The 1,153,433-nt window shown below is 35.7% G+C and overlaps 8 protein-coding genes and 2 non-coding genes across 21 annotated transcripts; 3 read left to right on the top strand and 7 right to left on the bottom strand.

The window, feature by feature from the left end:
* The first annotated feature begins 8,712 nt into the window (after nucleotides 1–8,712).
* LOC138695318 (uncharacterized) lies at nucleotides 8,713–24,471 on the top strand. The gene is made up of 3 exons (XM_069819743.1): nucleotides 8,713–8,950; nucleotides 18,146–18,794; nucleotides 24,245–24,471. The coding sequence occupies exons 2-3, from the start codon at nucleotides 18,151–18,153 to the stop codon at nucleotides 24,438–24,440; spliced, it is 840 nt and encodes a 279-aa protein (XP_069675844.1). The 5' UTR covers nucleotides 8,713–8,950; nucleotides 18,146–18,150; the 3' UTR covers nucleotides 24,441–24,471.
* An 11,760-nt stretch (nucleotides 24,472–36,231) lies between these two features.
* Nucleotides 36,232–153,511, bottom strand: LOC138694794 (tubulin alpha-1C chain-like). 2 transcript variants are annotated; one of them, XM_069818867.1, is made up of 10 exons: nucleotides 153,139–153,511; nucleotides 63,438–63,660; nucleotides 59,937–60,041; nucleotides 58,326–58,522; nucleotides 46,674–46,855; nucleotides 45,178–45,274; nucleotides 44,992–45,090; nucleotides 42,438–42,587; nucleotides 39,426–39,615; nucleotides 36,232–37,558 (listed from the first exon to the last, which is right to left on the bottom strand). In XM_069818867.1, the coding sequence occupies exons 1-10, from the start codon at nucleotides 153,139–153,141 to the stop codon at nucleotides 37,458–37,460; spliced, it is 1,347 nt and encodes a 448-aa protein (XP_069674968.1). In that variant the 5' UTR covers nucleotides 153,142–153,511; the 3' UTR covers nucleotides 36,232–37,457. The 2 variants fall into 2 exon arrangements, with proteins under 2 accessions (XP_069674968.1, XP_069674967.1); XM_069818866.1 differs by lacking the exon at nucleotides 153,139–153,511 and adding an exon at nucleotides 122,623–122,773.
* Nucleotides 68,027–77,307, bottom strand: LOC138694793 (3-oxoacyl-[acyl-carrier-protein] reductase FabG-like). The gene is made up of 6 exons (XM_069818865.1): nucleotides 77,130–77,307; nucleotides 76,816–76,955; nucleotides 76,593–76,685; nucleotides 76,075–76,254; nucleotides 72,767–72,937; nucleotides 68,027–68,399 (listed from the first exon to the last, which is right to left on the bottom strand). The coding sequence occupies exons 1-6, from the start codon at nucleotides 77,164–77,166 to the stop codon at nucleotides 68,241–68,243; spliced, it is 780 nt and encodes a 259-aa protein (XP_069674966.1). The 5' UTR covers nucleotides 77,167–77,307; the 3' UTR covers nucleotides 68,027–68,240.
* Nucleotides 153,512–183,411: 29,900 nt separating the features above from the next.
* On the bottom strand, nucleotides 183,412–196,787 carry LOC138694791 (FAST kinase domain-containing protein 4). The gene is made up of 8 exons (XM_069818863.1): nucleotides 196,001–196,787; nucleotides 193,117–193,381; nucleotides 191,586–191,716; nucleotides 188,670–188,823; nucleotides 188,321–188,407; nucleotides 188,028–188,189; nucleotides 185,367–185,544; nucleotides 183,412–183,888 (listed from the first exon to the last, which is right to left on the bottom strand). The coding sequence occupies exons 1-8, from the start codon at nucleotides 196,634–196,636 to the stop codon at nucleotides 183,681–183,683; spliced, it is 1,821 nt and encodes a 606-aa protein (XP_069674964.1). The 5' UTR covers nucleotides 196,637–196,787; the 3' UTR covers nucleotides 183,412–183,680.
* Nucleotides 196,788–211,500: 14,713 nt separating this feature from the next.
* LOC138694792 (xylulose kinase) lies at nucleotides 211,501–248,573 on the bottom strand. Its single transcript, XM_069818864.1, has 13 exons — nucleotides 248,421–248,573; nucleotides 247,466–247,548; nucleotides 246,229–246,379; nucleotides 241,405–241,584; nucleotides 239,315–239,416; nucleotides 238,977–239,108; nucleotides 235,997–236,150; nucleotides 232,898–233,042; nucleotides 226,273–226,388; nucleotides 217,224–217,397; nucleotides 216,831–216,928; nucleotides 213,997–214,137; nucleotides 211,501–212,617 (listed from the first exon to the last, which is right to left on the bottom strand). The coding sequence occupies exons 1-13, from the start codon at nucleotides 248,481–248,483 to the stop codon at nucleotides 212,555–212,557; spliced, it is 1,602 nt and encodes a 533-aa protein (XP_069674965.1). The 5' UTR covers nucleotides 248,484–248,573; the 3' UTR covers nucleotides 211,501–212,554.
* Nucleotides 248,574–250,775: 2,202 nt separating this feature from the next.
* LOC138694789 (adenomatous polyposis coli protein-like) lies at nucleotides 250,776–782,316 on the bottom strand. Of its 10 annotated transcripts, none has more exons than XM_069818853.1 (23): nucleotides 713,119–713,266; nucleotides 663,895–664,117; nucleotides 619,294–619,433; nucleotides 537,262–537,445; nucleotides 486,519–486,612; nucleotides 313,527–313,727; nucleotides 312,517–312,750; nucleotides 309,748–309,982; nucleotides 307,109–307,354; nucleotides 301,055–301,278; nucleotides 299,853–300,041; nucleotides 298,720–298,902; nucleotides 297,122–297,270; nucleotides 293,185–295,604; nucleotides 287,644–287,788; nucleotides 284,529–284,695; nucleotides 281,648–281,805; nucleotides 277,485–277,738; nucleotides 274,736–274,976; nucleotides 270,548–270,844; nucleotides 267,698–268,236; nucleotides 265,185–265,330; nucleotides 250,776–263,684 (listed from the first exon to the last, which is right to left on the bottom strand). In XM_069818853.1, exons 2-23 carry the CDS (start codon nucleotides 663,945–663,947, stop codon nucleotides 258,145–258,147), a joined length of 12,039 nt encoding a protein of 4,012 aa, XP_069674954.1. In that variant the 5' UTR covers nucleotides 663,948–664,117; nucleotides 713,119–713,266; the 3' UTR covers nucleotides 250,776–258,144. The 10 variants fall into 10 exon arrangements, with proteins under 10 accessions (XP_069674954.1, XP_069674953.1, XP_069674959.1 ...); XM_069818852.1 differs by having other exon boundaries at nucleotides 713,022–713,257; XM_069818858.1 differs by having other exon boundaries at nucleotides 281,648–281,799; nucleotides 713,022–713,257.
* On the bottom strand, nucleotides 477,920–477,991 carry TRNAN-GUU (transfer RNA asparagine (anticodon GUU)). The gene has a single exon. It is a non-coding gene; the product is annotated as a tRNA-Asn (tRNA).
* A 12,804-nt stretch (nucleotides 782,317–795,120) lies between the features above and the next one.
* Nucleotides 795,121–800,597, top strand: p24-1 (transmembrane emp24 domain-containing protein). The gene is made up of 3 exons (XM_069818851.1): nucleotides 795,121–795,752; nucleotides 795,864–796,109; nucleotides 799,837–800,597. Exons 1-3 carry the CDS (start codon nucleotides 795,597–795,599, stop codon nucleotides 800,068–800,070), a joined length of 636 nt encoding a protein of 211 aa, XP_069674952.1. The 5' UTR covers nucleotides 795,121–795,596; the 3' UTR covers nucleotides 800,071–800,597.
* A 176,325-nt stretch (nucleotides 800,598–976,922) lies between these two features.
* On the top strand, nucleotides 976,923–1,151,385 carry CCHa1 (CCHamide-1). Of its 2 annotated transcripts, XM_069818850.1 has the most exons (6): nucleotides 976,923–977,000; nucleotides 977,196–977,308; nucleotides 1,109,207–1,109,242; nucleotides 1,143,081–1,143,321; nucleotides 1,147,716–1,147,884; nucleotides 1,150,895–1,151,066. In XM_069818850.1, exons 2-6 carry the CDS (start codon nucleotides 977,209–977,211, stop codon nucleotides 1,150,922–1,150,924), a joined length of 576 nt encoding a protein of 191 aa, XP_069674951.1. In that variant the 5' UTR covers nucleotides 976,923–977,000; nucleotides 977,196–977,208; the 3' UTR covers nucleotides 1,150,925–1,151,066. The 2 variants fall into 2 exon arrangements, with proteins under 2 accessions (XP_069674951.1, XP_069674950.1); XM_069818849.1 differs by lacking the exon at nucleotides 976,923–977,000 and having other exon boundaries at nucleotides 977,075–977,308; nucleotides 1,150,895–1,151,385.
* Nucleotides 1,130,899–1,130,971, bottom strand: TRNAT-CGU (transfer RNA threonine (anticodon CGU)). Its single transcript has one exon. It is a non-coding gene; the product is annotated as a tRNA-Thr (tRNA).
* Nucleotides 1,151,386–1,153,433: the final 2,048 nt, after the last annotated feature.

The raw sequence follows: 1,153,433 nt of genomic DNA, 5'->3' as shown, positions 1-1,153,433 counted from the left end.
ATCCAAAAACTTGTGTTTGTTCCGTATTGTCGCGACGCCATTTTGACTATAATCCCTTATCACACACATATACAGAGTCCTTAATATATACGGCTGCCGTAGCACGAGATCTCGCTCGCGGGCGACAGTCGAGCATCAGCCGGTAAAATGCTGCCTACAACAGCGGAAGAAAAATGGATTATGAAACCTATCTTAGAGAAAATGTTGAGAGTGCATTCTTCCGCTTGTATACACGCTTCAAATCGCGAGAATATGTTGTCAGTCACTCGTCTAAGCTCATCAACTGAAATTCTTATTCCATGCTCAATATTAGCCTGAAGTTCCTCTAAAGTGTGTGGATTTGTGCGAAAAACTTTGTCTTTCAAACTACCCATAAATAAAAATAACATTTCTTGCGATATCAAGCTTGTATACATGCGAAAGACGACACTTTCAACAGCTGTAAGGTAGGTTTCATAATCCATTTCTGCTTTCGCCGTTGAAGGCAGCATTTTACCAGCTGATCCTCGACCTGTTACCCGGGAGCCAGATCCCATGCTACGGCAGCCATATTTATTAAGAATTCTGTATTTTGTGTGTGTGTGTGTGTGTGTGTGTGTGTGTGTGTATGTGAGCAGGAACATAATCTTACTAGTAAGTTTCGCAGTTATGATTAGAGCTCTGAAGTTCATGCATTTATGTATTTATTTTCAGTGTCGACGAATTAATACGAACTATGTTGAATTTATTACACATTACCTTATGCTGCATACACCTGTTGGTTTTCGCGTTTCTTACGAGTGCATCATAATATCAGTATGTTAAAGCCTGTATGGCTACAGCATATTCAGATGTACATTTCTTTACTTTCTTTACTTTCACATTATACGAAGTAGGGTATAAAGAAGTATCATGATGCCTCAAGAAATCTATTCCAAGATTTTCGTGTAAATATGTATATATTCAGCAACATTGACAACGAAAAAACTGGTTTCTAACATGCCGTCTTTATTTGTCTGTGTACAGCTAGTCTGACTCTTATAATAATAATAATAATAATAATAATAATAATAATAATAATAATAATAATAATAATAATAATGATTTATTTTAGCTGGCAGAGTTAAGGCCGTAAGGCCTTCTCTTCCACTCAACCAGCAAAACTCTTCACTGGGTATGGGGGATAACTTGGGAACTGACGGGCACGAAAACATGCAACCCAATCTTGCAAACAAGGAGTAGACAAACAGAACAAGGGGAATACAAGGCGAGCAAGGGAAATGATGAACAAGGGGAAGACAAGGAGAACAAGGGGAAGACAAGGTCAAAACAAAGATAACAAGGGGAAGACAATGAGAACAGGGGCAAAACAAGGAGAACAAGGGGAAGACAAGGTCAAAACAAGGATAACAAGGGGAAGACAATGAGAACAGGGGCAAAACAAGGAGAACAAGAGGAAGACAAGGAGAACAAGTGGAAGACAAGGAGAACAAGGGGAATACAAGGAGAAAAAGAGAAATATAAGAACGAGGAGAAGACAAGGAGAACGAGAGAAACGTAGGAAGGCAAGAAGAAGAGGAAGGCAAGGAGAACGAGGGGAAGGAGAGAAAGATGAAGAGAACTAATAAAAGATGAGAACGAGGATAGGACGAGAAAAAGAGAAGGAGAACAAGGAGAGGACGATGAGAGCGAAGAGAGAGCGAGGAGAACGGAAAAAGACAAGAACATAGAAAAGTCGAAGTGAACAAAAAACAGATGAGGAGAACTAGGGAGAAACGAAAACAAGGAAAAAACAAGGAGAACTAGGGAAAGACGACGAGAACAAGGGAAAGATGAGGAGAACTCGGCAAAGACAAGAACTAGGGAAAGACGAGCAGAACTAGGGACACACGACAACTAGGGAAAGACGAGAACTAGGGAAATACGAAGAAAACTAGGCAAAGACAAAGGGAACTATGGAAACACGAGGAAAACTAGGGAAAACGAGAACTAGGAAAAACTAGGAGAATTAGGGAAAGACGTCAAGGATTAGGAAAATACGTCGAGAACTATGGAAAAACGAGAAGAACTAGGTAAAAACGAGAATTAGAGGAAAACGAGGAGAACTAGGGAAAAACGAGAACTAGCGAAAAACGAGAACTAGGGAAAACGAAGAGAACTAGGGAAACGAGGAGAACTAGGAAAAGATGAGAACTAGTGAAAGAAGAGGAAAACAAGGGAAAGACAAGGAAATAATGGAAAGACGACGATAACTAGGGCAAGACGAGGAGAACTATGGAGAGACAGGGAGAGCACGTGACAGACGAGAACAAGTGAAGGGAAAGGCGAGAAGAACAAGGGAAAGACAAGGAGATAATGAGAAGAAGAGGCGAACAAGAGGAATAGGACAGCCGTTCATGTAGATTTATGGGTTGTGACTGGAGACTGGCACTTATGTATCCACACGTAGTTCTACGTAAAGATATGCAGCATAGTAAAGCTATACGCCTGTCAATTTTTTTTTCGAACTATTGAACGAATTTTGTTCATATTCAGTAGGCTTACCTAAGAGACAATTTTCCCGGAAAAGATGCACATGAAATAAAATAAAGTTTAGTAAAATACTAATCAAAATACACAATGGCAATACAATATAAGGCAAAGCTACTGTTTTTTTTTTTTCATACCGTTCCAGGTTCAAGCAAGCCACATTTGTTTGGCACAAGAACTTTCTTACTTTGGGCACGATGCTGTAACCAGGGTTCTTTTATAGCAGCATGCTTTTTTTAACTTGGTTATTTAACGACGCTGTATCAACTACGAGATTATTTAGCATCGATGGAATTGGTGATAGCGAGATATTTGGCTAGATGAGCCCTAGGATTCGCCATAGATTACCTGACATTTGCCTTATGGTTGGGGAAAACCCCGGAAAAAACCCAACCAGGTAATCAGCTCAAGCGGGAATCGAACCTACGCCCAAGCGCAACTTCGGATCGGCAGGCAAGCGCCATAGCCGACTGAACTACGCCGGTGGGTATCGTGCCTAGTTTTATCTTGACAGCCTCATCAGTGGGTCCTTGCGCGTGGGAAATGTGTTCTGTTAGAGATCCCGCTACTTTCAATAATTTTGCAGGATGCATCACGAACGAACGCACTCGTACAAAACACACAAAATACAACAAAATCACGCACTTGACACCCAAACTGCTGACATGCTAATTAAGAATAAGTGAAACGGAAAAAAGTGGGTAGGAGGTGTTAGGGCCAGGAAAGTAGGGATAATTGGCAATACTTGTGCAGTAGTTCAATGGAAAAAAAAAAGCAGGGAGTGGAAGTTTTGGTTTCTCCATAGCTACTCCTTATGAATATGCAATGTCGTCTCGCTTCACTTACCTTTCTTCTCACCATAATCTGAACACACGCTCTCGTCATGAAACAATACTAACAATACCATCCCATCGCACCTCCTCATACTCATCTTCTTTCACAATAGCCCTGCCAAGACTCTGGAATTCGCTACCTGCTAGCATCAGGGACTGTCGAAATAAAATTGAATTCAAACGCAAACTTACTAGGCACTTGGTCAGTAATTGATTTCTTGTAAATAGTTTCTTTAATCTATCACAAAATATTTCAATATTTAGTAATTTCATCACTATACAATTTTGTTATTCTAGATTTAATTTGTAATCCAGTAAATATAAAATATTCTTTGTTTCTCTATGATAAATGATCTAGCTTTAATTATTCAGGTAATCTTTTCGTACTTTCATTTTATTGTAATTGTAATTGTAAATTTAATACTAATTGTAATGTTATTTGTAATTGTAATTATAAATTTAATACTAACTAATTTTATTGTTCATATTGTAGTTGGAATTCTTGGTAGAGGGGCAGAGAAGGCCTGACGGCCTTATCTCTACTAGGTTAAATAAATAAATACTAAATACTAATTTTCAATCATCAAATATAATATATGCTGCTGATATAACCATAAAATATATGTTGACAAATAAAGAATCTAGAATCTTATTTTCATTTACAAAATATGCATATTTGAGTGTTTCTACAAAATCCTGAAAATACGCTACAATATATACTGTACGTACGATAGTTTATTATATGAAGAAACGCCTGAAATATGCAAAAATTTGCACGGTTAACTTTGCACGTTCAAAACATGTAAAAAAAAACATTTTCTTGTAACTTCCAACTGGCCACTAAAAATATGCATTTGCATACGAAACCTAGCCCTACGACCAACTTAGTTATCAGGTCACAAACCTAGTGTTTTGGAGACAGGACGAATAGGAAATTACATCAATGACTCAATAATCTACCACCATTTTCGTACGAATTCATTTACGAGTACCTTACGGGTCAAATTAAACTGTCACTGAATAAACGTTACTCTGTATATGTTAGACGTTAACAGAGACTTTTCTTAGTCAACTATAGTAATGAAAGTAAGACAAAGTAACTGAAGTCTGTATGATAACGTAATATATATTAAAACTTACTGATTCAAGTCATGTCATACTATTGTACCAATTGAAGGGTTCAGAGCCATAGTGGGCCAAGCGCCATATATTAAAAACGAAGAAAACAAGGGCTAAAATTAAGTGATTACCATAATGTAATGAAAACATATAGCAAGTAATATAAAGTATGAACATTAAAAGTAAATGGCATGTCAATCTTCATTAAACTATGGTATTCAGATAACTTTAAACCTTGCTTTCTCCGTTTTTAATAAATGGCGCTTGGCCCACTATGACTCTGAACCCTTCAATTATAAAGCAGTCAATAATATTAACACATTTAACTGATCATCTTTAGCTACATTTATTTTACTAGTTCTTGAAATGACTTTACTTTTTTACACAGCTTTATGAAGGGTTCCATCACGCACATAATGAACGCTGAGACAACTATGGACAAAATCATCAAAAGCATCATTTTCATACTGCAACTTGGTGGAATTCTTTTCCTGCTTATATTTTTTGGTGAAACATTACTGCCCATCTATCCCGTACTGAAGGTTCTTTATTACATATTACGCAAGATTCTGCCGTTCTAAATTTGTACAAGCAAATATCTATAATAAAAATTCAGTTCAATACCAATAGAGTTGTTTTCTTCAAATACAGTTAGTCCTCACTTTGGTGATATTAGTATAATTATAATATCCACTGAAAGAATAAAGATTTTTCACTCCTGATTAATACTTGCTCTAAGATTTAATAAATATAGGTCTAGTCCCTATTCACATGTAACAGATTGATCATCCTTATGGGTTTTAAAGACAACTTTTATATAAAGAAGTCATGTTATAACTCTCATTTGAACTGTATGGAGCAACTGTACTTCCATCTAGCGGTCGTTACCAATCGACAGTAGCGATCCTGGTGGTTGTTCTCTTTTATATTTTTCCATTTCATAATGGCCAATCTGATAATATACTATGTGATCAGAGATCTAGCTTAGAGCTAGCAAATACCTTTTAGGTCTAGTTCTAAGTAAAGTTATTTCCTGCGTTACATGGGCCGAAAGTGAGGTTTTAAGTATGAGTTGATATATTTAAGGCCAAGCTTCAGGTGAGACCGGAATTTTGAAACGAATATTTGAAAAACTTTCGCCCTCGTAACGTACAATATTTTCGTTCATACTATGTTCAACACCTCTGATTCAGGTTCTGCTCCAAACAGCGTCACTCCTCAAACTAAAGGAAAACATCTCAGAGAAGTTCTCAGAAAACAATCATTCCAGTCATGGTACCAGATCCCACAAAGGCAAAGGTGTTTGAACATTTCAAGAATGCCCCAAAACCAACTCCTAGATCTCCTCTAAAAAGTGTCTTTCGTCCCCGGAATACATCAATGCCATCAAGATGTCTTCCAACGTCACAGCAGTGAGATCTGTCCCTGGCAGAACCTTCAGTACTACCCGTTGTCGCCATCCCGGCTGCAGCGAGACTGAAACACTTGGCCACATACTGGGGTTCTGTAAGAAGGGAGAGCTACTGCGTAACAACAGACACCATCGTGTCCGTACAGCAATTGCCAACCTGCTAAGAAACAGAGGATGAGAAGTACATGAGGAGATTCATTGTGTGTCTGAAGATGATTCTCATAGAAGGGTCGATATAATTGCCATCAATAGAAGAACCCAGAAAGCGATGGTCTTAGACCTTACCGATTTGCTTTGAACGAGACACGAATCAAGCATTGCAGATAAATGATGACAAGCGAGCTAAATATGTACCTTGTCTTCCATACCTCAGTGAAAAATATGGCATTTTACTTTACAACTGAGATGTTACAGGCTTACTATTTGGAGCGAGGGGTTGTTTACCAAAATTTACATGTAATATCCTTAAATCCTTTAAAATTCTCTTTTATGAGGTTCAGAGGATTGTAATGGAAATTCTGAAGGCCTCTCTTCAAATTCTCACTATAATCTATATGTTAACACGTAAATTTTTTACGTACAAATCGAATTATTATTTTCCCTTTATCTTTTATGTTTGTTAATTCCGGATCCCAGTGGTCAACCTCACTTGAGGACGGATGATTTGAAATAAATCTTAGTAGTATTATCAGGCAGTACATCTCACTTGACGACATGTGTCAGGGGAAAAACAATTGATTGTGGGCTATTCAACTGAAGTCTGATTAGTGGAATATGTAGTTAATCGGCGATGTATGCATTGGAGGGGAAAGGAACTGCCCATTCTACCCTATTATTTCCTGGACTAGTTGCCTCGTAAGTGATGCCTTATTGGTTTTACTTATGAGGTTCAAATTTGTCTTCGGACAGTTGACTAAACAACAACAACTATATTCAAGTTCCTTATTTTTTATCTAAATAATATTAAGATTGACACCATTAATGAAATAATCGATATCATTCAACAATCAGTCGATATATGTAATAATCATGGAGGGAAATTCAGATGCAAAAATTGATTTTCCACAAAATATTTTAGGTAAGTCCTAGGAAGCAATGGAACAGATGCATTATAGGGGCCACCATCATACGCAAAAAAGGTCAGCGGAAGTAATGGTTCGATTACCATTTTTAGTATGTATTCGATAAGTATTAAAAGCTACCAAATTTTTAAAAATTGTGTAACATCCGTGCTCCATCAAACACGTAATAATTTAGTAAATGACAGGTGATAATAAATTTAGTAAATAAACAGGAGATATTTTGCAGTTGTCAACAACGAAATAGAAAATCGACATTACTTACGAGACTACCTAATACAATAAAACTCAAGGAGTACGCAATATAACGGACATTCCCAAGTAAGTACGTAAAATTAAAGGAATACACGAGACACATTTGCAGTTGTTCATAGTAAAAACATAAAGAAACGCACAAGACAAGTCCCATTTTTCGTTATTATTATTATTATTATTATTATTATTATTATTATTATTATTATTATTACGGAAAAATTGAAGGAGTACGAGTACAAAAATATACAAGAGAAGGCACAATTTCAGTCAATATGTAAACTCAGAGAATCGCATAAGGTACTAATGAACTCTAGAAAGCAAAGTTAAAGGGGTACCCTACAGAAGACAAGGCAAATTTTCAGTTGTTACTTCAATCAATATTTGAAATAATTTGAATACATTTTGTTATGATACCTTCTCCAGCGCTTCTGATTTTCTTTTCCTAAACATGTAGCTTGCAAGATCATTAAAAAAAAATCCTCTTGTCTATTGTATTCAGGTAAGGAAGTTTTAACGTGCCCCTAAGTACTTCCTATTGTATTTGTATGAGCGCCTGTAGCCTTTGAGCCTGTAGCCTTTGACAAATTCATATTTGTGAATCACCAAGAGATGTTGAAAACCATGTTTTGATAAATTTTGATACCCTTTCCAGCAATCTAACATAATTTGTGTTCTTGGCGCAATCCATTCTTCGATAAGACCAATAAGAGTATCTTCACATCTGTCGTGCACAGCTACTAAAAAACAATTTCCATTTCTCCTTTCGACTCAACCAAAAACCACTGTCCTCCCACAAAATAATCTCGATTGTATTTCCTTCTACTAAATTTTGATTAGTCGATTTTAACAATTTTACCAATTCCTCCAATTTTGTCGCTATGTAACTCAATGTAATCAACTACTATTACTTCTTCAATAAATTGTTTTCAGTCACTGACTATAATATTGCTAGCCAATAATATTCATTCATAATTTGTATATTTGTAGAAGCATGCAAGTTAAAAACATAATTTCTGCAGTGTTAATTTGCTCAACGCGAACCAACTTTATTGACTTTTTACGGCCACAAACATTACAACACCAAATGAAACCATATCTTTCATCACTGTATTTCTTTAAAGTCATCTGAACATTACATTATCCGCATATCATTTCATTTTTGCTGACACATTGAAGCGACAATCACACAGAATTGCTTTGAACAAATTTTGACTCATAATTAAACACATTAGAAATGTTCTATTTATGATGCAGTACTCACAGCGCATAGGTTGCATTTCATACCTACAGGCATTTTTTATTTTATAAAATTCTGATATTCTACAATTACTGCCGTTATTTCCATTTTGAAATACAAGCCAGCAATATAAAACTGACTGTTCATTTAGAAGTTGGCAACATTTTATATCGATTGTAACAATAATAGATATCGATAGTAACATTCATACCATTCAACCAATACGGAGATTGGCCCCTATAATGTACCTATTCCGAAACGTCTGTTGAAGAGAGACGAAGACACTTTACAACGAAGAAAAATGATATTACGAGATTGCGAACATACTTGCTAGCTATCTCATGTAAAATAATGAGAACAGATAAATGCACTGCGTATTGTAACATAATAAAGAAAAAGTATTAGGTAAAGTGTGCAATTTATGTGAACAATAATACTGCTATGTGGAAAACGTACACGCAAAATTAAAATACAGAGAACTAAGGTTTTCTACGGAAAAAAGTTCTGGGTACGTATATTTATTGTGATGTACTACAATGCTTTTCTTGTTTCTAGACGACAAACTGAAATAATTTTTCTTAAATATTTTCGTTGTGTAATTGAAATTTCCTCTTCTCAGCTTAAAATTGTCTAACTTATATTAAAAAAAAATTCTAAACTGTCTTTTAATGACAGAACTTACGTTTCAGTAGGAAAGATAATTTAGAAAATTGAATTGCGTGGGTAATTCTATTGAAGAGATTTCTGCAATCCACCAATAAATCCTACGACTTTTTAAGATTACCTAACACGAAATGAATTTATACAGGTTAAATAATTAAATTATTATATAGATTTGTTTGGTGTCAAGCCTATAAAATGCCTTGTCATTTTCTTCGACTTGAACGGTATAGGATATATAGGTAAATTCACTAATAATCAAATGTAATATTTTAGGTCATTTTGTTATCTGGAAGAAAGAAATGTTGTTGTTTTCTAATGCCAGGCGTTTGACAATAAAGTCATTTGACCTTTTGCACTCCAATATTTTTCAAAGATATGGAAGAAAGAAATTGCTTTTTTCGCAACTTCTAAGCTGCTAATAACTGGTTAATTGAATTTATTAGCCTATTTTAACTATGACATTTACAAGCCTGACAGTATAAAAAATGTTCAATTTTCGAGGTTTGTTCCCTTCAAGGACAAAATTTAATACTTGTACTTTCGATTAAAAGATATTTTTACATACCGGTACCAGTTTGCGTTTGTTTAAAGTGGTTCACTATTAATTTAGCTATAAACATTCCAAACATGGTTGCACTTAAATATATAAATGTCTGGAAATGTGTGTGTGTTTTATTTAAATATTTATTTATTTATTTATTTATTTATTTATTTATTTATTTATTTATTTATTTATTTATTTATTTATTTATTTATTTATTTATACAGAATAAATAAATATTACTGGTACAGTACATAATTAAATTATATATTTTTCTACAGTTTTGCTTATTGCATCCGTTTTTATCGATAGATACGCTTCGATTAAATGAAGATATTTCATTTAGATAAAGTACCATATAGTTTCAATATTTAACACAGTGAAGATATTTAAGTTGTTATTTTAACAAGTTTAACAATATCATTAGGGATAATGCATCTTATGCTAATCAGTACTAATATAATATATTTAACATAAAAAGTTTGTCTTGACGGAAATAATATCCTTTCATTAAAAATTTAAATGGTGTGAGGTATAAAAAAAGACGATTCTCCCCGTTTTTAATCCAGGTCTGTCCAATTAATTCCTTATAAATGAAAAATGTTCCGCTGTTGTACAACTCCATTAACCCCTTATGGACGCAGTATTTTAAATATGCACACGATTTCTCTCCATTTTCTGTAAGAAATATAAATAAAATGAAGAAAATAACGAGAAGCAATTAATATCTAAAATCGGAATAACATATTCATTACTGCTCTTACAGCTGGGAGTGTAAGTTTATTAATTAAACAATCTTCCTTCCACATTACGGTTCCGGTGGATGATCAGCGAACTAACGTTTTTCGTATTCATAAACCAGTGTTAGCGATATAATATGATATGAATACTGTACAAGTAATCAGTCGATAGCCGGGGCTAGTTTAGCACGCTCGTAGCGCAGGCTAGAAAAATGTCTATGCATAGCACCCCTGGTGACTAATCCAGTTCGATGAACACTAGACAAAAAAAAAAAAATAAATAAAAAAGTATCTGTAACTTGTATGTTATATACCAAATATTGGAGTATTATTTTCTTTTTCTCTTACATATGTGTCATCCTTCTAAAAGTTAGTACAGGTACAGTAATTACAACTATATTGTAAAATAATTTCAAGTAAAATGGGTCAAAACTGGACATTAAGTAAAACGGATGGAATGGTTGGGATAACACTATAAAACGGACTTACGGTCACCTTACAGTATCAGCCACCATTCTATTGTTTGTTCTTAAGTCGCTATTATAATTGTCATCTATCACAAGAATTAAAATGAACGGAATTGTAGCGTCAATGCGATGTGCCAACGAAATTGGAGATCATAAAAAAAGTACGAAATAAATCATAATTCTTGATTCATTCACTTCAACACTTGTATGAGTATACCACTAATGATAATGTTAAAACTTGTTAAATTAAAAACTTTTGATACTGACCTGTGTTTTTGTTGGTTATTTTACGACGCTTTTTCAACTGCTATGGTTACATAGCTTCTGAATGAGATGAAGATGATAATGTGAGCGAAATGAGTCCAGGGTCCAGCATCAAAAGTTATCCAGCATTTGCTCTTAATGGGTTAAGGAAAAACTTCGGGAAACCTCAAGCAGGTAACTTGTTCCAACCAGGATTTGAACCTAAGCCCGCTCGTTTCATGATCGGGAATGCTGACCTGTGTTAACTAATGGAAACTTAATAAGGTATTTTACCTTTGTGGCTAGATTCGGCGTTGCTTTTCGCCATTACCAAACAGTCGAGTGAGGTTTTCCGCGTTCTTCTCGTTTATTATATTTATTAATGGTTTATTTTACGATGTTTTAACCAACTGCTATTGTTATATACAGGGTGTTTAAAAAATACGGGGCACAATTTCAGGTATGTATTTCCCACATGTAGACAATCAAAATAGTTCATTACAACACGTGTCCGGAAATGCTTCATTTCCGAGCTATGGCCTTCACAACATTGAAATTCACCGGAACGTTTTTCTTTCCGCAGGTCGTTGTTCAAAATGTCCACCTCCTGCTTGAATACAGACTTCACATCGATGTCTCACTGACCTGCCAACACGATTCCAAACTCCAGGAGTATTGCGTATGTCCTCAAAACATGCCACAATTCGATTCCGAAGGGATTCCAAATCAGGCACCGGAGACGAATAAACCAATGATTTTAAATGGCCCCACAAGTAGAAATCGAGAGGGTTCAGATCAGGTGAGCGTGGAGGCCAAGCAATTGGGCCACCTCTACCTAACCATCGATCAGGAGAGTTAAATTTTCCATACTCGCACAGACGATAATGGAGACGTACAAATGTCTTCCAATCTGGACATTGTCGCTGTGGGTACCTCTCCTGGTACAAACGACGAGCCAGCGCAGCATTGCCGTCTGCCTTACCGCACATGAAGTATATCTCTGCCAGCTCTTGATTTGAATACATGTCGCACAGTCTAACGCCTACACAACACTGAATGTAACCTTCGCCTCGGAATGAACTGTCAGAGTGCCCTCTTAATGTCTCCTTTGACGGCAACGACCTGCGGAAAGAAAAAACGTTCCGGTGAATTTCAATGTTGTGAAGGCCATAACTCGGAAATAAAGCATTTCCGGACACATGTTGTAATGAACTATTTTGATTGTCTACATGTGGGAAATACATACCTGAAATTATGCCCCGTATTTTTTAAACAACCTGTATAGCATCTGAGTGAAATGAAGGTGATAATGCCAGCGAAATGAGTCCAGGGTCCAACGCCGAAAGCTAAGCAGCATTTGCTCTTAATGAATTGAGCAAAAAAACTCAGAAAAAATCTCAACCATGTAACTTGTTCCAACCAGGATTTGAACTCGGACTCTCTCGTTTCACGGTCAGATATGTTAACCGATACTCCACAGCGGTAGACTGGTTTCTTTTTGCTGGGTGTTAATATGGGGAGGAAGAGATGTGGGTAGAAGTGAGGATGTGTTTGCGATTAATAGTGTTGTGTCGAAAAGAATGATGATGATGGTGATGATGATGATGATGATGATGACAATAATAATAATAATAATAATAATAATAATAATAATAATAATAATAATAATAATAATAATAATTACAAATGGCTTTTAGATAACGCGAAGGTTCATTGCCGCCCTCACATAAACCGCCATCGGTTCCTATCCTGAACAAAATGAATACAGTCCCCACCATCATATCCCACCTCTCTCAAATCCATTTTAATGTTTTCCTCCAATCTACGTCTCGGCCTCCCCAAAAGTCTTTTTCCTCTCAGGTCTTCCAACTGACACTCTATACGCAGTTCTAGATTCACCCATACGTGCTACATGCCCTGCCCATCTCAAACGTTTTGATGCAGTTTTGCGTTATGTAACTTTCTCCATTCTCCTGTAACTTCATCCCTCTTAGCCCCAAATATTTTCCTAAGCTCCTTATTCTCGAACATCCTTAAATTCTGTTCCTCTCTCAAAGTCAGAGTCCAAGTTTCACAACCATACAGAACAACCGGTAAGCTAATACAACACTGTTTCATAAATTTTCTAACTTTCAATTTTTTTTTTAAGTAGACTAGATGACAAAATCTTCTCAACCGAATAATAGCAGACATTTCCCATATTTATTCTGCGTTTAATTTCTTTTCGAGTGTCATTTATATTTCTTACTGTTGCTCCAAGATATTTGAATTTTTCCACCTCTTCAAAGGATAAATTTCCAATTTTTTTTAAAATTTCTATTTCGTATTATGTTCTGGTCACGAGACATAATAATATACTTCGTTGTTTCGGGATTTACTTCCAAACCTATCTTCTTACTTGCTTCAAATAAAATTTCCGTGTTTTCCTTAATAGTTTGTGGACTTTCTCCTAACATATTCATGTCATCCGCATAGACAAGCAGCTGATTCCAAACCATCTCTGTTTTCCAGGACTTTCCTAATTGCATATTCTAGAGCAAAGTTAAAAAGTATCTCCTTGCTTTAGCCCAGAGTGAAATGGAAAAGCATCAGATAGAAATTGGCCTCTACGGACTCTGCTGTATGTTACACTGAGACACATTTTAATTATTCCTATCTTTAATAAGGGGTAAAAGACTAACTAGTATCTTTCGAGGAATATCACTTTTATTGACATGGTACAAAATTTTGTCCAATATTCTTTGGAGAAGATTAACTGCGTATGTAGATGAAATTATTGGAGATCATGAATGTAGTTTTAGATGTAATAGACAGAGTTGCCAGACGTCCTGGAATTCCCGGGATTCTGGATTTTAATGGTGTGTCCTTTGTCATGGATTGAATTATATTTGTACCGAAATATCAAAAAGATTGAAAAAAAAAAAACAATTATTTGCTGATTTCAGTAACATTATTTTTAAAATGCCTTAATAATTTTTATGCTCGACCATGCCGAAATGTAGTAATTATACACCTGGTAGCAGACCTTTAATGCATGTCATTAAAGTACACCTACTCATTAATGGTCAGGTCTTTCAGCCAATGACGACTCAGGTTACAACTGTTCAGCCAATGACAGGTCAGCTTTGTACCGTTATAAAACCGCAAGTATCGATTATTCTCGGATATGCAATCGAAAGAGAATTAGCGAAAAGTCACGGAGGCTGGAAATCCAATACTGTCGCAGAAGGTTATGTTCTGTTACTATAATAATTAGCGTTAATTGTAAATAATATTCAAATAAATTCCATTTGTCATTTCGTTTTTCAATGTCGAATTCAATAATCAAGGTTATAATATTATAATATTATCAAGTTTAACGGGACTACGTCAAGGTCAATGACATTATTGTTCCTCGGAAAAAATCAATATTTTCGCGCCTGCGCACATCTCACAATTCACGACCTAGAACAAGGTCACTTCCGATCTTGTCAGTTACAAATAAAATGTATACATCTGAATACCGGTAATTTCAAGTTAGAAATATGGTCGAGCATAAAAAGTCGTATGAAACTCGCCTATAATGGTAATTAAGAAGCTCGTATGAAAATTATGAAACTCGCTTGCGCTCGTTTCATAAATATCCATACTCGATTCTTAATTACTATCATTATAGGCTCGTTGCATAATGTACTATTAAGACACTGTCCAACCTATGTTCAATGTTGTCAATGCCACCTGTGGTTGTAATGAAATAAAAACGGTAATACTATAGTACAGTATGTATTAGGTACTATACGGTATCTTTATTCTTTACTCTTTTTGGAAATTGATTTATTATTGATAGGATTTAAACACTGTATCATGTATTTTTTCTGTATAGGTAAGGCTGTCATATGACATTATTTTTCAGACTCTATCAATACTTCAAAGGAAATTTCATGATCTAGCAAAAAATGTAACAAAATTAAACGTTTAGGCCGTATGTAATTAGTTTAAATACAAAAAACGAATAAAATCAGTTGTAAGCTTATTACAATTGATATTTCAGATGTGTAGTCACGTTGAGATATGCAGTAAGTTATCATGACTTGTACTGGATTCCTGAGAGAATCTGGCAACCCTGGTAACAGATCGACTATTGATAAGATTTTTTGTATTCGACGATATAGGAGAATAATAATAGTAATAATAATGTATTTATTCTGGCAAAGTTAATGACACCTAGCAAAAAGAAACTGGAAGAACGCGCAACATCTCACTAGAATGTTTGATACCGGTAATGGCGAAAAGCCACGCCGAACCAGTCACAACAGTGAAGCAGGCTACCTTATTAATTAACACAATGCAATATCAAAAATTGTTATTTTAGCATCATCATTAGGGAAAATGGATTTTTTTGCACTTGCGTTACGAAGAAAGATAGGATTATTTACGTAACCTACTTGGCTTCTAGTCAAGTCATACAAAAGAAATTGAGCGGCGACGCCAATTTCGTACGGGAATAAGGGTGGAAAGTTGCTGTGAAAGTGGTGGCTGGGTGAGAGGCAGGATTACACGCCTTTCATGTAGGCCTAAGCGTTTTGGTAGGTATCTACTCATTACACAGGTAGAAAGCGAGTTTTCTTAAGGTCGAGGATCAGCGACAGGTTAGGTTTAGTTAATTCAGGTTAGTTCAGGTATGCCTTGATATACGCATTTTGGTCAGTAGGTGTGTATGGATTAGAGATGGGTAAATAAAGCAGGAACAGTTTTTTTTAACTGTTACATAATTGAAACTGTTTCGATACGAAATAGTTTCGTGATATAATCTGTTCCAACTGTCCCAAAGAGTATTACACTGCTCCAGTGATCACTTCAATGTTCCACATGGTTCCAAGAGATAAACAGTTCAATTTCTAAACAGTTTTCCTCTTCTTTGCTGTCTGCAAAGGCCACGTGTAGCGCTATCATTGACCTTCAATCGAAAGTAGATATAGGCCTAATATTATCCATGTTCCACATGGCCTTCGTGCAACAGTAGTCTACATAGGCGCGCAATTTAATTGTATGAATCAAATTCCCTAATAAATCTGATATTATTAGCTATCCATTGATGGAGAATATGTCTATGGTGCCCTAATATAATGTTAATTATTAATATTCCGTGAAAAATATCATCGGTTAATGTCATCGTTATTAGAGTTATATGCATTATTTTTACTAAAATCGATTCATTTTGAATTGTAGTTATTTACTGTATCCTTAACAGTAACCTACGAAAAATGACTTTCGTTGTAATAATACACTGAACAGTTGATTTAAAGACGATTCAAACAGCGTATACCGAATCTCACCGGTCCGGTGGCATCAATGACGTCACGTTGCAGCGAAATAAGGAACAAAACTGCTGGAAGGATCGATGCTATCATGGCGACTGTACAAGTTGTTGTCTGTGCTATGCTAGCAAAATTTTGCGAAATTTTCGTACTCCCATCTCGTTCAAAGAAAAAGAGCATAACCAATTTATTTCTTGAACCAATAGTAATAACTGGTCCGTTGACATGTTCGCTCATAAGCCATGAGCATATTGTTTTTACGTTGTGCTCATTACAAACAATACAGCAGAACTAAAGCAGAACACACCGCCATGACACAACAGTGCACGATGTTATTCGTCCGCTAATTCCCGCCCTATACAAGAACCAATCAGATTCACTGATGGCGGCTGATGGAGTCTGCCACCACCTCTGCAAGTTGATGGCACCGGTGCGACACCAGTGGAGCATCAAAGACGTCATCGGTGGAATTCGGAACACCGTGATGCCATCGGATTGCTCACCGGTGAGATTCGGAATACGCTCAAAGGCTTTGAAACATGTTCCCGAAGCAGATGAGAGGTTCAAACAGTTCGAACACTTGGAACAGTTGGCACTGATGTTGTAAACATATCCTTTTGAAACTGTTACTTTTGAACAGCTTCGTTCATGAAACAGTTACAGTCGAAACTGTTTCTTAAAAAGAACAGTTTATCCCATCTCTCTAGTATGGATTGCTAGCGCAATTGTAAAGGAAATAAATAAGACAGCAGAACTATACTGGTAACTTCACCCCACAAGAGAACTCTTAATGAACTCCTTGCTTAGTACGAAGATCTTCAGAACAAATACACAAAAGAAGTTAGTTGCTCATACTATGAATGTTACATTAAGAAGAAATGGAGCGTAGTTGTGTGAGAGTTGCGGAGGTCTCGTGACTTGCGAGATACGCTCGAGCACTCAAAGCACTTTGCGAGCTGAGTGAGGAGAAAGCGACTCAATTTTTCGATAATATTTTATTCAAACTTCAATTTTGAAATTCTGTAGTTAGCATGACCAGTTAATTTCTCGTACTTTTTGTATGCTTTGGCAATGTGCGTAATTTGAGGAGGATCTCGACAAGCGCTCATTAATAGTTCCCTTCCAGTTTAAGTAGCAAGTGAGGACAGAATTTGAAATGACAAGCATTTTAAAGAGATCAAACAATTTTAACTCCACTTTAAGTTTCAGAACTTGGTGGCAGAAACAATTAATATTCTGTTGATCTTTTATACAATTTCTCTCTCTTAAGTAAAAGAAAAGTATTCTGTAATTACAAATCTATTTTTATAACCAATTCCTTCACTAACGCTGTATACAAATTGTATATTTGAGCATATCAATAAATAGATGGAGAAAAATGGTAATATTACAAACAATGAATTTATTTACAGTGTTCAATCCATTAACTTGAATAATAAAGTCACAAAAAATAATAAGAAAAATATTCCAGGAACTCCTGAGGTACGATTAATAGCAACAGCAAACAGTTGGTCATTTACTATTAGCATTAAACCAGAAATTAGAATGCAGTGAAACAAAATAGAAGAAAAAATTAAACTACAAGGGATGCAATGAGACTCAAAAACACACACACATATGCAAGCGAATTTACTGATGAGGAAAGACATGATACACCAATGTAATTTTAACTCTATAAGTGATGTCTATTAGATAGTTATTATCTTATGTTATGCATAAGTGCACGAATAATTTCATAAATCTTTTCTACAGCCAATATGTCTAGAAAAAGTAGTGAGGACTCATTGGAAACTGAAGAAGTTCAGTCTGTAACAACAGAGTCAAAAAATCAACCTGCAGATTCTGAAAATAAGGCTACAACGACAGACTCAGAAAATCGGCCAGCAACAACAGAACCTTCAATAGCACAACCAGAAAGTCATCCCCCAAAAGCAGAAAGTCAGCTTCTCGCAACAGAACCTGAATGCCAACCTCTATTAACAGAATCTGGAAGTCAAAGTCTGTTAACAGAATCTGAAAGTCAACTTGTACAAACAGAACTAGAAAGTCAACCTGTAGGAACAGAAATAGAAAGTCAACCTCTAGTAACAGAACTAGAAAGTCAAGTTCTAACAAGAGAATCAGGAAGTCAATTTTCGGGGTTAGATTCATATGGTCAACTTGTAAGAATATCTTCATTCCCTCCTCCACACGGTCCACTAGACATCAAGACTCAAGCAAAGGAAATGTTAATGAAATTACGAGCACAGATTTCAGGATTTGTAGACAGGGATGAACAAGTATTCACCTTCTTGAACCTGTGCGGTGTACTTCTTCAGCAAATTACGAATGCTGTATTTGCCTTGTTTGAGATATTCTTAGCCCTTCTACCAACAACTCTGGTTATAATTTATGTCATGAGGTAAGATGTTTTATCAAAGTCCATTTCCATTAGAGATAAACATTTTTCTGAAATTAAAGATTAAAAATGCCTTCTAACCACACGATTCACTACCGGTAATTATTTTCTAAGGTTCATGTTGAAGAATTACAATACAATAAACTGTATTGAATTTTATTTAATAATTATGAAAACAGACACAAACCATCGTCAGAAGTTAATAAGTACTAACAACTCAACACTTCTAAGATCGCAAAGAGAGAACATTTTCATAACCTTCCATGCAATTATAATAATCTTTCGACTATGGACGCTAGAAAATCCAAACCCTTGTAATGGCGAAAAAAATGCTTTCAGGACATTTGGTCCCGCCAGAAATGTCATTTCCAAATTGTCCTTTCCAGAATGTCCACTCAGAAAAAATGTCCAATCTCAAAATGTTCTCGTCTCTTACTTTTAAATTGTAATTGTGCACTCATTGTCTTTTATTGTTGTTAATGTTGCTTAGTGAATTCAATATTGTAATAATGCAATCTTTCTAAAATGTGGCCTTAAATTTAGGTGAATAATGATAGAAATTATTTACTTAAAATAAAAATAAATGAATTCTGAGTTATGGTTACTATTCATTCAATAAGAACAAAACTAGACGATCCTGACGCTGCGAAGACTGAAAGTATGTAACGCACGGTGCATTACTAATTCTAACTTAGGAAATATACGGATTATTCAAGATAGAATAGGTATCACCAAGACAATCCCAGTGTAAGTGGACAAGTACGTAAAGCAGTGCATGGATTGAAAAGAAGCGCTGAAGATAAACTTACAGCAACACAGGCACAAGTATTAAGAATAGTCCTTGGGAACATTAATGACGAAAAAGTTTTGCATATGTTACCTCAGAGGAACACTCTGAAGAGACAGATAAATAATTATGTAGTACAGAACAAAAGTCAGCCTCCAAATCCAAATTCTATGCGAGATTTTGAAATTCCTCCAGAATACCAGGAAACCAAATGCGGTAAACGATTTCTAACGTACTAATCTGGGCCGATGATGAAGAAAGAATACTTATCTACACAATATTTGAGAACTTAAGGCATCTAAGTGCAAGTTCTACAATATTCTCCGATGGCACTTTCAAGACTGGGCCAACGCAATTCATGCAGACAGGTATTTACTTTACAGGGAAATGTTAATGAAATTACGAGCACAGATTTCAGGATTTGTAGACAGGGATGAACAATATTCTCCGATGGCACTTTCAAGACTGGGCCAACGCAATTCATGCAGACAGGTATTTACTTTACAGGGAAATGTTAATGAAATTACGAGCACAGATTTCAGGATTTGTAGACAGGGATGAACAAGTATTCACCTTCTTGAACCTGTGCGGTGTACTTCTTCAGCAAATTACGAATGCTGTATTTGCCACTCAAGAGCAAAAGATGTATGGAAACATACAGATGTCTACAGTAAAGTGCGGAAAATTGCGCGAGTAAGGCTTCTGACCATCGACCTTTCGGTGTATGTTATGAACTTTGAAATAGCCAACATCAATGCAGTTCGAGAGATATTTCCGAATGCTCGTGTACGTGGTTGCTTGTTTCACTTTTCACAATTCCTGCGGAGGAAAGTAGCTTTGAAGGTCTCGATACATAGTACGTAACATTGGTAGTGCAACTCGCAAAAGTGCATCAATGATATTTGGTTTGCCGTTTGTGCCAGTCGATGACGTTCCTCAGACGTTTGATTCTATCGCGAACTATACAAAGGGAATTTGGATGACCTTATTGAGTACGTTGAATGAACATACGTTAGGGGCAGGCGTGGGAGAGATAGAAGACGAGAGCCCGCGAGATTCTCACCCTCAACTTGAAATGACTATTATGCTGTCATATTTATGACAGTAGAATGCAGGACCAATAATATTGTGGAAGCATTGCACAGTAAATTCTAGAAGTTGTTTCTTTATGTAACGATAAACATTACAAATTACACTATGCCTGTCTGCGATTGTTTGTTCAGTGTTCCAACCAATAGTTAAGAAGTATAAATATTGCAACAAAGTAGCTACTGTACTCCTAATGGAGTCGCTTACAATTTTACTCGAGAAACTTCTTGAACCTGATTTGTTGGGGCTAAAATACTATTGGTGCGAATGCTTAAAAGAATGTAGAGTCATTCTTAAGAAGTGAGCTCATTCTAATACAGCTAGCTTTTGATAGTATCACAAAACAAGCCGCATGTTAACATAATGATCAGGGCGGTAGTAGTACTTTGTGGCTTGTCCTCTTGCCTTAACCCTTTCTAACCCAAATTAAATTTACAAGCAATCCATGTTGAAACAAATAGCTGTATTAGGACCAATTCAGTGACCAAGTTACGGGAGTGGCAACATTTGAAAATGTATTGAAATAGAAGTTATCCAGCAAAATTTACCTTCATATGTAACACACAAGTATATAAATGCTATAAAGTTAATTATTGCCATATGGTATCTATAGGTAAAAAAGGGTTAATAACATCTTCAAATCGTATTTTCATTTAATTTATTGTAGTCCATAGATCTTACATCAGCACTGTATCTTTGAGATGTGGAATAATAAACAAAAAGTGACTTAGCTTGTTGTTTCCATGGGGCCTTCATATACGAGTAATACATAGTAAGCAGATTAATTCAATTTACAAGCATTAACACCATGTATTGTGGGTCCCTATCACCACGACATGGCGTGTCCTCAGGTTGCGGATAGAGGAGACGGCCTCCAGATATGGAGGGTAGCTGTGAATATATTGAATAAGCAGTCGTGGACAGCCGATAAGGGGTGGGCCTCCAGCTTGGGGGTTGGGCGAAGGGCTAACAACCCATCACAGTAAAAAAACAGCTTGTTACGAATCCATACAATAAGCCTCGGAATAGGACTGATTCTCTGGCACGACCACAGCAAAGGAATAAGGTTTTGAGATTTGGCACTTGGAATGTAACTAGTCTTTATAGAACAGGAGGGGTAACATTAGTAGCAAAAGAACTAGCTAGATATAGAATAGACTTCGTGGGAGTACAAGAGGTTAGGTTAGATGGGAATGGCATATCACAAATAGGAGATTACTTGTTGTAATATGGGGAAGGAAACAATAATCACCAATTAAGAACAGGATTCTTTGTTCATAAAAGAATGGAAATATAAAAATTGGAGATTTATCCTTCGAAGGGGTGGAAAAATTCAAATATCTTGGACACTCAGGAGGAAATTAAACGCAGAATAAATATGGGAAATGCGTGTTATTATTCGGTTGAGAAGCTTTCATCATCTAGTCTGCTGTCAAAAAATCTGAAAGTTAGAATTTATAAAACAGTTATATTACCGGTTGTTCTGTATGGTTGTGAAACTTGGACTCTCACTCTGAGAGAGGAACATAGGTTAAGGGTGTTTGAGAATAAGGTGCTCAGGAAAATATTTGGGGCTAAGAGGGATGAAGTTACAGGAAAATGGAGAAAGTTACACAACGCAGAACTGCACGCATTGTATTCTTCACCTGACATAATTAGGAACATTAAATCCAGACGTTTGCGATGGGCAGGGCATGTAGCTCGTATGGGCGAATCCAGAAATGCATATAGAGTGTTAGTTGGGAGACCGGAGGGAAAAAGACCTTTTGGGAGGCCGAGACGTAGATGGGAGGATAATATTAAAAATGGATTTGAGGGAGGTGGGATATGATGATAGAGACTGGATTAATCTTGCACAGGATAGGGACCGATGGTGGGCTTATGTGAGGGCGACAATAAACCTTCGGGTTCCTTAAAAGCCATTTGTAAGTAAGTAAGTAAGTAACAAGCATTAACAATTCATCAGTTGAGTAGACGTTACAAATATGGAGAAATTTTGTTAATATCTAATTCTATCCTAAACTTTTTCTCTTAATCCCTTAAAGCTTGAGGAAAATTAGGCAGTGCATTGAAGACTGTAATACATGAATTTGTGAACATTTTTTTTATAACAATTGAAACAGTGTATAAATGGAGATCTTATTTGTGTCCTGTATTAAAATTGGAAATGTTCTGATTAGCACTGAAGGTACCTTGATTAACATTTAACATAATAATCAGGGAAAGAATGTACTCCCAGGGTAAAGTCAACATTTCAAAATTATGGAAAATCTTTTTACAGGATGTTCTTTTATACACACCTGTTCTCATTCTTAGGACTTCCTTTTGTAAAATATGTTTAGCTTTAGTTCAGTTAGTCAAGAATGTTAATCCACATTTCATTATAGAGTGAAAGTCTATGCCATTTTAAAGGTGTTTGTAATGCTAAAAGATCTTAATGCATAACAGGCAGAGTTCAATTTAGGAATGTTTTATTTTTTCCAGTTCAAGTGTTTATCCAATTCGAGATCAATTTAAATTTTATGTAAAATTTATTACAGTGTTTTTATCAACATTAAGTACCAGTACCGGTACTAATTTATTTACACTAAACCAGTTGTTCCCAAACATCTGAAGGCGCGACATATCCTTGGACGAGACTTCTATTTGCAGTCCCCCCCCACTACTGAAACGATTCTGACTCCTTTCGAAAAATGCAAATCCACGTAAAATTGCAAACAACTGTAATTTTACCAAAAACCAGTGGATACCACCCAAAGTACGGTTTTATACAACATATATACTGTATGTGAGGGGAAAACTCACTGAAACATGCATCTACCGATGAAATGATAAAACTATGTCCTTTTTTTCGCAGAACATAGATAAGTTTTGTATCAAAAAAATAACTCAAGCTTGTCAAAGAAGCTCTTAAATTTTTGATAACATTTGTAACTTCGTATTTATGAAAAATAAGTTTCTGGTCTATGACTGTCATAAAAAGAAAGCAAAAAATATCCTTGAAGTTGTAAATGATATCACCGTGTATGTATCGAATACTTGTCCAGATTTGAGAAGCTGCCTGTCCATATGTCGGCATACAACCGCTCACCGCCTGACAACAGATTATGTTAGGTAGATGTCTGCATAGAAACTCTCTGTACTTACAAAGTTGTTGGTTAAGTACAGATTTATGGAAATATAAAGTAAATGTGATTGAGTATCCTGTTCTATTCTTTATTGCAAGACATAATACTAATTCAAGTGATGACAGCAAATCCAGATGACTTCCATAGGTTATTTTCTGCTCTGGAACTAAAGGCTGTTTTATTCTTCAAAGATAATGCAGTAAAACAGTAACATAGCCATGAATTATGGAAATATAGTAGAAAGATAGTACCAGTAAGACATAACGAAAAATATTGCCACAATACTTAAGCTTAATGGTAGGTCTATGCAGTACCAATCTGGTTAATGAAAAAACTCTAATATGGTCAGGGCATTCTTTTATTAAATTTATCTGTAGTTGGATTACTGGCATTATATTACAAGAAAGACTATGATAAAATTAAAGATTTAATGTAATTTTGTGTTACAGATTCTTCATTGATGCTTGCATCGAAATACTTGAGGAAACGAGCATTGCAAATATAATTATGAAGATTGTTATATTATTTATGGAAATGTTCTTCATTATTACTGTCCTTTCTTTCATGATGACTGTAGTGTTTGCTCCACTGATGACACTAGTTGGAATTATACTTCCACAGTTATTACGTTTATATTATTGGTGAGGTCATTATGTAAAGAACAATACTGTATTAAACAAAATTGTGACGTTAAAATGAAACAGTTAACTTCTTTACAATATTATTTTATTTTATTCTGATTCGATATCTTACAAATAATAGTCTCTGAACAATTTAGAACTTAGGTTATGATTGTCCCTATACCAGTACAACAAGTCAATGAGATAATTTCCTCTCTGACTTAAAAAGTAAGCTTATACATCGCTAGCAAAGGTTATCATATACTAAGCTCTGAAAGTTATTGCATACAAAGTTTATCAACTCCACTATATCTGAACATAATACTGCTGTACGAAACAAAACGGATTACATGAATTAAAAAAATCGTTATGTTTTATGTATTTTTTATTTATAAGTCTATTCCTATGTTCAGTTATTTGTTATTTGATTTATGTTTTGTGTCAAAAGTAACATATATCTGCTAAATAATCAACTTCCAATAAGACGAAGCATATCTCTCGTTTATCTCCAAAATTTGACAGTTTCCAAGACTTCAAGGTAGTATTTATAGTCTATTATGTTCTTGTTCAAAATATATTAGTGAGTGAACTAAAGTACTGTACTGAAAATATTGGTAGAGACTGAGACAAATAGGCTATGCTTCCTTTGCAAATCACAAAGAAATTATTGAGTATAAGGAAATAGGGCTGTTGATACTAGAATAAAATGAGTGATCAAAATAAATTATGCTATTGAGAGTACCAATATGAAGTAAAAATGGATTCTATTTTACTCTTGATATGCAAATACAGAAATATAAAATGTTATGTAAGGTGAAAGAAAGTTTCAATTTATAACAATTTTTTTTGCAGACATCATCCAACATCCAAATTACAGATTTCTCTGTACCGGTATTAGAAGTTCAAGGTAATTTCTAACATAGACCATTAGCCACCGATATGGTTTGTTTATTTTCAATAGCCCAAAGCCAAATTCAGACACTTCTTTTATTACCGTACCTTCAATTATGGAACTAAGTGCTGACTAGAGAATTCAGCAAATATTTAAGATAGTTTGTCAGCGAGATGATTGTCACACAGGCACCATTTGGGGAGGAGACAAGGGGGCAATTCCCCCCATCCCTCGAGTTTAAGATTTAAAAAAACAATAATTGAGTAGTAGGTACTAGTAAAAAATGCAAAAAATGTGAGAACTGTACTTTTAATATTAAAATACTCCACTTTTATAAGGGCTTAAGAAATAAACTATGGGCTTGTTAATGACTTTGCTCAAATGAAAGTAGAGCTTTTATGTTATTAGACATTAAAATATGGAACGGGACACACCCAATATCCTTGATGAGGGATAAGAAGACATTAAAGACAGTGCATCAGTTATTCATAGATTTCAAAAAGGCATATGACTCGGTTAAGAGAGAAGTTTTATATGATATTCTTATTGAATTTGGTATTCCCAAGAAACTAGTTCGATTAATTAAAATGTGTCTCAGTGAAACGTACAGCAGAGTTCGTATAGGTCAGTTTCTGTTAGATGCGTTTCCAATTCACTGTGGGCTAAAGCAAGGAGATGCACTATCACCTTTACTTTTTAACTTTGCTCTAGAGTATGCCATTAGGAAAGTCCAGGATAACAGAGAGGGCTTGGAATTGAACGGGTTACATCAGCTGCTTGTCTATGCGGATGACGTGAATATGTTAGGAGAAAATCCACAAATGATTAGGGAAAACACGGGAATTTTACTGGAAGCAAGTAAAGAGATAGGTTCGGAAGTAAATCCCGAAAAGACAAAGTATATGATAATGTCTCGTGACCAGAATATTGTACGAAATACAAATATAAAAATTGGAAATTTATCTTTTGAAGAGGTGGAGAAATTCAAATATCTTGGAACAATAGCAACAAATATAAATGATATTTGGGAGGAAATTAAACACAGAATAAATATGGGAAATGCTTGTTATTATTCGGTTGAGAAGCTTTTATCATCCAGTCTGCTGTCAAAAAATGTGAAAGTTAGAATTTATAAAACAGTTATATTACCGGTTGTTCTTTATGGTTGTGAAACTTGGACTCTCACTTTGAGAGAGGGACATAGGTTAAGGGTGTTTGAGAATAAGGTGCTTAGGAAAATATTTGGGGCTAAGAGGGATGAAGTTACAGGAGAATGGAGAAAGTTACACAACACAGAACTGCACGCATTGTATTCTTCACCTGACATAATTAGGAACATTAAATCCAGACGTTTGAGATGGGCAGGGCATGTAGCACGTATGGGCGAATCCAGAAATGCATATAGAGTGTTAGTTGGGAGGCCGGAGGGAAAGAGACCTTTGGGAAGGCTGAGACGTAGATGGGAAGATAATATTAAAATGGATTTGAGGGAGGTGGGATATTATGATAGAAAATGGATTAATCTTGCTCAGGATAGGGACCAATGGCGGGCTTATGTGAGGGCGGCAATGAACCTTCGGGTTCCTTAAAAGCCAGTAAGTAAGTAAGTATCATTTGTTCTTACTTACGTCATGTTAACAGCAAGTTCATGTAAATTACCACAGTTTACAGTAGGTACTGGTATGGTGAATGGATCATTTTCGAGGAAAGAGGGAGTGAGTACTGTATGCCGCACAATATATTCTATATGTAATTTCCTGCAATGCCAATAGAGGGCCAAGGCACATTTCCTACATTATCAAATAGGCCTATATACATATATTTTAATTAAATTTTCAACATTTTCTTATGATTGACATATTGCCAGCCTTTTTACACACTAATGGGGAAGTATATATCCTGGACCCCTGGACCTCTAATGCGGGAAGATGGCAGCCTGGCCGATGCTTATTACATAATTACAAAAAACTGAAATGACGCCCTTGAAAAGCAGCAATAATTTAAATTTAGCTGCTTGAAAACAAAATCACCTTCCGATTATGGTAAACTATTATTACCTAAAAATTCAAACTGGTTACTATATTATGGCTACTGCAAATCGACAGAGATGGTTACTATGAAAATGAAATTTTATCTGAAATTAATAATTATCGCGGTAGGCAACATTACAAAACCAATTTAGTGGTGTAACCTATATAAGAATTAATGTGAAATGATGAATCAAAAACCCGAATAAAACGAAAAAGAATTAATGTGAAATGACGGCCCCCCCCCGCCAAAAAAAACGTTGTTCTTCGTTTTCTTACACCATACAGCATTGAAAGCTGCGACGCAAGAAAAGTCGTCTGTTTGTGGATCCAATGGGAAGCGAGCAGTGCAGTGCTGGTAATATTCACTATATACATTTATTTCCATCCAATCTACAGTAAATAAAGACGAGTATTTTCCCTTGACCAAAAGAGCAGGAGCCAAGGACTGTGACAAGATTAGATTAGTTGAGGGGATAGTTAAGTGACAGCTCTGATCACATAAGAGATTGCTCAGCCTTATAGGCTTTGACGGCAACAACTTTTTATCAATTTCACTATGCTCCCAATCTAGCTACTTCATAAGAAGTCACATTATAATTCTCATTTGAATTGCATGGAGCAACTGTACTTCCATCTAGTGGTTGTTCCCAATCGATGGTGGCGATCCTGGTGGTTGTTCTCTTCCGCATGTTACCGTTTTTAACAAAGGGGTGGTAAATCTGTTATATATGTGATCAGGGGTGGCAGGAGACGAGATTTGCCTTCATTAATAATGCTACAACTTTTCAAACGTTGGCAACATTACTTCTACGATTTTCTCTTGAGGTAGAGACAGCTCTAATAGACAGCCTTATGCAGCCAAATGCATGCTCGTCTGAGTTTGCTTATATTTCTTCTATAAAAGAAACTGCGGTATCTGGGAGGGCACGTGGATCACACACGTTGCTAGAGAAAGGATCTCTCACAAGATAATCCAGATAGCATAACCTCTTACATGCATTCTATGCTCGTATATTGGCTTCCTTATTTAGGATGTAAAGAAACGAAGTGTAAAAAAAAAAAAAAAAAAAAAAAACTAGAGTAAAATGAATTGTATACGAATCCCTTTAAACGACTTTGTAAAAATAAACAGAACAGACGAAGCAAAGGCATACCGTTCCAAGTAAATGCAGTAACTTTAACGTCATGTTTTTTTATTGATGGCACAAGGGTAGATAAATAAGTACCTACATAAAAAAGCAACGACATATGTACTTACGCGGTATTCTGAAGTCGGTCCGAACCATTTAAATACTGAAAACATCTAAGCACAAATATTAGGAAATCTAATGTACCGGTAACTTGTATAATTCGAAGTAAGTTACTGTTTTGAATGGATAGTATGGAAACCAACTACTTCTCAAGAGTGATCTACCGCGAGTTCATAAAGTTAAGAAATTCGAAGTGAACTTAGGTTACAATTCCTCTACAAATAACAATTCTTAACAGAAGATTTTGATGTATTGAAGCATAAACATTGTTTAATGAATACTTACCCATCAGATGTTCAAATACTCGTAAAAACACAGCTGGTGAAAACCGTTGTTTTGCAGTTCTTAAAAACTTGGTACTGGTACTCTTCACATACCACCACACTCCCATCCAAAGCGGTATATCACTGAACCTCAGATCTCAAATATTGAAACCACATTTACGTTCACAAATCATAATACTATTACCGGTACTATTTTCTCGCTCAGTTTCATTTGCATTATATTTTACGTAATTCCCGTGACGATCGTACAGTACAGTGTGACTTACAGCAAGTTTGTTGACATGACAATGACGCCATCAAAAGTCATTTCCACAATAAAGTGAAGTTTGAAACGACATCTTCCAATCAACACATAATTTGTTCTTGAATGAACCTTGGCTTTTGACAAATCCATGCTTTTTGTAATCATAATACTTATTCATAATTTTTAATACTGCGAATCCTTATTTTCTATGGAGTCGTTTCATAACATTAAGATACAAAAAACATTTCTCCGGCTCAACCATCATATATTTGGACAGTGTCTGTGGTATATTTAATCTGAATTGAGCAGTAATTAGTTTCCTATAGAAATTCCGCTATAATATTTGCTTAGCCTAACTATTAAAGAACTATATAAAGTTGGCGGATGTGACCATTTTTCAGCGGCCTTGAATGGAACGAAATTTTCGGGAGCGGGCATTATGACCCAGCACTCCAACCTTTTACGAAATATTACGCTATCAACCTAGTCCACCGCTGTGGAGTAATGGTTAGCATGTCTGGCTACGAAACGAGCAGGTCCAGTTCAAATCCTGGTTGGGGTTTCCCTCAACCAATTGAAGCAGAATTGCTAGGTAACTTTCGGCTGTTGAACCTCGGACTCATTTGGCCATCATTAATTCACATATTATTATTATTATTATTATTATTATTATTATTATTATTATTATCATCATCATCATCCATACAATAGCCCGGGTTAAGTTTACGGTGCAACATGCTGTAATTGTACAAGAGCGCGGCCGTTCAGATACCCAATCATTCACAAGAGAGTGGTAATAAGCACAATAAGTCTCAGGCTGCAGTGTAAGCCTTCGGGTCCCTTCTACCTACAAGAGAGAAAGAAAAACCTCAACCTAGGCGCATTCTCAAACCCACACAGGCTGATTACACAAGGTTCACTGCGTACCCAGGTTTCGAGCAGGCAATCCTCTCCCCTCGTTCCTAGGCCAGCCCTCTCCGTGCGTCGCCAGCCAGCGATAGGGGAATGCTATGGAATGACGACGAAATGCTGTGCCTAATATGGGAAAAAACCCCAATTGTGATCTTGTCCGCCACTTCACGGGTACTCGAACAGGTGACAGGCTGGAGGTCTGACCACTCAGCCACCGCAGGAGTTTCCAGCAGCTTTGCTAGTTAACCACTTATACTACTTCCTTTATGTGTGCTTCTTACAGGCCTACATTTAAAAAATCGAGGCTACAGGGAATGATTTATATGGGTTAAAACATTTTTTTCGTATAGGCCTATTAATTTTAAAATATTCTATGTTCTACAGTTAAAATACCAGTACATTAAGATAGCCAACCTGTATCATGAAAAAGAAAATTTATAGCACTTCGATTTGAAGACCAGGAAATACTGATAATTTTCACTTATTATTACGTTCTTTTAGTTTACAAGTTTTCTTCTGATATATATGAAGAGTTCGCGGGAGAAACGATGAATGTCACATTTCTGTTAAGGATTACATAATGATCTAATTGAGTCTATAACTGCAAGATGTAGTGCTGTTTCTATAGAAAATAAAGGAAAGAATTACTGTATTCGTGGTGATAATACTCCTTTTTACCATTTTTCATAAGAACAATATTAAATTTCGCAGCGATCCATTGAATTAGATAATGACATCAACCTTAAGAAAACTGTGACATTCATCGTTTTTCCCGCGAACTCTTCATATATATATATATACCTCAACCAGGTAACTTGTCCCGACCATGATTCGAACCTGGGCTACCTGGTTTCGTGGCCAGACGCGCTAACCGTTACTCCACAGGTGTGGACTCTTTATATCGATGGCCCAGAACCAGACTGTTCCAAGTCCATTTTACTATTTTTTTTCAGAAGAGCTATTTTAAGCTCCTGACATTCAAAGCTTCATGAAACAATTTGGAATAGCTTCATAGCAACCTTATGGAGAGGAATATTTACAATTTTGTGCGATTCATATATGCAGACAAGAACTGGAACACAATGAAACACAGATTTCTTTCTTATAAAAAGTTGGACTTAGAACAGTCTGGTTCTCAGCCATCGATATATTGAACCCCTTCGATTTTGTTACATTTCTACAGAGCATCAGCATTTAATCTAAGAATGTGGTTTCATTAAATTTTTTAATTCACTCTCGCAGATTTTCATCAGAGACATAATAAAACATCAAGACAAACAAATAAATAAATATATATTAGTCCCCATATGAAGCAGTTGAACAGAGAAATTTACCAACACAGTCATTGCCCAGGGTTCGCCATAGGAGGCTGTGTATGCTACATCCACAATGTGATAAGATAGAGAATTGTTGGGATGCCACAGGGGAACCAGAGCTTCCAGAGAAAACCCCTGTTACTAACACAAGTCATAAATCGGGGGTATGCCAGGGATCAAACCTGCTGTGACAGCTACAACTAAAATATTCTAACTTGCTCTGTTACCTACATTGATCACTTCATAATATTTCTCATTTTATACAGTGAAACCTCTGTAAGACTCTCTTCAAGAGACTGCATAAAAATAGCATATTAAATGAGACCTCGTATTAGCAAGAGTGGGTCATTTTTGGATTTTTTACATTTTAACACAAAGGTATGAATCAGTATAAACATTTGTTGAAGAAATTTAAGGATTAAATTATGTAATTATACGGATAAAAGATTATTTTATTTTCTTTCCTTTCAGAAAATGTCAGAACAAATACACTGTCTTATCAATTAAAGTGCCCCTTTATTAAAAAAATAAAAAAAATTGTTTTCTGTCTTGCATTTAATCCAGTACTATGAATAACTGCAGATTTAAATAAATTAAAAGAAAAAAATACGTGGCGAAGTCTACTTCACATTGTTGTATTATCACAAATCTCCAGTGTAGAATATGCGAGAAGTTATCAGCTGACAGAGCTATAACTTAAATCGCATAGTATTGGTGTTTGATGATGATGATATGTGGTAGCTTATTTTTACACAGAAGAGATTGATGTTTGCGATTTGTGGAAAAGCATTAGAACAGATATGTAACAAGAGACCCTCAAGAATTACTTCCCCAAAAGCCAAAATTTGTAAAGGTACCAATCCATCAACAATTCTGAACAGAAAATGTCGAATCTGAATTCTGATTTCTGACAAGGAAAGATTATTTTCGGAAATTCTAGGACATGTCTGTTTAGTTATGATATTATCATATGATTCAGTCACTGCTAAATGTTTTCATATGCGACTAGAAAGAGGATGACTGTATCTTTTCATTACATAAAGCTCTCCTATCAAACTGCTCAGCAAATCTATACGCAACTATCAGTTTGATGAATTTTCTCTGTAGTTGAAAATAAATTACAACTTCATTAGTTTCTCCATCATATATTTTACTACAGAAATCTTGAAATTGTTAAAGAAAACTGGTAAATTTAATGTATTTTTAACTGAAATATCTTTATGAATTATTTCAATGATTGTTTGCAGTCAAGTTTGTAAAAAATCCAAAAATGAAAATATAATATGGATAACTGAAGGAATTATTTTTTTTATTTTACAAAAAAGGACTTTATATGCAACATATGAGGATATAGTAATGAATAATCACGTTCTGAACTATAAAAACTACTTAAATTTTTTTTTTCCAGGAAGTCATGAGAGGCAAAAAGGATTTATCTGAATAGAAAAATACAAAGTTTAGATAATAATGTAAAACTATTTGGAATATTATTAAAATATAAAAATTAATCTAGTTGATATCCAAAGAATGGAATTATTTTTCATTGAAATCAATAATAATGAAGTAGGACAACAAAATTCAATTGCAAACTTCTTTAACATGTAAATATTGTTTGTCCACACTTGTGGAGTAATAGTTAGCACGTCTGGCCACGAAACCAGGTGGCCCGGGTTCGATTCCCAGTTGGGGCAAGTTGCCTGGTTAAGATCTTTTCCGGGGTTTTCCCTCAACCCAATATGAACAAATGCTGGATAACTTTCGGTCCTGGACCCCGGACTCATTTCACCGGCATTATCACCTTCATCTCATTCAGACGCTAAATAACCTAAGATGTTGATAAAGTGTCGTAAAATAATCTACTAAAAAAATATATCTATTGTTGAAAACGCAAGTATTCAAGATTATATAGATGCTGTAATTGGTTATGTAACATATACCGTAAATTGAATACTGGTACTGAGTTTTCAGATCTCATATTAATTCCCATTACAGAAGCAGAAATTGTGACAAAACATCTTTAAACAATCCTCTGAATATGATGAAATATCAAGTAAAGTTTTGAAAGCCTGTTCTGAAATAGTTTCACCTTCTTCAAACTATTTATGTAATTTGTCAATCCAATATGGTATTTTCCCAGAAAGATTAAAAGACACAATACTAAGACTGAGTATTTACTATCGAGTAACGTGCTCCAGTGGCAAAGAGAACATACACAGCCTGTATTTTGGAGCTTTATTAGACCCTGTTGGATATAGTTTCATTAGGCCTGTTTGCAATCCCAAACCAGAATTATTTCATAGTGAACTTCATAAGAACTGCCTTACAAGTTTTCACACAATGTTAAAACGTATAGGCATACAGGGTTTAAGGACAATGAGTGCCTTTAGTTTAAGGGATGGAACAAGTACTGTTAATATACTTGGTGTCTACTTTTACATTTAATTTCAGGCAACAAAAATTCATTGTTTTGACATGTTCTTTATCTGGTCTAGAAGACTGTAATAATTATTAAGCTTACAGAAGTCAGCGATGTTTAAATAGTAGCAGAGATGCCACTCTAATGTAGTATACTATATAGCAGAGAATCTAGGTGACAGCAGGTACATCTGAAAAAAATGTGTGAGTCTAATGCTCAGGATTTAATTATCTTCCTTCTTGCTTCCCAATATTTGGACGTAAGATCCACAAAAGTCTCAAGAGATCCGCAATTTGTCAGATATTCCGTGTCTATTTCCTCTTCCCTTATGGATAATAAGCATTTAGGAGAAGTCAATAAGCCGATTCAATGAAGATGCTTACTGAAGCAATCATGCCCAGTAACCAATCTCAACACGGCTACAGCGGATTTTCGAGGTAGATCAGGAATTAAGTTTAAGTTTTTCAATGAATATTTCTATCTTGAATTTTGGTATTCCACTACTGAATTGTTGTGCTAATTGGAGTTAACTCTCCTCTTTATTATCCTTTTAATAGATTCATATGAACATTTTTAGTTTGTTTTTATGTTGATTTTAGTTATTTTCTTGGAGTGGAGTCCAAGTGGAGTGGAACTTACACCCATGTAAAGCTTTGGATGAGCAGGCAAACCGCCTATAGCCTGAACTATGCCTATGGCCTATGAGTAGCCTATATTTCTTGAAATGGTAAAAGTTAAAAAAAAAACGTCAATTTTTAAGCAAAACTATTCGATACATTTAAAAAATGCATTAAGGCTTTTTTGTTCAAGAAAGCGCCCACTACTAGCCTTCATCGAAAAGGCACTCAATGACCTTACATCCTGTGTATCTGTTGAAGTCGAGAACTTCGTTTTTTCGTGATTACTATACTCATTGAATGGCATTACTAGAAGTCTGTAAATATATCACGTTTTCTTATAAAGTGTACTACACTCATTGAACGGTATTACTAGAAGTCTGTAAATATATCACGTTTTCTTATAAAGTGTACTACACTCATTGAACGGTATTACTAGAAGTCTGTAAATATATCACGTTTTCTTATAAAGTGTACTACACTCATTGAACGGTATTACTAGAAGTCTGTAAATATATCACATTTTCTTATAAAGTGTACTACACTCATTGAATGGTATTACTAGAAGTCTGTAAATATATCACGTTTTCTTATAAAGTGTACTACACTCATTGAATGGTATTACTAGAAGTCTGTAAATATATCACATTTTCTTATAAAGTGTACTACACTCATTGAATGGTATTACTAGAAGTCTGTAAATATATCACGTTTTCTTATAAAGTGTACTACACTCATTGAATGGTATTACTAGAAGTCTGTAAATATATCACGTTTTCTTATAAAGTGTACTACACTCATTGAATGGTATTACTAGAAGTCTGTAAATATATCACGTTTTCTTATAAAGTGTACTACACTCATTGAATGGTATTACTAGAAGTCTGTAAATATATCACGTTTTCTTATAAAGTGTACTACACTCATTGAATGGTATTACTAGAAGTCTGTAAATATATCACGTTTTCTTATAAAGTGTACTACACTCATTGAATGGTATTACTAGAAGTCTGTAAATATATCACGTTTTCTTATAAAGTGTACTACACTCATTGAATGGTATTACTAGAAGTCTGTAAATATATCACGTTTTCTTATAAAGTGTACTACACTCATTGAATGGTATTACTAGAAGTCTGTAAATATATCACGTTTTCTTATAAAGTGTACTACACTCATTGAATGGTATTACTAGAAGTCTGTAAATATATCACATTTTCTTATAAAGTGTACTACACTCATTGAATGGTATTACTAGAAGTCTGTAAATATATCACGTTTTCTTATAAAGTGTACTACACTCATTGAATGGTATTACTAGAAGTCTGTAAATATATCAAGTTTTCTTATAAAGTGTATTACACTCATTGAATGGTATTACTAGAAGTCTGTAAATATATCACGTTTTCTTATAAAGTGTACTACACTCATTGAATGGTATTACTAGAAGTTTGTAAATATATCACATTTTCTTATAAAGTGTACCATATGTTCATAGGCAGTGCCAAGAAGCATACAGATAATAGGAAGGGAGGATTCCTACATTCTCATAAAATTACTACTGCTTTTCAGTCATGTTTCCTAAAAAAAGAAAATTCACGTATCCCAACTTGACGCTTAGAAGATAGTTCTTACTGTCGCCGCAACTCTAAAGACAGAGGAGAAAATAACTTACCTCTCTTTGATATCGAACCCTCATCCATCGTAGCCATATTATATTGACTATTTTACACAAGTGCTCTTCTTTCGGAAGTGAGTTTCATATTCCTTTTAATTCCTTCAATCTATATCTTAAAGTTAGTAAAATTGCTGAAAAGATAAATATATTTGGAAGAAACCGAAGAAGGTACAAAAATCAATTTGAATGAAAGACAGTTTTAATAAAGATTACAGTTATAGTGTCACAAAGTGCAAAAAATAACAATATGCATTGTCTGCAATTCAACAACACACACGCACGCATGTAGAAAAGTTTGTACAAATTAACTGATAATACTTGGTGACATTGGACGGAATGTGTAGGAGGGAAAGTGTTGTGCAACAACCAGCCATAAGATCCACACATGCTGTGTGTGTCATTGCGTTACATCATATTTTCTCAGCAGTGCTCAGTCTCCGGTCAAAATTACTCTAACATATAAACTGCAATGGTATACTCTGAATTCTAGCGTAAAAAGTTACAGAAAAGTATAGAATTTATTTTATATCTGTCCCTTGTTAGAACTCCGAATATGCTCTCTTCTTCAGGTACTTTCCTCGTCTTGCTTAGAGTAGAGAGAACTTTGCTGTTCAGACGACTCCATTTGTGAGACTAGGTTAACATCTTGTCCCAGTTTAAATTAGCGTTAAATTGCAACTGATAAAAAATGAGAAGTATGGCAAAGAATAGGAGGTTAAAATAATCAATTTTACAACTTTACGAAATTTGAAGAAACTGATTATTAAAAATATTTATGAATACTGATCATATGTAGCAAGTTTCTAGGAGATATTTATTATTGTGCTCTCTACGAATGTCAATCAATCAATCAATCAATCAATCAATCAATCAATCAATCAATCAATCAATCAATCAATCAATCAATCAATCAATCAATCAATCAATCAATCAATCAATCAATCAATCAATCAATCAATCAACCAATCGATCGATCGATCGATCGATGGATCAAAATCTTACTATCTTGTGACTGAATTGCACATTTGATTAGTATATGGTACATAGAAATAATGGTCTCATCTGCTGAATCCCTCACTTTCTGAAAATTTGCACTTTTCTTTCTGCACCTAATGCATCTGATAAAGATAATTCTTATGGATCAGAGAAAACAGTAGCTACATCTTTAAGAGACGGTTCCAAAATTAGGTTCTTGTAACCTAATTCTGCTAGTAACTTATAAAACAAGACGCATTACAACAGCTGAGAACAAGTAGGCCTATCTATACAATTACTGTGATTTTTAGTAAAATATATCAAATATCACTGGGACAAGAATACCTGAGTGACATGTACGTCATATGATTTGATACATGTACTTCGAATGTACATTCATCACATACCACACCTACATAATATGACACTCAATATTCTTCATTTTCTTCGTCTGAGGCTGCATCTTCCTGAACCTCTTGATAGTCCAGTTCAAGAGCTGCAAGATCTTCACGGGCTTCTGAAAATTCGCCTGTTAAAACAAAAATGAGTGGTAATTTTCTTTCATTTACATTCTGAATTCAAATTTTTACAAAATATTTATCTTGTTTATCATTTGAAGAGTACCAGGGAAAAATATGATAAGTCCAAAATTATCAGCTTTCTGTTTTATGTCATGTAGTAGGTCAGGTACTGTAGATTTGTGTAGTTTAACTGTACAGAATTTGAAGAATGATAACTCAAAAACAATAGACTGTAATGGGTCTTGAAACTTTTAACTTGCTCTCCTGTAAAAATAGTAAAACGTGAGTTATCAGGTTTCTCCCCTGTACTCTTCATTTCGTACCATTAATTGCATACAATACGTAATAATATGCGTATTTGTAAGAGTTGTGGCCCAAGAGAACATTTAAGGCCCTCATTCAATGAATTTGGAATTCTAATTATTTCTTCATTATATGTTTTTGCTAACATACAGGTAATGCTCGTATATGAACATTTACATGAATATGTTTCTTGGTAATATGGCACATTCTCATGAGACTAGAAATAACCATTACCTAAATGTTCCTAAATGTAGATTAGCCAAGGTTTGTTACAGTCATTTTGTTGTGGATGTAACATTTTAAGTAAAATTTCTTTTAACATTAGACATTTTAATAATATTAAAGCTTTTAAAACTAATTTAAAAGATATGATGTTTAGCAAAATCTTTTACACAGTCCAGGAATATCTTGTATGTAAATTTAATTAATTTTTATGTAAATAGATTTAATTCTCACTGAGCCTATATTGTAATTTTATATTATTTAATGGTTTTTTAAAATGAACTAAACTAAACCGATTATATTTTATCATTATAGTACATTACACCCAGTACATATTAAAATCAAGCCTTCACTTCCACACCACCAGAAATACAAATACAATAATATAAATAAAAAGAAAAATCACACTATAATAGTACATTATGCAACGAGCCTATAATAGTAATAATTAAGACGCGAGTATGTTTGTTTATGAAATGAGCGCAAGCGAGTTTCATAATTTTCATACGAGCATCTTAATTACCATTATAGGCAAGTTTCATACAACTTTTTATGCTCGACCATATTTCTAACTTGAAATTATTCGTAAGTATTCATGTTATGGTTATCGAAGTGAGGAGCGGAACTAACCTTCTAAATTGTGAGATGTGCGCAGACACGAAAGTATTGATTTTTTCCGAGGAACGAATGTCATTGACCTTGATATAATCTAGAGAATAACATAAACATTAATCTTGATATAACCTGGAAATTGATTTAGAATTGAAAAACGAGATGACAAATTGAATTTATTTGAATATTATTTACAATTAACGCTAATTATTATAGTAACAGAACATAACCTTCTGCGACAGTATTGGATTTCCAGCCTCCGTGACGTCTTGCTAGTTGTCTTTCGATTGCATATCCGAGGATAATCGATACTTGCACTTTTATAATGCTACAATGGTGATTTCTCATTGGCCGAACAACTGAACTATAATGAATAGGTGTACTTTAATGAGGTGCATTAAAGGGCTACTACCAGGTGTATAATTACTACATTTCGGCATGGTCGAGCATAAACAAAATAAAGCCACACAAAAATATACATAGGTTGCAGTCACACAAACTTTAAGTGAGTGATTATGGAAAGTATAGAAAAAAAAAAATACAGAAGAAGATAAAAACATACAGATTTTAAAAAGTGTTAAGAGAAAGATCCCAGAGGTGACTGAGATATTGCACACCTTCTGATCAGATAAGATTAAATTTCCTTAATGTTGAAAACAGGCCGACTTACCAAGTGAATAGTGATGGTGGTGGTAATGGTGACAACAAATAAAATATTTTACATTGGTTGTTACTTACCTTCTTCCATGCCTTCTCCCACATACCAATGAACAAAAGCTCTCTTAGCAAACATCAAGTCAAACTTGTGGTCTATTCTCATCCAGGCCTCCATAATGGCTGTAGTATTACACAAGCAACACACTGCTCGCTCCACCTTTGCTAAATCACCACCGGGAACTACTGTTGGCGGTTGGTAATTGATACCAACCTGAAATTATATAAAATATATCAAAACAAGAAATTATGGATTAATTAATTTTATTTAATTACACTGATTATTTAACAGCATGAGATGACCAGAGCAGTGTATATTAGAGAGTACCGCATTCTCGACGGCGGCAGCCATATTTACTCCTTGCTGGGCACAGAAGTGTAAGCAGTAATGCTAGAATGATGGTGATTAAAGGCGATATCATACATGTTGTAGTTTATTGAACACAGGAGACAAGAGTTAATAAACATTATTGTCATAGTGAAATAACTCATAAGAGATAACACTTTATTATTTATGTTCTGTCCATTTCAATAGGGATAACATAGCAATTTTCTAGTGCAATTCTCACACCAACAATTTAGCAAATTGTTGTCGTGCATTTGCTATAACAGACAAGTTTCTTAACAATAAATATATTCTAATCCTAAAATAGTGATAAGACTTTTTCAGATATATTATAACGAATTGGGAATGTATGAGTTGAAGTGTTAATGAATAAAGACTTCAAATCCTTTAGTGTCAATACATTTTATACCAACGTTTCACATTTTTCTACATTTAGAATTATATCAAACACGAATTTACAAGGGTATACGTGACATTTCCATGTACGACTTGAGAGTCACTAATATGCTAATAAAATGTATAGATTCATCCCTGTTATCAGTTATTAGATATGAAATACAGTTCTCACAAATATTATATAACTTATTTTGTTTTATTTTGAACAAAACTGATCGCAACAAATAGTAAAGAGCTTGTTGTTCACTCAAGTCAATATTTCCATTTTCAGTTAAATTAAAATTTAGCTTATATCAATTTCTTTTGCTCACATTCATCTTCACTAGACCTTTCTGTTTCGGGTTTACTTACATCTGTACCTAGAAACTAAAATAATTGTTCAGAATTGCAAACTGCGTCATTTTCATGCTTAGTTTTTTTTTTTTTTAACAAACAACTGATGAATCGTAATGCAGTTTTTGAATTCTGTTGCATCCGGGATTGGGTTTAAGAAACGGACAGTAGAAAATAAATTTTCTAACGCATCCTGAGTGCATCTATCTAGCATAAGATATTTCAAGTTCCCTTTATTAAGATAATTTCTTGAAAATCAAGAACTGTTTTTATTACCAGCATTATACCAGTTTGGAATAGTTTCCAATGTCCGCTTTTCTCCATCTTGATATTTTCAATTATAAATATTATGCCATTATACTTACTTATGGCTTTTAAGAAACCCGGAGGTTCATTGCCACCCTCACATCAGCTCGTCATCGGTCCCTATCTTGAGCAAGATTAATACAGTCTCTACCATCATATCCCACCTACCTCAAATCCATTTTAATATTATCCTCCCATCTACGTCTCGACCTCCCCAAAGGTCTTTTTCCCTCCGGCTTACCAACAATACTCTATATAGATTTCTGGATTCGCCCATACGTGCTACATGCCCTGCTTATCTCAAACATCTGAATTTAATGTTCCTAATTATGTCAGGTGAAGAATACAATGTGTACAGTACTGCGTTGTGTAACTTTCTCCATTCTCCTGTAATTTCATCCCTCTTAGCCTCAAATATTTTCCTAAGAACCTTATTCTCAAACACTCTTAACCTCTGTTCATCTCTCGAAGTGAGAGTTCAAGTTTCACAACCATACAGAACAACCGGTAATACAACTGTTTTATCAATTATAATTTTCAGATTTTTTATAGCAGACCAGATACAAAATCTTCTTAGCCGAATAATAACAAGCATTTCCCATATTCATTGTGCGTTTAATTTCCTCCCGAGTGTCATTTATATTTGTTACTGTTGCTCCAAGATATATTAATTTTTCTACCTCTTTGAAGGATAAATTTCTAATTTTTATATTTCCATTTCATATAATATTCTGGTCACGAGACATAATCATATACTTTGCCTCTTCGGGATTTACTTCCAAACCTATCGCTTTGCTTGGTTCAGTAAAGTTCCTGTGTTTTCCCTAATAGTTTGTGTATTTTCTCCTAATATATTCATGTCACCCGCATAGACAATAAGCAATTGATTACACATTGATTAACTGCACAACAATACGGCATTCTTCATGATAACGATGGAATATCACACTAGAAACCTGTGTTCCTATGCAAGTCTTGCGGTGTAGTGAGTCTCCGCAGGAGTAAATATGGCCGCCGCGTCAGCATTTGTCGGATCAAAAGAATGCGGTACTCTCCAATATACACTGCTCTGGAGATGACTATACACATGTTGACTATCATGATTAAGATGCTGCTACCAGTAATGCTGTTGCTGTTGATGGCAATGACGAGAGGGGAAGAAAGAGCAACAGAACGAGCAGGAGTAAAAGATGGACATGAGGAGGAGTTCAATATTTTAAGACGGACAAATAAATTTTGTTTAGACCCTTGTTTTTAGGATAATGATATTTTACGTGTTGTAAATAAAAGAAACTTGAACCCAAATTACTTTCATTTGGAAGCAGTACTGAGGATTTTTATTATCCTTGGCCAGGTTTCAACAAACAAACCAAATGCCAAGCATAATAAACATCAACTACGTGGGACTGCAATATTAATGGAAGTCAAGTTTTCATTTTTTTTTTTGTTCGAATAAACTTCACTGTCCAAGATTTTATCAATATTTCATGCTGTTTAATTCACTCGTTTTTCTTTCATAATGTTTCATGGTCTTATTTCTTTTATATCGTTTCACGCTCTTATTTTTGTTAATAAAACATGTCAAAAAGTTTTTTAAAATATAAAGCAAAATAATGAGGTTTTTGTTTACTGTATGCACATACCAAAATACTTACCTTAAAACCAGTAGGACACCATTCAACAAATTGAATTGTTTTCTCCTTCTTGATCATGGAAATGGCTGAATTAACGTCTTTGGGAACCACATCACCACGATACAGCATGCATACTGCCATGTATTTGCCTTTACGTGGATCGCAATTTACCTGTTAATATACACAGTTCAAAGTTGACATATATTACCAGATCTGTTAGTCTTACTATATTTTCAATATAAATATAATGCATTTGGAATAATATTTGACAACGTTGTTGCTATTTTTTTTACAAAACTTATATTATAAATTGTGATTATTTAGTTGATGGCCAGCTAAAAACAAGTTTTTGCAGCAGGCAAGCAAGCAGTGCCATAACCCCAGAATGCCGCTAACAGAGGCGTGGCTATTAACGAACGTTGAGTGTTGAAGTGTAATTTGTAACTTATCTTGAGTAGTCACTGAACTGTACTTTCGTTGAAGTGTTTTTGTTTCTTGCATTGAGACGTCACCATATTGTACAGTCTGATCAGTTTGGGAAGACATAAAATAAAATTACTATAAAATTTATAATAGGGGTGCTGTAGAATTCATTTCAGTTCTAATGTGATACTGAAGCACAGGAGTTTTGTATCATCATTGTTACTGCATAAGAAACAAAAGAAGTTAATAGGCTATAGTGGACCTTTCAGACACAGATCATATCTTCGATAACCAAAAACAGAGTCTGCTAAAGATATAAGAAGACAATGTTTTAGATCTGGTGTATGAATAATGTAATCTCATAAAAAAAAATCTAATAAAAAATTCACTATACTGACGAGGAAGTTAAAATATGGTACTACAGTAGCGGCTCGCCGTAAAACAATAGGTGAAGTGCTGTTCACATACATAAATGCATGAACAGTTTTACCAATATAATGAGTAGGCCTACTATCCGTAAACTACGTACAATTTTACTAGTTCTAGAACACATGCAAACAGGAAAATTAATTTATTTCAGGACTCACTCAATTTCTTGCATACCAAGTCAATCCTCCTACATTTTAAAGCAGCAAACCTGTCTATGATGTCTTCATAAAATGTCTGAGTTTAACTGAGGGTGGACAGTATATCTCTATGCAAAGCTATGGGCTAATAATGAAAGTCTCTCCTGTGATGTAGCATTGCGAGTGAAATTTTCAGTCTTTTCAAACAGAAAAGCTTCTTTCATCGGAAGAATTTTTTAAAGTTATTTTATACAACTTCAGTATTTTCTTAGTACTTTTTAAAACAAATAACAAATGGAACTGTAGGTCGTCCAGAATTTAAAACATCATTTTTATCCTCATATTTAAGTCTACAAAATGACATTTCTAATAAATTACAAACCATGTCATTTTCGGGATACATATTTCGCACTCATTAATCAACATTTTCTATGTACTGGTATCTAAGTATTTGTATAATAGCACTTTAGTGATTAAACATGTAATATACTCTATGATGTAGGATTAATATACTATGTACACTTATCACTAATATATTCTAAATACATTAAATAATAAGTTAATATATACGTACACAATATTAAACTACATGTGTACATTTATGCGCATGTTACACTTTCAAATACAAGCGTTGGAACAAAACTGGCAAGATCATGAGCTCATGAGAAAAAATAATACACGCGGCGGAAAACAACTTTTAAACTTTGCGAATGTATGTGGGGTATATTCCTGATAAAATAACATAGAGCCAGCTAATTTACCACTGCAGGGGTGGATGCTTGGAAACAAGAAATGAGGATACTATTCTCGAGCCAGGTAGTACATACTGTAAAATTTCACAGCCCTTAAACAATAGCCTTGGAGACCGGCTTCACCCCTTCTCTGTTATTAGTACCGTTAGATCTCCAAACTGGTTACTCCACCTACAAGAAGTCTGACAGTTCTCCGTAACTGAAATTCTCAGAAACGCATTTCACTCATACAATCTTTCTTTAGTGCGTGACGTCACGTTACCATGGAAACCAAGTGCTGTATGAGAATGGGAGCCCAAATAATTTCACCTTTACAGTATTGTAAGTTCCAATAGTCACTGCCCGGCGCTCGTAACAGTTGACATTATTCTATTCAGCAGATGGCTACAGGTAGTATTTATACAACTAAACACTGGTTATAATGACTGAAAAGAAAACTTTTTTTTATTTCAGAAATACGGTATCGGTAATAACTGGAATTAATTCTTAATATGAGACAAAATTGTGTTTTACACGTAAATACGTGAAGTGACACTTCAACCTACTTCACCTGAATAACCGCCCCTGTGGTACTGTACCAAATGGGTTCGCAACAGCACTTTCATGTTAAGTTTTACGAATACATCACTTTACGAAATGTTGTAGGAGGGACACATAGACCTCAAACGACTCCTTTTCTTGTGCACATTATATTTGCAATGTAAAAAATTATATTATGTCTTAATGTGTAAATGAAGCTTGAGCTGATTTACACAAGAAGATAACATGTTTTATAAAATTAAAGAATATTACTGCGTGCATTGTGAATGACATGTGAGCAGTTACATCATTTACCATCTGATTTTGTGGTTCAAAACACGCCTTTGTAATCTCAGCAACAGTCACTTGTTCATGGCCAACTTTCTCTGCTGACAATACAGGAGCATATGTCGCCTGTAAGATATTAAAACGAATAATTTAACAAACAATTATAAAAAAAGACAATGATATAAAATATCATCTATTGAATATTAAACATACCAATGGAAAATGTATACGAGGATATGGCACCAGGTTTGTTTGAAATTCTGTCAGATCAACATTCAGAGCTCCATCAAACCTCAGTGATGCTGTAATACTGCAAAAATAAACATACGCAAGATCGTGTTAAAACACGTAATATTACAATGAAGGACATGAGTTGAATATTCTCATATTATGGAAATCCCAGATGTTGAAGTCCTGATGATTGGTTAAATTATTTTTCTTATTATTTTATTTACAGAAGTATTATTCTTCTTTTCATCTTTCTGAGAATTTTCGATAAGATTTCCAAGAAGTACTAATATGTTAAAAAGAGTATATCTTTTGTACAAAAACTATAATGAAGCACGCCAGGTAATGAATTATGAAATTAGTTGGTGTATTAAAGCTTTATATTTTGCATAATACAATAGAATCCCTCTTAACCGGCTCTAAAGAGACCAGGCTAGTTTCGAATACGAGATTTTGCCAGGTAAATTGAATAAATACTGGTATATACAAAAAAAAAAGTTCGCACTTCATGGTGCCAAATGTTGAAATTGCAGCCATGTGAAGTTTATTTCTCTATCATTTGCTCATAACTGAATAAACATAAAATTTGTGTGGATTTTCTTTATTACAACACATCACACAACACAATAACACACTAATTCTAGGTTCGAATATTCACTGAAAATGAAAGTTCGTGTGAACTTCCTAATGTAGCAACACTGACGACCTGAACATAATAGACCTGTGTGAATTTTCTTCATTAAAACATACACAACACAAATGCAGTAATACACTAATTTTAGGTTCGAATATTCACTGAAAATTAAAGTTCATGCAATCTTCCTGATTTGGTAAAACTGATAATCCAGACTGTGGCAATGTGCCAGATTTAAACTTTTTTTTTGCCTAGCTGAAAGTGCCGTTGTTTTGATATTGCCGGTTACGAGAGATTTTACTGTATATGGAAAATACTCGAGGAATGGTATAATGTTTTGTGGAAATAGCAAAGACAATCATCTGGTTTTAAAATTACAAAAAGATAATTAGATGTATAATGCATGCTGAAAGATATGATTACTCTCGACTACTTTTTAAAAAACTAAAAATACTGACCTTTCCAAGTCTATATGTTTATGTTTAATATACTATGTCATGTTAAGCAAAATTATAACAGTTTCAGTCTAATGGTCAGATTCATAACTACAACAGAAGACATAAATCTGATACCGGTAATATTAATTACAGTATAATATTTAATTCTGTTTGTATGATTATTGCATCTTAACTTTAAGTAAATTAATGGTAAGCTTCACTGAAAATTTTGTTATATGATTATTGTAAATTCTTGACATTCCAATATCGTTGTACTGACTTCAACAGATCAATACGCTCATAAACTATGAACTATGACAGTACACAAAGACAGATTGAAGCCGAACTTTAAGAACTATGACTAAACTGAAGTAGGAACTTTTAAATGGTGATACTATGAAGTCTCATACCTTGAAACAATTTGTCCAATTAACCTGTTGAGGTTTGTGTATGTTGGCCGGTCAATAGTTAAGTTTCTTCTGCAGATTTCATAGATGGCTTGATTGTCCACTATAAAGGCAACTTCACAATGCTCCAGCGTTGGATGTGTGTATAATATAGCATTATAAGGTTCAACAACTGCTGTGGACACCTATAGCCATGTTCAAAGTCAAGCTTAATTAATGAGAGACAACACATAATTTAAAACCTTTATGATATGGGTTAAATAAAAAACACCATAGACAATGGAGAATATAATGACATCTGTATGTCACACTATCTTCTGGATTTTATGAAGTGTATTTTATTTAAGACAAAGAGGATGTTCAAACTATGTAAATATACAAGTTTTAAGTCACTTTCACATTCATCTAGAGAAAACAACTAGACTGACTGAAAAGAAACATGCACAAAAGAAAGCACGATTTCAGCCATATTGTGACTTAAGCTTCTTATAGAAAATGTGTTGTCTACCACAAAGATCTTATAAATGTGTAAATTTAACAACAAACGGCCTTTCATCTGAAGCTGTAAATACAACTTCTACTAGTGCTCTGCCCAGATCTAACTACAGCAGCAGCTATCAGCTAGCAGAAGGCATGTCCAAAGCAAGATAACTGAACTCTCAACATACTACATATTTATATCTGCAAGGTGATATGTAGTTATTTCATTAACAATGATCTTATTCTTGTCATACTGTTTAAATTAAATATAAAAATGCTGAGGATACACAGTTTTAAATTCAATGCATCTTCCTTGTATATACCAATAAATGAGATTCTGAGTAAAAGTATTAATTAATGTAATAAGTCAAAGGAAAATATGCTTCGTTCAGTTCCGTTAATGTTATATCGCATTATTTCAACATTAAGAAAGATGTGTTACTGTATTTTGTCCCTAATAACTAACTGCTAGTGTGACATGTGTTTGGTCGGGCACTTTGCTTGCTGAGGTTCAACTTCAGTTAGCTCTGGAAGTTTAAACTGCGACCCTTGCATTACATACAATGTTAGATAAGAGTATAAAAATTGTACAGTTTACTCCTGTTACAGAAACCTTCCTCCACTAAATATCACAATTATTTCATTTTCTTGCCCATCGAAGTGGCAACTACAGCATCAAAGTAGCTTAAAAATTTAGTCCAGAATGGTGAAATCACATAAATAGAAACAATTTAACTTAATATTATTATGCATTAAAACTTTGCATGAAAACTTAAAAATGATAAATCAACAACAGAAATTGTATTCACACTGTATATTATATCATATCCTCTTGGAAATATTTACTATTTTTTTTTTAGAAAGATAAGATTTTTTAAAAATAGCTCAACTTAACAATATTAAGTATTTTTATGCAAGAATGAGGTACTAGTCTATAACTGATGATAAAAAAAAAGAGATAAATTTGGCTACTGAAGATTCTTTACTATTTTAACCAGTATTGAGGAAAGTAAACTTGTGAATTTCAGCCATGGAGTTCAGTCTTATATTTATGAACCATGTATTACCACAAAACAAATAATAAGTGTACAGAAGCAAAAATATGGCACTTTATATATAACCAAGACTAACATTATAAGAAAAATTAATATAGGCTAAATACGAGGCACGTCCATAAAGTAACTTTCTCACTCGCCCCAGAGCTAGCAAACCATATGAAGCGACTGCGTGTAAGTGATTGAGTAATATTCTGGCATGGCGCATGCACTAGCGGAACTTCCCGAGTGCTCTCAGTAGCTTCGTTGCATTGGTTGAAGATGGACGCTCCTATTCCAGCTCCTGCAGTGTGTGAAGTGCAATCAGTGATAAAGTTTTTGAATGCATAGGGCATAGCGCCGATTGAAATTGATCGTCAGCTGTGCCAGGTCTATAGGCCTAACGTCATGAGCAAGTAGATGGTGCGTTCTGTAGACAATTTTCAGCAGGACGCCAAAATGTGCATGACAAGGAGCGCAGTGGGAGGCTAACCATCATCACAGACGACCTTGTGGAGCAACGCACCATCTGCTTGCTCATGCCGTTAGGCTCATAGACCTGGCACAGCTGACGATAAATTTCAATCAGCGCTATGCCCTGTGCATTCAAAAACTTTATCACTGATCGCAGTGGCGGCCGCTCTTGCAGCACACAGTTAATTTTCTGTCCCTAGCATAATCTTATTTATATTTTCTTTCATTCGTGTTACGCGTTCCAATGCACGCAGAAACGGGAACTGCTATTGTCTATAGCTTGTGTGTCGGTAATGTGTGTTGACTTATCGCAGTGAACTGGAATGAAATGCAGCGAACCTTGCACATGCGCAGAGAGCTTACATTCGCTTGTTGTATGACGTAATCTATGGTTTCCCATTATACGAGTGCAAACAGTGTGAGCTACAAGCAAACACAGCGAATTGAAATGACTCGTTCGCATTGGCGTTTTATAAAATCTACAACCAATCAGGAGTGAGTGACTTTGTATAGATGGTTTGCAGTCTACAAAGAACGCGGACGTCACGACACCTCTGAGAAGCAGTCGTGTACTATTTGTGAGTTTGTGTCTATTTTACAAGTCTTGATCACAGAATATAAAGACGACTCTTTTATTCTTATGCTAATTATTAAACTTTCCTGTAAAACTGAAACGTGTTGTTTATAACATTTATTATTAGCTTATTTATATGTACTATATTTAATACAATTTAATTAAAAGATGCTGGACTCCTATTCTACTCCTTCAACCTTCCGACAGATGGCTTGAATGCACCGGAATCCTATTCGAATTTAAAATTTTGATTGCTGGTTGCCGACATGGAGGGGTTGAACTCCAAAGTAACTGGCAGCAGTGTTTCCAACTGGACGGAAATTCCGTCAGTTCCGTAAAAACTGACGGAATTTCAATATAGCGGACGGGAAAAGAATGGCTTTGATGGGTGACGGATTTTCTGGCGGAAATTACTATTTACATCGTCTTTTGACTTTTTTAACTGCTGCCATTTTTAATTGTATAATTCTGAGGGAACGTAGACCAACCCAGCACATAAACTGCAGAACTAGAGGCATATGATGTGTATGAATTATTATTATTTTAATCAAGATTGGTAAGAAAGTGGCGTTAATATTTGTTTTCATTTTTATATAGATATATTAAGTGGGTCTTATTTCTTTTTAATTTTAACGGATTCTGACAGATTTAGAGGCGTTAGACTGACAGGAATACAATTTGGGAACACTGATTGACAGATTCTGCAGCGTGAACTTCACACTGCTCCACTAGTGAGTAGACCAACCAAATTTTAACGACTTTTTGAAAGTAAATTTCCCATATTGTAGCACACTCTCATTTTCAGCCATGAGCCGCCACTGACTGATCGCACTTCACATGCGGCGGGAGCTGGAATAGGAGCGTCCATCTTCAACCAACGCAACGAAGCTACTGAGAGAATTCGGAAAGTTCCACTAGTGCATGAGCCATGTCAGGACATTACTCTATCACGTACACACAGTCGCTTCGCGCAACATATGGTTTGCTAGCTGTGGGAAGAGTAGGAAAATTACTTTATGGACGCGCCTCGTATGATAAACTAAGCCATATTACCTCATACAGCTCAACTGAACCGAATCCTATCTATAGAAAAATATGTAAGATTAAAAGAAAAAAAAACGAGGTAAAGGTAAAATATCTGTAACATGCCAATGAGGTGTAAGAAAGTACAGCTCCCAGGTTTTCTGTGCCTCGGTACTACGGACAATACACTCGGGAGGAGCCTGGTATTCAATTTCATAGGGGCCTGAGTGAACTCTGGAGCTATGCTGAAGTTCTGGCAACATGAGTAATACAGCAACTATCTGAGACTGAAAACAAATTCTTCCAATCTACATACTGTCGTTCTATCAATAGGACCAACTGTCTACTCTTTAAGTGTTAATTTATCCTCTTCTCTCGTTGAAATGTGACACACATTTATTATTTGAAATTATTTTCTGGCAGACAACTGATAAATTTGCCATCATGTGAATAAATGATTATGAATTACTTCCTGATAGTAGAAAGTTAAATTGTTACTGTTTTGAAATTAAAAGCTAACAAATGCTGAAAAAATAACAAGAGTAGGATAAATGCTGACGCCACAGTGCATTAAGCCGTGGCTAACGAGAAAGACAGGTTACGGCACGAATCGGAGTCACATGATTATCGTGGTCTAGTCATGGCCATCTTGACAATTGCCTAATATAAATACATGTTCAAAGTTCTAAAAAACAAAGGAATTGCTATATTAAACTCATGTTAAACCTGCATTTATATATAAAGTTGTTCAATGTTGGTCATGTTATGACTAAGAATGTGACATTGCACCTTAGCCTGTCTTTCTCATTAGTCACGACATTAAGATACAGTGTAACTTACAATTCAGACATACAATGACAAACAAGAACCCACCACAGCTACCTGCCACCAAGTCCCACATGTAGGAACCATAAATCCTTCTATTGATAGTAATAGGCACAGTCACCCGTAACTGATTAACTGGAGAATGTATAATAATAATTATAATATTTCTTGTGATGAAGAAACACAATTTTACAGCTTCTAGTTCAGATTGGTGTTACACAGTCTTCATCATAATATTACTTATTAAATTTCTTATTTGATTACATTTTTTTTTTTTTTTTTCATTTTCGGAGTTTTCAATGTTGATATGAAATCTGAAGAAATCTTTAATAAGAAAACTTTGGAATGTAATTTCTTAGAATTAACTAACATTAAGTAGGTAAAGGTAAAGGTATACCCTTTACACGCCATAAAGGCACATAAGGGCATAGAGGTTGAGCTCCATGAATCATCCTTCGACCACCTGTTACCACCGAGAAAGGTTCGGTAGGTACTCAATTTGACAGGATGCTGAGTGGACTTCGTGGTCATTCTGGATATTTTGGCAAAGAGAAATATCTCGCTACTGCCCAGGATTGAACCCAGGACCATCCAGTCAAGAAACTGTTACAGAACTATCAAGACCAATAAAAACTTCCAAAATTTAGTTAACTTAGTTAAAAGAACATTTGAATGATCTACATTTTTTCGAAATTGAACTCAAACTGCAACAAAATTGCATTTATATTCAAAATATTACCGGTACCTATCAAACAGTCAATGCATTCTGAAAATTACTACACGTATATTTCTAATACATTTTACCGGAGACAACCACAAATATTAACATTGGTACTCAATTACCTAAAAAAATCACTTTCATTCACAACACTGAAAGACCACTAGCATTAGAAAAATTAAATATTTTTCGTAGCATTAAAAAACAGAACTTTGTATATGATTAATTACAGTAATGTTGTTACGGAATAACAATGTACGATTTTTAGAGTAAGATCTGAAGATTGAATCATAGATATTACCAAAAAAAGTATTTTAAAGACATTTTGTAACACGAAAAGAAGCAAAGCAGTATAGAAAGCATCATTCTAAAGTTTGTATATCTTGAACTTTTGAAAGAAAATAGCATAATTTTTATACAATATTAATATTAAATACTACTACAGATAAGAGAAAATGATCTGAATTAAGAAAAGAGAGTATTACCAGAATAAGAGTTGTGAGTTGTTAGGAGAGAGAGAGATCGAAGCTGATATCTTAGAATGAAAATTAATAGACATGTTATTCAACGAAACCAATACAAAATGTTTATTTTTCTTTCTTGGCATTTAAATTATGTTTGTTTTGAACTACAAAAAAGTTTGAAATTTAAATGTATTCTACACTTTCTGCACTTTAATCAACTGATATGAGTTTGTAAAAAATTTCGAGATATATGAGAATTCGGTACTTACATTAACTGAAATACCACTTTGCGTTAAAAAAATAATATAATGTAGCAATAAATTGTATATCCTATTAGAAAGATATGAAAAAAAAATTGTAACGAATGACGATATAGTGTCATTTTCAAGCTATTCAACAGCTTGCAAGCACGCCACAAAGCAATGAACATCCTCTTCCCAGGAAACATGCTGCATATCTTCTTGCAATGAAACACGTATGGATCACACTTCTAGGGAAAATCAGCATAAAGTTAAATCATGTGTGCTTCTAGTTCAGATGAATAATGTTTGGTATTAGTCACTTTGAAGCCAAAAACGAAACGAGTTTGTGAGTTGTTGACAAGCAGTTGTTGAATATGATCATGTCAAGAGTACCTACATGGTATGCTACAATAATGATTATTTAAAATATGATAAAAGTTTAAAACTTCATACTGTTAAAATATATTAGATAAGGTAATGTGCCTTAAATATGCCATATAGCTGTTTCAAAGTGTTTTGTTTCGTCATCAGCGATTTTACTGTAAAACCATAAATAACACTGCTGACAAAGTAAAACCGAAATGCCCATACGGCATATTTAATGTACTGTATATTACGTTTTTTAAATATATTTTAACAACATGAAGTTTTAAAGTTTTCAACTTTTATCTTATTTTAAATATGTTGATGTTGGTCCACTGCCTGGGTACTTGACAATGAAGTCATTCGCAGTCTTGCACTCCAGTATTTTTGTATAATGTCATCTTTTTTTTTTTTTTGCAATGCTATGCATCTTTTGAGGTGTTCCATGTTCATCTCTTCATTTGCATCACAGAATACACAGACAAATGTATGGGAAATTCCTATTACTTTTGATTAGTTGTTTTACAGAATAAAATGGAAGTCTATTATTAGACGATTGTATAATTCCAGTCCCCATTTTAGCCAAAAAGTTTGTTTTCATTTCTCTTTATATCACAATGGGAAGCAATCTTCTGTAAACTAATTTTTTCTTTAGTTTAATTAGGTAATAAATCATTTTCTTAAAATTTTTAAGTTTACCCTTTCTTATAGACTGTTGTGAAATTATAGCTTATATGGCTGCCCTTGAATCTGATAATGATAGCATTTTGAAATTGAATTAATCTAAATAAGAGGTTTTGCAAAGATATAACCTGGTACAGGAGAAGAGAAGGCCTAATGGCCTTATCTCTACCAGGTTAAATAAATATATATACTGTACTATATAAAATAGCAGTAACCTCTCCTTCAAAATTTGTTGTACATTCTCCTATAGAATGGTAAAATGAAAAGAGAGGACATGTTCCTCCAACTCCTGTTCCACTTGAATGTGATATAAGGAATCTATCTCTCTACCACTCCTTATGTGGTCATCTTGTCTCAATTGTTTCTATCTATAACGAGAGATTTCAGTCAATGTTATAACATGAATCGAAATCAAGAAAAAATAACATTTTTGTATGATCCTTACATGAAAACTACGTCACTTAGGATAAGATTATTAAAAAAAAAAGTCCTCGTTATTATAGTTCCTAACAGGGGTGTGAGTGAAACAAAAGTTGTTGTTGTTTTCTAATGTCAGGCGTTTGACAATAAAGTCATTTGACCTCTTGCACTCCAATATTTTTCAAAGATATTATCATGGTCAGCCACTGAAGCACAGATTTTGAGGTGTTCCGAATCCATTTCTTGGTTTGAGTTGCACAATGGGCAGTTAGGGGACTGATATATTCCAATTCTATGCAGGTGTCTGGCCAAACAATCATGGCCTGTTGCCAATCTAAATGCAGCTACAGACGATTTTCGTGGTAAATCGGGAATTAACTGTGGATTATGATGCAGAGAGTTCCATTTTTTCCCTTGTGATTGTGTTATTAAATTTTGTTTGTTGAAGTCTAAATATGTAGATTTAATAAATCTTTTCACAGAGTAATATGTAGATTTAGTAACAGGTCTGTAAGTAGCAGTGCTGCCCTTCTTTGCTAATGCATCCGCATTCTCTTTTCTGACCTATTTTAGACAATAAAACAGAAACGCTTTTATTGTGTGTTAACAGATGAGAAATTATGTAAAACTGAAAAACCCTCTCCCAATCTCATATCGTGTGATTTGTATTTGTGTACTTCAAATTTCTCCATAAGTTCCCAATAACTCATTCGTGTAAATTCGATCTTTTTAAAGAGGTGCTAAGTCTATCTAGTCGCAGCTAGCGAACATTTTCAGCACCTGCTATGAAATGAGCGAGTAGTATTATTGTATAAAAAAAAATTCAACCTTATCTGCTTTTTTCTATCGGGTTATGCCATCATGTTTCGTAGTCGGATCAATGGTCATTGCCAGTAAGTGACCTGCTTTCAAGCTGTTGTTTAGTCAACTGTCAGAAGACAGGTCTGAACCTCACAAGTGATACCAAGAAGGCACCACTTATGAGGCAACTAGGCCAGAAGATAATAGGATAGGGTGGCCAGTTCCTTTTCCCCTTTCAAGCTGTTGTAGAGTTTAAATAAAGTACTGTAATTTAAATAAGTATACTAGCTATTTATCGAGTTTAGATTAGTTTATTACATGCACAAGAAGTTATTTCAATTAAACTACACTAAAGAAAGTTACGATATATTTATTTTTATTTTCAATACTAATAAGCTACATTTCCAAGACATCTACCCATTGTAATTATCACTGATTAACTTATAATCACTAATGTAGATTTAAAAATTGTCACAAACTTCTACTCATTGCATTAACTCTAATTTTCGTAATTTCATGCTTCATTAACACAAAACTAATACGATGTCATGCTATTAGCAAAGAGAAGAGGAAAGAAATAATGAATTTTACACTAATGTGCAAAGAGTTGGTATATTCTACAGAGACTCACAATCTTAATCTGGTTCTATTAACTAAACTCTCTTCTTACCTACTGCAATTCTAACTTACGACACTACAGACAAAAGCTCTCCAGTTGTAATCGTAGTCCATGTCCTGGCTGGGTTTCCCATGCTCAAGATGGTGTTAACTACACTACAAGCTGCTTCATAGACATGCAAACCTAACACTGATTTCCATGTATGCTTCGAGGATAGAATGAGTGGAGTACGAACGTAAGCAAGAGATTTCTAAATGAAATATTAGAATTTATTTTTTTGAAATAGCTGTGTGTGTATAATCTTGTAAATATTTTTCTACAACTGAAAATAAGAGGTCCATAGTTAGTGTACTGGCCTCTTGCGCCAGAGACCTGGATTTGAATCCCTGCCAGCTGGATGGTAAAGACTGTAGTTTTCTTGGGATACATCCATTTTTCCCGCTGTTATTCTACTAATTCTCATTCCATTATCACCACTGCTTATCCGCCTTGCTAATCAGCATAAGAGTTTCATATTTGAGCAGCTACTTGGATTGAACATAGATATAAAGTGTTAAGAGTGTGTAATCGAGATGCATAATAATTTATAATATCAGATACTTATGAGGATATGATAATATTGTACATCTCTCTCTATGTGTTAAAAGAGTATCCAATGAAAGAATTTATGCAACTATTATATGTTATTGTAATATTACATTAAATGAATTTTAATTAGCTGTAGGTTTGACCAAAAAGTGAAAAAGGGTACTGTATTTATGCGAGTAATACATTCACTTAACAAGATGTAGGCAGAATGAATTCACCAGTACCTACTGAAGTCAGACAGTCTTTTATTCAGATAGTCTTATCTTGTTTTTTATAATGGTTAAAAAAGTTCATACTAACATTTTATAAAACAGTTTAACCTTAGCAATACCAAGATATTTTAAATAACATGAAGTACTAACAGAAAGGGGGAGGGGGGTACTTTGTGACCACTACAATCAATCTTCTTAATGTATCCAGCAGTTTGCTGACAACATAAAGTCCACTATAGTCCACTGTAGTCTATTCAGTTGTTTTTCACGAGAAATGAGGGGTATTTTGATCGGTGTTCATTATAGATGCCTGTTGCTAGTAGCCAGAGTTGGGGTGTAGTCAATATATACTGCAGGACTATGTCTTTGTGACCACTACAAAACTGTTTAATTTTGAACAATTTTTTTAAATTTGTAATTAGCAAATAGTATATATTAAAATATAAGAGAAAAATTGAAATGTCACAGTAAATTTTCGAACAATTACTTCAACATAACAGTCTGGAAAATGTACGAATCACTTTCTTCACATCCACTCTCACATACTGAATAGATCACAGTTTTAGTAGAAAAATACTTAATTTTTAACAATTTTCTAAAATTTGTAATCAGTAAATTAGTATGTACTATAATAAAAGAGGAAAATTGAAATGTCATTGTAAATTTTCGAACAATTACTTCAACAAGGGGGGATATTTTTTGGCCACTTACACATATTTTCATATTTTAATAAAACTATCAGTGAAAACGATTAAACAATAACACAATAAGATAGAAGGATTTACAACTGACAATAAATAATATTTTAATATATCAATTACATTATATTTAAAATATAAATTTTGGAGAAGGTGGGCACAAAGTACCTCACCCAACCTCTTGGTATTGCTAGGGTTAATAATCTTGTATCTCTAATAATGCATTGCAGTTCCATATAATTAATGGCCCAGCTTTATTTTCTTTCTATAGGAACTGAGTTATGTCCGTTTATGTGATGATTTTGCATCACACTGGTAGCATAAGTAAGGAGTCTCATATTTCTGTATGTCTATTATAGATTTTTAAATCTCACAAAACGAGGATGTAACAGGCAAAAGAATCTGAACCTTAAAGCAGATGGTGATGGAATTATTTTACTGGGATTTATAAAAGTCTGTATTTCTATCAATTTCAACACTCAATAGTATACGAATTGGTAAAGTCTGGGGGGAGAAAAAAAAAAAAAAAGAATACTAGTTCATTCGATAATGTCCATAAACTGCAGTGGGTATTCTTCTCTTTAAAGGGTAGCAGATTATTTATGAAAATCTTCTCCAAACATAGTTCTCGTTATATGTTCTCATTTTTCTTGCCAACTTGAATCTACTAGTGCTCTAAAATTAAGGGTGTTAGCTTGGAAAGCAAAGCAGTAGTCTGGATTTTATGTCTATGAAAGCAACATGTAGAGATTCGAAGAGTTGTGTCTGTGCCCACTACCAAATACTACCACAGCAGTTGGAAATCAAGAAACTTTACACGCATCAATTCAAACACCAGAAAACTAAGACAGTTGTTAGAATCCATATTTTAACTACCAGTATGTAATACAGCTGACTACTTACAAATTAACACTTGCTATTATCATTCAATAATGCTCCATTATTTCCTGTTCTGTAAATGGTTTTGCAATTTAAAAAGGTCATTGTTGTTTTCCAACGCTTCCTAATGTTCTCAACATACGACCTCCTAGAATTCTACTAGCCGCACAAGGTTAGAAGATAATTTTTTCAGGGACAGAATATGTTTACTTGCCATGAATCTACGACATAGGACACCTCGGCAGTCAGCTACGAATTTGGGTCAGGTTTAAACTATGAACCTGAGAACTAATACAGATAATGGTAACCTTTCGGCCATTCATTAAGACGACAAAAAAATCCTAAAATACTGTCACATTCTGTTGGCCTACCTGATAATTTATTTTAAATAATTTAATTTCGCTCTTTAATACTATTTTTGATGGCCTGAGATCTATGTAAATAAGTAACACCAAATCCCTCCCTTCTTAAAAAAAAAGGAGGAATTACATGTAAGTTCAATATGGTTCCCAACTGCTGTATCATTCAGCGGAGATTGATTACTGTTAGGCTTCTACCTGTGGGGCTGGGTAGATAGAAAAGGTGAGTTTGCTTTTCTTTGGAAAATCCACTGAAAGTCTTTCCATTAGAAGCGATGCAAACCCAGAACCAGTGCCACCACCAAATGAATGGAAGATGAGGAAACCTTGAAGTCCATTGCACTGGTCTGCCATCTTGCGAATACGGTCTAGTGTAAGATCTATACACTCCTTTCCTGTAACACACAGCAATGACAAAAGGAACAGTGGTTACAGCATTTAAAACAAAAACAGTGTCAACAAGACGACACATGATTTTTCATTATATAATTTGTATATTCCGAAACAATTCAAATCAAACTTGTTGCGAATGATACAATATTTTGTGCATTCCGAAATAATTGGGTTTGTAATGTTATCAGTATCATTCCTATATTTCGAAAATAAATATTATTTAATGCGTCAAAATTTTTCTCTTCTTTCTGTCTCGTATTCTTAATTAGTTAAAAAAAAAAACAGAATTTCTTCCATTCTTCTGTAGCTACACAATAGTCTTTCCCATTCTTAGCAAGTTCCTCCACTTTTTGTTTCATGAGGGGTCTATCAACATGAGCATCTTTTTCACGAACATTGGTAAGCCATAGTTTTAAAGGTGACTCCACCTGACTGTCTTCCCCATTACGATTTCTCTTACAGTTTAAGTTTCTGTTTTCCTTCGTCACTCTCATCATATTGACTCGGTTTTTAACAGTTTGCACAATAGTGGCTGTAAAGTTTGCAAATTGCACTGTCGCATTTTGTTGACTCATTTTCGGTTATTTGCCATAGCGTTCAAAATTGAAAGTTTATTTTTAATATTAAAATTTTTACTTTTATTTTGCACACTTGTCAGTTTCACTGCAACAATATGACCGTAACAAATCAAAAGCTGAAGCTGAGCTGTTGGTATGTTTGGTTTCACTGTTAGTTCTCAATTCTGGAAAGAGAAAACTACCACAGGGCAAGTTTTTTAAGGTGTTGTAAGAAGGGGGTGAATGCTACTGCTACCTCAATCTCCATCCTTTTCTTGAAAGTTTGTTTACTCCAGTGCTTGAGAGGGAAACTCGCCCTTCTCAACTAGTGTTCGTCCTTGACAGATTGTAACATTAACCAGAGACACGTGTTACAGTCACGAAACCAGGTGGCCCGGGTTCGATTCCCGGTCAGGGCAAGTTACCTGGTTGAGGTTTTTTCTGGGGTTTTCGCTCAACCCAATATGAGTAAATGCTGGGTAACTTTCGGTGCTGGAGCTCAGACTCATTTCACCGGCATTATCACCTTCATCTCATTCAGACGCTAAATAACCTAAGATGTTGATAAAGCAGCGTAAAATAAACTACTGCTGCTGCTGCTACGACACGTGTTTCAATACCGTATTTCCAGTTAGTATCAGTACTCAGTGACGAAATTCGTGGGTAAATGGGAAAAAAGTGATAACATAAACAGAATCTCTGACCACAATAAAACAATTTTTTGCAATGTTTTAGTATCTTTCTGTATGTGTTTTCATAAAACTGATAACATTAGCCGACTGATAACATTATCCATGATTATAATAACTGAAGAAATAGATTATAACAAAAAAATAAATGATGTGTACCGTATATTTACCAATAGTATAGTGACCACGGGCATAATTATTTGCAGCATCTTCCTTTCCTGTGATGAGTTGTTCTGGATGAAATAAATGCCTATATGTACCTGTCCGCACTTCATCTGAAACAAAATATGGTGCAGTATTTAAAGATATATCAAAATATGTGACTACATGAGCATTTATTTTGTAATATGTTTTGTTCTCATGCATTCAAGTTTGTAGGACCGATTTTCAGTAACCATCAAAACACTGGGGATGACTTTGACTTACTGTCTTGAATATTTACAATCCACTACCACTCAAAATATTTCACAGTTAATGTTTTCTCCATCTATCATGTTCTTTTTCTTCCATTCCAGAAAAATGGGTAAATATATGTACCGGTATATGAATTACTTTCAGAAATGTCTTTGTAAACTCACTTTCCTAAGACGAATTTGAATTGGATCATATCCTGGTAAAATATAGAAGTAAAAATGTTTCGAAGCTTAGATCTTTCTTAGTTTTCACATACAAAATGGCAGAGAAAGAAGTATCTTACTCATAGTCGGGACCATTATAACCCACTCAAATGGATTTAGTTATTTGTAACAGCACAAACAAGTAAGATACCGATACTCCTTTGTTCCACTTTTCTTTTACTGAAAGTAGGCTAAACATTCGAAATATCGTTCTCTCTATTACCTCCTGAACAAAGGAAAAAATTCAATCCTAAAGACCTGCTCCCACTTAGCGAAATCGAATCGAACAGAATTTCTCTTCATAATGTATTTAAATGGAAGATAGCAGAAAGTGGCACGTTGAATCGAATTGAATCAAACAGAACCGAATTCATGAGCTAGAATATTTATTCCACTGCTGGAATAGAATTTCTTGTTTTGGGTATGATCATAAGTTCTCGTGAAGCCTTCGTGAAAAAACAAATGACCACATCCATTCTTGGTGGCTTAATTTGTTTACTATTGAAATTTATTGCTGAAATAGTATGTATACAAAAATCACAATGTAATATGAACGAAGAAAAATTAATAAATCTTGTGTAGAATTCTCTTTTGTATGACAAAACACGAAAATACTGTTCGGCTCGATTCCACTAGATGTGAGTGGCAGCAGACTTTTCGTTTCGACTCTGCTAAGTGGGAGCGGCCTTAACTTCTCTTGAGTAATTCATTGTTGCTCTCTCATTTAAAACAATCTCTTGTACAGAGCTTTCAAACAGATGTTCATCTGTGAGTGTGTGGCCATGTGTTGCGGCTGGAAGCACACTATTTGCTGGCAGAGTCGGATATTCATAGCCCCTTAAGTCAAGTAAATAAATTGCTCATGCAAATTACAGTTACAATAACAACCTAGAAGACGATGGAAATGATGTTCTTGTGCTGCCACACATCTCTCACACCTTTCAAGAAAATTTTCATTAACACGCACAAGTTCTTCTGAAATTGCTCCAATTTCCCTTTTTATATTGTCTTTTATTTCCTCTAATTCTAATGTATGTAGGTTATTCTGACACACTTTATTTTTAAGTTCCCCCATAAATAGAAATCGTATACGGTTAAGATCTGGGAATTGCGCTGGCTATACTGTATTCCCTTACTGAAGACAATATCTTCAAAAATTTCCGAAATTAATGCTAACGAGAGATCAACTATACAGTATGTGTTGTAGCAGAATCTTGTTAAAAATGCCTATATAAATTCAATGCCAGACATTTCTTCTATGACTGGTGTGATTATGTTACCCCTGTACATCGGTGCATTTTTTTAATATCTTTATTTTTATTAAGCTCTATACAGGCAATAGGCAATGTCAAATATACAAACTTACATACTACATAATAAGATACATGTTTTTAATTTTCATATTTAAAAATTCGTCAGGAAAGAGTGCATTTATAACTAACCATTTAAACAATCTTATTTAAAATATTTGAAATTCAAGTTTTCAACATCATAGAAACATATTATACTATATTAAAAACTCGTAATTATATATTAAAAACTCAACAATTGAATATAAAGGTATTTAAAAATATATATGCCCTATAATTCTGTAAGCATTCAATACACCAATTTTTTAGTCCTGCAATGGCATTTCGTGTACAAGATTGGGTTTTCCTGCACTCCAGTATCTGTTGTTGTGTATTGCTACATGACCATGTAAATAAAACCATGCTGCATCAGTGAAAAAATTATCATACTTAATCCGAAAAAGTTAAATGTAGATCAATAGAGCCATTATTAACATTGTTCAACACCCAACCACAGAAATTTTGTCTGCTCACAATCACGTGACTGCAATTCCTGAACAAATAAAGTGGTACATGGCTATATTTTATTAGACAGATTAATTCTGATATATTACAGTAAACATTCTTGTAATATCATAGGCAATTTCTATTTATAGGGAAACTAGGTGTGAGAGATGTGTGGTGGTACAAGAACATAATTTCTAACATCTTCTATGACAAAGGTAAGAGGTTGTTACAGTAATTGTAATATTTTATTTTTTTTTTATTTTGCTAATACGTGTAACATAAAATAAAATTTAGCACATCCCTGAAAGAGTAGAACTCGTGCTCAGGGACAGATTCCTGATTTTAAATTAAGAAGTATATAATACAATTTGTTTTATGTCTACTACACAATAAGAATACATAAATTTATTTTGAATCTTCCGTACACTACTTTTAACACTTGAATATAAATAAATTAATTGATTAACTAGTGGACTTACTCGTGTTAACTATGTAAGATATGTGCGGCTTACAGCTGTTTCAGTGCTTCACGCACTATCCTCAGAGCCTACTAGATCACGGCGTCATCTAGAACTTCTCTGCCTGTTATGTGGGTGTGTTTGATTGTTGAAAGAACAATACGAACTATACAAACACACTAAAACACACCCCGATCAAATTCTCAACACAGAGATCAATTTCAGTACACACACACTATTTGACTCCACTGTTCAACACCTTTCAACAATCAAACATACACACATAACAGGCAGAGAAGTTCGAGATGACGCCATGATCTAGTAGGCTCTGAGGATGGTGCGTGAAGCACTGAAACAGCTGTAAGCCGCACAAATCTTACATAATTAACACGAGTAAGTCCACTAGTTAATCAATTAATTATATAAATTTAATTTTAAAATTTTTCATCATTTATAAAATCCATTCATAATTTGCATGAGCGGGCTATGTGCTTAACTTAAGGGGTTATGAATATCTGACTCTGTCGGCAAACAGCATGATTCCAACCATCACGCACAGCTGCAAACTCACAGATGAACGTTTATTCGAAGGCTCTGCATACAGATGATCCATAATAAATGCAACATGTTATGCAAATTCATTAATATGGACAGTTCCAGAGTTTTACAGCCTCAAATTTATTTATTTATTTTTATCAGTTCTTGCTTTATGAACACTACCAGATGGATGCCATTTAAAAAAAAAATACAAAATATAAAATAAATTTACAGATAACATAGTAACACGAAATCCAACTTACCAACTACAGTTGGCTCCAAATCCACGAATACAGCTCTAGGCACATGTTTTCCTGTGCCAGTTTCACTAAAGAATGTGTTGAAGCTATCATCTCCATAACCTATCGTCTTGTCTGAAGGCATCTGGCCATCTGGGTGAATTCCATGTTCTAGGCAATACAGCTCCCAACACGCATTGCCCATTTGCACCCCCGCCTGCCCAATATGAATTGATATACATTCTCTCTGAAATAAATAAAAATTATGAGAAACATACTACATACATATGTCCATATGCTGCAATGCAACACTGTTGCTACTGGCTATTGCCAAATTGGTAAACATGCCCCAAATGTCAGGAGATCTGAACTATACTGTAGTCGCTAATCGAAATAAGTGCACTGCTCCTTGGGAAATCTGGGATGTAGTTCTTATCTTTTAGCAGTATCTCCAGGATGTAAGGTAACTCAGTTTTGCCGAACATAATTTCACATCTCTCTCATGTCTGTGGTATGCATTACACTATGTCCGAGTAAACAGACAACTTACTAATTGTGCATTTTCAATTACGGCTATATCATTTAATATTTGTGACAGTTATTTCAGGAACTGATCATTTTTCTCACCTTGACTTTTTAAAGGCAATATATATGCATACCATTAGATTAATTTATGAACGTTCACTCTATACTTATTGTTTCTTGAGTTAATTATTGTTATTGTAAGTATTGCCAAATTCTGAAGTACATGGCCAAATAATAGAGACAAATATTGAAGTAATATCTACGGAAAACAATATATCAACGTGATTTTTTTTATTTTCATTTAAAAAATTTAAATTAAATGCCATCGCTAAAGGATTTACATACTTGAAAGTTTATAAGAAAATTTTTTTTTCTTAATTCATGGATACACTCTTTTAAACTTATATAATCACTGATGAATGTTATTGAATACCGGTATTATAAATTTTATTAATTGATTAACTAGTGGACTTACTCGTGTTAATTATGTAAGATTTCTCTGGCTTACAGCTGTTTCAGTGCTTCACGCACCATCTTCAGAGCCTATTAGATCACGGCGTCATCTCGAACTTCTCTGCCTGTTATGTGGGTGTGTTTGATTGTTGAAAGGTGTTGAAGAGTGGAGTCAAATAGTGTGTGTGTACTGAAATTGATCTGTGTTGAGAATTTGATCGGGGTGTGTTTTAGTGTGTTTGTATATTTCGTATTGTTCTAGTTCAAATTCTCAACACACAGATCAATTTCAGTACACACACACTATTTGACTCCACCCTTCAACACCTTTCAACAATCAAACACACCCACATAACAGGCAGAGAAGTTCGAGATGACGCCGTGATCTAGTAGGTTCTGAAGATGGTGCGTGAAGCACTGAAACAGCTGTAAGCCGGACAAATCTTACATAATTAACACGAGTAAGTCCACTAGTTAATCAATTAATTACATTCAAGTGTTAAAAGTAGTGTATGCAAGATTCAAAATGGATTATAAATTTTAGTGGTAAATTATAATATCAACACAGTGAAGTAGTTATTACTTGTTCTACAATGTTCATCAGTGAAATAAAACTTATTGAAGACATATTTCTTCATTCAACAACTCAATCAGTATTACTTTAACCTCTGAATTTCAAAAGCATATTAAGCCAATAATAACTTCATCTGTGTGGATCATATACGAATATATAATGAAACCATAGAATGATCACAAACAAGATACTATGAGAATATGCGGAGGAGGAAACAATAACGACAGGATAAGGGATACAGTATTCAGGAGTGAAGTTGAACAATAATTCTCACTATAAATCAGAATCGAGAAATTACTGCATGTTCAAAATATATTTTCTCTCTAAAACGTAACCAGAAATTACAAAACTTGTATAACAATACTATTAGAAATCTTAATAGTACTATCTGTTAGAAGAAAAATTCATTGGATTTCACTTATGTTGTTTAAACTTCTCAAAAATGTCTTAAAAGACATGTATATTTTAAAAATAAAAATCTTCTTCAAACTTAAAAATAAGTCACAAAATTATAAATCATATCCCCATGTAGGTATTGCTGGTAAGACAAAAAAATACATAATTTCAAATAAAACTTCCTTCTGATGTAACTTATTGTTCTAGAGAATTACCTTGGGCTTATGTGGTACTTCATAGTCATTTACACTAGTACACAGTTTATTATTATAACATTAATAACACCAAATTGTAACTACCCGAATTATACCCACTGAGAATAAAACGTAGAGATACTGCGAACTGTCATTAATACAGAGACAAAGAACTTAAATGACAATAATTTTCCAAATTTAAGCTCATTTTGGAACAACTATTTAATGCAGTAAAATACCCAAAATTGAAGTACAAAAAGTTAACACAATTTATTCCCTTCCACTTCTCCACGTGTTACTTCTGTATGTAAAATATGAAGGCTTCCAAAACTCTCATTGTAAACTTCATAACATGATCAAAGATAAACCACACATGGCTAGCTTCATAACATGATCTTAATTACCGAAAAAGTTATTTTAATCTGAAGTAAATGTATTCCATAAACGTGTAGGTAGCTCAGTTGGCATAGCACTGGCTTCCGATGATTGTAGACCTGGGTTCGAATCTCAGTAAGGAAGAGTCATATTTGTGGTGGACAAAGCCAAGTATGTTGAGGGCTTTTCTCGGGATTCTTCTATTTCCTTCCGTCATTCCGTCACTTTCCATTTTATTCATTACCATCACCATCACCATCATTATTTCAATAGCATTTATCTAAAATGGTGTGAAGTAATGTAGTACTGTGACTGGAAAACAGATGGCAGCTGTCTGAGGAGAGCAAAAAGGCACTCTAGCACGACTTCATTAAACCCTTAGCCTATCTGGCTGAATCGAAGTCGATTCGGACTCTGCTGAGTCCTACATAAAGAAGTGATAAGGCACAATAAGCCCATTTGAGGTTACAGTGCTAGCCATCAAGCCCCTCACCTGTACAAAGGCGGAAAAAAGTATTTCATAACAATTCTCAATCAATCATCTAAATGTATCCAGAAGGACGCTGATGAATGACAGAGTTTCTTCTAACAAATACAGGATACTTTGAGCCGTGTTCATTACAGATGTCTGCCACAAGTAGCCAGAGTTTAGGTGTGGTCAACGTATGTTCAGTTGCAGTATGTCTTGTGCGACTTTACTTTATTTTTAGCATCTAAAATATTCAGCATAAAAGAATGTGTTCCATATCTTCTTCACGATTATTATGCTACAGACAAACATGATTTAACAGAAAGGTGAAATCGGCATAGATGTAAATGTATGACTATGCAATCTGTTCTGACTTCCATTACAAATGTTTGAATATGTATTTGCAAGTTTTTGTACATTTTAAGGTAATTTAGTTTCTTCTGTATGGTCTACAAAAATGTTGCCTTTATCAGAAGAGAATCAATTGTTGATCCACAGGTTTGTAAAATTAAAGAAATAAAGAAAGGACACTGGATAAAAATATCATTTGCAAAGGTACAGGTTGCTAATACCGTTGTTTGTTTCACCATGTTATGAACTTTCTCTGATCAGGTATACAACTGTGGCTAGATAAGCACTGAAATATTATTGTCTTTTGGAGATTCTTGAATTTACTCACAATAAATAGTTCTTACACACGAATATTTCTATGCGCACATTAAGTTGAAACACATTTTTAAGTTTTTTAACCATTTGTCAGGATTTAATTTCTCAGACTTTGGAACTATGTATTGATCCGTCTTCAGGTTTATAGTGCTGAAACCTAGGCTCTGTTATACTTGTCTAACAAGGTGTAGGCTAACTGAACATAAATGGATACATAACATCAGGTACTTTAGTTCTCGAGTTATACAATCCTAAAGGTATATACACACTGGCCATGCCTAGGCTATTTGATGCTGTCAAGTGGGAGTATTATCGTGTCATTAAAGCATCATCATCATTTTCATCATCTTAGGTGATTTTTTGCTACCTGTATCAATGGCATACTATTACTTCTTACATATTTCAATGATTTGAATACAATCGTGTGGCATACTATTACTTCTTACATATTTCAACCATTTGTATACAATCGTGCAACTCCTAGCAGTAGGCAATGCTGAATACATAGAAATCTAGTAGCAGTTTTCCAAAGGAAAATATTGTAGGATTTGAGCGACTACTTGGACAAGAATGCAGGTATGCTGAGAAGGCATTCGAGGATTGTGTAATATACTGTGTAAGATGTCTGTAAAATAATGTTACCGGTACAAACTTAAACAGCAATAACTTTACAACAAATGAACGAATGTTTATTTTGTTCGCTAAATAATATATATCAAAACAATAAAAATTGTTGGCCATGGCCATTATTGTTAAATCTCAGTTACAGTTAAAATGGCGTGTTGCAAGGTACTTTGTGTCGACTCCTTTATAGAGACAAAAAGTAGGCAAGTTCGATAACTTCAGATTTTTTTTTCGGTATTCTGTATATGGAAGCTAATAAAAGATAAATGTAGGTAGAAGAGTTGAGAGAAGTGGAAAGGAATTACTTGACAATTTTCAACTTCATAACTGTTAAGTCTGAGTGACTGTACACACCCAGAAACAAAATTTGGGCCACCTGAATTTACTGAATTTTCCAAGCATGTGCAGTGTGTTACAACTGGAACTTGGAAAATTAAGATGGGCCAAATTTTGTTTCTGGGTCTGTACATTAAAAACTAAAAACAGTTTCATGTAGAAAATACTTTGCGGCCATTATGTCGTCATAGCAATGTAACAGTTTCCAACTGCTACTAACGAGGGCACATAACTCCACGCCCTCCATCAACAGGCAGAGTAACTCCAGTAGAGAAAGAGGCGTCATCTGATGCTAAGAATGCAATGCTCTTCGCCACTTCATCCACAGTCCCAGGACGACCCAAAGCGTGAGTAGTTTTAGATTTTTCCAAGAACTGGAAAAAAAAAAAAAAAAAAAAAAAATCTATCAGTTTTCCATAAAGCACTAAAGATTTTATAATAATCTACGACTTAATTTATGTTGATGAGATTCTTGAAGGTTCATGTCCTTCTTTTGTTAACAATGGTATAATAACACATTAAAAAATAAATTACAGCTTATTCTAATACATCAAATGTGTAGTACAATTTTTAAGTATTTACAGCATGCTACAGAGAGAAGCATGACTTTTTGCAACTACAAGTAATTTCCATTTTCGTCTCAAGTGTATCATATAACTTAAGGTACGGTCACACGTCGCTACTTTTGCAGCGTTGCAGTACAAAAAACTGCGCAACTTTTGTACTGCAATGTGTGAACAATGGTGCAACTCGAAAAGTAGCGGCTGCCGAACCTGCTGCCCACTAATTTTTCATACTGCACACAGCTTAGAAGTAGCGACGTGTGAACAGGGTTCTCAGGGTTGCAGCCGCAGCATTTTTGATATCGGTTTTGTTGAAACTTTTGCTTCGGTTGCAACCAGTGCTGCCACCCAAATGTGCCAATGATACTTTTATTGTTTGGATATATTTTAATGTTAGATGTGATGAAAATAAATTATTTGTAACAGTTATTAAATACACAACACAGTCTGAGCATAATTATTGACGATATAATTCATTTTTTTCATTTTCCGTAGCGTAGTTTCAAACAGGAGTGTTGCCAACATTGATTACGTGAATATGCTGTTGGTTCTCATTTAAGTATATAGGCGATTTTAAAAGCTTTATGGTAAAAATAATGTCAATTTCTAAATATTAGGACAGAAAAGCAAATAATAGATAGGAAGCTTCCGCATGAGATTCTTAATAATGCGAACATAACCACAAAATGTATATTGAGAAGTCAACATGGAGATGGAAACCTGCAGCATGACTGCGGCTGCAAAAGTAGCGCCTTGTGTGTGAACAGACTCGCAACCTCCAGTTGCAACTTTTGCAGCACTCTGGTTGCGCAGCACGAAAAGTAGCATGCAGTGCGCTACTTTTGGCTTACGTGTGAACACGACACGCAACTTTTGCAGCTGCAGTACAAAAGTTGCGCAGCAAAAGTAGCGACATGTGACTGTACCTTTACACAGCAACTATTACTGAATAGAGAATTAATAGCCTGCTCAGTTGTGTCTAGTTGAGTCAATGAAATAGCTTAAGGGCAGTGATGGCACCAGCATTTTTAATTCGGGATAAGGCACTTACGTGGGCAGAATTTATTATTCTTTGTGTTTCTGTCCTTGAAATCATTATAAAAGCACATCATTATTAATCAAGACAAACGTTTATATTATTACATACTAGCTGTACCCATGCGCTCCGCTGCACCTGTTAGAAATAAATATAAAGTAATTACGTAATTAAAATAGGACGTTTGATCCAGGGAACATTCGTGTTTGTTAGAAGGATAAATCGTTTAATATGTTACTTAATTGAAATTGTATTTAAATAATTAAATTGCGATCATTTTGGTTCAGAGACCACTCATTTGGTGCAATGACAATTCCTTTAACATGTTTCTTATTTGTTATTACATGCAACCATAGTTCAATGAAGATTGACATATCATTTAGTTTTAATGTGTAAACTTTATATTACTTGCTATATGTTTCCATTGAATTATGGTAATAACTTAATTTTAACCATTGTTTTCTACGTCTTCAGTAAATGGCGCTTGGCCCACTATGGTTCTGAAACCTTCAAATAACTTAAATAGTGATACAGCATAAACAGTGATATGTAATTATATTTCTTTCTTTCGAAAATGCAAGAATTCACGATCTCCTATGTACCATTGCAATGGAATGAATAAATGTGTTTTTTCTTCCTACTCAAAAATTTTATATTTTGCACATGGGAATTACTGCAGGGACAACAATGCTACAATCTGAGGCGGCGGTGAAAACGTATTGTATTATTATTTTAAAACTCTATCAGACCTACCAAATTTTGCATAGAATAAAACTAATTGGAAATCATTTTTAAAGAAACTTTTGTTATGTAACATTTTTCACAAAAAAACAATAATAAGCGAGATATTTCGATTTAATTCAAGCCCCGTTAAATGAAGTATTTTGAATGCCATATAGCCTAAAATCTAAATTACAACGAACTTAATATTTTATATTTCAATTTTCATTGAAATCCGTTCAGCCATTATCGCGTGAAAAGGTAACAAACAGACAGACAGACATACAAACAAAAATTTCAAAAAAGCGATTTTCGGTCTCAGGATGAATAATTATACATGTTAACACCAATTATTTTTGGAAAAGGGAAAATTACCAGAACATTTTCGGCTACATATTTATTATTATATTATATTATATAAAAAGTGTGTTGATAATGGATGTACTCCGATAAGAAAGTTTTTAATTTGTTGTGGGGGCTCTTGAATCTCAGAAGCAACAACCTTTACAACAGCGCAACATAATCTGCTTGGCTCATTACCCAATTTTTTTTTTTGCATTGCATTTATTGCATATATAGTCTATTTTATGTATTTTAACACGATTCAATTGAGCATAGTTAAAATTTGAATTATAAAATAACGGATTGCTAAGCTAACGTACTATTACTGCATACTAAATCAATACACTCTCGTTGTTCATTAATTCTCTGAAATTAAAATGAGTGTGTACATAAATATTATTTTAAGAAATACAGAAAACGAATGTATAAAAAAGCCTATCAATTTTCTGTGCATAGGAATAGTTTAATAGCTTTCGATTGTTGCTGTCCAAGGCCTCTTTTTCGATTGTTGTTGCCCAAGGCCCCTTATAGACGAAGTCATTTGTTATTTCATTGCACCGTCTTAGATGGCGTTATTTTAATTTTAAAACTCATTTATCTCATTAAATATCAGTCCTATCAAAATTTTGTAAAGAATAAAACTTATCGGAAATCATTTTTAAAGAAACTTTTGTTATGTAACATTTTTCACAAAAATCAATAATAAGCGAGATATTTCGATTTATTCAATTCAGGCCCCCTTATAACCGCCCTTTTAAATAAAGTATTTTGAATGCCATATAGCCTAAAATCTAAGTTACAATGAACTTAATTCATATTCCAATTTTCATATAAATCGGTTCAGCCATTATCGCGTGAAAAGGTAACAAACATACAGACAGACATACAAACAAAAATTTCAAAAATGCGATTTTCGGTTTCAGGGTGGTTAATTATATATGTTAGGACCAATTATTTTTGGAAAATCGAAAATTACCAGAAAAATTTCGGCTACAGATTTATTATTAGTATAGATTGTGATCGGTATAAAATTTGTTTTTCATTTGAGCACAACACAGAACGAAATAAAAACCACTTAAATCAAAATGTAAAGAAAATTTAACAAATTCAAACATGAACATTGTTTACGCACAGCGGTATAAGAACTAGTGGAATATTTGCTATGGAAAAAAAATTTAATAGCCACTGAAAATAACTCTAAATCGAATTAATAAAAAAACCTGTAGTGGTATTGCACATGTTGGAGCATTGTTGGTTTAGCAATTTTTTATTAAATTAAATTGTTTGAGTAAAATAGCTGATAGCGTTCTGGTGGAAATTTTAACTGTTCTTTGCACTTTCAACATGTATGAAGGGTGGTAGGATAAGTGAGGGGTAACACCAATTAACTCATGGTGACACCGCCCTTGCTTATGAACCTCCCTTTACATCTTTTTATACTGAAATAATGATTGTCTTGAGACAGCACATAGAGTTCTGTAGTCTATTTTGACATGAAAACGTACTGTTTTTCAAAGGAAAACTAGAAGTAGCGAAAAGAGAAAGGCCAAACGATTACTAAGACATATCTTCATATCTGTAAACTTACAGGTGAATCAAACAACTGTTTTAAAAATTATTTTTTCTCAAAATAAACGAACTTTTTATATATGTTTCTGCTTTGCAAGATCTTCTACTAGTGGGCAAAATATCAGTTAACTGTCCAAGTTTGTGAACATAATAATAATAATAATAATAATAATAATAATAATAATAATAATAATAATAATAAATAATAATAATAATAAATAATAATAATAATAATAATAATAATAATAATAATAATAATAATAATAATAATGTAGTTAATCGATATAATAGTGTAGTTGAATTCAATGATCATTTTTGCAGATACGAGGTATCACTTCTTAGCCATCGCAAGACTCCTCTTGACCCATATATATTATAATGCCAGGAAAGGATGCACTACCAATATCTCCTATTGCTACAGTCCAACACAAATTCTGTTAATTTCGCAAGACAAAAGGCAAAGATGTGAATATATTTTTTTTCACAATGTTGTTATGAATTTGAAACTCACCTCCTGATACTGCTCCTCACTCATGCCTCCTCGTTTATGGATCTCAGTAATGATGACACCAGGATTTACAGCATTGACCCGCACACCCCTGTCTGCCAGTTCCAAAGCCATGCACTGCGTCATCTGATCAACGGCAGATTTACTGATGCAGTATGCGAGCACACCAGGGAACTGAAGTGAACGAGAGAAATCCAACAATGATCATACACAATCAGCAATAAAATTATACACTGCTTCAATATGTATATTCAATATGATATTTTTACAATTATGTAAATCGTGCATAGCAATGTCTTACAAAAAAGCAAAACAACATAAGACAGTTAATAAGGAAGAGGTTCAAACACTCAAACAATCCATATAAAAAAACCAACAGGAGTCGCCAGTATGAAAGGATAATTCCAAGCCTTTGGCGTGAGACGAACTCGATAGCTCAGTGGTAGAGCGCCTGACCAGAGAACAGGAAGTCGCTGGTTCGATTCACGCTCGAGATTGTGTAATTTTTCTTTCATACCATGGCATGATTGTGACTATAATAGTATATAAATTCATTAATATGTCACATCAACGGACGTATATACGTCACCAAACATTGTAAGATGAAGATTACATTTGTAAAAACAGATGTTGGAAGACCTCGCGCAAAAGAGGATTCTATTAATTCATGCAAAAATTGGAGGAAAAGGAGAGAAAAAAAGAAGAAACGGAAAAGGAATTTAAAAAATGAGGAGAAAAATACAACTGAAAAAGAAACTGGAAACAAAACAAGAAAAAGGGGTACTAACGAGATGAAAACAAGGACAAGAAACAAAAGAAGCAGAAAACCAAAAAAGCGAAAGAAAAAAGGGAAGAAGAAAAGAAAAAAGGGAGGAACTAAAAACAGAAGAAGAAACTAAAACACGATAAAGAAAAAGGGAGAAGAAAATGAAAAGGGAAAGAAGAAAATGAAAAATAAATGCAAAGATTTAAGAAAATAAAAAGCAAACACGAAAATGAACAGGGAGGAAGGAAAAAGATAAGAAGAAAATAAAAAAGGAATAAGAGAACAAAATGGAAAAATGAAAATGAAAAGGGAAGAAGGAAAAATGTAAGAATAAAATAAAAAATAAAATAAAATAAGAAAATAAAATGAAAAGATGAAAATGAAAAGGGGAGAAGAAAATAAAAATGAAATAAGAAAATAAAATGGAAAGATGAAAATGAAAAGGGAAGAAGGAAAAAAGGAAGAATAAAATAAAAATAAAACAAGAAAATAAAATGAAAAGATGGAAATGAAAAGGGGAGAAGAAAATAAAAATGGAATAAGAAAATAAAATGGAAAGATGAAAATGAAAAGGGAAGAAGGATAAAAGTAAGAAGAAAATAAAAAGGAAATAAGAAAATAAAATGAAAAGATGGAAATAAAAAGAGGAGAAGAAAATAAAGAGAGAAAAAGAAAATACAATGGAAAGATAAAATTAAAAGGGAAGAAGGAAAAAGATGAGAAGAAAATAAAAAGGAAATAAGAAAATAAAATGAAAAGATGGAAATAAAAAGAGGAGAAGAAAATAAAGAGAGAAAAAGAAAATACAATGGAAAGATAAAATTAAAAGGGAAGAAGGAAAAAGATGAGAAGAAAATGAAAAAGACAGAAGAAAATAAAAGGAAAAATGAATATGAAAAGGGAAGAAGAGAAAAGGTGAGAAGAAAATAAAATGAAAACATAAAATGAAAAGAGAAGGAAGAAATAAGAAGATAAAAAGGAAAGATGAAAACGAAAAGGGAGGAAAAAGATAAGAAAATAAAAGAAGAAGAAACTGAAATGGAAAGATGAAAATGGAAATGGAAGAAGAAAATAAAAAGGAAAGAAGAATATAAAAGGGAACTCTTCTGGAATTTGCCTGTTGATAGAGGGAATCACATTCAGCCAGTGACATATTTTTATGATCGACCAGTTGCAGAAGGTGAGAAGATAATGAAACTTAATGTTATGAAGAATTGTAGGATTGGAAAGAAAGCAGGTCGTGGCCCTTATAATTGGTACTATCCCAGCATTCGCATGAAGACACTGGGAAACCACGAAAAACCAAGTCAGAATAGTCGGCTCGGCCCCTAGGATCGAACCTAGAACCTTCAGAGTACAAGGCGAAAGTGTTAATCACTACATCACCATGCTCAGTATTTCGGTTCTCTACTATGACTAAAATGGTAATTCCTGGCATGGATGTGGAAATTTTCCCCATTTAGTAGACTCTAGGTGTGTGTTTCTTGTTTTGTATTTCTCTTGAAATGTCTTACATGATGACCCTGTTCCATGCTAACCATGTAAGAGTTCCTCCATTTGTGAATATAAGATGCATGGACAGTACCAAAAAGCTTCAATAGCTTCTAAAAGCTTGGAAGAAGAGGTAGTGGTGGTGATGGTGGTGGTGGTGGAGGTGGTGGTGGTGGTGGTGGTGGTGGTGGTGATAGGGGTAGCATATTTACTTTATTATTTTTTTTTTTGGCGGTTATCAACTACTAGGTTATTTAGCATCGATTAAATTAATGATAGCAAGATGATATGTAGTGAAATGAAGCCAAGGATTCGCCATGGGATTACCTAACATGTGTTAGGAAAACCTCCGAAAAAACCAACCCAAGAGGGAATCGACCCAACAGCTGTGTGCAGCAAGAGATCAGCAGGCAAACGCACACAGCCTGAGCTATTCCAGTGGCCAGATGGCACGTGGTAATGTTGGTTTCAGTAGTGGCAGTAGTGGTGATGGTAATGGTGATAGTAGTAATAGCAGCAGAATTGGTAACTGGATGGTGTTAGTAGTAATGCAGCAGATTTGGTAGCTGGATAATGGTAGTAAGAGGATGTGATGGTGGAGGTGCTAGCTAGTGGTAGTCAGAGATAGCAGCAGCAGCAGCAGCAGCAGCAGCAGCAGCAGCAGCAGCAGCAGCAGTAGCAATAGCAGAAGGAATAAAAGAGTTGGTAGGGACATTGGTGATGGTGGAGAATATAGTAGTAGTGCTGATGGAAATAGTGATTATAATAGTGGTTGTCTGGAGGTAGTGATACTAGTAATGATGATGATTTTTATTTTTGGTCTTCATAGGTTTCTGTCATAAATGAAGTAGTATAAATTATACTGATTATAGTGGCGGCAATAATGGTGATGATGTTGCATTTGATGATGATTGGTTGTCATACTAATATAGTTTTCTCTAGTGCATTTTATTCAACTATTTTCTAAAGGAACATACAAAGAAGTTCCTTTAATTTTCCATTCATAGTGAGATCTTATTCTTGAATAAAAATAACTATAAAATGATCTACTTACTGATCGCAGACCAGCAACGCTCGACACATTCACAATGTTCCCTTTTGTTTTGATAAGGTGAGGAACAGCAAGTTGGTTCAACACAAATAGAGACCTTACATTCGTGTTCATAATCTTATCATAGTCATCAAGTTTAGTAGTTTCAATACTTCCAGATATCAGAATGCCTGCTGAATTGATCTGAAAAATATTACCATTCACATGTCAAAAGTTCAGTCAACAAATTAACATTTTGGAAAGAAAACAAAATTAATGAAGAAACAAAATCAAGAAGGAATTGGAAAAATAATGAAGTGTGGTTTTTCTAAATTAATTGCTTCTTATTTGAAATAGAAATAACAAACAATACTTTCTAACGCAAACCAAATGTTACAGTTAACTAGGCCTATCATATTTTCACCCATATTTTATATCAAGATATTAAGATTTTTTTCGTCATTTATAAGCAACAAACATAGACAAAGCAAATAAAATTACATCAATAGAAAATAGACTGAGCAATGTATGATTTCACTTACCAAAACATCAAGCTGTCCATAATGATCAATAATTTCTTTTATGATACGTTCACAATCTGTGACAATACATACATCTCCAATTATGGAAATAATCTATGAAAAAAAAAATTGATTAAACACCTATTCAACATGAGCAATAAAGTAACTATTTCGTTAATATATGTTGAACTACAAGGCAAAAAATTGTTCACAAACTACAATGACTTAACAAAGGAATAATTACCTTATCTTTAGGCAATCCAGTTTCATTGCACTGCTTCACTACCTTCTGCAAGTTTTCTTCATTTCGGCCACACAAGGCAAGTCGACATCCGAAAGATGCAAAATGCACAGCTGTACCAGCCCCTATTCCTGAGCTTGCACCTATATTCAATAATGAACAAGGTACTTTTGTTCTCTCTCAATACAGTTAATAAAATATACCTCAATTATCAGAAAGCAACGCTACTTCTACACTACCGGTGTGTAACAACATCTTAAAAAATTTTACAAGAACCCAAAACTGCATAGGACTATCCTAATTTTTTTCTATCTTACCTGTAATTAATACTACTTTATTGGCTAAACTTGACATGTTATACCACTTGCAAAAATTATACGCAATACTCTTTCACTTCATACAGTAACAGTTATGAAACTATTTGATTTCATATAGTGCAATGGCCATAAAATATACCCATCAGAATGATTACGGTATGTAATATACTATCGTTCAACAGCTGACTGATAAGCCGCAATTCTAAACAACCTCAGAATTATGAAATCCTGGTTTGAAAAATGCGCAACATTCTCAGTCATTTGTTGATTCAAGTTCGGCAACATTCCATAGAAATATCCTTCTGCCTCACATATTTTTCTTGAACAGATGATTGTGTTTCACACAGTAGAAACACTAACACTGGAGGTTATTGATGCTTAAAGTTTTGAGAACAATTCGTTTGTCTATTCTTTCTTCTCAAGAACGGTTACTTTTGTATACGCTTGTGTCTGCAGCAGTGAAGTACATTTTTTGTATGCAATACATAAGGCGCGCAATTTGAACGTCATATTGTGGAAGTCACTCTATCTTCTTATTTTTTTTGTTGTACATTAGCATTATAAACAGTCTTTAACATTAGTAAAAAAGTGCATAATATACCACATTATCGCATTAGTGACGTAAAAATATTACCATGACAACTAAAACGTCATTACTTTTATTACAAAGTTAACATTATGAAACGATTTGCCAATGCTATAATATCATTGTTGTCATAGCAACCTCTTTTTTCATAGACCATGAAATCAAACTTTTCATCATTAAAAAGCTCATGTTATTTTTATTAATTATTTTATCCATAACTGGTATCTAAACTGGTCTTTATTTAATCTCCTTAGCAACCCAAACAATGGCTTTATTCACTGCACTGAATTAAAAGTTTTTAATTCACTGCTGTAAATTAAAAACTTTTTCTATGACAACCAACACTTTAGCAGCCATAAAATCCATACATTCATTCGTTTATAACTTCTTCACAAACAACGCGTTACAAAGAAAAGGCGTACAATTTAAAATTGAATTTAGATACCAATAATGAAATATAGATACCAGTAATGGATAAAATATTGTATAGTACACGAGAGTAAACAGATTTTATGTGTTCGTGGAAATTAAATACATCCTATTCGCGCATAAAATCCAATTTTACTCTTTTATACTATAAATTATTATAATGCTGTTGTACAAAAAAAAAAAAAAAAAAAAAAAAAAAGCGAATGAAACACATTTATAATGTTATACAATTATTACATTATAAACTTATTTCATAATATATTTTTTGGGGGAGAAGAGATATTTTGGTAGGAAGAAAATCTCTCCTTGTATCTCACACCATACTAAAATTATTTTGGGGAATATTATTACTCGTATTTTCCAAGCCTAATATTAAACGTCGGTATTGATTAGCGTGAGATTTTTCTACATTGCGCACCATCTAAAAAAAAGTTAGAACTGAGAGTTTAATGGATATTAACCAATTAAAAAATGAACATTGTCCATCTGTGCACAGGTACAAATGAAAGGCCAATCTTCGACATCGCCCCACACCACGAACGAGACAGATGTCTGATTTAAGTTTCTTTATGAATTAAATGGGTTAAATGAGGGGATAGCTAAGTGATATTAAGCCGAGGTACATATATGACAAGGTTAGTGGGTTAGTTGAGGGGATTATTTAAGTGATATGAGGCTGAGGAATTGTATAGTGTGGGGAGATACCGGAGTTTCACCCAAGTGAAATTCTGAAGTAATTGTTAAGGAAAAATTGGGCTAAATACTAAGATAATTAAATATTAAATTGAGTAGGAAGTATTCTGAAACAAGTTTGAGCCCAATATTCATGGGGAGGGGAGTAAGTAAGTGGGAACAAGTAAGTGGAGGGAATCGGATGCGTTTCTATACGTTAATTTAATCGGAGAACACGACTGAAACGTTTTGTCCGTGTTTCTCCGATAGCACCGACGCTGGCATGCACTTTGACGAAGGGGATAGGAGAACCACTAACTTGCAGAAATGTCTTGAAACAGCTGATATAAAGTAACATGCTTATTATAATTACCATAGATATTAAACACTTTTGGTCAATATGGAGATAGATCAAGATATGAACATGGACCGTCCTCAACAATACCCTTACTTACTTACGGCTTTTAAGGAACCCGGAGGTTCATTGCCGCCCTCACATAAGCCCGCCATCGGTCCCTATCCTAAGCAAGATTAATCCAGTCTCTACCATCATATCCCACCTTCCTCAAATCCATTTTAATATTATCTTCCCATCTACGTCTCAGTCTCCCCAAAGGTCTTTTTCCCTCCGGCCTCCCAACTAACACTCTATATGCATTTCTGGATTCGCCCATACGTGCAACATGCCCTGCCCATCTCAAAAGTTTGGATTTAATGTTCCTAATTATTATGTCAGGTGAAGAATACAATGTGTGCAGTTCTGTGTTGTGTAACTTTCTCCATTCTCCTGTAACTTCATCCCTCTTAGCCCCAAATATTTTCCTAAGCACCTTATTCTCAAACACTCTTAACCTATATTCCTCTCTCAAAGTGAGAGTAAAAGTTTCACAACCATACAGAAGAACCGGTAATATAACCGTTTTATAAATTCAGATTTTTTGACAGCAGACTGGATGATAAAAGCTTCTCAACTGAATAATAACAGGCATTTCCCATATTTATTCTGTGTTTAATTTCCTCCCTAGTATCATTTATAGCCTATTTGTTACTGTTGCTCCCAGGTATTTGAATTTTTCCACCTCTTGAAAGGATAAATTTGCAAGTTTTATATTTGCATTTCGTACAATACTCTCGTCACGAGACATAATCATATACCCCAACAATATCCTTACTTTTTAAAATTACATACTGTAAGCATAAACATTTTAAATTAAAGAAACGTAAGTCAGAAATAACTACTCTGTTTGAAAAGAACTGAACAGGCAATAAGCAATATAATGTAGGTGATGCGATATACAGTAGCTAATTAGAACTGCAGTGACTACCAGGGGCGGCTTTTGGGATAGTGCCAGTGTGCCATGGCACCACCAATAAAAGAAACAATACTGATTAACAATACTGTGAAAGTTTTGATTATCTGTATCTGTAAATTTCGTTATTAGTTTCGGAAATGTTATTATAACTGTTACTAGATGCATTATTAACTGTACACCTGGTAAAATAGCTGGTTTAATTAATGTGTTTTATTTGTATGTATTTATTTACACTGCAAGTGGGCAAGCACCCGGTGGCAGTGGTATATACAATATTAACAATACACAGTTAAAATGATAAGCAATACACAATAAAATTTACAATACATAATAAAATTTACAACACATATACAATTTTATACACAATACAATAAGAATACACAATACAATTTAACACAATAATAATAAAACATAAAATAAAACACCTAATTTTACAACACAACCTACATAATTATGTATAGGTCCTACATAATTTTCAATAGTCTTTCACTTTACTCTCATCTCATTCCCTGTAGTGGCACTATGACGCATTTCACTGACACTTTAGCACACATTTCACTGACACTCTGTAACACATTTCATTGACGCTATAAATTATCACTGATCGGAACTGTTCACTGCACTGTAAAACCATAACTTCACTGACTCACCTCGCTTCACTGATACAACAGTTCAAATAAGTCAAATAATTGCATTCTTATGCATACTTATAAACAGAACTACATTTAAACTAAACATTTCTAGTCTAAGGCCCTCTTACACGCTATTTTTAAATAATTTACAATTCAAACCAAGGAAGTAAACTCGTCAGCCTAGATAAATACATGCCACCTTAAAAAATTAAATGTTGAATGTCACCTTAATTTTAATTTTCACTTTATACACAACTCTTTAAATTATTCTTGAATCTCCTTAAGGAAGGACAGCCCTCAAAGACCGCTGCAGTTAGGTCATTCCAATCATTTATAGTTCTATTTAAAAATGAGAATTTACCTACATCCGTTTTCTGTTTCCTACATTTGATTTTAAAATCATGATCGTTCCTACCATAGTACGTTGGCTTTTCTAACCGAGCCGTTATGTCTACCCATGCTTTCTGACCTAGATGTGCTCTATACAATGATGTTATTAATATAATGCAAACGTAAACTGCGAAATTATCAATTTCACTAGGGTAATTTGCGTACAACCTTTTTTCGTTTTTGGCACCACCACCAGAATTCCTCACCTGCCGCCACTGGTGACTACTGTTACGATTCAGCACATGTGTGTCGCATAGAATAGGAGAAAGGAATTTCCCCACAGTTTAAATCAAAATACTGATTCGGCTCAGATGATATTCCCGACAATGAAAACTAAAAGTGAAGTAAGAAAGTTCCTTCGTTGTAGGGATGCAGTGTAAGAAAAGTTAAGGCTATCCTGTTACATCATACGGCGTCTGAGAGTTTGGAGGTAGAATCCACATGTTTTCTTGATTTCAGCACGAGGAAAAGGTGATCATCATGCAATGATGCCGCCTGCAGCAATAGAATATATTTATTCTATAATGACATAATATTATATTAGTTGTTTCTCTGAAATAGATGCAAACATCTCATTGAAATAATGTCGTTCGAGTACATCTTCTCCTTTCTGATTAAATAACGTTTATCAAGACTGAAATGCAATACGGACACACGTACATTCACATCAGGTATATTCGCCAAAATGTCATTACAACTTTCCCATTTTATCGTCTTTTGTAGGAACTTTTTCTTCGTTTTATTCTAATATTCCACAGAACCTATAGGTTTAATTCATACAATTAAATTAACTTGCAAAAACCTTTTCTCGACTAGGAGGCTATGTTTTTGTGGCTCTTGAAATGGAATGGAATGCAATGAAATGGAATTTACGAGAGAGGGGCACTATGGCCCAGCACTGCGACCTGTTACGATCTATTGCGCTATCATTCAACCTAGGTGGATTTTCAAATCCACACCGGCTGACTATACTAAAGTTCGCTGCATACTTAGGCAAACTCCTCGATCCTAGGCCAGCCCCCTCCGTGCGTCGCCAGCCGGCGATCGGGGAATACTGTAGAATGATGGCGGAATGGAGAAATGGTGACGGAATGATGTAGGCGCCTAATTTTGTGGCTCTTAAAGACGTAACATTTTTTAATTCGATTGGTCAATTTCTTCAAAGAATTGTCAAGTCTTTGATCAATTAGTTCTTATTTACTTTAAACTTTAAAGTTTAAAGACAATCAAAGACTTCTAAAGTGTTGTAAGTGATTTTACAAGAAAACTTGTAAAGTATTGGCAAGATTTAAAAATGATGAAGGGTGGGTGAAGCGGAGAAAAATTCTCTCCGGCACCGGGACTCGAACCAGTAAAAAGCTTAATTGCATATCTAAAAGGCTGTAAAATACCAATAAAACCAACCTTATTAGGACCATTGCGAATATGAATATATCCAGGTTTTCAGCTCTACGTGCTGATGCTCTCTCCACTAAGCCACACCGGATTCCAGTTTCGATGCCGGATTGAATCCTCTCAGTTTAAGCTCCACCTCTTAGTTTTCCTTTAGTGTCCAACCCTCATGCACTGTGTCACAGATGTGTGACAGTGGCACAATGTCCAACACAGTAATGTGCAGAGGTGCAATCATTACGAGTGACTAAGTGGCCGGGATCCGACGGAATGAGCGCCGTCTTAAATCACTAAGTAATTATTTACGCATATCATATTATCATATCCCGCACAGAAATATCATACGTACTTAGGTACATCACAATAAAGGCCCATTCACAAAGAAAATTAAACATAACCGTAACATAAACACAGAAGTTTGCGCCCAGGCTACCAAATGGGATCATTCGCAATGATTCACATAAGCGAACTCCAAACTTTCATGCTTATGATTACGTGATTTGCAAACAGAACACAATCGTGGAGTGCTGAAGTATATGACAGAATATGAGGAAATGGCGTCGTTGTTATGTTTCCACGGTTACCAAGTATGTTTGCGGATATGTTTATGTTCCCATCGTAAATGATGATATGACTTCTTGATTTTACCGTAACGTTTATATTCTTAAGTTAATTAAAATGTGTCTTAGTGAAACTTACAGCAGAGTCCGTATAGGCCATTTTCTACCTGATGCTTTTCCAATTCACTGCGGGCTAAAGCAGGGAGATGCACTATCACCTTTACTTTTTAACTTCGCTCTAGAATATGCCATTAGGAAAGTTCAGGATAACAGAGAGGGTTTGGAATTGAACGGGCTACATCAGCTTCTTGTCTATTCGGAAGTTGTGAATATGTTAGGAGAAAATCCACAAACGATTAGGGAAAACGCGGAAATTCTAGTTGAAGAAAGTAAAGCGATAGGGTTGGAAGTAAATCCCGAAAAGACTAAGTATATGATTATGTCTCGTGACCAGAATATTGTGCGAAATGGAACTATAAAAATTGGAGATTTATCTTTCGAAGAGGTGGAAAAATTCAAATATCTTGGAGCAACCGTAACAAATATAAATGACACTTGGGAGGAAATTAAACGCAGAATAAATATGGGAAATGCCTGTTATTATTCGGTTGAGGAGCTTTTGTCATCTAGTCTTCTGTCAAAAAATCTGAAAGTTAGAATTTATAAAACAGTTATATTACCGGTTGTTCTGTATGGTTGTGAAACTTGGAATCTCACTTTGAGAGAGGAAAAGAGATTAAGGGTGTTTTTAGAACAAGGTTCTTAGGAAAATATTTGGGGCTAAGAGGGATGAAGTTACAGGAGAATGGAGAAAGTTACACAACGCAGAGCTGCACGCATTGTATGCTTCAGCTGACATAATTAGGAACATAAAATCCAGACGTTTGAGATGGGCAGGACATGTAGCACGTATGGGTGAATCCAGAAATGCATATAGACTGTTAGTTGGGAGGCCGGAGGGAAAAACTCCTTTGGGGAGGCCGAGACGTAGGTGGGAAGATAATATTAAAATGGATTTGAGGGAGGTAGGATATGATGGTAGAGACTGAATTAATCTTGCTCAGGATAGGGACCAATGGCGGGCTTATGTGAGGGCGGCAATGAACCTACGGGTTCCTTTAAAAGCCAGTAAGTAAGTAAGTAAGTAAGTAAGTAAGTAAGTAAGTAAGTAAGTAAGTAAGTAAGTAAGTAAGTAAGTAAGTAAGTAAGTAAGTAAGTAAGTAAGTAAGTAAGTAAGTAAGTAAGTAACGCTTACGTTATGTTTAATTTTCATTGTGAATGAGCCTTAAGACTTCTTGTGAAGTGTTGAATTTGACGAACATTTGCTTGTGTACAAGCAGCATAAGAACGGACTGTATCTCATATTGATAAAATTCAAGACTTCATAGTTATGTGTGTCAGGAATTTATTCTGCGAAAATACTTTACTGTCATGGCAACGGGACACGAAAACACTCGCGACCTCGGTCGTCGGGACGGTGACCTACATTTCCGGTGGAGTGACGTGTATCGATGACTACGTCTCAGCAACGGTTACTTCACTTGTCCCAAGTGGAAGTCAATAAACCCTTTTGAATGGCAGACCGTACCACATACGGTGAGAATTCCTATTTAAAGTATTTTAACAACGATTATAACGAAAGTCGTGTCAAAGATGTCAGTGCATTCTTGAATGTAAACTTGATTAATTGTCGTGTAATGTAGATTTTACTCATAGCAGGACGAGTACTTCTGCTGAATTGTCATGTTTTGCGACTCTAACAATTCAGAAATGCTTGCAGATGACCGGATTATTCTGCAGAAAGCGTTAAATTAACTCAATAATAGGGTTACTTAATTAAAAATGGCTTTTAAGGAACCCGAAGGTTCAATGCCGCCCTCATATAAGCCCGTCACCGGTCCCTATCCTGTGCAACATTAATCCAATCTCTATCATCATATCCCACCTCCCTCAAATCCATTTCAATATTATCCTCCCATCTACGTCTCGGCCTCCCCAAAGGTCTCCCAAGTAAGACTCTATATGCATTCTGGATTCGCCCATACGTGCTACATGCCCATCTCGAACGTCTGGATTTAATTTCCTGATTATGTCAGGTGAAGAATACAATGCGTGCAGTTCTGCGTTGTGTAACGTTCTCCATTCTCCTCTAACTTCATCCCTCTTAGCCCCAAATTTTTCCTAAGAATCTTATTCTCAAACACCCTTAATCTCTGTTCCTCTCTCAAAGTGAGAATCCAAGTTTCACAACCATACAGAACAACCGGTAATATAACTGTTTTATAAATTCTAACTTTCAGATTTTTTGACAACAGACTGGATGACAAAAGCTTCTCAACCGAATAATGACAGGCATTTCCCATATTTATTCTGGGTTTAATTTCCTCCCGAGTGTCACTTATATTTGTTACTCTTGACCCAAGATATTTGAGTTTTTCCACCTCATTGAAGGATAAATCTCCAATGTTTATATTTCCATTTCGTACAATATTCTGGTCACGAGACATAATCATATACTTCTTTTCGGGATTTACTTCCAAACCTATTGCTTTACTTGCTTTAAGTAAAATTGCCGTGTTTTCCCTAATTGTTTGTGGATTTTCTCCTAACATATTCACATCATCCGCATAGACAAACAGCTGATGTAACCGGTTCAATTCCAAACCCTCTCTGTTATTCTGAACTTTCCTAATGACATATTCTAGAGCAAAGTTAAAAAGTAAAGGTGGTACAGTAAAAAAAATAGTTCGGAACTTTAAAATTTCACAAGCCAAAAGCAAGAGTTGAAGATATCTAAAAGGTTTCAGAAGACCAGAATAGAATAAGTATCTTCTATCAAACAGATATTAGCCACAAAATAAGCGGAACTTTATAAAGGACTTGAAGAAATAAAACAAGAATAGACATAATGATTAAATTCTACAAAGTAATGGCAATAAAACCAATGGTACGTATGGTAACAAGAACTGGAAGAGGAATGAAAGTAGAATCTAAATTTCTGAAAAAGAGATTCCTCAGATCCATTATGGGATTAATTATATTAGATCGAATCCCAAATGTTGGAATAGTTAGAATACTTACGCCTATAATTTATAGTCTAAGATCTAAGTAATATAATTCATCTACAGAGAGAAAACTAGAATAAATATCTGCTTTGAATACCAGGAGAAAGGATAGCGCGCAACATTCTGGACTTTAGACCAGACAGGATAGGAGATCACATATTCTCACTGAAAAGATGGCGTCAACAATTGAACTTAAAATAATCCTCATCGAGCACAAGTGCAATGCTTGTTGAAGATATAATGAACATTTAAAAAAGTAACAAGCTGAAGAAACGAAATTTACACCCTTAAAAATGCTACATATGTCACATTTCCTACGTGAACAGTGTGCCTATATCTCTCAGTTCGTTACCGGAAGAAATTTATCTTTCATTAATGTGACACGACAGGAAAATCGAATATGAGATCAAATTGGACCGATTTTACTACTCTGCTCGAGGGTTAAATTACAGCTGAAAAAGTTCCGGTAACTTACTGAGTGATTTGAAATTTTCGTTTCAATTAATTTCTTTCACAGTATGAAGTAACATTAGAGAGAATATTGTACATGCAACTTCGAAACGTGTAGGCCTATATCTGTAAGGAAACCCTCAAATTACTAACACTTCTTGATTTAAAAACTCGAACGCACAATCGTGTAAATTCTCATTTAATCTAGGCTTATGACTTTCTGTGGTTTGTAGCGGCTGTAGACGTGTATGTACTACACACAACGTGCACGCACAAACGCATATGTACACTCTCACGCATGTTAAAATGATAAATCTGTGAAAGGAATTAGCTATGGAATATACGGAACAGAAAACTGAAATTTATTTCATAATTAGATTTTGCAGACTCACAACATGAGACAAAACAAAAGAATATGAAAACAATGGATTAAAACTAAATGAGGCGTCAGGTTTCAGTATCCTTAGACTATCTAGTTTCTGCTGGTTTCCATAAACCACACACACAAAAAAAACATTGTTGTAAGATATTTTTGATAATCTAGTTAAACACATGTGTCAAAAAGTCAAGAAAAAAGAAGAAAATCAGTCTGAAGAGTTTGATCCCTCAAACTTTAAGGATAATAACAAAATTAGGCATCATAATTTGGATAAGAGTTTGATTGGAATCGTACACTGAACAATGGAGTTTCTGGAATTGAAACCCAGGAATTTTAGGGTATTTGGAACTAAAACAAATAACCGACCTTTTCTCTTCAAAAGAAGCTATTTTATGTCTCTTTTTTTCTGAGTCTTATGAAATATTAAGCTGAAAAATATTACTTACATTACTGGAAAAGTAATGACATTTTATCATTTTGAAATCATAACCTAAATAACATATTATGATAAGTAAGGTTCGGATGAAGTAGATGTATCAGGATAGGCTGAATAGCTGTATAGGATAGGGCATGGATGGGCAACTCATGCTCCCAAAGTGCTAAAAAACCTTGAAAGAGAGAAAGACAGACGGAGTCAGCCGCAGCAGTTACAAGTTGTTTGTATTATGCAAATCTAGTCTTTCAGGTGAAGCTTCTTTGGCGTTTCGTCAGCCCACGCGAGTTGTGTGGATATAAAGAGAAAAGTTGAGACGGTGTCGGGTGGAGTTCTCGGGTAGCTCAGTTGGGAGAGCGCTGGTACGTTCAACTAGAGGTCCCGGGATCGATACCCGGACCCGGAACAATTTTTCCCTTGAAATTATTCAAATCTGCTTTACAGGAAGCTTCACCTGAAAGACTAGATTTGCATAATATATACGTCACTGTGTACGTTAACAGAAAACCACAATTCCACGTCACACAGAGTTTGTGTGCACTCGATGTGGGTCTCTGGCGTTTCGTCAGCCCACGCGAGTTGTGTGGATATAAAGGGAAAAGTTGAGACGGTGTCGGGTGGAGTTCCCGGGTAGCTCAGTTGGGAGAGCGCTGGTACGTTCAACCAGAGGTCCCGGGATCGATAACCGGCCCCAGAACAATTTTTCCCTTGAAATTATTCAAGTTGTTTGTAGTTTCGCTGCAAAAGCAGTTCATTGCCGCGGTGCGCTCTGGCAGCTCATGCAGGTGGTCGTGATATCTACTCCATGATTTGAATTTCAGAATGAAGCATGGTACAATAATTATAGTAATTTTAGACAGACTGTACTTACACACACGTAACAAAATTATATTGTTTCCTAGCTTTGTAAATTACTTTAGTACTGGAAACACAACCTGAATACACCTTTTCAAGACACAACAAACATAGCTGCAACACTTATTTATTATTACACTATTTGTTATTATTTATTATTATATGTCTTATTTGAAACAAAGAACGCGAGAATTTACAAGTCTTCATACATTAAACAGTATACCTCTGTTCTCAGAAATGTAATAGTCTGTATTCGCAAACAAACACAAATTCAAGGAAGTATTTTTTAAATATCAAAGCAGATGAAATAAACTTACTTCTAAGCTCTTTCTGTATATTGAGACCTTTTACACTTTTTTTCTTGTATTAAAATCTGACTCAAGCAGATACAGTAGGCCTATGTATGGAAGCAAAGAGTATATTTGAAAATTGTGACTTAGGCAGCATTGCGAACTGTTCGATTCGTGATTTCGCTGGAATCTGAGTGGCGTGTTGTTCTGTAGATTTATCAATTCAAGCTATAAACTTTCAGGATCTTCTTTCGGCTGTAAGCCAGAAGAATTTCAGAGAAATCTCGATTCCTTGTCAATTGTCACTATTTCCCCAAACTTACCAGTGAATTCTGCTGTAGGTCTTGAAATAGGGCCCTGTATTTGATAAGAAGATTTTCTTATCACTCTTCAAGATAATTTATAGTCAAAGAAACTGAAGTTGTCTATGTTCTACATGATACAGCCACATTTCAAATTTATCCATAAATGCACTTAGCTAGTCGATCATATGTTGTGCAATTCTGAAACTCGCACGCACAACGTGCTAACGATATTTTATATCAGTCTCACCTTGTTAAGATCCCATTTTTACCTTTAACTATTCTAAAGCAGATCTAGACAGTATTTCTTTACTAAAACCTTCACTGTGTTTATTTGTAACATAAAATGTCATGCGTAAGAAAGTTAATAGAACATAATACAAGCTTTACCTCCCTTCTTAATAAAAAATCTTCCTCTTTCGACTCATCACTAAAGGGAAATGATCTGGGGATTATACTGTTTTTCACTTAAAACGAGCCGCCACTTACTGCAGACGCGAACAAACTTGTTTACAGACACTACAATAGAGTCCGTTCTACCTGCACTGAGGTTTTGTTCACACTTCGAGAGTACGAGTTGCCCACCCATGGGATACGGTCTCGACTTGCTTCAGACTAAGTAAACACTATCCCATTCCACTAGCTAAAACTCTACCTGCTAGGAAGAGCTCTCCCTACCACCTAGCTAAAACATCAATGAATGGACAGTATAGCTGATAGGAACCGAATATAGTACATCGTCACTACTGCCGGCTGGGGGACACGCGACAACTAGTTAATGTTTGTAAACGAAACGCACGGACCAAGGATGCCTATCCTGATACAGCTACTTTATCCGAACCTTAATGATAAGTCATGAACCTGATGATGAAAACAGAACAAAATAATTAAATGAAATGTGTGTTGAGCTGAATATACTGTGCAAAATGTAAAATATGAATAGAAAAAAATATGGAAATTGATATAGCTAGTCTTTAAGGGCCGTATTCATAGACATTTTTAGCGCGGACTTCCGGTGGATGATCAGCGTTTTTCGTATTCATAAACCAGTGTTAGCGATATGATATGATATGAATTCTGTACAAGTAACCAGTGGATAGCCGGGGCTAGTTTAGCATGCTCGTAGCGCTGGCTGCGAAATGTCTATGAATAGCACCCTAAAAGTTTAATTATAATACCACAATGAAACACGAAGAAAACTTACTGTTAATACGACAGGCAGACATAACCTTGCATAATAAGCAACCAAAGCTCTATGTTCTAACTGTTACAATGCTGCATAGCATCTTCCATAATTTTCTTCAGTCATAATATTTGAGTTAAGAACACAAAAAATATACGAAAACATAAGCCGTCCTGCAATGCTCAGGTCACCAGATGGCTACTCGGATCTTTGGGTCAGTGAACTGGGGATACCTCTGATCAAAATGGACATGTCAAATTTATAATCTCACTGGTCCAGAGCCATCTAAATGTGGCGAATAGCCGATGTACGAGGTACACAAATCAAAAGCGTGTATCGATTAAGCAGAGATGCCGGTAAGCTGAGAAAAGCAAGTAATTTGGCTATCAAAAGCTCAGCATTGGAAGCTAACCAACAATTATACCGAAACATGAAGCTGAGGCAGCAAATTACGCATGAGAATGTGACGTGCCGTATGTGAAAGATAGCATGATGGTAAAAGTTTGGGGCTCTGGTTAAAAAATACTGCCATTGGTAACGTAATGCACGAGTGAATTCACATTCAAATCCATCAAAATAAAGGTGAAAGGTAAAACGATTAAATGCTTCGCTGTGGTGAAACAAGGCCAGGAAATATGATATCGATTCCAGCTTGCGTGTCGGATGGGTTCTTTCCTGTACCGGCTGCGTGACATTGCATTCGTTGTAGACGAGGTTTGCAGGTCCTTCTTTCTTATTTATAAGGTATCGGAATTACCTTGAGGAACCAATTCCGATGTAATTGGGAGTTCAGGTTCTTAAATGAAAAATTCGGTTCGTCGCTCAATCAGCTTAAGGTGTCCACAATGGGAAGCGGTATATAGGTCGTTTTTAATATAGGATACTGTGCGGTGACTTTACGGTCTACGGGACTATTTGGGGACTGTCGTGTTTCGTCGGTTTTCACATGAGGATGTGTGGCGACTGTATGCGGATAGTTTTTTTCTCATATTTCGAAATTTACATATTACGCTGCTTCTTCTTCTTCTTCTTCTTCTTCTTCTTCTTCTTCTTCTTCTTCTTCTTCTTGGCTAGTTGTAATTTTGGGGACAGTCGAGAATTACGTTTTCACAGCTTGTGCGTCCTACTCTGTTTTACAAAAGCGAGAGAAGAGGAAAATGAAGAGGAAAAATGTATGGATTTATGATTTGTGGAGGGCACATGATGAGGAGGAGGAGGAGGAATTTCGTGCGTGTACAACGAACATTCTATGCATACCTAACCTTGTAGTCTCTGTGGTAAATTCCTATCTTTAATATTGATACACAGTATTAGGTTACTGATACGCATTACTTTTCAACAAAGTCACCATGCTGGTCCAAACACCTTTTTCCAACGGTAGACCAAGGCATCGATGAATGCATAGAAGTAATCTGCGTCAAGTCCCTGAAGCCACGTCATGACGCTCGCTGAACGGCCGTATTGAATCGCTTACTACCAAGGTACTTCTTCAACGGTCCGAAGAAATGGAAGTCCCTGGGTCCAGGTCGGGGCTGTAGGAAGAATGGTCCAATACATCCCACCGAAATTGTCGTTTCGCACCGTATACCTCAACAAGGTGACGATGAATTTCTGCTCGTGAGATGTCCTTCGGACGCAAAAACTACGCACACTACGCACTTACACGTTTGCCCATATTTCCGTGCGCGCAGCTGTCTTACATCTGATATTGCGAGAGTCTGGCGCAACATAAGCGCCATTTAATGTAGCTGTGGTCTGCTGCTGCGGCTCTGGCGGAAAATTCGAACGAGGAAGAATACGTCACCCGTGAGAGCTCTTGTTACCTTAATTTTTCAATCACCCTCGTATTATCTTATTTGCACCCTCGTATTATCGTATTATCTTAGTTAACAATGATTTCCTTCTGCACGCACGCACTCAATGTGTTCAGCAGATAGCAAAATCCAGCGACAAAAATTTAACCTATTATTTTATCTCTAGGAATAAGCGGGCGTGCTGAAGTTGTTTTATATGACAATTTTGTAGCATTTCATGCTGACAATTTAGACACTCCAGTCTCTTGGAATAGATGTTCAACTGATTTGTTGGTGTGTGTTCTAACAGTTCACCTATTTCGTCTAGTTTCTGCTCTTAAAACTCGTTTCACTGAACTTCAGCTGTTGACGAGGAGGGAGGAGCAAGCAAGTCCTAGTGTGTACACATTTTTTTTTATAATTGCGATTAGAGATAATCACGATAATGATAACTTAATAGCAATTAGAGACTGTAGTCTGTCACTGGTATTACATCCTGTAGTGACTAAAACAGATTTAGTTCCTTTTTTTTTTTTGTTTTCTCTATTACTCTTAATTTTAGTGCTAAAATTTATTATGTATTTGTATTTTTTGAATAGAGCGAAGTTACATGTTTAATCACAGTACCTCAGTACTGAAAATGATGTACGAGTATTTTTGGCCTTTACTTGGGGCATATTAATGTGATTGTAATGTTAAATACTGCAAAATAGCGCTTACAACCGGTTTAGATTTGACCGGTTACAGAACATCTGTCACGGTCGGGCAACCGATCGAATATTCGATTTTTAACCGGTTACCCCTTGTGTTTTGCAGATAGACAGAACACCAGGCGCTTTTCATCATACATGAAACCGACAGTTTCTGAGTTCACAAACAGAATAACAATTGAAGGAAATTTACTTCGTCTTATTAAAAAAATGTGTTTGCTTGATATAGGTCTACAAATTATTCACTGGACACTTTAATACACTTATCTTCATAATTAATACATTAATGAACAAATGGACACTGGTAACAACACAGGAAATAAGTGTAATGCAGAATATGAAATCTGGTGCGTAAAAAAATGCAAGAATAAAATAAATTACAATTATTGTATTTATTAAAGAGAAGAGCAAATAAGTACATAGGCCTACATTCTAGTGTAATATTTATATTTTAAAGTACATAGGCCTACATTCTAGTGTAATATTTATATTTTAAACTAAAAATTCATACCTCTAAAACAGTAGTTGCTAATATATAATGCCTTTTAATTACTGTAAAGAGCTGCATTATTATTTCATTAATAAATCATTTTTAAGACGATAGAGTGTTATTAACAAAAAGAAAAGTACTCTGAAGCTCAAATGCTTGTACTTTCATGAAGCATGTTGTTACTCTTAAAGGTACCCAACTGTAATACCTGGACTGGATGAATAAATGAATGAATCAACTATGAATCAATGACTTAATCAGTGACTCAATGTATGAATCAATCTATACATGAACGAAACAATGAATCGATGTATGAATGAATCAATGAGTCGATGGATAGATGAATGGATGATGGATGAATCGATGGATGATTGATTGAATGTACTGACAGAGGAAGAATTATCAATTAAATGGTAGGCCTACACGATGATAAACGCGTCCTTGCAAAGGGCCCTTGTAACTTCTGCAAGGCTCAATGTGGTCTGCCTTTGCCGTCCACCTACAAAGAATGAGAAACAACTCGAATATTCGATAAACCAAACCTGACGTACTCTGCGAGATGGGAGAACTTTGCATATTGACTATAGCGCCAGGCGTTCAATAGCAATATATAATTTCTATTTTTCGTAACCGGTTGTGCACGACTCTAGTTAGAGCACACATTCTGCTTAATGCTCGATATGGAATGACTATTCAAATTCCTTAATCAACTCCACATTTTTAAAATGAGTCTAACGCAGACGAGAGAATAACAAGGTGATGATATTCCGTTGTGTTTGATATTCGTAGAGACTGTCAGTTATATTACAAATGTAATAACTCTTTGAATTCAGAAACTATTCAGAGACGTTGAGACGATGATGGCAAACATTCACAAATCTTAGTTACCGTCAAAAGAAGAAAATTTCTCACAGTATACACAGATAGTCTATTTGAAGACTTAAATGTTTAGATTTATATATCAAAATGCAAATAAAGTGTGATAATAATTGTAAAAAAAAAATTACTTGGCTCAATAATGTATTTTCGCTGAAGTGACGTCACAGAGTAAGTAGGAATGGAATGGAATTTCTGGAGGAGAGCGACCTCTCAAGATCTATTGCACTAACCCTCAACCTAGGGGCATTCCCAGACTCACACTGGCTGACTATACTAAGGTTCTCTGCGTACCCAGGTTTCAAGCAGGCAACCCACTTGTCCCTAGGCCAGTCCTCTCCGTGCGTCGCCAGTCGGCGTTTGGGGAATGCTATAGAATGATGACGAAATGGAGAAATATTGACGGAAAGATGTAGATGCTTAATATGAGAAAACAAGAGAACCGCGAGAAAACCCCAACTGCGACCTTTTCCGCCACAAGTATCACTATGGATTTTTCAACACTAATCAAAGTCGAGTGGAATTTAATCGCCTATTACACGATTAGAAGAAAGTAGACAAAGAATAGAAGAAATAAAGTACTCTAATACAATAAAATATTAATTGACTTATTAAAATTCTATTTCACTAATGTTAGCTTCACCAAAACATTTGAACGAAGCCGCCATTTTCAGTTGACTACGCGGTAAATGAATGACGATCGCAAAGCATGTTTTATAGTACGTAAAGAATTTTCAGTTGGAGATGTTGGCAAACAAAGAAACAAATGGTAGGGAGGTGATAAAGACAGAAGAAAGTATGTAGAGATTAGAAGAAATAAAGTACTATAACACAATAAAATGGATATTAATTTGCTAATTGACTTACTAAAATTCTATTTCATTAATGTTACCTTCACCAAAACGTTTGAACGGAGCCGCTATTTTCAGTCGACTATCTGTATCTGTACGGGAAACAAATGACGATCGCAAAGCATGTTTTATAGTACGTAAAGAATTTTCAGTTGGAGATGTTGGCAAACAAAGAAACAAATGGCAGGGAGGTGATAAAGACAGAAGAAAATATGTACAGATTAGAAGAAATAAAGTACTCTAACACAATAAAATGGATATTAATTTACTAATTGACTTACTAAAATTCTATTTCACTAATGTCATCTTCACCAAAACGTTTGAACGGAGCCGCTATTTTCAGTCGACTCTCTGTATCTGTACGGGAAACAAATGACGATCGCAAAGCATGTTTTATAGTACGTAAAGAATTTTCAGTTGGAGATGTTGGCAAACAAAGAAACAAATGGCAGGGAGGTGATAAAGACAGAAGAAAATATGTACAGATTAGAAGAAATAAAGTACTCTAACACAATAAAATGGATATTAATTTACTAATTGACTTACTAAAATTCTATTTCACTAATGTTACCTTCACCAAAACGTTTGAACGGAGCCGCTATTTTCAGTCGACTATCTATGCGGGAAACAAATGATGATCGCAAAGCATGTTTTATAGTACGTAAAGAATTTTCAGTTGGAGATGTTGGCAAACAAAGAAACAAATGGCAGGGAGGTGATAAAGATAGAAGAAAATATGTACAGATTAGAAGAAATAAAGTACTCTAACACAATAAAATGGATATTAATTTACTAATTGACTTACTAAAATTCTATTTCACTGATGTTACCTTCACCAAAACGTTTGAACGGAGCCGCAATTTTCAGTCGACTATCTATGCGGGAAACAAATGATGATCGCAAAGCATGTTTTATAGTACGTAAAGAATTTTCAGTTGGAGATGTTGGCAAACAAAGAAACAAATGGCAGGGAGGTGATAAAGACAGAAGAAAATATGTACAGATTAGAAGAAATAAAGTACTCTAACACAATAAAATGGATATTAATTTACTAATTGACTTACTAAAATTCTATTTCACTGATGTTACCTTCACCAAAACGTTTGAACGGAGCCGCTATTTTCAGTCGACTATCTATGTGGGAAACAAATGACGATCGCAAAGCATGTTTTATAGTACGTAAAGAATTTGCAGTTTGAAATGTTGACAAACAAATAAACAAATGCTAGGGAAGTGACAAAAACAAGCAAATGCTAGGAAAGTGATAAAATTGTAGCGATAAACAGCCATGATTGGTTGAAACACATCCTTTCGCACCGTTTTATTGGTCAAAAGTATATAACGTAGTAAAAGTGTAACAGTCAATGAAAAATCCCAGGCCTGACCGGGACTCGAATCCGGACAGGCTGAAGGTCTGACCACTCAGCCACTGCAGGGGTTACAGAATACGTTACTTCAGCATCATTTATTCGATTCAGACACGTCCAGTTCTTCTGCGCTTCGTATACAGAATCTAATTGGTACCCAAACTCGAGTTCCAAAATACTTGTATACGTAATTGTAACGAATGTGAAGAAAAATTTCAATGGAGGACCTGGAAGGCTGCTGCCCTTATAATAAGAATATCAAATTTCATCATGTTTCTTCTTTATTCCCTCACTATCCCTCGTTTTAAAACAAACATTTAATTACAGTTGTCTCGTTAATCTATGAGAGGTATTCATAACTCAGTCCTGGTTCACGTTTACGTCTACGACTCCAAGGCATTACATCAGAAAAACGTTGACTATGGTCTAACATCAAGAGCATAGGTGGGCTTCGAAGCCACGATCCATATTATTTATGAGCAGCGTCTCTTCTGCTGTGTGTGTTACGGGCGGCCATCTAAATTACCTTTTAAATACATTCGTTGAGTTCGATTACTCGCAGTCTTCTCCTCATTTATAAATCATTTAATCAATATCCCATATTTACAGCCTTCATCGATCAGACATGGCCTCAATTCCTTGCTTCTGATGTCCAGATATGAAGTAAATGGATGGTTATAATAATGGGCTTCAAAGAAATTAAGAAAAATAAATTCGAATGGCGTGGCTCTCCATGAAGAATGGTCGAATTTATTTCCTGTTCTTTACATAGAGTCCACACTTGTGGAGTAACGGTTAGCGCGTCTGGCCGCAAAACCAGGTGGCCCGGGTTCGATTCTCGGTTGGGGCAAGTTATCTGGTTGAGGTTTTTTCAGGGGTTTTCCCTCAATCCAATATGAGCAGATGCTGGGTAACTTTCGGTGCTGTACCCCGGACTCATTTCACCGGCATTATCACCTTCATTTCATTCAGACGCTAAATAACCTAAGATGTTGATAAAGCGTCGTAAAATAACCTAATAAAAAAAACTTTCCATAGAGATTGTGTTTACACGTTGTTTTGCTCATTCATATGCCTTTTAAGGAGCGGCACTTACCGGGAGATAAAAATAATCTGTTTTGGGTAAATTATAGTATTAGTGTGTTTTATATTATTCTTTTGGGTGTGTATTTTATGAAGAAGAACACTTCATCACTGGAACAAAGAGGCAGTGCCGTGTTTGTGTGTGTGTGTGTGTGTGTGTGTGTGTGTACGTACACATACGGAAATACAATTTTGGAGCTCCCTTATTGTATAAGTTTCGCTTACAACACATTGCCCATGTGCAGTCAACAAGAGCACCTGTATATACAGGGTCCGGCGTGCATGAAAGTGTTTGTGTTGTACTATTTATTACAAAGACTCACAAGATAACACAAAACATATTTCGGAATATGTATTATATGAATTTCTCGTATTAAATTCTACCGTACCTGGTTCACTGGTATCATACATATAATACATATTCCAAAGTGATATAGTGTTAAAAGTTGTGTAATCAAGATGTACAAAACATAGTCATATTTAAGAAACAGGGAGATTCAGTTCAATTCAATTTACACATCACTTTTTTAATATTATTCATAGCAAATGGCCTCCCTCATTTTCGATACACTCCTCCAGACGTCGGGTGAAATCGCCCATTACTTTACGTAGCAGTTCTTCGTTAATGCCTGCGATTTTATCTTCAATACGCCTCTTCAGCTCCTAAATGATACGGGGCAAAGTATAGTATACAAGACTTTTCAAGTAGCCCCATAAAAATAAATCTGGCACCGACAAATCCGGGGAACGGATTGGCCGCTGTACATCTCCAAACCTAGAGATAAGACTCCTGGAAACATTTCACGGAGAAGGGCCATACTCATCCTTGCGGTGTGGGCTGTTGCTCAATCCTGTTGAAACCATATTTTATTCCTATTCTCCAGACGATCGATTTCAAGACGCAAATTCTCGATCATTCTCACATAGAGGGCGTAGAAGGCAGAAGAAGTTGATGGGGTGCTTGACCAGAGTATCATACAAGAGGACCTGATTGAAGAACTCGAGGAAAGACGTTCACCATCTCTTGATGATGAAATATCAGCATTGAAAAAAGGCTCCAACGCAACAACTGTCAGCAACAACCATCTATGATGAATTTTCTATTGGACAATATGCTATCATCTGTAATGAAGATGAGCTGTTTCCTGCCAAAGTCAATCACATCAATAATAATGAAGGATGTGTGACTGTGAGTTGCATGCACAAGAACAAGCAACATTGGAGGTGGCCCAATGACAGAGTTACTGATTACGACACTGATAATATTTTGATGAATATCCAACTCCTCTCTGAGTTTTCGCATGAAATAGTTGGCATACCTATGAGGATCTGCTTAAAAGTGACTGAATTAATATAGATATGATATTTTCAATGAATCTGTGATCTGTATCCATTATGTTTTCAGCGCTGATTATGATTGTGATAAATATTTACATTTGAAGTTCTCTAATAATTTTTTTCCCATGGCGCTACAGCCCGTGAAGGGCCAAGACCGACCAGCCGGCTGCTGGCCTCACGTCCACATGCCGAAACAGAGGTGGACGATCATCCAACCAGAATGGAGGTATCGTGTGGTTAGCTCGATGATCCTCCCAGCCGTTATAGCTGGTTTGCGAAACCGGATTTTCGCTGCCTATCGTAGCTCCCCAAGTGCATCACGATGCTGGGTGGGCACCGGTCCCATACACTGGCCGAAATTTCATGAGAAAATTTCTTCCTCCATGAGGACTCGAACCAGCGCGCATTCCGTAACACGAGTCCTAGGCAGGATGCCTTAGACCACGACGTCACGGCGCGGGACTCTGTAATAAATAATTTATTGACTAGATAATGTCTTAAACTTTGTGTCCCTGTATTCCCTTCAGTTGTATACTATTGTAAGATAATGTTGCACAATGCAAACTCCTAACAATCTATCTTTGTTCCACATACAAAAATCATATGTGGTACAAAGTTAGCCTTTTCAGGAGTAATTTTAGGCCACCCATTAATGATTGCATAATTAATGATTACATTACATGACATGCAATTCAGACTGAAGGTCTTACATTAGAAGGTCCAAAATAAATGCTGATGGGCAAGTTTTGTCATTAAGCACAATTTTTGGTTGTATGGCAGCAAGGTAAAGTTAGAAAAGCTCATAAAGTGGCACAAAGTATCTCCATCTGACGGCATCTAAAGTTCACCGGGCAATCTTGTGCTCCTATAAAACGCCCACACACAATAATATCGAACAAAGAGGTGGCAAACGAACAGATAGCTTTAAAAGCAGAAAATGCAGCATTTTCATGACACGTAAAATATACTACACGCTAGAAACTGAGAATAATAAATCTATGAATTTTTAGACATCAAGATAATAAACGTAGATTACAGTAACACTCATACATAACTCCTCTAATCACCCAACATAACAGAAACATGCAGCATTTCGAACCATGGTACACAGATTAATCAACATACCAATGAACCAATAACACTATAATGAAGAAGCACACAATACCAGATACATAGCAGAACGTAACAGACATTGCAAGAAACACAAGTACATCATGCTTGCCTGCTTACTTACTTACTTACTTTACTACTGTCCTTGTAAATTTTATGTTATATTATTGACTAAGACCACACCGTACACGAGCCTGGCTCTTACGGTAGTGGCTAGAAACATTTTTGTTTTATAAATGTAATTTGTACTCACTATCTAGCTAGTTAAATAGATAGATAGATAGATAGATAGATAGATAGATAGATAGATAGATAGATAGATAGATAGATAGATAGATAGATAGATAGATAGATAGATAGATAGATAGATAGATAGATAGATAGATAGATAGATAGATAGACAGACAGACAGACAGACAGACAGACAGACAGACAGACAGACAGACAGACAGACAGATAGATAGATAGATAGATAGATAGATAGATAGATAGATAGATACATAAATAATTAAGTAAGTAAGTAATTAATTAAGTAAATAAATAAATAAATGAATGAATAAATAAATAAATAAATAAATAAATAAATAAATAAATAAATAAATAAATAAATAAATAAATAAATAAATAAATGGCTTCATTGCCACCCTCATGGGTCCCTATCCTGAGCAAGATTAATTCAGTCTAGCCTCCCTCAAATCCATTTTAATATTATTCTCCCATCTACGTCTCAGCCTCCCCAAGGGTCTTTTTCTCTCAGATCTTCCAACCAACACTCTACCCATATATGCATTTCTGGATACGCCCATACGTAATAACATGCCCTGCCCATCTCAAACGTCTGGATTTGATGTACATAATACTAACATGATGTATGCAATGGAGAGAAAAAGAAACTGGCTACACTACCCCATTATCTCCTGGCCTAGTTGCCTCATGTTGATATTACTCGTGAGCTTCAGACCTACCTTCGGACAGTTGACTAAACAACAAACATACTAACGTATGAAAATAAAAACGTAAGACTACATCTTCTTTCAGAAAACTAAAATACATTGCATACAGATTACAGAACACAGTAAAAAACTAACTCAACACAAACAAGAAGAACTTCACAGGTGTTTACAAATTAACATTTAATAGTTGGAACGACTTCTACATCAGATAAACAGGGATATACTATCAAATACAACGAACACAACACAGCCATAACAAAGTCATACAATATATCCACCTACTCTGAACACATCACCAAATCCAAACAAACTATAACAATATAGAAACACACAATATAAAAAATTACACATTGAAGCGAAAAGAAAAAACTAAACATAATAGAATAATACGACGTATATAAACACACAAAAACACAAAATATACCTCAACATTCAACTGTAGGTATTTCAAAATATACACCCTTTTCGACACAACACTACCAATCACAAACACACCCCAACCAGTATCTACGCACTCCCCCCCAATAAGCTTCAATAATTAACACAACATAGTGTAATTATGTATAGTCGCCGATGTATGCAATGGAGAGGGAAAGGAACTGGCCACTCTACCCCATTATCTCCTGGCTTAGTTGCATCATGAGTAAAGATAGGAATTTACCCACAGAGACTACAATGTTAGGTGTGCAGAGAGTTCGTTGTACACGCATGAGAAACATATCTCCATTCAATTGCTGCGATACACAACACATTTCAATTGTAACCTGGCCATACCTCAGGCTTCACGTCATTCATGACGTAACGACAGTCTAAGCATAACTAACCTAATATTCTCATGTTGTGGTGTAATTTCTACCTTTGCTCATGAGTGATGTTGTGGGGTCCAGACCTGTCTTCGGACAGTTGACTAAACAACCAGTACATTATTAAAAGTTGTTAATTTGACACGTTTTATGTTATAGTACTACTGGGTGTTCAGTTCAAAATGTGTCATGGCTCGCTGTAAGTCGTCATGTGGCTATCCGATGAGCCTAAAGAATTCAATCTTCCTACAATTCCGCAGAGGCGTATTACCTAAATGCGAGAGAAGTTGCCTAGCAAGTACGGCGTTCATTCTGAAGATTACTTACCGATACGTATGGTAATGCCAGTAGTGGCAAGAATGTGAACTGTTTGGAAACATGTACTGAAGTGAGTTTTTTTTCTTACTGTCGGGATATGGGGAGAGGGTTAAGACGATTACTTACGTATTTGTTGACATTAACTTCGACGGTCAACATGGCACGGAGCATTTGATTTGTTTGTGGAATGTTGCCGTACGCAATCGATGATAACAAATACCCTGCGTACGACTTGCACGCGCAAAACACAGTTCGAAAGAGGTTAGTAGTAGTATTAGTAGTATTTATTTATTTAACCTGGTAGAGATAAGGCCGTCAGGCCTTCTCTGCCCCTCTACCAGGAGATTCCAACTACAATATGAACAATAAAATTACAATTAGTATTAAATTTATAATTACAATTACAAATAACATTACAATTAGTATTAAATTTACAATTACAATCACAATAAAAACAAAGTACGAAAAGATTACCTGAATTACGAAAAGATTACCTGAATAATTAAAGCTAGATAATTTATCATAGAGAAACAAAGAATATTTTATATTTACTGAATTACAAATTAAATCTAGAATAACAAAATTGTATAGTGATGAAATTACTGACTATTGAAATATTTTGTGATAGATTAAAGAAACTATTTACAAGAAATCAATTACTGACCAAGTGCCTAGTAAGTTTTCGTTTGAATTCAATTTTATTTCGACAGTCCCTGATGCTAGCAGGTAGCAAATTCCAGAGTCTTGGCAGGGCTATTGTGAAAGAGGATGAGTATGAGGAGGTGCGATGGGATGGTATTGTTAGTATTGTTTCATGACGAGAGCGTGTGTTCAGATTGTGATGGGAAGAATGGTAAGTGAAGCGAGACGACAGGTACGAAGGAATAGAAGAGTTCAAGATTTCGAAGAGAAAGAGAAGTGAATGTAAATTTCTTTTCTTATCTAGTTTAAGCCAACCTATTGCTTCCAGGGATGGGGTAATATGATCATATTTACGAACATTGCTTACAAAACGTACACACAAATTATGAGCACGTTATTATGAGGTTATGGTAGCACACAGACTTTACAGACCGCCATCTGTTGCTACGACATTCAAGTTATACCGTACACGTTCTCAAGTTCAGATTGAACGCCTTGAATAATAGGCAACTTCTCTGACATAAAAGCTGAAACTCGCTTCAAATCGCTGACTAACAACAGTGACGTCATGACACACTTTGAAATGAATACCCAGTATAATTAGTAAAAATACAGCCTGGCTCTAGCTTAGAGAGCGAGCGATTTATGAAAGGAACAGAAATTCAATTCCCGGAGATAATTCTGTCAATTGTCATGGATAGATTTTCACAGAATACTCTGGACATGTCGCTATTTTTATTGCACCAAAGCACCATAATCACCACAGCCGTCTCTTTGTAATCGCCACTATTTTAACACAGTTTTGCATAAAATTGAACTATGATACAATTTTCATAGATGTCTGTTGCAGACAAGAGCTTAAACGATGTTTGCAAGTATCTGTGTGACTGTGACTGTGACAATTGAATATCTGTAACTTTTATTGGTGATTTTGTCACACCGATATTTTATATTGATAAGTAAACACAATATGCATGAATTACACCGATATTTTGTCACACCGATAAAAATTAACAGGAAATACTGAAGAACAGTGAAATGTGAATACGATTTCTTTATACACACCACACATCAGTGATTTATATGGGAAAATCCAACAAATAAATTATGTACATGTACCATTAACAAATAAACACTTACCTAACGGAACAATAACATGTAAAAAGTTAACCTCATGTACCAAGAGGTTATATTGTAGATATTGAATTAGTTGATAATTTTAAAATGTAGTTGGGTATGGAGAAATTGAGGTTATGTGATTATCCTAATCGTTTTAAAAATTGATCCTTTTTATTGTATATAATATAATAGATAAATTATTTTAAGTCGTGCATTAACATTATAATATTGAGTCATAGGATAAAAATTAACGAAACATAAGTATTCGGAAAAACATTGGAAAATAATTACAAAACGAAATAGTTGTTCAGACAGGATTTTACACAAGATAAAGTACTGGTAACCAATGGTGTTATTATTTAAGTCCTGTAATCACTACATCATTTATAATAAGATGGTGAAACTAGCGTTCGGCGATTTCGGTCGTGAAAATCGTTGCATTTATAAGGAGTTTTTTTTTTTTTTGTGGAGATGCAGTTGATCGGGTTAAACTAGCGCTGAGGCAGTTTAGGTGATTTCGGAAGTGAAAATCGTTGAATTTGATTTTTTGTGGAGATGCGGTTGATCGTATGTGCAAGGTATAACAAAGCCTAAACTAACCAAACCTAACCTGTCACAGATTCGTATATGCAACGTGTATACGCGGAGTACGAAGGAATCTACCTCAACGCTAGTTTAGTCTTTAATCGTATATATCTAGGCATAATAAAAGCTTAAACCCTAGATCATATATGTAACAGATAGGTCGGCCTTATAGGCTTTGACGTTAACAACTTCTGTCAGGTTTACTACGCTGCAATCTAGTTGTTACATAAGGAGTCACGTCATAATTCCCATTTGAATTGCATTAGCGATTATACTGCCATCTCGTGTTCGTTTACGGCGGACGTGTGGCGATCCTGGCGGTTGTTCTCTTCAAAGTGCAAACGATTTTAACATAGCGATGAGTTATCTGTTACATATATGATCTAGGCTTAAACTAACCAAATCTGATCTGTCACTGATTCGTATATGCAAGGTGTATAAGGGAAATACGAAGGAAACTACCTCAAGGTTAGTAATTTAGCCAAATAAGTTACCCACCATATTAGCCAGTTTTGTCTCGTTCGGTTTTAATACTATAGGTACTGTTGTCGGCTTGTGAGAAATGCTTCGAAAGTTCGGAAGAGCATAACGTTCAGTGATACAGAGTGAATTAACACGATTTACGTTTGATACCGGTACCCCTTATTTTCAAATGTAATTAATTATCCCGTTTATGTGTAAGTGTAGGCCTATTTTAAAAGTGTGCAAGGGCAATGAGAACGATATGATGGAGCAGTGTCTGCTAGATGTCAGATCTTTTTGGAATTTATGAAATTTCCAATTTTTACTAACTACCCCTTATTATTATATTTAAAAGTAGAAAATTACTCGCAAGTTGATGATTTTAACAATATCTAGGCAAATATCACTAAATATCAAGTTTAGAACATTGATTAGGCCTATTAATTGGGGTGGAATAACACCCCACACGAGCATCAATGTAGGAAGCACTGCGCGATTTCTTAAGAGTAAATAACCATAAACAACATAATGAACTTATTACAAATAATTTTATTTTAAGTTTAATTACTTTAATTAATAGTAGCATGCACTGTTCGTATTAGAGCTATAGGCTACATTAAAACTGGATCATACATAAATGAGAGAAGTACAGGTAAAATTAATAAAATGATGTTGTGGGCTCCTTTAACTATTCTGTCTGTAATTAAAACTATAACTGAAAAAATGTCACTGCGTAAAAATTGAGTGGAAAATACATATAAGTTAATACAAATTCACAGTTATATGAAAATGTAAAGATCTCGGGAAATACATAAAATATTTATAAAACATACGTATATACAGACTAACTATGAAAACAAAATGTCAGACTCTTGATTATATTATTATACATAATGCCGCTAATAACTTTGCAACAAATCATCACTTTGTAAAAAATATATTGAACAATATATCACGAAAAAATAATCAAATATCACAGCCAGATTGCTATTATTGTATCAGGCGCATGCGCAAACCCACGACGTGGAGGAGAAAGTTGTGAGAACGTCACAGACTCATTGTCCTAAGAGATAAGAGTACTCAATCGATCACTAGTGATAGAAATATCACTCACAGAGTAACTACTGAATACGGAGCAGATTTCGATAACGATATTTTGTCACAGATATTTCGCGTCATCAGTCACAGGTCTAACTGTGACAAAAAAAATACCTATGACAAAATATCGGTTTGTGAAATATCGGCCATCTCTAGTCTGGTGTAATGCCATAAGTACAGAAACTCAGTCAATGTTTGCCTTACGATCTTTTCTTTATTGAATTGAAATAGATTCCTTGAGAAACAGTGCATATTGTACAACACTATATGAACTTCTAAAACATACCGTACATTGTAATTACCTACATCATTTCTTGTTAATTCTAACGGTGTAGTGAACCAGACAGTTTTCGTCTTTTGATCATTCAGAATCTCTTTCATTACAATTCTCTTTTCATAATTGAGAATACTAAAAAAAAAAAAATGGAAACATGGGAGATTTAGGATATAGGAAGGGTGTCTTAAAGTCATTTCCCTCGATATTGATGAACTTTTTCTAACTGCTATCATAATGTAGTCTTCCGTTATTAGAAAGCAGAAATCCATTTTGTAGAAAAAAAAAAAAAAAGGACGTATTACTCGTATTTCCCACTGCGATTTTTTCTAAAGACAGCGTAAGTTTTATTATTTTTCATGAATATAATTTACGTGAGGTACCCAGTGAAGAAGAGAATCTGCATGAGTTTAGTAGTTTAGTAAGTTGGAGTTCAAATACAGAACCATAGAATAGGATATCCAAGAATTCCATATTCGAATAAACGGTTAATAAAATATTGGAGCAAGATAAGTCTTTTTTTTTTCCAAAATGTACTGGATGAGCAATTTATCTCCCTTCCAGTAAGTCGCAACTTTGACTATCGGCGGGCGTGCTCCCCCGGACGCTGGTTACGGATAGGTTGATGCGGAGCTGAATTATGAGAATTTTTATAACATTATTTTAATATATCTACAACGTAAACTTTACAGTTTACAGTTAGAGAGAGATATCTAACTTTTGCGGTTTACAAATACAGAAAATGAAAGTTAGGTCTATATCTTTTTACTAGGATACATAGTAACTGATTTCATTTCCATTACGTCCTGTAAATGATCATTAAAAATTTTTCCTGTAAACAGGAACAACTCTCGTAACAGACGAACCTAAAGGTACGGTCACACGTCGCTACTTTTGCAGCGCTGCAGCACAAAAAAACTGCGCAACTCTCATACTGCGACGTGTGAAAAACGGTGCAACCCGAAAAGTAGCGGCTGCCAAACCTGCTGCCCGCTACTTTTTCATGCTGCGCGCAGCTTAAAAGTAGCGACGTGTGAACAGGGTTCTCAGGGTTGCAGCCGCAGCATTTTTGATATAGGTTTTGTTGAAACTTTTTCTGCGGTTGCGACCAGTGTTGCCACCCAAATGTGCCAAAGATACTTTTATTGTTTGGATGTATTTTAATGTTAGATGTGATGAAATAGTAATATACGTTACTAGAGCGGTATGTTGACGTTTTCATGTTCGAGGAAAAGATTGAAAAAGCGAAACGTAGTTGAGCTTTTTTAATTTCCGAGAACATGAAAACAAACATACCGCTCGTGTATCGTACATTATTTTGTGCGAAGATCGTTTATTACATACCTGAAAGACGAATTTCTAATTAGTTGCAATGAAATCTCCATGTTGGTTTCTGTTTAATGACGGCAACTTCGGAAAACCAAAATATCTATATTCAACTTTGTTGCTATAAAATGTTTTCTGTGTTCTCTATACTCCAGCAGGCCGTGATATACTACGTCTGTCTTTTTTCCCCCAGTCTATAAATGCGAACTTAAAACAAACGGCAAGGTCATGTAATGATTTATTTTTCATTTTAATATCTTAACAATATTATTTATATAACATATTGCAGTAATAACATCGGCATCTGGAATCTTGTTGATTTTTTCACGGCTTCCTTAATGTTACTTGTATCAGGAATGCAATAAGTTTCGTGGAGTAGTAGAATTTACTTAATTTTTGCAAATATTTAAAAACAATAATTAACATTGCAATTTAGGTGAAATTGCAGTGGTAAGTTTCCAATTTATAATTATTACTATGTTAAACGTCTCTAAAAATAATATGTTAAAAGCCTAAAGCAGTAAAATGAATGTCGCGCTTAAGCGGTAAGAAGAGGGAAATTGTTGTGTGTGTTACGTTGGGAATACTGAATGTGGTATTTCACACTTACCGCGTATTGGTTCTGTGCGGAAAACAAGCAAATACGCACGATCTCGCACAAATAAATTATTTGTAACAGTTATTAAATACACAACACAGTCTGAGTATATTTTCAGACGATATAATTTATTTTTTTAATTTTCCGTAGCGTAGTTTCAAACAGGAGGGTTGCCAACATTGATTACGTGAATATGCTGTTGGTTATCATTTGAGTATATAGACGTTTATAAAAGCTTTATAGTAAAAATAATGGCAATTTCTGAATACTAGTTAGAACAGAAAAGGAAATAATAGATAAGTAAGCTTTCGTATGAGTTTCTTAATAATGCGAACATAAGCACAAAATGTATATTGAGAAGTCAACACGTACATAGATGGAAACCTGCAGCATGACTGCGGCTGCAAAAGTAGCGCCTTGTGTGTAAACAGACTCGCAACCTCCAGTGGCAACTTTTGCTGCACTCGGGTTGCGCAGCACGAAAAGTAGCGTGCAGCGCGCTACTTTTGGCTTACGTGTGAACACGACACGCAACTTTTGCAGCTGCAGTACAAAAGTTGCGCAGCAAAAGTAGCGACGTGTGACCGTACCTTAACTGTTGTGGAAAGCATAAAGATGATGAGAAAATGTATTTTGTGCGAGATCGTGCGTATTTGCTTGGTTTCCGCACAAAACCAACCCGCGGTAAGTCTAAAATTCCACATTCAGTATTCCCAACCGAACACACATAACAATTTCCCTCTTGTTACCGCTTAAGTGACATATTCATTTTACTGCTTTAGGCTTTTAACATATTATTTTTAGAGACGTTCAATATAGTAATAATTATAAATTGGAAACTTACCATTGCAATTTCACCTAAATTGCACTGTTAATTATTGTTTTTAAATATTTGCAAAAATTAAGTAAACTCTACAACTCCACTAAAGTTACTGCATTCGTGATGCATGTAACATTAAGGAAGCCGTTTGTTTTAAGTTCGCATTTATAGACTAGGGGAAAAAAAAGACAGACGTATATCACGGCTTGCTGGGGTATAGTAAACACAGAAAACATTTTAAAGCAACAATGTTGAAGATAGATATTTTTGTTTTCCAAAATTGCCGTCATTGAACAGAAACCAAGATGGAGATTTCATTGCAACTAATTAGAAATTCCTCTTTCAGGTATGTAATAAACGATCTTCGCACAAAATAATGTACGATACACGAGCGGTATGTTTTCTTTCAGTTCTCGGAAATTAAAAAAGCTCAACTACGTTTCGCTTTTTCAAACTTTTCCTCGAACATGAAAACATCAACATACCGCTTTTGTAACGCCTATTACTATTCTTACTGACATGATTTGTTTAATTGCCATTAAGTTTTATTTTAATTTGACAAGATACTAGTTAAACTTAATTACTGTTTTAAAAGTAATTTCGTAGCTTGAAAACAAAAGACTACAATTAACATTACAAATGTAACAAATTCTTCAGTTGTAACAGTAAACAGTTATTAACATAGTTGTACCAAGGCAATGCAGGTAATGAGCACTAATTTGTTGCTTCCCATTCTTTAGTAGGTCTTCAAAGGCAACCATGCAGCTGACAGAGTCTTAAAGAGTTGGCCTATTTCCATAGTAGTGTCTAGGAAGAGCTTGAAGAAAGAAATGCTTACAATATACCACTTTCCGTGCTACTTAATACATTCTGGCATATCTGTGATTAACATTTATACAATATAAAGAGGCTATTAACACTGAGAGAAGAGGACAAAAGACAATTATAGGTCATGTACCGCCCACATCAAAGCTAGAACTTCATTAAAGTTTTCAGCTATGGTCAGCTATCACTCAACAGCTAAAAGAAAGACCCATAAGTCCTAACTAGGAGCTGTAACATGGTAGTATTAAGTGCTTAAACACTTTTCGCGAAGATTTCTCAAATATAAGGCGAATGACAGGTAATCCCACGGAGAATTCTCGACATATTCTCGCCAGGTACCTTACTTACTTACTTACAAATGACTATTAAGGAACCCGCAGGTTCATTGCCGCCCTCACATAAGCTCGCCATCGGTCCCTATCCTGTGCAAGATTAATCCACTCTCTATCATTATATCCCACCTCCCTCAAATCCATTTTAATATTATCCTTCTATCTAGATCTCGGTCTCCCCAAAGGTCTTTTTCCCCTACGGTCTCCCAACTAACACTCTATATGCATTTCTGGATTCGACCATACGTGCTACATGCCCTGCCCTTCTCAAACGTCTGGATTCTTATTGTAGGAATTCGTAACAAGCTGTTTTTTTTACGGTGATGGGTTGTTAGCCCTTCGTCCAACCCCCAAGCTGGAGGACAACCCCTTATCTGCTGTCCATGACTGCTTATACAATATATTCGCAGCTACCCTCCATATCCAGAGGCCGTCTCCTCTCTCCGCAACCTGAGGACGCGCCAAGCCGTGGTGATTGGGTCCCACAATACATGGTTCGCCGGGTACCATCTCCACTAATTCCATCGACACTAAATAACCTCGCATTTATTACAGCGTCGTGAAATAACCAATATGAAAGTACGCATGTATTCTGTCCGCTAAATTCTCGCTTCAAAAATAAAGCAATATTGAATCTTGTAAAAGTCATCAATTTCAACCTTGACATAGATATACGTAATGAATTCTTATATATTATATAGGGCTTTCATTTCAAAACGTCCCAGTGTAAATAACTAATTATTTAAATGGAATTCAATTTAAACAAGAAATACGTCAATTTAGATATTGAGGAGGAAGTCTAAAACCAGGCTTAATTTAGTTTTAAATTTCACCCTCCACCCCCAGCCTCTTCCACTTTGAAATTTCAAATGGCACCCCTATATTTTATACTTAAATATAAAAGAGCATTCAATTGTTCATACACCTCATTCATTTCTTTTCGCATATTTTGTTTTCTAACGTCGCCTGGCAACCTGGATTATTGTTATTGTTGATTAGAACTAAAGAGAATAAAACTAAAGAGCAGTTCATGTAACAGTTGTGTTTGTGTAGGCTATTAAATAATTTAAAATGGTGTATACCCTTCAAGGGGGAACATAAATCATCCTTATTGATCAAATTTAGGAAATTATACAAAATAAGCTGTGTTTTCATCCTACAATCAACTGATAATAACTGTGATCTTGTGCGCTGAAAGTGGTACTATGGATTTTTCCATGAAAAATGTCAAACTTAATAAACCCGGACCGCCTACATGGGAGGCTGAAGGGCTACGCGAGTATACTAGAGTAAAATCCCTGTGAGATTAACTCATTTTTTCCCAAAGTCATGTATGTCTGCTTTGAGATTCTCTAAAAGTTCATTTGCATAAAATGAGTACTTTCCTAAAGATCCTATTTCATGATGATAATGATGACGGTGGTGTGTGACGACGACTTTAGAACACTTCGTGACTGTCGTGTAAGAGAACTTTCTAGCTTCATTTGCTCTCTTTTGTTTAACGAGCAGCAAGTAACAAGTGTGCGATTAGTCACATGCGTATTTCTCCTTGCGTGACAATCCAAATCCTCAGCGGTTCAAGATTGCTTCAGTTGGAATCTTGAATAAAACGACTTAATAAGGGGTTTCCTCAGCACTAACTTGAAATACGAGTATATATAGACTACACTACGATATTGCTATCTGAGGCCAAGGTTAAGTGCACTTTACAGCGCATTTGAGATCCGACCAGGAACAGGGCGGGAGTGCATGCGGCGGTAGTGATTTTTACGTCGACGTTACTGCAGTGCTGCTGAAACAACCAAAAACCATTCATGTATTGATTATAAGGCCTATTCGTGAATTACAATACACTGAGACAATTATATTTACACATCATCTTACTTGTGTTCAATTCAAATACCTGGTTATACAAGAACAGTTTAAAAAATTCGCGAACAGGCCGTGGTGTAAGCATGGAGAACTAAAATCCAAAACATTGATGTTCCGTGAAATAGGGCAGCATATGCACTTTTAGTAATTTGACACACGAGTGCACTTTTGTGATGAGGGCGATAACAGTGTGTTTCTATGACAACGTAATGTCGTAATGGAGTGCGGTTAGTTCCGGAAACGTCCATCGACACAGGTACGAGATTTACTTACTTAGGTACTTACAAATGGCTTTTAAGGAATCCGGAGGTTCATTGTCGCCCTCACATAAGCCCGCCATCGGTCCCTATCCTCAGCAAGAATAATCCAGTCTCTACTATCATATCCCACCTCCCTCAAATCTATTTCAATATTATCCTCCCACTACGTCTCGGCCTCCCAACTAACACTCTATATGCATTAATAGATTCGCCCATACGTGCTACATGCTCTGCCCGTCTCAAACGTCTGGATTTAATGTTCCTAATTATTTTCAAACACTCTTAATCTTTGCTCTTCTCTCAATGTGAGACTCCAAGTTTCACAATCATACAGAAGAAACCGGTAATATAACTGTTTTATAAATTCTAACTTTCAGCTTTTTTGAGAGAAGACTAGATGACAAAAGGCTTCAACCGAATAATAACACGCATTTCTCATATTTTCTCTGCGTTTAATTTCCTCCCGAGTGTCATTTATATTTGTTACTGTTGCTCCAAGATATTTGAATTTTTCAATCTCTTCAAAGGATAAATTTCGAATTTTTATATTTCCATTTCGTACAATATTCTGATCACGAGACATAATCATACACTCTTTCTTTTCGGGATTTACTTTCAAACCTATCTCTTTACTTGCTTCAAGTAACATTTCCGTGTTTTCCCTAATCGTTTGTGGATTTTCTCCTATCATATTCACGTCATTCGAATAGACAAGAAGCTGATATAACCCATTCAATTTCAAATCCCCTCTGGTATCCTGAACTTTCCTAGTAGCATGATCTAGAGCGAAGTTAAAAAGTAAAGGTGATAGTGCATCTCCTTGCTTTAGCCCGCAGTGAATTGGAAGAGCATCAGATAAGAACTGGCCTATACGGACTCTGCTGTAAGTTTCACTAAGACACATTTTAATTAATCGAACTAGTTTCTTGGGAATACCAAACTCAATAAGAATATTATATAAAACTTCTCTCTTAACCGAGTCATATGCCTTTTTGAAATCTATGAATAACTGATGTACTGTACTCTTATACTCCCTTTTTTTCTCCAATATCTGTCGAATATAAAAAAGGTGATCAATTGTCGATCTACTGTATTACGCCTAAAACCACACTGATAATCCCCAATAATTTCATCTACTTACGGAGTTAATCTTCTGAAAAGAATATTGGACAAAATTTTGTAGGACGTCAACAAAAGTGATATTCCTCGAAAGTTACTATAGTTAGTCTTGTTTCCCTTTTCAAAGATAGGTACAATTATGGACTCCTTCCATTATTCTGGCACAATTTCCTTTTCCCAAATACCAAGTATAAGTTTATAAATTTCGCTTCCACCTTATTTTATTAATTCTGTTTGAATTTGATCGATACCTGGAGACTTGTACTTTTTCAGATTTTCCATCGAAATTTCGACTTCGGAGAGTGTAGGTTTGGGTATAAACGGCTCAGCAGTTTGTATTTGAATTTTGTCCGGATCATTTCTATTTGGCCTATGTAGGCTACATTTAGTAGTTGTTCAAAATAGTTTTTCCATCTATTCAGGAGCACACACTAGGACTCGAGACTGAATCGAGACTGGCTCACATTCGGACTCGAGACTACCTTACACTCGGACTGGAGACTGGCTACACTCGGACTCGAAACTGAATCGAGATTGGCTCGCACTCGGACTCGAGACTGGCTCACATTCGGACTCGAGACTACCTTACACTCGGACTGGAGACTGCTCACACTCGGACTCGAAACTGAATCGAGATTGGCTCGCACTCGGACTCGAGACTGGCTCACATTCGGACTCGAGACTACCTTACACTCGGACTGGAGACTGGCTCACACTCGGACTCGAAACTGAATCGAGACTGGCTCGCACTCGGATTCGAGACTGGCTCACATTCGGACTGGAGACTACCTCACACTCGGACTCGAAACTGAGTCGAGACTGGCTCGCACTAGGACTGAGACTGGCTCACATTCGGACTCGAGACTACCTCACACTCGGACTCGACACTGAATCGAGACTGGTTCACATTCGGACTCGAGACTGGCTCAAATTCGGACTGGAGACTGGCTCACACTCCGACTAGAGACTGGCTCACACTAGGACTGGAGATTGTCTCAGACTCAAGACTCAAGAATAACTCTGACTGAAACTTAAACTCGAGACTGGCTTACGTTCGGATTTATATTCGGTAATGGCTCACTCTCAGAATGAAACTCGGAACTGGATCTCAAACTTAGACTGAAACTAGCTCAAACTAAGGTTGAGACTCGAGATTGGCTCAGACTCATGCGGAGACTCAAGACTGACTCAAACTCAGACTAGGTAATGGCTGAGTCTCAAACTGACAAATGACACTCGAGACTAGCTCAGACTGAGACTCCAGACTGACTCTGACTCAGGCTGAACCTGAGACTGGCTCAGACTCAGACTGAGACTCAAGACAGGCTTAGACAGACAGACTCGAGACTGACTCAGACTCAGAATGAGACTCAAGGTTGGCTCAGACTCGGACTGAGACTCGAGACTGGGTCAGACAGGATGAGATTCAAGACTAGCACAAACTTATAATAAAACTCAAGACTGCTTCAGACTCAGAATGAGACTTGAGACTGGCTCAGGCAGACTCCTGATTGACTGAGGTTAAGACTGATACTCGTGACTGGTTCAAACGAAGACTGACACGAATGACTCAAACTCAAATTCAATTTGAGTATGACTGAATTACTGAATGTAGTTGGCCGACTTTGTCTTCGATTCTGATACACAGTATTTTATAACATTTGTTTCTTTTTCGAAAGTGAAATTAATAAAACAATAAATGTTTCAAGGTTAGTGGTGCTCTTCCAGAAAAATAGGATGCACTCATTAAAAAATAAGTAGGCCTACCTATGGTCAACATATTTAATCGATCCTTCGGACAATCAATTCAAGGTTTCCCATTTAGATCGAGTGACGCAACCAGACATACTACGTAATGATTCTCGTTTATATTTCATGCCATCAGCAGTGAGGTTCATAACGACGATTCAGCTCAAAGTCAAACTACCCTTCCCCCACTCTCGTTAAAACTCATTTAGGTAACTTTTAACTTATTTAAAATAGGGTCAATGTGAATGTAAAATTGTCGTGATGCGCTTGCGTGTGATGTTACTGAAAAAACTGCAGGACAACTCATCTGACCGAACGAGGTGCTTTAAGTTCCTGTCTTCAATCTCAACGTGTTAAATGTTAAAACTTTTAATTGCACGTAACACAGAGTTTGAACATTTTGAGCTTCTCTCTCTATCTGTTGGTGCAATAATGGCAGAATAAGCGGGACAGCACCGAAAATAGCTCTCCTTCTTCCACTACAGGTTCTACTTGATTTGCAGGAGTTTTAACTCGTGTCTCTGACATAAAATATGTGTATATTCTCTTCTTCATCCTCTTGGATGTCTAACACCAGTGCGCGTTCTGGGACTACAAAATGTGACGATTTTATCGCTATAAATTTTGTTAAATTTCTTGTTTCTTGCGGTTTATAATTTAATAATTTCCGACGTAAACGCTAATCTGCCTTCCTCAGATTACGTTCACTTCATTTTTATTGGTACTTCCGAGCTTCTTTTACATTTTTTCTACGTTACATTATTTTATCTCTGACAAGCATAAGCGTAGCGCGTTTGCCTGGTGATCCGGGGTTGCGTTCGTGCGTGGGTTCGATTCCCATTTGGGCTGATTACCTGATTCTGTTTTGTTTTTTAGGTTTTCCCTAACCATAAGACGGATGTCAGGTAATCTATGGCGATCCTCGACCTCATCTCGCCATAAATTCCATCGACGCTAAATAACACAGTAGTTGATTCAGCGTCGTTAAATAATCAAGTAAAAAATTCTGACATATAATAATAATAATAATAATAATAATAATAATAATAATAATAATAATAATAATAATAATAATAATAATGATTTATTTAACCTGGCAGAGTTAAGGCTATACGGCCCTCTCTAACACTCAACCAGGAGTAAAACTGCGTTACAAAAACACTACAAATTTACAAAGTACACTACAATTTTACACACAAAACTGAATAAGATAATAATAATAATAATAATAATAATAATAATAATAATAATAATAATAAAATGTAAATAACAAGTAAGTAGAAATCAGACATGATATATAACATAATAAAAAGGAGAAAGCATAATAAAATGTGAACAGCAGGTCAAAATACATGAGAAATACAAAGTATAAAAAAATAAGAAAATTATTGATGATAATAATAATGATAATGATAAAAATGAGAATAGTAATAATAAAAATACTAATAGTCGTAATAAAATAGTGCAGTACAAAGCATACAATGAATACAATATTTTTAAGTACACACAGTAAGGAAAATTATGATTATGTATAGCTCAACTTATCACATTACAGATATACCATTATCGGAAAATATGAAAACAAAAATATAAAATAAGTTAAATATCACTAGAACAAAAAAACGTGAATACGTGGTAACATGCAATACAACACTTGTCATAATAGTAAGTTAGTTTGGCAACTCATCCTAAGATAATTTTCTAATTTGGATTTGAAAGATTTCAATGTTCGGCAGCCCTTGACTTCAGGCGGCAGAGAGTTCCAGTGACAAGAGGTAGCAACAGTGAAAGATGAGGAATACAGAGATGATGTATGAAGTGGAATTTCTAGCGTGTTATCGCGTTGTGATTGAGTATTAATATTATGATAGCGAGAGAGAGTATGAAAACGAGCGAATAAATAATAGGGGGATGAAGTGTGCATATAGTACTTATCTACATTTTTGCTCTAAATCAAATGTAGTGTAATGTTACAACTACCTTCTAATACGATAGATCAGTGTAAAACAAACACTCACTCAGGTGTAGCCCTGCTCGTGGATGATGTGCCATTCATTTACACGGGAAAATGCTGCTATAGATTTGGCGCCTTGCAATCTTACACATTCATTCATTTTGGAGAGCTTCGAATAGTACAAAATGGAGTGAACAGTTGCCTCTATTCCCATCCTCTTGCAAAAGAAGTTCATTCAGTCACGAGACTATACCCATTAACTCTCTTGGCTAATGGTTGTGTTAATAGGATAGACAATAAAATTGTAGCTGTAGCTGCACTAGTAGCGTGCAAAATCATGGAACACTAAGTGCAAACGTAAACAAGTCGAATGCGGCAGAATTGACTTCCTTCATTGTACAATCACAATCGTATTTGTTTTTGTGTAATGAAAACAGAATAAAAGTTTATCTCTCGGAATTAAACAGGTGATGATTGTAATTAAATTTTATGTTCTTTTATTAATATTATTTATTACTTTTCATAGCTGATATTCCAAGTTCCCTGTGAATCTCACTTCTCTTTCGAAAACATTTACTAAATTTGATAAGAGTTTAATAAGTGAAACACGAATACATTTTCATTGTGTAAGTAAAATGAAGCTATACGGACAAAAATGTTTCATAATATTTCAATAATTAAAGAAACGAATTTTGTTTGAGTTCCCTATACTCATTCAGGTTTCAGGTTAAACTTGATTATCCAACTCACCTCTATATAAAGAATTTAATGTTTTGAATATCAAGCAAATTTATATGTATACTAATTTGAATTAGTACCATAAATATCAAACTAAATTTATATCATCCGATCATGGCCACAACACAAGAAGATACAATATTTCGCTCCCCCTCATTGAACCAAAATGTAAGACTGAAGCAAGCCTAAGGCACAGTTCTAATTATGGTCCAAGATTATATAATGATTTTATAAAGAGGAATCCTAAACTAAAATTATTAAACAATACATTATTAAAAAAACAAGTGCTTGAACTGTTTTTAAAATTATAATCTTGTAAATTCTTATCCTTTATTTTTTGTCACTTTTAACAAAGTTGTATTCTTAACTTCGTATGTTAATATACATGTAACGTTTGTTCGTTTGTTTTTTTTTTTTTTTTGTTTTTTCTTTCTTATTCTTTTTAAATTTTATGTGTGATTACATTTAACATTTTAATTACAGTTATGATGATGATGATTTTTTATTGGGTTATTTTACGACGCTGTATCAACATCTAGGTTATTTAGCGTCAGAATGATATGAAGGTGATAATGCCGGTGAAATGAGTCCGGGGTCCAGCACCGAAAGTTACCCAGCATTTGCTCTTATTGGGTTGAGGAAAAACCCCGGAAAAAACCTCAACCAGGTAACTTGCCCCGACCGGGATTCGAACCCGGGCCACCTGGTTTCGCAGCCAGACGCGCTGACCGTTACTCCACAGGTGTGGACTGATGATGATGATGATGATGATGATGATTATTATTATTATTATTATTATTATTATTATTATTATTATTATTATTATTATTATTATCTTCTATCCAGTTTTCAGTATTGGTCACACCCGACATCAAACATTTTGCTTTTTCGAGTGTGACCCAGTTATAATTGTATTTATACAATAATTTGTAATGCATTTGAATATGAGATTGTTAATTAATTTCGAACTTTCAAGAATATTCTAGTATTGTAAAATCTTTGTTAATGTATGTAAGTTTTTCTTGTAATAATAAACTTAAAACTTAAGAATACTTATCAATTAATTTCAAACACTTCATTTTTTATTTTTACAGATTACAAACCCTATTTTACATAACTATGTTAGGGTTAAAGTTTACAACTAAGTACAGATAATAATAAACAGTACTGGAATTTACAATTTTCTGCTGATGTTGGAAATGAGATTGAAGTAGGTATACTTTTTACAGCAGTGCCTAGTAGGAATATTGTACAATGGATTATTTAACTCATATTACATTTTTAGTTATGTCAATACAATAAATTTTAAATATTATACATGTTTTACGTGGGGATGTTAGGGTTTGAGTTTAGGCTTTATTTTGAGGCGGTTAGAAGAAAAGGGGTGTAAGTGACATTTCTAAAAAAAATGATTTAAGTGCATCCAGGGTAAACTAAAGCATTTAAAATTTCAATGGTAAGGGATATATCTTTTAGCCACATCACACATTAACATTTAAAATTAAAACTTCACGGAATTTACGAATGCTTAGTAATTTTTAATCAAATTTTATGGATAATAACGTAAGTGCACTTACACGCCTTTGATTCTAACCGGCTCAATTATAAAATCAGTGCATTCATTTAGTATACATGGTTTTAACGTTTGTAACATTTTTAAATATAGATATTTGTAAAAAGAAAAATATTCGAAATCACTGGATTATCAGAATGGCTACTTTATGTAAGTTTACAATGGACACTATTTGGAATGAAGGCCGTATGGGTGTCAATGATGACCAGTGGTCGACCTTCAGAAAAAACTTTATTCCAAGCACAGACATGCGTTTTTTTTCATTGCGGCTTCATCACAAGCTTCTTCAAGCATTCTTGATGTCTCTGAAGGAGATTTGTGCAAAAAAAAAACACATCAAATGTGATATTTGCACGCTGCTCTGTATCCCACATTCTAAAATACTACGAACGAATATCACACAAACAACAGCCAGTTACCACACAACAACGACTATGAACATGAAACTTCTGCGGAAGTGACGTCATGAATGATGGAAATACCAAATACAGTAATATATCACATAATATTATCCATTTCAGCGAAAAAAATATATATTCCGGAAACTTTTTGAACTGAGTAGGACAATGTATTTTGCTGTTTAACATTGTACATCATTATTACGTATTTCATTTTCATCCTCTGGTTGAGTGAAAGAGAAGGCCTTATGGCTTTAAATTTTCCAGTATAAATAAAAAAAGTTATTCTATTATTATTATTATTATTATTATTATTATTATTATTATTATTATTATTATTATTATTGAACTTACTTAAGTCATACAATTCGTAAAACAAACAAACGTCTTAGGCTACTTTTGAAATTCTGAATAATTTCTTCTATATGAAATCAATAAAAGAAAAATTATGAACCTCTCTTTTTTACATTTGGGCACAATAAATTATGGATATAGTTTGAATAACTGCTGAAGAAAATAGACTGTAAACTAGAATACCATTCGCAACAAAACAAAGGCACTGAATTTTTATCAAACGCGTAAAGGTCATGAAAAAGTTCATCTCATTATTTGGACGATTTTAGTAAATTTAAGGATTTTTTTTTTGTGTACAATTCAGAAAAAGAAGAAATCATCTTCTTCTTGTGAATGCATATCAAATTATTTTGGTTTTCTTGTAAAAACTGAATCAGCAATCTCTTATTTAAATGTTGAGCAAGTTTCAATGCTCTGCGGTGCTCGAAAGCATAAAAATTACGCAATATATAAATGACTGCACCTTTGAACTTCAATTTCACGCAAGATTTACAAGCTGTTTTCTCACACTTTTTTTTGCACATTTCGTGAGGTTCGAAATGTAAAGGCTCCTACAATTTTCATACTGGGAACTTGAAATTTTTACTGCATGTTGTATACACTGTAGTTAACAAAATAACGCATAGAATTTATTATTAAATGAATATTTTTTTAAAAATAAAACATGAAATATTTTTAGTGGCAATGGAAAATTTCAATTTTTAGGTATGCAGTGGTTATAAAAATGTTTCCCCCTTGTGTAGTAAAGATATAGGAAGACTAATGCGTGATATTTTTATAAATATGCTCGGGTCTTACAAAAAAAAAAATTAAACATTTTACTGAAAATTTGAGCGAACATATTTTCATTTTGGAATAGGCCTACGCAAATTTTGAAAAATATTTTTGTTAATATATCAGAAACTAATTGACTCACAGAAATGAAACTTCACCACATCACTGTCTATTGCATCGTAATTATTTGCACAAAAAAATTCAAGAACGTAGCTTGAAAAATATAGAAAACAAAAATTTCGCCCTCACCACCCTTAATTAATTTGTATCATTTGGGTAATACAAAATAAACTACAAACGATATTACCAGTCACTGAAGTATCATGAAACGTGTAAAGCGTCTAATGAGAAAGTATGCGTTACCTACGTGACACTCATTCTTCATTCATACTGAACATCCGCCCCCCCCGTCTCTCGTAATATCGCAATCTCTCTTTCGATCAAGGAAAGAAAACACTGCGGAAATTGATAGGCCTACAGCTGACATTTCGACATTTTCGTCAAAATTAGTAATTTTTCACTTTTATGCTAAAAATAGGCCTACGCCAATTTTTTTTCTTTAATAAAATATAATGACTTTTGTCCTGCGGCCATTTTTAAAGCCCGTGAGGGATAACATACAGCGCAGGGCTATTATAAGGTTACGTTTGCGTGCAATTTTCTCACTTTTCATTTTGTTTGTTTGTTTTTTTTTTTATATTTCCGTATGTATAAAATGCTTCTTGCGTCACAAATTTTGTCATATCACCTTGAAATGTTCGAGATACACTCATAAATGTGTGAACAATTGAATTTGTTGTGAGTTTTAGTGGTAATTATATCGAAGGCCCAGTTCACACGGGGAAACAACATAAAATTTAAAGTTTCGAGAAACATGAATTTCAAAGCTTCTTGTTGCTGTGAAAAATCTAATTAGCACACACTAATTTTAAACTTAAAAACAGAATGTGCAGTAATTTCAACAATACTTCGATTTTTCACAGCAATATAAAGATTTAAAATGCAGGTTTATCAAAACTTTAAATTTTGAGTTGTTTTCCTTTTGAACTGGGCCGTCGATATTCTGGTGAATATTTAATACGTTCAGATTGAAAAAAGATAGAAAGATTTAAGAATTGTATGTTAATTTTGCTACAAATAAATCACATAAGAAAATCCAGAGCAATTCTTAAGTGCTTAAGTTTGTAGTAACTACTGACAAAATTTCACTTCATGAAAGTAAAAGTTGTAAAGCAAGAAGCATTATATATTATGTGACGATACAAAAGAACAATAACATTTAGATTTATTTAATAATAATATATCTATACATAAAAAAACGCTACATGAAAGTATCCCGAAAGAACAAAGCTCGTGTTCGGGGACAATTCCGTTTTCATAGAAAGGCTTGAAAATGACATACAATTTTACATTGTTCACCAAACATACAGTACCTATTTTTTCTGAATTAAAATTTAAGATTCTGATTACACAGATTATACATACCGGTAATTCACAAAAATATAAATCTCTACCGAACAGAATAAACATGACAGAATAAATAAAAACCCGTGTGACATATTAAGTTAAAATTTGTTATGATAGCACATGTTAACTTTGTGAGTAGGCGTATACAGGGGGAAAAAAAAACATCGCTTAAAAATATGGAAATTGAAAATTTCAGTTCTAACTATTCTTAACTGTGAATATAAAATTAAAGACCAGAAACAACACTAATTATTGAGCTATGACGAAATGGATACTGAACGTAAAAAGAAAGGAAAGGTGACATTTGCCGAAAATATCTTAAAAAGATTTAAAACATAATAAAACGAAAGGCTTATAAAATGTTAAAGTAACAAGCTGCAAGTCTAAAAAGCGAAGCAGAGACTAAGAAGAAGATTTCGCTATTCGTGTCAGTATTCAAATCAAGGAGGAAGTGAGATCAGCTGCAGAAACGCCAGAGGATTCAGACTCCTGCGGTAATAAATGAAATGGGTAAGTCAGGCACTCACTCACCGATCGGCCCGCGATTTTCGTGCCGTTCTCCATGACAACTTGCAACTGCTGTGGGGGCGGAGCGCGAATTACCGCACAGTTGCTATAACAACATGCGCTCGCGGAGCAGATCCCGGGTCGACTGACGCGCTCGGCGTCCGCTTTGCATGTCCCGCACGGCCGTCTTACAAGACCGGTAACATGCACATCTCCTCGCCAGCCCCTACGTAGATCCCACCCTCAGAATATTTAACTCAACTTTTTGGAACAATGTGGGAACATCGATTTTTCGTTCTTGTAGCAGGTCGTAATTTGAGTATGAATATTAGATAACCATCCACTGGCCTTAAGCCTAATTAATATGTACAAGTACGTACTTGAAATTAACTGACCATCTCAAACTTTTTTTAACCCAGTTTGACATAGTCTTGACATACTACTTTGTCTATATTTCGTATAATGAGCAACAGAAACTGCTAGTACAGTAGAACTTGGTTATAACGACATCCAAGGGACCTTGAAAATTATGTTGTTATAAACGAGTGTCGTAGTAATCGAGATTCATATTATCAGTCTAGTGAGGTGGAAAATGAAATATAATAAACATAATTAGGCTTATTTTAGATTTATGTATTCACTTTTAAGCATACCATGAACACAATAAAATACATGTACAATTATAAATACAGTATTCTGTATTAAAACAGTTTGTTAATAATAATAATTTATTTATTTAATCTGGCAGAGCTAAGGCCAGTAGGCCTTCTCTTCCGCCCAGCCAGACTCTAATTCTAATTAAATACATTTGCTTACATAGTTATTACATTAATATCTAGATCATAAAACAACATGAAAGAACATTGGTAAGAAATAGTAGTAGTAATAATAATAATAATAATAATAATAATAATAATAATAGTTTGTTCATTACTCACCAAACTTATTTACTGAGGAGTGAAGTAATCAGTCACTTTACTCTGTTGTCTCCTACTTGCCCAATATACACTTTCTAAATTACATTCTATGTTCATTATTTCAGTTGCAATTTCACTGCTCCCTCCTCTAGCTTCATAGAAATGTTCACAATTCTAATGGCTTCTAAAGTGTCACTCACTTCTTTTAGTGGCCATACTGCGTTAAAATGCGTGCACTTAGTGAAAACTTCCTGTCGAAACTGACCGCATGCAGGTACCATTAATACCGCATGAATTCGGGCAGGTTACAATGGGATGGGGCATCTGCCTGCATTCCAGAGGTCTGTGATAGAAGGGAACAGTAGAGGATTTGCCAGATTTCAGCAAAATACTTTGGTTCGTAGAAAATTGTATTCCAAACTGAGGTTGAAAACGACGTTATATGCGAGGTAGATGCATATGCGTTTGTCGTATTAAGCAAGGTAGGAAAGCATATGTCTTATGGGGAATTAGTTGGAACCACAGAATATTTGACGTTATAGGCGAGGTGTCGCACAAAACGAGGTCGCTATAACCAAGTTCTACTGTACATTCACAGATCGGTATCGTAGTAGCTACTACTCGTAAGTAAAGGCTGGTTCACAATAAACCGGAAACGGAAACAACAACGAAAACGAGAACGGAAATATTGTTAAAATAAATGTATTTAAATGTGAGCATTCACAACTAACTATTGTGAATGCTCGTATTTAAATGCATTTATTTTAACATTATTTCCGTTCCCGTTCTCGTTTCCATTCTCGGTTTATTGTGAACCAGCCTTTAGTAGGGCTCGTGATTCCAAGCTGAGCCTGGACGTGGATTCGAATCCCGATGAAGGTGATGATTACCTGGTTGGATCATTTTCATATTTTTTAATGTAACGCGAATATCAGAATGGTTGTGAAACTTGGACTCTCAATTTGAGAGAGAAACAGAGATTAAGGGTCTTTGAAAATAAGGTTCTTAGGAAAATATTTGGGGCTAAGAGGGATGAAGTTACAGGAGAATGGAGAAAGTTACACAACGCAGAACTGCACGCATTGTATTCTTCACCTGACATAGTTAGGAACATTAAATCCAGACGTTTGAGATGAGCAGGGCATATAGCACGTATGGGCGAATCCAGAAATGCATATAGATTGTTAGTTGGGAGACCGGAGGATAAAAGACCTTTCGGGAGGCCGAGACGTAGATAGGAAGATAATATTAAAATGGATTTGAGGAAGGTGGGATATGATGATAGAGACTGGATTAATCTTGCACAGGATAGGGACCGATGGCGGGCTTATGTGAGGGCGGCAATGAACCTGCGGGTTCCTTACAAGCCATTTGTAAGTAAATAAGTAAGTAACGCGAATATCAGATAACCCCATAGCCAAGAGCGGAGAGATCGTCGCTCTTTGAAGCGATACTTTATGATCCGCTTCAATTCTATCCACCATACTTTAGAGCAGCGGTCGGCACTTCACGCGGCGAGTGGCAGATTACGTCCTAGTTATGCAGGGTCAGTTCACTACTGCACTCACTGCACATATTGCGGATGAGATATATTTAAATGTCTCCACAATTGAAAATATCCACTCCTTAGGTCATTTTGTGCTAGGTTAATTTCAATGTTCGGCTCGACATAGATATGTGAGCATTTTTTTAAAGGAAACACGTTAAATCTAAAGCGCGCTTCCGATTGACGGACCAACATTCATTTGAGTAATTACAAATTGCAACTTATGATGGAGAACCAGATTTCACTTCACTAATGAAAACATCGGTATAGGCTGATGAGTAATTTCAAATACATTAGAAGGATAGGAAGACATATAGTTCGGTTAATTATTTTCAGACTATATGGGCGAGGTTCAGTCTTCTCCTCCCCCCCAGACTACTGCTTTCTACCACCCCTCGTCTTGCGTTTCATATGACGTCGCCTACGTTGATGTTCTGCCGACGACCGCTTCTCATTAGCAATTCTTCAACGAATGGGAAGATGGATATGTTTTTGTGTATGTATATGCACGTCTAATATCGATATAAACAAAATATAATTGAACAACTTCAAGAGGTCTTAAATTAGAGAGTTGTTAAACCTTGGAGGAACGACTATTCCATTTTTAGGATCCTCTGTAATTCAATATGGTTGAAGTTCCAGTCTACAGATAGAACTAATAATTCTTTCTTTCTTCCTTTCTTTTTAATTGGTTAACGCTTTATCAACTTCTATGGTTATCTAGCGTCTGAGTGAAATGAAGGTGATAATGACAGTGAAATGAGTCCAGGGTCCGGCGCAGAAAATTACCAGCATTTGCTCTTAATGGGTTGAGGGAATATCCCGGGAAAAACCTCAATCAGAGAACTTGCCTCAACCAAGATTTGAAACCGAGTATACTCTTTTCACGGTCAGGCAGATTAATCGTTACTCCACAGCGATGATCTTTCTTTCTTTCTTTCTTTCTTTCTTTCTTTCTTTCTTTCTTTCTTTCTATCTTTCTTTCTTTGTTTCTTTCTTTCTTTCTTTCTTTCTTTTTCCTTCCTTTCTTTCTTTCTTTTAAAACATTCTTTCTCTCTTTTTCTTCCTTTCTTTCTCTCTTTTAAAACATTCTTTCTTTTTTTCTTCATTTCTTTCTCTCTTTTAAAATATTCTTTCTTTCTTTTTGTTTCTTTCTTTCTCTCTTTTAAAACATTCTTTCTTTCTTTTTCCTTCCTTTCTTTTTTTTTTTTAAATTTTCTTTCTTTCTTTCTTTCTTTCTTCCTTTCTTTCTTTCTTCCTCTCTTTTAAAACACTCTTTCTTTCTCTTTTCTTCCTTTCTTTTTCTCTTTTAAAATTTTCTTTCTTTCTTTCTTTCTTTTTTCTTCCTTTCTTTCTCTCTTTTAAAACATTCTTTCTCTCTTTTTCTTCCTTTCTTTCTCTCTTTTAAAACATTCTTTCTTTTTTCCTTCATTTCTTTCTCTCTTTTAAAACATTCTTTTTTCTTCCTTTCTTTCTCTCTTTTAAAACATTCTTTCTTTATTTTTCCTTCCTTTCTTTTTCTCTTTTAACATTTTCTTTCTTTCTTTCTTTCTTCCTCTCTTTTAAAATACTCTTTCTTTCTCTTTTCTTCCTTTCTTTTTCTCTTTTAAAACTTTCTTTCTTTCTTTCCTTCTTTCTTTCTTTCTTCCTCTCTTTTAAAACATTCTTTCTTTCTTTTTCTTCCTTTCTTTTTCTATTTTAAAACATTCTTTCTTTTTTCTTCCCTTCTTTCTCTCTTTTAAAACATTCTTTCCTTCTTTTTTCTTCTTTTTCTCTTTTAAAACTTTCTTTCTTTCTTTCTTTCTTTCTTTCTTCCTCTCTTTTAAAACATTCTTTCTTTCTTTTTTCTTCCCTTCTTTCTCTCTTTCAAAAACATTCTTTCTTCCTTTCTTTCTTTTTTCTTCCTTTCTTTTTCTCTTTTAAAACTTTCTTTCTTTCTTTCTTTCTTCCTCTTTTCTAAAACATTCTTTATTTCTTTCTTTTTTCTTCCTTTCTTTCTCTCTTTTAAAACATTCTTTCTTTCTTTCTTTCTTTCTTCCTCTCTTTTAAAACCTTTTTTCTTCCCTTCTTTCTCTCTTTTAAAACATTCTTTCTTCCTTTCTTTTTTTTCTTCCTTTCTTTTTCTCTTTTAAAACTTTATTTCTTTCTTTCTTCTTCTCTTTTAAAACATTCTTTCTTTCTTTTTTCTTCCTTTCTTTCTCTCTTTTTTTCTTCCTTTCTTTCTCTCTTTTAAAACATTCTTTCTTTCCTTCTTTTTTCTTCCTTTCATTCTTTCTTTTAAAATATTCTTTCTTTCTTTCTGTATTTCTTTTCCTTTTTATCCGACTTAGGCACCACTGTGGGTATTAGAGGGGGTAATAGGCATTTCGCAAATGCGGGCCTCCCTCCTCATGGGATGGAACGATGCAGGGTCACCGCCGAAACGTCACAGGACAATCACAAAACAAAGGACGAACATAACAAAAATTCCTTCCATTGCCCATGCCGAAAATCGAACCTCGGACCGTTTGATTGTGAAGTGCAAGCCCTATCCACATAGCGGACGGTTAGAAATAATATAAGTTATCTACAGATCAATGCATTACTTAGGTGTCGCGGTGAAGTTATTTGATTTATACAGATCATTATCAGACGAGGCTTTCCCAGAACTGCGTTCACTTACGAGAAGTTTACTTTGTATGTTTGGCTGAACGCAGAGGCGTCATTTCAGTTTTTGCTTGGTGGGGGGGGGGGGGGAGATCGTGATTGTGATGTTTAATAGGGAGCGTCAGCAACTACGGATATTTGTGTCCTTACTTAAAATTATTTAAAAACAAAGCACAAACAATAGCATAAGTAAAATGCTAACACGATCTAAAAACGTTGTCACATTAAAATGGAGTATAAAAATTCATTCATAGGAAGATAATTCGTACGTAGTACTTACTTACTGGCGTTTAAGGAACCCGGAGGTTCATTGCCGTCCTCACATAAGCCCGCCATCGGTCCCTATCCTGAGCAAGATTAATCCATTCTCTATCATCATATCCCACCTCCCTTAAATCCATTTTAATATTATCTTCCCATCTACGTCTCGGCCTCCCCAAAGGTCTTTTTTCCTCCGGCCTCCAAACTAACACTCTATATGCATTTCTGGATTCGCCCATACGTGCTACATGCCCTGCCCATCTCAAACGTCTGGATTTAATGTTCCTAATTATGTCAGGTGAAGAATACAATGCGTGCAGTGTAACTTTCTCCATTCTCCTGTAACTCCATCCCTCTTAGCCCCAAATATTTTCCTGAGAACGTTATTCTCAAACACCTTTAACCTATGTTCCTCTCTCAAAGTGAGAGTCCAAGTTTCACAACCATAAAGAGCAACCGGTAATATAACTGTTAGTAATAATTCGTAGTATTATTATAAAAAGGACTATTTTTAGACCATAAGCAAGATTTAAAACGAAAACATAAAATAATGAAATAAAACCAACAGGAGCAAAGATATAACAACATTCTATATAAACTAGGCTACGGAGTGAATTGGCTCAGACTATAATGTTTGAGACTTGCATTCGGGAGGTCCCGGGTTCAAATACTGCGGCCGACAAATTTAACTGGGGTTTTAATGGGTTCCCTTAACCACAAAGGCAAATGTTAAATTGGAAATTTACATACCACGATTCATCACCTTCGCAGTCTCCAATATCATAAACATTAATCAAGATCTCAAGTAAGTTACATGAACACGAACCATCTATAACACACGACAATAGAAACAGGGACTCAGCAATAGTAGAAAGCCTAATTATAAGCCCAATAATCCTAAACACGCTATATGACCACAAAAGTTACAGCGTGTGACAAAAAAGAAACATTTTGGAAAATTTTCGGATGTAAAAAGTTCAGAAATGTAAAGTTTAAGTAAACCAAACAAAAAGCAACAAAAAATACCTATTCTCCAGATGTAAAGGGTCTGAAGGGTAAGCAAGAATGGCTAATAACATTTAAATCACCCTGTCAAGTTCTGTACTTGATAGAAACCTCAGAACTGCATTTACACAATTAAAATCAAGAGCGTCATGTATTGTCGGCCGAACTGCATATAGACGCCGAACACGGTCATATTTTCTACAATGTAATAAAATATGTTCCACCATAAGTGACACATGGCACACATCACACTCCGGTTGAGGTTCGACACGTAAGAGATGATCGTGTGTCAGACTGCAATATTTATTTAGGGAAGACCTTATGGGGTATATCGTGTGGCGTAATTCCTCCCTATTTCCTCTGAAATAAACTATTTTACACAGTGTGAACTAGGGTAAATTTGACAATTAAAAGAACTTTAAATCGTGTCAAATACACTGAACATATTTTTTAAGGCTCATTACTTTTCTCCATTACTTAAGTATTTTTTATTATTTTAAGTCTCAAATAGAGTTAATATAAAGGTTTAATTTTTCTGTTTTGTGGTCAAGTTTATCCCAATTCCAGTTTCCACACGTAGGCCCAGTTTGTTTTAAATTTCTTATAGGCCTATTATATTTAATTTACTTACACTTGCTGTTATTATGACGTAAGTACGAACAAATGATTAACAATTTTAATTATAAAGAAATGTTAATTTCGATTAACAAAAAAAATACTTCTTTTAAAAACAGATAAGAACTACTATAATGTAGCAAAGAGTAACGCCTTGGTTTCGTTTGAGCAAAGTCATTAACTAGCTCTTTCATTTCTTAAGCGTTTATAAAAGTGGAATATTTTAATATTAAGAGTACTAGCCATTCATTTCTTCAGTAGTATTACTTAATTATTCATTTCTTTATCTTAAAGTCGGGGTGGTGGAAAATTACACTAGTATATTGAGGTATACCAAGCAGGGCACGTATAAGTGGTTAATAACAATCTTATTGATCATTCATATATATATATATATATATATATATATATATATATATATCCATTTGTAGAAAGGATTGAAACTGACAACCATGACTTTTACACAGTGTTAAGTTGTGAGTGTCAATCACAGTCTATTTGTTACTAGAATAACGATTATATTTACAATAATAACGATAATAATATACAGGGTGATATTAGTATTACTCGACCGAAACAGTGGTGTCCTGTAGCCCAGAGCGCCACTTGTACTGCTCCTGCGTTCGAAATACATAATCGAAAACTGGGCACATGCTTATATGAACTATTTTATTTAGAATAGTCCGTACTATCACCCCCTAAAGTATTTACTGTTCCTTCTTAATCACTCTGTATAATACTGTAATGTTTATACCTAGCAGTGTTTAAGTCCATAATTATACTATTTTAACTTAACTATGCATAAGATTTGCTTATGATATGGCGTTGTTAGCAGAAGAGGATACGATACTAAAGGATATACTACAGGAACTGAATGACAGCTGTGAGCAGTATGGAATGAAGATAAATGCAAACAAGACGAAGACCGTGGTTGTCGCAAGAAAAATGAAGACAGTAAACTTTCGAATTCTGAGACAGTAGAACAAGTGAACAGCTTCAAATACTTGGGGTGTACTATAAGCAGTAACATGAGCTGCAGCCAGGAAGTCAAAAGGAGGATAGCAATGACAATGGAAACTTTTAATAGAAAGAGGATCATCTTCTGCGGACCTCTGGAAAAAGAACTAAGGAAGAGACTAGTGAAGTGCTTTGTGTGGATTGTGACATTGTATGGAGCAGAAACATGGACATTACGACGAAATGGAGAGAAACGAACAGAAGCATTTGAAATGTGAATATGGAGAAGGATGGAGCTTGTGAAGTGGACAGACAGAATAAGAAATGAAGCTGTGTTGGAAGGAGTGGATGAAGAAGGAATGATGCTGAGACTGATCAGAAAGAGAAAAAAGATTTGGTTGGGTCACTGGCTGAGAAGAAACTGCCTGCTGAAGGATGCACTGGAAGAGATGATGAACGGGAGAAGAATTCGGGGCAGAAGAAGATATCAGATGATAGACGACATTAAAATATGCGGATCATAAGCGTAAACTAAGAGGAAGGTAGAAAATAGTAAGGATAGGAGAATGCTGGTTTTGCAGTGAAAGACCTGCTCATGGGCAGGTATATAGATATACAGTACGTGTCACGTAACGCGGATCAACACGACGTCGGCTTTCACCTATGGACATCACGTTGACAACGGATGAACATGCATCCTAGGTGAGATTCGAACACATGACCTTGAATATCGCGCAGTTTCTAAGCAGCATTTTAACCGTTGCGACTAGGAAGGTCTAATACTATAATTATAATTAATTAATTAAAATACGAGTATTATGTTAATAACAACAATAATAATATTGTTATTATTTATAAATTGGTACAATAAGAAAGAAAAAGAAATTTCATAGTTCGCCGTGGAACTGTTAAGTGGACACCTCAACTGTGTAATTATTGTGGACTACTTCAAGAACTTTTTACACTAAAACCCCTCATTGTCTAGCAGACTGTGCTAGTTCATTGTAGAACAGTTATTCAAATTAAGACGACAGTGGGAACAAAGTAACGAACACAGCTGAAACAAACGGCTCGCAGTCCTTGGCATAAATACTCTCAAGAAACAAGAACACATTTATGTAAGCCAGGAATATTCCACGTCCTCAAATAGTACTAATAAAACTATACAGAAAACTTTTGACATTTATCATATCTTGCGATCTTTGACAGTTTAATAGCAGAAGTAGAGTTGCAAATTGCATGCACTGCACTGCGTAAATTTAAACATATTTATGTTTCTTATATCAATAGTCATCATAACTTATAACATGATTTTTGGCTAGGCCTAGGCTGACCCATTTTAAATTTCATAAACGGAATATTATATACAGTACTTGTGTGAGTGTTCCGACGCGTCTGTAGCTACAGAGCGCCGGCCTTCCATCCGGCGCACTGTGTGCAATAACGCAAATCGAACTGGACAAAATTAATAACTTCTCTGCATTCCAATGGATTGTTATGAAACTTTGTACAGACGTTATAAATAGCACATATTTTTTGTGTACAAACTCTGACTACAGTTGTGTACGAGGAACTACCCGTTTATAGGGGTGGTTTTAGACTAAAATCTACCCCTTTATAGGGGGTTATTTTAGACTAAAATAATAACTTCTCTCCTATCTAACAGATTTTTATGAAACAGTATACGGAAGTTATAGGTAGAATATATGTTTTGTTTACAAACTATATTTATGGTTTCATAAGAGGGAGTACCCTTTTACAAGGAGTGCATTTGCGCAAAATTAACTTCTCTTCTACATAACGGATTTTTATGAAACTTTGTACAGGAGTTTCAGGTAGCATATATTTTTATGTACAAATTCTGATTACACCTGTATGCTACCTGTAGGCCTAACTGTTGTACAAAGTTTCATAAAAATATACCATATAGGAGAGAAGTTATTAATTTTTTCTAAATGCACCATTATAAAGGGGCAGTTCCTCTTATGAAACATAATCAAACTTTTGTAGACAAAAAATAAAATATTCCACCTGTAACTTCTGTATAAAGTTTCAAAAAATCTGTTAGATAGGAGAGAAATTATTAATTTTGTTTAAATGCACCCGCTATAAAAGGGTAATTTTTCTTGTCCAAACGTAATCAGAGTTTGTACACAAAATGTGTGTGTCACCTGTAAGGCATGTACAAAGTTTCATAACAATCCGTTGGAATGCAGAGAAGTTATTAATTTTGTCTAAATGCACCATTATAAAGGAGCAGTTCCTCTTATGAAACATAATCACACCTTTATAGACAAAAAATAAAATATTCCACCTGTAACTTCTGTATAAAGTTTCAAAAAATCTGTTAGATAGGAGAGAAATTATTAATTTTGTTTAAATGCACCCGCTATAAAAGGATAATTTTTCTCGTGCAAACGTAATCAGAGTTTGTACACAAAATGTGTGTGTCACCTGTAAGGCATGTACAAAGTTTCATAACAATCCGTTGGAATGCAGAGAAGTTATTAATTTTGTCTAAATGCACCATTATAAAGGAGCAGTTCCTCTTATGAAACATAATCACACCTTTGTAGACAAAAAATAAAATATTCCACCTGTAACTTCTGTATAAAGTTTCAAAAAATCTGTTAGATAGGAGAGAAGTTATTAATTTTGTTTAAATGCACCCGCTATAAAAGGGTAATTTTTCTTGTCCAAACGTAATCAGAGTTTGTACACAAACTGTGTGTGTCACCTGTAAGGCATGTACAAAGTTTCATAACAATCCGTTGGAATGCAGAGAAGTTATTAGTTTTGTCTAAATGCACCATTATAAAGGAGCAGTTCCTCTTATGAAACATAATCACACCTTTGTAGACAAAAAATAAAATATTCCACCTGTAACTTCTGTATAAAGCTTCAAAAAATCTGTTAGATAGGAGAGAAGTTATTAATTTTGTTTAAATGCACCCGCTATAAAAGGGTAATTTTTCTTGTCCAAACGTAATCAGAGTTTGTACACAAAATGTGTGTGTCACCTGTAAGGCATGTACAAAGTTTCATAACAATCCGTTGGAATGCAGAGAAGTTATTAATTTTGTCCAGCTAGTGATTTGCGTTCTGATTCACTATGCGTTTGTTAAGGTTAGATAAAAATGTATCCAATGTATTTTTAACCTGATGTTCGATGTCATGTGAATAATTCTGCAGGCCTAAAACATTCACAAATGATTAAAACTTCCTTATTCCGTGATTATTTTCTGCTGTTAAGCCAAAATTGGAACAGTTACCGTATGTTCCACCACTGGAAAAATTAATCACTGATAAATGCGCAAGAACTCGCAACCTTTAAAACAATGATTCAACACTCTAAATGATGCTGTATTAAATGGTAAAAGAATTGTTGTAACCGGACGTGACCGCTATATTACAACTCACATTATATTTGGAGAACTTTAAAAATATTTAAACCCTTCTGTAAGAAGAATAATACTTTACAAACTTATAATTGAAGTTACATTAGTAAGAACATACCTATCTGAGCAGATTCCATGTCTCACAACACAAATCACTAACAATTGGCTCTTTTTCACCCACATAGTAAGCCTCTCTGTCTACGGCTGAACAGGAGCGAGAAGTGTTAGGAAGAACTCATTGTTCATACCCTTCTAAATATAGCTTGCCGCTGATAAAACAGTAAAAGCTATTCCTCATAAAATTCTCCAAATGTTAAAGAACATGAATTCATATTCACCTATGCCTAACTAAACAAGTCGAAATTTGATTTCTGTCACCTAGACTGGGAAAATTGCACACTGTGCGGCGGCCCGGGTTCGATCCCCAATCAGGTCTGGGTGAAAAAAACAGATGTTGCAGAGGATTCTTCTCGAGGTACTACCGTTTCCCTCTTTCATTCTACCAACACTCTCCACTTCCCCTCACTTCTTCAATCATCTGTATTACTGCAATAAAAATAGGCTGGGGTGATATCTGGAGTAGTAGGCTACGAGTTTCCGATATTGATAAAGGTTCTAAGGGATTGGGGCTCTGGGTTCAGGCTCGTCAGTAAATGATGGGACCCTATATGCAGGGGGCTAGTAAGGATGGCCTTCCTGTCAACGTCGGATTCACGAATGCCACCCGGGCTATCCGTCGGACTTACACAATCTTCCCATACAGGGCGAATAATGAGCTTAAACGACCTAAATGCAAGGATCCATCCAACATCCAGTCCTTGTGAAATCAATCAATTAATCAACCAATCAATCAATCGATCATGTGTTCATTTTCGTCCGTTTTCTTTCTATCCTAATGATGCAGCCGGTACCTATGCAGCAGATTTTTTAAAAAACTTGACAATCATCAGTTTCACGAAGCTAAATAAACTAAACGAAAATTAATAAGAAGTGAACGTTACTTTACTTCGCTTTGTCTCACAAGTTGCTCTTTGGATAGTAACATTCAATTAACTGGAGATTACGATAACAAGCAATATGATATTTTGAGTTGTAAAATAACAATAGAAGGATGTTTTATGTAAGTTTGTGTTTCATTTTATTGGACTATTTCATCCTGATTTACATGCAGTTCTTATACAATGTAAATACTAAAACTACTACAGTATATTATAATTGACAACTTTTATGTTCCCAAAAGACTGTAAGCAATATCCATCTTATATAGAAATTGGATCATATAAATTTGAGACTGTACACAGTTTTAGTTACCTGGGATCTGAAATAAATTGCAAAAAATGACACCAATATTGAGGTTAAACAAAGGACACTCTCTGCAAATAAATGTTCCTGTCGACTCAGGAAACAATTGAAATCACGTTTAATTTCAAGAAATATTAAATTATTAATTTAAAAAATACTTATAAGACCTGTGCTATGGTAGCATATGTCTCTGTATATTTCAGAGAAGAATTCTTAGATGCATTTTTGGGGCTGTGAAAGAAGAAGGTCCATAGAGATTTTGAATTATATCAATTGTACAAAGGGCCAGATATAGTTAAGTTCATTAAACTTAATAGACTCAAATGGGCAGGGCGTATAATACGAATGAATAATGACAGAATTAGAAGAAGAATTTTTAAAACAAAAGCAGAGGGCAAGAGAGGAGTTGAAAGGCCTAAATTCAGATGAGAGGGCGGTATCTGCCAAGACGTTAAACTGACTGGAGGAAGGAACTGGGAGGACAAGGCTCTTAATAGGGAGGAATGGAAGAAGCTTCTGGGGAAGGCCAGGATCCACACTGGGCTATCGAGCCATTGATGATGTTGATATTTTATGTCTCAAAAACTCTTGGAAGAAAATATAAACCTGAATGACAGTAACTTCGTTAAAATTCTGAATTCTATGTGCAGCACAGACATGTAAATACTACAATCTGAACAATTTGCGCTAGAAAGAGTGGGCGAAGAAAGAATAATGCTCAAACTGATAAGGAAAAGACTGAGTCATTGGTTGAGAAGAAACTGCCTACTGAAAGATGCACTGGGAGGAATGGTGAACGGGAGAAAATTTCGAGGCAGAGGAAGATATCAGAAAATAAACAGCATTAGGCCATATTGATCATATGTCTAGACCAGACCTGCAGAACTCGCAAAGTAGGGGAACTATGACGTCAGCCTCACTCCACTTCTATTGGGGATAATCGACTTCCGCCCCGAGAATGAATGTTGATGCAGCCGAGCATAAATAGAACTCCGTGACCGCACAGGTAGAAAAGGTGGGTGGGGTAAGAAAGGGGAGGAAAGCAGTCGCTCTTAAGAGCTACAGTTCTGCAGGCCTGGTCTAGACTAAAAGGAATGCGGAAAATAGGGAAGATTGGAGAATGTTGGGTTTGCAGTGAATGACCTACCCTTGGACAGAAAACTATAAATGAATGAAAATGAAAATTAAGAAATAAATATTAAACAACTACTTAGAGAGTTATAGTTTGATCCACAATTATTCGTTAACGTTACGTAACGTATAAATAACTCAAACCTTAACTATTTTTTAATAATCCCCAAACATATCCATATACTGCATTTCTGCCAGCGACCAGAGAGCTTTTTTATACCTTCTCGAAGAGCATCTTTGGTTGTTTTGCTGTTATTTCCGAAATTCTTTCATCCCCAGGTCATTCGTTGCAAGTATTTTTCTTCACAGAGTTTTCTCAGCGATCCAAACAGATTATAGTATTTCGGTGATAAATCCAGGCTGTATGGAGAATGTGGCAGCACTTCCCAGGATGTTAACGATATCTTGTGTGATTTTTGCTTAGTGAAAACGGGTGCTGTCATGAAGGAAGATGATTTCTTTAGACAATTTCTCACAGGTTCTTAACTTCATGGTTTATTTCAAAATGCGTTTCAATATTTATTTATGCAACTAGTAGGATAGTTGCATTATTATCGCTCGAATATGTTTTGAAGAAAGAACCTGAGCTCCAATAACAAAAACGGAGACTACTAGATTAGCGAGAACATTCTTCACGAGGATCCAGACGCTGCACTGATGATTGTAGGCCTATAGTACGGAAAGAGGAAAATAAGACGTTGCAGTAATCGAAGAGGGGGGGAGAAAACAGAAACTCCAAGAATCATATTTAAGAAATTATCCCGAAATACTGTATTCGGTGTATTTTCTGATCTTATAATAGTTTTCTTGTAATTACCGCCTTTCATTACTTTAAATATCGCAGTTGCGATTTCATTCTGTCACAGACTACCCTCTAAGTTCTCAATCATAGCTAGGATTCGATCCGTGGTCTATCGGACGCAGTAACCTTGGCGTTTCTGGGACATCTAAAAGCATGCATAATAGACGTGGTCATTATTTATTTCGCGTTGTGACAGCCCACACATTCTGATGTATAATTCAGTACTGCGAACAGGTATTTCGTTAGACAACATGTCACCGTGCTTCTTGTTTTTCTCACCTGTGAAGTACAGGAAAGCACCAAAAACAAAGCACGGAGAAAATCCACGGCGGATATTTGTGATGGAAAGATAAGGCGGTTGATGGCGAGTGGAAATGTGAATTGGAAGATGGATTGGTGATTGGGTAAATTGGTCTAATGGTATTTCTTCACTTGACCACCTTTTCTAGTAGACAGGCTATTCATAAGTGATGATATGTCGATATAGCGGCGATGAATGAGAATGGTATAGCACTTTGTGTGACAGTCTTTTTGCAAATGATCCGTTCGGAATAGAACGAACCCCACTCCCTTTTGGTATGAAACTGCTAGCTAAATTATAATAGAGGCTCAACATGTAGGTACATAGTTGGTATGTGGCTGGATGGTTGAATATGTGAATGAATGAATAGGTGGATGAAGGATAAATAGGTAGATAGACGAATAAATAAGTGGATGCATAAAGTGACAGATGAATTGCACGTATAGATGGATAGACAAATGGTTAGATGAATACATAAAGGTAGACGGATGGGTGAATGGATATGTAGAGATATTCTATGGAAATAACATTTGGAGCTTCCTCATTGTATAGGTTTCGCTTACAACATACTGCGTTTGTGCAGTAAACACGAACGCTTGCTTATATGCTACTTGTGAACTCTCGTGTGAAATAATTGCCTATATGCAAGTGAACTCCCATCAAGACTCACTCCAAATTTTAATTTATCTCTACCTGCATACATAGGTTAATGAATGGATGAATAGGTTGAATAGGTAGATGGATCGATATGTACAGTAGTGGCAAAAAAAACCGGACCGACCCTTGTAGCTGATTTCAGAGCCTTGTTCACTCCAGAGCACGATAGACTGGTAACTAAGACTTTCGTGGTTCGAATCCTGCCTAGGAAGGAAACTTTTTTTTTTGTTCCTTATTAAAATTTATACCCAGTACTTTTCGATTGCTGGTAAAATTCATGTTCTGGGAATAATAAGTTAATTAAGTAGTAAAATATCGCTGCAATCGAAAAGTATTGGGAATAAATTTGAATAAGGAACAAAAAAAAGTTTCCTTCTCAGGCAGGATTCGAACCACGAAAGTCCTAGTTACCAGTCTATCGTGCCCTGGAGTGAACAAGGTTCTGAAATGAGCTACAAGGGTAGGTCCGGTTTTTTTGCCACTACTGTACATGACGAAACTGCAAGACGCGCCAGTATTTCTATCTTAATTTCTCTCCAAGCGTTAGACTTCGGACGTAGGCATATCAGGTTAAATCGATTTTGGTTAACACAAACTACATCATCTTGAAGTATTTTACATTCCTTCTGAGACAATCTATATACGCATATATGGATGGATAAATAGATAGATAGGTTAACAAATAGAAGTGTGGCTGAATTTGTACACAGATGTATAAATAGGTGGATGGATTAATATGTACATGGATGAATAAGTAGGTAGATGAATATATGTATATGGATAAGTAGTTGTATGGATTAACAAATATATGTATATATGAAAATGTACATTGTACATGGTTGGATATATAGGTGAATAAATTAATATATTACGTACATGGGCGTATGAATAGGTGGATGAATATGTGAATGGATGATTAAAATGGACGAATATACAAATTGTCTAAAAAAATAGACCAACAAATTAATTGTAGTAGTCCACAAAGTATAGAAATATGCCAGTGAAGACGCCTTAGTCCCATTTTAAATAATTTTCAAATTATCATTTTGTGAATTTATTATAGGTCAGTATAAATAATGAAAACTATTCAATGTCTGAAAGGTCTAAAAGAAGGCAAAGGGTATGTGTTAAATGTAGAGAAGATATTCCCGATGTTTTGTTTCTTTTCGCTCAAATGATTCCCACTTTTTAATTGGTAAAATTATACAAACTCAACCTAACTCAGAGCTTAGGGAGTGTATGGACAATTGTTCTCCGATTCCGCGGCAAGCTACAAGTTGAATAGTTCGATGCCAGGTAGTAAACAAATGTCAAAATATTTACAATGTATACCAACACAATGCCTAATCACAAATCATGTTTATTTGATATCTCACGAATTATTATTTGTTAGAAGAGTGAAAACATTTGCTTTTGAGCTTTTTGATTGAAGAATATTCCAGAAAATTTGTCGGTTTATTTCTTTATACACTTTGTATACTCACGGATGGATGGATAAATAGATGATGGATTAGCAAATAGATGTATGAATGAATATCGTACATAGATGTATGATTAAGTGGATGGATGAATATGTATACATGGACCAATAAATAGGTTGATAAGTAAATTTATGGACGGACACAGATTTATGAATAAATAGGTGCACGGTATATTTATGAAATAGATAAATAAATTGTAGATTGATAGATTGAATAGGAATGGGTGAGGGTTGAATGCAGGTATGTAGATTTATTGATGAGTGGGTTGATGGATAGATTTAAGCTCCAGTAGGTGAATGGGTAACTAGGTAAATGGATGTGTTTGATGGATAAAATTGGATGAAAATGAGCGTGTTAGTGGAATATTTGGTTGCATTGATGAATGAATGAATGAATGAATGAATGAATGAATGAATGAATGAATGAGTGAATGAATGAATGACAAGGTAGAGGGGTGGGCGAATACTTCTCACGGGATGAATGATTTGATGTTAGGATGGATGGATGGATCTATGGATGGACTAGTGAGTGAGTGAGTGAGTGAGTGAGTAAATGAGTGGGTGAGTGAATGAATGAATGAATGATTGACAGAATGAATGAATGAATGAATGAATGGATGGATGAATGAATGACAAGGTAGAGGGGTGGGCGAATACTTCTCACGGGATGAATGATTTGATGTTAGGATGGATGGATGGATGGATGGATGGATCTATGGATGGACTAGTGAGTGAGTGAGTGAGTGAGTAAATGAGTGGGTGAGTGAATGAATGAATGATTGACAGAATGAATGAATGAATGAATGAATGAATGAATGAATGAATGAATGAATGAATGAATGAATGAATGAATGAATGACAAGGTTGAGGGGTGGGCAAATACTTCTCACGGGATGAATGATTTGATGTTTGGATGGATGGATGGATGGATGGATGGATGGATGGATGGATGGATGGATGGATGGATGGGTGGGTGGATGGATCTATGGATGGACTAGTGAGTGAGTGAGTGAATGAGTGGGTGAGTGAATGAATGAATGATTTGACTGAATGAATGAATGAATGAATGAATGAATGAATGAATGAATGAATTAATTAATTAATTAATGACAAGGTTGAGGTATGGGCGAATACTTCTCACGGGATGAATGATTTGATGTTTGGATGGATGGATGGATGGATCTATGGATGGACTAGTGAGTGAGTGAGTGAATAAGTGGGTGAGTGAATGAATGAATGATTGACAGGATGAATGAATGAACAAATGCATGAATGTTTAGATTAATAAATTAATAATTGGGTGACTGTCTAAGTGAATGTAAGGGAAAATGAGTTTGTAAATGGATGGATGAATAAATGAATAAAAGGTACTTGTGTGTTTAGTTGGGTAGATGGATTATTAATGATTACATCAAAGACTGGTGAGTGGATAAATAGCGATTAGCGGATAAGTTGCCGTAAAGTCTATGTTAGAAGTTATGAGCTGACAAGCAAACATTCTCATGGGGGCAGATAAAAAAGTTAATATTTTTCTTCCACCATGTTAGTAACTTCAAAACAAGAGCTTACACAAATTTTGGCCACTCGAGCGCAATTACGAGGGCCTCCCAGAAAATAAGTTTCCTAACGCCGTTTACAGAAAGAAAACACAATTCCATGGAAAGATTTATTGGAACAGATACAGATATTGTTGAACTATTTTTCAACATATTCACTACCGGAAATGAGACATTTGTCATACCGTTGGATCAATTTTTGTATCTCTGTGTCATAGAAGCCTCCCGCCTGAGATCGGGACCAGTGTGTGACAACCGTCTGCACCTCACTGTTGATTCCACGGTATAGTAAGAAATGTCTCAGTTCCGGTGGGAAATACGTTGAAAAATAGTTGAACAATTGCTGTATCTGTTCCAATAAGTATTTTCATGAAATTCTGTTTTCTTTCTGTAAACGACCTCAAGGAAACTTACTTTCTGGGGGCCCTCGTAATTGCGCTCGAATGGCCAAAATTTGTATAAGCACTTGTTTTGACATTATTAACATGGTGGAAGAAAAAAAATAACTCTGTCTGCCCCCATGAGAATGTTTGCTTGTGAGTCTCAGAGCGGGGATGATATTATGAAATAAATACAGATACAGAATTTACAAGTCGAAAAGAAACAGAAGATGGCAAAGTACAATACTAGAAGTAGGAAGTGTCAGAGGAACGGGAATTTGGGTAGATGAGAAGAGGAGTACAAGAATAACGATGACGTGTACTGAACCTAATTGCACTGTAACGCCTTGACGATTCGATGACTACAACACGGAAGTGACGTACGTTTTGCCTATCGTGCTCGGCGTGCAAGGCGACGAAAAACAATCTCACGAAACAACAAATACCAGCAGTTACAAAAACAAGTTCAGGCTTCAGGACTGTTCCCATATTTGGATTAATAAGATATATATATATATATATATATATATATATATATATATATATATACACACACTCGAGTATATAAAGATGACGCTACTGCATTTAATTTTATTTAGCTTTCAGAAATGTAATTATGGATCTAAATGGTATATATTTTCCTAGAATCAGAATACACTATGATTAGTGATTAGTATGCATTAAAAATGTTATGCGCAATACTAACTACATTAACTTATGAAGTGTTTGAATATCTTAGTTACGGTTTTACTATAAGCCCAATTTTTGTCATAACAATACAAGGTGGCTATGGAGTCTGGACACATGAGAGGAGGAGAAAATGAAGCGATGGGTAGTAGAAACAGAAGATGAGAATGAAGAGGAGAAGAAGAGATGAGCAGGAAGAGGAAAAGAAAGGAAACGAGAACCAACATGATTACAAAGAAGAGCTAAACACAATCAAATACATAGCACAAGGAAACGGATACAACCCAAAATAATAGACAACATAATACGAAAGACAAAACATAATCACAAAAACATAAGAATACAACACAAACACAAGAACACAAAAAATACATCACACTAACATACGAAAACAAAAACACACACAAGATTGCAACCTCATTCAAGAAATTAAATTACAACATCGCATACAGAACAAATAGTACTCTACAAAACATCTCAATACACAAACAACACAAACAAGCAAATACAACCACATAGGCGCATACAAACTCAAGTGTAACACCTGCAACAACTTCTACATAGGATAGACAGGCAGATCATTTCAAACACATTACAAAGAACATATCACAGCCATAAAAAAATTACAAAACACTTCCATATATGCAAAACACATCACAAATGCTAACCATACCTACAGAGACATCAACACAGACATAGAAATTCTACACATCCAACCAAAAAGCCAGAAACTAAACACACTAGTACAATACGAAATATACAGACACACAATAACATACCCAAATAAAATTCTCAACACACAACTCAATTTCAGAACACACACACTCTTTGACTCCACATTACACTACACAAACACACCCCCATAGGAAACAAAATGAAAGGTGCCAAGACCAGCAACAACCAGTTCTGAAGAAGGTCAATAACAGGCCGAAACATGTAAACCGGGTACGATAAAATTTAACACGAGAAAGACATATAATACATATTACGAAAAGAGAAGAGATGAAGAAAAGTGAAAAAGAAGATGGGAAAGGAGAGAAAACTAGAGAGATGAAAATGAAGAAATATAGGGGGAAAGGATATGAAGAAGATGAAGGCAAAAGGGAAAAATGAAAGAGGAAAGGTTGAAGAAAGGGGAACAAAAGATGGGGAGAAAAGAAGGGAAAGCGGAAGAGAAGAATATGAAGGAAAAGTGAAGCTAAATCTAAGGGGAAAAGAACATGGGAAAAATAGGAAAGAAAACTGAAGAGAAGAAAATGAAGAAGGAAAGGAATGTGGATGTGAAGAAGATGAGGAGAAAAAGGAAATTGGAAATGAAGAGAGAAGAAAGAAGAATATGAGGGAAATGAAGTTAGGAGAAAGAGAAAGGGGAAGAGAAGAAGAAGAGAGGAAAGCGGAAGAGGAAAGATAAAGGGGAATAAGAGAAGAAAGAAGAGAAGAAAAGAAAGAAGGATAAGAAGAGACGAACACATTAAAGAAAAAGTAAAAGAATAGAAGAATAGGAAAAAGAGAAACGGCAAGAAAAGGTTGAAGAAGAGAAGAGAGAAATGAGAAATAAGATGAGGAGAAATTTTTGTATATATTTCTTTATCATCACAATATTTTATTCTTATGCGTTATCTAATCAGAAGTAAATAAAACCGGCGATCCAAGAAGATTATTCTTCACTGTAGTATCTGCATTAAGTAGATGCGAATTTGCTAGAGTATAACTTTATTAATTTAACTTTATTGTGTTATTTATACTTATTTTGCTATCTCATAGCAACAAAATTGAGAAGCAACTTAATACAATGTCCCATAGAATCTGACACTACGATTTATATCTGGTACATTTTTTTCAGGTTTAATTCTCATAAAAGCTTGAGACAGCACAGCATGGTTATGTAAATGTGATACCTATATAGCAAAAGCAAAACTAGGAATGAAAAGGCGGTGTGAAACATTTCTTGTCACGAACTGCGGGTCAACTGTTAACAATAGTCCGCTGCTGCGGTCAGTGGCGTGTATTGCAACCTGTTTCTGTATTGATCTCTCTGCAGCCGGGTAAAACCCAAGGATTTTAAGATGATTTATAAACCACAATACATTAATAAAGGGGGCTACACGACAGACACAGAACAATATAGATAACTACTGTATATACTTCTTTATCATAATATAGTACAAGGAGTGGTCAGGAAATGAGTTTCTATACGCACCACCTTTTACCTCGTACATATTATTTTTTTACTTTGTTATTTAACGACGCTGTATCAACTACTAGGCTATTTAGCGTCGATGGGATTGGTGATAGAGAGATGGCATTTAGCGATATGCATATGAGGCATATAAATTGTTACACCGTTTGTGTACTCAGAAAATGTGTATGATGTAGTGCGCTTGGTGTTCTGACTAGCCTGCAAAAGATCAGGGGTAACCGGTTGAAATTCGAACATTCGGTCGGATGCTCTACCTTGTCGGATGTTCTCTCACTGGTTGAATTTAACCGGTTGTAACTCCTATTCTACAGCTCTCTGATATGGATGTTTCAAACATTTAGAATTAAAAAGAAGAAGCTCAATTTACTAGTAATATAATTCAGAATTTATATTACTTAGCTTCATAAATAGAAAATAACATTAGAAATTATTACAATATTATAATATACTAGAGGCTTGTGCAGCAAATGCTGCAAACTAACTTCATTAGACGTTCAAATAAACATTTTTAGATGTATTTTCAATGAAGAATACCAGACATTTTGAAAGTTATTTGCTTCCGTAATAATGAAACATACTCCCTCCGAATGATTTTTATGTCAAATACTTTTTCTTGAACCTATCCACCTTCAGTTTTTGAGTTTCAACGAGAAAACGCAAGTAACAATGTCAGGACGATCAGTGGATTTTTCATGTGGGAGTAAAGCAATAGCTATTTCAGGTCATTGTGGATTGTAGGCGAAAGTTAAAAAAGTCAGGTTAATTATCCTTACTAGTTGCTGATATGCAAGCATTTTTTGTCTGCATCACTAGAACTTTCATAATTAACATCACATCCCAAAAAAAATTAAAATGTTTTACTTGTTCTTTAAGACTACACCTACGCAAATATTGTTCTTGAATATTATACTCACTTACATACTTACTTATGCCTTATACCTTATGCCGCCCTCACATAAGCCCTCCATGCATCGGCACCTATTATGATGATGATTATTATTATTATTATTATTATTATTATTATTATTATTATTATTATTATTATTATTATTATTATAGTACATGTTTAAATTCGGTTTCATTATCGACGAGTGCAATTTGAAAGACACGTCTCTATCCACGTGAGCGTTGCAGAAAGTTTCGTGCATGAACTCGCCCTTGTAAAATCAATAAAGAAAACCTGGAAATGACTATTTCTGACACTACAAGTACGTACTGTTTCAAGAGCCCCAGTTCAAGGGAATGTGAGCTGGGTATTGAGGATTATATAATTTTAGGTACTTAATCTAAATTAGAACTGAGCTGCAATCAGATTTGTTGAAAAGTTCGCGTGGGCTAGGATCGTTGACCGTCTGCTCAACGTTGCGGCTCCAATTCTGCCCCAGTTACGAGCTCCGACCTATGAATTATGTAAGACTCGGCAAACGTCCATCTGCAGTACAGACTTCTGTGAACAAATTGTACACTCGTCCTCAAAATTGCTTGCATAAGGATTATATTGATAAAATGGAAGCGTTGCAATCGATGAGGCGGCGCGATGGTACTGCGATAGGCATGCGGGAAAAACTTCACTTATTTTCATTGATCCTGAGTTAGGCTTGCGGTGAGATGCACGTTGACGCTAAATATTAGTGTTCAATAAAATTCCTTACTCAAGAATAATATGCTGCAAATAATTAAATTCTGAAATTTAATAAAGTTACTGTTATTATAGAAACATACAGTGTCCGCAAAAAGTTTAAGGACACCCATCTAAAACAGGTAATAGGCTGTAGCCTAGTCCTTAAACTTTGTGCCAATATACACATGTTACTGTTTGACCTGAAAGTACAGTATAAATGCTACATTTTAGTAAGAACTAGGGGTCTCTAGCTCTGTTCATTCAAAATTTATAATTTAATGCACCCTCAAAAAACGTCATTTATACTGTATATAACAAAAGAATTGTAACTTGAAAATGGCTTGATGAATTTTCTCGCAGACGGGCGATTGCGGCCCGCGGTCAGTTTTATATGTGAATTGCGTCCCTATATTTTTAGGTCATATGTCAGTTGAGTCCCTATATTTTTTAGTCATGTCAGTTGCGTCCTTATATTTTTGGGTCATATGTCAGTTGAGTCCCTATATTTTTGAGTCATATGTCAGTTGCGTCCCTATATTTTTTGGGTCATACGTCAGTTGCGTCCCTGACACAAACAACACTTCCCTTCCCATTTTACAGACTTAGGACTGTCTGTAACATCACCAATTTAAACGTTACAGGTAGGTTAAGATTGTTGTTTGTGGCATCTTCTACCATACAATGTTGGTAGTGTCATTTTTCACCATAAAATGTATTAAAATTCATGAGTTGCATTTTCACCATGAAACTACAATCGTATTGGTTGAAACCTAAATGAAAGATTCCGGATGAAATCCAATCTTGTTATAATATGACCTTGCTGCATATCAATCATGTTTTTACGAATAAAAGTTTCTTTCTCCCTCCTTGCCTGTTTAAATGGCAGAGGTCTATCAGTACGTAGTTTTAAGTATATTTCGCTTTGTATTTCTTTCAAAACGTCTATAAAATGGTAAATGGCAGTATAAAATAGACTATTAAGTTTTGAATGAAATGACTCGCAGCCATTAGTCGTTCTCATTGTTGCTGCTGCAAATTCTGTCCATACTGTTGGGGGAAAAGTGAGATCCGGAGCAACATACGTTTCAAAGATGTAATCCGTATACTGTTTAAGTCGGAAGTATTGTGGCTGAGAAGGCATTATGTGTCTGTGAATGCTTCGTCGATGGCGGTAGGGTCCAAAAAGGGCAAACCAAAAATATTACATCATGTAACGAGCCTATAATGATAGTAATTAAGACGCAAGTATGGATGTTTATGAAACGAGCGCAAGAAAGTTTCATAATATTCATACTAGCGTCTTAATTACCATTATAGGCAAGTTTCATACGACTTTTTATGCTCGATCATATTTCTAACTTGAAATTATTCAGATGTATACATTTTATTTGTATCTGACAAGATCGGAAGTGATCTTGTTCTAGGTCGTGAATTGTGGGATGTGCGCAGACGCGAAAGTATTGATTTTTTCCGAGGAATAATAATGTCATTGACCTTGATGTAATCCCGTTAAACTTGATATAACCTTGATTATTGAATTCGACATTGAAAAACTAGATGACAAATTGAATTTATTTGAATATTATTTACAATTAACGCTAATTATTATAGTAACAGAACATAACCTTCTGCGACAGTATTGGATTTCCAGCCTCCGTGACTTTTCGCTAATTCTCTTTCGATTGCATATCCGAGAATAATCGCTACTTGAGGTTTTATAACGGTACAAAGCTGACTTTTCATTGGCTGAACACCTGTAAGCTGAGTTGTCATTGGCTGAACACCTGTACTTTAATGAGTAGGTGTATTTTAATGACATGAATTAAAGGACTGCTACCAGGTGTATAATTAGTACATTTCGGCATGGTCGAGCATAAACAATCTTAAATACTGTCCAACTTTGGAATGGTTAGAGCGGTATTCTTTCACAAGTCCGAGATTTCTGTGTCTTAAGTCACCAACACTGTCCGAGATGAAAACGACACCCTTTTATTTCTGTCTTTGGAAGAATTATTTTTATTGCAAGATGAATAGGTAATTCAAAATCTATGTACACATAAGTTAACATGACCTCTTAATCCGGCAGGTAGCTGTGGACGCAACTAAAGTATATATTTGAAAAACCCCCAGATGCATAGTAGGCATAAGACAAATTGTATTGTACACTTATTAATTTCAATTCAGGAATCCGCCCCTGAGCACGAGTTCTCTTTCAGGGGCGAGCTAAAGTTTTTCTGTATATATTATATTTTATGTTATAATTATTAGCAAAATAAAAATAAACAAATAAATAATAAATAAACTGACATATTAATAATTTTCAGTCAACATGTTTACGGGGACGCAATTGACACCTTCCCAATTTTTTTTTATACAAGTTGGTCTACCAGGTAGCAGTCAGACCGGTATTGCTAAAGTTCATAAAATATGTGTGTAAAATATTTTGGGAGGGATTGAACATTTGCTAAATTTAGTGAAAACTGGATAAAATGTAGCAAGAAGAAACATTGTTTTTATTTCCCTCTCGTGTTGCCTAGATCTTCATAATATCTCTCCTTGTGTCAGAGCAGTGTACTAGGAGGCTTTGGTCACATGGCTGTTCATAGTGACAGAATGTTTCTTCTTGCTACATTTTATCCCGTTTCCATTAAATTTAGCAAATATTCAACCTCTCCCAAAATTTTAAGACACTTTTTTTATAAGATTATTTAGGGCCAAATTAAAGAAGTACCTAATTTCTCACGCCTTCTATTCTGTAGGTGAATTCATGACATTCAATAACACTTCATGAAATTTATACTAAAACTTTGAGTTGTACTAGTAGACTATATTGTAAACTTCTTCTGTATATATTATTTGAACTAGACTGACTATAAATTAAGACTTTATAATAGGCCTAATATTACATTTTTTTACTTGTTCCATATTTTAGCTGTGAAGTAATGTCCGAATATCGTGAAATGTTAATAAATACAATACAATAACTTTTAGCAATAACGTTCTCATTGCTACCTGGTAGACCTGCTTGTATTAAAAATTCAGAAACCTAGCTCAAGCCGTTTTCAAGTTATAATATTTTGTTATAAATAAATTTCGTTTTTTAAGAATGTCTTAAATTATAAACACTATCGTAAAGTTTGAATCAATAGAAGTATAGACTCCTGGTTTTTACTGAAAAGTAGCATTCCTACTGTACTTTCAGGCCAAACAGAGGCCTAACATATGTATGTTAGCACAAAATTTAAGGCCTGTAGCACATTGCTTGTTTTGAATTGGTGTCCTTAAACCTTTTGCCGACACTGTATTTATATTTTAAATCAGCTTACCAGAATGTTTGATTGTACCTAGCCAAAGTTTATATGTGGCAACTCAAAATAAAAAGTCCACTGCAAGAATGATGGATGTCATTTGGAATATATTTTGCAGGAGAAGCAATTGAAAGTTTGAAATGCTTAGCGCTCAAAGCTTAACTGTGATTTTCCGATCATTACTGGACAATGACTATCAGTGTTAATGCCATATAACTCTCTATGTACATTCTATATGTTTTAAGCTATGCATTGACAGTCTTGGTTCATTTTCGACAAGAAAGTGACATCCATCATTCTTGCAGTGGACTCTTCAAATGTAATTGACACTTGTGAAATGTAACGTAAACAACTGAAACTAATTTTATTATTAGAAGGATGCCGCTCATCACCCACATTATTTAATACAGGGTGTAAACGATATAACTACAGGAATGTTGACAGATGGCAATTATCGTGACTCTAAATAAAAAAAGTCTTAATAAAGTTTGTTCGAATCTCAGTACTTTTCCCGCAACTAACAATAATTTCTGAGACTAATACTTTCAGAAATGATAGCTGTTTAAATTAGAATATGACAAAAGACAACTGAACTTATGTTGAAAAAACCAAAGGAATAATCTGATGATATTGTTGTCTCTAGTCCCACAATTAATTAAGTAGTCTGTTAACCAAATTGGCAAAACTTCATTTCTCACACTAATTTATTAAACCGTGTCGGACTGTAAAGAAAACAACTATCGCAATATCCATATTTTATATGTTATACAATATTATAGTATGGTGAAATTTTAATTTTACTACCATTTTTTTCTATTGTTCTATTAAAATTATAGCATATAGCCTATTAACCTGTTGTATCCTGCAGGATACTTTGCGAATTTAAGGATTAACTATTTAATAGCCTATTGTATTTATTTATGAATTGACAACCGATTTAATGATTTATTTATTAATGAATTAAAACAGCATTCAATTATTAAAGTTATTGATTTAAATTTGCAGTTACAGGTATCAGTTGTGCCAGCACGAATAGAATTTTGCCTTGGTTGTGCTAGACTCTTTTTTAAAATACTTGGAGTGTTATATCTGCAATAGTGTGTGGTTAAAAAAGAAAGATTCATAACAAGCAACACTATGTTTCTGAATTATTAGACGGTGCTCGGGGCAAGAGGGTTGTCATATTTTTATGCAAATGGAGTTTTGTTCCCCAGGTATTCACATTCACATAAGCTAAATTCTACAAATGGGTATGCAAAAAACGAAATAATACTTCTATTTAATGTGTTTTATTTGTGTAGAAAATTATTTGTAATAAGGATCCGTAATTTAATTTTCATTTATATTAAAACTAATTTTTATGACTTATGTCCCTTTACCGAGACACCATCGAATTCTACATTTTATTACCAGTTGAAAACTTGTAATACTTCATATAATTTTAAACTTGAGAATTAAAAGTATTGTTATTAGATTTTTATGTTCAGAAACACAACCATATCACCAGTACAAATGTCGGTTTCTATACCGTTTACATCCTGTATATATTACGTATATGCTCTGTATACGATGTTATTTAAAATGGCTAAAATAGCACTATTATATTGTACATACGAAATACTCAAACAAAGACAATGCTTTTCGTTTATGACCAGGTTGGTCTGGTAACAAAGGACGATAATATTATAAATAAGGATACACAAATTTCTACCTAACAGCCAGGAATTATAACATGAGTATTTCATACGGGAAACTGAAGTTCTGGTATTTGAAAGGCATGAACCAATAAGAGTTAAAATAGTAATAGAAGACCAGATAATAGAACAAGTGAAAGATCTTAATGTTATTGGTTTTCAAATAAGTAGGAGTAAAAGTAGAAATCTAGATGACAAATTGAACTAGTCCCAACTCCTTTGTGACACAACAAAACAAATATTACAATAAAAGTAAGAACAGAAACTATTTTAAATTTTATAATGTTTGAGCAGTTCTTTCACTGCCGTAGATCTCGGAATGTTCAACACTAACAAAAAGAAACAAAATAAGAATTGAAGCAGCTGTAATGCAATTTTAAAGACAAATAGCATGGCATAAAAGAACTGATGAAATACAAGGTTATGTAAGAAGGGATCAATTGCAATTATTACCACACATCAGAACAATAACGGAATAACAAAATAAATGGGAAGAACATACTACTAAGATTTATTTCAAATCATCCGTCCTCAAGTGAGGTTGACCACTGGGATCCGGAATTAACGAACATAAAAGATAAAGGGAAATGAAACGAGCAAAATAATGATTCGATTAGTATATTAAAATAAAAATTTACGTGTTGACATATAAATGATAGTGTAGAATTTGAAGAGAGGCCTTCAGAATTTCCATTATAATCTTCTGAACCTCATAAAAGGGAATTTGAAAGGATTTAAGGATATTACATGTAAATTTTGGTAAACAACCCCTCGCTCCAAATAGTAAGCCTGTAACATCCCAGTTGTAAAGCGAAATGCCATATTTTTCACTGAGGTATGGAAGACAAGGTACATATTTAGCTCGCTTGTCATCATTTATCTGCAGTGCTTGATTAGTGTCTCGTTCAAAGCAAATCGTAGGGTCTAAGACCATCGCTTTCTGGGTTCTTCTATTGATGGCAATTATATCGACTCTTCTATGAGAATCATCTTCAGACACACAATGAATCTCCTCATGTACTTCCCATCATGAAGAACAATTTGATACCATAGCAAGTTTTTATTTACATTTCATATGAAAAAAAAATATTATATATGAAGACCTGCTATGAAATAAAGGCAGCGGTTTCAAGATTAGGCCGGAACGGCACAATATGTCCGAGACGCAAAGACGATAATGATGATGATGATGATGATGATTTAGACTTGAGAGTCTTGTATACTTTTATTGTTTTATGGAGTTAGTAGTAAATTGAGATTGAAGAATTCGCTATTACAAATGAAAAAAGTATTATTAGGATCTAATCAAATATACATGTATGTCACAGAAAGACAATGAATACATACGTCATTACTAACAGGCTAAGTCAGAAAGCGCTTCAATATTTCAAGAGAAAGGCATTAGTGACAGTGGCACACTTATCTTTTTCTCCAATATTAAAAAAGACCTTCTCTTGAACAAATAATCTACTTTAAAAATATCACCATCGCACTCCCAGTAAAATACTGTTATATGTCGAAAATCACATATTACTTTCGTAAATTATTTAGAACTCTGTTTTACTAGTTTGAGGTATGAAATTATAATAATAAAATAGTAAATTATGTAAGGTTTTGGTATCTATTTATTAAAATATTTTACAGCAGTATTTTACCAGGAAATATAATATCTTTACAAATCACAATTTTCGAGTTACGGCACTATTTTACTGGGAGTGCGACATCTCTGTTAAAATTGCTAGGTGTCGAAATATAAAATAAGTGTGAATTAAATGGCATTAAGAATCACAATATTATGTTTATTTTTAGACTTTCCATCAAATAAATCCTAACGATAAACATCAAAAGTGTACGAACTAAAATAACCGATTTTTTTTTTTAGTTCGAGTAATGTTGATCAAAACGAACGTTAAATTTGTTAGAAGCTAATGCTAATTAGAAAACACTTTTTAATCCCTCTTTCACGTAAAACATAATACAACAATACACTACATAAACACAAAAATATTTGTAGACTGTGATTATAGAGCAGAACATGTGCTTGACGGAACAGACGTGATAAAAATATTTACTCACCATTTTAGGAATTTTGGCGGTTGTAGTTTAACGTTGGGGTTAGAAACCTTCTCCCACCTCGCTCCTACCGTACGTACTTATATACACCTCGTAAACAATGCAAGTTGTCGATGAATGCCCAAGCTCGCGAGAAAGCTAGAAAAATCTATTGACACCTCGGGGAGGCTATTGGCAGCGGTGGGAAAACTGTGTTAGTAGAAAGAACGCCGAACCCCTCGAGTGAAGAGGCCGGAAAAGGATGGAAGAAGTGTTCTCTAAGGACAACAATCGTAAATCTTGGATGAAATATGACTAATTCAAGTCACGCGACAATAGGAGCTTCGGCGAATGAAAACGTAACCATGAATCGTGGGTGTAATAAACTGTCTTCGCGGCGAGGGAGGCAATTTCGAATGAAGGCTTGTAGCTCAAAACATCAAAGAGCACATGCGCCAACCGACACGACGCTGTCGATAACGCTATTTTTTAGCCTTAATTTTGTGTTGATTCTTGAAAGGTTGTAGCGGGTCGGGAACACGTCACCTGGCACGTGGTGCCCTTATTGTTTGAGAGTAAAAAGGGCTCCACAACGTGACAACTTCCTCCTGCTGGAAACTTCTCCGTAGCCTTTGCTTCGGGTAGCTAGTGGTTTTGCATACGCAGTTTATTATTTAATAATTTATTTAATGTTTGATAATAAAATTGTTGTGTGTATAAACATCAGGACACAATTTTGATACTATGTGAAATTACGCCATTTTTTCTAATCCCATACAGCTGCATTGCCAGCGGAGATATCCCGGTGAGCTAATGCCAACCCTTTTCATGCACTTACTTACAAATGGCTTTTAAGGAACCCGAAGGTTCATTGCCGCCTCACATAAGCCCGCCATCGGTCCCTATCCTGTGCAAGATTAATCCAGTCTCTATCATCACACCCCACCTCCCTCAAATCCATTTTAATATTATCCTCCCATCTACGTCTCGGCCTCCCTAAAGGTCTTATTCCCTCCGGCCTCCCAACTAACACTCTATATGCATTTCTGGATTCGCCCATACGTGCTACATGCCCTGCCCATCTCAAACGTCTGGATTTTAAGTTCCTAATTATGTTAGGTGAATAATACAATGCGTGCAGTTCTGTGTTGTGTAACTTACTCCATTCTCCTGTAACTTCATCCCTCTTAGCCCCAAATATTTTCCTAAGCACCTTATTCTCAAACACCCTTAACCTATGTTCCTCTCTCAGAGTGAGAGTCCAAGTTTCACAACCATAAAGAACAACCGGTAATATAATTGTTTTGTAAATTCTAACTTTCAGATTTTTGGACAGCAGACTGGATGATAAGAGCTTCTCAACCGAATAATAACAGGCATTTCCCATATTTATTCTGCGTTTAATTTCCTCCCGAGTGTCATTTATATTTGTTACTGTTGCTCCAAGATATTTGAATTTTTCCACCTCTTCGAAGAATAAATCTCCAATTTTTATATTTCCATTTCGTACAATATTCTGATCACGAGACATAATCATATACTTTGTCTTTTCGGGATTTACTTCCAAACCGATCGTTTTACTTACTTCAAGTAAAATTTCCGTGTTTTCCCTAATCGTTTGTGTATTTTCTCCTAACATATTCACGTCATCTCATAGACAAGAAGCTGATGTAACCCGTTCAATTCCAAACCCTGCCTGTTATCCTGAACTTTCCTAATGGCATATTCTAGAGCGAAGTTAAAAAGTAAAGGTGATAGTGCATCTCCCTGCTTTAGCCCGCACTGAATTGGAAAAGCATCAGATAGAAACTGACCTATACGGACTCTGCTGTAAGTTTCACTGAGACACATAAATATTGAAAGTTCAACTAAACCTGTTATCATTTACCAGAACACTTCCAACAAAATTTTACTCATTACTTTAATTATTGAGTCCAATATCGAAAATTAAAATAAATAATGTAGGCCTATACATTAAAGCAGGGTCCAAATCGTACAATGATGCTTGCTAAGAGTATTTTTCTGAAGGAATGTTGGACAAATGTAAGTTACGAATCTTTGAACTTTCCTTACCTACTGTTAGTAATTATTGAACGCATATAGCATAGGACAGAAATGGAATTCACCACTAATAATATTTATCATGAGAATTTAAATGAAAGAATCTCTGGTCATCCTCGGATGCTGGCAGTTGGATTTGATTTCGTGAATTCATACCCTAGATGGAAGAGCAGTTTGGCTTCAGGAAGGGAAACGGTACGAGAGATGCAATTGGACTACTACTAACAATCTGCGAAGGATACCTAGAGAAGAATAAAGAAGTGTATATGGTATTTGTGGACTTAAAAAAAGGTGTTTGACAGAGTGGATTGGAGTAAACTGATTGGGATCCTAAAGAAAATCGATGTGGATTGGAAAGAGAGGAATTGAATTGAATTGAATTGAAAGAGGTGAATTGGGAGGACAAATTAAAAAGATACGCAAAACGCGTCCTTGCAAGGGGTTCGGGGCTGCGAGAAACTAAATATGTGAGCTCCAAGCCTGTTGCCCACTAGTCTCACTCCGGGTTACGCTGCTCCACTGAAGGAGCTCTAGAGCATAATTTTAAACTTGAGAATTTGAAGTAATGTTATTGGACTTTTATGTTCAGGAACACCAACCATATCACCAGTAAAAATGTCGGTATCTATACCGTTTACATCCTGTATATATTACGTATACGCCCTGTATACGATGTTATTTAAAATGGCTAAAGTAGCACTATTATACTATTGTACATACGAAATACTCGAACAAAGACAATGCTTTTCGTTTATGACCAGGTTGGCCTGGTAACAAAAGACGATAATATTATAAATAACCATACACAAATTTCTACCTAAGAGCCAGAAATTATAATATGAGTATTTCATACGGGAAACTGAAGTTCTGGCATTTGAAAGGCATGAACGAGAGGAGGCTGTTCAGTAACCTTTATAAGAAACAAAGAGTCAAAGCCAGGATAAGAGAAGAAATGTCAGAAGGAAGTGAAATAGGGAGAGGAATACAAGGATGCCCTTTATCACTTACTCTGTTCAACATCTACTTGGAGGATTTAGTGAAGAACTGTTTTCAGGAGTAAGAGGAAGAAGATTAAAGCGGATAAGATTTGCTGATGATATGGTGGTTTTAGCAGAAGAGGAGATGATACTATGCTACTGGAGCTGTGAGCAGTATAGGATGAAGATAAATGCAAACAAGACGAAGACCATGGTAATAGGAAGAAAAATACAGAAGATAAACTTGAGAATTCTAAATGAGGCAGTAGAGCAAGTGGACAGCTTGAAATACGTGGAGTGCACTATAAGCAGTAACATGAGCTGCTGCTAGGAAGTCAAAAGAAGGATAGCAATGGCAAAGGAAGCTTTTAGTAGAACAAAGGAACATCTTCTGCGGGCCTCTAGAAAAAGAACTAAGGAAGAGACTAGTGAAGTGCTTTGTATAGAATGTGGCATTGTATTGGCCAGAAACATGGACATTACGACGACGTGAAGAGAAGTGAATAGAAGCATTTGAAATGTGGATATGGAGAAGAATGGAGCGTGTGAACTGGACAGACAGAATAAGAAACGAAGCTGTATTGAAAAGAGTGGGTGAAGAAAGAATGATGCTGAAACTGATCAGGAAGAAGAAAAGGAATTGGATGGGTAACAGGCTGAAAAAAGAACTTCCTATTGAAGGATGCAGTGGAAGGAATGGTGAACGGGAGAAGAGTTCGGAGCAGAAAAAGATATCAGAAGATAGACGATATTAAGATACAGTATATGGATCATATTTGGATACAAAGAGGAAGGCAGAAAATAGGAAAGACTGGATAATACTGGGTTTGCAGTGAAAGACTTTCCTTGGACAGAACACTATGAATGAATGAATGGATGAATATTCTACTAAGGACAATGAATTTTAAAGGTCATGGCTTCCTCCGGGAGAAAATTAAAACTGGGAGGCCCATGTCGTGCGTAGATTTACAAACGCCATCCCTGATAGAGAACCCAAGACAGAATTCTTTATTATTTCTCGCCTACGGTGAATTTAGATGCTTAATATCTACAGTTGAAATTACCGTTAAATAAAACACCGTTTACTTAAATAACCGCTGTAGTTAATATGCATCATTATGATACGTACTGTACTCATTATGTTCGTAATGACACCCTAGGCGAGGTCGTTAGTGATGTGGGAACCGAGGGTATTCTTTCCAAGTTCTATAAAAAATTAAGAACTGTTCATCAGGTGAAACCGCCTTGTTTTACTGCGATATCATACTCTAAAACTAGAACACTTGATAGAATTGTTGTCGTCATTGCCTACTGATATTACTTCAAGTTCGTTTTATAAACATTTCAGCAGATCTTTTAAGAATTTCTTTCCCCGAGGGACGACAAAGAGACTGTCAATGCGTAGTAATTTGGAAGGCTTCCGCTAGAATACAACAAGTCTCAGGTCGTATGTCACACTATTTCATATTTGTACCCCTATTTCATATTTGTGACACTTCTCTATACTAGCCCCTCCCACCTCAGAGAAGCGAAAAATTAACATGAATATAATTTTAGCATAATTATATGTGATATACTATTTTAAAGAGGAATAATGAAAGAATAAATTGGGGGAAAAAATCCTGCCCAAAACCCGTAAATTCATGCAGAATGAGGGTTAAAATTAAGGCATGTATACCACTTATCAGAGAATCGAAAAATTAAAATTGATACTATTTTAGTATAGTCATATGTGATATACTATTTTCAAGAGGAAAAATCAAAGAGTAAATTGAAAAAAAAAAAAAAAAATCCCGCCCAAAATCCGTAAAATTTATGAAGAATGAGGGTTAAATTAAGACATATATACCATTTATCAGACAATCGAAAAATTAAAATTGATACTATTTTAGTATATTCATATGTAATATATCATTTTCATGAGACAAAATCAAAGAGTAAATTGAAAAAAAATCCCGCCCAAAATCCGTAAATTTATGAAGAATGAGGGTTAAAATTAAGACATGTATACCACTTATCAGAGAATCGAAAAATTAAAAATTGATATCATTTTAGTATAGTCATATGTAATATACTATTTTCAAGAGGTAAAATCAAAGAGTAAATTGAAAAAAAATTCCCGCCCAAAATCCGTAAATTTATTAAGAATGAGGGTTAAAATTAAGATATGTATACCATTTATCAGACAATCGAAAAATTAAAATTGATACTATTTTAGTATATTCATATGTAATATATCATTTTCATGAGAAAAAATCAAAGAGTAAATTGAAAAAAAAAAAACCCGCCCAAAATCCGTAAATTTATGAAGAATGAGGGTTAAAATTAAGGCATGTATACCACTTATCAGAGAATCGAAAAATTAAAATTGGTACTATTTTAGTATATTCATATGTAATATATCATTTTCATGAGAAAAAATCAAAGAGTAAATTGAAAAAAAAAAATCCCGCCCAAAATCCGTAAATTTATGCAGAATGAGCGTTAAAATTAAGGCATGTATACCACTTATCAGAAAATCGAAAAATTAAAATTGATACTATTTTAGTATAGTCATATGTAATATACTATTTTCAAGAGAAAAAATCAAAGAGTAAATTGAAAAAAAAAAAAAAAAAAAAAAAACCGCCCAAAATCCGTAAATTTATGAAGAATGAGGGTTAAAATTAAGGCATGTATACCACTTATCAGAGAATCGAAAAATTAAAATTGGTACTATTTTAGTATATTCATATGTAATATATCATTTTCATGAGAAAAAATCAAAGAGTAAATTGAAAAAAAAAAAATCCCGCCCAAAATCCGTAAATTTATGCAGAATGAGCGTTAAAATTAAGGCATGTATACCACTTATCAGAAAATCGAAAAATTAAAATTGATACTATTTTAGTATAGTCATATGTAATATACTATTTTCAAGAGAAAAAAATCAAAGAGTAAATTGAAAAAAGAATCCCGCCCAAAATCCGTAAATTTATGAAGAATGAGGGTTAAAATTAAGACCTATTGTATACCCATTCTCAGAAAATCGAAAACTTAAAATTGATACAATTTCAGTAGGTCTATATACTGTACAGATTATGTGCTATATCATTTTAAAGAGGAAAAATAAAAAAGTAAATCGAAAAACAAAATCCCGCTCAAAAACTGTAAACTTATTAAGAATGAAGGTTAAAATTGAGACTTGTAATTATAGCCTACTTCTTCTCAGAAAATAGAAAAATTAAAATTGATACAATTTTAGTATATTCATATTATGTCATATACTATTTTAAAGAGGAAAAAGCAAAGAGTAAATTGGAAAAAAAAAAAATCCGCCCAAAATCCGTAAATTTATGAAGAATGAGTGTTAAAATTAAGACATGTACGGTATACCCCTTCTCAGAAAATCGAAAAATTAAAATGTATACAATTTTAGTAGGATGTGATAGGCTATACCATTTTAATGAGAGAAAACCAATACATTGGGAAAATAAATAAATCAATCAAAATTTTCATTCAATATCTAATCCCGTTTCCCCTTAAAAAGTAATTGAAAGTTTAAAAAAATCAAGTTTCACTATTATATAATCAGAGTGTCTACCGAAAATGTGAAATAAAAATTAGCTACTTTTAGTTACAACTTAATAATTATTTATAAGCCGATAAGAAGTAACTTTCGTTATCGGAAGACACTCTCGTAATTCTTTACATAATAGTTATTTATGCAACAATTGAATAATATTGGTGATTATGGCATGGGTGAATGTTTGTCGCACAAACGATAGTGCGACAATTTTCACAAGTGTCATAATAAGATTATATCAACGAGTTGGATACAACACTTTATGGTATCTTAGCATTATAAACTGTAGGAAAGAAATTATGAAAGAAATTTTATTCGGGATAAATTGTCTTCATATGTTCGTATCGATTAGTTGCATCTGGCCTTAGCATTGAGTAAATAGTAAAGGATGACCTTGCAGGTTATGTTACAACTGCCTTTTTATTTTGTTAATATAGTTTCTCCGAACCACAAAAGTGTTTTATGTGATATTACAAAAGTGACACAAAATTGTTAAAGATTGGAAATAAATGATACGTTGACTTACGTCATAGTAAAGCAAATACGTCATTGCTTTTATGGCAAGCGTGCCATAATAAGGCGAATATGAACGATATTCGATGTAGTAACAATCTGTTTATAATGCTAGGATGGCATAAATTATATTATAATTAATGTACTTATATATGCTAATTTACTTGTTTAAAAACAGTTCCTTGCAATTTATTTCCACTCCTAGTCATACTTATTACATTATAGCTAGAAAATAAAAACAGTGTAAAATTTACGATGTCAAATATTTAATGTTTCTTTAATGTGTCATCTTTTCTTCTAACCATGTTTAATTATGATTCTAAAATCAACTATCCTTTCCCGAGTTTGAACCTGCATTACTCGAGACCAAACGCAAATAGAGTGGCTATTATACCACTAGGATTGACTAACAAACGAGCTATAACACGTGAATTTACTTCAAGTCTCTTTTATGGGACAGAGAATGTTTAGAACTTCCAGTCCCGGATTCATGATCTTACTAATGTACGTATAAAATTCTTAAATATATTTTTGAATACGATTTTAGAGTTCGGCTACCTGCATTTTTGTTGTGTTGTTATAATTAACACATAATTATATGGAAATAAGAATCGATCGTGGACTGCGCGGGCCACTGTAGGCCTATGCATACACAGAGGTGCGCTGCGTGCAGACGAGAGGGCACTGACCAAACCACGGAAGTTCATCCAGGTAATGGATGGTCTGCATTTCAATTTTGGACGATGTCACTAACCTTACAACGAAAACCTAGTATTTATCGTTAGATTATACTGTGTGAAGGATTTCGATGTCAGGGATAATTCACACCAATGCAGATGAAAATACATTTCGTTTAACTATTATCTAGTAGATATTATCATCGTCCAATTAGTGCTTTGGGAGACTTTTAATAGACTACACTTCACATTATAAGAATTACTATTATCTTTACAAATCAAGATTTCAGGTAAAGTTGATTTGAATAATTTCGAGGGAAAAATTGTTCCGGGGCCGGGCATCGAACCCGGGACCTTTGGTTTAACGTACCAACGCTCTACCAACTGAGCTACCCGGGAACTCTATCCGACACCGATCCAATTTTTCCCTCTATATCCACAGACCTCAAAGTGGCTGACAACCGTCAAGCAACCAACTTCGAGTGCACACTAACTCCGTGTGACTTAAATTGTGGTTTTCTATTAACGAACAGTGACGTGTATTATACAAATCAAGATTTCAGGTATAACTCCCTGTAAAATTGATTTGAATAATTTCGAGGGAAAAATTGTTCCGGGGACAGGCATTGAACCCGGGACCTTTGGTTTAACGTACCAACGCTCTACCGAGCTACCCGGGAACTCTACCCGACACCGATCCAAATAAATTGCAAGGAACTGTTGGATCGGTGTCGGGTAGAGTTCCCGGGTAGCTCAGTTGGTAGAGCGTTGGTACGTTAAACCAAAGGTCCCGGGTTCGATGCCCGGCGCCGGAACAATTTTCCCCTCGAAATTATTACTATTATCTTTGTACACAGATATATCGTAAATAATTTTGTTTGGGAAAAATATTGCAACACTAATGAAGAAAATATAAAGAATTTTATTCCAAAATATTTCTGCAATATTGATGAAGAAAATTTAGAGAATTTCATTTGAAAATGCTGCTACAGACTAATGAAGAAAATATAAACAACTTCATTTTAAAATATTGCTGCAGTACTTATGAAGAATTTCGTTTGAAAGTATTGCTGCAATACTAATGAAGAAAAGGAGATACAAACGATTTCTTTTAAAAATATTTATGCAATACTAATGAAAAAAAAAAGTTTGAAAATATTGCTTCAGTACTGTTTGTTGTTTAGTCAACTGTCCGAAGACTAGTTTAAACCTCATAAATGACAGCAATAAGGAGTCACGCATGAGGCAACTAAGGCAGGAGATAATGGGATAAGATGAACATTTCCTCTTCCTCTCCATTGCATACATCGCTGACTAGTTACATATTACAATAATCAGGTTTCAGATGTAGGTACACAAACAAAATTGTTCTTCCTCTGACACAAAGCCAAGTGAGATGTAGCCTACTGTCTGATAATATATGTATTATTTCAGTAACATCCTAGCCGAACTAAAAGACCTAAAGAAACAAAACACGGACTTTAAGGCTGAAACAAGGAAAGACATAGCAGACTTGAGAGAGGAAATAAAAGGTTTTGACAAGAGAATAGAAGAAAAGTGCAACAACCTGGAAACCAGAGTACGCAACTTAGATAACACCATGGATGAGAGAACCACACATATAGAGAAAAAATTAAGGTCACTAGAGGAAGCGGAAGAGAGGAGGCAGAGGAGAGAAAGAAGACAAAACATAATCATCAAAAACAAAGAGATACGACCAGACAACCATGAAGAAATGACCAATAAAGTAAATGAAATACTGGCAAAAGTAGAATTCAACAAACCATACAGCAAAGTTATGTACATCTGCAAAGACTACTCCGACAGAGGACTAGCCAGGGTTGAACTCGCCAGCATGGAAGACAAAATGACTATAATGAAGAACAAACACAAATTAGCGGGGGAGGAATGCTTCATCGATGATGACATGACACTCCAGGAAAGGAGTATACAAACCCAACTACGTAATCTAGTTACCGAAGAGAGAAACAAAGGCAACAACGTCAAGGTGGGATATCAGAAAATACTGATAAATGATAGATGGATACGTTGGAACGAGCTGCCCCAGGCAAAAAACCCGCCGCAACCACGGAACCTGCCCCAACCAAAAAACGCGCAGCGGCCACAACAACAAATCAGCATCCCAGGAACAAGCACTATGCAACAAACAACAACTTAGAACCACCAAGAGCGCCAACGGAATCTCACAACACACCAGTACAGACACCACACCAACGTACCACCAGACAAGAATTCAGAATAGCCACACTAAACGTGAACACACTCAGGACAGAAGAAAGAGAAGAGGAGCTAAACTATGCTCTAAAAAACATTAACTGCGATATCCTGGGCCTCTGCGAGATCAGAAGAATGGGGGAAACTATAATCGAAAAGAATAACGGCGACCTCTTCTGCTACATCGGGCAGACCAAAGGACAGAAAGGAGTGGGATTCCTGATAAAGAAACACATCAAACCCATGGTGAAGGAAATCATAGGGGTTTCAGAGAGAATAATAGTTCTAAAGATAAAGACAGCGACATGCGATGTAACTATGATACAAATATATGCACCCACAGAGAACCATAGTGACGAAGACAGCGAAGACTTCTACAGACTGCTAGAAGACACAATTGAGAGACACAGATCACACAGGAACTTCATATTAGGCGACTTCAACAGCAAAGTAGGGAACAAACTCCACGCACAAGAGGACCCAGTTGGGCCGTACGGCTACGGGACAAGGAACGCAAGAGGAGAACGACTGGTACAATTCGCCACAGAACAGAGAATGGTGATACTAAACACGTTCTTCAGAAAGCGTAGCGAAGCAAGGTGGACCTGGAGACACCCCAACGGCACGACAAAAAACGAACTGGACTACATACTAACCGACAGCCTAGCAGGTGCGAGGGACATACAAGTCGTACCAAACCTGAAATTCTCGACGGATCACAGAATGGTACGTGCCACAGTGAATATAAAGAGAAACAGAAGACATTTTGGGAATACAATAGCGAGCACAATTGACAGCTTAGATAGGCACACTTTCGGCCTTGCACTACAGGAACGACTACAAGAAATGGACCTATCCTCCCAGCGCGACCCACAGGATCTATACAACTCCATCGAAGAGGCCCTTACCCAAGCATCAATCACAGCCAGGAGAACAAATGGAACTAGAGAAAACAGTTCCAAGCTCAGCCCGTTAACAATTGCATTAATTGAACAAAGGAAGAGATTATATCCAAGCAGGGATGAAAACGAGGACAATAAAAACCAGTACGCAGAGATTGATAAGCAAACAAAAAGGGCGATCAGAAGGGACGTACGTGAACACAACACAGAGGCAGTAAGAACAATACTGGAATCATCCAAATCAACAAGACAAGCAAGAAAACAGAGAGGAAGTGGGAAGCAATGGCTCTTGGGAGCACGGGGACCCAGAGGCAACCGTCTAACAGAAAGAGAAGACATTGTGACGGCAGCCACAAACTACTACAGATCACTATACACCAGCTCCAAACAGGAAGCGAATCCAAGCGACAGTATTCAGATGAACAACGTAGACGACATCGAGGTCCCACCAATACTTCAAAGCGAGGTCAGGACAGCGATAGGGGAACTCAAACCCGGAAAAGCGCCCGGAGAAGACAACATCCACAACGAACACCTGAAACTCGGTCACGACTCCTTGCTAACACCGCTCACCGCAGTCTTCAACGAAATACTCAAATCGGAGACAGTACCCCACCAATGGAAGACAAGCAAAATTATTCTACTCCACAAAAAAGGTGCCAAGGACGACCTGAACAACTACCGTCCAATCAGCCTGATGTCAAATGTCTACAAGCTGTTCTCTAAGATAATCACAAGGAGACTCACTAAAGTACTGGATGACAACCAAGCTCCAGACCAGGCAGGATTTCGCTCAGGTTACAGCACGGTGGACCATCTACAGACAATCAACCAGGTCATAGAAAAAACGGACGAATTCAATATTCCCCTCTATCTTGCATTTATAGATTTCAAGAAAGCATTTGACTCGGTAGAACACTCCTGTGTATTACAGGCGCTGAGCAACCAGGGAGTCGAGCACAAATATATCAACATCCTAACTAAGCTCTACGGAGACTCGCACGCCATCGTGATGACAGAACGAGAAGGACAAATATTCAGAATAGGAAGAGGAGTCCGACAAGGGGATCCGATCTCACCAAAGCTGTTTACTAGCCTCCTGGAAGACATATTCCGTAAGCTAAAGTGGAAGAAAAGACATGGAATCAATATAAACGGATATCGGCTGACGAACCTAAGATTCGCGGACGACATCGTACTCTTCGCTAAAAACGCCACCGACCTACAAGAGACGATACAGGAACTAAGCGATTGCAGCGCACACGCAGGCCTAAGCATGAACATGGAAAAAACCCAAGTCATGACGAACAGCCAACCACAACCCATCCAAGTCAACGCAACCAGTTTACAGTACGTGGAAGATTACATCTATCTGGGCCAATTGATCGGATTCAAAAGCTGCATGACGAGAGAACTAAAAAGAAGAATTGCATCAGCATGGAGAGCTTTCTGGTCACTGCAATTCATACTCCTTGACAAGAAACTGAACCGCAAACTAAAGCTGGAGGTGCTGCAATCCTGTATCTTCCCAACCTTACTTTACGGCTGTCAGACCTGGAAACTGACCGTGAACCAGAAGACGCAGATTCAGATCTGCCAGCGCAAAATGGAGAGGAAAATCCTAGGACTCTCCCTCAGAGACAAGATTTCCAACACCAGACTAAAGCAGATGACAAACACCAGAGACATGGCACACCAAGGGGAACGCCTGAAATGGAAATGGGGAGGCCACGTGTCGAGACTCCAAGGCTGCAGATGGGCGCATATTTCCACCACGTGGGATCCACGCATCGGGAGGCGAAACCGAGGAAGACCTGGGACCAGATGGGCGGACTTCTTCAAGAGCCTAGCTGGACCCCTGTGGTCCAGAACAGCCAAGAACCGAGAAGAATGGAGATCGCTACAGTTTGCCAGTATCGAGTGAGAGTGCAAGTGTACACACACAAACGACGAACAAAACTTATATAGAACAGAATCTACCGTCATGCGGATTAGCTCACCGCATGATCTCTAAAGAGCTCCCCTTTTAGGAGGCCATAGCCCTTCACGGGAAATCCAAAGGCTATTTCATTCATTCATTCATATCAGCCAGAACCTCAATCTGAGGTAGCTTCAATACTAAAACAAAATATAAATAATTTCATTTGGGAATATTTCTGCAATACTAATGAAAATTCATTTGAAAATACAGGGTGTTAATGAACTCACGTTACAACTTTTCAGGGTAGGGAATAGGTGCTATAAAGAACATATTTTGCTCATAAATCTATGATCGGAAATCCCTCCTTTCTCCGTTAGGCCAATCGTCACTTCATTTTGGAATAATAATAATAATAATAATAATAATAATAATAATAATAATAATAATGATTTATTTTAACTGGCAGAGTTAAGGCCGCCTAAACCAAATTAGATTTCTAATTAATCGACCTGGAGTATTATATGGTCAATGCTCCGAGATCTGTGGGGCAAACCATAGATTTATACCAATCGTAATTGAAAGTATCTCAACAAACGGTTTTATTAAGTGAATTCTAAAAATAATGAATCATCAGATGACTGAAAGCAAGTAATGGTCTCTTAAACCAAATTATAGTAATTTAGCAGTTACTTCTGATGAGAAAATTTAGTTAAATAATAACATTATCTTGTCAAGATAAAATTATTCATATGAATAATTTTCTATTCCACAAATAATACCACTAAGATGATTAATACTACTCAACCAGCAAAAAGTATATATACATATGCATGAACTTACGAAGAATTCAACAATTTGATCTAGATGAGAGTTACATGTATACAAGAGTTATTTACGAATTAAACAACAAAATACTATGAACTATTAATTAAACACTGAAATAAATCGTGTATCAGAATTAAGCTAAAATACATAGAATGTTAATATATTTCAAATGATATTAGATAATAGAAAGAGATTATTATGAGACAATTTTGAAAATACAGCACTATCAGGATGATGTCTAAAGAAAGAAGTAACAGTGTAGTCAGTAATAGTTTAAATCAGTATGATTGGAGTGAAATGCTAATAAGGTTATCTTTTAAGCTGTTTTTAATGGTGTTTATTGTCTTGCAGCCCCTAATACTTTGTGACAAGGAATTCCATTGACGCGAGGTGGATACTGTAAAAGATGATGAATAACAAGATGTTCTATGAAGAGGTATACTTAGCGTGCCACAGATAAGTGATCTGGTATTTATGTCGTGGTTAGAGTATAGATAAGAGGAACGAGACGAAAGATAATTTGGTGTTGAGGTGTGCAGAATTCGAAAGAGTAAAGACAAAGAGTGTAAAGTTCTGCGTTCTTTAAGTCGGAGCCACGAAAGACTTGCGAAGGACGGTGATATATGATCAAATCGTCGGATGTTGCACACGTATCTGACGCACATATTCTGAGCTCGCTGTAACTTGACTGACAGTTCAGAACTTAGGTCACTTAACAAAACGTCACAATAATCGAAGTGCGGCATTACTAGGGTAAGTTTTAGTTGCTGGGGCAAGAAGTTTCCCAAGCGACTCAAACAGTGAATGGAGGAACAGATTTTTTTATCATTTCTTTAACTTGAAAATTCCAACTTAAATTATTATCAAAAAAGAAGCCAAGATTTTTTACGACAGATGAATAAGGGATTAGCGTGGAAATTGGTGAGTGAAGTTGTGGAGGGAGTGCAAGTGGATTCGTCAGCGACTGACTCATTTACATGTCGAGTTGATAGCGCATCAATCTGTAGTAAAGCGCGACCGTAATTTCTCAATGAAATCAGAAATGAAATGGAGTACACGTTCCCTGAATACACGGACATGCTTCTGATTTACAGGAAAGTTGGAAGAAATGCGAGAGTTACTTGTCGGTTGTATGAAGTGAGGTACCCTGGTGTATTCCAATGTATTCCAGACATTTGAGGGTCGCTGGATTCATAGAAGGGGGCTCGTACTGTGGCCACCACGTTCACCTGACTTCAGAACTCTAGATGTATTCCTATGAAGTACGTGAAGTCTCTTACGTGTGAAAATACAGTGGAGTCTTAGGATCTTGTCAGCAAGATTCACACCACGATCTTAGCGATTAAAGGACTTCAGGGAGTTTTCACAAGGGTGCAACAAAACATATTACGTCAATGTCGACTCTGTAACGAAGTCGGCGGCCGCCACTTTGAACAGATAATGTAGAAAATGTAATACCTAAATGTAAAATCGGATGTAAAAAAACTGTCGTGTAAGACCTGTAAAATAAATGAAGGCTTAATAGCAGAATAATCATAACCTAACCAAAATTAAACAAACACCTAATAAAACATGAAAACAGTCGAGAGACAAGCAAACATCATGTTGCTTTAAGTCCCGTGCACGACGCGTTGCCTATCTATCAGGAGCAATCTTCCGCGTGTTCTAATGGCGAAAGGTGGAATTTCTGACCACCAGTTTATTACAAAAATGCAAAATATATGCACTACTGCTGCAATATTAATGCACAGAACATAAATAATTAATTGAAAATACTGCTACGATAATAATGAAGAAAATGTAAAGAATTTTGTTTGAAAATATTGCTGCGAAAAACTATATATATATATATATATATATATATATATATATATATATATATATATATACTACTTATTTTATGTACACAGATAATGGTGAAAGATAGCTCTACAGTCTTTTAAAGATAAAGTTTAACGAATTTATAAATTCTCTGTAGCAACACGGTTTCTTAATCACTTCACATAGTGCAATTCTGTGCTTGGTGTTACAGTCCAGGAGATGTGTCTTTAGTTCAAATCTCTTTACTTCAATAATGGGGCTGTCAAGCAGAAGGTGTTTCACACTGTGAAGGTCTTCGCGGCAGGAACAAGTAGAGTCGATGTCAGTTCATATTCTTAATATTATTAATACTTACTTACAAATGAATAAGCAGTCGTGGACAGCCGATAAGGGATGGTCCTTCAGCTTGGGGTTTGGGCAAAGGGCTAACAGCCCATCTCCGTAAAAAACAGGTTGTTACGAACCCATACAATAAGCCTTGGAATGGGACCGATTCTCTGGCACGTCCCCAGCAAAGGAATAATAATAATAATAATAATAATAATAATAATAATAATAATAATAATAATAATAATAATAATAATAATAATACACAAAATTTAACATAGCAATAATGTAAAATGTAAACAATTTTAATAACGACCCCTCCCCCCTTGACAAAATTCTTGTGTATGCCACCGATGTGGTTGCAAATTTTTCGGAAACATAGTCGTCAACGCAAGTAAAAGTAGTAAAATGAAAAGGTTTTCGCACGATGCAATTCCTGATAGGACATAACTCTGAAGATTATTCCACTAAAGACAACCTCCTATGATCATCCTCTGGATGTGTAATTTTCCCGTTAGCATAAAGTTTATTCCAGAAGACTAATAGATTTTGTGAGACTTCGACTAGATCAGAAACAAGCAAAAGCTTTATGACAGACACTTCAACATATACCTGCATTCCATTATTTACAATAACTTATGTGTACCAGTAAACCAACCTAGGATTGATTCTATATGAATTGCAAGCAGCTCACTATGAAATTGAAAAGGTCTCATTCAGAAATGTAATAGAGGTTGCGTATCAATGTTGATGCTCGAATTCCAATAGAAAGACATTGATGACAGTGAATATGCTAACTTTGCAATAATTGTAACTAGTTCCCATTGTTATGTTTTAATTATTTTCTTAACATTCCACACCTGCACAATTACATGATATGTACTTTTCTCATTATTCATTCATTTCTTTGCTCATTAAAAACATTTTCGCAATTGCGCTTCCCTTCAAAACAAACAAAGAGTGTCATTGAATTTTTTAACTTTAGATGACTCCGCAGGCTAAACGGTTAACTTGACATGAAAAAGATTATCACTGCGATACTTAGCGCCCTCAAATTAGTAAGGTGAGCTATGTTTCATCTGTATTCGAATGTTCAAATGCGGAGGTATCCCTTGTAAGTTTGTTCCGATTCTCCATATTCCTTGATCGTAAGTAGGTCCAAAAATTTTCCGCAATATTTTTCTCTCCCAGAAATTTAGTACTGTAATTGCATGTTCCGGTAATCACTTGTGACTGCCGATACATTCAGCCTATTGAAGACTATTTGATGTGCTATAAAATACAATGAATAAACTGCAAAGAAAGCAGATATGAGTGGATTTTTTTTAAACAAACAAGGCTAAGTTGCTAACTTCGTTAATGCATTTTCCCCATTCAATAAAGGTACACTGATGAGTAACTTTCCACATCAAGCGGGAATTTTTTCATTTACAAAACTTCTAGAACTGTCCCACATTCCTTCAGCCTCCTGTCAAATTGAGTACCGGATCTTCTTCGGGGGTAAAAGGCAATCAGAGTGTGGTGCCAAGCATACCACGTTAAACATTTTTGCAACAATCCGATGGCATATGGCAATGTAAAGTTTAATGACCTTGTACATAGTAAATTTATTAGGAAGAGAGTAGAAATGAGTTTTTTTTTAACTTCTAAGCTCCAACCATTCTATTCTTACTTCTATTGGTTCCGCCTGCCACTTCTCCAATTCCCTCCATCTCTTCCAGTAGCTGTGTCATTATCTGATTCTGTAGTGGTCAGCATGATGTTACTAGCATACCACACTTGCAAGCAATCTAGTGATTGTTAATGTTAGTGAGTTATTTTAAAATGTTTTCAGTCCCAACTTCTCAACATTCAGTTACTGGTACTATCTTCACAAAAATGAATGATAAAAATATTCATTTTTATCTGTTATCAAAAGTTGTACAAGTTTTTTTTTTTTAATTAGGCATTTCAGCAGCTGCTGGAAAACTATTTTCCATGATGATAATTAGAAAAGAACATTTTAATCACAAACGTCATGAATTGCATGAGCACTAAAGAAAAACAAACAAGCACTAAAATATTGGCAGTTCTGAAAAGCAAAACTAAAAAATGAGTACAGACTTATCTGTATAATTTCTCAAGTTTGGTGGAGTTGTTAATATCATACCAGGCTAATTCCTTTTGTTGAGTAAAATAAATAAAAATAATACAAATGAAGACGGCAGAAAAGTGACTTTTAAATGTTGAAATATGTTGTAATTCATAACTGATTTTTAATTTTTAGTACTTTGTATTTGAGATTTCAATATTAAAAAATAAAAATTAATGCTTTAAGCTGTTTTTTTATTGCACCGCGTTAATAAATAAATGTTTGCAAACAGATGTCCCATTTTGGACCTTCAGAAATATGGTCACCCTGATTCAAGGCAGTCCTCGACACATAAACGAAATAACTTCAGCCTAAACCTGCACCAAATGAACTGTAATAGGACCAGGCAAATTAAAATCGATGCCAGTCACAACCCCTCCTGCCACATCGAAACCATTAGTTCAAAAAAAAAAAAGAAGAAGAAAGTTGCTGCCAATGCCAACATTACCACCACCACTGTCACTTGATACCACCACCGAGGACGAGGAGGAGGAGGAGGAGGAGGATTAAAACAATGACAAGAGAATGAAAAAGGTACAACTGCCCTTGATCAATCTGTGTACTGTCATCTCAATATTGTTATTGTTTTGATGTTGTTCTATGTTCTATTAGTATGCATTGTTAATTTGAGACTTTCTCCTCTGACTTTCCAATGTAATCCAACAATTTATTTACAGTACAGTCCCGATTATCCGGACTGCTTTTTCTTTTAATTACAGTAGTATATGTATATACAGTACTGAACAATAACAAAGTTGTTTAAAGTCAATTACATACTGTACTGTATTAGGAATAGAAACTCGTTCATTATGTACAGATATGGAATTAAAATTTGGAGCGAATCTTGATGGGAGACCACCTTATGTAGGTAACAATTTCGCATGACTGTCCACAAGTAACATATACAGGATCAACCATAAGTAATGTGATTAATTTCAAAAGGTTATTCTTTGAGATATTTTAAAATTTGTTTGTAGAACGAAAAGATATATTTGTTCAGATGAAATTTCTGCACATTTAAAGAACAAAACTAAAATTCTTTCAATCATTCACTTTCATAATGTACTGCTCTCTTAAACAGACTGAGCATGTTGGGGATTAAATCAATGGCTTTCCAAAAAATATACACAATGAAATGTTTAATATAAACATTTTTTGTTTGAAATATCTCAAGGAATAACCCCCTGAAATTAATGCGATTACTTACGGTTCACCCTGTGTACAGGGGCTCTTGTTTACTGCACATGCACAGTGTGTTGTAAGCGAAACTTATACAATAAAAGAGCTCCAAATTTTATTTCTGTACCTGTACATTACTGAGTCCGGCCTTTGTCCCTTTGAATTACAGGATCAAAACTACATAGCGCTCTCACCCTCTGTATTATCCGGATTTTTTCTTATCCGAATTGCCCTCGGCCTGTACAGTTTGGATAATCGGGATTCTACTGTAGTTACTGTAAAGGCTGGTTCACAATAAACCGGGAAATGACAATGAGAATGAGAATGGAAATATTGTTAAAATAAATGTATTTAAATGTGAACATTCACAATTAACTGGAGAGAATGGAAATATTGTTAAAATAAATGTATTTAAATGTGAACATTCACAATTAACTATTGTGAATGGTCACATTTAAATACATTTATTTTAACATTATTTCCGTTCTCGTTCTCTTTGTCGTTTCCGTTCCCAGTTTATTGTGAATCAGCCTTAACACTTTTTATGGAAATGGAAGAGCTAGTGATGCTGCGCATCAGAAACCAACCAACCGTACACTCTAAGAAAATAGACTGCATAAGAAGAAGTTATAAAAAAAAAGATAACTTTCATTGTGTGCTAGTATGTGCGTATTATTAATTGCAAGTGGAAGTAAGCATTGTGTATATGTGCACTAGTACAGAGAGAACTGAGTTAAATATGTTAGTTCCTTATGATGTTCATCTTAAGTTGTGTAATAATTTCAGTTAATTCTATCGCATTACAACGCAGTAAGAACAGAAGAATAAAAACTACTTGGATTGGAAAGCTAAACTTTTTATTTTTAAGTAACAATAATTATATTAAAAGTAAACCAGACTCTTGTATCGGTCTTCATACACAGAGTGACTCACGAAGTATGACCCACGGAATCAGTTTTATAGGTCATTTTGAGCAACAAATATCATACGAATAAATACAAACAGTGGGGCCTGCACTAAGGGAAGTGGGATTCCGATATGACATAGAATATAGAGATAGGTCAAGTCTGGTGACATCAGATGTCCATTACAGACCAGGTAACATATATATTATGTAATATCAAAATGATGATTCCTCCCCTTCCCTCATTTTGTAATAGCAGCTCACCTTGTGAACCAGACGAAAGTACAAACAAGAGAACAATTACTTTCCCATACTGTGAATTCTGTTCTACTCATTAGCTGTGCAGAGTTACGAAATGCTAATTGCGTGATTTACATCTGTGCGGCCAAATGTATTGAAGTGAAAAAGGAATATTTAAAAATCTGCTTTCAAACTGAGGTAAGCTTATTTTCCGTTTAATATACAGTAGAACCTCGATTATCCGTTACCCTATTAACCGATTGGTGGATTATCCGACTGTCTCTCTCTTGCGCTATTTTTTTTTTTTGCTGCAAAAAATACTAAGTACTGTACAATATGTTAACACGCATTTTTTCTACGGAAGGTTATTACCAGTCTTTACTGTTACACAGTATGTAGTAGGAATGCTACCATTACCAGCAGTAGAAACACTTTTGGGAGGAGGTTTTTTCACAACTTGTAAAATAGTCACTATCAGCTTTGAAAGAAATGACCCCCAAGAACTTTCACACAACTGCAAACCTATGCATCATTTAGTCATTCTGTGCAAAATGTCCACAGAAAACGCGTTGAGCTGTTGGGGAAAGGAAAAACTGTGGCTCATAGCGCATCAGAATACAAGACTGGCATTAGAAATATGAGCAATTTAATAGAATAAAACAAAGTAGTATGTATTATTGTATTTCACTGTTTCATTATTTATAACCAGCATAACATTGTATACTGTGTAGTATGAAGACACCAATAGTTGCAGTATGGTAGAAATTTCAAATTATGAAACCAAATATTATAAGCTTAATTTACGAAAATATTTCATGATACGGATTATCAGATTTTTTCGATTAACCGTTCAGTCCATCCCCTTCATTACCACGGATAATAGAGATTCTACTGTAGTATTGTTTAATAATCTTTCTGTGTATTTTTAATTGATTCCCCGTAATTCTGCTCACAACCGCCTCTTAGGGTTCAAATAGCTATATGTCATTATTTTTTTTTTTCCAATGCCACCAGGTTTTCATTCCACACTTCTGGTCTCTCCTGGCAATGGCTCTGAGATTGGAATACCTGGAAGGCGAAGTTACACTGCTCCGATGATAGTATGATAGAATATGACTACGAATATGTGGTGCCAGAAGAAGACTTAAACCTAAACTTAACCTAATTTTCAGACAATGGACAAACATAGGAACAATTTCCTTCAAGGAAAAATTTCTGTGCTCTAATTGAGAATTGAACCCAGGACCTCATGCACGTAACCAGAACCTCTGACCACTAGACCGTGAGGCTGGTCACTCCTTAAATATTGATGATCGGATCCAATTTCATATGAAATTTTTTTACTCAAAATGACATACATAACTGATTCTAAAGTGCACATCATATTTCATTAATCAACCTGTAGACTATACAAAAATACTAGCAAAAAATTATCCAACAATTTTTAAATGTTTGCTTTTATATAGGAATTTATTAACATCATAGTTTTTTGCTGTTTAATCAATGATCCTAGCCTATTTTTCAGTACTGTAAATACAGTATGTATTTCAGCAGTAAATATTGGTAGTTGGGACAAATTGCAATTTATATATCACATCTTGCATTCTATTTTGTTACTTGGAATATACCATGAAGGAGAGTCAAAAAGTAACCTTAATAATTGTTTTATTAATTGAATATGTGCAATAAGACTACAAACACTTCATCACTTTTCAACATAGCCCCCACTACGTTCAATGCAAGTGTTCCTGTTATACTCTGTTGAAAAGTGATGAAGTGTTTGTAGTCTTATTGTACATATTCAACTAATAAAACAATTATTAAGGTTACTTTTTGACTCTCCCTTGTACATACGTCTATAGTTTGACAACTTCAAGTGAAACCCCGTAAAACACGCCAACTTCTGGAATATCTCTCTTTCTTTCTTCTCTCTCCCTCGCTCCTCGTCATTCAGTCACCAATCATCACGTAAATATCTGAGAGGGTGTGTGTGGGCATCGCGACCAATAGAAGAACCACTCTCCAGTATTACCACAATAACGGATTCTTCGACTGTCGGCTAGGAAGGTTCCATTATGCTAGCATTGCAGGCAACTAGTCAACCTTTTAATGCTTTTGTTAGCAGGTTTGACAAAATGTGAGTGGACCTGCAAGTACATAGTGCATAGTGCTCTCTCCCTTCCCCCCGTGCTTTCTCACTTGCTCCTCCCCAAGACAGCCAGTGCTCACGTAGTAACTCGGTCAGGGTTTCAGTTCGATTTGTCAATCTATACACATTGCATGAAAGAATTAAATGAACAATAAAATTAACACGACTAATCATGTTAATTTTGAAATATGGAACATACACTCACTACACTAGTTCCAAACATCAAGGATTGGGTTATATTAGCTAAACAATAATCAAAGTCCCTCCTGCTACTTTATTTATATCTACAACATACAGAAAATACAAAATGTAGTTCTGTACTATACAATAAAATTTATGTTATGACAACATTAGACCAACACACAACATGTAATCAAGTACATACCTGTGAACTTCCTACAGCAATATCAGCCAGCTAAAATAAAGGTAATTAAGTACAAGACCTCATTTACATGATAGGGTTTGATTTAATTATTGTATTTTGTGTGTCTATAAATGACGTTTAACTGTTTCCTCCCCAGAGTGAAAATTTTCTCGAATATTTTCTTCTATATTCATTTGCGTTATTCGTGTTCCGCATATTGCGGATAGATGGCAGGAATGTGACCCATTTTCAAGTTACACACTACTTCAGCAGGCCATGCTGTGCAAGATATCTATCTTGTGGAGAGTTATGTCCTATATTAAGGTGAATCTATGTGTACAGTAAGTGGTCGTGTAAGTGTAGTGTAGGGAATGGGTGATGATGATGATGATGATGATGATGATGAGGAAGGGAGAAGGGGAAACTCATGCCAGCACATAGCCTACTCCTGTCAAATAGCACCAAGGGGGCCACCAAGCTAAACATCTCTGTCCGACAGACAAATCACTATCAACAGTTACATATGACTTCTCTTCATATGCACTGTGGAAAGATTTGGGATTTAACCCAGGCATATTGGTGCACAATCTAGTGATTAGAAGTTGTGCACCACCATCTCTCCTAGTCCTGAGGTAGAAATTTTACACGAAAATCTCTGACCCCACTGGCAATTGAACCCAGGCCAACTAGTCTGGAGGCAGATGCACTACCACAAAGTTAACTCAGCGGACAATTTCTCAAATGTCAAATGCATAAATATTTCATGTTAGAAGTAAAAGAAAATTTGAATCATACACAACCTATGATAAAGTATGTCCAAGGATTATATCACTTTTCAAGTAATTTTCAAACTTCCTGAATAAATTAACATTGCGGAATATTGTAACCAGAATACATAACAGTTTTAACCAAGTCTACTGTAGTTATCATTCCTTGTGTTATACAGGATTTTTTAGAGAGGTTAAACTCTTATATAAAGCTAAAAAAGTTTTAGAGAGGTCAAACTCTTATAAGAAGCTAAGCAACTAAGATAGGAACTGAAAATGAATTCTAACCTCCCTAGCCCCTAAAAACTCTTCACAGTCGACTCTCTGCATTATAATCCACAGTTATTTCCCGACTTAGCGCGCAAATCATTTGTAGCTGTATTTAGATTGGCAACAGGCCATGACTGTTTGGCCATAGAATTGGAATATATCAGTCCCCTAACTGTCCATTGTGCAATTCAAATCAAGAAATGGATTCGGAACACCTCAAAAACTGTAGTTCAGTGCCTAACCATGACAATATCTTTGAAAAATATTGGAATGCAAGACGTCAAATGACTTTATTGTCAAATACCTGGCATTATAAAACAACAACAACTCTTCACAGTCGAATTGTAATAACATGCTGTAGAATTGTTAATAAGATGAAAAAATAAAACAGTACACAAACAGCTATGCAAAAAACATACAGCAAATTAGAGTTTGCCAATAACTCGAACTACTTTGTTCAGGACAAAACACAGTGACTTCCATTTGGTAAGCATATAATACACAGTTAAGAACTTACGCAAGAAGGGTAAGCAAATTGAGTTAGCCAGGAACTCAAATTGCTATGCTGATAAATTCTTATTCCTTGAATGAAAATATATAGTCAGGCAATGCACCTATGTTAAAAAACAGTAACCTAAATACCCGATAATGTATACAATTTTTTGAAATCATATCACTTTGAAGATACACATTATTCAAATATGATATATGACTTAACTCATCTAGCTGTCAAAGCGAAAGAGTGAAAGCAGAAAAAAATTTAAAAGGTACATATTAAGAAATGGAAGAATAATGCAAATACAAACATGGACAGTACGTTATCTTAATTGAGTTTGACTAAAATTGGAACAAATAATCTCCAACTACAATTTTATTGGTTATGACGTTGTAAGTTGTACATAGTAAATAAAATTCATTCCTTCTTTTTTGAAATCAAGAGTATTAGTGAATCAAGACTGGTTATAAATTTGGTCTTAAGAGGACACTCAACTATAAATGACAACTTTTTTAATAATCATTTCTTTTCAATAAAATTTTGAGAACATGTAAAGGACTAACAAAATCCAAATTTTGAACTCCCAAATGTTTTTGGCTTTTGATTTTTTTTTCTATTTTTTTTCAGAAATATATTCAAACCCAAGTTTTTAGTAGAAGTTCTCAATTTTTAAACTTCCTTTTTTTTTTTTTTTTGGTTACATTCACAAGACATAGAGAACCATTTCTATGCACTCATTTTATGAAATCTTTCATTTATTCACCTTCAAATTTTTTTTTTTTTAATTTTGAAAATATTTTTTCTATAATTTATGCAAAAAAATTAATAAAATAAAGTAGCAGCCTTTCTAACAAAATAAATGCATAGAAACATGCAGCTACCTCATAAATACTTGCAGTAAAAATTTAATCTAAGTTTATTAATATTTGGCATAAAAAGTTAGTGTTGAATCAAGAAAAATAAACTTATGGAAAAATGGATTTGAAAGTAAAATCAATATTTATGTAACACATACCTGTTAAAATTCTCCTTCGCTACATTCATCTAGTAACTTCAGGGAGCCAACTTTAGAACAAAAATTACTACATTTGTAATCAGAAATTTGCAATTTTTTATGAAAAAAAAAAAAAAAACAATTTTGACAGCTCTTTAAATGCCATGCTCCCTTACAGCCTTAATTAAAACAATATTTTACCTTACAGCCTTAATTAAAACAATATTTTAATCATATTTACAATCAGAATTGAACTAAATCCATTTGGTGTATGAAAATATACATTCTAAAGAAGTGAAATAGCCAATAAAAATTTTTTGGAAAATATTCACGATTTTTAATGGAGTTTCTGCTTAATAAATTCTACTAGACTTACAGTGAAGGTGCAAAAATATCAATGACTAACACTTAACTTGAAATGTGTGGAAGTTCTAGAAAAATATTTTGGGTGAGCCACTCTCAAACATGGAGAAGTCTGAACTTACAACTATGTATTCTGTAACAGAGTATATTGAAATTATATGTAAAATCCAAAGTTCAAGACACTTTCTCCATACTTGAAGTTTCATATTGTTTGGTTACCAAATTTAATGGTTAAAATATAATTATGGGACAATACAACAATACAGTGAATATAAAATAATTGTTGATCACCAGGGAACGGATTTATATGGACTAAAAATATATGAAATATGTAAATATATATGTAGTTATTTTTACCAAAATATGGAATTAAATATGGATTTTTACCAAAATATGGAATTAAATATGGACTTAAAATTATAAAAAAAAATGACTATGTACGTTAAATATTGGTACATTTTAATCAAACTAAACAAAAAATATAATGGACGTACCTTATCTTCCAATGTAGTTTCAACAAAACACAATTTTTATTGTCTGTTACCATAACAATAGGTTACAAACATTTCTTTCAAGTGCTGAAAAGTGAATCTTCTTCTATTGTCTCTGAGGATAGATTTATACTGACTAAAAGAGTGTTCGACGTCACAAGAAGTAACTGGTACATAATTCAATTTCACAATGTCTGCTGGGGATAAGTCCAAGTTAATCTTCACTGTTGATTCACCACTCATCACAGCAACAACCTTTTGTAGTTCTTCATATCCAGGGTTTTTTGAAAGTACAGTGTCCACCTTAGCTCTTACTGCATCTGCAACTTTACCTCTACCACGATTCAGTTGTTCCACAGTACTATTTATAATTTCAAAACTTTCAGATAGTGAAAGGTGCCTATTTTGGAGACTTTTGAGCGTTTTTATGATGCATGAAAATGTATGCTGAATGTGAGCTAAGTCATTCTTCACACTTATGTCACAGGTAACTGTTTTCGCAGTATCAATTGAGACTGCATCTTCAGAGTCCAATGCAAGGAGAACATTGTTAATAGAGTCTATATGTTCGGCATAATATTCAACTGCTTCTAGCCATGTACCCCATCTAGTTAAAATTGGCTTTGGTGGCAATGGAATTTCAGGGTACATTTCTTTCAACACGTTAACTCTACTGGGAGCTTTGAGAAATACTTTTTTCACTGATGAAATCAACAAATCTACTTTAGGGAAATTGTCTCTGACCACTTCTGCCACACGATGAAATGCATGCGCCACACAAGTAAAATGAGTCAATTTAGGATATACAACAGATAATGCTTGTCCAGCTTTGACCATATAAGGGGCAGCATCGCTAATAAAGAATAACACATTATCGTACATAATACCCTTTGGCCACAGGATACCCATAGCTTCGTTGAACAGTTTAACTATAGTTTTGTTATTGCACTTTTCTAGAACATCACAATGTAAAAGAATTCGTTCAGAATATTGTTCACTTAACAAACCGATAACTACATTACCAACAAGTCTACCTTCTTTGTCGGGAGTCTCATCAATGGAAACCCAAATTGAACTATCTTTAATTTCATCTCTTATCTTCTGTATTGTCTCATCGTAGATGGATGGAGCATACGTCTTCCTAAGTGTTGACTCATCCGGGATTGTATGTTGAGTATATTTTTCAAGGAATTCCCTGAAGACCTTATTCTTTAGTTTGTAGAGAGGAATATCAGCAGAGATGAGAGAACAGCACAGGTCGATGTTAAACTCAGATCTTACATTCGATGTTGTTGGTTGTGTTAAAAACAATTGTCTCTGCTTGGAATTTAGTTGTTTGTTGGCCTGATGTTTACTAGTTGTAATGTGTTGTTGCACCAGGAACTTTTGTGTAGATGATACTGCACACTGACACAAATTACAAAATAATATTTTATTGTCAGTTGATAAACCATCTTCTTTAAATTCTGAAATGTAACTTGTTAGTTTTGATTTTAAATTGACTGAATGACGTACTTTTGGCATATTTACCGTCTTTATAGTATGATTTACAAAACTGAACCTATGTGTACTCTGACTGGCATTTAACTGTTGAGCTGCACAACTGAAGTCTGTTAAAAATTTTAAATTAAATTAATACAGTTTTGTAACTTACTTTCCCATTGTTGATAGGACTGCTAATTTTCAAATAACTCTGATGTTAAAGGGATTACTGAACATGTGTTTAAATCTCTATTGTTGAAATGTATTTTTAAAAGTTAATGGAATTTTGTTTTGTTTTATTGTTAAACCTAATATAATATGGACTGTTTTATATGAAATATGGAAAATATATGGAAATTAACGAAAATATGTACTAAACTCTAAAATATGGAAAAATATGGAAAATAAAAGTAGGATTTTTCAACCCTACACATTGTGAAACATAAAGATAATGCAAAATATAAATTATATTAGCTTTATAAGTAAATATGTATTTACATATAAATCCTTTCCCTGTTGATCACCGTGACTGCATAACAAACGATATTCACATGAACTTGTGAGTTCTTCCTTGTTGATTGTAAGTTTTTCATTCCATTTATTGTATTCCATAGACCTTATATCAGCATTGCAGTACTGTATAAGGAAAGGTTCAATTAACAAAACTTTTAAATAATATTACTTACTTACAAATGGCGTTTAAGGAACCCACAGGTTCATTGCCGCCCTCACATAAGCCCACCATCGGTCCGTATCCTGTGCAAGATTAATTCAGTCTCTATCATCATATCCCACCTCCCTCAAATCCATTTTAATATTATCCTCCCATCTATGTCTCGGCCTCCCCAAAGGACTTCTTCCCTCCGGTCTCCCAACACTCTTTATGCATTTCAAATAATATTACTGTACATTATTTAAAACAACTTAATTTATCTAAAAATATTATTTATGCTCGACCATGCCGAAATGTAGTAATTATACACCTGGTAGCAGTCCTTTAATGCTTGTCATTAAAGTACACCTATTCATTAAAGTTCAGGTGTTCAGCCAATGACAAGTCAGTTTTGTACCGTTATAAAACCGCAAGTATCGATTATTCTTGGATATGCAATCGAAAGACAATTAGCGAAAAGTCACAGAGGCTGGAAATCCAATACTGTCGCAGAAGGTTATGTTCTGTTACTATAATAATTAGCGTTAATTGTAAATAATATTCAAATAAATTCAATTTGTCATCTCGTTTTTCAATTCTAAATCAATTTCCAGGTTATATCAGACTAATGTTCATCTTATTCTCTGTCAAGGTCAATGACATTCGGCCTCAGAAAAAATCAATACTTTTGCGTCTGCGCACATCTCACAATTCAGGTCAGTTCGCACATAACCATAAGAAGACCTAATTTTGAATAATTTCAAGTTAGAAATAAGTCGAGCATAAAAAGTCGTATGAAACTTGCCTATAATGGTAATTAAGACGCTTGTATGAAAATTATGAAACTCGCTTGCGCTCGATTCATAAACAAACATACTTGCGTCTTAATTACTACCATTTTAGGCTCGTTGCATAATGTACTATTATAGCAATGCTGTAGTATTGCAACTTTTTATGTATTTGCTTCTTATGCCTGTCACTTTGACTCAGAAGAGTACTGCAAGTATTCTTTGAGATTTGGTTTCGAATGTTTACTCATTTCTAGGAGCCCAACTATTAAAACCACTATTATTTGTAACAAGTTATCTTTCAATATAAAAACTTTCAATCAATGTGAGTCTCATATAAGCTGGGGAAGAGGAATTCACATCAATGGATCACGTATATTATGTTGTTTTCAATAAAAATACATCATTGCCTTACTTTTAAAACCTCATAACTGTGTTTGAATTTGTTACTCAAAATACAAAAGCTTTTGTAGACTTAAGGTAAGCGTTCACTACATTGTATCACCCTCCTCGTACGAATCGCACGCAACGGATATTTAAGTGCAGTGCGTTCACTGTAACGGCGTCACCTCAACGGATTCTCCTATCAGCTGTTTAAAACATGACGTCGTACGATATTGACATTACTGAAAGAAGAGGAGTTGAGGTTATGTCTATTAATTACGTCTGTTAGTGAATAAGAATTTGTAATTGCTTCATGCGTCTTAATTGAAGAGGAAGAAACGAAAAAAATATTGGTTACATAATATGTTTGCAAGAAACGACTTGATTACTGTAATGGGGTCTCAAATTATATAATTCTTCGCAATTTTCTACACGCGAAATAAGTTTTCCGTCTGCCATTTTGGCGCGACACTGAACATGGCACAACATAATAGTAACAGTTGACCAATTAAAATTGATTTATTAAAGAAGGCCATGATCGCATGCATCGGAAAAGTTGCTCATCCGAGAAATGTAGACTGATTTGCAGACAGGCGATGCATCTGATACGATGTAGTGAACGCAGTTACATATCAATTACAGCAAAGATAGTCTTTTTCCGATCCGTGTGATACGATGTAGTGAATGCTTACCTCTATGAGATGTTATCAGCAGGCGCATTTTGAAAACACATACAGATTTTTTCAACATTCGGGGGGGGGGGGGGGAGAAAAAAGACTAACGAGGTTTTAGAAGTAAGCCGACAACATACAATAGATGTAACATCTCTCAAAGTTTCTTTATTTAGAACTTCAGTTCGACTTTCTGACAGATATGACAATGTAGACATGTACACAGATCTATTATGTCATGTGAGAGGCATCTTTTCACTACAGTACCATGTTTGTTTCACAAAGCTACACCGTGTATCACATTAACTTACTAAAATCAAATTTAGTAATATTATGATGGTTGCTTGTTGGTCTAATGTTATAAAATTAATTCTTATCTATGTAACACTGTAACTTAAATTAGAATGTTACGAGAGACTATGACTTTTTGACTAAAGACTTCAAGTTATGATCTAAATACTGGACCCTTCTCACTAGCTTCTCTCTAGGATTGTACTCTGTATGAGGTATGGACAATACTTTATAACCAGCAGCTTCTACGAGTTTCATACTAAGTACTGCCACACCATTAGGTTCAGAACTACCTCTACACATATCCCGGTAATCCCATGCAAGGATTCCAATCCTGCAACAAGAAACAAAACTAAACATGAATCCGAATTAAATATGGTTAGTAAAACCCCTTTAACTCAAAATCCAATATAAAATACATTCACTACAAAATATGATATTGCAATAAGTAGATACATTATTTATAGTACGAAAATAAATCCAAGTTAATACCATTAGTAACACTTCTATGATTACATATGATAGAAATGTTCACTCCAAGTATTTCTTTATATCTAATGCAGCTTAGAACTTGACTAATGACCATACTCTTAAAACATACAATATGTACACGAACAAACGTTTGAAATAATAATAGTAATAAATAATAAAAAAGAAAGTGTATTAGGAAGACAATTTTGCACTTGCTTCCCACTATAGGTCATAGCAAAATTTTTAAACTATGGTTTATTTAACGACGCTCGCAACTGCAGAGGTTATATCAGCGTCACGTCTGCTGGAATTTTGTCTGCAGGAGTTCTTTTACATGCGAGTAAATCTACTGACATGAGCCTGTCGCATTTAAACACACTTAAATGCCATCGACCTCAGTCGGGATCAAACCCAGAACCTCGAGCATAGAAGGCCAGCGCTATACCAACTACACTACCGAGGGTGTCTAGGTCTTAGATGTCACTCCAAAGTACGAAGAATACAATAAATATCCACCCCCACATAGACAAATACACAGAAATTTATCATTATCAATGAGATATAAAATTAATAATATTCACACTCTTCATTTTTCTCTCCATTATTGAACATTCATGTATTTATACTGTGTTTTCTCTATAGGCTACTCATTTTTAACAATACAGTAGAACCCTATTAACCAATTGGGGGATTATCCAACTGTCCTTTTTTTTTTCTTTTGCTACATAAATATATGAAATACTGTAGGTACATTATATGAGCACGTTATTTTTTTGAAGGTTATTACAAGATTTTACCCTTACACAGTATAGTCTACTGTTGGGGTTGTCATACTCTATACAATAAATTCTATATAAAATGTCTTCCATGGGTATTAAAAGAAATAGTGTTGTGTCGAGTATAAAAAAGTGCAACTAACTGGTTTGGGAAACGAGAAACTGTGGCTCATTTCAGAATACGAGATTGGAATCACAACTGAATGCGATTTAATACAAGTCAAGGATAAAGTGTATAAAGTACGTAAATCTACGTAAATCTAGAGATGGTGATGTCACCATATTAACAGAAAATGTGACCAGATTTCTTGAAAGTCAAGTACATAAATGAATCACTTTAAAAACTTATTTTTGGACCACTACAGTTCAATATCTTACATAACTGCAATTATTTTTCTTCATACCACCTTAGAGACTTATAAAACTGAGATGCTATGAAATACTATGAGCACACACCTACTACATTGCAACATACTAAATAAAATCAGTTTCAATTAATGTGTACTTACATTCTGGATGTGTGTAATCTGACCTGAAATTCAAGCATATATCAATAAACACTCACCTTGTACCCTTCGCAGTAGTACCAACTGTGCTATGACTTCCTGCTACATTTGTAGCACTTCCAGTTTTCCTTTCAGCAGTGGCAATTAGTTTTTTCTCACTTTCGATGCTTTTAGACTTCGTTACTTCATTTGCAACAGGCAGGGGATTGCACTTGGAATCCAACATACATTCACCATCTATTAGAGAAGATTAGGGAAGTCAGTCCATAGTGAAAAAGAATACTGCACTCACACACAACCAACCAAGCACGTTTACATACACATGATATGATAATGATACAATAAAACATACCAGTAGGTATTACGTGAACAACTGGCAGCTCTATGACTGGACATGAATCACTGGAAATGTATTTCAAGTAAGAAAACGACTGAATTGTTCCGGTTACTAAAACAACCCAACTAAAATCTACATCTATATTTATGCAGAGACAATTAATATTAGGTACCCTCCACAAAACTGGCTTCATTTATACACCGACGGATCCTTGATCTCCAGAGAACAAGGTGCCGGTGCAGGTGTTACATGCTGTCTCTTCTCACTTTATAGATCTCTTGGATACGGAACAACAAGTTTTGATGGTGAAATCATTGCAATAAGTGAAAGTCTCAGGAATCTTCTATGCCACATCAATAAATTTAGGAATGCAGTTATATTGTCAGACTCCAAAGTAGCTATTCTATCAATCGTCTCTAAACACACACCTTCATCTCAAACAGCAGAAATAACTAAAATGCTCTCTCAATTAATAAAAGAATTGTATTCCAATGGATACCATCCCATTGTGGAATCCTGGGAAACGAGAATGCGGATGCTTTAGCAAAGAAGAGCAGCACTGCTACTCACAGACATGTTACTAAATCTACATATTACTCTGTGAAGAAATTTATTAAATCTACATACTTAGACTTCAACAAACAAAATTTGATAACTCAATCTCAAGGGAAAAAATGGAACTCTCTGCATCAAAATCCACAGTTAGTTCCCGATTTACCACGAAAATCGTCTGTAGCTGCATTTAGATTGGCAACAGGCCATGATTGTTTGGCCAAATACCTGCATAGAATTGGAATATATCAGTCCCCTAACTGCCCATTGTGCAACTCAAACCAAGAAATGGATTCGGAACACCTCAAAATCTGTGCTTCAGTGGCTGGTCATGATAATATCTTTGAAAAATATTGGAGTGCAAGAGGTCAAATGACTTTATTGTCAAACGCCTGGCATTAGAAAACAACAACAACATATTTATGCAGACGACATGGCACTCGCTTCACATGACAAAGTGCAGCTGCAAATAGCAGTAAACAATCTTGACAGATGGGTCAAACTCAACGAACTCACTATCAACTTGGAGAAAACAGAATTTGTAATCTTTCGGAAAGGAGGAAGAATAGGAAAAGACGACATAATAACACTCAATGGGGAAAAGCTACGACTGTCAAACTCGTTCAGATAACTTGGAATTACACTTCAGACCACCGGGAAGACCTTTACCTCCCACATAGCAGAAAGAACGGCAGCAGCAATAAGATTTATGCACGACATAAAAAAGACCCACCTAATGTCACTCGACACGGCCATGAAACTGTTTAAGGCTAAAGTACTCCCCGTAATAACATACGGGCTAGAACTGATAGCGGAATACCTAACAAAGAAGCAATGAGCAGACATAGAGAACATCGAAGGGAGGTACTTGAAAAGAGTACTTGGGCTCTCAAAATACACCGCCTCGAGATTAGTATACGTCATGACAAAGGAAACCTTTCTACTTGAGGAAATCAGGCTACAACTAGCGATACAAATGACAGCCCAGCTGAAGGCAGACATCGACGAGAGGAAAGAAAAAGAGAAGCAGATATGGGAAGAATTCTTCACCACAGATGCAGTAACCAACGATGACTGGAAGGGATCAAACTTCGAGTTTCGCCATCTAGTGACGAGACTAGCGGTAACGGCTTCCACAACAAGATCTGCAGCAACAATCGATACCACGACCCCAGCGACAACTGTGTGTGTTCGTTATGTGCAAAAATGTGTGAACGATACCATATCCTTCGATGTGAGAAAAGAAAGAAGACTTTGACACAATATAGCAAAGACTAAATAACTAAATACCCATTTGGTGCTCTTTCTCTTTATTATTATTGAAATCTACATGTAACATCACAAGTACTGCTAAAAACGTCTACAACCCTGTCGAATGTCGTTGAACATTTGCAACCATTTTGTCGAATGTTCTACGACCACCACCATGCTTCTTCAACACCGATCCCGTAGCTAAAAATGTTCGTGCCACTTCTTAATGCTTTAGCAGTTGGAGCATCATGGTTAAACACTCTCCGATACTCCCTTTGAACTCTAACAATTGATTTAAAATCCGCATACCACAACACAGTTTGCGCTTTCATCTGTGGTGTCGCCATTTTGACAATCAATACAATCTACGAAAAGAAACCATGTCTGCGCATCATCTACCAACAGGATTCGAAACTTGTTGGGTTTTCCTTTCATATAAACGTTACCGTAAGGATCTATATTCAACCGTTCACCAGTCACATACAATTGAAATTAGGTACATTCGAGTGGTCCACCCTGTATAATATTCTAATAAAGATTAGCATTTAGGTATTAATGGTATGATAAACAAATTCCTTACCTAAAAGGAAACCCATTCCAGTATCAATATTGCTGCGTAGGAAAGTTGCTGAGGGAAGGAGATTCGAGAATGAATCCAAGATAGAGGCGACCAGGAGTTGTTTTTCCCTTGACCGAATCAGAGGGACATTGCGTACATCTGAATCAGGAGCTAGAAGGGGACCTGCAAACCAAAATTCATATTCAGACCTTGTTCATATGTTAATTATTATGATCCCTTTCTGCTCTTTCTTTGAAATACAAGTTACAACATAGTTTAACAAAATATAATATTCTTTGTTGCTGTACACTAACCTTTATAGCCAGCAACTTTTAACTGTGCAGCTGCATTTATATTCAGAAGTTTCAGTTTCGAAGAAACACTTATCCTCTGTTTCTCGTCTGTAAATAAAATGAGAGAAATATAAAAAAATATCCATTTAATATTACAGGTATTCTTAACATCATGCACTGTTTAAATCATTTAATGAGGCTGTCTTCATTAAAGGTAGTTTCTAATACTGGCATACTAGAGTACTGTAAAAGTTTAGCCGAACAAAATATGGAGCTTCTAATTAGTAAACTAGCATAATCTTTAAACGGGCTAAATGGAGGAGAAAAGTGATATGTACAATTGAGTCCCAGCAAACATTTCCGGAGTTACCTGTGTTCACAACCAGTTTACTGCAGAACCCGGGGTCGAGCACGGAGGCAACATGCTGTGGTGTGGCTCTGTCAAGCACCACCAAAGACCACACAATGTCCAGCCAAGATGAAGGATTTGGTACATCCTGCATTGTTACATGTGGTAATATAGTCTGAAAAATTAACATATCATATACTTTGTAAAGCATAATCTAACTTACATATCTTCAAAATTTTAAAAGATAAAAAGTAACACGAATTTATGAAATTCTTTAGAATGCATGAAATGTCTTTATTCTTGGTATTTTATTTAAGTTCACATGTTTTAGGTCTTGTTCGTACCACAGCCTGATAAAATTTGTAACTGCATTTATATATTTAATGTAACTAAACTTGCTGTTAATAAAACGTTTAAATCAAAATAAATAAAAGGTTCTTTATAACACTTGTCTTCCTTTAACAATCAACACATTTACAATTTGAGCATTTACAATTGACGTTGATGCATTATTATTTATAGCTACTCCATCTTGTAAAACTGTTCGTCATTCCTTTATGCACTGTCTACAAGTTTGGTTTCACAGGCTCACCATTTTACTTTCATTATTATCTTGCTCTTGAAGAAATTCCCTACTGAAGTATGCACTGGAAGGAATGGTGAACGGGAGAAAAGTTCGGGCAGAAGAAGATATCAGATGACAGCCTACATTAAGATATATGGATCGTAAGCAAGACTAAAAGGAAGTCAGAAAATAGGAAAGATTGGAAAATGCTGAGTTTGCAGTGAAATATCTGCTCTTGGACAGAAAACTATGAATGAATGAATGAATGAATGAATAAATGAATGAATGAATGAATGAATGATCTTGCTTTTTTGTTTTCAATAAGCATGCATGCAGTCCGCTTGCGACTTTTTTGCTTCCATAACAAAACAATACTGACTCTTGTAAAAGTTATCAATTTCAACCTTTGCATATAGCTATAATAGCAGGGACTAAGAATTTATATTCCATGCTCTATTTAATGAATGAGAATTGACCCAAGCTATAAATCAACTGAAGACAATTGTGTTGATACAGCTTAAATTCTTCTGTAAGACCGTCAACAGTACCTCAGTGCTAATGCATTAGGCTTTTAAGCCAGGGAGTTCAAATCCTGGTTGATACACACTAAATAAAATTTATAACTTGTGTTAGGGAAGTCCTTGTCTTCAAGGAGTTTTTCTAGTACAGTATTCTGGTTCCCCTGTGACATCCCAACAATTCTCCAATATTATTATCATTTATCAAGTGCAATGTGGATCCATCACCTGTAGTGCACTCTGGATAGTCTCTGACAAACAAAATGGTCTACACTTCTTGATACTAGCAACGTCTATGAACATGCTCATAAAGTCAAGATGAAAAAAAAAAATTCTAGAATGTTTGTGGTGTTCAATTATTTCTCCCAGATGTAAGTATTCCATTTCTTATATAATCATGTACAACCAAGGAGTATCATAACTCATGGTGCGAATTAACAGGGGGGAAATGGCGGGATTTCCCTCCCTGTTGGAAAGTTATCCCCCCCCCCCTCTCATAAATTCATATTAACCCCTTACCGCACTCTGGGACAGATATGGCACATACCGGTTTTATATTCATATAATTTATAATATAAAAAAAAAGGTAAAGGTATCCCTGTCACATGCCATGAAGGCACTTGGGAGGCATGGAGGTAGAGCCCCATGCTTTCTGTGACCTCAGCACTAGAATGAGGTAGTGTGGTCAGCACCACGCTCTGACCACCTTTTACCCCTGGGAAAGACCCGGTAATTTATAATATAAGCATATAATATTTCAAACTGCATACTGGGATAGATATGACACACTGTCAAGAATTGGATTTGACCATATATGACATCAGTTGAGAAAGAAAGAATTACTTAAGTTATTTGAATATTAAACCAGTGTGTGCAAGACTGTCCCATGTGGTAAGGAGTTAACACCCCTGCCAGGGATAACTTCTATCCCTCCCCTCACAAAATATAATTGTTTTAATAGAGTATACTTCATAACGTATAAAGTAAGCAAATAAAATAATATTACTGCATTATCATCACCGGCAAGCTGACAACAATCAATAACTTAGGACTTACTCATCTTATCTTAAGCCTGCTCATGGATATAATTATTATTATTATTATGATCAAGATGTAAGGCAAGCAACTCAGAGTGGCCAAGCCGTATCTAATGAGGATAATAATAATTTTATGTACTGTATTCCCTATCTAGGATTCTATCCCCCCTCATCAGTAATCTTATTTCGCACCTTGTCGTAACTTAATATCCGTAGTGTTAACACAAACATAACTATCATACCAGCAATTGATGAATCCTTATTCAATTAATTAATATTAAAACAATAGCTTGAAAACTTCAAATTTGTTGAAGTATTAAATCAGTCCCTACGAATTAACGTGAAGAAACAACTACTCTCAAACTATCACATTATGACAATAATTCAATTATAAGATGTTTAACCACTGATATACAAACTTAAAGAAATATTACTGAACGAACAAAAAGGGGTATCTTGGAATAATAATGAACGTAAGATCTTATTGAGAACAGACACTGCAATATCACATTAAACTATGTTGCAAAAATTAACATCAACAATCAAACTAAACAGGCTAGTACAAAAGGAATCCATGTTTCGGTTTTTTTACATTTTGAAAAGAGAAAAACTATTGTCTAATATCAAAATGTTCCTGTAATCTAACTTATATTGCACCATTTGGTTTGCAGATATTAACAGATGTGGTATTTCAACAATTAATTTTAATTAGAAGGGCATAAGCCGTGAATCTTGTAATTCAATTATTATGCTTAATAGACAATTTCTGAAAGGAAAAGAATCCATTACACAAAATAAAGAGATATTTGAAACTTACACTAAAGACATCATCTGCGTTGTCTGGTACGTGATATACTGTAGCCAATGTAAGGAACAGAGATGTCATGTCTTGTGGCCTGCACACATCTAGATGCTTGACTACCCAATCTGCCAGTTCATTCAGCACCTCTGATAATACAAGAATCAACAGTTACATAATGAGTCATAAATTCCTCTCGCCAATTCACTGAAAATAAAAATGTTACAGACAAAATTAGATCATGTTCTCTTCATAGAGAATTTATTACAATTTACAGCAGTATATTACTATCATCAAACGAATACAGTAAAACTCTGTTTTAACATTCAAGTTATTAATGAATTCCCATTTTTTAAAGAATAATCTGTTAAGTCCCAACCAAATTACCATAAGAATAGTGTAATTAATTCCCACTTTCAAGGAACCCCAATTTAAGGAAAATCCCACGTTTAAAGAATATTTTTCAAGTTGATTTTATGATAATGAAGTCCAAAATATCGACATGACTAGCTATTTATTATTAAACATTGATTTGAATAGTACACGAATTATTTGATGTTATTTATCACCAGATTATTTTCCATATTCTCTAGTCCTTGCGTAATTTCCCTCTTCTAGATTTTTGCCTCTTAGTTTTTATAAAAAGGGGAAAATTAGGCAAATATGAGAGCTCTTCCTTGCTAGTTTGGAGATGTCATTCATCCTCTTTCGTAACACAAAGCATAATACAGTAAAATGTCGTTATAACGAACGCCAATACAACGAAATATTCAGTATTACGAAATTATTTTCTGTCCCTGCCTCTTTCCCATATAATTTATTATTAAAAATACTTCAATTTAACGAATTTCGTTTTTACGAAAAATTAGTAAAAAGATATAAAAATTTACCTGTTTAACAAAAAGTATTTAAAAAATACAGAGTACAATTCATTAGCAAATAGAGACATATTTTATATTACAATACCACTGCAACTGCATAGTGGTCACACAGTCGTTAAATGTCTAGCTAATGTAGTGCGTCTACTACTATGATGGATATGTCTATAAATTTCATATTCGTTTTTTCATAGAGTTGTTTCCTTGCTCTCCCCATTTAGTTTCCTTCTACTAATCACAGCTAACTAATCTCGCAACGTGGCTTTTCAAACATGACACATCTTGTCTCACAAAGTGTTTCATAAAACTTAAATTTTGTACTTCTCCTATGCCTTTCTTGAAACTTTTTCTTTTGAAATGCAATGCAAATTCGGCTATTATTTTACTTAAGGATATTTCCAGACCTACACGCAAAACATTCGAAATTTACGACAGTAGTGGTAAATCAATAAACGTGTTATTTTTTTGTTTAGAAAAATAACGTATAAATAAATAATTTCAGAGATACTTAAAATTTCGTTATAATGGCATTTTACAGTATAATGACAACTAACTACGTTTTGAGCAATTGGCTATGGAATGGAAGGTCCCAGAGTGCAACTCTAGGCAGGATTTCTCTCCTTACTGAAACTTACAGAAACAACTTATCTCATGTAAATAATCTTTCTTACCTGTATTCTTATATCTCAGAAGGCCGAGACTAGTTAGGATAGACCCTACAACAGCTGGTTTCTCGTTAGATGTAATACATTCACATAAATCTGCACACGTCTTTTCCAGCAGTAATTCGTCTGGGAAGTTCAATGTTGCCATTGCATACAACAAGTCTGCACAGTCCTTTATATTCAGCTTATCGGTCTGTCTTGCTATGTTGAATGCCAACGAACGCAACAGTGGTGTTGAGCGACGTTGTTTCTGAGCCAAAGAAGTCATTATCTAAAAAGAAATCATAAATATACAATATAATATGCATTTCAACTAGCCTCTACCTGAAATAGCTAGGAAAAACTTAATCTTTATACACCCTCTCACAAGACAAATGTTGTTACAATGTTGAATTAGATACTTTTCTCCAGATAGACAATGACCATGACTTATGCCATTTCTTGCACTCATATGCAGTCACTCGCATACAGTCCTTATATAGTCTACAAAGGTATCATCATATTCTGGTTGCATTATGTTACAGTATGTCGGGTGAAGAAATAAAAACGATCTTTCCTTGGAAATGACCAAATAAAGCAATAAAAAAATAGATATTTTTCAAGTGTGTACTTACAACATGCTATTTTTAAACCAGAAATAAATTAACTATAAAGGATACATTTTTACAACCTAGATTACAGTTATTCATACTAAAATTTCTTTACACTCAGTTAATGTATTTATTCTCTCATTTTGTTACACACTGGTAAGTAAATAGGACATTTAAAAATATTAGTAAATAACAATAATAATAATAATAATAATAATAATAATAATAATAATAATAATAATGCTAATGAACTTTATGGGTACTGGAATACTATTAAATAATATTTTATCGTAGTTAGTTATCTCTAGAAAGAGGTAAATAAATATATCAATGTCTGAATACCTTATGTGATAAAAACAACTACAAAAGGGATAAAAGCAGAACTGAATATATTGTTGAACAAGTAAATGGCTTTCACAATGCGAAATAAGCTCGAAATAGTGAAAAATAAAAATAAAACAAACAAAAATAAAAGCAGGAAAAAGTAACAACCTAAAATACAGTCTAGGCCTATATTTAAATCAAAGGCATGGGCAATAAAAAAGTATTGTATTATGACAAGATAGAAGGAAATCAAAATTAAAATTCTACAAGTTATAAAAGACAAAAGTTCTTTCTGAATAAGAAATAACTATCTCAACTACAAATAAAATAGCAGAATAGAATAGAATAAATCTGATATTAACACTCATGGACAAAGAGAGAGAAATAAAATAAAAACCCGAAAGTAAATGAAATGTGAAAAACCAAATAGTTGACATATCATATTTAAATGTTAAACTCCAGCTATAAAAGTAAGTTATACAACAGGTTCTTGTTAACCTATTTAAGTTTAATAAGGATATGCTTCAAATATAAGTTTATTCATTCTGTAAAGGGAATAGTGTGTTTATGGATGAACTCTAAAGCGTAACAGTAAAGTAGGCCTATCTGAATTACTGATGCACATTCCAAAATAGGCACTGTAGGTAAAGATGTGGACTACAATATAAATAAATAAATTTACAGAATAAGTATTGAGGGTACCGTAACCGGGCACTTCGCATTCTTTTATCTTTAAACAGATCAAATGTAACCTAATCTCATTACCATATTATTATGGAGAGTAGTAAAGAAATTACTAAAATATAACCTTCAACTATGACTAATATGACAAACACATTAATTTTATGGTACCATATATCGTATGTTGGGAGAACAGATTGTACAGAAACTGTAATGCAGCCAGCCAGCTTTTGACCAACTCGCTTGTACATTCACATTACACAGAGAAATTGCTATTGGTAATATGCCACACCACAAACTATTCATATGAAATATTTTTAAATAGGATCTATGAGCAGTTAAAAAACAATTTACTCATCGAAATTAAGGAAGAAGAGGCTGAAACTGTGTACCTTCTTGTTCCAACCATTTTTGGCACCTGCTTAAGAAAATGACACTTCACTCGCTACAGCTCCCTTTGAGAAAAGATGTTATATTTTATTTCAGTTTTACAAGACAGTCTATGTGGATTACTTTTGTAAGTCAAGAGCATCCTTTTTTTAACCGAATTCTGCAACAGCACACACAGCCAATTAGGCCTATATTATGACAAATTTCATAGACTATTTCAGGATATAACTTAATTACAGTATTATCAGCGGGAATAAGTGGGCTCCTCGATCTCCCGACCTAATCCCATGTAACTTTTATCTCTGGAGAACTCTTAAAAGATTAGATTTTACGAATTTCTTTTTTTAATTTTATTAGGTTATTTTCCGATGCTGTATGAACATCTAGGTTATTAGCGTCTGAATGATATGAAGGTGATAATGCCGGTGAAACGAGTCAGGGGTCCAGCACCGAAAGTTACCCAGAATATTTTACAAATACAATTCGCATAAACTGGAAGACCTGAAAAATAGCATCCGGAAAATTATCGTCTCCATTTGTTAAAGAGAATTGTAGCGAATGATTTTCTACCCCTTAAACAGGGGTGGACAAATTTTTTTGAACAATAAGGCAGACAGTTTCAGAATCTCATCACTTAATTTGGATCAGTAAAGTAACTTATATGTTCGCTTCTCATATTTAATAATATTTTACATTAACAATTTGTAGTGTGTCGAATTACCGATACTACACTGAATATCACCTCAGAGATTCTTCATAACAGGTGTCTGCTAGTGGATAGGCTGAAAGCCAGATGCTCGCCATGCAATTTATCCACAATCTATTTATCCGGTATCGGGCTCAACAGATACGTTAGTTACCATAATAATGTACTGGAAACGAGAGCTATGATAGTTCTTGCTCACCCTGATCATCTGACTAAAAGAAATCCCAGCCACAAGTTTGGCAGCTTCGTCATCTCCAGTGACTCCAAGAACAACAGCCAAATCCCCAAAGCCTGATGTTTCTTTCTCCACGCCAGAAGAACCACGGGGCAATCCACGACCCAGCATGCGACATAATTTAATAAATCGAGTATCAGCTTCGAAGTCCGCTAGTTTGACACGCCCACTAGTTGTCCAATCTGCGAGTTGAGATACTATCCTTAAGGCATGACGGCGGGATATTTGCGGTCCCTCTGCTATCGACAGTAAGGATTCTACTGAATCTGCAGCAGCTATATGATCGTCTAGAGATGGGGATCGTTTCGTCGATTCCACATTCAGAGATGCAAATGCTGCTGCTACCATACTGGTTCTCTTTTCTTTATGTGCTCGTGCTGGTTTTTGTTGTGATGAATCAGTGACATTGGGCTTAAGTTTGGATGAGGAATCCGCTACAGGTGCAGAATCAATCTGTGTCTCTCCTTTATTTGGAGATTCCGAACATGTTGTGGACTGCAGGCCTGCTGCAGTAGCTGGAGCAGAAGAACTTGACGCTTGCACTTGAATATTAATTCTAACTAAAGCTCGCCAACCATTCCAAGTTGAATATCGAATCATGTTTATATAGAACAAATTACAACATTAAAAACATGAAATCATTAAACATGTGTGCACTTAATTTCAAACTGTTCCCCGAATCGGGAAACAACCAACTCTATAACTTAACCTACACCATGCACATCCATTCAGTACAGACATCTAAAACTAAAGTTACATTTCTATTCTAGCCTATGATCGAGGAGGCTGTGGTCCCAAGCGAAATGCCATCTGTGTACATCGTCTACAAGTCACAACGTTCCCTTCGCTGATATGTGGCAACGTATACTGTATATTACAGAAAATCTATGAATAGTTCAATCAATGTGTAAAATGTCAAGAAGTACTGTGGTGTGTTGGGGAGAAACACGTAAACAGCTGACTGTTGCATCATAATAAACATGGCAGCTCGTATAATTTCTTCTGCTACAGTGAAAGCAGTGGCGTCAAAACGACCAATACAGTCCAGAGCTGCCTTAGTTTTGACACCAGCTGCAGTTAATAAGATAAAGACAATTCTGTCCCAAAAAGCTGGTTGTACAGGACTTAAGATTGGCGTCCGACAAAGAGGTTGCAATGGACTGAGTTACACACTGGAGTACGCAACAGAAAAGGGAAAATTAGATGAAGAAGTGGTTCAGGATGGTGTTCGGGTTATTATCGATAGGAAAGCTCAGTTAACACTACTTGGGACAGAGATGGATTTTGTGGAAACAAAACTGTCGTCGGAATTCGTTTTTAATAATCCAAACATTAAAGGAACCTGTGGTTGTGGTGAAAGTTTTTCAATTTGATATGCAGATATTAGTACAATAGTAGGTGTTTGGTGATGAACAGTTCAAAATTATTGTAGGAATGTTCAAACAATTCATTGGTAATATCACTTAATCCTATTTCCTTTTCCAGGGTAACAGCCATCTGTAATAGATGACGACTAGGTGCGAATTATTACCTTGTAGAAGTGGAGGATTCTTGCAGTCCTTCGGAGGTTTACATCTTCACATCCCACCAAAATAACATGGATTGTTCGTCGTTTGGGGAGGATGACAACACAGTTATATACACTGCGTAGTCTGACACTCATCTCTCTCCAACAGGACTCTAATAAACGCTTATTTACATATTACGATCATAAGATTATAAACGCTTTACAGCAAGCATGGTAATTTTTATCATATGTACTGGATAATGTTGGTAAAGAGCAAGTAATGAAGTGCACTGTTTTCAAGAATATACATATTTTTGTTAGGTGAAAAAAAGTTTAAAAATTGCGCTTTGTTATTTCCTCTGATGCTCCTTTTCTACACAGCCCTTATAGTAAAAGAAGAAGAATGAAATTCACATTTCAAACCTGAGATTACTATCAGAGGTTTTATATATCTGTAGTTTTACCCTGCAAATGCAAAAAAGAGCTATACCTAGTGTAGATGCCACTGTCTTCGAAGTCCTCTTACATTTGCTACAGTGGTGTCCCATAAGACTAAATAAATATGCACTATTAATAGCATTATATCCTAAGTAAGTTAAGTGAGCTGTTACTTGAGTAAGCCAACTAGCTATATTTGAATAATTTTCCACCTCATTCTCAATTTCCTTCATTCGGTAACATACCCATGTAACGTCATGTCCTTAAATGTTTAGCTAGCATATTCGTGACATTATCTCATTATTATTATTATTATTATTATTTATTATTTTTTTTAGAACTTTAACATGCATAATATCTCTGAGAAATATTATTGCTTAATATTCTTTATTTTGTTGTGCAACTTCCCAGGAGTCAAATGACTGTGAAACTATAGTTGAATATAACTGATAGAATTCTATCCTTATTCAGTGATGGCTTATGGAATCTGGCATGGCTGCACCTGTATTCTTAATTCAGGATGTGAGGTATTCATATGAACATCCCATATCCTTGAAATTTATTATGAGAATAGATTATTTATTACCGTATTGGTAAAAGTAAGTGTTCGTAATTTATTAAATACGTATTAGTACTAATTAGGCCTACATAATTTATTATCCACCTGCATACAGTCAAGGTGCAAAACTAAAATAAGTTGAAACTAAAATTTAAGAAAGATTTAAAATGTTATGTACAGTGTTAAAAAAAAAAAGTGAAGCAATTGAAGGGTACAGGGGAAAACCGATGTCACATATCTGTTAAGGGTGAGATAATGATCTAATTCAGTACCTATATTACTGAAAAATTTATTGCTGTTCCTATTGAAAACGAAGGAAAGGATAATTATACCAATGGTGATAATTCTCTTTTTCTATCAGTTTTAATAAGAATAACAATGAAGTTTGTAGAAATCTAATTATATAATGGCATCACCTTGCGACATTCACAGTTTTACCGTATGATCTTCAATTGTTAAGAAGTCATGAGCTACAACAAGCCAATTAACTTTAGATGGACACTAGCTTGTGGAAGCCCCTGTTCTGTAGTAGAACTCTGTCACAAAAAGCCACAGTCATTAGAAATATAGAAAGACATGCATAGTGAAAGTATGTGCTTACCATACCTTCTTATTTAAAATGACACTTTATTCGAAAAGCATCTTATATTATTTGCACACGAACATCCATCATCCTCCAGTATCTGCTACTCTCCTTATCCTGAAGACTAAAGCCAAACTTGTTTCAGAGCTCTGTTTCAGTAGAAAAACGTGGACAGACAACCTGTCTATATTCTTATGGCATCTTGGGTAACTTCATTGTTATCACATTGCTAATTATAAACTCAAAGAGAAGTCTTCGAGAAATGTATCTATACGCTGACTTGAGAGAAAGTTCCCATCTATTCTTCTTCAGCTGCTTCGAGAATAAGCGAGCAGTAGGCCTATGAGTTTGTACAGTCTCGTTTTGCAATCTTTTCTTTCCCTGAATTTCCATCACGTGGTATAAGATCACGCTACTGGAATGTCCGCATGTAAGAAGTAGTACTGATAACTTTCCCTGTGTAACAAATATTCTACCAGTACTGATATGCAGCTCACAGCATCACATAATATTATGTTCATTATTCTGATAGTTGAAATAAATATTTTTATCATTATTTGTATTTCTGACACCCTGTGTAGTGATATTAAAATATTAATTGATTTCCCTTCCATTTGTAGTTGAGATAAAACCTCTTTTTATTCATTCTTGTGCTTCTTCCTAAGAAAACTTAATCTTTTTACGATTTTCCAGACATAAGAACAGGCCCTTCCAAGAAAATGGGGATTTCTGTCACTGTTTATTTTCTTAGACACCGTTTTATTTCCCTTGCTGTTCTGAATTGCAGCAGACCACAATCACTAAAAGTCGTCAATGTTGGTACTTTTGCCTTTAAAAAGTGTTACTCATTTCTTACTTCTGATGAAATTTTCTCCTTTGCACAGAGCTGGGGGAGGAAAAAAAAAAAAAAAAAAAAAACATGCCACTTTAGTTATTTGAGTACATGACGCAATTTTCATTGTTTTATTCTCTTACATAAAAAAAATCGTAGGTAATATATATTCAGACTATGTTTCTAAATTTTAATACAAGTAGCTTATAAACTTTTGGTCAGGATTCATATTATTTTTTTTTTTTAAATATGAACAGTTAGCATCAAATTGGATGGGTCTGCCATCATTATGTATCACTCACCAAATCTCTTCCATATCTAGCACAGTGTAGATCACTGGCACAGAGACTAAAATGGACATTCGTGACTTCAAAGGGGCTGCAGTTCAATTCTTTTGTTTGGAAGACAGAGCGCACAATAATAACTCAGCTGAGAGCTTCATTTCCTATTATATTTCTCTTTTTCCTTTTGACATCACATACTATAGAGAAATTTTTTTCAGATTCCTCATTTGAATGGGGTAATGTCAGTAATCATTTTGCGAGTTGTCTTATATTGGGAAATTTTAGTTCGTCATTGAAGTCTTTAGCTTAAATGACTAAAAAATCGCCTTAACATTTAAAAGATGACCCTCAAAATAAAAAAAAAAAAACTTATAAGATTAACCAGCGAAAAATGACGTAAAAACTCTACATTTCTGTAACCAGCAGCTCATATCCAGGATTTATATATTTATGGGCGTTGCAAAGGTTGTAAAGGAAAAACATGACACATTATCAAAATCCACGCCCTGGTCATGTCAAAATTTCAGTTAACACAATTACAGAATCATTTAGGCACCTCTGACACATAAGACTACAACTGTCTGCAGCTTAGATCCAATAAAATAACTGATCGCACAAAGCAAGCTCTTCTGATGGTATTCTCAACCAGATGAAATGAACACACACATTAGTACTTCTCATTCATTTACTTTATCCTTTGTCAGTAGCTTTTAGTCTAGAAAGTTTGCAATTGACTGATCAAGTAGTATTTAATACTGAGTATTTTAGATAAATTATATTATAAATAAACTCTTTGTTAGCTTCTGCATATGACTCGTGGATGGGGTTGTGGAACAAGCCTTTGTATCAGGTTTGGTCTAGTCTCTTTGTACTTAATCCTTATAGTGTCAGAATCGATTAAATGGATGCAATAGAATCTTCAAAAAAATATTCACTCATATAAATCATTTCTAAATGTAAATTTTTTGAAATCGTATATTTACTGCATCAGGGATAGACAGGCCACAGTTGGAAAAGAAAGCTTCATTCCTAGTGCCATGTAATCGATTATGTCACAAAAAGGGTTTGAAGAAATGATGCTGTGCATTAATGAACAAGGATGTATATATTATATAAGAAAATCTGCACTATTCTTTCTGTGTTGTTATTGTTAAGATAATAAAATGTAAATAATTGAAAGCAGACAAAATGTATTTATTAAATGCTTATTTAAACTTCAAACAATGTGTAAAAAGTGTAATTATTTTATGTTAAGTTGTGTTTTAAAATAAACATGGACTGAACTCATCCTAATAAAAGATACTTACAAAAATTCGTAGATAATGAAGTTAATAACAAAAGAGAAAAAAATCACAAATTCAGTGATCGTGTCTTAAACTAGGTAGCAGTGAAATATGGAGGATTCACAGCACAAGTTACATACATTTATGAGTAACTTCTCTTACTGTAATTTGCTACAGCCATGTGTCTGTAGTAACAAAGATTACACACAATTGTCTGAAAAGATTGACCCTATTATGAAAACTGGTTTGTATTTAGAAAATTCTGATTTATCTTTCTCTGTATAGAATTCTTGTGCAGTATTTTAAGTTGAATGGGTTAAATTGACAGGGGATTGAAGAAAATCCCAATGATTCTGTGAAACGTCTATACTCGAACTGAAGTACAGTAGAACCCCGAATATCCGTCACTCTATTGACTGATCAGTAGATCATCTGTCTTTCTCTCGGTCTTTTTTTTCTTTCTTTTTATTTATTATTTTTTATTTCTTTTTTTTGCTGCAGAAAATAATATGAATTACTCTACATTATGTTAGTGCGTATTTTTTCTAGAGAGGCTTATTACAAGCTTTTACCATTACACAGTATGTAGTGGGAATTCTACCACTACCGGCAACAGAAACAGTTACTTGTGGGAGGGGGTTTTTTTTTTTTTTTTTTTTTTCCCAACTTGCAAAATAGTCACTACCTGCTTTTAAAGAAATGACTCCAAGAACTTCCACACAATTGTAAACCCATGTACCATTCATTGTCCTAACTATTCGAGTGGCTGTACTTCTAAGCATAATGCCTCCAATGGATATAAAAAAACGTGCCAAGTATCGAACAAAAGTGCAAATAATTTTAGTTTGGGAAAGGAGAAACTGTGGCTTATCTCGCATCAGAATATGAGATTGGCATTAATGCTATGAGCGATTTAATAAAAAGAAAAAGGATAAAGTGTATATGTAAATCTCTACTATTCCTATCTTTCTGTAGATAGCCATCACAAGGAGTTTCCTTGGCTCTTAGAAATCTGTCGTTGACAACAATTCTCTACCTAGCATATTAAACATAAGGCCACGGAGTAAATTGCGAAAATCTATTATTATTATTTTTTTTGTTTAGTCAACTGTCCAAAGACAAGTCTGAACCTCACAAGTGATACAAACAAGGCACCAATTAAGAGGCAACTAAGGCAAGAGATAATGGGGTAGGGTGGCTAGTTCCTTTCCCCTTCATGCACTTAAAATTTATTAAATATTTTATGGCACAGATTACTCAATTTTTTTCGATTACTGTTCAGTCCATCCCTTCATTACCATGGATAACAGAGGTTCTACTGTAATAAAATACAATGAGTGTTCTTTAACACTGTGTTATATTTTGATATTCACGTATATAGCCCATATACCCAATATTCCCATGACTATTGTGTGGAAAACCTCGAAGTGCATTAAATACAGAATGGAGTAAGGTTGACTGCCTAGAAAGACACAAGGCTCAAGATTCATCTGACACTTCCGTTTCCATGGTATTATTAGCGACGTCAAAGTAAACCTTTCATGTCAAAACTATACAATTTCTCTCTCTTGTATCAAGAACATATTAGTTTTATGTCAAAAAATATTTTTCTCGGGATCCTGGAATGTTTCACACCCACTAGTAACGCCACTAAATAAAAATGCCCCAGTTTGAAGGGGGTAGGGTGGAAAATATACGTAAGCTTAATATTAAATGTACGGTTTGAAGTGAGAAGTCTCCAAATTCCAGGTCTTTAGGCAGGTATCACATTCTTCTTACATTACGTGTACCGGTACTTACCACTGGAAAATAGTATAGGTACATAATATGTGAATAGTATACACGTACTTACAAAACGTAGTTATGCAGCTTGTGCTGTAAACCCTTTACATCAGAATATGCTCTTCCCTTCCTGTAGAACAACAATGTTTTCAGATAAACTGTTTTAATTCTTTTCAAAACACTTTTATACAGAAGTCACTTTACACATCCCTAATTCACGTAGTAAATCTTATACTTCATTTTGCAGTTTGTGATTATTTTAGAACTTTTCACCACAACATCAAGTTTTTGAGAGGGCAGTATTAAGAAACCAAAAGCTCTCCTGTTGCTACAGATAATGATAACTACTCAGGTCTGAGACCTTGGATGCTGTGATACAGGAAAATTGAGCAGAAAGGCGATTCTTACTAACAGAAGATGTAATGTATTGATAAGGGCTCAGTTTATACATGAAACATTACTGATTTCACTCAACACATGTGTACTGCTAATGACTGACTACTATCCACATGGCTTGCACAGAGACTTTCTATGTCAGAGATCTAAATTCAAATTCAAACTGCAAATGGAAATTGAGATGAGCAATTATGGCGCAGAAGCAGATTTCTTAAGTACTTTCGCTTTCCTTGGCATTATTCCACTATTTCGCCAGAACTTCCAAATATCACTACTGCAAAATGTGATGTGCGTTTTATTTATTCTCACATCATCAGCTGCATGGGATTCTAAAGCAAACGTTTCATGGAGAAAGTAAGCATAGCAGGGGAACAGAGAATAGAAAAATGATAGCCATCAATTTCTTCAGTCATTGGTGGTAAATGTTATTTAAACCTATTCCTAGCACATGTAGTCACTGAATGACTAATTGGTTGGGTGGAAGGAGCGATATTTACCTGAAATTTCCTACTATAACAGTGAAATATGGAGAGGTACTTAATTTTGTCGAAGATCTTTTTGTGTTCATTCACACGGAGATTGGCCAGGTGGTTGAAGAACACAGAAACCTGGATAATAATAATTATGGTTTATTTAATGACGCTTGCAACTGCAGAGGTTATATCAGCATTGCTGGTGTGCCGGAAATTTTGTCCTGCAGGAGTTCTTTTACATGTCAGTAAATCTACTGACATGAGCCTGTCGCATTTAAACACACTTAAATGCCATCGACCTCGGCTGGGATCGAGCCTGCAACCTCGAGCATAGAAAGCCAGCGCTATACCAACTACGCTACTGAGGGTGACCAGAAACCTGGATCCGAAAGATCAAAGCAGACTCATATTCATAGTGTGTCACTTCTCCATTGTATTTCAGAAATAGGCATTGACATCTGGATCTTTAGATATCGTCGCTGTTATTCCATAACCTCGTAAATCCAATGAATGCTGAAATCAACGTTTTGAGCTTAACGATTGCAAATTATCGATTCTCAATGGTTTATGAACTCTCATAGAAGAATGAACAATACATTTTCCGCAAATGATAAAATATAAAATCACATAGGAATGATAGCATACCTGTTAATAAAAAACCTCGTATAGTTAATGTTTGAATATAGGAATTTTTCGTGTTTTATTCTGTTAATACAAAATCTGATAAATAGTCATTTCGAGGTTTTAGTAGTTATATGTTCTGAAAGCACTTGCTTATGTTCCATTAATATTAAAAATGTTTTCTGGAGTTACAGGGTTTTGGAATAACAGTGATGATATAATAAATAACAAACCATGTCACTCATTTCTGCCAGGATTTCAGAGCTGAGTACGAGATAAACATCACACCAAACACGATTCAATGCACTCACAGCACACACAGTTACTTTCTCCACACTGGAAATGCGTACATTTATTACATAACGTTTTTTTAAACTAAAGCTAACATCACTAATAAAACGGAATGATGGCAGAATAGTAAAAATGAAAACCGAAATATGCACAAAAAAAAGCTGCCCTACAACCACTACGTCTGCTATGAATACCACAGTCTGCCTAAGAATGAATTCTGACCTCTTTCAACAGATAATTTGATTTAGTAACAGACCAGTTAGGAAGGTGTATAATGACTTCTCGACCATTCTATTTGGAAAAAGTCTCTTGAGATCTTGATCCTGAATGAATCCGTGAATTTGAAAGAATTGGCAATATTTGAAAGGCTCATTCTTTCATCGTCAGTATATAAAAATGGTTTTCAAATTGTGCAGCATAGTGTGCCATGTCTGTGACAAATGTCGTCAAAACCGTTTGAAAAGATTACAATGACGTATCAAGATAAAGAGCAGCATGCTACTAAACCTCTAATTAATGTCTTCATAATTTCAGTTTGTTTTTTCTCCCGACTGAATGTCTTTATGCATTTTTACATATAAAGACAGCGATTTTCATATTTTTCTGTGCCAAATGATTGCAAAAATGTTCATTAAAAAGACGTACACGCAAATGCGAAAAATTTCGTTTCACTGTATTATTTACATAAAGATCAAGGAAGCTGCGTATCCAAACAATTTGAAAACCATTGACACAAAATACTTTATAACATGACTGAAATATTACCCGAGATACATTCACAAATACAATGCAAGGAACTTGTTACGACAGAATATCTCATTTATTGTATCCCCGAGCTATAAAATGCATACTTACATCAGGCCAAATCAGTGTGACTAATCACTGAAATTTAGTGTTAATTCTTCTAGGATGCTACAAGATCAATATACATATTAATGGAAAAATCATGTTCCTTTGTACACAAAAGATGTGAAAATGTGATATTTCAACTGAAAATAATGTGCACTGTACTGATTTTCAACTGAGAACAGATTATATATATATATTATATACAATCATATTAATGTCTGAAGATTCTTTTCAAGATTAGCTAAACTGTAAAAACAAAACTATACAAAATTAGAGCCTGTATAATAGCTATTCTCTAAATTTATACAAGTTTTAAAACCTGAAGATCTGTCAATCAGGAAATATTTTCAGTACATACAACAAGGTGTGTCTATAAGCAGGGTATTCAAATTTGGATAAACCTTCACTGAACAAGGTAAGTAAAATCAGAAGCATACTCATGTGATGAATAGGAAAAACACTATAAAAGCTGCACTGCTCAGTGACATGATAAATGAGATGTCCTTTACAAACTCAAGACTTCAATTAACAGGCCTGCAATATACCTGTGAACTCAGCTGCCGAAAATAGAATATATTACAAGAAATTGTCAGTCAGATAACCTGGAATGTAATTGTAAGAGAACTCTAACAAACCCTGTAAGAATATATTTACTTTCTTTCCCTCTGCATCTGTTTTCAGCTCAGCAGGCTGTCAGATATGAAGCTCCAAAGGATATGTTACAAGGATAGATTGAGGTGACGATAAAGAATTTGGTTGAATGACAGGAAACGGGAGTACACTGAAAGAACATTACCCTGACACCCAGTGGTGTTACAACACTCTCCACAAAGTGGAAGGGGGGAGAATTATTAGAAGAGTCCCTAAATTTCGGACATTCCTTAATTTAATTGTACTTTTCTTCAAATATTCACTCTTGTTTACATTCTAAAACTGATAATAATATGCATGATAAAAAGAAAAAGAGACTTGGACATATCACCTTAATCATTAGAGTCAAGACCCCCACAAAATAGAACTCGAATTTTCTAATATGCTACTGCCAACCCTGTCTTTGTCCATAAAAAATTACAGTTGGGATCACCAGAATTTGAGCCTTTGTCTTGGGCATAATGGCGAGAATTTGCTCCAAAAGATAAAAGAGCTCGCTAAAGAATAATACAGATGAAAAATTTAAAATTATTTTTCAGTCAGGGTTGTGATATCCAAACCTTGTACCAACCTGGCCAAATTCTCGTACTTCGATCAAAATTATCGTAAAAACATTCAAACTCATTAGACAGAGAAGTATAAAGTAGAATATTATTCTTGAGTGGAATAATTCCCTTCACTTCTCCCCTTCTGTAGGCAACATATTTCATTTGCCTTAATGACACAACTGTTTCCACTATTTGCTATTCAAGATATAAACTATTACTCACGGAAAAATTCTTGTAATCACATATCGCAACTCTGTTTTCATTAAAGTTGAAAAGTGGATAAACAGCATTCATTTCAATTTCAGAGGGAAAGAAAGAAATTTACTGGAAGTGCTCCGATAAATACAATTTCTGTTCAATATTCGAAATTCGGTGACAAAAGAATGTGAAATATTCAGTATTTTATAAAAATGAGACCTATAAAAACGATATGAAGTACATAAAATAATCTAATACTACATCATTTTAACATTCTATTTGTTTAACCCTAGCAATACCAATGGGATGAGGAGGAGGTACTTTTGTCCACCTCCAAAATTAATATTTTAAATATATAATTGATATATTAAAAATATTGAAATATCATTTATTGTCAGTTATATGGATCCTTCTATCTTATTGTGTTATTGTTTAATCGTTTTCACTAATAGTTTTACCAAAATACAAAAATATGTCTAGGTGGACAAAAAACATTCCCCCTTGTTGAATTGTTCAAAAATATACAATGATATTTCATTTTCTTTTATTACAGTAGGCTACATACTATTTGCTGATTACAAATTTTAAAACATATTCAAAATCAAGCATTTTTGTAGTAAAACTGTAGTCTGTTCAGTATGTGAGGACGGGTGTGAATAAAGTAATGTGTAACATTTTCCAGACTATTATGTTGAAGTAAATGTTCGAAAATTTACAACGACATTTCAGTTCTTCTCTTTTATTATAGTGCATAGGCCTACTATTTTCTGATAACAAAAGTAAAAAAAAAAAAAAAAAAAAAAAAATTCTTCAAAATTAAACATTATTGTAGTGGTCACAAAGTACCCTCCCTTGGTACTGCACGTTATTTAAAATACCTTGGTATTGCTAGGGTTAAGTCTAGTTGAAATTATATAATTTGTTTAAGGAATAGTTTACAAGTTCTCTGAAACGTATTTACTTATTCATTATGATTTTATCATAAGTAATATACCTGTATATTGAATAATGTTGCATCGTCTATTTCCCCTTTCTACACAAAATCTTTCACCTAATTCTGAGTTATACTATAAGCGTAACATTAGTAAGTTATACATTAACATTTGCAGACAAAAAAACAGTAAGCCCAAATATTGAACTCCCACATTAAATGAAACAAAATATGTAAGCTGCATAATGAAAAATGTTTGTTTATTTCATATTACGTATTTGAATGGATGAAACCAAATTGTGACTATTATTACTGGGGATAGCTGGGGGTAAAACCTTTGGTAAACAAATAGGACTTAATGTAGTTTGGAAAACTACGCTTATGTTTTTTAAATTACAAATTTTAAGTGACCTCCATAACATCTTATACGTTATTGTAATCTTGTCCTTAAGCCGTCCTTAAGGCTTCTCAATCAATACATCATTATCAGTTGCTCGAAATTCTCTAGTGCTATCCAAAATAATAATATAAAAAGTCACAGTCCAGTGTCACATACTATATTTTCTTCAGTAGCTCCTTTCATATTACAAGTATATGACTATATCCAGACATTTCTTAACAAGAGATTTAACTTCTAGAAGTTTAAGGCCAGAGAGGTGTATCTATGATATGGCTATGGACATACAAATTCAAATGAAATTGTATATCCAATTATAAACTCTTAAAACATGGTTTTCATACTCCTACAACTAAGATAGTTAAATATATTTCAGTTATAAATTTCAAATTACATTTGAAATTCCAACATCGTCTGAAATTAATTCTATTAACACTGATTTTCAGCATCGTCAACTGTTAATTAAAGAATTGTAGCTGATTTTCAACATTGTCACCTGTTATATTAATAAAATAAATATTAAGTTTCAAAAAATTAATTAACAAAAAAAAAAATCTAAAAAGTTAAATACAGTATATTAATAGCAAAACAATTTCATTACTTTGGTAACCCTAGCATTATTTGAAATAACAACCATTAAAATAGTGAAGGAGTGCGCCCACGAACACTAATTCCGGTATCTGTTATATGGTAAGCTCTTCATTGCTTGTATATACAGTAGATTAACCAATCTACTGCTTAACTCAATATGTGAACCCTTATCCTTTCTTTTACGAAACGTCTGTACAGTACATTACAGTGAAATCTGTCTGTAATGGAAACTACAAATAAAGAGCACTCTGTCAATACAGGAATTTTTCTACTGTTCCGCGATTGTACTAGTGTAATTCTATATCAAATGATCTGAATTTGCGAAAAATATCTAACATGATAAGTAAAAGGAATACCAAAATCATAGCCGAAAATACGTATATATTAGTTTCACAGGGCGTTAAATAGTAAACTTTAAGAAAATGTAAACGAATTGGGATATTTATCTTTTATTCTATGATTGAGAAATTTTAATTCAATGTCAATGATAGCTAATTTTCCAGTCTTTCATTATTATAAAAAGTTATAATTATTCATGGAAACATTGGTAGACCTACCGATAATTTAAGTATTAATACAGAGCTATGTCAAAATCTGTAAACACATAGAGAGAAAAGCAGTTTCAAACTCGTTGTAACAGTTTCAGTAACATCCCAATAGAACAGGAATAATAACAATAAATTATGTTGTATTCACAATGACAACATAGTTCTGAATAGAAACTATCTATAATGCAGACAACTTGATTAACAAAACAATAACAACAAGATTTAGCACCGATAACAACAATAATTAAATATTGAAGATCTTCAAGTACAAAGGCAGTTTTATAAAAATGAAGTAAAGCTGGTATACTCATAGCGGTATATCAAGGAATGAAGTTAATTAGCATCATTGGAGTTTTCAATGAAAGATACAAAATATGGTATCCTCCCTTGAATAATATTGCTCAGGCAATGTATTAATATAATGGAAGTGAAGCCTAAAGATATTGGAATAACATAAATCACAGAAATTAAACTTTAAGAGTGCTCTAAGTATGTACAGAGTCACACAGAATTGGAATATTAAAAGCTAGCTTACAATATTTAACTTACCAAACAAACATTACATATTCATTATATATGAGGTCTCGCCCACCTCATTGAATATTACACGACTACTATGAAGTAGCCAATGTGTATTATCACCATTTAATTCGAGAAAAATTCGTTCCGGCACTGGGAGTGCTCTTTCCAACTGAGCTATGCCGGGACACGATCCACGGTGCCGGCCGAACTCCTCTCGTAATGCTTTACGGCCTTACTACCTGCACTTAGCATTACAGAGGAGTTCGACCGGCACCGTGGATTGTGTCCCAGCATAGCTCAGTTGGAAAGAGCACTCAGCGCGTAGAGCTAAGAGGTCCCGGGTTCGATTCCCGGTGTCAGAACGAATTTTTCTCGAATTAAATGGTGATAATACACATTGGCTACTTCATAGTAGTCGTGTAATATTCAATGAGGTGGGCGAGATCTCATATATAATGAATGTGTGATGTATTAACTGTTAGCAGTTGTCACAAACTGATGTTGAATATGGCCATAAAGTCATTTAAATATGCGCTTCTGCATGTATGACTTACATTGTCTAAAGTGCAGGTAGTAAGGCCGTAAAGCATTACGAGAGGAGTTCGGCCGGCACCGTGGATCGTGTCCCGGCATAGCTCAGTTGGAAAGAGCACTCAGCGCATAGAGCTGAGAGGTCCCGGAACGAATTTTTCTCGAATTAAATGGTGATTACCACACAAAGATAACAGAAGACTCTGATATTCCAAAATGTACTTTTGTATGTAAACAAGGAGGAAGAACACAATTGGAAGATTTAAATTGAGATGGATGAAACCTCGAGAACACAACTATTCGAGTAGAACTGGGAATATAGGTTTATTAAGTGATACAAAAATTAAAAGACTAAAATGGTTTGGTCACATCAAAAGAAGAAAACAATTACAGAACTACATGATTAGTTCTGAAACTGAAAGTAAATGGAATGAGACCAAGGGGAAGACCAAGATAAAGATAGACAAATCAAATAAAGGAAGACATGGAAAGAAAGGGAGAAAGAACGGAGGATGAGATCTGGAAGAGGGAGAAATGGAGGCTCTCCATACAATGATCCAAAGAACTCTAGAAACGATGTTACATGGTGATGATGACGAAAATCTCAAAGAGCCCTAAAAAATGCACATAGCTAATCTTGCCATCAGATTCCTTTTCCAAGCATGGAAATGGTTTCACAATATCACCTATATATTTCTGCTCCCATTATCCACAGTTATTGAGTTGATTAATATTTTAATGAAGACAGTTTCTTCAATGGAGTTAATCTTTCTCTTTAGTTGGTGTCTAAATATACCTAAACCTTTGACTGGAATGAAGAAGAAAAAAATAACACAGAATGTCTACCCTGTTTTCATTTATGCACATAAGGATCAGGCTGGAAGACTTGGTAAAAGTATGAGGCCATAATTGTAATGATACCTAAAAATGAAGATGAAACAAGCCTGGCAATGTGATGAATTCCATCTCTGAATGTGAGCACACTATATGAGAAATTCGTTACTCACTAATGATTAGGCATAGATGATGACTAGCAGAAAAGAACATTGATATCGGCAAGAAAAGACTACAAATTATTTGCTTACTGCCATCTCGTTTAGGGATATATAGTAAATCTTATGTAAAATATAGTAAAAATAAGCACTTGATCCTATCAAAAACGACTTGGAAACACGATATTGTATACATCAGTGAAAGTAATAAAATACTTTTAACTATTTTCTTGATGTGCTCATATTGGCAGTTCGTTGTATATTCCACTTGTTCTCATAACAAGGTACACAGTATCTATAATGTAAATGTTACATAGGCCTATTCCTAACAGCTCAGTGCATTTTGACAACATGTAAATGACTAAAATATGGGTCAGTCTTGATGGTGTAGATACCTGAGAAGAAACATCAGGATAGTCCTAGCTTGGATTGTTAATTATAACAATCAATATGGAATTTAAATAAGAATATCACATATACAACTGATGTTCAAGAGATATTTGAATCCTGGGGCACTCCCAACAATGTTTCAGCTGCCACTATACTATAAGCTATTTCATATTCCTTTTGGTATCCCTACAGGTTAAAAAAATTCTTCAAGCTTAATATATTAATTATTAAATATGCTTTAATTAATATTAATTGCTAATGGAATGCAGCAACAACCACTACTAGAAATAACGCAGATGTAAGTACCTTTGAGATCCATACTTATCTTTGATTGGTAATAGACTTGATGAGTGCTCTGTATCTTTTAACCATTGGAGTATAAATCTATGAAGAGAAAATGATATAAAATACAATTAGGGAGAGAAAAAAAAATGCACAATTCACATCTGTATTGTTGCTACTTAATAAACCTAATTAAGTGTTATTCCCTGAGTTACTCTTTTGTTTTAACTGTATGATTAAGCCTATTTCATACTTACCAATATCACACACATCAATTGGAAATATGGGAGGAAAAAAATGAAATGCAGAAACAAAGGAAGAATGAATGGCTGAATAAATTAATGAAAGACAGGAAAAAGAAGTCAAATTAAGGATATAAAACAAGATAAAAAAGAAAAGTCGGTGCTACATAAAGGGAACAAATTTTGTCATACATTTCTCAGACATAACTCTTTCATCATCATATAACTAATAAAACTGACATTTTACCTAACCTTATGTCAAAAGAACTGTTCACAATCATTGTCCAACATGATTTTCTCTTCGCAAATTCACAAACCTTCCAAACCATCATTTTAAAATGTATAAAAAAAATTAAATAAAAAATAAAACTACAATTCATAATGAGAAGCTAGGCAAAAAATGGAATGCTTTAAATTAGAATTAAAATATTACAATGACCTTCATTGGGACCTAGCAAAATAGACAAAAAATGGTTATAGATTAAAAAATTACCGACTAAGTGAATAATTTTAAATATGTGAGATGTAAAATATCTAATCAGAAATGTACGAATGGAAGAAAAACTATATAAGTACAGGGACATTTAAAAGCAATTGTGTATTCAAGGTCTACTGAAAACATTAAAATTTTTCACCAACATATTGAAGAAGGATGTCAGTAGATATGACAGGTACCTGGAATATGGGAGAGAGTAAGACAGTCCATGATGTGGAGCTTAGAAGCCCATGTCAGAAATCATGGTGACCACTTTGAGTACTGTTTGCAGAATTATGCATGGACTTTGTAAACAAAGATGTAAAAATAAAGTTGTAATAAGCAGATATTTATGAACTAAAAAGTACTTGTAATTAAAAAATAAAGCGAAACTGGCTATATGAAGGGGTGAGAATGATATAGTCTTAAGCCACACAGACAAAATTTTACAGGAGAGTGTATTGAAAGTTTAGAGTCCAATGCTGTTAGGTGTTGTATTACAATTTCTCCAGCATATACTTACATCATTTGTTGATTAAATTTTATAATATTCTACTAGTAGATGCTCCATATGCATAAGAAATGAATTCATACAAAAACTGTTTTTGTTAAAAGTGTGGCTTTGGACTATCTCATTCTCATCCCTTCATATATTTACACGAACTTTTTTGCTTAGGTCCTCTATCCATTTCCCAAAGTTTTCCCACATATTAGTTAAAATTCTGTATAATAACATTTGAAACTATAAAAATCAACAAAATTACCTCATCTGCATCCTTGCTAGGCTCACAGGCAAGTATGGGTGGTGAAAGATGTTCTGTCATTGCTGCGAAACTTGTATCACCATGTATCATGCCATGCTTAGCCTGATACGCAGAACCCAGCATAGCAGAATTGGCTGCTTCCTGAAATAAGGAAGTAAAATGATCACATAATATACCTGCTTATCATCACATAATATATACTGGTACTTATCAATGTAAGACTTAACTGGTCTTTTGTCTTGGCTATATAAACACACACGTGTACTATCATCTAAAGTACAAAATGGTCGAGCTAATAAATGTTCAGCTTCCAGTAAGCAAATAAATCATCAAATGCTACAGCCAGTTCTCAGAACATTCTAATATCTGTGCATGAAGTTCCTCTTAGACTGCTTATCCCTACAGTTGTTCGAAATCTTCTCTCTCCTCTATTATCTGGCTATAGTTCATGAGGTCCCAGGTTCGATTCCCGGTTAGAGCACAAGAATTTTTCCTTAAAGGGGATTATTCCTGTGTTCGTCCATGGTCTGGAATTTAGGTTAAGTTTAGATTTAAGACCTCTCCTGGCACCACATTATCATAATCATCCTATCACATCATCGGGGTAATGTAACTCCGCCTTCCAGGCGCCCCAACCTCAGAAGTGGGTTACAACTAAGCCATGGCCAGGAGAGAAGACCAGAAATGTCGAAAAGACAACCTGGTGGCATTGGATAAAAGAAAAAAAATTATCAAATATTTTTTTTTTTTTACAATATGGAAACTTATTCTTAGCTGGAAGAGCACATTGCGCAATTGTTTAATAGAGAGTCTATGGTTCTACATTATGATCATTCAGAGATAACTAAATATTTACAAAAGCTAACTCTGTCACATTGCTTTGTTATAGAGTCCCTTCCATGGCAAATGATCAAAGACAGGAGCCACAAAAGTCTGGTGCTACTGTAATTAGGTAGATGTATGCAAGTGTCGAAACATGCTGGCATCAGATGGTAAACTTGACGTAATATATATATTTCTGTTACTTTAATAACTGGAGCAGCGAAGAGAACTCAAACTATCGCTATATAAGTACTTACAAACAACGAAAATATTTGTAAGGATTTAGAAAAACAAGCTTCTATACAGTATGAAAAATTGATTAGAATTTCTAACAGTCACTGGAACAAAAGGATACCAGCAAACAGACTCAAAACACAAAGAGCTATTTATGTATCAAGTACGCAAAATAAAGCTTTAACAGACGAATTCAGTGTTTTTGGATGAGGCGCAAGTCGAGTCCGCTAAAGGTTTTGCGTATGTGGCCACTAAAGTTCAATTTTTCGGACTGATAACAGTCTGAAAAGCAACTATTTTAGGGAGCATGTACTAAGAAGAACTTTTTGACTATTGTGAAAGATATAAAACAAGAGTTAGAAATCCCACAGCTGGCAGAAAACCTCATATTAGTAGAAGCCCACTTAAAAAAAAATCTCCCCCTGGCATAGTTCAGTCGGCTAAGGCATTTGCCTACCGATCTGGAGTTGTGCTTGGGCACAGCTTCGATCCCCGCTTGGTCTGATTAGGATAGTGTCTGACCCTGCAGTATCACTCAATCACTCATAGTAAGCAATATAAACATGAGGAACACCTCCAAAATAAGTTACAGTGACAATTGAAAATGTGGAATAAGTTATTAAAAAAGTGCCAATAATAATAAAACTAAACAGGTCTCAAACTCGGAACTCTCCATTAACAGTCTAATGCTTTGCTTATGCACTGAGCTGTCTCTGCAATCTGACGTAAGTAGATGGAAGTTGAGTATATCAATTAATAAAATGGCAGACTGCAACTTTTGCTGCCAATGACACTACAACTTGTTGAGAGTGGTACATTTTGACTTATCGCTCATTTTCATCAGAAACAGTATCATCAAACTTGTGATTCCAAAAGTATTGGCCTACTCTCTCCTTGTGAATGTATGATATACATCAGGGGCGAATGCTAGTCACGAAAGTTAGGCTTGCTCTTTTGTTCATAGGGGAAGATGGGAGGATATAATAATTCATAACTAATAAAAATAATCAGACCCACATAAATAATTTATTTTATAATTATGAAATCATTATGAGTCATGGATCAGATGTAGAAGTTCGATATAATATAACAAACATGGCCAACAAAACAGTTTATTTAGTTTTTTTCGACCCTGCCAACCAATGCACATTGTTGTATTGAGCTGCACTGAACAAGCGCACATATTCTCTATAATGTCTGTCTTCTCTTGAATAGTCCTTCGGGAAAATGGATTTAATAATAAGGTTTCAATAACACACAATTCCGAACTCATTGCAATATTTCAAATTAATGTTTAAGAATTAATAATACATGCAGCAGCTAACACATGCTTTCCGCTCATACAATTACATTGCACTTGCAAATCACAGCACATTCCCGCTGTCAGAACTGGTCTGTGTAATGTTAAATAGTCGTTGGTATAGCTCTCGGACCAAAGCTTCAAACAACACATAACAGAAGCATGTGCGCCTAGGACGGACTAAGGAGGAAGGCACTTGCGCGCGCATCATATTCTTGCTATTTCTACGTCTTTCCTGTAGCTCCGAGAAACGAGCAAGTGTTGCGATACTTGCGGTGTGCAACCTGCGGATGGTATTACACCTATACAGTATTCCAAAAATCAAAATAAATTTTAATGTACGTAACACCATTTTGAGAAATACACATTCTACGAAAATAGTGGGCTTGCGCAGCAAGCATAGCATGCCCTGAGAACTCGCCCCTGATATACATTAATGTACATCTCAACATGTGAGAAGGATGAATATAATACTCACTAAAGTGTAAACGGGAGAGTTGAACACATCAGCAAGTACTTGAAGAATGGCAGGATTATTTGATGCCCCTCCAGTGGCTAAGATTCGTGTGTCCTTATCTAACATAAAGGAAGAAATGCATGTAATAAAATTCTGTTACATTACAGTCCAATTCGAACAAGCTATATTACACTTATAGTCTTGAAGAAACAAAACGAAAGCTCTCTCTTATTTTTCTGAAGGCCTGAAATGAATATGAGTATTTTCAAGTGAAAATTTATATATATCATGTGCACAGTTTTGTTTATTAAAATATTTAGTAACTTTTCAGTCACTCTTGATAGTTAAATAACCACAAATTTCAAAGCTTTGTGTCACAATCAGATCAAGAAAAATATAAATTCAATCACTTACTTGAACTGAAGCCTAGGTCTTCTGCATGTGCTCGTTTGCCAATGAACTGCCCTTCTATCACAGCTCGAACTTCAATTTCTTTGCCATTGAACTTGGAGATTTGAACATTGGCTTTATTGAACCGGTAGTCTCCTTTCACAAATGGTATAATTTCTTGTGCATCATAGTACAATCCTGCAGAAGATTTTCATAGACAAATTTGTATTCTATGTCTCTTATTCTATGTCTCTCTGAAATCTACCAATTGAATTCTCAGGGAAATTTGTGTGTATATATGTGTGTGTATGAGTGCGTGTGTGTGTGGACTGTTATGATATAAAGTGAAGCACAGGTCTAATAAAACTAACAATGGAGTAATAAAATATTCAGTAAAAATACTGAAATTTAACATGCCGACTTTTCAAACATAGGTTATAATTAGCCTTTACATGATAGGACATAAACATTTGTTGGTTATAGAATTGCAATTTAATACATTACACTGCTAGGCATAGCTAGTAGAGTATTTATTATTGAAAGTGCACTCCTTGGAGTTTTATTTTACCAAACTCAGCTACACAGGGGGAGTTTCGAAAACATTTTCACATACATAAACGTATCTTGTAGTAACATTTCATTACTGTGGGTTAAGAATTGGACTGAAGAAGGTTCAGTGCAAGATACAAAGTGTTCTGATTGCCATCATGTGAAGCCCATCAAGGTTAAGTTCATGCATTCCAGGGCACCCAACAAACTCTTTAGAGCATACATAGGATAATTCCTTACAAAATTCAGCTTGTTCATGATTCAAATGATCATACAAGACATCCCACAGAATATCTTACAGCAGGAAATGCATTCTTAACAGTGTTTGCAAAATCAAGGTGAGCATCTCATGGATACTATTTTCAAACAATAATTTACAAACTAACTGAACTTTATAAAATATTGTATGTTTCTGCATCAATACTCTCTCTTGCTCTCTCTCTCTCTCTCTCTCTCTCTCTCTCTCTCTATATATATATATATATATATATATATATATATTGTGACAGCGACGTGAGAATCGAACTCACGACCAGCGTCCCGCATGAAAGCAGATCGCACAGGCTCCACGGAACATTGAGTGACGTCGCGCGGTGGAGAGAAGAGAGAGGGTGTATTACGTAACGCGACGAGTTTGCGCGCGCATCTGGTGCTGGTAGAGAGGAGAGGGCCCTGGATTTCTCTGGAATGCCATCTCTAGAGACGGGTGGAACCTTCGATGTTACGTCGCTGTGGTTATAAATTACGGTCGCGAAGGAACGACGGCAGTTTCAGAGTTTTCAGTTATTCAGTCAGTGAGAAAGCCAGAGCAAGCAAGCCAGCAGGAGTTCGACTCGAGTGTGCGTCCGCATCTGCGTCAGCATCCGAAGGCCTGAGTTCGAGTGCAGTGGACCGCAGTAGGAGGGACCTGAGTTCGAGTGCAGTGGACCGCAGTAGGAGGGACCCGAGTTCGAGTACAGTGAACTGTCTCTGAAGGTCTGTGGTTCGAGATACTGTGAACTCGAGTGACTGAGATAGAAGAACTGTGAACTGAGAACTGATAGTTCTGATTTGTAAATAGTGCTTTGTAAATATTAGTTAAGATTAACAGTTCATTGTTGTTCGTACTAGTCCAAGTAAATTGTCATTGTCGTCGGTGGAGTGCTATAACGAATACTGTGTTAAGTGAAAATCCAATTGTTGACGAGAGCGTTTAAGGCGAATTGTAGAAAGGAATTATTGTTGTGGCGAATAAATTACATTGTTGTTACTAATAAAGTTCACATTGGTGTCAGGAGTGGGATATTATCGACAATGGAGAACCTACAGCAGATCCTGCAAGCCATCACGGAAATGAAAGCAGAAATGAACAAGCACATCAGTGAGGTGAAAAGTGACATAAGCGGAGTGAAAGATGACGTCACTTCGCAAATTGAAAGCGTTTCGGCCCACGTAGATGGAATTGTCGCCATCGTGAAAGACGAACTCAAAGCCGATCTTGACAACCTAAACAAGAATTTTACAACTATAAACGAGACAGTAACCGAATTGAGACAGGAGGTAGACCATTTCGATGGCAAAATCCGTGATCTCGAGCGTCGTCAAGAGCAGACGACCGAGTTGCTGGACAAGACGAGTGAGATGATGGATAAACACGCTGAGGAAAACAAGCACATTCTCGCGTTGGTGGATCGCCAGGCTAGAGAACATAAACAGATAGTTGCTGAGGAGGTTCGACGTGCCATGCAAGAAGCGGCCACAGAGTTGAGGACTCCATATAGTGGCCCTGCGGAATCATCGCCTTCAGCCAGACATCACAACGTCAAGACGCCGAAGTTCGACGGTACGACGTCTTGGGCGATATTCCGTCGCCAGTTCGAGGCCACCGCAGCACATAATGGGTGGACCCCAGCGGAGAAGACTACTCAGCTGCTGACCGCGCTTCAGGGACAGGCGTCGGAGATTCTTCACAGCGTTCCAGAAGATGGGACAGCCGCTGAGATAATGGCGGCCTTGGAGGGACGTTATGGTGACCATCAACTTGCGGCAGCGTTCAGGACCCAACTGAAAACGAGGGTCCAACAGTCAGGCGAGTCCCTACAAGAATTCGCGATGGCGGTAGAACAACTGGCCCATAAGGCGCTCAGGGGCCTACCTAATGACTTCATCGCTGGAGAGGCGGCCTACACCTTCGGCAGCGGAGTTCGAGACCCGGAAATAAAGCAACAGCTACTCTTGGCAGAGCATCGCACCATCAATGCAGCTCTGGCGGCGGCCCTCAGGATGGAGGCAGCCAAGTTGACGGCGAACGTCTCGGCATCGCACCGGATTAGGAGCGTCGCGGCGGCCGACGTCGAGGAACGTCAACCGAAATCACCCGAGCGACGAAGACGAGGAGTGCCCACCTGCTGGTCCTGCGGCGAGCCTGGACACCTGAGGAGGGACTGTGACCGATCTGGTCACAAACAGGAAAACTAAAAGGGGCCGATGCGATGAGGGGCACGTCGGCGCCGTCATCACCATCCCCTCGGCTGATCTTGAAGACGGTTAACAGAAGATGCGACGATGGGCTGATTGCTGACGGATGGATAAGAGGCCGCCCATGCAGAGTACTGGTAGACACCGGGGCGTCGCTCACTATTGCCAGACCGGAAGTCGTGCGTGGACTACCTGGGAGGACACCGCTGCGCCGGTATGAACTACGTACTGCCTCAGGCGAGAACCTGCCCATCCAAAAAGAGGTTTTCCTGGATCTGACATTGGGAAAGAGGAAACTGGAGATGTGGGTGTTCGTCGCCAACATCACTGAAGACGTCATCCTGGGACTCGACGCCATGCGGATCTTCGATGCAACGGTGGATGTCAGGCGCCGTATCCTGCGTTTTGGTCAGGATGAAGTGTTTCTGAGGGACGTCGAAGACCAACCCATGGCCAGCAGACTCACCCTGGAGAATCAAGTGACAATCCCAGCAGGCTGAGAGATGGTGGTGACGGCAAGACTGGACGGACAACCTAAGAGAAACCTGCTCCTTGACTCGCAAACAACTCCGATAGATGGGGTTTATGTGGCCAGATCCCTACTCCCGAATCAGAAGGTGGTACCGGTGAGGGTCCTGAATGTCACCAATCGGGACAAGGAGGTGCCTAGTGGAACTGTACTAGGTAACGTCGAGCCGGTGGTATCTGTGACGTCGCTGGCAGAAAACGAGGAGTGTCACCGACCACATCCAGATCTAGACCCATCACTGAAAGAGCTGGCTCGAGAATTGCCAGCGAATTTAAGCAAAAGAGAAAGAAGACAAGTCCACGATCTACTGACAGAATTTCAGGACGTGTTCAGTCTGTCTGAAAATGACTACGGGAGAACGGAGAAAGTTCAGCACCGCATTGACACCGGAAATGCTCGCCCAATCAGACAACCTCCTCGACGCGTCCCTCTAGCTAAACAGAGGGAGATTGACAGCCAACTGGAGGGCATGAAAGCAAGAGGGGTCATCGAGGAATCCGACAGCCCTTGGTCATCACCTGTAGTGCTGGTGAAGAAGAAGAATGGGGACCTGCGTTTCTGCGTGGACTACAGAAGACTGAATGACGTCACCAGGAAAGACTGCTTTCCCCTCCCACGAATTGACGACACCTTGGACACCCTGGCCGGAGCAGAGTGGTTCTCGACGTTGGATCTTAAGTCAGGATACTGGCAGGTGGCGCTACATCCTGAGGACAAGGAGAAAACGGCATTCTCTACAGGCCAGGGACTATGGCAGTTCACCGTTATGCCGTTCGGCCTCTGCAACGCCCCGGCTACATTCCAGAGACTAATGGAGTCTGTAATGAGAGGCCTGACATACGACACCTGTTTGCTGTACCTTGATGACGTCATCGTGGTGGGCAAGACTTTCGGCGAACAGCTGTTGAACCTGAGGAAAGTGTTCGAGAGACTGCGACAAGCCAGACTGAAGTTGAACCCGAAGAAATGTCATCTATTCCAGAAGAAGGTCAACTACTTGGGACACGTAGTAGGGACCAACGGAGTGGCCACGGACCCGGAGAAGCTACAAGCCGTCAGAGGATGGCCGAGACCGAGGGACAAGCAGGAGCTGCGCCGCTTTCTCGGCCTCTGCACTTATTACAGAAGGTTCGTAGCTGGGTACGCCAACATCGCTAAGCCTCTAACCCAGCTGACCGAGGAGAAACGACAATTCCAGTGGACAGACGAGGCGGAGTCATCCTTCCAGTCGCTGAAAGAGGCGCTCTGCACTGCTCCTGTACTGGGATATCCCATCCCTGGAAGGAAGTTCACGCTCGACACAGACGCTAGCAACGTAGGCATCGGCGGAGTACTCTCTCAGGAACAGGACGGGCAAGAGAGGGTGATTGCCTACTTCAGCCGAACATTGTCCAAGGCTGAGAGAAACTACTGCGTGACCCGTAGAGAACTTCTTGCCATTGTCGAAGCCCTGAAGCATTTCCACAAATATTTGTATGGCCAGGAGTTCCATCTGAGGACAGACCATTCTGCACTCACCTGGCTATTGGGCTTCAAGAATCTGGAGGGGCAGACCGCCCGTTGGGTTCAACGACTGCAGGAGTACAACTTCACCTCCGAACACCGCCAAGGGAAGAAACATTCCAACGCTGATGCCTTATCACGACGTCCGTGCCCGGATGGCTGCAAACACTGCCTGAAAGTGGAAGAGCGGGATGGCGCCCACAAAGTCCGAGCAATTGCCGCCCATCCGAGCCCAGGATGGGATAACGCCGCCATAAGGAGGGAGCAGCTGGAGGACCCAAACATTGGACAGCTACTGCGTGATGTGGAGTCCGGCCAGAGACCAGTATGGGCCGTTATCGCCAACCATAGCACCACTTACAAGAGCTACTGGGCCCAGTGGGAATCCTTCACTGTCAAGGACGGTATCCTGAAGAGGATTTGGGAGTCGGCCGATGGAAGGACCCGCATAGAACAACTTGTCCTGCCCAGGAGCAAGGTGAAGGAAGTGCTGGAGGAGACTCATGCTGGAGTGACTGGAGGCCACCTGGGAGCCAACAGGACGCTGGACAAGTTAAGGCAGAGGTTCTATTGGTTGCATCAGAGAACCGACACGGAACAATGGTGCCGAAGATGCGACACCTGTGCAGCCAGTCGCGGACCAAGGACCCGCAGCAGGGGAGCCATGCAGCAGTACAACGTGGGAGCTCCTTTTGAGAGGATCGCCATCGACGTTGCTGGACCGTTCCCGGTCACGGATCGCGGGAACCGCTACCTGCTAGTCGCCATGGATTACTTCACAAAATGGCCAGAGGTGTACGCGATTCCCAACCAAGAGGCTTCGACGGTGGCCGACGCGCTCCTTGACAACTTCATCTGCCGATTCGGGGTGCCCCGAGAATTGCATAGCGATCAGGGGCGCAACTTCGAATCCAACCTGATGGGAGAATTGTTCGAGCGTCTGGGGGTGCATAAAACCAGGACCACTCCCCTCCACCCACAGTCCGACGGCATGGTGGAACGATACATCAAAACCGTGGAGGAGCACCTGCGGAAGGTGGTGTCCAACCATCAGCGAGACTGGGATGCCAGAGTTCCACTGTTCCTCTTGGCCTACAGAGCTTCGGTCCACGATACAACAGGGATGACACCGGCAAACATGGTCTTCGGGAGAGAGCTGCGCCTGCCCTGTGATCTGCTGTTTGGCACGCCACCCAGCGCCGACCAACCAGCGACTGACTATGTGGCAGAACTCACCGAGAAGTTGAATGGAGTTCACCAACTGGCCAGAGAGCACCTCAAGATGGCCAGCGACAGGATGAAGGTGCGCTACGACAGATTAGCCAACTCTGCAGGATTCCAGGAGGGCGACCTGGTGTGGCTGTATCGACCTACCAGGACCAAAGGGAAATCACCAAAGCTGCAGCGTGCCTGGGATGGACCATACCGCGTGGTGACCCGGATCAACGACGTGGTGTACCGCATCCAGGGACAACCTCGAGGGAAGATGATGGTGGTGCATCTGGACCGATTAGCATCCTACCAAGGGACTGCCCGGGACGAGCAGACCTAAGGAGGGGGCAATGTGACAGCGACGTGAGAATCGAACTCACGACCAGCGTCCCGCATGAAAGCAGATCGCACAGGCTCCACGGAACATTGAGTGACGTCGCGCGGTGGAGAGAAGAGAGAGGGTGTATTACGTAACGCGACGAGTTTGCGCGCGCATCTGGTGCTGGTAGAGAGGAGAGGGCCCTGGATTTCTCTGGAATGCCATCTCTAGAGACGGGTGGAACCTTCGATGTTACGTCGCTGTGGTTATAAATTACGGTCGCGAAGGAACGACGGCAGTTTCAGAGTTTTCAGTTATTCAGTCAGTGAGAAAGCCAGAGCAAGCAAGCCAGCAGGAGTTCGACTCGAGTGTGCGTCCGCATCTGCGTCAGCATCCGAAGGCCTGAGTTCGAGTGCAGTGGACCGCAGTAGGAGGGACCTGAGTTCGAGTGCAGTGGACCGCAGTAGGAGGGACCCGAGTTCGAGTACAGTGAACTGTCTCTGAAGGTCTGTGGTTCGAGATACTGTGAACTCGAGTGACTGAGATAGAAGAACTGTGAACTGAGAACTGATAGTTCTGATTTGTAAATAGTGCTTTGTAAATATTAGTTAAGATTAACAGTTCATTGTTGTTCGTACTAGTCCAAGTAAATTGTCATTGTCGTCGGTGGAGTGCTATAACGAATACTGTGTTAAGTGAAAATCCAATTGTTGACGAGAGCGTTTAAGGCGAATTGTAGAAAGGAATTATTGTTGTGGCGAATAAATTACATTGTTGTTACTAATAAAATTCACAATATATATATATATATATATATATATATATACACACACACATACAGTAATTTTAAAATTATGTTTTAAACCATCAAGTTTTTATGACCCATCCCATGTAAAAAAAAAAAGACATAAATTAAAGAAGCAGATTATATACAAATAACCTGCAATGGAGGAAGGTAAATAATTATGTGTGTGTGTGTGTGAGTGTGTATATATATATATATATATATATATATATATATATATATATATATATAATTATAAAACATTTCTATTTTACGTTTGAGTTACATAATATAATAATAATAATAATATATATTTTACATTTTACTTATACAGTAGGGACTCGATCATCTGGACACTCGGTAAACCGAAGGATGCAACAATTCGAATGGGCTTCAGATACCCCTCCTCTTGCCCCCTCACCTATGGCCTCACATAAACATAAAAGTCTCAGCTTGAGAGACAAGGCACAAATTACAGACATGACTGAAAAAGGAACCAGCTACTCTGTGATTGCTATGCAATTCGAGATCGGCAAGTCAACACAATTAGTAACATTAAGAGGAACAAAGCAAACATAAGAAAGTTCATAAACACAGTGGAACACGGCCCTGGTAAACATAATACCCTGAAAAAAACTGTTAATTCCAAGGTAGGCAATACTGTTTTTATGTGGTTCATTCAGCAGGGAGACAACTACACATTCCTGTGAGTGGTGAAATGCTTTGTGAAAAGCTCGAATTCACCATCATCAAATGACGAAGAATAACGTAGGTTTAAGTGCGAGTAAAAGTTGGTAAGGCAACTTCAAAAAACGTCATGGCATCAGATGTCTCAAAATTGCAAGTGAAGACTCTCGAGCAAAGAGGAGTCAATCGAACCGTTCCAAAGAGAGTTTGAAGAACTCGTGAGAGAGAAAAACTTGAGTGCAAGGCAAAACCAGCTCTTCAATGGACTGAAGAAAACAGCAAAGACAGTGGTGAAATTATGATGCTGCGGCATATGCGAGATTATTCATTCGATCAAAAGCTGAATAGCAATGTTAAAAACAAAAAATTACTGACATTTTTGGTAAATAGGTACAGTATGTAGTAAGGAAGGTTTTGGCATGTTTTGTCATACATATACATATTGTACTATTGTACTATTGTAGTATATAAGTACACAGTCCCTCGCTGTGGCGTCGTGGTCTAAGGCATCCTGCCTAGGATTCATGTTACAGAATGTGCGCTCGTTTGGGTCCTCATGAGAGAAGAAATTTTCTCATGAAATTTCGGCCAGTGTATGGGACCAGTGCCCACCCAGCATCGTGATGCACTTGGGGAACTACGATAGGTAGCGAAATCCGGTTGCGAATGCCAGCTATAATGGCTGGGGGGATCATTGTGCTAACCACACGATACCTCCATTCTGGTTGGATGATCGTCTACCTCTGCTTCGGCATGTGGGCGTGAGGCCAGCAGCCAGCTGGTCAGTCTAGGCCCTTCAAGGGTTGTAGCGCCATGGATTATATAAGTACACATAAAATAAAAATGTTTCTTTTTCAACATAAAAGTTTTCTTTTTCATTCAAAAAAGATGCTGGTAATGCAAACGATTTGCTAATACAAATGATCCCTTTCCCCAATCTGTTCGAATTATCAAATCTCTACTGCATGTGCAAAATTCCAAGATTAATGAGGCTTAGAAGTATGAGGAATGTATTATGACTATCTGAGTTTACCCATGTTGCCAAAGTTTCCTCGAGGTGTACTGTTAAGAAGTTCGTTGAATAATTTCCAGGAGTCCTCTGCACAACTGTTCCGAATCCTCTCCCGAGTTAGAGATCCATTTTTGAAGCTAAATATGGAACAGAAAATAAACATTGCATATTAGTCACACAATTTAAATATATATATCTCTAATACACTCTACCTATCCAAACATATCTTCACAGTATCCATGGTCTTGAGAAAGTCAAATTACCTGGTGGTATTATTCATTTTACTGAACGAAAATCAAAGCAAAAATACTTGTTTCACTGCAATGGTGCACATCATACATGGTGGAAAATACTAATACTTTTTCAGATGATGAAATTTTATTATATTGACTTCAGAATTCCTGTTGCTTATAGTAACAAGTATTTTAAGTATTTAAGAAATATTTACACCTATGAAGATTAAGGAAGTTGTAAATGGTGAACTGTGAACTCATTTTCTATAAACAGAAGTTATAAAACTCTACTCTTGCATGCCAGTGAACTAAGAAAAATTTCTTCACAATAGGGCAAGGATTCTCTATATCTGTAGCCCACATTTTATCCTCTTCCACTGCGATGTCATCTGCAATTCCTTGACTTGAGCGATCAGAATTATTAGTACAGTAGTTTCTTTTTTATTTCTGATCGTCCTCTAGTCATAGATGGCCATGATGTTTGATATTTTACAAAGAGACGAAGTCATTATTGCCATTGTCATGGAAATGTGATACAAGTTGCTAGTCATACATGGAACGAAATTCACACAATGAAAGTTTTTACTTACGTGTGAAACAGGAAAAATTAAAGCATTTTAAATCTACAGGAACTGTGGAACAACAGGACGAAACTTCAAATTAAAATTCATACAACAATAATGAATGAATAATATTAACAGAATTCAAAGTTACATAATTACACAGTGTAAGGTGAGACCATTTCATGATTTCAATAATAAAATTATATGTTCTGTATATGAGAGGTTCACAACCAGAGTGGACCAAGTCCTTCTGGAATAATTTTGAGAAATTGAGTCTTAAAGTTCCTGGCTCATGCTTAGTAACCTTCACCTTCCATAGGAAATGCTGCCCTCTGTGGAGTAACAAATGAGTTATGGACTAAGTTTGTTACGGCAATGAATAAATCAAAGTTTTCTTCATCCGAAATTGTATTAATCCACAAACTGACCACTGGTGGACTTGGTCCACTCTGGTTGTGAGCCCCTCATATATCAACTGACACAGTTAATTAAAACTGACATCAGTAAATTATTTGTAAATTATAAAATATTTAACAATATATATATATATATAGTTAAATGTATCTGTGTATGGAAATTCTAATGAATGTAGAATGTCTTCTAGTCATAGATGGTCATGCGACACAAGTTGCCAGTCATACAAGGAACCTAATTCACACAAGTGCAAGCTTTTACTTCCGAGTGAAACATAAAAAAATTCAAGCATTTTAAATCTACAGGAACTGTGGAACAACAGGACAAAATTTAAAATTAAAATTCATACAACGATAATGAATGAACAGTATTAACAGAACTTCGAAGTTACATAATGACACAGTATAAGGTGAGACTATTATTGATTTCAATAATAAAATTATATGTTCTGTATATATCAACTGACACAGTTAATTAAAATTGACATCAGTCAATTATTTGTAAATTATACAATATTTAACAATATATAGTTAAATGTATCTGTGTATGGAAATTCCAATGAATGTAGAAAATAATCATGCTTTTTTTAGTTATTATTTAATGACACTGTATAAATTACTAGCTTATTTAGCACTGTTGAAATTGGTGATAACGAGATGGTATTAAGTGACAAGAGGCCAAGGATTCGACATTTGATTACCTGATATTCGCCTTACAGTTGAGAAAAAAGGGGGGGAACCACCTGAACTATTATAGTCGCCCAGAATCATGTTTATAGTTAACTTATTTATCATATTACGATGAAGTGAAGAGAAACGACTAGAAGCATTTGAAATGTGGATATGGAGAAAGGTGGAGTGTGTGAAATGGCCAGACAGAATAAGAAACGAAGCTGTGTTGGAAAAAGTGGGTAAAGAAAGAATGAAGCTGAAACTGATCAGGAAGAGGAAAAGGAATTGGTTGAGTCACTGGCTGAGAAGGCACTGCCTTCTGAAGGATGCACTCGAAGGAATGGTGAATGGGAGAAGAGTTAAACTGATGAATTGATCACTTCTTTAGCAACTCAAAAGCATAAACCTCAGATATTATGTATAACTGAACATCACATGAAGCAACAGGAAATACTACAACTGTCTTTACATGGATATGTATTAGGTTCCCATTTCTGTAGACATGTCTTCCAAAAAGGGGGTGCCTGTATTTTTATCAGAGAGGATCTATTATTTAGTAAAATTGATATATCTGATTTTTGCCTTGAACAAGATATTGAAATCTGTGGAATACAAATTGGTTATGAGATATCAAATTTAATTATCTTATGTGTTTATAGGGCGCCAATGGGAGATTATAAGAAATTTACAACTAACTTAGATTCATTATTGAAAAGACTTTATAAACCACATACCGAATTTGTAATCTGTGGTGACATAAACATAGATTATCTATCAGAAAGCTCACGTAAAAGAAAATTAAACTCACTTCTTGAAACTTATAATCTTAGTCACACAGTAAGTTTTCCAACCAGAACACAAGCTGGAAGTAGTACTGCCATTGATAATATATTTATAGATAAAAGTAGATTGAATTCCTATTCAACAGTACCATTAGTCAATGGCCTGTCTGATCACGATGCACAAATTCTAAGTGTTTTCAATATGAGTGAAAAATTCCAAAGTGTTAATCTAAAAATAAAAAAAAGGATTATAAATGCTGAATCTCTTCATCATTTAAATACATGTCTACAAAATGAATCTTGGGAAAATGTATATAGTACCGATACCATTGATATTAATACTAAATTTAATGCATTTTTCACTACATTTACGAATTATTTCAATGAATGTTTTCCAGTCAAGGTGGTGAAAAAATGTAAAAGTAAAAACACGTGGATAACTCAGGGAATTAAAATATCATGTGCTAGAAAAAGGAATCTATATTTAATGAGTAGGAATAGTGATGATCCTCATGTTCTTAATTACTACAAGAATTACTGTAAAACTTTGACAAAAGTTATAAAAGATGCAAAGAAAATGTATCTGAATGAAAAAATACAAAATTCAGATAATAAGATTAAAACTATTTGGGATATTATTAAAAATGAAACTAATCGATATTCAAAGAGTGAAAATATTACTTGCATTAAAATCAATGATAGTAAAATAGATAACCCAAAATCAATTGCAAATCATTTTAACGACTTCTATATAAATATTATTCAGAACTTAAACATTCAAGATTGTGCAGAAGATGCTGCACTTGGTTACCTAACTGATGCATTTAACACTGAGTTTTTAGGTCTCAAATTTATTCCCACTACCGCAGCAGAAATCATGCATGTGATAAAACAACTAAAAACAAAATATTCCTCTGGATATGATGAAATTCCAAGTAAAGTTCTGAAAGCTTGTTCTGAAATATTATCCCCTCCGTTAAGCTATCTATGCAATTTGTCAATGCAATGTGGTATTTTTCCAGAAAGACTCAAATATTCAATAGTAAAACCAATATACAAAAAGGGAGATAAATGTACTATTGCTAATTACAGACCCATATCATTATTAACAACATTTTCAAAAGTGTTTGAGAAAGTTATGTATAATAGATTATATCATTACCTGGAGTCCAACAATATATTAGTTTTAGAACAGTTTGGATTTAGAAAACAAAAATCGACAGAGAATGCTGCTTTTAGTTTGGTGGATGAAATACTAAATTCATTAAATTCGAAACTACATGTAGGTGGGATTTTTTGTGACTTGGCTAAAGCATTTGATTGTGTAGACCATAGTATATTAGTAAAAAAATTGAAGTTTTATGGCATTAAAGATGAGATGTTGGGTTGGTTTACATCGTACTTATCAAACAGAAAACAAAAAGTAGAAATAAATGTACCAAATAGTCATAAAGTTACTTATTCAGAATTTAGAAATATTAAACATGGTGTTCCGCAGGGGTCAATTTTAGGTCCATTGTTGTTTCTAGTTTATATTAATGATTTAGCCTTGACCATAAACAATTCATCCCATGTAATTTTATTTGCAGATGATACAAGTGTAATTATTTCAAGCAAACAATACGATCATTTTATAAACACTTCTAATACAGTGCTGAATCTAATGAATGAATGGTTCCATGCAAATAAACTAGCACTTAATGTTGATAAAACCAGTGCAGTCAAATTTAGTACACACAATAGTGCTCAGGTTTCCTACAGTATTCGATTAAATGGAACTCATCTCAAAGAATCTATAAGCACAAAGTTTCTTGGTTTAGAATTGGATAATCACTTGAACTGGAAAACGCATATAGAATGTATTACTCGTAAATTGAGCTCTGCCTGTTATGCATTAAGATCCTTATCTACTATTGGTGATATAAACTTACTCAAAATGTCATACTTTGCATATTTTCACTCTGTAATGAAATATGGCTTAATATTCTGGGGTAACTCGTCTGAAGCTAAACACGTTTTTGTTTTACAAAAGAAAGCTATAAGAATAATGGCCGGTGTGCATAAAAGGACCTCATGTAAAAATATTTTCCGAAACTTAGAAATCTTGACTTTACCTTGTGAATACATTCTTTCCGTAATGATGCTGTATATTAAGAACCAAGATAAATTCAGTACTAATCAAGACATTCATCATTTTAATACAAGACATAAATCAGATCTTCATCTACCCTCTGTTAGTCTAAGCTGTTTTAAAAAAGGAGTTCGCTATTCATGTATAACAGTCTTCAATGCACTGCCTAATTATCTTAAAGATTTGAAGAACAACGAGAAAAGGTTCAGAAAAGAATTAACCAAATTTCTACATACTCATACCTTCTACACAATTGATGAATTGTTTATGCTTGTGAATTGAATTATTCTACTTAAATGACATGTACAATTTTATATAGCTCAACTAAAATATGTTTTTATATTGACTTAATCTGTTTACTATGTATTGTATTTTTTGTTTAGCATAACTGATGAATTGTATGTACTGTAAATTGAATAGTATACTGTATAGGTCAACTGATGAATTGTTTAAGCTTATAAATTGAATTAATCTACTTCATATGAATTGTATAGCTTAACGAAAATAAGTTTGTAAATTGAACTAATTTGATTGTATATGTTTGTATAGTTTGGCTGATGAATTGTATATGTTCTTAAATGATTACTAGTCAGTGTAGCTCTACTGATGAATTGTATACAGACCTACTGTAAATTGAATGGTAATATGTATAGCTCAACTGATGAATTGTTTATGATTATAAATTGAATTAATCTACTTGATATTAATTGCACAAATTTGTATAGCTTAATGAAAGTATGCTACTTTGTATTGTATATATTTGTATAGATTTGGCCGATGAATTGTATATGCTTTAAATTGAATAGTAATCTATATAGCTCTACTGATAAATTGTTTGTTTGTAATTTGAAGTAGTTTGCATGATATGTATTATCAATTTCTGTATATCACAACTGGTTGAATTGTTTATGCCTTAAATTTAATTAAATTGTTTTGTATTATAATATAGCTCAACTTATGAATGATCGTTTGCGTTTGTAAATTTAATAATCTGATTGGCTATGTATTGTATACTTTTAGTAGAGCCATCGATGTTGGTCAGTCGACAGACTCGCTGGGCTGCTGATCCGGAGCTGCGTTCGGGCTTGGGTTGGACCCCCCTTTGGACTTTGGTTTCTTCGAAGGTTTTCCCCAGCCGTGGGACTGAAGCCGGATGGTCTATGGCGAGTCCTTGACATCAACCCCTTTGATTTGATTACCCCCTTTGATTTGATTACCTGGTTGGGTTTTTCCGAGGTTTCCCCCACCGAAAAGGCAAATGCCGGGTAATATTTTGGCGAATCCTCGGACCTCATCTCATCTCACTACATCTCGCCAAAATGTAAAAAAATGTAAAAAAATGTAAAAAAATGTAAAAAAATTGTACAAAATTGTAAAAATTGTAGAAAATTACTGAATTGTAAAACTATAAAAATTTGTAAAAATTGTAATTGTAATATTGTAAAATGTTGACATGTTCCACATCTTAAAGCTTCATTGCTCATGTAAGATCTATGGAATAAAATAAATGAATGAAAATGAATGAATGAATGAGAAGAAGATATCAGATGACAGACAACATTAAGGTAATTATATGGGTCATATGTGGACTAAGAGGAAGGCAAAAAATAGGAAAGACTGGAAAATACTAGGTTTGCAGAGAAAGACCTGCCCTTGGGCAGAACACTGTGAATAAATGAACTATCCTAATTAACACTGTTTATAGCTTCAATAAGGCTAAATCAACAGTGAAGCATGTGGTGTTAGACATAGAATCTGCGTCATTCCTCAAACCCTAAGAAAGCTACAAATTTTAAACAAAGTATTATTTTCCAAAGAACCTCTAGATGATAAAAAGGTATCTTTTACTTACCATAAAAGAGCCATGTAAGCATCTTTTTCAACTGGATTGCAAAGAATATGTCCTTCAAGAAGTACCTTAGGCTTAGTGAGGGAAAGGAATAATGTATCACTAGTACCCAAGCTCACTGCAATGTCATCTTTCTTCAAACGCATGCCTGTAAAACAAACATTTAAATATGACAGACATTTCAATTCTGTAAAGTTATTATGTGGAAAAAATTCTAATTACAGTGACTGACTGTTGAAATAGGCCTACATACTCGTAAACTTCATGTACAGTCTTAGAAAAAAGTTTTGTTGCACAGATACTTTATAAGTTCCAGAAAGGAGCAGTGTGCATGATCAGAGAACGAGCAACCTGGTTCACAAGAGAAGAAGTAGTTGAGGTAATGAAATTAGTTTCGTTTCGTTGTATGTCTGATCATGCGCACTGCCTCATTTCTGGGACTTATAAGTATCTGTGTGACAAAACTTTCTTCTAAGAGTGTAAGGTAATATTTAGATTTAGATTTATTTATACTGTCATCAACATTTAATTAGTTATGGTGTATCACTACAATAAGGTAATATTACAAGATTATAAAAATAACAAATTTACGCATAAAGGGTGCAGAAACAATGAGAGTCTTTACTTTAAGGGTTAGTATTTAGAACAATTACTGCTGTTGTATTTTAGTGATGGGACTTGAGGAAATCAATGCATCAGTCTTCTGGCATCTCCATATAATATTTGGAACAAAAAACTTCAATTTATGTGGTGTCTATTTCCACATTTAATTTCGTAACCAAAAGATCATTGTTTTCATATTCTTTGCCTGATTTATAAGATGGTACCGGGTAATAATAATTATTAATGTAGAAGTCGCCAGTGTTTCAACAGTAGCAAAGATGTCACTCGAATACAGCAACAGAGATTCTAGGAATTTAACAGCAGACATATGTATTATCTCGGCTAATTCACACATCACGGAATTAGAAAATTAATATAGAACAGAAAATTAGTACAGAACAGAAAATAAGAGTAGCAGTGTTCGGTCTGATTCCAAGATTTGCTAGAGTAGATATGTTAAATCCCACTAGCAATCATGATTTAAAAATGAAATTGAAATATTGTTTTTAAATTCATGGCTATTACTAAGACGTAAGTCTTAACCATCAGAATTAGTATAGTCTCTTTTTTAATTCTGATCGTCCTCCTGTCTTAGGTGGCCATGATGTCACAATGATGAAGTCATTATTGCCATTTCCATGGAAATGCAATACAAGTTGCCAGTAATATGGAATGAAATTCATAGAAGTGCAAGCTTTTACTTCCATGTGAAACAGGAAAGTAATTCAAGCTTTTTAAATCCGCAGGAACTGTGGAACAACAGGACAAAACTTCAAATTAAAATTCAGATGAAGAATCTAGTAACAAATATATACAAAGAAAATGAATGAACAGTATTAACAGAATTTCAAAGTTACATAATTACACAGTGTAAGGTAAGACCATTCCATGATTTCAATAATAAAATAATATATTCAAATTTTTGTCAAATAAAACAATGTGCATGAGGTTAATAAAAACTCATTAAATCTATCACATCCAACATAATGCAGAGCTTTCAAATAGAAGTTCATCTGTGAGTATGTGGCCGTGTGTGGTACTTGGAAGCACGCTATTTGCTGGTGTTGTGATGATCTAACCCAGGCCTGCAGAACTGTAGTTCTTGAGAGTGATTGCTTTCCTCCGCTCTTTTACCCCACCCACCTTTTCTACCTGTGCAGTCATGGCGTTCTAGTTACGCTCGGCTGCGTCAACATTCATTCTCGGGGAGGAAGTCGATCATCCCCAATAGAAGTGGAGTGAGGCTGACGTCATAGTTCCCCTACTTTGCGAGTTCTGCAGGCCTGATCTAACCAATTAATAAACAGAACTGTTAGATATTTTTCTTGGCCTAAGGGAACAGAGAAAAAAATTGCTAAATCACTTACGGCATCATTAAGTTTCTGAATCTCTCCATTACTGGTATGATAAAATGAGAGAATGACAATTAGAAGAACTTTTCTTCCTCCTTATACAGAGAAAGGCCCCAATAGCTAGCACTGTAGCCTAAGCTTACTGTACTTTTATCACTCTGTTCAGTAAATGATATTGTAGGCCATGGCGGTCCATATAGTAATAGGAGGTTAAGGCTCCCACATCTTTCAGCCTCTGTAAAATCTCTATGTTGCTTTTCTACTTCTAACACATTATATCTTCAAACATTTAATTTTTGTCTGTGTAAAATATACAAAATACCTAATAAATACTAATAAAATATTTCAGATTATTAATGAAATGTTTTCCTCTGATTGAGGTTCTGGCTGATATTTACATCTATTATTATCAGGCAGTACTTCTCATTTGACCATATGTGTCAAAGGAAGAACAATTGTTTGTATGCATCTGAAGTCTGATTAGTGTAATATGTAACTAGTCAGCGATGTACGCAATGAAGGGAGAAAGGAACTGGCCACCCTACCCCATTATCTCCTGACATAGTTGCCTCATAAGTGGTGCCTTCTTGGTATCATTTGTGAGGTTCAGATCTGTCTTCGGACAATTGACTAAACAAACAATGAAACGTTTGTTAAATCTGGAATGCATTCAAATTTTATAGGACTGTATGTTATTTGCATTCATAACCTAATATAAATACAAAATATAAAAAAGATAAGAATTAAACTGAAAAAAATATGAAGTCAAAAATAAAATCTTTATACTGTCGAAGAAGAAGAAGAAGAAGAAGAAGAAGAAGAAGAAGAAATGAAAGAAGTTTAAGAAACAAAGTTGAAGATATGAATTCTATTGACTTACATAATAAAACTATATTGAAGAAGGTGAAGAAGATTATGTTCCATATAAGCAGCAACATTTCAAACTGTTACATCCTACTCATCAGAATTTCTATGTAATTTAAAGTTTCTACATTACTTAAAGTAAAAGAAGTTTACGAAAGTACCTATGAAAAGTATGTTTCAAGCTAAAGATGAGTTTTACAAACTACAGCCAATAATGTTACATTACTACTCCACCTTCATATATTTCTTTTTTGTCTGTAAATTGTCTTTTAAAAATTGTTACCTATAAGTGAGGCTGGGTTATCACCCGTAAATGCAATCACACTACACTCAGGGTTGAATCCAAATCTGTCAACGTAATACTTCGAAATAGGACCTAGATTAGTGTACGAAGGAACAGGGGAACCAAGTTTAGCTTCTAGATCGGGTGCAACTGCCTGAAAACACACAATGCACAGCATACAACATTCACTAATCTATATTCAACAGGCATGTAGCACAGAAACACAATGCTGTAAGTCAGGTCATTAGTTTAAAACATAAGAGCTTACTATGCACAGGGCACAGGACACAGTGAAATGTTAATATAATGAAAACGTGCACATGCCACGCACGCACAAACACACACACACACACACGCACGCACGCACGCACAAACACACACAAACACACACACACACACACACACACACACACACACACACACACACACACACACACAAACAGAGAAAAATGGTGGGAGATAGAATACATTCCTACTTGACTCCTGAATGAACTTTAATCGGATCACTTAACACGCCATTATGACTAACTCGGCATGTATAGTCCTAATAAAACTCTTGATTAGAATTATGTTACTCGGTATACCATATTTTTCCAAAGACCTCCACATGGACTCCCTTCTCAAAGAGGTCCACACCTGTGGAGTAACGGTCAGCGCATCTGGCCGTGAAACCAGGTGGCCCGGGTTCGAATCCCGGTCGGGGCAAGTTACCTGGTTGAGGTTTTTTCCGGGGTTTTCCCTCAACTCAATACGAACAAATGCTGGGTAACTTTCGGTGCTGAATCCCGGACTCATTTCACCGGCATTATCACCTTCATTTCATTCAGACGCTAAATAACCTAGATGTTGATACAGCGTCATAAAATAACCCAATAAAATAAAAAAAAATTCTCAAAGAGTCAAACGCCTCTAGGAAGTCTATAAAAACCAAATACAACGGAACTCCTAATTCCACACATTGTTCTACTATAATGCATAATGTATTTATTTGGTCGATACAAGACTTATTTTTGCAGAAACCAGCCTGTTCTCTTCTAAGTCTCTCATCTATACCGTCCTTTATTCGGTCTAGCAGTATCTTTGTGAACACCTTACTAAGAATAGACAATAGTGTGATCCCACGCCAATTATCATATTTCCTTTTTTTTTTTTTTTTTTTTTTGACAACTTCACAAGAATACCTTTTTTTCCAATCAATTGGGACTTCGTATTCTTTCCAAATTTTTTCAAATAGGCAAAATAAGTTACTGTGCTCCAACCACGAGAAAGTCTTCGCCGGATGAGACGAAGGGGCGTAATGCTGTGAATGAATGTTGATGTCATAAGGTCACACACGTGGGTACTCTTACCTCTATTGGCTAGCTCTCACAGCACAAACCATAACATTGATACAGACATATTGATACTACCCTAGTTACAAAATTAGATCTCAGTTAATCTCCTGGTCTTTTAATCTCTTCATACAGGAAATAACATATGCAGGAGAGCGCATGGTTTTTAAACTGGTGTTATAACGGTAATATTATTTATCTACTTCGTTCCAATCGATGAGGCAATAGTAAGCACATTCCTTTTACGGTTGATCTCCTGGTTGGAGAACAGTAATAAGGTGTTTTTGTTTTATTTTGTAAATCATCTTGCGACCCTCCTCAGATCTTAACACGAACTCCACTTTGGGAACCACTGATCTAATCCAAAGAAATGAATGCTTTATATACTAATAAATGTTACTATCACTGTCAATAACAATACCATGACCTGTACTACAAACAACCCCACAACAGCTTCATTTCAAGCTTGTTTTGAACATGCTAAATTATCTTTTTAGTCATGTTATAAAATTGATATAATTAGTAGGCTTTTTAGTCATGTTATAAAATTGATATAATTAGTAGGCTTTTTAGTCATGTTATAAAATTGATATAATTAGTAGGCTTTTTGAGAGACAAGCAGACTACACTTAACAGCTTACATCATATTAATATTTTAAAATGGTTAATGAAAGAAATTCAATGCATCAGATGAAGTTAACACATCAAAATTTAAATACTAAATTACGGAACTGAGTAAGGAGAAATAACGATTTTTCTACTTGCTTTTTAACACAATGAACTCGTATTTAAATTATTTAGATTCCCTGCACTGGAATTTAATGTCCAGTTTGCTGATAAATTTGCAGTGTTCTGTAAAAAAAAAAATTATAAACATATAACTACACAAGATTTTTGACGCAGAATTTATCACAAACTATGCTGAAAGTATGTACTTATTTATTAAGACGTCTAACTAAGATATTTTGGTGTGGTAAATCTCATGCGACCACAGCTCGTCAAACAATGTGATTGGGTTAATGTTGCTCATAAAAGCTTATGAACATAAATAAAAAAATACATCATGTAACAAAAATATTACTATCTCTACATTTTTTTACTATTAGTATACAAACGAGAAAAATTATTCACATATGCATATATTATTGACACCTTAGACATTCTGTAGAATAATTTTTACAGCAATTCCATTTTACATGAGATTCACTTCCCACATGCTCAACTACACAACATTTATAGTAATCAAATCACTTCTTTCTATTATCTAGATGAAATTACCATGATCACTGTATACGCACATGCACATACCTAAAATATTAAATGTAAAACATACATAGTGAGAATCCATGCAATCCCAGAAAGCATGCAAAAAAGACAAACATTCTTTATTTTAAAACTTACAATCTGAAAGAAACAGAGAAAAACAAGTGACATGGCATTTAATGGAAGATTTTGTAAGAAAATACTTTTGTATGTCATCATCATCCTTCACGAATTAGGCCTCTGTAGACCTGTTTCGGCCCCATCTAGCAGTCTTCTCAAAGGTCTTCCTGGTCGACGATGTCCTCTAGGTTTATTACTTTCAAGCCTCAAACTTTTGTATGTAATATATAAAATTCAGATACCACACAATGCATACAGTAGCATACCTTGATGATCTCTGGCGACCAGTTTTTTGTATGAAGATCCATTAAATTCATTCCAGAACCATCTGCAAAATCTATAGGGGCATAGTCGCCAAGAAATAAGGAACAAGCAAAACTGCTGATCAATGAAATTCGCTGAAACAGAACAAATTATGATGAATTAACCTCAGTGCAATGCAAATGAAAATAGTTTCTCATCAGTTTCAAACAGATGATCAGAACACTGCTGCATTAATTATCTGTTTCACCTTCTTGTATGATCAACTGATTAGTAAGGAATATAAATTATGGAACGTCAATAAATGATTACTGTAATTACAATGAAAATTTCTGTGACTTACCTCAGTATTTTTATACACAGCTTCTTTTGTTTGGTACACTTTCGCAATTTGTGATCCAGTGAACCTTTCATATGCTCGTGAACCTGTGATCTCAGCTAATTTCTGTAAAACAAAATAAAAAAATAGCAACATTAATTAAATAATCATCATATCTTGTCATTCTCCTTCATTTGATCTATTTGACTTTTATACAAATACCTGCTATGCTTTCACATTCCAAAGCATTTTTATTTTGTTCTTTATTAACTCTTTCCAGTCATGTTGATACATGAGGCACAAGTAATGTCTCTCCATGGTCAATTGTGGACATCAACTTATGACAGTTTTGGTATCTATGTAACAGCTCAGACCTGACTGTAGAAATATTTTGCAAACTGTAAGTACTATATTTTCAATAAACAGTTTTATTTTCTAATTTAGCATATGGATTGTTAGAGAAACATCAACATTAAAGGTATATTGGAGTAAAATTGGCAAGTTGTAGCCGATTTAAGTGAACACCATATTTTAACGTTTTGGTGGCTACTTCATTCACACACAATAAACGAAATAGAATATGTTCAAAACCAAGCTCTCAGACTCATTACTGGTGGAATCAAAACAACTCCAATAGATTCTATGAGATTCCTCACTAATATTAACAGCATCAAAATGACAATAGAAGAAAAAGCACTGATTCAATATGAAAAACTTATCAGATTACCAGGAAACAATTGGCATTCATACAGTCCTCTCTGTAGATTGAAAACTCAAAAAAGTTTCATATCCATTGTTCAAGAATTAAAACAGAAAATCACTATCCCGAATTTAAAAGAAAACTTACAAATTAAACCAAACCCTTTAACTCTATTAAATATAGAATATAATCTAAATTTAACAGAAGAAATACTAAAATCAGAAGTAAACATTGAAATACTAAAACAATTGCCTTTAAGAAACAATTAATATTAGGTACTCTCCACAAAACTGGCTTCATTTATACACTGACGGATCCTTGATCTCCAGAGAACAAGGTGCCGGTGCAGGTGTTACGTGCTGTCTCTTCTCACTTTATAGATCTCTTGGGTATGGAACAACAAGTTTTGATGGAGAAATCATTGCAATAAGTGAAAGTCTCAGGAATCTTCTATGCCACATCAATAAATTTAAGAATGCAGTTATATTGTCAGACTCCAAAGCAGTTATTCTATCAATAGTCTCTAAACACACACCTTCATCTCAAACAGCAGAAATAACTAAAATGCTCTCTCAATACCACTCAATAAAAGAACTGTATTCCAATGGATACCATCCCACTGTGGAATCCTGGGAAACGAGAATGCGGATGCTTTAGCAAAGAAGGGCAGCACTGCTCCTTACAGACTTGTTACTAAATGTACGTATTACTCTGTGAAAAGATTTATTAAATCTACATACTTAGACTTCAACAAACAAAATTTGATAACACAATCTCAAGGGAAAAAATGGAACTCTCTGCATCATAATCCACAGTTAATTCCCGATTTACCACGAAAATCGTCTGTAGCTGCATTTAGATTGGCAACAGGCCATGATTGTTTGGCCAAACACCTGCATAGAATTGGAATATATCAGTCCCCTAACTGCCCATTGTGCAACTCAAGCCAAGAAATGGATTCGGAACACCTCAAAATCTGTGCTTCAGTGGCTGGCCATGATAATATCTTTGAAAAATATTGGAGTGCAAGAGGTCAAATGACTTTACTGTCAAACGCCTGGCATTAGAAAACAACAACATTAAAAGTATACAGTGAAATAAATTTTAAAATATCAACGTAATTGTAAAGATAATTTACAGCACAAAAAAGACAAAGAATTTCAAAATTAGCATTATTGGTACTGTTAGTTATTAACCAAGAGAATACTGAGATGAGGAATAACTGAAGCACCAATGGAAAGGTCAAAAACTATTTTGAGATTCATGGAAATAAATAGAATCTGTCCTATAGTCAAAAGAGTATAACAATGAATATAGTCATGAACTCAGTTCGAGTGTACAAAGTATAAAAAAAGTGATGTTGCATTATCATGTTTTACATTTATCACAATTGCTAAGACTGTTTCATACAAACCTGTGGGCCTCCAACTGCATTCTCCAGCTCTCGACATTGTTTTGTTGTACTTGAATCTCGCCAGATTGGGGCATCACTCATTGAGAACGCACCTCTCAACTGATCATGCAGGAACATACTTGACTGTAATGATTTAAGTTTCTGTTGTGCCCCTTTCTGCCAGTAGACTGATCCATGTTGCTGTAAAAATCACACATTCACATCTACGTCAATTTAAAAATACCTTGTACTTTAGATCTGAATGATGGGGAGAGCAATGGTGGATTAATATTTGTTGATAGAGTGGAGTGAACTTTTTCCATTGCTAGTTGTAAAATATAGTTTTACGACATTTCGAAGATTGGTTCTGTCTTCGTCATCAGGTGAGAGGAAGCCTACTCACTGGAATCGTTACATACAGCTGTCTGTATGACTGATCAACGATTGTCAGGAAGAAGAAGACTATAAAGCAGAAGACAACTTATATTACTTGCGGTAGAGAATTGTTAAGGACCTTCAAATTTCTTGAAAAAAAAAAAAATCACCTAAATTTTTTGAGTGACAAAGGTAAAAATTCTTGAGTAAAATAATTAAATTCTTGGGTGAAAAAGGAAAATTCTTGGGTTCTGTGATCATCTATACCTGAACTGCCTGAATTAAAACAGCTCATTATGACAACACGTACTGTTTACAGTTTTATTAGCATGCGAGGGGAGAAAGAAATAGTTTTTTAATGACTAGAATGACAAACTCTATATAATTTTAATTCAAGTAGAGAATAACAATAAAAAACCAAATGTATGTTTAACCTACTCACTAATTATTACAAACAAAAATTATAAGCATTCATTAACAAACTCTGCTTACTTTCATAGTTATAAGATGACAAGTGTTCCAAGTTTGTTCATGCTGTTCGTTCTCCGGTCAGTTAAAACACAAGTAAATATGGAGAAGAACCTTTCACAATTCACATTACATCGCTACATCACCAAGGGAACAGTCAGCACTAATTTGCTTGAGTCAGTGTGACATTTTATCCATAATGGCATGATAATTTGTTTATAGAGCAAATATATTTGTTTTGGTAACATATTTATTTCAACATATTTGTTTTGGTACCTAGGTAATAAATTGCTGAATGTGGGGGGGGGGGGGGAAGAAAAAAGTGTGGAGGAATAACAGCTTTAATTTACGATTTTTCGCTAGTTGCTATTAAATTTCTTGAGTAAAAGTAGAAATTCGATGATAGAGGAGAATATAAAAAAATTCGTGATACTTGATGTGCCGAAATACACGTAAATATGTTACAAATTACCTAAAAACATGTTTGCTATCATTTTGCAGTGTTTTTAAATTTTCGCGATTTTCGCGAAATTTGAGTACGGTATCTCTAAGAATTGTATATCAGAACAAAGAACCTACTTGCTGCTGTTGTTGTTGTCGTTCAGACAACAGTCCGAAGACAGGTCTAAACCTCAAAACTGTTAAAATAATTATATAAAAAATTAATCAATCTTCTTAATGTATCCAGCTGTTTGCTGACAACATAAAGTCCACTATAGTCCACTGTAGTCTATTTAGTTGTTGTTTTTCACGAGAAATGAGGGGTATTTTGATCGGTGTTCATTATAGATGCCTGTTGCTATAGTCCAGTCGCTCTAATTTCCGGCAGCCAATCGTGTTGTAGGTCGGCTACATTTAAACGTGTGCGTCTTGTGATTTGCTGAGGAAGACATTATTCATTTCTTAAGGCTCGATAAATATTTAATATAACCGCCCGCCATTTTGGCTCTTTCGTTGGCGTTCACAGAAAGCACACGAAGATGTTATTTGTCGCTCAATTATTTGCTGAATTACAGTGCGTTTGATTTATTATCATAGGAGCTACGACATGATAATGTTTAACGGTGTGGCGAATAGATTCCTCGTATGGTAGCTCGCCAATGAAAGAACAAAAATGGCGAACGATACTACCTACCTAGACTTTATAGAGCCTTCACTTCCTAAGACGTAAGCAAAGAGGAGGAGTCACACCGGGAATAACAGTGTCGCGACTATAGTAGAGGTGGGGTTTATAGTCAATATATACTGCAGGGCTGTGTCTTCTGCAACTGGTACTGATGATTTTAATTTACTTCTTTTGTGGTTTATGGATGGACAGTATAGAAGAATGTGTTCCAGATCTTCATCATGATTATTACACCACAGACAAGTAGGATTATCAGAAATGTGAAATCGGTGTAGGTACAATTGAGTGACAATGTGACCTGTTCTGGCTCTTGTTAACCCATTACTGCATAGCGTCCTAAAAATGGGACATGCGTAAAATACTGATTTCTATGGAACTTTTTCTTGTTTAGTACAGTTGGAGGCATTGTTTAGAAGGTAAATTGTTACATTGTATTATGGTGTTGCAGTATTTGAATTCCGCGCGAACATTTGTTCACACCAGCTAATTTTTTACAAGATGGCAGGATAACAGTATTTTGTGACGCACTGCGGGTAAGTTCATTCTTAGTTACTCTGTAATGGTGATACAGAAATCTGATTTTTATTTTCACATAATGAGTTGAATACTACAGTTTTCATGTGGTATATAACAACAATAAAATTTTCTTATATGTTGCTAGGTACAAGGTGAAATAAAGTGCCGTCCTAAAAATAGGACGCCATTCAGTGTGAACTCCTGTAGTATCCTATAATATGTATATGGTTTCTATTACATTGTTTTATTTCCAGTCTAACCATGAGTGAAATTCTGGGGTTAATGGAAAATCAAAATAATAATAATAATGAGAGTCTAATATATGGACCCCTCCAGAAGATTTCCATTATACAAATAAATACAGTGATAAATCGGACGACGAGCATGAGGCTTATTTGAATAATCTTGGCGGTAAAATGCTACTTAGTAAAGCGGAATTACAAAAAAAAATATGTAATGATGATAATGAACATGACATTGTTGATGAAAGTATGCCAGAGTCTTCTAACATAAAAGCTGCAACAAATGATTTTGAAAGTACATTAGACAAAAAATGGAGCTGAGATTTCTCACACAAGTTATTACCGTCCGAAAAGAAGGAAGCTAATATATGAACATTTCCAAGACAGGGAAGGTAATTCCAGGTAGAAGGCCATTATACTACTACAACTACAAGTACTATTATTACTACTATAACCACCAACATACCGCGCCGTGGCATCATGGTCTAAGGCATCCTGCCTCGGACTCAAGTTACGGAATGCGCGCTGGTTCGAGTCCTCATGGGTGAAGAAATTTTCTAATGAAATTTCCGCCAGTGTATGGGACCGGTGCCCACCCAGCATCATCATGCATTTGTGGAGCTACGATAGGTAGCAAACATCTGGTTTCGGAAACCAGCTATAACGGCTAGGGGGGAATCATCGTGCTAACCACATGATACCTCCATTCTGGTTGGAGGATAGTCCACCTCTGTTTCGGCATGTGGACGTGAGACCGGCAGCAGGCTGGTCGGTCTTGGCCCTTCATGGGCTGTAGAGCTACGAATTTTTTTACAATCACCACCATCAACACCAGCGCTAGCAGCAGCAATATCACTAGCAGCAACAGCAGTACCAGCGCTAGCACAGAAACAGCAGCACCAGTGTTGGCAGTACCGATGTTAGCAACAGCGGCAACAACAGAGTGGTGGTCCATCTTCGCTTATTTTCTTGATGTTGCCGTAGTAAATTCTTTGTTTCTGTACAGAAAAATGAAGCCTCAAAACTCTTCAGAACCGCTCCTCAACTTTTGCCGTCTCCTGGCTTTTACAGTACTGAAAAGACATGGGGTGAGTTCCCACTAAGGAAAAATTGTTCCCATTCCATCAGGAGACATAAGATTTGATGGTCAACACCACTGGCCAGTTGAAAATGAAACTCAGTGAAGGTGTGCTAATTGTACAGGGAAAGCAAAGTTCATCTGCAGCAAGTGTCAAATTGGACTCCACCCTAAATGTTCTACCCTTACCACACAAGATAGTGTTGTGCAATGCGCAGGCTTGTGTGAGAAGGACAGTTGAACCACTGATTCTAATATGTGTATATGTATTTGCTACTTAATAAATACATAAATACTATTTGAACTAAAAGAGGGGTTATTCTATTCAGCTACTGTATCACTGACCACTATGCATAGCGTCCTATTTATGGGACGGTCCTTAATTTTTATCCCAGACAGTAAATAAAGATAAAAATGGTAAGAAAGCATTCTTAAGTCACCAACCAGCAAACTTAAACTCAGAAACGCATTTTTCAAGTCATTAATAACTTTATGCAGTAATGGGTTAAAAATGTTTGAACATGTCTGGGCAAGTTTTTGTACATTTCCAGGTCATTTGGTTTCTTTTGTACAGACTGTAAAATTTTTCCTTTGTCAGAAGAGAGCCAATTGTTGATCCATAGGTTTGTAAAATGAGACTTTACTGAAGCAAAAGCATTGGATAGAGATATCACTTGAAGAGGTCTTGGTTGCAAATATGTTGCCTGTTTGGCGATATTATCGACTTTCTCGTTTCCAGGTATACCACAATGACTAGGTATCCATATATATATATATATATATATATATACACACATAAAAATTAACCATAACATTAAAAAAACTGCCTGTAAAAACTATATTTTATCACTAGCAATGGAAAAACTCCACTCTACTCTATCAACAAATACCTTGTACTTTATTTCTCGGGTCTATGGATTATAACATAATCTCTGCACGATATGAGATTTTGTCCATTTGAATTTAAGAAGTAGTTTGTTAGGTAATTATAACTTCAAATTAATGGTTCTTGCATAACATTATAAAGATGATCTTCTTACCTGTGCAGTTCCTGATAATGCTGCAACAGTGCTGAAATCAACACCTGCTATTTTAAGCCGATCTAATAAAATATCCACTGCCTTCACCCACATAAGAACGGGAGCTGTAACAGTGTGGCCATCTTTGTGCACTGTTGCACCAGAAGTTGTCCTTCAAGACACAAAAGACTGAGTAACCAACTACAATAAAACCCTGTTTTAATGTTCCAGTTTTTAAGGAATTCCCTTTTTTAAGGAATAATCTGTTAAATCCTACCTAAATTATTATATAAATAATGTAATTAGTTCCCACTTTTAAGGAAACCCAGCTTAAGGAAAATTCCAGTTTTAAGGAATACTTTCAAGTGGATTTTGTGATAATGAAACCCGAAATATTGACTTGACTTTCAATAATCAATAGTACCAGCATAATTATTTGACAGTCCATCTCAATTGATAATAATATGGTACCATGTGGCTGCGTTACTCTTTACAGTTCTTTATGGTCTTGCTTTGCGTTGCTTTCACAGAGTAATTGCTTTGCTTGCTTTGTTTTCGCGAGTTGTTGGATCCTATTTTTTTGTTAATTTATACTGTTTCAAACCGTTGGAAACTGCTGCAAAAACAAAGCTATAATGTTACATAAATTTACACAATATGCCTACAGTAATATAAAGAGGAACTGGAAGGGTAGGTCCTACAAAATAATTAGGTTTTATTTAAGTTGTGTTTCTTTCCAAATGGAGGGGAAGGATCAAACATCGAAATCCCATGTACATGGCCTTGCTTTCTACAGTGTTCTCACTTTACGAGGAAAATATATTAGTGGAACTTCGACGTACACTTTCCAATCAATTACTTAATGCACAAGCAACAGTCTCAGAAGCTGGAATGTTTTGTAAAATTGGCTTCCCACGCTGCGGTCAGGAGAGTAGGTAGTCGACTAATGGCAGAATGATGTGAAGTTTCCTCGTAAAATGAGAGTACTATTTAATGAGAAACATGTTACTGAAATATAATACAATGTAAGGTTCAAGAGCAGAATCCGAGGCATTACATACATGCCATTTTTGTTCTAAAGTACCGGTAACTATAAAAATAAGACATAAAAATAAATAGATCGGCGAATAAATACAAATTTTTCCTTGGATAAAAAAAATTGTACTTTCTCTTGCATAAAAAAGTCGGGGAATGAAAGAGAAGTATTTTCCCTGTGTGTTGTCTTCGATTCTGTACTTTGTCCTAAAGTAACACTTACCGAAATTCAGGTAAATCAGAATCAAATTGAACAACAGTTTCTTGGAGAATCTGTAGACTGTTGTTTAAAACCGCAGCTTTCAACTGGAAAAAAAGGAACGATTCAGCATCATTAATAATGAATATTTGATACAAAGCAGACAATTTAAGCCTTCCTGTCTGGTTCCAAGATTAGAGTTTTCAACAGTACTAAGTAAAATCTATAAAATTCTTAACAAAATTTTCAATTGAAATATCTCAATACTGCAGCCTGTGCAAGTTTATTTTTGTATAGTAAGAGTACGCCAATTTTTTTTCCTATTTTTAAACAGCAATAAACCAAAATCAAGATGCGATTATTTTTTTCTTCTTCACCAATTGTTTTAACCGTTACTTACGGTTTTAACATGTAGTAAGATTACCAGTACTCCTTTGTAGCACACTAAATGAGTGCAGACATAGAGAATTTAAGTAGGCCTAAAAGAAAATAGCACGTTAATTTGCAATGAATCCCGACAACGTCCTTAATGGCATGCGAATTGAATTTATCTGCAAAGTTCAAATTTCGATCTCCGACACCGCCACTAAAGAATCATGTTTCATGATTTACCTGGTCCCAAAATATATTACTAATTAACGACACCGCCTGTCATATTTCATAAGAAATAACCTCGTCTGGGGTCAGGTTACAGCATATAACGATTTAAGCGGCTTCATAAAATCAAGTACTCGTATTTACACTCCCCATCTGCATATTGACATTTCATACGCACGTGTTACCATACACGAGACGTTGACACGTTACGCGTACATTATCCATCTTCTCAATGACCATTGAGAAACGCCTAGGAAGTTAATAAATTACTGAAACTGAATTACCGACAATCATATTATGTTAATGTAATCACCCATTTCCATATAATTTTAATATCATGTTTCAGAAATGTACTGATTATTAAGAATTTTATTACCCGTACCTGCTGAGTACTGAAATCAAATCCCAAATAAGTAGTTTCATTAGTTTCATCCTTTGAATCCATTTTTACGTTTACTATACTATAAATATTCAGTACGTGCGTAATAAATACAGATAAGATAAGGTACAATATCTAATGGTTTAGATCAGGTTATAAAAACAGCTGATGTAAACATGTAATCACGACTAGCAACATCTATGAAAGAACATCCCTAGTATTGTAACATTCGTTTTGTGAGTGTTAACAGAATCTATAAAGTAATTAAGAACTATGAAAATAATTTAAATTTACATGAATGAAAGTTTCTTGTGACGTTGAATAGATAGCATTAACAGGTCAATTATTCCTGTATTTAGTTAGAATTCTATTCTCACATATGCAATGGTTGCTCTCCTGAGTTTTAATTCCACAATTTTCTCCTCAGATGTCACCATAATACACTCATCTGTCTTTCCATTTCCATTTGTTCTATCAATTACATTCAAATTTCAAATATAAAATGAGTCAATGTAAAGGTATCTCCTTATATTCTTTAGACGCCTTAAGGCGCTTGGAGTGTATGAAGGTAAAGTTCCATGTTTTCATGACCTTCGCAAAAGCCAGGCTCTGTAAGAGTACCGTCCACACCCCAGCACTACAATGAGTTAGTGTGGTCTGCACCACTTTCAGACTCCATTCACTTCAGAAAAAAATGTTTTAAAAATGTCACAATAACCTGCAGTATAAATGAATCTGCTGATACCTTAAGATTTAAATTAGAATATGCTTAAACAAAACACTTACTTATATGAGTTTGGACTTAAGTCTCTGCCGGCAACCTGGACTCAAAGAATTTTTCATTTCCCCATCCCATTGCACTGCAGAATCTATCTTTCTTTTTCTTTTTTTTTTTTTTTTTTTTTTTTGTAAGGAAAAGTATACTTTATTACTTACCGTTCTTGGAGATCTTGCTTCTAATTTATCTCTGCACATTCACTACTTAGACCTACTTGATCTCACTGTAGAAAAAGTGAGATATAGGCATATGTCAGTTTCTAATAAAGTTGGCTTAGTAATTTGTAACTCCCTGTTTCTGCAAAAAAATTGTGAGCATGTCATTCCTTGGACTACAAAAATCATTCAGAGATTACGAAATGAGATGATGCTAATAATTGTGAATAACAATGACAGAGGGAACCAAAATACTAAGAAAATATCTGCTCCACAACGAGTATCTATTAGCTACAAAATCTCACAAGATCTAAGATCCAATTTTTTGTCATTTTGTGAGAAACTCAAGTTGACTGTCATTTCTGTTTGTAGGCTACCTGTCTCAAAGAATTGAAATTAATTTTAACAAATGTTATTACAAGTACAAATAATTATAGCCTACTAGAATAAACAATTAACAGCAGCAAGTAATTCTGATAGTAGACCTATGGGTTCATTATGACAAATGAAAGAAGAAAAAACTATTTAATTATTCAATATGTTAATGATATGGTTTTCAGGTTATAAAAAGTATAGTTTTACCTCTCAACTATTCTCAATTCTAAATTTTCAAATGTACGAAAATATACCAAGATCAAGGAAGATCTGGGAAGCAAAGAATATTTTCAGAACAGAAGAGTGAAATAAAAAAAAAAGAAAAGGAAAGACAGAATGAAGTACAAGCAGAGTTCTAATTGATCCTTTAATAAGAAGGTACAATATGAGGAAGAGGACGATGATGAAAATATGTCAGGATTGCAAGAATGATCCACATTATGACTACCACCATCCCAATTTGTCTACATGTATTGTATATAGATTCTGTAACTATGAAAAAACTATTCCTTGTCTAGAGAGAAGGTGACAAAAAATTATATACACAAAATCAATCCTTTCAATAGTCACTTATCACTCGCATCACATCTATGACATATCACAACTATTGCTTCAGTCTTAAGAGCACATACCATACTAGAAAGAGATTAAATCTATTTTGCTGACATATTGTAATATGTCATAAAGGCATAGCCTATACATAAATTATAACTTTATATTTTATTGACCATGGCATTACAGTCTAGAAAATTTCTTTTTAAGAGCAAAAAAAAAATCCAGTTGCTCATTATGTGAGGCTGGGTGAACCCCAGTGTTTTTTTTATGTTATGACGAAAAAACGTCATCCAGAAAATTAATCTACTTCCTTTCTACTCAAAGTTACTCTATTCAGTGAACTAACCTTTGTCTCAGATGTCACATAATGAAAAAGTACAAATAATCATTATAAGCTTAATCAAGATAACTTCTATTCTATACAGGATATGAAGAAAGGACTAGGGAAAATGCCACAAAAGATTAACAAACACGATATTAATTCTTGATCCAACATTGTAATGTCACAATATATTTATTGGAACCCAAGTTCCGTTCATGGATAATATTCCAGCACAAACAGCATTATAATATCCAACTGACATGAATAGAAGAACCAAATGGCTTTATCATGTTATGCTGATACTAGTCTGCAACTTAAACAATACTGCTACAAAACCAAACTGCATACCAACTCAAGAATGAAACATATTATAAAATGAAAACTTCCCAGAATCCAAGAACTCAGCTTAAATTGCAAGACTTAAGCTATTCTGGAAGGAAGAAAATCTTACTTTAATTCTATGAAGCAAGATCTTACTCACTGAGTAAATGTGGTTGCTAGTCTTTTTATATTTAAGTGCTAGCTTTCATTACGTGTACAGAAATGCAAATAGTGTGGCAAAATAGACCTGTATATTAGATTTATCTTTCTATAAAATGGGTCACTTTCAGAATTACAAGTGTTATGTAATACATCTATGAATAAGGAAGTTACTTATAACTTTTTACGTTACAAGTGCGATCTTGACAATTTGAAAGATTCATAAAAAAGACTAAAGCAGAAATTATACTAGAAAAGACTTAAGATTATATAAAAGCTTTAGATTAGAATAACAATGAAATTGTGAAAACAGAAATTTTTTTTTGAATATACACTTGAAAATAACTGCATTACCTATACCAAAACTGAAAAGTTGTGGAATGGAGTTTGGTTTTGATATGATTTTCATTACCCTTGCCCATCAAAATAGGACACAAGTTTGCAAAATTGAACATGATCGGCATAACACGTAGACTAGAAGGTAGCGGTTCGTTGATTGCAACCACATGCATTAATTTCATGGATTATAATTCTTCAAAAATAAGTGGCAAGCACATTATGTTTCTCCTACTGCAATCATTTATCATCAGTCTCAAAAAACATACTAATACTAACAAGGATGACAGACTTCACAATACGAATATGCCTCAGATTTTAAAAGAGAGTCACAGAAATGTCAGCTATTTTTCTTATAAAACAATTACCGCAATAATGGAACTAAATAATTTAATATTTCGTTTATCACACAAAAATTCACAAATATCAAATGAATCAGGACTTAATAATCCTTAAAAATGTGAATTATTCAATCACATGGGTCAGCTTATAGAATTGGAACAAAAATATTCAAAATTAAGACCAAATTTTTAAAAATACCATGGTCCCAACTTAATGTGATGAGTGATCACGGATTATTACGGGTGACTATGGATACAAATTTTTAATACGAGTTTTAACTTGCTGCCGTTTGTTATTAGAGGAGAAAAATTCGCTCCGGTGCCAGGAATCGAACCCGGTTCTTAGTTCTAAGTACCAAGTTCAATTCACAGCACTGGATCGAATCCCTCTCCTCTAGTGTTTTTTCCTTTGTGCCCTCTAATAACAATTGTCACCATAACAGATAAATTCTATAGGACCAAAAATTAATCTTTACGTAGTTACTGCTGTTTGCCAATATTGAAAGTCTTGGCTGGGCTCTTCTTTAATGGTCCGAAGCAAGCATAATAAGAGATGTAAATGATACTACAATAAAATAACACTTTGAAAACTTCAACTACCGAAGTATACAATCTAATATGCCATTAATATACATCCACTGTGCAAACGTGAATTACATGATGAAATTAAACTGGTAAGAATCTTGAGGGTAGAATCTTGAGAACATATCTAGAAAATTTAATCAGAAATTTGTGTGAAATGTGTTGCGAATTTTAAAGAAATATGAAAATTATGTGCTGAATATGAAGGCAACAAATGCAGTATTCATTACACTCCTTTTTTGAGATGAATCGTACAAGTTAATGTAATGTCTATATAATTTACCTTCCAATAATTCTAATTACATCAAATAGTGCTTTCGTGAAATGTCTTCAAAGAATATATGTGCAGCAAATACACTGGGACTGTCATCATTTCGTACACCTACAATTAATATAATAGAATATTAAGTAGACACAATAAAGTAATTGTTTGTCTTCCAATATCGTCAGACTTATGGTTTTTAGAATATTACGCTTCTCATATCTCAATAAAAAGCTATTAGATATATCCAAACTCATGTTAAACTTTCACATGTTGACGGATGGTTATATTCAGTGTTGTTGGCTTTCTTAGAGACTGTATATATAATTGAATAAAAAATTCTTATTTTGTTACGTTTGGCAAGGCAATCATGTTTACTTATAATCTGAATGTTGCTGCGGCTTCTTTTCTTGGTTATACAGTACGATCAGTTATGCTTTCCGCCACAACGTGGGGTTTTTCCTATGGATGAACTCCCACTTGTTTGCCACGCACTAGAGGGAGTAGCAAGCCTGACCTTGCTGACTGTCGCAGCGCAGCTGTTCCCAAGTGTGTTGCATTGTTCGTTTCTTAATTCGAGAGTATACATAAAGTGTATTATGCATTGTGAGTTGACAACGGTACAGCGCGTCTTTATTTACGAAGTGAAGTTCGAAGACGGTTTCAATAAAGATTCCCGTGTGTAGACGCTCCAGATCGTAAAACAGTCCATAATCTTTATCATACTAAATTTAAGGAAACTGGAAGTGTCCAGCCTAAGAAACCTTTTGCCAAGATAAACTAACTTAAAAAATGCCATGTACAAGACACACCATACAAGAACTCAAACATAATATTCGTCAGGAAATTGTCTGGATTTCTCAAAATCAACTACAGCGAGTGATGAATAATTTCCTAAAGAGATGCCAAAAATGTGTGGAGAATGAAGGCGGGCAGTTTCAACACCTCAGCTGATAATTTGGTAAGTAATGAGCCCCTTAAATTTGTTTGTGTATTGTTATATGGTAAGGTTTGTTTTACCCTCCTGCTAATCACCGAGACCCAGCTAACTGGCAACGAGTGGCGTGCTTGCCAGAGGCACAATACTCTGGCAGAAAGCAAAACTGACAGCACTGTATAAGACTTCCATAATTTTTCACTGTGAACCATTCAGATTTATATAATTGTAGTTATTTACATTTTATATCTGATACAGTATGGTTCTTATGAGATCTTTGGTAAATGTTGGTAGTCATTTCAAAATTTTCACGAAAGTTGGCGTCTACTGGTATTTTGTGTCTTCCAAATACCAATAAATATCACTCAGTGGCAGAGCGTGATTTTTTAAACAATATTAGTTGGAAAGGGACAATGTTTTCTCAGAAAACAAAGCTACAGAAAATCAGCCATGACTTGAAGTTGAAGTTTATTATGATGGAGGTGACAAACTACAAGATAATGAAAGGAGTTTGAGAAGTAGTAAAAAGATAAGAATTTATAAGTTGCGTTTCAGTTATATGGACAATTTTTTCCTGCAAAGATGTCAATACAGTATCATGGAATGTGAATCTCTTCTTTAAGTTAATATTCTCTTTCATAACATGATAAGTGATAAATGAGTCTCCATTGAGTTTGAGTGGTGCGTAAATAAAATATGAGGCTTTTTCAAAGCTGAGATAGTCTGTTCAACAGAAGCACTGCTTGTAGGAATGGTTAACGAAGGCAAATACCGTAATTTAATAATTTTATCACTTCCAGTACTGCTGACTCAGATTTGTAGTTGTTGTACAAATCGAAAATACTAAATTTAATATATTCTGATGAAGTATAAATAAATGAAAGCTCTGTTTACACAAGAACGGGATTAAAATATTTGCCATATAACTACAGTAAGGATTCATTGGCATCTGTTGGAAACTGCTGAGAATACGATTTAAAAGTTAAATTATTATAGAACTTAAAGAAGTTCTGGTTTATGATTTTTGGAGAACTTAGTCAAATGTACTTTCATGGAATCCACTATTCCATTGTATAAAGATTTCGCGTCAGTATTACCATTATCTTATTATTTCGTTCCCTCTTTAATGCCACTTGCATGTTTATTTCCTTTTCACATTCTGACTGAACAGTTTCAAGCTGACCCCACTTTTCTAAAGGGTGTTCCAACAAGAACGCCGAATTTAATAATGTGAATAAATTCAACAAAAACAGATAGCGCCATCAACCCAACATTAACAGGATTGTTGATTTGGTGGCACTGTTATCCATTCAGTTATCTGCTGCATTTATTCACTTTGTTAAATCTGGCATTCTTGATGGGACAACCTTTATTAAAAAATAAAGTCTGCGATCTTTTTGGAATAATAACTAATATTATTAATTTTGGTTTTCAAAATATCGAAATTTGTTTTTTGTTTCTGGAAGTACTACTGGCAAAACTTTTAATAGAACTTTAAATCAAAATCTTGAAGAGTGACATGATATCCTCGGGTTGACATACGCAATTCACCATCGAATTTCTCATTGATATACATTGAAGATTAGACATGAAAGTTTCTAATTTATATAGTTTAATATAATTAAAACACTATATTTTCACTGTAGAAATAAAGAAAACTTTTATAAATTAGATATATATATATATACTTAAAGATTTTTATAATCGATTAACATCGTCAGTGAGCTCTTAGTTCTGAGACAACTTAAACCAATCTTTCCGTGTGGAGTAATCTGCTGGCGAACACTGTTTGTACACGTCTGGTTACAAGCTGTGAAACATAGTCTTTTATTCTCAAGATTTTGGGAGGTGGGGAGCTGAAAAGAATTGTCTCTAATTTCTGCAGACCATTATGCTCTCCGGCCATAACTGTTGAAGATATTACCGGACAAACAGGCAGTGGAGAGGTCTGCACTGACGTCAGTAAATCTGATAAATAGTTTTTGTGTGCTACCATCAGGTATCACATAACAAAGAACTGATAAAACAGTTTAGATTTGGTAGACAGACCTATGGCTTCATCTCCTATTATAAGAGACAAAGTAAGTTGTTTCACCTCCTCACTGATCTGATTTATCATTAAGTTGAAATAGAATTCACGAGATTGTTTTTAATGTTGGAAGAAGTGTCAATAAATATTGTACAACATTCTAATTGAGTAAGCAGTTTCTTACCATAATTTGTTCTGTGTAAAGCAATTCTGAATTACTTCCTCTGTTTTTTTATTCTGAGCTTACAAGATATTTTCTAAAAGAAGGCTCTTGTACAGTTAGGAAGCATGCGGTGTCTATCAAACAGCTAACATCATCTCAATTAGCTTCGACTTTTCCATTATGCCTTCACAATTTATTTTGAAAGTCAGGTTGAAGATTTTTCAGTTCGTGAATTTCCGAATTTTATTAATGTGATACCGGTAATAGAATTAACACAAGTTACCGATAGGGTTGAAGTTTCTTTTTATACATAGAAATATTAACATTATTGATTCTTTCATAGTCATAAACATCGTTTATGATTGAAAGCAGAAGACAGTCAGTAATAAAATTACGAAGATTTTTTACACCAGCACAACCATGAAACAGTTGTATACAATGTGTGACTAAAACAGCGTACTTTTTTTTTTAATTTGCTGGAAATATTTCTCAGGAAAAGAGTTGGTCGTCCATTTTCGATTCCCTCCTTTGGAAGCAAAATCTCTACTCGAAAACATACTTGTTCAATATAGGCGAGAAATGTTTAAAGAAATTTTCGTGAAGCTATCAATCAGAGGCTTAATTCTTTTATGTGCCATAATATAAACACAGAACCCAAGCTTTACTTCCCTCCCAGAGGGACTCACACTAAGAACTACATCGCTCTTGGAGTTTTGAACTCAAAATCTTTGAATCCAATAGCAAGCATGATAATTGAAAGGCCACCAAAGATCAGTTATCTTTCATAAAGCACAAAAGAAGTCTGTGTACATATGAAACAACCAGTTAAGTTTACTTACAGCTCATTTTCATAGCGGATTAGGCAGACAGTGCAGATGATTACCCATAAGGCAATAGGACAACAGAATCATGTTAACTAACGAAGCACAGCTAACACAGTAGAGCCATGGAGTCATAATTTCATAAAACTCGAGGAACTTCGCAGTTTATATATTGAGGTTTGATAGGAAGAAGATTTTTACTTTTAGTTTTTACAGTATTAGCCTGACTAACACAGTTAACTCTCACTCCGTCACTGATGTCACTGTGAAACTTGAATTTAATTTAAAATTTTCAGGTATGTTTAGTTATATTTCTGGTCGAATGAAGCCTGATAACCTTAGTCATCATCAATTACATTAGGTTACTGTTATCACTCAAGTGATAAGTATTGACTGAACAGTAACCTGATCTAATTGATTCATTGGTAACTTATCTGAAAACAACAATGTCTGTCAAATTACTTAGTCATCATATTCAAAATAACTCAAACAATTTGTAATTCTTAACAAGCAACAGTATTAATAATACCATTATGAGAGTAGAAACAAACATTTACGTGGTAAAAAGGTGAAAACTAATGACAAATTCAAGGTTTTATTCACAGAATCTGTTTGCATATACTGTATTTATCATCTGTCATCTTTGTTAGTTATTCATTCACATTACACTACATTACAATCCTTTGTGGTGTCCATGTTCACATTAAATGTAAGATAAAATTCTTACAGCACAGTTTATAATAGGAAAAATTTACAAAAAAAAAACCTAAAGAAAAAAATCAATAAAAAATCCAAAGGCATCCTTTCACTTGATTTACAATGAAACCTCATCATCACAAAATTCTATAGTACAAAGAGTAAAAAAGATTTTCATAGGCCTTTTATAAACCCATGCACTACAAAGTCATATTCCTTATCTGGTCCTTAACAGAAAACATTCACTATTTGAATCAATTACCAATGGAGTTTTGTAATAATCAGATTTCACTGTAAACAGTTTATAATAAATTAATCAATGGTTACCTAGATACAGAACATAACATGCATTCACTACGAAACATTATTTACATTTGCAAGGTACAAAGTATACCAACTGATTTACAACTCAACTGAGCAACCGACTTTTGCGAGACAAAATGTAAGAGCTCTAATTGGGAGAATAAATCAGCCAGAACACAACGAGAAAACAGCAACGTGTACATGTGAAGAAGATGCATTCTAATTATGTGTGGATGATTTTAAGATTAATACAATGGTCTTATGTTGCATATATACAAAATACGATGAACTATTATTTTCAGACTTCCATCTTTGATTAGACAGTGGCATGGAATACATTTCCAACACTGACCAAAAAATGAGGGACAAAAATGTACTTTTCAAAACTCTCAAAAATTGCACACCACACGAATCCTTCTGCGGCAGTGACACATTACCACGAAACTCATATTTTCTATAGACTGATCAACTTTTGGCATAGGAATGACAACAACAAAATATTCTGCAATCTGCTTCAAACTGTACCAATAAAATTAGTTCGTGGGCAACGTATTTTACTTGAAGCGTCCTACACTGTGTCCCTCTGCACTTTTCAAACTGTTGTTACTCTCATGGACGCAGTGTTAAACTCCTGAACATGTTCATCTAACACTTCGGCCTGATCCTCTGCGTTACCAATTCCACTCAGGTACGATTCACTCCTCTTGGCAACGGAAGTGACGGGTGTTGGAATGTGGGAGCCAACAGTGGTTGTGGGCGGGTTATAATTGAATGGCTGTACAATTGCAGAAGCTGGAGGTTTCGACAGGGTTTTACCTTCACCAGTGCTGACTACTCCTTCTTCAGAGGGGTCAATTCTAATAAAAGAACCAAGCCTAGACAATCTCTTTGGGTTTTCTGAATCTGGGTCTTGATTTTCAGACTTCGTTTCAGTACGTTTTTTCCTGAGTACAACTTCCTGGGTAGTAGGTGCTTCGTCCTTGTTTGTGGGAAGAGTTTCTGACGTATCCAGTACTCTGCTTGTAGGCTGAACCACGACTACTCCCGTTACCTCTGCTACTTGCCTCTGTGCATTTGGAAGCCTTGATGCGGTTTCTGGGTTTGCTACGAATCCAGTGAAATCTCCTGAGCTGCGACTACTTTTCTCTTCAGACTTTGCAGATATTTTAGAAAATCTCATTCTTATTTTGGTCTTGGTTACTTTAGTAACATCTGTCGACACTTTTGTATCGGCCTCCTCACTACTGGCAGACTTCGATGGAAGCCCTTCAAATGTTGAGCTACGGACAAGTCTAGAGGTGGGCATGGCATCAGCAGAGTTTGTATTACCATCATTTTCGTCTGCTGCATCAACTGGTTCAACTTGAGATGGAGTGATCCACACTCTAGTATCTTTTTTTGCTTTTTGTTTATTTTTACTCTCTTCAACCTTCTTCCACAAGCTGGCAATTTTGCTTGTTACCTCCTTTTTAGTAACTGACTTTTTGGTTGGCCCTCCTCCTGAAGTAACTGAATTTAAACTACAGTTACTACTGGACCTCTGAGGATGTGTTGCTGCTGATTTTGGAGTTGTCTTGCCACTGTCGTTGCTTTGTAGACTCTGGTTACTGAGTGATGTCTTCATACCTTCTTGTGCTCCAATGCTACCTCTCTTGAATCCTACTCTAGACAATGGAGGAGATCGAGTGGTACCATTTCTTCCTGGAATTGTTGCAGCCTTCACCAGTGACTTTGGGCTTCCTGAGGCATTAATTTCTTGACTGTGAGCCTTTATAAATCTGCTCTGGGCTGAAGACTTTGTAAGAGGAGTTGGAGCGGAGGTTTCTTTACGAAGTCTGGTTTTGGAAGTGGTAGTGTTTGTAAAGTTGGGTTTAGCAATACCGGTTTTCTTTAACTTCGTCTCTCCCTTTGTATTGGCAGCAGTAACAGATGCTGGAATTGGAATTCTTGTTTTTGTAGGTGACTGTGGTGGTACTGTCTTGGCTGCAACAGAGGAGTTTGCATCTTCCTTTGTGAAGGTTCCTTGTCGTTCGGGTGGCTTGAATCTCGGATCCTTCACCTCATTCTCGCCATTTTCCACAGCTTCTGTTTTCCCAGATGTATGTGTAACAGCACTGTTACTTCTTGCCAGCGTCTTTGCAGGTGGAGATGCATTTGCTGGGCTCTTCTGCTGTGTTCTTGTTGTTCTGCTGGTCTTGGGACTCACGTTACGAGGACTTCTGCTCTCTGCAGACGACGGTGGGGTTCTGGAGACTGATCGCTGTGTGGCACCAGTACTAGAAGCTCTTCCAGTCTGTCTCAAGGCAGAGGCTCTGGTGGGTCTCACACTGTTTGATGTGGTTTTCCCTGGCCCAGACACAACAGGTATGCTACTACGAGCCTTTCCACCTGCGGGCAATCCTGGAGGAGGGGCAGACACTTTCTTTACAGTAGGTGATGAATACAAAGCTTTTCGCCTGCCACGAATAGATTTCGGGCTGTTACTTTGAGGAGGTGTACCATCGTCTGTGCAGTTTGAATCAGCACTGGTATCTCGTTTAAGTCTCGCTTCAGGTTTCACTATTCGCGGACCTCTTGCCTTTGGAACATCGTCCTCATCAGGACTATCATCACTATCGTCCACACTCTCTCTGTCCTCCATTTCAACCTCAACCTCCTCCTTCACTTTCTCTTCAACATTACTTCCTGAAAACACTTCTTCTGTATTTGGCACGACATGCTGTTCACAGACGGAACTTTCTTTTCCAACATGGTCTGAACCTCTCCTCTTTCCCATCCTACAAAAGTTTGAGTTTTGATCTGACTCAGATTCAATAGAAATCAGACTCAATGTTTCACATTCCAATAGCATTTCATCACTGCTAGGCAGTTCAGACGATTCACTGTTCCGCCGTCTCGAATCATTGAGTGTGGTAATGACAATATTGGCATCATGTTCGAGCAGAGATTCTATTTCCTCAGGTGTAACATTGAGCAGTGCCTCCACAAATCCGACATCTGAGCAGTTGAGAGCCAGTGGTTCAGTCCCATGGTTTGTTTGGTTGCACCGTGCTGACTCAAGGCTAGTGTTGATGAATTCACTAGCATTTGTTTCACAGGGCTGTTGAGGTTTGTTTTCCTCGCTTAAAGTTCTCGTTCGAAACCTTTCTTTAGCCTCAGCTCTCTTTTGTTTTAGAGTTTTAACTCTTGAAACCTTTTGTTTTGATGTATCAGTGTTTTGTGGTTCCTGTTGTTCGAGAAGTCCAGACTCGTCACTCTGAACTCCAGTGTTAGTGTTAGTATCAATCTGCCCTGTAGTTACATCCTCAACGGCTGGTGATTTATCAAGGACTCTGGTCTGGAATCTCTGTCTGTCTTCTAGACGTCGTTGTTTTGGCGTTACTTTAGCGGCACTTTTCTCTTTCACTTCTTTGTTATCTTCTTCCTGCATTTGAGGTTCTAAATCTTCATTATTTTCAACAGGACTAGATGTTACACACTGAAGAGCTTGTGACGGTTCTGATGGTTCGCAATGTTCCAGACCACTTCCACTCCTGTTATTTTCCTTGAGGTTCATTTCTCTCTCCTGTTCTGCAGTTATGGTGTAGGTTTTGTAACGTTCTTTAACCAATTGTCGTTTCTGTTTTGGTGTAAGCTGCTTGTGTTTCTTCGGAGTAGATTCTGCCGAGCTAGTAGCGTAATGGTCTGAAGGAATTGGAGTTGCCTTCCTGCTGGTGTCTGAGGGCAAATCTGGCGCACCAACTTCGTCTAATTTCTCCATGGAATGTGCGTAACCTGGTTCTTCTGTATACATTTCTGTGTCACTGCAGATAGTTTCCGTACCAGGCTCCATAGTTGATTCAGGATCAGCCAAGTCTGCAATCTCATTGAAAGCAGATGGAGGGTTGATGTTATCCAAATTGTCACTGGCACTGCTGGTGCGCACGCTTGCAGACATGGCAGCTGCAGGGTACTGTGCCGCATACACCTCAGCCATAATAGCGGCCGCTGGTTTCAAGAGCTCAAACATGGCATCACTGTTTCCTGGTGACTGCTCAGAGTTGGACTGCTCCTTGGTTGATGAGTCTGCTACCTCCGACGTGATGCTAGCGACACTAACCATGCTGTTTTCCATGTCAACAATATCGATCAATTCTTCCATTGCAGACGGTGGTTTTATGTTGTCGAGATGTGAATTACAACTACTGGACACACTGTTATTGTCCTGGAGATTCTCGATACTCCCATTATGGTTGCTGTTTCCCAATGCTCTTCGCACCATCATGCCAGCAGGAAGTGATTTCTTCCTTGAGTGCCTACATTCCAGCCGAGTTCCATTACTACGGGGCTGTTGAGGGGGAAGTGATGACGAATTGCAGCGTTCTCTTGTTTCCCCACTGTCCACATTATCTAACTGACCGGAAAGACTCGTTGTTAGAGACACAAGGCTTCCCATCATCGATGGTGGCTTGATGGCATCCAAGTCAACGGAATTCAGGCTTGTAAGGCTGTGTTCCATTTCTTCAGCTGATGTGTATGGAAGATTCTGTGCTTCTGCCTGTACTGCGACAGCCAATTTACTGGCTTCCACTTCAATAATATGAGAATCTGTTAGAGAACTAACCTGCTGTTCTTCACTAGTCTTACTGATGAGATCTTCCTCTGCTAGATCTGGCAGTGTGCTAGCAGCATCTTCATGATTGTCACTTCTGAAGGAAGCCACTAACGGGGCACTTATGCTCATACTTGGGAAGGACACGTCATTCGGCGATGTATCTTCATTCCAAGTGTCACTTCCAACAAGACTTTGTTTCATCGTGCCAGCTTCTTTATTCTTTTCTTTTTGAGCATGCATGTCTTGGGCTTGCTGAACCAGTTCTTCTGTTAAACGGTCTAATGAGGCTATCATTGCATCCGGATCCTTCTTCTTATCACAATCGTCCATTCTTCCATCACTGCCGAAGTCTGTGGAAGGACTCTCTCCAGACGAAAATGGAGATTTGTTATCATCACTAGTGCTTCCATGGGGACTGTCAGTTTTGTTATTTGGGGAGCAAATTTCTGAAGGACTTCTGTAGTTATCTAATGTGATATTGAGGTTCCTGTGATCTTCATTAAGATTCAAATGTTTGTCACGTGCATCATCTTTCTTCTGAACAAAGAGCAAATTCTTTGCCTCTTGAAGATCTTGTTTTGTGTTATCTTCTGCTGTATCCAAATTGTCAGTGGTGACTGCTTCGTTTAACGAGATGGTGGCAGGTACACGATTGCATTCTGTCTCTATCATCTCTCCATTCTCTAGTGGAGCGTTGCTGCTCTCGAGATGGTCTGGGAGATTTTGCACGCTTTCGATGACTTCGATGTTTTCGTTTACGTCTGCTGCAGTTTCCTTCATGTGTGATGCAGCAGACGGGTCCACCCCGTTTTTTGGAATTTGCCTTACATCATATGAACATGTATTAATGTTATCGTTTAAGTTCAAGGACGCCAAATCACTTTCTAATGACGCTACTGCACCCAGAGATAAATCACTACTACTTTCCCGGTACATCCCACAATGGGTTCTTGCCACTGGCTTCAATTCCAGCTTCTGGAGTGGCACACTCGGTATCACTAGGCCATCGTCTCCCTGTCTTCGATGATCTGTAGCAAGTGGAATTTTACATACCCCTCCTCCTATCTTCTTCTTTGTTGTGACTGGTACAGCAATCCTGGCCTTGCCACTTGGACACTCTGATTTACTCTTGGGCATCCCTGAGCTGATGCACTGCTCAAGTAAAGCTTGTTCTGATGGTGTTGGCTCTGTTGAACCGAACGAGTCAACACTTAGAGAGCTGAGAGATCCATTACGGGATAATACAGTAACTATGTCTTCGGATATGGAGCTTGTCTTATTGTGTAGTCTTGACGATGCTGTAGAGTCTTCATGCCTGTCACTGTGGTCTCCCCAGCTGCCATCAGACGCTATCATAAGCTGTGCTGCAGCTTCAGAACTCACGTTATCCACAGCTTTGTTGAGCGGAGACATACACGTTCGCGCAACAGGCTCTGATGAATAGGAAACTGGAACAGGAATGCCACTGGTCTGGCCTGCGCCCTGGTTGTGATGTGCTGAAGAGCCAGCTGGAGTTGAAGTGTGCACCGTTTTCATTACTACAAAGAACAGAATGGAAGAATTAATTGGAGTAAATTTCATGCAACAAAATATCATCTAAAAATTACACTTTAAAGACCTTTACATGAAACGAGTCAGTTAGGATAGAAGAAATGTCAGAAGGAAGCGAAATAGGGAGAGGAGTACGTCAAGGATGCCCTTTTATCACCTACTCTGCTCAACATCTATTTGGAGAATTTAATGAAGAACTGTTTTCAGAACATGAGAGGGGTGATAGTAGGAGGAAGAATAAAGTACATAAGATTTGCTGATGATAAGGCGTTGTTAGCAGAAGAGATGTTACTAAGGGATATGCTACTGGAGCTAAATGGCAGCTTTGAGCAGTATGGGATGAAGATAAATGCAAATAAAACGAAGACCATGGTCATAGGAAGAAAAATAAAGACGGTAACTTGCGAATTCTAAATGAGGCAGTAGAACAAGTAGACAGCGTCAAATACTTGGGGTGTACTATAAGTAGTAAAATGTGCTACTGCCAGGAAATCAAAAGGAGGATAGCAATGACAAAGGAAGCTTTTAATAGGAAAAGGAGCATCTTCTGCGGACTTCTGGAAAAAGAACTAAGGAAGAGACTAGTGAAGTGCTCTATGTACAGTGTAGCATTGTATCGTGCAGAAACATGGACATTACGACGAAGTAAAGAGAAGTGACTAGAAACATTTGAAATGTGGATATGGAGAAGGATGGAGCGTGTGAAATGAACAGACAGAATAAGAAATGAATCTGTGTTGGAAAGAGTGGGTGAAGAAATAATAATGTTGAAACTGATCAGGAAAAGAAAAAGGAATTGGCTGGGTCACTAGTTGAGAAGAAACTGCCTAATAAAGGATGCAGTGGAAGGAATGGGAGAAGAGTTAGGGGCAGAAGAAGATATCAGATAATAGACGGCATTAAGATATATGGATCATATGCAGAGACTAAAAGGAAGGCAGAAAATAGAAAAGACTGAAGAATGCTGGGTTTGCAGTGCAAGATGTGTCCTTGGGAAGAACACTATGAATGAATGAATGAATGAATGAATGAATGAATGAATGAAGGACCACTACTACATCATAGTACTTTGATGGTTTCTTTCACATGAATGAATGAATGAAGGACCACTACTTCCCATAGTACTATGATGGTTTCTTTCACAGCACAATTAAGCAATGAACCCCCAATATAAATCGTCAGTATTGGTTAAAATAAGTTACATTATTGTAATGCCATTTTTATTGCTATCTTTTACATAAGGATCATTACATTTAATCTGAACATGTCTTACGATGTTTTTCATTCTTTGACAACAGTTAAATATATGCGAAAAATGCTGGGAACAAAACTTTCAAATGAATGCCCAGAAACATACTATGCTGGACAGGAAGATGAAGTAGTATAGCAACTTGGGAGGACTATGTATAAGTGTACAGAAGCTCTGTTTCAGTGTACAGAACTAATTTTTCACTGCATTCAACTTTCAGAAATAAGAACATAATTACCTGCATTAAATTCGTCATCATCCTCTCCGACACTGAGAGAACTGAGAGAAGCAGCATGAGAAATCTCCAATGGTGTATCTTCTGTGTTGAAACGTAATGGAATGTCACAGGAAGCAACTTCGGATGCTGGACGACCTGATGGCAGCCTGCACATTGAAGTTGCATTTCAAGTAAGATTAACATATTAACAATTTCATTTGGTTCATATTCATTCATTCATTCATTCATAGTTTTATGCTCAAAGGCATGTCTTTCACTGCAAACCAAGCATTCTCCAATCTTTCCTATTTTCTGCCTTCCTCTTAGTCTCCGCATATGATCCGTATTACTAGACAAAAATTCAATGAGTAATTTAATACTGTACAATAAATTTCTAGATTAAATTTACTTTTCAAAGATTACAATATGAAGACCAATAATAAAATAAAAATAACAAGTCAAAACTTTTGCAAGCACGTAAGAAAGGACGACAGCCCTAGCATATACAATTTAAATAGAGCTCCAATTGGAGAAATAATAATGATGATAATGATGATGGTGATGATGATGATGATGATGATAATAATAATAATAATAATAATAATAATAATAATAATAATAATAATAAAAAAGAATGTGCTTACGGTTTTGTGAAAGAAATTAATAGGTGATATTGGAATAAAATTATTCTTGGCCGTAAATTTTGAAAAAAATTATATATAATCTAAAATCTCGGAGAAACAATATTTATCTTATCCAAAATATTTTCGAACTCGCGACAAATTGCGAATTTGGGATTTATCGCAAAAATTTAGCGAGTTGGACCAAATTTACAAAAAACTTGCGCGAAATTGAGTGTTTTCAGATTCTTTTTTAAATTTATTTTGAAGTTCTACAGCCTGAGGGGGACGTATTTAATTGATGTTCCTTAATAATAATAATAATAATAATAATAATAATAATAATAATAATAATAATAATAATAATAATAATAATAATAATAATAATAACAACAACAACACTTTATTTTATATATTACAGTTAAGATGTGCCTTCTCTTCCACTCAATCATGACATCAAGATGTCAGCTCTGAATCTACCAATGAAGACAATAGATTATTGAAAAACGTTAGCAAATTGAGTTTTCTGGATCTTTTCTTTTTACAATTTATTTTGAAGTTTCTCAGCATGAGGAGAACGTATTTATCGATGTTCATTAGCACTCTATCAATCATCGAATGAAAACAATAGAGTGAGATATAATGTTAATAAATTACATTTCCCCTTGATTTTAATTTTAATTGTAAGTTGTGTTGATAATATTTTCCGACATGTCCCTCATCTTTGAAGTCACTGATTTTCGCATTTGAAGATAACCAATTTTCACACTTCAAGATACCGGTAAGCTTTCCATACTTTCAAGTCACCAAAATATTCCAATCACTATTACGAGGTATACACTATATACTAGAATACGCATGACATGACAAATTTCATGAAAATAAATTAATAAATAATAGTAGTTATAAATTAGCGTCATGCAAATAACAGAGCATCAGATTAATATGATACATAATTGTAAACAATACCTGTCACACAGATTCTGATGGCACATAAGGACATCTTTCTTTTGATGTTTATTATTTAAAATTAGAACCATATTTTCCAAAATTATTTACACAGAATTTTAAGAGCCACCTGATTCAGCAACTTTCATTCACTTGAGAGTCTATCATAATGTTAAGTTTCACGGTGAAAGATACGATGCTTCCCATGAGCTGAACACTTCTATTATGTTCTAATTTTGACGTGGTCGAGATGTGGCTGATATATTTGCGTGTTGCTTCTTTTCTGGGTCAGGGTTTTATTTTCATTCCAAAGGAGGCCATACTACGTGTCTAGTAAGCCGTAAATCCGAGAAGCTACTCTGACATCTATAAAACAAACTATTTCACTGCAGAACCTCCAGAATAATGTTTCTCTATAATGAATTCCTTCCCAGTGAATCATGAAAGGTAACAAAGAATCTGACTGTTTGGAAAAGAAAAAAAAAAGTTACCCCTACGGAAAAAACTACAATTTTCTTGTTATTAATAAACCAAATATTATCCCATAACAGTCTTTTCTTTCTTTATCATAACATCACATCACTACCCTAAAGTTTCGGTCCTCCTGTTCACCATCACATTTCCCGTCTCTCCACATAATGTCAGAAGGTGCAAGTCAACCTCATTGGCTGAATTATCTTGGTTCACTTGTATATATTATTTTAATGTACCGAAGTACATATGATATTTCCATGCAGATATTCTGTGTCATCATACGATGAAAGAGTAATGGAACGGAGAAAAATTCTCTCCGGCACCGGGATTTGAACCCGGGTTTTCAGCTCTACATGGATAAAGCATCAGCACGTAGAGCTGAAAACCCGGGTTCAAATCCCGGTGCCGGAGAGAATTTTTCTCTGTTCCATTACTCTTTCATTGTTGGGTCACTTGTTCGCAGGTACCAGTAATTAATTATATTTTACTAACCTTTGCAAGAGGGCTGCACATCCATCAGCTGAATTAATGGTAAGGTCACTAAGTGATGAGCGAGAAGAGAAGGTGTTGGGACTTCCTTCAGTAGCATATGTCTCCAACTCATCTTTTGCTGCTAGACATTGTGGCAACATATTTGGTCCATGTAGCATCCTATTTAATTTTGTTTTTGGTGAACTCATGTTCTGTGATGCCCCAGCTTCCTCTTGTGAAGATGACTTGAGCTGCCTGGCTGGATGCTGATCTGGTGCCTTTGGCCGAGGAGAGCACGGTGGTGCTGAAGGCTTCTTGTTCGCGGGGCGAGGAGGTGAGTGAGAATGAGAGTGCGAGGTGCCGTGGTCCAGGCTGCACAGGTGGTGGGTGGGGGGCCTGTAAGATGATGCAGCAGGCCGACGTGGAGGGAGAACAGATACAGTCACTCCAGGAACAACTGTAGGTATCTTCTTCTGCTGCTGGGAAGGATGATCTGGGGCTGAAGCCATAGCAATGCTTCCAGGCTGGGGAAGGATGCGTCTTGAAGTCTGATTACGAGCCTGGAATCACAGATCCATCACACTGTTATTTACACTTTCATATTATTTGCAATTGCAGAACTTATTCCGTGATTTCATAAGCTCATCTGATATAATCTTGTTTTTCCTCTGAGTCTTTCGGTTTCATAGCATTACCATAAGAAGGCAAGCAAAGAGAATTTAATAGAGTGAGACATGAACTGTAACAGATAAGATGCAAAAATTGTTTATGACTTGGGGAAGAAAAATTTTAATGAAAATTTATGAACCTACTACACTAGAGGTGGGGAGTGACAGCATTTTGCCGTCACAGCTCTGAACTGTGACAGCTCCAGAAAAATTGCTGCAATAGATAACAGCGATTTTGTCACAGTGTGATTTTTGTGTTCGGATAATTCTTGGCCATTGCAAATGTTGTAATGCTTTGGCATTCACAGAGTCATTCATTTAAAATGATGGCAGGCAATACATGCAACATTCCAAGGGTGATGTCGTCATCAGTCATAATGTAAAAGTTTCTTGTTGCTGCAAGTCTCAGCTTGCCTGGGTTCTTCAATAATCTTCAATTCGTGATCATTTTACAAAATTAAAGAATATTACAGTTCTTTGCAAGAGGTATTTAAATTGAACAAAGCCGGAATGAATCCGAAAATTACGATCAAAAGGCATAGTACAGCCCATAATGTACTGAACACGAATCTTCGTTTTGAGACCCAAACCATTACTTCTAACTGGTGACCAGTGATGTTTTCAGCGTTTTCTTTCACATATTCCATAACATTCGATTATTGAGATTTTACAGTAATCAGTAATGAGGGTTAAATTGTTAAATTCATCTAAATTAATCGCTTTTAGCAATATGGACTATAAATTAGTACTATATTTAATCAAAACATTTCAATATTCCTCATCATGGGCCAAGATATGTTTATGTTTATCGCTCTTCTGCCAATTGAATTGGTATACTGCTGCCATGTCTTAATATCAACAACAGTGATTAGTACAGGAGTATAGGCCTACTAAAAACAAAATACTTTCTAATTTGCGTTACCACGATGCATTCCAAGAATGTTTACGAAGGTGAGTCATTATAGCTACAGTATCAAATAGTTGCCCTTGTTAACCTCTAGAATGGGACGATAGTTAATTAGATCCCAGATATGAGAAACTGTCGTTCCCCTTCCCCAGTACGAACATTTGTCAGGGTCCTCCTTCTTCGCCAATATTCTAATGAATGTTGAAATTCTGTAACTGAAATACTAAGACACCAAGCTAAGGAAATTTTATTACAATATCAGGCAACCTTGTTTGTTACTGAAATTGAAATATTACTTGGGCAAGACAAATAAAAAGCTCTCAGTTTATAAACATGTTTAATAATTAATCAGTCTTACAAGCAGTAAAAAAAGTAAGATTTATTTTAAAATTAAATATAGGCATACTTTAATGAAAACATTAAAAATATATTTAAGAAAAATGAATATACAGATATTACTAAGTCTTTAGTCTTAACCTTTCAATAGTAGCCTACTTTTTAAAACTTATTGAAAACATAATTACTGTTTCAGTATGTGATTTAACATAATTCTTTATTTTATGAGTATTCCTCTACTAAAAATCGGGCCGGCCCCCACTCGAGTGGTGTCTGTCACCCACTATGGGCAGCCCTGTCCTGCGGGCAGAATGACAGATGCCAGTAGCACAGCTGTGGACAGTGAAAGTGGCGCTCAACACTTGCTTCAACATTTTAGTAAAAGTGGTTATGTGTCATGTTCATCATTCCAGTTGAATTGACTTGTATATACAGAGTATGAACAAAATCCATCCGGTAGTTCAGGACCAATCACTGTACACAGACAGCATATGAGGTATACTGAACACGTGTATTTCAGTGGGGGGGGGGGGAGAGAAAATTGCAACATCACAAATATTTTATATTTATACTTAGTCTAAAAAGGGGGGGAAGAAAGGAGGAGAATTATGACAAGATAAAAGAAAATTGGTGTCAAAATCAGTATCCTGTATTTTGAAGTCCATGAAATATCTATCCTCTGATTGAGGGTCTGGCTAATATGTACATCTATTATCAGGCAGTATATCTCACTTGACAATATGTGTCAGAGGAAGAACAACTTGTTTGCATGCATCTGAAGTCTGACTAGTGTAATATGTAGCTAGTCGGCAATGTATGCAATTGAGGAGGAAAGGAACTGGCCACTCTACCCCATTATCTACTGGTCTACTTGCTTCATAAGTGGTGCCTTCTTGGTATCACTTGTGACGTTCAGACCTGTCTTCGGACAGCTGACTAAACAACAACAATGTTACGTACCTTAGGCATTCCAGACTGTATACATTCAGCAAGTATGTTGTCATTATCCCCAGAGAAGTTGGAACTGTCGTCAGAGAGTTCTGGCCTCTCGACTTCCCTGTCCCCACTCGAAGCATGCTCCTCTCCTTCCTCCACCCCTTCCAGGCGGGTCTCTTCTCTGCGAACCTCAGTCTCATCTCCATCACCAGGCAGTGACAGGACAGAGAGGTCGGAGTGTGACCCAGCATGGGATATGTTTGCAGGAGTGCCTTCGGTGCAGTAAGTTCGAACTGCATCTTCACAGGCACCCCCGGGGACCTGCAGCATAGAACATTAAGATATGATATCTATCTAAAAGAATACCCCTACACTTCTACGGATACTGAGTAGTCAGACCTTTAGCCTGTCACGCAGACGGACTGGGTTCGATTCCCAGTCAGGCCTGAGAATTTTCATTGAAAAATTCATAGTGACACTTTCAAATTCAAATTCAAATTCAAATTTATTTACAATTTACATTTGAAATGAATACATATGTATGGATACCCGAAATGAGCATATGCTCGTGCTCGGGTACAGTCCAGTAGTCTACATAAATTTTACAGGGATCAAATAATAATGCTGATGATAGAAATAATAGTAACAATAACAATAACAATAACAACAATAATAATAATAATAATAATAATAATAATAATAATAATAATAATAATAGTGATAAAACAAAAATATTTACAATAATAAAATAAATACTAAGACGGATAAAATAAAATATAAAACCACTAGCGAGAGTTAACACAACTTAAATAAGCATATAATAATCGGAAAAAATGACGAACTCGAAAATCAACAGAAAAGTTTGTTGTATCGCAGATGACAGCAACCGCCGTATTGACATTGTGTTGTGCATTAATGGTAGTAGGGGGGAACTGAAAGTCTATGTAACGGCCGTTCTCTTCGAATCTTCTCGTACAATCATGGGAAGTTAAAGCTGCAAAAACAAAATGTCTACGAGTCAAACTGTTCATTATTACCAGGATAAATACAAATAATACTGAAATATATTAATCTAGTTTCAGTTGTAGATCTCCCCTTTTGTGAAAGAGGTGGACAAGGTTGCAGTTGGAGTTTTTTCGGGGTTCTCTATTTCCTGATATTAGGCATCTACCCCATTCCGTTATTTCTCCATTCCATCAACATTCCATAACATTCCTCAAATGCCAAATGGCGACACACGTAGGGGGCTGGCCTAAGTACATTGTGGTTGCCTGCCAGGAACCTGGGTGTGCAGTGAACATTAGTGTAGTCAGATGGTGTGGTTTGGAAATGCACCTAGCTTGATCAACGCAATAGATCCAGTACCTCCCTCCCTAAATTCAATCCAATTCAAGATCTAGAAGGAAATTAATATCTACATTAAACATTATTTCCCCACACAGGTCTTTAGAAGCACTAAATCATCTCTAACAATGCGCATTTCCTGGTTTTGTTATTCACGAGTCTGTAGGATTTATAACATTATCAATATAGACAGAACACAATAATATGAAATCCATTTACACAACTGTGATTCACTGTTTCACGTCTTGAATTACAATCTTTCTTATTATGCAATACGACACTATTTCTATGATAGGATGTTATTTAAAATATATATATATATATATATATATATATATATACACATATAGTCTACAGTATAATCAAATCTACACATATCTTGACATCTCACAAAATTACAAAATCAATCACATTCAGTTGAACATTTTTCTCAAATTAAGTATTTCAAAAGTACATTTGAATTCAAAGACTAGAGAATGATGAAACGAATGTATGATGTGAATTCCAGAGAACTGTATATCAAGGATTACAAATAAATACAGATCGAGAGGTAAAAACTGTGGTAGGGTTGAGTAAACTGATTGATCATCTCAGATTTATGGAAGCCAAACGAACCAGAAAGATTTTAAAACTTGACACTGACTTTGACAATGATAAACAAGATGGGATGATGAATGGGTGGCTTGAGTCTGTGAGCAAGTGAATGAGAATGAATCAATAGATGGATGGATGGATAGATGGATGAATGAATGAACAGATGAATGATAAATGCATATGGATGCATATAAATAAATAAATAAATAAATAAATAAATAAACAGATAGAATATAATTAAATAAAACGATGGTTAAATAAATGGAGAAAGGCAAGTGAATAAATAAATACATTTATGAAAAAATAAAAATGAACAGACAAATGAATGAATAAATGGACAAAGACGAGTGAATAAATAAATAGATTTATGAATAAATAAATGGACAAAGACAAGTGAATAAATAAATAAATAGATTTATGAATAAATAAAACATGGACAGATGAATGAATGAATGAATGAATATACAAATCTATTGATGAATAATTGAATAGATGAATTAATAAATGAATGGCTAAATAGCTAAAATGAATGAATACTTAAATGACAAACAGATGAATTAATAGAAAAATGAAATAAATAACATAAAATAAATATTTATTTATAAAATAAATAAATGGAAAAAGACGAGTGAATAAATAAATATATTTATAAAAATAAAAAATGGACAGATGAATGAATAGATGGATGAATTAATAAATAAACAAATCTATTGATGAATAACTGGATAGATAAATGAATGAATGGCTGAATGCACTGGATACTTAAATGACACTGAATGAATAAATGTATGAATGAATAAATAAAGAGACAAAGATGAGAGAATAAATAAATAGGTTTATAACTAAATAAAAAATGGGTAGACAAATGAATAAATGGATGGATGGCGGATTAGATGCATGAATGAATTAATGAATAAACAAATCTATAGATGAATAAATGGATAAATTAATGAATGAATAAGTGGCTAAAATGAATGGATACTTAAATGAAAAACAGATGAATTAATAAACAAACAAACAAACAAATAAATTAAGTAATGGAGAGATGAGGAAATAGGAAGGTGGATAAATGAATGTATGAATAAAGTAATAATATAAACACATAAAATATAAATGTATAAATGAATGAATAAATACAAAATGAACAGATGGATGAACTAATAAATAAATCAAGTAAATAAATAAATAGACAAACAGACTGCCAGAGACTGACAGACAGGCAGGCAGACAGGCAGTCAGTCAGTGAGACAGAAGGATAAATAAATAAATAAATAAATAAATAAACAAACAAGTAATACGAGAATTAATAAAATAATAATGGATGGTTGAATGAATTAATGAATAAACAAATCTATAGATGAATAACTGGATAAATTAATGAACAAACAAACCAACAAATAAATTAAGTAATGGAGAGATGAGGAAATAGGAAGGTGGATAAATGAATGTATGAACAAAGTAATAATATAAATATATAAAATATAAATGTATAAATGAATAAATAAATACAAAATGAACAGATGGATGAACTAATAAATAAATCAAATAAATAAATAAATAGACAAACAGACTGCCAGAGACTGACAGGCAGGCAGACAGGCAGTCAGTCAGTGAGACAGAAGGATAAATAAATAAATAAATAAACAAGTAATACGAAAATTAATAAAATAATAATGGATGGTTGAATGAATTAATGAATAAACAAATCTATAGATGAATAACTGGATAAATTAATGAATGAATAAGTGGCTAAAATGAATGGATACTTAAATGACAAACAGATGAATTAATAAACAAACAAACAAACAAATTAAGTAATGGAGAGATGAGGAAATTTGAAGGTGGATAAATGAATGTATGAATAAAGTAATAATATAAATATATAAAATATAAATGTATAAATGAATGAATAAATACAAAATGAACAGATGGCTGAACTAATAAATAAATCAAGTAAATAAATAAATAGACAAACAGACTGCCAGAGACGACAGGCAGGCAGACAGGCAGGCAGTCAGTGAGACAGAAGGATAAATAAATAAATAAACAAACAAGTAATACGAGAATTAATAAAATAATAATGGATGAATGAATGGACGAAGAAATGAAAAAAAAAAATAAATAAAACGACAGATGGAAAAATGAAAGGATAAATAGATGAATAAGGGAACAAATGCATGATTGATTAAATAAACAAATGTTCAATAACCAATATGGGACGAATGAATGACACTTCTGTATGCGAATCTAAAATCTTAGATCAATGTCACTTACTTCCATGTAGTTCATGGATTTGGTGGTGCTTCCTCTACTTCCTTCTTGTTGTTTCGGTTGATTTGGTTTCCCCTGTTTCAAGTTGTTATTGGGGGTAGTTTTAACAGGGATGCCACTGGGACGTCCACTGCGTGAAGGCTGAGACGATGATGCTTGAAATCTGCTACTGGCAGCAGGCTGATTGGATCGCACTTGAGCATTCTTGTTGGCACTTCCAATGTTGTACTGACATTGTCTTTGCCTAATAAATCAATACACAATTTCTACATTAATACTTCATGATATGTGATCAGTATCAATGTCTTCACAGAGATAAGATAACATCTGACAAAGTGAATCTGACATATAGTGACGATGACTTCTAGATATCGATTATTAAATCCAATATATGAAGAAATTAGGCCTGCATTTGTATGACATCACCAGTGTTAGGTGCTATATATATTATATTCCTCTCTCTTTCATGCAATAATCAATCATATTGACACCAGTACTGATAAACAGATAAATTATATAAGAGTTCCGTATCATATCATGTTATCATGGCAATCTGTATCATTTTAATATGATTAGTAGGGAGGTAGAACTAAAACATTACGAAGGAGGAAATATTTTGACCACGGTATTATTAAATTATATTATTTGCTAGCGTAATTTGCGCATTTTTTTTACGTGGATGGCTTGATCTATGTTTTAATCTAGAATCTAGTATGATTCAGAATACGGTTGTGCCAATATTTTATTCCAATTTAGTAGCAATAAAAAGTTTTCTTAATCTTGATCTAGCAATAACTAAATTTATTGTAATCATAATAAAATGTATTGTATGTATCATAAACTATTCAATAGTCTATAATTAATAAGATCATTGTTGGTAATCAATTTGTAATTGATTGACGCGTCTTTGATATTGGCGCGTAAAATATGTGGAGAAAAACAAAATTCGAAATAATCGTTAAAAAATTAGAGAGTGCAAAATATGCCGGGCGCAAATTACATCAGCAAATTACAGTACATACCGGTAATGAAGTTTAAGTTTCATTTTTGTAACCTTTTATGCATGTATTGTAATTAGAACAATAACAAATTACGACTTAGGTATAATGGATCACTTTTAAATTTAAAAAGTTGAAGTTTAAATTTACGTGTAATATTTTAGATGTGTATCAGTAGTTTAAACACAACAAAGTACGATTAGTCGATTACATTGGGTCATAAAATGTGGTTGAAACACAAATGAATGTACGAGTTACAATATTAGTCACTTTTAAATTAAGAAAGTTTAAGTTACATTTCTAGTTTAAGACTCTGAAAGAATACTTCGTTGTGTTTCAATTTCATTATATAAAATAGTACAGAAATTATTTTCTATGGTTATTCTAACACACAAAACATAAGATAAACATTCTCACTTTTCGTAAGATATTTAAACAAACTGAACCTAAATTGTAGAAAGTCAGAGAAATGAGATGATTACAAGGTGATAATTCGGTGTAATGAAAATATACAGTGAATTACTTTTCGTTAATCCTGAAATTTCTTGATAATATTTGGAAAGAAAGAATGACGATAATTTTATTGTTAAATCCGGGCAATACATGTGCACACACAGCGACACAATTTCGCAATGTATCAAACATTTATTATAATTAATATAACATTTCATGATTTACGCAAGTTTCTTAAAACGAATTAATTCTATCACGAACAGTTTCATTATAGGTACATCAGGATTTTTTCACAGCGAATTAATCCTGTCAATAGCACGATTTTATTACTATCTGAAGTTTCTTATAACAAATAAAGTACTTATCATACATATTCCGAAATAAATTTCGTGACTGACACAATTTCATGACTTAACAAGAGTTTCTTAAATTCTGTAACTGGCACAATTTATTTTATTATGATGTATAACAGAGTTCCTTATAACAAGTTAATTTCGTTAATGGCACAACATAATATATCAGAACGAATTAATTGCATAACCCGAAAAATATTGCATAATTTAACGAAGTTTCTTAAATGTTTCTATTTTGTCACTAGCACATTTTCGTCAATGACAGAATTGCATTATACTACAGAAGTTTCTTATAACGAATAAAATTATGATGTTCATTATAGCAAATGAATTTCGACACTGGCACAATTCCTTTATACAATAGAAGTTTCTTATAACGAATTAATTTTGTCATTGACACAATTTCGTTATCACTAAAATTCCTTATAATAAATTAAGTTCGACATTGGCATAATTTCATTATGCAACACAAGTTCTTTATAAGGAATTAAGTTGATTAATGTCGATACTGACACAATTAAATTATACAACAGAAATTCCTTAAAACGAATTTTCGACACTGGCACAATTCCATTACACAAGAGAAGTTCCTTAAAACGAATTAATTTCGACGCTGCCACAATTTCATTATACAGTAGAAGTTCTTTATATTGAATTATAGAGGTTCTTATAACGAACTGATTTCGACACTGCCACAATTCTTCAAAAATAAAAGTATGTAATAAATTAATTTTGTCACCAACACAATTTTGTTACCATTAAAAATTCTTATAACGAATTAATTTCGACATTGGCACAATTTCATTATACAACAGAAGTTCTTTTTAACGAATAAATTTAGTTTCTTATCTAACTTCGTTATACTATCTTTCCACTGTATACTGAACACCATTTAAAACGGTATTTGATACAAAACCTACCAGCAGTAAGATGTGTAACTGTCCGTACCTGCTATTCTGCATGCCAATGTTGATACAGGCTGCCAACATATCTTCATCATTCTCTTCCTCGCCCTCGCTAACTGGAGCCAGTTCACAGCAATCTGCCAACTCCCCACGCTTTTCTTTCTCCACGTCCTGCTTCTCCATGCCTTCCTCCCTCTCCCTGCCCTCTCTCCCAACCAAGTCCATGCGAGCTGTGTGGTGAATACCTGTTGGAATGTTGCTTGGACGGGGATGAGGAGATGGTTTTCCCACCACTTCCTGCATTGCAACATAAAATATAGATTATGCCCTTCCTTAGTTTTTATTTATTTACAATGGCGGAGTTAAGGCCATAGGGCCTTCTCTTATACTCTACCAGGTCACAAATATACAATGTAAGATATTCAAGCAGTGAAATTAAACACGAAGTGAAAAGAACAAAAATACTAAGATATTATAAAATGATAAACTTGACACAATACAAAACGAAAGTAATACCACAATACAAGAAAGTAAGATACTGATCTATAGATTGGAATACTACATACATAAGTAACTCAATCAGTATAAATAGTTACGAGGGAAAACAGAAAGAAGAATATAACAAATACAATGTAATAAAGTGATAAAAAAAACGAAATATGTTGTTGTTGACCAATGCTAAGGATCTTGAATTTCTTCCATTCTCCTGCAGGCATCCCAATAGTATTTGGTGAGCTGCGATGGTAAATCAGCATCTATTTTCTTTATTGTTGGGCATTGTAGCAAATGTTCTTTATCTATGGTGGAGTTCTGATTTCTACAGAGGGTGTACTGTGGATGCTGGTAGATATTAATTCAATGTAGATGAGAGGCGAGACAATCATGTCTGGTTGTTAAGCGAAATATAGCAACAGCCTTTTTTCGTAGTAAATCTGAGATGTTATTAATGTCTAGCAGAATGTTCCAAGGTTTGCTTTTGCTTTTCTTCAGGAATTCCTGTTTACAAAAGGACTGAACTATGTGTTTGATCCTGACTTTTGAGGCATGAAAAGAGACTGTATTAGTTTGAGTTTGATGTTTGTTCCTTTTTTGGCCAGGAAGTCAGCTTTCTCATTACCTACTATTCCACAGTGAGGATATCCATTGAAAAACTACCTCTTTACGAAATATAAATAAAACCAAAATAGCTATGATGATAAATTAATCTGGTGATCAAAGAAATGGGCTTATAATTGAAGGGAATCCAAATTGAAGAAGTGTGGTTTTAATTTATTTCTAAAACTAGATAATGTCTGACAGTCTCTGACATGCTGTTGTAGAGAGTTCCAAAGATCGGCTACAGAAATAGTGAAAGAGAAGGATATTCTATGTTTAAGAATGGAAAGTGTGATATGGTGATGTGAACGAGTATCTGTAACATTATATGAGGACAAATTTTGAAATTAAGAAGCTAAATAGCTAGGATTAGAATTCTGAAGAATATTGAAGAATAAGGTAGGAGAATGGATGGTTCTTCAATCTTTGAGAAGGACCCAGGACAATATATTAAGTGAACGTGAGATACAGTCAGATCTATGGATGTTGCAAATAAATCGAACACATGCATCATGAACATGCTGTAGTCTTTCTGTCAATCTCACTTTAAGATCAGCGGAGAGAGATCATAGTAATCAAAATGAGGCATCAAAAGCAACTGTACTACATTCTTTTTAAGTTGAATAATCAAGACAAATTAGAACTAATAAAAATTGAAGTATGGAAAAATCAACAACATTTCAAAATCTACAGTGCCTATAACCTACCTAATAATCTCCTTGATCTAACTTTGTTTGATATACAACCTAAAACTATCATAATTGGTGACTTTAACGCCCACTCCCAACTTTGGGGCTATGATAATGTAAACCAACCTGGAAAAATGATCATGGACCTCCTAAATACTACAACCGCAGAACTTGTCTACAGAAAAGAAGATCCCCCTACTTTCATTCATTATTCTGGTTCTGGTACAAATCCAGACTTATTACTAGTAACATCAGATATCCATCACGAAACCAAGAAAAAAATAATTGAAGACCCTGGATCTGGCCATAGAGTCATCATTGCTTCTATCCATCTCCACCAAAACCGAAGACAGGAACCCTACAATAACAAAACAAAGATTCTCCCTTCTAAAAACACTAGCAGGAAAGAAATGGGGATGCTCTAGGAATACTTTGAACACTACATACAAAATGTTTATACAGCCAGTGCTGACATACTGCGGAGAAATTTTAATTACTTCACCTTTCATAAACGACATAGAATATGTTCAAAACCAAGCTCTCAGACTCATTACTGGTGGAATCAAAACAACTCCAATAGATTCTATGAGATTCCTCACTAATATTAACAGCATCAAAATGACAATAGAAGAAAAAGCACTGATTCAATATGAAAAACTTATCAGATTACCAGGAAACAATTGGCATTCATACAGTCCTCTCTGTAGATTGAAAACTCAAAAAAGTTTCATATCCATTGTTCAAGAATTAAAACAGAAAATCAATATCCCGAATTTAAAAGAAAACTTACAAATTAAACCAAACCCTTTAACTCTATTAAATATAGAATATAATTTAAATTTAACAGAAGAAATACTGAAATCAGAAGTAAACATTGAAATACTAAAACAATTGCCTTTAAGAAACAATTAATATTAGGTACTCTCCACAAAACTGGCTTCATTTATACACTGACGGATCCTTGATCTCCAGGGAACAAGGTGCCGGTGCAGGTGTTACGTGCTGTCTCTTCTCACTTTATAGATCTCTTGGGTATGGAACAACAAGTTTTGATGGAGAAATCATTGCAATAAGTGAAAGTCTCAGGAATCTTCTATGCCACATCAATAAATTTAGAAATGCAGTTATATTGTCAGACTCCAAAGCAGCTATTCTATCAATCGTCTCTAAACACACACCTTCATCTCAAACAGCAGAAATAACTAAAATGCTCTCTCAATTAATATCACTCAATAAAAGAATTGTATTCCAATGGATACCATCCCATTGTGGAATCCTGGGAAACGAGAATGTGGATGCTTTAGCAAAGAAGGGCAGCACTGCTACTTACAGACTTGTTACTAAATCTACGTATTACTCTGTGAAGAGATTTATTAAATCTACATACTTAGACTTCAACAAACAAAATTTGATAACACAATCCCAAGGGAAAAAATGGAACTCTCTGCATCAAAATCCACAGTTAATTCCCGATTTACCACGAAAATCGTCTGTGGCTGCATTTAGATTGGCAACAGGCCATGATTGTTTGGCCAAACACCTGCATAGAATTGGAATATATCAGTCCCCTAACTGCCCATTGTGCAACTCAAACCAAGAAATGGATTCGGAACACCTCAAAATCTGTGCTTCAGTGGCTGGTCATGATAATATCTTTGAAAAATATTGGAGTGCAAGAGGTCAAATGACTTTATTGTCAAACGCCTGGCATTAGAAAACAACAACAACATTCTTTTTTAAGTGTTATGGAAGAAAATTTCTTTTTAGTGTGTGAATTTTCATTTAAAATATTTCACATATGTGTGTGATTTGCGTATTCCAATTTAATTTTATACAGAAAACATAATTATCATGCAGCCGCATTTTCTATTACATGTCAGGATTTGCTGAGAGTCAAAACGTGGTCTACTTTCGTAGAAACTTAAAGTTTCAGCTAACTGACTGGGCTATAGCTGGGCCTTACTTAAAAAATAAACTCTTCTGTTTCAAATTCATGTACACTTAGCAAATTGTGAACATGCCTACAAAATGTTATTTAATTTTTATACTGTATATAGCATAATGAGCAATTTTCAATTTTTATTGATTTTATCTATCATTTATCTAAAGTATTTGCATTTATTTTCTAACACTCCGTATATCAGATGGAACTAATTTATGCAACGATTCCACAATGTTAGTAAACAGAATATCTTCTTGTCACTGCTTCACAGTAAGATTACGATGGATGTAACGTTTGTTGATGAAGTAAATCAATCGAGGTTAAACAGTCTTCTCATTTATTTCAAACATTATGCAAGTTCTCATTAATGCTTTTCAGATGATTTTACTTTTTAATTATTAACCTGAAAGTACTGTACTGAATACCGAATTAATAGGTATTGGAACAGAATGTTTATTTGTAACAAAGGGATACACTTACTTTCAGCATAGCATCATTAGAAATCTTTGGTTCATCATCAATGGTGAGTGAGCTCAGACTTGTTGCCCTAGAAAATTCTACAGGTGTGTCCTCTTCTTTGAAAGCTACTACGTCGTCTTCAAATACACTGCCTTTCACAGCATTTGAACGCCCTGCAACTAAGAAAGCACCTAGCAAGTAACAAAAAAATTGAACAAAAATAAATCAAATCCTATTTATTATTACAAAAACTGCCCCCAATTAAGGGTGGCCCTTATGGACTCAGTATATCCTCAAAAAAATTAATATAACATATGTAAACATAGATATTAAATTTAAAAAAAGAAATAAAGAAAAGGGCATGAAAAATTACAACTGACAATTTTGATACATTTAACTTTATAACCCTGTTATGTTTAAGTAATTCTTGGTAAAAGGTTCACTGATTATTATTTCCATCATGTTTCCTAAGTTTTTTGAGAGGGAAGATAGTCACATCTAGATGCAATGCACAAATTTTATTTTCTTTCTTAATCTGCACTTTCACTGTCTCCAGCTGTATTACCGGCTTCCGTCATGCGACCTGCAAGATAGTTGCAAAAGAATCGTTGGTCAAAACATATTACTGCCACCTAAGCTTTTTGTCCTGTACACTTTTACTCTCTTCAAAACTTGGAAAATCCTCTGCAAACCGTGTTTGCTGTTGTTGGATAGAGTTATTGAGTACATGTGAAACATACCAGTAAATAAGCACATCGTGCAACACCTAATCCAATCACTTGATCACTACAAAAGAAATCCTCTCTTTTAGTGACAACAGTCCCAGAAGAAAACTTAACTCCCTTCCATAGCAATTGGACAATGTCCAATTGTCTTATGTTTCTTCTGTGTTATCTTATTGTTATCTCAGGCCTTAATCTTAGCCTGTGTACATAGCCTGAGGAGTGTGAGGGAAACTCGTAACACAGCTGCGAGAGTAATGGCCGAGTGCACCAATCTCGATCAAAAACGTAATGATCAAGGGTCAGGGGAACACGGTAAAAAGAAAACCCATGGTCAAAATACGATTGCAGTGCACCCCAACAATGATCCTTGGTCACAGAAACCCATTCTTCTGACTGTCCTCTTTATCCGAATTAACTCCGAGATCGTATGTCATTTTTACAAAGGAAAGCATCCATAGGAGAGCAAAGATAAAAACAGATACTACCCAATTGTTACATGCTTCAATTTTGTTAGAGTGCTCTGTTTGATTTGTTTGTTTATAATGTTACAGATAGATAAATTAATGGTTTGGCAGTTGATAGAAAAATACGATTCTCTCTTGCGGTAGTGCTCTATTGTTTCCTCCAGGAGACTGATTTCTGATGTGAGTACAGCCTACCATTCCCACAACACCCGGAAATCCATCTATTTGATGGAATTCAATATCACACCAGATAGGTTATGTTTCTTATATGAGCCGTTCAGAGCAGAAGTGGTGTAAGTCAAAAATGGGTAATGTGGGTTAAAGTAAATTTTCTGTAAAATACAGAGCAAAGTAGCAATTAATATTCAGTTTATTTAAACTATTAGTAGTTAGTGGATAGCAAGGAGGCCATATTAATTGCTACTTTGTGTTGTATTTTACAGAATTTTTAATTTAAACCTCACTTCCCAATTTTGACTTACACCACTTTTGCTCTGAACGGCTCATATATGAAAATTGAAGGAAATGAAATACATCGTGGGCAGAAAGAGGCAATTATGTGAAAACTGAAGGAAATGAAATACAGCGTGGGCAGAAAGACGCAATTATGTTCGACACATATTTAATAATCGCAAAATCATGGTATGATGAATGTTAGAATATCACTAATCACAATATTAAATGTCTCTGTAACATACGATCGTAACATTGTTGAAACTATTCATGGGTGATATGGGATTATTTCGATTAGTGGTAAATTCCAAACTTTCATTCATTTTATTCGCTAACCACCACACAGTTTCTTTGGACAGACGAAATCTCGAATTTCCTCTCCCTGTATTCTCCAAAAGGATCCCCTCTTTCCACAATAACGTCAATTTGACATTGGTTTCTGTTTAAATAATTCAAGTCTCTTCTATTCCATTGAATCACACTGCCATTTTGTTGGAACTTGACTCTGATAAATTCTACAAATTCACTCCATTACGAGCAGTTAAATTTTATCCCAGTAAACAATCACGTTTAACTTTGATCATGACTGATGCACCAGATACTGAAGTTGAACAGGGTGAAATGCGAACTTTACAGTGGTAAAATTTTGATAAAAAATGGTGCACTCGCCCATGAGCGTAGCTTAGTGATGGGCATACTGTTTTTAGTAACATGTAACGATATGCAACTGGTGCAACGTAGCTGTTAACGGTGCCTCTCATTCTGGATAGGTTGTGAGGGAAATAAGAAGGGAAAAGGAAGTCATCCTTTATGTTTGAGAGTAGGCATCAAGTTATCTATTCATTTCACTAAAAGAATAATTGCCATTACAAAAACTCGAATGGGTGGATTTCTTGGTAATGGATTCACAGAAAAGATCAATAAACAAGCAACAGTTGGCAACAAAGCTTAATTATAAAATGTTAAGTTCCTCAAATAAACACTTTTGTTTATGCAATAAAAGTAAACCTTTAGAGTCACAGTCATGTCATCCGCAGATTAGATTAATCTAAGGTTTTCGGCGAAAAAATTGTGAAATACAGTGTCCATTAGAAAATAAAAACTAATACAGCACTAAAAAAATACTACATAGGTGAGGATATTGTTGTATTTGTGGATACTTGGAAATCTGATTCAAGAACTAACAATGATTTTGACAATTTTGCCGAAATTTTTAACTCTGTTGCCGACAGCATTGTTCTAATTTTAATGTACACTCACCATGTTGCCTATTTGCTGGAACAGGCTGTGCTCTGACAGTACCACCATCTTCCATCAGCCTACTAGTGAACTCCACAGGTGGTTTTGTATGATGAGGGCTTGTTGGAACAGTTTGGGTTGGAGAATCAGGAAGTTCACTTGGGGACACAATACCACTTGTTCTTCGGCTGTAAAAATACATGAAAGTATAAGAAAAATAGTATATTGAAATTAACACTGTGCAGACAGTCTCCGACTACGACCATGTGCATTTCTGGGCTGATGCTACAAGAAAAAGCCAGGAATTGCACCAGAAAATAAAACTGCAAGGTGAGTGTGGATTTTCCATTGGGTGACTTAACAGATTCAAAGAAAGACATGGAATCCGAAAACTAGATGTGTCCAGTGAACAAGTGATGAAGTGTCCGCGGATCAGTTTATTAATCGGTTTCAGAAAATTGTGTCTGAGAGTACTGTTAGTGTGGAAAAAATACATAACGCCGACAAGACTGGTTTATTATGGAGGTGTCTTCCTATAACAACACTAGCATGTACGACAGAAACCTTGCCTAAGGGCTTCAAACAAAACAAAGATCGTTCAGTGAATATTCAAACCGAAAATTAGTGTATTTTTGTGTTAAGTGATGTGTTTTAATAAAGAAAATCCACACAGTTTTATATTATTTAGTTACGATCAAGTGATTGAGAAATAAGCTTTATATGGCTGCAGTTTCAACATGTTGGCATCATAAAATACGAACAGATAATTTGTTAAAATACTTATTCAATTATCCGACAAAATCTTGTATCCGGAACTTGCCTGGTCCCATTGGTGCCAGTTAAGAGGAATTCTACTGTACCTCACTCTAGATACAGCTGTTGCTTTGGATAATCCTTTATTACTCTTTTCACCTTCTTTTCTGTTTCTTACATCATAGCAAGATCGAGAGACTGGTTCTAGATGAGTACTCATTTTGTTCTTCGTCCAAGATCTGTCTTAGCATAGCTAGCTAGAGTTAAAAATGGTAAGCAACTGTTGAAATATTTTGCTATTTAATTAGAATTCCATTTATAATTTATAAAATATAGTTGTATCACTTATCCCTTTATACTAGTCAGCTCTTGATAATTATGCCACTCTATACGTAATGTATATAGGCTATTTTCTTCGTTACAATTATTTATTTGTATTCATTCACTGGAAAAGAAAAGCACCATTTGTTCCTGGTATAGGGAGACTGCTGCTTAGACTTCCTTATTCTACCAATACAATCCAGTTTTTTTATTGCTTATAGAATACAACGTTGGTCAGTATTCTGATGTAGTTTACAAGAGTGAGCACGATTTCTTCTCCTTTCATATGCATTACAAAAATTGCTGGTACTTTACACATTCTGTATAATGACTTTTGGACTTATGACAAACTTGACTTGACTGAAACATAAACCTATCATTAGTCTAGGACTATTGGATGAGAGGCTAATATGAAAATGGTCAACATAGTTACTTACATCTGTTTCACATGGCATTGGAAAAGTATATTCACCATTCAGTATCCCAACGTAAATCTTACCACCCCCAGCCAAAGCATCATATTGGACTATGTGATCCTTTTTCACAATTGAAAAGTGTGATCCCAAAATGCGTTCAGTTCATTTTTATGAAAAAACTGGACTATTTTTTTTATTCACTAATCTACGGTTTGAGGGAGTGTTCAAGTCACATGCACAATAACACAAACCTAAACAAGGATTGGCATTGTTTTGGAAGAAAACAAGCTTAAAATATAATGATAGAGCTCTCAAACATAATCACATATATGTATAAATCATAAAAATGGCCAAATGAACTGAGTGAGTTTTGGGATCACACTTTTCAATTGTATTTGTTTTATTGCATGAAATCCAATTATTATTAGAAGCAGGGCACGAAATGGGTGTTCTCACGAACTGGAATACTCTCTTATTTTCGTGGACATGGTGTTATTGATGACGATCACGATGGAATTAATGACCAGTGAGATAATGCTGAGCATTATCATGAAATGTTAATACACACATCACTGTAAATATAACAACTTCGGACACATGTCTTCGGAAATTTTCATCCCTTTTTCATATTTACACGGACAAAAACCACAAAGAGTACTCACTTCATTCAGCCGAAAAAATATCTTGAATAAAATGCACATATCTTTAATAATTTACTTCTAAGTGTATTATTACTAGTGAAAGAGAATGATTTCCTGCCCTATGTTCATGACTGGAATCTTTGTTTCACAAAGTCTCTGAAATGAACACTCAGGTCGCAGTTTAAACAATAAGAAATTCGACTTGCTGTCCAGCAGTGGCCTATGATATCTGATCATTAGCTCGATATGGAGTGATAAAGTTTGCTCAGGCTCAGTCTTTATAATTTCATAAATGCCATGCTATTATTCAGAATCTCAACAATATACAATGCAGAATCAAGCATATCAAGAGTATTATAAATTAATGAGAGCTTATATGAATGCTAAAACATAATAAAGCAGTACTGACAATGCTGATGGTGTCATCGTCAGTATTTAATATAGCAATTTAATTCACACTTAATTGAAAAAGTACTGCAATATCATATAATTATATCACAAATAATTACCAAATTAAAATGATCCAGAACGGACAATACCCATTTCTTATGAGAAGTAACAGGTTCCTAAAATTTACAAACTGGAATATCATTCACTCCAGTCCATTTCGAGTCCTGATTATAACTAATATAAAGTAATAGCTTGTGAAATATTCTGCTAAGGAAACTTGTCCTGTGTTTACTTTAAAGTCATGATTGCCAGTTTGTAGGTTTGTAACTATTTTCTGTTCATAAATTCTGTATTTCTAATAATTTTCTTCCTTGTTACTCTTTGAGTAATTAGTTTGCAATACTTTATATCAACTGTCTGATGGATAACAGCTTTAGCTACACTTCAGCAGAGTAGAACCTGACTGTTACAGGCATGGTTGCTTATGCCAGTATAAGCACAGAGTAATTCTTATTAATAAGTCTTTCACAGCACCATAAGGATTCAGAACATTAGGCCAACCATGTTGGATAGCATAAAAATAGCATACACATAACAAGATTCTGCTCTCTTTACCTAAAATCACTGATAACCGAGCTACGGTCATCATGAATGGAATGCTGTTCAAAACTGCTCAGAGAACCCAGGGAACTGCAGCGAGAAAACATGAGTGGTGTTTCCTCAGCGTAGTGATCAGCTCCACCAAACGTAACCACTTTGCCTGAAACAGAACCAACCACTTCAATAGTCCGTACCTATCTAACATGTATTGTGATTCAAGCTGATTCAGGTTCGATTCTCAATGAAATGTGCATGTATCAATGGAGGATTTACAGGATAGGCAAGGGAGGCCATGCCTCCCCGGCCTTCCTAAATATTTTACTAGACTATAATATGACAGTATTAATTCCAGCTGAAGTAAGATCATAGACAAGTTACAGCAAACGATGGACATTTTTCCTTTTATATTGATTTTACTATTCAGTACAACTAAGATGTAAGTTACGTCAAGCTGACCACATCCAGCAGGTGATGCCTGCTCGCTATAGATAGTACAAATAATTTGTACCAAAAAAAAATAAATAAAGTGCTGCAACCTGTACAATCGACATTGAGCAGCCTGCAGTGTCTATGCAAGAGTGGGACAGAGACAACTATATGACTCTTCTCCCAGGTAACGATGACAACAGCAGTTCAAGCAATAAGATAGCTGGTTAGCAGAGTGTTTAAACCTGACGAGAACCCGTGAGAAGAGGCAAATTTGGAGAAGTCCTACTCATCGCTAAGAAGTGTATCGCTAATCTCTGCTATGTTCAGCTGTATTGACAAGCTCTCTCTCTCTCTCTCTTTCTTTCTTGTTGGCTTTAGAAAATCGCGTCATGTATTGTTAGTTTTCTCTCCCTGCTTGAAAGTTTTGTTTTACATTGGCAGATTTTTTTCCTTGTTTGCAGATGTTCCTGTTATTTTTTTATTTTATGTTACGAGATATATTCATTTATATGTTGTTGTTTTCTAATGCCAGGCGTTTGACAATAAAGTCATTTGACCTCTTGCACTCCAATATTTTTCAAAGATATTATCATGACCAGCCACTGAAGCACAGATTTTGAGGTGTTCCGAATCCATTTCTTGATTTGAGTTGCACAATGGACAGTTAGGGGACTGATATATTCCAATTCTATGCAGGTGTTTGGCCAAACAATCATGGCCTGTTGCCAATCTAAATGCAGCTACAGACGATTTTCGTGGTAAATCGGGAATTAACTGTGGATTTTGATGCAGAGAGTTCCATTTTTTCCCTTGGGATTGTGTTATCAAATTTTGTTTGTTGAAGTCTAAGTATGTAGATTTAATAAATCTTTTCACAGAGTAATACGTAGATTTAGTAACAGGTCTGTAAGTAGCAGTGCTGCCCTTCTTTGCTAAAGCATCCGCATTCTCGTTTCCCAGGATTCCACAATGGGATGGTATCCATTGGAATACATATATATATATATATATATATATATATATATATATATATATATATATATATATATATATTCATTTATATAGGATATTAAATATTGATAGTTTAGAAATAAATGTAAACTTGTCCCTAGTTTAGAAATAAATGCAGATTTGTCTCTAGTTTCTTCTAGTAGTAGATGTTCAGTATGTTGTGACCTAATTGATTGGCTTGTGAACAAAGAGGATCATCAGGTGAATTTGCTGTATAAGTCTGTAATAATAATGAGATAATGACAGGTCCTATATTTTTAATACATAATATGCAACCTCTCATCAGTCACGTTTTGGCCTCCTCAACTTCAAACCCACCGTACGCCACTGATATGTATGCACTAGGGTTGCCAACTCTCCCGGGATGTTTTGTATTTGCTCCTAATTTTTAGCAGTCTCCCGGCTCTTGTATTATTCTTCTCTTCGAGCATTTTTCTCCCTTATTTCTTGCATAATGTACAAATTTTTATTCTAAACAATTAATTTTTCCGTGAATGATGATTGTTTATATGATGAATTTTGTTGTTCAAGAGGTATTAAAATGTGCAGAAAGTAATGTTTGGCAGAAATGGGTTTTAGTGCTCACTCACTCAAAATCAAACTGTGTTAATGTTATAAATTTGAAAAAACTGGCTAATTTATTCTAAGCATACCAAGCAGTAATGCTCATATAAAAAGGGTGTTTCATCTCATGAACAATAATTGGACAGATGTTCGAAACATGAGCACGACACATTTAATCAAAACAGAACTGAAAATTGCAGTTGACTTCAAATTTTACGAAAGACAAAATCTGTCTCAAAATACTTTTAATTAAGCCTAGCTGCCGAAGTGTAGAATAAAGTTGTTTTTTAGTAACTGAGCCAAATAATTTCTCTATTTCCAATGTGAAATTTTGTCAATTCCTTAGTCTCCTGTATTTTCTTAAAAAAAAAAGTTGACAACCCTAGTATGCACACCTACTTTAGGTAATGGATGTGCATTCTCTGTCTTATGTTTGTCCTATGTTGTCTCAAGCAGTAGCCTTGCGAAATATGTACTTAGCCATAAAACAAAAAATCGCACCTTTTTTTAATGTCCAAAGTTGATGTGTCGCCCCCAGTGGTCTAGGGGTAAAGCACTTTCCTCTAGGCCCAAGGGTTGCAGGTTCAAACTCGACTGGGTCGATGGATTTTTCAGGATGCAAAAATCCGGAGTGCAAGTTCTCCAGGAGAGACTTTAAGCCATGAGTCCTATGTCAGAGTTTTCTGGCATGTTAAAGAACTCCAAGTCTAAATTAGAGCCTCTGGACCAAATTTATCCTCTCTTGCATCTTAGTAATACCTTAGTTGCATTGTAGGTGCTGTTTGAGGCGATGAACTTATCACTTGTCCCTATAACCCTATTGGCAAATATGTGTAACTAAATTCCTTGTTGGTACTGCAACATCTGTCAGAGGCATCTATGTTCCAACATCGGAATGACAGATTAAATACATACATTCAAAATTGATATACTACCTTCAATGAAGAATAAAAAATAAAGAGAGTGTAGAGAAGGTGAAGAAGGCGGAAAAAGAAGAAAACATGAAAAGTTAGGAAGAGTAAAAAGTGAAGAGCAGAAGGTAAAACGAAAAAAATACTGAAAACATGAGGAAGAGGTAAAAATAGATATCCAAATAAAGATGAGAAACTGGTGAAAAATAATGAGAACAAGAAAGAAGAGGTAAAGGAAAAAATATGAAGAAAGATGTGCACCAGGGAAAGAAAAATACTGAAAACAAGAGGACGAGGTGAAGGAGAATTTTCAGTAAGCTGCCTGTAACAATTTATTCACTATTTCATAGTTATCAACAGGATATTTAATCTGAATTCAGATATCACAACTTTAAATACATTTTAGATTTTATTCTCGAAAATTACATGTCAAAGGGATAAGCATACTTATATACAATACTAGAATATCCTCCCTTCCCAATGGCGAGTACTTGACTATTTGTCATTCTCCCATAAAAAGCAAGTTGTATACACCAATTGACCTACAGAATCGTTCTGGAGAGTGCATCATAGGAAGCTGGTCTATTCTACACCTGTGATGAGATGATGATGGAGATTCGTTGGGATGTCACAGGATAACTATAGCTCCCGGAAAAAAAAAAAAAAAAACTTGTATTACCTGACTACAGGCTTGCCCAACACAAGTTATAAATTGGAGGTAAGCCAGCGATCGAACCCAGGTTCATAGGATTATAAGGCCAGCACTCTAGCCACTAAACTACCATGGTGGCATAATATCACTGTATAAGAAGACGCAAATGACTTAACCAGTGGCGTATACTGGTTAAAGGGTTTGGGCTACCGCTGACCCTATTATTACACAAAATATATCTAACAATTACTTTAATTTTAATTACTATGGTAAAACTAATAATACAAAATTATTACATTATAAACTTTTTCTTTTGTAATTTCCTTGGGCTACCGCCGGTAGCCCCGGTAGCCCGCAAAATACGCCCCTGGACTTAACTGATACTACTGAAAGTCAATTTATAGCCAATTACTTTTTTTTTATAAGTGCTCAGCATTTGTAACCAGCCAATCAACAACTAAACTATGGAAAGATGAAGACTTAGTAGGACGCGAAAATAATTTGCTCGTGTCAAAGCACAGCAGTCAACAAGCATAATGACAATGATTAAGGTTTCAATTCCCTTACACCATTATTTTAAATGGTGATGGCGTTGGCATATTGCGAGTTAGCAGTAGTAGGCAGCTGGTCATGTGCCAGCAATCTGCCCTTGAGATCAATATGGTACAAGACCTTTACTTAAAACAACATGGAATGAGTTGAGACAAAAGATACGTACAGTTTGTTATTATGCACCGATGACCCAGTACTGCAAACAATTTTATTAAAATAGCTCTTGTTAAAGTTCCTTTGTTACGCAGAATATGGAACACCATATATATATATATATATATATATATATATATATACATGCTACAAATGTTCATGTATGTCACCCAGATATTTTCTAAAAAAATTGAGGCATATTTTCAAAATCTATTTCCTCATAAAACTTTTAAGTATCATATTTACCCACGTAATAGATGCATTTTTTTTTTTTTTTATCTTTTCGAATTTTATAACAAAATACTAAGGGAGAAAAATTTGTGAGAATAAATTTTAGTGGGGGGAGGGGGGGGAAGGGAAACACGTATTAAAGGTGTGTCAGCTAAAATGCTGAAATAATCGATGGAATGCGTAACAATATATGGGCTGCTACTAATTTATATATCAATTGCATCGCACTTAAGATGATCGATAGAGTTAGCAGCAGTTGTATAAACAGATGATAACTTATAACAATGAATACAGCAACAATAAGACAAGACATTTTATTGTTATTATTAACACTAGCCTTACCTCACTGACCATCAGATCCAGCATCACTGCTATTATCTGTCACAGACTCACATTCCTCTTTGCATGTATTGTGCGGGGAATTTTTTTTTTTAATTTTAACGCGAAAAATTGGGGTGCGTGCATTATGCGGGGGAATCCATTATGCTGGTAAATACGGTATATAATCTAGAAGAAAAAATTACAGTATCTTTGATGTACCTAGAAAAGCACTAAGCATCCATATTTTAGAAATATATCCTTATAATAAAGAAAAAAAATATATTATTTTGTCAAAAGTTATTTTTTTTAATTTTCTAATACCTATTGTTAAAATTTTTCTTTTTATTTAAAAAGTAATTAACATATCAAAAATCTGATATTCTAATTTGTTAACCACAGTGTACAGACCATGCAGTAAAAATTTCATGTTCTTAGCATTAAAATTGTAAGAGCCTTTACCCTTCGAACCTGATGAAATGTGCTGAAAAAAAAGTGTGCATGTAATTGAAGTTCAAGGGTGCAGCCATTTATATACTGCGTAATTTTTATGCTTTCGTGCGCCGCAGAGCATTGAAACTTGCTCAACATATAAATAAGAGATTCCCGATTCAATTTTTACAAGAAAACAAAAATGCGATTTTTGACTAAAAATGACCAAAATTTCACCCATCACCTTCCTTAAAATTATAGTTCCACCCACAAAAGAGTTCGTATTTACTTATGTTATCTCACCTTCTTTATCTCCCCGTTGTTGTTCTTCCTTCATGTCTTCTGTCCGGGACGCAGCTTCATCCCCTGCATTATTAGCACTGTCAGGTTCCCTCTTCACTACTAAGTTGTGAGTCTCCGGAGGAGAACATGCATCTTCTGTAGCTGGGAACTCACTATCCGACTTTTTCTTCTGGTCTGATGCAACATTGTCATCGTCAGCTGCTTGATTTGATGGCAGGGGAGTTTGATGCACACTTTCCACATTCGTTGGAACACTATTCAAAGAGCTAAGCGAACTAACCCGGGAGAAGCAGCCCGGAGTTCCTTCCTCACAATACTGAACAGGTTTCTCTGGAGACATGAGGCCCGAACTCAGACCTGACTGTAGCCTTTTCAAAGGTTGCCTGGGAGCCGGAGGCAAAGCTTTCATCTGAGGTCCTTTTTCTGTAAAGTCTTTATCAAAATTAGAGGCAACTTCTGAATTAGACACATCAGTTTCGTCTAAATTTTTAGCAGCATTTTCTTCCACTGATTCATCTTTGGTGAAATTTTCTGGTTGTTTCTTTCCCCCATTGTCTTCTGAGTGAGGTGTAGGCGGTTCACAATGTAGGTCAGACATAGAAGTGGCGGTGGAGAAGTTGTATGGTGTCTCATATGGCGTCCCTTCTGTGCAGTATGTCTTCAGTGTATCTTCATGAATAGGATCACTTCCATCATAATAATTTCTCTCTGATCTCTCCTGCTCCCTGCCACTCATTTCATGATTCTTTTCAAATTCCGTTTCCTCATCCTCTTCTGCATATTTTAAACTGTAGTCGGTAGGCTGATCCAAGTCAGTTTCTGCGTAGTCTCCATACACGACGTTCATCTTCATGTTTTTACTTACGTGAATATTGCCTTGATGTCTATACGGATATCCACGTCCTAAGTCATTCTGATTTTGCTTCCCTCTTATGCCACTGGAGCTCCCAGAATTCTGGTACTCTGCTGGGCTGCTCCTTTCTCTATCTCCTTCAGATTTGATTTCATTACTTTCAGTTGTGTTAACTTCAGGATCTCTGGACTGAGTATTGTCTTCGACATACTTAAGACTATAATCTACAGGCTGTTCTTGAGCCTCTGCATCATCATCATATGCGAAATCTGAGTATTTGGTTCTGACTGTGGTAAAGGAAGGAGAAGAAGAAGAAGAAATGCAAGTCTGTTGTGGAGATGCATGCTGATACTGAGGTCTGTTAGAAGTGTTCCCGTAAGATCCAGAAACAAGAGGACTGAAGGCGGATCTCTGACTGGACGATCTAGAACCATCATAAAGGAGATTCTTTGGTTGTTTAGGCGATGCAGAAGCTTTCATCATCATTTGGTCTAAAGGGACAGGGGTGCTTAGTCTATCATCACTGCTCTCTCTTTCGTCAGGAGGCTTTGCATCATGTGGGCTTTCAATGGAAGACTGACGAGAGCTTATATGCCTCTCTCTTGACAGGCTGGTAGTAGTGGTATGACTCTCTGGAGGATCGGGGAAGTTTGTTTCACTAATCTGACCCAGCCTGGTATGCTGATAATCATGACTATGCTGCTGCTGAGACAGAGATTGTTGAGTGTTGTCTTCGTTGCTGACGTCCAGAGATGACACCTTCCTGTTCTCCTCCCTTTCTCTCATGGAATTGCAGTACCTACGAAGAAATCTTCGATCTGAGTTCTCGCCTCCTGCCATCTGGGAATTAATACGACCAGAATCACTTAGGCTCCCTGTCAAGCCTTGTGCATTTTCGTTCGTAGGCGATGTCTGTCCAAATGTGAATGGGTTAATGACCGTCCTGCTCACACGCTCGTACACCGTGTCAGAGAGAGTACTCGTCACAGAATCCCTGCTGTCAGACCTTGCCACAGCTCCTCTCGAGTGGTATTTTGAAGTCTGATGATGCTGATATTGATGGCCTTGAGAATGGAACATTCTGCTGTGACGTCTCTCCGTGGAACCAAAGCAGCGTTCTGTTGTAGAGAATACAAATTTCTCGTCACGCAAACCCACTGTGGAAGATGAAGGAGATGTACTCGGCTCAATATTGTCACAGGTTTCTGACAGAGTTTGATCGAGTTCTTGTTCAAGGGCGCGCTGCTTGCGGACGTAGAGACTTGGAAGTGCAGGGAGTCCTAGACCTTTTGCTGTAGAATCAAGAGGAGGGAAGTTATTGTTCGGTTTTGCACTCAGTAAATTCTTTAGAGCTGCACTAGATCCCATGGAAATCATCTTGTGTTTGGAATGGACAAGGCTTCGAAGCATGCTGACAGCACCCATGTCCCATAATGCACGCTGGTCCTCAGCACAACGGGCTGAGAGGTTCCAAAGAGTTCCACATGCATTGCTGACAATGGTCAGGCTTGGGGACTTCAGTTGTTGTAGAAGCACTTGTAAACAGTTGTGTTCACGAAGTATTGCCCTGTTGAAGAGGAAGAAAGTGTTCAAAAATATTATTAGTTTCTGAATTAAAACTATTTTATATATATATATGTAAAGTCTTAGACAAAAAAAAAAAAAAAAAAAAAAAAAAAATGACCAGCTGCCATACGCTAAGTTGCCTTCGGAAAAGTTCGGATGATTCCGTGAAAGCTTAGGTTTACACATGAAGAAATTTTTTATGCACAACTCCACTCTGTTTTTCCTTTGTTTTGTTTATTTGTTGCTTTTTCTGTCTGATTATAGGTCAAGTGTTATGAACAATCTATAACGAAGATATATTCAAGGAGTAAATTAAGTGCAAAATAAACATCCTTTCCCTAGTCGTGTGACCCAGGCACTGCCTGAAGTGGACTTAGACAAATTCACACTACATTTTTTGTGTCTAAGGCTATACATACAGTTTCTACACATTTAATTACTGACAATTTCTGTTTCACTAGTACAGAGAGGACAAATGCCATCGTGGTTCAAGAAAACCAGTCGACTGCAAGCCCCTACATGTCTCAGATTTACCTCTGTAATATTCAATTCAATTCAATTTATTTGGCCATTAGACATAGTTTTAGGCTTCGTCAGAATACATTGAAAAAAAGACATATAAATACATTTACAAAAACACTAATAACAGAAACAGTAAAATTTAAGTAATACAATGAAAACATGAAATAATCTGAAGCTTTTAAATTGAAGAAAACTAACCAAATTGCAATTAAACTTATTTATTAAAATACAATTTCGTACAAATTTGTGTTGAAAAACTCAGCAACAGAATAAAAAGGATTATTTAATAACCAATTGTAAAATGTAGTTTTGAAACTATTGATTGGTAATTTATAATATTGACTTGGGAGCTTATTATATAATTTCATCCCCATAATTAAAAAGTTTGTGTTGCTCTTATGTAATCTACAATATGGAATATTAATTTGGTCACTATTTCTAATTTCATGATCATGTATATTGGCCACTAATGAGTAATTGTCGATATTTTGTCGAATGTAAAGTACTAGATCATATATATACAAATTTATGATTGTTAAAATCCGTGATTGTCTGAAAAGTGGCCGACAATGTTCCAGATAGTTTGATTTACATAGAATTCTAATGGCCTTCTCTTGTAAAATCAAGACACATCCAATTTTGGTTCCATTTCCCCAGATCCTGTATCCCACTTCTGCTCCTTGGCTGCAGAACAATGCATTTTTACTTGCAATGCTTCTATGAAAAAAATCTTCGTGGAAAAAGTGTCAGTTTCTTGATTTTTTTGTGGAGAATAAGGCAACAATATAACAGATTCGTAAAAAAATTTAATGAGACAGGCTCAGTTCAAAATAAGAATTTTCAAATGAATGAACATGTCCTTAGAGAGGAAAATTTAGATGAAATAGGTTTTCGATTAGAACAAAGCCCTTGAAAATCTTTGTGTCAATTATCGATTAGATAATCAGATAGGAATGTCTAAGACCTCAACTCAGATTGAATTCCTACACAACATACCTGTAATCTTCTCTAACAGCAATATGACTAGATATATTGCGCAGAATGCCTCCAGCATTCTCTACTATTGCTAGAGTCTTGGATGGAGCTTTGTAGCTTAACATGTCAACAAGGAAGCCCAATGCACCTTCAACAGCACAGATGTCAACCTTAAAAGAAAAGCCAACAAATCTTGTTATCATAAGAATAAATCTAATACATTATTATTATTATTATTATTATTATTATTATTATTATTATTATTATTATTATTACTTGCAAAAAGGATGATGATGATGATGATGATTTTGTTTACAAGAGAATGAATCCAATTAAGTTTTTCATATTACACAACTTCGTTAAATACCTCATCTTGATCCTGTAATCATCCTATATAGTAAATGTTCATCTGTATGTCTATATTAGTATACAGAACCTCGTAACACATACACTATACGAAGCAGATACGATAATTTTGTAACTGTAACTAATTTCTAAACTGCCTGAAAAATATCCTCTATCTATGATGCAATGTTTTCACATTTTACTTGTATTCTTATACAGGGAATTGCTTGACCGAAAAAATGATGCAACTTGGCTACTAACGAAAGCTTTATTTCTTTCTGATAAAAGAAAATCCTCATGATCAAATGTCCTATCAGGCGTCTGACAACTGAAAAACTATGTGCTAAGTGAATCAACATAGACTTAGTCTGATCGATTTTCTAGGTCATAGAGCCGTCTATATTACACAATTCCGTAAGATATATGTCCTATAATGTGACTGAGGAAATACATATTCTTTAACTACACTTTCATATTGAATAACTTTATCTTTAACTGTATTATACTATTGTTCCTCCACTTGTCAGTTTAGATTTAGATTCTAATCTGAATTTTTTACTTATCCTACTTCATATGTAAATTTGGATTCCTCATTTATAGTTTCTTGATATACATCGAGCTCTGGTCTTAAAATCTTGTTCAAGTTTCGACAAATTTTGCGGAACTTTTCTGATGGACACTAATTTTCTGATTTGTTTAAAACAAAATATTTCTAGAGTCCAACAGAATTCTATGACATAAGTATCAGGGACTTTTTTTTATTACTCATTTTACTTCCTTTTCAGGGCAATGTCATCACTCTTCCTGAATCATTCCTCCTTACGGCTTCATGGACTTCCACGAAAAAATAACATTTTATTCACATAAATGTTGATTATCTAGTTACAAATATTCTTATAATCTGATTCTGTTAATTTTCTACTTAGAACATTAAACTTTCGAACATTACTTTTCTCCAATATTTGTTCTCGTAATTTTCCGTTAATTTGTGTATTGATATTTTGTAAACTTTTTCTTAATGTAAATCTGTAGAAATGTATCATATGTTCACTTTATGAGGAACTAAATATAAAAGAAATAGCTAGCAACCAAAGAATTCGTGTTGCTTTAACCTAAAACAAGTATTTTTGGTCGGAGATATAATATTCTATGCTCGAGGATACAATAAATGTGATGTGTGTATGAATATGGTTTATAAAAATGTCGTTTTCCGAAGTGCTGAAATTACAATGTTCTAATACAACTGCACTATTTAATTTTTCATTTGTATCTACCTTGTTTATACTGCAGTGTGCTGAGAGATTCCAGAGAGCAGACAGAATAGACTTCAATGTTGATTCTTTCTTTCCTTCCATGGCAGCCTGCATCAGACCCGACACTGCACCAACCTCTCGTAGTGTCTGCTTGCTGGCACCATCGGCACGCCATGAGAGGTTTCTCAAAACACTTGCTGTCACCTGTAATGGCCCACATTGTTACATCATTCTACCCCAATACTAATATTGTTTTCTGCGACTTTTTTTTTTAAATAAATTATTCTCAGAAGCACTAACACTACAATTTCAAGGCAATATGCAAATTTAATATTATGTTGAGATATTTAACAGCTAAAAAAAAAAAGAAAGTTATCTGTAAAGTAAATTACCGTTTAAACAGAAAGAGTTGGATAAAAAATAATGGCAACACTGCTACTACATCAGCCACACAAGTCTGAAGCCTTAGGGTGTTGTGGAGCTGAGGAAGGAAGGTCAGACGAGCTAGTTCAGCAAGTGGTATCGGTTATACAATATTCAGTCAAATATGGCGACACAAAGTACAGGAGGACAGTACAAGCACCCTAACGACATATTTACGAAGCTGGAACAACGTTCGTGGATCAAAATTGAAGTTGCACCAGTTGTAGTGCACAAGACTGTTATCAAGGACTGCGTGAACCAATGCTGACCAGGCGACTATAATCTATACCATTAGCTTACGACCCAATTAACGACTACACCATATTTTAAAACTCTGTACTCAACAGAAGAACGAGGTACAATACAGTCATACATTTACAGTACATATAGCCTATTTCTTGTGGCATACATGCAATTACTCTTCACTCATCAAAGAGAGAAACACACTTCAAGACATACTGCAGTTCACGAAAAAGAAGATAAGGAAAAAAAAAAAAAAAGAGTAACAGTGATAATTTTATTATTGTGAGAGAAGAGAACATTTTAAACGGCAGTAATTGAAGAAGAAGAAGAAGAAGAAGAAGAAGAAGAAGAAGAAGAAGAAGAAGAAGAAGAAGAAGAAAAAGTGAAGAATAGTTTTATAACACCACATTCAAATCATAATATGTTTTCAATACCATATTCAAATCATAGTATGTTTTTTAATAACACATAGTCTGCAGCCTCTGTACCTGTCGAAGATCTTCACTTGGAGACTTCAACTGAGCTACCAATGCCTTCATAAACTGACGGAAGGAACAAAGTAAGGCTTTGTTAGCTCCATCACCAAATGTAAGGTTTGTCAATGCCATCCCTGCATATCGCCGCAGTGTGACACAATACTGATCACCGGTTGTACTTCCATGGGCTTCATGGTCAACCTGAAAAATACGAGATAAATACAACACCACCGAATAAATTACATTTCTGCACAGCAACTTACTGCTGTGGAGAATATAATTTCGTCTGTAATATGTATCGGTAATCCATACACTAATGTGATTTCCATTTTCATAAATGTTTAATATTGCTTGTCTCATATTAACACAGTTCACACTCAGATCTTGGATATGTAGAATTAAAAAAAATAATGACAATGGAACATCTTAAGCTTGCGTAATTTTATATACTGTAATAAAAAGTTACAGACTTAGTTCAAGAAAACAAAACAAATACGAAATAACTTTAAATTTACACTGTTCTACAGCTATTGGTTTCAGCTGTTATAAAAAAGTTCACTATTCATGTATTACAGTCTTCAATGTACTGTCTAATTATCTTAAAGCTTTGAAGGGCCAAGAGAAAAATCTTAGAACAGAATTACAAAATGTCTCCATATGCGAAGTGCAAGTCCAATGATAATCCAAAGGGGATAAAAGTGTTTATTTGATCTTGACAGAGAACCGAACGGAAGTTATGTATCCAATGAAGTTATGTTGTCCTAAAGACTCAATTAAAAAAATCGCACTTTTTTTACGACATATAACCTGCAGAATGGTTAGTCGAGGAACAGAAAATCTATGTTCTGCTGTAATAAAATCTGCATTAAATCTTTTCTTTCTGGCATCCAAAAAGTAATAGAAGAGCAGCTGGCTATGGACTGGAAGGTCCGGGGTTCGATTCCAAGTGGTGACGGGATTTTTTCTTGTTACCAAACTTCCAGAACGGCCCCTAGTTTCACTCAGCCTCCTAGAAAATTGAGTACTGGGTCTTTCCCGGGGGTAAAAGCGGTCGGAGCATGGTGCCAGCCACACCACCTCATTCTAGTGCCGAAGTCATGGAAAGCATGCAGCTCTACCTCCATGCCTCCCAAGTGCCTTCATGGTGTGTGACGGGGATACCTTTACCTTTATTATAATTATTATTATTAATTGGCTCTTTACGATTCACTTACTTGAATGAGTTCTGCTACAGCATGTAGGCCGCCAAGTTGACACATGGCATGACGATGCTCTTCGTCAAAGGACAGCTTCATCAGGGCAGCGATGGTAGGCCCAGGATGCCGCTCCATGTCATCTAATACCAGAGAACAAGAAGAATCTTGTCCAGCTAAACCTAGTTCCTTCTCATTTCCCCTCAATATCATTAACAACACTTCCTGATCAATTCTTGTAGCTGCTGGAAAAGATTTCATATGCGGCACGTAAGGATAAGCACAAGCAAAGCACACTACTAGCTGTGTGAAGCCAAGGATGAGGAATTGCCAATGCACACTACATTCCATGTACAATACAGAACAAACATCTAGCCATAGGTTCACAACAGTTACATTGCTTTAATCAATGCATTGAATCCCTGTCCGAAACTTGATTACTGAACTTTCAAAATTAAACAATCTTTCATACCTTCTCATTTCTTTTTTTCTTTCAATCAGTTATTAAACTACTATGTATCAAATGCAAGATTATCAGTGGAAAAGATGGTAAAGGTAGAATTTTGGTGAGATGAGACCGAAGATTCACAGTGATTATCTAACATTTGCCTTATAGTTGGGAAAAACTCTGAAAAAACCCAATCAGATATTCAGTCTAAGTGTGATTTGAACCTACGCCTCAGATCAATTCCTTACCCCTGAGTTATAATCGGTGGTCTTTCTTTTCTTAATTCATACAAAAGTAAAATATCACGTAAAGTTAACATTTTCCTCTTATTGATTCCTAAGAATTTTAAAGTTATTGTGAATGATGTACTCAAGAAAAAATGGTTATCACATTTATATAATGATACCATTAGTATTCTGTATTATTTGAATTCTCTCTATATTATTACGGGGAATTAATATTAAGATCTTTACATTCTGTCATCATGGTCACTTCTGACAGTTCTTGACAAATTAAACTTATTTTATGGCTCATGACTGAATGTTTAAGCAGTCTTTCAGTAGTATACTAGGCAAGAAAAGACGTGTTTGTTATGTGAACATCATATGTTTGACAATGATAATTTAGTAATTTTATACAATTTCAGAAATACAATAATCATAGGCCTATGAGAAGTTTCTATTAAATTATACTTTTTGTCTCACACTGAAATAATCATTATGAATCACAAGTTTGGATAAAGAACTAATTAAATTTTACAGAACTAAACGCAAGGATAATTCGAAGAATATTTTACTGTTTACTATTAAGCAATTAATTTACTTACTTCTTATAAATTACTTTTAGAGAACCCAGAGGTTCATTGCCACCCTCACATAAGTCCACCATTGTCCCTATTCTGTGCAAGATTAATCCAGTCCATCATATCTCACCTCCTTCAAATCCAATTTAATATTACTCTCCCATCTACGTCTCGGCCTTCCCAAAGGTCTTTTACCTTCAGGTCTTCCAACTAATACTTTATATGCATTTCTGGATTCACCCACACGTGCTACATGCCCTGCCCATCACAAACGCAATTAATTATGCCTGGAAATAGTAAATAAATACACATTACTGGATATAACTTTAATATTCTTAACTTCGAATTGAAGAAATGTGTACATCATCCACAATGACAGGAAAATGATAACAACTTTAAGCTTTCGGTCTCATTTAAAAATAAGGGCACTTAAATAATAGGAAGAACATAGGTGACTATATAGGTGTAATATGAAGCAACTAGACATATCAAGATAGAAGGTAATTGTAGCATATACATTGAAGGTTACCGTATAACTTAAAAGGATTGTCTTTTTCGTACAATATAGCAGAAGTTTTCTTCGAATACATAATAATAAAAGACATTGTAACTAAAAAAATTCTCTTTTAAAATCAGACATACTGAAATGTCATTATAAAGAAACTATGTGGACAGCCAAATTAAATAATTGTAATGCACTTAATTACACAAAAAATATAAAAACATATAATTAAAAGAGCAGCCTTAAAATAAAATTGGTTTCATTTAATAATTTATGATGTTCGCTAAATGCCATTCACTGTAAAATTATAGCTGTGAGTTGGTTGATAACAGAGGGAATTAGTAGTTACACAAATTACGTAGGGTGATCCACCTTAATCAGTGATAAATGTTAAATTCAATTCCAACTACTCACATAGGAAACACAGCCTACATAAATTAAATGCGTAACATTGCAAATTATCCCAAATTTAGCAGCGCAAAGCAAGGGTGTGGTAAGCATAAAACTTCTAATGCTATCAAATTGAAAGAAATATAAATACTGTATATTCATTTGTTTCAATGTGCTTCCATAACACACGTGCTCATGAGAATACGTATTTTTACAGCAACATTTCTCCACTAAAATACACACAAACTATAGACCACCTTCCGAGCTGCATGCTGTATCATATAACTTAGATCTCATAAAAATAATATTTTCTCTCATTTGCATGTAGTTTTTAGGCTACTAACTAACATGACTGATATTTTATGTTTTGTTTTCTACTGTAAGAAACTCTTTTTTATTATTTATACTATATCTGGGTATGTATTAATGAATTTTTAACATCTTACTTTCTTGGCAACATATGATTCTGTTGCATATTGTTACGTCTGAAATATTTTCCTTTTACTTTAACAGTGAATATTTTTAACTGTGTTAAAACTACGCTTACATTCTTCCAAATTAAGATGTTTAGCAATGCTCCAGGTAATTTCATAACGCTACTGAACAGCTTACTTGATATAATTCTTTCTTTTTCTTTTTTTTTAAAGACCATATATGATTATCTGATAAAACTGTGACAAAATTACATAAATGCTATTTTTACATTTTTACTAATGAACGTTTTCAGCTCAAATGAGCTATCTTTAGATCAACTGAATACATTTATAAATAGGTTGACAAACAAGTATGCATACAAGACATCAGAAGGATAAACCAGGTACTATGTAGAAATAATTTACATGTGCTTACATTCATTAATAAAATGTTAAAACATATTAAAAGTTCTAAATTAAAACCTGTGTAAACCATATACATTATTGTGATTAATATCGTGACTAACAAACCACTGAAATGACGAAGTGATGCTTAGTCACAATATTAATCACAATAATTTACATGGTTTACACAGGTTTTAACTTAGAATGTTTTAATATGTTTCAATTTGTTTTATTAATGGACGTATGCACATGTAAACTGTTTCTACATAATATCTGGTTTATACTTAGATATCTTGTATGTACACTTGTTTGTCAACCTATTTATAAATGTATTTAATAGGATTATTATACAAATTGATCTGAGATGGCTCATTTGAGCTGTAAACATTCATCTGTGAAAATGTAAAAATATCATTTGTGTAATTTTGTCACAATTGTATCAGATAAGCATACATGGTCTTTTTTAAAAATAAAAAAAATTATATCACTGTTACGGCTTATCCGGAATAAAGAATGGTTTTAAAATAAAAAAGGGTTACTTTATATTGTACTTATTTCTGGATGAAAAATGTTACTGTAACCCTGGAACTTCATTTATGCTGTAATACATCATTCAGAATAAGTACATTAATCATAGGCACAGTCAGTAACTGGTATTTTATTGAATTGTACTTAGTTAAGATTACTCTTTCAGGACATCTTCAAGCACATTTACTTCTTAACATCAAGAATTAATTACGTTTTTAAAGGAACAAAACAAAAACATGCATAAGCAGACAATTTCTCTCCACACAGACATAAAAGCAAACATTTCTGACATTCAAATGGGTGAGAAAATTTAAACTGTCACACTGTGAAGAAGTGCTTATCAATTACATTCATTATTAAGGTCAATATTAAAAGTAAATAAACTATTTATTATTCTATTAATTGTTAACACTCTTATGCTAATTTTTAAATTTCCACGTGAAGTAATTTTACAATAAAACGAAACAAAAATATGTTACACTACCTACTTGTAACTTCTCGTAGATAACAAATTGTCTTGTTATAATTTTATACAGAAACATGTGCCATCATGCAAGTGACCCATTTTATCTGAGAAACAAAAGGGGTCGTAGAAGTACTACGGATTTTCACAAAAAAACACACACACACACACACACACACACGCACACACGCACGCACGCACACACACACACACACACACGAGGAAGAGTCAAAAAGTAACCTTAATAATTGCTTTATTAATTGAATATGTACAATAAGACTACAAACACTTCATCACTTTTCAACATGTATAACAGGAACACTTGCATCGAACGTAGTTGGGACTATGTTGAAAAGTGATAAAGTGTTTGTAGTTTTATTGTACACATTCAATTAATAAAACAATTATTAAGGTTACTTTTTGACTCTCCCTCATATATCAATACTAATTGCCCACCACTTTATACAATTTTTGAAAGTGAATAATAATTTTCTACATTATAATGTTTTCATTTTGACATCATAAAGTTACAAAATGAAACTGACTCCATTCTTCTGTAATATTGCCTGAATAATGAAGGCAAGACTACTACTTCACTGTCATTGTTTCTCATAATTTACATTAATAACCAAAGCCAATTTTTAGTTTTCCATATCTGTGGCTAAGTAAGTGTAATAAATGGTGATTATGATGATGACAGATGACGATGACAGTTATTGTTGTGGTGGTGGTGACTGATGATGGTGAAAAAGAATGGGAAGAAGAAGAAGAAGAAGAAGAAGAAGAAGAAGAAGAAGAAGAAGAAGAAGAAATGTGATACGGTATTGATAGTTTCATACATAATCCCATATTCAGTCATTAAATGAAACATCGAAGTACTTGCTACCTTATTCTTTTTTAACATTTTTTAACACAAAGAGGGTCTTAGTGAATTCTGATACGAACCAAAAAATGATACAATTTTTGTGAGTGCTGGTGAAACAACACATTTTTAACAAGAAAGAGATTTCTGCTTTATTATATCTCATGTTGTGATTAAAAATTCTCGACAAAATTTGTCAGATCTTAAAATCTATAAATTCTTCAGAACATGTTTCATAAATCTAAAATTCTCGTCTAACACTTTTTAGCCTTTTCTCAAATATACAGCGAATATAACTGACACATACATTTTGTATTCAAGTTACAATACACGGAAGTAACGCAATTAAGATTATAATAATTTTTAATAATACAATTTAAGAAAAATTTTACTTCATAGATGAAGTCATGTATTTTTAAAATCATTTGACTTCATGTGAACTCTGTAAGGAAAACTTAATATTCTTGTTCATAAAGAAATCAGAATTAATACGTATTTGATATCCTTTCTATAGTTTATATATTGAAATATTGTAATGTAAAAAACAAAACACGTTTTATTACAAGTCTAGGCAGTGGATTATAAAACAGGAAATAATTTCAACAATTACAATAAAAATCCAATATAGAAATATTCTACCTAGAAAATCTGATGTATTTATGTTCAAAATGCTTTTCTGGTCATGACTGCCTAAGCATCTTTACAGAACTGGTTCATCGATTTCTCCAAACTGTTTGTTATGCACAAAAGAACAAGATAATATGGATATGGAATACTAGATAAGCTGTACATCTCTTAAAACTTTGTTTTTAAATCTTACCTACAAATATTAGAAAAGTGAGAAGGAAGGTAATTTTGCTATTAAATTCTAAGCATTAGATACACACGTTGAAAAATACGAAAGGTACCTAATTATCATTTTTACATAATACAGTACACACTATTTTTTTTAATCACTCGGTGAAAATAATCAAACACATTAGTCAGTAATGTAACAAAATGTTTTTTGTTTCTTCTCCACAAAAACGAGTGAAGACACCCTTTCAGAAACTCACAAAACATTTTAGCAAACCTTTCGCTGGCAGCCTGAAAGCCTGTGCCTGTCGATATTGTGGGCCTTATGAACTGACAATTTATATCACATGTCTGAGTCCTTTCAATAATTAGATACCTTCGTGTTACTTCATTGGTTAACTGCAAGTAACATTATTTCTCACAGGGGTCATTACAGTATTATTTCCAACACTTTCAAGTTGCCTTACCTTGAATCAGAGGTGGCTGTGATTCTTGACTATCCTCGGCTGGAGTAGCAGCATCAATCATCTCGCGCAGGGAATCACAGTATTCTCGCACCTGCTCCAGCAGCCGAAGTACTCTGGCCTCCCGCCGCCCTCGCTTGTCATCTGGATGGGAGTGAACCATGTTATGCAGAGCCTGAGCTGCTCGTTGCCTAATCTCTGTATCGGAGTCGGGACCGTGCAAGAGCTGCACCAGCAGGGGTAGGCAACCTGGTGCAGAAATATCACTTCTGTCAAGTATGAGTCCTTGTTCTCAAACCATTTAAAAGGGATCGATACATTAAATGATTAAAAATAGTTTTCATATTCATAAGCATTTCATACTAAGCACTCAATTCCGAATTGATTGAATATTGACTGCAAACATTCCACCAAATTTTTAAGGTACTTTTTTTTTTACGTAAGATAATACAGTTTGATATGTTTTTTGAAAGACTGCCTATAGATTACTGGTACAAAAAATTGTAAATTATGTTTTATTTAACAATGCTCGCAACTGCCGAGGTTATATCAGTGTCGCTGGTATGCTGAAATTTTGTTCCAGTATTCTTTGATATGCCAGTAAATCTATTGACATGAGCCTGTCGCATTTAAGCACACTTAAATGCCATCAACCTGGGCCGGGATCGAACCCGCAACCTCGGGCACAAAAGGCCAGCACTATACCGACTGTGACACCCAGGCAGACTTACCGGTACATATTACAAACTTTAAGTATTGGTAAATTTTTCTCAGAAAGTATCACAGATATAAATTAATCTGTATCATAAATTCGGAGTGAAGCATATAAGCAGAAGGGATTATATGTAAAAGCTGTTTAATTATATTCACCTTTTAAAGTGCGACAGTCACAGTGGGCTTACTGGAACTGACATTTCCAAGACTATCTGAGCCATTTGTCCACCACTGTGAAGTAACAGTTAATCTGCCTGACCATGAAACAGGCCCGGATTCAAACCATGGATGGGACAAATTACCTGGTTCGGTTTTTTCAGAGTTTTCCCTCAACCATCTAAAGCAGAATTGCTGGGTAACATTCGGCGTTGGATCTCGGACACACTTCGCCTTCATAAGTATCATTTAATGTACCATTTCAATAGTTACAGGTTGACCAGAGGATCGTGGTAGACATAGTTCTGGGATTCGCCTATAGATATCATGTCTAGGGGCGCTGCACAAATCCTAGGGAGCCGTACGGGTTTCAAGAGTAGGCTATGACAAACTGGGGAGTGTAGTTGGTGAGTCACGGAATCTACAGTGGCACATGCGGCCTTCTGGTCAAAGGATGCAGCAGAATGGATGCAAGTGTGAACAGATGCCATCAATCTGAGGAGGTGGCATATCAACAAAGTGACGGAAGAGTGTTCCTGTTCACACAGACTCCATCAGAACTGGATGCCATAGCCAAATCGATATGGTGGCACCAAGCAATGAATCACGTGCTTGAAGAGCAGTCCTAAGGACTGGTGTGGAACAAGACTTGAAACAACTAGGAGTGAAAAGATGGAAGAATAAGGCTGGACCAAGGAGAATGGGCATCTGTCGAAAAGCTGAGGCTAGACTCAAAGGGCTATAGAACTACAGGATAATGTATCAGTTCTATAAATCACAAAGTTGCAAGATTACGATGGCAGTACATAAGCAAAAGATGGACGATAATGCAATGCTCAAAAGAATAATGAATTTCAAGCCAGATGAGAGAAGTAAAGTTGGGCGGCCCAGATTGGGTGGGTAGTGTAGAGGAAAATTTAAACAAGCTGGGAGTTAGGAGCTGGTGGATGGTCACTAAGGATAGACAGTAATATAGGAGAATTATGAAGGAAGCTGAGACACTCATCAGGCTGAAGCGCTAATAATAATGATGAAGTAACACTCATATAAAAGAAACTTGCAAAATGCAAGCAGTCAAGAAATGGGTGTAAATATGATTTCAAAATTGAAGAGCACAGGGGAAAAATTTTACAAGTCCAAATTATCGATTTTCTGTTTTAGATGTAACGTAATAGCTCAATTAGTGTAGATTAGGCAGGTAGTGTACAGAATTATTATTCTTCATTAGTCCAAAGAAATTTGAAAAATGATAACCCAAAGACAATAGAATATAAGGGTCTTGAAACTTTGAACTTGCTCTCCTATATTTATTTTTATTTGATTGGGTTATTTTACGATGCTATATCAACATCTTAGGTTATTTAGCGTCTGAATGAAATGAATGTGATAATGCCGGTGAAATGAGTCCAAGGTCCAGCAACGAAAGTTACCTAGCATTTGCTCGTACTGGGTTGAGGGAAAACCCCGGAAAAAACCTCAATCAGGTAACTTGCCCCGACCGGGATTCGAACCCGGGTCACCTGGTTTCGCAGCCAGATGCGCTGACCATTACTCCACAAGTGTGGACGCTCTCCTATAAAAACAGTGAAACGTGACATCAGGTTTTTCCCCTGTACTCTTCAATTGGAATACGGTGCTTTAAAAAATCACCAAACAAAAATACTGGAAAGACTGACTAAATGCTGTCGTTATAGTGACATTTCACCTCTGGAAACCAACAGGTCAATGACCTAACTAAAAAAAAAGAAAGAATCTTCATCAGCTGAACTTACCTGACTGTCTCATAGCAACACAACTGTCAGGGGAACTGCTCATCGCCAGGAGTGTTTTGCTCATGTCCTGTCGGTCGTGGGTGCCAAGCATGGACAGAAGACTGTACACCATCTCCACTTTGGCTCCCAACTGCTGCTGGCTGTAGGTGCGTCGTGCTACCGATACTTCGTCAGGCATTATGCAGCCACTTCCTGAGCCCACACTCGAAGTGAAGCTCATCACGCTCGACACATCCTATCACAAATACACGACATACATTATTTACTCACACATTCACTTTACTGTGTGCTTAGGTAGTGAAGTGACACTGACATAACATATCATCAAATCTCTATACTACACACACCCAACTTTTGTAGTTGTATGACCTCAGGATCATGATATGATGTGTTGTAGTCACGACCATGATCTACGATTTATTGTAGACACAACAATAGAAAGGCGAAGGCGAAATCAGAGTGGAGGAAGTATGTTAAATCTTGAGTTGTGAGTTTCCGGGCTTCTGCCGCATTGTCTCAGTTGCTAGAGCTAACGTTTAGATCATCCTGCTGTGGTCATCCTCACAGCTGTGGATAACGTTAGCTCTAACAACTGAGACAACGTGGCACAGGCCCAGAAACTCATAACCCAATAACCTATGAACAGCAGCCGCGGAAACCTACACCACATGTTAAATCTTGGTTGCTAAAAGACCATCATGCTGCAACAGACGTCATAAGGAAAGACTGTAACAGGTAAGGCCAAAATACTGAAGAAATGGCTAAGCTGTGGAAAATCCTTTAATACTCTGGGTACCAATAAATAGTTTAGTACAAGCCTTTGTTACAAACTAATCTATTATTCTGTTAACCCAAATTGAGTCAGTTTATAGTTAACATGGATTTAAACTGCATTTATTCTAAAAGGTGCATTAAGATTGAAAATAAATAAAGTTCATTATGTTTTTGACATGATTTTTATGAACTCTATTTAGATCTTGAATTCCTGCTAAACTGGACAGTAAGCCTAATCATCTTCCTGTCCACTCCAGTAAATTTTTACACAGAGTTCCACCACCTTTTTCTTTATGGGAAAAAAGAAACAATGAAAGTGTATTATTTTCAAAATATTCATAAATATTGTTGTACTGTATTTCAGCATTATAAAACATCAAACTAAAAATAACAGTGAATCTATTCAACACACAGATCCTGGATGAGGGGACCAAGTATGCTGCAAGCCCTAGATGCATTTCCTCAGCATCCTGCAGTTTCCCCTTCGGTTCCTCTCTCCCCACTAATCGTGCTCCCCAAAAGTACACAGTCGGTCCCTATGTAACAGTTGGGTGCAGTCTCAAGAGATATACTCTCCCTGTACATAAAGATCTTCCCACTATCTATTTTGTTCCTTAGTAACAGGTAGAAAATTTGCTAAAAGTGCCAACAAGCTTTGTAGAATTCAAAACATTTGTCTTGTCTTATTTTCGTTAGATGAAAAGAACATTGATTTATTCAAAATATAATAATTCGTATATTTACTTAGTGCATTAATTTTATTTACAGTATATAGCAATTCCACCAACTTTACCATTAATTCAGTGTATACGACTTTTTTCGAATGTATACAGAGTGTTAGGGGTATAGTGCAAGTATTTTAATATTTGTTTAAGAAAAATGCATTTTAAACAACGTCCGATTTACTTTTTTTTTTTTTTGCTCTAATAAGTTTTTTCATAAATGTGTCACGTATTTACGGTCTGATGATTTGAATAATCATACTGTGAAACACCTGTCAGTTTAGACTAATATGTACTATCGTGTATCGTGAACCGCAAGATGACATTGTTTCCTTTTGTAATGTGACACAATTTTTCTACAAAAAATGCCTACACAAGTTAAAAAATATTAACTTCCGTTAACAATTGAGAGATATTATTTTATTTCGTATATTTCTTTTATTTGAATAACAACTATTTTCAAATGTCAATTTCTTTTTTCTTTCGTGATAGTTTAGAAGTAAATGCCACATCGCTTATAAAGCCATTTTTATTTTAGGTAACATTACTTTCAATGCTTTTGTTCTACTGCGGTCTACCATCTTTATGAGAATAAAAATGTTGGTTGTATTCGAAATTCGAACGTATTACAGTACAAAATAAACAATGAATTTTACCCCATGTGTTATCTAAAAGGTATCACAAAACGTGTTTGTATTTGGATGCACGTTAAATTATTTGGTTACCTGTTAAAGTACAAAGACCTTCTGCATGATAGTCAACCCCCACAAGCCTGAACCTCCGCGTAACTAGCCAGGCGTTCATAGGAAAAGCAAATCATCTGAAAGAATTAGTGAACCTAAAATCTTGGCATTTTTTCATGTCTAAAAATAACTTCGAAGATTGACAAATTCTTTACATAATGTAGTACAATATACTACACTCGATTACTACTAAAATATTTACACGTAAATTCCTAACACTCTATATAAGACAAATAACTTTCTAATGAGAAGCAAGATCATATTTTGATCTGTTAAGTAAATTAACTAAGCATGAACTAAGGAAAGAACTATACTTATGGCACTCGCAGCTTTTTTTAATTTTTTGAAATAGCTCACTTCCTCTCTGCAGCACTATGTTGAATTTCATGTGAGAGAGTACCAATAAAATTAATTCTTGCAGAGATTACATCATTCGTTTTGTCATGCTACTGAAGAACAGCAAATTATGGAAGGTTTCTAATGAAATGTAAAAGGAAACTTCGTAAATATTATCTTAATGTTGAGATTACCTGACTGATGCTCTTGCTTCCACTAGTTCCCCCTATGCTGCTGGGGCCGCTGTGCCACAAAGTCCTCTCCACAGGCCACGTCCCGTGATACAGGGCAGAAAGGTTGTGTGCTTCTGTAGACTCTATCCCCTGATGAGTCTGAGTCCCGCTGTTTGTCATCTTTGAATCTCCACCTCCTCCATTCTCCCCGTCTTCTTCTGAAGAGTTGTCCTCGTCGTTTTTGGCCCTTGATTGCTGTTAAAATTTCAAAATGCTTTCATTAATTTCTAAACTGAAGAAAATAACTTTTTTTCTCTCGTGATACAATACTGGTAACATAGCATCAGTGGCTGTTTTAGAAAGTGGTCCGGGACGCACTCAAAATAATGGTTGTGTTTGCCACTAGATGCGTTAATGTAAGATCTACAGATTTCACTAACGAATATACGAAGGTACACATAAAGGACACTAGCATTTCATGTGCCAGTGAACTGAAGTACAATGTCTAAAAGCAACATTGAAATAAGGAGCAACATTTAAATTTTAAATAAAGAAGAAAGTCGACAAATGGAAAGAACTTAAAAATGTGCCGTGTAAAATCGCTTGTAGGGTTCACGCGTTCAGTTCATCAAAGAAATATAAGTATCTGAGCAGCAAGATTTAAATTTAAACACATCAGGAGAAATATACAAAAATATCATTGCAATGGCTTCAACATACTGATAAACAGACCTAACAAATGGTAAAACTGTGGGAAATCCAAATGGCGATGGAAAGAAGAAATAACATCTTTATAAATTGTGAAAACTATATAAGATGGACGATACGACAGACATCCCAGATATTCCGTCCTGCCAGTGAATGGTAGTGTTTGTACATATAACTCCTATATCATAAAATGTAAATCAGCTCCCAGTGAAAACAGATGACTGGAAAATCGTTACTGTGATTTATGTTGCTCCACTTCCATGTCCCATTTCATCAACACTAAAGCTTCCTCCGAGAAAAGACAAGTAATCTAGCTGATGTACCTCTGCCGTTTTCTTTTCATCCTCTTCTTTGGGTTCCTCCATGACATTCTCCTTGTTGTTAAGGACGAGTCCACCACTCAGCAGGGAAGACGGCCTCTCTCTTACTAGACTTCCATGAGCATCAATTGTCACACCAAGTCTAGCAAGAACTGAGGCTGCAGAGAATTCTTCGTTACCGACACTTCCATTCTGAAAATGGAGCTGTAAGCAAGAAGAAGATAGATTAGTCTCGAAAATGCGTATGAATTAAGGAAAATAAGAAACAAAACTAAAGTACAGAAACAGGAGAAAAATAAAGTTAAGAAAAAAATAATGAAGCAAAACGGAAAAGATGTTCTCTTGCATAAAAGTATTAATCCAGCTATGCAGAACTGAGCGCCAATTGTGACATACGTCACAAGCCGAACTACGTCATTCATCCCTTCCCTCAAGGCCACACGTCATCCACATGACAGTGTACAGATTTATATTCACTGTCGAGAGGTGGAATTCGAAGCAATTTCGGTCGAAAAGTACCAGTTTAAAGCGGAATGGGGAAAATGAATACTTCTGTATTCAAAATTATCACAAAGCACGTTGTCTAATATGTTAACAGTTTATTATTATAATTATTGTTGCCGGAAATACATTCGTCATTTTTTTTCGTGAGCACGAGTTTGTTGTAATCCGCCACATGAATGTCGACGAGTCACAGAGACGTCATTCAACTCCGGTGGACTGTGGAAGGGGAACCAATGCTTTCCCCATGCTTCCACCTCTCTCTCTGTGAGTTCTGTATCCCTGCATTAATCTAAATATCTGTACAACCTTGGATGTAATATAAACATGTCGTTTGCTTTCATGAAAAGAACTAATGAGTGTGTTTTTGTAGTAGAACATATTTTATCACACACAATTGTAAAATATCCTGGACGAACTAGTGCTATCTACGGTGTACTGAAAAAAATATTAAAAGAGCCCACATAATTCTTGAGATGTTCTTCGTTTTTATTAATGATAATTTCTATTCACTTATTAATGCAACATTACGACGAAGTGAAGAGAAGCGACTAAAGGATTTGAAATGTGGATATGGAGAAGAATGGAGCATATGACAGAGCAAGAAATGAAGCTGTGTTGGAAAGAGTGGGTGAAGAAAGAATGTTGCTGAAACTGATCATGAAGAGAAAAAGTAATTGGATGGATCACTGGCTGAAAAGAAACTGCTTAATGAAGGATGTACTGGAAGAAATAGTGAATGGAAGAAAAGTTCGGGGCAGAAGAAGATATCAGATGATAGACGACATTAAGATATGTGGATCATATGCAGAGACTAAGAGGAAGGCAGGAATAGGAAAGAGTGCAGAATGCTGGGTTTGCAGTAAATGACCTGCCCTTGGCAGAAAACTATGAATGGATGAATTATTAATGCAAATCGTATGTCTAAAAAAAGCTTTCGGTATGAAACATCTCAGCATTTAAAACACACAGGATGACATCTGGGAATATGCGGTCCAAATTGCTTAGGATTGATCTTATGTAAAAAAGAAACCGCAAACGAAATATTCTAACCTTATTCAGAGAAAATCGCTGTTTCGTACCATTTATCGTAAAGAATTTAAATACGTTATCGTTATGTTTCGAGTAAAGAAAATTAATTTATATTGTCCTTATTTTCCATTTAAATTCAGTCGTAAATATTAAATGCAAATATGTCCACATAATTCAGTGTAAAAACAGGTTACTTTACGAAATTAATTTTTTTATCATCGTTACAATAAAACGTATTTTTAAACCACAAATATCGAAAATGAACGTATTATCGTGACATTTTCATATTATTTTTGTAATTTAAAAAACCCGAAGGCTTGAAGGTTGAATGTTCCTACGTTATCAAGCGAGGGTGAAAAAGCTGCGCATTTTGCAATAAAACATTATTATTATTATTATTATTATTATTATTATTATTATCATCCATAAAAACCATTAGGTAAGAGCCTCTTGCACCGAAGCAATGTAACTTAAAAAGACATATTTTCTGATATTTACCTCTGAAATGTTTCACTTTATATTACATTCTTCTCGATTTCTAGGAATTTTTTTAGCAATTTTTAGCACTTGCTGCCAAAGCTCTTCGTCAGCACATCGTGATTTTTCTCCCCTCGTTCCTCCTCTCTCCCCTTTTCAGTTGCACATTCTCAGTTCTCATAACATAGTTAATCTGTATCATTTATGATTCAATTCAACTGAACAATTACATAACATGTCCATTATTATATTAAGTTATTCGAATTCAATCTATCAGTTTACGCTCAACCTTCGAAATGACGTGTTCTTGAAACAGTCCACGTTATCAATTCCTATTTCGACACGAATGTGCGACAATAAACGGTGGTTCGAGAATGATCAATTCAATAGAGTATAAGGAAGACCAAGTATAGACTATAAAACTAGATCCATTAACCACCACACCATCTTTGATGTTACGAAAAGAGCAAAGGCGTATGAAGAGGAACATGAACAAAGTTGTACAACACAATAATTTACCTTAACGTTGCAATGCTCATCACGTACACGTAATTTAATTTGTGTTGTTGGCGAGATGGAGTTTGATGATCCACTTAATCTTTCAAGCCCTTACAAAATCTAGTTTTGAGTGTTTCACCTGCAAGGCTATCGCACAACAGTGGAAATGTTGGTATAAACATGTATGCTGTAAATCAGCAAATGTTCTGAATACATGAAGTTACAACTGACGTTCGCAAAAGATTCTATCGACAGAATATATTCTATGTTTGTCTTCAATCGAATTGATTATTACATCTTTGAAATATGTTTTACTGTTCAGTAATTTATATGTCTGCTTAATATAATAAATATAGGCCTATTCCTACAAATTAATTACATAATATTCGAACGCAGTCAGAAAAATGAACAATTGCTAATAAAGCAGGCAAGGGGCTACAATATTAGCTCCAAAAGAAATATTGAGACCAAATTCTATTATAGAATGAATTACGGCTTGGATAAAAGGCTGAGTTAAACAAATAATTTTATTGCACTGTCTTATTCACATCAAGTATTACCTTCACAGAATAGATCCGTACGAATTAGCCCATAATTAAACTTCTTTGTGCGCTATTAGTTTCAGTACGATATAATAATAATAATAATAATAATAATAATAATAATAATAATAATAATAATAATAATAATAAATTGTTTAATGTACAGTATGCCTATTAGTTCCCCAACTAATATTTATTTATTTATTTTTGTAGGTTATTTTACGACGCTTTATCAATATCTTAGGTTATTTAGCGTCTGAATGAGATGAAAGTGATAATGCCGGTGAAATGAGTCCGGGGTCCAGCAGCGAAAGTTACCCGGCATTTGTTCATATTGGGTTGAGGGAAAACCGCGGAGAAAACCTCAACCAGGTAACTTGCCCCAACCGGGAATCGAACCCGGGCCACCTGGGTTCGCGGCCAAACGCGCTAGCCGTTCTCCACAGGTGTGGACCCCAACTAATAGTAGTAATAATACTAATAATAATAATAATAATAATAATAATAATAATAACTATACCACTGATTCATTGATTGACCCATATATTGTAGACTTATTTTTCATTAGACGTAATTGCTGATTAGGCATTATCTACTTTAGATTTCGTACATTTAGACGTACTGACTTGAAAGCTCAAAAACACATCAAAATATTATGACTAGGATAAAGGTTGATGGGAAAATGTCTCACGCCATAATTGCTTGCCTTCAATACTTTGTGCATCTAAACAATATTTTATTTTAATGCTATCGTGATTAATTCTGTTATAATATAAATTTTGTAATATAGATAAAAATACAGTTGTTAACAGAAGTTAGTAAAATGCTTTTCCAAACGTTCACTTAACATACCTAACTCTGATCTTATGCTATTAACGAAATCTCAACAGATCCATTCTGTTCTCCACGAAACAAACAGTCGTTAATTTTAGTTCTCTAACAGACGAGGTAAATAGGAAGTTAAAATAAATTCTCCGTATAATATACGTAGGCTAAATTGTTCCAGAGACAGAAATTTTCGTTACAAGGCATACGGGAATGTGAAGTTTTGTCGGTATATAAACAGACCAGTAACTTCACGCGTCAACATGTCGCCAGACTCGCATCTTTATGGAACTAGGAGGGAATTGTTCATGTTTCTCCCACCTCCGCCGTCTACGAGGGGCAAGCAACGACTCACAGCTGTTTCTCCCACTAAGATTTCTACAATTTCCAGCCTGGAAGTTCTAAATGCAACATGTCACGTAAGCGCCATCATGGTGCTAATTTTCTGTCTATTAATGTCACATTAATATCAACCAACTCTACACTGCACATGCAATGGGGATAATGCACGAAGCAGTCCTAGAACAAGGTATTTGTAACCAACCTATTCGTACCGATAGAGCAACATTGTTAGCCCTGAGTAAACACGAAATTATTTCAGGAATTGTATGACAGTGTTATAAACTCTTGAAGGGGTTGTTAAGAGTGATGTCGCTCTCATATGAGATAAATGACACGAGGACAACAAGGGCAATGAAAAGGCAGAAGAGACTGCTGAACTGGCATCAGAAAACTTTATGTGGCCCAGAACCTGCAACCTGTTATCTTCCGAACAATAAACAACACAATATGGGGATCCTGAAAAAAAAAAAAAAAAAAAAAACTGGCGTGGATGGAAAGAGCACGCTATTCAGTAACCTTCAAATGCAATAACAAGTCATAAAGATAGGAGAAGAAACGTCAAAAGGAAGTGGAATAGGGAGAGGGTACGACAAGAACAATCTTTATCACGTGCCCTGTTCAATATCTACTTGGAAGATTTAGCGAAGAACTGTTTTCAGAACATCCCAGAGATGATACTAGGAGGAATAAGAATAAAATGCAGAACATTTGCTGATATGGTGTTGCTAGCAGAAGAGGAGATGATAATAAAGGATATGCTACTGCAGCTAAATGACAGCTGTGAGCAGTATGGGATGAAGATAAATGCAAACAAGATAAAAACCATGGTTATCGAAAGAAAAATAAAGAAGGTAAACTAGCGAATTCGAAATGAGGCAGTAGAGTAAGTAGACAACTTCAAATACTTGGGGTGTAGGCCTACTATAAGCAGCAAGATGAGCTGCTGCCAGGAAGTCAAAAGGAACGCAATGAAAAAGAAACCTTTCAATAGAAAAAGCAGCATATTCTGCGGATCTCTGGGAACAGAACTAAGGAACAAACTAGTGAAATGCTTTGTGTGGAGTATGACATTGTATGGGGCAGAAACATAGACATTATGACGAAGTGAGGGAAATGACTGGAAGGCATTTGAATTATAGATGTGGAGAAGAATGGGGAGTGTGAAATGGACAGATAGGAAAAGAAATGAAGTGCTAGAAAGAGCGAGTGAAGAAAAAATGAAGCTGAAATTGACCAGGAGGAGGAACAGGAATTGGCTAGGTCACTGGCTAAGAACAAACTGCTTACAGAAGAATGCACTGGAAGAAATAATGAATGGGAGAAAAGTTCGGAGCAGAAGAAGATATCAGATGATGCAACATTAAGAAACTATGTGAATCGTATGCGAAGACTAAGAGGAAGGATGAAAATAGGGGAGATTAGAAAATGCAGTGAAAGATCTTGGGCAGAACACTATATTAATGAATTAGTAACAATTTTTGTCTAATGTCACCAGGTTGTCTTTCAACATTTCTGTTTTCTCTCCTGAGGTTGGAGAGCCTGGAAGGCAGAATTACATTACTCCGATGATATGATAGGCTGACCATGTATGATTATGTGGCGCAAGGAGAGGTCTTAAATATAAACTTAACCTAAGTTCCGTACCACGAACGAACACAAGAACAATTTCTTTTAAAGAAAAATTCCTGAGTCCTTACCGGGAATCGAACCCGGAAACTTCATGAACTGCTGCTGCTGATAATAATAATAATAATAATAATAATAATAATAATAATAATAATAATAATAATAATAATAATTACTGTACAACAAGCAAACGCGCCAGTGTCTTTAAAATAACCTGCAGTCCACCTATGCAACAGAAAATCAATAGACACACAGAATTATTATAGAGAAGCAGAGAAGATCAAACAAAAGTGGAAAATTGATTGCGTCACTATTAAGCCACTAGTAATCTCAACAACATCACAGAACTTAACTCTTTAAACATGAAACACTTGACATCTGCAATCCGTCATCTGCCATTTTACACAACGAGTTCTTAATGTAAATTAATTCCATAGTATTCGATTACAATAAACGCAGAGTATAGTGCACCAGTTTGTTGAAAATGAGATAAAAATAGTAAGAGAAGTAAACTTCAATGGAAAAATAAAATAACGGTCCCGGAAAAAATGTAAAGGATATTTAGGAAGGTAAATTCGAACCAATACAATAACAATAGATGCGCGAATCTGGCTTTTAGAAATATATTGTGTTTAAAAGGGGCAAAGGCTATTTGGGATTTCCCGGCCTTTGAGCGGGTCAAAAATCGTAATAGAACTGATATTTAACCCTTGCGGTGAATTTCGGTGAAGTCCGGAGAGCCTAATTAGTTAAATCCACTCTCCTCACCTCCAGGCTGGGGCCATCTGGGATCTTTTAAGATGCGAAAGAGCGGTGTGCGGAAGGCAACGGGAAGCTACCGCAATTGCCTTTCCCAAGAAAAACTGCAAATTGTGTGGAGTGTAGCATTGTATGGGGCAGAAACATGGACATTACGACGAAGTGAGGAGAAACGAATAGAAGCATTTGAAATGTGAATATGGAGAAGGATGGAGCGTGTGAAATGGACAGAGTAAGAAACGAAGCTGTGTTGGAAAGAGTGGATGAAGAAAGAATGATGCTGAAACTGATCAGAAAGAGGAAAAGGAATTGGCTGGGTCACTGGTTAAGAAGAAATTGCCTACTGAAGGATGCACTGGAAGAAATGATGAACGGGAAAAGAGTTCGTGGCAGAAGAAGATATCAGATGATAGACGACATTAAGATATATGGATCATTTGCGGAGACAAAGAGGAAGGCAGAAAATAGGAAAGACTGGAGAATGCTGGGTTTGCAGTGAAAGACCTGCCCTTGGGTAGAACACTATGAATGAATGTGTTTTATTTTTGTGGCCTCCTTAAGTTATTTAAAGTTCTTAATATTATACGGTAGTAATAAAAAATTTGCAACTTGTAAATTATTTCATGGTAATGATAATAACAGTAACAATAACAATAAGAATGCTACCATTGACGAAACAGATCTGTAGATGGGAATATATATGTTTTCCTCATTATGACGTTGATATAATTTATTACCAAGATAAATGTCCATTATGGCTTTACATGGAGACAGATTTCTTAGAATGTCCAAGAATACTATGTAACACACTCATTTTATTGTATATCATCATCTTTGGTGGTCTTATGATTATCATACTGGCCTTAGGCCGTGAAGTTCAAGAGTTCAAAGCTGGTGGAGAACGGCGGATTTAATTTTTTTAAATTTGTTTATTTTAAGACGCTTTATCAAATGCCATGGTTATCTAATGTCTGATTGAGATGAAGGCGGTAACGCCAGCGAAATGAGTCCAGGGTTCAGCGCCGAAAGTTACCCAGTATTTGATCTCAAAGGGTTGAGAAAAAACCATGGAAAATATCTAAACCAGGTAACTTGTCCCAACAAGGATCTGAACCCCAAGTCAGGTCGTTTCACAGTCAGACATGCTAACCGTTACTCCATAGCGGTGGACAACGTTGGATTTTAAAGGGTGATTAAATCATTAGCATGGCTTCCTTAGGGCGGAAAATAAAGCTGAAAGGCTCGTGTCACAGATTTACCCTGTTACGTGATAGACAAAATTCATCGGGCACTTCCCGTCGAAGTTGAATTTCGATGAACGTATGCAGTAGAAAGCGTCGTAAAATAAAAGAGTAGGTTTACTACCACTACCACTACCACTACCACTATTAGATGCAATAATATTCAAGTAGTACGTATGCGTTAACTTTTGGAATTTACTTGTGTTTTATTAATGGACAAAATGTTACTTGAGTGTTATAACTATTTTGATATAATAATAATAATAATAATAATAATAATAATAATAATAATAATAATAATAATAATAATGTCATTAATATAAAAGTAATAAAGATGTATGAAGTAATAATTATTATTATTAATGTCGTTGCCTCGAGGAGAACTGTGAGCGACAGAAGAGTCTTGACATATTAACTAACGACATTCATGGCTCGCGTTTTCATTCCCATAATCATATCATTACAAGTGATGAAAACTTTGACACGCGCACTCTAACAAGAGATAACTCCACCTTGCATGTAGTTAAAAGTAGGCCTAATGAAAAGATGCAGCATTACGTTTTATGTATTACTCGCAGGTAGTTGACATTTAGGTTACATCCCATTCTTTTTTTTTTATTACGTTACATACGTAGTGTGATTCTGTAAGTTCACAATCGTAATATTCATTTTAATGATTACGATATAAAAAAAGGATTATTATTATCACGAGAATGAAAGGGCAAGCCTAAGTTCTCTTATAAGGCCTGTCCACAGTCACAGATTTTGTCTGGGTGTGCAGCTAGTGAATTATGCTATAGGGGAACAACTTACAAAACTCCGTTGGTCTCCGCATGCGTCAATCTTAAACAGTAACACAATATACTATTCACCTCCTTCCTAATTGTCAGACAAATGGAGGGAAACTCTAGACTCCGCCTCCAACGGTAAGGTTTAGTAACCTCCTACAACGGAGTTTTGCCAGTTGTAGGCCTATATATTTTTGTACGTCAAATATTATACACACATGTTGCTACAATCCCAGCGGATCTTTTCGATGACCTCAGAGGGACGCAGAAATTCATCTGGTCGCAGGAACGAATTTATTCTCTAGTCAGTGACTAGTAAATTAGGTTGGGTAGTTCGGCAGCAGTGGTTGTAACAATACTACCCAGTCTTGTTAAATGTGGGTGCTAATGAACTCAAATTACCTATAAAACAGAAAATAACAGAATTGTTAGGATTTCGGAAATATCTGTAAGTTACAATAACCAATCTTCACATAGGCCTACATTACAAAGTTTGCTTAAGTTTTTTTTAAGCTTATTCGATCTATACTAAACGGACACATGGTGACTTCACCTGAGCGAACATAAGATATCGTATTGACGACGATAAATGACAAAGACCTACTTTGAACTAAAAATCCATGACAGAGGCTTCCAAGCAACGTTAAAGTTGCGCGCTTTACAAAATGTAAGAGTAAAATTTAATGTGATAGACTCTAAAAACTAGAACCAAATCTGGATAACAAATTGTCGGGATCTGAAGCGATAACATAACATATGGAGCCGATGTATGGATTACCGTCGTGCATTATTGGCGCTATGTTCGGTTCAAGTTTGTCGAGTATGGCGAAGATCGCGATATTCGCCGATGTTCGCTCTGCAGAATGAGGCCTGTCGTATTTGTTTCACCTTGCTATACAAATATTCGCTCTCCTTCACTCATCTTTTAACCCCTTAAGGATTTTAGTATAGATCTTGCTATTAGTTTTTCATATGAAATAAGACGAAATTTTTAATATCTTGGTTGCATCCCTCATGTTCAAACATCACAGGACACTAGTATGGATAATGAGTGAAAAAAAATACTGTAAAAAATGAATGCAATATAAATTTGTTTTTGCACCTTTACAGTGTCATATGAAGAACATAAGAACTATAGAAATACTGTAGTTAAGATGCTATTGAATAGAGGAATTGAAGCAATTTGAATGGACGAGGGTCAACGGAAGAGGCTGTGCAAAAAAAATGCGCATTTCAAAACCGAAAGAAAGAAAAAAGAAAGAAAGGAAAAGAGAAGAAAATGTGACGACCAATAATTTTATTAAACTGCAATGGTGAAGAGAGAGCTGGAAGGGGAGAGTAAATGTTAATACATATACAAGAGAAAAGTTATTGTCGTATATAACATTTATTGCAATAGTATTAAATCTGAGGTAAGATAAGGGCTCTTAAGAAAAACGGAAATGAGCAAGAGTACGAAGGAATATTTCGGGATACATATCTTATATCAGAAGAAAGAAAAACCTAAATCCACTTGGAAGCAGTTAACTTACTTGCTATGTAGGTATTACATTTTATAGCTCAACTGATGAATAACTGTTTAGGGTTGTACGAGTAAATTTAATAATCTGATTGCTATGTGCTGTCTACAGTAATTTTTGTAGAGTCACCAACGTAGCTCAGTCGGGAGACTCGCTAGCCTGCTGATCCGGAGCTGCGCTCGAGCTTGGGTTAGATCCCCGTTTGGTCTGATTACCTGGTTGGAGTTTTCCGAGGTTTTCCCTAACCATAAGACAAATGTCAGGTAATCTATGGCGAATCCTCGGTCTCACCTGACTTAATCTCGCCAAAAAATTTTGACTTGTTCCACATCTTAAAGCTTCAATGCTAATGTAAGATCTATGGAACACAATACAGTGAAACCTCTCATTTACGGACATCGAAGGGACGTAACAATCTGTCCGCATCTGGAAGGTGTCCTTTATTGAGAGGGAGGCTCCCCAATCTAACAGTAAATTTATAATATGCATTATGTATCCCTTTAAATGAAATGTATTACTGTAGTTTAATTCTAAATATACAGTATACAATACTACAGTAAATTCTTTCCAACTTTGAACTACAGTAGATAAGACCGAAAAAGGAAACTACAGTACTGTGCCATGCAATTTTATTCTAGGTCTGCAGTTATGCAATACTGTAATTTAACCTTTACGTTCAGGTACCATGTCTCTCGAAACAGTACAACTGATTGAAGTGAAGAGAATAATCCTACTAATCCCATCATGTACTGAATACAATTTCACATTTCGCGGAAACCTTGGACCCATCAGACATGTTAAATTTAATGACTTTCTTTATCCACCCGCTTCCAGCTAACAAGAGGTAGCCGGCTGGGCTAGTGGTAGCCTACGAGAACCTTGTTGTCGTCTTTCATGTTAAGGAATTTCTGTACAGTTCTCAAAACTAAATTTTCCATTTTTGTAACACATTAGGTCTTGAAATCCAAGTTCTGTCCGCAGTCAGCAGGTAAAGCAAGCTTTAGGACTGTGAAACAGCTGTCCGTGTCCGCGTCTGAGAGTGTCCGTAAACGAGAGTTAAATTTATCATTATTTCTATATTATTTCAGTTGGGACATAAAAATCTGTCCGTATATGAGGAGTGTCCGTATCTTGGGGGTGTCCGTAAGGAGAGGTTTCACTGTAAATGAAATGAAAAGAACATGAAAAAAATTGTAGGCATTTCTGGCATAGTTCTAAAAATAGTCTAAAATGTTTTAATATACCTACTATTTTTTATATTGGCGGTCGGGTAACTCAGTTGGTAGAGCAGCTGGCTGCGGACTGGAAGGTCCGGGGTTCGATCCCAGGTGGTGACAGGATTTTTTCTCGTTGCCCCGAGGTTCACTCAGCCTTCTATAAAATTGAGTACCGGGTCTTTCCCGGGGGTAAAAGGCGGTCAGAGCGTGGTGCCGACCACACCACCTCATTCTAGGGCCGAGGTCATGGAAAGCATGGGGCTCTACCTCCATGCCCCCCAAGTGCCTTCATGGCCTGTTACGGGAATACCTTAGCTTTTTTTTTTTACTATTTTTATATTAAGGGATAACGTTTATTTCTAATATTGAAATTCAGGTGGTATTTGCAAACTACATTCAGAATTAGCTCACTATATATATATATATATATATATATATATATATATATATATATATATTCATTCTAGAGGAGAAGTTGTTTTAACCGCCGAACAGAAAATAAAAGTAAGTTTTCGGAAATGCAATTTCATGACAAATATCGCTATTCATGACGATGTGGTAGGCCTAATAATAATAATAATAACAATAATAATAATAATAGTAGTAGTAATAATAATAACAATAATAATAAACATATATTCAGAGGTATGGAATTTTCTTTCCCCGGTTGAGAATGAACAGAGTAATTCAGAAGTTGGGAAAAAAATGAGAAGGGGGAATTCCCCAACTCCCCCCCCCTTAAAACCAAGCACTCATGATATTATTATTATTATTATTATTAATAAACATTTCTTATAAAATTAATATTTTCACTCTCTCTTGCAGTCCGTTTCAGTCGGCCAATCTGACCTCTCAAAACACTAATTAAGATACGGTGATTACGTACAGGCTAACACAAACTATTACATTTTGACTTTTTTTATAATTTAATGGAAACATGAACTTCACTTACAAATACGAATAACTAGATGTGTTACTGTATTTCATAATGTCGAATATCCATTGCGCAATCACTGTCAAACTCAAGTCATTATTGTGAGATTCCCGAAGGTCAATGAATTACTTATTTTCCCTTCAATTATATTAAAGCTAAATTTATCATTTTTACAATTTTATTAACTAATCTGCTACATTTATTCATGACCGGAGTTTAAATGGCGTGTTGTGTTGTTCATTTAAAACTACTACTTCTCCTAGCAGAACATTTCACAAGTTGGTACTGTCACTTCATTAAACACCTCCTAACACTCTCACCATACGCCTCACAGCAAATGACAATGAACTTGAGAGTATGATGTGCTTAATCATAACAAAAAAGTATAAATGTTTTGTGGTTGCAACATGAGGTGAAGCGAGAATGCGTACCTTTCCGGAAAGCGAGAGAGCCGACACTGTTATTAACACTCATTACGAAGAGAGGGTCGGTGTACATTTAAATCTTACTGCATTAAAATGTCACTTAACTGAGACGAAGAAAAAAACAGCTGCCAGCTGCCGCCTCACCGTCGCTGAATGCAGACGGTGACGGATCAATGCCTTGGTGCCAGCGCAGTCGCTCCGACTCCACGCTGGACAAGGTGGTCGGGCGGGCGGCCTACCGTACGCTCTTCCTATGATTGATTTTATTTGCGCTGGCTGGCTTTTTCTTACATGTCCTCCTGATAAACTTCGGCTTCGCTTCGTGATATTAATGAGGTGCTCTTGACGCATCTGAACCAACAGGACTCCAATTCTACTTACAAAATATAGCCTATGAATAATGCTTAGCCAATCTGCTACAAATTCAGATGAGCTTGTTTCATTCCCGACGTTTCAATTAGGGTTGCCAGACGATTTTAGTGGGATTTCCCGTTATTTGAATGTTTTATTGTAGACTTTCCCGCTTCTTGATTTGAATTTCAACGTTCCCTATTTCTGTACTCAATTTATATTTTCATTTTAATTTACTTGTGAACTGCAAGTAAAGCGATAGGTTTGCAAGTAAACCCCGAAAAGACGAAGTATAGGTATGAATATGTTTCGTGAGCAGAATATTCTACGATGTTCGGCTTCTATAAGCCAAATCAAGCGTATTCAAACATTCCAAAATCGTGCACTAAGGATAATCACTGGAGAACCATGGTACATCAGAAATAAACACTTCATTCAGATCTAGATCTAGCCAAAATAGAGACTACTTCATTCTTCCTATACACGATTATATACAACATTGTCAACACATTCTAACAGCTTAATCAACCAGATTCCTCGGAACCTGCCCCCTGCACAGCCTGGTCGTCGCCTCAAGAGGAAAAGACACACTGATTTGTTGATGCTTTGAGGAACGTTAATAGACGTCACCCTCTCCACAAGTCTCATATTGTTTAAATGTTAATTATTTAAGCACAATTGATAGTACCAATGTACAAAAATTAATATATATATATATATATATATATATATATATATTCTACGAAATGGAAATATAAAAATTGGAGATTTATCTTTCGAAGAGGTGGAAAAATTCAAATATCTTGGAGCAACATTAACAAATCTAAATGACACTCGGGAGGAAATTAAATGCAGAATAAATACGGGAAATGCGTGTTATTATTCGGCTGAGAAGCTTCTGTCATCTAGTCTGCTGTCAAAAAATCTGAAAGTTAGAATTTATAAAATAGTATACTACCGGTCGTTGTATATGGTTGTGAAACTTGGACTCTCACTTTGAGAGAGGAACAGAGAGATTAAGGGTGTTTGAGAATAAGGTTCTTAGGAAAATATTTGGGACTAAAAGGGATGAAGTTACAGGAGAATGGAGAGTTACACAACGCAGAGCTGCATGCATTGTATTCTTCACCTGACAAATTAGGAACATTAAATTCAGACGTTTGAGATGGGCAGGGCATGTAGCAGGTATGGGGGAATTCCAGAAATGCATATAGTGTGTTAGTTGGGAGGCCGGAGGGAAAAAGACCTTTGGAGAGGTCGAGACGTAGATGGGAGGATAATATTAAAATGGATTTGAGGGAGGTGGGATATGATGATAGAAACTGGATTAATCTTGCACAGGATAGGGACCGACGCAGGGTTTATGTGAGGGCGGCAATGAACCTGCGGGTTCCTTAAAAGCCATTTGTAAGTAACTGTTTTGTATTCAAGTTTTTCACTTCCATTTCATGAAATAAATTAAACTCTTTGACTGAGATTATCCTAGGAGTAGGCCTACATATCGCTACATATCATCAATGATTCGGATAACAATGCAGGCAAGAATGAGTGATGGCAACGGTTCTAATCTTCGCACTTCCACATTTTTAGCTTTGTAATTCTCTACTCTTTAATTTTTAACTACCATTATGCCGAGACTAACGAGTTTCGCATATATTTAAGCACATTTCTCGCCAATACCTATGAGGTTCTTAGCTCGGTACACAAGATAAATGAAGGATTCAGAGCCATAGTGGGCCAAGCGCCATTTATTAAAAATGGAGAAAACAAGGGTTAAAATTAAATGATTACCGTAATTTAATGAAACATATAGTAATTAATATAAAGTATGAACATTAAAACTAAATTCTATATCAATCTTCATTAAACTATGCTATTCATTTAATTTTAATCCTTACTTTCTCCATTTTTACTAAATGGCGCTTGGCCCACTATGGCTCTGAACCCTTCAAATGTGCTTTAACATAAATTAATGTAAAATTTAGCAAAATCGTTATCAATATCATAATCCAAAGAAAATAATGAAACAAAACAAAGGAAGAAGTGGAACCGGGATCATCGTACATATTGGTGTACATTTTAATCCGTTCAGCTACGCAAGAAATGAGCTGCAACTAATGGATAGTTCTGAAACTTGACATATCGATGGCTGAGAACCAGACTGTTCTAAGTCCAACTTTTTATAAGAAAGAAATCTGTGTTTCATTCTGTTCCAGTTCTTGTCTGCATATAGGAATCAAATATTCCTCTCCATAAGGTTGCTATGAAGCTATTCCAAACTGTTTCATGAAGCTTTGAATGTCAGGAGCTTAAAATAGCTCTTCTGAAAAAAATAGTAAAATGGACTTGGAACAGTCTGGTTCTGAGCCATCGATATGTAGTCGATCATGGCACAATAATTCACTCCAAAAGTAGCCATTTTGAGGCATATTTAAGAATTTAATTGGAACACAATTTACATTAAAGTAAAGTACTATCAGCTTCAACAATATATTGATTGACAGAAGTTTATATAACAGAGGAACATCGAATTCAGCCTTAGAAAATGGAAATAATGAAACGGGGACACCAAAAGTAGTAATATTTGAAAAAGGAGAGTGGTTAACCGTCCAGGTGAATTTATTTATGGGGATCCCGATTGTGAACCTCCTCTTGTGAGTTCTTGCTGTTTAATATTGTGCAAAATGTATTTAGCATTTATTGCCACATACAATCAGTGGCGTAGCGTCAATGTAAGCTAAAAAGCTCAGCTTTCCCAGTTAATAATAATTTCATAATAAACCTGCAGTTTATGAGCAAAATTATTTATTAATTTTAATAGAATTTATATTTATGCGTTAAATATTGTGATGCGGCAGCTCAAGATGATACGTGATGCAGCAGTAAACAAGAAGCCTGCACACACCAGCTTCCATGCAGACTGGTTTCTTTCATTCATTCTTCTGTGTAACCCACCCCGCAGATTTTCCATCCCTTTCTAACTAAACTACCCTGGTCGCAAGAAGCTAGCTTCGACATTGCAAATAATTTAGTTTCCGAATTATCCCTTTCGTGAGATGTGTTCAGTTGAAGTGTTAGTGTGCATTGTGGCTGATATAATAAATAATGAATAAAATAACAGTTCCTGACACCAATTTACTTGAATTTTTAGAACAATTCTATTATCAAGACTGACTTACGAACAAAAGTGCGATTTAAAAAACAAATGACCGTGCCTATTTGTTAGAGATATGTGTAAACCATGAAATCATATTTTACTACGTACCATTTGAGGTCATGCCTTATTGGTGTTACTTACGAGGTTCCAACCAATCTTCGGACTGCTGGCTTGACATTGACTACTATTTATTTTAGGACTATATTTTTGTAATACGTTTTCTCATATGTACATGAAAGACAACTTCAGTTAGCTTTCCCTGCTCAAAATTTCATGCTACGCCACTGCATACAATACCAAATAAATACATTATTATGGAAGTAGCACACATTCATTTAAGCAAGTTCATGTTCGGAGGCGGTTCCTATAAATGGCTATTTTGTACTGAATGGAACATAACAAATATTCAATAAAATTACCAAACCAATACAACAATTATTATAAAACAGGGATAATTACGAAGATAAAAGTAGAGAATCAAGACAAGAACAGAATATAAGTTGGAATGAGTAAGTATATTGAAATTAAGAAAGAGAAAAAAGGAAAAGGGGACATGAATACTAAATAATTTGCTTATTTTTTTTTCTTACATTTATTAAAATCAAAATAACCTAGGTCACGATTTATTATCAAAATAGAGTGTATAACCTTGGCCCGTAACTCTGGCTACGATTTATTCCAGTGGTTGTGTAACATTTATGTGTAACGTGTGCTTATAGTCTTACAAATAATGAAATTTAATTTATTATCTTTACTACAAAATAACTGTGATAAAACATAGATTAGCTTTCAATCTTTACTCCTGCTCTTCGCTGGTTTACTAATAACAATAATAAGTACATATGCGTGAGTAGAGCCAGTGATATTGGTCGCATGGTCTCAGAAACGAGTGCGACCACAAAAATACACGCGATCACAAGCTTGCCAGCTGAAACTCTTACTTTACCCATGGATCGGAAAGTTAAAGCGTTGAATATAACACCACCAACCAATCGATGTAACAAGATATACAAACACAGTTGAATAAAAAAAATATATAGTGAAATAAAGAAAACGAGCAATAATCAATGATAATTTTGAATAATTTCGAGGGAAACATTGTTCCGGGGCCGGACATCGAACCCGGGACCTTCGGTTAAACGTACCAACGCTTTACCAACTGAGCTACCCGGGAACTCTACCAGACACCGATCCAATTTTTTCCTGTATATCCACAGACCTCAAAGTGGGCTGACAGCCTTCAAGCAACCAACATTGAGTGCACACTAACTCTGTGTGACTTAAATTGTGGTTTTCTGTTAACGAACAGTGAAAGTTGGTACGTTTAACCATAGGTCCCGAGTTCGATGCCCGGTCCCGGAATAATTTTTTCCTCGAAATTATTCAAATCAACTTTACAGGGAGTTATACCTGAAAGCTTGATTTGCATAATATACGTCACTGCTCGTTAACAGAAAACCACAATTTAAGTCACTCAGAGTTAGTGTGCACTCAATGTTGGTTGCTTGACGGCTGTCAGCCCACTTTGAGGTCTGTGGATATAGAGGGAAAAATTGGATCGATATCTGGTATAGAGTTCCCGGGTAGCTCAGTTAGTAGAGCGTTGATACGTTTAACCAAAGGTCCCGGGTTCGATGCCCGGCCCCGGAACAATCTTTTCCTCGAAATTATTCAAATCAACTTTACAGGGAGTTAACTTATACCTGAAAGCTTGATTTGCTGAATGATAATTTTATCAACATCCAAATAAATAAATCATTATTATTATTATTATTATTATTATTATTATTATTATTATAAAGTTACACAACATAAACAGTTGCCCCCTCATTAGCCTCCGAAAATAAAAAGTGAACTATATAGATATCTTAATACAAATTAAAAATTATAGACAAATAAAACGCATTAATATAAAAATTTCAACTTATACCACATTATAAGAAACCACGAGCATGCCTTTCGTTCAATATACTTTTCTCTATTTATAAAGGAATCATTAATGAACTTACGTACAAGACTCCCTTCAAACTGCGTGAATCCTTAGATCTCCAAAGCTAATACACAAATAGGGAAAATGAGCTGCCCACATTAATATAAGATTGCGAATTTATAGTTTGAATAAAAGAATCGAAAATATACTCCCGGCCTTGAATAGATGGTGCTCATAGCTCACCCCCTCCCTCCCAGCTAGGCACATTCTCAATCCACACCACCTGACTACGCTAAAATTCGCTATCTAGGCTTCGAAGTAGGTAATTCTGCTCTTCCCTAATCACCCCCCCCCACCGCGCGTCGCCAGAGACGATATTACAAGTAGATTTACACACACTTACAGTTAGTATGAACAGCTATTTTTGTTTTATATTTGTCTATCTGATGTGAAGCTCTGTGTGCAAAGTTTAAGGGGAGGTTTCGACTTGTCTCATTAACATTTCCCTTTTTGATACGTTGCGATAGCAGGAGTGCCGCGAAAGAGAGAAAAGGAACAGTTTCTACCTCACTCTGCACTAGGAAGTTAGTAATACACGATTCGTTTACACACAGTAAATCTACGACACGGAGACCACAGCTTCATTTCCCTCCGAAGAAAGCCATGCTTAGGACTTTATCTCCCTTTAAAATCCATGGCTCTCGGGTGGGCTTGAACCCACGAACCTAGGATCTGAGTGTTCGAAGTTTAGAGAATACTACTGGGTATATAGACGTATTCCTAGAAGACGTATTTTCTAAAGTATATAAAATAACAGAAGTAAATCTAAACACTGTAACTAAGCATTTCTTTAAATATAAACACGTTATATTGCTTATAAATAGACAAATATTAGTTTATTTGTATTTCCAGTAACCGAATAAATGAAGTAGATTTATACTTTTGTTATTTTATATACCTTAGAAAATACGTAAATAAATTATTTAAGTTATATTACAAAGAAGGCGGATGTCCGCTAAAAAAGACGCCTGTATACCCAATGGTAACTCCAAACGTTCTATACTCTATAGAATGGTAACCACTGGACAACCGGGCACAAGTGAAATGGTGTCGGCGATGGTAGTAGTGGTGGTGGGAATAGAGGATGAAGCAAGGATGAAAGTTGTAGGGTGGGGGAGACAGCAGTGAGAATGGTGGTGGTTAACATTTGTAACTACCAATTCAGCCAATACGAATTGGATTAACGTCAAGGAAGTGGAGATTTACTACCCTCCTCTAGGACTGGATGTGCTTTTCTCGTGAAATGTCCTGCGTGTCTCTTCTGGTAGCGTGAACAGGGAATTGCGCTATTCTGGGTATTGCTGATGCTTTCTTAGCACTTAGAAAGCGATTTTTCAAACACTGATCGAGAGCTTTCATTCTTCTACACCTAAGAGCAACGTATAATCGAAACAGATCGCAAATGTGATGTCACATGGTTTTTTGCAGTGTTTCTATCAAGTTGAGGAGGCATATTTAAAATTTTTGACCTGTAATACACAACGTAACTCAGCGGATAGCTAATGAGCTTTCCAACCAAGCAGTCTGTGTTCGATTCTACATCAGAGCCGAGATTTATTTCAATTCCACGAGAGACTGGGAGTTTTCTCCTCTTGCCTTGTATGTGTTCTGTGACGTCTTCGCGGGGCTCTGCATCGTGCTGACCACACGGTCAGAGAGACCAGTATTTTAAGTCAATCTATAAGTGTGTTTCACGAATATAGAGGGTTGACCTAATTGCCTTAAGAGGCTACTTGACCATTTCCCTGGAAAATTTGCACGTTACTATTTGTGATGCAGGCATAGGAAGGATTGAAATAAAGTCGCTGATGTTTCTGTAGTTCCTACTGCATACAGATGCTACAGCCATAACCAGTTTGCTATTTAAAGTAGTTTGATGTGAATCGTGGTCTTGTGAACAATGGCAATCTTAGGTGTAAGTTTTATGTTGTGCTTATTGTAGTGTCTTATTTAATTGGGAGAAGAGAGAACTATATTCGTTCCGAAAATAAAGAGCTTACATACCGGGTTCACGAGTATTTTCAGAAAGAATACAACGATGCGAGGTGCGGTAAACCTATGATATCAATAACTAAGTGTATGAAAGAACTGTTAAAGCGACTGGAATTAGTGAAAGGTAGAATTCTTGGAGAAACAAACAGGCGAATTGAAAAGTCCAACGAAAAAACGGCAGCGGGATTTCTCTGAAAATAATATAGCTAATTTCGACAGTTAAACATTAAGGGCCGATTATATAAACAATTTAATCTTAGATCAGAGGTTAAATTGATCCTCGTTCTAGCTGAACTTTGAATTTTGTGTTGTATAAAGTCTAATCTGAGATTAATTTGTCTTAAACTAAAGTCAACTTTACACTGAAGAAATTTCTCCGATTAAGTTAGATGATCGAAGTTCAGTTATTTCTTTTCTGTTTTAAGTATACGAGTGGCAGATCGCGCAAAAATAATAACCATTATTATTAATATATATGGTATATATTTCAATTTCTGCCTTAATATACAAAGATTCTTATATTTTATAAGGCTTTATCGTGTTCAGCAGTATCAAATAACATAACATATAATTATATTATGTTTATAACAATCATTAATTATTCATAGATATGATAGGTACATTCATAAATTTTCAATTAACTTTATTATTAAACGAAAATTGTCGTTTTATAAAGCTTTATTATGTTTAGCAGTATCAAACACCATAACATAACAATTTGGAGAACGGTCAATCTTCTTCTTATTGTCCGCCATTATTTACAATGCACAAAACAAACCAGTGTCTCCAACAGAGTGTGCGGAAAGTCGCCAAAAAGAAGTTAGAAAGTCGCTAGATTTCTTATTATCAACAAAGAAAGATTAAATTTTGTCACTATGAGGTGCTAAAAAGGTCGCTAAATCCCTATTTAAGCAATATAAAAGTTAAAAAAATTGTGGTCGAAAGAGTTAAGTCGCTAAATTGGCTATACTGAACAAACCTGTACAACATGGCCCGCGCATCACATACTTCACCTGTTTATGCGATGTTGCCAAGTCCTTTTCACGTGAACTTAGATTGCATTTGAACCTAGGTAATTTGATCGCAGGAAAGTTTTATACAATAGAAGAAGTGTCTGAACTCGGTTCACTTTCCGATCTTCGATCAAAATTGATCTTTAGTCAGGGAGTTTTATACAATTGGGCCTAAGAAGGATTATTTTAAGTTTGTGTGGAGAAGGTTGCATTCCAAGTTTGAATGGCGTATTTAAAAAAAGCCAAAGAGAAGCTGTGTTTCCCTGCGTCTCGATCATCTCTCTGGCGGATAATGAGACATGTGGTCACCATTACTCCTGCTCTCCACCTCAAAGACAACGGAGCATCACATCAACAGTCGTCCATTCTGTACACGGAATTCGAAACTCAAAACTGCGGTCTATAAGCAGCGTCGAAGATACACTTATAACAGTTGCGTATATAAGGGTCGGCTTCTTCGTGTATTTGTTAATTTAGAACAATTTTTAAGACTTACGCTGTTATGAAATTAAAAAAAAATGAAGGCCATTTGGTGTAGATTGAAACATTGCGTGAACTAGATGACGCATCGTGACGACGACAAAGTGAAGCGACGACACAAAAAACTGATGTTTATAGGATGAACGCATCAGCAACTTCTATTTCACATGTGGACACTCATGTGTTACAAATATTAACGTTGAAGACATAGCTCACATTGCAATTGCAGGTCTTATTCAAATAATTCTCTCAAGATTTTCGAAGAGCTTTCTGATAGCAGTAAGGTATGTAGGTATAGCACAGGTTGGGCACAAAGTCCCGTGACATCCTATAAATACCTCAAATATACACACTATTTACGTAATTCCGGTAATAATGCAGACATACACCCACTTTTCACTAACTGTGTGTCCTAAGTGTGCATTCTCCTCTCAAAAATAATGCATCGTCAGGTTCGGTGTGACATTCGCCACAGCATTGCTGGTGTAATCTGTTGGAAAGAACGACGGACGGAGACCTTCAATTGGTCTCGTACCGTTCCTATGCAACAATGCTCTTGATGAAACCTCTCAGCGCATTATCACAGATTGTGAAGTCAGGGCTGCGAGGTGGCCAATCGAGAGGAGCTGGTAAAAAGGGTGACCCACGGCCAATCCAGAGTTGTGGAAACAACTCATTGAGTACTTATGCACGAAAATGGCATAATGAACCTCACAACCTGTGTCAATGCGCTGTGAAGTTTCATCAGGAGCATTGTTGCACAGGAACGATACGATACCATTAATGAATTGAAGGACGCCGTGCGAAGCTACATCAGCAATGCTGAGGTGACGCATTATTTTGTGTGAGGAAAATGATGGGGGACATACTGGCCCGTTGGGCACTTAGGACACACAGTTAGTGTAAAGAGGATGTATGTCTGCATTACTTACTTACTTACAAATGGCTTTTAAGGAACCCGAAGGTTCATTGCCGCCCTCACATAAGCCCGCCAGTGGTTCCTATCCTGTGCAAGATTAATCCAGTCTCTATCATCATACCCCACCTCCCTCAAATCCATTTTAATATTATCCTCCCATCTACGTCTCGGCCTCCCTAAAGGTCTTTTTCCCTCCGGTCTCCCAACTAACACTCTATATGCATTTCTGGATTCGCCCATACGTGCTACATGCCCTGCCCATCTCAAACGTCTGGATTTAATGTTCCTAATTATGTCAGGTGAAGAATACAATGCGTGCAGTTCTGTGTTGTGTAACTTTCTCCATTCTCCTGTAACTTCATCCCGCTTAGCCCCAAATATTTTCCTAAGCACCTTATTCTCAAACACCCTGAACCTATGTTCCTCTCTCAGAGTGAGAGTCCAAGTTTCACAACCATACAGAAGAACCGGTAATATAACTGTTTTATAAATTCTAACTTTCAGATTTTTGGACAGCAGACTGGATGATAAGAGCTTCTCAACCGAATAATAACACGCATTTCCCATATTTATTCTGCGTTTAATTTCCTCCCGAGTGTCATTTATATTTGTTACTGTTGCTCCAAGATATTTGAATTTTTCCACCTCTTCGAAGGATAAATCTCCAATTTTTATAATTCCATTTCGTACAATATTCTGGTCACGAGACATAATCATATACTTTGTCTTTTCGGGATTTACTTCCAAACCGATCGCTTTACTTGCTTCAAGTAAAATTTCCGTGTTTTCCCTAATCGTTTGTGGATTTTCTCCTAACATATTCACGTCATCCGCATAGACAAGAAGCTGATGTAACCCGTTCAATTCCAAACCCTGCCTGTTATCCTGAACTTTCCTAATGGCATATTCTAGAGCGAAGTCAAAAAGTAAAGGTGATAGTGCATCTCCCTGCTTTAGTCCGCAGTGAATTGGAAAAGCATCAGATAGAAACTGACCTATACGGATTCTGCTGTATGTTTCACTGAGACACATTTTAATTAATCGAACTAGTTTCTTGGGAATACCAAATTCAATAAGAATATCATATAATACTTCCCTCTTAACCGAGTCATAAGCCTTTTTGAAATCTATGAATAACTGATGTACTGTACCCTTATACTCCCATTTTTTCTCCATTATCTGTCGAATACAAAAAATCCGATCAATAGTCGATCTATTAAGCCGAAAACCGCACTGATGATCCCCAATAATTTCATCTACGTACGGAGTTAATCTTCTCAAAAGAATATTGGACAACATTTTGTACGACATCAACAAAAGTGATGTTCCTCGAAAGTTACCACAGTTGGTTTTGTCCCCCTTTTTAAAAATAGGTACAATTATGGACTCCTTCCATTGTTCTGGTACAATTTCCTTTTCCCAAATAGCAAGTACAAGTTTATAAATTTCGCTATATAATGCACTCCCACCCTCTTGTATTAATTCTGCTGGAATTTGATCGATACCTGGAGATTTGTACTTTTTCAGATTTTCTATCGCAATTTCGACTTCTGAAAGTGTGGGTTCGGGTATAAATGGCTCAGCAGTTTGTATTTCAATTTCGTCCCGATCATTTCTATTTGGCCTATGTACATTTAGTAGTTGCGCAAAATAGTTTTTCCATCTGTTTAGGATTGATGAAGAGTCTGCAAGCAAGTCACCATTCTCATCCTTGATCACGTTTACCCTTGGCTGATATCCGTTCTTAAATTCCTTTATACCCTTATATAAATCTCGAATGTTTTTATTCTTACTATTTGTTTCTACCTCATTCAGTTTTTCCTTCAAGTAACCTCTCTTTTTATTCCTAAGTGTACGACTTGCTTCCCGTCTTTCATTGAAATAATTATCTCTCTTCTCCTCAACTGGATCCTGTAAGAATTTCAATTTTGCCTGTTTCCTTCTTATAACCGAAATTATATAGTGTGTATATTTGAGGTATTTACATAAGGTAACGGGACTTTGTGCCACTCTGTACATTTCCGAGGTAATTAAACATAGAAGCTCCTACTGTCGTTCTTGCGAAATCAGAAGTTTGAAAGTGAACCCTTTTAAATTACATTTTTATTGTTCAAAAACAGAAGTGAAGAATTTAACTGGAAAAAGTGTCGATATTTTCGTTTTATTTGACTTCCTGATACTATGGAATTTACTGACCTACTTTTCTTTTTAATTTCCCCTTTGGAGTGTCGAGCGACCTTCAGAGATCTGTCCATTAAACAAAAATGAGGCTCGTTTCACACTGTTTACTATCGGTAATTAGAAATAACAATTTACAAATTACAAGTAAAAGATTACAAATGCTTGTAATTTCTATTTCACAATGTAATTTTGTTAATTGCTAACGAAATTTGGGCATGAGGAAAGAGAAGATTAATATGTCTATTTCACGTCGCTGGTTGTATGCTAGAGCCCAGTTCGGTTGTGGCTAGAGGTTAAATCAATACTGTGAAAATATAATTTGCAAGCGACAAAACCGTGTCCTATCGCAACAATCGACCCTTTACTCCGGACGGTTATAAACCAGCCTCCATGTCTGGGAAGGGAACCTAATTTTCACAGAGGGTCGGGGTTTGAGGGAATCGAAGTCTGGCCCGGTGCCAGTCACCACGTTTGAGTACAACAAAACTGTTACAAGTCGCACATCGGCATTGAAGAGCGACGCGACCTCACAGATTTGACAGATTTACTGACAATGAACAAATACTTACCTACACGTTTGCTCATTACTGACCATCTCTACGAATAAACCTTCAATGATATTAAACATATTAATTTCTTGTTAAGTTTATTTATACACGCTTTTTTAACATCTAGGTCATATCGCTGTGTACGATCTTTCGGTGTATCAGGGGGTCGTGGACTGTTGTTGTGACTTTGTTTCTATTGTCATTTATGTTATATTTATATGGTTTGTATTTATTATAACTTATTTAAATTTTAATAATTATGATGATGATAATGGTGATTAAGGCGGTGATGATTCATGGTATGTAAATTCCCAATCCGGCATTTGCCTTTGTGACAGAGGGAAACAATGAAAACCCTCAATCAGACTGGCCAATAATGGAATTTGAACTACGACCTTCCGAATGCAAGTCTAGTGTGTTGCCACTGAGACACTTCGCTTGATCTCTTTTTTTTTCATTTCGAAAGAAGAGAGACACTGCAGGAGAGAGGACTATGAGAAAGACAGACACCGTAACTACGGATAGGAGTAGGGGAGAGTCGGGTAATATCGGACATCGGGTAATATCAGACAGTGAGCTTCTTTCATCTACCACAAGATGATAGTACCTGATTGACATGGTTACGTTTCTGTGATGTCGCATAGAGAAACGTAACCATGTCATTCAGGTACTACCATATGGTGGTAGATGAAAGAAATGCACTGCCCGATATTACCCAATGTCCGATACTACCCGACTCTCCCCCTACCATATATTGAGGGCTCTCGTAATCTCGACATCGAAAGATACCAGAGGAGCGAATTAAGAAGAAGAAGAAGAAGAAGAAGAAGAAGAAGAAGAAGAAGAAAAGAAAAGACATATTTTGTCAAGAACAAAATTTTCAAGAAATAATTAAGAACTGAGAAATGTGGCATACGAATATTTCGAAAACAAATAATCATATCCAAAGAAAGATTTCTTGAAATGAGCCATTCAGAGCAAAAGTGGTGTAAGTCAAAATTGGGTAACGAGATTTAAAGTAAAAATTCTGTAAAATACAGCGCAAAGTAGCAATTAATATTCAATTTATTTAAACTATTAGTAGTCAGTGGATAGCACAAAGGACATATTAATTGCTACTTTGCGCTGTATTTTACAGAATTTTACTTTAAACCTCATTACCCAATTTTGACTTACACCACTTCTGCTCCGAACGGCTCAAATAATAAATGAATACTTATTTTAAAATGTAGAATCTAAATCAACGGTCATTTTAATAATATCAACAGTAGGACTAGGAACTTTAGTTATTTCGAAATTTTAAGATTATTTTTTTATTATACAGGCACATTTGTTGCACGGAATTCAATTCTCGCAATTACTGCTAACGGCAAAAAAAAAAGTGTAAACCTATCAAATCCCGAGCATGGAAGATAAAAAACATGGAAGTCACAAAGTCTCTGCCCTGTAATTTCTCCCTTCCAACTAGAATAATAAATAAGATTCCTGGAGACTGGGGACGCAGACAGCCCTAGTTTCAAGGAGGGACTGAAAACCGAAAAGGTAGCGTACAGATAGATTTGGAATAAAGAAAAATGAGTCCTTTGAGAATGTCCGTGGTGGGGCCCTCAAAATATTACTTCCATCTCTATCCACAACACATGCATAATAAACTTACGCATCAACATATTACTTAGATAGATTTCAAAGTTGTTTTTTTCCTCTCTATGGTGAATTAAAATCACATTTGGATTGTCAGTGATTCGTGTTTGATATTTCATTACAGATACAACATTAATATTATATAAGAGTCGTTTCGACAGATAGACTCAAACAGAAAATAAATCTTCGGTAACATTGGGGATGACTGACAACGGGTAAAAAACTCTCTCTCAATAAAGTTAATGGTGAATTGACAATATAAGGGCGCCGTAAGACCAGAGCTACGTTAACAACAAAATCAGCACATTTGCACTGTTCACCAAGGGTCTAGCTGGAACTTAATCAATTTCCCTCAAAGGCTCCTGGCGTGCGGTTCTTCCGCCATTTTTGAAAGAGGGTTGAAAAAATCATTTGCTGACCACCTACCAGAACAAAACGAGGAGGAGTGGGTCAGAGAGATGCTTGGAGATATCTGGTCAAATTAATAAAGGGAAAAGGAAAGGAAAAACGTTCACCCATGTCCTTTTCGCTTACACCGCTTTAAAAAAAAGTACAGTAAGACACCGTGAATCAGTGTTAGATTTTAGGAGACCAGCGAAAGCCGAAAGTTCGCAAAAGTTATGATGCCTGCCTTAAACAATCCGTCACTGAGCAATGTTTACTTTGCCGTCTACTCGTATCGGTCCGAAACACAACTGTCTCAGCAGGGAAAAGTGGAGCGAGGAGTTAAGGAGTAATCTGTAGTGACTCGATTGAGGTATTAGAGCCCAAGTCTATGCTAACAACTTATAAAAGAGAAAAATATCTAGTTTATTTTCAACGTATCCAGCCCACTGTGCTAATATGTTTCCGGAGTATTTCTCGAATTTCGATTTCACGGCATAAACACCAGGCAAGGGTTAAAATGTTCTTATATATATGCTATAAACTCTTGCCTATACCATTTAAATTGTTATAACTGTAATTTATACAGTACGCCGTGTACCATTACAACTCCTTAGGGAGCAGTTTCACTTTGGAATGAAGTTCTTTCTCTGCCCGTACACAAAGTGTGGCAATTTCTCGAAACAGGCATTTATTCGAGTCGATTTCGCCCAGACAGAAGTGTATACACTGGAGGTGAACAACAATCGAGAAAGCAAGAGTAACAGCGCCCGCAAAGCCGAAAACCCGCACGACAGTACTGCCTACGTCGTTGACTGCTTGTGAGTGAATCAAGCGGACTTGAAGACATCGGGAGTGGTCAACTGTCGAACATCAAGCAGCCTTAAATCGCCACAGTTATTTATACCAGACTGAACTTTTATCTATTACATATGTATAAACAATCAAGTAGCCTATCTGAAACGTCATCATCTCTACCTTTCAGTGTATAATAATCCGTTCCCCAATCGTTATTTAATTACTAGTCCCTTATTAAAGGGCTAGGATTTTTTTCGTATGTTTGAGATCAAGTGTACAATCTCAAGTAAAATAATATTAACGCTTTATTTAAAGTTATAATTTATGTTTCTTAGAAACGCAAAAAATTATTTGAGAATTTTTTTCTATTTATACCATCATAGGCAATATCTGGTAACAGAATCAGAACATTTTGATAACTATGGTACTGTTTTGTTTTGTCTTTTTGTATCAATTAAACATCTCTAATGTTATTTATTTCAATGATTTATGTTATTCAAAGTTACGAAATCTTTCCACGCCGACTAAATATTATTTCGAAAATGATGAGCAAGACTCGAAGCGCACGAGAGTTACGAGACGAGACTCGAAAGACAAGTGCAACAAACACAGTGAGCGAGAGCGGTAGTTAGACTTGTTAAAGTCATTTTTTCCCGTACAACTTAAATTTCATTAAGCACGGGAAAAAGTCGAACCGTGTGTACACTGCTGTCCGCAAGAAATAGATTCGAATAAATGGCCGTTCCGAGAAATTCCCGTACCGCGTGAACGGGCCCTTACACACTTCCAATTTTTACAGCTTAAAGAAAATGAATAAGGGTGTGAACCGTGACATTTAGAAATGCTGGAAACTTTCGGTATTCCATAAATAAATCTTGCAGACTATCGGTACTGAGTACCGTAGAGTACCGTTCCGACTAAAACAATGCTGCTAATGTTAACGCTGCCAGAATACCAGCCATTATTAGGAAGTTGAAAGTTCAAGTCTACGAATAAAAGTGTGATTCATCTTTGCTCTATGTCGTTGGGTCAGTAACCGCTTGTTTCCTACGTTTAACCGTCCATGTTCTTTTCTGCATGATTTTCAAGTCTGTATAGCACATTTTTGCTAAAGAATTACACAGTATCAAATGTGTTATATGTTTTTTATATTATTATTATTATTATTATTATTAATTATTATTATTATATTATTATTATTATTATTATTGTAGTAATAGTAGTAGTAGTAGTAGTAGTAGTAGTAGTAGTAGTAGTAGTAGTAGTAGTAGCAGACCATTAGACCATAATATAATATACCAGATTCAAATAAAAGAGAATAAGTATATATGACTAGCATTTGTTTCATGATCTTTTAAGGCTGTCAGCGCGAAAAAAAAAAAAAAAAAAAAACTAATATACAGCGTATTCCGAATCTCACCGGGCCGGTGGCATCAATGACGTCACGTTGCAGCGAAATAAGGAACAAACCTGCTGGAAGGATCGATGGCTGTCATGGCGACTGTACAAGTTGTTGTCTGTGCTACGCTAGCAAAATTTTGCGAAATTTTCGTACTCCAATCTCGTTCAAAGAAAAGAGAGCATAAGCAATTTATTTCTTGAATCGGTAGTAATAACGGGTCCGTTGACATGTTCGCTCATAAGCCATTAATATATTGTTTTTACGTTGTGCTCATTACAAGCAATACAGCAGAACTGAAGCAGAACACACCGCCATGACACAACAGTGCACGATGTTATTCGTCCGCTAATTCCCGCCCTATACAAGAACCAATCAGATTCACTGATGGCGGCTGATGGAGACTGCCACCATCTCTGCAAGTTGATGGCACCGGTGCGACACCGGTGGAGCATCAATGACGTCATCGGTGGAATTCGGAACACCGTGATGCCATCGGATTGCTCACCGGTGAGATTCGGAATACGCTCATAGAGTGGCGCCCGAAATGCATCGTGTATTATTAAATATTTGTCATGTGACAAAACTGGAACACAACCACCCCTTCCATCTACGATACCTCCAAGATACATATCTTAATGAAGTAATGTATGCCACTCCTATACATGCCAAAACTGACTCAAGGGCGGTGGAAGATTAAGGCTCCAATTTTACAGCAAGTGGTATTAATGGCAATAGGCATGTACGTGCACGTCGCCTTTATCCCTAAGGAAATGCCCCTGGTACTCATTTATGTTAGAGGCTGAGTAGACTCCAGGGCCATAGTATGGCTGGATCAATGGAGAAAATTCATTACCACATCGGGAATCGAACCCGCGATCTTCCAGCTTTGCAGAATTACACTTTAACCGCAACGTTACCGCGCTCTCCAACAAAGTACTGTACTGTGCAAATGTATAATTTCGACTTCGCTTTCGAATACGGTGTCTTATCTCCTTTGCTAACGTAAATTTCTGTTCCAGGAAACCTTACTGTGTGATTGATAGACTGGTTTCCAAGAGTTGGGAGGATGTAGTCGAGGGGTAAAAGCGGGAATCATGCTCCGAAACTGTGCTCAGGAGTGATAACCAGGGGCCTGTTTTTGAAAACGACTACTTCGTCTAGTGACATGTGCCAACATGCTAGATTTTATAATATTAGTATGTTTCCTAAATACAGAGACAAGTAACTTGTGATAAGCAAATAAGGTGTGAATTTTACTAGTCTGATTAGTGTTGCTTCTTGTCACACTTGATTATAATTTTTAAATAATTTTCACAAATCGAAGACCAATAATCGAATAATAATAGTCATTCTATAGGTTTACGTCTATACCAGCGTTTTTCAAGCTTTTTCAACATGTGGTACACTAAAGATGTAATTTAAAATCCCGCAGGCACACTCACATAAAATCTAAAGCAGTGGTTTCCAAACAGAGGAGAAAGTTGAGAGTTTTAGTAGGGAACGTTTACTGAATGCTACTTGTGCCGCGTTTGCTGAATTTTGATTCTTGTGGACTCACTTTTTTACCATTCTTTTCACTTTTATTTTTCAAACTTTGCTACGACAACCTTTACTATTTTCATTTTCTCGCTACACACTGAACACCGGTTAAAAATGGTTGGTCTATACATTTGGAGCAGTGAACAAAAATAATAGTCGAGAAAAGTATTCAGTGATTCAGAAATTGAATTTGTAAAACAAAACTCTAACAGAAAATAATCTCATTTTCTTCTCTCATTCTATGAACAAATGCTATATTGTGATCTGCCATCTTGCTTGTCAAACTCGCCACCAAGTGAGCCAACCGATACGTTGGACCCTGGACTCATCTCGCTAGCATTATCACCTTCATCTCACTCAGATGCTAGATAACCATAGCAGTTGATAAACATCGCAAAAAAAAAACAATTGAAAAAACCAAAATCCTGCAGACGGTCCGCATGTTATCTGAAGATTTTTGTTTTCAGTGGGCAGAAGTGCAAAAATAAACTCTCAAGAAGTTGTCTTAGAAAGCTATTATCATGCCAACATCCATTAGCGACATTTTTTTTTTCGAAATTCTGTGATTCATTCTATGGTTGTTTGTACAAGTTCGATAAATAATAAATAAGTTACATAAATAGCAAATAGCAACACACATCGTGCGCCTCTCTGCAGAATATCCGATGAATGCAAGAACAAAAACAAAACACTCTTTAACACACTACAGGGGTAAATGAACTCGGAACGAGAGAAACAGGCCAATCAATGACCGAAGTTCCTGAGGTTGATACCACTATCTCGGAAGCTTTAGGGACTGAAGGCGTGAATTAGCTGTTCCGCCCTTTGTCGAGAAAGTACGTACAGTACTATTCACATAACAGCTATTTATGCACCGAAAAGCGGCACATGACATATAGGCATTTTGTAATAACGTCACAGTCAGTATGTGTATACTGCACATCTACATAGCATATAACAGAAATCTGTGGAGTCAACACAGGTTCCTGCCCTTCCTAAAAAATGGCGGCTTCCGGCCTCACGTCCAGAAGCGAAGTAGGTGATCTCGACGGTAGGTTTGAAATCTATGGTTTGTATACCCAATAGCGGCACATGACATCGACATTGTGTGATAATGTCACACTCGGTATGTATTCGGCACATACATGTAGCTTACTCACTTACATATAAATGGCTTTTAGAGAACTCGGACGTTCATTGCCGTCCTCACATAAGCCCGCCATCGGTCCCTATCCTGAGCAAGATTAATCCAGTCCCTACCATCATATTCCACCTCCCTCAAATCCATGTTAATATTATCCTTCCATCTACGTCTCGGCCTTCCCAAAGATCTTTTTCTCTCCGGCCTCCCAACTAACACTCTACATACATTTCTGGATTCGCCCATACATGCTAATGTCCTGCCCATCTCAAACATCTGGATTTAATGTTCCTATCAGGCGAAGAATACAATGGGATGTGTAGCTTTTTCCATTCTCCTGTAACTTCATCCCTCTTAGCACCAAATATTTTTCCGAGCACTTTATTCTCAAACACACTTAACTTCTGCTCCTCTCTCAAAGTGACAGTCCAAGTTTCACAACCATACAAAAGAACAGGTAATAAAACTGTTTTATAAATTCTAACTTTCAGCTTTTCGAGAGAAGACTGGATGACAAAAGCTTCTCAACCGAATAATAACACGCATTTTCCATATTTATTCTGCGTTTAATTTTCTCCCGAGTGTCATTTATATTTGTTACTGTTGTTCCCAGATATTTTAATTTTCCACCGTTTCAAAGGATAAATTTCCAATTTTCAAATTTCTAATTCGTACCATATTCTGGTCACGAGACATAATCATATAACACATATGTAGCATATTACAAAAAATCTGCGTAGCCAACACAGGTTCTTGCCCGCTTTAAAAATGGCGACTTCCAGCCTCACTTTCAGATGCCAAGTTAGCGATTTAAGCATGTTTGAAATCTATGGTTTATGTTATATTCTGGAGATGAGGACGATAATAATAATAATAATAATAATAATAATAATAATAATAATAATAATACAGTAATAATCCCTTTGACTAGCATAAGGAGAAGACAAAGATAAGGAAATAGGAGATACAAACAAAGAATAGAAAGGAAAATGAGATGAGAGCACACGAAAGGAAAGGATAGAAAGGAGAAAACAGAGAAAGACGAGGAAGAGTAAGATGGGGAATGTAAACACGGGTCATTTAACACGGAGCTTATTTAGCTTCATCACTTTGTGTAAACTGATCATGTTGGTTGATTCTCCAACGAATGTAGGTAATAGCTGCCCGAGTTTCGTACAGTAATAGAACTGATTACTGATTTGACAGTGACAAATGAAAATAAATGCTACTGGATCTGCAGTCGCCATGTGCTGCAAGTTTAAATAAGCATTCTGTCGCATTCTAACGTCCCTAGCGCGTTAAGAATTAATTAATCTGCTGTACTCGTATCTTCTGCTGCACATCTTGTTGTGTAGTGACAAAAACATAAGCAATTTATTTATTGCTTTGTATAAAATTTCCATCCGCCGCTCCGCACTATCATTAAAATGTTGAAGCGAGAACAACGTGGGTAAAGCCGTAGAGGCTTTCTTCTGTGCAGTAATAATCGGTACATACGAGTATTGTTATAAATAATAATATGTTGTAGTAAATAACAAGCCGGCCGTGGTGTAAGTTACAAAAAATCCGAGACAACTTTAATTAAGTTCAGAAGCCATGGTGGATTCCAATACCGTACAGAGTATTAATGTTTATCCATTGTCAAAGAGACTTAATGCGTTTTCTTGGATGGAAGCACGATGTCGTGCAGATTACATGTCGTTGGAATCCCAAATGTGTCCATCTAATCAATTTAATAACAGAAAAAAGCGCAAATACGCCACGGAACGGCAGCAGCAACGGCGGCGGCGGTAGAGGCAGCAGCAGTAGTGCAGTAAAATTTCAGTATAACGAAATGCTAGGCACCTCTCAAATTACTTCGTTATAGTGAAATTTCGTTATATCGAAATATGTTATTTTTCTAAAGAAAAAAATCACATTTGTTCATTTACCACTTCTTACGCCGTAAATTCCCGATATTTTGCATGTAGGTTTATAAAATATCCTTTAATAAAATAAAAGCTGAACTTGTATTGCATTTCAAAAGAAAAAGTAAAATGAAAAAAGGGCATAGAAAAAGTACAGTATTCAAGTTTTTAAGCATTTTGTAGGACAAAAGGTGCGATCTTATTTTGGAAGTCATGTTATGAAATTATTGAGCTGTGATTGGAGGCACCATTTTGTGAGATTAGTGAGCTGTGATTGGTAGAAGGAAACTAAATGGGGAGAACAAGGGAACAACTGCATGAAAAAAATAACACAAAATTGAGAGACATCTGCATCATAGTAAACATACATTACCTAGATGTTTAATGACAACGTGACCACTATGCAATTGCAATATTATTGTAATATCAAACATATAGGCCTACCTGCTACCTAACGAATTGTACCGCATATTTAAAATATTTTTTTCGCTAAAAAAAAGTAGAATTTTTCAAAAGAGCGAAGTTTTATTTCGATATACCGATTTTTCTTTTGGTAAAAACAAAATTCGTTAAATTGAAATATTTTAACATTAAATTATATTGGAAAAAGACAGAGGTAGAAAATAATTTCGTTATACTGAATATTTCCTTATAATGACGTTCGTTGTAACGACATTTTACAGTAGCAGGATCTGAGGTATCCAGCTTACAGCCCCGATTTATCGCCATGTGACTAATTTTTTCGGACCCTTAAAAGAAAGCTCTGAAGGGGCATAGATTCCGCAAAGATGAAATGAAAATCGCAGTTCTGAAATGGTTCAAGGGCAGCCAAGGTCTGTTTAGAATGTATGTGAAGAGAAGAGGGACTGGTAGCGTTTTATTAGCTATAGCGGCAGGGGAAAGCATGCTGCTATAAAAACCCTCGATACCCTCAAATATCCTAAGTCGGTTGTAATTTCACTATAATTTAACACCCTATATATGTTATTACTGAAGCATATTTAAACCTTACTTCCCGCATTTACTGAATCACAGTAGCTTATTACTCATAAATATGTGATATTATTCAGAAACTATACACGTAAAAAGGTAAATGTATTACTAAAGCATATTTAAACCTTACTTCCCGCATTTACTGAATTACAGTGGCTATTACTCATAAAGATGTGCGATTATAGAGAAAATACACACATAAAAAGGTAAAGGTATTCCCTTGACACCTTAAAGGCGCATCTTTACTGCATCGTGACCTCGGTAGTAGAATGAGGTATTCTAGTCGGCACTATGCTACGGCCGCCTTTTAACCCGAGCAATGAGCCGAGCCAATATTAAATTTGTCAAGCTGTAGACACGGGGCCGTACTGAAAGTTCTGGCAATGGGAAAATTACAGCCACCACTCGGAATTGAACCCGGGGCTTTCCAGTCCGTAGTCAGTTGCTCTATTAACTGTTCTAACATACCGCCTATAAATATAAAAGTAATATACAATTACTTAACTAAACAACTGAAGAAAGGAGAAAAGTAGAAGGGTAAGTAGAATCTCATACACTACACACTATACTTCGTTCCATAATGTCTGACAGGCGACGTAAATATTGCCGGTAGAGGAGAAGAAAAGTATAATTATTGCTATTGAACAATGGGAGAGGTCTCATTCCACGCTTGTCTTGAAGTTGGAAGGTCTGAAGCGTTCTACCCTCGCCCTACTTGAAGACAAGCGTGGAAAGAGACTTCTGCCATTGGTTGAATAGCAATTATACTTCCCTCTTCTGCCGGCAATGCTTACATCTCCTGTCAGACATTATGGAACGAAGTATAGTCAGTGATGCAAGCCACTCGGGTAAACAGTATTGGGGTACAAGCTTCATCTTAATGCTTAGTCAAGAAATACAAAGGCATCACCGTTTAAATAACTATTTTTCTTTACTGGGGAGAGGAAAAAAAAAAAAAAAAAAAAACAGATGATCGTCTACATCTATGACCTATCTAAAAATAACAGCGTTTCTTGCAAATATAGCTTTCAGGTATAGCTAGCTCCCTGTGAAGCTGATTTGAATAATTTCAAGGGAAAAACTGTTCCGGGGCCGGATTCGATACCCGGCCCCGAAACAATTGTTCCTTTGAAATTATTCAACAGTGTTTCTTGTTTACGGCACGTAAAAGATCCCAGTTCCTGATAAGAGGCCAAATTTACAGGTCGTCTCGCCCACGTCAAAATTTGTAAATTGCACACTGGGCAATGTCAATGGCCTAGGTACGCGTGGACTTTCCTACCCCAGTAGTACATGCATGCCTTGTAACTGGTATCACTAAACTCACCTACAGGTTCCGAGATTAAAAGAAAATGGATCCTACTCACAATGTAGGTATTAAATACTAACAAAATGAATTAAATATTACTAATATCTACTTCACCAATCCGTGTGAAGCATAATGAATGCAGCTTAGAGTACAATTCGCCACATCCTGCCTCCTTACGACTCATACGACTCCATGGCATTTAAGAGTTATCCTCCCACCTAAAAGAATTGCATGACTCTCAGTGTTTTATTGTGCAGCGATTTAGATCGAAAGGCGGTGGGGTGACCTTAGAATCATAACTACAACTACATTTCATGGTAATAATATTGTAGTGGTAAGAGAGTTATACCAGACTTCCTGTAAAATCGAGCATATAAAGTCACAAAGTTAGACTTAGCACGCACTTCAAATATATTTTCTCTTTCACTCATCTGTTTCAGCCTCTGTTACTACATACAAGTACTTGCGTTATTTCATTATAACACTGTCCATGACTCAAAGAAATTACATATTTTATGCTTCCTGGCCAAGTTAAGGAACATAAATACAACTCATTCCAGTAGGCAGTCTTCAATAACGATGCTACGCTTGAACCCCAATTTTTACTAGAAAGCTTAACTTTGGAAGCCCAGAGTCGACTTCATATTATCCATCTTAGGCACGAGCGATCATATTGAATGAAAACAATTATGATGAAGATCGTTTCATTTAAGAACAACTTTGTATTGGGTATGATTTGTATGTCGTTTTGGAACTGATCGCATTGCCCACGATTCTGAAAGGGTCATTATGTATTTTTTATGTTTAGATAATCTAAACCAATGAACAAAGGGAAGTCTCGCAAAAATATCCAGTTACGTGTGTACTCGACATGGTTGTTACAACCGAACGTTGAACATCTGGTGTAATATTCAGTAATGATAGTGCTCAAAGGGTGTAATCGAAAATGCAATATGTATTACATATACGTGCATACACATACACATATAAAGTCGTTTTAATTGGTTATTTTACGAAGCTTTTTCAACTGCTATGATTATCTAGCGTCTGAATGATATGAAGGTGATAATGCCAGCGAAATGAGCCTAGGGTCCAGCGCCGAAAGTTATCCAGCATTTGCTTTTAATGGAGTGAGGAAAAACCCCGGAAAAAAAAAAAAAAAACATCAAAAGGTAACTTGTTGCAACCAGGATTTGATCCCGTGCCCGCTCGTTTCACGATCAGGCATGCTAACCGTTACTGCTCTGCGGTGGACACAGTCGTCTTCTGTGGTGTACGGTTCATGAGTTCAAACCCTGACGAGGGCAATGGATTTTATAAGACGATAAAATCCTTGACATGTCTTTCTCCGGGAGGAAGTAAAGTTGGGAGATCCATCCGTGTCGCAGATTTACGTTCAACTGAAGGAATCCTGTCCTTGACTGAGGGCTCCAGTGAAATCTATCCTCCATTCTCGCCCACTTTGATTTAGACGCTGAAAAACCTCTGCAGTTGAAAGCGTCGTCAAAAGTACACGAAGATCTAAAAAAAAATAATGTTCCATATTTTCTAATTCATTCCTCAAACTTACGTTATGTCTTCGTTTTAATACAGACTCACAATTTTGCCTTGGTAACCAATCCGGAACCATTCTTTTCGTTATTGCAATAATTTATTCTGACTAGTACACTTTTGCTATGTCATATTACTTTTGACCATTAAAACGATACTAAAGGACGTGTTTCAACCAATCATGGCTACAATTTTATCACTTTCCTAGCATTTGTTTTTATCACTTCCCTAGCATTTTCCTTTGTTTGCCAACATTTCAAACTTCAAATTCTTTACGTTACTATAAAACATGCTTTGCGATCATAATTTATTTACCGCATAGATAGTCAACTGAAAATGGAGGCATTGTTCAAACATTTTGGTGAAGATAACATTAGTGAAATAGAATTTTAGGAAGTCGATTGATATCTGTTTTATTGTATTAGAGTACTTAATTTCTTCTAATCTTTATATACTTTCTTCTGTTTTTATCACTACCCTACCATTTGTTTCTTTGTTTGCCAATATTTCAAACTGCAAATTCTTTACGGTACTATAAAACATACTTTGCGATCGTCATTTGTTTACAGTATTGATAGTCAAATGAAAATGGCGCCTCCGTTCAAAAGTTTTGGCGAAGCTAACATTAGTGAAACAGAATTTCAGTAAGTCAATATTTTATTGTATTAGAGTACTTTATTCTTCTAATCTTTATATACGTTCTTCTAATCGTGCAATAGTCAATTAAATCCCACTCAAGTTTTGATTTATCTAGAGATTTCTGTTATAATATTCGGTTTAATCTAGGATTATTATTGGTTATATAAGAGCTCCAGCACGTCAGCACATTTCATTCTACTTTTTAAGGCAAACTTATTGACTCGAGGAACCTCAACTAAAACGTCTCTATTATGTTTTTGCTCTACCTCCTTAGTATCAATATAATTAACCGAGCTGGAAGTGCCTACCTCCCTCACCTGCAGAAAGGGCGAGGGGTGTTTGGTTGGGGCTCAATCCCTACGCACTCGATGAGCCTGCGCGGGTTGGCTGAGCTTCGAAGGGTAACTAATTATTTATTGCACCGGACCCTTAGCTTCTAACGAGATAAGGACTAAAGCTTGTTCCGATCCAAAGGGAGCTGGCATCCTTCTTCTCCAGTTATAACGGGAGGATGCGTCGCTGCTTGCCCGAGGGCGTGCGATCAACCAAAACGTAATCACAAGAATGCTACGAGTATCAGTATCAGTATCAGTATTCCTACCGTCTGGCGAAAACATATTATTAAATTCATTCAAATGTACTGCTACGTCCACTATTATCATCGTCACATTTTTTTATCATCACCAACTTATTCTTCTTACTCTTCGACATTTAATCTTTCATCACCACCATATTTGCATTCATTATTATCATTATATCCATAATCATCATCTCACATAAATAAAAGCTCCAGGCCTTCGAATGTCCGTACCCTGATCAGATTAGCAGATGTTCAAATTATCCGAAATTCTCATCCCCGATATATTTCTTCATGTTTATATTTCCTCAATATATTGCGTAGTTTTTTCTTTTTATTCCATTTTAACATCCTGTACTAATTATTAAGGGGAGAGGATGATATTTTTTAAAACGTTTTTCCTATTTGGTGTAAATGATTAATTTTTTGTATGCAGAGAGCTCATAGCTGTGGCAACACAACCAAATAAGAATATTTTGAAAAAAAAAAAATATTTGGGGGCCCAAATTTGAAAGAAAATATACCCAATGCAGGATTGTACTAAAACTGATATATCTAAACCGTTTTTAAAGATAGATTCAAACAGTTTTTGCAATGTATTTGCAAAAGTATGTTCTACAAACTGTCTGTAACAGAATTTTGATATTAGTCCCGACGTTTGTAAAATAAACAATTAAAATTTAAAACAATTTTCTGATTTCATTTCTTGCAAACAAACGGACATATTTTTAAAATGAAATCAATTAACAAAATTCTGTTACAGAGAAAAGTTTCCTAATAGTCTAATGAATGTGTGGTCTAAATTTTTTGCATGTATCTTTAATAGTTCAGAAATTATATCCATTTTGTCTGGCAATGTAGCAAAAAAAATGAAGTTACTGGAAATCGATAAAAGCGGGCGTGTGATTTAAAAATCCATAGCGCAGGAAGTTTAAAAATGACGTCTCAACATCCGATAAGGGCACAAATACCCACAAAATGTTATGCAATGCATTCCACACATATCAAAGGGTATTTTAAAGAAAAACAATTTTTTTGAAAATTTAATTTACCGGAAACAACAATAAAAGTGGGCGAATGATTTAAAAATCTATAATGCAGGAAGTTTAAAAATGGCGAACCACACATATCACAGTGTATTTTAAAGAATTTTTTTTTTTAATTTAGTAAATTTTCATCAAAAATACATCCTCTCCCCTTAAGCAGTATTGTAGTATTAGTAGTATTTATTTATTTAACCTGGTAGAGATAAGGCCGTCAGGCCTTCTCTGCCCCTCTACCAGGATATTCAAACTATAATATGAAGAATAAAATTATAATTAGCATTAAATTTACAATTACAATTACAAATAAAATTACAAATATTATTATTATTATTAATATTATTATTATTAATATTATTATTATTATTATTATTATTATTATTATTATTATTATTATTATTATTATTTTCCCAAAACCATTTTGAAAAATTTATATAATTTATATTCTAACCTCATGAAAAGTTTAAACCTATGAATATTTTTTTAACGTTCCAAACAGTGACTGGAGTCTGGGGAGGTTGGTTAAAATCTAATGTTTCTCTTTTTCTCCTATTCAGATAACCGAAATTTCAGGCTACTGGGGTTCGGATTGGCGCGGTTCTAATCTAATCACCATCATCACCACCGTCAAGATTCCTTCATCCCATCCACATCCTCATCATCGCCCCTGGACCTAAGAGGGCAAATGAAAAGTACGGAGAAACCCACGCCCAGGTCATTTTCGCTTACATCGCCTTATAAACAAACGCGCAGTAAGGCTCTGCATCAGTAGTGAATTTTAGGCGACCAGCATTACATCCCTGTTTAACTAATGCGCAAATTTCAGACACGTACTCATTATTTTCCATATTTAACTAAACAAATTAATCTTTTTCTTTGATCATACACAATTCACCCACACCTACGTAATTTGACAGGAAGTATCTGTGTTCACTGGGATCTTCAATTACTTCGGAAGAACTGTTTTCCAAAATTGCATCTAACAAAGTGAAAATGCTTATTTTAAAGGAAATCTTATGCATGGGACAATGGTCACATGTTTAAAAACATATAATAATGGCTAATGTTGGGACTTTAGGGACCGATTATAATATTGTGTGGTATTGGTAATCCAGATTCAATTCATATTATTTTATTAATAGTTCAGTAGGTCTATATGTTTAGAACCTTTATTTATTTTCCAAAGTTATTAATTATAATTGACACGCATCATTCATTCACAGATAAATTCACTCGTATGTGATGAGAATAGATCAATAGTTTAAGAGATATTGTTATAGGCTACGCATACGACATAACCGAAACAACTACTTTCTTCGGCGTCAGAAATGCCGGAAACTTATACTTTCGCAAATATGATGTTGTTTAAAAGCGATTTCGACGTAATAGTGACAGCTGTGAGCAATATGAGCTGAAGATAAAATTACTTCCTGTAACAAGAGAGTTAGTAAAATATTCTTTATATGTCGTCGGTACGTTAACGTACTGAAAATGTGCGACATTTATAAGATGCAGTTAACATGAATTAATATAGGGGAGAGTCGGGTAGTATCGTACATCGGGTAATATCGGACAGTGAGTTTCTTTCATCTACCACACGATCATAGTACCTGATTGACATGGTTACTTTCTGTGATGTCGCATAGAGAAACGTAACCATGTCATTCAGGTACTACCATATGGTGGTAGATGAAAGAAACGCACTGTCCGATATTACCCGATGTCCGATACTACCCGACTCTCCCCTAACACCAAGTATAATGAACTTAAAAATTGCTAATTCATATAAATAATTTATCAGCACGTAGTAAGAAACATGCAAATACAGGAAGTTCCGGGCTCTGCTGCTGATACAGACTGTAACTCTATCTTCAGGCGACTGCAGCTCGTAAAGCTTTGGGGTTCTTTATTCACAACACATTATAAGGCTATGATCTTAAATAGAACCTCCCTATTACTAAGGCAACATCCGGAATGTCTGTAAATTAAATTAGACTCTGACTTCCTGCAACGACCCAGGAAACTAATAGCATGCTCTTACCTTGATGAAAAAGAAAATAAAACCAGTCACAGTTCCCTGGAAAACCGATAAATGCGCAACTGAAGCAAACCAACAAGATAAGAAAATGTCTACGTCACGTTCTTTATTAGGGTTTCCGAAGAAATTTAAGCCAGTGACCCAAACCGAGGATGAGATTCGTAAGTAGAGCACGAGTTCGACCACTTTTAGAGTCTATCTTAAAACAGGATAAATCCACCTGATTCATAAGGCACTCTCAGCCGACTGGTTAGTGCAGTGGCTTTTCAATTCGGAGACCCATGTTCGTATCACAAAATGGTAAATGAAATTTGTGCTTATCAGACGATGTAAGCCTCGTAAGTTACCGGTATACGCAACGGGCACACACAAAGTATCGGTATACAGGGTGATTCACGAGGATCTACAGTCACTTACGGAGCTTATTTCCGAAGACATTCTGAGCAAAAAGTGTCATATAAACATTTGTCCTAATCTCAAAATTTTCAAAGTTACACTAATCTGAAGTTGTTAGTAAAATACCTTATTTTTTAGTTTTAAGGGTAAAATACCATTACAAATAGAGAATGAACTATTCAGAAGTAGGCTATCATTTCTTTAATTGGCTTGTGCTCTGAAGCTAAAAATTTGTTAATTACTTTGTGCAGGTTTTGTTTTTCAATTTTTAACTAAAAATTACATTATTCTTACGTTCTTATTACAAAAATTGTTACAAATCATACGACCTACATACGACTTTGGGAACTTGATTCTTTAAATTATGGATATACTAATGTACAGTCTTGAAGAATTTACAAGAGTGGCGTGATTTGTAACAATTGTTGTGTTAAATGCGTAAGACAAATGTAATTTTGTTGTTAAAAATTGAAAAAAAAAAAACTGTACAAAGCAACTATGGAATTCACAACATTCAGAATACTAGCCAATTAAAGAAATGATACTCCTGAATGGTTTAATCTTTATCTGTAATATTCTTTTACCCTTAAAACTAAAGGATAATGGTATTTTACAAACAATTTCAAATTAGTGTAACTCTGTAAGATTAGGACACATGTTTATATGACTTTTTTTGCTTAGAATGTCTTCGGAAATAAGCTCCTTAAGTGACGGTAAATCTTCGTGGATCACCCTGTATAATAAGTTAAGCTGAAGCCACTCTCGTGAATACGGGATACGTGCAAAGAAGGGGTTCTCAAACTGCGGAAAAGAGACTACCTGCGGTACGCGAAAGACTGGTTTTAAGATTTAAATTTGTAAAAATAACCAATTGCTTAATATTTGAAAGTGCCTCCAAGGCTTATGAGGCTACTCGTGCGGATGAGACCTGGCTCTATTAGGGCTGAGGCAGGATAATTCAACTGTCAGCGTCGACTGATCAGGACGGCTTGGGGCTCCGGGCCCCTGGGGCTTATCCCCCGCGAAATGGGACCTAATTTATCAGAGGCTGAGGCAGGATAGCCCACATGTCATCGTCGGATTCGCCAGAGCCCTTAACTTTCCGTTATTTGCCCCGACCTATGATCGAACTCAAAGATGTCGCTAGTATCAAGAAGCACAGACCACTTAGTTCGTAAGAGACTAGCCAGAGTGCACCACAGGCGGAGGTCTACGTTGCATTCGTAATGATCTTGATGAAGGGAGAATTGTCGGGATGTCACAGGGGAACTGGAATACTCGGAGAAAAACCCTGTGTTGCCTGTATCACGGGCTTGCTCAACACGCGTTAAATATAATATGGATCCACCGGGATTTGAACCCGAATACCTTGACTTATACGCCCAACAGATTAGCATTGACTCATCGCGGCAATCACACAGATGAAGTGCGTGGAATATATTTCCTTTCCTAAAGGTACACGTTGGGGCGACGATAAGCGATAAAAGAAGCAGTGATGCTATATCAGAGAGAATTGAAGCATGCATTGTCACTGAGGTGTGCATATTGGAGTAACGATAAAAGCGAAGATACACGATAAAAGCGACGAAAAAGAAAAATTCCATTTCCTTTGCTCCTGTCGTTCATATAATCTCTGATTAAGGTAATATTAATCTGTATAATGACCGGTGGTTATCAATATATTCGAATATTTATCGACTTATTATTATTTCGGTATATTAAATTAATTATCATGGATATTGACAAATTGTTCAGTTGTGTATTTATTCGTGATACGTTATGTGATCACAAGAACCAATCACAACACGGTGAATTTATACTAGCTTTGGGATGAGAAACGGATTCAAATTTGTACGTATTTAAGTTATATTAACCTTAAACCTAGCAGCTGATATTTCCTATGTATCTTCTTTCATTAAGTGGATGTATAAAATATCTTCTACTGATAAATCAAAATGTTCGCTTCCTGCGTCCTCGTTGCTCCGATATGAACACTTGATTCTCTGATAATACCAAAGCGTCGCTAGGTCGTTTCTTTTATGGTTTATCATTGCTCCAACGTGTACGTACCCTTAGACAGCAATGCTAACGATCTTATCGCTCTTCAAAATCCATCGACCTCGACCGGATTTGAACCCACGAACCTCGGATCCAACGCTACCATGGTAAACACTAGACCATCGAAGACAATATCTGAGAGAGTTGTCCGGTATTTGAGGATGAATAGTAAGCAATGAAGAAAGATATATTGTTATCGAAAGACGATCAGTCGTTGGCCATCACACTTATTTACGATATCCAAGGCAGAACATGAAGTGAATCATTATTTCCCTATTCTTATCTTACCATGCAGTATATTTTTTTACTGCTCATTCCTAAACACTGATCTTAGGAAAAGCAACAAGTTACAATAAAAACGTACAGTAGGAAGAGAGAAAAAGACAAATATACTATCTCCTCACTACAAATCCCTCTTCAAAACTCAATTTTCTTGGACAACAGCCCGTTGTTCAGAAATAAAACTTCTTGCCACAATACAACCGTGTCCGAACAGCAGACACAAGTCAATGCCTTTTCACTCTTAGTCGACTAATTTGGTCACGAGGATAGGGTGAGGAATTGAATCAACTTCAAAATTACACTCCAAATCCTTCAAGTCACTAAGATGACCTAGTTTTAAATCATGGCACGTCCAATGAGATACTCCACAACGACAATAGAATTCATCTGTGTTCCATCGATTAAGGAATAGAAACAGTCATGATCAACCTCTAACGTACAGTTTTAACTCTGAGTCGTGAGACTACAAGGGAAGAAAATGGACTTAGTACTAGTGCAAATTTATATGCCATATAGTGGATTAGCAGACGAGGAAGTGGAAGAAAACTATGACAAAACAGAAGAGATAGTTGATAAGGGGAAGAAGGGAGCATGCGTAATCCTAATGGGCGACTGGAACGCAGTTGTAGGAGGACAAGATGGAAGAATAGTTGAAAAATATGGACTGGGGAAAAAGAAATAATAGAGGAGAATATTTGTCAAATTTCTGTAAAAGAAATGCAATGATTGTTGGAAATACATTGTTCCAACAACATAAATGAAGAAGATACATATGGGCATGCTCAAGAGACGAAAGCAAGATTATATACTGGTACAGGAAAAATTCCGAAATTGCTTAAAAAATGTAAAGACTCTATCAAAAGCGGATATTAACTCAGATCATATCCTGCTGATAGGCGAAGTAGATATTCGTCTGAAGAAGATAAGAAAAAGACAGGTCACGAAGAAATTTAACATGGAAAAACTGAAGAACGAAGAGGAAAGAAGAAAATTTGAAGCAAATTTTCAAAAGAAATCCTCAAAATTAGAATCCATACCTCAAAATAGTAATGAGTGCTGGACTTATTTAAAAAGCTATATACAGACAACAGCAGAAGAAACAATAGGATACAGAGAAGGTATGGGAATTAAGAAACCTTGGGTCACAGGGAAAATGTATGAGGCAGTAGAGCAAGTGGACAGCTTCAAATACTTGGGGTGTACTATAAGCAGTAACATGAGCTGCTGCCAGGAAGTCAAAAGAAGGATAGCAATGGCCAAGGAAGCTTTTAATAGAAAAAGGAGTATCTTCTGCGGACCTCTAGAAAAATAACTAAGGACGAAACTAGTGGAGTGCTTTGTATGGAGTGTAGAATTGTATGGGGTCAAAAACATGGACATTACGACGTTGTGAAGAGAAGCGAATATAAACATTTGAAATGTAGATATGGACAAGAATGGAACGTGTGAAATGGACAGACAGAATAAGAAATGAAGCTGTGTTGGAAAGAGTGGGGAAGAAAGAACCATGCTGAAATTAATCAGGAAAAAGAAAAGGAATTGGTTGGGTCACAGCTGAGAAGAAACTGCCTACTGAAAGATGCAATGGAAGGAATGGTGAACGGGAGAAGAGTTCGGGGCAGAAGAAGATAACAGATGATATACGACATTAAGATATGTGATCATATGAGGAGACAAAGAGGAAGGCAGAAAATAGGAAAGATTGGAGAAAGTTGGGTTTGCAGTGAAAGTCCTGCCCTTGGGCAGAACATTGAATGAATGAAATTTCTGTATAGACACTGCACGAAATCAAGGAGATTTCCTCAACCCCCTCGTCATTTTTGTCGGTTATATAACGACGCTGTATCACGTACTAGGGTATTATTTGAGCATCGATGGCACTGGTGATAGTGAAATGGTATTTGGGAGACGAGACCGAGGATTCGCTATGAATTACCTGACATTCACCTTACAGTTAGGGAAAACCTCCGAAAAAACCTAACCAGATAGTCAGCCTAAGCGAGAATTGCACTCACACACCAGCAGACAAGTGCACTAGCGCCTGATTTAAACCAACGGCTAATAGGTTATTGATCGACTTTTCTTCGACTAGACGTCGTCACCTATTGTTGCTGCCAATTTTTTGGATCACGAGGCTGGATGGATCCCGTTTCAAACCTTATACATCTGACTCTGTTCTTGGGTATATCCGGAAATCAAATCCGGGACCTTCTGGTTCTATTCAGACAAGCTAACTAATACGGCAATGAAACGGACTTTCTGGGGTGCTAGTAAAACTTATCATTTCAACTTAAACTTATTTTTCGTGTCTTGAAGTCTGAAATGGTAATGAGGTTTTTGTAGCTCTTTTTTTTCCTTTGCAGTGTTTACCTACGTGCCAGGTGTTTCTACCTGATGTTGTGGAAGGTTCCTTTGTCAGACTGAGGCCTGCTATCGGGCTGTAGTGTAACGGGAGAATGATTTTTATTCCAGCCAGATCTCGTGGCCTTGTGGTGCTCTTTTATACAGGTGAAATGTTACAATGAAAGAATCGAACATTACGATTCAACAGGAGAGAAATAAGAAAGGAAGTGGACGGAACGAGAGAGTGAAGAGGAATGATGGAAGTAAAGGGAGAAAGAAAAACGAACATCTCGCGCATTAACTAAAGTAACCAATGCTTGAGAGAACTGGATAGTTCTGAACTGCTTTGATTGATTATAACTTGTAAAATATTATAAGCCTTTGAATTACTAAACACAATTACGTTAAAATTTGCCACAGTATGAAGCAATACAATTTAACAATCCTTTCATGCACTTAGCAGGCAATAATTATTTCCACAGGTTTATTTATGAAAAATATTTCTTTTAAGAGCTGAATTGTATCTCAGGAACTATTTGACATACCTTAATGAAACTTTTCTGTACATTTTAAAGCTCAAATTCTGCAATTTCTAGTTAAAATTATAAATAAATAGGCCTATGTTTTAGCTTTTTACTTTAAATTACTATTTTTATTACAATGTGTTAACTATTTATAAATAAGACATTATTGTTGAATAATTTCGAGGGAAAAATTGTTCCGGGGCCGAGCATCGAACACGGGACCTTTGGTTTAACGTACCAACGCTCTACCAACTGAGCTATCCGGGAACTCTACCCGATACCGGTCCAATTTTTCCCTCTATATCCACAGATCTCAAAGTGGGCTGACAACCGTCAAGCAACCACCTTCGAGTGCACACTAACTCCGTGTGACTTAAATTGTGGTTTTCTGTTAATGAACAGTGACGTGTATTATGCAAATCAAGATTTCAGGTATAACTCCCTGTAAAGTTGATTTGAATAATTTCGAGAGAAAAATTGTTCCGGGGCCGGGCATCGAACCCGGGACCTTTGGTTTAACGTACCAACGTTGCCCGGCGTTGATTCGATGCCCGGCCCCAAACGATTTTTCTCTCGAAATTGTTCAAATCAACTTTACAGGGAGTTATACCTGAAATCTTGATTTGGACATTATTTTTATTATTTCAACTAACACGTGCCTATTTGATCAAATGTTAGGTATGAATAGTCAGAAATCAGGCGAAATGGCTGCTATAGAGGACAGAAAAGTTTTTTGTGTGCTTGATTTTAATGTAAACCAATCGGTTATTAATGTGCAACGGCATTACCGAACAAAGTTTGGTGCAGATCCACCCAGTGGGCCTACAATCCGTAAATAGTACACTGATTTTAGGGCAAGATTCTTCGCAAGCGGTTGCGATTTCATCCGTACCAACTACAGTTGCTGCAAGCCCTAAAACCAGAGGACAAAGTGCTACGAAGAAATTTCTGCATAAGTATGCAGACTTTAATTGAAAACGATGATGAATTTAATTGTTCCGCGGTGTTTTCTGACGAAGCCACTTTTCATCTTTCTGGTAGGGTGAACAGACATAATCTCAGAATCTGGAGGTCGGAAAATCCGCGTACCTACGTGGAACAGACTATAGACTTGATGTGTGCCGTGTTACCAAGGGGAGACATATTGGACATCTTTAAGGTAAGGAACTAAACTTCTTGAGTTTCTCTTTTCATTGGTACTATTTTTATGCAACTCAGATTTGTAGAACGTAAATTATATGTGTTCGAAACCGGAAAGGTCTTTTGTACGAGCCCTGTATAGTGACTACATTTCGTGCGTAAACACCGAAATCAAATTTCTTATAAATCACAATACTTTTTCCTTACATTTCGATAATCTGAAAGTAAATAAGGTAGTCTCATATGCATTTTATACTTCAAAGGATGAAAGCAGAGAAACTTTAAAACCTAACAAGGCTATAAATCTTTGTTAAAATTCTTCGCATGAGATAGGGTTTTCATTTTATGTCGCAGTTTTTGTTACAAGTGAATTGAGTTATCTGTAACCTATTTAAGAAAATAAAGAGAACACAAGAAAGAACTTAAGGATTCCTCCATGAAAGGAAAGAACCTAGAGCATCTGACTGAAGAGAAAGACGGGCAGGTTGCTTGGCAACAGCCTCTTTGCGTACAAAAGGAGGTCGTTTTCTATCAACGACTCAGTGGGTGGAATCTGTGTATCCCATTTCGGAGTCTGTGGAATAGAATTCCGGTCGGCTAACTGAATATACTGACAGTTTAAACATGCTTTTATTAGAAATAAACTCGATTCAATGCAGAGATCTGCGCAACACCGAGTGCTTCTAATAGTGTACAACACAGTTCACTACTTAAAAGGATCACAAAGGGGTAGAGGTGTACATGTTACAGACACTGTAAGCCTGTCTGCAATAAAGGAGTAAAATAGGGAATTGAACTCTTCATACCAACAAATTAGATGTGACGAAAATGACGCATTACTTTCCCCTTCTATAGATTACGCGAATCGCAACAGTTAGCATAAGTTTCATTCTATTTCCTCGGCCTCTTATTAAAAAAAAATATTTAATAAAAATTGATGGACACTGTGGCTCAGTGTTTTGCACGTTGGATTCATAAGTCGGTAGGTCCAGGTTCTAATCCTGATCTATACAGTCTGTATATTCTGTACACTAAAGAAAAAAAAGAGATAATTAGACTATTTTAGCACTATTTATTTGTTTTATTACTCTGTATTACTAAAAACGATCTATCTCATATAAACGACATGGGCTTAAATGTAAGTTATGTGTACAGTAGTGGCAAAAAAAAAAACCGGACCGACCCTTGTAGCTGATTTCAGAGCCTTGTTCACTCCAAAGCACGATAGACTGGTAACTAAGACTTTCGTGGTTCGAATCCTGTCTGGGAAGGAAACTTTTTTTTTGTTCCTTATTCAAATTTATTCCCAATATTTTTCTATTGCAGCGATACTTTACTAATTAATTAACTTATTATTCCCAAAACATGAATTTTACCAGCAATCGAAAAGTATTGGGAATAAATTTGAATAAGGAACAAAAAAAAAAAGTTTCCTTCCCAGGCAGGATTCGAACCACGAAAGTCTTAGTTACCAGTATCGTGCTCTGGAGTGAACAAGGCTCTGAAATCAGCTACAAGGGTCGGTCCGGTTTTTTTTGCCACTACTGTACATATTTTTCTCTATAACATGCATTCCTATTATATTTTCATGTTCTTTCGGATGACTCAATTCACCACAATAGTTGTATGGCGGATAATAAACAGTTTACGACCTCATGCCCGGCTGTTTCAATTAGCCAGGCAAAGTCAGCTAAGAAATTAGATGCAGTTCAAGTCGTATTCAATAGAGAGATAAAGTAAAAATAATAATTAATATAAAGCGTAAACTATATTAAATGTATTTCATTCTAAATTATATATACAATCCTTATAAATAATTATCAATTCTTTAAAAATATAAATAATGACGATAATACCCAACCAATTCACAGACAATAAGATGATGTTTGAGGACTTAAGCAATGATGAACAGTAACGTAAATCGAAGTTCACCGCTGTGGAGTAAGGATTAGCATGCCTGATCGTGAAACGAGAACGCCCGATTCAAATCATGGTTGAGAGAATTTGCCTGGTTCAGATTTTTCCTCAATCAATTGAAGTAGAATTGCTGGGTAACTTTCGTTGAACTTCGGAGTCATTTCGCCATCATAATTACACTTTTCCATAATCATTAATAATAATAATAATAATAATAATAATAATAATAATAATAATCACATCCGTTTATTTGCCATATTTCGGGCTTACTTCGAAGTAGAATCGACTGCGGCCCGCCACCGAACTTGGATCCCGTGAAATGTGATCATTAGTTGCTGGTGGTAGTGGTATGTACCGTGCTCTCCCTTAGGCTCATGGTAGCTCGTGGGACCGGGGTTGAGGACCGAGGTGGTACCTACGCTGAAAGGTAGAGGGATGGGGGTTCAGTTAAGCTGTAGGAGAGGTCGTAAGCGGCGGACAGGTGAATCTGTAGCGCGAAGGGTCTTACGGATACACACCAGTCCATTCCATTCCGGGTAGTACAATAGGCCCACCCAAGCGACCTACGTGAGAGGACAGTTCTCATCCGTGTTCTCTCTCTTCAAGACGTGCTAATAGGCTATATAGAATAGAACGTAAACCGAAGGACTCTAGAAAATCTGCTGTATTTTTATTCTAAGAGTCATACATTGTGTATAATAGTGTACCAAATCTCGATCCTGTTCCTAAAAACTAAAAACTAAATAGAGCTATGGTTAGTGTCGTAGAATAGAAGACAAGCAAACGAACGCCAGTAAATGCGGAGAGAGACGTCTGCATGGCTGCGAATATAGCCAACGACCAGGTTGAACGTCCCTCGGCTTTAGAAGCTATCTCTATTACATCAAGCTCCAGGCGACAGCGCGACAATGAATTGCAGAAACCTATGAAGTCATGACACGATATTCCTGTCACCCTCAGCAAATACCTTTAAATAGAACACAACAGCTCCCTCACATCACACCACGCACCATCGTCTCTGCAAGAAACAGAACATCTGCTATTTTTAAAAGTGTGATACCTACTCATATATCCTACATTAGCGTTTTAACATACAAATCAGCCTATATTTTAAGCGAGAGACAGAACTACAGACATAAATGCAGCTTCTTAAACCTACTTTTATCTTACTGAAAGACTTTTAGACTAAATTAGACCAGCAGCCGAATGCTAGTGTATCTGCTTTCCTCGCCTAAGGTCTGGGTTCAAATCCAGGTGAGTGCAAGTGATACTTGTAATGGACAAGACAGAGGCTGTTGTCGGATCTCCCATAATCCAGTTCTCTCTGACGTTTCACGTCTTCTATAATTCACAGTATCGTCTTATCAGCGGATTAGAAAGGAATGGAAAACTCCATCACATCAATTCCCGTGAAATTATTATGGAGAACGTTAGAGTTGCCTGAATCCTTTAGTTAAGCTCTCATTCTGACATAGCAAATACAGGGTGGAAGTAATATAACTGCAGTTTTTATCAGCTTATTCCTTGGTTAGAGTACAACAAAAATTCTAGTATCATTTTTGCCCCAAATCAATACTATTCTCAGAAAAATATAATTTCCCCTAAATGTTAACACTTTTCTCAATAAGTACTACCCGTACGATTCTAATTTTTACTCATCATTAGAGAAACTAATAAGAAAATGATTTATCCCTTTACACTTTTTCAATAAAATTGACGGTTCTTACAAATTACGTAAAAAGATTAACACGTAGGTATGGTTATTTCCTGCCATTAGGGAGTCTGGCAACCCTACTGGAGTGACTAAGTCACGGAAATCGGCCGCCGTTTCTACGGTAGTAACTGTAGCTTCTAAATCCTGTTTAGAGAGGAAATACTGATAAACAACTAAAAAATGAATAGGCCTACAAGTATGTATAGTAGTGGTAAAAAAAACCGGACCGACCCTTGTAGCTGATTTCAGAGCCTTGTTCACTCCAGAGCACGATAGACTGGTAACTAAGACTTTCGTGGTTCGAATCCTGCCTGGGAAGGAAACTTTTTTTTTTGTTCCCTATTCAAATTTATTATCGATACTTTTCGATTGCTGGTAAAATTCATGTTCTGGGAATAATAAGTTAATTAAGTAGTAAAATATCGCTGCAGTCGAAAAGTATTGAGAATAAATTTGAATAAGGAACAAAAGAAGCTTCTTTCCCAGGCAGGACTCGAACCACGAAAGTCTTGGTTACCAGTCTATCGTGCTCTGGAGTGAACAAGGCTCTGAAATCAGCTACAAGGGTCGGTCCGGTTTTTTTTTGCCACTACTGTATATATTATGTACCTGTGTCACAACAGATATTCAAAGTGTCCTTCTGTTTCAATACTTCATGATACGTGAGAAGATTGTTGTGAAATCCTCGACTAATCTCTTCTTGCAGATTGTTCGAAATGGCATACGGATATTTTCTTCCACTTATTCCGTAACTAGCAACTTCAAAAACACATTTCTGTATGCTACACAACATTCTCGAACAGTTAGAAAAAACACGATAGATTGTATTACACTACCTACGAATTAGCAATTTATTCAGAGTTCTCAAACCACTAGAAAAACACAATAGCTTGCAGCACGCTATGCACGAATGAGTAATCCCTTCAGTGTTTTCAATTACTGACAATATTAACTGCGAAGTTCTTTGGAGTCTGTGAAATTAATGATAGCGAGATAGTAACGGGAGAGATGACTCTAAGGATGTAGCTTTACAATGGGGGAAAACCTCGAAAAAACCAAACCCAAGTGGAATTCGAACCCATGCCCCAGCACAGTTTCGGATTACAAATATAACTCATTATCATCTGCGCTACGACGATGGTCTAGTGCCGTGGAAGTAATATAAGACGTAGTAATAAGGAATACCAACAGCAAGTCATAAAACAAGCTGAGCACACACACACATTCGGCAGTGATGTTGAGAAGTAGTAGAATGTGTGGCTGCAAGTTACATAGCATACGGTTTGTGTCACGTCGAAGACTTACGCCTTCCTATTGCCCTCTCTCCCATGTGACGAGTATAATTATAAACGCAGGGGTTAGAGCAACCCTCCAGCACAATCTAATTCTCAGAATTAATTAAAGAGTACAAGAATTTATCACTTGAGAACAACGTCAATACAACTACAAGGACTTGCTTTGCTTCCTCGGGTAAGTGCAGAGTTGGAACAACAATTATTCTTGTAAGACGCTGGGCCGGGGGCACAGCGAGCTACAAACGCTGTTAAGAAGCTCCCTCCAACCAGTCATCAGTCATCGTTCTTCACACTCTATCGACATTCGTTTCAATTCCACCCTCATCTCATCCTTGTAAATCTAATTCGTCTGACTTCCTGTCTTGCTTCTTTTCAAAGATCCCTTTTCGTTCCATGACAGAGCGCGGATCTGCCCCTCTCGAGGACTTTTAATTTGTTATTGGAAGACGATGACGGCGGAGAGGCTGGAGAAGGGGGACAGGTTGGTAGATTAGGACAGGGACCCTGGGGCGCATCCCTCCTGAGCGCACTGAGGCGGCTTGATTACACCGGCTCTGTGGTGGCAGGCATTCCGACATTCAATAATCGAATCGGCAACTGCACATGGGACTCACTCGAGGATATTGCTGCTTCAAAGAAATTCCACGTCAGCGGAGAACACAACCGATTTTTGATGACTGCGAAAGGGGTGGAGAAAAGAATGTCATCTAGCGTCATGGCAAGATGGTAACTCGTATAGGATAGTTCGTAAAAAATTTATCAACCAATAAAAGAACAAAGCACGTGAAATAGGCCCACAATTTCGGGTTTGTTCTCATGTCACATATTCATTGATCGATGATAAAAAAAATTGTGAAAAAATGACAACAAATATATAAAGAGAGAACAGGAATCTCACAAAGAATAGGGAAAGGGAAAAGAAACGAAAATTAAGAATCAAAGATAGAAGCAAGAAATGAAAACAGCGAGAAAGGCAATCAGTAAAATACATTAAGAATAAGAGGTACTGTATTTTCTTAATTTTCTACATATCATCATCATCATGATCATCATCATCATGAACTCCGTTTTAGACCATGTGATCTGTAACGATAATCCAAGAAAGATGGCCTTGATCCCTCCATCGATGTCTTGGTCTTCCTTGATCTCTGTATCCTCTTGATCTATATTCTAAGGCTAATCTTGGAAGTCTCGCCCTCTCCATTCTTTGTACATGGTTCTTCCACTGTTGTCGATATTGTTGAATTTCTTCACAATATTAGAAATTTCGGCTCTGGCATATTACACAAGATATGGAATTTGTTGCATCACCACTCATTGCCATAACTTCATCGTAGATGTAAGTGTCCACCATTTTGTTCTTGTAGAAGTAACGTCTCTCTTCAATGGTGTACACAGAGCTATGAGTTCATGTCCTGGAATATATGGCAGTGTGTGAGATGAAGTCCTACAACTAATCAATTGTCGTAGATTTGCTGAAGAACTCTTTCCTTCAGATAACCCCACAACCAATGATCTGCTGGGTTAGTATCTGGTGACCTTGCGGGCCAAGTTACAGAAAAGTGTCTACTGCTAACACAACCACCAGAACAAGCAGAAACAAACAAAGTCGTTGTCATGGTAATGCAAAAAGTCCAATTACTTGTATACTAAGTAAGTGTATGAATTTTTAAGAATGTGTAGAAAATGTGAGCAATTAAAATTACCTCTTACTTTAGAAAAACCCTTATGTATCCCAAGAATGGACACAACAAAAAGACTTTAAAAGCATACTACGCTGTAAATCAGAAGGAAAGACGACCTATACGAAGATCGGAAGTGTCATTATTCTGTAACTGCAACCGGCCGCCGGCCGTAAAGCCTGAACCTGTAACTTGATAACAGAAACAAGATAAAGAAAATAATAAGAGAAAAAAATGAAAGAAAAATAAAGAACAATCACATATAAATTAATATCGTAGTTAAATGAGCCGTTCAGAGCAGAAGTGGTGTAAGTCAAAAATGGGTAATGAGGGTTAAAGTAAACATTCTGTAAAATACAGCGCAAGTAGCAATTAATATTCCATTTATTTAAACTATTAGCAGTCAGTGGATAGCACGAAGGATATAATTATTAATTGCTACTATGCGCTGTATTTTACAGAATTTTTACTTTAAACCTCACTACCCAATTTTGACTTACACCACTTCTGCTCTGAACGGCTCAAATAATTGCAGATCATGCCTTTCATATGTCAGATTTCAGAACATCAAAAGCAGTCATCAATATAGACCCAGACGGTATCGAAGTATAACAATGAAAAACAAAGGATTAAAAACTAAGAAGAAATGACGCAGACCAAACAACTAGTTCTTGATGTCGATGACTGTAGGCCTAGATCATATATGTAACAGATATGTCGGGCTTATAGGCTTTGAGGTTAACAACTTTTGTCAGGTTTACTACGCTGCCATCTAGTTGTTACATAAGAAGTCACGTCATAATTCCCATTTGAATTGCATTAGCGACTGTGCTGCCATCTCGTGTTCGTTTACGGCGGACGGGTAGCGATCCTGGCGGTTGTTTTCTTCAAAGTGCTGCCGATTTTAACGTAGCGAGGAGTTATCTGTTACATATATGATCTAGGCTGTAGGGATCGAGGAAGGGAAAATAATAATGAAGTAGAAAGAACACAAAATAGAATACAGAAAGCAGAGAAATAAAGAAATAAACAATTAAAGACATAAACAATCAGAAACGAGGCATGTGCAACAAGTTAATGTTATTGTACATGTTGACAGGCGGATAGCTCAGTTGGTGAAGGAACTGGCTACGAACTGGAAGGCTCCGGGTTCAATCCCGGGTGGCTGCGGGATTATTTTCGTTGCAGAAACTTCCAGGTCCCGAAGTTCTTTCACATTCCTATTAAATTGGGTACCCGGTCTTCTCCGAGGGTAAAAGGCGGTGGAAGTGTGGTGTCGAGCACACTATCTTATCCTAGTGACGAGATCATGAAACATAAATCTCTACCTCTATGCATACCACGCGCCTTCATGCGACACTATCTTATTGTAAGTGTTGACAGTATTATTATACATGATTTAAGAAGTTCAGAATGAAAATGATAATTCAAAGAATACCGGTACATTTTCATTATCGAGTACCAACCGAACTTTTTTTTTTTCTTTTCTACTATGACATCAGTCGCGTCTTCGCTGGTTACAAAATTAAAATCGTTGACTGTGATCAAGAACTTCTCCACAATCGACGGTAAAGTTTTAATTTGTAAAAATTTCAACAACAAAATTAGGACAATTGGAACAAGATTTACGAAGCGTACTTTATAAGAAAAAATATACATCTGAGTTCTTCGAAGATGCAAGTGCCTGTATCGCTGAACGCAGGATCCTACTAGTTCAGGAAAGGAATTCTGTAAGAACTTGTGTAGTGCGATGATCGCTGCGAAACCCAGCATGTTCAACGTCTCTCAGTGTGAGCCTGTACTCGAAGGAAATTCCTCTTTTTTTTTTTCTTAGTAGGTCATTTTACGACGCTTTATCAACATCTTCGGTTATTTAGCGTCTGAATGAGATGAAGGTGATAATGCCGGTGAAATGAATCCGGGGTCCAACACCGAAAGTTACACAGCATTTGCTCATTTGGGTTGAGGGAAAACCCCGGAAAAAACCTCAATCAGGTAACTTGCCCCGACCGGGAACCGAACCCGGGCCACCTGGTTTCGCGGCCAGACGCGCTGACCGTTACTCCACAGGTGTGGATCAAAATCATCTGTTAAAATACTGTTAATCACAGTGACATCCTCTTTCGTGGAAAGGATATTTTCTGATGATGGATGAGCGAAACAGAGAAAAATTCTCTCCGGCACCGGGATTTGAAACCTGGTTTTCAGCTCTACGTGCTGACGCTCTATCCACTAAGCCCCACCGGATTCCCATCCCGATGTCGGGTTGAATCCTCTCGGTTTACGTTTCACCTCTTGGGTTCCCTCTAGAGGCCTACCCTCATGCACTGCGTCATAGATGTATGACAGTGGCACAATGTCCACACATGTGCAGAGGTGCACTCGTTATGAGTGACTAAGTGGTCGGGATCCGACGAAGTGCGCCGTCTTAAATCTCTGTTCCACTCATCCATCATTATATGATGACGCAGATTTTCTGCACGGAAATGTCATATGTACTTTGGTACATCGTAATAATAAAGGATATTTTCTGCCTATAAGCATATTCTATCTGACAAGTGCCAATCAATGACTCCCAAAAAAACTTTGAAATGTAGGCTATGTAATTGTGAATTGTACAAAGAGGTAGTAGTAGTCCGCCAATGCCTATGTGATCACATTGTGAACATGATAAAAGTTGCTTAATAAAATATTTGGTTTACCTACATATTTTATGAATATACAGAGTAAAAGTGAAATAACCATGCAGATTGAAAGGGACGATAGGGTACACTTAAATGAATAGAAAAGTATATTACATTTCGTGATTAAATGTACATTTAATTAGAAAATTAAGTTGGAAGTTTCAGCAGTTTGGCAACATCACCGCTCGTAATAAAGATGTAAGAGGTGAACGAACTCAAGTCTCTGTACGCGAGCCTCCCCCTCTCGCTATGACGTTGCAATCTGCTCGCATCGTTCAGTGGCTTGAAATTAGTGGTTTTAAAATTAAATTTACACGAAAACTGTCCACGCTATAGAAATACGCCAGAGGGATAAATGGTTCTTTATTAGATTTTCTATCGATGCGAATAAAAATCACGACCCTACTCGCAATAGTTACCGAATAAGAGAGTGTTAAACATTTGGGAAAAATATGTTTTTCTGAGAAAACCATGAACTTTCCACCAATATGGTATTTATCGAATAATATTATACATACAAATTTTTATATTATCATAGTTTTCTCTAAAATCCAATGCACGGGTCTTCTGACCGTACGTGCTTTGTAACTAAAACAAGTCCTACTTATTAACACTACAATTGGGTATACACCTGGTGGCAGTGATATATAATATACAATAATTACAATTACATGAAATAAAATAAATAAACGTAAATGAAATAAAATAAAATAAACGTAAATCTTTAAATAGTAAATGCAATAAACCAAGGACTATAAATAAAAACTATTCTATAATAACGCCTACGATAAGCAAAAGTAAATCTAACTTATAAGTACTTCCATTTTACCCAACTATTACCAATTTAAATAATTACATATAACCTTAATTATTTACATACCAACTTAATTACATATACTCTTAATTAATTACATATCACCTTAATTTATTTACATATCAACTAAATTACATATCATCTTAATTAATTACATATCAACTTAATTAATTATATATCAACTCAATTAGTTACATGACACAACTTAAATAATTACACTGCACCTCAAATTACATTTTCAGTCTAATCTTCTCAACTTTTCCTTAAATGTATTGATTTTAAGAGGACCACCCTGAAAGATTGCCGCAGGTAAGCTGTTCTAGTTTACTATTGTGCGGTTAACAAAGGAAAATTTTGCCACGTCCGTTCTTTGTTTTCTACATTTAAACTTCCTAATATGATCAGCCCTTCCTAAGTATGATGGTGTTGCTAATCTAGCATTGATATCGGTCCATGCTTTGTGTCCCATTTGTGCCTTAAACAATGCGGTGAGTCTGGTTTTTTCGTCGCCTTGATTTGAGAAGTTCCCACCCTAAATCTTTCACTATCTCCTCACCATGTCCCTTCCCCGTTTTGAAATATTACATATTTTGACGTATTACACTGTTTTGTTACATACAACATGACTTAAAAGTATTCGCTCTGAAAATCTGGTAAGTTATTTCACTTCCACCCAGTATATACATATTTTACTACACATTTACATGCATATTATGCTACATAAAAATTCCAGCTCTAAAACTAACACAACATGATAAATCTACATTGATTTTTAGTTTAGGAAACTGGCCAAAAATGATTTAATCAGCGACAAACCAGAACAAATGATCTGAGTACAGAATATATTAAGTACGAGCCAGAGTGTGTGAATTTCAGAGTACATGAAGAACATACTTCACTCTTGCAACGCTGAAGCGTTCATAAATACAGGATAGCTAACACGAAACAGTTACTGGTCATCACGAGAGTTGTTTGCTCCCCCAAAATGTGGCGCCTGCTGCTACGGGACCAGCAATATTTCTACCACAGCTGACGCATTCATTTAATGTCCCACTTTAATTAATGGCGATGTATCAGCTGCACTGGAATGTACCGTCGAGTGGAACTGTATAATCCCCATTGTCCTCTGTCAGAGGAAATGGTCGCAGTTTATTCTGAAGATGCACGATTGAAATATCTGTAAATGCAAAGCAGGAAGAGAAGACAGACATTTCTCTCTCGGAACAGTTACTGATCATGAGTTAAAAATGGACCTGATGAATACGAGCAAAAGCGATCTCTAACATTGTGATATACGAAATAAAAAGTTTTCCTCCTTCTTACAACTCAAGACGGGAGTTTTTAACTACAAGAGACATATGAACTATTTTAGGATGTTGATCTAAAAGAGGGAGGAAAACATGATGTGTTATAAAAAGGGGGTGTAGATTGAACCTTTTTCACTGTTTATTTTTAAATGAATTTACAACGTTTCGAAGATTGGTTCTATCTCCGTCTTCAGGTGAAAAAAGGGCGGAAGGTGAGAAGGATAGCATACTCGTTGGGATCGTTACAAACAGCCATTCTCAATGATTTCTATATTAATAGGCATCGTCCTAATGTGAAAAATATCCGCCTCCTAATCATAACCATAATCAAATCACTATACTTAAATTTGGATCATTGTTTTTTTCGTTCCGGTCTCAATTTTGTCTAATAGCCGTTTAAAGGTCTTCTTCTTTGTCGTCTTATAATTTCTAGGCTGATATATTTCATCACTCTTCAGAGACGTTCTTTTGGCATGTTGAACACGTGAAAATCAATTATTTTTGTATTCCTAATTTCATCTCCACTGGGGTGACTTTTAATTCATTTAGACTTTCTTCATTCCCCTTATAATCTGCATGCCTGACCGTGAAACGAGCGGGCCGGGTTCAAATCCTGGTTGAGACAAGTTACCTGATTCAGGTTTTTTCCGGGGTTTTCTCTCAACCCATTAAGAGCAAATGCTGGGTAAATTTCGTAGCTGGCTTCATCTCACTCGGACGCTATATAACCACAGTAGTTGATAAAACATTGCAAAATAAATTTAAAAAAAACATCCTTGTCTTAGGCGGAATTATAATCCACGACCATGAAATCACTTAGCGTTATGACTGCACCTTACAATGTTCGGGTAGAGATCGTGGTTATTCATTACAGCCTCATAGAAGCTCTCTCACAATTACAATTACACAATCACATAATGGTACGATGCAAATTCCCTTGGTAATCATGGGCTAATTATGTAGCCTGGAACAAGAGTTATCTTGTTTAAAAGCCCATTTACATTATAAAATATGTTAATATCCTCGAGGCTGTGGTTCAAGTGGTAGTATTTACAAATTCAACAGTGTCACGTTTGATCCCCAGTGGAGAAAGGATATTTATCTCCTTCCCACATGGATGGGTGTGTTTGTTCTATGTTATCTTCTCTTTTTGCCTTATACCAGATAAGACAAAATGCTCGAGTTCTAAGTTCGTAGCTTCACCTTCTTACGAGAACGATGGATTTTAAAGATTATAAAATCCTTAATATGACTCCCTTCAAGAGGAAAGTAAAGCTGTAGGACGTCAAGTTTTTTTTCTTTTACGGCAAGTAAAAAGAAACCCTTTCTCTGGAAGAGGGTTCCAAGCAAAATTCGTCGTCCATTGCTAGCTTACTTCGAATTTCGACGAAAAATATACTCCGCATTTGAAATCACTATTTAATACTACTATTATTACTATCGTGCACGATACTAGATCTCCACCTGAGACAACACAGGGCATTAAAATGACAACGAACAAACATTCATGCTCTAGGTGGGATTAAAACTCAAAACCAGCGCTACAGCTGCACTTTAACAGCTGCATTTACTACCGCCTCTTTTATTCAGGGTAAGTCATAAGTATGTTTGGAAAACGCAAGAGCGTGCTCCAGGATCAAAAAATAAGAACAATTCCTTATATGAAAATTTGACGGAAAATGTTTATTTATTGGAGTAATAGTGACTTTCGTTTTCATAAGTATCTGATCATATTATTATTGTGTTGTTTTTGTTTTGATTTTGTACCAGTGTTTGTTTACAAACAACACAATGACAAAACAGTAGTACTGGACGCGGTAGTCCAGTGCCTTGGTCACCCAGATCACCCGACCTCACCCCATTAGAGTTTTACCTTTGGGGTCACTTGAAGGCTGTCATCTATGCAACATCAGTGAATGATGCAGAGGAGCTATTACAACGTGTTGAAATAGCATGCCAATTGATCCGTGATGACAACACGGTGTTTGAGCGAACTCGCCAGTCGTGTGTACGTCGTGCTCAGGTATATGTAAACAATGGAAGGGAACACACCGAGCACCTTTTGTAAAGTTAAATGACTAGTTTCCAAACATGTACTTGTGACACAACAAAAAAGAACAAAAACAAAGTATGACCATTTCTCCAATAAATAAGCATTTTCCATCAAATTTTCATATAAGGAATCGTTCTTATTTTTGATTCAGGAGCACGCTCACGCGTTTTCCAAACATACTTATGACTCACTCTGTATAGTAGGTTATTTAACGGCGCGGTATCAATTGCTATATTATTTATTGCCAATAGAATTTTGATGATAGCGAAATAGTAAGCTTACAGTTTATGCTATGTTTAAAATAGCCTTCGCCTATAACCAATAACATTAAGTGTAAATAACTGAGGATGTAAGTAAGATAAAAGGGGGATTTTCCGCGGACCACTGAAAAAAGAACAAAGGAAGAGATTAATTAAGTGCTTTGTGTGGAGCGCGGCATTGTATGGGACAAACATGGACATTATAGCGAAGTGAAGAGAAACGACTAGAAGCAGTTGACATGTGAATATGGAGAAGAATGGAGCGTGTGAAATGGAGACAGAATAAGAAATGAAGCTGTGCTGGAATGAGTATGCGAAGAAAGAATAATGCTGAAACTGATTAGGAAGAGAAAAGAAGTTGGTTGTGTCACTGGCTAAGAGGAAACTGCCCATTGTAGGATGCACTGGGAGGAATGGTGAACGGAAGGAAAATTCGGGGCAGAAGAAGATATCAGATGACAGACAACATTAAGATAGGCCCACATGGATAGTATGTGAAGATTATGAGAAAGGCAGAAAAAAAGAGGGAAGATTGGAGAATGCTGGGTTTGCAGTGAAGGACTTGCTCTTTGGCAGAAAACTATGAATGAATATGCTTAAAATAACGAAACCATCACAGTCTCCAATTTCACCTTGAAATATGTAAGAAAGCTGCATAAATTGACTGTGGGCGTATTTGATTTCTGAGTAATACGACATTGCCAATTCTCACAAATGACTGTCACGCCAGTCTTTTTTTTAGGTTATTTTACGACGCTTTATCAACATCTTAGGTTATTTAGCGTCTGAATGAGATGGTGATAATGCCTGTGAAATTAGTCCGGGGTCCAGCACCGAAAGTTATCCAGCATTTGCTCATATAGGGTTGAGAGAAAACCCCGGAAAAAAAACTCAACCAGGTAACTTTCCCCGACCGGGAATCGAACCCGGGCCACCTGGTTTCGCGGCCAGACGCGCTAACCGTTACTCCACAGGTGTGGACCCGCCAGTCTTGTATACATTTTGCAAAGTATAAAATAAGACAGAAAGAAGTGGCAAATCCATAAGAACAAGACTGCTGCAAGTGTCTCCTTGTGTCAAGTAAACACATATGATGTTATAAAAAATACTGTTTTTTTTTTCTGTAAGCAAAGGATTTTTAAGCATGCCACATACTATATTTGGCGAGATGAGGCCGAGGGTTCACCATAGTTCACCTGATTTTCGTCTTAAATTTGAGGAAAACCTCTGAAAAAATCCAACCAGGTAGCTAATCAGTCCAAATGGGAATAGAATTCATGCCCGAGCGCAGCTCTGGATCAGCAGAAAAATGCGCTACTACCTGAGCTATGCCGGTGTCTTCTTCATAATTCGCACTCCCAGTAAAATAGTGTCCTAACTGGAAAATTGTAATTTGCAAAGATATGTTATTCCATAGTAAAATACTGCAGTAAAAATATTTTAATAAATAAGTACTAACATCTGGGATAATTCACTATCTTACTAAAATTTCATACCTCCAACTAGTTAAACAACGTTGGAAATAATTTACGAAAATAATAAGTATGTGAGTTCCGAAATACGACAGTACTTTACTGGGGGTGCGATATAAAAACTGTATGACGAATGTGATCCCGCAGTCGAATCATGTTTCTTGCAATGAGAATAAATATGGCGCTGTCGGTCTTGTCCTTTCCAAGTGGAACAGTTTGTTGTTTTTCCTATCCTCACGCAGTCGAGATACGCGCAAGTGTTCTCTGAGCTATAATTATCGGTTTCTATCATACGAGGACCCCACGGTGAGTCATCCAGTCTCTCTCACGATGGTAAGAATACGGCTATAACAACATCACAAACGCAAGTAAGTATATATCGTGCTCTGACTGCGAGACGTGCCAAGGATGTTGATTTAGTACGCTAGAGTAACATCGCCAAGTCTACATCGTGGGTATAGGTGTACCGTGACCATTCCCATGAGCTTCTGTAGCTCACAGCAGCTGGCAAAATAGTGCAGCGCGCCGTTTGACGAGTGGCCAACACAACGGCTTTTACACATTGCAGCTGCAGATATGGGTTCAAAAGCCGCAAAACCACTTTGGAGTTTCTCACGGCTTACGGCACAGCCGAAAGTAAATCTGGAGAGTTACGGCAAAATACAGTATGTAGTTAACAAGGTTTTGTGTTAATATTTCGTAAGTTTAAGTACGACAATATCAATAAATAAATCAATCCATGACGCGACAGCCCATAGAGGGCCAAGGCCTATAAAGTGTGCGTAAAGTATTTTTAAAAACTATGTTTTCAATTCATGAAGAGTGTGCAAAAGAGTCTGTTTTTTTAAACGACACTAAATACTTTCTTCATTTTTGGCTTCATCAGTTTCAAAATTTACAAAATACAATATATATATATATATATATATATATATATATATATATATATATATATAATTTTATAATTAAAAAACGCACTGATGACTTAGAAAGTCGGCCTGGGTAGCTAGTCGGTACAGCGCTGGCCTTCTATGCTCGAGGTTGCGGGTTCGATCCCGACCCAGGTCGATGGCGTTTAAGTGTGCTTAAATGCAACAGGCTCATGTCAGTAGACTTACTGGCATGTGAAAGAACTCCTGCGGGACAAAATTCCGGCACACCGGCAAGCTGATATAAGTTAACCTTTGCAGTTGCGAGCGTCGTTAAATAGACTATATATATATATATTTTTTTTTTACTTATAAAATGTACACACACCATGAAATTTAACTATAATATTAATACAAGAAAGGAAAACAATTGAAAATAATTTAATATTCCAATTGTGTCATGTGTTGATATCTGTTCACTGTCAAACAATGCATAAATATCTCTTGGAAATTGTTTAATGCTTTCAGCAACATTGATCCGTTGATCTGTTGTATTTGCTCTCCAATTCTTCGTTTTAATTCTTACATATTTCATAGTGGATCCTTGTAGACTCTCCGCTTCAAAGAGCCTCACAAAAAAATCTAATGGTTTGAGATCAGGGGAGCTTCGGGACCATTCAATACTTCCTCTTCTGCCTACCCATCGTCCTAGAAATCACAACTTCCCTTCCACAATATGCACGGAATGTGCTGGAATAAGAATAAATGAATAAAATTAATGAAATTGTAATCTTGAATAAAATTCCTCTTCGTTCTCCAGGGAATAAAGCACCTCAAGCATTGTTATTGAATTGTCTTTGATTAGCTTTTGTCTAAGGTTATTTAATTCATAGCCCCCTTATTATTCATAGTGATAACACAGTCTAGTATATACAGTCACGAAGCTTGAGTTGTAAAGGTGCTAGGAACAATAGACTGTGCCGTTACTATTTCGCATTGTCTGTAATGAGGCGTTATTAGCAATCCTAGTGGCTAGCAACTATCTATAGATGTATATTTACTATGTATTGAGGTTAGTGACTGTATATACTAAACTGTGATGATAAACTGATATACTAAAGCCTTTCTCTTTGTTATGCACACATACCTGTAGATTGGGATCATAAATTTGAGGCGAGTTTTACTAAATAATATATAGGCCTAGTTTATGAATGGCAAAAAATATGATTTTGTTTGTTTTGAGACTTGAAGATTCCAAAAATTGAAAAAATAAGAACATGGTGCCATGAAAAAAAAAAAAAAAGGAGTAGAAGAGAACCCTCGACAGGCCCTTTATAAATAATTGAAAACAAAGTTTTTGAAAACGTGTTCAAAATATCCCTTTCTTCCACCCATGTAATTTTTGTACATAGTTTTTCTTCTTAAAATTACATCTAAGAAGACTACAAGCAGTGTTCCATAATTTTAATCATCTTGTGGTGTCGGTGGGATTGGTGACAGCGAAATAGTACTTTGCGAGATGAGATTGAAAGTTCACCATGGGTTTACCTTAAATTCGCCTTACAACTGAGGAAAACCTTGAAAACAAATAAACATCTAGGTATAAATATAAGAAGGAAACAATTTCGAATATCACGTCTCACTCACTCTAAGCAACACTTTAGTCCGGTAACGGCATGTTAAGTGACCATGAAATCCAGGAGGAAATGTAATCACTTTCGCAACTAATCCGTAAAGGTATACGTCTTCAAGTGTGGGAACAAAGCTGTGACAATGAGCTACGTTGGGAAAGGAAAGGTAATTACATCCTCTTGAACACAACCTATTATTCACCTGTTGGTGCTGGGAACAATGTATTCACTAAAGACAAAGCGAAAGGTTTGTTTCCTCTTCCAGTTATTGTAGTTCGACGATTAAAATCACATTTAAATTCTGGATTACAAAACTGAAGATAATTTCTCAGACTAATCTACTTACAATAGTTTATAAACTTTCAACGCTTATTTCAAATGAGATAGAGACGAAGCAAGAGGAACAGAGGTACTTCATGCTGAAATTGTTAATATTATGATACATATGAGGAATATGGGATAAATCTTAATAACAAACATTTTGTCATTAAGTGAAGTAATTGTCATGAAGTGTTCTACCCCGTAACCGGAAACTTGCATCAATCGGACAACGGAGATGACATTGTTCTGCCCATTTTCTTAAACAATCCATATAAGTTACAGGCAAATCCAACGAAAAGTAGAGTCTGTTTTCGTCACTGCTCCTCCCATATAATGTATAGAATATTCTATTTAATTAACAAGTGATATAAAAAATAAGAATTAAATTAATCAACAATAAAAGAATATACAAAATGAATAAATAATTAATGAAACCTGAAATTAGGCCTACTTACCAAATTTAAATGTACTGCTCAAAATAACTACCTTCCATTTCAAAATATTTTTGGGCCTCAATTTCAAACATATTCGAATGTCATTTAATCTTTCGTCCCTTTTATTACATACAGATCCACTTATCAAGAAGTTTATAAGCGTACGACTGTAAAGGAACTCATGTGTCCGGAAACTCTAAAACATCGCTCCAATTTATTATAACCTTCATCTCTCACTTTTCTCAATAAATCTTCCACAATAAAAATTATCTGACCTACAGAGAAAGCCATTTGACAGCCGCGTCTGTGTCTACAGTGACCCGGTTCGATCCTCGGCCAAGTCTGGGTGGAATTTGTGGTGAACAAAACAGACGTTGCAAAGAAGTTTTCTCGGGGTACTCCCGTCTCCTCTCATTTCACCTACATTCACAACTTCCCCCTCATTTCGTCTATCATCTGTTATAGGCTGAGGTGGAGCTCGTCAATAGATAATGGAACCTTAGCTTCAGAATCCAGGAAGGATGACCCGCCTGTCAGCGTCGGATTCACGAATGCTACCCGGACCATTCGTCGGACTTCGACATTCGTCACATACAGAGCGTACAATTAGCCTAAATGGCTTAAGTGCAAAGATTGATTCCCCAATAAATCAATCAATCAATCAATATCTTTACATGCCAAACTGTAACACTCACAAATAATATGCAAATCTAGTTTTTCAGGTAAAGCTCCCTGTAAAGCAGACTTGAATAATTTCAAGGGAAAAATTGTTCCGGGGTCGGGCATAGATCCCGAGACCTCTGCTTGAACTACCAGCATTCTACCAACTGAGCTATCCAGGAACTCCAATTTTCCCTTTATATCCACACAACCAGAATTACAAGTCACACAGTTTGTGTGCACTCGATATGGTTCTCTGGCGTCTCGTCAGCCCACGCGAGTTGTGTGGATATAAAGGGAAAAATTGAGACGGTGTAGAGTGGAGTTCCTGGGTAGCTCAGTTGGTAGAGCGCTAGTACGTTCAACCAGAGGTCCCGAGATCGATACCCGCTCCCGGAAAAATTTTTCCTTGAAATTATTCACTCACAAATAATGCTACAAAGAACCAACAAGCGACCAATAGGCCTACACCCGCACTTCATCGAACTGGACTGTTGACTGCTGGTGGAATTACTCGTCACACCCTTCCACAACATTGGAAAAATAAAAGGAATTTTCGATGATAAAAAAAATTCAAAAGAACATTGTGTGCTCAGTTGGGAATAAAGCTCGTTGGATCTCACCGTACTTACAGCATGAAGAAAAAGTTCATAACCATAATTTTCAACGCTGAGGCCATGGACAGGCCTACTGAAGTATAACAGCAGTACTTTATAGCTGTTGGGAAATCAACTTTTCCATATTTCGAAATACTGCATACATAGTCTTAATAAATTACGGAATGGAAAACTGGAGCAATATCTTTACATTTTTTAATACCTATTTATATATTTTATAGTATTAAAATAAAACTTTTTTCATCGTATTTATTTTCTTACAAACAACTCTAAGTAAATCATAATTTTTTTCATCAACACTCCTCATAAATGGGAAAGCATTAAGAAAAGCCTATAGGCCTATCGATGGCTTAAACCACAAAAAATTGCATGTCCACTTTTTCTTACTTTCGGGAAACCTCGACAGAAGTGTATCCTGTTGCATACATATTACAGAAATAATACAGCAAAATATAATTGTTACATTAATAATGCCCCATAATACAATAGAATACTTGTGCAGAATGAATATTTAGCCTCGAACAATCAGTATTTCACCAGAAATGGACATACAATATCTGTGCTCTGTCTAAGCCATCGATATACTCTCAGCAGCTTGGAGAAATCTTCTGATCACGGAATTCTTCAGGTCACTTACTATACTGGGTGAACACAATTCAGCCAATCGGATAAGAATACGAAAACATACAAAGTCTCAGAGCAATGAAATAGTCGATAGATTGACAAAAGAGATATTAGGAAAAATATTTACCAGAGCTTCTATTTAGTTTGGCTTATAGACCTGCAAACACGCGATTTATAACAGATTGATCAGCAAACAGAGTATTGGAAAACAATCGAAGGTAGCAGGCACTCGATGGTTCTCTATTTATTATAAATAAAGTGAAGAAACCACCAATTTGGGTTTTAGGCTTACTGTGGGTGAAAGGTAATTTATGCTAGACTAAGAAATGTTTGTATCAGTTTTGTTTTAAATATATATAAGTAGGTGAAAATGTTAGGGATTTATTAGGATAATCCAAAGCTTTATCAGTCGTATTAGCTACTTCATGAAGCTAGGCAAACAGTCACAAATCTTAATTAACAACGAATATGTACAGTGCGTGTGTGCGATGTGCGGGCGCGGAGGAGCGTACCAAGTTGGTCCATTAAGTGTACAACTCCTGAGGGAGATGTGGTGAGGTCAATTAATTCCCCATGGACAGACTTGCAGCCATAGAGAGACAACACAGATAGTTCAAGCAGTTCCCCAACGGGCATTAGATATTAGGCTACAGAGTAGAGAGCTTCGTCCACACAGCGTCCTCGATCGATAACATGCGGGAGGGTTTCGCCAACTAGACGTCCCCTACTGGCGCCGATATCATGAGTGCTCCTCTGCACATAATGTGTTGGACATTGTGCCACTGTCGCACATTTGTGACACAGTGCATAAGGGTTGGCCACTGAAGGGAAACTAAGGGTGCTATTCATAGACATTTCCTGAGCCCGCGCTACGAGCGTGCTAAATTAGCCCCGGCTATCGACTGGTTACTTGTACATATCATATCATATATCATATCATATCATACAGTATATATCATATATCACATCATATCATATCATATCATATCATATCATATCATATCATATCATATCATATCATATCATATCATATCATATCATATCATATCATATCATATCATATCATATATCATATCATATAATATCATATCATATCATATCATATCATATCATATCATATCATATCATATATCATATCATATCATATCATTAACACTGGTTTATGAATACGAAAAACGTTAGTTCGCTGATCATCCACCGGAAGCCCGTACGAAGAATGTCTACGAATTCGGCCCTACGAGATGGAACTTAAACTGAGAGGATTCAATCCGGCATCAGAACTGGAATCAGGTGTGGCTTAGTGGATAAAGCGTCAGCACGTAGAGCTGAAAACCCGGGTTCGAGTCCCGGTGTCGGAGAGAATTTTTCTCCGCTCCACCCATCCTTCATCATATGGTCGTGAACGCAACAAATGCAGTATCCGGCTATCAACTTCATTCAGTATCACTGAAGCTCGTATTATAGCTCCTTGTGTCATTTCTAGAGATTGTATATTTTAGCAACTTAAAATTAAAAATCAAAAGAATAGCACTTTAAAAATTAAATGTAGATTTTTATGACAATTTTAATGTTACAATTTAGCATTTTGTAGCGTTTTCGGATGGAAATGTTTTTATGAAATGTTTGTTGGTAGAAATTCAATGTTATCAATGTGTTAACAGGTACATTTTATAGATTTTCCGGTTAAAATTCTTGAAAATAATAAATAAGTTAAGGAAAATACAAAATTACAGTGAAACTTAGAACATTAAGAAACATGCCATGAGTATGGTGTGATTTTATCCCGACCCATTTTTTTTTTTTCAATCACAATCACACGCTACCACATACGACTTGCTTGTAAGTGAACACAGAACCTAAACGGATCGCATAGATAGCCAATATTCTACCACCAGCACTAGACAGATTAGTTGTAAACTCTAGATAACTGTACAGATAACAACAAAGAGGCTATGAGGTAGGTCGAATTCCTGTGTTATTCATACTGTAAAAGCTAACGTGGAGGGGTATCCAAACTATATGAAAAATGTAAGAATCCGTATGTGGCGGGGCCTTTAGACAATATGATTTTTTTTTACAAAAAGCACAAAAAAGTCTCATAAAATGTAATTTCGCTCTTATTTCGCAGAAACACATACATTTCACATTTTGTATTCAATTTCGTATTTTATCATGGATTAAAAGGTTACGCCTTTAAAGATTGAGGGTGCTATATATAGATATTTCGCTAGCCCACGCTACGAGCGTGGTAAACTAGCTATCGACTGGTTACTGGTATAGGATTCATATCATATAATATCGCTTACACTGGTTTTATGAATACGAGAGACGTTAGTTCACTGATCATCCACCGGAAACCCGCGCTGAGACTGTCTATGAATATGGCCCAAAATTTCTTATTCTGACAGCATCTGGGCACATTTCGCATTTATCGTGATTGCGAAAATCTACCATCTCTAGTCATTTCTTATGAAGTGATATGAAATAGGTATATATGAGAAGAGAGTGTTGAAGGAATTAAATTCGGCAGTTTGAGAGAAATGAAAAAATCCTGTGAAACACCCTCATCCCGCGATCTTGCCCACTTCCAAGATTAACGTCGGGAATCAATCTGAATCCGTGACATTATGACTACACTCTACCACTGAGCTATTGAAGGTGTAAATATCTAATTGCAGTAGGAACGCACGTATTTAATGTCGTAGTGTTCGTGGTCAGTTATTGACCCACTTTCTAATCAAACAGATAAAAGATCAAACCTTCAGGACTTTCTTTAGGTTAATAATTGCAATAGAATACTTAGCCTGTCAGCTTAATGAAGACTGCGCATTGGTTAGGAAGCTGGATTACTATTACACTCCGAACTATTTTAATACATACTTCAAGGATATTTCTGAGTTGTTTTAATGACTTCCTTGAACGTCCTCGTTCAAAGTGTAGGACAAACTTAAAACGATTTACTCTTTCAGTATTCGCCTCTCAACGAATCGTTTCCCATATCAAATTAATAATATATGGCAGTGAAAACATTGGATAGGCTGTTGTGTAACTTATACTCAGTAGTCCTTGAATGCCATTTAATACAAAGCCATTCACAAACGAGTGGCGCTGCTTTGTGGCTCAAGAGCGTCACCAATTTGCACGGTTTACTTGCCATAGTGACTGTGCTTAGTTACGCGTGCGAGGAGAAAGAAAAAAATTGCTATTATTTTATTCGGTTATTTAGCGACGTTGTATCAACTATTAGGTTTGTGATAGCGAGGTGGTATTTGGCAAGACGAGGCCGAGGATTCACCATGGATTACCTAACATTAACCTTAATGTTTGGGAAAACCTCGGAAAGAACTTAATCAGATAATCAGCCAACCAGGAATCCAACCCACGCCCAAGTGTAACTCCGAATTTGCAGCCTCAGCCGACTGAGCTACGCCGGTGACTTCGAAACGTTATTCAGATATCCAGTTTATACTGATCACTTTTAATTTTTATCTACGTACCTACTGTTGCAACGGATGACAGCATATTACGCTTGAATAAACAATTTATACAACAGTCTAGTATATACAGTCACGAAGCTCAATACGTAGTAAATATGCATCCATAGATAGTTGCTAACCACTAGGGTCACTACTATCGCCTCATTACAGACAATGCGAAATAGTACTGGCACAGTCTACTGTTCCTAGCACCCTCACAACTCAAGCTTCGTGACTGTATATACTAGACTGTGATTATACTAAGAATGCTGGACCATCTTTAACTTATACATTATTTAGTATTTTTAAGTCTTATTTTAACAATGATGTATCAACTACTAAGTTATTTAGATGAAATTGGTGAAGGCGAAATGATGTCGAAGATACACCATGGATTACCTAACATTCACCTTACGGTTGGGGGAAAGCTCGGAAAAATCCAAACAGTTAATCAGCCCAAGCGGGATTCGAATCCATGGTGAGCGCCACTCGAATCAGTAAGTAAACGCACCTACCGCCTGAGCTACGCCGGTGTCTTATTACTTACTTATTGGCTTTTAAGAAACCCGGAGGTTCACTGCCGCCCTCACATAAGCCCGCCATCGGTCCCTATCCTGAGCAAGATTAATCCATTCTCTATCATCAAATCCCACCTCCCTCAAATCCATTTTAATATTATCCTTCCACCTACGTCTCGGTCTCCCTAAAGGTCGTTTTCCCTCAGGCCTCCAACTAACACTCTATATGCATTTCTGGACTCGCCCATACGTGCTACATGCCCTGCCCATCTCAAACGTCTGAATTTAATTTTCCTAATTATGTCAGCTGAAGAATACAATGCGTGCAGTTCTGTGTTGTGTAACTTTCTCCATTCTCCTATAACTTCATCCCTCTTAGCCCCAAATATTTTCCTAAGCACCTTATTCTCAAACACCCTTAACCTATGTTCCTCTCTCAGAGTGAGAGTCCAAGTTTCACAACCATAAAGAACAACCCCGGTAATATAACTGTTTTATAAATTCTAACTTTCAAATTTTTTGACAGCAGACTGGATGATAAAAGTTTCTCAACCGAATAATAACATGCATTTCCCATATTTATTCTGTGTTTAATTTCCTCCCGAGTATCATTTATATTTGTTACTGTTTCTCCCAGATATTTGAACTTCTCCACCTCTTCAAAAGATAAATTTCCAATTTTTATATTTCAATTTCGTACAATATTCTCGTCACGAGACATAATCATATACTTTGTCTTTTCGGGATTTACTTCCAAACCTATCTCTTTACTTGCTTCCAGTAAAATTCCCGTGTTTTCCCTAATCGTTTGTGGATTTTCTCCTAACATATTCACGTCATCCGCATAGACAAGCAGCTGATGTAACCCGTTCCATTCCAAACCCTCTCTGTTATCCTGGACTTTCCTAATGGCATACTTTAGAGCAAAGTTAAAAAGTAAAGGTGATAGTGCATCTCCTTGCTTTAGCCCACAGTGAATTGGAAATGCATCTGACAGAAACTGACCTATACGAACTCTGCTATACGTTTCACTGAGACACATTTTAATTAATCGAACTAGTTTCTTGGGAATACCAAATTCAATAAGAATATCATATAAAACTTCTCTCTTAACCGAGTCATATACCTTTTTGAAATCTATGAATAACTGATGCACTGTACCCTTATACTCCCATTTTTTCTCCATTATCTGTCGAATACAAAATATCTGGTCAATAGTTGATCTATTACGCCTAAAACCACACTCATGATCCCCAATAATTTCATCTTCTCAAAAGAATATTGGACAAAATTTTGTACGACGTCAACAAAAGTGATATTCCTCGAAAGTTACCACAGTTAGTCTTGTCTCCCTTCTTAAAGATAGGTACGATTATGGACTCCTTCCATTGTTCTGGTACAATTCCCTTTTCCCAAATAGCAAGTACAAGTTTATAAATTTCATTAGATAATGCGCTTCCACCCTCTTGTCTTATTAAGACTACTAATTTTTACTCTTTTACTGTAGGCATTGGGGTTGATACACGAGCGTACTTTACATCAGCTAATATAGTAGCACCAACAGGAATTAAAATTTTTAGTTTACTAAAATAATTCTGACAAGGTTACTTTAACTTCAAGATTATTAGAGTAATAACATGACTAACACTATAATAAGAGGAAGGAATAAAGATCTCTTTGTTTTTTATGTACTGAACTATTAAATACTATTATAATACTTAATTACTATGATTAAAAATCATAAAGCTAGACATGGTTAACACGTAGCTTTGACGTTGCGTGAATCCGTGGTCGCGGAGTCGAATTCTGCCTAGTGCTGGATGTCTGTCAGTTTTGAATGCGATGTTCTGTATCATTATAAGCGACATTATTATGACTTCACGTTACAGGAGTTCAACATGCCTGTCTGGCGTCAGATTGAGTAAAAGCCCTGAAATGGTCTGGTAGGTAAAACTGCGCTAATGTATGAAAACCCGCAACAGAAAATTACACAATGCACGAAACTTATTTTGCACAACAAATTTGTTATAATTTGAAAACTAAAAGTTGTTCCACTTTTTGTGACAGTAACTCACACGAACAAAAGAATCGTTTTAGTTGGTTGTTTGTTACATGTGAATTGATATTTGCATAAGTTTAATGAAAAGGCTGAAATCCGCCTACGTGCAGAATGTTCATTTTGACGCTGTTCAGACAACTTTGGAAGCGGACGACACTTGTTACTGCATTACGTAATACTTCTGCCATGTATTTCTATTAATCTTTCAGCATTGTTTAAGTGGTTAGTCAGACGCGCATCCTTGCTCCTGATGTCAAGTCAAATTAATGTGCATTGCAAACACAGATCGTCACAGTATTTCAGTGTCTTTATTTGATACGGCTTAAGTTTTTGAGCCACGGTTCGGCGGTCCAGTGAGTCATAATTCTGCGGACCTGAGTTCGATCCAAGGCGTACCGTCAGTGTATGTATGTATGTATGTATTTATTAACACTACAATTGAGTATACACCCGGTGGAAGTGATATATAATATACAATAATATAACATTACAATAAATATAACAATAATTACAGCAATAAAAAATTAATAAACGTAAATTTAATTCTAACTATAATTAAATAGATGCAATAAACCTAGGACTATAAATAAAAATTATGCTATAATAACGTTTACAATAAGCAAAAGTAAACCTAACTTATAAATATTTCTATTAAACCCAACTATTATCAACATAAGTAATTACACATCAATATCAACTTAATTACATATCATCTTAATTACTTATCAACTTAATTAATTACATTACACAACTTAGATAATTACACGGCATCTACAATTACATTTTCAGTCTAATCTTCTTAACCTTTCCTTAACTGTATTGATTTTGAGAGGACCATCCTGAAAGATTGCCGCAGGTAAGCTGTTCCAGTCTACTAATGTGCGGTTAACAAAGGAAAATTTTGCCACGTCCGTTCTTTGTTTTCTGCATTTAAACTTCCAATATGACCAGCCCTGCCTAAGTACGATGGTTTTACTAATCTAGCATTAATGTCGGTCCATGCTTTGTGTCCCATTTGTGTTTTAAACAATGCGGTCAGTCTGGTTTTTCGTGGCCTTGATTTGAGAAGTTCCCACCCTAAGTCTTTTACTATCTCTTCACCATGCCCCCTTCCCATTTTGACATATTTTGCAGCCCTGCGTTGGACTTTTTCTATTGAATCGATTTGGTTTTGTCTGTACGGATCCCAACCTACTGCTCCATATTCCATAATTGGGCGAACAAGGGTTTTGTACGCTAACTTTTTGACCTTCGGTTAGATTTCTTGAGAATACGCATAGAGAAGTGTAGTCTTTCCAGGCTTTCCTTGTGGTATTAGTGACTTGTTTCTCCCAACCCAGTTTGTTACTTAAATATATACCTAGGTATTTACATTTATGTTATGTTGTAGGACAAAGTCCATTTCTAGTCAATCTTTGTTGTATGGAAGAAATATACGAGCGAATAAAAGAATGTAATTAAATCTTAGTACTAAATTATTGAATAAATAAAAAAGAATTGAAAGCAGAGAAATTCGATCCTACAACTTCATGTATATTATAAGTCAGTTACCTTAACTACACTGCTAGGCCAATGATTGAGTACAAGTTGTAACTCGTGTATTATCACGAAATATAATGGCGGCATTGATTTAAAAATATATATTAAATAATTGAAAGTCTAGACTTGCAACACAAACGTATTAGAATCTATTCTTCTGACTCTATATTTTTATATGAATTTCATTAAGGTAACTTCCTTTCTCTCACAATATCCACTTTGAGATTTTGAATGAAGTATTAGATGACTGGTAATCCTTTTGCCCAATTTCTTAATGGTGTATGATAATGACGGCCACTTATAAATCTATCATTAATACAATTTGAGCTCTTATACAAAAGTGACATTTCCAAATCCAAGTAAGACAATTTGTGTAAAAGAATTTACTGCAACATATTAAGTGTTAAAGATTATCTTTTTAAAATATAATACAAATTTGATTTGTAAGCATTACAGTATTTAAAAGCAGAATCTGCATTTCAGCTGTAGCGTCGGCACTGGCTATGTTGCGACTTTGCAGCTCTGGGTTTGTCAAATAAAATAATAAATTCCTGAAACGAAACTCAAACTGGAATGTATGCGTATAAATATGCATGAAGTTTAAATTTTTATAAAACTGCTGTCTCTCTTATAAAGTACGATCCTGAACAGTGACATTGAATATAACATGTAAGAGAGCAGTGGAAACCATCGAAATGAAATTTCTAACAATATTATGGCCACACCCACAGAGATTAAGAAAAAAAATGTAAATCGAATATATTATGTTAACTGCCGGTATTATGTGGAAATACAGTACATAAAATAAGCACTAAAATAAAGTATTTCAACAGGATATGAAAGTGTTGAAAGAAAGAAGAAGAAGGGAACAGGTCAATTGGCCTGCCATGTGGATGACGAGACTCTCCCTCAACTCACAAAGGTAACTTAAATCACAATATCTCGTCCTCGCAATATGACTTGTCAGGCAGTGCCGTAATTGATGGTGCGCAGAGTGGCAATGCATCAGATTTTGTTCGGAGTACTTCAACGCCGACCTGACCGACGCTGTCCCCGGGGTTGCGGCAGATTTCGCCAGCCTACGCGTATCAACTCATCCTCAGGTGGGTCATATTTCACCCGCTTCATGCAGTAACGCATCAGTTTATGCTTCCTCAGTGCTGCATTCATAAACGACCTTATTCCTGTTCTCCAGCCATGAAATACAAGGAGAAGATGTGTGTCGTAGTTTCGGAAATGTCTGACGAAAGTATCATCATCGTAAACTTCACTGTCGCTGCCATCATTCTCATCACCAAATGTAAACACTGTGCAGTTAAAAAATACCGGACGGACAAGATGTAAAAGCGAACGAAAGAACGAAGGAAACAAAGGATGGCCAAATTAAGAGACGAAAGGATGGAGGAACGGGTGGATGGGCGGGAGGGACAGGTGAATGAATGGGTGGAAGGACAGGCGAATGATGAGTGGAGGGAAAGTGTATAAATGAGTGGAGGGACAGGTGAATAAGTGGGCGTAGGAACAGATAAATAAGTGGGCGTAGGAACAGGTGAATAAATGGGAGGAGGGTCAGGTTAATAAGTGGGAGGAGGAACAGGTGAATACGTGAGCGGAGAGACAGGTGAATAAGTGGGCGAATATGTGAGCGGAGAGACAGGTGAATAAGTGGGCGAATATGTGAGCGGAGAGACAGGTGAATAAGTGGGCGAATATGTGAGCGGAGAGACAGGTGAATAAGTGGGCGAATATGTGAGCGGACAGACAGGTGAATAAGTGGGCGAATATGTGACCGGAGAGACAGGTGAATAAGTGGGCGAATATGTGAGCGAAGAGACAGGTGAATAAGTGGGCGAATATGTGAGCGGAGAGACAGGTGAATAAGTGGGCGAATATGTGAGCGGATAGACAGGTGAATAAGTGGGCGAATATGTGAGAGGAGAGACAGGTGAATAAGTGGGCGAATATGTGAGCGGAGAGACAGGTGAATAAGTGGGCGAATATGTGAGCGGAGAGACAGATGAATAAGTGGGCGAATAAGTGGGCGGAGAGACAGGTGAATAAGTGGGCGAATATGTGAGCGGAGAGACAGGTGAATAAGTGGGCGAATATGTGAGCGGAGAGACACGTGAATAAGTGGGCGAATATGTGAGCGGAGAGACAGGTGAATAAGTTGGCGAATATGTGAGCGGAGAGACAGGTGAATAAGTGGGCGAATATGTGAGCGGAGAGACACGTGAATAAGTGGGCGAATATGTGAGCGGAGAGACAGGTGAATAAGTGGGCGAATATGTGAGCGGAGAGACAGGTGAATAAGTGGGCGGAGAGACAGGTGAATAAGTGGGCGAATATGTGAGCGGAGAGACAGGTGAATAAGTTGGCGAATATGTGAGCGGAGAGACAGGTGAATAAGTGGGCGAATATGTGAGCGGAGAGACAGGTGAATAAGCGGGCGAATATGTGAGCGAAGAGACGGGTGAATAAGTGGGCGAATATGTGAGCGGAGAGACAGGTGAATAAGTGGGCGAATATGTGAGCGAAGAGACAGGTGAATAAGTGGGCGAATATGTGAGCGAAGAGACAGGTGAATAAGTGGGCGGACACACAGGTGAATAAGTGGGCGAATATGTGAGCGGATAGACAGGTGAATAAGTGGGCGTAGAGACAGGTGAATAAGTGGGCGGAGAGACAGGTGAATAAGTGGGCGGAGAGACAGGTGAATAAGTGGGCGGAGACACATGTGAATAAGTGGGCGGAGACACATGTGAATAAGTGGGCGAATATGTGAGCGGAGAGACAGGCGAATAAGTGAGCGAATAAGTGGGCGGGGAGACAGGTGAATAAGTGGGCGAATATGTGAGCGGAGAGACAGGTGAATAAGTGGGCGTAGAGACAGGTGAATAAATGGGCGGAGAGACAGGTGAATAAGTGGCAGAAGGGGCTGTTAATAAGTGGGAGAAGGAATAGGTGAATAAGTGAGCAGAGAGACATGTGAATTAGTGGGCGGAGGAATAAGTGAAAGACAGGTGAATAAGTGGAAGGAGGGGCAGGTTAATAAATGAGAGGAGGGACAGGTGAATAAGTGAGCGGAGGGACATGTGAATAAGTGAGCGGAGATACAGGTGAATAAGTGGGCGGAGAGACAGTTGAATAAGTGGGCAGAGAGACAGGTGAATAAATGGGCGGAGGGACAGTTGAATAAGTGGGAGAAAGGGCAGGTTAATAAGTGAGAGGAGGAACAGGTGAATAAGTGAGCGGAGGGACAGGTGAATAAGAGGGCGGAGATACAGGTGAATAAGTGGGCAGAGAGACAGGTGAATAAATGGGCGGGGGGGGACAGTTGAATAAGTGGGAGAAAGGGCAGGCTAATAAGTGAGAGGAGCAACAGGTGAATAAGTGGGCGGAGATACAGGTGAATAAGTGGGCGGAGTGATAGTCGAATGAAGAGTGGAGGGACAGACGAATAAACAGGTGGAGGAACAAGTGAGTGGAAGGCGGAGGGGTAGGTGAGTGGACGAGCAAATGAAGGGTGAATGAAATGACGGACAGGTGAATGTATAGGCAGAGGGACAGGCGAGTGGATTGGCGGAGAAACGAGTGAATGGTTGGGTTGAAGGGTAGGTGAATGGATGGTTGGACGGAGAGGTGAACGAATGGGTGGAGGGACAGGTGAATGAATGAGTGAAGGGACAGGTGAAAATATAGGTGAAGAAACAAGTGAATGAATGGAAGGGCGGATGAATGGATGGAGAGATGGATGAATTGTTGAGATACGAATGAATGAATGGAAAGAGGGATGAAAGAAGAGACGGACAGACAAATATAACGCTGAACGGAAAATAAAATGAAAAAAAAAAAATAATAATAATACATCTTTTAAAACGTGTTCTTCCAATACGTCATCTTTAGTCTTCTGAACATTTTGAATATACACAATTAGCAGATATCGTAGTCATGTAAAAACATGATAGAAAACCACTACTGCTTGAAATCACACAGGACAAACTAGACAAGAGACGTCCACACCCAGTATTTATGAGATATTGAAGCTGTACTTCTGCTAAGAATCGAACCTGAGTCGCCAGAATCTGCAGCCAACGCTACCACGCGAGCCGAATTCGAGGGCCATGGTGCAAACATTAAAATATATAATCAGTAGTTCAAAAGAAAAGTGGGCACGGATACATCTTCGAAGTAAAAAAAAATAGAGGAAAAAGAATTTATATCTTTTTCAGGAAGCGAATTTTATTCTTCAATTAATATTTACTTCGCAGTTTCCAAATGCTGTCGTGAATACAATATTACGCCTTACTTAACAACCCTTCTGGTTTTCTTCAAGTCATCCGGCACTAGATAAAGGCCAGATAATAGATACTAATTTAAGAGCTATCTGTGGTCCATTTTAAAACATTATCGGACATTGTCGAGACAAACGAGGAAAACATTTTCAGTAGGCCTGTCACGACTGCCAGGTTCGAAAGAGAACACTGCACCCTCCAAATACGAAACCAGTAAGAATATACGTATTTGCGTATTGCTTTCCAACTGTGTCAATAATCACTATCACAATTTACAAAATGTGGTCATGGTCCACTCATAACGGTAAACAAATGTAGTGGGGTATTAGTTAATTCTAATAATGCAGTAGGACAGTTATTGCTTTAATCAAGTGACAATCTCTCACCAAGGGGACTGGGATTCGATCCCCCGCAGATCCCGTGATGTATGTGATGGTTAAAACATTTACACACAAAACTGTGTTCCCCTGATGACATAATGCAAAATGCTTATCCCACTTCACAATCGTAGTCATTACATTTATCATAATGATATAGACACCTCTGATTGAGATTCTGGCTGATATGTAGGCCTAACTTAGTACATCTATTGTCAGCAGTACATCTCACTTGACGGTATCTGTCAGAGAAAGAACAATTGTTTGCATACAGTACATCTGAAGTCTAAGTAGTGTGATATGTTACTAATCAGCGATGTATATAATGGAGGGGCGAAAGGAACTGACTATCCTATCCCATTATCTCCTGGCTTAGTTGCCTAATGAGTGATGTCTTATTGTTGTCACTTATGAGGTTCAAACCTGTCCTTGGACAGCTGACTAAACAATTGTAATGATATAGCAGTTCAGAAGCGTTGAGAAAAAAGTAAAATATAACGAATGAATAAATAAATAAATAAATAAATAAATAAATAAATAAATAAATAAATAAATTATCCTCCCTATCGCAAAAAAAATACTAAATATGCACCAAAATGTTATGATGTTATTCAATGCTATTAAAACATGTCTGTAACTTCTGTTTCAGTTAGCTTTATTTGTCAATCGCTTGGTAGCGCCAATAATACTGTATTTTCTTCGCCGTATAAATATTCTGCACACTTACTTTTACTATCTCTGTGGCTTTTGAAAAAGGATCGATTTCTGTAGTCGAAATTTAACAACACATAACTTAATATTATACAATCTCTGCTGCAGTTTGTTATGTACTGGAGGCTATATTTTGATGCGAAGAGGTTTTGTGGGGACTATAGAAGAGGACCACAGCGAATTTTGTGTGAATTGTCTACAGGCACAGTAGTTCCTTACATATAATGTGGACGATGAAAGCAACTTTTCTGCCTATACGAAAATATTGCCTGTCGCACAAATCTTGGTGCGCACAAAGTAGAAGCCATGCTCAGCTTATGATTGGTGATGCTGATATGTGACATGACTGATATGTGTAACGAAAAATTAAAAAGTAACAAAAGTTTTATATTAAAATAACATAATTATTTAATTGACAACTTATTTCACGAAATACCCATCGAAATAGTGACAGGTTTAACACGGACATCAACCACTTTATTTAGCCAAAAATACGGTCTCTACGTAAGTTTAGGTACATTATAACTTGTTCTATCTTTTCTTAAATATACCGTATTTATTTTACGACGCTTTATCAACTACAATGGCTATCTAGCGTCTGAATGAAATTAAGGTGATGATGCCAGCGAAATGAGTCCAGGATCCAGCGCCGAAGGTTACCCAGCATTTTTTCTTAAAATCCCGAAAGAACCTCGATCAGGTTAACTTGCCCAACCAGAATTTGAACCCGGGCCCAGTAGTATGACGGTCAGACATACTAACCATTACTTCAAAGCGGTGGACAGTTTTATCGTGAGTCCGTGTTAACAATATAAACTGAAATACGGTTAAAAATACGGATATATGTTAATCACGAGGAGCTAGTCGCATATGTAACACTGTCCCTCTTTCGAGAAATCAAAATTTGGTAATCGTAACTGAGGGCGACATTTTAAGCAACACCTTGTAACAGTGAAGTATTTTCCTAACCACAGAGTAGGGGCAGCATGCAGGGGAATGTTTACCGCCGATGCAGTGTTCACAAAGCCACCATGACTGTGACACGTCACAATCAATATCGCGTCCACTGTGCGCCCCACGTTAATCTGAGCCGAATTCTAATAACTGCGTCAACAATTTTTTATTCCTGTTGTAGAGGGAAAGGGGGTCCATATGATGAAGCGGCGAGGGAACGGAACATCCCAAGATTTATACCAGCAAGAATTGCTTTCTCGCCCCTTCGCATTCCGCACCATAACGTGGGCAATAAACTACAATCAAGATATATACGTGAGCGATGGTTGGCGCTTTCTTTGTATCAGCTTTAAGATTAATTTGGGGTTCTTGCACTGTGGGATGGTGAAAGTTTAAACTACTGTGTTGTCTATGATAAGCCAAGATAGTATAGGGTGGCAAATTCCAGCACACGCACATACTTTGGCAGTAACGAAAAGAAAGGCGAACATGTACCTATTAGGCTATACTCATTTTCATTCTTAAAGTCATTGATGGGCATTTAGTTGTTAGCGAACCGAAAGTTCAGAACCAAATTGCTTTTCAAGTTTTTTAAATAGACTCGATCCGAATGACTGAAACGTCTGACAGTACTACGTCTGGACTGTTTAATTCTTTTAAAATCATGTAGGTATTCCGGATATTTTTCTGCTACATTCACCACAAAAGTTTCGATGAATTTCCCTTCAATGAACTGTATTAGACATTGCCATGCATGCCTGAGAGCTTGAGCCATCTCAAAACATAAAATATACCGGTAACTTGTAAGGGCTAAGTTATCGGTATTTTGCTTTTTTATCAGATTCTGTAAACGTTGTTTCTTCCAACTGGCTTTTCAAATCCATTAACTGTTTTCCGCGTTAACGACCACAACACTAAAATAATTCAGAATTCTGTTTCTTCAAGGCAAAATGTGATATATCATTTCTTGCAGGTTTTCAGGAACCATCATTTAAAGTTTGAACGACCGTATAAAATCATAGTAATCACGTTTCATAACAGTGGATTAAAGAGAAAAATAATCGAGATATACACGCCATTTTTTACCACAATGAAGATCCCATCAGAATGCACAACATATCGCAAAATCTCATTTTCGCAAACAATTGACATATAATCTTTGTTTTGGAACCACAGAATCCTTCACTTAAAATTTACATCTAGATGAAACATTCATTATGAGGAATAGCAGCAACAGTAGCAATAATAATAATAATAATAATAATAATAATAATAATAATATTAATAATAATAATAATAATAATAATAATAATATGATTTATTTAACGACACTCGCAACTGCCGAGGTTATATCAGCGTCGCCAGTGTGCCGGAATTTTGTCCCGCAGGAGTTCTTTTACATGCCAGTAAATCTACTGGCATGAGCCTATCGCATTTAAGCACACTTAAATGTCATCGACCTGGGCCGGAATCGAACCCGCAATCTAGAGTACAGAAGGCCAGCGCTATATCGACTACGCTACCCAGGCCAATAATAAAAGTACTCTTAATGTTCCTGTGTTCTTCGTAATAGGTTACATAATTCCTTTGCGAATTGCCTTTGTGGACACCATTAATATTTTGAGCATAAAAGACAATGAACATTTTCTCCTTTGGCAACATAAAAAAAAGCTGTTCTTCCCATTCATCATGAAATTTGCGTTTAAATGACTGTTTCATTGTCTTTAAGAGCGCCATGACGATAGACTAATCCAACTTGAATTGAGGGGGTCAGATGCAAAGAGGTTCAAGTGACATTTCTAAAAAAAAAAATAGTTAAGTGTATCCATGGTAAGCTAAAGTATAAGCAATTTTATTGGCAGAGTGTCACAAGGAAAGCATCCATGTTTCTAAAAAGCTAAGTCAACGCCTAGAAACGACTGCGTTTACTCCATTCTGCATCTATACGAACATATTCTTTATTTTCGTGTTGCATTAGTCTTTCGACGCTGTTATGTTTTCGTGTTGTATTTTTTTGTTTTTCGGTTTTGTCGGATGAAAATCTTACAAAATGGAAAATAAAAAGCGAAAATCGTTATAACCCAATGTGAATTTGAGTAATGATAGAGTTAATTACTATATACAGGGTGTTTAAAAAATACGGGGCATAATTTCAGGTATGTATTTCCCACATGTAGACAATCAAAATAGTTCATTACAACATGTGTCCGGAAATGCTTTATTTCCGAGTTATGACCTTCACAACATTGAAATTCACCGGAACATTTTTCTTTCCGCAGGTCGTTGCCGCCAAAGGAGACATTAAGAGGGCACTCTGACAGTTCATTCCGAGGCGAAGGTTACATTCAGTGTTGTGTATGCGATAGACTGTGCGACATGTATTCAAATCAAGAGCTGGCAGAGATACACTTCATGTACGGTAAGGCGGACGGCAATGCTGCGCTGGCTCGTCGTTTGTACCAGGAGAGGTACCCACAGCGACAATGTCCAGATCGGAAGACATTTGTACGTCTCCATTACCGTCTGTGCGAGTATGGAAATTTAACTCTCCTGGTTTGGCAAGGGGACGACCAAGATCTACAACTCCAGAAGTACAGGAGGAGATTCTGGAGGCTGTGAACATGACTCCTCCTATCAGCACACGAAGGGTAGCGTTGCAAGTCAATGTTCCTCATACGACTGTCTGGAGACTGTTGAAAGAGTATCAATTGTATCCTTATCATTTGCAACGTGTACAGGCCCTGTCACCAGCAGATTACCCTGCACGAGTTAGGTTCTGTCAGTGGTTCTTGCAGCAGTGTGGTGTAAATCCGAACTTTCCTGCCTTAGTATTATTTACAGATGAGGCACAGTTCACACGAGATGGCATAACAAATTTCCACAATCAGCATGTATGGGCGTATGAAAACCAACCCACGTGTAACTGTTCCATCTCATCACCAGGTGCGGTTCTCCCTCAACATGTGGGCCCGTATCATTGGTGATCGATTAGTTGGACCCCATGTACTTGTAAACAGACTTACGGGGCAGGCGTACACAAACTTCCTGGAAAACACCATACCTCATGTTTTAGAAGACACTCCACTGGTAAATCGTCAACACATTCACTTCTTGCATGATGGCGCTCCTGCACACTTCAGTCGTATGGCTCGCCGGTACTTGGATCGAAGGTTTCCTGATCGATGGATAGGTAGAGGTGGCCCAATTGCTCGGCCTCCACGCTCACCTGATCTGAACCCTCTCGATTTCTACTTGTGGGGCCATTTAAAATCATTGGTTTATTCGTCTCCGGTGCCTGATTTGGAATCCCTTCGGAATCGAATTGTGGCATGTTCTGAGGACATACGCAATACTCCTGGAGTTTGGGATCGTGTTCGCAGGTCAATGAGACATCTATGTGAGGTCTGTATTCAAGCAGGAGGTGGACATTTTGAATATCTTCTGTAATGACAACGACCTGCGGAAAGAAAAACGTTCCGGTGAATTTCAATGTTGTGAAGGCCATAACTCGGAAATGAAGCATTTCCGGACACATGTTGTAATGAACTATTTTGATTGTCTACATGTGGGAAATACATACCTGAAATTATGCCCCTTATTTTTGAAACACCCTGTATAAACATGTAATAAAAAAGACGAAATATCTATGAAAAACGGGATGAAGCACAGACCACCAGGAGGTTGATGCGAATGTGTGTGTGCAATGCAGGGTCCCAAATGCACGAGTAAACTCTGCAGTTTAGTCATAGAATCCATCCATAACACCCCTTCGTTCAGCCTGCGACGTAGGAAAATTCTAAAAAATCATAGTTCGTAGACAATTTATCTGCATCCAGTTTTAGTCTTAAAAATATGAACATGCATGAACTTCCGAGCCCTACTTACAGAATATATTGAGGATATTAGGGCAAACAATTTCCATTAAGCAATGTGTGTCCACTCATGCGTCATTTAGGAACTGCAAGTCGTAAATATGTATAAGAACACCTGCTGGTAAGCAACCATTCATGCAACGATCGTTGTCACTCGACACTAAAGAGCTTCCACACAGTGCTAAGCTCAGTCAGCACTTTCTAAAAATTCTAAAGAATGCTCAGCGCAGACTTTGACAATGCTGGAAAAAGACCACCGGTCCTTCGACAGGTGTGGAGTATAGGCTAGAAGTTATTTACACAACGGGGAGGTACGGCCAGCAACGAGAACATAAATCCGACCATTCATAACCTCCAACAGCACGTGACATAACTTGAAAGATGGTTTACCACCTGGCGCATCAAAATGAAGTGGAGAAATCTTATCCACAAAAGTACAATACCTAGATGTTATCATGGCCAGCATTTGGATAGTTATCAAAGACCAGCATCATCCAACTATACTCTTTGTCAGCCATCAATTTATAAAAAGAAGAAATCTGTACCTAAAGACTATGCCCCCCCTCCCGTGATGACCTAACGCCTGCGAGATGCTAATAGCAATATCTTATGCGAAGTTTTACCGTTAGATGGCAGAAGCGTTCCATGCGGCACTACATGTTGAGGGGCTTTATTATGTCATATGCTATAGTTGATACGTTCTCCCGCTTGTTGGTTTTCTGTGCGTGTCAGATTATATTTATAATTATTTTGTATAACCTAGTATAATTTAATATAGTTCAGTATTTTCTTACATCATAATTTAATTTACAATAAATAATAGCGTGAACTTGTAAAATACTGAGCGATTCTCCTTAAGAGATGGATGGGGAAATCTGCAGTATGCAGAATATAGATATGAGTAAATTCAATATTCATGAACCTAAACGAGAACTTTGAGAACGAGGTGCACGAATAAAATAAATAAAATAGGAACTTTGTCGAAGGTTAATATTACCTCTTTAATCATTAGTATTGTAAGTACCGTAAGCTAAAAACAGGATATACAGCCACCAATGTGTTTTTTTTATAGTGAAGGGACTATCGAGACTGAATTCCTCGTATTTTTTTCTCTAGTTGCGGAAAGATCAAATGCAATGTTTGATAAAATGATATAATGTGATCTCAGTAGTATCATAATTATTCCTGTGTTTTGTAGGTTAAGGACATGCAGTTTTGAATACTATGTAGGCTGATTTTGAAAATTTGAAGTAAAAACATGGTTTTAATAATTAGTCTACAGCACATTAAAAACATTATTCACGAAATGGATTTCACTATGGATCGGATCGTCGTAGATAATAGACATGCCAGTTAATCGAGAGTTTACTGCAGGCGTAAAATGCTGGCGACTCCTAGGCTATAAGTACTGAATATAACCTAAGCTAACATAGCTTGCTGTCGAGGTTGCATATGTTTTTATTAATTTTTCTTTACCCTCTTCCAAAATGAAACTGTAGTCAGCAATTCCTTACTTGAAGTTGTTATTTTTGTTTAATAGCTAGCACTTTCGAGGCGCAATTTAATTAGTTAAATTTTTTAAGGTTTAAAGCATATATTCAGAATATTTCGGGACCTGAATGAAGACAAAAGGCTTTCCCTGCTTCCTACAAATAGGAACATAACAAAAATTTGGAATTTCGAGTTGTTTTTAAGAGTATTTAATGTACTAATACACTACGTAAATTCTTAATGTTTATATATCGGAAATCAAATGCACACGCAAAGCGCATCCTTCAAAGTACAAGCGCGCTATCTGTTTGTGCTAGTTCAGGATACCCCTATACATAGGCCTATTACAGTAATAAGTTACATTGAAGAAGGTTGGAAACAAGTATGTGAGTAACAGGTATCTGAGAAAAGATACATGCACTTGAGGGAACTCGCCACGTCTTCATTCATTATTAAGGATCTAATGCAGGGTGCAATTCCACGTGTTTATCAGGCAGTATGACCTTTCACAGCCAGCCCCAGGGTTGAAGAATCATCACAAATGACTACGCGATGTGTTACACCAGCCGTGGCGAAAATGTGATCGTGCGCCGAGCCACTGTATAACCTGCAACGTGCATAGCACCTAAGGAGGGAGGCGGTCACCCGAAGGGGAAGTGAAGCAAATGTCCAACTTATTAACGGATTTTCATTTTCCTTACGTCAAGCACTTAAATATAATTTTATACAGTATAAGGTTACAAACTAATGTTTAGTACGTGTAACGAAGAAAGAAATGAATAAGAAAATATAGGACACATCATCATAACCTAAAATTAACAGAATGTCTCTGCGACAGAGTTTCAAAATCAGGAATTATGTCACTTACTGCCAGTCGTAGTTGATCACGAAGGTATTTATCTGTCAGTCATGATCTAAATTTGGTTTTTACAAACGTAAGTTGTAGCGAACATGGCTTCAACAGAGCAAGCGAAAGAACGAAGCTCCGGATATTTATTTTTGGCAAAGATTTGAAAACTTCAACATTTGTCAAGTCCTTACATCTAGCCTTCATTTAACATCACATTGTAAATCTGTGAGTTTAAATTCAAGATCTAACCGCATTATTCGTACATCTGCTGTAAAAGGATCGACGTACAGAGATAATAATAATAATAATAATAATAATAATAATAATAATAATAATAATAATAACAACACAACCTTTTAATGTTTCATGAGTAACATGTAGTATAATGCCGTTTTATGTTATACAACCGTTTTTCTCGTAATACTTGTGAAAAAAATCATACATTTAATATTCTCATCATATTGTCAGCAAAAAAATGCGCCCTCCCATCCTACTTGTAACTTTCGTTTTTGTAGAGGTACATGGTTTCGAGAGAGATATTGCGACGATACGCCACTCGCAGGTCAGAGACAAATACAAATGGAACGGAGTTTGACTCCAGTGAGTGAGAGGGTGGGGGTTGGTGGAGGTAGGAAGCAAGAGAAATGCATAGCTATCATTGTGAGCCACAATGTGCTCGCGAGTCACATTTTCGCCACGAAGACTAAAGCAGACAAGACCATCTTTTCAATCACGGTGCAAAAGATGTAAGTAGCGTCATACATTGCATATACGAGACGTTTTAATATTCAAATTTATTTTTACAACCGCCAAACTTACCATAAAGCTTATACAAATGTGATGGAATACACAGATGCTAATTACAAATATTAAAAGATTAGCATCTGTGTATTCAACCACTTTTGTATAATGATAAGTTTGACGGTTGTAAGAATAAATCTGAATATTATTGCACAGCTTATCGGATCCAACATGGTTTTCAAATTCGGGACGTTTTAGAATAATAATTAATTTTATTCTTAGAATATGGTGTACAAAGATGACAAATACTTTGTGATGGTCGTGAGTTGAATGTCAAAAGAGATACCCAACATTTTCTCTTAATGGAATGAGGAAAAACTCTCGAAAAATCTCAACCAGGCAACTTGTCCCAATCAGGATTCGATCGTGGGCCCGCTAGTTTCGTAGTCAGCCACTCCAACGACTACTCCAAAACGGAATATATAGTAGAAAATATTCCCCTTACTCTTTACTTACACAGTATGTAACGATCGTTTTTTAACATCCTGTATGTAGCTATACAGTAATATGTAAGGAAAAGATAACCATCGACTAAATACCAATGAAAAGCTCCTTCAAACGTAGAGAACGGAGAGATAATGGTTTTCTTGTTGACTAATTCGATCGTGTTTTTTTTTTTCAGAAAGAAAAGCAGCACTTCCTACTAGTGATGACCACGTAGTGGCCTTGTTCTCCTTTAAGTGGATAATACTGTAACTAGGGACGCCGAGATGAAAGCAGCTATAAAACGAGAGCCCTATCGACGTCCACACGTAAATCTATCCTTTCTACACACCCGTTTCCAATTCCCGTGGGTGGCTTTTATTTAATTCTGTTTCCATTGTGATTAAAGGGACTATTTCCTCGTACTCTCTTTTGTACAAATGGGAATAACAAATTACTTTATTCCTACCAAAGTAATAGTCAACCAACAGTACACGGAACCTACAGGGATTTTACATCAACTGTATGTCTGCAGAGATAACGTTAAGTCCTACATTCCAGCATCCTTTGAGAATATTTCCTTGGCCACACGCTCCCTGAGGTAGACAATCTAGTACAATCCAATTCGTGGCGCGAACGACCGACAACTGGCTGCTGGCCTCAAGTTCAGAAGAGGTAAACGATCATCCGACCAGAAGAGAGATATTTTGTGGGCAGTACAATGAGCCGCTCACCCATTATAGCTGGTTTTCGAAACCGGAATTCACTATCTTTCGTAGTTCCCCAAATTCATCACGATGCTGAATTGACATCGATCTCATTCATTGTCGAAACTTCATGAGAAAATTTCTTTCCCATGAGGATTCGAACCAGGGCGCATTCCATAACAGACATGATGCCTTAGACCACGACGCTAAGGGTGGAGACCCTAAGGTAGACACCACTGAAAAATAAGATTAATTCAACTCTTCTATGATGGGAGTTCGAAACTAATTCATTATATTTTCGATCTTCAGCTCCAGCAGTGATGCGAATTTTTTCTCATGAACTGAAAAGGAAGAATAGCCACCGGCGTGGCTCAGTCGGTTAAGGCGCTTGCCTGCGGGTCTGAAGTTGCGCTCGGGCGCGGGTTCGATCCCCGCTTGGGCTGATTACCTGGTTGGGTTTTTCCGAGGTTTTCCCCAACCGTAAGGTGAATGCCAGGTAATCTATGGCGAATCCTCGGCCTCATCTCGCCAAATATCATCTCGCTATCAATAATCCCATTGATGCTAAATAACCTAGTAATTGATACAGCGTCGTTAAATAACCAAGTAAAGAAAATGAAACGGAAGAATGGACATAAGAAAGCAAAAGCGGTTTGTACAGAACTCTTTTGCACTGGCTGTCCATGTTTTCTAAACCAGGGATGCAAAACTGTGCTACAATTGTGGCAGAACGTCATAAACCGGAACACGTAACTCATCCCTTCCCATCAACCCTCGCGTCATTGTGGTATAGGGGGAGAAGAGAGAAGTATTTAGTGTGTTGCCAAACGTCACATATATGTCATTGAAGGCTCCGGTCTTGTGGACGGGGGAACAAACTCTTTCCCCATGCTTCCACTCCTCTCTTCCCCAGTTTTGCATCCCTGTTCTAGACACACTGGATCTCCCATTACACTCAAATCAAGGTAACGAAGAACATTACATGGTTAACAGACCAATGTTCACGATTCCAGCGAGATTTGAACATAATTGTGGGTTCAAAACGGCCCAAGGTTGAGCCTCAAAACGGCGTACAAAAACAGGATTCTGAACTTTGCTTCCAGTGTTTAGGTGCAGCTTAGTACTTTCACTTTTGTGTAGGAGGAGATGGGAAAGAAAGGAAGACAATGTTGAAGTGTAACTCACGTGTTAGAATCGTTACTTTATATTTATGTAGTCACCTGAAAGAAAAGTGTTCACTTCAATCTATTATTTCAAACAGTTGTGACCACTGCAGATATCCTTAATTTCTTTATAATTTAGCCTAATTCCTTGCTTCATTACTTTTTCTTTTGGATTTTCCTTCTTCTTCCCTCATTCTTCCTGAATTTATTTCATTTCTTTCCCTTAATTATTTTATTATAATTGTCTATTCCTTTGTTTCTCTCTTCATTCCTGTTTTTTTTTTCAAGATTTGTTTCCCATTTTCTTCTTTAAATTTATATCCTTTTTCCTTTCTACTCGTACAATCCTTTCCATCTACTTTTCAATTCCCCTTTTCGTACCTGTTTCTTCCTAATCGCTTCCAACGAATTCTCCTCTCCTTTTTTATTTCTGCCACTCTTCCCTGCTTTCTTTTAATCGATTTGGCTTTCCCCTTCTTTCAAACCTTTATTTTCTTCCTCCTTCGTTCCATCCAATCTTCTTTTCCTCCTTCGTCCCGTCCAAACTTTCTTTCCTTCTTGTTTTATTTCTATCTTTCAACATTTATTTCCATTCTTTTACCTTTCTTGCAATCTTTCTTTCTTTTCAACCTACCTACCAATCTTTCTGTCCTTGTCTTTACTACCCATCTTTTCTTTCTTTCTTCCTTCCTTGTTTCTATCTCTCTTCCAATATTACTTTCCTTGCAATCTTAAATTTTTTCCTTACTACCTTCAAATCTTTGCTTCTTCCTTATTTCCTATCTACCAATCTTTCATTTCTTTCTTTCAATCTCTTTCCTTCTTCCTACTTTCTTTCCAATCTTTCTTTCTTTCTTTCTTTCTTTCTTCTTTCCAATCTTTCTTTCTTCCCTCTTTTTTCTTCCCTTCCAATATTTCTTTCTTTCTACTTTCCTTCCAATCTTTCATTCTTTTCACCTTGCTTCCAACTTTTCTTTCCTTATTTATTTCTTCTCTCTTTCTATCTTGTTTCCAATATTTCTTTCTTCCCTCTTTCTACCTTCCTTCCAACGTTTATTTCCTTCTTTCTTCCCTATTTCTACTCCCTATTTTTCTTTTCTTCTTTCTTTATACTTTCCTTTCAATATTTCATTCCTTCTGCCTTGTTTCCAATCTTTCTTTCCTCTTTTTATCTTCTTGGAATCGTTCTTTCATTTTACCTTGTTTCCAATTTTTTCTTTTCCACTTTCTACCTTCCAATCTTTTTCTTCCGTTTTTTTCCCCTTATTTTTTAATAACTGCACTAAAGATGGTGCAAAAGGTCTCAAGTATGTAGCTTACACATATTTCACAACATGAACACGTCTTCGAAGCTATGTCATAGTTCAGTAGAGTATTTAATGCGTTAGAGAGAACACTCGTAATTTCAAAATAGGTGGAGACTGTGATCGATTTCACGCTTTACCCGCGCATAAAAATCGCACACCCAATGGATGGAAAAGAAAACGCTGGCCTAGATTTCGAAGATACCGCTGAATATTACTGCAGACGCAGTAAGCAAGATGAACCATACACGCATCTCCTTGGAGTATCTGATTCTAAGTCTCATAAGAATAGTATGAGTCTCGGAATCCCATTTGAAACGAACGCAAAGTACAATTTTTATCTTCCTTTACTGTCGTCAATATTTATTCTACACGAAAATCCAGATAATACTGTCCACGAGCAATTCCAGCAGTTCTTTCAATAGTATTCCTTTCATACGTGGAATGTTCTCTGCTGGGAGAGATAAGCGCAGTGCGGCACGTTCCACCGAGTTGTATTACAGACACGTTTAATAACGCAAGTCCTGATCGGAAACTAAAACATACTCAGCATTAAACTTTACCTATTACAGACGCATGGACGAAAATGATGAATTATATAGTAGCTAGGTCGGTTGTCGACACGTCCGCAATAAAGGAAACTTGGAATCAGCTTGCGGCACATACTAAGAAATTCAGTGATGAAGAAAGTTGATGGATAGTGCTTTTACTGGTTTCCTTGTCAATCTCACTGTAACTTAACTCCCAGCATTGTATAATCTCATCGACACCGAATATCCCAAGTGTTAAATAAAGCACTACATCTGTTTACATTACATTTATACATACAGAGCTAGATACATTTTTTACACGTAAAGATGAAACGGTGCTACTGTCGGTGACTCAGGAGAAGACGAGAGCGGACTGAGGGGGAAGGGATGTGAACAGATAACGTACGACAACACATCACTATTTGTATTGTAGTAAGCGGAAACATTAGGTCTCCTTCTGTTCCACTTAGCTTTAATTTCCATACGCATTGTTACTCATGTTTCCTGCACGAGTAATAACCTGGATACTGGGATGCTTATCTGAGCAATGTTTATAATAATCAGCAGCGATAGTCAAGATGGTCACATTCTTGCCCCTCGTCTTCTCCTGAGTAACGGACAGACAGAAGACGAAGCTTTCGCACTTAGGAGAAAATCTATCTCACAGTCGCTTTGTTCGCCACAAAATCACAGCGTGCCAAAGATGTAATCAATACTGGGCATTAAAAAAATTCAGGTAGGCAAAGAAAAAGCATTCTTCTTTTCTTTCTTTATTATTCTTCGTATATTATATCTTTTTCGCTGATTAATTTTCACTCTCTTCTCATTCTGCTGTATTTCCACTATTTCTCTATTTCATTCTTTCCTACATTCTATTTCCGTGCTTCCTTCTATGTTCTTCCAATTCATCTTTATTTTATACTGATTTTTAATTACTTGTTAATTCCTACTTTTTCGTTATTTCATCCTTCCCGGTATTTCAAGCCATTATTTTTTTTCTTTTCATTCTTCCCTATAGACATTTTCCGTTTATTTCTCTATAGTCTTCTTTCTATTTCCATTCGTTCGCTCTTTTTGAATTTCAAATTTTCGTTCTTTCGTCTCTGTCCTTTATATATTCGTTTATTTCCGCTTTTTCAACCCTATATTTCAGATCGTTCATTTCTTTCGTTTTCCATATCTTCTTCATTTTTCTTCTGTTCTTTTCTCTCTTTCTGTTTTTCTTCTTTCTCGTTTCACTTTTCTTTTTTAATTTCTCTTCTTTCTCTTTCCGCTATTTCTTTCTTCTTAGCCTTTTCCTTTTTTCTCTCTTTACGCAATAATTTTCTTTTCCGTTCCTGCTTTTAAATTTTTCTTTCTTCTTTCTCCTTCTACGATATCATTCTTTTTCCGTCTTTTCTTCTACGTGCATCTTCCCCTTCTTACTTCCTAGTTTTTCCTCTTTTACTTTTCGTTCTCTTATCTTTCTCTTTCTTTTCTCTTCTGTCTCCGCTATTTCTTTTTCCGTTTTTTTCTCACTTTGTAGCATTTCTTTCCCCAATATCTTTATTTTTTTCGTTCTTACTTTCAAGTTTTCCTTTCTTCCTCCTCTTTCCGCTATCTTTCTTTTTTGTCTTTTTCTTTCTCTCCTTCCGTTCTTACTTTTTAGTTTTTCTCCTTTTTCTTTCCGTTCATTTTTCTTTTCTCTTTTCGCTATTTCTTTCTTTCCTTTTTCTCCTTCTGACCCTTTTTACTTTTTCGTTCCTAATTTCTTTTATTTGCGTGTTGGTTTGTTTTCCTTTTCTTCTTTCTTTCCGTATAGTTTTTTTAGTTGGTTATTTAACGACGCTGTATCAACTACTAGGTTATTTAGCGTCGATGAGATTGGTAACAGCGAGATGAGAACGAGGATTCGCCATAGATTACCTGGCATTCACCTTACGGTTGGGGAAAACCTGGGAAAAAGCCCAACCAGGTAATCAACCCAAGCGGGGATCGAACCTGTGCCCGAGCGCAACTTCAGACTGGCAGGCAGGCAGGCGCCTTAACCGACTGAGCCACTTTCCGCATATGTTGCTCTCTTTATTTAATACGTTTTCTTCCTTTTAATGTGTCTATTTTCCATGACGCACCGTTAGTCGAATGGCTAGATCACAGGTGGGAAAAATGTGTGTTGCAACACAAAACAAAGTTTGTGATCACCGTGTAGTAAGGCTACCCCCAACCAACCGTAGATATCAGTAATGTATTTCTTGTTCTCCCCACCTTGTCATTTTGTTGCAATGCAGGCTGCATCAATTGCTCCTCTCTGGGCTAGACCGCCGGCTTTCCACGCGAGTCCGTGTGGGATTTGTGGTGGACAGACACGGTGTTAGGTGGCAGGTTTCCGAAGATACTCCCGCTTTGCCTACCGGCATTTCATCGATGCCTCATTAATCACCATAATCATCGCACTGGTATACTGTAGACCACTTTCCCATGGTGCACAAAGGGCAACGCTCTGCGGCAATGTGTCTACAAGTGCGGCGTGTTCCTCCTAGAGAGGCACACTGGCTGAATGACGCGAAAGTCAAATGCTCGCCATCAACTTTCCCTTCCTCATTAATTAATGGTCCGGACTCAAAACCGTCCAGATTAAAGAAAAACTTCTGATAATAGCTTCTATAACCTACTTAACTCTAACCCTCTTCCTGGTTTATACTTCAGGACATGTTTAGTTATTTATCGCCTTTCGACGTGGGATTTCCAATTCGATCTCCTTGGTCTCCTTTTAAGACAATCACGAGTAGAAAATAATATTTAGTTATTTCGTGTTATTATTATTTGCAGCATATAGCCTCTTAAGAGGCACTCATTAAATGCTCTTTAAATTTCACTTCCAATACATATTATTTTAGAAGCTTTTTTCTTGCGAAAAGTTCATACTTTTCTATAGTATGTATCAATGTTGGTATAACTACTACTTCATAAACCGTAGTTCAACCTCCCTTTGTGTCTTCCATAAAGCTAAATTTAAAATTACGGACAGTACCTCGGTAAACTGCAAGCCTACTACCAGTGACTATAAAATGAGATCATGGTCTCTAACTTCAATCTTTATCACACAGTTTGTAACATCATGTCGTCTGACACACAGAATAGCTTGCGAGGAATAGGAAACTCCTGCATGAAAGTATATTTATCCGAATAGGTAATTTCCGTTTGCTGCTATACACGGAAAAGGAGAGTTTTGTAGCCAATCACTTTGCAACCCTCACGAAGGGATGCTGGTTCCCTTCAATATGAGGGTAGCATCAGGACCTTTCTTTCTGATGAATATATAGAAGAAATGTAATCTCCAGGCTCCATTCCAACCCCAATTCAGAAGCAGTTTCCTTAGTTACGTCAGCCTCACGTATGTGAAACCTATAATACACCAGTTCGAAATATGAGTACAATTTATCGGAACACGAAATCGTGCCTCAGACCTAACAACTAGGACTACTCTGAGGGGGGCTGTAATGAAATCCCATAAACGTTTCTATCAATATCCATTAGACTCCAATTCTAGTAAGGAGATGATCTATATACACAATCACGTTTCTGACGTTACAATCTCTTACCGATGTAAGGAAGACAGAACCGCGTTAGGTACTTGGTATTCGGGCTACGTAACCTTTTCCCAACCAGTAGAGAGTCGATTGCGAGTTTTTCACGTTTTTCTTCGTATCTAGAGTATTACGTATAAGGAAATGGCCAGAATGCATGTGAGAATAACAATTGCACTTCATAAATGATGATGGTGCTGAGTGATAATAAGACATTGCTTCCCCTGCTGATGGAGATGATGTAGTTCCGAAACTTTTTTGCATTTATGACACGGTGCATAGCTTTACTATGCTGCATATCGTTACGTAGAACCACGTGGATGCGATCACAAGGAGAACAAGAGAAATACAAGGAGGCAAGGAAAGAACAGGGAAAGTCAAAGAGATAACAAGGGAAGACAAGGAGAGAAAGGGGGAAGACAAGGAGAGAAAAGGGGGAAAACAAGGAGAGAAAAGGGGGAAGACAAGGAGAGAAAAAGGGGAAGACAAGGAGAGAAAAGGGGGAAGACAAGGAGAGAAAAAGGGAAAGACAAGGAGAGAAAAAGGGGAAGAGAAGGAGAAAAAAACGTGAAAACAAGGATAAGAAAGGGGAACAAAACAAGAAGAGATGGGAAGAAAAAGAGGAAGACATTGGAGAACAAGGAGAAGGGGAAGAGAAAGGGAGAACAAGGAAAATACAAGGGGAGAACAAGGGAAGAAATGGGGAGAACAAGGAGAAGAGATGGGAAGAAAAAGGGGAAGAGAAGAAAACATGAGGAAGGGAAGGGGTGAACAAGGACAACAAGGGAAAGACAAGTAGAGAAAAAGGAAAGACAAAGAGAGGAAAAAGGGGAAGACATGGAGAGAAAAAGGGGAAGACAAGGAGAGAAAAGGGGAAAGACAAGAAGAGAAAAAGGGGAAGACAAGAAGAGAAAAAGGGGAAGACAAAGGGAGAACAAGGGAAGAAATGGGGAGAACAAGGAGAAGAGATGGGAACAAAAAGGAGAAGACATTGGAGAACAAGGGGAAGAGAAGAGGACATGAGGGAGAGAAAGGGTGAACGGGGGAAACAAGGAGAACAAGAGGAAGACAACTACAACAGGATTCATATTTTAGTTTCGAAAATCAAGAAGTCAATATATCATAACTATGCCAGGAGTTGCGAACATAAATGGAAGAATTCGTAGCAGTGATGGAAGAAAAATTGTTAACAGCGATTTCTCACCACCGATTAAAAAATCACGACCACTCCAGTGAGTGAACTTCTCATTAACTGGTGAAACAGTAATCAAGAGGTGATTGACTTTCTCCACCATGGAACAACCGACTGTGACGAGTACAGTGATTACTCTCTTCCCTCACAGTCGTCTGTCATCTGTTGATCAATTTTATTGTAGTCGTTTAACAGTATATTTCTTGGACAGTAATTACTGATATCAAGTTAAATCTTTTTAATGAATGGTACTATTTATTTTAGTAGTTTAACCATACTAAATGTGATATGCATAAATAAAAAAAGGGTGCGTCTAGGACCGTTAAGGTTAATATAACAATGTCTCGACAGTATTATTTTGTTCAACAGCTCCTACCAGTTATCTTTATCTTTATTATATGTACTCCTAAGTGAAAACTCTATTTTAAATTTAAACAGCTATTTTAAAAATCCACATATATTCTCATGTGTCTGATTTCACTATAACGTAATTTTTCAAGTCAGATTCTAACTACAACATACATCATTGCAACTGTATATATTCAGGGCCATCCCAAGTAGAAAAATCCTTTTCTATTCACTGTTAGCACATCTACAATATAGTACCTCTTCATTATTTTAATCTGATACCCACTTATCCCACAATAACCAGCACTTGAAGACAGCTGAATACTCGAACGGCGTAGGACGTAACAAAACTGTGCAGTGAGAAATCACTCCCAATCCCAATCGCTTCTAACCACTAGGTCATTGTTCTGTAGGTGATGAGCTGATCGAAGACTACAGATCTCCCATCATCACTGGCAGCTGGAAATCGCCTCTAATCACTGTATCTTACTTACTTACTCACTCACAAATGACTGGTTCATTGCCGCCCTCACATAAGCCCGCCATCGCTCCCTATCCTGTGCAAGATTAATCCAGTCTCTATCATCATATCCCACCTCCCTCAAATCCATTTAAAATTATTCTCCCATCTATGTCTCGGTCTCCCCAAAAGTCTTTTTTCCCTCCGGTCTCCCAACAAACACTCTATATGCATTTTTGGATTCGTCCATAACTGCTACATGCCCTGCCCATTTCAAATTTCTGAATTTAATGTTCCTAATTATGTCAGGTGAAGAATACAATGCGTGCAGTTCTGTGTTGTGTAACTTTCTCCATTCTCCTGTTACTTCATCCCTCTTAGTCCCAAATATTTTCCTAAGAACCTTATTCTCAAACACTCTTAATCTCTGTTCCTCTCTCAAAGTGAGAGTCAAAGTTTCACAACTGTATAGAACAACGGTAATCACTAGTTACAATCACCGTGATCGACAATGAACTATCACTGCATCGGTGGTGAACAAAAATATCACGATTTAGCCTATCTCTAATTCATACAAATAGCTTTGTGTACCACATTTCACAGACCACACAATGCATGACGAATTCAAAACCCAGAGGTTAACGAAGACGTTGAGATAAATAAAATAAATTACACAACCAGCATGCAGAACACAAGAAAGTGACATGGTACTAATTCTGGCACTACATAGAAAAAAGTTAAGAGGTTCATGTGCGAACTTGTTACCTTTGCCTGCTCCCCTTGCCAGGCGTTGATGACCGCCTCCCGCTGCAGTTGGTTCCTGTAAACACTCTGGGCCCGCCTGTCGCCGTCTGCTTTGTAGAACCGCATGGACGGCTGATGTTTCTGATTCACCAACTGATGATGTGCATCGGACCTTACAGGAGCAATGTCATCATTTCCTTCGGTCGTCGTGGAGGATGAACCAACCGCAGTCACGGACAAGGACGGAGATGTCACATCTCTTCCCTCCTTCAGCATCTCCTTCACCATTTTCTCTTCTTTCCTCCCATCTTTATCCAAATTCAACACCAGCTTCAACTCGTTATGTTTAGTTTTCGCGGCTTTCCTCTGGTGATGTCGTCCGCTGTTAAGCATCAGTACCTGGCCATCTCCAAGAGAAGTCGGTCTTGGTATCCCTGAAGACGGCCGTGTGGGCGTCTTGGTAGATGGGATCTGGACGGTGGCAGCCATTCAAGGGTTTTTGCTGAGTGTACATGTGTAGTAAGACTTATGGTCGTTCTTAACCGACATGATGTCATGCCAGTCCGCCATCGTCTTCATGTGTCAAGTGGGTTTTATCGAAGTGCTTCGCAAGAGGATTAGATGCGAAGCAAAATGTACTATACGTGAGAGGTCGGATAAAGAATCCCGCACTTGAAACGCACATATTCATTTCAGTGTGTGTTATTACTTCACTACTGTTTCAAAAACGCCCACGAACTCGTTGCTTTCGTCACTAGAGTAGTTAAAAATCTCAATAGCTTTCCACACCGTTTTTTCTCCTTTCTCCACACAAAATAATTAGTTTTGTCGGTCAACCGTTTCTGAACGCTATTTCAATGATAGTCTTCTTTTAGAAGTCTCTCCACTGTACATTGATGGTTTGTTCTGCTCGAGTAAATTTACATTGGAGTTTCTTTCCAATCTTCTTTCCAACATCACGTAGTCACACAATCGGACGTGCCTTCAGCAACTAAAATGTCTTAGTCACAGTCGCGTCACTCCAAGGAATTTCACGGATACCGTTGTAAGTACTGAAATTGTTAAGTGTAATGAAATAAATGCCATTTGGTTCTTCCCCCGTAGCAAAAATGAACTTTGCGTTAAGGAAAAACAGCTATATACTGTATGGGCCTATGTGCCATCAAATTTTTATAAAAACAGATACGCACAGACCTATACTTGGATCCAAATTATCTCTGGTTTACCTAGCTCAAGTAATATTGTTTTCTGTCATTTTTCCAATCAAAAATAAACTGTATTAAATGAATATTTAAATTTATTAGAAGCCCTTTACACTATGCTACGATTCGTGCTAACAAACACTTCAAGAACCATCTTTTAAAACCAGACCATTTAACCCCCCACCCAAGTCCATATTTTTAGCACACTGTTACTTTCACGAAAGGAATTATGTTAGCCATATGTCGCCCACTCGTAGTACAACTGTGTTTTTTGTGTCCATTCATATAAAAATATTTGTTCAAAGCTATTTCTCCATTCAATTATTTAGCAATCATTAGGGATGGTAGATTTTAGCAAATTAAAATTAAAAATTTAGCATTGAATAGCACTTTTAATGATGAAATATAGCGTATTAGGATGGAATATTTTTATGGAAATTTTAATGTTTAAATTAAATGTCATCAATGTATCAACAGGCGCATTTTCTAGATTTTCAAGTTAAAAACCTTGAAAATAGTAAACAAATAAATAAACAAATAAAAGAACATACAACATTTACGGTCAAATTGTGAACATTAAAACATATTCCAAAAGATACGGTGTGATTTTACCTCGACCCATTTTGTTTCTCAATCACAATCACCGCTACTCATGTAACTTGTTTATGAGTGAACAATGGACCTAAAGACATAGCATAGGCAGCCAATATTCTATCACCAGCACCAAACAGATTAACTAGAACTCGAAATAACGGTAGAGGTAACAATGACGAGGAAATTTTAGTGTATAAAGTCAATGTCGTCAATTTGTCAACAGGTGCATTTTCTAGATTTTTGAGTTAAGAACCTTGAAAATAGTAAATAAATAAAGGAACATATAGCATCAGTGAAATTGTGAACATTAAACAATATTCCAAAAGATACGGTGTAATTTTATCCCGACCCATTTTGTTTTTCAAACACCCGCTATCCCATGCAACATGTTTATGAGTGAACAATGAACCTAAAGAGCTCGCATAGGCAGCCAGTGTTCTACCACCAGCACCAGATTAGCTGAAACTCGAAATAAAGGTAGAGGTAACAACAAAGGGTATCAGGCAGGTCACATCCCTATACTATCCATACTGTATAAGCTAATGAAGAGTGACCAAACTATTTAAAAAAATGTAAAAACCTGTATGTGGCAAGGTATTTAGATAGATTGATTTTTTTTTTTACAAAAACACCAAAATGTCTCAAAATATTATTTCGCTCTTAGTTCATAGAAACACATATATTTCGCATTTTGTACCCAATTTTGCATGTCATCGCGGATTAAAACACTAAAGTAATATACTTAACATGCTTCTAAACATAGTTACTTATTTTGACTGCATGTGGACACACTTTGCATTAATCACGATTGCAAAAATGCACCATCTCTAGCAATCATTCGTGTATTCAGTCTTTCCTGTTGCATTCTTAAGAAGTATTAATTAGTAAGAATAATAATTATTCTACAACAGCTATTCACTGTTCGTATGAAGGGGCACGTAAAAACATCCTTGGCAGTTTCGACTCAAATTTCTTTCTTTGTCGTGTTTAACCTCCTCAGTTTTTACCGACTTAATTCCAATGCAGTTTAGGAGTGTGTATATATTTGTACTGACACGGGACTCACAATGCAAGCCCTCCTGACTGTCTGGTTAGGACGACGCAGGACTATCGCGGAGACGCCACAGATCAAATATAAGGCAAGGGGCATACACCCAGTCCAGTGGAGTGTAAACAATCTCCGCCCATGCCGGGTATCGAACCACACACCGCTTCGTTAGGAAGCGCATGCGCTATTCACCGAGCCATAGCAACGATCTTCGACGCAAGATAAGAACGGGAATACAGGAAAATTCTATATTAGAAATATGACTAAATTATCCATAACCAGACTTAATAGTTTTAATTGAATAATTTCAAGGAAAAATTGTTCAGGGGTTGGGTATCGATCCCGGGACCCTTCGCTTAGCGCACGAATGCTCTACCGACTGAGCTACCCCAGAAACTATATATGACACCGTCACAATTTTTCTTTTATATCCACACAACTCAAATGGGCTGACAAGACGCCAGAACCCAACTTTGAGTGCACACAAATACTGTGTGACTTAAATTGTGGCTTCCTGTTAACGTACTCCAGTAATTTTAATTGCTGAACAACTTGAGGAAATAGCAAGAGATTGTGGCTGTACACACTACTAAAAAAGTGTTTTCTAATAATTATTTACTTTCTGAAGAAAAAATTCAGACAGCATACTACTTGACTTTCCCACCATTATTTTCAATTTAAATATAAAATTGATGTGTTTTAAAAAGTAATTATACTAAGCACGTATTATTTCGTAATGTGCATACAGTAGTAAGCATATATCATCTATACTAATAATAAATCTGTAGCCAAAATTTTTCTGGTAATTTTCAATTTTCCAAAAATAATTGGTGTTAACATGTATAATTAATCATCCTGGAACCGAAAATCGCTTTTTTGAAATTTTTGTTTGTATGTCTGTCTGTCTGGATGTTTGTTACCTTTTCACGCGATAATGGCTTAACTGATTTATATGAAAATTGGAATATAAATTAAGTTCGTTGTAACTTAGATTTTAGGCTATATGGCATTTAAATTACTTTATTTAAAAGGGGGGTTATAAGGGGGCTTGAATTAAATAAATCGAAATATCTCCCTTATTATTGATTTTTGTGACAAATGTTACATAACAAAAGTTTCTTTAAAAATGATTTCCGATAAGTTTTATTCTATATAAAATTTTGATAGGACTGATATTTAAGCAGATACAAGAGTTTTAAAATAACTACGTTTTACCAGCGCCGCAGAACCTTCTCAGATTAATAAGCTGTAAAGAAATCAGAACAAATGACTCTATTTAAGATGGCCTTGCACACATCAAAGAGAGAATATTATTCATTTAACACTATTTGTATTCTATGATGGGAACATGTAAATGTATAATGTTATAAATGTTTATCTATCCATGCTAAATTGTTAACTTTATAATTAACATCATAACCTGAGAGTGAAGTTTTTATTGCGTGTGCATGAAAAAACAATGCAACCACGGTATGGCTACAGAGAAATAAATATAGCACGTAATGCTCACGAATTTCATTACATTGCCAACAATGTCAATTAAGTTGCCGATACTGCTATTGTACGTGAGAAATATCTCGCTTATTATTGATTTTTGTGAAAAATGTTGCATAACAAAAGTTTCTTTAAAAATGATTTCCGATACGTTTCATTCCAAGCAAAATTTTGATGGGACCAAATTGCACCAAAAACGGATGTTCTCTAAACCAAATGATCATATTTTAATTATTTGCATGTAATAACAATTAAGAAATACGTGAAAGGAATTATCATTGCACTAAATGAGTGGTCTCTGGACCAAAATGATCGCATTTTAATTATTTAAATACAATTTAAATTAAGTGACATATTAAACGATTTATCCTTCTATCAAACACGAATGTTCCCTGGACCAGATGTCCTATTTTAATTATGTAATTACTTTATATTTATTTCTAACAAGTGCAGCGGAGCGCACGGGTACAGCTAGTAATCATAATAAGCCAGTAAACACTGATTTGGTCTTAAGGCACATATTCGCATTAATTTTACTTTAGAGCGCAACAGCCTGAGGGAAGAAGAGGATGCGAAGTAGAGACGAAGACACTCGATTTTAAATTAAGGCAACTAATTATTGGAACGGAAATGGAATTAACAGAAGTGAACACCAATGAAGCAGCAAACGACAAGATATTAAAACATTTTAAAGTTCGTTTCAAATTTTGACAGTCTTATATTATCCTTCTTCCGAATTATGGCATTTTCATGAATAGACGGATATATTTTCCTTACTACCTTTAAAATTATTAACAGTACATCGCATCATATAGATTATCTATGTTATTATAATGAAAATTGTAAATATTTAAAGCAATCGAAAGTTACACCACAATTTTATATTTAACTAACGTAATACATATACCAAATATTATCCACACTGAAAACTCTATATAGTAAACCAAAGCCTCTGCTAACCACAAAAGCAGATAACTAACCACTCTTGTGTCAATGAACCTGATTATCTATGCATTTGCATTATGTAAATAAATTTAAACTAGAACTCAGCTATCTTTCTCTTTTGTGTTCCTGTCCAAACAAGTGCATCAGGAAGCTAATACACAAACATTAACATAAACTTTTGCCAACATAACCTCAAATAGTTTTGAATACTTCGTAATCAGTACTTTTATCTGTAATAATTTTGGTGCTGGCACCATTCACTATTACATACCATTTGTATGTATATTATATTCTTACAGTCTGACACAAAATTTGTTAAAATCTAGTTAATCTAGTTACATAATTTTACGTAATATCATTCTAAACAATATCATTTCTTGAATGAAGATATGTTTTACAAGTAAATAAATGTGTGTGGCGGAATTTTTAAGAATCCAACACTTTTCCACTGCAACTAGCCCTCAAATAAAATTTAACAATAAACAGTTTTCAGCAGGGTCTTTAAGACTTCAAATTTAGTTAAATGCAATATATTATTATTGTGCACAAATAAAAAACACTAAAATTGAATCACAATATTAAGAAACACATGTTCATTTTTTTACGAAATTGAGTTTTTATATGATTTCGTATTCTAAACAAGTAGACTCGTGATATTATGAAGAGAAATCCCACATATTCCCATCAACATTCATTTTAGCTAAAGTGTTAAGAAAAAAATAATAACAGTACAAATCTAGGACCCGAGATGTTTTTTGTATCTCCTGAAAAATTTAGTTTTCTAGACATGCGGGGTTTCTCAATATTCCGGTTCAATTATAAAATAAATTGACACTATTTACCCTTCATGAGTTGTCACGAAATCAGCAAAATATTACATATTTCTGGACAAAAAGCGTCTACCTTAAACTTCATAATATTAACTACAGATATCGAGCAATTCTTACAAAATTTTAAGTTGCCTCAATGTCCTACAAATACTTTTATTAATTTGGTTATTGTACTGATACTTCAAAAAATGAAATGCTAGAAAAAGAAGCGTATATCGCACCGATAATTTAAAATTCTGCAGACCATAAGATAAATAAAGCACATCATGTATCCACCATGAGGTAGAACTATAAGCCAGAAATGGCAACAGAGCACATTTTTAGCTTTAAATTTTAAGTTTTTACCAACTGTCAAATAATTGCTGCACTTCGAAAAGTTATAACAGCATACGTAACTCCCTTAAATCATTGACACATCTAAATAAATCACACTTTCATATGCGAAGTAATTTTCTTTTCATAACTAAAGTGCTAAAGTAATATATTAAGGTAATTTCCCAGAATGTGCCGCTGCACATAGACCAGTTTTACACTAAACCTAAACTTAGTGTATGCAAGCTATAATAAAACAGTAATCTAACCTAACCTGTCACAGATTCAGAAATTGTTAGGCTAGGTTAGTTTAGGGTTTTAGTATAGCTTGCATACACTGCGTTCAGGTTTAGTGTTAGAGTGGTCTATGTGCAGAGACACATTCTGGGAAATTACCTAATATTAAAATACCCACGGATCATTCTTTTGAATTATAAAGGTCAATTGAAACCGAATGCCAGGGGCGGTAGCCCAAGGAAATTACAAAAGAAAAAGTTTATAATATAACATAATGTAATAATTTTGTATTATTAGTTTTACCATAGTAATTAAAATTAAAGTAATTGTTAGATATATTTTGTGTAATAATAAGGTCAGCGGTAGCCCAAACCCTTTAACCAGTATACGCCACTGCTGAATGCAGAACTATATTAAACATTACTGGACACCGAGCATGTTACTTAACCTTACAATTTATGTTACTACCTACTGTCAATTTATGCAGCTCAACCAACAAATATAACCTTGTTGTGTAACAAAAAAGTTTGGTAATTTGCTAGGAGACGTCGTTGCATATAGATCACTTTTACAATAAACCTAATCTTAATGTATACAACGTATACTAAAACACTAACCTAACGTAACCTGTCACAGATTAAGGAAAATGTTAGGTTAGGTTAGTTTAGGGTTTTAGTATATCTTGCAAAAACACATTTTAGGTTTAGTGTAAAAGTGGTCTATATGCAACGACGTCTTCTAGCAAATTACCAAATGTTTAATTATATTTTACAAGCAAACAGTGTATATTAAATTTCACAAAAACGAAACATGTTGAAAAAATAAAACAATAATATATTTACAAAATATGAATACTACTTAAAATATTTATTCAGCTTCCACAAACTAACGCCAATTTTTGGATATAATGTAGAGCAAGGAGCAAATTTTTAAAATTAAAAATCTGCATTGTCACTGACTGCCATCTACACCCCGAAGAACTGTTATAAAGAACTTCACTTTGCAATCCATATTAAAACCAATCAAGTTATACGGGGAAAATGTCCTAACAATACTTTTCAAAAAAAAAAAAAAAAAAAAAAAAAAAAAAAAAAAAAAATTTAAAATATTACAATACTAAGACACTGATGCTGAATCTACCAAGGTATTACATATTTTCAGACAGAGCGCTAGATATTTAGTCACCAAAGTATGAGCTGTCACTACACTTCGAATTGTTGTTAATAATAACTGTGCGAAGTCTTAACACTTCTATGAGGAAAAACACTAAAGTATTAAACGAGCATGTGTCACTATAATGGAATAAGAAAACCGTACAAAACAAAAGCAATTTGAGACACCTTCCACAAATTAACAATACACGAACCAAGATTAGTGTGCATTTCTGTATTTAGAACAAGATCTTGCACCTTCAAAATATGAGCTGCCACAACCTCCCCACCTCAAGGGACAGTAATAAAAAAAAACTTCATTGCGCAATAAAAGTTTCGAAATTAATTCAAGAGGAAAGCGATATATTAATACTTCCCACAAAGAGAAGTACATGATCATTAAACAGAGCCATATCTCACAATTTTCAAACATGAAGATCAGAAAAGGAAAGCCTTTTTCCCCCTCCACGAGCTGACACTAACCGAAAACACGAAGCAAGACGAAAATTTCGTCATCAAAGTATCTTTCATTGAACATCGAATTATTGTAATAAATACTAAAATATTAAACAAAGGATGTGAAAACCGCACAAAATAAAAACAATTTTAGACACCTTTTACAAATTAACAACAAATGAATTAACAAAGATTGGTAAACATTTCTGAATGCAGAACACAGTTTTTATCTTAAAATTTGAGCTGTCAAAATCTCCACAGCTCTAGGAACTCTAATAAATAACTTCATTGCGCAATAAGTGTTTCCAAATGAATTCAACAGGGAAACAAGTATACCGGCCGGTACGATGTAGTAATACATATCATAAAGGAAAGTATTCAATCATAAAAATAAAAACACAGTCATATATCACAATTCTCAAACATAAAGATCAGAAACGAAAAGTTGTATTCACCCTCCACGAGCTGACTGACACTGACCGAAAGTACGAAATAAGACGAGCGGCGAATTTCGTCATCAAAGTAGCTTTCATTGAATATCGAATTATTGTAATAAATATTAAACAAAGAATGTGTTACTATAACCGAAAAAGAAAACCGCACAAAATAAAAACAATTTTAGACACCTTTTACAAATTAACAACAAATGAATTAACAAAGATTGGTAAACATTTCTGAATGCAGAACACAGTTTTTATCTTAAAATTTGAGCTGTCAAAATCTCCACAGCTCTAGGAACTCTAATAAATAACTTCATTGCGCAATAAGTGTTTCCAAATGAATTCAACAGGGAAACAAGTATACCGGCCGGTACGATGTAGTAATACATATCATAAAGGAAAGTATTCAATCATAAAAATAAAAACACAGTCATATATCACAATTCTCAAACATAAAGATCAGAAACGAAAAGTTGTATTCACCCTCCACGAGCTGACTGACACTGACCGAAAGTACGAAATAAGACGAGCGGCGAATTTCGTCATCAAAGTAGCTTTCATTGAATATCGAATTATTGTAATAAATATTAAACAAAGAATGTGTTACTATAACCGAAAAAGAAAACCGCACAAAATAAAAACAATTTTAGACACCTTTTACAAATTAACAATAAATGAATCAACAAAGATTGGTAAACATTTCTCAATGCAGAACACAATTTTTATCTTAAAATTTGAGCTGTCAAAATCTCCATAGCTCTAGGAACTCTAATAAATAACTTCATTGCGCAATAAGTGTTTCGAAATGAATTCAACAGGGAAACAAATATACTGGCCGGCACGGTGTATAATACATATCATAAAGGAAAGTACTCAATCATAAAAACAAAAACACAGCCATATATCACAATTTCCAAACATAAAGATCAGAAACGAAAAGCTGTATTCACCCTCCATGAGCTGACACTGACCGAAAACACGAAATAAGACGAGCGGCGAATACACCCATTGCTAAGATCGATGTACATACACATTCACCCACACACGATTATGAAGACTTTTTAACACATCCCACACTTCTTAAAATGCCCTTCCACTTTAATACGCCTGATACGTCTTCTGAATAAATTACCATCACAAACATTGCATTCACATCCACACCACGAGCGACCCGAAACCCTTACTGCATACGGAGAATCAATACATCACTGACAGATAAAAAGAGAGATGCGGGATGGGGAAAACACCCCCCCGTGTTCGGGCACACACACGATAAACTCACATCACGAATCGAAAATACGTTTATAGTGCGTGCGGGCGTGCACTAATGCTCAAGATAACAACATTAGTGCTCCCCTCGACGGTCCAGCGAGGATGCGATGGTCTTCAGAGGACTCTACTACCACCCGGACCGCGGTCTTCGCTATGGCTCAGGGTTAGGATGAGTGAGCGAGACAGAGAGCTGGATAAGGGGAGAGGGGAGCGGCAACAGCAACGCCACAGATGGAGCAAAACCGTGCGGCCAACTCCAGAACGAGAGCAGTGTTTCCTTATTTAACACTTCTCATTGTGACTTCTGCGTCATGAATGTATCAATCGTCACTTAAAAAAACTGAAGATACAAGCCTGGCATTTCCGGAATACAAGCCTTGTCGGTAAACAATATTCAGTCTGTGTTAACGACCCTACAGCAACAAGCAAAGTCCGACATGGTGATGTATTACACCAAATGTGATATAAAATGTGTCGGATAATAACAAATTTAAGAGTAGAGAAAACCAGAAAGCCAAGATTACAATAGACTTCAAACCAAAATAGTAATATACGTTACAAGAGCGGTATGTTGACGTTTTCATGGTCGAGGAAAAGACTGAAAAAGCGAAACGTAGTTGAGCTTTTTTAATTTCCGAGAACATGAAAACAAACATACCGGTCGTGTATCGTACATTATTTTGTGCGGAGATCGTTTATTACATACCTGAAAGACGAATTTCTAATTAGTTGCAATGAAATCTCCATCTTGGTTTCTGTTTAATGACGGCAACTTCGGAAAACCAAAATATCTTTCTTCAACATTGTTGCTATAATATGTTTTCTGTGTTTACTGTACTCCAGCAGGCCGTGATATTCGTCTTTCTTTTTTTTCCCCCAGTCTATAAATGCGAACTTAAAACAAACGATAAGGTTATGTAATGATTTATTTTTCATTTTAATATTTTAACAATATTATTTATATAACATATTGCAGTAATAACATCGGCATCTGGAATCTTGTTGATTTTTTCACGGCTTCCTTAATGTTACTTGTATAAGGAATGCAATAAGTTTCGTGGAGCAGTAGACTTTACTTAATTTTTGCAAATATTTAAAAACAATAATTAACATTACAATTTAGGTGAAATTGCAGTGGTAAGTTTCCAATTTATAATTATTACTATGTTAAACGTCTCTAAAAATAATATGTTAAAAGCCTAAAGCAGTAAAATGAATGTCGCGCTTAAGCGGTAAGAAGAGGGAAATTGTTATGTGTGTTACGTTGGGAATACTGAATGTGGTATTTCACACTTACTGCGTATTGGTTCTGTGCGGAAAACAAGCAAATACGCACGATCTCGCACAAAATTATATTTAAAAGGTAGAGAACAACACACTATTCTTCTTCTATCGCAGCTACAGCAATTCGTTCGTGGAAGTCCCTATCCTGCTCCCTCAGGAACTGTCCGTAATTAACAAGAAAATTATTTGAGTGTGTAAGAAATAGTAAGTCACTTACGGTGCTATTCATAGACATTTCGCAGCACGCGCTACGAGCGTACTAAGCTAGCCCCGGCTATCCACTGGTTACTAGTACAGAATTCAAATCATATCCTATCGCTAACACTGGTTTATGAATACGAAAAACGCTGATAATCCACCGAAAGCCCGCGCTAAGAATGGCTATGAATACGGCCCTTAAGTTTAAGGAATGGCAGCATACAGAGTGATTCATGAGGATGTACCGTCACTTACGGAGCTTATTTCCGAATTAATATTTAATATTTGAGGAGAAAAATTCGCTCCGGCGCCGGGGATCGAACACGGGTCCTTGGTTCTACGTACCAAGCGCTCTGACCACTGAGCTACGCCGAATTCAATCCACAGCACCGGACCAAACCTTCCTCCTTGAATGTTTCCCTTTTGGCCTGACTCCAAGTTAGGCATATATGTTGACGTATATGTCCAATGTCAACTGCCATTATATTAGGAGCGCCCTCAGTTGAGTGACTTGTTTGGCTGGGATTCCGCAGTTAAGTGCACAGTAATCTGTACAGAAATATGCATTGCTAGCTATGAGAACATTAAAGATATTTTATTTATTTGTCCTACAGAATAATATCTGTAATATTGACAATTAATATTTGAGGAGAAAAATTCGCTCCGGCGCCAAGGACCCGGGTTCGATCCCGGAGCCGGAGCGATTTTTTCTCCTCAAATATTAATTGTCAATATTACAGATACTATTCTGTAGGACAAATACATAAAATATCTTTAATATTATTTCCGAAGTCATTTTGAGCAAAAAAAAAAAAAAAAAAAAAAAAAAAAAGAAGTCATATAAACATGTGTCCTAATTTCAATATTTTCAGAGTACACTAATTTGAAGTTGTAAGTAAAATACCGTTTTCCTCTAGTTTTAAGGATAAAATAATATTACAAATAGAGAATGAACTATTCAGAAGTATCATGTCTTTAATTGGATAGTGTTCGGAAACTAAAAATGTGTTGTTAATTGCTTTGCACAGATTTTGTTTTTCATTTTTTAACTAAAAATTACACATTTTGATTACACAACTTTTAACACTGTATCACTTCGGAATATGTATGATAAGACTTTCTTGTGTTAAATTCTAACGTACCTTGTTTACATGTTTCGCCTATTTATGGGTCATCCTCAGAACTGGTCGTTGTTAGTCTTGGCGCCTCTTGTTTTGTTTCCTGTGAGGGTGTGTTGCACATATCACAAAAATTGTCACAAATCATATGCTACGACTTTAGGAACTTGATTCTTTACAGTTTAATTATGCATCCTAATGTACAGTATTGAAGAATTTACAAGAGTGGCGTGATTTGTAGCAATTGTGATAAATGCGTAAGAAAAATGTAATTTTGTAGTTAAAATCGAAAAAAAAAATTCTGTACGAAGCAACTATGGAATTCATAACACATTTTTAGCTTCAGAATACTAGCTAATTAAAGAAATGGTACTCCTGAATAGTTAAATCTGTATTTGTAATATTCTTTTACCCTTAAAACTAAAGAATAATGTATTTTATAAATAACTTCAAATTACTGTAATTCTGAAAATATTTAGATTAGGACACATGTCTAGATGAGTTTCTTGCTCAGAATGTCTTCGGAAATAAGCTTCGTAAGTGACGGTAAATCCCCGTGAATCACCCTGTATTTTATTATTTGTTTTATACGTCGTATTTATATGATAGCAAATATTCAATTCTTTGCCTTTACGAGTAAAATAATATATGTATAACTGTACTTTTATTTTGCGTTAGTCATTCACACACATTTGTTGTTATCACTTACTTTATATTCTCTGATAAGCATTGATTCTTTGTCCCTCTGGTGCCTTACGTTTTTTGTAATTTTAAACATTATTTTGTAACTACTGTATTTTTGTTTTATTTTGTTTTTGGTCGAGTGAAAGAGAATGCTTTATGGCCTTAACTCAGCCAGATTAAATGAATGAATGAATAAAATGAATAATAAATAAATTTGAAATTACAATCAAATAAAGCAGAAACTGCCTACACAGGCTATATCTTAATCCGTGGTTGATGATTATGATGATGAAGAAAATCGGTTACTATGCGAAGACGTAGGCCTACTAACCTCCAGACCAATTCTTTGCTCTCTTTGAGGCTAAAGATAGATGGATTCCTACAAATATTGTTGAAGGGAGAAATCACCAAAATATGGATCTATTTTTCTGGTACGGGAAAGGGGTTCAAACGTTAGCACTGCAGATTCTAGTGGACTTATTGCGCCTTATCACTTTTATACTGAGAATGATTTTTAATTCGAACAGTTGCGCTTTTGTAGACACGTGACTCAGCTATGTGGTGTCGTCTGTTGATTCAACCTGCACATCTTAATATTTCGGTGAATCCCCACTAGAGTGCCCTTCTACTTCCCGAAAGGAAGCTATGCCGCCTCAGACTGATGCCATCTGTAAGCCAATCACAATATTACATCACGCCGTACCGTTTTGAATAAATACTATTGAAATGATAATTCATAGTGAAATGGAGAGTAACTGTGAAATTATAGAGAAGCTCGAGAAAAATCGTTAGAAATTTTCGTTTTGTCCACCACAAATAACACGACTCCGCCACTGTCGGGATTCGAACCCGATTCCGCTTTGCCAACTGAGTTACTGATACGACTGACAAAACACGTTAAAATTCTCGATATTAGTAATCCTATAATACAACAATAATGATAATAATTCTGTGGTGTTCGAGTAAAGGGGTATAAATAATTTTTTTTCCAGGTGGAATTTTGTTCCCCAGATGAACACAAAAGTTAAATTATAAAGTGAATGTGCAAAAATCAAAGAATACAAATGTGTTTTATTTGTGTAGAAAATTATTTGTAATAAGGGTTCCAAGTTCAATTTTCATTTATCTCCGAACTCATTTTTATGACTTATATCCCTTTACCCAAACACCACAGAATTACACTTATGTTTAATTCCATCATTGAAAAACTGGCACCAAGTTCATTACACGGGTAAATTAATCAATGTGATCTATCGTTGTGAATTATGATACATTACAAACGCCCATTAATTACTCGTATTAATTATATTTTTGTTGTTCAGTCAACCGTTCGAAGACAGATCTGAACCTCACGAGTGATACCAAGAAGGCACCACTTATGAGACAACTAGGCCAGGAGATAGTGGGATAGGGTGGCCAGTTATCGATCATAAAAAGAAGTAGATCCTGTAAATGAATTAATATTTCTTCTAAATAAGCATCTGCAATATTATAACATGCTTCGTACATTTTTCCGACGTGGAGGTAGAAATTAAAAACTTCAAGGATAGTGCTTAGAGTACGTCCCTCATGCCAATAACTCTGCTACAGAAAAGAATAATAAAAATGCCTTAATAAACCTCTTGATTATCCTTCAGAACTGTTGTATTCAGAATTTACAGTAATTGACTTCCATCAAATTTATAACAATGTCTTATTGAATTTCGTACATAAAAACCGAAATATATTTAATTTATATTCACATAAATATAAAACCAAAACATTTGCAAAATAGATAAATCTTATAGATTGAACTTGAAAAATTTTCATTATATAAAACCAAAAGAGCAGACAACATATGCCTGACAGAACCTAAATGTATCACAACTGTAGCTTATAATCACAGCAGCAACTTTGGTCCAAGGGTTTATAACAAGATAATTGCTAAATTTCCAAACATACAATTTGCTAATGCTCCTTATTTAAAAAAAAAATCAATGTTTAGACAGAAAATTTAAAGTTCAATTATTGTGATATATATATATATATATATATATATATATATATATATATATATATATATATATTTTACTGTTTACTCTTATTTAATAAAATGTCTTAACATTATCTGTAATGATTCCTGAGTACGAGTATGTAACTTACTCTTTCTGGGAGTGCTAGAGTGTTTTTATATAAAAAAGCAATATGTATCTTTGTTCTGGCAATAAAGTATTATTATTATTATTATTATTATTATTATTATTATTATTATTATTATTATTATTATTTGGTGGGTGAATACGTTTAAACATTACTTCAGTTTTTACATTCTGAGGGAATATAGGGATAGAAACCACCTCAAAAATGTCCAGTTCTCCCCAAAACAACTGAATCTACAAGATACAAGAAGTACAAGGTTTATTAAAGGTGTATGTCTATGTTCATTGTTCACTTGTCATTATAACAAATAAATAATTCTCAAAAACAGCCAAAATTAGTAATTTTCGTTGCTTTCTGCACCAGCGGTATGGATCATGGTGGATGATAAAGGAATGGTGGCGAAGAGATAAATGAAGAAAAACAGAGAACATACGACCCCAATAATTTAATTGATATCATTTCCAACTTCTGATTTACAACTTAATCCCGGGACCCCAACAATAAAAGTCTACGCATTAGTCACCAGGCTATTAATGCTCTCAATTAGTTCATTCATGGACGTCAAGGCTCAGACCTTTGGTCTGATGCGATTAAAAAGATTTTACAAGTCATCTCTTGCACTGTAGTCATATTTTCCACTACAATGCCTCTACGATTCGAAAGTTGGGAAAACATTTTATTTTTCTGAAACCTATCCATCTGTTTGAGAACACCTGAAATGACAAATTACAAATAACAGTTACGAAATAAATATGACAAAAAACTGTGAATTAGGACTGCGAGCTGGTATGCGGTCTGAGTTCTAGGACACTCCATGATGTAATGAACTATATACGGGAAGAGGTCGAAAATATTCATACCATAGGATTAAAATGTAGTCTATTCTGCAGTATGAAATACACAGCAAGTTATGTGTTTGTATCTTTATTGATTTACTGTGCCCCAAATAATTTCAATATTTAATTCCTATCTGATAGCCTTCGTTTTTATTGTAATTAAGTAATGTGTGCCCAGTAATATATAGGTTTGTTCATTTTTTTCAATCTCATAAAACAATTTCAATAATATTTTCTTACTTAACCTGTGTTTAGTCCTACCGCTGCTGTAGAATAACGAATACATGTCTGACCGTGAAACGAGCTAGCCTGAGTTCAAATCTTGGTTGGGACAAATTACCTGGTTGAAGTTCTTGCCGGGGTTTCCTCTCAACCCATTAAGAGCAAATGCTGGCTGAGTAATTATCGGCGCTGGACCCTGCACTCATTCTGCTGGCATTTTCACCTTCATTTCACTCTCAGACGCTAGATAACTATCCCAGCGGCAAAGCGCCGTAAAATAAATCAAATAAAAAAACAGCGTTTAAATTTACGTTGTATTATTCCAAATAAATGACTGATTTCAATGAGAAATAAGTTCTTTTACCTTATGTAATGTAACTTACACATAACAATAATAATAATAATAATAATAATAATAATAATAATAATAATAATAATAATAATAATATAATCCGAGGCGCTACAGCCTTCAAGGGACCAGGCCGACTAGCCGACTGCTGGCCTCACGTCCACATGCCGAAGCAGAGATGGACGATCATCCAACCAGAATGGAGAATGTGGTTAGCACGAAGAGCTCCCCAGGCGTTATAACTGGTTTTCATAATCGGATTTTGCTACCTATCGTAACTCCCCAAATGCATCACGATGTTGGGTTGACACTGGTCCCATACACTGACCGAAATTTCATGAAAAAGTTTCTTCCCCATGAAGACTCAAACCAGCTCCATTCTGTAACGTTAAGTCCTAGATAGGATTTTTTCCCTTGGTTATTTAACGACGCTGTATCGACTATGAGGTTATTTAGCGTCGATGGAATTGGTGATAGCGAGATGATATCTGGCGAGATGAGGCCGAGGATTCGCCATAGATTACCTGACATTTGTCTTATGGTAAGGGAAAACCTCGGAAAAAACCAACCAGGTAATCAGCCCAAGCGGGAATCGAACCCGCGCCCGAATGCAACTTCGGATCGGCAGGCAAGCGCCTTAGTCGACCGAGCAACGCCGATGGCTAGATAGGATATCTTAGACCACTATGCTACGGCGCGGGACCATAATACTATATATCGTACCTAAATCTGTGCTATTTCTTCAATTAAGTTTATCAACCACAACAACTTCGAAATAAATTATTAAAAAAGATGTACAAATTAAAGAGAGCAGACTTAATACGTAATGAAGGAATTGCAACAAAGAAGAACACAACTACTCCTTTCAATTGACATGAAAGAGAACATGAAAAAGTACAATCATAATGTTGAGAAAGATAAGGAAACTGCTTGGAACAGATGAATGGCGAGAACTGTATAATATCACAATTTGGTATAATATTTTTCAGCAGGGAAAGTTATCATGGCTTTTAAGATAATAATAATAATAATAATAATAATAATAATAATAATAATAATAATAATAATAATAATACCAACAATATTCTTATTGATTGTGGACAATTAGGTGATTTGACTTTATTTTTCCGAAAACGGATTTACATCTAACTTCTAGATGGCGGCGGGATAAAGAAGTCAATAACAGAGCGAAAAAAGTAATATACCAAGTTTTAACTGCAGTCTTGAACTCTTTAAAATTTCTTGTGAAAATATGCAATGTTAAAGATCAGACATGTTCATATGCGACTGTGGCAGCCGTTTTGTTGAAAGAAACTAGGCTACGAGTTTAATGCTCTCATTAAAATTCGTGTCTTGATATTTAGGACAAATTACCCCAGATCCATATCTGTGCTATGTCAGTTATTGTTATGCAGAACTCATCCCGCATTCGTTCGAGTTGCTGCAGAAAATTTCACTGCGCAAACAGAAAATTATATGAGAGACAAAATATCGGCACAACATTTGATCCAAACATAGAGTTCCAGTGCGTTTACAATAACAACTAACTGCAAGAGAATTATATTCACAAACTGGATAATTACACTGTCAAACACCTAATTAGTCTGCAATCACACATCAATTAACAGCAGTGAAAATTCAGGCATAAATTTGTGAAATGATGGATGAAAATAATATCAATCAGTTTTAAATATTATCATACGAAATTCAAAATTAATTGATATATCATACCAATATTTACGTGGGCACAAAAATGTGGTTATGCATACAACGTGTATATGAACTGGTAACTAAATCATCTAGCTGGTAATTCACCAAATTGGACAGACAAATTAATAATCCTTAACATTGTTGGCGCAGGATCGTAACAAAGACCCGCACATAAAAACAGCATTCGAACACATTTCAAATAGCCTACCTGCGCAACAGAAAGGTTCAGACATCAATACAGTCGATATTTAACATTGGTTGGTTTGTATGTATGCAGATGTAAAGATCGAACAGATGCTAGTTCCTGCATCGATACAAAATGGTTCGTGGCTCTTCTGGAGCAAATAGCCCGTATTGTATTATTTGCAACTGTTACACTGGATGTCAGACAGGCAGGACCAAATTGTGATGTTTCAAACTGATATAAAGAGGAAATTTTGTGCAGGAAAACAAGGAATGAAAGGGGAGAGAAGGAAATATAAAAAAAGCAAATGGAAACTAAAAGTGTAATAAAGCAAGCAAGGAAAACAAAAAAAAAAAAAGTAAATAAGGCACATGCAAACAGTACAGTAAGAAATGAAGAAAGATACACAGAATAAATTAGAGAGACAGATACTTTTTAATAATAATTGAACATATTTTCAATAGTAAAAGAATTAGAATACTGTATTTTGTAGAATCCTGTAATATGTGTAAAGGCCTCCTGTAACGATAGTTACCGGGGGTAGCTCGTACTGACTCGGTGAGTTGGTCCCAGTGATATCTTAACCTGTCCTAAACATAGTTCATAGTTAAGCTTCTATTTACACAAATAAATTATACTTTCACATATATGAAGAACTGAGAAAGCCTAATGTAACCAACTATCAACTTAATAGTACGATCTTTCAGTCCATCATATTTACACTTGGCACATAAATTTCTTTCGTCTTCGTACGCATTCAAAACGGCGCGCGAGATGTAGTCTACTCATAGTATTGTGACTGGAGTACAGATTAATTGAATCGCACTTTTTAGAAAGGAACTAAGTCAAAATTTGTCATTTTTATTTCTTCTGATGAAATGATTAATACTTCCAAGACGCAAAGATAAACAAAGGAAGGAACGTAAACAAACCTTTCCCTGTATCTCTAACATCGAGTTGATGTTTATATTACGGCACTGGTACACTGGTATTTATTCATGAAAGTAAGTTCTTTTGCTCTCCTGAAAAATAGAACATTTTGACTTAGTTCCTTTCTAAAAAGTGCGATTCAATTAATTAATTAATTAATTAATTAATTTATTTATTTATTTATGTCTATAACAGGCCAAGCCCCAATTACAATAGACAGTACAAATATTTGCTTAGAACATAAAATTGGAGATAACATTTAGAGGGCATAGTATGCTATCAGGGGCCTATTCGACAAAGGTATGGTGTTGTACATTACAAGTAAATTCTCTAGTAAGTAGTAAAAATACTACAGTTTCTGTTCCACAAAAGACTTTCCTATAGTAGTACCTACTTTACCACTCCATACTTACAAATTACCAATGAGTTTCATGATTGTGTTCCACAAAAGTACTAGTATGTGTAACTTACTAGTGAATTGTCAAGTATTCTCTAGCAATGAAAGGAGACTAATACATACATGTACTAATGCGATTTAAATATATTTATTTCATAATATTAAGATATATTTTGATACATATGCGCTATAGAATATTTTTTCTTGCTTCTATTTCCTTCAAAAGAAACAATTAAGTTGGGGGGGGGGAGGTGAAGATCGTTATTAGTGGTATCTGTTGACTAATATGGGGAAGTATCAAGGAGCATTATGCGGGGATCGCGGGTGAACATAATAATAATAATAATAATAATAATAATAATAATAATAATAATAATAATAATAATAATACTAATAAGAATAAAGTAAATTTTTCATTATTAAAGTAGTAAACTAAAATAAATAACATTGCAGGGTTACGAAATTCATAGAATCAACGAATCTTTGCTGTATAACCTACCTTAAAATACATTACGATTAAAGAGATCTAATTCGATGAATTAAATACGAAGATAACCAGCTGCTTCATGGTATGTCATAGTATGTTTATTTATATGACGTCACTAGTAGCGATTCATTGGTAATGTACAACACATACTAATTCTTTCGTGAAACAGAAAGATACCACCCCATACTTTACAACATCTTTCATCAGTGATTTGTAATGTACAACACCATACCTTAGAGGAACAGGCTACAGGAGAGTGAAAGGACACTCTATGGAGCTTCATCAGAACCCCAAGCGTGCGTGGCTGAATTAACAGATGACATCGCAGTGCTGAGTCATTACAGCTAGGAAAAACACGACCGTTCGGACTTCACAATTATTGATCAATAGAATTAAGGTGTGATGAAGTTCAATAAGCCAGTTCGAAGCTACGTCGCTAGCCTTCGGGCCCTTCTTCCGTACCAAGCAAAAATGAAAGAGGAAAGAAAAACAATAATACGGAGAGAAAAATTAAGGAAATAAGAAGGAAAAAAAGAAAGAAATTAAGGAAAAGAAAGGGTAAAGTAAGAAAGAAAGGGGAAAAGAAAGAAACAGGGAAAAAGGAGAAAATGAAGGACATGGGGAAATGAGAAAAGGGAAATAAATGGACTGTAACAAACTGAAAAGAGGAAAGAAGGACAAATGGGGAAAGGAAAAAGAAGAAAGATATACAAGAAGAGAAGGAATTAAGGAAAATGGGATGTAATGGAAAAAGAAAGGAAGACATTAAGAAAATACTAAGGGGGGGGGGAAATAATGGAAGAATATGGTGAAAAAGAAAAGGAGAAAATAGAAAACACTAAGACTGAAAGAAAGAAAGAAAGAAAGAAAGAAAGAAATGGAGAAAGGATGCAAGGAAATAAATTAACAAAAGAAAAGAAGGAACAAGTAAAAAAGAAAGGAAAAGAAGAATAAAATAACACACAATGGAAAAACCAAGAAAGGACTTGTAAAAGCGGGTCAATTATTAAATGAAAGGGATGAATACAGAGCAAATGAATAAATAAATAAATTCATATATGCATAAATAAATAAATAAATAACCACGTATTTTTGTAATTTCTTAAGACCGAGTACAACATGTAATTAAAACGTCGTGAATAGGAGACACTGCTGCCAGGCGTTCTTTAATGATTTTTGTTCTGCGTCATGAATCGACGTTGTCGGGAAGCCAAAAATGTTTGCACTGATTTCTTTTCAATAAATTACATAATTTTTTTCAGTGGAAACCATTTAAAGAAGTTGCTGATCAAGAGATTCAAACAGATTCTGAAGAATCAGCAACTTATGCCATGAAAGATGTTATTATGTGCTTCAACGAATGAAATCTGAGGAGCAATTCTCACGGTTGCCAACTTTATGCCAGTATATCTTCAGTATACCAGCTCATAAAGCTAATATTGAGCGTGCTTTCTCATTAATGTTCAACAGACGAAAGAACGAAATAAGTTGCTTGTGACCACTACAGAAGTTATGTTAATGTAAACGGAACCCAGACTAAAACTGCAAGGAATTTTACAAGCCAATTCTTCATACAAAAGAACTGTCAAGGCGAGCCAAATCTCATATAATTAAATAAAGAAGTATGTAATGTAGACACTGATACTATGTATGCATGTATGTATGTATGTATGTATGTATGTATGTATGTATGTATGTATGTATGTATGTATGTATGTATGTATGTATGTATGTATGTATGTATGTATGTATGTATGTAATGTATGTATCCAATGCCTACCCACATCACTTTACGTGATTCGGGTTCCGCATAATGCGGATGACAGGACTGTGACCCATTTTTTAGTTGTACACCACTTCAGCGAGCCACACTGTACATGATGTGTATCTGTGGAGAGTTATGTCGTGTACTAGGGTGAGTGTATGTGTAAGTGTTCGTGTAAGTGTAGTGTCTGGGATGAGTGATGATGATGATGATGAAGATGAGGAAGGGCGAAAGGGGAATCCCGGTGCCGGCACCTAGCCTACTCCTGTCGAATAGCACCAAGGCGCCCGCCAGGCTTAACGTTCCCGTCCGACGGACGAATCACTATCAACAGTGACATATACTTTCTCTTCATATGCAATGCGGAGAGATTTAAGATTTATTCCAGGCATATTGGTGCACAATCTAGTGATTAGAAGTTGCGCACCGCCATCTCTCCTAGCCCCGAGGTAGAATCGAACCCGGGCCGGCTAGTCTGGAGGCAGACACGCTACCACTGAGCTAACTCGGCGGACTGACATTGGTACTTATAATTCACATTTTAAGATAAACAACAAGTAATTATTAGGATGACTATGTCATATGTAATAATGTTTTTCTTTTCCTCGAAGTAAGTCTATTTATGCAAAGGCAATTCAAAATAATTAAAATTTAACTGAATGTCCTCTATTTTTATTTTCAAAATATGGCAACCCTACAATCATAATATATTGACACAGTAGTACTATTAAATAGCCTATAACACTTACAACTGCCAACAACATCCACCTTCGGTTTGTATCACGCCAGTCGGGATTTCTGTGGCTTCCTTATGTACAGTCTCAAATTTCATCCATTTCACTTGTGACTTACTTCAAATTAACTGGCTTCGGTAGCTGCAATACAACGCTAATCTCTTAACAGATTGGACGCGATGCGACACTGAATATTGCACACGACAATTACCAGCATGTGTGGAAGCTAATAAGCTAATAACCGTCCCTTTATCCACTAATTGAGGTAATGAACGGTGCAACATTTATCTGACAACTGATTAAACAGAAGAAACGTCCAGCCGAAAGCTGATATAGAACTTAATCTGCAGGATTAGATATGACATCGTAGAGTGGGTCAGTTCAATGGGTAGGGCGTAACTATTGCGATTACTCCAAGTCTAAGCACATCTCACTTTTCCATTACCTCCAATGAAAATGAATCTCAATCTATTCTCTCCTCAATCTTTCAATTATGCAAACATGTTAAGAGTTCAGAATGCAAATCAGTATGGGGGAAAACATACCATATTTTATGACACTATTGTAGCATCTCAGATTATGTTTTCTTAAAAAATGAATATTTTAATTATGAGGAATCCGCGGAAAAGTTACACAGTTTTTAGGTGTATTCGTCACATATTGCACATTCCGAACCACGTGATTCGTCACATATTACATATTCCGAACCACGAGATTCGTCACATATTACACATTCCGACCCACTTGATTCGTCACATATTACACATTCCGAACCACTTGATTCGTCACATATTACACATTCCGAACCACGTGGTTCGTCACATATTACACTTTAAACACCATTACGATTTGTTACTCTTCATTAGTGGCTAACCTAGAATACGAGTAATACGCTGCTATAACCCTGATATCGTTTCAACACTTTAATTTTTCTTAAATTATGGGTGAATAAATAATTTATTGTGGTCCGAAACAACGTATTCAGCTTCAAAATTAATTGTATCAATATTAATTTGTTTAATTAATAGGGGAAACGGAACATGAGATTTGCAAATCAAAAGAAGAATTATTAGTGAAACTAAAAAAGTTACCAATTATAGGCTACTTAATTAAATTTTACATAGAACAAATATTATAATGTTGATATAGGTATTATAAAATAGTAAAAAGTATCTTATTCTATTTTACTGTGGAAATATAGACAGTCAAACGGTAACAAAAAATTGTGCGCTTTATCAAGGATACGAAGGCACCTAAATTCGTCACTCAGTTTCGGGAAAGAAAGTAGGCCTACAGTAATGTTGTATCTGTTATATGCAATATACTTTCTCTTCATATGAAGCGATATTCCGAAATTAGCCCCTGCCTGCAACAAAATATTTTCACTACGGTTCAAATTTTTCACTATCGTACGTGCCTATTTCATTTTAATATTGCAGAACTTGCGATTAAAATCAAACGAGTGATCACACAGATCTGTTGCTGCCCTCGATGTCGATATATTACTGACAGCGGCCGCACGGCACGGCTAATTTTATACGCGACTTCGACGCTCTCATGCCCGCAGCGAGGGGAGGTGGCGTCATTAGATGTGGTCACACAAGTTACATTAGTATTCGGATGTAGCTAATATTGATACAGTAAGCTTTTGAAATTTTGCCATTTTTCGTTTCACCACTGATCTCGGAAGGGATGTCCATACTCGGTGCGGAGAAATACGTATTCTGCGTAAAAATACATTGTTGGCCATACAGATAAACTATTTAAGACTATCAGCAAAATAAGAAAAATGGATAAAGCGAAAAATACCATAATGAAGAAAAAATGGATAAAAAGAAATCAGACTTCAAGAAACATACGAACTACAGTACAACTGAGATGGTGTGGACACAAAGCGAAGAAAGATACGCAAGTAAACAGAGAAGTATTTCAATGGTATAATTTGAAAAAAGAATACGAGGAAAACCATATCGACCCATTAGAAAGATGGAATAAGGAACAGCATGCAGAAACAAATGTGAGAAGAAGAATGTTTGGATCGCGACCTCTGGGGGGAGGAAGAGTCTATTATCTGGTCGAGGAAGTCAGTGAAGAACGCAGAAATATGCTTAAGAAATTGATGAAATATTGGTGAATAAATTACATTTATGAAGCAAAAATCAGTTTCAAAATGATTTGTATCAATATTTGTTTCTTGATACATTGTAGTAAACGAATTAAGTTCACGTAAAAGAAGAAATGTTGGTGGTTGGCGGTGTGGCTATTACACAGAATGAATTTTACAAATGTTTCCCATGACTGAATGTCATCATCAACAATATGTCACGCTTCAAACTTATACAGTACAGAACTAGAATGCAACAACGCAACGAGACACATTTTACTGGAAACTTCTAGCAAGACCATCACAATACGTTCCACATCATACACGACCAGGAAATAAAATAAAAGTATTAACAAAACTAGATTCCTAGCCAAACATTATTATGCACTTCTCAATGTGTAATTACTTCAATGTAGGTATAATGCAATATTTAATGTGCGTATATTACAGTTTGACGATTCATACTAGTGACGAATTACACATAGTGGCTAGCATGGATGTAAGGAATATGCCACATATGACCAATAATAATTATCATGACAAGCTCAACGTTACCGGTGTTGAATTTCACCTGACCCTGGCTCGCTATGTCCACATTCTTGTGAAGAATTTGAACCTGTCACAAATAGCGGGATTCCTTCGTCATGTAGTCATAACGGTGCAAGACCATTATTTAACACAACACAACACAACACAGAGTAAACATACAGTTCTCAGGGAAAGGAGACAAATCTCTATTTCTGAAGAACTCAAGTCAGCAGATTTGTGGCCGAATACGCTACCACTTGATCCAAAGGCGATAATTTCAACATCTATATTTAAAATTAGACGGCTGAGTAGAATAGTTCGTAGATCAACTGACTAGGACCTGAAGGTTCCGGATTCAATGTGACTGGATTTTTCGCACTGCCAATACTTCCATAACGGTTCAAAGGTCCAACCCAGCCTCCAGTCAAATTAAATACTGGGTCTTTCTTGAAGGTAAAAGGCGGTCGGAGCATAATGCAACCACACCACATTCTCCTATCGAACATGAAAGCTTGGAAATTTATCTCCATATGACCCTTATGGTCCTCTATGGTGTACTAGGTGGGGTACCATTTACCTAGACTATATCTAGAATTATGTTTAAAGAGTAGGCTATTTTTAAGGACTGGATATAATGTCCTCCTGATCTATGTTCATGCATTGCTTATCTCAGCCAGAAATGATACTTTCTCTCCAATGTATTTTCTCTGATATTTATTGTTATTATTATTCATTCATTCAGTGTTCTGCCCAAGGGCAGGCCTTTCATTGCAAACCTCGCACCCTTCCTATTTTCTGCTTTCCTCTTTGTCTCCTCATATGATCCATATATCTTAATGTTGTCTATCATCTGATTTATTCTGTCCCCAATTCTTCTCCATTCACCATTCCTTCCAGTGCATCCTTCAGTAAGCAATTTATTCTCAGCCACTGACTCAACAAGTTCTTTTTCCTCTCTTTGATCAGTTTCAGCATCGTGCTTTCTTCACCCGCACTTTTCAACACAGCTTCATTTCTTATTCTGTCTGTCCACTTCACACGCACCATTCTCCTCCATATGCACATATCAATGCTTCTATTCGCTTCTTTTCATTTTGTCGTAATGCCCACGTTTCTGCCCCTTACAATGCCACACTCCAAATAAAGCACTTCACCAATCTCTTTCTCAGTTCTTTTTCTAGGGGCCTCAGATGATGTTCTTTTTTTATATTAAAAGCTTCCTTGGCCATTTCTATCCTCCTTTTGACTTCCTGGCAGTAACTCATGTTACTGCTTATATTACATCCTAAGTATTTGAAGCTGTCTACTTGTTCTACTGCCTCATTGAAATTCACAAGTTTACCTTCTTTATTTTTCTTCCTATGACCATGGTATTATTATTATTATTATTATTATTATTATTATTATTATTATGCTATTGTCGAAGCTTATATTCCAGAGCCAAGGTCCTAAAAGGTGATATAACTTATTTCATAAGCAACATTAACATTTGTGTTCCTATGAAAGGTATCAGAGCTCACGAATTTTCTGTAATGGAACAGAAATTCTGAATCGCTCTCCCCAGTCTCCAGTTGCATTAAAATTTCCAACGCGCACACCAGTAAATTCGATCCATTTAATACAAAGACTTGGCTTTTTAAACTTGTAAATATTTACCATTAATATCATTGTTAATCTTTATTTTTTCAGTATTATTGTACTTTTTTTTTGTGTCTATTAATATTACATTTTCAATTCATCAATTTAATGTATAAATTTAGTTTTGTATACGTCTACTTCTAGAAAATTTGTCATTATCGTTGTAATTGTTATTGTTTTTATTTTTATTATATTACTATTGTAGCTATTTGTACTAATCTATTATTGGTAAACCGTTTCTGGCTAGCATATCAATATTAATAGTACATAAATATGAAATAAATGATTATTACTATTATTGCATAGTTAAAAAAAACATTATTTGTAAGACTTCAAATTTACGGTCTTCACCACCTGTTGTGCACAGAGATCAGTATTCAGTATTGAGAGACGTTCCGCATTTTAAGTAAGTAAAATTCTCGGAGTTGAAAAGGAGAGGGAGAATAATGGTTGGGGAAAGAGCGAGCCATCCTCTCTGGGAAAACAATAAATCGTATACTGTAATTAGATGTAAGTTAGCTCAATTGTCAAACAGCTTCTACTCACGAGACAGTGTTCAATTTCGACAGATCCCATATTATATGTGATGAAGAAATCATCTATGGAACAGATTTTCTCCAAGTAGTATATTCACCACTGTTCAATGATTGCCTAATTTTTTATCATAATAATTCTTAATAATTATTATAACTTAATACTAGAAATATGACAATATATAATTCGACGAGAATGTCTAAATCGATATTTGCAGCATCACAATGCTTCTTTCTTATACCTACAAAACAAAAGTATCCATAATATGCGTTCTGCATAAATAATAGTTTACAGAAGTAAGTAAAATTATAAGTTACGACTCAAGAAAACCAAACTATATTCCTTCGAGATGAAGCTCACAGTAAACAAATCCGTAATCGGAATCTGCGCTTAAGACTTCAAACGACACACTGCTATGCTGAGTACTGATAAGGCGGCATTGACGTAAATTAATTCTTCAGACATCAGATATGAGTAAAGCAGCCTACAATACAACTTGGTGGAACATCTTATTTTAACAAGATTTTTCCCCCCAAAAGAACGTGAATTTATTAAAAGGAAACACAAATTCAACTAAGAAATCTATCTCGCAAATAACTATAAATAAAACAAATCAAATTACAATGAAACATTCCGGGAGAGGATATATTAAAGAAAAAAAAAAGATGTTATTGAAAAAAAAACAGAAATTAATATATTTTCATATGCTCTATATTACATAAATCATAGCCTGTTAAATATATTAGGGCTGTGTAATTTTAATTACACAATATTATGAAAGCAATTTTCGTGTGCTACCTTCTTAAATATCTTTGAACATAAATATGAATTACATAGCAAAAAATCTTACTCTCAGATTTTAACATGAACATGGTCGAAGTAAAAAAAACCGGCATTTCCTGCATCTAAAAGAAAAAAAAAAACATAAGAAATTATTGCTTATTGACTCACTTAGATCCACTTGAGCATCAGCAATGAACAATGATTCTGAATCTGGTACTATAGATTTATTGTACATTAAAACAGTTCGTAGAAGTAGTTTTAAAGAATATGAGCTAGAGAGTATTGCGTGTTTGTACGATCGACTACTGAGAATATTTTAAAATTTCCGGCGTAGCCCTACATATTTAGTCGTTCGTGTTCATTACTGAGGGCGAACGAGTGGTATAGATAGGTGTCAGCTTTGCGAAGATCCACTGCATATTATTAAGCATATTGTAGGCTATGTATGTATGTATTTATTTTATTGGGTTATTTTACGACGCTGTATCAACATCTAGGTTATTTAGCGTCTGAATGGAATGAAGGTGATGATGCCGGTGAAATGAGTCCGGGGTCCAGCACCGAAAGTTACCTAGCATTTGCTCGTATTGGGTTGAGGGAAAAACCTCGGAAAAAACCTCAACCAGGTAACTTGCCCCGACCGGGATTCGAACCCGGGCCACCTGGTTTCGCGGCCAGACGCGCTGACCGTTACTCCACAGGTGTAGACGTATGTATGTATGTATGTATGTATGTATGTATGTATGTATGTATGTATGTATGTTATTTAGCGTCTGAATGAAATGAAGATGATAATGCCTGTGAAATGAGTCCGGGGTCCAGCACCGAAAGTTACCCATTGCTCGTATTGGGTTGAGGAAAAACCCCGGAAAAAACCTCAACCAGGTAACTTGCCCCGACCGGGATTCGAACCCGGGCCACCTGGTTTCGTGGCCAGACGCGCTGACCGTTACTCCACAGGTGTAGACGTATGTATGTATGTATGTATGTATGTATGTATGTATGTATGTATGTATGTATGTATGTATGTATGTATGTATGTATGTACGTACGTACATATCTATAAGAAAAACATGTAGTGCAGTAAATAATGGCCAGCTTGCCTGAAAACGGCAATGCTATAGTGTATGCAATTTTATGTATTAAATAAACTATTTGTTCATCTGTCCCATATCATTGCAACCGTCGTCGTCGTCCTCGACATTGTCACCGCTGTTATCATCGTCGTCGTCGTAGTAGTAGCCGCCGCCACTGCTCTGGCCGCCACCACCATCCACCACGCAATGACGTAAAAATGATCAAGGAAAAGGAACATCGTCAAGAACCTACCAGAACTTCTTTAAAGAAGTGAAGAGTCCACTGCAAGAATGATGGATGTCACTTGGAATACATTTTGCAGGAGAAGCAATTGAAAGTTTGAAATGCTTAGCGCTCAAAGCTTAACTGTGATTTTCCGATCATTACTGGACAATGACTATCAGTGTTAATGCCATATAACTCTCTATGTACATTCTATATGTCTTAAGCTATGCATTGACAGTCTTGGTTCATTTTCGACAAGAAAGTGACATCTATCATTCTTGCAGTGGACTCTTCAAGTATTTTATCACATCTTTCGGGAACCTGAAAACCAGAGTACACCTACAATGTGGTCTTCCAAATCTGAAGTATACGGAACGTTATTATTCAATGAATTAATAATAATAATAATAATAATAATAATAATACTTACTTATGGCTTTAGAGAATCCAGAGGTTCACTGCCATCCTCACATAAGCCCGCCATCGGTCCCTGTCCTTAGCAAGATTAATCCAGTCCCTACCATCATATTCTACCTCCCTCAAATCCATTTTAATATTATCCTACCATCTATGCCTCGGCGTTCCCAAAGGTATCTTTTTCTCTGGCTTCCCAAAAAACACTCTACACTATGCATTTCAGGATTCGCCCATACGTGCTACATTCCCTGCCCATCTGGATTTTATGTTCCTAATTATGTTAGGTGAAGAATACAATACGTGCAGTTCTACGTTGTCTAACTTTCTCCATTATCCTGTAACTTCATCCCTCTTAGTCCCAAATATTTTCCTAAGCACCTCATTTTCAAACACTCTTAGCCTCTGTTCCTCTTTCAAAGTGAGAGTCCAAGTTTCACACCCATACAGAACAACCGGTAATATAACTGTTTTATAAATCATAACTTTGAGATTTTTTGAGAGCAGACTAGATGACAAAAGCTTCTCAACCGAATAATAATAGACATTTCCCATATTTATTCTGCGTTTAATTTTCTCCCGAGTGTCATTCATATTTGTTACTGTTGCTCCAAGATATTTTAATTTTTCCGCCTCTTCAAAGGATAAATTTCCAATGTTTATATTACCATTTTGTACTATGTTCTGATCACGAGAAATAATAATAATAATAATAATAATAATAATAATAATAATAATAATAATAATAATAACAGCATCACCAATACCACTACCACCAGACGAAAAGTTTTTAACCTACGTTATTTGTTAATAGAAAGATAAATATTACAGAATATCAGGTCATAAATTTTGATATACAGTATATGTCCAGCATCGAGAAATTGCTGATATCGTCTATCCGTATTTGAAACGTGTGTTTTTCTTTCAACTCTCTTTTTATGATATTTTCGTATAAAGTGAACGTAATGCAAAAAGTACAGAGAAGCATCAAGTGTCGGGAATATTGTAGTCGTTTCACATCAGGCGATGTCAAGTTTAGGAAAACACGACACATGCAAGCTGCAAAATGTAAACCTGAGAGACCTGCCATGTTCCACTTACAGGCGTGCCCAGCTACATGTGCAGCGTCTAGCAAAACAGGACGACGACGAATGTGGACATGTAGCGATCCATGTACACATGGAATAACACAAACATAGATAGCGCAATGGTTTCACACGCCGAATAAACAATACAGCTCGAAAATCCATAATGGACAAAGGTCTTCCGCGTTTACACCAGTGACCCCAAAACTAAGTCACTACTAGGTGAGTTGTAAAAGTGACTATTTTACAGTTTCTGAAATACTTTTTATGTATTATAAAAACTATACCGGCATTTCATAACAACTACTCCTAACTTTCGAGATGTACTGGGTGTTCATTTCAAAGTGTGTCATGACGTCACTGTTATGAGTCAGCGATTGAAGCGAGTTTCAGCTTTTATATCAGAGAAGTTGCCTATTAATCAAGGCGTTCATCTGAACTTGAGAACGTGTACGGTATAACTTGAACGTCGTAGCAACAGATGGCGGTCTGTATGGTCTGTGTGCTGCCATAACCTCTTTCGAACTGTTTTGCTCGGGCAAGTCGTACGCAGGGTATTTGTTATCATCGGTTGAGTACGGCAGCATTCCACAACACAAATCAAATGCTCCGTGTCCATGTTGACAGTCGAAGTTAATGTCAACACATACTGTATGTAAGTAATCGTCTTAACCCTCTCCCCATATCCCGAAAGTAAGAAAAAAACTCACATCGGTACGTGTTTCCAAACAGTTCACATTCCTGCCACTACTGGAGTTACCGTACGTATCGGTAAGTACTCTTCAGAATGAACGCCGTACTTGCTAGGCAACTTCTCTGACACATAGGTAATACGCCTCTGCGGAAGTGTAGGAAGATTGAATGTCTAGGCTCATCGGCTAGCCACATGACGGCATACAGCGAGTCATGACACACTTTGAACTGAACACGCAGTAGTAGAGGGCATATAATAAAATATTTCATTTGAACAAAGTAGTGTCCGAAAATGCTTCCGTATCGAGGTAATACGATAAAAGTCAGAACTCTTCACTGACATTATCTTTTTTTAATTGGTTATTTTACGAGCTTTATCGACTGCTGTGGTTATCTAGCGTTTGAATGAGATGGTGATAATGCCAGCGACATGAGTCCGGGATCCAGCGCCAGAAGTTACCCAGCATTTGCTCTTAGTGGATTGCCGGAAAAACCTCAACCAGGTAATTTGTCCCAACCGGGACTTGAACTCGGGTCCGCTCGTATCACGGTCGGACATGCTGTTACTCCACAGCGGCGGACCCTTATTATCTTCCATGACGGTTTTTAATATTGTGTTTCAGCTATTCCCGTTACCACGAAACAATTGAAGCTTCTCTTCGTTGTATGTCACAAAATAACTTCCGCCAGAAGTTACTTTTGATGATTTTCGTAACCATGCACAGATATTTAGAAAAATATTCGTCCATTCAATCATACGTTTTACTTCGCGTGTAGCGAATTGGCTCATGAGTTACGCACGGGATTCGCATTTCGAGAGAACAGCGGTTCAAAATTCCGCTCCGACCAACCTGACTGTGGTTTTTTCGTGGTTTTCCATAGTTACTTAGGCAAATACCGGGTTGGAATTTTCATTGCGACGGTCCAATTCCCTTCCTCTTGCCTGTAGAAAAAGAATTTAGATTTTATATCATCTCATTCCTTAGACATATTCAGGTCATGAGGCATGTCTTCGTCCGCTTACGGGAGGGGCGTCCTCTTCGAAACCGTATCTGGGTTCTAAGTCCTCCGCAATATCTGTGTCAGGATTCAATCCTTAAGAGCATTTCCAAGGGCACATCGACACCTTGGAAGGGCCGTCGAAATGGATACAGTGCTGCTTGATCACCTTGGCAGTATGAACTTAGGGTGGGCCCATTGGGTGAGCGGTTGAGGGGTCTCATGCGGCCAGTGGGCTGGTACACCTCCTCATTCATCCCATAATTCGAGATACGCAATAGGTACGTTCCCTAATCCCTACTTCGTATGTCGATAATAGAGGTCGTAATTTTGAGCAGTTTTTTGTATTTTTTTCAATACCATTTTCACAATATTAATAATTTCCTGTATGAGCATCAAAATTAAATAAACAAATTATTTTCGCGTTGAGATTCTTTCAAATGCTTATTTATTTCATGCCGTTATATCTCGATACAGAAACATTTCTGAACACCATTTCAGTACCAAAAATGCTTCATTACCTCACCTCAAACACATTTGGAAATTAGGGATATTTACTCTGAAACACTCTATATAATGTACCGATAAAGAATTGCGTTACTTGCAAAAATGGTCAAGTTAGAAATATTTTAAGAAGTCCTTTTGCTTGATAATTTAGCCTACATTTTCTTCATGCTACACAATCATTTTCTACCGCTATCTCTCAGGAGCCTGGATCCGGGTCTACCCTGTCTCCAATGACAGGAAAGAGGTCTGAACTGAAGTTTGTGCGACTTATTCTTAGAAACAAAAATCGAGTACATACTGCATATACTGTAAGCGAAAGAATAGGCTAACTGTTACGTCTTACTCGCAGTTGCGAACTAAACCTTACACTTCGACGCCTCCTTATTCATAAAAACACATTACGTCTGTCCTTTTTTTTTCTTTCTTTACTTCTTTTACCTCCTTCTTTGATACAGAAAATATCACAAATATGGAATACCATTTTGTTTTTTCGTTTTGGAACCTACATGTTTTCAATACTGAACGTAAAGTATCGTCCTGTTTACTGCTGAATGGTACATCGGACTTAGAAGTTCATAAGATGTGATAAAATGTGTGAAACATATTTTGTTCATAAAAATGAAGGTACAAATACGGAATACTATTAACAACAAGTTAGAAGATTAAGCAAATTGTAAAGTCAAAGTAGCCTCTACTAAGAAAAACACAGAACAAACATTCAGCATCTTCATTAGAAGGTGTTTTCCCAACCGTAATACTGAATCTAGATGAGTCGTTTCTCACGTCTTCTCTCGAACTTGTTTTATGGCTTCTTAATTGCCTTTTCATTCCACTATTTTCTAAGTTTGTTGAAATGTGAGGTTTTCCCTCCTCCTACAGGTGCCAATACTAGTAACGAAACAGAAAACCAGGGTATAAAGATAGAACACTATTAATACTATTATTTAAAATTTGTGACACACTGATGTTGTAAATCATAACCTCAAAACATATAGGGTAAACTAGGGTCTGTTGGACAGTCGGGAATGTTGGACACTCTGTACTTTAACGGTTTACCACTCGTGGCTACTTCCGTCATTGACTTCTAGCAGAATGTGGTGCCCACAAGTGGCGAGGTAACACGTTAAAGTACAGTGTGTCCAACATGCCCGACTGTCCAACAGACCCCAGTTTACCCTAATTTAACAACGAAATGAATTAATCATACACTCCTATAAACGTAGATTATTTCTCTTTAAAAATATGTATCATTAATATTTCTAACATTTAGAAATAACGATATATATTCAAGGAAAGAACTTGCCATCGAAATTTTCACTTTCCTGGAAAACGTAATAATGACAAACGTTTCAACAGTTCAGCTTTTAACTGCAAACAAACACATTCCCGCGAAAGAGAGTATCAGTGCGCAGTAATTTAGAAGGCTTCCGCTAGAATACAACTCCTCTCAGGTCACACTATTTCATATTTGTAACACTTCCTCTATCACCTTACAAGCCAATGCGGTGTAGGAGATGACGGACCAACAACAGGTAGGCACAACACAGGACAGCACATGACAAAGGACAAACACCTAACCTCGTGAATGGAAGAGAAACCTCTTGCACTGTCCACGCAGGGAATCGAACCACAAACCACTTCAATGGGAAGCGCGTACACTCCCACCCCACAGCAAAAGCAGCAGACACGAATTATTAATAAAGGTGAACAATGGCATAAGACCTTCCAAAATCACCAGGCATCTGACACGAAATATTAATAAAGGTGAACAATGCCATAAGACCTTCCAAAATCACCAGGTGAAACACCAGGCTTTTTTTGACTTATTGCTACATTTATATCAGCATATTTTTAAATTACAGAAGAAAGCAGTGAGAATTATTTGTGGTGTTGGACCAAAAGAACCTTTATTTCAATCCTGTAAAATTCTCATTCTTCCATCGCTATATGTATTGCAGTGTTTGTTATATATCAAAATGAATACAGATAATTTCCCTTTGAACTTGCATTTTCACGAACACCATACGAGAAGTTGTAACGATATAAGACTTGATTTATGCAGATACAAGACTACACAAAACAGTTTTTATTATATGTCTCTGAAGTTTTATAATAGCTTACCAAATTCAACTAAAAATTTAGATTATGATTCATTCAAATCGTTAATTAAAAGAAAATTGTATGAACACAGTTTGTATAGCATTAACGGACATTTTAACTTGGCAAATAATTTTGTATGATTTTATTTATATTGACGTTACTATGCATAACGTACTTATGTCCAAGCAATAAAGTAGCTATATATCTATCTATAAACATAAATAGCAGTATAATAATTCTAGATATCAGTTCTTAAAAGGCCGATTAATTAAGAATCTGACTTGATTTAGTCGTCCTGGTGTTGCATCGGCTTTTACACCAAGACTTGGAATTGTTCATGAATGTAAGACGTCGGCTGCTGTTACGATGATCCAGATAAATGTATTTATAGGTAAGTTATCGGAAAAAAGTTAAGACTCTGACTGATCCACGATTGATATTTTCTTCAAAACTGCATCCCTGAGAAATACGCTCTGGTTTTACTTCGCTACAAATCTTATTTGGAAATGTCACATTATTGAAAGTGTTTCAGACCTAGATATTTCTAGAAAATACGGCAATATCAACGGAAAGATTTACGATGCAACGAACGTTGTGTGAAATTACATATTTCTCCTCCATGTACAAATTAATTACGTATTATTATTATTATTATTATTATTATTATTATTATAAAGTGCCATAAAAATAAATCATTTTCAGAACAGTGTTGATCACTCGTCTGAAAGTGTTGCTGACGTAACATGCAGGAAAAATCTGCGCTACGATAATAGGCCTACATTAACAAGCTCTACAGTTCGATAGTTTTGTAGACAATACGACAATATCAACGGAAAGGACGTTTACCAGGAAATCCACTCTTAAGGCTTGAATTTTATACCTCCTATATGCCATGTCCACGCTGAACATTTTAAAATCATTGTACGAAATAAATATTTCCAGATGAAATAGAAATTTGGGAGAAACTAAAAATGTATACGGATTTGAAAAGAGCCTTGCTTTCCTTTCGGAAAATAGGCAAAGAGGCAGAGCCTTCAACAAACATGCACTGCGCACAAAATCAATACCATACTACTCTCATTAATATTTCATGATGTTTCAAGTCACGAGAGAGGGGCCCAAAAGTTCGGAAAGCATTGCTTCAATGAAACAGCTATTAACTTTTGATAGGAATATAGTAACATTTTTACCAAACATTATTTGTAATTTGTCATTTCTCTTAATAATTAGGCTACTAGCTTGTATTTTCTGAGTAGCAAAGTACAGCGCCTATGTACTGTTGTATTAATTTACATTAATTTAATGGAAATACGATTAATTATTACCAATTATTTTACTTTTCCTTTATTATTATTCCATACCTTAACACACAACTCAGAAAATTAATTATATTTCTTATAATCTATATTTCTCCGAGGTAACACTCAAAACTCACGTGTAAGAATCACTGTTTTACGAAGTTTAAATACAAATTATTCCGCGTTTTATTTTGTAGAAATCATATACTATACCAGTGGTTCACAACCTGTGGTTTGCGGACCCCCATTCGAAAGAGATCCCCAGGAACAAGACATATTTTTTTCAAATGGCAATTTCAATTAAACTTAACTTCATCACGTTCTCTGATTTTTTTCAGCTTGAAAGAATATTTGTTTGCTTGTGTCGGAGTTGTGAGATACACAGTTTACCAGAAATGAGATCACCTGAGGGACTTCTCTTAGCTTGCAAGTCTAGCCTACCTATCTGTTACTTTACTTACTTACAAATGGCTTTTAAGGAACTCGCAGGTTCATTGCCGCCCTCACATAACCCCGCCAACGGTCTCTATCCTGTGCAAGATTAATCCAGTCTCTATCATCATATCCCATCTTCCTCAAATTCATTTTAATCTCTTCCCATCTACGTCTCGGCCTCACCAAAGGTCTTTTTCCCTCCGGCTTCCCAACTGACACTCTATATGCATTTCTGGACTCGTCCATACGTGCTACATGCCCTGCCCATCTCTAACGTCTGAATTTAATATTCCTAATTATATCAGGTGAAGAATACAATGCGTGCAGTTCTGCGTTGTGTAACTTTCTCAATTCTCCTGTAACTTCATCCCTCTTAGCCCCAAATATTTTTCTAAGAACCTTATTCTCAAACACTCTTAATCTCTTTTCCTCTCTCAAAGTGACAGTCCAAGTTTCACAACCATATAGAACAAACGGTAATATAACTGTTTTATAAATTCTAACTTTCAGACTGTTTGGCAGCAAGACTAGATGACAAAAGCTTTTCAACCGAATAATAACAGGCATTTCTCATATTTAGTATGCGTTTAATTTCCTCCCGAGTGTCATTTATATTTGTTACTGTTGCTCCAAGATATTTGAATTTTTTCACCTCTTCGAAGGATAAATCTCCAATTTTTATATTCAAGCTGTTCTTCTCATATTATATTTTAGAGACACTCTGTGAAATCGTTTTTTACTCATCAATTCATAATGAAATAATAGATAATGTTATCAGTTTTACTAAAAAAGTCTTTACTCTAAAAAAAATAATGCTAACACAAAATTTGTTAAAAATACTTTTAACAGTTTTTATGTGTTTTCTTGCATAATAAGATGTGATGTGATGGTATAATGATGTAAAAGAACGTACAGTATAAGTTAATTTATTATTATTTACATAATTATAACTCCACCTGAAATCGAAAAATCTTTCAGAAAAGAAAATATCCATATGGTTTGTGAAATAACTACGGAAAGAAAGTAAATAAGCTAAAAAGAATTTGCTTTAAAGGAATTTCACTTTTCTGTAAAAGTTCACTATAATACTAATCCGTCACTGTACACGAGAAACAGTCAGAACTTCACACTCTCCTTCAGTTTTGCGGTTAATGAACTGAATGTTATCCGGGTTGCGTTCACTATGGATTCGGCGCAAAATGTTTTCTGCCCACCCCTGCGATGCGTAAAAGTATATCAACACAAAGAACGACAAAATTTATGGCTCATACCATTTAGACATAGGGCAAAGCCAGTGCAAGTATTAAATTAAATTATAATGGTGTAACCATTAAATCATTCTGACAAGCTTCCATATGTTTTAACCACAATTTGCACTTCATAAAAGGTGGAGTCTTTTGTTTTTCATTTAGACGTTAACGTACAGTAGATGTTTCATCGCATTTGCATCCTAAAACAAGAGAGTTTGGGAATGAATGTGAAAACTTTGGGAAGAAACCAGTTGTTATCCTACCTACAAGTTACTCAGCTACAACGCCAACAACGAGGGACTCGTTTTATTTTAACAAAGTTTGTAATAGGTGAATGAGAAAAGAATACTCTAAAGTCTAAACAAACGGAGTCTAGGTTATGTGAGTAAAATTTACTCGGATGACACAAAACACAACTATTTCACGAGCAGTTGTTACTTTCATCGAATTATAACTTCGCTTCTTATTAAAGGGGGAGAAGCAGTGGAGAGCTTTATAAACAAAACACCATGACCTAATTCTAGAAGTAAAACGAGCATGAAATATGTATATTCACACAATATTACTACCCGCATAGCAGAAATGAAATTGTCAGGATGAAAATCTAAGCCGCGTACAGACCGCAAATACTCTGATGGTGGGCAGCGCAGGAACTTAGTCCTAAATGTGAGTAAATAGATCTTAAAAATAGTTCTGAACAAGTTATTGGAAAATATCGTTTTTAACCCTTAAATTGGCAAAACGTCATTTCTCACACCAGTTTATTAAACAGTGTCGGACTGTAAAGAAAACAACTATCGCAATCTCCATATTTTATATGTTGTACAGTATTTAATTTAAACTGGTAATGGAAATTACAGGAAAACAGCTGAACGGATTTTAATTAGTGACCCCTCATTTTCATGTCTGGCCACAGTATAGAGAACAGTTTCATTCTGAAAGTTTAGCATGTCTGAACAGCTGATCGCTAAAATCAGCTGTTAGCTCTGCCGATACTAGCGACATGGTTGGATTCATTGAGAACTAGACCTCCCTGAGCTTGATTTTAGTACCAACAACATCAAAGATGCCGACAAGAGTTGTCTCTACTGTATCTTCTTCATACAGTGGCCTGGCATTCAAAGTTTTTCGGAAAAATAGTAGTTTTCAGTGAAATGTCAATTTTCCTACATCATCATCATCATCATCATCCTTCACGAATTAGGCCTCTGTAGACCTTTTTCGGCCCCATCTAGCAGTCTTCTTAACGGTCTTCCTGGTCGACGATGTCCTCTAGGTTTATATTGCATCATAATTTTTGGGATTCTTGAATTTTCCATTCTTCTTATATGATCTAGCCAATTGAATTTGTATCTGGTGATTTTTTCTTCTACTGACTCTACTTCTAATTGTTCTAAAATTTCTTCATTCCTTTTTCGGTCTAAAAGAGTATATCCTGCTGTTCTCCTGAAACAGCAGGATATACATATATATAATTTTCCTATTTTCCAAAATCCATCTGTTGTCAGTTTTGAGAACTAATTTTATTGAATCACGGCCGACTTGATTGAATTTCAGAACAAAACAAAACACACACTACAATAAACAATAGGCTATTACACGAAGGCCTGCAGGATTGCCCACATATTTAGGCTCAAATTCAATTTGTTATTAAAAATAATTTACAGGTCTCATTCTGCAGTGTATAATTTTGTGAGTACAGCTGTGTATTGGATATTAAAATCTACGAAACTTGAGGTGGTTTGATGATATTATCACCATTTTAGAAATTACATATTATTATGGTTAATGTCATGATGCGTCTATTTTTCATTAATTATATATAATATTAACGCTATATTGATGACATGAAAGTGAAACGTTTTGAGGTTATGTAAGTAAATGTAGAGAATATCTTAATTTAGATCTTCATTTCTATAATTTACTGAGTGGCGGCTATATATAACTACAAAACTTATGTAAGATAATAATATTGTTTTTAAAAATCAAATATTTTTATAGTTCTTAATCAAGTGGGGTTCGGTCTTTTTCATATATTTAATGGCGGTGTAGTGTAGATATTGATATGTGTCATTGTCTTCAGTATTGGCTCTAGAGAGCGCAAAAAATACAGTTCCTACGGAAAGACCAAAAGGTATTACTTACTAATAAAACAAGAGGCCTAGAAAATTTTGTAGTCTCCAGATCATTTCAGCATGATCTCTTAGTAGGATAATAGTAATATACGTTACAAGAGCGGTATGTTGACGTTTTCATGGTCGAGGAAAAGATTGAAAAAGCGAAACGTAATTGAGCTTTTTTAATTTCTGAGAACATGAAAACAAACATACTGCTCGTGTATCGTACATTATTTTGTGCGAAGATCGTTTATTACATACCTGAAAGACGAATTTCTAATTAGTTGCAATGAAATCTCCATGTTGGTTTCTGTTTAATGACGGCAACTTCGGAAAACCAAAATATCTTTCTTCAACATTGTTGCTATAAAATGTTTTCTGTGTTTACTATACTCCAGCAGGCCGCGATATACGTCTGTCTTCCCCCCCCCCCCCCAGTCTATAAATGCGAACTTAAAACAAACGGTAAGGTTATGTAATGATTTATTTTTCATTTTAATATTTTAACAATATTATTTATATAACATATTGCAGTAATAACATCCGCATCTGAAATCTTGTTGATTTTTTCACGGCTTCCTTAATGTTACTTGTATCAAGAATGCAATAAGTTTCGTGGAGTAGTAGATTTTACTTAATTTTTGCAAATATTTAAAAACAATAATTAACATTGCAATTTAGGTGAAATTGCAGTGGTAAGTTTCCAATTTATAATTATTACTATGTTAAACGTCTCTAAAAATAATATGTTAAAAGCCTAAAGCAGTAAAATGAATGTTGCGCTTAAGCGGTAAGAAGAGGGAAATTGTTATGTGTGTTACGTTGGGAATACTGAATGTGGTATTTCACACTTACCGCGTATTGGTTCTGTGCGGAAAACAAGCAAATACGCACGATCTCGCACAAAATGATTTTACGCTCTACATTTCAAGTTTCTACATGCAGCAAAATGCTATTGTTCGAAAACTTAGCAAACCTGACATTTTTTTTAACTTTCGCCTACAATCCACAATGACCTGAAACATCTATTGCTATCGTCCTGACATTGATACTTGCGTTTCCGCGTTGAAACTCAAAAACTGAAGGTGGATAGGTTCAAAAAAAGTATGTGGCCTAAAAACCCATTCAGAGGGAGTATGTTTCATTATTATGGAAGCAAATAACTATCAAAATGTCAAGTATTCTTCATTGAAAATAAATCTGAAAAATTGTTGTTTGAACGTCTAACGAACTTAGTTTGCAACAGCATTTGCTGCACAAGCCACTAGTAGTATTGTAAAATTTTAATTTGCGTATCAATTTTTTCTATTGTTCTATTAAAATTATAGCATATAGCCTATTAACTTGTTGTATCCTATAGGATACTTTGTCAATTTAAGGGTTAAAGAGATACCAATCAACACAGTCTATATAATCCATTAACTGAACAATTGTATACATTAAATATCGATGGTATTGAACAGCAACCTCGAATGTCACAATATTCAGTTTTCCAGTAGAACAAAAAAAAAAAAAAAAAAAAAAAAAAAAAAAAAAAAAAAAAAAACACTTTAATGTCTTGCTAACGAACAAACACCTGACATAAGACGGTGTTCAAATATCTCCTTGTAAAGTTTGTATCCATGCTTGGACATAAGATGTGTTGCAGAAGATTTGAAATACTTTATTTTTATAGAGATAATTACACTTTACTACGTCATACTACTTTTGACCAATAAAACGTTACGAAAGGACGTCTTTTAACCAATCATGGCTGCTTATCGCACAATTTTATCGCTTCCCTAGCATTTGTTTAATTCTATCGCTTCCCTAGCATTTGTTTGTTTTTATCACTAACCTAGCATTTGTTTTTTTGATTGCCAACATTTCAAACTGCAAATTCTTTACGGTACTATAAAACATGCTTTGCAATCGTAATTTGTTTCCCGCATAGATAGTCGACTGAAAATTTTGGTGAAGATAACATTAGTGAAATAGAATTTCATTAAGTTAATTAATATCTATTTTATTGTATTAGAGTACTTTATTTCTTCTAATCTTTATATACTTTTTCCTATTTTTATCACCTTTCTACCATTTGTTTCTTTGTTTGCCAACATTTCAAACTGCAAATTCTTTACGGTACTATAAAACATGCTTTGCGATCGTAATTTGTTTTCAGCATTGACAGTCAACTGAAAACGGCAGCTCCGTTCAAACGTTTTGGTAAAGCTAACATTAGTGGAATAGAATTTCAGTACGTCAATTAATATTTTATTGTGTTAGAGTACTTTATTTCTTCTAATCTTTATATACTTTCTTCTAATCGTGTAATAGTCAATTAAATCTCACTCGAGTTTTGATTTTCTCTAGATAAATCAAATCTCTAGTCAGATTACTGCTGATAAATCAGCTACTATTTTGTTTAGTTTTTTTACGTTCTTTTACTTATTTTATTATTGGACCTCATGTTTACAATAACAAACCCTTTCAATTCCCAACATTTTTTATTAAATAATATTTTAAACTCAGTGTCAAAAACAATAAATCGACTTTTGAGAATTTTAAGTGTCTTTATTTTTGAAAGTATTCAAGGGACTGAAGTGATTTTCTATAATACTGTAGCTAGAGCATGCACAAATACACTAAAAATCATGAGTGTACTGTATGTTTTTTTTTTAGTTTTTTAGTTATTAGGGAAAAGGATCTTAAAAATGCAATTTTGCGGGAAATACACACTAAAAATCATGAGTATATGTTAGATAGTTTTTTTTAGTTATGTATTAGGGAAACCGATCTTAAAAATGTAATTTTGCGGGAAATAAGCAATAAATTCCCCAGGTTGCAACGTCTTGCCTTTTGAAACATTAGGTTTACTCGAAAATTATTGCAGATACGAATCTTTTTCTGCACAATATTCTAGAATAACTTGTGCATAAGCGAAAGAATAGTTTAAAATTTATTTTTTTAAAGGTCTTAAGCTACACATGCCCTTTTAAAATAAAATGAGGTAACGTTTCGTATGCAAGAAGGAACGACAGTAGCTGTAAGCTATTTGTTTAGAAAAATCGTATGATCCGATTGGAGGCAAAGGTTCACCTTGAAGATAATGTTTCAAACGCGCCTGAATATATTTTCTTAGAATTTGGAGTGTTGTAGATTCTTTCAAGAAAGTTCAAAAGCGAGCCGACCCTTTATGGCCACCGTTTCCTCTAGGCTCTTCCAGTAGTAATCGTGAAATTTAGATGCAAATTAATGTTAATCAGCGGAGCCCCGGCACCAACACCTCTCACCACTGAATAGCCTCTATAGAAGTGTATTATGCAGATATTTTACGAGCAGCCTATGCTTCTGTACTAAGCCCCGCGTATTATGATGGTCATGTTACTGGGGTGAAGTGATACCGAGCGAAGTGCGGGTGGACTAATCAATACTACAACAGGCGCCTCTATCTCTCTCCCAGCGCGACCAGATGACGGCCTGAAAAAGTGCGCCGCACAAAGGAAGTGCACCCGGATCAGCATGCCTCCGAGCTGCCGACACTTCATTCTCTTGGCCATAACCAAATAGTTTCTCTTTCCAGCTAACATCTTCCTATACCTCGCACGAAGTTTAGTGCATATGTTGTTGTCCGAAGACAGGTCTGAACCTCACAAGTGATACCAACATGGCACCACTCATGAGGCAACTAGGCCAGGAGATAATAGGTAGGGTGGCCAGTTCCTTTCCCCCTCCATTGCATACATAGCCAATTAGCTACATATTAGGCTACACTAATCAGACTTCAGATGCATATAAACAATACTTGCATATATGAGCCGTTCAGAGCAAAAGTGGTGTAAGTCAAAATTTGGTAATGAGGTTTAAAGTAAAAATTCTGTAAAATACAGCGCAAAGTAACAATTAATATGTCCTTCTTGCTATCCACTGACTACTAATAAGCTAATAAGCTTAGTTTAAATAACTTGAATATTAATTGCTACTTTGCGCTGTATTTTACAGAATGTTTACTTAAACCCGCATTACCCATTTTTGACTTACACCACTTCTGCTATGAACGGCTCATATATGAACGTAAACTAGATCAAGACACCAGCGTTTCATATCCGTTTTAAGTGTCGTGAAAGGGATATACAGGGAAACCTCTTAATTACAGATATAGACATTTAAATTAGGGAGAGTGGGGTAATATCGGACATCGGGTAGTATCGGACAGTGCGTTTTTTTCATCTACCACCATATGGTAGTACCTGAATGACATGGTTACGTTTCTCTATGCGACATCACAGAAACGTAACCATGTCAATCAGGTACTATCATCGTGTGGTAGATGAAAGAAACTCACTGTCCGATATTACCCGATGTCCAATACTACCCGACTCTCCCCTACGTTTGGTGAATGTAGAGTATCCAACGCCCACTGAATGAATATTTCACTTTTATCACTGCCAATGTTGCGCTATAATCGTATATGCAAGGTAGGCTATATCAAAAACCTAAACTAACCAAACTTAACCTGTCAAAGAAGCAACAAGTTATACTAAATATGTGTAAAATTGGCCTATGTCTCTATAGTGGGCGGGACATAAGTAACATTGACCTTACGTTTTATTTAACGACGCTCGCAACTGCTTAGGACCCTAGGTTATATCAGCGTCGCCTATGTGCCAGAATTTTGTTTCGCAGGAGTTCTTTTACATGTCAGTAAATTTAGTGACATGAGCCTATAGCATCTAAGCACACTTAAATGCCATCGACCTGGACCGGGATCGAACCCGCAACCTCGGGCACAGAACAGATATCGAAGGGACATAACAATCTCTCTCCATCTGGGAGATGTCCTTTATCGGCAGGGAGGTTGCATAATTTAACTGTAACTTTACGACAAACATATGTGCACCCTCACTCTTTAAATGAAACGCATTCATTTTACTATAAATACAGTAAATGTTTTGCAACTTTGAATTAAATGGGAGCAAAAAAAAAATAATAACATCATGGAATTTTATACTGGAGTACTATAGAGCAAGTTTATTTTACAGTATTCAACTCTCGAATAATGTACAGCATTTTATGACGAAGTTCCCTTAAAAAAGTCGGTCACGCTGGTTTGTCGAATACACTTAGCGGCAACTATTTTCTGCTCAAAAGCAGCCTGCAAGTGTTGTTTAAGTGAAGGGCGGCTTCAGCATCACTGCTTTTACTGTCTGGTAAGCTGATTCATAGTTTTATAGAATTCTGAGAGGTGAAATCGTTACCTTTTCCATCTTCACCCTCACTCTCACTACACTCATCGTTAGATGTAAGTCCAATAAATTTTCCTGAAAATCTCCACTGCTATCAATCAAGATGTATTCACTAACTTCAATGTTCTCATGTACTGCCTGGTTGAGAAGAGGATTATGATCGATTCCTGCACTTCTTCAGCGACTATCCGTTTTCCCATATTAGGCATCTGCATCATTCCGTCAACATTTCTCCATTTCGTCATCATTTCATAACATTTTCTGAACGTTAGTTGGCGACGCACGGAGGGGGCTGGCCTAGGAACGAGTGTGGTTGCCTGCTCGAAACCTGGATACGCAGCGAAACTCAGTGCAGTCAGCCGGTGAGAGTTGGGAATGAGCCTACCTTGAGGATTAGCGCAACAGATCTTGAAGGGCCGCAGTCGTAGAGCTCCCCTCCCGAAATTCCATTCAAGTCTTCTTCTTCCCTAATAAGGGTACTGACAACTACTGTAACGACTATATCACTTAGGCCATGCACCTCATGAACTACAAATCATTCCCGAAACAGCAATTGATGACCGGATAGTATTCGGAATAATACCACAGTCTAGTATATACAGTCACGAAGCTTGAGTTGTGGGGGTGCTAGGAACAATAGACTGTGCCAGTACTATTTCGCATTGTCTGTAATTAGCGATCCTAGTGGTTAGCAACTATATATGGATGCATATTTACTGCGTATTGAGCTTTGTGACTGTATATACTAGACTGTGGTAATAATGATTACGACAATAATAATAATAATAATAATAATAATAATAATAATAATAATAATAATAATAATAATAACAATAATAATAATAATAATAATAATAATAGCAGGAATAATTTTGGCAGCACTAATCATTGTAATAATAATAATAATAATAATAATAATAATAATAATAATAATAATAATAATATTAGGAATACGGCAGGCGCGCTTACCTGCTGATCCGCGGTTATGCTTGAGCGGGGGTTCCATACCCGATTGGGCTCATAACCTGGTTGGATTTTTCCGAAGTTTTCCCATTAACTCAACTGTAATTTATTTCACGGCAATAGTTGGTGGAGGAAAAATTATTTCAGTACCAGACGTTCACGTTAAAAGAGCAAACCTATGCTTCCATTCAGGTGCGGATACCGATAATGTCTTATGACGAAGAAATTACCTTCCTCACTATATAAAACGGACACAGGAGAACAATTTAGAGGAACACTGAGAATAATTCGATCACATAACGCGATAAGAGAAAACAGAACACCTTTTCTGACAAGATGTCTATCTCATTACAATGAATTGCATAGGCTACTAATAATGCATCTTTCAGATTTAGTTGCAGTTAGCCTATAATTCTGTAGTTTTTATAAACATCCAGGCTTCACTTGTATTAAACAACGCTATACAAAGAGAACTATTAGGTCTGACATATCTAATACACACAGAGAACTACAATGTCAAGTAAGTTCTTCAGACCGACTACGAAAGCGGCAAGGCGCCGAGAAAGAAACAGTATTATGTTGGTGTTATTAAAAGACAGAGGTCAATTTCAACAACGAAAACAACAATAACAATAGCAATGTTTTATAAAAATTACAATGAGCACATTCCCAAAAAATTGCCAATGTCTACATTAATGCGGCTAATTTAATGTAACTGCATTCAAGCTTCTCGCCGACGATAAACTCAACACCAATGGTACGAATTTGCAAATTGAGAAGATAAAGCGCTCGTATGTACTTGTCTTTTTTTTTTCTCGCAATTTGAAAACACTGTATATCGTATGCAACATCATTACAAAATAAAATAAAAGAAGATATATGAATAAAAATGATGAAGTCTGCACGCTAGTTTCTATGGAAATGAACTATGGATAATGAAACACAGAAGACAAATCAAGAGCACACGCTACCAAAATGCAATTCGTAAGCTGAACTACATGAATACAGAAAAGATAATAGGCATAAAATACATTGTAGTTTTAAGTAACAACATTTAACAATATGTCCGAAAATGGATTAATAGTGTACGCTTCTGTTCAAGGAGCAACGTTCCATATACCAATTCAGCTGACCCGTGTTCGATTTCGGAATCCACACCTGTGGAGTAACGGTTAGTTCGTCTGGCCGCGAAACCAGGTGGCCCGGGTTCGATTTCCGGTCGGGGTAAGTTACCTGGTTGAGGTTTTTTCCGGGGTTTTGCCTCAACCCGATATGAGCAAATGCTGGGTAACTTTCAGTGCTGGACCCCGTACTCATTTCACCGTCATTATCACCTTCATCTCATTCAGATGCTAAATAACCTAAGCTGTTGATAAAGCGTCATAAAAGTAACTTACTACGTCGATTTCGGATGGGGAAATTGGAATTCATCTCCCTTCCAGAGGGATTAAGCATATGTGTGTTCCTTGTTTTGTATATTTGTGTGTTGTATTAATGATGAATGTCCTTGCGTCATAATGACCACATACCCAGGAAGTTCCGCTACTTGTAAATGTCTCTTTTCGGATTAAGCGCACACCAAACCGTAAAGGACACATTGTTTTAAGTCGGAGCAGAACCATAATGGGCCAAGCGCCATTTACTAAAACCGTAGAAAACAAGGGTTAAAAGGAACTTCCTATCATAATTCAATGGAAACATATAGCAAGTAACATACAGTAGGCCTATACACATTAAAACTAAATGATATATCAATCTTCATTAAACTATGGTATTCACTTAACTTTAACCCTTGCTTTCTCCGTTTTTAATAAATGGCGCTTGGCCCATTATGGCTTTGAGTCCTTCAATTCTCCAATAAAGGTCCATCAATTCTTTATTGAAATGTATTATATTTCACCTACATCAAACCCGGATAATTTAAGTAGCAAATACTGAATGTCAAAAAAATTCGCTTAACAGTTTAGCAAAAAGCTCTCTACAAACCATTTCTTCATTACGAGGAACGCCCAAAATTCTTGTTGTTCAATGGGAACCGGAGCTCCGTGGGAAAACCGCTATGTTACCTGGACCACGGCTTGCCCAACACAAGTTAATTGCAGGGGATTATTCTTTGAGATATTTCAAACAAAAAAGTCTGACCACTCAACCACCGCAAGGGACTTTTGTAGCATTTACTCGTGTAAGTTACAAACTTTCAAAGAGTTGTTATGAATGTGATTATGTGTAAGATGCTCGTGTTAGTCCTGCCCTATACTCTATTCTCAGAATTGTGAAGATCATAAACGAACATTAGACATCAATGAATCAATCAATCAATACATACATAAATGGATCAATGAATCGATGTACGAATAGATCAATGGGTCGATGGATGGATGAATGGATGATGGATGAATCGATGGAATATTGATTGATTGAACTGAGAGAGAAAGAATTATCAAATAAATGGTAGGGCTACACTATGATAAACGCGTCCTTGCAAGAGCCCTTGTAGCTCCTGCATGGTTCAATGTGGTCTGCCTTTTCCGTCCACCCACAAAGAATGAGAAACAACTCGAATATTCGATAACCGACCCCTGAGACATTCCGCGAGATGGGAGAGCTTTGCATACTGACTATAGCGCCAGGCGTTCAACAGCAATATATAATTTCTATCTTTCGTAACCGGCTGTACACGACTCTAGTGTCTACTATGAACTGTGTGTTATATTATTGTTGGAGTACCGGTACTTGTAATAAATTTCCCATATTCCCTTCCAATAGTAACCAGTATGAATTAAAGAGGTCTAATACCGAATGTCTGTATTTGGCGTACATGTCTAGCTGCTGAGAACTGAAGGACCTCCAGAGATCTGTTTCAAGCACGTGTAATAAAAAACACTACTCAAATGCAGATTTTACGTTATTTTTGAAGCTGCTTTTTGTGCCTTGCAGTTGGTATTGGCAGCTAATGCTTTATATTTAACCTTTCGTTTGCAGTATTGCAGTAAGTTACCTATTGTTTTCGACTTTTGAAGGGGCAAGTTTCCACTGCAAGGGAAAGCACATAATGACGATGAAATAATGGACTGATATTGTAGTGTATAGAGTGAAATTAATTACATAAATCTAATGTAGGAAAATAAGTTTGGGAAGACTTATAAAATGATAAACACAATAAACTGAAAAATGGTGCATATGTAAACAGTCTCAACACCCACAACATATAGTATAATAATAATAATAATAATAATAATAATAATAATTATTATTATTATTATTATAATGATAATAGCCTAATTTGGCTTTATAGTTGTGAGGTTCACATTACCTGGATGAATTATAGGTCTATATATATATATATATATATATATATATATATATATATATATATATATATCATAATTTGCCTTTATAAGCTATGATTAATTTCTGCATCTATTTTGCCATTATAGTTTATAATATTATGCCTAAATATTCAAAGTTCTCAACTTGTTCCATGATTTTCCAATCCCATTCGAACACCACCGCCACCGCCGCCCCCACCATCACCAACACCACCACCGCCGCCGCCACTTCAGACTGAACCCGATATTTTTCAGTCCGTGGCCTATTGTTCTAACATTGAGCTATGCGGCCACCATGAAATGAAATAATTAGTAGGCCTACATTATTATGATTATTATTATTATTATTATTATTATTATTATTATTATTATTTCTTCGCCATACTCTACGTTCTCCTTTATATCGACTTACAATCCAATAATATATTGGAAGCTATTTTTTTTTTTTACTAATATTAGAGAAGAACACTTTGCTGGCTTCCCTGGCCGTGTGGCCGTCACGGCATATGGCCAGCATTGAGACAGCACAGAACAACGCATGGCAAGAGACAATTACACCACAGTCTACTATATACAGTCACGAAGCTTGAGTTTTGAGGGTGCTAGAAACAATAGACTGTGACGGTACTATTTTGCATTGCCTGTAATGAGGCGATATTAGCGACCCTAGGGTGGTGAGCAACTATCTAATGTTTGCATATTTACTACGTATTGAGCTTCGCGACTGTATATACTAGACTGTGATTATACCTCGTGACGATAAATTTCTTACGTTCTCCATGCCAGGAATCGAACCTCGGACAGCTTGAATGGAAAGCTCACTTCAAGATTAAGTCCCGTAGAGTAGTAGCAGTAGTAGTAGTAGTAGTAGTAATAGTAGTAGTAGTAGTAGTAGTAGTAGTAGTAACAGGAGCAGTAGTAGCGTAAGAGGAATGATACTGGGAACACTATTTTCAGCAATAATAATAATAATAATAATAATAATAATAATAATAATAATAATAACTTAAATAAGTTAGATGAAATCAACCATCAGCTAAACTCACGTTGCTAACGCGAAATATATATCTACAGTAAACAGCAAACTGGATGAATGACAGATACTGAACATTAGCTGGTAATGTTCAAGTAACTCTCAAATAAATCACTCATTCGTTTAATAAATACGCCTCTTTACGTCATAATAAATCTGTTTTACGCACCTGTTACTCAGAAAATCGGTCCGATACGAATCGGTTGTCAGCGTCCCAACCACACAAAGTGACTTTGAAGCTTTCACTGCAATGTCCACAGCGGTTCTGCGGTTCCCTCCAACAGCGAAGGTAGTGAAACATGAAGCTCGCCGGTCCCCTCCTTTCAGGTTGTGAACCCTTGGAACTTCACGTCCGTGCACCTCTGCGTAATGCTTAGTCACTCACCGGCTACCCTCACACTCAAGCGCACCTACTCGAGTCACTGGACGAAACCATGGGAATTACGCGAAACACACGGATTCCATGCATCCGTCCACTTTAAATTACATAGATGCAAGAAATGTGAGGCCTAGAAGTGTCTGAGATAATTTAAGTGCTTACGTCTTGAATCGATTTTTTTCTTTTTAAGAAACCGAATCATCGCATTACTAAAATGTTCCACCAACGTGTTACCTGGACATCATAGACACTATTCAGTCCCTAGGAATAATGGAACAGTGATGGAAGAGCAACAATATGTAACAACGAAAGCACTAAGAACAGATTTATCTCAAACTTTCTTCGTACATCATGGATCCTTTGAGGAGACAATCTCTGCTGAAAAGACTACACCTGAAGTTTGGTGGTGATGGTGATAGAAGTGAAGTTGTTAGTGGCGGTAGTAGGAATGAAGTTGGTAGTGGTGGGGATGGAAATGAAGTTGGTAATACTAACGATGGTAGTGAATTTTTTAGTGGTGATGGTAAAAGTGAATGTGGTCATAGAAGTGAACCTGGGAGTTATGGTGAAACAGATGAAGTTCGCAGTGATGGTGATGAGAGAGAAGTTTATAGTGGTGGTGGCGATGGAAGTAAAGTCGGAAGTGCAGTTGGGAGTGATAGTGATGTAAGTGAAGCTGGTGGTAGTAGTCGTGATGGAAGTGGAGTTGGTATGTAGGTGAGAAAGAGAAGTAGATAGTGTTGGTAATTTAAGTGAAGTTGGTAGTGGTGGTGATGGAAATGAAGTTGGCAGTGGTGGTGAAAGAAGTGGAGATGATAAGTTAGGAGTAATGGTGGTGGAGGTGAAGTTGGAAGTAGTAGTGGTGGGAGTGAAATCGGCAGTGGTGAGATAAGTTAAGTTGGCAGTGATAGTGGTGGAAATGAAGTTGGCAGTGATGATGGCAGTGGTAGTGAAGGAAGCGAAGTTGGCAATGATGGTGATGGCAGTGAAGTTGATAGTGATACATATGGAAGTGAAATTGGTAGTGATTGTGATGTAAGTGAAGTTGTTAGTGGAAGTTATGGAAGTGAAATTGGCAGTGGTGGTGAAAGAAGTGGAGATGATAAGTTGGGAGTAATGGTGGTGGAGGTGAAGTTGGAAGTAGTAGTGGTGGGAGTGAAATCAGCAGTGGTGAGGTAAGTAAAGTTGGCAGTGATAGTGGTAGAAAATGAAGTTTGCAGTGATGATGGCAGTGGTAGTGAAGGAAGTGAAGTTGGCAATGACGGTGATGGAACTGAAATTGATAGTGATAAGATGGAAGTTAAGTTGGTAGTGGTGGTGATCACTGGCGTCATGTGAACTTAAATGCTGCTCTGAAGAGACATGGTTTAATCATTCTTTAGAAGTGAATTGCGAACGACATTACTACAGAACGACCTGCGCACGAGAATATTTTACACCTAGCATACCCAGAATTTAGATCCCGATTGGGGATGATCTAATGAAAGTGAAGTTCGTTGTGGTGGTGATGGAAGTGAAGTTGGTAGTGATGCTAATGAAAGTGAAGTTGGAAGTGAAGAAGACATTCTGGTGGTAGTGAAGTAGAAGCTGAAAATGGTAGTGACGAAGATGAAAGTGGTTGTGGTAGTAGTAATGTAGGAAATGAAGTTGGAATAATGATGATGGTGAAGGTGGTGGGGATAAAGGTGGCGGTGAGAGAAGAGAGGGTGAAGATGTTAGTTCTAGATGGTGATGTTTGCGATGATCACGATCATGGTGGTGGCAGCGGTTATGGGTGGTGGTGATGATGGAAGTTGATGATGGTAATGTTAGATGTGGCATTGATGGTGGCATAAATGGTGGTGGTATTGTTCTACTGGAGATAACTAAGATAATGTTAATAGTCTATAATAAAATACTCTGACAGGAGAACCGAACTACTTAAAAAAACGTAACTTGTTTTCTCTATCCAATTATCACACGATATTCTTGAAGTTTTAACCCGACAGTGTTATCAAGACTTCCGATGATTATGTTATTTCTGAAAGAGAAGCGTGTGGGGTCAATCGTCCGACATTTTAAATCTGAAAAGACACTTAATATATTTCCACAATGAAATGCGAATAAATACTGATTACATAGAAAAAAAAGGATCGGAGAAGAGCGATGAACAATTTCTACAGAACAGAGTTTCGCCGATAACAGTGTCCACATAATGCCCATTCCAATAATGACTATCTAATGCAATTGTTACACGACAATAATATTCTATATCAACGTACATAATCGAGATATGATTACCTTTGAGAATACAGTGAAAATGAGTTGGAAAGCGGGGGAGAGAGAAAACCCACAGAACAATGGATTCCAAAATGAGTTTTAATCGGGTTTGCCGCACGAAGTGCACAGAGCGCAAAAAAATCTACTGTAAACTTTGACCTTTCATGTTTTTGTAAGGTTAGCAAAAGGAAAAATATCATCCGCACAAAATATTAAAAGGGTACGTGGTAGAAATGTCAACTGGATCAGTAAAGGAGGGAAATGGAGTACTGACATGAAGATGTTGACAGAGGGGACGCTGGATCAGAATGAGCAGGGGAGACGAAGAAAGAGACCAATTTCTTGGTAGCACTTCCTTTAAAACTACGTTCATAGGAGAAAGGAGATTCCAGGGGGACTGCTACAGGATGACCCGTCATCCACTACATGTCGAGCGACTTTTATACTTTCGTCCTCTTTTCCAGGGACTTGAAACTCTCTCACGTTTAAATGGCAGGATGAAGACGAAAATCCTTATTTGAGTTGCTAAGAGTAGGCCTACTGAAATTAGTTTTGCCTACAATTCTAAATCGAATAGGTCAAAATGAATTCTTTAAAGAGTGCGATAAAACAATTAGACGATTTAAAATTATCTTCTATAATAAGAATGCTGATAGTTTCTCGATAATTTAATTGAGCTTAACGAATTTATGTTGTCATATTTTTTTTTCGAATAATTATTTATTAACCATTTTTTTGTTCATTGAGGAGCCCAATCTAGGCTGCCTCAATTCAGTGTCATGTATTGTATTTATATTTTATTATGAAATGATCTGTATAGCGCTAAATGCGCTGATCGATCAACAAATTATATATAAAAAAAATTTTCGAGACCGAAGGTAGAGAAAAAATTATCTTATGACAACATACATGAGTTTAGAAGCTCAATTAAATTATCACGAGAAAACATCAAGCACGAATTGTATTCAGTGAAATAATTCCGTGCGAGAAATATGCTATTTTAATTGCAATTTTTATAATATAATCATGATATTCATGTTCATGGCAGTGACTTGCCTCTTTCATCTTTGCAAAAAACACATATTTTATTACGTTTATTGCAAGGAGAATGCGGGTATCTGAAATTTAATTTATTTAAAAACAACTGAACATTTCAAGTTATAGCAACATAATGAACCGCCATTAAATCAATAACAGAATGTATGTTTTCTCTACTGTAATTGAATGAACCAGAGATGGTAGGAATAAAACAAATGAATTATAGAAGAAAACTAAACATTTGAAGTTGTACACATATGCATGAGTATAGGTTTTTAACATTAAACTTATGGTTACAGGCCTAATAATTTTATTAACTCTTTTTCCATCAACTCTTATTTGTAATAATTAATGGTACACTTGTTACAATTAGTAACTGTTCCATATTGAGAGTTAGATGTTAGCGTTTGATTGCTGGTATTATTGCTGATGATGGTAAAAAAAATGAACGTAGGATAAACAAATGAACGTAAGAAAAAAATATCGGTTATTTATTTTAGAGTACCATGCTATGTACTATCAGTATAATCAGATTCAAATAGGTCAATCGAGTGTCAAAGAGCTGGTTGATTGGCTGTATGGTGCTCGCTTGGAATTATCTAAATAATATCCCATTGTTGGTTGCGTAGTAAGTAATTAGTAGTTATATAAATGAAAACCACAAATGAAAGCGTTTTTATTGTGCTATCACTTTTTAACGTAACGTCTTAACAAACTCAAGTCCCTATCGTGGCTGAGTGGTCCAGACCACTGCTGAAAGAATTCTGCACTATACTCAGTCATTGTGCATTACTAAAATGGAGTACATATTTTGTGCACGAGGAACCGATTCTTAGCCGAAGCGGTATCGTAACACGTGAGAATGGGTTAAGAATGAGAAAGTTGTTTCAATGGTGCAACAAAGTGAAACAAATCACGTATATAATACTTAGTTTTAATACTCTAAAACAATGGAATTACTTATTCTGTAGATACTTTAATTTAATTTTGAATATCTCAACTTATTAATGTCATTACACTTTAAAAAGAAAACAAAGTAGAGAAATGCTTCTTCGAAAAAGAAATTAAAATAAGATAAAAACAAGTCCATTTTTCTAGACGAATGACCTATAGTGAGTTCCAAATATTCTTCCTAGTATTCTCTTTCAAAAAATTCCCAACATGTTTTAATAATTTTTGTCACCAGACCATGTTTTTTCACAGCTATATAATAGGACAGCTAGTCAACCGCTGTGGAATAACGTTTATATGCCTGATCGTGAAACGAGCGGGCCCGGGTTCAAATCCTGATTGGGACAAGTTATCTGGTTGAGGTTTTTTTCTGGGATTTTCTCTCAACCCATTAAGAGCAAATGCTGGTAACTTTCTGCGCCGGACCCTGGACTCATTTCGCCGGCATTATCACCTTCATATCACTCAGACGCTAGACAACCAGAGCAATTGATAAATTTCACAAAATAACAAATTAAAAAATTAGAACAGGTTTTAGTAATATTTTTAATTGGACAACATAGAAGGCCTAGTTTCAATATGTTCTATTATGAGATTTTTTAAAAATCTAAAGTAGCATCTATTAGCGCTTTCAATCTTTGATGCACTCCTACTTTTAAATTATTTGCCCATCATATTGCCCTAAATATTTACAATGCGTTACTGTTTCCAATTTGTAATTATTTACTTCAAAACATGTAGTATTTTTGTTATGTAAAGTAGCTTCCACACTTTCTTTTTCTTCTGATTTGTGCTTAGTGCTATGTATCGGATGCGAAGTTACGAAGTGTTATTCCCACCTTGTATGGTTCAACGCGTCATTGAACCTTTTGAAAGTGTGTGGATGCCGGCGGCTTACACACACGATAGCGGAAGTAGCTATAAATAACTGGATTTGTTACAATTTTTTTTATCAAGGATGGTGATGGCACTTCTTTTACAGACTTCGATTCCACTTCACTCAAAAATACTTCTCGATTGGACACAACAGCTCTGGTGGAAATAAGTAGAGATTCTGTTATCACTGCATTCATATTATATGAATATCTTACTTTTAATCAAGGGAGCAACAATTTGGAGCACAATTGAAGCGTGCTCTTGAACAAGAACTTTACAAAAACTTGAATTTGAGATACAATACTTAAGATCTGGAAAAACAATTTACGCAGAACGACTGTTAAATGTTTCTAGAGGGCACTGTGTTTGTTGGAGGGAAATAATATTTTGTCAGGAGGAGACGTATTGTTAAGGATTCAATAAACACTGGAAACGGGAAAGCGACATAACGTTGTTATTCCAGGGAACGCCTCAGTTATTCAATTCTATACACGTCTCTTCCTAAAAAGAAAAAAAAAAAAAAAAAAAAAACTCAAGTCTTTTCCATTGCATTTATTTAAAAAAAGATGGAAGTTCATTTATTCTGTATCTCTTAAAATTCTGGTGGTCCTTTCTATAGCTATCACTTTATAAAAAAATTGAAAATTCATTTCGTCTACACCTCTTAACAATTCTGAAACTATTTTCTTATCTCTTTATTAAAAAAAACTGTAAATCCTTTTCATTTCTATCTCTAAAAAATTCTTGAAGTTCTTTCTACTATAACTCAATTTTAAAAATTGGAGGCTTATTTCATTTGTACAAAGTACTTAAAAATAGTTGTTAATAATCAATGCATGGAACAAGTCAGTCATTTTAGCTACCTTGGGAATGATATCAGTTTTGATAAGGACTATGATATAGATTTTAAATAAACTATATAAGTTTCAGATGATCTGTGGCGAAAAAAAACAAGCAGAGAGACAAAATTGAAGTTTTATAAAGTTATGGCTGCGCCAATATATTAACTTATGGAAGCGAACTGTGGACAACGACAAAAAACAAGAGAGTAGAATACAGGCGTCAGAAATTAACTTTTTCTTCGACAAGTTAAAGTTTGTACAAGATTAGATCGTATGATGATATACGATATGAATTAAACATCTATAGTATGAATGACAAAATAAATGATTATAAACAAAAGTGGAAAGAACATCTAGAGAGGATGCCAGAAGCGAGGTTGCCAAAGCAAATATGGAAATATCGACCTATGGGAAGGAGATCTATCGGTAGACTCAGAAGGATATGGATGGAGGAACTTTGAAGGCGGATCAGGCATATAGCCTAATCCATGAAGTGAAGAAGACAAACTTACTTACTTACTGGCTTTTAAGGAACCCGGAGGTTCATTGCCGCCCTCACATCAGCCCGCCATTGGTCCCTATCTTGAGCAAGATTAATCCAGTCTCTATCATCATATCCCACCTCCCTCAAATCCACTTTAATATTAACTTCCCATCTCTGTCTCGGCCTCCCCAAAGTCTTTTTCCCTCAGGCCTTCCAACTAACACTCTATATGCATTTTTAGATTCGCCCATACGTGCTACATGCCCTGCCCATCTCAAACGTCTCGATTTAATGTTCCTAATTATGTCAGGTGAAGAATACAATGCGTGCAGTTCTGTGTTATGTAACTGAAGAAGACAAACTACATTTTAAAATGAAAAAAAAAGTGCTTTCTATTTTTATTTCGTAAAAAACTACTAGTCCGTTTCATTTTGTTTACAATAAAGTGCAAGTCCTCTTTACTTGTACCTCTTAAAGTCTTGTCCATTTCTTATACTATAAAAAAATTGCAAGTTATTTTCATCTGTACCGATTGAAAATTCTGCAAGTCCGTTCATTTGTATCTCTTAAAAAACCTGTTATGTGCTTCCCTTTTGCATCTCTTTATAAAAAATACTAGTCCTTTTCATTTGTATCTCTTAAAAGTTTTGGAAGTCGTACCTCTTAAAAATTAAAATGCATTTTCTAATTTTATCAATTTAAAAACAAAATCAAGTACTTTTCAATAATTCTAACTAATAAAATTCGGGAAGTACTTTCCATTTGTACTTCTTTCCCCCCAAAAAATCCTCACACGACATGTTCCTTATTCCTCTTTATTCTAAACCAGGCCTGCACCGTGGAGGGAGTAAGAATATGGAGTTGGCGCTATAGGCGAATATTGACGAGGGGAAGCGTGCCAGGTGACGGAAGGGGGGAAGAGGTGCGGGAAGCCATACTACACGCCACTTCGCTATGCGATTAAATACACAGAAACTGTTTTTAAAAGGAAATCAGGTTGTAATAACACACAAACTTTATTTAATGTCAGGTTTTCATAATTCACAAACTTCATTTAAGAAGACATAGTGAAAGAAACGAAATTATTTGAATGTTTTAAAGAAAAAAATTCCGTTCTTTACATAATCATGGTACACTACACCCGTGTCTGTTACATCTATATGACAAATTAATTATATTTCAGTATTTTAAAATTATAAGCATATGAAATTACAACAATAATAAATTATAGTAGTGTGCACGGATATCGGTTTCTTAATTAAAATGTATAACTGATTGAAGTTTAAATCAATGATATAATATTTTATTGCAGTATGTTTAAGAAAGATTCAACGTAACATAGGCACATTGGTTGAAACTATGAATTAGGTCTACAGTAAAATTTCATTTATAAATTTCTCACTTATAGGCTACTTTTTTCTTAAGTCCCCGCAAAATTCCAATATCTTCCATGTTAATTGAAGAGTCCACTGCAAGAATGATTGATGTCATTTGGAATACACTTTGCAGGAGAAGCAAATGAAAGTTTGAAATGCTTAGCGCTCAAAGCTTAACTGTGATTTTCCGATCATTACTGGACAATGACTATCAGTGTTAATGCCATATAACTCTGTATGTACATTCTATATGTCTTAAGCTATGCATTGACAGTCTTGGTTCATTTTCGACAAGAAAGTGACATCCATCATTCTTGCAGTGGACTCTTCAATTTATTTCAGTTATTCATTTTTCTCACACGATCGAATTTTATACCCAAGAGGTACAAAACATTCATTTATACGCTCTAATTAAATTTTTCTCAAATTTAGGTTTGCCGTGAAAATGTAAGAACTCGAAAGTACCGTATTTACCCCTTTGAATATAATATACGCGCCAATTTTTTATCGTAAAATAGCTTACAGAAAAAAACTGGCGAATACAATACACACCTGTGCTAAAAACCACTCAGGTTTAAAATTACATCAAGACAGGTTAAATAAAGGCACTCTAGCTGTACATCACATTCACCCTCATTTGCAATATCAGAACTCGAACTTCTGGTCAACAGGGGTGTCAGAACATTTACTGACAATAACTGTCATGCTACTCTATCGTCTGTAAGTTAATTATTTGTAAATCTTTTGGCTTAATTAAAGACGTGCCGTTTCTGTCAGCTGTTTCCCACCATATCCCGTAACATAAATAGAGCGTTAATTTTAATTTCTTAAATCCTGAGTGTTTGAGTACGAATTAATACGCATCCCAGTTTTCAAGACAACATTTTGTAAAAACAAATGTGCGTAACCTATTATAATCACGCAATACGGTTTAATGTGTGTTCATTGTTAAGATGTGGCCGGTTTTGAAATTCTTGGAAATTCGAAGCTGCCCATTCTTGTCTCCGCACGTGGTAGCTAAGTAGCTTCAGTAAATCGGTTATGCGCCAGTAGGAGAATCAATTCCGAGAGGGACGAGAGTAGGGCTATGTGCAGAGGGAAGAAATAGAACATTTTAAACAATGAGAATCGAAGTCCAAAGCTGTGACCGTACTGAATACAACTATCCTAACATCCCTGCAAACTGAAAATATTTTGACAATTGACTCAACCTGATATGACGAGAAGGTTGCTGATTGGTTTTTGAACTCCAATGACTGGAAGAAAGAGAAAATTTGTTTGTAACTAGTTTTTTTTTTTTTTTTTTTTTTAAATAACCACATGTTGTTAACTATTAATGCTATTTCAGATGTAATTAAATGCCATTTCAGTTATGTTTCTTTCTTCAGACTGCTGCAGCCAAAAGCAGCACAAAAGCTCATCTTGTTTGTAAATAACACGCTTATACATTAATATAATTGGTATGAATATTTGACATTCTAATAATTATGATGATTTATTATGATGATTTATTTAACCTGGCAGAGATAAGGCCATACGGCCTTCTCTAACACTCAACCAGGAGTAAAGACTGCGTTACAAAAACACTACAAATTTACAAATTACACTACAATTTTACACACAAAATTGAATAAGATAATAATAATAATAAAAAATAAACAACAAATAAGAAGAAATCGGACATAATATATAACATACAAAGAAAGAAAGAAAAAAGCATAATAATATGTGAACAGCAGGTCAAAATAAATGAGGCATACAAAAAAAGACAATTATTCATAATAATAATAATAATAATAATAATAATAATAATAATAATAATAATAATAAGAATAGTAATAATGATGATGATGATAATAATAATAATAATAATAATAATAATAATAATAATAATAATAATAGTACACACTGGATATATAAGTATTATCTCTGTAAAGTATTTAAATACACGTTCTCCTCCTTCTGTGCAATGCAAGCACGGCGTGTAGTGGGAGGGGATCCTAGCAGACGGCTTTCCAGAAAACTGGCCGCAAGCTGGCAGGCTAAGGCTGACTCCATATTCTTACTCCCTCCACGGCCTACACAAACAGCGCTCAACGAGCGCGCGCGCTCCTTCGGAGAGGGAGAGCCGAGTTTACCGCTCGCCGAAACGGAGAGGAAGATACGTCAGAATGACAGACTTGCTATAGATAGATAGAGGAGAGAGAAACGACCACTCAGTTATCTAGTGGAGTGCAGTGTGTAGGCCTATTCTCAGTAACTGTTTCACGTTCCTTACCTACTGCTACAGTACGAGTACAGTATGGAGGAATCTAAAAGACGGAACATAACATCTAACATTTAACGATTTACAGCTCGAACTTATTGATCTTCAATGTGATCTAAGGGCTAAAGATCGTTTGAATAATAATACTACTTGCCTGGTTGAGATTTACAAGGCTAAACATTAGCAATAATATCCACGACTACACAGGCTGGCTGTGAAAATGATTGCTATGTTTGGCTCAACATTTATGTTTGTGAGCAACTGTTTTCTATAATCAACTTTAATAAAGGCAGACATCGAACATCTGTAACTGATGTTTCATTACGATCAGTAGGCTACTGTTCCTTTCAGCTGCCAACAGCATACAACCTCGTTTTGATGTACTGATAAATAAAAATATAACAAAATGATATTGTATATTTAAGTAGCTATAGAATTTATATTATTTCTGTAAAAAAATATTACTTTATTAATTAATAATAGTTCAAGATAGTTTTGCAAACACTGAACGGGAATTCATTTCATAAGAACTCGTAATAGCACTTCCTTTTGTGTATATTTTGTACGAGATCCACCCCTTCTCCCAGTCCACCCTTATACAGAGCGCAGCTAATATCTGCTCATGAGCTGTGAGCCGGCTCGGAGGTCGCAAACCTTGTGCAGGCCTGTTCTAAACTAACTCGACTCAGAAAACGCTACATTCCAAACGCACATATCCACAATTTATCGGAGATTATAGAGTTCACCGTACTGCATATCCACATGTGTAATGAACATGAAACCAAATCTGTGCACGAATCAAGTTCACAAACCAAATTCACAGGACCTCGTTCCTATGGCACGGGACCAGTACTGAGTTACGCCACATGTGAATGTTTGTGTTCGGTTAAGAATAAAAAAAAATACATCTAAGAGAGTAAGAATGAAAGACCTTCGTAAAGCTTCATGCTAACAAAATAATACTTGGATATTAAATTCCATCGATGTCCTTCGATTTCCCATTGCTAGTCTCCTATAGCAAAGCATGGTCCATTCCCAAGACTGCTTTCTCTCTTGACCTCATGTAGGCTTGCGTCAATTCTTTCATGATCAATTTTCCTTTTTTTTTTTCCCAGGTGGAACCTATGCAACACTTTTTGCGGCAGATTATAGGCATTCACAGTTTGAACATAACCAAACAAAACATTTCAGTTGTAATATGCGGATAGCGTCGATGATGGCGTTTGTCACTTTCATTTTTCCACTTTTTGTTTCACTCCTGGCACGAACTTTCTGGATATTCTATGGAATTAAATTCGAATAACATTTTACCACCACATAAATTGTTAACATTCATAACACAATAACTGAAATAATAAATATATTTAAATCCTATAAAATCGGGGCGTAAAAACAGATGATAAAATTTAATAACAATAATGCACAATGTGCAACAAGAACGTACTTTATAAATTAATTAAACAACTTTCACGGTAAATAGAAATAATAAAAATAAATTAATTTATAACATACACAAATTAAAACTTATTTTCAAGTACAGTAACCAAATCACTAAAATAATTTACAAACTTCAGTCTTTATTGAACTAGGTCGTACGAAAAATTTTTTCAATGTATATTAAATATATAACTACAGAGATTAGCTTCTATAGAACAATCATTCTAACTTAGGAGAACATAAAAATGTCTTCTCAAACTAATATCTATCTGCAAATCAAGATTTCAGGTATAACTCCCTGTAAAGTTGATTTGAATAATTTCGAGGGAAAAATTGTTCCGGAGCCGGGAATCGAACCCGGGACCTTTGGTTTAACGTACCAACGCTCTACCACTGAGCTACCCGGGAACTCTAATCGACACCGATCCAATTCTTCCCTCTATATCCACAGACCTCAAAGTGGGCTGACAACCGTCAAGCAACCAACTTCGCGTGCACACTAACTCCGTGTGACTTAAATTATGGTTTTCTGTTAACGAACAGTGACGTTTATTATGCAAATCAAGGTATCGAACCCGGGACCATTGATTTAAACCAAACATCCCGGGTTCGATACCCGGCTCCGGAACAATTTTTCCCTCGAAATTATTCAAATCAACTTTACAGGGAGTTATACCTAAAATCTTGATTTGCATAATACACGTCACTGTTCGTTAACAGAAAACCACAATTTAAGTCACACGGAGTTAGTGTGCACTCGAAGTTGGTTGCTTGACGGTTGTCAGCCCACTTTGAGGTCTGTGGATATAGAGGGAAGAATTGGATCGGTGTCGGTTAGAGTTCCCGGGTAGCTCAGTGGTAGAGCGTTGGTACGTTAAACCAAAGGTCCCGGGTTCGATACCCGGCTCCGGAACAATTTTTCCCTCGAAATTATTTAATATCTATCTTTCCGTTAGTGTCAACATAAATCCAAAGTTGTCAGTATTGTACAGAGCGTTCGGCTGGAAACAGGTTTCGCTCAGGTAAATGCCGTTGGTCTTTTATTGTTATAGATCTAACATGACTGCCGAAGAAACAGTGTGTACAGATAACACACGCAGAAGAATATGTCAAAGTCAGAGCATTAGTATACAACTAACTTCCATTCCGTACATTTCAGTTTAGTTCGCTGCAATGTAGTAAACATCAGAAAAGCGAATCTTCATTTATGATACGTATACAGGATGTTTCAAAAGTGATAGGCAGAAATTTAGGGATGAGAAATAAAAAGAGAAGCAAAATAATTGCAGTAACATGGGTCCGAAAATTAACCGTTTACGAGATGATGACTTTTTTGCTGGTTGGGGCCGCCAGTGAACCGAGCGCCTGGATAGTGGATACGGTAAAGCGGCAACATTCATGCTTCTTTGATCTAAATGAGGGGTTGGAAAGCAATGGTGGATTGTTAATGTTTAGGTGAGGGGTTTGGACTTTTTCCATTGCTGGTTGTCACAATCAAAAAATTAAGACACAACGTTCGTACTCTCCGAACCCCATTTCCTTCTAAGTGTGACACAATATCTAAACAAGTGAACGGTGGATACGTAGAGGAGGATCTGTACCTAGATCACCTGAAGAATTTCAGCATTGTAGATGTCTTCCAGCAAATGAAGAATAACCCAAGATTGCTCGAGCGCATTCGAAGGTCTTTGCGAAGAAGACAAGACAGATGCATTCAAGTGCATGGTCAGCATTTTAAACAACTGCTGTAAAATTCTTCAATTAACATGTTCATACTGTACTGTACCTTGTTTATCCACAAACTTTACTGTTGCTCAAACAATAAAGTTTCTTTTGTGCATGTTCAATCACATTTCTTTGATACTGAAGCCAAAATTATGAATTTTACTCTCTAGTGATCGATAAATGAAATAAAATTTGTAACAGCCTTTGTTAGAATAAGTACTTAATATTCAGCGGGCCCAAACGAACACAAAATGGCATTATCTCGTAAACAGTTACGAAGAAAACGTACAAAAAGTATTGTGTTATATTACTAGCAGTCGACAATTCCAGGACTTACTAAGGCAAAAATTTATATCTTTAATGTAACGTATAAATAGCAAGATTTTATTGCCGAAAATTGACACGCTGAATCACCGCTAAGCGGACTGTTACTTGCCCATGTCACTTTTCGAACAGCGCCGCACTAAATGGAACTTGTTTCCAGGCGTACACCCATTAATGTGCATTTATATATTTCAAATGATGCCTCTCACATGACTGGTTAGTGTGCCTATTGCTTAATCTATTTTTTTGTTATTATTTTGCCTATCCAAAATCGCATCGGCTGTGAAATTCAGACCAATTATTACATATTCATAAAATACAGGATTAAGTTACATAATACACAAGAAATACATTAATTAAATTAATCGCTAAAGGAGTGCAAAGACAACATCACGTAACTGAATTCTTTTGACATGTAATCCATTCACTCAACCCCATTACATAAATACATATGAATAGCCTACATAGTTTTCAAATGGCCGAAGCGTACACGCCATTGACCTAAGTGCAAAAGAGGAGAAATAAGACTCATATCCAAAGAGAGACTATTATGTTCATCCTGGAAACAAGTTACAAGTGTATGTCTCAGTTCTACTCTATTCAGAGCTGAATAAGAACACTCAGCAGTTACAAGTCAAGGAGTTGTAATGTGGAGAGGGGCCATGATACTAACCAAGGGTGACGACACAAAAAAGTTTAACTATTATTGCTCTCCTTCACTGGCGAGTTACGAAAGAGCAGTCACCCGGAAGGGGTTTTCTTTGGACTATTTCCATAGTTAGAAGAATGGCTGAGGAACATAACATTTTGAGGTTTGCGTTAGTCTCCGTTATCACGCGAGGAGGAGGACATCCAATCAGTCAAGTCGTTGCAACTGTCTATTCCAATTGACTATAAATATTCCCGGGGTAGAAAGGGACGTTACAGAGAAAACAAAAGAGGGAAGGAAAGACGAAGAATGGTATGTTAAAGAGACGTTCATAAGTGGCTATTACAATTGGCTGAAATCTTTCTTTGTTGTCTTCTAGCATGCGGTGTTGATGTTTTCATATTCTATTTAACTTATAAGCTAGAGGCACATGGCATGATTTTTGTGACTTCGCCTGAGACAACACAGAATATCATACTGACACCGAAAGATCATCTACACTCAAAGCGTGATTTGTACGTATTTATTCGCACCTACAGCACAATAACTTGTTTATTCGTATTTTCTTCTCGATAATTAGCAAATGGAAAATTAGCAGTAATATTCAACATTAAAAACATACGTATTGATCAATAGCAATCCACTCCCATAACAATCTGGATCAAAAGATATACGAGGAAGGAGAATTATCCATTTTAAGTTCTACCTACTCAAATAAAAATGTTGGTAGGCCTATAGTTAGTAAGGTTAAACGTTGGAAATCGTAAAATTCCTGAGAAAGAAATATGTCCAAATTCAGCCTTCACATCACAACAAATCATAATTTCTTTCTCTCTTTAAAATAATACAACTGACCAATTACCGAACTAGTCCATCACTGTGGAGTAACAGGGGGTTTGACCGTGAACGAACGGGCCGGGTTCAAATCCTGGTTGGGGCAAGTTATCTGTTGGGGTTTTTCCGCGGTTTTCCCTCAACCAATTGAAGCAGAAATGTTGGGTATCTTTCGGCGTAGAACTATCTTTCACCATTATCTGTATACATAAAATAAGTAGTATATACTGTATATCGTCGTTGTTCCTGCAATAACTCCTATGTGCAAAATATAAAATTTTTCAGTAGGAAGAAAAACAGATTTATTCATCCTGTAGCAGCCGTACATAGGAGACTGTGAATTCTTACATTTTCGAAAAAAAAATAATTACAAATAGGAGATTTTATTATTTGCTATATCACTATTTAAGTTATTTAATAGAGCAAAAATCTGAAATCGATAAATATGTCACATAGGAGTTATTGCAGGAACAACAACGATATATATATATATATATATATATATATATATATATACGTAGTATACCGAATAACTAAACTAAAACCCTAGCATATCACTTGGTATATTAGGGTTCTCTTGAGCGGATATTTAATAATGATAATGATGATAATAATAATAATAATAATAATAATAATAATAATAATAATAACTTTCGGAGTTGGACCTCGGACTTATTTCGCCATCATTAATACGCATATCATCATCATCATCATCATCATCATCATCATCATCATCATCATCATCATCATCATCATCATCATCACCACCCATACCATAGTCCCGATTAAGTTCACGGTGTGACGTACTATACTTGTACAAGAGCGCGCGCCGTACGGTTACCCAATCATTCACAGAATAGGAGTGGTAAGCACAATAAGCCTCATGCTGCAGTGCAAGCCTTCAGGTCGCTCCACCGTACAAGAGGAAAAGGCCAGCGAACTATAAATTGTGGCACTAGATCAACCAGCAAGTGATCTCTGAATTCAGTAATTTTATTTCTGACTTTGTTTGCAACGAGACTAATCCGCTCAGACTCGTGCAAAGGCCTACAGTAGAGGATTACACAGCGTTCAAACCAATTTCAGTAGCCATTATTATACACTGTGAATATAAAATCTCGATTCCCTTCGAAACAGCTGACACCAATATCGCATGCCAGCCATGAGAGGTTTATAACGGAGGGATGAACCCCACACGATGCGAGGAACTATAGCAAATGAAACTGTACTGGCGAATTGAATTCATGAACTTTTTCCAAATGCAACTACCCTACACTGCTTCAGAATCCCATCCTTACATTACGTGCCCCGATGCTATTTGTTTATAACTCGAATTAATATATTGTGCATACACACAAGAAAGTATTATTGTATATTGTTGGTAAAATAACACGTACAAAAATACAGACCTAATTCTTCCCTGAAGGAGTAAAAACTCGTGCTCAGGGAGTTACCTAAGCACATACTTAGCACAAATAAAGATAATTATTTGACACAAAATGGGTCAAGGAAAAAAATCATAGAGATAAATTACCACGGGTTACTTCAGCTTCTTGTCTATGCGGATAACGTGGATATGTTCGGAGAAAATCCACAAACGATTAGAGAAAACACGGAAATTTTACTTGAAGCATGTAAAGCGATAGGTTTGGAAGTACACCCCGAAAAGTCGAAGTATATGATTATGTCTTGTGACCAGAATATTCTACGAAATGGAAATATAAAAATTGGAGATTTATCTTTCGAAGAGGTGGAAAAATTCAAATATCTTGGAGCAACAGTAAGAAATACAAATGACACTCGGGAGAAAATTAAAAGCAGAATAAATATGGGAAATGCGTGTTATTATTCGGCTGAGAAGCTTTTGTCATCTAGTCTGTTGTCAAAAAATCTGAAAGTTAGAATTTATAAAAGTTATATTACCGGTTGTGAAACTTGGACTCTCACTTTGAGAGAGGAACAGAGATTAAGGGTGTTTGAGAATAAGGTTCTTAGGAAAATATTTGGGAATGAAAGGGATGAAGTTACAGGAGAATGGAGAAAGTTACATAACGCAGAACTGCATGCATTGTATTCTTCACGTGACATAATTAGGAAGATTAAATCCAGACGTTTGAGATGGGCAGGGCATGTAGCACGTATGGGCGAATCCAGAAATGCATATAGAGTGTTAGTTGGGAGGCCGGAGGGAAAAAGACCTTTGGGGAGGCAGAGACGTTGATGGGAGGATAATACTAAAACGGATTTGAGGGAGGTGGGATATGATTGAGAGTGGATTAATCTTGCACAGGATAGGGACTAATGGCAGACTTATGTGAGGGCGGCAATGAACCTCCGGGTTCCGACTACAATTATTAACAAGTGACCGTGGTTAAACGTGCGATTCGATAAATGTTGTGGATAGATGTCTGGGTACAGGTAAGCTCTCGCTTTTAGGGCGGGAAGTCATGTCATCTTTATGGTCCACCGTGTGCACGTCTTGATCGATCCGTTCCGCTGGATGGGAGTCGAGAGCGCAGAGCCGCGACCCCAACGCACTCACTGCGCCGCTGCTTGAGGTAGCTCTGCACAACCAGATCAACTGAATAAATTGTGCCGAGATTAGGAACCGGCCCGGCTCGGCCCGGCGCGGAGTGGGAGTGCGGGCGCTACACAAAGAACGTGAATCCTTACAAACCAGCTACTACTACACCCATGTGCAGGAGACGTACTCCTACACCAGCTGTCCGTTAAGAGAAATTCATACCACACACTGTTCAAACAGCATTAATATGTTTTATCTTTGTACTATATAACGACGATAAATCAATAGAACGCGGTTATGCATTGCTAGTTGTAGTAGCAGTTCTTGGGGTCGATTTCACCAAACATGTATTTAACTTTTAATTGTTACTTCAAATCTTTTTAATTGACACTTAAAGGGAGAATACATTTCATCAACACAAATTGGACTTTAAGCCCTCAAACTACATTTAAGTTAATTGTTCAATATTTGTTCATTTAAATAATTAATCCTGCATTAACGACAATAATTTTCATCATGGCGAAGACAAAGATGAACTTGATATCTGAAAATGATGATTTCTTACCAATAAGAGGGAGGATAATTTCCGAAAGAGAAGATTATTTTAATGTAACGGACGAAAAAGATTTGCAAATACGGTTTAGGCTAAGCAAGACGTAAATATTGTATATTTTGAATAGTATAGAAGGTGATTTAGAATGTTCAACTGATAGTTAAGTACCGTACTTCATAATATTATTTAAGTTATATACTGATTGCAGAAACGTTTAATCAATCTTCGGTTGCCTAAAATATAGTAACTAAAGTAATATGAATAACATATTTATCATGTAAGCCTAATATGAATAACGCAAATCCATGAAATCTTTCCATTTTACTTGTTGTATGGTATTTTCTTGCATCTATTTTCATATTATCCAATTTTGTCTTCAACATTGCTGAAGATATTGGGATGAGGTTTCCTTGCATTGAAATCTCTTTCTACTTAGTTCCAACCTTTCTTCTTTCCTTCTAAAGTCTACCCATCCGTATTCTTGTTTTCTATGATTTTGATATGTTTTAAGGTTACCTCTGTATATGACGACATTTTATTATCGTAACATACCAAAATATGAACTGAGTATATAGATCACAGCACATGGCCTTCGAAATTACAAAATACAACTTCTATTATTTAGGCCTGTACTAGTATGCTAAATCACCGAAGAGCGATATGTCGTCTCGTGCTGGGAAATCATGTATCGTCAGAAAATCGGTTATATTCGGTATAACTCGGCAACATTCGTAATCGTCAGGAATCAGCAAACACAAAAATCACACTGTGTTACAAAACGCCATTACCTGTGAAACCGATTTTTCCGAAGCTATCACAGTTCGGAGTTGTAACGACAAAATGTTGCGATATCTCACCACAACTTCTTACGGTCATCAAATCGTAAACCAACCAATACATTGGTACAATCGACCTGTCATACCATGTGATTCCAGCGCCGTCAATAGGCCTATAGCAAAATCTGGAGACTTGCTAACAATTTTCTTCGCGATATTTTATATTTTATATTGTATAAATGTGATTCAGCAATAATTTTAGATAAACTATAAACATATCTATTGATGACAGCCTAGATCATATATGAGTAGCTTAATATCAAAGACGGACATCTGACTTCAATCGAAATTTAGATAGCTGTGGTATTTTATACAATTTTTCATGCTCTTTCCAGTTATTGTGAAACCATATGCAAACTCTAACACTATATTTATAAAATAAATTGTGTTAAATGTAACAAAGAACACTGTGAATTAAAAAATTGCCTCTAGAGCAAAACTATGGAGAGGACAGATGTCCGTCTTTGATATTAAGCTACTCATATATAACAGATAGCTCATCCCTGTGTTAAAATCGGTAGAACTTTGAAGAGAACAACCGCTGGGATCGCCACCCGTCCGTCGAAAACAAACACAAGATGGCAGTACAGTCGCCAATCCAATTCAAATGGGAATTATGACGTGACTTCTTATGTAACAATTAGATGGCAGCATTATAAACCTGACAAAAGTTGTTACCGTCAAAGCCTACAAGGGCGAGCAATCTGGGTATATATGATCTAGGATGACAGTAACACTACGGCAACTTTAGCTCTGTTCTTTAGCGATTTTTTTTTTGTAAATTGTCGTTGGCAACTTTGCATAATACAAATTCCTGTTTGTACATTTTTTTTATCTGATTCTTGAAGATTCTCAAACTTTTACAAACTAATAAGATTGCATTGCGTAACAGAGTTTACAAGGATTTGTTATGGTTTTCTTGTTATTTGTATGTTAACACTGTGAAAAGGACCTCAGGCGTTATCAACAAGAGCCTGAAGGGCGAAGTCGGTAAGTTGCTGTGGGCCACCACCATGTGGTGTGGTGGTGTTAAATGCTGCGCAATGTGTAACCACACGAATTATGAAGGGCATAGTCTGGACCTTCCTTATACTGAATTTGATACACTTAGGGCAGTAATCTCCGTCCAGAGCTGGTTAAGTAAGCAAAATTTAATTTTAACCATCGTTTATGTGTTTATATAGGACGTACCATAAACAGGTAATGCATATAGGTCTATACAAATGTAGCAACATGGGAAAGGGTCACGTTATACGCGCAGTAATTACTGTAAGTTCTTTCTCGTAAAAAGGTACAAAACACACAGAAGAAGTGTACGTTCAGTTCGTAGTTCTTCTTTACTCAATAAATTAATTTCGCAATAAACAGTAATAAATTAGTGTTCAGCTGGTATCAAGACCCCAGATTAAAAGACAGTAATAAAAATTGTTGAGGCCGGTAGACATCTGGCATATTTATCTTACAAGATGAGGCGAAGTCGCACAGCTTACCGTGTCTGAACGCGAACTGCGGGCGCTCTTCCTGCTCCATCCCAACGAGTGAGCACCGGCAGCCGAGTCTTCTCCAACAGGGGTCGACACAGACCTGTGGGCATCAAGAAGTTAATTGAAATACAGTAGAAATAGGCCTACTAAAGGCTGGTTCACAATAAACCGGGAACGGAAACGCCAACGAGAACGAGAACGGAAATAATGTTAAAATAAATGTATTTAAATGTGAACATTCACAATAGTTCATTGTGAATCCTCACATTTAAATACATTTATTTTAACAATATTTCCGTTCTCGTTCTCGTTGCCGTTTCCGTTCCCGGTTTATTGTGAACCAGCCTTTATTCTAAATAGCGAAAACGTAATTCGTTAACTTCCCCTACAAAGGAAACTTTCACATTAACCTAACATCCTCGATTGTGTAGTAAGTACCATGCCTGGAAACAAGATTCACGGGTTGAAACCAGGATTTAAGCCACAGTCGCATCTGTCGCATTTTGCTACTCGACTTCTAAAAGTGAAACAAACATTGAATGTAAATGTGCAAAAATGCAAAAATCACATGGACTTCAGAAACGAAGATGGTAATGAAGAAAATTAAATCAGAGATGTGTTTGAACTAATCTGGATTTAAATGAAATGCTAATCGCATGGGCATGTTCAAAAAGAGTTGTTCAGGAATTGATTTCAAAGAGTTGGTGCAATTCACGTAAGTTAAGTGAACAGATTCTTCTAATTGATTTATATAATTCCATCGCATAATGTAAATTGTGAGCCAGGATGTAGTTACAGGACTCTTGTAAAAACTGGAATTATAAACCGTCTTTCAGTACAAAGAGTTAACATTATGCTAACAATCTTTAAGGGCCTGCTAGTAAAGAGTTTCAATGTTTGAAGTGCCCATAAAATAACGTATTTTAATGTGATGTAAATTCAGCAGTAATTGATTCTAAACATACCTACATCTAATGATTTACTTACATAAGTATATCTAAAGTGTGGTAAGATAGATTGAAAGTAATAAAACTCCAAGAAACAAATCACATAACTTTTTGTTTCTGCATACTTCATTAATTTTATCTTTCTGTATAATTATTTATAATAATGCACAAGCATTTCGCAATTTGCACAAATATCATTTTTCATTTGTGCATTTTTGCGACAATTCTTTATTTTCTAGCTTAAACCCTGGTTGAAACCCGGCCGAGGGCGGTGAATATTAAAGGGCGATAAAATCCTTAGCATGCCTTCCTCTCAGAGGAAAAAGAAACCGGGGGCTCCGTGAAATAATTTTACGACACGTACGACATGCTGTCCCTGATAGAGAATTCCGGATAAAACTTGTCGGTAACTTCTGGCCAATGTTGAATTTCGATCTGAATAACCTCAACATTTGAAAGAGTCATTCAATGAACTACTACCGCCATCAATAGCCACTACAGCCTACGTATTTCTTCTCACTAGGTATGGAGGGGGGGGGGGAAGTTACTTAGAAAATGATCGTCACAATTTCCTCACTTATTCTCCTGTCACTCTTCATGTTCCCGTGTTCCCTTGTTATCCTTGTATTACTGTTGTTCTCCTTGTTTTGTTCGTGTTGTTTTCCTTGTTTTCAAACTTGTTCCCCTTGTTCTTCTTGTATGTCCCTTGTTCTTTTTGTATCACTCTAGTTCTTGTGTTCTCCTGGTTCTCCTTGTCTTCTCATTGTTCTCCTCGTATTGCCATTGTTCTTGTTTTCCCTTTATCTCTATTATATTATATTCTCCTCTCTTCCAGTTATCTTTTTATATACACTTTTAAAACAATGAAACGAAAATAACGTCTTTAATATTGTTATCCCTTGGCAATATTTTAACCTAGAACTGTGGGATTCACACATTTTCGTCAATAAATTAGTTAACGGCGATTTGTCAACTGCACAATTATGTAGAGTCGGTTGAAATGATAGCGATGATGCCGAGGACTCGTCCTGGAATTATAGTATCCTCGTTTAATTAATACCCAGTCACTATCAAAGCGAATCTCAAGAGATAAGATAAGAGTTTGTTTATTGACTAGGCCTTCTTAAATACCGATCCAATCACAAGAAGCTGTAACATAATACATTTATTTAGTCCTGACAGTCTCCGGCGATGTGCGCCTGGGTCACGAGTCCATTTAGTTACGCCAAGGGGTGTTTGGATTATTCCCTCGCTTGCCTTCGAAGCGATCGGATGTTATGCGTACTGAAGAACGGTATGTTTCCAGTACAATTAAGCTGTACTGCATTCCTTTACCTACCGCTCGCCCTTATCTCTACTGCTTAACTCTCCCCACTTCTCCTATTACTTCCCGTCTTTCGAGTCGCTGAGCTGTCAGGACTAAATAATTGGTCTGTGCCCATGATGCATTATTATTTTCAAATGACATGCTCATATCAACTCCACGAGGAGTATAAAATAACGTTGTCATATTTAGAGTTGATTGATGACGACAAAAAAGGTTTATACATAAAACTGCATACACATACAGGTTTCCAGAGCGAATGGCTCATGTTGTATGTAACAAAAAACTAGTCTAATATTTTATTGGTAGAAAGTTCATAGTTTTTTTTTCAGAAAAAATGTTTTTTTTTTTTTTCCAAATGTTTAACAATCTCTTATTCGGTAACTATTTCGAGGAGGATAGTGATTTTTGTCCATATCGATAGGAAATCTAATAAAGAATAGGCCTAATTTATCCCTCTGGCGTATTTCAATAGCGTGCATGATTTTCGTGTAAATTTAATTTTAAAAAACTCTAAATTCAAGCCACTGCACAATGCGAGCAAGTGGCAACGTCTTGGCAGAAAGCAGCTTAGCAGCTGATCTACCGACACTCAACAAGTTCGTTGATCTCTTACATCTGTATCACGAGCAGAGTGTGTTAGCGACGATGTTGCCGGACTGCTGAAACTTCAAACTTTCTAATTAACCGTGCATTTAATCAAAAAACGTAATATAGGTTACCTGTTCATTTACGTGTACACTATCGTCCCTTCCAATCTGCAAAGTTATTTCACTTCCACAATGTATATACACGCAACTGTAGACTATTTGGAATTATTCATTATAATTAATGAAATAATAATAATAATAATAATAATAATGATAATAATAATAACAATTTTTAAAAGAAACAATTTGTGTTTAACTAATATAAATAAAATTTATAAAGGACAATGTTAAAACACACTACTAAAATGCTTTTAATCGCTGCAAATTTTGGTAGACAGTCAATCTCAATATCCGCGAGTATATTTATGCAATAATATTCTAACTATAGCAAGTATCCGTCACCTCCAGCTTCTAATCTGTTTAACAGAAACAGTAACTTGACGCTGGTACAACCGGATGTAGATAAGAAGCAACACCAAAAAAAAAAAACAAAGTAATGCTGTGCAAGAGCTATAAACTCGTACAAATGATTAAAACTGAAGAATTTCACGCCGTTCAACGTGATACGAGAGTAATGGACTTTTACAATGTATCTACATTTAGAAACATCAGACGTTTCGGAACTACGTGCTGGCTCCTAATACTTCAAGGAGAAAACCGTGTCAGATCCCTTACGAAGAGCTATTCTCCAGGACTACTGGTCTCCAACTAGGAGATTAACCGTGGAAGGAATGTGCTTACTATTGCGTCATCTATTGAAGCGAAGTAGGTAGATAATATTACCGTTATAACATCAGATTAAAAAACATGCGCTCTCCTGCATATGTTATTTCCTGTATGGAGGGATTAAAAGACCAGGAGATTAACCGTGATCTAATTTTGTAACTAGGGTAGTATAAATATGTTTGTATCAGTGTTATCGTTTGTGCTTTGAGAGTCAGCCAATGGAGATGCGTGTACCCACGTGTGTGACCTTATGACATCAACATTCATTCACAGCATTGCTCCGCTGCATCTCATTCCCCTGATAAATCGTATTACTGAGAAAAACCGCCTGCAACATGGCTCCTAGAAAGATCAGCAAAACAGTAAATAATTTGAATATATTATTTTGTTGTTTAGTCTTAGTCAACTATCCAAAGACAGGTCTGAACCCTACAAGTGATACCAGCAAAGTACACTTATGAAGCAACTACGCCAGGAGATAATGAGGTAGGGTGGCCAGTTCATTTCTCCCTCAATTGCACACATCGCCGATTAGCTACTGTATATGATATAGGTCTTAATGTAACTGTGTAACCAAAAAGCTGAAGGAAAGAGGAAAGAAGAGAAAATAAACATTACAGCCTGGAAAACACATCCGTGTTAATATCAGCCACCAGCAATTAAACTAAAGCACTGCTTTACGTCTAAACGTGATGGAGGGGAAAAACATTCGACGGGCTCTGCACACTTGAGGTTATATCCCCAACGGGATAAGTGCATCAAGCGACCCCTGGGCGTGACAGCGATATGATAGCATTATTGCGGTTTTACGTCCATAAATTCCTAAATGTATACATATACACAAGTGTAGAATGTTAAATGAACCGAAACTACACGGACCCTTGTTTACATTACATAGACAATTTGCTAGCATACAGTAATAAATATTGAATGCGCATGTACTATGTAGTTACCGGCACCAAAAATCGTAAAATGAACGCGCATTTTAAACCCTTCGCATCAGGCAGACTATTAGCCTAACGTCCATTTTATCCGTTTTCCAACCATGTGATGTCATGAAAGAATGCGATCTGAAAACGAGAAACTTTAATGAAACCCACGCCACGTTACAAAGTACGAGAGTCGATTCCAACATGTCTATATGGTCAGCCATTTCGCCTAAAAATATTATATATACCATTATTAAGCCTTACAACTGTGTATTAATTTCAAACAGGCTATAAAAAACGGCTGCAGCTGAGTGATGAACGTCACAGCCAATATTCGTGAAGCCTAGATTCCAATTATATTTCTTCCAGTTCCTTCGTTTGTTTCATTTGTTCTCGCCTGTGGCTGACAGATAATGAAATACATGTCCATGAAAGTTAGAAATAATTGGATTCCAGTCATCATATCATGAACTTATTATTGACATGCTTATAAGAGAAGAGTTTTTTAATTCTAATTTAATTTTACGCGAGTACGTCTATGATCGAGGTACAGCTGATGAGAAAATCTAACATTTTTAACATAAAACGAAGTTCAAGTCTCACCACATGCCAACATATGCATGCTGCTATTGGCCTATATCCAGTTCTGCGTAATATATTTTCAAATGAATAAGAGACGATGTTATCTAATAAACAACTACCTAGCGCGTCTGGTAGCGAAACCAGGTGGCCCGGGTTCGATTCCCGATCGGGGCAAGTTACCTGGTTGACGTTTTTTCCGGGATGTTCCCTCCACCCAATATGAGAAAATGCCGGGTAACTTTCGGTGCTGGACCTCGGACTCATTTCACCGCCATTATCACCTTCACCTCATTCAGACGCTAAATAACAAAATATGTTGATAGAGCGTCGTAAAATTAATCAACAAAAAATAAATAAACAACTACCGTTATCTGCATATAGAGTGGAAGTGAAATAGTTTTACAGACTTTCAGAACGAATAGCTCATGTTGTATGTACACAAAAAACTATCAAATTGGTGGAAAGTTCATAGTTCCCCCCCCCCTCCAAATATTTAACAACCTCTTATTCGGTAACTATTGCGAGTAGGATAGTGATTTTTTGTTCACATCGATAAGAAATCTAATAAAAAATAATTTATCCCTCTGGCGTATTTCAATAGCGTGGGCGGGTTTCGTGTAAATTAAATTTTAGAAGCACAGAGATTCACTTTCGAGAGATTACAAAACTTTGTGACCCTAAAGTTTCTAGCAACAATGTATACAGGGTGTTAAAAATATCCAAAAAATTTTAGGAGGTGATAGTATGTATTAAAACAAGAAAAAAATGTCTAATAAACATGGGTCCTACAACACACACTTTCTGAGATCCGAACACTTGTTCAATGTGACGTCCATTCATGGCAATGTATTCCTCTGTCCTTCGGCGTAAGGAAACATGCACTCTTTGAAACTGACCTGGTTGTTCTTGATAACCAGAAGTCTAGGGGATTTAGATTTGAGGAACGAGCAGGCCAAGGTGTGGTACCTCCCCAATCAATCCAGCGGTCCTGAAATGTCAGTCAGGTGTTCACGCTCATTGCGGAAAAAATGTGGTGGTGTGCCACCATGCATGAACCACATCTGTAGTCTTTGCTGACATGGCACATACTCCAGCAAGGTAAGCAATACGTTAATAAGAAAGTCCTGATAATTATCCCCAGTTAATCTCTGTGGTAGCACGTATGGCCCTTAATCTATCACCAAGATCGCCTGCCCATACGTTGATTAAGAATCGGTGCTGATGCCTTGTTTCTTCAAGTGCATGGGAATTTTTATCAGCCCACACATGCTGATTACGAAAATTCACAATACCATCTCTACTGAACTCTGCTCATATCCGCAACCAAACTTTTGTTTTCAGTATTCCTTGCGACATATCAGTAGGCCTAGTCCATGCCAGGAATGTCAACTACGGTATGATTATCTGGTAGTCTGCTGCATTGTAGGGCAGAAAAATGTATTGCCATAAATATACGTCACATTGAGCACTTCCTATGAACAAATGTTCAGATCTTAGGAAGTATGTGTTGTAGGACCCATGTTTATTGAATACTAGCCGTACCCGTGCGCTCCGCTGCACCCCTTAGAAATAAATATAAAGTAATTACATAATTAAAATAGGACATTTGATCCAGGGAACATTCGTGTTTGATAGAAGGATAAATCGTTTAATATGTTACTTAATTTAAATTGCATCCAAATAATTAAAATGCGATCATTTTGGTCCAGAGACGCTCATTTGGTGCAATGACAATTCCTTTAACATGTTTCTTAATTTTTATTACATGCAACCATAGCTTAATGAAGATTGACATCATTTAGATTTAATGTGTATATTTTATTTTACTTGTTATAGGTTTCCATTCAATAATGGTAATAACTTAATTTTAACCCTTGTTTTCTACATATTCAGTAAATGGCGCTTGGCCCACTATGGTTCTGAACCCTTCAAATAACTTAAATTATATTATATAATATTACATATTATATTATATTATATTATATTATATTATATTATATTATATCAGAAGTCACTGTAATAACATTACAGCATTATGTCCATCTAGAGAAACTACACTTTACAATGGTGAAATAATTAATTATACAAATCGGTTAATTTAGCTTCCGATATTACTTCATACAAACACAGAAACATTCTCTGTAGGCTATCTTTCATAGCTTTCGATTGTTGCTGTCCAAGGCCCCTTATAGACGAAGTCATTTGTTTTTTAATTCATTACACGGCCTTAGATGGCAGTTATTTTAATTTTAAAACTCATTTATCTCATTAAATATCAGTCCTATCAAAATTTTTCACGGAATAAAACTTATCGCAAATTATTTTTAAAGAAACTTTTATGTAACATTTTTCACAAAAATTAATAATAAGCGAAATATTTAGATTTATTTAATTCAGGCCACCTTATAACCCCCCTTTTAAATAATGTATTTTGAATGCCATATAGCCTAAAATCTAAATTACAACGAAGTTAATTTATATTCCAATTTTCATCGAAATCCGTTCAGCCATTATCGCGTGAAAAGGTAACAAACATACAGACAGACAGACAGACAGACAGACATACAAACAAAAATGTCAAAAAAGCGATTTTTGGTTTCAGGGTGGTTAATTATATATGTTAGGAACAATTATTTTTGAAAAATCGAAAATTACCAGAAAAATCTCGGCTACAGATTTATTAGATTAGATTAGATTAGATTTATTTATTTAACCTGGTAGAGATAAGGCCGTCAGGCCTTCTCTGCCCCTCTACCAGGGGATTACAACTATAACATGAACAATAAGATTACAATTAATATTAAATTTACAATTACAATTACAATTACAATAAAAATTAAAGTACGACAAGAATACCTGATTAATGAAAGCTAGACATTTTATCATAGAAGTTAAGAACAAAGAATATTTTTGTATTTACAAAATTACAAATTAAACCTACAATAACAAAATTCTATAGTGATGAAATTACCGGATATTGAGATATTTTGTGGTAGATTAAAAGAACTATTTACAAGAAACCATGTCTGAACGAGTCTCAATTACTGACCAAGTGCCTAGTAAGTTTGCGTTTGAATTGAATTTTATTTCGACAGTCCCTGATGCTAGCAGGTAACGAATTCCAGAGTCTTGGCAGGGCTATTGTGAAAGAGGATGAGTATGAGGAGGTGCGATGGGATGGTATTGTTAGTATTGTTTCATGGCGAGAGCGTGTGTTCAGATTGTGGTGGGAAGAAAGGTAAGTGAAGCGAGATGACAGGTACGAAGGAATAGAAGAGTTCAAGATTTCGAAGAGAAAGAGAAGTGAATGTAAATTTCTTTTCTTATCTAGTTTAAGCCAACCTATTGCTTCCAGGGATGGGGTAATATGATCATATTTACGAACATTGCTTACAAAACGTACACACAAATTATGAGCACGTTGAAGTTTCATTTTGTTGTCGCTGGAAAGGTCAGTCAGTAAAATGTCAGCATAGTCAAAATGGGGAAATACAAGGGTCTGCACAAGGGACTTTTTTAAGCAAGAGGGAAGATGAACATTTATCCTTTTTAGCACATGAATAATAGAATATACTTTTCTGCAGGTTTCTGTGATTTGCATGTCCCAGTTGAGATTATTATCCATGTGAATGCCAAGATTTTTTACCGAAGAACTGAAAGGGATATGCATTGTACTTACTTTAACGGGGGAAATGTCGAGGTGCTTTACAGCGTCGGTTTGCCGTTTGTGTCCTAATATGATTGCTTGTGTCTTTCCAGGATTGATATTAAGATGGAATTTCTTTGTCCATGTCACAATCGAGTCAATGTCTTTGTTCAATTTATCTATAGCGTCATTTATTCGATCTAAGCGGGAAGAGATGTAGCATTGAAGGTCGTCAGCATACAAGTGATAGTTACAATGCCTTACATGAGATGTAATATCACTGACATATATCGTGAACAACAATGGTCCGAGTACCGAACCCTGTGGTATACCTGATGTTATGTTAAACCAGGAAGAGCTTCGATTCCCGGATACAACACATTGTTGTCTTTCCCGTAAGTAGGATTCGAACCAACTCACAGCAGTCTCTGACAAATGCAGATTTCTCAATTTATGGGTGAGCAGGTCGAAATTTACAGAGTTGAAAGCTTTGCTAAGGTCAAGAAGTGTTAGTATTGTTACTTTATTAGAGTCGATTGCTTCACGAATGTCTTCTGTCACTTTAAGTAGAGCAGTGCTTGTGTTGTGTCCAGCTCTGAAACCTGACTGATACTTGTCGAATAGTTTGTGTTCGTTCATGTAGTTAGTAATTTGTCTGTGTACGATTCTTTCCAGTGCTTTTGATATGGCTGGCAGGATACTGATTGGTCTATAGTCGTTCGGGTCGGTGGGAACTTTGACTTTTGGAAGAGGAAGAACGAAAGCTTGCTTCCATATTTTAGGGAAAGTTGAAGTGATTAAGGAACTATTGAATATGTGTGCAATTGTAGGTATTACTATGTCTTGTATTTTCTGTATGAGTAATATGCTAATGTTGTCTGGCCCTTGAGCTTTCGTCTTGATGCGTCGGATGGCTTTCATTACGTCAATAGGAGTGACGTCAGTAAAATAGAATTTGTCTCGAGTTGGGGGAGCTGAGTCAGGCAAAACTGTGTCTTGTTTCGTTGTGTTGTTTAAGGTCGGGTCCTTTACAAAGTGTTCGTTCAATCGGTCAAGTGGGATGGGTATGTCTGCTTGTTCACTAGCCCTTCCAAGTCCAATGACCTTCAGATTTTTCCATAACTCGGAAGGGGTTGTGTTGGGCTCTATAAGTTTGTAGGAGTATTTGAGTTTAGCGTTTCTTATTAGTTGAGTCGTTCTGTTTCTTAGGTGTTTATATAAGTTAAAATATTCGTCGTTTTTATTGCGGGTGTATTTCCTATAGGCTAAGTCGCGTTCGGACATCAGGCTACGTATTTCAGTCGTCATCCAAGGGGCTGGGGTCTTTCTGGTACGTTTGGTCTTTAATGGTGCGTGTTTGTCATAAAGTTGAAGTATTAACGTATTGAATAAGTCTACTTTCTCGTCTACAGTTCGTAATGTCCAGATCATGTGCCATGGAAGTTGCGCAGCGTCTTCTTTCAGTGCAATATCATCTATTCTTTTGATATCCCTGTAAGTAATTACTCTAGGAGTCGATTTAGGACACTGCAGATTAAACGATAGATAAATGATATCATGCCCTGATAGTCCTGGTGCAGGCAACTGTCCATGCGTCAGTATTTTTTCGGCATTGTTAGTAATTATCAAGTCCAGTAATGTGTCTGTACCTTCCGTATGATGTGTGGGAGCTAGGGGTAGGATTACCATATCAAGGCACTGAAAGAATGATTTAAGTCTTTTAGTCGTACTAGAATGTAAGTCAAGTAAGTTTGAATTGAAGTCACCCATGATTATAACGTTCTCATATTGCGGCGTTACGTCTAGTAAGGAGGTTTCGAAATCATCTACGTCATATATATGTGGGGGTTTATATACGACACACACTAGACATTTTGTAAATAAGGTGCAAATTTCAATGAACATGAACTCGGGTTTGGCAGAGTACTGGCTTGGGGAGTGATGAATAATTTTAGGTCGCAAATCGGATCTAATATAACCAGCCACCCCTCCGCCTCTCTTGCCCTCTCTGTCATTACGGCAAAGCGTATAGCCAGGAAGGTTTACGAGAGTGGAAGGAAGATTAGGATGTAACCAAGATTCGGAGATAAGAATAACGTGAATGTCTAAAGGTGAGAAGATAGAAGAAAATTCGTCAAAATGACACAACAGACTTTGAGCATTCACGTGAACAACATTAAGTGACAAAGGAGAGAAAGAAAGCGCAGCCTTGAGTATGTCTGCGGTACAGGGCAGTGGGCAGGTAGGATTGCTATTGTTCGTGTTAATAGAGGGGACCGGTCTCTGTACACTGACCTCAGGGACTGTCGGGTGAACATGCTGCTTTTTGTTCTCAATTGTACCAACTTATATGCAATTCAAGTTTTTAAATTATTTTCTAGCAATAATAACTTAAAATTACAGTACTAAATGATAAAGAATGTGAAGAAGAAAAATAATTAATTAATAAATAACGTTATTATATGGTAAAAGTTAAAGTGACTTACAGTACTAAATGATAAAAATAAGAATGAAAAAGAATTAGTTATTACGTAAAGTTACTGATTAGTATAGATTTTTTTGTTTTGTTTTGATGCATACTATCACCTCCTAAAATATTGGATACTTTTTCTTAACACCCTGTATATTGTATACACACTTGGCTTAAAATTGAATACTTGTTAAAACTACAAGCATTTTTAAGCTAGTGTCTCTCTTAATACACATTCGTTAAATTTCATGTTTAGAAACATTTTTTGTCCCGGTGCAGGTTTATTAAAATATTGTGCTTCCACATCGCGGCTTCCCTTTGTGAGACCAAACCCCTATGTGAAAGTTTGAATGTGCGGAGGCCAAAAAAGTTCTGGAGCTTTTTTTTTTAAGAGTAACCATCCCTTCCTGTGCCAACATTTTGTCAGTTCACCGCCGCCGCAGTCGCAATCGTCCCCTCGTTGTCAAGGCTCGGCGTGTTGCGGCTACTTCAGTCTGCTCACGCAATCTCTTTCAGGGTCGTCCTTGTCTTCTGTCTTTTACGACTAGCCTATACATAAATATGGTATTTTATTCTAGAGTATGCCATCCATAACAGATCATCCTTTCAATTGTGTCCACGGTAATTCCAGTTTTACATGAAGTCTTCTTCCTTCTTTTCCTCACCAAATTGATGTTCAAATTCAAATTCAAATTTATTTACAATTTACATTTGCAATGAATACATATGAATAGATACCCGAAATGAGCATATGCTCGTGCTCGGGTACAGTCCAGTAGTCTACATAAATTTTACAGAGATCAAATAATAATGCTGATGATAGAAATAATATTAACAATAATAATAATAATAATAATAATAATAATAATAATAATAATAATAGAATAAACGTGACGGATATGATACAAAGATAGTAATACAGAATAATTCATTAATAATAATAATAATAATAATAATAATAATAATAATAATAAATAATAATAGTGATAATACGAAAATATTTACAATGACAAAATAAATACTAAGACGGATAAAATAAAATATAAAACCACTAGCGAGAGTTAACACAACTTAAATAAGCATGTAATAACCGGAAAAAAATGACGAACTCGAAAATCAACAGAAAAGTTCGTTGTATCGCAGACGACAGCAACCGCCGTATTGACATTGTGTTATGCATTAATGGTAAAAGGGGGGATCCGAAAGTCTACGTAACTGCCGTTCTCTTCGAATCTTCTCGTACAATCATGGGAAGTTAATGCTGCAAAAACAAAATGCCTACGATTCAATAAGTATTGTGATTAGTACTTTCATAGTCTTCAATAAGGTGCAATATGTATTTTAGTTTTTACATAGTATAACAGTAAACAGAAACATTCAACGTTCGGAGCTATGTACAGACTTCATCAACAGTGAAGGTAAGGAGACGTAAATCATCAATAGTAGGCCTAATAGGTAGGAGTGTGATATTTTGTTATTAATGAATAATGATATTCGCGAAATATGTAATAAACTTAATTTTATGCATTCAAAATGCAAATTCCTTAATGAAAGTCCAATATTACGTTAAATATATCAGCGAATTTTCGCGAAATTGGTATAAATCCACGAAATTACTTCATCATCACGGTATTTTCAACAAAAAAGAAACAGATGTTATGGAGAACTGATATGAAAAATGACTCTTTCTTCCAAATAAAACACTAAAATATTCATTATAAAATATACATGAACGTTTCTACATATTTGATCGTTCAGCATTACATGTGTGTGACATCTGGCAACGATGTACGCACAGTTTCAGGGACTATTTCTAGGGAGCGGCGCAAGTAGATAACTGTCATTTGTCTTTTTCGCAACAACTACCTTCGTGTGATCAAGAAAACAGTGCCATCACCCCCTCACATTCGAATGAAAATGAATATGAATTTAATTAGTGATCTGTTGAATGTGTTATAGAGAGCCATTCTCGACAAATGAGTATAAAATGTAATGTAAATCTACTATGGAATAGTGCTCAAGAGGATTGGGACTATAGGAAGAGAATTTCCACCGTTTATAATCTAGAATCATTTTTGAAGGTCCTTACAGACGTCACAAGATACGGATACCAGAAGAAAGAAAGAAGATGAACTGTCTGCATTATATCAGTAAATCATAATGTATGCTATTACCATCCTTTTCGGGAATAAGAAAATCTAGGGGGATGGGAAGCACAATTTTTATAATATAGCCTAGCATTGTGTGGGGTCTTTCTAAGGATCAAGAAAATATTCGGAATTAAAGGAAGAAAACAGCTACTACCATTGTTCCTAAACCAGAAACCATTATGGTTAAATCTCCATATTTCCTTCACCCTTCGTTCCTTGTTATACATAGTCCATACAGAGTGGTTCAGAACTTATGTTACAGAAGGATATGGTAGACAGAGAGTGCTAAAACATTTATTAGTCAGCAATGTGAGCCCCGTCTCGTACCGGACCGGCGCTAGAGTTGTTTTAGTGTTGAGTCGTCATTTATGCAAGGACCAGTGACAACGTGTATTAAATGTGCATTACAGTAACGATTCATGTCCCCAAAAGAAGTTAAGCGGGTTAAGGTCCGGCGATCGTGCAGGCCATGGGATGGAACGGCGACAACCCATTACATCTATCACCAAATGTTGCCATCTGGTGTCGCCTTGCAACGAGACTGAAATGCACAGTACTACAAGTTGTCACTCGTCTTGCACGAATAATTGCCTACCCAACACTGAAGCAACTTTAGCGCAGTACCAGTGCAAGATAGGACACATATTGCTGATTATTAAACTGCTTGTTTTACTACTCTCTCTATCTACCATATTATTCTGTAACATAAGTTCTGAACCATTCTGTATAGTGCGCTTGTTTTATTTCCTTTTGTCTTGCGACCCGCAAGATGCGCAACAGAATTTTTTGGACACTCATCATTACCGCTAATTGCTTCTATATTAACAATACAAATGAAATACATAGCTTTATTTAAAACAGTTTATCCAGTGTTTAAGAGTTTCCTGGGTATAAACATATCGCCTCCTCCTACACACCTGCTTATAAGATCCAACATTGCTGCCGCATTAAGAAATAATGGCTGGATAGTAGAAGAAGAAATCTGCTGTCTAGCTGAAAATGGGTCAACGAGACGAGTAGATATTTTAGCGTACAATGCTGACACTAAACAGGGCATCATTGTGGACCCCACGATACGTTTTGAAGTAGAATGTCATCAGTCAGCCGAGGTCCACTTTGAGAAGAAGTCGATCTATGAGCCTACAGTCAACTATTTCAAGCTGAAATATGCCTTAATTCACGTTGAGGTATTCGGCTTGCTCATAGGTGCTTGAGGGACTATATCAGCTTTTTTCGAAGAATTTCGACGGCAGTTTGCTCTGCCAACATTTCTGAGGGATGACATTGTGATAATTGTGTTAAAAAATCCTGCCATATCCTAATTAATCATATGGTGCCACATTAATAGCAATTGTAATTTTTCACGCCCTTTTCTTTGTTTCCCTTCTTTAAAATTTAATGTATATGTTTACATATGTATATTGATTTTTTGAGGATATACTGAGTCCGTAAGGGCTACCCTCAATGGGGGGCAGTTCAATATTACGAGGCGCGTCCATAAAGTAACTTTCCCACTCGTCCCACATCTAGCAAACCATATGTTGCGCGAAGCGACTGCGTGTACGTGATAGAGTAATGTCCCCGCATGGCGCATGCGCTAGCGGAACTTCCCGAGTGCTCTCAGTAGCTTCGTTTCTTTGGTTGAAGATGGACGCTCCTATTCCAGCTCCCGCCGCGTGTGAAGTGCGATCAGTGACAAAGTTTCTGAATGCATAGGACATAGCGCCGGTTGAAATTTATCGACAGCTGTGCCAGGTCATGAGCAAACAGATGGTGCGTCGCTGTTGTAGACAATTTTCAGCAGGACGCCAAAATGTGCACAAACGACCTTGTGGAGCAACGCACCATCTGCTTGCTCATGATGTTAGGCCCATAGACTTGGCACAGCTGACGATAAATTTCAATCGGCGCTATGCCCTGTTCTTTCAAAAACTTTATCACTGATCGCACTTCACACGCGGCGTGAGCTGGAATAGGAGTGTCCATCTTCAACCAATGCAGCGACGTTACTGGAAGCACTCGGGAAGTTCCGCTAGAGCATGCGCCATGCCAGGACATTACTCTATCACGTACACGCAGTCGCTTCGCGCAACATATGGTTTGCTAGCTGTGGGACGAGTGGAAAAGTTACTTTATGGACGCGCCTCGTATTATTATTACAGTACAATTGTTACACATTGGCCCACATTGCCATTCTGCAATTCGTAGTGTTAAATGCTTTAAGAAGATGGTTGGAAAACTTAAGACTTCTGATTTGTCATCATGACGTTCCAACTGCCGTCATTAATCGAACTGTTGCATACTTGGTATTTATCATGATGAATGTAATGCGATAATTACAGGAAGTTCACGATCTCTTCGAATGAAAGTTGGCTTGCCAGAAGCAGTTCCGTGTCTTTCAAAAGATGTTTCTGAATGAGTGGACTAAATAAAAGCACGGGGGACTTGTAAGGATGAAGTGATCGTCAGACAATGGGACGACTCATCCATCACCAAGCAACGTGCTCGCATAAAAAGTGACAACTTCCTAAATCAAAAAGAAAAGCCTATGACTGGTGCTGTTATCGGAGACATCTGGCGCAGACCGCTAGACGTACAGTCATTGCCAGAAGCAGAAGCATCTACACATTGCTCCTGTTTTTTGTTCCTGCGAACGATGGAACACTAATTGTAAAAGGAAGACACTAGACATGGGAAGTCTGATTCGAAGAATAGATTCAATTGTAACGATTCACTAAAGTGATTCGTTCATTTCGTTCATATGATTCACAGCTGATCCGATACCTGTATGAACGAATAGGAACTACATTTCCATTTCTATTCAGCGATATCGTTCGTTTATTCGTTACTACAGTAGAAACTCTATTATTCATTGTAATGAAGGGGTGAACTGAACGGTTAATCGAAAAAATCGGATAATCCATATCATAAAAGATGTTTATAACTTAAGTTCATAATACACAATTTCGTAATTTCCTTCGTGTTCTTGTGTTTAACGTGCTATGTGATGGATCAGGAGTTCATTAAAAGTTCGGTTGTCAACGACGGGTTCCTAAGGATCGAGGGTTGATTGATTGATTGATTGATTGATTGATTGTTGTCTGCGGTAAGATAGGAATACATGAAGTCTCATGTTGTAGATTTACATACTATATACACTTTAGTCTTGGTTTTTTTTTTTAATCGCGTACGAATGTAACGCCAATCTCCTACTCTGAAGCAGCATTAACCACAGTTTCTTCTTTCCTAGACCTCTCAATTATTTGTGATTTTTAAAATAAATAAACAATTCATTTTCTTTTGGCAACTGTGGAAGACATTTTGCATAGAATATATACAGTATGGACACTCTAATAGTAAGTATAAGAACTGAATTGTACAAGGGTTTGTGGAAATTCTTGGAGTAATTTCTTTAGAAGTAGCGATTATTTTACAAGTACCTATTTCTGCTGCCGACAGCGAAGCATTTCTACTACATACTTTGTAGTAAGAGTAAAGGCTTGCAATAAACTTTCCGTAAAAAAGTTATGTAGAAGCATAACGTACAGTACTACATATATTTTTCAGCAACAAAAACAAAATAGGAGCTAGAAAAAAAGTAGGATAATCCGACAATCGGTTAATAGGATGACGGATAATCGGGGTTATACTGTATTTGTACAACGTTCACTTTTTGCTCACTAGATGACAGCATAGTAGCTGTCCTCTGTGGTACTGGAGTTAATTGAGGCAACGAGATAATAAATTGGTCGAAAACAATTTAGTTTATATTTTTTTGTTTGCCTTTGAAAAATCCAGGAAGGTCCACTTAATTGGTGTGTGTATGCGTGCGCCCTTTTTCGATTTTTTATACAGTATTTCAGTGACTGAAAATATTCTAAAAGTGGTATCTTTATGTGTTATAGACAAGATTTTATTTTTCTGTAGACTTAACGGCACCGGTCTAACTTGATGTTTTTAAACTTCAGGTACACTTTTATCTCAAATTGTTACAGATTCTCTCTTATTCCGTTTACGGCAAAGATATTTTTATAAAAACGTGATAAGCATTAACAACATTACTATCCACATGAATAAGATGTATAAATATGAATATGTTGGACTATATAAATTCAAGTAAGATTCAATAACGATTTCGATTGGGTTGGAAAACTAACTTAAAAAAAAGATAGTTGATAAATTGCGAAAACAGCCATTTTCATTTTCTACCCATTTCAAAACATAAATAAAGTACATGCCTAGAAACAAAATTTGGACCACATGAATTTTGTTTCTGGGTCTGTACATATTCTATATCAATAATTTACTTAAATACAAACATAGCAGTAACAAGTTCTAATCTTCGGCCTATAACGTTTAATAAAAATAGCTGATCTTAATACGGTTCCTCTATGAGCCATCTGATGTCTCAAACACAACAGCGTACGTTGTATAGCTTTCCTCCGCGCCAAGATCCCACCTGCAACCAAAAGTGAACGCTCCTACCCAGCTGACAGGCGCACAGTGGAGACCAGACAACTTTATTTCAGAAGATTCATTCTAGAAAACTATTCGTAAGGAGTCACACTGGAGAAGACGAACGATTAAACTTTCGATTAAAAACAATGATTCGTTCACTATGAACGACTCGTCCACAATCCCCCACCTCTAGAAGACACAGTACAAGCACAGTCTAGTAAATGGCTCCATCTCAAATCGACCGAAATACAGAGAAAATTGACTTTGTAATTTTCCTGTCCGTTGACAACTGTGATACAATGCTTTGTGCAAAGTTTGAGGCATCAGAACTTCATAGTGTTTAAATTAAAAATATTTTAATTTATCGTATTTTCATAAAATTAGCAACTTTAAACTGTTGTGGCTCCGAAACCCTTTCACCCAATGATCAAAATCATGGTCTATTTTGATGCTGAAAAGTTAAAGTTTATATTGACATGTAAACAATTTTTCTTACTTTTTATGGAAATGGAGAAATTAGATTTTTCTTAATTAAGACACCTTTGCCCACGAAAAAATATTTTTAAAATATATGGTTGGATTCCGCATTGAAAGTACAAATAAACACGTATTTTTTTTACTGGTGCAACGTTAATAAGAAAGTATTGAAAAATCAAATAAAGAAAATAAATAGTACGCGCGTGAGCTAACCAGCTGACTGTGAGGCGGGAGCTAGCCTAGGCAAGCAAGGCCAGGAGACATAAACACGTGATGTTTCGTCTAGTAGCGCATAGCTGGGCTAGCTTTATCACAGGTTTTTATAAACACAGGAGTAAAATGACGCCCAGCACTCGCTTATCTTCATCTCTCGACCAGTGCGTACTGTGTTGCACCTTTCAAGTCTAGGCGTGTGAAAATAATGTATTTAATACCCTCGAAACTTATTGCCGTGACACTAAGCAAACAATGCCGAATCCCTCTTAATAATGCAAGGTTTTTTCTCAATATTTTTTTACATTTTTACAAATGGGCAAAAAGCCTAAAAGTAAGTAAAATCAGATTATCTGTCTCTCTGTACATAATAAAAATAAGGATTACTTCTTACCATAACCTACCAAATGTCAACTTCAAAATGAGCTCTCGTTCAATGTTCTGCAGTAAATGGTTCCAAAGTTCTGAGCGCTGAAAGAGGCTTGTTTTTCTAAAATACGCTAAATTTGTCGCTCAAAAATACGAAAAACATTTGACTTTCGATAGTATATTTTTGAAAATGCACTCTCCTCAGCACCTTGTATAAATAGGGAAAAAATTAGAGTATAAAAAATGCAAGGTTTTTTTACTTATCGATTTCATATGGAATAGCCCATACAGTCATTAAGCTCAATACGTAATAAATATGCATCCACAGATAGTTGCTAACCACTAGGATCGCTAAAATCGCCTCGTTACAGACAATACGAAATAGTATCGGTAGCACCCCACAACTCAAGCTTCGTGACTGTGTATACTAGACTGTGGTACAAGCATGGGATGAAAGGTTAGAGAAAACGCCAAGAAAAGAAACCAACAGAGGAGTGAACTGAGAGAGGAGATAAGAACGGGAAGAAATGAAAAGGTTCAGAAAGGTATGGAAATGGGAATGTGAAGTTTCTCTTCCCAACGACAGACGGCGGGTGTTGTGATTCCTGATCAGTGACCTCAAGTGGCGTCCTCTAGACATAACGCAACCACTGTAAACTGTAGATTATTCTGTTGCCTTCAGCATTAGGCTTATTGCTCCATGCAGGCGGATCTACATCCTACTAGAAGGGTTACCATTAGGGACAGGCATAATATGGAGAAAATTTGCCAAAATATGAACTTCATTTTCACAAAATATGAACATGTGAAATTTCAATTCTAAAATATCTTGGACAAAATAAGCCTTTAGAGATTATTAATAATAATAATAATAATAATAATAATAATAATAATAATAATAATAATAATAATAATAATAATCCGTGACGCGACAGCCCATGAAGAGCCACGGAGCCTGTTGCTATTTTCAAGCCCACATGCCAAAGCAGAGGTAGACGATCATCCAACCAGAACGGAGGTATCGTGTGGTCAGCACGATGATTTTTCCAGTCGTTATAGTTGGTTTTCATAACGGGATTTCGCTACCTATCGTAGCTCCCCAAATTCATTACGATGCTGGGTAAGCATCGGTACCATACATTGGCCGAAATTTCATCTGAAAATTTCTTCTCCATGAGAACTCGAACTAATGCGCATTCCGACATTCTGCATGACAAATTTTCTTCATATCATTATAGCTAGTCAATTTTTAAGAAAAGAAGTTTGGTTCTTGTTTCTATTAGGGACGTACTGTTAATTATGCTGCCGTATCTACTTATCTACGTAAATTAATTTTTAAGCGGATTTCACTATATATATTTTACTGTCTACTTAATTTCTTGTCTTTTTGGAACGTCATGAGTTTTCAGCTACAAAAGGTGTAATCTTTGACCAGAAAACGTACGAGAGTTAATTGTTGTGTCCAGCCAATCTAAAAAATTAGTATTATTATTATTATTATTATTATTATTATTATTATTATTATGTCGTTCTTTTCAGTGTAAAACGATTAAGTTATTTAGTCCTTGCATTCAGTTAAGGATTTGAAGATGTTGAAAAATTAAAGTAAAAATAAATGTTGGAATAAAAGACAATAGGTATAAAGGTTAATTTATAAACACTTTATATCTTTCATCCCCTAAAAGTAATTTTAATAGAAGTAGTATAAAGAATGGATGGTAACCTCTGCACTAAAATGGAACTGGAAATAGATCATGAGGAGAGATATGAAAAATCGAAATAAGTTTTTTCTCTAACATTTATCGTTTTAGAGGAAATCGTTATGTTTCTTTGAAGCATTTGGCAACATCACTGGTACTGCAATAACTCTACCAAGCGCGGCCGCACTCCTTACTTTCCCTTCCCCGACAATACACTGCGTTGCAATATTTATTTTAACGATTTTAGAAATTATTCAATTTAAATTCATGGCTAACAGTCTGACATGAAAAAAAAAAAGATTCAAGACATTAACTGTTCAGATTATTTTTTCCTATCTGCTTGTACAGCAATCAGATATTTCTCTCGGGCCATTACCGCAATAGAGCGCTGCAAACATTGAGCAAAGACTATTTTTTTCATGCTTAACGGTGTTTCATGGAAAGAAAAGTGTAATAAAAACTTTGTGATACATAACATGTAGAATCATTTCTTAAATTTTGGTGCATCGGTCCCTTTCCATCCTGCATACGTCAAACGTTTCGGAACCAAGCTTCCCCTCTCAACTTTTTTGTAACTATCTTTTCAGAATAACAAAATTATATTTGTATTTGGTTCCGTCTAATTACTTATCTTTAATATTGATAAGTCAACACATCATTGCTTAATTATACAAACTAACAGTAGATCCCCGGTGAGAGGGGTCAATGAAATTATCTTTTCAGAGTTTACAGTAAATCCAGATTTTGTGACAAACTTGAAAGTACATCTGAAATTCAATCTTTCGATAAAACACAACACCAAAATTGTCCAGCATCAATATCTCAGTCTAACAAAAAATGTATAATATTTCAAGTATAGGTTATATTTCATTATTAATTACAATATTGGGCCTATGTTAATCTGATGCAACATTTTGCATCTCATGGCAAACTAACTCCAATGCACACCTTTTCTAATCTTAATTTTCTTTTAAATTATTCTACACGTAAGTTTATCCAATTATAGTCTATTCCAACGGTAAACGAACTTGCGTTCATCTTCATTAATAATTATTTGACTTGTCGCTTTTAGAAGTAAAAACTTCAGCACTTTCAACCCGAAAGCACATCTCGTAGCTCTGCTATTTTTGGCCACGATAAATCCACTCGTATTCGTTTAAAACAGAACCACGTTCTAGAAACTTGCATATATTACGGAGGTTTTCTAACCCTGAGTTATGAAATGATTTAAAGCCCTACGAGAGGGGAAAAGTAGAGGGGTCGTATTCCCAAGACCTCAGAACAAAATTCCACCACGACCCCAAGATCTTAATATAACAGAGAAGGGAAGTATAGCAGAAAGTGTGCAAACATTGTATGCAAATTGCATTACTCAGACCTAAGTTTGCAGTCTTAAGTGAAATATCAGGAAGAGGAAAAACAAATCCGCCATTAAGATGCGTAAAACATTGTGGTAAACATCAGAGATAAATGCACTCACTGTAAGAGCGCCGTGATTTGTCGGCAACTTCTTTGCCACTAGGATGCTGCGTGTTGCCTAAATTATACAAAGGTGCATACATGATTCTGCCATTTCCCGTGGTTATAACTTGATATCGGACGGGTGAAGCGCATTGGCCCGCCTCACCTCGCATGGGATATTTTTATAGCTACACTCAGCGAACAGCAAGGAGTCACAGTCCGCAATTCCGTCGTACACACGTCTCAGGAAACAATATTTCCATCTTCGCATGAACATTACAGCGTTTTTTTCGAATCGTGTTCTAAATTGTAATAATGATCCGTGGAGAGAACCCATACAGTTCGATTTTAAATAGAGACACTGAAAGCATCGACAGAAAATTTCGCACTGGATCGCTAAAATGGACATGAAAAATGTATATCCTGCATGCACCATTTGTTCACGATGAAAATGCACTGCAGGTCCCAGATCTATGGCTCGAATAGACTATCTTTCCCCATGGGGTCGGATTAAGTGACAGACTATGGGTCACGTCTCCGAATGACCTGCAAAAATAACGTTATCACCCTTGTTCTTACTTTATGCAAGAAAACATGCCCGAAGTTCCGTTCGATGTGTGAACGAAATAGTACGCCGGTATTGAAATGCTATACGTCAAAGTAAGGAGTCTGTACGGAGCGGAATAGTTAAAGGAGAAGGTACACCTTTCGCTAGTTATAATTTCACTGTATTTCAGAATGTAAGTATAAGGAGGTAGGTCCGTTAAAAATAAAAAATCGCATGCTTAATATGCACTATCTGTACATCACAAAACAATTTTAATGTTTCTTTAAACCTAATAGTTTTTTTTTTTTTAAGACAGAAGAATTAGTGAAGTATTTTATTCATCTGGAGAGCGTTCACATGATAACCAGGGAGTGAAACTTGTTGCCGGTTGAAACAGGTTTGCTGTTCATTATAGGTACGGGTTTGTTTACTTGCGCGTGATTAGTCATGATCAGCGATGGAGAGGGATAGGTAGAGACTACAGCTTCTCGCATAATGACATGAAGCGTAGAATGAATAGGGCCTATAGTAATTTCTGGTAATGTGGGGAAATTGGTATGCAAATTAATTATTTCAGTTTGGACTTAAAGACTGAAATATAGAAATTAAGCATATCAGTAAACTAGTGATTCAGAAAATTGAAAAATACGAGTTGCATGATTCATATGCATTGTTTGTAAATTTAAATGATGTATTCAATCCAGCAAATATTGTACAGATAAATGTTAATAATGTTAATGCACTCACAGAAAGGGTTAAAACAATGAGTTACTTCTAGGATATAAAAAGTACAGATTTCCAATGCAGCATTTCTTACTTTGAAAGACACGGTTTTCAAACAGTCATCCAACACTTTCAATGTTAACCCTGCATTACTCAGGTCGGGTGTGGTAAACCCCGGTGCGTATATTTAAATGAAAATCTAAGAGATGGAGCTAGTGTGTACTCTGTGCATCTGTATACCTTTCAATCACATCAAGAAGAGTTCACTTAAGAAATTGTTTAAGTGAACTAAGAATAGTATATTTAATTGCGTTTATCTGATTTCTGAAACTTGCGGAAAAATATATTAGTTATTTAAAATGGGGTTTGTGAAACCCCACCTGAGCAATGGTGAGAATATTGATAACATGAGTAACGCAGGGTTAAATTTGACATGATTGAGGGATTACGAGCTCTCATATTGAATTGCCCTGAATTTACACCTGCTGTGCTCTAATGTGTTTCGGTTCCTTGTACATCTGTTGAATAAATGTATCATTATTTTGACGTATAATGCGTAATATAGTTTTCTTCATGTAAAAATCTCTTTCAAATTTATACGAAATTATTACGATTATCTTACAACTATAATTAGCGATAAAACACAATCAATACGAAATTCTGTGGTTTCTAGCCCATGATGTTACTCATCGCAGTTGATAAAGAATAGTCCAATTAAAAAAAGTTACTCGTCGACTGCAACACAAAGAAAGTACTTATTGGCTTTTAACGAACCCGGAGGTTCATTGCCGCCCTCACATAAGCTCGCCATTGGTCCCTATCCTGAGCAAAATTAATCCAGTCTCTACCATCATATCCCACCTCCCTCAAATCCATTTTAATATTATCTTCCCATCTACGTCTCGGCCTCCCCAAAGATCTTTTTCCCTCCGGCCTCCCAACTAACACTCTATATGCATTTCTGGATTCGTCCATACGTGCTACATGTCCTGTCCATCTCAAACGTCTGGATTTAATGTTCCTAATTATGTCGGGTGAAGAATACAATGCAAGCAAATAGAGAAACAACTAAGGCACAGTAGTTCAACGGAGCACGACCCACGCCGCCTTCTATTGTACACAGCAGAGGGACTCTGGAACACAGTTAACCTGAAACCACTTGTCTCTCCCATTGGGCAACAAGTTTCGCTCCCTGATGATAATTAAAAATACTTGAATACATAGGTATTTCTTTATGCGTGAAAGATTGTATGCAAAAAAAAAATACTGCGCTGTACCAGGAATAAAACTGCACATACAATACCTCACCCAGTTTCGAGAATGAAATTACAGTAAGTTGTGTTAGTTTGAATATTTTATTTGTTTCTGTTTGCAAATGGAGAGTATGGGTCTATAATAAGAGAAGTAAATTAATTAATGATATGCAGTAGGCCTATAGTTTCTCTTCAAATGAAGGGATTTTCCGAAATTAGTCGCAGTCACAACACATTTTTCACTATGGTTCATTCAAAGTATATCGTAAGTGTCTATTATAACTTTAGTACTGTATAACTCACGGTTATAAAGTAAATGCATGGTCGCACAGATCTGTAGCTGCTATCGATGCCGAGATGTTTGAGAGCGGCCTCGCGACACGATTAATTTTATACGCAAATTCGGAGCCCTCATCCCCGAAGAGAGGGGAGGTCGCATCATTGAGCGTAGTCAGATAAGTTATACTGGTTTATGTCTTAACTACCAATAACATTAGCAATCGACTGTGGCTCACAGTTTTGTTACAGTAAGCATTTCAAATTGTCATTTTTTTTTTCAGCACCGATTCCGAAACAGATGACCATACTCGCTGCAGCAAAATACGTATTCTACGTCGAAAAGCAAAATAACCATCTTTCACAAATGACCTTGTTTAATTACATAACCATGAGGAGAAAATTGCATGAGGACATCCAAAGATACGGTGAAATGACAAAAACAAATATGAAGGTATTCCTCTGATACTTCCGTTTCTTTATCGATCATGCCAAAGACTGCTCACTTTTAACATTATCCTTGTACTCGATCATACAGGGTGTTAAAAATATCCAATATTTTGGGAGTTGATAGTATGCATCAAAACAAGGAAAAAAGTCTAATAAACATGGGTCCTACAACACATACTTTCTGAGATCTGAATACTTGTTCATAGGAAGTGCTAAATGTGACGTCCATTCATGGCAATGCTCTTTCTGCCCTACAATACAGCAGACTACCAGATAATCATATCGTAGTTGACACCCCTGGCATGGAATAATGATACGTCGCAAGGAATAATGAAAGCAAAAGTTTGATTGCGGATATGAGCGGGGTTCAGCACAGTTGGTGTGGTGAATTTTCATAATCACCATGTCTGGGCTGATAAAAATTCCCATAAGTTGAAGAAATAAGGTATCAGCACCGATTCTCAATCAACGTACGGGCAGGCGATCTTGGCGATAGATTAAGGGTCATACGTGCTACCACAGAGACTGACTGGGGATAATTATCAGGAATTTCTTATTAACGCATTGCCTACCTTGCTGGAGTATGTGCCATGTCAGCAAAGACTACAGATGTGGTTCATGTATGATGGCACACCACCACATTTTTTCCGCAATGAGAGTGAACACCTGACGCTGACACTTCAGTACCACTGGATTGATTGGGGAGGCCCCACACATTGGCCTGCTCGTTCCCCAAATCTAAATCCCCTACACTTTTGGTTATCAAGAATCAACCAGGTCAATTTCAAAGAGTGCGTGATCCCTTACGTCGAAGGGCAGAGGAACTGCCATAAATGGACGTCACATTGAGCACCTCCTAAGAACAAGTGTTCAGATCTCAGAAAGTATGTGCTGTAGGACCTACGTTTATTCGACATTTTTTTCTTGTTTTGATCCATACTAGCACCGCCTGAAATATTGGGTACTTTTTTTTAATATCCTGTATAAGAGCCAGTAGACTATATTAAATATTTAGTCCCTTCATCTATGAAACAAGTACAGATACCTTTATACTAGACGTCGACAATTGAGAAATCAGATGTGACACGATGATGACGTATTTTTTCGGAAAGTGTAAGCTTTTATGAAATATACCGTCAGGTTCAAAATCTTTATTGCAATACAGATAATTAAACCTACAATGCCAGCCAGACTTGCTCCATGACTTCATCGTTTACTTTATGTTCTTACTGGTCTTTTTTTAAGCCACAGTTTTCGTGAGGATTTAATACGCAAGTGTGCACCGACAACCGTCCATTCAAGTGTGTCTGTCTTCGAGTCTAGCTTAAAACTGCTTCATTTTTAGACATGCAGTCACAGACTTAGAATAACTTGATCACGATATAGCTGATTCACAGAAACACGTTCTACCTTCCGGCGGGATACAGCGAAGACCTGAGAGCTATTTTTCATGTCGTGCATGAAATCGTAACATAATGCTGTAAGTTTATGTTAATAAGACTATCCTACAAATAAATTCCTTAAAATGAACTGCAGAGGGCAATGGTAACAGCCTCTGCTCAATAAACTCACAGTTCATTTCTTTTTAAATTTTTATACGTGACTGCCTGGCAAAACACCTGCATAAGATTGACATTATTTCATCACGAAATTGTGTTCTGTGTGGAAGAGACGAAGCTCTGGACGAAACCATCTAGTTCAGTAATATTCATTCTATTGCACGCGTAATCCCGGTTGTCTCAAGAGGTACGAATCCCATTGACTTACTGATTACGTATGTAGGAATGCTGACATTTTATTATATTTGTTGATAAACTCGATGGTTTTTGGGTAAAGGGAGATGTCATAAAAATGAGTTCCGAGTTAAATGAAAATTAACCATCGGACCCTTTTTGCTAATAATTTTCTACATAGATAAAACGCAACACATATGCACTAGTATTGTTTTGTTTCATGTACACCCACTGGTAGAATTTAACTTGTGTATTCCCCTGGGGAACGAAACTCTATTTGCACAAAAAAATGATAACACCCTTTACCCGAACACCATCGAATTATTGCAGTTCATACATTTTTTTATTGTTTTTCATGGGCTAATTTTTTTTTATCTTGTTAGGTCTAATTAATTTTTTTAATGCCTGCCTAACCCCTGCATTTTGTTCTAGGATACATACACTAACCTATGGTTGGGATAATTTGATTTTATAAGGACTTCAAAGCATGTTTTACTTTAATAATATACATTATACTCAAATTTCCCCATCATTGGTGTAAATTGAGTATAGTTAAACTTAGGGTTATTATTATGACAAGGAGAGACCAACACATACTTGAAAATGCAATAGAATCATTCTAGGTCACACAGTGCTAACATATAAAAAAACTGACTGGAAAATTTTATCATGGTAACAGGCTATCGGTCTCTAAACTTAAAAAAGGCTGTTATTTATACCCAAATTATCCCAATCCGACCTACAATGAAACATATTAATTTATTAAAAAAGAGGTTTTTAGTTATGCCCGTTTGATTAAACGCGCCATTCTCTTCAATGGAATAGCCGAACCTAGATGAAGCACAAAACTGCCTGTCAGTCTGACCTGGACACAATGGATGGATGAGTTCGGATGACCTGAGAAAGTTCTGAAGTGGATACCGGGAGAGAACGGAAAGGGGTCACCCCAGATAGAGCTGGATGGATGACGTCAATGTAGCCAAAAATAAAAGAAAACTGGACAAATCGACATTGAAACTGGGTACCCCATCACAGACGGTTTTGGAGCGGCTCGGCCCTGCGACAAACTGCCGACTCGAGCTTAGCAATAAACTGACCCCTCCTGCACCCCTCATGCGGTAGAGTAGATTACGTCCTCATTTCGTTTTTTTCCCCCTTCGAATTTTTCTACATCCCTTCAGTCAAACAACGTGTACCAGAATGACGTAAGTAGCCAACAGGCTCCGAGCTCACGTACAGTAGAACTTGGTTATAGCGACCTCGTTTTGTGCGACACCTCGCCTATAACGTCAAATATTCTGTGGTCCCAACTAATTCCCCATAAGACATATGCTTTTCTACCTTGCTTAATACGACAAACGTATATGCGTCTACATCGCATATAACGTCATTTTCAACCTCAGTTTGGAATACAATTTTCTGAGAACCAAAGTACAGTATTTTAAGAAATATTTTGTTGAAATCTGCCAAATCCTTTACTGTTCCCTTCTATCACAGACCTCTGGAATGCAGGCAGATTCCCAACTCCATTATAATCCGCCCGAATTCATGCGGTATTAACTGTACCTGCGTGCAGTTAGTTTCGACAGAAAGTTTTCACTAAGTGCACGCATTTTAACGCAGTATGGGCACTAAAAGAAGTGAGTGACACTTTAGAAGCCATTAGAATTGTGAACATTTCTATGAAGCTAGAGGAGGGAGTATGAAGCTAGAGGAGGGTGTATGAAGCTAGGAGAAGGAGCAGTGAAATTGCAACTGAAATAATGAACATAGAATGTAATTTATAAAGTGTATATTTGGGCAAGTAGGAGACAACAGAGTAAAATGACTGATTACTTCACTCCTCAGTAAATAAGTTTGGTGAGTAATGAACAAACTGTTTTAATACAGAATACTGTATTTATATTTGTACATGTATTTTATTGTGTTCATGGTATGCTTAAAAGTGAGTACATAAATCTAAAATAAGCCTAATTATGTTTATTATTTTTCATTTTCCACCTCACTAGACTGATAATATGAATATCGGTTACTACGACACTCGTTTATAACAACATAATTTCCAAGGTTCCTTGGATGTCGTTATAACCAAGTTCTACTGTATACTGCTTTACAAGATCGCGACAATCTTTTCATTTTTATATCCTAGACATCTCGCGGTATATATTGAGGGCAGGGTGATATCAGTGGGACGTTAGCAGTAAGTAAAACGTCTGTTCATGGCAAACTACAAACACTGATCAGATAACTCATTTAATACAACCGCCCAATAGTATACTACCTTCTCTCCTTTTCACTGTTATTGTTAATCTATGCAAATTAAAAAAATGCTACTTGTTTTTTTTTCACTTGTTGTTGTTTAGTCAACCGTCCGAAGACAGGTCTGAATCTCATAAGTGATACCAAGAAGGCACCACTTATGAGGCAACTAGGCCAGGAGATAATGGGGTGTCGACCTGGTTGGCGAGTTGGTAGAGCGCTGGCCTTCTATGCCCAAGGTTGCGGGTTCGATCCCGGGCCAGGTCGATGGCATTTAAGTGTGCTTAAATGCGACAGGCTCATGTCAGTAGATTTACTGGCATGTAAAAGAACTCCCGCGGGACAAAATTCCGGCACATCCGGCGACGCTGATATAACCTCTGCAGTTGCGAGCGTTGTTAAATAAAACATAACATTTAGATAATGGGGTAGGATAGCCAGTTTCTTTCCCCCTCCATTGTATACATCGCAGACTAGCTACATATTACACCAGTCAGACATCAGATGCATATAAACAATTGTTTTTCCTCTGACACATATCGTCAATTGAGATGTAGGCCTACTGTCTGATAATAGATGTACATATCAGCCAGAACCTCAATCAGAGGATTTCTTTTTCACTTACGAAAAAGAAAGTGAAATTTCACACGATTTTAAAATCCTCTTCGAACAGAAGCAAAAGCACACACGAAGATTCTTCTAAAAGAGTCGAATCTTACAAAAGGTGGCAAGGGATTTGTGGAAATCCCTATGACTGCGTATAACGTCTATACAGGAATTGGGGTAATGGTATTAGGATAAATAAATGCAATTTGCTGTCTATTCAACGGAATGAATTATAAGCTATGCTCAACAGTCAATCCCATAATAATAATAATAATAATAATAATAATAATAATAATAATAATAATAATAATGATAATAATACTAATAATAATAACAACAATAATAATAATAGCAATAATAATAATAATAATATTAATAATAATAATAATAATAATAATAATAATAATAATAATAATAATATGGAACACAAAATAAATACAAAGGAAGACCAGAGCCTGAATCAGAAAAAACAGTGAGGAGAGACATTTTTATTTCAAATACATAGTACGATAAATTATATGATAAAGATTAGATCAAACGATTTTAATGAGCGGCCGGTAATATCTTGATACAGAGAGAATGGTTCTCCTTCTTCTTCGCGGAACTATTCCCGGCTTCTTCTTCCAAACCTGGCAACGTTTCGGCCTACAGAGGAAGGCATCGTTCTTGCAGCTCTGAGAAGATCCATATTTCTACTTCGAAACCATCTACAAGGTCAACAGCGATCTTCAAATAATTAAGTAGGCCTAGTACCTAATTATTTATTCAATCATTTCTTGTCATTGTTGTGTGACTCCATTAAACTTAAACGTATGTATGTTATTTATACTTTCAACTGCCTATTGTACAATATGCTCTGTCTTTGCGGCAGCCTGTTAATACAGGGAGCCTGTTAATACAGTAATAGTAATAATAATAATAATAATAATAATAATAATAATAATAATAATAATAATAATTTTATTTATTTATATTTATGTAGTGGATATTAGCGGTTGGCCAATAAAACTGCAGCACTGTGATTCAAATAAAAACAGTAATAAATTGATTAATCCAATGATCTATATAACAGTGATTAGAATGATGATAATAGTAACACATTTAAAATAAGTAAATCAATATTATAAGATTAATCAACGGGTACAAAGAAAAATAAAACGATCTTAAACAAGAATATTTCTCTAATCGATTATATATAACACTATAAGAATATTATAAATGTTTCAACGAAAATTGAAGATAATTTTACAACAACGACAACAACAACAACAATAATAATAATAATAATAATAATAATAATAATAATAATAATAATAAAATCAATTAATATATATAAGCAGATGAGAATATCCCGTCCACATTGGTGCTGTTTTATCCATCTGTATTAATTAATTAACTTATTTATTAATTTATTGTGACTTACAAGAAAGTACATAGGCTAGGTGCCCATCAAAGCAACTTTGTTATTTAAATGAAAATTCACAATTTTGCTTATAATGATTTACTTGAGCGGCAGGCATAAATTAAAAGTATGCAACTCATTAAGAATAGAAAATGAAAACACAAAAGAGATCATCCTTTAAGCGCCACGCTTCTAAGGTGACGATAAGACCTGAATGCTGGCCTTGACCTCTTCCTCCACTGGTGCAAAAGACTCAGTCTGTACAATAAGAACTGGCGCGGCGACTAAGAAACATAAGAGTAAAAAAACACGCGGCGGGCGATATAAACTTGAGTATCAAACGACTGCCGACGTTAACCTTTTGAGTTTGAGGATAATATATGAATGAATTTTTCCGAGAATTTCCCAACTGTAAGGCGAATATCAGGTAGGCCCTAATTAATAGGGAACATTCGGCCACATATCGCCAAGTACCATTACCATATCATAAATTCCATCGACGCCAAATTCTACTAGTAATTAGTTGATACAGCGTCGTTAAATAACCGAAAAAAAAGACAACGCGGGTTTAGGCTACTCCAAGTAAGCTACACACATTTACAGATAGGAGATAAAATTCCCTACCTTTGCAGAGAACCGAACACAGGTCAGCTACATTCGTGGTTGGAAATGTTATATGTACTACTGCATAAGCCACAGTGAGGATAGATATCCCATACTTGACACTCTAAATTACGTGAACGCCGAAAATAAACGCCATTAAGTGGAGATATGCAATAAACAAACAAGATCATTATGTCACATCTAAATTTAGGAACTGCACGGACGAAATGGAGTGTACTGTACTCTAGAGTAGAGGTAATGTTTTTCGTCCATTACAGTGAAGAACCACCGTTTTGTGGCAGATGACCGCAATCATATAGACCCAGAATAGAGACGGTAAACCTCCGATAAATGTGTCACATGTAGCAAGCGAGACAAATTTTGTTAGCACGCATATGGGTACAAAACGAAATAAGCGGCAGGCTTTATATTGATTTTGTGACAAGCTGCAAATTAAAGAATAAAGCTGCACTTTCGTTCTAACATGGGTACCGATATGGAACACAAAATAAATACAAAGGAAGAGTAGAGCCTGTATCAGAATACCGAACTGAAAAAACAATGAGGAGAGACATTTTTATTTCAACTACATAGTACGATAAATTAGACTATATGATAAAGATTAGATCAAACGCTTTTAATGATCGGCCGGTAATATCTTGATAAAGAGAAAATGATTATTCATCATCATCATCATCATCATCAATAGCAACAAAATTTCACTTGGCGAGTCTACTGTAGGTCCGTGCCGCTCCTTTCGGGATATGTAAAAATGTCTTAGCTGACCCTTATGTCTGAATTCTGGACGTCAAGCACATTCCTATTCGATTCATAATAAAAGTCTACGATTTCCTATCTTATGTAAGCCTAACTCAAAAATACATACCTCGATTTTTTTTCAATATTAATTTCACTTTAGTTATGTTCTCTTAAGTACAATCCCGTCCTTTTTCTGACAAAATTGTTGTGTAGGGCCTATACACGCACACACATTATATTAAACTGTAATTTTGTATGATGTGTGTGTGTGTGTGTGTGTGTGTTGTGTGTATAGGGTAAAGGTTGATAATATTGTGATAGTTCTTTTTGAGAATTTATTACAATTTTACTGAGCGAGAGGAAGATCGGTTTTTTGCGTCGACGTATTGAGGGGATGTTCGTGGACAAGTTTCTGCACGAAACCAGTCTTTCTCTGGCTCAGTAAAACTGTAATAAATTCTCAAGAAGAACTATCACAATATTACTCATATCACAATATTACCAACCTTCACCCTGTAAACTGATTTTCAGAGACTGTATATAAATATGCAATAATTGATTATTAAAATTAGTTTTCAAAGAATTCAAATATACACACGAAGTACACAAATACTAATACCTTTTATGAAGTAGGTTACACTATATCCCTAACAGAACATTAAAGGAGTAAACACATCAGAAAAAAAAAACATTAAAATGTATGAGTCAAATTAAAAATGAAAGAATGAACAACCGAAGTGTAACAAATAAAAAGTTCCATTAAAAAAAATAGAATATCGGTATGTTATTTTATTCTGAAGTCCAGGATTCCGATTCATAAATAACTGGATTTGTTGTTATTATTATTATTATTATTATTATTATTATTATTATTATTATTATTATTATTATTAACTTGAAACTCTGTACTTATCCCTTTGAGAAATTTAAAACCAAATTGTGTTCCTTCCAGTTGGTTGCTGGCCAAATGAAAGTAGGGTAATCCAATGGTAGGGCTGCTACCTCAGAGCGTTCGGACAAGCTTTAGAAATAAGATAAAGTGAAAATTAAATGATACCCTAGGTCTCGGATACCTTAATACCGTCGGGTTCTAAGAAAACTAGAGTTCAGTCAAGAGTCTGGATAAAAAAAGAATAAAGAAGAAATTTGATAGAAGTGGAAAGAATACCAGATCGGTCACTATTCACCATACTGACCAGTGCAAATTAGTGAGTAGCCCATACCAATAGTTCATCACACATTAATGTGTAGCTACTAGTATCCTGCTATGTTCGAACATCAGAGAGGCAACCAAGACATTAAAAACTTCGTCTTATTTCATATGAAAAACTAATCGCAAAATCTGTGCTAAAATTCTTACGCGATTAAATCATGAGTTGAGAACAGCGAATATTTTTGTAGCAAGGTAGAACAAACACAACAGGCTTCTTCTGCAGAGCGAACATCGGCGAATATCGAACTTCGTCATACTCTACAAACTTGAACCGAACATAGCGTCTGTAATGCAGGACACTAATAACTATTAACAGGTACTCCATGAGTATCATTAATCAGGCTTCGAATCCTTCACTAGTCCAAAAACATATAGCCTACAAGAGTCAGAGCACGTAAGACCCCAATTAGGCCTATTTTAACCTATGGCAGCGAAGCCTGGATAATGCGTAATTGTGATAGGTCCGGAATATTGTGGCTAGGAAATCAAATTGTTACGCGTCGTACAGCAGGTTATACACGATTATACAAGGTGATCCGTTTGGATATGTATAAAATAAAAATCCCGTAAAATATTTACTACTGAACTGTATTTGTTGAAGCTTTGTGCATACAACACTGAAAGATGGGAGATTCCTCAGAGCTCAACATGACCCCCATTGCGCACCCTGCACAACTCATAACGGTGATGCAATTCAGCCCATGTCCGTTGCAACATAAGAGGGATCATTTCTAGAAAAGCTTGAGTAATTTTTACTCTCAGATCATCAATGTTCCTGGGTTTCTGTGAATAGACAATGTCTTTAACAAAACCCCATACGAAGAAGTCAGCGTCCACACCTGTGGAGTAGCGGTCGGCCCGTCTGGCCACGAAGCCAGGTGGCCCGGGTTCGAATCCCGGTTGGGGCACGTTGCCTGGTTGAGGTTTTTTCCGGGGTTTTCCCTCAACCCAATACGAGCAAGTGCTGGGTAACTTTCGGTGCTGGACTCCGGACTCATTTCACCGGCATTATCACCTTCATTTCATTCAGACGCTGAATAACCTAGATGTTGATACAAATGTTGATGTAAAATAACCCAATAAAACAAAAAAAAAAAAAAAAAAAAAAACAAAGAAGTCAGGAGGGGTTAGATCTGGGCAAGAATAGCTGCTTCTCGAACTAGATTTCGTCTGCGACTTCCTGCATGTTTTTTTTTTTTCTTTTTTATAAACACAGAACCTGTTTCTATAAATGTTCGATGCCACAACATTATGGAGTCGTATTTAGGTACATTACGCACACCATACTCACGTCGAAATTCCCTTTGAACTCTTTTAAGACTCTCAAATTTAGCATACCGAAGAACACATTGTGCCCGCTATTGATTTGTAGTAGCTATTTTAATCATCTACGATTTTCATTTGTCCTTTCAGATTATGCATTGTTGATTGTCATATATGGAAACTCCCATCTTTTAATTATAATATAAATTTTTCCTACTATCACAATAGCTTTATAATAATACATTAATATTATCCATACCCAAACGGATCATACTGTATATAAAAACAGATACCGACATAATGGAAGAGATACTAGATATGTTATAGAATATATTGATTCATACTGGAATAATTGGAAGCGGCATGTTCAAAGAATGAACCGAACCCGTATATCCCGTCAAATTTTGAATTATCATCCTATGGGCAGAAGATTACTGCGAAGGCCACTTAAACGCTGGCGAGAGATTGTAACAGGCCTTGGCCTAATATGTGAGAGGCTGAAGAAGAACTTGAAACTTTAAGAGCACAAAATCGATTATAACGTTTCAGAAATCAACACAGAAAGCAGTTTTATAATTAGAAGCGCACTTCTAGAGTTTGAGGCCACCACAAGTAGAGACATGGTAGGTCCTATCTTTCCTTCGCTACTAAATCTGTCTCGGTGCTCCTGTATTTTCACGGCGCATTGGAGTTCGCGACACTTCGTATCAACAAACACGTCTGCAAGCAGCACTCGCCCAGGCGTAAGGTTTACAGTTCACGCTCTCTCCTTGGCAACCAAAATTTAAGTGTCTGTAGTTCAGGAACAAAACAACTCCACTTCCGGCTGCTACAGTCAAGTTTTAAGAAGTTGTTCCAAGTCAAATACTCAAAACTTGTTTTAAGAAACAACAAATTAAGTCTCAACAGAATTAAACGCATTGCTCAAGTGGTCTCAAGTACGGTTATGGAAAAAATGTCTACACTTTTATCTGTCGCTCTTCCACTCACTTGCAGCAAGTAAAGATTTATATCCGGCACACAGAGACTGCACTTTCTTGTTTGTGCCAGTTGTCCTCTCTTTGTCATGTGTTGTTTCAAACGGCGGCTTTGAATTAAATTTTACTCTAGCAAGGGCCGCAAAGTGGAAACGCGTATCTTAACGAACCCTTACCAGATTATAAGTTTTCAGAGTAGACTCAAGTACACCCAGGTTATAGCTGTATATAAGCCACTTTTAAACAGGGTTTATCATAAAGTCTCATGATTGTCCGCTAGCTCCATCTCCTTTGGCACAAGTTCACGTCGTGTAGGCCTAATGTTTAATAGTGTGGAAAGAATCCCAAATTTAATCTTTGTGCTGCTTTGTTCTAATCCCCCATTATGCGAAGTATAAAGAACAAGTACTGAAACGCTACAATACGTAGCGTAAAAGTACGTGTGGATGCGATCACATATCCACAGGTGCATAGCTTTACTATGCTGCATATCTTTACGTAAAACTACGTGTGGGTGCGATCACATCGACAGGCGTATAGCTTTAATATGCCGCATATCTTTACGCAAAACTACGTGTAGATGTAATCACATGTCGACAGGTGCATAGCTTTACTATGCTGCATATTTTTACATAAAACTATGTGTGGATGCGATCACATCGACAGGTGTATAGCTTTACTATGCTCCATATATTTACGTAAAACTACGTGTAGATGTAACCACATGTCGACAGGTGCATAGCTTTACTATGCTGCATATCTTTGCATAAAACTATGTGTGGATGCGATCACATCGACAGGTGCATAACTTTACTATGCTGCATATATTTACGTAAAACTACGTGTAGATGTAATCACGTGTCGACAGGTGCATAGCTTCACTATGCTGCATATCTCTACGTAAAACTACGTGTAGATGTAATCACATGTCGACAGGTGCATAGCTTCACTATGCTGCATATCTCTACGTAAAACTACGTGTAGATGTAATCACATGTCGACAGGTGCATAGATTCACTATGCTGCATATCTTTACGTAAAACTACATGTGGATGCGATTACAAAGAAATACGTGTGGGTGCGAACATCTGTCGAAAAATGTATAGCTTTACTATTTTGCATATATTTACGCAAAAATACATGTGCTGCAATCATCTATCTACAAATGCATAGCTACTATGCTGAATATCTTTACGTAGAAGTACGTTGCAGTGAAGGACAAAAGCTATGAATGAATGAATGAATGAATGAATGAATGAATGAATGAATGAATGAAAGAATATCGTAACTTAAAATTAATTTAACAATAGAAAATACTAAAGTCCCCCCCCCAAAAAATGTATCGAGGACGAAGATTAAAATTGCTTCCCGTTCGCGTACGAGTCTGCAGATTTAACCGATAGGCTTCGCTGACTTACTGCAAGTGAGCTACAACAAGCGGGTATAAATGAAAAGAACTAACTCATAATCTCTTTTTCGACCGAAGACTTCTAAAATTATCCAGAAATCTGAAATAAGTCAACATACAATTCCTCTCAAGACCCAGTACAGGAGTCTGCCTGCATCAGACTTCACGAAAATATACAGGAAGGGAAAAGGAGAAAAGGTGCTGCAACGACGCCTTGCACACTCAAAAGCTCCCTTCTAGCAACGGAAGCGAGAAGCATATCAAACAGTGGAAATTCTACAGAGAAATTCAAGACGAGCCCTTCCATTCACACGCCCTCCCTAATCTCGCATTCAATTCACAATGTGCATAGATGAGGTAACTGCGAGCACAATCAGATATGTAATATTCTCAACTACCTGGCATTCAGGTGGGATGTATAGGCGCCAGGCTTGACAGCAAGGCAGGAGTTGTCACGCATTTCTGAATTCAGCAAAACGTAAATGCGCACATAAACATAAGCCTACTCATGTAGATAAAGGTCAAGGAAACTCACGTGACGACGTGAGAGATAGAATATGATGCAGGTCAGCGAATGAATAAATAAATAAATTAATTAATGGGGAAAATGATGAAAAAAACCTTGAGAAGGTACGCGAAAACACGTCCTATTGCAAGAGAGTTAGGAATTGAGAAAAACTGAATATGTGAGCTCCAAGTCTGTTTGCCACTTGTCTCACTCCGAGCAACGCCGTTCCACTGAAGAAACTGTGAAGAGGAAAACCGAAAATGAACGTAACCTAATAGCTACCACATAAAGGGGGCGGAGAGGGAAGTATGCAAAGTTTGTAACTCGCTCATGTACCAAAGCCAATATGCGAAATCCAAGATTTACATTTTGAAGACTTTAATTTGGAATAATGCCGAATCTTTTGAATGAGAGAAGTAGGTCCTCGGCCTATTATTTTTTTAGGGCTCATCCCGATATTTGTCTTAGCCTTAGAAAAACAACAGCAGCAGTTGCTGTATTTCAAAGGTTTTATTAGGAGATGAGTGATCATATACTTAAAGTGGGGATGACGCCGACCTCAGCATCAGGCCAAGGAACATTTCCAGCATCTTATGTGAGGTACGATTTTGTACACGTTTTAAGTAGCGGGCTTAACGTACGAGTGCGGCCGCCTGCGACATGTCCAGCCGCCGAGAAGCAAATCACCGCTCCGGCGGTCAGCACATATAATAGAAGTCCTATTACAAGAACCCTATACCTGATTTACATGCATATAGGTAAAATTTACCTGCTATTTTTCACTCACGTTAAAAATTTGTAAGTAGCGCAACTGCCCATACAAGTGGCAACACTTTTATCCATGGTTGGTATCTAAACTGGTCTTCATTTCATCGTCCTTAGCAACCTAAACAATGTCTTTATTCACAGCACTGAATTAATAGTACATTATGCAACGAGCCTATAATGATAGTAATTAAGAAGCGAGTATGGATGTTTATGAAACGAGCGCAAGCGAGTTTCATAATTTTCATACGAGCTTCTTACTGTAATTACCATTATAGGCGAGTTTCATACGACTTTTTATGCTCGACCATATTTCTAACTTGAAATTATTCAGATGTATACATTTTATTTGTATCTGACAAGATCGGAAGTGACCTTGTTCTAGGTCGTGAATTGTGAGATGTGCGCAGACGCGAAAGTATTGATTTTTTCCGAGGAACAATAATGTCATTCACCTTGATGTAATCCCGTTAAACTTGGTATAACATTGATTATTGAATTCGACATTGAAAAACGAGATGACAAATTGAATTTATTTGAATATTATTTACAATTATTGCTAATTATTATAGTAACAGATCATAACCTTCTGCGACAGTATTGGATTTCCAGCCTCCGTGACTTTTCGCTAATTCTCTTTCGATTGCATATCCGAGAATAATCGATACTTGCGGTTATATAACGGTACAAAGCTGACTTGTCATTGGCTGAACACCTGTAAGCTGAGTTGTCATTAGCTGAAAACACCTGTATTTTAATGAGTAGGTGTACTTTAATGACATGCATTAAAGGACTGCTACCAGGTGTATAATTAATACATTTCGGCATGGTCGAGCATAAAAGTTTTTAATTCACTACTGTGAATTAAAAACTTTTACCATGACAATCAACACATTACTAACCATAAAATCCATACATTCATTTATTTATAACGACGGTGTTCAGGTAAAAGGGCTTATCACACAATATATTATATATTTTTTCAGAAACACCTATAATTAAATTTTAGCACATTATTATTAGTTACATTACATGAAAGAATGTAAACATAATTGTCAAAAACATATCTTCAAGTTTTGTAATTACATTTTAACTAATTACAGCAAAAAAACATCAAATTTAAAAAATGAGGGTTAAGCCCTTTTACCTAAATACCATCGATAACTTTTTCACAATCAACACATAACAAAGAAAAGGCGTACAATATAAAATTAAATTTAGTCACCGGTAATGAAATTTAAATATCAGTAATGGATAAAATATTCTATAGGGCACGAGAGTAAACAGATTTTAGGCACTAGTGAAAATTATCATCCTCGGCTTCGCCTCGGGTGCTAAACTCTCCACTAGCGCATAAAATCTAATTTTAGTCTTTTATACTATAAACTACTATTAAACTACTCTGGAATTAGTTGTTTTGATTTTTCCCTACAGTTCTGTTTTATGCCTTATTTTTTAGCAACCCTGATTTTGTCTGATATGGGCTTAGTTAATGACAATACAAAGTATGTCTACTCAAAATAATCAGCTCTACCTAGACTAATTATTATAGAAGTATGGAATATGAGCTTAGCTCTACGATACGGAATATCATTGCCCTACTAACTGAAATCATGATGCGCCATGAATTGCAGTGAAATAAGCAACAATATAGCGTAGTATATAGGAGGATTTACCGTCCTTTACGGAACTTATTTCCGAAGACATTCTGAGCAAAAAAAGTCATATAAACATGGGTCCTATTCTCAATATTTACAGAGTTATGTTTCGTTATTGGAACGCATTGCTGTGAACGCGTGATCTTGGTCAGCATGCAGTCAGCAGCCAGCGCGAGCGCTACGGAAATCAAAGATAGCCGTATGCAGTTATGTAGAGCGACGAGTGCCGTTCACAAGCGTGAACTCAAGCGGACGGCGACATTTTTTTAAAATGTGTTGTGAACTCTCCAAGACTGTAAATTAGGGTACAAAATTGAACTGCAAATAATTAAATCGGTGGAAGTGGTGTGATGTGTAATAATTGTTATAAGTGCGTAAGAATAATGTAATTTTCTAGTTAAAAATAGAAAACGATGTCTGTACAAAGCAACTAAGGAGTTCACAGCACATTTTTAGCATCATAATACTTGCAAATTAAAGAAATGGGCCATTCTCTATTTGTATTATTTTTTTACCTTCAAACTAAAGAAAAACGTATTTTAAAAACAACTTTAAATTAGGTTCATCTTGTATTGATGTTCCGATAAGCTGACTAATAAAGTAATTAATATTCAATTAGACCGTCTATGCTTATCTGTATTACAATTATAATTTATTGATTTCTTACATTAACGTTTTCGGTACGTCAGTGTACCATCATCAGATGTATTTATGATACTAAATTTAAACCTGGCCAATAATGTAATGTAAGAAATCAATAAATTATAACTGTAATACAGATAAGCATAGACGGTCTAATTGAACTTTAAATTAGTGTAACTCTGAAAATATTTAGAATAGGAACTAAGCTTATATGACGTTTTTGCTAAAAATATCTTCAGAAATAAGCTCCGTAAAGGACGGTAAATCCTCGTGAATCAACCTGTATAAGAACAATTTTGAAAGTGATGCTTCAGACAAACTGTAATTGAAAACGACAACTTGGCGTATACTACTAGTTCATTTCGTGACAAGTGGCACTGCACTGTCATAGTTCATTCTATTTGATACAGTGGAAGTTGACAGCAACAAAAATGAAAAACACAATTTCCATCATCTAACCTACGTCTGAACAGTTGCACAAATAAACATCTACGATATTATTAAAACATAATTTTGTCTCAAATATTCTCTCTATTTGTCGAAGTGCCAATAAAATCATTTTCTATATCCGAGATCAGGGTTCAAATTCTGGATAAAAATCGATGTAATTTGAAATGCATAAAAAGGTTAATGCGACAAACTTACTATGCTCCTGGTTGTCACAAATCTAGCAATCTTACTCTTCTACAGTTCCATGGCGAAGGTCTTTTCAGCCAGTATTACAATACAGCCTTCTGAATACAGGAGGAGTTTAATATCCGAACAGTCGCTTCAGATGGAAACAGATTAAGAGAGAAATTGCTACAGGAATTTAGTTTTATGAGGCATCAAACAACGCTGAGCTCCGCCTCCCGTAGCGAACCTGGGAGCAAGTTTGATGAGGTGATACAGGGAACTGTAATGTCAGATAAGGAATGAGTCAAAGCAGTTTCCTCAAACCGCTTCATCTGCTCCTCACAAGAGCCATGTAATTGTCTCTCCGTCTTCTTCAAGCAATAAGAGCGAAATTGTACGGCAATCAATAAGAGGACACACACTCTCCACGTGCTTGCGAAATGGAGTGAGGGCTCCGCAACGCGACCACGAGGGAAGACCAATGGAACTGTCCTACATAGATGAACTTAATAACGAGATAGGGGTTAGGACTCACTGCAGGCGGATCTTGCTGACGGCAGAGGGAGGGATTCCCAGCTCTTATAAATATAAGTGGAAGCTCTTCAAATTAACTATCACTTGTGGTTTACACCTAAATTCCCATGCACAAATCCGTGGCCCTGGTTTCAAAACCCGTCTGTGACGAATGATAGAATATTGTGTATTCCCGAAGGATATCTCGGTTTAAATCGGGGCGGATTCGAGTAGAATTTGAAACGGAAGAGGACAATACTAGAAAAGGCATTGTATTCAAACTACCCCTTCTTGCACAATTCTGCCATTTCCCCATCAATCTCATCCACCTCTTCTAAACAATTTTACGCTGATTTTTCCTCTCATTAACATCAGTAAGGTGTAAATACTGTGATCGTTTAATATGGAACATAGAATGTGAAAAAATTTCTAAGACACCCGAGGATGAACCATCCAACTGTATCTGCGAATTGTCAGAAGATAAATAGGACAGTAGGAGGTTTATCTAAAATAGCGACAATTCGTCTTCTGATATATTGAAGAACTGGAGCGACCAATTACGAGCAAAACTAAACATATTTTTTAAGAATGTCCTTCTGAATGTTGTACAGAGCATATTAGAGATGTTGTGACTGGAAAAAATGGAGACTATTTTCTCAATTTTCTTAATTAATTAATTAATTTAAATTAATTATCACTTGTGGTTTACACGTAGCAACAGTAACAAATATAAATGATACTCGGGAGGAAATTAAACACACAATAAATGTGGGAAATGCCTATTATTATTCGGTTGAGAAGCTTTCATCATCCAGTCTGCTGTCAAAATATCTGAAAGTTAGAATTTATAAAACAATTATATTACCGGTTATTCTTTATGGTTGTGAAACTTGGACTCTCACTTTGAGAGAGAAACATAGGTTAAGGGTGTTTGAGAATAAGGTGCTTAGGAAAATATTTGGGGCTAAGAGGGATGAAGTTACAGGAAAATGGAGAAAGTTACATAACACAGAACTGCACGCATTGTATTCTTCACCTGACATAATTAGGAACATTAATTCCAGACGTTTGAGACGGATAGAGCATGTAGCACGTATGGGCGAATCCAGAAATGCATATAGAGTGTTAGTTGGGAGGCTGAATTCTGAATTGAAAAGTGTCTCAAAATATAAATTACAACACAATTATTGAACTTCACATAAGATATTATTAGAAGGGGTGCATGATGATGATGATGATGATGATGATGATGATAGTAATAATAATAGTAATAATAATAATAATAATAATAATAATAATAATAATATACTTATCTGTAGTAAAGTTAAATAAGCAACACTATTAACAAAAGTGTAGACCTACTTGCGGGCCAGACGTTCTGAAATGTTAAGTAGTGCTCGTAATATACTCGTAAAAACTGAGAATAAAAAATGTAAGATTTATGCGCGTATACCGCTTTAATAAGAAAAATAAATTACAAGTAACAAGTAAATAAACGCATCTAATTCAATTTCTCTGTTTCATCTCCAGGAAAAAAAAAACACAAATAAAGACGATAATTCAACTTTCAAAATGCACTCATAATCTTTCAACGCGAATTCTTCATAACGTAAACGATTTTAACTTAGGAAAAAGTGATATACACGGTGAACAGTAAGTAATGTCATTAATTTCAGGAGGTTATTCTTTGAGATATTACAAACAAAAAAGTTAAATACAATTTTACTCATTTTTGCTTCCTTTTCGAGAAAAAAAAATGTTTTATATGGAATATTTCATTTCGTGTTTTGGGAAAGCCATTGATTTAATTCCCAATATGGTCATTCAGTTTAAGAGAGCATTGTATCGTGACAATAAATGATTGAAGAAATTTTGTTTTGTCCTTTAAATGTGCAGAAATTTGATCCGAACAAATGGAACTTTTCGTTCTGTAAAGGAATTTTACAATGTTACATTTGTTCGGATCAAATTTCTACACTTTTAAGAAAAAATTAAAATTCTTTCAATAATTTATTATCATAATACACTGTTATCTTGAATTGATTGAGCATATTGAGAATTAAACCAATGGTTTTCCCGAAACATGCTATGAAATGTTTCACATAAAACAATTTTTTTCTCGAAAAGGAAGCAAAAACGAGCAAAATTGTATTTAACTTTTTTGTTCGTAATATCTGAAAGAATAACCCCTTGAAATTAATGACATTACTTACAGTTCACCCTATATGCATAAATATACAGTATAATATAAAAATAAGCCTATAATCTGTAACTAGAAACATGTCCGAAAAGTATTAAAATGTTTGCATGATGAATATTCCGCCCATGCATTAAATTATAGTCAACTAGACTAGAATACATAAACGTAAAATCATCCCGCGTGGGAAGATGGAAGAGGTACGCGAGTACAAAGCCGCTGTACTAGATTGAACTCCACTACTGAATACAGTTATGTTATTATCGCCGTGATGCTGCAACCCAAACGTCAGTCGTGCCTGGCAAGCTGCGGTACTGCAAGGCGCTGGCACAAATAAAGTAACAGACATGTCAGAACTAGATAATTAATGGCGAGCCAACGAAGTTACGAAACAAATAGTTGAGCAAAAAGAAATTTATCAAACATTCCCTATAAATTCAAATTTAGCACAATACCGAATATAGTACATAAATTCAGGCCTGTCACGATGCGTCTACACCGTATGTTCTCAATTCCGAACGAGAACGAACAGCAATGGAAATATTCTATTATAGTTGGGCTTACATACAAAATTATATTTGTAGACGAGATTTAGAAGTGAACAATAAAATATACGATGTTTGGGGTCGAGTTGTCTTTTGTAGCTCACTGGCTATGTACTTCAGTATTGCTCATAAATGAGCTTTTCAAAATCGGATAATCAATGATGATAATGCCATGTGAAATTTACTTCTAAAATGAAACTGCATCACTCTCCTCACTAGGTTTAGGGAGTGAATAAGATTGGGAATTGACAGTCACATAAAAATGTAATGCAATCCCTTGTTTTCCTCGTCTTCCTCTTCTTCTCTTTGTATTCCCCTCGTTCTCATGTATCAGTCTTGTTCCCCTTGTTCTCCATGCCTATCCTTTATTCTCCTTGTCTTCCCGTTGTTTTCATTGTCCTCCAGGTCTTCCTATTGTTCTCCTTGTCTTCCTGTTATTCTACTTGTCTTGCCGTTGTTCTCTTCGTCTTCCCGTTATTCTCCTTGTCTTCCCGTTGTTCTCCTTATCTTCCCGTTGTTCTCCTTATCTTCCCGTTGTTCTCCTTGTCTTCCCGTTGTCCTACTTGTCTTCCCGTTGTCCTCGTCTTTCCGTTATTCTCCTTGTCTTCCCGTTGTTCTCCTTGTCTTCTCGTTGTTCTCCTTGTCTTCTTGTTGTTTTTCCTTGTCTTCCCGTTGTTCTCCTTGTCTTTCCGTTGTTCTCCTTATCTTCCCGTTTTTCTCCTTGTCTTCCCGTTGTCCTACTTGTCTTCCCGTTGTTCTCCTTGTCTTCTCGTTGTTCTCCTTGTCTTCTTGTTGTTTTTCCTTGTCTTCCCGTTGTTCTCCTTGTCTTCCCGTTGTTCTCCTTGTCTTCCCATTGTTCTCCATATCTTGCCGTTATTCTCCTTGTCTTCCCATTGTTCTCCTTGTCTTCCGTTGTTCTCCTTGCCTTCTCGTTGTTTTCCTTTCTTTTCATTGCTCTCCTTGTCTTCCCCTTAAGTCCATGTCTTCCCGTTATTGTCCGTGTCTTCAATTCTTGTCATTGTATTCCCCTTCTTTTCTTGTTCTCCTTGTTTTTATTGTCTTCCCTTGCGCTCCTTATTTTCTCCTTGCTCTCCTTATCTTCTCCTTGTTCATTTTGCATTCCCTTTGTTCTCCTTGTTCTGCTTGTATTCCCGTTACCCTTGTATTATTCTCGTTTATTTTTTCGCACCGTCAACAAGTAGGTCTACGTAAAGATATGTAATATAGTAAAGCTATACACCTATCGACATTTTTGCTCTGATAAAATGTTTCTAAAAAAGGCGGAAAAAAGTCAAATAGTGAACATTTTGCTATCAAGGCGGCTTTTCCCCAGAATAACACATACAACCTTTATATTAACACTAGCTTTACATTGTGAGTAAGATTCACGTTTCTTTTTGGAATCATGCAACCAAACATGTGCTTGCGCTTGGGGGCAATTCAGGCACGAAAAGAATAGGCCTAGTCGAAGAAGAGCGAATGATTTACTACACAAAGTAGAAATTCGTATTTTCTTTGAAAAGCCGTACAGCGGTGAATAATGTACAGGAAGGTTAAGTACAACAAATTAGCTAGTAATACGAAATATAAGCTTCGACCGTACATCACAAGAGTTCTCAGAAGACACTGATCTGCTCTTAGTTAAGCTATGTCTTATTTAACTTACTGTGGCAATTCTATAATGTGAGACGTGACAAGTCCAGGTTTTTCATTTACGAGGCGTATTAATCTAGAGAAGTTCTCCTCGATGAAATTTAAATAAAAATATATAACTAATTTTATCAATGTCCTACTAGCCTCTGTTTGTGTAGAGAATTTTTCTCAGTTTAAGGTTGGCAGTGGACAATTTGGAGAAATTTACTATTTTGTGTGTTACGAAGCAAATTATGAACAAAGTGTTTTAATTCTCTGCATTCCGTAGCTTGCGTTCATTATTTTTTCCTTAAATATTTGAATACCTGTTGATGAATTGATAATATTTATATTATGATTCAGTGATTTGTTGTTTTTATAAAGTATTTAAATTCGAGTGCCATGGTTCTGAATAGAAGGAACAGTAAATTTTGAAGGCCTGTTATAACATTTTAAATGTACTGTATATGTTTTGTTATTTTACGAGCCTATTCTAGGAACTTAAACATAGCTACATATTTAGTGCCTGTAAAATAATGTGGTCTGGTAATAAAAAAATACCTAAAAAACCGAAACACAGATTTACGATGAACTGTACATGAAAAAAACTCTAAATAGACACAGAACGTTATGTAAGAGGATGTACAGGGTGTCCGATCCAAGCCGTTCATAAATTATTTTAGACATCATGCACAACACCAGGGGCGGACACACAATACTTTTCGTCGTTGAAATTCTCTAACTCGCAGCGCTTGTATTTTAATTTAAGTACCGATTGAGAACAGCTAAAATAACAAATAGACATAGGTTCAGTGGACTACTTGATACATTAATTCATACGATGCATCTGAGTAAAGAAACAAACATTTATAATACACGGATCTCTCGATAATAGTTCATGGCTCTTAAAAGCAAACATTCTGGTGGGGGCAGATAAAAAAGTTTTTTTTTTTCTTTCATTGTGTTAATAATGTCAAAAGAAGTGCTTATACAAATTTTGGCCACTCGATCGCAATTACGAGGGCCGTAAAAAATAAGTTCGCCAGAGGCCGTAAACAGAAAGAAAACACAATTGCACTGGAAAAATTTATTGGAACAGACACATCAATTGTTGAGCTTTTTTTCAACATATTCCTCACCGGAATTGAGACATTTCTCATATCATGGTATCGACAGAGAGGTGCAGACGGCTGTAAAACAGCGTTCGATATTCGGCCCTCCCTTTCGTACTTTTTAATTTCGAACTTCGATTCATGATGATTCTATAATATTCTAATTAATACCACTTTAAAATAGAAATACGGAATCCATCACAACATCGTAATATGAACCAGAAAGTTCCACAGCAATAACCATAAACGCTCGAATTATACCATATGTAGCCATTCACGGTTTGAATATGTGAAGCTTGCAATAGCAAATGTGAGAAGCTCCATCGCAACCACTCTTCGGAAGGCAAAGTGGGAGGTTTACGAAGAAGTGCACTGCTTGGCTGAGAATGGGTCAACGAGAAGAGCAGACATTATAGCCATCGATCGCCGGAATCAAAGAAGCCTCATTCTTGACCCCACTGTCCGTTTTGAGGATGATGATCAACAAGCCAATAACGTTAACGATGAAAAGAAGTCTATTTAAAACCCATGTATTCCTCACTTCAGTGAGAGATACAAAATGAGTATTAATACATGGGAAGTGAAAGGACTTCTTTTTGGCGCTAGGGGAACTTCATTTAAGTTAACCAAGACCATTCTCCTTTCTCTTAAATTTTCTAACGAGGACATTAACAAAATTTGTCTAATGACATTGAGAGATTCATGATCCATTTTACACAATCACTTGTATAATACTATGTAATTTTTTTTACTTCATTTCATTACTCTTCAATGTATTTTCATCTCATGTTTCTCCGAAATCAAATTGTACTTTATTTTTAAATGTATCATTGTTCCGTATTCTCTCCGCAATCATATTGTATTTTTTATGCTCGACCATGCCGAAATGTAGTAATTATACACCTGGTAGTAGCCCTTTAATGCACCTCATTAAAGTACATCTATTCATTATAGTTCAGTTGTTCAGCCAATGAGAAATCACCACTGTAGCATTATAAAAGCGCAAGTATCGATTATTCTCGGATATGCAATCGAAAGACAACTAGCAAAACGTCACGGAGGCTGGAAATCCAATACTGTCGCAGAAGGTTATGTTCTGTTACTATAATAATTAGCGTTAATTGTAAATAATATTCAAATAAATTCAATTTGTCATCTCGTTTTTCAATTCTAAATCAATTTCCAGGTATTATCAAGATTAATGTTCATGTTATTCTCCAGATTATATCAAGATCAATGACATTCGTTCCTCGGAAAAAATCAATACTTTCGCGTCTGCGCACATCTCAAAATTTAGAAGGTCAGTTCCGCTCCTCACTTCGATAACCATAACATGAATACTTATTAATAATTTCAAGTTAGAAAAATGGTCAAGCATAAAAAGTCGCATGAAACTTCCCTATAATGGTAATTAAGACGCTCGTATGAAAATTATGAAACGAGCGCTTACTACCATTATAGGCTAATGCATAATGTAATATAATTTAACCTCTGCTTTGTATTCTGGATCCTAGTGGTCAGCTGTAGATTAAATTGTGGAATTTGTTGTTGTGTTAGCGAGAGAAGAATTAAAAAATATAAGATGTTCCAGCAAGCAAACTACGTCGACATCGTCTAACTCCATGCGGGTTGTTATCGATTTGGTATGTCTTAGACCATATGGTCTGTTACAGTTTGAATCGAAGTTTTAACTTGGTCTACCCTGCTTTTGACGTAGCCTACTCATAGTAGTGGTAAATCTACCAGGCAAAATAAAGCTGTTACTATATACCGTACGTAATATTTTTAAGCATAGGCTACTAAAGGGCATTCATACTGCAACTCAATTTTTTTTCCGATTTAAATCCTTGTGGATGTAATAATTTCTTATGCACCAAAGCGTATTCTCAATGAGCCTCAATATTTTTCCTTGGTGCAGCTCCGTAGTTGCAGAGTTTTAACATTTATTTGTAAAGCAACAGTTTATTATGTGTTAATAACTCGAAATGGCTTTCGAGAAACCAATACATTTTTCTCTGTTTATAATTAACGTCTTCCCTTTTGTTTTGGAGATGTATTTTCCAGCACACAATTGCATTTAATGGCATACATACACTTTGCGCTATTATGATATGCTTTTGTTTGGTGACCGATGGCCATTGATCAGGTCAGAATTGATTATACATAGAATAATCCATATCTGTACAGGGTATATGACTTAAGTCGTTCATTTTTGCTTAGGCAGCCCAAATTACATTCGAGACATGTGGGAGGTATTTAATGGTTTCGTAGGCGGAATCAGTGGTGGATCTAACGCTCACTAACATCATCACATGTATCTTACGAATTTTAGTCTTGGTATGATAATTTTATATTAAACACGTGCTGTCAATCTGTTATGTCAATTGAATCACAATATTGAGAAACTCCACATGTCCATTTTTTTTACGAAATTGAGTTATATATGATTTCGTATTCCAAACACGTAGACTCATGATATTACGAAGAGAAAGTCCACATATTTCCATCAACATTCATTTTAGCTAAAGTGTTCAGAAAAAAAATTGAGCACAAATCTAGGACCCGAGACGTTTTTTGTATCTCCTGAAAAGTTTAGTTTTCTAGACATGTGGGGTTTCTCATTATTCCTGTTCAATTATGTTTTTTCTCTTTTCCAATGTTTATTCTTGGATAATGTTTTATCGACTCATTTGCTCTTCTTATAGCTCCCATAACATCATTTTCTTAATACGTAAGTTACATTCAGTCATTCATATTAATTAATTTATTTTGTTATTCGGAATAAGCAGACAACGCAGAATTGTTGACATTGATCCTACAACTATATCGTAAATATACGCCGGGCAAGAAAATACGTAAGAATATATCCCGCCAGAGATATGAGAACCCTAGTAGTTGGAGAAAGTTACGAACTATTTCGTGCTATGTACGAGTACAAGAACCCATCAGAAACATTCAATTACTCAATATAAGGAAATCAAATCTTACCTCCTGTGGATGACGGATGCCGATGGCCGGTGGAGCTCACCGTCACCAGAAGCCGGTCCAGCCTGATGGTGATGGTGGTGTTGGCCGGTAGTGGGCGTGGTCCAGCCGGCAGAGGCCACGCCCCTCTTGCTGTTATCGCACGTGCTGATGACGTCACAGCACGAGGATGTCGTCAACGACCGCTCTGGAAAAGAGGTTCACAATGAATTAATTCATATGCGAAGCATCGAAAGGGCGCAAATGGGAGAGAGAGAGACCGCATCAACCACATCGATAAGACGAGAAGAGGCGGAGGAAATATCAGTAATATCGGCTGCAACGCTTGCTCGATTATTTTCACTTTACCACTACATTAAGCATAAAGAGAAAGTATTATGATGCTTCAAAATATGGATGTCATAATATTTCACCATCTATAGCAACAATTTTAATAATTGATTAATTCGCTAGTACTACACTTGTTGCAATCAATAGAAGAAGCAGATTGCGGGATGCCGTAGGTCCGACTGTCAGTGCATAGCGATTTCTCCAAACTACACCCAGCGTAAGTAAAGAAGCTACTACAGAAGTCTCTAGTGAAGCATGTGGAAGGTACAGGGACAGAGCGCGGCGTTGCAACTAGCAACATTCCCCTCCTCTTTCTCGGAGGCAGACAGTACGCGAGCAGGAAGACAGGAAATTTCTTTCGTGCATGTGGATTCCGCCAACGATTTCCAGATGGAAACATTTTATTAACTCTCGCGAAAATTGGGAATAGTGTAAAACAAAACAAGAGAGAGATATCAATGTTTTTACAACAATAAACCATTTATAGAGTGGGAAGGAACATATGGCATTTCTTCTCAGATACTGTATTCTTAGAAGTATGAGAAAAAATGATTATAAGAATAATTTGTTCATTTGGAGGCTATATAAAAAAGAAAAAAAAACACATTTCGTATTAAATTTTAATTCAGGATTTCATGAAATTGCTTAAAAATATGAGGCTTTTTGTAGAGCAGCGTACAGTACAGTAAACTATTTTTCAGACTACGTTTTAGTTGCAATTTAGTTTTAAAAAGTACCTACAGATTTAGATTAATCGACTAAAAAGGTATTGAGGCGTTCTCTGAAACAACAACTTAACGTACGTTACACCAGCATATATCGAATTAGAGTATATATCGAATTCCTAATAACACACCTCCCTCCTGACAAAATATTATTTTTCAACATACACATTTGAGTGTGGTTTTATTGAACGCTGTTAACCGACTTCTAAAATGTTTGATGCTTCATATCTTAAACGCAAGATTTCGTAGTTAAGTTCTCATTCCAGAGAACTTTTTTTTTTAACTATTATTCTAAACTTCACTCAACGGAAGTAACATGGCTGTTCAAATTCAGCAAGGCTGCAGTCAGGATACCTAAATTAACTTATACACACCCTTCTCAAGTCAGTAGAATGAAAGAGTACGTACTGTTTTTTTATGCTTTCTAGCGTTGTTAACGTTGTGTATTTAATTTTCTAGAAAAAAACTAAAAATTCTCAATAGATTATTTGCCGTAACAAAAATAGTAATAAAATTTGTTAGTCATGACCTGAACTGTAATTCATGTGAATTAATGCATTTTATTCCATCTTGCATTTAGAGAGCCGCTAACTATTACATTACGAACCCATAGAGAGGAAAAATCTTGACAGTCCATAAAAAATTCGAACTAAAAATTGTTGATACTTATATACACGTCCGTCGCGGTGGCTATGTGGTCAGCGTATGCTATCCGAGGTTCGTAATCAACGCAATACATTTATCTCCCGTCCACAAGAATGGATGTTCCTCCGCCATCTTGTGATTGTTATGTGATGTCTCTGCGGTGGCCATGGCTAATGTCGATCCCAAGATCAGGGAAATTCGCATTTTTTAGACGTTTAGTTTACGAGCAAGTTAATCCTCCTTCCCCTTCTCGCAGTGGTGTGTAAGTCGGACAAACGGAAAGTTAATTTTTTATAATAAACAATACTGCTCGCACTAATTACTTTGTGGTATTAATTTAAGCACAGATGTTACGAAAATATGGCAAAATAACAAGATCTCAAAAGTTTTGAAAAAAAAAACACTTATCTATACATTACGTGCAATTTACTTCCGCAATAAATGTTTGGTATCGCCACAAGTAATTCAAAAGGCAGGTAGGTCCATGCGGGATACGTTTCTATATCCGTAATATTTGCTTTTCACAATTGCAATTAATTTCTTCGGTCACTAAATATAAATACAAGCATTGCGACAAATATTTATAAGCCACTATTACACAGACAAGTCATGGCACTCGTGGATGATGCCATGTGTGTGGAAATGAGGGAGAAACTTCACATAACATGCTTGAATGTCCTAGCTAAGCCGGGTCAGGTATAATTACCCTGTAAATTACTCTTAGGCTCCGAGGACTTAAAAAGGGATTAAACCATACAGGCTATGCAACTTTATACATCTCTATATTGCCTGTTTAACCCTTGAGAAGGCGCCCACAACTGGCAAAAATAATAGGGCCGAGTTTTCTGAGACTAAAGGGTGTCTTGAAAACAAAAAATAAGCATGTGAGAAGTGTTATCATCATAAAGAACACACGCTGAAAGTAATAATATATGACAAAGCGAAATTTGGGTTTGGTCCCTTCCATATTAGAAGTGAGAAAGCGTCATTATGTGACTAAGGCACCACCATATTAGACAAGAAATGGATAGACATAAGCGAGAATGAAGCATATGCATGCTGACGTCAGTAACATATCAGACGGAAGCACCTACACGACATTATTAGTCAATCCCAAGAACCTACACTCCAATGCACTTTTTAAAATTAGAAATAATTTCTTCCACGCCTCCTGATATGGTAATCGACACCATCTCAGCCACAGTAAGCCTGGTGACAAGACCGATTTTGACGCAAGGAATTTCTACGACCGATTTCATTAAACAGTAGGATAAACCAGAATAATATTATTATAGTCCAGAAACTAAAGGCTATATATGTACACACATTCACAGTTTAATGCCAATGACAGATCTTTCACTGCAAACCCAGCATTCTCCAATATTTCCTACTTTCTGCCTTCTTCTTAGTCTCCGCATATGATCCATATATCTTAATGTCGTCTATCGTCTGATATCTTCTTCTGCCGCGAACTCTTCTCTCGTTCACCATTCCTTCCAGTGCATCCTTCAATAGGCAGTTTCTTCTCAGCCAGTGACCTAACTAATTCATTTTTCTCTTCTTGATCAGTTTCAGCATCATTCTTTCTTCATCCGCACTTTCCAACACAACTTAATGTCTTATTCTGTCCATTTCACAAGCTCCATTCTTCTCCATATCCACATTTCAAATCTAGCCGCTTTTTTTTCACTTCGTCGTAATGTCCATGTTTCTGCGCCATAAAATGTCACACTTCACACAAAGCACTTCACTAGTCTTTCCCTTAATTATTTTTGCAGAGTTCTGCGCAAGATTCTCCTTTTCTATTGAAAGCTTCCTTTGCCATTGAAATATGAATAATGATAACCCAAAGACAAACGATTGTACTGGGTCTTCAGGCTTTTAACTTGCTCTCCAGTAAAAACAGTAAAACATGAGTTATCAGGTTTTCCCTCTGTACTCTTCAAATACAAACAAGACGAAGACCATGGTTCCCGGAAGAAAAATAAAGATGAACTTGCGAATTCAAAATGAGGCAGTAAAACAAGTGGACAGCTTCGAATACTTGGGGTGCACTATAAGCAGTAACATGAGCTGTTGCCAGGAAGTCAAAAAGAGAATACTGTATGTATTGTATTGTATTGTATTTATTTACATTCCATGATATTCGTACATCGGTTCACAACTAGAATATGGAACATGTCAAACGGAGTTGCGCTCGGGAGTGGGTTCGATTCCCGCTTCGCTGATTACATGGTTGGGCTTTTTCCGAGAAGGTTTTCCCCAACAGTAAGGCAAGTGTCAGGTAAATTATGGCGAATCGTCGGCCTCATCTCGCCAAATGCCATTTCGCTATCACCAGTCCCATAGATGCTAAATAACCTAGAGTTTCCATGTGAATTGCGATAGCAACATTGCACTAAGCACTCAATGTTGACCAATTTGGTGTACACATTATAGCTTATACAGGCAATTTTTTTAAGAATCACGAGATTTACTATTATATATAATATTATATCGATTATATCGATTTTTTTAAATAATATTTTGTACCTTAATGTTCATATTGGTAGCATTTCCTAATTCTGCTTTACAAAGGAGATTTTTGCTTGATAATTTTGGAAGGTTCCTCAGTTCTTTCAGTCGTTTTCTACCTGTATAGTACACGGAAGACGCGGGGCATAACGTTAACGAAACATATGATCTGATGTTAATGGAGGAATACCCGTTCTACACGGGACTCGAACCACAACAGTGGCGTCCACACAGTGTAAATATGCACATTTCAGCCGTTGCGTACACAATTGCTCGCATTATTAGTGAATATGAGACAAACTGTGGCACGTGTGTATGCGAGTGAATGAGTGTCATGAAAATAGTTTTTCCACTCGCTCCATATGCCGTTTAATAGCCTGTAATTAGTTAGTATGGTTATCCATGACTCGCATATGTCAACTCCCATGAAACCCTACCAGCAGCGTGCTTAATAAGAGCCTATCAGAGTCATACAAAGCCAATAACAGAACAAAACAATCGAGCCATTACGCAGAATGGATACTGAAGTAATTATATTGCAAGCTATTGTTTCATAACGTAAACTGCTCTGCTGAAATTGTTATTTTAATGGCTTGACTGCGAAGTTAAGTTTAATGTATAAAAGCCCAACATTTCAAAGTATGTGTGTACGAGCTTTGTTATCGTGACAAAGGGATTTATTACAGGGGTAAGAAAAGGTTGAATACCAAGGTCGTCTCAGTGCAATTTCTTGATTAAATTCCAGGCAGACTTTCATCTGCGCACTATTCAGCAACGCCCCAGAGCAGCAGCTGAATGGGGAGAGGCACGCAGATAAGGATGCTGCTGTTTATTCTGTTCGATACAAAAGACCACGATTGACTCTTATCTTCGGCGATCTTAATGTACTGTATGCCTCAGTCTATCTTATTTACAGTAAATCTTCTGATATCCCTTGAGTAATAGCTCTCAGACTCGTGTACTTGACCGTTGTGGCGTTTTTAAAACTTTCACGCCTTCATCCCTTACTAAAACACGACCTAAGAGTACAATTTTTAATAAAATATAGCCTATAGTCGTAAAAGAATAAATTCCACAGCTGATTACAAGTATTTCACATGTGTGTACTATCGTAAAAAATCACGTAATTGAGCAAAAAATTTATTTCGAGATTCTCACAAAAATACAGGTTTTTTTAACATCGATGACACAGCATAAGTATTTAGTATTTATCGCTACATATAATATGAAATAAATACATATTATGGATGCAGCGCACACCCGTTTCAGCAAGTTCGTGTTCCCGGGCGGTACCTATAAATATGTTGTACCCTAGATCATATAGTCCACGCCTGTGGAGTAACGGTCAGCACGTCTAGCCGCGAAACCAGGTGACCCGGGTTCGATTCCCGGTCGGGACAAGTTACCTGGTTGAGGTTTTCCCTCAACCCAATATGAGCAAATGCTGGGTAACTTATGGTGTTGGACCCCGGACTCATTTCACCGGCATTATCACCTTCATCTCATTCAGACACTAAATAACCATAGTTGTTGATAAAGCGTCGTAAAATAACCTACTAAAATAAAAATAATAAAAAAGAGATCATATATGTAACAGATAACTCATCGCTATGTTAAAATCGGCAGCACTTTCAAGAGAACAACCGCCAGGATCGCCACCCGTCTGCCGTAAACGAACACGAGATGGCAGTACAGTCGCTAATGCAATTCAAATGGGAATTACGGCATGACTCCTTATGTAATAACTAGATGGCAGCGTAGTAAACCTGACAAAAGTTGTTAACGTCAAAGCCTATAAGGCCGATCTATCTGGTTGTACTAAATGAAACATAACAAAGATACAATAAAATTACAAAACCAAAGCAATTGTTACAGAACAGGTAAAATAATTACGAAGATAAAAGTAGAGAATCAAGTGGAGAACAGAATATGAGATGGAATGAATAAATAGTACATTGAAATTAATAAAAAGGAAAAAAGGACATGAATACTAAATGATTTGGTTAATTTTTTTTCTTACATTTATTAAACTAAAAAAACCTGGGTCAGAATTTATTATCAAAATAGAGTTGTATAATCTTGGCTCGTAACTCTGGCTATGATTTATTCCAGTGGCTGTGTAACATTTAGGTTCAGCTAAAGGTCATGCCAAGTTTCTTCTGGTAGAATAAACATGTTATTCTTTATATTTCTGACAATTTTTATGGTAATATTTTAGTCATGTATATTTGTATTTGTAGTTTTGGACATTCCCTTTAAGCCTACATACAGCATTTTTTAAGCCATTGGACGGATTTTGTTCATATTCAGTATTTACCCGGGAATGAACATAAAAAGAACAATTTTTTGTAATACTGTATATTAAAAACATTTATTTAAAATCGAATACACAAAATGACGATGAACACGAAATTGCCTCAAACGAATTTTTTCATTTCGTTTTTTACAGAAGAAAAAGAATTAAATGACATCAATGCCCAGAGTGGCCCTACACCTCTAAGTTTCGGAAAAATGTCTACGGCAAGGAGAATTATCATCCCGTGCCCTAGTTGTGTGGTTTAAGGCGTCGTGCCTTTGACTCGCGTTACGGAAAGAGCGATAAGCTAATTCGAGTCCTCAACACAATATCATTACGTAATAAACAGATGAGACACCATGATTATTTTCCATCATAAAGTTGGAAATGTACTTACAGTTACACAAATGAAGGCATGAGTGTTGTTAAAAACTGGCTTCATGCAAATCTACTTTTTAAAATAACTATCATTAAACATAACTCGTATTCAGGAATTAAATTGAAATTTCAATCTCAAAATTAAAATACATCACTCTTATTGTTCAAGCCCTACAAATTGTAATTGTCCACGTTTCGAAGAAAACTTGACAACTGCCATACACTATTTATGGGCATGTCCCATCATTTACAACAGGTTTCAGTTGACTATAGTACAGATCTCGGATTTTATCTCTGCCGGTGGGCGACGTCATAACTGCGGTGGAGAGGAAGAGGGAAAGCAGCGGTAGTACAAAGTACTCAACAACCTCAACAATGACAAGCGCTCGAATCCCAACTGCCATTCAACGGCAGAGATAAAATCCGAGATCTGTAGCTGGGTTCTGAATATGCGATCGTAGGTTAGTTATGTTGGCCACTCAGAGCTGACATGCCCAGACATTATTATTATTATTATTATTATTATTATTATTATTATTATTATTATAGAACACCGAATATTTGTCTAGGTGCACAAATCTTAACATTCTTCCGAAGACGGCGGGAGACCGTAACGTGCCATTAGGCCTATTACTTGACAGGCAGATGATGATGATAATGATGTATGATGGAACTTCTAGTAAATGAAATAAATAACACGTATACTTCCGTGAAATCTGGCTATTTAGAAGAAACTATGTTAATTACGAATTACGTTATCCTTAGTCCGCAGTTGTAAAAGATTAAAAGCAGAGAATTAAATCAAATCACAAACTCGATTGCATTCAACGCCATTTCCATGTAAAATAAATATATTCAACGGTACTTACAAAGCTCTACCTTTGATGTACAATATTTCTATTTCAAAACTAGTCTTCAGAAGCTCCTTTCCGGTATTCTCTCTTGTCCTCTTTCGTTCCTAAAATGTCTGAACGACCGCCACTGATCCAAAAGCTAAACATTCCTGTGCAGGGTTTATTTCTCGTACCATTTCATTCGCGATTAGCCGCGCATACCACACTAACATATTGCAATAGTTTGCAGAAACATCGCCTTTGAAGCAAGCACGAGAAGGTATTGCTATGAACAGAAATCAATGGCATTCTCCCTGGGTAAATTTTCAGACATATCCAGTTCTATGAGAACTACTTTGTTCCTAATTGTGAACATGACCTTCAGATATATTCCATGCAAGCTTCGAGAAATTCCTCCGAATGACTGCAAACTGCTATGTTCCATACGCGATGTTAAGTCTCCATAGAAACTGCGGGATAGAAAAGCAAACTGATTAAAAAAATATTTTCGCAGTGCAAGATTATCGCCTGTAGGACAAGGAATTAAAGGCGTAATTTTAACGGTTGGAACGTCTTGTAGGCCAGAGATACGTATTAAAATCCCGGCGAGTCAAGTGAAAGTAGTAGTGGTGAACCATGAAGTTAAGGTAGATTTTCTCGGGGAATTCCCGTTAATCTTGTGATATTTTATAGTTAATCCATAATTTAAAAAAAAAAATAGTTTTTTTTTCCTGTGCATAAAACAAGGGGAATTACTTCACCGTATCAATCCCTTCTGGGGGGGGGGGATAAATGACATTTTATAACATACGTCACATGGAGTAAATTAAACGTAAATGAACCAAGGGAATAACTGAATGAAATTATGGAAAATAAAAACAATGCTGCGTCTGTTGCTCAAGTGCTAGCGCGCAGGTCTTTCATCCAAAAGGCCTGGATTCGATCTTCGATCAAGTCGTGTGGAATCTGTGAACAAAATATACTTTGCATAGGGTTTTTTTCTCGGGGTATTCCCGTTTACCTCTTATCATTTCACCAACACACTTCACCTCCCCCTGATTTCAACTATGATCTGTAATAGCAATAACAGGATGGAGTGAAGTTCTGGGGATAGTATGGGTTTCGTATGTACTGGTAATACTACAGCGCACTTGGGCTTTCACAATAAACAAAACAGCTCATGAGTGACCTTGGTGACAAATGACACCATATCAATACACAAGTAGAACAAAAGTATTGCATCAAAGTTTGACAAATGGTGAATGACTATTGAAGGATCAGGAATAACTTGTGTCGAGTAATTTTTACATTCTGGCAAAAAAAAAAAAATCTTTTTAGTTATTTTTGCAAGTAGTATTTGCGCCTTCCAGTTCTTATTGCCAGCTAATCCTTTTATTTAATCTTCGCTTACAATGTCTCACCATATATAACTTTTCAAAAGGGTTTCGATCGATGATTACTGAACATTCCGTTGTCAGTAACAAATTCGTACTATTGCCGCCACAGTGTGAACTACGCGAGACGCACATCGCCCACCTTCGAGTGAACTCAATCTATGATGTTGTGAACGGAGCATTGGCCTATGTACTAATAGCCACATAGATTGTTTTGTGCACGTGCAGTCTTGCGTGTAAGTAGGTATCATCAGAGCAGATAGTCCTATTATCACTTCACAGCGGTGGCTTGTAACTTCTGAGCTGTGAGGAAACTGCCCCGCGTTCCTGTGTCTGATCCCTCCGCAGGTGGTTATGACTTAAGTTCTGAACAACCAACAATCAATAATGAGTGCGTGTGCGTCAGACAGTAATGGGGAAGGGGACGAATGCTTTTCACAATCGTATCGGTAAACGGTCTACCAACATACTGCCCATAAGCTCATATATTTCCTATCCTTCCATGTACTGCTCCTTTTCCTTATTCACAACTAAACGTTTCGTTTTTAAATGTCTATTTCTCTTAATAGACCTTTGTACGTTTAGTAAATTTTGATAATTATTATTTCCATTGTAGACGGAGCTTTCCTTGCTATTTATTTATTTAGATATGCATCGTTAGCGGACCCGGCTATTAGGAACAGTGGTAGACTAAATGTAATTTCAGAGAAATATTTATCATCATCAACCTCTGATACGGTTTAGGCTAGTAGCCTGTTCCAGTCTCATACAGTCATCTTTTCCGGGCTCTTCCCAAACTTCTTCTTTGGCTGATAATTGAGAATATTAAAGATTTTTTTTATAATATAACATAATGGCAGTTGACTTGGACATAAAACGTCAACATATATGCCTAACTTGGAATCAGGCCAAAAGGGAAACATTAAAGGAGAGTTCGATCCGGTGCTGTGGATTGAATTCGGCGTAGCTCAGTGGTCAGAGCGCTTGGCACGTAGAACCAAGGACCCGGGTTCAATCCCCGGAGCCGGAGCGAATTTTTCTCCTCAAATACTGTCATATTAATTGATAATTGAGAGCTTTCTTTGGAATTATATTCTACAGAAATATTTATATATTACTAAATTCTGGATCAATATTTATATAACACCAGGAAGACTACAGTCCTAATTAATTATATTGTGCCAATACACTGTTCTACATTTTAGAAAAACTAAAGAAATTATTATTTTCATTATATATTGGATTTAATGAAGTCAGAGTCAGATCATATTACACAAAAATACAGTGGCAGTGGATTATCATTTCCAGTAACTCATATAACTTTCCCTTATTGATATCTCGGGAGTCCAAAATTGTTAGTTCATAGGTAGAACTGAGTGTTTTATAAAATCTTTGAAGTATGTCAATTGCTGCTTCTGAAAAGAAACAGTTCGTTGAAAGTACATCAAACTATAAATCTTATGAAACTTATAAAATAATTACGGTCCCCCCCCCCCCACGTGAGCTCATCGATGTAGAAAGCAACTGGAAAATTACTATAATGTACCATTTTCTTACGAGGGAAAGTATGGATAACGATCCACGGAATATGTAATTGTTGAAGTATCTATCTATAGTTGGGTCTCGAAGTTTGGCGAAATTATACAGAAGTAGCGAAGTCAGTTATCGTCTAGCAATTCAAGGGATCAGACTTCCATAGGTCTGTTTGATGTATGAAATTCTATGAAATGTACGACAGAAATAGCGACAGCATGACACGTTTTCTGATATTACACTGGTAAGAGAAACCGAAGTAATTTCGCAATACGATTAATGACCGAAATAATAATAATAATAATAATAATAATAATAATAATAATAATAATAAAATCTCACAGACTCTAGCGAAAGCTGGAATTTAAGAAGTAACGTTAAATAATAAATTTTCACCGTCATACTCCGTTAAGGGGTTAGGTACAGCTTACAGCAGTAAAATTTTGGAAATATTCAACATTTTCTTCCTCCATTACTGTATCTTGTACAATAATGAAAATTAGTATGTGTAAAACATTGTCCTGTCCCGCGCCGTGGCGTTGTGGACTAAGGCATCCTGCCTAGGACTCGCAATATGGAATGCGCGCTGCTTCGGATCGTCATGCGGGAAAAATTTTTCTCATGAAATTTCGGCCAGAGTATGGGACCGGTGCCCACCCAGCATCGTGATGCACCTGGGGAGCTACGATAGGTAGCGAAATCCGGTTGCGAATACCAGCTATAACGGCTGGGGGGATCATCGTGCTAACCAAACGATACCTCCATTCTGGTTGGATGATCGTCCATCTCTGCTTCGGCATGTGGGCGTGAGACCAGCAGCCGGCTGGTCGGTCTAGGCCCTTCATGGGCTGCAGCGCCACGGATTATTATTATTAAAACATTGTCCTTCTGCTATATGAAAAAAAATAATTTTACGATTTAAAATAATTATATATATATATATTTTTTTTTTTTTTTTCCAAAATTCAGTAGTTATAAGGCAGTCTCAGGTATCTGGTATCTGACAGACATGGGAGGAAACAACATACAGAAAGTGGAATGGAATAGGCCTTCAAACACCACAGTGCTTAGAAGGCCTACAGAGGAGACAACTATTATAAATTACATCAACATTTAGAAATAACTCCCTCCAACCATAAGAAATCAAAGATTCCGAAAGCAGGTCAAGAACTATTACATGAAATCATAGAGATGAAGAAAACGCAGTGTTACCCGTTCACTGCAGGTCGTAGCTAGAAGGTCTAAATGTTCTTAATACACGAAGCCGCAATACTTATTTGATACAAAGACAACAGAGAAGAAGATATGCTGGTGTAACTGCATAGTGGAATAAACCAGTGTCATTAGCGAAAGTGGCACAGAGATACAAAGAAGCCTCGCCGCCACCTTGTGTGGAGAAAGCAAAGGTCATTGAAGTACAGCGATGTAGCTTGCTTTATTAGCACAGCAACATTTTTATGAAGGTTGAACGTACAGAATTCCCTAGGGACAATAATTAGCTTACATTTAAAGCTTGTTACCAATACCTCGGGTAACCGATCTGGATATTGCTTTGTGACTTTGTGTATTAAGGATGCTGAGTTATAGTATTATGATATCAATAACGAACTACATAAATATTAATTAGGTTGTGAATTATAAAATTAGTCGAGATTTAGCAGTTGCTGTGTCATATGGAAGTTAATCTTGCATTATGACCAGATAAGACAAGCGTCATACAACCTGCCGAAATTGAAGTTTCAAGAAGAGTTTAAGGATGCCCCATACTTAAGGGGTTAGGTACAGCTTACAGAAATTAAATTTTTGCAAATATTCAAATTTTTTCCCTCCATTACTGTATCTTGTACAATAATTAAAATTGGTATGTGTAAAACACTGTCCTTCTGCTATATGAAAAAAAAAAAAAAATCAGTTTAAAAAAATTATATATATATATATATATATATTTTTTTTTTTTTTTTCAAAATTTAAAACGGTGGCAGTTCACTGTGCAGTGATGAAACGTTTCTCTCATGACTAATAAACTTGTTAACTTTTTCATATTCTTTCTTTTATTTTATTGCTGAAACTCATGTTTACATTGTCATGCTCTTTCAACTACATTCCTTAATAAATAATATCTTTTTTTTTATTTTGTGTTAGAAGAATATACTGATATTTGACCATTTTTTAAAATGAATTTATTTTTTATCAGACAATCTATCAAAGGTAGAGAAGTGATTTTGCATCATATTGTAAATATGACATACATAAATACACACAAAAAATTTCATCACAGAATGTTGGATACTTTTTTAATTATAAGGGAAACGCTTCATCACTGCACAGTGAATTGGATTTTGAAAAAAAAAAAAAAAAAAAAAAAAAGGTAAATAATTTTTTTAAATCGTAAAAATATATAGCCTATATATTTTTTTCATATAGCAGAAGAACAATGTTTTAAACATACCAATTTTCATTATTGTACAAGATACAGTAATGGAGAAAAAAAGTTCAATATTTTCAAAAATTTTACTGATGTAAGCTATACCTAACCACCTAACCCCTTAACATGTTAAGAAATGACAATATTAGAGACACTTCCTCCATTCCAGAACTAAAAGATTATCCGGAGAATATGTCAGACAAGACAAGAAATATTTTCTCCATTAAAGTTGAAACAGACACAGAAGTACTGTAGCCAATTAGAAAAATCACCCGCAGAATATATCAAACGAGACAATTAAAAACATGCGACATACAATCTGTCGAAATTAACTTTCAGGAAAAGTTCAAGGACGCCCTATGCTAAAATTGAGAAATGGCAGTATAAAGAAAGAAACACTTTCTCCATTAAAGATAAAACACACAAAGAAGTAGGTCTACTGTAGCCAACTACAAAATTATACGAGACAATTAAAAAAACAAGCGTCATACAATCTGTCGAAATTAAGTTTCAAGAAGAGTTCAAGAATGTTCTATCCTTAACAAGTTTAAGAAATGGCGGTATAAGAAAAGAAATGTTTTCTCCATTAAAGTTGAATCAAACACAAAAGTAAGTACTGTAGCTAACTAGAAAACTCCAGAGATTATGTCAGACGTGGCAATTAAAAAAGGTCATTTTAATTACAACTGTGAGAATGAATGAGAGAGTGGCTTTGCAAACGGTGAAATGATCCCTCAATATGCTTTAAGGCTATCCATGAACTGAAGTAGGAAGACAAAACAGGATATGGGGGAAGTCCATGGACAAGAAGCTGTCTGGATTACTAGCTCAAAGCAAAATCCTTTACAGGGAAGATCAGGGTTTTATTTGCCTTAGACGGACTTCCTTCCCTACAAATTACGGAGCTCCATTTACCCATGGTTTATTTTGGGAGTCATGTCCTCTTCTAGTCTTTCGCACTACCACGGTAGCAGTTGGTGGCGGTGATGAAAGTCATTGCAGCAACAGTAACAGTAACAGCCTATAAAATACATTTAAACATATCGAAACCCAAAAAATGGCATTTACTAGACTATTCCGTTCATGTACCAATTTACTAATCGGACAAAATTTCAATCAATCAGAGCCATCTATCATTGCAATATTGACAATTTTATTGATCACTTTCGTACAATTGCTGATGGTTCGCAATTACACAAATAATTTAAGAACACCATGAGCTAATTATTAATAAGCACAGAAATAATCAACATAATTTTCTTTGGTCTCAGATAATTTACATCCAATGAACATACTTTTACGGAATGCCACTTTCATTATTATACATTTAATTAAATTACATTTTTTAATGCATTGTGTTTAATAAAAAAATATATATTTCCATTATTCCGTTGTACCTGCCATTAATGTGAAATTAAAGTAGCTAACACTAGATGGCTCTTGTCTTAATTCTAAACATTTTAAAATGATACAATAGTAATTTATATAACTATTGTATAATCTTGGTAATTATCGCATGAGTGAAGTTACGCTTACGCGCTATTTTTTACGAGTGTTTATAATAAAGGTTATATTACATACAACGTTTTATGCTATTATAGCATTAAAGTATGTAAAAACAAGTATTATACATTTACAAAATGTAATGTTATGACGTAGTAGATACACGAGTACTGGATATGACGTAATATTTGCATGGTTGCTAAAAAACCGTATCTAAGACAATGTTATTCTGTTGTTTTCAAGGTTTTACTCACGGACACGTTGTATAAAATTATGTTATGAAGGTGGTGATGACGTCATGGAATACTACAGTAGTTGCTAAGTAACCTTATCTGACACCAGTGCCAGAATTAGGCCAATTGTGCATGATTTATAGCGTCATAACAAGCGTGTTTAATGCAAATTGCATAAAGTAAATAAATGAAGTATCTATTATCTAATAATAGTATACGTTATAATTTTTATGTTATTATTTACCTATTATTTATTTTCGAAATAACCTTATTAAATATAACGCGAGTTTTCATATCCTTTGGATAATAATTTTACTGCCACTTCTATCCCATGAATTTACCGACGAGTCTTTACTTATAGTCCCAGGTTTATTGCATTTATTTAAGCTTACTTATACTTAGAATTAATTTTACAATTTATTTTATCTATGTTATTTTAGTGCTGTAATTAGAAGTCGATTTATGAGCCTATAGTCAACTATTTCAAGCTGAAATATACCTTAATTCACGTTGAGGTATTCGGCTTGCTCATAGGTGCTCGAGGAACTACCAGCTTTTTACGAACAATTTCGACAACAGTTTGCTCTGCCAACATCTCTGAGGGAAGACATTGTGATAAATGTGTTAAAAAAATTCTGTCAAATCCTAATTAATCACATGGTGCCACATTAACAGCAATTGTAATTTTTCATGCCCTTTTCTTCGTTTTTTTTTAAATTTAATGAGTATATACTGAGTCCGTAAGGACTACCCTCAATTGGGGGGGGGGGTAGTTTTTGTAATTAATAAAATAATGTTATTGCATATTATATATCATTGCCACGGAATGCATACCCAAATTTAGTGCTAATAAATAAATAAATAAATAAATAAATAAATAAATAAATACACATACATACATACATTACATACAAACATGAAAACCTCTTGTAATATTATCTATGAAAATAAAGTACTAGAATTCAGAATTTTATGAACACAAATACATTTTAAGCCATATCGCCTATAAAAAATCGTATAGAAATATGCATATGTATAGAGCGAGCCAAAAGTAATTTACTCATTGTTTTTCAAACTGCTTTCCTTCTACGTTGGTACATCGCTGAAGACGATCCGGGACATCTATAACACACTTCTCCGCACAGTATCTGATTCAAATCAATTTCCTCAAAAACCTTTTAAGTGATGATTTTAAATCCTCTACTGTTGTTGAAATAGACAGTGCCTTTCGGGTCATCTTATATAAAAAGCTGAGTAAATTCCACACATTTATAAGAAACAAAATAAATATGTAAAAGTCTAATGACACAGAAATAAAATAGAATGTTATATAAACGCTTTAGAGCCAAAATGAAAGTAAAATGTAAAACGTATTAAGAAGAAAACAGAAAGGTCAACAACAAAACAAACAGGACAAATGTTGCTCATAACACAAATGTAAAGAGCTGTAAATCGTTTTAATAAAAAACATAACTATAAACTGGGACTAACTCATGAATTAAATATTGTAGTAACTCCGAAGAAAAAGTAAAGGCAGCGAACACTGGACCTCACTTATAAGTTTATAAGAAATATACAGCAAGAGATTTCCGAAGAAAGCAATAAGAAGCTGCTGAGGACAGATGTGTAACCTAAGGAGCGCTCTACGTAGGGATGGGTATTGTATCACGACAGACTGAAGTCAGCAGAAGAAGAAGAATATACAAGGTCGATAATCCGTGTTTAGACCAGGATGTGTGCGTAGCCAGCCATGTGACAGGGGAATATTTCCAATTTACTGATAGGATTTCCCCCCTCAATTTTTCTACCGATTTACGTCACTATTCCGCTTTTATTACGTTTTAAAGAACTCTGGAGTATTTTTTTCAGACGGACGGAAACCTTAGAAAGACAAGTAGCTATCAGACTTGGAGCTTACAGTGCTACTCCTACGACTCATTTCCAACATACGCGAGAATAACAATATATTTCAAGACCAGCTGCACCAACCCTGAAAAGGCAGGTTGAATATTGTATGTTTAACCATTTTTATTCCAATATCGTTGTAATCTATGAAACTTATTTAAACAGACTTTGAATATTAAACTGTGGGTTGTCAACTGAGTTGACTATTGCCAAATCACTAAAAATGTTTAACGCAGTTGACGATCTTAAATATACTAAATGGAGTAGAGAGTAGTCCTCATACCTATTACAAACATTTCATAAATGATTTTAGTAAAACTGTAGAAAACTGTAATAGAAAAGTGTAGCGTCTAAAGCAGTGATCATCAACTCGTTGCCCTGTGACGTCATCTCAGCTTGCCCTGCCGCCCGCTGCACACTTGTTTCGCTTCAACGGTGTGAGCTCGGACGAAAAGGACTGTCGGAGGTTTGCAGTGGCAGCTCCTTTATATGATAATTCTTGTCATATTAATAAAATTAAACTTAAAATAATGTGAATGTCTAATATGTACTTCAGTTTACGTGTATGAAACCAACCGATTGATAGATTAGGGATGAAATGAAAGCTGAATAAATCTGAATACTGCATTTTAGATTTCTACTTTTCCCGTTTCATTTTGTTGTGTTATAAAATATAATATAACTTAACTTTAGTTAGTGTGTTTACACATGGGTGTTTCATTGCAAAATATGTAAGTTACAAAACATGACAACTGAAAGTCCATCCATCTACTGATACTATTGAACTCTGTTATAATGAATTGTACTCCGTCTTTCATTAAATTATATTAACGTAGTACTTAAAATGAAACAGACTGAAATGAATTAATTAACCATTAGTGAAAATATTTACTGATCTCTCCTGTAATGCTATTTTACGGGATTTTTTGCCCCTTTCTTGCGTACTGATCGCCCAATATTATACATTATGATCTAGGCAATGCATAAACTGGGAAAACTTTATAGATGAATTACATCCGTGATTAAATTTAATTATTTTCATAACTGCAATTACATTCCCGCCGCTACATTACCTACTGATAGCTCGCTGCCCTGTCCACGCTGCCCGCCTAGTCAATCCTTGCCCTGACGTCATTCAGTTTCGTAATGACGAACGCTGGTCTAAAGCAACTAAAACGTTATTACCTGAATAGTCTTTATCTGAAAGAAATAGTGGACAGAATGTGCTGAAATAATCAAAATTTTCATTACAAAATAGCCTGCCATAAAAAAGTAGCGCTAAAATTTCTGGACGAAACCCAACACGACTGTATTACAGCTACAGCAACTGAAATTGACTTTTTGAAACTTTACGCGAAATATTAATATCCTATGTCATACTTCTTCCATCATCTCTTTTATTTTAAATTACAAATTATACGTAGATCTACACACTCGCCGATTAATTCACGAGTTCCTTCCCGTAGCGCCTAAGATTATGTCGTGTCATCTTAATGTATAAATTGTTCGTATTTTTTTTTTATCTTGCTTATTTTCACAGTTGTACTTTTACCAAAATTTAAGCAAATATTTTCAACTAGGGTGTCCAATGGTAAGAGTGATCTATTAGAGCACATCTAAATTCGTATATTAACCACTGTTTCCATGAAACACACGTGACATTCGAAAGTACTAAATAATCAAGAAATCTTCAAACCATTGGTCATCAATTGTTTGTAGTAGCAGTAGTACTACTAGACTAGTAGACCTACAAATTCTGTCTTGAGCCTCTGTCAGGGACGGGTTGTTTTACGTGCCAAATCTACATCATGACACTTAGAGCTTTACTTTCCTTCCGAAGCAGCAATGCTAAAGATTTTATCGCCATTTAAAATACATAGCCCTCGCTGGGTATGAACCAGTGCACCTTGCGTCCAATCACCGAGGATGACCAGCCCTGTTCCACATTGCCTAAGACTTGATAAAGTTAGAATCAGATGAACATAATACGCCAACTGCTTTCTACCGTTTCCTGTTCTCACATCATGAACACTGTTGTAATATATTCCACCTTAATTATGTCCATACATTTATCTGTTGTACTGATGGCACTTGTCACATTAAAGTGAGTAATGACTACCTTATCTTGAAATACATATTTTACCATACTTATTCTTGCAGGTTTGAGTGAGAATGTATTGTAATGCAGAACAATTCTCCCACATTTAATGCATTAGTCTGCTCATATAAAAATTAGCAATTACTTTCATACCGTAGTTTACATATTTTACGCAAATTTTAACTAAAAAGGTCTTGAGTGCATAACATCCGCTTTCAACTACAGTGGCTACTCACAGCCTATGAGATAAAAACAGAGTAACAAGGAAACAATGTTGGAATACATTTATTTTAAAAACAAGTACTTGTAAAAACCTATACATAGCTACTCATTTTGCCATCACTGTCTACAAGATCTTTCCGGTTAATAGGTTACTAATTTTTTTTTTCTTGCTAGAAGAATTATACTTCCTCACTAAATATCAATAACATCTAACATTCAAACAATTCTAGCAATCACAAGTCATGTATGTATGTATGTATGTATGTATGTATGTATGTATGTATGTATGTATGTATGTATGTATGTATGTATGTATGTATGTATGTATGTATGTGTGTATGTCTGAATTAGATGAAGGTGATAATGCCGGTGAAATGAGTCCGGGGTCCAGCACCGAAAGTTACCCAGCATTTGCTCAAATTGGGTTGAGAGAAAACCCCGGAAAAACCTCAAATAGGTAACTTGCCCAGACCGGGAATCAAACCCAGCCCACCTGGTTTCGCGGCCAGACGCGCTAACCGATACTCCACAGGTGTGGACTGTATGTATGTATGTATGTATGTATGTATGTATGCTTGGTTTCACCCAAAGTTTGTGGTAAAGTTTTATAATTCTGAAAAATAAAAATTCGACTTCATTTCGAACAATACTATATCCAAAGACGTCCATATGTAGCGAAGAACCACTGCCTGTGAATACCTTTACAAAAGAGGAATAGCTGACGACGGCTATCGATAAATTGTCGAACATATCAGCAAATACTATTCGAAAATAGTAACCTTGTGTATTTCAATAAAGGAAATCTTGTAGGGAAAGAAGAAATAAAATTGAAGACATTATTACAAAAACAACCCTTGTCAAAATTGCTATTTTTCAGGAAAAACAACAAAAAATAAAAGAATAACACGTCAATCATTTTCGTTCAACTGGTGTTTTAATCTTGTCTATTGTACTTGACATTTAAAATAGTAGCAAATGTGTCCTTAACTCAATTTCATTAAAAATAACTAGGGCTGTTTTTGTAATAATGTCTTCAATTACAATAAAGAGTTCTTGATTATTCAGTTAGGTGTTGTTTGCTATATTGGTACTCGTAAAGCAACAAAGCAAATATTTTCCTACTTATAATCCTCAGCTTATTATTATTATTATTATTATTATTATTATTATTATTATTATTATTATTATCATCATTATTATTAATTATTATTTTATTAAGGTGAAACTGACAAAACGTTGATGATGATTATGATTTATATTGGATGCACTACCATAATGAAGCAAGAAAGCACCTCAATAATGCTGTTGCAAGGATTAGAACAACAGTTAAGGATTTTAATTTCCACCGCACGTCAACTCACTTTCAAACAAATTCGACTAATTAAGCCCTACACAAACCATTGAGACGTATGTTGACTGGAAAATGTGTAAATCGATGCAGCATCCTAATACTTTCTCCACACTTCCACAATGACAAAGTAAAATGCATTAGCTAATAAAGTGTCTTCGTATTACGAAGTGCGTCCCTGCGAATCCGAACGCACTTCCAGTTCCACAGCTACGCATTACGCCTGTTAACGTGCACACACTGGTCCGCAGGACACAGTTATTGGAGAAGTTGCCGCATTAGCACGGGGAACATTGCGCTTTTATCTTGGGCGGTGCGAGGCAGGCCCCGCACAATCAACAGCGCTATATACCTCCAGGGCGCCTGATAACATTTAAAACCTTGAGTGTGCACAACGTACAGTCCTACACATGCAAAGTGCTCTACTTGAATACTAATTTTACTACCTATGTAAAGCGGACAACGTGTACAGCCGTGAGAACACGAGAATGCGTGCAATATCCTTACTGCGAGCAGAGAATAAGGCGCTCCAACGTGATTGCAAGTAGGGTAGGATGAGTGTGACGCTATGTTGCAAGTACAAGCCAGTCACATCACAACCACTGAACTTCTGAAAGAGTTCATCGTCGGTAGTGTCATGGCCTCAAATTACATACAATTTTTTCAAGTTTGAACCTGGCCCACAATGTTTTATTTTTAATGATTCCCTTCAAAAAGGAAACAAAGTCGAAATCTCATACCATATAAATACTGAAGATACATACGACGTTTCATGATTAAGGGGCCACTACACTGAAATTTCAAAAGTCTATATCTTTAAGGGCGCATTGTAGTGGAATTAATGGCTTCCATATTTTTAAAGATAGATCAATTTTTTATGACTGGTATACCTCGTTAATAACGAGAAGTGTAAAAACTTTCATCTGCCTATGACAAGTGGATTGCGTTTTATTAACATTTTAATAAAATATTATATTGCGTTACACAAAAAGTTCTTTGCACCACAATTTACATTGCTTTAAAATGATTTTCACTCATATGGTTCCTTATATACATGGCAATTGGCACAAAAAACTTACTACTGGTATGAGGTCTTGTTGTAAATGGGTTGGTATATAACTACAAATTGTTAGTCAAAATAGAAAATAAAAAAAATAACATCAATTAAAAATTTATAGTTACATACCAATTCATTTTACAGAAAAAAAACTCACAGTTTTGTCCCTATGTATACAAGGAACCATATAAGTGAATATCAGCTGACAATAATGTAAACTGTGGCCCAAGGGACTTTTTAAAGTGATTAAATATTTTATTAATCTCAAAAAGATAAAGTATATGATTATGTCTCGTGACCAGAACATAGTACGAAATGGAAATATAGAAAGTGAAAATTTATCCTTTGAAGAGGTGGAGAAATTCAAATATCTTGGAGCAACAGTAACAAATATAAATGACACTCAGGAGGAAATTAAACGAAGAATAAATATGGGAAATGCCTATTATTAATCGGTTGAGAAGCTTTTGTCATCCAGTCTTCTCTAAAAAAAGCTGAAAGTTAGGATTTATAAAACAGTTATATTACCGGTTCTTCTGTATAGTTTTTAAACTTGGACTCTCACTTTCAGAGAGGAGAGGCTAAGAGGGATGAAGGTACAGGAGAATGGAGAACGTTACACAACGTAGAATTGCACGCATTGTATTCTTCACCTGACATAATTAGGAACACCAAATCCAGACGTTTGAGATGGGCAGAGCATGTGGCACGTATAGGCGAATCCAGAAATGCATATAGTGTTAATTGGGAGACCTGAGGGAAAAAGACCTTCGGGGAGGCCGAAGGCAGGCTTATGTGAGGGCGGCAATGAGCCTCCGGGTTCTCTAAAAGCTTTAAGTATTAATAAAATCTTATTCCACTTATCATAGTGCAATGACATTTTGTATTGTGTATTACTGACCAGCTATATCAGTGATAAAACTTTGGTAAATCTAGTTTTGAAAATAATTAAGTTAGTAATGTCAGTATAGTGTCCCCTTAAGCAAGTTCCCTGTTTTGCCGAAGGTCTTATGTCTGTATACCTTAAGCATAAATTAAACTTAAATCAGTATTTGGTAAAACAGCGTTACTCATGAAAATCACATTTCATTAATTCATTTAGTGTTCTTGCATAAGGGCAGGTCTTTCACAGCAAACTCAGCTTTCTCCAATCTTTCCTATTTAAACCAAATTTGTGGGAAACTTAAAAAAAAAGTGTCGTTTAAACAAAATTCAAGTATTTTAGTTTTCTGCAGATATATTATGGATATACATAACATCACGCCATTTTAACACCGAATGACAAGTTCAACTATAAACATTGCGGAACCGCATATTGTTTTTATACTGACAGCAACATGTTTGAAATAGAGATCATTATAATCAAGTAAATTTGGATGTACTTGTTTTATTGGTAAAATAAAAATGAAGTAAAATGTGAGAAAGGAAAAGAAAAACAAATAATGAGTCCGTAGAGTATGAGAAATTACAAAAATATACATATTTTTTACTAACCAATAATTCAGAAGTGTAATGTTCCAGAAACGTCGAAATGTTAAAGCACTACATAATGTTCAAGGCAAGAACTGTCTAAATAAGACACACTTCGATGAACACAATGTCTGTGTAAGACTTAATGGAAAATCCATTATTAATAATGTCAATACAAGAACTACAATTTTACGACAGAAGAATGAAACGAAAATGTTTACAGTAAGGTAATGGAATATTGTGAACGAAATGGGAAGACGAGGTATAAAATATATGAAGCAATATTCAAGAAGAAAAAGACTAAAATTAAGAGACTACAATATTTTCAAATATATGAGCGGAGGAAAGTTCAAAAAAAGAAATGAGAAGTTAATCAAACAGAGCAGAATGGAAAGGCTTGTTCTCATCAACAGAATTTATCTGAACTGGTAGACTGGTGTGACGGACGACAGTCACTTGAAGGTTATTTTGTAAGGTAAGACAGGGGATGTCAAAAGCCTGCACTGCGTGCTCTCAAGAACCCGCACGTTTCCTTAATCTGGTCAAGTTTCATCTTGCTGATAAGTGAACCTTGTTGCGTTTGTATTGCTTGTAGTATGGGCACGTAATACAGGAGTTTTGACATCCCTGTGCTAAGGTATCATCTTTTCACTCCATGAAGGAGCACAAAGAGAATGGATTTAGAACTCCATGCTTCCATGACCTCTGCACTAGAATAGGGTGATGTGGTCGGCACCACGCTTCGACTACCTTTTAAGATACAGTACTGAACTTTATACAAGGCTGAGGGGACCCCGAGGCCGTTCTCGAAGTTTTAGAAACGACAAGAATCCGTCGCCACAGGGACTGCACTCAGAACCTTTCAGTCCGTAGCCAGTTGCTCTGCCAATTGAGTTATCTGGCTTCCTCAAGGACATTGTTTTTTTAGTTTGTTATTTAACGACGCTGTATCAACTACTAGGTTATTTAGCGTCGATAAGATTGATGATAGCGAGAAATTATATTTGGCGAGATGAGGCCGAGGATTCGCAATAGATTACCTGGCATTCACCTTACGGTTGGGGAAAACCTCGGAAAATACCCAACCAGGTAATCAGCCCAAGCGGGGATCGAACGCAACTTCAGGTCGGCAGGCAAGCGCCTTAACTGCATGAGCTACGCCGGTGGCTTTAAGGATATGGTACCCTCATCGATACAAATAAGCCTAGAAAAAGGACATCCAGTACATTTGCTAAGTAAATCTTACAGCCTGGTCACCTCATTCCTTTGCAAAATGTTGTCACTTGAAGATAGCCTTAAAAGGAAGACATTTAATTTTCCGTTAAGAGAGTAATGGGAATGTAACTGCAAACTTTATATAGCCTACAATAAAATAAATCTAGTACGTATACACAGAATGTATTGATCGTTAGAATGATTACCATCATCATGACTTGCACGTTTTAAGTTCTTTTGGCATCAGAAAAATAGAAGCCGGAGTTTTTGTAACATGTTTTTCTTGCCATACCAACACTAAGCATTTAAAAGCAGTTTACAGTTCGTTAGTGAATTTTAACTAATAGCTTCAGTCATTCTTGCAATATATTTTCTAAAATAAAATTATGTCTTCTAGTTTATTTAGGAGTATTAATGTAACTTCAGGCTCTTTTCTGACAATTTCATTAATCTTACCTTCTTTTACTCAAACAGTACTCAACTCTACATTTATAAACAGAAGAAGAAAATGAACGCAGTAAATACTGTGTGAGTACAATTTCAACAGTCTTTACTTTCTACAGCATCTAAATTATACTTATCATAGTATAAATATGATTAAACAATTTGTATTACTTCTACACAAAATTCTACCTACGAATAAAAAATACATTACTACTGAAATGCAGGCGCTTAGCAACTAAATGTATACTAAACGGATCTGTATGGATTATTATACTCGTACAATATATTGATGCATGAATACCCGATCTCGGAAGAGAATAAAAGGAGAGGTCATGGTCCGAAAATGGGCAGGAGGATGATGATGATGATGAAGAAGAAGAAGAAGAAGAAGAAGAAGAAGAATACTCAATCTCATTTCAGAAAGTGATTAAACTTATCTGGTCAAGTTTTATTTGAAAGTTAGTATTTCACAAAACCAAGTAGGCCTTGAGTCGACGGCAATTCGGAAGACAGTAGTCTGCTAGCGTTTGCGTCGAAAGAGACAGATAGAGAGAGCAAGGCAGCATACAACATTGCCACATCGTACTTCACGCGCATGTGCAATACAAATAGCGCAGGAGAGAATTTAAATGATCAAAAGACAATAATGACCTTAGCCATTGATTACTGTAAGCATGACACCAAACAAACCCTCTTTTCTTCACTAACAATATTCTTTGCACGGTTCTCAATCCCACACCACATGCTTCTGCAGTCGTTTCTTGCACGTTGGCAACGTTGCAGCCAGCATCAAGATGGCCGGCAGTGTTCTGCTCGTCAACGTTTTTGAAATAATTATAGGGCTATACCTTAAACAGTATTTTCCGCGCCTGGCCGTGCAATATTTGTCTTATTACAGTCTCTTCTTCCATTTATTTATCTTATACACACACAGTAAATGTTAGTTTTACTTATTCAATGTATTGAAACACTCGCACGTGAACAAACGAATTCGGGAAGTACCGTACTTGTTACAGACTGATTCCGATTGGTTCTACTGTACAAGCTTATGATGTCACATACCAGCAATTCTCCGGCGCATATAGCAGCTGACCGCCTTCCGAAATGCCATCTAGTCTAATCACTTGTAACCGGTTCTAATAAAATCTTACACTATAATGTGTAACACTTATCAATGTTTATTCCATGGTGTCTTTAAATGAAGATACGCTTTCATACACATTCCACCATTTGAAGAATATTTGCAAAATAAGTTTACATGTATGATAAGCATAGGCCTAATAAGAAATTCCTAACATAAAAAAATCATCTCAAATTCTAAGTAACTATTTCATACTCTATCTCACTACGTAACACTTGCATCGTACCCTTAAGATTATAACTAGGGAACGGAATTTGGAGTAGTAAAAGCTAGTATTGGCATCTACACAGTCATTTGTTTACAACCCTTTATACCAAGCCCTCCCCTCCATGACATACTCGCAGATCTCTGCACGTCAACAACAGGTGAACGGGACAGTTGTCGCATAAGTACTTCAACATGCAGGTTTGCAGTTCAGTGTAGTGAAGTGCATGTACAATGCCGAAAGTGAAACTAACTAACAATACAAAATTGAAAGACTATATTTGTAAAAGCTAAGATCGAGTATCAAAATTCAGGAAACAATTCCCTAAATTATCGCTTCCCCCATGTCCAGTTCTTAAGAGATGGGGGTCATGGTTAGAAGCTTGCAATAATTATTATTACGCACATCACCTCCAATCTGTGAAGAAAGTGGTCCAGTCTTTCGACTGCGATTCAAATATGCCAGGAACTGCTAAATTATAGACTAATCAAAAAAGAAATCATGGATATTAAGTCAAATTTTTTATATTTACCGGATGCCATTATTCGATTAGTACAGTCAGGAGTAGAACTAGTTAAGCAAATAAATATTATGAGTACTATTGTAAATAAACTGAGTGCAGTAGAAGGTGAAGTAGGAAAACGTGTTGGTGAAAAAATGAACAGAGTTTTGATTAAAAATGATAGGTACAGTATTCTCAGTCGGATTTCAGATGCACTAACAAACACGTGTCCCAATGACGTCATTCAACATGTGAATTTAATTGACATATTTTGTTTCAAGTACTCTCCAATTGTCTCTGCAGACGTAGAGCGGAGTTTTTCCATGTTAAAAAATTTCCTTCCTTGCAAAAGAGAAAAGTTGTGTTTAGAAAATTTGAAAATGATATTTACAATTTATTATAACAAGGCACAACAGGAATAATTGTTTCATCAACAAAAATTGAAAATGCCATTTCGTTTGGCTCTACATTTTGTTCAACATTTAATGATACTCTATTAGGCTATGTTGTAAATATATATATTCTAAATACTGTAGTGTACGTTGTGTACATATTATCATATTTCATGATATTGTAAATAAATGTTTTAATTTAGCACGTTCCTGACAGAAAAACACACATATTCAGAGTCGAGTTCCATACAGAAGACAACTATCAGTCATCAATATTTCCCTTGACACGCGAGGACGCAGAGATTGATATTTAATTATGTATATTTGTAATGTTGTTTATAGGTGTTTTGTGCGTTGCCAAGAAAACACATGTAGTTCAAAGTGAAATACAGATTATGTATGTAGGCCACTATGTGTCATTAAACTATTCCATATGTTTATTCTGAAATACGTTTACAGCACGTTGCGTGTAAGTTTGTATGAAGTGAACTGTACTCGTCCATGCTCTGTGACGCAGCTCGCTTGACAGTCACTGATCTACGAATATCTATACTACGTTTCACCATTCTTTATAATACTCCAAATCCCTTTCCCTAATTATAACACATGCACACCAAGTCATCGCTATGCCTCCAAAATCCGCTACGTGCTTTTTTAAAAGAGAGCACCGTCACTTTCAATTCCCTTGATTTTCAAAGCTACTTTCGGTATAATTTCATCGTTTTTCTTGTAATGATTGAAATTATACCGAAAGTATCTCTGAAAATCAAGGGAATTAAAAGTCACAATGCTAGTTTCTTTCTCCTGCACAATCTTTTTAAAACACATAGTGGATTTTGAAGGCGCAGCGACGAAGTGTAATTTTTCGTTTTCCCTTAAAATTTGTTGACAATATGTGTGGGACAACTGCGATGGGAGAATATTTCTCGAGATCATCTTTTGAACTAAAAAAAAAAAAAGAAAAATTAAACCCGGATCTCTAACATAACACTTCAGTCCGGACATCGTCAACAACTTCGGGTTCGGATTATTTCCCTTCCAACGGAGTTTAATGACGTGCAATTATCTTTATGACAGGCAAGATCAACGAGTTATAATTAATTATGTCTCCTATTTTATTAATACCAGTACTGCTGTTATTCTACGAGACGTCAAGCACAGAGATAAGTTTGAAACACAGACCATCCACAAATCCTGTTTTCAACTCTGTGTCGGGAGCATTTGCACTTCACTGATGACAGTATGTATGATGAAATATTTAATAGAGTGTATCTACTATAAAGTTCTCAATTATGTATGTACTAGGTAACCATTTTATATGTGGAACGTAAACAGTGGCGCTGCGATCTTGCTGTTACTCTGCGGGAAAGAGAAAGACATAGTGTATGACTAGAATAAGATAGCGATCGTACTGCTCAGGTGACGTAACAGCAGCGCGCTATGTATCAGTACAAGCAACTGCTGTTACACAAACAGAATGGTCGGGTGATACAGAGGCATTACTCCTTATGAGTCGATATGCTACAGAATGCGATGAATACGAAGGAATGGAGCGTGCAGCAATTATATTACAACTTGAGACGTCGCTATTGACGGGAGCAAGTATTTTACTTGATGTTTATATTTCAGTGTAAGGCAGCCTACTACATGGCGCCGTCTTGAATCACAAAGTGATTACTTGCGCCTATCATATTACTATGATGTAAAGAAGTACATATGGAGTTTCAGTGCAGTAATTCTGCGTTTCCATATCGTAAAGAATCGGTAGAACGGAGAAAAATTCTCTCCGGCACCGGGACACTGTGTCTGTCACACATACAGTGACACGGTACACGAGGGTAGGGCAGCAAAGAGGAATACAGTAGGTAGAACTTAAAAATGAGAGGGATTCAATCCGGCATCGAACCATGAATCCGGTGTGACTTAGTGGATAAAGCGCCAGCACGTAAAGCTGGAAACCCGGGTTCGGGTCCCGATGCCGAAGAGAATTTTTCTCAGTTCTACAGATTCTTCACCATATGGAAACGCAAAATTACTGCACTGAAACTCCATATGTATTTCGGTACATCACAGTAATATAATAAATATCTTAAGGTGCAGATTAATAAACACAATAAAGTATACAATCAATTAATAACAATATTCTGAAAAGTTCTGCATATGTAACATATGTAAGTAAAAAATTTCTTGCCCGACAAACACGTCGCCTGTTGTCGTCACCGTCCACCTTATCTTTACTCGTTTTACTCCCACTCTCGCCAGCCCACAGGTGACGGATCACAGAGCTTCTTCAAGCACGCATTTAGTTGGCGTTGTCTATTAGAGCCGTTCATCTTGTGGTGCAACGTCAAATGAAACTTATGGTAGAAGCAAAAAAATTCGAAATTAGATTTTTTTCGGGATATGTTATTTCCCTTCTCATAAAATAATTTTTGCTAATTTATCCGTTGTAACCGGTGCAGAAAACAACGGGAAACTATTGCACCACGAGACAAGCAGAAAGAATCCTCGAGATGAAACATAATGTATGGGAATAAGCAAGCAATGATACCTGCCGTCAACGTCTGAATCAGGCATAGAACTTCATACTTCATATATACTCGTAATACAAGTAAACATATAATAGTGTTTGTCTACTTATTGACATTTGTTAAATTAATGCGCTAAAATAAACATAGGTTGAAAGCAGCAGAAATGAGATTTCTTAGATCAACAGTAGGAATAATCACAAGAGAAAGAGTACGGAATAAAGATATTACAGAACGGCTTCGTGTAGAAAACGTAAATAATAAAATATGCCTATATATATATATATATATATATATATATATATATATATATATATATATGGTTAGACCATGTACAGAGAATGAATAAGAACAGACTGCCTAACAGAATATTAAAGCCAAACTCTTTGGCAGAAGGAACATAGGCTGACCCGAAAAAGTTGAACGGTTCCGCAACAAATTGAAAAACCTACTACTTGTTGTTGCTGGAGAGGAATGTGAAGGAGAACAAACAAGAGAAGAAGGAGGAGGAGAAGAAGAAGAAGAAGAAGAAGAAGAAGCAGAAGAAGAAGAAGAAGAAGAAATAAACAGTTGTTTTCTCAATCGATTTCACACATCAATGGCCTTCCTATATCAGCATCCTACCAGCTTAATTTTACTACTGCAGATGATAGATGAAAAGAGTGAAAGATGGGGTGTGTTGATAGAATGATAGAATAAAACAGAGTACCCCGAGAAAATTTCTCTGAAACGTTTACTTCGTGCACCAAAATTCCATCAGACCGGGGATCGAAGCCAGGCCGCCTGGATGGAAGACTAACGTGCTAGTGCTTAAGCCATAGGTACGACTTGTCATGGCAGGAAGCTACTTTACATTCCGATATAGACACCTGCTGCTAAATGTTTCGTAAAGATATTTTGTCCCCATGCGAATGGGGGTGTAGAAAACTGGTATGCACCCTATGATCAGTTCAGTCGCATTTATTTACAACGCTCCCTTCAACTTTTTCAACCCCAATCAATAACTCTGCCTTTCTATGTGAATAGAATTACAATGTGTTTCATAAATAGTACAGAGGCCTATATTTAACATTGCTGTCCCTGATCTCAGAGCAAGGTTGAGCCATTAACATTGTCCATTCTTCAACACCTCACATTAAAAAATTTAAGCATGTGTAGGTAAATTGTAAACGTGAATCCATAAAACATGTTTCAAATATATATTAACACGTGTATTGTCAATAATAAATGTACTGACTTAAATACAGTATGTTAATAAATGGCCAACCGACATAATTTAATGCTACTTATACAGGGACATCATTTTATTTTTACTAACATTTTTAATATTAACCTGGCTATACCTTTCTATTAACGATTGAAACAGGAAACACCGTTTGCTATCCTTTCCACGAAGGAGATCGATGATACTGGCGTAAAATACAAATCACTTTATTAGGTATAGGAGGGAAGAAAAGTAGTTCATCCATTTATGTAAACTAGGAAATATCGCAATTTTGAGTTTGATAATTTTCATTAGGTTTTTGTTTAATCAAAATACAGTACTGCATTAACACTTAGTGTTTTACACACGAATTGAGCTATCCATTCGGAAGTATTAATTATACAGTGTATATTGTACTGTTACACCACATTAGCGTACTATATAGAGAATGAAGTTAAATTGAAAAATAATTATAATATGGATATTTAAACACATTTTAGAAAATGGTGGCCGTTCATTTCGATACAGGCTTCAGTTCTTTTGTGCATATTATCGCACTATAGACTATTGTACCTAATTCCAATTACCAGTTTCGTCCTTCGTACGAGTAACTCATGTTGAAATAATTCTGTACCTACTCTATAAAAGAGTACCTTACGTACTGTAAATTCATCTTCACTTCTGCCCGATCCGAAACGATAAAATCACTCAGAAATGCTATCTACTGTCCGTTCAAGTGGTTTTGTCGCAGGGTTGTAGAAAGGGGGGGGGGAATCACGTGACAGTTAATTACTTAAGGAGGCCCTTTTATTTAAGTTATTTTAAACAGTTGTATAATATTACGTAGACGTCCAATTCCTAACAGAAATTAATGTTTTCAGAAAAGAGCTAAGATAGCCCAGCTACTAGACTTTACAAAGGGGCGAACAGAAACAGGAGGGGGAAACCGGGATGCGACATAGGGAAACGGACGACAGTACCCGTACGAAAATATGATTCAATATTGAAAGCTCTTTCGTCACTGGAAAACGCGAACATATTTCTGAAACGTACTATACTCAGTAACTCAGTACTGCTTACGCGCCCTCGGCTCTGTGTCGTGAACGGTTGGAAGTTTACTAGTAGAAGGGGTGGGAGTGAAGTACATTCCAAAACTCAGGTACAATAAAAATTGAAGTAAAAATAAAATGATGTCCCTGTAGAAGTCACTGGCTCACGTCAAGGGTTCTAAGCTGGGCCTTGTTGTATGATTTTACTAATAGTATTAGAATAAATTTATAAATTTCAGTCACATATTACTAATAGTAATCTTTTTTGTTTCATAATAACCATCAGTTCACTAATATTATTAGAAAAAATTAAAAAATTACAAGTTCGTCAGAGAACCAGAGGCATGTCGCGGCCTCTTGTACTAGAAATGTATATACCAGTTCCATGATAATCACGGTTAATTAATTAATTCATTCATTCATCATTCATTCATTCATTCATTCATTCAGTGGTCTCCCCAAGGGCAGGTCTTTTACTCTAATCTTTCCTATTTTCCGCCTTCCTCTTTGTCTCCTCATATGATTCATGTATCTTAATGTCGTCTGTCATCTGATACCTTCTTCTGCCCCGAACTCTTCTCTCGTTCACCATTCCTTTCAGTGCATCCTTTAGTGGGCAGTTTCTTCTCAGCCAGTGACCCAACCAATTTCTTTTCCTCTTCCTGATCAGTTTCAGCATCATTCTTTCTTCACCCACTTTTTCCAACACAGCTTCATTTCTTATTCTGTCTGTCCACTTCACACGTTCCATTCTTCTCCGCATCCAGATTTCAAATGCTTCTATTCGCTTCTCTTCACTTCGTCATAACGTCCATGTTGTCTTTCTATCTCTGTCAGCCATGTTTACTTGATATAAAACGTTATTTCAGGATGACCAATATTACAACTGTAAATAATCCAACTTGTAATCGAAAATTTCCCATCCTCTTGGCACAGAAACGTAGGCCTACCTGGCAAGATATACAACATTAAGCTTATACCGCCAGAAACTCAACAATGTCAAAAATGTGATATACAACCTTCTTTGAGGAAGGTATTCAAGTATAGGCTATAAAGATTAGAAGAAATAAAGTACTCTAATACAATAAAATATTGACTTACTAAAATTCTATTTCACTAATATTAGCTTCACCAAAACGTTTGAACCGAGCCGTCATTTTCAGTTGACTATCTATGCGGTAAACAAATGACGATCACAAAGCATGTTTTATAGTACCGTAAAGAATTTTCATTGTGAAATGTTGGCAAACAAACAAACAAATGCTAAGGAAGTGATAAAAATAAACAAATGCTAGGGAAGTGATAAAATTGTAGCGATAAACAGTCATGATTGGTTGAAACACATCCTTTCGTACCATTTTATTGGTCAAAAGTAGGATAACGCAGTAAAAGTGTAATAGTTATTGTAAATATTATATTCAGGTTTTAATTTTGTATTATTTTATTGTATCACTTGTGCTGGGCTATTATTGGCCTATGGCTGATGACCAGCACATTAATATTATAATAAATAAATAAAAATCATCATCATCATCATCATCATCATCATCATCACGAAGGGGGAGAATGCATCCCTAGTGTTATATCCATCATAGTGACCACGCTAACCCCCATAACATGGAGTGTTACTTATAACTGTAAGCGTCAATATTGGAACTAATAGTATGACTTGAGTAATTAAACGTCAACATAACAATAGTAAGTACCTGTCAACAATGATGTTTACATGTGTCAGTATCCGCCAATAAAGGTATTCACTATACCGTTACACAATACTCTTTAGTCACAACGTTTGCATCACATACAGTAGTTTCGAACGTACTAGTTCATTAGTTAAAGCACTACAGAGTAACAGGACAGCATTTAAAGACCACAGGCATATAATTTCTGGCGTATTAGTATGGAACAAACCACTGTTACCGCAGTGATTTGAAATATTATTACTCGCTTGCGGAATCCGTAGTCATTTACACAAACGTACCGCTGATTGCATAGTCTATTCTCCTGTATTAAAGCAGTTAGCTTTATTGCAGGCTCAAAATTTGGAGAGAAATCTCGCAAAGGGACGAAAATGTTCCTGTATTGGAACTGTGACATTTAGAATTCGGTGCGCATTTACAGGAGTGTATATCTGGATTACAGTCAACGTTATTAAATTAACGTACTGTAATTTTTACTTTCTTATTACAAGAGCTACAGAATTTGAAATGTTCTTAATATCCTTGGCAACGAGAGAGTGTTTTTATTTAAAAGAAGGAGCAAACAGTTTTGGATTCCTTAGAAGAGGTGCATCTTAACTTTCTCCATAGTCGGTAATTAAAACTGGTTCAAAGACCTACGCGACCACTCGTTTTCTTTGTAGACCCAATCGCGAGTTCTGCGATATTTCATAATGAACACGAACGATACACTTTCAATGAACCATAGTGAACAATTTGTAGTGAGCTGGGACTAATTATAGAATCTCGCTTCATATGAAGAAACAATAATATACTGTATTCACTAATTACGCCTCTTATTATTTTGTAGATATATACTCTCCATTTGTAAACCGGAAGGAATAAAACATTAAAATCAACACAACTGTAGTTTCATTACTAAAACTGGGCGATGCATTCTACGTATCCCTGATACAGCACAGAATTTATCACCTGAAGATGAAGAAAGAGCCAACCTGCGAAACGTCTAATTCATTGCAAATTATCAGCAATTGAAAAAATACCTGGGGATTTGAAGGAATTTCCATGATTGCATATAACGTCTATTTAGGAATTAGGGAATAAAATAAGCTATGAATAAAAAATCAACCCTCCAGTAATAATAATAATAATAATAATAATAATAATAATAATAATTTACTGTAAAATAATGTACTATTAAGAGGGCAAGTATAGAACTATTTCTGAGCCACACACAATTAGGTCTAACAATTTAACTGGTATACTGTATAGGTAAAAGCACACGAGAATATCCAGTAAATACGCTATAGTTACGCACAAATTGTGCACGCGTCTGTTTCGCGTCCATGTTAAAACTCATCTGAATAACATAATGTTTCAAATATATTGTAGCCCACCATGGATTAGACTATAATAAACTCTTCCAAGCAGGCTATGTATAACAATGCAGACTCCCCTTGTATTAGGAATGAACTCGTTCACATTCTGGAAATTATCGCATATGACATAAGCATTTCCATGGCAACCGAAGACGAATGACGTCAGTGTAATTTCCGTTCCACATAAATCTTTTCCTTTTTTTCTTCTGTTTTTACCAATGTAAGTTGAATATAGACATTACATGTCGAAGTCTAATCAGCGCTTTTTCTAAAGAGAGAACAGTTCTTTACATGCGTTCGTCTGTTAACGTGTTTTCACACAGTGTTATAGCACAGTCTACTATATACAGTCGCGAAGCTTGAGGTGTTTTTTTGCAAATCTCGTGATAAAGCGCTCCAAGCGGTTAGCAACTAGAAACAATAGACTGTCCATGGTCGACTTTGGACTGTGTCGTATTTCTATCGAGTGCTAGCTCGCTGCGTATTTCACATTGATGCTTGTGAAATGTTCGTTATTGGTTATAATGAAAATGTTAATGGCTAAAATATAATAATTGGAATAATAATATGGGACAAGGAGGAGACGTTTGTAGTGCTATAAATTGTAGCAACAGTAAGAGAAAGAGGCCAGAGTTATCCTTTTTCCGATTTCCGAAAGATTCAGAAAGGTTCCTGGGTTTCCACAAGAATACTGTGCAGAAACAAAACTGTTAATTTGAAGTTCTTTGTGACTGTTAGAATACATTATATCCTTAAATTTCACTACGAAATGTTTCAGTCTAACCGAAAGGACATTAGATATCGGTTAAAGTTCTGTCACTTAGGCTGCTAAATTTCCAGAGAAATAAAGGTTAGGTCTACTTTTTTTTTCAGAGGATATATTTTTAATTGTAGCGATTAATTTTGTTATTATTTTTATGTGTTATTTTACTAAAGACATAGAAAAATTAAGTCTGTTTTAATGAAATTTATTGATCACGTTTTATTTTCAATTCTGGTGGGATTATTATTGCGTAGGCATACTTTTCTCTTCAAAGGATATGTTTTTAATTATAGCTGTTAATTTTGTTGTGATTTTTATTTGTTGCTTTACTAGAGACGTAGAAAAAGTCTGTTACAATAAAATTTATTGATCACGTTTTATTTCCAATTCCGGTGAGATTATTATTGCTTAACCTCATCCCACTTTGTTAACTACGTAAGCCTACACTACAAGTACCGGTACACGTAAGTTACTCCATTAATTCATATTTCCATTATTATTGTTGTAAAGAGAAATGCAAATTAATATTTATTGGTTTCATAGTTAATTATCGCTATAATCTTGAATGAGTGAACCTATTATAGTAAATTTCAGTTCGTTTTGCACAAACAAAAATTATATTAACTTATTTCTTGCAGGTATCTTCGAGTTTATGGTGGAATTTAATATACTTCAATAAAATAATACATTAAATTTATGCATTTAATATTTCAATAATGGAAGGAAGGTATTAATTTTTCCAAAAAGAACACGACAACGAAAGTGTAACATATTTTGTCGTCTGCTAGGAGAGAGATCTGCGATGATGAGGCGATAGTAGCGATCCTAGTGGTGGGCAACTACCCAAGTTTGCATTTTTACTACATATTGAGCTTCGCGACTGTATATAGTAGACTGTGGTTATAGGCTATTACAAACTGGACAAATTTTGTTCATACTCAATAACTGCGAGTCTTTTTCTTTCTCTCTCTCTCTCTTTTAAGGTGCAGTGGATTTTCCCCTGTCAAATGGCGATACTTTCCGGACAGACACAAATATCCGAAGTACTAATGTCAATGTAAGGTTATGTTTTATTTAACGACGCTCGCAATTGCCGAGATTATATCAGCGTCGCCGGTGTGCCGGAATTTTGTCCCGCAGGAGTTCTTTTACATGCCAGTAAATCTACTAACATTTGCCTGTCGCATTTAAGCACATTTCAATGCCATCGACCTGGTCCGGGATCGAACCCGCAATCTAGGGCATAGAAGGCGAGCGCTATACCAATTGCGCCAACCAGGGCGACTCCGAAGTACTGCATCCTTCCGAAAGGAAGTGAAATAGTTCCTCTTTCACGTTAAGTTCTAGCATATGATATAAAATTATTATATTCGATCAATTAATCTCGTAAGCATAATTCTTTGTGTGAGAGCTTTGTAGTCCCCTACAAAACAATAAGCAATAATCATGAGGCTATACTTTGAATCGCATTGGTATATAGGCTAATGGAAGATGATATTGGATATCGGAATAGGACAACTCTTACCGGAAAAATAGAAACTGCCACGCGGAACGAAAGATGAATTAACACAAAATTACAATAATATCAAAAGAAATAGTATCAGTACATAAAGAGAATGTCCTTGTAACATCTTTCATAAACAATATTTTTTTATTACTCTGTTGGAAAAAGTGACTTGGCCCGATGAAAAAAAATCTATTAGCTTCGTAATAGAAATTTTTAGTGGGTTGTTTTACGATACTATATCAACTGCTGTGGTTATCTAGAGTCTCAATGATATTGTCGGTGAAATGAGTCCAGGGTCCGGCACCGAAAGTTACCCAGTATTTGCTCATAATGGGTTGAGGGAAAACCCCAGATAAAACCTCAACTAGGTAACTTGTTTCAACAAGGGCCCGCTCGTTTCATGATCAGGCTAACCGTTACTCCACAGCGGCGGACAGCGGGAGTTTTAATATCCCAATACTTGTGGGGGAAGGAGAAGAGCAAAATTCTCAAAATGTATCTTTCGCCTACATTACCTACTTTGAAGTGCAGGTCAGTCTATCCCAGTTAACATCCGATGGTGCTCTCTGACATCTGAAAGTAGAAACGATGCGAAATTTCATAGTAATGCTTTGGTATCGTGGATGTCGTGAGATACGCGGTTTCGCAGATATCCGTGCATATTTTGTTCTTGGTTAATAATAGATGGAAACAAGTAAGCTGTAATAGCTAGGAGTAAATTCATCAAAGAACTAAGAACGTTCATTATATTCTCTTTAATGCAACTTTTAATCTACAGAAAAAAAATTCAGGAATAATTATGGCTATATTATATCATAAAGAAATGAGACTCAGAACCTCAAATCGAAGTACTCTGAAAAGCCATTAAAGATATGATCTAATCCCAGAAACTCCGTAGCAATTGCAGGGAAGTCCTTTTAGCGAGGAAAAAAATCAGTTGAATATGGTAGTCGGAATATAAATGCAGAGTATTAATAACGTAAGGACGTGTTCCTCGACTCATTCACCATCGATACAACTCAATACACTTATACGTATTTAACATTGGATAGATAAATTTGAGTGGGAAATCAGAATTTCCATGCATTATATATCTAACTATGGCACATAACTTGATCAGATTGAGCCAATAATGTACAGTAGTGGCAAAAAAACCGGACCGACTCTTGTAGCTGATTTCAGAGCCTTATTCACTCCAGAGCACGATAGACTGTTAACCAAGACTTTCGTGTTTCGAATCCTGCCTGGGAAGGAAACTTTTTTTTTTTCCTTATTCAAATTTATTCCCAATACTTTTCGATTACTGGTAAATTCATGTTCTGGGAATAATAAGTTAATTAAATACCGGTAGTAAAATATCGCTGCAATCGAAAAGTATTGGGAATAAATTTGAATAAGGAACAAAAAAAAAGTTTCTTTCCCAGGCAGGATTCGAACCACGAAAGTCTTAGTTACCAGTCTATCGTGCTCTGGAGTGAACAAGGCTCTGAAATCAGCTACAAGGGTCGGTCCGGTATTTTTGCCACTACTATACATACCAAAGCTTATTTCTGATGAGTTGGAGCTCACTGTCTGAAACTATAGAGATTTTTTAACTGTTCTTAAACGACGCCGTATCAATAGCAATGAGGTCAAAATCACGAACCGAGTTAATCGTGAGACATAAATAAATTATGTAGGTCATGCCTCTTGTTGGCATTGGGTACTGTATTTTTTTTCAACAAACGAATGCAGTCGTGTACTAAAGACAATATAAATGACAAAATAAATATCATACATGTTATTATTACAACCAAACTTCATTTTTTTTTTTCGCTGGCTAAATGTTACAAGGGTGTATGTAGTAATATTTCTGATACAGACATAGAACCTTGTAATATTGAGCCAGCGATTTATTAAAGGTGAAAAGTATGTAACAACAGAGCATTACAAATTTATTCCTGAAACTTACTTCCGCACAGGAGTTTTAGTTAGAGAGGAATTTCGATATGATGTTGATAATTGCGTCAATTAATTTCTGGCCAATTGGCCACAATTCCAACATCATCTTCGATGAAACCTTTTCAGTACTGTTAACAGATAAATTCAATATTTTCTTGTTCACGCGACAAACAATAGATATTTAAAAATAAACGGGTATAATTTTACAAAACTGAAGCAATAAGTGCGAAATTTAAGAAACTTATAAAGTACCACAAATCAGTAAAATTGTCTGTCTTTGGTTAGACACTCGGCAAACAAACCTATGACATCGTGAAGGTAAAAACAAGTGTTTAAGTCTTTCGTCTAAATAAGCTACTTGAATATCAAAAAATTGCTCCACCTCATTTATTTACATGAAATATCTTAGTCTTTCCATTCGTATCTTAAGGAGATTGTGTATATATGCAGTATTAAACAAATACAAAAAAAAAAAAATAATATTCCAGTATCATCATAGGCCTCATTTTTTTCTTACCTATTCGTACTTTCGTATATGACAAAAAATTATGGTTATCAACTGTTCCCCCATGCTGAAAGCGTATGGTGAAACTACTATATGGACGTCGGGAGACGCACCGTTGCGATTCCTATGTAAAAATGTAGCTATATACGAAAATATTTACTCTGTGGATTGTTGGGTATCTAGAGAATACTTTACATCCAATATATTCCAACCTGTCTTCGGATAGTTGACTAAACATAGTCTATTAAAAGTAATTTTAGTTAAAGATAATGTAAAAATATAAAACAATAACCACTGAAGCTGCTTCCATGCTAAACATGGTAGGCTATGACAATGGTTAAAACCAGTTCCATGCAATACGAGTGCAATTCGAATGTAACGGATGAATTACTTTGAACGCCTATTTGATAATTTACTGTAATTTATAACGAAACATGTAAACATTCATATTTTAATTATTATTTGTAAAAATAAAATTCATGTGGCTGTCATATTCGTTTTTTGTCTCTTTTATACATGTATTAAAATTTCAACTATCGATGGATTATTTTGATTAGCAACTTCCACGAGAAATGATTAATTATTAAAATTTCCGAAATGTTACACATTTTGCCTCGAATTACAAAAGCGACGGTAGAGAATAACTTTATTAAATGCATTCAATTATCCGGCTTTTGTTACATACATTAAACTCTTTTAATGATCTATGATGCGATATAATTAGCATACATCATTAAGTAAGTGCAGTTTTACGTATTCACTCATGTATTAATTGTTTATATTTCCCACATTAACTCGAACAAATATTATTTTTAAAACAGTGGTTGGATGCAGAATTGTTCTTTGTACAAAATACTTTAAAGAACAGTTCCAATAAAAATAATTTATTAAGGAAACTATTATTTGAATAAATAATATTAACAATGAAATCCCTATAGTTCGACTCCCAACTGACCAACTGTTATAACTTAAATTTAACGCAACTGTTTAACGTTTCACTAAAGAGGTTATTCAGGAATGGAACGGTATAGGATGGGGTGGGGCGGAGTGGGGTGGGTGGGATGAAATGGGATGAGATAGGCTGGGATGATACAATTTGACGTAAAATGGCATTTTCTAAACAGCATGATTTACAGTGACTTTTCTCGGTGTATATTTAAGATAATTTACCAGAAATCTAACCCTGTTCCTACGCCTACGGTGATAAACCTAGTGTACGATTAGACTAAGTAAATCAGTAACAAAGCAGGCATAACAAGAACAAAGATATTTAAAAAGGATTATTGCACTTTAGTGCAGGCCAGCACAAGGTTTGCGCTCTCCGAGCCGGCTCACAGCTCATGAGCGGAATGCAGATATTAATTAGCTGCGCTCTGTATAAGGGTGGACTGGAAGAAGGGGTGATCTCGTACAAAATATACACAAAAGCAAGTACTATTACGAGTGCTTATGAAATGAATTCCCGTTCAGTGTTTGCAAAACTATCTTGGACTATTATTAATTAATAAAGAAATATTTATTTTACAGAAGCAGGCCTAATAGAAATTCTATAGCTACTTAAATGTACAATATCATTTTGTTATATTTTTATTTTTCAGTACATCAAAACCAGGTTTTATGCTGTTGGCAGCTGAAAGGAACAGTAGCCTACTGATCGTAATGAAATATCAGTTACAGATGTCTGCCTTTATTAAAGTTGATTATATAAAACAGTTGCTCACAAATATAAATGTTGAGACAAACATAGCAATCATTTTCACGGCCAGCCTGTGTAGTCGTGGATATTATTGCTAATGTTTAGTCTTGTAAAACTCAACCAGACTAGTAGTATTATTCAAACGAACTTTAGCCCTTAGGTCACATTGAAGATCAATAAGTTCGAGCTGTAAATCGTTAAATGTTATGTTCCGTCTTTTAGATTCCTCCATACTGTACTCGTACTGTAGCAGTAGGTAAGCAACGTGAAACAGTTACTGAGAATAGGCCTACACACTGCACTGCACTAGATAACTGAGTGGTTGTTTCCCTCTCCTCTACCTATCAATAGCAAGTCTATGTCATTCTGACATATCTTCTTCTCCGTTTCGGCGAGCGGTAAACACCGCTCTCCCGCTCCGAAGGAGCACACGCGCTCGTTGAGCGCTATTTGTGCAGGCCTGCTTTAGTACGTCATACTACTTTTGACCAATAAAACGGTACGGAACGTGTTTCAACCAATCATGCTGCTTATCTTACAATTTTGATCACCTCCCTAGAATTTGTTTATTTTCCCTAAAATTTGTTTCTTCGTTTGTCAATATTGTACTTTCAATAATTGTACCTTTTAAAATCATTCATGTTTATTTTATCATCCTTAATTATAACTTTTTTTTATCATTTATCTTGTTTTATTATTTAAGGTTGTGTTACAGCTTCGACTGTATGAGACTATGGTTAATCACGTATCAGAGATTATTTCAATATATATATATATATATATATATATATATATATATATATATATATATATATATATATATTGATAATAGGAGTGAAATGTAACTGTTTTAATAAAAAAAAAAAAGAAACTGAATCAACAAAGCCTTCTTGATTAGTAATCGTCCATTGAGTTCATTAAATGTTATGTTTTTTTAACGACGCTCGCAACTGCAGAGGTTATATCAGCGTCGCCGGATGTGCCGGAATTTTGTCACGCAGGAGTTCTTTTACATGCCAGTAAATCTACTGACATGAGCCTGTCGCATTTAAGCACACTTAAATGCCATCGATCTGGCCCGAGATCGAACCCGCAACCTTGGGCATAGAAGACCAGCGCTATACCAACTCGCCAACCAGGTCGAAGAGTTCATTAAAGAACACATAGTTGGCACAACTGGTAACAAGAGACCAGCTAATCATAACACACTACTGCCATCTAGCGGAATATCTGTAATGATGAGATGATATAATAATACATTTTCAAGACAGTTTAGTATTTAGTATGTCAATTAAAATTGTATTGTATCAGAGTACTTTATTTCTTCTAATCTTTATATACTTTCTTCTAATCGTGTAATAGTCAATTAAACCCCACTCGAGTTTTGATGTTCTCTAGATAAATAAAAAAAAAAAACTATAGTGAGATAACTGTAGATAAAATCGCAACAAAACAAAATTAATTAGCAGAACAGCGCCAGATTCGTTTCTTAAAAAAAATATGAAAGGTTGCCTTCATCTCTTCTAACAAAATATTGTTACATTTAAATTCCCTTCTCATTAAAAATTTCGCTCTAATACTTTCGATAAATAATTTACACTATGACGATACATTATTGTGAAGACATGCGGAAATAAATTAAGGCAGCCAAAATGCTTGAAGAGAATACAGTCCCATTAATCTGCCAGATAAACAACGGAAAGACATCACTTAGCTGTTAAAATTTACAGCTGTACGTACCGCATTTTCCAATTATGAGGCAAGCAAAATGGTTTCGCGTGCTACTTGCGACAGGTGTTGGAATAATTCAGCCTTGCTGGTCTATTTCCTTTACGAGTAACGAGTCCTACAACAAGAAGATCTTGAGTGCAATTAAACACAATCAACCTTCACAACTCTAGTGTAAAATGTGATGAGTAACGCTGCGGCAATCGTTTTGACATGAGACGAATTCGAGGACAGTCTGAGCGACTCTCACCTTACAGAGCTGCTAGTCTATTAGCGAAGCTTTCAACTTAGAAGGCTATTCAGAAGCCAATGATACAAAACGGTGTTAACTTCGTAGAAACGTGTTCTCCATTACGAGAAATAGGACTAATAGGAGAAGTAAGATCACGGTGCCTGAATACAATAAATTTATGAGTTCAAGAGATATTATTAAAACACACTATCTGCTACTTAGAGGTAGCGTATATTTACAGACCACAAAATTTCGCATTTGTTTCGAAAGAAATCGCGATAAAAATATTACATTTCGCATTTTATCGGGAATTAATTATAGGTCTATTATCGTACAAATTCTGTATACTTGAGAAACTTTATGCTGGAGTAGAAGGAATAGTTTCTCGTTTCTATTGGAGGGATAATTTTATGATGAAGATAACGCTTTTCTTTTGGAGCCACGCTTTTCTGTTTTAGTCTCCAATGTACTTTATTTCTTAAATAACGTTAGGATACTGAGTCACGTTTCTCTCAATCTAACCCCACATTACAAAACTTGCGTATTGATATTATACAGTAGATATATTAATTTGTCCTACAGAATTTATCTGTAACATTGACATTTAATAAGTACTTTTAGGAGAAAAATATTAAATATTGCGTATTGATACTCTACATTCGTCTGGGGTACAAAATACCTTCATCACAAAATCCTTTCACTCTGGTATGCGCTGTATAACTGTAACCCCTTTTCAAAAATGGAAATTTGAAAAAAAAAAAAAAAAAGTCTCAAAACTAAGGACTCCCAATATTTCTGACACCCTCTCGCATATATACTGGGTGAGTGTCATTGACCTTTGAGAATACGTCTGTTTCCAACTTCTGTTTTCACCTGTTTAGAAAGAAGGAAAGCTTTTCTTAATTTCAAGAATAATACATGCGCAGTTATCGGAATAATCAAGCATTTTTCGCAAAAAAAAAATCGCTGGAAAAAAACCTTTTTTTTTAATTCGCATTAAAATATTCCTATATTCCATACTATTACTTACTTATTTACAAATAGCTTTTAAGGAACCCGCAGGTTCATTGTCGCCCTCACATAAGCCCGCCATCGGTCCGTATCCTGTGCAAGATTAATCTAGTCTATCGTCATATCCCACCTCCCTCAAATCCACTTTAATATTATCCTCCCATCTACGTCTCGGCCTTCCCAAAGGTCTTTCTCCCTGCGGTCTCCCAACTAACACTCTATATGCATTTATGGATTCGCCCATACGTGCTACATGCCCTGCCCATCTCAAACGTCTGGATTTAATGTTCCTAATTATGTCAGGTGAAGAAAACAATGCGATATTCCTTAATATTACATATATATTCACAAAGAAAACCACTTTCCTCTTCATCTTAATTCATCACATTCATCGTTAATGCGAAAATATGTGGTCTCTGTTCCTACCAATCAAATGCAGTGGGTTCGATTCTCACTAGGAATATGAAAATAAAATTTATCTCTATCCTAGGAATAAAACATTTCGCTCATCTTGTTTCCGTATTCTCTCATTTTATTTCTTTTTTGTCGTATTTAATCTCACCCTGTTTCACCGATTTACACTCCAATGCAGAGCAGGGAAGGACTGGCTAAATATATCTTTGTAGTCTGTATCAACATTATACTCTCACAATGCGGGTCTTCCTGACAAGACAAGGAACAAACTTCCAGTCTTGTGGAATGAAGATAATGGAGATCAATTTCCTTCCACTACGGGAATCAAACCACGGATCGCTTGGTTGAAAGCGCACGTGTTAGACACTGAACCACAGCGACGGACATCAATCCACATACAGATACCTTCCCCTCATTTCATCTTTCATCTGAACAGCATTTAACTCGTCTGAGGATGAGACTCGACTCTTGCAGGGCTAAGACAGGATGATCCCCCTGTCAGCATCGGATTCACGAATGCCACCTGGGCAATTTGGCGGAGTGAAATAATTATCGCTAGTGATGTGATTTTATGGTGATTATTTTATCCAGATTTTTTATTAAAATGGTTAAATCTTTGTGAATATTTAGTAAAAAAAAAATCAATTTCGCGCATATTTCGTACTCTAAAGAAACTTAAAAAATAATAAAATTATATTTTTTTGAAATTATGATTGAAACAATCCCTTCCAAACAAACAGAAAATTGTTCGCATCATTAATTAAAATTAATAATTCAATAATTATTTCATTCGACTGTGAGGGAGTGATAGCATTGCCTTCTTCATCACACGAAAACAGTTGTTGCGGGAAAGAGAAGTAACCGTTGTCTGCTTGCGCCACTCCCTGGAAGTAGTCCCTGAAACTATGCGTACATTGTTGCCAAATGTCACACGCATGCAATGCTGAACGATCAAATAACTTATGTAGAAATGTTGATGTATATTTTATAACGAAGAAAATTGTCACGTTTTATTTGGAAAAAAGTAATTTTTCGTGCAAATTCTTCATAAAACCTGATTTTTTGTTGAAAATATCATGATTATGAAGTAATTTCGTAGATCCCTATGAATTCTGCGAAAATTCGCTGAGATATTTTATTTAGTTTTGGACTTTAAATAAGAGATTTGCATTTTCCATACATAAAATTAAATTTTTAACACATTTCGCCTATATCGTTAACAACAAAACAACACACCCCTAATCACGGCATACAGAGCGCACAATGGGCCAAAGTAAGCCTCGGCCCTCAAAAAGCAAGCAAGCAATCAAGCAAGCGAGCTAGCCAGCCAGCCAGCCAGCCATCCAGCCGAAGTACAGGACGGAAATCCTTTATTTTGGCGGGATTAAAATCTACTTTTTATTTATTTGTTGTTTTTTTTTTCTTTTTCCGCTGAGCGTTAAAGCTGAGGGCATCGCGTCACGGTATATCATGGGTAGCCTATATCACGGTCAGGGCAGAGTATGATATTCAACCATATTACTTGGAAGCCGCCATAAAAATCTGAAGTGTATCTCGGGCAACTACTGACCCAGATAATGCGACTGGAGACGACCACTGCGTTTTGCATGTCTATATACACTAACAATAGAAGCATATCGACTCCAATTTTAGATTGCACTGCTCACATGATAAAATGTCGTTAAACTCGAAACAATAAAACTGAAAAAAAGGGGAGAGATATTGTCATCGCTACTCTATTTATGGTAAACATAAAACGAAGACAATGTGAAGAGACTAACACTGAAGTAATTCTATTAAGTCAATTTTGATAACAGAACTACATAGTGCCAAGTTATATCGCTCATAGGGACAGATTAGATGTCATTAGTAGAGCTGATATTGGATTCTATTAAATAAAAAGTTAAAGATAATTCTAAGAGCATAATTTTGTTCTGTATTATATTTCTGCAGTGCTCGGGAAAAGTGACATAAGTCAGTTTTTTTTTGATAATTTATTGACAACTTACACTGGTTTATGTCGATTTGATTTTTTTCTGTATGAATTATTGTAATGGGAGGAATACTTATGTATTTTTTTTCCAAGCGAACAGATGTTCCGTAAGATGTCAATAAATTATCAAAAAAGGTTTGTGGAAACTGACTTGTATCACTTTTCCCAAGCACTGCAGATTTGTAAGAGAAGATGTTTATAGTACTAGAGTCGGCCCAGTGACTACCCATCGATATGGAAATTCGAAGTAGTCATCGTTGATCTAGAGTGTTGTTTTATCAGATATTAGAATTCGAATTATTTATTACGGTGAAGTTAAGGCCATCAGGCCTTCTCCAGTAACTGGAGGGTAACGAGCATTCATGACCTGGGCAAGTAGTCGATGGGGAAAACCAAATAGAAAATAAATTATTACTTAAGAATTTGGTTATAACAACAACTTTCTAATGTTAAAATGAAAACTATGTGATAAATTACCTTAATTGACTAGTTTCGACCTCGTGTTAGTATCTTCAAAACTAGTGAGGTCCTTGCTTCTGAAGATGACTAACACGAAATCGAAACTAGTCAAGTAAGGTAATTTATCACATAGTTTTAATTTTAACACTAGAAAGTTGCTATTATAACTACATTATTAAGAGAAACAAAGTGTTAAAAGTATGTAATCAAGATGTATAAATTATTACAATAGTACGAACATGTAGAACGACGATAAATCGCCCAAGAACAAGATGAACACAGACTATGAAATGGAGATATGTACAGATACAGAATTATAATTTGGAGCGAGTCTTGATGGGAGTTCACCTGTATGTAGGCAACAATTTCGCACGACTGTCCAAAAGTAGCATACATACAGGAACTCTTGTTTACTGCACATGCGCAGTGTATTGTAAGCGAAACTTTTACAGTAAGGGAGAGACATAATTGTCAAGCGGGCGAAAATGTTTCAAGCTCTGTAGCTCGGTTCGATGATGGTGGTGGTGGTGGTGGTTTTGGTGGTGGTAGTGGTGGTTTTGGTGGTGGTGGTGGTGGTGATGATGGTGGTGGTGGTAGTGGTAGTGATGGTGGTGGTGATGATGGTGATGGTGATGGTGATGATGATGATGATGATGATGATGATGACGACGTAAGGCAGGATTTCTTCCACTGCTAATGAAGCGCACAAAAAGCTCACTACGTTTCAAAGGATGAATTTACACCTATTCGCTGGAATTGTTAGAAATGGCTACTATATCCATGTCATTGGATTTAGCCAGGTAGCCGTTCAACTGCACGTTGGAGCCAATCACGTAAATTAGTAGTTTGTAACAATTCCAACGTGTACGACACCCTTGACACCTTTTTCTTCTCCTGAAGACAAAGGTACAGTATAACCTCGTTTATCCGTCACCCTATTAACCGACTGGTGGATTATCCGTCTGTCTTTCTCTCGCTCCTTTTTTTTTTGTTGCAGAAATATATGAAGTATTGTATAGATTAGATTAGATTAGATTAGATTAGATTAGATTTATTTATTTAACCTGGTAGAGATAAGGCCGTCAGGCCTTCTCTGCCCCTCTACCAGGGGATTACAACTATAACATGAACAATAAGATTACAATTAATATTAAATTTACAATTACAATTACAATAAAAATTAAAGTACGACAAGAATACCTGATTAATGAAAGCTAGACATTTTATCATAGAAGTTAAGAACAAAGAATATTTTTGTATTTACTAAATTACAAATTAAACCTACAATAACAAAATTCTATAGTGATGAAATTACCGGATATTGAGATATTTTGTGGTAGATTAAAAGAACTATTTACAAGAAACCATGTCTGAACGAGTCTCAATTACTGACCAAGTGCCTAGTAAGTTTGCGTTTGAATTAAATTTTATTTCGACAGTCCCTGATGCTAGCAGGTAGCGAGTTCCAGAGTCTTGGCAGGGCTATTGTGAAAGAGGATGAGTATGAAGAGGTGCGATGGGATGGTATTGTTAGTATTGTTTCATGGCGAGAGCGTGTGTTCAGATTGTGGTGGGAAGAAAGGTAAGTGAAGCGAGACGACAGGTACGAAGGAATAGAAGAGTTCAAGATTTCGAAGAGAAAGAGAAGTGAATGTAAATTTCTTTTCTTATCTAGTTTAAGCCAACCTATTGCTTCCAGGGATGGGGTAATATGATCATATTTACGAACATTGCTTACAAAACGTACACACAAATTATGAGCACGTTGAAGTTTCATTTTGTTGTCGCTGGAAAGGTCAGTCAGTAAAATGTCAGCATAGTCAAAATAGGGAAATACAAGGGTCTGCACAAGGGACTTTTTTAAACAAGAGGGAAGATGAACATTTATCCTTTTTAGCACATGAATAATAGAATATACTTTTCTGCAGGTTTCTGTGATTTGCATGTCCCAGTTGAGATTATTATCCATGTGAATGCCAAGATTTTTTACCGAAGAACTGAAAGGGATATGCACTGTACTTACTTTAACGGGGGAAATGTCGAGGTGCTTTACAGCGTCGGTTTGCCGTTTGTGTCCTAATATGATTGCTTGTGTCTTTCCAGGATTGATATTAAGATGGAATTTCTTTGTCCATGTCACAATCGAGTCAATGTCTTCGTTCAATTTATCTATAGCGTCATTTATTCGATCTAAGCGGGAAGAGATGTAGCATTGAAGGTCGTCAGCATACAAGTGATAGTTACAATGCCTTACATGAGATGTAATATCACTGACATATATTGTGAACAACAATGGTCCGAGTACCGAACCCTGTGGTATACCTGATGTTATGTTAAGCCAGGAAGAGCTTCGATTCCCGGATACAACACATTGTTGTCTTTCCCGTAAGTAGGATTCGAACCAACTCACAGCAGTCTCTGACAAATGCAGATTTCTCAATTTATGGGTGAGCAGGTCGAAATTTACAGAGTTGAAAGCTTTGCTAAGGTCAAGAAGTGTTAGTATTGTTACTTTATTAGAGTCGATTGCTTCACGAATGTCTTCGGTCACTTTAAGTAGAGCAGTGCTTGTGTTGTGTCCAGCTCTGAAACCTGACTGATACTTGTCGAATAGTTTGTGTTCGTTCATGTAGTTAGTAATTTGTCTGTGTACGATTCTTTCCAGTGCTTTTGTATATTGCATTAGCATGTTATATTTTCTAGAGAGCGTTATTACAAGTATTTTCCCTTACACAGTATGGTCTACTGTTCGAGTTGTACTGCATAACGTATATATAAAATGTCTTCTACGGGTGCCAAAAGAAATCTTGTTGTGCTAAGCATCGAAAAAAAAGTGTAAATAATTGAGTGGTTTTGGAAAACAGAAACTGTGGCTCATCTCCATTCAGAATACGAGTCTGAAGTGTATAAAGTATGTAAATCTAGAACACGAGATCTCCAATAGGTATTCCTATTTTTCTACAGACACCCTTTACTGTACAAGAAGTTTTCTTTCCCCTTAAAAACCCGTGTTGACAACCAAACTTAAATTTGTGAACTTCTGATCCACTACCTAGCGTGTTAAATACAAGATCATGGAGGAAATTACGAAAGTGTAAGTATTAATCACTAAATTTACGAAAATCTTTTATGGTACGGATTATCCCATTTTTTCGAGTAAAGGCTGGTTCACAATAAACCGGAAACGAGAATCGGAACGAAAACGAAAACGGTAAAATTGTTAAAATGTGTACATTTAAATGTGAGCATTCACAATTAACAAAAAGCTTGCCGGAGCCCAGGATCGGGAACGGAGAGCTGGCCAAGTTTCAACTTTGGCGTTCACGTTTCCGATCACAGCCCACTAGATTCATTTTATTGCCATCTAAAAGCTATTTTGTCGTCATATATTTTGTAGCAAGAAGACCGTGACAGAACCTATGCATTATTTTGTTCTGTGCTGTGCATAATGGAGCAAGTTTTATTTGATGATATTCTAATATTGAGTGTTGAGGAAAATCCTCACGTTTACGATAAGCGGCGCGCCTCGTATAAAGATGAGAAAATGAAGGAGAATACGTGGCTTTCAATAGCTGCATCTTTGAAAACCGATCGTAAGTCAATCATATTTTATTACTGTATTGGTTGTATTACACACTATATATTCATGCTTCAATTCAATAACTACTGTTGTGTTCATTTTTGTTCTATTACAAATGTTTCTTTTCTAATTATTTTACGTTATGGTAGACTTAAAATAGGTTGTGATAATAAAGATGCATGGACATATTTATAGTACCGTACCTAATGAAATGTTTCAGTTCAAATTTCGAAGTTGGTTAACCTGTGTTTATGTTGGCTGCCTTGTATACATGAGAGAACGCCATTGGTCAATTATACGCAGATGACATCAGAATGCGTAATATCCATTTTACATATCGTTATTGACATGCATATCGATATATATAGTCGTCTACGTTCTCGGTTTATTGTGAATCAAAAATTTTCATATTCCTCTGCTTCTCGTTTTCATTCTGGTTCTCGTTCCCGGTTTATTGTGAACCAGCCTTAACCGTTTAGCACATCCCTTTCATTACCACGGATAATAGAGGTTCTACTGTAGATGAAAATTTCGACATATTGCAGAGTTTTATATCTACTTCACCATCTTTCTGAACAGTGCATACTTGCTGTCATCATCATCATTTAGAAAGAAAAATAGCAAACTCATTTTTCCATCGAAAATACGTTTTCAGCTTTGACAAAATACGCAAGGCTATTCCATCCTTCCATCGTCAAGCCGCAAGCTTCTCGCGAGCAACGAGTTGCCAACTGAGCACAATGTCCTTGACGTACGGCAAGGAACCTGTCACGTAACACAACACACCACACCACGTTACATCATAATACGGTCAACGTCTTGAAGCACGTGCTGCAAATTCCATTATTCATGAATGGTAACAGATAAAAGAAACACATTTCGACAACAATAACTTAAAATACAGAAACTAGGACGGCCATACAGATCCGCTCAAAGAAATCTAACTGCGTTAGCAATAAAGAAAGAGCAAAAACAATTCTGTTTTTATTACTATTGCGTCTGACACAACAGCAGGGACTGAAATTCTTCCTCAATGAGTTACCCATCTTTAAACAATGAGCCTACTCAAAAAACGGACGCCACATGCGGAATAAATAACACCCACGGACTATATTTTATCTGGAAGAAAATTGAACATTTCGAATAGACAAAAATGCCCAGTCATGAGCTCACAACAAAATAATCCTTGGAGAGTGAATGTGCCATGAAGCCACTTGGTAATGAGTACAACACAAAAGTCACCACGACACAGAAATATGATAATCCAACCAACCTCTACCGGCCGACTGGGGAGGCCCGTGCAAAGCGAGGGCCAGGCTACCCCACTCCCATCCATTATGTTGTCTATCATGATAGATGCAAGGCATGCAATATGAAGGGGTTGGCGGGGGATGGCGGTGGGGGTAAAATACGACTGTTGACCTGAGCCTGAGATAACAGACGACTGAATTACTTAATTGCCTTACTTAATCAGGCGGGGAGTTGTCATGGAGTGGTTGCCATGCTGGGCGTTAGAGCTGAATATAATAAAATAAGTATATATAAATTTCTATCATAAGACACATCTGTTTTGCAAATGTTTATTTGCTATATGAATATGGAATATATTAACGTTTTCGCCTTATTGGGCATCATCAGATATAATAAAATATGTAATCTGAACCTTGATCAAATTGAGCAAATAACAAATGAGCACTGTATTATATATGGTGTTGGATCTTCATGAGCTTTAACTATTTATACTTTTATACATAAAGCTCATGAAGATCCAACACCATGTATAATACAGTGCTCATTTGTTATTTGCTCAATTTGATCAAGGTTCAGATTACATATTTTATTATATCTGATGATGCCCAATAAGGCGAAAACGTTAATATATTCCATTTTCATATAGCAAATAAACATTTGCAAAACAGATGTGTCTTATGGTTGAAATTTATATATACTTATTTTATTATATTATTAGGCATATCTGAAAATATAAAATGAATTGTAAATTAGAGCTGAAGTTCCCGAGATCAATCCAGGACTGTGGGAAAGAAAGGAAATCTCCAAGAAGTTATATCCTTTTTCATGCGACTCAGTTCATGGAGGTCCCCAAAACAACATGAGCCATTCGATTTCTTGCAAAATTAGCATCTCGCTATCACCAATTGCACCGACGCTAATAATAAAGCGTATAAAAACGATATTTTCTCCTGGAAAACCATTATACTGTCACTCAACGGTCCAATCAATAGATGCGGAATGGTCCAGGATTCGGACAAAATGTGCCAAAAAATATCGTTATTTAACCTTATTCAAATTTCAGTCAAAATTACTCAAAGGACTGTAAAAGAATCCACGTTAAAAATGAGAACACATTTGAAGTTTTCAAGTATAAACTACCTACTGACGTAGCTCAGGGGCAAAGAGATTATCTAGTTCAAGTCCGCACCTGAGTGTCAGTTTGAATCTTGCTGTTATAGCCGTTGGCAGGAGTCTCTTGAGAAAATGTAGCAAACTGTTTTAATCCATCATTAGACATTGGATTTGTATCCACAAAAAAGTACAATTTTCTCAGTACAGTTCTAATATAGCAATATTTCTCTTCTCCCTATTAACGGAGAGAACGTAGTGTCATGAGGTTACCTAGGATTGTGAATCACATTTAACAACTAATATCACTTCATATGACAGCATATTTCAGAAGACGCACTAAATGTGGATCGCCTGCTTTTCAAGAGAATCTCAACTCAATTTTTCATATACCTAAAAAATGAGTAGGCCTATTACTTTTATTTATTTTTGTTAAAACAAAAAAGGAACTCTTATACTTGCATTATAAAAAAACACAAAATATGAAATAGTGTAAATATCCAAATATATGTAGGCCTAATAATAATCCGAGGCACGACAGCCCATGAAGGACCATGACCGACCAGTCGGCTGCTGGCCTCACGTTCATATGCCGAAGCAGAGGTGGACGATCATCCAACTAGAATGCAGGTATCGTGTGGTTAGCACGATGATCCCCCCAGCCAAATATACGTAGGCTACCCTAAAACTTTAGACACAGAGTACGTGAAACGTACTTCGATTCTAGTTTCCTTGCCATATACAAAAGCAAACTCAATAAGCATTTGCATATAAGCTGAATACGTTGTCTATCACAAAATTCCCGCTTAAGAGTGGTGGGATTTGAATCTGTTTTAGACGTGTGAAGATTAGATTAACGGTAAGCTTATAGGCCTATCAAAATACGAATCCTTTAACTCAAATTACAGTTAAGTGAATCTATTTCACTCGCTACTGTTCTCTTAACTTCATCCCCGTTCAAGATACGAAGCCCATAACTACAATGCGAACCCTTTATTATTTCAGCTCGAAAAGTCTGATTCCTCTTTGTAGTTTTGATGTTTGAGGAAACGATGTACTGTAAAGGAACTTGTCCCTTTCACTCATCTCACCCTGTAGTAGAATCTTTCACTTAATTAGAAGTGTTTACATAACAATTAGTTCAGTGAAAAGCAAACTGTATTTCATTAAGCGTGAAATTTCAATTGTCAATAAAAGTGCAGAAGTTACCGAATTGAAGTTTAAAGTTGTGTAAAATTTGTGCATAAATTCAACAACACGGATGTTACAAACTCTGAGAACAATATCACTATTTCAATGAGACTTTTATCTGAAAATATTTGTAAAATTGGATAAAGTTGTCGACGTAGAGTCAATAATTAGCATTATATGTATATTACTAAAAGAATAACTGGGGAAGACAATACTCGAGTAATAAAGTCTGCCTACAATAGCGTTCTCCGCCAAAAATAAATGTCGGACAAATGGTGACAACTGTAAGCTGTAGGAAAAACTGAACGACTCGTAAAAACATACAAAATGTAAACTTAAACGTAAATATTAAATTATCAAGAGATTCTGAATGTTTAGAATGAGAAACGTATACGTGAGAAATAATAAATTCGATTTACATTCGACTGATAGGCCTAGTGCCGATTAGCGGAATCAATTGTAGAAAAGACTGGTTTGATTTTCGATGTAATCAGCATAGTACAGGCCTACATAAAGGTTGTTTATAAATACACAATTTAATAACATAACTTTTAATTGGCGTAGAGGAACATACTGTGGTTCGTGTGATGCACTAACTAAAATAGTTTTTTTTGGTCAGATATTGAGTAACACGTCTTGTCAGTTCCAGGCGAAAGGAGTAGCATAATTTTAAAGTGGCGTATGTATAGGAAATGTAAAGTGTATTGCATGGATTACTGAAACCAGATTGAATACTGAAGTGAAAGGGACGTCAGAAAGCAATACAGGAGGACATCACCCTCTCGGCCAACAAAATTATGTAGACTGGCAATGCCGATATGTATATGAAGCAACATGTAAGACGGCCTAGCCTAGGGTAAACGTAAAGCAGGGATGTCAAAGCACCTGTATTACGTGCTCATATTACAAGCAATACAAATCCAAATTTTTTCCTTTTTTCCTAGTCTTCTGTCCAAGAGGAGGTACTTTACGCAAACCCGGCATTCTCCAATCTTTTCTGCTTTCCTTTTTGTCTCCGCATATGATCCATGTATCATACAAATTCAACAAGGTTCACTTTTTAGCAAGATAAAGTACAATCATCGCTCTTAAGGGGTTAGGTACAGCTTAAAACAGCAAAATTTTTGGAAATATTCAACATTTTTTTCCTCCATTACTGTATCTTGTACAATAATTAAAATTGGTGTGTATAAAACACTGTCCTTCTACTATATCAAAAAATAAATATATTTTTAAAATTAAAAAAATTACTTAGCCTATATATATTTTTTTTTTTCAAAATTAAAAATGGTGGCAGTTCACTGTGCAGTGATGAACCGTTTCCCTCATAACTCATAAACTAGGTAACTTGTTCATGTTCTCTCGCTTTTATTTATTGCTGAAACTCATATTTACAATATCGCGCTCTTTCAACTACATTCCTTAATAAATAATATTTTTTTTAAATTTTGTGTTAGAAAATATTCATATTTGATCAATTTTTTAAATGAATTTATTTTTTTTATCAGACAATCTATCAAAGGATGAAAGAGTAATGGAACAGAGAAAAACTCTCTCCGGCGCCAGGATTTGAACCCGGGTTTTCAGCTCTACGTGCTGATGCTTTATCCACTAAGCCACACCGGATACCCACCCCGGCGCCGGACAGAATCGTCTCAGTTTTAAGTTCCAATTCTTGGGTTCCCTCTATTGGCCGCCCTCTGCACTACGTCATAGATGTCTATGAACGTAGGACTGAAATCCACACATGTGCTGAGGTGCACTCGTTATGAGTGACTAGTTGGCCGGGATCCGACGGAATAAGCGCCGTCTTAAATTTTAATGTACCGAAGTATATATGATATTTCCATGCAGATATTCTGCGTCATCATACGATGAAAGAGTAATGGAACGGAGAAAAACTCTCTCCGGCGCCGGGATTTGAACCCGGGTTTTCAGCTCTACATGCTGGTACTTTATCCACTAAGCCACACCGGATACCCACCCCGGCGCCGGACAGAATCGTCTCAGTTTTAAGTTCCAACTCTTGGGTCCCTCTATTGGCCGCCCTCTGCACTACGTCATAGATGTCTATGAACGTAGGACTGAAGTCCACACATGTGCTGAGGTGCACTTGTTATGAGTGACTAGTTGGCCGGGATCCGACGGAATAAGCGCCGTCTTAAATCACGAAGTGATTTACGCATATCATATATATTATTTTAATGTACCGAAGTACATATGATATTTCCATGCAGATATTCTGCGTCATCATACGATGAAAGAGTAATGGAGCCGGAGAGAGTTTTTCTCCATTCCATTACTCTTTCATCGTATGATGACGCAGAATATCTGCATGGAAATATCATAAGTACTTCGGTACATTAAAATAATATATAATCTATCAAAGGTAGAGAAGTGATCTAGCATCATATTGTAGATATGACATGCATAAATACATACAAAAAATATCACCACAGAATGTTGGATAGTTTTTGAGTTATGTGGGAAACGCTTCATCACTGTACAGTGAACTGAATTTTGAAAAAAAAAAAAAAAAAAAATGTAAATAATTTTTTTAAATCGTAAAAATATTTTTTTTTCATATAGCAGAAGGACAGTGTTTTAAACATACAAATTTTCATTATTGTACAAGATACAGTAATGGAGGAAAAAAGTTGAATATTTTCAAAATTTTACTGCTGTAAGCTCTACCTAACTCCTTAAGGAAATGTTGTGCGGGTTCTTGGGAGCAGGCATGCAGGCGCTTTGACATCCCTAACGTAAAGCATATGGATATCTTTCCATCGTTCCATCGTTTCGGAGTAAGTCATATATATTCGTATGTGGTATTTTCTTGCAGCTCCTGTGAGACTCTTCGAAGAGACTTCCTGTAACTTATACTGTTACATGGAACGTGGCAACACAGTAGGCCGTTGACAATTTGAAGATTTGAGCTTCTCTACTGAAGTTTTCGGGTGCAAATCCCATCACAATCGTATTGTCAGTGGCTAATAGTTCTTCCATCCGAGACGCACTCAAAGTAAAGCTTCCTCAGCTTTGGAATTTAAATAAATTTATTTATTCTGCTGGTATTAAGGCCATCAGGCGTCTTCTCGTCCATGCCACCAGTACAGCAGCAATGGAATAAGCACAGCAGAGCTTAATATTAAAGTGAGCGAGAACTGTATGGCAAATTTTATTTACAGTTCTCTTCTTCGCGGAGAACATTCTTTTACATACCAAATTCATAAACTGTAACCCCTGACTTCAGTTCACTTTTCGCTTTCACTTGGGTGAACCTGCGACGTTTGGATAAAGTGAATGATACGATAGCCATTCGACTACAAAGGACAGATTTCAACTTGTTCCCTTGTCTTACCCCTAAACTTTCAGGCCTGTATACGAGGCACTTTTGCCGGAAATACAGGTTCATTAAACTGTTCCCCTAGACCGCTACTGCAGCAACGTTTATTTGTTTATGCCGCCGCTTGTCACGGACTTTCTCAAGTTTGTGATCGATAGAAATACGGCAGTGTACCAAACACGCCACATCCAAGTTCGAAATAATTCATACTATTTGACTCATATTTCAAATCACAATTAACATTAGCAAGTAAAGTTGCAACAAAACGTCTTTCGGTACCTTATCAACTAATGTCTACTTTAATTACAGTTTTACGAGTATCATCCACGTCTCCGTTTTTAACAAAGATATCACCGCAGCTGAAATGTGGAATTATTAAAAAATCAGACCACTTTAGAAATAGCTCATACTTCAATTTAAAAAAAAAGATGACATAAGAATGAAGGCACAATTTCACTCACAAGAATGAGTTTTAGCATCGTCATATTTGTTTGTAATGCTTTCAGCTCATTTATGTTCCATTAGTAACTTTCATTTGTAAACATAACAAACCAAAACAATTTAAGCTATTCTTGTACGGACTACAGCCTCTCTTTTCTGTGAAATGGACAGACAGAATAAGAAATGAAGTTGTGCTGGAAAGAGTGGATGAAGAAAGAATAATAATCCTGAAACTGATCAGGAAGAGAAAAAGAAATTGGCTGGGCGACTGGCTAAGAAGAAATTGTCTACTGAAGGATACAATGGAAGGAATGGCGAACGGAAGAAAAGTTCGGGGCAAAAGAAGATATCAGATAGTACACAACATCAAGATACTTGGATCATAAGCGAAGACTGAAAGGAGGGCGGAAATAGGAAAGATTGCAGAATGCTGGGTTTACAGTGAACAATCTGTCTTGGGCAGAACATTATGAATGAATGAATGAATTTATTTTTTATTGCAGTAGGTTATTTTACGATGCTTTACCAACATCTAAGGTTATTTAGTGTCTGAATGATATGAAGGTAATAATGCCGGTGAAATGAATGCGGGGTCCAACACCGAAAGTTAACCAGCATTTGCTCATATTGGGTTGAGGGAAAACCCCAGAAAAACCTCAACCAAGTAACTTGTCCCGACCGGGAATCGAACCTATGAATGAATGAATGAATGAATGAATGAGCATTTTAAGCAGCATGTGGCAGAAATGACTAGAACAATGTTTATCAATGATGAAGGATGAGTGAAACAGAGAAAAATTCTCTCCGGCACCGGGATTTGAACCCGGGTTTTCAGTTCTACGTGCTGACGCTCTATCCACTAAGCCACACCGGATTCCCATCCCGATGTCGGATTGAATCCTCTCAGTTTAAGTTCCACCTCTTGGGTTCCCTCTAGTGGCCTACCATCATGCACTGCGTCATAGATGTATGACAGTGGCACAATGTCCACACATGTGCAGAGGTGCACTCGTTATGAGTGACTAAGTGACCGGGATCCGACGGAGTAAGCGCCGTCTTAAATTACTAAGGCCCGATTGTATAAAACTCCCTGACTAAAGATCAACTTTGATCGAAGATCGAAAAGTGAACCGAGTTCAGACACTTCTTCTATTGTATAAAACTTTTCTGCGATCAAATTACCTTGGTTCAAATGCAATCTAAGTTCACGTGAAAAGGATTTGACAACATCGCATAAACAGGTGAAATACGTGATGCGCGGACCATGTTATACAGGTTTGTTCAGTGTTGCCAATCTAGCGACTTTAACTCTTTTTCAACAACAATTTCTTTTAACTTTTATACTGCTTAAATAGGGATTTAGTGACCTTTTTAGCACCCCATAGTGACAAAATTTAATCTTTCTTAGTTGATAATGAGAAATCTAGCGACTTTACAACTACCTTTCGGCGACTTTCCGTATTACACTCTGTTGGAGACACTGGTTTTTTTTTTTTTTTTGTGCAATGTAAATAACGGCGGACAATAAGAAGAAGGTTGACTGTTCTCCAAGTTGTTATCATGCTATGGTGTTTGATACTGCTAAACATAATAAAGCTTTATAAAACGACAATTTTCGTTTAGTAATACAGTTAATTGAACATTTATGAATGTACCTATCATATCCATTAATAATTCATGGTTGTTATAAACATAATATAATTATAGGTTATGTTATTTGATACTGCTGAACACGATAGAGCCTTATAAAATATAAGAATGTTTGTGTATTAAGGCAAGAAATTGAAAGAAATATATATAAATGTACCTAGCATATCTATTAATATTAATAGTAATGGATATTTTATTTGCACAATCTGTCATTCGTATATTTCAAACAGAAAAGAAATAACTGAACTTGGATCATCTAACCTAATCGGAGAAATTTCTTCAGTCAAAGTTGACTTTAGTTTGAGACAAATTAATCTCAGATTAGACTTTATACAACACAAAATTCCAAGTTCAGCTAGAACAAGGATCAATTTAACCTCTGATCTAAGATTAACTGGTTTATACAATCGGCCCTAAGTGATTATTTTTCGCATATCATAGATTATTTATTACAATGTACCGAAGTACATCTCTGTTCCACTCATCCTTCATCATATGATGACGCAGAATTTCTGCACGGAAATATCTTATGTACATCGGTACATCGTAATAATCAGTGTTTATCAAGCTTTATGACGACGAGGCCTAATTTTTTCCTCATATTACTTCAATGCGGTCTCCTGGCCTAAGGTGCGTAGTAGAATATAGAACATAGTAATGTGACATTTTGGATCAATTTTAAAATGAAAACCATTTAAATATGTTTTAGTTTAACGCAAAACAGTCGAATAATTAAATTTTAATTGAGCATTTTTTAAATTACTTCAATGCGGTCTCCTGGCCTAAGGTGCGTAGTAGAATATAGAACATAGTAATGTGGCATTTTGGATCAGTTTTAAAATGAAAACCATTTAAATATGTTTTAGTTTAACGCAAAACAGTCGAATAATTAAATTTTAATTGAGCATTTTTTAAATTACTTCAATGCGGTCTCCTGGCCTAAGGTGCGTAGTAGAATATAGAACATAGTAATGTGGCATTTTGGATCAGTTTTAAAATGAAAACCATTTAAATATGTTTTAGTTTAACGCAAAACAGTCGAATAATTAAATTTTAATTGAGCATTTTTTAAATTACTTCAATGCGGTCTCCTGGCCTAAGGTGCGTAGTAGAATATAGAACATAGTAATGTGGCATTTTGGATCAGTTTTAAAATGAAAACCATTTAAATATGTTTTAGTTTAACGCAAAACAGTCGAATAATTAAATTTTAATTGAGCATTTTTTAAATTACTTCAATGCGGTCTCCTGGCCTAAGGTGCGTAGTAGAATATAGAACATAGTAATGTGACATTTTGAATCAATTTTAATTTTAATGAAAACCATTTAAATATGTTTTAGTTTAACGCAAAATAGTCGGAAATTAAATTTTAATTGAGCATTTTTAAAATTACTTCAATGCGGTCTCCTGGCCTAAGGTGCGTAGTAGAATATAGAACATAGTAATATGACATTTTGGATCAATTTTAAAATGAAAACCATTTAAATATGTTTAGTTTAACGCAAAACAGTCGGATAATTAAATTTTAATTGAGCATTTTTTAAATTACTTCAATGCGGTCTCCTGGCCTAAGGTGCGTATTAGAATATAGAACATAGTAATGTGACATTTTGGATCAATTTTAAAATGAAAACCATTTAAATATGTTTTGGTTTAACGCAAAATAGTCGGATAATTAAATTTTAATTGAGCATTTTTTAAATTACTTCAATGCGGTCTCCTGGCCTAAGGTGCGTAGTAGAATATAGAACATAGTAATGTGACATTTTGGATCAATTTTAAAATGAAAACCATTTAAATATGTTTTGGTTTAACGCAAAATAGTCGGATAATTAAATTTTAATTGAGCATTTTTTAAATTACTTCAATGCGGTCTCCTGGCCTAAGGTGCGTAGTAGAATATAGAACATAGTAATGTGACAGTTTGGATCAATTTTAAAATGAAAACCATTTAAATATGTTTTGGTTTAACGCAAAATAGTCGGATAATTAAATTTTAATTGAGCATTTTAAATAATAATAATAATAATAATAATAATAATAATAATAATAATATTATTATTATTATTATTATTATTATCATCATCATCATCATCTCGGCCCCTCATTAACTGCTCTACGAACCCCCGGCTAAGAATCACTGGAATATAAGATGGAGATTGGAATAACAGAGAAAGTAGGAGAAGATCGACAGAAAACTAGCGGGGCGCAGGAAGATATAAACATTGTACAACCCGTTGAAAAAATAAGATAAAAACGAAAAACTAGATACAGGAAAATTTGAACACACCATTTCATCTACTAATGTGTAACATTGAGCACTCGGTTATCCTAGGTATTGGCATGAAGCTGGCAATGATGCATAGACAAGAAACGCAACGAAAGGGCCATTTTAAAATGTAGTGCTTTGTGAAAACGTCTGTCTGATGTACTGGAATCTATTATTCAAATCCTAGCATCTGCTTTGTAAGACATTCCTTGTGTTATGTATACACATCTGGAATTGTGATAAACACGGAGAAGATTTATCATTTTGTCCTTACGTCACACACACGCACGGGAAGGTAAATGCAGTTTCTGATTTCCTACCGCGATGTCAAATTCTAAGCCATTATGGGGCAACTTCACAATGGTGCCAACTACTGAATAAACGCGTTCTCGTCTGGGGCGTGATGCGCTTGCTGAAGACTTAGAGAATTAGTTTCAGGACTGATGAACTACTACAATACGAGGACTTAGTGAACAATGAGCATTAGACGATAGCGACGGGTACCAGGTTCATATCCAAAACATTCCGCTCTGATTCACTGGCTGTCATTTAGCAGGTCCATTAGACGACTGCAACAATGCAGCAGGTCATGTGGAACGTCATCATTTCTGCCACCCGTGGTGGAAAGAAGCGAAAGCACCGTGCTGTTAGACCTGAGAAGGAATCAGATTAAGTGAACAAGACATGACTACAAATCAAGCACAGTCGAGTCTTACAGAGACTGCACAATTTTAACCCATTAGAAATAGGAACGCATCGAGCACGGTGGTGTAGTGGTTAACACGTCCGTCTTATATTTGGGAGGTCCTGGGTTCGAGCCCTGGGGCCGGCTCTCCTGACTTAGATTTCTTATGGTTCTGCAAGTCTCTCCAGGCGAATGCTGGGATAGTATCAATTGTAATGTAATGTAATGTAATATATTTATCATATGATGATGACGGCGATAAAAGATTTGTTGATGTTTTTAAAATGCCTTTATTTAAGCTGAGTAAAGTTTCGCTATACCGCTACGTAGGATCGTTACTGTAGACTAGCGCTCCCGCAAAGGGAAACGTTGTTACAACCAAAGAATAAGGTATATGTGTGTCAAGTGGGCAAAAAAAATGAAGGGATGGCAAGTACTTGTCGATGCGTCCTTCACTAGGAGAACTGAAGCGTGGCAGTGTATCGAGTCTCCATTTGGATTATAATTCTTATAAGTGATAATAGTTGGCAACGATAAGAATAATAATAATGACTAAGATGGTTGCGGCAGCGGAGACGATTATGTATATGGTGGTGGTGGTGATGGTGGTGGTGGTGGCAGCGGTAGTGAAAGTGAAAATGCGATAGTGATGAAAGAAAATTACAAAAAGAAAACTGGAATTGCAGTAACAGTCTACAGATTGCTTGATGGCTGTTTTAAGAGAAAAGTCGTTCACTGACGTGTTGGCTGACAATGATGTCAAGTTCTTCCTGGTGTTTTCCCGGAGCTGAAGTAGTGTTCTTGGATGACTTATGGGTTACACTCTGTCCTACAATTAGTCCCAAAGGAGAAAGTCTGAAAAGGTTATGTCCGGTAATATTGGGGCCACAAATTCTTTAAAATTACGGGATCACCGAAGAAGCTGGCTAAGAGTTTCAGTGACTCGTTGGATGTGTCGTCGCTTGTAGCGCCATCATGAACTTGATATCGTCAACTTTTTCCACAAATTCCATGAAGGTCCGACAGTAAACCTCCGAGTTCACGCTTTCATCTAAGAAAATGGGGTCAATGATTCTCAAGGCAGACATTGCGTACAAGGCCCTAACCTTTTCAGAAAGAAATGATATTTGATGAATACCGTGGGGATTTTCGTCAGGCAGGTATCTGCTGTTGAGAGTTGACATAGCTTGTCAGGTGAAACCATGCCTCATTTGAAAAACATGTTATGGACAGAATCTCTAGACTTGTAAGAAAAGCCTGGAATCATATGCAATATCACAATCTCTATTCCTTGTCTGGTTATTTTTTAAATTCTTTCACTGCATGTACTCAGTACATGCCGTATATTCGCATTCTTTCCTGCCCTCTGACACGTGCCATATGAGTAGCCTGTATCCTGACTTAATCGGTGCAAAGATTTATGTGGTGGGTGGAATAACATTTTCGAACATCATATACATATGTTTGCCGCTATCGCTGAACACAGATCAAGTTGTTTCAGCTCTCTTTCTAATGACAGAGATATTTGAACATGACGGCACACCAAACTCTCCAATCCAGTATGTTTCATCTAAACAAACGCTGTGCATAAGAAAATAGTACATGTTTGCTAACTTGTCACTACGTTCACTTTTCAACAAATGATAATATTCGACAGACGTGTTACTTCAATCATGAATCATGATACATACAAGTGATTCTCTCAGAGTCACTAAGATAATAAAATTGAGTTTCAAGTTTACAATATTTGTGATTACTGAAGCAAAATAGTACGGTTAAATCACTACAACAACAAAAATTTCTTTGCGAACAGGACTTCAAACAGGACGTATCTAATAGCACCGTACATTACAGGCGCTATGTTCGGTTCAAGTTTGTCAAGTATGGCGAAGTTCGATATTCGCCTATGTTCACTCTATAGGATGAGGCCTGTCATATTTGTTCCACCTTGTTATAAAAATATTCACTGTCCTCCATTCCCACCCCGTTATGGGTGCCGTGAAGGTACCCATGAGAGAAATTATCAAATTCTAAACTATAAAATCTAGATTTTTCAAATTTGCACCACAGATATATACTAATATAACTAAAGAACTCATAAATCTGTGTCCTTGTAGCTCTCATGGCTCACAAGTTATGGGAAAGTTTACATTTTTGGGGAGCGAGAGACTCAAACATTCCCTTGCGTAACAATTTTCTTTTAATCGGTCTCGTAATTTGTGAATAGGCCCACCACACATATATTTCTTTAAGTAGCCCTGGGTTTCAGCGTAGATTAATTAAATAAGATTCTAGAAATTTTTTAAAAATATTGTATAGTTTTTCTTAAAAATTAAAAAAATATGTTAAGAAACTGAAAAAAAAAAACGTACGCACGCACGCACGCACGCACACACACAAAACTGAAATTTTATTCACTATAAAACTCAGAGTTATTTTATTCACTACTGCACATATCTATCAACTTAAATACCAAATTTGAACTGTCTATTACAAAATCTGATTCGCAAGGAGCATTTTATAGGAATGAAAATGCTGAAAATTTTAAGTGCGAGAAAACAGCTGTGAAAGATTTGAATACATTATTCATATTAAAATCCTCCTGGTTCACCAGCGAACCTATGGAAACATCTAACAATCAAAGTAGCGCGGTATATTGAAACAGAAGTCAATGAGAATGGAATAAGTCCGACTAACAAAACTGAGCGTGTTGCAGCTGAAATTTAAAGCACCACGGGACTTTGACGTATGGACTTTAAAAATGGCGGTACCGTACTAGTGGTGCTAGTTTTTTTTAATAGAGGGAGGTACTGTATGTAATATTTTGTAATGTCAAAAAACAAAATTGCGATTTTTGTGAGATTTCTTCAAAATTCACTCATGGGTACCTTAAGGATTTCAGCACAGATCTTGCGATTAGTTTTTAATATGAAATGAGACAAAATTTGTAATGTTCTTGGTTGCCTCTCACATTTTCGAACATTATAGGACGCTAATATCTAATACTTGGGCTATATACATAGATCAGTACCGAAATCAGAAACTACACGATTTCACTTCTTCACTGGACTTAAGAGTTCCTTTAAGCATGAAATGTGAAGGGTGCACAAAAGGGACATTTTATTCGCAATCCAGAGATTGGGGAGACATCTTAGATAATGGTTATCCTGGCCTAAGGGAGTTTCTTTCATGATCTTCTCAATATCTCTATGTAGACTGCAGAAGAGAAAGGTCCTTAGTGAGGGAGATGCAATGTACACATCAATCTCTGCAGTACAGCAAGCGTTGTTAAACAAACATACCAAGCTTATTTTGTATACCTTACATATGGAACACACACTGTAAAGAACCTCTCTAAGCAAACAAGATAATAACAGGCTTACGGTAACGTGCTGTGGGGCAGTTCTTTGTGTGTTTCAACTACACATTGAGATTCTAAGTCTCCAATATTACGAAACTGCTTCCGTGGCTCATCTTCAGGGACATGTAGTTCGTAACAATGAAAAGTTGGCTAACTAGTTTCGGTTATATCTGAAACATCTGACTGACATCTTCCAACGCTACGAATATTTGCCTCAAGTTGGAAAAGTAAGTAGTTATGAAACGTTAATGGATGGTTTGATATTACAGAACATGGTTGTAGTATTCAGAAATTATATCCGAATCTAAACAATATAAAAGCCTTACCAACTGTAAAGTAACACGATTATTCATCGTAAAGAAAACACACTTAAAATAGTACAGCATGCATAATTTTATACTTAAGAAACACTTCTTAATGAGACAGATAAATCACTAAAACAACAAGAACATATTTCTCGCCATTATATTGTCGTATTAACAACCAAACTATTATTATACTTTGAATAAACATACAGATGCAGACGATAAGATTTCATTACTTACATGGGAACTGTTAATGAGCTCATATCGAAACTTCACATCAAAGTGCGCACCAGATCTCTACAGCAGATAAGATGAATTAAAAAAAATAGTTGCTCATACTAACTCCGAAAATGTACTTGAATTATAGTTATTCTGTAATGTGGCATGCGAAATAAGGTCGTGCATACAAAGCGCTTCGCCAGTTGATTAAGCGCTACTCAATTTTTTAATAATTTTGCAGTTATGATGATTTAATTTAGTAATCTTATAGATAGCATGGCCAGCTATCTTTTTTTTTTTTGTGAGACATTTATATTCCAATGTCATAAGGATAAAAGTTGCGAAAATTTCAATATGTGATATCACTTGTTTAGCAACAACAATGAGTTAGTCACACTATTCTGACGTCACTTGCTTAGCAACAGCTCGAGCTCTTGCATTGATATCATGTTTAATTTCTTGCACAATTAGGCCTATACCCCTATTTCCTTTTTCTCTTAATACAGACTCACACCAACGGCTAACGGTGGATGTTACTTATGTCCCGGCCACTACAGGAACTTGATAAAATACCTTCAAAATGCCTTGGATTTAAAGTATTGAGTAGTAGATAATTGATGTGATCACTGGGAGAGCTGTAAGCCCACCCAGCCCGTCCTAAATACGTTCCTTACTTATATACGAAAATCGTCGTGCGTGAACGAAGAATACCGCCATATTTCTTTAATGTAACAGTGGGTTTCAGTGTTGCCATCATAGTAATAATATACACACCTAATCAAACCTTACCTAACCTTTCTCATAATACTACACACCTAATCAAACCTAACCTATCCTGTCACATAATACACACCTAATCAAACCTAACCTAACCTGTCGCATAATATTACACACCTGTAGTAACATTCCTCGCACTTAGTATAATTTCGTTTTCATGTATTGCCGGCTCTGCCAACCGTGTCGGTTTCCATCTAGTGGAAGCGGATCGTACTAATATTACTAATTTGAAGAAGAAGCAATGGCGACTTTCATAATAAATACATTTTACATGTTTCATGATATACTAAATGTGTTAATGTAGTAATAATTGTCCATATATGGTACAGTAAGATTTAAAATGTGTTGTGGTTGTGATAAAAGTATTGAAAATTGGTTTATAGCGCCACATTGGCAGTGACAAAAGTGTGCAATATTCGTTCAGTGGCCGGTGGATACTCTACATTGACCAGGAAAAATAATCATTAATAATAAACACATAAACTGCATTAAATTTTTCCTTTACTTCCCTACAGTCCTACACTAAACTTACACATACACTAACTCTAGTACACGACATAATTCTCCACAGATACACATCATGCACACCATGGCCTGCCTAAGCGGTGTGTAACTTGAAAATGGGTCACAGTTCTGTCATCTAGCTGCAATATGTGGAACCCGAACCACGCAAGTAAAGTGGGTAGGCATTGGACACACATGTACTCTCTCTCTCTCTCTCTCTTGAAAGTGATTGAAAAAGGGACATTACACAGCGTGAAAGTTGTTCAATGACAGTCCTTGTAAGAGAGGAATCCTGAGCATAATCTTCTACTGTTTTGTTCCTTTTCGCTTAGATTTCCCAGAAATAATTATTTTACACGATAATTTTTTATCTCATTATATTTTAAACAAATTTTGAAATACACCTTTTATGAAAGCTTTTACATCAGAGTTCTCGAATTCAACAAATATTTCGCATAATGTTTCTGTCACGTTTAGGATTTAAAAGTATTTTAATACTTTAATGCTTAATAACATCGTTTTAAGTAATGGATGTTGGAAATGCTGTTATTAGACGCGTGCTTCATTCTAAGGCCTCAGTACCGCGGGGCGTAAAGGATATAGTCATCTTGCGAAACAGATGCGATGTTGACATTTCTTACATAATCGCACTCACTGCTGCGGGGAAGAGATGTTTCTATTCGTTGACAAAATGCTACCGGTACTGTATTCACTGCGACGTTGCAATTATTTCTAGAAACAAACTCGATTTTGCACTAAATTTAAAGGAATAACGCAAAATTGTAAAGGAAAATGTTGTTTTCCTTTCATCTTAAGGATTTACTCTGTGAAGTTACCGTCATTAAACACCTTCCACTCTGTTATTTTTAGCGACTTAAGTCTCTTTCCAGTAAATGATTTCGGTTAACCGTGTGCTACAAGAATTCGAATAAAAGCCACCTCTTGACATAGTCATCAATATCAGCACAATCCAGCACTACAGACTATACCCACTCTTTCAATCATTAACACAGTGCTACTGATTAGAGCCCATACATAAAAATAAACCTGTACAAAAAGTGTGCATTTCCTCGTTGTTGTACAAGGCTCGTTACAGCAAGATGAATTAGACACTGCTGACGAAGCACTCGAACCACTGGGGTGTCACAGTTCAGAGGGGGAAAAAAATCTTCTCAATTACTCTTCAAAATGCGATTAAGAGCTTCTTGGAAAAACGCATGGCTAACGCCATCTGTATATCGTCACAACTTCTCACTCTTATCTCACACTTGAGACTGGAGGGTGGAACCACTCGTGCAACACGCCACAGCATAACAAAGTGCGAAAAACCCGTCCAGCGACCCGCACCAACACACCGCACAGATACTAATGACTGCTCTAATAAGGTGCAGAGTGACATTTCCAGCACTGCAATAACCTGCAACCTATGACAAGAGACCCTCGAACAACCCGTGACATACTTCCGGAGAATGGGTTTTCACTTTCTCCATTAGGGCACAATAATTATTTTCATTAAATGCGATATGAAACTAATTGGACGTCGGAAATAATGGCGACAGGAAAGACTTTGAGAAAGAAAGAAAAAAACTAGTTCAATGACGGGCTTTCACTGTTTAATAAAACAGTTTGTGCACAACCATAGGACATTAAATCATGCAATCTTTAGAACGCTGCAGTGCACTGGTGGAACGCCCGGATTCGATTCGAATTCTGGCCGAAAAGTGAATTTTTTATGTCCTTACTATTGGGCTCGTAACGGGCTGTCACTTTCTTTTGTAGTAGTAATAATTAATAGTAGCAAGAGTATCGATGATAGTAACAGTAGTTAGTCAAGTAATGGTAGTAGCAACAGTAATATTAACAGTAGCAATAATAGCAGTTAGTCATACTCATAGTAGTAGTACCAGTTTTCCTAGTAGTAGTAGTAGCAGAGCGTTTAGAATAGAAAGTGTGGTAACTCGGCAAGGGTCTAATGGGACTTTTAAACCCCCTAGTGTCGCCGCGGCAACTGAGCGAAACATTGGCGTGGCGATCGTTCTAAGATTGCAGTTTTCCTCTTAATACTGTGGACAGAGCAGGTAGAACTCGTTCTGCTATGGAATTAAGAAGATATTTCTTGTGGTGTTCAGGTGATTTTTATTGTGCCGTTTATGTGAGCGAGTAGTAATAAGCCTAATTGTTTTGTTCTTGATGTAAATCCAATTATAGATACTCTATAATCTGTAAGGAAGAGACTTTCTTTTATCCATCCATAGACTGGACTATTTTTCAGAAGTGGTGTAGAGCAATTCCACGAACACAGAAAACTGTATGCTCGTTCTTATATCTGTGATATCCATTTTTCTGCGGTTTTGATTGTGATTTTTTAAAATTACGATTTATTTAACGACGCTCGCAACTGCAGAGGTTATATCAGCTTCGCCGGTATGTCGGAATTTTGTCCCACAGGAGTTTTTTTTTCACATGCCATTAAATCTACTGACATGAGCCTGTCGCATTTAAACACACTTAAATGCCATCGATCTCGGCCGGGATCGAACCCGCAACCTCGAGCATTGAAAGCCAGCGCTATATCAACTGCGCTACCGAGGGCAACTTTTGATTGTAAGATCCGATAAATTTATTATTGCCAGTAAAGAAGTAGGACTTCCACGCAAGAACTGGCGACCAAAACCGTATGCTATAACACATATTTTCCCAAACTTGCCTCGATATCTTAAAAAAAGAAATGAAAAGAAAATATCCAACGAAGAGGACATCAATCCGTTCTCATAACAATGTATCTTTACCAAGTACCATCTGGCTATGACCAATTCCATTGACGCTAAATAATCCAGCAGTTGATACAGCATCGTTAAATATCCGAGTAAAAAGTAATTGGATGTGACACCCGAAAATCAGAAGAACACCTTAGTTGATCATGCGCTTGTATGCATTTATGTACCATTACTCCACACCTGAATGCCCAAAATTATGTCTAGTTACATTGACCGTAATTCCTTCCAGTGAATGAACTCCAGACCAGCATTTCAGCTGTTTAGTGCGAGTTTTTCAAAATCGATACATTTTTAGAGTCATAAACTGTGATGGGTTCGAGGAAAGTGAAAATACAAAAGAATTCAAAGGTGAATGAACGACCATGCAGATACGTTGAACTCAAAGACTCCCTCGTCTGCCCTGTACAAAGGATTCTAGCATTACACGATTTTAGAAAATATATGACACGTAATTGACAATATAAAGAACACGTTTGCCTAAGAAAGAACCCTTGAATTATTTAGAGTGACAATTCAGAGCAATAGCGAAATATATTAATTCTTGTGGGATAGCAGATTTAAATATATTCAGACAGAAAAAAATTAACTAGGATCCTCTAGAGCGATATTTTGGAATTAGAAAATGATTATCTTGTGATGATTACCATAGACTTTCTACATGTGAAGATTTTTCAATCTATGTGCCGGTTAAAAAATGTGCTGTATTAAAGTGCTAATTGTGAACTCCTAATTGAATCCAAGCACCTAGCTTCTACTTCATTAAATATTTATGTTTAATTATTAATTATTTTATTTTTAATAATAGCACTTTAGTCGTAATTAACGTAAAAGTTATTTCGGTACAGTATAATTCTACTTTGCATCTAGGCTAGAACTTAATCTGGTTTACAATTTTATTACAGTTGTTTATTACGTTTCCACTTCATAAGAGATTTCTAATCGAGCATATGAGAAAGTAATAGACCTCATGGAAAAGTCGTTAATTTAATATTCTCCAATAAGTAGCATACAACTACTTAATACAGTGCTACCAAATTGTTTTAATTTTACAAAACACAAAATAACCTAGGTATTTCAAAAGATCAAAACGTGCATTAGCATAGATATAATATCGAAGCTTAATTTATGAGTCTAAGTTGCACGTAATATTTTTTGTTCCCCTGAATTACGTATAAACCAGATACAACTGCAACTAATGACTAAATAGTAGATAAAAACTATTGGTGAAGATAAAGTGTCTCCTTTATTATATTACAATCTTTCTTGTGTATAAAAACTATAATTTCATGTCAATGCGTACTTTATAATGCCATAAAAATATTCAGTTTTGCGAAGCTGTACTTTTTTTTGCGTATTTCTGGCTGAAGCCGGCACAATGTTCCATTTTTCGGTTAATTATTATATTTACTATTCAGGGTTGTGTTATATAACTCACAATTTGTTAATATAGTAATATTACATTTTTAAAGAAGTAAAATATTGTAACTAAGTACTTTACCATATATTCTTATCTAATGGGTTATTTTTAAAAACCTTTTTCATTCACTTGAATAGCGATCTTGAAACTGGGCACTGAAAATGGGCTAGCGCCACTCGGCTACGATCCAATGAACTAGAGGAAGTAACGTCTTCTACCCGCTCTGGCAGTAGTAAAAAAGTATTGGTGAAAATATAATGTCCCATTTGATATATTATATTATACTTTCTTGTACATCGAAAACTACAATTTTGTGTCAAAATGTACTTACAACAACACAAAAATGTTCAGTTTTGCGAAGCTGTACTTTTTTTTTTTTTTTGCGTTCTTCTCTCTGAAGCTGACAGAATGTTCCAGTTTACTGTTGATTATTATACTCGTATTTACGATTCAGGAGTGAATGATATAACTCAAGAGTAGTTAATATAGTAGTATTACATTTTTTAAATAAGTAAAATATTGTGATAAACTATAATATATTTTTATCTAGTGGGTATTTTAAAAACATCTGCATTGACTCGAATAGCGCTCCTGAAACTGAGAACAGAAAGCAGAGCGAGCGCCGCTCTGCGACGAACCGCTGGACTAGTGGAAGTATCGTCACTTTCTCTTCTACCCGCTCTGGTAGTAGTATCAGGAGCAATAATAGTAGCAGTAACAGTAGTAGTAGTAGTAGTAGTAGTAGTAGTAGTAATAGCAGCAATAATAGTAGTAATCGCAAAATAGAGTAATAGTAGTAACAATGTATAGTAGCAACAATAATAGTAGTAGCATTGTAAAATTCCTTTGCAGAACGAAAAGTTGCATTTCTTCGGGTCAAATTTCTGTACATTAAAAGGACAAAACTAAAATTCTTTCAATCATTTATTATCATAATACACTGCTCCCATAAACTCACTGAGCATATTGGGAATTCAATCAATGGCTTTCCCAAAAGACGCTATTAAATGTTTCGTATAAAACAATTTTTAACTCTAAAAGTAAGAAAGAAACAGCAGCAAAATTGTATTGAACTTTTTTGTTTGAAATACCTCAAAGAATAACCTCCTGAACTTACGGTTCACTATGTATAGTGCTAATAATAACTGACATTGTCGGAGTGGGCATAGTGCAGGCCTTCTGTGCCCGAGGTTGCGGGTTCGATCCCGGCCCAGGTAGATGACACTTAAGTGTGCTTAAATAAAACAGACTCATGTCAGTAGATTTACTGGCATATAAAAGAACTCCTGCGGGACAAAATTCCGGCACGTCGGCGACGCTGATATAACCTCGACAGTTGCGGGCGTCGTTAAATAAAACATAATTTACAACCACTGACGTAACGTTGGGGTATGTAAGAAAGGGCTGGGGGTGTTTCAAGAAGTGCAATATAGCGTATGCATCTTCATTATTAAGTTAGACCAGGCGTCCTACCGGCACCATATACCTTGCAGTCCTAAGGTAAAAAACGACAGTCAAAAGGTGGATTAAGCATTAGCAACGGCTTTTTTTTTTTTCAAGTTTGTTTTAGCATATCCATTTTACATACTGGCAACACTGACTTATCTGCGCCATCTATTCATAAAAGTAATAACTAATGAAACTAACTCGCACGAACAAATTATCAATCATCATACATTAGTAGGAGGTGAGGTATATTTGAACGATAATCTACAGTTCCAGAAAAGAAAAGACCTGCTTAGTTTTACAGAGTTCCAGATATAACTCACTGTGCATGTGCAATAAACAAGAGCGCCTGTATAGATATGCTACTTGTGGACAGTCGTACGAAACTTGTTGCCTACATACAGATGGACTCTAATCAAGGCTCGGACCATTTTTTTTCTGGAAATGTATACATAAAATAAATTATCAAACTTTGAAATGCTGATTGCATAATATAATTTTAGTCCTAACACCACCATTACTACCACCACCACCACTGCATCCAATAAATATCTGATTAAAAAATAATACTTAAGGAATGTTAGCAAGTATAATTACACTATCAAATTTACAGTTATCTATAGTAATGTCACAAGAGGTCTGAGATCTGCCGATAAATCCACGAGCGAAGCGAGTGGATTTATTTGAGAAATCTCAGACCTTGAGTGATATTTATTTGGAGTATTTCGTGAATAAAATAAAAATATGTAAATAATATATCCCTAAAATTCGCTCATAAAATGATAATAATTGTATATTGATGAATACTTAACCTAATCAGACATTGTGAAGTCGAAATAGATGAATAACGATTAATACACTAAAGAAATTGAATGTTATTCAGTAATGCCAATTGAGAAAAGGGAAATACAGGCTTAAAAATGTTAATTACATGTACTGCCCTTTTCTCTTGTTATTATAACAGAAATACGTTTTCATTATCTGCTGAAATCGTAATTCAATGTAAACATTTTATAGTATAATTACAAATAACCTGATCAATACATTAATTAAATGTTATGAAGGAGTGTCATTTTATTTAGATACAATGGACATGGAATTAGAAGATAAAGATGTAGATGTGGAAGTAGGATTTGGCACTTTATTTAGTACAATGGATTCATGCTCATCGATATACGTGGAAACAGTTGGCGACACTGACTAAACAAAAGAACGACCATGCGATAAATTGATAGTGATAAATCGAACTGCAGAAATTATCGCGCTGTATGACTGTGATTGGTTAGAATTCAAAATTTCATTACACTTCTTTTGCCAAAAATGGAATGACGTCATATAAACGAAATAGTCATAAGTAATGCCACGAGCATGTTTAATCCTGTCGATAATTTCACAAGAGCGGAGGGAAGGGAAGAGCGAGGGAAATTACCTGAAAAGATGAATGAAATTGTGATATTTGTTAAGACTATTTGGTGTACGTAATATTCAATAAACAGCATTAATAAAATGAAAACAACAACGCATTTTGTTCATTTTAATTTACTTGGACATCATTCGTACTACTTGGTATCTAGCGTTGACAATCTGAACTACAGATGAGGTATTGATTTTTATTCACAATTCAGTACTACTTGTCATCTAGTGTTAAGAATTTCAACTACGGGTGAATAAGTGAACAGTGGAATGCTGTGAAGTACTGGATTTTATTAAACTGAATGGGATCTAAACACAACGAAAGTTTTCATTTAACCTATATTAATTCTAAATAAAAGTTCGAAACTGTACAATATGGCTCTTAATACATACTTAGCCTATGTCTCCTAATTGAAAATGCAATTATGGAACTGGCATCCTTTAAAAGTAAACGTATTTGATGCATTTGATAATGAGGTTGACTGGTTGTTTCGTAGTTTATTAATGATGTTCCTCGTTAATTTTTACATGGAGTTTCAGTGAGGATGGGCTGTCACTGACTTCTAAATATTCCCCGTGTTGACCAAGAAGAACTGCTAATCTGGTGCGACAAGATTATTTCGAAAATATTACAGCTATAGACGACTATGATTGCTTGAAACTGAAAGAATTCTTATATGGGATTGGTCACAGATTGTATGAGCGAAAGTCATAAAAATAGCATTTATTAAAGTAAATTTCATGAATTTGAACAAGGAATGGATGCAACGTGATGGACACACTCTATTTCGGGGTGGTATGGGTTCAGCAATACCAAACACTGAGACGATTTCAGTTAGCGATGGCTACGGTTTACCTTACAGACAAGGACAAACAGTGTTCTTTTCAATTATATCCGTAGGTTACACGGCAGCCCGGCCTTTGAAGTACTTATTTGTGACCAGTGTAGCGCAAGTCTGCGGTCAGAGAGTGATTCAGCCAAAATCCTACTGGGCCGTGAAAGGTCTAGTGCTCCACTTAGGACGCCAGACGGCCTGGATCAGCGGTGACAAGCTAGCTGCATGTTGGCCTGAGCCGACCAATTTAACTTGAAAACGCCACGAGAAAGATTTCTAAGGAAAACATTGGTCTACACTCTACGAGAAGAGACGTTTGCTTTAGCTTCAAAGCCTTTGCGAGAGCGGAGAAAAAGAAGTCACACAAAATAGATGACAACATGGAAGTGCGATATACTGCGTGCGAGGGTAGGATCTTCCTGGAAGACTGGCAACGAGGCTGTTCGAATTTACACAACACCTCCCGCTGACTCCAGGGTATTTGAAATCAAAGGCAGTTTCCAAACAGTGTAAACACTTCTTTCAGGTCTTCTGTAGAGCGTAAATAAATTCAAAGAGAATGCTATTCAGTCACATGACATATCTTTAGTGCAAATTATGCAACTATAAATTTACATTAAAGATATGTCATATGACTGAATAGCATTCTCTTTGAATTTATTACTTGACTTATTGGAACTTTAAAAAAATTAACTGAAAATTCTGTAGAGAGGGCGAGTTCAAATGAATGTACCTAGAATACATGCTTAACTTTTTATGTTGATTAAAACAATAAAGCAGTCTGATGCTTATTCATTTCGTTTAGGTTCCTAAGCTGTACATCCATAGATTAAGTACGATATAAGATTTTCACGGTGTTCACATGGGGGAAAATTTGAGGAAGCTTGTGCCATGTCATATACCGGGTGATTACTTACTTACTTACTTACTTACAAATGGCTTTTAAGGAACCCGAAGGTTCATTGCCGCCCTCACATAAGCCCGCCATCGGTCCCTATCCTGTGTAAGACTAATCCAGTCTCTATCATCATATCCCACCTCCCTCAAATCCATTTTAATATTATCCTCCCATCTACGTCTCGGCCTCCCCAAAGGTCTTTTTCCCTCCGGTCTCCCAACTAACACTCTATATGCATTTCTGGATTCGCCCATATGTGCTACATGCCCTGCCCATCTCAAACGTCTGGATTTAATGTTCCTAATTATGTCAGGTGAAGAATACAATGCGTGCAGTTCTGCGTTATGTAACTTTCTCCATTCTCCTGTAACTTCATCCCGCTTAGCCCCAAATATTTTCCTAAGCACCTTATTCTCAAACACCCTTAACCTATGTTCCTCTCTCAGAGTGAGAGTCCAAGTGAGTCCGGGTGATTAAAAATGTTATATCAATATATCAGGAGGTGAGAGCACTGATCATTTACAACAAGAAATATACTCGTACATACATAGGCTATACATTGTTTCATATTAGGTAACTTTTTCAAGCTATGAATTATTTTTATTACTGTGTATACACATTTTTGCTATTATTTTTTTTATTTATTACATCTGTTTTAAGACGTCCAGTCTGTAAGTTAGAAGTTTTGGAAATGGGATACACGTCAAGAAGTTAAAATATTCGTATCCGAAATAGAATATACGTCAAGAAGGTAAATATCCGTATCCGAAATGAGACCCGCGTCAAGAAGTTAAAATATTGGTATCTGAAGTGAGATACATGTCAAAAAAGATAAAATATTCGTATGCGAAACAGGACACATGTCAAGAAATTAAAATACTCGTACCTGAAATGGAATACAAGTCAAGAAATCAAAATGTTCGTATACAAGTCAAAAAGTTGAAATATTCATATTCAAAATGGGATACACGTCAAGAAGTTAAAATATTCGTATCCGAAAAGGAATGCAGATCAAAACGTTATAATGTTCGTACCTATCCGAAATAGGATACACGTTAAGGAGATGAGATATTCGTATCCGAAATGGGGTACATATCATGAAGTTAAAATATTCGTTAAGAAATTCAAATGTTTGTATCCGAAATGTAATAAATATCAAAAGTTATCAGAGCTAGGAACTTCGTACAGATTTCGTTATTCAGCCAGGAAATGGGCATACAAAACGGGCGATCTCGCGACCAATGGCCGACTTGGAGTGCATCATATTCATGTTAAGAACCCTTACTAACCACCGGCGTGGCTCAGTCGGTTAAGGCGCTTGCCTGCCGGTCTGAAGTTGCGTTCGGGCGCGGGTTCGATCCCCGCTTGGGCTGATTACCTGGTTGGACTTTTTCCGAGGTTTTCCCCAACCGTAATGTGAATACAAGGTAATCTATGGCGAATCCTCGGCCTCATCTCGCCAAATATCATCTCGCTATCACCAATCTCATCGACGCTAAATAAGCTTGTAGTTGATACAGCGTCGTTAAATAACCAACTAAAAAAAAAGAACCTTTACTGCATGCAACAGGGTCACATCGGCAGTAAGGAAGACGTTGAGTAACAACATATTGTTCTACTGCAAATGTAAGCGAGTTTCATTCTCTAAGTTTCCTAGCACTTTATGTATGTATGTAAGGCCTATGCATGTTTTTTGTTTTTACTTAGTAAACGTTTCAAGATATTTACAAAATGTATTATTTTACTATTAACCTATTGTTTTGCATCATTTCTGTAAATGTTACACTCTGTGTTATATTTTATAGGTGTAAATGATGTAAATATGTAAAGAGCAATTGTATCAATGCCAATCTATATGTATGTAACAATTTGTATAGTTGTACATGAACAAAATTATGTAACTAGCTGAGCATTTACGAATGCCCCATAGGTCTTTCTTTTCCGGAAACGGGAATATTGCCTTGACGAGTTTGTTTTCCTTTCCACTGTACGTTCCTATTTCAATGAGTAGCTGTAGCTGTGTTTTGATGACGTCGCACCTGGCTGCACGTATTCTGCATAGGGTGACAGCGATCGGTACGAAGTTCCTAGCTCTAGTTATAATATTCATATCTGAAATGGGATAGGGATACACATAAAAACGTTAAAATATCCATACCCAAAAAGGGATACACGGCAAGGAGCTAAAATATTTGTATCCGAAATGGGATATATGTCAAGAAGTTGTAGTTAAAATTTTCGTATTCGAAAGTGGGATACATGTCAAGACGTTAAAAAGTTCGTATACTAACTAAGATGCATGCCAAGAAGATAAAATGTTTGTAGTTAGTACCCATAGTGGGATACTCCGTTCAAGGTTCATTCATTCATTGTGTGTAGATATTTCACTGCAAACCCAGCATTCTCTAATCCTTCCTATTTTCCGCCTTCCTCTCAGTCTCAAAAAACGATTTTGTCTATCATTTGGTATCTTCTTCTACTCCGAACATTTCTTCCGTTCCCCATTCCTTCCAGTGAATCCTTCAGGAGGCAGCTTGTTCTTAGCTAGTAATAAATTTAAAATATGCGAAAAATTAAAATAAATTTACCCTTGGCATGGAGTTAAAATAGCGAAAATGTTCACATTGTTTGTTGTAGGCCCTAATAATAATAAAAACGTTTTAGGAAATTCAAACTTGTGATATTTCCACATCTGTATTTTATTAATTCCTCTATACACTGCCTACGTTTTTCATAGGTTGAATTCGTTTTATAAATTTCTCTATCAATTTTATTTCAATGTATGACTTCTCTGCGCCTGAAGGATAACACCAACAAAACGCCATCTTTACTCGCAACAAATTACTTACGATATGAGTGTTACCACACGTTACTTTATTTTTTATGTTGCCACACACGTATTAACTACACAAGTCTAACATTCAATTTCTCTCTTCCTTGCGCGCGGTTCGCTTGTTTACTCGGTAAAGGTTCGGGCACAGTTCGCTTGTTTACTCGGTAAAGGTTCGCGGGAGTTGCTCTGTTTACATTACAGGTATTCGCGCACAGTTTGTAAAAAATTAATCCTTTCGACCTTTTGAGCGTAGTCACCTTAGTGACTATGCCTACCTGGATCAGAACACTATTGGGAATTTCTACTTCGAGAAGTATAAATAAATCTGAATTTCTCTGGGGGGGGGGGATGCTGTGCGGCTCGTTTATTTGATCTTATGCAAGAAACAATTTAAAAAATCGTTCTAGTCGATTTCGAGTTCATCGCCATTTGTGTTCTTGACTCTTTTTTTTAAATCAATATTTTAACGTGCATCGTTACCGGATAAATTCACTTGTAAGTCCTGAATGTGAACAAAATCCTCCCAATAGTTCCAAGAAATCTATCTATACAGTGCCTGAAGACACTTTTTCGATATCAGTGTTAAGAAAACCTGTAGATCTATTTCCTGGAAAATTAAAAAAAAAAAGTTATTTTTTTACAGTATCCATAATGAGAAATTAAAAACTAGAAAACTACATGTCGAAAGATGACCTTAATGAAAAGGGAAAAAAATTAGATTGTGCAGAAACAGAAGAAAACCCCATATTATGTGGAGAATGGCAAGTAAACGCATTCCGCTACGTTCATACATAGGCCAATCGAACAATTGAAGGAACAAAGAAAAAAAAAATCAAATAAAACATTAATATTAGAACGAAAGCAGCTCTTAATTCATCATAAAGTAATAATGATAAGATAAAATTACATGGAAATATTCTGCTACGATGAAAATGTCTGTACAGTATCAAGGTACAGTACATTATTATGTAGGTCTGCCTTCTTCCCTTACAGTCTGGGAATGTGTCCGTTGCATTTCGTTTATTGTGTCAATCGCAATACTGCGACATGCTGACACATGATCAGCATATCACAATGATAATAAACGCTTAGTGTTGATGAATGATTCATTACAATGTTGACGGAACGACTTGGGAAGGGTCCACGCATTCTTGGCTGCAATTTACGGAGTGCTAACTTAAGCCAAAACGACTAGACTAGTCTGAGATGAAAGTCCTAGCGCCAAAAAACCATCAATGACATATTTGTTGTCGTGGTGATGGTGGCGGCGTTCTTGGCGAATTTTATGGTGATGATAACGGTCCTGGCAGAAGATTTTATGGTGATGATGGTGATCCGCCACTATGGTTCATTGGATAGTACGTGCATTTCACAACTAAGTGGTCGGTAGTTCGATTCCCACCATGAGGGAAGATTTATCTTTATTCTACAGGACTGATTGTTAGCCCCTTGCTTATACTTTCCCTGTGACTTATCCACGGCAGCTCTGCATCGTGCTGACCATATAATGAGAGAGGTTCGCTATGTGCGGGAGTCCAGTGTTGATCAAAAGACAGGCCAAAACATTTGGAAATGTTGCAACACCTCGAGGAGGAGGAGGAGGAGGAGGAGGAGGAGGAGGAGGAGGAGGAGGAGGAGACAAGTGTTGCCAGGTGTATGGTAATTTAAATTTGAATTTAAAAGTCATCTTACAGCTTAAAATTTATTTACTGTGGATGATGGTGGTTGAAATGAATGTATTGGTGTCGGTATAAAAATACTTGTAACTAAAAAATAACTATAACTAGGGATAATCTTTACAACGAAAATGTGACAACACCGTTTGACATTACAAGTCTTAATGCGTGCAAAAAGATACATCCAACACAAAGCCTGCCGCGAGGGTATTAAATCAACAACTTTACTATAGAATAATTTCGAGGGAAAAATTGTTCCGGGGCCGGGCATTGAACCCGGGACCTTTGGTTTAACGTACCAACGCTCTACCAACTGAGCTACCCGGGAACTCTACCAGACACCGGTCCAATTTTTCCCTCTATATCCACAGACCTCAAAGTGGGCTGACAACCGTCAAGCAACCAACGTTGAGTACACACTAACTCTGTGTGACTTAAATTGTGGTTTTCTGTTAACGAACAGTGACGTGTATTATGCAAATCAAGCTTCCATAATTTAAGTCACACAGAGTTAGTGTGTACTCAACGTTGGTTGCTTGACGGTTGTCAGTCCACTTTGAGGTCTGTGGATATAGAGGGAAAAATTGGACCGGTGTCTGGTAGAGTTCCCGGATAGCTCTGTTGGTAGAGCGTTGGTACGTTAAACCAAAGGTCCCGGGTTCGATGCCCTGCCCCGGAACAATTTTTCCCTCGAAATTATTCAAATCAACTTTACAGGGAGTTATACCTGAAAGCTTGATTTGAACTTTACTATAATTTTTTCGCAGCTCTTGTTTTTTCACTAGTGCTCCGCAATTGTTATATTATACTATCGTCTACGAACAGTCTTTGTGGTTAGAAAAAGACATTAATTAAATAAAGAAAGAGAGATGCAAATACACAATGAGTGAGAAACAAATATCAACATCGGCTAACTTGAGTCAATTCCTAACAACCGAGTCGGCAACCACACACGGTATCAATGAAGAATATTAATTTTCAGTTACGCGAAACCTGACCTTGAACTGAGAGTGAGTGTGTCTTCTGCAAAATATCTTCAAGGTTAAAGAGAAAGCACATGTTCTTATGACTAACGCATTTCCGCTTCTTTACTACGCAATGCAGGATGCGCGACATCACATCGGATGAATGAATGGCAGGCAGGCAGACTCACCATTGTCGTTGTGGTCGACCAGCGGGGTGGTCAGTTCTCTCTGCAGCTGTATGGTCTCGTGGGTCAGACTTCTAACTCGAGCCAGCAGCTCCTCATAGCTGGACACTGGCAGAGTCATGTCGCCACCCGTGGGTGTACATCTGCAACAAACATAGGTACATCTTAGTTCAACACGCATACCAGTGTTTCTCAGAGTATCATCCTCGAAAACATGTCACAGGTGGTTAAATAAATAAAGGAATGAATCAATGAATGAATGAGTAAATAAGTAAATAAACAAACAAACAACAACTAAGCAACAAAACAAATAAACAAACAAATAGATAGATAAATCTATACTAATAGTAAATCTGTAGCCAAAATTTTTCTGGTAATTTTCAATTTTCCAAAAATAATTGGTCCTAACATATATAATTAAACGTCCTGAAACCGAAAATCGCTTTTTTGAAATTTTTGTTTGTATGTCTGTCTGTCTGTCTGTCTGGACGTTTGTTACCTTTTCACGCGATAATGGCTGAACCGATTTATATGAAAATTGGAATATAAATTAAATTCGTTGTAACTTAGAATTTAGGCTATATGGAATTCACAATATTTTATTTAAAAGGGGGGTTATAAGGAGGCTTGAATTAAATCGAAATATCTCCCTTATTATTAATTTTCATGAAAAATATTATATAACAAAAGTTTCTTTAAAAATAATTTCCGATAAGTTTTATTCCATGAAAAATTTTGATAGGACTGATATTTAATGAGATAAATGAGTTTCAAAATTACAATAACAACGCCATCTAAGGCGGTGTAATGAAATAAAAAACAAATGACTTCGCCTATATGGGGCCTTGGACAACAACAATCGAAAGCTATGAAACATAGCCTACAGAGAATGTTTCTGTGTTTGTATGAAGTAATATCGGAAGCTAAATTAACCGATTTGTATAATTAATTATTATTTCACCATTGGAAAGTGTAGTTTCTCTAGATGGACATAATGCTATAATGTTATTAGAGTAACTTCTGAGTGAATCGAGGACAGGTAAGATTAAAATAGCTTCTTACGCACAGAAAACGTGATAGGCATTCGTTTCCTGTATTTCCTAAAATAATTTTTATGATCAAATTAGTGGTCTCTGGATCAAAATGATCACATTTTAATTTTTAGGCCTAATACAATTTAAATTAAGTAGCATAATAAACGATTTATCCTTCTATCAAACACGAATGTTCCCTGGATCAAATGTCCTATTTTAATTATGTAATTACTTTATATGTATTTCTAACAGGTGCAGCGGAGCGCACGGGTACGGCTAGTAAGTAAATAAATAAATAAATACACGAACAAATAAATAAATAAAATGCTTCTTACAATCCATACACTGTTAATGTAGTCATCGAGAAATTCTGCGCTTATTTTAACATAAAAGAAAAATATAGAACCCTTCATCCAATTTTTTCACATACAGGGTGATTCAAGACCACTGCAACAAGCAACAAACTCTGGGGATCGATAGATCTCTCAGTGAGTATAATTTTACGTAAAGCAACCCATGTTCTTAGATGCCTCTTTTAGGAGCTAAGCGACATCGAAAAAAATGCAGGTTTTTAGAGACATTAACAATATATTATTATGAAATGAATTATTTTTCAAGTACGTTTGCTGACAAGTTACAGGTGTCCGAAGTGTCTACCCTGAACCTGATTACATTAATTACACCGTCGTAGCAGTGGTTATCGGATTGTGTCGAATTTGATCAAAAACAACTAATACTCGCATAGCCGGTTCATCTCTGGTGTCAATTCGAGTGGTGTATTACTTCACATGTCCCAAAAGAAAGAAAAAAATATTAATGGCGTGAAGTCCGGTGATCACGCTGACCACGGAAAAGGTCCGGATCTCCCTAGCCATTGCTCCCCATTGATGTTTTTCAGATGTGCTCGTACAACCAGGTTGAAGTGGGTTGGGACGTTATGTTGAATCACATGTCTCCTCATACCGTGAAGAGTATATCCTCCATGAGCAGCGGAAGCGTGTTCCGAAGAGCGCTCCATTCAAACGGGGCAGTAATATGACAGGACACTAGTAACCTGTCCGCAAGGGTACTAGAAGAAATAAACGAATAATTAATTTCATAATTAACTGTAAATGTCATTAACACAGTCTTTTTTTCGATGTCGCGTAGCTCTTACACGAAGCATCGCAGGACATAGGTTGTTTTACGAAAAATGAGCTTTATTGCGAGATCTATCGATCCCCAGAGTTTGTTACAGAGGTCCTAAATATACTATATTCCAAATGACAATTTAGAAAAAAATATTTGCTGAAAGCAGATAAATATTATATTTATTCTCAGTAATTAGCTTTATGCGCCGCTCCGTCCTAACTCGATCCCATAGTTTCGAATGAAATAACTTGACACTTTGCAAGCCCATCTTACTTCTTGTGACGTAGAACGAAGTTTTTCGCGCTAGAAACCTATGCTGAGAGACAACAGGCGAAGAATGACAACAAAAAACATACGTCACTGCTTACTGGTGAACTGTAACAGCATAAATGGAGCATTCAGCAATGAGGCAAGCACTTCAAAATCCATAGAGTAAACGTAAGTTATCTATAACTTATTATTCTGTTAAAATAATCTCAAACTGATAATACATATTTTGTAACATATTTATCTATTTTTACGGCATAAATGCATACATATTCTTCACATTTTTGGACATGGACTTCTTTTCCCTGGTTATAAGCGAAACATACAATAAGGGAGTTCCACATTATATTTCCGTATCTGTACATATCAGTCAAAACCTCAATTAGAGGTAAGAAAATAATTATGAATTAGGCCTACTATTTAAGAGATGCAGTGAGATTATTAAGTATTTGTACCGTGTCATAGATAAATGCCTGAAATTTGTTTTAGGCCTATTGAATTTGGAAAACCCTCGGGGAGGGGAGGGGGAACAGACATATTATCAGCCGAACCAAGATTCGAACTCAGGCTAAGCGTGGCATCGCATCATGAACCCATGAAACTTATAAGAAATGCTACAAAGGTTAGTTGGTAATATCGTCGGTTTACAAGCTAAAAGACATTAAGTTAAAAAAATATATATATTACTTCTGAGAAAAAGGCATTTGAAAGTTCTTGACAAAACTGAATCCTCGAAATATTATTTAGTAAGTTGTTTCTCTTATATGTACTTCATTTACCAATTCTAAGTTTATACACATACCTTATGTACATTATATACGCCTTTTTCTAAGGAAGTGCAGTAAAATCTTTTACTTAATGTGTTTTGCTTGTAAACCGACGATATCATCATTGTTAGTGCCTGAAAAAGAATTAAAATCAGAGACTAACAATATGTTTCACACATTTCCATGACGATAGCTAAGACCGGATACAGTATATTGCAGAGCACTCGAACTATTTCTTTCAGAACTCGCCTGGTGAATGTTTCATTCAAGTGGTGAAAGTAGCAGCCGTGACTTCAACAAAAACATACTCTATGTCTGAATGTCTGACTTCATGATTTGTGGCGCATGCAACTACAACTGACGATATACAAAGTCTGCCGTCATCACCGCACTCCATTCTCACAGATACTCGAATAAACGTTATTTCCGTGAAGAACTAAACGTTCCGATAACCTGGGCATTGTCCTAGAACTAATATTAAACAAGCAGCAATGATGGAGCGGAGCCAAACAGAATCCGTCTCTCAGTAACACATTGTACCGTGAGCTGAATGGTTGCAGACGTTGAACTTAACCTCAAACGTTACAGCACTCAACAACATCGAGAGATGTTTCGCGATTGCAGCGTTTATATCCATGGCTAGAGATAGACTTACCTAGATTTCACAAACAACGAATTTGAGAAATACGGTTTATCAGCTGATAAAAGCAAAAATATTATGTTTCAAGCCCTTTCAGGTCAAAATATATACGTTTAAACTCGCGAAATAATGTAAAAATAGTGTATACGCGACATTTTTTATTTTAGCAAGAATTTATTCGAAATTAGTGTTTTTCAAGATAATTTTTTTAAAATTCTATTTACGACATTTGAATTTAAAGAGCCCAATATATATGTTTATTGAAAGTCACATAAATATGTGCGTGAATTAGCACAATAAGCTTTGGTGAAGCTAGTTCCATGTGCGCTGTACTGATGGCAGACATGCAATGACTGGAGTTAGTTGGATTTATGATTTTATTTGAATTAGGTGGAATTTCTTTAAAATTTGTAACTGAAATATTATAATGTGTTGTGCATTGATATTTATGTACACAATGAAATTATTAATTTAATATTCAAATCAGTTCACCGCTGTGGGGTAACGGTTAGCATGCCTGACCGTGAAACGAGCGGGCCCGGGTTCAAATCCTGGTTAGGACAAGTTCCTAGTTGAGAGTTTTCCCTCAACCCATTAAGGGCAAATGCCGAGTGACTTCAGGCGCTGGACCCTCGATTCAATTCGCTGGCATTATCATCTTCATATCACTCAGACGCTAGATAACCATAGCAGTTGGAAAATCGTCGTAAAGTAACCAATTACAAAAATTTATATTATTCACATACAGGATAGGAGATCGTTACACAAAGTTATCTAGAAATATCCCGAATGTTTCATGTGCCTGTTAATTTATATTATTCATACACACGCTAGGAGATCGTTACACAAGGTTTTCTAGAAATTGCATGAATATTTTGTGGTGCCTGTTAATTTATATTATTCACACACACACACACAAACATACTCACTAGGAGATCATTACACAAATTCTCTAGAAATAGCCTGAATGTTTTGTGGTGCTTGTTAATTTACATTATTCACACAAAGGCTACGAGATCGTTACACAAATTCTCCAGAAATAGCCTGAATGTTTTATAACTTATTATTCACACACAGGCTAGGAGATCATTACACAAATTCTCTAGAAATAGCCTGAATGTTTTATATTATTCACACACAGGCTAGGAGATCATTACACAAATTCTCTAGAAATAGCCTGAATATTTTGTGATGCTTGTTAATTTATATTGTTCACACACAGGCTAGGAGATCGTTGCACAAATTCTCCAGAAATAGCCTGAATGTTTTATATCATTCACACACAGGCTAGGTTATCGTTACACAAATTCTCTAGAAATAGCCGCTCTCTAGAAATAACCTGAATGTTTTGTGGTGCCTGTTAATTTATATTATTCACACACAAGCTAGGAGATCGTTACACAAAGTTCTCTAGAAATTGCCTGAATGTTTTGTGTGCCTGTTAATTTATATTATTCACACATAGGCTAGGAGATCGTTACACAAAGTTCTCTACAAATGGCGTGAAAGTTTTGTGGCGCCTGTTAATTTATATTATTCACACACAGGCTAGGAGATCGTTACACAAAGTTCTCTAGAAATGGCGTGAATGTTTTGTGGTGCCTGTTAATTTATATTATTCACACATAGGCTAGGAGATCGTTACACAAAGTTCTCTAGAAATGGCGTGAAAGTTTTGTGGTGCCTGTTAATTTATATTATTCACACACAGGCTAGGAGATCGTTACACAAAGTTCTCTAGAAATGGCGTGAAAGTTTTGTGGTGCCTGTTAATTTATATTATTCACACACAGGCTAGGAGATCGTTACACAAAGCTCTCTAGAAATGGCGTGAATGTTTTTGTGGTGCCTGTTAATTTATATTATTCACACACATGCTAGGAGGTCGTTACACAAAGTTTTCTAGAAATGGCGTGAATGTTTTGTGGTGCCTGTTAATTTATATTATTCACGCACAGGTTAGGAGATCGTTACATAAAATTCTCTACATATATTTAAATGGCGATATAAAATTAAGTATTGTTTAAATGTACAAAGATGCTTAAGGCTCCTTGATAATGCAGACTAGACTTCTATTCCCTGTAGAAATATTCAGTAATTTATTTTGTATGAGTCAAAATTATTTATTTTTTTAATCCGAAATAACATTGAAATCAATCAAATTTTTATATGTACCGAAATTTAGGATTTTTATTCACCGTAAAATAGGATCAATATTTATAACTTGTATCTAGATAGCTCTCAAACATGTTCCTTCTTACATTTCACATTTCCCTTTGCACCACGGAGCGCGCGGTAGCGTCCTAGTTAAGACATACGTCGCAGGTTCGATTCCCGGTGGGATCATGGATTTTCTCCATTGATCTAATCCTTTCGGCCCCAGTATTACCCTGGGATTTACTCAGCCTCCAACAGAAATAAGTGCCAGCGGCATTTCCTTGGGGTAAAGGCAGCAAGCATGTAGGACTGATGTCCCTTCTGCTATTAATGCTGATTGAAACTAATTACAGGTGGGAGCCTTAACGTCCCGCTACCCTGTGGCTCTTGATGGTCCGTAATGGGGATTGCTTTATCTTTTTTACCTATGCACCACGTCTGCGTCGTCTTTCCAGACTGTAGACCGAAATTTAAATTCTTGCTGATAAAGTTTAATTTGTGCTTAAAGAGATATACAGGGTAAAGGAAAGTATATCAGTTTTCCCTATCCTAAGTCCACATTTTATCCATAATTTATCATCTTTAAAAGAGGTACAAAAAGCAACAGAGAATTACTGCACCGTTCTCTCTCTCTTTTTTTTTTTTTTTGGTTGTTAAACGACACTCGGTCAACTGCGAAGTTATCTAACATTGATAACGAGATGGCAACTGACGATATGAGTCGGAGGAATCGCCATGAGATTTCCTGACATTCGTCTTACAGTTGTAGGTACCGACACCTACAGATTTCATTTCATACGATTTTGTTTAAGATTTTTTTTTAATTCGTGCGTAAAATGTACGAGAATTTTGTTTTCTTTATGTGATCTTCATTTACAATTTTATTGAATTGTTTGTCAATGTAAATGCACACAATTCGCGGAAGTTTTCCCATATCTCTGTGAAGTTTTACGGCTTCGTAAACCAATGTAAAACCATTGGTTTCTGACTTACAGGGGTGAAAAGAAAGAGGAATTACTGCCTAAGCTGACGGCATAGTTTCAGAAGCGGGAGGGGCTATGTTTGTGTAACATGATCGCCGCTAACTCACTGTCTGTGTGCAAACATCGTAAAGAAGCTTCACCCCACACTACAAGTCTACAGCGTTCGACATCCAGCTGAATATATTACTTTCTGCGGAACCAACCGTTCCACTGAAAGATTTTAACTTTTGTCTTCAAAACGACTGTAGCGAAACATTCACTTACAATTATTGTGACATCGAAAAGTGACAACTTTCAGGGTTCAATTGACAGTTTAATAGTAATATACGTTACAAGAGCGGTATGTTAACGTTTTCATGGTCGAGGAAAAGATTGAAAAAGCGAAACGTAGTTGAGCTTTTTTAATTTCCGAGAACATGAAAACAAACATACCGCTCGTGTATCGTACATTATTTTGTGCGAAGATCGTTTATTACATACCTGAAAGACTAATTTCTAATTAGTTGCAATGAAATCTCCATGTTGGTTTCTGTTTAATGACGCCAACTTCGGAACAACAAAATATCTTTCTTCAACATTGTTGCTGTAAACTGTTTTCTGTGTTTACTATACTCCAGCAGGCCGTGATATATGTCTTGTCTTTTTTTTCCCCCAGTCTATAAATGCGAACTTAAAACAAACGGTAAGGTTATGTAATGATTTATTTTTCATTTTAATATTTTAACAATTTTATTTATATAACATATTGCAGTAATAACATCGGCATCTGGAATCTCGTTGATTTTTTCACGGCTTCCTTAATGTTACTTGTATCAGGAATGCAATAAGTTTCGTGGAGTAGTAGACTTTACTTAATTTTTGCAAATATTTAAAAACAATAATTAACATTGCAATTTAGGTGAAATTGCAGTGGTAAGTTTCCAATTTATAATTATTACTATGCTAAACGTCTCTAAAAATAATATGTTAAAAGCCTAAAGCAGTAAAATGAATGTTGCGCTTAAGCGGTAAGAAGAGGGAAATTGTTATGTGTGTTACGTTGGGAATACTGAATGTGGTATTTCACACTTACCGCGTATTGGTTCTATGCGGAAAACAAGCAAATACGCACGATCTCGCACAAAATTATTTTAATAGCTACATAAGTTTATCTCCGCTGCAGCTCAAGTGGTAGAGAATCTGGATATAAATCCAGTGAATGAAGTTTCGACTATCGACAGGGAAGTTCAGTTTTATCATACTGACAGAAACTAAATGTGTGAGCCTCGTAATGTGTTTATTCTGTCTTGTCTACCTTGTAGTAGCGACCTTGTCATACGACCACTGACCCCAACTTGTGGGTAACTGGTGGTGATTCAAAATTCTCACAAGCCTGAGGACGAAGAGGCTAAAGAACCCAGTTCTTAAAGTAGGTACGTGGTAATGATAATGATTATGAATCTCTAAAAATATTGCAGCAAGAGAAATTCGGCAACATATTAATGTACCATGTAATGATTAAATAATTTAATTATTCTTGCCAGCATATAAACTTATTTACATGGAAATAACTTTTATTTAAAAATATGTGTCTATATATAATTTTAGCTCTAATATGCCAATCCGATGACAATTACATGTTATATTACTTTTATAATATATTTACTCCTGACTGATTGAGCAGAGTGGAAAATACAAACAAAATAGCTACTGTACTCTCTAAGAAAATGTACCTAAGTTAAAAAAATAATAAAAACCACTCAAAAAACAAAACACATCAAGTGTCTTACAGAAGCGTTAATTTAAAAGCCGAGAAATGCCTTAAAAATGACATAATATGCATAACCTATATATATATATATATATATATATATATATATATATATATATATATATATAGTTAAACGAAATATTTAATTATCATTATTGTGTCTGTAAATCCTAATTAAAATAAAATGTATATTATGACGTAAAATGCACAATCCCGCTAATCCGAACTAATTGGGACCGTGACCGTTTAGAAAATTTTCCGATTACTCGAAATAATTACTGGAACATGGGTATGTTCATGAGGTGCTGGTGTAAAATTGCCTCATCATATCACTACATCAGAGAAAACTGACTGATTTTGTAAAGTTGAAGGAGAAGACTGTCCATATCTTACGACTGATTTACCTTTCATTACTACAAACTGTATTACAATATGGCATTTATAGGATGGGTAGTGCTTATAGCACCTCCCTCATGCCAATAACTCTGCTACAGAAAAGAACAATAAAAATGTCTTAATAAACCTCTTGATCATAGATGTCCAATTGTAACTCGTACGAGGTAACCCCTGGCTTAAGCAACCCGCAGCGCATATTCTTTAAGGTCGTTTTTCCTATTTTATATGGGATGTTATTGACCTTAGCAGAGCATGCTTGACGTGTAATATCTCCTGGTTTTATAGGCGCTTGAACACTCATGCTCTTGATTATCCTTCAGAACTGTTGTATTCAGAATTTAAAGTATTTGATATCCATCAAATTTATAACAATGTCTTATTCAATTTCGTACATAAAATCGAAATATATTTAATTTGTATTCACATAAATATAAAACCAAAAGATCTGACAACATATGCTTGACGGAACCTAAATGTACTAAACTGTAGCATATAATCACAGTAGCAACTTTGGTCCGAGGCTTTATAACAAGATAATAGCTAAATTCCCAAACATACAATTTGCTAATGTCCTTATTTTAAAAAATCAACTAAAAATTAGGCTTACTGTTCAGAGAGAAAATTTAAAATTCCAATTATTGTGATATTTGCGTTTTCTTTTCTTTTCCTTTTTTTTTTTTTTATATTCTGTTATTTAATAAAACGTCTTAAAATTATGTGGAATGCCCCCTGAGTACGAGTATGTAACTTTTTCTGGGGGTGCTAGAGTGATTATTATATAAAAAAGCAATATGTATATTATTATTATTATTATTATTATTATTATTAAGTGACGCATTGATTTGTAACGAATTGGCCACTAGGTAACCAGAGAGCAATGAGAACTTTACTGTTACTTAAATGTTACTTACTTACTTACAAATGGCTTTTAAGGAACCCGAAGGTTCATTGCCGCCCTCACATAAGCCCGCCATCGGTCCCCATCCTGTGCAAGATTAATCCAGTCTCTATCATCATACCCCACCTCTCTCAAATCCATTTTAATATTATCCTCCCATCTACGTCTCGGCCTCCCTAAAGGTCTTTTTCCCTCCGGTCTCCCAACTAACACACTATATGCATTTCTGGATTCGCCCATACGTGCTACATGCCCTGCCCATCTCGAACGTCTGGATTTTAAGTTCCTAATTATATTAGGTGAAGAATACAATGCGTGCAGTTCTGTGTTGTGTAACTTTCTCCATTCTCCTGTAACTTCATCCCGCTTAGCCCCAAATATTTTCCTAAGCACCTTATTCTCAAATCTATTCCGAGGCTTATTGTAGGGATTCGTAACAAGCTGTTTTTTACGGTGATGGGTTGTTAGCCCTTCGCCCAACCCCCAAGCTGGAGGACCACCCCTTATCGGCTGTCCACGACTGCTTATTCAATATATTCGCAGCTACCCTCCATATCTGGAGGCCGTCTCCTCTATCCGCAACCTGAGGACGCGCCATGCCGTGGTGATAGGGACCCACCATACATGGGTTACTTAAATGTTAAACTCTTTTTTACGATTGCTGTAAATTGGATTTTGATATCTAAAAAATTACAGTAAATCCATTTTTCTTTGTCAAATACTGTAATTTTCTTCTTTACATGTATAGAAATTTGATCATTTTTCTTAGTTCGTAATTTTGGTTTTCCCATTTCGGAATTACGGTTCTGATTACCTGAAATTTATAATAGTGAGATTCCACTCTATTTGCACACTGTAGGACATTATGCCAACACAATTACAGTCAATTGTAGGCGGCTGTGTGCCAAGGAGGTTAAGTACGGGACAGTTACAAGTATGCAGTCGGTACAAGCGGTACTTAGTTCAGTCGAGTTCACAATGTCACAGAAAAACACGAGCTGAGTCTGTTCGCTGCCAGATAAATCCTTTTACATCTCAAGGCAGAGAGTAAATAAGTAAGCAGCAGAGACCGTCCAAAAATTCTTAGTGAATGGGAACGGAGGCATACTTTAAATATAACAAGCAAACAGTCATTTATAATTGCTGAGAAATTAGAAGATCCGAAATTTAGGTGTCGGAAAACATACTGGAAAGCTCATTTCGTTTTATCATCTTATGCAAGGAACAGAATTTAAAGAAATCGTTAAAATCGATTACGAGTTTATCGCCATTTTGTTTTAATTGCAAATAAATAACTTTTTTTAATTTCATGTGTACAATTCCCGGATAAAGTGATTCGTAGGCACTGAATATGAACAAAATCTATCCAATAATTTATGACAGACCACCGTACACAAATTAGGCGTTCAGAGCTAAAGTGGATCAAGTCCATGAGACGTAGTTTTGAAATAATAGGACTTAAAGTTAACTCGCTCTAGTGAATTATCTAATTTCACTAGCAATAATTTTGTTGCTCCATTCTCAAATCCTAGAAATAAATTCAGATTTTGAGAATTATAAATCACAATTGTGATGTTAATTGATGCAACACTTTTGTGACTTGATCCACTATGGCTCAGAACACTGTGAACAACTAATCTGAGCCAAAAGTGACTAGTGTCACCTACCGGCGAAATCTTGGAATTAAGACTCGATCCATTACTGCTCGGGAAAGATTCAACTTCAGATAATCAGAAAATGAATTAAACTCAATTTATGAAAATTTGTGACTTGATCCACTTTAGCTCTGAACGCCTCAAATGAGCATACAAACAGGTGGCATATAGAGTTGTTGAGTTCCTGTTTCTATTGCCGTAAATATGTTATAGTTGGCTTGTGTTCATGTAACTGATTTGAGATTGTGATTAATGTTTTTAGTGACTGATGAGGTGATGAATCATGGCATGTAAATTTGCAATTTGTGACTGAGGGAAACCATGAAAAACCCAGTCAGATTGGACGGCCAAGGGGTTTGTACCCGGGACTTCCCGAACGTGAGTCTCCAATGCTACCGTCTGAGGCAACTCGCTCGGTGACATCTGATTTAGAATCAAGAGAAGAAGCGTCACAAAACTACGCTTAAGAAATGATACCAACATTGATATAACTGAAGAACTGGAGGTGGAGGTCGGATGTTCGTTACTTTGACATTAGACAATCTGGCGCGTTAACAGCTGCCAATAAGGATCAGCCTAGCCACGTGTGCCGATAGCGTTCACATGAATAAATGAATGAATGAGAAGGGGAATTTGGAGGAAAAACATTAAAGGAAGCTATGATACGCAAAAACGCGTCCTTACAAGGGACTTCGGTGCTGAGAAAAACAGAATATGCGAGCTCCAAGGTTGTTGACTACTTTTCTCACTCCGAGTTTCGCTGCTCCACCCACCTTTTGCTCCTCTAAACAACACTGCATCTCTCAGGAAAGTTCGGTAGTTCTCTGCTTTGGAAGACAGTAGTGTAGTGACTGGCGTACAGATGGTATCAATCTAAAGAGGCGGAGTACGCTACTTGGGGGTGAAAGGGCGCTTTAGCAGGATGTCACCGGACTTTGAGCCTACATGGTTGAATTGACAGATAGCATCACATAGAGCTGAGTCACGATATCTGAAAGCTCACGACTGTTGGTATTCCAAAAACCATTTACACCTAAAAAGAATGGTAAGACACAATAAAAAGCCTCGGGCTGCGTTACTAGCCTTCGGCCCCTGCCTCCTCCAGATCTAAAAGAAGTCCAGGATACCATCGCATGGTTCTGCCGACTGAGCTATGTCGTTGCCAGAGGGTCTCCTCTGCTATTTCTTCCCCATATGTACACAAAGAGAACCTCGAATTTAAGGCGCCGCAGAAAGGAGGGCGAGATAATGACAGTGAAAAGGAAGCGACTTGGGCGTTACTATTGCACAGAGGGAGTGGTCCTATCCTGAGAACATAGTGAGAAGGCAGGGGAGCCGATCAATACGGTATAGTGAGCCCAACAACACCTTTGTTTGGTCTGCCCCTGCCGCCGCGCTGCATTAGAATTCCTGTGTTTTATATTCCAGAAAGAATACTTCTCCTTAAACTTTAAACCTTTGACCGAGCTTCCGCCCACTGGTCTATCAAAGACGGGTGCAAAGACAGGACAGACCCCTACGGAATGTAATGAAGTATCGAGCTGCCAAGGGCAACTTCCCGTACAGTAGTGGGCTCCTAACTTAACAGTCACACATCCTCTTTCCGTACTTTCTGTTCCCTCTGCATAATACTCGTGCACAACGAAGAGCATTGCGCCTTTTTATTTTAAAACATGGTCTTAGAGCGGAGAAAAAATCCTTTTTCCCGACATAGTTTGCAGTCCGTACGTTTGAATTTCATGACATACGTATTTTTAATCGATTATTTAACAATGACGTATCAAATGCTGTAAACAAAACGAAGATCATTTCGGCACACCGGTGACGCTGACGTAACTTTGACAGTTGTGAACGTCGTTAAATTAAACATAATTTAATTAATAAATTGCTACACAGGTCAGGTTCCTCAAAAAGGTGATGTGTAAGTTCCTATACGGTAATTCTTCATACCACTAATGGCATTTAAGTGAGGGGGCCACGGATGGCCCAGCACTGCGACCTTCCCCCAAGCCCTCCTGTCGGTCCGAGGCGAAACTCCTCCCCCGAGTAGATCCGCCTCGGGTGTTTGTTGCAGAAGCCATCCAAAGTCGTTTAGCTACAATTCACGGAGGCCGGTCGAGAGAGCCAGCAGCTTCGGGAGGTCGCCTGTAGAGTGATCTGAAAAACCAGAAAGGGGATGATGAGGAAAGGATGATGGGCGAGGAAAGGAAGTGGCGAAGATGAGTGGGGTTCCAATCGCCTGATAAAGTTACCTGATATTCATCCATAGGAGTGAGGAAGAAACCTCGAAAAAAACCCACCCAGGCAACTCGTCCTGGCCTGGAATCGAACCCGGGACCGATGAGTTCGGAGTTAGACTCGCTAACCCCTCAGCGGTGGACAATGTCTGTGAATCTTTCAACTTGAACTTTTTCCACTAGCATCCATACACTTTAACTTTCTAGAAGTTTTGAAGTCACTACCAACAGCCACATACATTAGAATCAGTAGTACCCGGTTAGGAATTCAGTCCAGAAGAGACATGAAATCACACAATATACTGCAATGTATAAAAAATAAAAAAGTCGGTACTATACAGAAGGTCGAATATAATTATTTCATTACGTTAAAATAGTTTCACATACATACAACAGAATTCATAGTTAAATAGGCGAACATTGAACAAATGGACGAAGTGTAAATGCAAGAAATGAACTTAAACAACATTTTAAATTATAAGATAAAATTTTAAATCACACCTACCAGATTATGTGGTTGCCAGTCCCAAGTCCGAATAAAGTGGGAGGAAAAATTTTTGTCTATTATCCACCGAACTCAATAGTGAAACCTGATGTCAAGAGAGTGATGTGATATTTATGACTGCTAAAAAAAAAAAAAAAAAAAATATCGAATTCCATCCTTTACACCGAGAGGTGAACTGTGGTAGACAGCCAATCATAAGACATCATAACACGTGTATTTGTTGACATCCGGTTTCACTCTTGAGTTGGATAGATAACAGTGCGGAAACCCGAAGTTGTTTCGTGTTTATTCCGGCCGTGTAGGAACTTACAACACATCATCTTTCACAGGGTCCCTGACCTGTGTAGCAATTTACACATCTTAACCGGACCTTACCTTGGCCGTGTGAGAACTTGCAACAGCCCAAATGTACGAATGACTAATCAGAATCATCCAACCAAGAAAAATAGAGGTTCGGTAATGCTGACGAAGAGAAAAATCCCGGTTACTGGTCTAGGCTAAACCGGACACATTCCAGCACAGAATAGTCATAAAACACATCTGGGAAATTTTATGAGAGAAGATGTCACCTTGGCCACGCTTCCGAAAAAAAAAAAGTTCACACATAGGTCTACTTTTTCATTCTATTTTTATGTTTCGCAACACTTCAGTTTCTTTTATCACGTTGGGAATGATATTATTGTTCATAGTTATTTTCTTCAGCTATTACTCGGAAGACACGTATAAATAAGATCATTTAATGTGACCCAAATACGATTAAGTGCATACCAAAATACATATAAACCCAGAGGTAAGATGCAAATCTAGCTTTCAGGTAAAGCTCCCTGTGAAGCAGACTTCAATAATTTCAAGAGGAAAATTGTTCCGGGGCCGGGTATCGATCCCGAGACCTTTGGATGAACGCAGAAACGCTCTACTGACTGAGCTACCCAGGAACTTCAGCCGACACCGTCTTAATTTTTCCCTATATGTCCACATAACTCGAGTGTTATATACGTTACTGTAGGTACGTTAACAGAAAACCACAACTTTAAGTCACACAGAGTTTGTGTACACTCGATGCGGGTTTCAGGCGTCTTTTCAGCCCACTCGAGTTATGTGGACATAAACGGAAAAATTGAGACGGTGTCGGGTGAAGTTCCTGGGTAGCTCTGTCGGTAGAGCACTGGTGTGTTCAGCCAAAGGTCCCGGGATCGATACCCGGCCCCGAAACAATTTTTCCCTTGAAATTATCCAAAGGTAATATATTTGATTACAGTTGTACATTGTACATTTTAACTTGCCTACATGTGCGATGTAATTAATTTTGCACGAATTTAGAGATATAAAGTAGCTATACGTATAGGGCCTATTGTAATAACATTGTACTGAGACAACTTTGGAGATAAAATCATGAAAGTCAAAATAATGTTTTAAATGTTATAATACAAAGGTGTAACGATTTAGAAACCCAACAAATGTTTAGTTACATGAATGACAAAACTTCACTACAAAATTACAGAAAAGTTAAAAATGTATGAAGTCAAGAACCATGTTTATAACGATATGTGACAAATACTATTGATTTTGTATGGATTAGATTGGGAGTGAAGAAATTGAGAGGATTTAGAGGCAATATCGAAAATGACAGACGCATATTATGTGGCCAAATAGAAATTATAAAGCATATATTGTTAACATGTGTCGAGACAGAATGGAGTGAGCGCAGTTTCATTAAAAGGGAATGGTTAAATTTGAGTAATGAAAAGCCAAAATATCGAGAATTACAAATGAACAGATAATAAAATCCGTAGAAACATACCTTTGGAAAGTAAGAGAAAAACGAATGAGGGAAATAAATAAGTTAAAATACATGTAAAATAAATTTTAAAATGTGTGTGCATATAATGTAAGAAGGTCTACCTATGTGTGTATATGCGTGTCTATATATATGTATATATATATATATATATATATATTGTATGTTGATAAGTGAGTGATAGTTATATGACCGGAAGTCAGTGCTATCATTCAACATTGTAACGCACTGCAGTCAAATAAATAAATAAATAAATAAATAAATAAATAAATAAGTAAATAAAAAATATTGTAACAACTTCTAAGATTTGTGTATTTCAGAAAATCGGCAATTAAAAGTTAAACGAACATTAAAACAGAGGCCCACGCCTTCCTTCAATGGCTCACTCACGAGTAAAACGTGTTTACTAGGGATGCTACTCTAACAATCCGACACTTACAGGTTCCCTTAGCTATCTAGCTTGGTGCAACCTTTTTGAAATTTAGAAAATTCGCAAGCAAAGTAAAAATGATTCCGTATATAATAATTAATTTCCTTTAGGAAAGAGAGATTCATTGATACTCAATATGAACAGAATCAGTTCGATAGTTTTGGGGAAATCGCTGTACACATACAGGCAGGCAGGCAGGCAGGCAGGCAGGCAGGCAGGCAGGCAGGCAGGCAGGCAGGCAGGCAGGCAGGCAGGCAGGCAGACAGACAGACAGACAGACAGACAGACAGACAGACAGACAGACAGACAGACAGACAGACGACGTTTTCTGTATCAAGGATGCTGATAACGTATATTTCTGCGAAAATTGCAAAAATAGATTTTTAAGCAAGGACATATTTTCCCTTATATTCGCACAATGGGAAAGTAAAAGCTCTAAAAATGATCCTTAAATAAATGCAAAGAGAAGATAGACAAGGAACAAAGTGACATTACAAAAATATTCAGAAGTATATATGGCTTCAGAAGGAACTGTACTAATAAAATAATCGTATAATTTAACGTTAAAACATTTGTGAAGCTCTAATACAATATTAAGAGAATCAAAACAAGCTATTTAAGAGCGTACACTACCATGTAGCTCTCAGTGCCACACTTCTCACGTGAAGGAGGAGTTTAACGTAGAGAACAATAGCTTAGGTAAATTAATGTAAAAAAGAAAACGAGATTGGCCAGGTGATGGTAAAGAGAAAGGTACAGGAGGTCCCTGAACTTCTTAATAGACACAAACAGCATGCGATGTCACGCAAGTATCACCTGTCAGCTCACCGAAAAGCGAAACTCACGAAGCAGTATAATTCATTCGTAATAATTAAAAAAAAAAAAAACTAACTTTCTGCGTTATATCTTATCCTTCACGTAATTATATGTTCTAAAACTAAATTATTTGAAATGAACTACGATAACATGCGGTTAGTTTTGTTTCTGTAATGTGAACCTTCATGTAGATTTACGTTAACAGAACACGAAAACGCATAATAATTTCGTAGTATTGAAAACTCTGTTAAACAAAATAAAAAAAACTGACAAATTAGCAGGTTTAGGAATGAAAGTTCCTTGAAAAATTTTGTAACCAAAGATTTTTCAGAAACATTCTTGGAAAAATATCGAAGCATTAAAAGTCTTCAAAATTTGGCTGAGTTTTAGTACATTTGAATATTAACAACTTTGTAGAAACACATACTTGTCATGTTACTAGATTAACTACTACTAAAATAGCCGTCTAAATACATGTACTGTTAAACTAAAATATGCACTTCCATTCCTCTTCTTTATCTCATTTTGATTATTGTTGCGCACTGTAATTAATAGTGGAAAACGAAGTATAGCAAAGCCAAATTATACAAAGCAAGTTCCAAGGTTACTGAATTATTTGCAGCGAAAATTACGGTCTACCATCTGCTCATTTCATGCACCTAATTTTTTTTCACTTCTGTCGGTATCTGCGGTAGCTCAAGGCTTAAACGACGGACTGATATTGAAGAAGGTCCGTATCACAGCCTCTAGTTCTAGTTTTCTTTGTTGTTTTTTAGTTTTATCCATATAATTTACTTCATAATCATCGTCACAGTTTATTTATATATTTCACGTATGTTCAAAATAATATAGTAAGACAGGTTTCGCTTCTTTATTGAATGCACTATCTTATATTCAGCGAGTCTATTTCAATATTGTTCGCTTAATGTAAATCGTTGACATTTCATTAATGATTACTCGTAAAAAGTCATCATAAACACGCGAAGATGATGGCAGATTGAATTTCATTTTATGACAAAGCTAAGCTGAAAACAGTTGCTCTCTCTCTGAAAAGAGGAAGCTTAAAACCGCTGAGTGTTGAGATTCCAGAATAACCTTTCGTGCATGGAACAGAACGTTCGAAATTTGTCGTTAGAAGTTTCTGCAACTGAAGTAGCAGTTGACATGCTTGCGCAAGAATCTGGCGCATTTCTAAAACATGGTATGATGAAACTGATAATTCTAACATTTCCCCACTACAACCAACTCCACATTCGGAAAACTGTTCAGGATTCTTTTTAATAGTGTTAGTGTAATTTTTACAAAACTTTCTTCCTATATGCCTTTGTTTCTTTCCATGAATGCAATGCAGCGGAAATAAACTACCAGATTGAAAATATTTATCAAATAAACACGCACAAGACTTCGCAGTGACAATAAGCAATCCCTGATCATATATAGGCCTATTATAATTAAACTGACGGTGTTCAGCGTGGCACAGCACAGACTGTAATGATCGTAGGAGTGTGAAACTTCGTAGATATGCTGATTATGCAATGCGCTCGCGAATTATGCAAAAAAAATAGTTCCAAGTCTTGACACCAGGTGAAAATATGGCTCTGTAAGGCAGTAAATATAGAGTGACTATTATACAGTCAATCAGATTGACTATTAATTGAATATTCTCGTTATGAAATGGCAACATAAAATGAGAACAATCACCAGTCTCCACCGTCGAAAAGGCATTTTTTGGCAACGAACGCTAGATAGAACTACAGTTGCCCCAGGTAATTCCGTGAGAGTTACAACGTGACTTCTTTTACAGTCGCTAGATAGCAGCATGATTCGAGTCCTCATGAAGGAAGAAATTTTCTCATGAAATTTCGGCTACTGTATGGAACCGGTTCCCACTCAGCATCGTGATGCAGTTGGGAAGCGAAATCCGGTTGGGAAAGCCAGCTATAACGGCTATAATGTGCTAACCACAAGATATTTCATTCTGGTTGGATGATCGTCCACCTCTGCTTCGGCATATGCACGTGAGGCCAGCAGCCGGCTGATCGGTCTGGGCCCTTCAAGGGCTGTGGCGCCACGAATTATTATTATTATAATTTATTTTGGATATAAAAATAAATCTATTTCAAAGTATGTGTGGAACAATTATAAGAACACTAAAAAATAAAACGTCACCTGAAACACAACTAAAATTTTATAAAACAATATATATGACCAATATTTATTATAGTTCACAGACAAAAAAAGAAAAACATACATATAATCATTGAAGCCTTACATGACATAATTTATAATTTACATATAGGCATAGATATACAATTTTTAATATAATTTCTAAACTTAACTATTTAATATAAGATGTTTTATCTTGCACTTGCGACTATTATTATTATTATTATTATTATTATTATTATTATTATTATTACAGATGTCAGTATAGTGAAATTGATCAAAATGGTTGCCTGGGGAGTCCACTGTGATCAAACGACGCTCGCAACTGCAGAGGTTATATCAGCGTCGCCGGATGTGCCGGAATTTTGTCCCGCAGGAGTTCTTTTACTTTCCAGTAAATCTACTGACATGAGCCTGTCGCATTTAAGCACACTTAAATGCCATCGACCTGGCCCGGGATCGAACCCGCAACCTTGGGCATAGAAGGCCAGCGCTATACCAACTCGCCAACCAGCATTGTGATCAGGGGAGTAACTTGTATAGAGGTAAAACAAAATGTGGAAAAAAGAACTCGATATTAAATGGCATATGAACAAGGGAAAATTTCTCCGGGGAGAGGAAAATTCGGAAAATTTTTTTATTTAAAAAAATATGAAAGGAAAAATTTCCCTTTGCAGCTGTGATGAGACAGGACATTTGTAAACATCAAGCTATGTATACATAAAGCTCTGTTTCATGATAATTAGGTTGGTCAATTGTATTTTATTTTGTAATTTCGTTATCGTTCGATTGTCTCTTAATTAGTTCCCTGTGTTTAACATTGAACCACTCCTCATTACAGTTGCATATGTTTGAAGCAGTTATTCTGCACTCGTATAACCCGTTCAAATATGTCTTAAAACCCACCCGTACACACATAGTAGTACACGTTTAGAACGACAGAGATATTGAGGATGATTAGTGATTACGAACATGACTTAACTGCATATACACGATTGTATGCGAACACAGCACTGGTGCATCACTAATCTAATTGTATGAAGTTAAAAGCGGCGTTTACTAGGCCATGTCTAATCTGATGCACGTGATTATTATTAAACTTACAAATGTGAACAACACGAGAATCCCATTAAGAACATGGAGACAGATGCATTAGCCAGCTATCGGCCACGCATGACTGAGTCGTCGACAAATGTTCCATGCTGCCACTAAATCATTCAGTAGAGGAAAGTAAGATGCAAAGAACTAAGGAAGGAAACAATGAAATATTGAAGAAAATAAATCACGTAAGGAAATAAAAATGAAATGTGGAAAGAAATACGGATACAAAGTTAAGAAAAAAATGAGGAAGAAAATAAAAGGACGGAAATAAATTTGGAAAAAAAAATTAATAAGAGAAATAGGAAAATAAATGAAGATAATGAGAAAGTAAAGACAGAAAGAAAAGAAAATGAAAAAGATAAGACGGAAATAAATACGGAGATGAATAAGCATTGTAAGAACATAAATAAGGAAGCGAATAAAGAAGAATACGAAAATCAACAGAAAAGATGGAGAGAAAAATGGAAAAAATTATAAAACTAGAAAGGCAGGGGAAAATATTGAACATTTAAACGTAATATAAGAAAAAAAAAATTAAAACCGAGAAAAGATTAAAATAACCTAAATATGGAATAAAATGAAAATAAGGAAGAAGAGGAATAAACAAGAAATCTAAAAAAAAGGAAACAGAAATACATATCGAGAAATTGAAAACAAAATAAAAATAGAAAGAAATGAATAAGCGCAATAAGAATACAAATAAGAAAAGATCGAAACAAATAAGGAAGATAATGAAAAACAGAGAAAACATAGAAACATAAGAAACTGAAGTATAAAGAAATAATGGAAACACATGAGGAAGAAAACGAAAACAGAAGAAAAGATTAAAACACTTAAGAAAAAAAAGACAAAAGAAAAACGGAAGCGCATAAGGAAGAAAATGAAAACAATTAAGGAAGAAAATGAAAGACAAAGAAACGATGGAAACGCATTAGGAAGAAAATGAAAAACAGAGCAGATATGGAAAGAAATAAGGAAATGAAAATCGTAGAAATGGTGAGAAGAATAAAGAAGAATAGAAATGGAAGATGGAAAACACACATAAGGGATATGAAAAACAGAGAAAAGACCAAGGGAAGTATGTAACAAAATGGAAATAAAATAAAGATTGAGAGAAGGAAGGAAGAAAGTGGACAAGCACGATAATAGAAATAGAAGATGGAAACAAATAAGGAATAAGATCATAAAAAGAGAAGACAAAAAAACACTGAAGAACATAAAAATAAAAATGTAAAACGAAGAAAAGACGATTGGGAATAGGAATAACATAAACAAGTACGATTAGAGTAGAAATAAGAAAGAATAAAAAGGAAGAAAATTAAAAACAAAGAAAATACGGAAAGAAAATTGGAAGAACGCGAAAAACAAAGAAATGCTGGAAGAGAGAATAAGCAAGACATGGAAAGAAATAAAAAAATATCTCTCGAAAAATAAAATGGAGCTTAATGTTAATGTTATGTTTTATTTAACGACGCTCGCAACTGCAGAGGTTATATCAGCGTCGCCGGATGTGCCGGAATTTTGTCCCGCAGGAGTTCTTTTACATGCCAGTAAATCTACTGACATGAGCCTGTCGCATTTAAGCACACTTAAATGCCATCGACCTGGCCCGGGATCGAACCCGCAACCTTGGGCATAGAAGGCCAGCGCTATACCAACTCGCCAACCAGGTCGACTAAAATGGAACTAAAAAGCTTGAAGATGCGGAGAAACGTGAAGAAATAAAGAAGGAAAGACGAGAGCAAAATAAATAAAGAAGCGACAAATTACTAATGAAGCAAAAACAAAAAGAAGAAATAGGACTAAAAATAAATATGGAACATAAATAGAAATAAAGGGCGGGAAATCTACCAAAGAATGGAAGAATTATATAAAAAAATAGGTTTTAAAACCAAATATGAAATTCATTTTCATATTCTACTCGTAGGAGGTTCCAAAGCGGACGATTTCAAAAGCCTGAACTCTGGAATACCTGTTTACGGTCCTCCTTTATCCCGCTGCGGCACAGCATTACGTAGACAGCACCCGCTCCATTAACCTTCCACCCCCACACGACTGGCTCTATGACAGATGGCTCGCTTATTGGTCCTATATTTTTCCGTTTCACGCTTTTTGCAGTCAGGGGCATAAAAGCTCAAATCCATATAGTAGCTACGAATCGCTTTTCAGAGAAATATGAGCATCACGTAACAGTACGCCTACGTCTTATTTATCTTGAAGTGTAGGCATATTAACTACAAAATTACACTTTTCAGCATTCCTGATATATGACAGTTTGAAAGACTCAATATAACTGACCTTTTTTTCATTACTTTTAATCTATGTAGCCTTAATTAACAAATAGGTATCAATCAAAATTTCATCTCAATCTTTACCGACACGACTCAAGCGGTAAGGCTTCACAGTTACAAATACGAGGGAATCAGGTTCGACTCCCGACAAAAATTATAAATTTATATCACTTCCACGGGGACTGGGTGGACGTTTCTTGTTTTGTATTTGTTCTTTGTTATCTCAAGTGAGTATTCTGAGCTGTGTTGACGGATAATTTCATTATTCTCACATGACGGAGAAACGGGTAAAAAGATCTAATCTTTTTAAGAATATGATTTTTATTTTTTTTATTTTATTGGGTTATTTTACGACACTGTATCAACATCTAGGTTATTTAGCGTCTGAATGATATGAAGGTGATAATGCCGGTGAAATGAGTCCGGGGTTCAGCACCGAAAGTTACCCAGCATTTGCTCGTATTGGGTTGAGGGAAAACCCCGGAAAAAACCTCAACAAGGTAACTTACCGCGACCGGGATTCGAACCCGGGCCACCTGGTTTCGCGGCCAGACGCGCTGACCGTTACTCCACAGGTGTGGACTTTTAAGAATATGAGGACGATCTTAGATATCTATATTGTTGTTGTTGTTTAGTCAACTGTCCGAAGACAGGTCTGAACCAAATTTGTCCATTTTTCCAAGAGCAGAAGCCGCAAAATGGGGACGAGCATTATCGTGAAGAAATCTGATATTTACAGTGTCTCTGTTAGGACGTTTTTCTCGAAGGGCACGTAGACGATGCTAGCAAACGCGCCATTTTTACTCGGTAGTCATCGCTTGTTCTGCCAGGGCGACACCTGATAGCGCCATTTCTGTCTATAGCGCAAGATTTAGATTATCTGCCAACTTTGAACGTCCGGATCAAAATAATACTCCATAAAAAATTATTGTGCGTTACTTTCCGATCCTCCCTTGTATACCATCTTACAGATTAGGCTTATTTTTCTGTTCAAGAATATTTGCGCTTCGGACCACAACTAAACCTTCGACGCTATTGGTAGGTTATTTTACGACGCTTTATCAACATCTTTGTTTATTTAGCGTCTGAATGAGATGAAGGTGATAATGCCGGTGAAATGAGTCCGGGGTCCAGCACCGAAAGTTACCCAGCATTTGCTCATGTTGGGTTGAGGGAAAACCCCGGAAAAAACCTCAACCAGGTAATTTGCCCCGACCGGGAGTCGAACCCGGGCCACCTGGTTTCGCGGCCAGACGCGCTGACCGTTACTCCACAGGTGTGGACCGCTATTGGTAATCGCTGCCGTAGACCACGATGCAATGGCACAGGATTTTATTATGTGCCGTAAATTTCAGATACGGGACCCACAGCTTTATTTTCCTGTCGTAGAAAGCCATGCTAAAAATTATATCGGCCTTCAAAAACTTTATCGTCCTCGGCTGAGACTGTCCCAGCGATCCTCGAGTTGGTAGCATGGTAGCATTATTTTGTGAACGTACTATGAAGTCTGTAACCATCTGTTCAAGCTAAAACACGTAAGACACTTCCGGGGCCAGCTGTCGTAACAGTGGTTTTCCGTAGATTTCGCAATATGTGTAAACGAATATAACTTACGTATGTCTAAAAATATAACTCCTCAGCTTTCTTTCCAGTCTCCCAAATTGCTTGTAATAAAAGTGTTCTAAAAAGTGAAAACTCGCTGTTTAAATGTTCAAACAGAACTAAACTTAGCTTCCAGTAACTTATTACAAAAAGAGAGGCCACGTGCTCCACCACAAGAAGGAACAAGAGTGCATGAGTGTTAGCCTTGGCCAACATTCTCTTAAAGTCTGCCCATTCCTTTCGCCTCTCAGGTGACTTCGTGCAGGAGTGCGGACTTTACACTGATTCGTATTTAATCTTCAGCGTTGATAATAACAGATGTGATAGAAGAATAAGATTCTCATGTGTAGTTCTCCTTCTCTTTACAAATTAAAAATTTAATTTCACAAACATTCTCCTTTTATCTTTATCTTTACTCATTTCATTTCATAAAATATACAGAGCTTTCATTTCTAAAATTCCCAGTCTAAATAACTATTTATTTCAATTCAATTTAATTTACAGAAAAAAAACACATCAATTTAGATAATGAGTGTTGCTTGCATTTTAGGTTTCGCCACCTCATCCCCCCCATGCCACACTTCCAAATTTCAAATGGCACCCCTAGACGGGAAAGACGTATTCTACGTCAAAACATCCCCTATAGAAACACTAATTGATATGTGTCGAACTGCGATGTTTTCAGTAAGCCATTAGCTTCGTGATCTACGCAAAGTCAACTGTAACTCGATAAATCTATCATTATCTTATGAACACGAATTGAACGTCAGTGGATTTTTTTAGTTGGTTATTTAACGACGCTGTATCAACTACGAGGTTATTTAGCGTCGATGAGATTGGTGATAGTGAGATGGTATTTGGCGAGATGAGGCCGAGGATTCGCCATAGATTACCTGGCATTTACCTTACGGTTGGGGAAAACATCGGAAAAACCCAACCAGGTAATTAGCCCAAGCGGGGATCGAATCCGAGCCCGAGCGCAACATCAGACCGGAAAGCAAACGCCTTAACCGACTGAGGCAACGTCAATGAATCCGGGGTTCAATACACGCCGCTTGCTGGGGACTTATGGGTCGTCCTGAGTTTCTCTATACACGTGTTTTATGCCACAAAAGATACAATAATTCGGGTCATGGACTACTCAATCTTGCCTCTTCTACTTCAATATTCATGGTTTCTTGTTGCCAACGTCATGTCCAATCCCTGGCGGCACCGCACCGCCTCGATTCTTGTATGAGTTTTCCACCCGCACCTAGTAAGAACTCTTTTTGGCGTAAGTTTGCGTTTCATATTTTTGGCGCAATGCAGTCTTTTTAACCTAATTATTACGATATTCACGGCTCTTTCAATAGCTGATTTACGCCAAAAGAAAACTAAAAAAAAGCAAGGAAAAATAGCATCTTATGCTTAGAGAACTATAGTTTGTTTGTTTTATCTACATATCTGAAACATTGTTCTTGACTACAAAACAAATCAAAAGAATACGGGCAGCAGAGACTCGTCTATTGAGATCCTTGGCACGCTACTGGATTAGCGATAATAAAAGAGCAGGCACAGAAAGCCAACTACATAAAATATGAATTACAGACCTAATAAAGACACTTTGATAGATTGGCACGACCATGTAATGAGAACCTGAGGCACTCAAAAGTAGCTGCAGCTCAGTCCTCGATTATCAGTGGTTTTATGTAGGCACAAATGTGGCTTGTGGAGTGGAATTCATCTCCATCGTATTGTCTCCACAAGTTATGTTGGTGGCTGAAAAAAAGGTGCGCGCAAAGAAGTGGTTCGTATTAGCTGCAGCGCATGCATGTAGTATGAGTCTGATAAAATAAATTTGAAGACACCGCACCGGTGCAAAAAGGGGGTTGCTCCATTTTTATAAACTTTTCAAGAAACAAAAAATTAAATGTGAAAGGATGTAATATTTTAACTAAAATTGAGGTAGTTCAGCAAGAAACACAACCTTCTCACGGTGTGTTATAATTTTCCCACTTACACAATTGTGTCACAATCACAATAAAACTGTTGGAGCTGCCTCCTTTTGCACCGGAGAGTAGTGATATCAAGATTTCATGTCTAAAAACTCCCTAATAAGGAAAATATGATTAAATAATAAGAAATAAAATTTCATAAGTAGGTATTTATTACCATCATCTATTTATTCCAACTATTTGCCTATATCATCAGGCGTTGTCTCTGACGCTCTCGTCAGAATGATGATGATACAGTTGGATGGTACGTATTTTGCTGCTAGTTATTTTACTTGAAGGTACTTTGGTCGCTTGAGTAGTGCAGATGCAAGTCTTCATTAGGTAAGGTCAGTCTAACACCATGTTTTTGTAGAACATAATGTTCCTTCATAGAACCAGTGGCAAAAACACTGCATTGATTATCATTCTGTGTATACTCCAATACACTATATGAGGATGAAGCAAACTTGTGCTTCCTCTTGTTGACTGCAGTATTCTTAAATAATGAACTGAAATGACTATTGAAATTTAAGACCATTTCCCGGGTAGTAGCTCCGGAGCCACCTATTTCTTGCTCCGAATGAAAGTTGGAGGCAAAAGTTTTTCTTCATTACGAAGGCATAAAGCTACCTCCTTTTTGCACCAGCTGAAGCAGGCTCCTTCGCTTTGTAAATACCGATCTTAACCTATAAACTGACAAAAAATGGAGCTACCCTCTTTTGCACCGGTGTCTTCATGTGTCTTTTATAATCGAAAAGTTACTTACGCCTTCTTTTTCCTTATGTCAAGATATAAGCGATGTCTCGTAGCAATACGAGATTGGCAGTAAAGAGAGAGAAGTTGTAAAATTTTTAGAAAATGTGAAGATTTAGTTACGATTTGAAGAAAAAGTATTAGATGTATATAGGTTGTTCCTGCAATAACTCCTATATGACATATTTATCGATTTTCAGATTTTTGCTGTATTAAATACCTTAGTGATACAGCAAATAATAAAATCTCCTGTATGTAATTATATTTCTTTGTTTCGAAAATGTAAGATTTCACAGTCTCCTATGTACGGCTGCCATAGGATGAATAAATGTGTTTTCTCTGGATTTTTTACTATACAATTCCAGTCTTTCTAAATTATTCTGTAGTGCTTTTATTCTGGATCTTTATGGTCACCCTCATTGAGGGCACATCATTTTGTTTAATATATATACAGTATATACTGAAAAATTTTATATTTAGCACATTGGAGTTATTGAAGGAACAACGACGATATTAGGCAACAATTGAGTACCATCCGAAGCAAGGCTTTATAACATCAGGATCGGGTCGTCCAAGATGTTCGCAGTGCTGAGACCAGACCAGACACTGAGTGAAGGCACGTCCTCGGTGTTGAACCGTAGCTCTTTCAGAAGCTCTCGAAGACACTATAAATTGTTTTTTTTTTTAACGTCGAAATATGCAATCACTGAGTATAATCGGAACTTTACGCTCATTGTTATCTAAATGTTAAGATGAATATGACAGCTGGAAGCTCTTAGGTAACAGTAATATTAAACAGAATTACTGTCAAACATTTGTAACACTTTAACGACTCTTGCACTAGATTGCACAATACTATCTAATTAAAATTACAATTATCCCGTTATGTCCGGTGGAGTGCAGGGACGTCTTGCCAAAGCAAGACGATTGCGAGTTACGCGATGCCGGGTTGCCACTCCGGGAAAGTTCAATCTAAAGGCTGGTTCACAATAGTTAATTGTGAATCGTCACATTTAAATACATTTATTTGAACAATATTTCCGTTCTCGTTCTCGTTGCCGTTTCCGTTCCCGGTTTATTGTGAACCAGCCATAAGTTTTAGGACGTTTCTTTTGCGAGTTGTCTGGATTCCTCTTGGTTCTTCACCATTGTAGATCAGAGGCTGTCAGAACTCATATTAAAGTCGTCCTCACAGCTTCTTCCATTACCCACGTTTCTGCGGCCGATTCTTGGATCCATCGGTTAGGATTCATCTCCATCACACGTTCTGCACAGGTCTATTTCAGACAGCTGGCATGTTTGCAGCATCTTTTTACCATGTTCTCATTTCTTGACTACTGACTGTGTCTAATGGACTGTCGCAAATGGAGGGGGTGCAAGGCTGATAGGTAATTCAAATACAGTAAAATCCCTCTTAACCGAACTTCGGTTAACCGAAATCCGGCTTATTCGAAAAAACGTCGCACAAAAAAAGAAAGAAAAGAAATAGCCAATGTTTTGTTTATCCCTGCAATATTTTGTTCATCCCCTATAACATGGCAATAAATTTAAGTGTCAATATCCTCACAGCAATGCCACATGTTTTCCATCTCTATCTCCCAAATACTTATTTTGTATAGTAATCGGGCGGACAGTCCAGTTAAGGGGTTAGGTACAGCTTACAGCAGTAAAATGTTTGAAAATATTAAACATTTTTGTCCTCCATTACTGTATCTTGTACAATAATAAAAATTGGTATGTGTAAGTCACTGTCATGCTATATGAAAAAAATATTTTTACGGTTTAAAAAAATTATATATATATATATATTTTTTTTTTCAAAATTCAAAATGTGCAGTTCACTGTGCAGTGATGAAGCGTTTCCCTCGTAACTCATAAACTTGTTAACTTTTTCATGTTCTCTCTCTTTTATTTTATTGCTGAAACTCATGTTTATAATATCATGCTCTTTCAGTTACATTCCTTAATAAATAATATATTTTTTGTGTTAGAAGAAAATACCGATATTTGACCATTTTGTAAAATGAATTTTTTTTATCAGACAATCTATCAAAGATAGGGAAGTTATCTTGCATCGTATTGTAGATATGACATGCATTAATACACACAAGAACTTTCATCACAGAATGTTGGATAGTTTTTTAGTTATGTGGGAAACGCTTCGTCATTGCACAATGAACTGAACTTTGAAAAAAATAAAAAATAAATTATTGTTTTAAATCGTAAAAATATTTTTTTTTCATATAGCAGAAGGATAGTGTTTTACACATACTAATTTTCATTATTGTACAAGATATAGTAATTGAGGAAAAAAATGTTGAATATTTAAAAAATCTTACCGCTGTAAGCTGTACCTAACCCCTTAAGTGCGATGTTCTTTTCGTCCCCTCCCCTCATCCCACCTACCCGGGAATTACAGGATTATAGTGTATCCATATGATGAAAGTTTCCAATTTCTCATTCATTTTAGTTATGTTCGAATTATCGTGTTATTGGTACGTCTTATTTTTTGTTACGCGAGTGTGATGTCGAGTAAAATACTAATGGATGTAAAATTTATGTGCAATTACGATATTAAATTCAATGAATTTTTGTTTATAATTTACCTGCTGAACGATCTCTTTTCCTTCCTACTTTTACCGAAAATATTTCTCATCTATTACCCGAAAAATCGCGTTATCTGGAATGCCTCCGCCTCCTTTATTTCGGATAAGCGGGGTTCTACTATAGAGGCAAACCGCAAAAGGTTCGGAATCATTACTGTATAAAATTCTCAAAATTGTGGTGAACACATTGAACTTTTGTGATTCAATTACAAGACAAACAAGCTGGACGGACTTGTATAATAAGAGGGGCGAAAAAATAAACACCATCAGTGTGACAAAACCTGCGAGACATCTAGCGTGAATCAGATCGAGATTCCAGATGAGAAGTAGCCTAACGAACCATACAGTCGCTCCTGATATTATAATGGAGTATGATTATGGTATACAGTATGTATATGGACGCAGACTGTTTTTTCAACTGTAACTTAGAGCTCGATGTTATCTCAGACTACGCACGCATACGTGAAGAGAAAGAGGTTCTGGTTTATCCATCAACGCCACGTTGTATGCTGTGCTAATACAGCCTGTCACGTACCATTAAAATGCTTGCGATCTGAATTACAGAATCGATGTAGAATATGAAGATTCCTTTCTATGAGGTGTATGCAGAGTGAATAACGAAATTATACCGCCTCTTTCCCAAAATATTTCTTAGGTAATTTTGAGTAAAAAGTTCACGTGAACATGGATCCAATTTGATGATAAATGTTAGGGTTTTTGCACTGCCTCATGGTGTAGAAACATACAACGTTTTAGAGATACAAATCGGAAACATCCATCGTTTAAGAACTACTTACCGAAACATCCACGTTTTTGAGGTAGGCGTACATATCGGAAACATTCAGCATTTTAAAGCAACATATCGGAAACATCTAACGTTTTAGAGTTACACACTGGAAACATCCGACGTTTTAGATCTACATATCAAAAACATCCAACGTTTTAAAGCTACTTAATGGAAACAGGCAACGTTTACAAGCTACTTATCGGAAACACCCGACATTTTAAGGCTACACATCGGAAACATTCAACGCTTTAGAGCTATATATCGGAAACATCCAACGCTTTAGAGATACATATCGGAAACATTCAACGTTTCAGAGCTACAGTATATAGCGGAAACATCTAACGTTTCAGACGTACATATCGAAAACATCCAACGTTTTAAAGCTCCATGTAGGAAACATCCAACGTTTTAGAGATATAGGTATATACAGGAAACATCTAACGTTTTAGAGCTACATATCGGAAATAGCCAATGTTTAAGAGCTACTTATCGCAAACATTCAACGTTTTAACGCTCCATGTAGGAAATATCAAACGTTTTAGAGATTTTAGAGCTACATATCAGAAATAGCCAACGTTTAAGTGTTACTTTTCGTAAACATCCAACGTTTTAAAGCTCCATGTAGGAAGCATCCAACGTTTCAGAGTAGCAGAAACATCTAATGCTTTAGAGCTACATATCGGAAACAGCCAACGTTTTAGAGCTATATATCGGAAACATCTAACTTCTTGAGTTAATCGGAAACATCCTACGTTTTAGAGCAACATAGTGAAACATCCAACGCTTTACAGCTACAGATCGGCTTCAACAATAGGTAATGAGAAAGAAAGGGAAACCCATCTATTAGATTAGCCATCAAGAGCTGTCCATCTGTCCATTTCTGGAGAATGGCTTTCGGTAGCTGACCCAATAAGTTTCCTTTTGTTGCTCCGTCTGGCGATACGTAGCTCCGAAACGTTGTATGTGCAAAGTGACAAAGTGTAAAACTCTAAAAATTCCCCCCTGGACCGCAGTGAAAATCTTGACTTCTATTTATAAGTCCAATTCTCAATAATTTTTGGCGTCTATTTTAATCTTAACAAAATGACAATTAAAAATACAGAATATAAAAAAGTGACAAATTACTCGTATCTGAGGAAATGACTATGATTTCGTATAATGTCTATACAGGAATTAGGGTAATGGAAATATATTAAAGCAGAATATACTATTGAGAGGACAAGAGAAGAACTGTTTTTGAGTCCCAACAATTAAGAACTAACTGGCATACTATATATAAATAGATACGGATATCTTGTGAATATGACTATTGCTATTGCTATTTATCCATCTGTATGTAAGTAATGCTAAGCTTGTATTAACCTTCTCTAGTTACGCATGTATTGAGCACGCACGTTCATATCAAAATATAACTGAATAATTTTATTATTTTTAAATATATATATTGCATCTTCCCGTGGATTATAATAAAGTCTACCTCGCAGGTTTGTATATATGCGGGCCACCTTTGTGTTTAGGAATGGACTCGTTCACATTGTTGATTTTATCAGATATGACGTAAGCATTTCCATAGCGACCGAAGTCGAATGACATCAATGTTATTGCCGTTTAAAAAAAAATACTTTCGCTTGCTCTATTAATGTAGTTTCAATAAAGACATATTATGTCAAAAAACGTTTACAAAAATATTGCATTATGAGCCGACAATACATAATAATGAAGCTTCTTTATTCAAGTTGCGTAAATATGTGTGTATTTTTTTAGAATAAATAGTTTTTATCGCTTAATACTTTATTTCACAGAAAATAAAACAAACAGTGGTTTATGAATGGCATGTTTGAATCTGACTAGAGTTTCAACTGATACTCATAAAACTATGTTTAAAGTAGATTTAAAAAATCACTTTCCGTTTCAATGCAGCTGACCGCATACGTGTAAATCGCTCATCCAAATGGCCGTCAGAGATACAGGAACCAATCAACTAACGCGTTTACTTTGCATTTCACACGCCTGGCCACGCCGCAAAGCTACAAAGCCTGATTTACAGCAATATAATCCTGAAAATGGGACACAACTGAGTTTCTATTCGGAACAGGACCCAAATTTCCATTAAATTATATTATTCAAACTGACTCTGAAATAAACTTCGTGACGATATAACATAGTGAATCAATGTCTGTATTCAACATTCTCGCTCCTAGTGAAAAAATTACCTATATGAAGTTACGTAAGACGATATATTAACGGTAGAGTGTATGCTGTATAAACATGTAGACTATACTTTTTGGACCTATCTGGCCTACAGGTTGGAAATTACTGTATATAACTATGCAGATTTTAATAGTTCATTCCTTGGAGAGAGTACAACAAATACCATACTAGTTGCAAGAGAATACTTTAGTCAGGAAAATTAATTTTATCCTAAATGTTGACAAAATTTTTACTCGATAACTATCCGTACTATTTTGATGTTTACTCTTATTATTAGAGAAACTGATAAGGAATGATTTATCCCTTTGCTAAATGTTAAATGTTATGTTTTATTTAATGACGCTCGCAACTACAGAGGTTATATCAGCGTCGCCGGATGTGCCGGAATTTTGTCCCGCAGGAGTTCTTTTACATGCCAGTAAATCTACTGACATGAGCCTGTCGCATTTAAGCACACTTAAATGCCATCGACCTGGTCCGGGATGGAACCCGCAACCTTGGGCGTAGAAGGCCAGCGCTCTACCAACTCGCCAACCAGGTCGACTTTATCCCTTTGCAGTTTTAAAATAAAACTGACGGTTTTCTTGCAAATTAAATAAACGGATTAACATGTATCGTTATTTTCTCTCATTAGGAAGTCTGGCAGCCCTATTGTAGTGACTAAGGGACGGAATGCTGCTATACAGACCGAATGCGTGTGTGTATTCGTAGGTGAGCCGACGTTGCGCAGTTGCCAAACTTTCAGCCTAATCTTCTAATTAACCACGCACTTAACTGCATAATGAATAAAAGTCAAATACATAGTGATAACTGATAAGTCTATAGGCCTTTACAATATGGCCATAGAACAACAAACACACCGAGCAAATAATATAGAAATACACTAACTGCCAATCTAAAATAGTTTTCGCATAGGTTACGTATAAAAGTATAACAAGTAAAATACGAGTTCATAGTGATAACTGATAAGTCTATAGACCTTTATAATACTTAATAACGTACATTTTCATTTTATCAAAAGAAATACTCTTTCTATGTTCAGAAAAATTATTCGTATGTGAAAAATATTCATTCTACGTCACAAGATGTTAATGTAGCAAGTCTGAAATATGATACAGTATTTCTTACTATATCATAAAGTGAACAATTGCTTTGTGAATCTAATAGTGCAGCTCGTATGTAGCATACGATCATCTTAAATCCATAATTATTTTCAATGATACTTTTCATATTTTCTTTAACGACATACGGATTGGTATAATATTATTCTTCCACATATCTCACGGCTTCAGTCATTTCCACTTTTCTGGACTGCGGCAGAATGATTGTTATAGGCAATTCAATTATCTGAAGGGATATTGAATCATACCAACATTATATATACAGTATATCGAAAAAGAATTATGTATACTTGACGGTTTCTCTTCATTGCTTATTTGCTAAGTAAAGAGAGGTGTTCCAAGTGTTTTTTTTTCATAGCACAGTGTCCCTGGGCTAGACTACTGTTCGTTTCGTAGATTAAATTTCCACATTACATAATTCCCAGTAAAATGTTTCTCCATTTGTTACTCTGGTTATGAGAAAATTTTTGAAGTATTACATTCAACTTCTTGTGACTGGAGGAATTAACTTCCGTCACGTTGAAAAACGTTCTTTAACTTGAACAACCCTACTGCAAACGTTAGTACGCTCCCAAATTAAATTTGCGTCCCGTGAATGCAAAAGAGACGAGCGCTAGTAGCTCTAATTGCTCTAGTTGTTAGTATACAACTTACTGTTTCGTCTGTGAGTTCATGTCACAAGAGATAATGCAATGAGTAAGGTAATATAAATAATGTGTGTAAGAAATATGTACAGTATATAATATTTTAACACTTTCAGAGTATTTACACGGATACAATACCTTCAGCACCTCCTATACATGTGTATTCACCACTATCTCACACAACTCGCTGGTACGAACAATAAACACCTCTTTATCAGCTTAGTATTTACTCATAGGTCACAAAGGTCAGAGGGAAATGGAATGGCTATTCACATTCTTTCTGGACGCAGATTTAACTTGGGCGCGTATAGCTTATGTAATGAAACTGATTCTCTACAGTACATATTATTGTAATATAATGACCAAGTCATCCAACCCTAGTTGCAGATATTCTGTGGGTGTTTATATGAACAGAGTATAGCATGCTAGTGCAATAGATCTATATGTCTGTTGCATACAACTGAAAACAATGTTTTGGTACGAACTTCCTAAGACTGTACGTAACAATATATTTCTTTAGTCATATTAAATATTCAAACTTAATATGGTTCAAGGCTTCAACTATGTTCAACGTGCACCATCAAGAAGGCAAAAGAAAGGTTTAAGAGCTATTCTGCAAATCTACCATTCCTGATATACATGTAGTAGGGCTACTTTTTTTTCTTTACGTTACGTTGCACCAGTTACAAACACATTGTTTTTTTCTGCATTAATGTGTAACTCTCTACACCATATACAGACATGGATACATGTCCTCATACTCCATTTGAATGCTGAATTTGTTGCAAAAGTATTACGAACATGTTTGCCTGATGCATATTAAATAACACAATAGATTAAATAAAAACTGATGATGCACAATTAAAACTTTCTGTAAGCTATTTTACGCTTTCCAATAAATCTTACTTCAATTTGCAGGGAAAAACTACTGTTACAGCCACTGCAATGTAATATAGACTGATGGTATTTGCTACACATCCCTTCCTACCCTCTATCCATTCAATGTATGTTATAATCTGACGCTGCAATAAGGGTTGAAGGGAACACTGAGAATATTACACCCTAGAGGGTTGATATTAAAATATAACACTTGTTCTTATTTTAAGGGGAGGGGAGACTGAGGGTACGGTCCTAAAAGAGAAAAGAGTACTCTTTCGCCTGTATACAGACTTTAATACCAGACATCGCTTCATATTAATGCTGCAATACATGGGGCAGATAGATTTATCACCCTCCACCCCTGCTGGCTGTCTGACGGCCGTTGCTCGATATTACTCTGAGTTTACGGAAATCACAGCCACCGGCTACGTGTCCCTGGAGACAGAGGACCCGGATCGATGCCCAATCAAGGTGAGTGGTTTATGAACAACAAACGGTCGCCAAGAAGAAAGGAGCAATTTCATCACATGTTCTCCAAGATTGGACTACAGTCCTTTTCCCTTGGATATTGTAAATCAGCATGAAACACAACTTGCATACGCCTCCGACAATGGTGAGCTGAAATCCACGTAAAGGGCACATTTGCACTCCTCTGAGCTCAGAGGACGAATATTCAATTGTCTCAGAAGTAGGGCAACAACGAACGTGAGTAGTAATATCACAGGATCAAGGACTGACAGCATGAAATGCGCTTAAGGCATCCCGGCTGTTAAAACAAGTGTTTTTAAAGTTTCCGCAAATGTAATTGTATCTAAGGCAAATATTTATATTACATTACAAACTTGGGACACATATTTATACAGCGCCAGGGAAGCTGAAGCTGTACTTACATTCCGATATTTTGTAAAGTTAGGGAGTATAAACTAAGCAAAGTAAGTAAAATCGAAAATTACAACATACAGCGTCCAAATAAAAATATTATTTATTATTACCATAGGCCAATCAATTAATAGCAACGGCAAAGAAAACTTTCAATAGAGAAAGGAGCATCTTCTGTGGACATTTGGAAAAAGAGCTAAGGAAGAGTCTAGAGAAAAAATGCATCACGTCGGGGTGATGATGCGGTGGCACGCCATCCTGCTAAACTAACACTAACTAAACAACGACGGGTCGTTAATTCGAAGTGTGGCATTGTCTCTAACAGTCACTTAAAAGAAAAATACCCTATTATTGCTCTGTGGGGCAGACAGTACCCTGGCATATTATATTAATACGTGTGGATTTTCGTTTGCCTAGTACACATAGTTAAGTCGATTAATAGTGCTATTCAATTTCAAAGTGGCTTCATCTGACCAAAAAATTACATCTTAAAAAGCTTTCTTTTCTTCAACATGTGGAGCAATAACACAAAATTAAAGTCATCTATCTGGATCGTCGGCGTTCATTGCAAGAATATATAACATAATTCACGTCAACTTCTCACTTTGCAAAGTGCGATGAACAAAGAATCTAGACACTAATCTCAAGAGAACATTGCATACAGACTTCGGGGATTATGCGAATTTCTGTAACACTGTTTCAACACTTCCATTATCCTTTGACGTTCTCAATCTTACGTTTAATTCTTCGGTCATTTTTTTTTTGCACCGCAATTTTGTAATTATTGTTAGCCTACCTGGTGATTAAATTCCAATTTCGTTCAACTGTTTGCACCTCAGAATTCTTCATTTTCAGTCACTTAAGCATTTACCTATGTTACTCATATGATAACTGCTCTCCGCCATTTTCATTTAGATTGTTATTAGAATCTTCTGGCGGAATGCACCACTACTAAACGACGAAAGCACACGTTACTACACTGCGATATATATTGCATTCTCCCATTCTTTCTAACATCCTTGTCTTCATTTTTATGTAATATGCCTACTAGCATTCAAAATGTGTATAAAATTTATTAGTACATACTGCACATGTTACTTAGGTACAAATTCCTCTGAAAATATTGAAACAAGTGACTTACAACTTCAGAAATAATATAGGCCTCTTATATACTCATTAAACTAATCCAACAATAAGATTCTAATAAGCATACAAAGCCTATTTACATGCAAATACTTTTTTAATTTTAAAAATCAGCACTTATTTATTTAAGCATCTGATAACAGTTGTTACATTGTTATAATTATATTCATAATGTAGCTGCATATTTATCTATCGAAATTTTTCATAAAAAAACGACAGCTATATTTCCCTACTAAGCACAGAGGGAGTATAGTGTCCGAGTTTTATTAATATCCAGCCGGCATCAAAGACGACGCTTACCTTTGAAGAGATAAGAGTTAATTTATTGATTAGGCCTTCTCAGATGCCGCTCCAGTCACAAGAAGCAGTAACATATGACTACCAATGATGAGTCAGCATTTTTTATTCACGTACCGATATCAACTCCACGTGGAGTACGAAACACTGTTGTATCAAGTTTATTGACGCGAGTTCAAATAAATATCTCGCTAATGATAATTGTAACTAGGAACGATCTTTACAGCGGAAACGTGACTACAACGCTTCACACTGCAAGTATCGATGCGTGCAAAAAAGCGCAACACAAATGCTTCCGACTGGGTATTAAATGAACTCGCCGACTATAATTGCAATCTAATTAGTTCTGAGGTAACTGCACTAAAGCGCTTAGTATAACATGTATAAAAATGCACATATCCGTAATTATACATAATTTTTAAGGTATTTAGGGCCTCGATACGACCATGAAACTTCAGTAGCCTATTAGGTGCAAAATACTCCACAGAAATGATATGTCATTACCTCATTTTTCATAACATTTGCTGTTACCTCCCCTCCTCCCATATTAAGTAGGGCAGTATAACACTCTGAATTTTGGACTTGAAGATATAAAAATGTCGGTGAAAAAAAAAAGGCATTTTCAATAATAACAGGAGTTACAGTGTCTTACGAAAATGTTCATTCGAAAGTCAAAATTGATTATTTAAACTGACACCATCTACATACAGTATATCTCAGTCAGTTCAGAAACTTAATATAAAATGTTTAAACAATTTCTAATCATTCTTGAAGTTCTGGTTCCATTCAGATCTATAATGGGCGCCACAATAAAACAGAATTATAAACAAAACACTAACAGTACAATTAAATCTTAAACAGTACAATCAATTCAGAACTCCAGATAAAGTGGTACAAAAACATACAGAAATGACCTTTGACATCTGTCTAGCCAAGCATATTTATGTGGAACCAGTTGGAGACAGGACGTCGGACGTTCTGAAACTACGACAGAAAGAAGCAACAGTTCCATTGACCTCAGTACGGGAAAGCAGTATTTGAATTGGCAAATGACAAGGAGCGAGAACAAGAACGAGAAGGATCTGAACCCGGGAGCAATGAGTTTGTAATCACAAGCACTATTCAATGTGCTACAAAGGTGGAATGAAACTTATTATACTGAGTAAACGGTTATTATTATTTCATACTTATCCTCAAGCTAAGGTCTTTAAAGATACGAAGTACAGTACATGCTAATACGAAATACGTAAAATGTTAGTATATATGTACAGTCTTAAAAAAAAGTTTTGTCGCGCAGATACTTCATGTCTCAGAAAGGAGGCAGTGCGCATGATCAGACATAAAACGAAACAAAACTATTTTTTTTATCTCAACTAGTTGTTCTCTTGTGAACCAGATCGCTCGTCCTCTGAACTTTTTTATAAGACTGTAAGTATGAGCAATAAGTGTAACGTTCATCATCATCATCATCATCATCATCATCATCATCATCGGCTCGACAGCCCTGTGTGCGCCCTCGCCTTCTTTAGAAACTTCCGAGACACACACTCATGTCCTAGGATCTAGGCCATATTCGAATCCACGATCGCAACCTTCCTGCAAAGCCAAAGCTCAAATCTATGTGCTTTATTAACCTCTGCGGCTACCAAGATAGGGAAGTCTACATGAAGGTTGAATTTTAAAAAGTAGGCCTTATAATATAATATAATAAATATAATAAATATAATATAATATAATATAATATAATATAATATAATATAATATAATATAATATAATATAATATAATAGTTGGGAGACCGGAGGGAAAAAGACCTTTAGGGAGGCCGAGACGTAGATGGGAAGATAATATTAAAATGGATTTGAGGGAGGTGGGGTATGATGATAGAGACTGGATTAATCTTGCACAGGATAGGGACCGCTGGCGGGCTTATGTGAGGGCGGAAATGAACCTTCGGGTTCCTTAAAAGCCATTTGTAAGTAATATAATATAATATAATATAATATAATATAATATAATATAATATAATATAGCATAGCATAATATAATATAATATATAACATAAGATAACATAATATAACATAACATAACATAACATAACATAACATAACATAACATAACATAATATAATATAATATAATATAATATAATATAATATAATATAATATAATATATTATATAATGGTGACCAAAAGGACTGCCCGCATTGAAATTATTAAGCCTGAACTCTAATGTGCAGTTCACATGAGCTATGGAAAATTGTTCGCCAGTTTACGTCGATTAAATCGATTCATAGATCATTCATACATGTGCTATAAATCGCGTAACTCTTTGCATTTTGATTATATTAGAAACAATTACAAGTAATTAGGTTAAAGAATAGAGTAAATAAAAAAAACACCTTGACTCGAATCCGTGACTTCACACAGAAATGATCACGTCATATGGCCGCATGTGTTGTGAACATACGCTTTTGACAATGCGTGATGCTTAATTCTTAAATTTATAAATTTTCAAGCTGGAAAATCTTTTTGCCTGCCATTGCATCCTAGATAAGGAGCAATTAAATCGTTAAGATCTAGTCTATAAAATAAATTATTGTTATTTTTTAAATAAGATTTTTTTACTGATAATATGCTAATTTGTTGATGAGCATAATTTGAGAGAAGAGTGGATTCCTCTTTTATGTATTTTAAAATAATTACGTTTCATTATACATAATTCACATATACGTACGCATATGTACAAGGCGTGATCAAATAAAACCTGTTCGATATGAATTATAAATAATTTACATGTACGCACACATGTGTGTACTATAGGGTGAGGCGAAAAATTGCTGATTTTTTTTATAACGAATTACCCGCATTGCCTATTTATGTAAGTTATTTGTCTGCTAAATCTCGTTCAATTTGCTAAGTTTTTTTTTTTTGCCTCTAACTTCCATCTAAATATTTTTCTCCGCTTAGCAAGCAATATTGATAGTTCATGCTAGTTTAGACTCACGTGAATAAGCACAAAATATTTTTTAATACATTCCATTGCACTTAACTTACATAAACATAAAAAATTTAAAAAAAATTGGACTACACAACAACAACAACAACTCAACCTTCAAAATACTCGAAAATTTGATTTAGTTTCAAAACTTGGCAGATCCTGTCGGATTTGATCCTAGCTCGGATGAAAACATCTCTTGCGTCAGATCCTACAACAAACACGCTAGCCTCGGTTATAAATTTCACACATCATTCCACTGATTGAGAAAATTTTGAGAAATGTACCACTGGTGTTGGTTTTTGTTCGCAAAACAACTGCAAATCTTCATCAGAAATATATTTTGAAATAGGAGACTCGGAATTTTTAATTGTCTTGTATAATTTTCGTTTTTCTCTTATCGGGATTTAAGAATACGCCGCAGTTCCAGTTCTCGTATATGTGTTCTCTCATCAGTTAACATACTTAACATCGGTTAATATTTCCCGGATGAGCAAAATAAGCACTCCATTGCATGACGGGATCTATTATCGTCTCTATACTTTTTGTAAAAAGTTGTAATATATTATCACGACGTACCATTGTGTCTTTAATTTTTCTTTCCTCTCGTAAAGACAATTTCCTAGTCATCACAAAATCAACGTTCCCAATAAACATTTGTCTTGAAATTCGTTGATCTGTGAGAAAAACGTGTTAATTTAAGGGTACTTTTCGCATCTTTTCAAATTTGCACGTAGTGGTAGGATAGTACGATAGTAGTAGTTCACTGGATATTATTTTAACATCATGTAAGTGATTAATTTTCATTCAGTGATTCTACAAAATATAGAAAGCGATTCTTAAAAATGTTAGGAATTAAGTTGTTTCAAAGTTGCGTAAAAGTTGTTTCAAAAATATGAAGGCCATAAACCTTTATCCTTTTCACGATGCACACCCCGTTGTGCTCAAATTTTCAAGAGATGCGTTATCTACATCAATGACCCTATAAACTGTCTTACGCACCCCGGCTACTCGCTTTCTATGGCCTCTGCGAAAAATAAGCTTCCATTCTGAAAATAAAGAAATTAACTCATAAATCTACACATAACTACTTCATTTCTCGTTGCCTCCCTTGTAGGAAATGTAATTTCTTTCCTTCGGAAACGATCTAAATAATACGCATACACTCAAACTATGATTCAAAAGGGGGAAGACCTGACAATGAACTGTTTCAAGTGTTTTGAAAGTAATATTATGAAGATTGTGTTTTGATAACGCGAGTTCGTCATAATACAATATCTTGAATTTATATTTAATTTGTTATAGTACTTAATAACATGGATCATATGCGGAGACTAAAGGCTGGTTCACAATAAACCTGAAACGGGAACGACAACGAGAATGAGAACGGAAATATTGTTAAAATAAATGTATTTAAATGTAAGGATTCACAATATTGTGAATGCTCACATTTAAATACATTTATTATAACAATATTTCCGTTATCGTTGTCGTTTCTGTTCCCGGTTTATTGTGAACCAGCCTTAAGAGGAAGACAGAAAATAGGAAAGATTGGAGAATGCTGAGTTTGCAGTGGAAGACTACTGTTTGGCAGAACACTATGTATGTAGGCTCTGTAGAGTACTTAATTAAGGCACTCTCAGGTCAAGCTAGTTAGCCGCTGAACTCGATGTTCGTGGTTTCAAACACGTCTGAGGGCCATGAAGATAAAAGACGATAAAAAATATACTCCCGATTTCTTCCCTCTTTAGAAGTGACTATAATTGATTCTGAATAATAATAATAATAATAATAATAATAATAATAATAATAATAATAATAACAATAATAATAATAATAATCACCTCCATCAAGGATACGGCTCTTTGAACACAAACTCACACATGAAAGAATACGAACAACTACAGTAAGCATTCATAAACAGTACGACGGTAGCGTTGAATGTACTTTTAATACTAGTGCGAAAAGTATTTTAACACTGACTTTCAACTGCGTCGATTCCAATTGTTTCTCCACCAGATGTCACAAGGCAGCAAACGCAACCGATCAATAAATCGGTTCAAAAATATCAGGCTTGCATTTGAAAGTGTTTGTTTCTGGTTAAGAATTGTAAACAAATTAAATAAATTGCTTCAGCAACTATTTTATTGATAGCTATATGAAACAACAAAGAATTCGATGTAATTATACAAAATTAGGAAGCATCTGAGTTTGAACCGAGGACTTCTCGCTCTGCAGTAGAATGTCTACCACTGAGCTATACCACCGCCTGCTTTTAATGTGATAAATTTCCACTATTATAATGAGGGGAATACAGCAGTGGAGGAGTCGGGGAAATCGTCTTTATAGCAAAACGGGCGAAGACTGTCTAAAATAGTGTACGACATATATAGCTATGTTAAAAATGATATGAATTATTCTGTTCGCGGGATTCTGAAACATCCCCACTCACAGAGTAAAATGCCATTTTTAACACTTGTATCGCAAATAACTACATATTTATGTACAGTAGTGGCAAAAAAAACCGGACCGACTCTTGTAGCTGATTTCATAGCCTTCTTCACTCCAGAGCACGATAGACTGTTAACTAAGACTTTCGTGGTTCGAATCCTGCCTGGGAAGGAAACTTTTTTTTGTTCCTTATTCAAATTTATTCCCAATACTTTTCGATTGCTGGTAAAATTTATGTTCTGGGAATAATAAGTTAATTAAGTAGTAAAATATCGCTGCAATCGAAAAGTATTGGGAATAAATTTGAATAAGGAACAAAAAAAAAAGTTTTCTTCCCAGACAGGATTCGAACCACAAAAGTCTTAGTTACCAGTCTATCGTGCTCTGGAATGAACAAGTCTCTGAAATCAGCTACAAGGGTCGGTCCGGTTTTTCTTTTTGCCACTACTGTACCCATAATGGAATTTATATTAGACTGCTTGGTTGATGCATTCATTAGGTCATGTATTGCCATACAGAAAATACATTGGACCGCATTCTGCAGAAAGCAACCAACCCACAAACAAATTTAATGTCTCAATAATTAAATAATTTCAAGGAATCATATTTTGAACAAAGATACGTCCTATAATACGCTTTTACTTAAAGCAATAAGTATACAGTTACATTTATTTGGGAATTTATTACTCACGTTTAACTTTAAAGTGCATTTTTATAAGTTTAGATATCATGTGGGTTGCTGCCTTTTTGCAAAGTGTGGTCAAATTTGTAAATCCCGTATGACTCAGAAGGCAGCCTTTGCGGCTATAAATCCAACGTATCTGGGTTCGATTCTCAGCGAATAATTATTTGTGGAAATGCAACCAAGTAAATTGAAAAATAGAGAGTTAAATCCTGGGGATTGACAGTTGGCACTATATTAACTGTAATATTATATTCTAGTATCTATTACCATTATGTATTTTCTTTCTTTCGTTTGTGTTGTTTGTTTTGTTGTTTTTTCTCTTATGCATTTTGTATATATCTATGTAAGCCACCTGTAATTGGAAGCCTGCATCTGTTCGTGGTGGATTTAAAATTAAATAAATAAATAAATAAATATTAGGATAAGCCATGATAAAAATAGTAATAGAAAAAAGTGCCAAGATGGAAAAGAACAGCATTTCAGCTACAAAAACGGTCCTTCAGCTGTAAACAAGATATCGTTTATAAACATATAATTAAAATATTTAATACTTACTCCCACTCCAGGAGTGACTCCAAGACGCTCCGTCGAGGCTGTGTGTCACGCATGGTTCATTCCGTTCTTCCACTTTAAACTGCTAAAATTCACTCACAGTCACTCACTGTCCTACAAGTTCACATCACAACTTATGTCAGGGGCACATGTAATGTACAGTACATTTTCGGAGCTCCAACGATAACATGACTTGTTTCATTCCTTCGGCTTCAGAGACGCTTTACTTCATATTTCCATGAAAAAATAAGAATATTAGTAAATATTGAAGCAGCAATAAGTAATGTAACTTCATGAACAATTACGTACATTGTGGTTTTGAAGTATACCGGTACATATTTGTAAAGGCTAAAGCGCAAAAATTTGTTGTGTGAAAGCCACGTCGTGGAATGGACGTTTGTCCGTTGTGAATGTCATGTCCTGTGATATCTTATAAGGACTTTCCCATACCTTCACGTCAAATTCCGTTTTACGAGAACAGACAGCGCAATTAATATCCGGAGAATATAAACAAGCGGTAGCCTGTTCCCTCCCTCTACGGGCCAATCAGAAGAGGAGATTGCGAGCATGTGACCTTGCGTGGCTGTTTACATTTTCCAGATATCTACTGCGCAGAGTGTGCACGGGTAAAATAATATAAAATTATAGGTTGAAATATACCATAAAATGTTTACCTTTACTAATAACTTTTTTGAACATTACTGATAGGCCTGATTGAACAATTTTTCTAATTGAGGCGGTCAGAAGCAAAGGGGTGTAAAAACACTTACGTTATTTTCCATAAAATGTGATTAAAAGTTACTAAGCATTCATAATTCCGCGAGGTTTTAATTTTAAATGTTAATGTGCGATGTGGTTTACCACTGAAATCTTAAATGCTTTACTTTACCCTGGATGCACTTAAATTATAATTTTATAAATGTCACTTACACCCTTTGCTTCTAACCGCCTCAATTGTAGGTAAAGAAAACAAGCCGAGTCACATCTGATACTATACTAAAGGCAGCTTGGTTAAAGAAAATATATAATTTAACTAGAAAAAAAAATATATATATATATTATCAACTGTGTGTTGTACTATCGTTTGAATGCCTGTAAGGATCTTCCTACCATTTCTTCCAATAGGAACCCAGGTCAAATACAGAACATTTTTATATAGTCTACAGGTCTAGTATAGATGACAAATTAAAGCCATGTTCAGTTGTTTCAAGCGTTAGTGCAACGAATCATATGACAGTAACGCCATTCGAATGCAGGCATCACATTGTGTCTTACAGATCGCAATGACATTCTTATGATTTCGTTTGTAGTATAGCCTACCCGTGGAAGCTTTGATTTGCCCAGTCTCAAATATCTCCTCGTAACAATAGGAAAGAGGTGTATATACATAATACGATGTCTTCTTTTGCCCCGAACTCTTATCCCGTTCACCATTCCTTCCAGTATATCCTTCAGTAGGTAGTTTCTTCTCAGCCATTGACCCAACCAGTTCCTTTTTCTCTTTCTGATCAGTTTCATCATTCTTTCTTCACCCACTCTTTCCAACACAACTTCATTTCTTATTCTGTCTGTCCACTTTACACGCTCCATTCTTATCCATATCCACATTTCAAATGCTTCTATTCGTTTCTCTTCATTTCGTCGAAATGTCCATGTTTCTGCTCCATACAATGCCACACTACACACAAAGCACTTCACTAGTCTCTTCCTTAGTTATTTTTCAAGAGGTCCGCAGAAGATGCTCCTTTTTATATTAAAAGCTTCCTTTGTCATTGCTATCCTCCTTTTGACTTCCTGGCTGCAGCTCATGTTATTGCTTATAGTACATCCCAAGTATTTGAAGGTATCCACTGCTCTACTGTCTCATTTAGAATTAGCAAGTTTACCTTCTTTATTTTTCTTGCGGCAACTATGGTCTTTGTCTTGTTTGCATTTATCTTCATCCCATCCTCTTTACAGCTGTCATTTAGCTCCTGTAGCATAACCCTTAGCAACGTCTTCTCTTCTGCTAACAACGCCATATCATCAGCAAATCTTATGCACTTTATCCTTCTTCCTCCTACTTTTACTCCTCCCATGTTCTGAATACAGTTCTTCACCAAATCTTCTAAGTAGATGTTGAATAGGGTAGATGATAAAGGGCATTCTTGTCGTACTCCTCTCTCTATTTCACTTCCTTCAGACATTTCTTCTCCTATCCTGACTTTGATTCGTTGTTTCTCCAGAATGTCATAATTTTTTCCAATCCACTCTGTCAAACGCCTTTTCTAGGTTCACAAATACTATATACACGTCTTTATTCTTCTCTAAGTATCTTTCGCCGATTGTTCGTAGTAGTCCAGTTGCATTCCTAGTACCTTTTCCTTTTCTGAAGCCAAACTGTTTTTTTTTTTTCCAACTGTCCTTCCATCTTAGAATATAAACGCCGATTCAATATTCGCAGGAGAATATTCGCCGAGCGCAATATCAGGCCGATAGTCCTGAACTTAATCAGGTACATCTATTATTAATAATTTAATTCTCAACAGATTTTTACACAAAATGAGAATACTTCGCCAATTTATAAAAGTGCTTTCTTGGCCTTTAAACAGACGTTTGCATAAAACGCGACAATTAGTTGTTTGTTGAAAGATTTTCCAAAAACTACACTTCTCAAACTTCAGATACATTTTTCTCTCATAAAATATTATAGCCAATATTTCGACTTTTTCAAATAAATCAGCCCGTTAAGAATAAAACTATACATAAATTTACAATAACGCAAAGGATAATTAATGCCATCAGTTGTAAAAACTGAAAGAAAAATAATTTAAAGAGTAAAAATCATTAATGTCATGTAAACATATTCTATGTGCCTGTCAGAATGCTATCTTTGCACGGTTTCAGGGAAATTATGTAATTATTATTATTATTTTGAAGTTTTAAGTCTCTTTGTTAAATTTTTCAGAAACTTTTGTACCTAAATTGCATATTTTTAATATTTAAATTATTAATTTTGCTTCATTCATAGTCTGAAAATATGAGTCTAGATGTAGGCTAATATAAAGCTGCAATTTGATAATAAATACATCTCAGAACCCTCCAAATTTATAGACGCTTGCAAACTACTGTTTAACAGCAATGTGTCCTTAAATGTATAATAGTCTCTGGTTATGGGGAATGAACTTGGCGTCTTGATTCGATAGGTAAGAGTTCTTAATCCCGTTCGATGAAAATAACTCGTAAAATTGAATGAACACATATTATTTAAAAAACATCTCAGGATTAACCACAAATCTATACTAGTCCAGATCAAAAGCGAATACCTGCTTCACGCCCGAAGGACGTTTCCAAAGACAGTATGCATGCATAGTAACCATTCACGATGGTGATCAAAAACCTTTCACGTGAACTGAACTGTTAACGAAGCCCAGCTCAGGTTGTGGTTTAGAATATCGCTCGAAGCACATGTATACGATCATGTTTATCAGGGATGTGGGAGAGAGCGCACAATAGCCTCACCAGTCATCAGAGCGAGTGTCATTAGGCTAACAGCTCTATAACGGTGTAGAAACACGACATGGCTATATCGGAAATGTGGCTAGGTAGAGAGAACCAAAGGCTTTTAATGTGGTTAGATCATGGTGCCATGCTCTGATGTTTCAACGGTGTGATGAAAAGAAAAGTCTCTGAGATTTTCAAATTGCTTCCATCTTCGAGGGCCTACAAACTAATGAAGTCGCGACAAACGCAGTGCAATCGAGAGCTGTAGAAATATACGAACTTTTTAGGCAGTGGCTTTTGCAGACGTACGGAAGGGAGTCTATAATAAACATGTGATTAGCAGAAGATTAAGCTTTTCCCTCATCATGCACAGCAAATTAAGACTCGCCGACTCTTGATTAAAGTGTCTGCACGAAGAGTTCAACCTCTGCTTATCTAGGAAAAGTATCCTACTCTGTTGGATGCGTTACGACAAGCTCACGAAGGAGGAAAGTTTGTAGATTCAAGTCACCCCCCCCCCTTACCCACCTAGACCACAACGGGAGTAAACATTGATTCAATTTGCATTTTTGTTTTATGTCAGTGATGGACTTTCTTCGCATTAATATCATACAAGCTCCTTCGTGAGGGTGTCGTCACGCATCCAACAGCTAGGATACTTTTCCTAGATAAGCAGATGAAAAACACTTAGGGTGCTATTCATAGACATATCGCAGCACGCGCTACGAGCGTACTAAGCTAGCCCCGGCTATCTACTGGTTACTTGTACAGAATTCAAATCATATCCTATCGCTAACACTGGTTTATGAATACGAAAAACGCTGATCATCCACCGGAAGCCCGCGCTAAAAATGTCTATGAATACGGCTCTTAGAGACTGTCGAAATTTAACAGTGTTTAAAAACAAACTCATTAAGCATTTTCTTACTGCGTAGAGTACCATGCAGTAAACTGAGTACACTAACTCACTGCAAATGTTTTGAAATTGTTTCTGTTTTCTTCCGCTTTACATTTGCACAGTCAGCTACTTACTTCTAGATATTTAATCATTTTTCTTAATCATTAATATATTAGGCAAAAAATATACTGTATCAGTATCTTTCGTACCCATTGTGATCTTATTATTCCTACTAATGAAGCGTCCAATTCCAAAACCGTCTAAATCCATTTTTTTTAAATTGAGATAATGGCGGTTTCGTCATATACCTAAATGTCTCTAGCAATTTTCTCATGAATGTTGTGCCTAAATTCCCTCTTTCCTGCCATAAATAAGCTATAAATATGACGAACACTGCAAACAATTAGGAAAAAAGCTATCAGTTTTTGGCGTTTCCTGAAAATTGTTAAGAATGGATGTAGACAGTTTTGGAATTGCAGGATATATAATAATAATAATAATAATAATAATAATAATAATAATAATAATAATATATATTAAGCAGGTTATTTTACGACGCTTTATCAACATCTTAGGTTATTTAGCGTCTGAATGAGATGAAGGTGATAATGCCGTTGAAATGAGTCCGGGGTCCAGCACTGAAAGTTACCCAGCATTTGCTCATATTGGGTGAGGGAAAACCCCGGAAAAACCTCAACCAGGTAACTTTCCTCGACGGAAACGAACCCGGGCCACCCGGTTTCGCGGCCAGACGCGCGCTAACCGTTACTCTAGAGATGTAGACTATATATATATACAGTATTATTTCTCTCATTCTTTTTGCATTTGTGTTTTTTGTAATTGTGTCTGCAATTTTACTACTACTTCTTATTTCCTTCTTCTCTCTGCATTTGTTTCTTGTATATGTCTATTTGTATTCTGGTGGTGTGATAGAGAAGGCCTGATGGCCTTAACTCCGCCAGATTAAATAAATAAATAAAATTAATTTTATTTCGATGAAGCAACGTTTAATGATGATACTGAACTATGAAATGCACATTTAGAACACAACACGAAATATTACATAGGCCTATCTAACAGTAACTATATTATTATTGCATAGCTTTCATCTAAGATAGCGTTTCAGTTATTCTAGTTGAAATGAAAGATTTGCCTGTACGTTTGTGACTATATAAAAATAAATACATACATACATACATACATACATACATACATACATACATACATACATACATACATACATACATACATACATACATACATACATACATACATACATACATACATACAAAAATTAGAACTTTCATGACGTGGTGAAGATTTCTAACTTTTCCTCTCCGTCAGTTTCTTAATGTCCAGTTGAAGCTCAAATGACAACAAAAATATATTTTCTACTGGGTGGTTTTGAGAGAGATAATAAAGAATATGAAAAAAGCTAATAAAAAGTAACGAATAAGGTCTAGGCTGTGATATTCTGACATTGCAAAGAGAAAATCAAACGACTCGAAATCTTGGAATACAGCAGACTATGGAGAACGGGACCTAGTTTAAAATGATGTTTCGAGTATTGGCAGCTGAGAACGGCGAGGTTGTATACAGCTGTATAAAATTGCAAACACATACATAAAAACCATTAACTGGTTCCAAGACTCTGGACGCATCTTTTCAGCATTATATAAATATTTTATAAGTTGAGTTGAGTACTGAATTCAACCTCAAGCGGCCAGTGAATGAGTTCGTGATTACATGTAACTGTTGCATTTTGAAGAAACGTAAACACATCTTGCCTAGTTTCTTCAGCATACAGATTTGTATGTTCATGTAATAAACTGTGTTTATTGTACAATATAAATATTTACCATTCTATGGCTACAGTGCTTTGAACCTTTCTGCCTTTCTACTTTTTATTTGCTCACCGATGTATGAAATTTGATCACTCACGTGAAACGTAACATAACCGTCAACTCCCACACAGAAGAATCAATGTGACGGAAAACTTACACAACGCTGAACTATATAATTTAATCTTCTACTATACAAACACATAATCATAATTTTTATAACGACTATTACACTCTTACTACGTCATACTACTTTTGACCAATAAAACGGTACGAAAGGACGTATTTCAACCAATCATGGCTGCTTATCGCACAATTTTATCGCGTCCCTAGCATTTGTTTAATTTTATCGCGTCCCTAGCATTTGTTTCTTTGTTTGCCAACATATGAAACTGCGCTGGTCTGGACGTCAAAAATATATATAAAATTACAAACCACTCCAGTCGATGCACAGCAGTTTCAAATATGACTCGCATTGGCATTCAAGAACAAGAATTAATAAAAATCACTGATCATACCTATGCATCTTCTGAAATCCGATTTACAAATAAATGAAGAGCACCATTCGGAAATCCTGAATAAGTTGAATACACCATGTAGGCCTAAATCAACGAGTTCCACTTCTATTATGCACACGTCCAATATAACATCAATTGAACCACCAACCACATTCCAATTTGAAAACTGTACATTCAATAATTATTCCTTTTAAAATTATTCATTCGGAAATTCTGAATAAGTTGAATACACCATGTAGGCCTAAATCAACGAGTTCCACTTCTATTACGCACACGTCCAATATAACATCAATTGAACCACCAACCACATTCAAATTTGAAAATTGTACATTCAATAATTATTCCTTTTAAAATTATTAATGTTTTTTATGTCGTCGTCGTTAATTAAAACTTTTCTAACACTTGTGTATATTAGTTAGGTTATGTTATAGCTTCTGCTCTGACAGAATAAAAAGAACTTCTGCTATATGATATTATGGATAGTCACGTATCAGAGATTGTTTAATATTAAGATTTATTGAATAGTAATCATTACAGTGTCTGTATAAAGACACTACTGCCATCTAGCATGCATGTAGCGTAATATTTGTAATGTTGAGATGGTACAATAATACATTTGAAGACAGTTGTATTTTCGTAAGTCAATTAATATTTTATTGTATTGGAGTACTTCGTTAATTCTAATCTTTATATACTTTCTTCTAATCGTGTAATAGTCAATTAAATCCCACTCGAGTTTTGAGTTTCTCTAGATAAATCAAAACGTCTAGTGAGATTACTGTTGATAATTAACGCTTTCTTTACCCAAAATCGTGCATCCTAACGTAAATAAGTAGTCGAAAACCATTTCTAACAATACAAAATTATCAGTAGTTCATTTAACATTACATTCTGAAATTGAAATTTAACTTGCGGAATTAAAAAAAAATACGAGTTTCATAGCGGTTATCATTCCAACTATACATCCGCTACAACTACTGCATTACGATTACTCTCAATATTAAACAATAGGCCTAACCAGAGTGAAGGGCAATGTGCAATTAATTGCTACTTATTCAAGATAGACTGAATACCTAACCAATGCTTGTCATTGCAACCCAAATGCTACACGTAACTGCTATTCTATGTTTTCTCTTTAATTGCTCTTTGTTATCATTTCAGAACATATCATTTAATATTATTCCATAAATTTCACTTTAGTGGGCATCAGTTGATATGTTAATAAAGAGTGCCATTTCATAATTTCGCGTGTAGATAGCTAACTATCATTTCATGGACGATTTGTAATGAATAAAATTTAGAGAATGAGAATCCTATAAACGTTTATTTATCAATCATAGCAATCTTAAGAAACAACTGCAATTTGTTATGATTGATAAATAATCGTTTAGAGGATTCACGTTCTCTAAATTTTATTCATTACAAATAGTCCATGAAATGAAAGTTAACTATCTACACGCGAAATTATGAAGTGAGACCCTGTATTAACATATCAACTGATGCCCACTACAGTGAAATTTATGGAGTAATATTAAATGATGTATGTGTTCTGAAATAATAACCATATATACATATATTTATCTATATATAGGAACTGGCCACACTACCCCATTATCTCCTGGCCTAGTTGCCTCATAAGTGGTGCCTTCTTGGTATCACTTGTGAGGTTCAGACCTATCTTCGGACAGTTGACGAAACAACAATATATCTCTTTTTCTTTAAGAACAAGGAAAGTGTCAATAAAACACACACAGTTTAAGACCACAAATTCTTTTCACTGGACGAATATTCACAAGAAAATACTTTTTGCCTAAATTTAACCTAAAATTCGTAAAATTAAATTATTTCGTCTAAAGTGAATCTACTCAACTGTTTAAGGATACACCATGGTGAAATACTGTCAACTTGTTAAAATCAACTTTTCGTTTTAACATCAAAAGATTGTACATTTTCATGCAGTAGGCCGCTTCAATCAGCTGTTAGGAAAACATTTAATTGAAAGATTGCACATTCTGGATGACTCTTCAAACTTTTAAACTCAATTTTCTCCATTTGCATTTTTCTTACATACTGCTTTACTAAAAATGCTATGCTTCTCCAAATTTTGTACTATGTGCACGATTATTTTCGTAGGTGTTTTTATAGGTGTGCTTAAGAAAACTTCCTATAGCATTTTCCTTAAACTTGCCTGGATGCGGTTTTTTCGGGGTTTTTCCCTCACTCCTATGGATGAATATCAGGTAACTTTATCAGGCGAGTGGAACCCCACTTCCTTTCCTCCCCCATCATCCTTTCCTCATCATCCCGTTTCTGGTTTTTCAGATCACTCTACAGGCGGCCTCCCGAAGCTGCTGGCTCTCTCGACCGGCCTCTGTGGAATGTGGTTAAGCGACGTTGGATGGCTTCTGCAACGAGCACCAGAGGCGGACCTACTCGGGGGAGGAGTTTCGCCTCGGACCGACAGGGGGAAGTTGCCAAAGCAGGAATGGTATATGGATTCTGTCGGCTGTAGGGACCGGTCGTTAAGGGAGTCATGTGGTTAGGGTTGGTGCGGTTAGGGAATCTGTGGCACGCAACTCAATCCATATCGAGGGTTAGCACAATAGATGTCAACAGGTCGCAGTGCTGGGCCATCGGTGCCCCTTCTAGTTAAATTCCATTCCATTTCATTCCTCAGACTTCAAGATTATTGGAGAAAATATTTTTTTCTTTCTGCTAGACAACAATTTTTACGTTTCTGTCTTGATATCTTACTATATAAAATAACATATTTAGCTCATGACGAATAATCTGAAAAAAGTAAATAGCAAGATTATGTTTCTGTGAGTTTTAAAGATACAAATTTCAGGCAAACATTTTGAAATTTATAGGAAGAGTAATGATTTTTGTAAATACAATTTAAGTTTATAAAAGTGTTAATAATTCATATAATTTTGGACCAAATGAGATGAAATTGTGTACAGAGCTATTTATATACATCATGATAAATGTACAAGTTTTAAAATATCTAGCTCAAGCAAATTAAAATTTCACCTGTGTATATCCTGAGAAACGGAATTTTATGCAATACATTATTATTATTATTATTATTATTATTATTATCATCATCATCATCATCATCCTCTTATAAAATATTAAAGCTGTTTATCGCGTCTGAAATATATAGAAGCAGTACTACACTGCCTAGCGCGGTATTTGGGATGCAAATCGCTCGGGGTGATGAATGTGGTAATTTATATCCTTCCATTGCCAAGCTTCAAGTTCAATGTGTTGTGCATGGCCAAGGGCCTGCTATCTTCTACATTTGCTTTCGTGTTACACTTTGTCTTGGGATTATCGTGTCTCGTAACTGACCTATATTTATTCCTTTCTCGCTTTTCTATCATCCTCTGATAACTCTTGTTTCCCGTTTACATCCAATTTCCGTTGCTTAAGGCTAATTTGCATCGTCGCCGTTTTATGTTGCCGCATGATCTGGTTTGATGTTTTTGCACCACTTACTGCCTCAGCTTTTGTTTTCTTCCAGCGAGTATTCTGGCTTTTGTATCTCGTAATGACTTACGAACGTGTTCTTTTTTTCCGCTCTTTTAAGCTCCCTTTTACTCTCGTTTTGTTTGTTAGTAGGTTCTTTTGTTGCTCATCCCTATACTCTTTGTACAGTTCCCGGGATCTGTTCGATATATGCTTCGTGGCATTATCTGGATGGTTGATATGATGTGAATATTTAATGACTTATTGATCCGTCTTGCTTTTTGGTACATCTTTTTCCTGTGCAGCTTTTAGATGAGTTATATAATACCATCTTTCATTCAACACCATTTTATAAATCTGATAATAATAACAATAATAATAATAATAATAATAATAATAATAATAATAATAATAATAGGCATACAAAGGAAACAAAGAACAGAAATATATGAAGGAAATAAAAAGGGGTTAAAAAAAAGGAATAAAAGGGAATGTAAAATGAAAAAAAGAAAAAACTACAAAGAAAATAGGTAACGAAAAATTGAAGGAAGAACTATGTATGAGTATTATAAAAATTATGAGCGGTCGAAATAGTTCAAAGGTCCTGGGTTTAATGCCAAGTAATGGCGGAAATTTTCCTTTTCTCCAACACTTTCAGAATGACTCGGGAGAAGGGACTACGAAGCCTCCTTTCCTAGGGTTAAAAGCGGTCGGAGTGTGACACCGACCACGCCACCACATTCTAGTGTCGAGGTCACGAAAACATAGAGCTCTACCTCCATGCCCCACTTGCTCCTTCATGTCTTGTAAAGGGGAAGAGATATGGAAGATGTAGGGAAAAGTATAACGAACGAAAAATTAAAGACAAAGAAACGAGGAAAAGATAAAGAAAAGTATGAGGAAGGGAAAAATGAGACACGAAGATAAATTAAGAAAGAAATTTATGGGAACTAGACAAGGATTAAAGAATGAAGAAGTCAGGGGATTTGAGGAAATCCTTCTCATTGCGTGTAACTGCTGTATAGGATTTACACAATTTGCTCTAAGATTTATGTGCATGTAATAAACAGAATTAAATAAGCTATTGACAGCAGCCAATCCTCTAATAATAATAATAATAATAATAATAATAATAATAATAATAATAATAATAATAATAATAATAATAATAATAATAAGAAGAAGAAGAAGAAGAAGAAGAAGAAGAACGCATTAAAGCAGAATATACTATTAAGAGGACACGTAAAAATTTTGAAACACGACAATGCATTAAGTCGGCCTGGGTGGCACAGTCGGTAGAGTTCTGGCCTTCTGTACCCGTGGTTGCGGGTCCGATCCCGCCTAGGACGATGGCATTTTAGGTGAGACAGGCACATGTCAGTAGATTTATTGGCATGTAAAAGAACTCCTACGCTGATATAACCTCGGCAGTTGAGAGCGTCGTTAAACAAAAGAATTTAATTTAATGTATTGACATTGTATACTGTACATAAGCACATGAGAATATCCTGTAAATTTAAGTAATGCCAACCTTATATTCACTTTCTACAGTTACGCATATATTGTACACGCATCTGTTTCGAGCCCATGTCAAAGCACAATTGACGAAATATGATTTTTTAAAACAGGTATATTGCAACCTCAACACCATGGATTATGACAGCGGTCGTCAGCACAGAGCACCCTGGGGCTAGCGTCTCTTACCCGCGGAGAACACAGTGCACCATGGTGCACTCATAGCTGCTAACGGGTATGCTCTCTACCTCTTCCTGCTGCACGAGGGGCACACGGGACGGTTCCGCTTACCCTTTGCACATTTCAGCGAATGCTGACGACCACTGGATTATGATAAACTCTCTAAGTAGGCCTAGGTTATGTATATATACGAACTCCCCTTGTGTACCTATAGGAATGAACGCGTTCACAATTTATCGTGTATGACCCATGCATTTCCATGGCAACGTCAGTGTAATTTTCGTTCTAAAAAATCCTTCTGATTTTCTACTAGTGCAGTTCGAAAATAGATGTTACACGGCAAATTGTCCACCGCTGTGGAGTAACGGTTAGCATATCTGACAGTGAAACGAGCGAGCCCGGGTTCAAACCCTGGTTGGGACAAGTAACGTGGTTGAAGTTTTTTCCCCTCAGCCCAGTAAAAGCAAATGCTAGATAACTTCCGGCGCTGGATTCTCGATTCATTTCGCTGGCATTATCACCTTCATATTAGTAAGATGCTAAATAACCACAGCAGTTGACAAAATGTCGTAAAATAAACCACTAAAGAAAAAGAAAGCAAATTAAGTGAAAAAGGAAATACAACATGGGAATAAAAGGTGAAGAAAATATGTACAAAAGAGAAGGCATAAATGATAAAAAGGGAAAGAAAAAATAAATCCGAAGGACATAGAAGAATGGATATCAAATATGGAATGAAACAAGGGAAAACAAAACAAATCTCAATTGTTTTCATTACATTTCATCCAAATACAAATACGAAGAGCTGAAAGATATCATTAACCTGAGATGTGATGTGGCGTCCTCCATACTACAGTAAACACTATGTAACACGGCGTCTCTGTTCCTCCAATAACAAGGCCTCTTTGACGATTATTGCGAAGGTAATAAATGTTTCATGTAAAAATGTTTCATTTATTATATACGCAGACGCTTGAAGCTAATATCATAAACTTGCTTTTCATTTTTCCGAGAACGGAAGACGGCAATAATCGGACCTTACAAGGTATTCAGCCCAGACCGTGAAGCAGAAGACAAACTCCAGGATAAGATCGAAACAAAGACGTGCGATGTGCAAGATTAATTAACGCTTCGTTGCAGGTGACCTACAACCGTTAGCGATGCTGTGCTAACAGTATGGTAATTGCAACTAGGTGCTGGCCTGGCCTGGCAGGTGTTCGCGGAGTGAAAGCAAACTTGAACCTGCGCACCACTTCGCGGCCCTGGCAATGGCAATTTGTACAGTTGGTCAAAAAACAGTTCAGCCTCAATTTGAAGTCATTTCGTTGTTTCAGAAGGAACTCAATGAAGTTGTATCCCTTCGACAGAGCTTTCTTGCGGTACTGAGTAATATGCTTGGGTAATATGGTTAGGAATGGAGTTCCAGTACCGCAGTCGGTATTGTATTGTGTCCACATGTGTAGCCTATATGTTTATTCTACTGAATATATTTTCATGAAAGCGTTCAACCAATTCCTTAAAAATATATTTTAAAAATTCAAAGACATTAGAGTAGAACCAAGCTAAACCGAGCTTACTAGCAGTGCCGGATTTACCTAGGCAGGTGCCTAGGGCGGCATTTTCTCTCTCTCTCTTCCTTTTTTACTTTCCTTTTTTTTCCCATTTTCACTTTATAGTGAAATTTGTTTTTAAAACACTTGTTGGTAAATCTTTTCTGAAGTTCGTTCTTAAACATCTTGTGGAAGTCAGATATTATTTTGATATAGCATTGTCGCGGCGAAAGTAAAAGGAAAGTGTGCAGCTGCATAATTATATTTGAATACCGGTATCACGTTATTATATAGGCCTACTATGAAACTGCTTAAATTTAACTGCTTGTATAAACAAGAATGCATTGTTGAAAATCAAACTGGATGTGTGTTTATTATTTATCTCTATGAATAGGCCTAATAACCACAACTCTAAGTTATATTTCCAATGTATATCGTCAACAATACTATTTAATCACATTCCAGCATGTGCACTATATAATTCGGTATGAAAGGTTTATTCCGCAAAGAGTTGGAGTTTATTTTTCAATTTTCTTTATACTTCCTATCGAAGTATGAAATACTCGTAATAATTATTCCACCATCAAAACCAATGGCTAAAAATAAACCACAGCCTACCTTTCATAAATCAATTTTGTTTCAACAATGAATAAGTTTCAATAGATCCCTGTTTCTTTGCATCCAGTCTGATGTGCTTCATCAGATCGACTTTGAGGACATCATCAATGCTTTCTCTGTGAGGAAAGTGCGAAGGAAATCTTTATAATTCACAAGTAAGATGCATGTATTTTGATCCAGTATACATTTCATTTAAAACTAATTTAAACTAAACATTACCTGTATAATAGCTGCTTAAAAATTGTTTGTGGGAGTTGGGGGCGGCAAATTTTAGCACTGCCTAGGGGCGGCACTATACCTAAATCCGGCCCTGCTTACTAGAGTCCAAACCTGGTAGGATTATCCGAAATTTCATTTACTGATGCATTACTTTATGTTTATATTCACTCATTTCCTCAATATATCACGTATTATTTATTTTTTATTGTAACTTAACATGCTGTAGTATTTATTTAAAAAGTGCTATGGTTAATAATTTCTCATTTATTGAAAAACATTTCGATCCGAGCCTCATGGCAAGCTTAAATGTAAGACTACTTTTTAAACTTTTCTTTCACTGTCCTGAAAATGACCCCAACTTGGAGAGGTTGGTTAAAATTTTCGTCGCGTCCCTGTCCCCATTCGCATTTACCGAAGTTTTAGGGTACAAGTTTCGGACTGGAGAAATTCTACTATATCTTAAAGCTCACTTACATAAATCGCAAAAAGTCGAAAGAAATTCGTGAGTTTATAAGCAAAACCTGCTCACAGATAGAAAACTGCTCTTTTCATACCAATGCTGAAAACGTTAAACTGTTGTTTAAAAAAGTCGTGATATTTATGATATTGATATTAAGTAAAGGGGGAAAGATATCCCAGGAAGACAAAATCTTCCTTAAACAAGAACCTCTACAAACAGTAAATCAGGGCAAATACCTCAGATTGACCCTACAGACCACAACAAATTCTTTCAAGAGACACACCAAGAAAAGAGCTACAGCAGCCACAAAAGCCATTCATGATATCAGAAAACAAACCAAGCTATCACCCAAAACGGCGATGACCATCTTCGACGCACGATAGTCCCCATACTTTCGTACAGACTAGACCAAACCTGGGACAAACTCCGCGAAAATTCCAAAAACAGGCGTTTCTTTATCATCACAATACTGGTACTTTCTCTAACGAGAAAGTAAAAAATTATGCAAAATAAATACCTACACTTACTTTCAATTGGCTGTACGACAGTTGCACGATATGGAAATAATACAGTAATGAAGAAATGAGAAGGTAGGATCTAAGAAAACTTGCTTCATGGTTTGCTTTATCTGCTAGAAATTTCACAGGATTCGCTGAGGAACGAAGCCGGTTCATTTAGAAGGAAGTGGTCAGTTGCCTGGGATACAGAAGTGAAATATTTCTCTTACACACATCCTCTTATTCAGTCACCATGATGTTTTCTACTACATAGACCCCTTCAGCAAGTCATAACCGTGACATTTGTCAACTGGTGCTATTAAGCGAAGGACGTGTATTTCTAAGAAGTTTCCACTGGAATATTATCCGACACAACATAAGTTGAACCTCTCGTAGTCACATAAATTAAACGTACTCGGTTCAGACTTATTAACAACTCCCAGCAGATGTCATGATGAGGGGTTTAGGATTAATTTTAAATTGCGTGGCAAGAAATCTAATTTTGGGACCAAGTTGACAGTAAACAGCATTAAACAAAGACGGCAGCCTGGGTTCCTAAAAAGTAAACCACGTCCTTCTGCCGTGGGGAAGCCCAATAAATTGCTGCCAACCCTGTTAGCTATAGACGTAATCTAATATTTGACCGTACCTGACAGCAGTGGCAAGTTACCAAACTTACATCCCATGCAATTATAGTGGCAGTGTTGAACCGAGTTTCACCATACTGCCACATCTTTCGTGGAAATTCACACAAATTTGTGGAAACTTCATGTAATACAGACTACTCCATTTACATAGCGATTTGAGAGAAAAACATTTGTATTCAAAGACACAGACCAAATAATAAAATGTTATAAAATTAAAACAAGGAGCCATACAGAAACAGAGGTTGAATCACTAGGCCTATAGCCTATTTCGTGTAGCATTCTAATGAATGCTTCTCTTTTTATAGTTTACTTCAAATATCTTTGTAATTTTTCACAGTATAAACTGAACCCATTTTAATTTTTGTTCGATATCATCGTCATGTTTGAGTGTTACGTTAAACCCAAGGATTTGAAAGCCCTAGTCTGCTCTATTATTTTACCATTTATCACTATTTTAGCTCTATTTAACTCTTTAGCTAAAAAGTTCACTACGAACAGGAATAGAGAGATTATCGATTTTGATTATACTGCTCCAGTTTAAAGTTCATGATGTACAACGAAGTACAGCACAGCAGAATTATACAACACGGAAATTTTTCAGAATTATGGCAGTGAAAGTTGAGTTTTCCCACCTTTCTAGTCAATATACTGTACCTACTTTTCACATCCGCCACGTAGTTGCGGTAGCTTAGTTCGTGGACATAAGTCGAATGGGAAAGTCCTGAATTAAAAGTAGGGTTTATTTTTTTGCCATGCTAGTCTACGTTTACAATTTATACTTGTAATTTAATTGTGGGCTTTTAATATCTTTAAAATAGAACTATGGTGGCGTTACTGCTTCACTTACGCAGTACCATGCTGTAAGCGATGTGTCTCAAAATTATTTGCATTTCGAAAATGAACATTCACTTGCTACTTGTAAATAATTACCATTAATATATGAAAGTAATGCCACATATATTTTCCTTTTTACTGTAACAGCTAACTCGTGAGTATCCACTATGTGAGCCGTTCAGAGCAAAAGTGGTGTAAGTCAAAATTGAGTAATGAGGTTTAAAGTAAAAATTCTGTAAAATGCAGCGCAAAGTAGCAATTAATATGTCCTTCTTGCTATCCACTGACTACTAATAGTTTAAATAAAATGAACATTAATTGCTACTTTACGCTGTATTTTACAGAATGTTTACTTTAACCCTCATTACCCATTTTTGACTTACACCACTTCTGCTCTGAACGACTCATGTAATAACATAGGTTGTCCCTGTTTCAACGAACAGAGTGAACATGTATTGAGTGGTTCATGGATCCAACAAAAATATCCCCCCTTTTTGAAATAGAAACGTGTCTTTGAATAAGAACACACGATAAGGGTAATTACTGAGATGGTGTCGCACAATGTAAGACACTGAATCATAAAAAGAAACAACACTTCTCCTCTTCTAATAATCTGAATACACGAAAAACACGTTCATAACAAGTCACAAAGTTAATACTACATATCAAAGCTATCAAAGAATTGACAATATGAGAATAGAAGTTAACATTTTTAATTTGAACTCTAGAATACAGACTTTCAGAGAACAGTGATTTGGCCATCTACAAAGGATCAAAGAAGACAATATAAACCGAAAAGTAGGTCAAACATGCAGCCGAGGAAAATGTGGTTTGACCGATTTTATTATGAGGAACCAGAATTAAACTCTTTCAATTTCAATTCATCTAGAAGATGATAATGGTGATATTACTAATTTATAAACTGTTGTACAGCATAATATACTGTTGTTATTTAGTCAACTGTACGAAGACAGGTCTGAAACTCACAAGTGATACCAAAAAGAGCTCACTTATAACGCAATAGACCAGGAGATAATGAGGTAGGGTGGCCAGTTTCTTTTCCACTCCATTGCATACATCGCCGACTAGCTACATATTACACTAATGAGATTTTAGATGTATAAGCCTACAAACAATTTGTTCTTCCTTTGACACATCGTCAAGAAGTGAGATGTACTGCCAGATAATAGATGTACATATCAGCCAGAACCTCAGAGGTAATAATATACTATAAGCTGTTATTATTTTTAATTATCTTTAATCGATCTATGCGAGTACTAATTGCAATAAAATAACATTAGAATCTTGTCTTAAATTCAAGTAGCGAATTATTTGTTCCGTTACTTTTTGAACAAACGTACTGAACATCAATGTAAATTATTCTCTCTCCAGCTTCTGAAGAGAAGTCTCAATTGCTTCAAAAAGTTAATGACTTAAATAATTACACATTTCCATAGACACGAAAATAAAAGTGAAATATTAAATTTGTTACGTAGCAACATCTCTCAAGGTTGGGTTAAACTTGTGAGCCAAACTGGAGTAGAAAAACATAAACATAAAACAGTGACAGCCTTATTCTGAGATGAGTCAGTCATACAACTTGACACACCTGCCCGCGGAACTGGCTCGGCCTAAGGAGCATCATGGCCTCGTTTAAGACAGCGCGTCAAACCGTGCACAGTTCTCCTTATACAAGGAACACACTACGTCTGTTGTATGGTAAATATAAACCCCTGCAGAAATCCACTTACATTTCAGCCAGAATTCCAGTTTTTGTAACTCCCTCTGGCTTACTTTCAACCTCTCTTGTCCTTATGCTAAATAGCCCGTGAAAATTAAGCATAAATTTCATTTTTTACGCTCTCCAATTTGCACACATTTTAAATTAGCTAAGTTGTGTCACGTAACACAAAGCTATTTTTAGCTACATACGTCATTACTTTACCTAATACGGTGGAGTTCTGAATTTAGACTCATTCCTTACCACCTGTCTAAATTCTGGCTACTCTCTCAAATATACAAAACTCGAGACCAGAGGCCCATTTCACAATGTTAACAAATTACAAATTAGAAATTTACAAACCAAAAGTGAAAAATTATAGATGTTTGTAAACTGTTTCAAAATGCAATCTTATTATGGATCTGTTTATATTTTGTCTTAAAATAATTATATAAGGTCGTTATGCAATATTTCAACAACAGAAAATAGAAAATATCGCCACTGCCACCGGGTATTTACCCATTTGCAGTGTGAATAAATACATACAAGAAACATTAGAAGTCTCCAGATTTCACTATACAGGTTGTTTAAAAAATACGGGGCATCATTTCAGGTATGTATTTCCCACATGTAGACAATCAAAATAGTTCATTACAACATGTGTCCGGAAACGCTTCATTTCCGAGTTATGGCCTTCACAACATTGAAATTCACCGGAACGTTTTTCTTTCCGCAGGTCGTTGTCATTACAGAAGATGTTCAAAATGTCCACCTCCTGCTTGAATACAGACCTCACATCGATGTCTCATTGACAGAACCTAACTCCTGCAGGGTAATCTGCTGGTGACAGGGCCTGTACACGTTGCAAATGATAAGGATACAATTGATACTCTTTCAACAGTCTCCAGACAGTCGTATGAGGCTACCCTTCGTGTGCTGATAGAAGGAGTCTTGTTCACAGCCTCCAGAATCTCCTCCTATAGCCTACTTCTGGAGTTGTAGATCTTGGTCGTCCCCTTCCCAAACCAGGAGAGTTAAATTTTCCATACTCGCACAGACGGTAATGGAGACGTACAAATGTCTTCCGATCTGGACATTGTCGCTGTGGGTACCTCTCCTGGTACAAACGACGAGCCAGCGCAGCACTGCCGTACGCCTTACCGTACATGAAGTGTATCTCTGCCAGCTCTTGATTTGAATACATGTCGCACAGTCTAACGCCTACACAACACTGAATGTAACCTTCGCCTCGGAATGAACTGTCAGAGTGCCCTCTTAATGTCCCCTTTGACGGCAACGACCTGCGGAAAGAAAAACGTTCCGGTGAATTTCAATGTTGTGAAGGCCATAACTCGGAAATAAAGCATTTCCGGACACATGTTGTAATGAACTATTTTGATTGTCTACATGTGGGAAATACATACCTGAAATTATGCCCCGTATTTTTTAAACACCCTGTATATTGGCGACGCTAGAGTTCCGTGATGTGATTCATCGACTACACCAATGCGTTCATTGGTCTATTTAAATGACTACAGAAACTATCAAATTTAACAGGAATTGCTCAGTAGTTGTGAGGTCAGGGCTGCGAGGTGGCCAGTCGAGAGGAGCTGGTGAGATGGGTGACCCACGACCAATCCAGCGTTGTGGAAATCTGTGACAATGCACTGTAGCATTGTTGCACAGGAATGATACGATATAATTGATGAATTGAAGGACGCCATCCGACGCGCTTTCCAACACATTACACTAACAATGCCGAGGCGAATGTCACACCGAACCTGGCGACGCATTATTTTGTGTGAGGGGAATATGGGGGACATACTGACCCTTTACACACACAGTTAGTGTAAAGTGGACTATGTCTGGAATATGACCGGAATTAGAAAAATAGTGTGTATATTTGAGGTATTTATAGCGGGTAACGGGATTTTGTGCCCACCCTGTACAATAAATTAGCTGTTATTAGAAATAACTTAAATATTAGACTCTATATGTGAAAGTTTACTCGTTCAGTAAAGGTGACTCAGAAACAAGGTTACGCCCTTTAGGAAGAATATCATCAATATTAATTATGTGCCTCAAAGTCTGACGTTGAAAGGTATTGGCTAAATGAAATAGTGAACCTATTGTTATACCGACTAATTATGAACAGGTTTCATTATGAAGGATTTTCGTTTGTTCATCGCAGTTTTAATAATGGCTACTGTATTTTGCGAAGCAACAATGCAGGTAGTGTACTAAAAGTATACAGAAGTGTACATACAAAGAACATTTCAAAATTAGTTCCTGTATAAACTAACTGAAGCCGGTCAAACAATACTTGCTCATTGTGATCGTGCAATACGCTCCACAATATAAAAAAGTAGTTCTGTTTCTACCTTTTTCCTCCCCTTTGCAACATTTCATCGCAGAAGGATGTGGACCGAAGTTCTGCACTATGACCTTAAGGTCGATTGAACTTACTAACTTCGTTGGAAAGGGACGAGTGGAGTTGCCTGCTTGAAACCTAGGCACAGATAGACAACACCAAAGCAACTTCTGCGGCATCAGATCTAGCCCCTATTGAAAAACTCCAAATCGATATTTGCAACATCGCAATACGCTTTCATTTTTAGAAAGTAAAATGAATGAAGAAATAAAACGAAAAAACGGGAAAAGAATAAAAGCAAGTAAAAGAAGGGAAAAGAAATAAAGAAAAAAGAAAGAAAATACACAGGAATTGAGAGGAAAATAAAGACATAAAAAATGTATGAAAAAAGAAAAGAAACAAGCGCAGAATAGTGAAGGAACTTCGCAGTCATATTTCATGGCACTAAAATTATTGTTGCATTACAGAGAGCGCAGTCTCGCATTGTTTCTCATTTGCATGTCAACCACGTCTGTGTCGTGCGCATGCAAGAAAGTCGTCATCGCTTTTAACAAAGACTGTCAGACACTCAAATCCGATTGAGAAGGTCCTACGATTCAATTAAGCTAATTACACACACGCTTCTTATCTCTCATCTGGGATAATTAATTTTGGAGAGTTTTCCTATTAACGGTCGCTGCTTACGTATTAGCACACAATTGTTTGGTATCTGAATACTTTGAATGAGAGCCTGCATTCCATCTTCATGGTCAGGCGGTGACAGAAATCCCACTCACTCTGTTGAGAGTGGAAATCACGGCACTAACAGTCATTCAATTTGAGGTAGGTCTCGAGTAACAAGAACTCTTTACGCACCAACGTCACTTTTAAACAGTTCACAGTTTCTATAATAATATTGTTCATAGTATTATCACTATCACTATATTATTATTATTATTATTATTATTATTATTATCATTATTATTATTATTATATTTGTAGGTTCACGAGACATTTCACGACTCCAAGTTCACAAGTTTCAATAGACTAAGGTAAAGTTCAGTTAGCTAAGCACTAGAGACGAAAAAAAACTATCACTCTCGCTCGCTGTGTTTGTTGCATTTGTCTTTCGAGTCTCGTCTCATAACTCCTTTGCGCTTCGAGCCTCGCTAATCATTTTCGAAATAGCATTTGGTCGGCGTGGAAAGATTTCGTAACTTTGAATAACATACATCGTTGAAATAAATAACATTATAAATGTTTAATTGAGACAAAAAGACAAACAGAACAGTATCTTAGTTACCAAAATGTTCTGGTTCTATTATATGATATTACATATGGTTATATAAATATAAAAAAAAATTGAAATAAATTTGCATTTCTAAGAAACATAAAACATAACGTTAAATAAAGCGTTAATATTTTTTTACTTGAGATTGTAAACTTGATCTCAAACTTATGAAAAGAAAATTCCTAGCCTTTTAATAACGGCCTAGTAATTAAATAAAGATTGGAGAAAGGATTATTATACCTGAAAGGTAGAGACCATGTTTCAAATAGGCTACTTGATTGTTTATACATATAGGCCTATAACTGTTGCCAAAGTAGATAAAAGTTCAGTCAGCTATAAACAACTGTGGCGATTCAAGGCTGCTTGACGTTCGAGAGTTTATCACTCCCGAAGTCCCGAAGTCTTGAAACACTCACAAGCAGTCTTTACGTCAACGACGCGACGTAGAAAACATTGTCGTGCGGGTTTTCGTCTTTGCGGGCGCTGTTAGTCTTGCTTTCTCGATCGTTGTTCAACTCTACAGACGCTATGGTTATTACTGCGTATTGTGAGCACGTGACATTTGTCAATTGTTAATTCAAATAATACAAAATGGGGGTGGTAAGGGCTGAGATTAGAGTCCTTTTAAAGTACTACTGGAAACAAAATTATAAAGCCGCGGTTCGAAAAATGTCTAAAGTCAGGTGAAAAGTGTTGTTAGTGAGAGTGTAGCACAACGATGGTTCCCGCGTTTCAATAATGGAGACGGAGACATTAAAAATTTACAACCTAGAAGATCTAAGGTATGGAATATTGAGAATACGCAGAGTTTTGGAATAAAATATACAAAAAAATGACTTGTTATAAGGTTGTTATAAGAACTTGAGCTTCAAAAAATACAATGCATCGCCACATTAAGACGCTTAGAAAATCATACTAAAGTTTTATATCTGTACTTCATGAATTGATACCTGAACAGGCTCAACGCAGACTGGATATCTGTCGTCAGTTTATCGATATCAAGTTAGTGTTTGGACCAAAAAGTGGCGTATTAAACTTAATGAGACAGAATCAACCCATGCAAATTTTACAAACAAGAAAGTGAGAAAGCTATCTATATTTGTTAATAAACAAATAATTCCATATGCAAATGAGGCCAAGTACTTGGGCATGACACTTGACGCCAAGTTAAAGTGGAAGGCTCATGTTAAAAAGAAAAAAGAACTTGCTATTAAGTACAGAAAAATGTTTTGATTGCTGGGAAGATGTTCCAAACTTTATACACATAATAAATTGCTATTATATAAGCAGTTATTAAAACCAATTTGGATGTATGGGTTGCAAATTTGGGGTTGCACCAAGAAATCTAATACCGGTACTAAAATTATACAGAACTTTCAAAATAAAGTGCTACGAGGAAATGTTAATGCGCCATGGTACATTAGGAATGACAACATCCATAGAGACTTGAAAATGGATACGGTCAGTCAAGAAATAAGAAATGTGGCAGTGAAGCATGAAAAGAGACTTCATAGCCATCAAAACCCGACTGTGCTTCAGATTCTAGACAACAGCAACGTAGTAAGAAGACTCAAAAGGATAAAACCTGAAGACTTAGTGCAGTGATTTTGTGTTCTTGCATGAATTAAGCAAATTTTTAGCAGAATTATTCATTGGAGAAATTTTTGCCTAACAGTGACTATTATATTGAAGCTACTAGGTAAGTGTTTACTTAGATGTAGTATGTATGTAATGCATTTAGCATTTTAACTAAAAAAAGTTTATCGATATCACCATGGATAGTACATTTACCAGGAGAACTGTCACATGTGATGAAAAATGTGTATATTACCGCACTCCTGACACCAGAAAACAGTGGCTCGATCTCCGTGAGCCAGCCAAAGTTGTCGTTAAAATCGGTTCGACCCCAAAACATTGTGTTTCTGGTGGAATTCAGAAGGTGTGATTCACTGGGGTTTATTCCGAACGAACGTGCGATCGACGAGAATCTTTATGCTCAATAGTTACAACGAGTTCATGAAGTTTTGAGACAGAGAGGTACCCGGCATTAGTTAATCGAAATTTATCTTGCAACAGGGCAAAGCAAAACCCCACACCGCTTGGACCATGGAAAAAAACTGAGGAATTTGAAGAATCGAACTGCTACCACATCCGGCATATAGCCCTGATCTTCCGCCTTCAGATTACCATCTGTTTCGATTCACGGCCCACAGCCTGCTTTAAAGAAATTCCGAAAACTCTGAAGCGGTTGAAATGGGTATCAATGAATTCTTTACATCAAAAACCAGAAACTGGTACCGTCGCGGTGTAACACATCTCGCTGAAAGGTCACTCAAGATCATAAACTCTAATTACCTTTACTTTGAAGATTAGATCAATTTCTTCTCACAACACAACTGAAATTTTATTCAAAACCGACTTTACTCATGAGACAATATCTGCACAGTTGATGTGCATCATTCCCGGATAAATTCACTCGTACATATTGAGAAGTCAAAATCCGTCCAACAATTTACAAGAAAACGCTGTATACATAGGCTATCGAGAACCTATTTCTCGGAATCAGGGATGCATATTCGTGTATTTCCTCGAAAATATCGATCGGATTTTTCAGCATCACAATCTCTCTGTGTACTTCCTATGTACAGTAGTGGCAAAAAAAAAAAACTAACCGACCCTTGTAGCTGATTTCAGAGCCTTGTTCTCTCCAGAGCACGATAAACTGGTAACTAAGGCTTTCGTTGTTCGAATCCTGCCTGGGAAGGAAACTTTTTTTTGTCCCCTATTCAAATTTATTCCCAATAGACTACTTTTCGATTACAGCGATATTTTACTACTTAATTAACTTATTATTCCCAGAACATGAATTTTACCAAGTTAATTAAGTAGTAAAATATCGCTGTAATCGAAAAGTATTGGGAATAAATTTGAATAAGAAACAAAAAAAAAAAGTTTCCTTCCCAGCAGTATTCGAACCACAAAAGTCTTAGTTACCAGTCTATCGTGCTCTGAGCGAACAAGGCTCTGAAATCAGCTACAAGGGTCGGTTAGGTTTTTTTTTTTTTGCCATTACTGTATAATGATAAAGTAAAAGTGCCTACGGTCCGCAAGTTGCACACCACCGACCTATAGAAATGAACAACGGCTTTAAAGGTCAAGTTCATGAACGACATACGAGGTCGTACGCAATGTAATTTCCACATGCATTACATTTCACACTGCTCGTACTCTGTCGCTGTTACCGCATCCAACAGCAAAAAATATGTTACACATTTAACAGAAAAAAACACTTCAGAATTTAAAATTTAGTTAACAGAATGGCAGCCAGGACAATGCTCTATAGGAACGCAAGACAACCACCGAAAAAAAAAAGACGTACATAGTGGGAAATGTCCCATGTAGTTGGTGTCATATCAGGGGAAACCAATCAATTTAAAGTGACCTTCGACCCAAGGCAGTATGTAATTAAACAGTCCACAGCGCAAGAAAGCACATTCATAAAAGAAATTGCTAGACTATTACTTTCATTAAGAAACGAAATAACAATGCAACAGAAGAATAATAACTGCATTAATCAAAATAGCGAGATTTAAGATATCAAGAGAAAAATCTTTCTCGCTATACAGAGTGAACCGTATGTAATGACACTCATTTCAGACGGTTATTCTTTGAGATATTTCAAACAAAAAAGTTGTTGTTGTTTTCTAATGCCAGGCGTTTGACAATAAAGTCATTTGACCTCTTGCACTCCAATATTTTTCAAAGATATTATGACCAGCCAATGAAGCACAGATTTTGAGGTGTTCCGAATCCATTTCTTGGTTTGATGAAACAAAAAAGTGTATTATAATTTTGTTCGTTTTTGCCTCCTTTTCGAGATAAAAAATTGTTTTACATGAAACATTTCATAGCGTGTTTAGGGGAAAGCCACTGATTTAATTCCCAATATGCTTAGTCATTTTAAGTGAGCAGTGTATCATGATAATAAATGATTGAAAGAATTTTAGTTTTGTACTTAATGTGACCCCACCAATTCTACCCCTTCGGGCCGGCAACCCGTTGGGCAGTAATTTCATAACTGCTTTCAAATCTCACAATAAGCCTCGGATGAACCGGATTGATAATTCTATTGACGACAATGCAAGGCTAAGGACAATTCTTGGAAAAGTGAAAATATTCTTAAATTGGCAACATGGAATGTACAGAGTATACTTCACAAGGACGATCAACTAGATGACATATTGGCAACAAAAGGAATTTCAATAGCATTACCAGAACAACTGGATAAATCATCTGCATCGCATGCAGATAGAATCCTAAAAGTCATGCTCCACTATCGTCCAAACGGGAAGAGATCTCTCGGTCGTCCAAAGAAGCGCTGGATTGAAAATTCAACAGTGAGATCGTAACAGGCCATTTGGCCTAATACTTGAAGGGAAGAAGAAGACGAAGAAGAAGAAGACGAAGAAGAAGAAGAAGACTTTAAATGTGCAGAAATTTGATCCGAACAAATATAACATTTTAAAATTCCTTTTCACAACGAAAATACGCTATGAAATGGTTCATATAAAATATTTTTTTTTCCCGAAAAGGAATAAAAACGAATGGCCTGCCGGTCAGCGTCGGATTCACGAATGCTATCCGGGCTATCCGTCGGACACACTCATCCCATACCGGTCGTACAATAGGCTCAAACAACCGAAGTGCAAAGATCGATCTCGGATCTAGCCCTCGTGAAATCAATTAATTAATCAACGGATATCAGAGTATCATTAACAATTTCTGCACAGTTCTTCTTTTTTAAGGGGACCGCTTTTTGTTCGGAACACGAATAGCATCTGAATTATGCTGTCAAAAGTCACAGTTCCCGAAAGTTAAATATTATACATGTAAAACATGCTTCATCCGTCCACAGTAGGAAAGTTCGGAATGGCAGCTCAATACAGTGCTGGAGAAACTATCTGTGCCATCAGTATTGTACGTCCTTATGATACGGATGTAACTGTTATTCACTAAAAAATTTCAAAAACAAATTTCTGACACGTATCCATGACAGGGACTATGACTCCAGTAATTGTGAATCAAGACCCACCGATGCGCACAAGAATGTCGTAATCAAATAAAGGAATTCGAACAATCCTTTCGCGAATGATGTGAGTTTATTAGGAAAGTCCCGACTCCAGCTACTAGTCGATGTACAGTAAATATGTCAGCAAAGGTGCTGTGATGTGGCGTTATTGACTTCTTTGGTGGAGATGAACATTAATATCACACGTCTCTCTGACATTTTCTACACAATGCAAGTCAGCCGTGTCCATCCACGCAAAATGATGCATGTATCACGAGCAGGTCTGCTATAAAATGACCTACTTATAAGGAATCACCCTGCCTCACATTCTCCTGCCAAGCATTTCATATCCTTACTTCAGAGTGTAGGAAGAGGGGGCGTATTGCAAACAACCCGTTAAAATACAGAAGTGCTGCCTTCCCAACGGACTTGATCTAACATGACGGTGACATATGGATACTCTTCCTACTCTACAGCAGCCGTGGCGAAAACGTCATCGTGCGCCGAGCCACTTTGTAACCTACAACGTGCATAGCACCTATGGAGGGAGGCGGACACCCGAAGGGGAAGTGAAGCGACTGATTTATTAACGGATTTCATTTTCCTTACGTCAAGCACTTAAATATAGTTTTATACCGTATAAGGTTACAAACTAATGTTTAGTACGTGTAACGAAGAAAGAAATTAACAAAAAAAAGTAGGACACATTATCACAACCTATTAATTCTCTTCAGAATGTCTCTGCGACAGAGTTTCAAAATCAGGAATTATGTCACTTACTGCCGGTCGTAGTTGATCACGAAGGTATCTGTCTGTCATTCGTGATCTAAATTTGGTTTTTACTATTTTCATTGTTTAAAATAATTTTTCACAAACCTAAGTTGTAGCGAACATGGCTTCAACAGAGCAAGCGAAAGAACGAAGCTTCGGATATTTATTTTTTGGCAAAGATTTGAAAAGTTCAACATTTGTCAAGTCCTCACATCCAGCTTTCATTTAATATCACATTGTAAATCGGTGAGTTTAAATTGAAGATCTAACGACATTATTCGTACATCTGCTGAAAAAGAATCGACGTACAGAGATAATAATAATAATAATAATAATAATAATAATAATAATAATAATAATAATAATAATAATAATTCACCTTTTAATGTGTCATGAGTGACATGTAGTATAATGCTGTTTTATATTATACAACCGTTTCCTTGTAATATTTGTGAACAAATCATACATTTAATATTCTCATCATATTGGCAGCCAAAAAATGCGTCCTCCCATCCTCCTTGAAACTTTCGTTTTTGTAGAGGTACACTGGTTTCGAGAGAGACATTGGACGATGCGCCACTCGCAGGTCAGAGACAAATAAGCAAATGGAACGGAGTTTTATTCCAGCGAGTGAGAGAGTGGGGGTTGAGGAAGGCAGGAAGTAAGAGAAATGCACAGCTATCATTGCGAGCCACAATGTGCTCGTGAGTCATATTTTTGCCAGTGTTGCTCTACAGGATAAAAACAGACTATCAGTGGATATAGGCTCCCTTCTTAATAGACTATCCGTTTAAGTCTCCTAAGTCATTCCTGAAAATTATGTATCACTAAGTTACTGAACCTGCCCACGATTGTTGTTTCATCCGAATATACTCGTATATACAGAATTATTACGTTGGTATACAGAATAACTCACCACTTCAAATTCATCGTGCTCCTTTCATATGAATTTAAAAAACTGAGAGTGGAAACTTTGGTTCCGAAGACTTTGACATAAATACTACAGTAAAATCTCGTTAATTCGGACTAATTGTGGGATAAGTTGACCGGTTTAACGAAAGTCCGGATTAACTAAAATAATCTAAAACAGGCCTGCACAAGGTTTGCGCTCTCCGAGCCGGCTCACAGCTCATGAGCGGAATGCAGATATTAGCTGCCCTCTAAATAAGGGTGGACTGGAAGAAGGGATGATCTCGTACAAAATATACACAAAAGGAAGTACTATTACGAGTGCTTATGAAATGAATTCCCGTTCAGCGTTTGCAAAACTATCTTGGACTATTATTAACTAATAAAGAAATATTTATTTTACAGAAGTAATAGAAATTCTATAGCTACTTAAATGTACTATATCATTTTGTTATATTTTTATTTTTCAGTACATCAAAACCAGGTTTTATGCTGTTGGCAGCTGAAAGGAACAGTAGCCTACTGATCGTAATGAAACATCAGTTACAGATGTTCGATGTCTGCCTTTATTAAAGTTGATTATAGAAAACAGTTGCTCACAAATATAAATGTTGAGCCAAACATAGCAATCATTTTCACAGCCAGCCTGTGTAGTCGTGGATATTATTGCTAATGTTTAGTCTTGTAAAACTCAACCAGGCTAGTAGTATTATTCAAACGATCTTTAGCCCTTAGGTCACAATGAAAATCAATAAGTTCGAGCTGTAAATCGTTAAATGTTATGTTCCGTCTTTTAGATTCCTCCATACTGTACTGTAGCAGTAGGTAAGCAACGTGAAACAGTTACTGAGAATAGGCCTACACACTGCACTCCACTAGATAACTGAGTGGTCGTTTCCCTCTCCTCTACCTATAGCAACTCTATGTCATTCTGACGTATCTTCCTCTCCGTTTCGGCGAGCGGTAAACACCGCTCTCCCGCTCCGAAGGAGCGCGCGTGCTCGTTGAGCGCTGTTTGTGCAGGCCTGACCTAAAAGAACGGTAGACAGTGCATTAAAACTCCGTTTAGTCTATAGCAACATAACACGTTTATTATTATGTATTTAAAAGGCATAGGCCTAAATACATTCTTTTGTCTCTTACTTATACTTTAAACCTTAGTTTGTGTAATCGAAAATAGTATTCGTTTGTATAGTTTAATTACTTGAATGCAAACTTGATGAATTTTCTTTATTTTTAATAGTCTACTATCGGTGTAATATTGCAATTACTGTAATTCCACTTCAAGAATCGTCAGACGATTTTCTTTCTGTAGGCCTGTGTATACAGTTACATAACAAGACAAAAGAAAACTATATAAAATGCCATAAAAACTCACTCTGTAATTAGATACGCATTTAAGCACTGTCATTAAAATTCTCGGTGCAAACAAGGCTTTCATTAAAACATACGAAAAATTTAGTAGATAAAAATTCTTAACCTTTGTTAGTCTTCTCTTCTTGTTACCCTTCAATTCTGATGAAGGTTGAAGTAATGTCAGTTGGTGTAAATTTCTCCATAAAATCATCTTACATTAGCAGAGCGAAGAAAAAAGCGAACACGGGTGCAAGCTGTTGTAACATAGAATGGCATCATGTTTCGTTTGTGCCATACATAGAGCTAACGGCAGTGTTGTATGGTGCGCCCATAAAAGTCGTCTGCAAGGCCGCAAGTGATACGGCATTGACATAGAAGCAGTTATGACTCATGTCCCCAATTGCGATCGGTCAGTGAATTCAGATAAAATGTGGAGAGCGCTCATGCAACTTATCACAGATACAAAAAAAAATGCGCATACAATGGCAGCCAGACGAGTTTATGGCGGTAATTAATCACACTTCTGATCGAGTTAGCACACACTATTTAGTCCTTCGTTCAACGGTCCTTCCAAACGAAAGAACATGTCATACGTTACTGGAGATTATTATCATCATTATTTTCATTATTATTATTATTGCTGGTGCCATGAAAGTGAAGCATACGATATATTCTCACTATACGATGTTTGTATTTCGCAACATTACGTTACCAAACATATATTCCAGTTTTTATTGTGATATATTTTTTTTTAGGCAGCCATTCCTAAAAGTAGACTTTTCAACGCTAGGAAAGTGTGTTAAAAATGAACATCATACGGTAGCGTGCGAAATATAATTTTAACACCAGTGCGAAAAGTACTTTTAATACTGACTTTCAACTGTCTGCGCCGAATGTCAATTGTTTCTCATCAGACGTCACATGGCAGTAAATCGCAACCGATCAGCAAAGCGGTTCCTACAATGCCCTAACCTGGGCTAAATAAAATCATTTCCCAACAGTACCCCCCTTACTAGTGCTGCTCATCGGAGTGACTACTACCGCGGAGGAATCGGAGATTACGAATAAAGCTCTCCACCGGTGATTTCCGGTACTATCGTAGGTGGAACAGGGGATATACGGAGGGATGCGGTGGTTCGGAGCGAAGCGAAGTTGGAGGACGTAGAGCTCAAGGACGACCGGCGCGTACGAACTGAGGGTAGTTGTGAGTGAAATAAAATGACACCAAATCGTATATCCGTCGCATGGAAATTCTTTAATTTAGTTGAAGATAATAATAAAGTCGCACGCTGTGAACTTTGTGGGCGAATTTACTCTAAAGGTAGTAGTACTTCGAATATGTTAGACCATTTGAAGCGATCGCACAATCGCGAACTAGAAGAAAGTAAGTAAATTTAACTGTTCAAAACACTTTTGAACTCTTTTAAAAAGCGTGTTTACTTTGATTTATACATAATAAAAGTTATCATAAATAATTTAGTTGTTTTATGTGCAGACAGAGTAACATTGCGAATGAAAACCTGAAAAGCAGAAGAATTTCAGCAAAAAATGGCCCTCTAAGATTGATCCAGCATACTGTTACGAGATGAAACTCCACACTTCAGTGATGAGCCGCTTACTTGAAATGAAATATGAGTTGGTGATTGTGTTGCCAGAAAAGCTAAACGCTCCTAGGACGCTAACAGGTCCGTATTTGGAAATCTCTATGGCGTGGACTAGGTTAGATAGATTCTCTGAGTAGGTCTAAATTTTAAAATGTATGTATGTAAGTGTTTAGGCTAACATTAAGAGCCGCGGTTGTGGTACTCGTACTTGCTGTCAAAAATAAATTATTACCATTCAGATACACATTGATGGTTAATTAGTGATATCATCGTTTTCGTAGTTTTAAAATTACGCAAAACATTTGATACGATTTTTTTAACTGCTTTAGTGCTATTGTTCCAAAGACCCACAGTCTAGAAAAAAAAGTATTGAAATTTCTATAAAACGTAACTTTCGATCCAATTAAAATCATATATAACTTATATGGAATATTTAAAAGGCAACTTGAGTTATTAGATTAAAATATTGAGTTTCATTCTGAAACTAAACAAACGTGTGGTAATAATATAATTACAATTATCCTTAAGTTGATATCCGCTTATATTTTTTATTACAGAGGAAGAGTGATGCGTTTTAGAAGAGACAATTCAAATACTGACACCCTTTAACACAATGATCACAATCCTGTCTGGTGAAGACTCTTAATAAATTATTTTGGGCAGTAAACTTTAACCCATTGATATCACAAGTTTCTTTTGTTCCATTCTGAAACTCCCTTAATAGGTATATTTTACGTTAAACTAAACCGATTAGAATAATAATTGACAAAAACTGTTTGTGAATAAACGAGTGTTTCCAGGAAAATTATAAATGTTTATATTTACTGAAAAGCTTTACTTCTGCGTCAGTTTTCAGTTAATTTTAATTTTACTAATTTGATCAATGACATAAAACTAACACGCCTTTCCACATATACTATGAATTTCAAAACTAGAAAAAAAATGTCAACTAACATAATACTTCAAGCAAAACAAGAAAAAAAAAGAAGAGCCGAAGAAAAAGAGAGAGAGGGGGGAGGGAGAGAGAGAGAGAGAGAGAGAGAGAGAGAGAGAGAGAAAGGTAAATAAAAAAGAGAAAATAAACAACAAAAAATTAAACACTTATTTTAAAAGATACACGGGACGTCAGAGGACTCCAATCACTACCTGATCCGATTAAAGGAATGCTCAGCGGAAAATGTATGTCTGCGCCGCAGCACATATACAATCTGCGCGGCATCAATCGGAGGTAACCGGAGGTCTCCGATTGAAAGCGCACAAATAATCGCTCCGGAGAAAAACCTAATCATAAGCAGCACTACCCCTTACCGATCGATGGAATCATCATAGAGCCAATTGGCTAATATATACCCATCAATTTACAGAATCATTCTACCTAAGAGCCAACTGGCTGGTCTCTGAAACTGGGACAACTCATCCTGCCTAAGGTATTTCCGTGGTTTTCCTAAGGCGCTAAGACAAATGTCGGGATAAGCCCTAAGAGAAATGGGCCACGGACCTACATGCCCTTCGCTATAAAATTCCCCAATTTCGGATAAAACGACGTAAATGCCCTGGTTCAGCTTCTATAAAATACTCGTTACATGGGCGAGGTTACTGTCTCTAGTCGCATTGCGAAAGGACACAGAACCTTTCAATTTGCAGATTTAGAATTCGTGGCGTCTCTTCCTACGGCCTTCACTTGCCTTAGTCATCGAACAGCAGAAGAATGATTCTTCTCGACTCCACCTGCACTGCGAAATGACAAAGTTCCTTTCAATGTGCAGACTTACACCTTCTGCCATTTCTTCTTCGTCCTGTCCTGTGATCAGTTAGATCACATTCCCATCCCCTCGCGTATGTGGTACCTAAGAGATTACTCCTTCAGTGGAGCAGCGTAACCCGGAGTGAGACAAGTGGCCAACAGGCTTGGAGCTCACATATTCAGTTTCTTTCAGCCCCGAACCCTTTGCGAGGACGCGTTTTTTCGTACCTTTTAAATTTCCCCTCCAACTTCTCCTCTTTCAATTCAATTCATAGTAACTTTTTAACTTGCCTACCTCTCCTACTTTAAGGAGGGTAGCTAGTCCCAAGCCTAGAAAAAGGGTGAGGGAAAAGTTGCGAGTTCTTAAGAATCTTCTATTGCCGCCAATAACGCGGATAAAAATTATTTTATTGGAAAAACCACCTGCAGTTACATGAAACTGTCGGAAATGGCACACATAATGACCACTGTCGGAGATGACACTGTCGCAAATAACGCGCTATGTTTTCTATACGTAACGAAACCCGAAACCCAGCAACGTACCAATATGAGGCACAACAATTATAAATGTGTATTAAATAAAAGATCGGTTATGACGTATTTCCATTAAAAACCAACAACTTTTGATTACCGACAGCAGCTGTTATTGCTACATCATCAGCAGGGAAAGGATTTATATGTAAATACATATTTACTTATAAAGCTAATATAATTTATATTTTGCATTATCTTTATGTTTCACAATGTGTAGGGTTGAAAAATCCTACTTTTATTTTCCATATTTTTCCATATTTTAGAGTTTAGTACATATTTTCGTTAATTTCCATATATTTTCCATATTTCATATAAAACAGTCCATATTATATTAGGTTTAACAATAAAACAAAACAAAATTCCATTAACTTTTAAAAATACATTTCAACAATAGAGATTTAAACACATGTTCAGTAATCCCTTTAACATCAGAGTTATTTGAAAATTAGCAGTCCTATCAACAATGGGAAAGTAAGTTACAAAACTGTATTAATTTAATTTAAAATTTTTAACAGACTTCAGTTGTGCAGCTCAACAGTTAAATGCCAGTCAGAGTACACATAGGTTCAGTTTCGTAAATCATACTATAAAGACGGTAAATATGCCAAAAGTACGTCATTCAGTCAATTTAAAATCAAAACTAACAAGTTACATTTCAGAATTTAAAGAAGATGGTTTATCAACTGACAATAAAATATTATTTTGTAATTTGTGTCAGTGTGCAGTATCATCTACACAAAAGTTCCTGGTGCAACAACACATTACAACTAGTAAACATCAGGCCAACAAACAACTAAATTCCAAGCAGAGACAATTGTTTTTAACACAACCAACAACATCGAATGTAAGATCTGAGTTTAACATCGACCTGTGCCGTTCTCTCATCTCTGCTGATATTCCTCTCTACAAACTAAAGAATAAGGTCTTCAGGGAATTCCTTGAAAAATATACTCAACATACAATCCCGGATGAGTCAACACTTAGGAAGACGTATGCTCCATCCATCTACGATGAGACAATACAGAAGATAAGAGATGAAATTAAAGATAGTTCAATTTGGGTTTCCATTGATGAGACTCCCGACAAAGAAGGTAGACTTGTTGGTAATGTAGTTATCGGTTTGTTAAGTGAACAATATTCTGAACGAATTCTTTTACATTGTGATGTTCTAGAAAAGTGCAATAACAAAACTATAGTTAAACTGTTCAACGAAGCTATGGGTATCCTGTGGCCAAAGGGTATTATGTACGATAATGTGTTATTCTTTATTAGCGATGCTGCCCCTTATATGGTCAAAGCTGGACAAGCATTATCTGTTGTATATCCTAAATTGACTCATTTTACTTGTGTGGCGCATGCATTTCATCGTGTGGCAGAAGTAGTCACAGACAATTTCCCTAAAGTAGATTTGTTGATTTCATCAGTGAAAAAAGTATTTCTCAAAGCTCCCAGTAGAGTTAACGTGTTGAAAGAAATGTACCCTGAAATTCCATTGCCACCAAAGCCAATTTTAACTAGATGGGGTACATGGCTAGAAGCAGTTGAATATTATGCCGAACATATAGACTCTATTAACAATGTTCTCCTTGCATTGGACTCTGAAGATGCAGTCTCAATTGATACTGCGAAAACAGTTACCTGTGACATAAGTGTGAAGAATGACTTAGCTCACATTCAGCATACATTTTCATGCATCATAAAAACGCTCAAAAGTCTCCAAAACAGGCACCTTTCACTATCTGAAAGTTTTGAAATTATAAATAGTACTGTGGAACAACTGAATCGTGGTAGAGGTAAAGTTGCAGATGCAGTAAGAGCTAAGGTGGACACTGTACTTTCAAAAAACCCTGGATATGAAGAACTACAAAAGGTTGTTGCTGTGATGAGTGGTGAATCAACAGTGAAGATTAACTTGGACTTATCCCCAGCAGACATTGTGAAATTGAATTATGTACCAGTTACTTCTTGTGACGTCGAACGCTCTTTTAGTCAGTATAAATCTATCCTCAGAGACAATAGAAGAAGATTCACTTTTCAGCACTTGAAAGAAATGTTTGTAACCTATTGTTATGGTAACAGACAATAAAAATTGTGTTTTGTTGAAACTACATTGGAAGATAAGGTACGTCCATTATATTTTTTGTTTAGTTTGATTAAAATGTACCAATATTTAACGTACATAGTCATTTTTTTATAATTTTAAGTCCATATTTAATTCCATATTTTGGTAAAAATCCATATTTAATTCCATATTTTGGTAAAAATAACTACATATATATTTACATATTTCATATATTTTTAGTCCATATAAATCCGTTCCCTGATCATCAGTATCACTAATACTCTGACGGTTGCCTCACAGTCTACTATATACAGTCACGAAGCTTGAGTTGCGAGGGTGCTAGAAACAATAGACTGTGCCAGTACTATTTCGCATTGTCTGTAATGAGGCGATATTAGCGATCCTAGTGGTGAGCAACTATCTATGGATGCATATTTACTACGTATTGAGCTTCGTGATTGTATATACTAGACTGTGGTTGCCTCTCTGAGAACGCGGTACGTGCATTAAAGCCTTGGCTTTTGATGCGTGTATTGAGCGTTAAGTACAACGGTATAAGAATCCTGCCCGCATTCCTTTGGAAGCGCAACCGCGATTTGGTTAACCTAAACAAATACGTTTTACATCGTGTCTTAGTGCTCAGTTTATTAAAACAGCACATCTTCATTCAACGAAATCAAGAGTGATTTAACAACATACATTGCATTATATTGTTTACATAGTGTTCGTGAGGAAGAGCGCATGTGATCCTCACGTATACCACGCGTAGGTTATCCACGTACGTAAATACTCTGCCCTACTGCATATTTCGCTGTTCGCGGCACCAGCGATATCCACAACAAATCTTAGCTTTCTAAGACATTCTAGGTCAATTTACATTCCATTAAGGCAAATTAGTTCAATGTTCTATTAAATAACACTTTCCAACACAGAAGTTGTTCAATATGATACAATCTGTAATAGGAAACTATATGCAATAGGTCGTGGCCTATCGCAAGGCATTTCCTCGTATCTTCTTGGAAGGATTAAGTGAAATCACGAAAAAAGAAACTTGGCCATAATACGTAGTCCCCGGAAACCAAAATTCAAACAACATGAATGAGTAGTCGGTCAATATACAATTCTGCTAACTTCATACAAGAATGCGTATGTATGTGTGTATGTGTGTATGTATGTATGTATATATGTATGCATGTATGTACTCTGTATGTATGTAGCTATCTATTGTATTTATTATTTTTACTCCGAAACTCGTTACCATACCAACCCACGAAAACTAAAATTTGAATATAGCTGAAGTTAAGAATGTGGTAAAGTGATCAGTTATAAATACAAGCTATTCTCCAAAAGAAATAAGTTTAATTTCTCTGGTAGATAAAGACAAATGATGTGTTCACAAGGAGAGACAGGTCCGCAAAAAATGTACTGTGTGCGTGAATTAAATTTAACCGAACTTCACATGTAAGTATCTCAAACATAAAAAATACGAGTATAAATACGAGTATATTATATTCAAAAGTGTTAAAATAACATTACTTCCCCATGGATTCAGATCGGGTTGAATGTAAATTACTGGCACCCAACTATATTGTTACACAATTCCTATGAAGTCACAGTAAATTTGGTTCCTACTTCCAAAGATTTCATATTAATAACGAAAACGATTATCTCCAAATGTAACGAATCATTACAGACTGTTTACCTTCTATTTGATTGCCCCATTTTCTGGAGAGAAAGATATAAATTAGCAGCACATTTATATGCATGTAAATTACATATTGTCCTTTCCTTTTCAAAATATTTGTTAAGCCTTGCTATTCTAAATATCTTCTCAGTTTGGTGTGTGGATAAGCTTCGGGGCTTTGTCTTGGTGTTGGTGGCTGACGTTTCGACAGCTGTGTTGTGATCATCATCTTCCAACAACTGCTCTGAAGATGACCACAACACAGCGGTCGAAACGTCAGCCACCAACACCAAGACAACGCGGTACATGCCCCGAAGCTTATCTACACACCATGTACACCAGCCGCGGAAGCCTACGCGAACACGTCTTCTCAGTTTCACTTGCCATAATTTTAAAAGACTGTAAACACATTTGAATTGTTATATATTGTGCTTAGTTTATTGTTCATTTTAAACTCTATAATCAAAAGAAAATAAATTATTATTATTATTATTATTATTATTATTATTATTATTATTATTATTATTATTATTATTATTAATTACAACCATAACATACCTTAGGTACAATAGGTTTACTTGTAAATTTTGGAGATTCAATAAGTTAATAATAATAATAAAATAATAATAATAATAATAATAATAAAATATTATAAAATCTGTGGAAAGCACGGGACAGTCTGAAAAACTGAAGATAGTATGAAAAATCTAACTTTTAACTACTATACCTGCGAACAGTTTCAAGTTTCAACTATTACGTGAGAAATAAGATCCCAAGTGCTTTTACTAGTTCTGGGAATTTTCATTACGTATGCCGTTAAAGTGTGTGGGAGGAGATTTTTTTTAGCGTTCGCAGTACTCCACCACGTACTAATTAGTCCTATAGACCACAGCTCAAACTTAATAACTTCTTTTAGGATGTTTTCTTTTTTCTATTTCAGAAATGAATTACGCGATTCATTAAAAATTGAAACTACAGTCCCGCAATCAGGGAATGCAAGAACAAGATTAGATATAAGCCAGGGCTCCGTGGAAGGAAGACAAATTAGACTAGCTCAATTTACATTGAAAATCTCTCAACATTGCTTACTCAATAGATTACACAAGTCTGAACCAATCAAACGAAAGTAATTTAGGACAAAAGGAAAAAGTGCTCATTTTATCGAACGGAACATAAGAATGACCCGGTATGAACTGCATCACATTAATCAATTTGTAATTACTTCAGGGTTTTTACCGCATGTTTCCTAATACACGAGACAATAGCTACGACGCTAAGCAACGAATATCTAATAAATATATCGCATAAGCAACAACGGATAACTTCGAAGAGCTTGCAGCGAAGAGCCAGCTATGAGACAGGCTTAATTCATTTAGGGATAACGGAGTGACATCAGTAAAACTCTTCTACCAATAAATCACCTACTGGACATCAATGATGACCTCGTGTAGAGTCTATGTAGTAAGGAAGAAGAAACTTCTTCACACAGCCTGCTCGTGTTCTTTCTGTACTGAATTAGAGTCGTTCACAACCGGTTACAATTAATGCGGTAATTTTACTGCATTGAAATGCGTCCTACTACACTTACATCAATTTTTATAGCACACTAATCCTGAACATTAAGCAAACCGTGTTTGTATGAATATTTTGTGCGAGATCGTGCGTATTTGCTTGGTTTCCGCACAAAACCAATCCGCGGAAAGTCTAAAATTCCACATTCAGTATTCCCAACCTAACACACATAACAATTTCCCTCTTACCGCTTAAATGACATATTGATTTTACTGCTTTAGGTTTTTAACATATTATTTTTAGAGACGTTCAATATAGTAATAATTATAAATTGGAAATTTACCACTGCAATTTCACTTAAATTGCACCGTTAATTATTGTTTTTAAATATTTGCAAAAATTAAGTAAACTCTACAACTCCACTAAAGTTACTGCATTCGTGATGCAAGTAACATTAAGGAAGCCGTGAAAAAATCAACAAGATTCCAGACTCATCATAGACTGGGGGGAAAAAAAGACAGACGTATATCACGGCCTGCTGGAGTATAGTAAACACAGAAAAATTTTAAAGCAACAATGTTGAAGATAGATATTTTTGTTTTGCAAATTTGCCGTCGTTGAACAGAAACGAAGATGGAGATTTCATTGCAACTAATTAGAAATTCCTCTTTCAGGTATGTAATAAACGATCTTCGCACAACTACGTTTCGCTTTTTCAAACTTTTCCTCGAACATGAAAACTTCAACATACCGCTCTTGTAACGCATATTACTATTACTACACTAGAACCTGTATTATCAATGGTAATGAAGGGGGTGGACTGAACGGTTAATCGAAAAAATCGGATAATCCGTATCGCAAAATATTTTCGTAAATCTAAATGAATAATACTTGAACTTTCGTAATTTCCTTCGTGGTCTTGTATTTAAGGGGTCAGGTACAGCTTATAGCAGTAAAATTTTGGAAATATTTAACATTTTTTTCCTCCATTAGGGCCTACTGTGTCTTGTACAATAATGAAAATTAGTATCGTAAAACACCGTCCTTCTGCTATATAATAAAAATATTTTTACGATTTAAAAAAAATTATTTATATTTTTTTCCAAAATTCAATGTGGTGGCAGTTCACTGTGCAGTGATGAAGCGTTTCCCTCATAACTAAAAAACTATCCAACATTCTGTGATGAAATTTTTTGTGTATATTTATGCATGTTATATCTACAATATGCTGGCCTTCTATGCCCAAGGTTGCGGGTTCGATCCCGGGCCAGGTTGATTGCATTTAAGTGTGCTTAAATGCAACAGACTCATGTCAGTAGATTTACTGGCATGTAAAAGAACTCCTGCGGGACAAAATTCCGGCACATCCGGCGACGCTGATATAACCTCTGCAGTTGCGAGCGTCGTTAAATAAAACATAACATTAACATCTACAATATGATGCAAAATTACTTCTCTACCTTTGATAGATTGTCTGATAAAAAATAAAGTCATTAAAAAAATTATCAAATATCAGTATTTTCTTCTCACGCAAAATAAAAACAATATTATTTATTAAGCAATATAGTTGAAGGAGCATGATATTGTAAACATGAGTTTCAGCAATAAAATAGAGAGAGAAGATGAAAAAGTTAACATGTTTATGAGTTACGAGGCAAACGCTTCATCACTGCACAGTGAACTGCCACCGTTTTGAATTTTGAAAAAAAAAAAAAAAAAAAAAAAAAATTAATTAAATAAATTTTTTTTTAATCGTAATTTTTTTTTTCATATAGCAGTAGGACAGTGTTTTACACATACCAATTTTCACTCTTGTACAAGATATAGTAATGAAGGAAAAAATGTTGAATATTTCCAAACATTTTACTACTGTAAGCTGTACCTAACCCCTTAACGCGCTTGGCGGTGAATCAGAAATTCATTATTTTAAGTTCGGTTGTAAACGTGTTTTTTAAGAGGCAAGGAAACTCCTTGTAAGGACTGTCAGCGGAAATATAGGAATACTAGACGTTTCACGTTGTAGATTTACATACTCTATACACTGTATCCTTGATTTTTATTAAATCGCTCACAGTTATAACATCAGTGTCGTATTCTGATGCGAGATAAGTCAAAGTTTCTCTATACCCAAACAACTAAATTATTTGCATTTTTTTCAATATCGGTACTTAGCACAAGTTTTCTTTTGATACTCACGGAATACATTTTATATAGAAGTTGTACAGTATGGCAACTCGAACAGTAGACCAAACTGTGAAAGTGTAAATGCTTGTAATAACACATTCTAGAAAAAATACGTTGTACTAATATAAAGTACAGTACTACTTCATATGTTTCTGAGAAAAAAAAGGAGCGAGAGAAAGACAGGCGGATAATCCGAATCGGAGTTAATTGGATGACGGATAATCGGGGTTCTATTGTATTTATTTCGATTATATAATATACTCGTATTTTATATCCCTTTGCGGTAGTGACAATGACTACATTCGGCTCAAAATCGACCACTACGAAAGACAAGGAAAATATTTTAAAACAAAATTATAGGCCTACGATACAATAATATAAAAGGTATCTACTTGTTGATTACCCAACGTCTTTGTCACTCTAACGTACCCAATAGTTCATTCTAGAGGTTCTTCAGTCTTCTTATCCTCCTGCTTCATGCAACAGTAGAACTGGAGACACAATAATTCCTAGAGAAGTGCTAAATGAACCACCTTGCGGAAACATTTTCCCAAACTTTATAAGAAGAAATTCACGCAGTTTATTGTACAGTTTATTTCTCTTCACATAAGCCTAGATCACAAACGCAATAAATCCCAGACTTCAATTCCAATTCACAATCTGCTGCCTGGGATAAGAAGACGCCGACTGCGTCAACAAAGCGCTGAGAAACCTCGATCCATCATTCAGGACCAAGAGTAAACAAAAGTAGGGGGTGTCACTTCAAAAACAGTTAAAATACAGGCACTTAATCGAAATAAAATTCTTCAAGTCAATAATCACACACGTGCAAACGCATATATGTCACGGTTTCAGTTCGAGTTTGGTCGCGGTAGCAGCTTCCACGCTCACCAGTAACTGGCGTAGGATTGAATGCAACTGCATTCTCGGCAGCAACTATACCCTACCTAGAAAACGTGAGTGAGGCACATGTTTTTCCATTCTGTCCGCGATCAATACAGTTCAGTCTCTGTACATTAAGTTCCATCATGTACAAGCCAAACCAATATTGACAACTATAAATCCTACTTACAAATATATAACAAAAGTTTAACTGTAAAGTAACCTGAAATCAGCCAAAGCTACGAAGAAAGTTACGAAGTTCTATAGGTACTCGCTTGAATGAAACTAAAGTCAATAACAAACTTCCATATTACGTAACAATCAAGATTCACACACAGACATCAACAGGTTTTTCTCCATGAACAGTCTTTATGATTCATAAAAATTGTATTCGGTGGTCGAACAGTTACTGTCCTTTTTATTTATAAGCTTTTATTTCTGTCAGTAACTTATATTTAATACAATGTAAAGATAATATTAAGATAAGTTATTGACGTAAAAAAAACGTTTAAATAAAATCATTTAACTTAACGGAACCACAGTGTCAAGTCAATAATTGCCTATGTTCAAACACAGCTTCCTTATGAAGACAGGAAGTCCAGGACATGCATCTAGGTTCATAGTATGTAGAAGAAACATGTCCCTTATAGAGAGGAGTCGAGACAAAATTTGCTAGCCATTTCTAGCTCACATCGAAATTATATCTGCTAGTAATTATCATCGTGAATCGTCCTATTATCATAAATGTAATGCCACGAGTGATTTTGTACTTCGATAAGTCTGCGAGTCACTTTAATGACTAGTGAATTTATCTAGAGACGTTCCAAATTACGAGTTGTATTTGTCAGGGCTATTTCACAAATAAAATTAACAGAATAAACCCCACAAAATATTTCAAATACATACAATAAATGATATCTTAGTCTCACATTCAGACGCCATATTGTTGCTTGAATCTAGCACTTGTTTTCATATTTGTTACACAAGGAGCAATCAATAAGTTTCCGGACTGTCCTGAATGTAGGCAACACACAGGGCATAGGAGACGGAGAAGTTATCAAGAACCACGAACACGCCCGGAATCTATACTAAATGCATCACTTGAAAAGCAGAGAAGAAGACTAGATATAAGGCGTATATGGAGAAATTCCAGGAAAAATCGTAGTAGGTCCTTGACAAGATTGTACAAAATCAAGTGAAGAAGCCCAGTTCTTAAAGACAATCTGACGCTGGTTGCTAGACTGATTCAACAGGCATGGAAACAATGATTTTCAGTGACACAAATATGTAAAATGTTATGTTTTATTTAACGACGCTCGCAACTGCAGAGGTTATATCAGCGTCGCCGGATGTGGCGGAATTTTGTCCCGCAGTTCTTTTACATGCCAGTAAATCTACTGACATGAGCCTGTTGCATTTAAGCACACTTAAATGCCATCGACCTGGCCCGGGATCGAACCCGCAATCTTGGGCATAGAAAGCCAGCGCTATACCAACTAGGCAACCAGGTCGACCACAAATATGTATATTTAACTATACAATAAATACAAGTGCAGTTCGAAAATACATTGAATGCATCTTGTACTTAATCGATAGGGAACATGAAATAATTTATGATCGATAATGTAATAAGATCCAAAATTACCGATGTAGAGGTTATGATTGGTTGATATCTAACATTTTGTTGCATATCATTGGTCTATATGAAATGACTTACGTGTAAGTGGAATAGTCTCACAGATGCTATGTGTATGTATGAAAGCGGTGGATGGAAGTTCTCCTGCATTCAGACTATAGTTAATACATTATGCATACAATCCCAAGGCAGTAGGGATGTGTTAAACGCTCACGGGTGAATTTTCAGCTCTGGAGATAATGCACAGATGACTCAGTTTTATAATAGTCACCAGAAATCACGAACCACCCGAATATCAGAGACCCTGCCAACTACGTGTCCCCCGACTGTCACCAAGACCATTCCTAACATAACCCTACTAGCTAGTCTCATTACAGGACGACCTTCACCGAGCATACGTACTCCCATATGTCAGTGGGTGTCCTCCGGCTAGCACCAATGCTCGCTCATGAACGTTACACAGAAAGGCAATGAGAATATGTATCTTCATTTGCCATCATCGCAGCTCTTACAATACTCGGTAACTATATTCTTTTATGACAGGAAATGAGAATAAGTTAAAATGGAGATTGACGATGGATCCGATTTTATTTACCGCAAATATCAGTCCTGTCAACGTCTGGAATCTATTTCGTGGAATTGTAAGTCCGTGATCTATCACTGGACTACTGAAAGGGGTACATCACAAAGGAGCCCTCAAAACAAGAATGGAACTCTTTACATGTCAAGGTAACCGAATTCAGGTCTTCAGCAACCACATGAGGAATTGTTTGGAACGTAAAACCATTTCTAGGAACCGAGACAAGAGGTCTCCTTCCTTCCGAATTCCAAAAATAATATAGTGTTGCTATTTATCATGCTGGCAGCAGACCGTGCATAAAATGCAACTACACTCGATCCATAAATTAGAAAATAAGTGCCAGTTCAACACCTTCATACAGTTTCCACGGTAACTGTTACATGAAGACGACAAACTGCTGCCACATTGGTTCTTCGCGCCCACGTGGTAGTCAGTCAAATTGATGAGATACTTTTGGTCTTACATGAATGAGACGAGTATGTATAGGCCTACTGTATGTATGACAATTAGTTTCACTTTTATTTTGTAGTTTCATTCGTATACTTGTCAAAATAGTTTGTAATACGATCGATACAGAAGTCCTGAATTGAGCTCTGTAGGTCAGACATGTAACTGTAATTAATAATTATGGCTCGATTTCGCTATGACAAAGAAAGTTCTTCTATATTTAGACTATAGTCAATCCATTATACACGACCCAAGGAGTATGGTGAGATAAACTGATTTACTACACCCATAAATAAATATTCAGCCCTGAAGATAACGCAGGTGACTCAAGCTATTATGTAACGGTCATCAGATATCACAGACCACCCCAAATATCATGATGCCTAGCCAACTACGCGTTCTTCCACCCCCACCATGATTATGCATCACAAATTAGCTAATCTCGCTACGGTACGTCCTTTGTTTAACACCGAGAATAATCCCGACACCCTGGAAGAACTCAAAACCAGCACTATTTCTCTGTAGTAATGCCACTTTCTCAAGCAGGTGCCAAAAATGTTTGTAACAAGACAAACAATTCAGAATCTCTTTTCTTAATTTGGGTGAGCAAATAACGTTTCAACTATCAACTATACCATTTATCCACGTTCTAAAGTTAGACACAAAACTGCCAATAACTTTTTCTGGCTATTCACCGGAATAACCATCTCACATAGAGAACCACGTGATTAAGACGGAATCAGTATCACAAGATTTTCTGCATGCATACAGTATATCGTTCCGCATTTTGCTAATTATATCAATTTCGATACCCAATGCCTTAAAGCAATATTGTAACACTTCACTTTATAACACTTCAAAGCCGTAAGCTTAATTTAGACATCAGTTCAACGCAGTGACTCGAAGTCACTGTTATATTTGACCTGTCTCTTAATCCAATTACTTCCAGATAAATGAACAATTTATATCAGAATTATACCAACTTCACCGACAGTTTGAATTGAAGGATTAAGATACGGGAGAAAGAGAAGGCTTCAAGAGAAATCGACCTCCGTTTACGACATTTTCATCTGAAAATCCAATTAGCAACTTCGAACTGTAAATACCTACTGCATCTTTTTACCGCTTTATTAGGAGCAGTTACGGTACAAGCACACGTACTCCACGTTTAAAATAAAATTCTAACTTAATTATCAGTAAGCAGCAGATTTAATAGATTACAAAACTTTATAATGAATATTGTAGTTTGAAGGACAGATTTATTTTCAGTTCAGTTACATTCGTTACTCTCTAACTTGTTTAATTTATCTTTCATACCGAATATTGCCCCAAAAGAACTAGTGTATTTTTGTCCCTTGCTATTGTCAACACTTTGTGTTCTTGTAGGTGAAGACCCAACTCCATGTTAACAACACGTCAAAGGAGCTCCGCAGTATCTAGCATCAATGGAAATAAGCTGAAATACAGGCTGAAAAAATGTAAACCCCACTAATGGGATTATAGATCAATTATTAGAAAATTACTCGCAAAAAACAATATTAATCTAGTATATTCAGCAGGTTAAGATACTACACGATCTTCATTCTTTCTGCGTATCCCGACTTCTTCATGCCCCTATACTTGTAACAGAATAACTAAGTACAAAAGCAAGCAGAGTCAAATTAGACTATATATAGGCTATAATTCCTATAGCCTACAGAGTAACAAGGGTATGTAAAGCAAATACTTCGCAACCATTTAACTACGTGAAGTTACTCTAATGAGGAGATCGTTAAACTACTTGTGGAGTTCCTTTTGTTAGTACTGCAGAATTTACCTCCCCTTTTCCAATATAGCAGAGATGTGCAACATACTACAAACTGTGAGGTTCAATAACGAAATCTACGAAACTCATAAGATCGCAAAGGGTAGTAGTTACGTAATATTACTCATTTAACTTTGTAAACCGAAACTTATTTCTCACCCTCCGTCTGTGTTGTGGCAAAAGCTGTTAAGAACTGATATAGTTCTAAGTTGGTTAAAAAATCTAAACATACTTAATTGTAACTAGCTACTCACTACTGCATATAGGGCAAAGGTTGGTAATATTGTGATACTAATAATATTATGATAGGCCTAGTTCTTTGAGAATTGTTTACAATTTTACTGAGCGAGAGGAAGATCGGTTTTTTGCGTCAATATATTAAGGGAATGTTCGTGGACAAGTTTCTGCACAAAACCGGTCCTTCTCTCGCTCAGTAAAATTATAAAAAATTCTCAAAAAGTGCTATCATAATATTATTAGTATCACAATATTACCAACCTTTACTTAGTACCTGCCTACGTACACAAGTAATGCATAACTATTGCAATCAAAGTTAAATACGGGGTTCTCCACAAGAAATTCAGACACGTGAAACTTGTATTTTTAAGTTAATAGAAAATAATATTTTTTTTATGGAAAAACAATATATTTGCGACTATTGTTGTGCGAGTTATGACGTCATTGATAACTTTTTAATGACACCGTACAGGTTTCCCATTATATTCTGAAAGAGCATTTTTTGTACCACTATGTAATACTTCATAATAATTTGGTCTAGGCCTATACAGAAGCACTATGCTTATGGTTACTACGGTAACAATTTAATTGTTGATACATTTTGTTACTTCTTGTGTTATGAATGCAGTTTCATTGATTAAATAAACATAAAACAGTATAGGGTAAAGGTTGGTAATATCGTGACACTAATAATATTATGATAGTACTTTTTGAGAATTTTTTACAATTTTACTGAGCGAGAGAAAGGCCGGTTTTGTGCAGAAACTTGTCCACGAACATTCCCTTAATACGTTGACGCAAAAAAATCGATTTTCCTCTCGCTCAGTAAAATTGTAAAAAATTCTAAAAAAGAACTACCATAATAATATTAGTATCACAATATTACCAACGTTTACCCTATTCTTAATAGAAAATGAGAGGATTTTGTGATAGAATACGTACACAACAAGAGGTATGTACACTTTTTTTTTCTAAACTCAAATAAAAAAAATATCGCATTTATAGCTAAAACTGTGACAGTAATGTCGTGACCATTTTTTTTCCCATGTAATGTATTATACAATATTAATTACCAATGTATTAGCAACATTCTTGGTGAAATGAAGTGATAATAATAATGATAATAACAATAGTAATAATAATGATGATAATAATAATAATAATAATAATAATAATAATAATAATAATTCTACCATTTGTAAATCAGTCTTATTGCTACTTAACTCAGTTTTATATAAAAATCCAGTCACCAATGATCAATGTAGCCATTAAAGAGAATAACAGAATTCCCAAATAATTTGTGCCCCTATTCTTTTGCAGCTGACATCTTCAAAACTAGTATAACTGCATTTCTTTAAAAGAATTTTATGAAAAAATGCTTGTTTTCTCGTAGAAATTAGAATTTTTCGCGAAAATTAGCGACAAATTTACTGTATCTTGGTGCATCTCGCAGTCACACTTCGTGTTTATCGCCAATAAAAAAAATCCGGCCCTGGTCATAACAAATGCTTTAATAATATCAACCTATACTGCTGATTAGTATACGATTAATTTTATTCTCTTGTGCACAACCCGGACGCGAAACAGAAATGAACTATGTAGTTGGAAGTTAAAATTCATAGAATATATAGTAAATTAAAACATGAACACTAGCTAGTAATACGCGACAAAAAGAGAAACTGTGAAATAATTGACAAAAAAAATTCAAGAGCTAAATGTGACAATCAAGCCGTGTAAATGAGGTTGCTGATGTTTCGAAACAAGTTTCGGCTGCAATTTTAACACTTGAGTGAAATAAAGAGTGTCAGAAAGGTAGGCATGGGTTAACTTCGGTTGACGCCAACCCGGTCTTAATTGACTATCTCTACAGTTGTCAGCATTTGCAAGAAATATAAACTTAAGATATCACAGAACACTAAGAAGGATCTCCGTCACACATTTAAATGACACCGGTAACACTTAATCTTCAATTGGGCTAGAAAATCGAGATAGGTACACAAATCACTTAAAACCACATCACTCACTCCTCCAAGCAGCGACTACTCTGTTACAGACAATGGCATACAGGGAAGCCGTAAGAATGAGAACACTGAAGACCTAGTAAATAGTGAAAAAAATCACCAGTAACACAGCACACGTCACACTGTCTGGTACTGCGGCAAAAAAGTACAACTATTTGCCTGCAAGTCCACAGAGAACACGAAATATAAACGGCGTCAAGTAACACGCATGTTCGCTATTACTCGTCGCAGCATCGGAAACATAGTGAGGAAAACAGAGTCTGAGCAATACGTTAAGTAGAACACCAAGATCACTGGTGCCAAGATCAGCTGGTACACTCATCGCAACGATTTCTGCGCCGCTGAACGCAACGCCGGCCGCGTCTGGCCGGCCAGACTGACTTGACTAGTCCTCCAAACAAGATTAACGACCTTGCAGGCCGTCTTCATTAGAGATCCGATCAGCACAATTGCCAAAATTTGTCTAAGGAAAGCGAAAATGGTTTCCAAATCCATGCAGCTCTGAAAGTAAAAACTGTCTCACGAAGTAGCAATATGATTCAAGGACGACATTCTAAACTACGTTGCTTAGCGCTGTGAAACACATCAAAGGTCTACTTACTACAACTGTTACAAAATAATTTATTATTATTATTATTATTATTATTATTATTATTATTATTATTATTATTATTATTTTGGCTATCATTTGTCACTCGCAGTGTCCGTTCTTGGTACATTATCGTTAGCTTTTTCTAAGTCTATAAATAGGACCATGATCAGAGGTGAACTCGCATTGTTCTTCGAAGTCTTCAAAATTTACTTCTATTCTCCTGTTGATAATTTTTCTTAAAATTTTCACTATACAATTTATTACACAAATGCGAGTACTGCTGTAAATAGAACAATTATTCCGATATCCTTTCCTAAAATAATAATGCAGTAATGCAATGTAATTTCATTTCATAATCATAATAATCACTTTGTGATTTAAGACGGCGCTTACTCCGTCAGATCCCGGCCAGTTAGTCATTCATAACGAGTGCACCTCTGCACATATATGGACATTGTGCTACTGTCATACATCTATGACGCAGTGCACGAGGGTAGGCTACTAGAGGGAACCCAAGAGATGGAACTTAAACTGAGAGGATTCAATCCGGTATCGGAATGGGAATCCGGTGTGGCTTAGTGGATAGAGTGTCAGCACGTAGAGCTGAAAAACCCGGGTTCAAATCCCGGTGCCGGAGAAGATTTTTCTCTGTTCCACTCACCTTTCATCATATAATGACGCAGAATTTCTGCACGGAAATATCATATGTACTTCGGTACATCATAATAATAATAATAATAATAATAAACCAGGTAATCAGTTCAAGCGAAAATGGAATTATTATTATTATTATTATTATTATTATTATTATTATTATTATTATTAGCGAGGGTAGCTCAGTTTGTAGAGCAAATGGCTACGAATTGGAAAGTCTCCAGTTCAATTTCGGGTGGTGGTGGCGGCATTTTTCTCGTTACCAAATTTCAATGAGGAAGAAATGAAACAATTATTTGAGGTTATTTAACCAAGGAAAAATAGTATAACAGTGTTACAAGAAATAACAAAATATAAAAAGAAATCCATCTCCAGACAAATACCTGATAAACGCCACACCTGGGAGTCACAAGCTTTCAGAATCTGTGTCAGCAACGAAAACTCGTACTATCCCCAAGACTTTATCTATTTTTACTGTTGTGGATGATAGATGAAATGACAAGAAAGTGGAGTGTATTGATGGAATGAAAGAGAGACCCTGAAAAAAACCCTCTACAACTTCTGCTTTGATCTTTACAAATTCCATCACCCGCCGGAGATTAACACGAAAAGTCTGCTACTGTATGTTTTATTCATGTTTCATTTGTTTTGTTTTTGCTAATGACGGATACTAACTCTTCATCATTCATCCATATGAAACCAATTGTGTAGACCAATTTGCCGACAGAGTCGTTACCCAGGGTGCGGCATAGGAAGCCGGTCTACGCCACATCTGAGATGAGATGAGATGAGATGAGATGAGATGAGATGAGATGAGATGAGATGAGATGAGATGAGATGAGATGAGATGAGATGAGATGAGATGAGATGAGATGAGATGATGATGGACATTTGTTGAGATGCCACAGGGGATTCGGAGCTCTTGGAGGAAACCCATATTACCTGGACCATGGGGTTGCTTAACACAAGTTATAAATCGGGTGAACATCGGGGATCGAATCCGGGTTCATAGGATTATAAATCCAGCGCTCTAGCCACTAGACCACCGCGGTGGTCATTCATTTATATTCTTCAATTAAATTACTAATTTTAAGTCGTAAGTGACTGAAAATTAAATACATAATTATATTTCTTGGGATAAAGTTTAACATTAATACCTCATCATTACTCCTTACTGAATTCTTGAGAACATACGAACAAGATTCTTAGGGGCCTCTGCTTAGAAATAAAGGTAAAATATATTTTTTTCAAAACTTCACTGGTCCACAGCCTTCTAAACAAGGTGACACGCTTACAGGAACACAAAATGTCCGTACAGTTGGCGCCTTTAACTGGTGTAACATTCACCACACACACAACATGGCTTTTCGGTATTCCCTGCATCTGTCCTTCAACCAACTCTATTTCATCAGCGATTCAGACGGTCGATAAATAAGTCCTCCTCTCACAACCCTCGACTCATACAAAGTTGATACTGTGACATTTAACTCCGCTAAATGTATGAATTCAGTAACGAACAGATACGTTTTCCTGGTCCAGAAACGTGAGATGACACGTAAGGCGCAGGAAGTTTATGCAATAAAAGGCTTTGATGAACACAAACATTACGGGTACCTAGAAATGTGAAAGCACTGGAAGATATTAAACTGTCGCCCACACTCGAAACTATTTAAACTGATTCGATGTGGTCATGTAAGTAAAACCGATTTGCCCAACACTCATCCCAGTTAGTCACACGTTTTCGAGAAAGTCGTCCCACGCTACACCACCTCTCACGCACATGAACGCTGTGTGTTAACTGAACTAGCCTCGGGAGAAGGTTGCAGCACTTTCAGAGACAGAAAAAAAAGTTTGATTTCGGTGATTTAAAACATTCAGAAACGTAAATATTTGCCAGCGGCCATATACACAACTTATGACGAGAATCTTCGACGCTAAAAATCATGGATATGGGTTCGAATCTCGACTAGGGGGTTTTTCGTCCATGGATTCCAATGTTCGCTTTTTCACAATTTTTTTGCACAGAATAACGTGATGAAAAGGGTCTCATACACTTAGCCTGACCTATGAGCATGCATTTCTTTTATTAATAATATTTGAAGACTCCGCGAAATAAGGATGTAACAAACAAAACTGTAATTTTATTCGCGTTTCAGGAGAAAGGAAAATAATTTCTGGGGCTTACTTCATTAGGCCTACATTCACTACCACAACCATTTCACTAAACAAGGAGACAAGTTTACTCGGCCATTGAATGCAATAATTTATTGTTATAAATAAATGCTTTAAAATTATTTTTCCACCTACATAACATATTTCAAGAATATGCTGTTACATCCTTTTTCCCGGGGAGATCTTCATTTATGTAACTAATATACATAGATTACAAACATTTTGCACACTAATGAAACATTCCATGGCTTCTTTTTGGTATAAAAATTATTATGAGATCAACAGAGAGGTGTAGATGGCTGTCACACACTGGTCCCGATCCTGAGCGGCAGACTTCTACGACACAGGGATACAAAAGTTGATCCCATGGTATGACAGATGTGTCATTTCCGGTGGAGAATATGTTAAAAAATAGTTCGACAATGTTTGTATGTGTTCCAATAAATCTTTCCGTGAAATTGTGTTTCCTTTCTATAAACGGCCCCAGGGAAACTTACTTTCTGAGGGGCTCTCGTAACTGCGCTCGAGTGGCCAAAATTTGTATAAGCACTTGTTTTGACATTGACATTGTGGAAGGAAAAAAGATTAACTTTCTTAGCACATGTCCAATTAATTGCAGTTTTCTTCCTTTAATTCCGGCTACAACATCAGGTTCATTGTAAGAATCATATTTCCTTATTGTATAGTTTCCTCCATTCCAAAGTATCTGCATCTCCACTACTCCCAATATTTTTTTTCAAAATTTTTCTTACGAAAACTTTTCAAATTATTTTCACCTATTTTTGTGAGTATCTCACAACCATAGACTAGAAGAGGTGTAAAAATTAAAGTCTTGTTTATATTTAATTACGCTTTTTTGTAATTAATTTAGTATTTAATATATGATATGATATATGATATGATATGATATGATATGATATGATATGATATGATATGATATGATATGATATGATATGATATGATATGATATGATATGATATGATATGATATGATATATGATATGATATGATGTGATATGATGTGATATGATATATGTGATATGATTTATATAATATGATATATGATATATTTATTTCTACAGCTCTTATTTAGTAATGGGTCGCCACCACATCTCTGTATTCGTGCTTCCCATCACCTTCTAATTACAAAAATTCATACAAACTTTCATCGACGTGTGTAGTCAACTTATTTTACCTTTACTACTCTTATTACTATAATACATACCCTCAATTTACTATCTAACCTGTTACCTTGAAAACTTTCCCTTCTATCTATTGATCACCTCACGACTTTTCTTATCTCCTTATATTGAAGTACTTCCTATCTTATAAAATTTCCGTAATTTGTATACTATCTTTTACTAACATTACTTAATCATAATCATTCACTTTCATCTCCACTTTACAATCACTTCTATCTTAGTCTTTAATATATCGAATAACGCATAACAAAATGTACTTGTTTTCTGTATATGAACATTAATTTCTTGTTTTACATCTCAAAAACAATTTGATTACCATAAACTTCAATTTTATTTGTAGCTGATATTATAACATACTTTGTGAATAACTATGAAGTACACAAAACACTGACACTACTTTTTTTTTCTTTCAAATTCTAGCATTACAATTTTTACAGTATGATATTTCCCATAAATAATAGTTATTTGTCACAGTATCCTATTACAATTCAGCCTCTACAGACTGCAAAGAAGAATGTAGCTATGATATGTATAAAATTTAATGCAAACTGAACCACTGGTATTTTAAAAAAATGTGTGTTTTTTTGCAAATTGCTAGAAAATATATGCATATTTTATTTCCTTTTTATTAATGAATAATCTTAAATAGCACCTCTGACTGAGGTTCTGACTGATACGTATATATAGTATCAGCCAGTATCTCTCACTTGACGATATGTGTCACAGGAAGAACAATAATTGTTGTCGGCCTCGGTAGCGTAGTTGGTATAGCGCTGGCCTTCTATGCTCGAGGTAGCGGGTTCGATCCCGGCCCAGGTCGATGGCATTTAAGTGTGTTTAAATGCGACAGGCTCATATCAGTAGATTTATTGGCATGTAAAAGAATTCCTACGGGACAAAATTCCGGCACACCGGCGACGCTGATATAATCTCTGCAGTTGCGAGCGTCGTTAAATAAACCATAATTTAAAAAAAAAGAACAATAATTGTTTGTATGCATCTGAAGTCTGATTAGTGTAATATGTAGCTAGTCAACAATGTATGCAATGGAGGGGAAAAGGAACTGGCCACCCTATCCCATTACCTAGTTTGCCCCATGAATGATACCTAAATGGTGTCACTTGTGAGGTACAGACCTGTCTTCGGACAGTTGCCTAAACAACAACAATCTTAAATAATAATAATAATAATAATAATAATAATAATAATAATTTATAGACGAAAAGGCGCAATTCTGCAATATATTTTTCTGATGTTGTAAAATATTTCCATAAATATTGTTAATTTAAAAAAATGCATGTTCGCTGCTCAGATGACTGAAGTAAGAGACAAGTACAAGCGTGACGTTATAGCTTCAATGTTTGCTAAAATACTGAATGTTTAGTTGTTTCTGTGAATACAGAACAAGCTAGTCCGATCGAATTTCCATCATTAAACGAGTGCACATTTCATAGTAAGCAAGAATGACCGTCTTTACTGTACGAGTGTATTATGCTTTCCGTTGACAACAAATTAAGGGTCCAGGAGAAAAAAGATCAGGTTCACATAAGGTAAATATTTCAGGAGAGCAAATTGAAAGTTCGGCCACGATCGTTTTTTCATGCAATTCTCAAATTTAACGGACGCTAATCGTTTATTCTCAGTAATATTTAGCATAATACACTCACCAAGTAGTTTCTATTGGTATTAATGACTCGTTTTTCACTTTTGGTGGACCCTGATCTTTTTTCTCCTGTACCCTTCAAATTCAATGCCCCTCATTGCCTAAAATTTATTCACGACTTCTAGGGAAGCCTACTGCATGCAGGTATTCTTAAACACTGATTTTTCTGTATAAAACTTCTATGTGACTTGACAAATAAATTTATAAATCGGTTCGAACGGGTTTCATTTGACCATTCCTAGTACCAATAATAAACTAATTATCCAACAGTTTGGTCACTACAAAAAAAACCATGTCAGAGACACCAAGAACCAAATATCTTCGAAAAGGGATATGCAGTATCGTCTAACGTAAACCACGTTGAAAATCGAACCAGTGCTGCCCACTTGATTACCAGAGACACTGCAATTCATCTGACAATAGCGTTAATAGCTATATTTACTTTACAAAGTATGAACTCGTTCGACCAACGAGTAAATTTAAGAGCAAGGTAAAATATATTTCCTGAGAAATAACGATCTCATTCATGGAGAGTGAGCATGACACACAGCCATGGGCAGACACAATTTTCCAGCAAGGAATTTCACGCTTTACTGCACGTGAAGAACATCTAATAATCCACATCGGGAGAAAATTAACTTGCGATCCTCAATACGAGAAACGCAGAAGGACTTGGTTGACGGATTAATGGTGTCAAATAAAGAATACTTTATAATATCCGTTATGCTACAAAAATTTGGAAGATTTTTCATCAGGAAAAGGAAAGTATTTCTCTTAAATGACACATTCGGTCAGTACTAAACAGCATAATTATTAAATTACATCATTTTTATCCCGTCTACGGAGAAAGCGAATAGAAATCGTTCAGTATAGCGACCAATCCGCTTATTGTACAAAAAACTCCATGAGGATTAAGTAAATAAATAAAACCCGACGAGTTGATTAGAATCTCAGATGAGCTACAGAGATGACCCTGATTTTAACTATATCGGTCACCAGATTTAACATATCATTGTAAGAGTGCCAACTGGACGTCTCCGACGGGTAGCGTGAAATGTTTCTCCGTACCTATGGGCGTTTCACAAAGAAGTTGCAAGTTCGGTTGGCATTTCCATCTGGTGTTATGTAACCACGCACGCTACCCTCCGTGAAGTTTTCAATGAAATTAAATGGTAAGAAATAAGGAAAAAATGCGGCCACCGGCGTGGATTCGATTCTCGCTTGGGCTGATTACCTGGTTTAGTTTTTCCGTGGCTTTCCCCAAAATATGGAATGGAAGGTATATTATACAGAATGAAATTTATGAATTGAGGCAAAGGGAGAAAAAAGAACCCTAAAAAAAGCTTTACTATGCTGCATATCTTTAGGAGGAAAGGAAAAGACAAGGAGAAAGATACGAAGACAAGGAGAACAAGGGGAATATAAGGACAACATGGGAAATAAAAGGAGAACAGGGGAAATAAAAGGAGAACAAGAAGACAGGGAGAACAAAAGAAAAATCAGCAGAGCAAGGAAAAGACAAGAGCAATACAAAGAGAACAAGTGGAAGATAAGGGGGAAAGGGGAGTACAAAGACAACAGGAAGATAACGATCACGAAAGGAATACAAGTGGAATACAAAGAGAACAAGTGGAATACAAAAGAGAACAAGTGAAATACAAGGAGATGTAGAGGAAGACAAGGAGAACAATAGTAAGACAACGAGAACAATGGGAAGACAAGAAAACACTTTGTTAATGTGCATTTAATCCCGTGTAACATTGTCAGCATAGTTATTGAGTATTTAATTTTGCATGACGCTCAAGGTTAAAGTTGGTTCACAATAAACCGGGAACGGAAAGGACAACGAGAACGGAAATATTGTTAAAATACATGTATTTAAATGTGAACGTTCACAATTAACTATTGTGAATGCTCACATTTAAATACATTTTAATATTTCCGTTCTCGTTGTTTCCGTTCCCGGTTTATTGTGAATCAGCCTTTATGTGTTTTTAGTATCGTGTACTATTTCTTGATTATTGCTTATATTCAATATGGAATGGAATAACAGCAAACCCGTTTCATTAGGCAACAAGTTTCGCTCTCTGTTCATTAGGCCTATATAAATCATCATTCACGACAAAATCAAACATTTAGAATAAAGCTTTTTATATTATTCAAAAAGAACGGAGGAAAATGCTCGAAGGAAAAAAAAAATACGAGAGCCGGGAGACTGTTAAAAATTAGCGTCAAATACGAGAGATTTCGAGAAATACGGGAGGATTGGCAACCCTGGATACAGAGCAGATTTTTTCTTCACATTGATTTCAATGTTATTCATTTCAAAAACGCATCCGGTAAACACTGTTAAGAATATGACAAAACCTTCTGTATAGAAGAGTTTTTAAGTGAAAAGTGATACAAGGGTAAGAGAGAAAGAAAGCTTTCAGAAAAATCTACCAACTGTTTTGTCCAGATCTAACAGGACACGCCTGGAATCGATCCCTTTGATGTAAGACTGTCGTTTAACTAACCTTCGTTCTTCCACAAATGGTGCATATATCGTATGTGTCCATAGTGAAACCTGAAGAAAATCCGTTCAAAGACAGCATAACAAGAACAAGCATTCAAACACAAACAAGTGCACGGTAAAGTTAATGGCACTTCTCGCTCCAGTAGGAAATGAACACAAGACCAGCTAAGCTTTGACAAAAACCCAACACAAGTGTTTTTACTTAATTATCCCATACTAGTTTTCGAGGTACAAAGGGGCTCTAACCCTTTCTGAACGAGCGGCTTTAGCTACTACGTTCCTTCTCAAAATGCGACGCGGAGCCCATGTGATGCTGAAATAATTTCACGTCCTGCTGAATAAAGCCTCCTCCCTGACTGCTCTAAATTGCATGAACTCACTACAGGGCTTACATCACCGTACACACGGTTGCAAAACCCCAAGGTGCCTTGTACCCAGGGCTAAGGCATAGCATGTGTTTATTAGAGTACACAGGAAAGAAACTTCTTCATGCATGACTCAGGATCTCCAAATGAAACACAATTCCCCTCTGCTTGTCTCGTGAAACTTCACTAAACCGGTTATGGACCAAATGATGTTGACATAACCAATTAAACATTATTTTAGATACCTCTTTGACAAGTACGAAATAATTCTCCGTTTCAAACACAAATACAAGGCATTACTTCTTAGCTGACAATGCAGATGACTAGATGCACTCGACTTCCATTGCCGGAGGAGACCTGGGAATTCTTCTTTCTTCATCATGAGTAATTTTCTATACCATTTGTATCTTGCTTAACTGTGGCACTACATTTGAAGGCATCAGTGGATGAAGAGGTATGTTACAAATATTAACACTTGTACCTTATCCAGTAAAAAGAGATTTGCATTTGCAAAATAGTCCTTCACCCTCTTTGTATTTCTACATAATAATAATAATAATAATAATAATAATAATAATAATAATAATAATAATAATAATAACAATAATAATAATAACTGTAAAAATAATAACAGTAAAATAAATTATTATTATTATTAATATTATTATTATTTTATTTTAGCTCACAGAATTCAAGCCGAAAGATCTTCTCTTCTACATAATTATATTCTATGTCATGGCAAATTGAAATAAGATGCTATGTGAAAGAACACTACACATCATCTCCATTCACTAAGAAAACTCAAATGTTATTCAAACATAAACCCTTCATTTCTTAGGCATACAATTTCCAAAGCAAAAATTATGAGACATTTTTGTTAATTTTATTTATACAAGATTTCACATCTAGATCATATCGCATGTGTAGAATTTCTGACTATTATTATTCTGATTCTGTTTCTATTGTCATATGTTATATATGGTTTATAATCATTTTAACGGATTTCAATTTTTAACGATTGTGATAATGGTGATTAAGGCGGTGATGAATCATGGCATGTAAGTTTCCAAATCAGTATTTGCCTTAGTAACTGAGGGAAACCATGAAAATCTCAGATTGGCCGGCCATGAGGTTTGAACCCGGGACCTCCTGAATGTGAATCTAGTGCCTTACCACTAAGCCATCTCGCTCGGTCGATATAAAACATTCCGATTGTCTATTTTTACTAAAATTGCTACAGATGCAGACATAGTCAAACTTCACTCTTAAATGCGACATAAAGAGTTTTCCAAAAATACAGTAACACGTCCATATGGTTTTATTAAATATTAATGATACAATAACTTCGTGCATGTAATATTTTTAAGAAAATCTCAAAGTTTTTATAGTCACGTTAGAAACATTCAATGTCAGAACCCCTTGTTATACGGTATATATCAACATGATAGTCGAATTCTTGCCACTCTCTCCCAACATATCACTGTTTATATTATGCAATAGCAGCAATGATCTATCTCTTACTTCTTCAAGGTATTGGGATAGAGGTGACATATGAACTGCATCCTTCACATAGTACCACCAAACAAAGAAGTTACATAGTGTCAAGTCTGGTGACCTGGGAGGCCAAGGACGATAGATTACATCAGCGACGGTAGCACGTCCAAACCAAGGGTATGGTAGATGGCCAATTCGGAGATGTGTACGAATAACCTTTGTACCATTGTTACTGAATTTGTTTTCGCAATACCGCAGAACGCAAAAGATTTATGATATTATGGAGTTACCACTTTTCAACAATGTCTCCCAGAAATATTACGTTTTCCGAAACTTAGAACTTGAAACTTCGAGATTTTGGCTGTCAAATAATGAGTACCATGTTAATTTCTCATTAATACTTAATAATAATAATAATAATAATAATAATAATAATAATAATAATAATAATAATAATGGAGCAACAGTAACAAATATAAATGACACTCGGGAGGAAATTAAACTCAGAATAAATATGGGAAATGCGTGTTATTATTCGGTTGAGAAGCTCTTATCATCCAGTCTGCTGTCCAAAAATCTGAAAGTTAGAATTTATAAAACAGTTATATTACCGGTTCTTCTGTATGGTTGTGAAACTTGGACTCTCACTCTGAGAGAGGAACATAGGTTCAGGGTGTTTGAGAATAAGGTGCTAAGGAAAATATTTGGGGCTAAGCGGGATGAAGTTACAGGAGAATGGAGAAAGTTACACAACACAGAACTGCACGCATTGTATTCTTCACCTGACATAATTAGGAACATTAAATCCAGACGTTTGAGATGGGCAGGGCATGTAGCACGTATGGGCGAATCCAGAAATGCATATAGAGTGTTAGTTGGGAGACCGGAGGGAAAAAGACCTTTAGGGAGGCCGAGACGTAGATGGGAGGATAATATTAAAATGGATTTGAGGGAGGTGGGATATGATGATAGAGACTGGATTAATCTTGCACAGGATAGGGACCGCTGGCGGGCTTATGTGAGGGCGGCAATGAACCTTCGGGTTCCTTAAAAGCCATTTGTAAGTAAGTAATAATAATAATAATAATAATAATAATAATAATAATAATAATAATAATAATAATAATAATAGTCAGTTTGAAAAACCATGTACATACAGCAAAGAAATCCTCTATGGCATTCAAAAAACACACAACGCGTTATACTCGTATAATCCCCTGAATCTCCGTGTTTTAATCGGTTACATAACGAAGTATATCAATCGCACGCGCATATAGCGTCGGTGACCTTAATGGTAACGAGATAATACTTGGTAAGAAGATTCCGAAGATTCCCATGAGATTACATGATAATCGCCTTATATGAATGAAAAATCTAAAAAATATCCAACTACGTATTCAGTCCAAGCGAGATTCGAGCCACTGTTATACGACTGCAGCTCACTAACCTCCGAGTTACTCAGCTACGAAAATTTCTAGGGATGTAATATTGAAAATGACAGCGGGCTACGACCCATACATAAACATTCGTCCTTCTGTTACTCACCATGGGATTAGCTAACATTCACCATACAGTTGGAAATCAGCTCAAGCGGGAATCTAACCCACGCCCAAGCGCACCCACCGATCTCGAGTGTAACTCGCTAACGTCTGAGCTACGCCGGTGGCCAGTTGGAAAAGGAGGGAGAAACATTTGAAAGGAACGCAAAAACACGTCTTTACAAGGGAAATACGGGCTTAAGAAAACGAAATATGTGAGCTCCAAGCCTGTTGGCCACTTTTCTCACTACAATTTTTGCCATTCCACTGAAGGAACTTCAAGGAATTTTGAAAGTCGATGACTACCACATGAGGGGGGGAGAAGCACGACAGAACAGCAACAGATCAGGATCGCCCTAGCACTGTGCAACTTCACACTCAAGCAAACTCGTTCCAAGTACCAAAGACAATATGCGAAAGCCAAGACTCAGACTCGAAAGGCTTTAATTTGGAAAAATGTCGAAACTTCTGTGGGGAGGGATATGTAGATCTGTGGCCCATTTGTTTTTGGGCTCATCCCGACATTTGCCTTAGCGCCTTAGGAAAACCGGCAGGATGAGTTGTCTCAGTTTAGGACACTAACCAATTGCCTCTGAGGCGATTAATAAAATAGGCCTAGAGCACGATTGCACCTGAGTGCATATTGTTGGGAAGGGTAAGTGTTATTTTGTTGTAACAGCCCGAGTTGCATTGCACCACGAGACAGAATTTTGGGGTGTTTATGGCATAAGATGAGCAGGAGATGAGTCTTGATCCTGCGACTCGATGAAGCTTGTCGCTCCCGATGCTGTATTATAGGTCGCCAGGGACAGAGTTCAGCTCCGTCAGCTCAAATAAGATGAGGGAAAGAACAAGGGCAGAAATTGGGTGGGGTGAGAGGGCTTCTGGCTTAAGATGGACTGTGAATGGGACCTGATCAAGATCCTCGACCGATCAATAATTGCTTGTCGCTTCTCAAATTATTCCCGATCCTTTCCCTCTTTACCAAACGCAATCTTCTAATAAAGCTTTGAACGTCCTCGTTTCACTACCGTATTAGGACTTTCAAAATCACTCTTTGACTCATAAAAATACTAGAGTATTTATGTGGGGGAATGGGAATATCCTTTTACTGTTGCACTAAAACGATGAAAGCTTAAATAATTTACACACAATCAGTTCAATTCTTTCACTATGACAAGTGAGAAGATTACATTTAGCGAAGAAGTTCTTTTTTTTTTTTCTATCCTTAATTGCCTTCGATCCCCGGCGGGAAGAGGGGAATTTACCCTTCTTCATCAACCGCACTATTTTATTAGCCCTTAAAGTCGAGATAAGAGGAATACAATCATTCCTATCCTTACATATGCATCTGAAACTTCGACGTGAAGAATCTAAATTTAAAATATTTGAAAGAAAGATTTTGAGGAAAGTATTTTGATCACTTCAATATAATATTAGCTGAGAATAGAGAATCAGAAAAAAAATTAAGAAAATTACAATTATACGCATCCAGATGTTATTGCAAAAATAAAAGCAAGGCAATTTAGAATGGATAGGTAATATGATGAGAGACCACTAGAAAGGAAAATTAGCTAAGTCACAGAAGAAAATCCGCCCGGAAGGAAACTACTCAGAAGACCATGTATGATATTATTTGAAGTATGTAAGAAAATTTTGCAGTAACTACGCATAATTGAGTGAAAAAACGTTTGTTTTGATAGTGTAACCTGGCATAATATAGTTTGCTCCGCAGTGAAAAGCCACACTGCTTGTAATTATTATATAGAGAGAGAATATCATCGAAATGATAGCCGTACGAATATTGGATTTAAAATATCGGAATCCTAATCAATTCAAATGAACAAAAAAGAAAATGTAAATTAATGTAAAAAATACATAATGAAATTTAAAAAAAGAATATTCTGCGACAAGATGTGGTAGCTATCAAAACGATAAAAATTTATTGAAAATAAATAATATACATTGGATATTATAAAGATGAATAGAGATGGTGATTGATGATGTTCAATGAAGATTTTAAAATGGTTGATGCAATTGTCTGAAGAGTCTTATCAGGAACCTTTAATTTTCTGAGGATTTCCAATGTAAATTTGGGAATTGTTCCTCGCGCACCAAACAAAAGTCCAATGACATTCCAATCTTGAATGTTATATTTATGACTGAGATCATCACAGCATGGAAGGTAAATAGCGCGTTTCTCTTCATGTACCTGCTTTGGTTGATCTTCATTAATTTCGAACCTTACAGTGGGGTCAAGAATGAGACCAGTTTTTTTTATCTCGGTCAATTATTATGATGTCAGCACGCCGTGTAGATCCTTCCGTAGAAAGACACTGAACTTCCTCATATATTTCGTATTCACCATGTTCCCTTAATCTGTTAGCAATTATTGAGCGGACTGTGTTATGTCTGTCAATTCGCAGTAATTCACCCTGAGGGCAGAAACCTAGCACGTGGGATATTATATTACATTATATTATATTATATTATATTATATTATATTATATTATATTATATTATATTATATATTATATTATAATATATATTATATTATTATTATTATTATTATTATTATTATTATTATTATTATTATTATTATTATTATTATTACACTGCTATACTATCACTCACAATATCATTCTGACCCCTACAAAATGTTAATTTCTATGCAAGAGATATAAAGGTTCTCTTTTTCTCTGACATGAAATTTAATTAAAGCGGTCATAGATCAACTGATGTAGAGAGCCAATGATACATATACTTCATACAAGACGAAAATTAAATTTAGTGCTGGAATTCTCTGTGAAAAAAACGAGCGACATACAAAAAGTTATTTACCATTCATTACTGTGAGCAGCCGGAGACATGACTTCGATCCTCGGTAGAGACATGGGAATTTCCTCTTCCTCATGAATTGCCCTCTTCTATTATGCTTTGAAGTCCCGCTGTTCCACTGTTATATTATCACTCTCAAAATAACACTGGTTCATACAGAAGCCAGTTTCTATACAAAAATTATACGCTATTTCCGTGTTACTGGCGCATGAATTTTCACTAAACTAGTTACAGATCAGCCATAAATAAATAGCTATTTAAACATCTATTAGGTCTACTCTGACTAGTACGAAAATTAAAGTTACATAAAAAATTCTCTGTACATTTAAAAATTCAACGACGCATCGATCCTAGGCACAGACATGGGAATATATCCTTCTACATCAAATCTGTTAACGTTTCGAGTGTCGTCGTTCCATGATTGTAATATCACTCTCAAAGTTCTTGTGATTCAAATGTCAATTTCAACCAAAAAAAAAAATCATGAGATTTCTCTATTATTGCTGCATGAAATGTCATTAAGATGGTTACCAATGAATTGAAATAGGCATAGTTAATTAAATATGCTCCACTCCTACAATTACGGAAGCTACATTTAGTAAATAAATTAATGTTTTATTGACTTAAAAACATACATAATGGATAGAGCAAACCTGGACGCTATTACTTCGATTGAGTCTCTGCAGACCACCCTTACCTCCCCACTCCACCTTCCCGGCTGAGACAGTAATGTTTTGGTGCGGTACGAGTAGACAAGGTCAGTGATGTATTGTATCAGCGGGCATCATGGCTTTTACGAACTTTTGGCTCTCGCTGACGCACAGAGCTTTATTGTGCGTTTGTTTACAAGGCGGTGTAAACGAAAACGACATGGGATGGGGTTTCTCTGTCACTTTCACTTCCCCTCTTATGACCAGGACTGGGATAGAGTTAAGAAACCAGCAAAATCGCTTTTTAAAGATACTGAGCTAATTGTTGGGTCACTGGCTGAGAAGAAACTGCCTACTGAATGATATACTGGAAGGAGTGGTGAACGGGAGAAGAGTTCGAGGTAGAAGAAGATATCAGATGATAGACGATATTAACCCTTAAATTCGCAAAGTATCCTAAAGGATACAACAGGTTAATAGGCTAATTTGAACTGGTAATGGAAATTACGGGAAAACGGCTGAACGGATTTTAATAAATGACCCCTCATTTTGAAGCTTGGAACCCAAAGTTTTTCGGAAAAATAGTACTTTTCAGTGAAATGTCAATTTTCCTACATAATTTTCCTATTTTCCAAAATCCATCTGTCGTTAGTTTTCTGAACTAGCTAATTGCATTCAGGAGAAGCGAAGCGAGCATCAAGTCGGCCGTGTTGTATTTCAGAATTAAATAAAACACACACTACAGTAAACAATATTACACGAAGGCCATGCATGATCTGCAAGAATGCTGACACATTTAGAGCTCAAATTAAATTGGTTATTAAAAACTTAACTTACTAAAAATAATTTAAAGGTTCGATTCTGTGGTGTGTAATTTTCTGGGTACAGCTGTGTATTGGATATTAAAAACTACAAAACTTGAGGTGGTTTGATGACATTATTACTATTAGAAATGAAATATTATTGTAGTTAATGCCGTGATGTGACTATTTTTCATTAATTATACATATTAATGCTATATTGATGATATGAAAGTGAAACGTTTTGGGGTTAAATAAGTAGATGTAGACAATAACTTAAATTGGATTTTGATTTCTATCTTTTACTGAGTGGCGGCTACATAATATATATAGTATATGTTACTGAACGCTATAAAACTTACGTAAGATAATAATATTATTAAAAATCAAATATTTGTACAGTTATTAATCAAGTGAGGTTGGGTCTTTTTCATATATTTAATGGCGGTGTGGTGTAGATATTTATATGCGTGATTCTCTTCAGTATTGGCTCGAGAGAGAGTATCTTTCACTATTATGGAAGCAAATAACTTTCATAATGTCTGGTATTCTTCATTGAAAATAAATCTTGAAATAGTAATATACGTTACAAGAGCGGTATGTTGACGTTTTCATGGTCGAGGAAAAGATTGAAAAAGCGAAACGTAGTTGAGCTTTTTTAATTTCCGAGAACATGAAAACAAACATACCGCTCGTGTATCGTATATTATTTTGTGCGAAGATCGTTTATTACATACCTGAAAGACGAATTTCTAATTAGTTGCAATGAAATCTCCATCTTGGTTTCTGTTTAATGACGGCAACTTCGGAAAACCAAAATATCTTTCTTCAACATTGTTGCTATAAAATGTTTTCTGTGTTTACTATACTCCAGCAGGCCGTGATATACGTCTGTCTGTTTTTTCTTTCCCCCAGTCTATAAATGCGAACTTAAAACAAACGGTAAGGTTATGTAATGATTTATTTTTCATTTTAATATTTTAACAATATTATTTATATAACATATTGCAGCAATAACATCGGCATCTGGAATCTTGTTGATTTTTTCACGGCTTCCTTAATGTTACTTGCATTACAAATGCAGTAACTTTTGTGGTGTTGTAGAGTTTACTTAATTTTTGCATATATTTGAAAACAATAATTAACAGTTTCCAATTTATAATTACTATGTTAAACGTCTCTAAAAATAATATGTTAAAAGCCTAAAGCAGTAAAATGAATATGGCGCTTGAGCGGTAAGAAGAGGGAAATTGTTATGTGTGTTATGTTGGGAATACTGAATGTGGTATTTCACACTTACCGCGTATTGGTTCTGTGCGGAAAACAAGCGAATATGCACGATCTCGCACAAATGTTTATTTGAACGTCTAATGAACTTAGTTTGCAGCATTTGCTGCACAAGCCACTAGTATGCTATAATTTTAATAGTACAATGAAAAAAATTGGTAGGAAAATTACAATTTCATAATACTATAATATTGTACGACATAATACAAAATATGGACATTGCGATAGTTGTTTTCTTTACAGTCCGACACGGTTTAATAAACTAATGAAGTTTATACTTCTTGGTAGTATCATCAAACCTAACTACAAGGTAAACAAAAAAATCATAAAATTTGAGATGCTCAACCTCGTGGTGGTGGTGGTGGTGGTGGTGGTGGTGGTGGTGGTGGTGGTGGTGGTGGTGGTGGTGGTGGTGGTGGTGGTGGTGGTGGTGATAATGACGATGATTATTCTGATCTTGAGTTTTATTACAATAAAAATACAACTGAAAGGCGAATGGGTAGTTATACTTCTTGGTAGTATCTTCAAACCTAACAACAAGGTAAACGAAAAAAAAAAAAAAAAAATCATAAAATTCGAGATGCTCAACCTCATGGAAATGGGCTCGAATTCCCAAAACAGAACTCTGCAGCAGAGCAGCAAATATGACGGGGAAGAATGTATTCCCTTAAAGCAACATCACACTAATGATCTCACTGCAGTGCTCTTGCCAAGTCAGTTCTAACGAGATGGAGTTGTTAGTCATGTAAGCTTGGACTCTTGTGTAATGGCAGAAAAGTTTCAAAGAAACTAAAATCGGATCTTGGCATCTTCACAAAGAAGCCATGTCCGAAAGCTGAGAAAACACAATGGTCTTCAGAACTTTCCTACATTGTTATTATTACTATTATTATTATTATTATTATTATTATTATTATTATTATTATTAAATACCAAGAATCCCAAAAATTATGATGCAATATAAACCTAGAGGACATCGTCGACCAGGAAGACCGTTAAGAAGACTGCTAGATGGGGCCGAAACAGGTCTACAGAGGCCTAATTCGTGAAGGATGATGATGATGATGATGATTATTAAATACAATATTTTATTAAAATGCAAACCACTTATAATAAGAGGGATGAAATTTTGTTCTTATGTGATTATTATCCGAGAATGGAGAAAGTTACACAACGCAGAACTGCACGCATTGCATTCTTCACCTGACATAATTAGGAATATTAAATCCAATCGTTTGAGATGGACAGTGAATTTAGCAGGTATGGGCGAATCAAGAAATGCATATAGAGTATTAACTGGGAGGCCGGAGGAAATAAGACCTTTGGGGAGGCCGAGACGTAGATGGGAGGATAATATTAACATGGATTTGAGGGAGGTGGGATGTGATGTCAGAGACTGGATTAATCTTGCTCAGGATAGGGACCGATGGCGGGCTTATGTGAGGGCGGTAATGAACCTCCGGATTCTTTAAAAATCATGAGCAAGTAAGTTATTATTAACCAGATATGCGAAAGTGATAAAAATTTGGTGAATCTATGTAGCTTCGCAAATATGGAAGTTAGTACGGTAGATTTAGCATAGTGTTCTCTTCAGGTAAGCGTTCACTACATCGTATCGCACTCATCGGACGAATCGCACGGATCGGAAAAAGACGATCTTTGCTGTAATTGTTATGTAACCGCGTTCACTACATCGTATCGCAAGCATCGGCTCTCGGTAAATCCGTCCACGTTTCTCGGATGACCAACTTCTCTGATACGTGCGATCATAGCAATCTTTAATAAATCAATTTTAATTGCTCAACTGTTACTATTAAGTTGTGCCATGTTCAGTTTCGCGCCAAAATGGCAGAAGGAAAACTTATTTCGCGTATAAAAAAACTGCGAAGAATTATATAATTATTTGAGATATTCACATTACAGTAATCAAGTCGTTTCTTACACACACACACACACACACACACACACACACACACACACACACACACACACACACACACACACACACACACACATATAATGTAACCAATATCTCTTTCGTTTCTTCCTCTTCAATTAAGAAGATTGAAACAATTACAAATTCTTATTCGCTAACACTCATGATTAATAGACCTAACCTCAAAACTCCTGTTTTCAGCAATGTCAATATCGTACGTCATATGTTTTAAACAGCTGATAGGAAATCTGATGAGACGATGGGGAAGAGTCTTGCAGTGAACGCACTTCACTTAAAATATCCGTTGCGTGCGATTCGTACGAGTGCGATACGATGTAGTGAACGCTTACCTTTAAGAGCCAAACTGGTAATGGAGATGTTCCGAGTTCGAAAACCTTTCGTTTGTCCTTTCTTTCCTTTCCTTTCTGCCATAACATTCTAGTTTACAAATAATGATATGTATTTATGGATGTATTTCTAGTACTGTGCCATGTTTGAAATGACAGTGGTAGAGAAGAACTGTTTCCTTAATGTAATTTATTACTATGAGCGATTTTATCTCGAGGAAACTTTCACTGAGTACTCGCAAGTAATCAGTACATTATGACGTTGAAGGCGTATCCATTTACATTCCTATTTTGAAGCCCAAGTCGAAAGCAGTTATTCTTTAATAACACGACTACTCCGTATTTCTCCGACAGAGAAAACGTGCGATCAATGGGTCGCTGAAAGTTAAAATACCATGTTTCCTTTCTTCGTAAAACAGAAACGTGCTTTTGTATGTACGCTTCCGTTAAAGATAATGTTGAGATAGTACCGGTCACAATAAGATAGTGCATTAGGAAAAGGAGGCATACCACTGCTCAGTGGCTCAAATTACGAATCTGGTTGGACAAAAGTATTTTTCTTGATCATCAAAAAAATCATAATTTATTCCGTATACATTATTCACAAGTAACTGTTTCTCAATTCCCTGCAATAGAAACGCACCTCAGTGCAATATTGACAACACAGCACAGCCCTCAATCTGAGGTATTACTCGACCGAGGCGAGTGGAGCCGCGGGCGTAATGTGAACTATCGCGATGCCGCTATACGAACCAGGAGCAGTACAAGTGGCGCTCCGACCTGCAGGACTCCACTGGCCTCGGTCGAGTAGTAACTCCACACGTGTTATTTATACCATCTCGCAGAATAGTTTAGCGAGTGGATGTCTGTGCATGTACGTGTATTTATGTTATTGTGTTATTTAGATATGGAGCATGTAGCTGAAAGTTTGGAAATTTATATTTTAAGCAGTTTCAGTAATTATTTACAATAGATACTCAATAATTGTATTAAAATTACTTCTATAAGAAACTTAACCATTTCTTCACATTTAATGTCCTTGACGAGACTTTTAACATGTCGCATCACGAACTAAATTATACTAAAATGTTGTGCAAGATCTCTAGTTTACGGCAACTATCAAATTATTTGCACATTCTTGCAAATTAGTTATTTTACATTTTAGAGGTCGGTGCGCAACCGGTTATCACGCGGTTACAGCCACCTGAAGAACTGGATTCGAAGATTCTAGAAAAAGAAACGCTTACTAATTAAATGAAAATAAAAATAGGAATACAGCAATGTTCTGAAGGTGTAGAAAAATGCTTAGAAATAAATCTAAAGGGTTTCTTTAATTAGTTTCAGCCGTCAGTGGAAGCAGAGACATAGAAATAAAGCAAAATTTCTTATAAAGTATTCGCATTGATTGAAAAAAGAAATAAATAAAGTTTTCCGGTGGAAGCAAAATGTGCAACCTTGATAATTTGTGAATGCTATAAGATTTTTTAAATACAATATTTATGAACGAAGTAGACATTTTTTGTGCAATATTTGAAACGTGAGATAATTCAATTTCAGTGATTTCAAAAATCGAATGTTTTCCATACTTCAGAATATTAAAAATAGCAATAGTTTAGAATTTATAATTCATTATGTGAGAGGGAAAATAATATATTATGTAATTAACTAATTAAATATTTTTCAATAAGCATGTTTAATATTACATTTTCGGAGTAAACCGCTTGTATGAATCTATTTCAATACGAAAATATTGTACACAGAGTTCTGGATTTTACGTATATTGCTATAAATTTAACATTAACGTAAGAACGTTGTAACATTTGTAAGTATTCCAAGGTTGTAGTACAATAGTAAATTATTTTTATAGGAGACAGCTGCTATAATTTCCATGCGAGCCACAACTCTCTCGTAGTGGCGAGTGACCTTGCCTTTGGAGAATTTCTCCTTCTCTGGCAATGTTGCACTTTTTTCGCATCGTTCAGTGGCTTAAAATAAGTGGTTTTAAAATTAAATTTATACGAAAACCGTTCACGCTATGAAAATACGCCAGAGGAATAAATGATGTGCATTTACATTTTTTTATCGATAGGGACAAAAATTTCAGACGTTTGAGATGGGCAGGGCATGTAGAACGTAGGCCTATGGGCGAATCCAGAAATGCATATAGAGTGTTAGTTGGGAGGCCGGAAGGAAAAAGACCTTTGGGGAGGCCGAGACGTAGATGGGAAGATAATATTAAAATGGATTTGAGGGAGGTGGGATATGATGCTAGAGACTGGATTAATCTTGCTCAGGATAAGGACCAATGGCGGGCTTATGTGAGGGCGGCAATGAACCTCCGGGTTCCTTAAAAGCCAATAAGTAAGTAAGTAAGTAAGTAAGTAAGAGACAAAAATTACGATCCTACTCGCAATAGCTATCGAATAAGAGGGTGTTAAACATTTGGGATAAAACATTTTTTCAGAGAACTATGAACTTTCCAACAATATCGTACTACACTTTTTGTTACATACAACATCATCTATTCGCTCTAAAAATCTGCAGGGTTATTTCACTTCCATCCTGTATAGTCTGTGAAATACACATAAATATGCCTACATAGCCTATAGTTTCCTCATGACAACAGTTTATAATCATCTTTGTTTTGGGTTTAGATCTTATCTTACCTGTATTCGTAAGTGCAATTGAGATTAAAATTACTTGCACAATTCTCTCTAGTTATTTTTAATAGTAGTCCGTCCGTTTTTCAAAACTACTAGAACTTTCTCCACTTCCTTGGATACTGAAATACGTGGTCCACATTCTTTCTTCTTCGAAATACGTATGCAAATTATACACAAGTTTTCAAGCCTGACTTTTTAAAGAACGGCACCTCTACCAAGAAAAAGTTCCTTCGCCGTTCTCTTACCAACGCAAGTACAGCAGGAAGGAACTGTAGTTGAGCAGCAAAAGCAAGGAAAGCATTACTAGCAGAAGTATGAACTTATGAAGTGAAGAGGAGTGCGAAAGGAAGAGGAGCAACAGCAGCAGACGAAAGCGGGAAAAAGAGCAGCAGGAGAACAATAACAGCAGCATAAGCAGAAGTGGAGGAACGCTAGAAGTACCAGTAGGAGCGGGAAAGATTGACAGAAATAACTGTGGAAGTGTAGAAGAGCAGAATAAGAGTGCTAGGAGCAGCAGACGAAGGAGGGCAGGATAAGAAAAGAATCAAAAAAGAGGAGAGAAATATACTTAAGATGAAGATGAACACATGATGGAGAAAAATAAGGAGCAAAAAGACGGCAAAACGAAGACTAGAACGATGGGGATGAAAATAAAAAGAGATGACTGCAACAGAAACAACAAGAAAATGAGCCATCGCTGTGGAGTAACGATTAGCATGCCTAACCCTGAAACGAACGGGCCCGGGTTCAAATCCTGGTTTGGACAAAATACCTGGTTGAGGTTTTTCCGGGGGTTTCTCTCAACCAATGAAGAGCAATTGCTCGGTAATTTTCGGCGCTAAATCCTGGACTTATTTCACTGGCATTATCACCTGCATCTCATTTAGACGCTAGATAACCTTAGCAATTGATAAAATGTCGTAAAATAACCAAATAAAAAAAACAAACAAGAAAATATCAAATTTTAATTGTAATTACAATATGTGTATAGTACTGCTAGCATAAAGTTCCTACAATATTTACAAGACCACATTTTTATACTAGTATTTTGGATTTATGTTTATATTATAGGGGGTGGAAGGAAATATGTTCAGCATATTTATAAAGGTTCGCCTAATATCTGCACCGACAATTGTTTCAATTTAATCCAACTTATATTTTTACTTCTGTTACGTATTGAACTAACTGATAGACAGGAAGACAATTATTTAATATACACCTCATGAACGTCTGGACGCTCCTCTGAAGTGTGCACAGTTCCCTACCCTTCATTAGAGGGGAAGTTCCCCTACTAAGTACGCAAGACATAATTAATTCACAAGAAAATGAGAGCTACGAATACTTAATTCTGACATTAAATGTCGTGCTTTTTCTCCAAGCTTGCTATTCTTTACTTTTGAGTACAGATTTTGAAATTATTTGGTGGCCCCACAGTAATCATATGCCGATATTTTGAAGTAATTTCTTTCCAAGAATCGAACTCCAGAATCTAGAAAGTCCCCCTTGTCCAGCCGATGTTATAGTGTCTTCCTGCATGAATAAGTCATGATCGTCTGTTCACGAAGCGGACACATAAAGCACGAACCCAACTAGATGACACAAGTTTGCGTAGAGTTCTCTTCCCGGAGGAAATTCTAAACAGTAGGTCTACCTTCCATTTCCTACCAAAACTTTATAGCAGAAATCGGTGTGCCTTGACATATGTGTCGTAAATCATTTTATTCCTATGAAGAACGCAGAAAATAGTCCTGTGTTGTACCATAAGCTACTACACAGCTTTGACATTTCGTGGAATCCTGACCTAGCATGGATTTTTTACGTCGGTATCTTAGGCAGTGGCCAAAGTCGTACTGAAGTACTACATCACAAGAATTCCAGAATATTGCTACGTTGTGTTACGTCGAAAAAAAAGGCGCACTGTGGGGTTCACATACGATTATTTCCTGAAAAGCTAATAAGGCCGGCTTTTCAATGTTGCCAACTGTTATCAGATATCACCAAAGCAGGTAATATCACAATGCCATACCGAAATAATAATAATAATAATAATAATAATAATAATAATAATAATAATTATTCATTTATGACTGATTGATAGATCTAATATTAAAATGTATTTTGTTAACATGAAATCCACTAACTGTTGAACTAAACAATATACGATTCACGAGAGCTAAACTAAAACTTTTTCCACTATTTCTATGTAAAGAGAGCTTTGTTTAATCGCTTATAGCAACCTAAACAAAGACTTTAATGGAAGAATGAATAAAATTTGTTTTATTCACTGCTGATATTTGATTCCCTCCTTTAAATGCATTTAAAATGTAAAATAATTACTAGATTAAACACACAATAAAACCAATTAGACCACAAGCAAGAGCTCTTATATTTTTTATTTTTTCAATTTTTCTGAAAGGTACGCCAATATGATTTCTCTGTTAACTCCTTTCACGTTCCTACTTTCTCGCCACTCACAAAATAACTTATATTCTTTCTGATAAATACATGCAGATTTATGCAGAACTAACGTGGACACAGCCGCTTTAGCAACATTAAGGACTTCATCCGGAAATAAATTTAATGTATTTAACTAGCTAGCTAGCTAGCTAGCTAGTGACTACAAATTAAAATTATAAAACAAAAATGTTTCTAGCCACTACCGTAACAGCCAGGCTCGTGTACGGTGTTGTATTAGCCAATAATCTAACAAAATTTACAAGGACATTTTACTAAATACAGTAAGTAGGGGAGAGTCGGGTAGTATCGGACAGTGCGTTTCTTTCATCTACCACCATATGGTAGTACCTGAATGACATGGTTACGTTTCTCTATGCGACATCACAGAAACGTAACCATGTCAATCAGGTACTATCATCGTGTGGTAGATGAAAGAAACTCCGATATTACCCGATGTCCGATACTACCCGAATCGCCCCTAACTTAATTCAAACCAATAAATAACACACAAGAGCAAAAAAAAAAAGAAAGAGAGAAAAAACACATTTAATATAAATTGACAATCAGACAGAAGCCAGTGATATTCAATAAAAACATGAATATAGTCAACAGAAATAAAAAGTAAAAAATACACACATTTGTTAATATTACATATCTTGAATCATTTTATAAATTTCTTTTTTAAAAGTTTCAATTTTAAAATATTTCAAATTTGGAAAATGGTTTGTAATTTTATTATAAAGTCTTGGGCCGAAACTAGCGCCATGTTTAAGAGCTACATTTGTATGACATTTAGGCTCAATTAATGGAAAAGTAGACTTTTTTCTTCGAGTACGATATTCATGTCGATTAGATTTATGTTTTATTTGATTTCTGTGGTAGTAAGTTAGTAAACTATATTTATAAATTTCTTCAACAGCTAATACTTTAAAATCTGTATAAATTACATTTGTTGGGTAGGCCTAATCTATATTTTTGGTTAGACAAATTTCTATTAATCTTCTGTGTAATAAAATTAATGGATTAAGTACAGATAATGCTACTCCACCCCAATTTATTATACTATATTGTATTAATGATTGTACCAAAGCTAAAAATATTATTCTCAAAGCCTCCTTAGTGATAAAATTTCGAAGTATTATGAATTTATAAATGGTCTTTCATATACTTGTACACATAAAATCAATTTGTTTATCCCAACGTAAATGCCGATCTATAATAATTCCTAAATATTTGACTTGTGTGAAAGGTGTTAGATGTAGGCAATTACAATAATTATTTGTTAATTAATTACATGAAATATTATGTATGAAATCTTCTTTGCACGACATTTTGCTTAAACTGAGGGGATTCGATCCGGCATAGGAACTGGAATCCTAGTGGATAAAGCGTCGAACCCAGGTTCGAGTCCCGGTGCCAGAGAAATTTTTCTCTGTTCTATTCAGCCTTCATTATATGGTAAAGCAGAATTCCTGCACGGAAATATCATATGTACGAGGCGCATCCAGAAAGTAAGTTTCCCGATTTTTTCCCCTTGAAAGTAAACGTAATTAGCCGTGTCAATTGCGCATGCGAAACAGATCTATAACGTATCAATCATATGCCAGCCGAACAGGTCCCGCCTGGTGCCAGTAGCGTGGCAGCAGTGGTCCGAAATGGAAGCTCTTATTCCTTCTCCCACCGCCTGCGAGGTTCGGTCGGTGATAAAGTTCTTTAATGCACAAAGCATTGCGCCAATTGAAATTCATCGGCTGCTCTGTCAGGTCTATGGGCCGAACATCATGAGTAAGCAGATGGTGCGTCGCTGGTGTAGGCACTTTTCCGAAGGTCGTCAAAGTGTCCATGATGAAGAGCGCAGTGGGCGACCGTCCCTCATCAATGATGATCGTGTTGAGCTGGTGCGGCAGTGCATCATGGATAACCGTCGCTTCACGATTACGGAGCTGAGCAGCCATTTTCCGCAGATATCGCGATCCTTGTTGCATGAGATTGTCACTAAGCACCTGCTGTTCAAAAAAGTGTGTGCCAGGTGGGTGCCGAAAAACCTGACACCCGAACACAAAATGCAACGTTTAGGAGCAGCACTGACATTTCTGCAACGCTATCACGATGACGGCGCGGCGACGAGTTCCTCGACAGGATCGTCACGGGCGATGAGACTTGGATTTCGCACTTCACCTCGGAAACCAAGCAGCAGTCAATGCATTGGCGGCATAGTGGATCTCCGGTCAGGACGAAATTCAAACAGACGCTGTCGGTACGGAAAGTGATGTGCACGGTGTTCTGGGACAGGAAGGGCATTCTGCTCATTGACTTCCTTCCAAGAGGTGAAACAGTGAACCTGACCGTTACTGTAAAACACTGCGAAAATTGCGACGTGCCATTCAAAACAAGAGGCGTGGAATGCTTACTGCAGGTATTGTGCTCCTCCATGACAATGCTCGTCTACATACGGCTCGGCGTACAGCAGCTTTTTTGACGGAATTTGGCTGGGAGTTGTTTGATCATCCACCCTACAGTCCTGATCTTGCTCCCAGCGATTTTCACGTTTTCTTGCACCTCAAGAAATTCCTGTCCTCCGGTGAGCGTTTTGGCGACGACGAAGAGCTGAAGATGTCTGTCACTCGCTGGTTCCATTCACAGGCGGCAGAGTTCTATGACAGAGGGATACAAAAGTTGATCCCACGATACAAGTGCCTCAATTCTGATAGTGGCTATGTTGCAAAATAGCTGAAACATTGCTGTAGGCCTACCTGTTGCCAATAAATGTTTTCCTGAAAGTGTATGTTCTTTTTTTTTTAAATAGGGAAACTTACTTTCTGGATGCGCCTCGTACTTCGGTACATCATAATAATCACAAGAGTAAGCTAAATGTCACCACTGTCTCGAGTAGCATACTCGTAGGTGAGGGGGTGGAAGAAGGTACGTACTATGTCAGTATTACGTAGTATAACTCTATCTCCTCTTTCCAGGGGTTGAGTTAAAACTCCACTTTTAAACGCATCTGTGCCAGACAGACTAAGGGTGAGACTTCTATCATGTGGGTTCAGAACGATGCCCCACATCCTAAGAAAACACAGGGAGTTACACCAACAATGAACAAACATCCATGCTGTAGATACGCCCCAAACTCATGACCAAGACCTCCACACAGCGACAAAACTGAGCATTAACCGTGCACAAGGCCAGAATAAATACATATATTAACCTAGAAGTTTTATCATCTAGATTTTAGTACATTACAGTGTAGATCCTAAGGCTACTGTGTTATCCAGCCATGGCTATGTCAACATAATCAACAAGAAGCATTTTAGCAAACAGCAGCGAGTATATTTAGATAGTAATCCCTGGGACAGCAGTTAGTTCAGTATGAATATCATAACCCATAAATTAGGACTTATTTTTCCCTCTGGCTAAAATGAAAAACGTGAACCATTTACGGATGACTGTAGATAGTCCAATTCCACTAATGTCTCACGCGAGTATACACTCAAAGCCTGTTATAATGATTAGCAGGGTATTCAACCCTCGACCCAGGCAGTACACACTGTTAACGCAACGAAAGCCGCTCTAACACAGACTCAACACGAAGTTGCGTTAAAGCTGATTTACTCTACATCCGTATACACGCTTGCAAGGTCAGGTCTGAACTCGATCAAATATGAATTATTTTCTATATTCTCTTAATCTGGTTTTATCTCTAGTAGTAGGTCAGATGTGAAACCGGATGATACACTGTCGTGCTGGCTGATAACGCCAGATATAATCTCCTGAAGAAGTAATGTAAAATTATACATAATAGTATTAATGTACAAGAAGCCTACATTTTAGGACTCGGACAAAATCGTAGTGCCGCTGAGCTATATTCATGACAGACAGAACAATTAGGCTTATATACTCTGCTAAGAGAGATGCAAACGGTGAGGCTAAGCGATAAAAAAATTGGCAGGTGCATAGCTTTACAATGCTGCATTATCTTTACGTAGAACTATGCGTGGATGCGAAAGTATCGGTCTCCTGTCGCAATCAACGAAACTGCATGAACAGCAGTCCTTGTATTACCCTTGTTCTCCTTGCATCCCTTCATTATCCTTGCATTCAACTCGTTCTCCATATATTCTCTTTGTTCTTGTCTTCCCCCTTTTCCCCTTGCATTCCTCATGTTCTCTTTGTATTCCCCTTGTTCTATTAGTATTCCCCTTGTTCTCTTAGTATTCCTCTTCTCTCTTAGTATTCCCCTTCTTCTCTTTGTCTTCCCCTTGAAATCCTTGCATTTTCCTTGTTCTCTCTGTATTCCCGTTGTTCTCATTATATTCCTCTTGTTCTCCTAGTTTTCCTTGTATTTTTACTTGGTTATTTAACGACGCTGTATCAACTACTGAGTTATTGATGGAACTGATGATAGCGAAATGATATTTGGTGAGATGAGGCCGAGGATTCACCATAGATTACCTGACGGTAGGGGAAAACCTCGGAAAAACCCAACCAGGCAATCAGCCCAAGCGAGAATCGAACCCACGCTCAAGCGCAACCCCGGATCAGCAGGCAAACGCGCTACCGCCTGAGCTATGCCTTTTCTCCTTATATTCCATTTGTTCTTCTTTCATCCTCCTTATCTTCGCTTTGCTCTGATTGTATTCGTCTTGTTGTCCTTGAATTCCCCTTGTATTCTCATTGCTCTCTTCTCTTCCTCTTGTAGCGAACAGAGTGGATTACATTTTTATGTGACGGTCAATTCACAAGGAAACCCTCTATACCCATCCAGTGAGAAGAACGTAGTTTTCCGTCCAAACATAATCTGTTGTATATTAGAATATTATTTAAGTTCAAGTTCGCGTTTTGAGAGCTCTTTGTTTCTGACGACAGCTTTTGTTTTTGCTATATATAATGCTCATTCTACTCAACGAGTCGTTCAAGGAAATCTAAAATCGAAATGTATGTTCGTCCCGAATACACTCTCATGGATTTTCATTGCCTCTCTTAGAATTCACAAACCGGCATTAACATTTCTCCCCTCTTTTATTACCATCATTACCATTCATCAGTGTCAACATTAGCGTCGAAAAAGAAGGGGACGGAAGAACGGTACGAAATCTTTAGCAATATGCATTTGAGATGTAATAACAATTACCGCAGCTAGAAGTTAGTGAATAGCATTCCTGAAGTCCCCTTTCGGTTTGTGATCACATAATCGCTCACAATGACTGAAAATTGAACATTGTCATTCTTCCAATAATGCATTGCAATTCGTGAAAATAAAATCGATAATACTACACTCTAATGAGAAACCCATTTCTTACAGTTATTCTGAATAAAATCATCCTCAGTATCCTACTTGGCAAACCACCTCGAATTAGATTTTCGTTAACAATACTTCCTTCCTATCAAATATTTTATAAATGAAAAGCAATTCAAATCGATTTCGATGGCGTTCTTCGAAAAGTCTCCCTCCTATGTATTGGGGAAGACGAGGGGACTTCGCCGAGATTACTTCGTTCATCTTGAGCCCCTTCACAAGGAAACAAAATTATTGAAAATGTGTTTCACAAAATTGCACGGTGCAAAGATAGGACGTAGATGTAGATGTATGCGCAGAACAAATAACTTTACATACATATGAGGGGAAAAAAGGCAATGAAGTTGTTAGAAAAGAGGTCGTGTAAATGTGTCTATAGTAACAGTTAAAACAAAAACTGTATTGCGCTTTTCTTGTTTCAGATGTAGTCCTTGTATAGTAAAAAATACTTATTTCGTACACACACTTCCCAGATTAATTGATTTAAACTACTCAATGTGGTCAAAACCCGACCAATATACAGATGAAAGTTGCATGAAGAATTGAAGACGGTAGAAAACATGTCAAAACCATTCATACTTGAATGAAAAATACAAACTTAATATTTGCAGCAATACAATACTGTATTTTGTATAATAAGAAATAAGAACAACAAAATTATCGTGTTGACTTGGAATATTCTAATAATAGAAAATGACATGCAGTTACATATAATTACAATTTAGGAACAAAGCTAACAATTTTCGACGTGTTCGGTTAGATTTGTGATCAAATTCTCGACACAACCTTTCTGATTGAAGTTTTGCGTGATATACCGCAGTATCTGGAAGAAAATGCATTTTTAAAAAGGAAATGAGCACTTTCCCCTTCATCACTTAAATTCTTTTGACCCATTTATCAGAAGTCTCTGAATTCATATCCTTAACAGCCAACAATGGCGCTGGAGTGAGGGAACAAAAAAGAAAACACCGTCAGCATACACTAATGCTCGGAAGGGGAGAACCATAACAGAAGTTGCAGACCTTTTAAGTTCGCAAAATGAATACTGCCAAAATGTTCTACTTCGATTTCAGACTCTCTGATTACAATCAAACAATCAATCAATTATCCATCGACTCATTTATTCATTCACCCATGGATTCATTAATTGATTCATTGACTGATTCAGTCATTCATTGATTGATTCATTAGTTGATTCATTCATTCAGGTATTACAGTTGGTATCGTCAAGATCAAAACATATTTTCTTAAAAATGATTTATTAATGAAATTATGCATCTGTTTAGAGTAATTAAAAGATATGTCTGATTTTTTCTTACTTGTTGTTTACATTTTATTATTATCTTGTTTAGTTTTGTGTGTAAAATTGTAGTGTACTTTGTAAATTTGTAGTGTTTTTGTAACGCAGTTTTTACTCCTGGTTGACTGTTAGAGAAGGCCGTATGGCCTTAACTCTGCCAGGTTAAATAAATCATTATTATTATTATTATTATTATTATTATTATTATTATTATTATTATTATTATTATTATTATTAACAACTACTGTTTTAGAGGTACCGGTATGCATTTTGAGTTTAAAGTGTAAACGTTACACTAGAATGTATGTACTTATTTTCTCTTCTATTTAGTAAGTAATTGTAATTTATTCTATTCTTGCATTTCTTTACACACCAATTTCATTTATCCATTACACTTATTTCCTTTCTTATTACCGGTGTCCATCTGTTCATCTATATATGTTAAGAAGGTAAGTGTAATAAAGTAAGCAATCAATTGTAGGTCTATAATAAGCATATATATATATATATATATTAATTACACATGGTAAATTTCCTTCAATTATTACTCCGTTTGTGTACACAGAAAATGTCACTGTTCTGTCTAGTCTGCAAAAATCAGGGGCAACCGGTTGAAATTTGAACATTCGGTTGGATGCTCTCTGACCGGTCGAGTGAAAACCGGTTGTAAGCCCTATTCTGCAGCTCTCCACGAATAACTATTGGCTTTCTCAATTAAAAATCCCAGGCCTCACCGGAACTCGAATCCGAACCGTCGGCATGACAGACTGCGGGCACGGACACATGCGATTATGTACAGATACGGAAATAAAATTTGGAGCTCCCTTATTGTGTAAGTTCTGCTTAAATACACTGCGCACGTAGAGTAAACAAGAGCTACGTACATATGCTACGTGTGAAATTGTTGCCTACATACAGGTGGACTCCCATCAAGACTCGCTCCTAATTTTAATTCCGTATCTGTACATCGCTGTGTGAACAGAAATTACTTCGGACTCAGAGGAATCAAGTCAAAATACCTGGCAGTCCAATAAAATTATAACAAAGTGTAGTATATACAGTCACGAAGCTTGAGTTGTGAGTGTGCTAGGAACAATAGACTGTGCCGGTACTATTTCGCATTGTCTCTAATGAGGAGATATTAGCGATCCTAGTGGTTAGCAACTATCTATGGATGCATATTTACTACGTATTGAGCTTCGTGACTGTATATACTAGACTGTGATTATAATTTGTGACGGGTAAAAAGGGTACTGCGAAAGATTTCCTCCAAGCAGTCCCGGTCACAATAATTATATTTTCCTTTATTCCTTATAAACAGCCTACCATATCAAAAGAAATAAACAGGGAATCACTGCATCTTATGATCTTCTCTGGAGAACAACTCAGTGGGATTCGATGAACTATCTACGAACCAATTAACTGTAGAATCCATTTAGCTGACGTTTAATCTTAGATTTTAGGCATTTGATAATAATAATAATAATAATAATAATAATAATAATAATAATAATAATAATCATCATCATATTATTATTATTATTATTATTATTATTATATTTTAGAAATATTTCATTTAATCCAAACATCTTTCACCCAATTTTGACCTCGGTATCGCAATCGATCCACTAGCAATAATCCCCCCTTCCCAACTTTTAGAATGCGCGTAAACAAGTTTTATCATCCTCCGTAATCCTCTAGGGAACACGATCGAACATTTTACACAGCTTCTACCAACTTGGGTACTTCCGCCACGGACCGTATATCATCTATACACCGCGCCCATCACGTACAGTATATTTATTAGTGGTATCTATGTATACCCAGGAGTATGTATAAGATGTTCGGTTTTTAACCCTGTAACGACGGTGCTTATGGGTTTTATATGAAGCTTATCCACTTTTTATCGCTTAAATCATAAAAAAAAACCGCAACGGTGAAGCTATGAACCATTCTGATATTCGCAGGACAGAAAGAATGCGGGGAAAAAACCCTTCAAGCAAGTCCAACACCAACAAAAACATCATCTGACAGACAGACGTTAATCATAGTAACAAAATTGTAAGAACAGAGGCATGCGAACTGAGGTCATCAAGGCATCTGGCATGATACAGCACACTAAATCTACACTTAGAAAGATATACTTTCGTGTAGCTTTCCATCAAACTGTCATTTGTCCATAATCTGCAATTATCCTTATTACAGGTACAGAAAATAACTAGGGATTACTCGATTATTGTATCGTTTCTTCAAAGTATCACGTACAAGGAATTCTCACGGTTAAATTTCTACCGAGACAAGAAACCGCAGGAAGTTCCAAGAATTTGAATCTGTGTCAAATATGGCACTCAACACAACAAAGAATCACGCACACGAACATTTATAATGAAACATGGCTTCAAGAAGCTCAGGATATAAAAGATAGCATTATAATATAAATTATTTCTGTCTCATTTTGTATGTTTCAGATTACAAATCTTTCAACTTTTGAAATGCTGCAAGGAGAACTAAATATGCACATTATTATTATTTTTATTATTTTTTTTTACTCAAATAGAACTAACTTACGTACGGATAAAATTTCAGCCTTAACACAAACACGAAATTGCCAACACAATTATATATCACAGGTTTCATTTTATATCTTACAAGTTCAGAGATTTAAATACAAAATTCTGGCTTAAATCCTATTTGATATAAGTATATAAATTTACAAGTGGTCAAATATTTCGGCCAAAATATAATGCTGTCTAATAAGTACACGTAATATTGTCTGAAATCCACCGGCCACAAGAATGAATAATTGTATACAACAAAATCCCAAGAACTTTATTACAGTGTTACCAAAAATATTTCAAGTTCGTGTTCGTATTCTACGTAGGATCTGTTGCAGCATTGAATCCCAATTTTTTGCTAACTGTGACTGAATTTGTTCCTAACTGTGGCAATATAAATATTAATTTCATTTTTTGTTCACTTGTAACGATGACATTACGATTTCATCATTATTTATCTTGAAATTTCGATATAATCTGGAAATAAAATAAATGACAAACACATGTCCGAAAACAGAAACATAAGTACTGTACAATAATATGAAGGCAGAAACTAGGAAAGATTGGAGAATGCTGGGTTTGCAGTGAAAAACCTGCCCTTAGGCAGAACACGTATGTACAGTATGTACAGAATGAATGAATGAATGAATGAATGAATGAATGAATGAATGAATGAATGAATGAATGAATGAATGAATGTATAATATAGTTTTCTGGTTCATTTCGAGGAATCAAAGTGAACTATACTGCATCTACCATATGAATGCATAGCATTACGTTTGTCACTATGTTAGTCTACATTAGCTGAAATATAATTTTTTGAAGTGTAATGCGCCTAAATTCTTTATAGAAGGTCTAAAATGAAACCAATAATAGTGAATCAGTTCAAATTAGTTTCCGCATTTTAACAGTAACATAAATCCACTTCAGTATTCAATTCTCAAACACGGAAACATTGTTTCCTGCATCTAACACAATTTTACAAATAGGTAGATGGTAGGGATTCCCTTGACATGGAGTAACAAAACGCAGGGCTTCAACTCAAGACAACACAAAAATTGACAACAGACAAACATCGATATCCTTGGCGGGATTCGAATCCACGAACGTGACTTCCATGCGCCTGCGACGCTGTATTTTGGCGTTCCGTACACCATGGTTCAAATTAAAACAACACCGACTGTCAGATACTAGATTCTTTAGTGACGGATTATGAAAACCAGTATGACACATAAAAGCAACAAGAAGAAACCTGTGGGGTCACAATTTAGTATATCACTATATCGAACAACTTTTTCGTAAGAGCTTCAATTTGTCGAATGTTGTTTCTGGAGTAAAAATGATATTTCATCATGTGAAAGAGTTTTGGGATGGACTGACTGTAGATACTGAACAGTAAGAAACATCTATGAACCGGATCGTATGAAAATACTGCAAACGGACAGACAGATAGACAAAGAAAGACATATTGGCCTACAATCTAGCACCATTTCTGGGGAGCAATGATATTAAAAGACGTTGTCATCAAAATCTCGATGTCGAATTTTGCAAAATCATATTTTCCGTAATATAATGCAATAACAATGTAAGAAATTTCAAGGAGAAATCGTGAGTTACGCTAACCGTGATCTATTTAAGGTTGGGTGGGGGGATATGTAAAATTTTTATTTGCTACAATTTTTAACATCGAGACTTCATATTTTGTACACTTCATTCCCTTCCTATAAATATTCTTGCTTAAAAATTTCATTGTTATTATATGGGTGATTTTTTAGTTATTCAAGTTTGAAAATTTTGGAAAATACGTATTTCAAAATCTATCTCCTCTTACAAAATTTAAGTTTCATGCATGACTCTTGACATCTCTGCTAAAGTTGGAAAAGAATTAAGTATCCAGAATTTTAAATTTACATCTATAAATGGAAAGCATTTTTTCAAATTATATTAAACTTCAAAATTTAAATTTTTAGTTTCTACTAAAAATACAGCATATAGAACATGCAGTAAAAATTTCATATTCCTAACATCAAAATTGTGACAGCCTTTACACTTTAAACATATGTGCAGAAAAAAAAATTGAGAAAACAAACTGTAAAGTTTGTATGGAATTCAAGGGGTGCAGCCACTTAAATATGACGTAATTTTATGCATGCAAGCGTCGCAGAGCACTGAAACTGGCTAAATATATAAATGAGACACTGCTGAATCATTTTTCATAAAGGAAAGAAACAAAGAAATTGCGACTTTTGATTGAAAATAACTAAAATTTCACCCTACATTAGTGACGTATAGGCCTAGACAAGTAATTTTTAAAACTGACATTGACAAATATCTTTCATATTATAATTGTTCTGTTAACTTTAAAGATCGGAAATGGACGAAGAAACAAAAGGCAAACAAAACAGACAACATGTCCACTGGAAAAAAAATTTCTAAATCGGATTTCTGCAATATCATTACAACATTATTTTCGTATAATCACACAATAAGGAAAAAAATTGACGAAATCAAATTATTTAAATCAAAAGCGAAGCATGAAAGTCACATTTCCAATATTTACTGTACATCCCAAAATTGGCATTGAAAAATACCATTGTTCCTTCAAATTACATACTTTCTCTCTTATCTGTAAGTAACGAATGTACACAAGAATTCACAACATTTCTAGCACATAAACAAACCAGTAGGTCTTACGGGCACGTGCGCGACGAATCTGACACCTTGCGAGCGCATCCATGTTCAGCATTCATACGACCACAACTTCGGTAAATCATTCTTTACTAACGTGTAAAAAAGGGTATAGGAGAAGCGCAAAACACTCATATTCTGCCCCTGTCTATATATGAAACAGAAATCGATCGGTGCAAACTAAAACGAGAGTGAGACGGTCGCTAACACAGCCTTCAATGGAGTTCAGGAGCACACCAACACTCCACCACCACAACCACCGGCGCACTGCAAAGACCAACTGGGGTCGTCTGAAGGGCTGGCTCCCCTATAACACAATAACAGGTGCATCGTATCGACAGCCAAGGCGGCGTCGTCGTGGTGGCGGTGGCAGTAGTGGTGGTGGTCGTCGTCGTATCTGCTATTTTCTGCAACCAGGAAGCCGTCTAGAGAATGAAGTTGATATCCCCCCTCCTTGTGACGTCACACCAACAGGCATTAATCAGTCTGTATACCACGTTGCATGCATGTGCAGGGGATAGAGAAGTATCTGCTCAGTGAAAGAATGGCACAATGATATAAATAGAACGAAAGTTATCTCTCTTCGGTGCAGTTACCGCACAGTGTTGCGTAACAAGAAACGAACTCGGGTCTAAGCTTAAGAGAATTATATACCACAAAGAATACCAGAACAATCTCTACCGTAAACTGGGGTTACTTTGAACACAGAGGAAACTTTTGACCATTTTTTCAGAAAATCATATTTAGGTTTCTACATGCTGCACTTGTTATAGATGGAGGTAAATTTGGTATGAGAATGATTTTATGATAATTTACCTCCATCTATAACAAATGCAACATGTAGAAACCTAAATATGATTTTCTGAAAAAAAAAAAAATGGTCAAAGTTTCCTCTGTGTTCAAAGTAACCCCAGTTTACGGTATCTAAAAGATCTGAAGATCGCTTCCTTCCTTCTTTGCCGTATTTTATCTCCTTTGAAAGAGGTTAACAAGCCGATGCGGTATAGAAAAGGGTATATCCTTCCACCAACACTAGGCGGGCACTAAATGCGGGCCTTTCTGGTCATTGCCCATACCGGGAATCGAACCATGAACCTCTTGGATCGGAAGCGCGTATGTTCTCAACAAAGCTAAGGTGACGCATAGATCGCTTCTAAGGGCTGAAAAGTAATTTGCCTCCCATCATTCGAAAAAAAAATGTGTTTCTTTCCTCTCATTTTAATAGGCCTACCAGCCTTTCGACGGATCTCGACAAAGATCCCTCTTTCTGCAAGTGTTGCATTGTATATCGGCCGGTGACTGACAGTTGAGCATCAAGTGGCTTATCTTGGTCGTGGGCGTCAGAATACTAAAACGCAAAACAAAAGAATCTTGTTGCCTTCATTCCAATGTTTTGGTCCCTGCTTGCTTGAGTGTAAGGTGAGAGTTTAGACTTTAGACATTCTTTTTCTCATTGATAAGTACAACCTTTTTCTATCTCTCACCGCAAACCGTGACGTCGCTCAGAGGCAGAGAAAAGAGCTAAGGAATTAATACACAAATTGTAAATGAAATCTTCCAACCTTATACAGGAGGCACAGTATAATCCACTGAATAACTCTGCAAATGAGCCCATGTTAACCACAAGGGTAAAGAATTCTGCTATCTCTGAATGTCAACGCATTCGTGTTGGGGAAAACCTGGGAACACAATCAGAAACTTAAAGCCAGGCACGAACGCAGCCTCGGATCGGTAAGCAAACCCGCTACAGCCTGACCCTAGTTGTTCCTGATTATGATAATGAATGATATATTAAAATGGAAATAAGGACTATTTTTTATTCCAATAAGATTTTGATTAATTCCATTACGACACTACACTTTATGAAATAAATTATTAATCATTTTATATATAAAATTCAAAACTACTTGTAATAAAAATATTAATAAAGGAGCTTCTTTTATTTTCTTTCACTATTCTCAATAATTATATTAAATAATTTCCAATACAAGTACCTTTCACACCACTTTTCATATCCGATCATAATTACTTCTTAAATGTCAGTGGTGATTTTAGTAAACAAACCACAAGGAGGGGGATGAAAAACAAATGGTACGGTACTTTTTATGGTAATATATTTTTACATTATTATTATTATTATTATTATTATTATTATTATTATTATTAGTAGTAGTAGTAGTAGTATTATTATTATTATTATTATTGTTATTATTATATGGATGTGAAGTTTGGCAGATACCTGAGCGTATGAAAAATAAGCTTCTATCTACTGAAATGGATTTCCTGAGAAAATCAGCCATGAAGTCAAGACTAGATAGGGTTAAGAACGAGGATATTAGAAGACTTGTGCATAAGAGAAAACAGTCATCGAAGAAATACAAAGAAGACAGTTAATTTGGTACGGACATGTTCAGCGGATGGAAAACGAAAGACTGCCGAAAACTATCTTGAAATGGGTTCCAAATGGCGACAGCGACAGCGAGATACATGGATTAAAGGAGTTAATAATAATTCTATGTCACAGAGAAAGTTACAAGATGGTGATTGGGAGGACAGAAGAAGATGGCAACTAGGATCCGGAAGACGACCCTTCTCGCTGTGAAGCCGGACATATATATATATATAAAATTATTATTATTATTATTATTATTATTATTATTATTATTATTATTATTTACATATGACCTCTAAGGAATCCGGAAGTTCACTGTAGCCCTCACATAAGCCCGCCATCGATCCCTAGCCTGAGCAAGATTAATCCAGTCCCTACAATCATACCCCAACTTTCTCAAATCTATTTTAATATTAACCTCCCATTTCGTCTCGGTCTTCCCCAACGTCTTTTTCCCTCAGGTTTCCCAACTAACAATCTATATCCATTTTTGGATTCACCCATACATGCTACATGTCCTGACCATCTCAAACGTCTGAATTTAATGTTTCTAATTATGTCAAGTGAAGAATACAATGCGTGCAGTTCTGCATTGTGTAACTTTCTCCATTATCCTGTAACTTCATAGCCCCAAATATTTTCCTAAGCACTTCATTCTCTAACACCCTTAACCTCTGTTCCTCTCTCAAAGTGAGAGTCCAAGTTTCAACAACCATACGGAACAATCGCTAATATAACCATTTTATAAATTCTAACTTTCAGTTTCTTTTTATTATGCAGACTGGATGACAAAAGCTTCTCAACCGAATAATAACAGGCATTTCTTATATTTATTCTGTGTTTAATTTCTTCTTGAGTGCCATTTCTATTTGTTACTCTTACTACAAGATATTTGAATTTTTACACATTTTCAAAGAATGTATTTCAAATTTTCATATTTCCATTTCGTACTATGTTCTGGTTACGAGACATAATCATATGGCCTACTTTGTCGTTTCGGGATTTACTTCAAATCTATAGGCCTATCCTTACTTGCTTCAAGTAAAATTTCGTGTTTTCCGTAATAGTTTATGGATTTTCTCCTAACATATTCACGTTATATTATTATTATTATTATTATTATTATTATTATTATTATTTTAACGAGTTTTCGCTCTGAGCACCCTCTAAATTCACAACTGTGAAGTCTTCGGTAAGTTGACAGAAGAGATGAGAATCCATTACGTTAGGACATGTCAATGTAATAGGCCTACGACTTTACTAAAAAGTTTCTGAACTACTGATTAAAGTATTGGAGTAGGAGTCACGCGAGAGTGAAGGCAGACTGTCGCCTTTCAATGGAAGTGGCAGACGGACGGAGAAACAATCCGGAGAAAGTTTCACACGTCTGTGCGAGTATTCAGGGTCGTGTTTCTTTAGAAATTAACTGCAATTGCACAGCTTGCTCTCTCACTTCAAGTTCACTGTCACACGCAGTTAAACACACCGATCTCTTAATTTGGCGACGTTTTACCAACTTTATCGTACTTGCCACAAATTACATGATCACATTCAAAGACAGGTTTGGCCACGGGCATAGCTCAATCAGTAGCGAGTTAGATTCGCGATTGGTTTCTTCCGAAGTTTTCCCCAAGTGTCGAGGAATGTCGAGTAATTTTATGGCGAATTCAGGGACCCAACTCGCCAAATATAATCTTGCAATCACCAATCCTACCGATGCTTGATAACGATGCAGCTGATACATCGTCGTTAAGCGATGATATAGGTAAAAATTCTATTTTCAAATTTTTTAAGCTAGATACTTAATATTTGTACAGACCCTAGAGCAACTGCTTGTTACTAGTAGACTATTAATGACCCCAAGTTTCATGAGTATCAGTTTCATAGTTTTTGAGTTATTAAAATTGTTTTAAAATGTTTTAATATTTTCAAAATGTATCTACTCGCACAAAATATACGTTACAGAACTGAAAAAAAAAATTGTACAGCATCTTTGACACGCATACAATTTAACAGCTGAGTCACAATTTGAATTTTTAATGTGTGACTGAGCTGAAAAAGAAATCAATAATTCAGTCTGTTTCAACATTTAAATCTTTTAGCGGTCGGATAGTATTTTTATTTTTTGATCTTGAAAATATATATTTTTTTACCAATGCCACCAGGTTGTCATTTGACATTTCTGGCTTATTTGTAACCCATTTCTGAGGTTGGGGCGCCTGGAAAGCGGAGTTACGCTGCCCCAATGATAGGATGATTTTGGAAATGCCGTAAGAGTCTTAAATCTAAGTCTAACCTAATTTCCAGATCACTGACTATCACAGAAACATTCTCCTTTAAGGAAAAATTCCTGTGTTCTAACCGGGATTCGAACCCGGGAGCTCATGAACTGTAGTTAGAAGCTCTGACCACTAGCCCATTAGGCTGGACACTTTGAAAATATTTATTTTATAAAAAGGCTCTGTAACAGTTTTGTTAACTATAACTTTCAGAATATGAAGCAAAAATGTCAACTTAGCATGAAATTTGTTCAAGCCTAAAGTATTTGAATGCAAGTAAAATGCAGTAAAAACAAAGGTGTCCGGAAATAGCTCTAAAATGTCGATTTTCCGTCACAAAAAAAATGTTTTTAACTGTGAAATATAACTGAAGCATTAATTTTGAGGACGATTATATTGACTATTACACTCTTACTACGTCATACTACTTTTGACCAATAAAACGGTACGAAAGGACGTATTTCAACCAATCATGGCTGCTTATCGCACAATTTTATCGCGTCCCTAGCATTTGTTTAATTTTATCGCGTCCCTAGCATTTGTTTCTTTGTTTGTCAACATTTGAAACTGCGCTGGTCTGGACGTCAAAAACAAATATATAGGCCTATAAATATAATTACAAAACTCTCCAGTCGTTGCAGAGCAGTTTCAAATATGACTCGCATTGGCATTCAAGAACAAGAATTAATCAAAATCACTGATCATACCTATGCAACTTCTGAAATCCGATTTACAAATAAATGAAGAGCACCATTCGGAAATCCTGAATAAGTTGAATACACCATGTAGGCCTAAATCAACGAGTTCCACTTCTATTACGCACACGTCCAATATAACATCAATTGAACCACCAACCACATTCAAATTTTAAAATTGTACATTCAATAATTATTCCTTTCAAAATTATTCATTCGGAAATCCTGAATAAGTTGAATACACCATGTACGCCTAAATCAACGAGTTCCACTTCTATTATGCACACGTCCAATATAACATCAATTGAACCACCAACCACATTCAAATTTGAAAATTGTGCATTCAATAATTATTCCTTTTAAAATTATTCATGTTTATTTTTTTATGTCATCGTCGTTAAATAAAACTTTTCTAACACTTGTGTATATTAGTTAGGTTATGTTATAGCTTCTGCTATATGATATTATGGATAGTCACGTATCAGAGATTGTTTAATATTAAGATTTATTGAAAATCATCTATCAAGTGACGTTGATTACTGGGATTCGGATAATTGAAGTGGAATGCAACTGTCTTAATAAAAATGAAACTGAATCAACAAAGCCTTCTTGACTAGTAACAGGCCACAGAGTTCAATGATGATTCCATAGTTGGCACAACTGATACCGGTAACAAGAAAACATCACCATAAAACACTGCTGCCATCTAGCGTAATGCTGAGATGGTACAATAATACATTTGAAGACAGCTGTATTTTCGTAAGCCAATTAATATTTTATTGTACACTTTGTTACTTCTAATCTTTATATAGCCTACTTTCTTCTAATCGTGTAATAGTCAATTAAATCCCACTCGAGTTTTGATTTTCTCTAGATAAATCAAAACCTCTAGTGAGATTACTGTTGATAAAATTGATTGGGTTAATGGCTGAGAAGAAACTGCCTATTGTCTTTCACAGCAAACCTAACATTCTCAATTTGTTTTTTTTATTTCCTGCATTCCTCTTAGTCTCCGCATACGATTCATACATATTAATGTCGTCTAACATCTAAAATCATTTTCTATCACGAACTTTTCTCCCGTTCACTATTCCTTCCAGTACATTCTTCAGTAAGCAGTTTCTTCTTAGCCGGTGATCTAGCCAATTTATTTTTCTTTTTATACACAGCAATACGCAATATTAGTGGGAATACGCTCCAGAAGAATATGAAAACACGAGCACAATATATTTGCCACAGACGTCCCACACCAATAATAAAATTTAGAAGTCTAGTCAAGAGGCATGATAAAGCTTATTATACGAAAATTTACATTAAGGTAAACAATCACAACGAAATTGTTGTTGCTTTATTTCTAGCTGACTTTCACGTAAAAGAGTATGTAGGCTAAATAAATTCTACAAAAGTCACAAAAATCTGAATGTATATGTTACAATGAAAAGGGACAAATTATTCTCTAAGTATGGCATTATCAAACAACATTCAAAACACATAATATCATTCTGTCATGAGATGGACTGTTCTTGCAGGCAGTTAGTAATGATGATAATTCTCCCCAGGGGTTGATTTTTCACATCTCGCAACAGTCTGTATACTCTATATGTGGCGCCGACGATGCTAATCATCAAGTCAGAGGAAAAGTGACACAAGGTCATGTCAATATAGCGTTATACAATGCATCGTAAATACATCACTCACTACTGTAGGTAGATAGCGAACACCCGCTTGTGAAAACCAGCTACTGTTCTCCAACCAGGAGATTAACCGTTAAAGGAATGTGCTTACTATTGCGTCATCTATTGAAAAGAAGTAGATAGATAATATTGCGCTCTCCTGCATATGTTATTTCGTGTATGGAGGGATTAAAAGACCAGATTAACCGTGATCTAATTTTGTAACTAGGATAGTATAAATATGTATCAGTGTTATCGTTTGTGCTTTGAGAGTTAGCCAATGGAGATGCGTGTACCCACGTGTGTGACCTTATGACATCAATATCGCTATTCCGTCATCATTCCATAGCACCCCCCCGAACGTCGGCTGGCGACGCACGGTGGGTGCTGGCTTAGGGACGAGTGGGGTTGCCTGCTCGAAATTTGGGTACGCAGCGAACCTTACCGTAATAAGCTGGTATTGATTTGGAAAAGCGCGTAGCTTGAGGGTTATTGCAATAGATACTGAAAGGTCGCAGTGCTGGGTCGTAGTAGGCCTACTCCCATCCCGAAATTCAATTCAATAATTGAATTCAATACTAGATAGCAGTACTGTAAAAGCAGACCGTTAAAGGGAAGTTTTATATATAGGCTTATATACATACACACGTCCACACCTGTGGAGTAACGGTCAGCGCGTCTGGTCGCGAAACCAGGTGGCCCGGGTTCGAATTCCGGTCGGGGCAAGTTACTTGGTTGAGGTTTTTTCCGGGGTTTTTCCCTCAACCCAATACGAGCAAATGCTGGGTAACTTTCGGTGCTGGACCCCGGACTCATTTCACCGGCATTATCACCTTCATTTCATGCAGACGCTAAATAACCTAGATGTTGATACAGCGTCGTAAAATAACCCAATAAAATAAAAAATAAATACATATACACACATAATTAACACAATTTTCTGGCGCATAACAAGGAGATCTTTGAAACTAATTATCTTTGAAGAACGGTCCCGAATAGTTTCGCCTTCCTGGTTAGTATTTTAACTGTAATACGCGACTTCTGTGAATGCATTTGCAAATCCGTCTACAGAAAGTGAAACATTTCATCTTCATTTTGCTCTGAAATTTCCTGGCGCTTAAATTTATGCAAATCACGCGAGCACTTTTAACCCTTATGATACACTGTCGTTGTCTGAAATACTTACTCTTATATTGTTTATTAGTAAAAAATATGTATGTTGAACTACGAACACCAGAAGTCCACGTAAGAATCGTAACATATAAAAAAAAAAAATTCAGTGTGTTTATCTTCCTGAAAACTACAACAGTCCACACCTGTGGAGTAACGGTCAGCGAGTCTGGCTGCGAAACCAGGTGGCCCGGGTTCGAATCCCGGTCGGGGCAAGTTACCTGGTTGAGGTTATTCCGGGGTTTTCCCTGAAACCAATACGAGCAAATGCTGGGTAACTTTCAGTGCTGGACCCCGGACTCATTTCACCGGCATTATCACCTTCACATCATTCAGACGCTAAATAACCTAGATGTTGATGCAGCGTCGTAAAATAACCCAAAAAAACTACAACACAATAGACACCTAAGACAATTATGTTATTGTGGTCACTCTGAATCTAAAATGGGCGCATTGCACTGGACTTCAACGCTGAGAAAAAAAAATCATAAATGCGACTTCCACAGAATGAGAAAGTAAAGACGATTTACAAACAATGAAAAATTATTTTTTCTCATGAATAAAGATTAATATAAGCAAGATCTATGTTTAGGTCCGTTACTACAGGGACATTATTTTATTTTTACTAAAATTTCTAATATTAACTTGGCTATGCCTTTGGATCAATGATTAAGAACCGGAAACACCGTTTGCTACCTCCTTCCACGACTGGAGCTCGATGATACTGGCGTAATATACACACGAATCACTTTACTAGGTATAGGAGGGAAGAAAAGTAGTTCATCCATTTACGTAAACTAGGAAATATCGCGATTTTGAGTTTGATCATTTTCATTAGGTTTTTTTTTAATCAAAATACAGTACAGTATTAACAATGAGTGTTTTTACTCACGAACTGAGCTTTCCATGCGGACGTATTCATTATGCAGTGCATATTATACTGTCTAAAACACATTAGCGTACACTTTACAGAATGAAGTTACGTTGAAAAATAATCATAATATGGATATTTAAACATATTTTTGAAAATGGTGTCCGTTCATTTCGATACAGGCTTCAGTTCGAATGTGCATATTATCGCACTATAGACTATTGTACGTAATTCCAATTACCAGGTTCGTACTTCGTATCAGTAACTCATGTTGAAATATTTCTGTACCTACTCTATAAAAGAGACCTTACGTACTGTAAATTCAATCTTCACTTCTGCCCGATCCGAAAAGATAAAATTACTCAGACAAGCTATCTACTGTCCGTCCAAGTGGTTACGTTGCAGCGTCATAGAAAGGGAGGAAATCGCGTGATAGTTAATTACTTAACGAGGCCCTTTTATTTAAGTTATTTTAAACAATTGTATGGGTATAATATTACGTAGACGTCCAATTCCTAACATAAATTAATGTTCCCAGAAAAGAGCTAAGACAGCCCAGCCACTAGCATTTACAGAGAGGCGAATCGAAGCGGGTGGGGGAAACCGGGATCCGACGTAGGCAAATGGAAAATGATGCAATATTGAAAGCTCTTTCGTCACTGGAAAACGCGAACATATTTTTGGAACGTACTGTTTACTATAACCGTACGGCTACCTCCGTTGGAGGACGGTTGAACTTCATTAGTAGAAGGGGTGGGAGTGAAGTACATTCAAAAACTCAGGTACAATAAAAATTGAAGTAAAAATAAAATGATGTCTCTGTACTACATGTTCAACTCTCAGTAACAGATGTCATCACAGTAACGATTGAAGACACCTCTACTGCAGAAGATTGGGAACATGTACTTATTGTTAGATTCACAACATCTCTAGTTCAGTATCGACTATGTGATGATACTATTATGCTAAACATTACGAAGTACACAAATTGACAATGGCCATCAATTAAGCAGGAACCAGTTGACAATAAAATTATTCGGCATTAGAAAACACTGTATTAAGATTACGAACGATAAAAGACTCCCTAAGGTTAATTATTATACAGTGTAAGCTTTAAGGAAGAATGAAGAATCGTAGGAAGACTTCAAAGACGATGTGAGCACTACTTCCATTCAAGTGACCATAACAACAGAACGGAAAAATTACCCATACTATGTTTTGACGCTAAATTATAAGCAGATTGTAGGATATAAAAATTTCATGAAACATATGCCTGACTGTAGACAAATTACAATTATTTGAAGTCTATTATGAACTAGAATTCAAAGTTCAACACGCTATGATCTTAAGGTAGATAAACACAGATCTTTTCCATCGGATATTGAGAAAAATATTATAAAGTGTATTGTATTGTATTGTATTTATTAATATTCCATTGTATTCATACATTGCTTTACAGCTAGAATATGGAACAAGTCAAAAAACTTAATACTATTATAAAGTCTTAATTTATAGTCACAGTCTAGATGAAATATATATATACAGACGAGATTTACAATATAGTCTACTAGTACAACACATAGTTTTAGTATCAATTTCATGAAGTGTTATTGAATGTCATGAATTCACCTACAGAATAGAAGGCGTGAGAAATTAGGCACTTCTTTAATTTGGGCCTAAATAATCTTATGTTTTGAGTTTCATTTTTTATATCGATAGGGAGGCTATTAAAAATTTTTACTGCCATATAACGCACTCCTTTTTGATAGCACGATAGACTTGCCGATGGAGTATGAAAGTCATTTTTTGACGTGTATTTATGCTATGAACTGTTGAATTAATTACAAAGTTTTCACGATTACATACGAGGAAGACTATTAATGAAAAGATATACTGACAAGTCATGAGCATTATTTGTAGTTTTTTAAAATAGTCTACAAGATTCCCTATATTTGGCACCTACTATTATTCTAATTACTCTTTTTTGTAATAGAAATATACTGTTACTATCTGTGGAATTTCCCCAGAATATTATTCCAAAATTCATTACCGAGTGGAAGTATGCAAAGTATATTGTTTTTAAGGTATTGATATTTACTATCTTTTGCATAGTTCTAATAGCAAAACAAGCTGAATTTAGTTTGGGGGTAATTTCTTTAATATGATTTTTCCAATTTAACACATTATCGATTTTTAAGCCAAGAAATTTGGTTGCCGTTGTTTCTAATAGGGATCTGTTGTTAATTATTGCGCTAGAAATTTGCGAGGTTGAATTTGCACAGGATTTAAATTGAATTATGTTAGTTTTGTTACGATTTAATACTAATTCATTGACTGAGAACCAGTCACATATTTTGAAGAGAATTTCCTCTGTTGAAGATTGGAATGTGTTGGAGTTATTGGCTGTAATTACTATACTTGTGTCATCTGCAAATAATATGGGATGACCTACATCTTATATTAGGGGGGCAAGATCATTTATAAACTCTAGACATAGTAGAATCTGCCACATGTGTATATTACTAGTACAGAATAGTCCCCTGAATAAGAGAATTTAATAAAGTATTCTCCTATCTCACACTTTCATTTTAATGCAATAACGATATCACGTTTGTAGGATGGATATATCACTGACCAGATCACTGATTGTATCTTATCTCTGGGTAACGGTAATAAACGCTGAACGTACTGCGCGGTGACGCTGCAGAAAAAGATTCTGATAAAATTTGAAGTGATGCTCTCACGATGAACTAGGCCCCCCTATAAATAAAGTGAATACCACCACTTTAGTTCGAGGACAGAAAATCCACTAATTCCATCTATATACCACGCAGTTGCAAATGACATTCTCACTAACACATAGTTTAATGATGCCAGCTTTGCTGACAACTGGTTTATAGACAAAGTGACACTGTTAGGTGATCTTTTCAAACCTAAACTTTATTCACTTTCACAAAAACATACTATTTGAAAAATCTATCCTCTTCCTCCTGAACCGCTACAATTACATATTGGAAAGGACCCTTACGAAATTAGAGACGATGAGGGTATGAGTTTGATACAGAGAATCGAAATGTACTTTTTAGGATCGTGTTTTGATTAAAATTGAAGGAGCTATAATTCAGAGGCGCGGGTGATGGGAAGGGAGAAATGTATAACAAAAACAAAACATGGAAATTTAAATTAAATAGCCGCCCAGAACAAATATGGAAAATGCCTGTTATTATTCGGTTGAGAAGTTTTTTTCATCTAGTCTGCTGTCAAAAAATCTGAAAGTTACAATTTATAAAACAGTTATATTACCGGTATGGTTGTGAAACTGTATGGTTGAGAGAGAAATAGAGATTAAGGGTGTTTGAGAATCAGGATCTTAGGAAAATATTTGGGGCTAAGAGGGATGAAGTTACAGGAGAATGGAGAAAGTTACACAACGCAGAACTGCACGCATTGTACTCTTCACCTGCATTAATTAAGAACATTAAATCCAAACGTTTGAGATGGGCAGGACATGTATGGGCGAATCCAGAAATGTATATACAGTGTTAATTGGGAGGCCGGAGGGAAAAAGACCTTTGGGGAGGCCGAGACGTAGATAATATTAAAATGGATTTGAGAGCGGTGGGATATGATTGTAAAGACTGGATTAATCTTGCTCATGATAGGGACCAAAGGTGAGCTTATGTGAGGGCGACAATGAACCTGCGGGTTCCTTAAAAGCCATTTCTAAATAAGTTACAGTAAATACGACTTAATTCGAAAATGTTTCCGTACGAAAGATCAAGACAGAACTCCTTTCATTAGGGAATAATGTACGATTAAAGAACGCAATAAAACCAATTTCTCCCCAAGTAACTTCTGCGAAGATATAAAGAGGAGAATATGGCGACAAGCTGAAATTACATTAAGAAAACATCATACCACTAAATACAAGATTCTAAAGTGTGACATGTCGGGACATTACGAAATTTCCATTCACTAATTTGATTCATTAACTGCTGCACGTGTTCTTAAAAGGAGGCTTAATGAAGGAAACAACGACCAGCTCGTTTGGAATTATAGATATATTCTAAGCACCAACTTCTGCTAATGGTACAATAACACTAGTTTAAAAATCTGCGAAGTTAGAAACCCGCCATTTAAGAAATTAAACTGCCGACTAGAAATATTTCAACAGTGTGGGAACTACGGAGTTGGAAAACTAGTCTGCGATATACCTTGTGGAAAACAGCAATTATAAACATCAGTTCACATCTGGGCTCAGGGATTGGTTTCAAAACGAAGATGGACTGCTATTATCATACCTAAGTTTATCAATGTTTATCCTAAGTGTTGAGCGCTTGTTATGTACCGAAGCAGACAATTATAGCTACATATAAAATTAATATATTCGTTACATTAATTGGCAAGGAAATTTCGCACGTGAAATATTACAAATTTCTCAATTTTACACGTGAGAATATTTAGCGGTATTCAATTTTCCAACATAATAAGCGTAAATGTTTCGGTAAGCAGATGGAGTGAAGAAAACATTTCTTGGCTTTCAGACATGAATGGAATAAAATGTTTTTCGATGCAAGTGATTATTCAAAAACATAATTTAATGTGAATAATTCCTGGAAAAAACATAAGAATACAACACAAACATAAGAACACAAAAAATACATCACACTAACATACGAAAACAAAAACACACACAAGATTGCAACCTCATTCAAAAAATTAAATTACAACATCGCATACAGAACAAAAATAATACTCTACAAAAACATCTCAACAAGCAAACAAATACAACCACACAGGAGTATACAAACTCAAATGTAACACCTGCAACAACTTCTACATAGGACAGACAGGCAGATCATTTCAAACACGTTACAAAGAACACATCACAGGCATAACAAAATTACGAAACACCTTCACATATGCAGAACACATCACAAATGCTAACCACACCTACAGAGACATCAACACAGATAAGGAAATTCTACACATTCAACCAAAAAGCCAAAAACTAAACACACTAGAACAATACGAAATATACAGACACACAAAAACACATCCAAATGAAATTCTCAACATATACAACTCAATTTCAGAACACACACACACACTAGAACAATACGAAATATCAGACATACAAAAACACATCCAAATGAAATTCTCAACACACAACTCAATTTCATAACAAACACACTCTTTGACTCCATATTACACTACACAAACACACCTCCACAGGAAATAAAACAAAAAGCACCAAGACCAGCAACAACCAGTTCTGAAGAAGGCCAATAGCAGGCCGAAACATGTTAACAAGGTAATATAAAATTTAACACTTGAATGACACTAATACGTTTTCCGAAGAAAAAAAATTATTCCTAGGCCGGGTATTGAACCCGAGACCTTTGACTGAGCGCGCCAACGCTCTACCGACTGTATAATACGCGTTACTGTTTCGATAGCAGAAAACCACAAATTTAAGTCATACAGAAATTGGTGTGCACTCAATGCTGGGCTTTGACGATCTGTCAATCCACTTGAGGTATGTGGATAAGGGGAAAATTATGCTGAGGTCTAGTATAGTTCCTGCGTAGCTCAATCAGTAGAGCGTTGGCACGCTCAGTCAATGGTCCCGGGTTTGATACCCAGCTATGGAATTTTTTTTTCCTTGAAATTATCAAGTCAGCTTTACCTGAAAAGTCATATCTGTATAATTTAATGTGGTCATATTTCCACTAATTTTCGCAAATATTAAAATCTGGACACTATTTAGAGGAGGTTTTTAGGTCAAGAATTCAGTTATATTAAATGTATGTTTAATTAAATACAGCTGTGCTTTCGTTTAATATCAATGTAATACGAGTATGATTACAGCTCTATCAATTTATGTTCTGAAAAAAAAAAAGTTTGTTTCATCTCTGCAAATTCATATTGCAATTATCAACGTAGATGAAATTTTTCAGTGACAGCTTCTAGTACGTAATTTTAGTTGGCTTATGGAGTTTTGAGTTCTCTCCAGAAGTTTATAGAATATTTGAACATAGTCGTACATATGCGCACCCGCCCTTATTTTTCCAGTCTGTTGCCATAAAACAAAATGCGACGTTCTTAACGTGTGAGTTTCTAAAGGTCAAATGTCATTTAAAGTATGAATTCCCCTGCGTAAACAGCAAATATGGATTCGCAGCATTTCTCCATTAAAATATGCGTTTACTGTACCTATAGCCTATACACAATGAAATATGTGTAATGTCATCACTCAAAGCGTGGACTGGGTACGTTCAAGAATGTTACATTTTGCATATAAATCCAGAATCCAGATATTTGACGAGGATTCGCGAAGTTTGTTCTATGGTTTGGGAATCGGCCTGAAATGTTTCTGCACACGATGAAATCAGCGAAAGGCGACTTACGATAACATTTTCGTCACGTGTTACTTTCACAAGTCATTAAAGAACAGTTTGCTGAAATTTAAAACTAATCACTTCACAATTTCACTAGCTGACTGAGCGCATAAAGTTGAATTAATGCTGAATCACTGTCAAGTAATTTGCATTACTGATATCACGTTAAGGTCGTTGGCACTCATATGATTTCAGCCACCTAACTGAGCACGTTTACGACTTCATCGCAAAATATATCTTCCAGGAACACTTTTGAAGATTACCAGTAACTTCTTCGGGGATAACCATCATTAAACCTTCACATCGCTCTACAAAGGGGATTTAAGAGAAAGCGACAAATAGGCCTAATAATATGGTCTGTGGATAAGCTTCGGGGCTTCTACCGCGTTGTCTTGGTGTTGGTGGCTGACGTTTCGACCGCTGTGTTGTGGTCATCTTCAGAGCAGTTGTTGGATAAGGAAATAGTCTGCGAGCTCGATTATATATATAGTAGTCTCGATGGGGGGAGTACTTTCGGTGATAGGACGTAGGTTCTCCTTCTGGCATCTGATTGGTTCTTCGTTGTCCAATCCGTTTGAGGGCTGTCTGAGGCCTAATAATATGTTTGCTATCTCTTATAAATTTAAAAGTATCTAATATAAAAATACTTTTATGATGTTATCAAACTTCATAAACATATCTAAAAAGTGACGGTGGATTCACAGAATCCCGACGATTTCGTGAATATGTCTTCGTTTTACTGTTTTGCACTTTATTGTAACTGTTAATCGTATCGTAAAAGTCATACACGTTCACATAATAATATTACAATTCTATCCAAATGTATGTTCACTGAAATTTTTATTGAAATAACTGAACATCCCTTTATAACGAGATCTGTCATCAACACTTAATAATACTTACACTTTATTAAGTATTACTAAATACCTATTATTATACAATCCTTGTAAATACCTTAATTCTTTTTTGACGCTGCATAAATCATCCATTTCACTTTTCTTTATCCGTTTATGTGAATATACACAGGTTCCATTTTCACTGCCCTTTAAGTTCTTTCGTTTTCGATACTCAAGCGTGTACGTTGCTCTTGACTGCCTTGTGACCATGACAAAACAATGCTAATTAAATTATATATTAAAATTTTTATTCCACCCTCTTGCACACAAATAATCTCTTCCATTTTCAGTTGCCTCTCCTCTATTACACGGACTCGTTAAGTAACGCTAACTTACTCGACAATATCCGGTGTTAAATGCAGATAAAGCTAGTTGCTTGTTATTAGATATTGCTGTCTCTTATTCACTTGCAAGTAGATTAAGCAACACTCGACAGATGGCAACACGCGTGCGCTTTGACATATGCAGCATCTAGCGGGGACTTCTTGCACTTTATGTTTCGCTAAAAATGTTACATTTTCGCTGTAAACTGACGAGATATTTTTTATAGGTTCAAAGTACGGTACGAATAAAATTAATTAAGTGAAATTCTTTATTTACACATCCAAAGTGGTAATGTAAGTACAGACATAAATGAAAATACTAAAAAAAAATAGGCTTAAAACATCAAAGATACAATGATATTCAGATTCAAGAAATTATCAAATGGAGTTACAGTCAGTATGTGACAATACAATATGTTAACAGTACCTTTAATTTTCAAAACAAAGTCTTTAAGTTATTCGCCGAGTTGCATTCATAACGCATCATTATGTTCGCAATGGATTAACTCATCACTGTTGGAAATTACAAAACATTAGCTGATATGTACGTCCATTATCTCACTTGACGATATGTGTCAGAGGAAGAACGATTGTTTGTATGCATGTGAAATCTGATTAGTGTAATTTGTTATTAGTCAGCGATGTATGCAATAGCTGGGAAAAGGAACTGGCCATCCTACCCCATTACCTCCTGGCTTAATTGCCTCATCAGTGATGCCTTACTGGTGTCACTTATGAGGCTGAAACCTGTCTTCCGACAGTTGACGAAACAAACAAAACAAATATAATATTAATGGCATAGTCCCCTTAAATTCTGACAACAAATCGTTCAAATTATACTGAGTACAATACAGCTGTAATTAATCAGTCCATAAAATAAGTTCCGTTTTATAAACAATCCCTCATTAAGTAATATTCTAACACATCGTATAACTGTCCACACGTGTGGAGTAACGGTTAACACGTTTGGCCGCGAAACCAGGTGAACCGGGTTCGATTCCCGGTCGGGGCAAGTTACCTGATTGAGGTTTTTGCGGGGTTTTCCCTCAACCCAATATGAGCAAATGCTGGGCAACTTTCGGTGCTGGACCCCGGACTCATTTCACCGGCATTATCACCTTTATATCATTCAGATGCTAAATAACATAAGATGTTGATAAAGCGTCGTAAAAAAACATTACCTATCGTATAACCATAATAATTTCGAGGTATTCCCGTAACACAATCACAAAGACATTTTCAAAGCATTATTATCACAACAACGCCAGAATGGGTAGTTTAGTCTTGTATAATCCAACAAGCTCAATACTTGGTGTGATGATCGTGGTGGTGAACAATAAATATTCAAAAGTAGCGATACTCCCTGGTCATACAGATAGTACCACGCAAGACTGTAAGACAACGCAGTACAACACAAGACAAGGGACTCACACTAGTACCACTGTATAAAGGGAGACCATTTCCACTCTCTAGCCCAAAAACGAACTCGGATTCGCTCGATTTTTAGCAGCATATCCTACTACTAAATCAATATGGTTGATCTTCAAATTAATTGTCAAAAATGTTATGGTCTCTGATTTTAGTTAGCGTTCTGCTTTGTCAATTCATTTCTTGCTTTTTTCTTCTTCTTTGTAGCTACATTTCGTTATTTCGCATACACAAGAAATTTCTGCATGATAATTTAAGTATGTCCGCGTCCCCTTATACAAGGGAAGTCCCCTTTCTTTGGGGAACGTCCCTCACTTTTCAACCATACATTATTTAACTCTGCATATCGCCTAAAAGCTTCTTCATTTTAACACAATGCAGACGGGAGATGAAGACATTACCGTACTGCAATTCGAGACAAAATTCGCAATCCCAAGGTCTTCAATTTACACCCTATAGAGCCACTGAATGAAATATGTGGGAAAGAAGGTCTTGAAGAGTCTGTACACTACATAAAAACTAACCAATATATCCTAATCGATTATTAACTGCACGGTTATCTAGCGTCGACGAAATTGGTGGAAGATATTCTATTTTAAACAATTCAAGGATTCGACATGAAATTATCGGACATTTACCTTACAGCTGGGTAAAATCTCAGAATACCCAATTAGGTGATCAAACCAAACAGGATTCGAACCCACGCTCCAAAGGCCTGCTTTCCCCCAAACGAACATGAAAATATTCAAACAGCCTCGAAGTAGACAAGTAAGCTGGACTGTCGACCACATATCCAGTAACATATCGATCACAATAATATAGAGGAAAAACGGAGAAAATGCCAATATTATTGTTGCACGCCTATTAATCTTGTATGAATGGCATAATGTGCTTTTAATTACTATTTCATGCAACCACAACTTGGAACATATTTTTTGTCCACTAAATGATTAAACCCGGCAACTACATGCTACACAAACATGTTAAATGACTTCATTAGTATAAATATCTAACACGCGAGGTCAATCTTCCGAAAACACTGCTTCATAACTAGCTTATATGTTAATTTAAAGTTATTTCTTATTTCAAAAGAGTAAAATAAAATAATTTATAGAATTAAATGTTAACACTGCTAATCAACATTTCCACTAATTTTCAGTATTCTGTGAGCGCAAAAAAAAGTTTAGTTGTGTATTTCTGTCAACGACAACTGTGCGCAATAAATTTAGTATAATGTAAAATTCTAAAAAATAAAATTAGTTCTGTTAGGTTAATATAGTCATTCTCACGCATGCTGTTTATTTACATTTCAACAGGAAATAAGACCACCGTTATTTTATGATGCAGATAAACAGAGTATTAAAATGATAAGTCCGTACTTTTATGTTAATTAAAAATTCAAATTCGTATTTGTCGTGGAAATTGTTCATTTTATTGCTTTCTTTATCTCTTTCCACACTTAATATTTTATGTGCGGTGAATTATCAACTGCTGTGCATCTTCACAACATAATTTATAGAAAGATACCGAAACTATAGTACGATTATTTAGTCCTGACAGTCGCCAGCAATGTGCGCCTTGGTCAGATTCTGTTTGTCCACTTCACACGTTCCATTCTTATGGCCATACATTCCGATTATATTCGCCAACACTTGAAGACGAACTTCTAACGATGCAATTCATGTTTTGAATGGCTTCAAGTGTTCGCGAATGTAATCGGAATGTATAACGAACAAAGGCCGGTATCTTATTTCTTTCACCATAAGAATGGAACGTGTGAAGTGGACAGACAAAATAAGAAATGAAGCTGTGTTGGAAAGAGTGGATGAAGAAAGAATGATGCTGAAACTGATCAGGAAGAGGTAATGGAATTGGTTGGGTCACTGGCTGAGAAGAAACTGTCTACTGGAAGAAATGGTGAACGGGAGAAGAGTTCGGGGTAGAAGAAGATATCAAATGATAGACGATCATATGAGGAAACAAAGAAAAGGCAGAAAATAGGAAAGACTGGAGAAAGCTGGGTTTGCAGTAAAAAACCTTTCTTTAGTCAGGACAGTAAATGAAAATGAAATGAAATATATATTTAAACACATAGTTTGAAAACGTATTTTGAATTTAAAATTGTGACAATTTAAAATACACCTACAACTGAAACCATTGTAACATGAGTTTTATGTATTTCAATACTAAATAGAGCATAATTAGTTATACAATGTAGACTTATTTATAACCTAAAAATTTTTCAAACAAGTAAAATACATAAAACTCGTGAGTCATTATTACTTCTTATTATAACACCAATTTGATGATTTACTATAAGAGAAAACAAAAATCCACTGTGTAATTTAGATATCATAGAAGCAGATTGTATCTGATGATGCCGTAAAAGGCGAAAATGTTTATAGGCCTACATTATTTATATTTAACATGTACGAGTATTAACAAATGAGGGGCTTAGAACAAAAAGCAGGTAAATGGCAGAAACCTAGTTTTGAGGAAATTATAGTTAAAGTTCTACATGCAATGAAATATTATACACTAGTTTGGTGAAATGATGCCCATATAGCAGCACTGCACAGTGTGATCACTTACCTGATTTTATCCCAAAGAAACATTCTTTTGGGCTGAATAATTTTGAGGGAAAAATTGTTCCGGGGCCGGGTATCGAACCCGGGACCTTTGGTTTTAACGTACCAACGCTCTACCAACTGAGCTACCCGGGAACTCTACCAGACACCGATCCAATTTTTTTTCCCTCTATATCCACAGACCTCAAAGTGGTCTTACAGCTGTCAAGCAACCAAAGCTGAGTGCGCACTAACTCAGTGTGACTTAAATTGTGGCTTTCTGTTAACAAACAGTGACGTGTATTATGCAAATCAAGCTTTCAGGTATAACTCCCTGTAAAGTTGATGTGAATAATTTTGAGGGAAAAATTGTTCCGGGGCCGGGTATCGAACCCGGGACCTTTGGTTTTAAAGTACCAACGCTCTACCAACTGAGCTACCCGGGAACTCTACCAGACACCGATCCAATTTTTTTTTTCTCCTCTATATCCACAGACCTCATACCCGGCCCCGGAACAATTTTTCCCTCAAAATTATTCAAATCAACTTTACAGGGAGTTATACCTGAAAGCTTGATTTGCATAATACACGTCACTGTTCGTTAACAGAAAGCCACAATAATTTAAGTCATACAGAGTTAGTGTGCACTCAACTTTGGTTGCTTGACAGCTTTCAGCCCACTTTGAGGTCTGTGGATATAGAGAGAAAAAAATTGGATCGGTGTCTGGTAGAGTTCCCGGGTAGCTCAGTTGGTAGAGCGTTGGTACGTTAAAACCAAAGGTCCCGGGTTCGATACCCGGCCCCGGAACAATTTTTCCCCCAAAATTATTCAAATCAACTTTACAGGGAGTTATACCTGAAAGCTTGATTTGCATTCTTTTGGGCTATCACAACACGCACTTACCTCATTTTTTTTAATAATGTCACTTACCTGCTTTTTGTTCTAAGCCCCTCAAATGTTAATATTAAATTGATAAGTCATAAGATTGAACATTTTTAACGTTATTGATCGTATTTCTAACGATGTGTTCTGAAATGACAACTGATTGAAACTGAATGTAAACGGAAGGGGTAATAGTAGTAATCGAAGAAAATATGCTATGCAGCCGCCTATCTCTTGCTTGGTATCAAATTCCGACCTTTTTAGGGAAAACCCCGTCAAATGGATGACTAGTAGGTAGTAATTTAGTTATATTTCTTATTTAGGATATAAGGACTTATGCTGATTTTCTTCTGACTGTGACTAATTCAGACAGACGCTATTATGCCGAATCCAATCACCATGATCCCCAAACGTTCTAAAGACCATCAGCTATCTCCCTTCTTAACGTACCCAAGGGATGAGATTATCTTAATGTTTTTGTATGAGAAAGAACACGCAGTACCAAACCTTTTCTTGTTAAAGATCTTCCATCTCCATCTATATCTCCCACAGAGACCATGAAACTTGGGGCATCGCTTTTTATGAGTCTGGAGGGCTTATATATCCAAATACACATAATTCATTGTTGAATCCCTAAGTCTAGGAGAGCACAAAATCTAAAATCCACCCTTCTAAAACGATTTATTTTCTTTTCCAACAATTCTTGCTGCTTTCTACCTTCAACCCAAATTCAAAAAACTTATTTATCTATTAATATGTGTGAACTTTCGCTGAGGCAAATCTATACGCCTATTCAGTAGACATACCATAATATGGTTATATATTTTCCACTGAACTAAATACTTTATTCCTACAATGTGTGAACAATTAAACATGTGAATATGTTTCAGGTGCGTCCACAACAAATAATCCAAGAACAATATTATGTTATGCAAATCAAGATTTCAGGTATAACTCCCTGTAAAGTTGATTTGAATAATTTCGAGGGAAAAATTGTTCCGGAGCCGGGTATCGAACCCGGGACCTTTGGTTTAACGTACCAACGCTCTACCACTGAGCTACTCGGGAACTCTAACCGACACCGATCCAATTTTTCCCTCTATATCCACAGACCTCAAAGTGGGCTGACAACCGTCAAGCAACCAACTTCGAGTGCACACTAACTCCGTGTGACTTAAATTGTGGTTTTCTGTTAACGAACAGTGACGTGTATTATGCAAATCAAGATTTCAGGTATAACTCCCTGTAAAGTTGATTTGAATAATTTCGAGGTACGTTAAACCAAAGGTCCCGGGTTCGATACCCGGCTCCGGAACAATTTTTCCCTCGAAATTATTCAATATTATGTTAACGTATTATTTTATTAAAACTGCTGACTTCTTTAATTTTCTGTCCATACCAAACCAAGTATCAATTTATATGGAAAATTAGTAGTAAACGTGATGTAGACACAGAAATTTGTAAATGGAACCAAACATTCACGATACAAATAATCGTAAACATAATCCTTAAGATACAACGCAAAGCTTGCTAACTCCAAGCTTTCAAATTTATATTCAAGTAAAAATTAAGAAACAGCTTATCAATTGGCTATCAACCAGCTACAAATAGCCCCTTCAGTTGACGAAAAATTCACCATTTTATTCTAAGATCACCTTGTATCTGCGATAAAAGGTACAAATCTTAACATTCTGAAAGGAAATATTTAAAACAAATATTGTAGGCCTACGTGGGAGAAATGTGGAGGCAAATATTATATAATTTAATTATTTAGTTACTTAGTCACTTACCTTATTATTTATTTATTTATTTATTTATTTATTTATTTATTTATTTATTATTTATTTATTTATTTATAATTTATTTATTTATTTATTTAAAATTTATTTATTTATTTATTTAAAATTTATTTATTTATTTATTTAAAATTTGTTTATTTATTTATTTAAAATTTATTTATTTATTTATTTAAAATGTATTTATTTACTTATTTATTTATTTATTTATTTATTTATTTATTTATTTATTTATTTATTTATTTATTTATTTATTCATTCATTTATTTATTTCACATTTTGGCACTGTATTCTGCGACCAAGCGAGAAATCGTATTGAACTAAAGTTCTTACGCATTCTTGGCGATTCATTTACATAGAACTCACTCTTTATGGCTCCATCCCAATTTGATTGACTGATTGATTGAATTCTTCCAAATTAAGGGTTAACTCTAGATTGGCACTAACCCAGCTAATGTTACTGGCAGTCATACGTGTTCATTTATTTTCTCAAAGTTCAAATATGGCTCTAATAGTCAGAACTCGACAATGATTAATTACAGATAAAAAAACTGCTATAAACTGAGTATTATCCTTAAAACATAGTCCACTTCTACTAAAAACACATATTTAGGTATCCAAGAAACATAGTGAAGTCAATGACAAGTGGTGAACGGAAGCTTTTACTGTTAAACAAGACAAGTGACTAACGTAAAGAGAGGAAGAGTGAATTTATACCTGAAAGTGACAAGGTCACTCCCACAAGGAAAACTTCTATGTGGAACACAAGAATGAAAAACCATTAGAGAAAGAAAGCGTCGCAGACGAATCTCTACTGTCACTGAACCGCACTCATGCAATCTCCGTATAATACAAATACAAAACAAATGAGAGAAACTGGTCACGATGCGATTTCTTTGGCTGATTTTCGAATAATCGTAATTTGATTAACTACATTCACATTTCTCCTCATTTGTGTTCAAACTTCTTGTCACATATGCGGCAACTACAAAGAGTCTGAAGAGATCATCTTTTCTCGTGTTCCTGATTGTGGGGATCGAAACCTCCAGTTTCCTCTATCATTTCGCACATGCTCTTTATGCTTTTATCCACGACTTTTCTTTTCTTTCTACATTCTGTTTCATCTTATCTTTCCATTTTATCCTAAGTCTTCCGAGAGATTCTATCCACTGCTTTTAACGTCGATATCGTCTTGGCAAACTTTCATCATTCACCTTCATAACCAATGTCCGAATTGATAAAAATGTAAAGAGGAAACCCATTTTTCATTCGCATACTATTCCGACTTTTTTTTTTTTAAATATTTACAGTATATCAATTATAACATATTCGGTTTTAAAGTTTGTTATAAAGTTACGTATTATTATTATTATTATTATTATTATTATTATTATTATTATTATTATTATTATTATTATTATTATTTCATGTTGAATCTTTCGTACACTATTTTTAACACTTGAATATGAATAATTGATTAAATGGCGATCTTACTCGTGTTAATTGTGTAAGCATGTGCGGCTTACAGCTGTTTCGGTGCTTCTTCACACCATCCTCAGAGCCGAGAGCCGAGATCTAGTAGGTTCTGAGGATGGTGTGAAAAAGCACCGAAACAGCTGTAAGCCGCACATGCTTACACAATTAACACGAGTAAGATCGCCATTTAATCAATTATTTATAATAATAATAATAATAATAATAATAATAATAATAATAATATTATTATTATTATTATTATTATCATTATTATTAGGCCTATTACTAGTATTATCATCGATTTTATTGCCTGAATTCTGCTTCAGGATTGTCATTGCCCAATGTACTCATGTTTCCGAAGTATATGTCAAAACTGCTTTAAAATACGGCTTATGCATAATTTCCTTGCAGTTTAAAGGTATACGAACCCTTTACTAGATGATAACATTCAGAACTAGTCCAGCTTTCAAATAGATAAAAAGCCAAGTGAAGTAACTTAGATAAACGAAAGGTAGAAGTGAAACGAAGCTGCCTTTAGAGCTGGTAATTCTCAACCGAGGGCCGCGGCCTTCGGGGAATCCGCGAACATAATAATAATAATAATAATAATAATAATAATAATAATAATAATAATAATAATAATAATAATAATAAATGTATATTTCCGAAAATGTTGCGTAATTTTGAACATTTATAGTTTTACTGAGCCTTATCATTGGTCCACCGCTGTGGAGTAATAGTTAACACGTCTGACCGTGGAACGGGCGGGCCCGGGTTCAAATCTTGGTTGGGACAATTTTTCCGGGCTTTTCCCTCAACTAATTGAAGCAGAATTGCTGGGTAACTTTCGGCGTTGGACCTCGGACTCATTTCGTCATCATTAAGAAATTAGCTGGGTCACTGGCTGAGAAGACACTGCCTGCTGAACGATCCACTGGAAGAAATGAACAGGAGACGAGTTCGGGGCAGAGAAAGATACAAAATTATAGACGACATTAAGATATATGAATCATATGAGGAGACTACGAGGAAGGAATAAAATAGGAAACACTGGAGAATGTGTCGTCTTATAGCGAAATTTCAAATTCTAATTTTTTTTAATTATTCTGGCTACCAGTACTGGTTAACTTTTGTTCACTTGTATCTGTTTAGCCCAGACTTTGCTCTTTCAACAAATAACAACAATAATAATAATAATAATAATAATAATAATAATAATAATGGGGACAGGAACTGGCCAACCTACCCCATTATCTCCTGGCCTAGTTGCCTCATAAGTGGTGCCTTCTTGGTATCACTTGTGAGGTTCAGACCTGTCTTCGGACAGTTGGCTAAGCAACAACAACAATAATAATAATAATAATAATAATAATAATAATAATAATAATAAAATAACGGAGATGCCGGGCCAAATTCCCTTTTTCGCTGATTGTGAAAGTACTGTATTTTGTTAGCCTATGTTACATTTATAGAAATTTGGAAAAGTGAATTCAAATCTAGAGACACTGTAGAAGCTTAACTGAAAAAAAGCAACAAAACATAATGGTTGCTAAATTTTCTATCTCTTTTCTGCGAAGTGCAAACAGTACGGTTTCCTGTCTAATGGAGAATCAAGATACAATTTGATCGTAACAGACAGGCGCTATGGAATGTTAGAAAAGAATATTGAAACATGTGCAATGCTGCAGTTTGGGGATGTTCTGGTCGTTTATTAACCCTAGCAATACAAACGGTGGGGGGGGGGGGGCGTACTGTGTGCCCACCTCCTCCGAAATTTATATTTTAAATACTCGTATGTACTTGATATATTAAAATATGAAAATATTATTTATTTATTTACTGTCTGTTATTTATTTATTTAAATCCACCACCAACAGAAGCAGGCTTCCAATTACAGGTGGCTTACACAGATACATACACAAAATACATAATATGAATCCTTCTATCTTATTGTATTATTGTTTAATCGTTTTCACTGATAGTTTTATTAAAATACAAAAATATCTCCAGGTGGACAAAAAATATACCCTCTTTATTGAAGCAATTGTTCGAAAAAGTTATGGTTTATTTAACGACGCTCGCAACTGCAGAGGTTATATCAGCGTCGCCGGTGTGCCGGAATTTTGTTCTGCAGGAGTTCTTTTACATGCCAGTAAATCTACTGACATGAGCCTATCGCATTTAAACATACTTAAATGCCATCGACCTGAGCCGGAATCGAACCGCAACATCGAGCATAGAAGGCCACGCTATAACAACTACGCTACCGAGGTCGACTAATTGTTCGAAAATATATGGGTACGATAGTAGCTTACATAATATTTACTGATTACAAATATTTTTTAAAATTTTTCAAAATTAAACATTTTTGTAGTGGTCACAAAATTCCCCCACCCCAGGTGGTACTGCAAGCTATTTAAAATAATTGGCACTGCTAAGGTTAAAAATAAATGAGGTTTTATCATTTCTAGCTGTAAGTAAAATGTAATAGACCTATGAGAGTTAAATAAACATTTTCTTTCGTATGAAATAAATAGCCTCTTGAACAATAGAGATATTTTATTAGTATTTTCTCTATATCAATTACATTTAGAAAAGGAAAACTTATTTGACCATACTACTGGAACGAAAATATTTTGTAAATCAATATGAGTTCTGGTATAATGTAAAACAAATATAATATCGGCAATACTATTGCCTACCACGTTAATTTATAATAATGGTTTTCACGCTGTCATAGTTACAAAATACTTACAGCAGTGAATCACCCTTTTTTGGCTACTCCACACATTTACCATAATTCAATGAACATTTAATATTAATTAAGATAGTGGAGAGGAATATGCATATTTAATTAGTACTCTAGTTCCAAAATAATACTATTTTCCACAATTTCCATCGATCTCCGCCATGGCTATAAAACAATCTCCAACAATTTCTGCTGCCACCAATATTAAAACACACAAATTATAAAACTATTCCCCATAAATACCTGCCCTTGCTCATAGTGTTTAGAACAAAAACCTTATTGTGAAGATTAGCCAACTTTGGTTCATGTCAGTCAACTGAGAGCTGAAGATTGAGATTAGCTTCGAATAAAAGAAGAGGGGGAATTATGCTGAATTTTTAAAGGTAAGAATTATTTGTCGCTTCCCTTTAAAATACTGTATATGATTGAAAGATGTCATCCAGGTATTGCAACAATTTGAAAGAAATTTAAAATGTAAGAAAAATATATCGAGGTCATCATGCTAGAAGAACGTAACATTAATAAATATTCAAGTTTGCAGTGAGTCATTTGAATAAGAAATGACTTTTCTTATCCTTGTCTACATAACATAATACGTTCATTTGATTCTTTCTCATGTCCATTATTAATATGCAAACTACTGTTTTTCAAACATAAGTATGTTCCATTAAAAATGTCTCAATAACGCAAAATTTGTTGATATGACCTTCTGGCATGATGCCCTCTATATGAAAGAATTAAAAAATTAATCGTTACATTGAACACTTAATTGTAAGAGACAAATGCAACATAGGTATGTTTATCAAATTTAGTACTGGTAATGAAAACAAAAGAGAATTTTGCTCAATAGTACTTCACCACTAACAGGAATCGAACTCGGAAATTCATGCCATGGTTCTGAAAACACGAGACAATTGGCAACGCTGAAGGACTAAAAGTCGGTGTGTTTTCGTCTGTGGTCGGTATTAATGACTTGTTTACTGCTTTGTGGGGAGAATGAACTGACCAGACCTTCTAGATTCCAGGGATTCTGGATGTTACAACGTGTCCCTGAGTGTACATGGGTCACACTGTCTTCTTTTTACTCAATTTAAAATGGATAAAGGAGAAAAAGTTTTAATTTTGATATTATATTTATAGGTTATGCTTAATTAGCCTATCTGTAATAAAATAAAATTACTAAAAAATTAAATTCGTCTATAAGTTAAGATCGTTTTCAACATTCTCCATAACTTTAACTACGATTTTTTAAACTGAAAAAACTGAAGATAACATTTTGTCTCATTTTTGCCACTCCTGATCCGACCTTTGACTTGAATATCAAAAAACTATAGGCCATTCTACGGGGAATCATCACTCCCTAAATGGGATTAGACTATTAAAAGTTTTCTAATGTAAATGAAATCATCAATTGATGTGGTTGAGGATCTAGTTAAGCCTATATTCTCAGCTGCGAGTAATTCCACAATGATGGTACAAGCCGAATTGAGGAAATGGGTGCAATAACATTAATGTAAAAAATCGCCTTTGAGAAAAATTTGAAATTGTTAGTAACAAAATACCAGTATTGGTAATACATTTGGTAACAGGCCTAATTAATCTTAAGTTAAGTGGTTACACTTATATTAATAAAATTAGAGATTTTATAATGTCTATAACATTTAAGGACAGCTATCTATGCAATAACAACGTTAACAGGCTAATGCTCTTATTGCACCCAGCTTCTCAATTTTACCAAATAAAAATGAAAAATCGTCCAATTTTGTACCCGTACCGTACCTATTACTAATCACTACTTACAACTTCTAACATTAACAGGAAAATTATGAAGATATGCTAAGTCTAATTAACATTTCTATTGCTGTACCTATAACAATACACCTCCTTAGAGACAAAACCAAATGATTACATGCACTTTGGTAGAAATGAAGTGTTTTAAAAATAAAAATAAAGGCAAATTTTTACAGTCAATATCATATTTTATAAAGTCAATATTATTACTTTCAAGTATTTCAGAAACACTACTGACTTAAGTAAAATAATATTTTCACTGTCTTTGTATGTCATTTCCTTCAGGACATCATCCAATCTTAAAGAACAGTAAGTTTTAATAGATAGGCTATAAGGATTTCACAATGGTTGTACTGTAGATCAATCAATATATGGTTGGAAATGAAATCGCACTGCATCTTTACTCAAAACAATTTAATAGGATAGCTTAATTACTGTACTTACAAATGGCTTTTAAGGAACCCACAGGTTCACTGCCGTCCTCACATAAGCCTGCCATCGGTCCATAGCCTGTGCAAGATTAATCCACTCTCTATCATCATATCCCACCTCCCTCAAATCCATTTTAATATTATCCGCCATCTATGTCTCGGCCTCAACAAAGGTCTTTTTCCCTCCGGTCTCCCAACTAACACTCTGTATGCATTTCTGGATTTGCCCATATGTGCTACATGCCCTGCCCATCTCAAACGTTGGATTTAATGTTCCTAATTATGTCAGGTGAAGAATACAATGCGTGCAGTTCTGCGTTGTGTAACTTTCTCCATTCTCCTGTAACTTCATCCCTCTTAGCCCCAAATATTTTCCTAAGAAACTTATTCTCAAATACCCATAATCTCTATTCCTCTCTCAAAGTGAGAGTCCAAGTTTCACAATCATACAGAGAAACCGGTAATATAACTGTTTTGTAAATTCTAACTTTCAGATTTTTTGACAGCAGACTAGATGACAAATGCTTCTAAACCAAATAATAACAGGCATTTCCCATATCTATTTTGCGTTTAATTTCCTCCCGAGTGTCATTTATATTTATTACTGTTGCTCCAAGATATTTGAATTTTTCCATCTCTTCGAAGGATAAATCTCCAAATTTATAATATTCTGGTCATAAGACATAATCATACAGGCCTACTTTGTCTTTTTGGGATTAACTTCCAAACCAATCGCTTTACTTGCTTCAAGTAAAATTTCCGTGTTTTCCCTAATTGTTTGTGGATTATCTCCTAACATATTCAGGTCATCCGCATAGACAAGAAGCTGATGTAACCAATTCAATTCCAAACCCTGTCTGTTATCCTGAACTTTCCTAATGGCATATTCTAGAGTGAAGTTAAAAAGTAAAGGTGATAATGCATCTCCTTGCTTTAGCCCGCAGTGAATTGGAAAAGTATTAGATAGAAACTGGCCTATACGGACTCTGCTGTAAGTTTCACTGAGACAAATTTTAATTAATCGAACTAGTTTCTTGGGAATACCAAATTCAATAAGAATATCATATAAAACTTTTCTCTTAACCGAGTCATATGCCTTTTTGAGATCTATGAATATCTGATGTACTATACATTTAGTAGGATAAACAATACTTAAAGGTTCTTATTGTTGAATTTTCAAAATACAGATATTTCACTGAACCTGATTGCACTCAGACTTTCTATAAAAGAATGGTCTTGTTAATGGTAAGCCTACATCTCATTTTTAAGCAATAACAATGTATGTTCAGGTAACCAAATGAAATGCAGAAGAAAGACTTCACATAATAAGTGCATCAAAAAATAATGCATGGCATTGAAAACCTGCTGATTATGGTATAAAATATTAATGCTGCTATTCTTTCAGAGATAGAAGTACCTAAGTTATTGTCCAATTTCTAACACTGTTCCTAAAACTTGATTAAGCAGAAACAAACATCTTGCATGTAAAAAAACCGGTTTCATAGATCACTTAACCAATATATGACTAACAGTAGTATAATAGTGAAGTCTTGCATTTGATTTGAGCCTACTTAGTTTTGGTGCTGTATTAGACCTAGAATTATTTCTTCTGAACCATCTGTTATTGTGTTTAATCTGTAGAGACTGTAATTCCTCAAAGTTTCTCCTCTATTCTCAAAACAAACAAGGACCATAACAGTAATCTAAACAAGATTTATACCTTCCCATTTTTAACACAGCAACTATATTCCCTTCCCACCACTGCTCAATAAAAAGAACTCGTTAATTCTTGTGAAGGGAGGGCAGTGAAAAGACATATTTCATGTAACTTAACTGTGCTAAAGGGAGGTCAGTAATTAGGTTAAATTAATCTTTTTATTCATAAAGTGACAAGTTCCTTACCATAAAATAGTCAGCAGTATGCAATGAATAAATACAAAAGTCACTGAATACCTATGGAATACAAAATTGAAATGTCTAAGGTAAGAACATCGAAATTCAGACTACAAGATCAAAGACAGAAAACATAATTAGGGGGTGAGTGCAATACAGAATCAAACAAGTGCTTAATGAGAATATAATATTGATATAAATTATGTATGTACAATTATTTCTACTAATTAAACGCTATTTATAAATGTAACGACGTATCCGGTTTATATATATTATACGGAGAATGTTTTATATTTAAAGAAATGCGCACACATGGTATTTGTCACATATTATGTCAGTAAACCTTTACCAAAGCACAGACCACCACCCTCCACACCCTCATACTGCAATAAAAATTACGAACTAACTTGTTGAAATTAAATTATACATATGTCTTACCGTTAAGAAGAAACAGGCTATCTTCTGTGTTACAATGTCCACACCAGATAAATACCGTTTACTTAAAACACATGTAATTAAACAGTAAAATTTACTATACACAATTCTATTCACAACCACCGATAGAAACATTCTCAGTAACATTTCGCAGAGTTGCCGCTAGATGGCAGGAAAACCAGGAGCATCAGTGTGACCAAAACAACAAAATGAATATAGTACCGCAGACGTTAATCGATAGCTTATTTTGAGAATGTTCCTATTTCACTTTATCAAATCTCAAAATGACTTCTATTACCGTTATCGTTATTTTGACTACTCTTCGCTGTAGCTAATGTGATAGCGCCAATAGTTACAAAATTTAACAAGACATGTGTAATTCCTAGTAAGAAAGTTGCTATTTTGTAATCTTACTCCACGGAACTGGTTGACTCTCTCATGTTTACTGTATGTGATGTCTTGAAGTTTTAACTCTGCGTCATGTTGACCACATAACCAGAGAGATCTACTTTAGTCTACTCAAAATTCGCACAAGAAAATGTAACTGCCCAAAAGGGTTCAATTTTTAAATTCTTAAATTAATAATAATAATAATAATAATAATAATAATAATAATAATAATAATAATAATAATAATAACAATAATAATAATAATTATTATTATTATTATTATTATTATTATTAAACCATCCTCATTCTCCTCTTCCTCCTACTCCTACTACTATTACTAGGGGAGGGGTGGGTAAGCTGGAAAGGTTAAGTTCAGCTCAACAGTAGAAGCACCAGATCAACTTCAAAACTATTTGTTTAGCATCACATTAATATTTAATATCAGTACTACATTTGTAAGGGCGGCCGCGTATCTCAGTCGGTAGAGCAGCAGGCTATGGGCTGGAAGGTCCGGGGTTCAATCTCAGGTGGTGACAGGATTTTCTCATTACCAAACTTTCAGAATGGCTCCGAGGTTCACTCAGCCTCCTATAAAATTGAGTACCGGGTCTTTCCCGGAGGTAAAAGGTGGTCAGAGCGTGGTGCCGACCACATCACCTCATTCTAGTGCCGAGGTCATGGAAAGCATGTGGCTCTACCGTCATGGCCCCCCTCCCCCAAGAGCCTTCATGGCGTGTGACGGGGATACCTTTACCTTTGACTACATTTGTATGACATTTTACAGAAATTAAATAAATAATTCTGTGAAAGTGTATTATTTTCATTTTGCCCTCAACTGGTGGGCAAGATGGAACAGTCATGAGGGTAATATGGAAAAGTGTTACAAACTGATTTTAATCTCCTGAAATCCCTTGTTCATCCAATTGCACATCGTATTTTGCCACAATATTGTTGGAAAATGACTTTCACTCAATAAAGGTAAGATAGAATAGTGCATTATGCAACGAGCCTATAATGAAGGTAATTAAGAAGTGAGTATGGATATTTATGAAACGAGCGCAAGCGAGTTTCATAATTTTCATACGAGCTTCTTAATTACCATTATAGGCGAGTTTCATACGACTTTTTATGCTCGACCATATTTCTAACTTGATATTATTAATTTCATTGTATCTGACCTGGAGCAATGTCCAGTATGTTGTGAGATGTGCACAGACGCGAAAGTATTGATTTTTTCCGAGGAACAGATGTCCACATTGACCTTGCTAGGCCATAAGAACCTACAGAGATAACATTGAAATAAAATTAGACATTGAAAAACGAGATGACAAATTGAATTTATTTGAATGTTATTTACAATTAACACTAATTATTATAGTAACAGAACATAACCTTCTGCGACAGTATTGGATTTCCAGCCTCCGTGACTTTTCGCTAATTGTCTTTCGATTGCATATCCGAGAATAATCGATACTTGCGGTTTTATAACGGTAGAAAGCTGACCTGTCATTGGCTGAACAGTTGTAACCTGAGTCGTCATTGGCTGAAAGACCTGACCTTTAATGAGTAGGTGTACTTTAATGACATGCATTAAAGGTCTGTTACCAGGTGTATAATTACTACATTTCGGCATGGTCGAGCATAAAAAAAATAACAGGTACACCTATATTCCACATTCTTGACCATTTGTAGAGGTTTGAGGGAGGTTAAACACATTATGAAACATTATTAAAATATTTAACACTTGATCTATAAAAATCACAAATATATACAGATTGACTGGATGAGTAGTCCGTGCATTGCTCATGAGCCCATTTTTGACAGAAATTGCATTGTATCCACATTTCTCTATTTTACTGCGAGAAAGGAGTTCGTCACAAATAAAATAAGTAACAGCCTCATCAGGTGTAGGATTATTCACAGGAGGTTATGGTAATTTAATTATATTTGAATACCTACTGCTATTAGGAGAAATGTCTGCATCATTATTTGAAGTTGTAGCAATATTTGTTTCGTTGACAGCGCTGGAAACTCCAATTTCTAAATTGGCAGAACCAACATTATAATGATCTGTAGAAGCAGTGGTAGCAATGAGAGAAATAGGCCTAGATTCAGAAGTGTGAATGAATGCAGCAGATTCATCAATGTTAGGATTAACAAATGTCATAAGAGCAACAACGGAAATGGATGTAATTAATAAGTCTTCGGGTACAAAATGTACAAGAGATGACAGATGGAGCAAAATCGTCATCAGAAAATATAATGTTTGTTGGAGGACCATATATCACACTTTTATATCCTGATGTAGCAGAACTGACAGTGGCACTCTTTTCAAAAGACAATGAGAAGGTCGAATGAACTCCAAGAAATATTTAAACCATTTATGGAAAATGGCAGTGTTGATCTACCCTGAATCACTACACCAGGCAGTATTCCCTATAGAATCATTATCGAGCATTCTTGGAGCTACTTTCTTCCTCTTCCAAATACAAAAGATGGGGGTAGAACATTTCCTGCTGCATTACAGCACACTATGATCGTTGTTAGTTCTCCCTTTTCAGAAATGCTAACACCAACTTGACGTTTTCCCCTTGTAGAAACTACTTTTGGTGGCCTGCTTGGAGCTGTCTTCACGCCGGTTTCATCCATATTGTACATATCAAGTGGGTATTTAGAAAATTCATATATCTCATAAACTCCCTCTAAATTGTCAAAAAGTCTTGCGACCATATCTCTGTTAAATCCAGAACACCTCGCTAGACTGCTTGACTCTGGTGACCTGAATGACAGTTCTGGATGTCGTTTCATGAATCTTTGAATCCAAGCTCTGCCAGCCTTTGCATGTTGAAATGGATTTGGAATGTTGTTCCTAGCTGCCAAAAAATAAGCTAATACTTGGAGTGATTCTTTCGTCAGTCCATAAAATTTGCTGTCTAATTCTTGGGCATGTCTTACAATTTCCAATTCCATATCAAAGGAAAACACTGAAGTGAATCATCCAAGAACTTTCTTTGATGATCCGGTCTTCAAGTTCCTATGTAATGTTCCCAGTGGAATTCCATATCTTCTAGAGACCTGTGCCAGAGTTGCACTTCTGGCTGCTTGTAGAGCTAACTTCATCATATTCAGACCAACTTTCACGATTAGTCTTTCTTTTATAATTATTGACCATCTGAAACAATATATATAAATTTCATTGCCAATGGGAAATCTTTTAGGGTATGATGTAACTTATTAAATTAATGAATTAACGTATTATGCACCAGATTCGATAAATACCAGAATAATACTGTTCCATAGTCACTTCACAATAATGTTTGCTTTCCCAATTAGTAGAAGGTAATATGGAAAGTTTTCCATTTTGCCCTCATCACGAATTTCTATTATGCTCTCCTAACCTTAAAATGCATCTTGCTCCTCGAATATAAATTTATTTTACGGTTCTGTATTCAAGAGGCAGAAACTTTTATTACATGTTATACACAATAATTTACCCTACGTATTGATATATTTACATGACTAGTTAATAATACACTGCAGTAAATAAATGATAATAATTACTTACTGCCAATTTTCAATCTACACATAACATAAGAACACAATTGGCAATTGCTATTAAACTCTCAGTCAAGAGGACTTTATAAAGGACTCTTGCTCTCAGTGTTGCCATTACACATTTTTCTTGTACATTCCTCTTCACAAAATTGCAATCTCTGTGGATGGTAATGAGCACAAGCACCATCTGTTGATATTAACGAGATATAATGATTTCCCATCTTACCCCCCGCTCCCCTACTAGTACTAAAAATGCGCAAGTCCAATATGAAGGGCATTTTTCGCGGTTAAGCGATGCTCCCATTCTTGCTGCGAGAGTTCTCGTTTCTTAGAACAAAAAATAGGAGTCATAATCACAGATTGGTCTAATTATATTAAAGGCGATCTATTGTGAAATCTACTATAGTTTGCCATAATTTATTATCTCTGACAGTTTTCTTTCCAACATTAAACATTTAAAGCGTTTGTCCAGAAATGTTTCAAATTAAAAAAACTTCTTTCTGATAAATATTATAATCTGCAATAACATTACTGCTTCATATTAAACACATCATCATAATAAGCTACATTTCTGAAACACACAAAATAAATTATATCTGAAGGAAATATGCTTGCTTTGTCATCCTAACTTAGACGCTGTATATTTACTGGATCCTAACCAGTGTATGTCAAAGATGGTACATATTCGAGTCAAAATAATGTTCTCCTTTTATAGGAGTTTTAGGCGTTCACGGAGATAGGATCTGATGCGATGAAAATTAGAATTCTGTTTAAGTACTTTCATATAAAGAAATACCGTAACTGTTTCATGTCCACCAAAATCCAAAGATACGTAAGAAAAGTAGCACTGGAATGGATTAAACATTTAATGTTACTGATAACGAGCGAGATTTTTATTTATGTATTTATTTATTTGTAAGAGTAAATTATGTTCCTAAGTAAATTTATGGAAACAACGCTATTAGATACACCCAAATCAAGCAGCGAAAAGACAAAATGTCGTAGTAAATGTCTGAAACGGATAACGAAGAAGCAATTTATGGAAATTAAAATAACTAAGAGCAGAAAATATTAAATTTATTCACAACATCCAACTCAGAGACAGTTATTTTATTGTTGTGACTCCAAACTAACGAAATGGCATATATTATTATGATGTACCGAAATACATATGATATTTCAGTGCAGAAATTCTACGTCATCTGTTCCACTCATCTTTCATCATATAATGAAATGGCGTTCTTTCTTGTACCACATGCCTATTAGTTATTTTAAAACGTTTCAGTTTTCTATTACTACATATTGTGAAACTATGTAATATTGTACATTAAAAGAGTCAATTTTTGACGTAAAATAAAGCCATGCATATTCTCCATTAACTATTTACGAGTGTTGTATGATGACAAAGGAAGTTATTTGGAGAAAATATTGTTTTAAAGCCATCTTTTACCACTGAGCTACTTCGTTCAATGTTAACTTGTGTTTTAATACTTTAATAGTCATAATAAATTCACTCGGCCAAAATGTTGTTTGTCCAATGCCCAGGCACTTGATAATGAAATCATTCGCCGTTTTGCACTCCAATAATTATTTTATACGATGCCATCTTCTTGCAGCAGAGTTGTGCATCTTTTGATGTTTTTCGTGTTCATCTATTCATTTGCATCACACAATACACAGGAGGACGTGATCGGCCAAAAAGTTTTCCACTAACTAATTTTTATGTAAGCTCAGTTACCATAGTATGTTTTGTAGCAATATATTTATCTATTTATTTACATTTACTTTTTAGTAACGTCGCGCATATTGACGTGTAGGATGACATCAGTATGTAAGTAAGCAGGGTGAATGAAGATGAAGGTGATAATGACAGCTAAATGAACCCAGGGTCCGGCGCCGAAAGTTACGCAGCATTTGCTCTTATAGGTCGTGTACCATTGTTGACTATGCAAAATCGTCCATTCTACTTGTATACCATTAATTATTTAACACTATAATTACTGTATTTTACAGTTTTGATCCATGATTGAATGGAAGAGAAGGTTTTACCACAGTCTAGTATATACAGTCACGAAGCTAAATACGTAGTAAATATGCAGCCATAGATTGTTGCTAACCACTAGGATCTCTAATATCGCCTCATTACAGACAATGCGAAATAGTACAGTCTATTGTTCCTAGCATCCTCACAACTCAAGCTTCGTGACTGTATATACTACACTGTGGTTTTACGGTCTTTTCACTCTATCAGACAGATAAGTAAATAAATACACATTTACATTAAATAACACAAATTAATCATAATAAGAATATGTTTAAATGCGATGCGATGTAGTTCAAAGCGTCGCGTCGGAGGGATATCGAATTCTAGAATAGACGGCATTTCAGAAGGCGGTCAGCTGCTATATGCGCCGTAGCATTTCTGGTATGTGACGACACAAGCTTGTACAGTAGAACCAATCGGAATCAGTTTATAACAAGTAGTTCCCGAGTTCGTTTGTTTACGTGTGAGTATTTCAATACATTGAATAAGTAAAATTAACATTTACTGTGTGTGTGTGTGTGTGTGTGTGTGTGTGTGTGTGTGTGTGTGTGTGTGTGTGTGTGTGTAAGATAAATAAATGGAATAAGAGACTGTAAAAATGCAAACATTGCATAAGCAGGCGAGGAAAACAGTGTTTAAAATGTATAATTATTTTAAAAATGTTGAAGAGCAGAACGCTGCCGGCCATCTTGATGCTGGCTACAACGATGCTAACGCGCAAGAAACGACTTCAGAAGCATGTGGTGTAGGATTGAGAACGTGCAAAGAATATTGTTAGTGAAGGAAAGAGGGTATGCTTGGTGTCATGCTTACAGTAATCAACAGCTAAGGTCATTATTGTCTTTTGATAATTTAAATTCTCTTCTGTGCTATTTGTATTACACGTGCGTGTGAAGTACGATGTGGCAATGTTGTACGCTGCCTTGCTCTCTGTATCTGTCTCGACGCAAACGCTAGCAGACTACCGCCTTCCGAATTGCCGTCGACTCAGCAGCATCAGCAAATGCAAATGCTTTGACGCCGGCATGAAGCGACACTACAAGAACGATTGTTGTTTAGTCAAATGTCCGAAGACAGGTCTGGACCCCACAAGTGATACAGTAAGGCATCACTCATGAGGCAACTAGGCTAGGAGACAATGGGTTAGGGTTGCTAATCTTTCCCCCTCCATTGCACACGTCGCTGCCTAGTTACCTGTATATTACTGTCCAAATTTCCCGAGAGGACACCTGCGAGGAGAAGTATGGTTCTTGCGGGATAAGAGGAGAAGGGAAACTAGTAACTCGGCTCCTCTGAAAGAGCAGGTGGATTGGGCTGATGTCATTGGCCGGCTGGGACAAACAAGGCTCAGTCATTGGCCGGCCGGTTCTGTGATGGGGCTTGGTTGTAAGAGTGGGAGAAAAACTCACCACATTCCTGGCTCGGATCTTCTTCTGAAGTGCGAACAGTGCACTGATCAGACTTCAAATATATACAATGTTCTTCCTCTGACACGTATCGTCAAGAGGCTTACATATCAGCCAGAATTTCAATCAGAGGTAAGGAATTGTTGTAGCACACAAAATCAATAATGATTTCGTCCCCCCCCCCACACGTATAATACAATACTATAGAATAAGATGAATAGCCTGAAAGGTGTTACGCACACAATAGTTGATGACAACAGAATATATAGAATGATATGGCTATGTGCAGAGGATAAGGTGATGAGCATATTACCGAAGCAAATCTTAATTTTGATGTCTCAAGGAGAAAGATGCAGAGGAAGACTTAGAAGAGTTGGAGGAAGGAATATAGGAAGAGATGAGAAACAAAGACAGAAAGGAAGACTTTTCAAGGGAAAGGTGGACCAATAGGGAACAGTGGCGTTTTTTTTCTCTCTTGTACGGAGGAGGAACCCGAAGGCTTGCACTGCAGACTGAGGCTTATTGTGCTTACTACTTCTATTCTATGAACGATTGGGTAGACGAACGGCCGCGCTCTTGTACAGCACGCCACACCGTGAACTTAACCCGGGCTATTGTATGGATTATGATATGTGAATTAATGATGGCGAAATGAATCCGACGCCGAAACTTACTCAGGAATTCTGCTTCAACAGTGGCGGTTAGAAATCGAAAGGCATCAGAGAACGTTATTAACCGAACATTGATTGTAATTTCGTTTGCATGGTCGTTTCTTTTAACAAAACAGTGAGTGCCGATACCACTATAAAAGCAAAATACATTGAATTCGTTGTCACTAATATACCGTTGCCCTTGATTCTGATGCTTGCAGGAACATGCCAAAATTGAGTTTGTTTTTGCGCAGTAACTTACACGATTCAGTGGATTTTAATCAGATAATATATTTTCAACGGATGGCGAAGTCATAGTGCCGGGTGTGTGCAAAGTTACGCCCGATTTCTATTCATGCAAGCATTCCCTGTGCACAAGAATTAGTTTTATTAGTATTCTTGTTATTATTTTGTGAAGCTGTTGTTGAGTGTGAGTAGAATTACCTGTTTCTTGGTTATGGTTATGGTTCGTTACAGGTAACCACGACGCTGAAACAAATAAATATTACTTCTTTCATTCAAAATCGGGCATAACTATTTACACACTCGGTATCCGAACAGTCAATGCATCACGAAAATATTTCACATCGTAACACATCACACAGTGAAACACAAAACTACGTTGTTTAAGGCTACTTACTAGTCAGAAGAAGAGTAGGCCTATTTACTTGCAACTACAAGCCAACAATAAAATTGCAATTCTCACTGAATTTATGTAAAGCCTTTCTTGATTTCAGAATTCCATATTGGAATCTATAAAATCCCCCCCCTTTTTTGAAAGTATACCAATGATTTTGTGCCAAGCGAGTAAACTGTCCGAGAAACTTGGCCTACTTTAGTTCCTGTTACAACACGCTAATGTAAAAGATACGAGGAGAAGCTCAAAATAAGATCTGAATCTCGACCAGATGCCACAAAGCGTTTCATTGCCAATGTTCTAGTTCAGCGTTTCTCAAACTTTTCTTCCTACGGAACCCTTTTAAAGCCAAAATAGAACTGAGGAACCTAGCGGAATATTAGTGATATATATATATATATATATATATATATATATATTACCAAATGTATTTTTACCACTAACATTACATATTTTTATTGATGTCACATATTATACATATTTAAACATTATAAATAGTATTGTTGAACTATATTTGCTGTTATTACAAAGATTAGTAATCCTGGTTTAGTTTTACCACTAACATTAAACATGTTTTTGTCAGTAAATATATAACAAGTATAAATTATACGATGAAAGAGTAATGGAACGGAGAAAAATTCTCTCCGGCGCCGGGATTTGAACCCTGAGACGATTCTAACCGGCGTCGGGGTTGTATCCGGTGTGGCTTAGTGGATAAAGCATCAGCACGTAGAGCTGAAAACCCGGGTTCAAATCCCGGCGCCGGAGAGAATTTTTCTCCGTTCCATTACTCTTTCATCGTATGATGACGCAGAATATCTGCATGTAAATATCATATGTACTTCGGTACATTAAAATAATATATAAGTATAAATTAAATTAAGTACACTTGCATTGTTAACACTGTTTTGAAATTCACACTAAAATTCAGGTACTTAATTTTTTTTCAGAAAAAACACCTATTTGAAATAAATCAGAGACGAATGTTTTTGTTGTTTACTCCTGCATATTTCTTTAATACCGGATTTAATGTTGGAAAGCTAAAGTCTTATGTCCGGTTCTGCATCCAGTCTGTTTCGGTATTTAGTTTTGATAGACATATACACTGAAAACCCAGTTTCACATAGGTAAGTACTTACAATAGGAAGTAGAATTGTGATAGCTTTCTTTGATAAAACTGAGTACTCTCTTCTCAGGCTGTGCCAAAAATCCACCACAGGGAGATTCTTAAACCGAGGTTGCAGGGATGAATCAGACGTCACTTCCAGTAATGCTTCATATCCTTCAGAAGCTAGGGAAGAAGGGTTTTTCTTTGATATCAAATGGATTTTTGACTCACAAGTTTTGAGAATTGTTTTTACTTTCCTGTTCTGGAAAATACTGCTCTTCATTGTCGCGCATATTCTCCCAATGCTTTACAAATTCTTCATTGATTTCATCAAGTTCTCGAAGAGTTTCTTCGTTCTCCTCACGGAAATCTTTCAAAGCAGGGTAGCTCTCAAATTTACGGCCGGCTAGTTCTCATCCAGAGCTGCAATTTTTTCTTGAAAGTTCTGATTTTATTTTCTGCATTTAATATATTAGCACAAAAATTCTGCTAAGTAGGCAAATCTCAAGAGCCATTGATTGTCACTCAAACGATCGTCCAATTCGAAATGGTGATCAATGAAGAAAGCCATCACCTCAGCCTTAAGTTCGAAGAGTCTACTTAAAGTTTTTCTACGAGAAACTTATCTCACTTCTGTACAGAGAAGCAGAGATTTATGAAGGCTTCCCATGTCGTCACAAATTATTTTGAAGAGTCTTGAATTTAGTTTTCTGGACTTGATAAAATTAACGATTTTTACTGCTTCTTTAAGAACATTTTTGTGGGACACTGGAATTTTTGATATGGCCAAAGCTTGACGGTGCAAAATACAAGGACTGATTTTGCAATTTTTTGCAACTGACTTTTTGCACGATACTGCACCAACTGTTTTCCCAACCATTGCCTTTGCACCATCCGTGCAGACATGAACGCAATTGTCCCAGGGTATATGATTTTCTTCAAAGTACTCACTAACAAGTCTGAAAATTTCAGATCCTGTTGCATTAGCTGGCAGCGGTTTACGTATTAGCATATCTTCTTCAATAGCACCTCCATATTGTTAACGGACAAACACTAGTACAACTATGCAGGGTGTTATTAATTTTCTGCTATTTTGTGGGACTCACCTGCCTGAGCCACTCTGTAGCTTACAATGAAAGATGCCTCTGTTGCTTTTTCATTTGTACTATAAGATGACTGAGCTAAGAACTTTTGTGAATTTAGTAACTCCGACGTTTTCTATCAAAGAAATCAATATTCTTGTCATGAAACTGAGTATGGTTTGTTTCAAAATGGCGACGTAATTTTGAAGGTGCCATCGAATTATTAGGTAAAATTCTGCCACATATTACACACTGAGGGCAATTTTTAGCATCCATGAAGTCCAAGGCTAAGTAACTCTCATTATGTTTACGTTTTTTAATTACAGGTTCATGTTATGTTTTTGATATTGGCTCCTTCACACTTTCAGGTGACGAGAAGCTATTTTGTAAACCTGGTGTTTCCATTTCGCCTTCATCAGACCCACATACTTGTTTAGGGATTGTTGAAGTTATAGTGGCACACTTGGATGTTGATTGCTTTAATGATCCTGTTTTAAGCCACCGATCCATGATTCAGTGTCACTCTGTATTTAAAAAAGTAGAGTTAGGATCGGTATCACTCTGTATTAAAAATATGATGACGTAGCGCGCAATAATCGGTCTTGCCCTCTATTTACACAATTCTGAAGAAGAGATGACAAAACTCGCACAATTTTTCTTTAAAACATTTGCCTTTTTCGAATATTACTAAATAAACGTTGAGACACAAAATTAACACATAACTCACCTTGAACTTCAAAATAATGTTCTTTCTTCCAAAAGAAATTTCCTGTGCTTTCTTGAGGAACGTCAAAACAAATCTGCGAAATATCCTTCACAGAACTTTCAATTAATTTCGTATACAATTTACACCTGTGCATTATTGTTGAAAAATGTGTTAGCTGCAGACACTTAAGTTATTATTATTATTATTATTATTATTATTATTATTATTATTATTATTATTATTATTTCAACAATGCGCATTAATGATTAGATTGCCGTAAACGGTACCCATTGTTGTCTGATTATTGTCAATAGAATGGCTGAATAAACAGTTAAAGTTCTGTTCTTATTCTTTTTCATGTTTCTTATAACATTATATTTTAGAGATTAAAACGAAAATAATTTCACATAAGGAATTGTGCGGAACCCCTAAGAGTTGCTTACGGAACCCCGAGGTTCCGGGGAACACACTTTGAGAAACGCTGTTCTAGTTGATCCATTAGATTCATCAGCAACGGAAGAAGATTCCAAAACAGCGTTCATTCTCACAACAGAATGCCTGGAAAAAGTAAATAGTTCAGCTAACTCACAATTATTATTATTATTATTACTATTATTATTATTATTATTATTATTATTATTATTATTATTATTATTATTATTTACCGATTCGTTGAAGTTGACATCACCTAAAGAAGTAGGCCCACATTAGGCCTACAGACGCCACACCATACGTGAAGAAGGCTGTAAAAGTTTTAAAAGTGCTCTTTTCCATGATGTTTCACGTGACCTGCATAGTAGTCGACATGGTTTTCACTGTGTGTCAGAATAGATACGTTGTCTGTTTACAGACGTTGATAAGTAAATACCGATACCCAAAATATTTTTCTGAAAGCTCCTTTTAGTGTTACGTCCCATAACGTTGCTGTACAAATGCAACACAGTTAATCAGATGCTAGATTTTTGACTTTTCATACTTATTTTAGCTGTTTGAAATGCCTTTTTTGCTTGCTTATTTACGGATTTTGAGATAACAATAATAATAAATGTGTAGCTATTAATTATTCTACTGTTTAGAATATCTGAAGGCCTACATCTTTATTTCGATATCAATCAACAAATATGTGCTTATCTTGTTAATAATAATTTGCCTAATACCATAATTTCCCCAAAGCTGTAAATAATAGCTAATTGTGGCAGCTGTCAGTATTTTCGTAAGAGATGAGTTATTGTCCCTGGAACAATAATAGCCTACGACTCCAAAGCGAGCATAATTTTAGCACTTTGGCGAGATTTCCAATAATAATAATAATAATAATAATAATAATAATAATAATAATAATAATAATAATGTTACAAAGATCCATCGAAGCGCACGAAGCCACGTTGGGATTATATTCAAGACGCAGAGTACGGTACGCAGTTTAAGTAATATCGGTAGGTGACCTTGTCTGTACCACTAGTCGACACGCACATCGCATTTTCAGCTATCACGTCTCAATATTATGGACTGAGCTGTTACAACTCGTAACGTTCATTTTATTGCACACCAGGTGACCATACATTAGAATTTATGATTTCTGTATCGATCCCCTTTTCAACGAAAGAGCTATACAGTAACGTTACAGTTTTGTTTTGGCAATCCTGCTTTACGAAATGGCATATCAGTGTGTGACGTTGTCAAGAGATGGCACCGGTATGAACAATTCCGTTTCCGGCCACGTTCGGGTAACAGGTCGAGAAGGAATTTTCCAAAATTGAGAGAATTCAATGTCTTAACTTGACATTTATGAATTTTAATAGCAAATTTTAGTTAAATGTTGATTTGACCTTTCGCCAATATGGATTACTGGCCAGTATGGACTTTATTGACAGTGTTATTAACCTACGTGTATCTTTCGGGTGGAGTGGAATTAACTTTTGAGTTACCCGATAATGCTAAAGAATGCTTCCATCAAGAAATCCCTTTGAATGTATCATCAACATTAGAATTTCAGGTAAACAATAATGACTGTTATTATATAATCTTTAAAAATTTTGTTACCTACAGAGTTATTATATTAAGTAATTTCTGTAGAGGTTATAAGTGCCTTGTTCCTTCTTTTCAGGTTGTTACAGGCGGTCAGTACGACGTAGATGTTACTTTGGAGGCTCCAAACAAGGAAATTATTTATAGACAAGTAAAAGCTCAGTTTGATAGTCACACATTTGTTCCAAAGATGTCCGGCATATACGTAGTATGCTTCAGTAATGAATTCTCCACCTTCTCACACAAACTTGTTTACATGGATTTTCAAGTGGGTGACGAGCAACCCTTGCCTGGATTAGGTGAACATGTTACAGTCATGACTCAGGTAAGAGCATAGTGTTCATTAAAAAAATATTCGCAAGATTTTGAAAATAAGTTAGTAATACAGTTTTTGTGTAGCTACTCTACATGCCCTTCTTGAATCGTCAGAATAAAATGTATACAGAAGCCTAAATATTATAGACCTGTATCATTTGTAATCACAGACTTAAGTGTAGTATGGCGTGAGTTATAGGCCTAGACTGGATGTTTTTACTATGTGAACTCTAGCAAAATTCCACAGGACTAGTTTAAAAAGTTGTCAAGTTTAAAGAAACTAGAGGAAATAAAATGCTACTTTCATACAATATGATTATATTTGTCAACATTTGAAACTATAAGAATCAAATTCGTTAGGCTAATTCTTATGATATAAATATGAGAGAAATAATGAGTACTGTGTCCACAAGGAATTTGTACGAAATTGTTCCAAACCTATTAAACTCGTAAATTTACGTATCCTGTGTCACGTGATATGCGAGGTAATGTATGTGAACTAAGTTAGCTTATTGTAATATGCTGAAAATGGAAAAAAAAAAAAAAAAAAAAAGCTAGTCAGAAGCATATATGTAAATAATATTTACTTTTGCAACAATCGGTTCTAGCTAAATGATGTCCTAGTTTCAATTCAACAGGGATATTAAAAATTAAAATTATGTTCGCATGAATATAAAATATATCTAATTCAGATTTAAAGCAATAAAATAATATACTTTTACAACAATATAAACACTTAACGAGTAATTAAATTTTTTATGCCTGTCTTGTTCAGTCATCTTCTTTTGTATTGTGTTGATGTTCTTGTTCTAAATATGACAACACATACAGTAGCATGTCACCAGGTCATTACCTTTGTAGTATTTGGATACATCACCATGACTAATGCATTATTACACTTTCACCATGGCCGGCAGAATATTAACTACTGGAGTCAAGATAGTTCAGTGTGGCTAAATACTGAGAAGATACAGATGCAATTGTGAATACGGAAGAGAATAGAGTTTTATCTTCAGAATAATCTCCAGATTGGTTGTGGAACTAATTGAGGTTCTTGTCAAATGACATAAATTTCTTTCCTAGAATAAAGTGGACAGATTGTTATGCTTTTTCTAGTATGAAATGTTGCAGGAGCTTTGCCTCCTGTAGACTTTCAAGGTCTCTGCATAGACATATTTATCTTTACTTATCAGATAACCTATGCTTGAAGTGCTAGTGAAAGTGCAGTTTTTGTTCTTGAGTCAATCCCCTCCCCTCTGGCTTGTTGTCACAGACTGCGTTTTATTTGCAGCAAGGATTCACTAATATCGAAATTAAAATTAATATTGGTGAACACTGAAATGGGCACGTATGTGCATGGAATAAGTATCTCGTGTGATCTGTGATTTTGGCTATCTTATTCTGCGCCCGTGTACTGCAAGATGGAATTGGTTCTTCTTTTGCAGCTTTCGATATGATATCGTTCACATTTATTACCGCAGAGTTCACATATGCACGAATCGTCTGGGTCGTGGAATTTTTTAGTTCTGCACAAGGTATGGTGGAAGCCGTGTACCGCTAGTCTTGTTATTATGTGCCTTTCCTTCCTGTTTGGCCCTGTCCATTCTCGGTTTGTCATGGCTTCACTGTAGTAAAAGTCTCTCCAGATATCCGACTTCTTTGCATATAGCAAGTTCGTTAGTTTTTCAGTCTCAGCAGTAGAAATTAATATTGATGGCGAGTGATCTGCCTGAAAGACAGGTATATCTCTTAGGCAAGGTCGTGGGTATGCGAGCGACTCGCTCAAGGTTTACTAAGCACGGTGACACGGCAGAGGTTTGCTTAATGCTTTCCACAGCATGAGAAAGAAGAACATCACAGAACACCCAGTACCTTGGACGGAAGATAAATTTCTCCATTGTCCATGCTGGGAATCAAACTACAAACTGTTTGGTTGCGAAGCAAGCACACTATTCACATAGCCACAGCAAAATTAATATTATCACTAATAAAAAGAATGGAATCTAAGTAATCTTAATAGAGACTCCAAACTTGATCATGAGAACTGTTCAAAATGCTGCCTGTCCACCCATAGATACCATAGAATTATCCATGATCATTCTCAGCTTTTTTTTTTTTATAGAAATCTTTGCAACTTCTGTCTTTATATTACATTTTTATTCCTCTATTATGTGTAGATTATGTGCAATTTTTTATGCAGATTTTCTAGTTTAGTATAATTTTCATCATGTCTTTTTCTCTTTAAATTTTTTGTCTAGTACAAATTCAGCCATTAGGAAAGTTCAGGATAACAGAGAGGGTTTGGAATTGAATGGGTTACATCAGCTGCTTGTCTATGCGGATGATGTGAATATGTTAGGAGAAAATCCACAAACGATTAGGGAAAATACGGGAATTTTACTGGAAGCAAGTAAAGAGATAGGTTTGGAAGTAAATCCCGAAAAGACAAAGTATATGATTATGTCTTGTGACGAGAATATTGTAGGAAATGGAAATATAAGAATTGGAAATTTATCTTTTGAAGAGGTGGAGAAGTTCAAATATCTTGGAGCAACAGTAACAAATATAAATGATACTCGGGAGGAAATTAAACACAGAATAAATATGGGAAATGCCTGTTATTATTCGGTTGAAAAGCTTTTATCATCCAGTCTGCTGTCAAAAAATCTGAAAGTTAGAATTTATAAAACATTTATATTACCGGTTGTTCTTAATGGTTGTGAAACTTGGACTCTCACTTTGAGAGAGAGGTACATAGGTTAAGGGTGTTTGAGAATAAGGTGCTTAGGAAAATATTTGAGGCTAAGAGGGATGATGTTACAGGAGAATGGAGAAAGTTACACAACACAGAACTGCACGCATTGTATTCTTCACCTGACGTAATTAGGAACATTAAATCCAGACGTTTGAGATAGGCAGGGCATGTAGCACATATGGGCGAATCCAGAAATGCATATAGAGTGTTAGTTGGGAGGCCGGAGGGAAAAGACGTTTAGGGAGGCCGGAGGGAAAAAGACGTTTAGGGAGGCCGAGACGTAGATGGGAAGATAATATTAAAATGGATTTGAGGGAGGTGGGATAAGATGATAGAGAATGGATTAATCTTGCTCAGGATAGGGACCAATGGCGGGCTTATGTGAGGGTGTCAATGAACCTCCGGGTTCCTTAAAAGCCAGTAAGTAAGTACAAATTCAGTTTGATTTTTTAAATTTTATACTGATATTTATAGATCATTCCCATTTAAACCATCATTATTTTGGCATTTAGTGAAAAATAATCTTATTTTTCTTATAGATTTTGCTTTAATCTGCGAATAATATAAGAAAAGTGTTTGTTCAATTTGACTGGTCATTAATCTTTCGTGAGACAGGATCACAATGTAGCAGGCAGGAGGGATGTAAACAGTTGCTAGACTAAATTCTGAAAACTTACTATACATATAGATCAGGACGGGGAACTTGTATTGTAAACAGAGCAGTCAGAATGAGTACCTACATACAACAGCAACTAAGGTAGTGGGAGAAGCTAAGCTCTCTGAGAGAGCTGTTCCCTGTATAGATGAACACGTTATTTTTCTTAAAATTCATAAGGATAAATATTCTGGTGTACCTTATGTTCCATGGTAGGCCTACGCTATTGAAATAGTGAAGTAGTGAAAGATTGTTAAAGATTGTTCTTTGTAGTCTTTTTCCCTGGAATTTTTCAGTTGTAAAATAATTTTATGTCCAATGTTTCAGATGGAGTCTTCAGCCCAGGAAATACACAAGAATCTGAACAGTATAATAGACTATCAGACACACCATCGGCTGCGTGAAGCACAAGGCCGAAAGCGTGCTGAAGATCTTAATGAACGTGTCATGTGGTGGTCAATATTAGAAACATTAGCAGTTCTCATTATCACTGTTGGACAGGTGTTTGTGTTAAAAAACTTCTTTGCAGAAAAGAAGCCGTCTCAAATGAACTCGAAATAGGAGACTGCTATACATACTGTGTATTTAAATTCTTGTTGAGCATATTATCTGCCCTGCCAGTATCCAAAAAGTGGCTTTCCAAATCTGCCTGAAAAAAAAAAGTGTGTTTTGGTTGATTGGTTTAATATATGTGGACATTGGCCATGGCAATTTGAAATTCAAGCTGCCATTTTCGTTGTATGTTAATGGGGCATGATAGAGAATGTAAGAATGCAGTTGCATGATACACACTCCAGAAATTAGATTTGGATACTTAAAGATCTTTGTTTTGGAGCTAAAATACAGTTCGTCTTTTGTTGTGTTCATTGTTGTTTTGTCTGTGTGGAATTTATTTTTCTAGTTAACAGATTTGGAAATAGTGCTGCACTTCAGATTCTTATTTTATTGTCATACTTCTTTGAATCCAAACTGTGAACAATTGAGGAGATTCACTGGATGGGTTGGGGTTGTTAGTACACAGTACCTCTAAGAAGTTTATAACTCTTGTTACATAATTGTAGTGATAATAAACGAATTTCTGGGTAAAACTCATAGCCTACTTTCCTTCACAATACAATCACAAACGTGGGCAAAGTTATTGAATATTGAACTTGCTAATTTAATTTGCTTAGATTTCAAATGATGTTCAAGAATCATTCTATTTAAGGGATGTCACTCATTTTTAATTTATTGTAAACATCTATTAAAATTTATTTAACATATACATAAAGCTGTATCATTGTAAAGTACAATACTGAAAAATTGAGAAGTTCGTTACCTATGTAAACATAATCTTAAATCTAATTACAATAGCAGGCTTAAAGAGGGAGGATTTCCTAAGTCGAAGATGAAAAGTGTTTATGTACAAACATGATATTTAAGCATGCCATGTTTCTATTGTAATTCTGGGTAATATCTGATCTGAATTGCTTAGAATTCACACAGCATTATATTATTTTTCGAAAAACTGTTGTTTTCTTAACATATGTTCATAAATTAAATACTCAATATAGATCAATAAATTATTGTTTATTCTATAGCGAATATTTCCATTCATCATCTTACTGTTATCAAAAATTGTAGGAGTGTGTAGGACATCACTACTGACATACTATCCCTACTACTGTTTCGAAAAATTGGTTCAAAATAAATTGAAAAGGCGAATACCAGTACAAGCGCCTTATAAATGTTTTGAAGCAGTTACTTTCTTCCCACAGCAGGAAAATTGGCTAGTATCAAATATTTGTTTTATTAATGTTTATTCACCCAAGTTTTAGAGCATCTTGTGCACTACGTCTATGAGTTAATTTTAAGTTTTGAAATGGGTATATAAAAAAAAAAACTTGGCTCTAAGCTATCCTCACAAATTGTTAGGAAAGGGATATTACTACTCCATATGGCGAAGTGAGACAGTTTCGAACTGTTTCTTTCGTATTTAGTAAATGGGATGACAACTATTGTTCACATAAGAGAGATTTTTATGTTGAGTATTGTACAAATTTGGTTGTGTTACTATAAAATCAAAATGTAGTTTGAGAAAGGTGATTAATGCAAGCTTTGGATTCTTAAAAGTATGAAACATGTATCTTTATTTAAGTGAGCATTAATTTAATTTTCAAGCGTAACAGTAAATTATAAAGCAGAACTGTGCTTGCAGTTTGCATTTGCAAGCAATGTGTGTGTCAATAGGTATGTAGAATAAAATCACCCTAGCACATGAATATTATCTTCAGTATTTCGTGTCTTTAACAGAAGTTTTTAAAAGGCACATAACAATTAATTTTTATACTGTGATCTTGTCCATCAAAAGTATATATTAATGTTCATCTTTGGCTAAACTTTCATGTGATTTGTAAGAGAGTGCAATCATTTCTTGTTCCATTCTAGTAACACAAGGAATAAATGGCAAGAACATTGCTGTTGAATTTAATTGCCATAACATTTTACACAATAAACTAAATTTCTGAACAATATAGTCTGTGTTTCATTGCTGAAGTGTAATTTACATTGAATTGTCCAAATGAAAATTATGAAATTGAGTATGTTTATTCTTTCAGTACCCGTATGTATTCACTGGTCTACAAAAATAAACTTCTTTTTATTTCACAAGAACTAAATAAACTGAACATATGGAAAGGAATTTAAGTGAGGGGGACACGGATGGGCCAGTACTGCGACCTATTGAGATCTATTGTGCTAACCCTCGATATGGAATGAGTTGCATGCCACAGATACCCAATGTGCACTGGCCTAACCACATGACTACCTTAACGACCAGTCCCTACAGCCAATAGAATCCTAAATGTATCTTTTGTGCAAAATTCGAGTATGTTTTGAGAATTTTTCCATCTGGCAGAGTTTTTTTTGTGACATACGTTTCAAGTTTTATAAAGTTAATACCGGTACTTCATTCTTAATGATAAATACGAGGATCATTTCATAAATAATGCACAGGTTGGCAAAACTGTGAAGTGGATGGCGCAACACCAATGAAAATTACGTCATTTGCAGTTGAAGGATTGAGGAAGAAGCACGTGTGTTCGTTTCGTCCATAGCATACTCTATGTTTAGGTAACGAGAGCTAGAAATGGAGCCTACATGTGTTTCAGGTATTGTGACGATTAAAGATCAAAGATCAAATCTTTATGTTGCAAAACCTCACAGAAATCCATGAATGAAGTTAATAACTCCATAATAAACCTGCAGTTTATGGACAAAATTATTTATTAATTTTAATACAGTTTATATATATGTATATATGAGTTAAATGTTGTGATGAGGCAGCTCAGGATGATTTGTGATGCAGCAGTAAACATGAAGCCTGCACACATCAGCTTCCAATCCCCTCCACTGCACTACAAGCAAACTCGTTTCTTTCACGCATTCTTTTGTGTAACCCACCCCACAGATTTTCCAGAAATCCACAGTGGAGTGGAATTTGTGGTGAGCTTATAGTGGACCATAGTACAGTTTCTTGTTGGGCTATTCGTTTTTGTGTCGGCTTAGACGATGATGCAAGACCAGTAAGGCTGAAAACATCAAAACACAAACAACAAAGTGTGAAACTTGTGGCGAATGTTCAAGAAGATCGTCGAGCGACTTGGGAAGAACTTTCAGAAGCTACAGGTATTTTACCAAATTCAGTTTCTGTATTTTGACAAAAATTTCTGTGCAATGGGTCCCTCACTGCTTGTCTGCTGAACAGAAGCATAAACGCCTGGATATTGCAAACTTGCTGACAGGACCATCACGAAAACGAGTAGCCCAATGAGAAACTGTGTTACGGTTCACTGTACATTCACCACAAACTCTACTCACAGCACTGTGGAAGTGTGGATTTCTGTGGTGGGGATTTTGTCACGTAAAGATTCAATCTTTGGTCTTCAATTGTCACAGTACCCGAAACATGTGTAAGCTCCATGTCTAGGTCTCGTTACCTAAATATAGAGTATGCTATGGCTGAATCGAACACACGTGCTTCTTTCTCAATCCTTCAACTGCAGCTGACGTAATTTTCATTGGTGTTGCGTCATCCACTTCACAGTTCTGCCAACCTGTGCATTATTTATGAAATGACCCTCGTATATACCTGATTATGGCTTGCCTTAAAAGTTGTAGATACTGATTTTTGGGCAATGGTCAGCCAGTATACTGGGACTTCATTTGTCATGGAAATGCTCACCATGCTCTTCACTGACAGCCCCAAAACTTTCTGGGAGTGCGAGTCCAAGAATTGAAGTTTTAAAGACGTGTTGCATTCCATAGCTTTGTATCAATTCACAAAATCACTCGGTATATCATGAAAGTCTGTTTTATTATTACAAAGTAAATAACAGATATTTTTGATCGATTACAAAGCTGCTCTTTTCAGTGAATTTAACAGTTCCTGATAGTTGTCATCATGTATTTGTGATGTTATTTATGGCCCTATAAAATTTCTTCTCTCAGTTTCACATCATTAACTTTGGGGAATTTAGATCTCAAATGCATAAATGCAGCAGTTTTTATCAGTTATTTTTACGAAATTTTTCCTAAGTCCTTATTTAATATACAGTGGATGTAGATTTTTTTTTTTTCAGGATTTGCTAAAGAAGTATTTGACACATTCTTCTGCTCAGGAATAAGAGATTCACGTTTAGGCCATTGTTTTTTAATGTAGTGAGGCTTCCTATCCCTGGTATCCCATACAACAAACAGCAGAATTTAGTGTACCCAGCAATAAAGCAGTCACCTTCAAATCTCCACAGATTTTTTTTTTAACTAGAGTCTACGGCAATTCGGAAGGCAGTAGTCTGCTAGCGTTTGCGTCGAGAGAGACAGATAGAGAGAGAGCAAGGCAGCGTACAACATTGCCACATCGTACTTCACGCGCATGTGTAATACAAATAGCGCAGGAGAGAATGTAAATTATCAAAAAACAATAATGATCTTAGCCATTGATTACTGCAAGCATGACACCAAACAAACCCTCTTTCCTTCACTAACAATATTATTTGCACTGTTCTCAATCCCACACCACATGCTTCTGAAGTCATTTCTTGCGCATTGGCAACGTTGTAGCCAGCATCAAGACGGCCGGCAGTGTTCTGCTCGTCAAAGTTTTTGAAATAATTATACACTTTAAACACTATTTTCCGCGCCTGCCTGTGCAATACTTTTCTTTTTACAGTCTCTTCTTCCATTTATTTATCTTAACACACACACAGTAAATGTTAATTTTACTTATTCAATGTATTGAAACACTCACATGTGAACGAACGAACGAACACGGGAAGCACTTGGTACAGTCTGATTCCGATTGGTTCTACTGTACAAACTTGTGACATCACATACTAGAAATGCTACAGTGCATATAGTAACTGACCGCCTTCCGAAATGCCGTCTAGTCTAATGTCCTGCATATTGACATGTAGCCATTTGCGCCTCAGCCTATTTTTTGGCAATTATTATGAAGAATCCTATTCTAAGGTTGGGGCACTCAGGTCGGATTCTGTTAGCCCCATATGATAGAGATGATGTCGAAGAGCAAAAACAAAATTGGTATGAGCGCATTTGAAGGATGGAAGAATATAGATTAACTATCAGTGTTGGAAGACCTAAAACACGATAGATAAATAACACAACCCTCTAAAGTCGGAACAGGCCTTGTGGTCTAAACCCTGATGCTGAAGAAGAAGAAATGTAATTCCTTTGTTGCTAATTACAGATACTGTCTTATAAATAATGTTGGTTTTGGAGCACAATTGTAGTTGGAGTGTGTTGTGACACAGAATTAATTGAATCTTCAAAGTAGAGGCCATTAGATTCTTTGGTCTTGAGCCACCTTTCAGTGAGCTTTGTAATCTGTGATGGTACAAGTTTCTTGTTTTTTGACACGAAACATTTTGTTATACTCATTTCAATGGCTTCCAAGTTTTGGAAATTTCTTCCACGCAGGAAGGCGGCCGATAATCTGAAGGCTCAAGATCAGGGGTATATGCCGGGTATGGTAGCAGTTCAATTCCTCTGAGATTCTAGATTTTTTTCATGGTTCGAGTAGCAAGGGATCTAACATTGTCCTGTTGCAAGAGAATTTTATTTCGATTAATGCCAGGTACCTCTCTCTCAAAACTTCATGAATTCTTTCTGACTGTTGAGAATAAAGATTCACATGAACTGCACATCTGTTTAGAACATACTCCTAGTGAATCACACCTTCAAAATTTCACCAGACACACATTATTTTGGAACTGAACAGATTTTATTTGGCAGCTGACAGGGATTGAGCGACTGTTTTAAGATGTCAGGGTTGCGGCAATATACCCATTTTTCATCACATGTGACAATTCTCCTTATAAATCTATCATCCATGGGATGAGTGATAAGCTAATGACAGATATCCACTCTGTGTTGAGCCTGTTGAGGTGTCAATTCATGAAATACAGATCTACAACTTCTGTATGATTTTATAAGCATGTGAATGTGGTGATGTAAAATAAATAAATAAAGTTAGCTTCCCTTATGAAAAGGTTGCCAGATTTGACAAAGCGTATTACATATAATTTGGAAACACACCTAAAAGGTAAAGTGATATACATTTGAAACGATTAGGGAATCGAATATACAAAATGTCAGAAAAATTTACACCTAAGTAGTGTTTGTGCTCATTTACAGTTAAGAAAGGGGAAAAAAATATCATCATCAGATAGGTTAGAATGATATGAATGCCATATACCGCGAGAAAATTAATAGTACGGATTTATTGGCATTGATATCTAAACCAATCAACAGCCATCGGTTAAGATAACTTGAAATTTCCATTATCAGTCCCATACAAATTATTTCTCAATATCTGAACCGATCCTTTGAGGGCACTAATGGCTATTTCCTTCACAATGCTGTGTGTTAGGCCCAGGTTTTTACATTTGTTGGCAAAGAAGGAGGGTATGGTACCACGTGCTCCCACCATCAGACCTATTACATCAATGTGGGACAGGCTATGTTTATCTTTATAGAACGGGATTGTTGGTTCATAGATCCTTTCTTTTCACTGTCCACCTCATGCGGTTGATCTGCATGTGTCTCAAATCTGATGGTGGGATCGAGAATGTATGCCGAGTTGTTCTTAATGGCAATGATATCAATTCGCCGAACACTTCCTTGTGTGGCTAGTCCCTGCACCTCTTGATGGACTGTAAACCCTACTTCCTTTAGTGACTCGGCCAGCATAGAACAGACAGCATGGTGACGGATGTTGCGAAGAGCCTCACTATAGGGGCAGAAGCCAAGGATATGGGGAAGAGTTTCAATCTCGCTGAGACAGCGCCTACAGTGGGTACCATCCCAACTTCTACCCTGTACAGCTCAGACTGGAGCGACATAGCCTACCATTTTAAGAGCGTCTATCCATTCTGAGAGGGTTAGACCTTTGTGATTTCTTATCCAGCTGTTTGCTGGGGGGAACTCTTTGTTAAGGATCACTCCTTTACCCTTTTGTTGCAATGTACACCAATTTTCAAATTCTTTTTCTCTTAAAGCGTCTCTAACTTTTCGAGAGTCCACAAAATTTTCACGATTATTTAAAAAGAATTAGCTGGAGTTAATTAAAGGCTATTTAAACATGTTTTACTCTCCTCAATAAGGTTCCTATGGAAGTAATGTAAGGATCATTAATTTTGTGTAATACCCTTAAGCCGTTAATGTGTTGTAGCATGAATTCCCAGCGTATCCTAAAAAGACCAAAACCTTTATGTTTACGATGTGTATATACCATAGAATCGGGTGTGTCAGCTGGTAGGTGCAAAATTTCTTTAAGAGTGCTTTTAATAATTTTATCAGTATTATCTAAAAAAGTATTGGGTATTGTTTTCAAGGGCATTGTCTGAAATGTGTAGATTAATGATGGGCAAATTGAGGAATTTAATATACAAAACTTTTGATCAGGATGTAATAAAGGCGACGAAGTGAGCAAATCTAATCTAGTTTTCAGGTTGTTTAAAACGGTTTGGGAATCGAAAATACAGACGTCAGAAAAATTAACACCTAAATAGCGTACATGCTCATTTGCAGTTAAGCATGTAATAGTAGTGTCATCAGAAATGTTTAGTTGATTTGGATGCAATTTACCGCGAGAAATATTAATAGCTACAGATTTATTGACATTTATATCTAAACCAATAGCTTTGATCAATAGCCTCTTTGTGAGTTCTAAAGCAGAATTTTTGTTTTTAGCTATGATGTCAGTATCATCTGCAAAACCAAGTACAGTAATGGGTTTTAAACCTGAAACAAGATTGAAACCGTATTTGGCAGTGATCGAGTCTTCTGACAATTCATTAAGGATGTGATCAGTACATAGATTGTATAATGCGGGTGAAAGGGGCGATCCTTGCATAACTCCTTTTCGTAAATCTATGGGGTTAGTTTTTTTATGATTGATTTCTACTCTAATGGAATTATTTAGTTGAAGATTCAAAAGTAACGTTTTCAACAAGCTTGGAATAAGCAAGTTATCTAATGTGTTTGATAGGTGCAAGTGCCCGATATTATCGAATGCCTTACCATTGTCAAGGAAAACGAGAGTTGCATCACATTTTTTAGATTTTGCGGACATTAAAATGGACCTGAGAAGGGATGTATCAACTATTGTTCCTGGAGAATTTGTAAATCCCCTCTGATGAAGATTGAATTTTATATATTCTCGAAGGCGTTTATCGAGGACGCATTCAATTACCCTACGTAACACGGAACAAATAGTAATTGGTCTCCAGTTTTTAAAGTCATTTTCGTCACCAGATTTATAAATGAGAACACTTCTTGCGGTCTGGAAGCATGGAAGTACGTGACCAGTCTGGAGCATTCTTGTAGCTATGGAGGAGATGATTTCTGCAGCAGTATCATCCTTCAGAACTCTCATCAGGACGTGGTCTGGGCCAGGAGCGGTGTCCACCGCAATTCGAGATATTGAAAGCGCAACTTCTGACTTGGTAATAGATTTCTGGAATGTTTCATCTAATTCGAGTATTTCTGCTTCGATGTAATGGGATGGATATTCTGATCGAATATTGTTATTTGGTTGAGAAAAATTTGAACTGTAAAGTTGTTGCACCTCGCTGACATCTAATTTGCACGTTGTTTTATTTTGACTCAGTACTGTTCTTATTGCTTTCCGCCATTGTTTGAAGTAGTCGAATTGTGTTTTCTCATAGAGAAATCTGTTTTTTCTTTTCTGTCGGTCTCGTTTTGTGGCTCTTTCTGGGTTAGTGGATCTGCTGTAAGTCCTCTGGTTATTTAAATTTTTCTTTAGTTTTCTTGCTTCGTAATATTTCCTGGTTGGATGTTTGGGTCCGGGCAGATAATCAATTGCTTCGGATAAGAAAATCAGGAATTGCTGTGTCACATCATCAAACACATTGTCGGATAACTCTGCGCTAAATTTATCCTTCCAAGTAGAAAGATTTTGTTTGTAGAAGGATAAAGGACTTGTAATATCAGTAGAATGGTTTTCAGAATTATTAGTTAAATTATTGGAATCGTTCTTCCACACAATGGTTGAACATTGGGGTTGTTTACAAATGAGACGTTCTCGATGAATATCTGGGTGAGATTTACTAATATGTATGGCTATTCCTCTTGAATTTAAGAAACATTTTCCACAATGATCACACTGAATTTGATTAGGACCCTGCGTTGAGTTACAAGTATCTAAAGAAATGTTATTTATGTTGATTGACTCTTCTCCTGTTGCAGCCTCCATGTAGTAGGAAATATCAAAGATTTGCTTATACTTGACCAGGTAAGGGTCTATAAAGTAATAATAGTATATGGTATTTGTAAAGTTTCATATATCGTAATAGTCTCACCTACAGTATATTCCAAAACTTATATCAGCCACAGCACAGAACTATAAAACTTTTATATCACGGTATGCAAAATCAATAAAAACTGGACGTTGTTGATAAAATGTCTATAGCAACACATACCAGTTCAGGAAACAAGGCGAAAAAGTCACTATTTTCCAAAAGTCATTCAATAAATCATTATGCAAATATCACTTTGTGTGAAAAAGAATAATTACTATGTATATCTTGCATAGAAAAGTCGAAACACCTTAAATGACACTAATAAGTTCACATAAATAACATCAAACTGTTCTGTTTGAAGCACTGTTCTGTTTGTTCTCTTTTGAAGCACCAAGTTCTTCTGACAACCTACGAATACTTTTTTTTTTTAATTTTCTTATGAAACTCTGCTTGTATTCTCAATATTCCATTCCTTTAGGTCTTCTATTGAAATACTGAAACCATTGTTGTATTACATGCTCATTGACGACACCTTTACCTTCGATCTCTCATATTTTTTTTTGCCATGGCAGCAGATTTATAATCTGGTTTTCAGTAATGCTTTAGAAGGACTCTGTTCTCAAATTTTATCACCTCCATTTTATATTCTTCGTGTTAACAATAAAATCTGTCACATGCTCACAATAAGCAATAACAACCATAGCCTTCTGTAAATTGCATTGCCAAACTAAAGAAAATCATTAAAGTCTTACAAAACACCAAACTTAAGAGACTGACATTATTATTATTATTATTATTATTATTATTATTATTATTATTATTATTATTACTACTACTACTACTATTATTGGTTATTTGTAAGAAGTCGTCGCTGAACGATTCACATCGTTTATAGTTCAATTCTATTGTTACACAACAAGATGGATGCACTGAACGATTCACATCATTTATAGTTCACTTCTGTGAACGATTCCATTGTCTATTGTTACACAACACACTAAACCTGGAGTAATTTAAGCTTATTAATCAAATAAATAATTCTACTTACTGTTTTTTATATGCTCACCTATATGTAATATCTATTTTATACTTATTTCATTGTTATTTTCCATCCAAAGATCATTAAGAACGATGAATATTATTTAATATCTCCTATCTTTCTTCAACTAGTGTTCATATGCCATGTTAATTTTCATTTGTTTTCATAAGTTAACAATGATGCACATTGGAAGCAACATATAAGAAATTATTTTCCTACACAATCCACGCTATATTCACGTTGTTTTGAAATGATTAATCGAAGATGGTTTGCTTATTGTTTATTACACGCACATTTGTATGTAATTTCTATTCCATACGTTTTTCTTCTATCCCCCGATCATTAAGAATGGTGAATATTGTTTATGCTTGTTTCCTGTATTTCTTAAAATAATGTTATGTGGCATGTTAGTTTTTATTTGTCGTTATTTACGTAAAAATGATGCGCCAAAAAATAAAAAAATAATAATAATTTCGTCCTCACTCCACATCCTATTTATTCACATTTGTTTTTCAGTGATTTATTAAAGAATGTACCGGTATTTAAAATACTAATAATTTAGAAACATGTTACATAAATCATCCTTGTGCCAAAACAGAATGCTCCCTGGACCAAACTGTCGTATTTTGCAGTGGTCATCAGTACTCGCTGAAATGGGTAATAATAGTATAATAAAATAATGTTGTACGTAGCATTTAGAAACATGTTACATAAATCATCATTGTGCCAAAAGAGAATGCTCCCTGGACCAAATTATCGTATTTTGCAGTGGTCGTCAGTACTCGCTGAAATGGGTAATAATATAATATAATTGTTTTGCACGTAGCAAGCGGGGTATTGGGGCTGCAAGCCCCGATGATGATCCTACGTGTAGCACATGATGTAAAAAGCGGGGTATCGGGGCTCCAAGCCCCGATGATGATCCGACGTGTAGCACATGACGTAGACAGCGGGGTATCGGGGCTGCAAGCCCCGATGATGATCCGATGTGTAGCACATGATGTAAAAAGAGGGGTATCGGGGCTGCAAGCCCCGATGATGATCCGACGTGTAACACATGACGTAGAAAGCGGGGTATCGGGGCTGCAAGCCCCGATGATGATCCGACATGTAGCACATGATGAAAAAAGCGGGGTATCGGGGCTTGCAGCCCCGATGATGATCTGACGTGTAGCACATGATGAAAAAAGCGGGGTATCGGGGCTGCAAGCCCCGATGATGATCCGACATGTAGCACATGATGAAAAAAGCGGGGTATCGGGGCTGCAAGCCCCGATGATGATCTGACTTGTAGCACATGATGAAAAAAGCGGGGTATCGGGGCTGCAAGTCCCGATGATGATCCGACGTGTAGCACATGATGTAAAAAGCGGGGTATCGGGGCTGCAAGCCCCGATGATGATCCGACGTGTAGCACATGAAAAAAGCGGGGTATCGGGGCTCCAAGCCCCGATGATGATCCGATGTGTAGCACATGATGTAAAAAGCGGGGTATCGGGGCTGCAAGCCCCGATGATGATCCGACGTGTAGCACATGACGTAGAAAGTGGGGTATCGGGACGTGCAGCACATGATGTAAAAAGCGGGGTATCGGGGCTGCAAGCCCCGATGATGATCCGACGTGTAGCACATGATGAAAAAAGCGGGGTATCGGGGCTGCAAGCCCCGATGATGATCCGACGTGTAGCATATGATGCAAAAAGCGGGGTGTCGGGCACTTAAAAGTGCCTTTTGGAAAGCATGGTGATGCGCATTTGACAAACCCAGTGTACGTACTTGCTAATAATCCCTTTTTATTTGTCGTTATTTACGTAAAAATGATGCGCCAAATAATAATAATAATTTCGTACTCACTCCACTTCCTATATTCACATTTGTTTTTCAGTGATTTATTAAAGAATGTATCGGTATTTAAAAGACTAATAATTTAGAAACATGTTACATAAATCATCCTTGTGCTAAAAGAGAATGCTCCCTGGACCAAATTATCGTATTTTGCAGTGGTCGTCGGTACTCGCTGAAATGGGTAATAGTATAATATAATATAATTATGTTGTACGTAGCAAGATCGATTATTCAATTGATAGGATATTTTATGAGGTTGTCATGACTGAGGTATCTATTGTCAATTGCTTTTATTTGTCAGAAGGCCTTGACTGACGGGTATATAAGGACTGGCGCTCTTATGGGTGGAGGTTGGGGTTTGGGACGGCTCACAAGTAACAAGAGGAGAAGGGATAGAGACATCTACTATTTTAAAGATTTATGTCGTTCACTAGATGAGTTGATTCAACTAACCTGGAAATAATGTGAATCGTTCAGCGACGACTTCTTGTAAATAACCCTATTATTATTATTACTATATTATTATTACTATTATTATTATTATTATTATTATTATTATTATTATTTTTTTTTTTAATTAGGAAACAAAACTGTCAATTGTGCCGGATCTGCTGCTGAATCCACTTATCATGCTAAACGACGCAAATATGAACATTTAACATCCAATTACATCTTCGTCGCTTTTGCAGTTGAGACCTTTGGTCCATGGTGTAGAGACGCTAAAGATCTACTCACCCAAATTGGTACACGCCTACTGTCCCGTACCGGCGATCCTAGATGTATCAATTTCCTTCGTCAATGCATTGGAATAGCGGTTCAGCGAGGGAATGCTGCCTCCATCCTGGGATCATTTCCTAACTCTATTTCGTTAGAAGAGATCTTTCTCATTTAATGTGTAGCGTACCTGCTTGAGCACGGGTAGAAAGTTCACAAGAACAAAACTTCCACGAAGAAAGGAGAGAGGATGTCCGATCTTTAATGAAGCCATGGTCGAGAATATCCACAAGGCGAGGTGCTCCCCATCGGTTACATGAAGATCAACTCTATGTCTGAGCTACGACGGCTGGCCGGCGTCAAGAGCATGGGCGATGCGGAATGCCCCACGCTGCTGGACATCGAGATCAGCAGCGAGCAGGACGACCCCAGGCAGCGCCCCAACTTCGGCGTCAAGTGCAAGATCTTCGAACTGGACGCTTGCCAAGGCATCAGAAAGGTGTGTCTGGTGTACATGGACAAGAGCGAGTGCGAATCCGATCTAAAACGAGAGGACCCCAAGATCTGGCTGCTGGACAGAAGTTTCGAGTGGCACTACCTGGCTGCAGAATACACAACATAAGCGAGACATTAACTTAATCCAGGGGGACTCCTACATGTTATAAATAAATTACGAATAATTCTGCTGCCGTATAAATATTGGGAAACTAAATTCTTGTTTCCAGCATTGAAGATGTATAGTTCTCTTCAAAAGTCGAGGAAGATTTGAAAGTTCTTTTACTTTGTTAAAAAGCAAGTTTATAGAACAATAATAATAATAATAATAATAATAATAATAATAATAATAATAATAATAATAATAATAATAATAATAATTATATTATTATTATTATTATTATTATTATTATTATTATTATTATTATTATTATTATTATTATTATTATTGCCAAGATTCATATGCAGATGCATTTATTTATAGACTCTTTGAAAATCATGCAAAAACAGTTTTATATACATAAGTTTTAAACATTTGTGATTACGAATATGCAGAGTTAATATTGCACATTTTTGCATATATTGGGTGTTTCTGCATATAATAGTCTATTTTGCATATATTGTAGCATATTTTCAGATTTTTGTTGCACAAATCGCCATTACATGCAAACTTCGAAAGTTTTTTTTTTTTCAATTTTTTTCAGTACCGGTATAACATTTTCTCTGAACAAACAAAGGTCTATTGTAGACTCATATGAAGTGTATTCACTCTGCCGACAACAATCAACTATGATGCCGTTTTTTTCAATATACGCAAAACATAACAGACGTTTGTTCCCGGATGTTACAAATATTGTCACTTGAGAGAGAAAGCCTGACAGTATCAGTCCAAAGGAATTAATAAAATCGAATATGTTAACATTTATCTTCTTGGAACCGTTTTTCTCTAACAATTCATTTGAGATGTATAGTACTATTAAACAAGATATGAGCCGACTCTGAGTCGAGAATTGCATTGTATGTAGGCAAAAAGGTTTAAACATGTGTTCCCATATTGCGTAACTACAGGCGATCCAAAGCATTGCACATGCGCACACTGTTGTATCTGGAACTTCGTAAATTCAGGTAGCCCGAATTTTTTTTCTGAGTCTGTACAATGGAATAAGTTAACACTATTTAAAAATTTGAGAGTTAAATATAACATTTTAGATGACATGGAAACCAGGATTTTGTCTAACCCTGCTTCTGTCACAAATAGTGGCGTGATTTTAGAATATTTTTATTCTTGTGCCCATGATTATATCGTTGAAATCTCGATTGATAAATCCTAATAAACTTAATAAATAAAACAATGTCTCCCATTGATAACACAGTAGGTGTCCTATTATAAAACACCAAATACATTTGGTCAGCTGGAAAAGGCACATAAGTCAAAAGATTAATTTTTCAGGAGAGACTTTCTTTTTAATTTACTCTTAACTGAATATAAGTATAATAACGAAATTCATGTATGTTGGTTAAAGTAAGACCCTTTTCAATTTAAAATACAAGAATTTTTTTTATTAAAAAAATTAGAAAAAATACTAGACTTACGTGATTAGGTACAACAGAAAAATAGACTTTTTTGACTTATGTGCCTTTTCCCGCTGACCAAAGATTTTCAAATTCGAAAAGAGAAAAAAAAATTGAGTTAAAAAATAAGAATGTTTAAAATGCTCTACAATGTGAATAACCTTGGGGAAAATATTTAATCTGTATGAAGTTATCTTCCAGATTTTGTAAAATAATTAATAGAATTTTACATCGAAACAATATATCTTACACATATAAAATGTTTTGAGATATTCTGCTCAAAAAAAAAATTCAAATTGACCAACACTTGAGCACAAGGGTCACATAAATGCTGCAGAAAAAAATAGAGCTCTGTAAAAAACAACAATACATAACTGAGGCTCAATTCAGCTATAGCAATGAATTCTTTGGAGAACTTTGCGGAGTATGCACAGCTACTAATATTCCCTGGGAGAAGTTGAACAACCCAGTGCTCAGAAGGGTACTACAAAAATACACCAACAGAACAATTCCACACAGCTTCAATTACCTCATGCGATGTTGAATGCTCATTTCCTGCTTTCAAAAACATCCTTGCAGACAATAGGCAATCCATGACCCTAGGAAATCTTGAGAAATTGTTCATTGTGTTTTGCAATCAAAAATCATTCTAAAAACAATGTATGTAGGCCTACTACATATGTACAATTTTTAGTGAAGTCAATAAACCTGACATAACAATCATTTTTTGCTTTTCTATTTTTTTTTTTAAAGTTAGTAAACCCTTAAAAAGTAAAATCTATAAGTATGGATTGTTGAATGAACTCTTTTTACATGTTAGCCTACCAATACTTCATATGTTAAATAAATTTATTTTGCATGTTTTTGCATATTCCTGGTTTGATTTTGTACATATCAGACTTTATTTGTACATATAAATCCTGGCCCTAATTATTATTTTTATTATTTTTATTATTATTATTATTATTATTATTATTATTATTATTATTATTATTATTATTATTATATAGAATTTATAAAACAGTTATATTACCGGTTGTTCTGCATGGTTGTGAAACTAGGATTCCCACTTTGAGAGAGGAACAGAGAATGAGGGTATTTGAGAATAAGGTCCTTAGGAAAATATTTGGGGCTAAGAGGGATGAAGTTACAGGAGAATGGAGAAAGTTACACAATTCAGAACTACACATATTGTATTCTTCACCGGACATAATAATTAGGAACATTAATTCCAGACGTTTGAGATGGGCAGGGCATGTAGCATATATGGGTGAATCCCGAAATGCATATAGAGTGTTAGTTGGGAGACCAGAGGCCGAGATGTAGATGGAAAGATAATATTAAAATGGATTTAAGGGAGGTGAGATATGATGATATAGAGTGGATTAATCTTGCACAGGATAGGGACCAATGACGGTTCTTATGTGAGGGTGCCAATGAACCTGCGGGTTCCTTAAAAGCCATTTGTAAGTATTATTATTAGGCCTATTATTATTATTGTGCATTTATGTCCCTAGGAAATTTTTAGAGTTTTAACACTTTCACATAGCATAGTTCTCAATTCAAGTGTTCAAATGATGGTAATAACTCAAAAAGTGAATTTTTTGAGTTGTAACAGTCTTGTTCTGAGCCATCGAAAGAGAAACAAAAATGCTTGTGTGAACATACTTACTCGGTTCATTACTATCTCTCTGCTTACCGAACAATCCAATATTCTAGACACGTCAGAACATGAATAAAAGCCTGCATGGTCTTGGCATCTGTCTTTCAACATAACAGAAGACCTCAATCTTCTGAATATAATATATATCGAATACAACACTCAAAATAAAATTAATTCATCCCATGACAAGCCATGAAGAACAGTAAAATTAAAAAAAAAGGAAAAGTAACCACAACAAAAAGACTGTGCCTGATTGAAAAATTCTAATTAAATATTTGAATTCACGATTAAAAATGTACTAGAGTGAATTTGTTGTGAAAAAAATCATGGTGACATATATGAGCCGTTCAGAGCAGAAGTGGTGTAAGTCAAAATTGGGTAATGAGGTTTAAGGTAAAAATTCTGTAAAATACAGCACAAAGTAGCAATTACTATGTCCTTCGTGCTATCCACTGACTACTAATGGTTTAAATAAAATTAATATTAATTGCTACTTTGCACTATATTTTACAGAATGTTTACTTTAACCCTCATTACCCATTTTTGACTTACAACACTTCTGCTCTGAACAGCACATATGATGAAACATTTTCTAGGTGCCTGCCTTGCATCTTATAAAAAGGTTCTTAGCTTCATGACGAGGTTCGTGTATAATGGGAATTTCAGCACAAATATTGTCTTTTAATCCATATCCATCCAGCAGTTGTAGTATAGTAGTTACCATATTAGCCATTAGATTCGTAGTCTATGGGATTATAACTGGCTGAACTTTATAAAATCCTTAGTATTAATTCCTTCAGGAGGGAAGAAGAAATCTATGAGCACCATCTCAGAGCATACCTATACTGTATTGATATGTTAAAGTGCAGTATGAGGAAAAGAAAAAGCTTAGTTTTAACCATTACAGCTCCGACATTATCATCAGTTTCTTCTGGAATTCAGATTGGGAAGATGTAATTTCAAAGACTTTGTTTATATAAATTATTACGTAAAGTTTCTAGTTTTTTTATATACACATACACACGTCTTCTTTATTTCATGGAGATGAGACTCAATAATTTTGAATTCGAACACTTTTCATGCCATCATAGATATCATATGCAATCCAACACTTATTACTGTACCAGTAAGCATGTAATAATTACTTTTAACTGAAACAGAAGATGACAGTAACTTAAATTTCTTTCTCTCTTGTCACTTTTCTAAAGATGATATGATATTTTTACAACATTGTATGTATACATGAAGTAAAGTGAAGAGTAAAAAAAAAAAATGTTCATTGTCTGTGACACAATATTTGTAACTATGGGATTTCAAGTATTCTGTATGAGATCCATATGGGGCAAGTTTTTCCAACCTCGAATACAGAACATCTGACAGTGTCACGTGTTTACAGAGAGAAAGTACAATTGCATGGAAAGATTTATTGAAACAGATAGAGCAATTGTGCTATTTGGCAACATATCCCCCACTGGAATTGAGACATTTGTCATACTGTGGGATCAATTTTTGTATCCTTGTGTCGTAGAATTCAGCTGCCTGGGATCAGAACCAGCATTTGACAGCCATCTGTACCTCTCTGTAGATATGGCAAATGTCTCAATTCCGATGGGGAATATGTTGAAAAATAGCTCAAAAATAATTATTGCTGTATCTATTGCAATAAATTTTTCCAATAAAATTGTGTTTTCTTTCTGTTAACAGCCCCTGGAGGAACTTATTTTTACGGCACTCATAATTGCGTCGAGTGGCCAAAATTTGTAGAAGCTCTTTTTTTAATATTATTAACATGGTGAAATAAAAAAATAACTTTCTTATCTGCCCCAGCCAGAATGTTTGCTTGTAAGTAAAGTTAACATCTCAAGCACTGAATCTTGTAAGACAGTGGTTGGTACAAAATGCAGTAAGCCTGAAACAGCTTCTGGTATGCTGTACAGGTGTGCTCGATCAGAATAAAGCTCTGATGATGGATTGTTGCATGTAAATGAGATAAAAATCTTTTACACGACATGGAAGAGCATAAGGGGGGGGGCATGGAAGCCATGGAGATAGATAGAGCTCTATGCTTTCACGATCTCGGCATTAGAATGGGGTTGTGTGATCGGTACCATGCTCCAACCGCATTTTACCTCTGGAAAGGACTCATTATTCAGTTTTACAGGAGACTGAGTGAACTCCTGGTGATGTTTGGAAGTTTTGGCAACGAGAAAGATCTCGCCACCATCTGGGATTAAACCGAGACCTTCTAGTCCGAATTCAGTTGCTCTATCAGCTGTTGTTTTGTGCCTTTGTGGTGTGCTTAAGATGAATAGCCAGAACAGATGAATAGATAATAGATGATATTGGTAAACAACTGTTTTATCGGCTGGGACACCTGCAACGGCAATAGCAGGCAGGTGCTTCATGTACTTCTCATTAGATGGCAGTGTGTCAGTCTTCACCTCAGAGTCCGTGGATATCCAGAGTACCGCAATCGTTTGAGCCGGCAAATGCCGACAAATCCGCCATTGTTAGTCCAGCGCGCGCTATGCAGTATACAGTTGCATAGGGAAAGAATGTAATTTAAATGCGAAAAAATGCAATGCTGCTGTGATCAGAACTGTTTACAGAGAACTCAAAAAAGGGCACATTTGTTTTCTCTGTGACAAGGTGAAAGAAATAAGGAAAAAGGAAAGAAGTGACTATAAATATAAAAAGGAACGATCCGCTGCCTAAGCGAGCATACATTGTGAGATTAATGGATGACTGTATTTTGATATTTATTTTTTCAAAATTTGGGCCCCAAAATATTTTTATAAAACCAATCTAGAATTTAAGTTGATTCAGCAATGATATTTCTACATAAAACAAATGAAAGTCACGTACCAATTAGTATCAGTGTCAAATTTTTACCATCTTCTCCCTTTCAAATCAAGCATTTCTGAATTTGATCCTATTTGCTATTTGCAAGAATGACAAAATATATTTGTGAAGTTCTGAATTTATTCTTGAGACAAGATTGTATTGTTTGGCTCGATTAGAAAATACAAAGACCGTAGAAACTAGAAACCGTATTAAGGTTAGACTGATGTGAAATTTCAATTTTCTAAACTATTCTAAGTAGATCTATGAAATTTTGTACTTTTAATTTGTAATTTTAAATTGTGCAAATTTAGGTTTTCAAAAATTGCTACTATTTTGGCCAGAATTTTTGTCTACATACGTGTGAGACCTTCAGGAACGAAACTTACTATACAATTTTCCTCTTTATTTTACTAAAAAATAATTAAACCTATTTAATGCACTAAAAGTGTAAAAACAGAAAAATTCAACTCGAGCGTAAAAAACTTAATATTAAAAAATACCTCTTCTGGCTGATATGCATATAGATATAATCAGGCAGTACATCTCACTTGACGATATGTGTCAGAGGAAGACAATTGTTTGTAAGTATCTGAAGTGTGATTAGTGGAATATGTAGCTAATCGGCGAAGTATGCATTGGAGGGGGAAAGAAACTTGCCACCCTACCCCATTATCTCCTGGCCTAGTTTTCTCATGAGTGATGCCTTATTGGTGGTACTTATGACGTTCAAATCTGTCTTCGGACAATTGACTAAACAACAAGAACAACAACAAAAAAATGAGTGTTAGGTATAATACTGATAGTAAGTTTTGTTAAGAACATATTCAAAAACCTCTACAAAAAATCATGCATGTAGTACAGAATCTGTAGAAAGAGTAGCATTTTTAGCAATGCAAAATTTACAGAAAATTAAAGTGGAGAAAATTGACTTCAAATGTTTGGGATAATAATAATTAACCAGGTATCTGTCTTTTTTATTTTCTAGGCATTTTGAAACATGTAGAACTATCATATTATATACAGAACTTATCCTTATATACACTACCACGCTGTGCACACGTAACTTACACTAGTAAATAAAGATGACTAGAAATTATGTAATCTTATGAAAACACTATAATAGATAAATATTATTTACAAATCACTATGGACTATAGACACTATTATAACACTAACAATAAAACTGTTAGAAACTTGTAAATATTTCTTGTATCACAAACAAAAACCAGCATGGAAAACACGTTGTTATGGCTACTAGCAACAAGTGGAATTTTCCTTTAGATAAGAGTTGTGCTCTCCTTTGTAACTTTATATCTTTTAAAGGAAAGCAGCCTTTGAAGTAGGTCTAACACCTGTTGGATTCTATGAAGAAATATTTCGAGAAGTCAAGAAGCTACACTGGCTCAATCGGAAAACTAATATAATAAATAATGTATGAAATATAGCGTAATTTCCAAAATGGTCGCAGAATTCAGAGTGGGGGTCGTGGACGGAGCATTTAAATTAACAGTCAGAGCTCGCAGCCTTTTAAAAATGTGACCCTAAACAGCTGATAGACCGGTCGTATGATCATGAAAATTGGCATAGGGCATCTTTAGACCATAAATGAATTTTTAAAGATAAAAACAAAGAAACGATTTTTTTTTTTACCAAAAATGACAAAATCTCACATCAGTGTATCCTTGGGGACATTATAATGAAATTACTAACTTCCATACTTTTAAAGCTAAACTCACAAAATGTTTATCACTAGTATATCTGGTTGATAATAACACATGTACAAACTTTCGTCTCTCTCTATGATAAGTGGTTTGCACTTTATTAATAACTTAATTATATAGTATATTGCTTAATGCAAAAAGTCCCTTGCGTCACAATTTACATTATTTTTCATTGATATTCACTTATAAGATTCTTTATATACCTTGGAACAAACATTACCATTGGAATTTTCTGTACAGCGAATGGGTAAATTACTAAGAATTTTTATGACTATTAATTTTTTTTATTTACTAAAAAATTCTAGCAATTTACTTATTAATTTTACAACAAAACCTTATAGTAAGCTTTGATTCCATGTATGTAAGGAGCCATGTAAGTGAAAATCACTTAAGAATAATGTCAATTGTAGTGCGACTTTTTATATAAAGCGGTTCAATATTTTAATAAAATAATTAATAAAATGCAAACCACGTATCATAGGCGGATGCAATTTTGTACACTTGTCACTAATAAGCAGATATACCAGTGATCAAAATTTGGTGAATCTAGTTTCGTAAGTATGGTAGTTATTGGTTTCACTGTTGTGAACTCTTAAAACTAATAAACTTCGAGAAATTTCAGTATAGTGTGCCCTTATATGCGGAAGCCGGAGAGTTTGCACGAGGAATGCAGTTGGAAATGTTTAGATTTATTATTATTTTATTTGCAAAATTGTTGTTTTCATTTGTTACTTGTAATTTATTAAGTTCATGCTGCTGTGATGTTTATGAAGGAGTAGGCTATATTGAACACTTAAATGCGTATTTATGCTGTAATAATTATTAAATGAAGTTTTTATACATTAGTATGTTGACTGATAATAATGTTCTATAATGTGAGAAGATCCTTTAGACGTTTCTGCCCTTCAAATTAAAAATATCTGAGTTTCACTTCAAATATTCCTATCCCTAGCGTGTTGAAAAGGACTAACAATGGCGGCCGACTCGGTGATTGCGCTACTCTGTATATCCACGGACTCTGCTTCACCTGAGCTCGCAGAGCTACACTTCTCATCCAGTCCCATCCTTTGTTAACGATTGGTAATCACATTCAATGAAAAGCAAGAATGAAATCGATACCCAGAGTAATAATAGAGTAAGATTTTCGACAATAAATGTTTGTGTATCTTTTTGTATAAATACAGGAAATGCAAACTCCTTCAGAAAGATCTTTGTGTAAAACCAGTTTCCGAAAGTAAACTCAAGTTTCTCGAATCGTATTTACCCAAGTTAAATAAAGAAATACAATCTCATCTGAGTCAGCATCTCAAGCACTGAAATCTTATAAAACCGTGGTTGGTACATCACTGCGGTGGCGGAAGAGACATCGATCGCAGTAGAGTTTGCAGTAAGAAATATCGCCTACACCAGGATATCACGAAAAGCAAAGAGGTAACGAGGCAGCGTTTTTACTTCCTAAGTCATTTGTTTTAATACGTTAATTCTACCGTAATTTAAATCACAAGAATACTGGTAAAGAGAACACTAAATACAGTCTTTAGACACACATCCAATAAAAAATATAAGTCCTGTGCAGCTTTTGAATAAAATAACACATTAACTTAATGTATTTCCTGGCGGAAACTATCTCATACTTTAGGCAAAATACATTTGAAATTGTGATGAAACACAAAGCAATAAAATTCAAAATTCAATGACATATTTTTAGATTTATGATAATTGATTGGGATAATTAGGCCTACTTACTTACTTAATTACAAATGTCTTTTAAGAAACCTGCAGGTTCATTGCCGCCCTCACATAAGCCCGCCATTTGTCCCTATTCTGTGCAAGATTAATCCAGTCTCTATCATCATATCTTACCTCTCTCAAATCCATGTTATATTATCCTCCCATCTACGTCTCGGCCTCCCCAAAGGTCTTTTTCCCTCCGGCCTCCCATCTAACACTCTATATGCATTTCTGGATTCGCCCATACGTGCTAATTGCCCTGCCCATCTCAAACGTCTGGATTTAATGTTCCTAATTATGTCAGGTGAAGAATACAATGCGTGCAGTTTTGCGTTGTGTAACTTCTCCATTATCCTGTAATTTCATCCCTCTTAGCCCCAAATAGACTATTTTCCTATTCTCAAACATCCTTAATCTCTGTTCCTCTCTCAAAGTGAGAGTCCAAGTTTCACAACCATACAGAACAACCGGTAATATAACTGTTTTATAAATTCCAACTTTAAGATTTTTTGACAGCAGGCTAGATGACAAAAGCTTCTCAACCGAATAATAACAGGCATTTCCCACATTTATTCTGCGTTTAATTTCCTCCCGAGTGTCATTTATATATTTTGTTACTGTTGCTCCAAAATATTTGAATTTTTCCACCTCTTCGAAAGATAAATCATAATTAGGTCTACATGTCTAATTATTTATATAATCGGTCTGTGTGTAAGCTGTATAATGTTGCAGTCGTAAAATTTGCAGTCAGTTCTTTACAGTTATAACATTTTCAGAAGGTATATTCAATATATTTTAAAATGGAATGAAGTAAGTTAAGATCCGTATGAGATTTAGAGGAAATCCAACAATATTATCCAGCATGTATCAAATTTATTTTTTCTCTTTTGTAGTCTCTTCCTATTACTTTCATATTCAAAGCAGCCACAAGTAATTATCTATACCTAATATATCAAAATTTAGGTCTATTGTCCTGTTCCGCCTTCAAGAGTGGTCTCTTCATTTGGACAATGGTTTGCCCCTACAGAACTTTCGCTAGGAAAAAGGTTTTTCTAAGGTAAATGCCGTCGGCCTTTTACTGTTATAGATCGAAAGCGACTGCCGAGGAAATAATATGTACATTTCCCCTGAATCGAGCGTGGGAAGATTTGTGTTGCTTAGTATGGAGATTACACAGGACATCAAGCTAGATCATTAGTATACAGCTACTTATATTCAGTTCATTTTAGATAGTGTCAATAATACACATTACAACAATGAATCTTTATTTATGGTACGTATATTACGAAGAAATTGCACAGTCCTACATTTCTATGAAAATATCCTGGAGTTCAACAAAATATGATTAAAAAATGCAGAATTTAGTGAAGAAAGTGAAAGAAACGGGCTCATTTTTAAATAGAAAAAAAGAAGGCGTATAAATCGCATTCTAAATAAAGTACAAGTCTATGACATAGACTTTAGGCTAGAACAGCCCCCCACGAAATCGTTAAGAAAATGAACTCATTAGATAGATGTATCCAAGACGTGAGCTTTGAAAATGACAACATTGTTAAATCTAAAGCCTTATAAGATAACAGTAAAAAATAACTGATACATTTTCTTTACTCACCGACTAAGAATCAGACGAATTGGCAGCAGACTGAAAGGGTTCGTGATCAATCCTTGGCTGAAGCAATAATATTGTTCTCTCTACTATAACGGCTATAAGGTCCACCCACTCAACTGCAAAGCGAGTTCTTTCCTAGAGGAAACGTCCGAAGCGTTCTTCTCACCACTCATCTTCGAGCGTCGATTTAATAAAAGCAGGTAGGTCATCTTCACGACACCACTTGGGTCTCACATCAGTAGTCCATGCGATGAGGCTCTCCTTTAACATAAACGAGTTTTCATGACAAAAATGCATTTCATTCCGAGCAGTATGTTTGATAATCAACAATACATTGAGGCTTATTGGTAAATACATGAATAGGTAAATATATCAATAAATTAGTAAAAATATATGGGTAAATAAATGAATGGATTGGTAAATAAGTAATTAAATGAGTAGGTAAATAAGTAAACGAAAGAGTAAGTACGTAAATAAAAACATGAGTGAATAAATAAGTTAATAAATGATTGGATAAGTAAGATAGATAAGTGAGTAAATAATAAATTAATGAATGGATAAATATATACCTTAAATGAATGGATAAATTAGTAAAAGAGTGAGTGGGTAAATAAGTACAAAAAATAAGTGAAAAGTGAGTGGTTAAACAAGTAAATAAATGATGGAAAAATAAGCAAAAAGCGAGTGGGTAAGTAAGAAATAAGGAACAAGTGAGTAAATAACTAAGTAAATAAGTAACTAGATGAACAAATAACTGAACAAACACATAGGTAGATAGATAAATAAATAAATAAATAAATAAATAAATAAATAAATAAATAAATAAATAAATAAATAAATAAATAAATAAATAAACAAATAAATAAACAAATAAACTTAAAATTGTTTAACGACACGTTAAAAGTGTTAAATTTTTTAAAAACGGTTATGTACTTTAGACAGACGGCCCGTTTCGACGCCGGTTCTGCGTCATCTTCAGTGTCCTACAAACTACAAGTCGCAGAACCGGCGTTGAAACGGGCCGTCTGTCTAAGGTCCATAACCTTTTTTAAAAATTTTAACACTTTTAACGTATCGTTAAACAATTTTAAGTTTTTTAAACAAAGTGTTAACGTGAATCAGAATAAATAAATAAATAAATAAATAAATAAATAAATAAATAAATAAATAAATAAATAAATGAGACAGACATATAGATGTGTAGGTAGATTAGGTATGTAGATATGTAGATAGACTAGGTATGTAGATATGTAGGTAGTTTAGGTATAGATTAGGTAGATCAGTTTATCTATATGAGATTAGATAGATTAGATAGGTAGACAGACAGTCGAACAGAGACAGACAGACAGGCAGATAGGATAGGATAGGATAGGATAGGATAGGATAGGATAGGATAGGTAGGTAGGAGGTAGGATAGGTAGATAGATAGATAGATAGATAGATAGATAGATAGATAGATAGATAGATAGATAGATAGATAGATAGATAGATAGATAGATAGATAGATAGATAGATAGATAGATAGATAGATAGGCAGGCAGGCAGGCAGACAGACAGACAGAAAGACAGATAGATAGATAGATAGATAGATAGATAGATAGATAGATAGATAGATAGATAGATAGATAGATAGATAGATAGATAGATAAGATTGATTAGATAAGATAGCCTAGATTATATAAGATTAGATAGATTAGATTAGATAGATTAGACAGACAGACAGACAGATAGATAGACAGAATACGCTCTTTTATACAATTGGCTGTACCTAACCGGACTCACTATTACTCATTCTTCTACACTATGTCTGTGTTAAAATAATTCTTATTTCACTGTGTATCTTTGAGCATAGAATACAGAATTGTGTGTTGTAATGTATTTTTATATGACTTACCTCTCCATTTAAACCACTTGCCAAGTGGCGTGTGTCTTTCTTCCTTTAAGGAGCACCACGTGTGTCTCTCTCCCTTGGCCTCCATATCTGAAACCATCACACCAGCACATGTCTTGCGTTATTACGTGATTACATCGCCTTTCATAACCCAATAAAGAAACCCGATAAAATAGCAAGAGGAAGACAACACAGGAAAGAAAAGCATCTCCAGTAAAGTGGCTTTTAGCTTTAAAACTCGGCAAGCGTTCATTTCTGCACCACGGCTGTCACCTGTCACACGTTACGTCTGCGGGTATTGAGTACTACTATTATTGGCAGCGGAAAGTGTTTGTAATTCGATAAGATGAATGAACACGAATCTATAGAATTCTTAGGGACACATCCAAAAATTAATGATAAAAAATAGTAATAACAATCAATTCAAAACCAACTAAATATGTTAGTAGTCTCAGACATCTAAGCTAAAAATAACATGTTATAAATTTATTATTAATTTGTCCTAGAGAATAATCTCTGTAATGTTGACAATTAATATTGAGAAGAAAAATTCGCACCGGCGCCGGGGATCGAACTCGGGTCCTTGGTTCTACGTACCAAGCGCTCTGACCACTGAGCTACGCCGGAGCGAATTTTTCTCCTCAATATTAATTGAAAATAACATGTTTGCTGGCCGATGGAGTGGCAAAGAAACATATCAATAGATTTCAACAGACTGGACCCTTGAAAGATAATAATTATTATAATAAAACAAGAATTAATATACAATATCACACTGATTTCAACACAAACTCTTTAACACTTCCCATTACAGCATTCAAAACTCCTTCTATAACATAAATTCTTGCTATTTCTAAAATATAGAAATTCATGTTGTTTCTAGCTGAGAATTCACTCTGTTTCTAGTACAGAAAATGTATGCTGTTTCTACTAGTCTCTCACGTTATTTCTAATACAGCATCAGTCTAATCCCAGTGTAGTTGCTCATGCTATTTCTAAATACATCTCTCATGTTATTCCCAATACAGTCATGTACATTACCTCACGCGTTTACAATAGGCCTATGATCTCTCACGCTATTTATAACACTGCATCTCATGCTGTTTCTCATAGTCTCTCATGCTATTTACGAGTATAATGCAGTACCTCGTGTGTTTACAATAAAGTCTTTCACGCTAGTTATAAACGGCATCTTTTCTCTGTTTCTAATAGTCCCTCATGCCCTCATGCTATTTCTAATACAGCAAGCCTACCTCACGCATTTTCAATATAGACTCTCACTCCATTTATAATATGGTACCTCACGCTGTTTCTAAAATACAGTCCTCCATGCTGTTTCCAATACAGTCTATTATGCTGTTTCCAAGAGTCTCTCACACTGTTTCCTGTACAATCTATTACGTTGTTTCTAGCAGTTTCTCACGATTTTTCTAATAGTCTCTCACGCTCTTTCGAATTCAGTCTCTCGCGCTGTTTCCAATACAATCTCTCATGTTGTTTCCAAAGCAGTCTCTCACGCTGTTTCCTGTACAGTATATTACGTTGTTTATAGCAGTTTCTCACGATTTTTCTAATAGTCTCTCAAGCTCTTTCGAATTCAGTCTCTCGCGCTGTTTCCAATACAATCTCTCATGTTGTTTCCAAAGCAGTCTCTCACACTGTTTCCTGTACAGTCTATTACGTTGTTTATAGCAGTTTCTCACGATTTTTCTAATAGTCTCTCAAGCTCTTTCGAATTCAGTCTCTCGCGCTGTTTCCAATACAATCTCTCATGTTGTTTCCAAAGCAGTCTCTCACGCTGTTTCCTGTACAGTCTATTACGTTGTTTATAGCAGTTTCTCACGATTTTTCTAATAGTCTCTCACGCTCTTTCGAATTCAGTCTCTCGCGCTGTTTCCAATACAATCTCTCATGTTGTTTCCAAAGCAGTCTCTCACGCTGTTTCCTGTACAGTCTATTACGTTGTTTATAGCAGTTTCTCACGATTTTTCTAATAGTCTCTCACGCTCTTTCGAATTCAGTCTCTCGCGCTGTTTCCAATACAATCTCTCATGTTGTTTCCAAAGCAGTCTCTCACGCTGTTTCCTGTACAGTCTATTACGTTGTTTCTAGCAGTTTCTCACGATTTTTCTAATAGTCTCTCACGCTCTTTCGAATTCAGTCTCTCACGCTGTTTCCAATACAATCTCTCATGTTGTTTCCAAAGCAGTCTCTTACGCTGTTTCCAATATAGTCTCTCACGTTCTTCTCAAATACAGTCTCTCATGCTGTTTCCCATACAGTTTCTAACGCTAGTCCCAATACAATCTCTTACACTGTTCCCAATACAATCTCTCATGTTGTTTCTAATACAATGTCTCATATTTTTTCCAATACAATCTCTCACCCTGTTCCCAATACAGTCTCTCATGTTGTTTCCAATACAGTTTCTCATACTAGTCCCAATACTGTCTCTTACACTGTTCTCAATACAATCTCTCATGTTGTTTCTAATACAATGTCTCATATTTTTTCCAATACAATCTCTCACGGTGTTTCCAATACAATCTCTCACGCTGTTCCCAATACAGTCTCTCATGTTGTTCCCAATACAGTTTCTCACGCTGTTTCCAATACAGTCTCTCACGTTCTTCTCAAATACAGTCTCTTATGCTGTTTCCCATACAGTTTCAACGCTAGTCCCAATACAGTCTCTTACACTGTTCCCAATACAAACTCTCATGTTGTTTCTAATACAATGTCTCATATCTTTTCCAATACAATCTCTCACGCTGTTTCCAATACAATCTTCTCAACCTGTTCCCAATACAGTCTCTCATGTTGTTTCCAATACAGTTTCTCACGCTGTTTCCAATACAGTCTCTCACGTTCTTCTCAAATACAGTCTCTCATGCTGTTTCCCATACAATTTCAACGCTAGTCCCAATACAGTCTCTTACACTGTTCCCAATACAATCTCTCATGTTGTTTCTAATGCAATGTCTCATATCTTTTCCAATACAATCTCTCACGCTGTTTCCAATACAATCTCTCACTCTGTTCCTAATACAATCTCTCATGTTGTTTCCAATACAGTCTCACACGTTGTTTCCAATAGTCTGTCACTCTGTTTCCAATACAGTCTCACACACTGCTTCTAATACAGCCTCTGATGCCATTCCCATTAGTCTCTCACGCGGTTCCCAATATAGCCGCTCAGGCTGTTTCTAATGCGGTCTCTCATGCTATTTCTGATATAATCTCTAAAGCTGTTTCTAATACAATTTCTCAGGATGTTTCCAATATTCTCTCACGCTGTTTATGACAATTTCTTAAACTGTTTCTAATAGTCTCTTGTGCTGTTTCTAATGCACAATGTCATTGTTTTAATGCATCTTCGTACGCTGTTTCTAATAGGTACACTGAATAACAAAGTCATTGCCCCATAAGGCTCATCATTTTAACTCGAGCTTCCCAATATCTCTGTTCTTCTGTAGGGCTGTGCAGAACTCGGAATGTCTGAAGGTGGTGTCTGTCCATGTCGTCACGGGAATTACACAACATGCAGGATGGTGATGACACTATTCGAAAGAGGTAGAGGTGTTTCCCAAGGCAGTCATGTCCGGTGCCGAGGTGAAATGTTAATACTGCTGTTTTCCTTGGTCTATCTGGAATATTATTGAGAGCGGTTTTCCAGTGTTTTTGCTTAATTTTGTCTTCCAATTCCTTATTTGTAACATGTCTGATTAATAATTTTTCAGATTGATACGATAAAGCTTTTGTAGAAGTATGTAGAGAGGCACCTTTCTGAACTACGTGAACAATAAACATCCTCAATATTACTATAAGAAAGACATGATCCAGGTTTTTTTCTGCATTAAAATGTGCCTCTATAACAGGAGAACACAAAACTGTTGTTAAATGAAACTCATAAAAAAAGTGACTCAGGTCTCTTTCTGAAATAAGCTGTTCATATGAATCTATTCGATTTTTAAAAATTACATATAAACAAATTCGATTATACTGACTAATCGAATTATTCGATAGGGCCTACTATTTATTAGACAATGTATACTATGAGCTGATTTTCGGTATAGAACTAGTAAAATTTGATTCTGGATATAAGTGTTGGGAGTTGTTTTATTCTTTTAAATTATATTACGAATTCGTTCAGTTTTCTACGAATGCCGACGCTCCTCTTTTGTCGACAGCGAACGTTCTGTAAACATCCATTCCATTCTTGTCAGTTTTTGTATTCTGAAGTAGTAATGATATAAGACGAATTATCCTGTGTCCCGCATTCGGAGAACATGCTCACTGTTGCAGTCTGAAATGTTTACACGACTCCGGATCGCGAGGCAATCAATCAATAAATCAATCGGGGAGCAGCAGTTGTGATGACTGCTTGAAAAAACGTGCAGAACAGCTTGCTGAACGTGTAATAAAATTATATCTACATGATGAAGCAGGAATCTTAATCCTTAGAACCACAAGAGCGAGTTCATAAAATGTTATAATCAGTAGCTGTTCCCCTCTTATCGGACCGTAAATTTAATACGTCAAAGACGAATTCTCCAATGTTTACAATACGGGGGACATGAAAGCAACCTCTTCCAGCCCAGTGTGTTTAGATTGTTTCTTTTGCCACCGGAAAAATAACATGTAAAATCTAAGCAGCAGTATTTTATATCCATAAACACAAATCCAAAAAAACAAGAAAGAACAAGTAGGTAATAAAACTGTAACGTACAGATCATACCAAAGTTTTTTAGTCCCAAATCAAACGTAAAGCACTTCAAAGGCCCGCTTTCTGATATTTATCAAAAGAACTCGTCCTCTTCATTGAGTTATTCTGTTTTAAATAGGCTATGTGGGGACGGACAGAATTCCGCCCGCTTTCAGATGTTTATGAAAAGAACAGATTTCTCTATTGAGTTCTTCTATATCATCTATGGAAAGACGAACAGAATTCCACTCGCTTTAAGATGTTTATGAAAAGAAGTAGTTCTCTCTATAGAGTTTTGTTGTTTTATTTATCTATGGAGAGACGGATGAGTTCCGCCCGCTTTCAGATGTTTACGAAAAAAACTGGCTCTTTCTTTTGAGTTCTTCTGTTTTATCTGTGGAGAGACGGACAGAATTTCACCCACATTCTGATGTTTATGAAAAGAACTGGCTCTCTCCATTGAGTTCTTCTGTTTGATCTGTGGAGAGATGGACAGAATTTTACCCACATTCTGATGTTTATGAAAAGAACTGGCTCTCTCCATTGAGTTCTTCTGTTTATCTATGGAGAGACGGATGAATTCCGCCCACTTTCAGATGTTTATGAAAAGAACTGGCTCTCTCTCCATTAAGTTCTTCTGTTTTGTCTATGGAGAGACGGACAGAATTCCGCCCGCTTACAGATATTTGTGAAAAGAACTGGCTCTCTCCATTGAGTTCTTCTGTTTTATCTATGAAGAGACGGATAAAATTCCTTCCGCACTGAGAAAATCTCATGTGCTACTCTGTGAATCACATTTTATTTTCTCAATACATGATTTCGAAAATTTTACGGAAATAAAATGCATTCAATTTAAAAGAGGACTTAATGTACACGTGATTTATTTCACTTCATTTGCACAATCGGAACAACTCGCTAATCCTTAATCCACGCTAACATGCCGTTTCAGTCTTGCACACTGCATGAACACAGTAGATCTACAGGAATCCGTCCATCACTGCTCTATACCATCGAAAACAGGAATTTTATTATGTTACATAGTAAAATATAATATTAATACCAAATATTTGTAATGTATTATAATGTAATATATTACAATTATACAATATATTAAAGTATATTATCAATAAATAAATTGAGTTATAAATTATATTCCTTCGGACTTCAATAAATCGTATTTCAGTTTGTAATCTATGAGAATCATGAAAACAACAACGCCTTATCTGCGTAGCTTCATAAAATCGATGAGTTATGACTTTATTCGATACTATAAAACGGTGTTTGTCAACATTGTTGATGAGGCTCCCTTTTCCTCGTTTTACTTTAGTGCGGCCTCCTGATCTAAGATGTAGAGTAGAACAGTGATTCTCAACCGGAGGACCGCGGTTATTTGGGGGCCATAGAGCAGTTAAGAGTACATTTTTTAAGACAGAGATTTAATTTTTTCTATACAGCAACCTCTCGTTATTGATATTAATGTCCCCAAGCTTTATTAGTATAAATTTAATACTTTGAGTTATATATATTTTTAAATATTTGACTTCTTCAAAATGTATTTACTCTCACAAAATGTAAGTTACAGACCTGAAAAGAATTGTACAGTATTTTTACATGAATGTAATTTAACAGTATAGTCATAATTTGAAGTTTGAATGTATAAGTGACATGAAAGTAAGTTAAAAAGATAATTTCCTTAGTGTCCTGTTAATATATTTTATTTTTTACTTTTTAAAATATTTACTTTTTCCAAAAAAAGGCTCTATAATTTTTTTACCAAACTTTTCAGAATATGTAGTAAAAATTTTAGCTTCTAATAATCTTTTAAAGTAACACATTTATTATTGTAAGTTATAAATGTAATATAATATTGTTTAATTGTTTGCACGATTAGCAATTAAAATATATTACAAATTACTCCAGACATACATTCTTTAACAATACCCTAGTTACCTAATTCTAATCCATTTAAATTGTTGTAATGTTTTTAAAAATAAACCGAATTTCACACTATTATGTTTTGCAATCTACACTAAAGGCAGTGAAGTAATATGAGGAAAAGGAGTACTCATCAAAAAGACTGAGAAACACTGAAGCAGAATGTACAACAGAGTAATACGACATTCTATATCAATTAAAAAAACAATTAAATTATGTCTTTAATACTTAATAATATTTAACGTAAAATAGTGGCATGTTTAAATTTCCATTGACCAGCTCTTAAACATTATTATTATTATTATTATTATTATTATTATTATTATTATTTTGTTCATGATCCCTATTAACCCATTAACTGCTCTGCTGATCTTCAGGGAGCCACAGCCCCCCGTTCAGAATTACTGCTATGAAGAATAGTTTGTGTCACATATAGATTGGAAGTGAAATAATTCTGCAGATTGAAAGGAACGATAATGCACTTACTTACTTACTTGCTGGCTTTTAAGGAAGCCGGAAGTTCATTGCCGCCCTCACATAAGCTCGACATTGGTCCCTATCCTGAGCAAGATTAATCCAGTCTCTACCATCATAACCCACCTCCCTCAAATCCATTTTAATATTATCTTCCCACCTACGTCTCGGCCTCCCCAAAGGTCGTTTTCCCTCCGGCCTCTCAACTAACACTCTATATGCATTTCTGGATTCGCCCATACGTGCTACATGTCCTGCCCATCTCAAACGTCTGGATTTTATGTTCCTAATTATGTCAGGTGAAGTATCCGTCAAAAGAACTACTAACAGAGTATAGGAACGATAATGTACACATAAATTAATAGAAAACCTGTATTACGTTTCGTGATTAAATGTACGGTTAATTAGATAACCGAGTTGCATGTTTGAGCAGTCTGGGAACAACGCCGTTAACACAGTTCTCTTTCTTTTCGTAATACAGATGTAAGAGGTCAACGAACTCAGATCTGTCTCTACGTGGACCTATCTCTCTCTCTGGCTACAACGTTGCAATCTGGTTGCATCGTTCAGTGGCTTAAAATGAGTTTTTTTTTAAATTAAATGTACACGAAGACCGTCTACTTTATTGAAATATCCCGAAGGAGTAAAGGGTTCTTTATTAGATTTTCTACCGATATGGACAAAAATCACGATCCTAATCGCAATAGTTACCGAATAAGAAGGTGTGAAACATTTGCAGAAGAAACATTTTTTCTGAGAAAACTATGAACTTTCCACCAATATGGTATTACACTTTTTTGTTACATACAACATCATCTATTCGCTCTGAAAATCTGCAGGATTATTTTACTTCTGCTCTGTGTATATTTTAAAATAAGACAGAACATTATCATGGAAAGGTTGGTTAGTTATTATATATAATTGCTATAGTCTACTTAAAAGTTATAATTAGTAGAAAACACTTAAACGTTCTTGTTCTTTCAAATTTGTGACTCTTGTACCACATTTTTCATATATTTTATGGAGTACATATTCCATGTGGAGAAATATCTGATTTTCAGAAAAAAGTTATCTGAAAGCATTTTTAAAGAAGTCCTCGATTTTACCGTGGATATCTTGAAGAAGATATTACTGACAGAAGTGAGGATCAATCTAAAAGAGAATTAAAAGTTAGAAAATTGAATTTACAAGGACAAATCCCTTTACTTCAGTTGAGGTAAACAGACGAAGAAAAGCGTACGTGAGGCATACAGAACACAGATTATTAAATTGCAGAGCAGGTGCAGGTGAAATTGGAAAGGAGGATGTGACCACAAGGAAGCCTCAATCCACTCAGACATTTCGCGTTATTTCTTTATCCCGTATCGTTTAGAAGCTTCCTAACCAAGTTTACGGAAACAAATGGCGAATTGGCAAAGAAGTCCTGTCTTGACATTTAGAGTAATCGTCGTGTGGGTGTTCTTGAGAGCAGAATGACTCTCTTTTATTTATTAGTGACATAGAAATCTTCAGTTAAGGGATAGCTAAATAATTAACTTACATCACTGAGTTTGGTAGGAAACTGAATACAACAATAGCCTTTCTTCCCAAGTCACTATCTATACAAGTGAAAAGCAGAAATGAGCCAAGATGTTGGTGGATGAGCTCTTGGTGGTGGTGCTAATGGTGAATGTGACGTGACGGTCAAATTTGAGGGTTTGATCTTGGGTGGAAGTGTAACGGTGTGCATGACATCGGTGGTGGTAGTAATACACACATAGTGTTCTGCCAAATTGGCAGGTCATTCACTGCAAATCCAGCATTCTCCAAGTTTTCCTCTTTTCTGTCTTTCTCTTAGTCTCCGTATAACGATGGTGTTTAGGTAAAAGGGCTTATCCCACAAAAGAAGTATTTTTCAGGAACAAGAAAAACTAAATTTTAACCAATATTATTATTATTATTATTATTATTATTATTATTATTATTAGTTACGTAATATGAACGATTGTAAACATAAATTGTTAAAACCATATCTTCACATTCCGTAATTAAATTTTAACTATACTAATTACAGCAAAAAAGTCAATTTTAAATGAATGGGGATTAAACCCTTTTACATAGACAACATCCATAACTTAATGTCGTCTATCGTCTGATAGTGGATGTAATCTCTGTACCAGTGATAATGAAGGAAACAATCTTGGTTGAGGACACTGGCGGACATGAATTTGGAGATAATCTCGGTAGCTTCCCCAATTGTCATTATATTTTATAAGGATATTTTGTTTAACCGTAGTGAAATGCTAGAAATTCCACTTCACACATCATCTCTGTATTTCTCATCCTTCACTGTTGCAACTTCTCGTCACTGCCGCCTGAAGTCAAGGGCTGCCGAACCTTGAAATTTTTCAAATCTAAGTTAGAAAATTATCTTATGACGAGTTGCCAATCTAAATAACTGTTATGACAAGTGTTGTATTGCATGTTTCCACGTATTCACTACATTTTTATATTCTAGTGATATTTATTTATTTGTTTTACTTTCATCATATTCCCCGATAATGGTATGTCTGTCATGTGATAACATGAGATACTTATAGGCTAATCATAATTTTCCTTGCTGTGTGTATCTAATAAATATTGTGTTCATTGTATGCTTTGTGGGCTACTTTACTATTTTATTATTATAATAATTATTATTATTACTATTATTATTATTATATTATTACTATTATTATTATTATTATTATTATTATTATTATTATTATTATTATTGTGTCATATTTTCATACTTTGTATGTCTAATTTATTTTGACTTATTGTTCACATTTTATTATTCCTTCTCCTTTTTCTATATGTTATACTACTTATTAGGCCTCATTTCTATTGACTTGTTTACATTTTATTATGATTATCTATTTCACTTTGCGTGTGTGCTTTATTTCGTAATTTGTAGTGTTTTTTGTATCGCAGTTTTACCCCTGGTTGAGTGTTAGAGAAGGCCGTATGGCCTTAACTCTGCCAGGTTAAATAAACCATTATTATTATTATTATTATTATTATTATTATTATGGTCATCTATTGCAGGGTCCTTAATATTTATAGCTGCCGTAGTATGGGATCTGACTCCCGGGCGACAGCTCGAGTATCAGCCGGTAAAATGCTGTCCACAACAGTTGGAGCAGAAAAGGATTATGAAACCTGCCTTACAGTAGATGTTGAAAATGTCGTCTTTCAGCTCGTACAGCCTACAAGCTTGATATGGAGAGATGATGTCATTCACTTGACTAAGCCGCATTTTTATGTGAAAAAAAAAAAAAAAACTTCGTAAATCAGTTCATAAAGATGCGTAATATCACCATGAAGGGAGGGAAAGTAAAAATCCGGGCTCTATTCATTATTGCACATGCCTCCTGGATTTATTTATGCGGCTACCCGACATCCTAAACATCACGTGATTCCCTCAACCGTCCACAAGTTACTTTGATGATAGAATAATTTCTAAAAATTTGTGGCCAACCAGATCACCTGATCTAACGTACTGGATTATTTCTTGTGGAGTCATCTTAATAGTAGAGTTTATAAGATTCGACCACGAACAATCGACGATTTTAAGGACAACATAATCACCGAAATCAATGGAATTAACGAGGAAATGTTGCAGCGAACTGCGAGAAACAATGGAATGATGGTTACGGATGTAACAAGATGTCGTTTTCAACATCCGAACTGTGAAGACAAGCAATTCTTCCAGAGACACTTTACGTTTAGAAAGAAGTTGCACCTTCGTAGCTTCTATCAGACGGAAACAGGAAGGTATTATAAACAACCCCTTTTATATGAATCTCTGTACTTAAAGAAAACAATGAACAAGAGAGAAAAAAAATAAAATCTCTCATAAAGTACGGTATCCGACAATCATAATTGCAATACGAGTATGTAGTAGTAATATTAGTAGTAGCAGAAGCAGAGCAGGTCTATTTTGTTTAACGACGCTTTCAACTGCAAAGGTTATTCAGTTTCAAAATTCAATGTGGACGAGAATATTCGAAATAATTTTCTTGAAGCCCTCTATCATGGACAAGGTAGTATAAATCTACGACATGGGGTTTACAGCTTTATTTCGATGTTTACTTTCATATTTGGTTCTACTTGTTCAATTTGAATAATTAGTGTATGACTTATAACAACGAAACTTACAGAGCATTTCACCTTCATACACAAAATTCTGCTTACTGTAATTGAAATCTGTTGAAGCAGGACTGCCAACTCTTCTTAAGTCAAGCGATATAAATCGCTATCATATAGGCAAAAAGGTCATGCCTAGAACTTGGGGAGATTCATAGTACTTATCTGTGAAGTGTTCCTTTGAATGCTATGCATTAATAATGTTAATGGAAGGAGAAAACGTATCGACAGAACTTTCAATTTGATGTAGCGTACCACTTTCGAGTCGCAGTCTAAGTTTTGCGTATTAACGTTTTGACTCAAACTGCAGATAATAATAATAATAATAATAATAATAATAATAATAATAATAATAATAATATAATATAATATAATATAATATAATATAATATAATATAATATAATATAATATAATATAATATAATATAATATAATATAATATAAAATAATATAATATAATATAATATAATATAATATAATATAATATAATATAATATAATATAATATAATATAATACATTTATTTATTCTTGTGGTGTTAAGACCATCAGCCTTCTCTTCCACGCCACCAGAAGTATGTATTACATACAGCGGAAAAACAAATTACTAACGTTCATTCAAACAAAACAAGAACGTTTACAATAACAGTAAAACAAAACAAAAAAGATGATGCACAAAAACGTTAAACATGTTACATTTGTATACTATTAAACGTCCCGCGCCGTGGCGTCCTGGTCTAAGGCCTAGGACTCGCGTTACGGAATGCGCGCTGGTTCGAGTCCTCATGGGGGAAGAAATTTTCTCATGAAATTTCGGTTAGTGTATGGGACCGGTGTCCACCCAGCAGCGGGTTCAAGTGGAATTTCAGGTGGACAAAGGCAGTGCTTGGTGGTAGGTTTTCGTGAGGTATTTCCGTTTCCCATACCGGCATTCCACCATCGCTTCATAAATCATCATCATACGGTGCTAAATAGTTCGCCTCCCATGGTGCACCGAAGGCAGTTTCAGTGCGTCGACGTCGCTAATAGATGGGGACGCTTGGGTGAATTACAGAAAGCGAAGTACCCGTCAAAAATAAAGATATTTTTATTTCGGCGAATAAAAATTATTTCACTTGATTAAACCTTTTGAAAAACAGTTCAAGGAAATAAATGATAATGGGGAAAAGATTAAAAATTACGATGTCATGTTATACATCTCCTTCGTGACACCAATTTTTTAACAGTAACAAGAGTAATAATTTTTCTTATCGTGTCTATTCTATTAGTTATATAGGCTAATATGTTACTGAGATAATGAAGCAACAATGGAATGAAAATTACAGGGGAAATAGAAGTATTTGGACAGAAATGAACCCTGAATAGACCATCTTCGCTGAGAAGTCGTCAGCTGACTAACTGAGATCCTGTTAGTACACGAATTTTACGTAGAATTACGTCTTTTCCCTCACTAGGTATGGAGGTAACTTAGAAATTGACCGTCACATAAAAATGTAACCCCCGTTTTCTCCTTATCTTTCCCTTGATCTCCTTGTATTCTCTTGTTCTATTTGTATTCCTTTAGTTTTCCTTGTATTCCCCTCGTTCTCCTTGTATTCTCCTTGTTCTCCTAGTCTTCTCCTTGTAATCCTCTTGTTCTCTTTGTATTTATCTTGTTGTCCTTGTATTGCCCTTGTTCTTCTTGTATCTCCTTACTATGATCACACACACACGTAATTAAAACGCACAGTATCTCAGTGTATACTGTATGTTGTAAATCACAATTGTAATTAGTTTATTAAATAATTATGTAATTTAATTTGTCATCTAGTTTAAGTAAGTATTTAATTCTCTGGCCTATGCATATTTTTCTGTTTCGATTCTGTCTTAGCTATACCTTCAAATTTCTTTGTATTAACATGGTATTATTATGCATTTCCTTTTTATCAGCTGGCTAAATAGAAGAGAAGGCCTCACGACTCTTACTCTATCAGAAAAAATGAAGCATTATTATTATCATTATCATTATTATTATCATTATTATTATTACTATCATCATTATCATTATTATCATCATTATAATTATAATTATTATTATTATCATTATCATTATCATTATTATTATTCTGATCATCATTATCATTACTATTATTATCATCATAATTATCATTATTATTATCATCATTATCACTATTATTATCACCATCATTATCATTCTCATTATTATCATAATTATCATCATCATTATTATTATCATCATCATCATTATCATTATTATTATCACCATCATTATTATTATTATTATTATCATTATCATTATTATTATCAATCATTATCACTATCACTATCACTATCACTATCACTATTATTATTATTATTATTATTATTATTATTATTATTAGTTATACGTAAAGCTATGCAGCACAATAAAGCTATTCATCTATCGATTTATTTATTCCTTAGGGAAAATGCTGTGGGTCTCCTTTTGACAAATCACAAACTTTCGCACTGAGAGAACTTCACTGGTCATCTCTTGATTTCCAAAGTCGTTATGCACCTCGATATTTTGACACTTGCTTAGTCGTTAATACTTCATTTACTTCAGCTTACAGGATGCTCAGCGAGAGTAGGACGACTGATTTCACTTGCTGTAGAGAGCAGGAACTGCATCTGCATGCTATTCCCTTACAAATGTTCATTTATCTAATTGACTTCATCCTCACACGCGAGAAGGAAGACAAATACTCTAAGTTTACAATTATTCAGTACACCCACTCAAATGAGGAATAGGTAGCAGAATTTTGTGTTCCTTGCTTGCTTGATATCTGGAAGGAAGTCGCAGAAATCGAATAGTCTTTGCTTCCGCTAAGGACTCTCTTCCCTTCAAACAAGTTTCCTGGGCGTCGCGTCGAGAGCGCGAGGCGCAACGTGGTTGTGTAGGAAGGGCAGCACGTCGAAGTTCCGAAAGATACACACACAAAACATTTTCCTCATCTCCTCGATGTATTGGGTCGTTTGTCAGGTCCGTTGACACATCACACTGGTGTAAGTCTTTGTCCATTCCATTTCTTTTAATGAATGATATGGTTATTGTAACTGTACTTATTACCATTAGGTATGGGTTAAGTTATCAGTGGGGCCGTGACATCGGTATATTTGTATTAGTCTGAGGTGAACATACGACGCCGGACAGAAAGTAGTCGACGTGTTTCAAGTACAGGCAGCGAAAGCGAATTTGACACACGCCAAAGCAAGCACATTCCGTGTTTTGTGTACAATTATTGCGTATTATAAAATCAAGACAATATAATCATTGTATATAAGGATTAACATCGGAAAAATCTAAAATGCTGTTAAGGTTGAGAATAATTGTTGGAAATCATACATAAATTGTCACAAACGTGGTAAAACATGTCTGAAAATGTTTTTTTTTTTTTTTTTTTTTTTGCATTACAGGTTTGGAATTCCGAACACGTGTATGGCGTATGATGATATAAGCAAAAAGGTGTGTGCGAAAATGAACGCAGTAATACAAAAAAACTATGGTTTCAATACATTATGCAGAATTGCAAGAGTTTTGTCAGATGACAAGTGCGATTGTTATCAACTTGATGTAGAAATTGATGATGTGAAATATTTTACATAGTAGGCTATAATAATATAAACAGCTGAATTAAGCAGTTCCAATACTCATTATGATTTGCGAAGTGAGCGAGTAGTTACGAAGGTGAATGCCATGTCGATCACTCCTAATCGTCCGGCAGATCTTAAAGGTTCCCATGGAAGCAACGTAAACCTAACGTAAGTGAAGGCTGATCGTAATCACAAACTAAATAGTTCCTGTAATAGACACTAGCACCTGTACATACTGGGTGTTCAGTTCAAAATGTGTCATGGCTCGCTGTGTGCCGTCATGTGGCTAGCTGATGAGCCTAGAGAATTCAATCTTCCTACACTTCCGCAGCTCAGGTGTATAATCTAAGAGGCAGAGAAGTTGGCTAGCAAGTACGGCGTTCATTCTGAAGAGTACGTGCCGATGCGTACGGTAACGCCGGTAGTGGCAGGAATGTGAACTGTTTGGAAATACGTACTGTCGGGATATGGGGAGAGGGTTAAGACGATTACTTACGTATTTGTTGACATTAACTTCGACGGTCAACATGGACACGGAGCATTTGATTTGTGTTGTGGAATGTTACCGTACGCAACCGATGATAACAAATACCCTGCGTACGACTTGCCGGCGCAAAACACAGTTCGAAAGAGGTTATGAGGCACACAGACCGTACAGACCGCCATCTGTTGCTACGACGTTCAAGTTATACCGTACACGTTCTCAAGTTCAGATTGAAGAACTCCTTAAATAATAGGCAACTTCTCTAACATATAAGCTGAAACTCGCTTCAAATCGGTGACCCAACAACAGTGACGTCATGACACACTTTGAAATGAACACGCAGTAGTAGCGAAGCTAACGTGATGTTTAAGTCTCTTGGGTGCATTTAAAACTTTTTTCAGGGCATAGAAAGGTATTCGATATGCGGCGATTTTAGCATTCATGTTGACATATAACCTTAAAAGCCACCAATGATAAGATAAAGACCGAGAATTCGTTGAACTGTAAGAGGAGAAACGGGAATTCCCCATAAAATCTGATTCAAACACAAATTTCACTTGAAGTTTAGGTACGTATAATAACGATCTTCCCCCATCTCTTTCTTTCTAGCTAAGAAAGACACCAAAGAAGCAAAAATCTATAAACCCTTCTTTCCTTCGAAAGCCTGCTAATGTTGCAACAAGCTACATGTACCCTTCCTTCATGTACAGTATTGTTGGGGAGATTTTATACAGTTCACGTGGGAGAATTCAATTCATTCTGGTAATTTTTTAAATGAACCTATTAATTACCAATTACACAGGAATTTGTGTAATTCTGGGTAATTTTTACAAGTTTAGTGGGCACGTTGGGGAGAAAGGTCAGTTTGGTTTTATGAGAACAATACGAGTCATCGACCTAAAACTTTACTCTGGGCAGAGTGCTCCTGGCGATTTCTAGAAATGGGGTTGCAGCTAATTGTATTAAGGGTTAACGAAGAATTATGGACATCTTGCTTCAAGTGCAGATGCTTCATGAAATTAGACTTCTTTTATTATATACTTAGGTGCTCGAGATGGAGTTATATGAGCATTATTCGTCTTTATTACCAACATTATAAGCAATTCACACATTAAACGTTCATTTAACGATGAATTAAAAGTACAACATAATTATTCAAAAGGAATTGATGACTCGAAGTGTTTAAAAGTAAGAAATAAAAGTAAATGAAAGATGTTTTGTTCAGATATGTATTTACAATGAAACGCCGGGCTCCAATCCTGGTTAGTGAAAGTGGAAGACTTTCTTAATTCAATGGACAATGCATTGATGAATGCATTATATTTACTCTGTCCACTATTAGACCACATGCTGAAAAATTAAGTAATTTTGACATTTGGACTTTTGCCTGCTGTGCATCATGTCGGAATACATTTTTGCATACGTAGGATACATAATATTATACATTCATATGTACATGCCAGCATATCTTCGGTTTACAAACAACACACATTAAGTAAAAAGTAATACTTCTGAGAAAAAAGGTATTTGAAAGTTCTCGGCAAAACTGAATTATCAAAATATTATTTTTATTAAGTTGTTTCTCTTTATGTGTATTTCATTTTCCAGTTCTAAGTTCATACACATACATTATGCACATAATAATAATAATAATAATAATAATAATAATAATAATAATAATAATAATAATAATAATAATTTATTTAATCTGGTAGAGCTAAGGCCAGTAGGTCTTCTCTTCCGCCCAGCCAGACTCTAATTCTAATTGAATACAATTGGTTATATAGGTATTATATTATATTATATTATATTATATTATATTATATTATATTATATTATATTATATTATATTATATTATATTATATTATATATGTATTTTTCTCAGAAGTAATATTTTTTACTTAATGTGTTTTGCTTGTAAACCGACGATACACAGGGTGCTTCATAAAGTTGCACACAAACTTAAGGAACTTATATAGAGGGGTCGAAATGCAACAACTTTCGAATAGAAACCTATGGTCTAGGAAGTAATCCTGAGTCAGTGCACGCTTGGGAATGTCAGAAACTACATTGCAGATGTAAGCTTACTTTGCAATGAGGCACTGCGTTCGATGCACTATGAAATGAAGACGACGTTCCTCTGCCACCACGTTTGAATGGGGGTGAGGTACAAGGTCTTTATACAAGACATACTTCCAGAACTGTTAGAGAATGTACCACTTATCGTGCGTCGTCAGATGTGGATGCAACTAGACGGAGCACCTGCACACTCTTCTCTTAAAGTACGTGACATACTAAATTACACATATCCCGGGCGCTGGATCGGAAGGGAAGGTCCAATTGTTTGGCCACCCCGCTCCCCTGATCTGACGCATCCTGATTTCTTCTTCTAGGGGCATACCAAAAGCTTCGTGTACGGGACACCAGCTCCCAACCAAGAAACACTTCTCGCCAGGATACTTGCAGCATCTGATGAGATTCGTGAGATGTGTGATGTACTTGGTAGGATGCGCCAGAATTTCCTACGACGATTTATGTCTGTATTGAATATGGTGGTCGCCAATAGAACAACTTTTGTTTAAAAAAAAGTGTTGAGTAAACATTATCTTTCCTTAACTTAAATGTGCGATTGTCCATTGTATAGTTTCTGACATTCCCAGGCTTGCACTGACCCAGAATTACTTCCTAGACCATAAGTTTCTATTCTAAAGTAGTTGTATTTCGACCTCTCTATAAACCCTTTAGGCTAAGTTTGTGCGCAACCTTTTGAATTACTCTGTATACAAAACATTACATACATACATACATACATACATACATACATACATACATACATACATACATACATACATACATACATACATGTACATTACATAAATATATACATACATACATGCACATTACATAAATATATTCACACATACATAATACATGCGTACATACATACATTACATTATATTGCATTACATTACATTACACTATATTACATTACATACATTCGCGTACATTCGTATGTACACACATATTATACAAGAGAATACAGTATACTGTACATACACATGTTATATTCACATACATGGTTGGCCCATTTCAGAACGCTCTTCTTTTCACAGGAAACTGACTGTATATTAAATTGCGGAAGGTGGAAAATTATCTTAATTTGTCACGGATTCTAAGTCGTCGCTCTTTCCAAGCAAACGCCTTCAATTCGATATTAATGAAGTCGTTTAGGTTTGTAGTCCCACTTTCTTTGTCCGGAGTTGATCTTCGAAATTCCTTGTTTGTGTAGCACTCTTAAACTAGACGCGATTTAATTGAAGAATGGAAACTGAGAACTCAATAAGTTTGAACAGTACTCGACTAAAATAATTATATCTTCACGCCTGGACCGAGTGTTACGTCTCTTTCCTGGAATAAGAATCGTAATTCTACAACCTTGTTGTTTCATATCTTAATGTATTTAGAACACATGTAGCATTGTCATTCTAATTTTCTGTTTGTTTACACTTATGACATAGATTTTGGAAATGAAGTTAATTTATGCATTTAAAAATGTGACATTCGAAGTATACTCGGTATTCATCTTTTAGGTAGGGGGATGAATCGCCTGTCTTTATGTCCTCCTCTTTTACCTCATGTAGTTTTGAGATAGTTTTTTCTACAATTTAAACGAACATAAGATATTACCTCCTTGACGTTGGATTAGCAAGATCTTGGCTATGATCAAAATAGATCTTTAAAGACAGCCGAAGAGATAACGTCTGATCTATACAAAGATAAATAATAACAATAACAGTGACTTCAACGTTACGGTAAAAGGTTACTTTATACTAATAGATGTGCTTCTGAGGGGAAAAAAGTATTCTTTAATGTTTACTCCTTATAACTTGGTTCTTAGGCAACCCAATACAGACGGGCTTGCCCTACAAATAACTGAACTATTATTTTAAATTATTCTTCAAAAAGAGGTAGAAATTTCATATTAAACAATAGCCCTGTGAAGTTATTTTCATTGATTGTTATAGTATTTCTATCTATTGAAATTTATGGAAGAAATTAATAATTGTTTTACAATCTAAAAACAACTGTTGAATTAAATTGCATTTCACAAAGAAAATGTAAGCAGTATAATTCCTGAATGAGTATCTTGGCTACACAAAAATAATTACCGTAGCAATGGGATTTTCAAATAATCTAGTTTGAACTTCGTGGAAGAATATTTAAATTTTAACTATTCTTTGAATAAGAAAGTGAATTTCATTAAAGACTTGAGTAACTTTGTGCAATATCTAAGTAGACCAGAATGCATAGGGCTACTCAAAAGTAAGGAAAATTGTTAAAGTCTTCTAACTTTGTTAAGAAGTAGCTAAATTTATAGAAAAATAATACTTTTGTTCACAAAAGAATGCGGTTTGTCCAAGTACAAACCAATTTCAAAACATTCAGATATGATGTCCATTTTCCTATTATTAGTAGTCTCTCTTCTACGGTATGAACAATATTCAGAAGAAAATCAGAATTTGGTCAAAAATTTTTACATACTTCCACAATGACGACAAATAGCAATGTCCGTATATACCTCAATCCTTTACAGTTCTCAACAAGGGCGCCCGCAGGATCCAATCTCAGTGGTAGCAAAATGGTTAGAAAATTAGAGGAAATAGCAATTGCTACCAATGTATACTCCGTGTGGGCGCCCTTGGTTCTCAATCTTCTCACAGTATTACATTCATGATAATATTGAATAAGGGAAATTTGTATTTTTTCGAGGCAAAAACCATTATTATTTTCTGATACGAATTTGCAAAAAAATAAGCTTCTGTGAAAATGAAATAACTTTTCCTGACTTTTGAATAATTATATACTGCAGGCCTATATACATTTACAATAATTTTATTTTGTAGTGAACAAACCCATTTGGAAATGATTCAATGTTCATTCATTGTCATTGCTGTCGATGTTATTCTGAATTCAAAAGCAACACAGGCTGTGTTCCGGTGCTGCGCTCGGGCATGGGTTCGATTTCCGCTTGCCCTTATTACCTGGTTGGATTTTCTCGAGGTTTTTCCCAACTGTAAGACGAATTTAAGGCAATTCGTTGCGAATCCTTGACCTTGTCTCGCCAAATAGCATCTCGCTATCACCAATTCCATTGACTCTAAATAATGTAGTATCTGATACAACGTCGTTAAATAACCAACTAAAATATCATGTATGTTGCTAAAAAATTCAATTTCTAGATTATTTTGGTATAGTTCCCTTAAGTAAATCGTCGGTTTCTTGGTAAAAGTGACAAAGTCACATTCCAAGGCTTCCAAGCATTATGAAAATATAAGACAATTTTATACTAAAAACTAATAATATAGCATATTTACCTTCAAAATAACTTATTACTAACAGCTAATGAAATACAGTTATTTTTGGTTGGACCATTAAACTTTTAAATGCCTTTTCCCAACAATTTTGCATTTTGGACTTGGTCACTTTTACCAAGAAACCGACGAAATGCGAACAGTTTTACAAGAAATATCAGCATATATTCCATCTTATTATATTTTACTAGAAGACTGAACTGTCTGTGACAACTTGAGAAATTACAAATGTTACTTGCTTCTTTTAATGTCTGCTTTATGAATCTAATACGTTTTAGTATTGTACTTTTTAACATATGTTTTATGAAATCTCCTATGTGACAGTACAAAGCATAATTTTTTTTCAGGAGGGAGGAAAAAATAATTAAATATCAATAGGCCTACATAAGAATATTAGGTAATTCGATAGAAAAGTTGGTGAATATGATGGACATCATTGATATCAGTGTAGGCTTATTGATGTTTAATTAATCTTTTTCTCCCTCCTGAAAAAGTATGCTTTGTACTGACACACATATGATCATATTACTCCATCCCTGGTTGGCTTAAACTAGATAAGAAAAGAAATTTACATTCACTTCTCCTTCTTTTCGAAATCTTGAACTCTTCTATTCCTTCGTACCTGTCGTCTCGCTTCACTTACCTTTCTTCCCACCACAATCTGAACACACGCTCTCGCCATGAAACAATACTAACAATACCATCCCATCGCACCTCCTCATACTCATCCTCTTTCACAATAGCCCTGCCAAGACTCTGGAATTCGTTACCTGCTAGCATCAGGGACTGTCGAAATAAAATTGAATTCAAACGAACTAGGCACTTGGTAAGTAATTGAGACTCGTTCAGACATGGTTTCTTGTAAATAGTTCTCTTAATCTATCACAAAATATCTCAATATATGTTAATTTCATCACTATAGAATTTTGTTATTATAGGTTTAATTTGTAATTCAGTAAATACAAAAATATTCTTTGTTCTTAACTTTTATGGTAAATTGTCTAGCTTTCATTAATCAGGTAATCTTGTCGTACTTTAATTTTTATTGTAATTGTAATTGCAAATTTAATATTAATTGTAATTTTATTCTTCATATTATAGTTGTAATCCCCTGGTAGAGGGGCAGAAAAGGCCTGATGGCCTTATATCTACGAGATTAAATAAATAAATACTACTAATAAATACTACATAGGAAGTTTAATAAAATCAACGATGATGTGATGCTTGTGTTCTGCACTTATTTTAATAAATTATCTGAAAATAGTGACAGAAAAATGAAAATATTCCGAAGAAACTGGATGGAAAAATATCTTTGTCCACTAGAAATTTTACTCGAAATCGTGGAAATTTGAACAAAAATCTTTTGTGTAGAAAGTTCACGTTCTAACACATGGCGTGTCTTTGACAGATGGACATGACGTACCAATTCAAGAACATTCACGTCTGAAGGATTTCGTTTCAGAGACAACATCGCTTGGAGGCTGTCACAGTGTCTTAAAGTTAAATTAAATATTACAGCAGGGATTTCAAAACTTTTGAACAGAAGTTGAAGCAGATTTCCGGCACACTTTAAGGGCAAGAAACTTGTGTGTGTATCAGTATTCGAAATATTGAAAACATGTGACATATCACGTAACTGGTAGCAGTCAGTCGACGCGGAAATGGAGCATATCCGTCGTGCGATGAGCAGACACAGTGCATGTGACCGGATGGTAATCTGCCTTCGCTTGCTTCAATTCCAAACCCCTCATCGCCCGCCATGCTTGTCGAAGGTAACGGAATGGCACCAGCGCGCGGTTCAATACGTTTATATAAATCCATACGCTGTTTGCTTGTCTGACACTCCATTTTTTCAAAGAAATCCGTAACTGTTAAAAACATTTCTCATGAAGAAAGAATTCCACTTCTTCTGCTTTTTCATCATAAATATTTTAAAAGCAATTATTTATATACAATAATTTGGTTTTGTGTGTTACATATTTCATATTTTTATTTAGCTACAATAAACAAATAATTTCATTTTTAAATTCTGCTGAGTATTGAGTATTAAAGTGTTTGGATCTAATTCATGCTCTCTCATTGTGCGAATATTTGAAAGAAGATCATGCCTACTGCACATTTACAGTTTAAGAAGTTCCATTTCTGCCAAGTGTAGAGACTAAGGGTGCTATTCATAGACATTTCGCTAGCCCGCACTACGAGCGTGCTAAACTAGCCCCGGGTATCGACTGGTTACTTGTACAGGATTCATATCATATCATATCATATCATATCATATCATATCATATCATATCATATCATATCATATCATATCATATCATATCATATATCATATCATATATCACATCATATATCATATCGTATCGTATCGTATCGTATCGTATCGTATCGTATCGTATCGTATCGTATCGTATCGTATCGTATCGTATCGTATCGTATCATATCATATCATATCATATCATATCATATCATATCATATCATATCATATCATATCATATCATATCATATCATATCATATCATATATATCATATCATATCATATCATATCATATCATATCATATCATATCATATCATATCATATCATATCATATCATATCATATCATATCATATCATATCATATCATATCATATCATATCATATATGATATCATATGATATCATATGATATGATATCATATCATATCATATCATATATCATATCATATCATATCATATCATATCATATCATATCATATCATATCATATCATATCATATATTTATGAATACGAAAAACGTTAGTTCACTGATCATCCACCGGAAGCCCGCGCTAAGAATGTCTATGAATAAGGTCCTGTAAGTTTAAGTTTAAAAAAAAAAAGCACAACATGGCCATGTACTCTGTGAAAACATTATAATCACCATTTTTTAACTTTATATCTTGTATAAGACGAAGAGATGAATGTAAAGAGCAACTCACTGTCTATATTGCTTAGGAATTAATTTTATTATATCATGCATGGTTATTTCTACTTTTCGTCGCAAATTACTTCAAAATGCAGTTGTGACCAAGTATAGAACTCTCAGGGACTCCACATTTAAGAGAATTACCATTTGCTTCTAAAAGCTTGCGTTACGCGTGCGTGAACCTCTGAAAGTTTAGAATGGAAAGGGAGAGATTTGTTCGGATATTATAATAAATCACTAATATACTTTCGACATTTAAATGCTGTTTTTCTAAATAAAGAAATAATACTGGAAATTATCAGAAGTTTGTGGATAATTCCGGAAACGACCTCAGGTTTGAAGTATCCCGGAAATAGGCAAGTAAAAGGATATCCTTTACAGGGTGTCAAAAAGTATCCAATATTTTAGGAGGTGCTAGTATGTATCAAAACAAGAAAATAATGTCTAATAAATATGGGCCGTTCAACACATACTTTCTGAGATCTGAACACTTGTTCATAGGAGGTGCTCAATGTGACGTCCATTCATGGAAATGCATTCCTCTGCCCTCGGACATAAGGAATCACGCACTCCTTGAAATTGATCTGGTTCCTTCATGTGTCCCTATAACCAGAAGTGTAGAAGATTTAGGTTTGGGGAATGGGCAGGCCAAAGTGTGGGGCTTCCCCGACCAATCCAGCTGTCCTAAATGTCAGCGTCAGGTGTTCACGCACATTGCGGAGAAAATGTGCTGGTGCGCCATCGCGCATGAACCACATCTTTAGTCTCTGCTGACATGGCACATTCTCCAGCAAGGCAGGCAATACGTTAATAAGAAAGTACTGAAAGTCTCTGTGGTAGCACGTATGACCCTATTAATCTACCACCAAGAACGTCTACCCATACGTTGATTTAGAATCGGTACTGATGCCTTGTTTCTTCAACTGCATGGGGATTTTCATCAGCCCACACATGCTGATTACGAAAATTCACATCATCATCTCTTCTGAACCTCGCTCATATCCGCAACCAGACTTCTGTTTTCAATATCCTTACGACGTATCATTATTCCATGCCAGGGTGTCAACTACGGTAAGATTATCTGGTAGTCTGCTGTATTGTAGGGCAGAAAACTACATTGCCATGAATGGACGTCGCATTGAACACCTCCTATGAACAAGTGTTTAGATCTCAGAATGTATGAGTTGTAGGACTATGTTTATTAGACATTATTTTCTTGTTTTGATGCATATTATCACGTCCTAAAATATTGGATACTCTTCTTAACACCCTGTATAATATACGGAAATATTTGTGATTCTATTTATAGTTAACAAATCGATGTCGAGGTCTTTATTAATTGCAATGCTATACAGGTATTCATTTGAACTTACTATGACGGTTCTGTGATTCTGAGAAATTCCAATATCCGGTCCCAGCAAAGAACGACGAGACACTACTGTGCCATCTATTTTCATCGAACTTAGAAGGCGATTCTGAGAACAGAAATTAATATTGCCACTACATCCTCATCTTTGTCGTTTTATAGGGCATTTACGCCTACTTAACATACTTATCGAATTTAATTTAGGTCAAAACCAGGCAATCTACTAACAATGAGAAAGACGCTAGGGTACCTGAAGTGTTTATTGAAATCATGACTGAAAATTATTATGTTTGACATTTTCATACAAGACAGTAGAACTGAAAGAGATTTTTGCGTTGTTATGGAAATTCTCCCCTCCCCACAAGACTAACGCATTCTAAATCGTGACCTTCCGCAATACAAATACCAGTTTCATGTCTGTTCCGTTTTATATTACAAATCTTTCTTTGGTAGCGTTTCCGAGAAAATTATTTGTAGATGCACTTTCTAACTTTGGCATTTTATTACAAGATTTTCTACATATTATTCAGTATTTTTTATATCGTAACCTAAAGGAAATTTATTTAAAATTAACTAACACTGAGTGTTGTACAAAGTTGTACCACATTTGTTTAACAAACTGACAAGGCAGTGTCGAATATAATGTGTCACGCACTTCTTTATTGTACGCTTTTTTGCATAACATATTTAATATTTCGCGAATAATATTTAACCTTATAATTTATTCTTTCTAACACACTAAATACGCAAATGAAGTCTTTTCTTGTACTTCCGTTTGTGGACTGCATACAAAAGATATATTTTGTAATCCCAGTTATAAATTTTATGATTTAAAATATACGTCATTAACTTTGTACACATTGGAGTAGGGCTAATAAGAATATGGATTGTTATCATTTCTAGTATAATTTTTTTATATTAATGAAAATCAGTATGTACAAGTCCCCTGGTAGAGGGGAAGAGAAGGCCTCATGGCCTTATCTCTACCAGGTTAAACAAAACAAAACAAAACAAAACAAAACAAAACAAAACAAAACAAAACAAAACAAAACAAAACAAAACAAAACAAAACAAAACAAAACAAAACAAAACAAAACAAAACAAAACAAAACAAAACAAAACAAACCAAAACAAAACAAAAGAAAACAAAACAAAACAAAATACATAAATATTACAAGATAACTACTGGCATGCAGAGCAAGTCAAACCAAAGGGACCGGCACTCTTGCAGTGGCGATACTAGTTTCTTTTTTTAGATGCGAAGAATGGTGATAACCATTTCAACGGCTTCCAAGTTTTGGAAATTTATTCCACGCAGGAAGTGGATCATGGATCGAAACAGATGGTAGTCTGAAGGCGCAATATCAGGACTATAAGCCGAGTGTGGTAGTAGTTCTATTCCTCCTCATTCTTGGATTTTTTCTATGGTTGTTCAAGCGTTATGGGGTCTCACATTGTTCTGTTGCAAGATAATTTTATTTCGATTAACTATTTCCGGGTACTTCTCCCTCAAAACTTCATGAACTCGTTTTAGCTGTTAGGAATAAAGATCCGCATCGTCTGCACCTCCGTTTGGAACAAACTTCCGGTGAGTCACACCTTCAGAATTCTACAAGACACACGATGTTACTCTGTGTCAAAATCCATTTTGTTTAACGACGACTTTGGCAGGCTGACGGCGATCGAGCCACTGAACTCTTTTTGATGTCATGATTGAGGTAGTATATCCACTTTTTTTAAACAACACATAATAATTTTTCAGATAAATCTACAGTAGAAGACGTTCCACCGTACTTGAAGCATGGACTTGTCATCTCACGCAGGTGATGTGGGCGGTAGCATGTGGAAATCTAACTGAATAGACGCATTTTCGTCCACAACGCATCCAAGGTCATGCTTCAACCACCGTAGGACGACTTTTATCACTGAATTAGCGATAGGCGGACGACAGATATGCACTCTGTGTTGAGCCTGTTCAAGTGTCAATTCATTACCTACATCTTGTGTGATTTTCTAAGCGTCTTAATGTGGCGACGTATTGCACCAAGTTATTCTGGCAACCTACTTTTTGTTGATTTTTTCCAAAACATTGAGTGTATTCTCAATATTTCATACTTTAGTTCTTCCAGGATTTTTAAAATCTTTAATGTCTCCTCCATTATTGAAACATTGAAACCATCGTTGTGCTACAGGCTCACTAACGACGCCTTCACCCTCGATTACACTCATTTTTCGAGCCGTGGCAGTAGCTTTACAAGCTTGTTTTCAACAGTGCTCTAGAAAGACTGTAATCTTAAACTTTATCATCTCAATTTTATATTTTTGTATTAACAATTGACAACTGTCAAATGTTAACAATACGCAATAATAACCTTAGCGTCCTGTAAATTGCACTTCCCAACTAAAAAAAAATAATTAATTATCTTACGAAAAACCAAACTTAAAAAACCGACATTACTTATAAGACGATCTAATATATTTGGTTATTTATTCCAACCTCCATCGCCACTTCCAATTTATCTTTGGTAAGAATGTCGACAACTATAAAATCATAGCTGTAGTGACCAATGTTGTAAGGTTAAGATGTCATTTACAGTAAATATTTTAAATATTACCTTATTTTATTGGTTTTATTACTTCATTTTATTCGTGAAATAGTCCTCAAAAATATAACTCGTAATTTTGAACTTTTATAGATAAATCCGTCCGTCACTAAAGCGACTCGCGGACTTATCAATTAGGTCAAGGTCACTCATGGCATTACATTTCATAATAGACGTTGTTTAATCGCGGGTCCATTTATTTCGTTACACGAAGATTGGTTTACGCAATCTGTCACCTTCTTAGTAGTAACTTACAACAGCTGATATCTGGGCGAATATGACTTATCTATAGGCCTATCCGTATTCTCTGACGGTACACTGTGTAAATACAGTGAAGTTATCAGAGGTTTCTATCTTTGCGATTCGGGTGCAATTTTCCTCTTATGCATAAAATAATGTACGGTAAACAAAATGATGATGTGGACAAGTGTTTGCGGTATGTCCCGTTGTACTGTCACAATTCCACGAATACCTCGTCAGGTATAGGCCTATTACAATAATTTATGCATGAGGAAAAGTTCCAGGTTACATGGAAACAGAATACAAACACGTAGTTCGCAGAAACGACACATCTGCATAACTACGGAATTTACAACGAGCAAAAAGAAAGCCAAGTGAGCAGACTAGGACATTAGGCCTATACGTAACATAAAGTTCAACATAACAGAATAAGAATTGAACAGGATACAATGAAATTAATAAATAGAAAATAATAGAACGTAACAGAAAATATAATAGGAAAAAAAAACAACGTATTGGGGTAGAAAGTATCAGAAAGTATTAGAATAGAAAGAAGTAGAAAATACAGTAGTAGAATAGAAAGGAAAATTATTATAATAGCTGGAATGAAACAGAAAATAGGACAATGAAATGGAACAGGAAAAGGAGAATGGAATGGAAGAGAAGAGAATGAAGTGGAACAGAAAGCAAGAGAATAGAAGGGAACAGACAACAGGAGAAACCAATGGAGCAGAAAAGAGTAGAATAGAATGGAGAAGATACTGTAGGAGAATGGAATAGAACAGAAAACAAGAGAATAGAATGAAAAAGAAACAGGAAAATAGAATGGAAAAGAAAAGGAGAATCAAATTAAAAATAAATAGGAGAATAAAATGAACTGGAAAAGAACTGGAGAATAGAATGGAAAACAAACAGGAGAATGGAACGAAACAGAAAAGGAGAATAGAATGGAAAAGAAACAGAGGTATAGAATAAAAACACAGGAAGATATAATGGAACAGAAGATACTCTAGGAGAATAGAATGGAATAAAAGTTATACTATGTGAATATATTGGACGAAGAAACAGGAGAACAGAATGGAAGAGAAAACAGGAGAATAAAATGGAACAGAAGCAGGAGAACAGAATGTAACAGAAATAGGAGAATAGACCGGATAAGAAATAGGAAAATAAAATGAAACAGAGGATACTATAGGAGAACAGACTGGAATGGAAAGAAGCTACTATGGGTGAATAGAATAGAAAAGAAATTGCTGTAAGTGAATAGAGTGGAAAAGAGACAGGAAAATTAAATGGAACAAAAAGAGGAAAATGGAATGAAACAGAAACAAGGGAATAGAATGGAACATAAGATACACTAGAAGAATAGAACAGAACATAAGATACTGTAGGAGAATGGAATGGAACATAATATAGTGTAGGAAAATGGAATGGAGCATAAGATACTGCAGGAGATTGGAATGGAACATAAGATAATGTAGGAGAATGGAACGGAACATAAGCTACTGTAGGAGAATGGAATGGAATATAAGCTACTGTAGGAGAATGGAATGGAACATAACATAATGTAGGAAAATGGAATGGAACATAAGATATACAGGAGATTGGAATGGAACGTAAGGTAATGTAGGAGAATGGAATGGAACGTAAGCTACTGTAGGAGAATGGAATGGAACATAAGATACTGTAGGAGAATAGAATGGAACATAAGATTCTGTAGGAGAATGGAATGGAACATAAAGATTCTGTAGGAGAATGGAATGGAACATAAGCTACTGTAGGAGAATGGAATGGAACATAAGATAATGTAGGAGAATGGAATGGAACATAAGATACTACAGGAGATTGGAATGGAACATAAGATAATGTAGGGAAATGGAATGGAACATAAGCTACTGTAGGAGAATGGAATGGAATATAAAATACTGTAAGAGAATGGAATGGAACATAAGATACTGTAGAAGAATGGAATGGAACATAATATAGTGTAGGAAAATGGAATAGAACTTACGATACTGCAGGAGATTGGAATGGAACATAAGATAATATAGGAGAATGGAATGAAACATAAGCTACTGTAGGAGCATGGAATGGAACATAAGATACTGTAGGAAAATGGAATGGAACATAATTATGACACTGTATGAGAATGGAATGGAATATAAGCTACTGTAGGAGAATGGAATGGAACATAATTATGACACTGTATGAGAATGGAATGGAACATAATTATGACACTGTATGAGAATGGAATGGAACATAAGCTACTGTAGGAGAATGGAATGGAACATAAGATACTGTATGAGAATGAAATGGAACAGAGAACAGGAGAAGAGAATGGAACACAAACAGGAGAATAAAATGGAACAGTAACAACAAAATACATTGGAGAATAAGGGAATAGGAAATACTACAAGAAAATAGAATGAAACTGAATGTAACAGAAAGCGGAGCAGGTTGGTCATAAATAAGAGTCAAACAGAACACAATAATGAAAAACAGTATGCACAGAAACAGAAGAGAATAGGAGGATGAGATTGCACGAAATATAATTAAATGAAATAATATTCTGATAATATATTTTTAATGAGTCGAAAAATGAAATTTGAATTCTTAATAATGCGATTTTACAGAAATACATCCAATTTCAGATAGGCTATGTTATTTTTATTGCACTTGGTCAAGGCAGTCCATATCACGGGCTTGAGCTGCAATAAAATTGTCATTGGCGACATTTCACTTACTAAGAACATGACGTTTTTCAATCTCCTTTCCTATGGATAAAGACGTTATGAAAAATATCTCATACGGGCTTTCTTGCCTTGTCGTCCTTATTTCACTATTTAATATTACCATTAATAGTCGATGTGCCGTTAACAACTACATTTCAGTAAGAAGCTCGTTAGGTGACGTTTGCATTGCTTTTCTGCAGTCGATAAGCTGACCTTATCTTTAAGCCTACTAGTGTGTCTTGCATGTGCGTGTGCGTAAAATGTGGAGGATTAAATGGAAAACATCCACAAGAGATATCCATTATCACGCAACACAGTCTGTTGGATAATCCAGTGTACACAATACAAGCCTATATTGGACTTTTACTCGACAATCAGTTGTGATCGATTGGATATATCCGCAATTATTGGCAGAATTCTCGACGTGCGTACTGTCATACACACGTTCATATTACAGCCACAAAAAATAATAATCGTGGTCTCATTGGCGAAAATGCAGTTCCTCTGAACGATTTCAGAGCAACAGCTCAAGCGTAAAAAATTCAGAAATAGAAAAAGGAAGGGACACACCCGTATATACTACTCGGTTCAAAAAGTTTCCGGAAAATATTTTTTTCGCCGAAATGATAATGTTATGTGGTATATTTCTGTTTCTGATGTTGGCATCATTCATGACGTCACTTCAGTAGAAGCCATGGCTAACGAGAAAGACAGGCTACGGCACGACGTCACATTCTTAGTCATAACATGGCCAACATTGAACAATTTTATTTGTAAATGCAAGTTTAACATGAGTTTAATATAGAAATTCCTTTGTTTTTTAGAACTTTGAACATGTATTTTATTTTTTATTTTATTGTACTTCCTCAAATTAGAGGCTGCCATTAGACAAAGCATACAAAACAATATAGGTGATGAAAGATAACAGAGTAAGAAAAAAAGTAAACAAGTACACAAACAAACAAACAAACAAACAATGGCAATTTACAGAATAAAAAAAGTTACAAGTAAAGAAGCAATGAAAGCTAATAAGAGAAAGAAAAAAGATAATGTTGCGTTAGTTTTTTCAGTACACTGAATTAGAGTCCATATAGGTGGTTTCGTAAAAGTTTGACTGACTAATTATGAGGAGGGCTAGTTCATTCAGAAACGATTTGTGCAGTCCTAGGGTCTTACAGAATTGAGAAGAGAAGTTAGATATCGTTCCTCTTGCTCCTAACATCAATCCCATAACACTGATATCATGAAGTTGGTATTTATCTTTATAATACGGGATGGTTGGAACGTAGATTGCTCGTTTCTCCTCATGTACGTCTTCAGGCTGTCCTTTATACGTTTCAAGATTTAGGCGATTGTCAAGAGGGCCATGACTAGACCATGATAATCACGTGACTCCGATTCGTGCCGAAGCCTGTCTTTCTCGTTAGCCACGAGTAGAAAGCAAAAGAATGAAATAGTAATGTTACGAGAATAGGCCTAATCGATTTAGTGACTTAATTTTTTCAGGCATGAAGCACTTTTTTAAATTTATTTAACGACGCGGCAATGGAATTGGTGATAGCGAGATGGTATTTGGCAAAATGAGACCGAGGATTCGCCATAAATTATCTGACATTCACTTTAAGTTTGGAGAAAACCTCGTTAAAAATCAAACCAGGTAATCAGCCCAAGCGGGAATCGAATCTACACCCGAGCGCAACTCGGGATCAGCAGGAAAGATTAAGCTTTTAATTGCGAACTTACACATCAGGGGAGGAAAGGCGTAAGGACGGCCTGTGAGGTACATTAATTGCCTTCTTCCTTCCCCTGTATTCTTAGAATTTTCGTGGGCGTTAGAGCTCGTTTAAAATGCTGCACAAAGTAATATTTTACACACATGACTCGAATATCTTTGGAGAAATTCGTGGGTAGGTGATTATGTCCTTAAATTAACGGCCCAGTATCATGAGATTGATTTCCGGCCGTGTTTTTCAATACACCTGGTCTAAAATTGCTGAGGAGCCAGGGTTAATTTCGTCTAGGACTTGGAATAAGAAATAGATCCTGAATATGTATTCAAAACCGAATAATTCATTTTAACTCAATATGCACAACCACATACTCGTATTAGTCCACACCTATGGAGTAACGGACAGCGCGTCTGGCCGCGAAACCAGGTGGCCCGGGTTCGAATCCCGGTCGGGGCAAGTTACCTGGTTGAGGTTTTTTCCGGGGTTTTCCCTCAACCCAAAAAGAGCAAATGCTGGGTAACTTTCGGTGCTGGATCCCGGACTCATTTCACCGGCATTATCACCTTCATCTCATTCAGACGCTAAATAACCTAGCGTCGTAAAATAACCCAATAAAATACAAAAAAATTAAAAACCACATATTAAACACTATAAACATGCAATTTCAGAATGCCAATCACTTTACCACATTCCCAGTAGTAGTGATAGATCATGAAGTGAATTTTGAGATTTACTTTGTCAGACGCCTAAGTCTGCCGCTTGTACAATGGTAAATATTATATCTGTACCACAAGAAGTTAATGAAATAGGAACTGTAACGAATAAATATAACAAATCACTACACGAGTCAAGAAGTATATTTTTTGCGATTTCAGTCGCTAGGACTATACAGCAAAATGTCAACAAGGCGATGAATTTTCAAGTAGAAATAATAATAGTACACTATGAAACGAGCCTATAATGAAGGTAATTAAGAAGTGAGTATGGATATTTATGAAACGAGCGCAAGCGAAATTTTCATACGAGCTTCTTAATTACCATTATAGACGAGTTTCATACGACTTTTTATGCTCGACCATATTTCTAACTTGATATTATTAATTTTATTGTATCTGACCTGGAGCAATGTCCCGTATGTTGTGAGATGTGCGCAGACGCGAAAGTATTGATTTTTTCCGAGGAACAGATGTCCACATTGACCTTGCTAGGCCATAAGAACCTACAGAGATAACATTGAAATAAAATTAGACATTGAAAAACGAGATGAAAAATTGAATTTATTTCAATATTATTTACAATGAACGCTAATTATTATAATAACAGAACATAACCTTCTGCGACAGTATTGGATTTCCAGCCTCCGTGACTTTTCGCTAATTCTCTTTCGATTGCATATCCGAGAATAATCGATACTTGAGGTTTTATAACGGTAGAAAGCTGATCTGTCATTGGTTGAACAGTTGTAACCTGAGTCGTCATTAGCTGAAAGACCTGACCTTTAATGAGCAGATGTACTTTAATGACATGCATTAAAGGTCTGCTACCAGGTGTATAATTACTACATTTCGGCATGGTCGAGCATAAAAAAAATTATACACGATATAATTTTGCCAATGAATTAAGCATTTATTTTCGTTGTTAAATACATAATTTGTAGAGAGTTTCAGTCAAAGTGCTAAACAGATTCGAAAAGACAAATTTTAATAATGGAGAAACAAGACCCACACATCAGGCGCTGCTAGGTCAAAGGGATATAGACATGAAGCTTTTTTAAGAATGGGTATCAACATGACCTTCCCAGAGATCCTTCACTGTCATGGGAGAAAGGTATGTTCAGTTCATTACCACGTTTATATATATATATATATATATATATATATATATATATATATATATATACACGGAAGGGAAGTTAAAATCAGCATATTCACGCTAGACCCGCGATGAGATGAGATGTTGATGGAGATTTTTTTTGGATGCCACAGGGGAACCGGAGCTCATGGAGAAAACCCCTGGACCACACACTTTCCAAACACAAGTTACAAATCGGGGGTACATCGGGGATCGAACCCGGATCCGCAGGATTATAAGTCCAGCGCTGTAGCCACTAGACCACCGTATACGGGTATTATTAATTTCATAGTGTTTATAATTATCCAGGTATCATTTTCTGGAATAAGTCCAAAAATCTTTCTCAAGAAATTTATTTTCGAAGTTGAAAATTGATTTCAGTAACTGGAAAAAGTAATACAGTAATTACTCAAATTCATGAAAGGAAAGGCTTGTACAAATTTGAGAAAAAAATCCTTCGAGAAGTAGTATCGCTAAAAAGATCTTGTGAAATATACTTTTTACAAATAATCAAAAGCGATTAACTCCAATATCCTATGCATTCGTATGTGTACACCGAGTGACAAAGCAATGCTTTTGGAGCTTCATAGTTCGATATACATTTGGAAAAAATCGAAGTAGGTTGTATCGGAGAGACAGCCGCAAGTTTTATGCACGCATACGCTGATAGAATTATTGCTACTAAGATAAACGGCATGAGTGACAATAAACATCTAGTTTTTTCAGATATCCTGAAACCCGATATATGTTCGGTGTGCAGGGGCTCCTGATAGTAACCATCTTGTATGGATTGTAAGTAAACATGCCGGTTGTAATAGGAACCACGGTGCTCTTTCGTTTGCTACTCGTTGCTTATGTAGGCCCGCTTTCATTTGCGCCGCATACGCCTAGACATTATGAATTTTCACTCTTCTCTCAATTTTAATCGCGAATTTTTTCAATTTAACATATCGACTCTTGATTGTTGCTGAATTGAAACTGTATCCTGGTTCTTTACGAATCGTTTGACACCATTGCGAATGTTTTAGCGCTTCACATTCTCGAGTTATACTGCCTCGGCTGTCGCGCGACCTGTCAATTCGAGCAACTTCCCACTTCCGCATATCGTTAGAGGACTTCATCAGCTGCAACTCAAAGTCACGTTGGATAGCCTACATTAGTTCTTTTTCTGTCAATCGACGTTTACTTAATTGGAATAGCTATGTCTTGTAGTTTAGGAATTATAGGCGCGACAGAATTGGCCTGAAAACGTGTCGGTCGACTTTCTGCGATGGTGCCCTAGTACTGGGCCGAATTTATAGACGTAGTGACGTAAAATATTTCAATAAAAATAAATATCTATACTAATAATAAATCTGTAGCCGAAATTTTTCTGGTAATTTTCGATTTTCCAAAAATAATTGGTCCTAACATATATAATTAACCACCCTGAAACCGAAAATCGCTTTTTTGAAACTTTTGTTTGTATGTCTGTCTGTATGTTTGTTACCTTTCCACGCGATAATGGCTGAACGATGAAAATTGGAATATAAATTAAGTTCGTTGTAACTTAGATTTTAGGCTATATGGCATTCAAAATACATTATTTAAAAGGAGGGTTATAAGGGGGCCTGAATTAAATAAATCGAAATATCTCGCTTATTATTGATTTTTGTGAAAAATGTTACATAACAAAAGGTTCTTTAAAAATAATTTGCGATAAGTTTTATTCCTTGAAAAATTTTGATAGGACTGATATTTAATGAGATAAATGAATTTTAAAATTAAAATAACTGCCATCTAAGGCCGTGTAATGAATTAAAAAACAAATGACTTCGTCTATAAGGGGCCTTGGACAGCAACAATCGAAAGCTATTAAACATAGCCTACAGACAATGTTTCTGTGTTTGTATGAAGTAATATCAGAAGCTAAATTAACCGATTTGTATAATTAATTATTATTTCACCATTGGAAAATGTAGTTTCTCTAGATGGACATAATGCTATAATGTTATTACAGTAACGTCTGAGTAAATCGAGGACAGGTAAGATTAAAATAGCTTCTTATGCACAGAAAATTTGATAGGCTATTTTGTACATTCGTTTTCTGTATTTCTTAAAATAATATTTATGTACACTCATTTCAATCTCAGAGAATTAACGAACAACGAGAGTGTATTGATTTAGTATGCAGTAATAGTACGTTAGCTTTGCAATCCATTATTTTATAATTCAAATTTTAACTATGCTCAATTGAATCGTGTTAAAATACATAAAATGTATATGCAATAAATGCAATGCAAAAAAAATTGGGTAATGAGCGAAACAGATTATCTTGCGCTGTTGTAAAAGTTGTTCCCTGGATCAAACGTCCTATTTTAAATATGTAATTACTTTATATTTATTTCTAACAGGTGCAGCGGAGCGCACGGGTGCGGCTAGTTTCAAATAAAAATGTTACAAAACGAGATTCAGGATCAAATCGAAGAGATATTATGAAATCGGGTTTGGTTGTCCTATCAGGAAGACTATTTTCTTTGTGTGTAGTCAATATAGGAGGCTGCTTTTCAATTTTAATGTAGTTTCAGAGGTAATGTGAGATGAATCAATGTACAATTTACTGAATTTCCTTGTTCACTTTTCTTATTGAATTGAATTGTAGATGTAACTATTTTAATACACGAAGCAGCGCCACAACGGGTGCAGATTTAGCGTTTCTAATTAATTTCCTTTAGTCTCTCCTAGCTGCTCGTTTACGTCGTGAATTAAATGTAGAATTCTATCGACTTGTACGTTAACAGTATTCCGCTTGTATTAAATAATAGCCACAGTTTGAATGGAGCGTGCATGCAAGTACGCAGCGAGTCGCAGAAGGAAAGCTGTTCTAGATATTAATATTAATTGCGAGTAATCTTCTCAAAGAAAGAGGAAGCACTCTTCGTGCTTGTTTTGTTATTTCTAACAATTTTTCCGTGTTACGCACCTAATCTTCATAATTTTTTCAGTGTGGATAGCTATAATACTTATGGTCTGTAGGCTAATTCTTTCATCGTGTTAGTAAACCTTATTAAGATAAATCCGCGGCGTGTAAAATAACATAACTCAAGGCATGACTAGGCCAAACACAGCAATTCTGCTGACATTTTTGCTTTTCTAGGAGTTACATCTTACTGCAATATATTTTTATTTAACTTCTAAGTAGAGGACATCAGAGGTAAATTGCAATGTGACTGGTTTAGACTTGTAAAGAAATGGATTTGATTTTGATCCAAGGTAAGGGATTTTTATGAACTTTAACTGACACTAATAGTAATAAAAGGAGATTCGTTTTAAGAATAGTTCGTGGCTATGTCTTGAGCTTTACTACATTCGACATTTAGAAATTACTTGTAATACGTTACTAGGTTTGAGTTAATCAACACCTGAAATTTCGCTTATTCTCTTGGGTTAGTTTTTATTGTCTAGCCAAACCATTTGGATACGGGGCCTCCAGATTTTTCGAGGGTCGGATCCGTTCCGGATTCATGTCCTTAAGACTTACACTGACCCATTATGTGATCTACAAGGATTGCCTAAGTCTGACAAGTGGTCTAGGTGACATTCCTGAATTCGATACTGGTAGGTGGGGTATCGTTACTAAGTCTTGACAGAGCGAGATCCCAAACTCAGACTAGTAGTCTGATAAGCCTCAGGATCAGAAGCCCCAAGCCAGTTCTATATCAGCATCGGAAACACGTATAGTTCCCAAGACCTCACCTCAGTTATTGCAGATGACACATGAAATGAGAAAGTAGAGAACGTTGATAAAATGATTGAGGGAAATGGGAGATAAACCCTATGTAACGTTTTTGTCCACCACAAATTCCATCATAACCTCGCCGGGGATCGAATCTGGACCATCTGGATGGAAAACCAGAGTGCTGACACTTTACCCATAGTTGCGGCGCTTTCATACCAAAATGCCAAGTGACAAATAACATGAAGGTTGCAGACCAAAGTGGCAGCCGTCAGTGTCATATGTTTTCATTTGGTTATTTCTCAGTTATCAAGATATCTTCTGACAATGATGTTGATACTTACTGATTTACTTACAAATTACTTTTAAGGAACCCGCAGGTTCATTGCCGCCCTCACATAAGCCCGCCATCGGTCCCTATCCTGAGCAAGATTAATCCAGTCTCTATCATCATATCCCACCTTCTTCAAATCCATTTTAATACTATCCTCCCATCTACGTCTCGGCCTCCCCAAAGGTCCTTTTCCCTCTGGTTTCCCAACTAACACTCTATATGAATTTCTGGATTCGCCCATACGTGCTACATGCCCTGCCCATCTCAAACGTCTGGATTTAATGTTCCTAATTATGTCAGGTGAAGATTACAATGCGTGCAGTTCTGCGTTGTGTAACCTTCTCCATTCTCCTGTAACTTCATCCTTATTAGCCCCAAGCATTTTCCCAAGAACCTTATTCTCAAACACCCTTAATCTCTGTTCCTCTCTCAAAGTGATAGTCCAAGTTTCACAACCATACAGAGCAACCGGTAATATAACTGTTTTATAAATTCTAACTTTCAGATTTTTTTGACAGCAGACTAGATGACAAAAGCTTCTCAACCGAATAATAACAGGCATTTCCCATATTTATTCTGCGTTTAATTTCCTCCCGAGTGTCATTTATATTTGTTAGTGTTGTTCCAAGATATTTGAATTTTTCCACCTCTTCGAAAGATAAATCTCCAATTTTTATGTTTCCATTTCGTACAATATTCTGGTCGCGAGACATAATCATATACTTTGCCTTTTCGGGATTTACTTCTAAACCTATCGCTTTACTTGCTTCAAGTAGAATTTCCGTGTTTTCATTAATCGTTTGTGGATTTTCTCCTAACATATTCACGTCATCCGCATAGACAAACTGATGTAATCCGTTCAGTTCCAAATCCTCTCTGTTATCCTGAACTTTACTAATGGCATATTCTAGAGCGAAGTTAAAAAGTAAAGGTGATAGTGCATCTCCTTGCTTTAGCCCGCAGTGAATTGGAAAAGCATCTGATAGAAACTGATCTATACGGACTCTGCTGTAAGTTTCACTGAAACACATTTTAATTAATCGAACTACTTCCTTGGGAATAAAAAATTCAATAGGAATATTATATAAAACTTCTCTCTTAACACAGTCATATGCCTTTTTGAAATCTATGAATAACTGATGTACTGTACCCTCATACTCTCATTTTTTTTTCCAATATCTGTCCGATGATGTTGATGTAACTTAATTATTGCTTTGACCGCTGTTGTAATCGCCAGAAGAAGAAGACATAAGAGAATATCTGAAAGACAATGTAGATATGTACATCGCTTACGTAGTCTCAAGGTAACTAAAGATGCATGTAGAGAAATTTCCTGGATTCTCTCGGAAAACAAGTAGGCCTATAAATTCCACAGTACCTGGAGAGAAGAAATCGCAAAAGCAATGGAAAGATGAAATCTACAAGAGAAAGATTTGTGGGACTACAAATTTTGGCACCTCAGAACAGGTAACCGATGACAAGTGGAAGTGCATTGTATTATCTTATGACGAGTTGCCAAACTAACTTACTATTATGACAAGTGTTGTATTGCATGTTTCCACGTATTGACATTTTTTTGTATTCTAGTGATATTTAACTTATTTTATATTTTTATTTTCATATTTTCCGATAATGGTATATCTATAATGAGATAAGTTGAGCTATATATAATCATAATTTTCCTTACTGTGTGTACTTAAAAATGTTGTATTCATTGTATGGTTTGTACTGCACTATTTTATTACTACTAGTACTATTATTATTATTATTATTATTATTATTATTATTATTATTATTATTATTATTATTTTTTATCATTATTATTATTATTGTTATTATTATTATTATTATTATTATTATTATTATTATTATTATTATTATTATTATCAATAATTTTCTTATTTTTTTTGTACTTTGTATGTCTAATTTATTTTGACCTGCTGTTCACATTTTATTATGCTTTTTCCTTTCTTTCTGTATGTTATATATTATGTCTGATTTCTACTTACTCGTTGTTTACATTTTATTATTATTATTATTATTATTATTATTATTATTATTATTATTATTATTATATTATTCAGTTTTGTGTGTAAAATTGTAGTGTACTTTGTAAATTTGTAGGCCTAGTGTTTTTGTAATGCAGTTTTACTCCTGGTTGAATGTTAGAGACAGGTTAAATAAATAAATAATAATAATATAATATATTATTATTATTATTATTATTATTATTATTATTATTATTATTATTATTATTATAGAGGAATGTAGTAGGAATTCGGAATTATCTGTAAGAGGTATTAGAAAAGAAACAAATTATCTTTTAGAAGTGTTTTCTAGTAGTTTATATAAAATCGGAAAGAATTATGTTGTATCAACCGGGAGTAAGGAATGTTGTATGAAACGCAGAGAAAAGTTTTAAATATTTAGTCTAAAGTGTTATTAGAAAGTCCAGAAGTTCTCTTTGAGAATAAGTGTTGGGCAAAATAATAGTCGAGAGGCTTGTTATTAGTATAATAACAGCAGCTCCATTGACAAAGAAAAGGGAGAAGGGAAAGGCTTCCTATATAAGATATCGAATAGCTAGAAGGAAAAATTATAGGTATACTATATACATTGATTCCTGGGATTTTGTCGATATTATACATACTGCAAAAGTTATAATTGTGCCATATTTACACAAGAACGAAGAAAATAGCTGTAGAATGCTACTAGAATAGAAGATTTTTAGATGTAGTACTTCGAAAAAAATTGTGTCCTACAGATTATATTTTCGGCTAAATTTTTACACTGTTTTGTTTTTAATAATACTTATCCTTCGTTGTGAGGAGTACAATTATTAATGTAATTTGCAGGAAAAAATTGCAGGTGTTGAATAGACTTGCGTTATATTATTAAGTATCAAGAAAGTACACGTTCCTTTCAACCAATCGCGTACCGTAGTTAGAGGAAAACCCTTCACCCATTTGTTTACACCAGGAACATTCTTGTAGGAAATAAACAAATATTAACGACAGATGTTAGCTTGCACGATAAAGCTCGGTCGCATATTGGGAGAGGCATCCAGGAGGATCAAGGGAGAGGAAAGTTTCAGAGCATGTGCTGTATACTATACAAAGTACCTATGCAATAAATTGTCATATTATGTATTTTATATGTTCGGACATTTTTAATAATGCTTTGAAAGATACAGTATAGACAAGTTATTCAGTCAACAATCGCCCTTAAAATAATCAGCCTCGGCCGGGACTGAACCCGCGAAGTACGGCAAAATGGAAAGCGGCTAACCACTATAATGCCGAGTACGACAATTAACCTACAACTGAATAATAAAGAGAGAATAAACGGGTTTCATTTGATCACGCCTTGTAGTATTACTAAATCCAACCTAACTTAATATCAATTTTTTTTACGATGTAGTGTTTCCTAGACAGACACAGGTCAACATTATTTTATTTCTAGACGTTTTTTCTGGTCCTACTGGTGGGGTCATTATGACCAAGCACTGCAGTCGTGTAGATATTTTTTATTACCTTTCCAGTTAAACGCATTCGCAATACACTAAGTAAGCTAACAGAAATTAATTACTTAATTGAATAAATAAATAATTGCTTAAAATAATTAATTACATAGGCAATTAATTAATTAAATCAACAACGAAGTAATTAATTAGTGACATAAACAAATAAATAACTACTTAATTAAATAAATAAATACTTAATTAAACAAACAAGAAAATAAACAAATTAGGAACTCATTAAACAAATAAGTAACTAATATATTAAAAAATTAATGATGTAATTAAATAAAAAAAGAAATATTTAAACATATAATTAATTAAGCAATTGACATACAATTAATAAAATAACTGAATATACAATTAAAAAAATAATTGAATATACAATTAAACAATTAAATAAAAATAGTTAAACAATCGGTAACTTATATAGTACAAGAATTAAATGTACAATTAATTAAACAATTATATACAGAATTAATTAAATAATTCGTATACAGTTAATTAAGTAACTGAATATACAATTAATTAAGCAATTCGTATACAGTTAATTAAATAATTTAATATACAATTAATTAAACAATTGATATACAGTTAATTCAATAACTGAATATATAATTAATTAAACAGTTGTTATATAGTTAATTCAATAATTGAATATACAATTAATTAAACAGTTGGTATATAGGTAATTCAATAATTGAATATACAATTAATTAAACAATTAAATACACAATTAAATAATTGGTACGCAGTTAATTAAATAATTTAAGACCACCGACGTGCCTCAGTCGGCTAAGGCGCTTGCCTGCCGATCCGGAGTTACGCTTGGGCACGGGTTCCATTGCCACTGGGTTGATTACCTGGTTGGGTTTTTTCCGAGGTTTTCCCCAACCGTAAGGCAAGTTTCAGATAATCCATGGCGAATCCTCGGCCTCAACTCGCCATCACCAATCACATCGACGCTAAATAGCCTCTTAATTGATATAGCATCGTTAAATAACCAAGTAAAATATTAAATAATTGAATATACGGTTAATTAAACAGTCGGTATACAGTTAATTACGTAATTGAATATATATATATATATATATATATATATATATATATATATAATTAATTGAACAATTAAATATGCAATTAATTAAACAATTAAATATACAATGAATTAAACAAATATACAATTAATGAAACAATTGGTATACAATTAATTAATTGAATATAAATTAATTAAACATTTAGATACACAATTAATTAAATAATTAAATACACATTTAATTGAAGGATTAAATAAATATTTTATTAAACAATTAAATAAACATTTAATTTAACAATTAAATATGTCAGTATATAATTAACTAAATAATTAAATGTAATATTAATTAAATGCATAATCAATAAAATAATTAACTCTATAATTAATTACATAATTAATTACATATTTAATTAAATATATATTTGTTGCAATAATTAAATACGGTACATAAAGAATTAAATATTTAAATATGTAATATAATTTATAGTTAGTTAAATAAATAAATACTTAAATAATTAAATAAATAGTTACTTAAAGTAAGCAATTATTAATCTGGTACTTAATGAAGTAGTTACTTTTTGACAGTTGCTATAGGTATCCTTTAGAATTTTGTCTGATCACATAATTTTCTTTTGTTATCTTGCCCATGCTAAATTAATTTCATAACTGATGCGTACTGTTGAGATATTTGAGACTATATTCAAAAATAAAAAATATCCTATTTCATACATAAGCTGCATGTACGAGGGCTGCTCAATAAGTAAGTTTTCCTTGGCAACAGTTTCTTACATGGTAGGGGAAATTAATTTTCTCCTGTGTGTAGACACTGCTCATGATCAAACGATACTTCATTTTAGTTTATAAAGACTGGAACAACAATCATAACTGACAGGTACTGTGCAACATTACGACGATTAAAGGCGACAACTGTTAGGAAGAGGCCTGATCTTCTCTCCAGAGTTGTCAAATTTCTTCGCGATAATGCCAGACCTCACACTGCACAGCGAACACAGAAACTTTTACTGCAACATTAAGGAGCACCCTCCTTACAGCCCGGATATAGCTCTATCACATTTTCATTTGTTTCAGCTAATGAAGAAACATCTTGCAGGATAAGAATTTCTGGATGATTCAACTAAACAGGATCCTGTCCAAGTATGGTTGTAATATCAAGGACGGTATTTCTACGGAGAGGGGATCTTCAAGCTTGTGACATGATGGGATAAGTCAGTGATGTCAAAGCAAGCGCATTTTTTTAACCTTGACGTCGTGCGCGGGCATCAAGCGCTAAGTATGGAAAGAGGAAGGGTTGTGTATATGAATAAGCAGCCTGTTAGATTAAGAAAACAGTGGTGCACAAACTTCAAACGGAACTTGATATTTTATGTCGTTATTTTTATATGGCTTCTTTCTCTTTGATATTATCTATTTTGTCTGTAAAACAAAAGCACTAATACCAATTTCTTAATATTGCAGTTGTGTTTTAAATGTTAATAACATAATAAAGGGTTAAGAAGGAATATTCACTTAAATTCCATAGTAGTACAACTATACTGTACTAAATGGATGAAACTTATCATTCATAAAGAAAATGATATCCCAAAAAAAGAGATTGAGTATGACATGATAAGTTGGAATTGATATTGATGGTACCTTAGCCTTATAAATTATTTTATTAGATTATTTTACGACGCTTTATCAACATCTAAGGTTATTTAGCGTCTGAATGAGATGAAGGTGATAATGCCGGTGAAATGAGTCCGGGGTCCAGCACCGATAGTTACCCAGCATTTGCTAATATTGGGTTGAGGGAAAACCCGGAAAAAACCTCAACCAGGTAACTTGCCCCGTCCGGAACCGAACCCGGGCCACCTGGTTTCGCGGCCAGACTTGCTAACCGTTACTCCACAGGCGTGGACAGCCTTATAAATCAATCAATAAACTAATCAAAACAATATTACAGTACAAAGCAAAGTTACCTAGGTGATGTATATGTTTTAAGTGTAACTAATATTCCATAACAGAACTCTTATTGCATTATGTTTTTAATGTGATATTGGTGAGCAACTTCCTATCATCAGGATATTAAATTATTTTCTCGAAATGTGCTGAAGCTATAGAGCTGACTTTTTACAACACATGGGCATGTATCTTTTGCTTATGATGTAACAGTAATTGCTTTGTTAATTAATTTCCTTACAAACAATTTCCAATTCCAAAATTTTCAATACACTATCTTTAGTAATACGTATTTACGGTATATTAGGTTTACGAAAACATTCTGTAAGGCTACTAAATAAATAGACCTATATCTGAAAAATTCACTTTTCTATAATAAAGTTGAGAAAATATTTCTTTTGAGCAAAACAATCAAACTTGTGAAAAATTTACATTAAAATTAAAACTTACATTCTTATAATGCACTTCAGAAAAATCTAAAAATTAACATGGATTCAGTTAAAATACGTTCTCTATCTATTCTCTTTATCTATTGAATCAATGCTGGCCATCCCTGAATATAGTTCGACCAAGCGGCATATACAGAGACATCATTTTATTTTTACTTCAATTTTTATTGTACCTGAGTTTTTTAATGTACTTCACTCCCACCCCCTTCTACTAATGAAGTTCAACCGTCTTCCACACAGAACCAAAGGCCGCATATAGTCATAGTAGCCTTACGGTCATAGTAAACAGTACGTTCCAAAAATATGTTCGCGTTTTCCAGTGACGAAAGAGCTTTCAATATTGAACCATTTTCGCACAGGTACTGTCATCCATTTACCTACGTCGTATCCCTGTATCCTCCACCAGCTTTCATTCGCCAGCTAGTGTCTGGGCTGTCTTAGCTCTTTTCTGAGAACATTAATTTCTGTTAGGAATTGGACGTCTACGTAATATTATACAAGTGTTTAAAATAACTTAAATAAAAGGGCCTCGTTAAGTAATTAACTGTCACGTGATTTCCTCTTTCTACGACACAACCACTTGGACGGACAGTAGATAGTACGTCTGAGTAATTTTATCTTTTCGGATCGGGCAGAAGTGAAGATTGAATTTATAGTAGGCCCTACGTAAGGTACTCTTTTACAGAGTAAGTACAGAATTATTTCAACATGAGTTACCAGTACGAAGAAGGAAACTGGTAATTGGGATTAGGTACAATAGTCTATAGTGCGATAATATGCACATTAGAACTGAAGCCTGTATCGAAATGAACGGCCACCATTTTCAAAAATGTGTTTAAATATCCATATTATGATTATTTTTCAATTTAACTTCATTCTCTATATTGTACGCTAATGTGCTGTAGACAGTATAATATACACTGCATAATGAATACGTCTGAATGGACAGCTCAGTTCGTGAGCAAAAACACTTATTGTTAATAATGTACTGTATTTTGATTAAACAAAAACCTAATGAAAATTATCGAACTCAAAATCGCGATATTTCCTAGTTTACGTAAATGGATGAACTACTTTTCTTCCCTCCTATACCTAGTAAAGTGATTTGTTTGTATATTACACCAGTATCGTCGAACTCCAGTAGTGGAAGGGAGTAACAAACGGCGTTGATCCAGAGGTATAGGCAAGTTAATATTAAAAATGTTTGTAAAAATAAAATGATGTCCCTGTACTACCTCTTTCGTCTGTCTCTTTCTTTTCCGCTGTAAAGCGCTCAGGCTCTCCTGAGCTCTAAAGTGCGCGCTTGCTCCTATGGGCATCAATTGACATGACTGGGATAAGTGTATAAATCGTCTAGGAAAGTATGTAGCGAAGTAATAAAAAGTTTGTATTTTAACACTGTAAATGCAATTTGTGCTTGAGTTATGATAAAACCCATACAAAACAGAGTACCTTATTAATGATTACCTTTCGTATAACTTAGACACAAATAGGTACGCGCCTGTCGAGTGAGCCTTTAATGCAACGTGAGGAACAGGCTATCCGTATGAAGCCCTCGACAATTCATCACTTTATTATAGATATGAAGGGCATTGAACGTTCTTGCAGCACGTTGTTCTATTCATTCACTTATTTGTCTGTTACGTAAATGCAATGTTGAGTACTGGAAGCTATCGAAAACACAGTTGTAATTACAGGGAAGTCAGACTGGAGTCGGGGGAGGGCCGGCCGGCGTGTTAATATCAAAGTGATGGCGCCTACGTGTGTGTAAACGTGAACAGCTAACTGTGCAACAGTGTCACAGGACGCCACTTCGTCAAGCCCGTGAGATCGATCCACTTCTTTCCAACTTATATTTTACTTGAACGGGTTACATCAGCTGCTTGTCTATGCGGGTGACGTGAATTTGTTAGGAGAAAATCCACAAACGATTAGGGAAAATACGGGAATTTTACTGGAAGCACGTAAAGAGATAGGTTTGGAAGTAAATCCCGAACAGACAAAGTATATGATTATGACTCGTTACGGGAATATTGTACGAAATGGAAATATAAAAATTGGAAACTTATCTTTTGAAGAGGTGGAGAAGTTGAAATATCTGGGAGCAACAGTAACAAATATAAATGATACTCGGGAGGAAATTAAACACAGAATAAATGATGGGAAATGCCTTCGGTTGAAAAACTTTTATCATCCAGTCTGCTGTCAAAAAATCTGAAAGAATTTATAAAACAGTTATATTACCGGTTGTTCTGTATGGTTGCGAAACTTACACTCTCACTTTGAGAGAGGAACAGAGATTAAGGGCGTTTGAGAATAAGGTGCTTAGGAAAATATTTGGGGCTAAGAGGGATGACGTTACAGGAGAATGGAGAAAGTTACACAACGCAGAACTGCACGCATTGTATTCTTCACCTGACATAATTAGGAACATTAAATCCAGACGTTTGAGATGGGCAGGGCATGTAGCACGTATGGGCGAATCCAGAAATGCATATAGAATGTTAGTTGGAGGGCCGGGGGGGAAAAAGACCTTTAGGGAGGCCGAGACGTAGATGGGAAGATAATATTAAAGTGGATTTGAGGGAGGTGGGATATGATGATGAGAATGGATTAATCTTGCTCAGGATAGGGACCAATGGCGGGCTTATGTGAGGTCGGCAATGAACCTCCGGGTTCCTTGAAAGCCAGTAAGTAAGTATAGGCCCACCCCTTTTCATGCGACTTTGTTCATGGAGAACAACACGAGCCATTCGCGCTTAAACAACGTTGCCTAGTTGTAATGTTAAGACTCAGTTGCTGTTAATTACGGTAAGATAATTATTACATGTGTCCAGACAAAATATTGTAGCCATGAAGAAGACGAGACGTATGAACTGAATCGCGTGAAAAGTATTATAGTGTTTGTATTTTACTTATACTGCTAATTAAGTGTATCTTGTTTTATATATCGATCGTCCAGTTCAAAAGTGCGACAACTCAAAAGTTGCCATTTTTTTTTAGTTATTTACACTACTGAAAGCCCCTTTCGGAGTTCTTTCCGATTCAGTATTGAGATAAGTCATATTTACAACCAAGAAGAAGAAAAACTAAATAAACTGCTTTAGAAATAATTATAACTATGGACTTTACTAATTCATTATTAGTACATTTCGTAATGTATTAATAATGAATTGGAAGATTGTGAAGTCCACACCTGTGGAGTAACAGTTAGCGCGTCTAGCCGCGAAACCAGGTGGCTCGGGTTCGATTCCCGGTCGGGGCAAGTTACCTGGTTGAGGTTTTTTCCAGGGTTTTCCCTCAACCCAATATGAGCAAATGCTGGATAACTTTCGGTGTTGGACCTCGGGTTGATTTCACCGGCATTATCACCTTCATCTCATTCAGACGCTAAATAACCTGAGATGTTGATAAAGCGTCGTAAAATAACCTATTAAAAAAAGATTGTGATAAACTCGTCCTGAATACTGACTCATTTCTAATTGTCGTGGTTATGAACCAGAATTCTGTTCCTTTCTAAGTGATTTACAGTATTTGAAACTTTCAACTGAAGATATCTCAAATCTTGTTTTTTTTTTTTTTTTTTTCAGTTGTCGCACTTTTGAACTAGACGATCGATATATACAGGGCGTTTCCGATGTGGTGTTACAAACTTTCAGGGATGATGGCGAAGGGCACATGTATGAAATTGAGATAAGGAACCCTGGTCCGGAAATGACCGAGTCGAAAGTTACAAGCAAAAATAATTGTGTGGAAATGAAATAATTTTATTCCTCTGTACACCTTATTTATGTGTATTTATCTGTACATCTTACACATACTGTATTCATCTGACGTTGTTTACGTTGTCTACTTACAGTATTCCATTCAGTACGCTGTCTGAGGGGTGGAGACAGGAAACTACACTAAAGCAATACAGATAGCGTAATGTGTAACGGACATGGTCGGTCCTGATATGCACGTCTGTAGGCAGCAGTGTATATGTACAAGTTGCAGTGTCCAGTCGATCAGTCCTAGTGAAATGGAGGAGTACACGAGAGCGGAATAAGCAGACCTGATTTTCGAATACGGATGAACCAATGGGAACAGCAGCCAAGCTCACAGATTGTATCGGGCGAAGTACCCACGTAGGAGATATCCGGCCCATACCTTCTTTCCGCGACTGTTCCGAAGGTTAAGGGAAGGAGGACAAATTACAATTCCATTTCCACACAACTATTTTTCCTTATAACTTTCGACTCAGTCATTTCCGGACCAGGGTTCCTTATCTAAAATTGATACATGTGCCCTTCGCCATCATCCCTGAAAATTTGTAACACAACCTCGGAAAGACCCTATTATAATCTATAATGGGCGCAAATAGCCACAAATGCTGACGGACCCTATTAAACATCACTGTTATCATGATTACTAAAGAAGAGATCGAGTTCGCCGTTCATGTACAGCGATTTCTCCGAACTACCTGCTATTTGCCTTACAGTTGGAAGAAATCTCTGAAAGAAACCCAATCACCCCAGCGCAATCTAGAATCAGCATGTAATCGCACTACCGCCTGAGCTACGTCGGTTAATATCCCAAGAGGTTTTTATTTTTCACAAGGAAAAGAATACCTTCTGTTATATGTAATGAGACTATGGTTTTGAATGGAATAAATAAGTATGTTGTCTATGATCACCATCAATACAAAAGCGAGAAATTTTCTTGAACTTGAATATATTATTGTGTATATATGGAATGCGGAGTCCAGATTATAGATGTTACTGTCTGAAAAACAGAGGTAATTATTTATTACTTTATAACTACTGAAACGTTTTTTTATTTTTATGTTCAACGTTGTTTATGTTTATGTTTCTACATACAAAATAAATTAATAAGAAGTTTTTTTGTCTTATTTTGTAAATCATCTCGCGATCCCCTCAGTCAGTGGTGCCACTGACCAAAAATAAAATATACCGGATCTCACAGAAAATTGTATCAAACTGTACTTTTTTTTTGTTTACTTAACAAACAAAATCCAGTAATTTCTTGCACCCGACTAGCAAATTACAAATTCTAAGAAATTTATTGGATGTGCTTTATGGTGAGTAAACTGATATCAATTTATTGCTCCTGAGTATATTAATAATTAGGTGATAGTGTTTCTTATTGATTTCAAGACAAATTGCGAATCATCAACGCAAAGGCAAAAGCAACAATATGAAATCGACAATACTGCCTGCAGTGACAGCTCTGATTAGTGCCGACGTGGGTGGCGCAAGTGGTAGATGTACTGCGTATCTCTATCGGTTGGTCCGAAGGTTGTGGGTTCGAGTCCCGCCTCGTGCATGGATGTTGTGTATGTACTAGCTTAAGAAAACGGAAACAGAAAACAGGAAAAAGAGGAAAAAAAGTTCAAATTTAACGCATTCTTACAAGTCATTTGTGAATTGGCACATAAGCAAAACAATTCCTATAATTACTTAGTTTGTGACATAGATACTTACTTATTTACCTACTTACTGGCTTTTAAGGAATCCGAAGGTTCATTGCCGCCCTTACATAAGCCCGCCATAGGTCCCTATCCTGAGCAAGATCAATCCAGTCTCTATCATATCCCACCTCCCTCAAATCCATTTTAATATTGTCTTCCCATCTACGTCTCGGCCTCCCAACTAACACTCTATATTCATTTCTGGATTCGCCCATATGTGCTACATGTCCTGTCCATCTCAAACGTCTGGATTTAATATTCCTAATTATGTCAGGTGAAGAATACAATGCGTGCAGTTCTGCGTTGTGTAACTTTCTCCATTCTCCTGTAACTTCATCCCTCTTAGCCCCAAATATTTTCCTAAGAACCTTATTCTCAAACACCCTTAATCTATGTTCCTCTCTCAAAGTGAGAGTCCAAGTTTCACAACCATACAGAACAACCGGTAATATAACTGTTTTATAAATTCTAACTTTCAGATTTTTTGACAGCAGACTGGATGATAAAAGTTTCTCAACCGAATAATAACAGGTATTTCCCATATTTATTCTGTGTTTAATTTCCTCCCTAGTATCATTTATATTTGTTACTGTTGCTCCCAGTTATTTGAATTTTTTCAACTCTTCAAAGGATAAATTTCCAACTTTATGTTTCCATTTCGTACAATATTCTCGTCTTGAACTTTGTCTTTTCGGGATTTACTTCCAAACCTATCTCTTTACTTGCTTCAAGTAAAATTTCCGTGTTTTCCCTAATCGTTTGTGGATTTTCTCCTAACATATTCACGTTATCCGCATAGACAAGTAGCTGATGCAATCCGTTCAATTCCAAACCCTCTCTGTTATCCTGGACTTTCCTAATGGCATATTCTAGAGTGAAGTTAAAAAGTAAAGGTGATAGTGCATCCCCTTGCTTTAGCCCACAGTGAATTGGAAACGCATCTGACAGAAACTGACCTATACGGACTCTGCTGTATGTTTCACTGAGACACATTTCAAGTAATCGAACTAGTTTCTTGGGAATACCAAATTCAATAAGAATATCATATAAAACTTGTCTCTTAACCGAGTCATATGCCTTTTTGAAATCTATGAATAATTGATGCACTGTGACATAGATATGTTGGATTAAATAAATGTTGACTGAGCCAAGATACAGGCCATGAAATACTAAACATTGTACCTGATATGTACTACGGATATGATTGTCTGCTGTGGTTATGCTACATGGGGGACATCTTGCTGATAACTCCAGGGGTGGTCTGTAAATCATGCAGCCAGTTTCCTTAATAATACACGACACACAGCATGGAATCACTTGTGACATACAGGAAGCAGATCATAGACCACGACATCATAGAAATGTTGAACACGTAATTACACTGCGATCTCCTGAAGATGACACTTCGATATCCAAAGGCTTCCTGGAATTCAATTTTAATTCCTTAACTTTTTACTTATATTTAAGATGAGAATTGTACAATAATACTATTACTGGAGATCACACCCATGTCCGCTAGAGTTGAATATTCCACAAACGAAATAGTTATTCCTAACAGACTTATGCCTATCATGCATTTCTACATTACCATGGCAGCGCCAGGTAGTCAACAAGTTTTGATGTTCACCGCGCAACTTGCAAATGAAACCTTGGACGATGCGCGGAAAGGGATAGCACCAAGAATCGTGGTGTGGTGCTTACCACCATCATTTGTTGTTTAGAGGTCAAGATTAGAACACTAACCACTAATATCTCCATCTCCCTGTGACACATCGCAGTTAAGCATGGATATTTTATACTTAAGTATGAGACATCAATTAAAATGGCTGTCATACCTCGTTTTAAATAAGGTCAAAACTAGTTAGAGCAATGCAGTCAGCCAGTTAGCCAGTCAGATAGTTCAGGCTGTGTCAGCTAAGTTCAGGTCAGTTCAGATAAATATTGTCAAATTAGTCAAGTCCAGTCAGTCAGTACGATCCGGTTCAAGTCAGTCAGTACGGTATAGTTGAAGTCAGTGAGTATGGTCTGGTTCAAGTTAGTACTGTCTTGTTCTAGTCAGTCAGTACGGTCTGGTCAAGTCAGTCCATACCCATCAAATAAGTCAGTACGACCTGGTCAAGTTAATCAATACTATCTGATTCGAGTCAAGTCAATACGGTCTGTTCAAGTCCGTCAGTACTGTCTGATTCGAGTCAAGTAAGTACGGTCTGGTTAAGCCAATTCAGTACGATTTGGTCAAGTCAGTCAATACGGTCTGGTTAAGTCAGTCAGTACAGTCTGGTTAAGTCAGTCAATAAGGTCTGATTAAGTCAATCAGTACGGTCTGGTTAAGTCAGTCAGTACGGTCTGGTTAAGTCAGTCAGTACGGTCTGGTTAAGTCAGTACGGTCTGGTTAGGTCAGTCAGTACGGTCTGGTTAAGTCAGTACGGTCTGGTTAGGTCAGTCAGTACGGTCTGGTTAAGTCAGTACGGTCTGGTGAAGTATGTCGCTATGGTCTGGTCAATTCAGTCAGCATGGTCTGGTTAAGTCAGTCAGTACGGTCTGGTTTAGTCAGTACGGTCTGGTGAAGTATGTCGGTATGGTCTGGTCAATTCAGTCAGTATGGAATGGTTAAGTCAGTCAGTACGGTCTGGCTAAGTCAGTACGGTCTGGTGAAGTATGTCGGTATGGTATGGTCTGGTCAATTCAGTCAGTATGGAATGGTTAAGTCAGTCAGTACGGTCTGGTTAAGTCAGTACGGTCTGGTGAAGTATGTTGGTATGGTCTGGTCAATTCAGTCAGTATGGAATGGTTAAGTCAGTCAGTACGGTCTGGTTAAGTCAGTACGGCCTGGTGAAGTATGTCGGTATGGTCTGGTCAATTCAGTCAGTATGGAATGGTTAAGTCAGTCAGTACGGTCTGGTTAAGTCAGTACGGTCTGGTGAAGTATGTCGGTATGGTCTGGTCAATTCAGTCAGTATGGAATGGTTAAGTCAGTCAGTACGGTCTGGTTAAGTCAGTACGGTCTGGTGAAGTATGTCGGTATGGTCTGGTCAATTCAGTCAGTATGGAATGGTTAAGTCAGTCAGTACGGTCTGGTTAAGTCAGTATGGTCTGGTGAAGTATGTTGGTATGGTCTGGTCAATTCAGTCAGTATGGAATGGTTAAGTCAGTCAGTACGGTCTAGTTAAGTCAGTACGGTCTGGTGAAGTATGTCGGTATGGTCTGGTCAATTCAGTCAGTATGGTCTGGTTAAGTCAGCCAGTACTGTCTGGTTTGAGTTAAGTCAGTACCGTTTGATGGTTCAAGTCAGTCAAAAAAGGTCACTTAGATGACCAATGTATGTTCAGTAAGTGAATTATTCAGTCAGTAAAATCACAACTTCTTACAAATGGATTACGGTTAAATTACTCGTATCTGGAAATTCTGAGATTTCTGTGATGTACATAACCTTTGGAAATGTTTTTCTAATTAACTCGACTTCTACTTTATTCCACTACTAGCCGTACCTGTGCGCTCCGCTGCACCCGTTAGATATAAATATAAAGTAATTACATAATTAAAATAGGACATTTGATCCAGGGAACATTCGTGTTTGATAGAAGGATAAATCGTTTAATATGTTAATTAATTTAAATTGCATCCAAATAATTAAAATGCGATCATTTTGGTCCAGAGACCACTCATTGGTGCAATGACAATTCCTTTAACATGTTTCTAATTTTTATTACATGCAACCATAGTTTAATGAAGATTGACATCATTTAGATTTAATGTGTATACTTTATTTTACTTGTTATAGGTTTGCATTGAATTATGGTAATAACTTAATTTTAACTCTTGTTTTCTACGTATTCAGTAAATGGCATTTGGCCCACTAAGGTTTTGAACCCTTCAAATAACTTAAATTATATTATATAATATTACATTACATATCTTATATCATATTATATTATATCAGAAGTTACTGTAATAACATTATAGCATTATGTCCATCTAGAGAAACTACACTTTCCAATGGTGAAATAATAATTAATTATACAAATCGGTTAATTCAGCTTCCGATATTGCTTCATACAAACACAGAATCATTCTCTGTAGGCTATGTTTCATAGCTTTCGATTGTTGTTGTCCAAGGCCCCTTATAGACGAAGTCATTTTTTATTTCATTACACCGCCTTAGATGGCGTTGTTATTGTAATTTTGAAACTCATTTATCTCATTAAATATCAGGCCTATCAAAATTTTTCAAGAAATAAAACTTATCGCAAATCAGTTTCAAAGAAACTTTTGTTATGTAACATTTTTCACAAAAATCAACAATAAGCGAGATATTTCGATTTATTTAATTCAGGCCCCCTTATAATCCCCCTTTTAAATAATGTATTTTGAATGCCATATAACCTAAAATCTAAATTACAACGAACATAATTTATATTCAAATTTTCATCGAAATCCGTTCATCCATTATAGCGTGAAAAGGTAACAAACATACAGACAGACAGACAGACAGACAGACAGACAGACAGACATACAAACAAAAATTTCAAAAAAGCGATTTTCGGTTTCAGGATGGTTAATTATATATGTTAGGACCAATTATTTTTGGAAAATCGAAAATTACCAGAAACATTTCGGCTACAGATTTATTATTAGTATAGATGAGAAAGTAAAAGGTATTGAAAAGACGTTCCACATTCGGGTAAAACTCTGCAATAAAATCTTAGTTAAACTCTCATTTCTTTGACCTTTACTGATCGCCAATACCTTCAGTGTGAGTAAGAAAGTCAACGATGGGCTCTAAGTTATGTAGCAATTATTATTCTGAGGACAAGGCACGTGGCAGAAGGTGTTATAAGGCATCCAACAAGGAAAACTCAGTGCGCAGAAACGAGCGGGCGTGACTGTCTCGCGCAGATGATGTATGCTCCCATTCCCAGCATGCTCTCACGCCTACTGCAGGGGGGGGGTAAGAGGGGTATAGCATGCGCGACGCGAGGAGTTCGAGCTGAGTTTTACTTGTAGGATACCTATAATTATGCCTACATATATGATAGCAGCTGAGAATGATAACTGAAAGAATTACTGTGCATTTTTATTTGGGCTACAAGTTTGCCTGGAGCCCTCGCCTCCCGGAATAGTGTTTTCACATATGGCACAATTCTAGGAAACGAGCCTTCCAACTTCATGGCTCTTTCAAACCATGCTAAGAAATTTCATCGTCCTTTAAAATTCCATCGCACTCGACCGAGTTTCAACTCGGACCTGAAGGCATGGTTACCACTTGACCTTTTAAAATGTATCAAAAAGAAGAATGTGGATTTAACAGCGAAATATATTTTGCGGTATTCATGGGAATATTTCTAGTAGTTATTTTTGTCTCTTTGAAGATATTTGCATGAATGATTACAAGAAAAAGGATTTTTTTTAACGAACTCCAAAAAGTGATCAGACATCAGACAGGAACCCATTAACTTTGCCAACATATCTATTATTCCCAAAATAGATAAAACGACAAAATAAAAAACTAAGTTTTTAAATGTTTTAAGCCGCTTTAGAAGGTTGGAGTCGTCTTCAGTTTTCTGTCTTACGTAATGAACACATTGCAAGAAATACAGTTAAGTGGACGAAGGTAACATCACTATATTGAATGAAGTTCTTCAAATGAAAAATGAAACCATTTATAAGCGCACGATCGTAATGAAAATCATATAATTAGATACGTGAATTTAAAGTGAGAAACTGTTTATATTAATAAATAATCATATTAGCGACGGGATATTTATACGTTATTGAAGACCAAAAGGAAAGAAGAAGAATGATACGGTATGAATAATGGCCCTGTCGATGTGCTTATGACAGGGTTTGAGCAAGAAAATAAATAATTGTCGCAAAAACGCACAAATGAGAAATTATATTTGTGCAAATTGCGAAATAATTGTGCAGAAAGATAAAATTAATAAAGTATGCAGAAACAAAGAGTTATGTAGTTTGTTTCTTGGAGTTCTATTACTTTTAATCCATCTTACCACACTCTAGATATACATATGTAAGTAAATCATTAGACGTAGGTATGTTTAGAATCAATTATTGCTGAATTTACATCATATTAAAATACTTTATTTTATGGACACTCTAAACATTGAAATTCTTTACTAGTAGGCCCTTCAAGATTTATTGTTAACAGAGTACTAACTCTTTTTACTAAAAGGCGGTTTCTAATTCCAGTTTATACAAAATTCATGTAATTAGATCCTCGCTCACAATTTACAGTATGCGGTGGAATTATATAAATCAATTAGAAGAAATTGTTCACTTAACTTATATGAATGCACCAACTCTTTGAAATCAATTCCTGAACATATATTGCTCAATACCTTCTTGAACATTGCCCATGCCATTAGCATTTCATTTAAATTCAGATTAGTTCAAGCACATCTCTGATTTCAATTTCTCCATTACTATCTTCGTTCCTGGAGTCAAATGTAGTGACGCGTTTTTGCACATTTACATTCAAAGTTTGTTAATTTTTAGAAGTCGAGTAGCATAATGCGACAAATGCGACTGTGGCTTAAACCCTGGCTTACGATAATAGAAAATGTACATTAACACTATGTCAACAGCGTTTCTGGGTCATCAACGCGAAATAAAAACTGGAGAGAGAGTTGATAAATATAGAGAGATTGCCTTTATAAACAATAATTACGAACTGTTTATAATGCAGAAATTACGTTATTTCCCATTTCATTTATCTTAACTTCAGCAAAGGCGGTTTCTGCTATAATTCTCTCTTAAAAGCGATGTTTCTTTGTTTCTGTTTTCAGGAATGAACGAGAGCATGAATCAGATACCTATCGTACGCGTAAAAAAGGCAGCCGTTTTGCAAATTACACCGCTCGCGGTCAGACAATCTGAAAATTGTATTATTTTATGTAAGACCTTATCTAATACATTGTTACATGACTTATTACTATGCGTGGTTGTAGCCCCAAAGCGGAATTTCACAATATGAATAACCGACTTTTTCTGAATTCACGACCCAACACTGCGATCTAGAATATTTCTTGTTTATTTGCAATTTTGTAATTAATTGTAATGTAATGTGTATGAAATATAAATATATTAAATAATGACTAACTTTACTATAGGTATCCTAGAAGTAAAACTCAGCTCGGACTCCTCGCGGCGCGCATGCTATACCTCTCTTACCCCCCCCCCCCTGCAGTAGGCGTACGAGCATGCTGGGAACGGGAGTATACGTCGTCTGCGCGAGACAGTCACGCTCGCTGGTTTCTACGCACTGAGTTTTCCTTGTCGGATGCCTATAACAACAGTAAATAAAGTAATTTATTTCGGTGCTTAATTTGATAATAATCGTTCTTTAATACTATTGGTGTAATATGAATAATGATCGACAATCCACAGTTACAAATTTGTCACGTCTTCACGATACCAACAATCAGCTTTATAATTTTAAATATTATGCTATCATAGAAGATGTCATGTAGCATTTCCAATTGTTTGCTTTCATAGTATCATATTTTACTGTTACAGTTTTGTGCTACACGTGTTTATTATTGTAGGAGAAAGAAATTTGAGTAAGGAACAGTCAGTTATTGTGCCTAAATTCAGTAAACCATTGAAAAGTAAACTTCATGCTTACGTTAGTGAATTTGGTGCCCATGTGTTTTCAACCGATGGAACACCTTGGTTATGTAAGGTTTGTGAAAAGACAGTTAGTCACGAAAAAAGTCTCTTTTAAGCCAACTTGTGTCACCTACGAAGTAAATATGTGAGTTATTTTGATATAATTTAAATTTATAGCTAAAATATATTATGCATTTTTAAAATGTATAATGTTTTTTTCAAAGATTATTGTGCCTTTTTTTATGTTTTATTGCCTTTTCTTTGCCTGCCTATTTTAATTGTTATAAATGCCTAAACATCCGAGCTCTAATTATTACAATCCTAATTAAGTAATAGCAACCCCGTGTAATAGAAATCGCATCATATTATCACTGTGTTTGAAATTACACTTCAAAATATTATATCTCTGAAACGATAACATATTTTCTGTTCCATATAGCCATATCTTTAACCATCTAGCATTTCAAAAACACCTTTTGAATCACCCAGTTTTCTCAGGCTCACGTATAAAAAAGTTCGTGAAAATCAATGCAGGGATTGATGAGATAAGATTATTTAGTCATAAAAGTTAGTGTGGCTACGTTCCGCACTACCTGGTCCTCTTTGATACACTATGAGAAACTATGAGTTCTCTTCAGGACACCAATTTTATCCTAAGCTATATGAATATAGTTTGGAGCGATGTGCTCGTCTGTATTCGTAAATGGTATATCCACGGATTGCAGGTCGAATATCATCAATTCCTTGATCCCGGGAGTGTATAAAACACCTTTGACCAACCACGCAAGAATATTACAGAAGTCCCAAGCCATGGCACTAACACGAACTGCCCTCCTAATGCACGTGTTTGTGTGCTAATGTCCATTACACTCGGCTTGACCTTTGACCGACAGAAGAAACCCAGCCAGGTAGATGTAACATCTTCAAGTCTGTTACGTAGCATCAAACCTGACGATTGCAGACATTATTAAACCTCCAAGTTTCAAGATTTGTCTGGGACATCTCTCGTGCATTGAAGGCGATGTATGCATAGGGTAAAGTATATAGTGATGGGCACTTTAAGCACATTGCAACACATATTTGGTTGGGAACATCTAATTTACAGAGGTAGATTTCTCATTTTTTTTCAATAAAGAACTGAATATATTTGTGACTCTTTTACACAAGAAAGAACTTACAATAATGTGTCTGATTATTTTGAAATTACATCAATATTGAAATAGGAGAAAAACATAGTGATGGGCACTCGAGCTTCTGACTCGGGCACCTAAGTATACAGTGATGGGCACTTTAATATTTGATACAAAAGTGAGACATTTACCTTCAAATTAACACTAATTTATTCGTTTTCAATCTCTAAGATGCCCTTGCCTCTATTAATTATGAGTCTAAATGTTTTTCTTTCTTACATCAATCTATTAGGCTTAATCACTTTCACTGTCGTCTAATTCTTTCACACATTTGTTGCAAAAGTATGCATTCTCATCTTCTGAATTTTTATCACTGAATTCGTTTTGAAGACACTTCTTGTGAAATACTTTAAGACATTTTTTGCAGGAAATACCAAGCCACTCATTATTTAAACACCCGCCGCATGTGTAACAGAGTCCTGATGAAAGCAGCTTATTCGGCTCTTCTGAAGTGTCCTTTCTCTTCTCTAATATGTTTGTACCAATACCGGAACTAGTAGTTGCTTGAACATTTTGGTCATATGAAAGGCTCACAGTTATTAAACTACTGTCTTTTGGATTCTCGTGAGAGCTCAATGTTGACAGTTCAGTAATTTTTCTTGCATGTTTTACGTGTTTTGTTGATTCAACACTTCTTTTACGCTTAGCTATTTTCCCTCCATTATTCATCTCCCTTTTCCTTCTTCTCTCTTCCTTTTTCCTTTCTCTTCTGCTTTCTTTTCTTCTTTATTCCTAAAAAGAGCTCTCCATTTCTTCGATGTTAAAACGTATGGCATTCTTTCAGTTTTACGAATGTTTTTTTTCTTTTTGGAGTTTCAGGCCGTATCAAGCAATCCTCCAATGTACGGACTTCTGATCGTCTCAATGTTTTCTTTTCTTCATTGCTGAGATTTTTTTCTGGTGTCTTCAGTAGATTATCTTCTTGAATACCCATATTAGCACCCACTTCTTCTGTCTGGAAATGTTCGTTACTTGCTATTTCTACTGCATCCACTTGACTTTGACTGCTTAACTGTCTTTCAATGATTTCTTCGTTATCTTCTGGCTGATCTCTTTCTTTATCTGTCACTACTTTCATGCTATCAACCGTTATTTCTTCTGGTTCTACAGGTGTCCCCTTTCTTTCAAAATATTTTTCATTCTTTTTAGCAAATACTTCGTACAGTCTAAAGAGAACATAGAACTCTTCACTGTTTTCTTCCTCCTCGTCACCTGAGAGAACAGACTTGAGACCAAATGTAGATTTATCCTGCCCCTTAATGTACCGTTGGAGTATTGATCTTGGTACACCAAACTTCTTAGCAGATGTTTTAATTCTCTCACCATCTCGAACTGCTGCAACTGCTGACATCAACTGATCTTTAGTGTACTTAATTTTTCCAAAATTAGGCATTCTGAGACTGAAAGAAAAATAGGCATAAAATAGAGTTTGACTAAAGCTGTAGATCTACACGTCGGACTTTTATTACTATATACATATATGGAAATCATTAAATTTATGATATTGCATTTTTAAAGTTTACTGCAACAGGAACAAGTTGGAGGAAATATTTTTTAATTTAAATCTATCGTTTGGTGATGTCAGTATTTCTGAACTCAATAACATAAAATAAAAGTTCTCTATATGTTGATTATTTGTTGTCATAGAATGATTGCTGTACTATGCTTTGGTGGAGAACAAGATAATGTCTCTGAAGCATTGTTATGATATTACATTTTCTTCCCATGTGACATGTCCTGACTAAGCAAACTATAATTTTTGTTATTTGTTGTCATAGAATGATTGCTGTACTATGCTTTGGTGGAGAACAAGATAATGTCTCTGAAGCATTGTTATGATATTACATTTTCTTCCCATGTGACATGTCCTGACTAAGCAAACTATAATTAGAACGACTTCTTAGAAGTTATACCATGCAATTTATGAGTGTTTTGTTTTGTCGTGAACCCTTGGCCTGCAGCGAATGTTTCACTTCGATAACACAGTGAACTTAATCATTCCATGCCTGGTAACCATAAGCAACTCGGAAGATGAAACAAGGCTCCTTAGTAAACATATCGCTACGTAATGCCGTCAGTATGAAGTATAGTCAACGTAGGACTTTTCAACTACTGACATCGGAAATAGAGAAAATAAATGTGATTTAAATTAAGATAATAGCCTATATTTAAATTTTTTGTGTATAGTTACGTGAAACGAAATTGATTAGATCAGCACAATCTACTGTGTATTTAGCCTATGCATTGTATTCCAAAAGTGGAATGAAATTATATGAAGAAAGAGCATATTTATAAGAATGTGCGCTTCTATTGAAACACAATGCATATGACATTAATGCGTTAATTTTTACCATTGGATATTTAAATTTTTAGCTACTCAAAGCGGTTCGTCCTGACTACGGAAATTACTCCAGAATCTTCCGACATAAAAGGATTCTAAACATGAAGTAGTCTATGTCTGAGTTTTATGTGATTGCTCTAGTAATGGGCACTTAGAAATATTTAGTGATGGACACTGTGCCCATTACTGTTTAGAATAGTTCTAAAACATCAGTTTTATAATATTATATTCGTAGTACCAAGATCTACAAATATGCATGATGAACAACTTAAATTATGTAAAATTACAAAAAACAGTGATGGGCATACTGTGACCATCACTGTGTATCATTTGATTTTAGTACATAGTGATGGGCATGGGCCATTAAAGCACTACATGATAATTTTTGTCGTTATAAACACTTACCTTTACTGAGATACACTGGACGGAGCTAATAATCGAGCTTCGAATACAGCACAAGTAACAACAGAACCTCCAAACACTATTTATGACAACAATGAACCTTAACGAATTATTAATTTTAAGCGACAACAATCATGGGTATGCACATGACCACAATCAATTCGAAAATGAAGCTTCCCACATCCTCTCAAGACATAGGTCATGCGCTAGAATGATTGCTAACAGTACTGCCAATCATATAGAACAAAACGTAACTACATACTAACCAGCAAATCCTTATTATTACAATAAATAATTCACTGTGCCCATCACTGTAGGGGTGCCCATCATAGGCGCCAGTACCCTACTCAGTTTCTCAATGTATTACTATGACCGTAAACTTTCTCTTACTAAGCATAGAATTTATTCGTTGTGCCTAACGCTGGGGAGTAACGGTTAGCATGTCTAACCATGTAACAAGCGGGACGGGTTTAAATCCCGATTAAGACAAGTTACCTGGTTGAGGTTTTTATCCTGGGTTTTCCCTCAACTTACTTTGGAACACCTGTCAGGTTGCGCAACTTCGGCTTAACCCATGACATATAGTAAATATTGTAACTATGCTGTTGTAAAATTGACAATTAATATGTAATGTATTTATTATTATTATTATTATTATTATTATTATTATTAGTTATCACTATCATCATTGCTATCTCTGTTTTTCTTTCTTTTTTTTTCTTGTATTAGCTCGATGAGAGCTCTATAGTGTTCTTTTGACCCTGTTGACCCTCTATAGGGCTTTAATTTAATTTGTATTATTTTCACCAGCGTCTGTATTTCTTTTTTGTGTTTATATCTGCTATCTGGTGAGATGGAAGAGAAGGCCTTATGGCCTTAATCCTGTCAGATTAAATAAATAAATAAATAAATAAATAAATAAACAAACAAACAATTATACAACTAAACAAGCAAGCAAGCAAACAAGCAAGCAAGCAAGCAAGCAAGCAAGCAAGCAAGCAAGCAAGCAAGCAAGCAAACAAACAAACAAACAAACAAACAAACAAACAAACAAACAAACAAACAAACAAACAAACAAACAAACAAACAAACAAATAAATAAATAAATAAATAAATAAATAAATAAATGCTGGGTAACTTTCGGCGCCGGACCTTGGATTCAGTTCGCTGACATTTTGAATTCTGTGTGGAACTATTGCATCTTAGCGTGTAGGCTTGAGTAGTATGTGGAGCGAAATGTAAGGAAAAATTAACAAGCGATAAGAGAAACATAATTATCACTACGGATTTATTTGTGTTCTTAATGGAAAGAGGACAACTATGCTATGAAAATCACGTGTTCTAAAGTTGATTTAAATATTAACACAGTTTGTGATCATGTCCGGTACTAATGTGAATTAGTCCAATACGTTTTCTACCACACTGTATAAACTAATTCTGTCCAATCACGTGGAGAAAGAATACTAGTATACGAATAGATATTCCATGTGAATTACTTCAAAATTAATGAGTATAATATCTAACTTTAAAACGTACATTTATAAATAACAGCAAAACATTTCGATCAAATTGTAATGGTTACTCCTTCATATAATTACGATAATGTTAGTTTGTTTTTAGAACTGTGTCGAAAACAAACTTTTGAAAAATTCTCCAACAGAACGAGTTAATATTAGGGCACTTTCTCTTCTTATATCTTCTCATTTATATTAACAAAGTAAAATGTAACAACTAGGAGGTACAGTGCAAATAAATTCCTAATAAATCCACGCATCGTCGTTTGTATGAGAGACGAGCTGTTGTAACTGCAGGCGAACGGAATCCGTAGCTCCACAGTATTTCTCCGAGACCGAGTGGGGCTGAAAGACTGTTGTTAATGGAAGTAAACAGTGGTTACGGAGCTTTCTTTCTTAAGGCTGCTCCTTACTTGATGAAAAGTATTCCACTGTATGCAAACCACAAAATCCAAATTCATAAACCAGTTTAACAATACGGCGCTCTATTCCTACAAAGTTTCTGTTTACAAGTACTGGTGCTTGCAGCTACAGAGTGAGTCAAACCTAAGTTGCCACTATTCTTACCGATCTACGGGATTGCTTTTTTTTTGACGGGTAGCGCGTTGGATTTTTTCGGTTAGTTTTTTCATCTAACTGTAAGCCCAGTGCAAGACACAATGCATGGGTTTTCCTTCTTAATAGTGTGCACTAAACTGGCGACAATATTCTGTTGGCACTTTTCACTGTCAATCACCATTATAGCACCGTCTACTAGGTATATACAGTCACGAAGCTTGAGTTTTGAGGGTGCTAGAAACAATAGAATATGACGGTACTATTTTGCATTGCCTGTAATGAAGCGATATTAGCGATCCTAGTGGTGAGTAACTATCTAATGTTTGCATATTTACTACGTATTGAGCTTCGCGACTGTATATACTAGACTGTGATTATAGGTTGTCTGAACGATACGAAGAAAACCACCGGCGTAGCTCCGTCAGCAATTGTGCCTGCCAGGCGATCAGGAGTTGCGCTCGGGCACGGGTTAGATCCCCGCTTGGGGTGATTATCTGGTTAAATATTTTCCAAGGTTTTCCCCAACCGTAAGGTGAATGTCAGGTAATCTATGGCTTATACTTCGGTCATCTCGCCAAATACCAATGTTATATCACCAATCCCATCGACGCTAAATAATATAGTACTCGGTATAGCGTCGTTAAATAACTAAAATTAATATACTGAGAAAAATGTATTTTCAATCATAGTGTCGGTCTGGGTAGCGTAGTAGCGCTGGCCTTCTGTGCTCGAGGTTGCGAGTTCGATCCCGGCCTAGGTCAATGGAATTTAAGTGTGCTTAAATGCGACAGGCTCATGTCAGTAGATTCATTGGCATGTAAAAGAACTCCTGCGGGGCAAAGTTCCGGCACACCGGCGACGCTGATATAACCTCGACTGTTGCGAGCGTCGTTAAATAAATTAATCATAATTTTTTTCAACCATAGTTAGATTGCATAGTACAATGAAACCGCATTTGTTCTCGTTGAAGCCTATCTACTGAAGAAGTACTGGTATGTGTTGTGTTCACGTTTCGAACGTTCTTTGGAATGGAACCTGTTTCCCGCCATTTATTTGATGACTTAACAGTTTCAATAGTTATGTAGGATCTGAAAAAAAAAGAAGAGATAAAAACGTTGAGGAAACTAGCGCAAACACAACTCGTACTTCTTCAGTAGATACGTTCAATCACGAAAATGCGATATCCAGTTGTGTATCAATACATCTTTCTCAGTACAGTTCAGACAACTCACTAACGGAGATTGACAATGCGAAATGCCAGCAGAACTGTTCCATCGGCTTACAAGCAAACATTCTGATGGAGGCAGATAAAGAAAGTTATTTTTTTTTCTTCCACCATGTTAATAATGACAAAAGAAATGCTTATATAAATTTTGGCCATTCGACCGCAATTATGAGGCCGTCCAGAATATGATTTTTCCTGGGGACGTTTACAGAAAAGAAGCACAATTGCATGGAAAGATTTATTGAAATAGATACAGCAATTGTTGTGCTATTTGTCAATATATCCCCCACTGGAATTGTGACATTTGTCATACTATGGGGTCAATTTTTGTATCCTTGTGTCGTAGAAGTCAGCCGCCTGGGATCGGAACCAGCGTTTGACAGCCGTCTGCACCTTTCTGTCGATCCCATGATATGACAAATGTGTCATTTCTGGTGGGTAATATGTTAAAAATAGATGAACAATTTATTGCTGTGTCTGTTCCAATAAATTTTTCCAATGAAATTTTGTTTTCTTTCTGTTAACACCCCTGGAGAACTTATTCTTTTGCGGCCCTCGTAATTGCGGTCGGGTGGCTACAATTTGTATAAGTATTTCTTTTGACATTATTAACATGATGGAAGAAAAATTTTAACTATTTTATCTGCCCCCATCAGAAAGTTTGCTTGTTAGTGCAAACAATAACAAGGTAAACCCACGTATTGTGTCCTGTGCCGAGTTTAGAGGAAACAACTAACCGGGAAAACCCAACACGTTTCCCGTCAAGAAATAATCTCTTAGGTAAAAATACCGGCAACTTAGGTTTGACTTGCAGTGTATAATAAAGCAGACTGAATGTGGGTGGGGTATGATAAGGTGAGTGGAAAGATAGGAGAATGAAGAAAAAGAAATGGATGGGAAATAAAGAAGGAGGAGGAAATGAAGTAAGGAAAGGGGAAGGGAAAAGGAAGGATGAGAGGTGAATGGAGTGGAAATCATGAGAAAGCGACAGCAGGGTAGGGAGGAACTGAATGAGAAGAAATGGGAGGGAAAGCAAGATGAGAGGGACAGCAGAGTTTGAGGGAAATAGGATAAGAGGGAAAGCAGAGTAGGAATGAAAGCGAGATGAGAGGGACAGCAGAGTAGGGAAAGTAGGATGAGAGGGACAGCAGAGTTCGAGGAAAACAGTGGGTTCTAAAAACAGCCGATAGATGTACCTGTCCGATAGTATGTCGCCGAATTTGACGAGAGCGTAAATGCTTTTACTGCTTTATAGAAAATAAAAGCAGATGTCATTGGATTTAAATTCCCTTTCTGAGAGTATTGTACGTGTAAATATTTCCACAATTATTCCTGAACATTCATTCTGTATATATTAAGGACAGCTGTACATTTCTGGAAAAAAAAAATTATCAATATCCATACCTCGCCAAAGGGTACACTTATCAACTAATTTTACGATTACAAGAATATGCCTATAATCTTTTGAGTTTCCCTCAAATACAAGATTAAAAAAATAGGTTTCTACCACTTTTATGTCTCTTCTGGATGCATAATTATTGTTATAGATATAGCCAGAAACAAATAATGTGTCTTATATCTTCCGAAATGATTGTTCTAAAGCAGATATAACAGAGCCAAAGAAGACGCTTTCACTCTCATGTCTTGTAGCTCAAATAGTACTGCGATCAGTTTGTATTTACTGCAATACTACTTAATACATGTTCGTTGGTTCGAAACATAGAAAAGTTATTATTTTATTTGTCTCTAAACTGTAGAGAAATGTTGAACTTTTATATACCAATTGTTAACTTAATAATACGCAGTCCTCAAAAGAATTGCCACACTAGCAAGATTTAAAATCTTAACCTGCGACCTCCTGCTTAATTTTCAATCTCATTCACTGAGGCAATTGGAATTCTCTAGATTTAAAACCCACTAAATACTATTTTTTTCAAAATTGAGTTATACGCATCGTGTGATTGCCAAGGATGTGTTCTATTGGTTTATATAACTTTGAGTTTCAAAAGTTTTTAAATTTAATGTGAAAGGCTTGTTAAAAACACTATTAGTTTCAAAATCCTCTCTATACGTCACCAATTATCTACTGTTAAAATCCTTTAATTTGTGAAAGTAGATAGCCTATAGGAGATTTTGAATGTATAGGATTCTGGCTTGGCGCAGCTACAGTACATTGCTGTGTCTATCCGAGATCTCTTCCCATACTTCTTTGGGTGACTTCCCAGTGATCCTCCATTGTCTTGGGAAAAGAGTCTGGTTAATCCATTACCACGTAATATTTATCTACGGAAGTAAGTTACATTGCTCCTATGTGGTATGTTCTTACGTGTCATGTTTTCTTACAATTACGGAACAATGAAATGCTGCAAAAATTCCGTATAGACAGACAGATAGATAATTTATTGTCATTCAGCACAAATACAGCCCATAGACAACGTCAACATATACAAATATATATTACATAGCCTACTATAATACGGGTAGATATGGAAATGAAAACGAATTAAATATATATAATTAGCAGATAATTCACAAAAGCAAATTAAGACCGTTTAAAAATTATATAAGATCAGATTGGCATGTACAAATAAAAATCAAAATTTATATAATTATTTCTTTCAGTAATAAAAATTCATCTAAAGATTAAAAAGTACCTATTTAGAATTAACCACTATCTGTAGCCTTGACTTAAAAAACCTTTCACATATCTCATTACATTCCTATTAACTTTATTATATAGATCGATAGAATATTGCCTCATTTAACCATACAAAAGTACATATTGACATGTCATTGTTTTTATCTAAAACTTAATATTACTAAACTCATTGACACTGTAGAGTGGATTCGTAATCATTGTCTTTCTCACTAACCTTCTGAAAGTAAAATATTACTTATTGCCAGGTTTAGGATCCGAGACAACTTAAAAATGAAGTGAAATTAACAGTGCAACGGAGTATAGATGGAGTGAGGTGGTGCGGTGAGTTTTGTTTACCTGTGCGTTAGTATACAATCCGGTTCGTGATCAGAGGTGCACTATTCTTCCGTCTCTCCCTACGAAACGAGCTGAGGCCATCACAGTGCATTTTCAATTCATAGTAAACAGTTTTTTTTCGAACTAGTTGCAAGTATGTACTACATGATTGTTGATTGTAACGCTAACGACTTCAATGTCGCCGAGGGACATGAAAACTTATGAGTTATGTATCCCACTTTCATTTTCCACCGTCACTAGATTGTACTATTAACAGTAGAATATGACGCAGCACATTGACGTCGTTGTTTACATTCACAGTATGTTGATCTAGCAATTTTTCACTACACCTAGCAGGTGTATCCTCAATTCTAGGGGCTGTTAATTTTATCTCCACAACAATTAATATAAAACCAATTAATATAAAACCAGAACGAATTCCCCTTTTCGTATGATCAGTAGCCATTCTACTATGTTCAAGGAACTCTATAGTCAAGTTGTGCGTACATTGGTCGCTAAAGTGTCCCGGATCTTAAGCCTGCTTATTTCTTATATGCATGAGTAAATATTTATAAACTTTATATGATATGGAAATGAAACTTGATTGTAGTACTATACTTGTACTTTGTTAAATATATATTGAATCTGGATTCCGTGCACTCGTGTAAGACTTATTTTATAAACAGAATCAACGACGGGATGATCTGTTCCATTTGTAGTAGTAGTAGTAGTAGTAGTAGTAGTAGTAGTAGTAGTAGTAGTAGTAGTAGTAGTAGTGGTGGTAGTATTAGCGGTAGTAGTAATAGTAGCGGTGGTAGTAGTAGTAGTTGTAGTAGTAGCGGTAATAGTAGTAGTAATGATAGTAGTAGTAGCGGTAGTAGTAGTAGTAGTAGTGGTGGTAGTAGTAGTGGTGGTGGTAGTAGTAGTAGTAGTGGCGGTAGTAGCAGTAGTAGCAGTAGTAGTGGCAGTAGTAGTGGTAGTAGTAGTAGTAGTAGTAGTAGTAGTAATGGTAATAGTAGTAGTTGTAATAGTAGCGGTAGTAGTAGTAGTAGTAGTGGTAGTATTAGTAGTAGTAGTAGTGACGGTAGTAGTAGTAGTAGTGGTAGTAGTAGTAGTAATAGAAGCGGTGGTAGTAGTAGTAGTTGTAGTAGTAGCGGTAGTAGTAGTAATGGTAGTAGTAGTATTAGTGGTAGTGGTAGTAGTACTGGTAGTAGTAGTGGTAGTAGTAGCGGTAGTAGTAGCTGTAGTAGTAGTAGTAGTAGTAGTAATAGTAGCGGTAGTAGTGGTAGTAATAGTAGTGGCGGTGGTAGTAGTAGTAGTGGCGGTGGTAGTAGTAGTAGTGGCGGTGGTAGTAGTAGTAGTGGCGGTGGTAGTAGTAGTAGTAGTAGTTGTAGAAGTGTAGTATTAGTAGTAGTAGTAATAGTAGTAGCGGTAGTAGCAGTAGTAGTGGTAGTAATAGTAGCGGTAGTAGTGGTAGTAGTAGTGGCGGTGGTAGTAGTGGTAGTAGTAGTGGTAGTAGCAGTAGGCCTAGTAATAGTAGTAGTAGTGGTAGTAGTAGTAGCAGCAGTAGTAGCAGTATTATAGCAAAGATTGCAGGCCATGAAGATCCACAGAGTAGCGACAACTTGCATTAATAGCAGTAAGGATGTCAGTCCTACGTACCTGTCGCCTTTACTCCTAAGGAAGTACCTCTGCTATTCAATCCTGTTAGAGGCTTAGTAAACCCCAGAGCCATAATACGGAGAAAAGAATTAGATCAACGGAAAAATCCATGACCCCTTAGGGAATCGGACCCGCAGTCTCCCAGCTGACAGCGTTGCACCTTAATCGCAACGATACCGCAAGTCTCAACATTAAGGTTATTAATATTTCTTTTAACGAAGCTTTTAACTTCAGAGATGATTCACAAAATTTAGGAAAATGAATAGTAGCCTGTAACATGCAATGTCACGTAGGTACCGAACTCCCACTGCTGACGAGCTGAAATGGAAGTACAACCTTAACATAGAAATCTTTCATATCATTCTTGAATAGCTTTTGTCTGAATTTTTCCATTCTTTTTGTTGAGAATAATGAAGATTTGAGGTCAATTTGTTTGAGAGCTGTGGGGTAAGGCACGCGGCGTATTAGCATGTTTCACAGAGGTGACAGTCTTTCGGCTGGCTAATCTGGATATGTGATCCGCCCACGAGCAGTGCATTCCTGTAATTACTTGCACAATAATAAACACAATTAGCTTCGTAACGAAGACAGGGTTGTGTGATTAGTTCGCATGCAACTGGAACTATGTGGCTTTACAGGTCTTTTCATTTCGCAGAATGAATTATATGTCTTACGACACTACAAATTCGATATTGTTGAAATAAAAAATCTATTGTTTCATACAGGGTGGATGGTAACCTTTACACCAAAATTTAAGATATGATTGTACATGTAAAACATAACAAAACTTTTACTACACTTTTCCTTCGATGAAGCATCGTTAAGCAGGAAAAAAATAGTTCTGCTCAATGTTTCCAGCGCTCTATTGCGGTAATGGCCCGAGAGAAATGGCCGATTAATATGCAAGCAGATAGGTAAAAATAATATGAATAATTAATGTCTTGAATCTTTTTTGAAAATTAAACCGTTTAAGCATGAATTTAAATTCAATAATAGCGAAAATCATTTAAATAAATCTTGCAACGCAGCGCACGTCGCGTGCTACCGACCGAGTACAGCAGAGGGGAAGGGGAAGGTAAGGAGTGCACGCCGCGCTTGCTTAGAATTATTGCAGCAGCCGTGATGTTGCCAAATGCTTCATATAAACATAACGATTTCCTCTAAAACGGTGAATGTTAGAGAAAAAACGTATTTCAATTTTTCAAATCTTTTCTCATGATTTATTACCGGTAACATTTGGTGCAGAGGTTACCATCTACCTGTATATCTGAGCTTATAGTTGAAGAATGAAAGTGTCAATGGATCTAACAGAGGAGAACACGCGCTTTTGAGGTTATAGATTTTGATTAAATTGTTTTTAAGTATTGAAAATGAATTACATAATGTTCAAAAGTTATAAAATTATTTGCAGCGAAATTTTAGGCACTTTGTCCTTTAATGGTTTATGTACGAATATTTATTTTCAATTTTCTTCAGGTCGCAGCAATAACAGTCATCAGTGCAGCTTACATGATTGGGTATTTGTCCATTTTTTTTTTTTTTCAATTTTTCGAAGTTTTTTTGCAACTGTATTGCGAAAGTCATACAATTCCATGGCGAATCCTGGAACTTACCTTGCCAAAAGTATTTCGCTAGCGAATTTCGTAGTTGATGCAGCGTCGCTAAGGCCTGGTACACAATAAACCGTGAACGGAAACGACAACAAGAACGGAAAAATGTTAAAATACATGTATTTAAATATGAGCATTCACAATTAACGAGAAGCTTGCCAGATCCCGAAAACGGGAACGTGAATTCTGGTGAAGTATTAACTTTGCCATTCTCGTTTCCGATCATAGTCAACTAGATTCTTTCTGTTGCTTTTTTTTCTTTATTATTTAACGACGCTATATCAACTAGGAGGTTATTTAGCGTAGATGGAATTGGTGATAGCGAGATGATATTTGGCTAGATGAGGCCGAGGATTCGCCATAGATTACCTGACATTTGCCTTACGGTTGGGGAAACCTCGGAAAAATCCCAACCAGGTAATCAGCCAAAGCGTGAATCGAACCCGCGCCCAAGCGCAACTCTTGATCGAAAGGCAAGCGCTTTAGCCTACTGAGCTAAGCTGGTGGCCCTTTCTGTTGTTATAAAACTATTTGGTCTTGTATATTTCGTAGCAAAGAGGCCGTGACATAATTTATTATTCATATATAGCTTCTAACTAACTCAGAAGTTCAGTAGAATTACTTTCGATATACAGGGTGGCCCATTTAACTCTTTCACCTTCGATAGCATGTGAAATATTTCAGATATACACAAACCTATAATTACAAGTTAAATTATATCGAAAGGAACATCTGATACACGTACACCTAATGTATTTTTTTGTATGAAATAATTTTCACGATATTAGAGTCAACTTTCTTTTTAAATTGGAACCAATTATGTTTTGTATTGCAAATGTTGCGTTAGCTCTGTCTAATAAAAACCGACTACTTTACTGATTGTTTGAATGTAACCGATATGAGTAAACGTTTCTTTTTTCCGTTATACAAAATTTGTACGACAAAAAAATATGCTCCACACTACTAATGCATTCAGGGTATGGTTCGAAGGGAGTTTTTCCACACGCGTTGTTCAAAACTCTCCCTATGTCGGGGATTACAGGTGCATCTGAACTGTTTTTAATTGACTTGAAAATATATGACACGTTTAACTTAAAAGTAATCAACGTTAAACTATACTTTGTTTTCAATCATAACTAGGTCAGCCTAGATAAAAACGAATCTCTCCCAGAGTTAACGATCTCTGTTTTATTTAGTTTCTATCTGTAAAACTAATAAAGCATGCACAGTGATGGTAACATAAACTGCCCCATCCTTTTAAATATTCAAAGCAAATAGTTGATTGTGTATAATTACCATTCCAGTTACGTTATGCATTCATTTCCTTTTTAGTGAATACAAATTGTACTGAAACTAGTTGTAGCACTGAAGTGTGTTATAGTAATAATATGAGTCGCTCCTTTCTAAAAAGGCCTTCAGTTCATTTTCTTTTTTGGCAAAATGAGTTTTCCGTTGGAATTGGCAGTTTAGGGGTCGACGTTTCATCTTACAACAAAAGAGCGTCAGTCCGGTTCATATTTGTGTGTTGTCTAGACTCTATGTGCAGAGACAAATAGACGTCAGTCCTGGACTGTACTAAGCGAAGTCTATTTCCAGGAATACACCCGTTAATTCATCGTCCTCTTCATTTACATATAGATGTCAGTCCTGGATATACTAAGCGAAGCCTATTTCCAGGAATACACCCGTTAATTCATCGTCCTCTTCCTTTAAAAATACACGTCAGTCCTGGATATACTAAGCGATGCCTATTTCCAGGAATACATCCGTTAATTCATCGTCCTTTTCCTTTACATAAAGGCGTCAGTCCTGGATATACTAAGCATAGCCTATTTCCAGGAATACACCCGTTAATTCATCGTCCTCTTCCTTTACAAAAAGGCGTCAGTCCTGGATATACTAAGCGAAGCCTATTTCCAGGAATACACCCGTTAATTCATCGTCCTCTTCCTTTACAAATAGACGTCAGTCCTGGATATACTAAGCGAAGCCTTTTTCAGGAATACATCCGTTAATTCATCGTCCTCTTCCTTTACAAAAAGGCGTCAGTCCTGGATATACTAAGCGAAGTCTATTTCCAGGAATACACCCGTTAATTCATCGTCCTCTTCCTTTACCAAAAGGCGTCAGTCTTGGATATACTAAGCGAAATCTATTTCCAGGAATACACCCGTTAATTCATCGTCCTCTTCCTATAAAAATATACGTCAGTCCTGGATATACTAAGCGATGCCTATTTCCAGGAATACACCCGCTAATTCATCGTCCTCTTCCTTTACAAAAAGGCGTCAGTCATCGTCCTCTTCCTTTACAAAAAGGCGTCAGTCTTGGATATACTAAGCGAAGTCTATTTCCAGGAATACACCCGTTAATTCATCGTCCTCTTCCTTTACAAAAAGGCGTCAGTCTAGGATATACTAAGCGAAGTCTATTTCCAGGAATACATCCGTTAATTCATCGTCCTCTTCCTTTATAAATAGACGTCAATCCTGGATATACTAAGTGAAGCCTATTTGCAGGAATTCATCCGTTAATTCATCATCCTCTTCCTTTACAAATAGATGTCAGTACTGGACTGAACTAGGCCTAAGCGAAGTCTATTTTCAGGAATACACCCGTTAATTCATCGTCCTCTTTAGATGTTTGAACCCATGATCCTCGGATTCAATGAGAGAACGGTAACCATTGGCGTGTCAAATTATACCACTGTTGCTGTATTCCTTTATGCTATTTCGGACAGACTGGATTTGAATCTAGATGTGCTATTCACATATTAAATAACAACACAAAACTTTAGTGCTATTTCCTTCACATATTCATGAGTGGGGAAAAGAATGAAGAGACATAATATACATGTGTCGCTGTTTGATTTTATCTTCAGTTTTACTAACTCGTAATTTTAAAACTGAAACGCACAATGGAGTGTCAGGTCGATAACCACTTCCGTGTCCCTATGTTTAGTTTGGTTCTACGTAGGGTTATTTGTGTAAAAGTAACAAGACTGAAAAGGACAGCACAGTGTTTGTAGCAAATGAATTAATTCATTAATTTTTCATGATACATTCTTTTAACGTGTGCACATGCATGTATTCGCTGTACTCATATGTGCATGCAGGGAATTAGAGCATATTCCGAGTGCTATAATACTGGCGCGTACAGATAGGACTTCTAGCGTACATCAGAACGATTGGAGATTTGTTGCCGTTCTGTTGTTTACAGATTCTATTACGTTAAATGTAACACTTCAAGAATTTTATTGAGAACTTATCAATTGTGTGATATTTGTACCGCATAGTTAACTACTGTAGTAATGACTTGGGACAGTTTTCTGTCCCAGGCCATACGGAGATGTAAGGTTAGCTGTTCATAGACTATATTGGCGTAACTTCATGTTGGCCCGTGGCATAGGTACTATCAGCACTTGCATCTTGCTGCAGTTGATGTTCTATTCTTTATTCAAAACTAGACCTTAAAACTGTTTAAAATGCATTCTACTGATAAGGATTGACACTACGGTGACCTTTCGTACAATTTAAATTACTTTTGTGCGAGATCGTGCGTATTTGCTTGCTTTCCGCACAAAACCAACACGCGGTAAGTGTGAAATACCACATTCAGTATTCCCAACGTAACACATATAACAATTTCCCTATTCTTACCGCTTAAACGTCATATTCATTTTACTGCTTTAGACTTTTAACATATTATTTTTAAAGACGTTCAATATAGTAATAATTATAAATTGGAAACTTACCACTGCAATTTCACCTAAATTGCACTGTTAATTATTGTTTTTAAATATTTGCAAAAATTAAGTAAACTCTACAACAGCACAAAAGTTACTGGATTTGTAATGCAAGTAACATTAAGGAAGTCGTGAAAAAATCAACAAGATTCCAGACTCATCATAGACTGGGGGAAAAAAAGACAGACGTATATTACGGTCTGCTGCAGTATAGTAAACACAGAAAACATTTTATAGGAACAATATTGAAGATATATATATTTGTTTTCCAAAGTTGCCGTCATTGAACAGAAACCAAGATGGAGATTTCATTGCAACTAATTAGAAATTCCTCTTTCAGGTACCGTATGTAATAAACGATCTTCGCACAAAATAATATACGATACACGAGCGGTATGTTTGTTTTCATGTTCTCGGAAATTAAAAAAGCTCAACTACATTTCGCTTTTTCAATCTTTTCCTCGAACATGAAAACGTCAACATACCGCTCTTGTAACGCATATTACTATTTCATTTATTTCATTTATTTTTACTGGTACTGGTAGAGTTAAGCCATAAGGCCTTTTTTTCCACTCAACCAGTATAAAAATACATAGCAAATATAAACAATGAACTAATAATAACAATAATAATAATAATAATAATAATAATAATAATAATACTAATAATAATAGTATACAAAATTTAAAATACCAATAATGTAAATTGTAAACAATTGTAATAATAACTCTCCTTGATAAAATTCTGCTACTTTAAACTGAATGAAAGAATTTCCATGTGTCGGAAATCTGTTTCAGTGCTATTTTATCCCACTGACAATTACCGCCAGTCGTCCTTGAGAACTCCGTCCTTCGATTGTCGCTACCCTCCGAATCTCCACATCCTTCCGTATACTCACTGTACCACCTGCAGTAGTACCGGAGATCACCGGATGAGAGCTTTATTCGTAATCTCCGATTCCTCCGCCAGTTGTATTCGCTCCTCTGAGCAGCACTATTTCAGATACCGCAATTGAATGGGAGGTAGTGTCAGTACTCATTTTTCGAGTTTTCCTATATTAAGAAATTTTAGTCGTCATTGAAGTCTAAAGACTAAAATTAAAAAAAAAGACCTAAAAGTTTAAAACAGCGAAAATCCTTATTATGCCATTCTTACAAATTACAAGTGAAATTTACAGTGTTTTATTCCACAAAAGTTAACCTTAGTCATTACTACTAAGTAAAATTTACTATACATCTTGATTACACCACTTTTAACACTATATCACTTCGGAATATGTTTGATAAGACTTTCTTGTGTTAAATTCTAACGTACCTTGTTTACATGTTTCGACCTATTTATGGGTCATCCTCAGAACTGGTCGTTGTTGGTCTTGGCGCCTCTTGTTCTGTTTCCTGTGAGGGTGCGTTCGTGTGGTATAGTGTAGAGTCAAAGAGTGTGTATGTTCTGAAATTGAGTTGTGTGTTGAGGATTTCGATGGGGTGTGTTTTCGTGTGTCTGTGTATTTCATATTGTTCTAGTGTGTTTAGTTTCTGGCTTTTTGGTTGGATGTGTAGTATTTCCATGTCTGTGTTGATATCTCTGTGGGTGTGGTTAGCATTTGTGATGTGTTCTGCATATGTGGATGTGTTTTGTAATTGTGTTATGACTGTGATGTGTTCTTTGTAACGTGTTTGAAATGATCTGCCAGAGACAACACAGACATGGAAATACTGCACATCCAACCAAAAAGCCAGAAACTAAACACACTAGAACAATATAAAATATACAGACACACGAAAACACACCCCAACGAAATTCTCAACACACAACTCAATTTCAGAACACACACTCTTTGACTCTACACTATACCACAAGAACGCACCCTCACAGGAAACAGAACAAGAGGCGCCAAGTTCAGAGGATGACCCATAAATAGGTCGAAACATGTAAACAAGACACGTTAGAATTTAACACAAGAAAGTCTTATCATACATATTCCTAAAATTTACTCCTTAAAAGTCCTTTGCCTATTATTCGACCTGATAGCAGAACTGATACAAAATGAGTATCCATGACATGGTGTCGAAATTCCTCTACCAAAAACGACAAAGGACATCATACTGACCTTGGTCTAGCATCCATCTATGATGATTTTAAACTCTTGACCTTAGATCTTGTTTTTTGTGAACTGTATTGCTTCATAGCATTGGTTAGTGAGTAATTTCAGACGGCAGGTTACAAACTTTCTTTCGAAGAAACAAAAGACAAAGTCAGGACGAATAATAACAATGAAAAAGTTCAATGCTAGGTTATGAACTGAGGTGGATACACCGTGGCGAGGAAGATAATAACGCACCAGCTTAAATCCTTAATGAAAATACTCGACTTCTATATCACCAACACCTGCGGGTCCAATATCTCGCCCCACACTGATTCCAGCACTCTACACTTACATAAAACTTGAGGCGAGGCTTATTAACTCACCAGCCTCGTGGGGGGCAACGGAAGATAAAATCACACGTTACTACATTTTAGATTACGAATATAAGATCAAAATGGCGGCTGGGTAGCTCAGTTGGTAGAGCAACTGGTTACGAACTGGAAGTTACCGGTTCAATCCCAGAAGTGGAGGGATTTTTCTTGTTGTGAATATTGCGAGAACTTGGGTCTAGCACCGAGGTCATGAAGGCATGGAGCTCTTCCTCCATGTCTCCCATGCTACTTTATGGCGTCTAAAGAGGATACCTTTATCTCACATTAAAATACAGTGTTCGACAAATCCCGCATCACAGGCTAAAGATGTTCATCCCTAATCAATTTTGAACCTAAAATTATACCAAAAATGTTACATGATGTTGATAATTATCCCCAAAAATATGCCTTTATGGGAATAACATATGCTGAGTTTTATTCTCAGCAAGGAAGGACAGATATATTTCCCATCGGAACTCTATACTTCGTATGTATGTGTTTGATAAACTCTCACTTATATCCGGTTTCTGGAAAGACAGTTACCTGTACATACAGAGTTATCTACGATTTAACGCGCTGATATGTTTGAAACGAGTTTCCGAAACAACAGTTATCGTAATCTTTACAGTTATCTGTGTTTCAACTGGTAACTGTGCCTCAGCCTGTAGTTATCTGGCTGTTAATACTGATTCGAACAAATACCGACATGCGGTGCTACTGCATTACTGTTTCGTAAACTATAATAATGAATGAATGAATGAAATAGCCTTTGGATTTCCCGTGAAGGGCTATGGCCTCCTATGGCTCTTTAGAGATCATGCGGTGAGCTAATCCGCATGACGGTAGGTTCTGTTCTATATAAGTTTTGTTCGTCGTTCGTGTGTGTACATTTGCACTCTCACTCGATACTGGCAAACTGTAGCGATCTCCATTCTTCTCGGTTCTTGGCTGTTCTGGACCACAGGGGTCCAGCTAGGCTCTTGAAGAAGTCCGCCCATCTGATCCCAGGTCTTCCTCGGTTTCGCCTCCCGATGCGTGGGTCCCACGTGGTGGAAATATGCGCCCATCTGCAGCCTTGAAGTCTCGACACGTGGCCTCCCCATTTCCATTTCAGGCGCTCCCCTTGGTGTGCCATGTCTCTGGTGTTTGTCATCTGCTTGAGTCTGGTGTTGGAAATCTTGTCTCTGAGGGAGAGTCCTAGGATTTTTCTCTCCATTTTGCGTTGGCAGATCTGAATCTGCGTCTTCTGGTTCCCGGTCAGTTTCCAGGTCTGACAGCCGTAAAGTAAGGTTGGGAGGATACAGGATTGCAGCACCTCCAGCTTTAGTTTGCGGTTCAGTTTCTTGTCAAGGAGTATGAATTGCAGTGACCAGAAAGCTCTCCATGCTGATGCAATTCTTCTTTTTAGTTCTCTCGTCATGCAGCTTTTGAATCCGACCAATTGGCCCAGATAGATGTATTCCTCCACGTACTGTAATCTGGTTGCGTTGACTTGGATTGGTTGTGGTTGGCTGTTCGTCATGACTTGGGTTTTTTCCATGTTCATGCTTAGGCGTGCGTGTGCGCTGCAATCGCTTAGTTCCTGTATCATCTCTTGTAGGTCGGTGACGTTTTAAGCGAAAAGTACGATGTCATCCGCCAATCTTAGGTTCGTCAGCCGATATCCGTTTATATTGATTCCATGTCTTTTCTTCCACTTTAGCTTACGGAATATGTCTTCCAGGAGGCTAGTAAATAGCTTTGGTGAGATCGGATCCCCTTGTCGGACTCCTCTTTCTATTCTGAATGTTTGTCCTTCTCGTTCTGTCATCACGGTGGCGTGCGAGTCTCCGTAGAGCTTAGTTAGGATGTTGATATATTTGTGCTCGACTCCCTGGTTGCTCAGCGCCTGTAATACACAGGAGTGTTCTACCGAGTCAAATGCTTTCTTGAAATCTATAAATGTGAGATAGAGGGGAATATTGAATTCGTCCGTTTTTTCTATGACTTGGTTGATTGTCTGTAGATGATCCACCGTGCTGTAACCTGAGCGAAATCCTGCCTGGTCTGGAGCTTGGTTGTCATCCAGTACTTTCGTGAATCTCCTTGTGATTATCTTAGAGAACAGCTTGTAGATATTTGAAACTATAATAACTAATATTAAATAATAATATAAACCAGAATTAATTAATTTACTACATTATCGATATAGTTTAAAAAGTTTGGCGTTTTATTTACGTAACTTAGGTAGCCTAAATGTTCTAGTTTCTATGACATATTAGGATAATAATGTGTGTTTGTAAAGACAATTTCGAATATCTTAAACTTAATTTTCGTCATAAACTTCAGATTCTTATGTCGTCAGCCAAGGAATATTTTATTCTTGGGTGCTCTGTAACTCCCAATGGTATTTCGGTCTCCGAGAAGTCCATTTGAACACATGAAAGCATTCATATGGACGAATGTAACATATTTTTACATTACCAACATGGCTGCCATAACCACCACAGCTGACTGCTGTTTCAGTTTTGTAGTATAAATTACATCTAGCCCTCTCCATTAGTATTATTTACCTCGATGATCACGCTAAATACCAATAATTATTGTTTTTTTAATCATATTACGATTGAGATAGAAGTGCACATGTACACGAACGTTTATCACACGATTCCTTAATTAAAAAGCCTTGCTCCTACTACTACAGAGTTCACTGCCATATTACTACTGAAAACTTATGCAATAAAAATAACTAAAAAAATCACTAACAAAATACTAGTGGGGACATCTATGGACAACAAGAGATACTAAACTTGAAATTACCTCAACTGTTAGTTACAAGATCTGATAAATCTACATTTAACTTTTCGGAAACTCATGAAAGTTATCAGTGCAGTCAAATTTATAAGTGTAGTTAAGTAACTGACAGTTAACTGAGGTGTACCAGAAACCGGGGATTAGACTGGCTTACCAAGGGAGGTAAATTCTAGTCCTCTAGCTTGCTGCATGAGGCCCTTGGCATTAAGGGTTTTGACAAACTAATATTATTCTAATTTTGTATTCTAATAAAGTGAAATGGACTTGCATATCTAGGCGAGATCCAAACCCACGACGCGTATAACCTACGCTGCGACTTCCACTCTTTTCGATAATGTATTAGAGGGGGGAAAAATAGATAAAGCTTTCAGAATACTTGGGAAACTCGGCGTAACGTTGGAAACTGTATGAAGAAGCGGAAGCAAGAGCAGGAAACACATAAATCCCATATTAAAGCAGAGAGGTAAGTCTTGTTGCGGAGCATAATTTTAATTAACCCGAGTTTTAATACTGTACCTACCTTTTGAGGCTATAGTGCACGTCTCAGAAATGAACTTAAAAGTTCCCTTCTTTCTTTTATTTTGACTTTAGGATACTACTTTCTCACATACATTAATGGTCACATATACAAGGTGGAAGTGAAATAACCCTTCAGTTTTGCAGAGCGAATTGTTCATATTGAATATAACAAAAAAGTCTAATAATATATCGGAGGGAAGTATATAGTTTTCGAAATAAAAAATGTTTTTTTTCCTAAAACTTTAACGTCGTCGTTGTGTTTAATTACTATGCATAGGATCTTTTCCTTTGTCGTATTTCGATAGAATGGATGGTTTTCGTGTAAATTAAATAAAACGTATTGCAAAGTTGTTGTCTGACTAACAAAACTAGACGCGGCAACCCTGATCAGCTGTTCTCGCTCCATATGAGTTGGTAGTCAAGGTCGTCTTGTCCCAGCGTCGTTCTACGCTTACTTTTTCGGCAGGATATTAAATATTGTAGATAGTAAATTCAGTGATTTTCAAAGTGTTAGTTGAAAATAGCAAACATACATGCCAAAATATTGTAAATAGTATTTTTTTTTTGTGAAAATGCCAATTAAGATATTGTAAATAGTAAAGTCAGTGTTTGTGAAAGTGCTAGTTAAAATAGTGTAAATAGTAAAGTTAATGTTCATGGAGTGCTAGTTAAAATTACTATGTTTTCATGGAGTATTCAGATCGATTTGAATACAGTTTCCGTATTGAGTACGATGTCTTCTATCCCTGTTTTCATGCAATTTTTAATGTTTTGAAAACGATCTGCATACGAAAGCTGAAGTTCATAAAGGGGCATGAAAACTTAATATTCTGGCTCTTAATGAAGAATGATAATAATGGCTTTTAGAAAAATACAAAATATTTTGTGTTACAACACACCTTTTCAACATACATAATTGAGCTCGCTGTTTGTAAAACAGCTGACACATTAAACAAATGACGATCAATCACGCGCTTAGCGTATTGATGTCGTTTTGAATACGATACGCGTTTTCATGCAAATTTGAGCACAGTCCAGTCGATCCGATCCCACTTTTTATGTGTATCGGCCTTGAGACTCGGATCGTTTTGAATCCCAGTTTTCATGGAATTTTCAATATGGTAATCATAGCTGTCTACTAGCTGATTCGTGACACTGGCGGCGTAATTCCAACATTTCGCAAACGGGGTCGATAACGACTGACAAAATTGTTGATAGGGGAGAGAAGATTTTAAATTTGGTCGAGAGAAACCCATGCCGAAGCAGTCGCTTGATTTTTAAATACGTAGCCTTTTGTTTACAACACGTTGAATGAGTTCAATGCTTCCGTGCGGAATCTTGGGCATTGCGATTTTGCCAGCGTGTTTAAACTTTCGATGCAATTATTTAATTAACCATACACTTAATCTCTGACAAACACTGTTTGTCAAAGTGCCAGTGTCAGTATAATGTGTGTAGTGCAAAAAAAAAAATGAACAAAGAACAGAGTGCTGAGATTAGTTAAAGTTTAACAGGGTTATTAACCATGTAACAAAAGTAGTATACACGACAAGCTCGCCTGGATTGGCTCACCAAGCGAGTACACTTGAGCCATCCCTGTCGAGGGGGTTCTAACCCCATCACAGGAGGCCTGTGCCCAACATGGGACATCATTCATTCATTCATTCATTCATTCATTCATTCATTCATTCATTCATTCATTCATTCATTCACACTTCATCTCAAAACGTATAATATATTTTTGTTTATTTCATGTATAATCTATCCCTCCTTTCAATGCGGAGGGTTATATCGCTTCCACTCTGTATAAGTAAAATGTAAGTGAAGTAAATCGATGATGATGATGGTTCAAAACTCGACAACACACATAGTAGCCAGCCCCAATCCCATACATACGTTATGGACCATTCACAGAATTTGGACGACCTAAGAATCAATCACAAGAGAGACAACAATAATACAACGAACCAGCAGGAACCCAAGAGTCACTATGTAAATATCTCTGCCAACTTACAATTTATTCTTATCCACAGCTCTAAGAACGATCACAGTAGAATGATCGAAATGTTAGCTCTAGTAACTCAGACAACGCGGTACAAGCCCGGAAACTCTACACAAGCCAGTCAAGTACTTCGCTTGAATATGTAAAGTAATGGCAAAAAAAACCGGATCGACCCTTGAGCTGATTTTAGAGCCTTGTTCACTCCAGAGCACGATAGGCTGGTAACTAAGACTTTCGTGGTTCGAATCCTGCCTGGGAAGGAAACTTTTTTTGTTCCTTATTCAAATTTATTCCCAATACTTTTCGATTGCAGCGATAATTTACTACTTAATTAACTTATTATTCCCAGAACATGAATTTTACCAGCAATCTAAAAGTATTGGGAGTAAATTTGAATAAGGAACAAAAAAGTTTCCTTCCCAGGCAGGATTCGAACCACGAAAGTCTTAGTTACCAGTCTATCGAGCTCCGGAGTGAACAAGGCTCTGAAATCAGCTACAAGGGTCGGTCCGGTTTTTTTGCCACTATTGTGCACGCGTAGTCCATTTAAAAACTTTAGTTAAGAGAAGAGGATGGTGGAATTTGGCAAAAAAGTTGAATTAAAAAAATGTCTAAAACTGTTCTTTGATGTGTGTAGAACACAATTGCGGTATATGTTATTTTTGTGATCTTCTTGCACGATTGGAGGTCATTAGTAGTCACTTTTAAATGGCTTGCAAACTGAGATTTTAAATGGCACCAATTTGTTTTTTTCCCCAAGTTTGATTTTCGGACATGCTACTTATAAAAATGGATAAAACTCTGGAACCACTAAAGGGAAGTTCATGAAATTTTAAACACAACTTTAGCAGATATATGTAAACTTTTGTCTAAATTAGAATTTTGATATTTTATGCATATGTGTAAATAATATCCAATATGCAGATTACTGACCATAAAATAATAATAATCATGTTCGTAAGCTTGTATTATTGTCATCATCATCGTCCTTGCAGGTATATATTAGGCGTAGTGGCCTGTTACGGTCTCCGTCCGTCTTTTCAGGGGGCGTCCGAAAGATCGTCTTCCATGTGGTATATAACGGAGAATTTGTCTTGAGTGTCTGGAACGGTCCATTCTATTGACATGGTTAAGCCATTTTTGTCTATAGTGGTTGAGATGTTCATAAATAGGTGTAATTTTCAATTCTTTTGTAATTAGTTCATTCCTTTTGTGGTCAAGCAAGCTGTAGCCGACAGTCCTCCTTAGAAATCTCATTTCCGCAGTTGTTAGGAGTTGAACATCTGAGTTTCGGACTGTCCAGGCCTCACTACCATACATGAGGACAAGTCTTGCTAGAACTTTATATGCTTTTAACCTGGTATGTTTTTGGGCTTTCGTGGTTGTGAAAACCTGGTTGATGGTTCTTAAGGCTCCATTAAAATGTTGAATATTTTCAGATATGAAGAGTACACGGAAAAAAGGGGTTAAGTCCAATTTTTATGAAAATGAGTTGAATATACCAAGATGCAGTTCATTAGACACGCTTTCAGATGAATAAATCCAATTTTTAAGAAATGGGTCTGGTTACAGAGAAATTGCCATAGCAACATATGCTTTACAACGAGAGAATGGGTTAAGTCCTTTCACAACACGGAAAGAATGGGCCAAGTCCTTCACGTGCCAATTTATAAACCGCGGTTTTTTTTAATTTTCTTTCTTATTGCAGCTGCATGGTAAATTAATGTGCATTGTTGACATATTTAATTTTCTTATTCATTGTTGTAAGCACGAAAGTAGGTAGTAATAGCTCTGAGCTAGATGGTAGTGGAAGTTTTTTGTGCAAGTGTGTTGAAAGCTAGTGTTATTAGTTACTGTGGTGGAGTGAACTGAAAATGGAAAATCTGGAAGCAAGCACAAGTAGTAGCAATTCCAGAAAGCGGAAAAGTTTTGGCAGACTTTCTGAAGCTTCTAAAAAGCTTAAAACAATGTCCCATGAATTAGGAGAAGACTGTAGCTGCAAGAAAATGTGTAGTCGGGAATTCAGTAGTTCAGAAAAGTTGAAAATCATTTCTAATTTCAATCAGCTAAAAGATTGGAATGAACAAAGTAGTCATTTGACAGGACTCATTTCTACTGGAAACATTCAACGTCGAAGACCTCGCAAAGATGAAAGTGAAGCAAATTTGCGTGACTATACATTTCATTATAAGGTGAGAGTAATCAGAAACGATTCCATGATAGAAGTTCCTGTTTGTCAGAAGGCCTTTCTATCACTGCATGGTATTACGAAGAAACGGTTAGAAACTATTAGAAATTCTTTGAAACTAAAAGGCATTGCTCCTGTTGACAGACTAGGTAAACATGGAAATATTGCCCATAAACTTCCTCGGGAGGTAGAGAACAGCATCTGTGCTCATATTGCATCATTTCAAGGGAGACCTAGTCATTATAGCATAAAGAAAACCAAGAAAATGTATCTACCTGAAGAACTCAGTATTGTGAAAATGTACAAGATGTTTTTAGAGATGTATCCTAATACTGTAGCATCATATGAAACATATCGTAAGATCTTCAATACAAGATTCAATATTTCATTCGGCTTTCCTAGATGTGACACGTGCAGTACATGTGATAAATTTTCAATCATATCAAAAGGCCTGGAGACGCAGCTCAAGAATGCAACTAATGAAGAGGATAGATTAAGGTTGAAACAAGAATTAATAAGAGAAAACACTGAAAATGAAGTTCACCGACGCAAAGCCGATACATTTTATGAGCGAAAGAGACAGGCTAGAGACAGGAGCAGAAAGCACAAAAACACAGAGGCAATCTGCATGGACTTTCAACGAAATCTACCATGTCCTAACATCAGTACTAGTGTTGTGTACTATAAAAGGCAGCTTTCTCTCTTCTTATTTAATACACATAAGCTTTCTGATAATGCTGCAGTATTTTATGCTTATCCAGAGACAATAGGGAAAAAGGGATCGAATGAAGTAGCTTCTTTTCTTCACCACTATGTCACCACGCTACTTGATCCAGAAGTGAAGCACTTAGAAATTTTCTGTGACTCATGTGGGGGGCAAAATAAGAACTATACGCTCTTCAGATACATGCACTATCTTGTACACCAATTGAAGCGTTTTGATTCCATTCATGTGACATTCCCAGTTAGGGGACATTCTTATCTCGAAAGTGACAAAGACATGGGTCTCATCAAAACAAAATAAAGGGCTGAGCTTCCAAGGGACTGGATGAACATCATTAAGGATGCACGAGTGAAACCTTCTCCTTTTGATGTCGTGGAAGTTGATGATGCTATGATACGTGACTGGACAGATTTCTTGCAGTCAAGATACCGAAGAAAGTGTCCATTTCCATCTCGTATTATCAAGGAGATGAAGGTGATCGGGGACATCCAAGATACATCACTCACCGAGACACATACAACTGGGGCTGGACGACAACAGTTGTAACAAATCCCACTAGACACCAGGTCCAGGAGCCACCACTTGCTGCAGGAGAGTTTATGTATCCATCATCCTGTTACGAGGGTGAGTTGTTTTATGTGTCTCTTCTGTTTAAGAAATTACTACTATTATGTTGTAAATTCATCTTTTGGTCTCATCACGCTTATACAAAGTGCATATATCTATTTCTACAGGACTGCTACCTATCTCCAAAGAAAAGTACCGTGATCTGCAGGAACTGAAGGTTTTTTGTAACGCAGAGGCCCAAGAATACTATAGTAATATTACCTTCCGTCAGTAAATGTGTATTGATTGTTTGGAATAACTTTGCAATGGCAAGGCCGTAAAGAGGGTTGAGATTCCTAGAAAAAAATTAGCAATCGCTTTTTACTGTTGTCTTCTTTTGCATTGCCATTACTTTATCTATGTTTTTGCAAAATAATATTTGAAACTTGAAACTGTTCATTGAAAAAAAAAAAACATAAATTTTGAAACATCCTGTATGTTTGAAAATAAATTAATAAATAAACTGATGACAAGATAATGTTTTATGTTAACCCTACAATGCTAAATTAATAAACTGACACATCATTTCTAGATTACTACAATATAAATGTGAGATGCCTAGAGAATTGGTGGACAGACAGATGGACTGACAGATATTATAGTAAGACGGAAATTGCATAGTGTTATTATTTTATATGAAGATTGCAGAAAAATAAGCATACAATGTGATGTACTACTTTCAAATCCTCAGATAATCAAATATAGAAATTATAAAGTTTCGAAGTTTAAAAATGCTCCCCTGAAAAATTGATAAAATGGACTTAACCCCTTTTTTCCGTGTAGTCTTCATATATCAGTAACAGATAAATATGTCAAATCATAACCTAAATATTTAAATGAGTTTATCTGTTCTAACGTATGGGTTCCAATGCAAATTTTACTCCTAACTGGCTGTTTACCTTGGAACCATAATTTTTGTTTCGTTTGGGGAAATTTTCATATTGAAATTTTGTGCTATTATATTCAGGTGATGTATTGAGTATTGCAGCTCGTCTTCATTTGTAGCAAAAAGAACCTGATCGTCTGCATATAATAATGTATCTAGAGTACAATTTCGGAAGAGCGGGATGTTTCCATGAATTGTTAGTCGCCAATGTCTGATGATGGAGTTGATGTATATATTGAATAAAAGTGGTGAGATGGGGCATCCTTATTGTACCCAGATAAAATATTAAAAATCTAATCTAAACAAATTGTACATTGTTTTTTGTGAGTAAATTGCTGAAAGAATTTAGTGAATATCTTAAAAACTGACTGAGTAATATCAATTTTAGTAAATACCTATGTAAGACGTTTTATTAAATTTGGACCCCCCTTTAATTTTCAAACACTTTCGGCAGTGGATTTAAGGTTTCACTTAACTGTAACATACCAAAAAAAAAAAGGAAAGTATTGAAGAAATAACAAAGAAATTAGAAATTGAACCATCCTCTCCCCTTAATACTTAACCTTACAGTTTCGTGGACAAAATATGGTCCATAATAGGCCTAATTAACATCTTCTGCCCTGAAAATTTGTGCATTTGCGCAATAGGGATACTTGTCTATGCTGTGTGAATATACATCGCAGTAAAAGCAACACATCACAGCAAGAATTACACAATTCTGACTCTATAAGAAGGAAAAATTGTCATTTCTTCCCACACACTGAAATTTAGAACCTTGGGAGTTTGTGACCATGTTTGCTATTGTTATAGGAAGCACAAGTATTGTTGTTTCGTGAATTTTATTATACAAAATTTATGAACGAACGTTTCTGGCAAAACTCATCACAGTCCATGTTCTCTCACTCCTTTATTTTCTGTTGTATGCCCAATTACTCGAAAGATGTGTGGAAATTAATCATGTTTATAGATTTTGATTGATTGATTACAGCACATAAAACCAACGCAACCGCAAAACAAACATTGCAACTAAATATATCGCCGGTATGAAGAGCGCAATTCCCATAGCGGTAAACCCTGAACAGATGTGTGGCGTTTAAATATCATATTATGTATTACGTATCTAAAATTGAGCCTTTAATATTCTGTTACTATGGAAAATATATTCGAACTTATTTTCAGGAATAAAACAAACGCGCATCTTGGCTGTATGTTTTCGATGACATAAAACAGATGACAGAGGTGTTATTTCTTGCTGGAGTATAGGTGTGTCCAGCGTTTTGTTACGGAGTGGTAATTGAAATCTCATTACTGCTTGACATTAACAGATGTCGCCAACGATGTGGGATGTCATACCCAGAACTGAACACGAATTTAACGATAAGCAAATCGCCTAGTTTCTTAGTCAAATTGATCAGTGGCCCCGCAACAGACCACAGGTGGGCGAGCGCTGTACAGTCACGGAAAATATTGTGTGCGAAGTTATTAATCACAGAAATATAGCTTTATACGGAATTAAATAACATATCTGAGAGATATAACATAAATATTACTGTCCAACAAGATTGAAATTAAGAGAAAAATGTGAAATTTACGTAATATTTTAAAATAATAAGCAAAATTGAAAAATCATTCCCTTTAAACACCTACGATAATCATAGAGCTTTAATAGTTTTGACAGTGCAGACATAATACAATCTGTCTGTAAAGTCATGGTCGAGTTTTATATAATTTTCTTCTTCTTCTTCCCTTCAAGTATTAGGCCATATGGCCTGTTACGATCTCATAGCTGAATTTTCAATCCAGCGCTCCAGATCTCTTCCCGTTTGGACGATAGTGGAGCATGACTTTTGGGATTCTATTTCGACGGATGCGATGCAGATTATTTATCCAGTTGTTCCGATAATGTTTTACGTGATTGATTACAGGTTCTAGTTGTAATTCTTCCATTACATCTTCATTGCGTTTGTGATCCCATTTCGTATATCCCGCTGTATATCTCATAAATTTCTCGCAAAAGTCTTGCATAGGCGAATTCTAATATGCCTTTGTACTAAGGAAGGTCTCATTATTTTGGTGTATTTAGAAATTTTCCGTGAAATGTCTACTTTATCGAAAAAAAGATAATGTGTATCTGAGATATGCAAAATAATTTACTCTTTCTAATATTTTTGAATCTAAACATATTTTGCTAGGCACAGGGTATTTTCCGCAGAAGGCCATAATTTTAGTTTTTTCTTTATTGATTTTCATGTCATATTTAATTCCAATTTTATTAAAATTAAAAATTGAACGTTGTAATTCATCTTATGAGGATGCGACCAGAGCTAAATCGTCTACAAAAAGTAATGAATCTAATTGTAAATGTCTATTGAGTTGTATATATCCATGAGGTAATTGTTTCCATTCTCTAATTATTTGATTCATATATATGTAATAAACAGCAACAGTGAAAGGCCGCAACCTTGTCTTACTCCTGTATGAATTTCTGTCCATTACTATAATTTACTGTCACACCTTACTGTAATTAGATTTGTTTTATAGATATTATGTATGTTTGCTATAAGTTGTTGTGGAACATGGTCTGTGGCTGATACATTTAATAGTTTATTTCCGTTAACCTATCGAATGCTTTTTCCAAATAAATGAAAGCAATATGTGTTTCTAAGTTGAATTCCCTGTGTTTTTCCATCAATAAGTTTAATGTAAAATATCTATCGTAACATGATTTATATAATTGTAGAGGTTGTTAATAACTTAATATGCAACATTTTAGGCACGTATTTCTTGTTCAATTCTACTTCAATTTAAAGGGGGATATAGCTACAAGAACTTACAAGTACTATAAAATTGGTGAAATTCAATATTTTTTTTTCTCGGCGATGAATAAACCAATAACCTTGAATTTTCATATGCTCAATATACGCCATTTCTGTAATTAAGTACACCACTTTTAGATTTAGTGTAACTATTATCTTTACAGATAATTAACAATTCTATATGACAGCTGCATATTATGCATTGAAATGCCGTTTCCCTGATAATTTCCACAAATATCAGTATTTCTTAATTATTCCTTTTGCTGTTTATTCCTGAATGTCATATGAACAATATGACCTAGAATTTTGAAGTATCTTCACTAGAAATATTTTTTATTTTAATTTCTATTTTAAAGTAATTTTTTTTTAAATTTTATTGAGTCAAAAATATTATTTTAAAAATAAACTCTAAGTGTTAAAGCAATAGTTGTAAGTAGGTTTGCCCACAAGTATAAATACAATTTCACACAAATGTTCACTGAAATATCTTAAAACTGTTTTGTTATCAGGGAAACAGTTTGAATAAATAAAAATTACAAGCGACATTTTGTACTTATGACAACTAGACAGTGGATGCGGGATGACTTAAGGAAAAGTGAAGTTGTTTCGTATCAGAGTATATGGCACGTGCCGCGTCGTTCGTCTTTTGTGTACCTGGCGAATACAGCAGCGTACATAACGAAGGAACCCCGGTCCACATTGCAATGCAATGTGTGCAGTTGTGTTATCCTGCTCAAGTATTTAGTACGAGTTGAATAGTGTAGTGCTGATCCATTCATAATGCCGAAGTGAAAACGTTAAATTCGCTTAGAGATACGAAATGCAATTAAGAAGTATGAGAGTGACATTTTATGTATTAACGAAGACAATATCGTGTGTAATGTATGTAAAATTGAAATAAAAACCAGAACAACTCAGGCTATAGAGAAACACTGCAACAGTACATCGCACAGGAAATGCGTTAAAATGAAATCTGACGAACCACCACCACCATCATCATCATCATCATCATCTAGTTGTGCGGGTCTAAACGACACGTGCAACATGATGCTCAGTGCAAATATTCCTCTAAAGAAATTAAGTGATCTCCATTTTAGAGTTTTTCTTCAGAAATTCTCTCGATACAAGAACTGTTTAAGCGATAGGCAAAGACGATTCAGCTTCGACAACTTACGCTTGTAATTGCATCAATGATGACGAGGACTGAATGCAAGGTATGTGCTACATTACTACAGTACGTTATTTTTCTTTTCCTTCTGACTGTACGGAGATACAGCAGCATGTTGACGTCGTCTGTTTACGTTTAAAACCTGTTGAGCCAATGGTCTGAATGAAAAAAAAAAGTAACTCATAGTAAATGTGCACCTACATTCAACGATAAGTCATCCCGCATCCACTGTCTAATGATAACCTATATCGGTAATAGTTTCACTAAATCTGACAATACTATACAATTGCAAAAGTCGTTTATATTCAACATATAAAATTTCAGAGTTACAGATTTATTCATTGTTGAGGAAAAAGTATTGAATTTTACCAATTATTCAGTACACATAAGCAGGGCCGCCGACAGAATTTATGGGCCCCTATGCAATACTATACTCGGACCCCCGTTGAAAAAAGTAACAAGTACAAGTTACAAGTTATTCTAACCATAATAATCATTTGCAAAATAAATAAAATATAATCCCAGATACGAACTTAAAAATATACACTTTTATTACGTTGACAACTTTTAGGAAAACTTCACATTAGCACAATATATTATATTCATAAAACATTATTCTTAAACAACTGTATTTTCTAACTTGAATCCAGCATCAACAAACAACTCTCCTTGACTTCATTGATGCAAAATCATCAATTATGTTATCAAAATTTAAAGACCTAGCAAGATCGCTCTCCAGACTAAGGAGCCAATAACCTTGGCACATTGTTTATCTGAATATATTTTTTATTTCCTTCATTTTGCTGAAGAATTTTTCAGCATCAGCAACTGTCACAGGAATTGTATAGAATATTCTAATGGTTATACAAATATTTGGAAATAAAGTATCCAGTTTTAATTCTCTCAGCCTATTTAGGAGATTCATAGGTTTCAGTGGGGTTCGCCCTAAATTAGAGGCATGAATTGATTTTAAATATTTCGGCTTATCACTGATCTCTTTATTCATATCTTCATAATATTTTTCACGCAGTCTAGGACCCATATTAATATCTTCCAATTTTTTCTGTCTCTCCTTGTGCTTCTCAGCTCCCGACTTATGCCTGTACTTGTCCATTGTGCAGTTAAACTATAACCAGTGACACTAATGAACAGAATTTACTAGACAAACGACAACGAAAAGATGAAAGTTTCGACACGAAACATACAATGTACTGAAAAAGAAGCGTATCCTGCGCCTTCGGTTTGAGAGAGTCCACTGCCATATTGTGGTGGGCCAGCGAGGGTTTGGTAGTTACGGACAAGCCAATACGTGTCCAGTACAAGCGACGGGAACATAGTTCAGACGAATGCCGGGGGCCTCAATTGTCGTGTCGGGGAACGTTAATGCAGGAAATCGATATTCTATTATATAAAAGTAAAATATTTACATATGAAGTGGTAATTTGTATTAATTCTACTATTGTTGAGTTAATATGTCAAATTTATGTAACAAATATTCTTACAAAATTGTATAGTACCCGTATGTATCTACGTATAATTATTCATGATAATAAAAGGTAATCAGACTCACTTAATCTGACGGGCCCTTATTACTCACGGGCCCATATGCACTCGCCCCCTTTGCCCCCCCCCCTTCTCGGCGGCCCTGCACATAAGTACTTAAAAGTGTATGTCCCCTAATATAGCTTAGTAAAATTTCAAATATTTTACGGGATACACAAGCCTAAAGTAGGGAATTCTGAGGACAATTTCTCCAATAGGAAATGTGTACACCACTCTAGTTGGCGCTTCTCGATACGTCTCTGAAGAGCAATATGCATGCGCGCGCACCTGCGCCATGTTGCCGTTCATATATGGCACCATTCACCGAACTTTTTAGACACACCACGTATGTTGTATTCAAGTGATATAATAGTGTTAAAAGTTGTGTAATCAAGATGTATAATTTTTTTATTATTCTATTCGTGAAATATTCTTATTAAAATACCACTCTAGGTTCTCTTTTCATGTTGGTTAATTGGCTCCATTTCATCCTCGTGAATTTATCGACAGAATGAAAACCTCTTGCGATATTATCTATGACGATTTACCTCTTGTTCTCATACTTTTAATTATTGAATGTTGCCTTGTTATTATGATCCGTATTCAATTACGTTTGAACATGTTTTATTACAACACACGAAATTAAAAAGAAATAGATGTGGGTGGATATATCATGACATATAAAAGCATGAAGAATGGAATTCATGAGCAATGAGGAGGAAAGAGTAAACGAATAACGTGATTCCGCTCATTGATCTCGTCTTGAGAGGAATTAGTTTCTCAGTTCTCAGACGCATTCGTCTACCACACTCATCTCGAGTAGTAAAATGCTCGAATTACTCTGCTGTTAACACTCCATATAAAACAAGAAATAACTGCTATGCTATTCTATCCCACACTCCGGGCTTTACATTAGACAGTAAAGCCATAAGACACTTTACTACTTCGCTGGAAGTGACGAGTAAGTGTGGTTTCCGAAATTAAAGATTGCGAGCTAAACGGTAACTTAAGAGCAATATTTAAAGAACTGATGAAAGTAGCTTTTGCTATACAAGAAGAAGGTATTCTGTATCTTTTGAATAACGTTATATGGCAACTGGGGCAAAACAAAATCAGAAATGTACTTAAAAACCCAACACAGCTTTCTAACACCAGTTCGATAAAAACAGACATAGCTATCCCATCAATTAAACGAAATTCTGCTAACAAAACAATTCCTTAGAGTTTTTTGACACAGGTATTGCATATTGTATAATTTCAACAGAATATGTTAATAAATCCGGTATTTTTTCATTAGAAACGATAAATTCAAATAGTGCTCTCAGTGAGTGATTTAGTAATTTTTAAAGTTGGATTATGTTTACCAAATAATGGAGGTATTAGGGGCTAGTGCTGGTACATTATTTTTCGTTTTTTCTTTCCTTTTACATGGAATTATACTTAAGTACTATTAATTTTCATGTTGAAATTTTAGCTATTATTTCATGATAGCAAAATCTTCTGTATCGAATTAATAAATTTGAGGGGGATCTGATACTATCAAAATCAAAATCAATTATTCTTGTCATAGCGTCTGACATAACAGCAGAAACGTCAGTATTCTATGGCGCCGTAAAATTCTACGACAACTAATCAAGGTATATTAGGTAGGTAGTCAATATATTGTATTACTTACTTACTGGCTTTTAAGGAACCCGGGGGTTCATTGCCGCCATTGGTCCCTATGCTGAGCAAGATTAATCCAGTCTCTATCATCATATCCCACCTCCCTCAAATCCATTTTAATATTATCTTCCCATCTACGTATCGGCCTCCCCAAAGGTCTTTTTCCCTCCGGCCTCCCCAAAGCTCTTCTTCCCTCCGGCCTCCCAACTAACACTCTATATGCATATGCATTTCTGGATTCGCCCATACGTGCTACATGGCCTGGCCATCTCAAACGTCTAGATTTAATGTTCCTAATTATGTCCGGTGAAGAATACAATGCGTGCGTGCAGTTCTGTGTTGTGTAACTTGTATTACTATATATACCGTACACGTTTTTTATATTCAAAGGCAGAACAAAAGACAGTTCGGAATCAAAACGAATAAATAATTATTCTGTAATAAATGATAATGTTTTAAACAGACGAGTGGTTAGCGATCTAGATTATGTAAACAACTATAGTACTGAACTGAAATTTAATGATTTGGAAATATTTGTTATGAATGTCCAATATGTGCGTAATAAGATGGAGCTTTTGAATGCTTATTTATATCTCTTAAATTTTAGTATAATGCGTCTTTGTGAACACTAGCTTCTACAGAATGAAATTGAGTTTACTGTTTTAGAGGACTTCACTGTTGCAAACTCATTCTTAAGAACTAAATTAAAAAATGTTTGTACTATTATATTTGTCAAAAATGAATTATCTTAAAAAGTTATTAATTTATCTGGTAGTCTAATTGTGAGGAATTACGCTCTGAAGTCTCTGGCGTTTATATTGAACGTATTGAATTCATTATTATCAATATTTAAAGATCACTTAGTGGAACATTTGATATATTTTATGAGAAGTTAGACAATCTTTTGAATTATTTAACTAAGTGTAACTGCAAGTTTTTAAATTTTAGTGATTTTAATATAAATTTTACAAATAACTCAAATGAAAATAAATGCCTATGTAATTTATTTAGAATGTATGATGGTTATAGAACTGTTTTTGAACCAACCAGAGATAAGTCATGTTTAGATAATATGTTTACAGTCGCATTTCTATAATGTCAAGGTCAACGACCCTAGATTCTCCGATCATAAAGCAATTGTTTGCTAAGTTATTGAGTACAATATGGATTTAAACTCTGACCAGAATACAACTGTAACTATTAGGAAAATCACTAATGTTAATCTGTATGCTTTTTTAAATGAATTGTCCATTACCAATTGGTATAATATTATCGATAATCACAACCAACCACAAGATGACTTGTCTTGCATCTTTTTTGTGGGGTTTATAGAACTCTTTAATAATTTTCTTTACGCATTGAAATTGATTAGATTTTACAGGTAACCATGAACGTAAAGTTTATTGGTATAATAATGAATTACAGAATATGAAAAGAAAAATTATGTGTCTTCATAATTATATTGACCAATAGCACTGAAGATCCCTTAATAGTTCGGACATATAAAAAGTGTAATAAAGAATATAAGCATGGCATTAGGAATGCTAAGTTGAATGTTAATGTCAGACTTATTTGAAGTTTCTGATAATAAATGTAGAACGGCATGGTCCTTAATTAAATTGAAAGCCACTCAACGTAAAAATAATAAGGTTATCGTTACGTGTGATGAATTTAGTGAGTATTTGTCCAATCTTCCTGAGAATATAAATGCTCAGTTGGAACTGACATTTTAGCGAATGAATTATTATCGAATTTTAATAAGCCCAAGTTGGTTTAATATTTTAGGAGAAAAATTCGCTCCGGCGCCGGGGATCGAACCCGGGTCCTTGGTTCTACGTACCAAGTGCTCTGACCATTGAGCTACGCCGAATTCAATCCACAGCACCGGACCGAACTTTCCTCCTTCGATGTTTCCCTTTGTGGCCTGACTCCAAGTTGGGCATATATATTATGTTGACGTGTATCCAATGTTAACTGCCATTATACTAGGAACGCACTCAGCTGAGTGACTTGTTGGCCGGGAATCCGCAGTTATTATGCACTGCTAGCTGAGAGATTATATAAATTTGTCCCACAGAATTTATCTGTAATGTTGACACTTAATATTTTAGGATTGAATTTGGCGTGGCTTAGTGGTCAGAGCGCTTGGTACGTAGAACCAAGGACCCGGGTTTGATCCCCGGCGCCGAGCGAATATTTTTTCCTAAAATACTAAGTTTAAACATTACAGATAAATTCTGTGGGACAAATTAATATATCTATAATATTACAAGTTGGTTTTCAAATGGAAATTTATTTTTACAGATGATCTAGAAATGGTTTCTTCCATGAAAAACACAAACAGTAAAGATTATTATGATATTTCTAATACGTTTACGAAACAAATTATTCAATGTAAGAAATCCCGTCTCCGTACAGTACATATAATACTTAAATAGGCAGATTGGTTGATAAAAGGCACATCACAATTTATTAATCACGTTATGGCGTCAAGAATGCTAGAAACGCAATTCAATAAAAGCTTCGAAATGAATTTTTGCTGCATTAGAGCACTTTATTTATAATCCCCATTAAGACCGTAACAACCCTACTACAACACTAGACGTTTTCCTGCTCTCCCATAAAATCGCTTATATAGGAGGTAGCCTTACGAACAAGCCCGGTTATTGTATTTCATTGCCGCAGCCATTGTTAGCTTTCCTTAGCAGGCAGCAAATCAGCCTCCTTAGCTCAGCGTCGCGATCCCTCTCGCCCACGTGCCGGCTCAAGAACAAAGCCAGCCGTGACACCCCTATGCAACTACCTGAATGTAAATCAAACTTCAGCGGCCTGCTCTTCATGCGTTTAATAAGAGATGGTACAAGTGCGTCAAGCGGGGATCATAAACTAACATGTTTACAAAGCACTTCCCGCTAAAACAACAAGGTCTTCATTTTAAACGCAATAATGACAAGATGAGGTCTCGTGGCGCGAAACTTAATTTAATTAGACGGGCCCGAACACAATGCGCCATATTGGAGCACCAATATACACGACAACGCGTTAAGAGGTTTTTATAGACACACTCATCAGGTTGTGTTACACGGGTTAATACCACATTGTTCATTATCATTACTGTGGTCATCATCATCATCATCATCATCATCATCATCATCATCATCATCATCATCATCATCATCATCATCATCACAGCTAGGATTTTGATGACCTATAAATCATGAAAAAGTGTCCTAAAACAATGCATTTATGAACTAAAAATCTTTAAAAAATGCCCTTAAAATGCCCTAAAATTGATCTTACATAGGCATAATTGGTTTAGTAGGAATATTAATATTTAGACTAATAATTAAATTAAATTCTAGTATCAACATTCAAGTTTATTTAATTTTACATAATTTTTCTAAGTAGTACACTTTAATTAATTATTTTACCTGATGTAGTTCCATGTAGTCCACCACAAGGCCATTCTTATCTGGAACTAGCAGGTATAGAGGTGTCTATATTGAAGGGGTGGTTGGACTGATCCATTACGTGGGGGGAGTACTACGTTGAAATGGCCATATTTATGTAGAAAAGCGATTAAAATGATATACAAAATAATGAGTATTAATTGAAAAATATGTAGAGAAAATATCAAAGGAAATAAATAATATTTTACATTAATAATGGGGATTTATGGCCAAAATTAAATGAAAATACCCCAAAAATGACCGACTAAAACAAAAAATGCTCTTATGAGTTGTAAGAGGTAAAAATTGTAAAAAATGCCCTAACAAATATGTTTTAAAACACTCAGTCTATCACATAACATATAAATACTAAAACAGCAATGTTTCTGGCTTACTAATAAAAAGATACAATTTCATCAAAATCATACCCTAATCATCATCATCATCATCATCATCATCATCTAATAACCGTTACCACCACTACACCACAATCAACTCTGCCTTCATCATCATAAGCAATATTCAGTAATACTTTTTCTTACAAACACCACAATTAAATAGAATTATTATTGTGTTATTATTTTTCTTCCTTTCCTTTTTTTCCGTTGTTAATTCAAGATGCATTTTCAAGTACGATATATACAAACCCAGAAAGAAAACTTGAGCCATCTGAATTTTCCAAGTTCCAGTTAATAACATATTGCGCATGCTCAATAAGCACTGAGCAGTATGTTATAACTGGAATTTGGAAAATTCAACTGGCCCAAATTTTGTTTCTGGGTCTGTACATATACACAGATGGTTGTAGAATACAGGGAGAAGATGACAAGAGTCTTGTAGGTTGTGCTTTTGTAGTTTATAATAATGGAACAAATATATATATATATATATATATTTTCGAATTATCGACTAGCACTAGTATGCAGTATGTACCAAGCTGAACTATTTCCCATACTTCAAGCAATAAGATGAAGCACTATCAAGAAAACGAACTCTTGTATGCAATCCGATTCACAAGCAGCACTTCAGTCAGAAACAATAAGAACCTTCACCCTATTGCTTTGGAAATAAGGTCTGAATTTCAAAATTACGAACAATACATATGCCTATTCTAGAGTAGAGAACACAGGCATTACAGGTAATGAACGAGCAGATGAACTGGCGAAAGAATGCTTCAGCAGATCTACCTTATTCGTACACAAAGTGTCCTATCCCATATATTTCATTTAAATTAAAGAATATGTAACTTCTACTTGGAATTCTCACTGGACTGCAAGTGATAAAGGTTCAGTTACCAAAAACTTATTTTTTCCTCAAGTGTATGATTAAGTAAAATGCAAAGTAGGCCTATACTCTCCTAGTTTTATTAGTACGCAATTTATATCGGGTCATGGCAAATTTGGAGAATATTATAAACAATTGATATGATGTGGTATATTTACTTCTACAACACTTTTTCGGTTATGGTTCGTCACTACATCTCTGTATTCGGGCTCCCCATAACCTTCTAATTATAAATAAATAAATAAATAAATAAATAAATAAATAAATAAATAAATAAATAAATAAATAAATAAATAAATAAATAAATAAATAATTAAATAAATAAACAAACAAGTAAATAAATAAATAAATAAATACATAAGTAAATAAATAAATATATAAATATTTCAGGAACCTGCTTGAGTTTAGTTAAATTCTAATATAATTTAAAAAAAAGTGATAGGGTTAACGTAATTTAAGAACGCTCGTCCTAAGGTGTGAAGTCTGTACCAATATGATTGTGAGGTTGAAGCCGAGTACTTGCTCGGTACAGAGTACAGGAACCCCACTCCACACCATAATATCTTCGTATATTTCCCAATGCGCACATTTAGAATAATAGACCATTACTGAGGTCATCATTAATGAGGATTATATCCTGTAATGTTCTCACTGCTCCCCGAGGTTCGCAAATTATATCTAACTTGAGAATCACTATCACCAACCTGGAGTGATAGAGAAATCGGTAATGTGATCATTGAAATACTTTCTGTAGACCTCCAATTATATCCTCATCAACTTACCATCCTTTTGTGAAAGACCTGTTAAAACTAAGTAAGTTTGGAATGTAAGGCTCTGCTGTTATTTACACAGACGAAGAACCAACAAGGCTCTAAACATGGAGAAATGATGATGATGATGATGATGATGATGATAATAATAATAATAATAATAATAATAATAATAATAATAATAATAATAATAATAATGTTCAAAGACTAATCTCGTGTTGAAAGACACGGTCTCCGCATCATCTTCTCCCTGTCTTTCTTCTCGTTCTGATTTTTGAAATGAATTTAGCGCGAATCGAAATTCCTGAGAAGCTTTGCTTTTCAAACCCTCCGGAAGACGTGTTAGGCTGTGATATCGCTCATCGTATGTTTCACCGTTGACCTTTTCTCAGTAGCAAGTCACGTCGCAGATACAATACATTTTCTGACATATTTTGATAGTCGAATATATTGCATGAGTGAGAGCGAGAGTCTTTCGAAATATAACACTGCAATACTCCGCGAGAATTTGAAATTACTAACACATACACATGCACGCTCATATACACATACATACACATACATACATACATACATACATACATACACACACACATACATACATACATACATACATACATACATACATACATACATACATACATTGCTAATGTAATTGAAAATTTTGTAAGTAGGGAAACGTAGAGTTTCATAAGTTTCAGTTATCATTACTTATGTAATTGGTAAGTACGAAGTTATAGAACTTCATAATTTGAAATGGCATTTAACTATGATTTTGTTTTCTAGTACATCTCGTCTCGTCTCGTCTCGTCTCGTCTCGTCTCGTCTCGTCTCGTCCCATAGGTATTTACTGATTATGCAATTGGTAAATTTGTCAGTTTAAAAATGTAATTAAAGAGGTGAATTCCAAAGTGAACTAAGTGCCTTTTTTAAGATTTTAACTTGCTTTATTCACGTTTTAATTTATCCTTTTCAAGCCTACATATAACTGTGTAAGTTTATTTAACAGATTCTCCTGCCTTGTCTTAGATCCGCTTGAAAAAACACACGCAGAAATAAAGGGCGTCAAATTTTCTTTTATCAGTTTTTGTCATTGTTCTCATAACATGTCATTTGGACTTAGATCATCTCTTTAATTATATAGAATTGTCAAAATATGGTTGCTGTGGTTGTCATGGTTTTGTTGATAAATGAAGTATTGAGTTTGTTGTCAAAGTGAAATACTGCCGGTACTACCGAAATCCCAGAGCCAGGGCACTTTTTTTTAAGAAATACACGACTGGTATTAAATAATGATTAACGTAAGATGAAAACATAATGGCGTAGATGAGGTGGGATTTGTGGGTATTAATTAATTATTGATGTAAAATAAAAACAAAATGGTAGTGCTGAGGAGATGGGAGTGTTGGGTATTAAATAATGATCAACGTAAAATGAAGACAAAATTGTGTAGATGAAATGGGTATTATGGGTATTAATTAATGATTAATGTGAGATGAAAACAAAACAGTGGTGCTCATGAAGTGGAAGTGGTGGGTAATAAATAATGATTAACGTAAGATGAAGACAAAATGGTGGTGATGATGAGGTGGAAATAGTGAGTATTTAATAATGATTAATGTAAAATGAAGACAAAATGTGGTGATGATCAGATGGGAATGGAAAGTATTAAATTATGAAAAACGCTATATGAAGAGGAGGAGAAGAAGAAGAAGAAGAAGATGATGATGATGATGATAAGATAGAAGTGGTGGCCGTTAAATAATGACTAATGTTAGGTAGTAATAAAACAAATTGGCGATGATGTGGTGTCTATTAAAATTGTTCAAGATTTGATAAAAATAAAGAATTATGTAGGTGTTGATGATAGTGGTAGTGGTAGTAGTAGTGGTATGATAAAGAAGACGCTGAGAAATAATATAATAAGGAGATGATGATAAAAATTAATGAGAATGATGGATGTGATAATAATTATATTTGTTTTCGCCAGCCTCATGTTCACAATCTACCATAGGCTTCCTTTTTGCAAGGGAACTGTACTGAAGTTCTGATAATGGACAAAAACGATCGAGGACGTAAATGTGGCATAATAGAGGGCGAAAGTTACGGGTTCGGGCCACAGGTGGGCGGGTTAAAGTGCGGGGAACAATGTGTTGATGTCATTATTACACTTCTGCTCCTCCCCCAGACACACAAGCTCAGCCAACAAATTTCATTAAAGCCATCTAATAAACATGACACGTCGAGTTAACAGACTTATGCCTGGATTAGGCATCAGATCCGGTTACAGGAGGGTTTGGCTCGCACAGCCCAACTTAGAAAAAGCACACATAATCGAGCCATCAAGCTGATATAGAAGATCACTTTCCAGCCCTTCACTTTGTAATTTCGTTCTGTAATTGATAAGACTAATATTTCCCAAACAGTTAACTGAAGTGCAAAAGATATCGTGTTCTTCACATATGTTACTCCGTACGAAGACTGTTGATACATTAGAGAAATTTAGTCAATTTTATTTTCACAGACTATTTGCTTATACTTCATAAAATGAAGCTAACAAAACTCGTAAACGTCATATGTATAATTGAAAACCTCGCAGGAATAAGGTTGTATCCAAAGAGCTGTAATTCATGTTTCAGGAGAAAGGAAAATACTTTCAGGAAAATATTTCATTAAGCCTATATTTACTAGCAGAACCATTTAACTAAATCAAAAACACGAGTTTATTCAGCTATTGGATGCAATAATTTATTATTATAAATGAATGCTTCAAAATTACTTTTACACCAAGTTACATCCTTTCTCCCGGGAGATCTTCAATTCGCACCAAGATAATCATCATGAAACTGCCATCGTAATCATAACCATACTCTAACACAACCACTATCAGCACCGCCGCCATCATCATCATCATCATCATCACTCCATCCACTTCACCAACACTCCATCCTGACCAGCATCACCACGCATCATCAATACTTCTTAGACTAACTATCTGTCGGTGCGTTTTAATTTCTTATCCTCTTATCACAGCATGGGTACTCGTTCTAAAAATGGCCCTTTATTATCTATGCCTTGCCATAAAACAGCTCACTATTCTTCCTCTTTCACAGCATCAGCAATTCGTTTCTGGAACTTCCTACCCAGCTCCCTCAGGAACTGTCGAACGATATCGCAATTTAAAAATGAATTGTTTAAACACGTGACCAGTATTCAGATTTAATTCTCCTTTGTGTGTATATGTGTATATATGTAATTTTCCTCAATGTTGTATAGCTATAATTTACATTTGAATTTGTTATTCTTGTAATTTGTAATATTGGTTCACTTACCGCTTGCATATTCACTGAGTGTAACTTCTAGCCTTATATTATTTTGTAATTATTATTTAGTATGTCCGCATTATTTTACTCGACTTGTGCTTGTATAACTATATAAATTTTTGTTAGTGTTTTTAAATATTAGTCTGTAAAATTGTATCAGCTTCTTTTGTTTCTGGCTAAGTGGAAGAGAAGGCCTGTTGATCTTACTTCGCCAGAATAAATAAATAGATATTATTACACCATCACTTTTTCATTCTCGTCACAATCACGGCACACACCTTCATCTTACCCATCGTTGTTACCACATCTCACATATCTTTGTCTTTCCCATTCTCACCACACAGTATAACTTCATCTTTCTTCTCCTCTTCACTGCTGTGTAGGCCTACACCCTCATCTTTCCCAATCTCATCACCAAGTAGCACATCTTCATATAGACAGTAGATCTTTATCTTTCCCATCCTCTTCATTACAAAATACACCTCCATCTTTACCATGCTCGTTACTACATACATTCGTACATCTACATCTTTCGCATCTTCGTCACCACAAAGCACACCTTCATCTTTCCCATCTTCGTCACCATGTAGTATATCTACATCTTTCTCATCCTCATCATCACGTCATTATTATCATAAACATTTTCATCTTTCTCATGATAAACATATTCATCTTTCCCATCCTTGTCACCATATAGTACATCTTCATCTTTCCTATCCTCGTCACCACATAGTACATCTTCATCTTTCCTATCCTCGTCACCACATAGTACATCTTCATCTTTCTCATCCTCGTCACCACATAGTACATTTTCATCTTTCCCATCCTCGTCATCACATAGTACATCTTCATCTTTCCTATCCTCGTCACCACATAGTACATCTTCATCTTTCCCATCCTCGTCACCATATAGTACATCTTCATCTTTCCCATCCTCGTCAACACATAGTACATCTTCATCTTTTCCATCCTTGTCACCACATAGTACATCTTCATCTTTCCCATCCTCGTCACCACATAGCACATCTTCATTTTTTCCATCCTTGTCACCACATAGTACATCTTCATCTTTCCTATCCTCGTCACCACATAGTACATCTTCATCTTTCCTATCCTCGTCATCACATAGTACATTTTCATCTTTCCTATCCTCGTCATCACATAGTACATCTTCATCTTTCCTATCCTCGTCATCACATAGTACATCTTCATCTTTCCTATCCTCGTCATCACATAGTACATCTTCATCTTTCCTATCCTCGTCATCACATAGTACATCTTCATCTTTCCTATCCTCGTCATCACATAGTACATCTTCATCTTTCCTATCCTCGTCATCACATAGTACATCTTCATCTTTCCTATCCTCGTCATCACATAGTACATCATCTTTCCTATCCTCGTCATCACATAGTACATCTTCATATTTCCTATCCTCGTCATCACATAGTACATCTTCATCTTTCCCATTCTCGTCACCATATAGTACATCTTCATCTTTTCCAACTTCATCACCACATAGTACATTTTCATCTTTCCCAACTTCATCACCACATAGTACATCTTTCATTTTTCCCATCCTCCTCACCACAAAGCACATCTTCTCATCCTCATCATGAACATTTTCATCTACCCCATTCTCGTCATCACGATTGTCGTATCGAGGGTTCAGAATGACAAGGTTCTATCTAGTGTTTAGTAAATTTTACAGGAGAGAATTTTAAAAGTTTGGTTGTTAATAACATCAATGCAGATAGAACCTTTTCAAACTAACTTTATCACGAACAATAATTGAGACATCTACATATAATTTATATGGCAGATAGCTGTAGCACATAATGTCAATACGGCGGTTGCTGTCGTTTGCGATACAAAGAACTTTTCTGTTGATTTTCGAGTTTGGCATTTTTTCCGGTTATTATATGCTTATTTAAGTTATGTTAACTCTCGCTAGTGGTTTTATATTTTATTTTATCCGTCTTAGTATTTATTCTATTATTGTAAATATTTTTGTTTTATCAGTATTATTATTATTATTGTTATTATTATTAATGAATTATTTTGTATTACAATCTTTGTATCATTTATATCACGATTATTATATTATTATTATTATTATTATTATTATTATTATTATTATTATTATTATTGTTGTTGTTGTTACTATTATTTATATCATCAGCATTATTATTTGAACCCTGTAAAATTTATGTAGACTACTGGACTGTACCCGAGCACGAGCATTATGCTCATTTCGGGTATCTGTTCATATGTATTCAATTCAAATGTAAATTGTAAATAAATTCGAATTTGAAATTTGAAATTTGAAATATGGGCGAATTCAGAAATACATATAGAGTGTTAGTTAAGAGGCCGGAGGGAAAAAGACCTTTGGGGAGGCCGAGACGAAGATGGGAAGATAATATTAAAATGGATTTGAGGGAGGTGGGATATGATGATAGAGACTGGATTGATCTTGCTCAGGATAGGGACCAATGACGGGCTTATGTGAGGGCGGCAATGAACTTCCGGGTTCCTTAAAAGCCAGTAAGTAAGTAAAGTAGGTAGCTGTGAAGTAGCAGAATTCAATGCAACAAAAATCACAATTTTGCTAAAAATGTCAGATGGAACGTTGTCATTCTGAGCCCGCAATATACATTTTCATCTTTCCCACACTCATCATCATCATCATCATCATCATCATCATCATCATCATCATCATCATCATCATCATCATCATCATCATCATCATCATCGTACACAGTCCACACCTGTGGAGTAACGGTCAGCGCGTCTGATCGCGAAACCAGGTGGCCTGGGTTCGAATCCCGGTCGGGACAAGTTACCTGGTTGAGGTTTTTTCCGCGGTTTTCCCTCAACCCAATATGAGAAAATGCTGGATAACTATCGGTGCTGGACCCCGGACTCATTTCACCGGCATTATCACCTTCATTTCATTCAGACGCTAAATAATATGAGATGTTGGTACAGCGTTGTAAAATAACCCACTAACAATCATCATTCACACACTTTTCATCTTCTTCAGCATCATGCACTTCATCTTTTTCATCAAAATTATACCATCATCGCTATCATCATCACGTGTGCAACTCATCATCCTCCTTACCATCATCCATCGTCAATTTAATAATTACCATCATTCATCTTAAATATCACTCGTAATCACAACCTTCATAAACATCATAATCATCATTATAGACTTTAACTATAAACATTAACATAGCCTAAACATAATCACCTTTACCATTTACTGATGCACTGATGGACGATTTGTATCATTCAGTCCTCCCTATTGTAACGATTGTGGGCATTAGACTACTTAAGGAAAGAAAAAAATTATGGTTTATTTAATGACGCTCCCAACTGCAGAGGTTATATTAACGTCGCCGATGTGCCGGAATTTTGTCCCGCAAGAGTTCTTTTACATGCCAGTAAACCTACTGACATGAGCCTGCCGCAATTAAGCACATTTAAATGTCTTCGACTTGAGCCGGGATCGAACCCACAACATCGAGCACAGAAGGCCAGCGCTATACCGACTACGCTACCGAGGCCGACCTTAAGGAAAGAGAATCAGTTCCGACGAGAGAGAGAAATTTGCACTTAGCGGTCGGGAATCGAACCGGAACTTCCTGGACATGTAGAGAGGGATGTCACCCTTTGAGTTACATAGGAAGATAAAACTTGTACGTTTAAAAATATTTATGACTCGTTGGAAATTGGCAAATGTAAAAAGAAATCCTTCAACTTTTAAACTCTGTCATTGATACACACTTAAATTATTGTGCACTCAGATAAATCCAAACTTCTGAAGCCCTGAAAGACTATGGTACATGTATATAGAGTGTAATCTTGGGATTAGTTCTTTTCAGTGACTCTGTTTCTTAAGAGGCTTTCACTGCGCGGAGAAATGTGTGGTGCAGTTCACACGTCCAAGTAGCCTACTGGTGAACTAATGTTACATATTTCAGTACGACTTTAAGCTCATAATGTACAGCTTGTAGATAAAAATTAACAATAACTTAATCATAAATGAAGTCTCTTTTTTCTTTCAAGGAATGGTTTTTTTTTTTTTTTTTTTTTGAAGGATCAGAAGTTTCGAGAAGCCATTTCGGGCAATATTATGCAATCTTCAATAAATAGGTTTGTATTGGTTTCAACACTTTTCTAGAGCAGCAGTGGTATTTTTAACAACCACTGAGGAGGAATAGAGTTCAATTTCCAATAGAAACGTGAAAATTACTTCTAGTAATTAAGATTTTATGATGATTGAGTTACAAATATTTTTTTTTGGAATTTTACTCATGTGTCAGTCTATATCAACGTTTTTCAACCTTTCTTAACATGAGGCATACTAAATTTGTAATTTAAAATCCTGCGGCACACTCGTACCCTCTAAGCCTGTGGTTTATTACTAGAGAGGGGGAAATTTTTTCCATTAAACAAGTAAAAAACTATATTTTTTTAAGGTTGGTCCATAGTGACACTTGCGATAGAAAATTTCGCAGTTCCGGTTTTTCTCGGGGTTCTCCCGTATCCCCTAGGCATCTACTACATTATTCCGTGAACATTTCTCCATTCCGTCATCACTTCATAGCATTCCCAAAAAGCGGCGACGCATGAAGGGAGCTGACCTAGAGACGAGTGGGCTGTCTACTAGAAACCTGGGAACGCAGCGAACCAGTGCTGCTCATCGGAGTGACTACTACCGCGGAGGAATCGGAGATTACGAATAAAGCTCTCCACCACCGGTGATCTCCGGTACTACCGTAGATTGAACAGGGGACATACGGAGCGAAGCGACAGTTAGCTCAAGGACGACCGGCGCGTACTGACTGACTAGTTGTGAGTGGAATAAAATGGCACCAAATCAGATATCCGTAGCATGGAAATTCTTTAATTTAGTTGAATGTAATAATAAAGTCGCACGCTGTAAACTTTATGGGCGAATTTACTGTAAGGGTGGTGGAACTTCGAATTTGTTAGACCATTTTAAGCGATCGCACAATCGCTAACTTGATGACAGGGCCGACAAAAACAATTACGAAGACATTTGATACGATTTCTTTTTAAATTGTTTTAGTGCTTTTGTTCCCAAAGGCCCACAGTATAGGAAAAAGTCTTGAAATTTCTCTAAAACGTAACTTTCGAGGCAATAAAAACATGAAATATTTAAAAGACGACTTGATTTATATTTTGCTGTTTAGACAAATTGAGTTATACAGGGACATCATTTTATTTTTACTTTAATTTTTATTGTACCTGAGTTTTTTTAATGTACTTCACTCCCACCCCTTCTACTAATATACTTCCAACCGTTCTCCACACAGAATCAAGCGTATACAGTCAAAGTCGTCTTACGGTCATAGTAAACACGAACAGTACTGAGTTAGTGAGTATAGTACGTTCCAGAAATATGTTCGCGTTTTCCAGTGACGAAAGAGCTTTCAATATTGAATCATATTTTCACACAGGTACTGTCCGTTTGCCTACGTCGCATCACGATTTCCTCCACCCGCTTCTGCTCGCCCCTCTGTGAAGAGCAGTAGCTGGGCTGTCTTAACTCTTTTTTGAAAAGATTAATTTCTGTCAGGAAGTAGACGTCTTTGTAATATTATACAACTGTTTAAAATAACTTAAATAAAAGCGCCTCGTTAATTGTCACGTGATTTCCTTCCTTTTTATGACCCTGCGACAAAACCACTTGGACGAACAGTAGATAGCTTTCATTTTATTTTTTATTTTAGTAGGTTATTTTACGACGCTTTATCAACAGGTTAGGTTATTTAGCGTCGGAATGAGATGAAGGTGATAATGCCGGTGAAATGAGTCCGGGGTCCAACACCGAAAGTTACCCAGCATTTGCTCATATTGGGTTGAGGGAAAACCCCGGAAAAAACCTCAAGCAGGTAATCGAACCTGGCCACCTGGTTTCGCGACCAGACGCGCTAACCTTTACTCCACAGGTGTGGACGACAGTAGATAGCATGTCTGAGTAATTTTATCTTTTCGGATCGGGCAGAAGTGAAGATTGAATTTACAGTACGTAAGGTACTCTTTTATAGAGGAGGTACAGAATTATTTCAACGCGAGTTACTAGTACGAATGACGCAACTGGTAATTAGAATTAAGTACAATAGTCTATAGTGCGATAATATGCAAAAAAAGAACTGAAGCCTGTATCGAAATGAACGGCCACCATTTTCAAAATTGTGTTTAAATATCCATATCGTCGGTTTCTTGGTAAAAGTGACCAAGTCCAAAACTGAAAATTGTTGGGAAAAGACATTTAAAGGTTTAATGATCCATCCAAAGATAACTGTTCTTCTTTAAATGTTAGTAACAAGTTATTTTGAAGGTAAATGTGCTATATTATTAGTTTTTAATATATAATTATGTCTTAAATTTTCATAAAGGTTGGATGCCTTGGAATGTGACTTGGTCACTTTTACCAAGAAACCGACGATATTAGGCCTATGATTATTTTTCAATTTAACTTCATTCTCTATATTGTACGCTAATGTGCTGTAGACAGTATAATATACACTGCATAATGAATACGTCCGAATGGATAGCTCAGTTCGTGAGTAAAAACAGTTATTGTTAATGCAGTACTGTATTTTGATTAAAGAAAAACCTAATGAAAATTATCAAACTCAAAGTCGCGATATTTCCTACTTTACGTAAATGGATGAACTACTTTTCTTCCCTCCTATACCTAGTCAGGCGATTTGTTTGTATTTTACGCCAGTAGTCTATCATCGAACTCCAGTCGTGGAAGGGGGTAGCAAACGGTGTTCTCAATTGTTAATCCAAAGGTATAGCCAGGTTAATATTAGAAATATTAGTAAAAATAAAATGATGTCCCTGTATTTTACTGTTTGGGTTAAAATATTGAGTTTCTGAATGAAGCTAAAGAAACATGAGGTAATAATATAATTACAATTAGGCCTATCCTTAAGTTGATATCCGTTTATATTTTTATTACAGAGCAAGAGTGGCGAGTTTTAGAAGAGGTAGTTCAAATACTGACACCCTTTAACACAATAATCACAATCCTGTCCGGTGAAGAATCTGAATAAATTATGTTGGACAGTAAACTTTAACCAATTGATATCCCACATTTCTTTTGTTTCATTCTGAAGCGCCCTTAATATATTTTACGTTAAACTAAACCGATTAGAATAATAATTGACAAACACTGTTTGCGATTAAACGAGAGTTTCTAGTATAACTTCAGTATAAATGTTTACATTAGCTACTGAAAAGCTTTACTTCTGCGTTAGTTTTGCAGTTAGATTGAATGTTATTAATTTGATCAATGACATAAAACTAATACGCCTTTCCACATATACTATGAATTTCAAAACTAGAAAAAAATCTGTCAGCTAACGTAGCACTTCAAACAAAACAAGAAAAAAAAAGAGCCAGAGAGAGAGAGAGAGAGACATAAACATAAACGAGAGAATAAACGACAACAAATTACAACTTATTTTAAAAGACACGCAGACGTCAGCGGACTCGAATCACTACCTGATCCGATTAAAGGAATGCTCAGCGGAAAGTGTGTGTCTGCGCCACAGCACATATACAACCTGCGCGGCATCAATCGGAGGTAATCCGGAGGTCTCCGATTGAAAGCGCGCAAACAACCGCTCCGGAGAAAACCTAATCATAAGTAGCACTACAGCGAACCTTAGTGTAATCAGCCGGTGTGGACTGGGAGTGAGTCTAGTTTGCAGGTCAGGGCAATAGACCTAATAAGATCTCAGTGATGGGTTGTAGTGCCCCCTCCCTAAATTCAAATTCGATTCAATTCAGGTCAGGTCAGGTCTTCTTTATACTGTGTTACATTCTAACTTTATTAACGTGGCAGCCCTGGTTGCGCGTGTCATTCTTTTTGCTGCTACATTGTGTCTACTGATTGTTGACTTGTGCCGCGTTCGCTGAAAGTTGACTCTTGTGGTCAGATTTTTTTGCTACTCTTTTCACTTATATTTTTCCAATTTTTGCTAAGACAAACTTTACTATTTTCATTTTCTCGCGGCACACCGGTTGAAAATGGCTGGTCTATACTGATGCAGCGATAAATGAATGGTAAAACAATCTCAAAAAAAAAAAAAAAAACATTTCAAATTAGTAAGATGTTAAACTCAATAATGTTTTCAGATGATTAAGTGATATTTGCCAGTTCAGAGGATGAGCTACAGATAGCCGCTCAAGATTTATGCAAGGATGCTGCAGAATATAATAAAATTTAGAAATTTAATCTCGGTTAAAAAGAAAAAAGTTATGACATTTTAGAAAAGTATCCTATGCAATCAAAATTAATAATGATTAACAACACAATTCTGTACGTGTAAGGTATTTTATGACAAGTCCATTTCATTAACTTTAGGATTCAGATAAAGGAACAAATTTCACGTTTTTTCTTTCATCCCAGGTAAAGTTAAAAACCTATTGCTTTTATTTTTTATTTAGTGGAACCATAATATACCTTGAAAAGTATAAGAGACATATAGAAGTGAGCAGAAGTATGTGGAACTTATAGTAATATGTCCATAATACATTTTCATATTATTTTGAAAAAAAAAAAATCCATTAATTCCGAGATCAGTCGTTTCAAGACTTGACAGAATATTTTAGATAGACTCACCGTAACGAAATCAACAGTTCTGTAATCTCAAAAGTGCGAAATTTGTACTTTAACATACACAGTGGAAGCTCTTAAGTTCGACATCCTATAGTTCGACTGCTTACGTAGGAGAATTAGACGCCCCTGTACGGGCACTAAGAAATGGATTTGCCATTTGAATGGGAATTGGTTCTGTGTCGTGTAATGATACTTTTGTTAAAGGAAAACAGAATATTTTATTGATTAGGACATTCATATTGATCAATGATTTTAAATTATTGAACTCTTCTTTTTCTATTTGAAAATTGTGCTGTTTGTGAGACGGAACTGTCGAAACCCACTGTGGTACTAGAAGCGCATACACAAGTCTCGAGGCGGGCAAGAAATACAAGTACAGTACTGTATTCGTTGATGGATAACCAATAAGAATTTGTATTCATTTCACTGCTACATCTACTATCCTTATTGAACTGAACTTTCAATTCTGTTTTGTCGAACTTAGGAGAGTCTAGTGTATATTTCCCACCCCCCAAATTAGGCTCGTCATTTCGCCGAACGCACCGCAGTCTTAGGCTTATTGTGCTGTCTATGTTAATGTAATACCGATTCATTAGCCCTGATACTTAACATATAGGGTGAGTCAGGAGGAAATATACATGGCGTGAGGGGTGATAATATTGGTGATTCTGAACAAAAAAGTTTATAAGAACATATGCCCTGTTCTTAACAGTATCTGACATACAGCTGTTTGAAAATCACGAGCATCAGTCACATGTCCTTCAGCAGCACTCACATGAGGACGCAAACATAACGACATTAGGTTGCAATAGGATCAATGTAATTTATCCTGGGCGTTGGATCAGTCGCGGTAGAGTCATTTCTGGGCCACCGAGATCACTCGACCTTACTCCATTGCATTATTGTGTGAAGGATTGGCTTAAGAGCGAAGTCTACAAGCGCAAAGTGGAAACAAGGAAGGAACTTCTCGCTTTCATTTTACATGCTTGTGCACAAGTAAAGGAATGTCCGATTCAGTTTAGATCAGCAACACAGCAGCTGTCTACAAGAGCTGCAAAGTGCATTGAATTTGACTGTGGACTTTTTGAACATTTTCTGTTAAGAAAAGTACACAATTAAACAGAACATAACGTAACAATGTTTTAATTTACTATCCACCAGAACTTTTCCCGTTCCTCATTGTTTCCATTAGTTTTCTCCGAAACTGTGCATATAAACATTTTTTTTTCAGAATCAACAATATTATTACCCCTCAAACCATGTACCTTTCCTCCTGTCTCACCCTGTATATACTTTTGAGATACAGAATTACAGAACTAGTCAGCCATTTTCATTATTTGGGCTGTAGTATAATTTATGATAAAGAGGAAGATGCACAAGATAATTTGATTAAATTTCAATGTCTGGTACAATAAAACGATCTCTAGAAAGAATACACAGCTTAACTACTATAAAGCCATGGCAGTAGCCTACCTACAGTATGCTGATGTTCGGAGGGAAAATTGAGACAGCCTAGCAGTATTTATTGGTAACTCGGCAACCGATGTGCCACTGTTCATTTTGAAGCAAGAAATAAAATTAGAAAGGGGTCGTTAAGAAAATAACACTAGAATGAGACTAGTACATGTCTGAAATAATGATGAATATTGTTATATACCCACATTGTGAAGTTTAATTTATTTGTATTTATAATAAAACTCATAATACGAACAAAATCTGATGTCAATAATAATTAGACAATGTTATGATAGCTTTCAGTATGGAAATGTATACCGAAAAATAAATAGAGATTAATACCAACAGAGATAGAATTCATAAGAAGAATGACTTGTTATTCTTTACTGGAGGAATTAGAGTTGCAATAAAATGAACTAGGTCTAATTGAAAAGACTACGACGAAAATGACATCAGCTTCTAAAAATTATGATACCGGGAATTCAAAACACCAATTATGTACTAGACATCGAACGGGGACAAAAGCGGAATATTATGCTTGACATATTATGACATGAAAATTAAGAAAATAAAAATTAGATACAGATGTCATTTTCCTGTAGTGCTGTATAAAAATTTCACAGCTGAAGTTTCGATAAAAATATATAAATATAGCTTTTAGGATCTGAATTATAGTTATTATAAAACCTGGAGAACAAAAGAAAATGTCTGCGAATAATGAGTTACAATAAATGACTCTGCATTGTTTTGTTTTTTGCTATACTGACAACTTACAGTTGCATACACACAGGAACAAAATGTGTAGTCATTCCTTGTATAATTAGTTATCGCGATATGTGGGCAGAACAGAACGCTACGACTTGGCTGAAGCGAATTGGTGGTCGTAGGGTCTAAAAAATACAAAATAATATGTACAGCGAAACTACCCAATTCGTGTCTCATAATGTGAATGTTAAAAATGCAGGGATGGAAACAGGTAGCACAGTATAACACACTATCTAGTGGAAATGCTAGATATAAGCATGTGGTTTTATTTACAATTACACGAATATTTAGTTAAAAGTGCAGGGTCGAGTTGGGTCTGTTGATAGAGCGGCGGGATATGGTCTAAATGAGCCGAGGTCTATATCCGTGCACGTGAGATATATTCAACTTGTCATTAATTCCGGAACAAATTCAGAGTCCACCGGAGGATTAAAGGTGACTGGAATGTGGTCCTGTCCACATCACATCTTCCAGAGTTCAGAATGTAAGAGGATTCAGCCTCACTGCTCTCTGATCGATTTTATGGCACCTGTTGAAATGTAACAGTGTAACAGTATAAGCTCACCAAGAAACAGGCATTAAAATTAGGAAGATGTCAAAGAAGAATGGAAAGGAAAATACTCGGAATAAGCCTGAAGGACAGAATCAGAAACGAAGAAGTACGGTGACGAAGCGGCGTAGAGGACGTGGTCACACTCGCTAATAGGATGAAATGGCGCTGGGGAGGACACGTGGTACGAATGCAACCTACCAGATGGGCACACACGGCGACACTGTGGGATCCAAGAATTGGCTGGAGAAACCGTGGACGACCGAGAACCAGATGGGGGGACGAGTTCAAGTTGCAGCTAGAAGGACTGTGGACCAGAATAGGACGCCAAAGAACACGATGGAAGGACGCAGTCAATAAACTTTGAGCGGGAGCAACAACCAGTGCTAGTGAAATTGTGGACAAAGAACTAGGAATGTAAATAGTCCATCAGGTCGGCTCTTCTGATGGTCAAGACTTGAGCCACTCCTGCCCAAGCTGGAGGCCTTGCCCCACTGGGGATTTACGGCTTTTATTATTATTATTATTATTATTATTATTATTATTATTATTATTATTAATAGTATAAGGGACCAAGCTTTCATGTTTCCATTATAAATACAACTGAAATGAAATATATAAAAAATATTAATTCATAAAAGTAGAATACTTCAGATTCCTATGTAGGATGTATATACAGAGTGTTAAAAAAAAGTATTCCATATTTTGAGAGGAGGTAATATACACCGCTTGCTGTCATTAACCGGCCACCTTACATAACGATGAATTAATGTCTCTCGAATCAGTATTTGTATCTTTGCTGTAATGGAAATTGGAATCAATCCATCCTTTGGCTTTTGAAGTCACTAGATTCCTAGTTATGATTGAGGAAACCACCAAAAACTCCGATAAGATTAACCAAATCTAGGATTTGAACTTGAGTACTCCAGAATGCAAGTCCAGTGTTTTACATTGAGACATTATAGATCGGTGGTTGTTTTTTTAACTTCTATTTATAACTTTCCGACAACATGGACGATATGTTTAGCGTGGCTACTCACTAGTAACATATGAGCTGCACTCACCTACACTCTCCTCTCACAAAACTCAGAAGTTTGTAAACTTTAAATTAAACCACCCTGTGTATACTAACGTATGTACCTGGCAGCGACATATCCAATTACGAATATTGATTCTTATTAGAATTTATAAATAATTGGTAACACTCCTTCGTTATGTCGCAACTAACATCTGCTGCTAGTCTTACGAAATTCAGTTCTTTGAATTTCTCTTCTCATACATGTTATCCAGTTACGTAAAGTTTCTCATTTAGATTTTAAGCAATTTATTTGATAAGACATACAGATCTCATGTAAGTTTTTGGAGAATGTCTCATGATCTTCCACTTTTCATGTTCTTTCTTTAGGAATTTTTCCTTTCTATCCTGTTTCTCTTATCATTCTTGAGTTTATATTTCTTTAATTAGTCTTCTTCTTATAATTCCCTTTTTCCTTCCTCTCAACTGCTCCTACTGTATACTTTTATCCCAGTACTTTCATTTTCATATTTTTTTCAGTCTCTTTCTTTATCTTTTTCTCCCTTTACCCCGCTTATTTCTCTTTCATTCTTATTCCTCTGAATGCTTAACTTTTCATTACGTGTCGGCCATGCTCTTATGGGGAGTATGAACAAACACTGGACATCCAGCAATAAAATTTCAGATTGGTCTCGCATATCGAAAACCGCATGGGTGGTGTTTTAGGTACCACTTTAAAAAAGCCAAATATTTAGGACCTATCTATCCATTCAGTTTTTCTTCATACTCCTAAAGATATTTACTGAAGAATTTACTTCAACTGTATTATGAGACAATTTTTGGGATTCCCTTTACGAAGTCACCATGACGTTCCTCCACCCAAACAGGACAAACATGCATTTCCTATGTAGGGATTTAACTTTCGCACAATCTTATAGAGAGAAGGGGAGTTAACTTTATTATTTTCAGCCCGGACAGGAAATAAATACGATCACGCCCAGAATTTGAAGTGTAATTTGCATGGTTTCCCGCATTGTTTCTGTGTATTGCAACAAGTTTCAATGCTTGAGTGAACAATAGGCGTACTAATGAAGAGCTATCGGTTTTGCGAGTGACTAGCCTATACAAATGAAGAGTCCACTGCAAGAATGATGGATGTCACTTTTTTGTCGAAAATGAACCAAGACTGTCAATGAATAGCTTAAGACATATAGAATGTACATAGAGAGTTACATGTCATTAACACTGATAGTCATTGTCCAGTAATGATCGGAAAATCACAGTTAAGCTTTGAGCGCGAAGCATTTCAAACTTTCAATCGCTTCTCCTGCAAAATGTATTCCAAATGACGTCCATCATTCTTGCAGTGGACTCTTCAAATGTAAACCAATTGTGACAATGCGAATGAAGATTGAATGCAAGAAGAAATATTCACAGTTTTTGAATTTTATTATACTTCTCGTTCTCCAATGTTCTTACACTTTCGTAAAAGTCACATGACACTCGTTAGCTTACGAGGAAGGATCACGACGTCATAAAATTCTCTGTTTCTCTGTCTGTTTGTATGTTCGTGATACTTCTGGAGGTGAAAGTCAACGGTAAGGATTCCACTCATTTTACCAATTTCTTTTTGGAATTTTAAGTTAAAATGGTTCACTAACGACAAGAAGGCTTTGGCTATTAATACAGTGTACTGGGACTCAACATCTCCAATGCTTCAGAAATGCATACAATTCGACATTTCGAAACACTGGACATTTTAAATCCCCGGTAGAATACCCAAATTCTTATTCTGAACACAAACACCAGGAAGATCTAAACTCTTCTGGGATTTAACTGTGGTCTGGATGCCGATGGATGTGTACACAAACACGCATGCGCACACACACTAATGCAGATACACACATACTTACGGGGATGAAACCAGTATGTAATAAAAACCGTGTATGAAAATGGAAAGTGCCGAAAATTGGAAGGAATCGATAAGCGCGCAGAGCCGGAAAGCGGTAGGAACCGAAAATTGGAAAGAGTCGGGAGAAAAAGAGCAGGTAAGTGGAAGCTTAATCACATATAGGCATATTCGATGAGTCATTCCCATGTTATCAAATAACAACATACAGGATGAATTAAAAGTCGCTTTTCCCAAAGACTTCCATACATTTAATTACATTCAGTTTACATTTGACTACACATTCCTTTACAGATTTTGTTCAAAATGGAGGTCCTGTTTCTCTGAGCAACGAGCTGAGCGTTTTTTTCCGTTCTAACAGTTCGCTTCGCGATAGATCCATAACATTACCCATTTGCTAAAGTCGTTTGCTTAAGTTTCTAATCGTTTGGCATGTAGCGGTTGGACATCAGGAAATCTTGTCTCGAAGTCTACTTATCACCAATACTGTGTTCTTACTGTGCTTCCACCAACGTTGTAGCATAAAAACAAGTTGTTACGTGGTTAATTTGCGATTCATTGCACGAAAATGGCAGTTATTGCATAAAGACGCAACCCAAAACAATAAAACAAAACACAACAATAACAAGACATAACATCGGAAAAACAGTTGACGCACGAACATGGTTGTCAACTCACCACGTATTGCACTAGCTATTCGTTTATTCAAGTTACGACATCTGTATATGTGTACAAGCATGAAACCTAAGAACGAATATTGGGGAAATCGACTTTTGACCCACCTTGTATAAGAGAGAACAACCACCAGGATCTTCACTATCGAAAATTAATTTTTTTTTGGTAACGATCGCCAGATGGAAGTACTGTTGCAAGCTATTACTCCATGCAATTCCATCAGGTTTATAAGGTGACTTCTTTTGCAGTCGCTAGATGGCAGTATAGTGAAAATGGTAGAAGTTGTCTTGAAAGTCCATTACCCTTATAAATCTTCTATATGATCAGAGGTGAAAGGAATAAATAAGTGGAAATAACTGGAAAGTGGAAGGAACAGGTATGGTAAGTGAAGGAAACAGTAAGTGGAAAGAATCGACGTGAAAAGAATCGATAAGCGGACAGATCCGGTAAGTGACAGGACGGTAAGTGGAAGAAGCTGCAAAGAAACTAAGTGGGAAAAGCGGGTAAGTAAGAAACGCGATAAGCGGAGACGCTAAGTGGAAAAGAACCAGTAAATGGAAAGAAGAGATGAATGAAAGGGACTGGTAAGTGGGAAGAGCCGGTAAGTGGCGGTATTAGTAATAGTAAGCCTTACTTAATTATGGATTTTAAAGAAACCCGGAGTTTCATTGCCGCCCTGACATAAGCCCGCCATCGGTCCCTATCCTGAGCAAGATTAATCTAGTCTCTATCATCATATCTCACCTACCTCAATAATAGTAGCCTAATAATAATAATAATAATAATAATAATAATAATAATAATAATAAGCCCACACCTGTGGAGTAACGGTCAGCGCGTCTGGCTGCGAAACCAGGTGGCCCGGGTTCGAATCCCAGTCGGGCAAGTTACCTAGTTGAGGTTTTTTTCGGGGTTTTCCCCTCAACCCAATACGAGCAAAATGCTGGGTAACTTTCGGTACTGGACCCCGGACTCATTTCACCGGCATTATCACCTTCATATCATTCAGACGCTAAATAACCTAGATGTTGATACAGCGTCGTAAAATAACCCAATAAAGTAAAAAAAATAATAATGGTGAAGACTTAATTAAAAGGTTATTAAATGTTGAAATTGAATATGGAAGGAAAATGGTAAAAAAATTTCGTCTGGATTTCTCTATCAGAGCCACTGTTCATTTACGTGCCGTAAATCTACGACACGGGACTCAGCTTTACTTTCCTCACGAATGAAGTTATGCTAAGAATGCTATCGCTTTTTAATATCCACTGATCTCAATTGGGTTTGAATCTAAGAACTTTGGATCAAATTAAGTGTAACAAACCGGAAAGTGAAAGGAAAGTGTAAGTAGAATATGTCTGGAATAGATAAATCACTCGAATGAGAAAATAATCGGGAACGATAAACGATCGGCACCAGAAAATGGAAAACGTCGGGGCCAGAAAATGATGAGACAAAATAACTAATACCATAAATTCAACAGGACTGAATTTCATCAACACAAAAAGGCAGGAGTAATAAATGACGAGGAGAAATAAAATTACTGTCGATGGTAAGTGGCTTGACCCAGCGAAATATTTGTACTTCAAATGGATTCGCCTTGGAGGAAATTTTAATCAAAACGAAACTGTTGAGTTTCTGGGCCTATGCTGTTACGACGACGCTCTCAATTTTAATAGGCTGTATTTTGTTTCGACATATCCAGTTCGTTACAATTAATAATAATGGTTTCTCGCTTCAAAGCTCTGAGGCGCATTCCTGGTAATATTGATCAACGTCATGCTATAGAATCGTTGTATGTACGTGAGAGAGAATTCCAAAGCAAGACATGATTAAGAACAGGTAGTGGCACCACACAGCCAGCTGTAATCACATTAACACGTGTTCAGTGCCAGAGTTAGTAAACCATAACTCAAATTTATTAAACAATGTAATCTCATCCGCAAGCCTGCAAGATCCAGACAGCGGATTTCACACCTAGCCGGAATGCAGTCAAGTGATGGCTTCTTAGAAGCTAGATAGATGGACTTATTGAGCAATATTATACATACAGATGTACTACATTATCAGAATTTTCTCTTAAATCCAATGCAAGCGTCTTCTGACCGTACGTGCTGTGTAAAACAAGTCCTACTTTGTAGGTTTCACCCCCCTCACCTATGATTAGATCCAACCTCTCTCCAAAAAACACAGATTAAAATGAAAGTGGCACAAACAAAACACATTATATAATATATCCTAATCTAACATTCAAACAAGCATAAAAGTATATAATTCAGTAGTTACCATTATCCCTTCGTCAGTTCGTATCATAAACTTCAACAGCTGAAGTTCTAATCTGTCTCGCCTTCAAGAGGAACAATCCGGTCTTTCGTTCGCATTCTCTATTTATTCCCCATGAGGGCAAGACATGCAAGCATGACTTATCGAAGTGGTAGATATTTTCTCCGGATATGTTCCGTTTCGACACACTGGGATAAAATGTGTCTCCAGGAGTCCTTTTCCCCGCACAGTGAACGAAGGCGCTCTCCTTCGTTGACAATTTTATTACCCTTCCATGTCCCAATCTTAGCCATGTTAAACCTGCTATACTGTCTTTGTTACAAGAATTTATGTACTCACACCTTCCTCAATTAAGCATGAGATCTGATTGTAAATGTAGTGAGGATTTTTCCGAACATTGACGGTTTCTTACAAAGCGGGCTTGAGATGTGATCCCGTTTACATACTTAGATAATTACAGTGGACAACTTGGCTACGAGACGGGAAACAGCAGAAAACAAATTCTCTTACTGTTTTCTATCTATTATTTTGTCATTAATTCATCGTATTAACAGCTCTATTTAGTCAATGTTGCTTAGTCAACTGTCCGAAGACAGGTTGGGACTTCAAAAGAGACGCCATTAAGACATTGCTCATGAGGCAACTAAGCTAGGAAATAGTGGGATATGGCGGCTAATGCCTTTTCCCCCTTCGTTGAATACATCGTTGACTAGTAATATATAGGTCATTCGAAAATTGGTGACAACACTTTAATTAAGAACAAATATTTATGCACAATTGGCATAGCGTACTTATTACAGTAGAGATGAACAACGATCGAGAAAGCAAGACTAACAGCGCCCGCAAAGCCGAAAACCCGCACGACAATGTTGTACGTCGTTGACGTAAAGACTGCTTGTGATTGTTTCGAGACGTCGAGATTGATCACTCCCGAAGTCCCGAACGTCAAGCAGCCTTGAATCGCCACAGTTGTTTATACCTGACTGAACTTTTATCTACTTTCGCAACTGTTATATATGTAGGTATACACAATCAAATAGCCTATTTGAAACATCATCTCTACCTTTAAATGTATAATAATCCGTTCCCCAGTCTTTATTTAATTACTAGGCCCTTATTAAAAGGCTAGGAATTTTCTTTTCGTATGTTTGAGATCAAGTGTGCAATCTCAAGTAAAAAGATATTAACGTTATGTTTTATGTTTCTTAGAAATGCAAATTTATTTGAGAATTTTTTTTTCTATTTATATAACCATAGGTAATATCATAATAGAACGAGAACATTTTGATAACTAAGATACTGTTCTGTTTTGTCTTTTTGTCTCAGTTAAACATTTTCAATGTTATTTATTTCAATGATGTATCTTATTCAAAGTTACGAAATCTTTCCACGCCGACCAAATGCTATTTCGAGAATGATGAGAGAGACTCGAAGCGCACGAAAATGACGAGACGAGACTCGAAAGACAAATGCAACGAACACAGCGAGCGAGAGCGGCAGTTAGTTTTGTTCATCTCTAGTACCGGAATTTATAGTCTTAAAAGTAATCTCCTCCAATATCACGTACCCTTCGCCTCATTTCTGGCTGGAGACGAATATGTTCTAAGCTTCTGATTGACATTTCTACAGCTGTTATAATGACTAGTCTATTTTTAAAGCGTACCTCTCTGAGAGGTTCTTTCATTTTAAAGAAAAAGTAGTAGTCGCAGGGACTCATCCGGAGAAAACGGAGGATGCTTTAGAATTACCCAGTTCCACCTGTTAAACAATTAACCATTTGTGCAGCTACGTAACGAAGAGAACAATTGTGAAAGACAATGGGATGAATATTCAAGAGATTTCGGCGCTTCCGACGTATTGCTGGTAGTAAATTGTGTTTTAATGTAATATGCAGCAACCACGAGCATTCCAATTGTCTTAAGTCATTTTAGACAATCGCAGAGCGCATGTAATGTCAGATCTGGCAACATACGAGAGGTGAAATGCGGGAAATAAGAACTTAATAGGGGACATTCTTTTTGAATATCAAACATGAAAGTTATGCAATCACTTTTAAATCTCCGAGATAAACGTACCAATGCTAAAGAGCAGAAGTCGTGAGCTAATTGCGGATGGCTAACATTGCCCTCGAAAGTTGGTAGGTCTGTAATTTAATCTCAAATTGATGACAACAAACCTACAGCAGCGACCTGCTTCCGATACGGCTCGTTCATTTGGTGCACAGTAAAAATAATTACAGGGGAAAAAAACCAACCACATATGAACACGTCATTCAAGACGCATTAAGGAGATTATTATTATTACGTGCTCTGTGAAGTAGAACGATGACCAAAATTATGTTTAGACTGAAACATATAGATACTCTGTAATACTGTACGGGCAAAATAAGCCTAAATGTTGCATCAGTCTACATTGCATGAACGTGAAGTATATGAGATTTAATGAAATGCAATTCCGCCATTATTTGATTGTGCTGACAGACAAGTAAGTTGCTCTTGTGACATTACCTTTAGCAGGTATCACTCGACCGAGGCCAGTGGAGTCCTGCATCTCGGAGCCGTGGCGCTACTGCTCATGCGTTTGTAATACGGCATCGCGATAGTTCACATTACGCCCGCGGGTTCACTCGCCTCGATCAAGTAATATAACTTTTTAAAACAACACACTTGCAGGAACAAACCAACTGCTGAGATAACTCAGCCAATGAGCCACATACCAAGACGTATAGTCCCAGAAAAAAATGATCAGACTCTTGAAAATCCTTGCAGAGCACAAAACACACCACAATGATTTAACAACGGGTTTCAACTCTGTATTATTTGAAAAGTATTACAGGAAGGTATTTCACAGTTAATCCAAATATCACGAAATTAATCGGAAAATAAGATCAATTTCATGCTTACGAAACGTTATTAAACAAACACGACACATACGACAATACTGATTATGACACTTCTTCGCAAGCATTTCGATAGCTCTCTGCTACCGTGCTTGTTCGCAGACTATAAAGTTTAGGATTCGGATACTGTTGATATTGTTTAAAATATTAATTATGCAGGTTAATTTCGTTTACCGTCATTCTATTTTACTGCACGATTTATAGCTATTCATCTACTGTTAAGAATAAATCAATTTTCATCGCATCTTCTCAGTTGCCTTTCGGGTTACAACAACAATCGACGCAATAGTAATATGCGTTACAAGAGCGGTATGTTGAAGTTTTCATGTTCGAGGAAAAGTTTGAAAAAGCGAAACGTAGTTGAGCTTTTTTAATTTCCGAGAATTGAAAGAAAACATACCGCTCGTGTATCGTACATTATTTTGTGCGAAGATCGTTTATTACATACCTGAAAGAGGAATTTATAATTAGTTGCAATGAAATCTCCGTCTTGGTTTCTGTTCAATGACGGCAAATTTGCAAAACAAAAATATCTATCTTCAACATTGTTGCTTTAAAATGTTTTCTGTGTTTACTATACTCCAGCAGGCCGTAATATACGTCTGTCTTTTTTTCCCCCAGTCTATGATGAGTCTGGAATCTTCTTGATTTTTTCACGGCTTCCTTAATGTTACTTGTATCACGAATGCAGTAACTTTAGTGGAGTTGTAGAGTTTACTTAATGTTTGCAAATATTTAAAAACAATAATTAACAGTGCAATTTAGGTGAAATTGCAGTGGTAAGTTTCCAATTTATAATTATTACTACATTGAACGTCTCTAAAAATAATATGTTAAAAGCCTAAAGCAGTAAAATCAATATGTCACTTAAGCGGTAAGAAGAGGGAAATTGTTATGTGCGTTAGGTTGGGAATACTGAATGTGGAATTTTAGACTTTCCGCGGATTGGTTTTGTGCGGAAACCAAGCAAATACGCACGATCTCGCACAAAATAAATTTCAATAACTGCCAACGCGATCTCGTGTATACCACTGCTTTAAAGTACTGATCATGCGCAGTGCGTTGAATCTGGAACTTAGAAAATTTAGTCGGGCCATATTTTTGTTCTAGAACTGTACCTTCCAATTATTCTTCCTCACTTCTCTGCCTCCTGGCGATCCGTGCAGTGGACGTACGCTGAGGTCAGACACACTCAGATAATGGTCGACGTATAGTACGTACATTTGTAAGATTCTTTTTTTCGTGTCGGTATTTATGTTCTCATGGTAACGGAACTTCTACCTTTCTTAATATTCGAATTATTATAACACTGTTACTTGAACTCAAGTCTACATGAAATTTTTGTCCAGAATGACTACAAAAACAAGTTGATAAATGTAATTAATACTACATGAGTAACTGTATATATTTTACTTTAAATAATTTGATATACTTATTACTGTAAAAATATTATATAACGTTTCTCGTAATATACATACATCTCTTTACTCAACAAGAGGCATGGAATCCTAAAGAGCAAATCAAAGACTTTATTATTCAATGTAAACAAGACTGTCTCTCACAGTAAAATCAATAGAAATTTCAACTTTTTCCATTAGAAGGGGTGTTATGCACGCAGGGTTTCAACAATTAAATATGCGCGGGCAGATCCCACAGGAAATGAAAACAGCATCAACTCTGCAGAAGAGCAACAGTGAGAAATACAGTTTAATGTCATCAAGCACAAGGAAGAAAGGCTGAAGTAATCATTAGGGAATGCAGACGCATACTGTTGTATTGGCTAGCCTTACAAAGTAATACAATATCGTTTCCTCTGTACATACGGGAAAATACAAATAAATTGGTATTATAAAGCCTTAATTGGAACTTCATTTAGAGTTATTTTGCGCTTGAGGACATTGTACATGGTTTTAAAATTGAATAGCCTGTCGCCGAGCAAATGGCAATGATTATCATTGAAACAGACAGATGAGAACCACATACGTACAACTACAGTGTACGAGAAAGACAATGTAAAACCTATAAAACTGAAGTAAGCATCGGGTATACATAAACGATTCATGTTAACTATGACATTATTACTATTGTTATTTTACCACCACCACCACCACCACCACCACCACCACCACCACCACCACCACCACCTCACATAATACTGTATATTTTCTTTGTTTCAGTCTCTAGAACATATTTATGTGAAATTATCTTTAAGACCATTGTGTTGAATTCCGGTAAGTCAATGTATAATATCAACTGTAACGAGTTTTCATTTCGATTCATCACCGCGAATCACCCAAATTACAATGAGAATGAAAACTAGTTACAGACGAACGAAGTCTTGTTTTCATACCGCACAAATTAAAACGACATCACAACATAAAATTTCCTATATAAGAAATACTAATTTTGTAATAATTACCATCACAAATTAGATTTAATTTAAATGTTATTTTAAGTGATCGTGCTTCATTTGATTTAGGATGCTCCTTGTTAATAATATTATAATATTGATATTATTATTATTATTATTATTAATTATAATTTATTATTGTGATTTGTAATTTATTATTAATTGTCATTATTCAGTGTAATAATTAGTTACCACTACCACCGGGTATTTACGCATTTGCAGTGTGAATAAATTCACACGCTCACTCACATACATACATACATACCTTCATACATTCTTTAGTTACGACCAACATATTATAAAACATTTAAGGTAACAATTTAATATGCTCCCAATATAATTTTAAGCATTAAATACATTGAATTTTGATTATTAATAGACATTTAAACCTGATAATTTACTGATATATGAGTATAATTCTTCACCGTGTACAATCATAGTTGTTATAATGATTATAACACGCAAAATTAGAAACAGACATTTTAATTAACAATTTAATAATAAAGAGTGAGTCTGTTGTTTAATTCTCAACACGTTTTTGATATAAAGCTTACAAAATCTGTTTATAATTGTAGCTAAATCACTAAATAAAATACTCATCCCTTACTGGATGACTTTAATCGTGTGTAATATAATAATTACCATAATTATTGTTAATTTATAAATGCTTTATCCTGTTTATGTAATATATATGTTTTTAATTCTGAACATGTCTAATATATATATTGAGATATTTTATTAATGCCTAAAGATGCCAACTGGTTAGCGAAAACGTTTGCAACATAGCATGAATTATATGTAACATTAGCAAATTTTGTATGATTTAATTATTAGTCATTGCTTTAGTATTGATAATTCATTTTACGGAAATATACTCAATAAATAATTTGATATTATATGTGAAATTATCTGCCTACTACCATAAAAATAAATGTTGTTCAATCGTCAGAGATCTCCAATCCCCATAACTGCTATTCTCTCTTGACAAATATAGCAGTCAGTTCAACTGAGAGCTTGAAGAGTGCTCATAATGCATATGTCAGCTTCATCAGTAATACTCGTAGCTTTGATTAATTTATAGTTTTCTGTCCATGGGTAGACCTTTCACAGCAAGCTCAGCATTCTCCAAACTTTCCTATTTTCTGCCTTCTTAGTCTCATGACGCCATTTTTTTAACCCCTTCATGGGAGGAACGGAGAACAGTTGTACATTCTGCATTATATGTTTTCTTTAGAATATCACTCACCCCTTCTCCAAAATATCTGATAACTCGCATTGATTACCCGTTACGGAATCAACATCAGGCCATGCTATCCATTCCTCGTCACCATACTTCTTTCTAATCATCCTCTTTCACCATGACAGTTTGTCGCCTATGGAACTCCTTGGCTTGGCTTTTAGGTAGGATGGACTCGGGACAGGTCCGTACACTTAGGCACAGTTTGGCCTTGTGCGGCCTTATATTCGATGATTGTACAAGTCCGACTCGTACTGTTTTCCAACCAGGAGATTAAACGTGAAAGGAATGTGCTTACTATTGCATCATCTATCGCAGAGAAGTAGATAGATAATATTCCAGATCACATATATAACAGATCGCTGATTTCTATGTTAAAATCGGTAGAATAAACTAACTACATTATTATGCAACTGTACTGTTCCGAACCTAATATTAAATTCATGTTATTTATGTCGCTAATGAACGATAACAGAATATTAATGATAACTTGAATATTAATTATATCGCTGAAGAACGATTAAAAAATAAAATGAAAATTTATACAAGGCCCGAACTCACGATCTTAGAATTATTAAGACAGCACTATTACCACTGGTCTACGACAAGCAGATATGAAATAATTCTATAGTTCCCGAAGAGTTTCTAAAAGCACAATCATCGTGTAATATCGCCGTGAACCGAAGTGAACTTAGAAAATGTTCGCTGTTCACGAGTGAGGTCACTTTTATTTTGACAACTCTACACAGGAATCAATCGTATGTAGTTATGTGGTAAAATGTTACACATTTACAAGTTGATACATTTAAGTAAGATATAACTAGTTCTATTGGTTCTCTCGTGTCCATGGTCGACTGCTTAAATCGATTGTACGTAGGGGTCAGTCATACTATTTAGTTACGTGGTAATACGATAAAGGTTTATAAACTGATATGTTTAAGTACGAGCCAGTCGTATGTAGTTACGTGGTAATATGACAAACATTTAGAATTCGATACCTTTAAGTAAGACATAAGTTAACTAGTTCTCTAGGTACTCTCGTATTAATAGTCGACTTCTGAAATCGATTGTACGTAGGAATCAGTTGTATTTATTTGCGTTTAATAAGATAAACGTTTAAAATATGATACGATTGAGCAAGTTAGTCATAATTATGTAGTTATGTGGTAATATGGTAAACATGTAGAAATTGATACGTTTAAATGAGATATGTTGGTATTCTCGTGTAATGGTCGACTGGTTAAAACCGATTGTACACTGAAATCAGTCGTATGAAGTAACGTGGCAATATGATAATCATTTCGAACTAGATACGATTAAGTATGATATAACCAGTTCCATCCATTCTCTCGTATTAAAGTTCGGCTGATGAAATCGATAGTACAACGGAATTAGTCGTATGTAGTTATTTGGTAATATGATAAACATTTATAATTTGATACGTTTAAGTAAGATATGACCAGTTCTATTGGTTCTCTAGTGTTTTGGTCGAACGCTAATATCGATTATACCCATGAATCAGTCGTATATAGCTACGTGGAAATGTGACAAACGTTTAGAAATTGATACGTTTAATTAATACATAAGTGAACCAGTTCTATCAGTTCTCTCGTGTATATGGTCGTCTGTTGAAATCAACAGTAAACCGGAATCAGTCGTATGCAGTTACGTGGTAATAAGATAAACATTAAGAATTTGATACGTCTGAGTAACATACAAATTAACGACTTGTCTCGGTTGGCTCGTGTTCATGGTCGACGACAGAAATCGATTGTACGGATGGATCAGTCGTATGTTGTTACGTGGTAACACGATAAAGGTTTAGAAATTGATGTGTTTAGGTAAGAGCCAGCTGTATGCAGTTAGGTGGTAATGTCATAAACATTTAGAATTTGACACGTTTAATGAAGACATAAGTTAACTAGTTCTATCGGTACTCTAGTGTTGATAGTCGATATCTGTAGTCGATCGTACGTTGGAATGAATTGTGTATAGTTACGTGGTAATAAGGTAAACGTTCATTTTATTACCACGTAACTAAATACAACTGATTCCTAGGTACAATAGATTTCAGAAGTCGACCACTAAAACTAGAGTACCTATAGAAATAGTTAACTTATGTCTTATTTAAACGTATCAAATTCTAATTGTTTTTTATATTACCACGTAACTACATATGACTGGCTCGTAATTACACGTATCAGTTTCTATACTTTTATCGTATTACCAAGTAACTACACAATATGACTGATCTCTATGTGCAATCGTTTTCAGAAGTCGACCATGTTCATGAGAGAACCCATAGAACTGGTCTCATCTAATTTAAACGTATCAAATTATAAATGTTTATCATTTTAACACGTAACTACATGCGACGGATTCCTATATACTATCGATTTCATCAGCTGACCATTAATACGAGAGAACCGATAGAACTGGTTATATTATACATAAACGTATCAAATTCGAAATGTTTATCATAATTGCCACCTTACTTGACACGACTGATTCCTGTGTACAATCGATTTCACCAGTCGACCATTACACGAGAGTACCAATATAACCGGTAAACATATCTTCTTTAAACGTATCTACCTCTACATGTATATCATATTACCACATAACTACATATTATGACTGAATCTTGCTCACTCATATCAAATTTAAACGTTAATCTAATTACCACGTATCTAAATGCAACGTACAATCGATTTCAAAAGTCGACCATTAATAAGAGAGTACCTATAGAACTAGTTAACTTATGTCTTACTTAAACTCATCAAATTCTAAATTTTTATCATATTACCACGTAAATACATACGAATCGCTAGTACTTAAACGTATCAGATTATAAACCTTTATCGTATCAGTACAAAAAAATTAGTCGTATGAAGTAACGTGTCAATATGATAAACATTTCGAACTAGATACGATTAAATATGATATAAACAGTTCCATCCGTTTTCTCGTATTAATGTTCAGCTGATGAAATCTATAGTATAAAGGAATCAGTCGAATGTAGTTATTTGGTAATATGATAAACATTTATTTACTGATACGTTTAAGTAAGATATGATCAGTTTTATTTGTTCTTTCGTGTTTTGGTTGACTGCTAATATCGACTGTACTCATGAATCAGTCCCATGTAGCTACGTGGAAATGTGACAAAAGTTTAGAAATTGATACGTTTAATTAATATATAAGTGAACCAGTTCTATCAGTTGTCTCGTGTGTATGGTTGTCTGTTGAAATCGACAGTAAACCGGACTAAGTCGTATGCAGTTACATGGTAAAAAGATAAACATTAAGAATTTGAAACGTCTGAGTAACATTTAATTAACGATTGTTTCGGTTCTCTCGTGTTCATGTTCGACTACAGAAATCATTGTACGAATGGATCGTCGTATGTTGTTACGTGGTAACACGATAAAGGTTTAGAAATTGATATGTTTAGGTAAGAGCAAGTCGTTTTTTAGTAGGTTATTTTACGACGTTTTATCAACAGCTTAGGTTATTTAGCGTCTGAATGAGATGACGGTGATAATGCCGGCGAAATGAGTCCGGGGTCCAACACCGAAAGTTACCCAGCATTTGCTCATATTAGGTTGAGGGAAAACCCCGGAAAAACCTCAACCAGGTAACTTGCCCCGACCGGGAATCGAACCCGGGCCACCTGGTTTCGCGGCTAGACGCGCTAACCGAGAGCCAGTAATGTAATGTAATGATGTGGTCATATGAAAAACTTTAAGAATTTGACAAGTTTAAGTAAAACATAAGTTATCTAGGTATATAGGTACTCTCGTATTGATAGTCGACTTCTGAAATCGATCGTACGTAGGAATCAGTTGTGTGTAGTTACGTGGTAATAAGATAAACTTTTAAAATTTGCTACGTTTGAGCAAAATTCAGTCATGCTTAGTTACGTGATAATATGATAAACATGAAGAGTTTTATAAGTTTAAGTAAGATACGTTTACCGTTTATATTGGTACTCTCGTGTACTTATCGACTGCTGAAATCGATTGTACACAGGAATCATTCGCATGCAGTTGCGTGGCAATGCACATTTACAATTTGACACGTAAGGTATTAGTAATCCACTTCGATCGCTTCTCCGTTTTAATGGTCGGCTCCTGAATTCGAATGTTTACAGGAATCAGTCGCATGTAGTTACGTGGTGAAATGTTAAACATTTATAATTTCATAAGTTTAAATAAGATATGACCAGTTCCATCGGATCTCTCGTGTTATGGTCGACTGCTAATATCGATTGTACCCATGAATCGTTCGTATATAGCAACGTGGAAATGTGACAAACGTTTAGAAATTGATATGTTTAACTAATATGTAAATGAGCCAGTTCTATCAGTTCTCTGGTGTATATGGTCTTCTGGTAAAATCGATATTAAACCGGAATCAGTCGTACGCAGTTACGTGCTAATACAATAAACATTAAGACGTCTGAGTAACATATAAATTCACGACTTGCATCTGTTCTCTCGTGTTCATGGTCGACTGCTGAATTGGGTTGTACGTAGGGATGAGTCATATTATATTACAGTAACGTGGTGATAAGAGAAATGTTTAGAAAATGATACGTGTAAGTAGAAGCTAGTCCTATGTAGTTACGCATTAATATGAAAAATATTTAGAATTTGATACATTTAATTAAGACATCAGTTAACTGGTTCAATAGGTACTCTCATATTGATAGTCGACTTCTGAAATCGATCGTACGTAGGAATTAGTTGTATGTACTTACGATGTAATATAAAGAACCGTTTAAATTTTGATACGTATGAACAAGATTCAGTCATATCTAGTTATACGATAAAACGATAATCACGTAGAGTGTAATACCTATAAATCACATATGTTTACCAGTTAAATTGGTACTCTCGTGTAATTGCCGACTGCTGAAATCGATTACGCTGTAATTATTGATATGGAGTTACGTGGCAATAATAATTTAGAACTTGACACGAAAAGTAAAAGTTAACCAGTTCTATCGCTTATCTCTTGGTAATGGTCGGCTGCTGAAATGCAATGTACACAGGAACCAGTCGCATATATTTACGTGGTATTAGACATTGAGAATTTGAAATGATTAAGTGAGAAAAAAGTTAGCATGTTCTATCGGTTGTCTCATGTTAATGGTCGGTTGATGAAATCGATAGTACACAGTATTTAGTTATTTGATAATATGATAAACTTTTATAATTTCATACGTTTAAGTAAGATATGACCAGTTCTATTGGTTCTCTCGTTTTATGTTCGACTGCTAATATCGATTGTACGTAGGAATCAGTCGTATTATGTACTAACGTGGTAATAAGATAAAGGTTCAGAAATTGATGAGTATAATTACGAGCCAGTCCCATGCAGTTACATGTTAATATCAAAAACATGTACAATTTGATACGTTTAATTAAGATATGACGAGTTCTATTGGTTCTCTCGGGATATGGTCGACTGCTAATATCGATTTTACCCAAGACTCTTTCGTATATTGCTACGTGGAAATGTGACAAACGTTAGAAATTGATATGTAAATGAAACAGTTCTATCAGTTCTCTCTTGTATATGGTCGTCTGTTGAAATCGATAGTAAACCGGAATCATTCGTATGCAGTTACGTGGTAATATGATAAACATTAAGACGTCTAAGAAACATATAAATTAACGACTTCTATCTGGTTCACTCGTGTTCATGGTCGACTGCTGAAATCGATTGTACCTAGGAATCATTCGTATGATGAGGAACGTCGTAATAAGATAAAGGTTTAGAAATTGATAGGTATAATTACGAGCTAGTCCTATGTAGTTACATATTAATTTGAACAACTTTTAGAATATGATGCGATTAAGTAAGACATAAGTTAATTAGTTCTATAAGTAATGCCGTATTGATAGTCGACATCTGAATTAGATCATACGTATGAGTTAGTTGGTTGTCGTTACGAGGTAATATAAAACACGGTAAAACCGTTTGAAATTTGATACGTTTGAGCCAGATTTAGTTATAACTAGTTATATGATAATAAGACAAACATGTAGACTTTGATACGTTTAAATAAGATACGTTTACCAGTTATATTAGTACTCTGGTGTAATTGTCGATTGCTGAAATCGATTGTACACAGTTAATTTTTTTTATGTTTAATATCGGTCGACCAGCAAACTTGCTATACAGACCACTGTTAAATGATGGAATATCACATGCAGAATATCATGTTGAGGTTGGCTCTAAAGGCTCCTCTAATTAATTTAAATTAATTAATTAAACATTTTTGTCAATTATGTGAACAAAAATATGATGATTTTCTGTGTCAAATTTATGAAGAGTCGTCAGTATCACTAAGAAAGATGTCTTGAGGGAGTTTCCTTTTAAGTCTAGATGGCTGATAAGATCTTGCTCCAATGTTATATGTCACAGCTCCAGGAACACCAGGAAGTTTGTTGAAGAAAGATTTTGACATTGAATGGATGTACTGTTCTAGTGGAAGAATTCCCAATTCTTGATGTAGTTGTTGATTTCTCACAAACCAGGGGGCATTTGTTGCAGTACGCAGGAACTTGTTCTGGAGAACTTGTAGGCGATGCATGTGTGTCTTATTTGCTGTCCCCCACACTGGCGCTGCACAAGTTAAAAGAGGTCGTACAAGCGAGGTGTAGAGTAGCATTGAACAGTCCAATCCAATTTGTGAACGTCTATTAACCAAAGGGTATAATTTTCGAATTCTAGAAGAGGTTAGCGTGACGATGCGAGTTATATGGGCATTCCATGTAAGTTTCGTGTCTAATAATATTCCCAAATATTTGACAGCTTCTTGACTGGAGAGCCATGTAACTTGTTTTTTTTTTTATTTTATGTGGTTATTTTACGACGCTGTATCAACATCTAGGTTATTTAGCGTCTGAATGATATGAAGGTGATAATGCCGGTGAAATGAGTCCGGGGTCCAGCACCGAAAGTTACCTAGCATTTGCTCGTATTGGGTTGAGGGAAAACCCCGGAAAAAACTCAACCAGGTAACTTGCCCCAACCGGGATTCGAACCCGGGCCACCTGGTTTCGCAGCCAGCCGCGCTGACCGTTACTCCACAGGTGTGGACTGTAACTTGTTCATTTAGAAGAACCAAAGGAGGTGGATTATGAATAGGCCTTAAAGAGAAGATTTTAGCTTCTGTCTTGGTAATGTTGAGTAGTAATCTCCAGTCAGAGAACCATTTAGACAGCTCCTGTAAGGATGTCTGAAGAGTGCTGATTGCAGTATTTAGGTCACTATGAGAATAAAAGAGAACTGTATCGTCAGCATACATAGCTATGTGTGACGGTTGTAAGCATGGAATGTCATATGTGAAAATATTGAAGAGAAGTGGTGACAGTATAGATCCTTGTGGTACTCCGGCGAAAACTGGACGAAGCGTTGATTTAATGCCATCTATACGTACTGAGAACTGACGCTCAGATAAAAAACTTTTCATGATGCGTGTGAGATAGTCAGGAAAACCAATTCTATATAATTTTAGCATTAGACCATCATGCCAAACATTATCAAATGCTTGGGCAATATCCAGAAACACAGTGGCAGTGTACTGTTTTTCTTCAAAGCCTTTTATAATGGATTCAGTGACTCTTTGCAGTTGGTGTGTTGTAGAATGTTTTGGACGAAAGCCAAACTGAAAATCTGGTATTATCTTGTTTTGGAACGTAAATTTACAAATGCGATGATGAATAACCTTCTCAAACAATCTCGATAGCGTGGACAGTAAGCTAATAGGTCGATAACTTGACGGCAAGTGCTTAGGTTTGTTAGGCTTATGAAAAACAATGATTTCAGCAAGATTCCATGCTCGAGGAAAGTACCCAATTAAAAGGGCAGCATTGAAAATTATCGTCAAGTAAGTGAGAGCTTTGTTAGTGAGCTTCTTTAGTACAATGTTGGGTATAAGATCATGGCCTGGAGATTTTTTATTTGGAAGCCTTTGAATGAAGTGAGACAATTCTTGTGGAGTAGTATAAGAAATTTTCTCTGGCACAGTCGGTTTATTAATATTTTCTATAAGTTCTTTTTCTAATTCAGAGGTAGTCTGTTCATTTTTATTCTCGTTTGGGGTGAATACATGTTGATAATGAGATGCAAGCAAGTTACATTTCGACTCTGTGTCTGTGGCTATTTGAGAGTCTAACTGAAGTGTCGGGATGACTGTTGGCTCGCGTAGAATACGCTTTGTAGCGTACCAAAGAGTATTATCAGCTTCAGATAGAGATGATAAGTAAGACTGATATGACTGCAGGCGATGTTGTTCAAGATTTGTCTTGACTAATCGTATGAGATAATTCAGCTTCTTCCGCTGCCATGGTTGCCTCTCTCGTTGCCATTGTCTACGAATACGATGTTTTTCCTTAATTAATTGGAGTATGGAAGATGGTTAGTAGTAGCACGTTAATGGCCGCTTGGAGCACATTGTAGAATAATTTACACATGAGCATATTGTGTCCGTAAAATGTTGAACATCATTGTCAATATCTGTTGCTGTTAGTGGATGATATTCTGTGACTAACATTGAGTCTAGAGTCAACTGAAATTCATCCCAATCAACAAAACCATTAATAAGGCGTTGCACTTTAGGTGTTACATTAGGAGACAATTGGAAAGTAATCAGCACTGGACAATGATCAGAATCAAGTGCTGTTAATGATGCAATATAAGTTGGTAAATGCATATTCTTTTGAATTCCGATGTCAAGAATATCGGGAAGATTGGCGGGATTATATGGATAGTGTGTTGGTTCAGTTGGTGCGAGAATATGGAGACCAAGGTTGTTAATGCAGTTGTAAAGACGATGTCCATTTGGGTTCGTTACTCTGCATCCCCATGATGTGTGTTTACAGTTTAGATCGCCCACAAGAAGTGTTGAACCGACTGAGGGAAATAAAAGAGCAAGGTATGCAGTATTTAGCAGATATTTTGGGGGCTTTTAAGCACAAAATAAAACAAAATCATGGTTATTTTGACACTTAATTTTGATTCAGACTGTTTCTATATCAGACGTATAAAGAAGAAGGACTTGATGATGTGTAATATTTCGCTTAATTAAAATGGCAACACCACCAGATGCAGTTGAAGCATTCTTATCATATCTATATATTTTATATCCTGGAACAGCGAAAACTTCGTTTGGAAGAAGGTGAGTTTCTGTGATGTAGGCTATCATAATATTATGTGTTGACAAAAAGGCAATCAGAGTAGATCGTTTCATTCGAATACAATCAGCATTCCAATTGATTATAGTGAGTTGATGAATAGAAATTTTATTATTTGCTGCCATTCTGGAAGTAAGATGACAGAGAAGAGATAAAGTAATCTTTAATTTCTGACAAGAATGGAGTCAATAAAGTGATAATGTGCGGAATAACCTTAGAGAGTAGATCGGTTAAGAGAGATGAAGTGGAAGATTCTGGAGCAGGTTGACTTATAGGGCGACGGTGACTCTGATCAAAGGATCCTTTCACACACAGTTAATTGTTCGTATGCATTCCCATAATTGGGCTATTTAGAATTTGACACGTAAGGTATAAGTTAACCAGTTCTATCGCTTCTCCGTTGTTAAATGTCGGCTGCTGAAATCGTACACAGGAATCAGTCGTATGTATTTACGTGGTATTAAATATTCAGAACTTGATATGATAAAATATAAGATAAAAGTTAACATGTTTAGTCGGTTCTGTCGTGTTAATGGTGGGCTGCTGATATCGATTACAGTTGTCAAAAGAAAAAGTGGCCGCTCTCTAGAAGCAAAGTTCCCTTCGGTACCTTCCCTACAATTCGGAGACGTTGTTGGACCACGTTGCCTGATATCTACAGTTATAATCAGAGTATTTTCTGTGTTACTTGGTGACGTAATGGTGGCTTTCCGGCCTGCTATTGGTGAAGTCCTGCGTTCGATTACAACTTAGTGCTTTTCATGTTTTTTTGTTTTGTTATGAGAGTGAGAGATAAAATATATATAATTGCTCCTTTCTATTTTATGATTATTCTAGCAATTAAAATCAGGATAATGAATGTATTATGCCATGACTTTATCATTATTTATTGTGACATAATGGCTGCAAATGGAAAGAAAGCAAGATTTTATTCTCAACAAAAATATCTTTTATGGCATAAAAAAACAAACTTACTGGCGTCTGCCCGAGTACATTCAAACAATTAAGAGTTCAAAAATGAAAACAAATCCACGATTCACTATTTAGTATATCTTCCCCACATCTCGATCAAATTTTGCAGTCGAGTGGGTACGGAATCGACTAGAGTCTTTTCAAATAGCGACTGTTCTCAGCCACGACATTCCAAGCATCGTGGACATACATAATAGTTGTGCCTATGGGAAGGTCTTTTACTGTAAAGCCAGCATTCTCTAATCTTTCCTATATTCTGCCTTCCTCTTAGTCTCTGCACATGAACCACATAAATCGTAATGTCGTCTATTATTTGATATTTTCTTCTGCACCGAACTCTTCTCTAGTTCACCATTCTTTCCAGTGCACCCTTCAGTAGGCAGTTTCTTCCCAACCGGTGTCCCGACCAACTTTTTTTTCTCTTTCTAATCAGCTTCAGTATCAATCTTTCTTCATCCACGTTCTCCAACACAACTTCATTTCTTATTATGTCTGCCCAAAGCACACGCTCCATTCTCCTCCACACCCAAATTTCAAATGCTTCTATTCATCTCTCCTCATTTCGTCGTAACGTCCATGTTTCTTTACCTATACAGTGCCAAACTCCACACAAAGCACTTCACTAGACTCTTCCTTAATTATTTACCCAGAGGACCGCGGGAATTGCTCGTTTTTCTATTAAAAGCTTCTTTTGCTAATTTTTGCAGCTTTTCTTGGGAAGGATAATTGCGGTAACTTCCCGTTGCTTTCCGCACATCATGTCTCTTTCGAATCTTAATAGATGCCAAGGTTCCCAAGCGTGGAGGTGAAGAGAGTGGATTTAACTTATTGGGCAATCCGGACTTCGAAGTATTTCAACGCAATTTTTAACTATTAGTTTTATCAGGATTTTTGACGCGATCAGTTACCGGTAAACTTCAATTAGCCTTTGCCCCCGCATCCTTGACGATATTCTACAAATCATTAGGAATTATTGGAAGGGAATTGGGCCAATTCTTCCGCAAATTTTCTATACTTGTTCCTTCGTAGTTCAGTCGGAAGAACGTCGCAATTTAGATGTGAACGTCTCAGGTTCAATTCCTCGTCACTCCTTTTCATTTTATTGTGTTTCAAGACAGTATAGGCCTAATGTAATAATATAAAAAGGATATACTAAAACCAAAGTTATGTAACTGTATTGGTGCAAACTTAATATTAAATTTATGTTATTAATGTCGCTAATAAACGATAACAGAATATAAATGATAACTTTAATAATATTTATATCGCTGAAGAACGATTAAACAATAAAATGAAAAATTGAACAAGGCGCGAACTCACAACCTTCCAATCATTAAGCGAGCACTCTGCCACAGGTCTACGAGACGCAGATATGAAACAATTCCATAGTTCCGGAACAGCTTCTACAGTCACATGCATCATGTAATATCGCTGTGAACGGAAGTGGACTTAGAAAATATTCGCTGTTCACGAGTGCGGCCACTTTCATTTTGGCAACTGTACACAAGAATCAATGGTATGTAGTTACGTGGTAAAATGTTAAACGGTTATAATTTGATACGTTAAGTAAGATATGACTAGTTCTCTCAGTTCTTTCGTGTTCATGGTCGACTGCTGAAAACGATTGTACGTAGGGATCGGTGATATATTAGGTAGTTACGTGGTAGTACGATAATGGTTTAGACACTAACACATTTAAGTACGAGCCAGTCGAATGTATTTACGTGGTAATATGATAAACATTTAGAATTAGATACGATTAAGTAAGATATAATTTAACTAGTTCTATCGGCACTCTCGTATTAATGATTGACTTATCAAATCGACTGTACGTGGGAATTGGTTGTGTGTAGTTACGTGGTAATACGATGAACGTTTAAAATTTGATACGCATGAGCAAAATTCAGTCATAATTATGTACTTATGGGGGAATATGATAAACATATGGAGTCTGATGAATTTAAATAAGAAATGGTTAGCAGTCATATTGGTACTCTCGTGTAATTGTCGACTTGGGAATTCGATTGTACACAGGAATCAGCCATATGACGTAATGTGGCAATATTATAAATATATTTCGAACTAGATACTTTTAAGTATGATATAACCAGTTCTATCGGTTCTCTCGTTTAATGATCGGCTGACGAAATCGATTGTACACAGAAATCGGTCGTATGTAGTTATTTGGTAATAGGATAGACATTTATAATTTGATACGTTTAAGTGCGACATGACCAGTTCTATTGGTTCTCTCGTGTCATGGTCGACTGCCACTATCGATTGTACACATGAATCATAAGTATATAGCTACGTGGAAATGTCACAAACGCTTAGAAATTGATATGTTTAACTAATATATAAATGGACTAGTTCCATCAGTGCTCTTGTGTATATGTTCGTCTGCTGAAATCTATAGGAAACCGGAATCAGTCGAATGCAGATACGTGATATGAAGATAAACATTAAGACGTCTGAGTAGCATAAGTTAACGACGTCTATCGGTTCTCTCGTGTTCATGGTCGACTCCTGAATTCGATTGTACGTAAGCATCAGTCATATGTAGTAAAGTGGTAATACGACAAAAATTTAGAAATTGATACGTATAAGTACGAGCTAGTCCTATGTAGTTACGGATTAATATAAAACTGATTTAGAATTTGATTCGTTTAAGTAAGATATACGTTAAATAGTTCTATAGGTACTCTCGTTTTGAAAGTCGACTTCTGAAATCGATCGTACGTAGGAATTAGTTGTATGTACCTACGAGGTAATGTAAAAGATCGTTTAAAATTTGATACGTTTTAGGAAGATTCAGTCATAACTAATTATGTGACAATACGATAAAGAGGTAGAGTTTGATACGTTTAAATAAGATATGTTTACCAGTTATATTATTACTTTAGTGTAATTGTCGACTTGTGAAATCGATTACTCTGTAATTATTGATATGCAGGAACATGTAAAAATGATTTAGAATTTGACACGTAAAGTATAAGTTAACCAGTTCTATCCCTTCTCTCTTGGTAATGGTCGGCTGCTGAAATCGACTGTACACAGGGATCAGTCGTATGTATTTACGTGGTATTTTTTTATTGGGTTATTTTACGACGCTGTATCAACATCTAGGTTATTTAGCGTCTGAATGATATGAAGGTGATAATGCCGGTGAAATGAGTCCGGGGTCCAGCACCGAAAGTTACCTAGCTTGCTCGTATTGGGTTCAGGGAAAACCCCGGAAAAAACCTCAACCAGGTAACTTGCCCCAACCGGCATTCGAACCCGGGCCACCTGGTTTCGCAGCCAGCCGCGCTGACCGTTACTCCACAGGTGTGGACTACATGGTATTAAACATTAAGAATTTGATATGATTAGGTAAGATAAAAGTTAACCTGTTGTATCGGTTCTCACGTGTTAATGGTCGGCTGATGAAATCGACTGTACACAGGAATGAGTCGTATTTGATATTATGGTAAACATATAATTTGATTCGTTTAAGTATGATATGACCAGTTCTATTGGTTGTCTAGTGTTATGGTCGACTGCTAATATCGATTGTACCCATGAATCATTCGTATATAGCTATGTGGAAATGTGACAAACGTTTAGAATTTGTTATGTTTAACTAATATATAAATTAACCAGTTCTATCAGTTCTCTCGTGTGTATGGTCGTCTGCTGAAATCTATAGTAAACGGGAATAAGTCGTTTGCAGTTACGTGATAATATGATAAACATTAAGACGTCTGAGTAACATATAGATCAACGACTTCTATCGGTTCTCTCGTATTTATGGTAGACTGCTGAAATCGATTGTACGTAGGAATCAGTCATACGAAGTAGTAACGTGGTATTAAGATAAAGGTTTAGAAATTGATACGTATAATTACGGGCCAGTCCTACTTAGTTACATATTGACATGAACATTTACACTGTAATTTGATACGTTCAAGTAAGATATGACGGATTCTATTGGTTCTCTCAGGATATGGTCTACTGCTAATATCGATTGTACCCAAGAATCATTCGTATTAGCTAAGTGAAAATGTGAAAAACGTTTAGAAATTGATATGTTTAGCTAATATATAAATGAACCAGTTCTACCAGTTTTCTCGTGTATATGGTCGTCTGTTGAAATCGATAGTAAACAGGAATCAGTCGTATGCAGTTACGTGATAATATGATATACATTAAGACGTCTGAGAAACACATAAATTAGCGGGTTCTATGGGTACTCTCGTGTTCATGGTGGACTGCTGAAATCAATTGTACGTAGGAATCAGTCGTATTATGTGCTAATGTGGTAAAAAGATAAAGGTTTCCAAATTGATACGTATAATTACGAGCCAGTCCTATGTATTTAACATATTAATATGAAAAACATTTTGAATTTGATACGATTAAGTAAGACGTAATTTAATTAGTTCTATGAGTAATCTCGTATTGATAGTCGACTTCTGAAATCGATCGTACGTATGAATTAGTTGTATGTCGTTACGAAGTAATATAAAATACCGTTTAAATTTTGATACTTTTGAGCAAGATTCAGTCATATCTACATATGTGATAATAAGATAAATATGTAGATTTTGATACGTTTAAATAAGATATGTTTACATGTTAAATTGGTACTCTCGTGTAATTGTCGATCGCTGAAATCGATTGTACACAGTAATTATTCACATGCAGTTATTTAGTAATAATTAATTAGAATTTGACACGTAAGGTATAAGTTAACAAGTTCTATCTCTTCTCCGGTGTTAAATGTCGGCCACTGAAATAGATTCTACACAGGAATCAGACGTATGTATTTAAGTGTTATTAAGCATTCAGAATTTGATATAATTAATAAGTTCAAAAGAAAAAGTGGCTGCTGTATAGAAGGAAAGCTCCCTTCGTGTATCATCGCAACAATTCGGAGACAGGCGATGTTACATGTTGTTGGACCATGTTGTCTGATATCTACAGTTATAATTAAAGTATTTTCTGTGTTACGTGATGGCTTATTGGTAGCGTTCCGGCCTGCTATTCGTGAAGTCCTGTGTTCGATTAAAACTAAGTGCTTTTTATGTTTTTTTTTGTTTAGTTTTGAGATTGAGAGATAATATATATATATATATATATATATATATATATATATATATATATATATGCTCCTTTCTATTTTATGATTATTTTGACAATTAACATCAGGATCATGATTGTATTATACCATGACTTTATCATTATTTATTGTGACATAATGGCTGCAAATGGGAAGAAAGGAAGGTTTTATTCTCAACAAAAGTAACTTTCATGGCATAAAAAAACAAACTTACTGCCGTCTGGCCGAGAACTTTCAAACAATTAAGCCTTGAAGAAACAAAACAAATCCACGATTCACTATTTCGTCTATTTTCCCCACATATCGATCACATTTTGCAATCGAGTGGGTAATGGAATCGACTAGAGTCTTTTCAATTAGCCAATGACAAACATTTAGAATTAGATACGATTAAGTAAGATATAATTTAACTAGTTCTATCGGTACTGTCGTATTAATGATCGACTTCTGAAATCGACTGTACGTAGGAATCAGTTGTATGTAGTTACGTGGTAATAAGATAAACGTTTAAAGTTTGATACGCATGTGCAAAATTCACTCATAATTTTGTAATTATGTGGTAATATTATAAACATGCAGAGTTTGATACGTTTAAATAAGATATGTTTACCAATTATTATGGTACTCTCGTGTAGTGGTCGACTGGTGAAATCGATTGTACACAGGAATCAGCCGTATGACGTAACGTGGCAATATGATAAACACTTCGAACTAGATACGTTTAAGTATGATATAACCAGTTCATCGGTTCTCTCGTTTAATGGTTGTCTGATGAAATCGATTGTACGCAGGAATCAGTGGTATGTAGTTATTTGGTAATAGGATAAACATTTATATTTTCATACATTTAAGTACGATCAAAAATGAGAATTATGATTAATAATAATTAATAAGAATGATGATTAATAATAACCAATAAAATAATGATTACTAATAATTATTATTAAGAATAATGACTACTAGTAATAATAAATAATAATAATGATTACTAACAATAATGAATAAGAATAATGATAATAGGCCTAATAATAATTAATAGGAATAATGATTACTAACAATAACTAATAATGAAATAATTAATAAATAATAATAATAATAATAGTAATAATAATACTAATAATAATAGTAATAATGATAATTAATAATAGTAGTAATAATAATTCTGTTTTTTGATACGAGATTATGTACACTGTTAAATGTTTGTAGTTATCAATGTTTGCGGTTTTCTCGTAATTTACCCAAATTAATGCATAAGCCTATATTAGTGGTAGTGGGACTGCTGACGCACAGTGCGTCCTCTATGTAGTGTTGTGACGTTTTACAGTCGAAGCCAGTGAGTAAAATTGCGGTGTTGAGAAGTTTTTTTTTTCCCTAGAAATTATGCCGAAGTCAGGAGATGAACGAACGACAACGTGACGTATAAAAAAAGCGGGAGATAAATTTACACTCTTTCTCAATTCATTGAATGTGTAGGGGAGACTGTTGTACCTTTAGCATAGTGTACCTTTGAACATTTTTTGTTTTTTAATTTTTGCTGCTACCTAGAAGACTCAAACTGAAGTACATTGTAGAGAAAGCCGCTAAGTAGCTCTGGTCGTAGTTTCGGTTTGATTTATTGTAAAGTGTGAATTCTGTGAACGAAAAAATATTTTTTAGTACCAAAAGTAAACATTTCGTTCATTGATATATGTTATCTAATATAAAACCAGATTGTATTTGTTTCTATCCATTAAGTACAATGTGTTCCGTATCATCTGGTGAGTAATAACACATTTTAATTTCCATGATTTATTCGAATTCTCTAGTTTTGGTAGCCACATTTGTTTAAACGTGCACCCTCTTGTACCTTTGAAGACGGAACATCTTGTACCATGGAACATGTTTCAAGGTACGTAATACTATTGGTTTTTGTCTTTCTTTTATTTTAAGATCATGCCACGAAGTAAGTCTGGAGTTAAGAGGCCCCCAGTTGATCCGGATGCCTTGAAGCAATTCTTGTTCCTCCAGGAAATAAAATCTAAATCAGAGCAGCCTGCTATGGTTTATGATTGCAAATACATTTTAAATTTGATTGTCAGTTCTTACAACTATATTACCACCTATATTACATGTGTTCCAACTTACAAGAGGGTTTGTTCTAAGGTATATGAGCCTGTTGTACCTTTGAACATATCACATTTTATTTTTTCCATCCTTAATAGTTGTGTAGAACAGGAAAATATATACACGAAGTTGTAAAGGAATCTTCAATAATCATTTAAAGTATTTTTTAATTTAAAAATATCATTTCCCAAAATTAAAAAAAAAATAAAATGCGAAAAGTGTTTAAAGGTACAACAGTCTCCCCTAAGCGTAAGTTAAGTCATATAGAAGTGAAAATTATAACTAGAGTCCAGCGACTGGCCAATCAGATTAGCTGTGTACACAGTATAGCTCAGCACAGGCTGCAGAGTTTGTACATTCGGCTTCTGATTAATATAGTGAAGATGAGGAAGAAAAGAGGGAAAGGAAATGAAATGAAATAAATGAGAAAAAAGAGGTGGCGATCACAATGGGAAGGAGAAGGGCAAGGGAAAGTGAGAAAAAACAGATTAAGAGTAAGAGAGGGGGAAGAAAATCAGCTGTGATTCACTAGTGAAATGAGTCGAAGAGTTCACGGACGCAGAACTATGTTTGCCGCCGAGAGCGATTGTGGGCGAAATTTGCGAAAGAAATGTTTTGAATTTATTTCGTTTATTTAATGAAAGAATAAATAAATGAATGATTTACAAAGTAAAGAATATGCTTACAGATAGTAGTTTTGGGAAACCCTTTTCTCCTGTTGTTCTTATCTCTACGTTTGTATTCCGTCAATGTTTAAATTTCGAGGCATTTGAAAGCTCAACAATTTTCACAACTACTACTATTTTTTTTTAAATTTGAGTGTCCAATTTATCACGGGTCATTTTTTTCGCATCCATTTAGTCGATTTCGTTGATCAATCGACACTTCACACATATGAATAGATACAGGTCTCACGAAGTTATGCGCATAAATGGCAGCCGAAACGCAGTTTTCGAGGCATGCTTTGGCTCCAACCGTCTCGCCGGCTTTGAAGGTCCGGAATAAATTGGGATTGATACAGTTCTGATTTGCAGAAATCCGGGTGACTGGCTCAAAAGTGAAAATCACTCTAGCAACATGTTACTGCGAAAGTGCAGTACTGAATGTATCGAAAGAACGAAATTTACAAATATTTAAACACAAGAAGTATTTTTAAAAGAACAAAAGTTACAAATATGTAAACACAGAAAGTATTTTTTAAAGGAGCAAAAAGCCACAAATATTTAAAAATAGAAAGTATTTTTAAAAGAACAAAAGTTACAAATATGTAAACACAGAAAGTATTTTTTAAAGGAGCAAAAAGCCACAAATATTTAAAAACAGGAAGTATTTTTAAAAGAACAAAAGTTACGAATATATAAACACAGAAAGTATTAATTTTAGTACTGAATATATAATGAAACATTAAAAGGGTCTCTTTATATTGCGGGACTGAATACGCTCTGCAACATATTACTCGACCATTCTGTTTGTGGAACGGTAGCGCGCCACTGTTAGGTCACTTATACAGTATGATCGCTACCTTATTTTAGTCTTAGACTACGTCTTTCACTCTCTCGCACAGAGTAACAACACAGTCTAGTATACACAGTCACGAAGCTCAATACGTAGTAATATGCAAACATTAGATAGTTGCTCACCACTAGGATAGCTAATATCGCCTCATTACAGACAATGCGAAATAGTACCGGCACAGTCTATTGTTTCTAGCACCCTCAAAACTCAAGCTTCGTGACTGTATATAGCAGACTGTGGTAACAACTTAGATCGCAACACCGCTGTTTATATTCCACATACAAAATGGCCACCTAGTATAGCGCAGTCTCTGAGAGTAAAGAAAACTGTTTTCTGTTTCTGGCAATAAATTTAATGATGTATAAATTTCGTAAAAGTCAATTCGGATATTTGGTGTTCGGATAATTGGGATTGTACTGTCCTTGTACTGTTTTTGGTTAGGATCGACAAACAAACCTATGACGTCGTGAACATAAAAACAAGTGCCATATGTTCCTATTCTCAACACCTGTGGAGTAATGGTCAGCTCGTCTGGCCGCGAAACCAGGTGGCCCGGGTTCGAATCTCGGTCGGGGAAAGTTACCTGGTTAAAGTTTTTTCCGGGGTTTTCCGTCAACCCAATACGAGAAAATGCTGGGTAACTTTCGGTGCTGGACCCTGGACTCATTTCACCGGCATTATCACCTTCATTTCATTCAGACGCTAAATAACCTGAGATGTTGATACAGCATCGTAAAATAACCCAATAAAATAAATGTTCCTATTCAAAATTGAACACGGGGTATAATTCATTCATTCATTCATTCATAGTTTTCTGCCTAAGGGCAGCTATTTCACTGCAAACCCAACTTCTCAAATCCTTTTACAGTTTTTCTTGGGAAAGATAATAATGCGGTAACTTCCCGTTGTTTTCAGCACACCACTCTCTCTTTCACATCTTAATAGATCCCAGCGGGGGCCTTAGCATGGAGGTGAGGAGAGTAGATTTGACTGTGAAAAGAACGGCACTTATACCTCTTACATTCTGTGTGTGTGTGTGTGTGTGTGTGTGTGTGTGTGTGTGTGTGTGTGTGTGCGCGTGTGTATATATATATATATATATATATCATTTTTACTTCAATTTTTATTGTACCTGAGTTTTTGTTTTTGAATGTACTTCACTCCCACCCCTTCTACGAATGAAGTTTAACCGTCTTCCACACAGATCCAAGTCATAGTAGCCTTACCGTCACAGTACGTTCCAAAAATATGTTCGCGTTTTCCAATGACGAAAGAGCTTTCAATATTGCATCATTTTCGCAAAGGTACTGTCGTCCATTTGCCTACGTTGCATTCCGGTTTTCCCCACCAGCTTCTATTCGCCTCTGGGTAAAGGCTAGTGGCTGGGCTGTCTTAGCTCTTTTCTGAGAACATTAATTTCTGTTAGGAATTGGACATATACGTAATATTATACCCATACAACTGTTTAAAATAACTTAAATAACAGGCCTCGTTAAGTAATTAACTGTCACGTGATTTCCCTCCTTTCTACGATCCTGCGACATAATCACTTAGACGGACAGTAGATAGAATGTCTGAGTAATTTTATCTTTTCGGATCGAGCAGAAGTGAAGATTGAATTTACAGTACGTAAGGTACTCTTTTATAGAGTAGGCACAGAATTATTTCAAAATGAGTTAGGCCTACTAGTACGAAGGACGAAACTGGTCATTGGAATTATATACATTAATCGAAATGAACCGCCACCATTTTGAAAAATGTGTTTAAATATACATATTATGATTATTTTTCAATTTAACTTCATTCTCTATAGTGTACGCTAATGTGCTATAGACACTCTAATTTACACTGCATAATGAATACGTCCGCATGGATAGCTCAGTTCGTGAGTAAAAACACTCATTGTTAATACTGTACTGTATTTTGATTAAACAAAAACCTAATGAAAATTATCAAACTCAAAAGCTTGATATTTCCTAGTTTACGTAAATGGATGAATTACTTTTCTTCCCTCCTATACCTAGTAAAGTGATTTGTTTGTATATTACGCCATCGAACTCCAGTCATGGAAGGGGTTAGCAACCGTTGATTCAAAGGTATAGGCAGGTTAATATCAGAAATGTTAGTAAAAATAAAATATGTCCCTGTATATATATATATATATATATATATATATATATATATATATATATATATTGGGAAGGTGACTCATTGTGATACATTTTTGAACTCGTCTTAATAGTCGATCCCAGGTGGTGAAAGGATTTTTTCTCGTTGCCAAACTTCCAGAACGGCTCCGAAGTTCACTCAGCCTCCTATAAAATTGAATACCGGGTCTTTCCCGGGGGTAAAAGGCGGTCAGAGCGTGATGCCGACCACACCACCTCATTCTAGTGCCGAGGTCATGGAAAGCATGGGGCTCTACATCCATGTCCCCCAAGTGCCTTCATGGCATGTTACGGGGATAACTTTACCTTTTACCTTAATGTGTGTAATCAATGTACTATGATTAAAGTATGTAGTGCTATTTGAAAAATTGATGACGTCACGTGTATCTTGTACCATAATGAGTTACATGCACCAAATCTCCACACTCATGTTAGCCCCTTGTTCTAACGTAACTCTCAAAAACAAAAATTCAAATACCTATTCAAACAAAAAAGTTATAATAGGTGCACAAGATAAATGGGACACTAAAGTTAAAAGTAAAAATATTTCCGGACCAGAGTTTCTTATCTCAAATTGATACATGTGCCCTTCCCAATCATCGTTGAAAGTTAGTAATACTACCCCGGAAACACTCTGTATGTGTGTGTATGTATGTATATAGGCTATGTATGTATGTATGTATATATGTATGTATGTATGTATGTATGCATGTATGTAGGCTATGTATGTATGTATGTAGGCTATGTATGTATGAATGTATGTATGTATGCATGTATGTAGGCTATGTATGTATGTATGTATGTATGTGTGTAGCATATATATATATATATATATATATATATATATATATATATATATGACAATTAAGTGTGCTTAAATGCGACAGACTCATGTCAGTAGATTTACTGGCATGTAAAAGAAGAACTGTGGGACAAAATTCCGGCACATGGCGACGCTGATATAACCTCGTCGTTAAATAAACCATAATTTTTTTATACTGAAGTTGACAATGTATCTGTAACATACAAATTTATTTCGGTCGTAGTACAACATGTGTGACTTACAGATAGCTTTTCTTATTTATCCCAAAGAAACCTTTTTGGAATAAGTATGATAAGAACTTTCTTGTGTTAAATTTTAACGTACCTTGTTAACATGTTTCGACCTATTTTCTGTCATCTTCGGCAGTTCCGAACCAAGATGTAGAAACCTTTTTGAATTACGCCGTTCTTCCATCCACCCCCTCAATTGATAATGATGATGATGATGATGATGATGATGATGATGATAATGATGATGATGAATAGCTAGTTTATGTCTGAATTCTTTTTGTGCAATATAGTAACTACTCTGCCACAGATGACAACGTGACTTGGGGTTTTTAAATAATGAAAAAAGAGATAGGAGAAGGGGGCACGTTGATAAAAAAATAGGAATCCCTGCATTAATGACGTAACACGTAAAAGAGATTATCCGTATTATAATTAGTGCAGTTAACCCTATTTGTCAATGTGCGATACCCTTCTCAATAAAACAATCGCTTTTTTTTTTTTCGTACCACCAATATCCATTCATTCATACAACAGCTCATGCCTGCCGCGATTTTGCGTTACACCCACACTTGAATAGTGTGCTCCCTCTTCTTTTTCACACCCTCCTTCCTCTACTCGTACAACCTTCTCTGTCTGATACAAGCCCCACCATTCTCTCTTCCCCTACAGTATACGGTTTCTCTGTCGCACGCACGGGGGGAAAACCTTCCCCAGTTGTATCTATAAAAGCGACTGACTCTGGTGGGTAGTTTCGAGTCCTACAGGTGAATTCGCAAACGGCGCCGCAGTACCACACGACACATACCAAACATTACGAAACAGTAAAAAAGTTTTTCTCAAGTTATAACATTTTAAGTTCACTTTTGGTTTTTCCTTATATTCTAAATTAGTTCTGAAAAAATTGCTAAATTCTGGGAGGGGGCCAAGACTCACTGAACACAAATCTTGTTAGAGGTGTTTGACGATTGAGTTTAAGCTTTCTCTCATTTTTTCGGACTTTCTTTCTCGTACGCCAGGAAGTGGTCGACGATGTTCTGGTCGTCTACAGCCACGAGAACAACTGTGGTAGGAGTTGCCGCCAGGATAGCGGTTCTTCTTCTCGTCTTTGGACTCGCCGAATGTGCCGCAGGTAGGCTTTCATCCTTCAACATAAATTCTTTATCAAATAAGAGAAAAGTTTCTTTGAAATAATGTCCAATGCATTCTTTGCGAATGTTAAACCATTACATACTTCGGAATAAAATAACCGACACTTCTGTCAGTTCCGGTTTGCGAGAATCGTTTTTAACACATATTTAACAAAAATTTATTATTCTTCGTATTTAATGTTTCATACAACTTATTTAAATACCTCCGCCATAAATAATCAAAACATATTCGCATTGAGGATCTCTAAGTCCACCCTTCCGCTACGAAATTAGGTGAAGTTCTGGTAGATTCTTGATCTACTAGTGACTACGGTATATTTGCAAGTAAAGGATATGTTCCGACAGTGCCTTCTCTTGCAATTACGTAACTACTCTTCTTTACAATATTAACGGATCAAATATTTTATATATGAAGAAAATAAATGTTTAATTAAGTTGTAGACGGTGTTCTTTCTCTCTACACTGCGCACAAATATTTTATTCTTGGTATTATGTAACGAAGGTTTATTTTAACATTCATACTATAAAAAGTTAAAGATCTCAAAATCTTTCTTTTCTCAACTAATGAAACTATATGACTTCTGGATATATTCTTGAATTACCAATAATAGCAATATAATTCGGATAAATTTGTTGTTCATTAAGCGAAGGAATGGTGAACGGGAGAAGAGTTCGGGGCAGAAGAAGATATCAAATGATAGACGAAATTAAGATAAGTGAATCATATGCTGAGACTAAGAGGAAGGCAGAAAATAGGAAAGATTGGATAATGCTGGGTTTGCAGTGAAAGACCTGCCCTTGGGCAGAACACTTATGTATGCGAAAGGTTCCGAAGGCACTACCTTGACCTACAATTAATAAATATTTTTCGTCGTTATTTTCTTTCTTTCTTTCTTTCTTTCTTTCTTTCTTTCTTTCTTTCTTTCTTTCTTTCTTTCCCTTAGTTTAACCTCTCCCTTTTAGGTTCATTTATACGACCCACGCCACACGGGGTCGTCGTTATTTTAACTAATTAAAACGAGCAACTTAACAGCATTGAAAAATAAGAATTTTTCCTCACACAATTAAAAAACGTAATTTTCACCGACAGCCATGGACGCACAACTTATCGTTGCATAAAAGTTACAGACGTATGTTCGATTCCTGCCTAGGACATGGACAAGACAATGCTATTTATGTCCTGCGTTGTCGTCGGTGGAGGTCTGGCGTCGCGTTTACCACATCTTAGGGGAAGCACCGTTCTTTATCTAATATAAGATTGAAAAATCCTCCTGAAGAAAAGGAAGACATAAGCTCTTCACAAGCTGTACCACCATGGAATAGTAGTGTATTATTTTCAGTATGTTGCATAATTGTGGATTATTTATTTTAACATGCACGTTACAATTTACAAAAATTTGATATATATATATTCAATATCTCGAAGTACCTTCCTCAGCTAATGAAACAATATCAGATTGGTTCTTGAACTCTGAGTAGCTGCAATACTAGCCATCGGCGTAGCTCAGTCGGCTAAGACGCTTGCCTGCCGATCCGGAGTCGCGCTCGGGCGCGGGTTTAATTCCCGCTTGGACTGGTTATCTGGTTGGGTTTTTTCCGAGGTTTTCTCCAACCGTAAGTCAAATGTCAGTCAATCTATGACGAATCCTCGGCCTCAGCTTTATCTCGCCAAATATCTTGCTATCACCAATTCCATCGACGCTAAATAACCTCATACTTGATATAGCGTCGTTAAATAACCAAGGAAAAAAACTGCAATACTAGTTATGAAGTAAGTACGTACTGATCCAAGAGGACACTGTGATATAATTATAAATGTTTTTCTTCGCCAATATTAACAAATTATGAACTTAAAATTCGTATTGTAAATTTAATATTGGTAATTTTATTTGTAATTGTAAATCTAATACTAATTGTAATTTTATTCTTCATATTATAGTTGGAATCTCCTGGTAGAGGAACAGAGAAGGCCTGACGGCCTTATCTCTACCAGGTTAAATAAATACTAAATACTAATATTATTGTGAACAAGCTCTCGATTAGCGTTTCTCATCACAATTAGCAAAATATATTATACATCTTGATGTGCTGGGCTGAAGATGGCCCACAACAGGCCGAAACATGTTAACCAGGTACGGTAAATTTAACACGAGAAAGACATATAATACATATTTCGTAAAATATATTATTTCCGTTCTTCACGGCAGTTTATAAATATGTCGTAAACTATGGAAATATTATGTATATTAAAATTTTAAAGTTGTTTCTTACTCATTTAATGAAATTACATCACATTAAAGCTGCTATTAAACTTCAAGTGGTGTTGTTCAGTTCAATATAAATACCCAAGTCCAACAAGCGAAATGCTCTGAGTGCTTTATCTTGCTATAAAAGTTTTATTAGTTCATATTAACGGTGACGTACACAATTCGGTCGGGGTGTACAGAACGACTTAGGCGCTATTTTTAACGACCGTTGGTTCGGATCCCGTCTAGAGCATGGATGTCCGTACGTTATTAAATAATATCCTGTGTTGTCTTGGGTGGAGGGCAGCCGACGTGCTCATTTCACGTCACGGAAGTCCCTCCGTATCTCCCTATTATCAGGTTGTAAAAATCCATGAAGAATAGTAGACTAAGGCTCTTGAAGTGTTTTTTCTTACTTTATTATTTAACGACGCTGCATTGATTACTAGATTATTTAGCGTCGATAGAATTGGTGACAGTGAGGTGGTAATTGGCGAGATGAGGCCGAAGGTTTTTCATGTATTTCCAGACATTAAAATTACAATCAGAATTATTTATTAGGATGAAGTTAAAACCATCTGACATTTTCCTCCACTTCACCATAAAATATCGATCTGAAGTACAAACTAGGCCCTAATTCGTACAATATAATGAAATTATAACATATGATGAGATTACACGCTAGAAATTCCATTTCACACATCATCTCTGTATTCCTCATCTTTCACTGTTGCTACCTCTCGTCACTGGAACTCTCTGCCGCCTGAAGTCAAGGACTGCCGAACATTGAAATCTTTCAAATCCAAGTTAGAAAATTATCTTATGACGAGTTGCCAAACTAACTTACTATTATGACAAGTGTTGTATTGCATGTTTCCACGTATTCACATTTTTATATGTTCTAGTGATATTTAACTTATTTTATATATATATTTTTTTATTTTCCGATAATGGTATATCTATAATGTGGTAAGTTGAGCTATATATAATCATAATTTTCCTTACTGTGTGTACCTAAAAATATTGTATTCATTGTATGCTTTGTACTGCACTATTTTATTACTATTATTATTATTATTATTATTACTATTCTTATTTATTATTATTATTATTATTATTATTATTATTATTATTATTATTATTATCAATAATTGTCTTATTTTTTGTACTTTGTATGTCTAATTTATTTTGACCTGCTGTTCACATTTTATTATGCTTTTCCTTTCTTTCTGTATGTTATATATTATGTCTGATTTCTACTTACTTATTTACATTTTATTATTATTATCTTATTCAGTTTTGTGTGTAAAATTGTAGTGTACTTTGTAAATTTGTAGTGTTTTGTAACGCAGTTTTACTCCTGATTGAGTGTTAGAGAAGGCCATATGGTCTTAACTCTGCCAGGTTAAATAAATCATTATTATTATTATTATTATTATTATTATTATTATTATTATTAGTTAATTATATGATAAATGTTATAAATGTTAGTAATAATAGCTATAACGTAGTACAATTTGAAAATAATATAATGTAGAATATAGTATAATATAGAAAAATAACGTATAGACAGTTAACGAAACAATATTAAAAATATAAAATAAATCTTAAGCTAAATCCTTAAGGGATAAAAGAAAATACTAAATTAATACGGAACACTAGTTTACACACAGGTATAAGTACAGGGCCTAATAAACTCATCTTGCTCCTATCTAGTAACAAATTTCTAAGCTTATTCTGAAACGTTGATAGGGTCCAACAGTCTGCGACATTAGCCTTACGGTTGAGGAAAAACTCTGACAGTCAGCCGAAACTGGAATCGAACTCAGGTACACGCCCCTGCCGACCGAGATACACCGATAGTTCTTGAAGCGTCGTAGTGCTGTGAAGTTATGTATCCTACAGAATTATTGTAAAGTAACAAAAATTGACAGTGGATTCACGGTGCGGTCCATAAGATTTGAGGTAGGTATATCTTTATATTGGAATTAGTATTAGACAATAAATGAAATTACATGCAGTATGTAATTATAGTACCGCGCCGTGGCGTCGTGGTCTAAGGCATCCTGTCTAGGACTCGCGTTACGGATTGCGCGCTGGCTAGAATCCTCATGGGGTGAAGAAATTTTCTCATTAAATTTTGGCCGGTGTATGGTAGCCGGGGCTCACCCAGCATAGTGAAGCACTTTGGGAGCTACGATAGGTAGCGAAATCCTTTACGAAAGCCAGCTATAACGGCTGGGGAGATCATCGTGCTAACCAAACGATATCTCCATTCTGGTTGGATGATCGTCCACCTCTGCTTCGACATATGGACGTGAGGCCAGCAGCCGGACGGGTAACGCCGATTCCTTCCAAAAGAATCAGGTTCTGATTCCCTTCCCAGAAAGGACACAGTCCTTTTTCCTCCCAATTTTTCGTTACTCATATTTAGTGTAACCTGATTCCCTCCATTGGATAATTATATTCCTTAACCAGGCACACAATTTTCCGTCACATTTTACACAAACTTGGAACTGTCGAGAGCATAAACTACTCGTAAATAACGAAATCATATTATCTATAGGAAATACCGTTGATATGTTGTATTCGTAGACTAGAATTATTATCTTTTTCCTGTCAGTCATGACAATTAATTAAAATCTCTTAAGTCTATATAAACGTTATTAAAACATTATTTTTTACTTCTTCCTCATGAATAGATTGGGAAAGGCCTTGTAAGACATGACATTGCAATACTGTGAACTATTGATTATTCTGTTATCTAATTCTTTAATTTTATCCATTAAATAACTGATTTTTCTTTGGAAGTCTTTGTAGTGCGGGCTGGGTTGATAGCGGTGGAATTTATTTTTATTTTGGTGTCTGCCTGTACTTTATGTAAAACATCTAACGGAAAGAAAGACGTTTTACGGGAGGGAATCGGTGTGTTTAAATGTAGCAGCTCCTTTTTGGTGAAGAGGGAATCGGTATATTTAAAATTATTATTTCAGAGAGAAGCGAGAATAAAAAAATTACCACGGGAGGGAATCAAGAGTCGACTCAGATTGCTAGTGGATCTGAACCCTTAAAGGGCTGTAGCGCCATGGATTATGATGATGACGACGATGGATGATGATGATGGTTATTATTATTATTATTATTATTATTATTATTGTTATTATTATTATATGATTAGAGTTCCGCGCCTAACGTCGTGATCTAATGCATCCTGCCTAGGACACGAGTTACGGAATGCGCGCTGGTTCGAGTCCTCATGGGGGAAGAATTTTTCTCATGAAATTGCGGCCACTGTATGGGACCAGTGCCCATCCAGCATAGTGATGAATTTGAGGAGCTATGCTAGGTAGAAAAATCCGGTTCCGCGAGCCAACTATAATGGCTGAGGAAATCATCATGCTAATCACATTATTCCTCCATTATGATTGGATGATCGTTCGCCTCTCCTGATGCATGTGGGTGTTAGAACAGCAGCCGACTGATGGACTGCGTTATAATTAGATTTATATTTGCATTAGACATTATTATTATATTATTATTATTATTATTATTATTATTATTATTATTTTGCGATTTCGGCATTCTCTTACACGTTGGTCACAAATTTTAGAATTGCGTCATTGAAATATTGTGTACATTTTTCGTTTAATGGTTACGTCACACTTGTACCAGTGGAAACTGTGTCGATACTAGTACCTGCATTTGCATTTGCATTAGCTTTTGATTGCTTTTTGCGATTTCGATAGTCCTTATGCGTTGTGCTCCATTTTTAGGAACTTTTTTAGGATCAAATTCTTCAATTTCTGCCGCTTGTAATCGTTTCTGATGTACTGCGCATTTTTAACTCTCTTAGCTTGAATATAGTCCAATTTCTTATATGTTCATGTGCTATCGTAACATTCATACTTGAAGTAGTGACAGTGGACAATTGCGTTTTTATTTACTATAATTTAACGTTTATAATTTTCAAACTCTTTTTGCTACCTCAAATCTGAAAACAGATTTGGAAAGCTCGAAATGTAAAACGTATTTCGTTCCCACCATGTCCGGATCCATCTCGTATAGGTTAGAAGCTGCGGGCGCTTCAATACGTTTGAAGTTTTAGATATCGTTAGATTAAGGTTACAATAATTATAAAACTGTTAGGCTATACGTAATTACAATAAGACACACTAGACATTGTAAATCATCTTTATTTACTGATGATTTTATATATCGTGCTTACTCTAACCGTTTGTGAGTTATCCCACGTTAAATCAGCGTTAGGCTTTCCGCGTAAACGTATAAATGCGTATAACGTAATTTACGTTAAAACACATATCCTAGTTCGCCTAGAGTTAGCAACATTATAGACTACAGCCAAAATTCAGGCGGTACCACATTTACCTAATAATCCGAAATTCACTCAGGTGTGGGTTCGAACCCCGCTTGAACTGGTTACCTGGTTGAACTTTTCAGAGATTTTCCTAACTGTAAGGTGACCAACTTCTGGTCACATAAATACGGGAGACTTGGTCAGACAAATTTAATTTTTTTTTTATTGTGAAGTCTGGATTCATTGATGGAATTATTTAAATGTTTAATACAAAACTATCAATTTATAATTACAAATTATACTTTTAATAATTTTGGACTTATAGTTAAACCTGTAAATAGTTTCCGCCAAACAAGAAGTAGACTAAATAAAACTAGGCTATTGTCAAAGGGAATAGTAGAAAAAAATTATCCTGTGATACGAATATAATTTAGGTCACAATATTGAGTATAATAATATTTAAAAATACAATGTTTCTCAGTTTTATTTTATTTATATTTGTAAACAAGACGCTGCAGAGCATTTAATTTTTTATCCTGCTATATAAATTGAAAAAAAAAAGACACTCTTTACAATCAATGTGCTACGGAAATTAATATGATTAATGAAATACTTATTAGAAATTGAAAAAAATTGAGGATGTAACATTTTATTCTGAACTACTGCTACTTAGTAACAGTATAGAAGCATTTTTAACGTGGAAAGTTTTCTGCGTAGCACTCGAGAAAAATTGTAACAAAGATTATATCATTATCCGTTATGGAAGTTGCATGGATGCAGCCCGCAATACATAGGCTGGTTATGAGGCTTCTGTTTGTAATTTACTTGAAACGTTTTTTTAACGTGTAAAGCTTAAAGAAATATGGAACTTAATTTTAATTTAATAAAAATATTTTAGTCATACGCTAATGGGTAGATTAATAAATGCGGGGATTATATAAAGATAAAGTAGTTAATTGAACATGTCATGTTAATTAATTTTTCATATAGAGAAGTGGAGACATTCCCTGACCTGCACGATCTCCCGATTTAATTGCACGTGATTTCTTTTTATGGGGTATCTAAAAATTAAGGTATACGCAAACAAACCACGAAACATTGAGAAAGTGAAGACAGCAATATTTAAGAAAATTTAAACATCATAGTTGAAATGTTGCAAAGTGTAATGAGAAACTTTAAAGAGCGATTACAAGAATGCATGCACGTTTGTGGAGGACATTTTGAGGGATAATTTCAAGAAATAGTGGTTAAATGTAAATGGCATACTATATCCTATATTTTCATTTAATAAAAGTGAATTTAATAGAATATATAAAGTTTCATTTCACTATTTAAAATCTCCCATTTCTTTGGCTCACCCTGTACATTTAAATTACTGTAGATTCATACATAATAAAACATAAATATAAGGCAGAGTAATCTGCTTTTCTAACCACAGCACTTTTAGGCCTAAGCCGTAATGCAGTCACTTGATTTCTCATTACAAAGACAGAGATTGAATTCCCAGCAGACAGTGGAATTTATGAAAAATGTTGTAGAGCGGTACTCTTTTAAAAAAATAGTTTATGTAACAATGCAGTACCAACAGTTCGACTGCCTGGCCTTGTTAGAATTGAAAAGGTGAGATCAATATCCATTCAAGTCCATTTACACAAGTTTTGAGAAAAATGCAATTTTTTTTATTTCCTACCTAATTACTGTATTATTCTTTACACATAATATTTCTGGTTATTTTCGAGATCAAGACAAAGTAGTATACCAACTTTTAAAGTCGTAACACTTGTGGAAATATCCAAAATTTAATTTCAAATTTGCAAAAAATGAATGGCCAGAAGTGGACTTTAATGATTATTGATCTCACCGCTTCAATTAGTGATAGTGAGATTTTATGTAGCGAAATTTATAAGAGAATTCGCGATAGGATTACTTGACATTTGCCTTAGAGTTAGGAAAAAACCTCGGAAAACGCCCAATCAGTAATCAGTCCAAGCAGTATTCGAACCTACCACGTATCACAGTAGAAGTCATGCTTACCAGCACTTACTAAGTTGATTGTTGAGAAGATTTTTTATTTCTTGTACTTGAACTATCTTTCCAAAGGGACTAAGCGCTAAAAACAACTTTCTCAGATATTGATTAAAACACTTTTCAAATGCATGTTGAGATACTTCCGACCTATCCCCTGTGGAAAGATAGTTCTTTAATTATCCTGTTTTTTAGATTATATAGCTGGAAAGGAATGTTAAATATGTAATTAAAAATTGCTAGTGAGTTTAAAACCAAGAAATGATTTTGCTTTTAATTATTCGAGTCTAGAACACATTAAAAATGGACATTATAAAAATATATAAACCTGGAAAACCTGTATAAAATCTTTGGCGCAACAGGCCATGGAGGGCAAAGACTGACTAGCCTACTGCTGACTCACATCCAAATGTGTTAGGAGAGTGAATGATCATCCAATCAGTACGGAGATCATTTCAGCTGTAATGACTGGTTTACGAAACCGAATTTCGCTACTTACTATAACTCCACAAATTCATGACGATGTTGCGTGGCCACCGGTCTGATACACTGGTCGAAATTTCATAAAATTGCTTGCCGTAGGTCTCGAACCAGCGACAATTTTGTATAGTTAGTCTTGAGCTTGTCTTACACCACGCAGCTACGGCATGATAAACTTCTATACAATCAATACAAAATATAGGCCTAGATGTCAATCAGATCATGTAACTATTTCTGAGCGACCAATTTGCTTGTCTATTCTAGTTGAAGGTTATTTTGTTTTGCTTTAACTTATTGCTTTATGCTGTAATGGTTGTAAAATGTGTATATAATTCGGAACTAACTTTTTAAAACTTATAGCAGCAACTCCAGATTTAGTATCGATATTATGATTTATTCCGCCCAGTAATCTTTGATAACACTGGTCAACAATGATTTTGTTAAATGTACAATTTCTGCCGTTTCTTATGTACTGTCATAGTCTATGCCGATTCCAAAAATGAAGTCAGAATTTTTCCACCATCCACCATCTTTTTGTAATTTTAGAAAAATTGATTTATTTTATTGCTATATACAATCCTTAACATGCTAATGGAAGTAAAATATTTCAAATACGGTATTTCATTTTATTGCTTTAACAATTTACCTATAACTTTAGATCATTGTTGCCTATGAAGTCAGAGTTCATAAAAATAAATGTTATTCCTCATAAGACTGCGAGAGTTATAGTCGCAACGCTGTTATTCCCGGCGTGACTCCTCCTCTTTGCTTACCTCTTAGGAAGTGAAGGCTCTATAAAGTCTATGTAGGTAGTATCGTTCGCCATTTTTGTTCTTTCGTTGCCGAGCTATCAGACGAGGAATCTCTTTGCTACACCGTTAAACATTACCATGCCTTAGCTCCTATGATAATAAATCAAACGCATTATAATTCAGCAAATAATTGAGCGGCAAATAACGTCCTCGTGTGCTTTCTGCGAACCCCAACGAAAGAGCCAAAATGGCGGGCGATTATATTAAGCATTTATCGAGTCTTAGGAAATGCATAACGTCATCATGAGCGAATCACAAGACGCACACGTTTAAATGTAGCCAAAATGCAACGTGATTGGCTGCCGGAAATAAGAGAGACGGAATTTTTTTTATAGTATTAATTTTCAGTTGAGTTGGAACTTACAATCATGAAACAAGTTTCATAACCCATGTTTTGTTTACCCTAATTTTAAGTGTGGGAAAAGTATCTTATAAAGTGAAATCCTGGATCATATATGTAACAGATATGTCGGGGTTATAGGCTTTGAGGTTAACTTTTGTCAGGTTTACAACGCTGCCATCTAGTTATTACATAAGGAGTCATGTCATAATACCCATTTGAATTGCATTAGCGACTGTGATGCCATCTCGTGTTCGTTTACGGCGGACGGGTGGCGATCCTGGCTGTTGTTCTCTTCGAAGTGCTGCCGATTTTAACGTAGCGAGGAGTTATCTGTTACATATATGATCTAGGGTGAAACATACGTCGAAATACTGTGTATTTTTCTTAGTTGGTTATTTAACGACGCTGTATCAACTACTAGGTTATTTAGCGTTGATAAGATTGGTGATAGTGAGATGTTATTTGGCGAGATGAGGCCGAGGATTCGCCATAGATTACCTGGTATTCACCTTACGGTTGGGAAAACCTAGGAAAAAACCCCAACCAGGTAATCAGCCCAAGCGGGAATCGAACCCGCGCCCGAGCGCAACTACAGACCGGCAGGCAAGCGCCTTAACCGACTGAGCCACGCCGGTGGCTAATACTGTGTAAATCACAAACAATTTTTGTTACGTTTGTGGTTAATTAACTTTGAAAGCACACAGGTAAATTTTACTACACTAGTTAAAAAAGCTTACGAGTGTTACTTTGATTGCAAAATAGATGAGTACAGGAACTGGGCCCCTGAAATCAGTTGTGTTGCATGTAATTCTATTAGCCTAACTGGTTGCCTAGAAGGATCCCGTCATATGCCTTTTCCAGTCCAATGATATGTCGGGAACCTAAGGATCAGTCAACAGACTATTACTTTCTAGGAACCACAGATCAGAAGATTACAGAGAACTTGTCAGCGAGCTGATTCACAACTACAACGTGATGAGGTGTCATCTAACGCTCAAATAACTTGTTGGATTCTCATCTATCTTTTCTTTCCTCAAAACCTTCTGGTAGAGTGAGCGACTAACATGGGGAGCGTTTTCGTTAGAATTTTTCTGAAATGGAAAGGCGCTGCCAGGAAAAATGGAGTCCATCTATTCTGTCAGACTACTGCCGGACACTCAAAAGAGATGCTTCTCAAGCGAAGTACAGCCTAAAATATATTTCACACACATTTTAGGTAAAATGTTACAAGGTATCAATGCCAGAAAAGTCTGAAGTACATTTCATATAATTACTCAAAAACCCTGAGTGATAGAAAAATTTTGAAAACAGATCTGAAATTAGCAGGAGAAATGCTGTAAGAATCACCTATGCTTTATTTTTTAACAAAAAAATATGTTTAATAAATATGTTTAATTTTGTTGACCACTGTAATGGGACACAACTTCTTGCTATAGACCTACTTAAATGTGAAGAATTCTCACTGATGAGACAATACACATCATAGGATCTAATGTGCTAGAAATATGCTCAAAATAGTTCTTCAGTGCTATGACTATAATTATTCAAACTAATAAGATTTTATCCTTGAGTTATAAATCTATTTCTTTCCGTAGTGTGAACTTCTTTTTCGTCTTATCTGAAGGAAAATTGGACTTACACAAATTTATGCAGCTGATAAAGTTAAATAAAATACTGAATCTCACACTTTCATTTTAATATTTGTAGAATGGGCAGTAGGTCTAACAGCTAGTCAGGTAAGCGATTCCATATTAAACTTAATCTTCGAGTTGAAACAATAAACGTTAAACTTGCAGGAAGACAACGCAGCGAAACACTCTCTTGATAAAGTCGAAGCACTGTTCTCGCGACACACGTCGCCTGTCTCAAATAGATATGATTGAAACTATTTCACAAATAGCTTAATGCCAGTGAACTTTGTTTAAACCTTGACAACAATCAATTACTTACTCTAAGTTTTAAACCCAACATTGTATCAGTAAAAATCTGTTAAATTGTTAGGACTATGGACAGATACCAAATTTGTTTGGAGCTCCTATATCCATGAATTGTAAAAAAAAAAAAAAAAAAAAAAAAAATTGTACAGTGTAATATTTTTGTAAAATAAATTGCGAATATATATTGCATGCAGTGCCTTATTAAATTTATATTAGGGACTTTTCCATTTCCATTTCCATTTGGTATTTTTTTGTAGGTTATTTTACGACGCTTTATCAACATCTTAGGTTATTTAGCGTCTGAATAAGATGAAAGTGATAATGCCGGTGACATGAGTCCGGGGTCCAGCACCGAAAGTTACCCAGCATTAGCTCATATTGGGTTGAGGGAAAACCCCGGAAAAAACCTCAACCACTTAACTTTCCCCAACCGGGATCCATTTGGTATTTTGCAGTGAAGATTTTTTTTGCAAACATTGCTCTTATTTTTTTTAAACTAATCTCGAATTTTATTTGTTACAGCAATGATATTTATTTTCAAATTTCAATATCTCCTCCCTTAATTTGACGAGACGTATTACAACTGTATGTTGTTTAATAGTTTAAATAAAGAAATAAATAATAATAATAACAATAATAATAATATTAATAATAATAATATCATCCATAAATTAAGTGAATGTCACAGTCTCGTGAACAGTTAATCCTTCCTTGCTCAGGAGAGATTCTCAACTCGACATTTTTAATTGAAAGATTTGTAAAAGTATAATCAGACAGCTTCATATCTCTTATACTCTGTATTTTTATATTTCTCAAAAAAATTAAAATGAATGTCGTGAAGGTGATTCACATTTTCTCATTGTAGAGTTACGGTGGTGGCCAGGCGCTTGTTTTAACTGTAATTTTTAATCCTGAAATTATATATTTGAATACATTCATATAGAGAACAGCTCAAATAGGTACCTACATGAAATAAACTCGCACACAAATTTGTATAAAATATCTGTAAGTATATTTTAATTATGTTAACAATAGAAAGTATCCAAATATATGTAAAGCTTTTTAGCCCTCCAGAACAATATGAGCCAATCGCGCTTAAATAACGTTGGTTAGTTGCAGTTAAATATTACATGCGCGCAGACAAAATATTGCAGTTACGAAGAAGATGAAACTATGAACTAAGTCGCGTGTAAAACATTGTAATATACCAAACTTTCTTAAAAACTGAAAATTTAAAAAGTGTTAAAACTATTAAAAAATTGAATATTATTGTTATATTTATGGAAATCTACATGTAAATGTGATATAAATATTAGAATTGAACAGCGACAGAAGAACTAATAATTTGGCGGGAGTAGACTGGAAATGAAAGATAGACATTAGCAAAACTGAATTCTGATTACAACATGAAGGAAGCTAACAGTGCTTCACTGATCTCGACACAAAAATTCGAACGTTGTGGTGCAGTCTTTTGCTAATATAAATGACGAAAATGCGTGTTATAAAGGTGTCGTTCCATTAATAATTATATATTAAGCTTACAACGCTGTCAAATAGTTTAATTAATATTCACAGCACTGACACTTCACCACAGACTTAGATTTAGATTACATTTGGGGTGAACGGTAAGCAGTTATGTACGTCGACATGTTGGCTTTTCATATATCTGGACAACTTACATTTTAACCCAGTTTCGCGAGCGCTCAAGTTTCAACGAACTATAAGGGTTTTCATGTCTAGAAAAGAGCATTGACCTCATCGAGTAACCATTACTACTACAAAAAAAGGGGAAATAATTTTATTATACAATATGCCTACAGATACACTCCATAATTACAATCGGATATAATTTCGTAAAGGTACTGTATATGTTACGAACTTTATACTGGTATCGGCTCAAAGAATTCCTGTTTTGAATACTGCTGTATGTCTAATTGTCAGCAGAAACAATAGGTGACAGCAGCAGCGAACAGAAGTTGTTAATATTTGTTATGTTCGTTTGGGTTGCCAATATTTTGTTACTTTTATACTGTTGAATTGTAGCAAATTTTCGCGACCATTTTAATGAACAATTGGTAGGAAGGTGGATTAGGCGCAATAGAGATCAAGACAACGTTTTCTGCAAGTGACCACCGAGGTCCCCTGACTTAAATGTCTGCGATTTCTTATGGGGTTACATAAAATATATCATCCATATATATCCACTGTCTCCGAATCTACAAGAGCTGCGACATCATATATCCAGTGTCAATGAGTCCATTCCATTGGATATGTTGAAACGCGTGTGGCGTGAGTCGGAATGTCGCCTTGATGTCAGTTATGTTACACGATGTGCACACATTGAGTATCTATAAGTTATGCACAATAAAAGTTTTGAGTTTTTCTTTATGGTGTCACCATTTTCATGTACATACGACTACTGATCTATTATAATAATGGAGGTTTTCTGTGAACACTTTGTGAAATTATATAGGATAATATGTAATTATTTTCCCAGATATTCCGTCGTGCCGCCAATTGGTATGGATAAAATCATGTTAAAGACTTACTCCATAAAACAAATTTCCCTTTTCTAAACGTCAAAAAACTATAGGATTATAGCATGCATTAATTAAGTTGTGCTAAAATTTAAGGAGCTTAAAGAGAGGGTGGAGGGTATAATAGGAACTCATGATTAAGAAGTAATCCTAATTCAGGATAAGCCCATGAATGTCAGGAACTACTTGATGGACAACTTATCAATGAAGTAACCGCAATTTGTGCAAACATTTCAAGTTGGCTAACATTACACGAACTTAATAGATTTATTAATTTTGTATTACAGCAAAAGTTATCCAAACTGGTGACGACCACATTCAGTGCAGTCGTTCCATTGTTGAAGGAAACTCTGGCGCATTCTTCCAAATACCGCCGGCATCGTTTTTGAGTCGTACACCGGTGTCTCGTAAACGAAACTTTTGATATGTCCCTAAAATAAGTAATCAAGTGGCATCAAAGCAGGAGGAGGGGGCTGGCCATTTAATAGGACATCGTCTTCCGTTCCAATGCCCGGGATATGCGAGATTTAGTAAGTCTTGTACAGCTACAGTAAAGTGTGCTGGTGCACCGTTCTGTTGCATCCACATCTACCGATTTATGATAAGTGGCACTTTGAGTGAACCATAATTAAACATTTCCTGTAAGCTAACTAATTTCGGATTGTTCCTTCGTGTGAAGAGAAAATATATTGAATAATCGGTGTCGGGTAGAGTTCCCGGGTAGCTCAGTTGGGAGAGCGTTGGGAGTTATACCCGAAAGCTTGATTTGCAGAAAATATATTGTACGCCCCTTATTAAAAACTTATCTTATCACAGACCCATATTCTCAAGTGTAAACGGAAACAAAAATAAAATATTCAAACCAACGCAACTGGTGATGTATTCTATGTGTCGGATTGTCCCTGATACAGCGCAGATTTTTTTTCTGTTCTTTAGTTACATTTTTAAGTCTCTGTAATTTATATAATAAAATGTTCCATGTTTTTTGTTCATTGTTTTTAAACGCAAATTAATTTATTTATGTTTCTATACCGTTATCGGTAGTATAGCTTCCTGAGTCCTGAGACATTAATTGTTGTTTTATTTCTGAAGTTCAATATAAACTGAAATGATAAAAAATGCTGAACAAATTCTGCAGGTTACAGTTAGGGTACAAATGCCGGTATATTAAACTAGATTTCAGGTCTCTGCACATACAACTTATATCATAATCATGTATGAAGTATGGTATAGTATACTTCGAATTCTCCCCTGAGCACGGCAACACATTCTTTCAGGGGAGTGCTAGAATTTTGTTAATTTACAAACTATTTGCATTGTATTTTTTCTCGCATTAAACATTACTATTAATTATTATTACTATTATTATTATTATTATTATTATTATTATTATTATTATTATTATTATTATACTCTCAAGACATACTCTGATCGAGGTTCTGGCTGATATGTACATCTATTATCAGGCCTACATCTCACTTGACGATATGTGTCAGAGGAAGAACAATTGTTTGTATGCATCTGAAGACTGACTAGTGTAATATGTAGCTAGTCGGCGATGTATGCAATAGGGGGAGAAAAGAATTGGCTACCCTACTCCGTTATCTCCTGGCCTAGTTGCGTCATAAGTGGTATATTCTTGGTATCACTTGTGAGGTTCAGATCTGTCTTCGGACAGTTAACTAAACATCAACTCTCAGAACTCAGGAGGATAGAAGCTACCTTGTTTTCCACCATGTCAGGGGTTTGAGGAATACAATTCGGACGAATGTTATAGATATTTAAAAAAAATCTCTTAACTTTCTAGGAAGAGAATTTGAATTGAGAGACCGTTTTGCAGATTTAGAATAACTCCTTGAATTTGGGGGCTAAAAAATTACGTTTCTCTTATTACCAATTTCAAGATGTAACACTGACAATATTATTCAAGTCTCTTATCGTGTCATTGGAACCAATGAATTTGCCGTACAAATGTTGAAAGATCAAAAATTAAATTTCCCACACATGGAATTCGAACTTTGCGACGTGTGTTAGCTTGAAATTATACCTTAAGCCACATGTTCATCGCTATGAGGTATGAGTTATGAGTATGAATGCGCACGTTCCGCCACAGCGTAGATTAAGAGTAATAACGACTAGTGGGGAAAGGAAATCCGTGGTTCATAACAGCATTAGGGTTTGCAGGCAATGCAACAGGTACCGGAGCAGTGCGTGCTGGTGGGCTTGTGTCAGTCACTTGATGATAAAACTCAGCGACTCATGAATTATGTATGGCACGAGATCTGTGTCCGCTTCAAATACAAGGAAACAAACTGAAATTTAATAATCTACAAATCTATTATTTTACTCGACTACCATCCAAACCCACTGCAAATTAAATGCTGTTAGGCGTTGATGAATTAGCCAGAAATGTTGTCAGTTCGTAGTATGATGCTAAATTACTTTTACAGTTTACAGCGGGTCATTAAGTAAAAATAATAAACCTTGTGCTGTAAATGACACTATCTTTTCAGACATTCGACGCAACAACTAATGAAACCCAGGGCACCAGTGATGGGCAGATTCCTGCACTAGGTGTATGCACTGTGTAATACACTTACACCCTTATTTACTTAAAGTCTCCAATTCATGCATATAGAACAGATTCTCAGCCAAAGCGATGCGTGAAGATGAGTTAAAGATTAGTGAGTTCTTTCGATGGTGCAAACAAAGTTAAATTAATCATTTATTATTATTATTGTTGTTTAGTCAATGTCCGAAGACAGGTCTGAACCCCACAAGTGATACCAAGAAGGCACCACTTATGAGGCAACTAGGCCAGGAGATAATGGGGTAGGGTGGCCAGTTCCTTTCCCCCTCCATTGCATACATCGCCCACTAGCTACATATTACACTAGTCAGGCTTCAGATGCATACAAACAATTGTTCTTCCTCTGACACATATCGTCAAGTGAGGTATACTGCCTGATAAATAATAGATGTGCATATCAGCCAAAACCTCAATCAGAGACATTATTATTATTATTATTATTATTATTATTATTATTATTATTATTATTATTTATTTATTTATTTATTTATTTAACTAGCTAGCTAGCGGGTACAAATTAAAATTATAAAAGAAACATGTTTCTAGCCACTACCGTAAGAGCCAGGCTCGTGTACGGTGTGGTCTTAGCCAATAATATAACATAAAATTTACAAGGACAGTTTACTAAATATAGTAAGTAACTTAATTCGAACCAATAAATGGGCCGTTCAGAGCAGAAGTGGTGTAAGTCAAAATTGGGCAATGAGGTTTAAAGTAAAAATTCTGTAAAATACAGCGCAAAGTAGCAATTAATATGTCCTTCGTGCTATCCATTGACTACTAATAGTTTAAATAAATTGAATATTAATTGCTACTTTGCGCTGTATTTTATAGAATTTTTACTTTAAACCTCATTACTCAATTTTGACTTACACCATTTCTGCTCTGAGCGGCTCAAATAACACACAAGAGCAAAAAAAGAAGAAAGCGAAAAAGAGAGAAAAAACATTTAATATAAATTGACAATCAGACAGAAGCCAGTGATATTCAATAAAAACATGAATATAGTCGACAGAAATTAAAGGTAAAGAAATACACACATTTGTTAATATTATATATCCTGAATAATTTTATAAATTTCTTTTTTAAAAACTCCAATTTGAAAATATTTCAAATTTGGAAAATGGTTTGTAATTTTATTATAAAGTCTTGAGCCGAAACTAGCACCATGTTTAAGAGCTGCACTTGTATGACATTTAGGCTTAATTAATGGGAAAGTAGTGTAAGTTAATTTTGTCTTCATATTTTGCTGTAGGTATGCTCACATAAAGGCAGATTATTTTCTCATAAAAGCCATTCGCACAATGACATGATGGATTTACGAGCTGTTGTGCACGTTCAGGTATTTATTATAAAAACTAACTCTCAATGGCGCAGGCGATAATGTCGAAACCGATTTGCATATTCGCTCGCGCCGCTCCCGCCTTATTCACTGCTAGTCTGTTAATGTAATCCAGGATCATGCCTGCTCTACGTGAATGGAAAGTGATTAAATCAATAGTCGACGTGCAATGTCGTGGATTTATTGTCCCTAAGTCAACATTTCCTATTCCATACTAAACGTGATTAATGGTTCATGTAAGGCAACGACATATTTGCTACGAAATTACTTAAATGCCACAGTAGCTCCTCAATGTTATGATTCTTGCTCATTACTTACAATCACGTGTTTTCTTCTTGAGACTTCTCTAAATTCTTCTCTCTCTTCTATCTCATTGACCATTCTCGTTACATCCAATGTCTTAATAGCCTTTCTTTAATTTCTTACTCCCTTCATTCTCCTACTTCTTATTTCCTCTTCCATTCTTCTTTCTATAATTTTCCCTTCTCTCCGTCCTCCTACTTTACTTTTTTCTTATAATATTTCTCCGTTTTTTATTCCTTCTTCTTTTTCTTCTTATATTTTCTCCTCTTCTACTGTGAATATATCTTTCCAAATTTCTTCATATTTTCTTCTATTCTTCAGCATCATTTTGTGTTCTTATTCTTTCTTTTAGTGTTTCACTTTCCTCTTTAATATTACACCTACCTTTTTTAGGAATATGGAAATTGAAAAACAGGAGGGGCACCATAGAGAAGGATTTCTGACCTCTTTGCGGCATGGGAGAAGACGCGTTCCATATATTATTAGAATGTCAAATAACAGACAATACAAGGAATAAGTGGATAAATAATAAATTTTTGAATATGAATAGTTATGTAGCATATAAGAAAATATGAAATATAACTAATATAAATATATTGGGCAAATTTTTAATGATAGTGAAGATGAAATGGGAAGAGAAAGTTAAAAGTAATGGTGTATTAAATTGATCTTGTAGTGGAAATTTATCTTTTGAAGAAGTGGAGAAATTCAAATATCTGGGAGCAACAGTAACAAATATAAATTATACTCGGGAAGAAATTAAAGACAGAATAAATATGGGAAATGCCTGTTATTATTCGGTTGAGAAACTTTTATCATCCAGTCTGCTGTCGAAAAATCTGAAAGTTAGAATTTATAAAACAGTTATATTACCGGTTGTTATTTATGGTTGTGAAACTTGGTCTCTCACTTTGAGAGAGGAACATAGGTTAAGGGTGTTTGAGAATAAGGTGCTTAGGAAAATATTTGGGGCTAAGAGGGATGAAGTTACAGGAGAATGGAGAAAGTTACACAACACAGAACTGCACGCATTGTATTCTTCACCTGACATAATTAGGAACATTAAATCCAGACGTTTGAGATGAGCAGGGCATGCAGCACGTATGGGTGAATCCAGAAATGCATATAGAGTGTTAGTTGGGAGGCCGGAGGGAGAAAGACCTTTAGGGAGGCCGAGACGTAGATGGGAAGATAATATTAAAATGGATTTGAGGGAGGTGAGACATGATGATAGAGACTGGATTAATCTTGCTCAGGATAGGGACCAATGGCGGGCTTATGTGAGGGCGGCAATGAACCTCCGGGTTCCTTAAAAGCCAGTAAGTAAGTAAGTAAGTAAGTAAGTAAGTAAGTAAGTGTATGTGTGTATGTTTTTTTTGTTTTGTTTTTGGTATTTTTTTTTTTTTATAGTTTTGAGACTTGGCATAGGTAATTAAAATTGTAAAGTAAGTCAGATCTGGGGTAATATAGAATTATAACAGGTCTGTCTTACAGATATATGATAGATGGATAAATATGAAGAGTTCAGAACCATAGTGGGCTAAGCGCCATTTACTAAAACCGTAGAAAACAAGGGTTAAAATGAAGTTATTACCATAATTCAATTGAAATATATAGCAAGTAATATAAAGTATGCACATTAAAACTAAATGATATGTCAATCTTCATTAAACTATGGTATTCACATAACTTTAACCCTTGCTTCTCCGTTTTTAATAAATGGCGCTTGGCCCACTATGGCTCTGAACCCTTCACATATATTATCATATCACATCTACCTTTTTCCTATTTTTAAACATCCCAATTTCTCTCTATCTTGCGCAGTAGCATCGTGATCTAAATCAGGGTTGACCAACTTACTTCTTCTCGGGGGCCAAATTTAATTGAGGAAACTTCATCAGGGGTCAGATCATGTCTCATTTTTACTTTTATCCATGCGGAAAGAAAAAATACACGTTATAATACACATACTTTGATAAACAAAGATCAGATGCCTAGAAATTTGTCATTACTCACCACAAAGTAGTAATAGACAAAAGTCTTCAACCTTGAGCAGAAATGGGCAAAAAATTTTTTTGGAACATAGTTTTTATAGTACTTCTCTTATTTTTTAAATCCTTCTAAACCTAAATCCTTGTACACTTCCCGCCTGGGCTCTGCAAGCATGAGTGACGTCACGCGGTGGGTAGAAGCAGTATTGTAGTATATGCTCGCGCATGCGCACTCTCTTTTACAGACGAAGCTAACGGCCGCTATGATCTCAGGCGACTAGTGTACACACTCTGTTTAATGATGTTTCTCAGTATGGGAAACCAATGATTTAAAATCCATTTCTAATTTTGACGTTTTCCAATTGAAAATTTGTGGTAATACGGCGAATGTCAGATCATCTATGGCGAATCCAAAGTCTCATCTCGCAAAATAACAACGTCGCTATCACCAGTTCCATCGATGCTAAATAGTATAGTAGTAGATACAGCATCGTTAAATAACCAATTAAAAACTGCCAGCACTTGAAGATATACTAAGCACTATGCTTTGTAGTCTTCATTTAATACACTTACTTACTTACTTACTTACGGCTTTTAGAGAACCCAGAGGTTCATTGCCGCCCTCACATAAGCCCGCCTGAGCAAGATAAGCTATATATGCTGCTGCGGCCTTGGCGGAAAATTCGAACGAGTGGGGGAATATGTCACCCATGAAAGCTACTGTTACCTTACTTTTTAATCACCCTCGTAATTCTTCACAATACTTCTGACGATCCGGCTGTATATTGTGAAGATGATGAGTAAGAGAAATTATCTGGAAGAGTTACTGCCACTTCGCAAAGGTTGACCATTCATCGAACACTGAATGCACAAGATCAGATCACATAAAGAATGAAGATTTACTGAAAGAACTATAGATTTATATCCTTAATGGTATAATAATGGAATATCGCGAGAACTGGTTTCAGCACATGAACAGATTTCCGGACACAAGACTACAAAAGAATAGTGAAACCAGAGCAACAGAGACAAGGGACGTTGGACGACAGAAGAGGTGTTAGAAGGAGAAATTCTGAAGCACGAACAGGCGGATGCACCTATGCTGTGAATTGGAGAAGAAGAAGAAGAAGAAGAAGAAGAAGAAGAAGAAGAAGAAGAAGAAGACTTCTGACGATGAATATCCGGAATTGGTTTAATTTTATATCATCTCTCTGAACATCATTTCTCTAGTTCAAAAAGCAATCGAGCTTTTACTTTTTCTCTAACACTATTTCTTATTAAATCGAGTTTGGTAGACATATTTCGATTAGTCTGCAAAGATATTTAGCTATTAAAATTATTATTTAATAGAAATACTTTGTACAAATTAAGTTGATAAAGAGCTTGAATGCAGATGTGAATAATTTTCTCTATTGTAACTTACTATTATTATCAAAATTTTACTTTTTATTAACGCCCCTATCAAACATCAGAAGCTAGACCGTGAGATACGGTGATAAGTGAGGAATAGTGATATTAAAATGGCTGTAAAAACGCAAGCTTTCTAAGAGAGATCTGCCCGCAGCCACTTTGTCCGCCAAAAACTCCACGCAGCTTCCGGAGGATGGGGTATCAGTTCCTTTGATGTAGAAGGCGCCAGTTGTCTGAACTACGTTTAGGCTCACTGTTTAGGAACAAAGGAATGAGGCTTTAGATCAAGGCGGATGCATGTTATGACTAGCTGTTATGCATAAGTGCAAGAGGAAAATTAATTGTGAAAGATAAACAGAATCAAGTCAGTTATTTCAAATTCTTAGGTTACATTTTGCAGTGTAAGAACCATAGCCAGTTTACTCTGAGTCTCCTAAAATATTTTGGATCACCTCCAGGCTGGTTAAAGAATGTAGGAAGTCCAGGTCTGGGCTGTAACTTCCCCTATTGAACCTGAAGCACAACATAGTTTTCCTGTTAGTACTGGACTCCCAAGCACTTAAAAGAATATCTTTTTAAGAAATTACGCAGAGTTTGTAGTGAACAGCAAGTCATAAGTATGAATAAGCGTGAATAAGGATGTTAAGTATGAATAAGGATATAATTATTTTTCTTATTTGAACAGTTGTATCAGTGAAGCGTGGCGAGTCAGTGAAGTTATGGTTTTACAGTGCAGTGAATAGTTCCGATCCGTGATAATTCATAGTGTCAATGAAATGTGTTCCATAGTGTCAGTGAAATGTGTTATAATAGTGTCAGTGAAATGCGTCATAGCGCCAGTACAATGAGTGCGATGAGAGTAAAGTGAAAGATTATTATCAGTACCACTGTGAAATTTATGTAGGGCCTAAATATATGTAGGTTGTAATGTAAAATTAGCTTCACTTATTAATTAGGTTACTTTATGTATTATTATTAATTGTAACTATTGTGTATAATTGTATTGTGTATTATAATTGTATTATGTATATAATTGTATTGTGTATCTAATTGTATTGCATATTGTATAATTGTATTGTGTATTGTTTATATTATTTGTACCACTTCCACTGGGTGCTTGCTCACTTGCAGTGTAAATAAATACGTACATGCATAAGAGTGTCTAAACCCTCAACGAGGAATCACAGTCCGACTTCAGTGAATCCCTTGAAACATTGAATGGATATATGGTCACAGATCTGCTGACTGCTTACTGCTTCATGAGAAGACATTTACAAATCATTGGTATTCGTAGTGAATCCGTGAAGCCAAAAAAGAGCCTTCCTCACACATTCTTCTCCCATGTCCAAAACTAGAAGCAGCTAAGTGGAAATACTGTAAGATCTGATCCTTTGGTTCCTAAAGATACAGGGTGATTCAGGGGAATATGGACAATTCTGAGTAAAAAAAGTTCATATAAACATGTGTCCAATTTTCAATGGGTATTGAGACACAGCTGCTTCAATGTATTTAATTAATTAATTAATTATAAGTTAAAACCAAAATGTTCTTGTGCATTGGCAGAGTCCTTAACTTGCCGTTGTACGAGTATATCTCGACTCTACGAATATTGCTCATAGATGGATGTCGCTAGTGCCAGGAAACGTAGACCCGTAGGCCATTCAGTTCATCAGAAACTATCTAGAGTGTACCACAGGCGGTGGGTCTATATTACAGTAGTAATAAGTGAGAATGAAGAATAATTTTTAGGATTTCATAGGAGAACCGAAATACTCGGAGAGAAGCCCTGTTTTGCCTGCACGAGGGCTTGCCCAACACAAGTTCTAATACATCTTGATTACACAACTTTTAACACTATATCACTTCGGAATATGTATTATATATCTTTCGCGTGTTAAATATTAGTGATGGCTGATAACAGGCTGAAACTAGTTAAACAGGTAATGTAATATTTAACACGCGAAAGACACATAATACATATACCGAAGACAAGTTCTAAATTCAGGGTGGAATGTGATTTGAACCCATGTCCCCTGGTTTTTCATCAGGGATCCCGGGATAGATGCCTAAATTCGGTGCGGGGGAAAAAACCGAAGAAAAGACTGTCACAACTACTTGATTTTCAACGAACTTAAATTCAGTGTTTGAAAAAGAAAGAAGAGAAGAGGGTAATGAAGGTGGTGGTGATGATCAGGGAATGGAAGTTCATGCACTAAAAACGTGAAGAATATGTATGCATTTATGCCGTAAAAATAGATAAATATGCTACAAAATATGCATCAACAGTCTGAGATTATTTTAACGGAATAATAAGATATAGGTAACTTACGCTTAGTCTGTGGATTTTGAAGTGCTTGCCTCATTGCTGAATGCTCCATTTATGCTGTTACAGTTCACAACTAAGCAGTGACGTATATTTTCTGTTGTCATTCTTCGCCTGTTGTCTCTCAGCATAGCTCTGTAGCGTGAAAAATTTTGTTCTACGTCATAAGAAGTAAGAGGGGCTTGCACAAAAGCTGTGAGCTGTTCTACAGAAAATTTTGTTGGTTTTTGGGGGTGTTTTTCCTTCGAGAATATCTTGAATTTCTTTAAGTTGATAATAGCCAGGGTTTTTGGAAAGAATATTTGCTGTTTTCTCGTTCACTTTATCTCCTACATTCCCTGGAACTGATGTTAAACTGGATATTGTTCTACCGAAATCTGCTGAAGACTGCAGTAAAGGAATACCAATTGCTAACTTGAGAGGCTCCTACGAGGGCTTCATCGTTACGTTCAGAATTCATAAACATAAATTAGTCGTGTTTACGAGGTTACACACTTTTAAAAATGAGGGGAAGATAAATAAACATACATAATATGCAGTTTCCCTGCATAAATGTTAAAATATGATGCTTCTATAAATAAAAGTAATATCATTGTATTCAGAAATTTGTGATCCATGTAGATAATCTTTCAGCATATTTACACAACGATAGAGAACAAATATGCAAATGCATGAACTTCCTTTCCCTAGTGATGATGATGATGATGATGTTTTTGTATTGTATGTATTGTATTTATTTACACTGCAAGTGGGAAGCACCCGGTAGCAATGGTATACACAATATAAACAATACACAATAAAATTACAATACACACTACAATTATACAATACACAATACAATTATATACACAATACAATAAGAATACACAATACAATTTAACACAATAATTACATATGTATAGGCCCTACATAAGTTTCAATAGTCTTTCACTTTACTCTCATCTCACTCACTGTAGTGGCACTATGACGCATTTCACTGACACCTTAGGACACATTTCACTGACACTCTATAACACATTTCACTGGCACTATAGAACACATTTCATTGACGCTATAAATGATCACTGATCGGAACACTATTCACTGCACTGTAAAACCATAACTTCACTGACTCACCTCGCTTCACTGATACAACAGTCCAAATAAGACAGATAATTACACCCTTATGCATACTTATAAACAGAACTACATTTAAGCTAAATATTTCTAGTCTAAGGTCCTCTTACACGCTATTTTTAAATAATTTACATTCAAACCAAGGGAGTAACTCGTCAGGCTAAATAACTACATGTCACCTTAAAGAAATTAAATGTTAAATGTCACCTTAATTTTAATTTGCACTTTATACACAACTTTTTAAGTTATTCTTGAATCTGCTTAAGGAAGGACAGCCCTCAAAGACCGCTGCAGGTAGGTCATTCCAATCATTTATAGTTCTATTTAAAAATGAGAATTTACATACATCCGTTTTCTGTTTCCTACATTTTATTTTAAAATCATGATCATTCCTACCATAGTACGTTGGCTTTTCTAATCGGGCCGTTATGTCTACCCATGCTTTCTGACCTAGATGTGCTCTATACAATGATGTTATTCTGGTTTTCCTACGTCTGTTGATGATGATGATGCTGATGATGATGATGATGACGATGACGAAGACGAAGACGATGACGATGATGATGATGATGAAGTATTGATGATAAGTGAAAAGTTATTTGCCCTGTGAGTTCCTAGTAGGCTACGTACTCCCTCAGGGAGGCAGAGAGAGAGAGAGAGAGAGAGAGAGAGAGAGAGAGAGAGAGAGAGAGAGAGAATTTTATTGTATTTCATTGTGAGACTTGTTTTCAGAAGTACGGAATGACAACTGAAGGCCAAACAGACATTAGCTGCGAAATAAAATGTCTGTTACTACGGATCCGTTAAATTAGAGACATAGCAGTGCAATCCGCAGATTATATTGGGAACCACACCGGACAAGTGGAGGCACGAGGCAGGCAGAGCGCGACAATACGAGTAATTATCAGCCACGGCTCCACTTTCCTCACACATGCACAAATATACGTCACCCAGCGTCACAATTACGAAGTACATTGTTATTTGAAAACATCCACATTTCGTACAAAGCAAGTTGCTTGAAGCTGGTTTCAAAAACAAAGCAAGCTTTATTCCATATTGAGCTGCGAGTGTAATACGATAACATAGTAACGAGGTTTTTTTTATCGTCAACGGCGTAGCTCAGACGGTAGCGAATTGGGATCGGGATCTGGGGCTGCCATTGGGCGTACGTTCGATACCTGCTTTGGCCAATTATTTGGTTTGGTTTTTCCGAGGTTTTCCTCAACTCTAAGGCGAATGTCAAAGAACCATGGCGAAATCTCGTCCTCATCTCGCCATAATTAATTTCATCGACGCTAAACAACGTAGTAGTTCATACTTACTTATTTACTTACTTACTGGCTTCTAAGGAACCCGGAGGTTCATTGCCGCCCTCACATAAGCCCGCCATTTGTCCCTATCCTGAGCTAGATTAATCCATTCTCTATCATCATATCCCACCTCCCTCAAATCCATTTTAATATTATCCTCCCATCTACGTCTCGGCCTCCCTAAAGGTCTTTTTCCCTCCGGCCTCCCAACTAACACTCTATATGCATTTCTGGATTCGCCCATACGTGCTACATGCCCTGCCCATATCAAACGTCTGGATTTAATGTTCCTAATTATGTCAGATGAAGAATACAATGCGTGCAGTTCTGTGTTGTGTAACTTTCTCCATTCTCCTGTAACTTCATCCCTCTTAGCTCCAAATATTTTCTTAAGCACCTTATTCTCAAATACCCTTAACTCAATTCCTCATATAAGCTATCCTTTATATGGTCGTCTTTCTCTTCTGTAGGGGCATGAGCATTTATAACTACGATATCGCACCATGTACCCGTAAGTACTAAGTATGATAACATATCACTGATAAATTCGACCTTTTTTACTGCTGATTTTATTTTTTTATGAATAAAGAATCCTGTTCCTAATTGGTAATTATCGTTTCCTTCCCCATAATACAACAAATAATCTCCTATTTGTGTTATGCCGTTCCCATCTAACCTAACCTCCTGTCCATTAAGTATCAGACTAAAAAAAAAATAACATGAACTACATGGATTAGTCTAATCGGCCTGTTCCGGCTTTTCCAAGACCTTCCCACCGTTCTTCTTCTCATGGGATTGTACTGAAGAGCTTTCTTTAGTATTCGGCTAACGTTCATTCTTGATATGTGTTCTGCGGATCAGCACGCAAACTCGCCTACTGTCTGAGTTATGACTGGAATGATAATGTAATAATATCTGTGTAGTTTCAGAATTGGACACTAATGTTGGGTTTGAGTTCTTTTCTTAAACAGTTGATTTAGAACAGATAGAATGTAACTTACAGATCCAAATCATTCTATGTTCTCGAGGTTGTGATTGTGTTATTTTTTTTTAGTTGGTTATTAAACGACGCTGTATGAACTACTGTAACACGTATGGGCGAATCCAGAAATGCATATAGAGTGTTAGTTGGGAGGCCGAAGGAAAAAAGACCTTTGGGGAGGCCGAGACGTAGATGGGAAGATAATATTATAATGGATTTGAGGGAGGTGGGATATGATGATAGAGACTGGATTAATCTTGCACAGGATAGGGACCAATGACGGGCTTATGTGAGGGCGGCAATGAACCTCCGGGTTCCTTAAAAGCCAGTAAGTAAGTAAGTAAGTAAGTAAGTAAGTAAGTAAGTAAGTAAGTAAGTAAGTAAGTAAGTAAGTAAGTAAGTAAGTAAGTAGCCTAAGTATCAACTACTAGGTTACTTAGCGACGATGACATTGGTGATAGTGAAATGTTATTTAGCAAGATGAGACCGAGGATTCGCCATAGATTACCTGGCATTTACCTTACGGTTGGGGAAAACTTCGGAAAAATCCCAACCAGGTAATCATCCCAAGCGGAGATCGAACTCGCACCTGAGCGCAACTTCAGACCGGCAGGCAAGCGCCTTAACCGACTGAGCCACGCTGGTGGCTGATTGTGTTATTAGAAGCAATCTACGAAATATCATAAACGAAGACAATCTCCTTGTACATTTAACTAATTTATTACAAAACTGTCCACACCTGTGGAGTAACGGTTAGCGCGTCTAGACGCGAAACCAGGTGGCCCGGGTTCGATTCCCGGTCGGGGCAAGTTACCTGGTTGAGGTTTTTTCCGGGATTTTCCCTCATGAGCAAATGCTGGGTAACTTTCGGTGTTGGACCCCGGACTCATTTCACCGACATTATCACCTTCATCTCATTCAGAGCTAAATAACCTAAGGTGTTGATAAAGCGTCGTAAAATAACCTACTAAAAATTACAAAACTTTATGAAATACAGCACTGACACAGGCAGCCACATTACGAAACGGTCAACAGTCGTATGACAAAGAGTCAAACCAGATCGTTCACTTTCGTCGATGCTTTTGATATTTACAGGAACGCAACCATTGTATCGTGGCAAGCCAAGTTAAATTAGAGTTTTAAATTTATAACATGGTTAAACTATTATTAAATTTGCTGACGATGAGATGAACTCGGCCAAATCAGAAAATGAAGTGCATCAATCCATAAACGCATCGGATAAATTAATTAAGAGATTTAATGGAAAAGTATCTACGAATAATAACAAAGCCAAAGTAAGAACTTTCAGATGAAAGGAAAATCATCGACAGAAGGATTGTTGTTAGTAATAAAAATCTGGCAGGCATCCAACTTTAATTACTCTGGCTGTAAAGTTTCGTACAATGAAGAGAATGATACTGATGTAAAATTAAACAAATTTCAGTGGATATGTGGTACGACAAGAAAAGTTTCACGCAAAAACCAAGAAGAGATAATAAAAGTTTTGTGGAACAACAGAAGTTTCACTCTTCACATACAGAGCGGATAACTTGGATGTTGGACAGAAAAAATGGAAACGGCAGAGATGAGTTTTTTAAGCTATCTTGTTGGGTATTTCTTCAGATCAGGTGAACAGTAATAAAACAAAGACAATATTTATTCTAAACAAAAATAAATTGCGTGAAACAATAGATTATAAGCGAGCGATGATAACGTTTAGAGACTGGTATTCGGAGGTCCCGGGTTCGAACCATATGGCAGGTCAATCTGGCTCGGTTTTTCATGGTTGCCCGCAATCACAAAGGTAAATACCGGATTATAAATTTATATATCGTGATTCATACCGTCTTAATCATCAAAATCATCCAAATTAAAAGAAAATCTGAATCAGTTATATGAACACAAGCCATCTGTTACACATAGCAATATGAATAGTGCAAACTAAAGCAATTATCCCTTTAGCCTGTGAAAAATTGCTTCAGAAGCTTTCTAAACAGTTTTCAGCTCACGAATCCTGTTCTTGTGTTCCGAATTTGTATAGATATATTATTGAGTACGGATTTCTGAGTTGTAAACTAGTTAAAAATCTTCTGAAGTAATTGAGGGGTGTTTAGAAAAAAAAGTCAGTTGTCCAAAATGTAGTTAGTGCGGCTATTTGATGCTCCAATGGGACATGCACGAACACATGTATTCAGTTCTTTGAAAACGTCAATAGTACAATGTCGAAAGGCTTCTAAAAAATTATGTTTCTGTTAAAACGTCAGTAGTCAACAATATTTCTTGTAAGAATGTCAGCCCGGGTTCGAATCCCGGTCGGGGCAAGTTACCTGGTTGAGGTTTTTTCCGGGGTTTTCCCTCAACCCAATACGAGCAAATGCTGGGTAACTTTCGGTGCTGGACCCCGGACTCATTTCACCGGCATTATCACCTTCATATCATTCAGACACTAAATAACCTAGATGTTGATACAGCGTCGTAAAATAACCCAATAAAATAAAAAAAAGAATGTCAGTTGTCCAGGTTTCATTGATATACACAGTGTTGGCAGCACCATCGCACCACAGCAGCAGCTGCAGGCGCTAGTATGTTTTGTTACATTTTGGATTCTGCATTGTGAATGTGGAACTTTTCAAGTAAAAATATCATTTGTCCAAAGAATTTTTTGCTCTTAATTATCCAAATATTATGCGTTATGTGTAAACAACATACTGCAGATAATCCAATAACTAAGAAGTGTGTCCATACAAATTACCAACATTAAGTGCCAATTGTTGATGCTGTGATGTTTTTTCAAGATTCCCACAAAATATGATTTTGGGCAATTGACGTTTTTGCGAAACACTCCTCAATTCTTGGCGTTTGGTCAGAACAAAACTCTAAAAATGACCCTTTTTTATCTGAAGCGCAGCCCTATATGAAAACAGTTCTCTTTCGTTTGCTATATCTGTGATATCTTCATCTAATCTTACGTTACTTTCATTCACATTTGTATGTAAAGTAGAATTATGATTTCTACAGGAAAAGTGAAAATGAAATAATGCCTGTATCTGAAAACAGGTTTTTTTTTTTCGTAGTTATCGTGTTTTGACCAAACGCCACAGAATTTTGCCCATGTCAAAATACAATTTGCCTGGACTAAAACGGAAACTCAACAATAGTCAACTATACCTAATGATATGTCAAAAAGTTCTACACAATAGATGTTAAAGCGTGTATAAATAAATGCATATGGGTATATAATATTACGCTGTTTGTGATTACTATTATTGTGAGCATGATTGGAATTCTAAAGATGTTTGGGATTTGTAAGTAAAAGTTTGATATCTATTTTCGTTTTTGTACTTCCCGCAATTAAATTTAAATTTCTCGTTAATTACTTCATAATTGCTTCCTCATTCTCCTAGTCTCGAGACAACTTTATGGTGGTACAAAAAATATAATTTCTAATGTAATAAGCCAGTGCCAGAAATTTTAAGATTGTGTAGAAAATGAAAATATGGACAATTAAAGTTTCCTCTAATCTTTGAAAAATCATACTCTTTAACAGCAATTCAAGCTATTCGTCAGTGAGTTAAATATAATATAATATAATATAATATAATATAATATAATATAATATAATATAATATAATATAATATAATATAATATAATATAATATAATATAATATAATATAATATAATATAATATAATATAATATATAACTTTTATCATCCAGTCTGCTGTCGACAAATCTGAAAGTTAGAATTTATAAAACAGTTATATTACCGGTTGTTCTGTGTGGTTGTGAAACTTGGACTCTCACTTTGAGAGAGGAACAGAGACTACGGATGTTTGAGAATAAGATTCTTAGGAAAATATTTGGGGCTAAGAGGGATGAAGTTACAGGAGAATGGAGAAATTTACACAACACAGAACTGCACGCATTGTATTCTTCACCTAACATAATTAGGAACATTAAATCCAGACGTTTGAGATGGGCAGGGCATGTAGCACGTATGGGCGAATCCAGAAATGCATACAGAGTGTTAGTTGGGAGGCCGGAGGGAAAAAGACCTTTAGGGAGGCCGAGACCTAGATGGGAAGATAATATTAAAATGGATTTGAGGGAGGTGCGATATGATGATAGAGAATGGATTAATTTTGCTCAGGATAGGGACCAATGGCGGGCTTATGTGAGGGCGGCAATGAACCTCCGGGTTTCTTAAAAGCCAGTAAGTAGTAGTAATATAATATAATATGATATAATATAATATAATATAATATAATGTAATATAATATAATATAATATAATATAATATAATATAATATAATATAATATAATATAATATAATATAATATAATATAATATAATATAATATATGTTTGAAATTATGAAGCTGTTTTATTAAGTACATCAGGTTTTAAAATACTCATAATCAGGTTACGCTCTTTATATAAATGTCAGAAACTTAGAGCATTAGATTCAGATAGAAACTTTAAGCAAATAAAATTGTGATAATTGATAAGGAACCAAAAATAATAGATCGTTCTTTCTTAAGAATTCAAAGCGCTATACTTGTTATCTCACTACGGCCAAGTAAATCGTCAGAAATGATGCTGACACTGATCAGAAAGAGGAAAAGGAATTGGCTGGGTCACTGGTTGAAAAGAAACTGCCTACTGAAGGATGCACTGGAAGGAATGGTGAACGGTAGAAGAGTTCGGGGCAGAAGAAGATGTTAGATGATAAACGACATTAAGATATATGGATCATATGCGGAGACAAAGAGGAAGGCAGAAAATAGGAAAGACTGGAGAATGCTGGGTTTGCAGTGAAAGGCCTGCCCTTAGGTAGAACACTATGAATGAATGAATGAATGAATGAATGAATGAATGAATATAAAATATATTTAGCCACAAAAATTTGATACAGGAATGTTAAATCTAAGAAGGATGAGTCAAAGATGATGTTCAATTGTTCAACAACACCGTCAGTTTGGGCTAGCTCTTGAAAATCTGGGCCAGGCCCACGTAAAGTCAAGCCAAGGTGAATTCTGATCTATACCTTGATTTCCTTGTAACGCTACAGACATAACACTTAGCTAATAGGTACGTACACCGCGAACGGAAAATTAGTAATGTGTATTACAACTAGAAAATGAGTAGGACTACCGTATATGTATAACTTAACTGATAATAAAAAACTAGTGAACAATTGATTAATTGTTTAATGTTGTGCAATCAGTATGATATGATATATTTATTCATCCATTATATTTCTGTAAGACAGGCCTGTTACCATTCTATATTAACCAAAGCCTACCTTACTTTACAATTTTATTCACCTATGCCAAGTCTTACATTACCCTAAAAAATAATCCAATACGCATTTTTTTTCAAAACATAACACATTGATTTAACCATTATCTAAACACAACCCCTCTTCTAAAACATACCCATATTTCACATCACCTATTCTCTAACCAGGAAAAAGAACACAGCCACGCTACAAGATCAAATTTAATACAACATTAGTTTTAATTTTCTCTTCCCATTTGAACTTCACTATCATTAAAAATTTGCCTATTTTTTTTATTCGTTTATATTAGTTGTACTGCATATTTTCTTATAGGCTACATATTTATTAATAGTCAAACATTTTTTGTCTGAGTATTTTTTCCTTGCATTGTCTATTTATTGACATTCTACATTCTAATACCATATGGAACGTGTCTTCTATGTCGCAAAGGGGACAGATATCCTTCTCTACGGTACCCCTACTGTTTTTCAATTACCATATTCCTAGTCTCCACCAAGCTAAGCTCATCCTCACTTTCCTATTATCTATTATTACATATTCTTATTGTTCCCATGACATTTTATGTCCTTAACATTACTTAATGTTCTTAATCACTTCAGATTTTGATATAACTGTTGTCTCATAATTTTGTTACACCTTTCTCTTACAAGTGAAATTAGTATAGATATCAAGAACAAGCTAGCTATGGACCCGTAACACCATAAGTTGAATCCAGAAATTACAAGTTTTTATTCAAAAGCTGTTCAAGTTGAATCTCTGTGCAAGGTCTCGATATTTTGACAAACTTGCTTGAATCACTCTATTCGTATCTGAGTCCTACTTTAAAAACTAGTGATATTTATGAGTGATTTTCTAGTATTTGAAGTGGAACAATAATATCTACGATTATAGTTCCTACACAGTCTTCAGTTGACTGAGAATAAACAGTTTTCTCGATATATATCACACAATGATTCCATTTCTTCTTTCTTCTCGCTTCGAAAACAAAAGAGGATCAGTTTCCGTTCTTTCCGCACAATCAGAATCACTAAAGGCGATGTTTCCCATGAGGCCTTGCGCTACAAAAAGGTTAAAATATCTGAAGCTTATTGTAGGAATCACTCATGAAATCGCATTTACAAAAATCAAAAGAAAACAGATGGATCACACAACAGAAATTGAGAATGATTTGTAAGAGCTACCAACGGTAGAGAGATCAAAGGAAGGAGGGACTTTCTTGAAAGGTCAGAAATATACGGGTTTTAGTAACAGAAATAGGAATTACTTTCTACAATATATGTAATACTTAAATGAGTTTCCATCAATTTGGAGAAATGCTGAAGCATCTATAATTTATTAGTTTTAGGAGAATAATTCGTACTTTAAAATAATATAGAATGCATCGAATTTTTTGTCATCGTTATCATTAGTTGATCGCCATCTTGACGTGTTATGCGTAGTTTCTGATGGAAGAAGTCAGCTGGTATTTTCTTTTAATTACTGCTATACAGGGAAGTGAAATAGCCTTGCAGATTTCCAGAGCGAATAGCTCGTGTTGTATGTAACAAAAACTATAATTTCATATTGCTGGAAAGTTCATAGTTTTCTAAAAGAAAAAAATTGTTTTTTTTTTCTTCCTCCAAATGTTTAACAATTTCTTATTCAGTAACTACTGCGAGTAGGATCGTGATTTTTGTCCATATCGATAGGAAAACTAATAAAGATACATTTGTTCCTCTGGCGTATTTCGATAGCGTTAACGGTTTCCGTGTAAATTTAATTTTAAAAACCTCTATATTCAAGCCACTGCACAATGCGAGCAAGTAGCAATGAGCGTATTCCGAATCTCACCGGTGAGCAATCCGATGGCATCACGGTGTTCCGAATTCCACCGATGACGTCATTGATGCTCCACCGGTGTCGCACCGGTGCCATCAACTTGCAGAGGTGGTGGCAGTCTCCATCAGCCGCCATCAGTGAATCTGATTGGTTCTTGTATAGGGCGGGAATTAGCAGACGAATAACATCGTGCATTGTTGTGTCATGGCGGTGTGTTCTGCTTTAGTTCTGTTGTATTGTTAGTAATGAGCACAATGTAAAAACAATATGTTAATGGCTTATGAGTGAACATGTCAACGAACCAGTTATTACTACCGGTTCAAGAAATAAATTGTTTATGCTATCTTTTCTTTGAATGAGATAGGAGTACGAAAATTTCGCAAAATTTTGCTAGCGTAGCACAGACAACAACTTGTACAGTCGCCATGACAGCCATCGATCCTTCCAGCAGTTTTGTTCCTTATTTCGCTGCAACGCAACATGACGGCATTGATGCCACCGGACCGGTGAGATTCGGAATACGCTAAATGTCTTGGCAGAGAGCAGCTCACCTTCCCAGACACACTGATTTCGTTGACCTCTTACAGTACGATTATTTAGCCCTGACAGTCGCCGGAGATGTGCGCGTGGGACAGGCGAGTCCATTTAGTTACGCCAAGGGGTGTTTGGTTTATTCACTCGCTTGCCTTTACCGACTGCTCGCCCTTATCTCTACTCCGGAACTCTCCCCACTCCTCCGATTACTTCCCCTCTTTTGCGTCGCTGAGTTGTCAAGACTAAATAATCGGTCTGTACATCTGTATCGCGAATAGTGTGTGTTAACGACAATGTTGCCGGACTGCTGAAATTTCCAACTTAATTTTCTAAACAACCATGCATTTAATCGCACAATATAGGTTTTCTTCTTCATTTAAGTGTACCATATCGTCCCTTTCAATCTGCAAGTTCATTTCACTTCCACCCTGTATATTCTGCTTTCATTTCACAATTTCCTCTACAATTCATATTTTCGGAGTAGTAAACGTCTGATAACTATAGATCCTACTATAATTAATATTACGTCCTCGAGATACTAAACACGACGCCCTAAATAATTAAATAATGGATAATCCGAGAATTGGCGCCAAAGTTCAGAAACAAACAATATACTTGAACAAGAAGAAAACGGAGAAGACTATAGAGAATCAGGGGGGAAAAGAGAAGGAAGTGGAGGAGAAAAAAAGAGAAGAGGAGTAGAAACATTATTTAGTCCTGGATTAAGGGACTCTAATGGAGCATTAAAAAATATACAGAGTGAACCGTAAGTAATGCGAGTTATTCTTTGAGATATTTCAAACAAAATAGTTCAATAAAATTTTGCTCGTTTTCGCTTTCTTTTCGTGATAAAAATTGTTTTATATGAAATATTCCATAGCGTGTTTTGTGAAACGCATTGATTTAATTCCCAATATGCTCAGTCAATTTAAGTAAGCAGTGTATTATGATAATAAATGATTGAAATAATTTTAGTTTTGACCTTTAAATGAGCAGAAATTTGATCCCATGTTTAACTATCAAATTCTGAACCATAACAATAAATATACACCTTATGAATGAAGACAATGCCTGATGGGACACATCTTAACCTTTATTTGAGCTCCTGGCCTAGAGATCTCCTATCTAATAAAATTAGAGAATGGGCAGCGTAAAAAACCATAAGACACATTATATACAGAGTGGCATGAGACGGAATGCGAGGAAAACCACGAGGCACATTATATCACAAAATGACTTGAGACGAACCGAATGGTAAACCACCAGGCACGTTATATACAGAATGGAGTAAAATGAATACAGTGTCCGGGACAAAATTTACCAATAAGAAAGTTTAATAACTTACCAAATAATTTATGGATGAAAATGCTGTTTGCGGGAATTGACAAAGGGACTTCCAAAGTTTCGAATGACCACTAATAAACTTCCATGTGTACACCTCTTGTAGCACGACAGATGTCCAGGCGATATTCAAGTTCTTGCCATGTGTTTCTTAACATCTTTGGAGTGACAGTTGCACAAGCAGCGACAATTCTCCGACGCAAATCCTCCAAATGTGCCACTACAGTATTGTACACAATGACTTTTATGTATCCCCAAAAAAAGAAGTCCAGTGGGGTTAGGTCTGGGGATCTGGGAGGCCATGCTGTAGGTCCACCTCGACCAATCCATCGCTGAGGAAAGCATTCATTCAAGTGATTTGTAACATGTAATGCATAATGAGGCGGAGCTCCGTCTTGTTGGAAAACATATCCCTGTGGAATTTGAGGAATGGCGTAATTTTGCAGCATATCAAGATACATATTTCCATTGATAGTGTTTTCCACAAAAAAAGAACGGTCCAATCACAGTTTCATGTGTAAGTCCGCACCAAACATTAATCTTAGGGCTGTCTCTTTCCAATTCCCTCACTACATGCGGATTTTCTGATCCCCAGATGCGACAATTTTGCCTGTTGACGATCCCACAGACGTGGAAGATGGACTCATCACTAAACACGACCTTCTGCAGATATCCATTTTTAATTTCAATTTTCAACAGCATGTCACTAGCGAAATCATATCGTGCAGGCAAGTCGTTTGGTTTCAACTTTTGAACCAATTGAATCTTGTATGCATGCAGACGTAACCTCGTGTGCAGAACATCGTGGATAGTTGACTTTGGAATTGCAAGTTCCCTGCTGGCACGGCGAACAGACTTACACGGGCTCCGTTGGAATTCTGTCGACTTGCGCTTCTGTCACTTTCTTCCCGCGTGGTGTTTTCTCTACAAGAGAACCGGTCTCAAGAAGCTTTCTATGCCAAGTTGTTATTGTATGCCTATCTGGTGGTTGCTTCTCAGGCCACTGTTGTCTAAATATTCTCTCCACTATCTTCGGATACTTGAATTCGGCAAGCCAATAGCAGCATTGAACTTTTTGTTGCACTGTGAACGCCATTTTAATTACAGCTATGTCAACAACAATGACCAAATGTTGCCAACATCACACAAAAAACTTAAAATGTCCCTCTTTCATTTGCCGCAAATTTCATTTTCCTATCTCCATTATTACGCGAGTTATTAAACTTTCTTATTGGTAAATTTTGTCCCGGACACAGTGTACATTGTTTGTAAAATTAACATTGAGGCATGAAATATTTACCTTGTCTGACATTGCAATTCACTCTGGCTTCATCTCTGATTGATTGGATTAATTGATTGATGAAGTGTCTGACATGTTCATGTTATGCATAGAACTTCCTCTTGGATGATGTCACCGTATTAACAGAAATTGTGATGAGATTTCTGAAATGTCGAACGCATAAATATTTCACTCAAGACAAATAAAAAAAATTGGAGAGTATGATGATTACGGAGTTTTTAAATGGACGACGCGCGTGCATCTAGTAAGCGAAATACTTCACTGGCTGCTCATGCGAATCTTGTCAGAACGAAATATTGACCACTTTATCAATTATACAAATATTTATAATTTAAATTATTTACATTATGTATACTACAATACGCAATTTCAGTATTTACACTAGACCTACACTGATAAAACATTATTTACAGTACTATGTACAGGTTTGTGTATTGTAATGCGAGATATTTTATTTCATAATACTATAGGCTAGTACTTATTTTGTTAATAGTGTATAATACTGGGTGTTCAGTTCAAAGTGTGTCATGGCTCGCTGTATGCCGTCATGTGGCTAGTCGATGAGCCTAGAGAATTCAATCTTCCTACACTTCCGCAGAGGTGTATTACTTATGTGCCAGAGAAGTTGCCTAGCAAGTACGGCGTTCATTCAGAAGAGTACTTACCTATACTTACCGTAACGCCGGTAGTGGCAGGAATGTGAACTGTTTGAAAACACGTACTGAGGTGAGTTTTTTCTTACTGTCGGGATATGGGGAGAGGGTTAAGACAATTACTTACATATTTGTTGACATTAACTTCGACGGTTAACATGGACACGGAGGATTTGATTTGTGTTGTGGAATGTTGCCGTACGCAACCGATGATAACAAATACCCTGCTTACGACTTGGCCGCGCAAAACAGAGTTCGAAAGAGGTTATGGTAGCACACAGACCGTACAGACCGCCATCTGTTGCTACGACGTTCAAGTTATACCGTACACTTTAAGTTCAGATTGAACGCCTTGATTAATAGGCAACTTCTCTGATACAAATCGCTGACTCATCAACAGTGACGTTATGACACACTTTCAAATGAACACCCAGTAGTGTAAATATATTTGATCAATGTAAACATACATCCTTTATGATAATATAAACAGTAAAAATATCGTATTCTAGTGCACATAATGTAAAGGGGCTATTAGATATTGACTACTTTGAAAAGTCGATTGTCAGAAAGACTACATTTCGTTTCTAGAATATGATCTTTCTTCAAACATTGCATTTGTAAGTATGACTTTTTTATTTTTAATATATCAATTTTCTTTCATTATGTTAATCACTTCTTTGATTCAAATTATCTTATTCAACACTATATTGTAATTGTTTAACTCTTAGAATTACATGTAACTAAACACATTTACATTTTGCTCTTTCTATTAATATTGCATTGCATTTTGTATTGCTTTTACTCGCATTTATATTATTTTCTATATTTTTTTGCTCTCTAAATGGAAGAGAATGCCTAAGGCCTTAACTTTGCCAGTAAAAATAAAATAGATGAATAAATAATTTAAATTGTAGAAAATATCGTAATATCAGCCTTTATGATTATAATGCATTGTGAACAGTCTGCTAGGTCCAGTTTTGAATCATGAATAGAACGTCGATTGCAGCATAAACAAGATGTAAGTGTTCGTGATATTTCTATACACAGTGTACTTACGGCATAAAAAACTGGTATTAATACCATTGTATTTTTATTTAAATGTTTTTAAATAAGATTATTTGATTTTCCCAAAGAAAATAGATATTCGTAGCTGAAGGAATGTACTCAGTCAGACATGGAATAATTAAAACTCCCACGTGAGCTTGGCCATCACATCCGAAAGATCGCGCATGCAGAGACGACGCCTTCAACTCTTTAATGGAATGTACGACCGCGTGGCCAGCTATTTCGTCTTGTAAAAACTTACATTTGCAGTTGAATTAGGATATATGAGCATACTGTTGTCAAGTATGCCACATCACAACGGAATTATTTATACAAGCACCAGAGCGTCGCCTCAGTAACATTTTATGAAAAACATCTAGATAAGGAGAATTAAAAACACTATATCTACTACTGTAAGATTAATTAACATATTTATCTAATTATTAAATGAAAACATTACGACTGTCTTGCGAAATGAAAAATGAAAAAAGATTTCAGGTCTAATTCTACGGAAGAAATTTTATTCAAAATTTTAAGTATATTTTTTAATCAGATGAGCACTCAAGAAAATAAAATTTATTTGCTGGAATTAATATTTGAACTATGAAAAACATTCATTCAGTACAATCTAAGAATTCCATACCTGAGACAATGTAGATTACATAAATTATAATAAATATGCATTTAAAAGGGAAAGACACGACTTATGTTATGCATTTCAAAGGAAAAGGTACTTGCATTACAAATTTCAAAGGAAAAGGAACCTTTAAAATAAAATAGCAGAAAATAGTTCCTTAATGCGTCTTAAATGTCTGTACAGGATGAATCGTAAGTATTGTCATTAATTTCAGGATGTTATTTTTTGAAATATTTCAAACAAAAAAAGCTTAATACAATTTTGCTCGTTTTAACTTCCTTTTCGAGATAAAAATTCTTTCATATGAAATATTTCATAGCGTGTTTTGGTAAAGCCATTCATTTAATTTCGAAATGGTCAGTCGATTTAAGAGAGTAGTGTATAATGATAATAAATGATTGAAAGAACTTTCGTACTAATCTTGGCAAATATTTCGCTACCACAAAGTCCACCAACAAGCACAATAAGCCAATGCTTTCAGCCTAAAATGAGTTCGGAACAGAAAAAGTGAACAAGAAAAATAAGTAAAAAGGAAGAGTGTATGGAGAAGGAGTAGAAGAAGAAGAAGAAGAAGAAGAAGAAGAAGAAGAAGAAGAAGAAGAAGAAAGAGAGCGGGTAGCAGTAAAATAAAAAATGTAGATTTTCATAGATTCCTGGCTCAGCAAAATGTCAGTGAACAAGGTTAGCAATTCTGTAAATTACTAATATTCTTTTGTCGTCACTAAGTGGAAATAGATAACAAAAGGTTATAGATGCTCTTTCTAAGAGTTCCATGAAGACACAGCCTACTAATGAATTCAAATTAGATAATATTTAATTAATATACGCTACAATATTACATATAATGATACAATTATTAACAAAATAAATAAATAAATAAATACACATACACAAATAAAAAATAAATAAATAAATAAACAAATAAATAAATGACACTCGAGAGGAAATTAAACGCAGAATAAATATAGGAAATATTTACTTACTGGCTTTTAAGGAACCCGGAGGTTCATTGCCGCCCTCATAGGCCTATAAGCCCGCCATTGGTCCCTATCCTAAGCAAGATTAATCCAGTCTCTACCATCATATCCTACCTCCCTCAAATCCATTTTAATATTATCTTCCCATCTACGTCTCGGCCTCCCCAAAGGTCTTTTGCCCTCCGGCCTCCCAACTAACACTCTATATGCATTTCTGGATTCGCCCATACGTGCTACATGTCCTTCCCATCTCAAACGTCTGGATTATAAATATAGGAAATGTCTGTTTTATTCGCTTGAGACGCTTTTGTCACCTAGTCTGCTTTCAAAAATACTGAAAGTTAAAATTTATGAAACAGTTATATTAGGTACCGGTTATACTGTAGGGTATATGGTTGTGAAACTTGTATTCTCACTTTGAGAGGGGAACAGAGGTTAAGGGTGTTTGAAAATAAAGTGTTTCGGAAAATATTTGGGGCTAAGAGAGATGAAGTTACATGAGAATGCAGAAAGATACATAACGCAGAACTGCATGCATGTGCTCTTCACCTAACATAATTAGGAACATTAAATCCAGATTTCTGAGATGGGCAGGGTATGTAGCGCATATGGGCGAATCCAGAAATGCATATAGAGTGTTAGTTGGAGAGAAAAAAAATTTGAGGAGGCCGAGACGTAGATGGGACGATAATATTAAAATGGATTTGAGGTAGGTGAGATATGATGCAAAGGACTGGATTAACCTTGCTCTGGATATGGACCAATGGCGGAATTATGTGAGGGCGGCAATGAACCTTCGGGTTCTCTAAAAACCGTTTGTAAGTAATAACTTTCATAAATGCATTAATATAATGACTGGTTTTGCTTTGTTTATGTAACTTTTGAGTGGACAGATATCGTTTTCAATAAGTTATTCCATTTTAATTTTAAGAATATAAATGATTATGTACTAAGGAGTTCCTTAAGATCTGCAGCGCGATGCCCTCGAGATTGTTACTTTTTAGGCCGAAACGGTTGAAAAGATCAACTGAAAATCTTGTAATACTGAAGTTCCTCTTGCACGAAAAAGCAGCTCAATCGTTTCGCAATTCTGATGCTTATTTCTTTGAAAGATATGTACAACAAGGATCGTAATGGTGTAATGTAGATACTGCGATTGAGCAGTGCACGCGAACATTCATAAAGGAAAGTCCGGCTCCTATTGTAATTACTGGCCATTAAGAAGTAGGGGTTTACGTGCATAATACGCCCTTAAGTCCGGCATCAAAGAGCCACGTGAATTTGACCTTGAAAGATTTTTTTCTTCTTAAGTAATGGTAAACAAGATAAGAATAAGTTCTGTCCAAACACACGTCATGTGAACTCACGTGTCTAAGATATTTCACTTAAGATATTTGCATTTGTCAGGATCAGAAATATGTTAATGGTACAAATGCTATTAAACCTAAACTGGTTTGAGTTGCGGTTCATATTTCAACTGTTCCATATTCTGAGTAGAATTTGCGTTATATTAGTGAAATGAGTATTAAATTTAAATAATCAGTTTTGATGCTTTGACAACATTACTTTTGACGTGAAACATTTATGAGCATGACTTTCGAAAAATCTGGTCACACTTTCTGCTAATGTGGTGACGTCATCTAATCGCGTACGTCACGCCAGTGGTAAGAGCTGCGCTGTTCCTCTCAGGCTGGAAATATGTACAGCAAATGTAAGAACTGGTTAACTTTTCAACTTCAGGCTTTGAACAATGAAGAACAACACTTCGAAACTAGTCAGCCAGGTAATTTTCTAAAAATTAACACAGTTAAGAAGTTGAAAAATGAACCAGTGGTATAAATTAAATTAAATTAAATTATGGATTATTTAACGACGCTCGCAACTGCAGGGTTTATATCAGCGTCGCTGGTGTTCGAGAATTTTGTCCCGCAGGAGTTCTTTTATATGCCAGTAAATCTACTGACATGAGTCTGTCGCATTTAAACACACTTAAATGACATCGACCTGGGCCGGAATCGAACTCGCAACCTCGAGCACAGTAAGTCAGCGCTATACCGACTACGCTACCGAGGCCGACACCAGTGATATACAAGTGTTAAAGTATATATATATAGAACAATAAGGAAAAAATGTAAGAACTTAACAAGTATTAAACTTAATTTCAATTCCATAAAATATTAAAAGAGGGTTTGGAATTGAATGGGTTACATAAGCTTCTCGTCTGTGCGGATGATGTGAATATGTTACGAGAAAATCCACAAACGATTAGGGAAAACACGGAAATTTTACTTGAAGCAAGTAAAGCGACAGGTTTGGAAGTAAATCCCGAAAAGACAAAGTGTATGATTATGTCTCGTGACCAAAATATTGTACGAAATGGAAATATAAAAATTGGAAATTTATCCTTCGAAGAGCTGAAAAAATTCAAATATCTTGGAGCAACAGTAACAAAATATTTAAATGACACTCGGGAGGAAATTAAACGTAGAATAAATATGGGAAATGCCTATTATTATTCGGCTGAGAACCTTTTGTTTTCTAGTCTGCTGTCCAAAAATCTGAAGTTAGAATTTATAAAACAGTTATATTATCGGTTCTTCTGTATGTTTGTGAAACTTTGACTCTCACTTTGAGAGAGGAACAGAGATTAACGATGTTTGAGAATAAAGTTCTTAGGAAAATATTTGGGGCTAAGAGGGATGAAGTTACAGGAGAATGGAGAAAGTTACACAACGCAGAACTGCACGTATTGTTTTCTTCACCTGACATAATTAGAAACATTAAATCCAGACGTTAACTTTCTCGAGCACATCTTCACAATACTTTGTAACATTCAGATTTCGTTTCTGTCCAACGAATATCGTATCTGTTTATTCTGAACATGAAACCCCTGCAAAAATGATTACACTCCCACTGAAGTGAGATCTTTAGACGGGCCGATAAGTTATCATATTCATACAAATGTTTAATGAATATTTTATCTTTAGCAGTCAATCGACCCAATTTGGAGCACAATCACATTTGTAACAAGGAAAACATGTGACAGACAGTGTCAATATTATTACAGAACAATAATAATACCGTTCTTTCCTATGCAGTAGAACAGAAATTGTTTTTAGTCGCAGCATTTCATTCTAGACCCTGAGATTTTTAAGGGGACACTATACTGAAATCACTAACTTCCATATTTTTATAGTTAAATTAAAAAAATTATCATTGGTATATCAGGTTAAAAAGAAACTAGTTCCATTAATTAAAATGTGTCTCAGTGAAACGTACAGCAGAGTTCGTATAGGTCATTTTCTGTTAGATGCGTTTCCAATTCACTGTGGGCTAAAGCAAGGAGATGCACTATCACCTTTACTTTTTAACTTTGTTCTAGATTATGCCATTAGTAAAGTCCAGGATAACAGAGAGGATTTGGAATTGAACGGGTTACATCAGCTGCTTGTCTATGTGGATGACGTGAATATGTTAGGAGAAAATCCACAAACGATTAGGGAAAATACGGAAATTTTATTGCAAGCAAGTAAAGAGATAGGTTAGGTAGTAAATCCCGAAAAGACAAAGTATATGATTATGTCTCGTGACGAGAATATTGTACGAAATGGAAATATAAAAATTGGAAATTTATCTTTTGAAGAGATGGAGAAGTTCAAATATCTTGGAGCAACAGTAACAAATATAAATGATACTCGGGAGGAAATTAAACACAGAATAAATATGGGAAATGCCTGTTATTATTCGGTTGAGAAGCTTTTATCATCCAGTCTGCTGTCAAAAAATCTGAAAGTTAGAATTTATAAAACAGTTATATTACCGGTTGTCCTTTATGGTTGTGAAACTTGGACTCTCACTTTGAGAGAGGAACATAGGTTAAGGGTGTTTGAGAATAAGATTCTTAGGAAGATATTTGGGGCTAAGAAGGATGACTTTACAGGAGAATGGAGAAAGTTACACAACACAGAACTGCACGCATTGTATTCTTCTACTGACATAATTAGGAGCATTAAATCCAGACGTCTGAGATGGGCAGAGATGTAGCACGTATGGGCGAATCCAGAAATGCATACAGAGTGTTAGTTGGGAGGCCGGAGGGAAAAATATCTTTAGGGAGGCCGAGACGTAGATGGGAAGATAATATTAAAATGGATTTGAGGGAGGTGGGATATGATGATAGAGACTGGATTGATCTTGCTCAGGATAGGGACCAATGACGGGCTTATGTGAGGACGGCAATGAACCTCTGGGTTCCTTAAAAGTAAGTAAGTAAGTAAGTAAGTAAGTAAGTAAGTAATTATATCTGCTTAATAATAACATATGTACAAAATTTGATCCCTTTATGATAAGTAGTTTGCATTTTGTTAACATCATAATAAAATATTGTATTGCTTTATATAAGAAGTTCCTTGCACCACAATTTACAATTTTTTTAACTGATAGGCCTATTAAATTATATGATTATTTATACAGGGTGACTCGTAACCTTTGTGGGTGTAATGTAAAGGTAAAAATAAAATTAAAATGTTCTATACAACGTTTCCCACAAATCCTAACTTTCAGAGTTATGATGCCAAATGTCCTACCTTCCTAGGTATCAAAAACATGGATCAGTAAAGCCTTTGGATGTGTCATATTTCACTGCTGTAGTTCTGGTACGTTCGGAATTGAGTGGCATAAACAAGCGTCTTCAGACGACCCAAAAAGTAGAAGTCCGGTAATCTGGCTGGCCAAGCAACTGATGTTGCACGATCTATCGTACCGTACACAATTGAAGCCTACTGAACTAAAGACAAAATGAATGTGTTCTTCCATTTTCGTAAAGGATATATTTATTCATTTATTTATTATTTTGCTAATAATTGTAACATAAATTATAAAATATACAGAGAAACTTTAGCTCGCCCCTGAAAGAGTAGAACTCGTGCTCCGGGGCGGATTCCTGAATTGAAATTAATAATTATACAATACAATTATAATTAATAATTATACAATACAATTTGAAATTATAGTATATAAATTTAAATTGACAATTTTTCAATTTTTATAAAATCCATACATAACTTTTTAAATTTAATACTAGAACTATTAGAATTGACAAGACTAGGATATTTAAATATAAATTTGTTATATATTCTTGGGCCTAAATTACTACAATGATTAAATACTGTAACAGTGTTGCATTTTGGTTCAAACAATCTTAAAGAATTCATACATTTTGTTTCATAACTATGAGAATACAATTAAAAATTATTTCGATTTTTATGTATGAATTTTATTAATACAATATAATAAATTTGTCTTACGTTAAGTACATTAAAGTCTATAAAATTTTGAGATGGAAAATCAATAGGTTTATGAAGACATATTTTAATTATTTTCTTCTGTAATAAATAAAGTGGATTAAAATTATTGCAGTAACACAATTGAATTAACAAATTCTTAACTTCTTCCATACTCGTAAAGGATTTTTTACAGCCTGTAATAAAAATTCCTTCATAGCTAGACAGAAGCACCCCACACAAAACCTAATTACGTATTATAATTTTATAATATCCGAACTCAGGAAATAATTCCCTTACAAAGTTGAAACAATGGCTTATTGCTATGGGCAAGAATCATTATGTATGTAAATTTTGACATTTTTTAACTCCTTCATACGCATACTAATAATTACTTACAAGGCTCGAACTCAGGAGATAATGCACTCACGGAGTTCAAACCATGGCATGTTACTACATTGGCAAGGGTAATTGCTCTACCAATTTTTCTATCTGTTGAATCACTCCATCATAGCTAGATCCAAGAGCTACCATACACCAACGTTATCGGGTAATTATTATGTAGCTGAGGTTTGGTTTTTTTCACTTATTTATCCTTTTCAACCGATACAGTCCGAAATTTTAATGTGTATGTTAATTCCAATTTGGAAACCAAATTCAATACCAACATACAAAATATTACTGTCAATAACACGAATAATCATGTATGCCTAAGTATAATGTTACTGACATAAAATAATATCCATCACTAATATAATGTTATTATTTAGTCAATAAAATTTTATTATATCCATTGTTGACGTCCTAACTTCGACGAAACGAATTCCATGATCTATGTAGCGAATGGTTCAATAATATCTTACCAACATAAGCATTACCAGTGACTTGAATATTAGCGTCAATTAGTGAATATTTTCATAATGTTTTCATACGGAAGTAATTATTATTATTATTATTATTATTATTATTATTATTATTATTATTATGTTGCCATTCCTTTGCCTCATGTCTTTCAAACTGTTGAAAGATGAGTAATAAATGTTTTCAATTAATATTAAGTTATGCCAGTCCTGTCGGATTCCTTATTCAATTAGATGGAGAACTATCTGGTGGAGATTCCAAATATTAGACTCTGTTTCGTGACATGCGCACTCAGAATTCGTTCCCATGAAATGTACTAATTATCCCTACTATTTCGTTTTTATACTTGTTTAGTCAACTGTACAAAGACAGGTTTGAACCTCACAAGTGATACCAACAAGACATCACTTATGAGGCAACTAGGCCAGGAGGTAATTGGGTAGGGTGGCCAGTTTCTTTCCCTCTCCATTGCATAGATGACTGACTAGCTACATATTACACTAATCAGAATGCAGATGCATTTCTTTATACTGTGCACAGTTACTGCATTCATCAAAATTAGGAAAGTTGCTTGATTCGTTCCCTAAAAATTGACTTGTGCCATAAAGCACAGGCCTAACATTATAAACTTTTTTCATAATATACTATTGTACACATCTTAAGTCTAGCTATTCTGTCAATAGTCTCTAAACACACACCTTCATCTGAAACAGCAGAAATAACTAAAATGCTCTCTCAATTAATATCACTCAATAAAATAATTTTATTCCAATGGATACCATCCCACTGTGGAATCCTGGGAAACGAGAATGCTTTAGCAAAGAAGGGCAGCATTGCTACTTACAGACCTGTTACTAAATCTACGTATTACTCTGTGAAAAGATTTATTGAAACTACATACATAGACTTCAACAAACAAAATTTGATAACACAATCTCAAGGAAAAAAATGGAACTCTCTGCATCATAATCCACAGTTAATTCCTGATTTACCACGAAAATCATCTGTAGCTGTATTTAGATTGGCAACAGGCCATGATTGTTTGGCCAAACACCTGCATAGAATTGGAATATATCAGTCCCCTAACTGCCCATTGTGCAACTCAAACCAAGAAATGGATTCGGAACACCTCAAAATCTGTGCTTCAGTGGCTGGTCATGATAATATCTTTGAAAAATATTGGAGTGCAAGAGATCAAATGACTTTATTGTCAAACGCCTGGCATTAGAAAACAATAACAACATCTTAAGTCTGATTAGTGTAATATGTTACTAGTCAGCGATGTATGCAATGGAGGGGGAAAGGGACTGGCCACCCTACCCCACTAACTCCTGGCTTAGTTGCCTCATGACTGATGACTTATTCGTGCCTTGTGAGGTTCAAACCTGTGCTCGAACAGTTACTGAACAACATTTTTTTTACTGTGTTTCTGCTGTATGTGCATCGACAGGTGGAGTTGTTTGTGACTTAGGCAAGCCTCAAGGGTTTACTTCCACAGTGTAAAATGTAAACAAAAACAAGTTGAGGGGGAAATATTATTCCCGTTTACTGTTATTTACATAGACAAGAACGAGAAATTGAATAATTCTTACTGTCATAGTGTTTGCCTATGGAAAGAGTATCTAATGGTGATGGTTAACAGAGGAATGCCGGAAGAAGAAATGGAAGTATCCTGCAAAAAATCTAGAAACTATCCACTATAAATTTTATTTGAACCCACGGGATCTCAACCCTGGTTACGAGTGTGATAAGCCGACGCTGGGCTAACAATGCGCTTCCTGTTCGATACGCGTATATAGAATTTGCAGTGTTTGGAATACATCGACATATCGCCTTACTTATATTTGTACGGCAACCATCTAAACGACTCTGTCAATGAAGTGGTCGCCATAGCAAGGCGTACCGTAATTTGAAATGGCTCCTTTATAGCAGAGGCGGGCAAAATGTAAGAAGCAATTAATGAAGCCTACATTATAACAAAATGATAAGGTAGGGAGGGTAAGAAATACAGTACTGTTGGCTTTGTTTTTCGGTTTGAGGGTAGCCTAACTTCACGGCGATCACAAAGTTTGTTTTGTGTTGAAACACATTTTGCTTTATAGGTTTAAAATATGACGATGTTTTCTTATCACGATTACTTGCCGAGAGAGTCAACACGAGTTTCAAAATGAATGTTGAAGAAATGAATAACTAAAAATTAAAAAAAAAAAATTGGATTTTTATTATGATGTAAATATAGTATTACCACAGTCTAGCACAGGGCTGGGCACATTACGTGATTCTGAGAAATGAGCGCTGTGTGCTTTAAAGAGCGGGTCTCGCGAGCGGTGTGACGTATGCATACTGTAAGTCATTCAGTGTCGGTGTGGTGGTGACTCTGCAGTATGATGGCGAACTTTCAAGACGGAGCTTCTCATACACTAAACCGTCCCGCTACTCCCAATGCTTTTAATGTATCATGAGAGGAGTTCTTTTTGGTAGAGAGAAGAGGAATAGCAAAGTGTTTAATTTGGCATAAAACACTCCAACTGGTTAAGAAGTTCAATATCCAACGACATTATTCTTTACAACATGCTACTGAATATGACAAATATGTTGGTAATGAACGCCATAAATCAATACAACTTAAAGAAAATGTTTCTCAGGTACATTATATTTAGAGTATTTATTTGATATTTACATTGCATTATAAGTTATTATGCATGATATATTATGATATATCATAGTATAGTATATTACAGTTCATGATATATAATATGATATATAATATGATATATGATATATCATAATACGTGTATAATTTAAAATTATATATTACTAAATGTACTATAATAACTTATAATGCAATATAAATATCGAATAGATACTCTAATATAATGTACATGAGAAACATTTTCTTTAAGTTGTATTAATTTATGGTCATATATCTTATTTCGTATCATATCATATCATATCATATCATATCATATCATATCATATCATATCATATCATATCATATCATATCATATCATATCATATCATATCATATCATATCATATCATATCATATCATATCATATCATATATCATATCATATCATATCATATCATATCATATCATATCATATCATATCATATCATATCATATCATATCATATCATATCATATCATATCATATCATATATCATATCATATAATATCATATACCATATCATATCATATTATATCATATCATATCATATTATATATCATATCATATATCGCATCGCATTATATTATATTATATTATATTATATTATATTATATTATATTATATGTATTAACAGGATGACAATAATGCACTTAGTGAATCGGCTATGAGAATTAGCTACGAAATTTGCCACGAAATTGCAAAGGAATTGAAAACATTCAACGAAGGTGAATTCATCAAGCGATGTTTAATTACACTGGCAGATGAACTCTGTCCACAGCAAGTAGGGGAAGTGGAAACCATATGCCTGTCTCGTAGAACCGTGGTGAGGAGATTGCAGTATGTGCGTATGGGTTATGTAAATAAGCCTAATGATTTGTGTGTGTGTGCATAGAGCGAAGTTTATTTCATTAAATTAATAAGAGTGTTATAAATTCTGTACTGTACAATGGATTGATGTAATATCCTTATAAACTATAATGTAATGACAGACTGAGTGACTAGAACAACCGTGGCTCTTGTTATATTAATGCAGGGAAGGTAGCTGTAATGAGAGTCCGCCACTGCGTGAGCGTTCTGCTCTGGCTTGGAATTGAAGTGCCTTGCGGAGCGAGAGCAGCTCTGGCCGGCTAGACTGAGCCGCTCTCATGCCCGGCCCTGGTCTAGTATATACAGTCACGAAGCTCAATACGTACTAAATATCTTCGTGACTGTATATACTAGACTGTGGTATTAATGTTTGCAAGGTTTAGTATAAAATACACTGCGTTTGGCGAAGAAATGATTGTAAGCAGTCGTGTCTTTCATTATTTCCATACAAGCAGTTTTCCGAGATTACATTCGCACACGTTAGCAGAGGTTTTTCATCTGTTTCCTCTTCATCGTCTCAAAAAACGAATTTGAGAAAGTAAACATGTTCAGCAAATGATGGAGTCGGGGAAGCAGTCATGTGAATTTGTCAGTCTAAATAGAGCAACTGATTTTCATAGTTGACTGAACATTTTGTGATTGAAAATCTGTACAGATAAAAATACGATAGCATTTGACTATTATTTCAGCAGAAACTTAATAATAGTAATACTAATATCATAATAATTATAGTAATAACAATAGCAATAACGATAATAATGATAATAATAATAATAATAATAATAATAATAATAATAATAATAATAATAATAACAAACTCTTGAAAACTTTCTGGATTCTTACGATGTGCTCCTAAGTTTTATGTATATTTTAATTGAGATATAAGACTTTTTTTCCTTGTTTCAAGAGCACAAGCTCCATTCTTAGCAAGGCCATCTTCACGTAGTAATGATGCCTGATTGGCAATGGTCTGTATAAGTTCGACGAATTCAGATAAGAGCATAATGCTGACAAATCGCTCACAGCAAAACGCTACATTGAAAAGTAAAGCAATTTATCTCTTTGTTTGTTATTTTAATTATGCGAAAACACGTTTATGAATAAATTACAGATAATTTAAATAATTACAAAGGGAAATAACATGAAGAAAGAAAGTTATCTACTTTTTCTTCATCAAGATTTAGGCCTTGTGTCCTGCTCCGACCTTAAGAAAACAGCTACTATTCTCATGACCAGGGAGAAAAACTTGTGTCCCGATGAAACAGCTTTGCTGTTACTTTACTGTAAGTACGAGTTTGTTTACTTGCGCGTGAGTAGTCATGCTCAGCGATGGAGAGGGATAGTCACAGATTTTCGCATAATGACATGAAGAATAGAATGAATCGAGTCGTAGGCAAATTAATTAACCATTTCAGCTTGGACTTGAAGACTGAAATACAAGAATTATTCAAGCATGTCAGTAAACTAGTGCTTCAGAAAATTAAAAAATATGAGATGCATGATTCATATTTATTGTGTGTAAATTTAAATGATTTTTTCGATCCAATTATATTGTACAGATACATGTTGAAAATGTTAATGCACTCACAGAAAGGGTTAAAACAATGAGTTACTTCTAGGATATAAAAAAGTAGGCCTACTGATTGCACTGTCAATGTTAAAGTTGACGTGCTTGAGGAATTACGAGCTCTCATGTTGAATTACCCTAAAGTTACACCTGCTGTGTTGAGATGTGTCTGGATTCCTTGTGCACCTTCATTCCATTTATTATATTCCATAGATCTTACATTAGAAATGAAGCTTTAAGATGTGGAACAAGTCAAAATTTTACAAGATTACAATTACAATTTTTACAAATTTTACAATTTCTAGAATATTTTACAATTTTTACAATTTTAAAATTTTGCAATTTTCTACAATTTTTTACAATTTTCTACAATTTATGCAATATTCTGACGAGATGAAGTGAGATGACGTGAGGCCCGAGAATTCGCTAAAAGATTACCTGGAATTTGCCTTATGGTTGGGGAAAACCTCGGAAAAAACTAACCAGGTAATCAGATCAAAGGGGGTGATATGAAGTGAGGCCGAGGACTCCCCATAGACCATCCGAATCAGTTCCACGGCTGGGAAAACCTCGGAAGAAACCAATCAGTGAAACCAAACGTGGGATCCAACCCAAGCCCGAGCACAGCTCCTGATCAGCAGACCAACGAATCTGACGACTGAGCTACACATGATGGCTCTACTAAAAATATAGCCTACGGTTGAATAAATTGGTTTATGTAACCTTTTATATCATTATTTTGAAGCCTAATGCATAATATATAGTTCCTTTGTCACGTAAAATACTCTTTTCAATTTATACTAAATTATTGTGATTATCTTACAAATTAGTAGCGATAAAACGCGAAATATAATATTTTTATCACGATTTTTTTTAAATTAATACGGGAATTTTTTTGGTCCCTAGTCCATGATGTAAGTTTCCTGACAGTAGATAAAGCATCGTAAAATAACCAATTAAAAAAGTTACTCGTCGACTGCAACACAAAACAAGTAAATAGTGAACAACTAAGGCACAGTAGTTCAACGGGGTACGACCTACGCCGCCTTCTACTGTACACAATAGAGGGACTCTAGAACACAGTTAACCTGAACCCACTTTGCCTCTGTCCCATCAGGCAACACGTTTCGCTTCCTGTTTGTAACGTATAATATTTCCTGTCGGTATTGGTTCCCCTTTTACAGTCGCAATAGCAACAAATTTTATGATAAGCTAATGATGCTAAATGGATATCTAGGGGCATCAACCTCATCATCTTACTGAGCTTTACTCTATCAGATGACGTCGACGGCGAGGGAACTTCACCGTGCAGACTACTTCCGCTACCACACCCGACAACTTTCTTCTCACGCATGCAGTAAACGTGGGGAAATAGCATTCCGGGTATCCATTATGTCGACAATATTGCTCATTGGAAAAAAACAGATGCATGTTAACTTACATCGATAATGTATTTCTGTGCAAAGTGAAGTGAATGGCGAAATTAAGATACACAAACTTAACCCTGCGGATTAACCACTTCCGTATTTTCTAATCCCATTTATGACATGGAAATTTGTATGTTGTTAATGTAGTGTTATCTATTTCCTCAGATCGATGTTCAAGGTCATAAGAGGTTCATTATACAAAGTGCGGAAAAATTTGACCGACTCATTTCTAAATATGATACAGGGGACAGAGCTAGATATATTTTTATGGAACAATTCTGGGTTACAGAAACATACGACGCTATAGACCTTTCAGTACGTGAATCGAAAGTGGAGAATCTATCGTATCGTGTAATTAGTGCCATTATCCGAAATTCCTGCATTTGATTCCTTATGAGACCAAACGAAGAACGTTGTGCACCTGTTTCAATCAATCCTCTGGATTCATTTTTATGCCACACAATGCCATTTAACATTGCAATAATAATAATAATAATAATAATAATAATAATAATAATAATAATAATAATAATAATAATAATAATAATAATAATAATAATAATAACAATAACAATGGCAATAATAATAAGAACAATAACAATAAAAACAATAACAACAAAGCCATCGGCGTAACTTAGCTAAGGCGCTTGCCTGCGGATACGGAGTTGCGCTTAGACGCGAGCTCGGTCTCGGCTTGGGCTGATTACCTGGTTGGGTTTTTTCCGAGGTTTTCCCCAATCGTAAGGCGATTTTCAGGTAATCTATGGCGAATCTTCTGCCTCATCTCGTCATATACCATCTCGCTATTATAAATCTCATCGACGCTAAATAATCTAGTATGTAGTTGATACAGCATCGTTAAACACCAAGTAAAAAAACGAGAATGATAATAATAACAAGGATCGTATTTTTTGGTAACAGCGATGCGCGCGAATTTTCCCACAGTTTATTTCTTACATTTCCCTTTCTAGATACTCCAAATACCATATTTAGGAGAAAAAAAACTCTCGAAATAACTCGAAATTTGGATCATTGTGCGAAATAAGTCAATAACTACGAAATATATCCTCTCTATGGTAAGAACTACGAAATATGCACCAATATTTTATTCAGTACCGGTGTTGTTAAAAACATGCCTGAGACTTTTATTTTAATTAATTTGTCAATCTTTAGCAACTTGAATGTTTCTATATTTTATCTATGGATATTGTGTACACTCACTTTTATTATAACCATGACTTTTGAAAAAATATCGATTTATTCGAGTGCAGCAAGGATTGAAGAACGTTTTATATATACAAGATATTTCAATCTCTGCTACAGTATGTTAAGTACTGGAGTCTATACTCTTGTGTGAAGAGATTTTGGGGGGCTAAAAGAGGACCACATTGAATCTGATGTGAATTATTTGCAGGCAGATTGGTTCCTACATCTAATGTGGACAATGAGAGGGGTATTACTTCGTATACGAAAATACTTACTGACTGTTACACAAATCTTCGTACGGAAAAAGTAGCAACCATTTCTAGTTTATATTTGGTAATGCTCATAATATGTGATATGGGCAAAGAAATAGAAAGTAACAACAAGTTTTATTTTAAACGTAACGTAATATATTTAATTTATAACTTCTTTCAAGAAATACCCATCGAATTGACACCTTATTTCACTAAATACCCAACGAATTAACAACTTATTTCACGGAATACCACAAAAACAGTGGCATGTTTAACACCGAAATCATTCATTTTATTTGACAAAAAATACATCCCCTAATAATAATAATAATAATAATAATAATAATAATAATAATAATAATAATTCCTGAATGAAACTTGTACCTCTCTCAGTCCCATGAATGAAACTTTTTAATTATTTTCACATTTAACATAATGTTGAGGAATGGAATTGAATTGAATTGAAAGAGAGGGAAATGGGAGGAGAAATCTTAAAAGGTACGCGAAAAGGCGTCCTGCGTTGGAGTCTGAGAAAAACTGAATATGTGAGCTCCAAGCCTGTTGGCCACTTGTCTCACTCCAGATTTCGCTGCTCCACTGAAAGAGCCCTAGAAAAATTTTAAGGGGAAAAGGCCGAAAATGGACGTAACCTATTAGCTATCACATACGAGGGAGGCGTACAAAAAGCTGACTACAGGATCGGAAGAAGAAACGCCGGAAGATGTAAGACTCTACATTGAGAGGTACTTTGTCCTTTCGCGGTGCAATGGATTCTAGTAAACTCGTTCGTGTAACAGGTGAGGTGTTCGAAGACTAAGGCAAGACCGCCGGAAGAAGAGCCGGGAGTTGTAAGGATGCGCATCGTAAAGTACAGTGTACTTTCGCAATGCTAGTAGAGTCGAGTAACCTCGCTCTTGTAACGGGGTAATGTATGTTATATATGAAAGCTGAGCCAGGGCATCTTTGTCGAAAATTCATGTTTGAAAAATACCGAAAACTTTATGATAAATGACAAGTAGGTTCGTAGCCTATTTCTTTTAGGACTCATCCCGACATTTGTCTTAGCGTCTTAGGCTTTTAGGTGAGGTGACTCTAATTATGTCTCGATGAACGGATGAGTTGTTTCAATTTAGGAGACTAACCAATTGGCTTCTGGAGGTTCCATCGATCGGCGAGAGGATACTATTTGTGAAGTGATTCTATTATAGCCCGAATTAGGACAAGGTCATTTCACAGTGGTTGTATTATTCAAGTGAATTTAATAGGACATGAGTGTTCATCTATCTCAACCTGGGAATGGCACCGGTTTCCCTATCTTTCTGTCTCAGGAGAATGGCTAGTGGACCCGTCTGGTGTTCCCACCGTAACCTAGAATCACACCGACCGAGGCCAGATATGAGCAGGTTGGGGTTGGCACGAGCTGCCGTGTACAGGTTCCTAGCGAGGCGACTCGAGGGAGATGTACAGGGACATCATTTTATTTTTACTAACATTTTCAATATTAACCTGGCTATATCATTGGATCAACGCCGTTTGTTACCCCCTTCCATGAATGGAGTTCGATGATACTGGCGTAATATACAAACAAATCACTTTACTAGGTATAGGAGGGAAGAAAAGTAGTTCATCCATTTACATGAACTAGGAAATATCGCGCTTTTGAGTATGATCATTTTCATTAGGTTTTTGTTTAATCAAAATACAGTACTGTATTAACAATAAGTGTTTTTACTCACGAACTGAGCTGTCCATGTAGACCTATTCACTATGCAGTGTATATTATACTGTCTACAGCACATTAGCGTACAATATAGAGAATGAAGTGAAATTGAGAAATAATCATAATATGGATATTTAAACACATTTTTGAAAATGGTGGCCGTTCATTTCGATACAGGCTTCTGTTCTAATGTGCATATTATCGCACTATAGACTATTGTACCTAATCCCAATTACCAGTTTCGTCCTTCGTACTAGTAACTCATGTTGAAATAATTATGTATCTACTCTATAAAAGAGTACCTTACATACTGTAAATTCAATCTTCACTTCTGTCCGATCCGAAAAGATAAAATTACTCAGACATACTATCTACTGTCCGTCCAAGTGGTTATGTCGTAGGGTCGTAGAAAGGGAGGAAATCACGTGACATTTAATTACTTAACGAGGCCCTTTTATTTAAGTTATTTTAAACAGTTGTATAATATTACGCAGACGTCAAATTCCTAACAGAAATTAATGTTCTCAGAAAGGAGCTAAGACAGCCCAGCCACTAGCTAACGAATAAAAGCTGGTGGGGAAAACCGGGATACGACGTAGGCAAATGGACGACAGTACCTGTGCGAAAATGATTCAATATTGAAAGTTCTTTCGTCACTGGAAAACGCGAACATATTTTTGGAACATACTGTTTACTATAACCGTAAGGCTACTATGACTGTATATGCGGTCTTGGATCTGTGTGGAGGACGGTTGAACTTCATTAGTAAAAGGGGTGGGAGTGAAGTACATTAAAAAACTCAGGTACAATAAAAATTGAAGTAAAAATAAAATGATGACCCTGTATAATGATTCGAATCGCCTGGTTAGTGTTGAAGAGGAATGTATCTGACGCTACTGCAAATGTTAGCAAATTGTAATATGTGCTTATGAACAAGAATTTCTACCCAACCTAAGTTAAAAGTTATGTTTTATTTAACGATGCTCGCAACTGCTGAGGTTGTATCAGCGTCGCCGGTGTGCCGGAATTTTTGTCTCGCAGGAGATCTTTTACATACCAGTAAATCTACTGACAAGAGCCTGTCGCATTTAAGCACACTTAATGCCATCGATCTGGGCCAGGATCGAACTCGCAACCTCGGGCACAGAAGGGCAGCACTCTACCGATTGCGCCACCCAGGCCGACCCCAGCGTAAGTATGGGGAATCTTCTGAACACGTAATGTGACTAAGCTTGGACGATTGCGTATGAATTTTTTGAAATATTGACCTGAATGCCATGCAACTTCACTAGAAATCAGTTTGTCAAATATTTTCACGTTCTATGTATCTACCCAACGTATCAAGTGACGAAAAACTTCCGGTTATGAAATAAAATCAAGAGTCGAAAAAATCTCGACTGTTCAGTCACACACTTCACATAAATTGCAATACAGAGGAGGACTGCGTAGGGGTGTGAGAATGCGTAAGGTTCCGTACAAAACTGGAAATTTTAAGAGAAATTTACACCTTGAAGAAAAAACATAATACAGTAAAATATATTTTAAGTATAGGAGAAAATCCGCAAACTATTAGGGAAAACACGAGAATTTTACTTGAAGCAAGTAAACAGATAGATTAGATTTGGAAGTGTAAATCCCGAAAAGACAAAGTATATGATTAGGCCCTACTGTATATCTCGTTACCAGAATATTGTACGAAATGGAAATATAAAAACTGAAAATTTATCCTTCGAAGAGCTGGAAAAATTCAAATGTCTTGGAGCAACAGTAACATATATAAATGATGCTCGGGAGAAAATTTAACGCAGAATAAATATAGGAAATGCCTGCTATTATTCGGTTGAGAAGCTTTTGTCATCCAGTGTACTCTCAAAAAATCTGAAAGTTAGAATTTATAAAATATTATATTACTGGTTGTTCTGTATGGTTGTGAAACTTGGACTGTCACTTTGAGAGAGGAACGAAGTTTAAGATTGTTCGAGAATACGGTGCTTAGGAAAATATTTGGGGCTAGGAAGGATGAAGTTACAGCGGAATGGAGAAAGTTACATAACCCAGAACTGTACGCACTGTATTTTTCACATAACATAATTAGGAACATTAAATCCAGACATTTGAGATGGGCAGGGCATGTAGCACGAATGGGTGAATATAGAAATGCATATAGAGTGTTAGTTGGAAAATCTGAGGGGAAAATACCTTTGGGGAGGCTAAGGTGTAGATGGGAGGGTAATATTAAAATAGATCTGAGAGAGGTGGGATATGATAGTAGGGACTGGATTAATCTTGCTTAGGATAGGATCGATGGCGGGCTTATGTGAGGACGGCAATGAACCTCCGGGTTCCTTAGAAGCCATAAGTGAGTATGTATTCGCCTCTATTTCCATTCAATACTTCGTAGGCTATCGCTTACATGATTCTTGATTTCACACCACAGCATTATAATTAGCTCCTGATCAACCATTTCTAGGACGATTACGGACGCTACCGGTGTCAGTTGCCATTCTCTCTATCACTTCCAGGTGGCTTGCAATTTGTGCGGTAATTTCGTTGTGTCTGAATCACTGATCTTGTTTGGAAAGCAAGCCTACATGACGGGAATGTTCATGAACCAATTTCCATGTAAGCTAATTCCATGTGGTTAGTGACAATGAAATGTTGAATGTTTACTACAAGGTGCATATGTCTAGCTAAACCGTGTAACAGTCGTTCCCGTCTAAAACTCTAAAGGAACTTTGTACATGCACATTCTTCTTACTCTTCATATTTGAGGTGAGTTGGTCGTGAACACAATAAAAAATTGAATTTTTTTTATTTGCTTGTATTAAACAGTGTTCTTTTCTGAACAATTTTATATTTATAACCTACATTTTCCAACTTATGAGAACACTTAGTAGAAAAAACTATCTGAGCTAGACAGAATTTCTACCACTTAGTCTAAAAAAGAATCTTATTCAGACGCTTGTAATGCCCCATTCTGATTATTGCGATTCCTTGCTAACTAATGTAAGTTCACTCTTAGCTGAGAGACTACAACGTGTTCATAATGTGTGCATACGATTCATCTGCAATACTAGTAAATTTGACCATATAACACCCTCCCTTCAGTTACTTTCATGGGTGCGTCTGAAGGAACGAAGAACAATACATTCACTGTCTCCTCTATGTAGAATCATGCATACTTCTACTCCGAATTATCTCTTATCGCGCTTTCAGTTTCTTAAAACTCTTCGAAACCGTCATCAAGCACTTCTTTCTATCCCTCATCAAAGAACGTCTATATACTCACCCTCCTACACTGTAGAAATACCTCGCCTCTGGAATTCGTTACCTAATGACGTCAGGGACTGCCGGACTTTATCACAATTCAAAATTAAATTGGAAAATTTTTTCTTATTTAATGCTTTTTAGGTATTGCTAGAAGTGTTGATTTGTGTTTTTTACTCTAGATTAAAATCGAAAGTTTCTTGTTTATGTTAGTTAATCAGTTAGGATACAATTAATTATACTTAATCACTCATTTAAAGTTTGTGTGACTGCAATCTGTGTATATTTTTGTGTGACTTTACTTTGTTTATAGTGTTTTTTTTTCCTTTTTATTTCTGTTATTATATTTGTATTTCTGGTGGTGTGGAAGAGAAGGCCTGATAGCCTTAACTACACCAGAATAAATAAATAAATAAATAAATAAATAAATAAATAAATAAATAAATGAATAAGAGAAAATTGTACCAATGTAGACTATGTACAGTACATGTGCTGTAATTATTATTAACGACAATTTAATTACCGTATGTTATCATTTTGTTCTAAGAAATAAAGCAATGTATCGGAACTACTAGTACATATTTAAAGAACATGTAATCAGCAAAAAAGAAGTCATGTAGTTGTATTAGAACTTAAGCTATGACAAAATAATATGTATTTATATTTTAACAAATTTCGCATCGCTTAAAACCAATTCCCCTTAAAGCTACAATACTTCTTTAATTTGGTGGGGATACTTGGTAGCATCGCGGTTAAGGAGTTTCGCTACGAGCCGGAAGGTCGCGGGTTCGGTTCCGATAAGGTTGTTGTTCTAATTCCTCTACTCACACAAATAAGTAAAAAAAAGAAAATTATTTAATCAATAACTAAAAACAACTTTAAATGGAATTAATAAAAAAATATCTGCTGTTATGAATCTGGGGTTTGCTCAGCCTCTACCGGAAATTAATTGTTACTTAGTCAATTGTCCGAAGACAGGTCTGAACCTCACAAGTGATACCAACAAGGCACCACTCATGAGGCAATTAAACTAATAGATAATAGGGTAAGGTGGTCAGTTCCTTTCCCTTTCCATTGCATACATAGCCAACTAGCTACATATTACATCAGTCAGACGTCAGATGCATACAAACAATTGTTCTTCCTCTGACATCTTGACCTTCTTTACATCAACTAACTTCAAGTTGTGTAGGCTTATAATAAAAATAAATATGAAATGTTATAGACTTTAAGTCCTTTCTATTATGCTCTTCCTCTATCGTGACATCAATTGTTCACATTTCTCGTATGACTTGGTTTGCGAATAGATTTAAAACAGCAGAGGGGTATAATCCATAAGAATATTTAGTATAATATATTTGTAGGAAGGAAATACATGCATTAAACCCCACATATTGAAAATATAAAACAACAGGTTTGAATTACAATGTGTATTCCAGTATTTATCTGACTTCATAAATGTAAACATTCACCTGTATTAACAGTCACAGCATGACAATTTTATTACTATTTCTGTAACTTGCGTTCGGTGTGACAAGGACTTCCGGTTCAGTTGTTATCATCACTTATGCTGACATTAACCCATTTACCACGCGAAGGCACACAACTTCTGTTTTGACGATTTTTCTAACTTTCATAAGCACGCAGATCAGTCATCAGAACGAAAGAATTTGAGTTAGGAATGTTAACAGTGTAACTACTAGCTCAAAGAGAATAGATACCCATGTTAATTAAAGTAGAGAAATAAATGACAGAAAGAAATGAAAGGAATGAGGAAGGCAGAGAACAAAAGACAGTGGAAGAAAAAAAGAGAAAGAGAAGAAGAGGGAAAAGGAAAAGAAGACTGGAAGGGAAAGAAAGAAAGAAAGAAAGAAAGAAAGAAAGGTAGAGACGATGGAAGAGTATATGAAAAAGAAACAAGAGCGTACGGAAAGAAAATCCCAAAGAAAATACGGTAAAATAAGAGACAAGAGCATACAGAAAGAAAGACAAGAAAATACGACAAAAGAAACGAAAAGAGAAATGGCAAGGCAATTCTGAAAGAGAAACAACAGAATGCGGAAAGAGAAATGACAAGAGAATATGGAAAGAGAAACAAGAGACTACGGAAAGGAAAACAACAAGACAATACGGAAAGAGAAACGACAAGACAATATGGAAAGACGAACGACAAGACAGTACGAAGGGCAAACGACAAGGGAATACGGAAAGAGAAACGACAACAGAATACGGAAGGAAAAACGACAAGAGAATACGGAAATAGAAACGATAAGAAAATACGGAAAGAGAAACGACAAGAAAGTACGGAAAGAGAAACGACAAGACAATATGGAAAGACAAACGATAAGAGAATACCGAACCAAAAACAACAAGATAATACGAAAAAGAGAAACAACAAGAAAATGTAGAAACAGAAGCGACAAGAGAAACTAAGAGAAACGAAAAAATAATACGAAAAATAGAAGCACAACAAAAAGCGGAAAGAGAAATGACAAGAGAGTTCTTAAAGAGAAACGTTAAGAGAATATGAAAAGAGAAACGACAAGATAATACGGAATGAGAAATGACAAGAGAATGCGGAAAGAGAAACGACAAGAGAATGCGGAAAAAGAAATGACAAGAGTATACGAAAAGAGAAACGACAAAAGAACAAGGAAATAGGAACGAGAAGAAAATACTGAAAGAGAAAGAACAAGATAATACCGAAAGAGAAACAAGAGAATACGGAAAGAGAAACAAGGGAATATGGAAAGAGAAACAAAAAGAGAATATTGAAAGAGAGATTACAAAAGAATAAGAAAAAATAACAAGATAAGCTTAATACGAAAGAGAAACAGCAAGAGGAAGAACAAGAGAATACGGAAAGAGAAAGAACAAGAGGATACGAAGAAGAAACAAGAGAACACAGAAAGAGAAACAAAGGAATATGGAAAGATAAACAAGAGAATGCGGAAAGGGAAACAAGAGAATACCGAAAGAGAAACAAGAGAAGACGGAAAGAGAAACAAGAGAAGACGGAAAGAGAAACAAGAGAAGACGGAAACAAACAAGAGAATACGGAAAGAGAAACAAGAGAATACGGAAAGAGAAACAAGAGGATACGAAGAAGAAACAAGAGAACACAGAAAGAGAAACAAAGGAATATGGAAAGATAAACAAGAGAATGCGGAAAGAGAAAAAGAGAATACGGAAAGAGAAAAAGAGAATACGGAAAGAGAAACAAGAGAATACGGAAAGAGAAACAAGAGAATACGGAAAGAGAAACAAGAGAATACGGAAAGAGAAACAAGAGAATACGGTAAGAGAAACAAGAGAATACGGAAAGAGAAACAAGAGAATAGGGTAAAAGAAACAAGAGAATACGGAAAGAGAAACAAGAGAATACGGAAAGAGAAACAAGAAAATACGGAAAGAGAAACAAGAGAATACGGAAAGAGAAACAAGGGAATACGGAAAAGGAAGAAAAAGAGAATACTGACAGAAAGATAACAAAATGATAGTCTATGAAAAAAAAATAAGCTAAACTTAATACGGAAAGAGAAACAACAAGGGGAAGAGCAAGGGAGTACGGAAAGAGAAACAACAAGAGGATGCGAAAAAGAAACAAGGGAATAAGAGGAACAAGATAATACGGAAAGAGGAACAAGAGATTCGAAGATAAGAGGGAAGAGAAAGAAGATATAAAAAGGAAGAATGAACACTTCGGAGGAAGAAAAGAGGTAATGGAGAATAGGGGGAACGTCGGAAAAATGAGGAAATGAAATGGAAGAATAAAATCAAATAACTAAAGAGGAAAGTAAAGAAAAAGAAAGGAAAATAATAATGTCACAGTACAGTAGCTTAACAATATGACATTCACTATGATAGTCGTGTCTCGTGTCTTGCATCATTGCGTGAATGAAGTGAATGTGGTGAGGCTACACGGAACTTGTTTTCATTATTTCTTACATTAGTGGTATGGAATTATCAGCAGTAACACATCATCTCTCTTCATTTATGTGAAAAGGAGAAGAATGATATAATCTGTATTAGCTACGTTCTGTAGTCTGTTTTTTTTTATGTGACATCGGGTGTTACAATTGGCCACTGTCTTAAAATAAATCGCAGTCTCTCTGCAAAAATCCTAAGCACGTCCGTGGTCTCTATCTAGCGCCACAGTTCACCTTAACTTTGCGTATACGGCATCTATAATTTACATACTAACATGATATTGAACGAAGTACAACTTTTTCTGGACATGACGTGTCGGCTGAGAGTTGAGCAACATTCAATATATTGACACAATTTGTGTGCAAGCAACTCCCCGCCCTGAAGAGTCCCTGTGACACAAGTCCAGTCACTTCGTCGCAAACGCAATTTCAATCTTGTTGACATGTAGTGTGCTGACCACTAACCACGAAAACATTGATGGAACGAATATTTAACAGCGATTACCTTGTCTTACTGATATCACAGTCTAGTATACACAGTCACGAAGCTTGAGTTTTGAGGGTGCTAGAAACAATAGACTGTGCCGGTACTATTTTGTATTGCCTGTAATGAGGCGATATTAGCGATCCTAGTGGTAAGCAACTATCTAATGTTTGCATATTTACTACGTATTGAGCTTCGTGACTGTATACTAGACTGTGCTGATATAAGGATTTTGTTTGTATGTTTCCTCCTGGCTGGAAAGATTCACATCACACACAAGAGTATTATCTCTGACATTACTGGGTTTTGTGATGCTCTTATCACCCTAACACTATTTCATTCATTCATTCATTCATTCATTCATTCATGCATTTATCTATTTATTTATTTTCGTGAAGTATAGTGTTATAAAGTTACTAACACAGTTGAAATACAGTATACGACAAAACAAACGACACTGAAATTATTGATCATCTGCTGTCCACGTTTTCCTACCAACGAAGTATGTTTTTTTTACTTGGTTATTTAACGACGCTGTATCAACTACGAGATTACTTAGCGTCGATGGGATTGGTGATAGTGAGATGGTATTTGGCGAGATGAGGCCGAAGATTCGCCATAGATTATTGATATTTGCCTTACGGTTGGGGAAAACCTCGGAAAAAAACCCAACCAGATAACCAGCCCAAGCGGGAATCGAACCCGTGCCCGAACGCAACTCCCGATCGGCAGGCAAGCGCCTTAGCCGACAGAGCTACGCCGGTGGCTACTAACTATGTTTATTTTTCACTGTTTGTTCATTGGTATAAAAGGGAGAAGATGGTTAAATATGACGAAAATCCAGTAAATTAAATAAATAATTTAAAATACTCTTTGATATGTGAAAAACACAAAATTTACTGCGCATTTATGGCTTTGTTAGGTGCTGTAATGCGATTTTTAAAGCTCTGGTACACAGGACTTTTAACAATACTACATTTTGATTTCAACTTCCCTTAACTTTAACGTATTAATACATTCTATATAGAAAGTTACATCTATATATCTTCGGAACTATTAATACTACATGTCTGATATTTGTAACACTCATTCTTTAGGTCATTAGAAAACTTTTGTCAATAGTAGAAATTTGTTACTTTGTTGCATTTGAAAAAATTTCTCCATATTTCTATAAAAACTACCTCTGAAATTTATTCTTAAAACGTAATATATTGTTTATCTTAAAAATTTGAAAGTCAATAGGCTATCAAAATTATGGTACAGACATTTTAAGTAAAGAGCTCTTAGGTGTAAAATGTGATTGAAATTTTGAATTCGTCTTTAAAAATGACTAAGATATATCTATTTTAGTTAATTACTCTATCCTGTTATTTATTATTTCAAAAACTGATCTTGAATTTAAATTGTTACAGCAATCATATTTCCACATTGCAAAAATTAAAATGTGCATCAATTAGGGGGAGGGAAATTAACCATTATGTCTCCTTAAATCAAGGAACACAAGAAATAAGTTTGAAGCAAAACTCCGTAAGTCCTTTTAATATACAGAGAGTATGCAAAGGCGGTGTTTTACTGCCGTGGCGATAATAAACGGTGAAATTGGCGGTACAAATTGAAAGGAAACTAAAGTTCTCGAAGAAACGTGTTCTACAGATGCTCTTTCTACACAAAATCTCGCAGGAACTTCAGAATCGATAGTAGTCCCACTTTTACTGAGACGAAATTTTCCGAAATTGAGAGCTGATGTTTAAATAATTCTCTTTAGATAATTCACGACCAATATTCGCTATATACATCAAAGAATCTCGTGGTATCTTTCGGAATTTATAGTCACTATTGCTATAAAAAATATTGAAATATGGCGAGATCTTCCGGGACCAAAAGTTATGCTTCGTATCAAAATTGTCGCAGATCTTCCGCGATTAAAAGTAACACTTCCTGTATGAAGTCTTGTTATACCGAAACTCTACAGCCACTCTTTTATTGAAAGCGTCATATAATCTCGCGAGATATTTCGGGATCGATAGTCACTACTTCTACAACAAACCTCGTTGAGTCTTCCGGAATCTATGATAACTATTTGTACTAAAAATCTCCCGGGTTCTTCCGAGATAAACAGTCGCTTTTTCTACCATATATCTCGAAAAAATTTGGAATCGCCAATTTACCACTGTACATAAATCTCTGTGACATCGTCCGAGGCGAAAGTCTCTCTTTCTACCACGAAACTCGCGGTAACTGTGGACTCAGAAAAGTGGACATTTTGTCTGCGGACATAAAACCAGTGAACTTAACAGCCGTGTTAAAATTAGTAACCACCGTTGAAAATCAATTATGAACAGCGAGACAATCACAATTCTAAATCTGATTACAGGAAACAACAACTTTCCTATCAACAAATGCAGCCTCATTTCAAAGGAAGCATCCATTTGTTTAGTTAAGTAGTCTAATATTGAGCTCCATTTCACAACCAGAGTAAGAGCACATAATACTTATTTTGGATCAAGTGCTTTATTTCTATTTGTTTTGTGTATCTAATCTCATATTTTGCTTATTATATCTTCAGCTGCTTTTGTTAATAAGAAAATTTTCCATGAATACAGACTCACTGAAAATATAATTTAGATTCATCCTTTCTTTAAAAACCTTTGTCCTATGTGTTGCCTATAATCATCACTTCACTGCTGCTACTACTAGCATTGAGCATGACTTACTTAAAATAAAGTATTTGCCCTAAAATCAACACCAATATTTAATAGCCTAAACTACAGTACGGTCCAAATACTGCAAAAATAAATGGTTAACTTTCTATGACATACGAAACATGAGGTGTCAGGCTTTCGAGACAATTCTACAAATATTTATCAAAAAATGAATTGACATTTTTCTATTTCGTGAAATTAAGTATTATGTCAGAAAAGTCTTGACAAATTGTAACATTTTGCCTGTCATGGTAAACTTTTATAAAGCAGAAATCTGACAAATTGTCACGATTTTTCCAGACAGGGGGAATGCTTTATGAAACAGAAATTTGACAATTTGTAGAATCTTCATTTGTTATTTATCAAAATGACTTATTTGCAATTGTTAAACTTTATGAAACAAGCCCCAAGTTTTCCTTATTCCTCACTGATAAACTAGTGTTGCAATAATACTTTTTATGTATTATACACGATAAGTTATCTATCAAATATGTCTAATATTTGTATGCAATATCTATTATTTCTCATAGAAGATTTGTTTCTCCATTTTCAGTGCTATAAATTTATTACATATTTTAATTGTTGATGGTACAAGCGTCTGGACTCACATTATAAACAAAATCTGGAGTCTAGACATTACATATAATGAGGGATTTATTATTTCGTCGAAATAATTTATTTCTATTTGAGTACATGTGTATCTAGATATATTAGTTGTATGTTAATAGAAGTCATGGTTGGATCCAACCAATCAGAAATATGCTCATTGTCTCAGCTCTTAAAATCAATTATTATCGAGGGACTCTATTCTTAGCCAATGACCCAATCAATTTTTTTTCTCCTCCTGATCAGTTTCAACATTATTCCTATTAAATTTTTGCACTCTTTTACTGAATTACTCTATTTAGTGTGACGATTTGTACCTTTTATGAATTTTCGTGCAAAACATTTGATCCAATGTTCATTTTCGTCCAAACTTATTCGTCCAAAGCACTTATGTTCAAAAATAATCCAGAACATTTTCCTCCTGCAGGGAAGTAAGTCAAGTAAGTCCAGAACATCTTTGTTCTGCAGTGAAGTAAGTCCAGAAAATTTTCGTCCTGCAGGGACGTAAGTCCAGAACAACTTCGTCCCGTAGGGAAGTAAGTCCAGAACATTTTCGTCCTGCAGGGAAGTAAGTTAAGAACACCTTAGTCCTGCAGTGAAGTAAGTCCAGAACATCTTCGTTCTGCAGGGAAGTAAGTCCACAACATTTTCGTCCTGCAGGGAAGTAAGTTCAGAACATATTAGTCCTGCAGTGAAGTAAGTCCAGAACATCTTCGTCCTGCAGGGAAGTAAGTCCACAACATTTTCGTCCTGCAGGGAAGTAAGTTCAGAACATATTAGTCCTGCAGTGAAGTAAGTCCAGAACATCTTCGTTCTGCAGGGAAGTAAGTCCACAACATTTTCGTCCTGCAGGGAAGTAAGTTCAGAACATATTAGTCCTGCAGTGAAGTAAGTCCAGAACATCTTCGTCCTGCAGGAAAGTAAGTCCACAACATTTTCGTCCTGCAGGGAAGTAAGTTCAGAACATTTTCGTCCTGCAGGGGAGTAAGTCCAGAACATATTCGTCCTGCAGGTAAGTAAGTCTAGAACATCCTCGTCCTGCAGGGAAGTAAGTCCAGAACTTCTTCGTCCTGCAGGGAAGTAAGTTCAGAACATCTTCGTCCTGCAGGGAAGTAAGTCCAGAACATTTTCGTCCTGCAGGGAAGTAAATCCAGAATATCTTCGTCCTGCAGGGAAGTAAGTCCAGAACATCTTCGCCCTGCAGGGAAGTAAGTACAGAACATCTTCGTCCTGCAGGGAAGTAAGTACAGAACATCTTCGTCCTTCAGGGAAGTAGCTAAGTCCAGAACATTTTGTCCTGCAGGGAAGTAAATCCAGAATTTCTTCGTCCTGCAGAGAAGTAAGTCCAGAACATCTTCGTCCTGCAGGGAAGTAAGTCCAGAACATTTTCGTTCTGCAGGGAAGTAAATCCAGAATATCTTCGTCCTGCAGGGAAGTAAGTCCAGAACATCTTCGTCCTGCAGGGAAGTAAGTACAGAACATCTTCGTCCTGCAGGGAAGTAACTAAGTCCAGAACATTTTGTCCTGCAGGGAAGTAAATCCAGAATTTCTTCGTCCTGCAGAGAAGTAAGTCCAGAACATCTTAATCCTGCAGGGAAGTAGCTAAGTCAAGGACATTTTCGTCCTGTAGGAAAGTAAGTCCAGAACATCTTCGTCCTGCAGGGAAGTAGCTAAGTCCAGAACATTTTGTCCTCCAGGGAAGTAAGTCCAGAACATCGTCGTCCTGCAGGGAAGTAAGTCCAGAATATCGTCGTCCTGCAGGGAAGTAAGTACAGAACATCTTCGTCCTGCAGGGAAGTAAGTACAGAACATCTTCGTCCTGCAGGGAAGTAAGTACAGAACATCTTCGTCCTGCAGGGAAGTAGCTAAGTCCAGAACATTTTGTCCTGCAGGGAAGTAAATCCAGAATTTCTTCGTCCTGCAGAGAAGTAAGTCCAGAACATCTTCGTCCTGCAGGGAAGTAAGTCCAGAACATTTTCGTCCTGCAGGAAGTAAATCCAGAATATCTTCGTCCTGCAGGGAAGTAAGTCCAGAACATCTTCGTCCTGCAGGGAAGTAAGTACAGAACATCTTCGTCCTGCAGGGAAGTAACTAAGTCCAGAACATTTTGTCCTGCAGGGAAGTAAATCCAGAATTTCTTCGTCCTGCAGAGAAGTAAGTCCAGAACATCTTAATCCTGCAGGGAAGTAGCTAAGTCAAGGACATTTTCGTCCTGTAGGAAAGTAAGTCCAGAACATCTTCGTCCTGCAGGGAAGTAGCTAAGTCCAGAACATTTTGTCCTCCAGGGAAGTAAGTCCAGAACATCGTCGTCCTGCAGGGAAGTAAGTCCAGAATATCGTCGTCCTGCAGGGAAGTAAGTCCAGAACATTTCCGTCCTGCAGGGAAGTAAGGTCAGAACATCTTCGTCCTGCAGTGAAGTAAGTCCAGAACATCTTTGTCCTGCTGGGAAATAAGTCCAAAACATTTTCGTCCAGCAGGGAAGTAGATCCAGAACATTTTAATGCATTGTTGGTAAATAATAAAAAAACACAAAAATGGACACGTGATGTCATGGATATGCGTACGGTACGTCAATATAACTACCCTAGAAAATTTGTCATGGATCGAAAAATTATAGTGTCAGTCCAAACTTACATTTAAAAATTCGAAATGTGTTTTCTACTCATAGCTTTTGTCACTCTAGTAAGCACTCCAAAGTAGCACTTACAGTAATTCATATAGTGAAAAAATCTCATTTTAACAAAATCATCAATACTTCTTCTTTCCTTCAGACAGCACGTAGCCTCCCTATCCTTTTAAAAATGTTTTCTTATAAATTAAATTTTACTACAGGACAACAACGTAACAGTATTGCAGATCCTGCTATTTATCACACAATTGTGTACGACGCGCTCCCGCCCAAAGTACGCAGGTATTGAATTACGAGAATTGTCACCAAGTTTCCATGAAAGGAAAGTAACGAAGTAGCTCTTGAGGAAAACTCAAGTGAGTAATAGGCTATATAAGTTACAGAAGTCGCGTGCAGAGGGGGTGCTAATTCCAGTCCAACTGCTGGGTATTTGTTTGCGACTAATAGCAGGGGGCGAGCTCAAGTTTCGCTATTAGTAACAGATAATCAGCATAAACTTACAGCAACGCCCTTGTCATTGCTAGTATAAAGCAGGTTAATAAGAGAAAAATTTCGCTCCATCAGAATGAGAAGGTTCTTTCCGACACTGACTGGTGGTTAAATCATAAGTAACTTCTTGTAGGTAGCTTGTAACTGATGATTCTAATAGGTCAGCATTATATTTCATTAATAATGGCACGCTAACATTGATGACAGATATTAATTATTCAAGTTCATAGGTTTCGATGCTAAATAATTTTGTTTGATATACTAGAAATGTTAGGAGTACCGGTACTTTCTGTCATGTGAGATCAGAACGATTACGTGCTCCTAAAACAAGATAATGTCGGTACAATGTATGATAATCATTATCTTATTCTTCACAGTATTATGGCTTCATCCAATACATTTTAATATCCTCCCATCTACGTCTCGGCCTTCCCAAAGGTCTTTTTCCCTCAGGTCTTCCAACTAATACTCTATATGTATTACTAGATTCACCCTTACGTGCTTAATGCCTTGCCCATCTCTAATGTCTGGATTTAATGTTCCTAATTATGTTAGATGAAAAATACAATGCGTGCAGTTTTTCGTTATGTAGCTTTCTCCATTTTCCTGTAACTTTTCTCTCTTAACCCAAAATATTTTCCTAAGCACCTTACTCTCGAACATCCTTAACCTCTGTTCCTCTCTCGAAGTAATAGTCTAAGTTTCACATCCATAGAGAACAACCGGTAATATAACTGTTTTATAAAATTGTAAAGTTCAGTATTTTTGAAAGCAGACTGGATGACAAAAACTTTTCAACAGAATAGTAGTAAGCATTACCCATATTTATTCTGCATTTAATTTCCTCTCACTCGTAATTTATATTTGTTATTGTTGCTTCAAGATATTTAAATTTTTCCACTCCTTCAAAGGATAAATTTCCAATTTTTATGTTTGAATTTCGTACAATGTTTTGGTCACGAGACATAATCATATAATTTTTTGTTTTTTTTTTTTTTTTGGGGGGGGGATTTACTACCAAACCTATGTATGTCTTTACTTGCTTCAAGTAAAATTTCCGTATTTTCCCTAATAATTTGTGTATTTTCTCCTAAAATATTCACGTCATCTGCATAAACAAGCAGCTGATGTAACCCGTTCAGTTTCAAACTGTCTCTGTGTTTTCCTGAACTTTTCTCATGACAGATTCTAGAGCAAAGTTAAAAGTAAAGGTGACAGTGCATCTCCTTGCTTTAGCCCGCAGTGAATTGGAAAAGCGTCGAACAGAAACAGGCCTATACGAACTCTGCTGTACGTTTCACTGAGAAATATTTTAATTAATCGAACTAGTTTCTTGGGAATACCAAATTCAATAAGAATGTATAAAATGTAATTCAGTTGTGCTTTAATATGGACGAGAAACAGACGTGTGCACAATACACGCGTAACTATAGTAAGTCAATATAGAGTTGGCTTTGCCCACTTACGGATGGATAAACAACATTAACATTTACGAAATATTCTTATGCGCTTATGTGTACAGTATATCAGTTCATTATTAATTGTCTGGGATTCAAAACCAATTCTTTATTTGTTCTCTTAAATGTACTTTCTGTTTTAATACATTATCATTATCATCATCATCATCATCATCATGATCGTTGGAGGATTGGCTGTTATTCATAGCTTATTATAGGCCATTAGATATCTCGTGAAACCATCCTACGCGTCAGGGGAAGAAGAAAGTGGACTGAGAAAGCTTCCCTCCCTCGCCACGCTTCTACTTGTAGCCAGAGAGTTCTCTTACTCCCGCCATAAGATTCTTACTATGCTATAGCGCACGCAATCATTTGGTTTCACGAGGTAACGAATGACCTATACATTCCGTTCACTGGACACATAACTCTTGCAGAAAATTGTATTTATTTTTGTCTAATTCCATTTCCCTACTTCCTATACAGATGTTACATGCAATCGTTTGAATTTATTTATCTCCTATCAAGTTTTTTTGTTTAGATAAATTATCTGGAATCTTGTCATATCGTATGTACTGAATTTACCTTACTCTTCAAGTTTCAATTCTTATTTTCAGAGATATCTTATTTCTACTCTTTATATTATACAGAGTGTAAGGAGTAGGCTATAAGTGCCGTCCTTTTAACAGTCGTCGGGGACGGTCTACAGGATCAAAAAAGGTCCATACAACATAGGGTCAAAAGTCGACAGTTTTCCCAGAAAAAATATTTATTTTCTTATTTTATTTGCGTTATACTGCTTATATCGTTACTAAAATTATGAAAACAATTACATAGTACATGTTATTAATTTATGGAGAAAGTCGTCGTAATTCAAGTGAGGCAAGAAGAATCTACCGTCAACGTTTTCCTCAAAGAAGGTTACCTAATCGGCGAACTTTTGTAGCAGTTTCTCAACGATTATTAGAAACTAGAAGTCTCTTACCCCGTTTCGAAAATCACACAACCATAAATTTGTTTAAAAATGATACTCCTTTACGGAAGCGGGAGAGATTAAAGTGTTTCATCAGAAAAAAGTTCGTGTGATTTTGTGCAGAAAACCATTATTGTTTATTTTTTAGACGTACAATTAAAAATGGAGCAATATTGTTACATAAAATGTAAATTTACCATAATGCCCTATTAATGAGATTGAAAGTTTGTATTTTCTGCTCGTTTTATGTAAACAATAGTATTGTCATGATCCGCTCCTGCATTAGAACAGAGCATCTGTTAGTACAGATATGTCTGTACTCGCTTGTACTGTGTACTTCTAAACCCCCTCCTTCCCGCTTGAGCTGTACTGTATACTTCTAATTTCCCTCCTCCTCATCCAGCAACGTTGCCAAACGCCTAATATTGTAACTTTAATAATTAGTTAAATATTGCAATTAGAAACAAATTGTGAGGGCATTTTTCCTTCCTTATGGCATGAAAAATCATCAGTTAAAATAATGACACTTATAGCCCTTACACTCTGTAGATATTTTCTTACATAGTACATATACAGCAGGATACATATGCCTAGACGGAATTTTAATTCTAACGGCGACTTCAAAGCTGCGTTAAAACTGTACGTTAACCGCTCTATATATAGTGGCCATAGTGCTCCAAAAACATCTGCCATCTGTGTTATAGAACATTAAGCGCATCGCTTCATTTACAATAATCTTTCCTCCTATTCTAAAGAGTTCTCACGGCTTTTCAGGATGTACTGTAGTTCATATTATACGGGCTAGACGGGCACACTGTGAATCTCCTTTGATGTGGAGTTGATAAGTTTCCGAGACGCCATACAAAGCAATACAAGACATCACGTTGGTGAAGGGAAAACGTTTATGTCCTAGACTAGATTTAATGCATACATGATATCTATGACGTTAAAATCAAGTCTTTGTTTTTGTACATTCCAAGATACAGTATGTCAATCATGTTTACATACTTAATGATTATGAGGCAGGCATAATATGAAGAAAATATCTATAAAACATAAAATTTATTATGTCAAAATTTGAAAATGTGAAATAAATATTTTAACACTAAATTATCTTCATTCCTAAACCATTTTATCAGGTTTACATCATTATTAACAAAATAAGCCCTTAATATTAATATTTTTGTTTATATGAAGTACCGTCTATTAGTAAATTCCTTAAGCCTATTTTTAAATATATTTTGGTTATTGGTAAGCCTTTAGTAAGTCTACAGGTAGAGAATTCCAGTTCCTGTTAGTACGATTAAGAAAAGAAAACTTTCCAGTGTCCGTCCTATGTAATTAAACAATTTGTCAGCATCATCAAGTCCTCACCTGAATCCAAGAACTAGATAACTCAAATTTTTACATTGAAGACAAAAAAATTCTTACATTAACTAGACTCAACACTGTTTACAATACAACACAATTAACTTTAATAATTTTTCTGGCATTATCTAAACTTTCAGTTATAATGTGTTACTATTTTACATGTGTATTTGTGAAAGATCTAGGCGTGATTTCGTAGCGTAATAAAATGAAAATTTTAAGTATTTATATTTTGACGAAATAAAAAAATGTTGGAATTGGTCCAATTGAGGAGAATCTCCCCTACAATTTCACAGTTGATAAAGCGTCGTTTAATGGATGAATGTATAACTTATGAGCATAACGAAGAGTTATCACATTAATGATACACTTTTTTTCTACTTTTTTACGATATATTTCTACTCTAACAACTATTCACTTCAGGTAAAGAATCTCGAATTTCCAAAACGTCAAGCATAATAAAATACCTTTCCCAGCTTTGTTCTGTAACAACCACGTGTGAGATAAACTGTGCAAATAGGTTTCACACATCGTTATTTCAAGTAAGATGAGTAATTACACATGATAACTCATTGTTATTTAATTTAAAACTGTGAAAAACGGGGAGAATTGTATGCGCTTAGCTAAATCTTGAAATAGGATGCCATACGTGTGGCAGTTTTCACATAACATATGCATCTGAAGACTATAAATTTCTAGTACAAAGGCAACTTTGCAATTCCATACGGAGTAATTCTTTCATATTTATATCAAATACTGAATATAACTTCGGGATAAACCCCATAAATTTACACATTTTGGCTTATTGATTTGTGCGTCACAGCGCAGCCTATCTCCCACGCTCGAGTCGTGCAAGTATTCAACATTTCACTCCATTCATCTATTTAAATTCACTATTTCTGTGGGTGAAGCTTTCAATACTGACAGGAAGACAAGGTGATTATAAACTGGAAAAATGGTCTATTTTAAGATGATAATTGTATTTTGTAATACTAGTGCAGAAAGGACTCTATTGCAAAACGAGTAGCTATCATACGAATTCTGCAATCACCGTTTTTGCAAATATCTTATACAATATTTTTTCTACGAAAGTGACGGAATTAAACAGATCCAGAGTAATATTACATGTCAGAATGACATGTCTTTATATTTTATCTCGAAACGCGTATATTGTAAGATACACTACCAGAAGACGATTTCGTGGCAACAATAATGTACTGTTATTTTAAGCAACAGTTTTTGTTTTTTAAGTATGAAATTTCTGCGATGAAAGTTTCAATAATTTGCACAAAAAAATACATTATACGGTTTAGGCAATTAGCTGTTCCGAGATCAGGCATTATTTTAAGATTGATCACGCCATTTCTCAATTGATCGTCCAAATAATAATAATAATAATAATAATAATAATAATAATAATAATAATAATAATAATAATAATAATAATAATAATAATAGATTCTAGTAATCAAAATGTAGCCAACGTTAACTCACTTTACAACCAATAACATAAATTGTAAATCACTGTAAAAACGTTTCATTCGAATATTACTATTAATAAAGTGATAATTATAAAAAGAATATTCCTGTGTAGATGCATTTATTAGAATGGGTGCGGAAAATATTTTCGGCACTAAATACAGGGAATCTTACTTTCAGTACCGTAAAACTTTATATACTGTACTCCAATATTTAACCAAATTTAAAAGAAAACATAATAAATACAAAGTAAATTGTTTTAAAATTTCACAAAGTGATCCACTTTTAAAATTACTACGTTAGGTACTAACTTTAATGACTTTCCTTTGATTTTGTAATTTAAATTTTTTTAATGCCCATTCAGGAGAGTGACTCTGCTCACTTTGAAAATCAATACTATATAAAGCGAAAAATAACATGGAGCAAAGTCACATAATTTTAATTCATTGTACTAGAGATCTTACTAACATAAATTGCTAATTTTGAGTGGAAATTTTCAAGTTTGGGTATAAATAAGATTCTACACAGGAGGTTATGTACTTTACTGTAATTATAGAAACTTACAAACACTAAATTTATTTCGTCCCTAAAAACATAATAATTACTGTCGTTCAATGACAAAAAAACATTAGACTACAGACAAACAATTAAGATGATTAAGAGAGAAAAATGATATGGTGAAAGAGAAACGTGGTGGGGGCTACTTTGCTCTACTTTTTGCGTGATGCAAAGTAACCCCATGTCTGGCGTCATCGTACTCTACATGTTACATAAGAGAATAACGGAGTAATAAAGGAATATTCAAGAGAACGGTTATTTGATTGAAGGGTGTCCTTAAACTTATGGTAGAAACTGTGTAACTCTTGACTTGTTCCATATCTTAAGGCTTCAATTTTAATGTGAGATCTATAGAATACAATATACCGGTATGTAATTAAAAACGACCTCTCTGCTTGACGTCAACATGTACAATGCTACCATCCTTTGGTTTGGAGCAAGAAGGAATCGGTTCCTGTCGAGGAACAGGATATCTAAATACTTGTACTAACACTCGGAGCTTCTGCCTTTTTATACCAAACGAAAGAGCACATTTTTCTGAACAATTTATATAACGTAAAAATGACAAAAAAATAATAGAGTTTCCTCCTTTTGCCTTTTAGTTAATCTTAAGCGAAGAGCTTCTCATTTTTATGAGCGTTAAAAGATTAGCAGTCCTTGTTATAAATACATTTCTTACGAGTAATTTCACCCATTCCTTTGTTCGTGAAATCAATAAAACAATAATTATTCCATCATCTTATTTTGGGGAATATAAAATGATTTCTTTTCTTAACGAATTTATTATTTCATTTTCTGTTATATAAATATTTTCACGAATTATAGTTTTTATATTGTTAGTTATTAGTTATGTTATTAATAATTATTAGTAATAATATAATTGTTAATAGTGTTATTTTTATTGATACAAGTATATAAAATATGTCATTCCATGCTAGTCTGCTAACATAAATAACTGAACTAGAGAGATAAGGAGTAATACACAAGAAAATTAAAATCTTCGTGATAATAATCCTCTTATTTTCTTACCAAATCTCGATCCGAAAAATCCTAACATTTTCTTCAATTAACCATATGGGATGAATATTAGTAGCCACAAACATTGGAGAAAATATATGAATTATCTATTTCCTGATCTACTCAATACTAACTTTAACAATACACACTTACCAGAGACCGGAACTTTGGCAGGATGCCTTTTTAAATGTGTTAAATCTATCTTCATTTTGAAAGTAAATCTCTACGAATTATACTTTTGTGATTGAAACGTCACAGTTTTATGTTGCTCTTTTCTGCCCTTTTTAATATAAATGCCTAATTTACAAAATAAATGCTTTTTTTGCCTTTATTTGATTTTTTATCTATTGTTTATTAATTTATTATAAAAATTGCCTACAGGTATATTTTAATTTATTTCTATAAACACTACAATGAAAGTGACTTCACCGAATGTATATTATTGTCTTTCAGTCAGTTCATATTCTTTATGCAACAATGAGTGCTGCCATGCAAAAATGTATAACAGTAAGCGTTTTAATTATAGCTTGTGTTTATTTGACAAGGCAACAATGATGCGGGTCTAATGTTATTTTTCTTTCAGTTTTCATTGAGATGTTGTTGTAGCTAGCTAAATATTTCATATCGCAACATATCAGTACTACCAAACACAAAAATGCACTTTCCAAGACTACTGGGAAGAAGATTTATTTGCTTCCAACAGTAATTTCAACATCGAGTCGAAAATCACAATTTGCATTCGACTTATGTAAAGCTTTTCTTGCTGCCGAAATCCCTTTGTGGAAAGTGCAAGGTTGTGGGTCTAGTGCAAGGTTTTTGTAATTGCCCTTTATTGCGTATTTTAGCTATTTATAATGCCTTTTTGTCCTCCTATTTTAGCTATTTATAATGCATTTTTGCCTGCCTATTTTAATGATTCATAATGCCTAAACTTTCGGTCTCTGCATATAAGTTTAATGAATGTTTGAATTAATAATACTAAACCCATTACTAATGGATGATTTATTTGTATGAATAATAATCTTGTAATTAACATTGTAAATATAATCATAGGCCTATTTGTGATTTCAGAAAACAGTTTATTTAAAATATTAATTTTAGGAGATTAATGAAAAGATATAAATGTATTTTCTCTGAAATGTTAAACGATATTCCTTATTTTTGGCTTTTGAATAACGATTCCACGAAATATACTATAATAATATCATTCCGAACATAACAAAGGAATTGAATTTTTTGCGAAGTTAGTAAAATATACGAGAAAGAATATGTCATCTTCCTGACAGCCATTTTAATTTTCTTCCGTTTACAGAGTGATATACGCACTTATAATCTGTATCTCTGCCTGTTCTGTTAATCCATCACGAGCAATTGAAGTAGCTGACAACTGTATTAATGCGAAAAAAATCAATAAAGTACATACTATAGCAATGAGAGCGTTAGAACTGTGAGATTAGGCATCGAAGTGTGTCACCACACTTGTGGTCGCATGCAAGGCTGTAATAAAAGCCACTGCCTGTGACTTTCGTTGCCCTGACTGAAGAACGGTTGCCAAGCTACCATCAGCGTTTAAATGATCTTATACAGCATGTCCATTGAACTCGCACGTACGTGCATGCAAACATTCTTATATTTTGCGTGTCCGCGTTACATTCTTGAAGATATCTCTAACTAGAAGGAAATTGCAGACACACCGCCAGCTGTACTCATTTCCTTGAAGCCATGAAATTTCCTGCTACATACAGAGCATGACATCTCCGCAGATAGAATCCTTATTTACATATGCCGCAAGGAATGAACGTTAACAAGTGATCTAATTGCTGCTAAACCTAATTCTAGTATAATTATAAACGTTATCGTATTCGTATTCCCAATCATATTATTCTTCTTCCTTGTAGCATCTGGCCTAGTTATTATTTTTTTTTGGTACTTCAAGAGATTTATTTTCTTATTGTGTTGTATCGAAATATCTGCCTTGGTTATGCAGAAATTTTTATTCTGATATATTATGATATCCGAAGTTTCTGAACTACGTATTTGTTTCCATAATCAAGGATTACCTCTGACTGAGATTCTTGCAGATACGTACATCTATTACACTAAACAACCTTTTGTCTTGCTTCGAAATAAAAATAGGTGAATATTACTAATATGTGTGTCCTAAATCTGAATTTAAAATCGAAATTGCCCCATCACGTACCATTTTCTGGAGAAAGCGAATTGAATTTTTTGACGAAAACTTCTTTTTTTCACTGCTACTGATAAAGTTTTAATACACTAGAAATTCAAAATGCCTCATAATACTTAAAAAAAATGTGTAATGGATACAAAATTGATGTTACATAGTTTAAAACACAAAAAGCAACAACAATTTAAATATTTAATTCGTATAATGAGAAAAATCTCGGAATCTGAACTTATCATTTAAAAGAATTTTCTAGGTGACTTCAATTTATAACTAGATCCGGGACTGTCTTTTACAAGGAGGCAACAATAGTCTACAAGCATGCTGGATGGTGATCTTCCTTTATATGGCCTTTCTATTTCAAATATTTCTTGATTAAATTTTCTCCATGTTCGTCACTTACCGCTCCAATTTTAGGAGAAAAGAAATCCAAATGAGAATGTAAAAAGTGTATTTTGAGAGACATACTACACCATATTTTCTCATATGCACCTAATATGGTTTCTACAAGTTCGATGTAGTTGTCTGCTCTAGAATTTCCAAGAAAATTTGAGCAAACATCTTTGAAAGCGCACCATACCATTTTTTCTGTAACGGAAAGTTTTCCCTCAAACAAAGAGTCAGCTATAACTTTGTGAATTTGTGGACGAATGAAAATGCCCTCTTTTAATTTTCCTTCATTGAAACTGGTAAACGTTTCTTTTAAATACTGAAAACCACACCCTTGTTTGTTCAATGCGTAGATTTCACTTTGAACTATTATGAAATTTACTGAGTAAAGGGACCAATATCTGTATTTTTATTAGAAGTACAAAAAACATGCCTACAATCATAAAAAACCGGAAATAAGTCATACATTCATAAAATGCATTATAGTCGCGACGCTGTTATTTCCGGCGTGACTCCGCCTCTTTGCTTACGTCTTAGGAAGTGAAGGCTCTCTAAAGTCTAGGTAGGTAGTATCTTTCGCCATTTTTGTTCTTTCGTTCCCGAGCTATCATACTAGTATTTGCCACACCGTTAAACATTATCATGTCGTAGCTCCTATGATAATAAATCAAACGCACTGTAATTCAGCAAATAATTGAGCGGCAAATAACGTCTTCGTGTGCTTTATGCGAACGCCAACGAAAGAGCTAAAATGGCGGGCGATTATATTAAGTATTTATCGAGCCTTAAGAAATGAATAACGTCTTCATAAGCGAATCACACGTTTAAATGTAGCCGACCTGCAACGCGATTGGCTGCCGGAAATTAGAGCGACGGGACTATAGCTTTTGTTTTGGTTTACAATCCCCAACCCGCGCCAGATGTTTCCTGGGGGAGCGCTTATCGAAAAGTGAAATCATAGTATATCTTAAAAACCTTACGTGATACGAAGAAAAGAGATGCATTTTCGGATTCAGCGCACACAAAACCATAAGGGAAACATTATTTTAAGTCGGAGAAAAATTCTTGTTGTTCAGTGTTATCAGGCACTGCATCTCACTTGATATGTGTCAGAGAAGAACAATAATTGTTTGTATGCCTACATCTGACGTCTGATTACCGTAATATGTTACTAGTCAGCGATTTATGCAATGGAGGCGGAAAGAAACTGGTCATCTTACTCCCAAATATGAGTGATGCCTACTGATATCACTCATGAGGTTCAAATCTGTGTTCGAACAGTTGATTAAACAACATCAAGCAAGCCAGGAAAATTTGTGACCTATATGGCCTGAGAGAGGGCAAAGGCTAATTGGGAATTCCCGGTCTCTGATCGGGTCAAAAACCCTGATAGCACTGATATTTAACCCTGTTGGTGAATTACTGTGACGATGTATGTAATGGAAGGAGAAGAACTGGTCATCCTACTCCATTATCTTCTGGATTAGTTGCCTCATGAGTAGGTCACTTATGAGGTTCCAACTAGTCTTCGGACTGCTGTCAAACATATTTAGGCCGGGTGCACACGGAATCAAACGCGGTGCGACGGTCGCGAGCAGACAGGAGGAGACAACACTGGATACTGCTTGAACTTCGTCGCAATCTGTGACTGCAGCGTACTGCCCATAAGTGAACAGCCATATCCACGATTGCAAGCTTCCACAGTCTGCAGATACTATTGTTGTGCAGGGCACTTTGCTCAGAATGGAGTTCGATACGGTTAAATTAGTTGCTTTAGTACAGAAAAGATACGTTTTGTGCAATTCCACTTTGAAGAAATATCACGACAATACTGTGGTTTCTAAAATGTGGAAGAAAATTGCAAATGAGATGAAAGCACCAGGTGAATAATAATAATAACAATAATAATAATAATAATAATAATAATACTCTAGAATATGCCATTAGGAAAGTTCAGGATAACAGAGAGGGTTTGGAATTGAACGAGTTACATCGGCTTCTTGTCTATGCGGATGACCTGAATATGTTAGGAGATTATCCGCAAACGATTGGGGAAAATACGGAAATTTTACTTGAAGCAAGTAAAGCGATTAGTTTGGAAGTAAATCCCAAAAAGACAAAGTATATGATTATGTCTCGTGACCAGAATATTGTACGAAATAGAAACATAAAAATTGGAGATTTATCCTTCGAAGAGGTGGAAAAATTCAAATATCTTGGAGCAACAGTAACAAATATAAATGACACTCGGGAGGAAATTAAACGCAGAATAAATATGGGAAATGCCTGTTATTATTCGGTTGCGAAGATTTTGTCTTCTAGTCTGCTGTCAAAAAATCTGAAAGTTAGAATTTATAAAACAGTTGTATTACCTGTTGCTCTGTATGGTTGTGAAACTTGGACTCTAACTCTGAGAGAGGAACAGGGATTAAGGGTATTTGAGAATAAGGTTTTTAGGAAAATATTTGAGGCTAAGAGAGATGAAGTTACAGGAGAATGGAGAAAGTTACACAACACAGAACTGCACGCATTGTATTCTTCACTGACATAATTAGGAGCATTAAATCCAGATGGGCAGGGCATGTAGCACGTATGGGCAAATCCAGAAATGCATATAGAGTGTTAGTTGGGAGACCGGAGGGAAAAAGACCGTTGGGAGGCCGAGACGTAGATGGGAGGATAATATTGAAATGGATTTGAGGGAGGTGGAATTTGATAATAGAGACTGGATTAATCTTGCACAGGATAGGGACCGATGGCGAGCTTATGTGAGGGCGGCAATGAACCCGCGGGTTCCTTAAAAGCAATTTGTAAGTAATAATAATAATAATAATAATAATAATAATAATAATAATAATAATAATAATCTGTAGTAGGTATATTTTTCTGCTCTATACTATCAGTCATTATTGATTTACTATTTTTTTCATTATTGTAGCTTGTGAAGTAGCCATAAACATAACGTACAAAATGACGTTTGTGCACAACATTTAGTAGTATTTAATTTTGAGACACTTTCAATTGTCTAGTAGGTTATAGGGTATTAGACGTCCTTAGGAAATAATAACCAAATTCAATAGAGTTTCTGATATAGACAGTACTCACTAATTGACACCATTTTATAGCCTAAGCTAGTTTTCCAAACCTACACAGCCAGAAAGTCACTTGTCGCGAGCACACAATGTTAAGCTGTCGCGAGGTGTTGTGAGACACTAAGAAGAAACGAGTAATGACTTCATTTGTTTAAATGACATCATAGGTGTAGCGTAGCTCAGCCTACTATGGCACACCTGGGCAACGGCTTTGTCGGTAAATTGGTCTGCACAACTGGCTTCATATGAGTGAATGACGAACAGTCAAGTATCTGCCATTAATACAAAAATAACACGTTGCTACATATCCTCTGGTGTTGCTGGAACATTTCTATAGACATCGTCCTTGACTAGTTTCCAAAGAAAAAGTGTAATGACGTAAGGTCAGGAGAACGAGCAGGCCAACTAACTGGAGAGCTTTAGAGAACGTGTGTGTATTAATGATAGTTCAAAAATAAATTATAAATGGTAATACATTCTCAAAACGATTAAGGAAATTAAATTAAGAAAACGTGTAAAATATATTGCTCACAAAATGTGCCATTTCGTAAAACTCATTTTTTCACATAGAAAACTCAACTAGATGTAAAATATTTTCCTTTAAAGTAACTGAGAAAATTGCAGTACAAATAGACAGACATTCGTGTCCTAGCTAGGTGTAATTCGAACTCACTATCATGGTTTTACGCAACAAGAAAAGCTGCCCGTTTGCCATTCTGTCTTCCGTCCAGTCCGGCGAGCTGCAGTGAATTTAAATGCAAATTCTTACTTGGCCACCCTGTGTTGTGAGGCGGCGTTCGATGAATGCTATGTAAATATGGAAATTACAAGTATCTATAATCATAAAACAGCCGTAGTCCTCGTTATAATTTATGCAACCCTACACACCAGCATTCGCACGCACATATAAACACGTGTGACCGTACTTCGTTCAAAGAGGTTACTAGTCTAAGGTTACAAAGAGCTTTCATGCGTAGTACAAAAAGAGCAAGGTGTATGGCGATAACGTACGCAATTTGTACCCGTCTGTGCTTCAAGATAATACATATAATGCTCTCCAAGAGCATTTGTTTATTTCTGCTTTCTCCGTTACAAATTATAAATTAGCAACTGTGACTGTATAAGAAATTAATTCCGAGATCGTCCACCTTCGTTTCGGCATGTAGACGTGAGACCAGCAGCCGGCTTGTCGGTCTGGGTCCTTAAAGGACTGTAGCGCCACATTATTATTATTATTATTATTATTATTATTATTATTATTATTATTATTACTATTATTATTATTATCATTATCATTATCATTATCATTATCATTATCATTATTATTATTATTATTATTATTATTACTTACTGGCTTTTAAGGAACCCGGAGGTTCATTGCCGCCCTCACATAAGCCCGCCATTGGTCCCTATCCTGAGCAAGATTAATCCAGTCTCTACCATCATATCCCACCTCCCTCAAATCCATTTTAATATTATCTTCCCATCTACGTCTCGGCCTCCCCAAAGGTATTTTTTCCCTCCGGCCTCCCAACTAACATTCTATATGCATTTCTGGATTCGCCCATACGTTCTATATGCCCTGCCCATCTCAAACGTCTGGATTTAATGTTCCTAATTATGTCAGGTGAAGAATAAAATGCGTGCAGTTCTGTGTTGTGTAACTTTCTCCATTCTCCTTGTAACCTCATGGCTCTTAGCCCCAAATATTTTCCTAAGAACCTTATTCTCAAACATCTTAATCTCTTTTCCTCTCTCAAAGTGAGAGTCCAAGTTTCACAGCCATACAGAACAACCGGTAATACAACTGTTTTATAAATTCTAACTTTCAGATTTTTTGACAGCAGACTAGATGACAAAATCTTCTCAACCGAATAATAACACGCATTTCCCATATTCATTCTGTGTTTAATTTCCTCCCGAGTGTCATTTATATTTGTTACTGTTGCTCCAAGATATTTGAATTTTTCCACCTCTTCGAAGGATAAATCTCCAATTTTTATAGTTCCAGTTCGTACAATATTCTGGTCACGAGACATATTCATATACTTAGTCTTTTCGGGATTTACTTCCAACTCTATCGCTTTACTTGCTTCAAGCAGAATTTCTGCATTTTCCCTAATCGTTTGTGGATTTTCTCCTAACATATTCACGTCATCCGCATAGACAAGAAGCTGATGTAACCCGTTCAATTCCAAACCCTCAGTGTTATCCTGAACTTTCCTAATGCATATTCTAGAGTGAAGTTAAAAAGTAAAGGTGATAATCAGACATCGGATTCTAGGGCAAATGCCTATTTTGTTTCTTTAGGGGAAAAGTAAAAATAATTATTAATATTTGTGTTTCATGGATATTGAAAGGTATTCAAAGAGTTTTATAGTGCCCTAAAATGCCCTAAAACGGTTATTAGAGCCTAATTTGTTAATATTCGCCTAAAAATGCCTAACTCACTTTAAAGTTTCGCATTTTACTCTTACTTTTTATAATTTATACATGCATTCACTGCGAAATTTAAGGCATTTAAAAAGTGGAAAGTTTGCTTCACACCGGCCATGAAACCACTGATAAAGGAAACAAAATGTTTTGAATCTCACGACACTCGCAATAGATTTCACCGAATTTAACATGTTTGGAGGCATAAATGCCGACAAAGAACCAACCTTAGTTTTGAAGCAGGCAACAATCACAACATGTGCTGCTACCGATTCAGAGATATACTATACTATAAAAATGACTGTTTTCGGTCTGAAACCGATTAGCTGTACTGCCCTTCGGAGTGTCATAAAATCACAATTTTTGGAGAAAGAGTGTTTTTGAAATATTTATGAAAAGTCGTAAAACTGCGAATTAGTAGGGTAAACCGTTACAAAATATTTAAAAGAATGGCCCTCCTAGTGTTAACACTACCAGGAAATGCAACAATAAGTGGAAATTTGTATTTTTGTCCAATTGAATCTCAATAACAACGGTTCATTTGAATGCTCGTTAACAGTTGCTCTTTCCCTCACCTTATTTGTGTTGAGAAGTTTTGAGCGGTAGGACGTTTTCCTATGAAGTTTAACGCGGAAATGCAGAAAAATATAAGTGCAAAATCTACATTGATCCGGCAATGACTAACAGAATATTCTGAATTAACTTATGATGGAAAAATAATATTCTGCAAGATTTGTAGCTAACAGGTATGTAACAATAGTTAAAATATATAAATTCTATTAATTTTAATGAGTAGGCCTATAATATTTATACATTGACTGAGCTATCCTGAGGTATAATTCTTTTTAAGACCACTACACTTTAACCATAGTTAAAGTATTTGCAGGTCATTAAAATTTTGATTGTTCGAACCCACTAACTTTGTGATAGAAATACGGCAATACAACAATTAGGATTTTATTTTAATTCAGTTTACTTTACATTTTTAGATTTCGCAAGAAAAGAAGTGCCACCTAAAGCAGCATGTGCAAGGAGCGGCTCATAAGGCTAAAGCTCAGCAGAAAAATCAACTGCAACAAACTTTACTAACATAGCCTACTTCATCCAATCTCAGCAGCAATTTCTATGCTGATTTAACCAGAGCGTTTGTTGCTGCTAACATTCCCTGGAATGCAATTGAAAATCCGGTTTTAAGACAGTTTTTACAAAAATACTGCAAACAAAATATCCCATCTGAGTCGACCTTAAGAAAAAATTACTTAGACAGAATATACAATGAAACTTTAGCTTCCATTCGGGAGGATATAGGTGATTCTTACATATGGGTCTCTGTGGATGAAACCTCAGATCCTATGAATAGGTATATAGCAAATATGGTAGTAGGAAATCTTAGTCCTGATGGACCTTCGATTCCACACCTCGTATGTGTTAAGGAACTTTCGAAAGTGAATAGCCAAGCCATTGCTTATTTTGTAAATAAAGGCCTACAGTCTTTATACTCAGGTAATATAGACGATTCTAAAGTTCTGTTGTTTTGTACTGATGCTGCCTCATACATGGTTGCTGCAGCTCCACTTCTTAAAACATTTTATCCTAACCTCACGCATGTAACCTGTCTAGCACATGGCCTTCACAGGGTTTCTGAAACAATCCGGAATGAATTTCCTCTTGTCAATTCGTTTATTTCTAACACAAAAAATGTTTTTGTAAAGCCCCATCCAGGATTTCAATATTCAGAGAAAACTTTCCAGATATCCCACTCCCACCTCAGCCGGTTGTTACACGATGGGGAACCTGGATTCAGTCAGTGGTGTATTATTCTAAGTATTTTAAAGAAGTGGTCACAGTTATTGATAAATTACCTGAAACTGATAGTGCAGCGTGTGTGAAAGCAGTGAAAGATTGTCTGAATGACTCACGAGTGAAAAACGATATTGCTTACATAACATCAAACTTTTCTTTCATACCTGCAAGCATTGAACAATTAGAACGTGAAAAACAATCTCTTTGTAGCCAAATAGCAATAGTAAAGGAAGCTCAAGTGAACATACATTCTGCTTTGGGCGAAACTGGGAAAAAAGTTAAAAATAAGTGGGACAACGTATTAAATAAGAATGTAGGATTTTCATTGTTGGAAAAAGTATCAAGAGTGATATCGGGGGAAAGTGTAAATGTTGCAGTAAGTATTGATGTTTCTATTGTACCTAATTTAAAATTTGCGCCTCTCACATCAGTTTCGGTTGAAAGAAGTTTTTCTGCTTTCAAAATGATTCTCAGTGACAAAAGGCAAAGATTAACTGTGGAGAATTTAGAAAAAATTCTGGTGGTGTACTGTGCAGATAATTATAATAAAGTCTGAGCATGGAACTGAATTTCAATAACTTAAAATGAGTAATCTTGATATCAATAATCATTATTTCATTAGTTTCAATATATTAAATTTGTGCAGCTCTGTTTATAAATATAATATAGTATTCTTTTTTAATGTTTAAACATACTTTTTGTGCGTATTTTAGTGTATAACTAAAACTTTCAGTGAAAGAAATAAGTATGATACTTTGATGTGCCTGAAATGCCTATTTTCATTAAAATAGAGCCTAATTTTACAAATTTTGAGCTTATTTTAGGCGCCTAAAACTGCAATTTTTAGTGCCTAAAAATCCGATGTCTAGTGATAATGCATCTCCCTGCTTTAGCCCGCAGTGAATTGGAAAAGCAACAGATAGATTATTATTATTATTATTATTATTATTATTATTATTATAAATGTTTCAGGACATCAGTTTATCACTATGGTGAATAAGAGAACCATGAATTAAATAATCATAGACAAAATGCTAATCAAAAATAAATGAACGAAAAATTTCCAGGCGAGTTATATTTTCGTGACATTTATTCTTGGAATTTACTCATTTTCAGGAACAGTTATTTTATTGGTACAAATATTACATTAATTAATGTTTGCCTAATGTTTCTGTCTGCAGTTCTCTGCCAGTAATTTTATATTTCACTCTCTTCTCTTAAATACAAATTAATAACCTGTTCTTCGTGTTTTTGTGTGTACAATGCCGATGTTCAAATCCCTTTATCGGTAACGACTGTTAGAGTTGTCTTTTTCACACAACTGATGGCAATATCATTATAGGTCTAATTTTAGTGTCGGAACACACACACACAAATACACACATATATGCATATCTAGCATTCTCTTTGTGTTATTACTATTTTATGGACTTGTATAATTTCGCTACGTTTCTATTTAATTAGCGGTAACTCTTTTTTGTCGCTCTTTTAAATAACGAAGTTAAAAGCACCGTAGATAAATGTTTCTGTAAAATAATGTGTTTTAGCTATGGCTTCCTATTTAAAATATTAAAGCCTATCGATTCGTATTTCTATTTTTGAACATTTTCATCATTTATGAATTCCTATCTATACTTCGTTACATAATGTCTGACACGAGAAGTAAACATTTCCGGCAGAGGAGGAGAGAAGTATAATATTGCTACTGAAACAATGGCAGAGGTCTCATTCCACGCTTGAATTTGGAGCTTTCTACTCCCGCCCAGGTTCAAGACAAGAGTGGAATGAGACCTCTACCATTGGTTGAACAGTAATTATGCTTCTCTCCTCCTCTGCCGTCAATGTTTACTTCTCCTGTCAGATATTATGGAACGGAGTAAAGATACCTAAAGCATAGTTAGTGATATTAAACAACCATGTTTATTGACCAGAGAACTCTCCTGTGTGTTTCTAATGATAATTGAAAATATTATCAAAATTGAGGGAGATTATTATGATGATTATTATTACTATTAAGTTATTTTATGATGATGATGATGATTATTGTCATCATTATTGTTATTATTATTATTATTATTATTATTATTATTACTATTATTATTATTATTATTATTATTATCATCATCATCGTCCATCATTGAAATGTAGATGTAAACTTGAATCTTTTCCTAGATGTGAAGGGATCCAACGTTCCGGAGCTACAAGACACCTTCATTATCAGGAAAAGTGGAAAATCTTTTGTCCACCAAGAGCTATTCTCCAGGACTGGATCTAATTCTATAGTAATCTCTATTGGGAAGATATTTACTCAGACGTACGAAAATATGAACTTTATAGAATTAAATGGACAAGGTCCAGTCTTGGAGACTAGACCTTGGTAACGGATTCGACCGATAGCTTTATGCTTGAGTGAATTTCCAAAGAAAAAAGATTTGTGACTATTAGCCGACAATCTTTTAAGGAAGGATCTCTACAGAAATTGTGAAAGCCTGTCTACTTTTCATCTCTCTGGAGACTAATAAGATTTAGACTAAAGGCTGGTTCACAATAAATCTGGAACGGAAAAGACAACGAGAACTAGAACGGAAATGACTTTAAAATAAATGTAATTAACTATTGTGAATGCTATCATTTAAATACATTTATTTTAACATTATTTCCGTTTTCGTTCTCGTTGTCGTTTCCGTCCCCGGTTTATTGTGAACCAGCCTTAAGTTATCAACCAAGAGTAGGAATAACTCCATATATAACAACATTCATAAGTAATTTCTCTTAGGAGGTAATTTCTTATCTTGATACGAATTTCACGTTTTCATTTATCAGTCTATTCTATTTATATAAAATAATGCTGTGGAACCTAAATATATGATGTATGAGATATATACATATTTGGACCTGCTGACCTTTCATATTTCTGTATTCGGGCTAGCAATCCCTTGCATTATTTACAGCATAAATTACAGACGAATGGCGACCTTAATACCTGCTCTTAACTATGTCTTTCATGTCCTTTCACTTTCACTTATCCCTCCTTCTAATTTATCACACTTTATTAACTTACTTCACTTCTCTTACTCTCAGCTATACTTATAGCTATTTATACTAATTTTCTCATTCAACTTTACTCACACCTTTATCATAACTAGATCTCGTATTTTTAGGCACTTAAAAACCAACTTTTAGGCACCTAAAATAGGTCCTGAATTTATAAAAGATAGGCATTAAAGACATAGATTTAGGCACCTAAAAATACAATTCCAAGCAGCTAAATATACTCTTTTATGCAGCTAAAATGTAATTTCTATCCACACCCACTACAATAACTATAAAAATGCAATTAATTAGTGAGTATTAAGCATTACGGTATACAGTGACAAAAACATAAAACAAATATTGCGGTTAGAAACTTCATTTTTGTTAAGTCTTAATTTATGAATACTGCTACGCAATTTTTAATGAATTCATCGGCCTCATTGCTCTAAATCTGCTAATACGTAAGTGCGCATATTACAATTAAATTAATTAATTTACCAATGAGCTTACAATTACGCGCGAATATTACAATTAAGTTGATTAATTTACCAATGAGTTTACAATTAACACATTATTCATAATTGGCACTGCAATACATAACGTTTCTTTATATAATTTTATACTGTATAATTTTGCCTTTTTTTTTAAACAGAACCATTTTATGAGTAAAACAAATTCTTCCCATTGATACCGAGGCAATGAATGCATATTTAAATCTAGCAATATTTGCTATGCTCATTTCTTTAGGGAGAACTACTGTACATCCTCCCGATCAGTCACATTCCTACTTCCTACTGTCTCCTCAAGTGCTCTACAAAACCAGACACCTTCCAGGAATTTCTTTATTCTTACAACCAAACTATCATAGGACATTTGAACCAAACCCACTCGATGACATTCAAAACTTTCTCTTTCACTGCTACACGAAAATTTAAAAATATATACTTACGTAACAAATAGAAATAGGCAATTTTGGTCTCGTAAAACCTTAAAAATAGGTCTCAATGGGCAAAATAGGCATTTTTAGGTACCATAAAACCGCTTTCAAACGTTCATATTTTATATAAAATGTGAAGATATTTAACTAGTTTTAGTTTATCCATATAGAAAAAAAAATATGACATTTAACATAAAAATCCGAGGTCTACTCATAACTAACTAAATAATTTCCCCAATACATCACATAAATACGTTTAAATTTATTAACTATAGAAGATCTAATCGTTTTTTGGTACGACATATAGGCTATAGAAATAAATAAATAAATAAATAAATAAATAAATAAATAAATAAATAAATAAATACATAAATAAATAAATACATAAATAAATAAATAAATAAATAAATAAATAAATAAATAAATAAATAAATAAATAAATAAATAAGTAAATAAATATATATATGTATGTTGTGCGTGCATGCATGTATCTAGCTATATATGTATAATAATTAATGAAATTTTCCTCTCAGTAACCTATTATGTTAACTTGTGTAATTAGTTAAGAGTTAGCTTAATTGTGCAGATTACAGATGTCCCTGGAGTTTCATACTTTCGTTACTTGATCAAAACTGAGTTCTTGATTGTTTCTTAAGAATTCGTTCTCTAGACGTATCTATACAGTTAAGAGAATCTTTGTGCTTAGCTAAAGCAATCATCATAAGGACATCAATTTATCGCATTACATATGGTACGGTGTTCAGCTACAATTATGATCAGTTTCTAAAGTACATCGCTATAAAGACAGAAGATCTTCAACGTATTCTGTGGCATTAAAAATACAAGGCGTCTACTTACTAAGAAAGTTACGATTTTCACTTTTGCAACTTTGCATAAATTCAGATGTCTTTGACTTTATCTTGTAACATTATGCTTAAATTTTACAACGTCGCAGTAACTGAAATATCTTTAAAGCACCACAACTACCCAATAAGCTGTACTTTCAGGGACTTTGGAATGGACAATTAAGTACACAATCACCATTACATAAACCTTATCACTCTTCTGAAGGAATTCTCCATGTGATACAGGGTTAGGATCTCTAATTGCAATCGCGGATTTAGTTTTAGAGTTTTAGTGAGACAGATATGTTAAATCCGCCGTTTCTCAGGCAGTGGACGTTACAGGAGGATTATTCTTTATAGGCTTGGCTCAAACTTCAAAGTAATGTTCCTTCCTCAACTACTTATTCTGTAAGAAACATAATAGTATTATGTCTTTTTAAAATTACAAGTAGAGAAAATAGCTGAATGATCATCCTTTTCTAACTTCATTTTTTGGAGGGTTGAAAAGGTTTAATATGTATAATGAAGTATAAAAATTATAATTAATTTATTAAGACATATACTTCTTATGGTGAAGTGATTATTGGATTATTTACATTCAAACGGACTGCCCATATGCTAAAGAAAAGATTATGTGACCCACATTGTTAATGGGATTGGTTGACAACAGGTTTTGGTTGGCACACGTAGTACAATTCTGTAGTAAATAAAATGACAGCATTTTCTAGACTAGAAGACTCGTTTACAGTTAGTCAACCTACACATTTAATTTCACGTGAATGTTGTTAGAAGTGCACCAGAAGCTATTTGTTTATTTTCGTCATTGGTAAGTAAATATTTAGGTTTTTGTTTCTTATGTGACGCAATGGAAATGTTATATTGACATTATTTTTTACGTGGCACAGTAATTACTGAACATATGGGATTTGTTATTGTGGCACCAGTCTGGATTGTTCTGGTTGAGTTAGGAGTGTGCGCGGGCATCTAGCGAGAAGGAAGGCGCGGGGAAACGGAAATTCGAGAGGAGCTGTAGCGCGGTACGGAACGAGGGGAGAAGGCATCAGTGACGGCGCGGAGCAGAGAGAGCAAGGGAAACATCTAGAAGCGGAATTCTCTCTAAGGTCCAGAAAGTCACGCGAATCGAAGTTTCGAGATTATGTGGTGTAGTAATAAAAGTGCGAGTTGCAGTCTTCGGAAGTCAGTCAGTCAGTCAGTCAGTCAGTCAGTCAGTCAGTCAGTCAGTCAGTCAGTCAGTCAGTCAGTCAGTCTAAAAGTGAGTCTTCGAGCGAGCAAGGAAGCCAGCCTTCGAGAGCATCTGGAAGACCGGGATTCGACGTGGAGAGAACCGCAACTGGGAAGACCCGAGTTCGACGTGTCGTGGACCGTAGCCGGAAGACCGGGCTTCGACGTGCAGTGAACTTGAGTGAGTCCGTAACTGTGACAGTGTCCACCAGACGAGTGCGACATAACTCGGAAGACCTGAGTTCGATGTGCAGTGAACTTGAACAGTGAGCTAGAAGAACTAGCTAAGAACGAACTGTGAACTGAGAACTGACAGTTTTGTTCTGCACATAGTGCATTGTGAACATTAATGGAAATTAGGAGTAGGCTACATTGTTGTTCTTCTCAATAAGACACGTCATCTATTGTTATTGTTGTCATGTGGAGTGCAATAACGACTATTGTGTTGCTGTGTTGAGTGGAACACCCATTGCTGTAGGGTGAATTATTAAAAATAAAAGTCACATTGTTATCGGGTGCGTGGTGGTAAAAGTAGAATAAAAGTTATATTATATTAATGTAGAAATTTGATGTGCAACTGTTACGAGCAGTAATGGCATCATGATGCAACAAGAAACCTTTGGGGTTGGTTGGCTCACATTAATTATGTTGGTGTACCAATCGGCCCCTGTTTAAATAATTACTTGTAACTCGTCTCACATACATAATTAAATAATAATTTCTGTTCTATATTGAAGATAATAATACGCGCGTACATAAAGAAATAAGAAAGGGCAAAAACGCCTGAGGAAATGCTGAGAGCTGTAAAAGCAGTGAAGGGAAAAGGAATTGAAGGAAAGACAAACTAGAACTGAATTGTCCAACGTAAAAGGAAAAAAAAGCTTGTTTCCAGAGAACGTGAAAAAAAAACAAAGAAATCAAAGAGCACAGAAAATAATGTGAAGAAAACACTAGCTAATTCCGAAAGCGACTCTGAGGAAGAAATATTCTGCTTAATTAGTATGGATTCAATGTACTAAGTGTAAAATATGTGCTTATGTAGCATGTATAAACAATGCTGCATATTACGTATGCCGTAACCGTAATTCAGATCTTGATTCAGATTAAGACCAGGGTTTCATGTTATGATTGTCTTTCTTATGTTTCAATCAAATTTACGATTACAATAGCCATACATTTTATTCTTGAGGCCATAAACTCCTTTATTAATAAAACGTTTATAACTGCCATATACTGTGCCAACCTACCCCATTTACGGGGTTGATTGATACAATTTCACCGACTAAGGCAGTAGTGTCAGAGTTGTAAGCTCCAAAACCGGTTGTGGAGCTAGAACGGAGCGTGAACTTGCTTATGTCTGTGGAAACACCGGAGCACGCAACGAGTCTAGTGGAGCGCTCCGCTCCGTTTAGTCTCTGTCTGACAACGCTGGACTAAGGAAACAAGTCATACCTCAGTACAGGTTAATGTTATACAATTTGTAAAATTATGCTAACATAACACAAATATTGGGTGATGTTTATACATTTCACTTATTAATTCAGGTTGTTTCACTGATCTCAAAAAATAAAACACAAAAAGTGTGTCAACCAGCCCCGAACTCCCGTACTTACACTACTTCTCGCTAACTTTAACAAGATAGCGGAGCAGACGATTTTACATTTCACTCTTTAGTATCTCGCAACTCTTTTTTACAGTTCGAAATGACAAACAACCACAATACTAGATATGTACAGGGACATCATTTTATTTCTACTTCAATTTTTATTGTACCTGAGTTTTTGAATGTACTTCACTCCCACCCCTTCTACTAAGGAAGTTCCAACTCCACACAGAACCAAGACCGCAGATAGTAAGCAGTACTGAGTTACTGAGTATAGTACGTTCCAGAAATATGTTCGCGTTTTCCAGTGACGAAAGAGCTTTCAATATTGAATCATATTTTCGCACAGGTACTGTCCGTTTGCCTACGTCGCATCCCGATTTCCCCCACCTGCTTCTGCTCGCCCCTCTGTAATAGCTGGGCTGTCTTAGCTCTTTTCTGAAAACATTAATTTCTCTTAGGAATTGGAAGTTTACGTAATATTATACAGCTGTTTAATTTAACTTAAATAAAAGGGCCTCGTTAAGTAATTAACTGTCACGTGATTTCCTCCCTTTCTACAATCCTGCGGCATAACCACTTGGACGCACAGTAGATAGCATGTCTGAGTAATTTTATATTTTCGGGTCGGGCAGAAGTGAAGATTGAATTTACAGTATGTAGAGTAGGTACAGAATTATTTCAACATGAGTTACTAGTACGAAGGACGAAACTGGCAATTGGAATTAGATGCAATAGTCTACAGTGCGATAATATGCACAAAAGAACTGAAGCCTGTATCGAAATGAACGGCCACCATTTTCAAAATTGTGTTTAAATATTCATATTATGATTATTTTTAAATTTAACTTCTTTCTCTATATTGTACGCTAATGTGCTGTAGACAGTATAATATACACTGCATAATGAATACGTTCGCATGGATAACTCACTTCGTGAGTAAAAACACTTATTCTTAATACAATACTGTACTTTGATTAAAGAAAAACCTAATGAAAATTATCAAAGTCAAAATCGCGATATTTCCTAGTTTACGTAAATGGATGAACTACTTTTCTTCCTTCCTATACCTAGTAGAGTGATTTGTGTTTTACGCCAGTATCATCGAACTCCAGTCTTGGAGGGGAGAGCAAGCGGTGTTTCCGGTTCTCTAAAGGTATAGACAGGTTAATATTAAAAATGTTAGTAAAAATGAAATGATGTCCCTGTACTATGTGACTGATAAACTGGACTGAAGTACGGGTATATTTTAAATCTACTTCTGAAGTGAAATTTTAGTTGTCAGCTCAGATATTAGTTCTCTACGAGCTGAGAAAACTGCTTTCTATTCACGTATTCGGATCTTGCGTGCAAGTATAACTTAGAAACATGATTTATGAATATTCCCACGTGACAACACAACAACAGGTATTACACAACAGGACTGTTATAGATATACATATTATTTCGAAGAAATGAATCACTCTACTTGATGAGGGAAAAACAATCTGCAATCAGTACATATACCGGTAGCACACATAATGAAGTTCACTCATTGAGATTAAAGATCAGTTTAAGTACATTTTAAGCACATGTTACTCACTGGGGGTGAAGGAAGATAGTGAAGAACGAGTTCAGCAATTTTAATCTAAGGAGAGCTTTACAGAAGCAGTAACAACATCAATAATGATAAATGACACTATGAATAAGCCATCAGCGTAACTCAGGTAATAGGCGCGTTTGCTTGCTGATTCGGAGTTGCGCTCGGGCGTAGGTTCGATTCCTGCTTGTGCTGAATTGGTTGGGTTTTTCCGAGTTAAGGCGAATGTCAGATTATCCTATGGCGAATCCTAGGACTCATTTCGTCAAGTACCATATCCCAATCATCAATTCCATCGAAGCTAATTAACTTAGTAGTTGATGTAGCGTCGTGAAACGTGCCATGGATTCTTTTACAAGACGGACAACGTAATAGCAATTTCATCTGATTGGGTCAACAATGAACTAACTCACGACGTAACAAACGGAGATAGATTAACATTTAAAAACAGTCCAAGATCAAAATTTACTCATCAATGTAATTTACATCCACATTTGACAACGGTTAAATAATAGTATCCCTTTGTATTATCCCTCCATATACAGAATGGAAGTGAATTAAACTTGGAGATTGAAAGCGACGATAGGGTACTCTGAAATTAATAGAAAACCTATATTACGTTTTGTGATTAAATGCACGGTTAATCAGAAAATTAAGTTTGAAGTTTTAGCAGTCCGGCAACATCGTCGCTAACATACTCTTCTCGTGATGCAGATGTAAGAGGTCAAGGAACTCAGTGTGACTCGCTAGATGAGCTGTTTTCTGGCGCTGTGTTGCAACCAACTCGCACCGTGCAATGTCTTGAATTTAGAAGTTTTTAAAAATTAAATTTACACGGAGACCGACCACACTATTGAAATACGCCAGAGGGATAAATTATTCTTTATTGGTTTTTTTTATCGACATGGAAAAAAATCACGATCCTATTCGCAATAGTTACCGAATAAGAGGTTGTGAAACATTTATAAAAAATCTTTTTTTCTCAAAAAAAAAAAAAAAACCAACTATGAAATTTCCACCGATATGATATTATAGTTTTTTGTTACATACAACATGAGCTACTCGCTCTAAAAATTTGAAAAGCTGTTTCACTTCTATCCTGTATATAAATACAGGTAATCTCAAAATTGATTCAATTACAAACATCAACAAGTTCAGAAGGATATAAATTAGAATTAATTCATTTTGGCAAATATGGTTTCCAATATGTACCTATAACATAGTTAAATATCACTTAACAAGGCAGAAATCGTAAGATTACTTGTTATACCTTTTAATAAGTCGACCAAAATGATTAAGCTAAAATTCTCCGTTCGAAATTACTCTCAGAGAGACTGAGAATACCTGTTACTTTACATTGATTCCCGTCGTTTCCATGATGTCAAAGGAAGATAGAGGTTATTACTGATCCAACCTGAAGACCTGGAGAGAGTCAGAGCGATCAGATCAACTTTCTACCACAGGTGGAGGCAATCGCCAGTACCGTGTATCCGCGCAGAATCGAAAAAAAAAAAAAAAAAACATAATATCGTCATATCGGAAACCTGAACTCTCGATTTACCAGTCTATCTGATTAGAATACAACGAGATATGCACAGTCATACCGGTACAGTCGTTAAATAATACTCTAAAAACATAACGAATCAAACACAGGACCATAGAATACAAAACATACCAGTAGTTCATCATGAACAGTTGGATTCATACTGTTAAGGGGTTAGGTACAGCTTACAGCAGTAACATTTTTGGAAATATTCAACATTTTTTTCCTCCAATACTGTATCTTATACAATAATGAAAATTGGTATGTGTAAAACACTATCCTTCGTCTATATGACAAAAATTTTTTACGATTTAAAAAAAAATTATTTATATAATTTTTTTTTTCAAAATTCAAAATGGTGGCAGTTCACTGTGCAGTGATGAAGCTTTTCCCTCATAACTCATAAACTTGTTAACTTTTCTTGTCCTCTCGCTTTTATTTTATTGCTGAAACTCATGTTTACAATATCATGATTTTTCAACAACATTCCTTAATAAATAATATTTTTTATTTTGTGTTAGAAGAAAATACTGATATTTGACCATTTTTAAAATGAGTTTATTTTTTGTCAGACAATCTATCAAAGGTAGAGAAGTGATCTTGCATAATATTGTAGATATGATGTGCATAAATAAACACAAAAAATGTCATCACATAATGTTGGATAGTTTTTGAGTTATGTGGGAAACGCCGCATCACTGCATAGTGAACTGAATTTTGAAAAAAAAAAAAAAAAAAAGTAAATAATTTTTTTTTTAAATTGTGAAAACACACACATATATATATATATATATATATATATATATATATATTTTTTTTTTTCATATAACAGAAGGACAGCGTTTTAGACATACTAATTTTCATTATTGTACGAGATACAGTAATGGGGGAAAAAAATGTTGAATATTTCCTAAGTTTTACTTGTGTAAGCTGTATCTAACCCCTTAATCTAATAGGACTTATAATAAATTGTTAAAAATTCGCAAATTTATAACATTACGAAAAAATTCTGTTTTACTGATGTATGGATATTAGTATAAAGAGAAAAAAATAAATGTATTTTTCTACGATAATGCGTAAAGTGCAATTTCGCGCACTGTTAGCAGTGTGTGAAGTGAGTCTTTTCAACACCATTGCGTGAAGTGAGCACAGTGTGCGTGAAGCAGGCAAAGTGTGCTTGAAGTAATAATTTGAGGCAATCGAAGAAAAAACATTGTATGGTACACATTCGTGAAGTTGTATTTTGACAATCATGTATTTGGGAAACTCGGCAAGCCCCGTTTCTCAAACCTACAGTCCTGTCAAAATACTACCAACTTCACGAACTTGTATCATAAATTACTATTGTAGCATGTTTATAAGCTACCAATGTATTGAGCAATAAAGGTTCGATAAAAACGCATAGCCCACCGCAGATGACAATGTATTTGGGGCCTTTAACGTTATCTTTTCGTCCTGTGCAGAAGCATCGTGGTCTGTGGCCTTGGATTAGCGTTACGGAATGCGAGTCGGTTCGAGTCATGTAATTTCTGCCAGAGTATGGAACTGGTACCCACCCAGCAACATGATGCATTTGGGGAGTCACCTATGACGACTGGGGGGGGGAATCATTGTGCTAACTACACGTACGCCCCTTACTGGCTGGATGATCGTTCACCTCTTCTGAGACTTGCGGACATGACACCAGCTAGTAGATCTTGTTCTTGACTTCGTTTTCATCACCGTCATAATATCACCATCGTCATAATCATCATCGTCATCATCATCATCATGTCTTCGTAATTATCATCGTTAACAACTGATAGGCCTATATCTAATGTTAAGTAATTAGATTCGTTTCATCTGCATGAACATTGGTGACGTGTTCATATTTTTGCTTGTGTTTCTCTTTTCTAATTTAATTCATGTTTTAGTAATCACGTTTTTGTTTTAATTTGTACACTGTGATGGAACGAAATGAGGAAGTAGTGAATAAAAACTTAGAGCTTGATATATCAATTGCGTGTCTTCATAATATATTATGTAAGTTCACATTTGTTAAAATTACAATACTATGTAGGACGCTAATGTCCAAGAATTCCCAGATGTTTCCATAGGCGTGGCCCAGTTTGGTGACATGGGTGGAGATACGAGCATTCTGAAACACCTGGTGATGGGGTTATTGCATGCGATTTATAAATGAGCCACATCAAAAAACTAAGAATTCTTCTTACCGTTAAAATCACGAAAATATCAATGCATTTAGTCATGACATGAGGCATTCACAGAGAGCGGAGTTATATCATTTCAAGAAAAAATAAAATATAGGTATAACAGTGTGATTTTCCTAAACCTGTGTTAAATCATTGATCATACAATGTATAGGCCTACATTGCACTTAAATATGGTGTTCGGCCAAAGAATTTATAATAAAATTACAAATCATTTTCCAAATTTGAAATATTTTAAAATTGAACATTTTTAAGAAAGAAATTTATAAAATTATTCATGATATGTAATATTAACAAATGTCTACATTTTTTACGTTCATTTCTGTCGACTATATTCATGTTTTTATTGAATATCACTGGTTTCTGATTGTCAATTTTTATTAAATGCATCTTTTCCTCTTTTTTTCTCTTGTGTGTTAGTTGCCGGTCTGAATTAACAATTAATATTTGAGGAGAAAAATTCGCTCCGGCGCCGGGGGTCGAACCCGGGTCCTTGGTTCTATGTACCAAGCGCTCTGACCACTAAGCTACGCCGAATTCAATCCACAATACCGGACCGAACCCTTCTCCTTCAATGTTTCCCTTTGTGGCCTGACTCCAAGTTAGGCATACATGTTGACGTATATTAAAGAAGACTGGGGGAGATTCGAACCTTGAGCTACTACTACCAACTTGTTCAATAGACAATGCCGTGAAGACTTACGCTGCTGTGGAGCGAATTTTTCTCCTCAAATATTAATTGTCAATATTACAGATATTATTCTGTAGGACAAATTAATAAATCTATAATATGGTCTGAATTAAGTTAATTAGTGTATTTAATAAACTATCTTTGTAAATTTTATTTTATGTTACATTATTGATAAATATTTTAATAACACATAGATTAGATATTATTTTACAACTGAAATTCAATTTCATCACAAAAACCAGTTCTAGCCATTAAAATAATTATGATAGTTTTATTCTCTGTAGTCTGATTAGTGTAATATGTAGCTAGTTGGCGATATATGCAATGGAGGGGAAAAATAACTGGCCACCCTACCCATTATCTCCTGGCCTAGTCGCCTCATAAGTGGTGCCTTCTTGGTATCACTTGTGAGGTTCAGATCTGTCTTCGGACAGTTGACTAAACAACAATTTTATTTTTAATTTTTGGCCCCAAAAGTCTTAAAATTGGCCCTTATAGGCTTTTACAAGGCCTGATATTTTCAACGAATATCCATGTTGCGTTGATACAATATCGGTATTCCACCCAAAGAAACACAGAACATCTCATCGACAAAAGAATATTATGACGTAAGCGGAATTCCAGCCCACGATTATAGCTTCATTACTCCTACGTTAAACAGTGCAGTTTAATTAAAATCCAAAGCTTAGGACTTAAGTATACGGTTATTGTGATCTCTCGATACACACGTTATCTTTTTTTTAAATTCCAATGGTCATTGACATGATGTACAGAGTGAAAAGAGACCTTATGAATTATTTATTTATCAGGTAATAAAAATACAACTATGGCTAAAATAGCATACCATACTCAATATCTTCCTAAGAGCTACTATTGAAATCGTTGAAGGAATATTTTTTTTAAATCCACAAATAAAGAAACAAAATATCGAGCGAAATGGCGGATTGAAATCCAGAGATTGGCCAACCTGATAATCATTTTTATTCTTCCTTTCACCATAACAAAGAATCTAGTTGTTTCAAAGCAAATACCGGATTTATTCGCACTCTCACTACGAAAAAAAGGTATAGAACCCACAGTGGATGTCTGCAGACTACATACTTCGACATGGCCAATACATAGTAATATATCAGCGTATTCCGAATCTCACCGGACCGGTGGACAACAATGACGTCACGCTGCAGCGGATTAGGAACAAAACTGCTGGAAGGATCGATGGCTGTCATGGCGACTGTGTAAGTTATTATCTGTGCTACGCTAGCAAAATTTTGCGAAATTTCCGTACTGCCATCTCGTTCAAAGAAAAGAGATCATAAACAACTTATTTCTTGAACCAGTAGTAATAACTGGTCCGTTGACATTTTCGCTCATAATCCATTAACATATTGTTTTTACGTTGTGCTCATTACAAACAATACAGCAGAACTAAAGCAGAAAACACCGCCATGACACAAGTCATTCGTCTGATAATTCTCGCCCTATACAAGAACCAATCAGATTCACTGATGGCGGCTGATGGAGACTGCCACCACCTCTATAAGCTGATGGCACCGATGCGACACCGGTGGAGCATCAATGACGTCATCGGTGGAATTCGGAACACCGTGATTCCATCGGATTACTCACCGGTGAGATTCGGAATACGCTCTATGAAATAGGAGTCCATGGGCTCTGATGTCGGGTACATGACTGTACATGGCAAAATGTGAAAATATTCATGTCTATGAACGATAGATGGTAGCAAATGACAGTCCATTGTAGACTATTAACAACGTACTATTCACAACATGATCTCGCAATTAAAAACACTAGAAATAAACCTCAGAAAATACACAAAATGAAAAAAAAATTTACTTCCGTTACATCAACTATTCATCAATGCAAATAAACGCATGAAGCCTCTTTCATTCTGTTCTGAAGTATTTTGCTGTTCTATCGGAATTAATAAATAATTACATTGCTAACATATTTTATCATTATGTTCTTTTACTTCAATTAAATGCACATAGTTTTCAAACTTCAGATTTTCATAGAGAAATTCATCGTAGAGCTTAAACGAGTTCGTATTTCTCTTTCGTTGCTTATTTCAAATTTCTTTAATTAATTTCAGAGCTATTTTCTGTCCAGTCCTAAGAGTTATGTACGTTATTGCAGTAGGAAAGAAAGTAAACTTATCTCTACGTAACCTTTCGTTTCAGCTATGCTGAAGTAACCTACCACTAAAATAACAAGCCCACACACTAGGTTATACTCATTTATCTTCACGTTACTTCTTCTGTGTTCATAACCTAGAATTAATGCGATGTATTTAAAGAACTTCATAAACCACAGTTTTTCCTCGACTATATATAGCTATATTGCCTAAGGCGACAGGAAGTATAGAATAAATTGCAATGTTTAATATTTCATACACTGTTTCAACTTTTATGCTTATTTCATTTATTAAACTTGGAAGCAATGGTCACATAATAAATACATTTTCTTTAACATACCTCCGTTGTTTAAATAAATTAGCCCAGTTAAGTCATGTTTTCCTATTTTACGACGTAATTCTATACAGACAGTAATCTCAGAATACTTAATAATCATCCTTCCTAATTGCTGTAATTAGTAGGCTACATTAAACAAACAACCTACGATCTATCACAGCTAGTACTCCCCCCATCGAGACTACTATATATATATATATATATATATATATATATATATATATATATATATATATATAATAGCTGGCAGACTATTTCCTTATCCAACAACTGCTCTGAAAATGGCCACAACACAGCGGTCGAAACGTCAGCCAATAACACCTAGACAACGCGCTAGAAGCCCTGAAGCTTATCCACACACCAGAATCTTATTATTGTTATTATTGTGATGTACCGAAGTATGTATGATATTTCCGTGCAGGATTTCTGCATTACCATATAATGGATGGGTGGAATGGAGAAAAATTCTCTCCAGCACCGGGATTTGAACCCGGGTTTTCAGCTCTACGTGCTGACGCTTTATCCATTAAGTCACACCGGATTCCAGTTCCAATGCCGGATTGGATCCTTTCAATTTAAGATCCATCTCTTAGTTTCCTTTTAGTGGCCAACCCTCATGCACTGTGTCACAGATGTGTGACAGTGGCACAATGTCCAACACACTATGTGCAGAGGTGCACTCATTACGAGTGACTAAGTGGCCGGGATGAGCGCTGTCTTAAATCACTAAGTGATTATGTACGCATACCTTTCTGGTAATGCAGAATTCCTGCACGGAAATATACGTACTTAGGTACATCAGAATAATAATATGATATGCGTAAATAATCACTACGGGTGCTATTCATAGACGTTTCGCTAGCCCGCGCTACGAGCGTGCTACACTAGCCCCGGCTATCGGCTGGTTATTTGTACAGGATTCATATCATATCATGTCGCTAACACTGGTTTATGAATACGAAAAACGTTAGTTCGCTGATCATGCACCGGAAGCCCGCGCTAAGAATGTTTATGAATACCGCCCTTAGTGATTTAAGACGGCGCTCATTCTGTCGGATCCCGGCCACTTAGTCACTCGTAATGAGTGCACCTCTGCACATTAATGTGTTGGACATTGTGCCACTGTCACACATCTGTGACACAATGCATGAGGGTTGGCCACTAAAGGGAAACTAAGAGGTGGAACTTAAACTGAGAGGATTCAATCCGGTATCGGAACTGGAATCTGGTGTGGCTTAGTGGATAAAGCGTCAGCACGTAGAGTTAAAAACCCGGGTTCGAGTCCCGGTGCCGGAGAGATTTTTCTCCGTTCCACCCATCCTTCATCAAACAAAATCTTAACTTTTTTTAAATATAACAGCTCTTGACCAGCGGTCGTCAGCACAAAGCACCCTGGGGCTAGAGTCTGTTACCCGCGGAGAACACTGTGCACCATGTTGCACTCGTAGCTGCTAGCGGGTATGCTCTCTACCTCTTCCTGCTGCACGACGGGGCACACGGTACGGCTCCGCTTACCCTTTGCACATTTCAGCGAGTCCTGACGACCACTGCTCTAGACTATTTCAACAATAATACAAGATTCAGTGCTGAAATGCAATATTTTAACAAGACTCCCAGACGCATTTCCTCTCAACTAATGTAGAATGTAATAAGAACTAATAGTTTTCACGTTCACCGCTGTGGAGTAACGGTTAGCATGTCTGACTGTGAAACGAGCGTGGCCGGGTTGAAATCCTAGTTGGGACACGTTACCTGGTTGGGTTTTTCCCCGAGGTTTTCCTTCAACCAATTGGAGTAGAATTGCTGGGTAACTTTCTGCGTTGGACCTCGGAATCATTTCGCCATTATTAATTCAAATGACATTGTCATCACTACCATTGTAGCTCGTGGCTACAAGTATCATTCACAGAGCAGGAGTAATAAGCACAATAAAGGCTGGTCCACAATAAACCGGGAACGGAAACGGAAACGAGAACGAGAACGAGAATGGAAATATTGTTAAAATTATTGTATTTAATTGTGAGCATTTACAATTATCTATTTTGAATGCTCACATTTAAATACATTTATTTTAACATTATTTCCGTTCTCGTTCTCGTTGTCATTTCCGTCCCCGGTTTATTGTGAACCAGCCTTAAGCCTCAGGCTGCAGTGTAAGCCTTCGGGACCTTCCTCCGTAAAAAAACAACATTGCTATCAATTTTAAGGTGAAAACCTACCGAGTTTTTTAAGTCTAAAATGGTCTGGAAACAAAAAATTCGGATTTTGGGAAAAAGTTATATTCCAAACCTTTGCGTCACACAGGGGATATGTTTATTTTTTGAGCGCGGCCATTTTTAAAGGAAGTATGGTGGCATATAAATGCCGTTTGCCCTCCACTTTAGATTGCTTATTTAAGTTAGGGTGGCTTTTTCTCTAACTAACATTTTTACAATGCAAAATGTTCAAAATGTTTTCCTCCGATCTCATTGAAAATTTACACTTTACCATGCACGTAAAATTATATGCATGACTTTCAAAAATATTTTGTTAGTATCGTATATAATATTTTTTCTACATCAACACCACACAGAAAATAAAACCTATAGTACAATTTATTTATATATTTCATACATGTAAATTAAAAAAAAAAACATATGTTACGACTGTACAAATCTGGATTTCAGGTAGAAGCTCCCTGTAAAGCAGGTTTGAATAATTTCAAGGAAAAAGGAAAAATTGTGACCGTGTCGTGTATAGTTCCTGGGGTAGCTCAGTCGGTAGAGTGTTCGCGCGCTAAGCGAAGGGTCCCGGGATCGGTACCCGGCTCCAGAACAATTTTTCCTTTAAATTATATGTTACGCATGTTCAGTAATATCTGGAATCATAAAAGAATTCCTGAAGAAAGGCGGACGGATCTGGCTCCAAAAACACATGAAAACTATTGAGCAATAACATTATGTACAGCGTAACATTATACACAAGCATGAAATATGAAATAGAGATACAGAATTATTATTTTAGAAGAAAAATTATGTGGGTTTCGGAAAGGAAGAAGTACAACGGATGCGATATTTATATTAAAACAAATTTTGGAGAAAATATGTGAGTTAAACCTTCCCACATTCCTGTTATTCATAGATTTTGAGAAAGCCTACGATAATGTAGACTGAAAACATTTATAGCAAATACTGAGTAGTTTTGTTCTTAAGGACATTTGTTTTCCGATATGACGTTTAATAATTCCATTAATTTCCGAGGCTTTCTCCAATAGTAAGGCGAATGTCAGGTAATCTATGACGAATTCTCGGCCTCATCTCGCCAAATACCATCTCGCTATCACCAATCCCATCGAAGCTAAATGACCTAGTAATTGATACAGCATGGTTAAATAACCAACTAAAAATTAATTAAGAGATGACAATGAAAAGGAAATAGTATAAAATGTTGTTGCAATTAAAAAGACGAACACAAAGAAAAATCCTCACAATCTTTGCCTTTTCCATTACAAAAGTAACTCTAAAATCATCAGCATTCGAACTTGGACCCATGGTCATTGTAAGCAATCGCCGAGCTACCAACACGACTAATTCTGGTGTAACTGTCTTAAAGTCATGGGAGGCTTAGACATTTAATTCACATAATTGCCCACAATTAATGCTACAAAACGTAACGCAAATTAACAGTTTCAGTTATTGCACAAAATTCTTAATGAAAAATACGAATATTTCTCATTTACACTTACTTACTTACTTACAAATGGCTTTTCGAGAACCCGGAGGTTCATTACCGTCCTCCAATACGCCCGCCATCGGTCCCTATTCTGAGCAAGATTAATCCAGTCCCTTGCATCATATCCCACCTCTTTCAAATTCACTTTAATATTATTCTCCCATATACGTCTCCCCGAAGGTCTTTTCCCCTCAGGTCTCACAACTAACACACTATACCAGTGGTCGTCAGCACTCGCTGAAATGTGCTAAGTGTACGCGGTGCTATCCCGTGTGCGCTGTCGTGCAACAGGGAGAGATAGAGAGCATACCCGCTAGCAGCTACGGAGTACACCCTAGTGCACTGCGTTTTCCGCGGGTAAGAGAGACTAGCCCCAGCGTGCTCTGTGCTGACGACTCCTGCTCTATACGCATTTCTGATTTCATCCATACGAGCTACATGCCCTGTCCATTTCAAACGTCTGAATTTAAAGTTCCTAATTTTGTCAGATGAAGAATGCAATGCGTGCAATTCTGCGTTGTGTAACTTTCCCCATTCTCCTGTAACTTCATCCTTCTTAGCCCCAAATATTTTCCTAAGCACCTTATTCTCGAACACCTGTGTCATTTACACATAATCTTTTATTTATAAGAAATATTTTGTCAATTAACTGTTTACGTATAATTTACTCAGCATTATTTCAATCTATATTTATGTATGGTATTATAGGTTGGGGTGGAACTTATAAATCCAACCTTTATCCGTTAATTTTACTACAGAAAAAAGTATTAAAAATATGTTTAGAAGAGCAGAAAGATTACCGAACTGAATTGTTGTTTAAACATTTAAAAAATTTCAATATTAAACAAATGCATTATTTTTTTATTAAAATATTTTCATAGAAATTTTTAAAACTTTGAAAGGTATAAACATAAATATAGAACTAAAAATATGAATTCTCTGCGTTTGGGTGTGAACCAAAATGTAAAACCAATGCAGTTTTTTTTTATCATAGCATGAGTCAAGGTCCCAGATTATTGAACAAATTTTATTCCAATATTATTTTAACCACGAATCCTGTCCAAATTAATAAAAAAATAAAAACAAATTGTATTGGATTTATAGTTTGGGTTTAAACGTATTAATCTGTATTCATTCTCAATTTTAATTTTATTTTTGTCTGTAGTGGAATCCCCTCCTGAACACGAGTCTTGCTCATTCAGGAGTGGGCTAGTTTATCTTTCATTGTATTTATTAACTTGTATTCATTTCAAACTTACTAGCAATAAAATAAATAAATAAATAATTAAATAAATAAATAAATAAATAAATAAATAAATAAATAAATAAATAAATAAGTAAATAAATAAATTGAAGACAATCGTCTGATTAGAAATAGGCTAATCCAATCACAACATCTTCTGAATAATAAGTTTTCTCCCTCAAAATAAGGAAATATTATTTATTCATCGTACGCATCTAGCATTAAGTTAATAAAGTGCTCTTCTAGCTCCAGAATAACGCCAGCTACAATGCAGTTCAGTATAATTAGTCGAAGTATTTAACTCCCAAGAAACATTGTCTGCTTAATTTCTCCCTGTGGACTGTAGAGCATTATAGCATTTTCATGGAGACTAATCAGGAAATAGCTTCCGTCTTGCAAGTGATTCAGTACTGGAGTGTAATTCAATTATTTAGTAAAGATGAGGTTAGTGCTGACCCACACGAGTGCAGCACATTAAAGTTGCATGCGTTCATACAAATCTGTACGACCCGGATGGAAGCTTGTAATCCTTTCCTGCGGACTTGCCTTGCGTGCCTGTAAGAAATACGATAAGCTGCAACTCGAGCCGGAAGATTGTCGCTAAGGAAGTTTCTTTACTTTATTCCAAGTATTCTGGCTATAGTTAATTAACTGTAAAGCATTAATGTACAAGGTCATAGAAAGTGACGGTTTTACTTCTGATACAGGTCATAAGTTCCACCAAAAAATTTGAGGCAGGGATAATTTGCTGTAATTTTTCTGTCAAACCATGTATAAATTAAAAACAAATACTAAGTCAAGTACTACTTTAGACTTATAGGCCCTATTAAGGATTTGGAGTTAAATTTCTTTTTTATTTGTAATAATGGATAGAATTAAAACAAAACCAGTCCATAGGCGGAGTTATGGGGGAGGGGGATTGGTGGGGCACTGTCCCCCCCCCCCAAACTTGTCTGAACTGTTTTTTTTTTCTATTAACGTTAGAAAATATTGAATTCAAAAGATCTTTTTTCCTTTTGTTTATGATTAAGTTTCTGTGCTTAAATTGACGAATTAATGTCTTCAGATCATGTGTCTGGACTATAATATTTATTTTAAATTTCTGAATGTTTAAGAATTTCTATATCTCATTTGAGGAATGGAAGCACTATAATGTTTCTTTTGCAACAGCCTATACTCATGTGTTACAAGTCTGTAGGTGTTCAGGCCGCCACTTGGAGAAATGTGAATAACATACTGCACAATAGTGCAAAAGAAAGAAAAGTGATTCCGGTATAATGTGTAAACTTAAAGACGAGATTAAATAAAATATTTAGAGTTTACATTTGATAATATATCTTCAAGAAGGTAAGCTCATACAAAAAAGTTTCTGTTAGCACTGTTCCGTAGTTTTATTGATGTACGCGTGTACCTACTTAACAGAAAAAAGAAGGAGATTGTTTTAAGTTATGCCCTATTATAATTTGTAGTGTACCTACAGTTCAAGCCCTAAACAACTCGGTCCGAAACATCGCGGTTATGGATGTAACACTGTGTACTTTATTAAATGATCATATTCCGATATACTGTACCACGGTCAAGCTATAACGGGGGAGGAGGTAAATGTTTTCCCCCATAACCCCGTTATATGGGGATTCTATGGTTTAGCTTCGCCTCCCCCCAAGGAAACGGTTCTCTCTCCTCCTATGAACCAGTCTGTCACAAAGCTTTCTGTGTTGGCTATTGTGTTACGCCTAGAGGGCTATTCTGCTACAGTGCTGTAAATGAGGCCATATTATACAGAGCAATGAAGTAAGGTTATTGAGATACACAGATGCTTAATGTAACCTATCACCTGTAAAAGTCTGCTTGAAGTCCCAATGAAATTGAGTGAGATTTAGCAACTTTTGTAATGACCCCTTTTCTCATAAAAATTTATACAATTTACTGAAAATTTAACATTTAATGCCAATGTTAGAAAATAGTTGTATGTCCAAATAAGTTTTGTCTGTAAGGAAATAGTTTGGGAAAATTATGATACAGTTCGTATTGCTAAAATAAATCAAAATACGTTTTTAAATAATGATGAATGTATTTTTCAAAGTTGTGTTAAATTTAGCAATAAGAAGAATTATCATTAAGCTAAAGTGTTACATAAGTAAGTAAAAATAAGTCTATATATGTAATTATTTTAACTTATACTATATGTAAGTGCAGTTTGTTGAATTAAACAAAAGACTATCACTTCAAATCTGGACATGTTATACATCTTTGGATTCAGAATTTAGAGAGGGAAAAATATGTACTAATATACAGAGTGTTCCTTTTGAAATTAGAAAATTAGGTAATTTACGGTTAAATCGTAAATTGTATTTTAAAGAACACTTGCAAATGTATTTTAAAGAACACTTGCAAATGTATGTATATTTTATATCTCTTAAACATTTCCCCTAGTGTCACGTAAATGGTAGCATAGCTGTAAAATATATTTGGGGTCTACCAGAATCCAGTTACACCCGGTATGGTAGCATATTTTCAAGATTTTATTACGTAAACTCCCAAATTTGCATTTAAAAAAAAAATTGATTATGGATTGTTAGGTTTACAGCACAATAATATTTGGTTAACTGTACTCGATGGTTGGAAATTCATTGTATATTATGAAGGGTAGCTATGGAAAAACCAATACAACCACTTCCTGTTTTAGTTACATTTGCCCTTGGGTCATAGATGGAGGACACTGAACTAGAGCACAAGAAGTATTTCAAATTATCCCTCCCTACTTGTGTCTAATACTCTCTATCCACCTTTTCTCTGTTTTACTTATTCTAAGTTGGCGCGCCAGCAGTTCGAGTGTCAGGTGCGTGATTTTGATGTATTTCCTATGCGGTTTTGTGAGCACTTTCGTGATGCCACTTATAAAACTATGACATATTTCAAACGCATAAGGCCCATCAGTGTAGTTGTCAAGATAATAGTAATATGCGTTACAAGAGCGGTATGTTGAAGTTTTCATGTTCGAGGAAAAGTTTGAAAAAGCGAAACGTAGTTGAGCTTTTTTAATTTCCGAGAATTGAAAGAAAACATACTACTCGTGTATCGTACATTATTTTGTGCGAAGATCGTTTATTACATACCTGAAAGAGGAATTTCTAATTAGTTGCAATGAAATCTCCATCTTGGTTTCTGTTCAATGACGGCAAATTTGCAAAACAAAAATATCTATCTTCAACATTGTTGCTTTAAAATGTTTTCTGTGTTTACTATACTCCAGCAGGCCGTGATATACGTCTGTCTTTTTTCCCCCAGTCTATAAATGCGAACTTAAAACAAACGGCTTCCTTAATGTTACATGCATCACGAATGCAGTAACTTTAGTGGAGTTGTAGAGTTTACTTAATTTTTGCAAATATTTAAAAACAATAATTAACAGTGCAATTTAGGTGAAATCGCAGTGGTAAGTTTCCAATTTATAATTATTACTATATTGAACGTCTCTAAAAATAATATGTTAAAAGCCTAAAGCAGTAAAATCAATATGTCACTTAAGCGGTAAGAAGAGGGAAATTGTTATGTGTGTTAGGTTGGGAATACTGAATGTGGAATTTTAGGCTTACCGCGGGTTGGTTTTGTGCGGAAACCAAGCAAATACACACGATCTCGCACGAAACTAGATACGGTACTACTGGTTACAGCATTGTGCTCGAAGTAAAGGTCTTGTGCCAATAAAGTGTGGTTTGCCTGTACTTGGATCACAAACTCATAATTTGTACACTAAACTTTGTCCAGTGACAACAGATAAAGTATAGTATCAGAGAATCCTGAAAATTTATTAGTTGTGTTTTGGGACCAGAAGGAAATAAAGTAAACAAAGAAGTAAAGTGCATATATTGAACCTTAATCTATACTAATAATAAATCTGTAGCCGAAATTTTTCTGGTAATTTTAGATTTTCCAAAAATAATTGGTCCTAACATATATAATTAACTACCCTGAAACCGAAAATAGCTTTTTTGAAATTTTTGTTTGTATGTCTGTCTGTCTGTCTGTATGTTTGTTACCTTTTCACGCCATAATGGCTGAACGGATTTCAATGAAAATTGGAATATAAATTAAGTTCGTTGTAACTTAGATTTTAGGATATATGGCATTCAAAATACATTATTTAAAAGGGGGGTTATAAGGGGGCCTGAATTAAATAAATCTAAATATCTCGCTTATTATTGATTTTTGTGAAAAAGTTACAGAATAAAAGTTTCTTTAAAAATAATTTGCGATAAGTTTTACTCATTGAGAAATTTTGATAGGACTGATATTTAATGAGATAAATGAGTTTTAAAATTAAAATAACTGCCATCTAAGGCCGTGTAATGAATCAAAAAACAAATGACTTCGTCTATAAGGGGCCTTGGACAGCAACAATCGAAAGCTATGAAAGATAGCCTTCAGAGAATGTTTCTGTGTTTGTATGAAGTAATATCGGAAGCTAAATTAACCGATTTGTATAATTACAGTAATTATTATTTCACCATTGGAAAGTGTCGTTTCTCTAGATGGACGTAATGCTCTAATGTTATTACAGTAACTTCTGATATAATATAATATAATATAATATAATATAATATAATATAATATAATATAATATAATATAATATAATATAATATATGTAATATTATATAATATAATTTAAGTTATTTGAAGGGTACAGAACCATAGTGGGCCAAGCGCCATTTATTGAATACGTAGAAAACAAGGGTTAAAATTAAGTAATTACCATAATTCAATGGAAACCTATAACAAGTAAAATAAAATATACACATTAAATCTAAATGATGTCAATCTTTATTAAACTATGGTTGCTTGTAATGAAAATTAGAAACATGTTAAAGGAATTGTCATTGCACCAAATGAGTGGACTCTGGATCAAAATGATTACATTTTAATTGTTTGGATGCAATTTAAATTAAATAACATATTAAACGATTTATTCTTCTATCAAACACGAATGTTCCCTGGATCAAATGTCCTATTTTAATTATGTAATTAATTTATATTTATTTCTAACGGGTGTAGCGGAGCGCACGGGTACGGCTAGTGTCAAATAAAATGACATATACACCTACCTGATATATTCATATATTTTGTTGTTTAGGAAGAAAGAAAACCCTACAAAAAATTGGAAAACTCCGTACTGAACAAGGACTTTCATTTGTAACTTGTCAATTATTGCTCTGAACTCCTGTGAAATAGATCCCAAGTCGTGGGTGTAATACTGCTGGCTAAAAGCTTGACGTTTTCATTGATTTTACTTTTTTAAAATTCTGTTTATGTTCGCGTGTGAGTAGGAATCTCTATCCCGAGTGTTGCTGTGATTACGCCACTGTGCTTTAATTTTTTGTTACAAACAGAAACATGTTGACTTTACAAGCACAAAGCTAAAATATTTATTCGCATTTAACTTCGTAAAATGGAATATATGCGTAACATATATTCCTTTAGAGTGGAATTTATTATGCATTAAATATGCCATTTCTTTAAACTGACTTCATGAGGATCAACATATTCTACAGTAATAATTAATGTAAATAACATTGCTTAAAAATGGCTTTCACAAAGATGACAAACAAGTCTTCATTATAGAATTTACTCGTTCCTAAATAATTCTGTTTCTTTATAATACTATAATTCATATTCTTGGAAAATGATATGGGATATACATATATAAATACATTTCTTTCTCTGGAGGATGGCCCATAGGAAAGTACTGTAGCCTTAGGCTTATTTTGCAACGTCCTTATGTTAGAATGATTGTTGAAATCCACTTAGGATCGTTCTCATGATTCAGTATATACTATATATACTAAATCTGCTTAGATGACTGTAACGCCTCCAACAAGTAGGATATATTTCTCACCCCCTTTTTTATCTGAACATGAAGATTGAGCCAACCTTCGAAACGTTGTGAATTTCTTCTACAATAACACCAATGCAAGAGTAAAATCTACTTCCTCTCTGCTGCTCAGGCTTTGAAAACTTGGGGCCTAAAAGTTAATTCGGTACAAAAAGTAGAAATTAATCTGTATATTAAGACTTATTTTAGTCGAAGAATTTTCCGCCGATACTTTCCATTTTTTAATTAATTCTGCTTATTTCAAAAAATCAAGAAGACAATTTTATTCTTGTAGTTAAGCATCATTGTCCGTTTCTGATTTCAAACTAAGACCGACTGACATTTTCCTAAAAAAAAATATTTTTTATGTGTGTAATTTTCGGTAAGATTACTATTAGTTACTGATTTTCGAAAAGAATCGATCCAAAAGTTTATTAGAATTCGTTATACACTGACCATAGAGATCATGCACGAAAATTTTGGTATCAAGGCTGGTTGACAATAAACCGGAAACGGAAACGACAACGAGAACGGAAATATTGTTAAAATGATTGTATTTAAATGTGAGTATTCACAATTACCTATTGTGAATGCTCACATTTAAATACATTTATTTTAACATTATTTCCGTTCTCGTTCTCGTTGTCGTTCCCGTTTCCGGTTTATTGTCAACCAGCCTTCAGGATATCTAATGATAAAATAAAATAATCTGAGGTCGACCAGCCGGCTGCTGGCTTCCCGTGCACATGCCTTAGCAGATCATCCTACCAGTAACGTGTGGTCAGCAAGATGATCCTCCCTGCCGTTACAGGTGGCTTTCTACAACAGACTTCACTACAGTCCGGGGTTTCTGACTTTATACCGTAAGTGTGAAACCTAACCATTTTTCCCCTATTACTAAATATTCCAGTGGATTATAGTGATTTTTTAATTGTCAACTTGAATGTTGTTTTGTCAACTTTTTTTCGACTTTCGCTGCTGACAAATACAACAACACTGACAGTTATTTTCTGTCATGTTGACAACATCGTCTGCCTTTGAAAATGCTGCAACGTTCATAAATCGAAAATTACTAGCGAAGTGTTATTTTAAATCTGAATACGAGTAATTAATAAAATTATTATTCTTCCCTTCAAGTATTAATTTCACTTTGCATAGCTCTCCAAATTCATCACGATGCTGTATGTGCATCGGTCCCATATACTGGCCGAAATTTCATAAGTAAGTTTCTTCCTTATAAGTGCTCAAATCGGCTTTCATTCTGTAACATGAATCCAAGCATGATACCTTGGACCATGATGCGAAGACGCGGGACGATAAAATAAAATGCCGATAAAAATTTCAGCGGAGACATACAAAGAAGTAATAAATGTTTAGGTGGAAATAGAAGTTTTTTCGATATCAGTAGGATAGGTAGTGTTGGTTTCGATAATGATAGAAGTAGTGGTAGTTTTGATGGTGGTAGAAGAATTGGTGGCTTTGATAATGGTATAAGAAGTGGTGGTGGTTTTGATAATGGTAAGAGTAATTGTGGTTTTTAAAATGATAGCAATAATGATTTTGATAATGTAGAATTAATGGTGGTTTTGATAATGGCAGAATTAGTGGTGATTTTGATCATGGTAGAAGTAGTGATAGTTTGATAATGGTGGAAGAAGTGGTAGCTTTGGTAATAGCAAAAGTAATGGTGCTTTGATAATAGTAAGAGTAGTTGTGGTTTTGAAAATTACAGAAATAGTGATTTCGATAATGTAAAATTAGTGCTGGTTTTGATAATAGTAGAATTAGTAACGGTTTTAATAACAGTGGAAGTAGGGATGGTTTCGATAATGGTAAAAGTGGTTGTGGTTTTTGAAAATGATAGAAATAATGATTTTAATAATGTAGAATTAATTATGGTTTTGATAATGGTAGAATTAATGATGGTTTTGATAATGATGTAACTAGTGATGGTTTTTATAATAAATTATACTTGTGATTTCCATAATGGTGTTAGTAGTATTGGTTCTGATGGTAGAACTTAGATGTTTTTGATAATGGTAGACGTGGTGGTGTAGATACAGGCAGTGATGATTTCGATTATGGTAGAGGTAATTGTGAACAGTAGAGATAGTGATGGTTTTGATAACGGTAGAGACAGTGTTGGTTCTGGAAATGTTGTAGTTGATATTAGTTTGTGCTGTGGTAAAGATTACGGTAGAGGTTTTAGCGCTGGTGTAGATGGTAGTGTTGGTAGTTATGTCGGCGACGATATTGGTGTTTGTATAGGCGGCGCTGGTGATGAAGTTTTTTTGTTTTTGTTTTTCTTTTTTTGTAGTTTGCGGTGTTAGTGGTTATGTAAGCCGTGGTGTACATAGTTTTGTGGGTTGTTGTATTAGTGGTTGGTTTATACGTCGTAGTTTGGTAGTTTCTAGATGGTGGTGAAGGAGTAAGGATAAATAAAAGTGCTGATGGCTATATAGGTGTTAGTGTTGTGATAATAGGAGATGGTGGTATTGGTCGTGATATAAATGATGGTTTTGATAGCGATATAGATGGTATTGATATTGATATAGATGGTGGTATTGGTAGTGATATATGATGGTAGTGATGTATGACGGTATAGGTATTGATGTAGGTCATTGATACTGGCGGTGAATGAAGAGAAACGGTGCTAGCAAAATTATTGTTGGTGGCGTTATCAATCACGCCATCGTGTGCGATATAAAAATCAGACTAATCAAAACAATTTGTTATTGACATTCCTTTCGCAATTAGCCTGTCGAACTTGCAGCAGTTATGCTTTTAAACTGTTAAATACACAATTTGAACAACAACTCTGTTTGTGTAGTAACACGGTCACCACGTTATGCTCATCCGTCTAGTGATGAGAGCGAGTGGCGTGTTTGACTTGGGTCAAGTGACACGCGAATAAGTTCCTTTTGACACGCAACAAACAGACAATAGAATACGTTTATTGTATTAATATTAACATTAGTTTTAAATCTAAAAATTCTGCAACATTTTTCCACCTGTTGTGACAGAGCTAATATATTAGAAGATAAAAGAGGAAACTACAAGCGCGCGAGCTGTGCAATTATTACGTACTCACAGCTGAACACACTAATTAGTAACCTAAAACATGTGGATGACCATACAGGAGTATGAAACATGAAAACATACTTTTATGAATTAAATTAATTGTGAATTATGTTAAAATTCTATATATTTAACTGTGTTGTTACCATAGCGACGTCAGCGGAGAAATTATGGTCACTAATAAAGACTCACATCAACTTAGATACTATTTTATATGCCGACGACCTGATATTCTTTGTAAACTCTGAAGATTTTCAGCAATTATCAATAAATAATCTGTATAACTACCTCTGATTGAGGTTCTGGCTGATATGTACATCTATTATCAGGCAGTACATCTCACTTGTCATGTGTCAAAGGAAAAACAATTGTTTGAATTCATCTGAAGTCTGACTAGTGTAATATGTAGCTAGTCGGCGATGTGTGCAATGGAAGGGGAAAGGAACTGACCACCCTACCCCATTATCTCCTGGCCTAGTTATCTCATAAGTGGTGCCTTTTGGTATCACTTGTGAGGTTCAGACCCGTCTTCGGACAGTTGACTTAAGAACAATATCGCCATAAAATACAAAAAAAATTATGGTATGTGAATTTCATTACACAAAACAGAAACAGTTAGGCTACTTGTCTCGAAAGGAAATAAAGCCGTATCCAGAAAAATAAACCTAGACAACATATTATTAGAAAGGATGAATAACCTTAATTGCTGTATAAAATATTCGTTTTCATTTACACATGGAATTGATATTCACAATAAGATTATTTATTTTTTGCCGGATTTTAACGATGCTATATGAATTACTAAATGCAGACAAATTGTATCTTCCGAGTTCAGGACATCTAAAGGGCTGAGACAAGGTTGTGGAATGTCACCATCGTTGTTTAAGATTTACTTGGAAGCAGTGCTGGCACAGTGGAATGTCTCTTGTACATACGAGAATCGTTCCGAAAGTAATGCCTCTTATTTTTTCTGTGCTGACCTGTAACGTCTGAGCCGGATGTTAATGGCATTGTAGTAAAGGTTGAACCTCCACACTAATGTCCTGCTAGTTTGGTTGTCGTGGGATAAATAGTGGCAGCAGGGCAGTTTACCAAAATGGCATCTGACATAGATGTGCGTAAGAAACAGAGATGTGTTATTGAATTCCTCATTGCCAAACAAACTGCACCCACTGATATCCATCGACGCTTGCTGAAGGTGTACTGAGACCATACAGTGGATACGAGTACGGTGAGGAGGTAGGTAATGCGTTTCAACAGTGGCGAAAATGAGAGTCCTTTTGGATAGGCGGGGTGAGTTTCTTTTGGATGTTCTAGAGCCTAGAGAAACCGTCAAAACTGAACTTTACAAGAAGACGCTGACTAAGATGAAAGTTCGAATTTCCAGAGCCAGGCCAGAGAAGAAAACCTTTCGCTTGCAATAAGATAACGCCAGGCCCTATATCCGTTTCGGGACCACTGAGCACGTTGCAAAATTTGGCTGGACTCTCCTACCACATCCACCGTTTAATCCGGATTAATCCAGTTCCTGACATCATATCCCACCTCCCTCAAATAATTTTTAATATTATCCTCCCATCTACATCTCTGCCTCCCCAAAGGTCTCCCAACTAACACTCTATATGCATTTCTGGATTCACCATACGTGCTACATACCCTGCCCATCTCAAACGTCTGAGTTTAATGTTCCCAATTGAAGAGTCCACTGCAAGAATGATGGATGTCACTTTCTTGTCGAAAATGAACCAAGATTGTCAATGCATAGCTTAAGACATATAGAATGTACATAGAGAGTTATATGGCATTAAAACTGATAGTCATTGTCCAGTAATGATCGGAAAATCTCAGTTAAGCTTTGAGTGCTAAGCATTTCAAACTTTCAATTGCTCTTCCTGCAAAATGTATTCCAAATGACATCCATCATTCTTGCAGTGGACTCTTCAATTGTTAGGTGAAGAATAAATGCGTGAAGTTCTGCGTTGTGTAATTTTCTCCATTCTGTTGTAACTTCATCCCTCTTAGTCCCAAATATTTTCCTAAGCACCTAATTCTCAAACACCCTTAACCTCTATTCCTCTCTCAAAGTTATTGCTGTAAAACTAAATTTCGAAACTTTCACCTAAATATAAGTTTTCAGCATTCCTCATAGGTACCCAGAAAGTTATTTCAAATGTAGGCCCACTCTGTTTATATAGAGCAATTTATTGGATGGCTTTTGTTCGTATTCTTCAACGATGACTCAATTAAACAATAGAAATGTCTCTAAAATGTGAAATTTTAGCTGCTTTCTTAAATTTGTTCTGATTTCGAAGTATGCACTCAAATATAGCGCGAAACTTATTTCAATGCCATTATTAATACAGTATGATGTTTTTTTTTTTTAAATTTTAGTTTGGTTATTTAACGACTTTGTATCAACTACAGTACTACGTTATTTAGCGTCGATGGGATTGGTGATAGCGAGATGGTATTTGGCGAGATGAGGCCGAGGATTCGCCATAGATTACCTGACATTCGCCTTACACTTCGGAAAAACCCAACCAGGTAATCAGCCCAATGGGGAATCGAACCCGCGGCCGAGCGCAACTCTGGATCGGCAAGCAAACGCCTTATCCGACTGAGCTACGCTGGTGGCTCAGTATGTTAATGTTACACAACAGATATTTCAAATATCTATTTCATAATCGTAGTTCTTAGAAAAAATTCTTAAAAAAGAGAGAATGTCCTGTATTTTACAACATAGGCATTCCAGATCATATACATGTTTAGTTATATTAACCAGAATTCACAAAATATTGTTCCGATGTTACACCATAAAAGGAACATTACACGTGAATTGGAGCTTCTTTCACTCAGTTGTCACTTAAAATAATGAGAGGGTGTTTCGAAATGATCCTTCTTTGATGCTCGGAGTAATAAAAGCCAGACTTGTCTTTACGCAGTGATGTGAAATTCAGTTCAAACACAATCTGACACTTTCATGACCAACTTAAAGTACTCAGTGAGGAGTTTCATTACAACTGTCCAAATCAAAACTTGCCCCGCAGATACACTTTGACTAACCCCTATTTAAACACTGCACACAATGTGATACTGAAGCTACTCATCAAGAGATTTTTCTAAGTTTATTATTGCTCAAATAGTACTGTGCAACGAACATCACTGAAATACATACAGGTACAGCAAAAGTTTTCACAGAAAGCAGCCAAACTCAGCATTTATTTACTATTCTTCATCACATCCAATTTTATTTATAGACACTGTTAGTAATCTTTCTTTTCGCAATTTCCGTAAACTTCAATTATAATATTCCTGTTTTACCAATGTCCTCTTTTCCATATTTTTCTGTATACCACTATACCAGATAACAGTCGGCCTTTCTCGGCCTCTCCTTTCTGTAAGATTCATCATCATTATCATCATCATCATCATCATTATCATCATGGAGTGAGAACGTGTGACCCGTTCCGGCTTCTGCCATCGATAAGTCTCTTAAGAGGAAGTTCTTGATTTCTTCTGTCATAGATTCTGCATTTGAGAATTAACTGTAGAATTCCCCGCACATGTTAAATCTATTTCTGTATTTGTCATTATTTAAATGTAGCTTCAGATTTTAGTTTCTTGTGGATGTCTTTACTACGTTTCTGATACTGTCATGTGTATTTAGCTGTTATGCTTAAAAATTTCATTTCTGCTATTGCGATTTTTCTTATTGCTTTAAAGTTAAAATTTCGCATCCATACGGAAGTACAGATAGGCTACTGCTCAAATCTAGTTTGTTATAATGTCTATTTATAATATCTATGACTTGAACAATTTAAGACAATTTGATTGTTATAATATCTTTCTCCGTTTCATGATACAAGTTAATATGCTCTCCAAGTAATAAAAATATTTGTTGTATAATTTTGTTATTTATAACTATTTTAAACCTTACCGGAACTTTTCTTACTAATGCCATGGTTCTGGATTTCATTCATTCATTCGTAGTATTCTGTCCAAGGGCAGGTCTTTGACTGCAAACCCAGCATTCTCCAACCTTTCCTATTTTCTGCCTTCCTCTTTGTCTCCTCATATTATCCATATATATTAATGTCGCCTATCATTTGATATCTTCTTCTGCCCCGAACTCTTCTCCCGTTCACCATTCCTTCCAGTGCATCCTTCAGTAGGCACTTTCTTCTCCGCCAGTGACCCAATCAATTCCTTTTTCTCTTCCTGATCAGTTTCAACATTATTCTTTCTTCAACCACTCTTTCCAACATAGCTTCATTTCTTATTCTGTCTGTCCTTTTCACACGATCCATTCTTCTCCATATCCACATTTCTAATTTCAAATGCTTCCAGTCGCTTCTCTTCACTTCCTCCTAATGTCCGTGTTTCTGCCCCATGCAGTGCCACACTCCACACAAAGCACTTCACTAGTCTCTTCCTTAGTTCTTTTTCCAGAGGTCCGCCGAAGATGCTCCTTTTTATATTGAAAGCTTCCTTTGTCATTGCTATCCTCCTCTCGACTTCCTGGCAGGAACTCATGTTACTGCTCATGGTACACCCCAAGTATTTGAAGCTGTCCACTTGCTCTACTGCTTCATTTAGAATTCGTATCTTAATCTTCTTCCAATAACCATGTTCCTTGTCTTCATCTGTAGACATCGTTCAACCGTTTTTGATACATTATGCATGGACATACCAACCATACGTGTATCCTTTAGTGCTTTTTATGTTTTATAGTTGGTCTAAATATGACAAATGTATGAGAAAACGTTTATGTTTTAATAAAGTATTCTTCTTCTATTGCTGTTACTGTTACATTGAACTTTGGCCTAATATATTGACTATTACATAATGATTTCCACTTTAAATCAAGTGAATATTTAAGATTACAGGATAAATAATGATCATACGTTGTATACGAAGGTTTAAAATCTGTTTAATATAGACGCAAGACAGTGTTAAAATTGTATAGCTATCTTTATTTAATCGATATATTTTTGCACTACATTAAGACACAGGAAACATAACACAATGCAATGTACAACGTTGTTTCTCCATTTGTAATCAATACTCTCAGTATTTGTTCATTCTAACTCCAAAACGTCTCCGTCTTCAACTGTCACAAACACTACTCGAAAACAGCCATTATTATGTTTCATTTGAAAGCAACATAACAATATTTTATGATATAATATCCTGAGTATATTGATATTAATAATTTAGGTTCAAACTCAGACTAGCGTAAGAAGCGAACTGCAATATGAAAAGCAGAATTACGATTAGCAAACAAGCGCTTTCTAAGACAGCAGAGTAGAACAATATACGTATTTGTATTCTTTACTCCTGAGTGGATTAATTGTTGGACAATTTTTTACAGTAAACATGAGGCTTCAACAAGGTAAGTTGTATAAAAGATAGGCATTTAAACAAAACTAACTGTATTGTCAATTGAAAAGTGATAGTTGATTTCTTTTCCTTTTAGAAAGAAGAATTTAATATAAAATAATTCTGAATAATAATATAAAAGGCATTTAACAGAGTGAATTGGAATAAAGTGATGGGGATCCTAAAGAAAATTGGCGTGGATTGGAAAGAGAGGAGGCTGTTCAGTAACCTTTATATGAAACAACGAGTCAAAGTCAGGATAGGAGAAGAAATGTCAGAAGGAAGTGAAACAGGGAGAGGAGTACGACAAGGATGCCCTTTATCACCTACTCTATTCAACATCTACTGAAGAACTGTTTTCAGAACATGGGAGGCGTGATAGTAGGAGGAAGAAGAATAAAGTGCATAAGATTTGCTGGTGATATGGCATTGTTAGCAGAAGAGGAGAAGATACTAAGGGATATACTACTGGAGATAATGACAGCCATGAGCATTATGGGATGAAGATAAATGCAAACAAGATGAAGACCATGGCCATAGGAAGAAAGGTAAAGAAGGTAAACTTGCGAATTTTAAACGAGGCCGTAGAGCAGGTGGACAGCTTCAAATACTTGGGGTGTACTAAAAGCAGTAACATGAGCTGCAGCAAAGAAGTCAAGAGGAGAATAGCAATGACAAAGGAAGTTTTAATAAAAAAAGGAGCATCTTCTGCGAACCTCTGGAGAAAGAACTGAGGAAGAGACTAGTGAAGTGCTTTGTGTGGAACATAGTATTGTATGGGACAGAAACATGGACATTACGACGACGTGAAGAGAAGTGAATAGAAGCATTTGAAATGAGGATATGGAGAAGGATGAAGCATGTGAAATGGACAGACAGAGTAAGAAACGAAGCTGTATTGGAAAGAGTGGATGAAGAAAGAATGATGCTAAAACTGATCAGAAAGAGGAAAAGTAATTGGCTAGATCACTAGTTGAGAAGAAACTGCCTACTGAAGGATGCACTGGAAGGAATGGTGAACGGGAGAAGAGTTCGGGACAGAAGAAGATATCAGATGATAGACGACATTAAGATATAGCTTATGGATCATATGCGGAGACAAAGAGGAAGGCATAAAATACGAAAGACTGGAGAATGCTGGGTTTGGAGTGAAAGACCTGCCCTTGGGCAGAGGACTATGACTGAATGAATGAATGAATGAATGAATGAATGAATGAATGAATGAATGAATGAATGAATGAATGAATACCAAATAAGCATAGACATTTAATGATTTGCTCTCTAATATGCTACTATATGAAATAGGCCTCATGAACAAATTTCTTTAGATTAAAAATACATGTTCTTCGTAAGTTGGAAGGAAAATAGAATAGAATAGGCCTTCAGACTGTGACGCAGGTCTGGGATTTATCATTGAAAAATCCATAATGACATTCGTGGCGGACAAGGTCGCAGTTGGGGTTTTTCTCTGCAGAATGATCTATTGCGTTAACCCTCAAACTAGGCGCATTCCCAAACCTACACCAGCTCACTACACTAAGATTAGCTGCGTACCCAGGTTTCGAGCATACAACCTCCCTCGTCCCTAGGCCAGCCCTCTCCGTGCGTCGCCATCCGGCGTTCGGGGAATGCTACGGAGTGATGAAATGGAGAAAAGTTGATGGAATTATGTAGTGTGCCTAATATAGGGAAGCGGGAGAAACAAGAAGATTAAACAAATCGCTAGAACTCAAGTAGGACATTGAAAAAAATAAAAAAATAATGTTTTCCGTATATTTTATCTCTACGCATAGCTAAAAATCTTGTCTTGCGTCACGCATAGTTTTCCTGTCTATCACAAACATGTATAAACTCAAGTATTTTGTTACCCGCATTTATATTCAATTCAACTCGCCCAGTGTCCAGAAGAAACTCGTAGTTCCAATATTCTGAAACATCCCTGTGATCCTGCCTCTTGGGATAAGGGATGATTGTATTGAGGAGAAACAAGCCCATTTCATTCTCTTATACCGAATGCGTTGGACCAGAGTGGTTAAAGCAATTCTACGCCTCATTTAATGGCGCTTTCTTAAAGGTCATGGCGTAGTAGGCGTTAAAATATTCAATATGCGTCTTCACAACTTGAATTATACGGTACAACTGCATATAGGTCCTACACTCATAGTTTTTATTCAATTTTCTTTTAAAGTTATAGATTGTTCCAGATTAGTACAGTATTCAGCAACAAATAAAAGGATCTGTGTTCAGTTCTCAATAACAAAGTGGAGAAATATCTCCATCCCGGAAGAAACTTCAACCAGGTTACTTTTCCCAACCGGAATTTTAACTGGCTCGTTTCACGATAAGACAAGCAAACTCGTCTCTAAGCGGGCGGTTAGGGCCTAATTGTCAATGTCACTCTTCGAATATCGCTGTACTAATTTCAAACTCTAAACATAAATTTCTTAGTAGAGCTACATGATATTTTAAAATAAATAGATACCGATATCTCTAAATTTAATTTTTTATCTGACGTTCATGCTGGATGATTAATTATACTGGTAGTCATTATAACACAAAACCTGCCTGAAGGCGTATTTTATGCTTAATTCTTTATTTTATATAAGTGAAGTAAAGAAAAAACGGCACTGTTCAAATACTTTTTGAGTGAAGAATTATGCTATTTTCTAGTAAATATATCCTATTAATTATTTCACTAAAATAATATTTCATATGCTTCATCTGGTCAAATTGATTTAAGCTACAAGTTCTGAACATGAACATAGTTCGTTTAATAGTTCAGGAGAAGTCTCTGGTATTATGGAAACCACTTTTCCTCTCTGAGGTATATACTTTAAACACGTGTATCTGTCGAAAATCTCGAAAAAGATCATTTGAAGAAATATAATTTTTCCTTTATGCTTCGTATAAGCATTATCCTGGTCCTCCAGAATGAGGGTTGAGGTGATGGACATGTACTTCGACACTCGTTAAAAATTCATACTGCAAAAAAAAATAAATAAAAATGAAGAAATTGACTAGAAGGATACAATGATTTACGACTACAGCAACCGAATTACGACATATCTATGAGAAGATATGACAATGATGGGAAAAATAATTAAATACTGTTACATAAAGAAAGCTAGAATAAAATACTACTATATCAGAAGAAAATATGGATCGTATGCGTAGGTTAAGAAGAAGGCACAAAACAGGAAAGATTGGAACCTATCAAAAGAAAATTACTTACTTACAAATGGGTTATAAGGAACCCGCAGTTTCATTGCCGCCCTCACGTAAGCCCGCCATCCTGTGAAAGATTAATCCAGTCTCTATCATCATATCCTACCTCCCTCAAATCGATTTTAATATTATCCTCCCATCTACGTCTCGGCCTCTCCAAAGGTCTTTTTCTCTCCGATCTCTTAACTAACACTCTATATGAATTTCTGGATTCGCCCATACGTGCTACATGCCCTGAACATCTCAAACGTCTGATTTAATGTTCCTAATTATGTCAGGCGAAGAATACAATGCGTGCAGTTCTGCGTTGTCTTTCTCCATTCTCCTGCAACTTTATCCCTCTTAGCCCCAAATATTTTTCTAAGAACCTTATTCTCAAACACCCTTAATTTCTGTTCCTCAAAGTGAGAGTCGAAAATTTTACAACCATACAGAAGAACCGGTAATGACATCCAATATAATATAATGATGTTGATCTAATGCTTGGGAGGAAAGAAAAAGATTCTTCGTGTAAGCATAAATCAAACCTTAATTGCCTTGATTTGTCTGCTCTTTGTAACAAACTGCTCACATGGTGATAGTTCTCTAATTCTGCTGTTAGAAATACTGTGATCATTCTGCCTCAAGAGAAATGAAGACAACGTATACAGAGTTGTTTTTATTCGCCAGAGTTGTGATCACTAAGAACTAAGAGGCTGCTGAAAAGATTAGACAACAATGCCGGAGCGTGGAGATAAATAATGCAGCTTGAGATCAGTTGGGTTGCGTGCATATAGTAACGTAGCCTGCTGACATTGATCCTAACCTAGATGGCGCGTGTCTGCCTGTCTGACTGTCTCATTTCCCAAGCGAATTAACCATGATCCCCTCCATGCTAACAAAACTTACTGAAAAAAATTACTGACCTAAAGTTTTTACATATTTGCGTTGTGAAGTAAATGTATTCGAGAACAACGCAAAGCGTAGGACTTTATTCATTAGATCGGGTTCCGTATCAGTTATGTACTAAAAGCAACTTCAACATTGTTATTCATATCCCAGTATAGCTGGATAGGTGTACAGATAGAAAACACTTCAGGCAGTTATGTATGTGTGTATGTATGTATATGTGTATGTTTTTTTAATTTATTTATTAAAAACAGCATGTTCCATTACACTGAGTAATACTACATTTACTAAACTATCTCATAGGCTATTATTACAATTATTTACAATCCTCTATAAATCAGAATGTACAATTTAAAATCAAGATGTGGTGATTTTGATTTTACAATTCACTTATTTCTCTCAAAATATAGGCTATACTACATTTATAGTAATTTTCTATAATTTGGAACTTACAATCTGATTTTAAGTTGCGATTATTTTGTTTCGACAGTTCTCTCTTTTTTCTCTCTCAAAATGTTCTAAGGTTAAAATTAATTACATTTATCTACCGTTTATAGTTTACAATCTAGTGGTGTGTGTTTGTATGTAAAAATTATTAAATTATGGTTTATTTAACGACGCTCGAAACTGCAGAGTGTATATCAACGTCGCCGGTGTGCCGGAATTTTGTCCCGCAGGAGTTCTTTTACATGCGAGTAAATCTACTGACATAAGCCTGTCGCATTTAAACACACTTAAATGTCGTCGACCAGGCCGGAATCGAACCCGCAACCTCGAGCACAGAAGGCCAGCGCTATACCAACTACGCTACCGAGGCCGACTGTATGTATGTATGTATGTATGTATGTACAACAATGTCTTGCGTATTTACTTATTTGCTACATCTCATCTTTATGTTGAGAGGCGTTTTCTAAATGATTTAGTAATTTGTGAAAGAGTATATTTTCCTCCTGGACCTCTAGCACATTATGTTGGTAATTAGTAGATTTGTATGATCTGATATCTAAATTTATTCTGTCGAACGACATGAAATTCATTGCTTTGACTAAATTGTTTGTGATTCACAAGACCTAACCTAAAAATTTATTTTGTTTGATCAAGTGAAATGATTAATAAAAATCTGTCCATTTCATATCAAGTAGGTCTATAAGTTATATCTTATTTAATTACATTTATCTGGATATAGTGTTGAATTAAAACCAGAACGCAACACAACTGAATTATGTATTGATATTAATATTAATACCGATATTATTAATTAATTATTACGTTCAAATTTTGACAAACTTAGGTAATATACAGTACTTCTATTTCATCACTTTCCTGTACTGCAAATCAAAATTATTGCTGCCAACATAACAGTTAGAAAATAACTGCCAATTGTTATTGGCTACTCGAAATTCGAAATAAAGTTGGTGAAAGAACATTCAACTTAATATCTATAAAATCATTATAATCCACTAGTATATTATATAGTAATAAGGGAAAAATGGTTAGGTTTCATCCTTAGGGTATTAAGTAAGCTGACCCGCTTAGAGTGTCTTAGAATGAAACAGCGATCACGTGACTAGCTTAAACTATAATTTTGACAGGTGTGGTAATTTTATTATTAACAATTTGCAGAGATTTGAAAGGTTCTAGAACTTTAGAAAACTCTCTATACATAGCACTTTTTTGTTATCTGAATGTCATGTGTTCAAAGTTCTGAGAAATACTATTTTTTGTTATACGAAATAGCCAGGAACTGTTTCAATGATAAATCACTGTTTTCCTGTAATGCAAAGCATTAGAAGAGATGATTACAGAAGGTCATAGATATCCGTAGCATCAGAGAGCAATTAAATGACATACTCAAATCAATTTCAATCCATATTAAGATAATTTGATTGATGTGTAGTAGGTTTTCAGGTGATTTATCAACAAGAAAAGTTTCATTAGTTGTACGTTTGTGGGCATCTGTTTAATATTGCAGTGATTTACAGCGTAACATTAAATCAAAGAGTATTGCTTGTTGGAAATTGGGAGATGTTCCGGAACCACACCTCGAAAGCAAGAGCTAATTCATCAATTTAATAAACAGTATTCTCTCTCTCTCCGCACAAAACACCACTTCTTCTGGATTCGAAATGAAACACGTAATGTGAACATTATGAGCTCTTCTGTTATACAGAATGATCAATATAAATCTTTACAATTTCAGTTATAATTTATGAACATGGAAGAAAGAAAGAAAGAAAGAAAGAAAGAAAGAAAGGAAAGGAAAAAGGAAGTAAGAAAAAACAGCAAACCGCACATACCGATACCTTCCTGAACCATGTGTAATTGTATAAAATAATCAGACTCCAAGTCATAGAAAATATTGGAATAAAATTATATCATCTCATACATCTTGGTTACACACTTTTAACACTGTATCACTTAGGAATACATTTACGATTATTCAACTTATAGGATGAATTTGCGATATTTTTTTTATTTATTGATTTATTTAAATTTAAATATACAGAATAAAGAATATAATTACAAACAAACAAAAGAAATAGAAATAAAATAATACAAACAATATAAAACAGGAGATACAGTAGTATTAACAAAATCTGAGACCTAATGAGCAGCGCTCGTGTTTGGTCTCAGTTCAGATATAATATTAATAGACCTATAAGATAATATAAAATAAAATAAAATAGGAAATAGAATTAAAATTAGAGTTACAGAAATTATATAATACAATATTAATATAAGATAAATATATAAAATAAAAAAATAATAAAAATAAATAAGCAAAATAAAATAGGCACTAAAATTTAAATTGCAGCGGCAATGGAATTATATAATATAATATTAACACTAGTGAAGAATAATATCGCACGTGAAAAGTAAGACTCTATATTTATTTATTTATTTATTTATTTATTTATTTATTTCAAACTTATAGAATACAAATATAATATAGGTTGATTAATTCATACACATAGGCTATAAATTTATTTAATCAAATTAAATATATTCACACGTTTTTAATTTTCTTGTTATATGTTAGAAGTTCTGGGTGTAATTTAGTTAAAGCGTTTTACAACCGAGGGCCAAAATTAATGCTATGCTTTAGACCAGCAGATGTGAGACATTTAGGTTCTACTAATGTTAAATTAATATTTCGTCTTGTGTCATAATTATGTGTCTGTAATACAAACTTATTACGGTTTTTATGATAAAATTTTAACAGCGTATACTTATAAATTTGTTCAATATTAAATACATTAAATTCAGAATAAATTAATTTAGTTGGATAATCGAAACGTTTCTTCAAACAAATTTTAATTATTCGTTTTTGTAGTAAATTTAACGGACTAAGATTAATTTTTGTACTTCCACCCCAAACAATTATACCATATTGAATGATAGACTGAATAATGGCCAAATAAACATTTCGTAGAACTCTAATGGGTAAGCAGCATCGGGGCTTAACGAATTTATAAATTGTTTTACGAAGCCTCTTACAAAGATAAGTAATGTGATGAAGCCATTTTAAATTCTGATAAAATCAACCACAGTTGTGTTTCTTGCATTGCCTGCTGGATCACATCCTATGACTGCTTACACTGCCTGTCCAATCAACTATTATGCGCGAGTAAACGCTAAGTGGCAGGTAGTAACTTTGCATATACTGATAATGTTAATAGCGGTGGGCGGCACTGCCTGCCACCTAGCGACAAAATAACTTTGATTGAGCAGGCAGTTTACGCAATGGTTAACATGTGAAAGGTTTTGTGCATGTTTGTGTGTCACTTGCTTTACTATTACCGAAGTATTTTATATATTTTCTTTACTTTATTTATATATCTGTTGAATGTAATAGTAAAGAGATTTGCACACACTTTTGCAATGAATTTATCCAACGTACGCTAAATTTCAATGTGTTTTTCTCTCTGTTTTGCAGGCTCATGTCTCAGTTACGGCCATTCCTGTTGGGGAGGTAAGGCAATCAATGCAACATATGTGTTTGTAATTAAAAACAGAGCAACGCTCTCAGCTTAACTTCCTTGTTCGCCACACCATTACGCTAAGCGAGCCAGCATTGCAATTCTACAGTGGAAGAATGAGCTAAAGCCCATTCATCGATTTTTCACTAAATCTATTACATAGGAATGAAATAACAAGAGAAACTACTATAATAATCTTTTTCATTTATTAATATTTAGCTTTACAGTAAGTTTTTAATATTATTTTTTATCTTATATTATGTCAATAGAAAACACGTCTCCTATAGTGTGGAATGTGCATGGTTCCGATTCCTTTGGTGTAATATGAACATAATGTTTGTAGGAGTATGCATTCATATTCACTCACGAATAATGGGAGGTGGCGCTGCTAGTTGTCGGCCAAGGTACATCACTAGCTAGCTTTTTTTAGTAGGTTATTTTACGACGCTTTATCAACAGCTTAGGTTATTTAGCGTCTGAATGATATGAAGGTGATAATGCCAGTGAAATGAATCCGGGGTCCAACACCGAAAGTTACCCAGCATTTGCTCATATTGGGTTGAGGGAAAACCCCGGGAAAAACCTCAACCAGGTAACTTGCCCCGACCAGGAATCGAACCCGAGCCACCTGGTTTCGCGGCTAGACGTGCTAACCGTTACTCCACAGTTGTGGACCACTAGCTAGTGCATGGGAAATCTGTATTCTGTAAAACAGACGCACTTGTATATTGATAAGTTTCTTCTCTTTCTGTGTTCTGGTGAGCTAAGTTTCTTTTCGATATTTTTCCTCTTCAAAATGATTAAGGTCTTTTTAGTGATATGGTTAATCTTTCAGTAAAACAGTCCATCGTACTTGGAGTGCAGATGAAACTAGTCTCATTAAGTGAAACTAGTCTCATTAAGTCATTCACCTCTTTGTATGAAAGCTTCAACGGTACGTACGTAAACTTCCCACCTCCTTACCCATTTATCCTTTCTGTTAATTCATTATGTTAATTCATTACAAACAGTTATTACTTAACTCAATGAATGAAAATGAATGGATAAATAGATAAATAAATAATAGAATAAATAAGTAAATAAATAGTTAATAGACAAATAAGTAAATAGGTATATAAATAAATAAATAAATAAGTAAACAAACAAACCAAAAAACAAAATAAATAAATAAATAAATAAATAAATAAATAAATAAATAAATAAATAAATCCTTTTCTCTCTATACATAAGATTAATTCAATTCACCACACTCACATATTAATTCAATTAAATGTAGCATCATATTTCTTTAAATCATTCCGCTCAGAAATTTACTTGAATCGTTCTGCTCACAAATGTATACAATTCGTTCCTCTGACAAACGTATTCGTTACGCTCGCAAATATATCCAGCTCGTTCCGCTCAAAAATTTATCAAACTCGTTCCGCTGACAAATGTGTCAAACTCGTTCAGATCACAAATTTATCTAACTCGTTCCGTTAATAGATTTATCCAATTCGTTCCGCTCAAAAATTTATCCAACTAGTCCCGCTCACAAATTTAAGCATCTTCTTTTACTCACAAATTTATTATCCAACTTATTTCACTCACAGATTTATCTGACTCATTCCACTCAGAAGTTTATCCAACTCATTCCACTCACAGGTTCTCATTTCACTCACAGGTTTATCCAAGTCACTCCTCTCACAAGTTTCTCCAACTCATTTCACTCATAGGTTTATCCAACTCATTCCACTCTAGTTTATTAAACTCATTCCACTCACAAGTTTATCCAACTCATTCCACTCACAAGTTTATCAAACTCATTCCACTCACAAGTTTATCAAACTCATTCCACTCACAAGTTTATCAAACGCATTCAGCTCACAGGTTTATCCAACTCATTCCACTCACAGGTTTATCCAACTCATTCCACTCACAGGTTTATCCAACTCATTCCACTCACAGGTTTATCCAACTCATTCCACTCACAGGTTTATCCAACTCATTCCACTCACAGGTTTATCCAACTCATTCCACTCACAGGTTTATCCAACTCATTCCACTCACAGATTTATCCAACTTATTCCACTCACAGGTTTATCCAACTCATTCCACTCATAGGTTTATTCAATTCATTCCACTCACAGGTTTAACCAACTCATTCCACTCACAGGATCCAACTCATTCCACTCAAAAGTTTATCCAACTTATTCCACACACAAGTTTATTCAACTCATTCCACTCACAAATGTATTTATCCAACTCCTTTTATTCACAAATTTATCCAAATAATTCCACTCATTCACGCCCTGTCTATTAGGAACCATATTCTTTTAGAGTGTCTAAAATTCACCTTAATGATTACGTATTGTACATTGTTCATTGCTTTCATGCATCCATATCTTTTTAATAGTTTAACGTGAATAAAAAAAAATATATATATTTTTTTTGTGGATCGCCAATCCACTCCAAAGGATCTTGCACTAATTTGTGTGAAATGGAAGAAATGTGTAAGTGAGGATATGCAATCGAGAGATTTAAGTATTTCAAATTGGATAGCTAAATATCTAATAACTATCACAAAAGTAAAAAATTGACGGAAAAAAGTAATTTTTTGTGGACGAAAGTTTGATGGACGGCAATAGGACATTTTAGGCGTGCTAGCGGTGTGATGAAATGAAAAGAATATGTGCCGACAAAGTCTCCGAAAATTAATGAACGCAGTATTTACTATCGTTATTATGCAATGTTTATTTGCCATTTCTCTTGACTAGTTTGTAAAGTTTGTGTAAATTTTACCCTACTTCTGGTCCTGTTAAATGAAATAATTTTACAAAAAATAATTCATATAGAAGTAAATGTTATGCATGACAAACATAGACAGGTATGTACGAGTATTTAAAATATAATACATAGTAGAGAGAGTCACTCACCCTTAAATGTCTTGCAGATGCTTGAAGCTGAATTCCTTCCAGTAACACACTTGTGAGCAGAGGGCAGGATTAGTGCATCACCTGAAGTGAAGTAATTATTTTATTAGTATTCTATGCAATATACATTGGCACAATGAACGCAGAAAAAGATTTTAAAGTTCCTTTGAAGGAAATGAAACGTCAAAATTCTGAGATGCCAAATCATTACTTGCCAACATTCCTTTGCTTATGATGTTTTGTCCTTTCGTAATTCCACATGTAAATGTATGCTTGACGATTATTCTTAGTAAAAAATAGGGAAGATTAGGTGATCGACATAGTTTCACTTTTGCATAGTGGATTAACATAATTTATAAAAGTGTAAGTATAACGTAATAATTTACAATATAAAGAATGCATTTTATTAACATGTGAATGTGTATATGTACGATGTATCCAAGTGTACCCACTTCACTTACGTGATTGGGGTTCCGCATATTGCGAATAGATGGCAGGACCATGACCCATTTTCAAGTTGCATACCACTTCAACGTGCCACGTTGTGCATGATGAGTATCTGTGGAGAGTCATGTCGTGGATGGATGACCACTCTCCATTGCCTTCAGTTAGTGACTACTGCTATTTCTAAGCACAAATGGATGGCTGAAAGTTTTAAAGATGGTTGAAAGTTGACCATCGCATATTTATGAGGAATTTCTATACAGACTTATACAAAATTTTCAACAACCACTGTTACAGTGATCTGTACTGGGGAAAAGTGTATAAAATATTATCAAACTGTGGTCAATAATCAAATTATACGTTTTGTTAATGTACACGGTAAATTACAAGCACACACACGCGCACGCGTACTCACACACATTTTGCTATTAATTGCAACATAAAATATAATATATACAGAATAACTTTAGCTCGCCCCTGAAAGAGTAGAACTCGTGCTCAGGGGCGGATTCCTAAATTGAAATTAAGAAGTATATAATACAATTTGTATTATGCCTACTACGCAATAAGAATATATATAAATTTAAATTAGAATTTTTCAATTTTTATAAAATCCGTACATAACTTTTTAAATTTAATACTAGAACTATTAGAATTGACAAGATTAGGATATTTAAATATAAATTTATTATATACATATTCTAGGGCCTAAATTACTTCAAATACTGCAGCAGTGTTGCATTTTGGTTCAAACAATCTTAAAGAATTCATACCTTTTGTTTCATAACTATGAGAATACAATTCAAAATTATTTCGATTTTTATGTATGAATTTTATTAATACAATATAATAATTTTGTCTTATTTTAAGAACATTAAAGTCTAAAAGCAATTTTTGAGATGGAAAATCAATAGGTTTACCAAGACATATTTCAATTATTTTCTTCTGTAATAAATAAAGTGGATTAAAATCGGATTTAAATAAGTTACCCCATCCTATAATTCCATACATAATTACCGATTGAAATGAAGTTAAGTATATTGTGCGTAATAAACTTATTGACAAGTAATTCCTCAATAAAACAAAATAACACACACACACACACACATACATACATACATACATACATACATACATACATACATACATACATACATACATACATACATACATACATACATACATACATACATACATACATACATACATATATACACACAAACTGACTGGGTCTATAAAAATATGGTCGATTAAGACATGTGGTCATGGTTAACTTCACAGGTTTTACTGTGTCTGTAAAATGTTGCGCACATGGTTAACTGTGAAAGGTTTTGTGCATGTTTGTGTATCACTTGCTTTACTATTACGGAAGTGTTCATATAGTTTCATAGTTTCTTTACTTTTTTATACATTTGTTGAATGTAACAGTAAAGAGGTGTGCACTCACTTCCGCAATGAATTTATCCAACGTACTCTACATTTCAATTTCAACAGAAATTGGTCGATTAATACCCACAACACTAGTCATTTTGTATAAACCTCCAACATCGTATTTCCTCCATCTCGTGACAGTGCAGCCATGTTTCCGTAAGATTTAAAATCGTATATATAGATAGTAAAATCATCAAGCAAGAGTTAATCAAACGATTTAATTAACTGTGAGAAAAAAGGAAAACAGTAATAGTAATTTTCTATTACCTGCTTTTTAGTTTAGGTCCTTTGCTGCCAGTAGGAATTCAAGATAATTGTTTCCAAACTTAAAACGTCTTTCCTTTGTGACACTGAACCGTTAAATTTATTTATTACACAAATTAGCTTCAGCGGAAAGCTTTCGTTCTTTACAGTGACGAAGACCAGACCAAAGACTTACGTTACCCGCTGTAAAAGTCGACATTCCATTGCGGAATCAAAGCCGAAAGTAGAAAGCAAGAATGATACAAAGCAAGTAAGACTATTTTTGCCTTGTGGGCTTTCACATAAAATAATTTACAAAATAACAGTAGTACAGTAAACTCTTTAGTTATATTATGTTCTCTGAGCAATGTTGCAGTAAATTTACTGAAAGAATCCTCCTCAAACGGCAAAAATTAAACCACTGTTAGTTACAATCTATATTACCAATGGTCTCCGCTAAGGCAGTGGCACTTAAACCCTTTGTGGTTTAGACCCCTCATAGGCTTATGGAATTTTTAAAATGAAGGTGATGAGCTCGTTGACTTATCCTGTGACACTCATTGTAAAAACGTTTAAGCGAATGTAAGGTCTTTAAATTTTTGGCTCAAAGTTCATGAGGAACATAAAGAACTTAAATAACGAGTCTTGAAACACTTAATAGGCTACCGGTTCCCACGACTTATTTTGTGGGAGCAGGCATTTTCTGCGCTTTCGTGTATCAAAACTGTTTAAAAGAAGCCGAGTAAATGTGGCGACAGACTTTAGATTAAAGATATTTATTATTATTATTATTATTATTATTATTATTATTATTATTATTATTATTATTATTATTATTATTATTTGTATTCGACAGATATTGGAGAAAAAATGGGAGTATAAGAGTACAGTGCATCAGCATAGATTTCAAAAAGGCGTATGACTCGATTAAGAGAGAAGTTTTATATAATATTCTTATTGAATTTGGAATTCCCAAGAAACTAGTTCGATTAATTAAAACGTGTCTTAGTGAAACTTACAGCAGAGACCGTATAGGTCAGTTTCTATCTGATGCTTTTCCAATTCACTGCGGGCTAAAGCAGGGAGATGCACTATCACCTTTACTTTTTAACTTCGCTCTAGAATATGCCATTAGGAGAGTTCAGACTAACACAGAGGGTTTGGAATTGAACAGGTTACATCAGCTTCTTGTCTATGCGGATGACGTGAATATGTTAGGAGAAAATCGACAAACGATTAGGGAAAAGGCGGAAATTCTACTTGAAGCAAGTAAAGCGATAGGGTTGGAAGTAAATCCCGAAAAGACAAAGTATATGATTATGTCTCGTGACGAGAATATTGTACGAAATGGAACTATAAAAATTGGAGATTTATCCTTCGAAGAGATGGAAAAATTCAAATATCTTGGAGCAACAGTAACAAATATAAATGACACTCGGGAGGAAATTAAACTCAGAATAAATATGGGAAATGCGTGTTATTATTCGATTGAGAGGCTTTTGTCATATAGTCTGCTGTCAAAAAATCTGAAAGAATTTATGAAAAAGTTATATTACCGGTTGTTCTGTATGGTCGTGAAACTTGGACTCTCACTTTGAGAGAGGAACAGAGATTAACGGTATTTTGAGAATAAGCTTCTTAGGAAAATATTTGGGGCTAATAGGGATGAGGTTACAGGAGAATGGAGAAAGTTACACAACGCAGAGCTGTACGCATTGTATTCTTCACCTGACATAATTAGGAACATTAAATCAAGACGTTTGAGATGGGCAGGGCATGTAGCACATATGGGCGAATCCAGAAGTACATTATAGAGTGGTAGTTGGGAGGCCGGAGGGAAAAGGATCTTTGGGGAGGCCGAGACGTAGGTGGGAAGATAATATTAAAATGGATTTGAGGGAGGTGAGATATGATGGTAGAGACTGGATTAATCTTGCTCACGATAGGGACCAATGGCGGGCTTATGTGAGGGTGGCAATGAACCTCCGGGTTCTTTAAAAGGCAGTAAGTATTATGATGATGATTGTTATTATTATTATTATTATTATTATTATTATTATTATTATTATTATTATTTATCCGAGTCTTATTGAACCACATTTTCCATTAGGGTTATTGAGATTAAAGACAACTAGAATTGATCATAAATATAAAAGCATTTTAAGCACAAAAAACAATTCCTCCATTCTGACAGAAGAGGGGAACTTGGCAAAAATATACTTGATTTCTTTTGTAATAGAAGAATATGATACAAAGAATATATTGAAAGGAGATTATTGATTTTCCTTACTATTTTTAATATCAACTCTGCCGTTACGTATTTTGAAGAAGGCCTGCTTTTTTCAGGACAATTTATATTCTTACGTTTAGTTCCATTCAAATGTACAGTTAACATTAATTCAGTTTTGGAAAATATAACAGAAATATCACTAAGTCTACTCATATTCATTTAATATTAACCTCAAAACCTAATCTGACGACTTTGAAGGGATCCGCGGAAGTACTGATCTAAGGAAAGGGTTTCGAAGTGATAATAAGTTCGAGAACCACTGCGTTACTACAGATTAAACTTAGGATTGACAGAAACGAGGTTAATCTGATTTTCTCGGGATAATTCCGTTCCTGTCAATCATTCCACATGAAAAATTTCATGGGAACTCACAGGAGAGATATTTTGCTGTATAACTTTCGCACGAGACGACGACAGTCCTTCGCTATACAATATGAAAAATAAACAAGTTACGTGGACATTTTTTTTGCTCGATATCATCTCCAAACAACGGAAATCATGTATATATGTTCGTGTGCTCTTTTCGTGCGGATATTTACACAATATCTAGTTGTGGAGGAGGTTAATCGATAGTTAATGCTTCATGCATGTTCAAATTGCCAGTAGGCTTCAGTGTATACATACCCTTGAGGTCGTTGGCAAGACTTACCGTATTGTACATTGCATACAGCGCTAAATTTTATCAATTAGGACGCAAAACCTGCGATGTATGTTCAACGTTCAGAATATAAATTTAAATTAGCCGGGAGTAACATGTTTAAAAGAAATAGGGACGAATGTTTTTCTACTTGGTTATTTAACGACGCTGTATCAACTACGAGGTTATTTAGTGTCGACGGAATTGGTGATAGCGAGATGATATTTAGCGAGATGAGGCCGAGGATTGGGGCGAATGTTAAATTTATATTTATGAACATACATAACACACATTAAAGTCGTGCACAACCGATTACGAAATATAAAATTATAATTTGCTATTGGACGCCTGGTGCTGTGGTCAGTATGCAAAGCTCTCACATCTCGCAGAGTATCTCAGGTTCGGTTTCTCACTCTTTGTGGGTGCACGGCAAAGGCAGACCACATTGAGCCATGCAGGAGTTCCAAGAACCTCTGCACGACGCGATTATCATCGTGTATGTCTACTATCTAATTGATAATATTCTTCTTCTCTCACTACAACCAACCAATCAATCATCCATCGATCGATCCAGCCATCCATTCATCCATCCATCCATCGACTCATTAATTCATTTATTCATGGATTGATTGATTGATTCATTCATTGACTGATTTAGTGATTCATTGATTAATTGATCGATTCATTCATTCATGTATTACAATTGGTACCGTCAAGAGCAAAACATACTCTATCTTCTTAAAATGATTTAACAATGCATCTGCTTAGAGTAATTAAAATACATTAATAACTACTGTTTTAAACGTAAAGTGTAAAGTACATTTCGAGTGTAAAGTGCAAACGATACAATAGAATGTGTGTACTTATTTTATCTTCTGTTTAGCATGTACGGTAATTATTGTAATTTTTTATATTCTTGATTCCTTTGAACACAAGATTTCATATTATGCATTACATTTACTTCCTTTGTTGTCACCGGTGTCCATTTGTTCATCTGTGTACGTATATTATAAAGATAAGTGTAATAAAGTTTGCAATCAATTGTACGCCTATATTAAGCAAATACATTTTTTAAATTACACACAGTAAATTTCCTTAAATTAGTACAGTGAACTCTCCTAAGTTCGACTGAACAGAATTGAAAGTTCAGTCCAATAAGGGTAGTGGGTGTGGCAAGTGAAATGAATACAAATTCTTATTGGTTATCCATCAACGAATACAGTACTGTACTTGCATTTCCTGCCCGCCCCGAGACTTGTGTATGCGCTTCTAGTACCACAGTGGGTTTCGACAGTTCCATCTCACAAACAGCACAATTCTCAAATAGAAAAAGAGTTCATTAATTTAAAATCAGTGAATAAATATGGATGTCCTAATCAATAAAATATTCTGCTTTCCTTTAACAAAAGTACCACTACAAGACACAGAACCAATTCCCATTCAAATGGCAAACCCATTTCTTACTGCGCGTATAGGGGCGTGTCTAATTCTCCTATGTAAATAGTCGAACTATAGGATGTCGAACTTCCACTGTACTTCGTTTGTGTACTCAGAAAATGTCAGTGTTCTGTCTAGCCTGCAAAACAACAGGGCCAACCGGTTGAAATTCGAATATTCGGTCGGATGTTCTGCCTTGACGGATGCTCTCTGACCGGTCGAATGAAACACATACATTACATAGACCTAAACACAAACACACCTACATACTGTACATATATCGTATATACGACATACCTAAATTACATGTACAGGGCGTTTAAAGATTAATTTATTAAAGTGGTTATAAGAAGCAACTTGTAGAAAATATAGGCTATAGATGAAATAATCATTTAATGTAAATGAAGACTTCTAACAAAGAGGGTCAGAAAGTATAGATAATCCCATGTGTTCGTTGTCTCGAGCTAGAAGACGGACTGTAGATCTGCACGGGCACGGGCCAAGCTTGATGGCCTAAGCCCTGTCCAGTCCGTGGACTGGGTTCAGCCTGAAGTCTTAATGGGCTCGGGTCGCACCGTACAATTATAACTAAATATATTACGGACCTTTCTTCGAGCGATAATAGCCTTTTTTCTCAAAAAACAAGTTAACACAGCTACGGTAATAATTTTTACTGCCAAAAAAAGAAGAAAGAGAAAATGAGAAATCTTTGTTCTACGTCTCCACGTGACAAAGATTGCAAGCCGCATACTGTATTTACACATTCAGAGCAACAGTATGTTGTTTAGTTAGATGGGCTCTCTGCACGCTTTGCAATTTAGGGTACGCTCTAGTAATACAGACGTGGACAAATTACTAGACTAAATTAATTATATGTGCAACGGAGCTGTATTTATCGGTAGAAATAATGAACAGAAATATATTTGCAGAGATATAATGAACAGAAAATTGAGTCTTGAGGTTACTAATATTTTGTGAACATTCCCTTATTCTTCATTGACACGCTGATTTTGTCAGGGATGCTGGAAACCAAAGTTTGACACTTTCTTTGAATATCAACATCATTTAGCCAGATATCAGACAGTGCTTAAATGAGTCCATGTTTTGTTGTTGTTCACTTTTTTCTTCAGTATAGATCACAGATTTTCAATTTCGTTCATGTCCGGCTTTCTTGTAGGCCATGGGAGAATATCTTCTGCAGTAGGTATATAATTAAAACACCAGTAGTATCAACATAACCAGAAAAATATACATAACCATTGGAAAAATATGCCGGAATATGTAAACAATCATATTTACAACAATAGGGACTCTGTGAATTATACTGATAGTTGAAATGACGAATTATATTATGTTTCCAAGAAAAACGTTTTAGTCTAATAATTTGTCCACGTCTGTACTTTTGAAAACTATCTAACACTCGAGTTCAGAGGTGAACGGGCCAGACTTCACAATTTTGGCTTGTGCCGACCTTTAATGGACGCCAAGCCTCGTGTTTCAACTACAGCTTTCAGGGGAAATATATATATATATATATATATATATATATATATATATATATACACACACACAGGGTGTTTCAAAAATACGGGGCATAATTTCAGGTATGTATTTCCCACATGTAGACAATCAAAATAGTTCATTACAACATGTGTCTGGAAATGCTTCATTTCCGAGTTATGGCCTTTACAACATTGAAATTCACGGGAACGTTTTTCTTTCCGCAGGTCGTTGTCATTACAGAAGATGTTCAAAATGTCCACCTCCTGCTTGAATACAGACCTCACATCGATGTCTCATTGACCTGCGAACACGATCCCAAATTCCAGGAGTATTGCGTATGTCCTCAGAACATGCCACAATTCGATTCCGAAGGGATTCCAAATCAGGCACCGGAGACGAATAAACCATTGATTTTAAATGGCCCCACAAGTAGAAATCGAGAGGGTTCAGATCAGGTGAGCGTGGAGGCCAAGCAATTGGGCCACCTCTACCTATCCATCGATCAGGAAACCTTCGATCCAAGTACCGGCGAGCCAGCCGTACGACTGAAGTGTGCAGGAGCGCCATCATGCAAGAAGTGAATGTGTTGACGATTGATCAGTGGAGTGTCTTCTAAAATATGAGGTATGGTGTTTTCCAGGAAGTTTGTGTACGCCTGCCCCGTAAGTCTGTTTACAAGTACATGGGGTCCAACTAATCGAACACCAATGATACCGGCCCACATGTTGAGGGAGAACCGCACCTGGTGATGAGATGGAACAGTTGCACGTGGGTTTTCATACGCCCATATATGCTGATTGTGTAAATTTGTTATGCCATCTCGTGTGAACTGTGCTTCATCTGTAAATAATACTAAGGCAGGAAAGTTCGGATTTACACCACACTGCTGCAAGAACCACTGACAGAACCTAACTCGTGCAGGGTAATCTGCTGGTGACAGGGCCTGTACACGTTGAAAATGATAAGGATGCAATTGATACTCTTTCAACAGTCTCCAGACAGTCGTATGAGGAACATTGACTTGCAACGCTACCCTTCGTGTGCTGATAGAAGGAGTCATGTTCACAGCCTCCAGAATCTCCTCATGTACTTCTGGAGTTGTAGATCTTGGTCGTCCCCTTCCCAAACCAGGAGAGTTACATTTTCCATACTCGCACAGATGGTAATGGAGACGTACAAATGTCTTCCGATCTGGACATTGTCGCTGTGGGTACCTCTCCTGGTACAAACGACGAGCCAGCGCAGCATTGCCGTCCGCCTTACCGTACATGAAGTTTATCTCTGCCAGCTCTTGATTTGAATACATGTCGCACAGTCTAACGCCTACACAACACTGAATGTAACCTTCGCCTCGGAATGAACTGTCAGAGTGCCCTCTTAATGTCTCCTTTGACGGGAACGACCTGAGGAAAGAAAAACGTTCCGGTGAATTTGAATGTTGTGAAGGCCATAACTCGGAAATGAAGCATTTCCGGACACATGTTGTAATGAACTATTTTGATTGTCTACATGTGGGAAACACATACCTGAAATTATGCCCCGTATTTTTTAAACACTCTGTATATACACGGTGATTCATGAAGATTGTGCAATACTGTGGATATGATTTCTGGCATCGTTCTGATGAAAAAAGTTCATATAAACATATGTCATATTTTTTAAAATCGAGTGAGTTACGCCCTACTGAATGTTCAACATAAACGTAGACATTATGAAGGTTTAGGCATTTAAATTATTTACAGCAATGTTATTCAGTATATCACAAATTCACTAAAGAAAATTCACGTTAATATTCACCTGAAAAATCTGTATTAAAGCTGGTTTTCAAAGACCCCAAATTTGCAACAATACACGTAGCCGCCCGAGTGTGAACTGCGCGCCTCTCATTCCCTAACTTCCGTTGTTCGGATGCTAGGTAGGTACGTTGTACCGGTGTTGAGATATCTCTAACCGGGACCCTGATGTCACGAGATTTTGTGTCGCTGCTATCAACTGTATTGTAACACATACAGCTCCAGTCGTCCAGAGAGAGAGAGAGAGAGAGTTCACAAGAATGCATGTTACGGAAGAAAGAAACGTGATTTTATCCGAAACTACTCAAAATTAGACACATGTGTATGTATCAACATTTTTTCATCAGAATGATGTCAGAAATCACATCCTAGAGTATTGCACAATCTTCGTGAATCACCCTGTATATATGTTTTGTTGTTCCCAGATTTGTTTGAATCTAAAAACCACCTAGACTGTAATCTATTGACAGAACTATCTTTTTTCTTAATGAATAGAGCTGAATAGAAATGCTTATCCCATCCTTGCTCTAAGCACGTCACAGAATCTATGTTCCTAACTACGTCTGAAAAGTTTGTTGTAATGAATGTAAGCAGTTGTTCCACTTAGAAAGGACTAACTTTTTCAATGCGTTTTCATCACGCCAGCTGAACAGTAAGTAAACTATTAAAACTTTTATACCACTTCTAATTGTCTCATATGACAAAGTAAGTGTATGTACTGAACGGAATGCTCCATAGACGTGAGAAACAAATACAAAATATCGTACATGCGTCAAGTTCAGTTCTAATTACAACAAACAGTAAAATCAAATCGTTTCAAACAGTCACTCCATTAATTTGAAAATCGAAGACCTCTCCGGAAAAGGATGTAACATCAGATTCTTGAAATCTGTGATGTAGATGAAAAAAAGTAATTTTAAAGTATTTATTTATAACACAATATGTTATCGCATTCAATGGTTAAATAAACTTGTATCCTTGTTTAGTCAAATCGTTGTAATAGTAAATACAGGCCTAATGAAATATGCCTCTGAAGTTATTTTCCTTTCTCCTGAAACATTAATTATATCTGCGTTTTTAGTGGGTTATTTTACGACGCTGTATTAACATCTCAGGTTATTTAGTGTCTGAATGAAATGAAGGTGATAATGCCGGTGAAATGAGTCCGGGGTCCAGCACCGATAGTTGCTCAAAATTTGTCCATATTACTTTGACGGAAAACCTCGGAAAAAATCTCAACCAGACAGTTTGCCCCGACCGGGATTCGTATCCGAGCCACCTGGTTTTGCGGTCAGACGCGCTAACCGTTACTCCACAGATGTGGACTACAGTTGTGTTAGTTACATGTTTATTCTGTGGAGGTCTTCAATAATTCATAGACGAGAAAATTTAATTATATTCGAAAATATCGCCATAATAAAATCCACTATCCCTCCTATAGTGCTACTAACATTAATATATGAATGGAGTGCGATATTCCAACACATTGAGTTTGCACATAAATCAGCACGTAAGATGCATGTGCATTATACAGATACATTCCACGATTCGCCTATAAAATTTGCCACGAAGAGTTGCATTTTATTGAAGGGAAACTTCTTTAGGCAAGGTATCAGTCGAACAACTTGAAACAAAATTTTGCAACGCAAAATTCTGTACGTGTTGATGCTATAAGAATGTGTACCTTGCTAGATTATCTCGTAAATAAAGTAGTTAAAATTTATAATTTATTCAAATTAATGTTTAAATTGTTGGTAGTGAGACTACCGCCAGTCAGTCTTCTATGTAATGTTGTGACGTTATGCAGTAGAACCAGAGAGTGACATTGCATTGTGGCCAAGATTTTTGCTGGAAAATATGTCTTATTCAGGACTGAAAGAGAGTGCAAATGGACCGCAGAAAACTGAGCGAAAAAAGGAAGGTACAGCAAATAAGAAGAGAAAGAAAGAAGACAACGACAGAAGAAAAATAATGGAGATAAGAAGACAAAGAAAGAAGGAAAATAAGATAAATTAGAAGACAAAGGGCTGAAGCCATTTGCTTGAAATCAGTTTGTCACCTCACCAAATGCTTGACACTAGAGCTGGGGACGGAGCGGTTCGATTCGGAGCAGTTACTGTGACGTCATTACTCGGTTGAACCGAGTACAGTACCGTGTATAAATTTGTGGCGGCACATTTAAAATTTACATAGATTGAGTCGATTTCAGAACGTACTTTGAAAGTGAAACCAAGCGTGTTTTAAAAGCGTTGTAGTAAAGCGCTTTCGCTTCGCCAATTGACGAGAAAAAAGTGCTTCTCTTCATTGCAAAATGGCGGTTGCTAATTTCATTTGCGTGATTACAACTATTTGCGGAGTTATTTTGTATGAAAGGCCTATTTAACTTTCAGTGTTGTTATATATGGCAGACAAAATAAAATTGATAATAGTACATTATGCAACGAGCCTATAATGATAGTAATTAAGAATCTAGTATGGATATTTATGAAACGAGCGCAAGCGAGTTTCATAATTTTCATACGAGCTTCTTAATTACCATTATAGGCGAGTTTCATACGACTTTTTATGCTCGACCATATTTCTAACTTGAAATTACCGGTATTCAGATGTATACATTTTACAGGGTGCGTCAGAAAGAACGGATGGATTTCACATGGCAAGAAAATTGTAAAGATTCATCAAATCAAAAATTTATTGTTATCAACATATTCACCAATACATGCAGTTTATTTATGGAAAACAACATTATCCATATGATGTCCTTGGCTTTCAATACAGGCATCGAGGCGTTTTCTGATGTTCGCCATCACTTTCACAGTCATAGCTGGTGCAATTGCCACGATTTATTCACGAATCGCTGTCTTCAGTTCGTCCAGTGTATGTGATCGATGTTTACAAACTTACGCCTTCAAATGGTCCCAAAGAAAGAAGTCGCAGGGCTCGAGATCTGACCGTAGCCTCGGACAATCTCAGTGCAATAGAATTCCGTCCAGGTGATTTCTTCTTTAATGTTGAACCTGTGATACGAAATGAAGCCACCCACCGCAAAATTGTATTCCGAGTTGGAATCCTAGCGTGACATCCGATGTCGAAATGAGTCCTGAGTGGCGATCACAGACTCTTCATTTTTCAAAAATGTCTCTACGATGAAAGCACGTTGTACACCAGACCAACACCATGTTCTCAACTGAAACTGCATTCTATGGCTGAACCAACAGTCGTGGTCCCCCTCACTATATCTCTCTCCTCGTTGCGTATCGATAGTTTGAAATCCATCCATCCATCCGTTCTTTCTGACGCACCCTTTATTTGTATCTGACAAGATCGGAAGTGACCTTGTTCTAGGTCGTGAATTGTGAGATGTGCGCAGACGCAAAAGTATTGATTTTTTCCGAGGAACAATAATGTCATTGACCTTGACGTAGTCCCGTTAAACTTGATAATATTATAATATTATAACCTTGATTATTGAATTCGACATTGAAAAACGAGATGACAAATTGAATTTATTTGAATATTATTTACAATTAACGCTAATTATTATAGTAACAGAACATAACCTCCTGCGACAGTATTGGATTTCCAGCCTCCATGACTTTTCGCTAATTCTCTTTCGATTGCATATCCGAGAATAATCGATACTTGCGGTTTTATAACGGTACAAAGCTGACTTGTCATTGGCTGAACACATGTAAGCTGAGTTATCATTGGCTGAAGACCTGTACTTTAATGAGTAGGTGTACTTTAATGACATGCATTAAAGGACTGCTACCAGATGTATAATTAGTACATTTCGGCATGGTCGAGCATAAAATAATTTATAATACTAACAGCTAATAAATTAACATGTGATGTAAACATTAAACGCTGCAGCTAATTAAAAAAGAAGATAGAAAGAAACGGGCTCCATGAAGCGCTGCCTAAAACACTTAAAATAACACACAGAATTATTTACAATTATAGAAAGTGGATAAAATAATCAATAAAACGTGGAATCTTAAACTGAAGAACATAATGTTTATTTATTTTATAACATTACTAGCCTTCAATACAACCATGTTCTCCTTGGTGAAGAGTAATATTATTGATAAATTAAAGTAATTAGGTAACATATTTCGTAGAAATAAATACAAATAAAATTATGACTGATGAGCAGGCTTCGAAACTTCGGACCCAATAAAGTAGTTCAGTGGGAAATCCGCATAACGGCGTACTGAGTATAGTGGTAAACCGTACAATGGGTGGGGTACTGTAGAATGAATGCCAACAAATACGCAAAGGAAAACGTTTTGGATTTGAAGGTTCTGACGAATAATTTAGTTTTCATACAAATCTATTTTCAAACTGTGTCTGAAACTATTACACGATTAGAAAAGTCAGAGCAAGAGATGCCGGAAGCCCTCAAATTAATTTAGAAAATGACACAGAGAATTAATGAGACACCAAGTACACCGGTTACTGAACGTGTAGAACAGAAGAGGAAATCAATTTTATGTAAAAATAACGGATATGGAACATTGTGTAACATAAACAGCAAATTAGTGGACACAGAGTCACCCGAAAATAATGGACTGTCTCTTAGAGACTGCAATGATGTTAGGTTTATCCGTTTTGCTCCTATCACATTATGCGACGTAGAGCGCAGCTTTCTAAGGTACAAACTTTGGCAGATAACCGAAAAAGATTTACGTTTGAGACACTGAAAATGTATCTTGTAGTACATTGAAATTCGGTACTGTAACTGCACTTCCTAAAGATGACCAATAGAATAAATGAAAAAATTAAAATTGCTACATGCTTATTTCCACCATTAACACTGTGTATAATTAAATGCAAATGCTTATAAAAGACAGGAGAATAAATGCTTTTTACATTCTTTTGACATTGTCATTGTGTAATGTATATTTACATTCAGAATGTACATATGTGTGTGTTTCCCCATAGGCTACTACCGTTCTCTACTCTAAATAGCAACGTAGTTACCTCAACACATCTCTATCTACCTGCAGCGAGTCAACAACCTACAGTGCATGCACAGTAAATTTATTGTATCGGGTCCAAAGTCTCGAAGCCTGGTCATTACCAACGCCATAGTAATTCACATCGCCATCGCCATCATCATCATCATCATCATCATCATCATCAAACAACGTTACTATCCTTATCAGACATCGTCATTTTCATCTTCAGACAATTGGCTCTCACCATCAGACAATGCGCTCCCATCATTAGATGTATTTGACGTCATCATCAGACATGCTCGTCATCGTCAACATCAAACACGGTCATCATCGTCCAACATCAGACATGGTAATTAGGTCAACATCAGACCTGATCGTCATCGTCGGATATGGTCATCAGACACGATCGTCATCGTCATTATCAGACATGTTCGCCATAGTCATCAGCAGGCTTCGAGACTTCGGACCCGATAGAGCAGTTCAGTGGGAAATCCGCATAACGGCGTACTGAGTATAGTGGTAAATCGTACAGTGGGTGGGGGTACTGTAGAATGAATGCCAACAAATACGGAAAGGAAAACGCACTGAATTTGAAGGTTCTGACGAATAATTTGGTTTTTATACAAATCTATTTTCAAAATGTGTCTGAAACTATTACACGGTTAGAAAAGTCAGAGCAAGAGATGCCAGAAGCCCTCAAATTAGTTGAGGAAATGACACAGAGAATTAATGAGACACCAAGTACACCGGTTACTGAACGTGTAAAATAGAAGTGGAAATAAATTTTATGTAAAAATAACGGATATGGATCACTGTGTAATATAAACAGCAAATTAGTGGACTTAGAGTCACCGGAATTTGAAGGACTGTCTGTTAGAGACTGCAGTGATGTTAGGTTTTTTCGTTTTGCTCTTATCACGTCATGCGAGGTAGAGCGCAGCTTTTCACAGTTCAAACTGGCAGATAACCGAAAAAGGTTTACGTTTGAGACACTGAAAATGTATCTTGTAGTACATTGCAATTCGGTACTGTAACTGCACTTCCTACAGACGACCAATAGGATAAATGAAGAAATTAAAATTGCTACATATTTATTTCCACCATTAACATTATGTATAATTAAACACAAATGCTTATGAAAGACAGGAGAATAAATGCTTTTCACATTCTTTTGACATTGTCATTGTGTAATGTATATTTACTTTCAGAATGTACATATGTGTGTGTTTTCCCATACTACCGTACTCTATTCTAAATAGCAACGTTGTTACCTCAACACATTTCTACCTTTCACTACCTGCCGCGAGTCAACAACCTATAGTGCATGCACAGTAAACTTATTGTATCGGGTCCCAAGTCTTGAAGCCTGCTGATGAGGTAACACAAATCCAATAAACACAAATAGAAGAAAAATATAATGCACTTCTTTTTTAACATATTTTAATATTAATCAAACACTCTAATATGATGATGATGATGATCATGATGATAATAATAATAATAATAATAATAATAATAATAATAATAATAATACTTACTCACTGGCTTTTAAGGAACCCGGAGGTTCATTGCCGCCCTCACATAAGCCCGCCATTCGTCCCTATTGTGAGCAAGATTAATCCAGTCTCTAACATCATATCCCACCTCCCTCAAATCCATTTTAATATTATCTTCCTATCTACGTCTCGGACTCCCCAAAGACCTTTTCCCCTCTGGCCTCCCAACTAACACTCTATATGCATTTCTGGATTCGCCCATACGTGCTACATGCCCTGTCCATCTCAAACGTCTGGATTTAATGTTCCTAATTATGATAATATAATACGATTATTATTATTATTATTATTATTATTATTATTATTATTATTATTATTATTATTATATGTATAGTAATATGTTCAGACTGTCAATGTTCATTAGGCCCACTTGACAGGTCATATAATAGGATGAACTCCTCTTCAATACTAGAGGCCTTTCAGCCCGCCTTGGGGATAAGGAAATAATTTGTCCTGCAGCAGAAAATATTTAAATACAACAGTATCTACGTTGTTGTCTGCTAGAATTAAGTAAAACACTTGATCTCTGTTTGAACGTTTGAACTGACCAGTAACGGCTACGGTTAACCGAGTAACTTCGGTGCTCCGCTGCCAAACACATAAACCAAGAGAACCGAGTAACTCAACAGTTCTACTCGCTCCGTCCCCAGCTCTACTTGAGACATCATAATTTTAAATCGAAACTACAGTATTATTATTTGTGGAAAATAGAGTGGTGTCATCGGCAAATAGTATGCAATCAGAACTTATATTTGAAGGCAAGTCATTAATTATTATGGTAAAAAGTAAAGACAAAGAAAAAGAGAAAATGGAGTTGCGGAGATTATTAAAATAGTCTTTCTGAGTTGTAGGAAGAAGTCAAATACTGCACAGCTCAGTAGGCTCAAGTCTTTTAACTCTATTTGTACGTGAAAACTAATGTAATGTAGGTCAGCACACGTCAGTGTCTGAGAGTGTCGACTTAATTTCGTCAATTGCGAAATACTGTCACTGCTGAAGTTAAATTATGTAGACTAAGAGTAAAATAAAATGACTTGTACAAAGATGGGAGAAGGATGCTAACACGAAAATCTGTTTTCTAATTAAATTGAAACCATTTACCTTCGTCATAGACCAATATTGATTCTCGGATATTGCGCGAACAGGCTTACAGTTTACTTTGCTGTACCGTTTTAATTATTGTTTTCAATTGGAAAAGGCGTTTAATTTAGTTCATATTTGGATAGTCGCTCTTGAAGCAACAAAACGGTATCGACGGTGATTAATTTTAAAATTAGAAAAACAAACCAATGGCGTGAATTAAATAAAATAGGCAAACACAATTTACTTCAAGTTACGAATGAAAAGTACCAATGTATGAAATATAAATATCTCGCAAATCCCTTTCAATCTTATAAGCTACTCCAATTGTCCAATTTAATTTTTAAAATAGTAATGCGTTAACATTATAACAATTTTATGTTACTATGAGGCATTTAACCTTTTTGGAAATACATACAGCATACGTTGTATTTTATTTTTTTTTATTTTATTGGGTTATTTTATGACGCTGTATCAACTTCTAGGTTATTTAGCGTTTGAATGAAATGAAGGTGATAATGCGGGTGAAATGAGTCCGGGGTCCAGCACCGAAAGTTACCCAGCATTTGCTCGTATTGGGTTGAGGGAAAATCCCGGAAAAAACCTCAACCAGGTAACTTGCCCCGACCGGGATTCGAACCCGGGCCACCTGGTAAGTTATGAAATTGGGAAATATAAAAATTGCTTACAAAATCAGTCATTAAATTTATAAACTAAATTAAATGCTTATTAATGATAATCTCTTAATCATTTAAATTCATGTCTACAAAATTAATCTTGCATTATGTATATAATGCCACTTACGTTAATACTAAATCTAATGTATTTTAATTACATTTATGAATTAGATCAATGAAAGCTTTCCGATCAAGTTATTATGATATTTCCGTGCACGAATTCTGCGTTATCATATGATGGATAGATAGAAAAGAAAAATTCTCTCCGGCACTGGGACTCAAACCCGGGTTTTCAACTCTACGTGCTGACGCTTTATCCACTAAGCCACACCGGATTCCAGTTCCGATGCCGGATTGAATTCCCTCAGTTTAAGTTCTACCTCTCAGTTTTCCCTTTGGTGTCCTACCTTCATGTATTATTGTACTGTGTCACAGTGGAAGTGTTAGAACGCAGAAGATTTGCATTCATTATTTATTTAGTTACTTATTTACTTATTTATTTACATATTAATTATTTATTTATTTACTTATTTTTTACTTATTTATTTACTCTATTTATTTACTTATTTATTTAGGCCTATTTAATCTGACAGATTAAATTCATAAGGATATTATGGATTTATTAATTTGTCCTACAGAATAATCTCTGTAATGTTGACAATTAATATTTTAAGAGAAAAATTCAATCCGGCGCCGGGGATCGAACCCGGGTTCTTGGTTCTACGTACCAAGCGCTCTGACCACTGAGCTACGCCGAATTCAATCCACAGCACTGGAGTAATTGTCAACATTACAGAGATTATTCTGTAGTTCAAATTAATAAAGTCATAATATTCTCATCATAACTGCCGAATCTCGGCCAAATAAGTCACTCAACTGAGTGCGCTCTTAGTATATTGGCAGTTGACACTAGAAATATACGTCAACATATATGCCTAACTTGGAGTCAGGCGACAAAGGGAAACACTGAAGGAGGAAGATTCGATCCGGTGCTGTGGATTGAATTCGGCGTAGCTCAGTGGTCAGAGCGCTTGGTACGTAGAACCAAGGACCCGGGTTCGATCCCCGGCGCCGGAGCGAATTTTTCTCCTCAAATATTAAAGACATTAGACTTTCTCTTCCATCCTACTAGATAGCATGCATAAATAGAAAAAATACAAATACTGACAAAAATAATACAAATTAAATTAAAGCCCTATAGACTGTCAACAGAGTCAAAGAATACTATATAGCTTTTATTAAGCTAATACAAGAAAAGACGATAGTTAAAATAACAGTAATAGCAATGATAATGATGATGATGATAATAATAATAATAATAATAATAATAATAACAATAATAATAATAGTAATAATAATAAATACATTGGGCCTATATACGTTTAAGGGTAAAACTAACAACAGCATAGTTACAATATTTATCATATGTTATGGGGTTAAGCCAAACTTGTGCAACCTGAAAGGTGTTCAATAAGCAATTCCATGAACTAGAATGTGATCCCTTAATTTAAATTTGAATTTTGATATTGTCGACAGTCTCTGACATGGTCAGGGAGAAAATTCCAGAGGCGTGGAATCGATATGCTGAAAGATGATGAGTAGAAGGATGTTCTGAGCAGAGGAATAGGGAGAAGGTCCATGTTCCGGGTTCGAAGTAGTGAAAGGTAAATGAAACGAGATGCTAGGTAAGAGGGTGTGGGTGATTTAAATAGTAATAAGAGGGAGTTGAAGAATCTTCTTTCTTTAAGTGGTTTGCACGGCAACAGTTCTAGTGACGGTGTCACATGATCGAATTGTCTAATGTTACAAACGAAACGAACGCAGATATTGTGAACACTCTGTAATCTGTTGGAAAGATCAGTATCTCACCTCTCAGAATGTAATATTGTTTATGTTTGTCCTCTGTCAAAATTGTTTTGCAAGGAATATTTCTGTATAGAGGTTGTTAATTTTTTTTAGTTGAGTTTTGTAAGATTTTGAATATTTGTATATGTACTATAGGTTTGTCCTTGCAGATAGAATTAATGTGTTTGTAGGATTAATATTGTATGAATTATTCTCATAGTGTCCCTTATTAATGCTAGGTACATGCTATGTAGGGGAGAGTCGGGTAGTATCGGACATCGGGTAATATCGGACAGTGCGTTTCTTTCATCTATTACAGATGGTAGTACCTGAGTGACGTGGTTACGTAACTGTACGCGACATCACAGAAACGTAACCATGTCATTCAGGTACTATCATCTGGTTGTAGATGAAAGAAACTCACTGTCCGATATTACCCGATGTCCGATAATACCCAACTCTCCCCTATGTTTTGAACTGTGTATCAGACTACATCCTAGTATACCTCATGATAAAATAGGGTTTCTATGCATCTGGAGATTCAATAATAATAACACAATAATATTTAACACAAGAAAGTTCTTATCATACATATTCCGAAATAACTAACGATTGAAATAAGAACAAGATTTTGTGAACTGTGTGTGAATTATTTTTGAAAACTAAAGCGAAAAGAAATTTTTGGGACTATAAAAAAGAACCTATCCAGACATTTGAGATGGACAGGACATGTAGCACGTACGGGTGAATCCAGAAATGCATATAGAATGTTAGTTGAGAGACCTGAGGGAAAAATACCTTTGGAGAGGCCGAGACGTAGATGGGGGAAAATATTAAAATGGTTTTGAGGGCAGTGGGATGTGATGCTAGGGTCTGGCTCAATCTTGCTCAGAATAGAGTTCGATGGCGGCATTGAACCTCCTGGTTCAAAAGCCATTTGTAAGTAAGTTGTAAGTATAAAAGCGGACTTATGTCCTTTTTTAGTCGTATTAATGGTTCTGTTTATTTGTAAAGAAACAAAATTGGAAAATGCCTGAAAAGTCGATATGCATTTATTACAATTTATTAGCCATTTAAATTTCAGTCATGTCATTTAAAACTGCAGATTGACAGGGATTTTGACGTAACTGAATTGGTGACAAGAACATATATAACATTCGGCATTTTTAAAAATTGGATCGCACCAAAATACTGATAACATTATGTGATGCCGCATATCGTGCGTAACAAATCATTAGTATAACTCATTAGCAGACACGCTGAATGCGTCGCCCACACCATGCCGAGCCGTCAATCACCACACATCCGAGTTCGAACCCTCCCTGACCAGTAGTTCGTTAAAAAAATATATATATTCTAGAACTTTGCCTCGTAAATTATCATGCATCACTTGAGCTTCTTTTGGCTAATCATTATTTTTCATTCCTCTTAGATTAAATTATAAGATTTGTACATCATCTATATATTATCACTGAACCCTTTCAAATTCTAAATGAACGATATTATCACAATGTCAATTTCATGAGAGCCCGGATGTTTTGACATTTACTGTATTTCGATTAAAATAGGCAGGAGCATAGGCACTAAAAATAGTAAAAATAGGCAGTGAAATAGGCATTTATTGTTCATGGAAACAGACAAAAATAGACAAATACTTAATAAACTATCCCATACGGCAGCGTTGTCAGACACAGCCTAAACGGAGCGGAGCGCTCCACTATAACTCGTTGCGTGCTCCGGTGCTTCCACAGACATAAGCAAGTTCACTCTCCTACTGGACGTCTCTAGCACCACAACCCGTTTCGGAGCTTACAACTCTGACACTACTGCCATACGGTACTCACTTTCCTTGGTTACATGTCACAACAAGATACTTTTTTGTCAACTGTCATAGTGAGCCGCCTGTGAGAACGTTTTTCACTGTGGAAAAAAATCTTTCTACTTATACTGAAGTTATTGGAGCAAACTTAAAACAAGTTATTTCAGAAGGACTGTCTCTACTTTCTTTCAGAGATCGGGAAAAACCTACTGTGTATTATCTCAAAAAGAGGGGTGTGAGAAGGAATTAGAGACTTCAAAGTACTTACGCGTGACTTGTGCGTGCAAGTGACAACAGTAACGGGACCTGGAGACTTGCTTTTAATACTTCCCTCATCCCCTTTCTTTCGCTGGTAAACCCCGAAGTGACCTGAGCACTGAGAGTTATACGGTTCAAACATCTTTGTTAAGCGACATAAAAGAGGGAATCGGTAAGGGAGAAAAGTTTACGACTTTTTGGAAACATATGTATTGCTGCAGAATAAGATTCTCAGCAAATATTTGTGTGAAGTGAATATATATTTTTAATTTGTACAACCGTTCTTTTTTGTTTTTTGATATAATTTATGTGCGGTTTATTTTAAATGCATTAAAAATATAGAAAATGTGCAATAACGACGTAAAAGGCTAAAAAAAAATGCATTTAACATTAAAATAGGCAACGGGAGCTAAAATAGGCAAAAAAGATAAAATAAAAATTGGGCCTATCGTTCCCAAATGTGTGGAAACGTGTTTATCTCTAATAAGTTTTTCATACATAGACTACACTCAGTTTAAAAAAGGTATTTTGCCTAACATCCGGGCTCTATACATGACATTAGGCAAGAGAATTCATATTCTTATTAAAATAGTATATGTAACGTCTCTGTTTTTCCAATCTATAAAGTAGTGTAAGTTTTGATGTAGAGTACGTCTTTCTCTGCATCGAGTATGTGCATTCGTTCCGGGATCCGTGACGAAGCAAAAAATAATAGAAATTCAAATGCTTAATGTAACAACACAGGCGAATACTAATGTTGTTTTTAATTACTTCATGAACCAATGTAACTTGTGTGACCACGTCCAATGACGCCGTCTCCACTGCGGGCTTGATGGCACCGAAGTTACGTATGAAATTAGCCGTGCCGCGCGGCCTCTCTCAATTTCTCGGCATCGACAGCAGTTATAGATCTGTGCGGCACTCGTTTGATTTGTAATTGCAAGTTATTCAATATTAGGGCGATAATAAATACATACGATGCATTTTTAATGAATCAAAGTGAAAAAATTGTTGTGAGCTGGTACCAATTTCGGAATGTCGATTCGTACGAAGAGAAAATATATTGCATGCCCTTCATTGATTATTTCTCCTATAATAGATGCATACTCTGTATTTGTAAAACGAAACAAAAATAAAATATTCAAGTCAACACAACTGCAGTTTTATTCCAGAAACCGGATGACACATTTTATGTGCCGTTGTATCCCTGATACAGCGTAGATATATATATATTTTTTTCGAAAATGTATGTAAAATTGTGGAAAAGACAATTTTGCCAGGAAATAATTTAAATAAATTGTCGAAATAACATAGCATAACAGGTTCATGAAATTGTACTAAATTGTAATATATGAAAAAGAAGAAAATTTTGTTAGGAAAATGCGATAACCGAAAGCATTATTGTAATACTATGACATTACTGCTTCATCCGTGCCTACATATGCTAGAAAATTACATGATTAAATGATTTTCATACCCCATTATTCATGTTTATTTTGAGAGAAGTTTTATACAATGTTACACCAAGTTTCCTATTCACGACTGAATACTATACTTCGTTCCATTATGTATGTATGTATGTATGTATGTATGTATGTATGTATGTATGTATGTATGTATGTATGTATGTATGTATGTATGTATGTATGTATGTATGTATGTATGTATGTATTTACTTATTTATTTATTTACTTATTTATTTATTTATTTATTTATTTATTTATTTATTTATTTATTTATTTATTTATTTATTCTGGTGTAGTTAAGGTCATCAGGTCTTCTCTTCCACACCACCAGAAATACAAATACAATAATAGAAATAAAAAGAAAAATCACACTATAAACAAAGTAAAGCCACACAAAAATGTACACAGGTTGCAGTCACACAAACTTTAGATTAGTGATTAAGTATCATAATTAATTATATCCAAACTAATTAACGTACATAAACAACAAACTTAGAGTTTTAATCTAGAGCAAAAAACACAAACACTTCTAGCAATACCTAAAAGCATTAAATAAGATAAAATTTTCCAATTTAATTTTGAATTGTGATGTCGTTAGGTAACGAATTCCAGAGGCGAGGTATTTCTACAGTGTAGGAGAAGAGTATAAAGACGTTCTGTGATGGGGAATAGAAAGAAGTGCTTGATGCCGATTTCGAAGATATCTAAGAAATTGAAATGTGTGACAGCAGAGGTAAACATTGCCAACAGAGGAGGAGAGAAGTACTATATAATTGCTATTTAACCAATGACAGAAGTCTCATTCCACGCTTATCTTCAAGTTGGGTAGGAGTTGAACGCTTCAGACCTTTCAACTTCAAGTCAAGCGTGGAATGAGACCTCTTCCATTGGTTGAATAGCAATTATACTGCTCTCTTCCTCTGCCGGCAATGTTTACATCTCCTGTCAGACATGGAACTAAGTATAGGTTTAATTTTTTCGTAAGTTTTCACTGTCTACAGGGCGAATTTGTGACGATCCTGTGACAAATTCTGGGACTAATTTCGACAAAATATCATCTCCTTATCAGTAATTTCTTCTATCATAAATAACCGTGCAGTTGAAATTACATCTTTAAATAATAATGACAATATATTTTACGCCTCAAATTCATAAACTTATGTATTGTTTAGTAATAATATATGTTAACGAAAGTACTGTAAGATAAAATAACCTAATAGCTAATTTTTCTGTGATTGTTTTATTGTCTGCATAACTAATCTTAACAGACTAGAGTGCAATTTGTTTCGTTAGGGTTCCAAGACATTTCCTTCCTTTGTTTCTGCAAGCACGAAATTGTAGCCTGCAGAGTTCTTGTATCTCTTTCCAGTTAAGCCGCGTATTTCCGTCATTACGAACAGGAATTATTTCCTTCTTTCGTCTAAGTACTCCGCAATTCCTCTTTTTCTGCCTCTGCACCGGAAAAGCTGATTGGTAGAATGATTAATAATTAATTAACTACAATTCACATGAACTTCAGCAAACATTGAGCAGTGTCTGAAGTTAAAGATCGCTTCCAACTTAAACATTTGTGGAAAAGAACTGATAGAAGAACCAGCACGTATTAATTTACTATCTCTCTTTTCCTAGACTCATAGTTTTATTAAAAATACAATTAACAGATACAAAAATATTCAATTCATTACGGGAACCGGGAGTTGTGGGGATCATAACCAGTCCGAGACTTTGGAGTGATGGAACAAAATAACGAAACACAGGAAAGAAAAATTAAGACTATTTAGTTACTGGCTTTTAAGGAACCCGCAGGTTCATTGCCGTCCTCACATAAGCCCACCATTGGTCCCTATCCTGTGCAAGATTAATCCAGTCTCTATCATCATATCCCACCTCCCTCAAATCCATTTTAATATTATCCTCCCATCTACGTCTCGGCCTCCCTAAAGGTATTTTTCCCTCCGGTCTCCCAACTAACACTCTATATGCATTTCTGGATTCGCCCATACGTGCTACATGCCCTGCCCATCTCAAACGTCTAGATTTAATGTTCCTAATTATGTCAGGTGAAGAATACAATGCGTGCAGTTCTATGTTGTGTAACTTCCTCCATTCTCCTGTAACTTCATCCCTCTTAGCCCAAAATATTTTCCTAAGAACCTTATTCTCAAACGCCCTTAACCTATGTTCCTCTCTCAAAGTGAGAGTCCAAATTTCACAACCATAAAGAACAACCGGTAATATAATTGTTTTATAAATTCTAACTTTCAGATTTTTTGACAGAAGACTAGATGACAAAAGCTTCTCAACCGAATAATAGCAGACATTTCCCATATTTATTCTGCGTTTAATTTCCTCTGGAGTGTCATTTATATTTTTTACTGTTGATCCAAGATATTTGAATTTTTGCATCTCTTCGAAGGATAAATCTCCAATTTTTATGTTTCCATTTCGTATAGCACCAACAATTACCAACAATAACATCACAATCTAGATTTAAACAAAATTTTCCTTATGCAGCGTGTGACAACAATGGGCATTATTGTTGGTAATTGTTGGTGTTATGAAATTCATTTTCTCTTAATCACTATTATTAATCTTACTAATCACTATTTAAAACGTATAGGTGACCTATTAATTCAAGTGTCCAAATTTTTTGTCCGCCAGTTAGTAGGGCCTATATTATGTACCCGCAACCTCAAGCACAGAAGGCCAGCGCTATACCGACTACGCTACCAGGCCGACTTTCCGAAATTAGTCCCAGCTCACAACAAATTTTTCACTTTCATTCATTAAAAGTGTATCGTACGTATTTATTATCACAATAATATTGGAGAACTTGCAATTACAAATCAAAGGAGTGTCGCACAGAACTATAGCTGCAACCGTCATTTTGCAATGAAGAGAAGCACTTTTTCTCTTGTCAATTGGCAAAGCGAAAGCGCTTTACTACAACGCTTGTAAAACATTCAATCTATCTCAATTTTAAATCTGCCGCCACAAATTTGTACTCTGTACTGTACTCGGATCAACCGAGTAATGACGTCACAGTAACCGCTCCGTCCCCAGCCCTATTTTGGTATTCAAATACGCTATTATTATTTCTGATGATGATAATGATGGTGAAGATAATGATGATAGTATTATCGACAGTGATGATCTAATATTAATTATAGCCAATTTTGTATATCATGCGCTATGATGATGTTCCAGTATTCAAACACACAATATTCTTATTTCTTATTTCTGATGATTATAATGATGGTGGTGGTGGTATCAGCAGTGATGATATAATATTAATTATACGAATTTTGAAGATTAAGCGCTATACTGTCATTTTGTTATTCAAACACACAATTCTTATTTCTGATGGCGATGATGACAACGACGACAAAATACTAACTTTTGTTGTTCGTTTTCTTAATTCCTTTGTGTATATCTTCACTTTTTAAATTGAAATATAACTCAAATATAAAAAAGGACTGATACGCGCGTTTTTACTTATCTATAAAGCTGATTCTATTTTACTCTTCAACGTACGTTGCATATCTTCAAATATTCATGTTAAAAGGCTTGGCGGAAGGCAGAACACTTATCTTATTGTTTTATTTATTCTTACTCGTGAAGAAAATGTCCCGTTTGTATATATCTACGGTGATGGATGTGATCCAATAATATATGCTTCCACTGTTTCTGTCGAGTGTCTTGGAAATCCCCCTTTTCATTGAATTGTATACCCATACAATTCGTCGGTTGACAATATAAGAAGTTTTTCTTATTTCTAAATTATTGAATACTCATTCTCTCCATTAATATTATCTACTTTTCTATTAAATTCTTCGGAGTGTAAAAATTTGTATATCTCTGATAGATTCACGACATCTAAAATTAACTTGATACAGTATTTAGTAGAAGTATTCACATACAATATGTCATATAAAACTCTGTCTTCCTTCTTATAAAACAATAAGCAATAACATAATTATCTTCATTAAGTGCTCAAGAAACTATAGCTTTCTCTTAGTTTTATGGTACTTTATATTTTCAACACAAATTGCTGTACGTATAATTTGTAATATTTATATAGAACTGCAGCACTCACTATTGTGATGGGAAAATCCAAATTACAGAATCTATTGGAATACAATTTCTATAGACTCATATTTTAGAGGATAAGCAAGAAAGTTGGAATGAATGTTGTTATATTGTTTCTTGTTATATAGTGAACAATTACGAAGAACTAAAAAAGTATAAAAAATTCAGGTAAATTAGTGGGCACATAATGAAGTTATGGATGATCAAATGGAATAGGCCTAATATGAATTCATAGCGGTATTTCCGTACATATCCGCCGTTGTGGCTATGTGAGTAGCGCGTACGCTTCACAACTAATCGGCTCGAGATTCGATTCCCGGCGTGGAAGTAAATATACATTACACAATGACAATGTCAAAAGAATGTGAAAAGCATTTATTCTTCTGTATTTTATAAGCATTTGTGTTTACTTATACACAATGTTCATGATGGAAATAAACATGTAGTAATTTTAATTTCTTCAGTTATCCTATTCGTTGTCTTTAGGAAGTGCAGTTACAGTACCGAATTGCAGTCTACCATAAGATAAATTTTCAGTTTCTCAAACGTAAATCTTTTTCGGTTAACTGCCAAACACAGTTTGTACTGTGAAAAAAATTCGCTGTATGTCGCATGACGTGATAAGAGCAAAACGAAACAACCTAACATCGTTGCAGTCTCTGAGAGACAGTCCTTTATTCTCGGGTGACTCTATGTCCACTAATTTGCTGTTTGTGTTACACAATGTTTCATATCCGTTATTTTTACATAAAATTGATTTCCACTACTGTTTTACACGTTCAGTAACCGGTGTACTTGGTGTCTCATTAATTCTCTGTGTCATTTCCTCAACTAATTTGAGGGCTTCCGGCATCCCTTGCTTTGACTTTTCTAACCGTGTAATAGTTTCAGACACAGTTTGAAAATAGATTTGTATGAAAACCAAATTATTCGTCAAAACCTTCAAATCCAAAGCGATTTTCTTTGCGTATTTGTTGGCATCCATTCTACAGTACCCCACCCACTGTACGCTTTACCACTATACTCAGTAGGCCGTTATGCGGATTTTCCACTGAAGTCCTCTATTGGGTCCGAAGTCTCCAAGCTTTATTATGACACTTGTGAATATTGGTTATAAACATTTTCAATTGTGATTGTTCTTAATCATATAGGCTCTTGTTTTTGTAATCTGTGCTATTTTATTGCTTATATTAATTTGTTTATTTTTGTCTCCTCCTCCTCTCTGCTTATTTATAGTGCAGTTTACTCCCGACCACAAGCGTTTGTTCATACGGGGGTAAATTCCTTAATTTGTATTTCTGTTTTATGAGTTTCTTAATGTACCTTTTTAATTTGCTCTTATTGGGTTGAGGAAAAACCCCGGAAAAAACCTCAACCAGGTAACTAGCCCCGACCGGGATTCGAACCCGGGCCACCTGCACAGACTGTATCTCCCACATATCCTCGTCGAACATCTCGCTCTTCCAAATCGCACTTTTGCCACCCCAAGCATCGCTCACACAGGTTTGCTAGCATTTAGTTCAATGCCGGACAACGGGTGGGTCGCGCAGAACAGTTTGAAAAACCGGTGCCTGCTTGACTTACGCAATGGAAACGCAACCTGCTTACCTCACTTTCTGTTTTTTTTAAATTGTCCATTTAATTTAGTGTAAATAAATATAACATTTTATACATAAAAATTACAGTCCTATCTTTAAATATATCCACTCTAATCTAATATAATATAATCAAATACAGTGGACTCTCCTAAGTTCGACTGAACAGAATTGAAAGTTCAGTCCAATAAGGGTAGTGGATGTGGCAGGTAAAATGAATACAAATTCTTATTGGTTATCCATCAACGAATACAGTAATATACTTGCATTTCCTGCCCGGCCCGAGACTTGTGTATGCGCTTCTAGTACTACAGTGAGTTTCCACAGTTCGGTCTCACAAACGGCACAATTCTCAAATAGAAAAAGAAGACTTCATTAATTTAAAATCAGTGATCAATATGGATGTTCTAATCAACAAAATATTATGTTTTCCTTTAACAAAAGTGTCACTACAAGACATAGAACCAATTTTCATTCAAATGTCAAACCCATTTCTTAGTGCCCGTATAGGGGCGTGTGTAATTCTCCTACGTAAGCAGTCGAACTGTACGATGTCGAACTTAAGAGCTTCCACTGTACCTACTTTGATATATACATAATAGCTAATTAATTTGTACTGTACAGAATGCAAAGAATATAAACTGCCAATTATAAGAATAGAAAGTACATATCGGTCTACGTGTAAAGAAGTGCTGTGACGAAATATATCATATCATATCATATCATATCATATCATATCATATCATATCATATCATATCATATCATATCATATCATATCATATCATATCATATCATATCATATCATATATCATATCATATCATATATCATATCATATCATATATCATATCATATCATATCATATCATATCATATCATATCATATCATATCATATCATATCATATCATATCATATATCATATCATATCATATCATATCATATCATATCATATCATATCATATCATATCATATCATATCATATATCATACCATATCATATCATATATCATACCATATCATATCATATATCATATCATATCATATCATATCATATCATATCATATCATATCATATCATATCATATCATATCATATCATATCATATCATATCATACCATATCATATCATATATCATATCGGTCTACTGAACAAAATGAGTAGTGAAATATGATTATTTCTTATAATTATACTTTTAATTTGTAAAATACCATGTTTTCAATATTGATAATCATCTAATTCAAGAGTATGTTCCCAAAACGTGTTCAGTCCATTTTTATCGAAGGACTGGGCTAATTTTTTTATCCACCGGCGTACGGACTGAGCGAGTATTCAAGCGACAAGCACAACAACAAAGTTTTAGATAAGAATTGGCTTTGTTTTGAAAGAAAAGACGCTCAAAATAGGCCTATAATAATAGAAGTCTAAAAAATGATATAATATATGTATAAATCATAAAAATGGCCAAATGGACTGACCGAGTTTTGGGATCACACTCTTGAATTATTTGATTACATTTCGATTGCCCATGAGCCTGCGCCCAACACACACCAATACATAACAGAGTAACAAACCACTGTTTCAGTGCAAGGTAGGCTAAATAATTACTTTTTAATCTCTTTTAAATAGCTAGGCTTACAAAGCACATTTTCTTACGGGAAAACCTTGACGGTTACTGTGTAACATTATTTGATTTTTCTTCAATTAACCTATTTATGCAATACCACCAGTATTTTTTTGACAGTTTATATTGTATTTTGAACGACTGCACGTAAAGTAACACTTGTCCTTTCGGCCCCAGCCCACGGGAAGAGGAGCGGGAACGCTGCCGCCACGGAAGAAGTACCTGAAGACGGGAGCGAGGGGGTGGCCGCGATCGCCTCGCCGGAAGACACGCGATGGTTCCTGTCCAAGCTGGTAAACCAGATGGAGCCAGGCAGCAAGAACAAAATGTGGCAGCGACTGGGAGGCTTGAGGGCGGGCGAACGGCGACCGTGGAAGAGCAACGCGGCCGAAGAGGAAGACAACGACGCCCTCGCAAGGTAACCTCCGCTTCAGGGGAGAGGATGGTATTTTTTAAAACTTTTTTCCTACTTGGTGTAAAATATTAATTTTTTGTATATAGAGAGCTCATAACTGTGGCAACACAACCAAATAAAAATAAAAAAAACAATATTTCGAGGCCTAAATTTGAAAAAAATATATACCCAATCCAGGATTGTACTAAAGCCGATATATCTAAACCGTTTTTAAGGATAGATTCAAACAGTTTTTTGCAATGTATTTGCAAAAGCATGTTCTACAAACTATCTGTAACATAATTTTGATATTAGTCCCTACACTTGTAAAATAAATAATTCAAATTGAATAACAATTTTCTGATTTTCTTTCTTGCAAACAAACGGACGTATTTTTAAAATGAAATCAATTAACAAAATTCTGTTACAGAGAAAAGTTTCCTAGTAGTCTAAAGAATGTGTGTTCTAAATTTCATGCATGTATCTTTAATAGTTCAGAAATTATATCCATTTTTGTCTGGCAATGTAGCAAAAAAAAAAAAAAAATGAAGTTACTGGAAATCGATAAAAGTGGGCGAGTGATTTAAAAATCCATAACGCAGGAAGTTTAAAATTGGCGACTCAACATCCGATAAGGGCACCAATACCCACAAAATGTTATGCTATGAATTCCACACATATCACAGAGTGTTTTAAATAATTTTTTTCTTGAAAATTTACTCATTATTCACCAAAAATACCACCCTCTCCCCTTCACACACAACGTTGGCTATTGCAACCGTCAGGTACGAAAGTCGCTTTCGTCAGGGCTGTTTACTCCTATTGGCTGCACTAAACACTTAAAGCTTTAAAATATAGTATATTAATAATTATTTGAAAACGTAGCCTATATATTATTATTTTATTGGGTTATTTTACGACGCTGTATCAACATCTCAGGTTATTTAGCGTCTGAATGAAATGAAGGTAATAATGCCGGTGAAATGAGTCCGGGGTCCAGCACCGAAAGTTACCCAGCATTTGCTCGTATTGGGTTGAGGAAAAACCCTGGAAAAAACCTCAACCAGGTAACTTGCCCCGACCGGGATTCGAACCCGGGCCACCTGGCCAGACGCGCTGACCGTTATTCCACAGATGTGGAGTGCATGTAGTGCTCGGGAAAAGTGGCACAAGTCAAAAATGTTAACTTTACAGGAGAAGGAAAAATGTCTTCACACTGGTTTATGTCGATTTGATTTTCGTCTGTATGAATTATTGTAATGGGAGAAATACTTATTTCTCTTTTCCCAAGCGAGCAGATGTTTCGTAAGTTGTCAATAGATTAATAAGAAATGTTTGTGGAAACTGACTTATGCCACTTTTCCCAAGCATTGCATATATATATATATATGTATATATATATATACATATATAGGGGAGACTGTTGTACCTTTAGCATAGTGTACCTTTGAACATTTTTGTTTTTTAATTTTTGCTGCTACCTAGAGGACTCAAAATGAAGTAGATTGTAGAGAAAGCCGCTAAGTAGGTCTGGTCGTAGTTTCAGTTTGATTTATTGCAAAGTATGAGTTCCGTAGACAAAAGAAGTTTTTTTAGTATCAAAAGTAAACATTTCGTTCATTGATGTATGTTTTCTAACACAAAACCAGATTGTATTTGTTAATATCTTTCAAGTACGGTGTGTTCCCTATCATCTGGTGAGTAATAACATATTTTAATTTCCACGATTTATTTGACTCTCTTAGTTTTCGGAGCCATATTTGTTTAAACGTGCACCCTCTTGTACCTTTGAACACAAAACATCTTGTACCATGGAACATGTTCCAAATTACACGATACTATCGGTTTTTGCTTTTCTTTTATTTTAAGGTCATGTCACGAAGTAAGTCTGGAATTAAAGAGGCCCCCAATTGATCCGGATGCCTTGAAGAAAGCTGTTGAAGCAGTTATTCCTCCTCCAGGAAATAAAATCTCAATCAGAGAAGCCTGCTCTGGTTTATGATTGCAAATACATTTTAAATATGATTGTCAGTTTTTTCAGCTATATTCCCACCTATATTCCATGTGTTCCAACTTACAAGAGGGTATGTTCCAAGGTACATGATCCTGTTGTACCTTTGAACACATTACATATCCCTTCATTTTATTTTTTCCATCCTTAATAGATTTGTAAAACAGAAAAATACATACAGGAAGTTGTAAAGGAATCTTCAGTAATTATTTCAAGTATTTTTTCATTTAAAAAATTTAATTTCCCAAAATTAAAAAAAAAATAAAATGTGAACAGTATTTAAAGGTACAACAGTTTCCCCTATATATATATATATATATATATATATATATATATATATATATATATATATATATATATATATATACCTATAGCCTATATCAACTGCTAAAGTCATATAGCGTCTAAATGAAGGTAATAATGTCAGCGAAATGAGTCCAGAGTCCAGAGTCCAGGGTCGGAAGTTACCCATCATTTGCTCTTATTGGGTTGAGGAAAAACCCCGGAAAAAATCTCAACTAGGGAACTTGTCCCAAACAGGATTTGAACTCGGGCCCGCCAGTTTCATGGTAAGGCGTGATAACCGCTACTCCACAGCGGTGGATTTTTAAGCAGTATTGTACGTACTCCTATACTTACAATTTGTCCTTTTGTAGAAACGTTGGCAAGCTAACACAGGATTTATTATCTTAAGTTCTGATGTCCACCAGTAGTTCTTTATTTATCTTTGCTCTCGTTTACAGAGATGAGGTTCACATAGGTTGAGTGCGCTGTGATTTCCTCGGTTACAACATTTAAGGACAGTTCTGTGTTGAAGCAGAGAACGTCTTGATGAACTTGATTAATTTATACTCAGCAACTCATTATAAATGATCCCTTTTAAGGTTTTCGTTCTGTATTTCCTGATCAAAAGAACTTCTACATTTTGAGATAGGATCTCTCGGCTGTTGGTTATTTTTGTAATTAACATGTAATCTAAAAGAGCAATTACCCATCGCTATGGAGTAAGGGTTAGCTTGTCTGACCGTGAAAGGAGCGGACCTGGATTCAAATCTGGTTGGGACAAGTTACCTAGGCCCGGTTTCTTCAACCTGTGTTAAAATATAACAGTGTGTTATTCCATTTTAACTGTAAACTTAACAGTTGAAGCATTTCTTCAACTACTGTTAGTAGTAACAGGCTGTTAAAACCTATGTTAATTTAACTGCACAATTTCATGCAGTTAAATCATTTAACTCTCTGTTAGCATAGAAGTATCCAATATGGCTGGAGCGTTAGATGCTGAACTTATATATCTGGATTATTTAGAAAATGATATCCATGAATACATAAACGGAGGGGATGATTTCTGTGATTTGACAGACCAGAAGTTCATACAAAGGTATAGGCTATTTTCTGCCAAGGCTCACTTTTCGCTTTCAACTTGGATCCGTTTGTTTGTTTATTCTCATTAATTGGTTTATACTGCGAAATAATTTCCAGCAGAAGGTTTCTTTCGAGAAACAAAGAGAAATTAGTCCCGCGACTTCTATTTGTTCCAGTGTTTTCCATTTCATAACAGCAATACCAATACGCCGCTCCACGCTATTGTGATACAGACGAGGAAAGAAGCAGAAATGAAACCTGAGAGAATAGAAAGACTTCTATCCTCTCTGAATCAAACAACGGAAACAAACGAGATTCGCAATTGTCAGAGTTCAGAAAACAGAAGTGAGCCTATACTTGGTTATAGGTTATGGTTAAACTCTAGAATCTCTGGTCCTAACAGAGAGTTAACAAACAGAATGTTAAAATGTGAAATGTAAAGTTGAAGAAACGCAATATTTTTAACAGCAATTCATACTTTTAACTTACAGTTAATTAACGCTATGTTAGGTGCATTTTAACAAAGGTTGAAAAAACTGGGCCTTAGTTTATTTTTTCCCTGAGTTTTCCCTCAGTCCATTAAGGTCTTGAGTTCTGAGACATTTGTTGTTTCATTTTTAAAGTTCAATATAATTCCATACTTGATAAAAATTCTTTAGGTTACAGTTAGGATACAAGCCCGGGTGTATTACATTATATTTAGGGTTTCCGCACATACATCTTACATCATAATAATGTATGAAGTATGGTATAATATGCTGTACTCTCAGGACTCAGAAAAATATGAGGAAATGTTGGGTAACTTTCGGCGCTAAACCCTGGGTTCATTTCGCTGATATTACCACTTTCATTTCACTCAAACGCTAGACAATCATCGCAGTTGATGAAGTGTTGTATACTAAACCCATTAAAAACAGCAATTAAAGTTAACATATTATTTCAAATTTGTATTTCCATCCACATCCCTGACGCGTATTTGACCAAAATCAGTTGCAGTGTTTGATATCACGTTAACTGGTTTGCTTTCCTACTTATCCCACAGGTCAAGAACGCTTTCCATGCAAGGCTCCGAAGATTCTCCTGCCGATATGCTGTTACCCTCGAGTGGTGAATTCCCAGGAGACGACAACCAAGACGGAGAAGTGCTACTCATGACCGACGACCAGCCTATCAGAAGGGTGCCTCAGAAGCTGCGTGTCTATAAAATTATGGTACGTCTCTTCTAAAGTTTCATTTTTACGCGAACGTGAAGTTCGTATGTTTCAGACTGAAGATTAATTATAATTTGTGACTGAATAATGCACACAAGTGAACTGTTAATCAGCTCATGTTCAATCCTCTGTTGAAACCACGCAAATCGTGTTAGATCTACACAGCAGATAAATACAAAAATAGCGCCCATACTAACAGTAAAGTTGAGAAATTGAGTCTGAATGAAAGATTATAAAAACTGAGTAAGTAGATAATATTCAACCAGCTGCCGAAGCACGTTAAGTGCACAATGTCATCTCGCACGTCACGTGATAGGTAGACATTCACGAAAAATGACGCGCCGTTGCTTTTAAGTTTTGCAGATCCTTATACGTAATTAGTTCACAAGCAGTTACTTTTTTACTTGTCCATCCGACGTATGCAATGGAGGGGGAAGGAACTGCTTACAACATCCCATTATCTCCTGGCTTAGTTGCTTCATGAGTGATGCCTGATTGGTGCTACTTATGAGGTTCAAACCTGTCTTCGGATGTTGACTGAGCAACAGCATCCGTGTGTAGGTCTATGTGCGCAGTTACAATGGCAAACTCCACATGAGGTCATAAACAGTTTCATTTTAGAAGATTTCATCCTCATCCTCCTCATTCCCATAACGGTACTCTTCCTCATCCTCCTCATATTTCCCTCCTCAATATCCTCATACTCCTTCCACTAATCATCAACCTCATACTATTCCATCATCAACTTAATTCTCCTCCCCTCACCATCAACTTAATTCTCCTCTCCTCACCATCATCTTCATTCTCCTTCTCCTCATAATTCTCATTTTCCTCTCTCATCAATCTCATATACTACTTGCCCTCATCATCATCCTATTCTTGCTAATGTGTTTGTTGTCAAGAAGTGATAAATGAACGAGTCCGTGAATTTTATCATTAATAATATGTTGGTTTGCAAGGGCAGAATGATTTAATAGTAGCTACATACTACATAGCATATTATGAAACTAGTGTATGTTATACTTTATTGCAAGAGTCAATGTTCAGGAAACTCGCCTCGCTCGTTTCCTAATTTTAACGAATGCACTGTATGTATAACATTATAAACGTGTTTCATACATTATTTTTGTACAACAGCATTATAAAGTAATTAATAAAGAAATAACATATCAATTTTATAATGATGGGTAGTTTGATATCATGGTCTAAGAAGAGTGAGTTGCTATGACAGCAGCGAAGTATTCGAATATCATTGCATGGAAAACGTTTAATAATATTTTAATTGTATGGCACAAGTTATGCCGTCATAATAGAACTCATTACGTTTTAGTTGGCATGGTAATATCTTACGGCAGTCATGTGAACTGGTGCCATAGGCGCAAGCACGGGCTTTAGAGCTCAGGAGAGCCTGAGCGCTAATATATGCCGCTTGGTCTAGCTATATACAGGGATGGCCAGCACTGATTCAATGGATAAATGGAAAAGAACTTATTAAAACTGTGTTAGTTTTTAGATTTGTCTGAGAATTACAACGCATTATAAGAATGTAAGCTTTTTCCACATGTTTGCTTTTTATTCAAAATGAATATTTTCTCAACCTTATTGCAGAAAAGTGAAATTTTCAGATAGGTTTATTTAGTAGCCTTACAGGTACTGAAACAATGTTTTCGTAAATCTAATATATCGCAAAAACGTGTTACTGAAGATAGTGTATTGAAAATTTTGAAAATATTCGCATGGAAAATGTTTGTAAGGAAATGAATTAACAAAGCAACTACTGTTACATCATAAACAGAAAATATTATGTTCCCATGTGTTGGTGAAACGTCAGCTCTATAGCTTCAGCAGAATTCGTGAAAACACTTTAATATTCTGATGATAGAGAGTTGCGCACCAATATCACCTTAAAAGCATAATGCGATAAAAGTTTTGTTATGTAATATTAGTTACAGTTAAAACATATACCTAGGTAACTTTGCTTTGTACTCTAATATTGTTTTGATTAGTTTATTGATTACTTTTATAAGGCTAAAGATACCATCAAGATCAATTCCAACTTATTATGTCATACTCAATCTCTTTCTTTGGGATATCACTTTCTTTATAACTCACTTAGTAAAGTATAATTGTACTGCTATGGAATTTAAGTGAATATTCCTTCTTAACCCTTTATTATCTTATTAACATTTAAAACACAACTACAATATTAAGAAATTGGTGTTAGTACATTTGTTTTAAGACAATATATATAATTTCAAACAGAAAGAAGCCATATAAAAACGACATAAAATTTCACGTTCCGTTTGAAGTTTGTACACCACTGTTTTCTTAATCCAACAGGCTGCTTATTCATATACATAATCCTTCCTCCTTTCATATCTAGCGCTTGATGCCCGCGCACGACGTCAAGGTCAGAAAAATGCGCTTGCTTTGACATCACTCTCTTACGGCACCGGTACAATAATGTGGCATATGGCGGACTCTTCTGACTAACAATAAAGACATTTAAATCACTGATGAAGTCATTTATTGTTTACGACTAAGCTGCCAAGAACAACGAGCAAGTTTAAATACCAATAATGTACAAATAATATTAATTATTAAACTTGTTCATATTGACTAAAGTAAGTTCAGTAAGAGCTGTGTATTTATTTCACAAGAGAGCTGGCTAATGATATGACTATAATAAAAATACTTTAAAACAAAATATTTAACAGTAAACTAGGATTCAGATATGTACAGAATTTTGAAGGCATACGTCAAATGTAGTTACTACTGCAACAAAGAGACTACCGGCTATTTATTACGATAAACTCAATGGTAATTTACTGAGAAGTTTGTTCAAATTTCGATAAACAAAGTAAAACTTTATAATTATTTAGTAATGGACTGGAACGTTATCTTACATGGAAAAAGATATGCAATGTTCGCATTTCCCACTGTTATAATAAAATGTTACGTGCATTGTTATGATAGCATTATTAAATGACTGATTTTCTCTTTTTTACAGAATCATCCGGGAAGAAAAATGGACAAATAAAAGCAAGACTTACAACCAAAAACATATTTGTTTTGTTTCTTGAATGATCTCTTTTGACTGAAGTATAGAAGACAAAACATTAAAAGAATATCTTTATATAAGTCCCGTCACTACTTTCTGTTCACACTTCATCTACAAAGGGATTATTCTTCCATGTCTGCCTTCTCATACTCTATGTACAAATGCAGTTACAGTTGTCCCTAACAGCTATTTATACCTCATTTACCCCCAATTCATTGCTTTATAATAAACTTCATGTAACACGTCCATTGAAAAAATGTATACTGTATTGTCTTATGTAGATAACAATTAAATTAAGCACGTTCTTTTTAATACACTGACTTAATTCGATACGAATATTATGAATGCAATGATATGTGCCAAATCTTCTGAGCAGTGATATGGATATGAAGTTCTCATAACGGAAAATAATGACCCGTTTCCAGTGTAAACAAGTTTTATTAAATGTACCAGCATACAAAACTTTCATATTTCCCGTAAGGTTACCTTCATCACCTAAGCAAGATATCTTGATAAAGTGTGTATTTATCAATATGGTCTCTAATTTTTTACAATTAAATACAAGAGATTCATTGACAACCATGGTTAGAATCTTCTGTGCCTGTTCTTCGATAAAGAACGAGAACAAAAGTTTCTACGAACACGAGATTACAAGAACCTTTTCTGTCAGAATAATGGCCACAACTAAGATTCAACTAATGACTTTGTTTCATAGTGTCAGGTCAAGTCGTTTTCTTATATCGTCGTTGTTTCTGCAATAACGCCTATGTGCAAAATGTAAATTTTTTCGGTAGTAAGAAAAAACACATTTATTCATCTTATGGCAGCCGTACATAGGAGACTGTGAATTCTTACATTTTCTATACAAATAAATATAATTACATTTAGGAGATTTTATTATTTCTTGTATCACTATTTAAGTTATTTAATAGAGCAAAAAAAAAAAACTGAAAATCGATAAATATGTTACATAGGAGTTATTGCAGGAACAACGACGATATACAGGATGTAACAAAAATGTATGTTAAAAATTTAAGGAAACATTCCTTGCATGTGGATAATGAAAATATGTTGATATGGGCAGGAGTCAGTAAACGTTTTATTTCCTTGTTAGAGTTCTTTTTATGAACTCTGTTTACATTGTATGGTGTGCAAGTTTTATTATTATATTTTTGTGGTATACCATCGCACCTATCATGTACATTACGCCACATATTAGAACACTGAATACCAGTACTGTGAGAAAAACACAAAAACAGAATATCGGTAGGTTTACATTATCCCATCCCACCCTACCTCCATATTTTGTGATTACCAAAGCTCGGAACTTGGGGACTTGTGTCGTGCGCATGAGTAAGGTTACAGGTACAACGTACACAAAACTAGCTTAACCAAAGACACAAGTCCCCAAGTTCCGAACTTTGGTAATTACATTTTAACCAGAGGTAACATAAGCGTCTACATGTATTTAATCTGTTCTGGTGTGGGTTTGTTGTTACATGATAATTATGATGGCATTCCACACTAACTAGCTTGCGCATCATACAATGTAAGCAGAGTTGTGAAAAAAAATAGCTCTAACAACGAACCATGTTCGTGTAATATATTTTCATCCACAAGCCTACAAGTGAGGAATATTTCCTCAAAGTTTTCACATACCGGTACCTTTTGTTTCACTCTGTATAAAATTCTCGAAGTTAGCACCTTCTCTCTTTACATAAACCTGAGCACAACGTACATAAGGTGAAGAATATGTTCATAATTAGCAGAGACCGGTAGTTTAGGCATTATGAATCATTAAAATAGGCAGGCAAAGAGGGCATCATAAATAGCTAAAATAAGCAATAAAAGGTAATTACAAAAACCTTGACTAGACCCACAACCTTGCACTTTCCACAAAGGGATTTCGGCAGCAAGAAAAGCTTTACATAAGTCGAATACAAATTGAGAGTTTCGACTCGATGTTGCAATTACTGTTGGAAGCAAAGAAATCTTCTTCCCAGTAGCCTTGGAAAGTGAATTTTTGTGTTTGGTTTTACTGATATGTTGCGATATGAAATATTTAGCTAGCTACAACAACGTCGCAATGAAAACCGAAAGAAAAATAACTGTTAAAAATAACGTTAGACCCGCACTCATTGTTTCCTTGTCAAATTAACACAAGCGATAATTAAAACTCTTACTGTTTTACATTTCTGCACGACAGCACTCATTGTTGCAAAGAGAATGACTGAAATACAATAATATACATTCGGTGAAGTCACTTCCATTGTAGCGGTTATAGAGATAAATTAAAATATACCTGTAGGCAATTTTTAATAATAAATTAATAAATAATAGTCAAATAACCAAATAAAGGCAAAAAAAAAAAGCATCCAATTTGTAAATTAGGCATTTATATGTAAAAAGGCAGAAAAGGGCAACATAAAACTGTGACGTTTCGATTACAAAGGTATATAATTCGTACAGATTTACTTTCAAAATGAAG

The sequence above is a fragment of the Periplaneta americana genome, chromosome 2 (genome assembly GCF_040183065.1).
Source record: "Periplaneta americana isolate PAMFEO1 chromosome 2, P.americana_PAMFEO1_priV1, whole genome shotgun sequence".
Classification (NCBI taxonomy): Eukaryota; Metazoa; Arthropoda; class Insecta; order Blattodea; family Blattidae; genus Periplaneta; species Periplaneta americana.
Note: the sequence above shows the minus strand (reverse complement) of the source record. Positions and strands in the feature narration are given on the sequence as shown.

Coding starts and splice junctions, on each gene's coding strand:
- LOC138694789 (XM_069818853.1), bottom strand. CDS start 663,947: ATGCGTGACACACAGCCTCGACGGAGCGTCTTGGAGTCACTCCTGGAG. Junction 537,446..619,293: donor GGTCGACCACAACGACAATG/GTGAGTCTGCCT, acceptor CCTCTTTTCCAG/AGCGGTCGTTGACGACATCC. Junction 297,271..298,719: donor CACACTGCAGTATAAACAAG/GTAGATACAAAT, acceptor TTTTCTTTTAAG/GTTGACATCTGTGCTGTTGA.
- CCHa1 (XM_069818849.1), top strand. CDS start 977,209: ATGTTCTGGTCGTCTACAGCCACGAGAACAACTGTGGTAGGAGTTGCC. Junction 977,309..1,109,206: donor ACTCGCCGAATGTGCCGCAG/GTAGGCTTTCAT, acceptor TCTGTTTTGCAG/GCTCATGTCTCAGTTACGGC. Junction 1,143,322..1,147,715: donor GACAACGACGCCCTCGCAAG/GTAACCTCCGCT, acceptor CTTATCCCACAG/GTCAAGAACGCTTTCCATGC.
- LOC138695318 (XM_069819743.1), top strand. CDS start 18,151: ATGTCTAGAAAAAGTAGTGAGGACTCATTGGAAACTGAAGAAGTTCAG. Junction 18,795..24,244: donor GTTATAATTTATGTCATGAG/GTAAGATGTTTT, acceptor TTTGTGTTACAG/ATTCTTCATTGATGCTTGCA.
- p24-1 (XM_069818851.1), top strand. CDS start 795,597: ATGGATTACTGGCCAGTATGGACTTTATTGACAGTGTTATTAACCTAC. Junction 795,753..795,863: donor CATCAACATTAGAATTTCAG/GTAAACAATAAT, acceptor CCTTCTTTTCAG/GTTGTTACAGGCGGTCAGTA. Junction 796,110..799,836: donor ATGTTACAGTCATGACTCAG/GTAAGAGCATAG, acceptor CCAATGTTTCAG/ATGGAGTCTTCAGCCCAGGA.
- LOC138694793 (XM_069818865.1), bottom strand. CDS start 77,166: ATGTCAAGTTTAGCCAATAAAGTAGTATTAATTACAG. Junction 76,686..76,815: donor CTGGATTGCCTAAAGATAAG/GTAATTATTCCT, acceptor TTTTTTTCATAG/ATTATTTCCATAATTGGAGA. Junction 72,938..76,074: donor GCGTTGCTGGTCTGCGATCA/GTAAGTAGATCA, acceptor CGTTCACTTCAG/TTCCCTGGTGTGCTCGCATA.
- LOC138694791 (XM_069818863.1), bottom strand. CDS start 196,636: ATGATTCGATATTCAACTTGGAATGGTTGGCGAGCTTTAGTTAGAATT. Junction 188,408..188,669: donor TAAACTGGTTGTGAACACAG/GTAACTCCGGAA, acceptor TTTTATTTACAG/ACGAGAAACAGAGGATAAGT. Junction 188,190..188,320: donor AAAAGTTGCTGGCTATAAAG/GTTAGTGTACAG, acceptor TTTGGTTTGCAG/GTCCCCTTCTAGCTCCTGAT.
- LOC138694792 (XM_069818864.1), bottom strand. CDS start 248,483: ATGGATTCAAAGGATGAAACTAATGAAACTACTTATTTGGGATTTGAT. Junction 247,549..248,420: donor TTGATTTCAGTACTCAGCAG/GTACGGGTAATA, acceptor CTTTTTTTCCAG/TTGAAAGCTGCGGTTTTAAA. Junction 226,389..232,897: donor GCTTACATGGCTCTTTTATG/GTAAGTAAAAGA, acceptor TTCCATATTTAG/CTTCAAAAATGGATCTCTAA.
- LOC138694794 (XM_069818866.1), bottom strand. CDS start 122,655: ATGGAGAACGGCACGAAAATCGCGGGCCGATCG. Junction 63,661..122,622: donor CGAAAATCGCGGGCCGATCG/GTGAGTGAGTGC, acceptor TATTTATTTCAG/AGAGAATGTATATCAATTCA. Junction 46,856..58,325: donor CTATCTACCCAGCCCCACAG/GTAGAAGCCTAA, acceptor ACATGGCTATAG/GTGTCCACAGCAGTTGTTGA.